A 1,083,931-nucleotide genomic window follows, 5' to 3' on the forward strand; every position below is an offset into this window, starting at 1 on the left:
TTTCCCTTCTTATGTCCATATCCCATCCCTACACGAGGGGCAATTTACAGTGGCCCATTAATCTACCAACCAGCACATCATTGGGACATTGGAGGAAACCCGATCACCTAAGGAAAACCCATGCAAGTCGCAGGGACAACGTGCAAACTCCACATTGACAGCACCCAAAGTCAGCATCAAACCTGGTATCTAGAGCTGTGAGGCAGCAGCACTAACTGCTGCATGACGTTGTGAATACTTTGTTAAGAACTTTAAAGTTGCTGTATTAAACATGCAGTATAAATGCAAGTTGTTCTTGAACCTGGCAATGATTCCTATGGTTGTCTTAAAAATTAACAGGTTGTCACTTATAATATCCTGTTCAATTATCATATAAGATTTCTTTAACTGGATCTTTTCTCTTTAATTTGATTTTGATCTTATTGAATGATGTGATTGGTACCCTGATGAAAACTCACAATGAGCATGTTTGTTTATAAAATTCAAAATGTTGTTGAATGCCCTTGAAAAAGAGAAAGAAAATATGGTGCAAGAAATGAGGAGAGTAAACATGGGATTCAACATTGAAATCTGAGTCATTCTTGGAATGGGAGCAGAAAATGAATTAACACTGCAGATATCAGACCATGACTGTTTCAGGACAGTTCAAAAACATTGCAAAACAATGGTTGCTTTTCTTCTGTTATATAACAGGCAAGCTCAAGACCTTGTAGCCAGCCCTGACCTGATTTGCATTAGCAGGTTTGGACAGTGTGATGCACAAAGAGCTCTTTACTAAAAGTAAGACAATTAATCTCATTCATCAATGCTCAAAGTCAAGGGTAACTGAGCCTTTGATTTTGGGGCAGCATTCCAGGCTCTGAGTTAGGAGTGGAAGGGTTCCGGTTCCACTCCACACAGTCCTGGAGCGTGTATTCTTGAATACAGTCTCCGAGTCTTTTTCTTAGGCAGTTCCTTGGGACTCAGGATGACTTGTTTCAACTTGATTTTGTGGGTTCTGAGATGGCTGATAAGGTCTCAGATGGAACCGAAGGTTGATCCACAAATGGGACAGGTGCTGACTGATCGGTATGCGGGGTGGGTAGTCTGTGAGGTGATATATTCCCTGCACCGCTTATGCAGAGCTGTTGTGTGCCACTGATGCAAGACCGCAAGGTTCTCAACACTGTCCTAAATGCTTTGTTCTTCACTTTGAGCAGTCATGAATGAGGGATTCCCGGGTGTCACCAGGAGTGTTGCATCTTTCGAGGAGGCTTTCAGTATATCTTGAAGTCTTGTCCACCAGGTAGTCTCTTCCTGTGACAGAGCTCAGAATAGATTGCCTGTATTGGGAGTTTGGTGAACGACATGGCATGCCCAATGCAGCCAGCTGAGTACAACCAGGGGACATTAGCCTGGGAGAAGGTGCTTATCCTTCCAGTGAATTTGGAGTATTTTGCAGATTCAGTGATGGTATTTTGCCAGTGCCTTGTGATGCCTGCTATAGGTAGTCCAGGTCTCAGAAGCATATAGGAGGGCAGGGATCACCGTTGCCCAATAGAACATTAGTTTTGTACCAGGTCTGAGATCTTGATCTTCAAATACCCTCTTTCTCAATCAAACAAAGACTCGAAGGCTGTGTTGGCGTACTGAAGGCAGTGGTGAATTTCAGCATCGATGCTCAAGTATTCGATAGACGTCAATTTCAGCACGCATATGAGAACAAAGGAGCATTGATTCAGGCAATATTGCTGCCTTTAAATCAGAGCAAATGGGTTTGAGCCGAACATATCTAGTGATCAACGTTCCACTTACCTGTCTGCTTGGGGAGGAACAACTCTCCTCTGTAAAGTGGAAGCATCTATCCATCTATCCCCCTCAATGTAAAAGACACAGAAGTTCTTTTGCCTTGGTCACAGCCATCCAGGAGGAGGTCCCATGAGACTGAAAACAATGAAGAGAGCAACAGGAAATCACTTTAGCTTCTCTTCCCTGGCAAGTAGCTCAAAAATCTCAGTTGTGAAGACCTGCAAAAGGACTCTTGGTCATGTTCTAGAGTCAGGATAATTTTGGAAGATCCAATTTATGGGGCAATAGCTGATCCCACTTCACTTTTACCACTATTGTTCTCACTATGATTGCAGAAGTACTTTGGCCTGTGTTCTTTTCAATTTTTCTCTTTTGGGCTTGCTACACCGTAAGTGAACTGCTCAACACACTTTTGCTCTTCCTTGATTCACAACCGCATAAAAATCAAGATTTTCCAGACAATTTGTTAATTAGTTTGGCCAGTGTAGTTGCAATTTGGAACAGTCCAGGAAGTTCCTGTTGGAGTTTGGCCTTTATCGTGATTCCTGTTTATTGACAAAGGACAGGTTGTACAAGCAGATTAAGTATTCTGTTGATCCAAGCCTGTTCACAGAAGGAACAAGACCTAGAAACTGGATTGTGTAATTCCCAAATGTTAACTTTACAGAATCCAATTTCAACTTTACCTGAAAACGATGGCACTGTAGATCAGTTCTGGGTGAAATTGCGAGAGACGTGAAATTGAATCAAGCACTTCTGCCTGCTATATTCATCAGCGTGCCTGAATATGTCGTGGACTCAGGCATCCACCAAATTACATTACATTACCAATACAAATTTGAGAAGGAAGCATCACACTACAACTGTTGTAGAACTTGGAGCAAATTGAGCTAACTTCTTGCTTTCTTTGCCATATAAAGAGACTCTTTGCTGTTATCAGGACACCTCAGGAGTGACTGAAGTCTGCTCCAAAGGCCACAGATTGCCTTTTCTGGCATTTAGCTATTGAGATACTCATTTAATGGGTGCCTCAGCGGTGAGGCTACTGGCAGCACTCCATTACCGGAGGCATTCTAATAGGCTGTGCAGGGTAATCATGATCTCAAAGGAGGAGATGCACGCATCTGTAAAAATTCTACTCCTGTGATGTTTTCAGTGACACCGCATTCCATGTGGATGTCTTGGTGATCCAAGTATTTGTAGGCTCCGCTTTTCCAAGACTGCCAGCAATGAGAATTGCAGCATTTTACAAGAAGATCTTTGGTCATGCTTGCCTCCCTGGTCTGCTCTCCATCAAGGTCAAGGCCATGTTGGCTCTCAACTTGCTTGTTCCGGCTTTCCAAGCAACCGCAGTGGATTCCTACTGTGTCTCCCAACCTGCAGCCCACTGCTAGATCAGTGGTTACCCAGGCACTGCATTCACAAAGAAGTGATTTCATTTGCTTTGAGTTTGTTGAGGAACAGATGCCATCTCAGGTGCTGGGATTTGCCAGCAGTACAAGTGGGCCACTGTACTTCCCTGGCTACTCAGGCCAGAGGTTGACTACCCTCAGCAGCAGAATGCAGGTACAATAACAGCCATACAATTACCAGGACTGTCGAGGAAAATGCCTTGGGTCACTTGAGGATGAGACTTTGTTACCTGCACCAATGCAGGGCCACCTTGCAGTGCACATAAGCAGATATGCAGACTCCATCAGTGCACCGTGGGTTACAAACCTTGAGAGTCACAGAATGCAGCTGCTGAAAGTGGAAGAGACCTGGAGCCCGAGGGCTTTGAGGCAGGACTCGAAGAGCAGAACAAGCAGGGAGAAGAAAGTGACTACCAGGAGAATGTTCTTACTTGGCATCCACTGCCTCAATTCCCAGCTGAGCTGGCTGCACAGGATAAAGGGAACTCATTAACAGGAATCTGCAAAATAAAACCCCCATGCAATACAAGTGTCTCTCTCCACTTTACAACCCCTAATGTTAATATGGTTCACCAATAATTAATTGTGAGAGCCCAAATGATACATAAAATCCCCTCACATCTGCAACAAATATAACACAGGACTGAATGAATTCCAGATCCAACCACTTAAGTAGTTGACTACAACATCTCTGTATTTCCTGCTGAGGGCACTTTGCTTAGGAAATTCAGACCCATGCAAATAGGCAGGGATTTCTGTGAGGATGTCCTCTCTGCAGATGTAAACAGAGGCGCACAGATGTCATGAAATTTCTCTCAGTATTGCTCCATTGTTTGGGGACTACTGCTGTTGTTTCCTGCCAGCCCCTTCTATTGTTGAAGCTGGCAGATCTCCCAGCCACCCTAGTACTCAGGATCTGGCATGTATCTGGATGACCAGGATTTGCATAGCCCTTTGGATGAATGTGGAAGCTATCCTCCTCACCCCTGCTACCTCTGTCTCCTCTGTAGGAACCAAAGTGTATGTTGGTGCCCTCGGAGAGTGTGCCTTTAAGGGCTGGGACCCTTCTCTGGTTGCATTGCACTGAAGTGGCAGGTAATGGATGAAGCTGCATCAGGGATCATGCAGGTTCTGTTTTAGTGCTTACTTTCAGTTGTAAACCACTCTAAAGTTGTTTCAAACTAAATTTTTGGCAAATTGATTTTTTTTTTGGCAGGGGACCCTGTTGGGAATGCACTAAACCTTGCCTTTTCTTGCATGCAATCGAATTTCTTAAGTAGTAATCTTTCAGTGAGGCTCCTTACAGCTTCGGGATCACATTTAACCATTTCAGATCAGGGTCACTGAGCAGTCGGAGCCACTGAGGCACAGAATTCCATCGGCTGAAAAGTGTTTTGAGATATCCTTAGGTTGTGAGGGGCGCTATTTAAATTCTAGTTAATTGGCTATTTTGGTCATTATTCAGACCAACATTCTGACCACCACTTTGCTAACATTTCACCAGCAATTTGCTACCATTATAAATGAAGCTGTATGACCCCAGTGTCTCCTTTAATTTGCTATGTACCATTGTTGTTTAATCAACCCTGCTCTGCACCCTATCTCAAATAGTTTCATTTCTAACTTCCTTTGCCCTGCCACTGTCTCACCCCAATATCCCCTGGTTCTGTACTTGCTTATAACCTTAAAATCTCTAACACCTTCCAACTAAGACATGAGAAGTTACTGCAAGCCTCCACAAGTGCTTTCTGAGTTGCTGAGCATTTTTGCTTTTTATTTTAGTCCTCTATCTTACACTGCTGAGTGTAAATCATTCAATGGAGAATCAGGAATGAATGTATGCATCATTTTACAGTAAACCCACTTCTCTAGGTATGCACTACTACTGTCCAGATTTATTTACAGAGAAAATAATGTATACAAGCAAAAAGACAAAGAAGAGAAAATAATTTTCTTTGATGAAGATCACTAAAACAATGTAGCCAAGGAATTTTTTAGTTCAACTGTGCTGAAGGGTCATTGTGCATCGTGCATCCATCATGCGTTTGGAAGTGCAATATTCAGTTGCACCCACTGCACATTTACCTGCACGTGTGCCTTGCAAGTTACGGAATTAAGTAATGTCAGTCTAGGACTTGGGCTGGCAAGAGTGTCAGCTGGCTGGGGGCTCTGATCGAGGTATGGGAGTTGGAACTGGCTGAAGATTGGGACTTATGCAAAAAACAAACTGCTGGAGGAACTCAGCGGGTCGAGCAGCATCTATGGGGGGGAAAGAAATTGACAACGTTTCAGGTCGAGTCCCTGCATCAAGATCTTGATCCAAAACATCGACAGTTCCTTTCCCCCCATGGATGCTGCTTGACCTGCTGAGTTCCTCCCGCAGCTCATTTTTTTTTGCTCCAGATTCCGGCATCCGCCATCTCCTGTGTCTCCACTGGGTCTTAAGGTTGCATCCAGAGATTAGGTCCAGGTCTGGAGAATGGGAAACAAGGCTGGGAAAGGGGTGTGTCAGGAAGTCAGCAGGTGATTGGGAGCAGCATTATTTGGAGGTGGGGGGGGGGGGTGACTCTGGGGATGAATGCAGTAAGTTCTAAAAAAGGGACCTGAATTCCCAGCAGAAGCAACAAAGCTATGAAAGCATAGTTGTTTCAGGAGTGACCAATAGTGGTTGCTCCTAGGGACAATATCGTCTAATTTTCCAGGGAACGCTCCATGAACAATGACATCACCCCATGCACAAGTAATACAGAAATCTCTTCATGGGCACTAAGGATAATTGGTGAGCAGAAGTGCCCTGCTGGATTTTGGAAATGGTGTGATTCAGCTCTGAGTTGGCCCCAGAATGAAGCAGAGCTGTTTGACAGAATTTCTAGGCCACCATCTGGTTATTTATCTCACCACTGTTAGAGAAAGTTTCTCCTAATTTATAGTAGTGCATGCACTAAAAGTACTTGTTTCAGCTCAAGTGGCATGGAGTGCCAAGCCTTGGAAGGACTGGCATGGAGAGTGGTCTGCTTTTACGTGAGCATACTGACAAGCTTTGGGGGGAGAGGCAAAGTGAAAGTGGCAATGGCATGCCTCATCAGCACGGGGTGGCGTGGAGAGTGGCAAAGCGTGGCACAGGGAGGGTGACCTGGGAAGTGGCTCAGGGGCACAGAATGTAAAGCCCCTTAGGTCCTGAGACTGTGAAAGACACTGCGGTCTTTTTCCTCGGGTTGTCCAGAAAACATTCTGATTTTCTCCTTCCTGACACTTGGGTTGATTTATAAACACAAGGACTTGTTATTTCCTTGTTTTGTTATGCTGTCGGAGCTATTAATTATGTCGAAAACCGGTGACATCACAGCTTGCTGTTGTTCTCTCTCAGATTATAAATCGTGATTTTGGTCTCAATTTTAGTGACTTTATGAGTCCATTTCTTCCCACTTTACAACAAAGTAGTGGTTAGTAGGAGGTTTCGATGTGCAGACCAGCACCTCATTTGGGTAGCCGCTAAATTATGAAATACCCGGAGTCATTCCGCTCATTCAGAGCAATGAATGTACTTTGCCATGTTATTTTATTTCAGAACAGATGTTTCGGAATAACGTTCCTGCTTTATCAACATTACAGTTACGCAGTAACTGCAGGAAGCCGTATATCGTTGAAGCTCATTTGGGGTTGAGGTCTCACCATTGTGCTGCGGACGGTTGCATGCCAACAAAATCCTGCCTGCAAATGAATTGGTAAAACCCACAAAACCTCCGGGAAAGCTGAAAGAAGACAGTCTTAGTTGGATCTGAGCAGTTATGCAATGCATTCTTTTGCAATGCAACCACTCATTTGTTGTTGTTTTGGACACAGGGTGAAAACGGATCTGTGGCAACATCTTTTGAGTAATGCAACGGGCTCTTATCTCTCGAGTCCAATGCCAGATCGCAAGCGAAGACATGAGCGGCTTGGTGTCGTCTCTCGTCCTGATTGACAGGGCGGTCCGAGGCTGCCTCCGGGCAAAACCCGAGCGCGGCCTTGCGCGCGCGTGCGTGATTACGTCAGGCGGAACCCAGAGCCGAGCGGAGGTCGCGAGACGGGAGCGGGTAACGGACGGCGGTTGTCCGGGCGCCGGCCGACCGACCGACTGATGAGGCTGACGGGGCGGCGGGCCATGTCGAGCAGCCGCTGACGTTGCCGGGGTACCGGGAGTTGACCGGCCGGCCTACCGGCCTCTGAGGGGTGCTGAGCTCCCCAGTGAAAGTTTGGCGGCGGCGGCGGTAGGAGGAGGAGGAGGAGGAGTTGGTGGGCGGCGCGATGCCCAGGACCCCGAGCGACAACCTGCACCATGCGTGGCGGAGCTACCGGGAGTCGGAGTCGCAGCAGCAGGTGAGGGTGAGGGCCGGCTTGGCCCACCCTGCAGCCCCGGGCACGGGCGGAATGAGGCGGAGGCGGACTCTGCAGCGGCGGCGGGAGACTGTGGGGAGAGGGCGGCCAGAAGATGACACGCTTTGGAGGGAGGGTTGCCTGGGGTGTGGCTCGTTACGGCACGGGTTAGCGTGGCGTGGCAAGCCTGGAGACAGAATGGAGGGAGGGGAGGGATGGGGTGAAGTGCTTTTATGTGGCCAGAGTAAGTTTTGGTACGGGAGGCTGCTGTGCCTTGGCACAAAAGGTGACATGGAGGTTGGCACAGTGGCATGGTGTATGACCAGGGTGGGGACAGGAATAGTGGCCACTAGTACAGAATGGGCTTGGCATGGCAAGGCCAGTGACCTTTGTATAGGGATTGGCTTGGTGAGTGCCATGCTTTGGCATGGGAAGATGGCAAAATGACGCTTTGACTTTGGCTCAGGTGTGGCCTGGTTTGGCAGATATTCGTTGACAGTATTCACTTAGTGATTTAGATGGATTAAATGGTATAGGGGGAAAAAGTGGCATGCATTGACAATGGAGTGTGGTTTGCTTTGGCACTGTGATGACACCTTTGGGAGTGTGTAGGAGGCTGGCATTTGAAAATGACATAGTTTGGCATAAATGCTAGTAATAGAGATCTAATCTAGATATGGAAGTATCTAATGTAGGCTGATGGAATTGAATTAATGAGTGCTGCATTGCTGCGAGGTGTGATCAGTCACTGAGGTGAGATCAGGCTCTGCTTTCCCTCTTGGGCTAGGGCAAATGTTGTCATTTTGTAGTAGAGGAGTAAAGGTTCCCTTGTGTACACGTTAATTGCTATACTTTCATATATTACAAAGCTGATGTTAACTTCATTTTATTTAGAAGGGCTAAGATTATGCAAGGGAATTAAGCAATTAAATTTCTTTGTCATTGGGAGGTGGCAAGAATGAGGGATATTGGAAGAAGTGGTTGAACATAGAACATTACAGCACAGTACAGGCCCACGATGTTGTCCTGGCATTTTATCCTGGTCTAAGATCTATCTAACCCTTCCCTCCCACATAGCCCTCCATTTTTCTATCATTCATGTGTCTATCTAAGAGTCTCTTAAATGTCCCTAATGTATCTGCCCCCACCACCTCTGCCGGCAGTGCGTTCCACGCACCCACCGCTCTCGCTCCCTCATGTTAGCCATTTTCACCCTGGGAAAAAGTCTCTGACTGTCCACTTGATTTATTCCTTTTATCATCTTGTAACACCTCTATGGTTGGATGGTGACTTGTGGGTTGAGAGTTGGAGGTAATAGAAGGAGCAAAAGAGAGCCACTGAATACAGCAAATTGACTTGAGTGAAAGGTGTGGATATGAGAATGAAAACAGATGATAATTGACACTGGCATGGAGAATGGAAGAAGCTAAGGGATAAATGTACTGGAACTATTATAGGATATGGGTAGTATTATGATTAAACTGCAGGAAGAGGTGCCTTATTTGAGTACTTATCATTTCCTGCGTTGCTGGAAAATTAAATTGTGAAGCTTCTGGTACTCCAACATCGACTTTCCCTCCCCACTCATTCTTGACTGATGAGCTCGGCTATCTGCTTCATCTTTAAAGAAAGCTTGAGCAGTGGGCAGGTATGAGTATTATTCTGAAGCATGGATATGTTCTCCATCATCGTGGCCCTGGGCCCATATTTCATTATGACAGTCAGGAACTGGATTATCAGTGCCTGAGTGAGTGTCCCTCAAGCATTCTGAGCTGAGCTCAGGTTTTATGCCTCAATGTACACACCATCAGAATACACGTGTGGTCTGTAACTGGTTGCACAATCTCTTCAGCATGCCTTGTGTTCAAATTACAGCTGTGTAATCTCATGCCAGAAATTCAAGAACACACCTCTTTATTACACATGCATTTTTGTATAAAATATTCTTCCTTCTTTCATTTTTCTTCATACTTGCTGTCTTACTACTACTCTAAAATTTCTGCACATCTGTTATTTCCTTGTACATAACAATTGAGCTTCCTCTCCTTGTCTTTCCTCACTTTCCCCAGATATTGCTCTAATTTCCATTGACTATTTCAAGACAGTCTGGGTTATTCGTGGGATGTCTTAGCACAATCTTTTCAAAACTCAAACTTTTTTCTGCAGAACTTCAGCTACAAAGTAGAAAAGGGAAAATTTGGAAACAAAAACAAGATATTGTGGATGCTTGAAATCTGAAATTAAGGAGGACAATGCTCAAAGCAGTCATTGGGTATGCTATTGGGTAAAACAGCATATATAGCAAGAGAAGCAGAACCTCAACTTGGAACAGGTGCAGAAGTTGGAACAGATAGGTTTGGTAGTCAAAAATCAAGGTCAGAGAGTTTGTTTTGAGTCCAGGAAAGGATCAAGAACAAAGCTGGTACCCAGCAGCAAGAGCTGACTAAATGTGTCACTGTATCAGGAGTGAATTATAAACTTGGCAAGTGATTAATCGCATCCATTAACAGGGATAAATCAATCCTTCTGTATGGGCGTGATGGGTCAAATGGCCTCCTGTTTTATAATTTCAACTTCTCATATTCCCAGAGGAAAAACAGTTTTTAAAAAAAAAAAGCACATCTCTGAAAATATAGCAAGGGGAAGTTTTATTGAAATCCCATTGGCTGATAATTGTTAAATGGTTTTAGTCCACACTTGAGAAGATGGTAGTGAGCTGCCACCTTGAAACTCTGCAATCCTTCTAGTAAAGGTGGTACTCACACAGTGCTTTTGGGAAGGGAGATCTGTGATCCTCCTAATCAGGACTTAATCTGAATTGAAAAGTAAGAAAGAGTTCACAGAGAGAATGGTTAATTCTTCTATATGGCTTCTGATTTTTAAAAAAATTTTTCAAATAAACTCGGTGAAAGAACAACTTTTCAGTACCATTAGTTTAAAAAAAATAAAGTTCATAGGATTAGCATGGAACAGTTTGCAAACCACTGCTGATTGTTATATTACATATTTAAATTTTATTGTGCTGGAAATGAATTTCATACTGTAAAATTATACAAATTATTTTGGGCTTTCAATCCAATTCCATCTCAAATCTTTTCCAATCTTGTAGGTGATTTTTAGAATTATTATCTGTAGCACGTCAATATCAGGAAGCAAAGGGGTTTGATTTAGTTGTTCCTATCATACTAGATCTTCCTGAAAAACCATATTTCTTTGCAATTCTCTGTGTAATAGGTTACCCTGGTAGCCTTATATAGAATTGATGGCACACCTGCAGGCCATGCAAGCAAATTCAAGAAGTGGCCTGTCATAATGGTAGTGTGGCGGTTAGTGTAATGCTTTACAGCGCCAGCGACCCGGGTTCAATTCCGGCCACTGTCTGTAAGGAGTTTGTACGTTCTCCCCGTGTCTGCGTGGGTTTCCTCTGGGTGCTCCGGTTTCCTCCCACATTCCAAAGATGTACGGGTTAGGAAGTTGTGGGCATGCTATGTTGCCGCTGAAGCGTGGCAACACTTGCGGGCTGCCCCCAGAACGCTCTACGCAAAGATATATTTCACTGTTTCGATGTACATGTGACTAATAAAGATATCTTATCAAATTTAGTGTAGTCAATAGAATGTCCATGGGGTGCTGGAGCATTTATATAGAAATAGGAAGAATGAGAAATGTCTGGGTCTTTGGAGGAAGCAGGTGGTTGAGTAGACTGAGCCTTGAAGGAGGTGACAGCAGAGGGTTAGAATTTGGTAATGGAGCAGAGCATGATGAGGTCCATGAATTCTTGGATGGGGGATTGAGAACTAGGTTTGGAGAAAATGCCTGTAAACACTGCAGACCATCCAAGATTCAGGGAGTGCTTTTTTGGCGAGAGAATTTTGAAGCTGGTATCGGAAAGGTCTGAGACGCTGAAAGGGATAGTTTGATTCCTGGTATCTTGAATGAACAGTGGACCTGAAAAGAGGTTGAAGTTTGGAACTCAACAGGAAAGTCAAGTGGGAGTGATGCCCAGAAGCAGCTGAATTGGATTTGGAGCACTTCAGGGTTTGGAGTTTGTCATTAGGGACACTGCAGAAAGTTCTTTAGCTCATTGGAACTTAGTGGACTGACTGCACTAGTGTGTACTGATAGTCACTCTATCTTGGTTCCTATTAAACATAATTGAGATATAGGAGATGTGCTCTATATAATCGGTATGCAAGACAAATTTTTCACTGTACCTCAGTAAAAGTGACAATAATAAACCAATTCCAAGGTGGCAGGATCAAGGAATCAATGGGAAGCAGCCATCATCTATGCCAACATCCTGTGGAGAATTCTACTCAGTCCTGTTCCTTCCCATTGCCCTGCAGTTTATTGTCCCTTGCGTGCCTATCAGTTTCCGTATTGAAAGCCCTGATTGATTCTGCTTCCATCGCCTATAAACGTAGAGAGATTTTGATCATCACTTTCTGCATTTAAAGAAAAAATAAATTTACTGTTTACTCTTCTCTGTAAATCTGCATCCTCTGGTCCTTGACCTACCTGCTAATGGGAAAAACATTTTGTAATGCTCTGTTGGTATCTGACATGATCTCGTTAATGCTGGTTTATCAAGTAGTCTTTCAACTTTCTTTGCTCCAAAATAAAAACCCATCTTTTTCAGTCAAACCTTGTAGTTGAAATCTCTCATGGATGGAACAATTCAATCTCTCCCGAGCTCTCTGTAGGACTTTTTGTCCTCAAGGTGTGGTAGCTGTAATTGGGTGAAGTACTCCAGGTGAAGCAACGATTTACTTGCACTTCTTCAAATTCAGTGTATTGCATTTGGTGCTCACAATGTTGTCTTCTCTGCACTGGAGAAAACATATTTTGCTCAGTCCTACTTTCATCTTGACTTCTGTCTTTGGCCTCCTGCACTGTTCCAGCCATGTCCAGGATAAGCTCAAACAGCATCTCATTTTCCAAATAGGCACGTTACAACTCTCAGGACCTGATGCTTCGGTTTAAATTTTTCTGGTAAACTTCCCTTTTCCTTGCAGAGATTGCTGTATCCTTCTGTTTCACTGTGTCTTTTTTTTAATCCAAAAATCTCTATTTTAATCTCCATTTTTTTAGTTGCTGGTTTTCAGTGTAATTGTTACCTTGATAACTTTGGTCTGCACTCTATCATAAAAATTGCCTCTTCTCTCCATCTTTATCTCTTTGTAGCTTAAAAGTCTTTTTAGTTTTACAGTTGGGTTGAAGGGTGCTTGACCTGAAATGACAACTGTTTCTTTCTCCGCTAGTGATTGACCATTTCAGTTTCTGTTTTAGATTACAATGACCCCTCTGTTCCTGCATAACCTTCAGAAGTGTGTCATTTTGCCTGTTTTCTCTCCTCATTCTTTCTGCCAAAGTCGACTCTGTTATTATTGTTCTTCATACTAAATTTCATATGATTCTTGTCTGCTCCTTCATCCAGTATATATATCCATTCTATTATTATCCTCCTCACTGTTCACTACATTTCCAGGCTTGGTGTCATCCACAATTTTTTGAAGTGTTACACCACATGCACCCATGAACATCGCAGAGGTCCTAGCACTGACACTGGTGAATCCGCCAACTACCATTCTCAGTCTGAAGAATAACCGTTTACAAGGACTCTTTGTTTTCTGTCATTGAACCAGATTTTTTTTTAACCCGTGCTAGCAATAACTTTTTACTTAAACTTGATTTGCCTTTAATAGATCCTTGTTCCCTTTATTAACTTAAACTACTACAAGTAATTTTCCCAAAATCTCTTAAACAAACTTCACTGCTGTTAAAATGTAGGGTTGTAGTTGTATGTCCTTGCACCCCTTTGAGAACTAGGCGGTTTGCCTTTCTCTAGTCCTGTAGTGTCTCCTGTATATCTGGGGAATATTAGGAGATTATGGCCAGCTCTTCTGCAGTCAGCCCGCTACCTCCTTCACTGGCCTAGCATAGAAACCATTCAGACAAAATTACTTGTTTATTTTAACAATAGCTAGATTTTCTAATAATTCCTCCTCACAATCAAATTTCACTTCATCATTCTTACCTCCACTATCTCTTCTACTGGTATTGGCAACATTCTCTTGGTTAAAAGTATTGCAATGTACTTTTTAAGTGTTCTAGCCCCACCCTCTGCCTCTAAGCATAGATTACTTCATTGGCCCTTAAGCAGCTCCAGGCCCTTATTATCCGCTTGCTATTCACATGCATATAGAAGATTTTCAGTTCCTTTTAATATTAACCGCTATTGCCCAGGACTGCAAGAAACTGCAGAGAGTTGTGGACACAGCCCAGCGTGTCATGGACACCAGCCTCCCCTCCTTGGACTCTGTCTTTACCTCTCGCTGTCTTGGTGAAGCAGCCAGCATAATCGAAGACCCCACCCACCCGGGTCATTCTCTCTTCTCTCCTCTTCCATCAGGTAGAAGATACAGGAGCCTGAGGGCATGTACCACCAGACTTAAGGACAGCTTCTATCCCACTGTGATAGGACTATTGAACGGTTCCCTTATACAATGAGGTGGACTATGACCTCACGATCTACCTTGTTGTGACCTTGCACCTTATTGCACTTCAGTTTCTCTGTAGCTGTGACACTTTACTCTGTACTGTTGTTGTTTTTACCTGTACTACATCAATGCACTCTGTACTAACTCACCGTAACTGCACTGTGTAATGAATTGACCTGTACGATCGGTATGCAAGACAAGTTTTTCACCGTACCTCGGTGCAAGTGACAATAATAAACCAATACTAATGTTTTCTTTTTGCTTGCCTCATTTTCCTTTTTCAACACCTCTTCTAGCTTGGTTCTTAGCTGAATTATTTACCTGACCCGCATCAGATATTTCTCTTTATTTCATCGTTTATTTCATTTTTTATTTCCTTAGTCAATAAGGCAGCTCTGACTTTGATACCCTTACTATTTTCTCCCTGGTGGGAATATAACTCGTCTATACTTGAGTCATTTGCTCTTTCAAAGTTTTTCAATTTTTTAAAATGCCAGTTGTTGGCTCATCTTTGTACACTAACCATGGTTTCTCTCATCCCATTGAATTTAGACCTCCTCCATTTAAGAAATTCTGTTTTAGGTTGCTGCTTTCTCTTCTGCATTACCAGTCTAAATCGATTGATTATAATTGACACTCATCACCAACTGTGTTTGCATGACAGTTGGTCCACTTGGCAAAAAACTTTCAGAAGACTTTTAGATTTATTCTTGAAAGGAAAAAAGTTTGCAGGGCATGGGGAAAGAGCATGATTTTCTTTTACAATGCTAAATGCAGCAGCAAATCCATTTATATTTAATAGGTTCATATTTAATGATTGAAGATTCATTGTTTAAAAAAAATCCTGCTCTTTGCAGGGTATGGGGAAAGAGCAGAATTTTTTTTTAAACAGTGAATTTTCAATCATTAAATATGAACCTATTAAATATAATTGGATTTGCTGCTGCACTGAGCATTTCTTCAAGCTTTTCACATAGATTTGAAGTACTTAGGTGACTAGTTCTATAAGGGGATTTTTTTCATATCCTCATTGTGTACAAGTGGTTTTGGTGGGAAGTGTGAACTGGGAACCAAGTATGTTGGTTACTGATTGCCCTTGTGAATGTAATATTTTTTTTAGCTTAGAAAAAACATTTGGGAGGGGGCAGTGGTGGGGAGTGTTGCTTAATGTTTAAAAGAAGTGAATAAAAATAGCTTTTTTTTTCAACGTGAGTAATTTGATGTATGCATGGATGATGTTATGGAAAATAGTGATAGACTATTTTCTAGGGGCGAGATTTCTTCCTCTTTTCCCTCCCTCCCCCCCACCCCCAATAGTACAATATGTGGAAATATTGTACAGCATTGTGAGATGTCATTGATTATTGGCCAGCAATATGTATGTATGGCCAAGTTTCTGTTCCAATCTGTGATAATTATGGACATATCTACAGGATAGCTTGACCCAATTTTTGTTGGAGGGATCGCTGATGAAAAACAATCTGCATAAGAGTGCTTGATAAGGACCAAAGGAGATCTTGGGAATCCTTGTCCTTCATTAAAGTTTTTGAAGGAATAATGTTTCCATTCTTTTTTTTAAGACAAGAATTTTGCCTTCCATATATGAAGTAGAGGTGCCACGTTCCCATACAGCTGCAGGTTTTGATCAGTATGTAAATAGCATGACATGTTTTCTTTTTGTTACTTGACTGGCAGTAAATTATTAAGCTTGTATTATTTACATAGTAATTCCACTGTAAAAGATTATACATTGTATCTTATATACCCACATGTTAAAGCATGCTCACTTGTTTTTTTATAAGATAATGTTAATTTTTTTCCCACTAGTAATTCACCATGCCATTTTGTTTAGTTATGTATAACTTGACCTGTGTATTATGATTTTTAAAATATTGTTTTCTCTTTTCCAATCTGGATAACATTTTTATGTACAGTGCATTAAGCAGTTGCAATGAAATACATATTGCTCCCTCTTTGGTTTCTTCGTTGTTGCATGTGAGCAGCTTTTACTATTTTTATTCATGATTCACCAGTTCTTTATGTACAAACCAAAACGTTTGAGTCTTTCATGTTAGTGTAAATTTTATTTAAGAAAGGTATAACTAAAAATGAAATAGAGTTGTGATGGAATAATTTTGAGATTTTTGTAGGGACTAGTAGTGATGTAAACACTTCAAATTTTATAAATATAATCAACCACTTAATGTGAAAGCCATTGAAATGCTTTTCTTGTATAGAATTAAAGACATTTACAGTACAGATGGAGGCTATTTGGCTTATCATATCCATGTCAGTAAAAAAAATGGACTTTGGGTTGATCTAACTTCTCAGCTCTTGGTCCATAAGCCTGCAGATTCTTCAGATATTCATCAAATGTAGTGATATTTTAAATGCAGTGAAGGTTTCTACCCCCACAAATCAGTTCCTCTAGGCCCTTATGAATCTTCTCTGCACCCACTCTAGTACTCTCAGTTCCTTCCTGCATAGTGATGACCAGACTATACAGAGCACTCTAGATATGGCCTAACTAATGTTTTATATAGTTTAACTCCTTGCTCTTGTATTCTGTGCTGTGGCCAATAAAAGCAAACTTTCCTTATGTCTTCCACAACACCTTATCTGCCTGTTCGGCTACTTTCAAGAACTTTGCACTTCAAGATCCCTCTGCTTCTTTAGTAACCTGCCACGTATTGTGTAGTCTCCAGCCTTGTTTGTCCTCTGCAAATGCCTTTCCTCACAATTTTATGAAATGAATTCTATTTACCACTTTTGTGCTCACCTAACTAGCCCAATAATGTATTCCTGCAGCCCTAGAGCTTTCTACCTCAGCATCAACCACACTGCTAGTTTTGGTATCTTGAGCAAACATCTTAACCATGCACCCTACATTAAATCGAATTTATTTATTAGTACAGGCAGTCCACAGGTTAGGTAAGGTTTCTGTTTCTGAGAACTGTTTATAAGCTGATTTCTATGCAACTCAGAAATGTCCATTTTCTATAGTAATCCGTATTGTATTGCATTATATCCACTTCTCATAACTTCATATCATTGAATGTTCATCCTAACATTACCGATAATTAAAGTGATACTGTATCCAATCATTAATGCATACCACAAAACATTTTATTACTATCTTGAAAAATGCTAAAAAATGCTTGGGGGAATTTGTGTAGTTGTAGTTCCATAAGTCAGATCATCTCTAGCCTGAGGTGCACCTATACTGAGCCTGCAGAACCTTTCTCCAGTCACTAAATTTCCCTTTGGTTTCTGCCATTGAGCTAAATGTTGATCCTTCTTGCTACCTACCCTTGAATGTCATGGGCCTTCACTTTCTTGATCAATCTGTACTATATCAAATGCTCTAACATTGACACTCTTTATTACTGCCTCAAAAAGTTCAGTTAAGTTAATTAGATGTGACCTTCCTTTAAATCCTTGCTAACTGGCCTTCAATAACTTGTGCCTCTCTAAATGCTGATTTATGCCTCTCCTCAGAATTCTTTCCATCAATTTGACCTCTACAGATGTCAGACTAAGTGGTTAACAGTTTCATGATCTAACCTGTTCTCTTTTAAACAATGATGCCAAATCTATGTTCTTCCAATCCAAGCCTGTTACCAAAGAGTATCGGAAAGTCATAGAGCCTGTTCTATGATAGAGGGAAATAGGGACGTTGCCTGAAGGAGAGACTGTTAATGCTGAGGTTGTTTTCTTTGGAATAAAGGACTCTGGTAGATTTATTTGAGGTGTATAATATTATAAGGGACCTACAAAGGGTAAAGAGTAAGGGCCTATTCCCCTTTAATTGTAGAGCCTATGGCCTTTCTTCTGTTAAGAGCCTGGGATACATCTTACTATCCTAAAAAATGCTTAAAAAAATGTTTGGGAGCATTTGTGTAGTTGGATTTCTGTAAGTCGGATCATCTGTAGCCTGAGGTGCACCTATACTGAGCCTGCAGAACCTTTCTGCGTATCTTTTTGTTGTGATTTTTGTTCTCAGTTTTTTAGTATCTCTTGGAGTGAACTAAATTGACTGAAAACTAGCTTCTGTGATAATGAGGCTGTCAGCAGAAATCCAAAGTGGATCATCCACTGGGTACTTCTGACTGAAGATGGGTGCAAATGTTTCAGCCTTGTCCTTGGCATTTGTATTGGGATTTTCTTACAGCCTCCCCTTCCCACTAATTGTTTAATTGCCAGTAATTGAACTCACCAATATGAGGCTGAACTATAGAGCTTTGATCTGATCTGTTTATTTTAGGGTTCTGTTTTATACTCTGAGAAGGGATTAATTTGGTTTGGTGAGTAGAGACTTGCTTTTGAATATTCTGTGCTACACTGTGTTGATGAGTCAATGTATGGATAACAGGTACAATGAAACTTTTTTGGTTTGGAGGTAGCCTTAACTTTGTGTGTTTGCTCACAAGTTATAAAATGCAACTTTGAGCATGGAGAAACTAAATACATGTATTCTAAATGCTACTATATTAAGTTTGAACACTAATATTAACTATCACTTGGATAATTGCCTTTACATGCACTGAACTGAATTAACAGTTTGGTTGCCGCATCATAGATTGCCTTTGCTGTGTTCATTGGACAAAGCCTGAAGTCATTTAATTGATAATTCCCTTGTACCAACATTACTGTGGGTCTGAGAAAATAAATGCATTGACATCTGTTTGATGCAAGAAATCTGGCCCAGTTAAATAAAGCCTTTACCATATTAAAATGTATATATACATTATAGATAAGATTTTCCTAGGCTGTATTTCTAACTGCATGATTCAGGTTACTGATCCTGTATTGTTTTCTTGTTTTTGAAACATTCTTAAAAACTAAGATAAGTATGTCTTAATTTAATAATACATTTCAGAATACTTTAGTATGTATCCTATTGAAGTGGTTTTGTGGAAAAATATTTAAATGTTCAAATGAATATTTTGTTTGCAACATGATCAGACTCAGACTCAAAGTCAAAGTTGAGTTTATTGTCATGCACAAGTACATGAATGCACAGGTGCAATGAAAAACTTGCAGCAGCATCACAGGCATGTAGCATCATGTAAGCAGCATTCACAAGAAAAACATAAACACAATTTGTACAAAAAAAACACAATTAGAACAAAAATTGTGAACAAAAAAAGGAACGAATTGTGTTCCTGTGCATTCAAATTGCTGTACCAGACCATGATGCAACCAGTCAGGATACCTTCAACAGTACATATGTAGAAGTTTATTAGTGTTTGGTGACAAGCCAAATGATTGACCTGAGTATTCCGCTGATATTTCACTTTGAAAGATGCTGTGTATTCTGCACTGTGCAGGAAACTTTCTGAAACCATAGGAAAACTACAGCACAGAAAACAGGCCATTTGGCCCATCTAGTCTGTGCCGAAACATTATTCGGCTAGTCCCATTTACCTGCCCCCAGCCCATACCCCTCCAGACCTCTCTCGTCCATGTATCTATCCAATTTACTCTTAAAAGTTAAGAGCGAGCCCGCATTTACCACATCAGGTGGCAGCCCATTCCACACTCCCACCACTCTGAGTGAAGAAGTTCCCTCTAATGTTCCCCCTAAACCTTTCCCCTTTCACCCTAAAGCCATGTCCTCTCGTACTTATCTCTCCTAATCTAGGTGGAAAGAGCCAACTTGCATTAACTCCGTCTATGCCCCTCATCATTTTATAAACCTCTATCATATCTCCCCTCATTCTTCTCCGCTCCAAGGAATAAAGTCCTAACATGCTCAATCTTTCCTTATAACTCAACTCCTGAAGACCCGGCAACATTCTTGTAAATCTGCTCTGCACTCTTTCAATCTTACTGACATCCTTCCTGTAGTTCGGCGACCAGAACTGCACACAATATTCTAAATTTGGTCTCACCAATGACTTATACAACCTCACCAAAACATTCCAACTCCTATACTCAATACTTTGATTTATAAATGCCAGGATGCCAAAAGCCTTTTTTACAACCCTGTCTACCTGTGACTCTACTTTCAAGGAATTATGTATCTGAACTCCCAGATCCCTTTGTTCCTCTGCACTCCTCAGTGCCCTACCATTTACTGTGTATGTCCTCCCTTGATTTGTCCTTCCAAAATGCAACACCTCACACTTGTCTGCATTAAATTCCATCTGCCATTTTCTGGACCATTTTTCCATTTGGTCCAGATCCCTCTGCAAGCTTTGAAAGCCTTCCTCACTGTCCACTACACCTCCAATCTTAGTGTCATCCGCAAACTTACTAATCCAATTTACCACATTATCATCTAGATCATTGATATATACAACAAACAACAATGGCCCCAACACAGATCCCTGAGGCACACCACTAGTCACAGGCCTCCAGTCTGAGAAACAATCATCCACTACCACTCTGTCTTCTCCCACACAGCCAATTTCGAATCCAGTTTACAACCTTTCCATAGATACCTAGTGTCTGAACCTTCTGAACCAACCTCCCATGTGGGACCTTGTCAAAGGCTTTACTAAAGTCCATGTAGACAACATCCACAGCCTTACCTTCATCTGCTTTCTTAGTGACCTCCTCAAAAAAAAAACTCCACAAGATTCGTTAAACACGATCTACCACGCACAAAGCCATGCTGACTATCCTTAATCAACCCTTGGCTGTCCAAATACTTATGTCCTATCTCTCACAACACCTTCCAATAATTTACCCACTACTGATGTCAGGCTCACTGGCCCGTAATTACCCGGTTTACTCTTCGAGCCTTTCTTTAAACAATGGAAAAACATGAGCTATCCTCCAGTCCTCTGGCACTGCACCCGTGGCTAAGGACATTTTAAATATATCTGCCAGGGCCCCTGCAATTTCTACACTAGTCTCTCTCAAGGTCCGAGGAAATATCTTGTCAGGCCCTGGGATTTATCTACCTTTATTCGCTGTAAAGCATCAAGTACCTCCTCCTTTTTAATCTCTATATGTTCCATGACAGTAGTGCTTGTTTCCCTTCCTTCCATGTCCACGATGCCAGTTTCCTGAGTAAATACTGATGCAAAAAAACTGTTTAAGACCTCCCCCATCTCCTGAGGCTCCACGCATATACGACCACTCTGATCTTCTAGGGGACCAATTCTGTCTCTTACTATCCTTTTGCTCTTAATATACCTGTAGAAACCCTTTGGGTTTACCTTCACATTATCTGCCAAAGCAGTCTCTTGTCTTCTTTTTGCCTTCCTGATTTCCTTTTTTAGTATTTTCTTACATTTCCTATACTCTTCAAGTACCTCATCCGTTCCTAGTTGCCTATACCTGCTATACACCTCTCTCTTTTTCTTAACTAGCTCACCAATATCCCTTGAAAACCAAAGTTCCCTATGCTTGTTACCCTTGCCTTTAATCCTGACAGGAACATATAAGCTCTGCACTCTCAAAATTTCGTCTTTGAAGGCTTTCCATTTACTGAGCACATCCTTGCCAGAAAATAACTTATCCCAATCCACCCTACCTAGATCCTTTCTCATTTCCACAAAATTGGCCTTTCTCCAATTTAGAACCTCCACTCGAGGACCAGACCTATCCTTATCCATAATTATCTTGAAACTAATTGCATTATGGTCACTGGACCCCAAAATGCTCACCCACACATGCTTCTGTCACCTGACCTGCCTGGTTCCCTAATAGGAGATCAAGTATTGCATTCTCTCTTGTTGGTACCTCTATATATTGATTTAGAAAACTTTCCTGAACACATTTGACAAATTCCAAGCCATCCAACCCTTTCGCAGTGTGGGAGTCCCAGTCAATATGTGGAAAGTTTAAATCCCCAACTATTACAACTTTCTGTTTCTTACATCGGTCTGCTATCTCCCTACAGATTTGTTCCTCCAATTCTCTCTGACTATTGGCGGTCTATAATACAACCCTATTAGTGTGGCCACACCTTTCCTGTTCCTCAGCTCCACCCATATGGCCTCTGTAGACGAGCCCTCTGGGCTGTCCTGTCTACGCACTGTTCCCTGACCAGTAATGCCACTCCTCCCCCTTTCATCCCTCCCCCTCTATCACGTCTGAAACAACGGAAGCCCGGAACAGTAAGCTGCCAGTCCTGCCCCTCCTGCAACCATGTCTCACTGATAGCAATGACATTGTAATCCCACGTGCCAATCCACGCCCTAAGCTCATCCTCCTTACCTACAATACTCCTTGCATTGAAATAGATGCACCTGAGAACATTACTGTCATGTACAAACCTTCGATTTCTGTCCATACCTGCAGACCTTGCACGATCATTTTCCTCCTCACTTCTTTCTCTAACACTCTGGTTCCCCTCCCCCTGCAAATCTAGTTTAAACCCACTGGAGCAGCACTAGCAAACCTACCCGCAAGTATGTTAGTCCCTTTCCAGTTCAGTGTAAACCATCCCTTCGGAACAGATTCCACCTTCCCTGGAACAAAGCCCAATTATCCAGAAACCTGAAGCCCTCCCTCCTGCACCAACTCCTTAGCCACGTATTTAGCTGCATGATCCTCCTATTTCTAGCCTCACTAGCACGTGGCATTAGTAGCAATCCTGAGATTGCAACCTTGGAGGTCCTGTCCTTTAACTTTGCACCTAATTCCCTAAACTCTCTTTGCAGGACCTCTTCCTTCTTCCTAGTCTTATAAATATAGCTAATAAAACATCCTTCTTCATTAGAGGTAAGTGAAGTGTTTCACACTGATTTTGTAGCTTCATTTGGAATGATTTATACTTGTGAAGCAAACACATATTAGGTCAAATGAACATTCTGGAACTCCTTATATCAGGGCTTAAATATATTTAGAAAAATAAAAAGGTAGCCACTTTTTAAAAAAAGGAATGGACTTCAGTTTAGTGTTATCTTTAAGGATGGAACATTATCAAGTAGTTTTAATTTTTTTTGAAGTTGAGGCTATTAAGTAATGTTCTTCTTTGAGTGATAATTGGTATATTAGTTTGATTTAATATGAATCTGAATTAATGTAAGTAATTGGTACAGTTTAATTGCTGTAATATGCTAAAATTTGGTGTTTAATATTTATACTGCATAAATGTTTGATGGGTAACTATTTCAAAGGAGAAAAAGCCTCATGGCGGAATCCAGAACTTTAAGGATAGGGGGAAGGGGATAGGTTTTAGGATTGGGTTTTAGAATAAGTGGTTGCTAGTGTTAGATAGAATTTAGGAGGAATTTCTTCTGAGGGTTGTTAGTCTTTGGATCTCCCTACCCCAAGAGCTTTTGGAGACTGAATCTTCAATATATTCATGGTTGAAATGGACTTTGGGATTAGATGAAAGACAAGACTTATAAGGGCCAGACAGGAAAGTGAACCTTGGCTTCTGCTTCATTCAGCCATGATCTTATTGAATGATGTAGTATGTTTAATGGATCATATTGCTATTTCATTCCATGTTAATCATCTAAATCTGACTCTAATTAAAGTGATAATTAAAGTGTGTTCTGAATCATTACTTTTAATTTGGTTACAGAATTGTCCCGTGATTTGATTGTGCATTAGTGATTGTACGTGCTACTAGTCATTCTCTAATATCAGCAGAGAATTCATCATGCTGTTTTGTATCCTTGGCTGGTGGGATTGGAAGATGTACAACTTCTTTCAGGTTTCTTGGAGACCCAGTCAGTTTGTTTTTCTTGTGGTGAGGATTTTCTTTTCCTGAGAAAGCAGTTGGGAGCTGTGATTAGATGTTTTAGAAAAGCTGAATTGAACGATCACTTCTAAAATAGGAAGTATTTTTATAAACTGACCCTTCTTATCCTTGATTACAAACTGTAAAGATGATTTAATTGTTTCTCTATGAGTATTTTCTTCCAGCTTCTCCCTTTTAACTGAATCCAATTTGGCTATAAATCTTAATTTCAGTAAGCTGTTTGCTGGAATTTGTGAGAATTCCAAAGAATTTTCAAATCTCTTGCAGAATAGAAATGTCCCTTACTAAAATAGTTTTCTACAGATTATAATAGCTAATCACACTTTTGTATGCTGCAGAAATTAGAGTCAGAAAGTTGCAGATGAATGCACAAAGCTGAACACTTGAAGATTATTAAGTCTTGAATAACCCTAAAACTCTCAAATCTTTGGCAAAGAATCATGTATTTTTTATATAATGCATGCATAGATATAATGATATTATCCCAAGTAATTTTGCAGGAGGTAGACATGTCTGGAATCTTAGTTTGATATTTCTGTCTCTTATGATCTAGTGATGCATTAAATTAGTCACTTAGAATAGGTTAAAGAACCTAATGTATATATGGATAAAATTTTAAGAACTTGGGATGACTTTATATTTTAACAAAGGATCTTAAATCCAATTTGCACAATTGTAATCCTAAATACAGCCACTACTGCTGCTAGTGCAATTTGTGAAACTGTCCAGACTACACTAGATAATGTAATTTTGTTGTTTTCTTCAGAATAGACTCTGCTGTTATTTTGATTATTAGGTCATCTCTGGATAGAGAGGAGAAATTTCATGCAGTGTTTATGGATGGCTGAAACCTTCCAGACATGATTGGTGGAAAATATTGTGAGAACAGCAAATAAATTATGATGCAAGATTTGAATCAAAATTATGAATGTTGTATAAATTAGAACTTGAATCATTAAATTTGCAAGAAGAATATTGATATTATTGCTTCATAAACATTATCCAAGTAACCTTACTAGTGCAGATATTCAGCTGGATCATCCAACCCATGGACCAGCTGTTATGAGTTTGGCAGAGTGGATTGGTTGAAATGGCTTGTGGTTTTCTAATCTGTTCACCTTCTGATTGCCCGCTTGCTGGACCCTTAACATAGTGCTGGAAGCTGGAATCTCTTGGCCTTTTTTGGTGGGGTGCTCCTGTCATTCTGCAAGACTTTTCAGTGCCATTGGATGGCTGAATGGTGAAAGACCTCTAGTTGTATGAGACCCTTGCCTTTGCCTGTATTTTGGCTCAATCAGTGGTTCCTGGGGTAGGGTATGATGGAGGGGAGGATGTGAGTCAAGTGCATATTGTCCATATAATTATTTGCCCAAAATAGTAGTCAATAACATGAGTATTTTGGACAAACAATTAAGTGAAGATAAAAGCTAGTCGTAATGTTTTTTTAAAAAAAGAATTTTTTAAAACTCCTGCTTCCTCCCAGATGATTGATAAGGAAACACTGGTGACTTTTCTCAGATGTGTACTTTTTGGGCCAGGGTGGAAGTGAGACCTCTGCAAACTGAAAAATACCATCAAGGGTTTCCATTGCAGTCATTTGTGAAAGTAAGAAAAGAAGTGACATTACCAGTGCGTGTGTGAAGGCTGTGTTGGTGAATGTGGAGTGGCGGTGTGGTTGACCTACCAAATTGAGTTCAGAATACTCATTGGGCGATACTGAGTGCCCCGTGTTTAGGCTGCAAAATACTGGGGACTCAGGAAATCCACCCTATTACTAAAAATAGGAGGTAGAACCAAGATGGTTTGGATAATTGTTTGCTTGTTCAGTACATCAGTAGTATTAGTTTTTGATGACATCGACCCACCTCTTGAACTACCGTGAACTGGCGGCGGAAGGGGGTGCAGCCTGTAGAGCTGCTGCCTCACAGCTCCAGTGACCTTGGTTCAATTCTGACTTTTGGTGCTGTCTTTATTGAGTAAGTGGCCCCTAGCGTGTAGGTGAGTGGAAGAATTTGGTGGGAATTGAAGGGAACATGGTGAGAAAATAGGATTGGGAGTGGGTGTGTGATGGTTGGCACAGGCTCGTGCTTCATGTCTCTGGCTGCTTCATGTTTCTCTGTAAAAAGCTAGCACAAATAAAAATCAAAAACTCAGAATTTTGTCATTTGTTAGGGCAGTTAGAAAAATCGGTAATCTTCCTCGGGTTCATCAATAGTGAACTTATTATTGTGTGCCTTACCTGGAATACAGCCTTATGCCAGCACAGGTAGTATTTCCTTTTGAACAAGGATAATCAGGTTAATACAGTAACTAAAGTGCTTCATCTTTTCATACCAAGCAGAATGTCAAGAACAATTAGGGATGGGCAGTTAATGCTGGGCTTCCCAGCTAAGTCCAGATCCCAAAAATGAAGTGAAATATGTAGTTCATTGTGATGGTAGAAAGTTTATAATGGTAAATTGCTTCTGATGCACAGAGAATGCCAAAGAATAACACTAAGTGCTGGTGTATACCTGGATCTGGATAACTTTTAGTCTTGGCTAAAAATTGGCCAGTAATATTTATACCATATAAATGCCTGATGATAACTGTTTCAGATGCAAGAAAACTGAGCCCACATAATGCTCCTGGAGTAACATGGATAGAATCTGAGCAAATTGTGATACATTACATGATTTTTAAAATACTTTTGCATTCACTGTTCTGTGGATGTACTTGTATGCAGCTTGTGACATAATTTTATCCATTTTTTGCTGCTGGTTAATGAATCCTTTAGACCTCCGTAGATGTCCTTGATCACTCATTTGTATTTTGTGCCCAGCATTCATTGTGCCAGTTTATTTTTATTGAGCAAAATGAAGTCACAACATTTTTTTTAAAAAAAGAACTTGGTTATTTCTGTTAAGACCCAAGATGTTAAAGGTCATCACTTTCCTTGAGATATATATTTCTTGTTAGATCCATGTGTCGAATTAAACTGACAAAAAGTGATAAGTTACAGTTTTTAGTTCTTCAGTACTTAAGAATACTGAAGAACTAAAAACTGTATAGAAAAGAGAATGGATACTGCTGCTGTGTGAGGATGCAAATAGGTGTTACTTGGGATATAGATACTGAAACTGAAAATTTTACACAGAATGTCCTATATTTTGGCTGATTTAATAGGCTGGTCATCTAAGTCAAATGATTCCTTGCCACATATTCTGAGACTTCAAAAACAAAACATTGGGAGAGTTTAATTTCATCAGTTGTTTTAATTGAATAAGCAAAAGAGTAATGGGAGTATCTCACCACTTCCATCTTTCATTCTATGATTCATGAATTGTCTCAAAATTACTAGTAAACAGAAAGCATGAATTACTGATTTTTCAGAACACAGTTGCCCAAAGTGTTACATTTGAGAAGCTGCAAGTGTTAGCTTCACTTCTAGTTTTAAAAGTTCTTAGTCATTGACATATTCCCAAAAATCTAGCACCGCACATATTTTTGTTTCACCTTCCAATGCTATTGATTTGAAGAGTATTGATTCAAACAGTACTGATTCAGGAAATGGATGCAAGAAAATGTGGAACCATTCTTCACAGGAAAATCCTTAATTGATCTGCTTTGCTTACAACCTGGTGATACAGTAATAATTCATGGAAAGTTAACTTTCTTAGTCCTGTTTGTTATGTTTGTATGTCAACAGCTTTCATTTATAAACAAGTCTGCAAGTTTGTTTTAGCAATAATTGAATGACAATGTAGATTCAATATTGTTCCTGATCTTGTGACTTGAAATTTAAATGGAGGGCATTTTTTAAAAATAATTCATTCACAGCAGGTGGGTTGTTGCTGGCATAGCCAGCATTTATTGCTCCTTCCTAATTTCCCTTTTATTGAGTGGCTTGCTAGGTCATTTTGGGGTGGTCAGTTAAGAATCGATCACATTAGGTGGCAGATTTCCTTCCTTACAGACAGATGTGCTTTTATGTAAGTCAGTCACTTTGACCTCGTAAATACTTGCACTAGTTTTATATTTCAGATTTATTTAATTAACTAACTGATTTTAAATTCCCCTATTGAATTTATATTTGTATCTCTGGATTATTGGTTCAAGCTTTTGGATTACCAGCTCTGTGATTACCAACCATCTGTGTTGGACTACCCAAATGGTAATGGGTGGTAACACTTGGCAATTATTTAAGTTACAGAAATATATGAAAGCCAGTTTTCTGCTTTAAGATGCACTTAGCAGTATATGATGATGGTACAGCATCCTATAATTCAATTGCTTTATCTGCTTATTGGATATTCAAGATAGCAGTCAGTCATGGTACATGAACTGTAAGAGATACTGAGACACCTGTCCTCCACCTTTCTCTGCTGAAAGCCACTTGGTTCAAGGGAAATGAGGAATGGGCAATAAATGCTGGCCTTGCCAGTCACATTTCACATCCTATGAATGATTTTTAAAAAAATACCCCTGCTCTTATCACTTCAGTTTCAAATCATGAGATTAGGAACAGTATTGAAACTGCATGGTCACTCAAAATACTGCTGAGGCAAATTAAAATTAAAAGGAGTTCATCCATATATTAGATGCAGCTTTGAGGGACTTAAATTATAGTAGCCAGATATTTTTAATTCTGGTCAGTTCAGTAACTATATTTGTGTATCCTTTGCTATTAGATTTTTTAAAGAAGAGTGCAAGGTTAAGTATGTGTCTCCTCTGATTAAAATATAATCCAGTTTCTATTCAGTGTTTTGTTTCATGATTTTAATTATTTAGCTTTAGAAGATATGTTGGAAAAGTAAATTATTCAGAGTTGTGTATTGCCTTCATATGAAGTGAAAACATAATCTCATCCTATTTATATATTGTTGAGGCTAGTTTGACATGCTTTAATGGGGTCAAGTTATATTTGTACTGATGAGCGCTCTATGCATTGGAAATATTTAAATAGCATTTAACTCCACCTGCACTCTGCAATCTAAGATAGCTTGTAACTGAGCTGAAGAATGAATGTAGGTCACAGGTTATGTCTGTGCAGTTTTGAATTAGGACAATGGTAGCATTACAGTGGTGCCTTAATGTTAGAAACAGTAATAAAATCAACCATTGTTGCTCTTTCCCCATTGTCCTCTATTAACCCCATTCACAGCTGGAATGTGAGAAGCTGAAGATACTCGAGGAGGAATCCTGAGCTTATGTTCTGTGTACGTGTATAGTCTGGTGATGTTTGATCACCTAGGTGAAGTAATACAAGAAAACTTCTGCCAACGAAATCATGCCCAAGAAATGCAGGCTTTCCAAGGAAAAGCAAAATAGCAGAAGCTCTTCTGAAGATCTTATCACTTAGTAATTAGTTCAGTCTTAAATTACAGGATAATGTAAAGGGGATATACAAACATTTCCCTCTAGTAAACCCTTGTAAATATTTTAACAAGCACTGTATATTAAGAATATTTACTTTGATCAAACAGCCATGCCAATACTGTTATTTCTTGTGTGCCCAGACCCATTCTATAAGTTAATACTTTAGGACAACTTCAAATTCCAGGAAAGGGAAGGAATGACTTAGTGAAAAGTGAGTGTTACTAAATCAGTAATATGGCAAGAATTAGAAAGGCTAATTTCCTCATTGCCCTTTTACTAATGCCACTTCTATCCACTCTAATTCCCTATTCTTTCTGTACATTTTATGTTCCACTTTTGGTGATGCATTTTATTTCATCAAAACTATGTAGAAAAAGAATTTCAATTTTAACTCTTCCTTTCCAAGAACAATTCTTTTCACATGCATCCTTGATATTGATGTATTGATTTACCAGCTAGTGGAAAAAAAACATTTTACAATATACTGTACAAAAACATTTTATGATTTGTACATCTCTATATGGTCACTTCCCCTTGAGCTCCTTTTCTTTCCATTGAGAAAGCTCCATTTTTTATGAACTTAACATACATAACTTCACTTCTTTATCATTCATTTGAGGGCATGGGAATGCATTATCTAAATACCCCAAAGTATTTCTTATTCAGTGACTTTCTGAAGTATTTCCATTGCTTTTGCAAACAATTCTGACAGCCAATTTGTCATGAAATTAATTACATTTTAATCTGAGTGAGAGAAGAGCTGGGATAATGGATCTAGTATACAAATTGAATGACTTTTGCCTCAGTTGAATGACTCATTCAAAATACAACACCTCCAACTATGCAAAACTCTTGGCAAAAGAGAAAAAAATGCATTTCTGTAATGCCTTTCACTATTCCAAGAGTTCCCAAACAGCCTCATAGACAATAATGTACTTTTGAAAGTGTGGTTACTATTGTAAGAGAGAACACCACAGCCAATTGAATGCACTGGTAGATCCTGCAAGCAGTGATGTGATAATGGCTGAATATTGGGAGTCAAAATTAGTAGTTCTCTAAATGGTTTGTGGGCATTCGTTACATGTGATTAACTTATTTGCATTGAGTGCAATGTAGATAAATTGCCAACAAATTGCTGTAACCCATCACTCACCATTCTGTAGTCTCTATCATTCAGGATTTCCACCTAACAATCATATGCTGCACTGCTGCATTCTTCATAGCTTATACTCACAGCCACCAATTTAATCATGGTAGCCATGTAACCAAAAACACTTACTAGATATTCCCTCAATTTTCTAAGAATAGGTAACATAAACTAAAGGCATTAAGAGCTAATAGCAAGGAAAATGGGCAGACATGCTTGTCCTGACGCTCATGGAGGGGTAGTGTTGCCTTTGTTAAGATGTCATTTGCTAAGGCTGCATACTCATAAATCTTCACTGCACATCATGCCTCCCTGCAACCCACTTTCTCCTTTGATTTGCAAGTAGTGACTGGTTGTAATCATGCTTATTCCCTGCTTACCGAACCTCCCTGCCAAAAATCCTGCACCACAGCCAGAGCCATTCTGATATCCATGAACTGTAATCTAGTTAGACAGTGAAGGAACAGCAAGTAGATAGTGAAAAAGAACACACAGATATCTTAATTTCATGCCACCAGCATAGTAGTGCGGCTTGTTACAGTGCAGCATAGAGACATGGTGAAACACCAGATGTGAGTAACCTCAGCCAAGGTTGGAACAAGGATAGCACAGGTGCAAGTTTGTCAGGGGGCAAGCTCAGAATCTGAGCAGAAGCTCAGATCTGCTGTTGCAAACTAACTTTTTATACTGCAATCATCTGCTGCAAACCAGGAGCCTTTCACTTCCTGCTACAGCTGTTGGGGTAGGCATTGGGTAACTAGGATAGGCACAGGCATAGAAACCTAGAGAATGGACGAGTGATTAATTGACTTTGATTTGCAATATGGCATGTTTATTTAGAATTTGGTTTGGAATGTTTACTTTTAGTTTGTATGCTTGGAAAGTTTTTAACCCAGAAATGAAGCAATAAAAGGGTGTGATCATTTTGGAAAATACTTCCCTCATTTGGTTTCAGCCTGTTTGCTTCCTTCAACTCCTGTGCTACTGGAGCCTGTTCAGGTTTACTATTTTTTCTACTTCCTATATTACTTGCCTTTCTCTCCTTAGTTGCTCACATAGTGTCTAGATTATGTATAGGTCTTTTATTTCTTCCTAAGACATCCTTTGCCTCTTAGCCATCACTTCTGTGCTTTGACCACCCTCTGTTCTCCATGTAGTGTATATGGATTTCAGCAAGGTATTTGATAAGGTACCTCATGTGAGGCTTATGGAGAAGGTGAGGAGTCATGGGATCCAAGGGGACATTGCAGTGTGGATCCAGAAATGGCTGGCCCACAGAAGGCAAAGAGTGGTTGTTGAGTGGAGGTCGGTGACCAGTGGTGTACCTCAGGGATCTGTACTGGGACCCTTACTCTTTGTGATTTTTATAAATGACCTGGATGAGGAAGTGGAGGGGTGGGTTAGTAAGTTTGCGGATGACACGAAGGTTGGTGGGGTTGTCGATAGTTTGGAGGGCTGTCAGAGGTTACAGCGGGACATAGATAGGATGCAGAGTTGGGCTGAGAAGTGGCAGATGCAGTTCAACCCAGATAAGCATGAACTGGTTCATTTTAGTAGGTCAAATATGTTGGCGGAATATAGTCTTAATGGTAGGACTCTTGGCAGTGTGGAGGATCAGAGGGATCTTGGGGTCCGAGTCCATAGGACGCTCAAAGCGGCTGCGCAGGTTGACTCTGTGGTTAAGAAGGCATATGGTGTATTGTCCTTCATCAATCGGGGAATTGAATTTAGGAGCCGTGAGGTATTGTTGCAGCTATATAGGTCCCTGGTCAGACCCCACTTGGAGTATTGTGCTCAGTTCTGGTCGCCTCACTACAGGAAAGATGTGGAAGCCATAGAGAGGGTGCAGAGGAGATTTACAAGGATGCTGCCTGGCATGCAGAGCATGCCTTATGAAAGCAGGTTGAGGGAACTCGGCCTTTTCTCCTTGGAGAGATGGAGGATGAGGGGGGACCTGATAGAGGTGTATAAGATGATGAGAGGTATTAATAGGGTAGATAGTCAGAGGCTTTTCCCCAGGGCTGAATTGGTGGCCACAAGAGGACATAGGTTTAAGGTGCTGGGGAGTAGATATAGAGGAGATGTCAGGGGTAAGTTTTTTTACTCAGAGTGGTGAGTGTGTGGAATGGGCTGCCGGAAACGGTGGTGGAGGCTGATATGATATGGTCTTTCAAGAGACTGTTAGATAGGTACATGGAGCTGAGTAAGATAGAGGGCTATGGGTAAGCCTAGTAATTTTTAGGGTAGGGACATGTTTGGCACAGCTTTGTGGGCTGAAGGGCCTGAATTGTGCTGTAATTGTTCCATGTTCTATGTAAGTACATTGTAGGTGATAACATTTCTTAATCTACTGGTATATAACTGTGGCATAATTGTTGGGACTTCCATGACATGTAAGTTTGTTATTCTGTTTCTGTTCAGCCTAATGTTTTATCAACTGTAGTGAACAATGTGCTACATAACAGCAACAGTCCCAACACTGAAACATACAAAATTCTATAGGCTTGACGACATACATGCTGGGGTGATGTTCCCTCTGTGTCCAGAACCAGGGTCATGGTTTCAAAACAAGGGGTTGCACTCCTGCCCAAACATAACTCCTGGCCAGATTTCTTGATGTTTGATCATATCAGCATCTGAACAAAAAAACAAAGGATATTCATGTCACCCACACGACGACAGATACTGATGACTGTTGGACTGACCGTTGTTGAATCTGCTTTATCTCCATCATCCTGGTTCTAAAGCAACAGTGGCAACAGCAATGTCTCCATAAAGAAATGATTAAGAGTAGACTATGATCTTAACAGCAGATCCACAATAGATCACATCTCAGTGCAAAAAAAACGCTGCTGGAGGTAGTCAGCGGGTCCGGCAGCATCTGTGGAGGCAAAGGAATAGTTGACATTCCGGGTAGAGACCCTGCATCAGGGTCAGATTTGTTCCTGATTCCAGCATCTGCGGTCTATTGTGTCCACACCTCAAATCCACTAGGAATAAAACACTGCCCACCTTCAGCATTGTGAACAATTTTGTTCCCCTTTATATACTTGTGTTCCCCTTATAAAAGGATATACTTTCCATAGGGGGAGTGTATCAAAGATTCACCAAACAGATTCATGGGAGTTGAGGAGTGATTGTGTATGCAAGGCCTCTTCTTTCGAGTTTAGAAGAGAGAGGGGTGATCACGTTGAAATATAGATAATTCTTAAGAGGGCTCAACGAGGAAGATACCATAAGGATGCTTGCCCTAATTGAGGAGCCCAGAATTAGGGGTCATGGTTCTAAAATAAGGGGTAGACCATTTCCGACTGAAACAAGGAGAGTGGTGAATATTTGGAATTCTCTAGACCAGAGGGCTGTAGGGACTCATCAAACTGACTTCATTCAAAACTGATGGATTCTGATATTGGAGGAACTGAGGGATATGGGTATAGGGAAAGAAGAGGGTATTAAGATAGAAGATCACCAAGATCTGGTTGAAAAGCAGAGTAGGCTTAGAGAGTATATGGTCTACTTCTGTTCCTAGACCTGCTTTAAGTAAAAGGTGTGGAGAAAAAGCATAAATAATCCAGGTACTACCAATGTACGATGCAGTAGATTGAAGCTCTTAAGCTTTGCTATATCTGCAAATCATTGAAAATGAATTATTTAGAAGTGTCATCAGTTCCTTTCCTTTACTCTTCAAATCTGGTATAGTAGAAACTTGGAGACAATACTGCGAGAGCATGATATAGACTACTGTTCTTAGGGACTCTGGTAATTTCCCCCAGAAGGTATGGAATTGTACATCATTCTCAAGTTAAACTTCTATTCCAGTGTTTCAAGGTCATGAACTAGATTGCAAATTAGAATGCGGGATAATAGTGGGCATTTATAAGCTACCTTTATTAGTCACATGTACAGTGAAACAGTGAAATGCATCTTTTGCGTAGAGTGTTCTGGGGGCAGCCTGCAAGTGTTGCCACGCTTCTGGCACCAACATAGCATGCCCACAACTTCCTAACCTCTACGTCTTTAGAATGTGGGAGGAAACCGGAGCAGACCCATGCAGACACAGGGAGAACGTATAACCTCCTTATAGACAGTGACCGGAACTGAACCTGGGTTGTTGGCGCTGTAATAGCGTAACGTTAACCACTACACTACCGTGCTTGCTAGTCTAATTGTTTACTACTTACGTCTTAATTGTGTACTTTTTAGCCAGCTCAGAGTAACATTAATAAAGGCTTAAAATGAAACCAGGTGAAAAACAGCATATGAAGAGAAAATAGCTAAGGAAATAGAAGATTTGATTCTCAAAATAAATCTTTCGGAGAAAGTTACATGTGAGTTCATTCGTGACAGAAAAATAATATTTTAATTCATTGCCATTGGACTTAATGACTTTCTACATAAAACTAGACCAGTAAAAGCAGGATTAAGTTTGTGATAGCACCAGTTTTTTTGCTGTGGGGCATTGCAGATTTTATAAATAGCAAGTCATTGAACTCAGAATTAATATTTGCTCCTTGCCTCATGACTGAAATTAGTTATAATTGGTGAGTGACTAAGAGACTTCAGCTGCAGTGACTAAATTAATTGTGGATTTTCAATACATGTGCAATTACTAAATGAAAGTTAATAAAAATCCTCAATTCCCAAATTAGTTGATTCTTTTGTGAAAGAATGGTATTGAGTGGGGTGTTATGGCATTAAGTGCATTTTTAAAGAAAATTATTCATTTTCAGGCTAGGCTTAGTATACTGTCTTGAGTAGCTCCAGCAGTGACATTACAGGGATGGCTGATTGACTTTCAATAGCTGCAATCATCTTCCTTAATGTGAGGTGTGACTCTAGTCATTGGAATGCCCATTGACTTGAGTTTTACCAGGAATTCTTGGCGCCACTTGCACTCAAACACAACATTGATGTCAAGGATGGTCACTCTTGACTCACCTCTGAAATTTGGCTCTTTGGGCTATATTTGGGCCAAATTGGATCAGATTTGGCCTGGCCAAAACCAAGCTAATCGTTGATGAATTATTGGGAAGTGCAACTTGATAGTACAGTTGACGTCTCCGCCACTTGGCTGGTATTCAGTCAAATTTACTCTTTAGATTAGAAGACTATTCTGAAGCTGCAGAATAAGGGTGTCAGCCATTCAAGGCAAAGTTCAGAAAAAGTCCTGATCCTTAGGAATCCTCTTCTCTAGGGACACCAAGTCATTGAATCAAGGCTGAGGTGGTCAGATATTTCTACCATGTTGAAGTTTAGAATAATGGAGATCGAGCAAGAAAGTAGTGTTGAAGTCAAAATCAGGTCACATGTGAATGCAGATTGGTGACTGCTTGCAGAGCATCTGTGTTACGTCCACAGAGGCAACCCTAAGCTTTGTATTGCCTGCCACTTTAGTTCTTCATCCCACTCCCACTCTGGCCTTTCTCTCCGTGGCCTCCTGAACAGTGATAATGAGGCCCAATGCAATTTTGAGAAACAGGACCTCATCTCTCTGGGCATGTTTCAATTCTGGACTCTATTTAATTCTAGAACTTCAGGTAACTTGCTTTTGCTATATTGGAACTAACCATTTCTGTTGCAAGTCATCTGTGACATCAGCTCAGAGAAATAAAGGACTGCAGATGCTGAAATCTAGATGAAAATGATCATAGTGTGACATTAGCACAGTTTTTTTCCTTCCGTTAGCTCAGCCCAACCTGTTCCCATATCCCACAGCCCTGCATTTCATAGCATTTTACACTTTGTATTCTCAGTCGTGCCCCCCCCCCCCCCCCCCCCAATTAGCCCATAGACTGCAAGAACTCTGGCACTCCTGGCTTCATCCTGTCACTGATATTCCCTTTATCCTATTCATTTTTCCCCATTGCCATCTCTGCAACTTGAAACTAGCTTACTTTTCTCTGTTTCCCTTTTTCCCTTTCCACAGGTGCTGTCTAACTTGCTGAGTATTTCTAGCATTTTCCATTTTTATTTCAGATTTCCAGAATCTGAAGTTACTTTAATTTTTGTCATCCATGATCTTACTGAATAGTGGAGCAGGCTTGTGGGACCATGTGGCCTTTTTTTAATTTACTATGTTCTTAAAACATAAGATTTATTGTCATTTGGTAAACTTGCACTTTTTTGTGTTTCTTAGTCTTACAGATTTTAATGGTTCATTTGAGGTACTGAAGTGTCTGGTAATCCAGTAGTCATGGATCTTCTCAAAGTCGCTGTGGAAAAAAAAAGTATAATACCCTCTACAACTTATGGGAAACCGTGGCTGGTGACTGCTCACAATAGAGGGGTATGTCCCGGATGGCCCTGAGAACCCTGACTCCCTTCAGGACCCTGCAGAGGCCCAGCAGAAACGGGAAGCAGGGCATTGCATCCCATAACATGCACCATCTGCTCTGTCGAGCACTTCCTGCCCCACCTCTGGCAGAGACTCTGGGTGCCATATTGCCTCTTTAGCCACCTCAGAACTCTGAGCTGGAATGAATGCAAGGCATCTTCCGCCCTGAGAGAATACCCTAAGAGGAAAGAATACTTTGTAACTTGCTACTATGGCAAAAATTGCAAGAACAATTTCGAAAACTCGACAACTCAAAAGTTGCCTTGTAAAATGTAAAACAAGTAATTGTGTGAGTGTCATAATTTAGTTTTCTTTCATTTATCATTCTTTCACATACTGAGTCCACATTCCATGGTTTGTACCACACAATACCTGGCAATCACCATCTCCTCCATTCGACATATCCCACAAACATTATCCTGGAATTCACCATTGACTGGAAATGTAGCTTCAACAGCCACATAAGTACAGTGATTTCAAGAGCAGGTCAGAGACTGTATTCTGTGGCATGTGACTTGCCATCTGACTTCAAAATATTTCCACCTTCTACATGGCAGTTCAAAAATGCAGCTCCCACTGCAATAGGAATGGCCATAAAATGTTGACCTTGCTAGCGCCCCATGCAAAAACATTTTTATTTTGTTATATCGTTAAGTTATATTTGTTTTAAATATCGTTGCAAATGAATAAAAATAATTTAGTTTATGAGACACTTTGTTTCTGTACTCAGTAAAATACTCTACCATTGTAAGAAGGAATTTGATAATATATTTTGTTTGCAAATTTATAAGACCTTTGCTGTTGCTGTTAGAATGGGCTTGATGGTGAGTGTAGCTCCAAGTTTTCATTTCTATGGCCTTGTTAAGTCTTACAGCGACATTGCAAAGTGTATTGCTTAAAAGTACTGATAAACTACCAAATGGAAAGATCCCATATGTATAACAAAAACACAATGAGGTGAATGACTTGGTTATACTTTTTGTGGTATTGATAGAAAGAAGAATAGTGAGTTGGGCATCTGAAAAATTTCTGGTTATTTACCCATTTCAACCAGTTGATAGCTTGATTTAATCCTATCTGAAACCCAGCACCTCAAACAATGCTGCACTTCAATGTGGGTTAAGACTTTGGAGAGTTGGTGGTGAATCACTTGCCACAGAATACATAAAGTCTCTTACCTGATCTTGTAACCTTCTTCCACAAAGGGAAGATTCTCATCAATTTCACCAAGGTGAAACAATTTGGTTAGTTTTTCTAATTTATTTTGTCATGGCCTATTGATTATCCACAGCTACTGATTTGTTGCAGTAAAATTGAACCCCGGAGTCCCCCACCCCCTCCCCCTGTTTGATAGAAGAAATACCTTGACTTAACCTGGAGAGTATTTGGGTGATTTATTATTTAAGCATGTTGTGAATTGTGATTGTAGATATATTTAAAAGTATGGATATAATGAGAAAGAATTATGATGGTTTCATAGTAAATTATGAATCTTATGCAGTACCTGTTACATGTATGCAATTTAAGGATGAGCAGGAAGTATTAAGAATACAAGGTTTTCCAGCCATCATGAAGTGTGGTATAAGAATAATGGAGTGGATGATTTTCTTGTGCTGGCAATATTATGTGTTCAGTTTTACATAAGATGTTAGAAATAGGGCTTGGTTCACCAGTTAGTAAGATTGTGACTGATTAACCTCAACTTTCCCATGGAGGTTCCATATCCCTTATTCCCTTAATATCCAAAAATTCAGTTTTGAAAATAATTAAGTCCACCAGAAAAGTTCCATTCATTACTTTAGTCTGCCACCTAGTTCATTCTAACTTCTCACTGTTTATCTCAAGATGTTCTTCATTTATCTAATTTCTACCTGACTTGCTCTATTAGCATAATCTCTTCCAATTATTTTTCATTCAACTATTCTCATTCCCTTCTTTTTAAGATGACTGCTGCTATCAGTGACACCTTTGCAAGATTGACAGTAATAAAGACAAAAGGGGCAACAGACATTTTTCCAGTTTGTTTCATTCTGTGATGTTTCACTATTTCTTGGAGAGGGCTTCGTAAGTGATCAGCTCAGTCCATGGTGAGTCTTTGTTTTGTGCTTCATGATGGTGTTTTAACAATGCAGCAGCAGTTCTCATTCATGGAGCCTGAGCTTGACAGTGTAATTTAAGTTTGATTTGCTTTTTACTTGGCAGGGTAACTGATATACTACCAGCATTATTTAGGGGTATAATAATTCTCCTCAGCTTAAATGGAAAAGATTGAGAGTCACTGCAGTTAAGAGCCAAACTTCCAGCCTGAAGAGCTATATTGGAAAATTTCAAAAATCAATAATTCAAATACTACAATTCAAGCAAAAATACTGATCTTGTGAGTTTCAGAAGTGGTGTCTAGGTTCACTTACCAAGTTTCCTTTGCTATTTTCCTCCAATTTTTATTTACTCTATAAAGACAATTTTCAACCTTTAGTATTATCATTCAATTTAACCTTTTCTAAGTCTTTCCATTGTTTTCTGAACTTTGCTAGAAATCATCTTATGCAGTTGAGCTTTATATAATTTTTACATTCTTCGCTTCCGTTGGCAAAAGAAATGTATCCTTTTCTGCTCTTACCTTAAACATTAGAATCCAAGTGAAGTGGAGGTCTAAATGGGCCACGGTAGCTAGAATTACTTGATTTTATCAAGGTTGAGGAAAGTAATAGTTTTACCTGCCATTCCATTGGCTCATGATTTGAATAACCATATTGGTAGAATTATAAGAATTATTTGAATATTACAATCACTTTCAAGTTGGCAATAAGCTCAATGTGGAATTATGATGTGGAAAAATATCTGAGAAATGTGTACCTCTAGTGCTGGCTTTTCATACAATGTACGTGAAAATCAATTTATTATCAGAGTGGAATGCGATTGAGATTATTTGCAGTTCAGAAATTCAGCCAGGCCCTTCCGGTTGCAAATAGTACTTGAGGTGGTGATGTGTGTGAACCATTTTCATTTCTGTTGTCTTCTGTCAAATCTTAAATATCTCAATGTTAGAGTTTCAAATATTCTGGTAAATAACTAAACTTCAATATCCCATGAAAAAAAATAATGTGATGAATGACCAAACACTAAAGTTACTGGTTCAGGGAAGGACATTAGAAAAGACAAATGCTGGAAAATTTCTGTATTTCAAGTAATGTCACCTATATCTTTAACTTGGATTTCAATTTGTTGAACGGTCTGTTTAATTTAACATCAACTGAAGCACAGCATCTCGAACAATATTACACTATTTGAGCTAACAATTCAGAGCAAAATTCAAGTCAAATTTCAAAATTGCATGAAATTACATAATTCCCTGTGCAACGTTCCTTTGCCTGCACAATTAAAAGTTAGATCACATTGCTCTGACGTGTGCCTGTTGTAGGGCGCTTTCAAAACAATTATGATTTAATACTGCTACTGCTTGAGCGTGCCTCAGCCTGGGAGTTGGAACCTTCTCGGGGGAGCTTCCCTCATTTATTCCCCTCCGCAATATTCCCATCCCCAACCCACTCGCCATTCTCTATTCGTCCTGGTGACTACCACCTTCCTGCTGTGCTGCCCCTCTGTTGTGAGAAATCCACATGGCTGTCACATGACAGTAACGACGCTGACCGGAGGACAGCATTGCTCCTCAGATCAGAAGTTATACCACTGTCAATCAAGGTGTGGCTCCACCCATCCCTCAGTTGTGAGAGTACCTTTCGTCTCTGAACTTGTTTGACCATTGGGTGTGAGAGTACCTTTTGTCTCTGAACTTGCCTGACCATTGGCTCATTTAAATCACAATAGTGAGGCTCCACCCAGCCTCCTAACACCATAAAAAGGGCTGCAATCCCCTAGCCCTTCCTCTTCGACGACCCCAGGAGTAGTGAGACAATGCTGCAGAGGTCATTGGTAAGAGTGCATCACCACATTGTCAGGGAGCGTTTTACTCAGACTCAGGGAGCGTTAAGGGCCAATGTTAGTGTGGGACAGGCATTGAAGTGTTATATCCTGAAGTTGTACATTGTTATTGTGTGCTTGTTTGTATCTGTGTGTGTGTGTGTATTTTACCCCAGTTGCGATTCCCCTCTTGGGTTTGTCGTATCCTGTGCGTGGGTGAGCGTGTGTCTGTTCCCATTCATTCTGTCCCGCATTTGCCTTTGTGATTAAACTAGTTTTGGTCTACAAAGCTCGTGTCCAGAGTCCTTGATCCTTAAGAGAGAAAAGAACGATTTCACACAACACCCTCTCAGTCCTCCAATCTCACTGGAGCCAGCACAGATCCTGAACTCAACTCTATCTTCCTCAGTGGCGCACCAGGTGAAGTGCAGTCTGTCAGGGTTGATCGGTCATGCCTTGGGTCCTTGCAGCCACTGAATTTTGCTGTGGCAAGCCCACGATCAAAGCTGTTATAGACATGCTAGGTAATAACTTTTTCTAAACATCTGATCTCTTTGGTTTTTGGAATCTTAAAACCACAAAACATTCTGTATTTTTAAGGAAACTGAATCAAGCAAAATTTAGTTTAAACTTACTATCCACTTGGACTAGTGATCAGAAATTATTTTGCATGGCTGTTGATGCAGATTTGTTGAGCATGTAAAACAGAGGTCAGTTGAATTTTGGGTATTCAAGGGATAGTGTGGGATGTGGAGTTAAAGTAGAAGATCTGCATTGATCTTTTGAATGGCAGAACAGACTTGAGATGCCATGTTGGTTTCTACTACTTTTGTTCTGAAACTGTGGAGTCGTAGAGTCATACAATATGGAAACAGGCCCTTCAGCCCAACTGGTCCATGCTGACCAAGATCCCATTTAGCCTATATCTCTCTAAATCTTTCCTATCCATGTACCTGTTCAAGTACCTTTTAAATGTTGGTAATGTACCTGCCTTAATGATGACTTCTGGCGGCTCATTCCATATTCTGGGTGGAAAAAATTGCCCCTCAGGTTCCTACTAAATCTCTCCCCTCTCACCTTAAACCTATGCCCTCTAGTTCTTGATTCCCCAACCCTAGGAACTACTTTCCCACGTTAAATTTGTTAACACACCGATGATATGACATACATTTGCATTCAGATGTTTTCTTTAATGGTTTTGCTCTCTATATTTGAAGTTGGCCTGAAAGTCAAACTGTTCTCTTTGAGTGTTTTGTACAGTTTGAGTTCTGTGTTGTTATAATTAATTTCCCTCAAATAAAAATGAGGTACATTATGTACTTTGCTAGTAAGGCAATTTTAGGTCCATTGAGTATAATTTCTTGTGTTGAAATTTATGAATTCTGTTTTCTTTATATAGGTCAAAATTGACTGCCTGGAGAAGTTCCTCACACTTTTTCACTATTATAGCCACAAAGGAAATCTGAATGCAACTGAAGCCATCAAGTTCTGGTTAGTATTTTTTTTTGAAGTGCTATACATCGCTTGCCAGCTGGAGGAAAGTTGATTAGTTTGCATCTTGAATGGCTGATAGGAAGGTCTTTGCACTTTCTGCTCACCTTTAAACTTGTATTTATCCAAATTTTTGATTGCTGTAGCTTATCCCAGACCAAGTCTTCTCCCCTGTTGTCCTTGGTGACCAATGGCCCCTGGAAACGAACCATTTCAACTTTTAAATATTCCGTGTTTTAGTTCATTAATGGCCTCCCTCTCCTCCCACCACAGCACATGAGAATGTGTACATTCTTTCAATTCTGGGGCTTTATTACCTCCCCCTCCCACTGTCCTCCACCTAATTTTTCTTTCTCCTAATCTCCAGTGAGATTGGAGGACTGGGAGGGGCAGCGCAGCAGGAAGGTGGTAGTCACCAGGACGAATAGAGAATGGCGAGTGGGTTGGGGATGGGCGTATTGCGGAGAGGAGTAAATGAGGGAAGCTACCCCAAGAAGGTTCCTTGGGTAAATGTGAAGATAAGAATTTAAACTGGCGCAACAGGATTACTTTACTATGGTTACTTCAGTTTTGCCAGTGTTAGAGTAATATACTGCTAAAGTTCAGGCCTTGTGTGATTTGATAAATATTTCTGATTTGTTTGTTACTCAAATCATGAGTTTTATTTTCTGCTCAGTTAGAGCTGATGTAGGCCAGGTCTGTTAACCCTGGTTATCATTTATTGCATTGTAAACTTGGATTGGATTAAATCAAACAGTCTAGAACACCTGTCTCACCCAATGTGCCAAGATGGGATATCAAAACCCTGTGTTTGGTACCAGAAAGAGTACAAGTTGCATTGCTGTTTTTCTAGTTGACAAATGTCAGTTTATCCTCTTGGAGACGTGTCAGTTTTCTTTATCTTGGTTAACTTTGAGTCCAGGGTAGTGTCCAAGATGTCAGGATGGAACCCATGGCTATATCCAAAATGAGTGGCTGGAATGAAATATTAAGCAGCATCTACTGTTACATTTGAAGTTGCTTAATATTTAAGCAGTCTTTGGCTTGCTTGCTGAGCACTTAGGAAGATCTGATTCCTTTATAATTCTATGATGATTCTTCACTAAAATGTACCAAGATTGTTCCTTTGCAAGTGGATTCTATGATGATTCTTCACTAAAATGTACCAAGATTGTTCCTTTGCAAGTGGATTATAAATTTGTTAGAGATGTTGGGTTTGTTGGCCAGTAGTTCCCTGGCTTGTCCTTGTAGCCCTTCTTAAATAAAGGCATGACATTAGCCACCTTCCAGTCTTCCGGTAGCTCACCCATGGCTAAAGAAGATACAAAAATCTCTCCCAGAGCTCCAGCAATTTCTTTCCTTGCTTCCCACAATGTCCTAGGGTATACTTGGTCAGGCTCTGGGGATTTATCTAGGGTGGTCTCAAGACCACCAATACCATCTTTCTTAATATTAATGTGTTTCAAGATATCACTGTTCTATTCCCTGAATTCTCCAGCTTCCATGAGTTTCTCCACAGTAAGTATAGCAGAGAAGTATTTATTTAAGACCCTGCCCATCTCCTGTTCATTCCACACAAGAACAATCACACTGATCCTTAAGGAAACCTAACCTCTTCCCTAGTTACCCCTTTCCTCTTAATACTTATAGAATCTCTTAGAATTCTTCTTTACCAAGGAAATCTCTTGTCCCCTTTTTGCCCTTCTGATGTGTACTTCTGCAAGCCTCTTCAGCTCCTTAAGGAATTTGATTGATCCTACATGCCTATTCCTGATTTATGCCTCCTTTTTCCTGACTGAAGTCTCAATATCCCTCATCAGCAAGGATTCCCTAATCCTGACGGCCTTGCCCTTCACTCTAACAGAAACATGTTAACTCTGAATTCTCTATCTCACTTTTAAAAGCCACCCCCCACTTGCCAGATGTCAGCCTTTCCCAATCAACCTTTGCAAGTTCTTTTCTAATGCCTTCAAAATTGGCCTTGCCCCAATTTAGGATTTTAACTTTTGGACCAGTCCCATCTCTTTCCCTAACTATCTTAAAGCATAGAATTATGGTCACTGGTCTCAAAATACTCCCCCACTGATACTTCAGTTACTTGCCCTGCTTCATTTTACAAGAGGAGGTCGAGTATTGCCCCCTCGCTAGTAGGCCATCTATATATTGCTTGAGAAAACTTTTCTGGACGCACATAACAAATTATGCACTATCTGAACCCTTAGCACTGTCCCTGTCAATATTGGGGAAGTTAAAATCACCTACTATTACAATCCTATTATTTCTACAGTTATATGTGATCTCCCTACATATTCACTTAAATGTTGAATTTTATATGGCAACTTAGCTATGAATTTGAAAATCTGGTAGTGATTTAAACTTGCAAATTTTTGTAGTTTGATTCGTGCTAAAATTCTGTCAATATCGAACCTGAGCTGTGATGCAGTTTGCAGGAAAATAGAGATACAAAACTGTTTTGTTTGTAATGAAGGATGAAACTAATATCATTCACAAATGAAATGTGAATGTAAAAAGAGAATTTTGTTGCAGAATTAAATACTGTAAAAAGTTATGTTTACACATTGGAATTTGTTGAGACAATTCCAAATCTCTACCTTTCCATAATTTCATATGATATGAAATTATAAATTTGTTTATTCCAAATTGCTGCCTCAATTACTGTTCTCTATGCCACAAAGGTCAATCATTAATAATTGAAGAAAGTAATTAAAAATATTTTAATTATCTAGTCTCATTTTGGTTCTTGGGATTATTACCTCAGACTTTGTGAGTACTACACTAAAATGTATGCACCAGATATTGCCAAGAATAAAGCTTTGCAGGGATTTGAGAAGTTAGAGTTTCCCCTCCCCATTTAAAAATGAGGAATTTGGCAGTTCACCTGTGATTGTCGTTGTGATTCTCGAAGATTGCAATAGGATCTGTTGTTTCTCCATGATCAGTGAAGTGCTAACTAGATGTATAGTTTTAAGGGGAAGTTTGTGGCATGGTTAGATTGGGGAAATTGCCACAGATGTCTATTAAAGTAGAAATTCTTTTAAAAAGGGAATTACTTGCTTGAAGGGGAATTGGGAGAAAACTGCAAACCTGGGAGAAACTAAGCTGCTTAGTACAAATGCGATTTCTCCAGTTAAATAGATATTTAGATATTGAGGGACATGGGGCATGAGAATGGTGCTGAGATAAAAGATGGGCCATGATGTTATTGTTTGGCTGAACAGACATGGGGAGCTCAATGGCTGGCATTGGTTTCTTAAGTTTTGACTATATGGTGGGCAGTTATCTTTGAACATGGGTGACTGTTAATCAAATCAGTGAAGATCTAGTTACAGGCTTTAGCAATAATGAGGGTGCAGCAGCTATTCAAATCTAAGAGTCAGTTAGTGAGACACAGTTGAACTAGCTCTTGCAACTGGAAGAGATTAGGGTTCTATCAGTGCTGTAATAGACTCAATGTACTTAAACGGCAACTTATGTGCTACAGAATGCTTTTTTTCTTTTACAATGGTCCTATCCAGCACTCTACTTGTGAAGTGTCAACTACTTTAATTGTTGCTGCTGAGAGAGGGGTAGGAGGAAGGTAGGTAGAGAAGATGAGTAACAGGAAAAGAAGAGCAGAAGGGGATATGGCTTTTATATTTGAACTACAATGTTGGCAATGCTGTAAGAGTTCCAACAGTGTCTTTGATCTGAAGTGGCAACTTTTTTACTCTTCCATAAGAATTGGGGTTTGCTAATGGGAGTGAAGATTCGCCTCTTATTGTGTCATGGTGCACTATTATAAGATATCTTTATTATTCACATGTACATTGAAACACACAGTGAAATGCAGTTTTGCGTAGAGTGTTCTGGGGGCAGCCTCACAATTTCTTAACCCGTACGTCTTTGGAATGTGGGAGGAAACCGGAATACTCGGAGGAGACTCATGTAGATGTGGGGAGAATGTACAAACTCCTTGCAGACTGTGGCTATAACTGAACCCGGCTCGCTGGCGCTGTAATAGCGTTATGCTAACCTATCTTGTTAAATGGGCAAAATTTAACAAAATGATGGTGAAAAACATCACAAGAGTGTTTCAGAACAGACCCAGCAGCTAAAGATTGGCATCCATAAGCTGTGGGCCACTGGCAGCAGCAGAATTGTATTCATCACAGTTGTTAACCTTATGGCCCAACATATCCCATGCTACCATTACATTCAAACTAGGGAATCAGCCATGCTTCTCTGAGGAGTGCAGTGACATGCTGCAGCAACAAATGGCATGCATAAAAATGATTCCTTGGTGAAGCTGCAGTACTGGACATCATAACAGGAGTGCCTCAGAGCAATGCCCTAGACTAAACCATCTTCAGCTGCTTTGTCAATAACATTTCTTCCACCCTAAGATCTGAAATGGGGATGTTTGCAATCAATTGCAAATGTTCATTTCCTTTTACAACTCTTCAGAAAATGAAACTGTCTCTGCAAGTTCCAGACAATATTTGGACATGTACATATTAGTGACATGTAACACAAGATTTTCAATGGGATTACCATAGTTGAGTCCCTCACCCACTTGATTGGCACCTCATTTACCACCTTAAACATTCACTCCCACCATTACCTCCAGTGCATAATACTGCACTTCAATTACTCAGTCTAATGCAACAATACCTCTCACACCCATGACTCTACTTGTTGTGACTGACTAAACTGAGCTACATGGAAGCTGCAACTGGGAGATATAGTCTTTATTCACACAGCAGATCTTCTGGAGAGAGTGTCTAAGAGCATCTCTCTTGACACACTGTTTATACTGTTTAAATACAAAGATAACTATTAACTACAGTTTCAATGTCTATAATCACCTACTTTAATCTTTTGAATATAGTTAGGTAACTGCAGAATTATATATTTATAATGGGAGCACATCCCAACTAGCAGAACTCCTTTGAATATTCAGTGCTGGTGTCTGTTCTGAAAGCCTCTGAGCACAAACTCCAGACACCCAAAATATACCCCATTTGTTAGTGTTGAGGGATGGCTCCCTAAATATACAACTAGCCAGAATATTAAGTGACAAAACAGATCTGTCCCGAATTGTGCATTAAGTGGCAGGGATATGGCAACTGCTCTGCCTGGGACTGCAAGAAACTGCAGAAAGTTGTGGACACAGCCCAGCAAATCACAGAAACCAGCCTGCCCTCCATGGACTCTGTTGCTGCCTTGGTGAAGCAGCCAGCATAATCAAAGACCCCACCCACCCAGGATATTCTCTCTTCTCCCCTCTCTCATCAAGCAGAAGATAGAGGAGCCTGAGGGCACATATCATAAGGCTCAAGGACAGCTTCTATTCTGCTGTTATAAGACTATTGGACAGTTCCCATGTATGGTAAAATGGACTCTTGACCTCACAATCTACCTCATCATAGCCTTGCACCTTATTGTCTGCCTGCACTGCACTTTCTCTGTAGCTGTGACACTTTACTTTGTATTCTTTTATTGTTTTACCCTGTACTACCTCAATGCACTATGTAATGAATTGATCTGTATGAATGGTATGCAAGACAAGTTTTACACTGTACCTCTGTACAAGTGACAATAATAAACCAATACCAATATGCCTTTAACAATGTGCTAATACAAGAGATGGCCATTTAATGCCTTCCCTGATCTCATCCTGAATTTTTCAATGACTGCCAATTAACATGAACGTTCATCTATTGTCTTCCCCTGTGTAAGTTTCAATGGGACAGAATCAGAATGTCCCACATCCAATGATTTGTTTCAATAGCCTTAAAGTATCAGTTGAAGTTAAATTGTGAACAGGTTTTATTTCTTGAAGACTGGTTCTCATTTTAACTAATCTGCTATCCATAATTTCATTACTCCAGAATAGTCCCTAACACTACTCCAGAAGGAAAAGGGCAGTAGGTGCATGGGAACACCACCACTTATAGGTTTCTCTCCAAGTTGTACACCATCCAGGCTTGGAATTGTATTGCTGCACCTTCATTGTTGCTGGGTCTAAATTCTACCAAACAGCAATATGGGAGCACCAAGAGCTCCACCATCATTCAAGAAAGTGCCTTCTCAAGAGCACTATTTTATCTAGGGCAGTTAGGGAGAAGTATTATCTAGCTATCAAATGCTAGTTTTGTCAGTGATGCTAAAAATGATTTTTAAAAAAATTTGAAGCGTAAGGGGACTCTTTCCCTAGTCTCTTGGCTAATGTTTATACTCAACCAGCATCATTAAAATGGATCATCTGGTTATTATCATTTTGCAGATTGGCTCCTGTGTTTCGAAGAGGGATATGGGCTGAACGCAGGAAATTGGGACTAGCTGAGTGGGCCTGAAGTCAGCATGGACCTGTTGGGCTGAATTGCTCTATGACTCTTTGAATGAATAAGGGTAGTGTAATGTGCTGTTATCTGTGCAGAAGCAATAAATTGCAGATGTTGGACAATTTAAAATTAAAAAAAAATTGCTGGAATTATTTAGCTCGTAAGACAGCATCTGTGGAAAGAGAAATAAAGTTGATGTTTCTGCTCAATAATCATTGGAGCAGGTATATTACATATAGCATGTACTTTTTCAAAAGTTAAGCCCCTTGCAGTGGACATATTGGCAAAATTATAGCCCTTCGGAATAAAGGGACAGTGGTTTGCGTGTATAAGAAATTGGCTAATGGACAGCATGTGGTGTAACGGATTGTCAGATTGGAGATAAATATGCAGTGATATTTCCCATTGGTAAGTATTGGGACCTCTGGAAGTCACCATATTGGTAGTAATGTGGACTTGGGTGTACAGGGAATAATTTCAAAGGTTGACTGCAGGACATTCAGAAACAATAATCAGTGAGGAGAATAGTAACAGGCTTCAGGAAAATGTGGGCTGATGAAATTAAACATAGGAAAATATGAAATAATTTATATTGATAAGGTATGAAGACAGTTAACATTTAATGCAGTTTTAAAGTGGGTGCAGAGACCGAGAGACTTGGATGTATGGTTTTGAAAACAAATTGAACGATGTGTTAGCATCTTGGCCTTACAATTAGAGGCTTGGAGTTAAAAGCAAGGAAATTTTGCTAATCTTGATGGAATGCTTATTGGGTTCAGATGAAGTATTGTGGGAAGTTTTGGCAGTGAATTGTAGGAAGGATATTGAGGTCTTAGAGAGGATGAAGAAGTTATTTACTAATGTAGTACTGGGAAGAAAGGCTCCATTTAAAAGGAGAGACTAGAGAAACTGGGATATGTTGATATGGAATACGGAAAGTTAAGGAGACATTTATTAGAAGTATTCAAAGTCCTATTAAAATAAGATCAGTGTTCTGCAGTTTCCAAAACCTGGCCAGAAGGATATTTTCAATGATGGTAGCCCAGGGATGAGAAACATGTATTCATTGATTCTTCATGAATAAGCAGTCAAAGAAAGCAAGCTTGGGAAGATGCATGTTAAGTAGTGCATCACCTCACTCCAGTGATGTATGGATGCCATTATTTTAAACGTGCCAAGTGACAAGTCTGGTTTTTATCCAGTGATCCCTGCTGGCAAGTACAAATGGGAGATGAAGGTAGGCTTAAGGTTAGCTGTGTTACCCTCACAGTTAATAGCCATCAATTGCTCACTTATCAACATACTGTAAGCTGTGGGGATGCCATTCCAGTCCTGCCGTTGTCATGAAGTCTCTGAGAATCATATCAGTGCAAATCTGTATCCTTAATAGAGGAACAATAATTGAATGGGGTTGGAGCAAACAATTGCACTTCTATAGAATTGAAAAACTGACTTGCTCTGCAATACCTGATGCCTGCCAGAGGCTGTCTAACCAATGTGATGGGTTTTCTCTTGGACCTCAGCCTTCAGGTCCTTATAAAGTTGTTTAGTCTTTAGGCATCATGGAGTTTCTAGTCCAAGAGTGCCTTTGAAGGTCCTAATCTCCTAGTTATTCTCATGAAAACCAGTTCTGTTTATTCTCTAGTTAAGAAGCCAAGGGCCTCTTCACAAGTGCTAATTATGTTAGACTTTAGGGCAGTCCAGGCATTGTTCACCACTGTGTCTTCTATTGATGGGCACATTCAGGTTGTCTGTGAGACATATTATCTGAGAAGAGCTTTCTTTGCAGGGTTCCAGACATCTTCAAATATTAATTTTCTTGCAGAGTTTATAGTGTTGCAATAAAAACTAAAAAAAAATTGCTGGAATTACTCAGCAGATCAGGTAGCATCCACAGAAGAAGAAATAGTTAACATTTTAGGCCAGAGAACCTTAGTCAGAACAATCAAGACCTCAAACCTCACACAATGCTCATCATGACTGGATAGCAGTGATCCTTTTCCCTGCTGTACATGTCCAAGACATGGATTATCTAATAGCAGATATGTCATCTTTGGAAAGATACCAGTAATATTGTCTTCACAAAATCCTCCAAATCCACTGGTAGTACAAGTGGACCAAAATCCCTGTGTTGAGGGATTTTTAATTATCCTCAACCAGCTTTGATGAGTAGGTGATGTCATTCACATGCTTTATAGCAGACTCCCAAAAATAAAGCACTCTATTCTGTGCTCTGTCCTGGTGGGAGATTATCAGAAGGGCAGAGGAAATGATTGAAATATGTTCTCAAAAAAAAGTATAACATTTTCACCAGCACTGATTATCAAGAGCCCCTTCATGGGGAGCATGCAGCATCCTAGTGCAAACAGGAACTGGAGTATACTGCCTCTCTTACTGGAAACCTACCAACCCCGTCAAATAACCCTTGCTCCCTGTCAGAACCCAGAGGGACTGCTAAGAAGAACAAAGTTGTGAAAAAACTCTGCACTCACTTTCAGTTAAGCATCATAACAATCATAATGGAGTGAAACTAATTGAATTCTCCATAGAATAGAAGACACGCGAAGTGCATTTTACTTATTCAAACAAATTGCTGCCAGTGCATTTTATGTAACTTCCTTGACCCTACTGTAATATGGTTTACTGTATTGCTTTGAGCTGTTAGTAATTTGAGGATACCATATCCAATTGATCAGCTACTTTGGATATATCCTTAAATATTAACAATCTCTTTGTAAATTGCAGGCATTCAAGCTGCCTTCCATGTGGTGCCTATTTTCACAAAAGTATTTGAATACCCAAATAAATCCAGAATTAACACCCTTGGAAATCTTTACATCAAAATAGTAGTTTCTCTAGGACCTTGGTCTAGGTTTGTAAAATATGCACACTTTATAACCAAAACCGTTAAGCACCTAATAGCATAAGTTGACCTGATCTGTGTCTCCAGAGTACATTTATGTTCATTAAATTGAAGTGATTTGCACTTATTAACAAGTCTCCCTCTTTTGATAATGCTGGTGAAAGCATTTTGAAATGGTTATCCATTTGAATTATTCCAGAAAAGATGCTTTGTATATAATAGCAAAAAGATTGTTTAAGCAAGACTTTTTTACATTCCAATAATCTGTTGGAGTCAGTATTTTAAATTTTTCGATTGTCTAAAACTAAATGTGTAATTGCTTTTAGCTGTCCACTTTTAGAATGGATGTGCTGTTACTTACAGTCATAATATCATAGAAATATACACTGCAGTAGCAAGCAGTCAGCCCATCACATTTATGCTGGCCTAAAACCCAACTATTGCGACTAACCACTTTCTGTCTTTTGGGCCATGGCCTTGTGGGGCACGGCACATCAAACACTGATTTGGGTTCTTTTTAAATGTTTGGAGGGTTTCTACCTTAACCATTCTTTTTTGGGTAGTGAGTTCCAGATCCTCCTTGCTGTGAAATTTGTAAGTGGCTGCTTGAAAGGCAGACTTATCAATCATATGAAGTCATAGACCAATGTAGAACATTGCAGAGAAAGCCCAGCCTACTTTCTTTTACTTTTTACTAACTCAATTGTCAAGCATGGATGAAACAGTAAGCCTGTTATGCTGTAATATGTAATTTTTTTTGTAATGGAGATTGTCCATGTGATATCACATGATGCCACGTGGTTCAACATTTCTGAATCTAGAACTTGACTTCTATCTGTTCGTATCTCTGTGGTTTAGGGTGGAGGACTTCAGTAATTGACTCCAAAATGAGAAATTGCAAGATCTGTGTAGGAGCTTAAAGCTTCAAACATTCACAGTGAAATAAGATTCCTGGGATAATGTGAAGGATTAAATGTTTAACTCTAACTCTTTAATGTCTGAAATGATTTTTATGCATAACTGTGTAAAATGTTTGTGAAGTGGGTGAGTTTTAATTCACTTTTGATATAATTTCTATGAAATTTGTAAATAACCTGGACTGTAAAATTAAATTTATTTTAATTTTGGATGTGCTTTTTCCTTTATTAACTAACTATTATATGTGATTATTAATTTAGAGTATTGTGTTCTTAAGTATGATTTAACACAATGTATTCAGTAGTATTTTTACTCTTTTTTTTGATGCATGTATTCTGTATTTTTTTCATGGATTTAATAAAAATATTGTAAAGAATTTTGGGTGTGCTTGAAAGGCAGGCTTGTCAATTGTATAATGTTCAGTTAGTTCTAAAATTTAACTTTTATGTTCACTATTGAGGACCCATCTTCTAAATACTGCAGCAAGAAGTAAGATTAAATTGAAAGTTGAATGAAGGAGATTGCAATGTTGTCTGCTTTTAAAATGTTCTAAACAAGTTTACTTCTTTCCACAGCTCAGACATGAGCAGTGCCTGTAACGCGTTAGCACGGGAATTCTTGACAGATGTGCACCAGCTTTGTAATGCTGTGTCTCAGAGGTCCGAGGACAAGGAAGAAGAGGAAGAAAGCCACATGGTTGCATTGGGAGAATATCTAGTTCGGGGTCGAGGATTCCTACTACTTAGTACCTTGGATTCCATTGTTGATCAGGTACTGTACTTAATTACTTCATTGTAATGGGTATGTTTTGTGTATTCATTTCCAAACGAAACATGAAGTTCTTTTTGAATCTGGCATGATTTTTTTCTTATCTAGTTTGGAGAATTTGAGCAATGGCTCAATCAACTCAGAAGTGTCTGGGTGATTAATCTTAAATTATTGATTCTAACAGTTTGCCACAATCATATTAGTCTCTGTGGACTCCAGCTTCTCATTTTATCCTGCTTGTACTTGAATGGAAAGTACTGTATTGTCTGTTACTTAGTACTAAAATTATACATGAATGGTAGTTGATAATTTTTAAACTAATCTGTCAATTGAAGTTGTAGAGATAAAAGCATTTGAGTGTTGAAAATGGAGTTGGTTTTCTGAAAAGATTAGTGTCTATACAATAATTTGTACCTTTTGTCCTTAATTTTTGTTACCAGCTCATTTTGTTTGTCAGACTATTTTATCCAGTGGCCATTTGGGACTTGGGATATTTGAGGTGCAAAGAATCAGAATAATGCCAAATATAAAGGCATTCAGGCATAAAGGTTCTCAAATTTAAAGGCTAAGCTATCTGAGTTAGAGCTATTTACCTTAAAGAAATAAGGTTTAAATGCAATGAGTTGTTTGAATGCTGAAGGGAATGGATTTTGCTGCCTTAGATAAGTTACTTAAGATATGCAAGGGTGGTGGAACTAGAGGTTATTGATTCAAACTTCATAGATAAAAAATTTGGATACATGCTTTACATCGCTGTATGGTACAAATTACTGAAAATTGGTGAAGACTTTATAGCTGTCTCTTAAGAGAATTTCACACATTCTGAATGCAGGAAAGATTTTTGGGTTTAGTTGGTAATTAATTGGAACTGTGAGAATTTGTGGAGATTGCAGTTAATTGGAACTGTGAGAATTTGTGGAGATTGCAGTGGGTATGAGAGAAATTCACCAATGCCTTTTCAAAATTGGCCACCTGACCTTTTTCTGTTTATCTGTTTTTTTTTGAGGATATTACAGAGTTAGGGGTTCTATCCCCAAAATATTTGGTTGGACATTAAGGCCTTTTCCTCTCTATTTTTGTATGTGTTTAATGTGGTGGCTAGAAAGTACACTCAAATATTTGGGGCCTTTTTTTAAAAAAAATTCCCCTTTTCCTTGCTGAACTCGTGGGATATATCCTCACTTATAATAGTATGTTCAATACCTATGGCCTATTTCCACCACAAAAAATAGTCTGGTGATTTGTATAATGAATGAAAGGTGGTGTGCCACTGACCGATCCGCTCACTGTTGATTTCCAATCCCATAAAGAGGTGGAAAAGCACAATACTAACCACGTATGTCTGCAGCATTCTGAACAAAGAAATACTTTCCAAGATGTTTAAAATAGATGTAAATAAATGGAAGTGGTGCCAGAGGAATAATGTGGGGAAGAGCAGGAGGTACTAGATGGTCTAGGGCGGTGGATGGGGGAATGGGTATTTGAGAAAATTTGGGAGGAGGGTAGAGGGTGGTGACATGGAGTTGAAAAGTTGTTGGGACCGTGAAAGGAGTGAAGCACAAAGGCGAAAATTTTACTTTTGAAACATTTGAGGAAAGTGGAACTAACCCAGATAACCATGAAAATCAATAGGAAATGAGGCTTCAGAATGATCTTTAAGTACGCAAGAACGACTTGTATTAGTGCCTTTAATGTATTAAAATATTCTGTGACGTTTTATGGGTAATTAACAATTAAATTTGACACCAAACAAGGGAATAAATGGGCGGATGACCAAAAACTTGGTCAGAGATGTATGTTTCAAGGAGTACTTAAAGGAGGAAAGGGAGGTAGAAATGTAGGCAAACTGGGGTGGGTGGTTGCAGATGGTACGGTGAGAGGCAGTTTCAGCTTAGGGCATTGGCTGCTGAGAACATGGCCTCTAATGGTAAAGCAATTAACTTTGGGATAATCAAGAGACTCAAATTTGTGAGAAACAAATATCTTGGAAGGAGATTAGAAGTAGGAGTGAAGTTGTGGAGAGTTTTGAAAGCAAGTAAGAGCTTTTTAAAGTGGAATTAATGAATATCAGATGTATGGACTAGTTGAATGGAAGTGTTAAGTGCTTTGTACAAGTTGGTCCATGGGCAGTAGAGTTTTGAATAAGTGACGGAATAATGAGGGCAGAAGGGAGGCCAACCAAGATTAAGTTGGAATTGTCAAATCTAGCCACAAAGTCACAGAAGAGGTTGTCAGCAGCAGATGAGCTCGAGGCAAGGACAGAGTCTAGTGCTACACCCAGGATGCTGGAGGAACTATGAACAGAAATGGAAGTTGGCATTTTGGGTCAAGAGCCTTCATCCGGATGATCTAGTGGATGTAGTACTTGTGGGCACGTTCTATCAGTGTAAAATGGGAACAGAATTTTGAGTGGAAACAGCTGAAGATTCATTGATTCATAGAATTGTACAGCATGCAAACAGGCACTTCAGCCCAACTTGTCTATGTGGATGTAGATACATTAATCCTATTTGCCTGTATTTGGCTCATGTCCCTCTAATCTTTTCTTATCCATGCACTTGTCCAAATATTTTAAATGTTATGGTTGTACCTGCCTCTACCACCTCCCTCTTGCAGCTTGTTCCATATACCCACCACCCTCTGTGTGGAAAAACTTGCCCCTCATATCACCTTTAAGTCTTTCAGCTGTCACCTTAAACCTATGTCCTCTTGTTTTAGACTCTCCTACCCTGGGAAAAAGACTATCTACCCTATTTACATTATCTATGCCCCTTGTAATTCTATAAACTTCTATAAGGTCACCCTTCAGCAACCTTTGCTCCAGGTAAGACAGTCCCAGCCTATCCAATCTCTGCAGACAACATTCCTGTGAATCTTTTCTGAACCCTCTAGTTTATCCTTCCTATAGCTTGGTGACCAGATCTGTACACAATGCTCCAAGTGTGGCCGAACCAACGATTTGTACACCTGTAACATGACATCCCAACTCTTGTACTCAATGTCTTGGCTGATAAAGGCAAGCATACCATACCCCTTCTTCACCAATCCTCTGCCTGTGTCGCCACTTCCAGGAAACTATGTACTTGTACCCCAGGGAACACAAGCCAGGGCCCTGCCATTCACTGTGCATGTCCTGGCTTGGTTTAAATTCCCAAAATGCATTACATCAGGCTTGTGTGTGTTAAATTCTATCAGCCATTCTCATGCACATTTTCCTAGTTGATCTGGATCCTCTTGTAACCTTAGACGATCTTCTTCCCAATTCACTATACCACCAAAGATAGCCATTCCTCCCTACATTGTGGTAGAATGGAAGAAATAGTACCCTACTGGCTGTTCTAGAAAAGATCTAGGAGTCAACAGGGATATTAGAACAACCCAGCACAATAATTTAGTTGAGCTGATCTTGCAAGGCATTGAGCCAAGATGACACTTTTGTTTGTCCTATAGTGAAGAGCAAGTAGACCTCAATAAGTGGGAATGGCAGCATGTATCATTTCAAAGCCACGTGACAATATCCTAAATCAAATATTACCATAGCGGAGATAAATGTGAACGATGGCAGGAGCCCACTGATTCTATTTATGTATTATGTTTGGGGAAGCGGCGATGATTCAGGTGCAATCAAGTGGAGAAAAATGTTTATCTTTTGAAAACTTAAGTTTTCCTAAGAAGCATATCAAGAAATGAAATGAAGCAAATGATGAATGTACTCAGCAGGTCAGGCAGCATTTATGAAGAGAGAATTGTGGTTTAAGTTCTGTCTTTCATCAGAATTGGGGGCAAAAAGCTAGCGATATAAAGGTTTTAACATTCATAGTAAAGAAAGACAGGAGGGAAGGTCTATGATAGAGAGGAAGATGGGAGAGATTAAATGATGGGGGGATGATGATGCAAGGTGAAAGAGGATAGGAATGGGATAAGAGACAAAAGATTGATTGGAATCAGATGTAAATGGGAGAAGTAGAAGCATTCTCTGGAATCATCAAAAGGCAATCTGAAGTGGAAAAATTGATCATCTGAAATTGTTGAACTCGGTTTTGTGTCTGGAAGACTATAATGCAAACACTAGTCAAAACATGAGCTGAATGGAAAGGGAGAAAGTAAAAGGAAAGGTGTTGCATCTCTTATGGGAAGGTGTTATGAGATGGGGACTGCTGAAAGGGGAGGGCTGGATGTGTCTGCTGGTGGCATTATACTAGAGGTTTAGGAAATGTTATAGAATGATCTGCTGAATGTAGGGATAGGGTGCAGTGAAAAATGAGCACAAGGAGAAACCTATACTGGGAGCAGAAGAGGTAAGAGCAGAAGTCTGAGAAAAGGAACGAAGAGTCCAGGGCCATATCAACTATGGTGGAGGGAAATCTTGGGTTGAGGAAAAAGAATACATACTGGATGTACTCCTAAAGAATGTGACATCTTCAGAAGAAACTGAGGAAATGGAATGGAGTCCTTGCATGAAGCAGGGTAGATGAAAGTGTAGTCAAGCTAGCTGTAGAAGTTAGTGGGCTTGTAGTGGATACAAGTCACTAGTCTTTTCCTTGAAATTTGAGAAAAATGAATTGGACCTTGTGAAGTTGAGGGAAGAATGGAAATTGGCAGTAAAGTTAATGACATTTTCTAGTTTCAGTACAAGTGCAGGAAGTGGCAATGATGCATTTAACTATGTACTGGAAGATAGATGCCTGAGCTGAAATGACACAAAGATATGCCACATGCACAGGAGTACAGTTTGGACCTATACAGTTTCTATTATTTGGAAGAAGTGTATGGAATCAACGGAGAAGTTATTGAATGCGAGATCAAGCTCAGCCAAGTGGAGGAAGGTGGTGGAGGAGGAGGACTGGTTGGATTTCCATTCAGAGAATTAATGAAGAACCTTCAAGGTGTACTCGTGGGAGTGGAGGCCTAAATGGAATGGATATTTGTAATGAAAATGAAATCGTGGAGCAGAAAGCTAGAAACCGTTGAAGCTGGAGATAAGTGAGAAGGGACAAAAATGGAGTCAAAATAGGAAAAAAAGAGTTCTGTAGAACTAGATAGAGCAAGGTAACTTGATGGCTTACTGACGGTCTTGTTTGGGGAGATGGTAGAACCAGGCTATGTATGGTTGGATACTGTGGAGGGAAGATCACCAAAGATGATGAAAATAATGGGAAATGATGACCTGGAGTTCTGTCTAGAAGGAGTTATGAGGATGTGCCAGGTCATTAGTATTTATCTTCTGCAATGTAGAAGATAGGTTTCCAAACAATTAGCTCATTGGTTACCATGAAAGTGTTCAAAATTCTTAAGGGAGCTTGACAGGGTGGATGTGGTGAGGATGCTTCCTCTGGGCAAAGTGTCTAGAACAAGCAGTCACAGTCTCAAAATAAGGACTGAGATGAGGAGAAATTTCTTCACCCAGTGTGGTGAACCTTTGGAATTCTCTACCTTGGAGGGTTATGGAGGCTCGGTCATTAATTGTATTCAAAACTGAAATAAATTTCTGTCTATTTAAAAGATAAAGGGGTATGGGGATAGGGCAGGAAAATGGTAGAGGATCAGCTGTGATTTTGTTGAATGGAGGGAATAGGCTCTAGTCAGTTACATAAAAAGGACATAGGATTGGAGTAATACATTAACATGGGGAGAGAATTGACTAACAAATCAGAAACAAATGAATTATGTTCAGGCTGGCAGCTGTTACTAATGAATGTATTTGTACGAGGGACTCAAATATTGACAATCTATTCAAAATGGATGGAGAGAATGTAATATGTCCATGTTTGCTGGCAAAAAAAGTTGAGGACGAGGCAGATAGTTTACAAAAGACGATAGATAATAGAGCTCTACTTTGGTATGAAACTTAAATAACCTGACCTAACCACATGCAATCTGAACCTGAGCCAAGCATGGGTTTTTATAATTTTTTCTTTATCTGACCTGACCATCATTGTAAATATAACAGTCTCGAACATGCAGTTGAGATGATATATCAGATATTGTTCGAGAATGGAGGACACATAGTAATATCAAGCAAATCATCCTGACTTGGATGAAATCTTCAACTGAGCTAGCATGGCCTGATTTAACCTGAATGTGAATATTTAATCAGATTACACACCTGACTCGACCCCAGACCTGACACACATTTCAATCCTGTTGGGCTTATGCCAGGTAGCTAGATGCTAACAAATAGATAGGATGGCAAAAGATTTTAGATGTGTTATAATGAATAGAATAGTTTTAAATTATGCCGAACTGTTATAAGGAAAAGACTTCGGAGTACCTGCAGATAATTTACAAAGTTAATATTAGGTACAGCAAGTGATTAGGAAGGCAAGTGGCTGTCACCCTTGATTGCAAAGAGTAAAAAAAAGGTCTTGCTACGTTTGTGTGGGGATCAGTCTGGAAAGTGAGTAAGGTAAGAGATCAGTCTTTCTAAATGAGAGCTGGGTTGAGAGTTCTCATGAGCTTTTCTTGTTTTTGATGCAGCTGTTATGGTTGCTTCAGCCAATACATTTTAAAATATTTCCTTATTTTTGAGGCTTTCCCATTGTTTTAGATAAGCAATTAGGAATATAAATTGCAGACCTTTTGAAATGGACATGTTTTAAAATTGGTTATTGCAGAATTAGTTATTTGAGTTAGCTTTGATTGTAACTACATTAATGTGTGTTTCTTTGTTAGCTTAAGTTGCCTTGAATCCCATTTGTTATGTCCAAAACTAATTTTAATGAAGTTGAAAAATGGAAAGAAATCCATGATATCAATATCTCCGGAAAATGACATAATCTGGGAAGGTTGATTACTGATCTGTTTAAAAATATGTTCAGTGCAATTATTATGTCTGTACCAGGGTGTGGTATATCTTAAATATTTAACATTGGCATGCAACTGGGCTGTAATTGCAGTAGAATTCAGAACAGCTCTGAAAATAGCCACCACCATGTTTCATAGTTGATCGTTTCTCAGAACATATGCTTTTAATTTTCACCTAATGAATCCTTCCACTGCACTGTGAAGAATTCTTTTAACATGAAAGATTTGAACTGCTTTGTTATTTTTAGAAGACTTCACAGACAGGTGTAAAATTGGATGATATGCCTGATGTATTGCCTGTTTTACAGACACTCAAATTTTTCAGGCAAATAGGTGGAGGGTCATTCTGCATATGGTTTAAACTGTGTTCAGATCATGTCATTTGTTTTTGATAGGAATTAACCTGCAGAGAGGAATTGCTTACTCTACTCCTGTCACTTCTTCCACTTGTTTGGAAGATACCTGTTCAAGAAGAAAAAGCTCCAGGTTTGTTTAAATAAATAACTTTTTCTTTCTTTGGTAATGCTTTTGCTGCTATTTGCATGTCCTTCTGTGGTTTTTGTTGAGAGATCTGTACGTTATTTATAGGATAGCTGAAGATGCTTGAAGCTATAGGAGTTTTCTCACTTAAAAGCTTTGGAAATGCACCGAACGTAGTAAAGAAACTGCATTAGTCATGTATAATGCATTGTTTGTGGTCACATTATCAGACTAACTGAGAGATTCATGTCTGTGTTTATTTTAAAAGGTATGAGGAGTGGATCATGTTGAGGGAAGAAAAATGAATTGTGCACACACTTTCACTTTTTAGATGTAGAAATCATTATATTGCAAGTAGTTTGATCTTTTGACCTGATCTGTAGAGTAGCACTTAGAGCCAAATTTTTAGCAGATTCCATAAGTTTACATTCAACAGTTTAACAATTTTTGAACCATGCTATAGCTAAGTAAATTAGTAAAGAATGAGAGTGCATGGTAAAACTGTGCAATGCTGCTCATTCATGCCAAAAAGCCAATTTTGGCAAGAGAGAAAGGACCTTAATAATCCCACTATTTGAGATCTCAGCAACTGAGATTGACAGAGTACTTCATTTGTGCTGAATGAATACGAGATCCTCTGTAACCTTTGAATCCTACTATGTCATACAAAACAAATAACCTACATTCCATTTTGTGAAGGTGCCAAATTTGTCCTTGAATGGCATTGTTGTTTAACCTTATGCACAAAGTGAGAATATGCCTATCTAATTATACATATTCAAGAATGTGCAGATATGGTGGTAAACACTCGCTGAATTGGGCTAATATGTATACATATCTAAAATCATAAAGTATTACATAACCATAAGTACTGTGACATTTTAGTATGCTAATCAGTTGTGATGTACACTATTCATTTACAATAATGATGGTAAGAACAAAAATCTCAAGAAGCATATTCCACATCTGATGGATGTACATGTACATAAGGTGACTGCTCAAACGGCTGTTCAAGAGTAAGTGGAAGTATGTCTTGGCTCACATTTTCAAACTAGCCTTAAAACCTTTAAACAATGTTTTGTTTGAAGTTCATGAGGGAAAAAAAGATTATCTTAAACTGCACCAAGCAGCTGAGTAAACTAAATGTGGAGTAAATCAGAAACATATAAAATTAAAGTTGAAGTTATTTTGGAAGTTCTGCAACTCTGTGCACAGTGAAAATTAATGGCATGCAAAATTATGGTTAGAATGCTTTAACAAGGAGCAACTGCATCATTTACCTCTTCTGCCTTCAAACTATAAACAGTTAAGTCCTAGAGTTAAGTCTGTAATTGGTTCAAACAAGGCACTAAGTAAGCTGGTTAGCAAACCTTGCGTGTAACAGGCGAAGCTATGAGGATGATTGTGATCCTTTGAGATGTTCTTTTGTTATTAGAAAACCATGGGGTTACATTGGTAATTATAGATTGACCCTTTTCTGACTTCTGTGATGGCAAAAGTTTTTTTGTGATAGTGGGTGGGGAATCGATGCATATGTTCCCAACACAAAACAAGCTGGAGTTTGAGAAAATAGAATCAACAAAATGGCATTAAGAATTTAAAGCCTTTAATTGTCCAGTTTGAACACAATAACACATTGATGGAAGCTGTCATTGACATTTCTATTAAATGGCATTTAACTTGCCAATAATTTCCATGCCGATACCCAGTTTGGATTTCACCAGTTTCACTTGGCTGCAGACCTCATCACTGCATGGACTAAATTCCAGAGATGAGGTGAAAATGATTGCCGTTGACATCATGGCAGCATTTGACCAAGTGTGGCATCCAAGGAGCCCTGGTAGAATCAAAGTCTCATCATCTTTTTTTCATGTTTCCTTACAGAAGGGAAAGAGACCATTCAGCCCATCAAACCTTTGCCAGCTTTCAGAGCAATTCCTGCAGTGTCGTTCTGCCACCCATTTCTCCATAACCTATTTTTTGTCACATGCCACTAAACTTCTCCCTGATTCTCCTACCACCCACCTACACGAGGGGCAATCTACATTAGCCAAATCTCCCAGCCAGCATGCTTTGGGAATGTTGGAGGAAGCCATAGCACCTGGGGGAAATGTGCACAGTCACAGGGAGAATGTGCAAATTCCACACAGATAGTATCGAAAGATTAGGATTGAACTTGGGCTGCTGAAGCTATGAGACAGCAGCACTCTCTGCTGCACCACTATGCCATCGGGGGAAAGCTGTCCGGTGGTTTGAGTCATACCTTGTGCAAACAAAGTTGGTTGTGGTTATTGGAGGTCAGTCAGGACAGGTGTACCAGGCCCAGTCATCTTCAACAACTACTTCAGTGACTTTTTCTCTATTATAGGGTTAGATGACTTGCTGATGATTCAGCAATATTCAGTTCCATTCACAGCTTAGCTAATGAAGCAGTCCATGTCTGCATGCGTACACCTTATTGAGGGCAGAAAATTAGGGGGAGTATAAAATGCTGGCCTTGCCAGTAGCAGTCAGCTTCTGAAAAAGATGAGAATGCATAATTTTTTTTGTTGTCTTGCCATGACTTGGTGAATGTCTTCGTATGCCTTTATATCTTTTCCACTGGTCCTGTAGATTCTAAGGAAGATGGGAGTAAAATATTTCCTGTTACTGGCTAATATTTATTCAATATCTTTAAGATTTAAGTCTGTCTTGAAAAATATATGTACTCCTAATATAGTGGCAAATATTATTTTCCTTTTGTTTGTTAACACTCCTGTGAAGTGCCTTTGGATGATTCTGCAGGGTGAAGGGCTATCTAGAGGTGGTAGCTGTGGTTATCCGTACTCTTGAACCAACTATATATATTTTGTCTGTGCTTAGTGACAGATCTGTTCATCTCTGAATATGTCACCACAATTGCAAATTCCTGTTATATTTCTATATGACATCGTCACTTCTGTAGGGAAAAAAACCCACCTCAGCTGTAGCAGCTTGTTCCTACTCTCTTCAGCTGACCAATAGGGTCACTGTTTTGCCCAATGAAACAAAGTAATTAAACTAATGTGCTCCCATTTAAAGGGGTACAACTAAAGAAAATTAATTTACACTAAACAAGGAATTGTGTACTATAGTCCCTACTGTGAGGAGTCCACTTATTACACTTGAAACTTCAAGACATAAAAGCTTGAAGTTTTGTATGTAACCAGTGAACACTTCACACTTCTTTCCCAGGACTATGTGGGTGAGGACAGTGCTTCCAAAGTAGGGCATATAGCCAGAGTGACAAACCCCATAGGTTATGTCCAACCTGAGTCAAATGATGGTTGCCTTGGACAAGACAGGCAACACGTTTCTTCTTGTATTTGGGTCTTGTGTACAATTTAGATTGAAATCTAGTTAATCACTGCTTGTCTACTGGGAAGAACTTGGTCATCAGATGTGAGGTGCTCGTAGGGCTGCTGTACTTGGCGCAAGTGTAGCCTGTTCCTCGCTCCTCCAGCTTGGAAATCACCCGTGCCGTCTTCCGGTTCATCTGGGGATCCAAGATGGAGCGGGTCTGATGGGTCACCATGCACAAGTCCCAGGACAATGGGAATAAAGGTGTCCCCCATGTCACCCTCATCCTGATGACCACTTTCATCTGTGGCTGCATCAGCCTGTCTGTGGAACCCAAGTATGTGGGCACCAAGTGTCATTACGTACCGAGGTTCTACCTATCCCTGCTGTTGCGAAGGATGGGCCTGGCCCTGTGGCCACACAGTGTCCCAGTCAGCTGGACGTTGCTGCACTACCTGTCCTTCGTGAAAAAGTTCTTCCAGACCAACACCTTTAACCACAAGTTCATCAGGCAGTGGTCAGCACAGAACATCCTACAGACACTGCAGGAGAAGGACTCGATGGACACTGTGGGGTGGTTCCCTGAGCAGACTGTCCAGACCATCTGGCAGAATGTCTCATCGCCAGAACTCACCAACAAGCACTAAGACCTTGCTTGGCTGGTGGTGAGAGGGGCCCTCCCAGTCAGATCCTTCCTGCATGGTCGGAACCTCACTCCCAGCGCTGGCTGCCCCCGGGAGGACTGCGCTGGGGACGAGACGATTGCCCACCTCTTTGAGGGATGTGGGTTTGTGAGGAGGGTGTGGCGAAAGATGTAAGGGTCCTTGTCACGGTTCATCCCCAGCAGCTGTGTAACAGAGGATTTGCTGATCTATGGGCTGTTCCCGGGGACACACACAGAGACGGACATCAACTACTGCTGGAAGGTCGTCAACTCTGCGAAAGACGCCCTTTGGGCTGCCCGAAACTTGTTGGTCTTCCAGCACTGCGAGATGTCTGTAGGGGAATGCTGCCGACTGGCACATTGCAAGCTGCAGGAGTACGTGCTGAAGGACACACTGAAGCTGGGTGTAGCCAATGCAAGGGCTCTGTGGGGAAGGACTACAGTTTAGGGTTCTTCTGCCACTGGAGAGGGAGGGGTGGGGTCAGGCGAGAAAGCCCCTAAATATTGTAAATATGGGACCGGGTAGCCTCCAGGGAGCCACGTGTGGCATCGGTGCTTTTTTTTTAATATAAAAAGGTAACACTAATGAATGATCTGTACAAGAACGTAAAGGTTTGCACTGTTTTATAATTGTATATAGTTTGTCTTTTATTATGAATAAAGTTTATTTTGGAATAAAAAAAAATCATCACTTGTCTGCTGTACACTTTATAAAACATTCTCCTGCCTTGAATTTATATTGTTGCATTTTAACCAATTAACCTTTTTATTCTTTTTATGGTGAAGTTTTTAATTATTTCTCATAATGTAGTTCTGGCAACTGATTAGAAGGTTTCCTTAAAATGGAAGTGGTTCGCAGGGTGGCTCATGCAATAAGAAAGTTAATAATGACATCACAATTGCCAAAAAATTAAATTGTGTAAATTTAATTCCATAAGTATTTACAAAAAAGTAAATTTCTGAGATTATTTTAAACAGGACCACCTATTCTCTTTAAGTTAAATCCAAGTAATTTCCTGCTACTGGTTTGTGCTCATAAAACAATTTTGCCTTGGAATTGGAAGGTTGTCAGTTCAGTTCCTAATTCAGAAGCGTGAGGACATTGTCAAGGCTAAATCCACAATTGTTGAAGGAGTGCTGTATTTTTAACCATTTTGGAATGGAGGGATACAGACCATGTGCAAACAGATGGGATTAATTAGATTGGCAAGATAGTTGGTGCAGACAAGGTGGGCTGAAGGGTAAATTCCTGTGCTGTACTGTGCTGTGTTCTTTGTTCTAGAGTAGGGGAGTTCTCCCAGGGCAAGAATACATTTCTTAACCATTTTCACAAAAGCAAGTCATCTGCTCTTTTATCTTGGGGCTGTTTGTGAGACTTGCTGTGTCTAAATTGGCCAGGGCATTTTTTCCATTACTACAATAAGTGGACTTTAAATGTACTCAATTGGCTGTAGGGGATTTTACTATTTCCTGAGCATGTGAAAAGTGCTGTGCAATTGGAGATCCTTTCTGTCTTCAAGGCAGTTACTTCATTGTGTGACTTGTTCCCTTTTATTTTAAGAATGCATTTTATTATTTATGTACAGCTCTCTTTGAAATGCCCTTTGGGTATGGCATCACAAGACTGAGGCCAACAGCCTTGGCAAACACTTTAATGCTGAAGTTGGACCATCATGTTCTATCAATAAGTATGAGTCACTTTAGCCCAAATATTTGGTTTACTGCCTGGATTGACAGTGTTTTGTTTGGCTTGAAGACATATTCTATCTGGACAAAAAAAAAGTTATTTTATCACATCAACAAATGCCCCAATCTTTGAATTGGTCAATATGTCTTTAGTCTTGCATGAGAAGGGTGAACAGGATTGTTAATCAGGCGTTCCTACTTTTTTTTTGCTACTGTTGCTCACCTTTGGTTTCACTTTTAAAGTTTAACCACGTCAATTACAGCACTGATTAGTACCAGTGCTAATGTGAAAAATAGGCATCTTTTTGAATAACTTATACCTTCCTTAAGGCAAACAAATAATTAATGTTTAAGTAGCCTTTTAATTTTTATTAAGATGCATGATTATAGAGCTTCAATTAAAGCATTGCAATAAATACAACATATGGTATTTTCTGAAATTCTGGTCTTTGCCTAATTAATTAATTTTAATCGCAGTGACTGTGATGCCATTACATTGGTATCCACGTCCCTAACCTGGAGAGAGTAAAGCTAGTCAAAGTTAACCCCATGGTGGTTATGAAAATTTTGCTGCTGATAATATTGCCACTATGTCTGCCAGTGGCAGAGGAGAAAATTAATCTCGGCTTTGATTTCATCATAGATTGTCAATTGTAGACCTTATTAATTGTTTTCTGCAATTCTCATTTATTATGGCTACTCCATAGAAAGGATTAGCTTTGTACAACTGCTTTGTGGTTAATAATTGTTTTTTTATCCCCTTAAAGATGAGTCTTAAAAGTGGAACAGACTCTATCTGTCAAAATTGTTCTTCCAAATCTGCATTTCATCTGTTTCTAAATGATTTTCACAGCAGTGTGTTAGAATTTTGGATGTGTTGTTGCCATACTTGAATGTTAAATGAGCTTGTCAGTTATTTGGTATATTAGTAAGGAGGTGTTGAAGCCTGATTCATCACTTTCATGTTATAATCAAGGCTTCTTCCTAAATTATGTTTAGGAATAAATTATTAATTTCGTAATACACGAGACCACATGAAAGAAAACGAATAATGATTCCTTTTACTGTTGGTGTACATTCTGGAAATAATATGGCCTTACTTTCTTCTCCATTAACTCGGTATGCATTACAATAAATGTTAGGGGCTCTGGTGTATGTAGGTTAGCACAGCCTTAATCAGCAGAAGCCAGGCTGGATATATAGTTTGTCCTAAAAGTTAAATAAGCTTATTGCAAGAGGTAGGTTATTCAGGAAAAATTATCAATTATGTATCATGATATCAACTTTTTGGGTGAACTTCTGTACACTAGAGATGTGTATTTACGAAGAATAAACTTGCATTTGTATAGTATCTAGTAAAGCCTTAAGACATCCAAAACCATTTCATAAGCACTTCATTGCTGTCAGTATTTTAAGAAAGAAAATGTTGCAGTCAGCTATTGCACAGCAAGTACCTACACACAATGCTATGACTAACAGATAATCTGTGTTATTGTTTGAGAGATCTATCTTCAGGAACAGGGAAGAATTCAAATGTTATTTTTTCCATATGGTTCCATGGGATCTTTCATGTCTACCTGAGAGGGCCATGAGCATCATGGATTAATGTCTTAACTGAACAATGACACTTCTGGCATTATTCTGGGAGTGTTCACCTAAGTGATGTGCTAAAGTCTCTTGAGTGGGTTTGAATGGACAACCTTCTGATTTGAGATGTGAGATTGCTCCTATCTCCTCCCACCACTCCCCCACCCAATCAAGTTATAGATACACTGAGTATTTCAAGTGACTGATTTGTAGAATGAAATAATTGATGCGCACAGCTTTGTTGTATAATTCATTTTAGTGGTTAATCTAACACAAAGGAAGGTGAAAGTGTCCTACCCAATAAATCAATCATCCCACTTTGAAACACAGATCAAAGCTAAAGGAATAAAAAAAAGACAATTTCTGCCTTACTGCACTAAATGTGGCTTCATTAAATTCTGATCTTTCAGTCTGTTAATGTATTTGTCTTATAATTTGTCTCATTTTAATGCCACCAATGAACTGAGGACACAAAATGGGCAAAATGTTTTCATCATTCCAGTGTGAGGAAGGGCAGAGGTGATATCCTGGAGTCCTGCTCAACATTTCTCGCTCATTGATTATCACTAAAGTATATTAACTGATTATTAAATTGTGTAGAATTTGGCAGCTGTGTTTTGATAAGATATATCTTTATTAGTCACATGTACATCTTTGTGTGGAATGTTCTGGGGGCAGCCCGCAAATGTCACCACTCTTCCGGCGCCAACATAGCATGCCCACAACTTCCTAACCTGTACATCTTTGGAATGTGGGAGGAAACTGGAACACCTGGAGGAAATCCACACAGTCGTGGGGAGAAGTCCTTACGGACAGCGGCGGGAATTGAACTCAGGTTGCTGGCACCGTAATAGCATTACGCTAACCACTGTGCTACCGTGCCTGCCCTACATTGCAGCGGCTGTAACACTTGGTCCTCGATCAGCTGTACAGTGCTTTGGGATGTTATGAGGTTTGAAACGCAAACAGAAATGCAAGTCTGATGAAGGGTCTTCGATCTGAAACATTAATTCTGATTCTCTTTCCACAGGTGATGTCTGACCTGAGTGTTTCCAGCATTTTCTGCTTTTTGCTTCTACCTTTTGTGCCGCACTTGATCCCAGAAATTTATTTCCTTCATATTTGCGAGGCCTGTTCTTTAGCTTACTCATAAACATCTACAAATGAAGTGCTTCTGCCCACATGTACAGAATTGCAAGTGTGATCATACAGCTGGTGTAGATCCCTATTGACTTCATTCAGTGACAGGTGATTGGGCTATTCCTTGGGTTACCATATGAGGCCAGTGAGCACCCTAAAGACTCTACGTACATGGGGCAGGTTGTGTTTGATGGTGAGTAGTAAGAGAGGTGGTGAGCACCTTCTGTTATTTTCACTGGGGTTCTGTGTACTCCTGACAAAGGAATTCAAGGTTCTTTGCCATCCCATGTCCTTCTGCTTCATTTTGAGCTGTTGTTGCCTTAGGAAACAATTCAGGATGCCTTCAAAGCCTGCTGACTCTTGGGAATCTATGTCCTTCTGCTCATCCCTTGCCCTGATAGAGCTCAGGATAGAGTGCATGTTTGGGGATTCTAGTGTCAGACATGCAATCAATGTGGCCTGCCCATTGGAACCGCCTGAGATGAGCCTCTTCCTGGAGAGGATGGTGATGTTGGTTTGGTTATGCTGCCAGTGAATTTGGAGGATTTTGCAAAGGCAGCATCAGGAGTACTCCAATGCTTAGAGGTACTCACCTGCCCACTCTGTCAAGCACCTCCTGTTCCACCAATGATAGAGTATGCAGATCCCATATTTGCCTCGTCAGACAGCTTAGAACTCTCAGAACTAGAGGAAACAAGTTGTCCTTGATCCCCAGGGACTGTCCCAAAAAGAATCTGCAAATATCCATGTGACTACTGCCTTTTCCCCCAACTCACTTCTTTAACCATTTTGACTCTAAGATAATCTTCTAATTGGCTCAACTAATTTGTGCTGGATAGCTAGTCAGGAACTTAGAATTCTCTCTAGCTTGAGAAATATCAGATGTAGCAGTGAATGACCCAAGTTATATGCCAAATGCATGATTCATCTATAGACTTCAGTGTTCTTTGGCAAAATGCAATTGGCTATTTAATTTGATAGGTTTAAGCCTTTTTAGTGTTGTTTTGCTTTTTGTTGATTCTGCTAAGAAGATTGAAGATTTATTTATATCAGTGCCATTCTGAGCTCCAGCTGCAAATGCTTTGTTTGCTAGCAGTATTTCTGACAGTACCAGATGCGTTCTCTATAGAATGTAATGAAGGGAATCTAATCTTTCCAGTTCCAGGATTTTACCACTAAAGTCTTTGGTAAAGCAGTGCCTGAAATTAAATTTAGGAATTTAAAGCTAAAGGAAATTTCTGCAAGCAAAATTTCAAGAATAACTTTGGGATATATTATAACAGCTGCTTTCAGATTTTGTTTTTATAGTTTTGGTATTTCTCCCTTTGTTTAAAGGCATACTCTTCACTGTTTCTTGATAAGTTTCTTGACCACACAGTAGTGTAGCGGTTAGCGTAACGCTATTACAGTGCCAGAGACCCAGGTTCAATTCCGGCTGCTGTCTGTAAGGAGTTTGTACGTTCTCCTTGTGTCTGCGTGGGTTTTCTCCGGGTGCTCCAGTTTCCTCCCATGTTCCAAAGATGTACGGGCTAGGAAGTTGTGGGCATGCTGTTTTCGCCAGAACCATGGCGACACTTGCGGGCTGCCCCCAGAACACTCTACGCAAAAGATGCATTTCACTGTGTTTTAATGTACGTGTGACTAATAAAGATATCTTTAGATGACAAAGCTTTTGAGGGAAATCATTTGCTGTTCAAAATTTCTGTAACCAAATCTTTCTTTTAACGTTCAGTCCTGTTCAACTAAAGGAGTTGTTGCAATCTGTTGAAAATCATTTCATGTTTCTAGAGATGTCAAATGTTTCTTGAATCTTGATTTCCATTTTTAAAGGCCCATCTATTTTATTTGGTTTCATATCATCTTCACAATCTCAGGCAAGTCAATGATCATAATCAAGCATTTAGAATTTTACACATGATCAGAATGTCTCTTTATACTTTAGATTAAATCTCTTGCTGTAGATAAAAAGGAACACAATTTTCCTTTGAAAGCAGGGCTAGGATTTTCATGATGAAGCTGAGCATTGCCAGGAAGAGATTTAATGCATCAAAAATTAATGTGCTTAGGTTGAGATTGATAATAAATGAGTCAAAAAATGACTTGCAGGAGTAAATGGGCTGGAATCAAGGATCAATGGCCAATAATGGAAATGTTGGCAAAATTGAAGTCAGTGGACTATGACTAAGACTGGGATAGGCCCTGGTCTACCAGCCTTCGAAGTGGGAGCGGGTTGAGGGGTGTTTGTGGTGGATGCTGATGTTGAAGTCTAAGAAGCTTGCTTGGAGTTGGACAGAAAATGTTCAAAACAAAGGGGGAAGTTTGAGAAAATTTCCAAGCCAAGCAGAAATGTAAGAATTCAATGGCTGGTAGGATACAGGAACAGGAGGGGTTTTGGTATTATGTAAAGGCAACAGACTGATAAGTAAATAGTGGATAAAAATGTTACTTTCAGTGGAATGCAAGGATGGAAGTTGTGTTTTGGGGAAGGAAGTATGTTCTCTAGCTTTAATATTGACATAGCCAATGTATTAATTTTACTTTTATGTTATTAATGACATTATAAATGAAGTTTGTATCATTGCTTCTGTTTGTGCTGCCCAAGTTAATAGCAAGAGAACATTAGAACCTCTAACATATCGAGCTGCTTTAGATTCATAAGAGTAATACAGCATGGAAACAGGCCATTTGGCCCAACTGGTCCGTGCCGACTGCAGTATCCTCCCTTCTGGTCTCAGTTGCCTGCATTTGGCCCGTAACCCTCCAAGCCCCTCGCTTCCATGCAGATGTTGAGCGACAAATCATTTTGTAATATCCACGTTTGAATGTTCATTTTTTTTTACCTTTTGATTTGGTAGTGTGAAATTCATACCTTAAACGTGAAGTCATAACCATCTAGGCTGAATGATTCACAGTTGTTATTAAGACTATGATGTGATTAAAACCATAAAGTTAATTTTCTATGTGTTCTAATTTTCTTTAGCTGAGTATGCAGTAATTATTCAGCAGAATAATTATCGAGGATTATTGCAAATTGTCTTTCGAACTTTTTTTTTTATTCATTCATGGATGGAACAACTTTGACCTGTCTAAAATTTATTGTCCACCCTGAAGGTGTATGGTGTGCTGGCCTTCATTAGTCAGGGGATTGAGTTCAAGATCTGAGAGGTAATGTTGTAGCTCTACAAAACTCTGGTTAGACCACACTTAGAGCATTGTGTTCAGTTCTGGTCACCTCATTATAGGAAGGCTGTGGAAGCTTCAGAGAGGGTGGAGAGGAGATTTACCAGGATTCTGCCTGGATTAGAGAACATGTCTTATGAGGAAAGTTGAGCAAGCTAGGGCTTTTCTCTTTAGAGTACAGGAGGATGAGAGGTGACTTAATAGAGGTGTATAAGATTGAGGGGCATAGATGGAGTGGACAGCCAGCACCTTTTTCCCGGGGCAGCAATGGCCAATGCCAGATGACATCAGTGTAAAGTGAGCGGAGGAAAGTTTATGGGAGATGTCAAAGGTAGGTTGTTTTTACAGAGTGGTGGGTGTCTGGAACTCACTGCTGGGGGTGGTGGTAGGGAGATATTAAGAGACTCTTAGATAGGCATGTGTGTAAGAAAAATGGAGGGTTATGGGCTGTATAGGAGGGAAGGGTTAGATTGATCGTGGAGTAGGTTGATATAGGTCGGCACAACATTGTGGGCTGAAGGGCCCATGCTGTGCGGTACTGTTCTATGTTAATTGTTCTTGATCTGAGTATCCATTTCAAAGGGTGTTAAGGATGGCAGATTTCTTTCCTAAATTATGTTGATTATTTTACTTATTTAAGGGACATGGGTATTCCTGAAAATGCCAGAATTTATTGCACATCCACAATTGTTTTGAAGGCTGTGGTAAACACCTTGAACCACCACAGTCCTCCTTGTGGAGATACTCTCACAATGTTGAGTGGGGAGTTCCAGGACTTAGATATGTAGTGAAGGAATGATGACATATTTTCAAGTTGGAGTGAAGTGCAATAGGAGGTATAGTGGACGGTGAAGAACTACAGGGGGATCTTGATCAGCTGGGTAAGTGGGCCAAGGAATAGCAAATGGAGTTTAATTCGGGTAAGTGCGAGGTGTTGCAATTTGGAAAGCCATATCGAAGTAGGGCTTTCATGGTGAATGGTAGAACATTGGGGCGTGTTGCAGAACGAAGGGACCTTGGGGTTCAAGTACATGGTTCCCTGAAAGTGGGGTCACAAGTAGACAGGGTGGTGACGTAGCCTTTTGGCACGCTGGCCTTCATCAGTCAGGGCATTGAGTATAAAAGTTGGGAGGTCATGGTGCGGTTGTATGGGATGCTGGTGAGGCCGCACTTAGAGTATTGGGCAGGCACAGTAGTGCAGCGGTTAGCATAATGCTATTACAGCGCCAGCGAGCCGGGTTCAATTCTGGCCTGCTGTCCGTAAGGAGTTTGTACATTCTCCCTGTGTCTGCGTGGGTTTTCTCCGGGTGCTCAGGTTTCCTCCCACTTTCCAAAAGACATATGGGTTAGGAAGTTGTGGACATGCTATGTTGGTGCCGGAAGCGTGGCGACACTTGCGGGCTGCCCTCAGAACACCCTACGCAAAAGATGCACTTCACTGTGTGTTTTGATGTACACATGACTAATAAAGAGATCTTATTTGGAGGCGGAAATGTTCCTATGTGCTTGCTGTTCTTAATAGTAGAGGTGACAGATGTAGGAGTGGAGTATAGTATAGATGGTACATGTGACACCCATGGGTGCTCCAAAGGTGGAGAGAATGAATGTTTAAGGTGGTGAATGAGGTGCTAGTTAAGTGGCTGCTTGATCCTATTTGTAGTCAAACTTCTCGTGTTGGTGGAGCCGTACTCATGCAGGCAAGTCCATCACACTGCTGACTTCTGCCACATAGATGATGGAAAGCCTTTATGATGTCTGAAGTTGAGCCACTTGCCATATGATACGTAGTTTCTGATCTGACCTTGTAGCCACAATATTTGTGATTGTCCTGTTGAGTTTCTGTTTAGGATAATGAAGATGTTGATGGGGGGGGACTTGGTGATAGTAATACTGTTGAATGTCAAGTGGAGGTGGTTAGAATTTCTTGTTGGAAATGATCATTGCCTGGTATGTGGCTTGACATTTATTATCTGAATGTCACGTAATGAGCCACTTTGATTTATTCCACCATAATCTGGTGGTTTCATGGTTACCATTTAAAAAGTACTAACTTTTTAAAATTCCAGGTTTATTTATTTAATTACTTACGTTTACAAAGTTTAGTTCAGTAATGCTGCAAAATTATTTTAATTTCATATCAGTGTAACTTTAGAAATGGGTCAGATTTAGGAAAGAGCAATAGTAGCTTTTGGAGGTAGTATTCTTGGTATGATATCACTTAAGAGATACGGCAAAGGATGTCAGGCATCCATTGGACTTTTGAACATGTTTAAAACATAATTGATCACTATTTGGATGCTGAGGTTATGCATGCCCCATTTAAATAGCTGTTACAAGAGTGAAGTACTCATATTTGTACAACTCAGCATGTATGTGCTCTCATTTACAGGTCCTCCCCAGCTTACAAATGCCCGACTCATGTACAGGCCGTGCATTTGAACGAGCATTTGGGAGATCAGCAGTCTGCTGCGGGACTACAGGCGTCTTCAGTCATGTGGGAACTTGATTCGCGGCCACTTTCCCAACTTGTGAACTGTTTGTGTTATGAACAGTTCACAGGAAAGGAACCCTGCCGTAACCTAGGGAGGACCTGTACAAAGGATATAGTTGGAGTGCCTGAATATGCCCTAATAGATATCTATTGGACTTCTTCCCCTCTAATTTTTTTGTCACATTCTTGTTCTGGTCCATTCTTTATATTATGCTTGTGTGACCATTGGGTAATTTGACCTAATCATTTGTAGGGCAGCAGCATTGACCATTGACATTAATAAATTGTTAGCATGAGGCAGGCTTAAAAGGATTGAATCCAAAAAAGGAAAGGTCAGCTTCTGCTCCGGGTGTTTTTTTTTAAATCATTGGATGCCTTCTGCCATGGTTTTGCCTTCCTATATGGTACTTTGTAAATTCCTCCTTTTAACCTATGCAATTTAGTGAGTTTCCTACAAGGCACCTTTTAAGATTGAAAAATATACTGTCCTTGAAAAAGGCACAATCAGAAATATTTGGATAACAGGAAAAAGAAGAATATATAACATTGTCCAGCTTGGTCAAAGAAGTGGCTTTTTAGGAGGGTCATAAAGGAGGAGAGGCAGCTGAAGAAGCATAGTAAACAATTTTATAGCATGGGGCCTAGGTAGGTGAAGGTAAGAATTTAAAGAGTATCATGGGAGTGCCACCTGATTAGGGAAGCTGTCACTCAATGAGATGACATCAATCAGAGGTATTGACTGCATCTTCCCTGCTGGTAGCTGTTAAAAATGCACTTGCACTTTTTGAAGAAAATCACAAGTTTTTCAAGTTACAGCCAATAGTTTGGTTAATGTTTCTTCGACATTCAACATTACTGGAAAAGAACAACAAATACTCTGCTGGAGGAGCTCAGCAGGTTGAGCAGAATCTGTGGGGCTGAGAATTGTTGATATTTCAGATCGAAACCCTGCATCAGGACTAAGAGTAGGAGAGGGATGATGGCCAGTATAAAGAGGAGAGGAGGAGTGGTGAGGGAAAATGTTTGTGAGATCTTGCTTTGCACTTAGTAACTGTTCTGCTTGCCCATATGAGTCACGGCATTACACATTTTTCATAACACTCTTTCAGATGTTTCTGAAAAATACATAATATAACTATTTTGTTAATAGGGAAGACCATGTAAGATAGATAATTAAAAACAATGCATCAAACAAAATATTAAAATGTTGTACAAGGTTACAAATAAAGGGCCAGAGGTTTCAGTTAAAAATGTGTTGCAAGATTGGTGCAATAGTTTTATCATGGACACAGTAAATACTGTTTCAATGAAGAGGAGAATTAATGAATATCAGCACAACTTTACCCACAAAATAGGTATCTGTTGCTGGACTTGGAACATAAAGGAACCTGTTACAGCTCAACAATTTTTCATTACTACTTTTGTATGGAAGCATTTTGCAATGAATTATAATGACTAATTTCTATTATCATGTAACAGTTATAGTCATGGTTGCTTGCAAGCTGCATATCAGTAATTTATGGAATTGTATAACTATATGAAAAGTTGCATAGTTTTTTTAATCTGTTGTTCCCTCGCCTGTTTGTTTTGTGCTAATGTTTTCTATTGATATCTACAAGTTATGTTAAAGCATTTTGTGCCATAATTGTTCTTTTTTTTTGCTTTGTAGATTATAATCTATCTGCACTAGAAGATCTTCTGTTTACCAAAGAGACCAAATATTCTGCATCCAAATCTCCTCAGGAAAAAACAGGTTGCACACCAGATGGAAGCTTAGTTTTATATGCTCAGGTACCATCAAGATGTAGCACCAGCAACTGGAAGACTAGGCGACAACGTAGAAATGCTCAGTGCTACACCTTGAGGGATGCAAGGAAAGTCCCACTTTCTACATCTGATTCTGACACTAGTTCGGGTGACGACAATTCAGTCATGATCAGACAAAGACGACGGCAGACTTTACAGCCTTTTGTAACCCGTCAGCCAAGAGAGGACTTTAGCTCCCCCAGGAGCTCTCTGCTCACATCCTTGAGAGTCAGTGAAGTAGCACAAGATAGCCCAAGTTCAGAATGTGCTGCCATTTTGGAAGAAGTAGACATGGAGTCATCCATTTTAAGTAGAGTAGCAAATACTCCATTTGATCTTTGTCACATTTTATTGTCTCTGTTAGAAAAAGTTTGCAAGTTTGACATGGCCTTAAATCACAATCCAGCTTTAGCAGCTAGTGTAGTTCCCACATTAACAGAATTTTTGGCAGGGTTTGGGGACTGCTGCAATAGTAATATATCTGAAGCTGAGGAAGTCGCTACAGGATGGACAACAGAACCTGCAGCCCTGGTTCAAAGAATGCTTCTACGAACTGTGTTACACCTGATGTCAGTTGAAATAAATTATAGAAGTAACATGCCAGATACACTTAGAAGAAATATTGTAGACTTGCTGAGGGCAACACTGAAGATTAAGAATTGCATTGAAAAGCGCCCAGATCCTTTTGTTCCACAGCCAAAGAAGACTCTGCAAGAGCTCAGCAGAGATATTTCTTTCTCATCTTCTCATCATAAATTGCTTTTGCTACCTGAGTTACTCGAGGTAGTTTTGCAAATTCTAATTTGTACCCTGCAATCAGCTTCCACTAATCCTTTCTTCTTCAGTCAGGCCATGGACCTTGTCCATGAGTTTACACAGCACCATGGCTTTGAACTATTTGAAAGTACAGTGCTTGAGATGGAAAAGTTAATTACAAAAGGTGAACCCCTGTCTAAAGAGGCAGCAGAACATATCAAATTGCTGATTGGTAATGTCATGAAAATAATCAGCATTGTCAAGAAAGTAAAGTCAGAACAACTCCATCAGTCTGTTTGTACACGCAAGAGGCACAGGCGATGTGAATATTCTCAATTCATGCACCACCACAGAGACCTGTCTGGTCTCCCTGTTGCAGCATTCAAATACCAGCAGTCCAAAAATCCTTTTGACACAGCATTAGATGGTGAAATTTGCTATCCCAGTCGCTGTTGCTGTATTGCAGTGTGTGTTCACCAGTGTCTGCGTTTGCTGCAAGAAGTTAGCTTGAGTAGCACTTGTGTGCAAATTTTATCAGGTGTGCATTCTGTGGGAATTTGCTGTTGCATGGAGCCAAGATCTGTCATTGCCCCCATGCTTTATGCCATGAAATCACAAACTTTAAAAAACTGTCAACTGCCTATCTTGAATATTCTGAGTAAATTTATCCTTGAGCAGCTTGGGGGTGGGGAGATTTCAGAGAAAATGAAACGTGCAAGCTGTAATATTTGCACTATTGACAGTAGTCAGACACCTGATATTGCGGAGGTTCTACATGGAGGTATCATAGACATTGGTTCTTCATCCAGTCTTGCCAACCCCAATTTACGATCAGATGGTATTTTACCAAATGGAGGGTCCAGAGACATTATGTGGACTTGGGAGGCTTTGGAAGCTTACCAAGATCTTCTTTTCATTGAAGACACACAGCTGAGTTTGCAAGTTGCCAGCCATATATGTTACCTAATCCAAAAAGGCAATGCTGTGGTTAAATGGCAACTTTACACTCACATCTTTAACACTGTGCTTCAAAAGGGAGTGGAGCTATGTCACTATGGACAGCAGCTAAGAGTAACAACACCCTCTGCCCAAGTATATAATCACCACATCAGATATTTGTCTCGGGACGTTCTTCAACTTCACCTGCACACGTTGCCTTCACTCTTTAAATCCAAGTGAGTAAGCCTTTTTCTGTTTTAGTATGATACATTTTGAGAAGGATGCAAGTTGTAACAAAAATGAGAGCAAACAACTGATATACTTTTTAAAAAAAATCACCCTGACTCAGAGGCAGCATTTCTGTCTCTGAAGCAGAAGGTTTTCAAGTGTTGTCCGGGGATGTGAGAGGTAGCGTAGTAATCATTCTGTATTTTACTGACTAAGCTAAGAACACAGAAAATGAAATTAAAAATGAATACAATGTGGTGGCCATTACTATTTTTTGTTCTTTTGAAGTTTAGATTTTGAGTTATTGTGCTATTTGGCGTAAATTATTTGCAATTTCTGCCCAAAGTTTCAGTCCTGGATTTCCCATTTGATAAGTTTGTAAGAAGAAATTTATAAAGGGATAACATTGTGGTCACTTTGCAGTAAAGTTGCTCTGTGGTCATGTGGTATCCATATACCTACATTTTCAGACTGAGATGAAAATATCATGAGTGTTGGATTCTCTCACTGAAGGACACTGAACCACTAGAATGCTAGGATATGTTAATTCTTAACTAACCATGATGCTGAGTGCTTCCTCAGAAAGTAAACCCTTGGAGGTGGGGTCAGTAGTTCAGTAGAAACTGCATGCTCAAAGCGACATGGAAAGTAATAGTGCTGCTCAGCAGTGGCTGAAACTTGGCAGTTATTTGATATTTTGCTGATGGTGCATTATTGCAATACTGGGAACAGAGCAGTAGCACCAGAAGGTAGACCTTCATGCAGCCACCTCGGGCAGTATCAATCAGTAGTCATCAAACAGAATTGTTCCATGTATGCAAATTAATTCCTACATTTTGGTTTTTAGGGTTACTTCATTTTTGTGTCTTTTGAGTCCATGCTGCTTTTTATTCAATGCAAGGTTATGATTCATTCTGACCTCTAAAATGTTAATTTTCGTATTGTGATATGTTCAATTGTGATTTCAAAAGAAAAATTAAAGCCTGCTGTTTTCCTTTTAATTTAGATCCACTTGGGGAGTAGAGGTACTATGAAAAAAATTCTAGACCAGAGATTTTATTGATTTTCTGTTCTATTTGGTTTGAGAGTTATGTAATACTAAAACTGAATGCAGAGAATCATTCCTGAAAATAGTATTGATCACTTTGCAATAATTGCTAATTTTCAATTGTGCAGTTGAAGATAGAGATTAATGTACATTCAGTTTTAAGATCAATTTTATCTGCTGTAATACTTTATGTTGGAGAGTCAGGGTTAGATTTCAAATGCTGGAAATCTAAATAAGTAACAAAAATAATTTCCTCTGCAGACTGGGTTAAATTTTTTGATTTTTTTTTCCTTTGGCGTTAATGGCCAGGCATATATGAGTGAAATTTCACGCATGATAAGTTCTTGCTACAAGTGGACTGGAGTGTGTCTTGATGTGCTAAATATGTGGGTGATTGTAATGAGGCTGCAGATTGAAAGAAACTTTGTTTCACTTTGGATGGTCAGACAGACTTGCGAAAAGTAGTAGAACATTCAAACAATTGGGGTAGAAAAGCAAATTGTGATTAATAGTGAGTTAGTTATATTTTAATCGCACAACTAAACAAAATTAAAATACTAACTTTTTTGAGTGGGACAAAGAAACCACTTTGCCTTTAAATACTCTGATTAAAAAATGCTTTGCTTTTACAAGCATTTATGATTTTAAAATCATTATTGTGTTCAAATCCATCTTGCCATTGTATCTCAGTACCATCCTGCAATCCTTGGGTTTTTTGTTTCCTTCCATAACTAGGATTTGTAAATGCTGAGTCCCTGCTTTTCATTGGTATGCCATTTCTGCACTGTGTATGTAGCCCATTAACAGATAGATAGCTTTACTGCACATAGTTATGCTTACACAACAAGAATAGATTTTTTGGATGGGATATTGCAAGAACAGAGATGCTTAGAGTAGATCTGGATTTGATCTAGGTTTAACTGTAGTTCACTCTTCACTTGGATTCTTGGTGATCAAGCTGTTGTGAAATGAACCAGAGTGAGTTCTAAAATGACAGGAAAGATGAGTAAACATATTATTGGATCTGAATCCAGTCAGACCCAGAGTGAACCAAGTTTCCATCTGCGCAGTTTAAACAGTTTTCCCAGACCCAGAGCAGGTGGCTGGAGTAGGTGATGGGGAAAAACAAATTTAATTAATGGAACTGAGCCTGGACATCTGATTAAGGTTCTGTTTCCAGAAGAGGTCAAGCTTTCTCTCTCTGTTTCTCTGCTCGTCTCTCTCCCTCCCCAAATCCCCCTCCCTTATTTAGCAGTAAGAGGTTCTGAGGGCATATGTTTTCAAATTGGATGGATTGTCGTTATCTGGGAGTTATTTAGTTTCATGTATGTGATGTGAGACTATATAATGACAACAATAGTTTTAATACAATTTAAAGCACACATTTCACTCTTTAATTAGGTGATGTGTTTGTCAGATCAGATGGTTCCATTCAATGAACTATATTATATAAAAGGACAGCACACACAAAAAAATGAAACAATCAGAGCACTTTATTTTGTCAGTCATCTTCATTCTATTCAAATAATGTCAACCTACTTTAATTTTTCTTAGCTACTATTGAACCTCACATGAATTTTGATTTCTACTTGAAAGATTGTATATCAATGTAAAGTTGGTTATAAAGTCTGTTTTGCATGAAGAAAATGTGTTTGTTTTACAGGCTAGTCAGGAGCCTCTTTTTGAGCTGCAGTGGATTAAATCAAATGACAGAATTAATTTATCTAGACTGTGTTCGATCCAGTGCACTGATGGTTTTTGAAACTTTAATCCTGTGCCTTGGAGATCAACGTATAGATGGAGAAGTGGATGAAGAGACTAGTACAGAGGACTCTACTCTGAACCCCAGTGATACTGCAAGTAGCCAACATACTGCACCGCATAAAAATGAGATGCAGCAGAGCTTAAGTAGGTTTTATGCTGTTCTGAAAGAATCGCACCCCAAGAAGAAGAAAGTCAAAAATGTAGACATCCATCTAAATGTGATAAACCTGTTTCTCTGTGTTGCATTTATGTGTATCAGTCAAGAGCCTGAATCTGATCGTGACTCTGCTAACGATTCTGAAGACACCTCAGGCTACGATAGCACAGCCAGTGAGCCTCTGGGTGATGTGCTTCCTCATTTATCACCAGACAGTGTTGTTTTACCTTCAAAAGAGCAGATCAGACATGCAGCAGATGTGTGGTCTGTATGTCGTTCAATCTACTTGAAAGATATAGTGTTCCAGAAACAGTTCCATAAACTAGGTGGTCTGGAGGCCTGTCGTAGATTGATGACGATCATCATTCAGAGGTTATCCAAAACAATCATGGACAATGAAAAAGAAAACAAAGTAAGAACGTTTACTCAGTGCGAAAATCAAGAGCAATTTGAAACTTCCTTGCATTCATCATCAAATCTCATAGCCAAAAAAGATGCATCAGATGTCAACAATAGTGAAGAATCAACTAAATCAGAGTCTGAAATTGTTCAAGAATCATCAGATCAATCGGACGAGCAGAGTATTGCTCTGGAAGGTGATGAAGATTGGGATTTTATGGAGCCAGAGCAAAATAGAACAGAGGAGGAATGGGCATTGCAGAGCATCAGGTTGCTGGAAGCTTTGCTAGCCATCTGCTTACACACTTCGGTTCCTTCTGGGAGAACCGATTTGGAACTTTCTCAGCAGGTATACTTTTCGTTAATGTGTCTAGGTTCCTAGCAGCATGGTAGCACATGCATCTTGGTGTAGTAGCCTTTACACCACAAATCCTATTTTGTTGCTTTGTGGTGGAGGTTATTGCAGTGGAATCACTTCTGGTCTACACTTGTAACTCTTGGAGCTTTTGGGTTTTGTAGAGACCTGGAAGATGGTCACCTGTTACATACCCTCTTGGTTGAACACGATGTGAAATGGAGGAGTTAATTTTGTTCTCTTTCATGCTTCCTGCAGGGTCCAGAGAAAGGAGGCAAAAGGTTATCAGAATTGCACTATTTGCATTCACTGGATTCTCTTTACAAATTGAGCTTAAATGCAATCCAGTATTGACTTGATAATTCAACGTAAAATTTTGTTTGCTATTATCGTGTGACCAAAAATACATGCTCTTGAAAGGTGTAAAATTAAATAAATTAAGCCTGCTTTTATGTTTTTGATTACTGAAGCTTCGTGGTTGTGAATCTGCTCCATTAATAAACCCTACTTCATTTCCTTAACCAGTTTCTTAAGAATTGTCCCTGTGTCCATCTCCATTGCCTTGGCTTTAGGCTTTCAAAGGTTTCCTGCTCAAAACCTGTTTATTGGCCATAATTTGCATTATCGATTCTAACTCTTCTACTACTAATTCTTTTTCCTCTTGCTAAAGTACACCATTATGTTGAAATTTTACAACAATGTAAATTTTAGTTATGATATTCTAAATATTGAAATGTGAAACTAATTTTTTGGGGGAAGAGGGAATTTAAGGAGTAACGTGATAAAATTGAGGGACAGAATAGGTATCACAAAATTTTACAGCTTTGAAGAAAGTTGATTTTACTTGTCCCACCTTTTACAAGAAGTTACTTTGTTGTTTCATTCCTCTGTCCTTCATACTATTTTTAAAAAGAATAAAAACTTTATTCCATTTTACAATGCTGACAATGATCTTTCTTCCACCATTATTTCAGTAATGACATTCTGCACAAAAAATCTTCTGACCTCTGTTTGTTCTTGATGATCTGATGCCCTCTATTTACCAATGCAGCAACTGTTCACAATTCATTCCTAAAAAAAGAAAAGCAGACACCAAACTCTTTCTCCACACCTCTTTCCACCCCGCTCCCCCCCCCCCCCATCACCTATTAGAGGATGACAGTATCCCATCTGATTAATATTAATGCAACTGCTTGACAGCTTTTTTGGAAGAAGTATCCTCTGCTTGCTTATGTATTATATCTGCACCGTGATAAAACCTCCCACAGCAATTCACTGCATTGTGTTAGCAGACAAAATTTGATAGTTAGCTACTTAAGATAGTCAAAAGCTTGATTGAAAAGGTTAGTTTTAAGCAATATCATAGAATATTAAAGGAAATGGAGGGATTTAGAATGAGAATTTTCAGAGTTAAGGATGTTGTTTTTGAAATTTACATTTTTATCTCTTAAATTCCAGAACCTTTCTGTGGATGAAATATTGACTGAAATTCGAGACCTACTTGTTCATTCGGGCATTGTTAATTCCCATCTAGCCAAGCCCCTCTTTGATTCTTTGCAATGTGTAGCTTTGGGAAGAAGTACTCCAGTTGGCTGTTCTGCTGAGCAAGGGAAGAAAAAGGTGATAACCTGGCTTGCATTTATGTAAAATACTGCAGCTTTCGTGTAGTGTATTTAAATTGTTTGTTGTACATACTGTTAAAATGTTGATAAAATAGTGCTCAACCTTAACCAAAGATCTCTGCAGTTAGTTTGATTGTCTTCAGATTATTTGCTATTTGAGTAAGGAAAGGACAAATAATTCCTCAAAGGCTTTTAGCTTTGGGTTGGTAGCAGAGGTGTTGCAGTGCTGTATAGATTGATTATGCAATATGTATTAACCTTGCCAAGACCATACATATTTGTGCATGTACAGAAAAGTCTGAAATTCAGCAGGAATTTTACAGTCTGTTTAACTTGTCCTTATCAAAGTGATTTTATGTTGGTTTTATATTGAGTGTTTATTGATAACACTGTGTCAGCCAATGAGTTGTTTGGACAGCACGTATGGCTCACAGCAAACAGGAAACTTTTAATTTCTCAGCATTGCAAGCCTATTTGAAAAGCACAGGAAACAGAAACCACAACTTCTCTCTGTTACAACACCAATTTCTCTGGAAAATATACAGTAAGTGGAGGATAGCTATGTATGAATCTTGTGATCACCCCCTTTAATTGACAGACGATTTACCCAGTCATCTCCCTTTGATGAGCTATTGGGAACATTTGAATGCATTTTTTTTCTGTTAAACAATGTTATCTTGTGCAAGTCCATCATGACGTGGCAGATTTGGCAGCAGCAATTTGTGTTTATATAAAGAGAGAAACATTCCAAAGTGCTTCATGGAGGTGTTAATGAAATTCTAATTCGACAAGATACGGAGGGGGAGGCTGGCTGAAACATCAGTCAGTAGTTTTAAAAGAAGCTTAAATGAGGAGGACTGGGGTGGGTATTCTTACAATAGTGGTGCATAACTTTTACAAGGAGAGCCAGATTTACAATCCAAATCACTTCTAAAGGCTACTAGCTTGAACTTGAATCCTGACTGCCTTGAAGTCCTCAGTATTGTCATTCTGACCACGTTTCATTGTTGAACTCCTTATGAAATTTAGCAGTGGGGTTTTGACACCCTGCAGCCTCCCAACAGTTTATGGTGAGAAATATGGCGGCTGAACTTGTGCCAGTTGTGACTTGGCATAGTTTCAGTGACTCCATTCCTTTCTGTAGAGGGAAGTAGCTCCAATGAAGGTAGGTAATTTCAGATATTGTACATTTTGAGATTAATTGACTGAATTTATATTTATGTAATTGTTTTGTTTTGCTAAGTCAATAAAAATTTAATTATTATTTTAACGTTATTTTACCATTCAGATTTAACATTTTTAAAGTATGATTAATTTTAATAGCTTTTGATTATTTTTTAAGTGCATAATTGTTACCGGTTTTCACAGACATTCAAAGTCTTTTAACATCCAGTCAGTGTGAGGTTGTGCCTTAACCAGCTGCCAAAACATTTCTGGGGCTGGGCTTGCATTTTTTTTAGGTAGGCTATGCACTCCAGAGATCTCACTCATGAGCTGGCTTTGGTGATTGAGTTCCACGGTGGACGAGCGTGGGTAGGTAGAAGGCAGTTAGATGTGGCTCACGACTCTGAGGCAAGCTGGATTGAGCCATCTAATACACTGGATTACTGCATTACTCTGGAGCACAAGTCCTAGAGAACTAAAAATACACCTGTTACTGTTTGGGGAAAATGAACTGGATGGACAGAGGACAGAATACAGGATGCACAAATTGTAGGACACCATCTCTTAGTAACATTTCCCACAAGAACGGTAACAGCATGGTGGTGCAGCTGCTGCCTCACAGCAGCAGAAACCTAGCTTTGAATCTGATCCTGGATGCTGTCTTTGCGGAGTCTGCACGTCCTCCCCGGGACTGTGATAGGTTAATTGGCCACTGTAAATTGCCCCCAGTGTGTAGTTCAGGAATTGGATCTGGGGGGGGAGGGGAGTGGGGAGTAGGGGGTTTATGAAAGTGTGGGGAGAATAAAAATGGGATTAATGTAGGATGAGTGTAAATGGGTGGTTGTTGCAGACTCTGTGGGCCAAATGACTTGTTTCTGTGTTGTATCTCTGTGACTCTTACAACTATGGAATAGAGAAATGGCAGAGATTCTAAATAATTATTTTAGATTGGACTTCACACTAGATAACACTTAAGAACATCTCAATGATAATCCAGGGCTATGGAAGGAGGAATTTGAAACAATCTCTATCACTAGGCAAATTAATGGGGCTAAAGGATGACAAGTCTCTTGGACCTGATGGCCTAATCATAGGGTCTTAAAGGAAGTGACTATAGAGATAGTGGATGCATTGGTTGTAAGTTACCTAAATTCCCTAGGTTCTGGAGAGGTCCCAGTGGATCAGAAAACCACAAATGTTCACCTGTATTCAAGAACAGAGAGACAGAACACAAGAAAAGTAGGCCTATTTGTCTAACATTTGCCATTGAGGAAAGATCTGGAATCCATTATTAAGGAGGTAATGGCAGGTCCTTTAGAAAATTGTAAGATAATCAAGCAGTGTCAGCATGGCTTTGTGGAAGGTGGAATAAATTGGCTTTTTCTGTCTGGAAGGATGTAACTAGAGAAGTGCCCCAAGGATTAGTGCTTGGCCCTCAATTTTTTAATATTGAATGCACTAAAATTGGTGAGAGTGCGTGTTAAGATGAGGATATTGGCTCTGCACAGAATATAGATAGAATAAGTGGGTGAAAACTTGGCAAGTGGGAAAGTGCGAGGTCGTGCACTTTGGTGGAAGGCAGATGCATATTAGACTTCATTGCAAGGGGATTGGAGTTCAGAAATGGGAAAGTATTGTTACAATTATTTTGGGTGTGGGTGAGTCCACACCTAGAGTACTGTGTACAGTTTTGGTCCCCTTATTTAAGAAAGGATATATTATTTCCTAGGATAACAAGTCTGTCATGAGCAACTAAAGGAGTTTAAAAAAAATGAGGGGTGATCTTATTGAAACACTTAACATCCTAAGGAACATGGCAGGATACCTGCTGAGCTGTTTCTACTAGTAGGAGAGCCTCAAAAGCAAGGAAATGTGACACAAGATCAGGAGGTGTGTTGTTTTGTTTGGCAGTGAAAGGTGAATAATCTCTAGAATTCTGTACACCAGAGGGTTGTGGAGGTTAGGTTCTTGGAGGTATTAGAAGAGGAAGTAGATAAATTTTTGAAAGATCAGGGAATTCAGTGCTGTGCGGAACTGGCACAGAAGAATGGCAGGGCAGGCTTGAAGGGACTATATTCTGCTCCTATTTTCTGGTGTTCTTATGAAAGTAAATAAGTGTTTAAAAAATTTCCTAGTATTGTTTAAGGATGTAACAAATAGGATGGATAAAGTTGTAAAAACTGAAAATGCTGGAAAATGTCGGCAGGTCAAGCAGCATCTGTGGAGAGAGAAACAGTTAACATTTCAGGTCTGGGACCCTTCATCAGAACTAAGAAGGAGGAATAAGTGGATAAAGGAGAGCCACTAGATGTGTATTTGGATTTTCAGAAGACTTTCAATAAGGTGCCACTTAAAAGATTATGGAGCTTAAACTAATATATTGGCATGGATATGGGATTGGTTAACCAACAGAAAGCAGAGAGTAGAAATTAATGGGTAATTTTTGGTTTGGCAATCATTAACTGGTGGAGTTACACAGGGATCAGAGCTGGGGCATCAATTATTTGCAATCTATAATAATGGCTAGGATGAAGGGAGTGTACTACAGCCATATTTGCTGATGATACAAAGATGAGTGGATTAGTAGTGTAGTGATTAGCGTAACGCTTTACAGCACCAGCAACCTGGGCTCAATACCGGCCACTGTCTGTAAGGAGTTTGTACGTTCTTCCCGTGTTTGCTTGGGTTTCCTCCGGGTGCTCCTGTTTCCTCCCACATTCCAAAGACGTACGGGTTAGGAAGTTGTGGGCATGCTATGTTGGCGCCGGAAGCGTGGTGACACTTGCGGGCTGCCCCCAGAGCACTATGCAAAAAAGGTGCATTTCACTGTGTTTCGATGTACATTTGACTAATAAAGAGATCTAAAATGCCATGAATTAGCAAGGTATGATGAGGACACAGAGCCTGCAGAGAGAGAGAGAGAGAGGTTAACTGAGTGGGCAAGATGTTACCAGATGGAAACAAGGTGGGAAATGAGATTAGCTACTTTGGAATGAAGAATGAAAAAAGTTATTATTTAAATGGAATGAGACTACAAAATCTTGCATGACAAAGATCTGGGGGGTCCTGGCACATGAAACACAAACAGTTGATATGCAGTTACAGCAAGTAATTAGGAAGGCTAGTGGGATGTTGACCTTTATTGCAAGGAGTATAGAGTGTAAAAATAAGCAAGTTTCAATGCAGCTTTGCAGGGCATTGGTGAGACTGCATGCAGTTTTGGTCTCCTTATTTAAAGAATTATATACTTGCACTGGAGGCACTAGGTTGATCCTAGGAATGAGGAATTGTATATGTATGTAGATAGGCTAACGAAGTCAGGCCTAGAACCATTGGATCTTAGAAAACGAGAGGTGATCTAGTTGAAACATATAAGATGCTGAGAGGGATCAACAAGATGGATTTGTACATGTTCCCCCCAGTGGGATATCTCGAGAGGGGGAAGGGGTGGCTGCATAGTTTCAGAGAAAGGAGATTTCTATTTCAGACAGAAGGATGGATTATTAACCTATTACCTCAAATTCAAAATGTCTGTATGTACATAATGCCCTTGTAGACTTGCATATCATTTTGAATACAAGGAAGACTATCTTGGAATATAATTTGATTTTCACTTCAATTTCTGAATTATTGTAAGGAAAGTGAAACATTGATTTGGTTCATGTTAAGCGCCCTAATTCAATTTTTATTTTACTGAATTTGCTCTGAATTTAACTGGATGTTACAAGCATTGTCAAGTTTAATTGTATATCTCATCTCTGTATTCCCACTAAAAAGAACTCTCTTATCTTGGTCTGTTCCATTTCTGAGCCCCTCACCCATCCAGAAAAAGGATAGGTTTAACATCATCCATCTCACCAGCTCCACATTGACTCTTCCTTCTCCACCCTTCTCGAGGAACCTTTGCATGTACCCACAACAACTCGTAAAGGGTGCTTAACCCAAAGTGTGTTGGCTGTTTCTCTTTACACAGATTTGCATGACCTATATGTTTCCAGCATTTTCTGTTTTTATTTCATTCGTGCCCTGCCATGACATTGCTACCATTTATATCATTCAATCTCTACAGGCTTTTGACCTATGACGGACCTTCACTTATGTTTTCTTTGTCCCTTCCCACTTTCCCTGCAAATTGAAACTTGTTTTATTTCTAGCTTTTCTCAGTTATGACAAAAGATATCAGCCTAAAACTTCAACTCTATTTTTCTCTCTGTATATGCTGCCTGTTCTGTTACTATTTCTAGTACTATGAGTATTTTTTTTATTATTTTAGATTTCCTGCATCTGTAATATTTTGCTAATCGATCTGGTCCTGAATTTCGCTACTTGGTCTGATCAAATGCATCACCAATTTCATGTGGTAGAGTTTTTGATTTGCAAGTCCTCTATCACTTGGTTTAAGAAGCAATGTATTGTTTTTAGCAAAATCACAAGCATTTTGGATTAATAGATGTTAATTGAGTTTTTGTTTGCTTTGTGAACTGTACCTTGTGTTCTTTAAATACAGATTGAGTCACTGTTTAGCTTGTGAATAAATTTTATGCTACAGGAACCATGAATTGTCCTTCTGCAGTTGTATTTCAGAGTTACTTTTTATGTTGAGATTAGGTTTCAGCCCTGGCTGAGTTGTAGCACTCTTGCCTCTGAGTCAGAAGGTCATGGCTTAAGCCCATTCTGAAACTTAAACACATACTGGTAGTGCCTTTTCACAGATCTGAGTTAAAACAAGTCTTGTCTGCCTTTACAATTGGTTGCAGGAGATCATTTTCCAATTTTGTAAAGTAACTGGGGAGTTCTTCTGGTTTTCTGCATTCAACAATGAATATCACAAAAATAGGTTATTGAGTTACTTATCACATTGATATTTTGTAAGAAATTGAGTCCAAATTGACTGTAATGTTTCCTAAATTACTGTTGCAATATCTTTACAACTGAGACGTCTTTGTCCCCCTTAGTCTCAAGAGTATATTTCTAAGAGTTCTCGATCTATATATTTGAACTCCCAGCATAATTGTAGAGTAATAATTGCAGAATATATTTATGAAACGAATTTATTGTAGCCTTTCTAGCTTTTGAGTCTTGAATCTTTGGATAATCCAGTTAAAAGTTTTTATTCAATGTAAAGGCATTTTCTAATTTTAAAATGGGATGGTTATTTTAGGATCATTAATGCAAAAGCACTTCATATTTTTTGGTTAAAACTTTTAATTATTCTACAGCAATGGAAAATGAATGATGAGACAGGACAACAGATGGGTGATTTTTCAGAGGAGACAGAAGGACCACAGTATTACAGCATCAGACTTTTTGCAGAAGAGGAAGGGTATGAGGCTGATAGTGAAAGTAACCCAGAAGATGATACAACCAAGGAGGAAGGTAAACTTGTAACTGGTTTCTATGGATTTCACTTTTCCCTACTTTGCTACTCTTTACTGGAGCAAAGTTAACCAATGTAAATGAGTAATTGCTCTGTTTAACCACATATTTATATATAGGTATGTACTACTAAAATTATCCAACTCCAACACACACAAAGTAGGTCATTATTTAAGAAGTTACAAAGGGCTCGTCAGATGGTTAATGCTTTGGCAATTTTTATAATAGAGATTTTCTGAAATGTGATTAAAATGGTAGTATTTACTAAAATTAAATACATATTTTTCATACCAAATTGTTGCATTCTGGAGATTGTGTGGATTGATTATGACAAAATTTAGCTGAGCTTTTGGTTGGATAATCATGTAAATAAAAATAGAAAATACTGGGGAAAAACTCAGTAGGTCAGGCAGCATCTGTTAACATTTCATGATATCAGAACCACTGAGAAGCTGCCTGACCTGCTGAATTTTCCAAGATTGTCTGTTTTTATTTCAGATTTCCAGCATCTCTTTTAAAATTTTCAGTCCAAATAATAGTTTTGGATAATGTTGCTGTACATGTCCATCAAGATTGTCGCTACTTCAATGAATCTTGACTGATTTGGAGACCTGGATACTGCTTTGATTTTTTTTTCCTTTTGTCTTCAGTCTTTTTTCCTACTGATTCCTCCTCTTGTGTTTTATAATGCTTTTGGGTTTTTCAAATTTTATTCCCTTCCTTGTTGGGGAGGATATTTTTAGGTGTGGTATGTAGGAGAAATGTCCCAACTTCTGAAATGTGCATTGGAGAATTCAGATATCTTGTCCTGTGTTTCCATCATCTCCTAGGTGCACAGTTCCTTGTGTTTCCCCTATTAATTCATATGTTTGTGGTATAGGAATAAAATAGAACCATGCTATGGGAGCACATAAACCCCTTTATTTTCAGGTTATTTATTGTCCATCTGGACCAGGTTAGGGCTTAGCGCAGGAAGCTTGACTGATTTTTAAATTTAATCTCAAAAGCAAACAGATGTTTAATATTGATATTTTAAGTCGGAAAATATCTCTGTTTTGAGACTTGCATCAGGTACATCCTAATATATAGGATTCAACAGATCAATGGGACCTTTCCAATTCATGAGCAGTTCTCCTTCCATATAGCAAGTTCTGTATCTGGCAATTAATCTAAAATATCATAATTAAGTTGAATGGACAATGAGTAGCTTAGGAATGAAAATTTCAGAAATAGGTAGGTCAGGGATGAAAAAGTATTGATTTTGGAAGAGATTCTGATTCATTTTTTCGTTGTTCCACACTCCTGATCATTAAGAAAAGGCAGCTGGAGAAAGCTGATCAAGAGGAGCAGAAGTCAAAAATGTATCTTGTGAAGAGAGTGCAAGGGAAGATTGTACAGAAGGGACTAGAGAGCAATATCCTAAAGGAGGGAGAGTGGGAATGAAAGGTATTGAAAGAAAGAACCTGTTTGAAGATAGTGAAGTGGACGATAGATCTCAAAGTGATGAAAATCTTAGAAGTGTGGTTGCTGTTTTATTTTTCATGTAGTAATATCCCACTCAACAATGAGAGAAATATTATTGGAGTTTATTGAGGAATTCACTTCAAATGGGCGACAGCAAACATTCTCTTACTCATCATATTGTGACTTGGGTTCTTTCAGCTCCACTTTACGTGGGAAACGGCATCATGCTAATGTCTTTCCAATGGTAATGCAGCACTCCCTGCACCAGCATGTTAATCTGATCTTTGTTCAAATTTCTGGTGTGGGGCTTGAATTTGCAATAACTTGATTTAGAAATGAGAGAGTTAACATTGAGTCACTTTGTGATCATGAGGGCTATTGTTGGGATAAGAGAAATTGGAAGTATTATTGCCATCAAACATCTACTTTTGAGAAAGCAACCAGAGTGGGATCATGAGCGGAATCTTGTGCACTGCATTAAACCACAGGGATTATTGTACCTTTGTACATCCCGTTTGTTTCAGAAAATGGGAAAATAGATATCATTCCAGAGATTGATATGGTTTCATATCTAATGATCTCCAGAATCAGGTTTATTATCACCAACATATCTGATGAAATTTGTTGTTTTGCAGCGGCAGACAGTGCAAGACATAAAAATTACTATAAATTACAAAAATAAATACATAGTGCAAAAGAGGATTAATGAGTTAGTGTTCATGGACCATTCGGAAATCTGATGGCAGAGGGGAAGAAGCTGTTCCTGAAAAGTTGAGTGTGGGTCTTCAGGCTCCTGTACCTCTTCCCCAGTGGTAGTAACGTGAAGAGGGCATGTCCCGTGTGGTGAGGGTCCTTAATGATGGATACCACCTTCTTGAGGCACCGTCTCTTGAAGATGTCCTTGATGGAGCTGGCTGAGTCTACAATCCTCTGCAGCCTCTTTTGATCCTGCATATTGAAGCCACCATACCAGGTGGTGATGCACCCAGTCAGAATGCTCTCCACCATACATCTGTAGAAATTTGCAAGTGTCTTTGACCATAGAGATTGTTGGAAACTAAACAAATAGCTTGAAGAGTGTGCAGGTTTAGTAATTGCTTAACTAATGTTTGAAATGGATCTGTTTCTATTTGCTTCTGAATTAATTCTATGTATATAAAAAGGGTGAGTCATATTTTGGTCGTGCCCATAAGCATTTTTAACACACATTTCCCTAATGAGGACAGTGTATCTTAATTTAGATTGGATAGAAAGCGTCATGCAAACTGTAAAAACAAAAGTCTGGTTGTTTCAGTTAATAGGAAAAGTAGTGCTAATAAGCTGGTAACAGAACGTAAGTCAAAATTCCGAATTATTTGCAACAACTGGAAAAGGGAAGTGAGAAGATGTCCAATGACAACAAAAGGGAAGGGAGAGACTAACGAAATGTGAAAGATCTGAGACTAGTTTCTCATAACCATTGTAAACATACAAAAGCTATGCATAGTTTGGCCATTCGACTTTGCGCTTTGCCCAGTAAAGGATGTTTGTGTGTAAATTGAGCCTCAACAACAAATGGCCAAATTTTTGATGTGATGTCAGAATGAAACTAGGCAAAGAGGATTGGCTTAATTCTTGTACTGGGCACATCTCTCAATTTCTGTTAGCTAGGACTCATACTTAACACTTTGGTATTTTAATCCCCCTTCAGTGATCTTTCTGCATTTTCTTTGCATCCTGGTTTCCCTGTAACACATGATTCTATTCACACAAACCTGCCCAAGTGTCCCTGGCACAAATTCAAAATATACTTAACTCCTTCCATTGTATTTTAATAAGTTCCTCTTTCTTTCTCCCCCCCATATTTTTCATTTCTACATTTCCTTGGTACGGAAATTCACATTTTTCCTTTAATGGTTATAAATGTGGATTTTTCTTCCTTGATTTAGTTTCATGAGGTGTTGGGTTGATTTGTATTGTTTCCAGTGATGTGATCTCTTTATTTGGCGTTATTGTCGAAAGATGTAACAAAATGCCAGTCTTAATTATCCTGATAACTGTTCTTGAGATTTTCATAACCTTAGACAACTTAAAACCTTGCCCTGTAAATGCATTATATAGACTATATAGGACCAAAGGAATAAAGACCCAAGATGTGATTTGAACTTGGGCAAGGTTAGATTTGGTGATGAGGAATGGGAGAGACCAGACTAGGCAGGTTCTGATGGACATGGAACTGACAGGCTGAAGAATATTTGGGAGTGAAGGGGCTCTTGACAGTAGGATGGATAATTAAAGGCAGTGGATGGGTTGCAAATAAGCTTCTTGTAGAAGAGGCAATGATACAATCTTCAAGGGGAATGAAAAGCCCTTGGAAAAAGAGGAACCTGCTATGGTATCAGCTAAAGAAGATTTTACTGAATATAGTGAACATAACTTTAGAAATAAATTGCCATTATTATTATTTCCAGCCTCTCATACATTTGACTTTTAAGCAGTTTTAAACAGGAGTAATAACAGTTTGCTGTAAGTGATCCATTTGTTCCTCATTGTGGTTGGTATTAAATTGGTAATACTTGCGTTCATTTTGAATTGGCAGCTTCATATTGATCAGTTTAACCAAACATTAATAAATGTTTTTGATTATTCATCTCCACTTTTGAGTTTAGACAAATCTATCCTTACCCACTTTATGACATAAATTGTGTAGTTCATCATTTTGTTATGCCTTTACTTAGGAACTCTCTTCCTCAAAGGGCTGTGAAAAGCAGTCTTTGAATATGTTTTAAGGCAGAGGATAATTAAAGGGTTGAGAGGTTGCTGGGGGTAGGCTGGAGTGCAGAGGTGAAGTTACAATCAGATCAGCCATATTCTTATGAGTGGTGGAGCAGGCTCAAGGGGCTGCTTCTAATTCAAACATTCAGCTTTACTTCCAATCCCAAATTTACATTGAAGTTAATTACAAAATGTGCAAATCCTTTTTTCACAGATGGAAAGCTTGAACAATCTTCCTTGACTCAGTCATCTAGTTATCTTGGTAATCCTCCCAAGGGTACACTGGGCGAATTGGTGTATCCTGAGATCTGTATGCTAGAGCTCACCCTGCTGAGTGTCAGCGATCCCAGCCTTGATGTCCTAACCCATGTCTTCAGGAGTCTGCTGGAGATTGTTCAACACAATGAAGAAAATACTGCCTCCATTTACCAGCAGGTAGAATTGCGTACGAGAGTAAAAAAGGATGCAGCAATTTAAAAGTATTTGAACTTTGCTGGAAAAAAAACCCACTTTTTTTGTCCTAACTATTCAAATGATATAGTAATTTTAATCAATAGACATGAATAAAATAGCATCAAATCATTTTTATGTATGTACAATATTCACTACTTTAAATGAATGATTTGGATTATAGTCAACTCCTATTAATTTCATATATTTGATCTTCTGCTATTCTATGACCTGGAACTGCTGCTGCAATATATTTCTACTTCAGTGGATAGCAGTTCAGAAAACACATTTGTGTTTACAACACAGAAACAGGCAGCTGTTTTTATCTGGTCTGCGCCAGTGTTTGCTGCCTGCATTATTTGTTTCTTCCCTTCCTTTGATTGTCTCTCTCAGCCTACCCTTCTGTTACTTTTTAGAATAAGAAAATCATCTTGCCAAAGATGCCAAGACCAAAGATAGGTATTTAGAGTGAGAATGTTTCTCTCTTGTAGTATTTGTCCCAAGGACACTTTTTATTTAAAACTTGTGGTACTTTTCCTGTCTGGGAGGGAAAGTAGAAAGCAGGCAGCTGAACTAGCAGTTTCAAAGTCGAGTTTATTGTCATATGCACAGGTGCAATGAAAAACAGTTGCAGCAGCATGATATGCACGTAGCATAAGATACACAACAAAAACATAACAAAATCACAAGAAAAACAAATTAAACATAAATTATACACAATTTTTACAAAGAACACAATTTAGAAAAAAGGTCAATTGTAGGGTAAAGTGGTCATAGTGTTGCTGTACTGAAGTAGTGTCTGTCGCTGCTATCTACGAAGCAACACATTTGGAAGGCATGCACCTCTCTTGGTATCTTTAGCATTCTTGACTATGATCACTGATCTTATTAAGTATTATGCTGGAAATGGCTTGAACTGTTCTTGTTCCAAAAAAATTATATAATCAAGAGAACTTTCTTTTTCATAATGAAATGTAAATCTGCATTTATGACATTTTCTTCTTTTCATGTGTTTTGCTTTATTTCAGGGAACAGTAACAACAATCCTAAGTGGTTTTCAGAATATTTTAAGCCAGTCTGGAACGGATTTGGAGGGTAAGTTACTTTTGCTGAGCACCTAATTGTGTTATTAAAGTGTATCACTAGAATGCAGCATTTGTGAATTCTATTTTCTGTTTAAATATGATAACCATTAGCAGATAGCTATCAAGTCCATGATCCAGTAATCATTTTTCCTTGTTGATACAGAGTGCCAGGCAGTACTTGTGGAATTATTGGTGACTTTAACCAGGTCCAGATTGTCAGCAGAAGAATTGGCCTTTTTTCTGAAATTGTTTTTGGAAAAGACCCCTCCAACTGTGAGTACTAATTGCTTTATTTAAAATGCTTTTCAAAGCTTAATGCAGCAGCCAGATTAAGAGGGCAAAGCGGAGATTCATTTGTTTGCAGCCAGTCATTATAACTTTTGTGAAGAACACCAGTAGAATCCAAGGAGAAATGTGCTTAAAAGTGCTATTGTGGATGACATCATGTTGGAATAAATAGAAAGTTCCAAACTTCCAAATTGCAAAACATTTTAGTGGTCACACTATGTGGGAGAAAGAGTGGGAGAGCTAACGACATGTTTCTAGTATTTTCATAGCTACGGTCTTTGAGGAGCTTATATCTGGGAAAGTTTGACTATTCTAGTTCACTTGTCTTGCATCCTTCTTGATTCTGCAAAAATAAAATATATGAATAAATGTCCAAACCACCACCTATCCAGAATTATCTGAATTTCAGATGACAGTTGTACTCAGATGAGATGAGATATCTTTATTAGTCACATGTACATTGGAACATAGTGAAATACATCTTTTGCGTAGGTGTTCTGGGGACAGCCCGCAAGTGTCACCACGCTTCCGGCGCCAACATAGCATGCTCACAAACTTCCTAACCCGTACGTCTTTGGAATGTGGGAGGAAACCGGAGCACCCAGAGGAAACCCACGCAGACACAGGGAGAACGTACAAACTCCTTACAGTCAGTGGCCGGAATTGAACCCGGCGCTTGTAATAGTGTTACGCTAACTGCTACACTACCGGCATCCTGCTTATTGAAGGTCGACGAGTTTGCTATCAATATGTTAAGCTTATAAGAAACAAGGAACCAAAGGAAGGTGGCATGACAAAATGAACAAGTGAAACAATTGTTTGGATTTAATCCATATATTATGCAATTCCTTTGCTTTATGATTCATTGCACCATAATTAATTTGAGTTTGTTAGGCATGGTGTTCCAGGGATTTTTAAAGCAGCACATAATGTTGGCTGGAGCCAATAGTTCCAAAGGATATGATTGGAATTTAGCTGCTCCTAGGTTTGAAAGGCCTGGATTTAGCCAGGGATGTGAGAATGTATAAAGTAGGAGCCTTTGAGCTTCTTCTGCTGTTCAATGAGATTGTGGCTGATCTTCTACCTTAACGTTATTTTCCTGCCTTATTCTATAGTTCTTGATTTCTCCTAGACACAGAAATCTGTTAATCTCAGTTTTGAATGCAATGAATGACTGAGCCTCCAGCGTTTTGGGGTAGAGAATTCTATAAATTCTTCACTGAGTGATGAATCTTCTCATTTGCATGTCTACCTTTTGAGATTGTGGCTCCTATTCCAGACTCTTCAGTCAGAGGACGGGTTCTTCCCCTGTCTAGTTTGTTTAGTCCTTTAAGAATTCTGATTGTTTTGATGACATCACTTTTCATTCTAAACTATAGCCCTAGCCTACTCATTCTCTCATATGAATGGCTGATCATCCCAGGAATCTGTCAGAAGAATCTTCACTATACCCTCCTTATAGCAAGTATTTTTTAAAGATAAGATCACCAGAATTGTACTAGGATCTTGTCTAACCAAGGCCCTATATAATTTGAGCAAGACATCTTTACTCTTCCACTTAAATCCTTTGCCTTAATTGCTTGCTGGACCTGCATGTCATCTTTCAGTGCCTTATGTACAACGACACCAAAGTCCCTTTGAACATCATCAATTTCCTGTCTCTTTTCATATACAAAGTAATCAGCATGTCTGTTTTTCCTGCTGATTAAGAGATGCCAGTGTATCTGTTAATCCACTCCAGCGCTCGAATATGTGGAGTCCCAATAATTTTTTTAACTGTTTTAAAAATTTGCGTAATAATATAAAACCCTGTTTTATAGTATCTAATTCTGAATGTCAGGGACATTTAGAATCGGTGCAGGGCCTTCATAGCAATTGAGGCTCCACTTCAGCTTTGCTGCTTGTCAAAGGCTGTCGGAGTTCAGGGGTAGCTTGAGGCTTGCTTGCTGCTGAGTTCTCGCTTTGTTGCACTGGACACTACACGTGCAGAGAGTCAGCTCATTCAGCACTACTGTGCACCTGGACCAAATAAGTGTGGATAGATGGGGCTTGATTCAGCCCATTAATGCCAGGGCTCTAAGCAAAAATATAAAAATATTCTTATTGTTACCTTCATCTTGAAGTTACTATGCTTTACACAATGGAATATTGAATTATTAGTTTTTGTTTTTATGTTTCAGAAAGTACTACTTGGAGGAATTCTAAGCATAGTGGAAGCAAATATAAACATGGTCCCAATGCAGTACCTTACCTTCCCAATAGTGTTCAACACTAATGTTTTCAGTGGCATTTCATCGGTGCAGAAAGCCGGCTCTACCACCAGCAACAAGACCTCCAACCTTCTAAAGCGTGTTAAGATCCCACAAAACAGAAGAGAGACGGAACCTGAGAGATGCATCCACCAATTATCATCACCTTGGCATGTGGCTCCACTCCACCTGCCAGTTGTTGGTCAAAACTGTTGGCCGCACATGTCGGATGGCTTTAGTGTCTCTTTGTGGTTAATGGTAGAAGTATCCAAAGGAACAGATGGGTTAATTAAGAAAGTGAAAAAGCAAAAGCGAAATTGGCTGGCTACTTCCAGGGAGAAGAGTGCTGACTGCATTGGTAGGAATGTTTCTATTTTGTAAAAATAATAAATTGTATAATGAAATATTGTTTCAAAAGAACTTCCGGTAAATAGACTTGGTAGTATCAGGGTAGTTTGCCACATTGTGGAAATTTGTGTGTAATTTAGCTTCTCTCTATCTGTTGACTGCACTGGAAACACAGTTGTTTAGCTCTAATCTGTTTCCAGGCAATCTTGAGAGGAGCTAAATGAATGCAACTTGTTTCCACTTAAATCAGATAAAATTCTTATATAATTCTTTAATGCCATGCTGAGAGAGACAGAATGACTGACGGTAAACCAAAACTGCAATGGTTTTCTGTCTGAAAGATGAGAGATGCTTCATTATGGTCTTCTTTAGCAATAAACAATAATTTGAAAAGTAATGGTTATATAAATTCTGACCTTGTGTACCACCGTAGGTCTTTCTTTATGATTTGTATCATAAACAAAATATCTAAGGGGTTTTCCACAACTGTCGACATCTCATGAGAACAGAACAAGCTTTTTACTTCACTGCTTTCACAGACCTACAACAAAGACATAAGATTTCAGTTCATGAACAATTAACTTAATCTTCTCGATCTTATTGTGAAAATGACAGCTGCAGCTGGCTTCTGCTACATTTAGAACTCTATGGTTAAAACTTCCAAGGGAAGCCAGGAATGAGATGGACTGACAGAATATTTAAGGATATTACCAAATGATTGAATATCTATTGAATATTTGTCACGCAGCAGATACAAAGTAGATAGACTAATCCTGCATGCCTCATGTGAAGACTTAAATGAAATAAAATTCAAAATAGATCTCTCAAAGCTTTAACAAGAGAGCACCTTTCACAACATTAAGTCCCAATAACTTTGCAGTCAGTGAAGTACGTTTTGAAGTGTTCTCACTGTTGTAGTTTAAGAATCAAGACAGCAAGCTTAGACTCAGCAAGAATGTGTAAATATTAATTTTAATTCATCTCCTTTGGTTCATGGTTTGTGGGATGAGTTTTGTCTAGGAGATCAGAGAGAACTCTGCTGCTCTTGATAAGTTATCCAGTCTTGCGTCTCTCTCAGAAGGTGGCCAGAACCTCAATTTAACATCTCAATTGAAAGGCAACGCCTTATAATTGAGCACTCCCTCAATACAGCATGGAGATGCCAACCAATGAGCTCATATCTTTACTGTGGGATTTGAAGAGTGTAATGTACTGAACCAGAGCAGATACTTTCTGACCCACCATCCTTTCAAGGGTGGAAAATGCCTGGGAGTGTGGGGCCATTAAGTTTTCTCTGCTGCAGTTCACAATTTCAATTGAGATTAAATTCAGACAAATCTGACAAGGTTTACACTAGATTACAGTTTTTACTAAATTTCACTAGTTTTCAGTGAAGATTATTCCTGATTGTTCAATCAGGTACCTGACAAATCTGATAATAGCTGCCTGTATTACTTTTCATTGTACTGGCAATGTCATTGAAATATACAGTATGTCTGCTCATCCATGTTAGTGATGCAAAAAAAACCATATCTTTTGCTTTGCAGAAGATGAAAAAACAAGCTTGTATTGTGGTGGAATTTCAGATTCTGGTGATAAACTGATCGAAGATGGCTGTCTTCATGTGATTTCGTTGGGGTCTAAAACAATGATGCTGCAAGTTTGGGCCAATTTGAACACGGGTGGCTTTGTGTTCAGGTAGAGTGTGAACTGCTGAAGGATGATGGGATGGTTTTGAAGGAAAATGTATTATTTTTAAAAGATGGATGATATTTATGTTAATTGCTCAATGCTTGCTCCCAAGAATGTGTGAGAGCATTGGTAGTTTTGGAGAGCTTTGAGTAACAAATCATTTTTTAAAAAAAAAACTTGCTTTGGAACTAATTCATTCCTGATCACCATGTATTATCACTTTTGTAAATAATGGGAGTGGCTTTGTTAGTGTGGGATGTAAATTTAAATTGACTTCCCAAAATAGGTATCAAATTTGGATGAAGTATCTAAACAGATAGCAAATTCACAGCTAATGTTTTGAATTCTCCCTGCCACTGCGCCTTCATTGGTGTGTTAATCTATCTTTCTAACAATGCTGCTTATTTCTTTTGTACTTGCCATAGAGTCAGTTAGAAGGCCCTACACTTTTCTGCTTATCTGCTGCTGAAACCTTTATTCATGCCTTGGTTGCTTCTAGATTTGCCAGCAAAGTTTGCATTGTAGTAGTCATCTCTTGTTGATGACTATGACTACATTCCATCAAGAAGTCACCCAGAATTCTGTTCCGTACATCCTGTCTTGAGACAACTGATCACCCAATCCTCCTCTACTCAATAACATACTTCAGCTTTCAATTAAGCAGAAAGTCCATTTTAAAATTCTCACCTGCTCCAGCCCTACAACTATGATACCTGTGCTGCTCGAATTCTGCTTCTAGATGATGTCTTAATTTAATCACTTCACAATAGGCAGCTGTATTCTTAGCTAAGGACCAAGGCTCTAGAATTCTATCCCTAAACCTCTCTCTCTACACTTTTTTGTTTGCTTTAAAATCCCTATTAAACCTATTACTCCAAGTCATCTCTCCTAATGTCTCCTAAGATGAATTGGAGTCAAATTTCATTTGTTGATACTCCTGTCAACCACGTTGAACAGAAACTTGAACACAAAATACAGACTGATGCAGCTGGGCCGTTACTTAATGATTCATGGGATATTAAACTTCTTCTCTCAGATGAAGGAAAGCAGGGATGGTTCCCACACACTATTGTCTCAGCCAATATTTAATGCTTGGTTACCATTACTAAAATGGATTGTCTTGTTGAACCTTTGCATTTTTTCCTGCAGTACAATAATAACTACATTTCAAAACTGCTTCATTGTTTATAAAGTGCTTTGAGATGTTCTGAGCTTGTGAAAGGCACTATACAAATATGAGATTGCTTTAATCTTTTTATGTTAGATTTATAGTTTCTAAAATATTAAGTGATTTGTTTTCTTTCTGTAGAATTTGCAATGATGCAAATGATGACTTAAAAGCAGGCGTTCTGGCACTGGCTGAGTCACCACAAAATATTATAACTCCAGGCAAATGGCAGCACTTAGCGCTGACCTATGCACAACAGTTGGAAAACAAAAAGAATATTAATGCAATGCTTTCACTTTGGATGTCCGGGCAAAGGTATGTTCTTGTAATTAATATTTATCCCCTCAAATAGTTTTAAAGATTCTAATTAAATTATGCATCAATCCAAATATAACTGATTTCGGGCCAGGTTATGCAGTCTGCCCAGATAAAATAACCATTTAAGCCTTAGCCACACTGGTGATTGCACTACACCGCTCTTGGCTATAAAATTGTTTCTGAATATTTTCAACCAAAACAGAATGCAGTTTTCCCAATGACTTGTTCTGAAGCTAATGCTTATGATTAACAAGATGGCAAATTAACACATTCATCATTTACAATCTATTAATCATGTGCATTAATGAAATATGATTGCTCTGGGACTTCAAAATAAGTGTCTCTCAATACAATCAGTGGGTCACATTTGGGCTGCCACATTGTGCATGTTCTGCACAACTACACTGAATCTCACTCTTGATATTCCCTTTTTTTTGGACACACTCTCTATCCCTATTCCTGTCCCCATATAGCAGTAGTCTCTCCCCTTCTGTCTCGAGCCCCTCTAAGAAAGTATGAGCATGTTGATAGCATAATTAGTCCAGTTTGATTCAGTGAGAGTTTGATTAACTATATCACTGATGGAAGGCCAGCCCCCACCTGCAAAGGTTGGAGCTGTAGCGATACCTACATCTGTGCCTGAAATAAATGAGTTGTGTATACTGGACATTCCAGTTTAATCAATATCATCATGTGCTGAGGCAAAGCAAGTTGAAGCTTCCTGTCCTTGCGCTGAGTTTAAGTGAGCATTTGATAAGGCCCATTTAACCCCCTGACTCAATTCTGCCATTCAGTGAGAATGTACCTGATGTGTATCTCAAACCCCAACATAACTCCTCTCCCTCCACTCCACTTCATCCTCAACAGCTTCTTGAGGGGAACTGTTTCAGATTTCTAGTGCACCCTGTGCGAATAAATATAGTGACCTCACCTCTGAATGATCTAGCTCTGATATGAAGGTTATGATCTCTTGTACTATGCTTCCCACAAGAGGAAATAGCTTCTAGCTATCCTGCCAAATCCTTTAATCATCTTAAATGCCTCAATTGGATCATCCTTTAATCTTCTCTAACAAAGAATACAAGCCTAGTCTATGAAACCTGTACTCGTATCTAAACCTTTGGATTCCTGTATCATTTGGTGAAGCATACGTTTATTCAAAGCACGTGAGTAGTAAACTTGATTTTACTGATCCTAATATTGTCGAAGATGTTCTGGTTGGTACTGCAAAATGCACCTGGTGTAGGTAGGTGGCAAGACGATGGGGTGGAGTTGATAGGGAGAGGAGAGGAAAATGGCGTTAGTGTAGATAGGTGCTTGATGGTTGGCACAGACTTGGTGTGAAGGGCTTGTTTCCATGTTGTAAGACTGTTCTGGTGAAGGGGGGCAGGGTGGGGGACCAGCTGTAATGTAAAAAAAAAGTATGTGTGGCTTAAACATGATTTCTTAGGAGGTTTTTATGATGCACGTTGTGTGGCAGCCGTTCAGGGCTATCGTGATCTGATTATGGTCTTACCTATACCAAATGCCCTGAAGTTAAGATATGCGTCTGTTTAAAAGGTTGCGTTCTCTCAGTGAACCTGTCACCTTGTTTATTATTGATTCTTTAAATAAAAGTTTAAGAGTGAACTACAAATGGTGACTCTTTCAAGATGCCTTGAATTTACCAGAAATCCACTAATTTGGAGTTGGCCAAAGATTTTGTTAGTGTAACTAAAGAGAAGTTCTTGATAGAAATATACAAAATTATGAGAGGGGGAAAATAGGGTAGATAGTAAGAAACTTTTCCCAGTGGTAGAGATGTCTAAGACCAGAGGGCATAGATTTAAGGTGGGAAGCAAGAGGTTCACAGGGATCTGAGAAAAAATATTTTTTCCACCCAGAGGATGGTTGAAATCTGGAATGCACTTCCCAGGAAGGTGGTGGAAGCAGATAATCACAACATTTAAGAAACATCTATATGGGTATTTGAATCACCAAGGCATAGTAAGCAACAGACCCAATGCTGGTAAATAGGATTAGTATAGATGATGGTCAACATAGGCATTGTGGTCTGAAGGACCTGGGTTGGTATCCTGGTGATGTAGTAAGAAAACATTGCAAAAGAGCTGGAAAAGTGATGAAGGAGAACTGTTTGAGCAGTGAAATGCTGTAATCTGGTCTGTACTGCATTAGAACAAATTATGGAACATTGAGGTAGTGGCAGGAGCACTAGTGCAGAAATGATGGGTACCTAGCCTCCTTTTGGACCATATAATTTTAAGAAATCATTCTGAATAGAAAATTAGAAATGGTTTGTTTATTGATTTTTGTGTTGTGGGAGTTGTTGATGATGCCAGTATTATTGCACATCCCTAATTGCTCTTGAGAATATGGTGGTGAACCACCACCTTCAACTATTGCACTCCTACTGTTCAGTGTACTTCCGGAATTTAGGTCAGCAACAATAAGAGATCAGTAAGTCACAGTGGTGCACAATGTGGAAGGGAATTAGCAATTGATGGTGAATCTTTGTACTAACTGCCTGTGTCTTGGTGATGGAGGTTTCAAGTAACTGTAGTACATTTTGTAAATGGTACACATTGTGACAGGCTGTGCAGGTGGTGGACTGAATGAATGTGTAGGATAGTAGGGGTAATGCCAATCAAATGGGCTGCTCTATTCTGGATGGTGTTGAACAAAAGTGTTGGAGTTCCACTCATTCAGGTAAATTGAGAGCACTCCATCACATTCCTGATTTATACCTTGTATGTAATGGAAAGGCTTTGGGATGCAGGTGGTGATTCACCTGCTCCAGGATACCCAGTCACTGACCTGCTCTTGTAGCCATAGTATTTATGTGGCTGTTCCAGTTGCAATTCTGGTCATTGTTCACCTTCAGGATGATGTTTGAGAAGATTTGAAAGGTTTAACAATTATTTGTATAGTGGGTGAATATGTGAAACTTTTACATAATTTGTGACATCTCAACTTGAGTTGATTATCCAAGCTCAAAATAGAAAGATACAGAGCTTTCTCCTTTTCTTCCTAAGTGATTACATTGAACAGTTCTAACTTAAATGAATTGCATTTAAGCAATTACAGAAGTAATTCATAATCAAATACAGCAGATGCTGGAAATGTGAAATAAGGACAGCAACTGCAGACAGTATTCAGCAACTCAGGCAGATTTGTGTTCTGATGAACTGTTGTTAACCGGAAGCACTAATCCTGTTTATCTCTCTGCAGACGTTGTCCAGTCTTCCAGCATTTCTTTTGCTTTCTATTACAGTAATATTTCCTAGTTCAAACTTTAGGTGGGTTCAACATTTCGGTGAAAAATGGGGGAGGTGCAAGACACACTTGCTCCTAGGGAGCAAGGAAACAAATATGAATAAATGCTTTCAGTAAAGATTAATGCATGCTGGCAGTAAAAGCAAATATTAATGGGGTTGAATGAAATTTCTTATAAAATTACCTTCTTAAGAGTCAGGATTCAGCATTATTGTAACTCAAATCAAATTTTTCACTTCATCGGCTATGGCTAGTCACTCATTATGTTAATTTGTGTATAACGTGTTAAAAAGTGAACAGAAATCAAGCTAAGTGAGTGATTGAAAACATGGCATATGGAGTACAAAATGGAAAGTTGTGAGATCACCCACTTTGGTTTAAATGGTGAGAGATTGGGTGGTGTTGATGTTCATAGTGGTGTGAGAGGCATGGGTGTGTTTGTACATGCATCATTGAAGCTAACATATGCAGAAAGTGATTAAGAGGGCAGATTATGAGACATTAAAGGAATCAAAGAATTTGGGATAGTGCTGGAAAATAGAGCTGAGGTAGAAGATCAGCTGTGATTTTATTGAATAGCAAGGCAAGCTTGAAGGGCTGAATGGCTTACTCTTATTTCTTTATCTCTTATGCAGTGATAAAAATACTATATGAATCTGTTCTTTCATGCTTTTAAAGGCAATTCTGATAGCAATATTTTTATCTCGAATTGTTTACATTTTTTGAATCACAACCTCGCGAAGAGATTATCACTTGACACAATGTATATCATTATACATAATCTATGTTAAGTATGCACTGTATGCAGACACATCAGTATAGTACTTATTGACCAGAGTCCACTGCCTCTGAGTTACTAAATTACCAATGGTCTGTTTGGATTTTGACAGAAGGCTTTTTTTTTGTTTTTCAGGAAGGCTGAGTTGGCCTTGGGTTATGTTATTCCTCGAAAAAGCAGCCTCTCCCCTGATGGTAATAAAACTTTTGCATTGATTGGCCACTCCACAGCCCCACAAGATTCTACCAGGTTAGCTGGAAGATGGAATATTGGAAGCTTGCTCCTTTTCAATGGTAATGGTTTGATGAAAAATTCAACCTTTTCTGTGTATCCTCTGCATTTTCTGACTGAAGAAAAATACCTGTCAAATAGTATAGAACTGTTTGAGACCCCAACTTGGAGCATAAGTACAACACTCTAAGTGATTAACTTTTGCTTTGTGTTTTCTGGTCCTGTACATTTGAGATGGCTGCTGGCAGATAGAAGGCTACTTCAGCATAAGCTGAAAAGTCTGACCATATCCAGTTTGGGATCCCAAGACGTATGAAAACTATGAAAATTCTCACTGAGTTCTCAATAATAACAGCATATAAAACCATTTCAGCATTCAATAATTCAGCATTCATGTAAACATACTTTTAAATGTTAAGACTGGAGTAGGGATGATCACATTTGAATATGCCAATTGAAAATATTTCTTTTTTAATGTAGGTGCTAGGATAGGGCCGGAAGAAGCATATTATTTGTATGTCTGTGGACCTGACTTCACCTCCATTATGCCCTGTAAATATGGGAAAATTCAAGCAAATTACTCTAAGTATGTTACTCTGGAAATTTTACAGTGTGATCAAATTAAAGAACTTCTCATGAAAAACAAGGAAGTGAATACTGGCCCTCTGGTGGTGAGTAGAATACACAAGTACCTGACTTGGTTAAATCCTCTATCAAGGGAAGTGCTAAATTATATAATTACAATATGACTAGGGGGAAATGAGAATTTTTGTTGCATAGCAGGTTGGTATGATCTTGAATGTCTGATCAGGTGCTGAAAGGAGAATTAATAGTATCTCTCTAAAGGAATTGGAAGAATATTTAAAAAGTGCATCTTTGAATGGCTGTGTGTAAAGAGCAGTGGAGTGAGGAAAAATTGGATAGCTCCTTTAAGGCACCATCATGTCAATTTATGCAGCTAAGAGTTCTATTACATAGGGCAGAGGAAAACCTTAACAAGTATTACAGCTTGATTTTTGTTTTGCAGGATAGCCTCGCGATTGTTTACAATCCACAATCTCCTGCTCAGTATACCATTTACGAGCCAGTTATTCGACTCAAAGCACAAACAAGAACAGTATCATCACAAAGGCCTTTCAGTTTGAAGGATGTGCAAAACAATACTATGGAGCACCAGAAACTAAAGTGTTTGCAACCTTTGGAACATAAAGAGCTTCAGCGTATCCTCCACAAAATTGGAGGAACCAGTGCATTCATCTTTCTCTTTGCTAGGGTAAGAGATATTACTCATGACTTATTCAGCAGTGCTGTCAAATTAATTGCAGAAGTAGTTGACAATGCAGTTACTTACTACATTTGTAATGGAGAAATCAGTCAACTTCCTGTCCATGCAGACTTGATTAATTTCATATGGGAATATCTTTTCGAGGTTGGGGGAAGTGAAGATAGGAAAATGTAATATAGCATAGCACCCTATCACTTAGATGTCAGAATTCCTACAGGTTTTCAGTGTCTAAATGTACTCTTCCCTGATGTTGGGTTACCATTTGCCTTCTCAGATAGTGTAATGATGATGACCAAGTTTTCATTCACTGAATCTTGCAGTATAAAGGGGAATATTTGAACCTGTGTTGATTTTGTTTGTCTCACGTTCAGCTCATAGGCCTGAGGAAGAAAGCTGGAGGTTTGTGGCATCTGATTCCAGTCTACAAAAACGTTTGCCTAGTGTATTGAGTTCCATGACCTGGGGGAGACCAGCAATGGAACTGCTAAAGCTGGTTTCAGGAAGGCATATAGGCTCTGTATGGGCTTTTGTACAGTTGCAGCTTATTTGATTATTTGAACCCTTAAGTTTTATTTTTATGATCGATTGTAAGACTGTGAATTGAAAGGATATGTTGATAATGTCTGAACAATGCATTGTTCCCAACTGTACAGATAATCGGTGGATATTTATTACATAAAATAATGTAATTAGTTGCAGGTCCAGCATGTTTTGTTTGTTTGGTTTTCAATAACATCACATGATATTAATAAATTTAGACGGACTTTTCACTGTTTGGGACCTAGCTACAATCTAGCCCAGACAGATTTGCAGAGGAGTGGAGGCTTGGTTCATTTATGGGCTTTAATGATGATTGTCAGCACATTTTTCAATGACAGTGAATACTACATGGGAATATCAATAAGCGTTCCTGATATTTTGAACATAAGCCACTTCATTTGGTTGGGCTTAGTTACTCGCAGAATAACGTTTTGTTATTTGAGGTAAAAAATCTAGCATTTTCTTTTACCAGTACACAATCCAGGAATGACCTGTTGCATTTTTATTCGATTGATAGAGAAACATTGATATCTTCTTTTCTCTAGTCTGTAGAGATAAGTGACTGCGAAAAGACGCAAGCTCTGGCACTGAATGTTATACTTACTTTGACAAAGTACAACCAGCAGAGAATCCAGGAAATGGAAAGCTGTCATGGCTATGCTATGATTCATCAAGTGCTCATCAAAATGAAATGTATTGTGGGCTTTCACATCTTAAAGGTATGAAATATTCTCTTTATGTATATCCTTGCTGCAATGACCCCCATAATTAGTTCAGCATTATTTTCAATAAAGTGATACTAAATATCTGACCTAGTCTGGTAATGATGCCCTTGTAACAAATCGGACTTGATCCACTTGTTTTACATGTGTTCACTCCTTGAAAGACAGTATTGTGGATAACATCATTAATAGGTAGTCAGGAACACATTCTGAATCTCCATCTCCGTATTTCCCTTTCTCCATCTCCATATTTCTCTTTCCCTTCTCTCTCTCTTTCCCTTCTCAACCACCCCAAACATCTGCCATAATCATATATACATAAGATCCCACAGTCCAGCCTCCACAGGAACAAGGATTAAGGGTGCATCCAATTTGACCTATTCCTCCTTCCCAATCCAGCCTTCTGGTCCAATCTATCTTTCCCTCTCCTGTTCATGCTGCTGCAGTTCCTGCATGGTTATTTCCTGGCTGTTTCTAGGAGATATTTATGACCCAGGATTTGTTGGCAATTGCATGCATAGCTTCAACGTGGCAGAGAAATAGGTTAGAGTAAAACAAATTAAATTTGTGAGAGAAGGGAAATGAGAGAGAGAATATTAGACCTATAGGAAATAGAAAGAAGTGTTGATGACTTATAAGGATGACAAGGGAAATGTATAAAGGACACAAAATGGAGATGACAAAATGAAGAGTAAAAAAATAACGAATGGAAAGAGAAAAGGAAGACATTACAAACCAAAGGTAAAGCAAGATAATCTGTAAGTTTAGACCCATTTCTAAAAGCTTTACAATGAGGACTAGTCAATCCTGCAAGGCCCTTCTCTATCTAAATGGGATTTGGCCAGATCTGTTCACCACTATTTTGACCAGCACCAACTCTCCACCCCCAAAATGCGTTTTTTTTGGCAGGTATTTTAGAGTATTTCAATCCCAATGTGCTGATGCATTCTTGTCCTTGTACTATATATCAAAACTAGTGACTTCCTACAATGTATGTATTGGTTCTCAATAAATAAAACACTGGTGGCCTGGTTTTGACTGCAAGCCTCAATATTTTTTTGATGACATTTGTACTCTTTTGAATTTCATGCTGTACATAGGCAAACATTTAATTTTCTAGATTATTGGTTATGATCATGTACAGACAGTTTTACGTGGAGTTAGAAAATTTTAGAAAAAAACGTGTATATCTTTCAGACTTTACTTGATGGATGCTGCAGTGCTCCAGTCCTTAACTTTAATGAGTCCACAAATCAATTTGAGATTGATACTGAATCGAGTGCAGTGATCCAGGATGTGAAGATTCTGTCAGAATTGTTACTGGACTGGAAGATCTGGTCCAAAGCACAGGTTTTGATCCACTTTCTAATTTTATTTCTGCATTTGTTGCTATCACTGTACATTCTGGATTGAAAGAATTTTTTCCAATTTGCATAGCTCAATAAGTATAAAATAATATATATAGTTGCTAACTAAATTTCTCTGAAGAACCTAATGAAAAGAAGGAAATTAATTATGATATAGGTCGGTCTGTACAGCACAGTTATCTAGTGATAGAAATTGTACAATTATTTCAGTAAATGAAATGTTTACTGTGCTGCTGTTCAATTAATCAGAAATTTCCTTTCGGTGGCACTGGTGAGGTTGGTTGGCTATCTGATACTTCTGTCGGTCAGTGATCCCAAGGTGCAAGTTATTCCTTCTGTTTCTTTCACTCTCTGTGTAATTTTTTCTTTTGGTCTGTTTACAACTCATTGATCAGGAACCTGGAATTTTGTATTGGCACAAAACTTTTTGTCCTCATTTGGACATTATCTTGCAAGTTTATTCTCACTAGCAACGTGTCTTTAAATGTAGCTTTGATGTATATTCTTGGATCTTTTGCACTTTAATATCTTGTTTGGCTTTTTAAATTGTTACCAAACTCTAATTGTTTTGTCCTTGGGATTATTTCTGGTCAGACATTTAATGACTTTTCCCATTATTTGAATCATGTTTGTCATCACCTTACATTTGCAAATGCTAAATTTCACTTGCATTTCACCTGCCCAACTGTTAAATCTTATTAATTCCCTAAATTTTGCAGCTTAACTTTCATTATCCTGCTTCCCACACTGTCATCAAATGGTTATATTTCTGTCTGTGTACAATTAAATCCAATAGAATAGAACCATTGCTCTTCATCTTGTATGGATGGCACTGCAATGCATTGCAGTATTGCAATTACCAATACTGTGTGTGTTTATTCTGAAAATAGAATGGTGTCTGGGAAACGCTGATGGCAGCTCTCGAAGTGCTCATTAGAGTCAATCATCCAAAACAGATGTTCAATATCAAACAACTTCTAAAGGCTCAAGTGGTTTATCGCTTCCTCTTGACTTGCCAGGTTCTTCAGGTATGAATTACTTTGTAATCCAAGTTTCCACACCGATCCTTTTCTGTAGCGTTTTCCTCTGTCTTGCTGGAGTACAGTTTCATGGGTACTCTGTCCTTTTTGGCACCTCTCCAACTGGCTATTTTTCACATCCTAGATCTTTAATTGTGAAATTCTTCATTGCTGAGCTCTCCACTCTTGTGACATCCACCCAACTGCATTTTTCATTAGGTTATTGGATGCCAATGAAGAATGCAAAGCTCGGCATTTTACCCTTTCCGAACTAGCAACCAAATTGCTACTTTAGCTGAAATCAAACAGCTCAGACCATACCAGTAAGCTGAGATGGTTCCTTTATGTTTTGTATGGCTTAGTGCAAGAACACCATTTTGCCATTGGGTCATTGTAGATTATCCAGGGCTGTATGTTAAGCATAAGTAATTTGGTGTAAAAGCTGATGACAACACTACATCTATTGTGAGAGGTATTCATCAGAATCAGGTTGATTATCACTGACATGTTGTGAAGTTTGTTGTTTTGCGGCAGCAGTACAGTGAACTGGCAAGTGTTTTATAGGAATTAATTCTTCAATCTGGCTGGCTTTGTGATGTAGCTAACTGTCTTCAACCTTTCTTACCTGGAAGTTCAGTAGTTTTAACTGAAATCAGAATTGAACTATTGAATAGTTAAAATATTGAAAGTTGGTCTTAATTTTGCTCAGGTTCAGTTAGTTTCTGCATACAGAATGCACTCAAATGAGAACATAGTTTTTTATTCATTGCCTGAAGAGCTTGTAAAACTGAATCTAGCGTGCAAACACGGTAACCCTTATTTTATCTTGAATTGGGGATGGCTTTGAGGAGGACAGGTTTCACGCCTCCTGTTGAATTTAACAGCAGGATGTAATTATCATTTTCTGTCTCTGTTTCCCACGTAGCTAGCTTGCTTACAAGACTGGTTTTGGGTGGGTAACAGGCTGGAGCCAGAAAACAGTGGGTCTATCAGACGGGGGAGATCAGAAGTCAGGGAAGGCATGCTGAATTAGAGCTAGAGGAGATTGGAGATTAAATGGCAGGTTGGCATGGTCAAGCTGTTGGCATAGTAGGAATGCTGCTGATGGGTAAAGTGGAGGAGTGGGGGTTTGGAGAGTTGACGAAGCAGTTAGGGTTGTTAGATAAGGGAAAAGCACTTTTCTCCTGAATAAAGTGGTCCATCTTTCCCCTCTGCATCTGGGTTTCTCAGGCCTGCCCTGATTCCCACATGGTGGTTCATAATTGTAATATTTTAAGTCACCATTGTGTCTCCTAGGGGTTATTTCTTCACCCTTCACCCCCCCCCCACCTCCCCCAGTTGCTCCCACCCAATCTTTGAAATGGGGGTTTGGAGAGGGTCCAAATTTTTCTTTACATTCCTTTGCATCCCATAGTCACAAGCCCTATCCATTCTGGGGGCAGTTAAAACTGCCCCTTCCTCATTTTATCTGATCAATCACTATGTCAACCAGTTTAATATGCTTTCTCAAGCATGTACTCAGTTGGTCATTTCAAGAAGCGACTGCTTGTTTTATTGTGAGTTAGTACATTTGTCCGTTAAATTCAAGAATAATGGAAGAAATATATAATTACACAAATTTCTCTTAAATTATTCCAGGCTTTGTCACATTTGTTTTATAATCTGCATGATGATGCTGCTGCCTTATTTTCAGAAGTATATCTTGCTGAACTATTTAACATATTACTATCATTCGCAAACATTAAAAGTGTAGTGTTATACAAGAGTACTGTATGATTTCTCATTTTGTGTCTCTTCGAATTGAGCGGGGAAAAAACTTCATCTCTCAAATATAATTTTCATTAGGCTAAAGAAAAGGTAATATTGAATCAAGAGTTGTGGTAACTTACCTGCATTCCTGTTCTTTGTTTTCCTCAAACTGGTTTCTCAGGAACACCGAGATGAACAGTTGACATCTATTCCTCGGGAAGTCTGTAGATCGTTTGTGAAGATCATTGAAGAAGTACTTGGGTCACCACCAGATCTGGAGTTGCTGAAGCTGGTTTACAATTTTTTGTTGGCAGTACATCCTCCCACTAATACCTATGTTTGCCACACCCCACCAGGCTTTTACTTTTCCCTACACATAGGTGAATGGAATGCATACTGCTTTTGATATGTTTTGCATAACAACTGAGGAACACTGATGTGGAAAATAATTATTTTTGTTTAGTTTGTGTGTTTGCCTATAACCTCCACACTGAAACTACCTGAATATCAGAATCAGGTTTATTATCACTGACTTGTATGACGTGAAATTTGTTGTTTTGCGGCAGCAGTATAGTGCAAAGACATAAAAATTACTACAAATTACAAAATAAATACTGCAAAAAGGAATATTGAAGTAGTGTTCGTGGACCGTTCAGAAATCTGGTGGAGGGGAAGAAGCTGTTCCTAGATCGTTGAGTGTGGGTCTTCAGGCTCCTGTACCTTCTCCCTGATGGTAGTAACAAGAAGAGGGCATGTCCTGGATTGTGAGGGTCTTTAGTGATGGATGCCACATTCTTGAGGCACTGCCTCTTGAAGACGTCCTTGATGGTGGGGAGGGTTGTGCCTGTGATGGAGCTGGCTGAGCCTATAACCCTTTTCAGCCTCTTATGCTCCAGTGCATTGGAGCCTCCATACCAGGCTGTAATGCAACCAGTCAGAATGCTCTCCACTGTACATCTGTAGAAATTGGCAAGAGTCTTTGGTGACATACCAAATCTCCTTAAACTCCTTATGAAGCAGAAGTAGAATCGAAGCACTCACTTCTCTTTAGAATGCGGCATTTTGACACAATTCACCATGGGAAGAACTCCATTGTACAGAAATTAGTGATTTATTTTATTCTGGATTTACAAATAAAATGAGTCACAACTTGTTAAGACCTTTCTGAGGATTGAAAAATATGTATGATTGTATTTGACTGATGCCAGTGGTTGTAAGTAACAAAATCAAGAGTAAGCAATACAGCTTCTTGAGCCTGTTTGTCATACAGTAAGATCATAGTTCTTCCTATGCTTTCCATTCTAATCCTTACATCCCCCGAACCTTAAAATCTCCACCTTGTATATCCTAAAATGACAAGGCATCTTCATAGTCCTGAGGTAAAGAATTCCAAACTTTTGCGTAAGGCCTAAATGGCAACCCCCTTATCTTGAGATAATGCCCCCCTACCTCTAAATACTCCATACAAAGGAAACAATTTCTTGGCATCTACCCTGTCAGTCTTTCTCAGAATCTTGTGACTCAACGAGATCACCTCTAAATTCCAGTGTAAATCCCAGGTCCAGATGAAGGTTCTCGACCTGAAACATTGACTGTCCGTTTTCCCTCCATAGATGCTGCCTGACCCACTGGGTTCCTCCAGTGCTTTGTTTGTTGCTGTAAGCAATTGGGGATGTTTTACTTCAGTAAATGTTAGAAGAATCATTTCATTTCAAAGTGCTTTACCTCACTTCAATGTTTTGTAATATTAATGGGCATAAAAATAAGATGTTTCCAGGTGACAAGGTAATTAAACTCACAAAACAGTTGTTGTTATTATTCAATTGAAAACAAGATGCTTTGCTGTCCAATAAGGTAATTGTATCTGCATACCAATCAGAAAACAGTATTTCTTCTGATGTACAAGAGGGATCTTGGGATGCAAGTCCATAGCTCCCTGAAGTGGCAACACAAGTCATTGGGTGGTAAATAAGGTATACAGTATACTTGCCTTTGTAAGTTGGGGTATTGAGTATAAAAGTTGGGAAGTTGTGTTGCAGCTGTGTAAAGCTTAGGTTTGGCCACATCTCTATCGTTGTGTGCAGTTCTGATCACTGCAATTACAGGAAGGATGCGGAGGCTTGGAGAGAGTACAGAAGGTGTTCACCAGGATGTCTCCTGGATTAGAGAATATTAGCTACAAGGAGAGTTGGACAAACTTTGATTGTTTTCTCTGGAGTGTCAGAGACTGAGGGATGACCCTGATGGAAGTATATAAAATTATGAGAGGCATAGATAGAGTAGATAGTCGAGTCCTTTTCCCAGAGTAGAAATGTCAGATATTAGAGAGTGCAGATTAAAGGTGAGGGGGGGAAAGTTTAAAAGGAGAAAGTTTAAAGGAGATTTGCGAGGCAAGTATTTACACGGTGAAATGTTAGGTGCCTGGAACATGCTGCCAGGGCAGGTGGTGGAAACGGGTGCAATAGTGGTGTTTAAGAGGCATTCAGACAGGCACGTGAACAGGCAGAGAATGGAGGGATATGTACCATGTGCTGGTGGATGGGATTAGTTTAAATTGACATTATGTTTGGCACAGACATCGTGAGCTGAAGTATCTGTTCCTGTTCTGTTCTATGTTCTAAATCAGCTAAACTTTGTTTTCTGAGCAACATCCATAGGCTAAATTGATTTTATTCAGTTCCCCTTTTTAATATTATGGTTTACTTTCACTTTCTTTGTGTAACAAGTGGATGTTATTTTACATCTCAAAGTCCAGGTGTATGCTGCAATATAATTTTATACCTTTATGCCAGTTGTACTTCGACCCATCCTAGACTATATATTCTCTCTGCCTAGTTTCTCTGGATTAATGCCTTTTCTCTACTGTTTCCCAACTTGAGGCCTTCATGAAGACACCAGGTCCACTGGGAAAATCTTGATAAGTTAGAGGTCACATGTCATTAAAGCAAATTCAGCCATTCCAAGAAAACACAATAGATACAGTTTGAGTGTCTTACCCCATTGGTTAAGCCAATGTTAGAATTCAATAATCGCTACACCTGGAAGAGGCACTTCATACAAAAATATTAACAGAAGTGTTTTTACACTAAATATTCAAAATAGTGCCTAAATCTTGAATGAGTTTAATGAGTGAAAATATTTAAATACTGAGTATGGAAAATTCCCGTCTCTGAGGATAATGGGTTAAAAAAAAAACTGGTATGCAGTTTACTATATTACAAACCATTATTAAAAAAAAACTTGCATTTATCCTGTTTTTTAGATGGCAAGATCTTTCAAGAAAAGGTCAAATTGATCAGATGTATGCGGTTTTCTAATAGCAGTGAAAAATCCAGTGAAAGTCCTGGTTTTCTATCACCATCTGCCTTTACCATTGTCCCACCAGAAGGTTAGAAGTTCTTAAAATGATTAATGATTTAGTTTAAATTACATGTTTAATTGCTGCTCAATTAAGTTACTCCACATCATTTCACTCTTACTATCTGCTTGTGAACAAATATTTGCCTCATAGATAACTTGGAAGTTGTATTACTCATTTATTAAATTCTGTAAAGTTCTTTGTTCAGTTATTTTAGAAAATAGGCAAGGAATTTGTATTTGCCTATTCATCTTTGGAGAACAGCTTAGGTGTTTTTAGTAGAATTATAAGGAAACAACATGTATCTCAAGTGGATTTTTTTTCCCTTGGAAGGAGATATCCCAATTAGAAAATCTGAGAAAACCTCCAAAGTACGGAATAACTATTTGAGACACAGATTTTCTGACTGTTTTTTTCTTTTATTAGTGTTCAGACCACAACATGATGATTTTCAATGGAACCACTCCCTGACAAATCAAATCAGTGGAGTTACTTCCTATTGATCTGTTGTTACTTGCTCTGCTTATAGAAGAGTACAGCACAGAACAGACCCTTCGGCCCACAATGTTGTGCCAACATAGCTAATCCCTCCTACCTAAAGAATGCCCATATCCTTCTATTGGTATTGGTTTATCATTGCCACCTGCACCGAGGCACAGTGAAAAACTCATCCCGCATACCGATCACACAGGTCAATTCAATACACAGTGCAGTTACATTGAGTTGCAGTTACAGTGCATTGATTTAAAAAAAAACATTTTATGTTGCCCTTGGTTGTTTTCTAGAAATTGTAAAAGTGTTCCTGATCTCTGGTTCTCTACCCTTCCCACCAACCTCCCCCCCCCCCCCCCCCCAAAATGGTTAACAATTTCTTTTTATCAGCTCTCTCTACATAACTTGTTATCTTTAAAGGTCTCAGCTCTCGCTACGTTACCTTTAAAGGCCTACCACTTCTTGAATCAACCTATTCTGAGAGCAATCTTCATTTCAATAGCTTTTAGCCATAACACAAGTCGTTCTTCCTGGAGCCATTGTCATAAATCTTTTCTGTGCTCTCCTCTGACCTCTACGCATAAAGAAATAGGAGCAGGAGTAGACCATCTGCCCTTTCAGGCTTGCTCCACCATTAAGATCATGGCTGACTTTCTACTTCAGCACCATTTTCCAGCACTATCACCATCCCCTTTGATTCTTTTGATATCCAGAAATCTACCAATCTGCTTTGAATGAACACAATGACTGAGGCTCCACTGCCCTCCAGGGCAGAATATTCCAAAGTTCACTGCCTTCTGAGTGAAGAAATTTCTTCTTATGTCATTCCTAAATGCCACTTTAAAATTGCCCCCATGTCCTAGACTCAGTCAGGGGGAACACATCCCCACATCTACTCTGTAAAGCCCTTTAAGAACTTGATATGTTTCTTTTAGTTCTCCTCTCATTCCCAGTCTACCAAATATGTGCTCATATGGCAAACCACCATCCTTGGAATCAGTCTAGAGAATCTTTGCTGCACTGTCTTTGTGTCAAGTACATCCTTCCTCAGGTGAGGAGACCAAATGTGTGTACTGTAGTCCAGGTGCAGGCTCGTCAAGCCCCTTTTGAATTGCAATAATACTTCCTTATTCCTGTATTCAAATCCTCTCTCAAACTTTTTACTCCCCTAATTGCTTGCTGTACCTGCATGTTGTCCTTCATTGACCTCCATACAAGCACACCTAGGTTCCTTTTTAACATCAACACTGCACAATCTCTTATCATCTAAGAAATACTCAAGCTTTTCTGCTATGTGCACCAAAGTGGATAATCATACATTTTTCCATGTTGTATTCCATCGTCTGTGTTCTTGCCCACTCACTCAACTTGTCCCTATTTTCTTGAAGCCTCTGCATTGTTTTCTCACAATCCCACATAGTTTAGTATCGTCAGCAAACTTGGAAAAGCATGACATTTAGTTCTGACATTCAGAAAAGTTTGTGGTTCTGTTTTCACCTTTCCTCCTTTCTTATCTAGTGAGGTCATGTTTGCTACACCATAGTTTAATTGTTTTAGTTTTAGAATGAGATACGATGATGGATGTTGAGTAATTGAATTAATCTTAGAATAAAACATATAAGAAAAAGTGTGAAGTTATTTTTAATAAAGTATAAAATTCATTGGAAAATGTAGGAAAATTCAGAAACGCCTGTAATGTACATAAATATCAATCATTTTATGAGATCATGTTAATAGCTAGTAATAGAGCAACATGCTGATTTCCCCCCCCCCCCTCTGTTTCTAGGAGAAAAAATACAAAGTAGCACATTAAGCGATGAAAAACAGGAATCTCCTTTATTGCCATTGCATGAACCGCACGGCCAAAGTCTGTCATTGAGCCCTTCCACGTCACCGCAAATGCAAATCCAAAAATTGACGTCAAGAGAAGAACAGAACATTGACGTGAAGGAGGCTTCTGATGGCGAGTTTGACTCTCAAACCTTTTTGCCAGAGAATGCTCCCAAAATGGCCACTGCAGAAACACAGGACGAATTGTTCTTCAGCAGCAGTGAGTCAGCAAAAACCTTGTGCGAGTCTGAAAAGGGAGCTTCTATGAGAACTGTTATTGCACATGATCACACCCAAGAATCCTTGGAACTTGTGGTGGAGGCAGGTAGCCCAGCAAATGTGAACTTCAGGATTGATGTTGAACATGTTCCAGATGAGAGTTCATCAGCTTTAGAACCAGAACCAAAACTGGAAGGGCCAGGTGATGGTGTAAATCGACCTGACAGTCTCCAAGGACTTCAGATGTTCCAAAGAAGTCAGAGTAATTTTACTGGCCTGGGATTAGCGTTTCCATCCCAAAATGGATCTTTAGTTATTGGACGTTTTCCAAGTATGGCTGGCAAGAATTTGATTCCTGAAGAATGGGAAAGCTTTGGTTTTTCACCTCTTTATGAACGACCCTACATGCAAACTGATGGTACAACAGATAGGTACAATTGAATTATTATTGTGCTAACAACTTAATAATTACATTATTTTAATCATTTACCAAGTTTGTTCTACCAATGCTATTCAGAACATTTTTGAAATGGGATAAATTCCTTTTACATTCATACTGGACCAAACAACATAGTTTCCTATGTGATGTTAGTCTCAATGAAACTGAGTGAGCTTTTGTAAAGAAAATAATGCATCTGTATTTGAGACTGGGGACTAAGAAGGTAAAATATATTATCTTTACTATCAATGTCTTGATTTTCCCCACAGCATTTGACAATATCAAAATTACAACCTCCTTTTCTCCATTGCCCAGTTTGGTAGAGCTATCTTTGCACGGTTCCACCAGAGCTTCTCGGTCTCCGTCACCATCAGATCTGGAGTTATCCATTTATTCTTGGACTCGTCTTCATTTCCTATATGTTGCTTCTTCGTGACTTCATCTGCATTTACAAAATGAACTTAGATACATACAATCATAGTAACTATTTAGAAACTAATATTCCATGATATGAGACTTAGAATGCTTGTACACCGATGTACTTGCATACACACAATTGTTAACGTGAGCTACTTATCTGAAACTTCCAGATCTTGGATTTGAGGTAGAATTTGACCCTAATTCTGCAGCTAAGTTTTAGTGACCTTTTTATGTCAGTAGTCGATGGCCATGGAATCATTTTTAAATGTCTCTGATATTCAGAGATATCTTTATTCTTCTTTAAAGAAATCTTAAGTGCTAGAAATTATAAACATTATGATTTAATAAAAAAACATATAAATTATCTGTGTGCACACGATAAACTTCCATACATCATGGTACCAAGCACAATGCTCTCGGTACCCACGAAAACCACACGTTAGAACTGAGGTACACTCTGCCCCTCAGCTGAGGACATTGATGTTCCACCAGTAGATTGAGGCCAGGGTAAAACTGCAGTTAGATGGCAATTCCCTGTTGAACTACCAGCTGAAGTTCAGTATAAACTAGCCTGCTAATGACTTCATCTGATCAAAAAATCTGCTGTCACTAAATGTTCATGTTGCACACATGGTGTGATATGGGTATCACACAGGGACACTAGAACTCGGCAGGACATTAACTGACTTTTATAACAAGAAGATACAAATTCTATGCTAGTGTCTGTTAGCAACATTTGGAGTTATTATGTGGCAGTGTGTGTAGTTGGTGTAGACTTCATCTGGATTTACCAGTAATTAAACGTTAATGCAGAATGATAATACATACTTGACATGTAACAAAAAAGCAAGAAAAAAAAGTAATAACTGGTCTTGTGTGTGTGAATGCTGCAGCTGAGGAAAAGTCTACTGATCAATTCCTTCAAGCTTTTACCCCATTTATTTCCAGAATGCTGGAAATATTATGTTATATATTGCACAATACATAAATGATAGAGTTAATGTGATATTCTGAAACACTAGATTTGAAAAACAGACTTAAAGAAAAGTCAAGTGGTTCTATCCTGTAATTTTCCCATAGTGTCAAACCATAGTGAATTTAAAAAAAGCTTGATTTCTCCCTCTGCTATCCTACGAAGTATGAAGAATTACATAGTAGCTTCAATTTAATTTAAAAATAGACCACTCCATGTTTGGTGCTCTTATTTTATCTGTAGTAGGTATTGTGGCTGTGCTTTTCACCTGTGTTAACAGCAGGTACAGTCTGCAAGTGCAATAAAATAAATCTCACTACAGTACAGGGCAGATCTTTGTGGGAGATATTCTGCAGCAGAGGCCTGATTCAATTTTTTAAAGAAATCATTGAATCTCAAAATCCAAGAGTTCTGACAAAGTACACATGACTGTTAATTATGTAAATACTTAAGGTTTGAAATAATTCCATTGTATAGAATGCTTCACTGTCTAGTCCCTGTTACAAATAAACTCTAGGTCAGTGTCTGATTGATTAAATGATGGGAAAAGTCTGGGAATACAATCTTTGCAGAGCAGTGAATGCCATGAAGTTTAAAACATCCACATTGATAAATATAAAATGGATATGGTTTACAGTATTAAATGGACTCATGGAAAAGTCCAATTTCTATTTCTCTTCTGGTTGACATCATTGTTTTCTGCACCTAGATCAACAACAGAGGATTGTCTGATTCTCATCTGCTGTGGGCTGTACACTCTTTTGAGAGGAATCCTGCTCATCTTGCCAGATGTAATGCTAGCTGATGTAATGGACAAGTTAATTCAACCGGAAGCATTGATAGTCCTTGTTAATCATCCAGCTCCAGTTATACAGCAAGGAGTAATTAAAGTAAGAGAAATACCCAGTTGATCCATTTAGAGACTTGCTCATGACAGCCTGAAAACTTGCACAACAAATAGATAACTGGAATATCTCACACCAGTTGTTGTGATCCACGTTAAAAGTATTGCAGTGAACAAATTCTAATCTAAATCATATTGGTTGTTGATATTCTACTCTTCATTCCATTGCATGAATCTAAATGTTGCATTTTTTTTTGCAGTGAACATTCAAATTGTCAGTGAAAGTACAATGTTGTGTCTGTCAGAAAGGCTAGAACAGACAAATAATATGGTTTACAGATATTTTTATTAATTTTAGCATGAATTTTGGCTTGAAAAATGCCCAGGCTTTCCTCAAGAGTTGTTCTTCCTCCAGCATCATCCTGGAGTCTCCACAAATTAAAGTGCTGGGCACTCCCTAAACCAAAACCCTGAAATGAAATCTTAAATATTTCATTCTCTGTTTAAAAAAAACTTTAAGTTTTTATGAAAATATTGGAGATGGGAGCAGTTTTCAATTATGGAAAAGTTGGCAGTTGCACATGTTAATGAGCAAAGAAATGTTGGAAGGGATTGTTGAGAAAGATTGATCTATCTGACAGCCTTACTGAGCTTACTGGCCTTTTCATTCTAAATTCTTATGCAAGATGGTTTATTTCACCATAATTAGTGTTTGGGATTTGCTTACATGTTTAAAGCTCACTTTTGCTTCACTATCAATTGAAATAAATGTTTTAAAGTTTAGTCCTTTTGATAATTCAAGTCACATGAATTGATGCTCTCTCATCTCACCAAAGTACCATCTCCAGTTGACAAGCGTCGCTTTAGATTGCTCCTTGCCCTTAACATTAATAATCTATACCTTAGCATTCCTCAAGTACATGGTCAACCTGGCCCAATTCATTCCCCAGAATCAGATCCACCAATGACTCCTTAATTGCAGCAGCAATGTGCTGATAATGTTCTTCTGAATAAAATTTGAAAAAAAAAACTCTTCTTCTTCCCCAACCCTTTTATTGAAATGCTCTCCTTGTTATACTCCCCAGTAACATAATAGTACCATTTTTGCTTAGCTGTAACCAAATGGATTTTGTCCTCAAACTTCTTAAGCATATTCTCTCTCTCGCACGCGCTCTCTGTGTTTTCTTCTTTACTCAGTATTGCTGTTCCATTTCTCACCTTGAAAGACTTGGTGCCCAATTCTGCTATTTTTTTTAGCCACATCTCAGTAATCACCACTATATCATATTCCATATGGCTGTCTGCATCTGCAGCTCACCAACACTTTGTCCATTTCAGCACTTTATAGACAGGTGCCTCATATGTTTATATTCCTTTTTTTTCCCATGATGCTACATGCCAGAGCTAATTCCTCATGCCATTTTTTTGAACACTGCCCTCCACCCCTAAAACTGCAATTCACTAACCTTTCTGCAAGGATATTGGTCCCAGCTCTATTGATGAAGCCCAACCATCTCCTGCCTAGAAATGGTCCCAATGTCCTAAAAATCTGAAAACCACTTTCCTGCACCATTCTTCTTGCCATCCACTAATCTGACATATCCTCCTCCTGCTCTCACTGGCATATAGCTCTGGGAGTGATGCAAATATTACTACATTTGATGCCCTTTTTAAACTTTCTCCTTCTCAAGCTCCCATGGTAGGATCTCAGCCATTTTTCTCCCGATTTAATCAATTTTGATATGTACCATGACTTACTCTTCCTAATCCTTCCCCTTTCCTGTCGTTTAGTTCCAAAGAGGCAGCGCACCACGTGGGACTTAGGTTAATGGTCACTTAAGTCCCTATTTATTATTGATTCTCTTATGACACAGGCATTTCTACCCTTTGTTACCCTCTGCAGTCTTTTGCCCCTTGTTCTGGCCTGCAGTTTTTTTCCAAGGTGCTGTCACCTTCACCATTCTGTAAAGCTGAGTGCTGATTTGAGGATGGGACTAATTCCTGAAGGTTTCAGAACTTTCTACCTCTTCCTGCTTTTTCAAATAACCACGCTAAATTCAGGCTATGGGGTAACCATCCTGGAGCCATCAGGCTCCTTTATGTACCAGTGACCTCAGAATCCTTAATGTGAAGAGTTGCTCCCTGTCATCTCCCTTTAGCAGTTATTGTTCTGCACTTCCGTGCACTGGGAAACAGTTTGTTCCTATGCATGAAAATCAGAAAACTGCAGCTGCTGGAAATCTGAAATAAAAACAGAAAATGACCTGAAACACTAACTCTGTTTCTCTCTCCACAGATGCTGTCTGATGTGCTTAGAGTTTTGAGCATTTCCTGTTTTTATTTCTTCCTATATATCCTATCACCCCATTTTAATCAGCAATAACACCTCAACCAGGTCATAATTATATATTTGAACCAATATTAGGTGTGAAGGTACCATTCAAAAGTCTTATTTAGTGATTACCTTCCTAAATTGTAGAGCATGTCATCTGCTGAGCTTTTGTTTTACAGATTAGAATAAACAAAACAGGAGTAAATAATTGCCTTCATTCCAATGTGGTAATTGACCCTGATTTATTATGTGCGGCACTGTAAAGTCAGCTCATGGTATGATGCGTACTTTAGGAAGGACATTATGGCCTTGGAGAGGACGCAGAAGAGATTTACTGGCATAGTTCCTCAAGGCTGGAAGCATCTTGAGAGACTTGAGAAATTGAGATTAGTCTCATTGCAAAGAAGGTTAAGTGGAAATAAATGGAAATAAACATTTTATTTATTCAAATATGTGAGCATCTCTGGGAAGCCCAGAATTACTCCCATCCCTAATTGCCTCTTAGAAAGGTGTGCTGAGTCATTTTTTTACTTTCAACCTCTGCAGTCTCTGACAAAAGTGCTTTCTCTGTGCTGTTAGATGGGAAGGGCTATATGTGGGAAGAAGGATCCTGGATTTTGACCCATTGGTGATGAAGGAACAGTAATATATTTCCACAGCAGGATAGTATGCCAGGAATGGGAGCCTGCAGGTGGTGGTGTTTCATACCCCCTCTGCAATTGTCCTTGTAAGTGATAGGTGCTTCAAAGTTAATCATACCTTCAAAAATGTTTTAACACAATCATTGCAGCAATTTGCTATCTCAGTAAATGGTCTACACTGCAAGCATGATGTGCTAGTTAATATTTAAACTGGTAGATAGAGTGAAGGAAGAGGGCTGCTTTGTAGGATGGAGTTGAGGATTTTGGGTGTTGAAGCTGCTTGCTTCCAGGAAAGTAAAAAGGTTTCACCCTCCTGACCTTGTGCCTTAGAAATGTTGGAAAGGCTTTGGGAACTTGGGAGGTGAATCACTTGGAGCAAAATTTCTGACCTGCCGTGACATACGGCTGGTTACAATTAAATATTTGGTCAGAAGTGACTCCCTCCAGGGTGTTATGGTAGGGGAATTAAATAATAGTATTGCAATTGAATGTCAAGGGGAAATGGTTCAATGCTCTTGTTGGATGTGGTAATTGCCTGGCACTTGTGGTACAAATATTAGTTTATTAGATTAGCGTGTCATTGTTTTGCATGCATGTAGAGACTGTTATATTATTTAAGTTGTTACAAATGGTACTGAATGTTTCATAATTATTAGTGAACATCTCCATGTCTAACATTAAGTAGGAATTAACTAATGAAGCCATTGGGAGTTAGGCTTCAATGCAGCAATGTCCTGAGGCAGAGGTGATTGACCTCCAACTATCACAAGCATTTTACTCTGTGCTGAGTATGATCTAAGCCAATGAGATTTTTATTTACCCCCAAATCCCAGTGACTTCAATGTTACTGGAGCTCCTTGACAACACTCAGTCTTACAGGATTTCAGCTTTTCTGTACATGTTTGCGTTAAGGGTGTAATGAATTTTGAGACTTAAGTGGCTCTTGGAGAATCAAAATGAAATATTTCTCAGCATGTTATTGGTGAATGCCATTTGATAGCATTGTAATGACCTGTTCCATCACTTTGCCATGGTTAAGAATAGGATGAAGGAATAGTAGTTGGCCATGTGTGATTTGTCCTGCTTTGCTTTGGGCTGGAAACACCTGGGCAATTTTCCATTATGTCAGCTAGGTTCCTGTGCACTTAGCATTTATTCAGGATGGAGGAGTATTGGTTCATCAACTGTTGAGGGGTGATCACTGGTAATTGTGCCATTCCCTTGTCCCTGCTGCCATGGAGTTCAGAGTTAGCACTGCATTCTGTTGTGTCCTCTCTGTTGTGCATTCTCTCACACGCGCTCTCTGTACGGTTGCTGTCCTAGTAGTGTGGTATAATTGAGTGGCTTGCTATCCATTTCTAAGTTTTGCAGTTGCATTTTTGGAATTTGAGCTCATGTCTCTGAATTATTAGGTCTTCAAGATTAAAGAGAAATTGTTTCCATTAGCAAATGTGTCTGTAACCAGAAGTGACAGATTTAATTTAATTGGCAAAAATGCCAAGGGTGCAAAGAATTTGATATCACTCAGATTTGGAATTCATCTCTTGACTGGTGGAAGCATATTCAGCAGTAACTTTCAAAAGGGTATTGTGTCTCATAGTAAAATGGAAAAAATTGCCATAGTAGGAAGGAGGAGCAGAGGGATGAGATTAATTGGTAGGTCTTTCAAAAGCTGGCACAGGCACAGTGGCTGAATAATTCCCTGTTCTGGATGAGTCTGTGATTCCATTAATATAGTTTCGTAGCTGATATTTTTATTTCAACACTTCTCGATCTCATTTTCCTAATTCAGTTTTAACATGTTTTGTTGATAGCTGCTGGATGCATATTTCACACGTGCTACAAAGGAACAAAAAGAAAAATTCCTGAAAAACCATGGGTTTTCATTGTTGGCCAATCAGCTTTACCTTCATCAAGGGACACAAGGCTTGATGGAGTGTTTTCTTGAAATGCTGCTGGGCCGGGCAGTCGATCTGGATGAAGAGTATGTCCATTTTGTTTGTTGTGAATTTTATTGATTTTCATTGATTAAAGTTAGCCTACCTAAAATCAAAATCTCTTCTGTCACCTCAGTTGCGCATTGCTCTGGAATAGTTGAGCTAGTAACTTGACAGTCAGTCAAAATCTCTAATATTTGATAGTTTCTGGGGAATGAGATAGTTGGTGACATACAGTTCATAAAACTGAGATTTCTGATTGAGTTGCCAGTCTATGTGAAGAGTGAAGCTCCTTGAATTGTTGTGATACCTCTGTAATTTGTACCTCTAATGTATTGATTTGTACTCGACAATATAGCTTTTAATTATCCCCATCAATGTTTTCTGTCCCTTGTTGCTATCTGTCTCAGTCTAAACTGATCCATTATTTTCTGTCTATTTTCTCTCTGTCTTAATGCCATCCTATAATATTAGAGCTACCCTTGTCCCATTCCACTTCCTTTTCCACCTTTGTCTCTTCTAAAAGTCAAATATCTTGGAATATTTCATTTGTAACCTTTGTCACTTTGCAACTGCACCTTCATAATATTGATTACGTTTAACTATTATTTCTATTAAATCGACCAATTTGCTCCAAATACTGATCTCAAATCAGTCTCACATGCTCTTTCATGTTTATTTCATCCATTCCTCACCTGCTGTGCTAATTTTTGTCCAAATTGTTACCCCATTTGTTGTCCATATTTTCATTGTTACTCTGCTGTACAGTCTTAACGTCTTGATTACTAGGGTTGAGTTTGCTTTTTTTTTCTGAATCCTTCTATGCCTATCCCTTTTTTGTTTAGGCCAGAGCAATATCTATTGTTACAGTTACTTGATTCACCATGATACTGGTGCCAGGTCAATTTAGGATTAACTTGATACTAGTATCACGGTGAATCTTAGATTAACTTTCAATTCTGGGTGCACTGAAGATATCAAGAAATACACCAGTCTCCATCAAATGCTTTTGAAGTTTTAGGAGGAGACAAGTGGGTACATGAAGCAGGGTCTTTTATATGTATAAAAACAAATTGAGCTAATGAGTTTACAGAATCTGGGCTTTTCCCAATATCATGTTTTTAGCCTTTTAACTGTTGGTACTTTTGAAATGCCTGATAATATAAGCTGCTGCCTGATGACTTTAGGTATATAAAATTCTAGGATCACCAAATTGTAGCTGCATGCAGAGATGCAGTTGCATTTATTCTCTCGTGTAATAACTTACAAATCTGCAAGTAAAATAGATGGGTCAACATGCTGAAACAGCAGGACAAAATAATGGAAGCATATACCAAAAATGGGATGGTTTGTTGTGACATTCAAATAAATCATTTATATATGGTGATTGGATTTGCCATCTCTTCAGAACCTGGATTCGGACTACTGATGGAGCTTCAATGCTTGGGAGTACATTTGTTTCCTTTAAGTGGCCAGTAACTTGTGCATGTTGTTGGGAAGATCTGTGGGTTATAAATGTACATATTTGGCAAGTTTTATCTTGCGGTCCAACTCATCAGTAATTTGCCTTTTTGTTTCGAACAGGTTGGATCCAGAGGCTATGGCTCACATTGACCCATTTCATAAAAGGTGCATTATTCCTGTATTGGGCCTGATTGAAAACTCTCTTTATGAAAATGCACTAGTGCACCATATATTGTATGTTCTACTCCAGTTTTTGAACGCCTGCCCTAAGTTAGCTGATATACTTCTCGATAATGGCTTGCTGTACGTCTTGTTCAACACCTTGGCAGCACTTAATGGACTAGAGAATGGGTAAGAAAGTTATTATGGATGGTCTTAATAGATTGTAAATTCTTATAGTTAAGTTTTGGTATTTGCAAAGGTTGTAAGATAATTTCTGTTATTAATTTTGAAACAGCTTGTGTTCTACTTGAAGAAAGAAACTGTTGGATTCCCATCCTTCCACAGCTCACAGGTGTTGAACCAATATCTGTTGTGTGCAATGTAGAGCTGTTACAAGCTTTCTGCCCAATATTTATCCCTTAAGTAACATCACTAAAACAGATTATTTGGTCATTATCTCATTACAGCTTCTAGGGTCCAGGCTGTGGGTAAAGGGATTGCTGCATTTCCTACATTGCTACAGCATTCAAATCCCACCATAGCAACTGGAGAACTTCAGTTAATTACAAAACCTAGAATAAAAAGCTAGAATCAGTAAAGATAATCATGAAATTACTGATTGTTGTTGCAATCTGGTTCGCCATCTGTCCTTAAGGGAAGGAAAACTGTCATTGTTGTTCACTCTTGTGTTTATATGACTTTAGACACACAGTAATGTGATTGACACTTAACTGCATCCTGAAATGGTCTAGCATAGCTCTCAGATGTTTCAAACTATTACTACAGAGCGAGCATTAACTCATCGGCTGAATTTGGATATGACAAAAATGTGTATGTCTCATTGTCCCAGTGTTTTCCGAGAACAACTGGGTGTGTCTTTTAATTGGGAGAGCTGTCTCACAGTTAATTTCCATCCTGAATAATTCGTATCATGCCTTTTAACCAAGATCTCAGATAACCTCATCAGGATCCTTTGGTATGTCCTGTCTCACTGCAAAATACTAACAGAAGTGACAGCACAGTGGTTTAGAGTTGGAAACGAGATGCATAGGACTCCTTAGCATTGAGTCCAGAGCCCAAGAAGTCTCAAACATCAGTACTTGCAATCTAGTACCCTGCATCAGCTGATGAATCATTTCCACTCCAATGCATATTATTTGGAAGAAGCACCTGAGAGTAGCAAAGGCAATTATGTATAATGGGTGGAAGACTTCAGTAACAGTCACCTGGAATGCTTCAGCAGCACTGAGCTAGCCGAGTCCGGAAGGATATACCTGTGGAGAGAGAAACAGTTAATGTTTCAGGGCCAAGTCCCTTCATCAGAACTGGGCAAGACAGAAAACTAGTATTCAGCAGTTGGGGAGGGATGAATAGAACAAAGGGAATATCTCTGGGGTGAGACCAAATGAGTAAATATAGCAGTTAACTGGCTGTTAGGATCAGATTATGCTTCTTTGTGAAATATGTTGCTAATAGTAAGACTGTGAGACATGCCCAGAAAACCAGACAATACAAATAGAAAAATAAATTGAGCCAAAATGATGACCGGCAGAAATGGCCACTTCAAATATAGACGGAAAGAAAGAGAGAGTTATCTAAAGTTGGATAATTCGATATTGACCACTGAAGGCTGTAGCATGCCCAGACTGAAGATGAGGTGTTCCTAAAACTTGCTTTGAGTGTGTTGTAACAGTGCAGGAGGCTACAGGCAGAGAGGGAGTAGGACAAAGAATTAAAGTGACAGCCAACCAGAAGCTCAGGTTACTCCTACGGTATGAATGCAAGTGCTGCAGAAAACGATTATTCATATGTAGAGGAAGCCATATTGTAAACACTGCATGCAATACACTAGATTGGAAGAAGTGCAAATGAACCACTGATCCAACTGGAGAGCCTGTTTCCATCCCTGGATGGTGGGAAGGGAAGAGGTGAAAGTACAGGTGTTGTATCTCTTGCAGTTGTATGGGAAAGTGTCATAAGATGGGGAGTAGTAGATGGGAACAGAAGAGCAAACTAGGGAGTCGTGAAGGCAGCGAGCCCTTTGAAATGCTGGCAGGGGAGGGCAATATGTGCTTAGTGGTAGAATCTTGTTCTAGCTGGCAGAAATTGCAAAGGTTGATTCAATGAATGTGGAGGCTGGTGGGCTGGAGGGTAAGGACTGGGGAACTGTTCTTGCTCTGTCCGGGAAGAGAGTGGGTGAGAGACATTTCAGACACCCCTATGTGGAATATCTCATCATTGGAACAAATGTGACAGAGATAGCGGAACAGAGAATGGAATGGAGTCCTTACAGGAGGTTGGGTGTAGGGAGGAAGTATAGTGGCGTTGGCTCTAGGACACTCTAGATGCAGACATCCATTACAAGCCCACAGATTCTGACAACTACCTTGCTATACTTCCTCCCATCCGACCTCCTTGTTTTCTCTTTCCCAGTACGTTCCATCCTAGATGACTGCAGAACCCAACTTATGAGTACAAGATACCAGATTGAAGCATTTGCCAGAAGCTTCAAATGAAAGATTCATCTCAGCTTCTTCCTGAGATTTTCAAATCACAATAAGTAACCTTCAGCCAATTTGATTCACTCCACTGCTATCCATAAATAGCTGTGTGCATTGGGTATCCTTCAACAGTGATGCAAATAGCATTGTCTATTTTGTCTACACGATGAGTTTTGGAATTTTTTTTCTACTTTAAGGTATATAAACTCAAGTTATTCTTGTAGTTTGACCCTGGTATCTCAGCTAGTTTTCTGGCTTCAACAATCCTATTTGTTACTCGGTTACCTTCAAAAGACTGAATAGAGGTTTGTTTTTGGTTTTATATAAAGCAATCTTTGCCATCATGCTGCCTTAGAATTGTCTTGGTTTGCTAAATGTATTCAATAATTTTGTTTCATTGTAGCATTCCATTGAGTGAATACAAATTGCTGTTGTGTGATATTCAGCAGCTATTGGTTGCAGTTACCATCCATTCCTGCAGCTCTTCTGGTTTACCGTATTTTCGCATAATAGAAGATTTACTATCACTGCTTGGATACCTGCAGAACAGCAAGGATATGAAAACTAAAGGTAGCTATTAAAAATTCAAACTGTAGACAGTTTCATTGGACAAAAATTGATAATCGAAAGGACCAAAACATTTAGAAATTACTGGATTATTTTAATTCTTAGTTTGTTTTTTTTTCACCAAGTGACATTGGCACCAATCACCCCCAGCTACCTGTTTATTCAATTAAAAATAAACCTTGACCAATTTTTTAAGGAAGGGGATTCTTGTAACAAATTCACATTTGGTAATTTTAGGAATTGTTGCAAACCAGGAAATTAGAAAAGTTGCTGAAGCAACTAGAAAGAAGGATGAGCACGCAGGAGTGGTAGCTAGTAGGCTCCTCTCTAGTTGGTTTCAGTATATTACAAAGAAAATTTCAATGTAAACTATTAATAATGTTGGCATCTTTTCCTTTATTTAGCTCTGTTTAATACTATGGTCTGCTGCTCAATCTGAACTAAAACTAAAATTCTGTAGATAAGTGACAGGATGGAAGGTAGTCATGTGTTAACAAATAGATGAGATATTTTGTTATGGTGTTGGTCTTTATTTTTAGTATTCTAAGAAGCCACTTTACCTAAGGCAGATCCCCACATTTAGGAATATAGAAACAGGAGCAGGCCAGCAGACAATCTATCATTGTTCTTCTTTAGTTTTCTTCTATCAACTAAAGTTCAGCATTTAACGTATCACCTGACTTTGAACATGAATACACAGCTCTTCATGTCTTTTGTCTAGGTCAACAGTTGAAGCCTGGTGCACATTCTTGCATCCTTCCAGTTAGTGTACATATTTATTTTCTTTTTCCTGCCAAATTCTCTCCCTGTATCAATGTTTTACTTCCAATTCCACATATTCTCATTTTTGGGCCCCTAATGAATACTTCCTGAAAGTCTGTATGACTAACATCCCTGGATACTTATCTGCTGTGGATTTTTTTGCTGTTATCCTAGAACCAGGAATAAGGTGCCATATTCAACTATGTCATATTTAATAGTAAGTCATAAAATGCTGTATATTCAGCATTTCTGAAATCTCTCCTAGAATCATGGAAATTGAATATTACAGCAGAGGCCATTTGGCTCATTCTGTTTATGCAACCCCAAAAAATTGTTTAACTGATTGTTAAGAAAATGTTAAAGTTTTGGTCAATGATCTTTCATGAGAACTGGGCAGAGTTAGGGATGAAACAAGTTTAGAGTACAAGAAGAGAGCAAAAGGGAAGTTGTACCATAGAGTGAATGGCAACCCTATTGTCCTCCCCTCCATTCTTTCTCTAGATCTTAAAACTTGTATTCTCTCTAATTTTTCATCTGGGAGGTAATCCACTTGAAGCAATAACTTTTTTTTAAATATTCTGTTTTTAATTCTACAAATCTAGCATCTGTGCTCTTTTCCTTTTGTACATTTTAACTATGAGGGTTTTTGCCTCCAACAACTTTTCAGGCTTCTTCCCATAATTTAAGTGAAACAATTTTTTCCCATTTCCCATCTGACCTAATTAACTCAAACTATGCCCCCTAGTTAACATTCTCTCTGCAAGGGGAAACGTGCACTTTTTGTTCACCTTGTCTAAACCTCTCATAATATTATACACCATGATTAAAACTCTGCATAACCTAATCTAATCCAAAAAAAAACAACCTGTTCCTGTTTCTATATGCCTAAATGTGGGGAGCTGCCTTAGGGATAGTGGCATCTAAGAATACCTAAAAGAAACACCAACATATTAACAAAATATCTCAACTATTTGTTAACACTACCTTTCATCCTGTCATTTAACTACGGAATGTTAGTTTGATTTAGTTCAGATTGTTTAATACTATGGTCTACTGCTCAAAGCTAAATGAAGGAAAAGATGCCAACATTATTAAAAGAATAGTTTACATTGAAATTTGCTTTGTAATGTTACTGAAGCCAACTAGAGAGGAGCCTACTAGTTACCACTCCTGCATGCTCATCCTTTCTAGTTGCCTAACCAATCTCTTCCCATAACTAAACTTCTTCACCCCTGACAACTTCTTCGTAAATTTCCTCTGGACCCCTCAATTTCTATCGCACCCTTTCTATAAAATGGTGACTAGAACTGTAGTTAGCTTAATTTGTGTTTCAGACAATGAGCACTATCTCCCTCCTCTTGTATTCTATGCCTTGGTTAATAAAATTATCCATTGTGCTACCTTAACCACATTATCTTCTTGTTGTGCTATTTTCAGGGATGTGTGTATGTTCAATTTATATCTTTATATACCTAGAAATAAAGAGGAATAGAAGGTAAAGGGAATAGTGTGTTCCTTTACCTTGTTTGCTTTCCCAAATGCTTTTCTTACACTGCTCCTGATTAAATTCCATTTGTCACTTTCTTGCCCACCTGACCAATCCATTGATATCTTTTTGAAATGTTCATCTTTACTAGTAACCACATAGCCAATTTTGTCACAAAAGTATCAAAAATAAACAGCTTTTAATGAAAATTCTCTTATCTGTATAGTGATATCTCAGCGTGTATCTGTGGTGTGAATTTAATCAATGTATTTCCTTGTGTAGAAATGGCTGTTGTACTGCAGTTCCGGGTCCTTCAGAGTGGCATCGAATTTATCAAAACCACAGCTAATCAAGATGCACAGAATATGAGTAGCTCCTTCCATTTACCTGCAACTCAGCACCATGCTATTCATCAGAAGAGGAAGAGTATTGCTGGTGAGTGTTGCAATTTTCAACTGGTTGCTTTGTAACTAACCATGATGAACAAAGCATTTTCACAATTAGAATTGTATATGAATTGTGGTTATTTTGGAGGACTTTTGCCATTTTTGCTTTTCATTGGTTTGGTATGGTGATGAATTTTAATCAGCCCCATGGTGTAAATGTGTGGAGAGAAGCTTGCCACCCTCATGTGGGGCATTGGGCTAATTGGCTTGCTTCTAATCTGTAAAGTATATATTATTTTCCTCCTCAGAAACTTAGTGTTGTGACCAGTATCTCTCTCAAGACTTTTCTCAGGGCAGTTAAAAATACTCAAAGCAGTTATTGGGAGCTTGTAGGCTAATTTAGCTTCAATGCAAGTAACTGTAATTTAGTAAGAAAATGTTATGTATGCATTCAATTTATACAACTATAGCCCATGCCACAAAACTTGAAATAGTTGTAACTTTACTCTGGTTCTTTCATTCATGGGTGTGAAGAAACATAATTTAAAAAAGCTGATCTTGGTCATTTCTATTTTTAAATGAAAGAACCTCCAAGAGAATAACACTGAACCCAACATACAAATTACAAACAACTGTAATCACTAAGTTGTTTACACAGTTATTTTCAGAGTCCTGTGGTTCATAAATGACATACAGATGGCAGTGACCCTGAATCTATGCTGTCTAGGACTGTATCTGAGAACTTGCCTGAAATTCTCGGGTGAATGCTTTGCCCTCTCAATAAGGAATTTTAATTTTTTTCCTTTGGGTATCAGACGAGCTTGGTGTAGATTGAAATGGTGTAATTTAGAGTTGGGGAAATGATAGATGGTGTGGGTCAGAATTAAAGGCTGGGATTATGTAATTCAGAGTCAGAATTGGTCTGAATGAAGGTGCGAGTAGTGTGAAAATTGGAAGTAAGATTGAAGCCCACTGATGTTAAAGTTGGTGCAAACACATTATTCCTCATTAAAATGAATGAGAGATATCTTTATTAGTCACATGTACATCAAAGCACACAGTGAAATGCACGCTTCCGGCGCCAACATAGCATGCCCACAACTTCCTAAGCCATACATCTTTGGAGTGTGGGAGGAAACCAACACAGTCACAGGGAGAACATACAAACTCCTTACAGACAGCGGCTGGAATTGAACCCGGGTCGCTGGCGCTGTAATAGCGTTACGCTAACCGCTACACTACCATGCCTGCCCATGACAGTTGCCAGGAGAGAGGTGAAGAAGTGATTTATTTTTCAGTTAGTATCGACATTTTTAATTGTTTTTTATGTGCATGCTTTTAGTGTGTTAAATGATCTTGGCGGCTAACAACCAACACAAGCTGTCAAACCTGTTCCTGTGAGTGCGGCAGGCATTCTGTGGTGAGACAACACCTTTGTTGCACTCTGCCATGCCAATGTGCTAGGAGCTAGATTCCTACAAAAAGGACTTACACCCAGGTCCAGACTGGAACTGTGGGGCCCATGGGAGGTGAACAGCAATTTTGTGTATCATTGTTTTTCTCTCTCTACTGTTGCTGTGTGGCCTGCTACCTATTTCCAGCACTTTCAGTTGGAATTCCAAACAGCTTCTGAAGTATTTTGGTTTAAATAAGATTATCAGGTTGTAGTTCAAAACTTGAAGTTTATTGTATAATTTAGACAGGGAATCAGAGTATAGATAGAGCTTGTAGGAATATTGTGCACTAGAGGAAGGATGTGGTAGCAATAGAAGGAGTGCAAAAGAGATTCAGCAGGATCCTGCCTGGAATGGATGGCTTTACTTGTAAGGAGAGATATTGGATAGACTGGGTTTATTCTCACTGGGACATAGGAGGCTGAGGGGAGACCTTTTGGATGTGTATAAAATTGAGGGGTATAGTTAGTTTTTTTTCCCCTAGGGTGGGGGAGTCTAAAACTAGGGGCATAGGTTTAAGGTGTGAGAGGTTAAATTTAAAGGAGATCTGAGTGGGAAGCTTTTCCACACAGAGGGTCGGTAGTTGTATGGAAGAAATTGCCAAAGGTAGTGGAAGATGCAGATACAATCACAATGTTTAAAAGGAATTTGGACAGGAAAGGAGTGGAGGGATATGGGCCTAATGTGGGTAGGTGGGCTTCATGGGTGGCATGGATGAGTTGGGCCCATTTCTTTGCTGTCCAACTCTATTGAGCAATTTTAGTGTTCAAGGACAGAATGTCATTTCATTTATAGAAGATCAGAGTGTAGGTTGGTAATTTGGAGTTGGAGGACCAGCATATACTCACCAGAACTCAGAACTCTGGAAGATAATCTGTGTTGGAAGCTGATCAAAAACTGGCCAAGTAAAACTTAATGAGCCATCAGTTGACTTATACATAATGAAGAAGGTTTGTATCAGTAAATCAAATCTGCTTTTTTATGATAGATTCAAGCTATATTTATATATTTGTAAGAACACCCAAAGTAGTCCTGTATTGGATTTTATTTTAATTCAAAGCATACAGTTTTAAATTTGGTTGAACCAATTTTCAAGTGCTTTTTATTTTGTTTTTACTTTTCTCCAATTTATCTTGCCATCTGTCCTAACAGGACTTTATGTAAAGTTGGTATTGAATGGTTTGAAGGGGTAATGTGCTCACAATAAAGCCTTATGCAAACATTTTTGGTTTGTTTTTTTTAAAAGGGAGGGCCTGCAAAATTTACTTTAAAGGCTGTGATGACACATTGAGAATAAACTCTCCCTCTATTATATATTACATTCACATGTAGAGACAGGTTAAAGAGCATTTATCAAACACTTGTTTGTGAATCTACTGGCCCTGTCATTATACTGTGTAACGTAAACATAGATTGAACAATTTAGTTCTACTTTTTGATCATTTTCTGAAGTTTTTTTGAGTATTACAACCACTTATTAATCAGACAAATGATATCAAAACCTAGTTGGGAACTGTTTAGAGATGGATTTTGCTAATTAATGTAATCCTTTGCTTTCAACATGTTATAAGCAGTATCATTTTAGCCATTGTTTAGCTCTCTTCTGCATACATCTCTACATTTTGTTTATCTACAACAAAGGGTCAATTGCATTGAAAGATTCCATTATTCCACGACTACCAAGACAACAATTCTCCTTGTATGGTCACCTTCCGATGGCCTATAGCTTGAACCTAGTACATCAGGAGTCATCCTTGCCACTCCCAACTGGATCCATTTCCTATGCTTTCCCTTCAGAAGCAGGTGTAGTAATGGTCTTCTGAATTCAGATCATGGAAAAGCATTTCATTCTGAAATGTTTTGTGTCAACGGCAGACTGCAAAGTATGCATTGCAGAAGAAAAAACCTCAACTCTGATACTGTAAACCTACCAGACCTTTTGAAGTCTCAATGTTTTAAGCTGTCAGTATGTTTCAGCATGAAGTAGAAATACTCTGAAATAAAAATTCAACAAAATTTTCTGATGACGCTTTTATGTATTTTTAGGTTTACGGTATTGAGTTCAAATCAGTGCTTGGATACAATTTTGTGCCACTGATTTGTTTGCAGTTCTGCTATGACAGATACTAACCAAAAAAAATGCTATCCGTAGAGTAGCAATAAACTATTACATTCCCAAACTCTATTGGAAGCCATTTATTCACCGATTTACATAGTGTTGTTTTGGCAATATGTGGTTTTGCTTTCACTATCGTCCATCTGTTTAAATCTTTTTGCAAATCTAGTGCTGCTTTCAAGTGCAAACAATTCATTTGCTAATATTTACAATAACACTATTGTGAACACAATTTGAAACCTTATCAAACTAGAAAGCAGAAAAGATAATTTTGAATGTGTTACTATCAGAAGTATGTGTGATAGTAATGGTTGAAATTGTGTTCTACCAAATCAAAATCTTTCTTTGCTCTTTTATGTGTCTCATGCTTTTCCAGTTGGTAGGAATTTGGTTCATTGTTGCTTGAGCTTATTAGTGTCTCTTAAAGCATCTTTAGGCAGTCTTCACAGTGTGATTCTATATAAAATGTGGTAAATGCACAAACTTTACTGAAGCTGAATTTGACTTGGAATCCTTATTGCCAGGTCCTCGCAGGTTTTCAGCTGCTCCATCTGATGCTTTGTTGATGAGAATGCGATCAGTAGCTAGCGATGAACTCTCTGTGCTAATGCAAAGGAGGATGAGCCATGAAAACTCAATGAGAGCGTCTGAGACGGAGTTTGTACAGAGACTACAGAGGCTCACAATTTTATCTGTTAACAGGCTAATCTACCAAGGTAGGTGACTAAGTTACCCTTTCCTCCTCTTTCATAGCTTATCCTTATTTGAGCCCACAGATACCAACTGTTCCCCAAGTATTCATACTTCATTGCGAACCTTGCTGGACTGCCCCATCATGGTGAGCTTCACAATCAAGCCCACTATTGACTTTGCCTTTACTCAAATTCACTTCAGTAGATCAAATAAGCCTAGGTCAGCCTAGCAATGATTAATTAAAAGTGACAGTGTAAATCATTTAAATCTAGTCAGCATGGGTTATTTAAAGGAATGGTGTTCTAAATGTCATAACCAGAAACATTCCTGTTGTTGGTTTTGACAGCAGGCTAAGCCATAGTGTGCAAATTGGCCAGCTGTTTCTCAGCATTTCTATTGCCAGGTCCTGATCTATTCCTAACATAGAACAGTACAGCACAGTACAGGCCCTTCAGCCCACAATTTTGTGCCAACCTTTATAAACCTGTTCCATGATCAATCTAACCCCTTCCTTCCTACACAGCCCATAACCCTCCATTTTTCTTATATCCATGTGCCTATCTGAGAGTCTTTTAAATGCCCCTATTGTATGAGCCTCTACTACCACCCCCAGCAGTGCATTCCAGGCACCCACCACTCTATAGGATTAAAAAAAAACTACCTCTGACATCTCCCCTGAAATTTCCTCCTCTCACTTTAAACGGATGTCCTCTGGTATTGGCCATTGCTGGCCTGGGAAAAAGGTGCTGGCTGTCCACTCTACCTGTGCCCCTCAATCTTATACACCTCTATCAAGTTGCCTCTCATCCTCCTATGCTCTAAAGAGAAAAGCCCCAGCTCGCTCAATCTTTCCTCATAAGACACGTTCTCTAATCCAGGCAGCATCCTGGTAAATCTCCTCTGCACCCTCTCTAAAGCTTCAACATCCGAGAATGAGACGACCAGAACTGAAGTGTGGTCTAACCAGAGCTTATAAACTTAGCTGCAACATTACCTCGCGGCTCTTGAACTCATTCCCTCAACTAGCAAAGGCCAACACGTTATATGCCTTCTTAACCACCTTATTAACTTGCGCAGCAACTTTGAGGGATTTATGGACTTGGACTCCAAGATCCCTCTGTTCCTCCACACTGCTCAGAATCCTGCCATTAATTTTGTACTCCGCCTTCAAGTTCAATCTTCCAAAGTGTATCACTTTTCTGGATTGAACTCCATCTTCCATTTGTCTGCCCAACTCTGCATCCTGTCTATATCCCGTTGTAACCTATGACAACTTTCTACACTGCACACAACACCTCCAACTTTCATCTGCAAAGTTACTAACCCACCCGTCCACTTCCTCCTCCAAGTCATTTATAAAAATCACGAAGAGCAGGGGTCCCAGAACAGATCCCTGCTGAACACACTAGTCACTGTCCTCCAGGCAGAATACACTCCATCTGCTACGATCCTCTGCCTTCTGTGGGTAAGCCAATTCGGAATCCACACAGCCAAGTTTCCGTGGATCCCGTGCCTCATGACTTTCTGGATGAGCCTACCGTGGGGAACCTTGTCAAATGCCTTACTAAAATCCATGTAGACCATATCAACTGCTCTACCTTCATCAATTTGTTTTGTCACCACCTCAAAAAAAAACTCAATTAGGCTTGTGAGGCACGACCTGCCCCTCACAAAGCCAATGCTGACTATCCCTAATAAGACTATGCTTCTCCAAATGCTCATAAATCCTGTCCTGAAGAATCCTTTTGAATAGTTTGCCCACCGTTGACGCAAGACTCACAGGTCTATAATTCCCAGGATTATCCCTTTTACCTTTCTTGAACAACAGAACATTTGCCACCTCCAATCCTCTGGTACCACTCCTGTGTCCAGGTAGGGCGCAAAGATCATCGTCCACACCCTAGCAATCTCTTCCCTGGCCTCCTGCAGTGACCTGGGGTATATCCCGTCTAGTCCCAGGGACTTATCTGTCCTAATGTTTTTCAGAAGCTCCAACACATTAGCCTTTCAGAAGTCTTTCTGCATTAGCCTGTTCTATGCTGACTTTACATGGTGTCTCTCTCCCTGGTGAACACTGAAGCAAAGTATTCATTAAGGACCTCCCTAATGAATTGGTACATGAATGTACCAGCATAATGTAATGGGGTTTATATCCAGAAGGCCCTGCCGTGTGTATTGTCCTGTGATGAAGATCTGGCAAGCTTCTGCAAGGAAGCTCTCTTTGGGCATCGACAAGTAAGGACTTGGTAGGTAGGGAGAGTGTTAATTGTGGATAACTAAATGCTGCCAGCAAATTCTGGGCTGTCACTTATTACCTTCCAAATGCTGTAAAAATGATAATTTTCAAAAAAGCATGTACGCTCTTTTGGGAAAAACTGTGATTCATTCATTCCTAAATGTGAGTTTACAGACCTTACCCTTATCTGCACCATTCAGTTTACAATTGCACCATTTCATAATGTATGTCGTCATAATGCAATGCCAGATAGTGCACCTGTAAAGTTTTAGCAATTGTGGTTAAACAGTAGGTTGGTTAATTTTGCATCTGATAGACTGGCTTTATTGTCACAGTTTGCACTTGTAGAGACAATGGATGAAATGTCCCATGTAATTCAGTCAAAAGCAGAAACAATAAAAAAAAATTAGCCATACTGAAATATATATTGTTGCAACAAAATATCCCCAGAAGTGCCAAATTAAAACTGGTAAGAAGTCATTTTAGAACTAATATCAAGAGCAATATGCTCACTTGAAGAATGATACATTTTTGGAATAATGAATCAAAGTTTCTGTGAGAATTGAACTTGAATTTTGTGAGGATTGTATTTGAACTTTGTCGGCTTTGTTTGGTAACCCAGGCATCTGTGTGCTTGAAATGTCAGCAAAGTACTTTTGTCCAAATAGGTTAATTTAGACTTTTTTTTTCCAATTAAAAAAAAAAATCAGTTGAGAAACATGCAGTAGATTCATCAGTAGCATTAAATCTGCTTTCTTTAAATGCTAAGGCAGTGTAAAGGTGCAATTCCATTGTGCTATTCATTGCTTGCTTAACTGTTTTTTGTAAAATCTGGGTATATTTGCTGAAATATGTCATTCATGTACTTATTTAGAACTTGATTCTGACTTTCTGGATTTATTGAGCACATCTGAAAATCCACATCAGAGTAGAGTACCTCTGGGAGAAGGCTTTGAGGAAGGTGCATCAGAGCTATCCAGCAACAACATAAAAATATTTCAGAACGAAATGCTAAAATTGATGATTGAAGGAATTAAAATATCCTTGGTGAGTGAGTCAGTTCTCAATGTACAAATAATAATTTGGGTGAGAGGTTTTTGTTATTTCTAGCAGTAAGGATAGAAGATTGCATTTCCACATCAGTGACAAACTGATCTATTGCATGTCTGGTTAGTTGTTACTTTCTATATGGGATTTTCCCAAAGGATTCAAATGTCATTTATTATGCATGAATCCCATGGAAAGGTTTACTTGATCCAACTTTATTTCTTATTTTCAATAATGTTAAGCCTGATCTGGCTGGACTGTACCCTGGCAACTGCATGTACTTTCTTCAGATGTGGAAGGCCAAGCGAGCTGACCTGCTGTACCTGATGTGTGTCCCATGAGGCAGTGTGGGCTCTGTGATGTGAACTCACCAGCCATCAAGGACTATAATGTCTCCAGTGAAGATACTCAAAAACAATTTGAACAGATGTAAATTTTTTTTTGAGAAGCTTACTGTGTTCCAACACAAGTACTCACTAACATAAGGCTGAAGGTGAGATGCAGAGCACATGCAAATCCTCTCTTCAGTGAGTCAGTACTCTGCCTCTGGACTCAATGTTGAGACTGGGATTCAAGCATTTGACCTTGCATGTCTTTGAGGTGTGAATGGCTGACAGCTAGTGCACCTGTTCAGAACTGTCAGCCAGTGAGGTTTGGCCAGTGCAGATGAGACACCTGGGGTACTAATTCCAGCTTTTAGGATGCTCCTTAGAATCTACTTCCTTGAGCTAAATTTTGGTGATTTTGTACCAATGAATGCTTTTGCAGCTTGGTATCAAATTTTATTTGCTAATGCTTCTCTGACATGCCTTGGGATGTTTTACTGTCCTAAAAATGCTGCATAAGCAGAAGTTTTGTTTGGAGAAACTGGGGCAAAGAAATCTGCTGTGTTTGCCTTCTGCAAGCAAACTGTGTGCAAGACATATTTAACGTAGAAGATGGAACAGTACAGCACAGTATGGGTCCTTTGGCCCACGATGTTGTGCCAAGCTATATAAAGCTACTCCACAATCAATCTAACCCTTCCCTCCTACACAGCCCATAACCCTCCATTGATCTTATATATTTACATGTGAAGCTGCTTCCGGTTCTTCAGGACTTATCCTTGGGAAATTGTCTTCATCTTGACCACTGATTGATTTATTTATGTGAATTGGTTTAGGAAGCAGGTAGACACAGCCCTCCAAGGCAGCAATGGAAGCGCATGCTTTGGTCCTGCAGAGAGACATTCCGGTCCCAATTGGGTCGATTGCTTGTTCACATTCTGTGTCCTGCCCGCCCACTTGAAGAGAGGAAAATGGCTTTGGAAGTAGGGTATGAACCAAACCATCAGGAAATTCTGCGAGAGTGTCTTGGTCAAGCTTTGGAGGTAAGGCAGGTGCCATGGAAGTTTGCCAAATAGTTGCAGGAAGTTGTTCTAAAGCATCATCCTTTACCCCTCAGTCTGCCAATCACCTACTGGCCCCTGTCTCACCACTCTGTCTCCTCTTTATACTGGCTATCTTCCCCCTCCACTCTCAGTCCTGATGTATGGTTTCAACCAGAAGCACCGACAGTTCCTCTTTCCACCCCCCCCCCCCCAGATGTTGCTTGATCCACTGAGTTCCTCCAGCAGATTGTCCATTACTTCAGATTCCAGCATCTGCAGTCTCTTGTGTCTCTCTTGTTCTGAAGCATTTCGGCTGAGCCAGTTATACTGTGTTAATCATTTTATTTAAAGAAAAATTGTGAGTTGTTAGTTCTATAGCAATGCTTACAAATTTTTTTTGTAAGGTCAAATTTCATATTTTAACACAACTCCACTACAGTACATCAATATTTGAAAATTGCCTAAGTATACTGAAATTTATAAAAAAAAAACATTGTGATCAAATGAAACAGCTTTTAATGGTATCCCTCTTCTGGTTCTGATTATGCACAGCATGGACCCAAGCTGGCATTGTACTTGTATGAACTGATGCATGACCACATGGAGGCCTTGTCTAAAAAACAACAATCTGCAGCTGGCAACTTTTACACATCTCTAAAGCTCTGCGGGTACAAGTGTATTCCCCTTGGCGCTCCGCCCAAACCAGATCTCATTAAAGCCATTGAAGAGGTATGATGTGTATAGTGAGACGGATATGAAGTAAGGTTACCTTTTTAATATTATGGAACTAATTTTGAACTGGATGGTAATAGCGATTTCAACATTAGTGATGCAGGCTTTATTATTGTAGCTACAAGCCACATGGGTCCCTCTGTCTCCCCCTCCCCCTTTACAAGAACATCATTGTATTGTTCTATTGCATGCAATAATATACTTGCCTGTTTAGTCTACTGATGAAATAAAACTGTACATCTGTATTGGAATGAGCAACCACTCGGAAGGCACAGCGCTTAAGATTTGGCATTGATGATATAGTAACATTCAAATAAAAGGTTATAACTAATGAAGGTATCCGCTGTTACAAGCTGTTGGGGCAAAGTGCCCCTGCTATGTTATGTTCTATTCACATCTTGCCTTGAGCACCTATCAGTTTGATTCATATTATCATTACAACATCTATGAAATTCAAGACTTAGGCAAGATTGTCCTGATGAAGGGTTTTAGCCTGAATCATCAACAGTCTTGATGACAGGTCTCGGCCCGAAATGTTGACTGTTCATTTCCCTCCATAGATGCTGCCTGACCTGCTGAGTTCCTCCAGCATTTTGTGTTTGTTGCTCTAAATTCAAGACTTGTGTCAGATTTCCAGCAGCTGGCATTATTTCTATTAACATTATACTTCAGACCTCTCCCAGTGGGTCAGTAAGTTTCTATGCTGAGAAACTGATTTTTGGTGGGTTGAAGGGCCTGTTTTGTGCTGTGTGGTTCTATGGTACTTGGGTCTGAAAGGTCAAAGACAACAAATGGCAATACTTCAGTAGCTTTAGCATAGGAAATCATCCCACGATTCTTTTACAGAGGCAATATCAAATATATCTGATATTGAGCCACATAATGAGATAAAGCTTGGTCAATGGTATCCTTTTTGAAGAGCATCGCAAAGGAAAGAAGAGATGCAGGGTTGTTCAGGGAATAAATTAGAGCTTTAATAACTATAAACGTGACTGCCACTGGAGGCTAATTTACCAGTTTGATTTTCCCTGTCTATATGATTAAAACTCCTAATTGATACGATTAATGCTCTCTACAGCAGCAATTCTGTTGCTGAAAACTATCCTGCCATTCTCTGTCCATACTGATTCTGTTTCTTGATCAACTGAGCTGAGATCATGCTTAACCAGTACCCCTTTACTGTCAAAACTACATCACTGTCTCCTTTCTCACTTTCTCTTTAAAGAGAGACAACTGGAGATGAATAAAAAACCACCCAAGTTTTTCAGTGTGAAACTTTTTTATTAAAGTTAGGTTTTGTTGTACAGGTAGCTCTAAAAGATTCTTGCTCTCAGACCTTTCTGGCTGATTTCTGGTACACTTATTGTGTCTCTTACTGGGACTTTCCTATCTGCATTTGTGGCACAGATAGGCAAGCCTTGATTCTGCACATGGGACTGGGCAAGCAGTAGACTGCTATCTCATTTTTTGATTGGGTGAATTGAATAAATGCAGACCAGCTTTGAACATGAGTAATATATACCTTTGCCTTTTCAGGAGCAGACCAAATATGCGAATGAGGAAATTGTAAATAAAGTTGCCTGGAAAAAGAAAATGGCGACTTCTCAGCAGAGGTAAAGTAGCAATTAGCTAGTGTATGCATCAGGTCTCCAAGATATAGGATGCAAGTTCTGCCCCAAATTGGTCTTGGGTAGAACCCATAAGGAAGGGGAAAAGAGTCAACAGCAGAGTCTTAGTAAAGGTTTCTGTGGTGAACTTACCTCCAGCTGTTAAGCACAGAAGATTTGGTAATTGGAGTGTAAGTCATCTCTCTGTTGGTCATCCATATGGACCAATAACAGTAACAAAATGAGGATCGGTAATCCGTTTTAGAACAAAAGAATTGAACTCCTCCATTAGGACAGTTTCAAGTCATGTGTTGTAAAATCTATTTATGCTGCAATGTGTTGTGTTGCATGTGTTGTAAAATCTATTTTTAAATCCGACAGCATTGCATCTGAAGATTGTTGATGGCAACTTAGACTTTTAAAGCCCTTCTCAAGTTGAGGAGTGCTTTGGGGCTCTGTAAAGGGAGAGAAATTTGAAGGGGAACTACTGAAGAAACAAGAAGTCAGAAATAAAGAGATTGAGAGAGGGAGCTCCAAAGAGGCAGGCTTGGTGCCAGAGTGAATAATGGCTAATGTGTGGAGCTGGGCAAATAACTATAACCCAAGGATGGGGGAGATGGTATGAAACATAATTTGAGTCATCCTCTGGTGATCAAAGTTGAGATGAAACTTTTGGAAGGAGTAAGTGAACAATCTTGAAGCTGAGCAGTGTGGTATCATTGGCATGCATGCCAAAGCTGAATAAGCGTTTGTGGATGTAGAGGGCTAAGGTTGAGGGATTCATATTTAAGAGAGAATCACAATGGCTGAAGAAAAGCTAGGAAAATGGTGTTAGGGTAAGTTCTGAGGAAAGGTCATCAACCTGGAACATTGGCTCTGTTTCTCTTAGATGCTGTCTGACCTGCGGAGTATTTCCAATGTTATCTGTTTTTAATTTCAGATTTCCAGCATCTGCAGTTTTTATTTTGCTTTTCAAGATCCCGTCAGCTCACATCCACTGAAAAGTGCATGTACAGTATATGGTTACTGGATGTAAATAGAATGCATTCTGTTATCAAGTAGCTTAAAAATTGCTCAAGATCATAAATGATTTTGTCTTAAAAGCAGTGTTGGAAAGCCGCCAGAGATAATAGAATTATTCCAAAGACTTCAGTAAAAGGAAGGAAATAAAGATTTTTAAAAGTCATATTTAAAGTTATGTAATTTACCTACAGCTTTCAAGGTTTTTCTCTTTTTTAGCCTCCTTCAACGGTTGGATTTGAAGTCGAAAGATATTTCCAAAATAGCTGCTGAAATTACTCAGAATATCTCTCTGCAGCAAGGTATGGAGAGGAAGAAAGTGATTCAGCACATCAGGGGAATGTACAAGGTAGATTTAAGTGCTGGCAGACACTGGCGAGAACTTGTTCAACAGCTAACACATGAAAGGTAAATTTCAGAAATAAAATTAAATGTTACTTTGGAGGAACAAGTAATGTTTTCATATGACAAATGTCACTATCGTGGCATTTCATCAATTGGCTGGGACGAGTATGAATGGGGAACTTTTTAACTTGCACGGTAAGATGTACTGTCCAGTCTTGAAGCATGTTGTTCCCATTCACAAAGTGCCAAAAATTTTGTGCAAAAGATCATAGGCTATGCAAGATATTCAATCATTCTATATTTAATAATATACTCCAGTAATGCACTGATAATAGATATTAGGCTATCTACTCTAAAGATTTCTGGTGTCCCCTTCTCACTAGTGACTATGATGCACAATTGTACAACTTGAAGGAATGATCCCTGAATCGAGAGAACATTGGATAATTGAAATGAGGCGTTCACAATGTTCTTATCTACTTTGTTTAAAATACTGGTTTTAAAAACATCTGGTCCTGGGGCTTTACTGCTGTTATGAGATTTTTTTTCTTTATTGTTTTCCTTTTGTTATTTTGACATGTCTTTGATTCATTATTAAATAATTGTGATGCCCAATGTACTAACTCTTGCTCTACAGTAAATACTGAACTGAAGCAATTAAACATCAACTGTTTCTTTTTTTAACTTATTTGGAATATCACTTTCAGAGGGACTGCATTAATCCTGAAAATATTTTAGTTTAATGGCAATTTTTATGTTAATTATGATATCCATTCCCAGTTTCATTTCACCTTCCCCCTTTCTAGCTCTTACTGTTTGTTTTGTTATCTTTTGCTATTCTTTATATTTCTCCTAATTGCCAGGATCTGTTTTTGTCTTTCTCTGTGCTTTTTCTTTTACTTTTAGATTATTTCTCATCTCTTAGTCATCTTTAGCTTTTGGTAAGTAGAGTTCTTGTCCCTTTGGGGTATAAATTGGAGGCTGTATCATATTAAGAGCATGTTTGATCTATTGTTTTACCCATTAACAAGCCTCCACAGTTAATAGAGAAGAGTCATTATTCTGTTGCTTTGGACTCAGTCTTGCTTAAATGTAGAATCTTAGTGCCTGCTTCATGTTTTTCCTTTTTATTTGCTACATTAAACTCAAACATTTTATAATTGTTAACTAACTTCTGGCAGACTTTTACCTAGATGTGCCTCATCACCAAATTTAATATGCTGTACCACTGTTGTGGATCTGTGACGTTGTTGCAGGAAGCTAACCTGAATATAGTCATGAAAATTAGAAGTCCTCACTAATGTTTGGCAAATCTGTGAAATTATATATTCTGCTGCTTCTATTTGGCTACTGCACACAACCACTGCTACGATCTTAAATTCTTTTCTATTTCTTAATTTTACTAAAAATCTCAATTGTATGCTTTCCTTTCATATCCTTCCTAATTATTCAAATGATTTTATACTTAATAATTACCCACCCCCACCATTTTCTCTTTCTGGAGATCTTCAAAATTGGTAAGGTTATTTCATTGTCATACACCATTAAAGAAGTCTGACCCAACAGTGGAGTGCCCATTTACACTAATACCATTTTATTCTCCATGTATTCCCTTCAACATAAACTCCCGTCAGATTATACACTCAACTATGTACGAGGGCTACCAAACTGCAAATATTTGGGATGTGGGAGGAAGCTGGAGTACCTGGACAAAACCCACACAGACGGAGAAGATACACAGACACACACACAGACACACCAGTGCCAGAGGACAGGATTGAACCTAGGTCGTTGGTGCTGTAAGCTGCAGCTCTACTAGCTGCGCTACTGTGTTACCCCAAACCCCTGATTACTAAGCCATGATAATGGTCACCATGTCATGTTCAAAGTGTTGCATCTGGAATTCACACCCTAACCACTACTATTGCTCTAATGAAATATCCATCCATCTCTTCTCTCTCCTGCTTTAATTACTTGCTTATCATAGGTTTCCCCTACACGTTGTGCCTTAAGTACTGTTTCTGACAAATACATGTCTTTTTGCAATCAGTTCTTTTCAGATGATTATTAAATCTACTTTTTACCTTTAAGTCTTGCACCCTCCCCTACTCCACCAGCTTACTTAAATAGATTCCATTTAACGACACCACATCAGCCTTACTCAGGGATCCTTGTCCCAGCTGACTTCATATGGACCTCACCCCAGTGGTATAGTTCCTTCCTGAGACAAAAATTTCCAGTGTCCCATGAAATGAAATCCCTCTTTCTCTCTCAGCTCCTTCAGCTGAGAGTTCACTTCTCCAGTTTGCTTATCCTTGCACCAGTTCTTTCTGTATTTGGCATGTACCACCTTATGAACTTTTCAGTTGTCATAAGCATCCTTTATCTGTCTCGTTTTAATTTCAGTAACTTTAGTCATGTCTCTATGAGCTCTAATTTTTGAAGTCCTTCCTTTCCCTCTTGGAATGTGTATGGGATATGTACATGAACAATCTGTCTGAAGGTCTCCCATAGCTTAATTACAGTTTTACCTGCCAATCTTTAATTTCATTCTCCTTTGACTCTGGATGACTTCTCAGTTTACCGAAATTGGGCTTTTTCCAGTTAACCAATTCTGTGCTTACCCTTTTTCATAACTGTAATGATGTTAGGATCACTGTACTTAAAATGCTTACTGATTGGAATGTTCCTGATGAGTTGAGAGTAGAAAGTAAGAAATGCTTGCATCTACTGCATCCTGTAAATCAAAAGAGATTATGGGTAAGTGTGGGATGTGAGGATGCTATAGTCTCAGACTCCATCTGTAATGACTGTTCCATTTATGGTCAGTGTGCTCTCCTTAATTTGGGTGAGATATCACAGCTTGCAAAATCCACCAGCATTCCCACCTCCCCACCACCCCCCATAGCTGTTGCCATGGTTGAGTTGAACAGCTGGTAGTTTATGCAAGCTTTTAAGATGTGGGCTGAGGCTTGGGATATTTGTATGTCATGACGGGTGGAAAGATTAGCATTCATTATTGATAAATTGAAGATGTGTCTGATCCTTTGAGGTTTGAGAGACTGGTATTAAAATTTGAGAGATAACATTTGAAGATGTATTTACTGCCCACGCAAAGTGTGAGATCTTTCAACTTTTTGCAGTTTTGCATCCTCTTAATACTGTTTCAGAATATACTTAGCCTTCTAGCCCATTGTATACAGAGACAGTTCTCTCAGTATACAAAAGCCTTCTCTGCTGAGCGCAAAAATTTGGGATAGCGACTCTCACGCATGTTCTGCCCATTTGTTCAGCAAGCTGCTCTGATAACTTAAGTTACTTGTTCCAATCACAGTGCACCCCTCCTCTGTTGGTGGAGGTTGGCTTTAATCATTGTGAGCCTGATTGATCAGGTACCAGGCACTCTCAAAATTGGGCCTCTGGTGGTGATGTGCTGAGGCAATCAACAGAATAGTTACTTGGCAGTGAAATCATTATAATTGCTGGTCCAGTAATTGAACTGTTGTGCCACTACTGTACTCGCGTGTTGGCACAACAGTTCAATTACTGGACTAGTAATCCAGAGACCTGGACAGTAAAGACACCTACAGTAGACTATTGTTTATTGACTACAGCTCCACCTTCAATATTATTGATCTGTACAAACGGTATGCAAGGCAAGTTTTTCACTGTACCTCAGTACAAGTGATAATAATAAACCAAAACCAAATTTAGTAGTTAAACATGCCTTGAGAATTTGGTTACAATTTAGAAAATATTTTGGTTTATTGAGTTTTTCTTTGTCCAGTCCCATTTTCTCTAATTACTTTTTTAAACATTCTATGACTGATGTAGTTTTTAAAGAGTGGGACAAATTAGGTATTACTTGTTTTCAAGATCTGTTTGTTGGAGGAAATCTTTCTTCATTTGAACAATTGTCTACCAAGTATAATTTACCAAAAACTCATTTTTTTTAGATATTTACAAATTAGAGATTTTCTTCGATCTCAATTACATTCTTTTCCTTTGTGTCCCGATAAGAATTTATTAGATGTAATTTTTAAGTTGGAACCCTTTCAGGATGGCTCAATATCTAATATTTATGACATATTACTAGGAATGAGTAAGGTGTCACTAGATAAAATTAAAAACGCTTGGGAACAAGATTTGCAGATGTCAATTTCTGAGGAAACTTGGAATGAAATGTTCAAGTTGGTTAATACTTCATCATTATGTGCTCGTCACTCTCTTCAATTTAAAGTGGTCCATAGAGCTCACTTGTCTAAAGATAAACTATCCTGTTTTTATTCTGATATATCTCCTTACTGTGAAAAATGCAATAACAGAGAGGCTTCCTTAATTCACATGCTTTGGACTTGTCAGAGTCTTAAAAAATATTGGACGGAGGTCTTTCATACTTTTTCTGTACTTTTTAAAATAAATTTTAAACTTAATCCTTTGACTGCACTATTTGGGATTGTTGGAGAAAAAGATATAACTTTGAAGGCTTCTGATTTACATATTCTGGCTTTTATTTCTCTTATAGCCAGGAGAGCAGTATTGCTTAAATGGAAGGAAGCTACTCTACCTACGCATGTTCAATGGTTACGGGATGTTATGTCATACTTGAATCTAGAGAAGATTCGCTGTTCAGTTTTTGAATCTAACCTAGACTTTCAAACCCTGTGGGGACCCTTTTTGAATTATTTTCAAGATCTCTGATTTGGGGACTAAAACGCAGATATTAACTGACACTGTTATGTTTTTTTTAAGGTTTTTCCTTGCTGTTTCTTCTATCTAACAGCTTCGGGTTTTGGTAGTGGGGGTAGATTTTTTTTTTGTAATAAAATATTTCAATTTTTTTCTTTCCTTATTAACTACTGTATGTGATTATTGATTTAGAGTATTGTAATCCTAAGTACGACTTATTACAATGTATTCAGTAGTATTTTTACTTTCTTTTTTGATGCATGTACTCTGTATTTTTTTCATGGATTTAATAAAAATATTGTAAAGAGTGTTCTGGGGGCAGCCTGTAAGTATCGCCACGCTTCCAGCGTCAACATAGCATGCCCACAACTTCCTAACCCATATGCCTTTGGAATGTGGGAGGAAACTGGAGCACCCAGAGGAAACCCATGCAGACATGGGGAAAACATGCAAACCCCTTACATACAGTAGCCGGAATTGAACCTGGGTCGCTGGCGCTGTAATAGCGTTGCGCTAACTGCTGCACATATGTATTACATTTTCAATAATTTTATTTCTAGGGCTATATGGTACGATCCTGTGTCTTATCCAACTTCGTGGCAACTGGACCCAACAGAAGGTCCCAACAGAGAAAGGCGACGTTTACAGAGATGTTATTTGACGATTCCCAATAAATATCTGCTCAGAAATCGGCAAAAACCTGAGGGTAAAAAGATGAGAAGCTTTGATTTTTTTCTTCTGTAACTTCACTCTGATTGGATTATCCTCATTTCTTTTTCTTCTTTTTTCTTTTGCAGAGCCACTAAAGCCACCTTTGTCATTTTTGTTTGAGGATAAATCACATTCTTCTTTTTCATCAACTGTGAAGGATAAAGCGACAAGTGAACCCATCAGGTAGTTTCATCGCCTGACTGTGCCCTTCTTAAATTATTATTATTTAAAGGTGTTATTGTGATCTGCACATGGTGCAAAGTGATTGCTTCCTTATTAGGAACAGCAATACACAAATCATAGCATAGCAAGATGCTATTCAATCTATAGTAACCTTACCAGTTGTTTAAAACATTAAATCCAATCCCTCGCTCCTTCCCATTGTACCTGAAAATTTTTCCTTTCAAGTCTACATGCAAATGCTTATAGATTCAGAGTAAAGTAATTTTTTGGTGAAAGGAGATTAATTGTATTACTGCTATTATAATTGATATCCACACTGAGACTAATCTTGTTTTCTAATTAGATTCATACGCAAATGTATCAATGTTGCCCCTTCTCGAGAAACAGTTGGTGAACTCCTCCTAGGTTAGTAACATTTGCGAATTCTCCAAGTCTTTGCTTGAGCAATGATCTGTGAAATGTATTTAAGTTCAGATACCATGAAAATCTCTTGTTTTCCAGGGGAATCAGGAATGTATTTTGTTGAGGACAATGCTGCTGATGCTTTTGAGCATCCTGTAAGTAACATACAATTCTTCAAAAATATTGGATTTGCTTTACTTTGGTGTTTCAGGATTTGTCTGTGAAGTTCGGTAATTGTTAAAAGGGTCATTTATATAATATATCAACTTCAAGTCAGTTAATGTAACATTTTTTCTGTGGTAAATTGCTCAATTTCAAATGTGATATTTTCATTGTTGCAATCAAATGTTGAAAGTGCAGCCAAGTGAATCTTTGAACAGGGTTTTAACAGTGTGGTAGTAACATAATGATTCAAGTTTATAAGTGAGAAGTTGTCTTCAAGTGTCGTGTCAGCTTGGCTCAGTAATAATACTGTACTTGCATCTCAGATTCAGAAGCTTTGTGTATGACTTAAGCATATAATCTTCCTGATCTCTGTGGTATGGTATCTGTATGGTACTCTTTTTTTTGTAAATTAAAATTCCCTGTCTAAATTAGCAAGACCAAATATATTCTCTTGAACCCTGTTGATTAAAGCTAATGAAACTGCATTTTCCTACCTTACAAACTGTCAATCATAGCAATATTGAAAGAGTACTGTACTGTTGGAGCTGCTGTCTTTCCAATGAGCTATTAATCTAAGGCCTCACTTGACAATTCAGGAAGACATAAAATATCCCATGAACTCATTCAAAGCAAAGTGGGGGAGCCTCCCCAGTGTTTTGGCTAACTTTTATATATGTTTACATAATTTGTTGAACACGAAACATTTTATAATATCCTGAGATATATAATTGCAAATTTTTATGCTTGTATTTATGAAACAAATAGACTTCTACCTATTTAACTGTTGTTATGCAGAGTTCTGCAGTGGAAATGGAGCCAGCTTCATTCTCCTGGACATATGAAGAAATTAAAGAGATTCATAAGCGCTGGTGGCAGCTGCGAGACAATGCCCTAGAAATCTTCCTAACCAATGGCAGAACTCTTCTTCTGGCATTTGACAATACAAAGGTATATCTCGGATATATTTTCACTCCATTATTTTGTTTTAGAGAGAAGGTATTTAATGGGAGACTGTGGTGGCATTTTTCATGATTCTGCTTGTCCTCTTTTCTATGTGACCACAACTCCTTGAATGCTTGTCATTCCATGAGGCAAGGGGCCTTTCAGCACCCCCTCCGTTCAACAGTTATATCTGTGCCTCTTGATGAACCGTGATTGCTGTAAGCTTCCTTGCTAGGCTCTTGTGATGGGAGATGCTTAATGGAAATCGGGGATAAAAGCCTTGGTTTTTCCCTCTCTAACCTAAAGAGCTGAGGCCAATTTACTATGAACAGGACTGATCCCAGCTAAGTCAGGGATTAAGCCTGGCACCTTTTGTCTTTTTTTTAAAAGAAAATTAGAATTAACTTATCAGAATCATGTAACAGACAACTATCCAGTAAAATACTACTCAACTCTATCAACTTAAGCTATCACAATGGTGTTTTTCTTCCATGATCCTGCAGGTCAAAAGATTGGATTGCCACCAATTTAGTGGCATTCAAGGAAAATTGATTTCACGGGGTTATGAACTGATTTTTAAAAAAAAACAAAAATGAGAAAAAACTCAGGTATCTTTTATTGTCTTCAGTCTGATGAAAGACAGCAGATCACTTTTAATATACACAAAGTAATTTCATACCATCATCTCCCGCTGGAAGTAGCTTTCTATCTCGTCCCGGAATTGAGAGTCACAAACAGGAAATAGAAGACTAGATTCTCTCTACAGCTGAGGGAATGAAATTTACCTCCACCCTGAGAGATTTTGTTGTCCCAGCTATTTATTGGAATGATCTAGTTAATTCTGCTGTCCCATGCTTTCTCCAGAGATCTAGATCTACTGCAGTTCGGACACAAAGAAGTCAATACCCTTCTCTGTCAAATTTTCAGCTGCAGAATTTTTTTTTACAAGTTTCAGCAAATCTTTTCTTCCAAATGATTGCTGAAACATTTAGTGCTTTATTTGAATTTTGGAAGGGATGTTTATGGATTAGCCATTTCCGAATTTTAATTGACTTGCAAATGCTGTCAATGATTGTCACATATTGTTACCAAAGAAGTCTTTGATTGTTTATGAAGTTAAACCTGCTTATTCTCTCCATTTAGGTTCGGGATGACGTTCATCACAATATTCTGTCTTCCAGTCTACCAAATTTATTAGAATATGGAAACATTACAGCTCTGACTCAGTTATGGTGTTCAGGACAGATAACCAATTTTGAGTATTTGACCCATTTGAACAAGCATGCAGGTCGCTCCTTCAATGATCTCATGCAGTATCCTGTTTTTCCCTTCGTGCTGAGTGACTATTCCAGTGAAACAGTTGACTTGAACGAACCTGCCATTTACAGGTAAATTTTATATCCAGTTAGTTTGATTTTAAGAAAATGTTTCATTTCTCAAATGTGAATGTCTGCTACAGGTGTCTTCCTTGCCAGTCCTGGATGTAACACTGACGCTGGGTAACTTTTTTGAGGAATTGTATCCAATTTTAACCTATCGTGGGATCGAAGAATTTCTCTCTATATGGAGAATTATCTAATGCATATTTTAATGCATATCCCTTCCTGTTGGGGCTCTTTTCTGATGAATGGAATTTGTTATCATTTCAGAAACCTCCTGAAACCTATTGCTGTACAGTCCAAAGAGAAAGAAGATCGATATGTGGACAACTATAAGGTCGGAGGATAACACAAATTATATGTGTTCACATTTGTTTTAATTAAAACTAATATTTTGGGTATTTATATGAATTTGTAGGCTCATCAAAAGGAGTGTACTGAAAAGTGCTGTGTTTCTTCATTTTAGATTCCATTTGTCATTGTACCTGTAGATCAGTTGGAGCACTGTTAGGACCAGAGCCCAACTCTCATTTCTGGACTGTACTTTGAAAACAGCATCCTTCAACTGCAGGATATTTTTCCCAAGCTAAGATCCCCCTCCATAACCTCCTCTGACACAAGATCTTGGATTGCAGTCACTTGGGACCCAGGCTCATTTCTGAAGACTGGTGCTGTCTGTGTGGAGTTTACATATTCTCTCCATGATCATGTGGTTCTCCCCCAGATGCTTCACTTCAAAGCTTTGCTGGTAGATTGAATGACTACTGTAAATTACCCCATAGTTTAGGTTAATGGCATAAAGATTCAAAGGAAGTTGTTGGGCAGGGAAGTAAGGAGATGGGGAATGGGGCTAATAGGATTGCTCCTTGGACAGCCAGCATGGACCCGGTGGGCTAAATGGTGGCCTCATGTTGTTGCAAGTCTAAGACATCACTAGGCTGGACATAAATATAGACTGTAAGATTGAGAAGCTGGCATATTAGCCTAATGCACCATGGGGTTTTCAAATCTTCTGTCATGAATATGGATGGCTACTGTAATAGAAGCTAATGTAGATTTTTAAATTACATTGTAAACCAATTTTACATAAAATAACCATGGTACATTGCAAATATTGAAAGGTTAGTGCTTGTTACAGATCTGGGACGAGAAATTGGAGTGCCTCTAAATAGATGCATATCAACAGAATCTTGCATTAGTTGCATCTACTAAGGAAAGCTGGCTAGGGACTACAGTAAAGTGTTCTGTGTTTCTTTTCAGTGATGTACTTATAAGCTGCTGGTAGCAATTACATTGAGGTGCACCATTTGTGGGAGGATAGGAAGAAGTGAATTGGTCAGCTGTATTAGTGAAGGGCTAAGTTAAGCCAAGTGGGGGATTAGTGAAAGGTATCCTGTAAAGGGGTGAGCACAGAGCAGAAATAATCAATGGGTTTTATGAACATCCCTTCTCCTGGTTCCACATTGAGCTATATTTTAAAAAGGTACGTTTTTGTTGTCAGCTTGCTTGGATTTCTTTTCATCTCAAGAAACTACAGGCAGCTCATAAAGTACTGTTAACCCCACAACCAGTTTTGAAAAAAGGTCTCAAATTAGCTGATTGCCCCAGATTGGTAGACAGTGGACCAAACACCAGTTGCGGGTAGCACCCTCACCAGTATGTCATACACTAAGCCAGCATTTCTTACCAAATTTTTTCAATTTCTGGACTTCTGTAGTAGTTTTGCTACTGTTTATTCACCAGCTGCGTCAATCATGATGTGGTGTCAGGGTGTAGCAATTAAGCAAATGTGATTGTTCTTTCTTGTTAGTACCTGGAGGAGGAATATCGCAAAGGGGCTCAAGAAGATGATCCAATGCCACCAGTCCAGCCGTATCACTATGGGTCTCATTATTCAAACAGTGGAACAGTCTTGCACTTTTTAGTCAGGATGCCACCATTCACCAAGATGTTTCTGGCTTACCAGGGTAAGATCCATTGATTTAATCTTTTGTGTCAATATACAAAATTAGTCCACGAAAAGGAAAGAAATGTAAGCGAAGAGTTTTGTAGGTACTTATTAATAGGTTTCATCAGAATGTCTCTAAATTCCTTGAGTCTGTTCACTACAGGTATCTCACAGACCCCCATCCCCCAGGATTAATAAAGGGGGGTAAGTTTGTAACCATTATGAAAATTCATATAGCGGAAAGTACAGTAGACTTTTAACTTTTATGGGGGATACCAGTTACTATGGGGGAAGTTCAGAGGTTAGTCAGTCTCCTTCCAGTAAAGGTACAAAGCAAACTGTGTTTTGACAAGCTGAAGCACAGAAGGAAAAGTTTACAAGTCATTCATCCAGTGACCATTGTTGCCGGATGAAAGAGCGCAGGTGCTCAAGAGTTTTTGTTTTCCCATTTTTAAATAGCTTGTTTATATCACAGACTCCTCCCCATTAACACCAATCAAAAAGAGTGTTAAATATTACTGATTTTCACTGATCTACATTTGGAAGACTGTCTCCAAATGTGTTCTCCAAATGTGTTCTATACCAGCAATTTGTTAAACAACAAATTAAGTTAGATAAAACTTTTCATCGTAGCAAAGTAAGTCAATATTCATTATCCAAGGGATGCCTGTGCTAGAATTTCTTCACTAGTGTTTGTTCATATATGGAGGAACACTGAGAAGAGGTGATACAAAACTAAATGGTATAATCCTAACAGGTATATAGTAAGAGGATATGTACACATTCCTCTAACGGTAGCTGGTTGACTTATTAAGGCTGCAGCAAATTGTTACAGTATGGAACACATTGACTTTTAAGGGTGGTGGAAGCAAGTTCAATATTAACTTGCAGAAAGGGAAGCATTTACAGTACTATGGAGAAAGAACATGAGAGGAGGACTAATTAGGTAGTTTTTTCAGAGATACCATTGGCAAGTTGGGCTGAATAGTCTCCATCGTTGTATGATTCTGATGTATTTTGCAGGAATATTCATTGCCAAGCCCCCAGGAAACAGATCTTTAATGGCCCATTGGTAGAATATGCCTCTATTGTGACATTAACTCTGAGTTGTATTCCCTATGCCTAGATCAAAGTTTCGATATCCCAGATCGAACATTTCACTCCATGAATACTACCTGGCGCCTATCCTCGTATGAATCAATGACTGATGTGAAGGAGCTCATTCCAGAATTTTTTTACCTTCCAGAGTTTTTGGTCAATAGAGAAGGTGTGCACTATAAATAAATATTTCACAGTATGTTTACTGTTTATGCCATATGTAAAAGGAAGTGCATCATTCCTTATATCATTAATATTAAAATTACTTATTTTCTTTTTGACATTCAAATAGACTATCAAATATCCATTCAGCACAGCCTACAAACCAAAATTACACAGAAAATGCATTGATGAGTAAAACATTTGGGAAAATCTGGCAATGCACTTTTCAAATCTGTCCTAGTAATAATGGTGTTACAGTTGTTACTGAGTGAAGAGAAAGCAGAGCTCAATAAAACTGCAAGAACGAGGATATGAAAAAGGTTGATTATACAAGTGCATGTCTGGTGATGCACTGTATCCTGGGTTAATGATCCACGTCTGCTGCTTGTATTGAAACATGTGCCAACTCCCCCTCACCTGCCATCTACCTCCCCTGAGCTCAGGGTCTGCTAATGAGTCAGTTCTCAAATTCTCATCTTTGTTTTCAAATCCTTCCATGGCCTCACTCCTCCCTACCTCTGCTGCCTCCTCCAGACTCCCCAAACTGCAGCCTTTGTCCATGCCCAGTTAACCATTAACAGTAGTGGTTAATACTAGCTATTGTTAACAAGTCAAAGGTCAATGCATGTAAGTATTTCAGCAGTATTTAATAAAATGGGATGATATTTTACCCACTCCTACTGTGGGTAAAGCCTGATGCCTCATTTGTCAGCTCATATCAAGTTGTGCCTTCCTCTGTTGTTCTTGCACTACAATCAGGTGGCATGACTCATAATTTTGACTTCATAAATTAAACTCTGAACTTGGCTCGTGTTTTAAACCCAAAATACAAGGAAGTTGCTGCACTCTTTTCCTTGACCCCTTGAGAGCCAGTTATGCTAGCAATATATCCACATTACTTCTGACCATCCAGTTCTGGTCATTCTGTCTGACTATTGCTTAAATTCAACAGTAGTTTTCTGCCTGACGTTTTAAAGCAACCAGTGCAGATGTTAATGTCATCTTACAGTTAGTGTGTATGCTAGCACTGGTGCCTTCATTTTTTCTGAACCGTCTGGGATGTTGTCTCACCTGCTTGCTCCTGCTTCCCCATTATTCCAACTAAGCTCTCACTTTTAGATCTCCTAATCTTAGAATAAACCCAAGATATAATCAATTAAATAATCAAATATAATAACCAAATAATCAATAATCATAGAAAGCATCCTATCTGGATATATCACGGTTTGTTATGGCAACTGCTCTGCCCAAGACCACAAGAAGCTGCAGAGAGTTGTGGACACAGCCCAGTGCATCACGGACACCAGCCTCCCCTCCTTGGACTTTGTCTATACCTCTCGTTGTCTTGGTGTAGCAGCCAGCATAATCAAAGGCCCCACCCACCCGGGACATTCTCTCTTCTCTCCTCTTCCATTGGGTAGGAGGTGCAGGAGCCTGAGGGCACGTACCACCAGACTTAAGGACGGCTTGTACCCCACTGTGATAAGACTATTGAACAGTTCCCTTATACAACGAGATGGACTCTGACCTCACGATCTATCTTGTTGTGACCTTGCACCTTATTGCACTGCACTTTCTCTGTAGCTGTGACACTTTACTCTGTACTGTTATTGTTTTTACCTGTACCACATCAATGTATTGTGTACTAACTCAATGTAACTGCACTGTGTAATGAATTGACCTGTACGATTGATTTGTAAGACAAGCTTTTCACTGTACCTCAGTACAAGTGATAATAATAAACCAATACCAATTTCTGACCTGCATCATTGATTTATCACCTTAAATGACCTGTAGTGCAGGATGGCTAATATAGCCAAGCAAAAGTTGTTAATTCTGTTCAGAAGTCCAGTGAGTTTGCAAGCAACCTAAGCCCTAAATTCTGAAATTCTCTCTCAACCTATCTACTTCCCTCTCCTTTTAAGATGAACCTTAACCAGGTTCTTCAACTATGCCTTTGTTTATTCTAATATCTCTTTCTGCTCTATGTCAAATGTTGCTTAAATACACTTTGATGAATTGCTTTGGAAAATTTCCCTATGTTAAAGGCACAATATCAATGCAAGGTTGTGTGTCAGAGTTTAATTGATCACCCAGTCTGTAACAGTGATCAAGTCATGGTATTAATTCCTTATACCAGTATAAACTTGAAGCATTTCTACTTGTAGGCTTTGACTTTGGAATGCGACAGAATGGAGATAGAGTGAATCATGTAAATCTTCCACCTTGGGCTCGGAATGACCCCAGGCTCTTCATCCTGATTCACCGCCAAGCCTTGGAGTCAGATCATGTTTCACAAACTATTTGCAATTGGATTGACTTGGTGTTTGGGAACAAGCAAAAGGGGAGAGCTGCAGTTTATGCCATCAATGTCTTTCATCCTGCGGTAAGTCTGCATCGTGCTCAGTTCTCAGATTCAGCCATCAAATGCAAAGTGGACCTCTCCTCCCTGTTGAGCAATTGTCTCCAAGGCTCCCAGCAATTTTACAGGGCAGAAAATAGTTCTGTGTTGTACTACTTGTGAAGCATTGCAATTAAAATCAGTGATTATCTGATTTTTAAAAATAAATTCATACAAAATGGAAGTGATTGGTAGAAAAGGTGTGTCTATGGTGGGGGTGGGGTGGGGGGAAGGGAATGACACCTTTTTCCCCTGGCTGCTCGGGGAAGTACAACCACTGCATTTAAATAATTGCCTGGGCATTTCCCTCACTTCTGTTTTTGCACAACAATGTGCAATGAAGCATATACCACACTTCAAAACAAAACAATCATATAGGATTTTCTTATGCCAAGAAGCTCCGGGGAGGCATTCAGCCCACTTCAGCGGCTTATATACTGGTAATTGTTCCAGTATTGCACAGATCTGTCCTGTTTTAATATACAACAAGATCAAATTACCTTCTACTAATGTTAATCTATTTCAGATCACAATGGAAATAATATAAGAATTTAAAATATTGCCAATACTCAAAACCTGAAATAAAAGTAAATGATTAAGATACTATGTAGGTTAGGCCACAATTGTAACAAGCAAAAAACTGCTTCTCAAAAATTACAATTTAGAATTATTTTTTGTACTATAAAGTTACTAAGATCATTAGAGGTATTTGCTCACCAAGTTCAAGAGCTTATTTGCATTTGTAGTTTTGTCATTTTCTGTATTTTTAAAAATGATTTATTTTAGTCCTGGAATTACTTCTACATTTCATTGTACTCAAGTGCCTGTGCAGTATTAAAGGGAAAGAGATGGGAAATGGAATTCATTGGATACCTTTTTCAAATTGCCAGTTCAGGCTAAATGGATCAAGTGGCCTCCTGTACTGTTTGTTTCTGTAACAAAATGATCAGAATCAGGCTTATTATCACTGACATATGTCATGAAATTTGTTGTTTTGTGGCTGCAGTACAGTGCAAGACAAAGACATAAAAATTACTGTAAGTTACAAAATTAAATAGTGCAAAAGAGGAATAACGAGGCAGTGTTTATAGGTTTATGGACCATTCAGAAACTTGTTGGCAGAGGGGAAGAAGCCGTTCCTGAAACATTGATTGTGGATCTTCAGGCTCCTGTATCTGGTATTGGTTTATTATTGTCACTTGTACTGAGGTACAGTGGAAAAACTTGTCTTACAAACCAATCTTACAGGTCAATTCATTACACAGTGCAGTTACATCAAGTTAGTACAGAGTGCATTGATGTAGTACAGGTAAAAAAAACAATAACAGTACAGAGTAAAGTGTCACAGCTACAGAGAAAGTGCAGTGCAATAAGGTGCAAGGTCACAACAAGGTAGATTGTGAGGTCATAGGTCATAGTCCATCTCATTGTATAAGGGAACTGTTCAATACTCTTATCACAGTGGGGTAGAAGCTGTCCTTAAGTCTAGTGGTACGTGCTCTCAGGCTCCTGTATCTTCTACCCGATGGAAGAGGAGAGAAGAGAGAATGTCCTGGGTGGGTGGGGTCTTTGATTATGCTGGCTGCTACACCAAGACAACGAGAGGTAAAGACAGAGTCCAAGGAGGGGAGACTGGTGTCCGTAATGCGCTGGGCTGTGTCCACAACTCTCTGCAGCTTCTTGCGGTCTTGGACAGAGCAGTTGCCATGCCAAGCCGTGATACATCCTGATAGGATGCTTTCTATGGTGCATCGGTAAAAGTTGGTGAGAGTCAAAGGGGATAAACCAAATTTCTTTAGCCTCCTGAGGAAGTAGATGCGCTGGTGAGCTTTCTTGGCCATGGCATCCACGTGGTTTGTCCAGGACAGGTTGGTGATGTTCACTCCCAGGAACTTGAAGCTGTCAACCCTCTTGACCTCAGCACCATTGATATAGACAGGTGCATGTACACCACCCCCTTTCCTGAAGTCAATGACCAGCTCTTTAGTTTTGTTGACATTGAAGGAAAGGTTGTTGTCATGACACCATTCCACTAAGCTCTCTATCTCCTTCCTGTACTCTGACTCATCACTGTTTGAGATACGGCCTACAACGGTGGTATCATCTGCAAACTTGTAGATGGAGTTAGAGCAGAATCTGGCCACAAAGTCATGAGTGTATAGGGAGTAGAGTAGAGGGCTGAGGACGCAGCCTTGAGGTGCACCAGTGTTGAGGATAACCGTGCCGGAGGGATTGCTGCCTATCCTCACTGATTGCAGTCTGTTTGTTAGAAAGTCAAGGGGGAGTTACAGAGGGAGGTGTTGAGCCCTAGGTCTCGGAGTTTGGTGACAAGCTTGCTTGGTATTATTGTATTGAAGGCAGAGCTGTAGTCAATAAACAATAGTCTAACGTAAGTTAGACATCTCCTCCCCGACGTAATAATGTGAAGAGGTTATGTCCTGGGTGGTGAGCGTCCTTAATGATGATGGATGCCACCTACTTGAGGCATTGCCTCTTGAAGACGTCCTCGATGGTGGGGAGGGTTGTGTCCATGATGGAGCTGGCTGAGTCTACAACCCTCTGTAGCCTCTTTCGGTCCTGCACATTGGAGCCTCCATACCAGGCAGTGATACAACCAGTCAGAATGCTCAGTTCATAATTTTTATCATCATTTTAACCAGTCATGTGGCACTTTAATTGATAGGTGGCATCTCGTCTGATATTAACAGTTGTGATGTGATCACTTGATTGCAAATCCACAATTAGACTAATTGATTTAAACAGTAGCTGTATAAATTTGGTCGCTACTGAGAAAAATTGATGCAATCCAACTGTTAAAGGGCAGCTCCCTATGTGGCGAGAGAAAGAAGCCGACTTTGACTTTTGTTTTAAATTTCTTCTGATGGTCTATTTCCTCCCTCCCACCTCCCCCCATTTCCCTAACCTTGTTTCAAAGATCTCCTTTAGAAGAGGTAGTCTAAAAGCAACTTTATATTGATTTTCTGTGCTGGGATTTCCTTTGGATAAGCTCAAGTTTTGCAATATTTATCTGGCCATTTCTAGCCAGCTTCCATTGGTGATTGAAGACATCTGGTAGCCCTGAATGTTCAACACCTCAGGAAACTTGCTGATCCTTCCTCATTAGTGGATCATCTTGAGGCAAAGTACCCAAGGGGGATTTTATGTTGTTATAACCAAGAATGTTATTTTTGCTTGTTGCCTCTCAGTGGCATTTCCCTTTTTATATTCTGACCCATTACATTTTTAAACTAATTTTTCTCTCTTCTTCCTCCATCTCCACTCCCCGCCCTCCCTCCCAATTTGGGCAGAAGATACAAAAGCCTGAATGCACATACCACCAGGCTCAAGGACAGCTTCTGTCCTGCTGTTATAAGACTATTGAATGGTCCCCTAGTGCGATAAGATGGACCCTTGACCTCACAATCTACCTTGTTATGCCCTTGCACCTTATTGCCTACCTGCACTGCACTTTCTCTGTAATTGTAACACTTTATTCTGCATTCTGTATTTTCCCTTTTACCACCTCAATGTACTGTTGCACTGAAACGGATGGCATGCAAAATAAATTTTCACTGTACTTCGGTACAAGTGACAACAATAAACTGATTTACCAATTTAATTTACCAATAGACTGAAGGACAAATATTTTAATACAAAAAGTAACAGTGGTGGTGTGGGTAGCACAGTTGTCTCACAGCTGCAGCAATCCGGGTTTGATCCTGACTTCAGCTGCTTTCTGTGTACATGTTCTCCACGTGGTTTTCCCTGATGCTCTGTTTCCTCCTACGTTCCAAAGGCACGCTGGTTGTTATGTTAATTGGCTTCTGTAAATTGCCCCTCAGTGTAGGTCATTGGTGGCAAAATCAGAGAGGTGTTAATAGGTCGAGAGAATAGATTGCAGAGAAATAAGTAGGGCACTGAATTGTACTGAGGGCTGGCAAAGATGCACTGGGCCAGATGGTCCCCTGGTATGTCTTATAGAAAATAGGAAACATTTTAAATCAGTTTTACAATAAACTTGCTCCATATTTTACTAATAGACTTACTTCGGCATGGACGTGTCTGCTGTTGAAGACCCAGTGCAAAGACGAGCCCTGGAAACTATGATCAAGACCTATGGTCAGACACCTCGGCAGCTCTTCACAGCTACTCATCCAAGCAAACACGGGCCTAGACTGTCAATGGAGGGGGAATTGCCTGCAGCCATGGGTCTCCTTGTGCAGTTTGCTTTCAGAGAGAGCAGAGAGAATACCAAGGAAGTCATCTATCCGGTATATATTGCAGGCTATTATCTGGTATAAATGGTTCTTCAATTCACAAACTTAGAGGAAGTTAATTTCCCCAACCATTTTAGAATTTCTTTTGAACGGGGCTTGATGGCCACTGCATATCTTGTTTATCGATATTGAATGTTCTCTGTGTAATTCATAACTGGTATCGGGTTACTTTTCATCAGAATTACAGCTGATTTGTAATCTGCAATTAGTGTTTAATTCTTAGAAGTGTCACTTGACAGAACTGCTTCATTGATTGTTATTTCAATTCTATTTTCATTAGGTTGATTTTTTTTCCCCTAAACTAGCTATTTAAACTTATTCGCAATAGTGTAGAATTATGGTCTATAAATCAGTACATCATCAGAGATCTTGCATGCTTTGATCTTCTTTCTTTCAAAGCTTGTGAAATTTTAATTGTCTGTTCTAACATCAATTAAATTAGTTTGTGAGCCTGGTGATTACTAGTGCCATAGCACCTTCTAGCCATGTGTAAACATTCTTCTCGGGCAAAAATATTTAGAAGGAGTTGCAATGATTGATTTCTTTTTCTTTAATATCATGTAATCAGAGCCCCCTATCGTGGATTAAAGGACTGAAGTGGGGCGAGTATGTGGGTTCTCCCAGTGCACCAGATCCTGTAATTTGCTTCAGTCAGTTCCATGGAGAACAATTCGGATCACTACTGGCATTGCCCACCAGAGCCATCTGTGGTCTGTCAAGAAAATTCTGTCTGATGATGACGTACAGTAAAGAACAAGGTATGTTTTTCAACCTATGATAGGTTTCTAGGAATTGATAGAATGACTATCAGCAGGAGGCCACTAGGCCCAAGCAGACCATGCTGATATTATGCTCCATGTGAGTTGCCTTCATCTTACCCCACCAGCAAATCTTCCTATTACTTTCACCCTTGTGTAGTTTTCTAGGTTTCTCTCCAATGTGACCATTGTTGTTTCAAAATTTTATATTTATATGGCATGTGAGCATCACTATCCTATATTGCCCAGTGAGGGTAATGACCCTTGAGAAGATGATGAACTGCTACTGTAACAGTACAGGTACTTCCACAGTATTATTAGGTAAGGAAACCTAGGCATGAACCTCAGTAGCTATAAAGGAAATCCAATTGATAATCGGATAACGTAACTGCCTTGAATTTTGTGGATGGCACACACTGTAGCTATGTTGCACCTGTAGTGGATGGGGTGCCAATCAAGCAGATTGCTGTCCTGGATGGGACTGAGCTGCTTGAGGGTTTTTGGGACTACCCTTATCCAAGCAAGTGAACTGTAAAAACTGAAAGTGCTAGAAATACTCAGGAAGTCAAGAAGCATCTGTGGAGACTAACTACTGTTAGTACTGCATAGCTACTGTTTCAGATCAATGACCTTTCATCTGAACCTATGTTTCTCTCCACAGATGTGGCCTGATGTGTTCAGTATTTCTAGCACTTTCACTTTTTAATTCAGATTCCCAGCATCTGTATATATTTTACTTTTAAGTGGAGAATCTTCCATCATGCTCCTTGCAGCTTGCCGTAAGTAAAACCTGAACACAGGTCTTCAGCTTGCTCTTACAGCTGTGATAGTTGTGTGGTTTGTCTAGTTAAATTTCTGGTTACTTGTTGTCAGGATATTGATGACAGTGGATTGAGAGCTGTTAATGCAGTCAAAGTCTAGTGTAAGGTCGTTGGATTCTCCCTGGTGTGATCATTGCTCGGAATGTGGGACAGCCCATGACTGACAGTTGTCTAGGTCTTGCTGTTTGTAGGAATAGGTTGCTTTTTTGAGAAAATTCTAATGGAATTGAACATTGTACAGTCATCAGCATACAACCCTACTTCTGGGCCTGATGATGAGAGGAAGATGCTTATTGAACCACTTGAAGATGGTTGAACACCCGCAGAACACCTGCACAAATGGTCCTATTGCTGAGATTGGTTTCCATGACTTCAGCCTGTGGACAGCTTTCCCCTTGATTTCATTTTCACTGGGGCTCCTTGATGCTGCACTTGATCAGTGGTTGCCTCAGTGTCAAGAGTAATTGCTTTCAGGGAATTCAGGTTTTGTCCAAGTTTGGGCCAAATCTAAAACTGAGTGGTCCTGGGATAGTCCAAACTGAGCATCAGTGGCAGGTCATTGGTGAATAGGCTTCATAGAGTCGTACAGCACAGAAACAGGGGCAAATGGCCTACCACCAGGTCTCTGTACTTATCCCATTTACTAGTACTTGGTTCATAGCCTTTGACGCATTGCTGGTTCAGTTCCTCATCTAGATTCTTAAATGTTGTGTGCGTCTCTGCCTCCACCACCCAGATTGCATACCAGATTTTAACCACCCTCTGGGTGGAAAATGTTCTTCTTCAGATCCCCTCTAAAGGTCTTATCCTAAACCTGTGCCCCCTAGTTTTAGGCAGGTCTGCTATCTACCCTGTCTAAGCCCCTCATAATTTTGTATATCTCTATCAGGTGCTCCCTCTACCTCCTCTGCTTCAAGGAAAACCAATCCAATTTCTGCTCAAAAGTGAAACCTAACATTCCGGACATTCTCATGAATCTCTTTTGCACCCTGTCTTGTGCAAACATGTCCTCTTGTAGTGTGGTGACCTGAGCCATACATAATACTCCAGCTGTGGCCTAACCAATATTTTAAAATATTGTATCATAACCTCCCTGCTCTGCTATTCTGTGCCCCAGCTAATGAAGGCAAGTTTCCTTTATGCCACCTTCACCACCTCGTCTACCTGTGCCACCAGTTACAAGTATCCTCAGACTGGTACACTGAGGTCACTTTGTTCCTCAATACCATTCATTGTGCACATCCTACCAAAATGCATCACCTTGCACCTTTCAGGATTGTTCCATCTACCCATTTACCATCTGATAACGTCATCCCATAGCCTATGACTATCTTCCTCACTATCAACAACACTACCAATTTTCACTCCTGCAAGCTTACTAATCATCCCTCCTACATTCAAATCTAAATTGTTAATATAGGTAACAGAGTAAAAGTTTTAGCACTGATCCCTGTGATACACCAGTGGTTACAGGCTTCCAATCACAAAAACAACTCTCCACCATCACTCTCTTGCCTCCCATTACCAAGCCAATTTTGATACAATTTGTCTACTTACTCTGAATCCCATGGACTCTAACCTCTTGGACCAGTCTTCCTCGTAGGACCTTGTCAAAGGCCTTACTGAAGTTCAAGTAACTACGTCAATCTCACTGTCCTCATTGATACATTTTGTTACCTTTGAGAAAAATTTAATCAAATTGATCAGACAGGATGTCCCCCATGACTATAATCTCTGCCTTTCCAAGTTCAGCTTAATCCTGTATCTCAGATTTTTTTTCCAATAGCTTCTCTACCCCTGACACTAGATTCACAGGCTTGTAATTGCCAGTCATCTGGCATCTTGCCTATGACCAGTGAAGATTTAAAAATCACTAAGGGCCCCACCAGTCTCCCTTGCCTCCCTTATTAGCCTGGAATACATCTCATCAAGCCCCAAAGATTGATTTATTTAAGCTTGAATAGACATGCTGTTTGATGTCACTTTCATCATTTTGCTGATGTTTGAGTGTGTGAACTTGGAAGGATAATTAGCCAGATTGGATTTATTCTGCTTTTTGGGACAGGAAGGACCTGGGTAGTTTTCAACATTGTTGAATAGATGCCCATTGTAATTGTATAGAACAGTTTGTCTCGAAGTATGGTAGTTCTTAGGACTCCAGACAGCATGTTATCTGGTCACCAAAAGTAGGCACAAAATTTAAATTTGACTGCGTTTCTTGAGGCACCTCAAACACGCGGATTAACTACACACATACATATGTGTACGTTCTAAATTTGTTTTATTGGTGGTGGCAGGGCCTATTATCCCTGTTGGCCCCACTCTGTGCACACCCCAATGGTGCTATATCCTTTGCCATAACCACTGCTCTTGGGGTTACCTTGATATCCCATGGGGTGAATAAAATTCTCTGCAAGTGGATCTCTGTGATGGTGTAGACCTCAGGAGAAGCTGAGAAGTTTTATTCATTTGTCACTTTTATCTGAGGGTGGGCGATCGGACTGTTGGATTTTGAACCACCTGAGTAGGTGTTGGTGCATCACCTTGAACCACTGCTGTTGTTCCAATGAAGGTACTCCCATAGTGCCAAGATCCAGACCCAACAACATTGGAGGATGGGTATAATAGAGCTATGGCTTGATGCTAATGGTGAAGTGTGGGATGTATCAGACCATGAGGCTAAAGATTGTAGTAAAATAAAATATTGCTGTCACCTGTGACCCAAAAGTTATCATGGATGCCCAGTTTTGAGCTGCCAGATGTATTTTAAACTGATTTCCTTTGTGTGAAGATGGGAATTTGTCTCCACAATGATTGTGCAGTGGTAAGTCCTATTAACGTTGTCAGGGCCAAATGCATTGGTGAGGCCAGTGGGTTTATCCCTCTTACTGGTTCACCCAAAATCTACAGACCCAGTCTGGCAGCTGTAGCCTTCAGTACTCGGCCAGCTCATTGTGTTAGGTGCTATACTTTGCAATGGGCACTGAAGTATGCCACCCAAAATATATTCTCAGCTTTTACTTCTAATGCTTCCAAATGTTACTGAAGCACAGGGGTGCACTGACTTATCAATTAGTGGAGAGCAGTAAATGTCAAACAGCAGGAGATTTTGGACGACTTTGGAACTGTAGGGCAATCTGGTAGATTCATGGCCACTGTTACTGAGCCTAGTTTTGGGTAAAATTCTATATTATTTAACTAATAGTTGAATTTCCACGGGATTTGTTCTCCTGTCGCCGGAGCATTTGTTCAGATTTCTTGGTTATTGGCCAAGTTACTTGACCATTATTCTACTACTCCCTGTGACATCGAACTGCATATTCTCACCACTTTGAATAAGGAAGTGTTTTGTCAGTATTACTATGGATTTATTGGTAATTTCCTCATACTTAGGGTACCTACTTCATCAAGTGGAAGCAAGTTCTCTACCTACCTTTCTTTCTTTCTTTCTTTCTTTCTTCAATCTCTTTATTAGTTTTCAAATTAATACAGATTAATATATAACATCAATGTTTGTACATGTAATACAAAGAGATCAGGAGAACAATTATGGCCTAGATAATCATAAAGAACAATAAAATATAAAAAATCTGTAGATCCAACGATCTCTTAGTAAATGAATATAATATAAAAGAAAGGAAAGAAGATTTATTATATAAATAAAGAAAAGAAAGAGAAAATAAATCCCCAAATCAATAAGAAAAATTATAAACAATATATCAAACCAAACTAAGCTAAACAGAAAAATTTCAAAAAAAAAACAAAAAAGACTGGACTAAAATTTCTCAGTAGAAACAGAGCAATATTATGTCGTCAACTCTGTTCCTCTAAGTTGGAAAGTTATTGAAAGGGGATCTATATCATGTGAAAATATTTGAATAAATGGACTCCAAATATCTTCAAATTTAAGTGAAGGATCAACAGTCCCACTCCCAATTTTTTCAAGTTTAAACATGATATAGTTTGAGAGAACCATTGAAAAGTAGTAGGCGGTATTGGATCCTTCCATTTAAGCAAAATGGATAGTTTGGCCATTAATGTAACAAAGGCAATCGTATGGTTAGTGGAAGCAGATAAATGGTCAGACTCTATCCTTGGTAATCCAAAAATTGCAGTCTACCTTATCAAACAGCTTCATTGTGTGAAGTCTGAGTGATGATGTGATAGGCTTTTCAAAGTGTCTCATCATATCATCACTCAGTGTACTATATTCTAGAGAAAAGAGTTTCAGTCTGATCATTTTTCCTGGATGTTGTACCCTTCAACTGTTGCTGCCTTGTTTATTTCCATATAAATTTTAGGTGTTCGAAGCATGCACAATACAGATATCCAGTGGTCAGCCATTTTGAGTTGGGGTTATGCTGATAACATACTAAGACTGAAGAGCAAACAAAGTGAGCCCCCAATCAACTTCATTCAGTGCTCTCCTTTGCACCAGGTATGCCATCTGGTCCTCAACAGAGACCTCATGATTTCTTACTGTCTACATATTTATTTTCAATTGCAGGATTTGCAATGTTTTCTTTACTCGTTTTTTACCTTTGCATCAACTTTTTAACAAAATTAGTCAAAGATTAACATGCCACAGAAAGTGGTTTCCTTTATTGAAAGCATTTAACCATTTGTTTAAATAAGCTTCTTTGGGAAAGATGCATTTTCTAAAATAAATGTTGTCTGCCTAGTTATAGTCCAATGAATGTTAAGGCATCAATAGCAATAGCTTCTCTTCTTTCCCCACACAATTACCTTCAAAATCTTTGTTCAGTCTTTTGCTCCTTTATATGCTGCACCTTAACAACAAGCACACGTGATTAAACAAGTTATGCTAAATATTAATAAATCATCGTTTAGGCCTTAGTTGCGGTACCATGGTCACTTTTATGCACAGTTTAGTAAGAACCTCAAGGCCTTGGAGAGGGTGTACTGGAGATTTGCTAAAATATTACATAACAGTATTAGAATTAGGAGCAGGATTAGGCCAAACAGCATATTAAGTTTGCTGCACCACTTAGTGAGACCGTGGCTGATCTGATCGTGACTTCAGCTCCACTTTCCTACCTGTTCTCCATTGGTGTTGACTTCACAGTAGACTAAAAATCTGACCATTTTGAGCTTAAATATATTCATTGACACAACCTCCACAACTCTCTGGGATAGAGAATTCTGAAGATTCACAACTTTCCAAGAGAAGAAATGCCACCTTATCTCTGTCTTCAATGACCCCTTTTCTGAAACAGCAAATCCCATTCTAAATTTCCCCACAAGACGAAACATCTTTGCTGCATTTGTTTGTCATGTCTTCTCAAAATGTAATATGTTTCAGTAAGATCACTTCTCATAGCTCTAAGTTCCAAATATCATAAGCTTCATCTGCTCAATTTTTTCTCATACGACGACCATTTTGTTCCAGAAATCAGCCTTGTGAGCCTTTTCTGAACTGCTTACAATCTAAATATATCCTTAAATACAGGAGACCAAACTATTTCTGCTTATTGAGTCTTACATAAGTCTTTAAGTGGTCAGTTGTAATTCTGTTGGATGGTTTGGTGAAATATTGAATATAGATGTTCTTTGGTTTCCAAGAAATTATCATTTCAAAATATATTTCAAAAGCAAAATATATTTTAAGAACCATGTCTTGGCTGCTGATTTAAGCATTAGAGACTCATTTTGAATCTGGTTATAAATTGTCATTGGCTCCTTTACAGGTTACAAGTTGTGCATGGGTGCCTGAGAGTTGCCAACTTTTTACTGGCAGTAAATGTGGAGTGGTTACTGCATACTCAAGCAGATTCACCAGCACCACGGTATGTATAAAAAGTGCCTTGTGTGCAGTAGTCTCCAACTGTGTTCTAGATCTAAGTATTGTCATGCTGTATTAATAAATGTGAATTTAATTCGTAGATAGTATCATTGCTATTCTACTTCAGGTAACTGATTAGTATATAGATGGGTATTTGATGGTCAGTACGGATATGATGGGCTGAAGGGCCTGTTTCCGTGCTGTATGATTCTATGGCTCTAATACATTGAGAAACTAAATCAAAACAACTACAACTTTGCATTAGAGTCTGGAATGGAACTTAAACCCACAATATTCTGTCAATCAAAATAATACTGAGAGACTGAAGCCCTATCAAAGATGTTGCCCTTCTGATGAAGTATTAAACCAAGTCTCCCCCCTGAGGTGGCCATAAACTTAGTTAATGTCACTAAACTAACGATTACCATATTGGTATTTATAGATCAGCTGCCATGTTTCCTTCATTACAACAATAATTACACATTTTGGGGTTTTCTGAGGTCATCCAAGTCTTTCCAAAGCAAGTTCTTCACTGATAATGTGTAGTGTTTGCATTTGGGTGACTAACAGAGATATAGCAAAATGCATGTTAAAAGTGTGGATAAAGCTTATTATATTTATTTTTTTTTTCAGTCTTCAGAAATTGAAGTGGAATCTAAAGTCTACTTGTACGGCCATACTGCAGAAGTGACCAGCTTGTGTGTCTGCAAACCATACAGCATTCTGATCAGTGTCAGCAGGGATGGCACCTGCATTATATGGGATCTGAACAGGTTAAAAGAATATTTATTTTATACAAAGCTGTCTAATAATCACAGGTTATGTGATCATAAATTACTTTTAAAATGCACCAATGCATTCATGCAAATAAGGCTTCACAGAATATCTTCACTGGTCATATGTAGCTCAAGGCTGTCTTGGAAGGAAGATGTCATACATCCACAAAGTGCAGAAAAAAGTAAGAGGAGGAGGGACAGGTGTAGGGCAAGGAAGGAATAGGAGGGAGAGGAGGTGGCAAGAGTGGTCCATGAGGGTTGAGCAGAGAGAGCCTGTTCAATTATTTAATTTTTCCTCCTCCTCCCCCCTGTCCCTCTACTGCTATCTTCACATGCATGTTCCTCATTTTCACTGGCCCTCTAGCCTAAATATCTATTACTATTGCCTCAGTATGATGTGACCAGGTTCTGTTTTCATTATGTAATGGACTCAAACTTTTTTCTCAATTCATAAGTATCCTTTTGACATCCAGGAACAGGTTACATTTTGCATTGCGTGATTGCTATTCTTGAAGCTTTAAATTCTAAATTGTGTCATAGTTATTTACCGACCCTGACTGCTCCCGTCTCTCTTTTCTTTGCCCTGTAGGTTGTGTTATGTTCAGAGTTTAACAGGACATAAAAGTCCAGTGACAGCAGTTTCTACTAGTGAAACAACTGGTGACACTGCAACCGTTTGTGATTCAGGTAAGCATAATGGATCTTTGGCTATTTGCTTTGCTGTTTTCGATGGGATTGTTACCTGGCCTTCCAGGTTACTGTCAGTTCCAGTGGTTAATTACCAAAGAGGTTGTAGACGTCATTCAGATGCAACCCTCCATCTGATTTCTTCTCCCACAACTTCTTTACACCCGTGATGGAACAAAGCTGAAATAACAAGAATGTCTTTTGGCCAGAATTGATAAAGTCATGATGTTGGGATGGCATATTAGGATAATTCATCTGAAACTTGGTGTGAAAAGAAAGAGAGAAAGAGAAATCAATAAATTATCCTTTTCTTAAAAAAAAATTTGAATTAAAGTATAGTTAATAAAACTGGGGAAAGAGACGTCAACTTAATTCATGGTTGAAACACCAGCTTAGAAATGATTCCATGCCAGAAATGGGGGCATTTAAACCAGTAATTGGTAGGGTGGGACAATGCAGCTTCTGTGCATGAACCTGTAATATTTTAAGCATCCTGCGCAATGGATTAGCTCTTGCAGAACTAAACATTCACAAAGGGCTTTCCTCCACCAGTTTCAAGTTGGGTACTAGTGGAGGAACACAAGTGTCAAGTCATGAATGGAAGGAATGTGGTAATGAGGTTGGGGAAAGACTGGAGCTTCAGTGAATAGCTTAGAAATCTTGAGGATCAAATCAGGGAGGGAAGGGGAAGGTGTAGTGATTGGGGTCAAGGTTGGCATTGAGTGGTGGGGCCTTTAAGGAGATTCACAGCAAGTTGGAGTGCTGGGACAGATGTGGAATAAATAGATAACTTCCTGTGGGTTGTTCTATCCACCAGTCTCCAGGGCCCAAGACCTGATCAAGCTGATCCCCTTTGAGTTCCACTGAACAACTCTCACAAAGACCTTCTGTATGAGTAGACTGCTCCCTACATGCCGTGTATGAGCAAAGGAAGTTTAAGCTGGTGATGTCCTTAGGTTAGTTAGACACGGTTGAATGTTGCAGCATATGCTCTGGTCTCTTCATACATTCAGATGGTGCAATTTGGTGATGTTGCATGGTAAGATCAAGTGTTTAGAGAATTATGGCACCATGCAACAGAATTTCCAGGCTTTTGTTTTCTTCTAGATGCTACTTTAGCCCTTCTTATTGTCTCTTGTTGAAGACAAGTAGTTTATCCACTGTAACTCAGATTATCCTGAAGAATTACTTTGATTGTGTATTTCTTGTTCCTCAGTTGGTGGTGGCAGTGATCTGAGACTGTGGACGGTGAATGGAGATCTCAGCGGCCATGTGCATTGTCGAGAAATAATTTGCTCCGTAGCTTTTTCCAATCAACCTGAAGGTGTATCTGTCAATGTGATTGCTGGAGGGCTAGAAAATGGCATAGTAAGGTCAGTAATGTACCTCTATAATTGAGCTACAGCCATCTGTGTATATGCTCATCATCTCCACCAGGAAATTAGGCATATTACTAAATCACACCTCTATTAAACACTGAAAATGCTGTTCACTCCACATATGAAGAAAAATATTTGTAATAGAGGGTTGAAGTACAAAGTACAAATTTTTGCTGAGATTGTACAGGGCTTTGGTGTGACCACTTTTGAAGTACTTAAACAATTTTGGCTTACCTACCTAAGTAAGGATACACTTTCAAGTGGGTGTAGCATAGACTAATTCCTTGGATTAGGGGGTTATCCTTTGAGGAGGCATTGATGTTTGCCCAATACTCACTGGAGTTTAAAAAAAATGAAAGATGATTTTATTAAGACACAAACGATCCTGTGAACCACTGACAGCGTTGATGCTGAGGGGCTATTTCTAGCTGGACAGCCTAGAACCAAGGGGGATGGTCTTAGAGGAAACAACCATTTAGAACTTAAGATGAGGAGAAATATTTTAACGCACATAATTATAATACCAACACGTGTCTACTGTTTTGTGGCCCATTTGCATAGTAATTATTCCTCAGTACAAATTTTTCCCAAGAGGGGCTGATCAAAGATTTAACACAGACACATTGTGCCTGCAACCCTGGGGGTTATGCTCTGCTGAATGATCTGATTGCAATCTCTACTCGTAGTCCCATTCTGCTTGAGTAGATTTTTGCTTAAGGATCTTGGTCTGAAGCACTTTTATTTTGAATAACACCACCCACGTCACAAGAAGACACAGTCATAGCCCAGTGTCTTTTAGAAGTTGAGAAAATGTTACCCTGTCTAATCCCACCTTCCAACACTAGATTTGTAGATCTGCAGGTCACAGCTCGTTGAATGCGTAATCCAAGCACTGTTTACATGTGATGAAGGTTTCTGTGTCTACCAACCTTTTGGGTAATGAATTCCAGATCCCTACCAGTATCGGTGAAAAGGTTTTCCTCATCTTCCCTCTAATCCTCCAACCAATCACTTTAGATCTATGCCACTTGAATTTTGACCTCTTTGTAAGGAAAATGGGTCATTTCTATTTGCTCTATCTTGGTCCTTCATAATTTTATAAATAATCATCTACCTTCAGTCTCATCTGTTCCAAAGAAATTAGTTGTAGCTTATCCAACGTCTCCTTTCGCACAATTTTCCAGTACTGGCAATGTCACTGTAAATCTCCTCTGAACCCTCTCTAGCACAATCACATCTTTCCTGTAATGTGGTGACCAGAATTGTACATGGTATTCAATCTGTGGCCTAACTGGTATTCTGTAGCATTCCAGCAGAACCTCCTGTATTCTGTGCCTTGGAAAGTGTTCCATAAACCTTTTTGATAAACTTATTGATCCTAATAAGGATCTGTGGATGTCAACTCCAAGGTCCCTTTCACTGTGGTTATAAACTCCAAGGTCTCAACTCCAATTCCAAGATACCACTCACTATCCACCCATTTATTATGTATTCCCATCCCCTGTTGCACATCCCCAAATGCATTACCTTACACTTCTCTGGATTAAATCACATTTTCCATTTTTCTGCCCAACTGACCAGACTGTATATATAATCTTCTCTGGGTAGCACACAGAATTGCTGTGTGATACCAAAGCATTGGGGGTCCCACTGGGCTAGATTAAGGTGGGAGAATCTCTTGGACAGGTTAATGTACTTGCATGTTCATACTTGGCTAATAAACAGCAAGCAAAAGTGTAGGGCAGTGATCATCTCCAACAAGAGAGAGTCTAACAATCTTTCCATGACATTCAATAGCAAGATCATAATTGAATTTGGCATCTTGGGGAGGGTCACCACTTTCTGAAAACTTGCCTTCAACTGCAAGAGCAGGTCACAGGTTGGGTAATCTGTGGTCAGTGTGATCTACCCCCCAAGCCTTATCACCAAGTCAGAATCAGAATGCTCTGCACTAGCCTGAATGAGTCCAGCTCCAGCAATAGTCATGATGCTCAAACCATCCAGAATAGAGCAATCTGATAGATCAGCATCCCATCCACCACCTTAAACATTCATTCCCTCCACTACCAGTGCAACTCAGCTACAGTGTGTACCATCTAAAAGAGTTGGAAATATATTGCTGTTCTGTCATGATCATGGATCAAAATCCTGGAACTCCTTTCCCTGAGAGCACTATGAGGCTACCTCCACTACACAGACAGCAGTAGTTCAAGAAAAGTTTGAAGGGCGTTAATGCTCGTTCCAGTGGCACCTATCTTGCACACACTTTTTGTTTAAAAAGTCAGTATGTTCTACACTGATCTGATTGTTCTACACTGCATCTACATCTGCATGTTCTACACGGAATCTGATTGATTCTGGCCACTGAGATTGTGGAATGCCAAGATAAAGGCTGTTGGTGCCACATTTACAACAGCACAGCTATGCTGGGTAGAATGTGTCATCAGAATCAGGCTTATTATCACTGACGTATGCCGTGAAATTTGTTGTTTTGTGGCAGCAGTACAGTGTGTATTGAATTAGATGTCCATGGTTGCAGGGAAAGTCGGGTATGCTGATGATCAGCATTATGGACCATGTCAGCAAGTACAAATATACTGTGTTGATACCAACTTTTTATCCCCAGATAATCCAGAGTGAGTTCAAACTCTGTCTAGTCTGAGATTGGGCTTTCTGTCCAGTAACATAACCACTAAATATGAAGGATACCCTAAAAGAAAAATCTTCTCTTTGTTGATACCATGTCATTTATTACATGCCCTTTTTTGACCTTCCAACCTCAATGATAGCTCATGTTCAGTTCTGTGATGTCAGAGAGTTGAAACTATTCCATTTTCTATTGATTGTCCATTTATAAGGGTATGAGCAGGACTTCACTCTTCAACTCCCAAAAGGGTGAGTTAAACATTTCCATGAAAAGTCCTGGTGAATATTTGAGTTAGGGCACCTGGCAGCACTATTGTTCTTTTAATGTGCTCTGAGCAAATTTCTTTCTCTATTTTACTCAGACTGGTAACCTGGTTAAAATAGATAATTGACATATCTGATGAAATAGCAGATGGAGAGATCTGATGTAAATTTCACAGTAGTGTTGCTGATAATCATCCTTCCCTTAGTATATTTGTAAAATTGCTTTCATATTTCATTTCTTTTTGTACCTCTGGACCCACTAAACTCCTCCTTGCTCATACAACTCTTTTTAAAACAAAAATGAAGTTGACATAATAAATAGGAAACCCTTTTTGTATTGTGCAGGCTGTGGAGTACTTGGGATCTGAAACCTGTTCGAGAAATTATCTTCCCCAAGTCAAACCGGCCTATTGTCAGGTAAGAATGAGCAAAATATTATCCAAGGTGGGGAAAAAAAACATAGTTCTTTAGTGAGAACTTAAACAAAATAGTTTCTCACAAACACCTTAATCCATGGTTGGCTGTGTGAATGGTGCCACATCCAGTACTAGATGCATGCAGTATGTATCTGGATGCACAGCAAGTGGTACAGATACTAGAGCTCCTGCCTTGTAGCTCCAGTGACAGAGGGTTCAATCCTGACCTCCTGTGCTGTTTGTGTGGAGTTTGCACTTTCTCGCTGTGACCCTGTGGATTTCCTCTGGGAATTGGCTGCATAGATTGTCCCCTGTGTGTATGTGAATGGTAGAATCTGGGGGAGTTGACGGGAATGTGGGGAGAATATTGTGGGTTTAGTTCAAATGGCTGCTTGATGGTTAGCATGGACTCCATGGGCCGAAGGGCCTGTTTCCGTGCTGTGAGGCACTTTAACTCTAGCCTATCCCATATTCTAGGAATAGACTTTAGACCAGAAATTCCTCAGGGAGAACCCAATTTCAATGGGTATGGCCAAGAAATGACTTTTGCACTATTTATTCATGTCTCCTGCACATCTTCTATTTTACTTATCCACATCTGGTAATGACTTCAGCTGCCTAGGTCCTAATTTCGACAATTCCCTCTTTATTTTTATTGTCTCTCTTAAGTAGCTCTTTAAAACCTAATTCTTTGAACAATATTTCACTTAGCTCTCTCACTTCAAAAAAAAACTGCAGCTGCTAGTAATCTGAAATAAAAACAAAATACTTGAAATACTCAGCAGGTAAGGTAGCATCTGTGGGGAGAGAAATAGAAATAATGTTCCAGGTCAATAATGTTTCGACAAGGTTTGGAAGAGTTACAGATCAAACATGTTTTAAATGATTTTCTGTGATTAACAAGGCTTCAACACCCACTCCAAGCTGGCACCACCACTTGTACCATTTGGTATGTGTGGTCTCCATTTTATCACAGACATTCCCTTTTGTTCTTGCTACCACCTCCTCTACAAATTTAAACGTGTTTGATTTCCAACATATCTCATTTCTAATGCAAGGTTATTGACCTGAAACGTTAACTGTATTTCTCTCTCCACAGATGCAGCCTGACCTGCTAAGTATCCTCAGCATTTTCTGATTTCTTTTTTCACAATCCCCTTAAGTGGCTTGGTGTCATATTTTATTTGATAACACCTCTGTGAAGAGTCTTGGAATGTTTTGTGTTAAAATTACTGTATAAATAGAAGTTGTTTGAAAGCTGCCAAATTAACAAATTGGAAACTGTTCTTTGGAGGAGAGTGAACTCTGGTGATCACTGATTGCTGGGTTCTGCTTCGTATGTTTTTGGCTGCTCACCCAGAAAACATACAGTTAAAACAAATGCATATAAAATATAACAGGAAATCCAATCTGACACTGAGATTGCCTTGACTCCCATGTTAACAGTTAAAACATTTAAATTTGTTATAACATTTTGTGCTCAGGTGCAAGAAATTAAAAAGGATCTGAAGGAAAAGTTTTTTCACCCAGAGTGTTTGCAGTCTGGAATGCACTACCTGACAACATAGTGGAGGCAGATATTCTCACAACATTTAGGAAGTATCTGGATGAACACTTGGAATCACCAAGGCCTAGAAGTCTATAGACCAAGTGTTGGTGAAAGGGATTAGTGTAGATGGGTGCTTGATGGTCAGTGTGGACTACTGGATTGAAGGGCCTGTTTCTATGCTGTATGACTTTGTCTCTTCTATTTACTCTTTCTCCATTCCCCCTCTTCCATCTCCGGACTGCATCTCTACCTTGAAGAGCTACCACCAGCCCCTCACTAACTCTAATCCTCTACCTTGTGGTTACTGACTTTCCAGTTCTTCCAATCCCATTGAGGACTGTAGGTCAGACTGAGAGCCTCTGGGTGTTTGGAGTAGGGGAGGCAACTGTGAACAAGATTGTGAGCTCTCTCATTCTGTGCCAAACTTATTCTCACTTCAGTTCTTCCCTGATCCCATTGTACCACAAGAAAATGTGCAGATGTTTTTAGGTCTTCGCCAGTGGTATGCAAATAATGAACACCCGGTGAACACCTACCTCATCTCCTGAGGTTTTGCTAACATATAGAGGACCTTTTAAGTACATTTACGTATCTAACAATAGTAACTATAGTTTGGGCTCCAGGTTGAATTCTGCTTCCCATTTTTTGGCACTTGTCTCTCTGACCCTAGAGCATAACAAGGAACTGCTGTAGATGACTTAGGTGTACATTTGTTCAGCTGTATTTCCAATAGTTAGATAAATCATTGAATTGTTATGGTACAGAAGGATGTCATTTTGGCCCATTTGTCTATGCTGGCTCCTAAAGTTGTAATCTCATTCTCATTATCCCACTGTCTTCCCAAGTGCTTATCCACTGATTGAATCTGTTTCTGCCGTTCTCACACCTCTGAGTAAAACAAAGCTTTTTCCTCAATTCCCCTTGTATCTTTTGCCCAAATTTTCAAATTTGTGTTCCCTGGTCCTTTGAATTATCTGGAATTGGGAACTGCTTTCTTCTGTTTGATCTAAGCCAACCACAATCTTGTAAATCTCTGGCAAATCTTCCTTGATCCTTCTTTGCTCCAACATTAACAACCCCATCTCCAGTCTAACCTTGCAGCTGAAATCCCTCATCCATGGAAACATTCTAATAAATCTTTTTGCCACCTCTCTAAAGAGTGGTTACCAGAATCCCTAGTTGTGGTCTAATCAGTGAACAGTACAGTTCAATGTAATAACTGTGCTTTGTACTCTATGGATCGGTTTAAGTCCAGGATGGCATATGCTGTATTCTTTCAAAATATTCTCCCATTTGCAAGGATTTATGCACATGTACACCCAGGACACTGTTTCTGCACACCCCTCTGTGCTGTTTAGTCAATATTCTCTATCTTTATTCCTTCTGCCAATGTGCATCACTTCACACTTCTCTGTACTAAATATTGTCTGCCCATTCTACCAGCCTATCAGTCTTCCTGCATTTTATTACTGTCTTTCCCATTGTTTACTACACTTTGAAGCTTTGTGTCATTTGTAAGTTTGGAAATGTTACCCACTGTGGCTGATTCTTTTTAATACTGATCAAGCAACACCACTGTCTACCATCTTTGTGTTAACACGGCTCACTGCTTCCTACCTTGAAACCAGTTCCCTATCCATGCTGCTATTGATCATTTAATTTCCTGGGCCTCAGTTTTCCTACTCAGCCTTTTATGAGATTTAATTCTGAAAAGCTGTGTTGTTGACATCTACTGCTTTCCCTTCTTCAATGCTCCCCTAAATCCAGGGGATACAGACCAACAGATTTGGTGGAAAGTTAGTTTCACCATTCACCATCCAATCTGTCTCAATCCCTACTTTCATTTTTCTCTACTGAAAGCTGTCCTCTTAACCTTTTCTTTCTCTTCTATCCTCACCTGAGGAGTTCATGGACCTTTGTCACTAAAATTGAGCCTGCCTTGTTGGTTGACTCTACTGCTTCTCTCCCTTCCCCCAGCCCACCAGGCAAAACTTCTAATGTTTCCAACCTCGGGATATCCCAAAGGGTTTCAGGGGTGATGAAGTAAATTTACTGTGTAGTCTGTTTTGAAAGAAAAGTCCACAAGCTCCCATTTGGCAATATGATGACCATGCTATCTGATTTAGTGGTGTTGCTGAGGAATCAATTTTAGCTAGAACAGTGGGGGGGAAACTGACCCACTTATATGTGGTGCTCATGGTGGCACATTTCTTCATCTGAGATCGTGGTGTGTGGAGTCTAGCTTGAAACAGCAATCTTCTATCTGAAGTGAGAATTTACCACTGAGCTGTACCTCAGCTCTTTCAAATGTTTCAATTGTCAGGTAGGGTTCAAAAAGTGTCCAACACGTCCAAGAGTGCCTGGGTACTTTCTAAGTAAGATGTGAAATTAAATTGCAATTTGTGCAGTGGAGTCTGAGGTTTGAAATGGCTTTCTCCAGGGGGACCTCTTCTGGTCCACCCTGGAATCTGACTGCATGATTTACCATGAAGATTCAGCAGTTGAAGAGCAAATGTGCTGGGTTCCACGTGACTGCAGAGTGAATGTGGAGACATTAAAAATTAATAGAGGGACCTTGTGAAACCAAGCTGCAGCAAAGGACCTTCAGGAGAGAAAAAAACATCAGAAAAGGAAAAATTAAATTGACATTTGTGATTGTAATTTTTGCTGTGCTGCGGGTCAGCAGACAGATACAAGGCCTTGATCACCAGCAACATTTTGATAAAAGTGCCCTTGACTTTCATGGTTTTGATCTTTCTTTTCTCATGCAGTCTGACGTTCTCCTGTGATGGCCATCACCTCTACACAGCGAACATCGATGGCACTGTCATAGCGTGGTGTCGCAAAGACCAACAGCGGATGAAGCTCCCCATATTCTTTTCCTTCCTAAGCAGTTATGCAGCTGGATGAAAACTAACCTGCAGATTTGTTTGTACCAGTCACTGTGCACATAACAGAGCCTGCAGTGCTCTTGTGGTTGGGGGTGGGGTGAGGGGAAGATGGGGAAAATGAAAAGTTCCCTCCCTATATGTAAATATTCCAAGTGCAGAGAATACCCATAAAAGGATCAGGTGTTTTCCCCGTTCATCAGAACAAGATGGAGCATGAAAACTAAACCATAGAGCAGATTTCATCACTGCAGTCTGCCACCTTCCTGTTCCTTGACTTTGTCACATATGCAGTCCTTCAAAGTACTGTCAGTTTGTAACTAACAAACTTAAGACTAAACAACTCCAATTTAAATTTGATGTAAATTATGCAATGTGTCAGGTTGTAAGATTTAAAGTGCAATATTTTCTACTTGAGAATCTCCCAAGTTTTGCATACAGTGCGCATGAGACCAAGCAGGTTAATGAGGTACAAGAATAATGAAATCATTTACATAAAAGCATGGAAATATCTATGTTAAAGCACCTTAAAACAATGTTTGTGCACGCAGCATCTGTCGACATCTGCCTTGAACGTTTACAATTCACCTTTGCAAGTTCTGCCATTTCTCATGCCTTTCCTCAAAAAAATAAAATCACACTTTGTAATAATTTGATATGATCCAGATTGTAACTTTTTATACCTAGCATTAAGCAGACCCTAAATTGAGAGAAGGATTCACTTAACTGGTGCTTGCCGGATTGCATGAAAGGATAAATGTGTCTTAAACTGAGTGGATGTGCATATAACAGTTCAGAAAATTATGTTGGCTTTATTGAAGACCCAGTACTGGTGTCAATTAGATTGTTTATGGTCAGGCTGTTCCCCACTCGTGTGGTTAAATATATAACCACTTATTTAACTGGAAGGCACATATTCTCAATCTTGACTGCAACTTCCCTCTGAAAATTGTCTTTTGTGTACTGTCCTTAATCATATTTAAAAATAGTGTTAGAAAATGTGCATTTTGCAAGTTTTTTGAAGAGCTAGTTTGTCAGTTGTTTTGCTGATATATAAAACTTTGGCAAGCTTGTAACTTATTAATTTACAAAATTCATGAAACCAGTGTTCCTCAGACTTTGAACGTGAGCATTTGCTGTCTTTTGTACTTATTCCCTATATATCTGTACAAAGTATTTGTGATGAATATTTGAACATTAAATTAATTATAATCTGAGAATTCTACAATTTTTCCTAACAGACTTTTATTCCAAACATTTATTAAAGTTTTAAGTCAGCAAAGGTTGACCTCGAAGCACTCTTAAGGTTCTTGTGGCCCTCTACACATATCCTACCTTTTGTTGTTTATTTCCTCAGTTGCTCTCCCCTAAAAAAAATTGGGCCACACCTTCCACCCCTATGCCAGCACTTATACTGGGATTTGACTGAGTAACTAAGTCCCTGTGTTGTTATTGACCTGTTCTGACATTGGCACCTTCTGCCTGATTATGGCCACCCTTGTGCTGCTCCAGTGGAATCCATCGAGACAGAACTGTTTTCCACTACTCAGCATTAAACCAGGCAAACAATGAGTGGGAGAGATTGGCTGCTGGGGGGAAGAAAAGTTATTTTATTATTTATTGTCAGTGTTTTAATTTCTGGTGTGTGACAGTTGCCCTGTGAGTGCAGCCGGCTGTCTCTGCTGGGACAGCCCCATGCTGAATTGGGCCGTCATGCAGTGTTAGGAGTCAGGCTCCCAGCGGATGACTATGCTGGTTCCTTGCTGGAACAAGCAGTAGGGCCAGGGGCAGCCAGTGATTTTTGGGGCAATGGAAGATCTGCCTTGTTATCTTACACTTCACTGGAATGAATTGCATCCTGCCCACCGGAATGAAGACGTCGATGCCTTCCTATCTCCTTCCTCACTGTCAACTTGTGTATTGCCGGCATATTTTTTAATCTTCCTTATATTTCAGTATGTTAATAAAGAAGCTCTGAAGGTGAAGTTACAGGACTAGCAGTCAGATTTTTGGACCATTAATCCAGAGACATGAGTTCAAGTCCCACATTGCTGGGGGATTTCAATTCAAGGTATTAAGTAAATCTGGACTTTTTTTTATATATAAAAAGCTAGTCTCTGTAATGATGGACACAAGACTACTGGGTTGTTGTTAAAGACCCACTTGATTCAGGGGAGGAAGTCTGCCATCCTCACCTGGTCTGGCCTCCATGCAACTCCAGGCCCACCCCATGTGGCTGACTCCACAGTCCAGGGGCAGTTAGGGATTGACAATAAATTGCCAGCAACATCCACATTTCACGGATTATTTCTCTTTAAAATTCACATAAAACAGTGCATTTACAATGAGCCCTGTGGAGCCCACTGATTCTGTGCACTTCTGGTCATCGCACTATGGGAAGGACTTGGTTGCACAGGGGAGGTTGTAGAGATTTACCAGGATGTTGCCCAGGATGGAGCAGTAAGATTGGATGGGGTGGATTTATTATCCTTGAAGTGGAAGAGGCTGAGGGGGCGACCTGATCGAAGTTTACAAAATAATGAGAGGCATAGATAGTAAGAAACTTTTCTCCATGGCAGGGAGGTCTAAGACCACACAGCTGAGGAATAAGGGGTTTAGGGGAGATCAGATGAAGAATTTGTCACTCAGGAGTGTGGTTGCAATTCGGAATGCACTACCTGATACGGTGGCAGAAGCAACATTTCTCTCAGTATTTAAGAAGCATCTGGACAAGCACATGAATCACCAAGGCGTTGTAGACTACGGACTTTGGTAAATGAGATTAGTACAGGTGGGCAGTGTGGATACGGTAAGCTGAAGAGACTTTCTATGCTGTGTCACTCTATACAACCTTCCAGTTTCTAAAACACCCATTCATCATGACCACCCACTACTCAAGCCAATTTTGGACCCAACTTGCCACTTTACCTTGAATCACCTGGGCTTTTACTTTTCTGATCTAACCAAAATTTCTACTCTCCTTGACTCTTCTTGCTAGGTTCAACATGAGTTGCCCTGAACAGATCAATGTTGACTGTGCTTGATTTAACCTGTGCCCCTCTAAATGGGGATTTGCCCCTCAATCTTTCTCTAATAATTTGCCCACCACTGATGTTTGGATGACCAGTGCTAATTATCCAGTTCTTTCCCTTTATCCCTTTTTTCCCATATTTGGAAGCCTTGTGTTCTCCAGCCAGAGTGTGGGTAGCCAGAAGAAAATGATGGTCATATCACTGCTGGCTGCCTGCCCCTGGCCCATGCTATTTGTTCCAGTGTGACTGTCAGCATAGGCTTCTGCTGGGAGCCTGACTCCCAACACCTCGGGATAACCCATTGCAACATGGGCACTGCCAGTGTAGGCCGCCAGCTGCACTGTTTCTCAATAGTCTGGGATTTCATTTGGATCTGACAATCTATCTACTCTTAAAGTTGCTGAACTCAATCTTCTCTCTCTAATTGTATCCTATATTTAAGGTTTGGATAGTTGAAATCCCTATTGTTGGTGAGTTAATATTTTCATACTTAACCATTCCCTCTTCTATCTCCAAACTGTTTTGGGGTCCATGTTACATCCCAGCAGTGCAGTGCCCTTTGTTTTGTTTCAGCCCTCATGGTTTCATGTGTTGGTCTTTGTAGCATATCTCTCCTTGCACCTGTAAGTGTTGCTTTAATCATTATTGCTACCATGCCCCTCTTAGTCTGAAAACTGTACCTGGGAATGATGAGTTGAAATTCTTGCCCTTAAAGAGCACGTTTTAGTTCTTTTTTAAAGTTATTCATTTTTTTGGGATATGGGCATCATTGGTGAGGCCAGTATTATTTACCCATCGCTGGTTGTCCCTGAACAGTGGCTTGTTAGGCCATTTTGAGAGGATGTGTTAAGAATTGACCACTTAGTTGTGGGTATGGAGCACATACAGGCCAGTCTGTGCAAGGATGGCAGATTTCCTCCCCTGAGGGATGATAGTCAACCAGGTGGGGTATTTGTCAATGACAATTTAATAGTTTTGTGGTCATCATTGCTAATTTTAATCCCAGATTATTAATTGAATATTCAATTCCACATCTGGCATTTGAAACATTCTCTGGATTGTCTGGGACTGGGTTCCTAGTCCAGTAATTTAACAACATTGTCACATTTCCAAATGTCTTCATGTGCCCTTGGTTCATTGGTCTCATTTGCTAGACTCCATGTAGTGTAGAATCTACCAGTTTTTACTTCCTATGCCTTTCATATTTGGTTTCTTGTCCAATTTTGCCTCAATCCTGTCTGAAATTACTCTTAGATTCCCAGCCCCTTAGCAAACTAGTTTAAACCTTATTCCATGGGATTAGTAAATCTGCCCACAAGGAAGTCTGTTCTAACCCTCGGAGGATGTAATCTGTCTGGGTTACATGGGTCTTCCTGGTCCAAGAATCTGATGTCCTCCTTGCACCATCTCATCAGCCCATCATCTGTACTATCTTTCTGTTCAATCAAGTTCCCAATTGTCCTATATTGTATTGGACATTTTAACGGGGAAAACGCTCTCCCTTTTTGCCATCTAGGGGCATCTTGGAATATAAAGGTTTAGTCCTGGAGTTGGAGGGAAGGAAGGGGAGGCAGAGTGTGGGGGTCAGGGGGAGGTGAGGAAAGATGAGGGATGACGGTGGGTGTGAGGAACTTGGGTGAGTGGGAGAGGGTGGGGTGGGAGTGGGAGAGGGAATGATGAGGAAGCAGATGGATACTAGAAGTGGATGGGAAGGCAGTGGAGAGATGAGGGGGAGAGATTGAGATAGTGGGGGGGGGGTAATGGGAAAGAGAACAGGATGGTGGGTTTGGGGGGTGGAAAGGGTGGTGGGAATGGGGAGGGTGGGGTATTGTGAGGATGGGTAGGACAAAGAGCGGCTGTGAAGTGAGGTGTGGTCGGCCAGGTGGGGGTGAGGGAGGTGGGACTACAGCGAGGCGGAACAAGGGGCAGTGGAATATGTGGGGAAAGAGGGCTGAGGGGTGGAAGAACGGGGGCAAGAAGAGAGATGTGGTGTGGCCTGCAGCCAATGTTGGGATGGGAGGGGTGGCGGGGACAAAATTAAAAGGCGAACTCTCCTCCCTGCTCGACCCATTTTCCTATATAATATTCATGATCCGAGCACCCAACCTGAACGCATGGAGAGCGGAACGATTCTGCGGCTATTTGTTTGATCCCTCTGGGACAAACACACACTCGGAGCCGATGGTCAGGTCAGCCACACATCCACAAAGTTTAAATTCTGAAATGTTTAAATTATCTTCAAAAAAAGTGTCCTGTCTCTTTTCACGGCCTGTTTTATTTTAAAAGAAAGTATTATTTACATATTTACACCATTTTCAAATCAAAACATTATCATCCTTGTCCAGGATGCGCTCCAACCTTCACGGTATCCACCGGTCCCAGATGGCCTGTGCCTGCTCACCGCCTGCCCCCTCCTCTGCCCGTCCCTCTTCCCTACTTGTCCCTCTCCTCCAACTGCCCCTGCTCACTGCCTGTCCCGTTTGAAGTCCAATATTGGCAATTCACTGGCCTCTCGTACTCAGAGTATTACTGCCTTTCGGTTCCTGAATGTTTAATCTCTTTGCTGGCTCTCGGTCACCTGTCCACAAGATCACATCTCTGTCCCATGACTATTGTTTTACACTTGCAACGTCAATAAAGAGTTACAGGAGAGACGGAATGCGTTCCCTTGGTGTCTGGTTTCTTGACGGATTTCTGTGGACAGATTTAGTTCGACAGGAAACCCAGAAATAAAAACAGAAAGTGCAGGAAACACTCAGCAGGTCAGGCAGCATCTGTGGAGAAACGAGATTAACATCTCAGATGAAGAGACTCTCCGTTCGCTTCCATGAAACCAGATCTTTCCTGTCTCGAACTCCTCACAGCGATTAGTTATGCAACTGCCTTCCTCGGCTACTGCTTCCTGGCACTCAAAACTGTCTTCAGCTCTAGTGACTGGGGCGATTCCAGCCCTCTCGTTGAAGTGCCTTTGCAAACCTGCCCGTTTTTTCAGTCTCTTGTACAGTTTATGTATAATTCATGTTCTGTATGTTGTCTGAATCTACGAGCCCGTGATGCTGCTGCAAGTTTTTCACTGTACCTGTACCTCACTGTACTTGTGCACATCACAATAAACTCGACTTGACTAGCTCACGCTGCTCTGCTATGTGATGGTATCATTCTGAATCCAGTGGAAACCGGGAGTTGTCCGCCGCGGGTTTAATTTAAAAGCATATTCTTGGTAATGATCTTAATTTGATATCAAAATGGTGGTGTGAAAAGTAAACGTGGCTGCGAACACGAGTGGGCGGGAGCTGGAATGGGCGGTGGTCTTGGAGAGAAGACAACGGTGAGAATTCCAACCATGTAGGAATCAGCAACTCCCGAGAGATTCATGGGGCAATCCCGGGGGGGGGGGTCCGAAATCATGAGACAATTTAGAGTCTCAGAGGTTCATGGAGACACAAGATAGGCTGCAGACACTGGGAAAACTGGGATCTGGAGCAACAAGCGAGGAACTCGGCGGAGATTCGTTATAAAAGCTCCAAAGGTTGTGAAAACAACGCACACACAACGCTGGAGGAACTCAGCGGGTCGGGCAGCGTCTGTGGAGGGAGATGGACGGTCGACGTTACGGGTCGAGACCCTTCATCAGGACATCGACCGTCCATCTCCCTCCACAGACGCTGCCCGACCCGCTGAGTCCCTCCGCGTGTTGCTCCGGCTTCCAGCAGCTGCAGAATCTCTTGCGCCGAGGGTTGGCTGAAGTCAGTCCGGCGAAGGAAGACTTTGCTGGGGGGGGGGGGGGGGGGGGGGGGGGGGGGGTGGGGGGGGGGGACTTGGGGGGGGGGGGGGGGGGGGGGGGGGGGGGGGGGGGGGGGGGGGGGGGGGTGGGGGGGGGGGGGAGACTTTGCTAGGGGGGGGGGGGGGGAGACTTTGCTGGGGGGGGGCGGGGGGGGAGACTTGCGGGGGGGGGGGGGGAGGACTTTGCTGGGGGGGGAGACTTTGCTCGGGGCGAGGGAGACTTTGCCTGGGGGGGAGGGAGACTTTTGCTGGGGGGGAGGGAGGGGACTTTGCTGGGGGGGGGGGGAAGGGGGAGACTTGCGGCTGGGGGGGGGAGGGAGCTTGCTGGGGGGGAGAAATTTGCTGGGGTGGGGAGGAGACTTGCTGGGGGGGGGGAAGCGCGACAGGCGCCACTTTCACCGTGGATGTCGCTTCTGCGGGCGGTTCCTCAGGGGCCAGGACTCTGCTTCGGGGGGGGGGTGGGGGGTGTGGGGCAGGAGAGACCGCAACCCCCTCGTACCCTGAGAGGGGGGGGGCTTCGGCTGGGCGCCTTTTGCCCGCAGAATAAACCTCACCCCCCCCCCCCCAGTTACGTAGAAGTGGTGAGAAGGGGAGTGGGGTCAGCTGCCGGAGTGGAGAGTGTTGATTGGTGCTGCTCGCTGCTCCTGACACGGTTGGAACCATCTCCCCCTCTGCTGAGAACCTTCCCCTTCCCACTGGTCGCAGGCTGAGCCCGGGACCGCTCTGGGGAATATCCCCCCCCAGCAGGAGGAGAGCGGACGGGCAGCCCCCGGCAGTGACAGCAGCAATGTGGATGTGAGAGAGACGGGAGGGGGTGGGCGACCATGGCGGGCGGGGTCTGAGCTGCTCGGGGCGGCGGAGAGCGGCGCTTCTGCCTTGGGGGAGGCGGATCTCGGAGCCGGCGGCGTGAGGAAGCGAGGAGCGACCCGGTGCCGGGGTAAGTCCAGCCTCGCCCGGCCCGGTGTGACTGTAGACCCGAGGGTCCCCGCGTCTCCCCCCCGGGCCACGTGTGGGGGGCGGAGGGGTCGGGGGGGGGGGGAGGTCGCCCGCTCCTGGGGGGGCAGGCGGGGGAGCGGTGCATCTTTCACGGGGTACTTTTACCGTCCTGCTGGGTGAACTTCCAGCTGCCGGGTGGAGTTACCACCAACCCCCACCGCCCCCCCCCGATCTCTGGGCCATTGTTCCTCCTCTGACTGCGGGCGGTGCGGGCCGAGTCCTGGGCTCACATTGGTGAAGCGTGGCTGCGAGGAAATGTGTTTCTTCTGGCTCCGTGAGGCGGAGTCCCCGGCCGCAGCTCCCTCTCTCCGTCTCCCCCCCCCTCGCTCCCCCTCTCTCGCCCCCCCCCTCGCTCCCACCTCGACTCTCTCACCCCCCCTTCGCTTCCCCCTCTCTCCCCCCCCTCGCTCCCCTCTCTCCGCCCCCCTCGCTCCCCCTCTCTCCCCCCCTCGCGCCCCCTCTCTCCCATCCACTTCTCCCGCTCTCTACCCCCCTGGCTCCCCTCTCTCCCCCAGCTTGCTCCCCCTTACTCTCCCCCCCTTGCTCCCCCTCGTCGCCCCCCCTTGCTCCCCTCTCTCCCCCCCCTTGCTTCCCCCTCTCTCCCCCCCTTGCTCCCCCTCTTCTCCCCCCCTTGCTCCCCCTCTCTCCCCCCCCTTGCTCCCCCTCTCTCCCCCCCCTTGCTCCCCCTCTCTCCCCCCCCTTGCTCCCCTCTCTCCCCCCCCTTGCTCCCCCTCTCTCCCCCCCCTTGCTCCCCCTCTCTCCCCCCCCTTGCTCCCCCTCTCTCCCCCCCCTTGCTCCCCCTCTCTCCCCCCCCTTGCTCCCCTCTCTCCCCCCCTTGCTCCCCCTCTCTCCCCCCCCTCTCTCCCCCTCTCTCCCCCCCCTTGCTCCCCCTCTCTCCCCCCTGCTCTCCCCCTCGCTCCCCCTCTCTCCCCTCTCTCCCCTCTCTCACCCTCTCTCACCCCTTTCTCTCCCCCTCTCTCCCCCTTGCTCCCCCTCTCTCCCCTTGCTCCCCGCTCCCCCCTTGCTCCCCCTCTCTCCCCCCCTTGCCTCCCCTCTCTCCCCCCCCTTGCTCCCCTCTCTCCCCCCCCTTGCTCCCCCTCTCTCCCCCCTCCTGTATCCCGAGAGCTCCCCCTCTCTCCCCCCTCTCTCCCCCCCTCGCTCCCCCTCTCTCCCCCCCCTCTCCCCTCTCTCCCCCCCCTCGCTCCCCCTCTCTCCCCCCCCTCGCTCCCCCTCCTCCCCCCCTCGCTCCCCCTCTCTCCCCCCCTCGCTCCCCCTCTCTCCCCCCCTCGCTCCCCCTCTCTCCCCCCTCGCTCCCCCTCTCTCCCCCCCCTCGCTCCCCCTCTCTCCCCCCCTCGCTCCCCCTCTCTCCCCCCCCTCTCTCCCCCCTCTCCCCCCCCCTCGCTCCCCCTCTCTCCCCCCCCTCGCTCCCCCTCTCTCCCCCCCCTCGCTCCCCCCCTCTCTCCCCCCCCTCGCTCCCCCTCTCTCCCCCCCTCGCTGCCCCTCTCTCCCTCCCCCTCGCTCCCCTCTCTCCCCCCCCCGCGCTCCCCCTCTCTCCCCCCCTCGCTCCCCCTCTCTCCCCCCCCTCGCTCCCCCTCTCTCCCCCCCTCGCTCCCCCCTCTCTCTCCCCCCCCTCGCTCCCCCTCTTCTCCCCCCCTCGCTCCCCCTCTCTCCCACCCTCGCTCCCCCTCTCTCCCCCCCTCGCTCCCCCTCTCTCCCCCCCTCGCTCCCCCTCTCTCCCCCCTCGCTTCCCTCCTCTCTCCCTCTGTCCCCCCTCGCTTCCCTCCTCTCCCCCCCCTCTCCCCCATCTCCCCCCCTCTCCCCCTCGCTCCCCCCTCAGCTCCCCCCCTCTCCCCCCTCGCTCCCCCCTCTCCCCACCCTCTCCCCCCCCTCTCCCCCCCTCTCCGCCCCCTCATCCCCCCCTCTCCCCCCCTCGCTCCCCCCCCTCGCTCCCCCCTCTCCCCCCCTCTCCCCCCCCGTCGCTCCCCCCCCTCTCCCCCCTCCTCCCCCCTCGCTCCCCCCTCTGCCCCCCACCCTCCCCCTCTCCCCCCCCCTCTCCCCCCCCCCTCCCCCCCCCCTCTCCCCCCCCCCCCCTCTCCCCCCCCCTCTCCCCCCCCCCCTCTCCCCCCCCCCCTCTCCCCCCCCCCCCTCGCTCCCCCTCTCCCCCCCCTTCCCCCCCCCCGTAAGTTTTGTGAATTTTCAACCAGTTCAACCCCACCCCATAGAACATAGAACACTACAGCACAGTACAGGCCCTTCGGCCCATGATGTGCTGACATTTTATCCTGCTCTAAGATCTATCCAACCCTTCCCTCCCACATAGCCCTCCATTTCTCTATCATTCATGTATCTAAGAGTCTCTTAAATGTCCCTAATGTATCTGCCCCCACAACCTCTGCCGGCAGTGCGTTCCACGCACCCACCACTGTGTAAAAAAAACTTACCCCTGACATCCCCCTTACACCTTCCTCCAATCACCTTAAAATTATGTCCCCTCGTGTTAGTCATTGTCGCACTGGGAAAAAGTCTCTGACTGTCCACTCGATCTATGCCTCTAAAATGTTTCATTGTCCAGTAATGATTTTATTCCCCCTCCTAATCCTTTTGGTAAATCTGCCTCTCCAGGTGCTGGGTGTTTTTGCTCCCCTCTGCTGTTGGGTTTTATCTGTGGGTGCACATCACCCCACCACCCTCCCCGTGCACAAATGCAGCCTCTTCCACCGTGGAAGTCCCTGCGCTGGGACAGAACCCCCCACCTCACCCCCTCTCCCACACATTCCCAACATTTCACCATCCAGCGCAACGCGAGGGATCCCCGAGGTAGATAAAATGGGGCCGGAGGGCGAGGCCAATCCTGTGGCTGGACGGTGTCTCCTGGGATGATGGGCGCGAAGCCTTGGTGCCTCTTGGCAAGGCGTCGATCCCTGGTGCCGACCTGTGCATCCGATGTATTTCCTTCAAAAGCCATTCCAGATCTAAACTCCTCACCTGGGCATGACTCTACAGAGTACTTTCATGTCATAAATAAACTCCCCTTCCCTTGGTCTTCTGGAACTAACCTTGCACAGATTCCCCTCCAGTTAGGCATCTCTGACCAGTGGGGATGGGTTTTACTATTTTACTTCAAACATTGTTTTACTGAAGTATTGGCATTGGTTTATTATTGTCACTTGTACCGAGGTACAGTGAAAAACTTGTCTTGCAAACCGATCGTACAGGTCAATTCATTACACAGTGCAGTTACATGAGTCAGTATGGACGGCGTTGATGTAGTACAGGTAAAAACAATAACAGTGTAGAGTAAAGTGTCACAGCTACAGAGAAAGTGCAGTGCAATAAGGTGCAAGGTCACAACAAGGTAGATCGTGAGGTCAGAGTCCATCTCATTGTATAAGGGAACTGTTCAATAGTCTTATCACAGTGGGATAGAAGTTGTCCTTGAGCCTGGTGGTACGTGCCCTCAGGCTCCTGTTATCTTCTACCCGATGGAAGAGTAGAGAAGAGAGAATGTCCCGGGTGGGTGGTGTCTTTGATTACACTGGCTGCTTCACCAAGACAAGCAGCCAGTCATAATCAAAGACGCCACCCACCTGAGACAAGTCTCAGATTGTCTCCCCATAACCATCTCATCGATGGGAATTTTCTTTTAATCATTTTTTGCCCAGAGGAGGTGAGGGTGAGCTGCCTAACCCTCCTTCCAGTGAAGGTGCTCCCACAGTGCAGAAGGGGAGTTCATAGTCATCGACCTTTGCAGCTCAGAAACAGGCCCTTTGGTCCAATCAGTCCGTGCTGGCCAAGTTGGCTAACTGAGCTAGTCCCCACTTGTCTGCCTTTGGCCCATATCCCTCTAAACCTTTCCTCTCCATGTCCAAATGTCTCTTAAATGTTGTAATTGTACCCGCCTCGGCCACTTCCCTTTGGCAGCTCGCTCCACCCTTCTTGGGACCCTTTTAATCTTTCCCCTCTCACTTAAACCTATGCCCTCTAGTTGTGACTCCCCTCCCTAGGGAAAGATTGGCTATTCACCTTATCTTATGCCCCTTATGCTATTATACACCTCAGTAAGGTTGCCCCCTCATGCCCTGCTACGCTCCAGGGAAAAATGTCCCATCCTCTCCTTGTAACTCAAACCTTCCAGTCCAGTGAATCCTCATAAGTCTTTTTTTGCACCCTTCCAGTTTAATGACATCCATCCAATAGGACGGCGACCAGATCTGTACACAGTACTCTATCAAATGTGGCCTTGCCAATGTCTTGTACAACTGTAACATGAGTTCCAGGACTTGGGTCAATAATGATGAAGGAACAGGGATATATTTCCAAGCGGTGTGGAATTTGGAACCTGTAGGTGGTGGTGCCCACTTCTTCTCAGAGAAGATCTGGACGTGGTATTGCATGTCAACTTGCATTTATATAGCACCTTGCTGTTGTAAACATCCCACAGTACTTTGCAGGAGCACAATGAAAGGAAACTTGACAATAGACCACACGAGGTATCAATAGCCGAGCCAAAGTTAGGTTTTGTGTATTGCCAATGGAGGAGTGAAAGGTAGAAAGGTTTAGTGAGAGAATACCAGTGTTTCCGTGCCTTATAGCTGAAGGCACAGTTGTCAGAGGTAAAGTCATGGAAACTGGGGACCTGCAAGATGCCAGAGAACACAAGTGATAGGTGGTCAGGATGTGGGGTGAATTTGGTAGCTGATTTTGGATAGGTGCTGGCTAGCCAGGAGAGATTGGAATGAAAGTAGCATGGGCAAGAATGATGCATCGTAGGATCATGAGGTGGGGGCAGGGACAAGCAGAGTTACAAAGTGGAAGTAGGCAGTACTGATGACAGGATATGGCATTGGAATCCTGAAGATAAATTGGATGCCATGATGGGAGTGTCGTTCACCCTGAGATGGTGGCCAGTGAGGAGGGTGGAATCAGGGTTCAGGGCTTGAAAATGGCTTCTAGTTGTGGCCTGTTAATGTGGGTTTATTTTCTTTTGTTTCTGGAACTCGTTAACCCTTTTTCATAAAACTTCAGATCCTTTACTAATTTCCCTTTCTACTTTTGGGCTCTGTATCTGAAATCTAAGCTTTCCTTTGGTCCTCCAACCCTTTAAAAGTTTGCGTGCATTCCCTCTCATTCTTCTTCCTTTTATATTATTTCATATTTTTCCATGTTACATTTTATACTGTATCTTTCAAAGCTTCAATAATAGATTATCAGGTAAAACAATCCCAATCATTTGAGAAATTGTACAAGGCAATCTCGTATGACTCAAGGCTGACAAGTCCCCTGACCTGATGGCCAGCACCCAAGAAAGAGGTGGCTGCAGAGATAAGTGGGTGCATTGGCTGTGATGTTCAAAAGCTTCCCCAAATCCTGGAGAGGTCCCAGAGGATTGGAAAACCTCATATGTTCAAGGAAGGAGGGAGGCAGAAAGCAGGGAGCTATAGCCTAGTCAGCCTGATGTAAAGACATAGGAGTTGGTCATTTTTGAAATTATTGACAGTAAGTGGGATATCGTGGTTTTCTGGAAGAGAATTGGTGTTTGATAACATAGAGATTTTTGAGCAGGATGGATGAAAGGGAGCCAGGAGATGTAGAGTATTTAGATTCCTAGAAGGTGCATAGTAAGGTGCCACATAAAGGCTTCCTGCACAAGTTGAGCCCTGCTGCCATTTGGGGGTAATATATTGGCATGGATAGAAGATTGGCGGCTTTCAGAAAGTAGAGAACTGGGTAAATGAGACGTTTTCAGGTTGGCAGGCTATAGCCAGTGGAATGCCACAAGGATCGGTGCTGGGGCCTTGACCACTTTCAATCAATGTTAATGACACAGTCGAAGGGTTGGAACTATTGAAGCCTTATTTGTCGATAGCATGAAGATAGGTGGGAAAGTAAATTGTGACAGGATCGTAGAGTGAGATCTGGCTGTTTGCATACACGCAATGCATCAAGTTAGCATCCAGGTATAGCACGTTGGCCTGTACTGCAAAGGGAATGAATAGAGAAGTCTTGTTCTAACTGTACTGGATGTTAGTGAGACCATAGAATTTTGGTCAACTTTATTTAATGAAGAATACACTTGTATTGAGAGGCAATTCAGAGAAGGTTCATTAAATTGATCCCTGAGATGATGGGGTTGTCTTATGAGAAAAGTTTGGTCTTGTTCTCTAAATCCAAAGAGTACGAGAGATGATTACTTGAAACATATTGGATTCTGAGGGGACTGGTTGGTGGATACCATTTCCCTTCACAGTAGAATTTGGAACAAGTGGCCATGGTTCTGAATGAGGAGTCCGTCCATTGTTGATAGAGATGAAGAGTTTCTTTTCTAAGAAGGCAGTGAATCTTTGGCATTCTGTACCCCAGAAAGCTGTGGAGGTGGAGTCACCACATACATTCAAGGCTGAGAAAGCATATGGTTTAGGTGGGGAACAGGCAGGGAAAGTGGAGCTCAGGACCAGGTTAGGTCAGCCATGATCTCACTGAATGATGGAGTAGGCTTGGGCGACCATATGGCCTATTCCTGTTCCTGTGCCATATGCTTTTATTTTCGAGAAGACCCAAAGTGTTTGCATCCAATTAAATACTTTTAAAGCATTATCAGCTTTATAATGCAGAAAACACAGCTGCCAACTTGTGTAGCTGCGATAATGTGATGTGATAACGATCAAGTTGTCTACTTCAGTGATATGGTTTGAGGGATAAATGATGCCCACGGGCACCAAGGGGGAGCTCCCCCACTAGTTTTCACATAGCACCATGGGATTCATCCACCTGAGAGGGCAGAGGGAGTCTTGGTTCAATGTCTCAGCCTGGAGCTGGCATTCTTGGCAGTGTGGCATTCCCCAGTACTGCTAGCCTAGGTTACGTGATCTTGGCACTGGAACCTACAAACTATTAATTCAGAGGTAAACTGTGTCCTCCCACTGATCCCTGGCTGGTAAAATGCATAGACCTGCACCTTCTCAGCCATCTGTGCATACCAGCTGATTCAATGTCTAGTGAAGTTTCGTCTTTATTAATACATAAACACCCCAACATTTGAATCGAGTCTTTAGATATATAAAAATAAGGAGAAAAGCAGGTGCATTAATAGGGCTGGAGCAGTCAAGAAATTGTGTGCAAACTCCCGATCAAGGAAGGTTCCCAACCTCTGCTCATGGTCACTGTCCATCCATTGTCGAAAAAAATATTCAGGGGGACCTCTTAACGGAGAGAGTGGTTATTTTGGAGGACTTGTTCCTCAGCTCCGCCATGGAACAACAAATAGCATGGATGTCCTTGAGGAGCTGGATATGCATGAAGGAAATAGAAAGGTATACTGGGAGGTGAGATGTACAGTCAAAGGAAGCTCGTGTGGAGCCACAGAGCAGGACGACTGAATGATTTGTTCCGTGCGATGAATTCAGTGTATTTCTGAACATAATCTATAATTTATTGGCATTTCTGTGAAGTAAATGCTAATCTGGGTATTTGTTTGCATTTGTATTAACTCTCCAGTTCGTGTGTAGAGGAAGGGTGAGTGGGGAGAAACTGCTTGAAATCTAATCGTAACTAATTTGCCACCCATGTCAGCGGAAACCTTTAGGGTGCCGACTCTGATGCTCTGATGAAGGGTTATTGCTTTTTTAAAAAAAATCAAAGCGAAGTCACAGACTCCGGCAGTGCTACACGCCCAGCAAGTGATTCTCCCCCTCACTGCTTCTCCTCCCTGCTGTGCTAATTGCCTCTCACAAGGTACAGGATTGAATGCAGATTGTTTCCTGAATGTCTCTGCTGCATGTTTGAGCTGACAGTAATTATCACATCTTCAGCTCCTGCGTCCTGCAGGGTACTGAGGGGGATTGAGGAGCTCGGGCAGGACGTTCACACACAGCACATCCTGTCTCATCCGTCTGTCTCCTCGCATCACATTACTGTCGAGATGAGACTCGAGACCTATCAGAGGACCACTCTATTGTGAATTGTGTAGTTTATTGTGTGAGAGCTCGACGGTTGACAGTTAAGTAAATGTTGCTTCGGTGACCTGAGATGCTGGATAGGAATTCAGGCAGCAGAGCCCTGGACCCGGTGAAAGCTCTGTGTTAGTCTCCACATGAGATTCCTCCACCCTTCATCACCAACGCAAGTTGGAATCTTAATTGTTTAAGGAATTGTTGAGGACGAGGAGCAGGAATAAGCCATTTGGTCCCCTTTTCTGCCCTTCCAACAAGATCCTGACACATCTTCCACCACAGACTCGTTTTTCCTGCCCTATCCCTGATTTCGCTAATACCCAGAAAATCTATCTATGTCTGTTTTGAATACAATCATGGACTAAACTTCCATAGCCCTCCAGGGCAGAGAATTCCAAAGATTCGCCCTGCTTTGAGTGCAAGGTTTTCTCCTCATTTCAGTCCTAAATGGCCCTAGTTCTCAATTTCTTTGCCAGGGAAATGTCCTCCTCACAACTACCCAGTCAAGCCATCTAAGGACTTTGTACATTTCAAGGTGTCACCTCTCTGGAGAATAGTAGTCTCCATCCTAACTATTCCCTCTGGTAAAAGCATTCTATGTTCAATCTCTCTTTAGACCAGACCCCACCATCCTAGGAATCAAGCTGATGAATCTTCTTTTCACCTGTTTTATAACTGGTATATCCTGAGGAGGCCAACACTGTGCACAGTGTGGTCTCTCCAAGCCTTGCATAATTGCTGTAAGACAGTTTTATTCCTGCATGCAAACAAAAGCTTTTCACTGCATCTCGGTACATGTGAAATAATGATTAAGGCCAATTACCAATTACTCAAACCTTCTAAGGATAATTTACTTTCTTAATGGCTTGTTCCATCTGCAACGTTAGCTTTCACTGACTTGTGATCATCAGGATTTCCCAATGTCTCGCCATTTAAAAAAAGCTGTATTTTCTGATTTTGTTCACTGAATTGGATAACCTTACATTTTCCACATTGTAAGCTATCTTCCCAGTTGTTGCACACTCACTAAGTTTGTCCTATATTCTCTCTTTGCATCCACTTCAGTACTCATCCCTACTTAGTTTTGATATCTGGTCCCCCTCAGTCAAATTGTTAGAGATCGTGAATAGCTGGGGCACAAGCACTGATCCCTTTTTCTAGCCCCCTAGTCGCCAAGTACTGACCTCAAGCACCCATTTATTCCTGCTTCTTTGTTTTCTGTCTATTAATCAACTTTCAGTCCACAATAGTATATTACCCCAATTCTGAGTGCTTTAACCTTGTGCACCAACCTATCAGCCTTTTCACAATCCAACACCTCCACACCTGCTGACTTCCTCTCATCTATTCTAATCGCTACATCCTCAAAGGACTCCAAATAGATCAGTCAAACGTGATTTCCTTCCATAAATCCACATTGACTCTGCTCAGTCATTTTTTTTTAAGTGGCTTTATGTCATATCCTTTATTATAGATTCCAGAAATTTCCCATCTACTGATTTCAGGCCAACAAGCTGTTTTTTCTCCCTCCTTTCTTAACTAGTGGGGTCACACTTGCTAGTCTCCAGGAACCATTCCAAAATGAATAGAATTTTTGGAATATGATAACTAGAGTATCCAAGCTCTGGGATTGTAGATCATCAGGTCCTTGGATGTGTCAGTTTTCAGGTTTGTCAGTCTCATTAGTACCACCTCTTGTGCTTATTTTGGTCCTGGACCTTTGGTCGTCTGTACTTCTGGGAGGTTACTGGTGTTTTCTTCTGTGACGACAGACAAGATGTCTGTATGTAAATCTGCTGCCATAGTGGTAGAGCCATGCAGCATGGAAACGGACCCTTCGGCCCAACTAGTCCACCCTGTCCATCGAGCTCCTGTTTGGCCTAAGCCCACTTTATTCTCCCCACGTTCTCATCAACTTCCCCCAGATTCTACCATCCGTGTTGCCTGATAGGGTGGTGGAGGCAAATTCATTGGGGGCTTTTGAGAGGAGCTTGGATGGGCACATGAATGAGAGGAAAATAGAGGGATATGGGCATTCTGTAGGTAGGAGGGATTAGCTATGTCGGCACAACATTGTGGGCCGAAGGGCCTGTTCTGCATTGTCCTGTTCTATGTACACACTGGGGTCTATTAACGTACCAACCTGCACATCTGGAAGTGCCCACTGGAAACCCGTGTGGTCACAGGGAGAATGTGCAAACTCCACACAGACAGCACCTGAGATCAGAATTGAACCTGGGTCTCTAGAGCTGTGAAGCAGCGACTACTAGTTGCACCTCTGTACCGTTTCTTTAACCCCTGCTGTCTGTAAAGACCCACATTTACTTTTGGTAGTAAGCTGCAAACCCAATTGGTTCAAAGATTTAAGTTCAAGCACTTGAAAGAAAATCTTTGGGCAGTAATTTATTATAGGTGATCTTCACAGACCCTGTCAATTTATTATAAAGAGGTATTAAAGAACAATATGAGAGGTAGCTACAGCCAGATGTTTTATCACTGAAGTGTGTAGCTACCCAACTCGAACTGGATCCTAGCCAAACATTACTCCCTGTGTTCCCTACCCACCCAACCGAGCCAACTCTATGCCCTCAGTAGCGATGTGAAGCCGTGGGCATTGAACTGCAGAAGGACTGTAACAGGACTGCAACCTGTGGACAGATAGCAAGGTGGGGGTGGAGCCTCTTTTTTAAAAGTTGGGAAGTTGCTTTTTTACTTAAAGAACTGTAAAACTATTACATTTGAAGTAGGTAAGTTTAACACATTTAAAAAGTTCTTAAAAAATAATTAAAAGCACCAAGAAATAACTTAAACATTGAAATAAAATGTAAAACAGATGAATTAGGAAGAGTAGATCACTTGGCCCTTTAGGTCTGCTTCGCCATTTAATAAGATCACGGCTGATCTGATTGATTGTAATATCAGCTCTGCGTGGCTGTGTACAGTTGGTAACCTTCCACCCCTGCTTATCAAGTATATATCTTCCACGGTCTTAAAGTAAGTAACAATGTACCCTTTGTCCTCTTGATTGCACTGAATGATTAAGTGGTCTCTATCCTATCTGTGCCGTCAGTAAGAGCTTTCCATGTTCCTTATAGCCCTGTGTAGAACCATTTTCCGAATCTCCCCCCCTCTACTACCCTAACTCCACCAGGCATGCATTCTGTTGAAACCTCACTGTGTCATAAACATCCAACTGATATCGTCTTAATCCACCTTTGTTTCAGTAGAAACAGCCCCAGTGCCAACAATAATTTCTCCTTTCTGACATCATCTTTATGCATCTATGTTGTACACCTGCACTGACTTGTCGCGAGGTGTTTAAAGAATGCACAGAGCTTTCAAATTATGGTCTAATTGTTGGCATATACATATTTAACATTATTTAGTTCTGTTGCCTCCAGTCCTAAGGACGGCAGAGTGATAATTAGGTTATTAGATTAATTCTGAATGCTGAGATAATCAGAGGAACGCAAGTTTAAAATATTCTAAAAACTGCCATGGCTGGGAACTCAAAACAAAACCAGAAAATGCTGGAAGTACTTGGCAGGTCAGGCTTGCATCTGTGGGGAGAGGAAGTGAATTTCATGTTTCAGGTTGGAGACAGGAGGTTGTTAAGCTGCAGGGAGGGTGGGGGCGGGGTGTCTCTGATAAGGTGAGACCAGGGTGACCACAGGGATAAGCTGTAAACAAGGTTATCTGCTCAGTGAGTAAATGGGAGCAGTTAGAGAGTGAGAACATAGACAGAAGAATGTAGGAGTTGCGAAATGCAGAGCAGGAAGATGTGCCCGGCAGGTCAGCCTGAGTATGTCCTCTACTGCCAGAGAGGAAAAAACACAGGCTGACTGTTGGGCTTGTCTTGCTCTGCGTTTTGCAACTCCCAAATACTTTTGTCTAGGTTCTTTTGTCTATGTTTTCACCCTCTAACCGCTCCCATTCACTCATGGACCTGGTAACCTTGTTTTACGGTATACTCCCATGGTCACCCTGGTTTTACCCTATCAGAGATATTCCCCCTCCCCACCCTCCCTGCAGCTTCTTTTGTCTCCTTTTCAGTTCTGACCAAGCGTCTTTGACCTGAAACGTTGATTCTGCTTCTTTCCCCACAGATGCTGCCTGACCTGCTGAGTATTCCTAGCATTTTCTGTTTCCCAGCATCTGCAGTTCTTTTTTCTTGATTTTTCAAATCCCAAGGTGTCAAGTTTGAGGTTGAGTCACTAGGAGTGGAACATTGCACTGTAAAACTCAACTTCCCAGAGAGCGTCATGTAAAGGACCAGTGAAGATGTTTCGTGTGGCTGTTGTTGTGTTTGGTTTCCTTCCCTTGGGGGAATAATGCAAAGTAACTGGAGGATTCGCAGGCAATGATAAACTCCCCACAATTGGCTCCAACAACCTTCACACCAACTGAAGGGACAGTTAATCCAATGAGGTGAGTGGGTTTTATGGGGCAGAGATGCAGTCATTGAATGCCCTTCATGCTTGAGGATGCTGCTGGCCATTAACCCAGCTTTCAAAGCTGGAGCTCTAGCCTCAATTGGCTGCCAGGGCTGGGGACCCTCTGATCAGAGGAAGGATTGCTAACAATAGCTTTAGTCCTGCCAATGACCTAATGAAACGTTTAGTATTACAAGAACAACGTACATTGCTGGCCACCACTCCAGAGGATGCTGTTCTGCATTACTTGTGCCTCTGGATACCACTGTCAACTCTGAGTCAGTACATCATGATTTCAAGTTGCCCTTCCATTGACTCGGGCACATGCTCCAAGCTGACAATTCAGTGCAATACCAAGGAAGTGCTGTACAGGTCTTCCCCAGGCTTAACAATGCCCAAGTTACGTGCAGCCGTACATACAGACTAGCTTTTGGGAGACCGGTGGGATGGATTTGCCGGCTGCTGTGGGGCCCGGAGGCCTGTGGGAACTCGATTCACGGCTGCATTTCTACACAGAACGTAGAACACTACAGCACAGTACAGGCCCTTCAGCCTACGATGGTGTGCCAACATTTTATCTTGCTCTAAGATCTATCTAACCCTTTCCTCCCACATAGCCCTCTATATCTCTATCATTCATGTGTCTATCTAAGAGTCTCTTAAATGTCCCTAATGTATCTGCCCCCACAGCCTCTGCCGGCAGTGCGTTCCACACACCCACCACTCTCTGGGTAAAAAAAAAACTTACCCCTGACGTCCCCCTTGTGTCTTCCTCCAATCACCTTAAAATTATGTACCCTCATGTTAGCCATTGTCACCCTGGAAAAAGTCTCTGACTGTCCACTTGATCTATGCCTAGCAATTATATCAGCATTTGAGGTGTAATCTAAGGTCTCTTTCTGTCTGTGCCACTCTACAATGCAAGTCTTTCTACCAACAATGTTTGAAACTCCACTATCAATTGTGAATAAAAATTAAGGCACATTTTAGTTAAAAATGTGAATAAGTAATGAAGAAAAATTGCAAAGGGCATCATTTTCTCTTGTAAAAAGTCATATTTCTAATGCTGTCCAGTTTACACTGAAGGTAGCAGTGGAATTAATCTCTCAAATATCTCTAATAATCTCTAGTTCACAATTGTTGCTGTTCTTTACAATCCAGTTGAGGAAATGACTTGGGTTTTCCTCCGGGTGCTCCGGTTTCCTCCCCATGTTCCAAAGACGTACAGGTTAGGAAGTTGTGGGCATGCTATGTTGGCGCTGGAAGCATGGCGACACTTGCGGTTGCTCCCAGAACACTACACAAAAAGATGTATTTCACTGTGTGTTTCGATGTACATGTGACTAATAAAGATATCTATCAAGTCACCTCTCATCCTCCTCCTCTCCAAGGAGAAAAGCCCTAGCTCACTCAGCCTATCCTCATAAGACGTGCTCTCCAATCCAGGCAACGTCCTGTGGACATGCGGAATATTTGGGTTACGAAACTGTCGCAGCAACGTAACCCTGCTGTAACCCGGGGAGGACGTCTGTACTTGTCTGAGATGCTACATTTGCGATGTATTGTTAAATTGTGCTCTCGTATGGATGTGCAAGTTTCCACGGCATATTCAAACAATAGCTTGGGAGTGGGAAATGTCAGCCACTTGGCCTTTGAGCCCATTCTGCTGTTTAGTTGGAGCATATCTGCTCCAATCCTCAGCTCCATTTGCTCACAACTTCCTCTGATGCTTTTAAGTAACAAAATTTGTCAAAGTTTCAATTAAACCCAGCGATCAAAATCTCACTAGAGCAAGAACTACAGATCTCCACTTGTGTGTGTGGGGAAACGTACTTCCTGATACTCTTGAATGGTTTTGGTCTAATTTTACAATTGGCTCCTTTGTTCTGTATTATAGTGTAAATGATGTAATGTAGTTGTTGTGACTTCTGGTAAACAAGTGACCTGGACTAATAACCGATAAATGTGAGTTCAAGTACTTCCATGACAGGTGAAAATGTGAATTTTGTTTTGATAATAAACTGTATGTAAAAGCCAAGTTCCTTGGTCACCATTCCAAACCATGGAAGCTGTCTGAAAACAGTTTTCACCTTGCGCTTGTGTTTGGGATGAAGCTGGTTTCAAAACAGATTCTGCTCATCTTTAAGAATGCCTTCCACCTCCTGATTACCATCAGGCCCTGGCACTGGTTCTGTCACTTCACCTGCTCAGAAACCCTTATCCATCTCTTTGTTACTTGTTCACTCCTGTAGTCTCTTGACCAGCCTTTCCTCAGCCATATCTCTATTGCCCATATTTTAATTCACCAACCCTAGTTCACCTTACATGCCCATGCTTGCTGACGTATTCCCAGCTCTCAATCTGACAAGTGTCTCAATTTTTCAAATCTCATCATATTTTCATTCCCTCTCTGCAACCTCCTAGCCTACAAACCTTCTGGATTGCCGAGTGTGAGCAATAGTGGGCTCTTTATCATTCTCAAATGTAACAGCTGGTGGCTGTGCCTCTGGATGCCAAAGCCCTGAGCTGTGGAATTTCTTCCCTCAATGTTCGACCTTTCTTTCCTCTTTGAAGATGCTCTTAAATCTACTTCCTTAACTAACCATTTAGTTGCGTCCCTCCATATCTTCTGATATAAAATTTCAATAGACAACTCTCCTGTGAAGCATCTTGTGACATCTCGCTGCAGTAAAAACATTAATACCAATAACTTGCACGTGTACGATAAAAATGACCATGTCGTATAAACTCAGTGTCTTTCAGGTGATGAAACCTGCCATCCTCACCATTCTCTTTACATGTGACCACTCCCTCCCTCCAACCACACAAGGTATTTAGCTCTTGACTGTCAACTGAATAGGTCTTCCAAGCCCTTCTGTTGTAACAAATGCCAAGTGTCATAGACTCGTACAGCACGGAAACAGGCCCTTTGGCCCAACTGGTCCATGCCGACCAAGATTGCCATCCAAGCCAGTCCCATTTGCTGTTTGGCCCATATCCCTCTAAACCTTTCCTATCCAGGTACCTGTCCAAGTACCTTTTAAATGTTGTTAATGTACCTACTTCAACCACTTCCTCTGGCAGCTCATTCCATATACTGACCACCCTCTAGGTGAAAAAGTTGCCCCTCAGGACCCTATTAAATCTCTCCCCTCTCACTTTAAACCTATGTCCTATAGTCTTCATTCCCAACCCTAGGAAAAAGACTGTGTACATTCATCCTATCTAGGTCCCTCATGACTTTATTCACCTCTATAAGATTATCCCTTGTTCTCCTATGCTCCAGTGAGTGTCGAGTCTGCTCAACCTCTCTCTATAACACAGTTCCTCAAGTCCTGGTAACATCCTCATAATCCTTTTACCGTCTTTAAGGTGGTTTCAGAGAGAAGGCCCGTCACCACCACAATCTGAATTGGGAATGGGCAACAAATGCAGGTCTGTGTGGAACATCCCAGCATTACTAAATTTTAAAAGGATCAGCGGTAACTTTGCAGTGTAATTCTTTTGCAGAATGACGTATAGATTGACAGCTGTGTACTTTACACCCCTCAAACTTCAGGACATTTGATTTTAAAGGCTTGCAAGGGGACAGGAACGATGTCGGGCAACAGCACAGCCAGTATATCTCAAGCCAGGAAAGCGGTGGAACAGCTGAAGATGGAAGCCTGTATGGACAGAATGAAGGTAGGTGTCGATACTTCTGAGCCATTTTGTGGGTAAATTAGGGGATGGTCCTTATTCTGTTGATTGATTTGGAATGGAGATAGGAGAGGGTCAGCATTAAACTCCTCAAAACATCTCCTATCCTCAACCTTGCTTTTGTATCTGGGATTGTACTTTGAGAACGCTGGATGTTCAGAGGGATTTTCCAGATTTGTTACTTGTGATTGGATGGGGTCTTTGAGCAACTGTTTCACCTTTCCCAGTGGTGGAGAGGGGTGTGAGTGTCTCTCTGTTACAGATGTACAGAACGTGTTACCTGGATTGTCTGCTCTTTACCCGCGCAATGTTTCTGAATGTCAGCGCACACTGTTCCTCCATCCTATTTCCTGCTCTCCAGCACTGGCACACTTCTTCATCCATCTGTTCTCCCCACTCATGCCACTACTGCCCACTGAAACCTTCTCATCTCCCAGCTTAGAACAAGACATAGGAGCAGAATGAGGCCATTCGGCCCATCGAGTCTGCTCACCATTCGATCATGGCTGATTTATTTTTCCCTCTCAACCCCATTCTCCTGCCTTCCCGCCGTAACTTTTGACGTCCTTACTAATCAAGAACCTTTCAACCTCTGCTTTAACATATCCAATGACTTGGATTCCACAGCCGTCTGTGACAATGAATTTCACAGATTCACCACCCTCTGGCTAAAGAAATTCCTCCTCATCTATGTTCTAAAGGTATGTCCTTCTATTCTGAGGCTGTGCCCTCTGGTCCTAGACTCTCCACTACTGGAAACATCTCTCCACTTATTGGTATTGGTTTATTATTGTCACTTGTACTGAGGTACAATGCAAAAACTTGTCTCGCATACCGATCGTACAGATCAATTCATTACACAGTGCAGTTACATTGGTTAGTACAGAGTGCATTAAGGTAGTACAGGGTAAAAACAATAACCAGTTCAGAGTAAAGTGTCACAGCTACAGAGAAAGTGCAGTGCAATAAAGTGCAAGGTCACAACAAGGTAGATCGTGAGGTCAGAGTCCATCTCATCGTATAAGGGAAACTGTTCAATGGTCATCACAGTGGGATAGAAGCTGTCCTTGAGCCTGGTGGTACGTGCCCTCAGGCTCCTGTATCTTCTGCCTGATGGGAGAGGAGAGAATGACCTGAGTGGGTGGGGTCTTTGATTATGCTGGCTGCTCCACTCTATCCAGGCCCTTCAATATTCGGTAGCTTCCAAAAACCTCCCAAAGATTCTCCTCTTCGACCCTCGTGGCCCACTTTACCCCTCCCATTTCCCACTGCTTGCTACCAACCCCATATTGCAGTATTTAGGGCCAGATTAGAGTCATAGTTTCATTGAGAGAGAGAGAGAGCACAGAAACAGGCCCTTCGGCCCACCGAGTCTGTGCCAACCATCAACCACCCATTTACGCTAATCCCAATCTATTCTCCCCACGTTCCCAAAACTCTCCCCCCAGATTCTACCACTCACCCAGGGGCAATTTACAGCGGCCAAATTAACCTTCCGACCCACAAGTCTTTGGGACGTGGGAGGAAACCGGAGCACCTGGAGGAAACCCACACAGGGAGAACGTGCAAGCTCCATGCAAACTGCACTGGAGGTCAGGATCGAAGCCATGTCTCTGGCTCTGTGCTGCTCTTATTATTGGCTACAGGATGGTTTAGCTGTCTGTGCTCAGCAAAAGCATTGCTACTAGCGGACATTGGACACGTTCTATCTCTGGCCCCACCAATCGCCCCACCCAGTTAAAAATGCCTGACTTCCCCTTTTCTGGTGGTTTTTATAATGCGTAATCAAAGATGTTGGAAGAAAAATGAGGAAAACGCAATGTTTTTAAATAACCGTCTGATTTTTTGCCTCCTGGGTTTTCACTCTAAGCAGGTCTAGGACATTAATCTTTTAACTTCAGGACAATGCAAGGCAATCCTGAGGGATTGTCAAACCAAACAGTGGCCAGAGATGTAAAGCAAAACTGACAGCTGTGTTGGATGCCAAGAACTGGAGCACCAGTGATTCACGGGGTTCTTCCCTGTCTTGTTTAAATGGTAATGACACAGCATTTAATGATATATTACTCATTATCATATACTCCACATCAGACAGTGGCTGCATGCAGACATTTTAATATAATGGTACACCCACCAGGCAATTGAGCATGGTGAGAAAATAATCTCAGTAAAATTTCAGAACACCTCATTAACCCTGCCGGCTGTTTAAAAAGAGCCTTTAAAAGAGACAAGTGCAGTTAAATAATGAGATTTTACAGCCTGCTCTTGGCTTTGTGATACTGAAATTCTCCAAAAAAAAGGCAGCAAACAAATTAATTAGACCCTTTCACACCACCAGAATCGGCACTGCTCACGATGGTCTTTTATTCGGATTGTGTGACACCCCCAAGGGGCTGGGTGCCTGTGATCTGCTCCCGTTAGGAGCTGACAGATTGTTATTATCATTTGACAATGGTACCAGGATCAGGATGATTGCAAAATAGGCGCTTCAAACAAGCGGCACGGAAAGCTGCAGCCTCTCAGGGAAAACAAGTGATCACGATGGTTTCCACGAGGTTCTTCTGCAGTCACTGAAGCTTCTGGGATAATTACACAGCACTCCTAGGAGTTCGCACAGGCTTTGTATCTGCAGTCCTGTTCTTCCTGATTACAGAGACATGGGCACAGCAGCAGCAAATGACAATCATTATACCATACATTTTGTTTCAGATCTTTGTTTTTATGGGGCATGACTAATGTGAATGGACTGCCCATCCACCATTTCATACATTGCCTGAAAGAATAACCTTCTGCACATTACACAGTCGGTGCAGTGTTTTACACAGAGCCATCACCCAGTAACTTTCAAATTTAGAATTTTAATACTGTGTTGTTAGTGTAAGAGTGAGCAGTCACAATAATGAGTGTGTACTCTTGACCCAAAAGGCCAGAGAAATACAGAGGACCATATATATGGACATATATCTGAGATGTAAAAACCATTTTTTCAAAGCTCCCTCTCGCTGTAACCTCCTACACCCCTCCCTCTCTCTGTAATCCCCTCCAGCCCTGCACCCCTCCCCCTCCCTCTGTAGCCCCTCCAGCCCAACAAACTATCCCAGCTTTGTAACCTCCTTCAGCTTTAGAACCCACCAAGGTCTTTGTCCTTCTCCAATCCCAGCCTTGTGCACAGACCCAATTTCCTTCGCTCCACCATTGGAAGCCTTACCTTGAGCTGCCAAGATCATAAGCTTTGGAATTCCCTCCCCAAATCTTCCTGCTGTTCTTTCATCCTTCGATGTGCAATAATACCTTCTTGATAAAGCTTTTGCTCACCACTCCTCATATCTCCTTGTGAGGTCCAACATCAATTTGTTCCCAGTCTAGCAATGCCGAAAATACTCCGATCCTTCCATGACCTCACCCTTCTAGAAGGAACTTCAAATGAAGCCATTTCAATAAGAAGTGAGCAGTCACAATACTGGGTGTGTACTATTGACCCAAAAGGCCAGAGAAATACAGAGGAGCATATATATGGACATATATCAGAGATGTAAAACCTATTATACTGTGAGTTTATTACAACCCTGGAGTCACAGAGATATACAGCACAGAAAACAGGCCCTTCGGCCCAATTCGAGTAACTTAGTAATGATGGAATCAATATACAGAGGATGCAGAATTCCTGAAGTACATTCAGGAGAACCTTTTGCCCAGTACGGGTACCATGAGAGGAGGCAGTTCTACATTTAGTTTTAGGAATATACCCAGGAATGTATATCATTGGGAGGAAAATAAAGGGTAGATTGCAGAATCTAGACCACCTGCATGTTAAGTTCCATTAGGATGGGGTAAGGCAAAAACAAAATAGGCTGTGTGGTTGATGAGGAAGAAAGCTGTAGACCATAGGAGGGTATCAGATGACCAGTGGATAGTAAATTGGTAAATGGAATTCAGTCTGGAGAAGTGCGAGGTATTAGATTTGGAGAGAGGAAACGAGGAAAGGGAATGCGTAATGAACGGTAGGATACAGAGAAGTGTTGGGGAACAGAGGAGTCATGGGGTACATGTCCCTAAAGTTAACAGGACATGGTGGTTAAGAAGGCATATAGAATCATTTATTGGCCAAGTTATTGAATATAAGATCAGGAACATCATGCTATAACTAGAAAGACTCTGATTAGGCTACAGTGTGAGTACAGTGTACGGTTTGGTTATCTTGAAGGATATGAGACACTGGACAGGGTACAGAGAAGACCTACAAAGATATTGCCAGGGCTGGCGAATTTTAACAGGAAAAATGGTTAGGCTGCAATTATTTTGGACTAGAGACAGAAGGGAGATTTAATTGAGGTATATAAAATAATAGCAGATCAGAAAAGAGTGAATATGAAGGATTAACTCTGTTAGCAGAGAGGTCAATAACTAGAAGGCAATACTTAAGGGAGCATAGATTTGTCATGGGCAGTAGGATTAGAGGGGAATTCTTTGCCTCACCTCAATAGCTGAAATACAGAAACTGTTGTTGTTTTCAAAAAGCATTTGAGAGTGCCATAATCTGCAAGGTTGTGGACCAAGAGCCATAAAGTGGAGTTAAGCTGGGTGGATCTTTTATTGCTGCCTGGACTCAGTGGTCTTCTGTGATGTAAATTTTGTGATTTTATCATTCTGTGTACGAAAAAGTTCCCAAGGGCATTCTTACTGTTTAAGGGCACTCTGGAAGTGCAAGTTGTTGTTTATATTGCATTTGGCACAATGTTCTTGAATTTGGAAAATGGGCAATAAAATCAATGCAATGTTAACTGTTAAGATAGCTGATCTTCATGCTTGAATCAGATGGTTTTATAAATTTGGATTTAAAAGCCAAAATGAAACCGTGGGTTGGTGGAGTCTGAAAGAACAAAAGCGTGCATCATGACTTGTCGCCTCTCTGCTGGTGTTCCTGAGTGAGCCTTGGATGTTGGTACCTAATGGGGTAAATCCTAAATCCTTATTTATGGTTGTACACAAACTTCTGTAAATCAGGAGATGAGAGTGCTTCTGCAATAGTGAGGGAAAGAATCATACTCTAGAGGCTTGCATTTCTTCAAAAGAGCGACCTGATTGATCCCTCTTCCCTGCTCTTTTATCAGAGCCTTGCAAATTTCCTCCTGCAAATATTTATTTCCTTTTGTGTTGGAGCGGCGAACAGTACAGCACATGAACAGGCCCTTCCACCCACGATGTTGTGCCGAACTAATTAAACTAGTAAATAAATGTCTAACTAAACAATGCTTAAACAATGACCATATCCCTCCAATCTCTGCACATTCATGTGCCTTTTGTAAGAGTCTCTTAAACACCTTTTATCGTATTTGCCTCCACCACCACCCCTGGCAGTGCATTCCAGGCACCCACCACTCTCTATATTAAAAAAAACTTGCTCCACACATCTCCTTTGAACTTGCCCCCTCTCATCTTAAGTGTGTGCCCTCTGGTATTAGACATTTCAACCCTGGGAAAAATATACCAGCCGTCTATGCCTCGCCTAATGTTACAAACTTCTATCAGGTCTCCCTTCAGCTGCCTCTGCTCCGGAAAAAACAACCTCAAGTTTGTCCAGCCTCTTGTAGCACGTGCCCTCTAATCCAGGCAGCATCCTGGTAAACCTCTTCTGCACCCTCTCCAATGCCTCCACATCCTTCCTATAATGGTGCGACCAGAATTGAATGCAGTACTCCAGATGCAGCCTAACCAGAGTTTTATAAAGCTGCTGCATAACTTTCTCATTCTTTAACTCAATGCCTTGACTAAAAAAAGGCAAGCATGCCATACACCTTCTTTACCACCCTGTCAACCTGTGTAGCTACTTTCAGGGAGCTATAGACACAGACCCCAAGATCCCTCTGTACATCAGCACTGTTAAAGGTATTGCCATTAACAGTGTACTGTCCCTTTACATTTGATCTCCCAAAGTGCAAACACTCATATTTGGCTGGATTTAGCTCCATGTGCCATTTCTTCACCCATATCTGCAAATGATATATATCCTGCTGTATCCTTTGGCAATCTTCTACACTATCCACAACACCACCTATATTTGTATCGTCTGAGAACTTGCTAATCCACCCATCCACGTTTTCGTCCAAGTCATTTATATATATCACAAACAGCAGAGGTCCCAGTATGGATCCCTGCAGAATACCACTAGTTACGGACCTCCAGTCAGAACAAGTCCCACCAACCACTATCCTCTGTCTTCTATGGGCAAGCCAATTCTGAATCCAAACAGCAAACTTCCCAGCCAGGATACTGGTTCCCCTCCAGTTAAGGTTCAACCTGTCCCTCTTGTACAGATCACCCCTGTCCCACAAGAGGTTCCAATGATTCTTGTGTTACTACTTGGATCAGCTTTCAGCTTCCTTTCAGGCAGTCTGGTCTAGGCCAATAACAACTCGCTGTGTAAATAAAATTCTTATCTTGCCTTAATGTTTTTACCCAAGACCTGAAATTTGTTTCCTCTGGTTCCCAGCCCAACTGCTAATGCAAACAGTTAACTTCCTGTACATTATAAATGAAGACCCTCAACACTGGTAAATCTCTTCTGTGCTCTCACCAAGGTCTTCATGTCTTTCCTAAAACTATGATGGTTAGAATTGGACACAATAGCTGAGGCTTAATCAGGTTTTGGAAAGATTTAACGTAATTTCCACTACTTGTACTCTTGTGCCTCAATTTCCAGATCCTAGGATCCTACAGCTTTTTTTTCCCCCAAATAGCTTTCCTAACTTGCCCTGACACCTCTTAAAGAGTTGAAGAAATTTACAGGATTAGTCCTATTGTACAGGAAGTTAATTGCTTACATTGACAGGTGGGCTGGTAATCAGAGGGAACAAATTTGTGCATGTGTACCTTCAGGTCTCTCTGTTTCTGCATCAACTTCAAAATAACAGAATTAAGTTAATATAGCTTGTCCATCACATTGCTTCTCATTTCCCCTCTTTAAGTAGGCTTGTATCACCCCTCTCCTGAAGTTTGCTTCCATTCTCCTCATTAGACTTCCATTATTTGGTTGTGTGAAAAGTACTTCTAGATTTCAGCCATAAATTAACTATTACTAACAACATGATGCTTCCTTGTTCTGGATTCCCCTGCAAGAATCGGATTTATCATCACCGACTTGGATGATGTGAAATTTGTTTTGCGGCAGCAGTACAGTGCAAAGACAAAATCACTATAAATTACAAAAATAAATAGTGCAAGAAAAGGAATAATGTGATAGTGTTCAGAGGGGAAGAAGCTGTTTTTGAATCATTGCATGTGGGTCTTCAGGCTCCTGTACCACCTCCCCCATGGTAGTAACAAGAAGAGGGCATGTCCTGGATGGTAAGGGTCCTTAGTGATGGATACCACCTTCTCTTGAATGGATGGCACCACCTCTTGAAGATGTCCTTAGTGGTGGACAGAGTAATTTATTTCTTGCGGTAATAATAATAGGTTTCTTGCAAATCATATTAACATTTTGAAAACCGCCGTCATTAATCTCTCCCCACCAAAGGTGCATGGGGACATGGGCCAAGTTTGTGCATGTGATCCTCTTAATTTAACCCTAATTCTAGTTGCACAAACAAAATGGGATACATTAACAAGAATTCACCAAGGAACTTTTTTCCCCTCCAGGGACATGTCAGGTAAAATTGAAGCTAATCACTTTTTTCTTTGGCACACTGTAGGTGTCAAAGGCATCAGCTGACCTGATGGCTTACTGCGATGCTCACCTCAGGGACGACCCACTCATCGCCCCACTGCCTGCCTCGGAGAACCCCTTCAGGGAGAAGAAGTTCTTCTGTGTCATCCTCTGACAACGTGCAACAAAGTGGGCAGTGAGGTGGGATATACTATGTCCAAACAGAAGACTAGTTGTTGGGAGTGTCACGTGCATGCTGTAATTATTGCACCTATTTTAGAGGAATAACGGTTACTAAGTGTTTTACGTTGATCATAATTTTGATGGCACAGTGTTGTGTCAGTTACACGATCACAAAAGGATTTTTTTTAAAGAATTTAGATGACTTTTTCTAACTAGACCCTTGTGTTTTGTATATTAAATATAAAATGTTAAAGCACAATCTGTTGGTAACAGGAAAGAGTGGCTTTGGAGAGAAGATGGGTATAGCCATTCTGTTCTTAATGATTGTACATAGTGAAGATGAACTGAATTTACCCAATCTCAACAGTATTGAAGTTCCATGTAAAGGGACAAATATTAAGAAGTGTTTACTGTGAAGCCAAACCATGATTCAGGAACAGAAATAATTTGTTTTTATAGGAAATTATTTTTTGCTCTCCCAATACAAATCTAATATCCTGATTTGATCTGACAATAGCTTTGAATTGCCTCCTTATCTAAAAACATTGCCAAGTTTAATACATTAATCGATGTGTATTTCAAATATGTCGGGTCTTGAATCCACATCCAAGATCCCAGCTGTATTTAACATGGAACTTGCAGCACAGAAACAGTTGTACACTGGTATTTATGCTCCACGAGGTCCTCACACCTCTTCATCCTGCCCTGTTAACAAATCCTCCTATTGCTATTTTTCCTTCTGAGCACGTGCTGACAAATTCCACATTTCACAACTCCCTGAGTAAACTGGAGAAGAGGGAATTCCCTATTGAACTTGCTAGTCACTTTCTTGCATTAATAGCCCCTATTTTTGGTCTCCACTGTAAATGGAAACATCTTCCACATCCTGAAAGACCTTGTATCAGGTCCTACTCTTTTTCCTCCAGAAAAGAACACAATCCCTTCTTTGTCCTTAAAGAGACTGCATATTTGAAGGATGAGAGCAAATGCCTGAACCAAGGTACAATCTTGGGAAAGGTTCCTTACAGATGGGATGTGGGCTCAAGATGAGTGACGAGTTTGGGATATTCCAGGGTAGCAGAGTGTAGCAAAATTTGCAGTCACCTAAATTTCCCTCCTTTATTTCAGATAAGTGATTTATGATGATTTCTGCCTGTTTCTTTTTAAAGTATGCTGTTGAAGGATGTAGAGTGGGAGCCTTGTGAAGTGGGAAGTGAGGGAAGCTCAGGAATGGTGAACTCAATACTCAATTACCACAGTTTTCATCAATCATACAATTTATTTTCAGTAGTTATTTAACATGAAATACAGCAATGAGGATTTAATATAAATGAGTTATTGTTGATCAGTTCATTATGGAGCAATTCGTCTTAGGAGGGATGCTGTTAACTCAAGATCACTCAATTATATAGGTTTTCTAGACTGCTGAGTGAAGTGCAAAGAATCAAAAATGCATTAAACATATTTCCAAATAGAATATTCACTGGATATTTTTTATTGTTGTGGATGCTGCTGGTACCTGTAATATCCCCTGAACTAATGAGGCATTAATCATGTTGATACAATGGACATTCAAGAGTGCAGCTTTGCAAAATTTAATTAAACACATAAGAAAACAGCACTGAAGTAGGTTCTGGTCTTTACCACAACACAAGAAGGTCATTTATGTTTCCAAGGCTGAACAGAAGGAAGTTGCATTCTTGATGAGGAAGGCAAAGAACGATGTTCATTGAGGAAAATATCTGCCTTATCACATTCCCTAACTGGAGCTTGGATGAGTTAGAACAGATTAGGATAAGTAACCAAAGGTTTTGTCAAACAAATAGGTTTTAAAGTAAGTCATGAATGAAGAAATATGTTTAGACAGTTGAAGGAATTCAGAATTTAGAATCTACAGGGCTCTGGAGAGCAGGGTTAGAACAAGAAGTTATGAGGTATGGCTTTAAACTGAAGATAATTAACAGCTGGAATGGGTAAGAGTCAGGATGCTGGTCAGATGGAAACAATGGGATGCTTCAAAAGGAATACAGACAGGCTGGTATTCAGCAGACAGAAGTGTAATAGCCCATGAGACTGCCTTCAACTAAACTGATCTTGTGATGTTGGTTTCATCTAAAATGAATAGGAATACATCAAACATATGATAATAGCCAAAAATGTACATCTTTCAGTTCAGCACAATTGCACTGTAAATCTGAATGTCAAATATAAATTGATTAAAAATTAATTCCAGTGTTTAACTTTTGATGTGGTGGGTAATCGTATCTCCAAGTTCAGCACACAGTAAGCCTCGCATTACAGAAAATCAATCAACATTGGCTTTCTCTCCCTTTGATATATTTCCATTTTATTTTGCCTTGTTTCTTTCAACTCTTTTTAAAGGTTTTTGAAAATCTGCTTGAAGGGGAAATGTAGTTTGCCAAAGTTGTCACCTGTTCCCATAATCATGGAGAGAGATTCTCACAATGCGTCATTATTTCTGGATCATATCATGTTACTTTGTTTTTCATGTTCAAAACTAAAGGCAGACTTGGAACAAGCATCTTGGTGCAAAGGTTTTTTTTCAAATGAAAAACAATGTCAGTAAATGGTTGCCAACTTTCCAGGATTGCCCTGGAGTCTCCATGAGTGAAAGATTAATGCCTTCAACAGTGCCAGTGAGCAATATCCAGGAGAAAAGAGTTGCAGTCCATTTGAAAGAATCTAGTTTTTTTATATAAAGAAAATTATGGAAACACATTAGTCTTTAAAGTATTAGAATGGGAGGGGGCTAGATTGCTTGAATAGGTAGGACAGATGTAGGCAGATATACTCTGAATTTTTTCAGGAATATGTCCAATCAGAGTTGGTGAGCTCTGGTAACAAGGGTCTTGCAATGTGTCAATGTTGATGTTTTGTTGATGATTGAGAGGAAAAACTATTATCCTAATGTTGTTCTTTAAATGTGCAACTACTTGTGGAAAGCAGCTTTAAGTAATGACTTTCCAGATGGGGAGGATATCCTGAATTTGTTATCTGCCACCCTGCAGCAAGGATTCTTGATCACAAAATATTTACAGATATGGAAGGCAAGTTGGTATCTCACTGCTCCATCTGATTCATCAATAAATGATTCCATTGGCTTTCTCTCTACCCAACAGTCCATCCAAGTCCTAACCACTGCATGCAGAATAATTTGCAGAGATCGGTCCTAAAGTTGTTTTTAATAATTAGAACTGCCATCCTATTATCCCACTTCATCAGTTTCTGCTTTCCATTCTCTTTAACGATTGTGCATTTCTATATAGACTCACCACTCTGGCACCTTTCTTCCATGCTGAATGATACGCATTTCTCTTGTGTTTACTTGTATCTTGGATGACGCCAGGGATTAACGTTCTGGCCCTCCTCTGCACAGCTTACAGCCTTTGAATTCATTGACCATGAACGTACTTGGTACCAAAAATGTGGTCTGTTTAGGAGTACTCTACTCTTTCAGAAATGAAGATTCCATGTGAAATACTAATCTACACCTAACTGGGTGATTTAAAAATCACATGAATAAGAAGTGACTGAGATAATCTTAAAAAACTTTGCAAATTTCTCTTTTTAACATGCTTTAAAACAATGATTGCTAAGTAAGTGATAAAACATTTTTATCACATTTCTATTTCATACTCCTGTGGTATATTCAAAACCCAATTTTGAAATCTGTTGGATTTCAACACAAAAATCTCAGGTTCAGTATATTTTTAATGATGTGTCATTTCCATCTTCTTTACAGGGAATATTACTCGTGGAAAGCACATTTGTTTTCCTTTGCCTGTCTTCTCTCCCTAAAGATGACACCCTCCTAGAGATACAGTAGCTGTCTGGTACATTGCTCCTTGTGACAAGCTGGTTAGTGAGTACCAACAAAATATTCAACCAAACTTACCCCTAATCATACACAACTTCCACAGAAGCGCATACATTCAGTAGGAGTATGGCTGGAGGAGTTGTTGATAAGATCAAGGAATGATCACGAGAGAGATCTTAGCTGATTTTGCCCTATGTAAGCCTCGAGCATGGGAGAATGATTGGCATTCCTACAGCTATGCAGCAAGAAGACATCAAACATCAATTAGTGTTTCTGACAGGTGAATATTTGTTTTGGGACTGGAAAATTAGAGAATGAATTAGCATCCTGTTTTTATACTATGACTAATTTTCCTTTCCACTGGTTTCAGTGGCTGCCAATTTGTTATCTACTTTGCACTACTGCGCAATATCCATTGTTTACTTGGTGTGACACTCTCCACAGTGACTTTCTTGGCAGTGATAACGTATATAGCCTTCTGAAATTGGACATTGAATAGAGTAGGTTTCAATATCCTTCCCAGTCCTACTGGTGGAATCCAAATGATAATCTCCGAACCATTCAGCGAAGGCCCAAAATTAGCTGCAGCTCTTCAGCTAATTTACCAGCAGCCATTTGGAGTTTACCACCTCAGTAGGTTGGATGTCCACCACTGTTTTAAATTATTCTTTGAATCAACATTTGGGGACAACAGGCCTTAAGTGCATCTCCTTTTGCATCCTGTAAACTGGCACCTAATTCTGCTCCCCCCATCACCAGCACTCATTGAGTGATAAGTTGTTGCCTTGAACCGGTGGACTCCATGTGGTAAATGTATGCCCATGACATTCAGGAGTTTCATCCAGCAGCAATAAAGGAAAGGAGAATGTGCATTCAGAGTTGGAAGGAGACTTGGAGATCGCGTTTTCCAGCTGTTCACTGTTCTGGACAGTCTAGATAGTGGAGGTAAGAATTTTGGGAGGTACTGCCAAAGGAGCTGATAGTACATCACATTTGATAAATAGGTCACAGTGCAGCAGAAATAGAGGGAGCTGATCTGGGGAGAGGACAGAATAGAGTCCCTGCGGTTAAGGAATCTGAGTGTGTAATCCCATGTCACAAATGAAATGTGGGTCTTTACATGGGAAATTCAAAATTAAATCACTTCCTATGACAAAGTTATGTAATTTGCTGCAAGAGGATAACCAGAAAAAAAAATCTGGCATGGGGTAAAACAAATGTACCATGATTTGTGATAGTGTTCAAAACCATGAGAAATGTGCTAAGTCTGCCACCCTTTGTTTATTTTAAACTTTGTTAAGAACACTGATATATTAAAGAACATTTCAAAGGATAAAGGTCAAACTTTGTGTCAATCCTTGTGTCATACTTCCTTGGAGAAATTCACAAAGATTCTTTTTTTTAAATTGTTGTCCAACACACTGCACTCACATTGTATGCGGCTGAAAAACACTGCATTGTTGCAAGACAAAAATAATTGTACTTGGCCTCAACCTGTTAAGTTTCACATTGTACTCTGAGAAAATAGATAGAAAAATCAAGTCCAAGCCTTAGTTTGTTACATCATGACTCAGTTGAGCAAATTGGTTGGTGCTTTTGTTCAATTCCTGTTTGGTGATTAGTAGAGATTATGAAACTATTAAAGAGATATTCAGTTGTCAAAGTGTCTGGATTTTTTCCTTCATGAATGGAACATTCATAAAGCTCCTTTCCCATGTCAGAACACCTCAAAATGCTTTACAACCACTGAAATACTTTTATTGTTGTAACTAAGAAATAGGGGTTGGCCTAAATAGCCATGCTCTATGTGAGCTGACCACATGTGTCAGGTTTGGACATGTGCTTTCTGATAAAACCACCAGATTTGGATCAGGTCATGCAGTACTGGCTCAACTCAGTACTTTATCCAAGTCAGCATCAATATTTGTCATTTGATCTTCAAATAGAACATTAGCATGTTTGAAATTAATATTTACACCACTAGTCATTTACGTAAGAATTCTAAGTACTTGATCACAGATCAGGTTTTAATTTTATACCAGAGCAGAAACACAGCATCCAGTTCACACAAAAAGTCCTTAGGGTCTGGATTACACCTTTGGGTTTCTGAAGTAGGACACAAGCATGGGATCTTCTGAGTCAGGGATTTACTTTGGGTAATTTTAGAAAGGAGCTACTTTCTGACCTCTACACTCAGAAGCAGGACAGCCTGATCCCTACCTACACAAACAGTCAACATTCTTGCACCTGACTGCATAAATCAGCACTAAAATAAAAGGAGGAAATGTTGGAAATACTCAACAGGTCAGTGTCTATGGAGAAACAAACAGTTAACATTTCAGGCTGATAACTTTAGTGTTGAAGCACCAAATGGCACACAGGATGAAGTGGACAGGAGAGATTTGAAAGAGGGTCAGGGCTATTGGAGAGCAAGGTCAACAGTATGCAGGTGTGGATGCATAGCATTAAATGTGGATCTCAGAATGAAACAGGAACAAAGATCTGACAACACTACAGGAAGGATGTGGAAGCTGTACAGAGGGTGCAGGGGAGATTTACAAGGATGTTGCCTGGATAGGGGAGTATGCCTGATGAAAACAAGTTGCGTGAACTCGGCCTTTTCTCCTTGGAGCAATGGCAGATGAGAGGTGACCTGATAGAGGTGTATAAGATGATGAGAGGCATTGATCGTGTGGATAGTCAGAGGCTTTTTCCCAGGGCTGAAATGGTTGCCACAAGAGGACACAGGTTTAAGGTGCTGGGGAGTAGGTACAGAGGAGATGTCAGGGGTAAGTTTTTTTTACTCAGAGAGTGGTGAGTGCGTGGAACGGGCTGCCAGCAACGGTGGTGGAGGCGGATACGATAGGGTCTTTTAAGAGACTTTTGGATAGGTACATGGAGCTTAGAAAAATAGAGGGCTATGGGTAAGCCTAGTAATTTCTAAGGTAGGGACTTGTTCGGCACAGCTTTGTGGGCTGAAGGGCCTGTATGTGCTGTAGGTTTTCTATGTTTCTAACACCTGAACATATTGAATGTACCTATAATCATGGTGGATCCAAAATAAGAATGATGGGATTTCAGTTGGAATTCACGTAGATTGTCAGAGCTGGAGACATTTGCTGAGGAAAGGGGTTGGCTGTGGAGAAGAATTTTGGTCCACATCTTGTCGAAAACAAAGGATAGAGAAGCCATGGAGTACAAATAAAGGTCAGAGAAGCAAAGCAGAAATCCCGTCCGAGCGAGGAGCGTCCTCAGGGAGCCCATTCCTACAAGAGAAGTGGCAGCAAATTCATGAGTAATCAACAGGTGCAAATAAAGCAGGAGCTGGAGGAAAACCTTCCATAAAATCAGAGAGGCTGGAAATCCTTAGCAGGTCAGACAGGGATAAAGTTAATGTTTGAGCTCCACGACACTGCCACAGGACCTTTCACAGTGCCGTTGGCAGGTTATCCAATCTAAAATGTTAGCTTAGCTGCCAGCATTTCCCGCTTCTAATCCAGACTTCCAGCACCTGTCCAGCACCCCTGGAACTACAACTCCCAGAGTCCACCGCGCACACTGCGGCTGCGCACAACGTGCGGTGGGTAGGCCCCCCTGCGCCATCAGCGGTAAAAGAAAGCGTCGACCGGCGCCGTCGGCCGATAACGGGCAGGTGAAGCCGTTGGAAGCGGTGCTTACATGACAATCAATGCGGAGCGTGGCTGTGCTGGCGGCGACCTGCTTTTGTGCCCTCGCCATCACCGTTCACTTCGGCCTGCGGCTCGGCTACATGCGCGGCCGCCTCTTCCAGTTCCGAGGTAATGGCGGATTTAACCGTCGCCGAACCGCCCGGCCGGCGGCGCGGGAGGGGGAAGGGGCCGTGACGTCACCGACGATGCCCCGTCCCCGGTGCCGGGCCGTGACGTCACTGCCGATGCCCCGCCCCCGCGTTGCTCCCTCTCTACTGGGCATGCGCCTCAGTAGAACAGGCCCTTCGGCCCACAATGTTGTGCTGACCTTTAAACCTCGCCTAAGACTATCTAACCCTGTCCCCCCACATATCCCCCTGTTTTAAATTCCTCCATATGCTTATCTAGTAATCTCTTCAATCTGACCAATGTACCTGCCTCCACCACCGCCCCAGGCAGCACATTCCATGCCCCAACCGCTCTCTGGGTGAAGAACCTCCCTCTGATATCTCCCTTGAACTTCCCACCCATTACTTTAAAGCCATGCCCTCTTGTATTGAGCATTGGTGCCCTGGGAAAGAGGCGCTGGCTGTCCACTCTATTTATTCCTCTTAGTATTTTGTACACCTCTATCATGTCTTCTCTCCAAAGAGTAAAGCTTGTGTCGAAGTAATTAAGTTGATGATGCCTAATTGCACTGATGTGTCTACAGATGTTCCATATCCTTCCATCCTCCACAGACTGAAAGGCCTGGATAGAGCAGATGTGGAGAGGATGTTTCCATTAGTTGGGGGGGGGGGGGGGGGGTCTAGGATCCCAGGGCACAGCCTCAGAATAAAGAGATGTCCCTTTAAAATTGAGATGAGGAGGAATTTCTTCAGCCAGAGGGTGGTGAATCTGTGGAATTCGTTGCCAGCCAAGTCTTTGGGTGTACTTAAAACAGAGATTGATAGGCTTTTGATTGGTTAAGGGTTACAGGGAGAAGGCAGGAGAATGGGGTTAAAATAAAAATGGCCATGATTGAATGGCAGAGCAGACTCAATTGGCCAAATTGTGCTCCTATATCTTATGGTCTTATGTTCATATTGCCTTTCATAGAGCCTCTTAAATGCCTGTATCCTATCTGCCCCAAAGATCTCCACACTGACGTATTGTTGATAGGAGGGTAGTCTTAGCCTTAAGAATAATCAGCTGGTAAGTTCGGCAGGGCAGTGGTGGATGGTGAATTATCTTTCTGATAATTGGTATTGGCAATTGGTTTATTATTGTCACATGTCAAGGGGTATACAGTATATAGGAAGGATAGGAGGGTAGGCAGAGGGGGAGGTGTGGCCATGATGGTTAGTAGCGATATAAAATCAATAGAAAGGAAGGACATTGGGTCAGAGGAGGTGGAATCCTTATGGGTGGAGCTGAGAAATAGCAAGGGTAAAAGAACAATAATAGCAGTCATATATAGGCCCCCGAACAGCAGTCAGGAAGTGGACCATAAGTTGCAGATTGAGATAGAAAAAGCATGTCAGAGTGACAATGTGAAGATAATTATGGGGGATTTTAACATGAAGGTGGACTGGGAAATGCAGCAAGGCGGTAGTACTCAGGAGAGTGAGTTTGTGGAATGTCTAAGGGATGTTTTTCTGGAGCAACTTATTGAGGAGCCCACCAGGGGATCGGCTGTTTTGGATTGGGTGCTGTGTAGTGAACCCGAGGTGATTAGGGAACTAAAGGTAAAGGAACCACTGGGAACAAGTGATCACAATATGATTGAGTTTAGTTTCAAGTTTGAGAAGGAGAAGCTGATAACTGGTGTATCGATATTTCAGTGGAATAAGGGAAATTACAAAGGTATGAGAGATGAGTTGGCCCAAATTGATTGGAGGAGTAAGTTAGCTGGAGGGACGGCAGAGGAAAAATGGAAGAAATTTCTACAGGAAATAAGGACAATGCAGGACAGATATATTCCAAGAAAAAAGAAGGTTTTGAATGGAAAAAAGGCACAGATGTGGATAACGAGGGAGGTGAAGGATAAAATAAAAGCAAAAGGGGCGGCGTACAAAGTAGCAAAAATTAGTGGGAAAACAGAAGATTGGAACGATTTTAAAAATCTGCAGAGAGAAACTAAGAAGGTCATTAGGAAAGCAAAGATGAGTTACGAAAGGAAGCTGGCGGACAACATTCGGAAGGATTCTAAGAGTTTTTTTAAATACATAAGGAATAAAAGAGAGACACGGGTTGACATAGGACCAATTGATAACGGTGCAGGAGGTATTATAATGGATGATAGTGAGATGGCAAGGGAATTGAATGAATATTTTGCATCGGTCTTCACCGTGGAGGACATAAGCAATGTGCCCATTAGTCAGGAGTCTCACGAATTGGAGCTGAGTTCAATTGAGATTAATAGGGAGAAGGTGCTTGGAAAACTAAAGGGGCTTAAGGCTGATAAGTCTCCCGGACCGGATGAGGTGCATCCCCGGGTTCTGAAGGAGGTGGCTGTGGAGATAGCGGAGGCGTTGGCGATTATTTTTCAGGAATCGATAGATTCTGGCATGGTTCCGGAGGACTGGAGGGTAGCGAATGTAGTTCCGTTATATAAGAAAGGTGGGAGGCAGCACAAAGGCAATTACAGACCTATTAGTCTGACGTCAGTGGTGGGAAAATTATTGGAGTCTATCCTCAAGGAGGAGGTTACCGAATACCTAGAGGCGCAAGGCAAGATAGGACCTAGTCAACATGGTTTTGTGAAGGGGAGGTCCTGTCTGACCAACCTATTGGAGTTTTTTGAAGAAATCACAGGTAGGGTGGATAAGGGAGAGGCGGTAGATGTTGTGTATTTAGACTTTCAAAAGGCCTTTGATAAGGTGCCTCACAAGAGACTGATTAATAAGATGAGAGGTCATGGAATTATGGGCAGGGTAGCAAAATGGGTGGAGAATTGGCTGGTTGGCAGGAAGCAAAGGGTGGAAATAAAAGGATCTCGTTCTGGTTGGTTACCGGTTACTAGTGGTGTGCCGCAAGGGTCGGTGTTGGGGCCTCTCCTTTTTACCTTGTACATCAATGATTTGGATGATGGAATAAATGGTTGTGTGGCTAAGTTTGCGGATGACACCAAGATAAGTGGAGGAGTAGGGAGCATAGAGGAAATAGAAAGAATGCAGAGGGACCTAGACAGTTTAGGAGAATGGGCAAGAAAATGGCAGATGAGATTCAATGTTGAGAAATGTGCAGTTGTACACTTTGGAAGTAGAAATAAGCGGGTAGATTATTATCTAGAAGGAGAGAAGATTGATAGTGCGGTAGTACAAAGGGACTTGGGGGTACTTATACAAGATACCTTAAAAGTTAACCACCAGGTTGGATCGGTGGTTAAGAAAGCGAATGCTATGTTGGCATTCATCTCGAGAGGTATAGTGTATAAAAGTAAGGAAGTGTTGATGAGGCTCTACGGGGCGCTAGTGAGGCCTCATTTGGAATACTGTGCGCAGTTTTGGGCCCCGCATCTTAGGAAGGATGTGCTGACGTTGGAGAGGGTTCAGAGGAGATTTACGAGAATGATTCCAGGAATGAAAGGGCTTAAGTACGATGAGCGTTTGTCGGCTCTTGGACTGTACTCGCTGGAGTACAGAAGGATGAGAGGGGACCTCGTAGCGACATTTAAAATGTTGACAGGTAAGGATAGAGTAGATGTGGCTAGGCTGTTTCCCTTGGTGGGCGTGTCCAGGACCAGAGGGCACAATCTTAGAATTAGAGGGTACAGTTTCAAGACAGAGATGAGGAGAAGTTTCTTTACCCAGAGGGTGGTGAAATTGTGGAACTCCTTGCCACGCACAGCAGTGGAGGCCAGATCAGTGGGGGTGTTCAAGGAGGAGATAGACAGATATCTAAATAGTCAGGGTATCAAGGGATATGGGGATAAGGCTGGCAAATGGGATTAGAATAGTTTTTTTTTTCTCTCTCTTTTTTTCCCACCCCATTTCTTTTTCCCTTTTCCTTGGAGCAGACTCGATGGGCCGAATGGCCTGCTTCTGCTCCCTTATCTTGTGATCTTGTGATCTTGTGAAGATATAGTGAAAAGCTTTAGTTTTGCATGTCATCCAGACAGATTGTCCCATATATAAGTACATTGAGGTAGTGAACAAAAACAGAATGCAGAATATAGTGTTACAGTTAGAGAAAGTGCAGTGCAGGTAGAAGTGTGGATGTATAGATAAGTGTGAGGTGATGCATTTGGGGATGTCTAATAAGGGTAGGAGCGGTGTGGCCATAGGGAGTATTGAGGAACAAAGGATCCTTTGTATACGTCCAAAGATCCATGAAAGTGGCAGCACAGGTAGATAACATGGTGCACAAGGCATATGGGATGCTTGCCTCCATTAGCTGGGGCACAGAGTATTAGGACGGACATGTCATGGTACAACTTTATAAAGCATTGGTTATGCCACACAGTAGAAAGGACGTGATTGTACAGGAGATTGACTGGGATGGAATGTTTCAGTTACAAATAGAGACTGTGTTTGTTTTCCTTGGAGCTGAGGAGGGGACCTGATAGAGGTATACAATGTTATGAGAGGCAAAGTGATTTTCCCCATGGCAGAGGTGACTAAAACCAGAGGACATTGGTTTAAGATGAGGAGTAAGTGGTTTAGTGGCAAACTGAAGGAGAGCTTTTTTTCACTCAAATGGTGGTTGCACTCTGGCACACACTGCCTGAGAAGATGAGGGAGCCAGGTACCTCAGAGCAGTTAAGCATCTGGATGAGCACTTGAATCACATAATATGCTACAGACCAAGTGCTGGTACACAGGGTTAGCATAGAAGAGTACTTGGCATGCACGTGGTGGGCCAAAGGGCCTGTTTCTCTGTGACTTTTAAGAATCCCTGCCCCATGACCAAAGTGGCAAAGGAGCATTCAGGATGGTATTGAGAATTTGAAGTCCATGTGTCGGGAGCAGACAGAAGCACTATGTAAACAAAGGAAAGAGTGAATTACCTCACGAACTACCCGCCCACTCACCCTTACACTTACTGCGCTGTCTGTGGAAGGGTCTGTGGTTCTCAAATTGGCCTCATCAGTTGCCTAAAATTAGACAATACTAGAATGGAAGCAAGTCATCCTTGTTCCCAAGGGACTACCTGAGAAGAAGAAGACACTGCCTTCTCTATCTGGGGCTTTGGGTTTGAAGAGGATTTGCTTCTAACCCAGTTCTGTGTTCTGAAGTGGCTGATGAGGCCAGTGTGGATCTACAGATTCTGCCACAGGTGGGACCAGGTGCTTGATGGGGTAGGAGGGTGGAAAGTTTGAGAGCTAATGTGCTCCTCTTGTTTACTTTGGACATGCGTACTCCCTGAATGTGGTCTTGTAGTTCTCTGAGCCATTGTGAACATTATGGCTTGACTAACTTGTGTGTAACTAGGGCATCAGTGCTGAGGATGTTGACCTGAGAGAGAAGACTAACATTAGTGAATTTAGAAGGTTTTACAGAGAAAACATTGGTGACTTTCCAATGCCTTGGAGTGCTTACTGTAGGTCCAGCTCTCAGAAGCGCGTAGAAGGGCAGGGATCATTGCTGCCCAGTAGACGATGAGTTTTCTGCCGGATTTTAGATCTTGATCTTCAAACACCCTTTCCCTCAATTGACTAAAAGATTGTGTCAGTGAATTTAATCATTGATATCTGCTTTGGTTGAGAGGTGGGTTTTAGACTGTGGGAAATGGTACATGTTTTCAAGGGTCTTGAAAACCTTTAGTTTTGAGTGGCATTATACAATGGGGCAGATTGGTAGAGAACGTAGTTGACCAAGGCTTGTTCTATTGTGTGCTCCAGTGAACGAATTGACAATGATGATAGACTGAGGAATAGAGGGGTATGGAAAAATGGCACAGCAGAGGAATTTAGGCCACCATAGATCATATTAAACAGTAGGGTGGGCTTGAAGGGCCCGATGGCCTACTCCTGCTTGTGTTCTTGGAGCTTGGTCTCTGAACGTAAGCATCATTTGAGCACTGATACTCAGTGACTGAATTTGCAACGTCTTTGGTTCTGAGTGGTGGTAGTGAACTGTTTTCTCTTTCCTCTATCGATGAGCTCCATGCAAGCAGGGAGATTGTTGGAAGTGTGGTGCCACAGGGTGACAAGAAAGACTGAGAGAAGTGTTGAGAATTACCTGAGGCGAGTCTGAGATTAGGAACTGTTGGTGATGATCACAGTTTTGCTTGTTGTCATGTAGCAGATGTTGGCTGGACAGTAATTTGAGCACAGCCAAATTTGAGAAAGTTGCTCCACAGTTTCTCCCAATTGATGAAGTCAAAGGTTTTTGTGAGGTCAAAAAAAGGCCACGTTGCTCCCTGCGTTTTCCTTGGGGACATTGTCTACTCTGGTTCCAGGTGGGTACAATCCACACTGTGACCCAGGGGCATACTACTGTCACAGGGAGAAGAACCTGGCAATGACTTTCCCTCTAGCAGACAGCAGGGAGACCTCTCTGTAGCTACCACAGTCGAACGTATCCTGAAGATGGTTGACTATGGCATAGCTAAAGTCACCAGACAAATATTCACCCCATATGTGGGAAATAAGGATATAAATTTGTGTTTTAAAATTCCTCCCTGTGAAATGTTAGATCTTTAGCAGAGACACTGTCTGCTTCCTAGAGCTTGTTGTTCTTCAGTAGGTATATGGCCTTTCTGCCTCTCCTTTGTCTTTGTCTGCATCCACCCATCATCCGCCTTCCACTGTCTCCCATCTCCACCCCTCCTTCTCCCCTACCTCGTCTTCACCCCTCCTCAGTCCACCAATCACCTCAAGCTCCTGTCTCTCCACTTCCCCTCTTTACACTGGCCACATCCCCTCTCCACTCTCAATCCTGGTGCAAGGTTTCAAATCAAAGTGTCGTACCTCTGCGTACCTCCAGCAGTTTACGTTTTTGTCTAGTTGTTGGTCTGGAGTGGTGGGAGGGCTGGACCAGGTGACGTGCTGTGAGTGGGAGTCAAAGGCACATCTGTTGAGGACAGGTTCATGGTCGTGGAGTTCGACAAAATCTTCCGTCCTGTGGGTGCTGCCTACCTCTCTGCCCTTGATAATTTTACCTCTGTTCTTGGCTCTCTGAGGGTGATGTTGGATGTTTAGACTTAGATGGCTTTGGCACTGTTGAAGAGCTCCCAATGTCATGCTTACGAGCCAGTTGCTGGATCTCTTGCCCTCTTTCCACACAGCCAACCTATTCCTTGGGTCATGAGTTTCCTGTTGGACCTGATTTTTCCTGTGGCAGTAGAGCGGATTCTTTTCCCTTAAGGTCTGATAAAGTTTTCAATCCAAGCACACCTTGTGTTTATGGTTCAAAAAACACATTTCTGGAGGAACATGGTGGGTCAGGCAGCATCTGTGAAGGCAGAAGGATGCTCACTTTCTCGCTCCGTGGATGCTGCCTGACCTGCTGAACATTTCTGCCATTTTCAGTTTTTATTTCAGGTTAGCAGCATCTGTAGTTTTGCTTCAAGCACTCAAAGAACATAGAACATTACAGTACAGTACAGGCCTTCATGCATGGACTTTTTAGTAGGTGGAAATTCTGATGTAGCCATCCTCTAGAAAGAGAATTTCAGAGATTCACCACCTTTGTGAGAAAGTGGAAAAATTTGCACTGTTTAGTATCTTGCAGGAATAGTATCTTTCAGAAGGACTGTCTTTCAGATGAATCATTAAATTGAGGCTGGTCTGTTCTGTCAGAGAGACTTAACGATCCCTTGACACTATATCAAAGAAGATGGGAATTTTCAAAGTTGTTTGATAAAGATGGACTCTTGACCTCACAATCTACCTCGTCGTGGCCCTTGCACCTTATTGTCTACCTGCACTGCACTTTCTCTGTAACTATATTCTGCATTCCCCTTTGTACTACCTCGATATGTTTATGTTTGGAATGATCTGTATGGATGGCATGCAAGACAAAGTTTCTCACTGTATCTTGGTACAAGTGACAATAATAAACCAATTGGCCATAGTCATAGAGTTACGCATCACAGAAACAGGCCCTTCTGCCCAACTGGTCCATGCCGACCAAGATGCTCCATCCAAGCTAGTCCCATTTGGCCCATAACCTTCGAAACCTTTCCTATCCATGCACCTGTCCAACTGTCTTTTGAAAGTTGTTATTGTACCTGCCTCAACCACTTCCTCTGGCAGCTCACTCCACATAGATACCACCCTTTGTGTTTTTTAAAAAAAACAGTTACCCCTCGTGTTCCTCTTAATTCTCTCCCCTCTAACCTTAAACATATACCCCAACTGTGGGGGGGCAAAGACTGAGTGTATTCACCCTATCTATGTCCTCATGTTTTGTTATATTCTGCAGTCATGAAAGGCACAATGCAACTGCAAGTTCTTCTACTTTAACTGGATGTTGACTTGCTTTTGTGCAGAGTGGACAACAGACCAGTACGATCTTGTGATTGGGATACTGTCTGCTCGACACCACCATGACCTGCGGGATGCACTCCGGAAGACTTGGTTGGGCCATATACCGGAACTGAACCAGCGGTGAGTGTGTTTGACCAAACACAGTGTATTTTGTATGCTTTTGCTATTTGAAGAGTTTTAAGACCAAGGAACAGCCTAGAAGAATAAATAATAGTGGCAGAAATGTTTTGTGGTAGTGGGGGGGGGGGGGGAGGCAGGGTGGTAGTGGGGGGGTGGGGGGGCTGGTGGTGGTGGGGTGGGGTGGGGGTGGGTGGTGTGAGTGGGGTGGGGTTTGGGGGGGGGGAAGAATTCTTGGTGCATTCCTGATGCAGGGTTTTGACCCAAAACGTTGACAGTTCCTTTCCCGTCATAGATGCTGATCAACTGTCTGATTTCCTCCAGCAGATTGTTTGTTGCATTCAGTATGATCGTGTTGATCTGTCCCAGGCCTCAACCCCTCCTGTGCCACTTCCCCATAGCCCTCAATTGGCTGATCTTTCGGAAACCTCTATAAATCCCGCCAATGATCTCGACTCCTCTTTGAATACCCCTATTGACCTGGACTCCACAACCTTCTGGGACAGAGAATTCCACAGATTCTGCAAGAAAGTGGAAGAGTTTGTTCTTAGTATCTTGCAGCACAGCAGGATGGCAATTAGCCTGTGTCCATGCTGCATCTCTCTCTAGTTAGTCCCACTTTTATTGCTGCTTCCCACAGCCCTGCAAAGATCCCTCTTTATTTATGTATCCAGCTACTTCTGAGTATGTAATCATCCTGTGATCGGGCAGTCCACTCCGACCCAACATTAAAAAAACTTTTCCTTGGATTCATTTACTAGTGATCCATGTCCTCGGGCTACTGATCCTCCAGCCACTGAAAATAGCATCTCATTAGGGTGGTGCAGCTGGTAGAGTCACTGCCTCAGAGCACCGGAGACCCGGGTTCGATCCTGACCTCGGGTGCTGTCTGTGCAGAGTTTGCATGTTCTCCCTGCGACTGCTGTTTCCTCCCACATTCCAAAGACATGCCGAAAATGGCCTCAGTAAGTTATGCCTGGTGTGTAAGTGAGTGGTAGAGTCTGAGGCTAGTTGATGAGAAATGTGGGGAGAATTAAAAAAAGGGAACAAGGTAAACGGGTGGTTGATGGTGAGCACGGACTCCATGGACTGAAGGGCTGTATCTCTCCATGATTGTGTTATTTGTTCTATCGGAATTTCTAAGGATTTTGGATCCCTCAATCAAACGTCCTCCTAATCCCTGCTCCAATGAGAACAATCCCAACTTTAGTTACTGAGTTTATTTAAAAGTGGCCTGCCAAGTGTACTGCAGAGGGTAGACATTTGTGATCACAATTTGTCAGTTTTGGGTTGAGCAAGGGTGGTTCTTGGTGCTGGTGCACAAGACCCTCTGCATCTCAAGCCCTCAGAGTTGGTCTTCAGCATTTTCAAGGCAGGTGCAATGTGCCTCGAGCCAGAGTAACACTCCCTTTGTGGAATCAGTCTGGTCGAGAAGGAGGCCTTTCAGCCCCGAGAGTCCATGTCAGCTCCTTGTTGACCAATTTACCCAACTCCTTTCCCTGCATCCCTGAAAGTTATTGCCTCTCAATTACCTGTAAAATTATCTTCTGGAAACCTTTATTGATTCTGTTTCCACCATCTTTCCAGGTCAGCTTCAGACTTTGCATTTAAAGAATATTTTTCTATACGCCCCTTCTGTGCTATTTTCCCATCACTTTAAATCCATGTTCCCAGTCGTTGAATCATCCACTAATGGGAACAGCTTCTCTGTACTTCAACACAGCAGGAGGCCATTTGGCCCAATGTGCCTGTGCTGGTCAAAAAGACCTTACTCCCACTTCCTGTGCACCTTCTCCAAATCATCATGATCCTGTACCCCTCCAGCAAATCTTCCCAAGCTGCATCTGATTTGATACAATCTTCAGAAATAAAACAGAATGGTCAGACAGCAACTGTGGAGAGAGGGCAGGCACGGTAGTGTAGCGGTTAGCGTAATGCTTTGCAGCGCCAGCGACCCGGGTTCAACTCCGGCTGCTGTCTGTGAGGAGTTTGTACGTTCTCCCTGTGTCTGTGTGGGTTTCCTCCGGGTGCTCTGGTTTCCTCCCACATTCCAAAGACGTACGGGTTAGGAAGTTGTGGGCATGCTCTGTTGGCGCTGGAAGTGTGGCGACACTTGCGGGCTGCCCCCCAGAACACTCCACGCAAAAGATGCATTTCACTGTGTGTTTCACTGTACATGTGACTAATAAAGATATCTAAAAAAAATATACTTGAATGGTTGTATAGCAGTTTGGGCTGCCCAGTGTTTGTGAAGGGTGTGCAGCTAGCTTCTCCTACAGCTGTTTTGTTTTTGTTCAGTAGACTGTAGAAAATCAGATGAGACAGACCGAGCAGAACCCTTTAACTGCAGCGCTTCCCTCTCTATCAGCAACTCTTCACTTATCATCCAAAAATCACCCCCTGATAATTTGATTAACACAATCTTCCCTTTCGATTATGCTATCTCCATTCTCTATGTCCTATTTGGGAATGTTTAATGTCCAACCATTAGCACAACATTGAGCTGCACAGTGGTATAGCTAGTGGAGCCACAACCTCACAGCGCCAGCGACCCGCTTAAATCCTGACCTTGGGTGCTGTCTGTGGAGTTTACACATTCTTTCTGTGACTGCCTGGTTTTCTCTGGCTGCTCTGGTTTTCTCTCTCATCCCAAAGGTTGGTAGGTTAATTGGCCACCATAAATCATCACTAGTGTCTACATGAGCAGTAGAATCTGGAGACAATCGATGAGAATGTGGGAAGAATTTAAAAAAATGGGATTAAATTAGGATTGGTGTAACTGGGTGGTAGGTTGGTCACTGTGGACCCGATGGGCTGTTTCCGTGTTGTACCTCTCTTTGACTCTATGGCAAAGCTGCTTTGATGGAGAAAAGTTTCTTTTGAGTGTATTGGTCAAAAACTTGTTAACAAATGTTCAGGCTAAGATTCATACCTGCACATTTGCGTTGGGGACTGAGCTAAAATCCACATAGTGGTGACATTTATCTGATGGCTTTTTACATTGTCACACGGTATGGGTCCAGATGAAACATTTATCCTTTAAATAACCGTACTTCAAGATTTCCCGTCCAGATTACAGTCTGTTTCAAAGGTTCAACTGTAACCCTGGCACCTTGGGATGGGAGTTGCAGTCAACCTTTTGATCAGTTTTTGGTTCACCGTGAGTTATTCATTCTTGCTGCAGGCACTTGATTACAGGTGCTGGTGAAATTCAAGTCCTTGTCTCTTTTTTTTTGTCTACGGCAGTGTTCTTGCAAAATTTATAATCGGTACTTATGGCTGTGGCATACCCGATGAGGACCGGGAGGATCCCTACTCCTGTCAGCTGCTCAACTTTACAGACCCAGGTCAGGCTCACTGGATACTATCGACATCCATGTTTTCATGTATTTGACCAGCGAAAGGCTCCCCATACACGAGCAGCAGAAAATCTAAAATAAAAGCTAGTCCAGGACGAGAGGGCGAAGTCTAGAGAGATTAAAGAGGATGTTGGTGGGACAAGTAAAGGGACGAGTTGCACCAACTTCCATCTGCTCTGGAGATCTTCCCTCTATTGTCCCCAGCCATGCACAGCCTGCTCCACCTCGGGTCCACAGCCAGGGTTGTCTTCAAAGGTTCATTGTTTCAGCCTGTCTGGACCCTATAATTTGTTCCTCTATGCCAACACTGTGAGGTTTGCTGCTTGTTTTAATGTGAGTAAAATAAAACGCAGGTTGTAGGTTGCACCTTCAGCACCCACTTTCCATTGATAATGCAGAAGTGGTTGCTTGTCATTGTGTGTGTGTCTGACAGATGGGCTAAGGTGAATCGCACCTGGAACTGTGTGGGCCAAACTCCTCATGATCACCAATTGACCCAAATTATCAGCAAGTGGCACGTTTTTACAAAAAGCACAAATGGATCTAATTTCTAGGTTCAGATATGAGTTAAGGATGTGAATTTGATTCTGATTTCAGTCTGTGCATCCATATCAATGTGTTGTTCACAGATCAATCCTACCTTTGAGTGAGGAAGCTGTGGGTTCAGGTTTCAGAGACTTGAGCTCACATCCTTCACTGGCAGAGTTCCACACTGCCAGTGTGATTGTCTATCAGATGAGACGTTAAGCTGAGAGTCTTCTGGCCCTCTAAAGCAGGTGTGTTTTGGTGAAAACAGGGGAGCTTCTCCCGAGCATCCTGGCCGATATTCATCCTTCAATCAACGTCACTGTAACTGGTCATTGTTTTCTTTGCTGTGTGCCCACCAGTTCCAAAAGTCTCATAATTTAACCTCAAAGGAATATCTTCATTGGCTTTGTAGCTTGTGCATCATTTTTGAACACCCTGAGCTTGTGGAAGGCATGATAGGAAAGTGATTTTTCTTTCTTTCTGCAGTTATAGGACAGGAGATTGAAGCTGTCAGCCAGTCTGGAAGTCCGGCCTTGATGATGCTTGGTAGCAAGGTTTCAAAGATTGACTTCCGAGTTCTCCACCCCATTGTCATTACGAGGCTCGGTGTGTTCCACGACCAGAGGGAAGCGGCCTTCCATCAGAACCTCACTGTCCGACTTTACCAGACTACACTGGAGGTAAGTTTTGCACATGGTCACTGTGTCCTTTTTAACCCCGAGACGAGTTCCCAATCCTATATTCTGTGCAGCACTGTGATTGCCTGTATCCATCTACCTGCCGTCAGCCGTTCTCTCATCTGCAGTTAAAGCCCTCCTCATGGTCTTGGTTTCTGAACCATTGCATCCCTGGTCAGCCTCTTCCATAATTTTGCTGCCTCTGTCCTATCCCACACCAAGTCCCAATCACCCGTCGCCCCTCTATTTGCTCACATGCATTGGGCTTCTCCTCCAGCAATGTCACACGTAAAATTCTTGTCCTTCTGTTATAATTCTGCTCTGGCTGCACTTCTCCTGATCCCTGTGCGTTCAACTGCTTGACCCCAAGCTCAGGAATTCCCTCCCCAAACCTACATCCTCCTCAATACTTGGACTGAGCTGGATCGAGCCTCTCCTAATATCTCCAAAATGATTCAGATAGGAAGATGTATCAATACTTTCAATATGCGTTCATTTTGAATGAGGAATAAGCATAATGGCAAGACTCGATCATTATTGGTTTATTCGTTCATGTGTTCGTGACAAGGCTGGTGTTTGTTGGTTGCTGCTGAGAATGAGGTGGTGTTCCTCTTGGACCGTTCCAGTCCTTGCGATAACTAGCTGATAAGCTGGCACAGTGTGGTTACTCGTGACAGTGAAGGCTGTAGGAATGAGCTGAATGAGGCAGCATTGTGAGATGACTTGTTAGAATTTCCTGTCATAATTTCTAACCTCCAGAATGAAGTAGCCGCTCTGTTACCATGTGTGTGTTTTACCAGGAAGTGATTGTCAGTGCCCGCTTCAGCCCGCTCAGCTCTGGACTACAAGTCAACCAGATGTGGTATAAACCTGTGGAGAGGTTCCTCTTGCCAAAGGTAGGAGCGCAGGTTTCGGGCTGTTTTTGTTTCTCTTTCATTGGTGTAAACCCCATGCTGGAAAACTCCGTTCTTGGTCCTTCAATGACTTTTCCTTCCAGTTCCAGGATAGGGGAGTGGGATGTGAGCCTGAGGTGATTCCCGTGGAATTCCCTCTCCTTCCCATGGGAAAGCACCTGGCTGCTGGTCCCAGGCTTAATCTTCAGAGGGGAAACAAACGAGGTGCTGGTGGAACTCGGTGGGACAGGCAGCATCTGTGGAGGGAAACGGTCGATGTTTCGGATTGAGATCCTGCATCCGGACTGATGGACCCGTCCAGATGAAGGGTCTCGATCCGAACTGTTGATGGTCCATGTCCCTCCATGGATGCTGCCAGTCCTGCTGAGTCCCAACAAACAATCTGCTGGAGGAACTCAGCGGGTTGAGCAGCATTTGGTGGGGTGGGGGCTGGTGCGGAAGCAGGGAGCAACTGTCAACGTTTCGGGATAATTCCTTTCCCTCCACAGGTGCTTCCTGACCCGCTGAGTTCCTCCAGCAGCTCGTTTATTGTTTGCTCAGGATTGTGGACCCAGGCACCAAATGATGCCTCAAATGAGGTGTGAATATTGGCTACTGAGACCCATCCATTGTCTCCAGCTTCCTTCCCATCTCCGCTTCCCTTTCCCTTCAAGACCCTTGAACCTGTTACCCCTTCCTTCTCCCTGGCCTCCCAGCCGTGCTCCCTGTTCATTTTTCCCTCGGCTCGTGATTCAGTTTCTCCCTTCCACCCACAATGCCAACACTTGCCTGGCCAAACTCCCCAATGACTATGACTGTGGCTGCTGTGTTAACTCTCAGTGCCTCTGTGAACCTTTTGCACTTCCCTTTAACCTTCTACCTAATTCATTCTTAAATCCATGCTCTCTTTAAGCAGTTGCTCAGGATGGAGGAGGACTTGCTCTGGTTTTGGTTCTGACGTGGCTGATGTGGTGGGTGGATAGTCTTTGAGATGGTGTGCTCCTTCCACTGCCTTACACAGGCTTCTGCGTGCTCCTGATGCACAGACTTGAAGGTTCTCAATAACAACCTGAATGCTCCTCCTACACTTTGGGGGGTTATGGGCCAGGGATCGCTTCCCTTGACAGAGCTCGGAGTAAAGTGCCTGAGTTGGGAATCATGCAAACGACGTGTCCTGCCCAATGGAACCAACAGAGTGTAACCTGCACCTTGGTGCTGAAGGTGTTAGCCTGGGAGAGGACACTGATGTTGGTTTGTTTACCCTTCCAGTGAACTTTGTAGGGACACCGTTGATGCCGTGAGACGCCTGCTATTGGCAGACCAGGTCTCAGAAGCATTTAGCAGAGCAGGGATCACTGCTGGAGACACAGGAGACTGCAGATGCTGGAATCTGGAGCAACGCACTATCTGCTGGAGGAACTCGGCGGGTCAACCAGCATCTTTTTTCGGGGGGTGGGGGGGAATTATCCCGAAACACTGACAATTCTTCTCTTCCCTCCCCCACCCCACAGATGCTGCTCAACCTGCTGAGTTCCTCCAGCAGATTGTGTGTTGCTCTAGGGATCACTGCTGCCTGCTAGGCCATGAGTTGCCAGCTCTGAGGTCGTAATCTTCAAACACTCTATTCCTAAGACTTTCCTAACTGTTGATGTGGTTTTGGCTTCAATTACAATGTGTCGGAATGGAACAAAAACGATTGCTCACAAACCTGAATCTGTCAGAGTCAATGCTGCATTTTTGATATTTGGTGCAGAATTCTCAATAACTAGAAGTCGCCTGCTTCTGTCGTCTACTACAGATCCCTTCATAGTTGCCTTCATATTTTCACCTTCAAAGCTATTTTGCCTTGCACCCACTCACCGGGCTGTAGCTCGTGTTTCTGCAATGTACCTTTCTGTGTTTGCAACACATCCTGAGACTGGGAAAGGCTCAGTTTTGTTTTCTCTGAGCGAGTCACTTCCACCATTGACCGCCATGGGAGTGGTGAGAATGCCAGTCTGCTGGGCAAAGGGCTGTGTCAATCACTGTACTTTTTGTGTTTGCTGGTGGTTGTGGTTGAATTGGGAACCTGTAGGGCCAGCAATAGCTCGCACACTTTACCTTCACTCCGCTCTCTGCCAGGGCTTTGAAGGCACCATTGCTTGGGAGACCCAGGACTCGGAGTATCTCATCACCATGAACCTCACTGATGTCCTGCTCGACAGTGGAGGGGGCGTCCTCCGGTTTTCTGCGGTAAGTTGATCCCCGTGTCACGGTAATTTGACCAAACAGGAGGACATCCTCATCTGGTGAGAGGCAATCAGCTCAAAACAGACACTGAACAAATTGACGTCAGCTTTGGCTGAATGTGAAGGAAATTTCAAAGTGTCCTCCAGAACTACATCAGGGTGCTTGACGTGTAGCACCGAAGGAGTGCTGCACTGTCTGAAGTGTCGCATCAAGGAAGGGGCGGTTCTGGAGGCGTGCTGCACTGTGGGAGGATGTAACAAAAATATTTTAAAATTCGTTCCTTGTTCTTTCCTGATTCAGCAGCAAGAGGTATTTGCAAACAAAGGAGGCACTGTACATGTGTTAAAGGTTGTAGAAACTACTTTATTAGTTATGTGAAGGCAGAGCAGTGGATGTGGTGTACATCGATTTTAGTAAGGTGTTTGATAAGGTTCCTCATGGAATGCTCATTCAGAAAGTCAGGAGGCATGGGATCCAGGGAAACTTGGCTGTGTGGATTCAGAATTGGCTTGCCCAGAGAAGGCAGAGGGTGGTGGTACATGGAGCGTATTCTGCCTGGAGGTCAGTGACCAGTGGTGTCCCACAGGGATCTGTTCTGGGACCCCTGCTCTTTGTGATTTTTATAAATGACTTGGATGAGGATGTGGAAGGGTTGGTTAGTAAGTTTGCTGATGATACAAAGGTTGGTGGTGTTGTGGATTGTGTAGAAGGTTGCTGTAGGTTACAACAGGACATTGATAGGATGCAGAGCTGGGCTGAAGTGGCAGATGGAGTTCAACCCGGATAAGTGTGAAGTGATACACTTCGGGAGATTGAATTTGAAGGCAGAATACAAGGTTAATGGCAGGACTCTTAGCAGTGTGGAGGAACAGAGGGATCTCGGGGTCCACATCCATAGATCCCTCAAGGTTGCTGCGCAGGTCAATAGGGTTGTTAAGAAGGTGTATGGTGTGTTGACCTTCATTAGTCGGGGTATTGAGTTCAAGAGCCATGAGGTGATGTTGCAGCTCTATAGAACTCTGGTCAGACCACACTTGGAATATTGTGTTCAATTCTGGTCGCCTCATTATAGGAAGGATGTGGAAGCTTTAGAGAGGGTGCAGAGGAGATTTACTAGGATGCTGCCTGGATTGGAGAGCATGTCTTATGAGGATAGGTTGAGTGAGCTAGGGCTTTTCTCTTTGGAGAGGAGGATGAGGTGACTTGATAGAGGTGTACAAGATGATAAGAGGCATAGATCGAGTGGACAGTCAGAGACTTTTTTCCAGGGCGACAATGGCTAACATGAGGGGGCATAATTTTAAGGTGATTGGAGGAAGGTATGAGGGAGATGTCAGGGGTAAGTTTTTTACACAGAGAGTGGTGGGTGTGCGGAACGCACTGCCGGCAGAGATTGTGGAGGCAGATACATTAGGGACATTTAAGAGACTCTTAGGTAGCCACATGAATGATAGAGAAATGGATGGCTATGTGGGAGGGAAGGGTTAGATAGATCTTAGAGCAGGATAAAATGTCGGCACAACATTGTGGGCCGAAGGGCCTGTACTGTGCTGTAGTGTTCTATGTTCTAATAAAATACAGAAAGGAGGAAGAATAGTCAAAATACAGAAGGAAGCAAATGATACTTATCAACCAATCAATGAAACCGATCTGTATAATGTCCGACAGCCTCTCACACAGTCTTCTGTCTGCGTCTCAGCACCGATCGTGATCCAGCCTAAGGGAAGGTCCTGATTTGCACAAAGAAGGTGCCCCTTTTTTATACCCCTTAAAAACTTAATATAACTTTTACCCCAGTACTTTTCCATTCCTCAGTGGTCCCAGCCTGTACCTTCTTATCACTCATGACCTTTGGCCCAAACACCAAACGTAGAAACAGAGGCAACAGGTCTGTAAAGAAGAAAACATTCTTCACCGGTATCTAATCTCAAGGATGTGCATCTGCACTCCTGTAAGTTCTCAAAACATTCCCACAGTCCGAGCTGACACCAGTTTGTGTTACACACTACTGCAGGTACTAAGGAGGAATCAGACATGACTTTTGGCTAATTTAACTCTTTCTTTACAGAGGGGCAGTACTGAGGGAGTGCGGCACTGTGGGAAGGGTCGTGCCCTTCAGTTAAATATGCAGAATGCGATATTTCAGTGTAACTGGATATCATCAGTGAGTTTGTAGTCCATGTGTGTTTATGTAGGTGTGTATTTATGTGTGTGTTTATGTGGGTGTGAGTGTGTTATAGTTTGTTTGACTCTGATCCTTCTCTGCATTCCTTCCCCCATCCCCATAACCATTAAACTGTATTTGTCTCTGAAATCAGGCCCAGCTGCAGGCTGAGAAGGAAGTGATCCAGGATGGATTCGGCCAGGACGTGGCAGCAGTGGCGGGAGGGTTTACCTACACGATCCACGGTAGGTTATTCAGTGACCAGACTGCAAACCTGGCAACGGGTAACATTGTCAGCCTCTCAACCTCTGAACATCCAAGCAATGCTGCCAAAATGGAGATGCAGAGAAATGGTGGGCAGGAAGATCTGGGCCCCAGTGACTCAACATTCTCAGACAGCCCCCCGCACACTGCACCCATTACTACACTGCGCATACTATTTAACTGGATGTAGAACACCTTGGGAGATTCTGTGGTCGTGAAAGTTTGTACTGAGAGCACAGAAAGCTACCATGGAGTCTTTGATATCAATCAATTCTGTGCCCCTGCTCTTCCCCCAATTCCCTGCAGGACCTTGTTAAGTTTCCTTTTGAACCTTCCTCCACTCCTCTGTAAGGAAGTGTACGGTGAATCCTGACCACTTGTTGTGTACCCTTGTTTTGTGTCTGGTTCTTTTGCTCATCTGTGTCCCTTGGTTATTGACCCAACTACCATTGGAAACTTGCTCTTCATTTACCTGACCCACCCCTTCATGATCTAAACCAACTTTCTCGGACTGCCTCTGTCTTCTCAAGGGCTTAGGAGAATGAGGGAGAATTTAATTGAAACTTGCAAACTATTCACAGGGCTCCACAGGCTGGGGGAAGGGGGAAGGGTGGGGGAGAATGTTTCTCCTGGCTCGAGGGTCTAGGACCAGGCATCACAATCTCAGTATAAGGGTGCAGGTGGTAAATGTAGTTCCCTCATCCCTGGGGCAGTTTTGGTAAAATGGAGACACGGGAAAAGCAGATGCTGGGATCTACAGCAAAAAAGCAAGCTGCTGGAGGAACTCAGCGGGTCAGGCAGCATCTGTGGAGGGGGACGGGACAATCAATGTTTCAGGTTGATTGTCCCTCTGCCCCACAGACGCTGCCTGACCCGCTGAGTCCCTCCAGCAGCTTGCTTTTTGCTACAATTTTAGTAAATCTCTTCTGCATTGTCTCCAAAGACTTCATGTCCTTCCTCATCTGAGGTGCTCAATGGTGGACACAGAATTCCAACTGAACTAGAAATCTTTGTGTTCTGCTTGGTTTAAGGAAAAAGTATCTTACAATTCATGTCTTGTTGACTCGGAGGAGCCCTGTCCCACTCCCTGGTGCATTGGGCTCGAACCAATCCAGAGCTGCCACTGTCAGATAATGTACTGCCTACTTACCTTCCCAGTTCCCAACTCTATTCCAGGTTATTCCAGCCCATGGTAGTCCTGGAGTTATTAATTCCAGTAAAAGCTTCTGATCTGCTGAGCTGCTTCCATTGATGACAGCACCACAGGGACATAAGGAGCAGGAGTTGGCCACTCATCCCTTGGAGCCTGCTCCTCCATTCCATTAGATCGTGGCTGCTCATCTACCTCAGCTCCATTTCCCTGCACTATCTCCTTAATATCTAGAAATCTCTGTTCCGAATGAACTCAACAACTGAGCCTTCACAGCTCTCCAGAACAGAGAATTGCAAAGATTCACCACTCTTTGAGTGAAGACATTCCCCCTCCTCTCAGTCCTAATTGGCCCACCTTATTCTGAGGTTGTGTTCCTGGGTTCTAGCCCCTCCAGCCAGGGGAAACATCCTCCTTCCACCCAGCCTATCAAGCCCTGTAAGAATTTTACAAGTTTCAATGAAATCCCCTCTCGTCCTTCTAAACCCTAAACAATCCAGACCTTGTCTACTCGACCTCTGCTCTTCTGACAAACCCCATCTGGAAGGGGAAAACCAAAATGCCGAGCGTCATGGATCCTGACTTAAAATTGTTTTACACAGTGACCCTACTTTTTTTTATATATATATTTTGCAAAGACTCTTCCCAAAGAGTTCTGCAGAGCCGGGTGGGGTAGTATTAAAATTCTTCTTCTTGATCTTGGAGTGCTCCACATCTCTCTCTGTAACACCCTGTAGTCCATGAATTCCTTGTGTTCCTCCATTTCAGGCCTCTGACATATTTTAATTTCTCCGTCTTTGTGAGCTGTGCCTTTGATTCCCTGGGCCCTAAACTCCGGGATCCCTTCTCTGAACTGTTCTACTTTTCCACTTCTCCCCTCTCCTATGGGGCGGAAGATACAAAAGCCCAAAAGCACGTACCACCAGGCTCAAGGACAGCTTCTATCCCACTGTGATAAGACTATTGAACAGTTCCCTAGTACAATGAGATGGACTCTTGACCTCACAACCTACCTCGTTATGGCCTTGCACCTTATTGTCCTACTGCTCTGCACTTTCTCTGTAGCTGTTACACTTTATTCTGCATTCTGTTATTGTTTTTACCCTGTACTACCTCAATGCACTGTGTAATGAATTGATCTGCATGAACGGTATGCAAGACAAGTTTTTCACTGTACCTCAGTACATGTGACAATAATAAACCGATTTTCCAATTTAAACAGGAAAAAATAAAACCTCCCTCTTTGGCCAAGCTTTTGGTCATCGATTCTGCTATCTTCCCGTGTGGATGTGCCAAATTTTCTTTGGTAATGCACCTGTTAATCCCCTCAGGATGTTTTAGCATCTGAAGGAAGTTATACATTTTGAGTTGTGGTAGGGTCAAGGTTAATAGTGATAGTACTGCCTCTAGTGTTTATGTTATTGGACTAATCCAGAACAGAAGTTCAAACCCTGTCATGGGCAGATTGAGAATTTGAAGAGTCGGTGCCATTAGAAGTGACCCAGAAGTTGTTGGATTGTTGTAATAACCCAGTTAGTCCACTAATGTTGATTAGGTATGGAAGTGTGCCGCCTGTGTTCAGTCTGGGCCTATACACGACTCCAGCGCTTCGTTAATAGAGTCAACTCCAAACTGCCCTCTGAAATGGTCTTGTGCTACCAACTGAGGCAAATTCGGGCTGCCTTTGATAATGATGCCACATGAATTTCTTAAAACTGCCCCTCGAGTTTCATCATAACTTTCTTTTAAGCTTTCAGACACAATGAACATAAGAACACCATGAGGGCGGCACAGAGGCACAGCTGGTAGAGCTGCTGCCTCACAGCTCCAGGGACCCAGGTTTGATCCTGACCTCTGGTGCTGTCTGTGTGGAGTTCGCACAGTCTCCCTGTGACTGTGTGGATTTCCCCCGGGCGCTCTCATTTCCTTCCAAAGACGTGCGGGTCGGTGGGTTAATTGGCCGCTGTAAATTGTCCCTGGTGTGTAGGTGAGGGGTAGAATCTGGGGGGAGTTGATGGGAATGTGGGGAGAATCAGTGGGATTAGTGTAGGATTGGTGTAAGTGGGTGGTTGATGGTCAGCACGGACTGAATGGGCTGAAGGGCCTGTTTCCCTGCTATCTATTTCTGTTGGAAACAGCAGCATTTCAGCTCCTTCTGTCTTCTCCGGCATTTAATGTCATGGCTGAATTTTTCTCCACTTCCCTGCACTAACCCCGCCCTGTATCCCTCTGGTCTGTTAATACCGGTAAAATTAACAATCTGTCAGCAACTGAGCCTTCACAGTGCCACTGAGTGGACAATTCCAAGGATTCACTGCCCTGCGGGTGAATAAGTTCCTTCCCAACTCTGTCCTGTAGCCACTGGTTCTAGACATCCCATCCAGGAGAAATGCAACCCCCTGCATCTACCCTGTCAAACTCTGTATGCTTCAAAGAGACCACCTCACCTTCTTCTAACCTTCGGGCCCAGTCTGCTTAACTGCTCCTCACAGAGCAAAGCCTCCCAACCAGGGATCTCTGTGGACGACCTCACTGCACCACCACTGTCCCTCCCATCTCTACCTCTTCCTTCCATCACAACTTGCCTGAAACGTGACGCACAGGGAGTGCTCAAGCACTAACCCTGGCTCACCCCCCACCCTCTCTTTTTCAGATGGTGCTGCCCTCCTAGAAAGCCTTGCCACAAGGCCCAAGCGGTTTGAAAGCCACGAGAATAAGCTCAGGGAAGAGGATGCTGCCTTACGAGAAGAAAGCCAAACCTATCAGGATATTGTTTTTGTAGATGTGGTGGACACCTACAGAAATGTGCCACATAAGTTACTGCACTTTTATCAGTGGTAAGGGATGCTCATCTCTTTACTTATTTGTTGTGTCAATTGTGGCTTGGTGGGTATCTCTGTCCAGTCTGATTAGAAGCTCTGAGTTCAAACCCCACTCCAGAATCAAATGTGTGATCCAGGTTGACACTGGAGTGCTGCGCCTTTTAATTTCAAAAATATATTTTAGTCTTAAAAATGCATACATACAGGAAATACAACACAATCCGTACATATCCTCCTTTACATTCATAGTGTTTTGAAATCAATACATTCACTCTGCTATCGTACCATGACATCTTCCTAGCCACTCGGGTCTTCTCTTTAAACAGTACACCCATGTGGTGTTGGGAGTCTCTGACACAGGACCCTGCCTCTCACTGTCCCTTGGCGGCAGGGTCCCAGACGGTGGCCTTTCCCCCGCAAAGTGCTGCACTGCCAAAGGTTCTGTCCCTCGTGAGTCGTCCCACCTCGGCCCAGTCTACTCACTCGGCTTGATGAAAGTGGTACCGTTCTAAAGACGTGGGCGGGTTCTCCCCGTGTCCCAGCAAATATTTACCCCCACAACCAGCATCACTAAAGACAATTTAAAATGATCACAGCCATGCTTTAAGGTCCCTGTCCCAAAGCTCTGGGATTCCTCCTCTGAACCACTCTGCTCTTCCAGCTCACTTACCTCCTTTTTAGAAGCTCAATGAAACCCACCTCTCCAACCAAGCCTTGGGTCATTGGCGCAGTGAAACATTGCCACATGTGGCGGCTTGCTGCTTCCCATTTGAGTGCAGTGTGTCCCTCAATACAACAGTGACTGTCATCGCTTTGGATGATTTGAGGTGGTGAAAAATTCTATATGAACACAGCTCATGGTATTGAGAGGGATTCTGATGTGGAATCAGAGACGAGGGATATTTTGAATACACAAGAATCTTAAGCATGGAGGTTGAGCACTTCCCAAACTATCTGCCTGCTGGAGATATTTTTTAGTGATATAATATCTTTTGTTTACAAACAGGTCTGTGGACTCGACAAACTTTCGGGTTGCTGCTAAAAACTGACGATGACTGTTATGTGGACGTAGAGGCCGTGCTGGAGAGAGCGGGAGACAGGCTGGGAGCTACGAACATATGGTGGGGAAAGTCAGTATCTGTGTATTCACAAGTCCTTCACCAAATCAGTTAATCCTAAGCAGTTCAGAAGGAGAGATTTGCAGGGCTTTGTAGCAAAGAGTAGGTGAGTGACACTCGTTGGACTGCCCGTCCAGTGAGCTGGTGTGGCCTGTGCGATCTGATGACATGGTGATCTGTATGGCTGGTAATGAGGAAATGGTTGTCGCTGAAGTTCATCTTTGTTTAATGTGGTTCATCATTCTTTATACCGGATAACTTGCCATGTTTTCTGACCAAAACTTTGTGGATCCAATTACTAAATATTCCTCTGTCATCACCATGGCCCACAATCATTCACCTCACTCTTTTTTCTCCAGCTCCACCTGTGGATTTGTTCCCTTTACACTGCCATGCATGCTGTTTAGTTCCATTTTAAACTCTCCAAATTATGGTTGGAAGAATGGTGTGAGGCGATATAAAGTAAATGGTGCAATCTAAAGGGGTGTAGGAGCAAAGAGACTTACATAAGCCAAATCCTTGAAGGTGACAGGTAAAGTTGAAAAGAGTATTAAGTAGGAATTATTGGCCTTGCTTTGGGGGTGGGGGGGGAGGGACATGGACTACAAAAGCAACAAAGTTGTGGTACTTGGTTTTTATATCATGTGTACTGAGATACAGTGAACAACTTTGTTTTGCATTGCCATCCCTATAGATCATTTCAAAACATAAGTACATTGAGAAAGTACAGGGGGAAGCAATAACAGAATGCAGAATGAAGTGTTACTGTTACAGAGAAAGTGCAGTGCAGGCAGACAATAAGGTGCAAGGCCATGACGAGGTAGATTGTGAGCTCAAGAGTTCATCTTTATTGTACAAGAGTCTTATAATAGCGGGATAGAAGTTGTCCTTGAGCCTGGTGGTATGTGTTTTCAAGCTTTTGTACCTCTGCCTGATGGGAGGGAGAGAATGACCCGGGTGGGTGGGGTCTTTGATTATGTTGGTTGCTTCACCAAGGCAGCGAGAAGTGTAGACAGAGTCCATGGAGAGGAGTCTGGTTTCCGTGATGTCCACAACTCTCTGCAATTTCTTGTGGTACAAAGCCATTATAAAATGCCTGCTGCAAAGTTGTGTCCAGCGCACTTCATGGAAGACTGTAGAGGCTTTTGAGAAGGTGCAGAAAAGATTTACCGTCGTGGCGTCAGGAACAAAGGGCCTCAGACAAGGTGTTGGGGCGGCTCTTCACAGAGGCGAGGAAACAGATTTGATCACAAAGTTCAAAATCATGATTGGTTTTGATTAGTAAAAAGAAAACTGATTCAAGAAGCAGAATGATGATAACTGGAAGACACAGATTTAGTGTGGTTGACCAAAGAACCAGAGGTGCTTTAGAGTGTGCACAAGGAAACTTTTTTTTTTGTTTAAACAACGTTGTGATCTGAAATGCAGTCCTGTATAGAGGGTGGAAACATCATCAATAGTAACATTTGGAAGGTGATTATATGTGTTCCTGAAAGAAATTGCTGAGCTACAAGGACGGACCGAAGGGTGGAATTAATGGGCGAGATGACCTGAAATGGCTTCCTTTTTTTTCCCTGTCCAATCTTAGCACTGAGCAAGTGTGGAGGGTGAAACAGATGGGATTTCAGCCCTATGATCGAATTGCAAGATTTAATAAAGATTTAACAAAAAGTTAACTGATCCCTGGGATTTCTAGTCAGAAGAAGGGCAGGGGGTTTGTTAGAGGACAGGCAAAAGGCAGATTCTGTGAACTAGCAGAAGTGACAAGGACAGTGCAGGGCAGGGGCAGCTGGCAACGGGAGAAAGCTGGATGGGTGTTAGGGCAAGTGTAGATGATTATGGAATGTCCAAGGAAACTGCACGTGGAGGAACAGGGGTTGTTGGATCTGTATTTTGGAGCTGGAAAACTAAAGTGCCTTGTAGAACAGTGCACCTCTCTCTGCAGTCTCTATAGAACGGTGAGGTGTGGATCCTTGAACTTGTGTTGAGTTTAAAAGTTGACAATTAGAATCTTCTTGTATAACCTTTGCTTATCTCTCTGTGTGGATGTTACATAACCAGCTCAGATTTCAGCATCAACTGCACGTCATTAGTATGTGTACGTCCAGTAAACTTGCAGCTCATTGATTCTGCTGACTTGATTTGCCCAGTTTCAGGCAGAATTGGGCAGTGGATGGTAGTGGGAAGTGGATGGAGCTGGAATACCCGAGCCTGGTGTATCCCGACTTTGCCTGTGGTTCTGGTTACGTTGCCTCTTACAACCTGGTCCAGTGGCTGGCAGATAACGCAAGGACACTCAAAGTCTATCAGGTACTGGGTGCTGCCCTGTGGGTTTTAACTGAGTTCTGCAAATGATGCTGTAAGTGCACTAGTTTGTTTGCCCTTTAGTTTAACATTTTAAGCAAGTAGGACTTGCTCGATGAAGGAAGGCCAGGGTCCATCCAGTTTCCCTGCTACAATCCTGGTAGTTGCACCACACAATAGTGGAGTTGGTCACTAACCACAACATGCAGTCTCCACCAGTTAATCTCTGCAGTGTACCATGAGGGAAACCCCAGTGGCTGAGGACTTTGGGAACCAGGGTCCATAATCCCCTCTTCCTCCCCCGTATACTCCCCAGTAGGCCATTCGGCCCTTCTTTGTCATCGTACAGATCATCGCTGGGCTTCCACCCCAGCTCCACCTGAAGCCCAATCCTGGGAGAGTTTGACTAATTGGGTGGCTCTTTCGAAGAGTTATACGTCTTTACTCATAGCACAACACTCGTAGTACAGCTCATAATGTAATTTTTGGATATAAATCTACCTAATTTGGGTAGCTGCCTTTCCTTACCCAACTGGAAGATTTGATTTCCCAAGTGATTCACTATCATCTCCAGGGCCAGTTTTATTTTTGGTTAATTTAAACAAACTGGACAATATCACAATGGGGTTTGCGAAGGCACAATGTAACGTTTTCATGGGATTGCTGACTTCATTGAAACACGGACACCAAGTATGGAGAAGGAAGGGGATGGGATAGAGTGGTGATTTGGCACAGTAACAACTTGCAGTGCTCATGCACTTTTAGACCAAACAGCTGCAAGTTTTCATTCGGTTGCTGCTAATCCTTTGTCGGTGCTTTACTCTGAAGAGTTTATGTTAAGAAGATCAAACTTCTTACTAAATGAGATTACATTTAGTGATTTCCAACAAATTTCTTGTGTGCGTGTTCAAGAGTCAAAACCTTCTGTATTATTGACCGACCAGGAGCAGGAGTTCCACCTACCTCTGCCAGTGTCTGGCTCTGCAAACTTCCACACCCTCTCCAATCCCAGTCAGGTTACCATTTGCTACAATATTCGGGTCTACTTCATCAGTTAGGTCATGACTGACCTTGATCTGCACTCCATTACAACTTGCCTTAATAATCCAGTGAAAATCTATTTGGCTCAGTTCTGAAATTTTCAATGAACCCCCAACTTTTTGGGGAGGAGCTACCCTTTGTACTCCTGGAGTGAGGAAGCGCAGCATGACTTGTGAGTAGCAGAGCTCCAATTTTATGTCCCCTTGTTCTGGGCTTCTTCCATCGCAATAAGTATTTTCTCCCTTGTCCAGTCTAACCAGATCCTGCAGGCTTTAGTTTACCTCATTGGATGGTGCACAGCGAGGGGATGCAACCAGGCTGTAGGAAAGCTCTTTAGTGTTGGATGCAATCTCTTTAATGGTAGTTCCATTGTCTCTCCATGGGTTAATAATCCAGCTCAAGGTAAATCTTCCTTATTCCCTTCTGCATCAGTTAGTTAAACGTGGTGCCACATCAGGTGAAGTGTGGGTCATGGAGGGTTTAAAATTAACAATCAATAATAAACAAATCTAAGAATTCAGCAGCATCATGACAAAACCAGATCTTAATCTTTTGCCACTAAAGTGGAACCAGGAGACCAAACTGTCAGAACGAAGTCTAGATTTTTCAGTAGGACGGGAGGCAGATGTCTCTGGTCAGGGTGAATTTTACTTTCCACTCCAGTCACTACTGAGGTGGTGATGGTGGGTCTTATTTGAACTCTTGCAGTTGATAAGTATTTCCTCACTGCTACTGGGGAAGGAACTGGTGATGAAGAGCCCAGTTAAGTAAAGTATGGGATTACTTGTGACCTGGAGAACGTTGCATAGTCATGTATTGCCATTGTCTTCCAGGACAGGGCTCAATAACTCTTATTTCTTTTTGAATGACGATCTTTAAATTAATGTGCTGATGTTGTTCAAATGTATTTAGATTGAGTAGTTCACATTGTAAGCAGCTGTAGATTGTAGGTGTGAGATTAATGTGCTGGTCTGTATTGTGGTTGCAGGGTGAAGATGTCAGCATGGGCATTTGGATGGCTGCTGTTGGTCCTCAGCGGCATCAGGTGAGTCAACTACACAGATTTTTGATGTTGCTCCCCCTGTGACACTGTGAAGGGTTGAAATGTGGAGAAATTATCTATGGAATTGCAGTAACTTTGGCTTTGTGGTTTAGTGTGCACAGAAATGGGTGGGTCATTTGAGGTCCATGTTATCTTCACCCTTGACCTTGTTCGCTCATTAATCTACCCTTCTATCTTCTCTAACCCTTATGAACACCTTCAGAGTCGTAGAAGACTCAGAATCATACGGCATGGGAACGGGTCCTTTAGCCCCCAAGTCCATGCCAACCATCAAGTACCCACTGAGACTAATCCCATTTCATTCTCCCAACATTCTCATTAACTCCCCTTAGACCCTACACAATGGGGGTGATTTTTACAGTAGCTAATTAACCTACCAACCTGCAAGTCTTTGGGATACGGGAGGAAACTGGAGCACCTGGGGTGGGGGGGAACCCATGTGGTCACAGGGACAACGTGCAAACTCCACACAGATTGTGTAGGAAGTCAGGATTGAACCTGGGTCACTGGAGCTGTGAGACAGCAGCTCTACCAGCGGCACCATTGTGCTGTCCTTGTTTGGAAGAAACCCTAGCCTTTGCAAGTGTGACTTCCATTTTCATTGAAAAGCCTTCCTTCTAATTCTTGCAACTCACCTTTGGGGAGCTCTTCACGTTGCACGCATTATAATTAAGCATAGGTTAAGGAAGAGTACGTCACTTGTCTCTCCCTGCTTTTGCCTTCAGGACAGCCGGTGGTTGTGTGAGAAGAAGTGTCTACCAGGTGCGCTCTCATCCCCCCAGTATTCGCCAGGAGAGCTGCTGGAACTGTGGAAGAATAAGGAACTGTGTGGAAACCCCTGTTACTGTCAAAAGTGAAGACCACTAGTGAGCTCTCAAGCAAGACAGGACAATATCAAAGACCTTAAATGCTGTTGGTCCAGCATGTGAACACTTCTCTTGATTGGTTGTGGTCCATCTATAATCAAGGAATTAATGAACAGTGTAGGGGTGGGAATGAAAGGATCAGAGACACGTTCCCAGCTCTGTGTGGCCCTGCTACCGATCTTCAGAATGCTTGTGAGCTGATGTTGCTCTACCTGTACCACTGGCTTACACACTATTATGTGTAACAACAGAAGACTGTCTCATTCAGCCAATATTAGAAACCTGCCTATTTTTGTATTTCTAAAAATTAAAGTACTCTAAATCCTTTTTTTGGGGGGTCTTTTTCTTGCTGCAGAGTCAAAAGAAAGGAACTAACCAGTGGGAGCAGAAAATTAGAGGAGAGGTTTGAGTGGAAAACATCTCAAAAAGACAGTGGGAGATGGAAATTTGGCAGTAAGTAGCCATTATCCCCATCAGCAGGATGCGTCTCCAGCTCCCTGGGGAGAATAAATCGAACCTTTCGTCCTGTTTGTCAGTGATAAGGATGTACAACTCTCTCCTTCATGTGTTTGCTGGTAATTAGATAGAAGCAGTAAACTGTAAAAGCAGAACAGTGACAGCTAAGATGTTTATTACAGGGAAGTGCTGAGAAAGTCACTCAGGGATTTAGGATGTGTAACTTGAGCACAATTTGCAGGAGGCAAATTGGTAAATCACATTCACGCCGTTTTTACTGAAAAGCCTTTTAATTCTTGCAAACTCACCTTTGAGGTAGTCTTCACTTTGAATGCATTATTAGTGTAGATTAAGGAAGAGTACATGATGCTGTCGTTGAAGGGGTAAACTAAGATTGACACAACTAACCTACAGAGGTTGAGGGTAGTAGGTGATGGTTACATGGAGGACAGCTTAGAGGATGACTTTTCTGGGATTTCTTAATCTCTTCAGCAAATAGAGATATTAAATATTAACACAAACAAGCTGCAGGGGAAGGATTCAAGCTGTCAAGACTGCCTGCACAGTTAAGGTTTACCACCTTCACATACAGATTGGTGAGCACTTTGTTGTCACAAGGGAGGAGGTACTTGGGCCACTGAATCTATGCCAGCTTTCAGAGCAATCCTGTCCCCTCAATTATTCCCTATTTTCTCTCTCGTCCTGCTGGGGAATAATGTGCCCAGTGACAGGTGAGGTGGGTTCTGGGAGAAGAGGGTACACAGAGGCTGCAGCAAACTTCAAGAATGTTGGTTATTTTTCAGTAGGATGAGGCGAGATTTCAGATGAAAGAAGAAAATTAATGATGTAATCTTTCTGGTGCAGTACAAAACCCCAGCTCCTTCTGAACTGGGGGCCAAAGATCACACCACAGTTGGAAACAAGTCAATTCATCAAGGTTACAGGGAAATGAGTGAGGGAATGGGACTGCATAGGGTAGGTGGGGTGAAGAGCTTCCTTTTGCAGCCTAAGGAAATATCTTAAAAATATATGGAAATATTTCATTAACTGCATAGCTAGTGCTTTGGAATGAAACAAGTACAATGAGGAAGATTTGCATTTATACACAAGTATGTGAAAATGTTCGATATACGCAAAGGTAATTTTATAACCATCTTTTCCTGTCCTTGACTTCAGCACACAGCAAGTGTTATAATTACAGAACATTCATTGTACACCATGTTGTTTTAATTTAGCTAATGAGGATGAAAGTCTGATTGCAGCAAAAACCTTTTATTTAGAGTGAGAGGAATGGATTTTGTATTAGCTTCTCGCTACAGCTACTTATCCATGTCAAATGTAATCAGAACTCTTGGAACCCACAACACTGCTATACAACACTCTAAAGATGTGCGAGTCTGCTGAGAAAGCTTTACAAGGAGAAAAATATTCTACACTTTTCACAATGTGAAAAGCTGAGAGAATAAAGAGAAAAGGCAGCATCTGTGGAGAGAGAAGAAAGAGGTAATGCTTCTGCTCTAACCCTTTGTCACAACTCTGCTTTAGATCCAATCACGCTTAAGTAAACTGAACACAAAGCCACATTAGGGGATCTGAACTGAGAGTAAAAAGTAAAAATAATAGGACAAGTTTCTCACAGCCTGGGATTATACTGATGAGAGGGCTGTGACAAAACCCCCAAGATGTAAACTGTTGTGCTTTATTTTTTCACTATTCGAATGTCTGTCTCTGACGGGTGGCACCCAGCACATGTGCTGAGTGTGAAGTGGGGAGCTCAGCCTTTTGTGATACACTCAACACTGCTGAGATGTCATGGGGCAGAGGTGCGGTAACCAACACTTCCACTGCAATAGTTACTTGACCTTAGTCAGTTCAAAGGCTAAAATTGGATAGTGTGGGAAGTTAGCAAGTACAACTACATAGAATGTAAAGAGAAAATCTGTTGTAGGAGATAAGTTCAATTAATAGTCAGGAGAATGTAAAGGAGTTAAACATCACTTGCTTGTAATTCATGATGGAAAGAAAACCTTGAACTTGTGCTATGTCAACAAATGCTTCCTAGGTAATTACGACTTCCTGACAGTGCTCCACTCAATCATTTTTACACAGGAATTCAAACCTCTCTCTCCCCAGGAACGTGTAGAATATCATTCTCCTTCAAAAGCACCACTGCATGTTCAATCACCAACACCCCACCCCTGTCACAGACCACAGCTCGGGAGAGACAGGGAAAGGAAGGAAAAAGGCCACTCCCAGCATAAGCCCACTGGACAGACTGCAATGACACACGTGTTCTGCTACCCTGAGGTTCATGTTGTGAAGGACAGGAGAGAACGATAAAGTTCAGACAAGAATCATCCAAACTCGTTCATTGCCAGAAGCCAAAATATTTGTTAAGCAACTGAAACAAGAGTCCAATGCAGTAACATTAAGGACCAACATCCAAACCACCAAAAGACACTTAACAATGAACCTTTCAGCTCAGTTCAAATCATTCTGGGTTCAGAACCACAGGATGCAAAGAGCAAACACTCAAGGTTTACAATGAATACTGGAGGTGCTTGGTGCCCCCATGGTTAAACAGATGACATTATTTTTAGAATTGCTACAAACTGTACCTCAGTCCAGCTCGTCCTGAGCTTTTTTTTAAAACCAAAAACAATTAAATACAAAGCTCTCCGAGTTATGTTGTGGGTGCAAGTTACATTTTGAACTCTAACATTTGCACCAGTCTGTTGCTCCAAAATTAGCACACCAAAAACTGTTGTTTGCCAGCATGTTACAGGAACCACTCCCAAAGCTGTTTGTATCACGAGATCACATGCATCTGCAAACAGAGTGCTGGGTTGGTGCTGAGAAACGTCTTCCCTAGAATGTTCTTCCTTTCCCTTGATATATACACACCTACCACCGCACTAGTATACAGTCTCCACTCTCTATTGAATAATATGAAAGAGGTTTCAGGTCATTATCCATGTCTATCTCCATGTCCATCTGTGGAAAGGTACAAGATGTTTGTCACTAATCAGTTATTAAAAAAACATACAACAATATACACTGTTACATAAAACCACACATTACTGCCACAGTATGCTAATGTAGGATTACACAATACTGCAGTGTTAATAAAAGACTTGCATTACTGCATGGTGTATTAATGTAATACTCCTTAATGCACTGATGTGATGAACTGATCTGTATGGATGGCATGCAAAATAGTTTTTCACTTTGGTACATGTGACAATAATAAACCAATTTACCAATACTACACAGTGTGTTAGGGTAAAACTACACAACACTGCATGTGTAGTGCAAGTCCATATAATATTGCAGTTCATGCTGGTACAAAACCTGATGCATTGGTGTTGATGTTAATACTATATAATGCAGGATCTGTGTGTCTGCACTAGCATGTCTTTGCATATTGTAATGGCCAAAATAACTAAGCAATGTTTGGCATCACCTTAGTGCCTCACCTTTTGAACTGATGTACGTTAATTTTAGTTCAGCACCTGGAACCTGAGCAATCGATGAAGCAGCCCCTCACTTTCTGAATGGTCATGGAGTCTACATTAATGGCAAAAAACATACCAGTTCTGTTTGTGAGTTTTAAAATTTCAAGATTACCATTAAGGAGCAACATCTTCCTTTTATAGTGCGTTTTTCATGTGGTAGAACATTCTAAAGCACTGCAAATCAAAGTGGTAAAAGTGTTACAGACACAATTGCAAAGTAGACAAGGTTAGGAATGAAATATTTAGAGGAGACGGGCAAAATGGAAAGGCGGGGTAGGGCAGCCACAGGATAAAGGCAGTAGAGAAAAAGGATCTTAACTTGGAAAATCAAACAATTATTTTATGTTGAGCTCTAAAACAGCAAGGAACAGAAAACGTTGGTGGGATCTGTCAGCTGGCTGACAAGCAGTGGGAGTGACGTGGGGTATAATGTGAATCAGGTGATTAGAGGCAGGTGTAACAAGGGTAAAACAATAGTCAGATTGTTTACAATAAAACAAAAATGCTGGGGAAAAGCTCAGGACGTCTAGCAGCATCTGCTGAGTTTTCCCCAGTACTTTCTGTATTTATCTCAGACTTCCAGCATCTGTGTTTTACTTTTCATTGTCATTATGGATCATTTAGGCTGGGCAAACTGAATTAGCACAGAGGATTACAACATTCACGGAATGTGTACAAGGTGGTTTCTTGAGGAACCAACCAGGGAGTAAGCCCTTTTAGATCTAGTATGTGCAACGACAGAGTTAATTAATAATCTTGTAGTTTAGGGACCCTTAGAAAATCTTTTGATCATAATACAAAAGAATTTTATATTAAGTTTGTAAATGATTTAACCTGAAACCAGAGTCTTAAGTCAAACAAGTAAAATACCAATGTATGAGGTGCATTTGCTTTGGTAGGTTGGGAAAACTAGGTTATAAGGTATGACAGTTGACATGCCCACTTAAAACAATTAATATCCCTTTAAGACGCAAAAACACAACATTGTTAATTTAGTATCAGATCAAAGGAAAAAGGATTATAATCTTGCCAAAAAGAGTAGGAAGGCAGAAGACTCGGCAAGGTTTTTAGAATCAGAAAAAGGTGGACAAAGACATTGTATGGGAAAGGGAGTGCAGAACACAAGAGTAACCCGGCGCAGAAACATCAAAAAGACTTTAAAAACTTCTAAAGAGATGTAAAAAAAAAGTTGGCAAGTTAATGTGGATCTCTTACGGATTGAGGCAAGAGGAATTATTAGAGAATAAGTAAATGGCACTCAAAATTAAACAAAATATTAAATTCGTCTACAGGAAAAGAGACACAAACCTCCTGGAGATAGTGGAGAACGACAGGGTTAGAGAGAATGAGGAGCTGAAACTGTTATGAGCCAGGTTGCTATTTGGTGAATGTCCCTTTAAGGCAGCTGGACAGTAGAGTAGTAGTGTGTGTGTGTGTGGTGTTATCAAGACAACTATGTGCTGGCTGTTTTTGCTTAGTGAGTTGAAGTAAGTCGGTGGGGGAGGTGGTGGTAGAAAGAGAGAGAGAGAGCGAGAGCGAGAGCGAGAGAGAGAGAGAGACGAGAGAGAGAGAGAGAGAGAGAGCCGAGAGAGAGAGGCGAGAGAGAGAGAGAGAGACTGACTGACTGACTGCTCGTCTCCGTAACAATGGATGAAGAACAATAGCTGTGTCTGTCACTACAATCCATGTATGGATTTTTGGAGCAAACAAGTGGAGTCCATTTTGTCGTTAGCCTGTACTGGAAACAGGTATTTGTGTGGGCAGCACGTATTGAATGCCTTTGGGGTGGCAGATACTTCGGAACAAAGCAAAGGAGATCATCAGAGATTGAGGTGTCGTATGAGTTCCATCATGGAACATCTGAATTTCGTAAATTCTCTCTATATTCTCTCTATATTTTCTCTTTGGTCAACGGTGGTTTTGCAAAGCCTTTGCTCATGTTTCACCTGCTGACTTGCTGAACTGAACTTTGACAACTATTCTAGACTTGGGGTTTGGGAATTTGCCACACACACACCTCGAGTTTAGTTTTGGGGTTAATGTTAATATCTAACACTTTACTTTTCTTACTATCATGAGTAGTTATTAATAAATAGTTTCTAACACTTATACATGACTCGGTGTGTTTCTATTGTTGCTGGCACATAACAAAATAAATTAGTATTAGCAAGAATTTTGTATTGAAGTTAATGTGACTGAAAGCCAGTAACACATGACCTGATGGTCAGCTTCCCAAGGACTTGAAAGAGGAGCCTTTAGAGAAAGTGGATGCACTATCTTCCAAAATTCCATAAAACAAATCCTAAGGATTGGAGAGTAGCAAATGCAACCCCATTATTTAAGAGAGAAAACTGGAACCTACTGACCTCCATTTAGGGAACTTAGAATGTTAGGACTGGCAGGGTCAACATGGATTTTGGAGAAGACACTGAAGTTTAACAATTCTGTTAGAGTTCCTTGAGTCTGTTATGAGCAGAATAGATGAGAGCAAAGCAAGGAAGTGGAATCAAACCAAATGAGCACATAGGATCAGGGTAATACACTGGCATGGACTGAAGATTGGATATCGTAGGAATAAATGGATTTAAGCGGTGGGTTGCTGCAGGGACCAATTATTTGGATGAAGAGATCAAGTGTAATAAATCCAAGTTTGCTGATGATACAAAGTTCTGTGCAGGGCAAGTTGCAAGGAGAATCTTCAAGGAGTTAGAACAGATGAAATGGACCTGGTATAATTATGTGCATGGCCTCACATGTAGCAAAATGTGAGGTCATGCACTTTTGGAACAGAAAAGCAGAATTCTGCCTAGTAAACCTCCGATACCCACCATGCTACCTTTGTACCGGTTCAGCATCTGGCTCACCAGGTGATGTTTCCTGCGTTCCCTTGAAACTCAGCAAGGGGTCCAGTTCCTGCAATGCTTGAACCTCACATGGGCCTTGGCTCCCACACTCCCTTTAAACTCATTCACTGGAAAATTCATTATAATACCTCATAACATCTTAAAAAAAGGTGGATTGGAGTGTGTTGGGGTAATATCCAATTGTCTTGAAAATCTACCAGTGCAGAACCACCAAAGACCAGCAGCTGCTGGATTATTGGAGCTTCACAATACAACATGTCATGAGTTTGGATGTGAAGAAGTTGTTGAGGACAGGTACACAAACACACATTTTATCTACATTACTTCAGGAGCAATTATTGAATATTTGAAAAAGCTTTCAAAATTTCAGGAGTTGGAAGAGGTAAGAGGTGTGTTCAGCAGAGACAAGTGAGTTATGGACACAGCCCAGCGCATCACAGAAACCAGCCTCCCCTCCTTGGACTCTGTCTATACCTCTCACTGTCTTGGTGTAGCAGCCAGCATAATCAAAGACCCCACCCACCCAGGTCATTCTCTCTTCTCTCCTTTTCCATCAGGTAGAAGATACAGGAGCCTGAGGGCACGTACCACCAGACTTAAGGACAGCTTCTGCCCCACTGTGATAAGACTATTGAACAGTTCCCTTATACGATGAGATGGACTCTGACCTCACAACCTACCTTACTGTGACCTTGCAGCTTATTACACTGCACTTTCTCTGTAGCTGTGACACTTTACTCTGTACTGCTATTGTTTTTACCTGTACTACTTCAATACACTCTGTACTAACCCAATGTAACTGCACTGTGTAATGAATTGACCTGTATGAACGGTATGTAAGACAAGTTTTTCACTGTACCTCGGTACAAGTGACAATAATAAACCAATACCAATACCAAACAGTACATCCTGTTTCACTTTCAGGCAATTCGGTTGTAACTTATTTATAGTTTCCATGGATGACACGTCCCAATACCCCACTACTGGTATTTCTGAGAGCTGGCTTTGCAGCCCCATTTCTCATTAAAACCATAACTACACTTAAAGTAGTAATTCATTGGTAGTAAAACGCTTTGGGTCATCTTGAGGTTGCAGGATGTACCACAGAAATGGAAGATTTTTAAATATATACAAAACATTCAAAGTGCTTTGTCCTCCCCAACAGTGAAGATGATGAACTCTTTTCTTACCTGGTAGTTTCTTCTCCAATAGCTTCTGATCTGGATTATCTGGACATCTGATGGTCAAAGCTGTGAGGGACATTAATAGACAATTTTTTTGGCATTACTTTACCACTCAGTTTCTACTCCCTTCACATACCCAACACAGCCTCCTCTATCACTGTCACTTCTAGTCCCACTGTCCCAGAACTAAACAAACTCTCAGATCTTTGGGCACTGACACAGTCCAGGTACCAGAGCCTTCAGAGCAGGGGAGATGAGCAACCAAGGCAGCGTCATCTCAAGGTGTGACGAGACTATCTCTGCTTGTGTGAGCAGAGGGCTGAGACCTGTATGCAACTTACAACACTCAGACAGGCCATTCAGTCCAACTAGCCCATGTAAGGTAAAATAACATAAGATCTTTATTAGTCACATGTACATCGAAACACACAGTGAAATGCATCTTTTGCGTAGTGTTCTGGGGGCAGCCCGCAAGTGTCGCCACACTTCTGGCACCAACATAGCATTCCCACAACTTCCTAACCCGTACGTCTTTGGAACGTGGGAGGAAACCGAAGTACCTGGAGGAAACCCACACAGACACAGGGAGAACGTACAAACTCCCTACAGACAGTGGCCGGATTTGAACCCGGGTCACTGGCGCTGTCAAGCATTGTGCTAACCACTATGCTACCGTGCTGCCACGTGGCAGTCATGCTCCACACTAGCCTCCTCTTTTTCTCATCCCATCAATGTATCCCTAGCTTCCACTTAAATCACTGCTGCAAGAGAGGGTCAGACTGACAAACATTCCTAAGCGTCACTCAAGTGAAACATATTTTATGTTAACCTCTGATATTTAGTCACTTAGATAAAGATGCAAATACTAGAGTTTATTAATAGGCCAGTTTCCGTCCGCAATGCTTCCAAACGGCAAGGAGATAGTTGTTTCCTTGTTTAAAATGCAGGGGTTTACGGCGCCTTGTGTAATTTACTTTTAAGGATATTAAAGCCCTTATTAGTCTGGAACTCAATAATTGTTTGGACTTTTGATCCACCCAGCAACAAGTTTAAGACTTTTGCTTCTTTACAAATAAAGATACATTTTAATTATTAATATAATACAAATTTACCCATATATAATATGAAAACATAATACTCAATAAAAATTACTATATTGCAATTTGCATCACTCTCCTAGGGGTCCTTATATTGTGTAAATCTGCACACTTACTCCATGCTAGCTGAAGACTTTAACCCCAGAATGTGACCAATAAAGCACTCAGCACACGGTGTACCAAGGATTCTAACCCAAACACCAGCAGTAGTTCCCTCACACCCATCATCACCAAAAGATTTCTCCATTATCTGCTCCTGGCCACAGTTAGTAGTTACTTCAGCACTTGACCCAGAGTGTCCCCAGTGTCAGAGAGGTTACATAAAACAGGTCATAAAAGGCAGCTCATCCACTGCTCATAGAAGCAGCTGGTACTCAGCAACGTGTGATACATGGATAGCGTGACGCTATTACAGCGCCAGCGACCTGGGTTCAATTCCGGCCGCTGTCTGTGAGGAGTTTGTACGTTCTCCCCGTGTCTGCATGGGTTTCCTCCCACATTCCAAAGACGTACAGGCTAGGAAGTCGTGGGCGTGCTATGTTGGCGCCGGAAGCATGGTGACACTTGTGGGCTGCCCCCAGAACACTCTATGCAAAAGATGCATTTCACTGTGTGTACATGTGACTAATAAAGATATCTTATAAAGATGAACCAACTCCATTCGCCATCTACACCACGAAGCACCTACTTGTACAGTTTGTACTGGAGATCCATGCATTAACCAGCACGCTGGAGCTTCTGGGTCGTGGCAGGAAGAAAGTTGTGCACCATGGCCATAAAGGCATGCGCTATGTCACATGCTAATACTATATTCTCGTCACCCTCTAGATCATTTCCTCCTGAATCCCCTACCGTGGTTCATTAGTTATACATATTATGGTTTTGTAAGTGGAAATATCTTCTAAAGCGTGACTTCTGAAATGTCCTCCTTTTTCAGGAAACGGAGCGTCCCCTCTGCCTTAGCTGGTGGAGCCCCTCGCTCACATTCCTGGACATCTACTCTCACCCAGCCCTACCCCAGGACAGAACAGCAAGAGACTTCCCTCCGATCACCTTTCACCCCACTGGCCTCTGCGTCCAGCACGTCGTCTGTCATCATTGCCACCAGCCGCAACAGGTCACATCTTCCCCACTCCTCCTCTCTCTGCTTTCCGCAGGGACCAATCTCTCTGTGGCCCCCGGTCCGCTCACCACTCCCCACCCACCCCTCCCTGTCCCCTGCAACCGTGGGAGGTTCCATATCTGTCTCCACACCTCCTCCCTCACCACCATCCAGGGATCTAAGCAGCCCTCCAGGTGAGGCAGAGATTCACGTGCACCTCCTCCAACATCTATTGTATCCTGTGTTCTCGATGTGGCCTCCTCTATATTGGCGAGACGAGGCGTAGACTAGCGGACCATCTTACGGAGCGCCTGTGCTCTGTACCCAACGGTCAGCTTGAGTTCCCGGTTGCCTGTCATTTCAGCTCCCCTTGCCATACTGACCTGTCTGCCCTCAGCTTTCTCCACCGCCAGAGTGAGGCCAAACACAAACTACAACAACACCTTGTCTTCCACTTGGGTATCCAACAGCCCAATGACATGAACAGTGAATTTCCCTATTTCAGGTAACCCACACTCCACATTCCTTTCCCACTTCTTTGGGCCCACCTATTCTCTCTCCCTTTGTTCACCTTTTCCAATCCCCACCCCAATTCCCTAGAGTTGTTACCCTCCCCCACCTGGTTCCATCTGTCCATCATCCCCACCTTATCTGGTTCCAGTTATTACCTTCCAAGCCTCGCTCTCTACCTTCCACCCCTCCCCCCCACCACCGCACCTAGCCCCCACCTGCCCATCATCCCCCACCTCACCTGGCTCCACCTATCGTCTGCCAGCCCTCGTCTCACCCCTGCCCCCTCACCTCTTTATACCGGCCATATCCCCTCTACACTCTCAGTCCTGATGCAGGGTCATGACCCGACCCAGAATGCTAACCGTCCCTTTGCCTCCACAGATGCTGCTTGACCTGCTGAGTTTTTCCAGCAGTTTGATTTTTGCTGCTGTAACATTTTAGATTTCTGTAGCCCCAGATCCCACGACCATGTGTAGACCTTTTCCAGGAATATCCTGCCTATCAAGATGCACCATCTCATTGCTCAATTAGTTCACATCATCAGTAACACAACTGTGATCCTCAATTTATAGAAAAGTTTTATAGCACAGTTTAAATCTAATTTCCAACAAGCATGTTCTCACCCAACAGCTGATCCTTCAGGGCAAACAACTTCTGTTGCTCCATCTCGGCCTCTTCTGGAGCTCCGTACACTGCACAGGGAAATCAAAGGAGACATGGTACACTTGTTAACCTCACTTCAAAGCTAAACAGTAAAGATCAACCCAGTTTCAAACAGAAATTATTCATGACCAGTTGCATCATTTATGCGGGAGCAAAGGTTTGATTAAGCTGGTGAATTTACTCGGGCCTCTCTCATTCTCTGGGCATTACCTCAGAGAGCAGCAAGTACAAAAGGAATACACTGAGTACTGACATAATCGTGGCAGGAGGTACAGAACTTGCAAACAGGACTTCCTGCTCAGACCATCTGCTCAGCACAGTCTGTTTAAATGGAGTGCCCATGAACTAAAGTGAACAGGGTGTACTTAAACAATATTTCCAAGCTACAACAAATAGAACTCACAACTAAAGCTATAATCATATCTCCCAACAAAAGCAGAACTCTGCAGTGAGTGGAGGACAAACATATAATACAAATCACCATTATAGTTTCCAGGAGTACTCCCACACTGCCATAGGATTAAGAATCCCAAGATTTTGATGTAGCAGCAATGTTGGAACAGCAATATATATTCAGGTCAGGATGGTATGTAACATACACCCACTGCCAGAATTCTCTGTAACATGCTCTTGTAACAAAGATCACCACATCCTCCTAATCACTTGCTGGCCCTGCATGTTGGCCTTCATTCACTTGTGCACACCTAGCTCTTTTTCAACTTCAACACTACTTAATTAAAGTGCCATTTCATAAATACTTTGCTTTCCTGCTTTGTGCACCGAAGTGGATAATCTCACATTTTATTCCATTTGCCATGTACTCTCCCACTCATTTAGCTTGTCCACAGCCTCTTAAAGCCTCTTTACATCCTCCTCCGTACTCACAGTCCCATCCAGTTTACTACTATTTATGATACTGGATAAAAAAAAACTCCATTTTACATTCTTTGTTCAAAAGTATAATGTACTGTCACTATTTTGAAAATAGAGAAACCTACAAAAGAAAGGACATCTCATGCCAGTCCCAAGGTAACACAAGTTTGACAGCATCTCCAAAGGCACAGCCCTTGGATTTGCTGTGTTATTGCCCAGCGTACAATCATCTTGGGGTTTGTAAATATTAACAAGTAGCCCCAGTTTGCATCTTGAAAGCTGTAAAACTTACTTCAGCAGCATAATGTTATAAAGAGGCTCAGGACATGACAAAAGATTTAACCATTTGGTTTTACACATTGCTCTGACCCATTCCTTTGTACTTGTTCCAAGACATTCAGAACATAAGGACACTTGTGCACATGAACAGATTTCATGCGACATATTTACTCATCCTTATTGTTCACCAACTGAGACACTAGAAGTAGCTAAAAAGAAAACCCATCCTAAAAACCGTAATAAAAATTTTTAAAAATACCTGCACATACTTCTGTTGCTTGACATACTTGTGCTTTCATTTGGACAAAGCAAGCTCTATTTTGAAAGGTTAAATTGGTGCTTCATGAGAGGAGAGATTTCACACATTTCCAAGTGGAAAATAACAAAAACAGAAGACCATTCAGCCCAATGAATCTGTTCCTTCGTTCAATTCACGACTGCTCAGAATCTCAATTTCCTTTGTCTAACTTAATTCTGTATTCCTTGATATATTTACCAATAAAGGTCTTATCAATTCAGTCTTGAAATTTTCAACTGGCCCCATAAGCTTCAGCAGCTGTTTTGAAGATTAGTTGCTAACTGAAAGTAAACCTAGTTGGCTAACCATGATTAGGGAAGAGGAGAGAGCAACCCGACAAATCAGAGGTACCTTACTTAACCATTTACTCACTCTCGATGAGTACTTGATACCTAGGATGTTGGGCACAGAATTCCTTATCAGGTCTGTTTTTCTCGGGATCATGGTTCCCTCCAGCTTTCAGCCAGTCCTTCCCAAACTTCTTGCGATAGTCTAGTTCTGCTCCCTTCCTCTCGTCAGCCGAAATCTATACCAACACTCAAACGTTAGTGAATTGACAGAGAATCAAACTTACTGCAGAAGGAACAAGAGCAGAAAAATGGACCTCATGAAATAACTGGAGCCTTATGCATTCAAAAACCTAAGATAAAAGGTATTACCAACAACTATTTGTAATTATATGATTTCATTGGTCACTGAAATGGAAAAGCAATTCAAACAAGTGACTGCAAAAACCTCTTCTACCCCACTGTTATAAGACTATTGAACTGTTCCCTAGTACAATATGATAAATTCTTGACCTCTCAATCTACCATGTTATGACCTTGCACCTTATTATCTGCCTGCACTTTCTCTGTAGCTGTGACACTTTACTCTGTATTCTGTTATCGTCTTACCCCGTACTACCTCAGCGCACTGTGTAATGAATTGATCTGTATGAACAGTATGCAAGACAAGTTTTTCACTGTACCTCTGTACATATGACAATAATAAACCAATACCAATAACAAGCGGTGCCAGGTAATTGGGAAATGGAGTGGATTGCTGATGTAGAGGCAGGGGAGGATGAATAGCAGCAGTCATTTTGTAGTGACAGGAGACTGCTGACTTTGGAATCTGGGGCCACAAATAATCAGAAGGAACTCAGCGGGTCAGGCAGCATCCTGCCAGGGTTGTAACCTTAACAATAATAAACCAATACCTTTCTCTTCAAGAATTCATCCAATTCTCTTTTCAACCTTACCAAGTAACTTGTTTCTACCATCTTTTAGGCAAGAGGTTCCAGATTATATCAAATGGCTGTGCCAATGGATGGCACGATTTTTTAACTTAACTTTGTGCTCTCTGCTCTGTGGCTCTGCCATTACTGGGAACAGTTTCTCCTTATTTACCCCGTCAAAACCTTCCATGATTTTGAATAACTTTACTAATGGCCCTCTTAACTTTCTCTGCCTTAACCAGAATGGAGAACAAAGTCTCCTTCAATTCCCCACATTAATGAAGTCTGTAGCTGTTATACTTTATTCTGTATTGTTATAGTATTCCCTTGTACTACCTCAATGCACTGTGTAATGAATTGATCTGTACGAATGGTATGCAAGACAAGTTTTTCACTGTACCTCTGTACATGTGACAATAATAAACTAATTCCAATTCCTCAGTTTTGGGACCATTCTAATAAATCTCTTCACAATCCTCTCAATAGCCCTGTATCCCTTCCTCAAATGTGGTGCCCAAAGCACCTCAGCTGAGACCTAACCAGTATTTTGTCATGACATACTACTTTTTAATTATATACCTACAAGATATCTTTATTAGTTACATGTACATCGAAACACACAATGAAATGCATCTTTTGCGTAGAGTGTTCTGGGGGCAGCCCACAAGTGTCGCCACGCTTCCGGCACCGACATAGCATGCCCACAACTTCCTAACCTGTACGTCTTTGGAATGTGGGAGGAAACCGGAGCACCCGGAGGAAACCCACGCAGACACGGGGAGAACGTACAAAATCCTTACAGACAGTGGCTGGAATTGAACCCGGGTCGCTGGTGCCGTAATAGCGTTACGCTAACCGCTACACTACCATGCCTGCCCTCTAACAATCACATGTGCTTGTTCATTCTGAAATACAAAGAGTCTTATCAACCTGCCTGACTACTTTCAAAATTTTTCTACATATACCCATATGACCTGTGTAAATTTATTTTTCTTATAAGACAGGATAGCAAATGTACAAGTTGCATACGAGGATGGAGAGCTGTTATGTACTGACCCAGATTGCAAGCAAGACCCAGATTGTATATAACCTACCAGGGTATTTAAGGAATCTGATATTTAGCAGGCTTTGAAAACAAGAGAAGGAATATACAACAATCAGAACAGGAATTAGCTGTTATCAGGATAACAATAAATATTGTCTGTCACTTTCTAATATGCAATTTACACTTTATGGAAATTTTAGAATTTGTTAACAGTTATTATTCAGTCATAGAATCACACAGAAAGATTTGTATTTAAGCAAAGCCTACATAATTCAAGTGTTAATAATCACAATAATGTTCAGCCTCACTCACTGGAATGACCCTTCTCAGCAACTCCACGTGAATGAACAAGATTAGACATGTACTTTCAAGAGGCAGCTGTGAAGTGGGGTGGGAATGAACATGCTTTATACAATTGAAGCAGAGAAGCAGTGAAATTGATTGGGAACTCAGGAGAAATGCCTTTACGCAGAGAGGGGCGAGAATATCGAATCAGCTACCACAGTTGATGCAAGTAGCACAAGTGCATTTAAGGAGAAACTGTAAATGGACAGATATATTAATATTAAATGAAATGGAGTTGGAGGAGGCTTGTATGCTTCATAAACACCAGCGTAGGCTTGTTGGGCTGAAGCCAGTTTTTCATGAAATTTGACGTAAAAACACCTACTTCCGTTTTGTTTAACACTTTGAGGCCTCCCAACTTTGCGATGATAAGCTGCCGCACAGTTTTTGAGTTCTTCTCATGTTCCACCATTGCGTAGTCACTAAATTTCAGCTGTTCCAAGCTCTGCAACTTGTTTAACTCATTCACCGTTGAAAACTTCAAAACATAAAAAGAGACCATTTCCGATGAAATTTTAAGTTGTTACATTTTCTGTTAACAAGAAACCATGCAATAAGAGTATAAGATTTCTTTATTAGTCACATGCACGTTGAACACACAGTGAAATGCATCTTTTGCGTAGAGTGTTCTGGGGGCAGCCCGCAAGTGTCGCCGTGCTTCCGGCGCCAACATAGTGTGCCCATAACTTCCTAACCCGTATGTCTTTGGAATGTGGGAGGAAACCGGAGCACCCGGAGGAAACCCAGGCAGTCACGGGGAGAATGTACAAACTCCTTACAGACAGTGGCCGGAATTGAACCCAGGTCGCTGGCGCTGTAATAGCGTTACGCTAACTGCTACACTACCCTGCCTGCCCCTAGGTGTGTTACTGACTGATCACCTTGACACGCAACCAGAAAACCACCACGGCAGCTTAAGAATTTAAATGCAGTAAATCTAATCATTAGGAATAAAAGCTAGCATCAGTAATGGTGCCCATGAAACCAATGGATTGTTGTAAAGACCTATCTAGTGCACTAATGTTCTTTTGGGATCCTTACTCAATCTCTGCTCAATAGGACTCCAGATTCCTAGCAGTGCAGTTGACTACTACCTGCTAGAAAACCACTGCTCAAAGAGCAAGGGATGGAAAATAAACACTGGCCTTGCCAATGACATTCAGATTACAAAAATGAATAAAAACACATACAGCCTAGTCACCTCTTTGACATTTGTAATCTTGCAGGAGAGTTGTCCTACCTTGCATTGTTCTTTTTATAGTATCACATCTTGCAGCCAAACTGCCAGATCCTTGCATCACAATCCTTAGGATTTACTGTCCCACTTGAGGTGGCAGCTGGTAGGTTGTGGCTTGGGGAGTCCCCAAGCCCTACAAAGTCCAATGGTATCCAGTCAAACATGCACAAAGAAAGCTGTGGCTAATTACTACTTGCTTGCCTGCCTCGGATGATAAATCAGCATCCCTCCACATCGACCACCACTTGGAAAAAAGAAATGAGGATTTCAAGGAAAATCATAAAGTGGGATCTAGATGGAGAAATTCTTATGTCCATCACCAACAGTGTCAGCACTATCAATTGATCAAGGACAAAACACATAACTGGCATCCAGCTGAGAAAACTAAGACGAAGAAAAGAAAACTACTTGACCTCTTCCTTTCAACCTACCCACTGCAGGTGCATCTGTAGTTGTAAAGACCAACGCACAGTCTTCGTTGAGACAATGAGGGCACCCTCTAACATGCCGTGTAGCAATGGGAGATATTCTGAGCATTTCTACTAGCTCACAATTGGACATCCATGGGATACTTTGGACCATTGGCAGAAGCAGCAGTGTACTACACCACACTCCTCCCCGTGTCTGCGTGGGTTTCCTCCAGGTGCTCTGGTTTCCTCCCACATTCCAAAGACATACGGGTTAGGAGGTTAACATGGGTGTAATTGGGCAGCGTGGGCTCGTGGGGCTGGCAGGGCCTGTTATCATGCTGTATAAATAAAGTGCAAAAGGATAAAGTTTAGCTAGAAAGTGAAGGCCAAACTGATGTAGCCCCACCACTGGACTTCAACTGTACCAATGAGCCACGGCCAAAATTCTGCAGTGTCGTTACATTCAACTATGATTTCTGACAGTAAAACAGGTTTTCCAGATCGATTTCCGAGACAGGGAGGCCATCCTGCAGGGATGAATTATGCCGACAGGGTCTATATTCTCGAAATTGAAGATGCTCTCATTGAGAAATGCTAATTCTTACAGTGTTTGACGGGGTTGCAGCAGGGATGATGATTTCTTCCGTTTGGCGAGGCTGGATGCAGGGGTCAAGTGGTCGGCCACTTTGAATGGAGGTGAGAAGAAACTTCTTCACCAAAAAGGTAGCGAACGTTTGGAATTCTCTACCCTGAGCAGCTGTGGAAGCTCAGTCCCCGGGTGTACTCACGATGGAAATTGGTAGATTTTAGGATAGTAAGGGAACTGCAAGGTTTAAGAACATAGAACATTACAGCACAGTACAGGCCCTTTGGCCCACAATGTTGTGCCAATATTTTATCCTGCTCTAAGATCTATCTAACCCTTGCCTCCCACATAACCCCCCCATTTCTCTATCATTCTTCTATCTAAGAGTCTCTTAAATGTCCCCAATGTATCTGCCCCACAACTTCTGCCGGCAGTGCGTTCCACCCACCCACCACTCTCTGTGTAAAAAACTTACCCCTGACATCCCCCTTATATCTTCCTCCAATCACCTTAAAATGATGTCCCGTCGTGTTAGCCATTGTCGCCCTGGGAAAAAGTCTCTGACTGTCCACTCGATCTATGCCTCTTATCATATTGTGCACCTCTATCAAGTCACCTCTCATCCTCCTTCTCTCCAAAGAGAAAAGCCCGAGCTCACTCAACCTATCCTCATAAGACATGCTCCCCAATCCGAGCAGCATCCTGGTAAATCTCCTCTGCACCCTCTCTAAAGCTTCCATATTCTTCCTATAATGAGGCGACCAGAACTGAACACAATACTCCAAGTGTGGTCTGACCAGAGTTCTATAGAGCTGCAACATCACCTCACGGCTCTTGAACTCAATACCCCGACTAATGAAGGCCAACACACCATACACCTTCTTAACAACCTTATCGACCTGTGTGGCAACCTTGAGGGATCTATGGACGTGGACCCCAAGATCCCTCTGTTCCTCCACATTGCTAAGAGTCCTGCCATTAACCTTGTATTCTGCCTTCAAATTCGATCTCCTGAAGTGTATCACTTCACACTTTTCTGGGTTGAACTCCATTAGTTAGTACGAATGGGGTACCGGGGTTAGTACAGTAAAATGATGCTGAGATAAAAAGATCAGCCTTTACCTTATTAATGAGGCAGTGTGAGGGTCAAATGGCCAACTCCTGCTTCTGTTTCTTACATTCTTAAACTTTTCTTACGGACAAGGCATACACATTCTGTAGCCACAGGAGCAGACCTGGGGCTGGGTACTTTAGGAATACAGGAACAGAGGTAGGCCATTCAACCTCTCTGATCTGTTCTGCCATTCATGGCTGATCTGTTCTGCCATTCATGGCTGATCTGTGACTTAACTCTGGATACCTGCCTTTTCCCCCCCACATTCCCAAAGACATTAGTTACCAAAACTCTATCAGTCTCTAACTTCCAATTAACACTTGACAACATCAATTACACTTTACTGAAGACAGTTCCAAACTTCTGCACGAGGGTATTTCCTAGTAATACCCCTGAAATATGTAGTTCTATTTTTTGGCTATGCACCCAAGTCTTCAACTTCCTAGTCAGCTTAACATCCTTGGTACTTAAGAAAGTTTGTTAATTCCCAGTTGTTACACACACCTCCAGGTAACAAGGGGATACGCGAGGTCACCACAATGCCCAACTGTGGCATGCCAGTCAAAAAGCCATCTGGAAAATGTCAGATGTGAAATAAAATCTCTTAAATGCCGTGCTTTCATCAGGTGTTACAAAAGTAAAGACTTGTATTGATGTTTTGTAAACCTCGTTCTCCTCATTAAAGCCTGCTGCTTTGACCAAGAGCTCCTGTCCCAACATCTCCTCCTTTGACTCAGTGTCACATTGTTTACAAATGCTCTTATGAAGCATCTGAAGATATTTTACAATGTTAATGGTGCTGTGTAAATGTAAGACACTGCTAAAGTGCTAGAAGCAACAAAAACATTCTCTCCCACTGAGGTAACACTAAGTTATTGTCAATAAGCTGATAGAATTATTAATATTTAGCCTTATGATTGATGCAAGTGGATGGTGCCCAATTTCGGGAATCACTAATGCTCTTACTGCCCTGTAAACAATGACCACGTTAAAAGCATTCAGCTCGTGTCTATCCTCAGGCAACTAAAAGCATCGGTTCACTGGATTGGAAAATAGTGATCCATTAGGAACGGAGCCGCAGTCTACTGCAGAACATTATCGAAGGTTTGATTGACAGGTCTGGGATTATCCAAGTGTGGTCCTGCTGAATAGCCTCCTTAGATTGCACCAGGCTGCAAGTCCAGACTGAACCAAGCAGTGGAGGGAAGAGAAAGGCCACATTCTAAAACAGCACTGCAACTTTAGGATCTGTTTCCCACTCCCCACACCATCTGAAGTGAAGCTGGACAACTCCCAAATGACCATATGTGTGGGGCAGACACAGGGTGCAGTAGCAATACGCACAGAATGCTGGAGGAACTTCGCAGGTCAGGCAGCATCTATGGAGGTGAAATAAACAGTTGACGTTTCAGGTCAACACCCTTCATCAAGACTTCATCAGTCCTGATGAAGGGTCTCAACCTGAAATGTCGACTGTTTATTTCCCTCCATAGATGCTGCCTGACCTGCTGAGTTCCTCCAGCAGTCTGTGTGAGTTGCTCCAGCATCTGCAGAATCTCTTGTGTGCAAGTAGCAAAAGCAGGTACTCGGGAAAATCCAATATTAAATAGATGAGTAACATCTCAGATCTCTAATTCATGATGTGAAGGGAGATGAAAGAGAATTTAAGGCTCAATTATCACCTCTACAGATGAGCACAACAGTTTCAACCCTCGTTACTCCAGCAACTCGACCTGAACAAGCAGCTTAGCTCCAGAGGCATGACAGCCTGTGGGCATCAGTGAGTTGATCTGACTACCAGGAACAGAATCAAAGGAACCGAGGCACAGGAACCAAGCATGCCGCCATGGTGTCCTTGGCAGACACCACGGGCTTATTCCCACGTCCCTTTATTGGTCTGCAGATGAGGGTTTTTAGCACAAAGCACGTTTTCTCTTGGTTACCATCCCTCCCACTCATCACTTCTGGAATGGCTAAGAAAAAACTCTCCAATCCTTTTACCTTAAGTCCATATCCTCTGGTTGTTGACCTCTCTGCTAAGGCAAGTAGGTCTTTTCTGCTTATTCAGTCCAAAGGAAACAACCCCTTCCTACCTGGACTCTATTCATAATTACAATTTGCTGGCCCTGGTAAAACCCTCAAGTCTCTTCTTCACTCTATTGTTATCACATCAAGGTGGTGACTGGAACAATACTCTACATGCAGCCCACTTCAGTCGTTCTGCTCTCCCAGCATGACTTTTGTCCTCTAGGTGTCCTGTGCAGTAAAACTCTGATAATCCGGTATTTGATTGTTCGGCACCTGGCGCACTTGGTAATCCGGAATGTGAGCCGGGGGTCCAGAGTGCCACGTGGAATGTGGCCGGAGCCAAGGTCTGGACTGGGGGCTGGGTGTGCTGTTGGAGGCAGGGTTTGTCCAGAACGTCAGGGGTCAGAAACATGGGCTGGAGCCGGGGTCCAGAGTCCTTGCCAACAGACTACATTAAAAGCGAGTCTCTTATTGAATTTTCTTGAGGTGATAAAGTCAATCAACAACTGGACATGCCCCTTCCTTAACAAAATCTTGCTGACTATTCCTGATTACAAATCATCCTTTTAGAAAGACACAGGTTATTGCCCCTCAGAGTTTTTTTCAATAAATTACCCATGGGTGCTATGGTGACTGGCCTGTAATTAGTACCCTTATCTCCCTTGTTAAACAATTAGGTACAGGCGTGGCTCCAGAGGATTAGCAAACCACCAGAGAGCATTACTTGAGTAGTTGCTGTGCGGTCTGCAGAGGCAAATCCAAGCACTGGAGAGGAAGGAGAGCCACATGGATGCTATGGCCAAGAAAACACACCAGTGCCTCTACTTCCTCAGAAGGCTAAGGAAATTCGGCATGTTCTCAATGACCCTCACCAATTTTCAGAGATGCACCAGAGAAAGCATCCTATCCGGATGCATCACGGCTTGGTATGGCAACTGCTCTGCCCAAGACCACAAGAAATTGCAGAGTTGTGGACATAGCTCAGCACATCGTGGAAACCAGCCTCCCCTCCACTGACTCTGTCTACATTTCCAGCTGCCTCGGGAAAGCAGCCAGCATAATCAAGGACCCCTCCCACCCCGGCCATTCTCTCTTCTCCCCCCTCCCATCAGGCAGATGACACAAAAGCTTAAAAACATGTACCACCAGGCTCAAGAACAGCTTCTAACCTACTGTTACAAGACTCTTGAATGGACCTCTTAAACGATAAACTTTTGATCTCTCAAGATACCTTTTATAAGGTCAGATAGCTTTATTAGTCACATGTACATCAAAACACAGCGAAATGCATCTTTTGCGTAGACTGTTCTGGAGGCAGCCCGCAAGTGTTGCCACGCTTCTGGCGCCAACATAGCATGCCCACAACTTCCTAACCCGTACGTCTTTGGAATGTGGGAGGAAACCAGAGCACCTGGAGGAAACCCATGCAGACACAGGGAGAACGTACAAACTCCTTATAGACAGCGGCAGGAAGTGAACCCGGGTCGCTGGCGCTGTAATAGCGTTACGCTAACCACTACACTACCGTGTCTGCCCTCGTCATGTCCCTTGCACTTCATTTGTTTACCTGCACCGCACTTTCTCTACAACTGTAACACTATATTCTGATTTTCTGTTATTGTTTTTCCTTTTGTACGACCTCAATGTACTTATTTGTGGAATGATCTGTCTGGATGGCATGCAAAACGAAAGCTTTTCACTGTATCTTAGTACATGTGACAATAATAAACCAATTACCAAATTGTAGTGAATTAACAGTACAACTTTAGGATTTAGTGTACCACTCCACACTGTTGAGAGGTAATAAATGTGGCAGGCAATTAGCACACAGCAAATCCAACAAACAGCAGTGAAATAAATGACCAGATTATCAGCTTTAAAATATTGGTTTAGAGGAGCGTCACACAGATGATCTGAATTTTCTCCAAAATGGATCCATGAGATCTTTGGCAATCAGCCCATCTGAAAGGCTTGACCTCTGAAGGTCAATACTCCCTCAGCATGGCAGTGAAGTGTCACCCAACATCAAGTGCTTGAGCATTTTCCCGCTGAGACATACTGTGGATGATTACTAAGCCTTGCCAGGATGTTGCTGTGAAGTAAGTACACATACACACACAGAGAAAGGGTTGTGCCTTACAGCATTGCAACCCATTGGAAATCACTTGTAGAGAGAGTGCGAGCATGGAAGCTTGGAAAAGTTTACAGAACTGATACAGATCAAGCAATTTATGTTGATTTTAAATAACTTTCAAATAATATGTACGTTGTGAAGAAAATTGAACAGCAACTAAAGCGGGAACATTAGTAGCAGCATTACTGTGAAAATGGACATATTTACATCCATTCCTTGCATTACGTTACTGAATGAAGTTTACGGAGATACATTTACCTCTGATATTTGATTCTTGTCAATAGCCAGCGATGTCAGTTTGGGAAACATTGCTGTTTTACCATCTGTCAGAGAACAAAAAGAGCTGGCTGAAAACACAAGGAAGAATGCATTCCACACATGCTAACCAAGTATCCCTGCAATTACATGACAGCAAGTCTATATACGACTGCAGATTTAGTGCAACTACATTGACTACAATGTACAGGCTCAGAAGAAGCTCAGCCAGCTCCATCATGGGGACAACCCTCCCCGCCATCGAGGACATCTTCAAGAGGCGGTGCCTCAAGAAGGCAGCATCCATCACTAAGGACCCTCACCATCCGGGACACGCCCTCTTCACATTACTACCATCAGTGAGGAGATACAGGAGCCTGAAGACCCACACTCAGTGTTTCAGGAACAGCTTCTTCCCCTCTGCCATTAGATTTCTGAACAGTCCATGAACTCTACCTCGTTATTCCTCTTTTGCACTATTCATTTATTTTCGTAAATTACAGTAATTTTTATGTATTTATGTCTTGCACTGTACTGCTGCCGCAAAACAACAAATTTCACGACATATGTCAACGATAATAAACCTGATTCTGATTGACACAGAGCAGCAATTCAAATGGGCTGATCATAATGTCAATCAATGTTTTGGGTCTCATGCCAGCTTGCTCCTTGCTTGCATCATGGGAAGTAAACTACTCTTGTGCTGTAGGCAAGAGTTCTCACAACAGAGTGGAAACTCCTGTCACTGCAGCATTAAGTATCAGATTACGAACTCCATCCTATAGCTGCCGCAGGTGGGGAACGGGGACTGACTGAATAATAAACAAAGGTGGGACAAGAGGAGGAAGGGCTGGGTATGAGAAGAGGGAAGATGAACGCCAATTTGAAACGTAGGTGCAGGTGAGATAGGAGAGCTCCAGCATCAACTGCAGAGTGAAGTGGGAGAAACGGTGTGGGAAAGGAGGACAGTTGTACTAACTGGAAGACTTTTGTCTCAGGGGTAGTAAGCTGCCCTCAGAAGCAAAAGTTTATTCCTTCCCAAGCCAGTAATAGATTTATACAGCATGGAAACAGGCCCTTTGGACCAACTGGTCCACGCCGGCCAAGATTCCCCAATCAAGCTAGTCCCATTTGCCAGCGTTTGGCCAATAACCTTCTAAACTTTTCCAATCTGTGTACCTGTCCCAAGCGTCTTTTAAATGTTGTTATTGTACCTGGCTCAACCACTTCCTATGGCAGCTCATTCCACAAAGATACCACCCTTTGTATAAAAAAGTTGCCCCTCAAGTTCCTATTAAGCCTTTCCCCCTCACCTTAAACCTATGCCCTCTAATTCTTGATACCCCACCCCTGGGGAAAAAGACTGAGTGCATTCACCCTATCTATGCCCCTCATGATTTTATAAACCTCCATAAGATCACCTTTCAGTCTCCTACATTCTAAGGAATAGTCCTAGTCTGTTCAACCTCTCCCTGTAACTCAGTCCCTCGAGTCCTGGCAGCATCCTTGTAAATTGTAGAGTTCCCAACCCTGGCAGAGAAGCAGGTGAAAAGAACAGAGGTCTTGCTCTCAACCACCACCTAGTGCCCATGTGGGTAGTGACGAGATTGGATATGGCTGGGACAACCAGATTAGCAAAGGAAGAGCAGCTACTGGAGATAGATTTCGGAGTTCGCTGGTACAAGTTGCTGTGGTTGGTAGGGAGAGAGGATTTAAACAAAAACTCTAATGTACTCATTTTTATTCCACAAAATTTCACATACCTGGTTGAACATCATCAAAATACAAAGAGGTTAACCCAGTATTTGACAATATGAGTTGCTCCAACCTGAAACAACAGAGGAGTGAGATTAGTACACTGAACTAAATCATCACCTACTATGATGGTTAAAATCAGACTTGCCAAAAGCAGGATCTGCGAGGCAGGTTCCCATATTGCAAATATCACAGTAATTAACTGAAGGTTCTGAAATTGTTCCCACGTTAGACCAAGAAGTGTTCAGTGCTGGGAAAGAAAACAAAAGAGAAAGGAAGAAAAAGAGGAAAAGAACTTGCAATTGTCTAGTGGCCTTCACAATCTAAGACATCCCCAAGTCTTTCATTGCACCTTGGAGTACTCTTGTCATAGTCACTGTGGTACTGCAGGAAATGTTGCAGTAAATTTTGGATTCAGCAAAATCCATGTCTTTGAGAGTATCAGCGATAAATGTCAATGAAAAACTAAAGGATAAAAAAAATTGAGTAATTTACCCTCCCCCCAAAAAAGGCAATGCTTTGGACTAATGTTACCAGAGAAAGTTAACTTATAAAGGTAGAACTGCATTTGTGTGCTGAGGGAAGCAAGTTCTTCAGTCAAGGTCGATACACAGATCCCTCACACTGCAAGTAAAGGTGAAGTTGGGCCACACTTGAAGTTGAAGCTCCAACACAAAGAACAGCCTCTAACCTCGGCAAGTACGCAATGTGCACCAATTGATCTGCACCAGCCAGCGGGTTGGAGCTGAGGTCCAGTAATGTCAAGTTTTGCAGAACATCAACAGGCCTGGAAACAAGACACAGAATTAATGAAATGATGCAGAAGGTACAGAGCATGCACACGCACACATGCATGGGTGAACACAGACACAGATGCACAACACACATCAATAAAACCATTTTAGAGAAAGGACAGCAAAGTAGCATTATTAAAAATATAACCTCTTAAAGCAACTTTGGATATACTGACTAGTTAATAAAGATTGTATTACATCAAGCACTGTACAACTGAGTGTCTTCCTATCTTTGGCTGGAAGAGGTCACCTCTTGCAAAACATAGACAGTTTAGGGAATCATCGAGCACAGAGTCACCTCCTGGATTAGCTTTAATTGCCATGGAGAGTCAGAGGAATTTCATAGATTATTTCCCTCAAACTGTATGGGTTTTGTTTTTAACCAGGAGATCACAAAGTTTCAGGGTGGAGCAAACACATCACATGTCACGATGCTGGAGGTGTCACAGTAAGTGAGACAAGCTGCATGGACCAGAGGATCTTCTCCGGTCCATCACTGATAGATGAAGGGCCATCAATTGACTGTGACCCTGGAAGGCCAGCAGCAGCTAACACCAAGGAACAGGATTCAGCCTCTCCAGCACATTCCAACATTCAATTCAATTATGCCTGTTCTCTAATTTCATCTACCTGCCTTGGTTCCCAAAACCTTAATACTTTTTGAACGTTTTCCAATCTCAAGTTTTGAAATTTTTGATTTACCCCCAGCCTTAAATTTCTGGGGATGAGTTCCAGATTTCCTCTACCCTCTGTGTGAACAAGTGCTTCCTTACAGCACACCTGCTCACCTTAGCACTAATTTCGTCACGTCATGTCCCTTATTCCAAAGGAAACTGTTTCTATCAACACATCCTTTAATCACCTTCAATACCTCAACCAGATCAAGAGCCATGCAAATTGACCTCATAATTCAATCCGTTTAGACTTTGGGCCCATGGTTCATCCAAAGGTCATCTCCTACAGAATGAGATCAGTGTCAGAGTGGAAAGGAGGAAGAGGGGAAATGGCCAAAAAACCCAGAAATCAATTACACATAAAACTGGCAGCCAAGTGAACAATGCACAGCAGGCTTCAATATTACAACACTGGAAATTCAATAATCAAAACAGTGAACAGTTGTAGATTTATGATAAACCTACAGGGAAGAAGCATGAACTAAAATCTAGAGTTAATGGAAAGGGTTATAATTTGAAGCCTGTCTAATCCATAGAAACCACAGAAAACTACAGCACAGAAAACAGGCCATTCGGCCCTTCTAGTCTGTGCCGAAACATTATTCGGCTAGTTCCATTTACCTGCCCCCAGCCCATACCCCTCCAGACCTCTCTCGTCCATGTATCTATCCAATTTACTCTTAAAAGTTAAGAGTGAGCCCGCATTTACCACATCAGATGGCAGCCCATTCCACACTCCCACCAGTCTTTGAGTGAAGAAGTTCCCTCTAATGTTCCCCCTAAACCTTTTCCCTTTCACCCTAAAGCCATGTCCTCTCGTACTTATCTCTCCTAATCTAGGTGGAAAGAGCCAACTTGCATTAACTCTGTCTATGCCCCTCATCATTTTATAAACCTCTATCATATCTCCCCTCATTCTTCTCCGCTCCAAGGAATGAAGTCCTAACATGCTCAATCTTTCCTTATAACTGAAATCCTGAAGACCCGGCAACATTCTTGTAAATCTCCTCTGCACTTTTTCAAACCATCCACAACCACTCTGTCTTCTCCCACTCAGCCTTGAAGTTAGACATTTGATCGGAATGTCATAGACCCATTCAGTCCAGTTATCTTCACTTCCACTAGCTTCCTAATCATGCAGCATAGGCCAATTTAGGAGGAGAGTTGGTCAGGGAGTAAACTGCCTTTTCCCGATCCACAGCTATCACTGGTGTGAATCTCCGTGAATGATGAAGATGCAAAAGAATTTGCTTTACCTTTCCAGTACCGAGATGGCATTAGATGATAGGTGGGCTCTTTCAAGCACTGGCCACATTGGGGCACATTCCAGAACCTGCAATGAGATCAGAGTTAGCCTTGTGTCACATCACTTTAATCAGTTCATGAAAGAAACAGCAACTGCATTACCTGGGCCCACGTCAGTCCGTTGTACTGAATGGCTAAGCTCTTCAGGTTGGCAAAGGCATCAGAGAGCGAGACCGGATTAGAAATGAGCGTCAACTTGTTTTGACTAGTGAGAAATGGAAAACCCTAAGTAAGATCACTGAAAACAAAGCTACATAAGATTATCCTGGAACTGGCTGAGGAATCCCAATTGATCAAGTATAAATAGGTAGATCAATTAACAAACAAAAAACCCAGGATGCGCTGATCCAGTTGCACCGATCAGTTACTTGGCTGTCACATCACCCAAAGCACCCAAAGGCTGATCCCAGCATTGCAAACATATTCACGTTTCATATTTTAATTGATAGGCACAAGTCCAAGCAGTGACAGAAGGATGAGTCCCATTTTATAACCTTGATGGTACTTTCTACTTGTGATGGCAGTGAGTGAGATCATGTATTTCACAACACATTTCCACATTCTGTAATTGTAGTCATATCCTGACTCAGGGAGAGATCTCACACGGAGCATGGGCTCGTAAGTAGCAAGTATCATTCAAACCACAAAAGTGCCAGACAATGACAATCACCAACAAGAGAGAATCTAATCATCTACCCTGGACATTCAATGACATCTCAATTACCAAGTCCCCTTGCATCAACATCCCAGGGGTCACCACTGACCAGAAACTCAACTGGACAAGCCAAATAAGTACCATGCCTACAAGAGCAGGTCAGAGGCTGGGTATCCTGCAGTGAGCAACTCTTCTCTATAAGGCACAAGTCACGAGCATGTTGGAATACTCTCCACTTGCCTGAACAAGAAGCTCAGCACGTTCCAAGACACAGCAGCCAGCTTGATTAGCACCCCATTATCCACCCTCAACATTTAGTCCCACCACCACCAGCACAAAGTATGTACATTCTAGAAGTCATACTGCAGCTATTCACCAGGCCACTGTGATAGCACCTCCCAAATCCATGACCTCTACCACCAAGAAGCACAAGGACAGTAGGTGCACGGGAACATCTACAGGTTCCCCTCCACGATGCATACCATCATGACTTTGAAATACATCACAGTCGTTCGTCACCGCTAGGTTTTAAGTTCTGGAATTCCCTCTCCAACAGCACTGTGGGAGCACCTTCACCAGAACACCACAGTAGTTCAAGGAGGTCCCCCCACCTTCTCGAGGGCAATGAGGCATGGGCAATAAATGCTGGCTTTGCCAGAGATGCCCAAATCCCGAAAATGAATTAAAAAGCTACATCACCTGAACCACCCCTTATAAGCCCTCCTAACCATCTCCTCAAAAAATTTAATCACTGGCCAGGCACAACTGCTCCAACAATCTACATCCAGGATTGGACCCTGTTCAGCATGGATCATCTTGGGAGCCACCTGAAAACCAAAACCTACAGTCTCCTACACCTCAAAGCACTGGAGAAGTACCACCAAAATCCTCCAAATCGATTAGCAGGATAGGCAAGCCAAATGGCAGCATCCTCTGCCAAGTGAATATTCCTAGTATTGAGGCTCTAAATACACTTGACCAACATCCATGGGCAGGTTGCATCATCCCCAGACTCCTGAAGAAAGCCATCCACTCCAGAAGACAGAGAAGACAGCTGAAGTATTTTCTCAAAGTCTGCTTGAAAAATAGTAACCTCTTCACCAACTCTGATTCTTATTTCCTTAGGCCATCTGGCCCATCAAGTCTATGCTGGCACTCAAAGCAATCCCATTCTCCCATACCTTTTCTCTCCCCTATAATCTATTCTCTCTCACATATGTTCATTAACATACCCCTTAATTTCCCAGCTACCTACAGCAAGGGTAATTTACGGTTGCTAATTAACTACCAACCCAATGTGGGAAGAAACCGGAGCACTCGGGAGAAACCAACTGGGTCACAGGGAGGACAGGCAAATTCCACACAGACAGCAATGGAGGTCAGAATTGAACGCGGGTTTCCGGAGCTGTGGCACAGCAACACGACCAGCCCCCGTGCGAATTCCTGGCCCAGGACTGCTCAGACTGGAGGAACATCCAGGATGGCCCAAGCACCATGACTCACTTTTTCAGGAGCGCATGGAGGTTAAGCTCAAAGAGAAGGAGCGTGGAACAACCTCATCAGCCTACTGCCCCACTGAGCTCTACTTGCCCCAGAGTCTGCAGAGTGTACAAGCTGACTCATCATCTCAGAACTGTTCTGGAAGCAAGGCATTCTTAACCCTGAGGGACCATCTAAGAAGAAGTTCTTCAGCAACCTTTACTGATTCGATACCTGAGGTCAAGATGTTCCAGTTTCCTTAAGTGCCGAGTAATTCGTGCTACTTTTTCCCAGGACGAAAACAGGTTCTTGGCCAAATTCAGCTCTACCACATCTGAAGGAACATGGTGAAGGAATATATTTGACAAACCTGCAGATGACCCCATGTTTACCTTGTTTGGGGCACAAATTCACCCACTGCACATTACCGTTCAAAAGCGAGCTGTAAGATCAAGTACGAAGGACCCCAGAGTGCGAGTAAAGAAAAAAAAAATTGAATTTACATCTTTCAGAGCTCCAGAAAGCTCCAAAAATGCTCCACCACAGATAGTGCAGCACCTTTTGAAGTGTGGTCACTGTGGTAATGCAGGGAGGGAAGCAGACCAGCCACTTTGCACAAGATCTCACGAACAGCGATAGCATTGTGGATGTGAAAAGTGGGTATGGAAATACTAGACATAAGAAATCTGCTGCTCCCTGCAGTGGAATGTGATCACAATAATACCCAGATTGAATGGCATCACTGCAGAAAATACCTGTGTCAGTCACACTTCTGTGGATCAGCTATCGTCTGCATCAGTTCCTCCAGCAGCTTATTTTTGATCCAGATTCCAGCATCTGCAGTATCTTGTGTCTCCATATTAACACAGGAGTCAATTTTAATCTAATCTACCCACCTTTGTTCCATAAACCTGAATATCCTTGCTAAAACAAAGGACATCAGTCTGCCCTGAAGTTTTCATTTGACACCCCTTCAACATCTCTCAAGCTCAGCAGCTTTTTGAGGGAAGAGAGACGGAGCTGAGAGCTGTAATGCATACAGTGCATGGCATGAATAGTGCATTATCTGCAGTAGGTGCTCCAACTGCTCCATCTGCTGGCTAAACCAGCAAACACATGCTTACATTTGAGACACAAGAGGCTGCAGATGCTGCAATCTGGAGCAACAAACAATCTGCTGGAAGAACTCAGCGGGTCGAGCAGCATCTGTGGGAGGAAAGGAATTGTTGACATTTCAGGTCAAAACCCTGCATTAGGACCATCAGCATCGACAACTCCTTTCCTCCCACAGATTCTGCTTGATCCACTGAGTTCTTCCAGCTGATTATTCATTGCAGGTGCTTACATTCATTCCCTCCTCGCCCGACCTATCCCAGATTCTCCCAATGCAGAGCCTCTGTCTGATGAGTTCACTGGTGGGTTAACAGTAAACCATCAGGTGAACGCCTGGGACCCCAAGGGTGCTCGACGTTTGCTGCAGGTGTTGAGGATTGCCTGGAGAGAAGCTACAGCCATTGCTTATATTTAACTGCTGGGATTGAGAGTTTACAAGCCCTCACCTCAGCCAAGTGAACAGCCTTACTACCCAGCTTCCAGAAAGCCTCTGAAGATTTAATTAAAAGTGAAGAAAGCCAGATTAGAAACAATCTGGAGTCTCAGCTGATGATGAAATACACCAGGTTAATTAATGTGGCATGAAGCTTTTGTATCTTTTCACGATGATTGCAATGCTGTACAAACCCCCAGGCTCTCCCCCAACTAGCAGCAGGCCTTATTCAGGGGGTAGCAAATAAATCCCCCGCCTTTTATCCTTGGGCACTGGTTGAAACATGGTTGAAGTAGCACACATTGTCTTCTCGCTAAGTCGGAATCAGGAGAAATTCCCCAAAATTCTGGCACTACTTCTGGTCTAATCACACACTTGACCACATTCTCATTGCCAAGCACCATGCTGGAGGAAAGCAAATGATTAGCACCTAATAAAGGACATTAGTGTGCCCAAAACTTCACATTAGTTATTTGCTAGGAGTTAGCATTCCACTTTTAAGACTTCATATACACCACATCATATATGTGTGTGGTATATCACTTATACATCAGTACGGTTATGTATACAGGTATGTTTGTAACTGCAGAGTTTAAAAACTATGCCCAAAATTCAGAATATAATACCAGGTCACGTGGCTCCACTACTCTATAACAAACTTAATGCTTCAGAAGAACCCCCTCTCACTTTATCGATAATTTAATTATTCCATTCCTTTCCCTCTCAGGTATTTTTCTAGCTTATCCTTAAAATTCATCTATACTACTCACCTCAACCACATTCTCTGGCAAAAGAATTCCTTTCTGGATTTATGGTGATTCTTATTTTAACACCTCAGGTTTGGACACTGCACAAACAGAAAGTGTTTCTCTGCATCTACACTACTGAACCCCTTCATTACCCTGAAGACCTCTAGAAACAGACACAAATATTAAACACAACAAAAGCTACAAGGATCCAATCTCAATGTCCAGACAACCAAAATATTGGGCAAGCTTTGTGGACCAGCTAATCTTTTCCCAGCTATCAATCTCCATTATTTGGAGGGCTTGAAGGCACTACAAGAGGCTCAAATATGTTAGGACATTTAAAAAAAAATCAGCATTTTATTCCAATGGATCATAAACATTCCTTGCGTGTAAATTAGTACAGCTTAATTAACATGGCAAGGATACTGGGACAGACGTTGGAGATTTCGTCCTCTTCAATGACGTGGCTCACTTTACACTCTATGACCGAAACAATCAACAATGATTCGAACCACCTGTAAATGAGACAGAGACATGGGGGAAGGTTAAAGCAGGGGATCTTTTAAAAAAAACCACTGGCTTGATATGTACATGATAGTTAAGCACATCTGGATTAGTGAAATGTAGTTCTGTTCATAAAACTCAAGCTAAAAGATATTTAAAAAATCTCACATTTCTCAACACCTTAATTTCTTGCCTGGATCATGTTCAGTATACATGTGATGCAATTATCAAGTCTTAACTTTGCCTTTGTACATATGTTAATTATCTTCAATAGCAACTGTACATATAAGCACCTCATGCTTCCAAGTTACTGGCTTGCCTTCACAGCATGGCTACAACTTTCTTAGTAACATTTTCTATAACGGGAAGGGACATTCCTGGTGTTGTCCATTCTTAACAGATCAGGTTAAAGACCTAAAGATGTGATAGAATTGTGGTCCGTGATTTGGGGAATTTTATATTTCTCTTCATTCTCTTTCTCAGGGGTTTCCACAGACAAGCACAGAGATTTTCGTGTTTACACATATAAAATCATTCACTTCAGACTCATATAAGGTCACTTTCTACATGTCAGAAAGCTAAACACAGTTGAGTTTGAAATAGACTTTGCACATGGATCATTACTGTATCTTGGAACAACACAAAAAGAAATCCAAGAGGTTAATGGCTGCTACATTGTGTAGCTACCAAGGACTTGGTAATAAAAGGATGGAAGTTATACTGCAGCTAAACAAAGTCCTGGTCCGACCCCACCTTGAGTATTGTGAACAGTTCTGGGCACAGACCTGAAGAATGACACATTGAGTTTGGGGGGAGTACAGCGAAGGTTTAGTAGAATGATATCTGGACTAAAAGGAAAAGCAAAAAAAAAATCACAAAAACTAGGGCTATATTCTCTGCGATTGATGAAGCTCAGGGCTGACTGGATTGAACATTCTACAGCTAATAAGAGGAAACCAATGCAGTAGATAGCAATACACTTTTATTTTTGCTGATTGGGAAGTCAGATGAGAACTTGGGAAACACTTCAATGCAGAGAGGATAGAAAAAGTTTTGGCTCCCTCTGCAAATGGCAATGTGATTAATTGTTAATTTTAACCAGCAATTGATGTATTTTTGTGAACAAGACATTGATTAAAATGGGGAAAAGGCAGCTAAATGGAATAAAGTCAGAGATGACCCGGGATCTCATTAAGTGAAAGAAGGAGCTCCAGGGCAAATGGCCTCCTACTGTTCCTACTTAAGAACAATGAGCAAGGAAATGTCCACCCAGCTTGTCACCACACAATGCCTGATGTATCACGGTACAGACGGTCTACAGCCAAATGATCTTCCATTCTAAACACCTACAATAGTTAGGGGAAAGAAAGCCCCATCATTATATTGCCCATTTATTGTCCTTTCTGGAAAAGCTCTCCAATCTAAGTTAGATAATTGTGGGCAGGGAACAGTTTTACAATCACCCCAGAATACATTATTCCTTTGACCCACAGCTATCTAGAATGCCAAAGGCAGTGGGGAGATGGACGTGCCCAATACCTTATTCTTTGCTGCAGGAGGTAGGATGCACAAGCAATTCCCATCTGGGAGATGCAAGGACACATACAATTGAATACCTGGAATTCCAATGGGTAAATGTACTGTTAATTTTGGTGGTCTATCTGGTGGAGGGTTCTGTAATGTCATGACAAACCTTGTCTCCTTCTTCCATCTCACCCACACAAGAGTGTCCACTTATGACATAATCTAGGCAAAATTTCACAACTACATGTGTTGTTACGGACTCAGTGAATGTCCCTTTAAGATAGAGAGTGTGTGTGTATTTGTGTGTGTGGTGTGCTTACGTCAATAGAAGATAAAGGACGTAATGACGTTGTAGAAGTCAGAAGAAGAGAGAGAGAAGGGAGAGAGACACCAGCCTGCTAGTTTTCTCTATCGATGGATGAGAAACAATAACTGTGTCTGCCACTGAAATCCATGTATGGAAGTTGGAAGTAATCCGGTGGAGTTCACTTTGTTGCTGACCTGTAGAAGGAAACAGGTATTTGTGTGTGGACAACCACGATTCGGATGCTTTTTGGGGTGAGGAAGTCACTATCGAGTAAACACTTAAGTGTCGTTTGGGTTCCATCGTGGAACATTTGGATTTCATATTTACTCTCCCTATGTTTCTCTACGTCTACGTCTTATCTTCAGACAACAGTGGTTGTTGAAGAAGCCTTTGCTCATGTTTCACCTTATGGCTTGCGGAACTGAACTTTAAGAACCATTCCTGAACTTGGAGTTTGGGACTTTGTCACACACACACACACACACACACACACACACACACGAAGTGTTTAGTTTTTGGGGTTAACGTTCGAGGTTTAACATTTCTGAATTCTAACATACTAACATTTTTACTTTTATTTTACGTATTATCATAAGTAGTGATTAATAGTTTTTAACACTGAATCATGCTCAGTGTGTTTCTTTTGTTGCTGGTTCGTGACAGTGTCTAATTCTGAGCCAATAATCTACAAAGGAATTCCAACCTCTCTAAAACGTGTTAGGACATCTATAAATGCAAACACTTTATTTTTTGTGTTTTTGGGATAAAGTGACTCTATCTAATTGCCAAATGTTGCACAACTTGGGCAAAACTTACAAATAGACACATTTCGGTCCTCTCCCCTTTCACCCACCCAGGATTGTTTGAACCCAGTGCATAGCTATTTACCACACAGATCAGCAACAATGCTTTCCCCCAGTGCCACAGTAGGAATATGAACCCAGATTACATGCTCAAATCAGGGAATGAGACACCACAGAATTGTACTCAGTCCCACAACCAGCTCAGAGATGAGAGTGCTACCCACAGAACCACAGATGATTGAAAGAACTAAACAAGAACATTACATCTCAAACTTCTAATCAACATAACAGTGCACAGTGGATCTATGAATTGTATCATTGCTTACTTGCTCTGTTTTTCTCTTCAATATACATTTTTAACCATATTTTAAAAGTTGTGAAAATAAGTCTCAGGAAATCTGGGTCTGCCATAGGGCTGGCAATCTTCCAGGACGCTCTCAAGAATCAGAGCAATCCGAATACTCTGAGCAAATGACCAGGAGAAAAACCATAAGATCATTAACAAAATCTTCATTTTCTTTGAAAACTTAAGTTTATTGGCTATAAAATTCTCAAACTAGAAGAGCTGTGGAAGTGAAGGCACTGAATAGATTCCAAAATACTTCTAACCACACCTAGCAAAACTGCCAGGGTAGGAGCAGGTGCAGTGAAATAACTAGGGAAAACCTTAAAAGAAAACATTAAAAATGGGGTAAAAGTGGTAAGTCTCAGGAGGTTACGTATCCAAGTGTACAATCCACTGTGAATTATACATTCCATCTTCATTGCTGAGTGGTAAACCTCCTTGTATTGGATTCAATCCATAACCATAAAATGCTCTTGATTAGTCAGGCTATGAAGCTTCCAAAAAAAAGGGCACAAGTTTAAGGTAAGAGGAAGGAGTTTTAAAGGGGATTTGATTGGAAAGGTTTTTTTTTTATACAGAGAGTGGAACTTGCTGCCAGAGGAGATGATGGAATCAGCACATTTAAGACACATTTAGACAGGCATTCAAACAGGCAGGCACAGAAGGATATAGAAAATGGAATCAGTGTGGATGGGCAAAAAGGTCGACATGGACATGATGGGCTGAATGGCCAGTTTCTGTGCTGTACCATTCTATGAATCTAAAAATATTGGGGATTAAAGGTCATTCGACTAGACTCAATGGGGTGGGTTAGTGTCAGGAGGGCATGTGATGAAACTTCCAGGACATGGGATCAGAGTTGGCAACTCCAGTCCTCCAAGTAATGCAAAGAGGTGCAAAGAAGTCAAATACACATTATAAATAGGTACACTATATGGATTAATGCAGTAAGCGAGCTACGTTTGCTGCAATATATCACAGAATGGGAAGAGCAGAAGGTGCAGCACTAATAGGACAGCCTTTTTAAACAGCTTCATTCTGCATCACAATATTCTCTCAATACCTTTGTTTAATTTCTGCATCCCGGTTTCCCAGTAATTCGATGGGTTTCTTGCACCAACGGACAGGATTGCCCCGGCAGTCCTGTATTCCCTGATTGCCCTCCGGCCCGTAGCGATCCTTCACTGCCGAGAGGAAATCAACTCCAAAGTTTGCCTTTTGAGGGCGAATGAACGAACCACCTGTGGGGTGACTAATGTAGAGGCAGAGCTTTTAAATGTGGTTGTAGCCCTTCCGAAGTAATTACGGTGTTTAATCCTTCTCCTGCCCCCCTAAATGGTTAGGAAACAAAGGTGGCTTTGGAAGCCATCAGTCTCTGGCAGAAAAATTAGCAGCAAAACAACGACAATGATGGCCAGTCAGGCTAATATTTGGGCAAAGACCTTTGATTTTACATAAATACTGGGATAAAGGTTGCAAAATATTATCTATTGGGGTATGAGTGCTCAAAGGGGGAATTGGAGGTGGGGGCTGCTGTTGACAGGACTTTATTCCTTGGAGAGTAGAAGAATGAGGGGAGGTTTGATAGAGGTTTACAAAATTATGAGGGGGAAAGACAGAGTAAATGCGAGTAGGCTCTTTCCACCTAGATTAGGAGAGATAAGTACAAGAGGACACGGCTTTAGGGTGAAAGGGGAAACCTTTAGGGGGAACATTAGGGGGAATTTCTTCACTCAGAAAGTGGTGGGAGTGTGGAACGGGTTGCTATCTGACGTGGTAAATGCGGGCTCACTCTTCAGTTTTAAGAATAAATTGGATAGATACATGGACAGGAGAGGTCTGGAGGGTTATGGACTGGGTGCAGATCAATGGGACTAGTAGAATAAAGTTCCAGCACAGACTAGAAGGGCCGAATGGCCTGTTTTCTGTGCTGTAGTGTTCTATGGTCTATGGACATAAATAAGCCAGAAAATGCCAACTCAAGTCTACTTTGGACAGCTTTGAGAATGGGATGATTAAAAGACAACAGGAAATAAAAGCCCGATCTCAGTAAAAGTGACTGTGAAGCTGTTGGATTGTCTCACTCTCCTTCAAAGAAGGAAATCTAATGTCCTTCCCTACTCTGTGCCCACGTGTCCTGCACCAGTGTCATTGACTGTCAATATCAAATATTTGGGAAACTTGTGATAGTCAATAAAACCAGCTTCGCCAACAATGCCACACAGTACAAATTTTTCTTTTAAAGACAATAAAATAATCAGCACAAACTTCTGGTGGATTTATAGTTCAGCTTTAAGATAAAAAGTGAAGGGAGCAACTACTGGGTGAGAAGTTGCTCATGAATATAGTCACTGTTGCAAGTTCATCCTTTTCCCTTCTGTGGGACTCAGCTGCCATTTTACAGAGGGGATAGCACAGGACTGATCTCCAGGCACGTACCAGTGCTGCTTACTGTCCCTGTCAGGACTCAGGATAACATGAGATTGCCTCTGGAAAAAGTAGGTGGATCCTCACGGCCCAGCCCTTTGGGATGTAATGCGCTCCCAAGCTGCAAGTGCACAGAATCTCACTCGTGCACAGAATCTCACTCGTGCACAGATATCTAATAATTTCTAACCCATATTTATCTTGTTTTGCCAAAGTCACTTTGAATCCCCATTCTGCAATGTTAGCTGCATTTCACAGGGTCAATAAGTTGACTCCAGTGGTAATGCAAAGTCCTTAAAATTAGTTCTAGGAAAGAGATTCACTGTTAATGATGTGCAATTGAAATCGCTGACTGATGACAGCTGTAGCTATGGTGATCAACTTAATTTCAGCAATACTTTGAAATTTACTGGAAAACACATTGCTCACACTAAAACACCATATGTGTATAAAATTAATTAGCACAGATAACAGAGGGGGCTGTAACCTATCAGTCTGTATCACAGGTTAGGTCAGTACCTTCGAGATTCAAGAGGAGGTTGAAAGTTATGGGTCTCTGCTCATTGCGAGGACATGTTGAAAGCAAAATAATTTGGGAATGTACAGTGGGGATAGGAGTGACATTGTTCCAGCTTTCATTCTCCTCATCACTCTCTCCATGTTGGGACATGGGAGGAAAGGAAAAATAACTGAAAATGGGAAGAGATAGATTTTAAACAACACAAATGGGAAGGAAGTTGCACGGAGGAGAAATTCAATTACCTGCACTGGAAATACTGCACTCCTTCATGAGTCCCATTGTGTTTTCCCCGCTCGGGATTGTCCCATTCCACTCCGAGCCAAATTCCTGGAAAACAACTGATTAAATTTAATGGCTGTATTTATTTCACCCTATATACCACTTCTAAGAAGCAAGGATTGGCAATTCAGTCATTCAAGGCTGCTATGCTATTCAGCAAGATGAAATGTAGTTAGATGTACAATACACTTAAATGTTTACTGGCTGCAGTTATAAAATGCAACATTTCCTGTCACTGAAACATTATCTCAATAGTCTCAGTAAATGCAACCAGCTTCTTCCAGATAACGTGAATTCTCTCCAACTTAACCCAAGTTCATTTTTCTGTCCTAGTTTTCCAGATTCACGTAGATCTTCCTCAGTAGAGGAACCACTGGTACTGTCCTAGTGTGCTGCCTTTAGATTATGTTACAATGCAATACATCCACTGAATTATCAAACATCTACCTTAAACAGGTGTAGCAGGTAGATTATTAAATCTCCCAGTTATTTAGTGGTAGAGAAAGGGGGTTTGCACAGCTGAATGTGAAGTCTCTGCCTATTAATCTTCTTGCCTGATTTTCATTTTGTTGACTTCCAGTGGATGAAAGTTAGGCAAGTTCTTCAGTCTGTGGGCAATCAATTACCACACAGCAGTGAAGCTAAGTGTCAACTCCAAAGCTTTTTCTTTTGCTAGATTTTAACTAGATTGAAATTAGACTACAGTGGCCTTTGGATTAAAAGTAGCAACACAGAAACATCAGAGGCATGTCAGATGCAGTTGAATGATGGATGAACGGGACAATGCTAATAGTGTACTTTTAGCCTCAAATTTCAAAATTTGTCTTATTTTCCAATTCTCTGGATTTTCCTCCTTCTCTGTCCCTGCAGCATTCCCCCAACCTCCTACCCACTCGATATAAAAAGAAAGTCAAACCTGCTTCTAAAAGTGTTTCACTTTTTCCACCTCTTTCATATTTTACCTCCCTACCTTTCCACTGACGTGATACATTCCCAGTCTCTGTCCCTGTTGCCAGTTCTTTGCTGATTGCCCCTTCAATGTAACATTATATCCCGGGCCCTCTCTCTTCTTTTCCAACTCAATTGCCATAGGTTCCAACTCCTAATAGTTATCCATTACATTCTGAGCTACAATTGCATTTAATATGGCCATCTGAGAGAGTGACGTAAACTGCTTTTCCTATAATGATAGCATCACATAAAGACTGTTAAAACACTACAAGCACAAGCTGTCCAATGCATTTTCTAAAATATCACTGTTCTTATCTATATGACAGCATAAAAGTTAAAGGCAAACACTAACATCAAGTTTTGTAGTAAAGTTACTTTACAGATTTAAGTAAGTTTTCCAGAATGCATTTATCTTACTCTGCAAAATCCAGTCCCATATTAAAGAAAGACTTTCATACCTACAGTACCTTTCCAAAGCACACTACAACTAATGAAGTACAATTGTAAAGGATCCCGGGAAAGATAGCTAATTGGATTCATAATTGGCTTGATGGTAGGAAGCAGAGATTGATGGTCGAAGGTTGTTTCTCAGACTGGAGGCTGTGACTAGTGGGGTGTCACAGGGGTCAGTGCTGGGACCTTTGATGCTCATTATTTATATAAACGATTTGGATGTGAATGCGAAGATGATACTACAATTGGTGGCATTGTAGACAGTGAAGAAGGCTATCAGAAATTACAGGGGGATCTTGATCAGCTAGGCAAGTGGGCCGATGATTGGCAAATGGCTTTCAATTCGGGTGTGTGAGGTGTTGCGTTTTGGGAAGTCAAACCAGGGTAGGAATGGTCGGGACCTGGGGAGTGCTGTGGAACAGAGGGACAGACCTAGGAGTACAAGGATATAGCTTGCTGAAAGCGGCGTCACAGGTAGACAGGGTGGTGAAGAGCATGGTTGGTATGCTGGCCTTCATCAGTCAGGGCGCTGAGTTGGGATGTCGTGCTGTAGTTGTACAAGAGGTTGGTGAGAACACACTTGGAGTACTGTGTACAGTTTTGGTTGTCCTGTAATAAGAAAGACTTCATTACACTGGGGAGAGTGCAGAGAAGATTTACGAGGATGCTGCCAGTGTGAGGGCCTGAGTTAGGAGAGGCTGGGCAGGCTGGGACTTTATTCCTTTGAATGTAGGAGATTGAAGGGCAACCTCAAGTGTATAAATAGGGTAAACACACATAGTCTTTAATGGAAAGAGCTGCCAGAGAAGGTGGTTGAGGCAGGTATAATAACAACATTCAAAAGGAGGTTTGGATAAGTACATGGATAGAAGGGGGTTAGAGGGACGTGGGCCAAACACGGGCAAATGGGAAAAGCTAGGTGGGCAGCATGGACGAGTTGGGCTGCTGTTGTATTGCTCCAAGCTGTATTACTCAAGAGACACTGCACCCAATTTGTCCACAACAAGGTCCCACAAACAGCAATGGTCATGACCAAATAACCAGGCGTTGGCTGAACGATAAATATGGGTCGACACACTTCTGGAACCTTCCTGCTTCTCCCCTCGTGCCAATGTACCCGAGGCAGATGGGACCACAATTTAGTATCTTGTCTGAAGGTAGCTACAGTACTGCACTTACTCAGGCTGGGTTACATGTTCTACTGTAAGGCTTCAACCCAGAATCTTCTGATCAGAAGCAAGGATCAATGAAAGGAAAATCACATCTGACTAATCTACTGGAGTTCTTTGGGAGTGCAACGTGGAGTAGATAAAGGGGGGAGAAAACTTGTTATCCGTGAAGGCGTTTGCCAAGGTCCCACCCAGAAGGTTGGCCAGCAAGGTTAGAAAACATGGAGATGGGAGCAGTAAACTAACATGGATTGAGAAATGTTTTTTTTTGGCTGAAAGCAAAGAGTCAGCATACGTGGATCATCCTCAGGCTGTGACTGGTGGAATAATGCAGAGATTGGTACCTGAGCCTCAGCTAATCAACATCTGTATCAACGATTTGGCGGAGGGGACTAAATTTCATATTTCCAAGTTTGCTGATGGTACCAAATTAGGTGGCATGGTGAGGAAGGAGGATGATGTAAAGAAGCTTCAATGGGACGTGGACAGGATGAGTTAAGCGCTAAGAACAGGGCAGATGGAACACAATATGGAAAAATGTGAGGTCTCCAACTTTGATGCACAAAACAGTCGAGTAATTTTTAAATGGTGAGGGAATGGGTGATGTTGATGTTCAAAGGGAACTGGCTGTGCTTGGATACAAGTCACTGACAACCAACGTACAAGTGCAACAAGCAATTGAGCAGGTAATTGGTACGTTAGCCTTTATAATAAGTGGATTTGAATACAGGAGTAAGGAAGTCATTGCAATATAGAAAGCTCACCAGCACCTCCACTTCCACAAGAGGCTAAAGAAATGTGGCACGTCCCCTTTGACACTCACCAACTTTTATCGATGCACCACAGAAAGCATTCTAACTGGATGCATCATGGCTTGGTGTGGCAACTGCTCTGCCCAGGACCGTAAGAAACTGCAGAGAGTTGTGGACACAGCCCAGCACATCACAGAAACCAGTCTCCCCTCCATGGACTCTCTCTATACCTGTCTACCTGCAATGCACTTCCCTGCAGCTGTGACACTTTACTCTGTACTCTGTTATTGTTTTTTTAAACTGTACTACCTCCATGCACTCTGTACTAACTCAATGTATCTGCACTGTGTAATGAATTGACCTGTACAATCGGTATGCAAGACAAGTTTTTCACTGTACCTCAGTACAAGTGACAATAATAAACCATTACTAATACCAATTACAAAGGACCTTGGTGAGACTGCATCTGGAGTACTTTGCACAGTTCTGGTCTTACCCAAGAAAGAATATACTTATCACAGAGGGAGTGCAGCAAAGTTTCACTGGTTGCAGGAATGGTGGGTTTGCTGTACGAGGAGAGTACACTGGGACTGTATTCTCCGGTGTTTAGAAGAATGACAGGAGATCTCATTGAAACCTACAAAATTCTCACAGGGTTTGACAGCGTGGATGCATGGTTGAGAAGTCTAGGAACATGGACACAGTTTGAGAATAAGGGAGGAATGGGGAGAAGTCAGAGCTTGGTGAACTTTTGGAATTCTCTGTCCCAGATATCAGTCATTGAGTTCATTCAAAACAGAGATTGATAGCAATCCAAATATTAAGGGAATCAAGGGATATGGGGAAATTGCAGGTACAAGCTCCTATTTCTTATCTTCTTAAAGGCGTTACTTAGAGAGCTATAGCTGAGAGAGTTAAAACAGCTGCTGTTCCCCAAGGGTCAACATAGGGCCATAAGATTGCATGGCATTGCCATGAACTTGCATTACTTTATTTTTTGGTGGAAAATATGGAGTGAATAAAATAAAGACAATGATCTTCTAATCTGAGAGTTATCGCTGGCTGTGGGCACGATGAGCACAGTACCCCTGACTAAGGAGATCATGGCTCAGGACCCCGCTGTAGAGACAATGCAAAAGATCCCACAGTACCAATTCAAATCCTCCCCAGTGTCCTGGCCAAAATCTATCCCTAACCTAACTTCATCAAAACCAAAGCTGTTCATTATCTAAATGCTACTTTTGGGAGCTTGCTTTGCTCAGATTGGCTGTCCTGTTTCCGACACTACATCACTACTGCACTTTGTCCTTTGGTTTTAAAGCACTTTGGGGAAAAAGAGACTGGAGAAATACAAATTATTCTTCATTTCAACCATCGTGGAAAGTATTCAGAAAATATACCTGGTGCTGATGTCACTTTTCCCACAAAGCGCACAGTGCCATATTCATCCCGACAGGCGATTCTTCTACCCACAGCATCACAGGGCACACTGTCACTTTGCGTCATCCTCGATAAATGTCAGCCCCTCACCGTTCATCCAAATCTAGGGAGAATTACGTGAAACAAATCAGATCTTTTATACACACACCCCATGGATCGTGCTGTGAGAATTACCAGGTCACTATGCTACCCACCCTACTTCCTTCCAACTTCTACACCTCTTTTGTAACACAAGGCACCTAGAATCACACAGCATGCAGACAAGACCAGTGATGCTTCTTCAAAAACTATCCAAACAGTCCAGTCCAGTATTCTGAATAGTTAAAAAAAAGTAAATCCCTATTACAAAGCACAAATTAAACTTGAATATCCCTTTATACTCAAAGTCTGCACCTAACTAAATGGGAGAATTCAACTGTTATCAACAGATTTCTTACATTGCTCACAGTAGGACGGAGGATCTACTGTTACGAGGGTACCACATCACTACTGAAATAATTTATTAAGAAATCTGGACAGTAGTTTCTTAGAGGCAATAGAGGCTTTTTAAGAATATCTTTTGGCTTTCATAACCCCCCCTTCAAGAAACACCTGGCATGTACCCACATTTCTGATAAGAATACTGTTACAGACATCTCAAACACAGGAAGTTTAATTATGTTTAATTATTTTCTTGTAAACGTTTAGTTGCAGGTAATTAGACTCTCTTCCTCACAGGTGGAAGCAATTACAATAATGATTTTTAAAGGAAAATATGCCAGGTAATTAGTTGGATTCAAAATCTTTTTATACTGTGCATTGAACTAAAGTTAAAATAAGGAAAATTGGCCTGAGCTCAGTAAGTTCCCATCAGATAGGTGCCCAAACTCACAAAGACCCTCAAAGTAAAACAATGGAAGGTACAGTTGAATAAATCCTTTAAAACACATTTTGCTTTCCCTCATATTACATTGTAAAGTAACCAAACAGAAGTTCCCAGAAGCCAGAGAATATTATTCCCTCAAGGCAGCTGACCAATTGGTACTGATTCTGGGATATTAAACACAGAGCACGTGCACAGGCTCCCGATCCTCATTCAGCTGACAGTTCGGACAGGGTGGTGGAGGCAGGAACCCTCATCACATTTACAGAGTGTCTGGACATGAACTGTGAGCTACAGGGCTACCGATTACGAACTGGAAGGTGGGATTGGGTTGGGTCGCTCTTTAATCAGCCAGTGTGGACAAGATGGGCCAAATGCAATTCAGTGTTGTAAGTTTTCTATGAATCAAAAAAACCCAATCAGAATCAGATTTATTGTCATAAATATGATGTAAAATTTGTTGTTTTGCAGCAGCAGTACAGTACAAAAGCAAAAATTACTATAAATTACAAAATAAATAAATAGTGCAAAAAAGAGGATAACGGGGTAGTGTTCATGGGCCGTTCAGAAATCTGATGGCGGAGGGGAAGAAGCTGTTCCTGAAACATTGAGTGTGGGTCTTCAGGCTCCTGTATCTCCTCCCTGATGGTAGTAACGTGAAGAGGGCATGTCCCGGATGGTGAGGATCCTTAGTGATGGATGCTGGCTTCTTGAGGCACCGCCTCTTGAAGATATCCTCGATGGTGGGGAGGGTTATGCCCCGTGATGGAGCTGGCTGAGTCTATAATCCTCTGCAGCCTTTTGTGATCCAGTGCACTGAAGCCTCCATACCAGGCTGTGAAGTAACCAGTCAGAATGCTCTCCATCGTACATCTATGGAAACTTGCAGGAGTCTTTGGTGACCTACCATATCTCCTCAAACTCCTAACAAAGTAGAGCTGCTGGCATGCCTTCTTTGTGATTGTATCAATATGTTGGGCTCAGAATACATTTTCCAAGATGTTGACGCCCAGAAACTTGAAGTTCCTCACCCTTTCCACCGCTGACCCCTCAATGAATACTGGTTTGTGTTCTCCTGACTTCCCCTGAAGTCCACAATCAATTCCTTGGCCTTGCTGACATTGAGTGTGAGGTTGTTGTTGCGACACCACTCAACCAGCCAATCTATCTCACTCCTGTACGCCTCCTCGTCGCTATCTGAGGTTTTACCAACAACAGTGGTGTCATCAGCAATAGATGGCGTTTGAGCTGTGCCTGGCCACACAGAGTGTAGAGAGAGTAGAGCAACGGGCTAAACACACATCCTTGAGGTGCACCTATGTTAATTGTCAGCGAGGAGGAGACGTTACCGATCTGCACTGACCATGGTCTCCCGATAAGTAAGTTGAGGATCCAGTTGTAGAGGGAGGTACAGAGGCGCAGGTTTTGAAGCTTGTTAATTAGTACTGAGGGGATGATGGTGCTGAATGCCGAGCTGTAATCGATAAACAGCACCCTGACACATGTTTTGCTGTTGTCCAGGTGCTCCAAAGCAGAGTGGAGAGCCAGTGAGATTGCATCCGCTGTAGACGCAGACTTTAGAAAGTCTGAGGCCTTTGAGTAAAAGAAAAGTAAACTGGCATTTAAAGGTCGAAGGTCAAGGACAGACTAAAGGCAGGTGCTCAATTTATGAGGGATTCAGAAAGAATAAATGAGGAATAACTGTTCCCATTGGTGGGATGGTTAGTAAACAGATGGCACTGATTTAAGGCATTACTGAAAGAAACAGAAGGAATATGTGCAAATCATTTTTCAAATTCTCTATCTAGTCATTGTAGATTTGACAGTAATTGGTAATTAGTTTATTATTGTCACGTACTGAGAGTCAGTGAAAAGCTTTTGTGTGGCATCCAAACAGATCATTTCATACAAAAATACATCAAGGTAGTACAAAAATGCAGAACAGAAAAACAGAATGCAGAATACAGTGTTACAGTTACAGTGAAAGTGCAGTGCAGGCAGACAATAAGGTGCAAGATGAGAAATCAAGAGTTCAACTTTATCGTACAAGAGATCCATTCAAGAGTCTGATAACAGTGGGATAGAAGCTGTCCTTGAATCTGGTGGTACACGTTCTCAAGCTTTTGTATATTCTGCCCAACAGGAGGGGGGAGTAGAGAGAATGATGTGCATAAGGGAACTGAAAGAATACTCAAAAAGGAAAGAAAAACAGATTGCAGGGCTGTGGAGAAAGTTCAGGGGAAGATGACTTATTCAAATAGCTCTACCAAAAGCAAGCAAGCACACTGAGCCAAACAGAGCCCTTCTCCACCTAAGATTCTACTGTAGTAAAGACAATTGAATTATGAATTCTGGAATACATACTTGGAAACATGTTTAAAATTTTATTCTGGATATTATAAGTTACAGTTACCAGAAACAAAACTGATTCCTCTATTTTTTTCAGAAACACTGAGCAATTTGTGGGGAAAACAATATAATGTCATTCAGGCCAGTTTGTATGGTTACAGGTGGTGCCATTACACCAGTAACTTCCTTTACAAGTGTGAAGGTGTACATTTATAATGAAAATAGCTACTGCAACTGTGGGACAGAAAGAGGAACAAGAACAAAAATCAGGTTAACTTGCATTTAAACAGCCCACTGACCATTCAAAGCACTTCACAGCAGCATTACCAATCAAAATTTGACAACAAACTGCACATCCAGGTTTGGTGACACATCAGTGGGCTTTAAGGAACATTTTAAAGAGAGAAGGAGAAGTAGAGTACAGATTGCTTTAGGGAGGAATTACTAGACCTTAGGACCTTTGTGGCTGTAGGCAGAGCCACCCCAGGGGCAATAAGAGAAAGGCCAAAACAGGATAACCATAAACATAATGGAAAGTTACAAGTTTGGAGGAGATAACAGAGAAGGAAGGGGGTGAAGCCCTGGAGGGGTTTCAAAACACGGTGAAGGATTACTTAGTCGGGAGCCAATACAAGCATAGAGGTGATGGGTGAATGGAACGTGGAATGAGCTGGACGTAGTGCACAGAATTCTGGATGATGTCACGTTTATAGAGGATAGGACAGTCAGACAGAGCAGGTTTTTCATTATGTACAATAAATTCAAACACATTATGAAGAGATTCCATCCACATTAGCTGCAAATGTACAGCGTCCAGAAAGGTAGTAAATCAGCGAGGAATACAGAGGGATAAAGGAAACCAGGGGCTGTGTTTAGGAAGAACCAAGATCTTAACAGCATAACAGAATTAAGGTGTACAACAAAAGAGCTGGTCATTGACTTCAGGAGAGGGGGTGGTGTACATGCACCTGTCTACATCAATGGTGCTGAGGTTGAGAGGGTTGAGAGCTTCAAGTTCCTGGGAGTGAACATCACCAATAGTCTGTCCTGGTCAAATCATGTAGATGCCATGGCCAAGAAAGCTCACCAGTGCCTCTACTTCCTCAGGAGGCTAAAGAAATTCAGTTTGTCCCCTTTGACTCTCACCAACTTTTATTGATGCACCACAGAAAGCATCCTATCTGGATGTATCACGGCTTGGTACGGCAACTGCTCTGCCCAGGACAGCAAGAAACTGCAGATGGTTGTGGACACAGCCCAGTGCATCACGGACACCAGCCTCCCCTCCTTGGACTCTGTCTTTACCTCTCGTTGCCTTGGTGAAGCAGCCAGCATAATCAAAGACCCCACCCACCCAGGTCATTCTCTCTTCTCTCCTCTGTCATCAGGTAGAAGATACAGGAGCCTGAAGGCACATACCACCAGGTTCAAGGACAGCTTCTATCCCACTGTGATAAGACTATTGAACGGTTCCCTTATACGATGAGATAGACTATGACCTCACGATCTACCTTGTTGTGAGCTCGCACCTTATTGCACTGCACTTTCTCTGTAGCTGTGACACTTTACTCTGTACTGTTATTGTTTTTACTTGTACTACCTCAATGCACTCTGTACTAACTCAATGTAACTGCACTGTGCAATGAATTGATCTGTCCAATTGGTATGCAAGACAAGTTTTTCACTGTACCTCAGTATAAGTGACAATAATAAACCAATACGAATAATAAATGATCTAACACCTTAACAACAATGCACAACAAATTTAGGAGCTAACCTTACAAATAAAGTTTACAAATCCATATCCCACAGGCTAACTGCTACAATGAATTGAATCTGCATTTCTTTGAAGCAATTAAACTTGCAAACAATACAACACACTACAGTTCACTGGCAGACTTCAATGCAGTCTTACTGAAGCTACAGAAGTCCCAGGAACCCTTCTGTATGTGATTTTACGATGGGCAACAAACTCCTCTGCAATTCCCTTGCACCAGAGTCAACCACTCACAGGTAGCTCATCATCTCATTAGCAATTTAAATGGAATATTAACTAATAGTTTTAATGCTTCCTAGTCCTCAATTTTAAAAGCATGTACGACAACATCCCTTTAAAGCATTATTAAAGGGAAGTAACAGATAACATTGTGTACAAAAACGAGTCAGGGCCAGTGATGGAATTATGGTAACTCCAGTTATACCAACAGAAGGTTGACTGCATTGGAAAATATCATTTAAGACTGAAGCTGCTACTTCTATCCTGAGGTTACATGAGATAAGATATTGAAAATAGGTCAAGGGGAGAGATCACAATACAATACTGTATATTTGAGGCAGGCCCAACAAATCAGCGAGGTCAATGTGAGCAGATAACAAGGTGTAATGGGGACACGGGAGACTGCAGATGCTGGAATCTGGAGCAACAATCTGCTGGAGGAACTCAGCAGGTCGAGCAGCATCTGTGGGGGGGGGAGGAATTGTCCTGATGCAGGGTTTCGACCCGAAACATCAATAATTCCTCCCCTGCACTCGCCACAGATGCATTTCAACCCACTGAGTTCCTCCAGCGGATTGTTCGTTGAACAAGATGCAGTAGTTTGGCTGCTGGCAAGATAGGTACAGACACAAGACTCAGACCCTTGAGAGAGGTTAAATCCCATGGAGAGAACAACGCAAGCTCACAAGTAGAATTTCCATACCCTTCTGTGCAAATTAAAATATTTTTTGGATGTTTTGTGTATTACATACAACTTTCTTTTGCAATCTGTTATGTAGCCAAAAGGCCAAGAGGAGAAGAATGGTGTACAAGATGTCTACCAAAATTTATTCAGAGGGATTTGATTGATTTCAGTATGTTCATTTACAAGTGCTACATTTCCTCCACTTCAGCAGTTACTGCTGAAAGATTTGATTGCTCTTAGGTACAAGTGCAATTCATTAGCAGTTTTGGAGACTGAATCTCCTAGTTACCGAGTTGCAATTAGCCAAACATAAATGGAACTCTGCAGCATGCTCGAGGAATGGAAAGTGACTTTCCTCACTGATCAGTGCCATTGGTTCACCAAAGAAATTCCAAAATGAACAAACTTCCATTATATTAGGAGTGAATCTCTGGATCTCAGTGCCAAACTGAAAAGCAATTTCTTAATTAGCAATGACTTTAGCTGCAACATTTTTAAATATTATATTGTGAATATAAATATTTAAGTAAAGGAAATGCCACCATTATAACCAGATTAATATTTTAAGGACTGAGGAAAAACATAAAAGTAAAACAGTAAGGATTCTCATCATAGAGCTTAACAGGAAAGAAGGAAAAGCTGTACAAGAAAAGATCAGAAACTTGCCAAGACTAACTTTGTAAAAAGATTTAAATAATGACAAGGGTTAAGACCTCAGAGAGAATCAATATTTGCTTGGATTTGGGCAAATATTTTGAATATTTCAACTCTTTAGCGTGATGTGCACTGCCAAATGAAAGATTGCTATAGCTAAACACTCCTGTATAATGTAGATCACACATCCAACAGCTGAAGTCTAGGATGATTCAAGGCCAAATAGAGACTGAGATAGGAGTTCCACAGGATAAATGCCACAACACTGAGAGGAAAACAAGGAACAGAATTCAACACCTCAATCTGTTCTGCCATTTAATTAGATCTCAGCTGATCTGCATCTATCTTCATCTACTCAGGTAACCATCAAAAGCTCTATCTAAACATCTTTCAATCTCATTTCCAGATGCCCAACTGACCCCCAAGTAATGTCAATGGTAGGGAACTTATTGGGGCAAAAAAAACTGTCTGAGGGACAGGATTAATCTCCACCTGAAAATACAGGGTTTGATCAGGGATAGTCAGCACGGTTTGTCAATGGGAGATCCTAACTAATTTGATTGATCTTTCAGAAGAAATAACAAAATATAATGATGAGGCAGTGCAGTTGTTTTAGTTGGCATGGACTTCAGCAAGGCCTTTGACAAGGCTCATATGGAAGGTTGGTCCAAATTATTAAGAGCCCATGGGATCCAAGGCAAATTGGATCCAGACTTAACTCAGTAACAGGAAACAGAGGATGATGGTGAAGGGTTGCATCTGTGATTGGTTGCTTGTGACCAGTGATGTACCACAGCCATTAATGCTGGGACTCTTACCATTTCTTATTGACACTGATGATTTGGACATGAATCTATGACATACAATTGGCAAATTTGCAGAAAACAAAAAAAAAACTGGTGGTATTGTTGATAGTTGTGAGGATAGTCTAGGTTCTGAATGATTTTGATCAGCTGGTCAGCTGGGTGGAGCAATGGCAGGTGAAATTTAATCCCACCAAGTGTGAGGTGATGTATTTTGGGAGCTCAATGTAGGACATCCACCGTGAATGGGAGAGTCGCAGGGATACTGAAAAAGAGAGGAACTTTGGAGCACAAGTTTATAGATCCCTAAAGGTAAAGAAAACTAATGGGACACTGGCCCTCCTTGGCCAGGGCACGGACATGGTGGGCCGAATGGCCTGTGTGCTGTACGTCTCTAGGACTTGCGGGGATTGGGAGAGAGAGTTTGAGATCCGCACCCGGGAGCGGCCCAGATCTAATACTGAAGTGTTCGCTCTTTGTTCTAAGCTCCTCGCCAGAGGAAACACTTTGTCGCCCTAGCGACACGGTAAACGCTGCCATCAGATCACAGGTAAAACACACACGTTCGGGGACCTACAGCCGCCCCACGCTCGGCTGCTCTCACCGGTTAACGCCCCCCCCCCCCCCCCGTAAATCCAAGCCCATTCCCCACGTGACCTTCTCTCCTCACCTACCTGGGCCTCGCCCCCGCTCCCGACACCCCCACCGGCCTGGACCTGCACCTGGGCCTCCGGCACCCTCACCCCGGCACTGGGCCCACCTTCCCCCTCTCCCACCGCCCCCCCCCCAGATCCGCGACCCCTCCCATCCATAGACCCTCCCCACCCCACCCCTCCAGCACCCTCACCCCGGCACTGGGCCCACCTTCCCCCTCTCCCACCCCCCCCCCAGATCCGCGACCCCTCCCATCCATAGACCCACCCCACCCCTCCAGCACCCTCACCCCGGCACTGGGCCCACCTTCCCCCTCTCCCACCCCCCCCCCCCAGACCCGGGACCCCTCCCATCCATGGACCCTCTCCACCCCACCCCACCCCTCCGGCACCCTCACCTCGGCAATGGGCCCACCCCCCAGACCCGGGACCTCTCCCATCCACAGACCCTCCCCACCCCGGCACTGGGCCCACCCTCGACCCCCTCCAGACCCGGGCCCCCGCCCATCGCCCAGACCTGGGCCTCGCCGTCCGACCCAGCTCCCTCAGTCCAGCACTGACTCTCAGGCTCGTTGAGCCTCGGGGCGGTGAGAAGCCGCCCGCCCACCGAACCCAACCCACCATCGCCTCCTGCCCGAGCCCGTTGTTTGATCTCCGGTCGCCAGGGGACGCGGCGGAACTCCCGCCAAAGCGCCGCGGTTTCCCGGACGGAGACGTTCTGTGTAGCAACCGACGTCACGGATACGTCACCCCAGTGACGGCGCCCCCCGGCGGCTGGAGGAGTGGAGGGCGAGCTCCGGGTCCGCAGTGACGTCACCCACAGTCCTCCAGCTGGACTGGGTGTGACGTCACCCACACTATCAATTAATCTGCAAGTAAAACCATCAATGTCAGCAATTCCCTTAATGTGTGGAGAAGTGTTTCTTTGCATCACCCTCCAGCAGACTGGCTCTTCAATGTTATGCCCCATTGCTCTGGACAACTGCACCAGAGGAAATAGCTTCTCTATATCCACCTTACTGAGTCTGTTCATCATCAATATGTATTATAAAATGTAATACATTTTGCATTATTGCTGCAAAGGCCAACCAAGAATAATAGACAAGCCTAAAAGCAACTCCACATCCCATCCTGTGCTTTTCTTTCTATTGCACCTCTTGCTGGTTGAATTGAGTGTTTTTAAGAAGCAATAAAATGGGTGACCCAATCGCGGTGTTTAAAATGATCAGAATATCTCTTAGAATAGAGAGAGAGAAATCTGTCAGGACTCAGGTGCCTTTGATGTGAATTCAGGTCATTGTGAGCAAGTCCATCTGCCTGCACTGCACTTTCTCTGTAGCTACAACACTATATTCTGCTTTCCCTATTTTCCTTTTACTGTTTTGACATCATTATGTATGGAATGGTCTGTCGGAATGGCACGCAAACAAAAGCTTTTCACTATATCTCCGCACATATGACAATAATAAACCAATACCAATATGCATGTTTTATTAAGGGACGTGCACCTGCTGTGTTAACTTTTCCTCAACACCTGCTGGATATTCCCACATTTTCTGCACTACAGTTCCTGTTATCAATTTCTTCAAATTCCACCTTCCTCCTGCTTCCTGCACCCCCACTCGTTCCGTTTTAACTGAATCCTAGTTCCATTTGCTACTACATAGCATTTAGTGCCTGAAATCCCTTCCCCTTTACCCTGACAGTAACCTCAGCTGTCTGGTTTTCTGCTACTTTAATGTATATTGGGTAAGAGTTGCAGAACCAAGCCAGATAAATAGAGCTGAAATCAGCCATAAACTAATTTATTAGTGTAACAGGCTAGAAGGGCTGAATGGCCTATTCTTGCTGTTCCCCCAGTCCTGTTTCTGCCCAACTTGTAATGCTCAATCCATCCAGCAGATGACAGTAACAGGCAATACTCAGGCCCGTCATGGGGGAAACATGATTCAATAGTAATTTAGTACACAAAAATTGCAAGCTATCAGTATATTATTGAAATACTGCCAACATATTTTCCTTTTGTTTTGTCGTAAACCATACTTTCTCAGTATTGAGCAAAAATATGATCTTCTGCAAATCAATGCACACACATACGTAAACCCACATCTCCTTGGGAATTCTTCAAGGGAATACAATTCCCGGACAAGGATCCTAGGAGGACCATGCCTGGCAGGTTGTGAATGGCAAGATTTACCTGCTGCTTCCTTCCTGAACAGCTGCCCGTATTGGTACTGGTTTATTATTGTCACTTGTACCGAGGTACAGTGAAAAACTTGTCTTGCATACTGTTCGTACAGATCAATTCATTACGCAGTGCAGATACATTGAGTTAGTCCATTGAGGTAGTACAGTTTAAAAAAAACAGAGCACAGAGTAAAGTGTCACAGCTACAGGGAAGTGCATTGCAGGTAGACAATAAGGTGCAAGGTGATAATAAGGTAGATTGTGAGGTCAAGAGTCCATCTCAATGTATAAGGGAACCGTTCAATAGTCTTATCACAGTGGGATAGAAGCTGTCCTTGAGCCTGGTGGTACGTGCCCTCAGCCTCCTGTATCTTCTGCCTGATGGGAGAGGGGAGAAGAGAGAATGTCCCGGGTGGATGGGGTCTTTGATTATGCTGGATGCTTCACCAAGGCAGCGAGAGGTATAGACAGAGTCCATGGAGGGGAGGCTGGTTCCTGTGACACGCTGGGCTGTGACTACAACTCTCCGCAGTTTCTTGCGGTCCTGGGCAGAGCAGTTGCCGCACCAAGCCGTGATGCATCCAGTTAGGATGCTTTCTCTGGTGCATCGATGAAAATTGGTGAGTGCTACAAGGAAGATGGGATGTGGATATTGGGATGATGGGATAAGGATATTGGGATAAGGAAGATGGGATGTGGATATTGTGGAAAGAGGACAAAAGGAAAGGATAAGAAATGCTGAAGAGTGAGGCATTAGTGGAGCAGGCAAAGAACAGAAAGAGAATTAGAGACAAGGAGGGGTCTTGGGACAGTGACAGAAGCCCCAAGATTCATGCATGGAATTATATCCAGTCTACAGCACTCACACCCCTTTCACCCACCCACATATTTATGCTCTACCTGAGCCACACCTCTTTCTCTCAGCACACCCTTCGATCCTGTTCACCCTGCATGTGTATATTTTTTCCCCGTAGATGCACAGTTTTTATTTGCCCTTGTATATTCTATGTGGTAGTGATTTCCCCATTCTGATGAATCAGATTTCTGCTCAAGTATCTACTTGATTTATTAGTGACCAGCTTTTATATACTTTACGGCTATGTAGGAACAGGAGGGGGAAACCATTTGACCCTAAGGGATCCATTCAGTTCAGGACTGATTTATTTATCTGCCTTTTTTCAGGCCTATGATACACCTACTGAACCCAAATATATCAATTGAAAGAGAAACAAAAGACTGCAGATGCTGGAATCTAGATGAAAAACACGATGATGCTGGAGGAACTCAGCTGGCCAGGCAGTTGAAATCCTGGTTGTACCATGGTCTGGGTCGTCAATTTGAATGTGCAGGACCGTTAGAAGCTGCAGAGTGTAGTGGACTCAGCCCAATACATCACAGGCGCATCCCTCCCCACCATTGGTAGTATCTACAGGAGGCGCTGCCTCAAGAAGGCAACATCCATCATCAAAGATCCCCACCAGCCGGGCCGTGCCATCTTCTTGCAGGAGGCAGGAGGTACGAGGTACAGGAGCCTTAAGTCCCACAGCACCAGGTTCGGGAACAGCTACTTCCCTTCAACCATTTGGTTCTCGAATCAACTGGCAAAACCCTGATCACTGTCTCGATATAGCAACACGATGACCACTGTGCACTAAAATGGACTTTTTTTTCATTCTAGTTGTTTTTTTTCTTGTAAAAATTGGGTATTATTTTTTGTTTAATTTGTCTTTCCTGTGAATGCTGCTTATCTGATGCTATGTGCCTGTGATGCTGCTGCAAGTGGTTCATTGCACCTGTGCACACGTGTCCTTGTGCAGATGACACAAACTCCACTGGCTCCCAGAATCCTGAAGCGTTATGTGTTGTTCTTTTTGTTATTAAGTGACCTTGCACACACACTCAACAGGTGAGGTAATACTACAGTGGAGAATGGCTCCAAGTGATACTGCCACGTGAGTGCAATTTTGTGCAGTTGGGTGAGGAGGTTTCCAGGGCTGTGCTGACTGGACTGCATGGAACGGGGTGGCAGTGTTGCAGCTGGTAGAGGTGTTGCCCCATAGCCCTGGTGACGCAGGTTCAATCCTGATCTGGGGTTGAAGTCAAGGTTGAGTTTATTGTCAGCTGCACAGGTGCAGTGAAAAACTTACCTGCAGCAGCATCACAGGCACACAGCATCCAATACATTCACAGGAAAAACATAAATTATACACAATTTTTACAAGAAAGAACACAATTAGGACAAAAAGAAACAAAGTTCTTTGTAGTGCAAAGTGGTCAAAGTGTTGCGAAACTAAGGAGTGAGTAGGGTTGTGCCGGTTGGTTCAAGAACCAAATGGTTGAAGGGAAGTAGCAGTTCCTGAACCTGGTGGTGTGGGAATTCAGGCTTCTGTACCTCCTGCCCGATGGTAGCTGCGAGAAGATGGTGTGGTCTCGATGGTGAGGACCTTTGATGATGGATGTTGCCTTCCGATTGAGGGTGCCGTCTGTATGCAGTTTGCCCTGCGTGAATTTTCCTTTATGTGGTCCAGTTTCCTCCCACATCCCAAAGATGTGCTGGCTGGTGGGTTAACTGGCTACTGTAAATCACCCCTAGTGGAGAATCAAGGAGTTGATAAGCACTTGAGAGAGAATAGGTTACAGGGAAAAAGTGTGAGAGGCAGGGCGGGGTGTGGGGCTGTTGGATCAAATCGCCTCCCTCTACACTGTAACGGGAGACTAAAAGGCAGCCTGCAATAGATAACAGTAGAAACTCCTTTGTGAATTGAAAATGTGGATGGAAATGTAGGTGGCCTGATTAGTAACTTTGCAGAAAACACAAAAATTCGTGGAGCTGTGGATAGCGAGGAAGGTTGTCAAAGGATACAGCACGATATAGAACAGCTGGAACTTAATCTGGACAAGGGCGAGGTGTTGCAATTTGGGAGGTCAAATGAAAGAGGAACGTATACAGTAAATGGCAGGGCCCTCAGGAACATTGATGTACAGAGGGAGCTTGGGGTGCAAGTCCAAGTTCCCTGAAAGCAGCAACACAAGTGGATAGGGTGGTAAAGGTGGCGTACGGCGTGCTTGCCTTCATCAATCGGGGCGCTTGCCTTCATCAACACAGGAAGTCACGTATAAAGCCGTAGAAAGCTTTGGTTAGGCCACATTTGGAGAATTGTGTGGGGTTCTGGTCACTGCATTACAGAATCAGGAAGGATGTGGAGGCTTTGAAGAGGGTGCAGAAGAGTTTCACCAGGATGTTGTCTGGACCAGAGAATATCAACTATAAGGAGAGCTTTGACAAACTTGGATCATTTCCTCTGGAATGTCAGAAGCTGAGGGGAGACTGGACAGAAGTAAATAAAATTATGAAAGGCATAGATCGGGTCGATGGTTAGAGCCATTTTCCCAGGGTGAAAATGTGAAATACAAGTGGGCATAGCTGTAAGATGAGAGGGGGAAAATTTAAAAATGTGTGAGGCAAGTTTTGTTTTAATTATACACAGAGTGAGTGGTGTTACGGACTCAGTGAAAGTCCCTTTAAGATAGAGAGTGTGTGGGGCGTGCTTACGTCAATAGAAGATAAAGGACGTAATGACGTTGTTGAAGAGGTTAGAAGAAGAAGAAGGAGAGAGAGAGAGAAGGGAGAGAGACACCAGCCTGCTTGTTTTCTCTATCGATGGATGAGAAACAATAACTGTGTTTGCCACTGAAATCCATGTATGGAAGTTGGAAGTAATCCGGTGGAGTTCACTTTGTTGCTGACCTGTAGAAGGAAACAGGTATTTGTGTGTGGACGACCACGGTTCGGATGCTTTCGGGGTGAGGAAGTCACTACCGAGTAAACACTGAAGTGTCGTTTGGGTTCCATCGTGGAACATTTGGATTTCGTATGTACTCTCTCTGTTTTTCTACATCTACATCTTATCTTCAGACAACGGTGGTTGTTGAAGAAGCCCTTGCTCATGTTTCACCTTATGGCTTGCGGAACTGAACTTTAAGAACCATTCCGGAACTGGGAGTTTTGGACTTTGTCACACACACACACGACGAGTTTAGTTTTGGGGTTAACGTTCAAGGTTTAACATTTTTGAATTCTAACATACTAACATTTTTACTTTTATTTTACGTATTATCATAAGTAGTGATTAATAAAATAGTTTTTAACACTGAATCATGCTCAGTGTGTTTCTTTTGTTGCTGGTTTGTGACAAAATTGGGGGCTCGTCCGGGATAGTTCCCAAGGTTAATGAGATTCGTCCGGGATAGTTCCCAAGGTTAACGAGATTCGTCCGGGATCCAATCCAAACATTAACGAGTGTCATCTGGGATCGTTCCCCAGATTGACGAGATTTGTTCGGGATTCAATCCAAAGATTTTTGAGGGAGGTCTGATAAATTCTTTTTAATTGGCTTGTGTGTGTGGAAACCAGCAGCAATGGATATTAAGGCATTTTGGAGTCACCAACCCAAAAGGGATTGGAGGTGGCGAAAAAGGATGATTTGATAAAGATTGCTACAAGGTTAAACCTTACAGAAGTAAAGCAGTCTATGAGAAAGGCAGATATTCAGAGATTGATAGCTGGCCATTATGTGGAAAAGAAGGTGTTTGATAAGAAAGTGTTAAAACAGTTTCCTGGCAGTGAAATAGCAATTTCTGAGGCACAGGTGCAGCTGGCAAAGATAGAGGCTGAATGAGAGCAAACCCAGTTAAAGATAGAGGCTGAACGAGAGCAAAATAAATTAGAAGCTGAACGAGAGCAAAAGAAATTAGAGGCCGAACAAAAGATAACTCAGATGAAGTTAGAGGCTGAATGGGAACGGGAACTAATTCGGTTAAAGTTTGAGGCAGAGGAGAAGGAAAAACAGAGGCAGCATGAGTTACAAATGAAGCGAAAGAGTTTGGAATCTGATTCTGATGATGGTTTTTCAGCCAGCAGGGAGGTTCGATTAGTCTCTCCTTTTGAAGAAGATCAAGTTGATCAGTATTTCCAACATTTTGAAAAGGTTGCTGTGAGTTCAAACTGGCCAAGGAAAGGATGGGCTCTTATGGTACAGAGTGCGATTAAAGGTAAAGCTCAAAAAGCTTATTCTGCTTTGTCTGCTGAGGATGCAGCTGATTATACCAAGGTAAAACAAGCTATTTTGAAGGCCTATGAATTGGTACCTGAAGCTTATAAACAAAAATTTAGAGACTTGAGGAAATCTGCAGATCAGACTTATATGGAATTTGCCAATGGAAAGAGAATATGTTTTGAGCGATGGTGCCTGGCTAAAAATGTAGATGGGGATTTTGATAAATTGAAAGAATTGATATTAGTGGAAGACTTTAAAAGATGTGTTCCAGCTGAATTAACAACATATTTAAATGAAAAGGCAGTGGAAACTTTACAAGAAACTGCTAGGTTGGCAGATGATTATGCTTTAACCCATAAATCCAAATGGGGACAACCTAAAACCTTTCAAAAGAGTTACAAAGACAATCCAGGTAAACCGGAGATTAAATTGGGAGGTAATCAAAAAGGGAAGGATGAAAAGAAGCCAGGGCTGGAGAAACCTGTTGAGCGTACTTGTTATTACTGTAGGAAACCTGGCCATGTGATATCTAATTGTGCCCTTTTGAAGAAAAGGAAGGAAGCTGTGCCCAATGCTTGCTTTCAGGCAATTAAAAATCAAAAAGGTTTAGGAGATGCTGTTAAAGATCAGTCCTTGCAAGAGGGAAAAGCGGAAAAGTTGGAGGAGGTGAGAAAGGAATTCCGTTCTTATGTATCAGAGGGTTTTGTTTCACTGAATGATGGGTCACCCCAGGTGCCAGTGAAAATTCTTAGAGATACTGGGGCTTGTCAATCTCTCTTGCTGGACAGTGTTTTAAATTTTGGTGAAGAAAGTGACACTGGTGAGGCAAATCTAGTGCGAGGCGTTACAGATGACACCATGTCTGTCCCTTTACACAGGGTGATTTTAAAGTCAAAGTTCGTAGAAGGACCAGTCGAGATAGGGATAAGACCTAGTTTGCCAGTGGAAGGAGTTTCTTTGTTATTGGGAAATGACCTTGCAGATGGAGAAAGTGATCCTGTGGTACGGTTAACGACCAAACCAAGGATTGATGAGTCTGAGAATGATCCAGATGTTTACCCATCATGTGCGGTGACTCGAGCTAGAGCTAGAGAATTAGCCAAGACAGACAGTCCGATGCAGTCTGATGTGGTTCCTTGTGACAGTCCTAAACAGGAAGAAAATTATGATGCCTTATCTGAGACTTTTCTGTCTTCACTGGAGGATCAACATCCTCATAGTGAGCCTGAATTTAAAGATTTGTCTTTGTCGAGGAAGGATTTTATGGTGGAACAGACAAAGGACCCTGAGTTGACAGAATTGAAAGAAAAAGCTCTCTCATGTGAGGAGATTGAAAAAGTGCCAACTGGATACTATGTCAAAAATGGAGTGTTAATGAGGAAATGGAGACCTCCTCATGTTCCTGTTACTGAGGAATGAGAAGTTATTCATCAGGTTGTTGTTCCAAAAGTTTATAGGGATGAGATTTTAAACCTGGCCCATAGTATGCCTTTGGGTGGTCATTTTGGTGTGAATAAAACTGTAGGGAAGATCTTGAAACAATTCTATTGGCCTGGTTTGAGAAAAGATGTGGTGATGTTTTGTCGAACCTGCCACACATGTCAGATGGTAGGTAAACCAAATCAAAAACCCCCTGTGGCTCCTTTGAAGCCAATTCCTGCTTTTGGGGAGCCCTTTTCGAAGGTGATTGTGGACTGTGTTGGCCCATTACCAAAGTCTAAGACTGGAAATCAGTATTTGTTAACCATCATGTGTGCCACTTCTAGATTTCCAGAGGCAATACCCCTTAGAAATATTAAGGCCAAGATGGTGTCAAAGGCTCTTGTAAAATTTTTTACCTTGTTTGGTTTGCCAAAAGAAATCCAATCTGATCAAGGTAGTAATTTTATGTCAAAAATTTTTCAACAAATAGTCTCTGAGCTGGGAGCAAAGCAGATTGTATCATCTGCATATCACCCAGAATCTCAAGGAGCTCTGGAGAGATTTCATTCTACTCTCAAAAATATGCTGAAGACTTATTGCTTTGAAAACACCAAGGATTGGGACGAAGGTATCCATTTACTTTTGTTTGCCATTAGAGAATCAATCCAGGAGTCAATAGGATTTAGTCCGTTTGAGCTTGTATTTGGACATAGGGTGAGGGGACCTTTGGAGTTGTTGAGAGAGCAATGGGTTAATGAGGAAGTGCACTTGAGTCTGTTGGACTATGTCCAAAAATTTAAAACTCGGTTGGAGAGAGTCTGCCAGCTAGCGAGAGAGAATTTGAAAACCAGCCAGATAAGAATGAAGACATATTTTGATAGACGTGCTCGGCCTAGGACATTTGCAGTGGGGCAAAAGGTGTTGGTATTTTTCCCTAGCTAAAATAATCCCTTGCAATCTCGTTTTTCTGGACCATATGTTATTGAATCTCGAGTGACTGATTTAACATATATAATCAAAACACCAGATAGACGCAAGAAAACACAACTCTGTCATGTAAACATGCTAAAACCTTATTATGAGAGGGATTCAGTTGTGGCCTTGGTGGATGATGTAAAGGGTGTTTCTAGAATGCTTGATGTTGATGTTGAGGAAGGCCAGTTTAGACCAAATATTGTTCCATCGAAACTAAAAAACCAAAATATCCTGGAGAACCTTGAAACGAAGTTGGACCATTTACAAGTTTCACAAAAACAACAGATGAGAGAATTAATTTTAAAATTTAAAAATCTGTTCCCAGATGTTCCAAACAGAACATCGATAATTACCCATGATGTTGATGTTGGGGATGCAAAACCAATCAAACAACACCCATATCGAATGAATGTGGAAAAAGTAAACTTGTTGATCAGGAAATCAAATACATGTTGGAAAATGATATTATTAGACATTCAACTTCAAATTGGAGTTCGCCCTGTGTTATTGTACCTAAACCTGATGGAACTGTTAGATTTTGCACAGATTACAGGAAAGTGAATGCTGTAATAAAGTCAGATGCTTACCCTATTCCTAGGGTGGATGATTGCATAGATAGAGTGGGAAAGGCAAAATTTCTTACAAAGATTGACCTATTAAAAGGGTACTGGTGTGTTCCATTAACAGATAGAGGAAGGGAGATTTCAGCCTTTGTAACCCCTTCTGGACTGTATGAATACAATGTTTTGCCATTTGGAATGAAAAATGCTCCGGCAACATTTCAAAGAATGATTAATTCAGTGATTCATGGGTTAAAACATACAGATGCCTACATTGACGACTTAGTGACTGGGAGTGATACTTGGGAAGATCACATCTCTGCGTTAGAAAGGTTGTTTGAAAGACTTTCCAAGGCTAACCTTACAGTTAACTTGGCTAAAAGTGAATTTGGCCATGCCACTGTGACGTATCTTGGTTATGTTGTAGCTCAAGGCAAGCAAGCTCCTGTTCAGGCAAAAGTTCAAGCAATATCTGAGTTCCCTATTCCCACAGGTACGAGGACTGTTAGAAGATTTTTGGGAATGGTTGGATATTATCGAAAATTTTGTAAAAATTTTGCTGATATTGCTCTTCCCCTAACTAATCTTCTGAAGAAGGGAGTAAAGTTTGTTTGGACAGATTCTTGTCAAGAAGCATTTGAGAAGCTGAAAGCCATTTTATGCTACCATCCTGTGCTCAAAACACCTGACTTTGAAAAGCCATTTTCATTAGCAGTAGATGCCAGTGATGAAGCTGCAGGAGTTGTGTTGTTGCAGAAGGGTGACCTTGATGATATTGACCATCCTGTAGCTTACTTTTCAAAGAAATTTAATGAGCATCAAAAGAATTATTCCACTATAGAGAAAGAATTACTGTCACTTGTTTTAGCCTTGCAACATTTCAGTGTATATGTTTGCACCGCTCAGAAACCATTGACTGTATATACAGATCATAACCCATTGGTGTTTCTGAGCCGAGTCAAAAACAAGAACAGAAGGCTGTTAAACTGGAGTTTAATTTTGCAAGAGTTTGATCTCATGATAACTCACATTAAAGGCAAAGATAATGTGATTGCTGATTGTCTTTCCCGATGTTAAATGGGAAACATGTATCTGTACTAATCTGATAGTCTGTAGTTGTGTAGCATGATAATTATTAAAATTACTAACTGTATGCACGGTTAAAATTTTCTTGGGAAAATTTTTTTTTAGGTGGGAGGTGTTACGGACTCAGTGAAAGTCCCTTTAAGATAGAGAGTGTGTGTGTATGTGTGTGTGGGGCGTGCTTACGTCAATAGAAGATAAAGGACGTAATGACGTTGTTGAAGAGGTTAGAAGAAGAAGAAGGAGAGAGAGAGAGAAGGGAGAGAGACACCAGCCTGCTTGTTTTCTCTATCGATGGATGAGAAACAATAACTGTGTTTGCCACTGAAATCCATGTATGGAAGTTGGAAGTAATCCGGTGGAGTTTACTTTGTTGCTGACCTGTAGAAGGAAACAGGTATTTGTGTGTGGACGACCACGGTTCGGATGCTTTCAGGGTGAGGAAGTCACTACCGAGTAAACACTGAAGTGTCGTTTGGGTTCCATCGTGGAACATTTGGATTTCGTATGTACTCTCTCTATGTTTTTCTACATCTACATCTTATCTTCAGACAACGGTGGTTGTTGAAGAAGCCCTTGCTCATGTTTCACCTTATGGCTTGCGGAACTGAACTTTAAGAACCATTCCGGAACTGGGAGTTTTGGACTTTGTCACACACACACACGACGAGTTTAGTTTTGGGGTTCAAGGTTTAACATTTTTGAATTCTAACATACTAACATTTTTACTTTTATTTTACGTATTATCATAAGTAGTGATTAATAAAATAGTTTTTAACACTGAATCATGCTCAGTGTGTTTCTTTTGTTGCTGGTTTGTGACAGTGGTAAGTGCCTAGAACGTACTGCCAGGGGAGGAGGTAGAAGCAGATATGATAGTGATGTTTAAGAGGCATTTAGCCAGACACATGAACAGGCAGGGAATGGAGGGATATGGATCACATGGAGGAAGATGGGATTAATGTGGGCCCAAGGGCCTGTTCCTGTGCCATACTGATCTATATTCAACCCTCCCCCGGGAGCAACAGATGGTGGGAGATTGGCGTGTAGAGATCTCAGACTATCTGGCAACTCCACCGTAGGATATACTTTATTGTCGTTTAGACCTTTTCAATGTTGTTAAGTGTTCAGATTAACAGCACTTGTTCCAGAAGGGAAATCCAAATATGTGTCACTGAAAACATGAGTGTCAGAATGACTCAGAGTCAGGAGAGGAGCACAGAGTCTGAGCAGGCACATTCCATTGATGGGAAGATCGAAATCAGAGGGCACAGAGTTAATTGCTAACAAACCATAGGGCCAAAGAGAATTTAATTTTTGTAATTAATGCCTACAGCCCCAAAAAATAATAAATAATAATTTATATTAGCAGTTAGGTTGGAGGATAATACTGGTCAACTCTTCTCCCAAAATGCACCATGGGATAATTTGTATCCTTCTCAGCAGGTAAATAGGACCTGGAACACGGAAAATGCCAGAAACACTCAGCCAGTCAGGCGGCATCCATAGGAGGAGGAACAGAGTCAATGTTTCATGTCCGAGTTTGTCAGAACTGGGAAAGATGTAAAAAGATAATTTTAAGTTACAGAGAAGATAGGAGGAGGGATGGATACTACAAAGAGTGTATCTGTTGTAGGGCGCAACTAGGTTGCCGTGGGAATACATTGTAGGGGCAGGCACGGTAGTGTAGCGCTATTACAGCGCCAGCGAACCAGGTTCAATTCTGGCCACTATCTGTTTTTCCCCGGGTGCTCCGGTTTCCTCCCTCATTCGAAAGACATATGGGTTAGGAAGTTGTGGGCATGCTATGTTGGTGCTGGAAGCGTGGTGACACTTGCGGGCTGCCCCAAAACACTCTACACAAAAGATGTATTTCACTGTGTTTTGATGTACATGTGACTAATAAAGATATCTTATCTAGGGGTGATCTGGTTAAATGGGAACAGTTAGAGGGTGATAACACAGACAAAGCCTAATGAATTGCAGGTAGCAGGTCTGTGGGACATGCTCAGCAGATTAGGCTGTACTTAGAGAGAGGAAAAACAGCCAAATATTACTCACTGATGGATGATTTACAGCAAAAATGGCCAGTTCTGATGTAGATAGAGTAAATGATCAGAGAAGTTGGTGAATTTGACATAGAGTCTGGAAGACTGCAGTGCGCCCAGAGGAAAATGAGTTGTTCCTCAAGCTCGTGTTGGGCCTTGTTGAACGGTGCAAGAGGCCAGAGACAGATAGGGGCTGGGATGGAGAATTAAAGTGGCAGGCAACCAGAAGCAATGCAAAGTGATCACCGAGTCTGTGTTTGGTTTCTTCAATAGAGAGATCACATAGTATGCTGTATTCAGTGCTCAAGATTTGAAGAGCAAGTGAATTATTGCCTCACCTGGAAAGATTGTATGGGTCTCCAGATGGTGGAAAGGGACAAAGTGAAAGGACATCTCCTGTGGTTGTAGGGAGAGTGCTGTAAGACAGGAAGAGGTTGGGGGGGGGGGGGGAAGGGGTGGAGAGCAGATCAGGGAGTGGTCCATTAAAGATGCTGAAAGGGTAAAATTTGGGGGTGAAATCTCATTGCAGCTGACAGAAATTGTGAATTAAGACAGTGGTGGAAAGTGAGGACCAGAGAACTCTTGTCCTTGCTCTGTCCAGGAAAGCCAGTGAGAGAAGTGCTGGAAACAGATGAGATGCCATCAAGGGCTCCATCCACTATGGCAGAAGGGAAGCCATTTCAGAGGCACCTACTGAGACTTTCTGCACATTGGATCAAATGTGATGGATACAGAGGAACTAGGAGAATGGAATGGAGGCCTTCTAGGAGGGAAGATGGAATTCTGTGGGCTTGTAATGGATATTTGTGGCTGGTCTTTCTCCTGAGACGGAAATGGAAAAGGTCCAAAAAAGCAAGACTCAGATGAACGTTGAAGGTTAGAGCAGGGTGAAAATTGATGGTGAAAGTAATCAAATTTGAGTTCTGCATGCATGTTCCCAGGTCTCCATCTTTGATCTGGAGAAAGTGGAGGTGAGGGAGTTGTCATTCAATGTGATAAACATGAAACAAGTGACCCAACCAGACTCAATAAGAATCTCAGTCTCATGAACACACACTTTTCTTTGTGACGGTGTGGAATTAGTGTTGGAGTGTTTATATTACAGTGTGTGTGAAATGGCTGGTCACTTGAGAGGCTGTTAGCACCCTGATTAATTGTTATCCAACACACCCATGGATCAAAGCAGGGAGAAAGGGGAATGGGGGTGAGATTTCCTTTAGAGAAAAGGACAGTTACAGGAAGCTACTTCACAAAATACTTCAGAGCACACCTACTAAACAATACAGAACTGGGCCAGAGAGCTTTGAAATGAACAGTTGACAAGAGGATACATGACCTTAGGTGACAGAAGCACAATACATATTTGACAGAAAGAAAGCAGGGAAGGGGTATGAAGATATTAAAGCAAGGCTGCTTTTACACAGTGAAAACAAGTGATTTTAGGTTGCATATAGAGGTAGCTGTCATTCATAATGAACAACCCTCTTTCATTTGACTGTTCAGACTGATAACTTTAGCAAAGTACAAAGCAGGAGGTGACAGCACCTCATCAGTTTTAGCAGTTTCAAACTGACATTTGACTCTTATGAAAATTAATTCCAGAATCTTTACCACATTCAGAACACATGCCTCATTGGTCAGAGAATATACTGGGAAATATGCCCCAAAGGGACAAAGACATCCAACCTACACTGAGACTCAAGTGCAGCGCAGCATCAAACATACCTTGATGGACTAAATAAGGACAAGCACAAAAATAATCTTCTCTCATGACAACCCTGCATTAAGAGTAAATTTAATGCCTGATCCAGACAAAAGGAAAGCACCTAGGTGAATCCCCTGAAAGAGTACTGCCCCTTTAATAGTGCTGATGGAAAACTCCACTGTAGGACCTCCACTTGAAGTTCTACTCTGTTGGAGGGATAGTGCTGAATGAATACTCACCATCCCAACGTAGTGTTAATGTGCTGCATTTTGGTGAGGGCATTAAACGAATGCCACATTTTAGCAAAGCATGAGTGAGTGCATTTTCACTTTTTTTTTCCTGGGAGGTGAGGAGGGGGTGTCACACTTTACAGAAGGGTACTTATTCAACCTGTAATACTTCAGTTGGAGTCATTTGAGGGAGTACTTACTGTATGTTGGCTGGGGCACAAGCGAGGGAGTGCTACAGCTTTGGTGGGTTGTGGCCAATACAGGGGGTGGACCACATTAATAGAAGGAATCCTGCAGTGCTGCAGGAGCCACTGCAGTGGGAAATGTCGCACAGTGAGATGTGTGGGTACCCTTGAGGGAAATGTTCACTGCTGCATCCTCTAGATCAGAGGTCAGCTGTTTGGAATTATTTTGTTGTTACAAAATATCACAACTTGTTTTTTTTAAAAACAATGGTTTGGAGATATAACAATTGGCAGCTAGGTGCCAGTATATTCTGAAGCAGCTGTAAACTTGTCAAGGATTTTATCTTGATGTCATTCCAAGTTTGAGTAGGATTAGCACCATGTAGTGATTAATAACATTAAAGACATCACAAAAATGAAAAGGATACTATTGTTTGCTCCTAATTAAGTGATTTCCTTCAATATTCAATGCTGCAAAATGCTTAGGGGGAGTTTGCAGATTTAACCACAATGCTATTTTGGTCTCAATGGATTGTGTAACTTTTGTACACTCTGCTTTTGCAATGGTTAGCACTGGAAAATGTTTTCATATTTGAACTCTGACTTACTGTTTGTTAAATCGACACAAAGCAGAACATTGCTTCAGTGCCACAAGTTCTCTTTAAAACAGATTTGGGGCCTGGAGTGTCATTCTCAGCACCATTTGGAAAGAGAATCAAGGTTGAACCATTGTGTTGTAATAATTCAGATTTATCTTTTTACTTCAACAGTCCATAATCAAGTCCAGTAGGGGATGAAAGATGTACATAAAATGGAGAAGTTGTACATGGGATCAATTTCAAAATTATGAATAGACACTATCCACTGATACCAACACTGATGAATTTGCCCACTACATGGTACCAGAAACAATTTAAGACCACAGCAAGGCTAAGAGGCAAGAGTAAAGTGCTGAGCTAACATGGAGGGCTGCATCACAAAAATGGGTGGAATAAACATCTTTCAACTGATTTATAGAATTAAGAACTTTATAAGCTAATAGGGGACAGGCCAAATCAAGAGCAAGAGTGGTTTCAAAAAGTGAAGCCTGCAGAGGTTTATGTCATAGCTTCAAAAGGATTGGATGTTTAATGGAATCCTAGTTGAGATCAATGACCAGCATCATGGAGAGCCTTACAGCAGTGGATGTTGAGAGGAGACACAGATACTGAAGGTCAAGAACAGCCTTTAAGTAAATAAGCTGTTTCCACAGGAAGGTGCAAGGAAAGACCCAGTAACAGATAAGTGTATGAAAAGTAGTAATGAACAGATCTTGGAGTAAAATTTGACACATTCCAACACTGCTTTCCATTATCCCAATTACTAATTGATCATTTATTCTGGCACTGTCCCAGCTGATAACCATCTATTGGCTGACAGCAGAGATACATAAACTGTTGAAAACCCGAGACATTGCCTTCAGGTCAGGTGATGTGGCAGCCCTCAGGACAGTGAGGGCTAACCTGTCCCACAGCATCAGGGAGGTAAAAAGGAGTTATGTCCAGAAGATCCAGGGCTACTTCTCTGATACCAAGGACACAAGATGACTGTGGCAGGACATCCAGGCCATCACTGACTACAAGCCCCCACCTCGCACTTGCGATAATGACTCCTCCCTCCCAGATGTGCTGAACAACTTCTACGCTCAGTTTGATGTACTTAACAACGAACCTGTGAGCAAGACACCTCCACCGGTCAATGACCAGGTACTTTGTCTGTCCTCAGCTAGTGAGGAAGATATTATCCAGGGTTGACCCTCAGAAATCAGCAGGACCTGATAACGTACCTGGCCATGTGCTCAGGGACTGCACAGACCAGCTGGCAGATGTATTCATGACATCTTTGATGTCTCTTTGAGCCGAGCAGTTGTCCCTGTATGTTTCAAATCTACCACCATCATACCAATGCCTAAAAAGACACATGTAATCTGTCTAAATGACTACTGCCCCGTGGCATTGACACCAATCACCACAAAGTGCTTTGAGAGGTTAGCCCTGCAACACATCAAATCCATTCTCCCTCCCTCACTAGACCCCCTTCAGTTCACATACCGCCCCAATCAGTCAACTGAAAATGCAGTGTCCTTTGCCCTCCACCTGGCCTTGTCTCACTTAGATCAAAAGGACACTTACGTTAGGATGCTCTTCATAGGCTTCAGCTCTGCCTTTAACACTATCATCCCACAGAACCTCATAAGGAAGCTACACCTACTGGGCCTTAGCACCTCCACCTGCAAATGGATTCTGGACATCCTCTCTGAAAGTCAGTTCGCATTGGAAATACCATCTCAAATACCACCAGGCTGAGCACTGGAGCCCCCCGGGGCTGTGTGCTCAGTCCACTGCTGTTCACACTGCTGACCCATGACTGCTCTGCCAACCATATCAAGTTTGCTGATGATACAACAGTGGTGGGCCTCATCAGCAGGAATGATGAAACAGAGGAGGTGGCGAGGCTGGCAGATTGGTGCTCCGTCAACAATCTCTCCTTGAACGTGGACAAAACAAGGGAGATGATTGTGGATTTTAGAAAGGCCCAGGCTGACCACTCACCCCTGTGCGTCAACAGCATCATTGTACAGAGAGTCAGCTGTTATAAGTTCTGGGGAATACATATAGCAGATGACCTGTCCTGGTCAACCAACATCTCCTCCCTCACCAAGGCGGCACAGCAGCATCTCCACTTTTTATGGCAGCTTAAAAGAGCAAACCTGCCCTCCCCCACCCCATTCTATAGGGGTACCATTGCGTGCGTCCTGACCAGCTGCATTTGCCTGGTAATGGTAACTAACATCTGACTAAGTCTTTGCAGAGAATTGAGAGTACAGCTGGAAAGATCATTGGAGTACCTCTTCCCTCCATCCTGAATATCTACAACACACAATGCACATGCAAGGTCTGCAGAATCATAGATGACCCTTCTCATCCCTCCCATGACCTTTGTCCCACTGCCATCTGGCAAGCAGTACCAGAGCATCTGGGCCAGAACTACTAGACAGCACAACAGTTTTATTCCCCCCCAGGCTGTCAGGCTCCTGAATATTCTGGAGGCAGTTTCAGACAAATGCCATGTCAGAAGCCCTGGTTTGCACAACAGCGTACAAGAACATTGGCTGCTGCTGAACATGTTTATACAATTAGTGCAACACACTGAGTTCTGTGTTTTCTTCGTCCAACTGTTTTGCACTAACACTGCACTAATTTTGTATTCTGTATATACTTTTTTTTGCACTATTTGTACTTGCACAATTTTTTATCTGCATTTATTGTATGTCCTCTTCTTTAGGTATGTCCTCTGTTGAGAGAGTTTAGGGGAAAACGACATTTTGTTCCTGTGTTTTTATAGCATATGGGTGAATGACAATGAAGTAACTTGAACTATTGCTAAATACCAGTTAGCATTGCACAATGTCTTAAGGCAGCAGGCTGACAGTCAAATGATTTCAACTGAATCATCAATCTTAATAGCAAAACACTTGATGACGAACTTTTCACAAACATTAAAAAATGCTGTGGCAAGATAATGGGTGGAATGAAAAACCAAGCTCAAGTGGATAATATTGAAATTGTGCAGGAATACTTTACAAAAGTGGTTCAGCAATTTTACTCAAATGCAAAATTTGAGTTTGTAACCTCAGGATGTTATAAAGCACTCAGCAAGTGAAGGACCATTCTTGAAATGTATTCAGTATTGTACTCCAAAAGGAAACATTGTCACTAACCTGGATGCAGCACGATCCTACAAGTAGCAATGTGACATTGACCAACATCACAAAGTAGATAATCTGGTCAAAGGATAAATATTGACTAAGACATAGGAAAAATGCCATCTTTGGGAACAATACCACAAGATCTTGTGCCCAGAGAAGTCCTGACAAATCTCATTCAGAAAGTGGCACCTTGGACCATGGAACACCTGCATGGTAAATCAAGTAGAGCACAATCGCAATGGTACTTTGAATGCCTTAATTCCTCCAGAGGAAAGCACGACTGTAGGTTCATCCACCCCATGAAGCCCCATTAGCTTATATCCTGTTTCAAGTGTGTGGAAGTCAGGTGGAAGAGGATCTCTCCATTAGTTTAAAGAAGTCACAGACATTCAAGTATCTGTGGCCCATTTCAAGTAGAACCACCAAAGTGAGGCTAGTGGCAGTCACAAGCAATCCAATGCAAATTAAAACCTAATATCTTGTTCAAGACCCAAACATGTTACACATTCAATCATATGGAATTACTTCAGATAACTCAAAGAGAATTGACCTTATTAGTACAACTACGAATAATGTGATGCTACAATACCATTAGCATTCAGGTTCACACTCATTTTGTTGGATATTGTAGTTGATTTTATTGTTTTATTACAATTGTACAAAATCCAATTGTTATGCAAATCCATCACTTCCAAGGAGTGTAAAGTCCATTCAATATTGGTACATTATTGATAGAACACTCATTAGCTTGCTGACCTCTGACTATTAGTCACTTTAGAAAGAGCCAAGGAAGTATTTTATTAAAAATGTTGAATAGTGTAAATTCTTGATCATGATCAAGATTTGGAGGTATTAGCTGAATTCCATACAATGCCAATGAGCAGTCTACCGTACCATTTCATGCAGAGAAATGTAATAGGATTCAGTCTCAGAGAAGGTAATGATCAGTATTGATCTACAAATTCTGACCAAAAGGGAAATCTTATCAAACATGTGGAGATTGGCAGGATGGTATGGATGGGACAGTGGATGGTAGAGAAACAGACTGGGGTTTTCAATGAGGCCAATAGCTCAAGATACTGCAAAACAAGCAGAACACAGTCACCATTTTTGGTAACATAATGAATCAGGCCTCAAGTCCTGAAGCCTAATGCCATTCAGTTGGGCCTTGGTAGAGTTGTACCCAAATGATATTTGCCATAATATTCTTATCTGAAAACTAATCATGTCTCAGTCTGAACAGCATACCAGATCTTTGCAAGACTTTAGATTTGAACAGCTCTTGAACTACTTACTGATTTCATTCCTGAACAGCCTGCCTCTAATTTAATGAGGCCAACTACCTGTTCATCACTTCCTGATTAATTGGCTGTGTAATTTCCTGGCTGTATCATTCTTCATAGGTCTGATCTGCTTTAAGTGCAATTTAGGCTGAAGTGAACAGAAGCCTCCTTTGTCTAGGGAAGAGGGAACCAACTTTAATTACAACTTATCAAAACTCTCAAGGGAACAAAATGAGTAGGAAGAGCAGGGCAGAAGTGTTAAGGCACACAGCACTGGGACATTTAACCTGCAAATGACTTAACAAACCTTAATTGTGTTACAGATGTTTCATTATGTACCCTGGAGAGGGATGGGAGTGGCTTTTACCTTAATGACTTTAATGTGTCCAGAGTGGCTCTTGCTGCAACAATGCTGCAGTCATTGGTAATTCTTAAGGGCATGAACCGCAACCTAAAATTTGACTGATTTTGTTTAAAAGATTTGCTTACAAACTAACAAGACCACTGCTGGTTTTTAAATATGCCTTCAAAGTAGAACATTTATAACAAGGCTGCCAGGTGATAGAGTAACAATATCAACCTGGATTTTATTGAGCCAGGTTCACTCAAAATATTTAGGTACTAGGATAGTCCAGGGGTTTTAGTAAAGACCCCATAAATAAATTAACCAGGTGGTCAACTAGTGCAGAAAAGGCCAGCCTCAAATCTACATAAAAGCTTGAGTTAAAGTTTTTAGTGGTATCCTGTTTTTATTATACTTGATTTTAAATGAGGCATTGTTAAACACATTAATGACTATGGATAAGATTATCAGGAAGGTTTACATTGCAAAAAACATTTCCTTTGCCTATCAGCATTAACAATGGCCTGTTATAGGCAGGGCAAGCAATGGGGATATGGGAGTTGGTCACCCATTGCAATTATTAGAAAGCTGGAGTGTTTTAGTAGGGCTAGGGATACTATTGTTCCTATGTCCTTTATATGCTGGAATAAATCTCAAATTTAGATCCCTAAATTTCCTAATCTTTAGTGGAATAATGGTAATAGAAGTGGTAATTTTTGTAGGCAAAAGTAAGTGAGAATACTAACTGAGGGCTAGCCTGCTTACACAGGGGATAGGAGTAGCCTGCTTTAAGAATGACTGCAGCTCAAATGAGAGGGTAAGAACTAAAACCTTTATCCAGAGGCCAATTTTATCAACTCTTTAGTGTTAAGAACACTTGCCCTGTTAAATGTAATGTAGCAGTTGCAAGAATGTCTATGGATTGAACATGCAGGTGGTACAGCTTGGCAAGTGGAATATTGGGGCATTGTCTGTTCACTGTCCTGCTGTTAAAGTGCCTCAAAAAGACAATAGAATCAGTGAGCTTTTGTGTAATAAGGTTTTACATTTCAGTTGGTCCATGTTCAAGGAACTGTGATTTATAGATGACAACAAATTTTGGATTCTTAATACAAGTTTCAAAAGGGGTTTGGTTGCCAATGTTACAGTAAGATTCAAGGACGAGGATCTCTGCACAAGGTTCATGCCGAGAAAACTCAAAAACATGGCATTTAAAACAGGTTGTGGAATACTGTCAAGTGAATAAGGTCATGTTCAGTGTTGTCAGAGCTAGGGGGAAATTGTCCCCAGAAAATGACTGATGAGCTCTCAGGAGTCAAAGATTTAAATCTTTCTCTGCCCTCACTGTGTGGTTTGCCTTATCTGGCACTTGAAATCACGATTTCTCTTATTCAAAAATGGATTAAAAAGATTCAACCACCCCACTGTAAAATGGTTTTGTTCAAAAGCCTGATTTAAAAGATATCCTAGTCGTGTTCAATAGCAAAAAACCCAAATCCTCTGCATTTTAGAGGGGAAAAAAGTCCATGTCCAGTTCTGAAAGCAAGCAGCCAGGTCTCATTCTCTGCACAAAGTTCACAAACAAGGGACCAGGAGAGGAGAGTTACAAACCACTGAAAAGGCCCATCTGTTGGAGACTGATTTGCACCAATTTAATTTTTTTTTAAAATGCTGCATATACATGGGTCGATGCCTGGCAACATTGGCAGCTTTATGTATTGTATGTTGTCCCTGGGAGGACATTTGCATGTTTGTGGTGAACTGCAATGAATACCATTCATTCCCACATAGTACAAGGGCAAGCAAAGTTACAGCAACACCAGTTAGGAAACAAGACATTAAGTTTCACCTGCAGTCTGAGTGCACCAAGAAGCTGACCTGCAAGCTCGCGATTGTCTAAAAAAAAATATCAGCGATTGCCATCTCAGCATCTTTCCTTCACAAAAATCTCGTGAGATCCCAGTCTCTTGTTCATCTGTCTTGCAACTTTTTCCCAATGGCACTTGGATGGCAAGCAAGAACAAATGCTTCCATGTAAACTTGGGATCACTGGCAAAATAAGTGCCTCTTCCAGTTGCTGCTACAGGTTGGAGAACAGGTGAACGGGAAGGGCAGAACAGGCAAGAGTCAGGCACATACATCAAGCAAGAATTTAACTAGTATTATGGTAGCTAGTAGTCTTACATCTGCAAAATATAGTTATTAAATGGATGGACCATATTTCAGTTCCTCCTGTCAGTGCAGTGGAACCCAATTACCACCATACTAAAACATCAATTGTTCCATCTCAGCCAATGCTCTTAAGGGAAAGGATGTTACAGACTTAATATCTTATCACTCTCATCACCCAAGCTCAACTTCATGGTTAAATCCTTTGTGGAGGAAAGATTGAGAAGCACAAGAGCATTCACTCGAGCATGAGACTGAGCAAGAGGGTGCTCATGAGTAAAAGGACTGCATCAGTGTGCATACATGCACAGAGGGAAGGTGCTAAAGAAATTAAGAGTGAGAAGTGGAAAAAAAGGGAAAGTTCTTTTAATTCTCTTTATACAGTCGGCCAAGTTGTTCTATTAGTGCTGTTAGTTGTGGGTTACCTCCAAGCTCGCTAATAATTTTGTGAGCTTCTGCTTCCAACTCTTTGAGAGTCTGCTTGGTGTAATCAAAAGAACCCACCTTTTCAAGATAGTTTACACAGTATTTCTTTACATCTATATTTTCAGTTCTTTGGCGCAAAATATTCTGCACCTGAGTACTTTCTGGATGTGACCAGATAGCATGAATAAGAGGGAAGGAAAACTTGCCCTCTGTTAAATCTTCACAAAAGCCCTTGTTGTCAGTGTATTCCCCACTACATAGGTTTGCATAGTCATCACGTATTTGGAATAAGAGTCCTAATTTGTCAAGGAGAGGCTTTAAGTCCAATCTCTTTTCAGAGAACAACTGCATGAGCCCTACAGCCAAGCCAAAGAGCCCTCCAGTCTTCTGCAGTACCATAGCCTTGTAATCTTCTATTGTGGGGCAGGTGTATGTATCCCTCCAATGGATGTCCAGGCCCTGCCCACGATGCAGCTCCAGTAGCTGTTGAGTGAAGACTTTAATAGCATCTGCATGGCCAAGGGTCAGCACCTTCTCCAGACTCAAAAAGTAGACGTAGTTGGCCGAGTTTATGACAGATGGAACACCATAGATGCTGTGTGCCACAGGAAAGCCACGGCGCAACTTGGAATTATCCTCAATGTCATCGATCAGCAAGCTAGCACTGTGCAACATTTCTGTAACTTCTATGATGACCTGGAGCAAAAAACAGTGGAAAGTGTAAAAATCTCACATTTTGGTTCTGTAGAAAGAACAAAAATCACATGAATATTACCAACCATCCCAGATCTGACTGGACTACAAATACACCATTTCTCAGATCACCTTGGAGGCAAAAGATTAACCTGTTACCACCTGCCTCCTGAAACCAATCTCCACCTCATCTAACCAGTGGAAGGAGCCAAGATGAAGCCCATTGGTTGAGCTGCCTGTTACTTCTAACCCCTGCCGCCAAATCAACCTGTAATTCCCATATCCTTTCTCAATCCCTTCTTCCCCAACTCTCTTCAGTTTTTCCTCCCAGCCCACCCCACATTTCCTCCAATTCAGTCTATTTTGCAAATATCCTATAATCAAACTTCCCCTTCCTTTTGTTCTTAAACCCTACTGACTTTACAGTTCACTCACTTATCTGACCAGTTGGTGCCAACTGGTTGTGCGCACTGATGGCACCCAACTCCAATTACTTCCACTGACTTCAATACAAGACATTTTATCAGTCACATGTACATCAAAACACAGTGAAATGCATCTTTTGTGTAGTGTTCTGGGGGCAGCCCACAAGTGTTGCCATGCTTGTGGCACAAACATAGCATGCCCACAACTTCCCAACCTGTATGTCTTTGGAATGTGGGAGGAAACCCGCACAGACACGGAGAACGTACAAACTCCTTACAGACAGCGGCCAGAATTGAACCCGGATTGCTGGTGCTGTCATAGCATTATGCTAACTGCTATGCTACTATGCTTTCTACTGTTGTTAGACTGCTTGGATGGGCTGGAATTTCTTCCAGTTAAATAATGGGGAGAACAAAACAGTCATCTTCATAGTTGCTAAGCCACCCAAATCCATTGTCAGAAGTTGTTCAGTGTCTTGGTATCCTACACATCTCAGAGCTCCCAACCACATAACATCGACATCAGAGTCAGCCACTTTCATCCTTAAAACTGATGAAATGCTTTACCCACATTTTCAGAATACTATTCTTATACGGAATCTGTCAGCCTGACATCCATCTTAAACTTGGACTCATCCAATATTTTGCTTCCTGTATTCTATTTCACAGCAGCCCCACCTCATTCAACCTCACTGACATTTACTTCCAATACCTGCAGTTTAAGATTCTTATCTACACGACAACTCTGGCAATCCACTATTGAATTGTTCTGAAATCCTTAGGGTTCAGCATCTGGCTCACCTTGTTCAGTTTTCCATGCTCCCTTAAACTTGCGAGCTTCACTGGAAAATTATATTACTTTGTTAAAGTGTTAGGGTGTCAATACAAATAAAATCCAATAATCTGGAAAATCTGCTAGTCTGGCACAAAGTCCCAAAGGTGCTGGATTAGAGCTTTAGTTCCTCTACCACATACTTCAAATCTCAAAACTACCTTTTAGTCCCCACTTCACCCCTCCAGTAAAAGCTATGCCTTCAGCAGTTTAGGCTACAAGGGATTCCATCCCGCCTAAGTATTGTGTAAACCAGGATCTTGCCAAGTTACTAAAGACCAAAATTACATTACTTCCCAAAGGTCTGGAGTTTCTGGTGGAATGAACTTCAGATCTGAAACCTTCCAATGTTGTACACAGCCTTGGAGATCTTAAGGGGATCAGGAAAGGGGGAAAAACAGTGAAGACTTCTGTTTCTCCAGTCACAAATAGTAAGCTCATCCTCACCCACTTAAAAGATCAGAGGGGCTATCAAAGTCTGTGATCCAAGAAGTTGTTCTAAATGCTGCTGTATCAGTGCCGTGTCAGAGCATTACCTCTAAATCAACAAATTCAGATTTGTATCACTAATTTTCCATTAGTTCCAGCATAGAATTACAATGTTTCTCAGCAAGTATTTAAATAGAAAATAAAGGGTGACATAGCACAAAGTATCTGCTGAAAATAATGTTAAACATCTTAGTTGAACTTCCCAAATGATCTAGAAATTATGTACAATCCCCAAATTACAGTGGTGTATGGAAGCCTGATATAGATATTGGTCCCAGTGAGCAATGAGTCATTTTAATAATATAAACTGCAAAAAAATATTCTTTTGCATCAAGTCTACATTCCCAACAATCAAATAATTGGCAGGAAAACTCAAATTCAATATTTTTCACAGCCCAAAACAAGCACTTATGACTTTCCTACTTAAACATCAAATGACAGCTCTGCACAAGAAAACAGCTATTATTACCATATTACTTCATGCACTGGTATCCCTCATTAAAATAATCTAGTGCTCCAAAACAAATGCTGATCTGATTATGTTGAAACAGCAGCCATGACCTAATAAGCTTGAAGTAATACAGCATTCAGTAAAGACGTATAACCCTTGGGACAAGAATTTTTTGTGGATATGATTTTACCATAATTCTTAGCAAATGCTTTATTGCAACATTTTACCAATAACCAAGTGGCAAAATTGTTAAATACACTTGCAATAGGCTCATTCCACTGGACTTCAAAAGAAAGCAACCAAAAGAGATATCTATGCATTCGATGCTTATTCTCTGGGAAGGTGCATATGCTTGTATGCAACACCTCTTTCTCACCACCTTCCCCCCACACTGCTCACAGCACTGGGAATGGCACTTATTCCCCTATACTGGCAGTAGATCCTTAAGCTGCCAATATCATTTGTTGTAATGGAGCAGGGCACAACAAAATCTTGCTTTGCGTCAACATTGAGGCACATCACTAGGCCTGTGACTAGTGCTGTGCCTCAGGGATCTGTGCTGGGGCGATTGTTGTTTGTCATCTATATCAATGATCTAGATGATAATGTGGTAAATTGGATCAGCAAGATTGCTGATGACACTAAGATTGGAGGCACAGTGGACAGCGAGGAAGGCTTTCAAAGCTTGCAAAGGGATCTGGACGAACTGGAAAAATGGGCCAGAAAAATGGCAGATGGAATTTAATGCAGATAAGTGTGAGATGTTGCATTTTGGAAGGACAAATCAAGGTAGGACATACACAGTAAATGGTAGGGCACTGAGGAGTGCAGAGGAACAAAGGGATCTGGGAGTTCAGATACACAATTCCCTTAAAGTGGCATCACAGGTAGACAGGGTTGTAAAGAAGGCTTTTGGCATCCTGGCATTCATAAGTCAAAGTATTGAGTACAGGAGTTGGGATGTTATGGTGAGGTTGTATGAGACATTGGTGAGGCCAAATTTGGAGCACTGTGTGCAGTTCTGGTCACCAGCTATAGGAAGGATATCAGTAAGATTGAAAGAGTGCAGAGAAGATTCACTAGAATGTTGCTGGGTCTTCAGTTGAGTTACAGGGAAAGATTGAACAGGTTTATTCCATGGAGCACAGAAGAATGAGGGGAGATTTGATAGAGGTTTACAAAATTATGAGTATAGACAGTAAATGCAAGTAGGCTCTTTCCACCTAGATTAGGAGAGATACGTACAAGAGGACATGGCTGTAGGGTGAAAGGGGAAGGTTTAGGTGGAAACTTCTTCAGAAAGTGGTGGGAGTGTGGAACAGGTTGCCATCTGATGTGGTAAATGCAGGCTCACTCTTAAAGTTTTAAGAATAAATTGGATAGATACATGGACAGGAAAGGTCTGGAGGGTTATGGACTGGGTGCAGGTAAATGGGACTAGTGAAATACCATTTCGGCACAGACTAGAAGGGCCGAATGGCCTGTTTTCTGTGCTGTGTTCTATGGTTCTATTGTTCTAAGATGTCATGCTATTCAGTCAATCCTGTGCTTGTTACACCAATACAGAACACCCAAAAGGTGCTGCAGAAATGCAGTGCTTTCCTTCATGGAATGCCTTAACAGAAGTTTGTTGTGTAGTCAATGATAAATCACAGAATATGAAAGGTTGCAGGATTGAAGATTGAATGAGCCATTCAGCTCAATGCCAGCTCTTTGCAACTGTAGTGCAGTTAATCCAAGATTTCTTTATTAGTCACATGTATGTCGAAACAGTGAACGCCATCTTTGCGTAGAATGTTCTGGGGCAGCCCATAAGTGTCATCACACTTCCAGCACCAACATAGCATGCCCACAACTTCCTAACCCACATCTTTGTAATGTGGGAGGAAACTGGAGCACCAGGAGGAAACCCATGCAGACATGGGGAGAACATACAAACTCCTTACAGATAATAGCCAGAACTGAACCCAGGTCACTGGCGCGGTATTTGCATTATGCTAACTGCTACATTACCATGCCTGCCATGGTACACTACCCCACTCACTCCCTCACCCCATCATTTCCAATTTCATTTCAATACATGTGCAATGCAAAATTTCATTGATTTGTTTCCTTTTGAGGTCCACAACTGCATCAACTTCTGCTTCCCATTCTAGCAGTGTATTCCAGGATTCTGACAATGAGGTGCATAGAAAAGATTCCCCCTTGGGTCATTGTTTTATGACAATGTTCTAGATTTTTGTGCAGCCACCTTGTTACATTCTAGATGCTGTATTTACCTCATTAACACAAACCCTGAAGACCATAGAAGGCAAATTTCCTGATTTTGGAAGTACTCTGAACTAGTTTCAAACAGGTTTACCTTAAAAATCTTACCATTTTCTGCATGCTTTTGAAGCTGGTTTAAAGAATAAAAATAGTCATAGCTATCCATACTTAATACAGTATTACTCTGTCAGTGGGTAACAAAATTTACATTTGCATTATTGGACAGCTCAATGGCAGCAAGTAGCATTCACTAACAGCATGACTGGGCAATTTTGGAACTAAGGCCAGCCCAGATATTATTCCTTCTACTTGAGTAAACCAATTCCTTCAAGTTGCTGTGTTCAGCAATATCTTCCCATTGCTCTCTGGTGCATTACTTTCAAATGAAGACAGTATATGCACATTTTGATTTCCAATTCCTTGCTTTTGAAATAACTGTTTCAGGAGCAGTTTTTGTTTGAATATTTTGCGTACATAGCCTCATTTGAAGTTGAAGCAACTAAAGTGGAGATTGTTGAAACATGCTGTACTCTTCACACTGTTTTGAGGCAATTATACATTACAATTTTAAAAGTAATAAATCTGTCAAGTTGTTTTGTGATGGGTTCCCTAACCATGAACAAATTTGAAATGAAGTAAGAAAGTTCACTCATGCTGAAAATATTAAAATAGATCTGTAGAAAAGCAAAGTGATCTTTTTAATAAGCTGCACAACAGAAACAATTAACTCCTGTACTCTTGGGATGAGGGAAAAATGAAAGCAGACATTCCCTGGGTCATGAGCCAGGGAAATTACTACTTAATAATACACTCAATATCTATAATATGTTTAACAGTCACCCAACACAATGGTGATCAGGTGCATGGGTTTGTACAAAGCTTTTACTACTAAAATGTTCAATCATTTACTTCAAATATATTTAGCCTTTCAAAATCTAGGGAACAAGCTTAGTTTGTATCATCTATTCTTAATCTAATACTGGGAGCCCCAGTGTGCATGCTCCCGACAATACCTACAAATCATTCAAAAGATGTGATCACAACTGTTGTTAATACTCCAGGGCATTGTAGAGCTACAGCACAATTTAACCCCCACTCAGTCCAACATTCCATGTGCCTTTATGACTTTTAGTACTCAACCATTCCATGTTAACATCTAATAACAGACAACCCACTCCAGGTTTCTGACCATCAGTTAGAACTTATCCAGCTCCATTCTTTTACATTTACCTACCTAAAAACCCAATTGCCCCAGTATTCCCCATTCAGTAATCACAAAGGCTACTGATTTTTGCCACCTTTCCAAGTTTATGTCATCTTACCCCTTGATTTGCTCATTAGTGGATGGCACACAACCTACTACAGTTGGTTTGCAATCCTGACTGGCTGCAGCTGGACTTGGTCAAAATGAAAACATTCACTACAAATTAGATAGGTGCCTGCAATTTAGTCAGTAGACCCACTAGCAGAGTACCATAGACCAATACCAATTTGTGCAAGGGTATTAACATCCATGCCAAATCACATTGAGGAAACACTTTCCTTAGCATTAAAACACATTTTTGAAGAGCTTCCCAATAATCTGCACCATCACACAGTCTAGGATACCGAGTGGGGAAAGAACTCGATTGTTTTATATACTGCCTCGCCACACCATTCTTTCCACTCAAGTGGGTCTGCCAATTTTTTTCATGAGTTCAGTGGATGTACTTGTGCATCTATTGACCAACAATGAACAAGAATAAACAATGGAGCAGGTGTAATCAGATTCACCTGGAGGATACAGTAAAGCTCTTATCTGGCATGTGTCAAAGTGCTGGTTAATCAAGAGCCAACTTGGGTGCTGCCCCTCTGTCAAGTCAGGCACTCCTGAAATGCCAGTTACTGGAGCATTCAGGATAACCAACCCACTCACTGAATGTGATTTTTTTGGACCAAGTATAATGTCAGTGATTCTCTAGAGAACCCGAAAATCCACAGAATTGCTCAAATAAATTAAGTTCCTTCCTAGTTACTTAAGACCCCCAAATGGCACACAGAATCAATAGAAGCACAAAATTTAATAAGGGTGTATTCTAACCACAGAGCTACTCAATTCTGCAAACTGAATTGTGGTTTTTAAGCTACCCTTCAAACAGGGGCCATGAGATTCAAATTCCTGGAAAGCAACTGCCAGATAAAGTGGTTTGCCTATGCATGTACCCTGGATTTGGAACCACTTTCTACCAAAAACTACCTTTGAAGGCAAGTAATAAACTGCAATGAGTGGTTAGTCAGTTGAGTGGCAAGTTCTGATCAATAACCATTACAACTGACTCACATCCACATTTCAAATAAACAAATCCTTTCTAGTGGTGCATAGTTCAAACCCACTTGTTTGCTAATTAAGCCATTTAAGAATACAGGGGGTCTTCAGCTTACAGATGATCTAAGCTTATGGAAATCCAACTATGCAAATTCTCCTACAGCTTTTTTTTTGAAAAGCATTTTAAGCTTGCAATAATAAAATGTTCCACTGTATTCACTAATGACTTGATATAGCATCACTCCACCGGTTATAGATAGTGTTACTGTGATTATTTGATTGTGATGAAACAAATTATGGCAAGTGAATGTAGAGTGATATGATATGGGTAGCTATAAAAACAGACGTTTTTGACTTGGAGAAATCAGCTTGGAGTTATCAGGAACAGAATCCTAACATAACTCGGGGACTACCTGTTTAATACAAGGGAGCCTTCCTCCCACTTTAAGAAACAGAATCGAAGATTCAAGTTATCAACATTAAAAGGTTCAAGGACCAACCTTTCAATTTGCCCATGACAATACACGAAGTTTAGAGCTTAGTCCGAAGCAGCAAAGGTACATAATGGAAGTTGCTGCTGCTCAAACAATTTTCTCCCTTGTGATAAAAATGGCAAGACTTTCTTGAGCATCTTCAAGACAAGAAATTTCTTGAATTGTCTTGTGAACAGTCTATTAAATATTGGTAAGGAACTACCTTAATCATCAGATCTTCAGTCTGATTAAAATTCCAGTAAAATTCTAAAGGACAACCCATTACTTCAAGACCTACAAGGACCTTGTGTGCAGAAGCTTTCTATATCTTGCATTTATACAAGACCCTTCATCCACTTTAACCATAACTCAAGCTACTTTAAGGAAATTGAGGAACGCTCAAATGTCCAGGGCTATTGGATATGCAAGATAATCCAACCACCAGGCTTTCCACAGAAGACTACAGTATTGATTCATCAGCATTAATGTTCTCCATAATGTACATTGAAGAATGTACCACCCTACAAGTCAGAGTTAAATCAGCAAAATTTGATCAAGTGGTTGTGGAAAGCAATGATCTTCAATTGCAATACATTCCTGGCAAAGTTTTCTTGCCAAAATTTGTAGTCACTTATAAACAACTGTAATAATGTCCCAAGGTACTTTGCATGGGCATCAAACAATATTTGAACACTGTGCCAAAACACTGTCAAACAAAGGCTGTGAAGAATATCAAGGAAAAGGAGGATGAGCAAATAGTTTATGGAGCATTCCAGAAGTTGCCCAGCAAATAGAGTCTAGCTACACGCAAGAGATAAAGGCGGGTGGAGCAGAGGTTTACGCAAGTAGTAGGGGATTACATCTCAGGGTGGGGGTGTAGGAGAATATGGGAGGGTATGCTCTGTTTTCATTGGGCCTTGACATGCTCCAGAAGAAACTCTAGGTTCTCAGTGTCATCATGGATGCTCTGACTCCATTGTGACTGGAGACATCAAGCATTCCTATAAACACTCCATTTAGTTTTAAACCAGGAGGCACTGGAAACATTCAAGAAGCATTTCCTCTTAACTTGCTAATCTCAGTGCCCATTTCAAGGTCTGGTTTCTGTGCATAATTTGTATGCTGACACCCACTGGGGCCAATATTTAATTAGAAACTCAGTGCTGGGGATGTTGGCCTGGGAGAAAACACTGAACATTGGTTTGTTTACCTTGCCAGTAAATTGAGGATTTCAAGCATTAGTGGTACCCTTCAAGTGCTCCAAGTGGCCTACTGTTGGTACATTTACATAATGTGTCTGCAAAACACAAGATGATCACTGCTGCGCCAGTATGCCAGGGGCACTGTTGCACTTGATCTTTAAACACTTACCAAGACGGCCAAAGACCCTGCTTGTGCACTGGAGGAAGTGAATTTCATTAATGTCTGCTTTTGCCAAGAGGGGATCCTACAATATGGAAAGAGGTCTATGTTTTCCAGGGCCTCATCATGGACCTTTATTGTATGGGGTGAGGGGTTGTTGTGCGTGATAAGAGACTGATAAAGGACTTGTTTTGCTGGAGTACAAGGCCCATTCCCAAGCTATGACTTGAAGCTTGGCCTTTGAAGCTGCACACAAGTACTGCAGCTTATGACCTAGGTCAAAGCGACCTTGGTTCTGGACTAGAGGTGATGCTGCTTGAACACACCGTCATTCATCCTGCAGAGCAACTGTTCCAGCAAGCAGCCTGGAGGCCTTATGGGACTTTGCCCAAAGAAAGATGGTGATGGAGCAATGAAAACACCTTCAACCTCAGTGGGCAATGGGATCCAGCCCGTTGTGAACACATTTAGAATTATGACTCGTATGCCACATTTTAAATTTGAAGTCAAATTTGAAGACTCTTTAGCCTTTCTCAGGCTTCTTTAAAAAAGGTCAGAGGTTGATGCTGCTCCCTGCATTTTTCTTGAAGTTCACTGTGCAGCAGCTTCTTGTCCCTTCTGCCACTGGATGGCCAGAATCCACACTGCAATTCAGGGAGCAGCTCAGCAGTCACTGGGAGTCTGTTGAGGGCACCAGCTGTTTTCAAAAGACCTGGAGATTGATATACTTGACAAGAGAACGTACAGATAAAACAAAGTGATAAAGGTTGTATAGATTACAAGGTATTTACTTTTTGTTCAGAGCTAGACCCACCATCTTTCCTAAACAAGGAGAGGGTAGGAGCAAAGGCAAGTAACCAGGCAAGATGTAGTTTGTGGTACAATAAAGATATTGAGCCTGTTAACAGTTGCATAAACACATTAAAAATGCCCAAGTATTTGCCACACAGCCACTTGCAAGAGTGTCTTTAGCCGTCAGGAATTTATGAAACAACGACACTGCCTGGGACATACGGCCACTTCTGTGGACTACTCCTGGATACAGACAAGTCAACCAAATAAACTTGCTCATTTTCCATTTTTTTTGATTTGCCACTTTAATACACCAATGACTCTGATCATGACAGTGGAGGCTTTAATAGAAATTCAAACTGCAAACACAAGAAACCTAAAAAATGCTGAAAACAAAATCAGGTCAGGCAGTTTCTGCAGGAAGAGAGAATTAACATTTCCAGTCGAATACCCTTCATCAGAACTGCAGGAGAAGGAACAAGTTAGTTTGAAGTTGTAAAGGGGAGGAATGGGGTTGTACAAAGGGAACACCTCTAGAAAAAAAGAGGCCAGGTTGCTGTGGGGATGAGCTGCAAATGAGATCATCTGGTCAATGGGGGTAGCAAAGGGGGAAAACAAAGGAATGTAGAAGTTGCAAAATTCAGAGCCAAGGGACATGCCTGGCAAATTAGGCTGTGCTAATACAGAAAAAGACTTCTCATACAGGTACGTAAAGTTGTAGAGTTCAATACAGAGTCCAGAAGGATGTAGTGTACTCAGATAAAAGATGGGGTGCTGTTACTCTAGTTCATATTAAACTATTATAACCATTAAGACCAAAATCAGGGTGGGACTAGGATGGAGGTTTCAAGTGGCAAGCAACAAAGCCCAGAGTCACTTGAAATTTGCTTTTTGGCTTCTTCGATGCAGAGACCACAACACAATACCAAATGCAGTAGACTAGATGCAAGTGTAAGTGCATCACTGCCTCATCTGAAAAGTGTTTGGGTCACTGGATGGTGGAAAGGGAAGATGTGAAAGGATAAATGTCGCATCTCCTGCAATGATATGGGAAAGTGCCACAAGGGCAACAGCTGGGGAGACAGAAGATCAGAGGAGGGAGCTTTGACCGAAACAGGTCTCTTTGAAATGCTAAAAGGGGAAAAGAATGGTGGAATCTATTTGTAGGTGGCTGAAATTGTGAAGGATGATCTTGAACAAAGGCCAGTGAGGTGAAGATGTGGCAATCTTGGAGGAGAAAGGGTGAGAGCAAAGATGCAGGGAATACTTGAGATGCAGGCAAGGGCCCAGTCAACTATTGCTAAAGGGGAGGAAAGCATCTGAGGCACCCGTGTAGAGTCTAGTCAGAGCAAATACAGAGCAACTGGGACAATGGAGTCCTAAGCAGCAGGATGGGAAGCAGAGCTGAGACAGCTGCAAGAGTCCACAAGATTGTAATGGATGGTTTAATACCTGAATAGCTATGTGTAACTGTAAACTCTGGCCTGCAGGTGGCACCTGAAGGTCATCTTCACTCATGGTAATAACGAAATTAGTACAGCCAAGTCAGTCAAACAACTTATAATATACAGGATTTGCCATTTCTAACAGCCTAGAATTTGTGTTCTCCCTGATCCAAGTCCTTGCTGCAGTCCAGAGTCTCCCAACCCACTTTTGCATGGTCACCCAATTCTCCTCATCAGCTCATACTCTGGGTTCATGTCTGCCCAGCGGCTGATTGTTGATGTGAAATCTGCTTGCCTCATTCCCTGTCACTGATAACCTGTTGCCTGCAATCTTGCTCTCTGGTGTCAATCTTCCCAGTACGATACAAATTTCAGGTAGCCCACACCAATCGAAGGAGGGTTTCTATTGAGATGAGCTTCATATGAATCATGCTGGGACCAGTTCTGGCAAATCATACAACTGAAATTATAGACAGGGCTTGCGGAGGGTTCAAGTGATGGAGTTTAATGAGAGCAGTGGTTCAGGGTAGAAAGAGTGAATGTAAATCAAAGTGCAAAGGAAGGGGCAGAAAATAAAGTGCACAGCAGAAATTGGAACTGAAGTAAAAATAAAATTGCAGGCCATTGCTTAAAGCTCTATGCCTAAATGTTTGAACAAAGAACAGTACAGCACAATACAGGCCCTTCGGCCCTCAATGTTGTGCTGATCTTTAAACCTCACCCAAGACTAACCCCTCCCTCCCACATATCCTTCTGTATTAAATTCATCCATATGCCTATCTAGTAATCTCTTGAATTTGACCAACATACCTGCCTCCACCACTGCCCCAGGCAGTGCACTCCATACCCCAACTGATGGGTAAAAAAACCTTTCTCTGATATCTCCCTTGAACTTCCCACCCATTACTTTAAAGCCATGCCCTCTTGTATTGAGTACTGGTGCCCTGAGGGAGAGGTACTGGCTATCCACTATCTATTCCTCTTAATATTTTGTACACCTCTATCATGTCTCCTCTCATCCTCCTCCTCTCCAAAGAGTAAAGCCCTAGCTCCTTTAGTCTCTCCTCATAATGCATACTCTCTAAACCAGGCAGCATCCTGGTAAATCTCCTCTGCACCCTTTCAATACTTCCACATCCTTCCTATAACGAGACGATCAGAAATGGACACAATTCTAAGCGTGGTCCAACCTGAGTTTTATAGAGCTGCATCATTACCTCACGGCTCTTAAACTCGATCCCTCGACTTATGAAAGCTAACACCCCATAAGCTTTAACTACCCTATCCATCTGTGAGGCAACTTTCAGGGATCTGTGGATATGGACCCCCAGATCCCTCTGCTCCTCCACACTACCCAGAATCCTGCCATTAACTTTGTACTGTCTTGTTTGCACCCTGTTCACTCATCAACCATTCAATAGTTGACTGCTTGCTCCTGGTGCACCAGGGAATTTTAAATTTTCTCCTTGAACTCCATTCCTCATCTTGATTTCAACTCACCCATGTACAAAAACTTCTCTAGCCATACAACCATCCAAGAATGTTCCCTCCCAAGTATTCCCAATTTTAATTGCTCTGCATCTAGTAACAATATTTTCAACTTCTTGGACTCCAAGCTCTGGAATTCTCTTGTTCTCTTACCTTTCCCCATTTTACAATGTTTAAGAGTTACCAGTGCCCAAGTCTATTATAAAGCACAGTATTAAATTCTGCTCCATGAGGCTTCTGAGAAATGCCTTGCATCATTTTAGCGTTGTATAAATGCAAGTATACATCAGAGTGCTTTCATATTACATGTTTCATTATTTTAATATTTAATCATTCAGTTTTGTAGTTTCAGCAAATATCTTTTATCTTTACTTTCCATGTGGCACTGAAGATCAATATTCAATACTTCTGCCTAAAATTTGAAGTGCAAAATCATGTATAGTGTGTTGCAATTCTGTTGTTTCTCCAAGATGCAAACAGGCTAAGGTAGTAATGGACATATTGCCAAAACCAAAGAAATCTGAGAGAATTAATTAGCCTAGGCAAGCTACCATCTTGCCTGGAGAGCAAATCAAGGAGTGCAAAAGCTAGAGACAGGCTATCAACAAAGTGATCAGTTGGCCATGCAGCCCCAAGCCTGCTCTGCCTTTCAATCAAATATAGCTAGATGTGATGATTGCTTCAACAATACTTGTTCCCCACAACCCATATTTCATCAGGTACAAAAAAGAGCTTTGAATATATCTAGCATCCAGATTTCTGGGACACAACAAACAAAAGATTCTCAGCCCCAAGAAATGCCCCCTCAGTTTGAAATGGATAACACTTTCTCCTGAAGTAATGCCCCATAGTTTCAGATTTCTCCAATAGGGAAAACATGCTCAGCATTTACCCTGCCCACGCTCAGAATTCCTAGAATCACCTTATGTCAACACAACTCTCCATTTAGAGATCAATCCTGTGAATCTTTGATGTACTGTTAGTACTTCACATTCGCTGCATTACTTGCTGTACTTACCTACAACTAACTTCCTTCATGCACAAGGACAAACTGTTCCCTCTGAACAGCAACACATGACAATTTGTTTTTTTTGATTGTTCCTACAAAATCTAACCTCGTAACTCCAACTGCACGCTTCCTAACACGTTTACATCCCTTTGCAGATTCCCCAAGTTTCTTGCACCTTAATTTCCCACATTTCTATCTGCAATTTACACATTACTCACCTCAACCAAATTAACAGATTAAAAAGGCAGGACCCTTGAACTAATCCAGACTAGTTACAGCTTTCCAGTTTTAAAAGGAACACTGTTTTGTCTGTTCACCAACTTTTAATCCATGTGATCTCCACTGCATCACACCTCCATTTTGTGCAGTAACCTTGTATAGCACTTTCTGCCTAATCATGTTAAACTTTGTTGCATCTCCCTTAATAATGGATTCCAGCAATTTCCCAACAACTGAACTAGCCAGACTGTAGCTCCCGAATTTGCCTCTTACTTGGAAAAGTGTTAAGATAGTTAATGGAACTTTAATCAATGTACTGGTTGCCATCTTTAGAATCCTAGGAAGTAGGCCATCAAGTCCCCAGGATTTCAGTCTTCACTACTTTCTCCAGTGATATTGTTTTGTGTTCATTTTTTTTGGCCCTTAGTTACCCATTATTTTTGATGTCATTTGCTTTGAAGACAAATACAAAATTTAATGTTAATGTTATTGCTGATTCCTTTGGAAACAGCAGGGGGAAAATAGCATTTACTTTTGCTATTATTCCTTTATAAGATGACCCCAAAAAAACTTCAAGGTCTCTTCAGGAAATTCTACCACCTCACGTTAGAGTTGCATGCCAATCTTCCAATGTCACAGAAATAAACCCATATACAAAACAGACAATTTAAGCCATCTCAGCTTGACACATCCCTGTGATGCTTTATTTTATAACTTAGTTTCCCCATCAAGATATCTTTAGTCACATGTACATTGAAACAGTGTTCTGTGGGAAGCCCACAAGTGTTGCTGCACTTCTGGCCCACAACTTCTAACCCGTACGTCTAGAATGTGGGAGGAAACCAGAGCACCCAGAGGAAACCCACGCAGACACGGGGAGAATGTACAAACTCCTTACAGACAGTGGCTGGAATTGAACCTGGGTCACTGCATTGTGCTAACTGCTACACTACCATGCCTGCCCCTTAGCTGACAAGTCAACTCTGTTGTGATAGGAATGGGGAGGGAAAGAAAAATCACAAAGCATGAAAACTAGGCGTCTTGACTGGAGATAAAGGTTTGCTGGATTGGGGCTTATAGTTGCCTTTACTGGTTCTTAACCAATACCACTTCCTCATATGTTTGATGGATTTGAGATTCATAAAACTGAACTAATGACCTAGAGACAAGAATTCAAATCTGCCACAATGGCTGAGAATTTAAATAATCAGCAATTATAAGAGTGATCATGAAACTACTGGATTACTGTGATACAAAAAAGGGAAGAAACTCCACCACCCTAACCCTGTCTAATCTTTGCATGACTCAAGATCCAGAAAAGGACAATAGCATCCTTGCCAGCATGCCATTAATAAAAATTCTCATTGACCACTCACTTACACACAGTAAGTGCATAAGATTCAGTGAATACTAAAGTAGCAAAGTTGAACAGAGCGTTCAAATGTTGACAGATAATTGTATTTGTGAAGGCTTCATTATCTCCAATAAGAATTCTGATGGAATGACATCAGGACCCATGTCCAGTCCCAGCTTTAAAACTGTTCTTCTACACATCAACAAAAAGAGACCCACCCTAACATCTGATTTTATATATTCACTATGATAGAGTTAAACACATTAAAGTTCAAACTTTACATGTTCCAGCCTGCAAATCTAAGATCCCTAAAACTGCAAGCAACATTTACGAGATTCCAACTCTGCCAAAATCTTTCTACCGATGGCAAACAAAGCAGAAGTGGGACACATCGCAGCAATGATCAAGCAATTAAAACTTGGATAGCTATCTAGCACACACCCTTGAAGAAATCTTCCACTTTAAGTCTCATGCAACTTGACGGATAGGCTGTTATTAATTGGTCTCAGCTGTACAGAAAAGAATTCCCCTCAGTTTTCCCATTTTAACATTAACCCTATCAATTTATGATGCATGCTATTATATTTCAGGAAACAGTTATTGTAAGTCATGCAAGACAAAGGAACTCTTACCTGCAATTTTTCTTCAGGGACATTCAGCCAATGGTTAAAGGCTTGTGAAAGTTTGGTTCTCACTTGTTTTCCTTGTCGAAAGAAATGGACTTGTTAAAATTTTTGGCCAATGGGCATCTTTCACATTTCATCCCTGTAACCACAGATCTTTCAGTAGAAGTCTATTACATCCAATCACACAATTTCTTGGTCAGCTGTTTTTAATATCTACATTTGAGCAGCATGTTTCACTGACACTAATTATAAGACATACCATATGTAACCACAGATTTAAATAAGATTCTCTGGCATGGAAGTCTCTTGCAAGGCCTGGCATTTATTGGCTACCCCTGGTTGTCTTCTAGATGGTGGTGATAGTTTGCTTTTTCAACCAATAAAAGAAAATAACATTGTGATGGTGACATCCCCCCCCCCCCCCCCCCCCCCCCCAAAAAAAACTGTTGGGTCGAATCAGATTTCTAGCATCTTTCACAGGATTCGGTGATGATGAATGGAACAGTGATACATTAAAATGCATGACATAGGAACCTTTGAGATGGTTGGGACACAAGTTGCAGCAGTGTGTATCCTGTAGGATGGACACTAATCAGCTTGAACATCCAAGATAAATGGATGCCCACTAAAGGACTAGCAGTAGATGGTCAGAGTCAACAGATGGAATCAATAGTCAGAAGCAGCAAACCAGGCAAGGGCAGATGTTTCCTTCCCTGAAGGTGAACTAGTAATAACAACCTAAAAGCTTCATCTTTCTATTGTATCATTAAAAATTAATTCAAATAGTCATACTGATGGAGCTTTGAACTCATACTCTTTATAACTACTTTCTTCCACGATGTCTCCAGTCCAATAGTCTGACCCAGTATTCTTTGGGTATTGCCAAACCCTGGAATGCACATTTCAGGATGTCTCAGGGACTGATCCATAGCATGTTTTCCCTTAAACATGACCATTACAAGTAACTTTGCATTGTTGTTCCAAATTAGACAAATACCAGAGGCATTGTAACCTAAATTATATCCAGTTAAATTTTGGGGCTCCTTTTCAAGTTCCAAAGTGCACAAGGACAGTGCAATTTGAACCTTAATTCAAAATTCACAATCTTAAACTTGATTACAACATTAGAAGTTCCAAATCATTGCTTTACACAATGCAGAAAAACCTGTAAATGAGATGGTGAAAATACAACCCAAAATCCATGCTGCAGTGCACTCATTTACTCAACTGGCAATAGTAGAAATAATCCAAGTGGCAACAACATGCAGAAGAATTTAGGTTGCAATTACCCAGATTCAAGCTTTAATAAATGGGGTGATAATTAAAATTTTAGATACAAGCCACACTGCACTGAAAAAAAAGTCCAAGGTAGAACTTTTCATGCAGAGCCACAAGGGTTTGTTTCTAACTCACCTAGTCCAAACTTTTGCTGTGTTCAGAGCTGAACCCTTGAGCAACCGAAATCTAAAAATAATCTGTTTTAAACACATCTGCCTTCCTCCCTACACCATTCTTGGACAGATCATTCCCCAGCTACATGCCACAACATTTTGTTCCACATTTAACATCTGTGATCAATTATATCAAAAACCACATTCCATTAACCAACTACATTTTAAAGCTGCCATTACAGAATCTTGGTCCTCTCATTTTGGGAAGTGTAGCTATGCTCACTCCATCGTACTGTATTGAAAACGTGTACACAATTGGAAGTAGTTGTAAACATCTTTGCACCAAGTCAAAATCAATATGCAAGAATGATTGACAAATGTCACACCTGTGAAGTACTGATCCAGTGCCAGCCATTGCTTAGACCTGACAAATAGAGGGTGGATAATAGTTAATTTCAAATTTGGCGATAGAGGAATGGTGTCAGGAAATACTGTAAGTAAATGGAAATCTTGAACTCACAAAACCAACCCTCAAAGTTGAGGCTAAATGGTGTAAATTTAATATTTCAAAACTACCACAAAGGATTGTTTGGCAAGGATATTAATAGTTAAATGACAGTGGATTGGGGTTAATATACTCAGCAATTGATTGAAATGAACTGCAATGTAATTGACCTGATGAATGGCCTATTCCTGAGAGATTAAAAACTCAGGGAATGAAGATTCAAGGGGTGCCAGGAAGTCCCAGGTTATATAGCTCATGACAGCACAAACCAGGATTACACAGGGACCATAAAAGTCCCTCAACTTGCAGGCAGCAGCAGTTCTCTACAGAAACAAATGCTCTTGTTCCTTTCACACTATGACCATCCTTCTACATGTATTACCTCTCAAATCTGGGCCAATCTTTCTTAAACCTTGGTTCCCTGGATTCCTCCAATCAGGTTCCACTCCCTACCAGGGAGACAAGGCCAAGTGAGCAAATTATATCCTATTCTGATCATGACACAAGTAATTTCCCATCTCAATCCTTCTACAGGCTGTGATATTGTTAACCACGTCACTTTCTTCTATTGCGAGATGGATGAGACTAATCTGAACTGATTGCTCTTTTCTAGCCAGTCTTCACAGAGGAATTACCTGCAATGCCTTTTTCTGCTCCTGTACCACTGTCTCTCAATGATTTATCCTTTGGCCCACAGTGACAATTTGAAAACACTGGGCTGGATCAGACCCAACCCTGAAGATGCCTCACATTCTCTGACCTTTTGCACCATGTAGCACCTAACTACCTGCCAGCCTCACAGCTGTATCTTTACTGGCAATGAATCAGTCTGCAGGTGGAAGCTCAAGGTGGGCTTTTCCACTGTTTCTACATGCCTATGATCATAGACTTCTAGAAACTGTTAGCATACATTTGAATGTGAAAAAAAATTTACAACCACATTCAACTTGTGTACATTATAAATAAATTATATTTTAGTCCAGGTCAGCAACCTTATTCCTAAATGTGCCAGCTGTGGTAACAACTGAACAGACAGGTAAAATGTGCATCTGTTCCTCTGTACATTACAGGACATCCCTCAACTCTGGTAATTCCAGGTCAGATGCATCTGCACCCAATGACCTCCACACACCTCCAGCATACAATTTTGTGCTGCAGTATGTGGTGTCTAAATCCAGAAAATGCCAACAGGCAATGCAGCTAGCAGTTTTCCACAGAACCACCTGGCCGAAGAGTGTGGTCTGTCCCAATGTTTCCACATCTAGGCCAATGACACCCAGCTCTGTGATCATGACCCCCTACTCTTTCCAAATTTTCTCACAAACCAGACATCAATGACAAAAATAATCCTCCACTGCAAAAGCAGAATCAATCATCCCAAGTCTCTGGCCATCAACCATACTCTGTTAACCATTCTGGACAAACTCCACTGCATGCAACCTTCGTGTCACATACGACAAGAAACTCCCACCCATACCACTATCACCAGTACCACTCATGTTCCTGTCCACTTCCACCCTGCCACCCCTACCTGACACAACTTGTAGTGCAATAAAATGCTGGAAACCGAGGGGGGGGGGGGGGCATTGAAATGCTAGAAATTTAGCTCTGATAACACTCGGAGAGAAACTGAATTAAAGTTATGAAATATTTAAATTGGATGGCAAGCTCATTTAGAAATCAGAGCCAGAGGTTTTGCCTTAGAGCTAGTTTTAAGGAGACAAAGCAGAGGGGTGATGGGCAAACCAGATTTGCACAGATTAAAACATGGGTAGCAAGGCTTTGGACAACATCATGTTTGGAGAGTAGAATAAGACAACCAGCTGGCAGTACACTGGACTAACCAAACAAAACAGCTGCAAGATTTGCAGATGAGCTGAGCCACAGGTAGCTTTAATAACAGCACAGCAATAATGTGGTCTGAAGTTTATCTTCAGTCAAATTTGACACTAGGAGTGACTCAACTTCAAGGAGGATGGCAAGGGAAAACAGGTTGTGGCAGGGACTAAAGACAATGGCTTTGGATCTTCCAGGATTTAGTTATGGGGAGTTTCAATTTATTCAGTACTTGATGTCGAATAGCCCGACAATTTGGGGCAGTGCAGGGGTTAAGAGAAAAAAAAAAATGAGGTACAGTTGTCTACCATCAGCCTGCATGATGTCAAGCTAGCAGGAGGCAGGAAATGGAGGTGCTGTCAGTGGGTGAAAAAAAATCATGTGGTTGAGAGAAATACAAGCGAGGACCATCTCTAGAGACACCAGAAGCAATAGTTTTGTGCAGTGGTAAGAGAAGCCAATGCTCAAGATTCTCTTAAGGCTGAATAAGAATGGAACAGGGTGCTCGTGATCCCACCATCTGGATGAAGGTGGAGATACACTGGTGGCGGCAAGATGGATGGTGTGGTTAACCATGTCCTGAACCAACTAAAATACAACTCCTCTCACCATCACATTGAAATCTTTGTGATTTAGATCAGGGCCATTTCCTTAATCTGACAAGGCAGAAGCCCAACTAGGAGGATTCGAACAATATTTCAAAGATAGGCAAGAATTTGGGAGGTTACTAAACAAACCAGGCTGCATCGGATCATCTGCAGCTAACAGCTTCATTCATGCATCTTAATCCAATGCAATCTTGGGCACTTTTCCATCTTGTACACTATAAAAAAAATCTGCTCCTCCAAAGTTACGCTTTAAATCACAGTAGGTCCAGTCATACATTACGATGTTTACCAACCTCCCCAGTCTCAGCTTCCATTCTACATGGCTTCAATGAAGCAACCTTCATATCTGCACCTTCCACTGCTGACCTTTTGCTTACCCAATTTAATTACTCCACCAGCAGGACCTACCACATTAGGTGCCAAAAACCAAATTCTAGAATTACTTCCCAAAACCAATGTCTCATCCTTAAAAACAAAAAACTATAGCCAAACTCCTGGTCATCTACTTGAATAACATGCAGTTTTTCTTTATCACTTGAGGAGGATCCTGATTTTGGCAAGTTAAAGGGGTCACGTGAAAGTAAATTTTCATAAAAGGCCAGACATTCACAAATTAGTTGAGTTACTTCAGCTAAGTGCAGCCTAATGTTAATAAGATGGCTGTGATCCTGCTGGGTGTAGTCCAAATTTTGCAGCTCACTTCCCACCAATCTCTGAAACTCAACTTACAAGCACTATAACCCTTCACTCTGGAAACACAATGAAGTGCTTTAAGTGCTTGTAGTAAATGCTGCACACTTCAAAACCAGCTCAGTTTTAGAGTTTTAGTTCAGAACTCGCACACCCATAAGGATCTAACCACAAAGTACAAGGCGGGTACAAGTCCATAATTCAACATTCACTGCAATAACTGGAGTTTTCCAAACCAGGGAAACATTTGCCTCCTTGCTCAGTCCAAACTCTAGCCAATATTAGAACCCAAAATACAGCTACAACTTTCCCAAAGGAATCTACAGAGGCCTGATAGCGCCCACAGAGACACAGGAGACCGCAGATGCAGTAGTTTGGAACAAAAGCCAATTTGCTGAAGGAATTCAGTGCGTCAAGCACATTTGTGGAGACAAAGGGATAGTTGGTGTTCCAGGTTGACACCCTGTATCACAGCTGTGTAGAGGGGAGACAGCCAGTATGAAGGGCTGAGAGGGAGAGGTGAAGTTGGGGTAAGCAGATGGCTGCCTGGGAGTGCAGCCTCAGTGATCACAGAATATGATACCTGAATGTGAAGCTATTAAGCATGATCAGCAGGGTGATCAATAAATTGCCACTTAGTGGCTGCTCCTACTGAAAGGTTAGATTTACCAGACAGGATCTAGTACAGGAGCACTACAGCCACTAAAATGTACTGGTTACCTGGTAGAAGTCTTCTCACACAAATTTGATGCATTTTAGAGGGTCACAATTTTGTTGCATTGTTATAAATGTGTTCATTTACACACCAATTCTACTTGCACTAAATTCAAAACTGGAATTTAGTGATACAACAGCAAAGTATTGTTGATGACAAACCTGATACACAGAAATTGTTGAAATACTTGGGCCAGTCATCTGTGGAGATTTCATGTCAAATTAAACTTTAATCAGAACTGATAAAAGTTCATTGACCCAAAATGCTACTCCATTAAATTTTCTGCCATCCCAATTAAAAACCCAAGGGAAAATCTGGATTCCTTGTTCTCCGAAGTATTTGCATAAATTTGTGAGTATCAAGCCTACTTTACACATTTATTTTATAGTAATTCTCAACACTCCTTGCTCTACTCACATCTGGTACCATCCATAAACAGATTTTAAATTGGAATGAAAAGAGTGAAAGTGACCTCAGTAATGACCCTGGTGAGAAATCATTTGATCGCTCCTCAGTACAAGGAACTTATAGCTGTTATTTTGCAGTGTATTCTGCTATTAGTCCCAATCATATGCATGGACCTTAAACATCAAGGTACTTGAACACTTCAGGAAGCAAGTTTGCAAATCAATGTGCAATCGTTCACCACACTGAGTTTAAGTGATTTGGGCACCTCAGTAATAATGGCAATATTACCTTCATAATTAGATTTGGCAATGGGGTACTCCAAATGCAGCACTATGGTTTTGCAGAAGGCCATTGACAAGAGATGCTCAAGCAGGTCAGTACAGTTGTCATCCTGCATTTAGCACAGAGCTGAAGGGCTAATTAACCTGTTATAGACCCAGTATTGGTTATAATTTGTTATTTCAACTTAGCTAGCACAGCTGATTGAATTCTTTGCTCAATTCAATGGGAGATATGGATCCTTAAATTTCTCACCTAAAAGGGCAGGACTCAATTAGTATTGCAGTTTTACCGTTAAAAAAAAGTAAGGAGAGACCTGTATTTGCATAGTGCTTTTCACAACTTCCGATCATCCCAAAGCTCTTAACCAATTATAACTGAGTAAATTTTACAAGTAGTCACTATTGTAAGAAATGCAATAAACAATTATCAAACAATCTACCACAAACAGGAATCAGATAATGATCACTGTAGTGATCTTGACAAGACAAAAAAAAATTGAGCAAATTCCCTGCTCTTCCATGAAAATGGGATGTAATATTTATACCTCCCAAATAGATGGAGTCTCAATCTAATACATCTGAAAGACAAATGCTAAGTAACACATTGTGCTCAAATCCCAGAATGAACTTGAACCTACAAACTTCTGACTCAGGAGCACGAGTGCTCCCAATTCAGCTGGGCTGAATTACTAGAATGAAATTATAACCTTTTGATTAAGTAGTTGCCAAAGGAAGGCACTGGTTTAATGTTACAGGACCAGAGACTTGGATTTGTTATTGCAGGGAATTATTCAAATTCCATCTTAGCTATTTGATTTTGCAAATAGTTTAAAAATTCTCAAAAAATGCATCAAAAATGTTTGTTGGACCAGATGGAGGTCTGCCCATGAGCCCCCCCACCCCAAACACTTTGTAGCTGCAACCACTTGCTGACCAATAAGCCTGCTGCACTTTGTACTATTCAAAGGCCACAGCTGAAAAACATCACTGGGGGCTTCCATGTCAATCACCCACAATCATTACACTATCCTACCAGAATCACCTTCTCACCAGAAATAAAGTGAGCAAGGCAAGTGCTGGTCTGCAGATCAGATGTTGTTGTGAAACAGATTCGGGGTCTCAGAAGACAAGGACTCTGAACAGTCTGGCAGTAAGTATTTTATTCACAAAAGACAAAGGGAAAATGGTAACAGGAATAACACGCATGCATGGTTTCTAGTGAGCATGGGAAAATTGCAACAGGGGTAAAATACAGACAACAGACTAGGTACATACAATCAAGGAAAAGCAGTACAATACCCGCCACCCCTTGACTCAGTGCAGGCACGGCTCTATGCTAGCAGGGACACTAAAACACTCCCAACCCTTTAACTGTGCACACCTCAATGATTTCTTCAATGCCACGCCATGGTCCTCTGCCTGGAGTGAAGCAGGGTGATCCCTCAAGGACAAAAGAGGAAGAGCTGAGCACGTGGCACTCTTTATAGTGCTGGAGAGCTGGGGGGGGGGGGGGGGGGGGGTCCAGCCCAGGCAATTTACAAAGGCCAATGGCCTGGTGCCAGCAAGGACTAATCAATTAAAGGCCAATGGTTAGATGTGTGCTGATGGTGGGGCAGGGCCAACCCTTGATTGGCAGTGGTGTCTTCTGACCAGGTAGGGGGCAGTGCTGTCACATGACAGCCACGACCCTCCACAACACAGATGCGTTGGTCGTATTTCTCAAGATTGAAAATGACTCACTATGGGGAAGGAAGCCTGTACACTTTCCAACCTATATCAGTGTGGATGATGTAACTGCTCAGAAGTGGTTGAGCAAGCCACTCTGGCGCAAAGCATTTACAGGAAACCAATGCCAGCAATGCCCACACCCTGAGAATAAATAAGAGTCAAGCAAGATATTAGAATGCAGTATTGTTACAACAAACATCTTACAAATGAAACAGCTTGCTGCTCCTCCCAAAGTGTTTGATACAGTTAAGAGGGAATCAAAAACCTTACCTGGTAACTGAAGCACATAATAGTAAGGCTCTAGTAGGATCTGTTCTGAAGTTCCTTTTTTATTCTCCATAGTTCTCAATTATAGGGAAGAATGTTAATCTGCAACAAATTAAGTATTTGTAGACAAAACATTACAATGTTATAAGACACTGCCATGAATATTTTGAGAAAATTTGTCAGTTTTGCATTAGTTTCAGTTACATGAACACAATGTGGCCACAAAATACCATTAAGATTTAGAATGGCATGGCATCCCTCCAGAAAAATGTGGTTTATTAAATGTCTTTATTGGTATCAACTGTAATGGAAGTAAAATATTCCTATTACCACACACCTTCCATCAAGGTGGAATAAAACTGGAAAAATAAAGGCCAAATGTGTACAACTTCAAAATGACCAGAGGAAATTGTGCAATTTAAGATTGTTGGAGGAAGAATTTGAGTATTTACCAGTTTTAATGCCAGTATTGGTGACAATGTGGAATTATATTTTTGCTAATAGAGGTCTGAATCCAAGAAAACAAACCAATTCTACTCTCTGGGCAACTAGCTGATTTAAATTAAAATTATAATTTTCGATGCAAAGATGTACACAATTTCAATATAGTCTGACACAATGTCAAACCTCAGCTTGCATACATGATCAAGACATGCTGTCTTATTGGTCAACTTTTCTATCAAGACAATTACTTCAGTTACATTAAAGTGGTAATCAAGATTTTGACTTAATCCATGGATAATATCTGATAAGTGTTTTGGAAACCCCTGTACAAACTTCACTGATGAGACTCACCAGTATTCACTTGCAAGTGAGAATCCGATTTTCCAGTGGCAGTGGGGATTGTTTGAATATTTACAGGTCACCCAAGGTGCAGTGCCACACAAGGTCCATAACCATTCAGTCAAGGTTAATTTCAGTATTTGAGACAAATCTCAGCCAGACAAGCATCAAGAACTTCACCCTTTCAATAAAAAAAATGCAAGGCCCACACTTGTAGACAAATCCAGAGCCATGCTCACATGAAATACCTTTGCATTATCCTCAACTGCTCCCTACTTTCAAAGCCCACCTTCAAAGTCTGCAAGATAAATGCAAAAGTAGGACCATTTACAAACATTCATCCACATCATTTGTGAATCAGGTCTGAATAACACGAATTTTAACAAGTAGGTTGACTAAGGGAATGCAATAAATGTCATCTAGTAGGTTTAAAAACATTTGATAAATCCCCACATAACTGAGGTCAATGGAATTAAAGCAGTACAGAAAGGAATTTGGCTTAAGGCAGAGTGTAGTAAATAGTTTTTCTGGATTGGATGATGGCAGACTGGTGTTTCCAAGGGTCAGAACTGGGACTACCAATTTCCTTTGGTATGTTAATAACTTGGATGGATAGCTTGGGAGAATGTGCACACAAAGTTGCAGATGAAATAAATACACAAGTGGCATAATTTTTAAGGGTGCACAGAAATAAAGACACTTGACTTACATGTACCTAATCCTTGAAAGTGGAAGAGCACTTTAAGAGTAGTTGTTAAACATAATGGGATCCTGTGATTTGTAAACAGATTTACACAATACAAAAGAGAGATTAAGCCTACACAAAAACACTGGTTAGGCTACAACTTAATTATTGCATACATTTCTGGTTGCTTCAGTAAGGGTGAGATGGTCCTAGAGGGCACAGAAAACATTTACTGAAGACAAGATTTCCACTACAAGGTTACACTGGAGAAGCACAAGGACGTTTTCCTTGGAGTTGAGATGAGAATAGATTCTGATATATAAAATCTGGTTAGATAGGATCTGGAATTCACAGCAAAGCAACAGAAATAATCTGTGCATTATGAAAGGGAATGGGAGAGGCAGAAAAGTTAATAGTTTGTAGGTCTATGGGAAAGAGCAGTGCAATGGCAGTGACAGAATTGCTCCTCAAATCCACCATAAAAAGGTAGCTGTTTGACCCATTGTCTCAGTCTTAATTTCATGCTCCAATGACTCAAACTAACACCAAGATGCCGTGCACTGTTGTACTCTACTGTTGAAAACTATGCCCCTATTTGGTCAGGAAGTATTTACGAGAAGCTTTTTTTCTCCCAGCTATTAAGCAGCTAGAAGTAAGTTGTTAAAACTAGCAAGTTGCAGCTTTGGTTCAGCAGGCAAATTCAAGACTTGACATTTCACATTTGGGCCTGGTTTGTTCAAGAGCCGCAACATTTCCAACATGGCCTTTCTTGCTATTTATTGTTATAAAAGTTACTGTGGAAGCCATGCATAAATGCTTGCAGCTAATAACTGAGAAAGGATTTCTACTATTTTATAATGTTACCTGAGTAATCAAAATTTGTTCCTGATGCCACCTTATTCCTTTTGCAAATCCGCATTAAGTCCCTTCAAAGTCATGTTTGCTGAGTAACCTAGAGGATTACTTGGAGTCTTTGTGTGGAAATCCACAACCAGTTATGTTTATACTGGTTGTGGATTTCCCAATAGCAAAGCAAAAACCAAAGCCATCAAAATGCTCCAAAGGACCAACTTCCAGGAAATTGGGCCTTGGGATGCACCCATCGACTGCTCAGTGGGAGCAAAGGCAACACTTTGGGGAAGATGCAAAAGGCAAATTACCTGGGTTTTAAGTGAAAACAAATCTGCTCCTACAACATATAGCTAATCTGTCAGCAACATTTATAATATCACTTGAGGCCCAAAGTAACAAAAAAGTTACTATACAAACTGAGGCACATCTGAAGTTCAGAGTGTAACTGTTCAAAATGGCTGTCCATCTCCTCAGAGGGAAATTAGGGACAGGCAATTAACATGTCCTTGATAGCAATACTCACCTGACAATCATTAGAAGTGTGAGGTGGTACACTTTGGAAGGACAAACTCCAGGGCAGAGTACAGGGTAAGTGGCAAGGTACTTGGCAGTGTAGAGGAGCAGAGGATCTGGGGGTTCATATTCACAGTTCACTGAAAGTTGCCTCACGGATGGATAGAGCAGTTAAGAGGCCTATGGGATGTTAGCTTTCATAAATCATGGGATTGAGTTTAAGAGCCGTGAAGTGATGATGCAGCTTTACAAAACTCTAGTTAGACCACACTTAAGAGTACTGTGTTCAGTTCTGGTCACCGCATTATAGGAAGGATGTGGAGGCATTGAAGAGGGTGCAGAGGAGGTTTACCAGGAGGATGCTGCCTGGATTAAGGAGTATGGAATATGAGGAGAGGTTTAAGGTGCTAGGGCTTTATTCACTGGAAAGGAGAGGATGAGAGGAGACATGATAGAGGTATATAAAATATTGAGAGGAAATAGATAGAGTAGACAGTTAGTGCCTCCTTCCCAGGGCACCAATGCTCAAGACAAGAGAGCATGGCTTTAAGGTTATGGGTGGGAGGTTCAGGGGAGATGTCAGGGGGAGGTTTTTCCACCCAGAGGAGTGGTTGGTGCATGGAATGGCACTGCCTGGGGTGGTGGTGGAGGCAGACACATTGGACTGGTTCAAGAGTTTGTTGGATAGGCATATGGAGGAATGTGAGATAGAGGGATACGTGGGAGGAAAGGGTTAGATAGCGTGAGGGTGGTTTGATGGACGGCACAACACGGTGGGCCGAAGGGCCTGTTTTGTGCTGTATGGTTCTACTGGTTAATATTTATAAACCATCTGATGAAAAATAGCCCATCCAGCATTACTCACTCCCAAACATCAGAAACTTCAGTCATTGTACAGGCCAGTGCTCACACAGGAATGAAAGCAAGTGAAAATGTGGAGAAGGTGCAAGAGACAGAACAACATGCTTGATTAATCTATCCATTGCAGATGCAACTGTCCATGACAGCACTGGTAGCAGTGACAATAGAGTGAAAAGAATTCCATCTTCAGAGTGTGCCCCTCCATTGTTTCATGTGGCACTAACATCATGCTAAGTGGATAGGTCCAGAACATCTAGCTCAGAACTGAGCAGCCATGAGGCACTGTGGGGCTTGAACATCACATCTAACTTCCAATCCTGGCACATCCCTATCATATCAAGCAGCAAGTATACGAGAACACTATCTACAAGTTCTCCAAATCACACACGTGTGACTCGAAGATGTATCACTGTTCCTTCATCACTACCAAGTGTAAATCCTGCAGCCACCATATGCAGCAGCAGAGTGTAATTGTTCAAGGTGGCTCTGCACAGCCTTCAGGGGCAATTACAGACAGGCGATTAATATGGCCTTGATAGCAATTCCTACTTGACAAAAATAAAAGTGTGCTTAAGCATATTTGCAACTGAGCAGCTTGGAACTGCACTGAAGTTGGATCTCAAAGTGTAGAATTCCATTGTGCTGCTAGAACTCAAACCAAGACTAGAAGGCAAAAGACATTTGCAGCTGAGCCCAAGACAACAATATTAAAATACTGAAGCAGTTTCAATAATGGATTCAATTCTCTGCAGTGTTGCAATAATACATGCACACCAACTGCAGACAGGCAATTTCAACCTAAAGGATGCATGCAATGCTGTTAGCAAGCCTAGACATCTAGAATGCAGAAATTCATCTTTCAAACATCCCCAAATGATCATTCACCTTCAGATTTTCTGTTCATTGCCCATAACATTTACTTAACATGTTGATGTCAGCTGACAGCCTTCCATTCAGCTTATTTCATGTACTGTTAAATACTCTCCACCCAAAAAAAGCACTTGCAGCATCTATGAATGGGTACAAAGTGACAGCAAATTTCAGACAGTGATCCAGATGTCAAACCATCAAGACTTCTGCATAATTGGATAGCAGATTATTGGAGTTTTACTGTAGCTGCTCAAGCATCTTCCAGAGATCAGTCTCCAAATCTCATGGAGTTGACAGGCAGGAGTTACAGGGAGACAGTCACACCTAGTTTGCAGGATGCAGATAGCTGGGTGAGGGGACAGCCAGTCAGTGCAGGGTACCCTTGTGGCCATTCCACTCAATACCAAGTATATCGCTTTGGATACTGTTGGGGATGGAACTAGCTACCAGAGGAAAGCCACAGCAGCCAAGTCTCCAGCACAGAGTCTGGCTCTGTGGCTCAGAGGGAAGGGGTAGGAAGAAGAGTGCAGCAGTGATAGGGGATTCGTTGGTTAGGTGAATACGTAGGAGATTCTGTGGTGAGAACAAGACTCCCGGATATGTTGCCTTCAACATGTGGCTGAGGAGATGGTGCTGCAGGGAGGATGGCAGATTTTTGGATCACTGGGCTCTCTTCCAGGGCAGGTGGGACCTGTACAAACAGGAGTTTGCACTTGGTGGGGAGAGTTTAAGTGGAGTGGTTGTGGGGAAACTAGATGTTAAACCCACAAGCAAAGACAGAAAATCGGCTGGTTGATGGGACTAATGTTTTGGAGATGTGTCTATTTCAATGTGAGGAGTATTGTAGGAAAGGCAGATGAATTTAGAGCATGGATTGATACATGGAATTATGTTTTAGCTGAGACAGTTGCAGGAGGGGCAGGACTGGCAGTTCAATGTTCCAGGGTTCCAGTGTTTAGGCATGATAGAGAGGGGGGTATTAAAGGAGGAGGGATGGCATTACTCATCAGGGAAAAAGTCATGGCAGTGCTCAGAGGACATACTGGAGGGCTCATCTACCGAGACAATATGAGTGGAACTAAGGAATAAGAAAGGGATGACCTGGGACTATTATAGAACTCCCAATAGTCAGCAGGATTTAGAACAAATTTGGAGAGAGACAGTTGCAAGAAAAACAAACTTGTGATAGTAGGTTATTTTAACTTTCCACATTGACTGGTACTCCCATACTGTAAAGGGATTGGTATTGGTTTATTATTGTCACTTGTACTAAGGTACAGTGAAAAACTTGTCTTGCAAACCGATCGTACAGGTCAATTCATTACACAGTGCAGTTACATTGAGTTAGTACAGAGTGCATTGATGTAGTACAGGTAAAAGCAATAACAGTACAGAGTAAAGTGTCACAGCTACAGAGAAAGTGCAGTGCAATAAGGTGCGAGGTCACAACAAGGTAGATCATGAGGTCAGAGTCCATCTCATCGTATAAGAGAACCATTCAATAGTCTTGTCAGTGGGGTAGAAGCTGTCCTTAAGTCTGGTGGTATGTGCCCTCAGACTCCTGTATCTTCTACCTGATGGAAGAGGAGAGAAGAGAGAATGTCCCGGGTGGGTGGGGTCTTTGATTATGCTGGCTGCTTCATCAAGACAACGAGAGGTAAAGACAGAGTCCAAGGAGGGGAGGCTGGTGTCCGTGATGTGCTGGGCTGTGTCCACAACTCTGCAGTTTCTTGCGGTCCTGGGAAAAGCAGTTGCTATACCAAGCCGTGATACATCCTGATAGGATGCTTTCTATGGTGCATCGGTAAAAGTTGGTGAGAGTCAAAGGGGACAAACCAAATTTCTTTAGCCTCTTGAGGAAGTCGAGGCACTGGTGAGCTTTTTTGGCCATGGCATCTATGTGACTTGACCAGGACAAGCTGTTGGTGATGTTTACTCCCAGGAACTTGAAACTGTCAACCCTCTCAACCTCAGCACCATTGATGTAGACACGTGCATGCAATATGTAGAGGTCCCAAATAGAGGGAGCACAATACTTCTCTTAGGGAACGAAACAGGGCAGGTGACAGAAGTCTGTAGGGGAACAGTGGATCTAGTGATCATAATTCCATTAGTTTCAAGCTAATTACAGAGAAGGATAGGACTGGTTCTCAGATTGAGATTTTAAATTGGAATAAGGCCAATTTTGATTGCATCAGAAAGGATCTGGCAGGCATAGATTGGGATAGGCTGTTTTCTGGCAAAGAGATGCTTGGTAAGTGGGTTGCTTTCAAAAGTGAAATATTGACAGTATGGAATCTGTACATTACTGTTAGAATAAAAGGCAAGGCTAGCAGGTTGGGGAACGTTGGTTATCAAAGGCTATTGAAGCCCTGGTAAAGAAAAAGCCCTGGCATATATCAGGTATAGGCAGTTAGGATCAAAGTAGGTGCTCGAGTATAAGAAATGCAAGAGAACACTTGAGGGAGATCGGGGGGGGGGGGGGGGGGTACATATAAAAGGACACGAGGTTGCTCTGGCAGACAGGGTGAAAGAGAATACCAAGGGCTTCTCTAGCTATAAGAGCAAAAGGGTAGCAAGGGACAAAATTGGTCCTCTTGAAGATCAGCATGGTCATCTATGCATGGAGCCAAAAGAGATGGGGGAGATCTTAAATGAATGTTTTGCATCTGTAGCAAGGTCATGGACCTTATCCAGATTACGGAAGAAGCGCTGCTGTCTTAAGGCAAATGAAGGTGGATAAATCCCCAGGGCCTGACGAGGTGTCCCGAGATCTTGTGGGAGGCTAGTGCAGAAATTGCAGGGGCCCCGGTAGAGATGTTTAAATGTCCTAAGCCTCGTGCGAGGTGCCAGAGGACTGGAGGACAACTAATGTTGCTCCGTTGTTCAAAAACAATGCTCTAAGAAAAAACTGGGAAATAAGCCGCTGAGCCTGATGTCAGTCCTGGGTAAGTTATTGGAAGGTATTCTAAGGGACAGGATACAAGTATTTGGATAGACAGGGCCTGATTAGGGATAGTCAATATGGCTTTGTGCATGGTAGATCATGTCTAACCAATCTTATAGAATTTTTCAAGGAGGTTACAAGTAGGTTGATGAGGGAAAAGGCAGTGGATGCTGGTCCAGAAGATTAAGTCACTTGGCATTCAGGATGTAGTAGTCAATTGGATTCAACATTGACTTAGCAGGAGAAGCCACAGATTGGTAATAGATGGTTGTCTCTCTGACTGGAGGCCTGTCTAGTGGTGTGTCACAGGGATCAGTGCTGGGTCCATTGTTATTTATCATCTATATTAATGATTTAGATAATGTGGTAAACTGGATCGGTAAATTTACAGATGTCACCAAGATTGGAGGCATAGTGGACAGCGAGGAAGGCTATCAAAGCTTGCAGCATGATCTTGACCAGCTAAGAAAATGGGCTGAAAAATGGCTGATGGAACTTAATGCAGACAAGTGTGAGCTATTGCACTTTGGGAGGACAAACCACGGTAAGACTTGCACAGTGAATGGTAGGTCTCTGAGGTGTGCAGAACAAAAGGGACCTGGCAATACAGATCCATAGTTCCTTGAAAGTGGCATCACAGGTAATATAGAGTCGTAAGAGAGCTTTTGGCACTTTGGCCTTCAATATAACATCCCAATGCCCTGACTTATGAAGTTGTACAAGATGCTGGTGAGGCCACATTTAGAGAGTAGTGTGCAGTTCTGGTCACCTACCAACAGGAAAGATATCAATAAGCTTGAAAGAGTGCAGAGAAAATTTACAAGGATGTTGCCAGGACTTGAGGATGGGAAGGTTGAATAGATTTGGACTTTATTCCCTGGAGCATAGGAGAATGAGGGGAGATGTTATAGAGGTAGAGGTATAGATACGGGAAAAGCCTGTATGCATTCACCAAGGTTGGGTGGGACTAGAACTAGAGGACAAAGGTTGAGGGTTAAAGGTGAAATATTTAAGGGGAATTGGAGGGGAAACATCTTTACTCAGAGGGTGGTGCAAGTGTGGAATGAGTTGCCAGGGAAGTGGTAGATGTGGGTTCAATTGTAATGTTTAAGAGGGGGTTGGATAGGTACATGGATGGGAGGGGTTTGGAGGGATATGGTCCAGGTAGATGGGACCAGGCAGAAGATCAGGGGCCATGGATTAGATGGGCTGAAGGGCTCATTTCTGTGATGTAGTGTTCTATGACTCTAGGGTCAAATAAGGAATTTTAACACTACCCTATTCTAGGAAAAATTACTCCCAACCTCAGTTCAGATAATCAGTAGCTAGCAACCAAAACACATCCAAGTGCTAAAACCCCATCTTAACTCCCATGAAGCATACAGGCAACAGTCTTGATAACCCTGGTGTACAAGGGCTGACAGCAAAGTTTGTGCTCCACATATTACAACCCCCACCAAACAAGGTGTGTGGCAAAGTATCACCATAGTCCCAGGGGCTGAAGAGTTGTGTATTTAAAAGCAAACCTTTTTAAACATTACCTCAGATGGTATAAATAAGCATCTGAAACAGCTTCTTAAAGGAAGCAGAGCAAATACAGGCCACCATTTGGTCAAACAACAATGTCAAGTCCTGAAGCTGTTAAAAGGCAATGTACAGGGGCCAAAAGGGTTTGAGTATCCAGGAGAAAGGAAACCAAATACCAACTCACCAGAAGGACAAAAGTAGAAAAGAAAGAATGAGAGAATAGTGATGATTAGGCAGCAATTACATTTCAAATTTCTGCAAGCAAAAGCCAGACCTTCCAGTGAATCACCATTTAATTACACTATTTGACTGTCCAGTCCTCCAATCTATGCTAGCCCATCCAAATTCAATGCAAACTTCAGGATCAGTGTCCATTTTCTATCAGGATTCAACACAACCCATTGTTTACACCATTTTCTAGCCCCATTAATGTTAACCTTAGAAAATGTTAAGTACTCAAGAAGTGTTGTTGCATTTCATTATGTGCAATCTATTTAAAACAGTGAAAAATACTAGTTATCTACCTGCAAGCAGTAGTTCTTAGCATATTATGTAATGTTGACGTTTTAGACAATGACCATAATCCTCCCATTAACTTTGTTTTTAAATTATTACCAAGTTGTGTGAAGCAGCCCAGTTTGTTCCACCAGTTATGTTAAATCCTGGTTCTGTAGACAGCAAGTAAACCATGACACAAATGGTTTAATTAAAACAGTATTTTTCCTCTTGGCACCAAGTGATGGAACCCAGTTTGAAACCAAAAGAAATTGAACCCTTCAACTTGCTGACACTTGCAGTTCTAACAAGAGTCTCCATCAACACCACCCATCTTTTCTCTACCTGCAAGAGAAACAGCAAATTTTTTTTTTAAAAAACAGCACTACTTCAAGGATCTTATTCCTATGCTCCTCCTTAGCATCTAGTTTATTCTGTTCAGCTATTAGAGGCATTAACACCAATAAACTCTGCTAAAAAATCCACATTATTTATCAACCAATCTGCACAGCTATGTACATCAGCAAGCATGAATCTGTTCACACATCCGATAAAGCTCAAATATGGCCCAATTATATGCAGACACAACTGAAGTGCTGATTTCCCAAACACCTAACTGGCACTCTGGAGAAGACTGGAAAATTCAATTAGATGGTTGAGTGGAGTTGTAACGACCATCTTCTGCTTAAAGACAGCAAAACCAAGGAACCAATTTGTGGAGTTTGGGAAGGTGAAGTCAGGCAACATACAGCCATCCTCGTTGAAGGGTCTGTGGTGGAAAGGGTTAGCAACTTCAAATTCCTGGCCATCAACATTTCAGAGGGTCTATCCTGGGCCCAGCATAGATACAACCAAAGTCACACCAGCATCAACTTTCTTAAAAGGAGATTTGGAACATCAAAGACTGACACTTCTGCAGATCAGTGGAAAGCATTCTGATTGCATAACAGTCTAGTATGGAAACTCCAACGTACAGGAACACCAGGCTACAGAGTAGTTGACTCAGTCGGTTCTATCACAGGTCTCCCAACTGAGGGCATCTACAGGAGCTGATGTCTCAGGAAGGTGACATCCAATCATTTGGGACACCCACCATCTGGGCTATGCCCTCTTCAATGCTGCCATCAGGCAGGAGGTACAAGAGCCTGAAGACCCACACCTCAAGGTTCAAAAACAGCTTCATTCCCACTGATTCTTGAACTGACCTGAAAACCCTAACACTGCCTTGGATTATATTTCTTCTCAACTTGCACTAATGTCATTATGTTTATTTTGTTGTGCATGTATAATTTATGTTAATTTAGGTTTGTTAACTTATGTTTGTAATGTACTGTGCTGCAAAAAGCATTCAAACTTGAACTTGGAACCAAACAGGGGAAAGGCAACTTCCACCAAGACATTCCAAAGTGCTTCACAATTAAACTAAGCAGTCATTTTCATACATTATAATTCATTCTACAGAAAGCAATTTGAGATGTCATAAGATGTACCAGGTTGTAAAAATTTGTACAAGTTCTTTTCCCAATCCTTCAAATTACCCATTGCCCAATTCAAACTGGTCCCCCTCTCCCCATTTCATTCCAGCATTTCTCCACCATCTGAGTTCAGGCTTCCACATTCCTTCCCATTCCCCACCCCTAATTCAGGGTCATGTTATTCTTCCCACACCTCCATCTACCACTCATGCCAATTGAGAAAATCAAAGCAAACTTGCTTCTGGTGAAAGTTCCTCATTCAGAAAAACCTTCCCAATGGTATTAGTATACAATGCCCTGTAGCATTAGTAGTAGGTAGATGCTTAAATATCTTTGTCTCATGTGCAAACAGGTGCACACAACCTTCGAAAAAGCTAGTTGGCATGCACTGTGTGGAGTGAAGCAAACCATTTGGTTTCCTTTCCAAAAGGAAACAGTCTGCAGCCTTTCTAAAGTGAAACCTGCAGCCAGCACATCAAAATGAAATTGCTTCTCACCTTAAACTTGTCACAGGTGCTGTATAAATGTTCAGGTGTTTCAAATGGTTTTTGTGAATACTGAAGTGTTGGAGAAGCAAAGAAATTTAGGGGAATTTTAAAGCTGAAAATGTGGATCTCTCAGTATGCATATCAACAGTGGGTCACAGAAGACACAATAACAAGGTGCGAGGGAAAGGACACCTGGTCCCTCAAGCTGCACTGCCATTCAAAATCATGGCATTGAAGTCTGAGGCAGATTGGCTGAGTGTCATTTACCCAGAGCCCTCAATTCCAAGCTCAAAATTAATCTACCTTCACATTAAATAATCCTCAAACTAGCTTTCACAAACCTCCAAGATAGAGAATTCCAGAGATTCAACACTGCAAGAAACTTATGAACTTCTTGGTTTTAAAATACCTCTCCCTTATTACTTTCCCTCATTTGAGACTCTCCCACAAGCAAATCTCAAGATCTACTGTGTTTTGCCACATTTAGGATTTTGTTTCTCAATAAGATCACTCATTCTTCTAAATTCAAAAGACAGGAGTACACAGGATACCAGTGTAAGGAACAGAGCTGAGGGAGAGAAGCTTGAAAGACATACATGCCAAGGAATGACAAAAGCCACAGAAGATCATTTGTGTACCAAAATCTTTCATTCTTTGAGACATTGGAAGATTAGCAGCCAAGGGCATGGACAATGTGAGTGGTATACACTTGTGTATTTAAGTTGAACTGTGTGCAATGTAGATTTGAAATCTGGAGGTAACTCAAGCATGCACATGGATTTCAACAGTGGATGGACCAAGAATGATGGAAGTGGGTACTGAACTCCAGCTTGGTTAGCTGTCAATGAGAATGCTTGGTTGGAGAGTTATTAGATAATTAAAAACAACCAAGTGGCATGAAATGACAACTACATTAAACTCACAGGAAAGATTTATGCAATGTGTGGGAAAGTGATTTACAGACAATTCACCTTTAGTTTTCTTAAAACCTTGAAAACTAAGTGGCAGGGTTTCAGTTTAGCATATCTTCCAAAAAGGGATGATGTGTTTGATATAATGATATACATATCATGCTTTTTGAACCTTTGTTCCAAATTGTATGGTAAAAGGCAAGAATTAACCAGAACACAACCTTACTATGGAAGATAAATTCCAGTTGCAGGCAATGCAAAACATTAACACAAATCTTAACTTTAAATCCTCAAGGTGAGCTGATAAAGAGAAAAAATCCAGCAACACAGCTTAAAAATTTGCCAACTCAATTAAAGTTAACAGAAATGGCCACTGAAGAATTGAGGTTCTTGCACAGAAACACAGCAACCTCTTGCCCATTTCCCCACCCCCTCCCAAATCCATGCTCTCATCAGATACATTTAACCAAGTATACTTGCACAACATCAAATGTCTGACCTTCCATTCAAAAACTCAGATGACTGTTGGAGAAAAAAGCTATGGGAGCTTTCTCATTTCAAGTCAAGTATAGGAGATCCATCTTGTGCTTTCTTCCCTTTATATAATGGCAAATATAACAGAGCAGCTTCGTGTTTTATGGGGAAATGGCACTACAAGTGTTTCAAATAATTCAATTCCAAAAAGCCAATTCAAATCAACTACCATAGAACAATACAGCACAATACAGGCCCTTCGGCCCACCATGTTGTGCCACCCTTCAAACCACACCTATGACTATCTAACCCCTTCCTCCCATATATCCCTCTAACTTAAGTTCCTCCATATGCTTATCTAACAATCTCTTGAACTTGTCCAATGTACCTGCCTCCACCACCACCACCACCCCAGGCAGTGCATTCCATGCACCAACCGCTCTCTGGGTGAAAACCTCCCTCTGACATCACCCTTGAACTTCCCACCCAATACCTTAAAGCCACGTCCTCTTGTTTTGAGCATGGGTGCCCTGGGAAAGAGGCGCTGGCTGTCCACTATCTATTCCTCTCAATATCTTGTATACCTCTATCATGTCTCCTCTCATCCTCTTCCTTTCCAATGAGAACAGCCCTAGCTCCTTTAATCTCTCCCCATAATCCATACTCTCCAATCCAGGCAGCATCCTGGTAAATCTCCTCTGCACCCTTTCCAACACCTCCACATCCTTCCTATAATGAGGCGACCAGAACTGGACACAGTACTCCCAGTGTGGCCTAACCAGAGTTTTGTAAAGCTGCATCATCACTTCACGGCTCTTAAACTCGATCCCACGACTTATGAAAACTAACATCCCATAAGCTTAACTACCCTATCCACCTGCGAGGCAACTTTCAGTGATCTGAGAATATGAACCCCCAGATCCCTCTGCTCCTCTAGACTGCCCAGAATCCTGCCATTTACCTTGTACTCCACCTTGGAGTTCATCCTTCCAAAATGTACCACCTCACACTTCTCCAGATTGAACTCCATCTGCCACTTGTCAGCCCAGCTCTGCATCCTATCAATATCCCTCTGCAAGCTTCTACAGCCCTCTACACTATCCACAACACCACCGATCTTTGTGTCATCTGCAAATTTGCTAACCCACCCTTCCACCCCCTCATCTAAGTCATTAATAAATATCACAAAAAGTAGAGGTCCCAGAACAGATCTCTGCGGGACACCACTAGTCACAGCCCTTCAATCTGAATGCACTCCCTCCACCACAATCCTCTGCTTTCTACAGGCTAGCCAATTTTGAATCCACACAGCCAAGCTTCCCTGGATCCCTTGGCCTCTGACCTTCTGAAGAAGCCTACCATGCGGAACCTTGTCAGACACCTTACTAAAATCTATGTAGACCACATCCACTGCACTACCCTCAATCGTCCTGGTCACCTCCTCAAAGAACCCCATCAGGCTTGTGAGGCAAGATCTTCCCTTCACAATACCATGCTGGCTGTCCCTAATCAGTCCATGTTTCTCCAAGTGCTTATAGATCCTCTTAGAATTCTTTCCAACAGCTTACCCACCACAGACGTAAGGCTCACCGGTCTGTAATTCCCTGGACTATCCCTACTACCTTTTTTGAATAAGGGGACAACATTTGCCACCCTCCAATCCTCTGGTACCATCCCCATTGACAACGAGGACTCAAAGATCCTAACCAACGGTTCAGCAATCTCCTGCCTCACCTCACGAAGCAGCCTGGGGAATATTCCATCAGGCCCCGGGGACTTATCCATCCTAAGATTTAACAACTCCACATCCTCTCTTAATATCTACATACTCCAGAATATTACCCTCACCTACACTATTCTCAGCATCAAGACCCCTCTCCTTGGTGAATACTGAAGAGAAGTATTCATTGAGAACCTCACCACCTTCCACAGCTTCCAGGCACATCCTCCCACCTGTGTCTCTAATCAGACCTACCTTTACCCTAGCTATCCTTCTGCTCTTTACATACGAGAAAAAAGCCTTGGGATTTTCCTTAACCCTGCTCGCCAAAGCCTTTTCATGTACCCTTCTCGCTCTCCTCAGCCCTTTAAGCTCCTTCCTTGCTGCCCTATATTCCTCATGAGCCCTGTCAGATCCTTGCTGCTTACACCTTATTATGCTGCCCTCTTCTTCCTAACTAGTTGTTCCACCTCTCTCATCACCCACAGTTCCTTCACCCTACCATTCCTTCTCTGCCTCACCGGGACAAATTTATCCCTAACATCCTGCAAAAGATCCCTGAACATCGACCACATCTCCATAGTACATTTCCCTTCAAAAATATCATCCCAATTTACCCTCCCAAGTTCTCACCTTTTAGCCTCATAATTCACCTTCCCCCAATTAAATATCTTCCCATCCTCTTTGCTCCTATCCCTGTCCATGACAATTCTGAAGGTTATAGAGCAATGGTCACTACCCCCCAAATGCTCACCGCCCCCCAAATGCTCACCCACCAATAGATCTGTCACCTGACCCGGTTCATTACCTAATACTAGATCTAATATGGCATTCCCTCTAGTCGGCCTGTCAACATACTGCGTCAGGAATCCATCCTGGACACAAGCTGCGCCCCGTCTAAACCCTTGGCACCAAGTAGGTGCCAATCAATATTTGGATAGTTGAAGTCTCCCATTATAATAACCCTGTTATTTTCGCATCTCTCCAAAAACTGCCTCCCAATCTGCTCCTCAGTATCCCTACTGCTACCGGGGGGCCTAGAGAATATTCCCTGGAGGGTAACTGCCCCTTTCTTATTCCTAACTTCCACCCATATTGACTCTGGAGAGGATCCTTCTGCATTCTCTACCCTTTCTGCAGCTGTAACTGTGTCCCAGACCAGTATCACCACCCCTCCTCCTCTTTCCCCCCCTCCCTATCCCTTTTAAAACAGTGAAAACCAGGAATATTCAATATCCATTCCTGCCCCGATGTCAGCCATGCCTCTGTAATAGCCACAATATCATAGTCCCATGTACTTATCCAAGCTCTCAGTTCATCTCTCTTATTCCTGATGCTTCTCACATTCAAGTACATGCACTTCAGCCCATCCACCTTACTACTTTTATAGCCTGTACTCTGCCTCTCCATCCTCAAAGCCTCTTTACCTGTCAGATCTGACTTTTCCCCATCCCCTTCTTCCTCTGACCTACTCCTTTGGTTCCCTTCCTCCTCACAATCTAGTTTAAACCCTCCTGAACCACCCTAGCAAACCTGGCTGCAAGGATATTGGCCCCCCTCAAGTTCGGGTGTAACCTGCCCTCTGTTGAGGTCCCACCTTCCCCAGAAGAGATCCCAATGATCTAAAAATCTAAAATCCTCCCTCCTGCACCAACTTCTCAGCCACGCATTTAGCTGCCATCTCCTCCTATTCCTGCCTTCACTGGCAGCAATCCCAAGATCGCTACCCTCAAGGTCCTGTCCTTCAGCCTAGCTCGCTAAACTCCCTTTTCAGGACCTCATCCCTCTTCCCACCTATGTCATTGGTACCAACATGTACCACGGCTTCTGGCTGTTCTCCCTCCCGCTCTAGAATCCTGTGGACCTGATCAGTGACATCCCGGACCCTGGCACCTGGGAGGCAACATACCATCCGGGATTCATGCTCACTGCCGAAGAACCTCCTGTTTCCCTGACTATCGAGTCCCCTATCACTACTGCCTTCCTCTTCTCCCTTCCCTTCTGAGCAGCAGGACCGGTCCCAGTGCCACAGAGCTGGCTACTGCTGCTAGGCCCCACCAGGTCATCTCCCTCAACAGTCTCCAAAGCAGAAAACCTGTTATTGATGGGAACAGCCTCCGAGGTCCTCTGCTCTATCTGACTGTTTGTTTTCTTTTTCCTTTTCCCTCCCCTGACAGTCACCATTCTATCTACTTCCTGGACTCCAGAAGTACCTGCTCTAAGAGGGGTGACAGTCTCCTGGTGAACAGAATCTACAAAACTCTCCCCCTCCCTAATGCTGCGCAGTGTTTGAAGCTGCAACTCCAGCTCATCGATTTTGAGCCGAAGTTCCTCCAGCCTCAAGCACTTACTGCAGATGTGGCCATCATGGACTGCAGCAAGGTCCACGAGTTCCCACATCAAGCAGCTGCAGCACACCACCATGTCCTCTATCTGAACTAATACCTTGTTTTTTCCTAGTTTTTCTACTTATATATTTATCACAGATAACAGGTAACCTTACCTTTGCCTGCCTACCAGCTACTCACCTGCTTTACCCCTTTACACCGAAGCCCCTTGAGCCAAAGCCCAGAACACTCTGCTCCCACAAAGCCCAGAACACTCTGCTCCCACTCACTCCGCTGCCCGCTCCGACGCTGCCCACTGTATAGACAGTTTGCTTTTCAAACTGCCCACGCCATGCCTGCGCAGTCCAGCCCCCACTCGACCACTAAAAACTTTTACACTTATAAAAATACTAACCCTAGTAAATTATAACCCTATTAAGAACTAAGCCTTATACTTAAAACTTAATAAAAAGAAAAACTTCTGCTCCGAATTCCTCTGAAGCGAAGCCCCCGACCCCCCCCCTCCCCACCCCAAGTTAATACTATTTTACCAGGTTCTTAAAACTTATGTTTAACCACATTGGTGAGACATTCACATTGAAATAAAGTTAACCATCCATTATGTACTAACAGGGATAGCTACAAGGAAGGTAGCTATGCATTCTATTCTTCCTCAGTGAAGTTGGCTCCAAGATGGCATCCCTCTACAATAATCACCTTAGAGACAAAACTATTACCCTGCTCCTGGTGTTGAATAGCCACTCAAAACAAGGCTAAAAATCTGTTAAGGACAGTGAAGAGCTGCCCAGGCCAATGTCAGTCACAATGAAACCCATTTTAAACAGGATCAGATCCAGTCAACTAATCTAGTACTGGTGAAACAGACCAATTATTTGAAACACAGAATAAAACCAATGTGTTAAAATTGATCAGCAGTTTAAGTGCCAAACTACTATCATTGCTGATCACTGCCATTTGAAATCAGCAAGTAACAAGCTTGGCAAACCATTATCTGACTCAGCCAGAGTATTATTTTAGTGTACTAACAATTTACCAGACATATTTAGATAATTGATAGGACTAATGGCTAGGAAGCTGTGTGGCCTGATTAGTAAAACTCAAGAATGCTCATGTGTCACATTATAAGATCAGGATGAAGTCACCAATTGGATTCAACATTCATGAGCAGAAGCCAGAGATGGCAGTAGATGGTTGTCTCTCTGACTGGAGGCCTGTGACTAGTGGTGTGCCACAGGGATCGGTGCTGGGTCTGTTGGTGGTTATCTTTATTAATGATTTGGATGATAATGTGGTAACTGGATCAACAAATTTGCAGATGACCACCTAGACTGGGGGCATAGCAGACAGTGAGGAAGACTATCAAAGCTTGCAGCGTGATCTTGACCAGCTAGGAGGAAAGTGAGCTGAAAAATGGCTGATGGAATTTAATGCAGACGAGTGTGAAGTGTTGCACTTTGGGAGGACAAACCAGGGCAAGACTTGCACAGTGAATGATGGGCTCTGAGGTGTGCAGTGGAACAAAGGACCAGAGTTATAGAGAAAGCTTAAATTGGTTAGGACTTTATTTCCTTGAGTAAAGCAGAATGAGGGGAGATCCCTCATTATGAGGGATATAGATAGGGTGAGTGCATGCAGGCTTCCCCCCCCCACCCCAAGAGGTTGAGTGAGACTAGAACTAGAGGACATAGGTTTAGGGTGAAAGGTGAAATGCAAGAGGAATCTGAGGGGGAACTTCACTCAGAGGGTGGTGCGAGTGTGGAATAAGCTGCCTGCGAAGTGGTGGATGCAGGCTCAATTGTAACATTTGAGAGGTTTGGATAGGTACATGGATGGGATGGGTTTGGAGGGATGTAGTCCAGGTGCAGGTAGATGGGACTAGGAAGATCAGGCAGCATGGACTAGATGGGCCCCAAGGGCCTGTTTCTGTGCTGTAGTACTCTATGACTATTAAATGGTCACAGGATTACACCAAGAAATTTACTGAGAACTGGAAGACAGTGCACTGAATGAATCAATGGCAGGTTTAGACTAAATTGCATAGGATGTAGGCTGAAAATGATTGAGATTAAAGGAATTAAGAATAGCAGAACCAGTCTACAATGTCAGTAGGCAAATGACAATACATAAATGAGATTAAAGGAATTAAGAATAGCAGAACCAGTCTACAATGTCAGTAGGCAAATGACAATACATAAAGCAAAACAAACTATGAACTAGAAATCACAATCAATATAGTACAAATCAAAGTTTGTGTCCAAAGTGGTTGTTTTGGTTATTTCAAACATGAACTTCATTGCACATTTGTACCTTTTGAATGATATCCTTGCTTGGGTCTTTAACGTTTGGACACAGAGCAATACCAGGAGGTCAAAAAGATCAGAGATTAGAAAAAGTAATCAATTTCCCTTACAACAGAGGCCAGTCAGCCTATCAAGTTTTTGCCAGTTCTCAAAGCAATTATATTAATCTCTACTTCTGTGACCCATTTTCTCTTGCATGTCCACTAACTCTTCCTTCACGCTCTGGATTCTCTTGGCCTCACACCTGTACTAGGGCCAATCAATCAACTAAGAAACATTCAGCTGGTGAAAGCAGACAGTTGCAGGGAGAACGTGCAAACTCCCCACAGATGGCACAGGACAGGAGCAGCAAACTGGATTGCTGAAGCTGTGAGGTAACAGTTCTACCTGGTGCACTACTGTGAAGCAATAAATCCCAACATTTGATAACTTTACATTTGTGCAGGTATTTGTATTGGTTTATTGTCACTTGTACTGAGGTACAGTGAAAAATGTGTCTTGCAAACCGATCATACAGGTTAATTCATTACATAGTGCAGTTACATTGAGTTAGTACAGAGTGCATTGATGTAGTACAGGTAAAAATAACAGTACAAAGTAAAGTATCACAGCTACAGAGAAAATGCAGTACAATAAGGTGCAAGGTCACAACAAGGTAGATCTTGAGGTCAGAGTCCATCTCATTGTATAAGGGAACTGTTCAATAGTCTTATCACAGTGGGGTAGAAGCTGTCCTTAAGTCTGGTGGTACATGCCCTCAGGCTCCTGTATCTTCTACCCAATGGGGGAGGAGAGAAGAGAAAATGTCCTGGGTGGGTGGCATCTTTGATTATGCTGGCTGCTACACCAAGACAACAAGAGGTAAAGACAGAGTCCAAGGAGGGGAGGCTGGTGTCTGCGATGTACTGGGCTGTGTCCACAACTCTCTGCAGTTTCTTGCCATCCTGGGCAGAGCAGTTGCCGTACCAAGCTGTGATACATCCAGATAGGATGCTTTCTAAGATGCATTGGTAGAAGTTGGAGAGAGTCAAAGGGAACAAACCAAATTTACTTTGCCTCCTGAGGAAGTAGAAGTGCTGGTGAGCTTTCTTGGCTGTGGCATCTATATGATTTGACCAGGACAGGCTGTTTGATGTTCACTCCCAGGAATAGCTAAAGTGGTATTTGATCAGCAATTCTTTGTTTACCAGCAAAGAGGACAGTTTGCACATGTAGATCTCTGTCCCTAGCATGATGACCTAAATACCAAGTTCCAAATTCCCCTAGATTTCCCAGGAGGTTTTTTCCCCCTAACTTACTACTCAAATGTTCAATCAACTCTTTCTGCTGATTAACAATCCAATTCAATGCTGACTCATCATGGGCTTGATTTCCTGGTTTGCTATTAAAAGGCATTGTTGTGAATAAATAAAAAAATCTTTCCAAGATGAAGCAACAAATATTAGAAAGTGTTACTTGTTAGTAATTTCTTTAATTGGACCTTTGGCAAAATGCCCACCCACTTTGTGCTCCTACAAAAAATTCATTTCATCAGTAGAGACAAGTTCAATTCCTCTACTTTATTCTAATTCCCTTGAAAAGACCTCATGGGTATTAAGTAGTTCTACTTCAATTGGACAGAATCAGTTGAGAAATAACTTAGTTCTCCAACTAGATGCCAGTATTGGGAACAGCACGATTTACAAAACATCAGCAAGAAATAGTCCTAATTTTAAAAAGTACAGCAAAAACAAGATTGAGCCAATGGTGTCACTTGATATACTGCTGCCCCACAGATCTAGTCACCAAGATTCTCTCCCGATTTTTGGTGGTGTGGAACTTGTGCTTTCTCACTGTGACCACAAGGATCTCCCCAGCCATCTTACCCATTTCTTTCAACTTAGCTAACTGGAACAGTTCAAAATGGTTATCTGTTACAGTTCCAAATCTGTAATCTTTTCAGTCATAAGCTCTCATTGTTTATTCCCCAGCCCTGATCAAAAGGTATGAATTTCCTTGAGTTCTGACATTTGTTCAGAAGAAATTTCTCCTGGCCCAGTCCCACCCTGAAGGAATTCCTTGCCAATGTTCCACATATTCCCATTACAATCAGTGAGTGACACAGGAGGGGGGGAAAAGGATAACAGAAAACAGAACAGGATAAAAGGTGAAAGGAACTGGTACAGCAGCAAGTGTAAGAAGCAACTTAAAGTGAATATCATAAATTTAATGTATTTTGCTATTTCAAAGTGTTTCTGATGTGACTTGTATTGCTGCTGCATTGGAACATTTGTAATTATCATTAGGGTTTTGAATAGTTAATATATGTTGTAAGATGTAGAAGCAAGACCCAATGGCCAGTTAAGTAAAAACTAAAGAATAGGACGTTTCCAAATTTGCAGGATGAGATACAGGGCACCAATTTAGACTGGTGTGATGTTCGCAGCAGAAAGTCCAGGACAGAATAAGTACTTCAAACCTACTAGGAACATGCGAAGTACAGTACTTGATCAGTATTCATTTAAGAGATGGAGAATGGAGAGGTTTAAACATACAAAGGCCAAGTTGCTGAAGTGACAGTTGTGGCAGAATTCCAGACAATTAACATTACTATTCCATTCAAGGAGTTCAGTCTAAGAGAGTAAATAAGTATGAAAAGGGAATGGTTCAATTTTCAAGAGCCGGGGCTGGTAATACATGAAACAATGTGTTTTGAGAGAAACAGGCAAGATAGCTCTGTAAATGGTAGTTGTTAGGAAACTTCAAAGAGAAATGGCATATAAAACTATGGGGTTTACAGGGAAGGAATAAACAACTAGAAGCTGCAGTCAACAGGTCAAAGTAAGAGACCCATGCACACTCAGAAGATAAGCCCAGCAGACTACAGCTATTCTCTATTGAGTATCCTTTGTACTGGATGCAACTGACCAAGCTATGCTTATAATAATGCCTGTACCTAGGGTGGTTTGTTGCAATTACAAACAAGAACAAGCAACTAGACTTGAATTAGAAATGAATTGGTAAATCTTACACAAGAACAAGCAACTAGACTGAAAAATACAGAGCTGCAGAATGTGGGGGAGGGTGCAGAATGGAAAGGAAAAAGATGCTTTCTAATGAGAAAGCCATTAAATGCATAATCATTGTTCAAAGGAAAACTGCATCAAAACTAATGCATCATCCTTCATTGCATAATCACATAGGATCACCTACCCATTGTGAAAACTGCTTAGAATCTATTAAAGAATTCCAATTAATTCTTGTATGAAATTTAAAAAGCATAAAATTTTGGTCTTCATAAAAACTACTCAGCCAGTTATATAACGAACAATTGTCTGCATTAGTTATCCTTCAAGCAAGGAGTAAAACTCATCTCACTTTTTCAAACACCAAATCCCATTTCAAACTTGCTTGTACTTCAAGATACCAAGGGCAACACATTCCTGTGAACATGTCTGCATGTCGTAAAAGGTTCCAGGCACAATGCTAGTTTGTATAAATTACATTTACCACAGGACTAAGACACAGTTGTACATTAAGAGGCACTTCAACAGTATCCTAATCAAACGAACACCTTGCTAAAGAATGCTATGCAATGATCAAAACCCAATTAGAAAGTACATTACAGGAAGGGAAGATGGAGAGTTGAAGGTTTTATGAAGTTGTCTGCACTGACTGCAAGCACAACCCATTAAGGAGAAAATGTGTAAAGCATGTGGGATATGGGAATGGGGATAGCTTCAGATATATGGCAAAACAAAACCTTGGGTGTTAATTTATAGTTTGACATGTGGAAGAACTAGCCAAAGTGGATCAGCCAGGACCAGTTAACAACATGCAAGCAGCATTGGTATTGGTTTATTATTGTCACTTGTACCAAGGTACAGTGAAAAGTGTGTCTTGCAAACCGATCATACAGGTCAATTCATTACATAGTGCATTTACATTGAGTTAGTACAGAGTGCATTGAGGTAGTACAGATAAAAACAATAACGGTACAGAGTAAAGTGTCACAGCTACAGAGAAAGTGCAGTGCAATAAGGTACAAGGTCACAACAAGGTAGATCATCTCACTGTATAAGGGAACCGTTCAATAGTCTTATCACAATGGGGTAGAAGCTGTCCTTAAATCTAGTGGTACGTACCCTCAGGCACCTTTATCTTCTACCCGATGGAAGAGAAGAGAATGTCCCGAGTGGGTGGTAGAGTAATGGAGCATAATTAAGTCCGTAGGTGAAAGGAATGATGAGTTTCATGACAAAGAATAAGAGCAAATGAGGTGGTAGATGGCATTTATGAGACAAAGGAGACAGTCTATAATGGATTTACAAAAGACTCAGCCCAGGTTCAGTTTCAGTCAAAGTGACTGAAGACAGCTCATTGTGTTACCAAGCTGCTGAGGAATCTTATGGCATTGGTGTCAAGTGTATAGAGTTTGTGGAAATGGGCTGATGACAACTGCTTCAAGCTTCCCAATATGCAGCTGAAGGAAGTTGTTTAATTGATTTATTGTCACATGTACTGAGGTACAGTGAAAAACTTTGCTTAGCATGCTATCCATACAGATCATTTCATCACATCAGTAGAGGTACTACAAGGGAAAAGCAATAACAGATTGCAAAATATAGTGTTACAGTTAGAGAAAGTTCAGTGCAGGCAGACAAAAAGGTGCAAAGCCATGGAGGTAGTTTGGAAGGTTGAGTCCATCTCATCAAGCAAGAGGTCAATTCAATAGTCTTATTGCAGCAGGACAGAAGCCGTTCTTGGGCTTGGTGGTATGTGCTTTCAGACTTTTGTGCATTCTGCTTAACTGGTTGGGGGCGGGGCACGGGGTGGGGTGGTGGGTGGGTGGAGAAGAGTACCACCAGGGGTAGGTGGGTGTCTTTGATCACATTGGCTGCTTTACTGAGGCAGCAAGTATAGACGGAGTCCACAGAGGGGAGGCTGGTTTTCATGGTGTTGAGCAGTGTCCACAATGCTAGTTTCATGTGGTCCTAGGCAGAACAGTTGCCATACCAAGCAGTGAGGCATCCAGATAGGATACTTTCTATGGTGTATCGATTAAAAAAATATGGTCAACAGGGACATGCCAAATTTCTTTAGCCTCCTGAGGATGTAGAGGCACTGGTGAGCTTTCCTGGCCATGGCATCGACATGGTTGACCAGGACAGGCTATTGGTGATGTTCACTCCTAGGAATTTGAAGCTCTCAACCCTCTTGACCTCAGCACCATTGATGTAAATAGTGTGTGTGGACTGTCCTCCTTTCTGAAGTCAATGACCAGCTCTTATGGATAGTACAATGATAATGTAGGTATATACTTGGAATCTAATATGCAGGTGTTGCTCTCAAGGGACAAAACAGACGATTAGGCAGATAAATTGCAACAGATACCAAAGGTAATAGCCGTGTCTGGATTAGATAATTGAGTGGAACCAAGAGCAGCCCCACCAACATAGTAAAGCTGTTAAGTACAAAGCATTAAATATTCTGAAATAAAATTAATATTCTCCTTGTCTGTACAATTTTTATTCAATAACAAACCAAGCCTTTAAAATCAAAAGGAATTCTGATAATTACATGGTGCAAAATTACTATGAAGGACTAATGAATCAAGCCTTCTTTCCTAAAGAAATTAGCAACCAAGCCATGTTGTGGACAGCACAGAAAACATTTTCACTCATAGCACGTCCAAAACTAGGCATGTATATACAAGATGGTCACCAAATGGGAAATTTAGGGAAAAACATCCTCAACTAAAGTAGCAACATAAGCAAGCAGCATTGTTGCATTCAAGGGGGTGCAGAATAAGCAAGAGGGATAACCAAAGTTATTACAGACAGTGAGGGGAATTGGGGAGGGATGCAGTCTAAGTGTTAAACTTAACAGCCCATTTCTGGGCTCTATATACTATACAAACTCACTGTTAAATACAAAAATGAGTATGAGTATGTTTGCTATGCTTATTTCAATGGATTACTTTAACTTGCTTTCACAAAATGTAAATTTGAGTTACATGGATGATTCACACACATTGTGAATGCAGAATGTACTGAGCAGTGTAAAGCAGTACTCTTGTTTGTGGAACAAAACAGAAGAGCCAAAATTCAACCAACGGTGCTTTGGTTACATTAACACGTTTATGTTGTCAGATTTCTATGGCATGTGATTTTGCTTGGTTTCCATTTTATTACCAGCTGGTCCACTTGAATGAATGCAACTTCCTGAGACTGCAAGTCACAATTTGCTTTGAGGTCAGATAAATGCAACAGATGAGTCTTGGAAGTAACAGCTAAACATGCTGTTGGCAACAGATTTTTTTTTTAAATTGGACATGACTGACTTAAAGTCCAAGTGTAGGAAAAAGAAAGATCAACAAAGGGGAATTGACAAAGATGGATGAGGGTTTCAGTAAAGACGACAATTTTACCAAAGGTGGAAATGGACAGTAGTGTGGCCAACAGGGTGTAGACAATAGCTCAAAGGGTTTGCAAAGTCAAAACAGGTGCCCTGACTAATTCACTTTTGGGTTCCCTTTTGGCCCATGACTCATTACCACAGAAATTTCCAGCTCCAAATAACTTCTGCTTTGGCAGGTGAAATACAAATATTACAGATGAAGGATTAGAAATTTTACTCAATTTTCATACCTGTCCATTACATGTTAATCAGAATTCAGATGATTTTTAAAAAAAAATCCTTAAAACAATGCTTGTGGAATCATGCACACCAGAAACTGACTAATGATGTTGGAATTCTTGAACTACACAGAACAGTGATGATTTGCTGTAATGTTCCTGGTCCTGCAGTTTGAACAGTTACAGGTAACTGTACTTTAAAGACAACTATTTGAGCTGCATGAGCTCAATATGAATCTTTATCCACCTCAATGCTGTGCACTATTCTATTGGAAGTCTGGTGCAAACCCCTGACCATCTCATGTGTTGCTGTGCTGGGAAATTAGAACAAATTCTTGTCCTCAGCTAGATTCCCCCAGGGTGTAGCTGCTCAGTGCTGAGATATGGACTCAAAGCAGGACTCTGGCTCTTAAAGTGGGCCATTGATGCCTCGCTAGTCTAGTGTTTTCTCTACAGGAACATGCTTTATGCTGGTCACTGAGCTTATTATAATAGATAAGTCACCAGGTTGGGATGAGCTGTGCAGTTTAACTCAGAGGTATGGAGAAGCTTCCATCACAGGAGGCAATGAGACCATAAATCTGAGCAATCCACGAACACATAAATCAGCCCCTCACTTTCAAGTCTACACCAGCTCTCAGGCAGGCATTGCACATCACCTTAGGTAGCTAACTCTACCCCAATTCATATGGAGTTGAGATTACTGTAATAATTTCATTGCTATGGGAAGGCCAACAAACGGCTGGGTCCTCAGCCAGGTGCACACTGGGGATGTTCAGATTCCCAGCACAGGACTTCAGCAACAGATCTCTACATAATGATCTTAGCACCCATTTCACTTGTGCCCTCATTCCTAGGAACACATCCTGTATGCCAAGTACCCATACATCTATTTGCATCACATAAAATAACAAGTGTCAGACATTTAAGAATTAGCACAATAAAGCTCTAACATGTAATTAAAAACTATTTATGGCCAATTAATACAACTCTAGTGTAAATTAACTATCTTTAAGATAATTGGTATTGGCAGGAATGTTTGGGGAAAATGTTGGATAGAATATTGCGCTTCTTTGAATAGGAAAATGGGATTTTACACTCATCTGATCAGTTGAGAATGGCCTCACTAGAAAATGTGGAATATTTTGGTCATCAAGTAGAGCAACATCTGCATTATGGAAAGGAATTTCATAAAAATCATTGACTTGCATTCATCTTGATATTTGTGGTTTTGGTTCTGGATCCTCCATGAGCAAGATGCTCTAATGCAGGAAGGCATCTGGAAATGAGTAGTGTTATCCAAGATCTGTTCAGCAAAATTCACACTTTCAGGGATGGCCTTCAGATAGTGTGGGTCACTTGTGCAGAAGCAGCCCTCATGATAAATGTGAAGCCTTCTTTGAAGAGAGGAAAGCCAACTTGCACCCTTAAGTCACCCTTGACTAGTCTTCCCTCCACCCTTAAATATAGATTAAGCCTGAAGAGTCTTGGGCCTCATTCAGAATTGCACTTTGTAGTGACAGACCCTCCCACAAAACATGCATGCCACACATTCAACATGCCTCTCTGCACAGAATTTCTAAGCCAGTTTCTCCACTGAAACCATATTTTTCAGGATGTGGAAATTGCTGGCAAGACCAGCATTTATTGGCAAAAACTGATTGGCTTGCCTGGCCATTTTAGAGGATGTTTTAAGAGTCAACCACATTACTGTGTGCCTGGAATCACTTGTTGGTGACAAGGATACTAATATAAAAAACCATCTGGTTCAATGTGATGGCTTTGTAGTCATTACTCTCGATTAATAACAGAATTTGAATGCTATAACTTCATATTCCATCTTGGCATTTGGGTCTCTGGGCTTACTAGTCCAGTAACTTAACCACTGCACTACCACCATATCCTACAATCAGTACTCCCTTAATGTAAATCTAGAACAAGAATTCTGACTGCCCACAGTAGGATATAAACACCTAATCTAACTTGTTGCACAAATGCTACCAGCCAAATCAAACTGACAACCACTGCAAATTCAAAGGCAGAAAGATTGAAGCACAAGACTGTGCACTTGGGTGCATCAACAGTAGTTGAAAGTTAAAATAGGAAGCACAAAATGCTGAACTTTGGAATGCCAGAGGTAGCAGGAATATTTTTTGAACACGGAGTTTAAAACCTATAAAAATATAATACAGCATACCCAAAAGCAGGATGCAGAAATTTAGTAAATGTAACACTAGTTTTTACCCCGATCAATTAAAAGTACACCATCAGCAAGTCAAGGACACTTCAAATGTTCTTACCAAGGAGAATTTATTCTACTGCAGAGTTGTAATTGCTGCAACACAGTAACCAGAATCAGACCAGAGTTCAGATGTATAATGAATAGCAAAAGACAAACTGCAATTCTCCAGTTTCAAATGTAGATATCATAGACAATTTGGCTATATTATCCACTTCAACAGAAAATAAGGGTCAACAGTATCTGGTTCAGAGTTGTCAAAATTATGGCTGATATTAAGTAGTAGTCACATGGAGGATTATCAATGCGTTTCCACATGGACAGGAGCGACAAATACAGGGTACCCATTTAATGCCAACTTTTCATGCAGGAGATGAAAGAGAAGCAGCATTTATCTTGGCCTTTGGTGATTTTTGCCAAATCTAATTTTGGTAAAAACAAACCAAACAGACAAGGTAGTTTTACTTCAACAAGCTGCTACAAGGCTTAAGCTACAGCAGCATGCAAATGAAGACAAATTTTACATTTGATAACCCATTTCATTCTAGGGAAGTCAATGATAAACTGCACAATATTGCTAATATGCAAAAGACAGGGCAGTGGGAACTTTTGATAAATTGTTTGTTAAATTGCTAAAGCATGGTATCAAGGAGTAGATGAGTAATAGACTGCTACATCTCTTAAAATACAAGTAATTAGTGAACTATAAGCAGATAGGAATAATTGATTACTTTTCATTCAATTTAGCAATTAACAAGCACAAAGACAATGGAATGAATGCCAACATCACCAATAATTCGTTTCCTGAAGTTATTCAGAAACCCAAGGAACAAATAATGGAAGCCTGTGAATAGGGTGGTGGGAGTCAGCAAGAGTTGCTTTTAAAAGCACAAGCGTACACAATGAAGCAAAATATTGGATGCATGGCAGCTGCTAGGAAGGAAGTAGCACACAAATGCTTCAAAGTAAAAGTGTACCAGAAAAAATGTTAAAAGCAGCAAACTGCAAATGTTGGATAACAGTCGATGAATCTTGCACCAGGGGCACATAATAATACCTTGCTTAGTACTTGAGGATGCATTCACAATTAGGACTAGTACATGCATTACTGACAGCTTTGCTGGGAACCAGTTAAGGGCTCAGTCCTCTACTGGCACTCCTGCAGCAATAAAAATATTAAGTGATTTCTGTTGCTGCACAGCTGGGTGTGGATGAATCACTGAACCAATGTGCAGAGGCTGCCTAAGGGTTCTGGCATCACAGTTGTATTACTGAAGGGTATACAAATAAGCAAAAAAATTATTCTTGTCAATAAAACTACAGCTCCAACTCACTCAATGGACAATGGATTAAGGCCCCAAGCCTGTTCTAGCATTGAGGCTGATCAGTGACCCCTCTACACTATTGGCTACCCCACCCTCCGACCATATCCTTCAACTATTTTTCATAAAAATATATCTTGCCATCCCTACTTGTAGGTTGGTATTTTTGATCCAGGATTTTGAACACTCAGCTACAAGTTTGCAGATGATACCACCGTTGTAGGCCTTCTCAAACAGCGATGAGTCGGAGTACAGGAAGGAGATAGAGAGCTTAGTGGAATGGTGTCATGACAACAGCCTTTCCCTCAATGTCAACAAAACACAAGAGCTGGTCATTGACTTCAGGAAAGGGGGCGGTGTACATGCACCTGTCTACATCAATGGTGTAAGGGCAGGAGGGTTGAGAGCTTCAAGTTCCTGGGAGTGAACATCACCAACAGCCTGTCCTGGTCAAATCACGTAGAAGCCATGGCCAAGAAAGCTCACCAGCGCCTCTACTTCCTCAGGAGGCTAAAGAAATTTGGTTTGTCCCTTTTGACTCACCAACTTTTACAGATGCACCACAGAAAGCATCCTATCTGGATGTATCACGGCTTGGTACAGCAATTGCTCTGCCCAGGACCACAAGAAACTGCAGAGAGTTATGGACACAGCCCAGCGCATCACAGACACCAGCCTCCCCTCCTTGGACTGCCTTTACCTCTTGTTGTCTTGGCGAAGCAGCCAGCATAATCAAAGACCCCACCCACTCGGAACACTCTCTCTTCTCTCCTCTTCCATCAGGTAGAAGATACAGGAGCTTGAGGGCACGTACCACCAGACTTAAGGACAGCTTCTATCCCATTGTGATAAGACTATTGAATGGTTCCTTTATACAATGAGATGGACTATGACCTCACGATCTACCTTGTTGTGACCTTGCACCTTATTGCACTGCACTTTCTGTAGCTGTGACACTTTACTCTGTACTGTTATTGTTTTTACCTGTATTACATCAATGCACTCTGTACTGACTCAATGTAACTGCACTGTGTAATGAATTGACCTGTACGATCAGTTTGTAAGACAAGCTTTTCATTGTACCTCAGTACAAGTGACAATAATAAACCAATACCCCACCATCCCACACATTAAAACAGACATCCACACAGGCTGCACACTGCTATGTTCGGAACCTGGCACAAACTCTACCCTCTGCAAGCAATCCTACAGCAACTGTAATCTCATCACTACACAGCTCAGTGTAGAGTGAACCACTGGGGTTATGTGCAGAGGCTGCTAAAGAGGGCTGGATCTGGGCAATCTGTCAACACCTGGAGCAGCTGCTGTCAGTTCCCAGCAATGGTATACACACACTCAGTGGCTTGGCCATGGTGCACTCCTGAGCCTTGCATCCCAGCATTGAGCAGCTGCACCACTTGCCCCAGTCCACCCAACAACTCCCTCAGTCTCTGCACATTGTTTTGGTGATTCACTAAACACCCAGCCACGCAGCAGAGATCAGTTCAACAGCAGATGGCCAAGTTCTCAGAATCTCAGCACAGCAGTGCCATCAGTAAAATATGACCCCTTAAAGTGCCAATTCCACTGGCACCCTCCTGCCTGGAAATGCATCCTTAAGATATAACCAGCGTGCACCTCCCTGGTGCTAGATTCCCCAATATATGCATTTGTAAAAACAACTTTCCTTTTCCTTTCTGAACATTTATGTACCCAATCCCTTCTAGCCAATGATGGCATTTTTTGAAGAATTACAACTCTGATCTCTCAAGAGTATAAACTGGCTGTATCATAGCAAATTCTTTATTAAACACCTCCCATTGCTCTGTTTTGGTTTTGTACATTAGCATGTTGTCCAGTTATTGTTCAAAAAGAAAAGAGTTCACTATGTACAGAACCAGTTTATAGCCTTGAGACAAGCACTCTAGTTCTTTAACAGAAAAGAGCCACAGTGATTAGAAGGAAAAGGAATATGCAAAACCATACAAAAAAAGGATCTTCTCCAATCCGTCTCATTGCATGGAAGTTGCACTTAACCAAATTTGGAATCCAAACTGTTTCTATTTAAAATGTGACATTGAAATTCATCATAGTATGATTACTTAATACTAAATTTAATATAGCCAATTCCTTTGTTGGATCTGGGACATTGTTGCAGGAAAGAATTCAAATGCTACCTTTCAGACACAAGTAGCCTGCATAAGTAAAGTAATCTACAAACAGCTGAATTTAAATATAGCTTCAGATAGCCACAGATTTGCTGCTTAGTTCATGAGAGGTACAGCACTACAGTCAGCTTTACACCATTGGATGAAGACAGACAAAGAACATCAGTTTTCTGTTCAATGTTCAAACGGAGGAGAGGATTGGACTGAATCAAGAGTAATCCACCGCAGCTTCCAGGTCTTCAAATCCTCTGACAACTCACCTGGATAAAGGGAAACCACCATTAAAAAAACTAGGAAACAAAGATGATAATTACTGACAAATTTATTAACTAATTTAGGGAAAAGTAGGGTCTATTGCATGCAAAGCGCTATCACATGGAGAAATTGAGGCAAGTGGCCAAAATACATTTAAGGGGAAGTTAGACATATGAGAGGCTTGGGAATAAAGGGTTACATAGAATGGGCAAGACAAAGAATAGTGCAAGGATGCTTTAAGTAATTGTTCCTAATTTGTAGTAACATACACAGAGAAGACAATACTTTCAAAAGGTGGAGAGAATGGGAAGGAACTTCAGAAGAAAGATTCAACCCAAAGTCCAACAGAAAAAGAAAACTTGAGGATCCAGCAAGCACAAGACCATCAGGATTTTGGACCATTAATGCCACTCTCAATCAACAGGTAAAGTGCAGTCTGCAACAAGATTTGTGCTGTATGACACGGAACTGAAGACCTAACTCTTCATTGCTCCAACTCTTGAGCCCAAACTCATTAATAGTCAATTACTTTCACTGAAACGTCACTTAATCCCTCATCTGTAGTTCAAGTAGTCACTTGTCACATTTAATGGTACTTTGCATTAAACATGGAAACAAACCACCTTTCAGCATCATGCTACAACATATTGCATAGGAGCATCATTTAAATACACTTGTGCAACATTCTCTTCCTGCACAAAATACATGCATTTTCAAAAGTGGAAAATCATAGCTAGCAGGAAGAACAGTGCAAGGGTGCACGATTCAAAGTTTGCAATCAAAATTACTGCAGTAATCTCAGAGTAGTTTCTTTAAGTGGACCCAAGCTCTCAGAAACCAATTCTGTGCCTTTTCTAAAGTCTAAGGAAATTGCACAGGTTTGACTCAAGATTGTAATGACAAACCTCCGAATTAACATCAGAAGCAGTGTCTGCACTTCACTTGATCTTGCCACAAAGCCAGAATTCTAAACTCAAACCAAACTTGTGACTGCCATTTACCACAGCAACACAATTTTGTGCAGTAATAAAGGAACATAAACCAAAACTGAAATGACTTTTTAAACTCAACTGCAATCAGAAGAATAAATCCCCGACAAGTGCACCTAAAATGGCATTGATCAAAAATGCTTTGAAAACTTGATCAAAAACAAACAGAAATGGGTGCTTCAAATGGTTGGAGAGAGTCTGCCAGCTAGCGAGAGAGAATTTGAAAACTAGTCAGAAGAAGGAGAGAGAGAGAAGGGAGAGAGACACCAGCCTGCTAGTTTTCTCTATCGATGGATGAGAAACAATAACTGTGTTTGCCATAGAAATCCATGTATGGAAGTTGGAAGTAATCCGGTGGAGTTCACTTTGTTGCTGACCTGTAGAAGGAAACAGGTATTTATGTGTGGACGACCACGATTCGGATGCTTTTCGGGGTGAGGAAGTCACTACCGAGTAAACACTGGAGTGTTGTTTGGGTTCCATCATGGAACATTTGGATTTCGTATTTACTCTCTCTATGTTTCTCTACATCTACGTCTTATCTTCAGACAACGTTGGTTGTTGAAGAAACCCTTGCTCATGTTTCACCTTATGGCTTGCGGAACTGAACTTTAAGAACCATTCCGGAACTGGGAGTTTTGGACTTTGTCACACACAAAGAGTTTAGTTTTGGGGTTAACGTTCGAGGTTTAACATTTTTGAATTCTAACATACTAACATTTTTACTTTTATTTTACGTATTATCATAAGTAGTAATTAATAAAATAGTTTTTAACACTGAATCATGCTCAGCGTGTTTCTTTTGTTGCTGGTTCGTGACAAAATGCATAAATCTTTGCAAAGGGACAGTAAATGATTAAACACCAAATGCAAATGACACTAATAACTGTTCAGAAAATCAAAATTAACAGAAAATCAGAAGAATTCTGTAGTATGGCTGGCAAGCCTCATCATGAAGTACTTTTAAACATGCATCTCAGACCAGTAAATTCAATTCAATATTAACATGCTGAAGAAAAAGTTCTGCATTCACACCAGAACTAAATGAAGAAATGGACACCATTTAACCAAGTCTAGCAGGTTCCCAAAGAATAATTACATCCTTTGGTTATGGAGAGTAAATTACATAGTAGATTGTTTCTAATCTTTGTCATACAAGAGTAAAAGGAAAAAATGTAACCTGCTGATTTATGGGAAGAAAGATTTAACTTTAGTCTAGTTCCCCAGCTGTAGGTTTGTCCTTTTGCTTAATGAAGATATAGTCCCATTAGATGTAACCCCTGCCTTTTTTATTACTGGCAGAACACCAGAGAAGCTTCATGACAAACATGCACCATGACTATCCAGTGACTCAAGCACCACCCTTGGTGGGATTTCCAGGAAAACTTGTGAGGCGTACACATTCACTTATCAATGGCATGACTTTTCAGTATTCCAGATAAAGTTTGAATTTGTAGTCCCTGCTGATTCTATTGAAACCATTTCAGAAAAGTATTCAGTCACAGGGGAGACCAAAGCTGCTACGTATTTGTACAGAAGTTTCTACAAGATCATATTTCTATATACAGTAAGTGTAAGATCACATTTAAGTGATCAATATTTCATGCACATGACATCAATAAGCTAATCCAAGATGAACGTTTCCTTAAATTTAAATCTTTCATTTTTCTCTGGACAGTAGTCAATGACAAACCATTCTCTGAAGTAGCAGTGGCAAACCCGCCCTGTGCAGCTGAACAGGATTTAATGCTATCAGCTTATTCTCAAAATGGGCTGGGGAACTAAAAAATTAACTGAAGGCAATAACCACAAAACCAAGAGCTACGAACAGTACTCGCATTATTCACAACTGATACTCATTTAAGACACAAAAATGCAAAAGTAGCTGTTTGAAAGCAGAATATTTTCTGGATTTTTGGAATCAAAAATCATGATACTATTTTGGAAGCCTTAAATGAAGCAACATATACAAGGTCATAAACAAAATCTCAGACAATCTGTCATAAGCAGCCACTTCCATGGTGTATTCTATCATTCCAGCAAAATGCAGCTTACTAGATTAAACATTTGAAGCTTCTATCCCACTGTGATAAGAATACTGAACAGTTCCCTTGTACAATGAGATGGTCTCTTGACCTAACAATCTACCTTATGACCTTGCACCTTATTGTTTACCTGTAGCTGTAACACTTTATTCTGTTATTGGTTTTACCCTGTACTACCTCAATGCACTGTGTAATGAATTGATCTGTATGAATGGTATGCAAGACAAGTTTTTCCACTGTGCCTCAGTACAAGTGACAATAAACCAATACCAAAGATAGAGCAGGTAAAGAAAGAGGCAATACTTACTGTTGCTCCACACTCCTTTCTCAGAACCCAACCAAATCCCCAGACATTTGTTTCTTATATTAAAAATAGCCCAGACTTTATAAAGGACTGAAAAGCAAACTAACTGTTCAATTAGTGAACAGAAGCAATTGAGAACAGGATATTATTTGTATTTATAAAGCACATTTAGCATAGTATGGCAAACTCACCCTCCACACAAAATTAATCAAACAAAATTTGATGCAAACCACAGAAATATTAGGGAAGATATTAGTCAAATGCTTAAAAGCTTTTTTTTTGAAAAAATGATAGTGTTTCAGAAAATTGCAGAGTTTAAGGTCCTGGCTGATGACAACAGCACTAATAGTGGAGCGAGCAAAATTGAGAACACTCAAGAGGCCAGATTGGGTGAACAATACTTGACAAGAGCCCAGGAGCAAATATAGATTTGGTGATCTTGTGCTTATGAAGAGCAGTGCAAGAGCAGCAAGCTGGAAGTCAAACCTAAAGACATGACAAATAGGAAGTCCCAAAAGTAGATCCTCAGGGGAGTATCAGAGCAAGCGGTACAGGAATCAGGAAGACACTGAGTGACTGGCTACAATTAAATAAACTGAATTAGGCAAGTCCAGTCTCAAGTGAGTAAAAATGTAGAGGTAGAAGAGAATGGTTTAATCAACCACATTAAAAGGTTGCAGACTTGATGAGATGGATGTAGAGTGAAAGACTACATTATAGTCACTTGGGATGTTACTAATACTTTGATAAGAACCATTTCAATTCTGTTGCAGGACAGAAATCATATTTGAAGGAATCAATCATGACATTCTACGAAGAATAGGGACACAGTGAAAGGCCATAGAAATTGAAAGGTAATCAGCCAGTAGTATGCATGAAAAGGTGTCAAGTTTTGGAATGAAGCAGAGGACACAAACCCAAGAACAAATATCAACTAGCACAAGAAAATGAGTGGAGATGAGCTTATTGGGAATGGGGGTCAGGGAAATAACAGAATGAACAATAGCATGGAGGAGAGACAGGGGCAACCACAGAAAGGTGCAACTTGTGGACTAAGGTGGGGAAAGAGGAGGAGACAGCTTACAATCTTTAGTGTCAGAGAAGTTGAAGACAAGGGAAATAGGTCACCAAAAACCTCAGTTAATCCCAAAATAAAAACATTTTTGGAGACAAGAGCAGAACCTGGCAATGCCATGAAGTTCAGCCAGAACTGTTTTTAAATAATAGGTCACTGTATCTGTTCACATCTGCACACATTTTCAAGTATAAGAAACGATGATAACTGCAGCCAGGATGCAGCAGCAATAGCCTTGAGGTTATTGAAGGTATAGGTAATAAAATCGTGCTTGAGCAAACTGGTATTGTATGTGTCTTGGCAAAACAAGGGACAAAGGCTTATACAATTGAGATTTTGGAAATGGAATCTAAAGCAAATATGCAAGAAGGGATGGGAGGGGAAGTGAAGATGTGAATGGTGAGCCACTAAGTGATCACAAGTGGGAGGGGCAAAACCCTGAGAGATGGCCATGAATACAAGTTATGAGGTTTATGGAGAATGAAACAGGTCAAATGAAGGCAGATGATGAATCAATGGTGGTGGAAGTTGTTGAAAATAATGGCTTGGTTTACAAGCAGGAGGAATACAGTGGATAATCTCAAGCAGCATTCTTTACAGTGCATGTTTCAAGGATGAGACAGCCCAAGTAACAAGAGGCAGTGGTGGGGGTCGGACAAAAATACATTGTTTGACTGAAAGAATGAGCTGAAGGGACTAGTGGGGAGAGCAGGCGTCAGAATGTACAGACCTGGGTTCAAAAACCACACTCCAGGGCCATAGAGACAGAATCAAGACTGGCTAATCCACCGCAGAGACCTCAGGCTGACTTCCCCGACTCTTTAAGTGGACATGAAAAATACACCAGGACGTTCCTCCCCAATCCCTCCACCCCTCCCCAATTTGAAGCACTTCACCCAAGTCATCCAACCGCTTTCACCCTTGATTAAGTTTCGGTTGGTGGGATGTTGCTGCACGCAGTTTGCTTGCACGTTCCCTACAGTACGGGGGGGGGGGGGGGCGGGGAAAGAAGAGATCGGACTTTCGATGAAAGGCGCCACGCCAATGCAAAACCGGCCTGCCTGGTGGCCTGGGTAACACGTTTAGCAGAGCAGCGGAGACTTACTGTGAAGCGCGGATGACGCAGCAAATAAAACCCGCCGTGCACCGACCGGGCTGGGGGCCGTCTGCGTCCGGGTTACGGCCTGTCCGCTTCCGCTTTCGCGTCCCCTTTCTCCTCAGCTTTAATTTCTCTTTTTGTTGTTGTTGTTGTAGTACAGGGGAGGGGGGGGAAGGGGGGGGAAGGGGGGGATTAAAACACCCGTCACAGTCTTAACGGAGCGACCCGACGTCGCCTGCAAAGGCGACCGAGCGACGGCGGCCGCAGTACGCCGTCTCCGCAGCTGGAGGAGGACGACGACGGCGCCCTTCACCGCCGAGGATTCACCCCGGACGATTCCCCCCTACTTTACCTCAACCAAAACTACGCCATCCTAATATCAGTGCGCCTGCGCAGTAACCGCTTTTAAAGCTCACCGACCCGCTCAGTGCGCATGCGGTTCCCCCCCTCTCTCCCTGACAGCCGCGGTTCGCAATGCGCACCGGGAGATGTAGTCCCCCAGCTCGGCCTTCCCCCCCACGCGGGAAGGGAGGGAGAACTACATCTCCCGGCGGCGCCCACGCCACACAGGCCAGCGGGTGGAGGGGGGCAGGGCCAATGGGCGCGCTGGTGCCGCGGTTGCCGTGTGACGGCGAGCCAATGGGAAGGGTTGTTTGTTGCTGAGAGGGGTCGAGTGTGTGTTTTTTTTATTCTCTCCTCTTCCACCGCCCCCCCCCCCCCAACCCGACTCCTCTCTCGGTTGCTTTCGGCTGGCGGCCGGCGCTTTAACAGCGGCCTGCGTCTCCTGTCAGTCCCGGCCGATCGTGGGCCGGGGAAGGAGGAGGAGTAGGTCATCGCCTTCCCCCCACCACCACTTCGATTCGCGGCTCGAATGCCGAGCAGAAGCCGGCTCGGACAGCGGGCGGGCGGCCCCGGCCTGTGAGGCAGACGCTGCTGCAGTCTCCACCTTCGGTGAGGGGGAGTGCGAGTGAGCGGCGGGCGAGAGGGCAGGGTGGGCTCCGTCCGCTCTCCGGCGACGGTGGTGGGGGGGGGGGGCAGATTTAAACAATGAGGAGCCGCGGCGGCTCTGAGGAGTCCCCGTGTCAATCACCTCAACCCACCCCCTCCTCCGACCCGGGGAAGTGGAGGTGGGGGGTCCGAGAGCGGCCACGGCCAGGCTCCGGCCCTCTCTCAAGTCGTGTCGGTGCTTTGGGGAAATTGAGCTCGGGCGAGAGAGGGGGGGGGGGGGGGGTGGTTGCAGGCTCTCCAGCAGCGCCACAGCTCCGCTCTGTGTACGTGTGGCCAATGATTGAGAAGACTCCGTCCGTCTCTCTTCACCTGCTTAACCTTTTTTTTCCCTCTCCCTTTCCTTGACCTCTTTGCACCTCTCTCCCTCCATCTCTTCGCCCTCTTAACTCGTCTCGCCTCCCCCTCCTCTCCCGACCACTGGCACTGATGCAGTCCGTGTGTAACTTTGGGATCTGGCTGAAATGGCGTCATTGACATAACTAGAGAGTGGCGGTGGGGAGAGAGAGGAGGGGGAGAAACGCATCAGCTCCATCACTCTGAGTCGCACGATTACAACCCCTCCTGATCCTGTGCATTTCAACCCATCCGCCATTCATCATCTTTTCTTCCCGCTGCTGTGTAATATGTTCTGGGCAAAGGTAACATTCGCGTCTAAAGCAAGGAGATGAAAATAATGTGGGGAATTGTATCGTCACTCGCGACCGATGATCCTGTATTGGCATTGCCTCGCCTGCCATTCTCGAAGTGGGGGTTGGGGCTGGTGGTGGGGAGTCTGTCCTGAAAGGAGATGTCGATCAGTTCTTTTTCCAAATGGATTTTTTTCTTGTGTGTGTTCCTTTTCTTTAGGAATAACGACAGTTGACTTTCTTGCTTCGGACGCCGATTTGGTATATTTCGAATTAACATGAAGGTAAAAGAAAACCTTACATTTTTTTTCTCCGGCTTGATCGAAAAAAATAATCGACCGGTGTTATAGTTTAATTAGGGTTTTTCGAGTGTCGTGTTGTTACACTGGGGTTTTCCCACTGCAGATGTGTGTTTGATGTAGTTGGAGTATGCTGCATGACAAAGCAACGGCAAATACAAACTGCTTATTTAGTGCGGCAACATTACGGCTGGCCCAGACGGTGTAATATAGGGACCGTTTTATTCCTTGAACTGCCAGTCTAAGTAAAGCAATGACATTTATGATGGAATGATCCGAAGATTGGTTTGTTTGTTTCCGCAACCTGTGTGTACTACGGTAGTTTTTAAATGTTTGGATTTTTTTTAAAAAAATCTCGTTTTAGGTGTTGTCATCTCGAGACTCGGTGGAAACGTCTCGGTAGTATTTTTTGCGATACCGCAAAATGTGTTTTCTGTAAAAAGCGAAGCTTTCCAAACGATGCAGAGAATTTCGGTTGTGTCGTGCGAACAATGTAATCAGATCGACTCGAATTTGACTTGCCTTTCATATACCGCATTTTAACGGCAGACTACTGGGACTAAATTAAAAGTCTAACACTTGAATTCTGTAAATGGTTACTCGGGGTTAGTTTCGGTTGTGCAAAAAAAGGGCAGTTCTTAGCTATTCTTGTGTTAAATTAAAATCAGCTCCTGAAGCCGGCTCTTGCTTTGTCTGTTTACTTCTACTGGGTGCAGTGCAACAACAATACAGAATTGCTCAAACCACCTCCACAAATAACCAGTTCAGGCTTGTGGCATTGTGGGCATTAGGCAGGCCAAGCTGATTAATCCACACCGCTTTGAATTTGACAGACACATTGCACTTAATACTAGGTAAGTGGCAGAGAAGCAAACACTATAAATAATCACAATAAAATCTGTGATTCTGATCAGGTGAGCTTCTGTTCAGATTTCCCCAAAGCAGAGGTTTGTCACCCTTGGCTGAAATGCCTGCAGTGGCCTGCAGACCAGGGGGGAGTGGTGTTTGTAATAACAGAATGGGTAAAAATGACTTGAAGGTCAGTGTGCACTGTGCTGAAGTGTTTTAGAAGTCAATGAATAGTTGCAGCACTCTTGTTTCTAATGATTTGGTGTTTAAATTCCATGACTGTACCAAAATAACAGATTAGTCGCTATCACATTGGCATTTGTAGGACTTTGTTACGTGCAACTGAGCTGCTGCAGTTTCTACATTATAGTAGTGACTATATTTTAGTCGTTACAACACCTTCACTTGTGGAAGGTGCTGTATAGATACAACTTACTTGTATGGCATTGAGCATCTTCTAGTTCTGTTGTGATAGAAACATTGCACGGATAATGGTCATTAGAAACCCCTGCATTTACTTTGATGAATCACTGTGTGATTCTCGAGGTGGGTTAACTGATCTTAATCTTGGTATCCTCCTCCTCAGGATAGGTTACTTGTTGCAGGTCTGTTTATTGTTTACCCTACCCCTTCAAGCACAAGAGAGGAAAGAATCAGATAGTCATACAATCATCAAACTTGCCTTCGTTTCCCTTTGCTCATCATCCTGCCTCTGGCTCCTGTTCGAGTAATGTTGTACTGCTTAAAATACTTAAAGCATCTCTTTTGGCTTCTTTCCTTCAGTTCTTTGTGACCTCCTCCAGCCTTAAAACCCTCAGAGAATTCTCCAATTCTGCCAGACTTGCTGCATTATATTTTGGCCCAAAGCTCAACAACTCCTCCCCTAAATGGTTCAATTCTCTTTTAAGTTGCTCTTAAAAGCATACTGCTTTGTTTAAGCTTTTACATTCGTTATTCAAATAACTTGTTGTTTAGAGACAGTGTATGGACACGGGGATATTTCAGAAAATGGAATGGGGGGAAAATACCCAAAAGAGAAAAACAACAATGTAGATGTAATGTGCTGGGCAGTCCAGGCATTTTTTGTGCTGCTTGTTTCAGGTGTTTTTAAACAGATTTTAAAGACAGAATTATATGTTTTCATGTTTAAGGAGGACCACTGGAGCATGATTAGGCTTCTGAACAGTTTGAACATAGAACAGTACAGCACAATACAGGCCCTTCGGCCCACAAGGTTGTGCTGACCTTTAAACCTCGCCTAAGACTATCTAACCCCCTTCCCCCCACATATCCCTCTATTTTAAATTCCTCCATATGCTTATCTAGTAATCTGTTGAATTTGACCAATGTACCTGCCTCCACCACTGCCCCAGGCAGCACATTCCATGCCCCAACCACTCTCTGGGTAAAAAATCTTCCTCTGATATCTCCCTTGAACTTCCCACCCGTTACTTTAAAGCCATGCCCTCTTGTATTGAGCATTGGTGCCCTGGGAAAGAGGCACTGGCTGTCCACTCTATCTATTCCTCTTAATACCTTGTACACCTCCATCATGTCTCCTCTCATCCTCCTCTTCTCCAAAAAGTAAAGCTCTTAGCTCCCTTATTCTCTCCTCATAATGCATAATCTCTAAACCAGGTTTTGGAATTGAAACTATTATTAGTGAATCGATAATTCAGGTGAATCGGTCCCATTGCTTGTCAAGAATTAGCAGCTTGTATTTTCACTGTTCTGCTTAAGAGGGTCAATTATACAGTCATGTTTTTGGTTGCACTGATATTTAATTTGTATCAAAGCTAATCTGTTAGCAGTGATTTATTTGATTACATTTTCACTTCTGAGTTTGAGCAGAAAATCTAGTTTGATGGTTATTTGAAGCATACAGTGTACTTTTATATTTTTTACATAGAATGTGGGAGTTATCGGCGTTTGTTGCTAATCATTTCTTTCTTTTTAAGCTCTGACTTGCAGAGCCATTTTATTCACGTTGTATTTAGTTAATGATTTTGCCTGTGGTTTGTAGTTACACGTGGGCCAGACTGGGTAGAAGTGGCAGATTTTATTCTTTGTAGAATATTAGTGAACCAAATGGCTTTTCTGACAGTTGGATAAGTCCAGGATCACCATTACTGAACATTAGTTTTTTATTCCAGATTAATTTAATTACTTGATTTCAAAGAGCCCATCTGGAAGTGTGGGACTTAGACTTGAGTCTCCCAGTCAGAAGCCCAGATCTCCGACTACCAGTCCAGTAACTGAGCCATTATTCCACTGTATCACTCTTGAGGGCCACACTGCAGTTTTGGGTAGAACCGAAGAGCAGCAGGCACAATTCCTGGTGTCCCAGGACCTATCCTTCAACAAAATCTGTCATTATTACACTGCTGTATGTGGGAATTGAGAGCTGTGCTGCCTACATCACAAACAGTAACTACACTTCAAAGGCACTGCATTGGTAGGAAAGTGGATGAGGATGTTGGAGGTCATAAAGTACACCGAGAAATGAAATGAATTCTTTGAAGGTTTTGGGCTTTGTCTCTTTGATTGCTAGGCTCATTCTGGTCAAAGGTGTGCATTCAAACATAATACAAGCCCCACCACAGGACATGAAGAAATATTTTAAGCTGTCATCTCAGTGCTACACTGTTAAGTGTTAACCTGCATGATAAACTCAGGCTCATTTGGTGAGCAGGAGGAAGAAGTTAACCAATGACTATTTGTTCTTTATTTTCAAGTGAGTGTGCAATGTAAAGTATGCAAATCTCATATTTTAAGGAAAAGATTTTTGTAGTAAAGTCATATAGTATTCTCCCTTTGACAAAATGCTCCTTTTGTATTCCCGCGTCCATGCTGCCCTCTTCAGTTTGTAGAGTGGGTTGTGGGAATCATTAGCAGTGATGTACATGGATGTCAGTGCTGTTCCTTGGTCAGTCTTTTAGGAGCCATATAAGTAAAATAGAAAGAACCAGTAAATCTCCACCTTCCTACAGAAGAAAGCTTCAATGAAAGCCAGTACTCAACTATTCCTTGGAGAGGTACATGGGTTAACTATCTGCAACACCAGAACGCTTTCAGTTCCTGGACTGTCCAGTAAGATTTGTTGATTTGATTTTGATGTAAACTTCCGGAGGATTTGATAGGCAAGAGCAGAACCCAAAAAAAAGATGATGGGTCTGTACTGCTCATCGTCTCCCGAACTGCTTTCTGAAATACCTCGTGAAGTGCAGTGTCGGTACTGCAACAACCAATTTATGCACGGCTTACTCCAGTGACAGATATTCATAATCTATGTTAGCTAGCCTTACATCCGCCTGAGGCGGCAGGCTATAGCTAACATCTGACCCGACAATGCAACTATTTCTTGATGTAGAACTAAAATTTGAATAGAATTTGTGCTCAAGTGTTTGGAGTGGGATTTGAACTAATTCTCAGGTGAGCTCTGATAGTCCAGGACTCTTGGGAGTTCGATAGTGCTGGACTAACAGATTTGAATGTTACTCCCATTAATAACCAAACACACTTTTATTTCACTTTTTTAAAAATCTGTTATACAATACTGGCTGTCCCTCGGTTTTGGACACCTGTACATACAAATGAGCTTCCAAAGTGTGACATTTATACGTTTGTTCCTACAGGCAGCAGAACTGGTTTCCTCTCTCTCTCTCCATGCTTAGTAATTGTTCTTATCAGTTTTAAGTGCTTTTGATGCCATTCATTACAATACTGTGGAGGTATGGTTACCATAGCGAGTGATTTTTATGTATTTTCCGACTTACAGACAAAATCAACTTATGGACATTTGTAAAAACAGAACCTGTTCATTATTTGGGGATGGCCTGTAGTGATTTCACTGTATCTCTGTACATGTGACAACAATAAACCAATTCCATTAAAGAAACTTAAGGGGGATATGGACAAGCTGAGTGAGTGGGAGAACCACGGCCGATGGAATACAATGTGGGAAGATGCGAGGTCATTCACTTGCATATCTGTAACAGAAAAGTGGAGTATTTGTTCAATGGTGGGTAGTAATGATGTTCTTAGAGACCTGGGTGGGTTTCTACACAAGTCACTGAAAGCCAACGTGTTGGGACAGTAGGTAAATGGCATGTTAGCCTTCATTACAAGAGGATTTGAATGCAGGCACAAGGAAGTCTAATTGTAATTGCATTGTGCCTTGGTGAGACTGCAGCTAGAATATTTGGTGCCGTTTGGATCTCCTTACCTACTTGCCATAAGGGAGCACAGCATGAGGAGAGATTGAATACACTGTGACTATATATTCTATACTTAAGAATGAGAGGAGATCTCATTGCAACATAGAAAATTCTTAAAGGTTTTGACAGGGATATTTGCAGGGAGGATGTTTCTTTTGGCTGATGAGTCTAGGACATGGACACAGTTTCAAAATAAGGGGTTATGGTTTAGGCTGTTGGTGAAGGACAAATGTCTCCATGCAGAGGGTAGTGAGCCTTTGGAATCCTCTACCCTGGAGTACTCTGAAGGCTCAGTTGTGTTCATTCAAAACAGAGATTGATAGTCTTCTGGGCATTAAGGGAATCAAGGATATGGGGATAGTGCAGGAAAGAGGCTCGGAGATCGAAGATTAGCCTTAATTACAATGAATCGCAGGACAGAGTCAACGGGCCAGCTGGCTACTCCTGTTCCTATTTTATTTTAATCTTCTTGTGTAAACCTTCACTGAACTGCATCTGATACATTCGTATTCTTCCTTAAATGAGGAGACCAATGCTGTACACATTAGTCCAGATGTAGTCTCAACATTGTTTTTTTTAAAATGATCCATAACCTCCCTGCTTTTGAATTCAGTTTCCTTTGCATTAATTACTTGCAGTACCTGGATACCAGCCTTTTGCATCTCTGAGCTCTGCAATCTTTCACTTTTCAGATATTAATTTGCTTATATTTTTCCTTCCAAAAATGGACAGTTTCACGTTTTCTCACATTATACTCGATTTGACAGATTCTTGCCCATTCATTTAATCCACGTAGCCTCCTTTTATGTCCTTTTCATAACTTATCTTTGTGTTATTTAGCAACCATGACTTCAGTCTCTTCATCAAGGTCATTTATATAAATTGTAAAAAGTTTGGTCTTTGAAAATATGGGAGAATTGCTAAAGATAATCCAATTGATCGTAACTTCTTTCCTTGGTGCAGAATTTTATCTGATTTGTATGATTTAAAATTGGTGCATCTCAGAAGGTGCTACATGCCGCCAGCCAGTTATTTAATAACACTGTATAATGCCAAATCTTCTTTGGTTCTCCTGTTTTCTATCATGAGGTGGTGCTCATCATAGTGCTGTCCTTCCTGGATGTATCACAACATGTCCTCTTATTGGCTGATTTCTAAATGAGATTTTGGGAGAGACATCTGATTACCTTGTCAAGTAAATAAGTAATTTGTTGAGCTCAGTAGATTTATTTTTAAATCTCATTGTAATCAAATTAATCACCAAATGTCAAGTATCTTGTAGGTGATACATGTCATTACTTTGTTGAAGTTTTTCATGAATGTGTGTTTGAGAAGGTATTAATTGGAAAATATAGAAAGTTTATGCAATCATAGCTCTCTAAGGACTCCAGCATGTGGTTGTTGTGTGTGATATGTGAATAGGTGAAAATGGTTAAACTGTAACAAAATCTGGCCTTGAGGGGAGCTTTGATTTTTTAATTTAGTCATTTTTTGGGATCTGGGTGTTGCCGTAAGGCCAGCATTTATTGCCTATTCCTATTTGCCCATGAGTAGGTCGTGGTGAGCATCATCTTGCGTTGCTGTAGTCTTTCTGTTAAAGATATTCCAATAATGTTGTCAAGCAAATAGTTGCAAAATTTAAACTGGTTGAGTGGTGCTGCAACAACAACCTCTCGCTCAACATCAGTAAAACTAAAGAGCTGATTGTGACTTTAGGAAGGGGAAGGAGGGCGAACGTGCGCCAGTCTACATTGGCAGTGGAGGGAGCAGCAGCTTTAAATTCCTGAGCGTTAACATATCGGATGACCTGTCCTGGGCCCAGCACAAAGAAGCAATGGAAGGCTAAGGAGGTTCAGCATGTCACCGAACACTCTAACAAACTTCTGCAGATGTAGTGTTGAAAGAATCCTGACTGGTTGTATCGCAGTCTGGGTCGGCAATTCGAATGCACAGGAACATAAGAAGCTGCAGAGAGTAGTGGACTCTGCCCAATACAACATGGGCACATCCCTCCCCACCATCGGTAGTATCTACAGGAGGCACTGCCTCAAGAAGGCAAATTACAACATCAAAGGTCTCCACCACCCAGCCGTGCCATCTTCTTGCAATTACCATCGGGCAGGAGATACAGAAGCCTGAAGTCCCACACCACCAGGTTCAAGAACAACTACTTCCCTTCAACCATTTGGTTCTTGAACCAACCAGCACAACCCTAATCACTAGTTCGGTATAGTAACACCATGACTTTTGATTACTTAGCACTAAAATGGATATTTTTAAAAATTCTAATTATGTTCTTTTTTGTAGGAATTGTGTATAATTTATGTTTTTTTTGTGAATACTGCTTATCTGATGTTATGTGAGTGTGATGCTGCTGCAAGTAAGTTTTTTATTGCAGCTGTGCATACCTGTACTTGTGCGTATGACAGTAAATTTGACTCTGAAGTGAAGGAATGATGATCTATTTCCAGGTCAGAATAGTGTGCAACTCGGAGGGAATATTGAAGTGGTGGTATTCCCATGGCCAGTAGAGGATGCTGGTTTGGAAGGTGCTGTCAAAACTGTACTTCATAGATGGTACACACTATGGCCACTATGGTGAGGGCAATGAATGTTTCAAGTGGTGAATCAAGCAGGCTTGATTCAAGCAGGCTGATCAAACTGATCAAGCAGGCTTTATTGTCCTTGATAGCTTCTTGAGTTTTGTTGGATCTCCACTCTTTCAGACAAATGAAAAGCATTCCATCATGACTTGTGCATCGAAGGGTTGATGGAGAGGGTTAGGGGACAAGTCACTCACCACATGATACCCAGTGTTTGATCTGCTCTTGTAGCCACAGTATTTATATAGCTGGTTCTGATAAGTTTTGGCTTTTGGTATCCCCCAGGATGTGAAGATGGGGAATTCTGATGTTATTACCATTAAAGTCAAGGGTGATTAGGCACTCTTGTTGGAGATGGCCATTACCTGGCACTTTTGTGACACAAATGTTGCTAGCCACCATTAGCCCCTGGCTGAATGCCATCAAAGTCTTGCTGCATGTCGGCATGGGCAGTTTCATTTGCTGAGGAGTTGCAAATGGAATTAAACATTGTGCAATTGTCATTTCTTACCTTTTGGTGAAAGGAAGGTTGGTGATAAAACAACTGAAGATGGTTAAGACTTGGTCACTGCTCTGGGGAACTCCTGTGATAATGATCTGGAGCTGGAATGATTGCTCTCCAGCAACCACAACCTCGTATGAGGTATGGAATGTTTTCACCTTGATGTCCAAATTGGATTTTTCCTACTTTTTTGTGGACAGGTCATTGCTTAGTAATTTGCCACATTGTCTAGTACAGCTCAGTTTTGTATCTGTAATGGAAGAGCTTGACTTGAGGCATGGCTGACTCTGGAGCATAGGTCTTCAGTAATTCATCTAAGATATTGTTAGGTTCCATAGCCTTTGCAGTAAGCAGTGATCTCAGCCATTTCTTAACACTGTTTGGAGTGAATCAAATTGGCTGAAGACTGGTTTCTGTAATGGTGGAGATCTCAGGAGGGAAATGAGATGGATTACCCACTTGGAACTTCTGGCTGAACACAGTGCTTCAGCCTCATGGTAGACCCCTTCATTGTTGAGAATGAGGACGCCCTTAGAATCATCTCCTCCTGTTAGTGTTTAATTGACAATTGCCATTTAGACTAGGTATGGCAGGATTGCAGAGCTCTATTGAATGCTACTTTTGTTGTGTAACATGCACATGTAGTCTTTTTGGTGTAAAAGACTGAACAATTTTTTTAGTATGTTACTTCAACCTGTAATTATATAGCTCCTGAAATCCCTTTTGCATTGCTTTACACAATTCATCTGCACTAGTTTATTTTATCTGCAAATTACAGAAAGTTGCTGGCCCATTTATATTGTATTAACTTGCAAGACTGAGATTGGTACAGTTGTTGAAAAATGTTTGGAGCATGCACTATTGGAGGAGCTGTCATTTGGGAGTGCCTCCACTACAAGGACTGCAGTGAAGATGCAAGAACTTGCACCCACCCAAGGGAGCAGATAAATCTGCTCTCTTGGGTAATGTAAAAGATTTGATAGCAATATTTTGAGAAAGAGTTGCAGTTATTGCCGTATCCTGGCTAAAATTAACTTCGCAATTGACCTTATAAAAATGCATAATCTAGACGTTATCAAATTACTGTTTGAGAGACCATGCTGTGCACAAATTGGCTGCCATGTTTCCTATATTTCAATAATGACTACAGGTTAAAACTACTTCATTGGCCATAAAACACTTTCAGATGAGTTGAGCCTGTGGAAGATGCTATGGAATTGCAGGTTGTGTCCTTGAGTTGAATCCATAGACTCATCGCAATCAGTTTGTAAAATCATATATTATTGGAACCATGCATGATCTGAATTCCAGATATTACAGTTTGAAAAAACATGGGCATCAATTCAATCCTATTGAAAACATGGATCTCAGAGATGGTTGATAATCAGTCTGTTAACAAAGGGGTTACTATTTGCTTGAGCTGTTTGCTTCAGTTGTAATAATTGAAGGAAGTAATTTGGTACCTTGAGATTCTGGAGTTATCTGTATTGTGTTACTAACTGTTGTTGACTGACACAAGCATCGAGAGGTATTGGCAGAAAGAAGAATATGCGCTTGCTGTTAAATTATTACCAAATCTGTATAAAGGGTGGACTTAAATCTGTTTTCTGGCATAATGCACCGTGATCAGTCTGTTGACTTTGTGTCTAATACTAAATGTAAAAAAAAATTGATATGGGGGAAAACATACTGCTGTTTATTTTAATTTGCGTGGTTGGATCATTCTACAACCTATAATACTGTATGAGAATTGTAACAAACATCCTGGACACAGTTCACATTGAGATACAGCAAGGAAAAGGTAAAAAGAGATTCTGTTTTTGTCAGCTGGTGTTGCAAGTATGGAGACCAAAGAGATCCTTGGCTTTTCTGTTAGTTGTTATTTTTGGCCGACATTAAACTGCTGTTTCCACACATGGTACAGTACAGATTGAGCTAAATAGAAATTCCCTTTTAGACTACAAATGAAATTTAATTTAAAATAAAGGTTTTAAAATGTTTTAATGATATTAAGAAATATCCAAACAATTCCATTTAACGTTATTATTGGATGACTAATGGTAATGTGGCTATAGTTTATCAAATGACGAATGTGAAAGAGAAGAGACTTTCAAGAATTTTTATTAACATGAATAAGTTTGAATGGAAGAGTGCTTCATGTATCTACTTGTGGAAAATAAAATATTATCTTTACCCCTTTTTCCTCCCTCTATCCTCAAGCCCAAACAGGTATTCAGGTCAAAAATTTGAGAAGAACAAACTGATTATTCTTAAAGTAGATGGTGTCTGAACCAGTACAGCAGGTACATAGTGCATAGTCCCCTTAGTAAAGGTTCATCAGCCATGATCATTCCACATCCATCAAATAAGTCATTATAGAAGACGTCAATTAGTGCGATCAAAGAACAAGTTTTGAAGTTGCATTACAGAAACCAAGTTGTGACCCACATTCCAGTTTGATTTGTCATATAAAATGTTTCCAACTATAATTCTTTCAAAATCCAACCGTAATTTCCTGGCTTGCCTGTCAGATGCACAGTCAGCACATTTCTGGCACAAGTGTTATTTCCTTGTGTTCAGTGTGGTGATTTAAATATTCTGCATTAGTTTTAATCAATATACTCTTTCAATGAAGCACAGTGGGATAGTGAAGGTGAACTTTCATTTTAATGGTTTATGGCTCTGTGGTTATACTCTCACCCCTGAGACAAAAAGTAGTGAATCCAGCCTGGGATGCTGGCTAACGTATCTATCTCAACATGCATCACAAAAGCAAATTGCTTCACTGCTATGTGTGCTTAAATTGGTCAGTGCCTTTCCCATTCTATAGCAGTGCCCACATTCCAATAGGTTCTTCATTGGCATGAGCAGTCCCAAGGTTGTTAAAAGTGCACTATAATGCCAGTTTATTATTCCATTTATTCAATATATAGTGGTTGAGATTCAAATTTGTTGTTGCTTCTAAGTTCCATTTTACAAGGTACTGCAGCAAACCCTTTTGCTGTGTTATTGTAATTAATTGGATAATTAACTGCTATAAAATCCTGTAATCCCGTACTTGTAAACATTGAATATTAAAGGAGATAAAAAAATGGATTTCAAATGGCAGTGATTTACAAAGTTACCATCTATAGAAGTTTCTCTGAGATATCTTTTTAGGAGTATCTAAAATTCATGTGAAGGTTGAGTTTTCTGGATAGCTTTGGAATTAAGGTTTGGTCTTAAAACTATGCATAGCATGACTGGAAGTTTGTTATAATTGTGAAACTGGAGGCCTGCTTGCCAGAAAGTCTGTTTTGGAAATTCTGATTTAGGCCTGTGAATTGTTTAGGACACCATGAAGATTTACCCTACTCTTCTAATGAGGAGTTCCATGGGACCTCTCACATTTCAAGGGGCAGCTGGGACCTCAAAAGACTCGTACAAAAGATTTTAGCACCAACTGTGTAGCTTTCCCACAGTGTTGCAGTTGACTGTGAGTCTTATTTTTGTGTTCCTTAGTGAGTCTGTACCAGTAATTTGCCAATCTAAGCTACAGTGGAGGCTTTTTGGAAACTAATGGTTGCAGGCTCGGGTTTTACACACCACATTTAACTGTGATTCCATGTAACTAGTGTTCAACTTGCAACAAGTACAGTCAAGGTAGGAATTGCTACAGAACGTGGATAACATTGTACAAATGGAGTAGTATGCTGGAAGGTGAAATTTGCTTTGTGCTTTGTATTATCATTGGATGTTGTAGGTAGCATTGGAGTTCTTGGGGAAAAATAGGAAGGTAAATATTGATGGGTCTTGTTCCAATCAGTGTTGATGATGGGGAGTATTCCTAATTGGGTTTTGACCCTATGGACTGCTGTCAATGTTATTGGCTACATGGGAAGATTGCACATTTCCGCAATTCATCGACCTACATCTTTCTCCATGTGTTTAATTGAAAATGGCACGATTACAGACTCAAAAGGATTCCCCCCCCCCCAACCCAAAGGAAATTATCTGTTTGATTTATTAGTCACCTTAAATGTCTGCTTTTTCTTTCCTTTTTTTGATGCAAATTAAATTGTTTAGTTTATTAGGGACTCAAATCTTAATGTTTAACTAGCTTAAGTTGAGGGACTCTTTAATATATTTGGATCAGAAGTAGAATTGTCCTTGTGGCACGTTGGTAAAAAGTGCTGTACTGTTGTAGTTTATGTACAATTTGTGTTGTTAGGAGCTGTCTCAAGGTAATCTTGTAGACAATTCAGTTGAGTAAACCAGCATGCTTGACTGAAAGTTTCTGGGTTTAATTTGGTGTGAACTTAAATGTTTCAAAGTCAGATGGTGGGGTAGAAAACTAGGACAATATGTGACATTGTTCATTCACTTTATTGTTATATTACTGCTCTTGCATGAATCCAAAGTGGATTTGGAGTTGCAGGTATCGAAGAACTTGGCTGCTGAATTTGACAGCTGACAGCTTTGGAAGTCAAGAGACCTGGGATTTAGCGGTGGGTGGTACAAAACTTTTGTTGCTGCATAGCCAGTGACTTAACCTGGGTTTGCCAGCCCTGGATTGCCCAATCTGAGACTAAAACCAGCAGTAGAAAAGAGGGGGGGAAAAAGTGACAAAAAAACCCACATGAAATTTTCAGATAGTCATCTATAATTGATTTCTAGATTTTTAGCTTTATCGGTGTCCAATTCCTTGAATCTGGATGACCTCCTGCATCAGCAGTAGTTTGTACCCATACCAAATACTTCCATCAATACAAAAACTGAACTGAAAGTAAAACAAGCATATATATTTTCGGAACTTCTTTTATTTTTAGAAGATTGAAAATGTAGATATCTGGAAAAGTTCAGGTGATAACAATTTGCAATGTCTGTATTTCTGTAGTTTATGACAAAAATGCAATATCTGTAAATAGTATTTTTTTTCCTTCAGTTTACCTCTTCATGAATACTTCTAGCTGGCAGATCACAGGCAGAAGAACTTTGTAACAAAGATTTTGATCTGAGTTCTAAGTCAAGCAGGGGAACTGAGATGGTGCCATCTTTTCAAACAAACTTATTATTAAGAGTCATTGATTTGAAAGCTCACTGCAACAGCTGTACAAAATAATGAATTGTTGTGATTGTTACTCCTCTGACTTCTCGTGCCTAGGTTCTACCTGCTTGGTGTTCCAGTGTGTAATCATATTGCAGTGTAAGGTGCTTTTTCCACTTTCACCAGCAGGAAATGGAACATGAATACTCTCAGTTGTTTTAATATTCTATCAAGATGAATGGAAAGCAGGCACTCCCAAGCTGCAGTAGACTGTTGGCAGTCTGCCATTCTTGGCAGGCTCCGATTATGTTCTCAACATATTTCAAGCAGGAAGAGCTCTTGCAGAATCTGAGTATTGTGCAGTACACAGATGTACTAGTACTGTTTAACTAAGGCTAACCAGACCAATGATGTTGAAGTATGCTTTTGTTTACTTTTAAAGGCAATCGATGAACCTCCTTATCTAACAGTTGGTACTGATGTGAGTGCTAAATACAGAGGTGCATTCTGTGAAGCCAAGATCAAGACAGCAAAAAGGCTTGTCAAAGTAAAGGTATGTAACTCATTGGTAACAATAAAAATTGGGGTATCAAATTTTGCTTTCTGGCTTGTGTTCTTAATAATTGGTGTCCAGTTGAAATGTAGTGCAAGAAATTGGAAGCATAAAGATTGGATTAAGGTGGTCAAGTTTTGCAGAACAAGACTGAAGGATTTGCATAGATTAGCACTGTTGGGAAAGAAGCTGCAATCCCTGAAATATTTTGGCCCTAATCAGTAATGTTATGTGCTACTATGATGTCAGAAGAGAACACAATTTTTTATTATCTTTGACATTTCCACTCAGAACTGTGTCTATAACAATGTGATCTCTAGCTAAAGGTCAGTTAGGTTTATTTGTTTGAAGGATTCCAATGATATAAAATGTACTTTGGAACCCTGACATAAAGTTGTACTTTGCCATCAGTTTTTCTGCTCCGCTGTATCTTTAATTGCAAGTAAGCCAGGATTCACTTACAATGCTCTGTGTTGTACAGCTTTTCCTGTATATAACCTGCAAAAAAAAATCATGGGATTTAAAGTCCGTAATATCCTCTTTGAAAGACAAATTTAACCAATTTCACATTAAATTTTTGGAAACACTGTTTTCCAGCAATGATTTCAAATATTAATTCTAAATGGTGCAGTTACTTGTTCAACTATTCAAGCTGTGGTTTTGAAGCCTAGCTATATTTTTGAGGTCACTACTTTAATCACTTTTAGTTAAGCAATTATGATTGACCTAGTAAAATAAAATGGTATTAGGTCATAAAAGTCTTTTTGTATTGAGAGATTGTTACAATATTGCATGGCAGAGTAGTCTTTTACTGCTTGGGAGAATATTGCCAGAAGGCAGTGATTTATCACTGGAAATACTTTAGGAAAATTAGTGGTTCATTTGCAGTTGAAATCTGGAATGTCTGATTTGTGGTCCTGATTTCAAACAATTTGGTTATCTAGGACTGTTGATCTCTCAGACACTGCCCTTCGTGCTGTCAGTTTCCTGGCCTCTGTAGCTTTCCCACTTAGGTTATTGAATAAAATATGAAGTGGCAAAGCAGTAGTTTCTAAGGTAATAAAAAAGTTAGAAGTTGGAATCGAGGTTTGGGAAATCAGCTGAACTTGCATGTTTGCCAAAAAGTGGCATCTTGCAACAAGATCTGACGTTTGCAGAAATTGCTTTTCACAAGTAACTATTTTTGAGCTGAGTTGTAGTGATTAACACAATGTGACTGTAACCATTTAAGTGTAGAATAAATGAAACTCAAAAAAAAAAGACACTGGAAATTTGAAATAAAAATAGAAAATGCTGGAAACACTCAGCAGGTAAGACAGCATCTATAGAAAGAGAACAGACTTAATGTTTAAGATCAAAAACCCTCCATCAGGACTGACTAGTGTAGTGCAGTAGTTAGCACAGGAGAGGTACTACCAATTCTAGTATCTGCAAATTTATCCCTAATCCACTAGCAGCATAAGCAAATCAATATCCATATCCTCTCCCAGGCCAATATCCCCAGCGCTGGGGTTCTCATTACACTCAGTTGACTCTGCTGGGCAGGCCATGTTCTTTGCACACCCAAAACTAGACTCCCAAAGTAGACACTTTATTCCAAGTTTTGTCACAAGAAGAGATAAGGAAAGATTTGAAGCTGTTCTGAACATTTCTTTGGGGAAAATACAACATTCCCACTAACTCTAAGAAGTCCCTGGTCCATTACTGCTCAAAGAGGAGAAAAAGCATTCAGGGTGGCACTAGGAATATGGAATCCATTTTACAGAATTATGTGATGCCCAACTATGCTTATCTCATTTGCCTATGTTAGGCCTGTATCTCTCTACGCCATTTCTGAGAACCTGTCCGAATGCCTTGCAAATGTTGCAATTGTATCTCCTCTATCACGTCCCCTGACAACTCATTCTGGATAACCGCCACTCTCTGCTTGGAAAACCTTACCCCTCAGGTCTCCTTCAAATTTCTCTCCTCTCACTTTAAACCTATGCCCCCTAGCTCTAGACTCTCCTGCCCAGGGAAAAAGACTCTACATATCTATCCTATCTATGACCCTTATAATTTTATAAACCTTCAGGTCAACCTTCAGCCTCCTATGTTCCAGTGAGATCAAACGCAGCCTATCCACCCTCTCCTTACAACTACAGCCCTCCATTGCAGGCAACATTTGGGTAAATCTCTTCTACACTCTATTGCTACCACATCTTTCCTAGAAAACTCTCTTTACTTTTTATGACTTCACCAATTTCCATGCCATCTGCAAGTTTACTAATGAGATCATCTCCGTTCTCAACCAAGTATACAGTGGCATGCAAAAGTTTGGGCACCCCTGGTCAAAATTTCTGTTACTGTGAATAGTTAAGTGAGTAGAAGATGAACTGATCTCCAAAAGTCATAAAGTTAAAGATGAAACATTCTTTTCAACATTTTAAGCAAGATTAGTGTATCATTTTTGTTTTGTACAACTTTAGAGTGAAAAAAGGAAAGGAGCACCATGCAAAAGTTTGGGCACCCCAAGAGATTTGCGCTCTCAGATAACTTTTACCAAAGTCTCAGATCTTCATTAGCTTGTTCGGGCTATGGCTTGTTCACAGTCATCGTTAGGAAAGGCCAGGTGATGCAAATTTCGAAGCTTTATAAATACCCTGACTCCTCAAACCTTTCCCAACGATCAGCAGCCATGGGCTCCCGTAAGCAGCTGCCTAGCACTCTGAAAATTAAAATAAATGATGCCCACAAAGTAGGAGAAGGCTATAAGAAGATAGCAAAGTGTTTTCAGGTAGCCGTTTCCTCAGCTCGCAATGTAATTAAGAAATGGCAGTTAACAGGAACGGTGGAGGTCAAGTTGAGGTCTGGAAGACCAAGAAAACTTTCCGAGAGAACTGCTCGTAGGATTGCTAGAAAGGCAAATCAAAACCCCCGTTTGACTGCAAAAGACCTTCAGGGAGATTTAGCAGACTCTGGAGCGGTGATGCACTGTTCTACTGTGCAGTGACACCTGCACAAATATGACCTTCATGGAAGAGTCATCAGAAGAAGACCTTACCTGCATCCTCACCACAAAATTCAGCATCAGAAATTTGCAAAGGTACATCTAAACAAGTCTGATGCATTTTGGAAACAAGTTCTGTGGACTGATGAAGTTAAAATAGAACTTTATGGCCGCAATGAGCAAAGGTATGTTTGGAGGAAAAAGGGTGCAGAATTTCATGAAAAGAACACCTCTCCAACTGTTAAGCACGGGGGTCGATCGATCATGCTTTGGGTTTGTGTTGCAGCCAGTGGCACAGGGAACATTTCACTGGTAGAGGGAAGAATGAATTCAATTAAATACCAGCAAATTCTGGGAGCAAACATCACACCGTCTGTAAAAATGCTGAAGATGAAAAGAGGATGGCTTCTACAACAGGATAACGATCCTAAGCACTCCTCAAAATCCACAATGGACTACCTCAAGAGGCACAAGCTGAAGGTTTTGCCATGGCCCTCACAGTCCCCCGACCTAAACATCATGGAAAATCTGTGGATAGACCTCAAAAGAGCAGTGCATGCAAGACAGCCCAAGAATCTCTCAGAACTAGAAGCCTTTTGCAAGGAAGAATGAGCAAAAATCCCCCAAACAAGAATTGAAAGACCCTTAGCTGGCGACAGAAAGCACTTACAAGCTGTGATACTTGCTGAAGGGGGTGTTACTAAGTTCTGAGCATGCAGGGTGCCCAAACTTTTGCTTCGGGCCCTTTTCCTTTTTTGTTATTTTGAAACTGTAAAAGATGGAATTAAAAAAGTAATCTTGCTTAAAATATTAAAGAAATGTGTCATCTTTAACTTTATGCCTTTTGGAAATCAGGTCATCTTTCACTCGCTTAGCTATTCACAGTAACAAATTTCGACCAGGGGTGCCCAAACTTTTGCATGCCACTGTATATTATATGGAAAGAAGGTCTCGAAGGTCCCAACATTGATCATTATGGTATACCAACAAACAGTCTGCTGGAGAAATTCAGCAGATTCAACAGCGCCTGTTGGGAGGGGGAGGAGTTGTCAACGTTTTGCGTTTAAACCCTGCATCCAAAGCATGGACAATTCCTTTCCAACCCTCCCCCCCCCACAGATGCTGTTCGACCCACTGAGTTCCTCCAGCAGATTGTTTGTTGCTCCAGATGTCAGCATCTGCAGTCTCTTGTGTCTCCTGCGGTAATACCATCTATTACAGACTTTCAGTCAAAAAACGCCCATCCATCACTAACCGCCTATCACCAAGCCAATTTGTTAGAAGCACTCAGATGTTCAGCATAAATAGCTGAAGGATACCAAAACCTAACTACTCACCAGCGCAGCCTGCCAAGCATTTCCAGCCCCACCTGTGATTAAAATCTGCAAGTCCCACAATGGTCCTGCAGTCACTTCGGGATCCACGGAACTCCTGGTAGCAAGCCATTCTCAATCCCAATTGACCACCTATGAAGAAAGATGTACTGGTTAGGTTATTAGACCTATTTTCCTGTAGAATGCAAATATAGATCCTGCCAAAAGAGTTTGAATTTGGTAGTTCTTAAAAACCTTGAAATAGCTTGATGCAGGAAAATACCATGAAGCTGAGACATCATCGTTTAAAAACCCCAGTGGCTCTGTTTTGTCATTAAGATAAGGAAGTTTAACGTACTTATCCAATTCAAGCCTCTGTGATTTCCATTCCGTAGAAATGTGGTTTTCAGTTCACTGCTTTGTTAGTATGCCGAAGCAGAGCTCATTTGGAAGATTGAAGCATGCTTTGAAGCAGCATGGAAAGCCCTTCATTTCTATCAAACCATTCTGAAGTGTTCACGACCACCACCTTAGAGCAACTAGAGAGATCACAAGATCACAAGACAAAGGAGCAGAAGTAGGCCATTCGGCCCGTTGAGTCTGCTCCGCCACTTCACCATGAGCTAAACTATTTTTCCATCTAGCCCCAATTCCTGGCCTTTTCCCCATATCCCTTGATACCCTGACTAATTCGATACCTATCAGTCTCCACCTTAAACACCCCCAATGATCAGGCCTCCGCCTTAAACACCGCCAATGATCGAGCAATAAATGCTGGTGATGCCTGATTTCAGGAATGATAAAAATAATCAGCTGCTATATGCTACAAAGCAAGCACTTTAAGAAAGTGGGATTACCTCATATTTACTGCACAGAAACAGACCATTTGGCCCAGTAGGTGCAAGCCTCTGTCTATCAATCTTCATCTAAGCCTTTCAGAATATCTTAATGTTCCTGTTTACTTGGCTCCCCTTGAATGCCTCTGCGCCACTCCCCACAGATACTTCTTGTGGTAGTGCATTCCACGTTCACTGCTACATGTTGGATGCCTCCAGCTCTCTGGTGATGTGAAACCCTTTATTCTTCCAATTTAAGGCCTGCCACAGCATTTCAGCAAGCCTCCTATGCAGATAAAGAGTTTGTACAAGTTGTACATACTTTGACATCATTGCACATGCCCATTCACAGGGAAATACAGCACGGAAACAGGCCCTTCAGCCCACCAAGTCTGCTCCTAGCCTGAACCACCTTCTTACACTAATCCTACACTGGTCCCATTTTCATTCTCCCCACATTTTTACCAGTTCCACTCTGATTCTACTACTCACCTACACACTAGGGGCAATTTATAATGGCCAATTAACCTACCAACCCAAGGGTGTGCTGGATCCTTCGTGTGAACCCATCAGAGGCTTTGGTTCAACATCTCTGAATGACGGCATCTCCAACAGCACAGCCCTCCCTCAGTAACACACCAGGGACCTGGTGTGGGTCTTGGACACTGGGCATTGAGCCAGAGCATTAAGTACAAGAGTTGGGACATCATGGTACAGCTGTACCAGATGTTGGTGAGACCACAGGTGGAATACTGTGTGCAGTTCTGGTCATCTGGGTTTAGGAAAGATATTGCTAAGCTGGAAAGGGTGCAGCAAAGGTTCACAGGGATGTTAACAGGACTGGAGGGCTTGAGCTATAACGGGAGACTGGAAGGGCTGGGACTTCTTTCCCTGGAGCGTGGGAAGCTGGGGTGTGACCTTATATAGGTTTATAAATTCATAAGGGGCATAAATACGGTGAATGGTCGCAGGTGGGGGAGTCTAAAGTCAGAGGACATAGCTTTAAGGTGAGAGGGGAAAGGTTTGAAAGGGATCCGTGGCAAATTTTCACAGAGTGTGGTGGTCATATTAATCGAGCTGCCAGAGGAAGTGGTACGATTTCAACGTTTAAAACACATTTAGTCAGGTACATGGATAGGAAAGGAAAGAGGGATAGGGGTCAAACACAGGCAAATGGGACTATGTCAGCTAGGCAACATGGTCAGCACGGACGAGTTGGGCTGAAGGGCCTGTTGCTGTGCTGTATAACTCTGTGACTCAACCTGCATGTCTTTGAGATGTGGGCAGACATTGGAGCACCTGGATGAAGCCTACGCTGTCACAGGGAGAATATGCAAACCATACGGACAGTACCTGAAGTCAAGATTGAATTCTGGTCTCTGGCACTCTATGACAGTGGATCTACTAGCTCTGTCGCTGTGCCGCCCTTGGAAGGAGTATCTAAGTTTTTGGCAACCCCATCCCTTATAGTAAGGATCCCTCCCCCCATCATGCCTTCCTTGATCTCTGGGTTACTTCCAGCCATCACCCCCGAATGATCTGCATCTCTCCCCAAGCTCACAAAACTCTGGAACCCATGATCCTACCCCAGCTAATCTCCTGACTTCTCCACCCAGTCCTACACTATCTGGTACTCATGGATTTGGGTGGGATCATGCAATGTCCCTGAATCTCATTCCCTTGTGTTAGCATTTACTGGCGTGGAATAGTTGGCAATAATTTTGGCCTATGGTCTTCTGCTCCAACTGGACAGGGGGTCTAGAAGCCTCAAAGTTTGGGCACCCTGTTGTATAGAATTCTATAGTTTTAGTAATATTAATATTGAAGCCAAATTGTGCTTTGTTCACCAAGTTTGATCTAACCAAGCTGTCATACATGTTTTGCATAACTTGGTTGCATTTCATTGCTTGTTTACTCACGTCATTAACTTGAGTTTGTACTTCTAATACTATATCTGCACTTCCTGATCTTGCTTTCTTTCCTCTTATTAGACACTTGCTTTCCAAAAAGTTTGTGTCTGCTTTTATTCTTAACAAAACGTAATACTTTGTACTTATTGATATTAAAGTTAATATGCAAATTACACACCTATACATCAAATTCATTGACATCATCCTGATTTTTGTTGTTGTTGTTGTCCTCCACTATATTAACTACACTTTCCAGTTTGGATTAACTTGGAAACTTTTTGAACTTGTGCCCCCGCGTCACAGAATTGATCCTTGTGGAATACCACTTTCGATCGTTGGCCAATCTGAAATGATATCTTTAGTCCCTTCTCCATATTATCCATTCAATGAATCGCAAAAGCTGCATCATGACCTTGAATTGCAAGTCTGATCTGCATAGATAGGTAATGCATGTGGATTTTTTTGTTGGGTTGAACTAATGAGTTCCACTTTTTTAGTATACGAGTTGCTATCAAAGTAAAGGTCTTGATCTTGTTTGTAGAGCATCTTGTCCTGTCTCCCTTCCAAGCAGATTATTGTGCAGACCAGCACTAGAATAAGCATGAGATTAAAAATCCTGTAAATGCTACCATTTTGTAATTTGTTGGGTTCACTGTTTACGAGCAATGAATTTGTTAATTTGCAGTTAATGCATTATGACTATAATGACTTTTGATGATTGTTGCGCCCAGGGATTAATCATTGATTACATAGGTAGATTTAAGAATTTAAAGAAAGGTAAAGTGAAGTGGCAAACTTTGTAGCTGTTGCAGCTTCGCTGAGGGGGAAAAAAGGTGACTATCATATATATTGGAATTAAAATAGTTGCTGGAAAGAGGAGAAGCATTTAGTCAGGAAAATTTAGGCAGGGAATGGAGGGATATAGACCATGTGCAGGCAGATGGGATGAGTTTGGATTGGCATCATGGGCCAAAGGCCCTGCTCCTGTGATGCACTATGTTCTATGAAAGTACAATTTTCCCTTTCAATCCCTTTTCCCCTAACAGTCTGACCAAATCTCCCTTTTGCAGTTTCTACTTCACTCGCATTTAGTTAATGCATTTACTACATATGCTTCCTGTTAGCTTGTTAGCTCGTATTCAGGCAAAAGATTGGGTTATTCTCTTCCTCAGCATTGTGGGCACAACTAAGTGGAGAGCAACACGTTGTACTGTGCTGGGTGTTGTGGTGTTGGGGATTCCCCCAGTTGATGACTGGATTCCAAAGCAGCACATGCCCCATGGGAAGTTTTTATATGCTGCTTGATCTCCTCTGTTGCTCACTGACAAAGTTTGCTCTCCATAAATTAGTATGTCTTCCACTCTTTCTCTGTCTTGAGTGTGTTGTCACATTCATTCTTTCTTTGTGTTCCTTCATTCTTTTCACTCTCACTTATTTCCTCCTTTCATGCAGCTTCTTTACTGTTGTACTGTTGTGTGGTGTTTGTGAGACCACAGTGGCTATCAACATCTTCAAGGAGAGAGAGTAAGGTTTACCAGGGTTTCTGTTGATTGATTGCCATCTGGTTGATATGTACTTGTGTAATTACTGTGTTCAATAGAATTTGCCTCAATTGTGGTGTTCGCCAAAATAACATCCAGATTTTGTCAAGAGACCAGAGGACTATTTATGCTCATGGAAGGTCAATGTTAGAATTTTCACCAGGAGAATATATGGCCTGTAATGCTTTCTCAACAATTCTTTAAAAATATAATGCATTTAGTCTTATTCCCTTGTCCATTTTGACCACTTTATCCACATGCCTTTAAAATCTATTGTGGATTTGGCTTCCATTGCTATTTCCAATAGGGTTTCCAATGTTGCGATAACCCTTTGCACAAAAATCTCTCCTGAATCTTTATGGTTGTGGGAATGATCTTAAATTCATACTTTCCAGTCATTTATAAAGTGGAAATTGCATTTCCCTATTTATCTTATCAAATCCCCTCTTGATTTTGATGATCCCTATCTCTGTCTATTCTTCTGCTCTGTTGAAAAGAATTCCAGTTCCCATGATGTTGCATCATAACTAGAACCTTGCAGACCTGCTATCATAGTAAATATCTCTGTTCCCTTTCCATGGCCTGGACCATCTGTCTTAAAATTGGATATAATATTTTAACCTCTCTTGAATCTTTGATAACTAAAGATTTTACATTATCTTGTTTTACCAAAGTAAAAGATTTCATCACCATTTTCAGCTTCTCTTTAAAACAGAAATGCTAATTTGTTCCTCTTACTCCCTTGATGTACATTCCGTTTTTCCTTCCCCAGGACAAATCATTGCAGATTAAATCTGACATCTGTCGCTCAATATACCTGTCCAAATCTCTCCAAATCATGCATTGATCTTTTCACAGCTAATCATGCTCATTCATTTAATCTCATCAGCACATTTTGATAGTGAGACATGCACATCTGTGACTAATTTCGAGAAATAGCCCTCATTGCCATTATAGACCATCATTGTTCATATCACTCTAACCAAAAATCTTTCAACAGCAGTGGCCCTCTGTCTTTTGTATTTCAGCAAGCTTCCTCTTTCAACTGCCACATTTCTTTCGAATAGTTTAGAATGTAATTTAGGGACAAGTTGCTAAATCGCACCTTGTCAAATTCCTTCTTATGACCTGTCCTTAAAGGAAATGCAGGTCATGTTTTATCAATAAATACACACTACTTTCTCTAACCCTTGGCTGCCCCTAACAATCTGTCTCTTTACAAGTGGTGTTAATGATGTTGTCCTTGTAATGATTCTGAGAAGCTTTCTTGATATCAACTATGAAATAAAGAGCAGCAGATTCTTGTTACTTAAAACAAAAACTGAAAATGCTGCAAGCACCTACTGTTTAGGCAACTATTTTGAAGAGAGCAGCCAAGTTGAGGTTTTGAAAGTAGGTTTTTTTTGAATTGCAGAAGTGCAAATAGGGGTTAGAACCACTCCAGAACCTTGAGGTAAGAACATAAAAAAATAGAGCAGCACTGAGCCACATAATTCTGCCATTCAATAAAGTAATGTCTGATCATGTGCTTTGAAGTCCACTTTCCCCTTCGATCATTGTATTCCCGATCCACTTTGTGGACAAGAATCTATCAGTGTCATTGTTGAATATTGTCGATGACTGAATGAGATAGAGAATTCCGAAGGTTTAATACGCTCTTTGGACAGAAATTTCTTCCCACCTTAGATGCCCGACCCCACATCTTGAGACAATGATCTCCGGTTTTATTTTCTCCAGCCATAGGAACAACCTCTGCAAATACTCAGTCTTGCCACTCCGATAAGCTGCCGTCCTGTTGTTCAGAAATCATTATGGTTCAGCATCTGGCTCACCTGGTTCTGTTTCCAGCGCTCTCTTTAAACATATGGGCGTCCTGTTTCCCGTGCTCTCTTTAAATAATGGGTCCTGTTTCCTGTAGTCCCTTTAAACTCATGGAGTTTTCTTTCCTGCCCTTAAATGCACCAGAGTCACTGGAAAATTAATAGTACTACTGTATATTATCTTAGAAAAAGGTAAATTAAAAGTGTGTTTATGTATTAATAGGAGTAATGTCCAATAGTTTGGAAACTCTGCCTGTCCGGCACCAGCAAATTCCTGAGTGAGCGGATTATCAGAATTTTACTGTAAGTCTCTTCTAACCAAATGCCATCCTTAACTTCATTGGCCAGTCACAGATGAATCACTTTCCTCGTGGACATTTTAAATTTGGAACTGGAATTAGTTTATTGGAATTAGTTTATTATTGTCACATGTACCGAGATACAGTGAAAAACTTACCTTGCATATCGTTCATACAGATCGATTCATTATACAGTGCATTGAGGTAGTACAAGGTAGTAATTCTTAGAGACATAGAATTTACATTTAAGAGAGTAGAGTGATTATAGTAGAAGTAATGAGCGGATCTGCAGAGAGCAGCTTGCAACGAGTCACCACGCTCCCATGCCATCTTGCTCGACATCAATGAATTTCTCCATGGAATCATCATTTGTTGAAAAATTTGAAATACCTCTTTAAATGTATGCTGCTGTTTACCTATCGGCAGATCTTGTTAATCTAACTTTCCAATGTAACTCTGCAAAGCATCCATTAATGCTCATAATTGGCTCTATTTAAGTTCAAAATTATAGTTTCTGACTGAACTATTTCTACCAAAGTGCATGCAAAATTCTGTGGTAATTATTTTTCCCTAGAGGATCTTTTGCTGTGAGATTACTAATTAGTCTTGTTTCATCACACAGAAGAACATCTAAGATAGCCCTTTCTCTGGCTGATCCCATGACACGCTGTTCCAGAAAACTGTCCAGAATGCATTGTATGAACTCATCCTGTCAGCTGCTTTTGCCAATTTGATTTCCTCAGTCTGTATGCAGTTTAAAGCCCCTCTCCAGCCCAAGAATATTGTATTATCTTTGCTTCTTGATTAACTCCAGCAGTGTTAGTGCTGTTTCTTGTCACTTCTTACATTATGTGTCCACCCATACTGTTTCTACTTCCAGTTCTTCTGAGTCACCGCACATGTTCTCTGTAGTAAAACCCATTTGTTACTCTTTGTGTCATCAGTTCATCAATTTTGTTTTGAATATTTTTGTGTATTCAGTTTTGCCATTACATTAACTATTTTTGCTTGCATTGATACATCATTACTGATACATCATTATTTTTAAATTCTCTGTCCCTCCTTGTCTCATGCTGCATGGTATTACCAAAGCTGCTACTATGCTCCATGGCCTTGTGTGTAGAGGACAGTATCCATAACCCTGTTGTATGTACCGTTTGCTTATCACTATTGCAGTCCATTTCATCCTTCCAACTTGAACGGCTTCCTGTCCCACTGTGCCATGGCTAGTTTGGTATCCTCCTCTAATCTTTGTTCATGCCCATTAATTCAGTTGTTGGGTATGGTCCAAGGCTGAAACTCCTCTCGTGACTAGATCCTGGTTTCCAAGCCGACCTGATTTTCAAACATGTACTACTTTCTCTAATCATTGCACAAATCAAGGTCTCTACCCAACCTAAGGGGTGTGGCTGTGTCTTGGATCAAGCTGTCCAGGTAACTCTTGGAATTGGTTTTATTATTGTCACATGTACTGAGGTACAGTGAAAAGCTTGTCTTGCATACTGTTCATACAAATCAATTCATTACATTGTACATTGAGGTAGTACAAGGTAAAATATTAACAGAATGCAGAATAAAGTGTGACAGCTACAGAGAGAGTGCAGTGCAGGTAGACAATAAGGAGCAAGGCCATAACGAGGTAGATTGTGAGGTCAAGAGTCCATTTTATCATAGGGAACTGTTCTATAGTCTCATAACAGAGGGATAGAAGCTGTCCTGGAGCCTAGTGGTATGTGCTTTCAGGCTTTTGTATCTTCTGCCCCATGGGAGAGGGGAGAAGAGAGAATGTCTAGGGTGGGTGGGGGTCTTTGATTATGCTGGCTGCTTGTGAAGTGTAGACAGAGTCCATGGAGGTGAGGCTGGTTTCCGTGATATACTGAGCTGTGTCCACAACTGTCTGCAGTTTCTTGCGGTCACAGGTAGAGCAGTTGCCACACCAAGCCATGATGCATCCAAGTAGGATGCTTTCTATGGTGCATCGATAAAAATTGGTGAGGGTCAAAGGGGACATGCCAAATTTCTATAGCCTCCTGAGGAAGTAGAGCCGCTGGTGAGCTTTCTTGGCCATGGCGTGTACAGGACACTCTATTGGTGATGTTCACTCCAAGGAACTTGAAGCTCTCAACCCTCTCGACCTCAGCGCTGTTGATGTAAACAGGAGAATGTGCACAGCCCCCTTTCCTGAAGTCATTGACCAGCTCTTTGGTTTTGCTGACATTGAGGGAAAGGTTGTTGTCATGACACCATGAAACTAGGCTCTCTGTCTCCTTCCTGTACTCCGACTCATTGTTATTTGAGATAAGGTCCACTGCAGTGGTATCATCTGCAAACTTGTAGATGGAGTTGGAGCAGAATCTGGCCATACAGTCGTGAATGTATAGGGAGTAGAGTAGAGGGCTGAGGATGCAGCCTTGTGGAGCACCGGTGTTAAGAATAATTGTGGCAGAGGGGTTGCTATCTACCCTTACTGATTGCTGTCTGTTGGTCAGGAAGTCAAGGATCCAGTTGCAGAGGGAGGTGTTGAGTCCTAGATGTCAGAGTTTGGTGATGAATTTGCTTGGAATTATAGTATTGAAGGCAGATTTACTGTCCAGATGCTTCAGAGATGAGTGTAAGGCCAGAGAAATGGTGTCTTGTTTCGGCAATAGGTGAATTGCAGTGGGTTGAGGTTGCCTTGGAGGCTGGAGTTAGTGCATGCCATGACCAGCCTCTTGAAGTAATTCATGATGGTGGATGTCAGACCCACTGGGCGGTAGTCATTAAGGCACGCTACCTTGTTTTTCTTAGGTACCGGGATGATAGTGGACTCGTTAAAGCAGATGGAAACTTCAGATTGAAGCAGGGAGAGGTTAAAAATGTCTGTAAATACCCCTGCCAGCTGATCTGCACAGGATCTAAGGACACAGCCAGGGACACCATCCAGGCCAGATGCTTTCCGCAGGTTCACTCTCTGGAAGACTGATCTTGCGTCTGCAACTGTGACTATGGGTTCAGATGCATTGGAGGCTGTTGGGCTGGGTGGTGACCCTCCAATCCCCTTCTGTTCAAAATGTGCGTAGAATGCATTAAGCTCATCAGGAAGGGATGTGCTGGTGTCAGCGATGCTGCCTGACTTTGTTCTGTAGCCCATTATAGCATGTAAGCCCTGCCACAACTGACAGCTTGTCTGGGACTCGATCTTGGTCTGGTATTGTCTCTTGGCATCTCGGATAGCTTTATGGAGGTCATATCTCAATTTCTTGTATAGGTCAGCGTCACCTGATTTGAATGCTGCAGTCCTAGACTTCAGTAGGGAGTGGATCTCCCGGTTCCTCCATGGTTTCCAGTTTGGTAATATCTGGATGTAGACTGCCGCCTTATTCTGGCTTCTGCCCTCTTCCTTTCTAGTCCTGATGAAGGGTCTCGGCCTGAAACGTTGACTGTTTATTTCCCTCCATAGGCGCTGCCTGACCTGCTGAGTTCCTCTAGTACTTTTTGTGTATTTCTTCAGATTCCAGCATCTGCAGAATTTCTTGTGTCACCGATATAGACTGCCATCAGGATAGCTAAAGTGAACCCCTGTGGCAGCTAGTATGGGCAACACTTCACTGTTAGATATTCCAAGCTGGCTGAGCAGGAACTCGCCAGGACCGTCATTTCCGAGCACCATGAGGTGTAGATTAAGAATCAGGCCCCTCCGCCTCTAACTTTGCCAGAAGATGCCATACAATCGATCCAGTGAATTTGGAAGTCCTCAGGTTGTATGGAGCAGTCAGATGAAGTAAGTGTCAGCCACATTTCAGTGAGACATAGCACACAGTAGTCCCTCAGTTCTCTTCTCCACTATAATGTCTGTGGCTTGGAATCCAGCTGTAATTCTTGAGCTGAAGTTCCTTAAGATGGAGACACTCTGTGCAGATTTGTTTGCTGAGATCTCCAGAAATGCACATCTAGCAGCTATGACACATCATCTGTCCTGCCACCTCCTGATTATTCATTTTGTTGAGGTTTTTGAATGAATGGACACATTGGGTCAAATGGTCTCCTTTAGTATTGTAAATTTCTGAGATTAATGCTCTTGTGCCTCAAACCATTGTTCATTGATCTTTTTCAATTTCTTTTTCTATTCACCCTTTTGTCAGTCCCAGGCCCCTCTTATTTCCCTGTATTCTATTCTTTTTCACATATCCAGCAATTACCCACTGATTCTTCTGCCACCCACCTACACTTGGAGTAATGTACAGAAGCCAATTAACCTACCACCATACCTTTGGGGGTGCGAGGAAACAGGATCACCCAGGATAAATCCACATGGTTGCAGGGAGAATGTGCAGACTCCACACAGAAAGCACCCAAATCCTGTAGCTGGAGCTGTGAGGCATCTTGCCTACATTTGTTTCCTCCTTTTGCTTTGCTTTACACTTATTCCTTGTGTCTTTTCCATTTTTCTGTACCAAAATAGTTCAAGTCATTTCCCCATGTTACTGATGAAGCCATCGTTCCCAGTGCTGCTCAGGTGAAGCCTGTGTGCATCTTCCTGTTGCAGATATAGTGAGGCAATATTCCAAAAATTCCCGCTCTTACATTTTCTTTCCAGCCACCCATATGTGTCCTTTAAATTAATATTATTGAGTGTGTGACCCAAAGAGGCTGGAAAGAAAATGTAAGAGCGGGAATTTTTGGAATATTGCCTCACTATATCTGCAACAGGAAGATATTTGTGTTCAGTATCCAAGTCTGTAGTAATGTACTACATGCATTGGTCTTATGTGATGGCAAATTGAGAATCCATGTTCAGTTAATAGGCAATGTTTTTGGCCACATGATTTCAATATTTGCGAGCTTTAACGTTTCGTGCATTTATTGGTAAAATGCAGAGCTCTGAGATGCAGAGGGATTTGAGTGTCCTTTCATAAAATTGATCATTCATGCAGGTACAGCAAGTAGTTAGGAAGGCTGAGAGAATGAAATGTTATTGTTGGACACACAAGAGACTGTAGATGCTGGAACCTGGAGCAAAAAATGTTATTGTTTATTACGAGAGGAATTGGATTCAATTTGTCTTCCCTTTAACCCCCTCTTCCGGGCCTTTCTTAACCATCATTACTCCTGCCCCTTGCCACCCTTGTGACCTGCAGTAGTGGAGCTGGTGCAGCAAGTGCCTTTTTTGCTTCTTTGCCAGGGTGCAGTAGAATATTGCTGTGGGGGTGACCAGCCAGTTCAATGTTCCTTTTGAGGAGCTAAACTGAGAAGTTCTTCAGCCATATGATTGGAACTGCTGAAGGCAAGAGATGAAGGCCAGATATGGAGGGAGTAGAAGAGAATTTGAGTACTGTGAGAGACTGGTAGTAATACAGGATTTATGCAACTCTGGAGTGGGATGGTCAGACTGATGATGGTGCTGATTGGGAGAGCTGGTGTCTGGTAAAGCAATATTTGTAGCAGAGTTAGAACCACAGGGTGTAAAGTGAAGAGCAGCTGAAGAAGCTGTGAAAACTTGATGTTGGCCATATAAGATGGACATATAGACCAGGATAATTCAATTGTTGGAGAAAAACATTTTTGTATTTTTAAGTATTCTCATTAACAGGTGCTTCTTGGATAATAAATAGCACCATAAACCATCCAATATCAAATATTCATGGGTCTTGCTTGTAAGCCTGCCATACCCTATTACTAAAAATATGCTGATATATTTATAGAGGGAACCTACAATACCCCACTTGTGCTCTTTTTCTTTCCCTTTCTCCCCCTGCTTGGGGCAGGCTTGTGGGGCCTGGTGGCCTAATCCTGCTCCTAGTTTCTTGTGACCTTGTCAGTGAGCGGGCAGCACAAAGTAACCTGGTACACTTGTGGTAGGCTATGTAGTGGCACCAAGGGTAAATGTCAAATGTAAGCTTGGGATGCTAGTTCGACAGGCAGGAGAATGTGCCTCCAAGGCAAGTCTTGCTTGTGCTGGGTTCCCAAATGTCCCTGACTGCAATTTACATAATGAAATAGAAGTCCCATATATTAATAACAAAATTGACAATTTATGGATGTTTAATTCCTTGCCAATTTTGGATGTGAAGCATTTTCTGTCCATTTATTTTCAGCCACTAACTAACCAGTTGGAGGTTGAACCTAGCTCAAATCCTTATTGAACTAAGTTTTGGCTAAGATTGACATTTCTGAATGAAAGATCTTGGGGAAAAAGTTTTGAGTCATTAAGTTGTTTCCATATTTTCTGTTGATTCTTTGTTCCTTAGTTGTGCTGATTAAACTTAATCACCTTAGTCATGCATTTATGTGCTTGGTTAAACTTAATACATACTCAGTTGTTTGATTTTTATTTAGTTAGTAATACCCATTTGCTGCAGGTAGAAATTAATTTGTTAATCCTTTTCTGTTATGTACTGGCAACAATAGAAACACAACGAGCCATGTATAAGTGTTAGGAACTATTTTATTAATAACTACTTGTAATAATAAGAAAAGTAAAAGGTTAGATATTAAACATTGACCCCAAAACTAAACTCGAGTTGTGTGTGTGTGGCAAATTCTCAAACCCCAAGTCTAGGAATAGTTCTCAAAGTTCAGTTCAGCAAGTTATAAGGTAGAACGATGAGCAAAGGCTTTTGCAAAACCACAGTTGACTGGAGAGAAAGTGTGGAGAGAATGTAGAGAGAACTTACAAAATCCACAAGTTCCATGATGGAACCCATACGACACCTCAATCACTGAAGATCTCCGTTGCTTTGTTCCAAAGTATCTGCCACACCGAAGGCATTCGATACGTGGCCGCCCACAGAAATACCTGCTTTCCAGTACGGGCTAATGACAAAGTGGACTCCACAGATTGCTCCAAAAATCCATACATGGATTGTATAGTGACAGACACAGCTGTTGTTCTTCATCCATAGATACAGAGACTGGCAGTCAGTGTTTCACTCTCTCTCATCAACACTCCGTGCAAACAGCCAGTACCCTCCAGTTATAGTCTTGCAGTCCTTAGATAACACACACAGATACACTACTACTCTACTGTCCAGGTGCCTTAAAGGGACATTCACCAAGTAGCAACCTGGCTTGTAACATTTCAAATTATAGTCATAGTCTGAAATGTATGTATTGCCTGCTTAATGGTTGGTTGTATATACTTCTGCCTGAGATGCTGGTAAGAGTTTGAATGTTTTATGAGAGGCAGACAGTCCAACTTCTAAGTGTAGTATAAGGTGAATGGCAAAAGTGCAAGAGGATAATAAAGGGAAAAGCAAAAGTGGGACGAATAGTTCCTTGTCTCATTGCAGGATATGGCAGAGAGTAGGGTTTACAAGTCTGACGTAACCTGTCAATACTTGGCCTTGAATCATTCATGTCCCATAGAGCAGGCTTTATCAGGAGCAAAAAACAAACTGCTGGACGAACTGAGCAGGTCAAGCAGTGTCGACAGTTCCTTTCCCCTCACAGAGCTCAACCTGCTGAGTTCCACCAGCAGATTGTTTTCTGCTCTGGATTCCAGCATCTGCCGTCTCTTGTATTTCCAAGCTTTATCAGGAGTTGGAGGGGGTGATGAGCTAACTGCAGAAATTTCTACAGAAAAAGCAATGTATTTGTTGGTTTCATGATGCCTTTATGAATGAAATAATCTTTGGTACACAGTTTTGTTATTAGTAGAGAGAAATTAAATACTATCACCATCACGAGAGAATTGTTATTGGGCAAACTAATGGAGTTAAAGGCTGACAAGTCCCCTGGCTTGCATCATAGGATTCTAAAAGAAGTGGCTAGTGAAATAGTGGATGTGATTTTTACATCCTTCTAAAAACCTTTAGATTCTAGAGAAGTGCCATGGGATTGGTAAACTGCCAATGTGATGTTCAGAAAGGGAGGGAGGCAAAAAGAAGTAACAATTGGCCGATTAGCCTAATGTCTAATGTTGGCAAAATGGTAGAATCAATTATTAAGGAACTGATAGCAGCCATTGGGAAAGCTGTAATCTAATTGAGCCAAGTCAGCATGGTTTCATGAAGGGGAACTCGTGTCTAACAAATTTATTAGTTTTTTTAAGGAGCTCTCAATCAGTGCAGATAAAAGCGAACCAGTATATGTATTTGGATTTAAAGGCATTTTATGAGGTGAGGCAGAAAAGGTTCCATTCTCTCTTCTCCCCTCTCCCATGGTGCAGAAGATATAAAAGGCTGAAAGCATGTACCACCAGGTGAAGGACAGCTTTTATCCTGCTACTATAAGACTATTGAATGGTCCCGTAGTATGAAGAGATGGACGCTTGACCTCACCATCTACCTCATTATGACCTTGCGCCTTATTGGTCTTCCTGCACGCACTTTCTCTGTAACTGTAACACTATATTTTGCATTCTGTTACTGGTGTCCCTTGTACTACCCCAATGCACTGTTGTAATGAAATGATCTGTATGGATAGCATGCAAGACAAGTTTTTCACTGTACCTCAGTACATGTGACAATAATAAACCGACTTAATTAATTTAATTTAAAGGTTAAGTCACAAAGTAAGAGCCCACGGTTTTGGAAGTAACAATACGCCATGGATAGAGGATTGACTAATGGATGAGAAGTAGTGATTAGGGAAAAAGGGGTCATTTTCAGTTTGGCAGTGGGTACCAAAAGGAGCGACTTGGAGTAAGGAACCAAGTGTGTGTCAGCCGGACACAAAAATAGATGGGAAGGTGAGTAGTAAGGAGCATGCAAACAGTATAAGAGTGACAGTGATAGGTTAGGTGAGTAGGCAGAAAGTTAGTAATAATGTGGGAAAATGTGAAATTATTTATTTTGGAAGAAAGAGAACAGGATGATATTTAAATAGAGAAAAATTGCAGAAGGCTGCCACACAATGGGAATGGGGGGGGGGGGGGGGAGGTCCTTGTGCATGATAAACAGAAAGCTACCACGCATGCATCAGGTGAGGGGGAAGCAAATGGAATGTTGACTCTTATTTAAAGTGGATTGGAATATAAGAGGAACGTGTTACTGCAACCGTGCAAGGCATGAATGAGACCATGTCTGGAGTACTGTGAACAATTTTAGTAATCCTATTTAATGAAAGATAGTATTTCAATGGAGGGAGTTCGGTGAGGGTTCACTAGGGTGATCCTGGCCATGGAAAGGTTATATAGTTTGGGACTCCATTCACTGGAGTTTAAAAGAACAAGAGACAGTCTTGTTGAAGTGTGTAAGGTGTTTAGGGGGCTGGACAAGGCAAATACTTGTGGGAGAGTCTGGAATTAGAGAACATGGTCTCAGAATAAGGGGGGGGGGGTACCCATTTAATATCAAGACAGAGAAGTTTTTTCTCTCAGTGGGTTATAAGTCTTTGGAGCTCCTTTCCATAGTGAGTTATTGGGGAAGGGATCTTGGGTATATTTAAGCCTGTTAGATTTCTAATCAGTAAGGGAATCAAGGATTATTGGGAAAGGGCAGGAAAGTGGACTTGAAGAATGTTGGACCAGCCATGATCCTATTGAATGGCAAAGCAGGCTCAAGTGCTGGATGGCTTACTTCTGTTATTCTTGTGGTGTTATTTATGGTCTTCTGTATGCAAGATGCCAGCCAAAAAGATTGTCAGAAGTATAGTTTGAAACCTTTCCTTGCCATGTTGTTAATCTTGTTTGCTTATCTTGTTTCTTCATTGGTAGTTTCATTATCAGGAATGGTTGGCTGGCATCTTTACTGCTTTTTATATATACATATTAGTCTTTCTGGCATTCTAATTTGTTTTTAACACAGCAAAGGAATGTATTCCTTCCAGTGTTCCTTTAAACAAAATACAATCCTGTTAGCCAGAGTTGTAATTTAAGATTGATCTTGATAAATGAAAATTCAGCAGCAAAATTTGCTTTTGCTTGGACTCTGATTCTCTTTCTGCCATGTGTGCACTCATCTATTAAAGGCTTGTCTGTGTACATATTGTGTGTGCCTATTAATTTTGATCACAAGAAATTAAACAGTCTTCCTTGCAGTCTGCTCTTTGTGGTAAAGTGGTAGAAGGTACTAGGGAGCTGATTGCATTCTGGGGTTAAGTGAAATCATAGACAGTGTGATGTGTTATGACCTTGAAACATGCTGTTTTCAAGAAGGGTCTATGTTCGCTTTGCCAATGCCTTTGTGCTTCCCAGTTGTATATGTTGTGGCTGGCAGTAATGAATGGCAAAGCTCCAACTATTGAGTCACACAACTGGAACTATGTGTCACTGCAGTTTGCAATATTATGGTCTGTTCATAATTGTAGTGGCTAAGGCTACATTGCATTGCAGGATTATTATGTGGTAGCTGTCCCGCCTTTGGTCTTTCCACCTGATACTTGCGCAGCTTTGCTGAATTTCCAGACTTGCCGATACAGCAGTGCAGTGGTAGTATAAGGCAATGCAGAAAGCTAGGAAGGAGACTGAAAACAGTTTGGTGAGTGGACCTTGGGGGTGGGGGGGGGGGGGGGGGGGGGGGGGGGCGGGGAAAGGAATTAAGTAATGTATGCCTTTAAAATGCCTCTGCAGAATCCTTAATCCTCTTGCCAATGCAAATCTTTATGTGCTGCGTAAAGGAACAATGAGTGAAGTGATGATTTAGCATGGAGGGAGCTATACAGATAAAGAAGCCTACAGCCTCATTTTTAGCACATGATGAGTCAGCATATTTCAACTGCACAGTAACTATAAGACTCCGTAATTATCTGAAACCCAGGTTAGGGAGAGGATAAATAAGCCAGGGTTCATCCTGTTGATTGCTGCAATGTGAAGATATGAGCTGGAATAAGACATTTAACCCTTTATCTATTCCACCATTCAGTGAGGTCATGGCTTATATTTGCCTTAACTCCATCTTTGCCCTATTTCCCTTGATACCTTTGATTAACAAAATCCATCCATTTGCAATTTAAAATTAATTATTGACTGAGCATCAGCTGTAATTTGTGGAACAGTTACAGACTTCTGCTTTTAAAAGAGTTTCCTAACTTCACTCTTGAAAGACCTGGTCGTTGTTTTTAAACCACAGTTACTGTGTGAGACCTGCTAATTGGTAGAAGTTGTTTCTCTCTGCCAAATCCATTACTTCCCCTTAATATTTTCAATACTTTTTATTTCAAGTCACTTTATGTGTGCAGACTTTGAATGGGAAACTGGACTGAATGTAGCTGTGGTGTGCAGAACAGTCAATAGGTTACCACAGAACTGCTGATTGTTATTGTGAACCCAAGTAATCTTTGCCTTCAAGAACAAGGGATCATTTAAGGGAGACAAAGAGAAACCTTTAATGGCTAAGCTATCTTCTTTTGGAACTTCATTCTTATAAGGGGCTGTTCAAAGGAATGTCAAAGTCAAGTTTATTGTCATATGCACATGTACGCACAGGTGCAATGAAAAACTTACTTGTGGCAGCATTGTAGGCACATCATCATATAAGCAGCATCCATAAGGTCAGAGCTTGACCTGGCTGTTATGGGTATGTAAATTAGAGTCAACTCTGATGTTTGGTCTTCTAGTGGCTGAGAAGTCACTTATAGTGATATAAACCATATCCACTAGTTGTGATAGCTAGCAGTAATTGAGCATAAAATGATACACTGGATTTAATTTAATTTACTCACGGATTAGTATGCTGCTGGAAATGCTGGCGTGTATTGTACATTTCCTAAATGTCCCAGAACTGAGAAGGAACTTTGGGTCTGGAATCACACATTGGCCAAACCAGTTATGGATTTCCTTCCCGGAAAGGTATTAGTGACCTGAAGGATATTTTACAAGAATCCTGTCGTTTCATGGTTTCCATAACTGAGACCGGTTGTTTTAATTCCATATTATTTATGTATGTATTCAAGTCACAGTACACATAATAACCTTCAGCCTCTGACAGAAGCTTTGGGGAAACATCTTGGAGTCGCATTTGATCATTGGCAAGGCATTGGACTAGCTAGGCACTTAAAGTTAAATGATAAGTTTAGTTCCTGAAGTCAAATGTAAAAGAACTGATTACTTGAATTTAAATTCTTCAATTGTCGTGGTGGATTTTCAACTTGTGCTTCTGGATCAATGATCCTGAATTCTGGCTGCTAGCCCTGTAACTTAACCACAATGTTATTGCACTCTATAAGAAATACAGGAAAGGGAGGCATGCGAAAGCAAAGCCAGTATAGGAATAAGAGGCTGAACGTAGAGAAAAATCAAGATTTTTTTATCACATGGTCCAAAGTTCCTTTAATACTACTATTTGTTTGTATGTTCCAAACACAAAAGCTGTACAACTTGAGCCATACCAGCTGAAACCTTTGGACCATTTGTTGCTGGGTTCCAATCAAACACATTTTCACCTTCAACACCATGTTCATCACTCAGGATGCTTTGGAAGAGTTGTGCTGTATGTGTGGGGGAACAGACCTGCTCATGGATAGACAAGGGACAAAAGTCCTTGGCACATTCATGTTCAAGTTGATCCATGTTTGGGTCCCTTTCCAAGTTTTGAACTTCTAATGTGATTTAAAAATCACGCAAAGCAACGTGGAACTAACAAGCTTTCATTAGTATATTGCAGTATGAAGTACATGGGTATGTTAAAATAGGATTTTAATGAGTTAGTTATGACATGTTGGTCCCATATTTGCAGATGTTTTTAGTATACATATTAATGAATTGCCATTTCTGGTGCAAAGCTAGACCTACTGGGAGTGCAGATCAAAGTGCACCTAAAATGATTTCCGTACATTAAGGATATTACGTATTGCAGATAATGTAGTTTAAACACTGAAGTTCCTAATGTGCTATCTCGATATGGAGTTCTGTAGTGAGAGTCCCTTTCACTAACTTTATTCACATCCAATATTTGGTATGGGCATTCCTGGCAAATCTGGCAGCTAATCGATAAGATAAAATGAGATCTCTTTATTAGTCACATGTACATCGAAACACACAGTGAAATGCATCTTTTGCGTAGAGTGTTCTGGGGGCCAGCCTGCAAGTGTCGCCATGCTTCCGGCGCCAACATAGCATGCCCACAACTTCCTAACCCATACGTCTTTGGAATGTGGGAGGAAACCGGAGCACCCAGAGGAAACCCACGCAGACATGGGGAGAACATACAAACTCCTTGCAGACAGCGGCCGGAATTGAACCCAGGTTGCTGGCGCTGTAATAGCATTACGCTAACCACTACACTACCGTGCCTGCCTAATGCCTATTGCTAGTTGCTCTTGAGAAGATGGTGGTGAGCTGGTGAATCTCTATGATCTATTTGTGGAGGTACTGCTGTAGTGTTGTTAGGATGGGAGTTCCATGATTTTACCTTCACAGTGTTGAAGAAGTCATTGTTGCAGATATGGATAGCATTGTGTGTTAGAGTTGGCAAACTTGAACTGGTGATATTCCAATGCATCTGCTGCCCACTTTCCTCCAAAACTCTACGACATGATTAGATCAAAGTGACTGATCTACATAACTATGAAATTAGATTTCTTCAAAAAAGAAATAGGAAAATGTTCTTTGAAATTGCTTTCTTGAAGAAGCCTGCAACCTGCAAGGGTGCAATGCCCAACTACAATATATGATAATGGCTGTTATTTCTTGTAAATGATATAGAACATAATCAAGTAGCAGTTTGAATTTATTTCATAAAAATCTTTAATTATGAGAGTAGGTGTATGTAAATGGTCAACACTTTCATTTTCACACTTGTGTTTACTATCATTTGATGATTTTATTTCTTGAAGGTAACTTTCAAACATGATTCATCGACTGTGGAAGTACAGGATGATCATATCAAGGGGCCACTTAAGGTATGAAGTCACATTCTTATACATTCTCTTGATGATTGAGGGAAATAAATCCTAGTGTCTATGATATCAGTTTGGAATATCTGTACATTGTTCTGTTGAATGGATTTCATTTGTGCTGAAATGGTGCTTTTTGTTATATCGCACCTATCGAAAGTTTCGATGTTCCCCTGTTCACAGGTGAAGGTTGCTGCATACTTCTGAAACTATTTTTCAAGTGATGCATATTTTGTTTCAGTGACTGTTCTGACATTGGACTACATTAATGTACTGCTTTAAATTAGGATACTGTAAAGATATTAATTTTAGTTCTTAAAAATTCACACAGCAGGAAATATTCCACAGAGTGCAGAGATTTTATTATGGTGATGGGGAGTGGGAGGAGAAAGACATTCTTATTAATGAGGGCAGGAATTATTATCAGTGATCAAATTGACACTTGAGGTGTTAGGTGAGTTAGAAGTTGACGTAGGTCACCACAGAGTCATAGAGCAATACAGCACGGATACAAGCCCTTCGGCCCAACGAGTCCATGCCGACTACATTGTCTACCTAGCTAGTCCCAATGAGGGATGAATGGGATTTCTTCCATGTTTGGCTAGGAGCAGCAGTAGGTGGGACGCATTTTGATAGTCTGATTGAAGATACTGGGAGCTGGCCTTGATAGCATTTGCACATTGAAGTCAAGATACAGCAAGGATATGTGAACCTTTTATGGGTGGGTTTAACTGATACCATAGAGGTGTAAATTGGTCATCAGAGAGGAGTTCATTTTGAGGACAAATAGGATTTGTAATTTGGTCCAGGTTGTCGTAATGACTGAGGGAGAGGGTGGGATGAGGTGACAGGAGTGGAGGTGATGGAATATGAAGTTACTGCAGACTACCTGAAGAAAATGACAGTTAATCTGTAACTAGATGTCGACCAAGTTTTCCAACTCACTGAGAGCTGTTGAAACTGTTATCTTCAAGGGGCAGCATGTTCATTAAAAAAAGAGACCGGGGTGGATCTTAAGAAGACTTTGGAGGTAATGGAATCTATCCTGGTGGATACAAGGTTTTTTGAGATAGAGTAGCTTTTGGGTAGGTAGGTATACTCCCACTGAGCTAGGTATTTGGGGAAGGCTGGAGGAGAATGATTGAGCCGTTGTCTCAAGAACTACAAAGAGGGTTACCAGAGTTGGTCATTGAGGATTCCATTTGCGACTTTAATTAAAGGTTGTTTTATGTAAAGCAAAGCTAATTGGACTAAATTACTGAGCAGCATGGTAATGGAGAGGGATCTGGCAGAAAACATTCCTTCCAAGAACTTTGGAGAGGAAGATACCCTCCCATTCCCACTACATCCTGTAAAGAACATCTTCACTGGAATGTGCAAATTCTTTCAAGGCTATTTCCCAGTTTCTTCAATCAGAAAATCCAAATGTATCCTAACTCTGCTACCCACAGTCAAGCCTGGAAGAAATCCCATTCACTCACCATTGGGTGATCGGGTGTTGCACTACATCAGAGGTACTATTTAAATGCGCTGATTTAGATTGCTTCTCCAGATGACAGTGGCTTATTTTATGATGCGTGATTACAAATTGCTCAAATGGTTTGTTTCAAAATGATTTAAACATTAAAAATCTAAATGATTCTGGATGGAAAACAGTTGCTATAATCAAACGGACAATTAATCATGACCTTGCTAGTGACACCCACATATCATGATAAAAGATTTTAAAAATTCAGTATTAAAGAGAGAAAGACAAATGTGACATTATTTATGATATGAATCAAACAAGATTAAAGTCTATAGTGCCTGATGCTGCAGATTGAACTTGGTGTGTAATAGATGGGAAATGTGTTTTTGGAGGTTATGATTTCAGTTTTTGTACCATGACTACTGTCATTCGTATACTAATTATCATTCATAAAGCTTTGATTTACCCTTCCAACAGAGTAACCCATTTCTGATTCCACTGAATATATTTCTGTCACCCAGATTTACTGCTCTGAAATGTGTAATATTAATCTTAATACTTGGCATTTTGCTGATTTGAATTAATAAATCAAATCCCAATGCTTTGTGTGTAGAGGATCACTGACGCCGTGTGTAGTTCCCTTCTGTTTCCTTTACCACACTCTGAACATCCTTTTCTTATAATGATGTTGTCCATAGGTCTACTGATACTAATTGACCTGAAATACCTCAACAGGGGCTATTACATAGAAACAAAAATTTTTTGGCTGGTCATCCAGCCATATAAATCATTCCAGGTGCTAACCCTATCCTCTTCTGAAACATGGGATATTCCATTCAAGTCCAATCCTGCCCTCACTTGATGTGCAGGGTATTTCACCCTCCCTTCTGATACAACAGGTGTTCTAGACAACTCCGATCCTATCCTTCCTTGATGTTATGGTTTGTTCTCATTTTCCCAATGTAGAACGTTGAAGTCAACTGTGTCTCTGTGATTCCTATGAGATCAGCTGACTCCACAGAGGCTAGTGGTCTCACCAGAGACCTTCCTAGTGCAGGTGGCTGAGCTGAATAGCAGCACAAACATGGAGGTAATGAGGAAAAGCTGTGAAATCAAATATGCTATCTCCTTTTCATGTGAACTTACTTAGAGGTTGTTGGTTAATATTTTTGTAGCTTCTGATACAGCAAATTATTCCTTTCACTGTGACTAACTTGCAGTTCAGTTTGATATAATGATTCTTAAATATCCTGTTTACTTCCAGATGTTTGCCTGTTAGAGCCTTTAAATGTTGTCACCAGAAGCACTGAAAGAAATCAGATCCAATTAATAAATACTGCTTCCTCTGTGGTGATAATGGGGTAGGGTTGATATTCAACTTGCACAGAAGTGATGGCATTGCCATCTGATTGTGTACACTTATTTATGGAGATCACTTGAATCTGTTCTTCCCCCTTGGAGTGGGAACTCTTCAGCACTCCTCTTTCACCGTTCTTGCTTGAGTGCAGACATAATTGTCTTGTCCTTGTTTCATCTTTCTGGAAAGATGAAACGAGGACAAGACACACGGTGAAGTCTGTTCTTGTCCTTGTTTCGTCTTTCCAAAAAGAGATATTGCACTGTCCTGAGGAAGGGAAGCCTCGCTGTTTCTTATTTCAACTACTTCTCGCTGTGCTTTCATTTTTTTCTCCTCTATCCAGTTCCCATTAGTTTAGGACTGAAGCATTGTGAATTTTAAGAATTCTTTATCCTGAGAGCTCTGGTTACTTTGTCATTAAGTATATTCAAGATCAATATTGAAATATTTTTGGGTAAGAGGTATGGAAGTCGAAGCCTGAAAAATGGAACAGCTCCAAGGGCAAATAGGTGTATTCCCACTCCTTTTTCTTATGCTGAGCATTCAAACTCTTTATTTTCAGCCTTTGTGGGAGAGTGGCTCCTTTTCAGAATGGGGTTACTTTAGTGTGGAATAACAGTGCTGGTTAAACCCTAGTTGATATTGACTGATTAGGATTAGTTACCTGCTATTTCAGTATCCTGTAACTTTGCCAAGATAATCAACAAAGACCAATTGACTGTATAGCAATGCATCGATTACCCAATCTGGGCTTTATGCTGATTTACAAACCTTTTGATTGAATGAGGACAAATATTGGGTTGCATAATGCAGAAGCTATTTTTGAATCCTCAACCTCTGCAAACAGACATCCCCTGTATTGACTAAAGCTTTGTCTTTGTAGGCGAGCTTTAATTCCTTGTACAAGACATGTCTCGTTTGTGGGGAAAAAAGTATTCGGTATTGAAGCTGCTTTCTTTCTTTTTCAATCTTTTTATTAGTTTTCAAATTAATACAGATTAATATATAACACCAATGTTTGTACATGTAATACAAAGAGATCAGGAGAACAATCATGGTATAGATAATCATAGAGAACAATAAAATATAAAAAAACTGTAGATCCAACGATCTCTTAGTAAATGAATATAATATAAAAGAAAGGAAAGAAAAAGATTTATTATATAAATAAAAAAGAGAAAAAAAACCTCAAATCAATAAGAAAAATTATAAACAATATATCAAACCAAACTAAGCTAAACAGAAAAATTTCAAAAAAAAGATTTGACTAAAATTTCTCAGTAGAAACAGAGCAATATTATGTTGTCAACTCTGTTCCTCTAAGTTGGAAAGTTATTGAAAGGGGATCTATATCATGTGAAAATATTGAATAAATGGACTCCAAATATCTTCAAATTTAAGCGAAGGATCAACAGTACCACTCCTAATTTTTTCCAAGTTTAAACATGATATAGTTTGAGAGAACCATTGAAAAGCAGTAGGGGGTATTGGATCCTTCCATTTAAGTAAAATGGATCGTTTGGCCATTAATGTAACAAAGGCAATCATAAGAAGCTGCTAAATTGTTTATATCAAACAACTCCCACTCCCTCATCCCCAGCACCCATCCCCTGCCCCTTCCAATCCAGCAAACCACAACGTTCTGAATTGGATGCTGAGGAGGCAAAAGCAGAAACTGGTGGGGTGAAATTTATTGATGAATTCCTCCCTCCATGCCTCTGAGTGGAAACACCAATGCTTTTCTGATTGACCACTTTTTTCTACCCTCTGTAAACTGAAGCCTTTTCACAACTCCGTGGACCATACACTGACTTGCATCAAGTTTTTTGCATCCCTTCACTGTCCAAATTAAAATGCAAAATTTTCAAACTTGTTCAAATATATTCATGGCTTTGCCCTGTCCAGCTCCATAACATCTCCAGTTCTACAACCCTTTAAGCACTTACTGCATCCTTGATTTCCTTGGCATCCTTATTTGGCAGCCATGCCTTTATCTGTCTGAACCCCAAGCTATAGAATTCCTTTCCTAATATCTTCAGCTCTTCAGTTCACCCTCTTATAATATGCTGCTTAAAACCCACCTCTTTGACGAAGCTTTTGGTTCTCGGACCAAATATTTCCCAGTGTTGACCAGAATTAAATAACCTCCTGTGAACTTCTTTGGAGAATCTTTGTTTCTGGCTACAATTAGTGAAGTTAATATTCCCAGCTAGAGAAGTTGTGTTTTGGCAGTTACCAAATAAATTGAGCTTCATGACTACACTGATGTAAGTGATTCAGATTGATTTTGCACAAATTATTTTCCCTAATTATGCTCAGTTCCCTGCATTACCCTGGAGAAATTGCCCTGCTTTTATTGGGAGAAATTGCTGTGATTTCTGTTTCCTCTGCTCCTGAAATAGTCTCTGCTTTCCTGAGTAAATTGACTTTGAAGTGCTTGTACATTTAACAATGAACCCAGACAAATACTTGTTCTGTCTCTAGCTCATTGGTTGATGCAGTTGTCAGCACAGTTTTATTTTGCTTTATCTATAAGCTTGATCAGCAGGAAAAGACTAGCTAGTCCACCAACACACACAAAAGCTAGTCCACCAAGCCTGTCACACATCGCCTGTAGACACTTCAATACCACTCCATCTCAGCTAAAAGAAAACTCTGCTTGCTCTCTGGTGTGCAAAACCAGTCCAATTAATCATGTGGACCCAGTATTATCTGTAAAGACACCTAACTTCTTTGTGATGTCATCACTGCCATTCAGGAATGCTCCCCACCCCCCCCCCCCCACCAGCTCCATTTTGAAGTAGAGAGTCAGCACCCACAACACCAACCAAAGAGCATTCCAGAGATTTGTTACTTTCTGGGGAAAAGAGTATGTTAAAGCTGCTGTATTAATGAAGTTGTTGTATGTGATGCTGCCTGATGTTCCATTTAGTGAGGTACAGCTGTTAGAGAAAGGAGTTCCAAGCTGCCCTGAGAGTGGGCTACTTTTTTTCTGTGTACTTGCCCAGTTCTCAAAAGGCAAGATACACTCCCATCCAGCAGCTTTCTCTGTAACCCTCGAGTAAAGCTTTTGAATAATTGCAGCTGATGGATGATACTTCTCCTTTATGCGTTACTGATTGGTTGTGACTTGCACTGCAGGTAGGAGCAGTTGTCGAAGTCAAGAACCCTGATGGAACTTGCCAAGAAGCAGTCATCAATAAGCTGACTGATGCAAGCTGGTACACCGTAGGTAAGGAAACAGTAATTCTAAAATATGCCACCGTTATATCTTATCAGTAGCATATGGTAAAAAGGGAAAAATAAAACATTACAGATCAAGTATCAATGGTGGGAAAATTATCAGAGACCATTAGCAGGTTCAGAGTGAATTTCTACTTGGAAGAACTTTGGGTAATAAGGAAGAGCAGGGATTTATTTTACTTGATTTGATTTCTTCGATAGTCATTACCAGTAAATGGGTTTATTAGCAAAATATGAAGCCTGTGTAGACAAGGTGGTTAAGAAGGGGGAAATGTGAGGTATTGGTTGGTGTAAACGTAGTGAGAAAAGAAGTGTTAAGAATTTTGGTGCGTTTTACAGTAGATAGTTGCCAGGCCTGGATGAAGTGCATTGCAGACTGCTGAGAAGAATGAGGTAGGTTCTGAACATTGGAGCCGGAGAGGGTCAGAAAACAGGGGACTGCTGAAGACTGTTTTAAAATGGAGGAAGGGATAGCCCAAGTAATTACATGCCAGTCAACCTAACCTTATAAGAAAACATTGTGATAGTCCTTAAGAAAGACGAGGATTAAGCAAGAATATTTATCATGGGTTTGAATTGGGAAGGTCATATTTAACTGGTGGTTGAATGTTTTGGGAAGGTACAAAGGAGGGGCAAGAAGGGTAGTGCATTAGATGCAGTTTACGTAAAATTTAACAAGTTACGAATCTGGTAGGTTATAGCCAAAATTGGCTTAGTGGCAGGATACAAAGGCAGTGGTTGATGAGTAATTTTTATGACTGGAAGGCTGTTTCCAGTTAGGTTTTTTAGGACCAAGTGCAAGGCCTCTTTTTATGGCAATGATTCAGATGTGGGAGGTGTGATGACGAAATTTACAGATGATGCCAAAGTTGACCGTCTTACCACAGAGTGAAAGTAGGGTTACAGTGAGTAGCTATCTTTGGACTGGAGGGGGGAAGGGAGGTACATTCTGGTGTTTCTCAGGACTTGTTAGCAGGACCATTGCTATGTGCAGGCCTTGAGTTCAAAATTCGCAAATGATGTACCTAACTAGGAAATGAAGTAAACAGTGAGGACGATATTTGTAAATTTCAAAGGGACAGACCGACAGAATTAAATGGACACATGGTAGATGAAATTTAACACAGAAAAATATGCAGTATTGGATTTTTGGTGAAAGAATGAAGAAGGACATTAAAAAAACTACATTATATTATTTTTAAAGTGAGTTCAAGAACAGGAAAAACCACAAATATTTAAAGATGCAGTAAAATTCCAATAATTAGGCACGCTGGGAACTTGGTGGGTGCTGTACCAGCAGATTTTCCAGACCATTGGATGTTACTTCTATTAATATCCCAAAGCAGCTTTAATTCACATTTTTTTATGATGTTTAACAGCAGTATAATAAATTTTTCAGTGTATCAGGGGAGTCTAAAGAGAGAGTGGGGAAACAAAGCCCGGTGAGTATCAAGGGAGTGTGGGAACTAGGGCACACTCTTAAAAGGAGGGCAGAAAGCATGGCCCCTCTGGGTTTAAAAGGACCGCAGGAAATGGGGTCCTGGTGAGTCTTAAATGAGTGCTGGAATCCTAAAGTCACCAGGCCACCTCTTCCCATGCTCCTTTTAAACTCACGAGGCCCTGTTACTGGGCTCATCATAAACTCACTGGGGCCCCATTCCCGTGCTTCTTGTAAACTCACTGGTGCCCCATTCCCGTGCTCCTTGTAAACTCACCGGGGCCCCATTCCCGTGCTCCTTGTAAACTCACCGGGGCCCCATTCCCGTGCTCCTTGTAAACTCACCGGGGCCCCATTCCCGTGCTCCATTTAAAGTCACTGGGTCCCCATTCCCGTGCTCCATTTAAAGTCACTGGGGCCCCATTCCCGTGCTCCATTTAAACTCATGGTGGTGTAGCGGTTAGCATAACACTATTACAGCGCCAGCAACCTAGGTTCAATTCCGGTCACTGTCTGTAAGGAGTTTGTACGTTCTCCCCGTGTCTGTGTGGGTTTCCTCTGGGTGCTCCAGTTTCCTCCCATATTCCAAAGACGTACGGGTTAGCAAGTTGTGGGCATGCTATGTTGGCGCCGGAAACGTGGCGACACTTGCAGGCTGCCCCCAGAACACTACGCAAAAGATGCATTTCACTGTGTGTTTCGATGTACATGTGACTAATAAAGATATCTTATCTTACCTCATTCCCGTGCTCCATTTAAACTCACTGGGACCCCATTCCTATGTTCCATTTAAACTCAACGGGGCCCTAAGGAGTGGAGCTTTGGGATTTCTGAACCATCAGATGGTAAATTGTGGTAGCAGGGTACATTAACAAAGCAGTTAATAAAACATATAGGTCTGGAAATTGCAAAACATTTTGTTTTTGCATCATTCAATAAAAATCGATTTATTCTTTCTCCCCCAAAGTTAAATGTAATATCAGCTACATCACTCAGAAATGGGCACCACCCATTGGTCGTTATTGTGGCTGTACAAGGTAAACATGATACCTGCCTGTGTCCTGGAAACCGTCTCTGCCCATGAGGGCTGTTCCCTGGACCACTTCATCTCCTTGATTCACCTACATTCAAGTTGGCTCCTGGACTGGCACCTTCATTGAGAACTGCTTTCCTTTGCCATTATCCAGGCCTATTTAACTTGATTTTCCTTGTGTCCTTTCTCATGCAAATTTAGAAGGAAAACGCAGGTTTGTTATTCCCCTGTTGTCGCTATTTTTTTGGTCTTTGCACTTTATCTCTTAGACCCCACTCTGTTATCAGAATGCCTCGTGTAATGCTTATCCCATTTCAATTGTACTAATTGTATGTTGGCCTATATGAACCTTAGAAACCCATGCTCCTGTTCAGTAGGAAGTATTGAAATTGTATTGAGTTTTATGATTGGGTATTTTCAGCACCTTTATATTAATAAATTCAGAAAAAGGAGCAGAGTAATTAATTTCAGTTAATATTAACTGTAGAGTTGTTGTGCTTATTTTGTTTTGAGTGACCTATAAGTTGCCATTTTGGGTGAGTGTGCACTAGGAAACTAAAGCAGCTGCATGATTCATTTTCCTGGTTCATCATACACCCTTCTTGATATCAAGTTAACTTTCTATACTTGCTAATCTGAGACCAGGATTGGGAAAAGGATGTGGAACTGAAGGTCAAGAAAATAATATCTTGATTTAAGATGGGGTGTAAAAAGTCCAAACCAAGCAATTTCCAGAAATCAAAGTGAAAAGTAGAAAAATAATGTTAATTTTTTTATATAGAAGATTAGTTAGACTACATTTGAGTGCTGTGCAGAGGCACTGAAAAATGCGACATAAAATGATTTATAGAGATGATGCCAGAGTTGAGAATTTGTAGTTAACATGAATGTGGAGATAGAAATTTTTTAAAGCACAGGAGGGGTTAGATAGCGTAGATGTAAAGAAAATATGTCCACCAAATCTCAGGGGTGTAAATATAAGACAAATTAATCCAATGGAGATTTATCCATGGAGTAGTGAGAATGTGGAATTTAATATCAGAAGTGATGCTTGAGGGAAATGGTGTAGATCCATTTCTGAGTAAGCTAGATCTCTGCAGGAGGGCGAGCAGAATAAATTGATAGGATGAGATGTAGTACTTTAGGAGAATGCTTGTGTGGAACATAAACGCAAGCACGGACTAGTTGGGCCAAATGGCCTGTTGCTGTGCAGTGATTTCTATGTATCTCTTGGCAACTGTCTCAAACTTTATAGAGTATATTTACCTGACCAGTGCTCTGTGTCTGGTTGCAGTTTTTGATGATGGTGATGAGAGAACATTGAGACGAACTTCCCTCTGCCTGAAAGGAGAGAGACACTTTGCTGAAAGTGAGGTTAGTGGAGAAAAGGAGCATTACCCGTTGCCTGTCTGATCCTGTGTTTTCTATGGATCTGTTGACTTGTGTTTTGCTTGACGTTTTAGACTCTTGACCAGTTGCCTCTTACTAATCCTGAACATTTTGGCACTCCTGTCATCGGAAAGAAGTCCAACCGAGGAAGAAGGTCCAACCCAGTGTGAGTAATAACTTATAGTGCATAGATTTGGAATATAAGTGTATTAAGATATCCCTCTGTGGCCTTCTGTTTACTTATGCCGGCAAAGACTTGAGGGGCTGAGTGGTGCTGCAACAAAAACTCTGCAAATTATTTACTTGTGACCTGGATGAAAAGTTTACTGCCCCTTTATAGGTGGCCTCCTTCATTTCTTTTTAACTGTTTGATGGAGGTCCCTTGTTCCTCTAAATCACGCTATGAGAAATAACCAAGCCAGTTGTTCCACTGTCTATCCATCCCAGGGCACTGTCCACAGTAACTACAGTATTAGCTATTCTCAGGGCATGTACTAACATAACTTGCAAAGATGTTGCTGGGTAGTTGCATTTTCTTAAATCTTTAATATATTATAAAAAATAAAGAAGCGCACACCAACTTTTTTCCCCACTATAAATTCTAGCACTTGTAATGTCAACTACCTACATAAATCTATGATGTTGTAATTGCACAGTTTTGTTACTAGAGGCACTGCAGTTTTGTCGGGGGTGGGAGGGTGTTGTGCAGCATAACAAGTTGACAAAGACATGTTCCTTTACATAATTTCCCAATTGTATTTATACTGAAGAGTTACATTTGTGGTCAGGATATGAGGCTTAAAATATTAATGGGTCCTGATCCAATTATCTTCCCACCCTCTGACCTTCCTTTAAATCTCCTTTACTACAAGCCAAGGGTTGGATTTGGATCCCCCACATGCTACATATTGTGAGGTCAAATACCAAACACATAAGTTTAATTTGTATTCAGAATTCACCCTGACCATACACTGAAACTGTACAGTGATGGATGAATCAAAATGGGCAGACTGATTGCATTTAGCTATAGCAACACCAAATGCAGCATAAATTGTATGCTAGCATTCTAGTGAGATCTGTCAGTAGTAGAAATGGAGCATGTTATTAATAGACAGTTATTGATTGGACACAAAATGCCCAGATGTTTAGCAAAACTATTTATTTGCCCCACATTGATGGCATGACCCAACACTCCCGGTTGAAAAATCTCGTCCTCTTGTCCAAATTCCATCATGGCCTCACCTCTCCCTTTCCTTGTAATCTTGTCCATCTTGAGATAACTATACTCCTACAATTCTAGTGCCTTGACCATCCCTGATTTTGATTGCTTTGTCATTGACAATCATGGCTTCAGCTGCCTGGACTCTAGTCAAAGTGGAGTTTATTGTCATATGCACAAGTACATGTATGAACAGGCACAATGAAAAATTTACTCGCAGCAGCATCACAGGCACATAGCATTAGAGATACAACGTTCACAAGAAAAATGTAAATTAGACATAAATTATACAAGAGAGAGCACAATTAGAACAAAAAAAGTCCATTGTAATGCAAAGTGGTCATAGTGTCAGTATACTGAGGTAGCGATTAGGGCTGTGCAGGTCAGTTCCAGAACTGGTTGTTTGAAGGGAAGTCGCTGTTCTTGAACATGGCGGTGTGGGACATCAGGCTTCTCTATCTCCTGCCTGATGGTAGCTGTGAGAAGATGGCATGGCCCGGATGGTCAGGATCTTTGATTGTATGTTCTGGAATTACATACACGATCCTCTTTCTCCTCTGAGATTCTTCTTAAGATCTACCAGGCTTTTGGTTACTGGTTCTAATTCTCCTTTAAATGGTTTGAGTCAAGTTCTGTCTGATGAGACTCCTGTGAAGTGGCTTGACATACGTATTACATTTAAGGTGCTATAGCAATGACAGTTGTTGTTCACCCATCTTCGAAGAGTCACAACCACTGTGGTCTGGGTTGATACCTCTTTCACTTCAAATGAGTATCTCACAGTTGTGAGAAAGATAAGTCTTAATTTTATTTGCCCAAGTTGGACTTTGATCCCAGAAGTGGGGATGGTATAGCATTTTCAGCACACTATCCCCAGTCCACCCTGGTTTTTTTCCCCATCTATTGAGAGTTATGTGAAAATCCATGAGTACCAGCATCCTGTTGTTGTGCCTCATCACTTCTGTTAGGCAGAGTTACGGAAACAAGGTGGATAGATGGAATTAAAATACAGATTGGTGGAGTAGATTGTAAGGTCTGAACGGTGTCCTCATGTTCTGATCTTCTTTGGTTGTCATTTAGTCTTTGGAATCTCCTCCTTTATGCACTGAACAAAAATATTCCGAGATTTCTGGCCTCCTGATCAATTAACATATTTTGAAATGTTGAGGTCCCTGAATTATTTTCACTACTTTGTCCTTAAACATAGGAGAGCAACAGAACTAAAGATTTGCCCTCGTGACACCCATCAGTAGTATTGGGTGTCAAGCATAATATGTGTTATCTATTGTCATACTTGAGAGCTTTTATTCCACATTTAAATTGCAATGAATTTGAATAATGTATTATTAGCTATTCATTACAGTTAATTCCTCGCACAAGACCTTGTAGTCAGTCGTCTTTAATGCCCACTTGCTCTCTTTGTATCTTGCTTAATTTAATCGTGGAACTGAAATGCACTCCAGGTCTTCCTTTTTTTTGTAATGTGGGTCCATTCTGTACTATGCCTTGCTCAGGTGGAGCAAGCATTACCACCACTTTTGTGAGATGATGGCAGGCAAGGACTTGTGACAGTGGTTGTCATTTCATCTTAGGCCACGTTCCCACCCAGTGGCTCACTGCCTCCCAGCATTACTGCTTGCCAGTTTGTGAACAAGACACTCTGGCTTCTGTTTTTTCTTCTTCTTGGCATTAAAACTTGGAGTTAAGTATAGTCTAACATATAAATACCAAAACCAAATTGAGTTGAAGCATCTCCGGTCTCTCTTTTAATCTGAGATAGGATACTCCTATCCGATTTAACCATCCTGTTGCAGAGGCCTAATGGTTAGATTGATTTAGGCACAACCTTAATAATAGGGGAAAACTTCTTCATGCCTTCACACAGAGGATGGTAGAACATGGGACCACCTGCTTGCATAAAGCTGTTGAAGCTGATGGTTAATTGAAAATTTCAAAACTGAGATGAGTAGACTTTTGTTAGGCAGAGTTATGGAAACAAGGTGGATAGATGGAGTTAAAATACAGATTGGTGGAGTAGATTGTAAGGTCTGAATGGTGTCCTCATGTTCTGATCTTCTTTGGTTGTCATTTAGTCTTCGGAATCTCCTCCTTTATGCACTGAACAAAAATGCTCAGAGATTTCTGCTTTCACTGCTTTGCACCGTCATTTGCTTCTTACATTTGATGATGCTGTGTACAGGCAGATTGCGTTAACACAAACTCACCAACCATGTGCAGTGCAGATCATATTTATAAACGGATGTAAAGAGCTCAGACTTTCCTGTGTAAGAATTTCTCAGTTCTCAGTTCCCTTATGTTTTTCAGTAATGATGCTGTTACAGTTCCATGTAAATGGCCCTCATGGAGCTGATTATCCTTTAGATGCAATGTTGTCTCCTATCTGGTTTAAGAGGGTGGATCCAGGAATACTTGCTATAAGTAAGACTGTTCTTGTTTGGGAGAAGAGCTATTTTATTTTTTAACTGTATACTGTAGTGTTTTTCTTTGAAATTTACACTGGGCTAACCTTAAAACAAAAGGATATAACAAGGTCAGTTTTACAGATACACTAGACAGAATTTGGAAAGTGAATGGAAGTGGTTATCAGGACAGTCAGTATCTGTGGAGAAAGCAGTTAAGTGATCATTTCAGATGTGCCTCTTGGCATGTGAAGAATTAAGTATTTTTTGTTCTTCTATTTCTATTTGCTTTCTCCCACTTCCATGTGATTAATTCCCTTTTATTTCTGTGACTTCTTCTTTGCATGGTTTGTACTAATATCACTCCGGCTTTTTAAACCATTTGTGGTGTACATGTGCATGTTTTCCCCTCTGCTCCGCCCCTTGTTTGGGCCTTGCTGTTCATTTAGATCATCTTTCAGTTCTGAAGAAGGGTCCACACTTGAAGTGCTGACTTAGCTGTTCTATATATAACCTCTGAGTGCTGGCAACACTTTCTGTTTCTGTCTTAGTGTTCCATATTATGAGCATAACTGGAAAAGGGTGTAAATCCGATATGAGATTGCAGGATTTTTGTGATATCTCCACCTGATTACATTTTACAGTAAAATATGAGTTTGATCTGTGATTATAACATTACTTAATCTGTTGTTAAAAATGGTCATTTTCAGCATAATTATCTTCCAATCAATTCAGTTCGGATGAAATTGAAGACCGAGTATTGAGCCCTTGATTCCAGAAAGTGCTTTCCATTTCTCCCAGTTTAATTTGATAAATAGATACAGAACAATGCTATTCTGTTCAAAATGCAAGGCTTTGGGATTATGTGGAATAGGATTCCTGAACAAAGTCCCAAAGTCATTGTCTGACACATGAGAATGACCTCTGTCATTTGGGAATGATTTGTGTGTAATCCAATTCTGAAAGAACGATCTTTGCCATTGAATGCAGATATAAAGCTGAAAGTAGCAGTTCAAAGTGTGACCATCCCCTCCAATTAAAAAGGTAAACAAAAATTTAATCTTCAAACTAGTGCACCATTCTCTACTGCATTGGGATATTCTCAGTAAAGACATAGCTGTGTTGTCGTTTTATTCCTGGGTGCGGTTTGTAAACCTTAAAATGTCATTGGATAAAAAACTCTTTGGAATGTGTTTTAAAAAGTCAAATTCCTAAGCTGAATTGCAGCATGGTCAAAACATTGTGGTTGTGCTATGCCTAAAGAAATCATTAGCATGTTTTGAGGGGCTTATTTTGGCAGAGTTGTTGCTCAATTTCATTTTTAAGCAATTAAAATGAAATATAAATTGCATGTATCAAACTTCACTTTTGAAATCAGAGATGGAATTTTGGGCTGACAGCATAGAATCAGCAGCCTGCTTTGTTTCTTAAAATCTGAGTTGTGCTAATGCTATTGACACTGGTGCCCTCCTTAGCTCCACCCCCATAGAGTGCTGATGTATAGCGCTCTTGGTCCTGGAATCCAAACACTTGCAGGTACGTACCCTGCCTGTGCTTTAAAAACGAGGTCTATTCGGGATGCACGATGCTGTGCCTGAGACCCAGTGCAAACCTCTGCTGGGGCTCAAATAGTAATGAAATGGTGCCGAGTTTGGTATGGAGTGAATGTGCAGGGGCTGCCTAAGAGGGAGGTGCTGTACCCTAGCCAGCACTGAATACTGAATGGCTGCACTGCTCACCCCAGCCCTCACAGGCAGCCATTGGTAACTTACTCCACACTGAGCCAAGTGATGAAGAGATCACTTTTAACCGTTTCATTGCTGTGGGAGCACCAGTAGATGGCTCAGCACTTAATCAAGGTCGTGGCACCGTTGGGGGCATGAGCTGCAGCTGCTCAATGCATTGAGCACCACTGGCAATGTCCAAATCCTACTGTCTTTCTCAACGTGTCCTCTTGGATGTGATGGAAGCTGTTGTCCACCTTTTGTTTGACTACACAGCTCGACCTACTCCAGATGTTCTCTGTGGTAACAAGTTCAGCAGCCAGTGACCGCCACAGAGAAATGTTACCAGAGAGAAACATCTGTGATGGGGAGAGCAGTGCAGCCAGACAAGAAAGGGCAGGAGGTGATGGAGAAACCATAGGATCCATTTGTGAATACGTGGAGCATCTGCTACCAGTCCCCAGCAACGCCCACACGGGGCACATCCCTGCGCCACACATCTCAGTGCTGAATGGGTGCACTGCTCGCCCCAGCCCTCACAGGCAGCCATTGGTAACTCACTTCACACTGAGCCAAGTGATGGTGAGATCACTTTTAACTGCTTCATTGCTGTGGGAGTACCAGCAGATGGCTCAGCACTTAATCAAGGTCGTGACGCAGCAGTGAATGGGGAGTACAAGTGTTCAAGTCAGGTTTCCAGTGCTGTCAGTGATGCACCTTTTTATGTATAACGCTACCATAACCTCTTTCGGTGCTGATTTCACTAGCGCTCACTTTCCTGTGTGCTAAGTTAGGCACCAGTGTACAAATTCTCAGTTGTTCTTTAACTGTTCCCATTGCATATTCAATGAAGGCAGTCAATATGTTTTCCAATCATTTTTAGTGACCTTAAGGACATTGAACTGAGCAAGATGGCTGCTGCTTCCCACCATTACATGGAATCTTTACCTGATTAACTGTGTTTCCCCCATCCAAAAGTGACTTTACAAAATCCCCTTCTCACTCTCACTAATCCCCAGCTCTCAGACTAGGTGCATGCCCTTTTTTGGATGCAAGTCATATGAGTTCAGAGCTGCCTTCATCCCACCACTTAGCCAGTAAATTATTCAATATTTTTTGTTTGTTTTCATTCTTTATGAAAAAGAAACTCGTTGCAGCTCGTCCCTGAGTAATGAACAGGTTATATTTTTACAGATGTCCATAAGTTGATTTTGTCCATAAGTCAGAAAATGCACAAAGATCACTCGATGTGCTAATCACACCTCCACAATGTTATAATGAATGGCATCAAAAGCACACAAGACTGTGCTAAGAAAGAGAGAGGAAACCAGTTCTGCCATTCATAGAAGCAAACATATGTTGGAGTTTTGAATTTAATATTATTATGAGAGCTCATTTGTATTTGGGGTGCCCGTAAATCCATTGTGTTTGTAGCCTGGGAAATGGCCTATATTTAACTAGTGTCATAATGTAATTTCTGTGATTGTCTAAAGTGTAAACATCCACGCACGTTATCTTCATATCTACTCTATCTACTTTTTGGTAGTGCTTGGAATTGCTATGTGATTTTTATCTTCTTCGCATGTCTTGAGACTGTCGGATGTTCTGCATGTGTACGGAATAATCTCATTTATGGTGCGGTTTCATTGTAGCCCTGATGAAGAAGATTCATCTTCATCCAGTGATGAAGATGACGAAGACAGACGATTAAGTGATGAATTAATTGGCAAAATTGTCTGTGTAGAGTGTACTAATGGAGACAAAAGGAAGACATCCCGATACCCAGCTCTGGTGAGCAATTTTTTAAAAAAACTTGGATATAAAATTTTAAGGATAATTGACTAAAAGTCAGAATTTGTCCATTTTTGGTGTTTAAAATGGGCACTAGCTTGTATTTTGCTTTAGTGCCCAGTGGGTGTTACCAGAAAATCACTGAATTGGAACATTGTTGTTTTTAGAAATCGTTGTGTTTTTTTCCCATTTCAAAGTATTAGAACTTGTCTTGCTTGTACACTGACAGCAGCTGCTACCTTGGCTCACAGCTGCCATCTCATTTGTGCACTGCCCACTGGGAAGTGTGTTAGCACTGCTAAAGTGATTTCTTCACGGCAGGCTACCATGGTAACGGGAAAACAGGGTTGATGGAGAGTGGTAAATGGAAAGAGATGGAGTGAGGGGGAGGGTTTAAACAGTGCAGTTTAATGGGGACCGTTCATGCAATGGATCCATCCAGTCAGACCCCTTGCTATGATTGGGCTGTTCCACAGCAATCTTTCTTTATGTCAAAAATATACTTTATTTGTCATGCTATATATAGAAAATGCAATCAGTCCATCTCTTTACATTCATTGTCCAATCATATAAGATAAGATTTCTTTATTAGTCACATGTACATTGAAACACACAGTAGTGTAGTGGTTAGCGTAACGCTTTACAGCACCAGTGACTCGGGTTCAATTCCGGCCGCTGTCTGTAAGGAGTTTCTACGTTCTCCCCGTGTCTGTGTGGGTTTCCTTCGGGTGCTCCGGTTTCCTCCCACATTCCAAAGACGTATGGGTTAGGAAGTTGTGGGCATGCTATGTTGGCGCCGGAAGTGTGGCGACACTTGCGGGCTACCCCCAGAACACTCTACGCAAAAGATGCATTTCACTGTGTGTTTCGATAAACATGTGACTAATAAAGATATTTTATCTAACTGCATCTGGGGGCAGCCTGCAAGTGTTGCCAAGCTTCTGGCACCAACATAGCATGCCCACAACTTCCTAACCTGTACGTCTTTGGAATATGGGAGGAAACTGGAGCACACAGAGGAAACCCATGCAGTCACGGGGAAAACGTACAAACTCCTTACAGACAGAGGCCGGAATTGAGCCCGGGCCGCTGGCGCTGTAATAGTGTTACGCTAACTGCTACGTCAATGCCTCTCATGTTTCCTCTATACAAAAAACACCCATGAAGTGTTTGAGAGGCTGTTACACAGGACCCAGCCCTTCAGTGTCAGGTGGCAGCAGGGCCCTTGGCTGTGGTCCTTCCCAACAAAGCCTTTGAGGTGGCTGCACCGAGCTTCAGTGCGTCCCTCAGCACGTACTCCTGCACCCTGGAGTATGCCAATCTGCAACATTCACATAGGGCCATCTCCTCACACTGGGAGACCAACGAGTTTCGGGCAGACCAAAGAGCGTCTTTCAGCGAGTTGATGATTTTCCAGCAGCACTTGATGACTGTTTTGGTACAGCCTGTAGATCAGAGAGTTCTCCAGGTGAACCTTGACAAGGACCAATTTTCTAATTTCGAAAATAAACCTTATAGTAAAATAGTACTTGGCTTTCTTTATAGTGTTGTCAAATCTAATCATTGTTAGTGTTGTCAAGTCAATTCATTCATGGGTGCCATGCAGCAGCCATGCTATTCACCTACTACACTAAGTAATGATTTATAGTAGCTAATTCATCTATCAGCTCACCTTTGGGATGTGGCAGGAAATCGCAGCACACACAGGAAATTTACAAGGTCACAGAGAGAACTTGGAAACTCCACCCAGACAGCACCCAAGATTAGGATTGAATCCCTGGAGCTGTAAGGCGGCGGCACTAACTGCTGCACCACCTGCCGCCCAATTCAAATAAATAATTGAAATATTGAAGAAGTTTAAAATCTGGGATTAAATCTCACTACATATTCTGTTTTTTTTAAAATCAGATTTGTGGTGAATCTTTTGAAATTAACCAAAGGTTTAAACCAGAAGACAGTTTACTTAAGGACATCAGTATAGAAACAATCCCCCTGCAATGTGCTTATGCATAGGAGTTGCTATCTTTTGGTTCATATTCTATCAGGTTGTTTTGAATTGAATTGAATACGTTTATTATTGTGATATGTACCGAGGTACAGTGAAAAGCTTGTCTTGCATACCGTTCATTCAGATCAATTCACTACACAGTGCATTGAGGTAGTGTAAGGTAAAACAATAACAGAATGCAGAATAAAGTGTCACAGCTACAGAGAAAGTGCAATGCAAGTAGACAATAAGGTGCAAGGTCATAACGAGGTAGATTGTGAGGTCAAGAGTCCATTTTATTGTACTAGAGAACCATTCAGAAGTCTAATTTTCTTCTATTTACATCTGGGCAAACAAAAATCATTTGTTTTGTTTCTAAAGGTTATTTCTCCAGACTGCAGTGATGAAGTCACAGTGAAAAAGGACAGTGTTTTAGTTCGCTCATTCAAGGATGGGAAATTGTAAGTCCTTTCATGTTACAAGAAACCGAACCTGACTCAAAACTCTTGCCACATGGGTTTAATCCTGATATCTAATCCTACTGAAAACCCAGCGTGGTATCTATTATACAGCACACCCTCAGCACATCCTGCATTACACTGATGGAAGCCGCATTACCAACACATGCTCCATCTCAACAGGGCTGTGTACTCCTTTTGTTGTAATTGTCTGCTTAAGTACATAAAAAAGATAAGGAAAAGAAGCAGGAGTAAGATGTAACTCTCTTTGATTGCTTCATAGTTTACAAAAATATAGCCTGGGCTGTACCTCGTGTTCACTTTCCTAATCCCCCTGTACCTTGATTCTCCTCATTATCTAATATACACTTTCCTTGGCAGCAGAACCATGTAAATTCACTAGATCAATTCCTGCAAAGAGGTGATTGATATATGGGGAGAGACTGAGTAAGATTAGATTATATTTGTTGGTGTTTAGAAGGATAAGAATAGCTATGTCATTGAAGTATATAAGATTATGAAAGGGAATGACACCATAGATAGTGAGTGATTGTTTTTTTTCTGTCTGGAAACCCTAGAACTGGGGGGTGATAATATCAAAATAAGGGTCCACTATTGTGGACTGATTTTAAATAGAGAATTCATTACTCGAGTTGCAGATCTTTGTAGTTCTCTGTCACAGATGGTTATGGGTGCTGAGCTGTTGTGTACTTACAAAATTGACATTGCTGGATCTTTGGAATGAAGAGGTATGGGGAAGTAGACCTGAGTTACAGGATTGGCCAGGCAGGAAAATCAATCTTGTTGTATTTTGTATACCAGTGCAGCAAGGCTTTTCTGTACTCTCAACATTTGCTGCGTTACTATAAAATATATTTCATTTTCCCGCCTTTCCTTCTAAACAATGTAGATTGTACGCAGGTGAGGGCCTAGCGCCAATCTCTGTGACACGCAATGAGTGACAGTTGTCAACCTGAAAAGATCCTTTGATTTTATTCCCTTTGCAAGTCCTCTATCCACACAAATACCTCCAAACCCACAATCCCATATTTTATGGAACACTTGGTTGGGTACCTAATCAAATGCCTTTTAAAAACCTGTATGTACTGAGCCTGATGCTGCCTAACACAGAATTGCCATCCGCAATGCCGAATATCCTGAGATCCTTTGATAGGAGGCAAAGCTGAGACAGGGCTTTGCCTTTTGTCAAAACTGGAAAGTTTTTCTTTAATGGTTTTTATTGCCAAGAAAAGTTATTCTAAAGAAGTATCTTAAAATGTTAAAAAATATATAAAAATAAAGTTAACTAAGGCATTTTCAAATCTGTAGTAACTTAAAAAAATAATTAAAACAACACATTTGCCCTTATCATTCTCCAGGCTAAGAATCCCCATCAGGATGAATGACGTCTCCCATCCTAGTAAAGGTCTAACTGGTGTAAGAGTGGAGTGGCCTATTTCCTCATGTAATGCTGGGGAATCCCAGTGAGAGTGGGCTCCACTGTTGGTTTCATGTTGGGTTCAGCGGTGGAGTAGTGTGCAAATGTGCCAACAGATGTCATTCAGAAAGTCCCGAACTTACCAGTTGGTCCGCCTAAGTCCTGGATGTGCATGGGAATGGATGAGTCCTGGAAGTTCCCTTCAGAACCACTGGCTACAATCTGCATGACTCAGCCCTCTAAATGGGCTGGTAGATAAAGAGAAACCAATAACAATGTTATGACACCTTTATGACACCGCAAGTTTGATGGGCAGAAATTCTTCAAACTAACTATTTTGCAGTCAGTGGAGTAATACTGCCACTGACCTCGACGAAAACATAAATCTAACAATCTCTCTGATATGCATTCTTCTGAATCTGTCTGGCATTATTTCCACTTTGCTCCTCTGTTCCCTATCCATCACTGTCTGTGGTTCCCTGATACTGACCTGTCATTGCCCTTGGACCCTCTTTAGCCTGATATAGCAGTAAGCAGTTTTTGGAGCCTGTTGGCTCACCTGTAGACTTTCCCAATTTAGATTTGTAGAGGTTGTGTTGTCATGTTCCCTCACACTCACAAAGCAGTGGGCAGATGGGTTAAGAATGCACTTTCAAAGAATTACGTAAATTTGCTACATGGAAACAACCTCCTCAGCCCATGGAGGTATTTATGTAGTACTCAAACCTTCTTCCACCTTTTGCTTCTGACCTGTGTTTGATTTGTTGCCTAGTGTGGCTGTGCCCCGGAAGGACATCGCAGAATTTGACAGTGAGATGGCCTCAAAATACGATGCAGCTATGAAGGAAGGTAAGAAGAATCTTGCGTTATCATGCCAAACCAGTAGGCAGAAAATGGTCCAGTTGCATGTGCTTTGAAGCAATATTATGTTTGGAGATTGTTCTGCTGTGGGAATGAGATTTGGTTGGTTCTTTGGAAATGATTGGTCAGGTGTGTCGGATCCAGTTATTTTCGAATCTGTTCGGTCTTTCAGGAGTCCAAGAATGAGTTGAAAACAGCTTGGTGCTTTACAAAGTTTTATTGGAAAAGTTTAAAACAAAGAAACAGTCACAGAGCACATGGCACTAGCTTTTTACTACTGGGAGATGAGCCGAGACAAAAGGAACTAAAGCTGAGCTGGGGCCGGGGGTGGGGGTGGTGGAGGAAGGAGAGCAAGAGAGAGATTAACAAAAAAACCACACCTTTTATACCTGAGAAAAGAGGTACTCCTTAGCTAACAATCATCCAATCAGGAAACCTGTTAGATAGCTGTGGCCAAACCAACCAATGAAAACACATATTCACCTGATGGACGAACCGATAAGCTTGGAAGCGGCCATTCCTTGTGCAGCCACTTGAAGTGTATTAAACACTATACATGTTTAAAAAAACTAATTAAAACAGTCGAATCCATCAGGTGATAAAAGTCTCAATGAATTACTGCATTTGTAAACAAGCTGAAAACAGGTGCAGAATTCCCATTTGAAGTGAGGAACTGGAGGAGGTCTTCAGCCTGCTCAACTCTTTTAGACCAACACTGTCCTCCATCCCCTCTTCATTTACCCATCTCAGCTCCATCATCTTTGATTTTCGTGTTGAAATGTTGAGTTTAATTGAAATATTTGGGCAGGGTACATGAAGGGGTCAAGCGATTCTGCAGTCAAACTGGGGTAGTGTTTTATTGTGTGGTGGTTTGGCTTTACAGAACATCCCGATCTGACTTAAACTGCCCCCGACTTATTTTATAATAACTCTAATGGTAAGAATTAGTGATTCCCATTTGCAGTTTTGTTACTGAAATAGCTTCAGCAGCTCTTCATGGACGTATTGAATAAAGCGCAGAAAGTGACCATTCATCCCATTGTAATTGTATTATTTCTTTGAACGAGCTGTCCAATTAGTCCCACTCCAGCTCCTCAATCCTGTGTGCATCAAAATCTTGTCCCTTTAAATTTTTATTCAACCCTTTGAAAGTTGCCATTGAATCTGTTTCCACTATGCTTTCAATCAGCGCATGAGAGATTATACGTTTCACTCTGTACCTGAAAAGCAAAAAAAAATGCAGCTGCTGGAAATCTGAAATAAAAGCAGAAAATCCTGGACCATCAGACCAGGCAAGGTGAGAGAAACTGAGTTATATTTCAGATAGATGTCCTTTCATCAGAATTAGCAAAAGTTAGCATGTTTAAAGTTGAAGGGGAGGGGTGGAGGGAACAAGAGGAATGGGCTACAGACTAAGAGGGGGTGAATGATGCAAATGACAGTGGTGCCAGCATAGAGTGGGAGGTGAAGGCTTGTTCATTGGAACTGACCTCTGAAGGAATTTTAAGTAGAGGGAGATGAATGAAGTCAGAGGAGAAAGGGGAAGAATGTTGCTGGAACAGTGAGATACAGAACAGTGGAGTTGCTGGAAATCTGAAATAGAAGAGTGTGCTGGCTGAACCCAACAAGTCAGGCAATGGCTGTGGAAAGAAAAACCTTCCATCAAACTGGCCAGTTCAGTGCCTGGCCTGATTTGGAGAGGTCTGTGCTGCTGTTTTGTGAGGTACAAACTCTACTCGTTCTCCAGCCTCATTAAGCTGAAGGCTCACTTAAAATGCGAGCCAATGTTCAAGTGAATGTTTAATCTTAATTGCATTGTCTGCACCTATGTGCCCACCCACCCCACCTTCCCCAAAATCCCACCAGCGCCCTAAGATATCACTTTACTGTAACTGATTTTCATAGAAAATTGTTTCAACTTTCAAAACATAGTCATGAGAATTTGGGTTGGTGTTTTCAGCTTTGGACCAGGCTCTAGAATTCTTGAAGAGCGGAACCATTCCCCACAATTGGAAGACTGAGTTGAAGGAAGAGAGTTCAAGCAGTGATGAGGAGGAACGTGATGAGGAGGAGGAGAGCAGTGAGGAGGAGGTGAGTAATTTGTTTTAGGCAGGGGAAGGAATATAATGCATGAATAATCTTTCTTCTTAATTTTGTAATTTGAGTTTTGAGTTTACCTTTTTTAGCATAACATCCATTCAGCATAATTTCCACTGCACTTCCCAAACTGGCAAAGCATTGGGTGATTTAATCTGAGCTCACGGTGACTTGCACAACACTTGCTAGCAGTGATCATGTGGATATATGGTAATCTGCAAACTGGAAACACACCTGGAAGTGAAGTAATCCAGGCAGTACCTGAGAGATGAGGAGTAACACAACTATAGCCTAAAGAGCACAGTAACACTGCAAGTCAGTAGGAATTGGGAGGTGTTTATCGAGAGGGAGAAATAACATAGTCGTAGACAGGAAGAGCAAGTAATGCAGCTGTGGCTGGGGAAAGGATGAGTGCCTTAGCCATGGCCAGGAGAGGGAAGTAATACATCCATGATCCACTGCCAAATCGAGGAGAGGGCAAGGAAAGTAACACAGTGGTGGACTGAGACAGGAATAATGTGGCAAAACCTGCGGGGTGCTGCCATTTGCCCTGGGGAATGGAGGATTACCATACTTGGGGTTGTGGGGTTAGGGTGGTATGGTGGTGACAAAGTTGCAAGGGCAGGAGGAATAACAGACATAGCCAAGTGTGAAAGAAAGAGCTAATAATGATAAATACAATAGGAATGGATGGTGAAGTGGGATGAAGAACATAGCTGTTTCCGTTCAGGAGAGTGAGGTGAGCTAGATAAGTCAATGAGGAAGAAAAAACAAAGGGTACAGGTCCCTCCCCAGCTTACGAGCAGCTCTCGGGAACGGAACCCTGTCGTAACTGGGGAGGACCCGTATGCTAATAGGGTGAGGTGGATCAAGTGAACGAAGGCTAGTGAGGTCAGTATTGTATGGACCTTTTGAGCAAAATAGAACATAGAACATAGAAAACCTACAGCACAATTCAGGCCCTTCAGCCCACAAAGCTGTGCCGAACATGTCCCTACCCTAGAAGTTACTAGGCTTACCCATAGCCCTCTATTTTTCTCAGCTCCATGTACCTATCCAACAGTCTCTTAATAGACCCTATCGTATCCGCCTCCACCACCATTGCCGGCAGCCCATTCCACGCACTCACCACTCTCTGAGTAAAAAACTTACCCGTGACATCTCCTCTATACCTACTCCCCAGCACCTTAAACCTGTGTCCTCTTGTGGCCACCATTTCAGCCGTGGGGAAAAGCCTCTGACTATCCACCTGATCAATGCCTCTCATCATCTTATACACCTCTGTCAGGTCCCCCTTCATCCTCCAGTTTGTGGACTGTAAATTTGATCTTTGAAGATTCTGGATTTGCTCCTCACAGAAGTGCACTGCATGAAAGCAGACCTTGTTACTTTCAGAGCATTTTTTTCACTCTTATTTTAACATATTCAAGAACTGAAGAGTATCACTAGGTATCCATTGCATTTTCACTGGTTGCTGTATTGCTTCTGTTACACTCATTTTGTTTTTCCTTTTATCTATTGTCAGTATTTTTAAGTTTGCTAATGAAAGATGTTTTTGTTAATTATTTTCAAAAGTCCTAGGTGTAGAACTTTCTTAACCCAGCAAGCCCACCCCCTGGCATCCTTGCACATCTTATTTCCTGTGCAATGGTTTATAAACAGTTCCAATGTTAACAACAAAGCAACATTTTTATTTGTACCCTACATTATTTTCGTTTGACCAGTTGCCTACCATACTATGATGTTTTCCAGCATTTTTGGTTGCACTTGCACAACCTAATTGGAATGTAGGAAATGCAGCAACAGGTTAAAGTACAGCCACCACTGTAAATGATGTTGTGATAGTGTGCAGAGAATGATTTTCAGGTGATTGTGGGATAAATATTGGTCAGAATTCTGGGGTAAAATCCTCTGCTCATCTTAAAAATAGTGTGGTCTTTTGTATTCATTTGAGAGATCATTAAAAACAGAAGCAACAGTAGACCAAAAGGACCTTTGTGGCTCTCTGCCATTCAATACAGTCAGCGCTGATCTGTACCTTGTCCACTATCCCTATGTCCCCATATCCCTCACTGTCCTAGGATGTGTCATAGTCATACAGCACGGAAACTGCCCCTTCGGCCCAACTGGTCCATGCCAACCAAGATTCCCATCTTAAACTGGTCCCATTTGCCCACATTTGGCCCATATCCCTCTAAACCTTTCCTATCCTTGTACCTGCCCAAGTACCTTTTTAAGTGTTGTTAATGTACCTGCCTCATCCACTTCCTCTGGCATCTCACTCCATATACTGACCACCCTTTTGGTGAAAAAATTGCCTCTCAGGTGCCTATTAAATCTCTCCCCACTCACCCCAAACCTATGCCCTCTAGTTCTTGATTCCCCAACCCTGGGAAAACGACTGTGTTGGACTCAGTTTTGAGGATACTCACTATCTGAGCATCTATAATCCTCTGAGATAGAGAATTCAGTCTTCTGATTAAAGCAGTTTTTCTTCATCTCAGACCTAAGTGGCCGACATCTTTTCCTGAGGTACATGCACCTTAGTTTTTGACATTGTAATCAGAGCAAAGCAACTGTGCGTGCATCCCACCTATTGTTCTTGGGAGCTCGTACTTTTCCTTGAGGTTACCACTGTCCCCGATAACACATTTTCAAAAGTACAGAGGTATTCTTGTGTGCTTTACATTTCTGTGAACACTGAACTAGCATAATCAGGAGCCCAAAGTAATTTACTTCCTCTCACTAATGAGAAATTCAAAATACCATAAAGCAAATTGTGTCACCATGCAACATTATAAAGGGTGAGAACAATCATAGTTGTTGTTCTTCCAGTGATTTTCTTGGTCTTGAACTAGTTGCTAGCAGAATAAACGAGTTCTCTTAGGCGAGCAGCTGGCTCAAGATTAAGTGAAGAGGCCTCGAAAAAAAGTTGTGTTAATTTTATAGCTTTAATACAATTCCATTTTCTCTCCCTTTCCCCGTTATTGTCAACGTGTTTCAAGTATGCTGATGGAATTTCTGCCTTGATTCTTCTCATCTTAAAGTTTTTAAAAAAAAAGAGCTTGATTTTCATTCTTTCTTTATAAGTTTTATAGTTTGTACTCTCGGCAGTTTATAGTCTTATAATCTAAAAAACATTTATTTATTTATTTTCTCTTTTTTTTTCTCCCCCTGTATCTTGCCCACCATTTCCTGCCGCTGCACCAAATATTTAGGAAGAGGTGGAGCCTTTTCCAGAGGAAAGGGAGAATTTCCTGCAACAACTGTACAAGTTCATGGAGGATCGAGGTGAGGGGACTTGTCGTGGCATTTTTTGTTTTAAACTTTAAAGCATGTCCCATGAGTTCCCAGCAAACTCGGAGTGATACTGTCAGAATATCAGCTACGTGGGGCTTAATTTAAGTGTTACGATTTTCTCGGTCATCTTGGTTTCTAGGTTGTGGATTTGGTTGTGATAAGTCTGGGTGATGTTGAATCCCTGTAATGTATCAACCACTTTTAGTTTTTAAAGCAAGGTTCAGCCGACATCCAGCCTCACATTTTGAGGCCAAGCTAAAGTTTTAATATAAACATTGCAGGTTCATGATGGTCTACTATCTTGGAATCAGAACTTTTGTCTCTTGATTGTGACTAACTTTTGTTTTATATAATTGTGAGATTCATGTGACGAGCTTGCTGTCAATATTCATTGATAATTGTCAAGTTCTTATTGAAAACAGTATTTCGTATTGTCTGTCTTATTTTATTTACTCTCAGGTACTCCAATCAACAAACGCCCTGTGCTTGGATACAGGGATTTGAATTTATTCAAGCTATATAGACTTGTCCATGAACTGGGAGGATTTGATAATGTGAGTATTTAAATGTATATTTAAAAAAAAGTCTCTGGAAGAAGTCCTTAACAGGAAAGCAAGCACAAATATGTTTTATGGAAAGTAATGTGTGGATTTTTTTTAGAAGTCTTATTGCAGCAGTATGATAAAGGAGAGTGACTGAATAAAAAGACTCCTGTTCAGCTTATGCCAGTGCAAACAAGCCATTCAATGCCTGCATCACCTGGCTTGAGAGATTCCATTTTTTTCCAAAGAACGTATCAGTTAGTCAATTTATGGAAACTTCATATCTTTCAGTGTATGGTATTGCAGCTGCTCCAATTAGCAGATAATGCTAGATGCTTTAGTCAGGTTTGAATTTTATTGGAACAGAGAATTTTCATTTCCTTTCAATCTACCTTTTTGTTAACTGACATTGAGAGTTAGTAAGTGCCTTACTTCCAGGGGATGTCTCAGTAGGTGTTTACAATACATCAATAAGATTCAGTGGTTTGATATTTCTTTATGGAATTCCACAGTTGGCAAGCATTATAACTGCTTTAAATGTTATTACTGAGTGTAGCATGGTAAGTGATTGAAGGAAAATTGTGACTTGGAATTTCCACCATCGGTGTCTCTTTGCTATTATACGGGTGCACTCTGTTTTTGCTAAAGTCCACATTGGGGGAAATTTATAAAATTGAGTTTGGATGCATCATAGGACTGACAAGAGAAGGTCAGTAGTCCATACAGATGTTCTTTTTAAAAAAAGCTCAGTTTGTATTATTGGGCATTTAAAAAAAAATTTTTTTTTTTAATTTTACTTACAGCGTGGTAACAGGCCCTTCTGGCCCAACGAGTCCGTGCCGCCCATTTTAAACCCAAATTAACCTACCCTTACGTCTTTGGAATGTGGGAGGAAACCGGAGCACCCGGAGGAAACCCACGCAGACACGGGGAGAACGTACAAACTCCTTACAGACAGCGACGGGAATCAAACCCCGATTGCTGGAGCTGTAATAGCGTTGCGCTAACCGCTACACTACCGTGCCGCCTTGTTCTTGTTTGTCTTGTTCTTGTTCTCGTCTTGTTCATGTATGCTCTTGTTAAGTTGCCTAATTACTTTGTCATTTCAAAAACTTGACTTCAGTGCTCTCCTGACAGCCACCCATCTTCTACCTGCTGCAGACTTCAGTTAATCCAACGTTCTGCTGCCGTTCACTGTCCCATTCCACAAGCTCTGCTCAGTTATCACACTGTCCCTGATGAGCTTCATTATTTTGGGTCCCCAAATTTTTAATCCTGTATTTAGATCCTTATTCGGCTTTGGTCTCCCTATTTCTGCAGCTACCTCCATCTTTGTACCCCTGATCTTCATTCACTGGTCCCTTTTGCCTTCCAGCTGGGGCCAGTGATCTTTCATTCTCCTAGGCCCCACAATCTGGAAGGCCTTCTTTAAAACCATTTATTTTTTTCTAACTCCCCTCTTTAACACTTACCTCTGTGATTTGGTCATCCCTTATTAAATACCTACAATGCTTTGTTTTTGGTTACCTCTCTGTGGACAACATTTTTCTAAGTGATAGGTATTATATAATTGCAAGTTGTAACAAAATCTGTGGGAGGATATCAGAGACTGCACCTCTCAAGCTTCATGGTAGATTTATAGCATAGAACCATAAGCACAAAACAGGCCCTTCGGCCCACCATGTTGTGCCGTCCATCAAACCACCCTCACACTACCTAACCCCTTCCTCCTGCATATCCCCCCATCCCACACTCCTCCATATGCCTATCCAACAAGCTCTTGAACCTGTTCAATGTATCTGCCTCCACCACCACCCCAGGCAGTGCATTCCATGCACCAACCACTCTCTGGGTGAAAAACCTCCCCCTGACATCTCCCCTGAACCTCCCACCCATAACTTCAAAGCCATGACCTCTCGCCTTGAGCATTGGTGCCCTGGGAAGGAGGCGCTGACTGTCTACTCTATCTATTCCTCTCAGTATTTTATATACCTCTATCATGTCTCCTCTCATCCTCCTCCTTTCCAGTGAATAAAGCCCTAGCACCTTAAGCCTCTCCTCGTATTCAGTACTCTCCAATCCAGGCAGCATCCTGGTAAATCTCCTCTGCACCCTCTCCAACGCCTCCACATCCTTCCTATAATGAGGCGACCAGAACTGAACACAGTACTCTAAGTGTGGCCTAACTAGAGTTTTGTAAAGCTGCATCATCACCTCGCGGCTCTTAAACTCAATCCCGCGATTTATGAAAGCCAATGTCCCATTGGCCTTCTTAACTGCTCTTTCCACCTGTGAGGCAACTTTCAATGAACTGTGAATATGAACCCCCAGATCCCTCTGCTCCTCCACACTGCCAAGTACCTTGCCATTCACCCAGTACTCTGCCCTGGAGTTTGTCCTTCCAAAGTGTACCACCTCACACTTCTCCAGATTGAACTCCATCTGCCACTTGTCAGCCCAGCTCTGCATCCTATCAATATCCCTCTGTAAGGTCCGACAGCCCTCCACACTACCCACAACACCGCCTGTCTTAGTGTCGTCCGCAAACTTACTAACCCAGCCCTCCACCCCCTCATCTAAGTCATCTATAAATATCACAAAAAGTAGAGGTCCCAAAACCTATCCCTGCAGGACACCACTAGTCACTGCCTTCCAATCCGAGGGCACTCCTTCCACCACAACCCTCTGCTTTCTACATGCAAGCCAATTCCTAATCCACACAGCCAAGCTTCCTTGGATCCCTTGGCCTCTGACCTTCTGAAGAAGCCTACCATGAGGAACCTTATCAAACGCCTTACTAAAATCCACGTAAACCACATCCACTGCACTGCCCTCATCAATCTTCCTGGTCACCTCCTCAAAGAACTCTATCAGGCTGTTGAGGCAAGATCTTCCCTTCACAAAGCCATGCTGGCTGTCCCTAATCAGTCCATGATTCTCAAGGTGTTCATAAATCCTATCCCTTAGAATCCTTTCTAACAGCTTACCCACCACAGACGTGAGACTCACCGGTCTATAATTCCCTGGCCTATCCCTATTACCTTTTTTGAACAAGGGCACAACATTCGCAACCCTCCAATCCTCCGGCACCACCCCCGTAGACAACGAGGACTCAAAGATCCTTACCAGCAGTTCAGCAATCTCCTCCCTAGCCTCTCGAAGCAGCCTGGGGAAAATCCCGTCAGGCCCCGGAGATTTATCTGTCTTAATATTATTTAACAACTTCAACACATCCTCCCTCTTGATATCAACAACCTCGAGAACATTACCCCTACCAGCACTCCCTTCCGCATCATCAAGACCCCTCTCCCTGGTGAATACCGAAGAGAAGTACTCATTGAGAACTTCTCCCACTTCCGCCGCCTCCAGGCAAATTCTCCCACCTTTGTCCTGAATCGGACCTACCTTCACCCTAGCCATCCTCCCACCCTTCACGTACTTGAAAAAGGCCTTGGGATTTTCCTTAACCCTACTAGCCAAAGCCTTTTCATGTCCCCTTCTAGCTCTCCTCAGCCCTTTAAGTTCCTTCCTTGCTACCCTATATTCCTCACGGGCCCTGTCTGAACCTTGCTGCTTATACCTCACGTATGCTACCTTCTTCTCCCTAACAAGTCATTCCACCTCTCTCATCACCCATGGTCCCTTCACCCTGCCATTCCTTCTCTGCCTCACCGGGACATATTTATCCCTAACATCCTGCATAAGATCCCTGAACATCGACCACATCTCCATGGTACATTTTCCTTCAAAAAGGACATCCCAATTTACACTCCCAAGTTCTCTCCTTATAGCCTTGTAGTTCGCCCTTCCCCAATTGAAAAACCTCTTGTCCTCTCTGCACCTGTCCCTGTCCATGACAATTTTAAAGGTTATGGAGCAATGGTCACTGTCTCCCAAATGCTCACCCACCAATAGATCCTTCACCTGTCCCGGTTCATTTCCTAAAACTAGATCTAACATGGCATTCCCTCTAGTCGGCCTGTCAACATACTGCGTCAGGAATCCCTCCTGGACACATTTAACAAATTCCGTCCCATCTAAACCTTTGGCACTAAGCAGGTTCCAGTCTATATTTGGGAAGTTGAAGTCTCCCATTATAACAACCCTGTTATTTTTGCTTCTCTCCAAACACTGCCTGCCAATCTGCTCCTCTATATCTCTACTGCTACCGGGGGGGCCTATAGAATACTCATAGTAGAGTAACTGCTCCTTTCTTGTTCCTTAATTCCACCCATACGGACTCTAGAGATGATCCTTCTACAACATCCAGCTTTTCCACAGCTGTAGCAGTGTCCCTGACCAGTATCACCACCCCTCCTCCTCTTCTCCCCCCTTCCCTATCCCTCTTAAAACACCGAAAACCAGGAATATTCAATATCCACTCCTCTCCTGACGTCAGCCACGTCTCAGTAATAGCCACGATATCATAGTCCCCCATACTTATCCAAGCCCTCAGTTCATCCCTCTTATTCCTGACACTTCTTGCATTTAAGTAAACACACTTCAGTCCATCTACCTTACTGCTTTTACAGCCTGTATTCTGCTTCTCCTTCCCTAAAGCCTCTCTACCTGTTTGATCTAACTTTTCCCCATTCCCTTCTTCCTCTGACCTACTCCTCCGGTTCCCTTCCCCCTCACAAACTAGTTTAAACCCTCCCGAACCACCCTAGCAAATCTCGCTGCAAGGATATTGGCCCCCTTCTGGTTCGGGTGTAACCCGTCCTCTCTGTACAGGTCCCACCTTCCCGAGAAGAGATCCCAATGATCCAGAAATCTAAAACCCTCCCTCCTGCACCAGCTTCTCAGCCACGCATTTATCTGCCACCTCCTCCTATTCCTACCTTCACTATCACGTGGCACTGGCAGCAATCCCGAGATTGCTACCCTTGAAGTCCTGTTCCTCAACTTTCTGCCTAGCTCCCTGAACTCACTCTTCAGGACCTCATCCCCCTTCCTACCTATGTCATTGGTGCCAGTATGGACCACAACTTCTGGCTGCTCTCCCTCCCACTCAAGAATTCTGTGGACCCAATCAGTGACACCCCGGACCCTGGCACCTGGGAGGCAACATACCATCTGGGATTCATGCTCACTGCCACAGAACCTCCTGTCTGTTTCCCTGACTATCGAGTCCCCTATCACTACCGCATGTCTCTTTCCCACCCTTCCCTTCTGAGCAGCAGTACCAGTCCCAGTGCCAGAGACCTGGTAACTGCAGCTAGGCCCCTGCAGGTCATCCCCCTCAGCAGCTTCCAAGGCAGAAAACTTGTTACTGAGGGGAACAGCCTCCGGGGTTTTCTGTCCTGTCTGCCTGCTGAACCTCAGATGTACCTACCCTAAGGGGGGTGACTGTCACCTGATGCACCGTGTCTACATAACTCTCTCCCTCCCTTATGCTTCATGGAATCTTATGTCCATTTTCTGGGTAAAGTGGTTCATCTCTCAGTCTACCTTCATCAAGATAACTGTTTTTCAAAGTTTGTTATCAGAATCTGGTGATTGTATTTCATCTGATGAAAAGGTGGCAACAAATGGATGAGGGTTAGTGGGGCAAGGTGCAGCTCTGTACAAAATTTTGAGAATGACATCAACTGAGAATAATAGAGCCCTCCCTTCTGGTTGGATGGTTTAAAGGAAAGCCTTTACCACATTGTCATTCAGCTGGCAAGGGATGACTAGTGGTCCACACAGATGTTAGAAGCAGTTTTCAGTATGCATTATTGGCCTTTAAATCGATACATGTTGTTGCATGCTCCTGCTAAATTACATGATAGTTTTGTTATCTCCAAGACCTGACTCCCTCCATCAATCTCCCAGACGGCCTTCCAGCTTCAACTCATTCAAAATGAATACAACTGATGACTTTTTGTCCATTGCATCCTTTGAATTGATTGGAAACTGCTTCACTGTTGGTTGACTTAGCAACCTTTATTATTATTTTCCTTCTGTGAATGACTCTGTCTGTAAAAGAATCTCTGTAGTATGTTGCAAGTGTCTAGCAAAACTAATTTTAATTACAGTTGTAAGTGTGCGATGAAAATACTACATGTAATCTAGAAAGGATAACGTGTCCATTGTTCGCTGAGCACACAATCCAGTCTACGTTGTGCAAGAGATCTTATTTCAGTCGATAAGAAGAGCCAGCTCACTAATGGGAGATGTCATTTATGCTGGGTAGAGAGGTCTGAATCATTAGTCAGAGGTGGGAAAAATAGGATGACTCACTCCATTGTAGTTGTATCCAACAAGCACTGTGCGATGTGACCCATCAATTCATAGAAAAGGGAGAACTGAGATGGTGGAAATTCTCTATGCCTGCCCAATCATCACAAATAGCAAGGGTCCTTGTAGAGAGCCAGTTAATAGTTACAGTTGCCTATTCACCACCTTTGGCCATGAGCATATCCTTTAAAGCCCACCATAGATATCTATTCTCCTTAACTTGCATCAAACTACCAATTTCTCTCCACCAATAGGATGTCCAGTTTATTGAACTATTTGCTGTTCAGGATGTGGTCTCATCGACACTGGAGAGGCTACGTACAGGTTGGGTTGTCATTTTGCTGAACATCCATGTTCAGTTCCAAATGTGACCTTAAACTTTTCATTACTTCCGACTTTAATTCTCTGCACAGCTCCCACTCTGACTTTGTCCTTGGCTACCTGCATTGTTCCATTGATATTTCATATGGACTTGAGGACAAACATTTCATCTTTCAGACACTTTGCAGTCTTATGAACTCAAATATTAATCTTAAATGCCACTTCCATTTTCTCTCAGCCAACATGTGCTGGGTAATGCAGGATATTTGCACTGGAGCCAGTGGGGGTGGTGGAGGTAGAGAGGCCGGCGCCTGGAATGGAGGAGATGTGGCTGAAGATGGGGAAGGAGATCATGATTGGTAGACTGGTTCACACTCTAGGTGTCTATGTACCGCACTCTTCCTAGACTAAAGGTGTCTCTAGTGGCTGCATCGTTGCCATAACCATTTATATTTCCTCTGGATCTCTTTTCTCAAAAAAACTATCCCATTATTACCCCCTTTTGTCGTGACCATTTGGCATTTGATCTCTCTTGCCTTCTATCCTATCATAAATCTGTTGCCTTCCCAGCCAACCTTTTCCCTGGTTCTGTAACTGACTAAAACTAGGAAAAGTTGATTTGTATGATGAAAGATCCAACTTCAATCATTGAACTTTCTGTCTGCATAGACATGATCCAACCTGCTGAATGTTTCCAACATTACCGGTTTCTATTAGTTAGTATAGTGTCAGGTGAGCAGCAGTGCATTTGGCTTAGTTGGCTTTTGAACTACATTGCACACTGGGATAGAATTTTTGGTGTTTTCATTTTTCTGTCTCAATGTGATGTTACTCGTCTACTGAATTTTGTCCCCATAGATTGAAAGTGGTGCTGTGTGGAAGCAGGTCTATCAGGATCTAGGAATCCCTGTGATGAACTCCGCTGCAGGTTACAATGTCAAGTGTGCATACAGGAAGTAAGTCCATTGTTTGGGTATAATTTCTTGGACATTTAAACATAAATTGAGAATTTATTTTGCTATAATGTATAGCATTTTCAATGTGCTGTTTACGTATGGGTAAAGTGATAAACTTCCATGCATTGACAATGTCAGCTGTGGATAACATTCTAATCTTAGAGCTTCAAGGCTGTGAGTGCAAGCCTCAATCCAAAATGTTGAACAGGTGATTTTAGGCTCACACTTCAAATGCAGTGCTAATGGATGCCTTAATTGTTTTAATTTTCAAGAAAGCAGACAAATTGACTGCAACAGTTACAGTGGAGTCCTTGCTGTCTGCCAGAACCAAGGTCACCTGAGCCTCGGTCATTAAGCTGCAATATGCAGCTGACACTTATGTATGTTTACATTGAGCAGCTGAGGCCCAAGTCCTGAGCCTTACAACTAACTATCTGCAAAACCAAGGTCTTCTGACAGTCTGTCTCTGCCATAAAACACTGTGCCTCCCCTTGAATAGCAAAAGTCCATAATGAGACTCTGGAAAAATGAACTACAGAATTGTACAGCATCGGAATCAGCCCTTTGGCCCACCGAACCTATGACAATCATCATGCCTATCCATACTAATCCCACGTGCCTGCATTAATTCCATATCCCTCTATGTCCTACTCATTCAAGTACCCGTCAAGATACCTCTTGCATGTTGTTACTGTTCCTGACTCCTCCACCTCTTCTGGCAGCTCTTTCCAGATACCAACTACTCTTTGTGTGGAAAATTTTTCCCTGAAATCGCCTTTAAACCTTTTTTTCACCTTTAACCTATGCCCTCTAGTTTTAGATACCTCTGTCATGGAAAACAGACTCTATCTACCATAACTGTGCCTCTCATAATTTTATACACTCTATCATGTCACCTCTCAGCCTCCTTTGCTCCGGGCAAAACAGACATAGACTATCCAATCTCTCCTGATAACTCAAGCCCTCTAATCCATGTATTGGTATTGGTTTATTATTGTCACTTATACTGAGGTACATTGAAAAACTTGTCTTGCATACTGATCGTACAGGTCAGTTCATTACACAGTGCAGTTGCATTGAGTTAGTACAGAGTGCATTGATGTAGTACAGGGTAAAAACAGTAACAGTACAGAGTAAAGTGTCACAGCTACAGAGAAAGTGCAGTGCAATAAGGTGCAAAGTCACAACAAGGTAGATTGTGAGGTCAGAGTCCATCTCATCGTATAAGGGAAAGGTTCAATAGTCTTATCACAGTGTAGAGGCTGTCCTTAAGTCTGGTGGTACGTGCCCTCAGGCTCCTGTATCTTCTACCTGATGGAAGGGGAGAGAAGAGAGAATGACCTGGGTGGGTGGGGTCTTTGATTATGCTGGCTGCTTCGCCAAGGCAGCAAGAGGTAAAGACAGAGTCCAAGGAGGGGAGGCTGGTGTCTGTGATGCGCTGGGCTATGTCCACAACTCTCTGCAGTTTCTTGCGGTCCTGGGCAGAGCTGTTGTCGTACCAAGCTGTGATACATCCTGATAGGATGCTTTCTATGGTGCATCGGTAAAAGTTGGTGAGTGTCAAAGGGGACATCCTTGTGAATATTCTCTGCACCCTCTCTAGCATAACCACCTGCTTCTTATAATGTGGTGACCAGAACTGCACACAGTACTGCAAGTGCGGCCTAGCCAGCATTTTGTACATCTGTAACATGACATCCTAGCTTTTGTACACACTTTCCGTTGTCAACAAACACCTCTCAGCAAAGTCAGATATCAGTAATGAAAGTCTCCATCACTTTCACCTTGCCAGCACAGCCATTTGCCATCTGAGGAAAAGAATATTTGTTGATCAAGATCTCAGACACAGTATAAAAATCATAGTCTACCAGTCAGCAGTGATCCCCATCCTCCTGTCTGCATCTAAAACACAGGCTAGCAGCTGCAGACACCTTGGAGCACCGGAGAAATCCCGCCAATATTGTCTCCACAAAATCTTCCAAATCCACTTCCATTCCAAATAAATGAGTCAATGTTGGCATCCACTCGCAGGCCAAGCATCTGTACCTGGCATCAAAGCTCCAATTACAGTCTGCCGCAATAGGTAGGTTGCATTGCACGCGTCCAACCCAAGACTCCTGAAGCTTGCCCAAACTTTGCACAACAAGAAATTACCAGGTGGACAGGGGAAACAATTCAAGGATAATTTCAAGCCTTCCTGGGAAAAGTGCAAGGTTTCCATTGTTTTGTGTGACTCCCTGGCCATTCACTTGTGGGAATCCCTGGCTCACAACTGCTCAAGATGGAGAAGGAATGTCGAGGGAGCCTAGAGTCCATGTCACAGAGTCGTACAGCACAGAAACAGCCCTTCAGCCCACTACATCCATGCCAACCATCAATTACCTCCACACACAGCCCATGTACCAGTGCTTGGATCATAGGCTTCTATGCCTTGGAAATTCAAGTGCTTGTCTGGATACCTTTTAAATGTCGCAAGAGTACCCGCTTCCACCACCCACTAAGGCAGTGCATTCTAGATTCCAACCATGCCTTGGATGAAAAAATTCTTCCTCCATTCCCTTATAAACCCCTTACCCTGAACCAATGTCCACTAGTTTTTGACACCTCTATTACAAAGAAAAGCTTCCTACAATCTACCCTGTCTATGCCCCTTATAACTTTGTATACCTCAATCAGGTCACCCCGCAGACTCCCCTACTCCAAGGAAAACAAATCCATCTTCTCCAGTCTCTCCTCGATACTGAAACACTCCATCCCAGCAAACATCCTGGTGAATCTCCCTCTCTAGTACAATCATGACCTTCCTATAGTATAGTGACTGAACTGCACATAGTACCCTAGTTGTGTCCTCACCAATGTTTTATAAAGCTGTACCATAATCTGCTCTTGCATTCTGTGCCCTGGCTAATGCAGCTTAGTATGCCATATGCCACCTTCATCGCCTTATCTGCCTGGGCTGCCATCTTCAGGGGTCCTTGGACTTGTATACTAAGGTCCCTCTATTCCTCAATACTCCCCAGGGCCCTTCCATTCGTTGGCGCACATGGAAGCCCATCATGAATGGTGGATCGTGAAAAACTTGGAAGGTGCACACCACCTCCTAAACTACCCATCCACCATTGAACACCATTTGTGGCTGACTACCACCTTTGAGCCCACAGAACTGCAGTGAAAGCAAGTCCTGCTTAACTCTGAGGGACTGCCAAAGAGGAAGTACAGATGGAGTACAATGCAGTACTTACCGAGTGCTGCAATGTCATGGTGCTGCCTTTTGGTTGAGACGTTAAAACTTCAAAATTGAGACTGATAGCACTTTGTTGGCAAGAGTATCAAGTGTTAGAGAACCAAGATATGCAAGTGACAGTAAGGTGCAAATCAGCCATGTGGTAAACTGGACAGCAGAATTAGGCTTGGAGGACTGAATACCGGATTCTGTTTCTTTGTTCTTCAGTACTGATCACCTTGAGAACTGGGACGTGGAACCTCCGAGTGATGGTACAAATACCTGCTTTATGTTATTGGAGTAGTCTCCATCAAATTTTCATTGAAAAGGGGCAAAGATAGTGTTTGGAAATGACACTTTAACTTTACATTACATAAAATGGAAAATTATTTTTCCCAAGTTACTTTGTACTGTCCAAGGTCATTCATTAAGAGTTGAATCTATGTTCAGTATTTTCATGTTGTGGCATTACAGGATTAATTGTTTTTGTTTTGTTGACTGTCCAAGGTTGAAGTTGTTATGTAATCATCCACCCTTTACTGCTTTTTAAAAAGACCACCCAGGTAACCAAGTTAGAAGGCAACAATTTCTTGGATAAACACAAGGTGTGTTAAGTGGTGCTTTAACAGAAGTGTTGAGTATTGCAAGCAGATTAAATGAGTAACGAAGAAGAATGGTTTTGTTGGCAGGAGAGTTGGTAACCAGAGGATGTAAGTTAAAGACAGTTGGCAAAGGGACGAGAGGGGAAATGAGGACAATGTTATTTATGCAGCTCATCGCTATGATCTGGAATGCATGACATGAAAAGGCAGTGGAAGATTCAGTCCTACCTTTGGACAGGAAATTGAGTAAATACTTGAAAAGGAAATCTTTTTCAGGGATATAGGGATAATACTGGTGGAGGGGAGTGTGCAGCTAATTGCATAAATTATAAAATGCCAACTCAATCATTATCAACAGAATGCTCCCCTCCTGTTTTCCATGGTTCAGTACGTGATAGAGGGCAAAAAGAACTGCTTTTGAAGGGAGGATTTGCTGTGAAATATGAGAAGTTTTAATCAATGTTGTCTACATTGTTGTTTAGGTAAATTCAAAATATTTTAAACAACTCATCATGTAAACGGCATTAATGTGGAGCTTTTTAATTGTGAATTCTCTTTGTGTTACACTTGAGGAAATGTTAATAATATTTTTCAGTAATGTTCCCTTTTGAAAGTTGACTTTGGTCCCAAATGATTCTCAAACTACTCTTATTACGTTCTTGTTCTTGGTAAGGTGCCCCCGAGGCTATTAATTTTCTTATTTACATTAAGTGGTTTATTGCATTTAACATAATTTTACAACATTGAATCATGGCACTTCAGAACCAAGTCCATCAGTCCCATGTTATAGAACATAGAACACTACAGCACAGTACAGGCCCTTCGGCCCACAATGTTGTGTTGACATTTTATCCTGCTCTAAGATCTATCTAACCCTTCCCTCCCACATAGCCCCCTATTTTTCTATCATTCATGCGTCTAAGAGTCTCTTAAATGTCCGTAATGTATCTGCCCCCACAACCTCTGCAGGCAGTGTGTTCCACGCACCCACCACTCTTTGTGAAAAAAAAAACTTACCCCTGACATCCCCTCCAATCACCTTCCTCCAATCACCTTAAGATTATGTCCCCTCGTGTTAGCCATTGTCGCCCTGGGAAAAAGTCTCTGACTGTCCACTTGATCTATGCATCTTATCATCTTGTACACCTCCATCAAGTCACCTCTCAACTTCCTTCTCTCCAAAGAGAAAAGCCCTAGCTTGCTCAACCTATCCTCAGAAGATATGCTGTCTAATCCAGGCAACATTCTGGTAAATCTCCTCTGCACCCTCTCTAAAGTTTCCACATCCTTCCTATAATGAGGCGACCAGAACGGAACACAATACTCCAAGTGTGGTCTGACCAGAGTTCTATAGAGCTGCAACATCACCTCGCGGCTCTTGAACTCAATACCTCGACTAATGAAGGCCAACACACCATATGCCTTCTTAACAACCCTATTGACCTACGTGGCAACCTGAGGGATCTATGGACGTGGACCCCAAGATCCCTATGTTCTTCCACGCTGCTAAGGGTCCTTGCATTAACCTTGTATTCTGCCTTCAAATTCGATCTCCTGAAGTGTATCACTTCACACTTATCCGGGTTCTCCCCATATGTAGTTGATCTGAACGTTTCTCAGTTCATCCTTTGAAAGATATGGTGGTGTGTATCTCCACTCCCATCTGTGGAAGTAAACTGTCTCAGCTACTCTCTGGCTGTTGGAAATGAGCAAAAATCCCTCACTGCCCAATCAGATAAAATAATCTTTTCCTGTTTATCCTTTAAAAGTGATCAAAATCCATCAAAATTTTAAAGACTGGTTAAAGATTGGGCCTTGAAATTGCCAACAAATCCAACAGAGGAATAAGGAGCAACTTGCTTACATTGAAATGGTTAGAATGTCAAATGAAGACAATGAACTGAATTTCAGAAGTGAAATACAGCACGTACTCACTACCTTGCGCATTTATGGTTAGTGACTGAGGTTTAATTTCTGACTCATTGTTCATAATGATACCATGAAGTAAACTGATGGGATGGGTAGTACATATGGCAGTGGAAGCAGTGACCCTGTTCAGATAGGATGGTCTTGTTCAGTTTTTCCTTTGTGTTCACCAGCCAAGCAAAAGCAGAAGTTGGGTAAACTACAAATGATTTTGGCACTCGAGCCAATTTTTAGCATGTTCTTTCAGCATTTGACTGAAGCATGTCCCAAAATTATCCATGCTAAACTTACCCTCCAAATGCTGGTCCAGCCAGGTGAGGTAGAAATATAGCCAAGAATGAGGCTGTTTGGCCTATTGTACCCATGCTGGATTGTTGATAGAACTAGCCATTAATTTAGAGCCTTAAATGTATTTTTTCCCCAGATACTTATGTGGCTTTGAGGATTATTGCAAGTCAGCCAACATTCAATTTCCAACATCACTGCAAGGAGACCATAAAGCAGGAAAACAGAAGAAAGAATGTGAAAAGGGTCATGATGACCTTGATCACAAAGACGAAAAGGAAAAGGTTGCAAGTGTTACATCACCAATAGCTGAATCTGAGGGTGAAAACGAGAATGAAAGCAAAAGCGTTGTGCAGGATGAAGAACTAAAGGGTCAGGAAGCAAAATCCGTAAGGGTAAGTCCTGAAAATATTTCATTACTTTAATTTGTTGGCTGACGTTTGTGGATTGTTGCAGGGTGCAGGATAAAAATAATTGGAACCCTTCAAATATCTCATGTCAAAGGTGAGGTTGGAAGTCAGCTGTTGTTTTCAGCTTATCAAATGGCTGTTGTCCAGTTACTTTGGTCTCGGTTTGTTAAACTGCCACCAGCCGTAGGAAGAACAAAAGGAAGGTGCAGCTCTGGAATAATTTTCAGTGCAATCCCTTAGTGGATGTCCAGGTACAGTCTCGGCACCTTGATTAGAGAAACTGGAGTTTATTGCTTGCAACAGAGAACATTGAGAGGACATTTGAGAAATACTCAAAATCCTAAATGATTTTGAGTAAATGTGGGGAAACTATTTCCACCGCAGAAAAGGGCATGGCCTAGCAATTTCTTCACGTAGTTCCACGGCTGGATCACATCAAACCAAGGCATGTCTATCTTGCCTGGGACACCCAGCGCCTGTATGCAGCAGTTCTAACCTATAGTATCAGCCATGGTTCATTCTTACCAGAGTCAGTTTGTGCAGTGATGTTAAAAAAACTGGTCCCAGAGTGAACCTATATTGTGCCCATTTCTGAGTGTCTTGGTATCCACTGGGAAATTTGACTACTGACATCAGTAGGATTTTGATTACTGCTAACGTGTTTTTCCATTGTTAAATTCCTCCAAATGACATAACAACAGTGTAATGCTCAAAGTCAACCACACTGGTTTGAAAAATGACAGACCTGCTTTACTGAGAGAACAGTCAGGTATTTAGGAATCCTGTTTCCCCTGAAATCACGCTGTTTAAAGCACCAACATTCAACCTGAACTTTTTGTCCTCACTGTGATGTCCCGAGACTTCAAACGGGCTCACACTGTGGAAGGTCAAAAGTTCAGTCGCTCTCAGTTTACTATACTCAGGACTTCTGCTAATCTCTGCCACATTGCAGTTTGCTCATTACTCGTAGAGAGACTGACTTTATTTTTCCTTCAGTCCACAAGAGCAGACAGAGTGGGGAAAGGGATTTTGTCGATGTGCATGCCTGTGTAGACTGAACTCATGTAAACCTCGTTGGTAAGCTCCTGTCATGCAGTAAGTTTGAGGGTCTCCATGGGCCTCTTGGACAACATGCTGTTCTCACCAGCTGCCTCTCGTGGGAACACTCCTGCCACCTCCCTCTTGCCATCGCAGCATCCATTCACTAAGTGCAATACTCCACAGTATCGGGAGAAGTACTGTTGTACTGTGGTATGCCCCTTTGACACTGGCTGCTGAGATTGCAGCTGCAAGACTATATGCCAGCAGCTTTGAGAACTGTAATAGTTCAATAGAGTACATTGCCCTGAAACTGACACCATGTGATGCATGGAAACCTGACAACACCACTCTGGGAACCATGCTTTCGAAAATCTTGATCACACAACTTCCACAAGCAGCATTAGTTTGCTGCTTTAATGCCAATAAAAGCCAGATCAGTAATGCCATTTCTAGACCAACAGAAATAGCAGAAAGGACCACCACTGAGATGAGGGGGAAGAGCTTTCTGCAGTGAGTTGTTATGATGTGAAGTACACTGGCTGAAATAGTAATGGAGTATATGCAATGGTGACATTCAAAGAGAATTGATTAATCATTTGAATGAAGAATATTTTCTGGATGCAATATATATATCATAGTGGATATATGTCATCTGCAATCAGCCTTGCCACTGGCTGTTTTCCAAGTTATAACAGGCTTTAATCAACCGTGCATTACATCAAACCAAGGCACATCTGTCCTGCCTAAAATACCCATTACACATATGTAGCTGTTCTACCCCATAGTGTCAGCCTTACCCAAGTCCTCATTCCAGATACTTGAGAACATTGGACTGGCAATACAGAGGGAGTGTTCCACCACTGGAGGTGACATTCCTCAGAAAAAAGGCTGAACTAATGCCTTGTTCTCATCCATGAGATGTATAAAGACCCAAGGTAGAGTTCTCCCAGCTGCCCTGCTAAACATTTGTCCCTCAAGCAATACTATTTGCAGAAAATCCAATTTGCAGATTGAGATTCTGTATGTGTATTATCTTTGCTGGTTGTTGACTTTGCCTGCAAAACGTCAATGCCCAAAATTTATATACACTTTAGGGTAATTCCCATGTTGTGAAGATATGAAATGTGCTGTAGAGATGCAAAACTTTTCTAGTACAACGAACGCAGCTTGCTCCTTCCAACAGCAACTTGTACCATGTATTGGTGCAATGGGTTGAATGCCTCCTGTGTTGCAAGATTCTGTGATTCATTGACTGGAGCCCTGCCTCAAGTATGGCCCTCACCTGAAAGTCTTGTGTCTTGGTTTTAACCACTGCTGCAGACAGTTCTATTAGATGTGTTTAGATGGTGTACATAATTCAAGTGAGAAGGCAACAAATTCAATCAGTAGCTTGAGAGAGTGACCTCCTTCTGAAAGATGAAACTAGGTTACTATTTATAAACCCACTAGGAACTAGAAATACTAGTCAGGTGGCTTTAATTATTCTAGAAAAGTACTGTATCAGGTTTCATCAAGTTATCAGTCAATCGGTGGCTTGGTGTTGGTAATTCTTGGTCTATTCCATCATTTTTGAGCTGCTGTAAAGATGGGTAACGTTGGAGCAACCCTGCTCCATCTCACACTTCTGCATCTGGAAGTGAAAACTGAGAGCAGGCCAACCCTTGCATCTTCCCCCACCGTGCCACCCCCTGCCCCCTTGTTCCCACGCCCTCTCAAGCCACATGAAAATAAAATGGGCCTCATCTTTGCTTGTTATTAACCGAGCTGTTCTGTTCCCTCAGGCAAAGAAACGACACCTGCCGGAATGCATGGCACAGGCACCAGATAGTAGCAAAGTGAAAATTGAAGAAAGTGAGGAAGGGAAAGGAGATCAAACCTATGATGCGAAAGATGATCCCAGGTGTAAAACTGAAGAACTAAAACCACAAAAAATGGGGGATAAAGAAAAACACGGGTGAGTATTCCATAATTTAAAAAAAAGAATACAGAGTGTAGTTGGTGAAGCTGTGCTAAAGATTAGGTCTGATGCAAACTAATTTCTAAACTGCAAGCTGACATATCATCTAAACTTGTTGAAGGTGTCCTATGTAATTTGCTTGGGGAAGGGCTGGGAATTACATAGTATGTTATTCTATGCCGTGCAGGAATAGAATGGACTGACAAAGTGTAGATTCCCTAATTGTAACTCTTTTGTTACAACCTTAAAGATGTTTTTTGTTATTAGTATAGTGGAACCTGCTTCAATCAGATAACAATTAACCAGATAAAACTGAAAATGTGAAATTAGAACACAAAATATTGGAAATACCCAACATGTCAGCCAGCATCCCTGGAGAGAGCAACAGAGCCAATGCCCCAGGTTGACAATCCTTCCCACCCCCTCCACGTACAGATGGTGCCTGATTCACCGGGCACCCTTAGCATTTCTGCCCTTACTGGCAGAAACTGGAAAGGCAGGTTATCTGATATTGTTGGGCTTTAGCAAACCTAGATTGAAGATGAGACGTTATTTCTCAAGCTTACATTGGGCTTTGTTGGAGCAGTTGAAGGAAGATAACGAAAGAGCAGTCAGAGTGGGAGTGTGGTAGAGAATTAAAGTGATGGACAACTGGAAGCTTGGTGTCACCCAATTTGAGTTTAGTTCCTCCATTCTAGAGGAGATTACATTATGAGCACCAATGTACAGAACATAGAACACTACAGCACAGTACAGGCCCTTCGGCCCACAATGTTGTGCCGACATATTATCCTGCTCTAATATCTATCTAACCCTTCCCTCCCACATAGCCCTCCATTTCTCTGTCATTCATGTGTCTACCTAAGTGTCTCTTAAACGTCCCTAATGTATCTGCCCCCACAACCTCTGCCGGCAGTGCGTTCCACACACCCACCACTCTCTGCGTAAAAAAACTTACCCCTGACATCCCCCTTATACCTTCCTCCAATCACCTTAAAATTATATCCCCTCGTTTTGGGCACTTTCACCTTGGGAACAAGTCTCTGACTGTCCACTTGATCTATGCCTCTTATCATCTTGTACACCTCTTTCAAGTCACCTCTCATCCTCCTTCTCTCCAAAGAGAAAAGCCCTAGCTCGCTCAACCTATCCTCATAAGACATGCTCTCCAATCCAGGCAGCATCCTGGTAAATCTCCTCTGCACCCTCTTTAAAGCTTCCACATCCTTTCTGTAATGAGGCAACCAGAACTGAACACAATACTCCAAGTGTGGTCTAACCAGAGTTCTATAGAGCTGCAACATTACTTCGCTGCTCTTGAACTCAATACCCTGACTAATGAAGGCCAACACACCATACGCCTTCTTAACAACCCTATCGACTTGCGCAGCAACCTTGAGGGATTTATGGAAGTGGACCCCTAGATCCCTCTGTTCCTCCACACTGCTAAGAATCCTGCCATTGACCTTGTATTCTGCCTTCAGATTCGATCTCCTGAAGTGTATCACTTCACACTTTTCCGTGTTGATCTCCAGCTGCTCCTTCTCAGCCCAGCTCTGCATCCTGTCAATGTCCTGTTGTAATCTACAGCAACCTTCTACACTATCCACAACACCACCACCCTTTGTATCGTCAGCAAACTTACTAACCCACCCTTCTACATCCTCATCCAAGTTATTTATAAAAATCACAAAGAGCAGGGGTCCCAGAACAGAGCAATTGGAAGAGATACAAGTGAATGGTTGTTTCACTTGGAAGGAGTATTTGGGTCCCTGGATGTTGGAAACGACTGAGGCAAAAGTGGAAGTTTCACATTTCTGTGATAGCATGGGAAGCACTATGAGAAGAGGAGTGGATATTGGTGGAGATCTGAGAATGAACTAAGGAGTCACAGAGGTAACGGTCTCTTCCGAATGCTGAAAGGTGACAGGAGGGGAGGGCAAGATGTGTTTGGTCATGGCATCCTGATGATGGTGGCAGAAAATATGGAGGGTGATCCATTGAATGTGGAGGTGAGGACAAGGGGAACCTTATCCCTACTCCAAGAAGGAGGAGGGGGAATCTGAGCAGAAGTCCAGCAAATGGAACAGACTTGGTTGAGAGCCACGTCAACATGCCAACTATGGTAGTGAAGGAGCCATGGGTACAGAAAAATGAATAAATCTCAGAAGTTCCAATGTGGAAAGTGGGTTTTCACAGCATTTTCCTTTATTTCAGGTTTTGAACCATTGCCATGTTCTATATCTCACATTTCCAGAATGTTTTTGTTTCTCTTCTCTGATCTCTATTTTCATCTCCTCCAGGCAGATCAGTTGCTGTTTTTAGAAGCCTTCCTCACACCCTCTCAATTGACACCAATCTGTGTTACTTCAGTCTTTCTTTGTCTTTTCCACTACAAAAACAACCCCCCCACCCCCACCCCACCATCACAGACATTCTCTTTGTTCTCCACTCAACCCCTCTCTGCTACCTAAAACATGCCTATTTCCTAAATCCCCCCCAGTTCTGACGAAAGGTCATGGACTGAGACATTACCTATGTTTCTCTCTTCACAGATGCTGCCTGACCTACTGGGTATTTCCAGCATTTTCTGTTCTTTAAGATATACATTTTCTGTAGATTTTTCTGAGGATAGTCTTGGATGATTTGTTAATTGAAGGGTTTTTACCATTCTGAAATCAAGACTCTTTTAATCCAAAGTGCTTCATTCAGATTCGCCATGAATTCTGTGCTTTTACTACTGGTGTTGCTGTGTTTTCTACAGCGTTGTACACTGGCTCCTAAATTCTTATCATGCACTGATATTTAATCTGAGTCTGTCCAAGTCAACTCTTTTTGATGTAAAACTCTACCTCTCTCTCTATGTATTTCTTCTGCTTGCATATTTATTTCCCTTTTATGCTCAATGAAGTGCTAGGTTGTCTAGATAGGTATTGAAAGGAAGCACAATTGATGCTTCAATATGTTTAAGTATTTAACCTTCCAAAATGCCACTGTAATGGCTCCTTCCAACAGACACCTCTTGCTGCCTGGTTTGTTGAATCTCAGCAGTCAGTGCCTCTCATCTCCTGTCCCCCCACCCAGTGAAAAAAGGCCCCCTCCTGTGAATAATGATCTCAATCCAAGTCAGCCATATACCAAAATGAAAGATGATTTTTGTCAACATTCCATCAGGAAAGTGCTGGGGGGTGAAATATCCTGGTCCTTTGGCAGTGTAGAGGCTGCAGGGAGAACGGGGAAAGAAAAGTCCCCAAGATAAACAGTGTGAAGAGGAGAGGAAAGGCTAAAAGAGTCTTGAACTGCAGTGCAGAGGGAGAAGTGTAATGAAGAAAAGTAATGAGAGAGCGTGTGACAAAGCATGAGGAGTGTGGAGAGAGAGGGAAAGGGGGGAGTTAACCTGCCGGTGTCTCCAGCCTAACTCAGCTTGCAGTCAGTTTATGAAGGAGGTAATTCGAGGGTTGGCAGTTGGTGTAAATGCGGAGTGCCGTTGCACTAATGGGGAACTACGTTTTCTTAATGGGGACCATGAATTTAGAATGAAGTATGCACTCAGGGAAGTGGTGATGGGAATGCTAGCAAAGATATAATTAATGCAAAGACAGGAAAACCAGCAGAGAGATCTTGAGTAAAATTAGCAGAGGGACGCATGATGTACCAGAGACAGTAAAACCAGCACCAGAGTTAGTAAAATTAGAATAGGTTTGCTTCTCAAATCAGAATCAGGGAGCTTGGTGTAGCAATAGATAGCTAGTAATTCAGAGTGACGTGGGTGGCAGAGTTAGATGGAATGCAAAGGTGTCATAATCATTTGTGGTGTTTTTTGACTTTAGCATAAAACTTGCTGCAATGTTCATTCCAACTGTATTTAGTTGGCTGTGAGTGAGCCAAATGTGAAGGCTGATTTGATCAAATTTATTTTAGCTTCAGGCAGCATACTTACTTCATAACTGTCAGTCAATTGAAGTGCAAACAAGGCTTTGTTCTAATTATATGGAAGATTACTTTAATCAGAAGCTCATTTTAAACTCCCTGTGGAATGCTTGTTGCAGTGTACAACTTGCATTTCTGCAGTGTTCCTTGTTTATTAGAGAGAGGCTTTACAGGACTGTAAGGGAGGGAGTAAGTAGAGCAGCGAATGAATGCTTCCACAAAGCAAACTGCTGAGGTTGCTCATGAGGAGAAATACATCTTTGGAACAGTTACTTTAGGGGATAATGCTTGTACTTAGACTCTTGGAGTAACTAATGCACAAAAATATAAAGGAAGGCAAATTATTTGTCTTTATGGTGTTTATCATGGAACCACAAATATTTAGAACTGAAATCCACTTTTCCCAGTAATTTGCTATATCAGGTTGTTGCTGCTAACAGATTTAAGCTGCATCTGCCCATGGAACAATGGCACCAATTGAATTCTTTTCCCAGACTAGTGTACCCACAAAATGTTCACATAGGACAAACCAGAAAAATTGGGTATAAAGTTAGGATGGCGCTGCTGGTCTTTAAAGATGAGGATTGGCAGGATTTGTGAACTTTATGGTTCATGAGCAAGCATTTGAACATGTCAGTCCCATTTTTGTCAGTATATGTATCCAGTTTGTCACTTTGGGTCTTGTTGCCCTGGCAACTCAAAAATAATTCATATAATTCCCAAGTTTTCATCTAACTTTGATTTAAACATTCCCAGATTGTGTAATTCTGATACAACTTTAAAAAGTTTGCTATTGGTGCAAGCGTAGGAATAAATAATTCATGGTGTTCTTGTGTGGCTGTTGTTGTGGCGTGCAGTGTTGAGGAAGGATTTTCACAACCTCTGCTCGTCTCCCTTGGAAGGTGGCAGATCTTCCAACTATCACACACCTTTCAGTAATGTCGTTCAGGTGTGAAACTCATGGCCATGGCTTGCTGCACCATTGCAAACTATTTAAGCTGCTTAGGAAATGCAGAGTCTTCCCATGTATCTAAACAAAAATACTGCATTAACTCACTTCCAGCAAATTGCATCCTTAAACGACATTTTTAAGTGGCACATAGGTGGTCATTAGTTGTTTATCCTTTGGGCACATTTTCAGCACAAGTTCCTGCTGGTCTATTTTGCATTATAGTTACTGCAGAAGGAAGCAGTGTCGCTGCTCAGCGTTAGCAACGTTTTGGAAAGAGAAGCTAGAATAACAACATTGCAGTATATCACCACATCACGGTGACCATTTTTAATGATCAAAAGGGAGTTGTTAATATTGTTTTAAAAACATGCATGTCTTTCATTTGTCTGGGGTTAGGGATGAAAGCAGTAAAGAGGATGAGGAAGATGAAGAGGATGAGGAAGATGAAGAGGAGGAAGTTGGTGGTGATGGTGAAGAGAGGGAAGATGAAGAGGAAGAATTTGAGTGCTACCCACCAGGAATGAAAGTCCAAGTGAGATATGGTCGAGGGAGGAACCAGAAGCTCTATGAAGCCAGCATTAAAGATTGTGACGTGGAGGGTGGCATGGTCCTATACCTGGTGCACTACTGTGGCTGGAACGTGAGGTGAGTTAGAAGTATAAACCACATACAGAGTTGTTAAAGGGGAAAGTCAATGCAAATTAAATCATTCCATTAAAATGATCGCTCATCTTCCCTCTCTTTTCTAATAGTCATGTTATCCTTCTAGTTTGTAGACTTCCAATTAGTGCTTTGGAACTTGTGCAGGAGGACTTGGATTTTCTGCAGAGCTAGCGATTTTCCTTCTATTGCTGCAATATTTTACCACCCCTTGAAGTAGTTGGTGTGGTTGCACTTTAGTTCTCTGCCTTATTGCTGTAAAATACATCGTTAGCCCTGCTGAATGCTAGATTCCTGTACTGGAAGTGTCAGTGCATCAACTGCAGAGGTTGACCTAATTTTTCAGTTGTACTTTCCCCCTCACTTTCCACTGCTATTGGCTTGGTGTTAGAATGCTCTTGCTTTAAGTGGGGTGCTTACACTCCTCGATGAAGGAGCCAAGAAAACTGAGCACAATAAAAGCATTACTTATTTGACCTACATCTTATTAACCAACAACAACTTGCACTCAAAGCAACACCTTTCATGTGGAAAAACATCCCAAGACATTTCACGGAAATGTTATCAAACAAAACCAAGAAACTTAAGGAGGTGATGTGGAGATGAAAAAAACAAATGCCAAAGAGTTTTAAAGAGTGTACTGGAGAAAGTATTCCTAGTATAGGACCTAGGCAGCTGAAGGCACTGCTTTCTAACATGGGGTGATACAAATGAAGGATGTGTATGGCAAGATCTTGGAGATTCTTTCTTTGTGGCTCTAGATCCTAGTAAATTGATGGGGAAAGACAGGAAGGCTAAGCCCTGGGTATAATATAAAGGTTGTATTGAAAATTTGTATCATCCAATTTGGATCCTTGATACTAACGCTGTAACAAACCTCCAGCGTGTTCACCTTGGGTTAGGTAACCAGCAGTTGTGAGAGGTAATACCTTGTTATCTTAACACAAGGTGCCCTTTCAACATAAGAAACCAACACGTGCGAGCATGTTGCTCTGTGGTTGCAGTAAAGGAGGGAGCAATTCATTCAATTCTTCATAAACTTTAGTCTAACCTGATTAACAGAAATGAATGGTTGCATTTCAAAGGGCAGTAGTCATAACTAATTTATCCCAACAGTGACTTAAGACTAAGGCATGTACTGTATAATGCTTTCTAAATTTTAAATTCAGTCAGAGTGAAAGTTGTACAGGTGCCAATTTCTTGTTCCTTAAGTAAACTTGCACTTCTTACTTAGGAAAATGTCACAATTACTACGCAGGCATATTAAACAAAATTCAACCAAGCCACAAGAGGTAATACTAGCATAGATGTTTAAAAGCTTGGTCAAAAAGAAATGTGTTAAGGAATCTTTTAAAGGAGACCAGAGGAGTTTGAGAGGGAATTGGAGTTTGGGGCTGGAGGAGTGAAGACAGAATCACCGATTTGTGAGGTGGGGGTTGGGGGTGGGGGTGTAAATCAGGGTGGGCAAGTAGCCAGCAACGGTGGAGCATTGAGATAGTGTTGAGTCGTGAGGAGAGGCATGACCATGGCAATGTTTGAACATTAGGATCAAAATATTAAAATCTGGGAACTAACATAGGTCAGCAAGAATAGTAATGCATGAATGAAACTTAGTGTGAGTTAAGATGCCAGCACAGAGCATTGAGTGAGTATGTGTTGACACAGCAGATGGTGCTGATCAGTTAGTACTTTGCTTCACAGAAGTAATGCACAGGAAGGGGAGTGCTAAGGGTTGAGGCACTAGCAAGTCAGAGCTCCTTGTGCAAGCAGTCTGTTTTGTTTTTAATCTGAAACGTGATGTGGAGGATGGGTGAAAGTGTGGGTTGTATCCGAAGTAGTTCAGCTCCATGTCACTCTCCCTTTCCGCAAAGGCAGGTGTGAGATTTACAGGGGAGAATTAAAATGGAGATAAGACTGGGGAGCAAAATTTCCAATAGTCACATTTAAAAATCTATTTCACAGAATATGGCTGATGTCCTTATTTCACTTATCCACCCCCACCCCCCCAACTCCCACATCCCAACCCATTCCTCCCACTGCTTTCCTGGATTTTGTGACTAATCTCTTGATAGGCAGTTTGATCATTTCTGCCCAAATGAAATGATGATAGGAAATGTTTTGTTGCACATGCTTGAGGATCTGTTTAACGTTATAATTCAAGCATATATGTTCAATAAAAGGAAATTTTAGAACAAATTAGAAACCCACCAAAAAAACACATTTCACTATTTTGTTAAAGCTCCAAACAGCCATTCTGGAGCAAGGTTGTTTCTTAACCCCGGCCTATTCCCTTTGGCAGTGCTATTGCCAGGCACAGGCTGTGCACTCATTTCAAATGTTTTTTGTAAAGAGAAAAATACCCATACTTATTTCTGCCAATTGATCTGGGAGAGTCTTTTCAAAGCATTGCTCACATTTTTAGTTTGCACAGGCCACTTAAAAAGGCCACTTTAAATGAATTGTGCTCTTTTATCCATGTTGAAGTGTTGTTATATATATATGACCTTGTTGTTAGAATTGCATATTGTCTTGTCAGCAACTTTTAATATCCATTTCTATTTGTGGTTTGCAATGGGATTAACCATATTTTTATTGATAAATTATATGCAAGTCTTGTATTCTGTGTTCTCAATGAGCTTTGCTTTGATCATAACGCTCTGTGAGGTGGATTCACCCACTACATTCCTTGTGGGGAGCAAGGAGTGAAGCATGAACTCCTTGGTAGTACTGAATGTGCCACTTGTGTTTATAATCTTCAGCGTATCCTTCCAACACATGGTGTGAGCTCACGTTTTTTGTTTTTCAGGTATGATGAATGGATCAAGGCAGATAAAATAGTGCGGCCTGCAGATAAAAATGTCCCAAAAATTAAACACAGAAAGAAAATAAAGGTAAGCATATTACTATCTGACACATGACGTTTAAAAGAGATCTGTAATGTAACAACTAATATTTAAACTGTGTAAATGACTGTTACGGCATGACCTATTCCTACATCATGGTTGTGGCCCTGCTGAAAGATAGATCCATGCACTGGATTTCAAAGTAATATAGAAATTGTAATAGGAAAATCAAGTTGACAAACCAATCTGAGGTGGTGTTTATTGCCTACAAGATTGCTGGTTGTAACCCATGTGTCATGGTATTCTGTAAGTAGTTGACACAGTCACTTCTTTAATCCTTGACTCCCATGGCGCTCTCCATAACCTCCCAATTTTCTGCCTAACCAAAAAAAAATTCTTGGTCTCAGTTCTAATTCCCTTACATATACATTACATTGCACTCAAGCCCTCTGCCTGTGTCAATGTGTGTTTCTACCCAGCCCGTCCAATCCTTTCAGAATTTCAAAGTTTCTCCACCATATTGTCCCAACAAATTTTTCTAACAAAAATAGCTTCAACTTTTCATAATATTATTCATATTCTCACTTCTTATTAAGTAATAATTCCTGATTTCCAAGGATGAAATCCAAGCATGTTGGCATCCGGTAGGAGCTTGTAACTTTGGATGTTCTGATACATGAACTTGGACAGGAAGATGTTAGTCATGGGGATAAGGGACTAAGCAACTACTCAGCTAATACTCAACTTCTATATGATCATGACTTGCTGAAAAAAATAACTTAAATTTGTATAATGCCCTGTCCAATCCCCTGATATTTCAAAGTGCTTGAGAGCCTAAGAAATACTATTGAGGTATAATCACGTAACATTGGAAAGAGAGTCAAGTCAAGTTGAGTTTATTGTCATGTGCACAAGTACAGTGAGGCACAGGCACAATAAGAAACCTGCTTGCAGCAGCATCACAGACACGAGTACAGATAACACACAGAATATAAATTATATTTGTAAGTTATTACAAGAGAATAAAGAGAAGAAAATAAAGGACTGTGCTAAAACAGTGCAATAAACAAAGACACAATCAGAGACAAGTCCACGGCAGTGCAAGAGGTGGTCTGTAGTGTTCTGTTGCTGAGGTAGGGTGAGGGTTGTGCAGGTTGGTTCAAGAACCTGATGGTTGTAGGAAAGTAGCTGTTCCTGAACCTGGTGGTGTGGGAATTCAGGCTTTTCTACCTTTTGCCTGATGGTAGAAGTGAGAAGAGGGCATGACCCAGAAGATGGGGATCCTTGATGATAGATGCTGCCTTCTTGAGGCCTCACCTTCTGTAGATGCTGTCACTGGTAGGGAGGGCTGTGCCCATGATGGAGTGGGTTGTGTCCATAACTCTCTGCAGCCTCTTGCATTCCTGTGCGATGGAATTGCCATACCAGGCCATGATGCAACCAGTCAGGATACTTTCAACAGTGCATTTGTAGAGGTTTGGTGACATGCCAAATCTCCTTAAGCTTCTAAGAAAATAGAGGCTCTGGCGTGATGCCTTTGTGACTGCATCTATGTGCTAGGCCCAGGGTAGCTTATCCGAGACAATAATGCTCAGGAATTTGTAGCTGCTTGCTCTCTTCACCTCTGACCCACCAATGAGAACTGGCATGTGGGCTCCTGACTTCCCCTTTCTGGTCAACAATTAGCTCCTTGGTTTCATTGATGTTAAGCATGACCTTGTTATTGCGGCACCACTCAGCTAGATGTTCCATCTCATTCCCGTACGCTGACTCATCACCACCCATGATTCGACCAACGACAGTGGTGTCATCAGCGAATTTATAGGTTATATTGGAGATGTGCTTAGCCACACAGTCATGAGTGTAAAGAGGGTAGAGCAGGGGGCTAAGCACACAGCCTTGAGGTGCACATCAGTTGGTGATCAGCGAGAAGGAGATGTTACCGATCTGTACTGATTGAGGTCTGTCAGTGATATATTCAATGGGGTCATCAATTTGCAAACAGTGGAAGGTCCTACAATGATCAATGAGATATTGACCATATAATGTGTTTCAGTAGTCATTAAGAGGTCTGCCAATTCCCATGGAATTCTTAAGGTGAAAATCAGGAACAGCCAATGTGTGGATAGCTGGATCCAAATGATACTCGTGTCCATCTCCGAATCACACTGTCTTGAACATTTTTGAAGTTAGGAGGTGAAGGAGGAGACTTGAGTATAACAGAATCACTAGGGATGTCATGGGTTTACAGTACCTCATTTTTCTATTCAAAAGATGTAGAATCATAGAATGATAACTGTGTATGGAGCTGCTCTCTGCAAGAGCAATGCCTGCATTTGTTTATTTAATATCCATGAGAAGTTCACTTCATTGAGTTATCCTAGATTGAGCTTTTCACTTAACTTTTCTATTTCTTTAGTATCAATTATGTAATATCCTGCTTCAATTACATCTGATGGGATTGTTGATTATAATCAAATTGGGTTGCATAATACAGACACGAGGCTGGCTGTGAATTTTAATTTATGACTCTTACATAAAGAAAACCCAACAAGGCAATAACTCTGTGCGGGAAGTATTCACGATTTTTCCAAGTTGGAAAACGGTGGGCGTGAGTGTTTCTTTGGGGACGTCAGACAAAATTGAGAACACAGCACAGTAGGTGGCTCGGCTTCATGGGTGAGAGGCTCAGGGAGCAAGAGTCATAAGAATGTAAGAAATAGGAGCAGGAGTAGGCCAACTGGCCCATCGAGCCTGCTCCATCATTTAATAAGATCTTGGCTGACCTGGCCGTGGACTCAGCTCCACCTACGTGCCTTTTCCCCAGAACCTTTAATTCCCCTACGATGCAAAAATCTATCTAATTGTGTCCTAAATATATTTAATGAGGTAGCCTCTACTGGTTCCTTGGGCAGAGAAGTTTACACATTCACTACTCTCTGGGAAAAGCAGTTCCTCCTCATCTCTGTCCTAAATCTACTCCCCTGCTCACCATTGATTGCCAACCAGAGAAACGCCCATTTATCCAAACTCTCTGCCTTCTATTGGTTAACCTATCCTCTATCCATGCCAATACATTACTCTCAACTCCATGCATCCTTATCTTATGGATAAGTCTTATGCAGCACTTTATCGAAGGCCTTCTGGAAATCAAAGTATACAACATCCACCTGTTCCCCTCTATCCACTGCACTCATTATATCCTCAAAAGACTCTAGTAAATTTGTCAAACAGGACCTGCCCTTCCGGAATCCATGCTGCGTCTGCCTGATGGAACCATTTCTATCCAGGTGTCTCGCTATTTCTTCCTTAATGATAGCTTCATGCATTTTCCCAACTACAGATGTTAAGCTAACTGGCTGATGGTTACATGTAACCATTGTAGTCCTGATAAGATGCTGTAGAACCTTCACTGAATCCTCTCATAGGCTAGTGTATCTTTCCTGAGTTACAGTGCTCAAAATTGAATATTATGGTACAAATGCAATCCAGGTAATTTTGCATAAAACTAACTCTGGATATAGATTTATCTCCAAGATATAGTGGTGTCTGTTGGCAAAAATATGTTTGGCAAAAGAGGAAATCTTGATGTCCATCTGCATTTCAGAGCAAGGTGGATAAAGAAAAGGAAAGGAGTGATAAAAAAGATAAGGAAGATAAATCTCCCAACAAGTCTGTGCGTGTCCGCCGCTTCTCAAAGACTCCAGCTCATGCTGTATCGTCAGACATCTCCCCAAAACTAATTGGTGCTGGAGCAAGGAGCTGTGAACAGGACATTTCTACAATAGGCTCTTGCATCATCAACGGAGTGCAAGGTAATAACTTTCTGAAAAGAGGTACATGAAAGTTGTGTGGTTTCATACTTATTGAATGTCTTAAATTGCTTGATTAAAACTACGTGATGTTTACTAACAACTTTACTGCAGGCACTACCAAACAATGTCAACAAAATATATACTTCTGTTTGCTATTTGGTAAAAGCACAAAGCACCCTTATGAATTTCACTGCTAATGTTAGTTATAAATGACCCGAGACTGATTTGAAGGCAAAAGTTCTACTCTGGTGAGTTGTTGGACGTGGTATGTGTGGGTTATGGCCTCATGGTTTGTATTCCTTACTGTGGTTTCTGGGTGAGAAAGTCATGAGTTCGTGTCACACTCCAGAGACTTCAGCAGATAACCTAGCTAACCACCTCTGCCCCTGTAGGGGTGTGTTGCACTCTCTTTTGCCAGAGATATAATACAAAGCCGGTCTAACTCCTCAGGCAGTTGCGAAGGATCCCAAGCACTATTTTGAAGAAGCATGTGAGTGGTTTCCCTAGTGATCTGGATGACATCTCTCTGTCAACCAACATCACTAAATCAATGCATTTGGTCATTTATTCTCATTCATGTTTGCGAGACCTTTCTGTCACCAATTATCTGCTGTATTTTCCACAGCATTATCTAACTTTAGATGTACTTTACAGCTGTAAAGCCTCTGGGACATCCTGAGGCTGTGAAAGGTATCTGTTAATACAAATTTTGACTTGCTGAAACCTGAATGAGTGAACCCATACCAAGGATTTGGAGCCCACTGATTGGTACCCAATGTCAGATTGCAACCATTGCAGTAATCTATACATAGAATTAAGAGGGTAGAATATTCCAGTAGCAAATACTTGTTTTAAAATGTATGCCATAGGAGGAGGAGGGAGAAGAGAAGATTGATGGGCAAGGATGGGGAGAAGTGGGGTGGTGTGGGAGATGCTGAGTGTGGGGCATAAAGGAAGGAAAGGGATGTACTGCTGGTAGAAAGAGAATGGAAGAGACAGTTGAACAGAAGGGGAAAAGAGACTTCAGGAACTTCTGCATTTAATTAATAATTTAAATCATTTTTTTTAATTCTCTAGGCCTTGTGTGACACTTTGTTCCAGAACACTTCCTTAGTAAAGTCTCTGGAAAATAAGTATTTGGCAAATTTTACGTGCAGCTCTCCCTCATTATATCCTTAGTTCCTTTGCTAATTGGTTAATTACAATCTGTGTACTGGTATTTGCATACACCTTGTGGTATGTACACTAGAGAAAGGAACAAGTTGCATGTCCATGCCACCTTTAAAACTTCCTCAGAATGTTGCAAAGTCCATTATTTTTGAAATGTAGTAATTACCAAGTAGCCAGGCAATGGCATCTTGTAAAGCCCAACCAATATCATTGGTATTTTAATCTGTTATTAGTTGATTTGAGTGGGTGTGAAATGTCATCAGAGCAACAGGCAATTCTTCTGGTTTGCTTCAACTCATACCAAGGAATCTTTTGTCCCTGCCCAAGTAGATGAAAAAAGCCTCTGTCATTGGTTTCATCCTCTGCCATGTAATGATGCTCACCACCACATCGACAATTAGTCTAGGTGGATGCTTTTATGAGCACACTTAGATGGGAGCAAGCCAAGCTCAAACTTAAAGACCAGAAATAAAAGCAGGAATTACCGGAAGTACTCAGCAATCTTCTGTGGAAAGAGAAATGGAGATGATGTTTCGCATTGAAGATCCTTAACTGGAACGGAAACATTAACCTTCTTTCTCTTTCTACAGAACGCTGGCTGTCCCTCTAAGTGTTTCCACCCTTTTCAGTTTTCATTTCAGGTTTCCGGCAGTTTTTGATTTTCACTTAAAGACCCAAGGCTTAATATGGTATTAAAACCACAAGGTCATCAGGAGTTGCCTAATGCAACTAAAGTTGCATACCTAGGAAAAAAAAGCATTATTCCGATAACATTTGGGTGTTCTCCTGAGTATGGAAAATCTGAACTTCTTGTCTTGTTGTCTTTTGAATATTGCCATTTAGTTGGGTGTTAGCGATGATTTATTTATTATGACTATTTTGAATCAGAAGCTTCATGTGAGTTGGTACAGAGAAAGGATTTAAAGACTTAGTCATTATAGGAAGAGTGGCATGCCTCGGGTTTTAATATCTATATATTTCACTTCTTTTTTTTAATTAACAGGCTCGGAGAGTTCTGAGGAGAGTGATGATGATGACCACAGTGAGGCCACTTGGAGAAAAGGCCCCGAAGAGGATGCAGCAATTCAAGAAAGCAATGAGCCGGCCCTCGAGGACCAGAGAAACCTTCCCATGGCTGGGCTGCCAGGTACACCTCCAGCTGGCGCCAAGCTGGGAAACTTATCGGACTCTCTAGACTGGGCGAGAAGAGGCAAATGTTCTGAGGAGGAGGACGAGGAGGAAGGAGAGGAGCCCGCGAAACCGATGGTGCAGAAAGAACCGGGTGAGAGGCGGACAAAATCACACCTGAAGCGTGCCAGGAGGAGAAAGGTAGGTGCTGAAGACTGGGCAAAAACAGAATCGCCCAACCACAAGGGTGAGAGGTCAAAGGGCAAAGAATCTCCCCTCAACAGCACAAGCAGCAACAGCAGCTCAGATGAGGATGATGAAAGAACTGAAGGGAAAAATGGCTCTACAAGAAAGCATAATGGACTGCAGGAAAAGCGGAAACCTCTGCACGTGACCCAACTGTACTCTGGTTTTTCAGAAGTGCCTGAGAAAAGGGTCAAGCTTTTAAACAATTCAGAATTAAGGGCTCAGAACACAAAAGTAAAGGACCGAAAAGATGTGTGGTCAAGCATCCAGATCCAGTGGCCTAAAAAAGTTCTTAAGGAGCTCTTTTCCGATTCTGATACTGAGACCACGTCATCCCCACCCGTGGCCCTGGAAGAAGCAAAGCCCGAGACACTGGCTGAGACTGCTAAAGAGGAAGAGAGGCTGCCACATGTGGAAGCAGAAACTGCCGCGTTAGTTATCTCCCCTGTCAAGCCAAGCGAAGAGAAGCCAACTGAAAAACTGGACAAGAAGGGTGAGATGCCCAGCAGTGGCAGCAACTCTGTGCTCAATACACCGCCCACCACCCCCGAGTCTCCTGTCTCGGTCACAGTAACTGAGGCCACCCGGCCACAACCCAATGCAGTGATCCCTCAAAGGTTGGTTCCAAGCCAGGAGGAAGTCCAGAGTGTTAAAAGTGAGACTGACAGCACCAATGAGGTTGATAGTATGACCGGGGAGCTGCAAGAGGGACAGTCTGAGGGCAACGTCTCTCCAACAGGGTTTGACGCCAGCATTAGCTCAAGCAGCAGCAATCAGCCAGAACCAGAGCATAAGGAGAAAGGTAAGAGTGCTCAGAAACAAAGGCATATGTGTTCACCCAACTTGTTGTTGCAAAGAATTTAACTGGAGTTCTGAGATCCTTTATTTACTGACTGTGCATGTGAGTGCACTTGAGAGTGTGAGCATGTGTGCAGGCATATGTATGCCAAGATTTGCATTTGTGTTCTTTTGCTGTTTAAAATCCTTTTGATAAAATCACCCCGTGTTTTTTGTTCCAAAGTTGTCTGTGGTACCACTGGAAGCAAATGAATTTGTTGCCCTGAGTTTGTGGCAATAATGTTCAGATTTGATCATTGATTTGGTAAGATAATGAAAATGGATTGTGAGGTAATAGTGAAGGTGTAAATAAGGTGCAAAATATTGCTGATGATGGTGCATTAACCAATAATTTTGGAGCATGTTTACACTAAATTTTTTCAATTGTGGTCATTTTCTATATTTCTCTGAATTTTATTGCTTACTTAAAAATTAACTTCCATCATGCAGACATTGTTCACAAGATAGCATTCATTGCCCATCCTATTGTCCTTGATAAGGTGGTGGTGAACTGCCTTTAACCAGAACAGTCCACTCAGTGACAGGGTTAGCTTGGAAGTTCCAGAATGTGATCTGGTGACAATGAAGGAATGGCAGTATTCATTTCCGTGTATTGGTTTATTATTGTCAGTTGTACTGAGGTACAGTGAAAAGCTTGTCTTGCATACCGATCATACAGATCAATTCATTACACAGTGCAGTTACATGCAGTCGGAGGGGAACCTGCAGGCGGTGGTGCTTCCATATGTCTTCTGCTCTTGTCGTCCTTGTAGGTAGAAGTCGCAGATTTGGGTAGTGCTGTTGAGAAAGCCTTGATTGCTCGCTGCGCTGAGGTTTTCATAGATTCTGTTTGAATATCATCATGATTGAATTATTATCACTGGGTGAAGGTGCTATCAAAGCTGCTCGAGAATATAATGATGTTTGGATAGGATGTAATACTTGGCTAGTTCCCTCTATGTTGTCAAAGTCCCGTCTCACTAGAGGAAGTATGAGCTTAATACACCATTGTGCCTGTGCCAAACAAGGACAGACTAGGGAAGAAACACAGTGCCCTATATTTCCCCAACGTGTTATAAAGAGTCATCGAGTTGTACGGCACAGAAACTGGTCCTTTGGCCCATTGCATCCATGCTGACCTTTTTGCCCCTCTAACTAGGCCTGACCATTACTTGCTGGCAGGAGTCTGCAGACATGACAAGTTCATTTGGCCATCCCGTCGATAACTAGTTATCTTCTGTCCAGTAACTTTATTGAAAATACTTCTTTTTAACATAAGAAAAGGCAAATTGATTTAGAGTTGTAGACTGGAAGGTCAAATATCCAGAATGTTACTTTGCATAATTTAGGAGCATATTTGCTGCAGTTTTGACCTGTCATTTGAATGCAAGTAGTTGCATTTACAAATCACCCCATTGCTTCCTCAAGGACGCCCAACAGCGCCTTGTAATGAATTCTTCATCAAATGTACTCTAATATGTAGGCCAGCAGATCGCAGGTGCAAATGGAATGATAGGGTCTGCTGGCCCACGTCTGACGGAACAGGGAGGGATGCAGGCCCAGTACCCTGGGAGAAACTGCAGCTCTTTGTGTAGGCCAGGTGATCTTTGTACCCTGTGCTTGTAGAAAGAAAGCATTGAAATAAAGGATGAAGGAGATAGCAAATGTTCTGCTTACTGGGAGCAATTCTGTACCACTGTCAGGATGTCGTCCCATACAGCTGGAATTCCAGGCTTTAACTTGTTGTGGAATCTGGAGTCCTATTTGGCTGGTTGTAAAGTTTTCTTTTCAAAATTGTACATTTTTCATAAAATTTGCAAATATATAATTACCATGATATGCTGCCATTTACAGCACAAGATACATCATTCCATTTGCTCTCAGCACCTGCATTAGATTAGAATGCCATCAATTTTTCTTGAAGATAGGTTCCATCAGCGATAAGTGGAAGGGTTACAACCCCTTGGTGTGCAATACTGGGAGGGCCTTAACTGTAGCCTTTACTGCAGAGCAGTGAGTGGCTGCGCTGAGCCTCAGCAAATCTCTCAGTGGGTAGCCCTGGACTATATGCCAGTCCACAGTATTCACTGATGACCCCTCCTCACCCTGAAAAGCCAGTGAGTGGCGGGCTGACTATAGGGCTTCTTTCACTGCATTCATAATCTTTCAGCAGAAGTGGATGTTGTCTCAGTGTGTGGACCCAGGAATAGCACATAGCGCACAGAGTCCTGGCTTACGCAGGATGGACCTTGACAAAGACCACTGCATCCCTTTTCAGTCCTTGTTGACAAATGTGTATTCCGGAAGATGTGCTTCGAGGTCATTGTGCATGGGATTGAGACTCTGGCTGTGCATGAACAATCTGGGAGAGAACCCCTCTCACCGCCAGCCAAGCAAGGTTCTGGGGCTTGTTTGAAAGTTCTGCTCAGGGAACCATACGACAGGATCATCCATTCCCCTTCCCGCAATGCCTCAATGACACTTTTTTGCAGACCACAATGTGACCTCCTTGTGGTCCAAGATGTTCTTCCGTGAAACCTTTTCTATGAGAGACAGAGAGCACAGCATGATAATAGAATATTCTGCAGCATCGTGACCAGACCCATCCTTCAGAATACCGAGGACACTAGCACGTGGTGACACTTGCTGTTTGTGTACCCAGGGTTTTGGAACAACTTGATGCAACCACACACAAAGGTAGCAATCAGGTTCAGGACTCTGGTGGCAGCAGTTTTCCCCCATTTCTCTAGAGATTGTTGCATTGTGTTTCTGCAAACAGGATCCACTCTCAATCTCCAGCTGAAGTGGAAGACGGCTTGGGTCACTGGTGCAGGGCAGGCATGGGATGTGGGTTCACCACTTGTGGCAACAGTGAGAGCACCTTGCATTGATGACAGTTCTTTCCTCTGATTGAGAGGTGCTTTGTGCTCACAGTCCCACTTTCTGCTTCACATTGGCTGATACTCCACCTTTTCATGCTGCATGCCTGTCTCCTGAGAACCATGTTCCCATCTCCTTCAGTTCATCGGGACTGACAGTGAAGGAGGGCATAGGATCAGTTGGACCAGTGACTTCATCTGTTGGCAACAGTTTTCCATTGACCCGAAACGTCGATTGTCTATTTCCCTCCATAGAAGCTGCCTGACCCACTGAGTTCCTCCAGCTCCTTTGTGTGTTGCTCCAGATTTCCAGCATCTGCAGTCTCGTGTCTCCAGTTTTCCATCAACCTCTGCTTTTTGTTTCTCTGGGTAAGATGTAAACTGGACTGCTGACTCACCATTATCTATTTAATGCAATGTATGAAGAAAGATTGACCCTTCCCAGTGAGTGAGCATTGATTCACAAGGTTTGACTTGTGTAAATTGAACTGTTTGAGCTTGTGCAGAAAGCTCCTGGGATCGATCGGGTGAGGTGACATCTCCCTTCCATGATTGAGGAAAAAGGAAACTGGTTTTCTTGTCATTAAGCCACCTCTGCAGGAAGTTCACTTGCTGTGCATTGAAATGAGAACACGTTTAGCTATTGCTCTGATGTCTAGCTGTTATAAGATAAGATTTCTTTATTAGTCACATGTACATCGAAACACAGTAAAATGCATCTTTTGCGTAGAGTGCTCTGGGGGCAGCCCGCAAGTGTCGCTGCGCTTCTGGCGCCAACATAGCATGCCCACAACTTCCTAATCCATACGTGGGAGGAAACCGGAGCACCCGGAGGAAACCCACGCAGACACAGGGAGAATGTACAAACTCTTTCCATACAGTGGCCGGAATTGAACCTGGGTCACTGGTGCTGTAATAACGTTGCACTAACTGCTACACTACCGTGCCTGCTGGTAAAGAAAAACATTAGCTTAAATAGTGCCTTTCACAACATCAGGCCTTCCTAAAATGCTTTACTGCCGATAAAGGACTTTTTGAAGTGTATTCATCGTTGTGGGAAACACGGCAGCCTATCATGGCATAGCAAGCTTCCACAAACAGTAACCAGATAACAACAAGATAATCTGTTCTATTGGTGTTGGTTGATATTAGATCAAATACAGAAGGAAAACTCCTCAGCTCATCTTTAAAACAGTGGCTGTGAAATCCATTACATCTATGTGAGAGGGCAGAGGGAGCCTCAGTTAATGTTTAAGCCAAAGAATTGCACAAGTACTTGGCCTGGGTCTTGGGCTTGAGTCTCTGGATTGGGGCTTGTACATGTTTGTTGGTACAAGCCCCAGTGCAGAGTGCAGATGCAAGCATTGATTTAGAAAGAGACAGTAAGGCATTAAATGAATGGGAGAAACATACCAAATGAATTTCAGTGAAGTCATCTGCTTTGGACCTGTGTAGAATGCTTTCTAAATAATGAAAAGCTGGAGGTTCAGAACCGTGGGTAGGAAGGTGGGTCTGTGTACATGGATCATTTAAGTAGCATAGACAAGTACAGAAAATAAGCAGAAAGGGTCGGTGGAATGCAAGGGTCAGATTACAAAGAGCAATTTCACAAGCTAGGCTTGTATTCCACAAAAATTAGAATGTTATGAGTGATTCAATCAGTTTTCAAGATATTAAGATGAACTGAGAGGGAAAGTGGAGAGTTTCCACCATGGGTTAGTCAGTGACCAGAGAGCTATATATTAAAGCTTGGAACCAGGTCATATTCTGGATTGAAATTTGGAAAAACTTCAGCAAATGACAATTAATGTTAGTTAACTGCTAATTTTAAATCTACTGTTATTGCATTTTTGTTAACCAAAACTCTGAAGGGATGTGGGGGGATGTGGGTAATATGGTGTTGGGTCACACATTGATTGGCAAAACAGTGTTCAAGGTTCACATGGGCTACTGCTATTCCTAGTCAATGAAAGTAAAACAACAATTTCATATCCTGTAAATCTGAACATAAAAAAACAGAAAATGTTGGAAGCATTAAGCTGTCCAAGCAGTACCTGTGGAAAGAGAATCAATGTTTCAGATCAAGGACTTTGTCAGAACAATTCCTGGTCCTATGATAGCTGCTCACAGATGAAGGTAGACAGGCAAATCGATCATTGTTCCTTGAGTGTGGTACTGGGGACATTGCACACCAGTAAGAAATTGGTGTCTTAAGGAAAGTGTCTGGTAATTTTGTTACTGGGGTTATGGAGGAGTCTGGTAGGGATGGTAGAATCTATACTGTTTGGGTACAAAGTAATAATAATTACTTATGTAAATGTGAATGCAGAACACACAAAGCTGGTTTTGTCAAGTGTCACCCGCCTGTTAAATTCTGTCAGCAATATAATGTGCCAGGAGGTAGCTAGTTTAACGCTAATCTAATCCTAGCAAGCCTCACTTCGTATGTACCTTCCCACTTCCAAATGGGTGTTCCTTGTGATAAAGAGTCAGCATTATTACATCTATTTAGTTTCCTGTGTTTATAAACAACAAACTAATTGAGGTGTTTGAGATAATTATCAGATTTGATAAACTCGTTTGCGAAACTAAGTCTTCTGATGGGAGGGGAGCAGAAAGCGGGAACGCAACCTCCTCAGTAGAGTTGGGCCTTTTCAAGGAGGATGAGATGAGGTCAAGAAGGGTGAAGAGATGGAACCCTGGAACACACTCACTCAGCTATTGATACTTGTAAATGCCAAAATTGGGATTGTGGGGTAGAGCTAAGGTATGTAGATGGAGTTGAGGTTTTGATTTGAGTTTGTGGAGCCATGAGCTCAGGGATAGGGGTTACAAGCAGAACTGAATGGTCTGCTCGTTTTTGAATATCTTTTTGGTCAACTGTTTACCTTTATAAGTCTCCATAACTGACTAGGCAGATTAACAGTACATTCACCTTAGAGACTGTTTGTGTAGAGATTTGTGTGGAGATGTCAGTTCAGTGGGGTTTAGACTGGAAACGCTCAGCAGGTCAGGCAGCATCTGTGGAGAGAGAAACAGAATTAAGGTCATCAGCTGGAAATGTTAACTCTGTTTCTCCTTCCTTGGATACTACCAGATCGACTGAATATTTCCAACAGTTTCTGTCAGATTTCAGATTTCCAACATCTGCAGTATTTTGCATTCGGAGTCCAAGGATTTACTGCAAACTTGAATTTGAGTAGAATTCGTCAGTGTTAATAACTGGGAGATGTTAATGAGAACAAAACAAGAACTTGTGCTTTTATTGTGCCTTCCTTTCCCTTTAAGAAAATGTCTCCAAATGCTTGCAATCGATGAAGCACCTTTGAGTTGTAGTCACTGTTGTGATATAGAAATGCTGTAATATTTCCATTAATGTAAGGACTGTAAGACTAATAAGTAATGGCTTGGGAAGAAATATAAAGCTAAAGTTGAAGAAACAATGTATTCAGGTAGAAATCTTTTAATTTGTGCACCAGGCTTTCTTGGTATTTTACTGATTTTAATGCAACATATTTTGTGGCACTGGCATAAAAAAACACAGAAAATGCAGTTTTGCCTTGCAAAATATCATTTCCTCCAGTTGGTCTAAAGTACTTCCCTTCGTGAAATACTTATTTAGTGTACTCACTGTTGTGATAGCCAAGTTGCATATAGCAAAGCTGCACAAACAACTGTGACCCAGTAATTTGTTTTACCTAAATTTATTTATACACATATGTTGGTGAAGGCATCAGGGAGAATCCTTCTATAGGTCCCTCTCCAGATTATGGCAGGGTTCCATTGCTGAGAACTATTTGCAAACAGAAAAGTTAACAAGTTGGAATTGTGGCCGCGAACTGAATTCCCACACGGCAGAAGATGCCTGGAGCCCTGCAGCAGCCGGCAAATCCATCCCAAATGCTCCTCCGTATGTACGGGCTGTCCATAAGTCGGGTGTGATGGCAGTACACTGGGAGAGTGCTGCCTTTCACTTGAGATGTTAAATTAAGGCAGAGTTTACCCTCTAACTGTTGTGTCTTATTTCAAAGAAGAGCAGGAAAGTTCTGGTCAGTATATACTTTGCAACCTAAACCTTAAAATGTGACCTGGTCACTTTTGCATCACTCTTATTGGATCAAGCAGTAAACCAGTTAGGTGTCATGTTTCCTACTTCACAACAGTGATTACAGCACAGTGGCTTTGAAACACTTGAGACATTGACTATGAAGGCATGGAAGTTCTTACTTTATTGGTTCATTTCCATTCTACCAGCAGTCTGTACAACTCAATAATAAGACAAAGACTTTGCATAGAACAGGCAGTGAGAGTAATGCTACCTTAAAATCTACCATAGTGTATCAAACCTACTTAAAACCATTGTTTAATTGTTGTACAGCAAGTTCGCTTTCAGTGAATGTGGGGGGACTTGTGAGTCCATGATCGCTGTTGTTGATTGAGAAATTATAGTTTTTCTTGCGTGACCCAAGAGAAGTTTCACTGACTCGCTTAATCACTGATGCTTGACCCTCAATTGTACAAGAAATATTTACTGCAACTGTGCCAAGAATCCTTGCTTTCACATTTCTCTCCCCTTGCAGCCTCACTGTTTCAAGCAGTTGTTACTATTATCAGGTGCATTGCAATGAGATCTGTGGTTTAATTCTGATAAATGTGGAATCTGCATTTCACAGTTAAAATAACAATACAAGAAAGACTTTCATTTTTGTAGCACCTCTCATGGCCTCAGGATGTCCCAATGAAATACGGCCAAATGCCAATGCTGAGGGAATGCTGCACTGTCAGAGGGACTGTCTTTTGTCTGAGGTGTGAAGTCAGGGCCCTGTCTGCTCTCAGGTGATTACCAAGAACCCTGGGCCTGTGAAAAGAGCAGGGGAGAATCTCCCCGGTATTCAGGCCATTATTTATCCCTCAAGCACTGTCACTGAAGCAGATTATCTGACCGTTCATTTTGTTTGCAGTGTGTGGGATCTTGCTGCGTTCCCTACATTACAACAGTGACAACATTTCAAAAGTAATCCATCGGTTGTGAGGCACTTTGGGACGTCCTGAGGATATGATAAGCTGCTATATAAAAGCAAGTTCTGTCTCACTGCCGAACTATGGATCAAAACAGCAAGCTTGGATTGCCTGGGTTCGGGAAAAAGCGGACAGAAGTGAAGGTTTGAGATTTTAAAATGAAAACTTAAATGCAGTTCATGCACTGAATGTACCTGCCTTTTCCAATAATTAAAGCCCATAATGTGGAAGAGTGACTAAACTCGCACAACTGGTGGGCTGTTCTTACACTAAAGGACCGCTCATCTCTCTGATCCATTATCCCAGGCCATGGCAGGCTTCTCCACATTTTTTATGCTTGCTTCCTTCTTTGCTATCCTGTTGTAACCATTTACAATTTTTATACCCATATTTTCGTTTTCTTACATCCCATTGTCCATCCCCTTTCATCTTGTGCCACCCTCCAATTTGTTGTTCAATCATTTCTGTGTTCATCCGAATTCACAGCAGTCTGCCAGTCATCCTTTTCTTGTGTTCCATAACTTCTTTAAAGGCTCTTAAATCTCTCAACATCTGCTACTTACAATGAGAGATGATTGAACTGAAGCAGCAACTTTGCTTCTCTGTCCACTCAGAGTGTCTACTGTAATTTCAGTTTTTATTTCAGATTTCCAGCTTCTAAGGTTTTTTTTTTGCTTTCATGAGCTTATTATCCTTGCTTTCAACTTCCTGGGTAATCTCATAGCTGTTGGTTGAAGTTGGTGGTTCCTTGCTGGGTCTCGCCAAGCGCATCCCTCATGCAGTAAATAACCTTGTGAAGGCTGCAGAGAAGAAATGGATAGGGTATCTGTCGAAGGTGGGAGGAAGCTCACTTACAGCAAAAACACTGACGCATAGCAGTCGAGTTGAATGGCTTGATTGTGTTGTTTATTTTATGCAGTTAACAAAGGTGCCCCCTTGTGTACAGCCTCTGATACAGCTCGTCCCACTCTGATCCAATCTGTCTGCATACTGTTCCTGTGAAATGTCAAGCCTTCTGACGTTTGAATGTAAAATGCTTGTGTTAAACATATGAAAACAGATGGTCCATTAGCGTAATGTGATTAGATCAGAGCACTGCAGGCTGTCCTTTCATTGTAAACTATTTCATTTGTCAACCCTTTTTTAATCTTCTCTACCTGTACTTCAACATGACAAAGAGGTCGGGATTTATTTTTGGGCATTGAGAATCGGAGTCATTTTGTTCACCCTTATTTGATTTTGAATCCTTTTGATGCGGCGTATAATTTTGCTTTTGTCTTCATTTCATTCCAGTTGCTTCTGGTCACAAAAGGCCAAAAGATGCTCAGGGAGGAAGTTCAACCAAGAAGCAAAAACGCAGCCACAAACGATCAGGGATCAACAACAAAAAGAAAAGTCGAACTGGTGAGGATGTGTGATACTGCTGCTCGTGTTTGTTAAGTATTGTATTGATTGCGTGGGCCTTTGTGAGAATGTTGTGTGTGTTTTTTTTCTGGCTATAAGCATTCTTGGTCAAAAAGGAAAGCAATGGTGAATGCTCAAAGTATTCAGCAATTCAGACAGCATATGTCAGGAGGGAAATGGAGTTAATGTTTTGGGTTGATGAAGTTCAAGTCACTTCATCAACTTGAAATATGAACTCTGCGCCTTTCTCCACCATTCTCCATTTAATTTCGGATTTCCAGAATTTGCCGTATTTTTCTTCAAGAAATCTACTGTTCTATATCTATGACAGGGGAGATCAGATTTATTCTTAATGATTTCCTTTTCTGCTTTTTGTACACTCCACCTTCCTCCCAGGCTGAATTCTGATTTGTGGTTCCCAGTGACAAAATGATAAATACCAGCAGTCGGACTAAGCTCTCTCAAACTTATCTGCTTCCCTCTCTCCTTTAAAATGACCCCTAAGACCAACTCTGACTATAATCTTGGTTGCCTATATGGATGGATATGATGGCATGGTGGTTAGGTTATAGGGCAAGACATCCTTGATTCTGTACTCAAATCCTCTTGTTATGAAGGCGAATATACCACTTGCCACCTCGACATTTTGCTGCAACGGGTATGTTTGCTTTCAGTGACTGGTACACAAGAACACCCAGGACTCTTTATGCATCAATCCTTACCAATGTAGCATCATTTAAATAATATGCCACCTTACCATTCTTCCACTGAAATGGATAAATTCACATAAACCAATACCAATACCAATTTATCCCCATTACACTCCATCTGCCAAGTTTTTGTCCACATGCTCAATCTGTTTAAATTGCCTTGAAACCTTTTTGTATCCTCTCACAACTCACAACCCAACCTAGTTTTATGTCATTGGCAAACTTTGAGTTATTACATTCTGTTCCCTCAACCAACTCAGTGATATGCTATAAATAGCTGAGACCCAAACACTGATCCCTGCAGTCCTCACTAGTTGCTGCCTGTCCCTCTAAGAAAAACCTGTCTATTCCGACACTGCCTCCTATCTGTCAATCAGTTTTTAATCCATGCCAATGCATTACACCCAATAAAATGTTTTATTTTTAAATCTTACTCAATAATCTTTTTTGTGGGACTTTATCAACTTCCTGAAAATCCAAGTACACCATGTCTATTGATTTTTCTCTTATCTATTCCTTCAGTTACATCTTCAAAATAAAACTCCTGTAGGCTTTTGTCAAGCATGATTCCTTTTCAGAATGCAATATATGCAATCCTTGCCAGAAATTTACAAGTTTTGTGAATGAATAATACAAATAATTTCTTTGGTGGCTTGCTGCCAGCTTTTGTCTGTGCTTCTGTGAAATACCTCAGAACACATTCCTCCTTTAAAGCTGCTGTACAGTATAAACATGTTGTTTCTGTATCCATAGTGTAGTAGTGTAGGCTGGACAACAATAGGAAGGAAGACCTGCTGGAATAATTTATTCTTCCACTAATTTCTTTCACTAAATATGTTTCTGATTCTGCCCATGTTATCGCTACTTGTGTTTTTTAAACTTGACAGCAGGAGATTAAGATGTAGTGTGAATCTTTTCATCTATTTCCAAACCTATCTTTGTGCACCATTTAATACAGTGACCATTTTCCCCACTGCACCCGTGCTAGTTCTTTGAAAAATGTGATCAATGAATCCCAGTCCCCTGCCCTTTCCACGAGCTTGCTGTTTCCCTGCATTCTCTTCAATTATTTTTCCCATCTCTTTATTTCTGCCACAGGATCTTGGATTGCAGCAAAGTCCGATCTAATTTGACTAACCTCGAATCATAGAATTGCACAGAAGGAAGCCATTTGGCATGTTGAATCTGTGCCAGCACATTGTATAACAATTCAATTCCCCTGCTCCTTTGCCATGGCCTTCCAAATTATCTTCCCTCAAGGACCCATTCAATTTTCTTCTTAAAGCCTCGGTTGACCCTTACAGGCAGTAAGTTCCAACTCATAACTCTCTGCATAAAAAAAAGCTTTTCCTCACGAACACCGCTGTATCTCTTGCCCATCACTTTAACTCTGTCATCCCTTGAATGGGAGCAGCTTCCTTGTATTTACCTGTCTAAACTCCTCATGATCTTGAACAATTTTATCAAATCTCTCGACATTCTTCACTCCAAGAACAGCCTCGTCTTCAGTCTAACCTTGTGGCTGCAATTTCTCATCCCTGAAATCATTCGAAGAAATCTCTACTGCACTCTTTCAAGTACATTCACATCTTTCCTGTAGTGTTCACTTATGTTTTACACACGTTCAATGTATCATTTGTGTTAATCAAATTTTTAAAAAATGCAGATGCTGAAAATCTGAAATAAAAACAGAAACTGCTGGAAGTACTCTTCTTCAGGACTGAAGATAGGAAAAGGGGAAGCCAAATGTATAGGAGGGAAAAGCAGAGCAGTGATAGATGGACAGGCTGATGTATCAGTGGGTCCTGACCCAAAACGTTGACTTTCCTATCTTCAGTCCTGAAGAAGGGTTCTGACCCAAAATGTTGACTGCCTGCTTTTCTCCACGGATGCTACCTGGTCTGCTGAGTTCCTCCAGCATCATCGTGTTTTTCATCTCGATTCCAGCATCTGCAGTCCTTTGTTTTGCTGGAAACACTCAGCAGGTCAGGCCACATCTGTGGGAAGGGAAACAAACCTAATGTGTCAGGTCAAAGTTCCTTCCACAAAACTGGGAAGGAGGTGATAGAAGTGTGTTAAGCTGCAGGGTGGGTGGGGAGGAGAGGAGGATGTCTTTGATAGGGTAAAAGGAAGAGTGATCATGGGGATATGCTGTCTGAGGAAAGAGATGTGGTTCAGAATGTTTCCTCATTAAAAATCTTTTTCCCATAGTAGGAGTATCGAAAAGAAGATGGCATAGTTTTAAGGGTATCTAAGGGATGAGTTATTTTTTGACACAGTGGTTGATATCTGGAACGTACTGTCAGAAGAGATGGTGGAATTGGATACTATCACTGTGTTTAAGAGGCATTTAGACAGACACTTAAATAGGCAAGGCATTGCGGGGTACAGTCCTAATGCAGGCAAATGGGATTACTGTAACCGGACTAAAAGTTGGCATGGACATGGTGGACCAAGGGCCCAGCTTCTGTGCTGTACATTCTGAATATGTGTATGCTGCACATATCACTGGACAAACCATGACGGAGGGTATATTTTCTTCTTGGGTGCTGCACCCTGATTTAGCTGTGTATCTCTAATGTTTTAGATCTTTCTAACTTTGTAACAAGCGAGTCCATGGGTTGTGAGCATATAATCCAGGAAGACATTCCCAGAGAAATACTGAGGAAACTTTTCACTCTTAAAGAAAATTCTTCTACAATGATTTGTTAAACTGAGACTCAATCTGTGCCATTGGGTGTTTGGGAAGAATCCCAAGACACTAATTCAAGGAAGTGCAAGTGTACTAGCCTTGTTGCCTGCCAAGTGTTTATCCCTCAACTTCGGTTTAGAAAAAGATCATCTGGTGATTTATCCGGTCATTTTGTAGGAGTTTACTGTGCCCAAATTATCTGCTACATTTCCTAGAATGCAAAGATTTATTATTGCTTCAAAAATACTATTTCATTGGCTGTAGAATACTTGGGGAGATCCTGAGGCCACAAAAGGCAGTTCATAAATTCATTTTTTTTCTTATTACATGCAGCAAACAGTAGCGACAGTGAAGAGTTGTCTGCGGGTGAAAATACTGCCAAATCTGTACAAGTGAAGAAGAGTTCCTCTGTGGTACCACCAGGAGTCAATTCTCTGCCAGGAAGCACATCTGCCACCAAAGTACTGACCCCTGCAAAATCCCCTGTGAATGGGGAGAAGAGTGCCACACAAGAACAGAGCAGCAGGACCTCCAGAACCTACAAATGGAGCATTCAGATGGGTGAGTTTGCCTCTTTTTGGCAGGAAAGTAACAAGTAGATTTTTTCTTGCATAGCAAGGTAGAAAGACTTAGGTTGGGGGCTTTTGCATGAGGAAAACAGCTTTACTTCCCTCCTGAGAATAATAAGTCTGATCTCTAATGGTGGCCCGTTCCACAATTACAGCTGTGTACCCAGGTCATTCCCCTGTCTCCTGAAAAGACTGCACATCAGCTGCAATAGTTAATGGAAAGTACAACAGACAACTGACTCTTCCTTGTGGCATTCACTTGTACAAGTTTGTAATTATGTCTTTACAAATCTGCCGCACTCAGTATGAAATATGCTTGTTATTTCTCATAGAAATGCTCCAGCTTGTTCGTTCTTCATGCTTTCTCTGTCCATCCATATACCTATAGTAGGTTTCACACAATTTTGTTTTTCAAGTGTTAATCACAGTTTTATGAAATCTGTAGTTATACAACTAAATGCTTTTGCCTAGATTTTATATTTGAACTCATTTCCATCTTTTTTAGCTCTCCACTTTTGATATCTGTTTTAGAGTCCAGGCAGATTTACCACTGTAGTGCACTGCATGTATAATTCTTACAGACTTGAATCTACTCAAGGAAATCTCACTTGACAGTGTGCTACTGATCCCTGCAACTAAGCTTACTTGTGAAAAGGGTTAATGCTTGAATGGTATTGTATCACCATGACCTGGTGTACACTATCCATCTCCTAAGCCATCCACTTTAATTCTTATGTTTAGTAATCTTCCTGTCTAGCAAAACTTTGAATTAAACATCCTTTCATTGTCATCTTAAGGTTGCTCCATGGCTCGTGCCTCCCTATTTTGAGAACTTCCTCCAGCCCTAGGACCCACTACAGTCTCTTCAATCCTCCTGCTCTGGCCTGTTGTACACCCCATTCCAATCCCCCATCGCTTACTGTGGCTTCAGCTGCCCAAGCTTCAAGTTTCGGAATTCCTTTCCTAAACCTCTATCTTGCTCATCCTTTGCTTCGCTCTTCAAAACCTACCTCTTCAAAAAAGCATTTGGCAATCTGTCCAGATAGCTGATGTGGCTCAGTGTCAAATTTTGTTGGCTGACGCTCCTGTAATATTTATTACAGGAAAGCTGCCACATAAATGCAAATTGCTATTGACAGGTTCAAGTACGCTAATGTTTCAAACAGGTGATTACTGCATCCATGTGGAACGGGAATCAGTTTCATGCAATGGAGAAAAGTGCAGTAGAGAAGGAGGCCATTCAGCCCATCATGTCCATGGGCCAACAAAAGCTCCCCAGCTTAGAGTCATAGAGCACTACAGCACAGAAACAGATCCTTTGGCCCATCTAGTCCATGCCGGCCTGGTTTCCTGCCTAGTTCAATCTACCTGCACCCAGACCATAGCCCTCCATACCGCTCTCATCCACACACTTATCCAAACTTCTCAAATGTTACAATTGAACCTGCATCCACCACTTTCGCTGGCAGTTCATTCCACACTCACACCACCCTCTGAGTGGACTAGTTCCCCCTCAGATTCCCCAAAATATTTCACCTTTCACCCTAAACCTATGACCTCTAGTTCTAGTCTCACCCAACCTGAGGGGAAAAAGCCTGCATGCATTCACCCTGTCTATACCCCTCAATTTTGTATACCTCTATAAGATCTCCCCTTATTCTCCAGGGAATAGAGTCCTAATCCATTCAACCTTTCCCTATGACTTGTTCTGGCAACATCTGTGTAAATTTTCTCTGCACTCTTTCAAGCTTATTGATAACTTTCCTGTAGGTAGGTGACCAGAACTGCACACAATACTCTAAATTTGGCCTCACCAACGTCTTGTACAACTTCAACATAACATCCCATCTCCTGTACTCAGTGCCCTGATTTGTGAAGGCCAATGTGCCAGAAGCTCTTTACGACCCTATCTACCCACAATACCACTTTCAAGGAATCATGGATCTGTATTCCTAGGTCCCTTTGTTCTGCCGCACACCTCAGTGCCCTACCATTCACTGTGCAACTCTTACCCTGGTTTGTCCTCTCAAGCTATCCTCCAGTCCTCCAGCACCTCACCTGTGGCTAAGAATGTTCTAAATATCTCTGCCAGGGCCCCTGCAGTTTCTGCACTGGACTCCCACAAGGTCCATGGGGACACCTCGTCAGGCCCTAGGGATTTATCCACCCTAATTCACCTCAAGACAGCAAACACCTCTCTTCCATGACCTCAGTACTCTTTTGCCCCAGTTCTATAGACTCAGAGTCTGTCTCTCAAGTAAATACAGACAAAAAAAATTAATTTAAGATCTCCCTCATCTCTTTCAGCTCCATGCATAGATGACCACACTGATCTTCAAGAGGACCAATTTTGTCCCTTGCTATCCTTCTGCTCTTAATATAGCTACAGAAACCCTTGGGATTCTCTTTCACTTTGTCTGCCAGATCCCTTCTGATGCCCTCAGAACTGGCCTTCCTGCAGTTTAGGATCTTAATCCTGGGACCAGTCCTATCCTTCTCCATAATTATCTTGAAACTAATGGAATTATGATCACTAGATCCAAAGTGTTCCCCTACACTCACTTCTGTCACCTGCCCTGTCTCATTCCCCAAGAGGAAATCCTGTATCGCACTCTCTCTAATTGGGACCTCTACATATTGATTAGGGAAACTTTCCTGAACACACTTGACAAGTGCTATCCCACCTAGTCCTTCTGCAGTATGGGAGTCCCAGTCAATATGTGGAAAGTTAAAAATCACCTACTATCACAACTTTGCTCTTCTAAATCCCGCTGACTATTGGGAGGTCTATAATGTGGTCATCCCTCTTTTATTCCTCCGTTCCACCCAGATTGCCTCTGTAGTCAAGCCCTCCAATATGTCCTCTCTGAGCCCTGCCTTGACATTCTCCCTGATGAATAATGCCACCCCCTCCATCATGTCTAAAACCCCAGAACATTGAGCTGCCAGCCCTGCCCCTCCTGCGACCAAGTCTCACTAATGGCTACAACATCATAATTCGACGTGCTGATCCGTGCTCAAAGTTCATCTGCCTTACCTACAATACTCCTTGCATTGAAATGGATACAACTCAGAACATTAGTACCACCACGCTCAACCTTTGGTTTCCATCTTTGCCTGTAGTCTTAACAGCTACTTTCCCCACAGCTTCGCCACTTGCTGTCCTGCCACTCTGGTTCCCAACCCCCCTGCAACTCCAGGTTAAACCCCCTCGAGCAGCACGAGCAAACTTTCCCGCAAGGATATTGGACCCCTCCAGTTCAGGTGCAAAGCGTCCCATTTGTACAGGTCCCACCTACCCTGGAAGAGAGCCCAATGATCTAAAAATCTGAAGCCCTCCCTCCTGCACCATCTGCTTAGCCACATATTAAACTGCACTATCTTCCTATTTCTTGCCTCATTAGCATGTGGCACAGGTAGCAATCCTGAGATCACCACCCTGGAGATCCTGTCTTTTAACTTAGCACCTAACTCTCTGAACTCACTTTGCAGGACTTTGTCACCCTTCCTGCCTACATCATTGGTACCAATGTGTAGCACAACCTCTGACTGCTCACCCTCCCTCTTAAGAATGCTATGGACTCGAATCAAGACATCTCTGGCCCTGGCACCAGGGAGGCAACATACCATCCGAGAGTCTCGTTCTTGTCCACAGAACCTCCTGTCTGCTCCCCTGACTAATGAATCCCCTATCACTACTGCTTGCCTGTTCTCCCCCCAAGCCACAGAGCTGGACATGCCAGAGACCTGACCACTGTGGCTTTCCCCTGGTAGGTCATCCCCCCCAATACTATCTCAAACAATATACTTGTTATTGAGGGGAACAGCCACAGGGGTACCCTGCACTGACAGCTTATTCCCTTTCCCACTCCTGACAGTCACCAAGCTACCTGCCTCCTGCAACTTGGATGTCACTGCTTCCCTGTAACTCCTGTCTATCAACCCCTCTGACTCCCAAATGATCTGAAGGTCATCCATCTCCAGTTGCCTAACACGGTCTGTGAGGAGCTGCAGCCAGAAGCACTTCTTGCAGATGTAGTCATCAGAGACACTGGAGGTTTCCCTGACTTCCACATCATGCAAGAGGAGCACACCACTGCCTGGGTGTCATTCCCACTGCTCTACCTGTGCAATAATAAAGAGAACATAACAGAATCTCACCGTAGCCTCAGCCCCCTACTCTAACACTGACCCACTTAACCCTAACTTCTTTTTATCAGCTGCTGCTAATTAGCCACTCAATTATTACTGACAATGTGCAAGTGTGCTTCTTTAAGGGTCCCGCTCACTGAAAATGAACACAAAACACAGAGACTCACCTCCTTTGAAATCTCCCGCCTTCATTGCACTCTCTAACTCTTGGCCTGTAACCTTCTAGGTATAGCACTACAGATGAAAATCTCGGTGACTGAAAAAAATTCCAGTCTTCCACTCCAATATGTCTGTCCCCTTCTTACTGAACTCTGAGAATTAGATTCTTCCTTTCCACTCTGATTTAGGTGCCTTGAAATTTTATATATCTCAGTGGAATCTCTCCTCAGCCTCCTTTTTTCCGAAGAAAATAACCTTAGTCTACACAGTATTTCCTTTTAGCTAAAATTCTCTAGTCCTGGCAACATCCTCCTCTTGCCTTGTTGTTGCAACCCCAGAACTGCATGCTATAGTAGCTTTTACACAGCTCTAATAGAACTTTGCTGCTTGCATTCTGTGCTTCAAGCAGTGAAGGAATGCATCCCATAACCCACCTTAACCACCACATTCTCACTGGCCACTACCTTCAGGTTATTTTCTAGCACAGACAATGAGGGGAATGGCCTCAGAATTTTTTGATTCTATGAAACAATAATGCATGCAACCGGAATCCTCTTTTTCTCTATGCTCCTTAATGCCCTACCATTTATTGCTTATTTTCTAGCCTTAGCTGCCTTCCTCAAATACATTATCTCGTACAGTGTACCCTGTGTTACGGCAGTTCGGGTAATGAAAATTTACCTTTGCAGAATTCACAAATTGCTTCTAAAAATGTTGAGATATGGAATAAAAATATGCTCTTACAGAATTTATGAGAATAAGTAAGCACAAAATGTATACAGGGAACTGAGGTAGTTTACGAAAGACAAGGATCACAGGCTGCTGGTTCACAGCAGGAGGCCACTTAAGAGATTTGCTTTGGAAACTAACGAGGCAATCTCTTCTATTGATTCTTACACAACAATACTTTATCAAACATTGCAACATCCATTTCTAGTTAATACTGATTGTATTATAGACAGAAGAGAAAGGGTTGTTGTTAAAAGACCAACAACCCTTTCTCTTCTGTCTATAATACAATCAGAATTCCCTTGCCTATAGATCACGCACCCACGGGAACATTACTATTGAGAGAAAAATATCCCATAGGAACGCATCTCCACTTATAACATGGGATTCATTGGGGGGAGAAAAAGGTTCACATTATGGAAAATTGTGATGCAGATGGTTTTCTAGGACACAACTCCTCCATAACGTGTCGGTACGTTGTACCTACCAGACTGAGTTTTATTTCTCACGGTTCTCTGACCATATTAATGCATGTTATTTATTATTTTAACACCTCTGCCTTCAGCTGACGTTGAGAATATGAGTGGTGTGGAACGCATTGCATTTCTTCAAGAGAAGCTGCAGGAGATCAGGCGACATTACCTCTCCCTAAAGTCTGAGGTAGCCTCCATCGACAGAAGAAGAAAGCGTATGAAAAAGAAGGACCGTGATAGTAAGTCCAATGGCACTCTACAGTTTCACGCGCCCCCGTGTAAGGTCCTGTTAAGCACATTGGGACATTGACCTCATTAAGACACTAAACAAACAGAGTGATGTTTTTGCCAGTGGAGTCATGGAAATGAAAGAAGGAGGTTGTGCTGCAGCTAGTCCGTTTATAATTGTGTGATCCCATTGTTCATGTAGACCCTGAGCAAGGAAGCAGAGAATGGGAATATCAACGATGGGAAGCAACCCTTTGGATTCCCACCCATGAGGGAACTGAGTCTCTATGTCCTACAGTGAGGATAGGTTGTGACCGTCAGGTTAGAGAGTGGGAAATCAAGACTTGCATATAGTTCCCTTAACAACTTCAAGATGTCCCAAAATAAATAACAGCCAATTAGTGGGCAGCCAACATCTGAACAGCTAGGTCCCAACTGTGGTTTTTCTATTTTACAGGATGAGGGCTTCCCTTGCAAGGCCAGGGTTAATTGCCCTTTACAAGATATTGCATGGGGAGTTCCAGGACTTAAAAGCCTGGCTGGATCTGGAGCACTAGTATCACAGCTGGGATGTTACCTGGTCCCTTGTATTTGCTCTATCCAGTGCTCTCAGCCTCATCTTGAGTGAACCAGATTTGTTGAAGACTGGCTTCTGTGATTTTGGGAGTCTCAGGAGGAAGCTGAGATGTATCGTCCACTCCACTGCAAAAGCTTCAGCCTTGCCTTTAAGTGCTCATGTGCTGGGGCCCTGTCATCATTGAGGATGGGCATGTCCTTGGAACTTCCTCCTCCCCCTCCTCCTCCCATTAGCTTTTTAATTGTCCACCACCTTCATGACTGGATCTGATAGGACTGTGGAGCTTTGGTCTTAATGAATCATTGAGGGGTTGCTTCGCTCTTTCTATTCCATGCTGTTTCATATGTACTTGGTCCTTTGTTGCAACTTCACCTGGTTGACGGCTCATTTTTCTGTATATCCAGTGCTGCTCCTTCTGCACTCTCAGCAACATTGTGGTGGTCACTCCTACCAGTGCTATCATTTTTGAGTTTGAAGTCAAGTGGGTTTACTCCTCATGTTGGTTCATTCTACCTGCCGTAGACTCAGTCTGACACCTGTGCCCCTTGAAACTCAGCTGGCTGGTCTGTGTTGGGCCACCCTGGACAATGGCCATTGAAGTCCTTTGGAAGGGTGCATTCTGTGCTCTTGTTGACTTGCAGTGTTTTTCAATTTGGTGGAGCACTGAATGGTCAGCTGAGGGCAGATGGTAGCTGGAGGTTTCCTCGACCATGTTTGATCCAATGTCATGAGGCTTTGTGGCTTTAATGTTGATGACTTTGTGGGTTATTCCTTCCTGCCTGCACTGCCATTTCTGGTGGGTCTGTCCTGCTGATTAGACCAAACATTTTTGGGAATCACTGGGGGTGGGGTGGCAGTGGTGGTGGGGGTTGTCTGGCACATTGTCTACAAGGTATGCTTCCATGAGGACGGCTACATCAGGCTGTTGCTCAACTTGTCTGTGGGACACCTCTCCCAGTTTAGATACCAGTCCCCAAGTTAGTGAGGTGGACTTTGCAAAGTCCAGTTGTCTGGGAGTGATTTTGCTGTTTTAAAAAAACGAACTGTTGGGGGAACTCAGCAGATCGAGCCGTGTCTGTGTAGGCAAAGGGATGGTCGACGTTTCGGGTCAAGACCCTGCTGGACCCAAAACGTCAACTATCCCTGTGCCTCCACAGATGCTGCTCAACCTGCTGAGATCCCCAGCAGTTTGTTTTTTCACTCCAGGTTCCAGCATCTGCAGTCTCTTGTGATTTTGCTGTGTCCGAACTCGGTGCCAAGGTTGATGCCAGGTGGTTTGTCCAGTTCCCTCCTTTGTTTGCTAGGTCTTTTCAGAGACTACAGTACTGCAATTTGACTGGGAATGTTTAAGTGATGTCTTTTGGAGGGCACTGGTTCACACTTCATTGCTTTTTATCGTGATCCTTTGGGATTTGATATATTTCCTAGAACCACAGAGTGAAACAGCACTGAAGCAGTCCCTTCAGCGACTGAGTCCACACCGTCAACCACCCATTTACGCTAATCCCATTGTATTCTCCCCACATTCCCATCGACTCCCCCCAGTTTCTACCCCTCATGTACACACTGTGGGCAATTTACAGTGGTCAATTAACCTACCAACCTGCAGGTCTTTGGGATGTGGGAGGAAACCAGAGCTCCCGGAGGAAACCCACATAGCCGTAGGGGGAAACACGCAAACTCCACACAGATGGTGCCCAAGGTCAGGATTGAACCGGGGTCCCTGGCGCTGTGAGGCAGTGGCTCTACTAATTGGAGCTAAGTGCTGCCCCATCTGCCAAGGTTCTGTTCACTCAGTTGGATGTAAGCAACAGCACAAAACTATTTCATAGAAAGGCAGGGAATTCTCTTCACCGTCCTGGCTAATATTTATTTCTTAATTACCACCCAAGCAGTCTGTTCTGGACACGCGTTGTCCGTCATGTTTCCTGCATTACAACATTGCCAGTGCCTTAAAATGTCAAGGTCAAGTTCATTGTCACATGTACTAGTACATGTGTGCACAGGTGCAATGAAAAATATGCTTGCAGCAGCATCACAGGCACGTAGCATCAGATCAGCAGCATTCACAAGAAAAACATAAATTAAACATAAATTATACACAATTTTTACAAAAGAAAACACAATTAGAACAAAAAAAACAAAGTCCATTTTAGTGCAAAGTGATCAGAGTGGTCATAGTGTTGCTAAAAAGTATGTCTTTGCCTGTTAGGTCTTTTGGGACATCGAGGTTTTATTTAAATGCTGCTGTATAAATGCAGCAATTTTGTTTCAGTTTAATGTGTAATTTAGCTCAGGAAAATGTTCAAGAATTTATTTTGTTTTCCCTAATCCGCAGCGAATGCGACAGCGACGGCATCCTCCTCTTCCTCACCTTCGTCCAGCTCTCTCACAGCAGCCGTCATGTTAACGCTGGCCGACCCATCGGTGTCCAACTCGTCACAGAATGGGCTGTCGGTAGAATGTAGGTGATGAAAGGACCTCCCGACGCACAGTGCACTTAAACGGCTCCCGGGGCTACTTTTATTTTATTTTTTATTATTAATATTTTTTTTAAAAGAGACGCTGGATAGAGGCACAAAGAAAAAAAATACAAAACGAGAAAAACAATTCAACTAGCACTGTACGCCACAAGAGAAACTGCTTCTCAGCAAAACTAACAGCACTTAAGTGCACTTTCATGAAGATGTAGAAGTACAATGAAGTGTTCTGTCGGAGCAATAACCATTTGCAGTCTGCCTGGGAATCTTGTAACTGTTGATGGACGGGCCTTACCATTATTCTTTTTGTGTGGGTGGGAGTGGGGTTGCAGGAAGGACTTTAGCCTCTGTAGGTTCCTTGTTCGAAGATTCCGTGCACGGCACACCATTTTACAGGGCCGATTTTAACCAGTTCCGGCAGTGTTCATGAGATTTGTCTCTGCTCCAACCCCCACACCTCACCACACCCTCCACTCCCGTTGAAGCCGGACCACATGACGATCTCTGGTATTGATTTGATTCACTTTTACTGCACAAGCTTGCTGTTTCTTAAATGAATTTTACTGTTAAGGTTTTTAAAACAACAAACAAAAAATGGAAAATTGCTTGCATTATTTTGTGTAACACAAGCACAGGTAATTCAAAGATTACAGTGGGCAGACAGTGGTGGAACATAGTGCTTTTGGCATCAGCCTTCAACGTATAACCAAAATGCATACGAGATTCCTTCCTGATTACTGCCTTGTGTTTACAGGTTCGGATCTAGGGGAAAGGTTACTGTGAGTTTTCCCTGACCTGTTCAGTTGGAGAGGAAACCTATTTTGTCATTTTTATATAAAGTCATTGATATTTTTTCTTTAATTTTGATACAGAACATTTCGTCAAAAAATGAAAGAAAATAGCTAACAAAAACTGTAAAAAAAAATCTTTAAAAGAACTGTGTATAATGAACATTGTACTTGCCAGCCTAAAAGATATATTTATTCTAGGGAAATGATGACAAGTTATATTTTTGTGTTTTTTTTCCTTGTAAATGAAAAGGGGATTTTTTTTCTGAAGACATGAAATACTTGGTTTCTAATGTTTATTTTATCATTGGCGAAGCAGACCACAACCTGTCTTCGTACCCGTCTGGGCTGTGGAGCAGCTGCCAAGCTGCTCTCTGTGGGATCTGCTGGGATTAATAAGGTAGCGTCAAAGGATTTGAAGTCGAGATACACAGTTCACAGCCATGCCCTGGAATAAACAAAAAAAATACCCTCTGCCTGGATTTTGTTGTATGTAACAATAAGTCTTGTCTTTGTCCAACACATGTACTTACCAGTGATTCTTTACTTTTTATAATGCCTTTTGTATATTTAGAATGCCCCTACCCCACCATCCACCCTGCCCCCACCCACCCACCTATCCCCTTGAAGTTGTATTTAAAGAGCAGTGCTATTAAAGCACTGCACGTCTCTGTACAGACTGTTCACTGTTTTTATGATAACTTTGGTGTACCTTGATTCAAAGTTAGCATGTTGCTTTTTATCTTTTTTTAAAAGGTATCAAAAAGTGTGAGGGGGTGTGTGTCTTTTGGCAAGACCTGCAAGGTGGTTTTATGTTTGTAGTTGTTGGGTTTTCTTTGCCTCTGAATTAACACAGGATCTTTGTAGGAAAAGCCTATTTGTTTGGTCTGTGTAGCTTGTGCTCTTTAAAGAATTTTTTGACAATGGTTTCAGAATATTTTGACCTTGTACATGACTGTAGGACCTTTGTTTGACAGCTCAATGTACTTTAAAAAGAACTTATTAAAAGTTATATAATATTTATTAGATTCCAAAAAGGTTGGAAATTATGTAATTTATTGTAAAAAAAAATGTAAGCAAATTGAAAGGCTTCCATTTGAAATAAAATGCCATAGTTTGTGAAAGTTTTCTTTCTAGCACACAAAAATTGAGTTTTTAGTTTAATATGTGTTGAGTAACTGAGGTTTTAATATTCACAATGTCATTGTTTGACCTATGCAAGTCCATCCCACAATGAGGATAAGTAGTCACTGAAATGAGTGCCATCCCTCACCTCCCGAGCCCTAGAACCTATTCCTGAAAGTTTCAGCACATGATTTCTCACCTCTAACAATCCTGCCTTTTTGTCCATTTCAAAAAATAAACATGATGACAATTTCCACAAAAAATGGAAAATAGGATTTTCTTGGAGATAAAAGCAATCCCGGAGGATTGGTAACTCCAACCACCTCTCCACCATCACCCAACTACTCCCACTCACACAACCAATCTTCTTCCCACAAATGTCCACCCCCTCCTTGCAAACATCCTCAGTTCCACTTGAACAGTCCTTTTCTCTGCAGGGATCAAACTGCTCATCTCTTACACTTTCCCATTTAAAGCTCTTGTATTTCCTTACGAACAGAAGAGAGCCATTCAGTCTATCAAGTCTATACCTGCTCATGAAGAATTTCCATCAATTCATTTGTCTAGAACCTATTCTCTCCCCCATGATTCTCCTGTCACCTAACTACAGTGGAGGCAATTTACAGTAGCCAAACAATTTACCAGCATATCTTTGGGATGTAGAAGGAAACAGGAGCACATGGGAGAGACCTACGTGGTTACATGGAGAATAGCACTGGAGGTTAGGATCAAAGAGAGAACCCTTCTTCAGAACTCTGAAGAAGGGTCCTAACCCAAAACATTGACCTTCTGGTTTTTGTCCATGGATACTGCCTGGCTGCTGAGTTCCTCCAGCATCTTGTGGGTTTTTCAGGTTAGGATCGAAATTGGATCACTGGAGTTAAGCTCAGATCAGGTTTCCATCATTCCTACTGCATCAAAACAGGGTCAACTCAAAATTTGAAGACCATGATTGTTTGATTTGTTTTTTTGTTATTGGTTAGAGAACCTTAGTGGGTAGATGGAGTTGAGATGTACCTCCTCCTGTGAGAGAACCCCAGATGAAGTGTCCACAATGGTAACCCATTATCCCATTTATTTCACCATCTCATCTTCACCATGACCAACAACATCACTCTTTCCCCCACAGCGCTATTCACTTTACACTGACCTGTCAAGTTGTACCCAAAAGACCTCCAACTGCAGTTTGCATTCCCTGCCACTGGAATCCCTCCAATTCCTTGTACTCATGCTGCCTCTTATACGCTGATGTCATAGCATCAACTCTCTCAGCCCTTCTGCCTTCTCCCATGCTACGTCTTATCTGACATTTGATGAGCCATGTGGTGTCCTAGCTAAACACTGAGGCCGTTATCTCCAGTTCTCACAAAACTTTATTTCTGGTTCAGCTTCAGTGTTTGCAGTTGGGTACTGCTCAGGCTTTCCAAACCTGTATCCATCACCAGCACTCCCCACTTCTACCCCTTTCCCTGCCTCTGATTCAACTATTCCATTTCTGCTGTGACTGATCACCCTCCTTCAAATTCATCATTCACAATTCACAACAAAAATTCACAACAATATTCTCTTAAGCAGGGACTTATCCAAAATTCAGTATACTGGAAATGTACATTGAAACATACAAAAGGGTTTGACAAAACTGAGGTGGAGTTGATGTTTCCCCTTACTGGAGCGTCAATAATAAGGACTCAGTCTCAAAAGAATGGGTGGATCGTTGAGGGCAGAGATGAGAAGAAATGTCTTCACCTAGAGGATAATATGAAGCTTTGAGAATATTATATTTTAATATAGATAGAGCTTGATCTATGAATCCAAGAGATCCGTGGAGACTCAGTTGCTGAGAATATGAATGTAAGAGCTAGCAGGCTTTCTGGCTATTGGGACTGAAGGGATGTGGGGATTAGTGCAAGTGAGTTGGGATTAGTGCAGGTGGGTTGGGATTAGTGCAGGAGGGCGGGGATTAATGCAGGAGGGCGGGGATAAATGCAAGAGGGCGGCGATTAGTGAAGGAGAGCGGGGATTAGTGCAGGAGGGCGGGGATTAGTGCAGGTGGGTTGGGATTAGTGCAGGAGAGCGGGGATTAGTGCAGGAGGGTGGGGATTAGTGCAGGTGGGTTGGGATTAGTGCAGGAGGGGGGGATTAGTGCAGGTGGGTTGGGATTAGTGCAGGAGAGTGGGGATTAGTGCAGGAGGGTGGGGATCAGTGCAGGTGGGTTGGGATTAGTGCAGGAGAGCAGGGATTAGTGCAGGAGGGTGGGGATTAGTACAGGAGAGCGGGGATTAGTGCAGGTGGGTTGGGATTAGTGCAGGAGAGCAGGGATTAGTGCAGGAGGGCGGGGATTAGTGCAGGTGGGTTGGGATTAGTGCAGGAGGGTGGGGATTAGTGCAGGAGGGTGGGGATTAGTGCAGGTGGGTTGGGATAAGTGCAGGAGAGCGGGGATTAGTGCAGGAGAGTGGGGATTAGTGCAGGTGGGTTGGGATTAGTGCAGGAGGGTTGGGATTAGTGCAGGAGGGCGGGGATTAGTGCAGGAGAGTGGGGATTAGTGCAGGTGGGTTGGGATTAGTGCAGGAGAGCGGGGATTAGTGCAGGTGGGTTGGGATTAGTGCAGGAGAGCAGGTATTAGTGCAGGTGGGTTGGGATTAGTGCAGGAGGGTGGGGATTAGTGCAGGTGGGTTGGGATTAGTGCAGGAGGGTGGGGATTAGTGCAGGTGAGTTGGGATTAGTGCAGGAGAGCGGGGATTAGTGCAGGAGGGTTGGGATTAGTGCAGGAGGGTGGGGATTAGTGCAGGAGGGTTGGGATTAGTGCAGGTGGGTTGGGATTAGTGCAGGAGGGCGGTGCTGAGGTAGGACATTTCCTGCAACCTTATGTTCCTGCTGCTGATTGCAGACCCCGCAATGTTGGACGTTGGCAGCAGCGGTGCGGGCTGGGGGGGGGGTGAAGGAAGAAAGCGGCGCCACGGGGAAGCGGGCAGTCGGGGGAGGGTTAACCGGCCGACCCCCGCAGTCCAGGGCGGAGGGTAACCGCGTCCCCCTGCCCTCGGCTGAACGGGAAAGGACACCCGGAACCCCTGCGGGCCGCCGCCAGGAGCCGGGGGAAGGACCGGAACGGACCGCCGCGCGTGTTTCCGGTGCAGACGGTGGTTGCCGGGGGAATGGCAAAGAAAAGGTGAGGGGAGGGGGAGAGGGGGGTGAGGGGAGGGGGAGAGGGGGGTGAGGGGAGGGGGAGAGGGGAGGGGGTGAGGGGAGAGGGGAGAGGGTGAGGGGAGGGTGAGGGGAGGGGGTGAGGGGAGGGGAGGGGGAGGGGGGGGGAGGGGAGGGTGAGGGGAGGGTGAGGGCAGGGGGTGTGAGGGGAGGGTGAGGGGAGGGGGTGAGGGGGGGTGAGGGGAGGGGGTGAGGGGAGGGGGTGGGGGGGGAGAGGGGGGTGAGGGGAGGGGGTGAGGGGAGGGGGAGAGGGGGGTGAGGGGGAGGGGGAGAGGGGGGTGAGGGGAGGGGGCGGGGGGGAGAGGGGGGTGAGGGGAGGGGGCGGGGGGGAGAGGGGGGTGGGGGCGGGGGGGAGGAGAGGGGGGTAACTGAATGGTGGGGAGGGGGGTAACTGGGGGGTGGGGGTAGTGGAGAGGAGAGGGGTAGCGGGTGGGGGAGAGGGGATAACTGAGGGGGAGAAGGGGGTAACGGGATGGGGTAACGGGGAAGGGGAGAGGGGGTAATGGAGGGTAACTGTGGTAGGGGTAATGGGATGGGGATAACTGGGGCAATGGTGGGGAGGATAACTGGGGGGACAGGGGGTAATGGATTGGGGAGAGGGGGTAATGGGTTGGGGGAGAGGGGTTTAACAGGGGGACAGGGAGGTAACTTTGGTGGGGGGAGAGGGGGGTAAAGGATTGGGGGGGCAACAGTAGTGCGTCTGACTCCAGATCAGAAGGCTGCGTGTTTGGATCACGTCGGGGTCATGAGCACCTTATTGTTCGGGGCAGGCACGGTAGTGTAGCGGTCAGTGTAACCCTTTACAGCGCCAACGACCTGGGTTCAAATCCGGCCGCTGTCTGTAAGGAGTTTGTACGTTCTCCCCGTGTCTGCGTGGGTTTCCTCCGGATGCTCCGGTTTCCTCCCACATTCCAAAGACGTACGGGTTAGGAAGTTGCGGGCATGCTATGTTGGCGCCAGAAGCGTGGCGACACTTGCGGGCTGCCCCCAGAACGCTCTACGCAAAAGATGCATTTCACTGTGTGTTTTGATGTACGTGACTAGTAAAGAAATCTTATAATGAGGGGAAGGCGGGGAGATGGGGTTGGGGAGGGATGGTTGGAGGTGGTGGGGAGGGACGGGGTGGATGTAGTGGGAGATAGCAAATGGAATAAGCAGTGGTCTGGCAGGTTCTTGGCAGGTGAGCCAATAGGGGACTGGGAAGGATTGGGAACTGGGGAAGATGGAAATATCAATGTTATGCCTCTCCTGGCACTGCTTGATCTACTGGGCATTTCCTGCAGCTCTGCATTCTGCACCTTCTACAGTTCTTGTTCTCTCTCTCCCACTTAGTGTCCTCATGAACTTATCAGCTGATGCCATCTACAGTTTGTCCACTGCTCAACTTTAACGGTGATGTGGGGAGAGAATGGGATCCCGGGGATAGGGAACCAGAGTAGGAAAGTGACCAGGGTGAGGGGTAGAGGGAGGGGGTAGCATTGGGAGCTGGGATAGAGTACTAGTGATTGAGGGTTGGAGGTGAGGGAGAGAGCTCTCTGTAAGGCTGCGAACGGAGACAGAGGTCCAAGTGAACATTAGAGTGAGGACAGCTGGCAAGGGTGAAGCAGCAGACATCAGATGAGAGATACAGGAGGCTGCAGATGCTGGAATTTGGAGCAATAAGCAATCTGCTGGAGGAACTCAGCGGGTCGAGCAGCATCTGTGGGAGGGAAGGAATTGTCGATGTTTCAGGTCAAAACCCTGCTTCAGGACTTCCTTTCCTCCCACAGGTGCTGCTCGACCTGCTACGTTCATCCAGCAGATTGTTTGTTGCATCAAATGAGAGGCACTGTGTGCAGTGTGAGACGTTGAAAGTGATGTTATTTGAATCTGAAACGCATTGTTTGAACTGGTGGAAATTAATTCATTAATTGGCAAAATGCTGGCATTGACAACTTTACAGAGTTGTGGTGGAGCAGGGAAGGATGGAAGGAGTTAGAGGCTGTGGTGAGACCAAAGAGAGAAGGATCTAGGGAGTAGGAGAAGGAGAAAGGGCCTGTGGAGGGAGAGCTCTTTGTGCAGTGTGCAGAATAGCCCTTTGCTATGCTGTATTGTTCTCCAGTGCTATTTGATCATACGTTTTATTTCACCAGATTCTAATTTTTTCCTCCTCTTGCTATGCAGTACCAGAACAAACAGTAACAAGGAGAGCTATGCAGTGGGTCAGGTGGCAGACAGTCTGCCCTGTAATCCGACAGCTAAGGGCAAGACATCCCCACTGATGACTCTTTTCTCTACACCCTCAATTTCCACAAGCCAGTTGTTATTCACTCCCATCCTGGAGCGTAAGGTAAGCTCTGATTCTCTGCGATACGTGGTTATAATTGTGCCCTGGTTTCAACTCTGCCATTCCAAATTCAATCAGTCACTCAGATCTTGACCTTCTGTGTAGATTTTCTCCCAGACTGGCAGTAGAAGCTCACCCCTTGTACTTGGTGCAGTATTAGTGTAGTGGCAATATCACAGGATAAATGAACTGAAGGGCTGGGTGATAATTTAGACACGGCAAATAATGGCAGGACCCTTAACAGTGTTTATGTACAGATGGATCTTGGGGTCTAAGTCCATAGATCCCTGAAAGTAGCTGCCCAAATCAATAGCGTGGTAAAGAAGGTTTATGGCATGCTTGCCTTTACGAGTCGAGACATTGAGTTCAAAAGTCAGGAAGTTGTATTGCAGCTTTATAAAACTCTGGTTAACTGCATCTGGAGTATTGCATTCATTTCTGGTTGCCCCATTATAGGAAGGATATGGAGGCTTTGGAGAGGGTGCAGAAGCAGTTCACCAGGATGCTGCCTGGATTAAAGGGCATGTGCTATAAGGAGAAATTGGACAAACTTGGATTCTCTGGAGTGGCGGAGGCTGAAGGGAGATCTGATAGAGGTTTATAAAATTATGAGAGGCATAGGTAGACAGCCAGTATCTTTTTCCCAGGGTCGAAATGTCTATTACTAGAGGGCATGCATTTAAGCTGAAAGAGGGAAAGTTCAAAGGAGATGTGTGGGGCAAGTTTTTAACATAGACAGTGTTGAGTACCTGGAATGCGCTGCCAGGGGTGGTGGTGGAGGCAGATACGACAGAGGCATTTAAGAGGCTCTTAGATGGGCACATGAATGTGTAGAAAGTGGATGGATATGGACCATGTGCAGGCAGAAGGGATTAGGTGTCATTAGCTTAATTAGTTCGACATAACATGAAGGGCCTGTTCCTGCATTGTACTGTTCTATGGAAGTTCAAAAATCGCTGTTAAAGTTTGAGAATTTGAAAATGGATGGTTGGTGGTCAGTACAGACGAGATGGGCCAAAGGGCCTGTTTCCATTGCTGTATAACAGAGTTTAGTCCAGCAAATAAGAATCTGATTTTGGTCAAATCACCATGGAGCCAGAACATTGTGACAAAAATCAGTGGATTCGTGAGCTACTCAGTTGCATCAAAGATGTGCTAGTCCATCAAAGGTAGGAGAAAACAAACTCAAAATTTAGTAGTGGATTAATTATGTTAGATTCAGAGCCCCAGGCGATCTGTACATCTGTAAACTGTACAGTGAAACAAAGGCCACATGCCAAAACGTGGGTTATTAAGTTAATTGGCTGCTGTAAGTTGCCTCTAGTATAGGTAGCTGGCTGGAGAATCTGGAGAGAGTTGATGTGCATGTGAGAGGGAATAGCTTATCGCAAACTAAGCAAGCGAATGGGATTAGTCTGAGAGCTGGCAAAGACTAGATGGGTCAAATGGCCTCCTGCGGTGTAAGAAAGAGTTGAAGGTGCAGACCAAGGTGAAGCTGGTCTTTGAGATGGGAAGGGTGACCTGGGCAGTGAGGTTTGTTGAAGGTCAAGTAAAGAATGGACGTGGCTGGCCTCACTGACTCGGTGAGTGAGTCTGCTCAGCGCTCCCAGCTCTGCTCAGCAGGGATGAGTTGGGCCAAAGGACCTGTTTTCTGTGCTGTAGAGCTGTATGAAGATTGAGCTCTTTTGTAAAGGAGCTGTCTCTATAGGGGTGAAAGGGCAATTAAAGCAGATGCAACTGCGACTTCCAAGAGGAAATTCAATAAATATGTGGAAAATTGCAGGTTTGTTTGGAACGAGGAGGGGCATTGCGTAGTTGATTGGCACCTTCCTTTCCACCCACCCCCCCAACCCCTCTTTCAAATGAAACGTTAAACTGAAATTCATCTACTCTCATAAAACATGCCAGATTTTTATCTCGGAGAAGAGCAAGAGTGCAGGCCAATATTTATTTTGGAATATCCTGATGTCATGAAGTCACTCAAATCCTAGTATTTTCATGCTTATCCTTTCTACTCTAAGGAAAACAATTCCATTGAATCCTTTAATGCATTGACCTGGGATTGTGTCCTTTAGGTCAGTGGTAAGAAAAGAAAGATTCCAGAAGATGAGGATGCCTTTGGAAATAAGGCCAAGGAACAAAAGCCAGAGGAGACGAAACCTGTTCGACGGAAGGAGCTCACAGCAGCTGAACAGAAACTGGCCCAACGGTGAGTACTCACTGACGGGAGATTACTTAGATTCATACAACTCGGAAACAGGCCCTTTGGCCCAGCTGGTCCATGCTGACCAAGATGCCCCACCTAAGCTTGTCCTATTTACCAGAGTTTGGCCCATAACCTTCCAAACCTTTTCTATCCTTGAATTTGTCCAACTGTCTTTTAAAAGTTGCTATTGCACCTGCCTCAATCCCTTCTTCTGGCAGCTCGTTCCACATACGTACCACTCTCTGTGGTTAAAGAAAAAGTTGCCCCTCAAATTCCTATTAAATCTTTTCTCTCTCACCTTAATCCTATGCTCTCTGGTTCCTGATTCCCCAACCCTGAGAAAAAAGACTGTACATTCACCCTATCCATGCCCCTCGTGATTTTATACACCTCTATAAGATCACCTCTCAGTCTCCTACGCTCCAAGGAAAAAAGTGCTAGCCTGTCCAACCTCTCCTTATAACTCAGTCCGTCGAGTCATGGCAACATCTTTGTAAATCTTTTCTGTACTCTTTCCAGTTTAATAATATCTTTCCTGTAGCAGGGTGGCCAAAATTAAACAAAATAGTCCCAAGTGCTACCTCACCAGCATCTTGTATAACAGCACCGTGACCTCCCAACTTGGTATTGGTTTATTGTTGTCACTTGTACCAAGGTGCAGTGGAAAAACTTGTCTTACATACCGTTCGTACAAATCAATTCATCCCACAGTGCATTGAGATAGTACAGGGTAAAAACAATAACAGAATACAGAGTAAAGTGTCACAACTACAAGGAAGTGTATTGGAGGTAGACAATAAGGTGCAAGTTCTAACAAGGTAGATTGTGAGGCAAGAGTCCATCTCATCGTTCAATAGTCTTATCACAGTGGGGTAGAAGCTGTCCTTGAGCCTGGTGGTACGTGCCCTCAGGCTCCTGTATCTTCTGCCTGGTGGGAGAGGAGCGAAGAGAGAATGACCCGGGTGGGTGGGGTCTTTGATTATGCTGGCTGCTTCGCCAAGACAGCGAGACGTATAGACAGAGTCCATGGAGGGGAGGCTGGTTTTCTTGATGTGCTGGGCTGTGTCCACAACTCTCTGAAGTTTCTTGTGGTCCTGGGCAGAGCAGTTGCCAAACCAAGCCATATGCATCTAGATAGGATGCTTTCTATGGGACTTCTATACTCAATGCCCTGACCAATGAAGGCCAGCGTGCCAAAAGCTGCCTTCACCATCCTGCCTACCAGTGATTCCACTTTCAGGGAACCATATACTCCTAGGTTCCTTTGTTTTACAACACTCCCCAGGGCCTTACCATTCACTTTTAAAGTCCTACCTTGATTTGACTTTCCAACATGCAACACGTTGCACTTTCCTGAATTAAGCTTCATTTGCCATTCTTGGCCCACTTACCCAGCTGATCAAGATACCCCTGTCATTTTTGATAACCTGTCTCACTGTCCACTAAACCACCTATTTTAGTGCCACCTGCAAACTTATTAACCATGCCTTGTACATTCTCATCCAAATTGTTGATATAGATGACAAACTTGGTCCAGTTAACTTTACCGAGCATGCTTGGAGCATGTGCACTGTTCTGGCTGCTGTGTAATGAAATGAATGGTGAGGCACTGAAAAATCTGTAAATAAAAGATTCACAAGGACAATACTACAGGTGGTCTCCAGGTTATGATGGGATTCCGTTCCTGAGAAACGTTCATAGCCTGAACAGTTCGTAAGTCAGAAATGAACAAAAAGCGTGTGGGAAAGGATCACAGAAATGGCTGTAACGGGAGAGTGAGCAGGTGCAGGAAGAGCAGCCACCAGCCAGCCTCACTGACTCAGTGAGTGAGCCTGTCAGCGCTCCAAGCTCTGCTCGGCTCGACACAGCTGCCAGTTGTTGCGGAAGTGCCCCGTTCCCACCCGGTAGAAGATGCCTGCAGCCCCGCAGCACCTGGCAAATCCATCCCAATCCATCCTGCCCGTCTCCCAAACGCTTGTTTCTATGTATGGGGTACCTATAAGTTGGGTGTTTGTAACCTGGGTAGGATCTGTATCTGAAAAGGTTGAACTGGCATTGGCCATTTTGCAAGAAAGGAAAAGGTTTGAGGATGACCCGATATTATTATGAAGGGGTCTGATAGGATAGAAAAGGAAAGAAAAAAATCCATAGTAACTGATAATCGATCTGCAAATGCTGGCAACACTCAGCAGCTCTGCCAGCATCCAAAGAGAGAGGGCAAAAGTAACGGTTCAAGTCGAAGACCCTGCTGAACATTTCCTGCGTTTGCAGTTTTTATTAACTACTTTTCCACGCTGGAGAGACCAGAACCAGAGGCTGTACAAATGAAAGGCTCCAGTGGGATCAAGGAGGAGCTTCTTTCATGTTGATTATCAAACTTGCCAACAAAAGGAGTCGTTGATGCAAGCAGCAGAGAGGTGTCTAACGTGAAGCCAGAGTAACACCTGAGGAACCAAAGGATAATTGCGGTGAGATCAGGAAGTGGGAGAAGATTCATTGGAACCGAGTAGCCTTTTCCAAATGGGATTGAAGGATTCGTTGTCCTGGTGAGGTGGGCAAAGCAGGGCATGGGGTTTCCACAGTCACGATAACTGGTAGTGAGGGAGGGCATGGATGAAAGGATTAATGGGAAAGTCAGGGCATTGGAATCAAGGTTTTCATGGTTTTATGAGAATGTGGGTGCACAGAGCGAAACTTAAACAGTGCAGTACTTGGGGAACTTAGCTGGTTTGGGGATTGGGCGGAGAGCAGAGCAAAGATGGTGCAGAGGGAGCTTACTGTTGTTCAGGGGGTCTGTGGGGAAATCTCAGAGCGGTACACCGGTAGTCAGCACCAAGCTGATTGGTGAGTGTCGGTACTTTCCTCGCTGTGGCTGGCTTTTGTATACTTAATGCTAGTAGATAGAGACGTGGTGGAGCTCCTCATTCTCATTACATGCATATCCTGTGGCACGTAGGAAACCTACATATTAATGATGTGGAGTCACAGAGAGCGTGGAAAGAGGCCCTTCAGCCCACTGAGTCTACACTGACCAGCAAGCATCCATTTAGACTAATCTTGCACTAATCCCATTTTATTGTTCCTAACAACTCCCCCCACCCAGATTCTACCACTCCCCTACACGCTATTTATAGTGACCAATTAACCTGTCAAGCTGCACGCCTTTGGGATGTGGGAGGAAACTGAGGCAGTCACAGGGAGAACGTGCAAACTCCACACAAACGGTGCCAGAGGTAAGGATCGCACCCATGTCGTCGGAGCTGTGAGGCAGCGGATCTACTAGCTGCACCTCTGTGGACTTAATTGTAGGGGCTAAGAAGTTTTACAATGCTGCTGCCTCGCAGCTCCAGAGACCTGGGTTTGATTCTGATCTCCAGCGCTGTCTGTGTGAACATAGAACACTACAGCACAGTACAGGCCCTTCGGCCCACAGTGTTGTGCCGACATTTTATCCTGGTCTAAGATCTATCTAACCCTTCTCTCTCACATAGCCCCCTATTTTTCTATCATTCATGTGGCTATCTAAGAGCCTCTTAAATGTCCTTAATGTATCCGCCCCCACAACCTCTGCCGGCAGTGCGTTCCATGCACCCACCACTCTCTGTGTAAAAAAAAAACTTACCCCTGACATCCCCCCCAGTACCTTCCTCCAATCACCTTAAAATTATGTCCCCTTGTGTTAGCCATTGTCACCCTGGGAAAAAGTCTCTGACTGTCCACTCGATCTATACCTCTTATCATCTTGTACACCTCTATCAAGTCACCTCTCATCCTCCTCTCCAAAGAGAAAAGCCCTAGCTCGCTCCACCTATCCTCATAAGACTTGATCTCCAATCCAGGCAACATCCTAGTAAATCTCCTCTGCACCCTCTCTAAAGCTTCCACATCGTTTCTATAATGAGGTGACCAGAACTGAACACAATACTCCAAGTGTGGTCTGACCAAGTTTGCACGTTCTGCCTGTGATTATGTGGGTTTCCCCCAGGTGCTCCGGTTTCCTCCCACATCCAAAGACTTGAATTTTGTTATGTTAATTGGCTGCTGTAAGTTGCCCCTTAGATGGGTGGCAGAAAAATCAAAAGGGATCTGATGGACATATTAGAGGAAATAAGATACAGGGTTACAGGGAAACAAGGAGGGGGGAATGGCACTGTTGGGACTGCTCTGCTGGAAGTCGATGGGCTGAATGGTCTGAGCCTAATAGGCATGAACAAAGTTTTCCAGTGGCACTAAAATTAGCACTTGGTTGATGGTGAGGAAGAAAGTTCCAGGCTCTAGGAAGATCAGTGTATCATCAGAGGTGAGGCCTGATGTTAACACAGGAGGTGGTTAGGTGGATACCTGCCTTTATTGGCAAAGGTATAAAGTGTAAGAGCAGGGAGAGCTGCAAAGAGTACATAAGGCACTAGTTATGCCACGGTGAGAATACTGCACCCTGTTCTGGTCACCAGGCTATAGAACAATTGTGACGGCACTGCAGAGGGCACTGAGGAAGTTTACAAGGATGTTGCCAGGGTTGGAGGATTGCCATTTATAAAGAGAGACTGCATGGGTTGTGGATTGTTTGGAAAGGAGACCACATCAGATTTACTTGAGGAGCTTGGACAGAGTGAACAGCAAGAACCCACTTCCCTTGGCAGAGAGGTGGTGAACCAAAGGTATAGATTTGAAGTTACTTATTGGAAGGATTAGAAAGTTGAGGAAAATGTTTGCATCCAAAAATAATATGGGCTCTGGAAGTCTGCCTGAAAGGGCAGTCGATGCAGACAGAGAGAGGCAGCTAAGGGGAAGCTACTTGAACTCCTGAAACAGAGAAAGGAAGGTTAGTATCCACAAGGCTTCATACCTGGAGCCAGGATGTGGGAGTCACCAAAATAGCTCCATCATTGGATATTGTGGATGTGATGGGCAAAATGTCTTCTTTCTCTGCTGTAAATTTCTATGATTTTCTGGGCAAGAGGGTTTGTTAGGAGCTTAGAGGCATAGGGGAGGTTGTTGGGTGTGCTCAAGGACTGGATTGAAGTATGAAAGTTGGATATTCTGAACTTACCCCAAACTGACTCCCACTCTGCATTTGGCCCCCACTCCGTAATAATGGATGAGAGCTCTGACCATCTGATGGGTCCTGGCCCGCCTGCCCACGCAGCTAACCACCTTCTCGTGTCACTCGCAGAGAGAGTGCCTTGAGCGCAGCAGACGAGGAAGGTGAAGGGGTACGCCGCGTGAAGCGGAAGCGTAAAAAGGAGCAGGCAGAAGATGGGCCGTCAGTAGCACTGGAGCAAACGACGGGGAAAGCAGCCAACCGTTTCAGGAAACGCAAGGTGAAACCTGAGGTGGAGAAAATAAAGAACAAGAGGACTGTGTTTGTGGGGAACCTGCCCTCTGAGTACAGTAAACAGGTGAGAGATGGCTTATTCACTGACCTTTCAGACTGAAGATCGCCTGATGCTCGGTGTACTGGTCAAAGAGGTGGGCTTAGAGAACTGAAGGTCATCTCTGATATAAATAATAATCGTGACGATACATCTTACATCTAAATAAAGTAATAAAATATTCCAACGTTCTTCACAGCAATGTTCTACACAGGTTCTCAGACAGTGAATCTCACAAAGCAGGTGTTAAGACGTGATCAAGAGCTTGGTCAAAAAAGTAGGTTTTCAGGAGCATCTTGTGTGAGGAATGAGAAGCAAAGTATTGAGATAATTCCAGAGCTTGGAGCCCATGGGCAGAAGACATAGCTGTCAATGGTGGAACAGACCAGAGAATGGATGTTTAGTCTCTTAATTGTAGGGTTTTTGCAGATTGGCTGAAACCTGTTTTCCCTGTGAGTGGTAGGGGAACAGATCCCACACCCCCAAGGTACATGATTACAATTAGGCAGGCACTAACTCTATAAAGCAGAACGGTAACTTTCAGACAATATTTTTGGTTGGGATATAGGCAGTGCAAGATGCTTTGTGGTTAAATGTAGCAAGCTTTAGTGACTTTGGATCGAGGGTTTCCAGAGCGCTCTGCCCCCTCAACCGAATCTGTTATAGAATTTCTATCAGGTTGTCTACAATTAATCAACAGCTCTATGATGCTTTTATTAGGGAGGCCTAGCTTATACATACCCATTCTGATGAAGGGTCGTGGACCTAAAACATTAACTGTTTCTCTTTTCCACAGATGCTGCCTGACCTGCTGAGTGTTTCCAGCTTTTACTGCAGATTTTTAATTTTCATCTAGCTTTTATGTTTTCCTCGACAAACTCATAAAACAGATTATCTGGTCATTATATTGTTTATTGTGGGATTTCAGTGGGTGTAAGTAGTCCACAGCATGGAAGGCATGATGTAAAGACAAATCCTTTCTTGCACATTCCAGGAAGGTTAAAAAAACTAAATGAATATTCATCATTTCCATCTAACATTTCCCTTCTTCCTAATTATAGTGAAATAAGGCAAAGTTTTCTCAGCATCTGAGAACATTGATTACCTGTTTCTTTTGTACCTTTCTAAACAGATGATCATAGCGCTGTTTAAAGAGTTTGGGCCAATAGAATCTGTGCGGTTCCGTTCTGTGGTAAGTTCATTGAGTTTTAAGAATGAAATGGAAGCTGTTTGAACTGCATGTCAGCTTCCCACCCTGGAAAGCACTTAGTGACTTGTGGTGAGGAGTTTCTGTTTTATGAGTGGTTATTTCAATGTTCCTTTTTTTAAAAAATTTGGTTCCCATGAAGTGGTCAGCTATTACTTCATGTCCCTCTCTGGATGTGCAGCCAATAGGACATTAGTAAGGCAAATGGGAGGCATTCTGCCCACTTCCATTTACAAATCCCTACTCCTATAATATAAACGTACCTTGCTACACAAAGAAGAGGGATGGGAGCGGCATCAAACCTGAAATTAATTCGCATTTAGGAGTAAGGAGATGGATTTCTTGTATTTATTTATTTGGACTTTGACTTGCGGGCCTTGCTGGCTCCGATTGCCTTGAAAATTTGGTGCCAGTGAACCACCATGAAACTCTACAGTTCTTTTGATGAAGGTACTCCCTCAGTCAGGAGAGTATGGACCTAGGATGGAGGGGAATGTGATGGTAGTGGTGTTCCGTGTTGTCCTTGGTGCTAGAGCTGACGTATTTGGGAGATACTGTCAGGGTAGTCTGGGCGAGTACTTCCAGTGAATTTTGTGGACGGCATACACTCCAGCCACAGTGCCTCGGAGGTGGAGGGAATGGATGCTTAGGCTGGTAGGTGGGGTGTCATTCAAACTGCTTCCTGTTTTCTGATGGTATTGAGCTCCTTGACTGTTTTTTGTCTGGCACTGATCCATGCACCTCCTCAGTATTTCTTCATACTCTTGATTTGTGCCTTTAGACGGTGAAAAGGCTTTGACATACTCACCATAAGGTAACCAGGCTTCGACCTGTTCTTACAACCACAGTCTTTATGTGGCTGGTCCAGTTGAGTTTCTGGCCTGTGGGGACTGAAGGATATTGATGGTGGGGACTTGGTGACGGTGGTGCATTCGTATGTCAAGGGTAGCTTGTTACACCATCCCTTGTTGGCGATGGTCATTGCCTGGCACTTTTGTGGCATGCCTGAGGGTCCTACTGCAAGGCTTGCTTCATTTGCAGAGGACTTGTGGATGGAATTCAACACTGCAATCTTCAGCAAATGTCTCTGTTTCTGGCTGGAAGGAAGGTCATTGATGATGGAGCTGATGTTGGGCCTTGGACCCTCCCCTGGGGAACTCCTTCAGTGATGTCCTGGTGGAGCTGATCAATCCTCAACAACCACCTTCCTCTGGGAGGTGTGACTCCAGCCATTGCAGTGCTTTTCCCTGGATGTCCATTGACCAGTTTTACCAGGGCTCCTTGATGCTGTGCTCAGTCAAATCCTGCCTCGATGTCAAGGGCAGTTATCCTTGCCTCAGGCACTCAGCTCCGTGCTTTGACCAAGGCTGCAATGAAGTCTGGAGCCAACTGGTCCTGGAGAAACCCAAACTGGACCTGTGTGAGCAGCTTATTGAAGAGCAAGTACTGCTTGACAACTTGCATCACTTAGCTGCTGATGGATTGTTTAGGTCTCCATTGAATTGTACTGAATGTTGTGTTGAAAGCACGCATCTGATACCTGGTTCACCTCTGTTCTGAAACTTCGCTTTGTTCCTCCAGCTTAATGAAGTCGACGTGCTTTGTCTAATTCTTTTTTCCTCTTTGTTCCCTTGGCTAAAGGCACGGGAGGAACCTAACATCTCCAGGAAGTTGGCCACCATCCAGTAAGTCACCCTCCTTGTTCACCGGTGCTTTTACATGCAGACTTCCCTGATCTATAGGTGCAAACCCTGCAGCATCAGTTCCTGAATCTCCAGGGACTTTTCACAATGCGCCCTGATGCGCAGTGGTGTGTTGGGAAGGGTGTCAGCAACCCTTCATACTTCATCTGTGTTCACAAGTAAGTCAGTGGTGTTTACTGGACTGGATGACCTGCCCTTGGCTGATCTCTGCATACGCATGACTGTGCCAACTCGCGTGCGCATGTACAACCAAGCACACGAACACACGTGTATGTGCTAGCACAGATACAGCTATGCACCAGTAGACATGCAATCACAGGTGCACACACAAACAGGCACAATGTTGTAGTTGGGTCCTAGTTGATTCCATGGGTAGTTGGGACATGTTAGTGGATTCAGGGATTGAACCATCACCTGCCACAAAGGTCAGTGATATACTACACACTGTAGCCCAGCACTGAGTCCAGGAAAGGACTGCTGAAACCATGCACAGACCTTGTAGCAGATCTGCTGGTTCAAGTAATTACTTTAATGGAACTGGAGCAAATGCAGTTAGAGTAGATTGGCAAAAAGGTTGGCACGGAGGTGGTGGGCGGAAGGGCCAGTTTCTGTGCTGTGAAGCTGTATAACTATGGGCTACGGAAGGAAGCCAGAGCACCCAGAGGAAACCCACATGATGTCAGGAGCTGTGAGGCAACAGCTCCAATACCTGTATCACTGTGCCATCCAGCTGTGGAGAATAAAAGTACAAATTGACACCAAATTGGTGGCAGTGTCGAACAGTGAGGAGGATATTAATGAAGTGCAGAAGGGAAGGCTGACGGAATGGGCAGGGAAGCGGCAGAGGAAATGTAGAGTGCAAGTGTGAAGTGATAGAACAAGGAGAGATGATGTGCACCAAATGGCACTGTTCTGGAGAAGGTGGAGAAACAGGGGAGCTGTAAATGTTGTGCATAAACATTTGAAGGTAATTGTATTTGTTGAGAAAGCTGTTAAAAAGTACTTGAGATCCTAGCCATCGTAAACAGGCAGAGTACAAAAGCAGGAAGATTATACTGATTCTAGATAAAAACAGGTTTGAGCCGCAGCTGGAATATTGCACCCAATTTTGGTCATCTTGCTTTTGAAAGGAGGTGAAGCTCCTGGGAAGGCTGCAGGTGAGACTTACTAGAATGGTTTCAGGAAGAGGAATTTCAGCTACAAGGTTACACTGGAAGCAGGGAGGTGAATGATGACTTTAGGTGGGATGATTGAAAGCTGCCTCCGTTAGTTCAAGGACGAGGAAATATAGACACTCAGTGATGGGCAGAAGTCAGGGGAAGTACGAGGAAAAAGGGCTTTGCACAAAGTAGGGGGAACATTTGGGGCTTTGTCAAAAGGGAATTGGATAAGGACTTGAGGGGAAACGATGTTAGGCTGTGGGGGAAGAGTGGGAGAATGGAACTGACTGGATTACTCTACAAAGAATCAGCATTGACTGGATAGGTTGAATAGCCTCCTATGATGTTGCATTTCTATGGTTCAAGTTCATCCTCCACCAGCTTTGCTTAAACTCATCCTGAATTTGTTGAGTGGAATCCTAGATAGATTTAAGGGGGAGCTAGGGAAGTGCATGGAGGGTAAAGGTATAGGATGTGGGAACAGGGCGAGGTCGATCATTAACACCAACCTACATCTTTTGAGCTGAATTGTTGCCGTGCTGTTAAGTTCTGTCAATCTTGACATCTCCTGCAGTCTTCCATTCCCCTGCTGGTAATGCTGCCCTCCAGTGGTCCCCTACAAGAGATCATTCTTCAAAGCCAGTAATGTGAAAGCCTCTGTTCACCTTTGGAACAATACACAAAGAGTGCTGGGGTTTGTACGTTGCTCCAGATTCCAGCATCTGCAGAATTTCTTGTGTCTCCATTTTGCTGCTCCACTGTGAAGTCTTTTCCAGGTGTGCCTACCCTGAAGAAGTTTTCCTCCTCTCTTCAGGAGTTCTGTGAGACCCACTCTCACTGCTCCCCTTCCGTGATCTCGGCTGCTTGAGTTCCTCCAGCACATTTTGTGTATTGTTCATCTAATTTAGTCGCAATTTGGTAACTTGTGAACATGTTGACGTTGCACCTCAGCGAGCCTGTATGTCTGCACTCGGTCTATTTTAAAATAGTTTGCATCATTTTTCTGCGACTGATGCAAGTCTGAAGTTGAAAATGGTAGCAGAATTCTCACTGTGATGATTGCTCTCACAGTCTCCCACCATCTCTTTCTCAGGAAGAAGGTTCATCCCAAGCGGAATAACATGAACGCCTATATTGTGTTTCAGCAGTGCAGTAATGCAGTCAGAGCCTTGACAAGGTAGGAGTGCAGTTCTAAACTTCACTTGACTTTTGGCTTTTTCAGTGCTATTGATGGGTGTATGTTGTTGATTAAAGTTTCATGCTGCAGTCAATATAACTGTACAACAAATTTGCGGTATTTAATATGGTACAGTGAATTTTATTGAAAGATAGTCCTCCTTTAAAACGTTTGTTCCATGATTATTAGATAATTTATAACCAGAACAGAGTAATTTATTTATAAGAGATCTTTATGAGTCACATGTACATCGAAACACACAGTGAAATGCATCTTTTGCATAGAGTGTTCTGCGAGCAGCCGACAAGCGTCACCACGCTTCAGGCACCAACATAGCATGCCCACAACTTCCTAACCCGTACATCTTTGGAATGTGGGAGGAAACCAGAGCACCCGGAGGAAACCCACGCAGACACGGGGAGAATGTACAAACTCCTTACAGACAGTGGCTGGAATTGAACCCGGGTCACTGGCACTGTAATAGCATTACGTTAACCACTACACTACTGTGCCTGCCCTAACAACCAACACTCCACGTTTTAGCTTAATTATGGATATATAATTATGGCATTTTGTAGTTTAATTCAGTTATAAAGATTTCTCTGTCTATTAATTCCATTAGAACTTGTGCTCGATGTATAGATTTATTTTATGACAGTGATCTGTTTCTCAGGATCTTGCAGATACAAAGACTAAAAAAATTCTGTTCTTTTTGAAGGAATGGATATGAAGTAAAAACTGGATTTAATATTCGTGTGGACCTAGCAAGCAAGTCAGATGTGGTGAGTTATGAATGAGTAATAGAGTTGGTTAATTGATGCTCTTCTGACTGTGCTAAGTTTCTCATGTTTTGTTTCTTGCAGCATGACCATCGGCGATCCATCTTTTTGGGCAACTTGTCGTATGGTAAGGCACTTTCTGTGACTGTCGGGGTGCCTTGTTCCTCAATTTTCTCAACTGGTTCACTCTGTTCTTATGAACCACAAAACAAAAAGGAATTGATCATTTTTGCAGAAAAGACGTTCAAACTTGTATCCTTATCCTGGCCGAACTTGACTGTGATAGTGTCCATGAAAAGAAAGACCTGCATTTCTATAGCACCTTCGGCCACCTTGGGACTTCCTAGAGCAGGTTACAGACCTGTTTGAAGTGTAGTCACTGTTGTAACGTACAAAACCCAGAAGATGGTTCACACGCAACAAGCTTCTACAAACAGTAATTCAATGACCAGCTTGCCCATTTTCATAGTGACGATAATTGAAAGAAACACATTGACCTGGACTTTGGGAAACTCTCTCTTTGAAACAGTGATGCAGGATCTTTTGAGCGCACCTGAGTGAGCAGACATGGCCTCAGTTTAATGTCTCATTCAGAATATGGCACCTGGGAAGCTGCAGTTCTACACTGTTATGTGCTCAAGTTTCCAGAGTGGGGCTTGAACCTGTGACTCCCTGATTTAGGGTAGAGAATGCCCTGTAAATAAAACTTCCTGGAATGAGAGCTTAAATGATTACGACCTTATCAGCATTGGGGAGAGATGTAAGTTGCTCCAACAATGTCTAGTACCATGTTAAACAGTGATGTTGGTGTGCTGACTGATACACCATGGTGGTGGTTGACTTTATCATTAATTCATAAATTGGTACCGTGGGTATTAGCTTGGACATGTCCAGTGCCAGGAATGAGAAATTGCTGCACTCTTTCTGAAGGGATATTAAATGAAATCCTCTCCATCTGTTCTGGTCCCCCACTGAGCTCAAATTGGCTGCCAAGTTTCTATATGACAAACAGAGTCTATACTTCCAAATGCACGTCACTGGGTGTGGAACCTCTGTTGAAATGTCCTGAGGTTGTGAAAGGTACGATGGAAGTGCCAGTCTTTCTTCCTTATAAGTTGTGGTAGTAGGAACACCCTGAACATTTCCTGTTTAACCTATGTGCCCCGTTCTGGGCACTGCACTTGATGTAAACAATTCGAAGAGGGAGCAGAAACAATTTACTGAAATAATCCTAAGAACGAGGGGTGTTAGTTGTGTAGACAGAATGGGGAAGCTGGGGTTGTTCTCATTGGATTGGCTCAGAACCTATTTAAAGTCTTGAAGTTAGAGACAGATACAGAGAAACCATTCTCCTTGGTGGTAGGATCAAGAACTAGGGAGATCAGAATGAAGGTGATTGGTAGAAAGATCACAAATGACAAGAGGAGAGGGTCTGGAATGCACTGGCAGTGGTAGTAGTGGAGGCAGAGTCAATTATAAGGTTCAAAAGGGAGCTGGAAAAGTGTCTAAAAGGAAATAACTTGTAGGGCTGTGAGGAGAGGACAGTGGAATGAGACTAGCTGCATCGGTCTTGCATAGGGCAATGGGCTGAATAGCCTCCTTTCCTCCAGTGGATCTGTGAGACTGTTAACAGCAAGGTGACCACTCCCCCTCCTCCATGCTTGTTCAATCTGTTTGAACCAATGATCTGCTTGTCTACAGATATCCAAGAAAATGATGTGCGTGATCACTTCAGTGAATGTGGAGAAGTCGAGTGCGTGCGGATAGTGAGAGACAAGGAATCGGGAATGGGGAAAGGATTTGGATATGTGCTTTTTCAGGTAAGGTGATAAAGATTTGGTGGGAAACCTGCTGTGTAACAGTTTTCTCTCTGAAGCTTAGAAATGGAGAGCTCTATCACACAACATTGACTGTTCAGTCCATTGCACCTAGGCTGGTTCCTGAAGGAACTAGTTAGATTCCCCTGCCTTTTCCCATTTTGCTTATCAATTTTTCCCCCAAGTGCTCTTTTCAAAAAAAAAGTATTGTTTTTTTTAATTCTCCTGAGTAGGTGCATAAAACTTTGAATTTAAGTGACTATGTAAAAAAAAAGTTAATATCGAATCAATTGTCTGTTAGACAGCTGATTTTCATTTCCTTTGGCTTTATTGGAAATTGTGACGTTGTAGGTCATGGATTTTTAATGTCTGGATTTTAAAATCCTTGCTCTTCTCCCACCCTCCCCAGTATCAGGGGCAGGCACGGTAGTGTAGCGGTTAACATAATGCTTTACAGCGTCAGCGACCCCGGTTCAATTCCGGCCGCTGTCTGTAAGGAGTTTGTACGTTCTCCCCATGACTGTGTGCATGCTATGTTGGCGCCGGAAGTGTGGCAACACTTGTGGGCTGCCCCCAGAACACTCTACACAAAAAAGATGCATTTCACTGTGTGTTTTGACGTACATGTGACTAATAAAGATATCTCCATGATCACTCATCAACCTTTCCCCTCCAAATGTCTTGATCTCAGAACCCTCTTCCAATTAACCCCTGCCCCACACTCCCCCTCCCCCAACCTCCTCTGCTCCTGTACCTTTCCTATCTGTGTTACTCTTCTAGCCTCACATTAGCAAAGATGTAAAGGGTTTTGAGAGGAGGGTGCAGAAGTGATTTACTTCAATAATTCTTGGTGTCGATGATTTTCATTCCTTTGTCACAGGCACTCGTGCTTTCAGCTGTCTCCACCCCGAGCAGGAATTGCTTCGCTGGATTTCTCTACTTCTGTCCTCCCTAGATACACCTGTGACCAAAGTTTTGATTGCCTATTGAAACAGGAGTAGGAGTAGACCATTTGGCCCCTCGAGCGTGCCCCGCCATTCAACGAGATAGCGGCTGATCTTCTACCCCAGCCTCATTTTTCTGCCCCATCCCCATATCCCACCATTCCTTTAATATCCAGATCTCTGGAGATTCCGTCACTGACTGCATCCCAAACAAAGTCCACTGTGGTAAAGAATTCCCAAGGTTCACCACCCTTTTGCATTAAACACTTGGTGCATTGTGCCAGGTCCTTGATATAGATTGTCAACAGCTGGGGTGAGGCACTGATCCCTGCCATATCCCGCTAATCCCAGCCTGCCAACCTCGGAAGGATCTGTTCATTCCTACTCTACTCCCTTTCTGCTAACCAACTCTCAGTCCATGCTAGTGTATTACCCCCAATTCCATGTGCTCTAACCTTGTTCACCAACCCGTGTGGAAGGTTATTGAAAGCCTTCTGGATATCAAGATACACTGGATCCACTGGTTCCCCGTCATCACCTCCACTGGATACATCCTCGTCGTCATAAAGTCATGGAGACATACAGCATGGAAACAGGCCCTTCAGCCCACTGAGTCCACACTGACAATCAACCACCCCTTTACACTAATCCTACGTTTATCCCTTTTATTTTTATTCTCTCCACATGCTCATCAACTGACCCAGGTTCTAAACCTCACCTACTCCTCAAAGAATTCCAATAGATTAGTCAGATATGATTTGCCTTTTGTAAGTCAACGTTGACTCTTCTCAATCATGCTATTATTTTCTAAATGTCCTGATATCATATCCTTTATTGTGGATTCCAATATCTTCCCTACTGCTAACGTCAGGCTAACTGGGGTAACACAGTGATGCAGCTAATAGAAGCCCTGCCTCAGGGCGCAGGAGACCCGGGTTCAATCCTGACCTCCCAGTGCTGTCTATGTGGAGTTTGCATGTTCTTCCTGTGACCATGTCAGTTTCCTCCCACATTCCCAAAGATATGCAGGTTGGTAGATCACTTGGCTGCTGTAAATTGTCCCTAGTGTGTAGGCGAGTGGTAAAATTTGGGGGGAGTTGATGAGAATGTGGGGATTAATGTAGGATTAGTGTAAATGAGTGGTTGCTGGTCAGCACAGACTCGGTTTCTGTGCTGCATCACTTGATGACTCTAATTGTTTGGTAGTTCCCCATTTTCTCTCTCCTTCCTTTCTTAAATAGAAGGGTCATATGTTTCGTCCAATAAAGCTGCTGTGAAGCACCTTGAGGCGTTTTGCTGTGTCATTGGTGCTGAACTTCAGTGGGATATTGCTTCAAATGCTGTTCTGCACCTCTGCCTGAGTTTGCTAGAGACGCTGGAGAAAAATTAAAGGATAACATGGATGATCTTGGTTTCTGTTGGCAGAGCACAGACGCTGTAACACTGGCCCTTAAGCTCAATAACTCAGAGCTAAAAGGACGCAAGGTGCGAGTCAGCCGCTCGGTGAAGAAGGAAAGAGACTCCCAGGATCCAGCCACCAGTCGTCTTGCGGAGGGGAAGAAATCGGCAGCCAAGGACTTCTCTGGGTTGATGGTGAGGGCAGCGGAGGGAAAGAAAACCAAGAGGAAAAATCAAGGGAAGAAGAGGAAGCAGAGCCAGAGGAAGGTTGGCAAGTCTAAAAAGAGGTGAAAGGTTGCAGCCTGTCCGAGCTCAGCCGAAGTCCCCCCTGAAGCCACGGGCTCTGGCGATGCTGGCTGGAGTTTTCAGACCAGGGCTGGATAGTAGGACAAGACGGCCACTCCTTCCACAGGCTTCTCCTCTTCTGCCAAGAGCAAGTGGTTAGACCTGGACAATTGCTGTTTAACACTGACTGTACAGGTGGTCCTCAGAAATTGACCAGTGCACCTTTATTTCATGAGGGTGGCCCTGTTTGATTTTATTGCCTTGAATCCATGGTGCAGTCTTCTCAACTCGAGTATTTGAGACATCTTTGACACACTGTATGTTAACCCTTCCACTAGGCACTCCCCTAACTCCACACCTTGGTGAATAAAACTGGGCAATTTAATCAGCCACAATCCATTTGTGAAGGTAAGTTTGTCCATTATTTTTCCAAGCAAATTGTCAGCAGAGTGACATTAACGGCATGAGGTCAGTGCAGCAGCCCTGTGAAATAACAATACCAATAAGAACACAGAGGATTTGCAGGAAGCTGTTGTATGAACCATGTTCTTGCCAGTACCTTGGGACTGTGCGCTGTTTGATGGAGGTGTTTCAGTCATGTAGCAAATTATTGTTTGTGGGAGCACAAAATGACTTCTATATTGTTCCTATTACAACTCACAACATTTAAAAGACAGTTGAATGGGTACATGGATAGGAAGGGTTCAGAGGGATAGGGGCCAAATGCAGGCAACTGGGACTAGTTTAGATAGGCATCTTGGTTGGCATGGATGAGTAGGGCCGAAGGACCAGTTTCCATGCTGTATGACTCTATGCCTAATTTTCATAACCCTATCCTATGGAGCCCATCCAGAATGTACTCGAAAGGGTGTAGAGAATTTCAAAGCTTCACAACACACTGTGCAGTTTCATCTCATCTCTCAGTACTAAATGTCTGCCCCTTATCCTGCGCCTGTTCCTAGTTCTTGACTCTCTACCCAGGGGAAAGAGCCTCTCAGTACTGACCTTGTTAAGCCTCTAAAATCCATTGTACATTTCAATAAGGTTACCTGTAATTCTTCTAAACTCTGGAGAGTATGGGCTTATTCTGTTCAATATCTCCTCAGATAATCCCCTTCTCATTCCTGGAATCATCCTTAACAATGGAATGCAAATTAGATTATAATTATGTCATCTAAAGAAAGCTGAGTGTTATAGTTAACAAAGTATAATCAGCTTGTACTATATGACACAGAACAGTACAGCACAGGAACAGGCCCTTCGGCCCACAATGTCTGTGCTGACCATGATTCCAAACTAATCAATCCTCCTGCATGTGATCTATATCACTCCATTCCCTGCCTGTTTCTGTGTCTGTCTAAATACCTCTCAAGCAGCGCAATCCAGGCACCCACCACTCTGTATAAAACAAAAAAAACTACCTCACACATCTTTAAACTTTCCTCCTCTTGCCTTAGACCTATGCCCTCGAGTATTTGACATTTCCACCCCAAGATAAAGACTCTTATCTATCCTATATATGCTTCTCATAATTTTATAAATTTCTATCAGGTCGCCCCTCAGCCTCCGATGCTTCAGAGGAAGCTAAAGGCTGGTGGTGCACCCAACTATTCTTGGAAGGTGATAACCTTCTGGCTGTTTCAGCAATGCAAATCTCATCAGCACAAGGCATGACCACAAGCAGAAAACTGGACAAACAGTAGGTCAGGCAGCATCTGTGGAGAGATGAGCAACAGTTACCTGTTTATACATGGATGTCCCTTCACCAGGCACACAGTTTCCGAGACACTTGTCGATGGGTTTGTATAAAACTGAAATATAGGTAAGTTACAAGCAACACAAAGTTCCAGCGTAAGTGATTGATGGAGCTTTTGCTTTCCTATGTGAACAGAAGTGCTTTTCTTGAACACAACATGCTGAAAATACTCAGCAGAGCCTGTTGAGCTAAGAGTTTAATTTTGGCTGGATGACCTTTCATTGTAACGTGGCACGTGGCTTCACAGGAGTGTCTGAGCAATGCCACCTGGAGGTGGTTTTGGAAATGTCACAATTGATTGCAAAGTGATGTCAATTCTTTGATAGGAACACTTGTAATTAAAAAAAAGTGCCTAATCCACATTGACTGGCAAAATGTGCTGAACTCCTTGGATTTAGTGAACAGCACAACATTTCAATCAATTCTTGCACTTAGACAAAGTGTCGATTTAACAAAGGCTATCGTTGTGGAGGGATATGTCTTTGGATATTTTATACTTCTGTCAGCTCATTTAGTGGTCTTCATGCATCCTCAGCTGTCAATCAGGCGGTGGCATTTTTTCCTGAAGGACATTGGTTCAAGTTGTCAGGCTGATGTTCACAGTATGTCCTGACATTGTCGATCTGTCAGACTAGCCATCTATCTGATGAGTTATTAAATGAGATCGTGTCTGCTAGCTTAGGAGGACTTAGAATCCAAGATGTGTGAAGCTGATCAAAGTTGTCCATTGCAATACTTATTTCCCAACCAATGTTGCTAATTGATTATCATCGATGCAATGCTGAATGTGGCTGCTCCTCGAGCACAAATTGTATCTCCTTTCTATACCACGGTGAATACACTACATAAGTAACAATCGACAGTAAAGCATCGGAATAGCCCTAGATTTTTAAAGATGCAATACAACTAAATGTGAAGCACAAATAGGACCTTCGGCCCAACAGTCCTATACCAGCATTTATTCCCCTCTCTCCAATCCTACCCTATCAGCATATTTCCCTTTGAAACATCCTTCTATGTTTCAAAGGGAAAAGAAGATAAACATATAAACTACATTTCAGCTGCTCTGGGTAGGTTTCTCCTACCCAGTACAGGCCCTTCAGCCCACGATGTTGTGCTGACCTATATAAAACTACTCCACAATTCATTTAACCCTTCCCTCTTACACAGCCCATAACCCTCCATTTTTCTTATGTCCGTGTGCCTATCGAAGAGTCTTTTAAATGTCCCTATTGTATCAGCCTCTACCACCACCCCGGCAGTGCGTTCTAGGCACCCACCACTCTCTGTGTTTTTTAAAAAAAAACCTACCTCTGACATCTCCCCTGAACTTTCCTCCACTCACCTTAAACTGGTATCCTGTGGTATTGGCCATTGCCGCCCTGGGAAAACATTCTCTGTTGGATTTATTATCTTGTGTGTATGGTTACAAATTTAAGTCTGCCCAGGACTGGAAACCCTTTAGCTGTCAATCTGCCTCATAATCTTTAACACAAGGAAATAGCAGGAGTAGGTGCACAGACCTGCTCCGCCATTCAGTGTGATCACGGCTGATCTATGCTGGTCTCAACTCCTCCTGTGCCAGTTCCCCATAACTCCTCACTTCCTCCATCTTTCAAATGTTTATCTATCTCCACCTTGCATGTATCCAATGATCTGGCCCCCACCAGCCTCAGAGGCAGAGAATTCCACAGATTTACCACCCTCTGAGAAAATAAATTTCTACCCACCTCAGTTTTAAATGACTGTTATGTCCCCTTGTTTGTGACTCTTCCATTATGGAAACATCTACCCTGTCGAACCCCCTTAGCATCTTGCGTGTTTGAATAAGGTCACCCCTCATCTTTCTAATCTCCTCTCTTGATAGGACTTGAGATCAAATCACCCCTCAGCATTCTCTTTCATGGAGGATTTGTTCATTCTTTGCTGATGAGTACAACTTGTTTGTAAATCTTCAATATCCTTTTTATAGTATGGAGACCAGACTTGCACTGTAATCCCTCTGTTGGTCCAATCAAGGTTCTGTGCCAGATTAAAATAACTGCTATTTTTCAATTCTACTCCAGAGAATTAAAGCAGTATCTGCTTTTGCTCCGGCCCCAAATTTGAATTCCTTCCCTCAACCCCTTCTTGCACTGTTAAACCTTCGAGCTTTTAATCACCAGTCCTTTTATCTCCTGTTGATCAGTGCCACATCTATCTGATTCCGCTCCTTTGAAGGGCCTTGTGACCTTTTCCTATTGCTAAATATGCTGTAGGCTGTGTATTAATTGGAAGATCTGAACAGTGAAGTGATCCTTGGGAGAGGGTGGGAAGAGATTGTGAGGTTCAGAGTGGTATCTGTATGGCAGGAGGAGGGAGGGCCACAGAGGGACCTAGAATCGTACAATAAGGTTTCTTTATTGGTCACATGTACATCGAAACACACAGTGAAATGCATCTTTTGCGTAGAGTGTTCTGGGGGGCAGCCCGCAAGTGTCGCCACGCTTCCGGTGCCAACAGAACATGTCCACAACTTCCTAACCTAATAGCGTTACGCTAACTGCTACACCACCATGGAGGCTTTGAGCAGATTGTGTACTGGTGGTGAACAAACAGAAAACGCTGCCACCAACCACCAGTTCAGGCAGTATCTGCGGAAAGAGAAACTCAGCTAACATTTCAGGTTGGTGACCTTCCGTCAGAACTGGGTGTGGAGTTGTTAATGACAGAGTATGGATTTAGCAGCACAGTCAGACTGGTAAGAATTTTTCAAAAAACTAAGAAGATAGAGACGGAGAACATCTGGAAATGCATTGGAGGCTGGTGGGAACCTGGGAAGAGATGCTCTCATGTTCCTGATCCAATAATACTTTAGTGCCACTCTTCTCTTTCCCTAGAGTCCAGCAAATATCTTAATTATTTAAGTGATACACTTTTGGAATTACCATTGGACCCGCTTCCATCATCCTTTCAAACACTGCATTCAAAACCTAATCTAACAGTGCAAATGTTCTCTTCCACTCCCCTTTTGGCTCTTTCAATAATCGCCTTAAATCACTGATCTTCTCAGCAGAAGAAACAGTTTCTCCCTGATTTCTCTGTCAAAACCCTTCAAAATTTACAAAGCCTCTGTCAACTTCCTCTGCCCCCGGAGAACAGCTCCATCTTCTCCATTCTCCTGCTTTGAAGTCGACATGTGCGAGCCAGCTAACTCAAAAACCAAGCAGGTGGCACTGGGCTGCATGGTTAAAGTGGAATGGCTGGACTACATCGGGAGCATGGAGAAGCTGCATGGTATTCTGCAGTGGAAAATGTGAATCTGGTAAGAAAAGGAAAACCGACCCCTTTGGCCAGGGATTGAGACAAGGCAAAGATAAAATAGTACAGGTGAACAATTAAATTAGCTCACTTCCCCTTTCTCAGTAGATCTTCAATTATTTCTCCTTTGAAAGCTACTCTTAAATACGCATCCATTCCTCTCTCAGAGAGTGCACTCCAGATCTTAACTATTCAATGTGGTGTTCAGAATTGGAACCAAATAATCCAACTGAGGCTGAAACAGTGTCTTATTAATGTTTAAATAATTTCATTGCTCCTGAACTCTGCCTCCTTTATAGCCAAAAAATATACTTTATTCGTAATCTCAGGGAAGAAACAATACAGTACATTCAAAATATCACTTTTCGTGAAGAGCAAAGTTTATGATTCTGGCTATGGACAGTACGTGGTACACTAAGATGCCCTGTTCTGTGTATACACAAATTTCACTACATTATTTTGATACATTTCAGTCATTGGTGCTGATCCCTTGATTTGAGGATGATTTTATTACAGATTTACTTACTGTGAGGTGACTGAGAAGTCTGATCCTGGTACAGCCCAACCCCAGGTAAGAGGTTCCATTTTTACCGAGTCAATTTTGTCTATAAGTCAGAAAATACATAAAACTATATCCCCATGGTACAGCGATGAATGGCATGAAAAGCACAAAAGCGATGAGAAAGAACAAGTGGAGAGAGAGGAGATGAGATATGTTTATTAGTCACATGTACATTGAAACACACAGTGAAATGCATCTTTTGTGTAGAGTGTTCTGGGGGCAGCCTGCAAGTGTCGCCACGCTTCCAGCGCTGACATAGCGTGCCCACAACTTCCTAACCTGTACGTCTTTGGAATGTGGGAGGAAACCGGAGCACCTGGAGGAAACCCATGCAGACACGGGGAGAACGTATAAACTCCTTACAGACAGCGGCCGGCATTGAACCTGGGTTGCCGCTGCTGTGACAGTGTTATGCTAACCGCTACGCTACTGTGCCACCTTCAATTATGACCTCAAACGTTAACTCTGTTTCACTTCCCTCAGATACAGACTGACTTGCTGAGTATTTCCAGCATTTTCTGTTTTTAAATTCTAAATTACCCCTTAGCTCAGCTAAGTGACAGAAGAATTAAGAGGGCCATTGATGGGCATGTGGGAAGGGGACTGATGGGACTGCTCTGTTTGATCGAGTAAAGGCCAAGTGATATCCTCTAGTGTTGTAATAAGTAGGGAAGAGCAAGGAAGTCAATTTCTCTAGATGTACGGTGGATACCATTCTAACTGGTTGCATCACAGCCTGGTATGGAGCCTCCAATGCACAGGATCGCAAGAGGCTGCAGAGGGTTGTAGACTCAGCCAGCTCCATCACAGGCACAACCCTCCCCACCATCGAGGACATCTTCAAGAGGCGGTGCCTCAAGAAGGTGGTATCCATCACTTAGGATCCTCACCACCTGGTACATGCCCTCTTCTCCTTATCACCACTGGAGAGGAGGTACAGAAGACCCACACTCAGTGTTTCAGGAACAGCGTCTTCCCCTCCGCCATCAGATTTCTCAATGGTCCATGAACACTACCTCGTTAGTCATTTTTGTAATTTATAGTAATTTTATGTCTTTGCACTGCTGCTGCAAAACCACAATTTTCACGACGTATGTCAGTGATGATAAACCTGATTCCGATGACCTTGGTAAAACACTCCAGTCTGTGCTGGACTGATGACCAGTTCTGGGGCCACACTTCAGAAACGGGGTGGTTAGGACAGCAAGCATGGATCCGACGGGCCGTATGGCCTCCTCCCCAGCTGTAAGCACCCTGTGCGTGTGTCAGCCTGGGGTGTGTGGGTCCGGACCACCGGTCCCACATGGATCATTCCCGGGGTCCCGGCTCCTCCTCCCACGTCCCAGCACGGAGCCGCCGTCAGGCAGCGCCGCGGACACCCACGCGGGCTGCGTCACGTGATGAGCGCGCTGGGGTCCTTTCCGAGCCGGGCGAAGGGGAGAGTCTGAGGGTCACGGCGGCGGCGGCGGCTGAGGGAGGGGAGGCCGGGGTCCGAGGGCAGGAGAGCTCGGGGTCCGGGGCCTGAGGGAGCAGGAGCCCGGGGGTAGGAGAGCTCGGTGTCCGAGGCCTGAGGTGTCCGGGAAGCGGGAAGGGGAGCTCGGTGTCCGAGGCCTGAGGTGTCCGGGGCCTGACGTGTCCGGGGGAAGCGGGAAGGAGAGCTCGGTGTCCGAGGCCTGAGGTGTCCGGGGCCTGACGTGTCCGGGGGAAGCGGGAAGGAGAGCCCGGGGTCCGGGGCCTGACGTGTCCGGGGGAAGCGGGAAGGAGAGCCCGGGGTCCGGGGCCTGACGTGTCCGGGGGAAGCGGGAAGGAGAGCCCTGTGTTCGGGTCCGGGGGAAGCTCGGTCGGTCTGTCCCGGGGAGGGGGAGCGGAGTCTCCGGGGGGGGGGGGGGTCACTATGGCTGGGAAGACGAGCGCCATCGCGGCCGGCCTGTGCGGCGCCCTGTTCATCGCCTACTGCATCTACTTCGACCGCAAGCGGCGCAGCGACCCGGACTTCAAGAACCGGCTGCGGGAGCGTGAGTACCGGCGTCGGGGCCGCGCACTGGACGCGCGTTCCCGCCGGTGGGGAGGGGGGTCCGCTGGACGCGCGTTCCCGCCGGGGGGGGGGGAGGGGGGTCCGCTGGACGCGCGTTCCCGTCGGGACCGGGCCCACGTGGGGCGGACTGCGGGTCCGGCTGGACACGTGGGGCAGGTGTGGGGTGGACGGGCCGCATGGCCTCCTTCCCCGTGGTCACACGGCGTGAGGGAGGTGGAGACAGCCGTGTGCCACGGCGCATTTTCAAACCTCCCCGGTCGTTCCTTTACCCTAGCACAAGAAGCAGCGCTCAGTGAAAGCTGCAGAGGATTCCAGTGTGCCCAGCTCCACACGTGCTTTTCACCATTTCACCTCTCTGATATGCCTGTACAAGACCATAGAACTGTGGAAGGGTTGGGAGTATGCAGTTTAAAAGGCCGGTGGAAGCAGATTCAATAATAAGTTTTCAAAGCAAGTTGGATGATTAAAAGTAGAAAAAAGAATTGGTCTTGAAATGTGCAGGGGCAGTGAGTCCAATAGAGTCTATTTTTAAAAGAATTGGCGCAAGTGTGATGGGCTTCTCTGGTACATGATTCCATTAATCATAGAAACAGAAAGTGCTGGAAACGCTCAGCAGGTCAGGTCGGATTTGTGGAAAGAGAAAGAGAATTATGTTTCAAGTCAAAGACCTTTTGCCAGACTTCGACCTGAAACACTAACTCGTTTCTTTTCCCATAGATGCAGCCAGACCTGCTGAGTGTTTTCAGCATTTTGTTTTAGATTCCAGCATCTTTGATTTTTCACTCCATTAACCACACTCCTGTTGCCTCATTACTGGCTCTGACTCTGCTTCATTAGAGATACTCATCTTGCATTGAACCAGTGCAGTGAACCTATGTTCATAGACATCTTACACTCTCAAATCTCTGCACTCTACAGGGAGGAGGAAGCAGAAACTTGCCAGACAAAAGGCTGGACTCTCACGGGTAAGTGTCAATGAACTAAGGAGTGATCCTGTGTGCAAAATGGTGAGAGGTGTAGTCAAGGTAGATGGTAGGAAACTTTTCCCCATAAAAGGTGTCAAAAACTAGAGGGTAATGAAGAAGAGGTTTAGAGGGGATCTGAGGAAGAATTTTTTCACCCAGAGGTGGATTGAATCTGAAAGGCACTGCCTATGAGGGTGGTAGTGGGAGAGACTCTCACAACACTCAACAATTCAGGAATAGCTTCTTCCCCTCAGCCATCAGATTTCTAAATGGTCCATGAACACTACCTTGTTCTTCCTTTTCTTTGCACTATTTATTTTTGTAACTTATAGTACTGCCACCGCAAAACAACACATTTCACGACACAAGTCAGTGATAATGATTCTGGACATTTAAGAAGTATCTAGACAAGTCCTTGAATTACCACGGCATAGAAGGCTACAGCCCAAGTGCTGGTGAATGGGATCACTGTAGGTGGTACTTGCTGATGGACATGGTGAAAGTATGTTTCTTTGTTGTATGAGTCTGACAAGTTGGGGTCTGTATCTTGTCTCTGTTGCTGTGCTAGTTGGTGTTTATTATTGGCTGGTTTACAGAGTTTGCCAAAGGGGTGGCAGGGATGTGCAGTCTGCATGTTTGTTGACACTGCATTCTTAAACCCCCTGGTTGTTTTTTTCTAACTCGACATCCAGGACAAGAAGGAATGCTAAATGAAAGCTGCAGAGAATTCCAATGTGCTGAGCACTTGTGCTTTTCACTATTTCACATCTCTGACATGCCTGTACAGGACCATAGGGCCATGATTGGGCATTTCCCCAAGCAAATCCTACAGACAGAAAGGATTTGGAGTTGGCCACCTTGCCCATCAAAGGGGTGCCATGTCCAAACTCTTGGTTTTACAAGCAGCACCGTACCGTCCCTGCAGTATGCTGGCTTTGAAGAATAGTAAGCTTCCTGTAATTTGCCTACTTCCTCCTTGGTTTGCAGCTCCCAGACCTGAAAGACGCAGAAGCTGTGCAGAAGTTTTTCTTAGAAGAGATCCAACTGGGTGAAGAGTTGTTGGCACAAGGTTAGTACATTGAGAATATCTTTTCTGTATAAAAAAAAACTTGGCACTTTCCTCTCATAAACGTTCCTCAAATGCCAGTGGTGCAGAAGTTCATTACTGGATTAGTAATTTAGGGAATACCAATTTAAATCCCTCATTGCAATCTGGGTTCACAGATGAGAAGTTTCGGATCTTTGGTTCAACCCTTGCACGTGGCTGTCCTGCCTCCTGGTCTGCCATCAGAGACACAGTGATGGTGTGCGGTCTGCAGGCTGCACCTGCCCTATGAGCACTTGCTTGTCCAGTCAGGTCCACTTGGATGCTTGCTGCCTCAATCAGTAGACGCATGTAGAGACTGGGAGGAGTGGTGCGGCTGCAGACAGCTAGGGCTTGGCTTGGCTTCCTGGGGCACACTAGATACTGGGCCTGGAGTCAGGGGTCTGAGACCCAGGGAGCATGTTGGGCCTGGTTTGAAAGTTTGAGCCCAGCCAGATGCATGTCTAGATGGTAGTATAGTGTGCTGGTAGGTACAAGTCTGTCACTGTATAATTGGTGCAAGTACTGCTAGTTACAGGTCTGTCACCGTATAATGGGTACAGTAGCAGTGGATACAGGTCTGTTACTGTATAATGGGTACAGTACTGGTGGTTAAAGGTCTGTTGCTGTATAACATTGGTGTACAGTACTGATGGGGAGAAGCCTGTCACTAACATGGGTGCAATACTAGTGGGGACAGGTCTGTTGTTGTACAATATTGGGTTACAGTACTGGTGAGGACAGGTCTGTCACTATATGACACGGGTACAGAACAGGTTTCTCGCTGACACTAATGCAGTTTCAAAGACCTGATACAGGTGTGAGGGCTGTAAGATTCTTTGAATAACCATTCCTCCTTGGCCTTCCTCCTGGAGTTTACTCATGTAAAACACAGACAAGTGGACGCGAGCTTGAATTCAGTGGGTATTGAGATAGAGAGAAGCTATATCCAGTTTTGAACAGGAGAATTGGGAAATTTTGCCCTCTGAGGAAAGTGAACGGGTGGCTGGAGTTGGAGTTAAAAAAAACTTGTATTTTATGTATTTTTCTGAATGGTTTTCAGAAGTCCTTGGATTGTAAATCTGGCCCTCTCTGCAGAATGAGCATTATGGCAAAGTTGAAGTCTTCTGCCTGGGGCAGCCGGCTGCTCTCTCTCTCACTTTGCATGATTTCACAATTTTCAGACCTTGTTTTCACCTCTGTAGATTATGAAATGCTAGAGAATGGAAGGTTGGTATCAGCGGAAGTGGCAGTGGAGTTTGGACGTAAGATTCAGGTGAGACCCACTGTGGTCGAGTCTATAGAGTGCTGAGCAAGCTGTGTCAAACTACTGCCAATCCATAGAGCGTGGCCCACCACAACGATCGTCTTAACCTACAGTAAATCTATTCAGTGCCTTGTCTGCTGTCTGATGGTCTTCCTATAATTCAGAATCTTGTTTAAGTATGTATTTGCTCAGTTGATCAAAAAGAAATGTTGGAAAGCAGCTTGTTGCTTTGAGACAGAGCGAGTGAGGGGTCAAGTGAATCAAACCAAAGTGGGCTGGACAATGTTCAAGAGTGACTGTGCTTCAAAATGCATTTAATTAGAATGGGGAATTTGTTATGCCAGAAACATTGAGGTGAATGATATAGATGGCTTTGAGGGGAATCTGAATAACTACACAGGTGGAAAGGAATAGAATGGTGCACTGATGTGTCAGATGAAGCATAAAGAATGATATCATCTGCAGATTGCGGAAGCAAGCCATTCAGCCCAAATTAATCCGTGTTAGTGTTTGTGCTTCACTTGAGCTGTCATCAGTACATTAAAGTTCCAGTTGGTACTGAACTACACATTTCTCCACAGCAAAGCATTTCTTTGTGGTGGGCTCCGAGTAATTGTTCTAATCCCACTCCCCTGAAAAATTGCAGGTGTTTGTAGTCAGACTGGGGGGGGGGTCAGTCAATAATTTCCCCAGTTCCTAGGTCAGGATGTTCTGAAGCTGTAACAGTGCGCAAATTCTTCTCTCCTGTCCTTGACCAGCAACCCTCTGGATAGGCCAGGAATGTCAACCAGACTTTACCAGTTTGGGTGCAAAATTTGGCTTTCAAAATTGGGCTTGTTTTAAGAAGCATTTTTTCCCTTCAAGTTTCTGCTCAAACTCATTTGCATATGGCCTAACAAAATCTGCTGCAAACCAGCACAAGTGGCAGCAATTAGTATTTAGAATGCAAGACATGTTACACAATAGTATAATAAAATTTTCAGTGAACCCAGTGAGTTTAAATGAAGAAGGAAATGTACCAGCACTCCAGGTCCTGTCTCTGGCAGCAAACTAACCTGTGATCTGGACCCCAGGCTGATGGCACCTGTATACCCAGCTCGTATTCCAGATCCCAGTCAGATAGTGGCTCTGGTTGCATGCCCCATGGGCACTCTGGATCACTGGTTCACGTTCTGAGTGAACCAGATGCCAGACCAGCAGGATTTCTGAGCAATTGGATGCTGGATTATTGGAGCTTTACTGTTTTGAAGTGTAGTCGTTTATTCGCAAGTTCCCACGAGCAGCGGTGGGATTATAGCCTGATGATATGTTTCAGTTGGGGTGTGATGGTGGCCAAGATACTGGGAAAAACTCATGTGCTTTTCGGAGCGCCTCTGAGAGATTTTTAGATGTCCAACTGAGAAAGGAGATCCGGTCTTGGTTTCTCATACAAAAACAGTGCTGAGTACTGAGCCAGGGGTGTCAGCTAGATTATGTGCTTGGGTTTCCATAGTGATGCTTGAGTCAATGAACACCTACCTATCGAGCCAATGCTACAGCCTCTTTAGTGTTGTATAATGTCCAAGGAATCTAATCACTGTGCTGCTAAGAGAAATTAGGATAGGTGAACAAAAGCTTTATCAAAGTGGTAAATTTCAGGAGTGTCTTGGGTGAAAGAGTGGAGGAGCAGTTGAGGGAGGGAATTCCAGAACTTAGGGTGCTGGAAGCTCATCCACTGGCCTGGAGACAGGAAGTGTCGGTTGGATACAGGACCAGGATTGGAACAGAGACCATAGCTTTGTCTAATGTTGGGCCCAGACTTCACTGCTGAATGAAAGTTAAATGGCTCTGTTTTTGCAGGTGACTACGAGAAGGGTGTGGACCACTTGACGAACGCTATTGCTGTTTGTGGACAACCTCAGCAGCTCCTGCAGGTGCTGCAGCAGACTTTGCCTCCGCCTGTCTTCCAGATGCTGCTGACCAAGCTGCCAACCATTAGTCAAGTAAGAGGCAATTGGTTATGTAGTGATAGGGGCTGGTGAGTTCAACACTCTGTACTCTATAAGGCTTCCACATTCCCATCCCCAGCCGTCTGTAACCTGAACAGTTCGCAAGTCGGAAATGCAGCCGCCAGCCAAGTTCCCACACACTAGACGATGCCTGCAGCCCTGCAGCGCTAGGCAAATCCATCCTACTGCTCTCCCAAGTGTTCGTTGGTATGCAAGGGCTGTACACAAGTCAGGCACTTGTAAGCTGGGGAGGACCTGTACAACTAAAGCATAACTTTAGCATTCAATGACAAAAACAAAAACACTGAGCATTCTTAATTATTTGCTGTATTACACACTAGTCTTTCACAAATCGTGCATGAGGACACTAAGGTCCTTCTGCTTCTTGGACCTCTGCACTCTTACCATTTAGTTAATAAGCTTTCTTACTTTTCCTGCCAAAATGGACAATTTCACATTTTCCCACTTTATACTCCAGACTTATGACTATCCCATTGTAGGCTTCTCGTACCCTCTTCACAGCTTACTTTCCTACCTTCGTCATTAGCAAATTTAGCAACCATACCTTGGGTGTCTTCATTAAGTCATTCATGTAAATTATAAAAAGGTGCAAGCTATATTTCTATAAACTGTACATAATGTGAGGTCCCAGATCTCTGTGGAACACCACTCATTACCTCTCGCCAACCAGAAAAAGACACATTTATGCCTACTATTTCCTGTTAGCCAACTAAGTTTCTATCCACGCCAGTGTTTTACCTGTTTTCTTCCCCTGTGTGATGGTGAATTTCAGGTAACAACAGTTAATTGTTTCTTCCAAAATAAAACTTCTGATTTTCTTAAATTTGCATCTTCTGTGACTAATCATGGAATGAGTTTCTCCCCATCTTTTCTGTCAAAATAATCTTCATATTTTTGATGAAAATATTTAACTAATAAGTAGTCTAGTTGGGGGCTGCTGAGGAGGGTGTGTGAAATGTGATGGAAGAGAGTTGGGTGAGGAGATGATGCGGGCAGTGGTAAAATTTTGGGCAGCAAGCAGGGGGAGGGAGTAGTATCAATGTTCATGGCTGGTATTCCCAGTATACCACTGTTTGAAATTTGCTCCTCCAAAGTCTTTAGGTTTGTTGGTCACTTCTTCATAGAATCGTACAGAATGGAAACTGGCACATCAATCCAACTGGTCAGTGCTGACCAGTGGACATCCTTCTGTATTAACCCCATCACCCAGCACTTGGTTCACAGCCCTCTATTGCCTAAGCGATTCAAGTGTTCATGTAGACCCTCATGCTGTTAGCGACCCAACTTCAACCACTCTCTCAGGCAGTGCATTCCAGGTACAGCACTCTGGGTGAAGAGGGTTTCCCCTTCATTATCCCCTCTGAATCTCTTCCCCCTTACCTTAAACCTATGAGCTCTAGTTGTATCACTTCTGATATGGGGGAAAGATTCCTGCAGTCTATCTATACCTTTCACAATTTTGTATCTCAATCATGTATTCCCCCCCGCCCCCACACACACAAACCTTCTCTGCTCCAGGGAGCAAAGGCTTAGCTTCTCCATTCTCTTATTGTTTGAGTTTGGTTGATTAAGTGTCTGTGCTAAGTATGTAGGTGGTTTAGGATGTCAGGGCTGCATTCTCAAACCTCCTGGTTGTTTTTCTATCACAACGTCCAGGACAAAAAGGAATGCTAAATGAAAGTTCCAGAGAATTCCAAAATGCCGAGCTTCACTTGTGCTTTTCATTATTTCACATCTCTGACATGTCTCTCAAGGCCCATGGATGGAAGATGGACATCTCCATAAGTGGAAGATTGTTCCTTTTCTTGCTGCCAGTGTTAGTGGCATCACAGGATGGGGGTGGGGGGGCAGGGGTGTATGTTCATCAAGGTTCCCATCATGCAGGGTTTGGCATGTTGGGAGCAGAGTCTCTGTTGCACCAAGTTCTGGCCCCAGCTCCAAGCCTTCCAGCTGGAAGTTTGTATTGGGCCCAATCTGGCATGGGGATTGTGGACCAGGAGGTGTGGGGGAAGAGTTTTATATACTGTGTCCTGCTGGGGTTGTAAAGGAAGGGAATGGAAGGTTTAAGTATGCTCTCCTGCTGTAATGGTGTATCTGTGTGAAGCTGGAGGGAGAAAGGTGATCTGGATGATTTGGAATAACGTTGGGTGTTTTGATTGGGTGAAAGCTCTAGAGTGCTGTAGTTTCCAGTTGTTATATCAGTTTGGAGCAAAGTGCCTCTAAACAATCTCAGCTGTAGTTCAGCAAGTAATAACTGTTGCCTCTGATTGTGGGCTGAAGTCTTACTCAAGAGATTTAAACACATCGTTGATGCAAACACTTGCAGTGCACAATCAAGTCTGCATGATCCATAGTGTCATCTGTCAAATGGGGTCTTGTACTGGGACCTCTCATGTGGGTGGAAATGATCCCTCGACACTTTTCAAAAGCAGAATTATCCCTGATGTTGAAGCCAGTATTTATCCTGCAATCAAAATCATTAAGGAAAAAGCAGATTATCTAGTCATTGTCACGATGTTGTGTGGGAACTTACTGTGTGCTGCACTTCGGGTGAGCTGAAAGTGTGAAATATGCTGTAAGTGTTAGAGTGTGAAGTCTCAAAAACACTGCTGTCCGTGAAGCAAGTTAAGTACTGTGACGGCCAGCTGTAACTATAGCAAGCTCCCACAGCCACAAGTGTGGTAGTAGAAGAGAAGGCAGAGGAGGGATGAGATACAAAACTTACTCGGTGAGCAGCTTTGGCAAAGTGTGGAGAATGTTAATCACTGTCTTTTACTCTGCAGAGGATCGTGACTGCACAGAACCTGGTTGAAGATGATGTGGAGTGAGCTACCTGTGACAGGCTGGATGACGTGCACATACAGCCCTCTTCGCCTGCCCCTCTCTCCTTCATTGTATATATTTAGCATAAGATGGACTCTGGATTGAAACTGAGAGATTTAAGCTCAAGTATAGCCCTCTTCACAAGAAGTTCCTATAGCATCACTTTATTTATTGTGCCAGTGTGCCGGCAGTATTTTGATACTAAATTGATGGATTTTGTGTTGCAGTTGCAGTGCTGATAGTGAAGTTGTTTCTCAGCTTAACTGTATCAGAAATGTACTGACACAGGATGTGTTGGGGTTGACAACAGGAAAGTTCATTCCTTGCACATCTGGAACTCTCAAACCCAGAGCTCCACAGCTGCCTGATTTAAAATGAATGCTGATCATAAGAGATTTTTAATAAAGTTATCTTTATTTGAAGCATCTTCTGTTGGGGAGGGTTTAATGTAGGTTTTTGTGAAACTGTGGAATTAAGCCATAGTGGTAGAATGCACCATTTCAAATCGTGTTTTTTGACCTGATTATTCTGTTGATGTATTAATTTTAGATCGTTAATAATTAAGGCCTCAGCACTGATCACTGTGGCATCCCACTACTTACTGATTGTCTGAGAAAAACTCATTTATTTTCTGTTAGCCACTTCACTATCCATGCCAATATATTACCCCCAACCATGTGTACTCTTGTGCAGCAATCTTTTATGTTGACTCTTTATTGAATGCCTCTGGAAATGCAAATACAGTAAATCTGTCGTTTCCTTTTGTCCATCTTATTTGTTACATCCTTAAAAAAACTCTAGTAAATCAATCAAATGTTATTTCCCTTTTATAAAATGGTTTTAGCTTTTCCTTAGCTTTTTCTGAATGTTCTGCTGTTGCTACCTCTTAGTGGATTCTAGGATGTTCCTAATGAGAGATGTCAGGCTAACTAGCCTATATTTTCTAGCTTTCTGTCTGTCTCCGTCCTTGAACAATGGTGTTGACAACTCTCCACAATGATGGCAGGCTGCAGCATATGCATGCCAAAGGCAAGGCAGCACCCTTTGTAGCTGCGACGAGTGGATGATTCTGCTTTCTCCCAAGATTTCCACCCATCACAGACGCCAATTCAATTCACTTTGCATAATGATCAATAATGGCTGAGAGCACACGAAAGGCTGTAGTACTGACAATTTGTGCTTTAAAACTAGCTGTGCTTCCAACCAAACTGTTGCACTGGTTACAACACTGGCATTACATGGCAATGTGAAAAATTGCCTAGTTCTGTTCTGTCCATAAAAAGGACATATCCAAACTGGTTAATTATTGTTCAGTTTACTTTGTCATCAGCAAAGTGATGAAAGGTGTTGTTGAAGTGCTTGCTTATAATCTGTTCGCTAATACCTCATTTGGGTTTTGCCAGGACCACTTGGCTCCAGACCTCATTCCAAACATGGGCCAGAGCCGAATGCCAGAGGTGAGAGTGACTGCCCTTGACATCAAGGCGTAGAGAAACTCTGATAAAAGTGGGCTACTGGTGCTGTGAATTCAGGCCCCTGGGTTGGTGTGTCTCATATAGCTGTACAACCCAGAGACTTCATGGTGTCATGAGAATACTTTGGATCAGATAATGGAAGCAGAGACTTGCACAGTTTATCGTTGAATTTTATTGTCCAAATACAGGAGAAGCCAGTTGGTTCTACCTTCCCCTGCTAGAGGGGACAGATCTGTGGTGGTAATACTCTGGGTTGTTAAGTAGCCCATTATAACCTCAAAGTAGACCCGTCCTTTTCAACACTTAGTGTTACTGCACCAAAGGTGAGAGTTGGTGACTGAGACCAGTTTGGGTTCTGACCCATCAGCAGTGACAGGATTTGCTGCAACAGAGACGTGGGCATTAGCATGGTGAGAAGGCAGGGCCAGACTTGGTGGAGATGTGGCTGCTCTGTGGAGTTCATCAGGATCTGGACTTGCTGCCAGTTATTTCATACACCTGATGAGATGAGATTCGATATTTTAAAAATCTTAGTTTGCAAGTGTCTGCCATTACTCATCTCGCTCGGCTGTTACAGAAAATGAAATTGAGGGGAAAAGATATTGCAGTTTTACAAGTATAATGAAAGGTAATCTTCAAAAATTACAGTGCACCCCTACCTTTTGAAAGATTGGCTTGGTGTGAGATAAAATTTTTAAATAGGCTGCTCTTCTAACTACCACCCTCTATAAACCCATGTTGAGCTCTCTCCCAACTTGCACCAATACCTGTTCAACTATCTACTCTGGATTCCAGTCCCTCAATTTAAAAGTCTCCCCTTCTGTTTAAAGCTTCTCATGGCCTTGCCTGTCTTTATCCCCAGTCCCGCAACCCTTGGGGAATCTCCACATTCCGCCAACTCTTGGCTCTGGCCTCTAATTGTTCCACAGTTGGCAACTGCTGAGGTTCTACCTTGCAGAATTCCTCTAAATCTCTCCACCTTGCCACGTCTCCTTCCTGTAGGATGCTCCTTAAAGCTGACCTCTTTGGCCACTTGCCTTAACAGCCCTCCGTGGCTACAATTACTCGTCTATAAAGCACTTGGACACATCTTACTGCTTTATGGGCACTCTCATCGATGCCAGTTATTGCCAGTATCTCAACCAATCATTTCTCAAGATCTTCCCACTTTAATTCATGTGGATTGCTGTTTACCTCTGTAATCGAAAGGATATTTATTCCTGATTGATTCTGCTGTTAATAGTAAGGAAAGCTGATGGATCTGTAATAACCTATGTTGAGGATGTTGGAATGTGAATATCATTATTTTAGTCTCCCTCCAATGTACTGATATGTAGTCATGTCCTTCACCATGATCTTCCAATTACGTGATCTCTTGGGCAAGTGGCAAGTGGTTATTTGATTTTGAGCTGTTGGCCAGAATACAATTACTGCCTCGTTTATATCAAAATATTAATTTCTGCACCACTCCTGCTTGTTCCTTTTGACATGTTTTCAGGAAATAAATCAATGGATATTATTTCCCATTTAAACGTTCTCTTAAATTATTGTGATCATTTTTTTTCACTGCTTCGATGAGCAAATAACCTGTTTCATCCTGATTAATCTTGAGTGTGATATTTAAAAGTGTGAAGACTTGCATCTTTACAGCCTCTGGACGTCCCAAAATCTCTTACAGCCAATCAAGCACTTTATTGAAGAGTAATTACGTGTCATTTAGGGAATACAGAAGCGGCTTTCTTGCACAGCAACCCCACCACACATCTCCAACCTCTGTGATAATGATCTTGTTTGGAGGGTAAGTGTTGCCCAGGGCACTAGGAGACCCCTCCTGCTGTCCTGGACGAGTCGGTGGAAACAAATTGAATGGTAGTGTTCAGAAGAAAATTAGATTAATATTTGACAAGAAATGAACTAACAGAGCAGGGGAAATTAGTTATTTTCCATACAGTAGTCTGAGGGCGGTATGTTCTCCTGAGGAAATGGGTGGAGCCTCACTTTATTGAACCATGGAATAGCACAGGAAGCAGCAACTCTGTCCAGTGTGTGCAATTAATTCCTCCTTCCTGCTATTTCCTAACCATCCTGTAGACCTTTACCTGTCAAGAAATTATCTGAGGGAAGAATCTGTTTCCAGAACATCTCAGGCAGTGGATCCCAGGTCACAACAATGTGTGTGTGAAAATGTTTTGCCCTGCTTCACTTACCAGCCACCTTAAATCTGCATCTGTGGGTTGAATGTCCTCTTGCACCACTGACTCTGCAGCACTCCCTCAGTATTGCACTGATGTGTCAGTATTGGTAGAGAGCAGCTTGCAAGGAGTCGCCACGCTCTGGCGCCTTTACTCCAGAGTTTGAGTGTAAGAGTTTAATCCACAACCTTCAGATTTGGAGACAAATTACCTACTGAGCCATAGGCATCAATGTTAAGTGTTTTATTTAATTATTTCTGATGAAGGAACAATTTGTTGTGTGGAACAAGTGCATTGTGAAGGAGTGTTGTATTAGATGCAGTGGCTGTCCGTCTCAGAGCTGTACATGTAGGTACATAACTGAGAATTCACCATCCATTTCCATAATGATATACCTGAAGTAAAAGAAATGGAGGCAGTAAAACTAGCAATCTGTGCAAATGTCAAGGGTAGCTCCAGGTTGGTGGTGTTGGACACACCCTGGTGCCTCCACTTGTCCTCTATCTTTACAATGAGCTGGTAATTGAATTACTGCTGGCTGTGCAGAAGTCCTGACTGGAGATTTTAGTAACTAACCATAGAGTATTCCTCATTCTGTGGTGAAGTGCCTTTACTTGAGGGTGAGAGATGTGACAGTGATGTCGGTCCCACCAGTGGAACATGCCTTCTGGTGACCAGGTCTCTTCCCCAACTGCAGTGTCCATCTCAGTGGATCTGGTAACTGATCAGGTCACCATTCTCTCGCTACTGTACCTTTATGGCTGAGTGGTCTTTAATGTAAAATTCTGCCTTCAAATAACAACTGTAACTGCAGCTTTCCTTACAAGTTGATGCTTTAACATTGCCCCCCCCCCCCCCCCCCCCCCCCCGCTGGCCTGATCAACCAGGACTTCAGTTGCCTTCCCACTCTCCTCCCTGTGCCAGCTATTTCATATAATTTTAATATGCTTTCAAGCTACAATTTTCAATTACATTCCAGTGGTCAAACACAATTTCAGTAGTTACAATAGGATTACACTTAAAGTGGGAAGACTTTCAATTGAATTGCATATTTACAATGGAGTTGCATTTCAGGTGAGAAATTACAAACCTCAAAACTTCCCTCACCTGCTCTTATCGAAACAAGCTGAGTCCATAGTGACATGAAATGCCATGTGCAAACAAACAAGTCTGGCAGACACACAGCGAGATTTCAATATATCTCCTTTGGTTAAATGAAGGTCCTCTTTCTAATGTTTGTTTTTAACTCAACAGCTTCAGAATATTAGCATTTTCAAAAGCTGGGTATAACACTCGGGCATATAAAATTTATTTATGGCTGCATTTTTATGTAGTGCTGCAGATTGTCAATAGCCACAACGGGTCAGAGGAGAAATGATATTAGCAAACTAACAAAAGCACATCCCTCACGTGATGTGCTGGGATAGTAAACATCTGGTCATTTTTTGGTTAAGTTTCTTCTTTCAACTGCCTACTCCCCTCAGCGTAGGTTCTCACAGCTGCTATCAAGCAGGAGGTACAGAAGCCTGAAGTCCCACACCACCAGGTTCAAGAATAACCTCTTGCCTTCAACCATTTGGTTCTTGAACCAACCGGCACAACCCTTATCACTACCTCAGTACAGCAACACTATGACCACTTTGAACTACTTTGGGGTTTTTTATTGTTCAAGTTGTATTCTTTCTTCTACAATTTATGTTGTTAATTTGTTTTTCTTGTGAATGTTGTGTATCTAATGCTATGTGCCTGTGATGCTGCTGCAAGTAAGTTTTCCATTGCACCTGTACACACATGGACTTATGCACGTGACAATAAACTCAACTTTGACTTTTACAGTTAGCCACTCTTCCTGAGATACTACCATAGAATTAATCTGTTATTGGTATGGCGAGCCAACCCTCCCTATTCCAAGAGTCCTTCTGCAAGATTGAGCACACCTTGAGCGGTGACTGGGCCTCACATGGCAGATCCTAAGGCCCTGCTTCAGAACACTCTCTTGGCCCTCTGTCAACTCACCACTGTCAAAGGCCTTTGAACTATTTTTAAATGTTTCTCAATATCCAAAACATTTAACAACAGTTCAAATAGTCTCAATTAATTACTAACAAAATAAATGTATTGTTAGACACCTTAAAGTACTAGAAATTACTTAAAAACATTAAGTATTAAAAAAAATAACCAAACCGCTGATCTTTTCACTCAGATTGGTGAGCCCATTCAAATCAATGGAGTCAGCTGGGGTAAGGCTGAGAGACCAGAGAGGAAGTGCATCCAGTTCCAGAGCTCAGGACATCTTCCTGAGTCCCATGGTCGGAGTGGGAGGCCCTCTGAGTCAGGTTTGCCGGCGGTTCTCTGTGGATTGCCAGGCCAGAGGTAAGGAGCGATCTGGTCGAGAGTTAATGCACTGGGATGGGAGACTCCATTTTCTGCTGCTGAAGTACTGCTGAGTTCCCACAAGGTGTAGCTGCACCTCCACTTCTTGAGCAAACGGTCGCACGATTGTCGGATGTTTTCCATCAAGGTAAAGTGAAAGAATGTTGAGTGGGAGAGCTCGATCTTCACCTGCTCTGTTCATTCATTGTGCAGATATCCCAGCCTGGCCAGGCTCTTTAATCCCTGCCATGTGATGATTAAAGCAACAGAAAGCCTAGGATAGTGACCTGTATTTATACAGCCCCTTAACACAGTAAAATGTTCCAAGGTCCCTCACTAGCTTTTGCCACTGAGCTGCATCGGGGTCATTTAGGACAGGTGATGCAAAGCTTGGTCAGAGTGGTGGGGAGAGGTGCGGCTACCACAGGTGGAGGTCAGGATTTGAGGCGGAGGCAAGGGTTTCAGCAACAAGCTCAGGCAGGGTGGGGTCGGCTGATGTTCCAAAGCTGGAGGGAGGTGGCCCTGGTGGCGGGAGCACCTTGTGTCCTGGAGCTCCTCCCAAGGCCAGCGATGGCAGCACCACAGCCAATGGGTCAGACACAGGGAAATGGCAGCGGGAGAGATGAAGCCGATAGCTGGAGAGCAGTCCTTGTGTCGGGGAGCAGAGGTGGCGGCTCTGGACTCAGTCATAGTTAACTGGAGGAAGTCTCTGTCCAGAGCTGGCTACCGGAGGGGGAGTGGGTCAGATCAGGAGACATAATGGAACAGTCAAGCTAGGTTGCAGTTAGCTGAGTGTTGTCAGTACACACACGTGGAAACTGAGGCTGTGTTTCTGGATGATGTTACCAAGTGGCAGCCTGTGGTTGAGAAACAGGAGAGAGACAAGGATAGATTGTTGGAGGGCCTGGGAAGGGATAAGGGAGGGAAATGGTGTGGGAGCATAAATGGAATGGTTGGAGATACTCTCACCACTAACTGGATAGATAATGAAAGAACCAGGAGCATGCAGTCCCTGAGCTGAAAAGGCACTGGAGGATGATGCAGTGGTTACTCGTATCAAAAGGGAGACAGTTTGAACAGGATGAGGGGGGAAGAGGTAGATTAGCATGGTCTCAGTCTTTGGGGTGTCATTAGTGATCTTGTTCAGAGCTGTTTCAGGTGCTGGGATGAAAACCTGAAGTGAAGGAAACACGAGCCATTTTGTCCTGGGACTGACGATCAGGATTTTATGTTGGCCTGGGGGATTTTCAACTCTGACTTGAACTGTGCTGTGGGATCTTTTCACCTTCACCCTGGAGAACAGACTGAGGCACAGTGCAGCAGTCTGGCACTGTCCCAGTGCTACTCCAGGATTATATCCTCAAATCCCAGCATCCTGGTCCCTGGCTCAGAGTCAAGACTGCTGCTCGCTCAGCTGCAGATAGTATTTAGCAGCAGCTTAGTGTTAACTAGTGATTCCATTTTTGTACGCATTCCACCACCCTCCTCCCCCCGGCAGGGCATCTGGAACTATCGCAATATCCAGCTTCCTCCATCCAGCAGCTTGTGGTTATGACACTCAGTATCCAGCCATGCTGTGGAAAACCCCTGAACTGCAGATGGCAATTACAACAGAACGAAACGTGCTTTCTTCCAACCACTTTGCTTTGTTCACCCGACTCAATTATTTTCATTCAGAGACTGGGTCCAAAACTGGAGACGGCAAGACATAGAAAGAAGGTGCAAGGCTGGGCTTGTAGGAAGTGGGCCTTGCAGACATCGAGCATAGGAACATGTTTAGGCCATTCAGATGGAAGTTTCCTTCTTCACTGAGTTGGCCCAGGCACAATGTACTGACTGGTCTTCTGTGGCTGCAGGGTTCCATGAGATGTATATGCCCATGGGAAGAGGAGAAGGAGGCAATTTAGGACGTTGAGTCTGTTCGACCACCCAGTGAGATCATGGCTGGCTGTGTTCCAAAGTCCATCCACTTGCCTTGGCTCCTTTGTCAAATGACCACAAGCCTCAATGGTATCCCAAGGGAGGGAGTCCCAGACCTGATCTCAGCTACACTGTGTCGAGAGATGCTCTTTGAGAACCCCTCCTCATTGGTCTGGTACTAATTTGTTGCCAGGACGTGAGGGACTAAGTTATAGAGAGAGGTTGAGCAGGCCAGGACTTCATTCATTGGTGTGTGGGAGAATGAGGGGTGATCTTATAGAGGTGTATATAATCATGAGGAGCATGGATAGGGTGAATGTGCACAGTCTTTTTCCCAGGTTTGGGGAATCAAGAACTAGAGGGCATGGGTTTAAAGTGGGAAGGGAGACATTTAATAGGAACCTGAGGGGCAGCTTTTTCACCCACAAGGTGATCTGCGTCTAGAATGAGCTGCCAGAAGCATTGATTAAGGCAGGTACATTAACAACATTTAAAAGGCACTTGGACAGGTACGTGGATAGGAAAGGTTTAGAGGGACATGGGCCAGGTGGGACCAGTTGGGCCGAAGGGCCTGTTTCCATGCTGCATGACTCGATGAATACTTCTCTGAAGGTTATATCTCCTCTTCTGAACTCCAGTTCTAGACTTCCCAGTCTGATGAACCTTTACCGTCCCATCCCCGAACTTGTCCTCATACCCACCCTTCCCAGGATAACTCAACTCCGGATGGACATTTTAGTCTTGTGGTACCCCATCAAACCTGATCCAGAACAAGGCACAGACAGAATAAAGGGTTCATGCTTGGTCAAGGAGCAAACTGTCAATCAGATTTATTATCACTGACATATCTTGTGAAATTTGTTGTTTTGCAACAGCAGTACAGTGCAAGACATAAAAATTACTCTAAGTTACATGAACTGTTCATGGATCGTTCAGAAATCTGATGGCAGAGGGGAGAAACTGTTCCTACAATGTTGAGTGTGGGTCTTCAGGCTCCTGTACCTCCTCCCTGATGGTATTAATGTGAAGGGGGCATGTCCTGGATGGTGAGGGTCCTTAATGATGGATTCCGCTTTTTTGAGGCACCACCTCTTGAAGATGTCCTCGATGGTGGGGCGGGTTGTGCCCGTAATGGAGCTGGCTGAGTCTACAACCCTCTGCAGCCTCTCTTGATCCTGCGCATCGGAGCCTCCATACCAGGCTGTGATGCAACCAGCCAGAATGCTCTCCACTGTACATCTGTAGAAATTTGCAGGAGTCTTTGGTGACCTACCAAAGAGCAGACTAAAGAAGCATGCACTAGTCTGAAAGGTGAGGATAGCGGGCACAGCTGAAGGTAAGGATTTGGAGAGAGTGAGGGTTTGGAAATACGGCTAGAGGAGAGGGGAGGGGTGTGGGGAGTTAAGGGCCAGGAAAAATCTGTGGAATGAGTATCAGGAGAGGTATTTGGTAATGACGGTTATGAGAAGGGTTTGGGGAATTAAGAGAGGGGTTTGAAGAGGTTGAGTTGTACACGAGGCTGACATGTTTGGTTTGAGAGGTGTGAGGAGGGTTTGACTTATTTATGGAGGGAGGGGTTTGAGGTGCAGAGAGGGGGATTTACAGTAGGAGAGTCTTCCATCTGCCTCTCCTGGGTGTGTGTGGATACCCAGCCTCCCACTTCCTGCAGCACTAAGTGTGTGCACTTACAGAGCCAGCACTGCCCAATCTGAGCCCAGCCTCAGGACTTAACACCTGACCCAACCCAAACCCTCCATGTTAGGTCTGGCCCTTTTGGCCTTGGGTAGGTAGCCAAGCTCCATTTAGTATACAGACTAAAGCATGTCTTCATAAAGAACTGCCTTGGCCCAAGACGCATCCATACCTGGGGTGTGAGCCAGGGCCGGGCTTGTGGTCAACGGGTAACACTTGTAGCTCTGGGTCAGATGGCCACAAGTTCAAGTTGAAGAGACTACTGAGCGCAAAACCTCATCGTGCTGCATGGAAGGGAGGGGTGATGCCAGATATAACATCACTGGCCCTGACTGCCTTCTCAGGTAAACATGAAAGATCCCATGGCAGTAACAGAAGAGCACTGAGCTTGTCATCAGTGCCCTAAGCCTACGCTAGCAATCATTTTCCAACCAACATCTTTCAAGCCGATGACGTGGTCATTATCACATTGCTGTGTGAGGGATCTTGCTGTGTGCAAATTGGCTGTTGCATTTCCTTCATTACAAGAATGCCTTCTTGGCTCAGTGGCTCAGCAGGTAGAGCCACTGCCTCGCACCACCAGAGACCCAGGTTCGATCCTGAGCCCCAGTGCTGTCCGTGTGGAGTTTGCAGGTTCTCCTTGCGACTGCGTGGGTTTCCCCTGGGAGCTCTGGTTTTCTCCCACATCCCAAACACATGTGGGTTGGTAGGTTAACTGGCTGCTGTAACTTGCCCCTGATATAGGTGATGTAAAATCTGAGGGGAGTTGATGAGAATGGGGGGGGGGGGGGGGGTGGGGAAGAATGGGCAGCACGGTAGCATAGCGGTTAGTGCGACACTATTACAGCGCCAGCGATCGGGGTTCAATCCCCGTTGCTGTCTGTAAGGGGTTTGTACGTTCTCCCGTGACTGCGTGGGCTTCCTCCAGGTGCTCCGGTTTCCTCCCACATTCCAAAGGCGTATGGGTAGGTTAATTTGGGTTTAAAATGGGCAGCGTGGGCTCTTTGGGCTGGAGGGGCCTGTTACCATGCTGTAAATAAAATAAAATTTAAATGTAATAAAAAATCTGTGATTAATGACTGTGGGCTGAGGGGTCTGTTTCCACATTGCATCTCTCTGTGACTGTATGACTGCACTCTAGAAGCTCTTCACTATATGGACCCGTTTGTACCACTACCTCCCTTCAGCACATTTCCTTGGGAGGGTGTGGAGCAGGGGGCTCAGTGCAGGGGCCCACACACCCCGTAACCCTAGTCCATCACAACAAATGGTGCACCTCTACTCTCTCCGCTCTTGCTCCTTCACTGAGTTGCTCAGTGGGGGAAGGAGGGGGTGAAGTGCATCGGGCCAGTCATTGAAGGCTCTCACAGGGGATAAACAGCAATTTGGGCTGCTGATTGGAAGACAAGCACACCTGGGAATTTAAAGGGAGTCATGAGGCAGGGTTTCGACCCGAAACGTCGACAATTCCTTTCCTGCCACAGATGCTGCTCGACCCTTTGGTTTCCTGCAGCAGATTGTTTATTGCCGAGAATTTAAAGGCACTCTGCTGAACATTCACGTGTCCCAGGAGCCAAATTGCAGGGAGTGCCGAGGGAAGAAATCCGTTGTTTACTCAAAACCTCCAATCACCGCGTCTTACTGGATAAATAATCCTACTTTGGTGAGGAGCTGTTGCTGCTGCCTGCAGCGGGTGATTTTTCAAATCGACACTCTGCAGGGTTTGTTAGTGAGATGGAGAAGTAGACTCTTCTGTTGAGGAGAGAGATACTTTAAATAGACTCTGTAGACTGTTTTGCTGTGGTGAGAAAACCTTTAAATAGACTCCCCAGATAGCAGTTATGGGTTATTGAAATAGGCTCTGCCGAATGTGCAGACTTTGCTGCAAAACAGACCACTTGCTTTGGATCCTTCCACGAGCCTTGCCTGGCCCTCCACTTCATTGGCTGACATAGTGGTGTCAGGAGACACTGATTATATTTGCCACGTTGTCCCTCGTGCCTTCACTGGGCATCATTGTAGTGTGAGACACTGGCGCATCTGCAGCTGCACACTTTCCAACTTACAGAAGCCCTGCTGTGTGGAAGATCAAAAAAAAACACCTGCTGGCCTGTTTAAAGTCATTCCTTCACAAGTTCAGATGGGCTTTTGTCTTTTTGTCTGGCAAGAATCATTCTTTTGCTTTTTCTCCGCAGACAGACGTTTAATTATTTCACCAGTCTTGGACTGCAGTTATATATGCATGTATATACTGTATACATGGTCTGGCAGAACAGGTGTGTTTCTGAGCCAAGGCATTTGCTGCAAGCAAAGTATTTCCCTCGACTGGTGAGGGCGAAAACCTGGAGCAGATTAGTCATCTTGTCTGGAGGTGACTCAGTTCCATTTACCCAGCTAAGGATCAAGCCTGGGTGTGGGAAAGAGAAAGATGGGAGAGGGCAGGAAAGCAGGATGAGAGGAAGGTGGGAAAAAGAGAATGAAAAAGGAAAAAAAAGAGAAAGGTATTCCAATGTGCCAGCCAACATATGGAGTTTCTTTTGAAGAGAAGTCACAGAAAGATCCCACAAGCAGCCACGTGATAACGGCCAGATGCTTCAGCGATGTTAACGGAGGGATGAAGGTTGTTCAGGATTCCAGGCAGAATAATAGAAATAGTGTTCTGAAGTTACTTACATCACCCGTAAGGGGCTTAAGGTTGACATCTTGCCCAAAACACACAAAACCTCAGCCAATACACCCTCCCCTCAGTACTGCAGTGGGAGTCGATCTGTTTCATGGGACTTGAATCCACGTCCTTGCTAACAGCAACTGTGCCATTCCTGTTAAAGGGAATCACTCTGGAGGTATGGCTTTAAGTCTAGAGACATCATAATAAAAGCTATATTGTATGCCAAGATCTGTCAACATAGAATGACTGTCGGAATGAGGCAATCGTGGGAGAGCGAGAATTGTGCAGAGGAAGGTTTCATTTTGACATGTGCTGGCTTCTCTATTAATTCCGAGTACGGTTTCAGTTCCTACATCCCTGGTCAGGGAGAACTCTTCTCTTTTGAGCAGTAAGATAGCAGGGAGTGTGGCTGCTCTTGCATCATGTACAGCAGTCCAGCATTCCCTCCCTTGTTGCTACTGTGTTCCTGGGACAAGTGCGGGAGCCAGGCAGGAAATTAGTGTGACTGTGGTTGAAGCTCAGCCTTGGAGTGGGTGTGGGGGGGATTTTGAAACTCACAAGACTGAGTCATCGGTTCAAAAGTAAACTTCACTTGGAGTTACCAAGCCTGAAGTGAGCAAGTTGGAATTGAGTGGCTTCGGTCTGTCACTGGTTTATTTTATTGGATAGGAGCCAGGTTTTGGCACAAGACAGCCACTTTTACTAAGCAAGTCTTGACGAAAGCATGTGACTGCAGAGCTGGGGTTTTGTTTTGAGTGTGGTGTCTCAGCCCCCCGACTGAGAGTCCACAAATTTTTTTTTAGAAGCTTCCTCTGATTGAAAGCATGTGAGTTTAGAAAGAAAAGTCAGCCCCAAACAAGTCTCCTGGTAACTGTAAGTGGAAAAAGTGAATTCACAGCAAACTCCTGATGTAAGCAATTATTAATACACTGTTCCTGTCCTTAAAGGCAAATTGACCGTGGGTTAATGGGGAAACTACCATCACAAACAAGTGGTTAATCCAGCAATCTGTTCTGACTAAATTCAATGTCACCACTTTGTAAACACTTAATGGAAGTTTTTGCTAGATGCTTTAATGCGAAGGTCTTGCCCCTTTAAGAGGACCAATTTGGCTGGCAGGGTGTTCAGTCCTCTGTGGAAGGACTGAGCTTGGCTCCTTTAACCCTGAAGGGGGGGGGGGTGGACTTGGAATTGAGGTTTGGTTTTTGAGGGGGGCAGGGTGTGGTGGGGTTGAGGTGGGAGGGTGCACTGCCTTATTGAAGGATGCAAAACGTGAAATGGAATTATAAAAGATCAGGATCTGGACAAACAGCATTGACTGTAGGCTGGACTAACTTCAGGCAGAGTTTGGAACTGTACCCAGCACACTGAGAGTTGGGTGGATTGTTGCAGGTGTGGTCACATGACCCCATTTTGTCAAACAAACCTTTCTCTCTCTTTTGGTATTCTTAGCATCAATAAACCCGTTTCTACTACCTGCAGTAATTTATCTCCTGATTTGCGTGCGGGAAGGTTCTGAGGATTAGCCTTTAACCCCAGGAGAGTGCAGGATGGTTTTAGCAGATTGGGAAACCCTGCTGACTGGGGTGGGGGGGTGGAGGGTGGAGGAGGTGAAGTCATCAAGTGTGAAGCACCTGACGGAATGTAACCACTCTCACAACCTCCAGCCACCCCAAAGCTCTTCACAGATGTTTGATATTTTACAGACAGCTTCTTACACCATTCCCTTACATCCCCCCTGCCCCACCAACCTACCACCCCCCTCTGACCTGGAATCACCTATCCCCTGCCTGCGTGTGCTCCTCCCCCTCCCCCCACCACCTTATTCTGGCTTCTGCCCTCTTCCTTCCCAGTCCTGATGAAGGGTCTCGACCCGAAACGCCTACTGTTTATTTCCCTCCATAGATGCTGCCTGACCTGCTGAGTTCCTCCAGCATTTTGTGCGTATGGCTCCAGATTCCAGGATCTGCAGAATCTCGTGTGTCTACAGATATTTGAAGTTTGGTAACAGTATGATTTAGGAAGCATGGTATTTAATCAGTGCACGGCAAGATCGCACAAGCATTATATTAATGATCAGATAGCCTGGTTCATTAGTTTTGACCAATGGGTCAGCACAGTACAGGCCCTTCAGCCCACAACGTTGTGCTGACATTTTATCCTGCTCTAAGATCTATCTAACCCTTCCCTCCCACATAGCCCCACCCCCACCATTTCTCTATCATTCATGTATCTAAGAGTCTCTTAAATGTCCCTAATGTATCTGCCCCCACAACCTCTGCAGGCGGTGCGTTCCACGCACCCACCACTCTCTGTGTAAAAAAAACTTACCCCAGACATCCCCCTTATATCTTCCTCCAATCACCTTAAAAAGATACCCCCTCGTGTTAGCCATTGTCGCCCTGGGAAAAGGTTCAACCTCTCATCCAAGAGGTAGTGCCTTTGCCAGTGCAGCTCCCTCACCAGAAGTGTCCACATGCATTGGTCACTCAAGGGCTTGCAGTGGACTGGAGCCCACACCTAGTGACTTGTGACTGACAGGCTTCACTTCACAAGAGGTACAGCACTGGGCCATCTGTGGCCACTATCTCGTCAGACAAGGCAACAGGTTTGGCAAGCTTTCTTTTTGCTTCCTATTCCTTCAATTCCTTTCAACTTTTCCACACACGGCAAGAGTCTAGGATCAGATGACACAGCCTCAGAATAAAAGGAGGTCCCTTTGAAACTGAGGTGAGGAGGAATTTCTTCAGCTAGAGGGTGGTGAGTCTGTGGAACTCATTGCCACAGAGGAGTGTGGAGGCCAAGTCACTGGGTGTATTTAAGGCAGAGATTGATTGGTTCTTGATCAGTAAAGGGTTGGGGGTTAAGGGTCACAGGGAGAAGGCAGGAGAATGGGGTTGAAAAAAATCAGCCATGATTGAATGGCGGAGCAGACTCGATGGGCCGAATGGCCTAATTCTGCTCCTATGTGGTGTCTGTTGATTCGATTCAAATTGTTATGATTTTCTTCAGGAGACAGGAGCCTCACCACCTCTCTGAAGCAAGGTTTGTTTGATGACTTGACCTGCTGTCAGACAGGCAGAGTGACTGATTCATCAAGAGTACTTTCTAAATGACAAGAAGCTAGGAACCATGGATCATCCAAACTATTTAATCTGGGTGAAATCATCAAAACTGACAGGCAGATAGAAACCAAAATATTCGCCTTTATGTCAAGAGAACTGGAATATAATGAAGTGGTTGTTCTGTTGCAGTTATGCAAGGGTTTGGTTGAATTTGAGCTGGAGTATTGTGTGTATGACAGCATGGATGTGCTGTCCTCAGAGAGAGAGAGCCCTACACTGGTCCACCAGCCTGATAGCGAGACTGAAGGAGTTAAGGTCTGAGCACAGGTCGCATTCCCTTGAATTTAGAAAATTAAAGCAATTAGGATGTTTAAAGTGTTGAAAGGATTTAATTGGGCCCCTACAGAGAAACCATTTCCTCTGGCGGGGAGAGTCCTGAGCAGGGGGACGTGGCCGTCAGATTACAGCCAGGCCACTGGGGATGAAAGCAGGAGGCACTTCTTCACACAGGGCGGAGGGAATCTGCAACTCAATCCCCACCCTTACGATCAGCTGAAACTGACCAACTTTAGTTGGGGAGGGTCCGCAGCACTAATTTGGGGACGTGGAGCTGCAATGCCATTTGGCTGGGATCTGCTGAATTGGGACAAGGCTCTCAAGGTCTTGAACTGCCTACTCCTGCTCTTATGTTTTTCCCTTGGTTTGGCCACTATGGTGAACTGCAGAGCAATGGATTCAAGCCAGCTCCTAAAACTGGAAGGAATGTGGTCTGACTGTAGGCAGTGCAGTATTCAATGAGCCCATTGTGCTGACACAGACATGCTCTATGGGCTGATGATGATCAGCTCGGTGCTTCCTGCAACCATTTGAACTCCCAGCTCTCACTCTTCTTGTGACGGGCGGGATGAATCATCTGCTGGCAAGGCTCTGGAACAGAACAGAGAGAGAAGGAAGACACAGCTTTCATGTCCTGAGGCATGTTTCAAAGTGCAATGCAGGCAAAAGCAGCAGCCAGCCTGACAGCAGAAAGGAAGCACAAATTGGGGCCGTAACATGGAAGCCCGGTTGATGCGAGTCGGGGAAAGACTGCCTCGTGTAGCTCAGTGGAATGTCTTGTCAGAAGGTGGAGGATCCTTGGTTAATTCACACATGTCAGGGGCCTGATTCCTAGCTGGCAACTATTGCCTCTTCTCTCAATCACGCGCACTGGCCTAGGAACTGGGTTGGGTGATGTCATCTTGTCAGCACTTGTGCAATCCAATTTTGATTCTACCCAGAGGAAGTCATGCTAACAATCACTAAAAGGTGAACTTGCTCCAATTGCAAAATTGGACTAGGCACTTAAGCACAATCCACCTTTTGAGGCCTGATCTTTGCCCAGGGACGGGCTCCCAAAACATGACATCACCCAGCTCCCATTCCCACAACAAGTTGGAGCTAAAGCTCTACTCTAAACTGTCATCAACCAACCTCAGTCGAACCAGGAGCATATTCTGCTGCTTTGTTGCATTTATCACCATTTATAGGACATCTTGCTGACACCGGGAGATTTGACTGGATGGCTTCAGATCTCAATGCAGGCTGCTCCTGTCCAAAGTCCACGGGATGGGCTACAGCTATCAGGGAGCTACGGCCGATATCCCTCATCATTTACCCCAAGAGATGCTCATTCAATGTGTAACACCCTGGCAACGCTCCATTACTCAAGGTGTGGGTGTAGCCGGGTGGGAGGGGGGGTTCGGGGATCTCAGGAGGAGGCACAGACCCGTCCATCCACGGAGCCTTCTCCTACAGTCACCAGGGACACCACGTCCCACCTGGGCCAGACAATGTACTGACAGGCTCAGGTTTTTCAAGGCCATCATCATGCTGCAGGAAGACCTTCATCCTTGATCTCGTGCCTGGGCTGCTCTCTCGGTTGAGTTCAAGGTCATGATGGCTCTCAATATCCTCAGCACAGGGTCTTTCCGAGCAGCCACAGCACCTCCCAGTTAGTTGTCCACCACTTCATCGGAGGTCCCATGGGCACTGTGATCGTGGAGAATTAGTTCATCTTCAGTGGAGACCATTTGGCATCTTGGGCACTGAGATGTGCAGACAGCCATTGTCTTCACTCAGGTGCCCAAAAGGGCTGCAGTTAATGGCCCGGACCTTTCTCATCAACAGGAAAGGTCTCTACTTCCTCGGTGTTCAGGTCATTGCAGTTATCAGGAAGAATTTCCTTCTGGCGATTGCCAGACCTCCAGGAAGCCCACATGACTCCTTTATCTTGGGGGGGTGGGTCTGCACTGCTGGACGTTTTCACTGGCTGGCACTGCCTGGAGCGACAGATGTGGTGGGACAAGATCTACCCCATCCCCTCACACCAAGATACTCTCCAAGTTTACCAGCTGAGTACAGGTTCAACAAGAGCCACACCGGTACTGGAATCGCAATGGAAAAAGCAATGGTTCTCCCAAAGAGATTTCATCTGTCCGGGGATATGCTGCACCACACTCCAAACAGATGTGGAGACTCTACCATCAAATGCTCCAGCTTGTGCAGCCTTGCTAATCAAGGGGAGGGAGAAAGGAGCCCTGAGCCTTGGGATCACGAGGCCAGGGCCTGGGAAACAGAAGATAAAGGAGTAGGGCAGAAGCTAACAGGAATGACCTTGCATTGGACATGAGGGCTTGTAAGAGACGATTTTTACACAGTGCCCAGTGCAAACCAAGTAACCGTCTCCACAGTCTGCTCCTTAACACCAACAGAACACATTAATAACCAACAGAGAGCTCAGGTGCTGCATAAAGCTCCTCACATCCTCATGCACTGAATATAAAACATCGATGTGTGATTCCCTGACCCTTGGGATTATGAGGCAGGGACTGGAGAGCAGGAAGGAGTGAAAGGAGAAGGGGGCTGTTGCAAATGCTGTGCATTTCCTGACAGTGACACATTGCTTAAGCAGCTCTCATCTCGGCTCAAAGAACACATTGCACAACTCAGCTCCACTCTACGGTTATGTTCATCGGTTGAGACCTTGACCTCTTCAGACTGCTGCTCAACACTGGTGGCTAGTCAGCATTTTACCAGTGCAGCTGAGAGTATTACACATAACAGCATTCCAATCAGCTTGGCACTCAGTAGGTAGGGAGATGCATTGAGAAGCTAATGTTTTATGCCAATGAAGTGCACAGTCATTTGGCACTGAAAAAACCCACATGAAACTCCAACTGAGGCTCGCGTTAGGTCATTGCACCAAATAAGTGTTTCAAAGTACACAATGGGGTACAACTGAAGTATCAGCAACAGAAGCAGCCTGTTTCACTCAGCTCCCAACACAAGATGCAATCAGTGTAGAGCCACACTTCACTCTACAAGCCAGGACTTTTCAGTAAGGCTCTCTCATCATATAGGTTTAAGGTGCTGGGGAGTAGGTATAGAGGAGATGTCAGGGGTAAGTTTTTTACTCAGAGAGTGGTGAGTGTGTGGAACGGGCTGCCAGCAACAGTGGTGGAGACGGATACGATAGGGTCTTTTAAGAGACTTTTGGATAGGTACATGGAGCTTAGAAAAATAGAGGGCTATGGGTAAGCCTAGTAATCTCTAAGGTAGGGACATGTTCGGCGCAGCTTTGTGGGCTGAAGGGCCTGAATTGTGCTGTAGGTTTTCTATGTTTCTATAGATCCTGTCGCACGAGGTAATCCAGATAAAGGGATCTCCTCAAGGAGGGGCAACTTGGAGCCAAAATTTCATCTCACCAAGCAACTTCCCTCACATTTCTCTGCCTCTCATACGACTCCCTCCCTCAGAATTGTATGATCAGAACAAGCAGGGGGGGATAAGATGAAGAATGTGGCACCAATGGCGTGAGACCGAATATTTCACTGTTGTGTGCCCCAGTACAATGAGGCTGTAAATTTTAAGTAGAAAACAACACTCACTATCTTGCCATGATCAACATTTAGGTCGAACATGTTCAAGTGATCTGCACGATATTAGCAATAGGCATAGCAGGGTGTGCATCAATGCCAGCAGCCGCCACACCAGTGTGACTTATCTCTGTACAATTAAGTACGTATTTTCTCTAAATGAGAATATTTGGCAACAGTGCGAATAACTTGAGAATTGTTTGTAACCAAATCAAATGATACATTAATGGAAAATAATAATTTTCATTGTAAAGTTTTACGTCCTGCTACTGTTCCTGTTTCACAGCTTTGTAGGTAGGTTTCAGTGACCTACTGCTATAGCACAGTGCCCACTGTATACCTGGAGTCTGATTGCTCTCTTTTACTTCCAGCCAACGCGAATGTCCTTGATAATTGATGAGAAGATCCTGCTTCTAGAAGGGCCAACTGCTCAGGGACAACTAAAGGAGCGGTCTGGGCTGGCTGGCTGGCTGGGGGGCATGGCTCCGATGTGCTGCCCGAGAGGTGTGGTGGGAGGTGAATTGGTAGTATCACAAGGGGGGCATCAATCTCACCAGACCACCTCTCGGGGCACTGGGTAGACATTGGTGCAAGGACGTGCTGGCTCCCGGACTCAACTTTCAACCTCAGGACCTGATCCTGAACCACAGGTGTCCCCTCCTTGCTTGTCATCGCACTCCTCAGTCAGCTCTCTCTACAGTCTGAGTTGTGCAGAAGAGAGACAAGATCTTGCATGGCATCTCTCTGTTCCCCCTGGCAGTGCATGGGGGACACCCTGGGAACAAGGCATCATGCACTGTGTGACAACTCTGATTCAGCCCTTATCGTCAGCATTCCATCAGAAAGCCGAAGGCACAGGCTCCCTGTTCACAGAGTGAGGGATACTCCCAGCTGCTACCAGTCGTCCTTGACAACATATCACTGGCCTTCTGCTAGACAAAGGAACTGGCTATTAACAACCATGTGTGTTGAAGTTGTATCTGTAGCATGGTACAGTGGTACACATTGTCTCAACTAGGCTTGGGTCCTGAGCCCCATAAGGGGATATGAGAAATAAAGCAGAAAATGCTGGAAACACTCAGCAGGTCAGGCAGCATCTGTGGAGAAAGGAACAGTTAATGTTTCATGTTGCTGACAAAACTCACATTGGGTGCTTGCTGGGTGAAGGGTTGTTTACTGAAACACTATCTCTGTTTCTCTCTCACGTTGAGTGCTCTCAGCGTTCTCTGCTCTATTTCGGATTTCCAGCATCTGCCGGGTATTGTGTGAGGTGGGGTTGAGACCACGTGCCCAAGTGCTTGCAGGAGGGGGTAGGAGTTTTGGAGTGTTTCAGATGAGGAGAGGGAGCAGTCCGAGTCATGGCCGGTACCAGAGGAGAGAGGTGATCAGCGAGGGAGTTCGAGAGTTTAGGGCCTTGCCAGCAGAAGGCATGGCTGCCAGTGACTAAACTGAAGAATGATCTGCATTGGAGGAGCACAGAGACCTCGAGGGGGTTCTGAGGAAAATGAAGGTGATAAGTCAGAGGTGAATGAAATCTCAGATATTAAAAGAGGTTGTTGTTATGAGGGAGCCATTGTCAGGCTTACGTCAGGCAGAGCCTCTATTGCAGCCTGGCTGCTGATTTGCAGTGATGGTAAACATAAGCCTGCATGATTGCAGAGATCATCTGAAGGGCAACGTGTGACAGAGTTCTCCAAACCTGGACCCTGACCTGTGTGAAGGGTCCGGTTCAGGGTCATGTCTGCAGGGATCAGCTGGCCTGCTCCTGGAAATGGCCCAGGCTGCTGGTTCATCAGTTACCACCCTGCCAGCCCAGGGTTTTTTTTGCTGATTGGAATCCAAGCACTGCAGTGCGCCAGTCATTTAACCCTTCCACCACCAGCCCCTTTCATGGGTGCAGGAGTTTGACACAGTTGAGTCTAACACCTAACCACATGTGAAGATCTTGAGGGAAGATGGTCAAAAACTTGTCCAAGGAAGAGGTTTGAAGGAGTGTCTCTTTCCTCCAAAGAGAGGCAGGGAAGTTTGAGAATGGAGCTCCAGAGACGGAAACTTGGAGGGTTTGAGCCCCACTGAGGGATTACTTAGAGGCTAACAGGAGAAAGCCAGGGATTTCAGGGAGAGATACAAAAGGTTCTGCAGATGCTGGAATCTCGAGCAACATACATAAAGCGCTGGAGGAACTCAGCAGGTCAGGCAGCATCCATTGAGGCAAATAAACAGTTGACATATCAGTCCTGATGAAGGGTCTCGACCCGAAACGTCGACTGTTTATTTGCCTACATAGATGCTGCCTGACCTGCTGAGTTCCTCCAGCATCCTGTGGACTTCAGGGAGTGACAGGATGCCATTCCTTCATGATGCATGAGTGACATTGGCATGGCCTGGTATTCATTGCCGTCGCTGATTCCCTGGAACTATGGCTTGCTGCGTCTTCAGAGGGCAATCGAGAGCCATGTAGCTGGGTCTTGAGGGTGAGTGGCTAATTCACATGACAGGTAGTCCAAAGTCCCAGACTCATGATCCAGAGACCTCAGTTCAAATCCCACCACAGATCTTAAATTCACTTAAAATTAATCTGGAATGTAATATGTAATAAAAGCCCATCTGGTTCACTAGGAGGAACTTGGCCATCCATATTCTGGCAAAGGGGGTGCTGCCGGTGGAGCTGCTGCCTCTCAGCACCAGAGATCCAGGTTCAATCCTGACCTCTGGCACTGTCTGTGTGGAGTCTGTCCCCCAATCAGAAGGCTGACAGACCTCTCGTTACCTGATTGGATGATTCCTGACTGTCACTCTGCATTTTGCTTCCTCATTCCAATGCTATGATAACCATGTGGTGCCAAAAACCACTGAAAGTGATTTGTTCCTCATTCCTTAAGGTTATTTTTGTTTCATCAGAGAGACGAGGACAAGACCTCATAGCAACACAACTGAGCCAGGGACTGGTACTTGTTAGATTATGTCACTGTTCAAGTGAGAGACTGCAAGAATGTCTCCGTCACCCAATGCAAGGGAGCCTGTCCCTCCTGGGAAATCTTCTGCAGGCAATCTCCTATGACCACAAGTCAATCAGGCAGTTGTCTGCATGGTATGTGCCGCAGGGGAAAGGAGACGGATTCTGTGGGATGGTTCCCCAAGCAGCCTGTCGAAGTTATATGGCAGATGCCTGGTCATGGGATCTCTGAAGCGACCACTCTGGTTTGTGAGAAGGGCTCTCTCCATCAGATCCGTTGTGCACAGCCAGAGTCTCCATCTCCCTGCACACTGCTCTTGAGGTGGCTGGATTGGGAACTCCCCTTCTCCAGGGAGAACAGTTGGACAGGCACCTGAAGGCCGAGGTCCATCAGAAAACCCAAGAACAGGTGGAGGGTGGAAAGAGTACAGGAGGTCCAGCAACTTGCTGATGGACAGGTTCTTCAGAGGTACCAAGGCCATCTATGGCCCAAAGCCCAACCCCCTGAGAGCCAGGAGTGGAGGACAAACAGCTCCTGAAGGGAACACTTCAAATAACTACTCAACCATGAAACTACTCCTTTCTGCAGATGTTCTTGACTCCATCCCGCAGCACACTACCCATTCTACCACTGACTAACAAGAAGCTGGAAAGGCCACCTGCAAACTGGAAAACAGCAAGGCCTCAGAGCAGGTGGTGTTGCCACTGAAGTTCTACAGCGTTGTGGAGAGGGATTTCAGGTACAACCTGCATTCTCATCTCCCACATCGGGGACACGGCAGGGACCTCAAAGACTATAATCGTGAGCATCTGAGGAAAAGGATGTTTGAAGACCAAGTCTTCAGACCCAGCACGTGGCTCATAGTCCAGCGAGCAGCAGTGATCCTCACGTTTCCAAGACCTGCTTTACTGACAGTAGGCACCTCATGGCACCGGAGGGACACCATCAATGCTGCCTCTGCAAAACCCTCCAAATCCACTGGCAGGATAAGTGAACCGTTGTCAGCATTAGTGCCCTGCTTGGACCCGATGAGTGGACCTCGCACACCCCACACCGGGCACTCTCCGCTGAGCTCTCTCTCAGCAAGAGATCACCCGCTGAAGATTTAAGGATGTGCTCAAAGCTTCCATGAGGAGATGTAACATTCCCCCACTGACTCCTAGGAATCCCCAGACTCAAGGTGGAGAAGGAGCATTCAGGGTGGTACTGAGAACCTTGAGTCCATACCCCAGGAGTGCACAGATTCCCCAGGTAAATGTCTGAGGAAACATGCCACCTCACAGATGCCCACTGACCCCTCCACGGGGCACCTCCTGCCTCATCTATGGAAGGGTCTGTGGTTCCCATATTGTTATCATCAGCCGTCTCAGAACCCAAAAACTGGAATGAAGGTAAGTCATCTTCAGTCCTGAGGACAAAGAAAATGATTCTTCTCCCAGGTATTTGCTTGAAGCTGTGTCCTGGAATTAATTATCAGTTCCTGGAGACTCTGGAGTGATCCCACAGACAGAACCCTTGCCTCCCAGCCTGGCTTCTGCGGGGAGGGCAGGATCTCCTGATTTGTGGAGATAGTTTCAGCTTTGTATGCCATTCATCAGGGAAGTGGGTCAGGTTGGCAGCTCGTTCTGGCCGTTGCTTCCCCCGAGCAGTTGCTCTGTGTGGATGGGCCAGTTGGGGTGAGGCGCCTGTTTCTGTGCTGTGTGACTATAACTGTGCGACGACAGATTGTTTCTATGTGGTTACTGGCACCTGCCACTCAGCGCCACTAGGGCAACCTCAGGCAGACGCAGCCTTTGAGTGTCCTCCCAGCCTGGAGGTCCACCCACCCCTGCTTCCCAGTCACTCCCAACATCCTCCCCCTCTTCAGCCCCTCCCCCACTCCAGCCTCTCCAGATCTCTTTGCGGTCCACACCCTTGTCTCCCATTTCCCAACCTCTTCCGACCTCCTCTCTTGATATCCATTCCTCTGGCCTGCTCTTGCCTACAAATTCCCCACTCAAATCCCTCCCCCTCTACGATCCAACCCTGCCACCATCCTAGCCCTGCCTTCACCATCTCCACCCCTTACCAACCCCACCCTCCTCAGCATCCCCAGCCCCTCATCAACTGCACCCCTCACTGTGCCTACCCCCACCCCTCGCCACCCCCATCAACTTCATCATCATAAGTTGTGGGATCGAGTTTAAGAGCCGTGAGGTAATGATGCAGCTCTACAAAACTCTGGTTAGACCACACTTGGAGTATTGTGTCCAGTTCTGGTCACCTCATTATAGGAAGGATGTGGAAGCGTTGGAAAGGGTGTAGAGGAGATTTACCAGGATGCTGCCTGGTTTGGAGAGGATGCATTATGAGGAGAGACTAAGGGAGCTAGGGCTTTACTCTTTGGAGAGAAGGAGGATGAGAGGAGACATGATAGAGGTGTACAAAATATTAAGAGGAATAGATAGAGTGGACAGCCAGCGCCTCTTTCCCAGGGCACCAATGCTCAATACAAGAGGGCATGGCTTTAAAGTAATGGGTGGGAAGTTCAAGGGAGATGTCAGAGGGAGATTTTTCACCCAGAGAGTGGTTGGGGCTTGGAATGTGCTGCCTGGGGTAGTGGTGGAGGCAGGTACGTTGGTCAAATTCAAGAGATTGCTAGATAAGCATATGGAGGAATTTAAAATAGAGGGGTATGTGGGAGGAAGGGGTTAGATAGTCTTAGGCGAGGTTTAAAGGTCAGCACAACCTTGTGGGCCGAAGGGCCTGTATTGTGCTGTACTGTTCTGTGTTCTGTGTGTTCCTCTGTCTAACCCTGACTACTCCTGACCTCGTCTGCCCGCTACCCGCTCTCCTCAGTCTCTCCTGGACTCCCACCTCATTTTCACTTACCAGAGAGCCACCGGTTTCCTGTCCAGCCCGTCTATTTATAGCCTCTGGCCCCCAGCTCAGTCCCATTGGGATGGGTCCTGCTGACCATTATCAGGGCACCTCAGGGCCAGGGTTTAATACCCTACCCGCACTGCATCCATCCCAACACTCTCAGGGCCCAGGAAATCTCTCTGCCCCATTAGAATCGGTTCAGGCCACACCCCTGAGACCCAGGCACCTGATTTAGATTGTCACAGCTGGAGAATGTCCCTTCAGGTCCTGGGGCTTGGGAAGCCACAAGGATCCAGGCACCTCCCTGTGGGATCTCTATTGCCCACACTGTGCGAGTGTGCCCAGGGGTGTGTTTGTGTACACATGACTTTCTGTGAGTACACGTGTGTGCATGAATGTATGAGTTTGTGCTCATGTGTGTGTGTGTGTGTGTGTGTATGCGTGTGTTTGTGTTTGTGTGTGTCTGTATGTGAATCGTCCAAGAAATCATGGAAACGTGTGTGTGTGTGTGTGTGTGTGTGTGTGTGTGTGTGTGTGTGTGTTTCGTCCAAGAGATCATGAAGGTTGTGTGTGAGTGTTTGTGTGTGCGTGCATGTGTGTTTGTGTGTGTGTGCATGTGTGTGTGTCTGTGCGTGCATGTGTGTGTTTGAGTGTTTGTGTGTGTGTGCTGTTTGTGTGTGTGTGTGAGTGTTTCATACAACAGATCATGGAGGCTCTGTTTGTGTGTGTGTGTGTGTGTGTGTGTGTGTGTGTGTGCGTGATGCGTGTGTTGGGAGAGGATGTGACAGAACATGTGCCGTTGTTTATTTTAAGACGTTCTTCAGCTGTGTCATTCTGCAGATTCACAATCAAAATGTCTTCATTCATGCCTGCATTTCCTGTGTGCAGTTTATAAAAAATGAACTGTTTCTGCAGCAGCTGCCCTGGTTTCACCCACTCACTCACCCTGCATCCACCTCAGTGATGTAAACACAAGCCGATGTACAGAGGATAAGGTGTCTGTGCAGCGAGTCTCTCGCCCTCCAACATGTGACTGTTTACCAGGAACACACTGTCTCTACGTCAAACCTGTTTTCCTCCTCTACCATCAATAAGGCCAAAGGTCACGGTTTCAAAGGAACTAGGTTGGGTCAGGGGGTGGGGAGCTGCAGGGACTTTCCGTGAGTAATGTTTCCAGCCCACGCCTCCCCTTTAGAACTGGTGTAATCAGATCTGGCAGCTCTCTGTGCAGGCGCTTGCAGTGCCTAGCAGGGAGGCCTGATGCTCAGCCTGATAGACGGTGCCTCCAGCCCAGCTGGGCCTGATCAATGGGGCAAATCAGAAGCCCAGGCCATGTCTGTGGGAAGAGAACCGAGAGTCGACGTCAGGCTCAGCTTGTGTCCTCCCACAGTAGCAGCCTGAGCCGCCGAGGGTTCCCAGCATTGCTTCAGGTTTCCGGGATTGGCAGTTTTGGTTTGATTACCAATCGGTGAGGCCTCCAGCCCAGCCTCTTCAGCCAAACACGCCAGGGGTGCCGACTCTTACTGCCGTGTTCCCGGAGACTCCGACCCACTCAAGCGGATGGCCTTGGATTCCATCCCCAACTTCCCGAAGGGCCTGTACTGTTCCAATACTTTTCATGACCAGTGAAAAGAAAATGGGATAGAACATAGAACAGCACAGCACAGCACAGGGAGAGGACCTTCGGCCCAGAATGGCCGTGTCGACCATGATGTCAAATTAAACTAATCCCGTCTGCCTGCACATGGTCCCAATCCCTCCATTCCCTGCCTGTTTAAGTGCCTCTTCGATGCCTCTATCATGTCTACTTCCACCACTTCCCCTGGGAGCATGTCCCAGGCACCCACCACTCAGTAAAACAATTTACCCCGCACATCGCCTTTAAACTGTCCCCCTCTCACCTTAAACCAATGTCTTCCAGTCTTTGACATTTCCACCCTGGGAAAGAGATTCTATCTACCTTCTCCCTGCCTCTCATAGTTTTTTTAAACTTCTATCAGGTCTCCCCTCAGCCTCCAATGCTCCAGGGAAAACGGTCCCAAGTCTGTCCAACCTCTCCGAGGAAGGGGGTGGGATTGACGAGATAAAGATAGCTTTGCTGATTGTTTTCACCGGAGATTGTTTTGTTGCTGACAGCAGTGTCCTCCCAAAGTTTCATCTTCAGTTCCTAGAGACTGGACCAAGGTTGGAAAACCAACCAATGGGAGGGGTTTGTGTTGAGGTATTGGTATTGGTAGGGCCAATGTGTGGAGGACTGGGGGGGTGGGGGGGAGGAATTCACAAGGCTGTGGAGGCCAGACCTCATTACCTGGGCAACATACCTGGTGGCAGGACAGAGAGGGAGGAGACGGGGGCAACGGTTGGGTCAGTGGAGTACAGTCGGGAAAGGTGGATTGGGAGCAGGGGGAGACGGGATCAGGAGCAGTGTGACAGAGAGAGGACTGGGATCGTGTGTGGGCAGAGGATCAGGATCCTTGGTGGGGGGAGTAGTGGATAGAGAGCGAGAGGATTGGGAATGGAGGTGGGGGGTGGGATTAGGATCTGGAGGGAGGAGAGAGGGACAGGAGCGTTCTGATGGGAGAGAGGGCACCAGAAGTAGGAGCAAAGGGTTGGGATTGTGGAGGAAGAGTGGACCCCGAGTGGACACAGTAGGGCAAGGGTGGGCACAGTGGGGTGAGGCTTGCCCTCAAGTGGACACAGTGGGGCAAGGGTGGGTCCCGAGTGGACACAGTGGGGCAAGGGTGGGTCCCGAGTGGACACAGTAGGGCAAGGGTGGGCACAGTGGGGTGAGGCTTGCCCTCAAGTGGACACAGTGGGGCAAGGGTGGGTCCCGAGTGGACACAGTAGGGCAAGGAGAGCTGAGGAAGTGGCAGGAGGATTGGAGCTTCTAATGGATTGAATGAGATGGGAAGAGGTGGGAGGCCAGGGAGAGGAGACAGAAGATCAGGATGGGGCTGGGTGGTTGAGCGAGGGTTGGAAGAGGGAGTGGTTGATTTGGAGATAGGGGAGAGGATCGGTGGCAGGGGAGAGGGACTGGGAAGATGGTTTACTGAGCATCAGAGAGGATAAGATGGTGAGGGGAGGAAAGATCAGGAGGGCAAAGTGAAAGGATGAGGGTTTATAGGGAGGATCAGCCACCAGCTGGCATCAGCTCCAGGCAGCTGGCTGGGCTACCTCTGCTCCTCCTTGATGCTGTAACTCTGTAAAGTTGGCCGCTCCCTCCTCTCTTTCACTGCTGGGAAATACACTTGGCAGCTGTTACAGTGAAGTCTGCCTGTGGGAGATGTTTAAACATGTAGTACTGTGTCCTGACTCCCAAGTTCTTGATATCCGGCACGGTAACAACAGCATTGTCATGCCCACCTGTTTTAAACTCTGGAGACCTTTAGTTTTTAGGAAGAGGCAGGGGATTTTCCTTTACTCAATGGAGCCCTTAACATCTGCTCACCAATTATACTGGCGTGGAAAGCCCCCAAGTGTAGCCATCTCCCTCTCTGAAGGTCCCGGTCCGTATGGTCCAGTGGCTGAGATGGGAAGTCCATTAACTTCCAGTGGTGGCATGGGGTGGGTCAGGCCTCAGCTCCAAGGGATGGAGACTCCCTACTCAGCCCCCACCATAGGTTCCAACAGCTTATGAGTTAGCCTAGCAGCGTGTCCGATACAGAGGCTCTTTCTAGCCCTCCCCACATGTCCACCTCCTGATCACCGTGGAACAGAAGGAATAATCTGAATTATTAACAATCGGGGCTGGTTCAAAAACTGGTTCAGTGAATGCTGGTTCAGAAGCCCACCAGGCTAGTTTGAGGATTTGACTTCAGGAAAGAATATCCAAGCCCCACAATCTCTTCCGATTGTTCTCCCCTGCTTGAGATCCCATTCTTGGTCCTCATCATTTCAATTGTATCTTCTACATCCACCTCAGAGAACACTGAGGCTTTGTTTTATCATCTCATCTGGGTAGTGACACCTTCAATATTGCAGCACATTCTCGACATTGCATTAGGAGGCTTCCTCTTAATTTATTCACAGGATTGGGCCAGGATTTCTTGCCCTTGGGAAGGTCATGTGGGCAAGGAGTTCTCGTAATACTGCTGTGGGGGAGCAGTTTCAGGATTTAGAACATAGAACATAGAACATAGAAAACCTACAGCACAATTCAGGCCCTTCGGCCCACAAAGCTGTGCTGAACATGTCCCTACCTCAGAAATTACTAGGCTTACCCATAGCCCTCTATTTTACTCAGCTCCATGTACCTATCCAAAAGTTTCTTAAAAGACCCTATCATATCCGCCTCCACCACCGTTTCCAGCAGCCCGTTCCACACACTCACCACTCTCTGAGTAAAAAATGTACCCCTGACATCTCCTCTATACCTATTCCCCAACACCTTAAACCTATGTCCTCTTGTGGCCACCATTTCAGCCCCGGGGAAAAGCCTCTGACTATCTACCCGATCAATGCCTCTCATCATCTTATAAAACTCTATCAGGTCCCCCCTTATCCTCCGTCGCTCCAAGGAGAAAAGGCCAAGTTCCCTCAACCTGCTTTCATAAGGCATGCCCTGCAATCCAGGCAGCATCCTTGTAAATCTCCTCTGCACCCTCTCTATGGCCTCCACATCCTTCCTGTTTAGACCGAGCAATGATGAAGGGGTGGCAATATATTTCCGTCAGGATGGTGTGTGGCTTGGAGCAGGTGGCATTTCTGTTTGCCTGGTGTCTTTCTTCTGGATGGTGAGGAACAGGACTTTGGGAGACATCATTGAAGAAAGCTTGATGTATAATTTTAGGGTGTATCTTAAATAGGACACAGGGCAGAAACTCTGTGACGGTGGTAGAAGAATGAATTCTTAGGGTGGTGGACGGGGTCCAGTCAAGCAAACTGCTTTGTCCTGGATGAATGTCGTTAGAGCTGCACTCATCCAGGCAAGTGGCGAGGTTTTGTTACCGCACTTGTGTCTTGTGAATGCTGTGTGTCTTGGGGTGTCAGGAGGTGACCTACTTGCTATTGAGTGCCCAGCCTATGACCTTGTGGCTACAGTATGTGCCAGGTCTGGTTAATCATGAGGGCAGGCAAAGCCATGAGGAAGGCAGGAGGAGTGGTTTACACAAGGGCAGGTTGTCAGGGACCATGTGGTTTTGATGGCTTACATAAAAACATGCCTTGCACCTTGATTCGATTGGTTCTTTTATTCATGATTTGTGCTCTGGTGGGATGATCAGCAACACAGAGGGAAGGTACCCTGGCAACTGAGGGGATTCTATTCATCCCCATTCTTATTCACTGGTGAGAAATCAGTGTCACAGGAGGGTCAGAAGCTCCAATAGCCCTTGAGAATAGTTCGAGGAGCCAGTACAGTGCTTGCAGTGAAGGACTTGGCACAGTGCTGTCTGTGCGCAGATGGGGAATAGTGACCCAGCAAGCAGAGAGAATGACTGTATATATTTACAAGTCGAGGTACTGTGAGGCTCAGACATAGGAGGTCAGTAGGCACTCAGCACTCAAGCTGGTTCCACCACTTAATAATATGGCAGATCTGATTGCAATGCCAGTTCTGCATGTCCGTTGACTTGTAACCTTTCACCCCCTGCTTATTAAGAATCTATCTGCCTTTGCCTTAAAAATATTCAAAGACTCTACTTTCACAGCCCTTTGAAAGTTAGAAAAGCTTAGGAATACAGATAAGTGTGAGGTGATGCATTTTGGAAAGTCAAACCAGCATAGGACTTGTACCTTGAATGGTAGGGCACCGGGGAGTGTAATGGAACAGAGGCACCTAGGGGTACAAGTGCATAGCTCGTTGAAAGCGGCGTCACAGGTAGACAGGGTGGTGAAAAAGGCGTTTGACTCACTGGCCTTCATCAGTCAGGGCACTGAGTATAGGAGTTGGGACATTATGTTGCAGTCGTATAAGTCGTTGGTACAGCCTCACTTGGAGCACTGTGTACAGTTTTAGTCCCCCTGTTATAGGAAAGACTTGGTTAAACTGGAAAGAGCACAGAAAAGATTTACGAGGTTGTTGCCAGGACTAGAGGGCCTGAGTTATAGGGAGAGGTTGGCCAGGCTAGGTCTTTATTCCTTGGAATGTAGGAGAATGAGGGGCGACCTGAAAGAAATGTTTAAAATTATGAGAGGCATTGATAAGGTGGACGGTAACAGTCGTTTCTCCAGGGTAGGGGAGTCCAAAACTAGGGGGCATAGTTTAGGGTGAGAGGGGAAAATTTTAAAAGGGACCTAAGGGGCAACTTTTTCATGCAGAGGATGGTGAGTTTCTGAAACGAGCTGCCAGAGGAAGTGGGTGAGGCAGGTACAATAGTGTCATTTAAGATGCACTTGGATAGGTACATGGAGGGGCGGGGCTTAGAGGGCTCTGGGCCGAATACAGGAAATTGGAACTAGCTGGGTGGGCACCATGGTCGGCATGGACTGGCTGGGCCGAAGGACCTGTATCTGTGCTGTATTGCTCTATAACTCCAACCTCAGAAAACTTTGCCTCAATCTCCATCTTAAATGGGTGACTCCTTGTTTTTAAACAGTGGCTCCCAGTTCTCCCATGAGAAGAGACACGGACCCCACGATGAGACCCGGGAAATTGTGCACCACTTCCCACATCTCAGTGAAGGCGGACACCAACGATAAAGCTCACCGTCACCATGTCCCCACACAGCCTTTGGCGTCCGAGGAAACGAGTGTTTGAAGATCAAGAGCTCAGACCTGGCACAAAAGCCGGGGTCTACCAGGCAGCAGTGATCCCGGCACTCCTGTACATTCCTGAGATCTGGACCACCTGCAGCAAGAACTTCCAGGCACAGGAAAGAGACCACCAGCACTGTCTCCGCAAAATCCACCAAATTCACTGGAGGAATAAACAAACCAACTTCAATTTCCTCTCCCAGGTCAGAGGCAACCTCACGATCTATCTTGTTGTCACCTTGCACCTTATTGCACTGCACTTTCACTGTAGCTGTGACACTTTACTCTGTACTGTTATTGTTTTTACCTGTACTACATCAATGCACTCTGTGCTGACTCAATGTAACTGCACTGTGTAATGAATTCACCTGTACGATCGGTGTGCAGGACAGGTTTTTCACTGTACCTCAGTACAAGTGTCAATAATAAACCAATACCAATATCCTGATTACAGATGATCACTTACATAGGCAGGCCACACTGTTTGCATACCCAGCACCACACTCCCGAGGCAGGCGCTCTGGTCCACGTTCTGACACGATAAGAGGTTACCAGGTTGTCAAAGGAAATGATTGAAGGGTGTTGTCCAAGCCCCTTTGAAGGCCTAACATCCCCATCGACTTGGAATATCAATGGAGTGACCAATGACTACTCATCCCTGACCAATGAGTGCTCAAAGCAAAGGAGGACCTCTCGGGATGGCACTGAGAAAGTTGAGCCCAAATGCCAAGGGAACAGGGAAACCCAGCATTAGTGATGGTAGGGGTGCACCACCTCCCAAACTGCTCACCCATCTGTCCCGTCAGCCCCTCCCTTGGCAGAGACTGCAGGTTCCACATTGGTTTCATCAGAAGAGGAAGCAAGTCCTCCTGGATCCCAAGGGTCTGCCTGAGGGAGAGGTTCTGATTGTTTCCCTACTTTTATCTCTGAGCAACTGTTAGCTCAAGAAGCCAATCCTGCTTTTCCGATTTTCGCAACAGTCTTTCCCTACTTTAAGATTTCTTTATTAGTCGCACGTACATCGAAACACACAGTGAAATGCATCTTTTGTGTAGAGTGTTCTGGGGGCAGCCCGCAAGTGTCACCATGCCCACAACTTCCTAACCCGTACGTCTTCGGAATGCGGGAGGAAGCCGGAGCACCCGGAGGAAACCCACGCAGGCACGGGGAGAACGCACAAACTCCTTACAGACAGCGGCCGGAATTGAACCTGGATCGCTGGCGCTGTAATAGCGTTACGGAAACCGCTACACCACCGTGCCTGCCTATTCTTGGGTTGGTTTGATTTCTGAATAAGCTGAAAATTCATCCAGTAACAACATGCCTTTCCAAAAGCCCCTGGCAGTACACCCAAATCTCTGGTGTCTCTGCAACAGACAAAAAAAGTCCCAATATGTGCAATAACACATGAGCTGTCTTCATCCCTCCCACTGGAGCTTGAATGAATGAATGTGACGGCTGTGGCCCTCCAGGGCATTACACAACGCTATTACTTACTGGCACACTTAGTCAAGTGAGCTCCCTGTGGCTGATATGTCCCATACCATGGCAGACCCAGCTGAACAAAGGTCGAGGTGTCCCTGAGACTAGCCCACTCTCTCCAACTCTGCCACACTGTCTTAGAGCTGGAATTATTTGGGAGAAGTTGCTCCTACTGGGCCGCCTTTATCTGGGAGGCATTGGGCCAATACACAACCAACCAGTCAGGGTGGGGATCCTGTCATCATCCCTTGTGCAGATAGGGGTAGTGCAGACGATCCCTCATGTCAGCAACATCTGCCCACTGCAGGGGAGGGGGTTACAGACAGAGGGAGGGGTGCAGGGGAGGGGGTTGCAGAGAGAGGGAGGGGTGGAGGGGAGGGGGTTGCAGAGAGAGGGAGGGGTGCAGGGGAGGGGGTTGCAGAGAGAGGGAGGGGTGCAGGGGAGGGGGTTACAGACAGAGGGAGGGGTGCAGGGGAGGGGGTTACAGACAGAGGGAGGGGTGCAGGGGAGGGGGTTGCAGAGAGAGGGAGGGGTGCAGGGAGGGGGTTGCAGAGAGAGGGAGGGGTGCAGGGGAGGGGGTTACAGACAGAGGGAGGGGTGCAGGGGAGGGGGTTGCAGAGAGAGGGAGGGGTGCAGGGGAGGGGGTTACAGACAGAGGGAGGGGTGCAGGGGAGGGGGTTGCAGAGAGAGGGAGGGGTGCAGGGGAGGGGGTTGCAGACAGAGGGAGGGGTGCAGGGGAGGGGGTTGCAGAGAGAGGGAGGGGTGGAGGGGAGCAGGGGAGGTGTTGCAGAGGGAGGGAGTGTGTCAGGATGTCATTAAACTGGAAAGGTTGCAGTAAAGAATCACGAGGATGTTTCTGGGACTGGACAGCTTGAGGTATGAGGAGACTGGACAGGCCGGGACTTCTCTTCCTGGAGTGTCGGAGGCTGAGGGGTGACCTGCTAGAGGTTTATAAGATCTTGAAGGGAGTAGATAAAGTGGATCGTTGCAGTCTTTTTCTAAAGAGTGGGGTCTAAAACTAGAGGGCACAGGTTTAAGGTGAGAGGGGAAAGATTTAAAAGGGACATGAGGGGCAAGTTTTTCACGCAGAGGGACGTGGGTCTGTGGAACGAGCTGCCAGAGGAGGTGGTCGAGGCAGGTACAATTACAACATTTAATAGACATTTGGACAGGTTCATGGATAGGCAAGGTTGACTGGGATCCGGGCCAAACACAGGCAAATGGAACTGGCTCCGATCGGCATCTTGGTCGGCCTGAACGAGTTGGGCTGAAGGCCCTGTTTCCGTGCTGTGTGACTCTCAGACTGCAGGGGTTTTCAGAGAGAGGGAGGGGTGTAAGTGTTGGGGCGTGTGCAGAGAGACGGAGGGTTGGGGGTGGTGGTGGTGGGAGGAAAAGGCGAGGCCAGAGAAGGATTTAAAAACACAAATAAAATTGAAGTGTGCTTAAACTGGGGTCCATTGTAGAGCGGCAGGAGCAGGGGTAATGTGTGAATGTGACAGTGCGGGCCAGGACAGGGACTACAGAGTCTCGTCTGTTGGAGAGCTCCAGGTTACGGTGCAACACTCGTCTGAAGATAACGAAGGCTGATGAGCAAGAGCACGCGAGGTCTGATCTCTTTAATTCAAAGCTCCCAATGCACTTGATGTTGCAGTGTCATCATCCCACGAGCAACTGCAACACGCGGTGGTACTTCATCCCCCTGGGATTCACAGGCTAAAGTCCTTCAGCCAGTTTGAAGATGTGGGGTTTGACCAGTGACGTGTGCTGACTGGGGTGTACGGTGGCTGTGGGTTGTGTTATGTGCTGGTGAGCTGCATCACCAGGTTCCAGGGACGTGAAATCTCATTCTCCACAACTGAAGTCTGACAAGTGAACTGCTGTGCCCTTCAGTGAGACTGGTTAATTAACAACCAGCAGTCCAAAAAAGTCCTCTGTAGCCTGATTGCATAAATCAAATAACAGTGTGTTACCCATTAAACTCACAGACAGAAACTGGGACTCAGATCTGAGGCTTTGGTAGCTGCCTTGCTGAATGACTTATTTGTCCTGATAAATGAGATCTCTGCTGATAAGAACATGGCCTCCTTTCCCTTGACTCTTGTTAATCATTACAGACTGATGTTAAGAGTTTGAGCTGGGCATATCATGGCCGTCTTTACAAGGGGCCACAGGTCTCTCATAGTAACAGTGGCGAGAACTCTTTGGGACGTTAATGATAAGACCTGTTTAAGATTGTCAGACAAATTTGTTGAAATTCTTGCTTCTGAATCAAGAGCTAGTGAGGGAACCTGAGGGGTTGGGGTGGCTCTAAAATCAGGCAAGGCAACTGCGATGAGTAATCACCCTGCACCTCTGCTTGACCTGGTGCAGGCAGTAGGACCCAGTGGGTGCTCATCAGGATGAGGGCAGCGTACAGCCAGTGCTCACTGTCCACCGGCTTGTTGCCTCATAGGGACCAGTTCTACGGGAGGTCAATTGGTTCATTATTGTTGCGTGTATTGAAGTACAGTGAAAAACTTTGTTTGGCAGGCCATCCCTACAGATCGTGTTATCACATCAGCTCATCGAGGTAGTACAAGGGAAAAGCAATAACACAATGCAGAATAAAATGTTCCAGTGACAGAGAAAGTGCGGTGCAGGCAGGCAATAGGGTGCAAAGCCATGACGAGGGAGATTGTGAGCTCAAGAGTCCATCTTATTGTACTAGGGGACCGTTCAATAGTCTGATAACAGTGGGATAGAAGCTGTCTTGAGCCTGGTGGTACGTGCTTTCAGGCTCCTGTATCTTCTACCTGATGGGAGGGGGGAGAAGAGAGAATGTCTGGGGTGGGAGGGGTCTTTGATTATGTTGGCTGCTTTACCGAGGCAGCGAGAGCTGTAGACAGAATGTCAGCTATACGGGGAGGTGTGTCCTGTGGAGTCATTGTGGAGGTGATCAAGGACTTACCTGGAGACACACGACACAACACGGGAGAGAGTGGGGTTGGGGGTGTCGGTGGGGATGGGAGGAGATGTCCTGACAGTGGGAGGAGACGGCTGTGGAGCTCAGTGATGGGATTCTCGTTGCACCACACCCAGAGGCTCGTGGGTGTGGTGCAGCAAGAAACTCAATGACCCGACACTTGTGGCCAAGATCAGTGAGTGCGTCTTCAGATGTCACGTCCCTGCAGTTGTACTGGTCACCCTGAAACTGTCCCTCCCCCTGCGGTCACCGGCCACCAGTCTCTGTCAATCTATGTGTTCTACCCCACCCTCACACACTTACCACCAGCCCCATGCCCACACCTCACACCTTGCACACACTGCCAGCCCTTCAACCGTGACGGGCACGTCACCCAACAGGTTGTGCCGTATTCAGCATAACATGTGTATTGGTCTTGCAGGAAAAGGTGGATCTCCTTGGAGAATTATCGGCAGGAGGAAGGGACATGGCCGCTTCACTCTACCCCACGGAGTTGAGCACATCCATTACTGTGGCCAAACCAGTGCTAGATCCATGGAAGATGATGGTGAGCAAACACATAATGATCCCACTCCCTCCACACCGCTCAATCTCATCCGATGAGCGAAATCCAACTGTACAAATACACAGCCCTGGCTTTGCAGTAACCCCACTCCCTCCTATCTCCATAACCTTAAGAAGAAAGTGATGCAAAACCTCTTGGAAATAGTGGAGGATTAGAGTGAACGAGGAGCTCGAGGTCACCAGCATTAGTAAAAAAGAATTGGCATTGGGGAAACGAATGGGGACTGGAGGGTGATATATCTCCAGGTGACCCGCATCCTAGGGTCTTGACGGAAGTGGCTTTGGAGATAATGGATTCACTGGTCATCCTCTTCCAAAATTCCATTGATTCTACTTCTCTTCTTGCAGATTGGAATGCACCATGTGTCATCCTGATATTTAAGAAGGGAGAGAAGGAACAGGGAACTCTCCAAGAACAATCTCCCCGTCCCAGGTGAGACCGAATCTGAACTATCACATCCAGGTCTGGTCTCCCTATCTAAGGAGACGGAGAGCAGCAAAGGAGCCAGGTGTATTCTTGTGATGGGGAGACTGTTCTAGGAGAGATTAAGACAGGTTAGCCTCACTCCAGGAGTCAGGATATTGCCAGTATCTATGCTACTATGTAAGTGGCAAAAGTACACTTGGAAAGTAACAGTTGGATTGGGTAGAGTCCACATGGATTAATGAAATCAAGATCAAATTTGACAAACTTGAGTTGTAACTAGCAAAAGAGGAAAGCAGTGGATGTGGTTTATGGGAATTTCAGACGGACTTGGATAAGATTCCACACAAGAGGTTATTAAGCAAAGTTAGAGTGCTGAGTACTGGGGGTAATATACTGGTGTGGATTGGGTTAATGACCGTAAATGGAAAGTGGGATCAGAGGTCATTCTCTGTGATTGGTGCGGTCCCCAGCTGTTCACAATCAATATCAATGATTTAGATAAGGCAATCAAGAATAACGTATCCAAGTTTGCCCGTGAAGGGCCGTGAGAATTTTTCGGAGAATGAGATTGAATAAGCTGAGGACGTGGCAGATGCATTATAATGTGGAAAATGTGATGTCATAGAAACTACGGCAGGTGGAATATTTTTTTTAAACGTGAAAGACTGAGAAATGTTGCTGTTCACAGGGACTTGGGTTCCTTGTACAAATTACTGAAAGCTAACAGGCAGCTACAGCAAGCAATTAGGAAGACAAGTGGCAAACTGGCCTTCATTGCAAGGAGATTTGAGTACAAGAATAAAGATGTCTTGTTCCAACTACATAGAGATCTGGTGAGACTGAATCTGAAATACCACATCCAGGTCTGGTCTCCCAACCTCATTGGTATTGGTTTATTATTGTCACTTGTACCAAGGTACAGTGAAAAACTTATCTTGCATACTGTTCATACAGGTCAATTCATTACACAGTGCATTGAGGTAGTACAAGGTAAAAACAATAACAGTACAGAGTAAAGTGTCGCAGCTACAGGGAAGTGCAGTGCAGGTAGACAATAAGGTGCAAGGTCATAACAAGGTAGGTCGTGAGGACAAGAGTCCATCTCATCGTATAAGGGAACCGTTCAATAGTCTTATCACAGTGGGGTAGAAGCTGTCCCTTGAGCCTGGTGGTACGTGCCCTCAGGCTCTTGTATCTTCTGCCTGATGGCAGAGAAGAGAGAATGTCCCAGGTGGGTGGGGTCTTTGATTATGCTGGCTGCTTCACCAAGGCAGCGAGAGGTAAAGACAGAGTCCATAGAGGTGAGGCTGGTGTCCGTGATATGCTGAGCTGTGTCCACAACTCTCTGCAATTTCTTGCGGTCCTGGGCAGAGCAGTTGCTGTACCAAGCTGTGATACATCCAGATAGGATGCTTTCTGTGGTGCATCAATAAAAGTTGGTGAGTGTCAAAGGGGATGTGCCAAATTTCTTTAGCCTCCTGAGGAAGTAAAGGCACTGGTGAGCTTTCTAGGCCATGGCATCTACGTGTTGGACCAGGACAGGCTATTGGTGATGTTCACTCCTAGGAACTTGAAGCTCTCAACCGTCTTGACCTCAGCACCATTGTTGTAGACAGGTGCATGTACACCGCCCCCTTTCCTGAAGTCAATAACCAGCTCTTTTGTTTTGCTGACATTGAGGGAAAGGCTGTTGTCGTGACACCATGTCATTAAGCTCTCTATCCCCTTCCTGTACTCCGACTCATCGTTATTTGAGATATGGCCCACTACAGTGGTATCACCTGCAAACTGGCAGCCAAGGCACCAGATTGACTCCTGGATGGGGAGGTTGTCTGAAGAGGAGAGATTAAGCAAACAGGATTTATACTGTCTTACCTTCAGAAGGTGAGAGGTAACCTCATTTGAAATGCCCAGGACTTGACAAGTCAGGTACAGGGACGATATTTCCCTGATCGTGGTGTCTGGAACCAGGGTCACACTCTTCAATTGGGTTGGCCATCCAGGAATAAAAGATTAAAAGAAACTTCTTCACCCAAAGGGTGCTGAATTGTTAAACTTCTCTACCCAAGTGAGCTGGGATGCTCAGTTGCCGAGTGCGTTCAATAGATTTTTGGATATTAAGAGAATGGAGGGGTATGGGGTTAGTTCAGTAGAGTGGGACTGGGGTAGAAGATCAGCCTCGATCTCACTGTATGGCAGACAAGGTGCTGGGGTCCAAAGGCCAACTCCTGCTCCTGTTCCTTGGCCTTTCTCCTCCCCCCTACCCAAGAATGGCTGCCCTGGACAGTAGAAGAGAGTGAACAGGGACACGGAGCCACACGAGCTGCCAGCATCTCGGGACATAGAGACCGGCAGCCTGTGCGTGTGGTGCAGGATGGGGTCAGTGGCTGAGGAGGGGGACTCGGTGAGGACGCGGTGGGACGGCCCACAGGTGGAGACTGACTAGTATGGACCGTGGGCCCGGTGGACAGCCTGCAGCTCACCCCAAGGAGAAGAGGGGATACAGCACCCACTGCAGCATGGAGCCTGCCCTGGGAGGGGGTGGTGATTTGTTTGGCGATGTTTGGAACCAGCCACAAGGCATTGTCTGAGGTCTGAGGACTCGCCTCCTAGCTTTGGATCAGCAGAAACCGCCTGACACATGCAGCCCCATCTCCAGCACCCTGCGGACGGCAGGCGGCGTGGTTGGGATCATCGGGGCACAGGCCCAGAGGAGGGGCTGTGGCTCCCTTGAACCTGCGGCTGCTCCGCCTGTGCCCTTGTTGGTCAGCGGCTGGCCAACTTGGCTGCCACTCGCACCAGAGCTCGCAGTGTAGGGAGCCAGCCTTAGGACCGCAGTGGTGCAGGCTGAGGTCTGAGGCCCCACCGCTGAAGGCCTGCTGCCTCCCCTCCAGCCTCCACACCAGGCCTCCAGCCTCCAGCCTCCCCACCAGGCCTCCAGCCTCCAGCCTCCACACCAGGCCTCCAGCCTCCAGCCTCCACACCAGGCCTCCAGCCTCCAGCCTCCACACCAGGCCTGCTGCCCCCACCAGCAGAGCCCCAGGCACCGCACAAACATAGGAAGCTTTAGAGAGGGTGCAGAGGAGATTTACCAGGATGCTGCCTGGATTGGAGAGTATGTCTTCTGAGGATAGGTTGAGTGAGCTAGGGCTTTTCTCTTTGGAAAGAAGGAGGGTGAGAGGTGACTTGATAGAGGTGCACAAGATGATAAGAGGCATAGATCAGTCAGGGACTTTTTCCCAGGGTGACAATGGCTAACATGAGAGGACATAATTTTAAGGCGATTGGAGGAAGGTGTAAGGGGGCTGTCAGGGGTAAGTTTTTTACACAGAGAGTGGTGGGTGTGTGGAACACACTGCTGGCAGAGGTTGTGGGGCAGATACATTAGGGACATTTAAGAGACTCTTAGAGAGACACATGAATGATAGGGAAATGGAGGGCTATGTGGGAGGGAAGGGTTAGATAGATCTTAGAGCAGGATAAAATGTCGGCACAACATCGTGGGCCAAATGCCTGTACTGTGCTGTAGTGTCCTTTGTTCTAAACAGAGCACTCAGTGGCACTGGGAGCCCCACGCCTCTTCCTGGGGAGTGCACGGAAGCTCGGTGTAAGCGCAGGAGAGGTGGACCAACTTCCAAAGGGTCCACTGGCCTGTCCTGCCGAGCACCTCCTGCCCCATCTGTGGAAGGGTCTGCAGATCCCACGCTGGCCTCATCAGCCCCCACAGACCCGGAGTGGAAGCAAGTCCTGCCCCGTGCCGAGGGTGTGCCTGGCTGGGGCACTGGGATGGTTTCGTAGGGGGCATCTGACACAGCCGGGTACCATGTTTTTGAGTAACAAGCTCTGCTCCCCTGTTGGCCTTCCCGTTGTTCCCAGGACAGCAGTGTCCAGGGTTGCCAGTGGGCTGCCAGTGGTGGAGGTTGAAGCGTTGGGAGGTAGGAGGTTACGTGAATGCAGACAGCCAGGACTGACAACCTCTAGAGAGGAAGGAGGAGCCTCACCCGTAGAGCAGCCCAGAACCAACTGGGAGAGGCCCTGGATCCCACAGCCACCCCTCCGGGAAGTGTTTAGTTTTGGGCTGAAGAGTTGTGTCTACAGTCACAGCCAATGTCTTGTGCAACAGGCAGTGTGTACTCGTATCAGAGGGAGGCTTATCTGTCTTCCAAGGCCACAAGAGACAAGGGGAGGCACAGCATGGTTGCTTGGTGATGATTAACCTTGTGAAGGCCGAGCAAATCTCCCACATTGCAACACCGCTTTAGACTGCACGCTGAGAATGGGTGCACACTGCCGTCTCCTCCCCTGCGCAGTATGTGGGCCTCCGAGAATCCTGGTGGGATTGGAATTGAAATGGGATTGTTTTTTGTATTGTCACATGTTCAAGATGCAGAGAAAAGCTTTGGTTTTGCGTGCCATCCAGACAGATTGTGCCACACGTAATTGCATCGAGGTCGTACAAAGGAAAAGAATGCAGAATAGTGTTACAGTTACAGAGAAAGAGCAGTGCAGGCAGACAAATAAAGTGCAAGGGACATGATGGGGTTGATTGGGAGATCAAGAGTTCTTCCTTTTGCATTTGAGAGGTCTGTTCAAGAGTCTTATAACAGCGGGACAGAAGCTGTCCTTGAGCCTGGTGGTATGTGTTCTCAGGCTTTTGTATCTTCTGCCCGATGGGAGAGGGAAGAATGACCGAGGTAGGAGGGGTCCTTGATTATGTTGGTTTCTTTCCCAAGGCAGTGGGAACTGCAGACAGAGTCAATGGAGGGGAGGCTGGTTTGTGTGATGGTCTGCGCTGTGTCCACAACTCTGCAGCTTCTGGTGGTCATGGGCAGAGCAGTTGCCGTACCAAGCCGGGATGGATCCGGATAGGATGCTTTCTATGGTGGCCTCTCTGTGGCATCGCCAGTTCAGACTGAAGGCATTCCTGAATCTTTAATGGTTAACATGATCTCCCATCTCTAAATGCTCCACCCTTCATTATTTTCCAACTAATAAACAAAAGTGAGCCCATGGTATTCTGCTGGCAGTAGTGCCTGGTGGTTTAATCTTTCATTCCTGAGAGCTGCCAACCCTAATCATTGGAGATTACAAAGGAAATCCACAACATGTCAGTTGGTGTTTGAGGAGAGAGGAACAGAGTTAACGTTTCATGTATGATGAAACGTCCTGGACCTGAACCACTGCCTCTGATGGTCACTGACCTGAACCATTGACTCTGATGGTCCCGGACCTGAACCACTGCCTCTTATGGTCACTGACCTGAACCACTGCCTTGTTTCTCTCTCTACAGGTGCTGCCCATCCAGCAGAGTTTTCCCAGAGCTTCCTGATTTTATTTCAGACAGCCAGCACTGACAGGGTTTTGATTTTCCATAGCAGGCACAGGCAACTGGATGTCGTCCTGTTGTTCCTGGGTAACGGGGTCATTATTATGTCACTTGTACCGAGGTACAGTGAAAAACTTGTCTTCATGCTGATCGTACAGATCAATTCATCCCACAGTGCATTGATGTAGTACTGGTAAAAACAATAACAGAGTACAGAGTAAAGTGTCACAGCTACAGAGGAAGTGCAGTGCAGGTAGACAATAAAGTGCAAGGTCACAACAAGGTAGATCATGAGATCAGAGTCCATCTCATCGTATAAGGGAACCATTCAATAGTCTTATCACAGTGGGATAGAAGCTGTCCTTGAGCTTGGTGGTACCTGCCCTCAGGCTCCTGTATCTTCTGCCTGATGGGAGAGGAGAGAAGAGAGAATGATCCGGGTGGGTGGGGTCTTTGATTATGCTGGCTGCTTCACCGAGGCAGCAAGAGGTAAAGACAGAGTCCATAGAGGGGAGGCTGGTTTCCGTGATGCGCTGGGCTGTGTCCACAACTCTCTGCAGGTTCTTGCGGTCCTGGGCAGAGCAGTTGCTGTACCAAGCCATGATTCCTCCAGATAGGATGCTTTCTATGGTGCATCGATAAAAGGTGGTGAGTGTCAGAGGGGACATTCCAAATTTCTTTAGCCTCCTGAGGAAGTAGAGGTGCTGGTGAGCTTTCTTGGTCGTGGCATCTACGTGGTTGGTCCAGGACAGGCTGTTGGTGATGTTCACTCCTGGGAACTTGAAGCTCCCCACCCTCTCAACCTCAGCACCGTTGATGTAGACACACCGTTGATGTAGGTTGAAAGACTGAAGCACTCATTCCACTTGAAACCCTCTGAAGTGATGGATCGATAGCAGCTCACCGGTAAGGAGCTTGATTCATGCAGTAAGATATAGTCTGCCCACCAAAAACCCGGAGATCTACAAGTGGGTAAAATGAGGGAGTTGAGAAAGGAACTTAATTTAATTTAGAACCATTTCATACCCCTTGGGAGCTGGAGGTTCGGAGATTCATTTGCCAAAGGCAGCAAGAGAAGCAAAGAGTAACATAAACTAAAGAAAAGATGCACATAAAACAAAACTAATGGATGTGTGGTGACTGGGAGAGATACAAAGAGCCACAAGAAGGGATGCGGTCAGAGCCACAAAAGCGTGAAAGGGAACTGGCAGGAGCAGGGACTAGGCTTCTCCAACACTGGCATCAGTGATGTACAACTTAATGGCACTAAAGTGTGACTCACTGTGTTCAGTTCTGGTCGCCTTGTTATAGAAAGGATGTGGAAGCTTTAGAGAGGGTGCAGAGGAGATTTACCAGGATGTTGCCAGGATTGGAGAGCATGTCTTTTAAGGACAGATTGAGCGATTTAGGGCTTTTCTCTTTGGAGAGAAGGAGGATGAGAGGCGACTTGATAGAGGTGTACAAGAGGCACAGATCGAATGGACAGAGACTTTTCCCCAGGGTGACAATGGCTAACACGAGGGGACATAATTTTAAGGTGATTGGCGGAAGGTATAAGGGGGATGTCAGGGGTAAGTTTTTTACACACAGAGTGGTGGGTGTGTGGAACACACTGCTGGCAGAGGTTGTGGGGACAGATACATCAGTGACATTTAAGAGACTCTTAGACACATGAATGATAGAGATATGGAGGGCTATGTGGGAGGGAAGGGGTAGATAGATCTTAGAGCAGGATAAAATGTCGGCATAACATTGTGGGCCGAAGGGCCTGTACTGTGCTGTAGTGTTCTATGTTAAATCCTGGGGCCAGAAGGTTTCCTTCTCAAGAAGAAGATAACATTTCAAATGTTGAACCTATAATTTTCCAAAGACCTTGCAAATTGGAAACCATTCCTTTAGATTGGAAAATTGTGCATGTCACAACACTATTGAAGAAAATTGTTAGAAGAATACCAGGGAATTCTAGACCCACTGATCTGACATCTATTGGCAGGAAATTACTTCAGTCTCTAATTAAGACCAGAGTAAGTGAAAACATTGACAATCTTCAGGTGATCAGAGAGCAAAGATTTTTGAAGGTCTGGTTGTGCCCGGGGAACCTGACTGAACTCTATTGTAGAGTTGACTAAAGTAGTGGAGTGTCCATGGAAAATTGTTGGGTCCCAATCCCTCTCATCCGCCAGCATGGTCCCTCATCTGACCACCTCCTGATGGCCTGTCCAACTCCCTACCCAGCCTCCAAACCTTATCATCTGTCCAACTCCCCACCCAATCTCCAAACCTCATCATCTGTCCAACTCCCCACCCAGTCTCCAAACCTCATCATCTGTCCAACTCCCCACCCAGTCTCCAAACCTTATCATCTGTCCAACTCCCTACCCAGTCTCCAAACCTTATCATCTGTCCAACTCCCCACCCAGCCTCCAAACCTTATCATCTGTCCAACTCCCCACCCAGTCTCCAAACCTCATCATCTGTCCAACTCCCCACCCAGTCTCCAAACCTTATCATCTGTCCAACTCCCTACCCAGTCTCCAAACCTTATCATCTGTCCAACTCCCCACCCAGCCTCCAAACCTTATCATCTGTCCAACTCCCCACCCAGCCTCCAAACCTCATCATCTGTCCAACTCCCCACCCAGTCTCCAAACCTTATCATCTGTTCAACTCCCCACCCAGCCTCCAAACCTCATCATCTGTCCAACTCCCTACCCAGCCTCCAAACCTTATCATCTGTCCAACTCCCCACCCAATCTCCAAACCTCATCATCTGTCCAACTCCCCACCCAGTCTCCAAACCTTATCATCTGTCCAACTCCCTACCCAGCCTCCAAACCTTATCATCTGTTCAACTCCCTACCCAGCCTCCAAACCTCATCATCTGTCCAACTCCCCACCCAGTCTCCAAACCTTATCATCCGTCCAACTCCCTACCCAGTCTCCAAACCTTATCATCCGTCCAACTCCCCACCCAGTCTCCAAACCTTATCATCTGTCCAACTCCCCACCCAGTCTCCAAACCTTATCATCTGTTCAACTCCCCACCCAGCCTCCAAACCTCATCATCTGTCCAACTCCCTACCCAGCCTCCAAACCTTATCATCTGTTCAACTCCCCACCCAGCCTCCAAACCTCATCATCTGTCCAACTCCCTACCCAGCCTCCAAACCTCATCTGTCCAACTCCCCACCCAGCCTCCAAACCTCATCTGTCCAACTCCCCACCCAGCCTCCAAACCTCATCATCTGTCCAACTCCCTACTCAGCCTCCAAACCTTATCATCTGTCCAACTCCCTACCCAGCCTCCAAACCTTATCATCTGTTCAACTCCCTGCCCAGCCTCCAAACCTTATCATCCGTCCAACTCCCTACCCAGTCTCCAAACCTTATCATCCGTCCAACTCCCTACCCAGCCTCCAAACCTTATCATCTGTTCAACTCCCTACCCAGCCTCCAAACCTTATCATCTGTCCTACTCCTCACTGAGCCTCCAAACCTTATCATCTGTCCAACTCCCCACCCAGCCTCCAAACCTTATCGTCCATCCAACTCCCCACCCAGCCTCCAAACCTTATCGTCCCTCCAACTCCCTACTCAGCCTCCAAACCTTATCATCTGTCCAACTCCCTACCCAGCCTCCAAACCTTATCATCTGTTCAACTCCCTACCCAGCCTCCAAACCTTATCATCTGTCCTACTCCTCACTGAGCCTCCAAACCTTATCATCTGTCCAACTCCCCACCCAGCCTCCAAACCTTATCATCTGTCCAACTCCCCACCCAGCCTCCAAACCTTATCGTCCATCCAACTCCCCACCCAGCCTCCAAACCTTATCGTCCATCCAACTCCCTACTCAGCCTCCAAACCTTATCATCTGTCCAACTCCCTACTCAGCCTCCAAACCTTATCATCTGTCCAACTCCCCACCCAGTCTCCAAACCTTATTGTCTGTCCAACTCCCCACCCAGTCTCCAAACCTTATCGTCCGTCCAACTCCCTACCCAGCCTCCAAACCTCATCTGTCCAACTCCCTACCCAGCCTCCAAACCTTATCGTCTGTCCAACTCCCCACCCAGTCTCCAAACATTATCATCTGTCCAACTCCCTACCCAGCCTCCAAACCTCATCTGTCCAACTCCCTACCCAGCCTCCAAACCTTATCGTCTGTCCAACTCCCCACCCAGTCTCCAAACCTTATCATCTGTCCAACTCCCCACCCAGTCTCCAAACCTTATCATCCGTCCAACTCCCTACCCAGCCTCCAAACCTTATCATCTGTCCAACTCCCTACCCAGCCTCCAAACCTTATCATCTGTTCAACTCCCCACCCAGCCTCCAAACCTTATCATCCGTCCAACTCCCCACCCAGTCTCCAAACCTTATCATCTGTCCAACTCCCCACCCAGTCTCCAAACCTTATCATCCGTCCAACTCCCTACCCAGCCTCCAAACCTTATCATCTGTTCAACTCCCTACCCAGCCTCCAAACCTTATCATCTGTCCAACTCCCTACCCAGCCTCCAAACCTTATCGTCTGTCCTACTCCTCACTGAGCCTCCAAACCTCATCATCTGTCCAACTCCCTACCCAGCCTCCAAACCTCATCATCTGTCCAACTCCCTACTCAGCTTCCAAACCTTATCATCCGTCCAACTCCCCACCCAGTCTCCAAACCTTATCATCCGTCCAACTCCCTACCCAGTCTCCAAACCTTATCATCCGTCCAACTCCCTACCCAGCCTCCAAACCTTATCATCTTTCCAACTCCCCACCCAGTCTCCAAACCTTATCATCTGTCCAACTCCCCACCCAGTCTCCAAACCTTATCATCTGTCCAACTCCCCACCCAGCCTCCAAACCTTATCGTCTGTCCAACTCCCTACCCAGTCTCCAAACCTTATCGTCTGTCCAGCTACCCACATTTGCCTGACCTACATCTGTCCAACCACCCCCTCCCCCACCCCACAACTGTGCCATCCACCATTCAACCCACCATCTGATCATCTCTACAACCAGTCCCCCCTCCCTCCCCATCTTCTATCCAATTCCCCCAACTCACTTTCATCTGTACAGACCTAGTCATCTGGCTGACCCCCATCTTCTACTCAGTACCCATACAGCACTGTTTCTCTGATTCCCACCGCCCCCCAAAACAACCCTCTCTCCCACCACCCACACCTCCTGCACCATGCGTTCTTTGAACTCCCCCACGGTGAAACTTTCTCCGGCAGTCTTCCTGCATGAGCTACCCTGCTCTGGGCTGGTGCACCGTGGAGTATTGGGGTCCCTTTACTGGACTCCTGGGCTGGGTGAGAGGGGAAACATTCCCACTGGCAGCAGGCTCAAGGAATGGGGTAGGAGTCTACACGGATGCTGCCCTTCCAGCAGTGGAGGTGGGAGGGAGCAACACCCAGAGGACGGTGGAATGTGGGGGTCCCGTTTGTAGCTGGTGGCGGTAGTTGGTTGTTAGGTTTTGTTAACCAAGTGATGCTGCTGGTAGAACCACTGGCTCACGGCAGCAATCCTGACCTCTGGCACCAATCCTGACCTCCGGCACCATCTCTGTGGAGTTTGCACGTCCTCTCTGTGACCCGGACATATTGGTATTGGAATTGGTTTATTATTGTCACTTGTACCGAGGTACAGTGAAAACCTTGTCTTGCAAACCGATGATACAGGTCAATTCATTACGCAGTACAGTTACATTGAGTTAGTACAGAGTGCATTGATGTAGTACAGGTAAAAACAATAACAGTACAGAGTAAAATGTCACAGCTACAGAGAAAGTGCAGTGCAGGTAGACAATAAGGTGCAAGGTCACAACAAGGTAGATCCTGAGGTCAAAGTCCATCTCATTGTATAAGGGAACCATTCAATAGTCTTATCACAGTGGGGTAGAAGCTGTCCTTAAGTCTGGTGGTACGTGCCCTCAGGCTCCTGTATCTTCTACCCGATGGAAGAGGAGAGAAGAGAGAATGTCGTGGGTGGGTGGCGTCTTTGATTATGCTGGCTGCTTCATCAAGACAACAAGAGGTAAAGACAGAGTCCAAGGAGGGGAGGCTGGTGTCTGTGATGCGCTGGGCTGTGCCCACAACTCTCTGCAGCTTCTTGCAGTCCTGGGCAGAGCAGTTGCAGTACCAAGCCGTGATACATCCAGATAGGATGCTTTCTGTGGAGCATCTGTAAAAGTTGGTGAGTCAAAGGGGACAAACCAAATTTCTTTAGCTTCCTGAGGAAGTAGAGGCACTGGTGAGCTTTCTTGGCTGTGGCATCTACATGACTTGACCAAGACAGGCTGTTGGTGATGTTCACTCCCAGGAACTTGAAGCTGTCAACCCTCTCGACTTCAGCACCATTGATGTAGACAGGTGCATGTACACCGCCCCCTTTCCTGAAGTCAATGACCAGCTCTTTTGTTTTGTTGACATTGAGGGAAACGTATCATCTGCAAACTTGTAGATCATTTGTACCATCCCAAAGACGTGTGGGTCGGCGGGTCAAGATCACATGGAAGGCTGGAACAGGGTTAAGGGGTGAAATAAGCTTCTCCCTTTTCATATGTTTCTCTATTCATAGACTGACTCACATTAAGTGAAATCTGAGGATTCAAGTCTATAAACAGCCCAAATTCAGTGAAACCTCTCTCTGCCTGGGCGCTGCTCTGTCAGCAAGTGAAGTGCAGCGCCATCAGACTGGAATAGGAATGTGGAACTCGATCCTCAACCCATTGCCTCCTCCCGAAGCCTGCGGAGTCATCGCAATACAGTGAGAAGACGCTGGCTGTGACACTTTACTCTGTACTGTTATTATTTTTACCTGTACTACATCAATGCACTCCGTACTAACTCAATGTAACTACACTGTGTAATGAATTGATCTGTGCGAACAGTATGCAAGACAAGTTTTTCACTGTACCTCGATACAAGTGACAATAATAAACCAGTACCAATACCATAGAACAGTACAGCACAGACAGATCACATTGAGGAACGCAGTTAAACCTTTTAGTGCAAAGCTGGTGTACTCCAACTCTGCGTGTATTTTCACCTGACTCCCTCGGGTGGGGTGTGCGGGGGGGCTGCTGTGGAAACAGGTCCGGTTGTGACCAACAAAAGGGGACTGGGTCATTCCTGACACCTGGCAGCTGTTGACAGCTCGAAGTCCAGGAGCAGGTCCCTGACAAGTGCGAAACTCGAGTCACCGTGAAGCTTTTCAATGCCCCTGACATTTGGAGATACCCCACAACTATTAAAGCGGGAATCACGAAAAATAAATGATTAATTTGGAAAATTAGTACGTAATTAAACGAAACACAATCCTAGAAATAAAAGCTCGAAGCCCAAACAACATAATTTAACTTGCTTTGTCCACCCCTGAGTCAGTGACCAATGAGCCCTGCTGAGATCCCCGAATGAGCGGCCCTTTCCCAAAATAAAGCCGGAGTAACTCCGCCAGATTCCACCGGGGATCCATTGGTGGGGGCAGCCAAGAGTTCTGCACCTAACAGTGTATTCCTCTAGAGGCCGGGGCTTGCCTGTGGGGGGGGTCGGGGGGGGGAGGGTGGTGAGTGGGTGAAGATTGGTAGTGCCATTCAGAACTGCCAGTTGCTGCCAGTAAGGTTGAGGCCAACACTTCAGGGAAGCTGTTGGACTGGGCTCATCAGCATGGATGACGTCTCTAGGTCTTTGGGTGGGACTTGAGCCCACCCCCCCCCCCCCCCACCCCCGTAAGGGTCCTGCCCACTGAGAATCTGCAATACTGCTCATGCTGCACCATTGGCTGTGACAGTAACAGACAGCACTGTGAACTGCATGGATGTGTTGCCCAGCACCCCTCGCCCAAGTGCCCCATGAAACACCCCCCTTCCTGCTTCCTTCTGTCCACAGCATTGGGCTTCAGTCAAAACCCACAAGCTCCACAGAAATTATTTCCTAAAACATAACACTGCAGGCTGCAGGGGAGAGATACATTTGCGGGAGTGCACTTTTGTTGAGAAGTTGATAAGATCTGGCATGTCTCTGTAATTTGATGTGTTCGCATGGTGCTGCTGTGAGGGTATAGCTTGTCTGGACAGCAATAGTTACTGGTGTTTGATGTATCTGCTCTGTGTAGAAGCTGCACCACTCAAATCCACTTCTGCTACTGTTTGAATGTGTCTTGATGATAGAATTTGTGTGTGAGATGGTGCGTGTAAACGTAGTTTAGTGGGAGAGTGGCTTTGCGTGAATCTATGTGCATTAGTGTTACGGTTGTGAGTGTGCATGAGAACGTGTGTGCAAGAGGGCCTGTGTGTTACATCTTCGTGAATGTCTGTGAGTCTGTGAGCATGCGATTCTGAATGTGCATGCGTACTTATGTGCATGTGTGTGCGTGTGTGTGTGTGTGTTTCTATAGGTGGATGTGTGTGTACCTGTGCGTGTGAGTGAGCATGTGTGCACGTGTGTCTGTGCATGTGTGTGTGCGTGTGTGAATGTATGTATCCGTGTATGTGCATCTGTGACCAATCTGAATCCAACTGCCCCACAACAATCCAAAACTAACCTGAGCCAAGGACTGATTAATTTAAGACCAGACCCAAACCAAACTCGAGGGTACAGCTTCTATCCCACTGTGATAAGACTATTGATCGGTTCCCTTATAGTCTTGACCTCACAATCTACCTTGTTGTGACCTTGCACCTTATTGTCTACCTGCAATACACTTCCCTGTAGCTGTGACACTTTACTCTGTGCTCTGTTACAGTTGTTACCTGTACTACCTCAATGCACTCCGTACTAACTCAATGTAACTGCACTGTGTAATGAATTGACCTGTATGATCAGTTTGCAAGAAAAGTTTTTCACTGCACCTCGGTACAAGCGACAATAATAAACCAATACCAATACCGGTCAGTCAGGTCCTGTCGGGCTCAGGTTGGGAAGCCAAGCTCTAACACAAAATACACAGCTTCAGTGCATTTCTTTACAAAGATGGTCTGGCCTGATCAGACCCAAGTGTGAAGACTTACAACTTCTTTGATACCCAACTCAGCCCAAAGCAGGCACCTGGAGTTGGGTCCCTCCAGGTGTGGTCTGGGCAGCCGGTTCCAGGGCTGAGAGTAACCACCTGGGGTTGTGGTTCTCGGGATCTCAGGGTTGGTTTGCAGTGCACAGTGCACAGTGCAGAACTCTGGCCCTTTAACACACCACTGCAGCTGTGGTGTGTTCACCAACAGTCAAAGCTGCCTCTCCCGCAGGTGCACAGCTACCTGTCCTCCCTTGGACCGAGGTGGGTGAACATCCTGCCGGAAGGAAACAAAGGAGCTAGACACCAGGCAATAGTCCAGTGCCACGGACGTTAGCTCTCCCAGCGACCCACAGCATTCCAGCCCGGCAGGGACAAATTTCCCAGCCCATGTCATAGAGTCATGGAGTTGTTCAGCACGGAAACAGGCCCTTCAGCCCAACTGGTCCATGCTGACCAAGCTGCCCATCTAAGCTGGTCCCATCTGCCCACGTTTGACCCATATCCCTCTAAACCTTTCCTATCCGTGTACCTGTCCAAGTGCCTCTTAATGTACATATTGGCAGACATGGTAGTGTAGTGGTTAGCGCAACGCTATTACAGCGCCAGCGACCCGGGTTCCATTCCGGCCGCTGTCTGTAGGGAGTTTGTACGTTCTCCCCGTGTCTGTGTGGGTTTCCTCCGGGTGCTCCGGTTTCCTCCCACATTCCAAAGACGTACGGGTTAGGAAGTTGTGGGCGTGCTATGTTGGTGCCGGAAGCGTGACGACACTTGCGGGCTGCCCCCAGAACACTACGCAAAGCATGTATTTCACTGTGTGTTTCAATGTACATGTCACTAATAAAGAGATCTGATCTGATCCTATCAAGGTTTCCATGGCAGTGTTGGGATGTCACCAGGCACTGCCTCAGCTGCAGAGTGCTTTGCCGTTCAGGTGGCCCAGACAGGGAGTTGTCAGACCTGTTCCGGCCGTGGTTCAATGTGTCAGGGGATGACATTGTGAGTGAGTCACACCCTGCGCAGGCAGGGGTGCCCGTCCTCCCCTCCCCCAACCTGCCCAACAATGGGCAAACCGAGGGAAGGTCGGCTGGGGGGGGGGGGGGGGGAGGGTGGGTATGAGGAGTTGTCTCCTGGCCCACAGACGACGCCAAAGTTTGGGTCAATGCATGCTCCACAGGAGCCAGGCAGAACCTGGTGCTCGGCGCTCCATTGGTGTGTTCCTAGGGTCATAGTGTAAGGAGAAGGAGGGAAGCAGACCTGCCCCTTACAGCGGCTCCTGCTCCTTGCTGCCCTCCAGGGGAAGACGCTTGTTTTCAGGATGAAGGCCAGCATTTATTGACCATCCCCAATAGCCCCTGAGAAGTTGGGGGTGGGGGGACCCACTGCTGGACGAGGTTGGCTCTCAGGCTGTGCCGACCGGTGCAGTTGTGCCCATTGGCAGTCCGGGCTGAGCCGGTCGAACCTCTCTCTGTCACGGATGTTGTGCAAGGCAGCAACAGGAGCTTGGTTCCGGTAGGATGGGGATGGCCGTCCACAGACACACCGTCCATGAATGAATTGGGAACTTATTCTGCGACCAATCCAACCTGGCTGCTTGTATTGGCAGCACCACTGCTAACAGAATATACATCACTGTCCCAGCGCAGAAAACCCTCCCTGAACCGCTGCAGTCCGGCTGGTGAAGTCAGTCGCAGGGCCACTGGGGAGGGTGTTCCGGGATTCGGACCATGGACAGTAAAGGAATGGTAGTATATTTCCAAGTCCAGATGAAATGAGCTTGGTGGGAAACCTGCAGGGGGTGGTGTCCCCATGTACCAGTTGCCTCTGTCCATCTGGAGGTCAGTGGTGTACTATTGGCATTGGTATTGGTTTATTATTGGCACTTGTTCTGAGGTACAGTGAAAAATTTGTCTTGCAAACTGTTCGTGCAGGTCAATTCATTACAGAGTGCAGTTACATTGGGTTAGTACAGAGTGCATTGATGTAGTACAGGTAAAAACAATAACAGTACAGAGTAAAGTGTCACAGCTACAGAGAAAGTGCTGTGCAATAAGGTGCGAGGTCACAACAAGGTAGATCGTGAGGTCAGAGTCCATCTCATTGTATAAGGGAACTGTTCAATAGTCTTATCGCAGTGGGGTAGAAGCTGTCCTTAAGCCTGGTGGTACGTGCCCTCATGCTCCTGTATCTTATACCTGATGGAAGAGGAGAGAAGAGAGAATGACTGTCAGAGTGGCTGGGGCAAGTAACTGCAGTACAATTTGTGGATGGTGCACACTGCAGCCACTGGGCCCAGGAAGTGGAGGGGATAAACACTTAGGGGTGTTGATGGGGCATCAGTCAAACAAATTGCTTTGTCCTGAGTGGTATGGAGGTACAATCAGCTGGGTAAGTGGGGATATTCCACAATCCAATGCTCCTTCTGGAGAAGGTATAACTACAGTCTGGTTATATCTTCTCCAGAAGGAACATTGTATCTGATTAGGTTGGCCTGCTCTCCGTGATACCGAGATAGACCTTGGCCAGCGGATAGTCAGCCAAGACTTGCAGTGGCCTGAAAAGCTTGAGCATGTAGATATTAGAAAAGAGGTGGTGCTGAAACTTTTGGAAAGCATCAAGTTAGATAAGTTGCCGGGACCAGATGAGATGTACCCCAGGTTGCTGTGGGAGGCGAGGGAGGAGATTGCAGAAGCTCTGACAATGATCTTTGTGTTGTCCGTGGAGACGGGAGAGGTTCCGGAAGATTGGAGGGTTGCGGATGTTTTTCCCTTAGTCAAGAAGGGGAGTAGGGATAGCCCAGGAAATTATAGACTGGTGAGTCTTACCTCAGTGGTTGATAAACTGATGGAGAAGATCCTGAGAGGCAGGATTTATGAACATTTGGAGAGGTTAATATGATTAGGAATAGTCAGCATGGCTTTGTCAAGGGCAGGTCCTGCCTTACGAGCCTGATTGAATTTTTTGAGGATGTGACTAAGCACATCGATGAAGGGAGAGCAGTAGATGTAGTGTATATGGATTTCAGCAAGGCGTTTGATAAGGTTCCCCATGTGAGGCTTATGGAGAAGGTGAGGAGACATGGGATCCAAGGGGACATTACAGTGTGGATCCAGAACTGGCTGGTCCACAGAAGGCAAAGAGTGGTTGTTGAAGGGTCGTATTCTGAGTGGAGGTCGGTGACCAGTGGTGTACCTCAGGGGTCTGTACTGGGACCCTTACACTTTGTGATTTTTATAAACGACCTGGATGAGGAAGTGGAGGGGTGGGTTAGTAAGTTTGTGGATGACTCGAAGGTTGGGGGTGTTGTGGATAGTTTGGAGGGCTGTCAGAGGTTACAGAGGGATATAGATAGGATGCAGAGTTGGGCTGAGAAGTGGCAGATGCAGTTCAACCCAGATAAGTGTGAAGTGGTTCATTTTGGTAGGTCAACTATGTTGGTGGAATATAGTCTTAATGGTAGGACTCTTGGCAGTGTGGAGGATCAGAGGGATCTTGGGGTCTGAGTCCATAGGACGCTCAAAGCGGCTGCGCAGGTTGACTGTGTGATTAAGAAGGCATATGGTGTATTGTCCTTCATCAGTCGGGGAATTGAATTTAGGAGCTGGGAGGTATTGTTGCAGCTATATAGGTCCCTGGTCAGACCCCACTTGGAGTACTGTGCTCAGTTCTGGTCGCCTCACTACAGGAAAGATGTGGAAACCATAGAGAGGGTGCAGAGATTTACAAGGATGCTGCCTGGAATGCGGAGCATGCCTTATGAAAGCAGGTTGAGGGAACTTGGCCTTTTCTCCTTGGAGAGACGATGGATGAGGGGGGACCTGATTGAGTTGTATAAGATGATGAGAGGTATTGATTGGGTAGATAGACAGAGGCTTTTCCCCAGGGCTGAAATGGTGGCCACAAGAGGACATAGGTTTAAGGTGCTGGGGAGTAGATATAGAGGAGATGTCAGGGGTAAGTTGTTTACTCAGAGAGTGGTGAGTGCATGGAATGGGCTGCCGGCAACGGTGGTGGAGGCTGATACGATAGGGTCATTCAAGAGACTGTTAGATCGCTATGTTAGATCGTTAAATAGAGGGCTATGGGTAAGCCTAGTAATTTCTAGGGTAGGGACATGTTCGGCACAGCTTTGTGGGCCGAAGGGCCTGAATTTTGCTGTGATTGTTCCATGTTCTAAATAACTGAACTGTTGCTAAAGAATGGGGTTAGAATTAACACAGGAACTAAGTGTTCTTCATGATCGGAGTCCAGCGATATAAGTCATCCCACCATGTCTGTTTTCATGCTCAATTGCTCATGAGTTTTGACTTTCTTTGCAGATCTGTTGGAGGTGCTGGCTCTTCCTCACGTTTCGTTGCTTGTTCAGGGAGCTGCAAGAAGACTATTGGTCGATGGCGAGGTTTAATTCTGTGCATCTCCATTATATGATGGCCGGGATGGTATGTTGGTGGAATACAGTCCAATACTTACCCATCTCAACAAGTTGCATTGTACTGAGCAAACATTTATCCATTGTCAATGATGAGGAGCAAGATCCACCAGTCCATAGGTTTATGTGAGAAATGTTTCCTGCAAAGGTCCCTCTGCACTTCCTAACGCTGACTGGTGCTCTCAACAATGAACATCTCTGGGGTGTAGTGGGATCGTGCAGGTCCCTCCTTGAGGTGGCCCTCAATGTGCCCTTATGGTCGGCACAGTGGAGCAGGGTGTAGAGCTGCTGCCTCACATCTCCAGTGACCCCGGTTTGATCCTGACCTCCGCCGCTGTCTATGTGGAGTTTGCACGTTCTCCCCGTGACCGCGTGGGTTTCCCCCCGGGTGCTCCGGTTTCCTCCCACATTCCCAACGACGTGCGGTTTGGTGGGTTAGTTGCCCACCTGCAAATTGCCCCCAGTGTGTAGGCTAGTGGTAGAATCTGGGGGGAGTTGATGAGAATGTGGGGAGAACAAAATGAGTCAGGGTAAGATTAGTGCAAAAATGGCTGCTTGATGGTTGGCATGGACTGAGTGGGCTGAATGGCCTGGTTCCGTGCTGTATCTCACTCCATGACTCCATGCCCATGTTCTGTAAAAGGGAGCTGGGGAGCTGGCGGCATGGTAGTGTAGCAGTTAGCGTAATGCTATTACAGTGCCAGCGACCCAGGTTCAATCCTGGCCACTCTCTATAAGGAGTTTGTACGTTCTCTGGGTGCTCCGGTTTCCTCCCACATTCCAAAGGCGTACAGGTTATGAAGCTGTGGGCTTGCTATGTTGGCGCCAGAAGCGTGGCGACACTTGCGGGCTGCCCCCAGAACACTCTACGCAAAAGACGCATTTCACTGTGTGTTTTGATGTACATGTGACTAATAAAATAAATATCTTACATCTTAAATGCCAGCAACCTGGACCAGAAGGGGTTAAAACTTGCCTGTTAAATGAAACACAACATATGCACAGTCACTTGACAACACAGGAAGCTACCTTGGCAACCATTCAAATCCTGCCCGGGAACTGTGTGTGTTTCCATTGGGAGGGAACTGGATTCTCTAAAACGTGTTATGTAACATTCCTCGCTCCCTCCCCCGCGCCTTGAGAAATCCTGAAAGGAGCAGTTTGGACCAGCGCGGCACACTTCCCTTGGCGGGAGAGACATCTCACCAGCCCTGCATCTGGCACATCTGGTCGGAAATGTGTCCCTCCCCAATCCCCTCCTTCTGCAGCATCTCCTCCTTCTCTCAGAACTCCCTGGCACTGGGCGGGCTCCCACCTACCTTGGGGGGGAGGAGGGGAGGGGGATGGGGGGTGGTGCAGCGGGAGCTTGTCCTCAGCTGGATTGGAGTGGAGCAGCAGACAGCAGCACCAAGCCAGGAGAGCTGGCTGCCCGCCGAACCCCCGACACTGAGCCCTCAGCTCCCGGCACTGGGGGCCACCGGCTTGTCTTCCTGTTTGATTTCCCAGCATATCCCACCCCAACACTCCCTCCCCACCCTCCCCCCATCACCTCTTGGCTGCTGGCCTCACCCTCCACAGCCTCCAGTAGGACTCGTCCTCAAAAGACTTGTTTGTTGTTCTCCTTAGAGTCACAGAGCCGTCCCGCACGGAAACAGGCCCTTCGGCCCAACTTGTCCATGCCGACCAAAGTGCCCATACAAGTTTGCCCAGACTTGGCCCACATCCCTCCTAAACCTTCCCTATCCAGGTACCTGTCCAGGTGCCTTCTCCCCTTTCAGCTTCCAACCATGTTGGTAACGTCACTTCCACTGGCAACCAGGTGTTGGAAGGTACCTGGGGAAACAGACCCACTGCTTAACATAACCTCGGGTCCCACTTCCCTCTGCAACATCGATGGAGGCAGGGCCACTCATCCGGCTGAAGTCTGGGTTCAAATCCCACTGGGGGTTAAATGAACTGTCACTGGCATTACCACGGCCACCACCCCACCCCTCTGTGGGTTTAGGGGGTCCCAGCACAATAGACTGACATTCCAGTGCATGGTGCAGGGAGTAATGCAGGCACGGTAGTGTAGCTGTTAGCATAACGCTTTACAGCGCCAGTGACCCGGGTTCAATTCCGGCCTCTGTCTGTAAGGAGTTTGTACGTTCTCCCCGTGTCTGCGTGGGTTTCCTCCGGGTGCTTCGGTTTCCTCCCACATTCCAAAGACGTACGGGTTAGGAAGTTGTGGGCGTGCTATGTTGGCGGCAGAAGCATGGCGACACTTGCAGGCTGCCCCCAGAACACACTATGCAAAAAGATGTATTTCACTGTTTGTTTTGATGTACATGTGACTAATAAAGATCTTATCTTATCTTATCTATTGTCAGACACACCCTTGTTTCTCCTGCTGAGAGGTTAAACCAAGGACATGCCAATCACCTTTGGGAGAAGGTCAGGAGAGTGTCCCCTGGTGCCCTGGACAACATTTAACCCTCCACCAGCATTAGTAAATCGGGTTATGTGGTTGTTAACACGCTGGTGTTTGTGGGACCTTACTATGCTCAGGGTACGCCAGTGATGACACTGTAGAAGCACACCCATTGGCTGCAGGGCACTTTGGCACAGGCTGGGTCCCTGGGAGGCACTGCAGGAACAGCAGGCTTTACAAACTAGGTCATGAGTGTTCCTTAGAAAGGAAACAAACTTCATTTCACATTTGTGGGGCACCTGTTTTTCCTTTTTGCTTTTTTTTTCCTTTTCCAAAGGTGGTTTATTCAGTGACTATGGAATCACATTACTACAATGTTACGGTACTTCATGATACACACTATTTACAGTGGGCACAGTAGTGTAATGGGCAGGCACGGTAGTGTAGCGGTTAGCAAAACGCTTTGCAGCACCAGCGACCTGGGTTCAATTCCGGCCTCTGTCTGTAGCTATGTTGGCGCCAGAAGCGTGGCGACACTTGCAGGCTGCCCCCAGAACACTCTATGCAAAAAAGATGCATTTCACATTGAGTTTCGATGTACATGTGACTAATAAAAGATATCTTACCTTATAACATGATCATCTCTGTCCAGAACACACTTGAGCCCCTGTGGGGCCCACTGGTCCCAGAAGTCCCCTATTCCTGTGGATACCGCGTGTTCCTTCTCCAGGGACACACGGGCACGGATGTAACCCCGGGTAGGGCACCTACTCAGGAGAAAGTGACACCCAATCGCATGCTAAGGCCTGGTCAGTTTCACAAGTCAGAGGTTATGCTGAGGGAATTCAAAAGCCAATTTTCCCACTTTAATGTGGCTCTGGGCGGGGAGCCAGAGATCAAGGAAATCATCGCCCAGGGATGGGCAATGAACGAAGGACCAAGGGGCAGGGTATTTGCAGTGAGGGTGTGGAGTAGGATGTGAGGTGCTTGTCGTGGTTCATCCCCACCAGCTGTGTAACACGGGACTGGCTGTTCCCGGGGACACACAGAGACTGACATCCACCGCTGCTGGAAGATCATCCCCTCAGTGAAGGACACCCTTTGGTCTGCCCAAAACCTGTTGGTCTTCCAGCACAGCGAGATGTCCATGAGGGAATGTTGCCGATGGGCACATTTCAAGCTGCAGGAGTATGTGCTGAGGGATGCACTGAAGCTGGGTGCAGCCAATGCAAAGGCTCTGTGGGAAAGGACTGAAGTTTGTATCATCCTAGGAGTACACAAACTGTGGGAACACCACCGACGTGTAGAATGATAACACTGTGAATGTATGCACTGACCAACAGTAGGAACGTAAGCAGAGTCACGCACTGCTGTATATATTTTTATGAATACAGTTTATTTCGGGGGGAAAAAAGCAGCCGAGAACCTGGTCCAAGGGAGACCCTCGCCCAGTTTTATGCAGCCCCCACAGGACATCTGAACCCTCCCCCTGCCCTGGTCAGTGTCCAACACAATCTCAGCACCTCCTTGGTCACCTGGTCCAAAGTAAACCTCCCAGAGTATGCTGGCAATTCAGGGACACCAGAGACCACAGATGTGGAATCTGGAGCAACAAACAATCTGCTGGAGAAACTCAGTGGATCGAGCAGCATCTGCAGGGGGAGAAGGATGCCCTGACCCGTCAACAGTTCCTCTCCCCCCCCACAGATGCTGCTCGGCCCACTGAGTACCTCCAGCAGATTGCTTTTACAATGACAATCCAGTCCTGATGGTCAGGCTCCCCCGGCAGGAGTTGTATCAGTAGAAACTGGGGATAAGATCCCTCTCCAACCCCAATACGCAACTCAAGTCGAGTTTATTGTCGTGTGCACAAGTACAGTGAGGTACAGGTACAATGAAAAACATACTTGCAGCAGCATCACAGGCACGTAGGCTCAGACAACACACAACATAAGTTATACAAAGCAGTGAAGGGAGAGAGAAGACTGCAAAAACGACAATCACAATCACAAAGACACAATCAGATAAGATCTTTATTAGTCACACGTACATCGAAACACACAGTGAAATGCATCTTTTGCATAGAGTGTTCTGGGGGCAGCCCACCAGTGTCGCCACACTTTTGGTGCCAACACAGCATGCCCACAACTTCCTAACCCGTACGTCTTTTGGAATGTGGGAGGAAACCGGAGCACCCAGAGGAAACCCACGCAGTCACGGGGAGAACGTACAAACTCCTTACAGACAGCGGCCGGAATTGAACCCGGGTCGCTGGCGCTGTAATAGCGGTACGCTAACCGCTACACTACCGTGCCCGAGACAGATCCATGGTAGTGCAAGAGGTATTCATTAGTGTTCTGTTGCTGAGGTAGGGCAGAGAACAAGATGAAGCCTGTCTGGTTTTCCTTATTACTTGCTTTATTAAGCAGAACTGTTGGGGTTTTGCTAACTTGACTCCTATCTTGTTTTGAAAGGCTTTAGTTTCTGCTGCCTCAGAGGGAGGGTGTTTCAGATGCACCGGAGATCGAGCTCGTCTCTGTGCCATAGTGTGAAATGGGAGAGCGATTCGGCAGTCCACTTTATGTCCCTCCTATAGCTGGGCCGAGGTGTCAGTAACTCACTCTCAGCCACTTCAACCAAGGCCAGGCCTGCCGAAATCTGTTCATTCACAGTCGTGTGTTTTAAACTGCTGGAACACGTGAGAACAAATGATACCAGGGGAGAAATACCACAAACGGGTGGGCTTCTAACAAGTAAAGTTTGCCGTCTGCAACTAGGAATATAACACCCAAGGGGAAGGCAGTGGCGATTATGAAATGTTTTTACATTTTGCAGCACTCTCAGTATTGACTCACAGAGTTCAGCCATGAAATGTGTACAGATACCTGTGTGTACTGCGTGACTGTTTGCTTGAGCACTTTCGTGCTTGTTGAAGTGTGTATCTTGAGCAATGTTTGACTGGGGTCTATGTATGTTGTGAATATGTTGTGTGTATCAATGTTTCTGTTAGTGACTGAATGTGTTTATCTGTATGTATTGATCTGTGTAATGTATGTAAGCTGAAATTCCTATGAACATGTGTATGTATCTGCATATATCTGTACAGGTATTTCTGTGTGTGAGTAATCATTTGAGTGTGTATATGTGCGTATATTTATGTCAGTGTGTCTACATGCGTATGTATGTGTGTGTGTACAACATTCATTTGTATGTACGTGTCAGTGTGTATATATTTGTGATTGTGCATATGTGTATGTGTATCTTTCCATGTGTTTATGTGTGAGTGAGTGTGTATCTGTGTGTGTGTTTGTGTGTGTGTGGCTGAGTGTGTATCTGTGGGTATATGTGAGTGAGTGTGTATCTGTGTGTGAGTGTGTGAGGTGTGGGTGTGTGTGCCTGAGTGCGTATCTGTGGGGGTATGTGAGTCGCAGAGTGCATATTTGTGGGTGTGTGTGAGTGAGTGCATATCTGTGTGTGAGTGTATCTGTGTGTGTGTGTGAGTGTGTATCTGTATGAGTATATCTGTGTGTGTATCTGTGTGTGTGTGAGTGTGTATCTGTGTGAGTATATCCGTGTGTGTGTATCTGTGAGTGTGTATCTGTGTGTGAGTGTGTGTACATGTATCTATGTATGTGAGAGAGTGTGTGTTTGTATCTATGATTGTGTAACCATGTCTGGACTGTCTCAATTAGTCTTTTGGTTGCTGGGGTGAATTTAAACCAGGGAACTTTTACCTTTTTCTTATTGATAATTCTGCTGTTTGATGCTCTCTTGGAGTCTGGCAAAATATCAGACATTTATTTTCCACTGAACCACATCCAAAATCTCTTTCTAGTTCCCAGTTAACGTTTATTCTCTCTGTACCCTTTGACTCATCCAAACCCTCCCTGAACAATTCAAATATGCAACAGAAAGAGTGAATTCTACGTGAGCAGAGCTTTACACAGCTAATTTTAGCGCACTTGCTTCTGAGTCAGAAGGTGGCGGGTTCAGTCCTATTCCAGAGGTTTGTGCACTTAATCAAGTCTGACACTCCACTGAAGGGATAATGGAAGCAGATTCAACATGAACTTTTGTCAGATGAATTACATGAACACTTCCGAGGGAGAAACCAGGGCCATGGGCACAGAGCAGGGGAGTGGGAAAAATTGGATGGTCCTATCATGTTGTGCTATGTGGCCAGTTCTGTGGTAATTGATTGTTATCATTTTATTGAACAAAAGTATCTGTGAGCTGAGTTGGTCGGGTAATGGTTTCCTCTTCCTTAAGCTGTAGCTTAGGTCCTGAGGAAAGGATGGGTCACCTCAGGACCCTGTGCTGTTTATTCTGCACTAAACCATGGGAATAGACTTCCATTGCAACCATCTTGGGGATGGGAGTGTTCTAGCACAGCCAGCATTTATTGGTATTGGTATTGGTATTGGAATTGGTTTATTATTGTCACTTGTACCGAGGTACAGTGAAAAACTTGTCTTGCAAACCGATTGTACAGGTCAATTCATTACACAGTGCAGTTACACTGGGTTAGTACAGAGTGCATTGAGGTAGTACAGGTAAAAACAATAACAGTACAGAGTGAAGTGTCACAGCTACAGAGAAAGTGCAGTGCAATAAGGTGCAAGGTCACAACAAGGTAGATGGTGGGGTGAGAGTCCCTCTCATCATTTCAGGGAACTGTTCAATGGTCTTTCACAGTGGGGAACCGTTCAATGGTCTGTCCTTGAGAAGTGCTGTTGAAGTTCTGCAGTCCTTCTGGTGAAGATATTTGCACGGTGCTTCCAGGATTCAGACCCAGGGGCCAGCCACAGGTGTTCAGGTCGGGATGGTGTGTGACTTGGGGGAGAACCTGTGGGTGGTGGTGCTACCTGCACCTGTTGCCATTGTTCTTCTTGGTGGTCGAGGTGGTGGGTCTGGGAGGTGCTGTTGGAGTGGCCGAGGTGTGTGATTGGAATGCTTTTTGTAGACAGCTCACAGGTAACCTTGCTATTCTGGTGGTGGAGGGGATGAGTATTTAGGGGACGGGTGAGGTGCAGGTCAAGTGGGCTGCATTGTCCTAGATGGTGTTATTGAAGCTGCACTCACCCAGGCAGGTGGAGGGCGTTCCATCACAGTGCTGACGTGAGCCTTGCCGACGGTGGGAAGGCCTTGAGGTGTCAGGAGGTGAGTCACTCACCACAAGACAGCCAGCTTCTGACCTGCTCTTGTCGTCTTTGTATCTATATGGTTGGTCATTAATGGTGAGCCCTCCAGATAGCTGATGATGTGGGGCTGGCTATTGGTAATGCCATTGAACGCCAAGGGAATGTGTTTGGACTGTCTTGGAAATGGTCAATGCCTGGCACTTTTGTGGCTTTTTTAAAAATATTAACAATAAGTATTTTTTCTTCATGTCTGGGTGTTGTCTGGGTCTCGCTGCACACAAGCTGGGGCTGCTTCATCAGCTGAGGAGTTACAAATGGAATTGAACGTTATGCAGTGAACCTCCCCACTTCTGACCTTCAGATGGGAGGAAGGTCACTGATACAGCAGCCCAGGACACTGCCCCGAGGATCTCCTGCGGAGATGTCCTGGGGCTGGGATCTTTGACCTCGGACAACCAAAGCCATGTTCCCCTGAGCTAATATCTATAGGACATAGAACATAGAACACTACAGCACAGTACAGGCCCTTCGGCCCACAATTTTGTGCCGACATTTTATCCTGCTCTAAGATCTATCTAACACTTCCCTCCCACATAGCTCCCCTATGTCTCCAATCACTGGAGGGTTCTCCAAAAGCACCACACTGCAGATTCTGGAAATCTGGAATAAAATAGGATCACTGGAAGTATTCAGGTGGTCAGGTAGGGACAACGGAGCGAGAAGCTGTCGGAATTCCAGGTTGATAAGTCTCAGAGTTACAAGATAAGTGGGCAGCTCGTCAAAAACTGAGGTGCGGAGGAAGTTCTGCTTGCAGAGGACAGTGAATCCCTGGAATTCTCTACCCTGGAGAGTTGGGAATCTGGATCACGGAAGGTGTTTGAAGAGGAAGTAGATAGATTTTTGGAAGATCAGGGAATCGAGGGCTGAGGGCCACTGGAGCTGAGGCCTGGGGCAGATCTGTCACGATCGTATTGAACGGTGGGGCAGACTTGAGGGGCCGAGTGGCCTCCTCCTGCTCCTATCTTCTTGTGCTCCAGCCCTGATCCCACACTAACCCCAGTCAGAGGAGCAACATCCCTGTGATCCTCAGTGACTTGGGGAAGGATATATGGGCCGTGGCATTGCAACAGGATGTTTCCCACCAATGAAGGCTGCTCTGCAGGAAAGAACAGGCTGAAAATAAAGTCTGGCACAGCTTCCACTGCACATCAAAGGCATTTCATTGGGCCTATTTCAAGTTGCCTTGCAGTGATTCAACAATAAGTATGACTGAGTGACAGAACATATCCTCCCTGCAAGTTCACATAAGTAACCAATTCCTTGAAGAAAATAACTGCTTCACTTGCCATCTCCTGTGATTTGCTGTCTCTTGTACAAGCAAAAATATCTGTTATCTTGTTATTAAAGTTAGTCCTTCGACAAAGACCAGCAATGAATGGTTTGGCCATTGCCAGCTCCCTGTTCTAACGCCAGCTGTACACAGCTCCCTATCACAGATCTCATGATATACCATGATATCATTGGCTTACCAGCAGCTATGTTCTCAGAATTCCTCGCTGGAATGTGGCTCCTTCTCCAAGGCCTCCGACCCGTTCATAAACAAAGACTTGGGAGTGGAGCCAGACGACAGTTTGTCATTAAACAGGAGGCTGCAGGACCAGTGTTATTGTTGGATGGGGAGCAGCAAAACATGTTATATCTGAAAAGAAATGTGGTTCAGACAAAACAAGCCAGCCAGAGAAATGAGTCCAAAGGGAATAATTTCACCAGAAAGTGCTCTCAAGACAATGAGCATCACGATACTCAGTGTACACTCAGGAGAAGGGAACAGTTCAGGCAACACTGCAAACCTGCACTGTGAGGTGCCCAGTGCAGTAGTGAGGGAGTGTGTGGGGATGGACAGTACGGAGGGAGTGTGTGGGGATGGACAGTACTGAGGGAGTGTGTGGGGATGGACAGTACTGAGGGAGTGTGTGGGGATGGACAGTACTGAGGGAGTGTGTGGGGATGGGCAGTACTGAGGGAGTGTGTGGGGATGGGCAGTACTGAGGGAGTGTGTGGGGATGGGCAGTACTGAGGGAGTGTGTGGGGATGGGCAGTACTGAGGGAGTGTGTGGGGATGGGCAGTACTGAGGGAGTGTGTGGGGATGGGCAGTACTGAGGGAGTGTGTGGGGATGGGCAGTACTGAGGGAGTGTGTGGGGATGGACAGTACGGAGGGAGTGTGTGGGGATGGGCAGTACCGAGGGAGTGTGTGGGGATGGGCAGTACTGAGGGAGTGTGTGGGGATGGACAGTACTGAGGGAGTGTGTGGGGATGGGCAGTACTGAGGGAGTGTGTGGGGATGGACAGTACCGAGGGAGTGTGTGGGGATGGGCAGTACTGAGGGAGTGTGTGGGGATGGACAGTACGGAGGGAATGTGTGGGGATGGGCAGTACCGAGGGAGTGTGTGGGGATGGGCAGTACTGAGGGAGTGTGTGGGGATGGACAGTACCGAGGGAGTGTGTGGGGATGGGCAGTACCGAGGGAGTGTGTGGGGATGGGCAGTACCGAGGGAGTGTGTGGGGATGGACAGTACTGAGGGAGTGTGTGGGGATGGACAGTACTGAGGGAGTGTGTGGGGATGGACAGTACCGAGGGAGTGTGTGGGGATGGGCAGTACCGAGGGAGTGTGTGGGGATGGACAGTACCGAGGGAGTGTGTGGGGATGGACAGTACGGAGGGAGTGTGTGGGGATGGACAGTACTGAGGGAGTGTGTGGGGATGGACAGTACCGAGGGAGTGTGTGGGGATGGACAGTACGGAGGGAGTGTGTGGGGATGGACAGTACGGAGGGAGTCAGAAGGAATTTTGTTGGGAATGTTGTGTTTTTTGCTGGCCTGCATTTCCACGAACGGTGCTGTAATTTGAATGAGTGGAAGACGGTTTCCAGCAGGAACTCTGACTGCTCATCGCTGCCCTGCATAACTGTAATAAAACACAACACGGATCCTGTTTGGATCCTCCTGAGTTTTCCACCTGCACTTTACGCATTTGATGCACCAATGACAAGGGGTCGCTCAGACCCATCTGTAGGTGTGGTGTGCGGGCACAATTAACAAGGGTTCAGCCAACCATAAAGCTCCTCACTGCCGTAGATTTACAGTCTGGTTGGTCAAATCTTTGGTGTTTTAATGCTGACCAGGAGACCCCACCCTATCCTTACTACTTAAAACAAATGGATCATGAAAGATTGACCATTGCTGCTTGAAGTGATCGGCTCTGAATTCACATCCACGTCTGTTGTTGTTCAGACGCTGCGTCACTACCAGGCATCCCCAGAGAGCGCTCATTGTGAAGCAGAAACAACAAGTTCGGGCCATTGGTGAGAAGCCGAGGTTAGTCTCAAAGGGAGATCTCAGCAGCAGATCTCTGGCATCTGATGAGTTTGCTATCACCCACACCTTATGTCAGCTCGTTTAAGGAACATTTAAAAAAGACAAATCAGAGTGATAGCTGTGTTGCAGTTGGTGTTGCTTCATTGGAAGAGCTCACAGCCAGATCCATATCACACAAACTGCCACAACCTCCTTCCTCAGCCTCTCCCCAAGCAAGGCACCTTCGTCCCCTCCCTTCCCCATCCACTTCCTCACTCTGTTACCCTAGAGCCGCTGCCTCACAGCTCCAGAGACCCCGGTTCAACCCCGACCTCAGACATTGTCTGCGTAGAGTTTGCATGTTCTCCCTGTGACTGCGTGGGTTGCCCCCGGGTGCTCTCGTTTCCTCCCACGTCTCATAGATGGGTCAGTTAATTGACCACTGTCAGTTGTCCCTGGTGTGCAGGTGAGGGGTAGAATCTGGGGGGGAGTTGATGTGAATGTGGGGAGAATAAAGTGGGATTAGTGTGAGGATTAGTGTGAATGGATGTTTGATGAAGGGCTCGGATCCGTGGGGCCAGTTTGCATGCTGCCAATGTCTACGAGTCTGTTCCCTTTCTGCATGCTGTAATCTTCCCTATTGCTTCATAACTCTCCCCTCGTTCTCTGCCTGTTCCTGGCAGGGAAGTGTACGTTATTCACTGTACGTAATGCCGACATTGTTCTCATTGGTTATAAACAGACAGGAATTTATAATGGCAAATTTGATGGGAAATTATATTTTTAACGTATTTTAGGTTGGATGGATGATTAGTTGTCATAGCAACCATATCTTTAAGAAAATTCCCCTGCTTCAGTTTGATTCTGTGGATTGCTGCTGTAATTTGATTGGATGGGACATTTATTTGTGGGGAGGACAGAATTTTATTTTGCAGCGGGTGATGGGTGCATTACCAAAAATAGAAACCAGCCAATGAGAACGCAGATGCGTGCGCGGAGATGACCAATGAGAACGAAGACTGTTGCTGGATGTTCGTAGGGACAGGAGGGACAGGTGACAATGAAGGGATTTGTAGTCACGAAAGACACCCCCACACAAGGTGATTTGTTAAAATCTCTCACTGCGTTACATAAAAATAAGCAGGCTCCAATAAACCAACAAAATAATTGTTGAGTGTCATGGTTTCTATGGAAACAAGTGACCATGAACACAATTTACCATTGCATATTTTGAAATGACCAGTGAAGAAACTTGGCTTGCTTTGTTAGGGCAGGGTACAAGGTTAGAGCTTGCAATGCACATTGTTAAACATTTGACCATCACGATGGTGCAGGAGCAGCTTACAGATCGTTTGGTGCGGCTTCACGTGACAGGAAGCATAAACAGAAGAAAGCCTCTGATAAAGTGGGGGTGCTTAGGATAGGACGGGGGTGCAAGGGTAGCAAAGGGCTCACCTGGAACAGACTCGCTGCATGGACCTGTTGGGTCAGATGGCCTCTTTCTGTGCATTACTTGTACATGAACTCCACCCCTGACCAGAACTATGCTCTGCACAGCTAGATCCATGCATGGCCTGTCTCTACGTTCTTGGGCATCACTGGCTAGCATTTACTTCCCATCCTTAATTGCCCCCCAGAGGGTGGGGGTGAGTCACCTTGTTGAACAACTGAAGTGCCTCTGGCGAGGGCGCTCCCATGGTGCTGCTGGGGAGGGAGTTACACGCAGTGACAGTGAAGGACTGGCAATATTCCTCCAACCTGGGTCTGGTGAGTGACACGGAGGAGAACCCTCGTGTCGGAGGTGTTGCCTTACACCGGCTGCCCTTGCCTTGTGGGCTTGTGATGCCAAAGGCACCTTGATGAGTGGGTGAGGACATCCTGTGGACAGAGTGCACCAGAGCCATGGTGAGCTGGTGGTGGGGGGAGTGAATGCTTAAGTGAACTGAGCAGTCGACTCGGTAGGCTAGGTATTGGTCATGTGATCCCCAATGATCCTCCATGCCCACAGTAATTTTCAGAACCGCTTTCCTTAACGAAGAGAAGTGTTTGACACAACATTAAAAAAACTACCATCCATGGGATTAAGCAGGCCCTTCGAGTCCACACCAAACATCAAGCACCCACAATCCTTCACTATATCCATTGTAGTCTCTCCAGACTCCCCTCAACTCCCTCCCTTGTCCCAGGTTCGACCCCTCACCCACACACTGGGGCAATTTACAGCAGCCAATTAACCCACCGACCCGCTCGTTTTTGGGTTGTGGGAGGAAACCGGACCACCCGGGGGAAACCCATACAGTCACAGGGAGAATGTGGGAACACCACACAGACAGCGGCAGATGTCAGGATCGAGCCTAGTCACGGGAGCGGTGAGGGAGCAGATCTACTTGCTGCACCACTGACTGCTCAGTTCTCACTCAGTCAGTCAGTGCACAATCTCACTGGCTCTCCACTCGGCTTTGGAACACCTAGACAACAGCAAAACATGTGCCAGGCTGCTGTGTGTCGGTTACAGCTCGATGTTTAACACCATCGTCCCCTCAGTACTAATCGAGGGGGATGGGAACCAAAGGAGTAGGTCAGAGGAAGAAGGGGGTGGGGAAAAGTCAGGTCTGACAGGTAGAGAGGCTTTGAGGATGGAGAGGCAGAATACAGGCTATAAAAGTAGTAAGGCGGACGGGCTGAAGTACATTTACTTAAATGCGAGAAGCATCAGGAATAAGAGAGATGAACTGAGAGCTTGGATAAGTACATGGGACTATGATATTGCGGCTATTACAGAGACATGGCTGACGTCGGGGCAGGAATGGATATTGAATATTCCTGGTTTTCAGTGTTTTAAAAAGGATAGGGAGGGGGGAGAAGAGGAGGAGGGGTGGTGATACTGGTCAGGGACACTATTACAGCGGCAGAAAGGGTGGATAATGTAGAAGGATCCTCTCCAGAGTCAGTATGGGTGGAAGTTAGGAACAAGAAAGGAGCAGTTACTCTTCTGGGAGTATTCTATAGGCCCCCCAGTAGCAGCAGGGATACTGAGGAGCAGATTGGGAGGTGGATTTTGGAAAGATGTGAAAATAACAGGGTTATTATAGTAGGAGACTTCAACTATCCAAATATTGATTGGCATCTACTTAGTGTCAAAGGTTTAGACGGGGCGCAGTTTGTTAAGTGTGTACAGGACGGATTCCTGTCACAGTATGTTGACAGGCTGACTAGAGGGAGTGCCATATTAGATCTAGTTTTAGGTAATGAGCCGGGTCAGGTGACAGATCTATCGGTGGGTGAGCATTTGGGGGGCGGTGAGCATTTGGGGGGCAGTGACCATTGCTCTATAATCTTCAGAATTGTCATGGACAGGGATAGGAGCAAAGAGGATGGGAAGATATTTAATTGGGGAAAGGCGAATTATGAGGCTATAAGGCAAGAACTTAAGAGTGTAAATTGGGGTGACATTTTTGAGGGGAAATGTACTATGGAGATGTGGTCGATGTTCAGGGATCTCTTGCAGGATGTTAGGGATAAATTTGTCCTGGTGAGGCAGAGAAGGAATGGTAGGGTGAAGGAACCATGGGTGACAAGGGAGGTGGAACAACTAGTTAGGAAGAAGAAGGCAGCATATGTAAGGTGTAAGCAGCAAGGATCAGACAGGGCTCGTGAGGAATATAGGGCAGCAAGGAGGGAACTTAAGAAGGGGCTGAGGAGAGCAAGAAGAGGGCATGAAAAGGCTTTGGTGAGTAGGGTTAAGGAGAATCCCAAGGCTTTTTACTCGTACGTGAAGAGCAGAAGGATGGCTCGAGTAAAGGTAGGACTGATTAAAGACAAAGGTGGGAAGATGTGCCTGGAAGCTGTGGAAGTGGGTGAGGTTCTCAATGAATACTTTTCAGTATTCACCAAGGAGAGGCCTCTTGATGATGCTGAGGACAGTGTTGCTAAGGGTAATGTTCTAGAGTATGTGGATAACAAGAGAGATGATGTGTTGGAGCTGTTAGAAAATATTAGGACAGATAAGTCCCCAGGGCCTGACAGAATATTCCCCAGGCTGCTTTGTGAGGCGAGGGAGGAGATTGCTGAACCGTTGGCTAGGATCTTTGAGTCCTCGTTGTCCACAGGGATGGTACCGGAGGATTGGAGGGTGGCGAATGTTGTCCCCTTATTCAAAAAAGGTAGTAGGGATAGTCCAGGGAATTACAGACTGGTGAGCCTTACATCTGTGGTGGGCAAGCTGTTGGAAAGGATTCTTAGAGATAGGATCTATGAGCATTTAGAGAATCATGGACTGATTAGGGACAGCCAGCATGGCTTTGTGAAGGGAAGATCTTGCCTCACAAGCCTGATAGGGTTCTTTGAGGAGGTGACCAGGAAGATTGATGAGGGTCGTGCAGTGGATGTGGTCTACATGGATTTTAGTAAGGCGTTTAACAAGGTTCCGCATGGTAGGCTTCTTCAGAAGGTCAGAGGCCAAGGGATCCGGGGAGGGCTGGCTGTGTGGATTCAGAATTGGCTTGCCTGTAGAAAGCAGAGGCTTGTGGTGGAGGGAGTCCATTTGGATTGGAGGTCTGTGACTAGTGGTGTCCCACAGGGATAGGTTCTGGGACCTCTACTTTTTGTGATATTTATTAATGACTTAGATGAGGGGGTGGAAGGGTGGGTTAGCAAGTTTGCAGATGACACAAAGATCGGTGGTGTTGTGGATAGTGTAGAGGGCTGTAGAAGCTTGCAGAGGGATATTGATAGGATGCAGAGCTGGGCTGACAAGTGGCAGATGGAGTTCAATCTGGAGAAGTGGGAGGTGGTACACTTTGGAAGGACAAACTCCAAGGCGGAGTACAAGGTAAATGGCAGGATTCTGGGTAGTGTGGAGGAGCAGAGGGATCTGGGGGTTCATCTCCACAGATCACTGAAAGTTGCCACACAGGTGGATAGGGTAGTTAAGAAAGGTTATGGGATGTTAGCTTTCATAAGTCGTGGGATCGAGTTTAAGAGCCGTGAAGTAATGATGCAGCTTTACAAAACTCTGGTTAGACCACACTTAGAGTACTGTGTCCAGTTCTGGTCGCCTCATTATAGGAAGGATGTGGAGGTGTTGGAAAGGGTGCAGAGGAGATTTACCAGGATGCTGCCTGGATTAGAGATTATGGATTATGAGGAGAGAAGTAAAGGAGCTCGGGCTTTACTCATTGGAGAGAAGGAGGATGAGGGGAGACATGATAGAGGTGTACAAAATATTAAGAGGAATAGATAGAGTAGACAGCCAGCGCCTCTTTCCCAGGGCACCAATGCTCAGTACAAGAGGGCATGGCTTTAAGGTAATGGGTGGGAAGTTCAAGGGAGATATCAGAGAAAGGTTTTTCACCCAGAGAGTGGTTGGTGCATGCAACGCGCTACCAGGGGTGGTGGAGGCTGATATGTTGGGCAAGTTCAAGACATTGTTAGATAAGCATATGTAGGAATTTAAGATAGAGGGATATGTGGGAGGAAGGGGTTAGATAGTCTTAGAAGTGGTTAGAAGGTCGGCACAACTTGGTGGGCCGAAGGTCCTGTATTGTGCTGTATTGTTCTATGGTTCTATGGTTCTATGGTAACAAGCTTCAAAACCTGGGCCTCTGTATCTCCTTCTGCAACTGGATCCTCGACCTCCTCATCAGGAGACCACAGTCAGTGCAGATCAGTAATAACATCTCCTGCTCACTGACAATCAACACAGGTGCATCTCAAGGATGCATGCTTAGCCCACTGCTCCACTCTCTCTACACTCATGACTGCGTGGCCAGGCACAGTTCAAACGCCATCTATAAATTCGCCAGCGACACTGCTGTTGTTGGCAGAATCTCAGATGGCGATGAGGAGGTGTACAGGAGTAAGAAAGATCAGCTGGTTGAGTGGTGTTGCAACAACAACCTCGCACTCAATGTCAGCAAGACCAAGGAATTGATTGTGGACTTCAGGAGGGGGAAGTCAGGAGAACACACACCAGTCCTCATTGAGAGGTTAGCGGTGGAAAGGGTGAGCAGCGTCAAGTTCCTGGGTGTCAACATCCCAGAGGATCTATCTTGAGCCCAACACACTGATGCAATCACAAAGGAGGCACACTCGTGGCTCTACTTCATTAGGAGCTTGAGGAGATTCAGTCTGTCATCAAAGATTCCTGTAAATTTCTACAGATGTACGGTGGAGAGCATTCTGACTGGTTGCATCACCGCCAGGTATGGTGGCTCCAATGTGCAAGAGGCTGCAGAGGGTTGTAGACTCAGCCAGCTCCATCACGGGCACAACCTTCCCCACCATCGAGGGCATCTTCAAGAGACGGTGCCTCAAGAAGGCAGCATCCATCATTAAGGACCCTCACCACACGGGACATGCCCTCTTCACGTTACTACCAGTGGGGAGGAGGTACAGGAGCCTGAAGACCCACACTCAACATTTCAGGAACAGCTTCTTCTCCTCCGCCATCAGATTTTTGAACGGTACATGACCCCATGAACTCTACCTCATTATTCCTCTTTTGCACTATTTATTTATTTTTGTAACTTATAGTAATTCTTATGTCTTTATGTCTTGCACTGTACTGCTGCCACAAAACAACAAGTCTCCTCATTACTCTCACAAAAGTAAAAAATATTGTAGAAGGGGAAGTTAGTCAAATATCACTCAGATATCACTCAAGTATCACTCAGTTGGTAGGGAAGAGCAGACTGCATTGATCCCACTGTGTCAACCAATGTGTTGGAAACAGGACAGTGGATACTGTGGAATTTGCAATCAACAAGCTATTTTCTAGCAAATTTCTTTATTTTATCTATCGAGAAGATAAGAGTTCTTTATTTATCAGTCACATGTACATCGAAACACACAGTGAAATGCATCTTTTGCGTAGAGTGTTCTGGGGGCAGCCCGCAAGTGTCGCCACGCTTCTGGCGCCAACGTTGCATGCCCACAACTTCCTAATCCATACGTTTTTGGAATGTGGGAGGAAACCGGAGCACCCAGAGGAAACCCACGCAGACACAGGGAGAACGTACAAACTCCTTACAGACAGCGGCCGGAATTGAACCTGGGTCACTGGCACTGTAATAGTGTTACGCTAACCGCTACACTACCGAATAAGGCGTATTTACTCAGCAAACAATGTCCTTTACTCAATGGACAAAGTCTATCTTTCAACACATGTGAGAAAACAGTCTGCAGGCCACCTTAACAGGACATGTTTATGGAACTGCGGCCTTCTGTCCTGACAGGAGTGGGCTGACTTCTGCAGCACAATAAATGAGTGGAGGATGGTTACGCAGTGCAAATTATCTGCTTAAAATCAATCCCAGACAAATTTGATAGAAGAATTACTGAATTATCTCCATTTTGACCAGAAATATCAGTCTCACCATGCACAGCTTACACAATTTAGGAAGAGTTGCACTGGGCTACACCAACCAGAACTCCCGAGAACAAAACCACAGCAACAATGGTATCCCAACAGGAGGAGAGTGACTGTTTATCAGCAAGTTGCAGAGAACAAAACACAGTGACCAGTTTTGGACACACCAGTGAGATGATAATGGACAGATAGCCTGTTCTTTGTCACGTTGGTTGGGAGGTAAATATTAGTGGGGACAGCTGGGAGAGCTCCCTTGGTCTTTGGATAATACAGTGGGATCTCTTATGCCCAGGGTCTTGGTTTAAGATCTTATTAAAGATGGCACCTCTGATAATGGAGATGCTCCTCTGAAAAGTCCTTCTGAGAAGTACTTCCCTCAGTACTTCTCAGCTGGACTTTCCATTCACCAGTACAACACCCTGGCTCAGCAGTGAGTGTGATACATTAGCATCCAGTAGCCAAAGTCATGTAGGTGACACTCCCAGCCAGCCAATTCATTTTGAGATGGGAAGCACCTCAGTAGATCACAACTCATGAAGTAGTTCCTTCTGCTCAGTGATTCCCAACATTTCTGTCAATTAAGAACAAGCTATCAGCTCTATCTGCAGGGATCTTGGGGGTCAAGTTCATAGCTCCCTGAAAGTGGCCACACAAGTCGATAGGTAGCGAAGAAGGCTTATAGCATGCTGGCCTTTATTAGTCGAAGCATTGAATTCAAGAGTCTGGAAGCTTTATGGAGAGTGCAGGAGAGGTTACCGAAGTCCCCAGAATAAAGAACAAGACAGAATGTTTAGAAAGGGATAAGAATTTAACTTCAGGCAACATGGAGACAGATTTGAGAAGAAGGGTGTTGAATACAGGACTGAAGGTGTTATTTTTGAATGCACGCAGTATATGAAATAAGGCAGGTGAGCTCACAGTGCAGTTAGAAATTGGCAGGTACGACGTTGTGGGCATCACAGAGTCATGGCTGAAAGAAGATCACAGCTGAGAGCTAAACATAGACATGAGATTCTGCGGATGCTGGACTCTGAAGCAACACACAAAATGCTGGAGGAACTCAGCAGGTCAGGCAGCATCTATGGAGGGAAATGAACAGTCGAGGTTTCAGGTTGAGACCCTTCATCAGGACTGGAAAGGAAGAGGGCAGAAGTCAGAATAAGAAGGTGGGGGGGAGGGGGAGGGGCACACGCAGGCAGGTGAGTCCAGGTGAGGGGGGAAGGTAGGAGGATGGGAGTAGGGGAGGGGGGAGAAGTAAGAAGCTGAGAGGTGATAGGTAGAGGGGTCAGAAGTGAGGGTAGTCACTATTACTAAGGAGAAGGTGCTTGGGAAGCTGAAAGTTCTGAAGGCGGATAAGTCACCTGGACCGGATGGACTACACCCAGGGTTCTGAAAGAGGTAGCTGAGGAGATTGTGATGCACTAGTAGTGATCCTTCCAGAATCACTAGAGTCAGGAATGGTTCTGGAGGACTGGAAAATCGCAAACGTCACTCCACTCTTTAAAAAGGGAGGGAGGCAAAAGACAGGGAATTATAGGTTGTTTAGCCTGACTTCAGTGTTTGGTAAGATGTTGGAGTCCATTATTAAGGACGAGGTTTTGGGGTAAAATATGATAATAATAAAATAGGCCAAAGTCAGCATGGTTTCCTTAAGGGGAGATCTTGCCTGCCAAATCCGTTGGAATTCTTTGAGGAAGTAACAGGCAGGATAGACAAAGGAGAGTCAGTGGATGTTGTTTACTTGGATTTTCAGAAGGCCTTTGACAAGGTGCCACACATGAAGCTGCTAAACAAGATAGAAGCCCATGGTACTACAGGAAGGGTACTCATGGATAGAAGGTTGGCTGACTGGCAGAAGGCAAAGAGTGGGAATAAAGGGGGCTTTTTCTGGTTGGCTGCCAGTGACTAGTGGTGTTCCACAGAGGTTGGTGTTGGGTCCGCTACTTTTCACGTTATATGTTAATGATCTGGATGATGGAATTGATGGTTTTGTGGCCAAGTTTGCGGATGATACGAAGATAGGTGGAGGGGCAGGTAGTGTTGATGAAACAGGGAGTTTGCAGAAGGACTTGGACAGGTTGGGAGAATGGGCAAAGACGTGCCAGATGGAGTACAGTGTAGGGATGTGTATTGTCATGCACTTTGGTAGAAGGAATAAGGTGTAGACTATTTTCTAAATGGGGAGGGAATTCAGAAATCGGAGGTGCAAGGGGACTTGGAAGCCCTAGTGCAGGATTTCCTAAAGGTTAACTTGCAGGTTGAGTCAGTAATAAGGAAGGCAAATGCAATGTTAGCACTCACTTTGAGAGGACTAGAATATAAAAGCAAGGATGTAATGCTGAGGCTTTATAAGGCATTGGTCAGACCACATTTGGAGTATTGTGAGCAGTTATGGGCCCCGTATCTAAGGAAGGATGTGCTGGCATTGGAGAGGGTCCAGAGGAGGTTTATGAGAATGACCCCGGGTATGAAAGGGTTAACGTATGTGGAGCATTTGATGGCTCTGGGCCTGTACTCGATGGAGTTTAGAAGGATGAGGGGGGATCTCATTGAAACCTACTGAATATTGAAAGGCCTGGATAGAGTGGACGTGGAGAGGATGTTTCCATTAGTGGGAGAGTCTAGGACCAGAGGGCACAGCCTCAGAATAGAAGGACGTTTCTTTAGAACAGAGATGAGAAATTTCTTGAGCCAGAGGGTGGTGAATCTGTGGAATTCATTGCCACAGACGGCTGTGAAGGCCAAGTCATTGGGTATATTTAAAGCAGAGGTTAGTAGTCTTGATTAGTAAGGGAGTCAAAGGTTACAGGGAGAAGGCAGGAGAATGGGGTTGAGAGGGAAAAATAAATCAGCCGTGATCGAATGGTGGAGCCGAATGGCCTAATTCTACTCCTATATCTTATGGTCTTTATAAAACTCTTGTTAGGCCATACCTAGAGTATTGCATTCAATTCTGGTCACCCCGTTATAGGAAGGATGTGGAGGCTCTGGAGAGGGTGCAGAAGAGGTTCACCAGGATGCTTCCTGGATTAGAGGGCATGTACTATAAGGAGAGGTTGGACAAACTTGGGTTGTTTTCTCTGGAGCGGCAGAGGCTGAGGGGAGACCTGAAAGAAGTTTATAAAATTATGAGAGGCAGAGATAGATTAGACGGCTGGTATTTTTTGCCCAGGGTCAAAATGTCTAATCTAGAGGGCACGCATTTAAGGTGAGAGGAGTTGAGAGGAAATGTGTGGGGTGAGTTTTTTTACGCAGAGAGTGGTGGGTGCCTGGAATGCACTGCCAGGGGTGGTGGTGGAGGCAGATACAATAGGGGCATTTAAGAGGCTCTTAGATGGGCACGTGAATGTGTAGAGAGTGGAGGGATATGAACCATGTGCAGGCAGAAGGGATTAGGTGTCATTAGCTTAACTAGTTCGGCACAACGTTGTGGGCTGAATGGCCTGTTCCTGTGCTGTATTGTTCTGTTTTGAAAACTGGAACAATGTGCACAGCTGCAGAAATGGAGTGATTTAATACTGGAATACTGATTCCAGCATTAATGGTGACACTAACATGACTACAGGGGAGTAAATTTGCTTCACCTCACCTGCTGATCAGCTTTGCTATTTTTTACAGCTGTCGTGTTATTTTTCAAGCCTCCTGAAACACAGGGATGGGTCTGTTGAGGACTGTATGCCTCACTCCCCTGCCCGCCAACACAGGAAAATCACAAGTATGGACATTGACAGGTATTGATTTTCTTCCCGAGGCAGAGGCCAATAACTTGTACCTTCCTGCGTGGCACCTGTTATTACCTTCAGTGAAGGGGTTTACCTTCCACCTTCTATTAAAAAACTGCCTGAGACACCAGGGGGTAGAGATACTGATGATGGAATTATGGCTTCCTGTTGTTTCAATTTCAACAACACTCTGAATATTAGAGGGAGTTGGAGCAGGTTTTTTTTTAATCAGTTTAAATATTAACGTTTTTTCTTAGACCCTTATAACACAGGGACCTGATTCAGTTTGGCTGCATTCCTTCAGGGAACAGACTACTCCGTTGCAAGAGGAATTGATGGGTTCTTGAACCACAAAGAGGTTGGATTTGCAAAGGGCCACAGATTATTGTTGTTGCCTTGGGAGGGAAATTATCAGGGATAAGTTTGGATCTATCACCACAAGCCATCTGTCTCAGCAGCACGAGGAATGGCAGTGTTCCTTGCCTGGATCAGACAGAAGTCTTCTGGTGATAAAACAGTGTCCTTTATCCGTTCAGCATGAGTAACCAGCAAGCTGAACCCTGGCTCACTTATAGCAGCCCTGGCCAAGAGTTAAACCACTGAGTTTGAACATGCAAACTCCACACAGACAGCACTGGAGATCAGGATTGAACCTCTGTCACTGAGGCAGCAGCTGTACTAGATGTGCCACTGCCCCATCCCTGTCCTGCTCCCTTCAGGGATTATATGGACCAAGGAATTGATTGTTGACTTCAGGAAGTCAGGAGAACACACACCAGTCCTCATTGAGGGGTCAGCGGTGGAAAGGGTGAGCAGCTTCAAGTTCCAGGCATCAACATCTCAGAGGATCTATCTTAGGCTCAACACATTGATGCTGGCATGAAGAAGGCACGCCAGTGGCTCTACTTCATTAGGAGTTTGAGGAGATTCATATGTCAGTGATAATAAACCTGATTCTGATTCTGATGGGGATATGTTTCAAGATCTCTCTGATTTAGGGGATAGGTGGGTGCCTAGAAAATGGAGGCACAGCAATTAAAGTGGAGGCAGACCTTGCAGGATAGAAACCAGAAGCCCCTTCACACAAGGACGATGCAAACCTGCAGCCCTCTCTAAATGCAGCTGAAGCTGGAGGTTAACTGAAGGATGTAGTTCAGTCTGTGACCTGGCACTGATGTCACTGCCCTGGGTGAGACACAAGAGGAAGGAGATGGCAAGCTGAAAAAACAAGCAAGGACGAACCAAAAAGAGGAACTCTGCCTGAATGGGGTGAGCTTCACCATGAGGATCTGGTGTCTTGGATACTCCCCCCATGGGATGGGTGAATATCCGTTGATCCCCAAGCTCACTGCACCACCAACCAGCCAGCTATGGTCATCAGAACGTACAACAAAAAGCCTTTAAGGAGGACTTCTGCTCTGACCTTGGTAAACCCTTGGCTGGTATCCCAGAGGGACATAAATGGCTCCTCCTTGGAAATTTCCATGCCAGGGTTAGAAAGGACACAATCTTCTGGAAAGGTCGATCGTCAAGGAGGAAGTAGGGAAAGCTAACTCCTCTTCCTGATTAAGTGCTCAACAGCCTACTTCCTCAGAGAGTCAAGGAAAAGACCTCATGGGAAAGTTCACCAGTCCAGGCACTGGTGTCCATCAACCGAGAGACTTCAAGGAAGTGATCCACACCATTACAGGAGCTGGTAACTGCTGGGCTCACCACTACCTACTATAAGTTATAGAACATAGAACACTACAGCACAGTACAGGTCCTTCAGCCCACAATGTTGTGCCGACATCTTATCCTGCTCTAAGATCTAGCTAACCCTTCCCTCCCCATAGCTCCCCATTTCTCTATCGTTCATGTGTCTATCTACAAGTCTCTTAAATGTTCCAAATGTATCTGCCCCCACCACCTCTGCCGGCAGTGTGTTCCACGCACCCACCACTCTCTGTGTAAAAAACTTACCCCTGAGATCCCCCTTATACCTTCCTCCAATCACCTTAAAATTATGTCCCCTCGTGTTAGCCATTGTCACCCTGGGAAAAAGTCTCTGACTGTCCACTCGATCTATGCCTCTTATCATGTTGTATATCTCGATACCTCTCATCCTCCTTCTCTCCAAAGGGAAAAGCCCTAGCTCGCTCAATCCTTAACCCCAGGGGATAACTTGGGAAGAAGTCAACAACTAATTGAATTGCACCCCAGGGATGTGCTGGGTGGCCTGCCACTGTACCTGGGTTACTAAAATTGAGTACACAGGAGAATGCAGATGCTGCAATTTGCAGCCACACACAAAAAGCTGGAGGAACTCAGTGGGTCAGGCAGCATCTGTGGAGGGGAATGGACAGTCAATGTTTCGGGTCGAGATCTGAAAGAAAGATCTCTGGACTGAAAGAGGGGGAATAGCCAGTATAAAAAGCTCACCCATCAGATTCCATCAGCTTCAGCCCTTTGTCACCTCCCAGCTTCTGATCTTTTTCCACCCTCCACTTCCCCATCTGCCGATCACCCCTCCTCACATGGATCCACCTATCACCTGCCAGCTCTGGCTCCACCCATCCCCTCCACCTCCTTATACTGGCTATCTCCCCTCTATCCGTAATGGACTCAGCCAGTTCCATCACAGGTACAACTCTCTCCACCATCAAGGACATCTACAAAAGGCGACGTCTCAGGAAGACGACATCCATTATCAGGGACCCCCACCATCCAGGCCGTGCCCTCTTCTCGATGCTGCCATTGGGCAGGAGGTACAGGACCCTGAAGACCCACACCTCAAGGTTCAACAATGGCTTCTTCCCCACTGCTGTCAGGTCCTTGAACCAACCTGAAAAGCCCTGATTCTATCTTAGAATGTATTTCCCTCAACTTGCACTAATATCATTATGTTTATTTTGTTGTGTGAGTTATGCATAATTTATGTTAATTTAAACTGATGTAATGTATGTGGGTCATGTTTGTAACGTGCGGCTGCTGCAAGAAGCTGATTTTCCTGGCTGTTATACCCTAGGTATGAGTGCCCATGACAATAAACTTGAACTTGGTCTAGATGAAGGATCTTGACTCGAAACGTCAACTGTCCATTTCCCTCCACAGATGCTGCCTGACCCGCTGAGTTCCTCCAGCATCTTGTGTGTTTGGTCCTTAAAATCAGTCTTTGTTCTTGAAACAGACAGAGGTTAAGTCTCCAAGGGAAGTGGGAAGGACCTATGATATAGGTGGAGAGGTCCAGCATGGATCTGGGACAGTTAGCCTGTCTTTAAAAGCTGAAAGTTGGAAATTTTTTTTTAATTTTTAAGTTTTACTTACAGTGTGGTAACAGGCCTTTCCGGCCCAACGAGTCCGCACCGCCCATTTAAAACCCAAATTAACCTACCCGTATGTCTTTGGAATGTGGGAGGAAACCGGAGCACCCGGAGGAAACCCACACAGACACGGGAGAACGTACAAACTCCTTACAGACAGCGGTGGGAATCGAACCCCGATTGTTGGCGCTGTAATAGCGTCGCACTAACCGCTACACTACCGTGGAAGGACTGAGGCAAGATGAGGATTCCCACACATGATCCAGGCAAGATGTAAAACAGGTCTCAGGTTTACAACTGTTGATGCATGTTTGGAGTTTAGTTATCCTTGCAATGGATGGCATATGATTCAGGCAAATCTGTTTTGGGTTCTTGTTAGGTGAAAAGCATTGAGGGTGTTCCGGGATCTTGTTCTGAGAGAGTGGATGAGGCTTTGGCTTTATACCCCCTCTGAGAATCAACACCTCTGTCAGACAGCACTCCCTCAGGCCTGCCTTGGACTGTCAGCCTGGGATTTGTGCCAATCTCTGATTGGGATTTGACCTCTCTGTCTGAGGCGAAGAACACCACCAACCGAGCCATGACTAGGACAAACTTAAGCGAATTATTGTACCAGTCCAGCAGGAAAGAAGCTGAATTCCTGTTCACAGAAGAAGTCTTAGGAGTTAATGACTATCTCCACTAATGTTGATTCAGTGGCCTAACTAGATCAGTAACTCATAGTGAGATCATCAGTGTTTCTTGTTCAAACTAAAACTGTTATAATATTCTCCAGTCACAAAGAGTGATGGGATGCCAATCACTGATGGTGTATGGTGGCACAGCAAGTAGAGACCCTGCCTCACAGCACTAGACACCCAAATCCCATCCTGATCCCCTGTGTGGAGGTTGCTCGTTCTCCCTGTGACCCCGTGGGTTTCCTCTGGGTGCTCTGGTTTCCTCCCACATCCCAAGAACATGTGGGTTTGTCACTTAATTGGCCCCTGTAAGTTGCCCCTAGTGTGTGTAGGTGAGGGGTAGAATCTGGGGGCAGTTGATGGGAATGTGGGGAGAATAAAATGGGTTATTGTAAATGGGTCCCTGAAGGTTACTGTGCTTGGCGGACTCTATAACTCGGGTAGCGTAGCGGTTAGCGTAATGCTTTACAGCACCAGTGACCCGGGTTCCGTTCCCACCGCTGTCTGTAAGGAGTTTGTATGTTCTCCCCGTGTCTGCCTGGGTTTCCTCCGGGTGCTCCGGTTTCCTCCCACATTCCAAAGATGTACGGATTAAGAAGTTGTGGGCATGCTATGTTGGCGCCAGAAGTATGGCGACACTTGTGGGCTGCCCGCAGAACACTATGCAAGAGATGTATTTCACCGTGTGTTTCGATGTACATGTGACTAATAAAGATATATCTATCATTTTGTTTACTGATTTGATGCTCTTTAATAAGGGCCATGTCTGTCCATTTTGAACAAATGTTTTGATGGTATTAACTTTGTATCTTCAACTCCTAATTATAAGACCTTTCACATCTGACTGTCTGACATTGATGGGCACGTGAGTTCTAGTCTGTTGTACAATTTTATCTAAAAGCCTCGTTTTAAACCTAGGCTGTGCTGTAACTGTGGAGGAATTAAGTTATAGCAAGGAGGATCCGGGAGTGGAATTGGTGAAAGCCCTTTGTTCTCTCCCATGGAAGGATTACAATCAATCTTGTAATGAATGTGAAATAGAGGACTAAGAAAGAGAAACTTGTATTTACATGGTATCTGTCATGACGCAGCGCACCCTGAAGTGTTTTACAGCCTCTGAGGTTGTCTTCTGAAACATAACCACCAATTTACACCGACCCACCTCCCACAAATGCAATAAAGCCCAGACTGTCTGCTTCAGTAGTTGGGGGGCAAACATCCAACTGCCCTTCAGACTGTGTACTGGGAGTCTTAACCACTGATTTAAGAGCTGGCAGAGCCCTCCAGGAGTGCCTTAGATAAAACCCTTTGACAAGATTGGGACACCAGATATCACAAGACGTTTACCAATAAATGACCTACATCACTGGCATGGGGAGACTGGTGGGTCTAGGTCCTTCATGGAGGTAGCATGGGAGGTTGGGCTGTGTGCTTCAAAGCCAGGTCTTTGGCCAGTTCCAGTCACTACATTGAAGATAAAAGATAGAACATAGAACACTCCAGCACAGTACAGGCCCTTTGGCCCATGATGTTGTGCTGACATTTTATCCTGCTCTAAGATCTATCTAATCCTTCCCTCCCACATAGCCCCCTATTTTTCTATCATTCATGTGTCTATCTAAGAGCCTCTCAAATATCCCTAATGTTTCTGCCCCCACAACCTCTGCAGGCAGTGCTTTCCACGCACCCACCACTCTTTGTGTAAAAATCTTACCTCTGACATCCCCCTTATATCTTCCTCCAATCACTCTTAAAATTATGTCCCCTCGTGTTAGCCACTGTCACACTGGGAAAAAGTCTCTGACTGTCCACTCGATCTATGCCTCTTATCATCTTGTGCACCTCTATCAAGTCACCTCTCATCCTCCTTCTCTCCAAAGAGAAAAGCCCGAGCTCACTCAACCTATCCTCGTAAGACATACTCTCCAATCCAGGCAACATCCTGGTAAATCTCCTCTGCACCCTCTCTAAAAGCTTCCACATCCTTTCTATAATGAGGCGACCAGAACTGAACACAATACTCTAAGTGTGGTCTGACCAGAGTTCTAAAGAGCTGCAACATCACCTCGTGGGTCTTGAACTCAATACCCCGACTAATGAAGGCCAACACTCCATAAGCCTTCTTAACAACCCTATCGACCTGCGTGGCAACCTTGAGGGATCTATGGACGTGGACCCCAAGATCCCTCTGTTCCTCCACACTACGAAGAGTCCTGCCATTAACCTTGTATTCTGCCTTCAAATTTGATCTCCCGAAGTGTATCACTTCACACTTTTCTAGGTGATGCTGGAATCTGGAACACTGGAAGAACTCAGCCGGCCAGGCAGTGTCCGTGGAGGAGAAAGGGCAACCTGTTACGTCAAGACCCTGTGTCAGGACTGAGAAGGAAGAGGAGAGATTGCCATTGTACAAGAGTATGAAGGAGGGGTGGGATAGAGGCTGGTGGGTGGTAGGTGGAACCAGATGACGAGGGGGTGAAGGGCAGGTGGGGGGAGGGGATGGGAGGGATGGGCAGAGGGAGAAGAAACCTCAGTGGTCAGGCGAGTGTGTGTGGGAGGAGAGAACCAGGAGTGTGGGTTACCTGAAACTTCAAAATTCATACCATTGCTACCCAAGTGGAACGTGAGATATTGTTCCTCCAATCTGCATTTGGCCTCCCTGTAGCAACGGAGAAAGCCGAGAGCTGATAGGTCAGTGTGGAGGTGGGGGGGAGGGGGGGAAGGAGAGTTAAAGTGATAAAAATAACCCAACTCCAATGGTCCGAACTTTGAAGTTTCCCATTTCAGGTGACCCACGTCCCTGGTGCTCTCCTACGCGCACACACACACATCACAAGACAAAGGAGCAGAAGTAGGCCATTCGGCCCATCGAGTCTGCTCCACACATTCTCTCTTTGTTCATCGCTCCCATTCTCCCCCCTCCCCCCACCTGGTTCCATCTGTCCATCACCCCCTCCCCATCCAGTTCCACCTATCACCTACTGACCTGTATCCCCGGCCCCCCCCCCCCCCACTGCTTCATACTGGCAATCTTTCCTCTTCCCTCACTCCTGATGCAGGGTTTCACCTTTTGCCTCCACGGATGCTGCTCGACCCCCTGAGTTCTTCCAGTGTTCTGTTTTTGCTCCAATCACTACATTGATGTACCCCATCTTTATTTCCTATACTTTCCGGGAGACGGCCACATCCACTCACATGATGCAATTAACCTCCAGCTCAGTTAAGTCTAAAATGCATGAACGGTGAGACTTCTGTGAAATTTTATACATGTTATATTGTCATTTGAACCCACCCGTTCCACCCCACGTCCTTGCTTCTGTAACCTCTTCCCTCCCTACAACTCTCCGCGATGTGGGTGCACCCCCGATATTTTCGCAACAAATCGTCATGTTTTTTATTACAAATGCTGTGAGTTTGCCCTTATTCTCCTATTCCTCAGCCTCCCCCTTCTGTATTGCACCATCACCAGGTGTCTGCCAAAGGTGTGAGCTCCACAGTGGGGTCCATCTGCTGGGTAGAGATGGCACTGCATGATACAGTCCAATCTTGGAACTTGTCATTTAAGAACATAGAACAGTCCAGCACAGGAACAGGCCCATGATGTTGTGCAGAACTAATTAAATTAGTAATTAAATGCCTAACTAATCTAATCCCAATGCCCACATTCATCTATTCTCTGCACATTCATGTGCCTATCTAAGAGCCTCTTAACCACCTCTATTGTATCTGCCTCCACTACCACCCCTGGCAGCATGTTCCAGGCACCCGTCCCGCACGTCTCTCTTTAAACTGTTCCCCTCTCACCTTAACTGCATGCCCTCCAGTATCGGATATTTTGACCCTGGGAAAAGTATACCAGCTGTCTACCCTCTCTCATAAACTTATAAACTTCTATCAGGTCTCCCCTCAGCCTCCACCGCTCCAGAGAAAACATTTCTTTTTGGATAAGCAGTTAAAAGCCATTAATAGAGAAGAAATGCGCAGCAGGCTCAAGAGTCCAAACATGGGCCCGATATGTAGTTATTGTTTAGATTTAATTGAGTTAAAAATGAGGTGGCATTGCAAGGAACTAAGGTACAAACTATTATTATGTTGTTTGCAATTCTCCTGTCTGCTATGGGAACAGAAATGTTCACTCATTTCATGAGGCCAGCAGAAAAATGACAGAGAGACACGGGAAAACATGGGTGGGTGTTGAAGGCCCATATGCTTTGGTGACTAAATGTTATTCTTCCCCCCCCCCCCCAAAAAAAAATTCTCAAAGATAATCTGTGACTCTTTTCAGTGGAACCACACACGGTATTGCAGCTGAATCAACAAGAAGTCACGCCTATTCAATGGTTTTGAAGTCGGAAGAGAACCGAGGCACTTCAGAGGAGTATGATCAAGCACATTTTGATGCTGAGCCGTGTGCAGGAACAGCAGGGCAGACGACCAGCAGTTGGAGGCTGGTGGTGAGGAGATTCTTGATGGAGGAACGAGAGGTGGAGGGTGACAGGTTATGGAGGGAATGTCATAGAATCATAGAAACGTGCACCACAGAATCAGGCCCCCTCGTCCGCCCGACTGTGGTGCCTCTCTACATGAATCCCATTTGCCCACTTTAGGCCCATATCCCTCTTTGTCTCTCCTAACTCTCAGTCTCCTATGTTCCAGTGGGGACGAACCTGACCTATTCGATTTCCCCACACATTCATGTGCCTATCTAAGAGCCTCATGTCCAAATGCCTGTTAAACATTGTAATGGTAGTTGCCTCTCCCACCTCCTCTGGCAGCTCGTTCCACATACCCTCTGTATGAAAAACTTACCCCTCACATCTCCTTTAAATCTTTCCCCTCCCATCTTAAACCTGTGCTCTCTAGTTTTAGACCCCCTTGTGCCCTGGAAGAAAGATTCTGACGACCTATGCCCTTCATAACTTTGTAAACCTCTTTAAGGTCACCTCTCAGCCTCCCATGTTCCAGTGAGGACAAACCCAATCTATTCAATTTCCCCACACAACTATAGCCCTCCATTCTGGGCAATGTTCTGGTGAGTCTCTGCACTCTCCCTCTTGCTCCCACACCCTTCCTGCAGTGTGGCGGACCGGAACTGTGCACGACACTCCAAGTGCGATTCAGCCAATGATCCGTACGGCTGCCACAGGTCAGGCCCAGCAGCAAGAGTATGGAATTGGATCAACAGAGAGGTGCTGGATGGCGATGGGGCTGGAAATATCTACAAAGAGGTGAAGTCATAGAAGTCTTTGAAAATAACGGTGAGGCTTTTAAAACTGAGGTACTGTTGAACTGGGTCAATGGCACTTGACCTGTCATAGAAAATTTATGACACAATAGGAGGCCGTTCAGCCCTGTGCCAGTCCTAAATTAGGACTTGGATAGCAGGATTTAGAATGAGCTGGTTTATAAAGCAAAATCAGCCAGGTGTGTGCTGAACTGGTCTGGAAGAAACAAGGACAGGGGCAAGGGTTGTGGCAGCCGATGTTGAGGGAGAGACAGAGCATTGGGGCATTATAGAGGTTGGAGTAGACAGGCTTGGTGATGGGGAAAGAGGCCAGCTCCTGGAAATCCTTTCAATCCTTGGAAGCCAACCTGCCTGTTGAACATCAATCCTAACATTGGTATTAGTTTATTGTTGTCACTTGTACCGAGGTACAGTGAAAAACTTGTCTTGCATACCGTTCGTACAGGTCAATTCATTACACAGTGCAGTTACATTGAGTTAGTACAGAGTGCATTGAGTAGTACAGGTAAAAACAATAACAGTACAACGTAAAGTGTCACAGCTACAGGGAAGTGCATTGCAGATAGACAATAAGGTGCAAGGTCACAACAAGGTAGACTGTGAGGTCAAGAGTCCATCTCAATGTATAAGGGAACTGTTCAATAGTCTTATCACAGTGGGATAGAAGCTGTCCTTAAGTCTGGTGGTATGTGCCCTCAGGTTCCTGTATATTCTGCCTGATGGGAGAGGAGAGAAGAGAGAATGACCCGGGTGGGTGGGGTCTTTGATTATGCCGGCTGCTTCACCAAGGCAGCGAGAGCTATAGACAGAATCCATGGAGGGGAGGCTGGTTTCTGTGACGCGCTGGGCTGTGTCCACAACCCTCTGCAGTTTCTTGCGGTCCTGGGCAGAGCAGTTGCCGTACCAAACCGTGATGCATCCAGATAGGATGCTTTCTATGGTGCATCAATAAAAATTGGTGTCAAAGGGGACATGCCAAATTTCTTTAGCCTCCTGAGGAAGTAGAGACACTGGTGAGCTTTCTTGGCCGTGGCGTCTATGTGGTTGGACCAGGATAGGCTATTGTTGATGTTCACTCCTGGGAACTTGAACCTCTCAACCCTCTCAACCTCAGCACCGTTGATGTAGACGGGTGCATGTACACTGCTCCCTTTCCTGAAGTCAATGACCAACTCTTTTGTTTTGCTGACATTGAGGGAAAGGTTGCTGTCATGACACCATGTCACTAAGCTCTCTATCTCCTTCCTGTACTCTGACATTGCTGTTTGAGATACGGCCTACTATGGTGGTATCATCTGCAAACTTGTAGATGGAGTTACAGCAGAATCTGGCCACACAGTCATGAGTGTATAGGGAGTAGAGCAGAGGGCTGAAGACGCAGCCTTGTGGGGCACCAGTGTTGAGAATAATCGTGCAGAAGGTATTGCTGCCTATCCTCACTGATTGCGGTCTGTTGGTCAGAAAGTCAAGGATCCAGTTACAGAGGGAGGTGTTGAGTCCCAGTTCTCGGAGTTTGGTGATGAGTTTACTTGGAATTATAGTATCGAGGGCAGAGCTGCAGTCAATAAACAATAGTCTAACGTAGGTGTCTTTACTGTCCAGATGCTCCAGAGATGAGTGTAGGGCCAGGGAGATGGCATCCATCATAGACCTGTTACGGCAGTCGGCAAATTGCAGTGGGTCAAGGTTGTCTGGGAGGCTGGAGTTGATGTGTGCCATGACCACCCTCTCAAAGCACTTCATGATGGTGGATGTCAGAGCCACTGGTCGGTAGTCATTGAGGCATGTTACCTTGCTTTTCTTCGGTAACGGGATGATAGTGGTCTTCTTAAAACAGATGGGAACCTGAGATTGAAGCAGGGAGAGGTTAAGTATGTCTGCAAATACTTCTGCCAGCTGATCAGCACAAGATCTGAGCACACGGCCAGGGACACCATCTGGGCCAGGTGCTTTCCTCGTGTTCACTCTCTGGAAGACTGATCTTACATCCTTGACGGTGACCACGGGTTCAGTTGCATTGGAGGCTGTCAGGGTGGGTGGTGACAATCCACTTCCCTTCTGTTCAAAACAAAAGCTGCTGTGGACTATGCATCCCAACCTCGTTTTGTAGCCCGTTATAGCATGTAAGCCCTGCCATGACTGATGGCTGGCCTGGGACTCTATTTTGAGTCGGTATTGTCTCTTGGCGTTCCTGATAGCTTTCCGAAGGTCATATCTCGATTTCTTGTACAGGTCAGGATCACCAGATTTGTGTGCAGCAGTCCTCTCCTTCAGTAGGGAGTGGATCTCTCGGTTCATCCATGGTTTCTGGTTTGGGAACACCTGTGTTGTCCTCTTCGGTACACAGTCCTCAACACACTTGCTGATAAAGTCTGTGATGGTGGTGGCATACTCATCTAGGCTGAGTATGCATTGAAACAGTGCATTGTGAAAATGATCCCAGGTTTGCTGGCTTTATAAAAGGCAGGTTCAGACCATCGAAAGGGCTTTCCCCTGACTTTGTTGTGACTCTGTGCCCTACATCAGAAGATTCAAATGGTTTCAATTCCATAGGTGTGAGCAAACTTATGGAGGTGGCTGTGGACAGTGACATCACTCTTACTGCCCATAATTTGCATGTAACTATCACTTCAATTGGTTATAGAAATCACCCCAATTTCTTGAGGGAAGTTGCTGGAATCCGGGGCACCGGTCTTGCTTTCTTGACCAATTCAAAATAGACTCTGTAGACTGTTTGCTGCTGGATGTGATGTCAATAGATTGTTCATTGAGTGGAGAGCTGGTAGCTTCAGTGAACACATTGTCCTACACGGTGGTGTTTATAAAGGGTTTCCTACTGAAAGGGAAATCCTTTCCATTTTCTTCATGAGATGATGAAATGCAGGAATTGCCTGAAAGCTTTAGCATTTCTACAATGAAACAGCTGACTCAAAGATTCTCTTTAAAACAATACGTTGTTGTAGCTCTGTTGAAAAATTTGATGCCGAACTGAAAGGGTTACAAGGTTATTTTTGTAAAAGACATTATATCAGAAGTTCCCATCTGCTGTCTGCGCCAGAACCACGTGTTGCTCCTGACCACGAGATTAGTATTCACTCCTCGTCTGTGTCGGTGAAGCAAGTCTAAACATTGCTGTACCGCAGTGAAGTGGCTGAGCTGATTTATTCTGCTTATTCACACACGACCTTCTTTCCCCCAAATATTTTGGAGTAGTTATTTTAAAAAAATACACACATCCATGCAAGCAACTCAAACAATCTTTAGCCTGTCATTTCTCTCCCGTTTGCCCTGAATCCATGAGGCTTTGTAACCGGAAAAGACAGTGAATTTGGCAGCTAATATTTAAATACAGGAAATTAAATACAATCAGAATCTCATTTTCTATGTTTGCGTCAAATACATGAGTTTTTTTTTTACACAGAGAAAGCTGGATATGGGGTAGTTGGAATAATTTGTTCTTTCCAACACTAGGCTGATTAAAAACATAATACGCGTCCGCATTTTTTTCCAGCCCACGGTATTGTGGTCGCACAGAGCAAAGGGATAGAGCATGTAGAACAGAAAACATATCCCTTCGCGCATGAAAATTAAAAACAGAGGCACGGTCACAGATCCCCCCCCACGCACACACCCCGGGGAGGTCGATTATCAGAATTACTGGAGTGTGTTACAAATATCCGGCTTCACAATTCAGCTCCGGCTCCATTTATTACATTGTTGGGAGCCAGGACTGGTTCAGTGCCGTGTTTACAAGTCTCTCTCTCTCTCTCTCTCTCACTGCATTTGTCAGGAGTCACGTCCGTGCGATATTTCCACTGCGAAAAAAAAACACATTTCAAACGCTGACAGCCTGCCTGTTGAAATGGGCAGCCCGGGAGGGAGCAGGCGGCCGAGAAATTAGCCGACGTGGCATGTTTGTTAGCAGCATGGCCCTGGGAAGCGCACGAAACATCCCATTTATTTTTAAACACGGTTATGAGAAGTGTTTCACGCCGCAGCGTTTCGGTTCGGCGTGGCAAAACTGATGTCCTCCCGCTGAATAATCTCACTTGAAGGCGACTTGTCCCAGTGGCGGAACGAGCCCAAGAGGTGCTTGCATTTTAACGACAACAGGCGTCGTTATAAAATAATAAAGCTCAATGTCAGAGCGAACATTGTGAGGAATGAGAGCACTCGGCCTAACAAGCTTGTGTTAAGCGTTTCAGCCCTGCAGAAACACCCGCCTGAGGCAAAGAAAATCCTCAGTGAGATTATTTTCAATAACTACGTGTTTATAATAGCAGCATTTTATTTAATGCACGCTAAGTATGGGTGTGTTTAAAAGCCCTGGGTGTAGAGGCAAGCCACGGTTTGTTAAGCGGTGGGGTAGAGACTGCGCTGGCTGTACAGCGCCGCAGTTAACTCTGCCTTGCTCCCAAGTTTTGCAGCGCTCCACGGAGGCTCGCGTCTGCGCGCTGTGACTTGGCTGGCTGCCCAGCCCAGAGAGCGCCTGAGGGCTTGGACTCTGCCAGAAGTGTACGTGACCGAACCGTCCAACTTCCTCTTTCATGAGAGCAGTCATCACACGCATGCAGCGGCACCTCCCCCCACTCCCCCTCCGGCTGATCAGTTCTTGTGTTCCGTGTATGCACATTTCATACGCAGTGCCTCACCCTACTTGCACCGAGGCTGCGAACCTTTGCTTGGCAGCCGCTCAAATGCGACGAAGCAGGAAAAACAAAAAGCGTAGGGGCCATGTATTTTCTGCTCCAATCTCCGGGCTCTGTCCGCACAGAAAGGCAATTACAACTCACCAAACATTTCCTCAAGGCAACACACCAGATCCTCACGGTTTCCCCCCGCCCCTCCCAATTTAAATGTTAGTTCTCTGCGTCTTTACGAGCATTTAACCTCACTTTAATTGAAGCCGATTAGGATGTATAGCTAATTTTACAGTCATTTATTGCAGTTACATGTATTTACAATGGAAATTTGTTTGCTCAGTTTTGCTAAAATTGCAAACTTTTTATGATATTTCTATTTTTAAGGAAAATACTCTCACTACAGATCGACGTGAACGTGCAACGTGTTTAACTTGACATTCATTTCCAGTTAGCCAAAATGGGAATGTATCCAGTCTGCGAGCTTTCTATCAAAAACTGCAGTCCCCGAATGTTAAATTTTAACATCTGTTCTTTCGCTCGCTATAAACAGAAATGTGTGTTTTGTCAATTTTCAATCTCGCCTTTAAGAAAACTTTGTAAAACAGAATGTCTTGCCAGTTTTGAATTAAAGCAATTTCTAATGTTCCGCATTTCTGGTTCAATGGTAATGACACCTCTCGTACAATACTCCAACCGCACCCCCGCCAGAGTAATTTTTGATGACACATTTTGAAATGAGATCATTATTTATAAGGGAAGCCATCATAAGTACCTTTAAGTTGTAAACATGCTGCAATGTACCACTGACAAGTAAACGCTGAGCAAGAAAAATGTGTAACGTATTAACGATGTAAAACAGCATACGTTTGCACCTTAATAAATCCCCTGCGTATTTAAAAGTGAAACTATTTAAAAATATGCCTGCGACTGTACAGCAAGAGGTTTCCATGCAGTCGGTATCGTTTTGTCAGTAAAAAAGCTCAAGAGTTTCGTTTTTAATTGTAAATAAATGCACTATTAGACGCCTCCGTTTGCGGTGCAAAAAAAACCCAAGAGAGAAATGCTTTCCACCATTTCTTGGCTGCAGTTCCAGTGACATTTCCAATATCAACAAAGAGGGCACAGTCTCCGGGCCCTGACGTCATCCTAAACTGCATTATCTAGATGGAGAAGATTGGTTAGCAGTGAGCGCTTCTCTACGTTCGCTATCAATTTTATAAAAAATGTTATTGCTGCCGCACATTAAAATATCCCGTGGGGCGGGCGTGCATTTTTTAAAGTTGCAAATGGAACATAATTCTTTACAAAAGGGAAACTGACCGTGGGTTGCCAGGAAAGGGTTAATGCAATTTGGAAGGAGCAATGCAGGCGAGGCCGTCCCTGCGACCCAGATGAAAAAAAACTCCACATGCGTGCACACGGATCTTTGCATTTGCACTTTTTTTATTATTAAGATCAGAAAAGTCCCATTCATGACAGCACGCTTCTAATTTTAGAGTAGTTGAATCATTAGTTTCCAGTGTTAAGAATCCCCTTTCGCTGCCCTGTGTGCGTGCGTGTTTTTTTTCTGCAATAGTGTTCCCGCCCTGCTCTAACTCGCATTTCCCCCTGCTATGCTCCCACCGTTTTGCAGTGTGGATCTCGCCCTTGCAAAATGTGCAGAGCAAGCGATGCACGGCGCCCGGTGACGCTCCCTCCCGCCCTGGCATTCCAGCAGGAATGTTAGTAAACGGAACCCTTATTTACATTAGTGTGTGTGTGTGTGTGTGTGAGAAGGGGGGGAAGAGAGCCAGTGCGCAGGCGCAACCGGCCACAATCCGCAGGAGGGGGGGGAGAACAATCGAGCTACGTCATCAGAGGCCCCGCTCTCTCTCTCTCACACTCACACACACAGCGCATGCGCGCGGAGCCACTGTCTAAGAATCGGGGCCGGCGCTCGGATGGGGGGGGGGGGGGGGGGGAGGAGGAGGAGGAGGAGGGAAAAAAAAAGCCGACCGGGAAGGGAGAAGGAAGGGAGGGAGAGGAGTGATTGACGGGTGACGTCAGGCCGGGGGTGAGCGAGTAGCAGCGCGAGAGGGGCAGAGAAAGAGAAAGAACGGGGCGCGCGCTCCGGGTCCGGGCACTGCCATGAAGTTGCAAGTTAGTAACCATTTCATGTAGATACTTTGTTTCTATTCTTTATTTTCGGGGGGGTTATTGTATCTTTTCTTTGCATTGGGATTGTTGCAAAGTCAGCAGAAGGGGCGGGGACAGGGGGGGAATCCTGTGCACACACACACACACACAGAAACACACACACACACACACACACAACCCCCTCCCCCAGACAGTGAGACACACACCCAGACACACACACACACACACTTGCCAGGGCGCACTTGGAGAAGCCTCCATACACTCACACACACACACACACACACACACACAGAGCCGCCGCCATGTCGTCCGCGGCGGTCGCCTCGACCAGGAGACAGTCTTGTTACCTGTGCGACTTACCCCGCATGCCGTGGGCGATGATCTGGGACTTCACGGAGCCCGTCTGCAGAGGATGCGTCAACTACGAAGGAGCCGACCGCATCGAGTTCGTGATCGACACCGCCCGTCAGCTGAAGAGGGCACACGGATTCCAGGAGGGCCGCTCGCCCGGTCCCGTCCCGACCCCGGGCAAAGCCACGCTGACGAAAGAGACGCCCGCTCAGCTGGTGCACTCGGTGGACAGTTGCTCGTCGCGCCCACCCCAGCCGTTGGACCGTTACCCCTTGGCCTCCGACCGGCCGCCTCCTCGCCTCGAATTCCCGCCGTCCCGGCAGAACGGCACCGGCAACGTGTTGAACGGATACTCGAAAGCCGACGAGCCGCCGGAGCTGAACCGGCAGAGCCCGAACTCGAGGCGGGCGCACGGTGCGCCGCCTCCGCCCAACCTGGTGCCCATGGTGAACGGGAGCTCGCACCCTCTGCCGCCGCCGCCGCCGCCGCCAACTCACCCGCCGCACGGCGTCAACGGGCGGCTTGTGGATGTAAACAAACGGCCCGGCGGCTCGGGCGCCGAACACGAGGCCAAGGACAGCAAGCACCGGGCCGACGAGCTGCCCGACAGCCTGAAGAGCCGGGGCGATGACTGGGCGACCAAACCCAAGACGGTAAAGGACACGCTGCTCAGTCTGCCCGGCCACCCGCCCTTTGACGTCCGATTCAAGAAGGAGCACGCCTTGCAGCACGGCCGGGTGCTCGCCTTCGATGCCACAGCGTCGGCCAAATCAGGTAAGCGATGTCAATGAATCTTGCTGCACACGGGCTTCCCCCGCTTCTGCAAATTGTCTTTATGCAAACGCGCTGCTGGGGAGGCTGAGAGTGCATTGCATGCAACGGCACCCTTTTCTGGTTGCATTTTCCTTCCTAAAATAATTCTCTTCTGTTACAAAAAAAAGAGGACAATGTCAGGTGGGCGTGGAGCCACGTTCGGGAAGGTGGGGGGAAATTTTGCTTTCCTTCAGTAAAATGCTCCAGTCGGAGGCCATTCTGCCCTTCGCGCCTGTGCTAGCAGCAGCAGCGCCCCTTCCAGGAAGTGGCGTGGGCTGTGTCGGCTTGCAGCCCTTGTGTTGGTCAGACAACCTTTGATGTAACGTCCCGACCTCCCTCCCTTCCCCACCCCCAACCCCCCCCCCTTCCCTCCCCCATCAGGTACCCGAGGAGGCCGCAAGAGGAAAGCATCCCCCGAGCCCGAGTCCGAGGCACCCCTCGGCGGCAAGGTCAATGGAGAGGGGCAGTCGTGGCTGCCGCTGACGGCCGACGGCCTGAAGATGACCCCCGTGTCGTATGCCCCGTCCCCTTCTCCGCACTCGACACCGCCGGACGCCGGGCAGAACGGACAGTCACCCATGGCGGCGCTGATCCTGGTGGCGGACAACGCGGGCAGCGTGCACTCACCCAAGGAGGCCGGCCAGGTGCACTCGACCACCCGCCGCAACAGCAGCAGCCCGCTGTCGCCATCGTCGCTCAACCAGAGGCGACTGGGTCACCGGGACGTCCCGGCGCCGGTGGGCACCCCTCACCCGGGCATGGAGCCGGTACACCCGCCAAACATTCCAGACTCCTCGGTGCCCAGCAGCGTGCCGCTCTGCTGCACCATATGCCACGAACGCTTAGAGGACACTCACTTCGTGCAGTGCCCATCCGTGCCTTCGCACAAGTTCTGCTTCCCTTGCTCCCGGGAGAGCATCAAGCAACAGGGGGCCACCGGCGAAGTGTACTGCCCCAGCGGCGAGAAGTGCCCGCTGGTCGGTTCCAACGTGCCCTGGGCCTTCATGCAAGGTGAGATCGCCACCATTCTGGCCGGAGACGTCAAAGTAAAAAAGGAGAGAGACCCGTGATTCGTTTGTGTGTTTTGTGTTTTTTTTAAGAAAAGAAAGACACTCTTTTGAAACCTTCCCCCTCCCCCCAAAAAAACTGATTAATTGTATATATTCCAACAAGTAAACATGGCTGTAAAATTTTGATTTTCAATACATTGTCTTTCTATATTTTTTGAAGATTACCAAGGTATGTTCTCATAATGACCGTTCCCTATTTTTTCTCTCTGTTGATGTAAATCGTTATTATACCTTATTGGCGAAATCTTTCTGTACTGGCCTTTTCTTGGTGACAGTAACTGTTAAATGTAGATTGCGACTAACATTGCTTCCAGAGCACTTCGCAAAAAAAAACCCTGAATGCTTCTAGCTGTACTTGTATGCACTTGTTAAAATTGCCAAATACAGTTTTCTGGCATTTTATTAATACCTCTTAGTGTCTGTGACTACTTTTTCCCTGTAACCAGGAAGGCTGTGGCGGGTGGAGCGTTGGGTATTGTACATTGACAGTGCTGGTGAACACTGTGATGTCACTGTGTACAGTAGGGCGTGAGGTTGTATACAAGTACAAGAGACCTGCTACGATTTGACCTTGAAAACTGCAGACGTTTCTCTTTTAGTGTACAGAACATGCGTGTACTTTGACTTCAGAAACATGACTTTTATTCTTATTGTTGAGCAGTTTGGAAAGGTTATTGATTTAAAAAAAACTGATGTCAACTCTGGAAGTGCCAGAATTGCCAAAGGCATGTCTCTCTCTCTCTCTCTCTCTCTCTCTCTCTCTCTCTCACACACACACACACACACGCAGAACCAGGGTTGTGTGGGGTAAATCTGTAAATTCGCCCTCCCCTTTCCCCGAGCTGTTGTTGTTACTTTGGCATAATTCAGCATTTGGATTTTGGCAGGCGATATAAATCTTTTAACAAAGCTTCCATTTAGTAGCGTGCATAGCCCCAGCTGAGAGTGACTTTGAGCAATTTGCACTTGCCAGACAGAAAACAGAATAGAGGGTCTTTTATGCTGATATTTTCAGCGATTATTGACAAACAAAGATGGGTGCGGTGCTGTCGGAATGAGAATCTCAGTGAACGCCACAGCGACACAACTCAACTTGCTCACTACTGAACCCCGACTATTGTGAACCTTCCCTGCAGCATGACAAAAAGCATCATTTAGATCCCTTCTCCTCCACCCCATTTAAATCGGGGCCGTGGGGGTGGCTGTACTTTTGAGAGGGGACCCGTGAGAATGGTGCACTTTGTTTTGCTGCATCACTCTACTTCACGGGGAGGGAATCTGCAGAATCAGCAGAAGGGGCAGATCATGTGATTTCCCCTGACACAAAAGACTGATCTCAGATGTAGATTCATGATCAGCGTCTGCAAGTTTCAGAGCGAGAGAGGAGCACACGTTTACTGTTGCAATATGAAGAATGTTACAAAATATTTTAACCAACCTATTTTGTTACCCCCCCCTCCCCCTCCCTCACTCGCTCGATTGCCTTAAACTTCATGGATTGTGTCTTTTGTTGATTTGGGAGATTTAATGCAAGAACAGACCGTGTTGTAAAACCAGTGGAGTCAGGACGTCTGTGTGCGTTTCATCCATCTTCTAAATTGCTCTAATCGGGACGATGCCCATGTGTAGATTGATTTGCTGTTTTTTTTGAACCCCCAGAGGGTTTTTTTTTACATTGAACGATCTTAGGAATTTTTTTAAAAATCACGTTAATGTTTATCTTGACTCGATTAGACTCAGCCGGTCTGCATTAACATCTTCCTGATTCGCAGTTGAAGACATGAGATCATTCAGGTTTTTTTTAAAAAGGAGTTTATGAGATGACAGCTCTTGGAATCCCTGAGTCACCCAATCTCTTTTGTTCTGGTACAATGTGGCGTTAGCACGCCTGGCTGTCACACAGTCTCACCGCGCCAGTTCAATGCAACCGAAAGAATTAATTAGAGTCCGACATGATTGGCTTTATTGTAAGGGTTCTGGGATGACAATGAGAAATCGGTGTTGAAAGGGAATGCAACTGTAAACCTGTGCCCTACCAGTTCAGATAAAACTCAATCTATTACAACCCTACATCCAGCTGCAACTGCCCACACAGTGTGTGTTGGTTCAAATTCTGTTGGTTTTAACCCAATGGAAATTTAAAATTTAAATTACATTTTAAAAGCTAACATTATTAGATTTTGATTGCATGTTATTCTGTTTTGAAAGCTTCTCTTTCAGATTATAGACAAGGCCAGTAAATTATTCAGGACACCATTTCTAAAGCATAAACTGTTCTATTGCATTAACTCAGTTAAAGTTTGTAATTCCAGTTTCCCTTAGATTAAGTACATCAAGGCGTTGGTTTTTCCTTGCAAAGTTGCAGGGATTGGTGACTTACCTGCAGTGTGTGTGCGCGTATGTGTTTGAGTGTGCCTCCGTGTGTGTGTGTGTGCATATGTGTGTGCATATATGTGTTTGAGTGTGCCTCCGTGTGTGTGCATATGTGTGTGTGCGTGTGTGTGTGCATATGTGCTTGAGTGCCTGTGTGTGTGTGTGTCTGATGTTAACACCCTCCTCTTCCTTAATCCTCTGCTCCTAATCACTTCCTTAGAGTAAGGCCACCATAGCGCTGTAAATCATCAGGCTGCTGGTTTCGGTGGCTTCCTGACACATCATACTCAGCTTGGCTGCAGTCGATGCCAAAAATCAAGAGGCTTTGTTCTTGCTGCTCCTCCAGGGATCTTGCCAATCCCCCCTACACATGCTCAAAGCTCTGTACGTGACGTGGCTGTGGAAATGGCACATCAGTCTACCTACCCAAATTGTGCCAAGATGGACTATCTCACCCAGGGCCACTCAAGTGCAACTTCACCCTGGTGAGGGTGGGCAGGTATTTATTGTGCTAGTAAGCTGTGATTAATGCAGTTGTTCACTTTCGTGGAAGATTTCATATTGTTATCGGAACGCTCATCGATTCAAGGCTGCATTTCTTGCCCTTTCATTTTCCTGCCATGGTTATATTCGGAACACTGGGAGTTTGCCATGAGGCCCATAGAGCGTATGTGTGGCACCAGTGAAGCAGTTGGGACCTTCTGAGAATAATTTGACATGTTTTGTGGTAACAGCTTACAAGCGGACAGATTTACTGAATTAAGTGCTAGGATGTTGTTACCTGCACCAGGGCCATTGCCCAGGTGGTAAATAAGAGCGTAGGCACAGAGTCAACCATTGGGTCCTTGAAGACCGTCCCACCATATGGTCCAACTGTATCACAGGGGCCCTTGCTGCATGTGCCCAATAACCTTTTGAAGTCATGGAGTCACACCGTAATCTAGCAATACTACATCTATCTCTCTCTGGAATACTTGAGAAGAAAGAGGGGACTTCAAGTGTGAGCTAACTGAGGAACCAGTGTGTTGGTCACTATAACGGGGCTGACTTAAGAATCATGCCCATGACCTTTATTACTAGTTATTGGCACAGTCATTTCAACAGGCCAGTCTTTGGTTCACTGCAAGAGTTTTCTCCAATGCGGCGGTGACGGGTGCCCAGTGAGGGGCTGCCACTGAGTACCACTGGGACTGCTGTGGATTCACGTCTCCCTGCTGCATCAACAGCCGTTTTATCCTCGATAATGGTGAGTTGTTCTGGCCTGGGACTCGCTGCCTGGAGTGGTGGTGGAAACATGCCATTTGGTCGAGAACCGTAGGTCAACCTGGAGGAAGGAATGAAATTACCAGGGCTGTGGGGGGGCGGGGGGAGAGAGAGAGAGAGAGAAGGGGAGGGGACACATTGGAAAGTGCATTCCAAGGGCTAGTACAAACATGATGGACCCAACAGCCTTTTGCAGTGCAGGATGATTGGTAAATTGCCAACAGCCTGGGGCAGCTATAAATCTAACTGAAAAGGCCATTTCCCTCACAAGCACCAGCAATATGCTCCCCCACATTACATTCCAACTGTTCATTGCAGTTTCTCCCGCCATTTCCAAAGGAAGATGACGTCATTGTGGCGCTCAGTAGCCGCTCTGGGCAAGGAAGAGTGATGGAAAGTTTGACATCCCGCCGAGCCCAGATGTAGATCACCCAGACAGCAGTGTCATTCACTGCAGTGAATAGCAAGCTATTCGTGGAACTGAGCAGTACTATACCCCAGGGTGAAAATAGGGGGCATGATTTTAAGGTGATTGGAGGAAGGTATAAGGGGGATGTCAGGGGTAAGTTTTTTACACAGAGAGTGGTGGGTGCGTGGAACGCACTGCTGGCAGAGGTGGTGGGGGCAGATACATTGGGGACATTTAAGAGACTTTTAGATAGACACATGAATGATAGAGAGATGGGGGGCTATGTGGGAGGGAAGGGTTAGATCTTAGAGCAGGATAAAATGTCGGCACAACATCGTGGGCCGAAGGGCCTGTACTGTGCTCTAATGTTCTATATGGGTGGAGATGTGTGCGCTGTCTCTTAAAGGGAGAGTATACACCAAACAGCTCATTTTCAGTCTCCTGATTCGCAAACCCAGTTCCCCGGCTTCACGCTTTTCCTTCAGACTCCTAATTTACATTCCTCACCTCCCCAAACTCAGATTCCATTCAGCTCAACATTTCCAAGTCTTGGCCTCTTGAGTGTTAACCTGGGCTTGGATTTAGAACGAACCCAAGCTGAATGACTCCATTCTTAAAAATTTAAAACAGGCGAAGACATCGTGCAAATCTCGAACAAGGACATCAAGGGCTTGCCTAATTGAGATCTGATAAATTCAAAACCTCCCCTCGAGTCCCTGAAATTCGACAGCCTCCTTTTAGTGGGGATTCTAAGACTAAACCCAGGCCGCTCCATCTAATTGTAGTTTAGGCCATGTTCACGCACAGGTTACTTCAGACCTTCAGTCTCACGCTCCTGTTTACAAATTATTTTTGTTTGTATGTCCGGGTTCTGTTTCTTTTGGATTCAACCTATAACAAACATGCCAGTGCTCCCAGCCGCCAGGAGCAATATTTTGGATTTGCAAAGGATCAAAACACAACAGTGTGTTAAGGATGGGAGCGGTGCCTGTGTTGGAAAACCCTGTGTTCATTCTCAGCGCAGTGCCCCTATATAGAATGGTGGATTCCCAGAAAGATTTTTTAACAAGAATTGTTGCAGCGTTATTCTGCAAACTCAGACCTCGGTCAGACACACACTTGTTTTTTTTAACGAATATGACAGATTTGCCCTACAGGTGGGAAAACACCAGATTTCATTCTGAAATATTGGCAAGTCCTGGCTGGCTTTTGGCAAAAAAAAACGCAGAGAGTGCGGCAAGAAATTTCAAAATAAGCGGGATCACAACTAATGGGGTCCATGTTCACATTTCTCAGCCTGGTGGTGGCGGTGAGGGAGGGAGGGAGCTGGAGTACCGTTTTGTTTGGGGGGGGGGGGGAGTCTAATGAACATGCTTTCATATTTGACTCGTTACGGTGAGTCAAATTCCCTTTGTTGTATTCCTGAAGTTTGAATGGGGAACGGAGCCAGACACGGCCGAACACAAAACCGTCAGCGCCCCGAGGCTGTGTGCATATGACAACCACACATTATCTATTACACACAGCATGAGGAAGCGGAGAGAGCGAACAAGTTCCTGCACGAAGGAGAAGAATTTGCAAGCCAGCTGTCATTTGACAAGGTATGTGGGCCTGTTTTGAGGAGTTGGTTTATTTTTCTTCCGTGCCCTGACATGTGAATTTCCTATGGAAGGTTGGCAGACCTATAAAAAAAACCTCACACATCTGGCTGTAAAGCACCAACATCACACATTTTTAAATGACCTTTCCCAACATTAGAGCCATGACTACATTCCTCATGGGCTGCAAAGCGCCCAGTGGTGGCGGAAGACGCTACAAGAACGCACATTCTTTGGGGTATTTTCCGATCATCATATTTACCCCCCCCCCCCCCGCTTCCCCAAAATGATCTCACCAGTTCTAAATCTGAGACGGTTTCACCTCCATTGCTGAGGACTTTTTACTACCCGCCATGAAGCTTCAGACGCATTAACGCACTGAGGGGCCACACAAGTCGCTGTATTGTTTCCGCAGCATTCCCGCTTTAAAGTGCAAAATCAGAGGAGAGATTAATGAATCAGGAGGCCATTCGGCCCAGCCTACCCGTGGGGTCTCTTTGATAGGGTCACATGCTCGTTCCCCACAGCCCATGGCATTTTTATTTTAACTTTTATGTATCTATCCAATCTTCCTTTTGAAAGTTATTTTTGAATCTGCTCCCAGTCGCCCTTTCAGGCGTTGCATTCCTGATCAAAACAACTCACTGTAAAAAGTTCCCTCTGGTTATTTTCCCAATGACCTTAAATTCTGCGGTCGCTGCCCCTCCTTCTGGCCATTAACTCCATCAGGACTCTGCAATGTCTTTGAGCTCTTCCATCAAGTTTTCCCGCCAACCTTTCAGGAGGACCCCCCTATTTTTTTCCCAATCTGCCTGGGTAACTGAACCACCCCCCCCCCCCCAAACGGGAATATTCCCCTTTCTCCCTCCCCCACAAGACGGCCCAACGAAGCAGTGTTACTTCCCAGAAGTTGGAACATCTGAATAATATATCGTAGGGAATGTGAGCACGGTGAAGCGACACTCCGAGCGAGCTGCAGACCTCAGTAGGCTCGGGAGACGAATGGTAATTTTATCTGCCAACGCCATGCAGAGAGAGAGAGAAACCCTTGAATTCTAACGTAGGAGATTGCTAAGAGAAGGGCCGAGGATTGGGGGAGGTGGAGTGGAGGTTCATACTAAACAAGGAATGCTAACCAATGGAGAAACTATAATTAGTTAAACGACTTGGCTTGCAACAACCATCCTTCCCCGTAGCTAATACCAAGAAAGGAATTTGTGTTCCGTAAACCACTTGTCTTTTTATTATTTATGTGTGTGTGTGTGTGTGTGTGTGAGTATATTTATATATCTGGAAATCAAAGAGGCTGATTGTGAAAAGAGAAACCGTGATCCAGACCCTTAATTCCCATGTGCTGTCACAGACCCGGCACCAGGCTGTTACCCAATTCCCCTGAGCAACACTGTCAAGAATTGACCAGTTAACATTGGACAGGCTGGTAGAAATACGTTGCAGTTGCCATGGGAACAGGGGGATAGGAGGTTCTTGCAAACAGTCTCTATCTCGGGATGATGAAATATATAAAAAAAATCCGCCCCCGCCAAAGCAAGTTAGTGCAAATGTAGATTATTATTCAATAGGCGCAGTTCATTGATCTGAACCCTTTGATCTGAGAAGCGTCTGAATGTTTATTCCATTTTAAGCACCTTCAGAGCTGGGAGTGTTTCTCCATGCAAGGTCAGCGCGATTGTGTCATTCAGCACTCCCTGACCGGCCGCTTCACATACCGGCCGACAGCGGCGGGGGCATCCAGTTACAACTCCACTCTGTTGCACTCATTCAACATTATCTCAGCGGGATTCACTCACTGGAAACACGCAAACTTTTTCCTTTTTTTAAAAAAAATTACCCCTCGCCATCTTCCGGTTTTCGAAACTGTAGATATTTCGCCGTTGTTCAATTAACCCCTTCGCAGCTGGTGGGGCCGAAAAGAGGAACAACCTTCCACGTGCCTTGGGAGAACGAGCCCAGGCGTCCAAGAAAGCATCTCCACTCACTGATTCCCAGACTATTCCCAGCACAGGACCCATCCCCCCATCATTCCACTGGGCCAAAACACCTTGCAAACCCCTCTGCTCAACATGGAGTGCAAGGTGTCCCTTCCTGGTGGATACGCGCTGGAACATGGTTGGACAACGTTCAGGGTGGAACGGGACAGGAATCAGCGATTCGGCCCAACAGCTTGTCCCGTCGTCCGGGGGTGCTCGATCCCTTGACCACAGCTTGCCACTCTGACCGCCCGTGTCAAACACAAGGCACTGAGTACAAGAGCTGGGTCGTCACGTTACAACTGTACAAGCCGTTGTTGGGACCGCACTTGGAGTATTGTGGGCAGTTCTGGCCGCCCGGCTGCAGGAAGGATGTCACTCAGCGAGAGGGGCTGCAGAAAAAATTCATGAAGGTGTAACCAGGACTGGAGGGCTTGAGTTATAAAGAGAGGCTGGACAAGCTGGGACTATTTTCCCTGGAGTGAAGGAGGCTGAGGGGTGACCTTATAGAGGCTTATAGAATCATGAGGGGCAGAGATAAGGTCACAGTCTTTTCCACAGGGTAGGGGAGTCTAAAACTAGAGGGCACAGGTTTAAGGTGAGAGGGGAGAGATCTAAAGGGGACCTGAGATGCAACTTTTTCACACAGAGAGTGGTGGGTGTGTGGAACCAGAGGAAGTGCCAGAGGTGGCTACAATTACAATGTTTAAAAGACAGTTGGACAGGTACACGGATGGGAAAGGTTTAGAGGGATATGGGCCAGATGCAGGCAAATGGGACTGGCTCAGGAAGACTCCTTGGTCAGCATGGATGATTTGGGCTGAATGGCCTGTTCCTGTGCTGTATAACTCTATGACTGTAAGAGGTGTAAGGCCAAAACTCCACACAGAGTCACTCCGCATCACTGGTCTCCACACGGAGTCACTCCCCATCACTGGTCTCCACACGGAGTCATTCCCCATCACTGGTCTCCACACGGAGTCACTCCCCATCACTGGTCTCCACACGGAGTCACTCCCCATCACTGGTCTCCACACGGAGTCACTCCCCATCAGTGGTCTCCATACAGAGTCACTCCCCATCACTGGTCTCCACACGGAGTCACTCCCCATCAGTGGTCTCCACACAGAGTCACTCCCCATCACTGGTCTCCACACGGAGTCACTCCCCATCAGTGGTCTCCACACAGAGTCACTCCCCATCACTGGTCTCCACACGGAGTCACTCCCCATCAGTGGTCTCTACACAGAGTCACTCCCCATCAGTGGTCTCCACACGGAGTCTCTCCCCATCACTGGTCTCCACACAGAGTCACTGGATGGCCTCCTTCTGTGCCATCATAAGGAAAAGTAATTGTAAAGTGTTTTGGAAGGGATTAGTATTAAAGGCTTGGAGAGAGCTGTAATAGATAAGAGGTCAGTCAGTAAAAGAGGCAGTATTTATCGACTACAATAGATGGATTAAAGATGATCATCAACAGATTGGTAGAGAGGAAACAGGGATATTCCAACCACGTTGCTTTGGATGGAGAGTGGGGTGTTTTTCAGTTGATATGGATGGAGAGTGGGGTGTTTTTCAGTTGACATGGATGGGGAGTGGGGTATTTTTTTATACGTTGATCTGGATGTGGAACATTGTTAATAGCCTGACTATTGGCGTTTTACAATGTGTCCATCACTGGCAAGGCCAGCATTTACTGCCCATCTGTAATTGCTCCTGAATAGGATGGTTTATCGGGGCATTTCAAGAGTCAACCACGTTACTGTGGGTCTGGAGTCATATGGAATGTGACCATATAAGGAGGCCAACCTCCTACCTCAAAGGACATTAGTGAACCGGATGGGTGTTCACAACAACCCAGGATTTCATGGTCTTCATTACCTGCTTCTTTTATTCACTGAATTTTAGTTCCACAGTGACTGTGGCGGGATCTGAACTCTGGATTGTTAGTCCTGGCCTCTATGTCCAGATTAACAACTACCCCACCACCGCTGTACAACCGGAATGGGAGGGAAGGGGATTATGTTCATAATCCAGCATGGATGGGAAGTTGGATAGTTTTGATAGGCTGGGATATTGTCAATGGATTGAGATGGGCTATTGATAAATTGGTATGGATAAAGAGCGGGGCACATGTCACCCATACAAATCCAGTACTCCAAATAAAAATTAACAGCATTTGAAGAAAGGTTGTATGGTTAAACCCACTAACTGTGGACAAGTCAATTTTATTATGGTGTTGGGAAATGTTCTAAAAATGATAACCAGGGATAGGCTTATCACTTGGATTCATGTGGATTGATTTGGAAAATCTCAGTGCAGTCTCTCCCCAGGTAATGAATGGGTTCCGTTTGTATAAATGTCCGAAAGTTAATTTTGTCCATGAGTCACAAAATACACAGAAGTCACTCAATGTGGCAAATATCCCTCCACAGTATTGTAATGAATGGCATCAAACACAGATAAGACTGATAAAAATTTGCTAAGAATGAAGAGAGGAATCTAGTTCTGCCATTTGTAGGAACTAATTTATATATGTATGTTGGACTTTTGAACTTAGTAACATCCCAGCGATGACCTGTATGCATTTGTTCAGGGGATATTATGTTCAACTTGATAGAGATTTTTAATGAAGTAACAGAAGGTCAATGAGGGAAATGTGGTTGTTGTGGTGTACATGTCCTTATAAAAAGCGTTTCATAAAGTACCACGTAATAATTTTGTCATCAAGATTGAATGCCATGGAAAAAAAACGGTCTATAGCGATGTTGATATAAAATTGATTAAGTAACAGGAAAGAGAAGTGGTCAAAAGTTGCCTCTCGGACAGGATGGAAGTGCACAGTGGGGTTGGTACTGGGCTTTTCTTCATATATTTTTATGGTTTAGATGTGAGAGTAGAAGGCACAATTCTCAAATTTGCAGATGACACAAAACTTGAAGGTGCAGTGAACTGTAAGGAGGAGAGTCTAGCCACTTCAAGAGGACATTGAATGACGGGTGTGTGACAGAGGAATGCTGCGAAATGTTATGTTTTGGTAGGGAGAATTGGAACTGACTACATAACCAAGTGTGGAACCGTCCTAACGAGGGGTACGGGGCAGAGAGATCGGGGAGTATTTGTACACAGTTCATTCAAAGTGCCAGGGCAGGTTGAGGAAGCAGTTAAAATAACCTACGGGATCCTGGGCCTTGCACACAGAGTACAAGAGTAAGGAAGTCATGAACCCTTATACAACACTGGTTCAGCCATAACTGGAGTAACTGTGTTCAGTTTTGTTGACCACATTTTAGGGCGGATGGTGTCATGGAGCAATACAGCACAGAAACAGGCCCATCTTCTGCTGCTCAGCTTGGCTTCAGACCCTTCAGCTGGACTCATCCATGCTGACCCTAGGGGACATGGGCTCAAGATTCGGGGGAGTAGATTTAGGATGGAGATGAGGAGGAACTGCTTTTCCTAGAGAGTAGTGAATCTGTGGAATTCTCTGCCCAGGGAAGCAGTAGAAGCTACCTCATTAAATATATTTAAGACACAGATAGGTAGATTTTTGCATAGTTGGGGAATTAAGGGTTCTGGGGAAAAGGCAGATAGGTGGAGCTGAGTCCACGGACAGATCAGCCATGATCTTATTGAATGATGGAGCAGGCTCGACGGGCCAGAGGGCCGACTCCTGCTCCTATTTCTTATGTTCTTATGACCCAGGTGCCTACCTGAGCTAGTCCCATTTGCCTGCGTTTGGCCCATATCCCTCTACACCTTTCCTATCCAACTACCTGTCCAAACGTCTCTTAAATGCTGTAATTGTACCCGCCTCTCCCACCTCCTCTGGCAGCTCGTTCCACAGACCCACCACCCTCTGTGTGAAAAACCTGCCCCTCAGGTCCCCTTTAAATCTTTCCTCTGCCCGCCCCGGACTCCCCTACCCTGGGAAAGAGACTATGACCATTCACCTTATCTGTGCACCTCATGATTTTATAAGGTCACCCCTCAGCCTCTTATGCTCCAGGGAAAGAGTCCCAGCCTATCCAGCCTCTCCTAAGATGTGAAGGCCATGGATTTGCTGGAATCATTCCAGGAGTGAAAGATTTGGGCAGACTGGAGATGCTGGTTGTGGACACAGCCCAGCGCATCACGGACACCAGCCTCCTCTCCTTGGACTCTGTCCTTTCCTCTCATTGTCTTGGCGAAGCAGCCAGCATAATCAAAGACCCCACCCACCTGGGACATTCTCTCTTCTCTCCTGTCCTATCAGGCAGAAGATACAGGAGCCTGAGGGCACGTACCACCAGGCTCAAGGACAGCTTCTACCCCACTGTGATAAGACTATTGAACGGTTCCCTTATACAATGAGATGGACTATGACCTCGCGATCTACCTTGTTGTGACCTTGCACCTTATTGCACTGCACTTTGTCTGTAGCTGTGACACTTTACTCTGTACTGTTATTGTTTTTACCTGTACTACCTCAATGCACTCTGTACTAACTCCATGTAACTGCACTGTGTAGTGAATTGACCTGTATGGTCAGTATGCAAGACAAGTTTTTCACTGTACCTCAGTACAATTGACAATAATAAACCAATACCAATACCAATTCTCCTCGGGAATCTGAGGGCATCTAACAGAGAGATTTAAGATCATGAAAGACATAGACCGAGTAGATAGAGAGAAACTGTTCCCATTGGGGTCAAGAATTAGGGTGAGGAGTGGTATTGGTATTGGTATTGGTTTATTATTGTCACTTGTACTGAGGTACAGTGAAAAACTTGTCTTACAAACCGATCGTACAGGTCAATTCATTACACAGTGCAGTTACATCAAGTTAGTACAGAGTGCATTGATGTAGTACAGGTAAAAACAATAACAGTACAGAGTAAAGTGTCACAGCTACAGAGAAAGTGCAGTGCAATAAGGTGCAAGGTCACAACACGGTAGATCGTGAGGTCATGAGGTCATAGGTCATAGTCCATCTCATTGTATAAGGGAACTGTTCAATAGTCTTATCACTGTGGGGTAGGAGCTGTCCTTAAGTCTGGTGGTACGTGCCCTCAGGCTCCTATTGGCAAAGGAAACAAAAGTGAGATGAGGATTTTTTTCTTTACAGGGTGACTGGAGATGGTAAGGATACCCTGCCAGTGGTAGCAGTGAAGGCATGTTCAGCTGTAACCTTCAGAAGGTGGCGAGTAGGTCTCTGAAAGGAAAGACTTTGCTGGATTGGAGATATGGGCTGGGAAATGGGACAAACTGGATTGCTCTTACATCGAGCTGGCATAGGGTTGATGAACTGAGGGGTCTCCTTCTGTAACCATTCTGTGAGTTTTTTAAAAATGTGGTATGGGTGAAAAGTGCGATATTGCTGAAAGGTTGGGGGACTGAAGGAAAGTTGGATAGTTCTCCTGGTTTGGTTATGGATGGGAAGTGGGATATGGTTAACTGGTGACACGGGTAGAAAGTGGGATATCATTGGTAGATTGTGTGGGATGTAAAGTGGGATATCATTCATGGATTGGAATGGATAGAACATGACAAACAGGTTGGTCTGGTTGGAAAGTGATATACTGCTAACATTTTGAAAGGATTGAAAGTGGGATATTGTACTAGGTTGGCAGGTGGTGCACTGTGAAAACTTGGTGTGGATGGAAAGTCAGAAACTGCTAATACATTGGTGCAGATAAGAGTCAATACAACATGGATACAGGCCCTTCGGCCCAACCAGTCCATACCGACCACAGTGCCCACCCAACTAGTTCCGATTTCCTGCGTTCGGCCCATATCCCTCTAAGCCTCACCCCTCCAAGTGCTGCTTAAATGATACTGTTGTACCTGCCTCACCCACTTCCTCTGGCAGCTCGTTCCATACACTCACCACCCTCTGCGTGAAATAGTTGCCCCTCAGGTCCCTTTTAAATCTTTCCCCTCTCGCCCTAGATCTATGTCCCCTAGTTTTGGATATTGTTAAAAGAATGCTATTGTTAATTGGAAGTTATTGTCAGAAAGTGGAATATTATTTATAGGCTGCTTTGGATGGGAAAGAGGGTATTGTTAATAATAGTATGCTTGGAAAGTTAGATATTGTTAATAGAAGGGTTTTATTGGAATATGGGATATTGTCAATAAATTGGTAGAGCTGGGATGTGTTGATATTGCCGGTAGGCTGGTGTGTGCATGGAAAGTGGGTATTGTTACATTGGTATGGCTGGAAAATGGGTTGTTCCAAATAGCTTTGCATGGATGTAAAGTGCTTTATTTTTAATAGGCATGGATGGAAAATATGACGTTGTTCTCAGTTTGTTTTGGATGCAGTGTGGGATTTTGTTAATAGGATAGTGTGTACTGAAAGTGGGAAATTATTCATAGATTTGTTTGGGTTCTTGTAATTCTTAGAATTCTAATGCAGTGATGTCAGCAGTGACATTATACTGAGCATGGAGGATACGTTCTGAGAGTAAATAAATCAGGTCATTAAACCATAAGCAAATTTGTTTTTGAGCAAAGCCCCACATATTTTGATTCAGGCTATCAACCAAATAAATAAATACTACAGAACCAGCTATGTGTCAAGACTACAGTATGTGTGAGTTTGTGAGTAGTTTTTTTACATCTTTTTATGTTTGGGCAAAGAAAGGGTAATATAAATGGTTTGATATAGTTGGAGAAACAGTTTGTTGTAAATAAACTGATCAAGTTGGAAGTAGGGTTAATCCTAACGGTTGAAAAAGATCTTTATTAGAAATAGTTTTCCCATGGAGGAGATGCCTCTGCCTTCAATTACTCTGGCTCAGAGCTGCAGTGTGACTGAGAGACACCCTGACACATAAATTAGGGGATGTAATTTCTGTTTGTAGAGAATGTGGTCACATCTTAGTGGAAAGTCAAGTCAAGATGGGGAATGTTTGTCCGTCAGGAGACATCGAACAAGAGGTAGTGCAGGTCCCAGACCTGTCCTTCAGGTAAAATGGCGAGGATCCAATAAGAGAAGAGGTTATTTTACATCTAATGTTATGCATTGAGGCAGGGTTAATAAATACTTATGCTAATTGATCCCCTGGAGAAGAGAGACCATAATATAATAGAATTTGATATTAGTTTTAAGTGTGAACTGATTTTCTGTGAATTTTCAAAGACATTATGAAACTATGAGGAATTATTTTAGCCAAGGAGGATTGCAAAATTAGATTAAGAGATATAATAGGAGGTAGGCAGAAGCAATATTTAAATAAACACTTCATAATTCTCAACAATATACATTCATTTGAGAAATAGCAACTCAGTGTAGTGGTTAGTGTGACACTATTACAACACCAGTGACCCGGGTTCAATTCCGGCCGCTGTCTGTAAGGAGTTTGTACGTTCTCCCCATGTCTGCGTGGGTTTCCTCCTACATTCCAAAGATGTACAGGTTAGGAGTTGTGGGCATGCTATGTTGGTGCCGGAAGCGTGGCGACACTTGTGGGCTGCCCCCAGCACATTCTCAGTAACGCAAAAAAAAGACACATTTCACTGTGTGTTTCAATGTACATGTGACCAATAAATAAATATCTAAAAAAAATCTAATATCTACATGGCATTGTTACAGCTAACTAGAAAAGTTGCAGGTAGTTGTCGATTAGAGGAGGCTTCCCATAAAGCATGTGCACTGAGAAGGCTGAAGAAAAATCAGCAAAGATTTAAACACCATAGCTACAAGCTACATACCCTGCAGCATGTGACTCACTGACACCCCAAGGCCTTTCCACCATCTACAAGGTACAAGGCAGGAGTGGAATGGATGTTGATGTCATTTATTTAGATTTCCCAAAGGTCTTTGATGAGAGACTACGTAAGGCACCAGTGAATAAAGGCAGAGCACAAGAAGTCATGGGATGTAGCAGGAGGAACAGCAAGGTGGCTTCAAGGAGAAATCAGAGAATGGTATACAGGGCAACCAGAACTCCAGCTGGGGCCCAACATGTTTTATACAGTCCGAGCTCGGTCTGCCTTCTCCTGAATTCCATGGCTTGTTATTGGTATTGGTTTATTATTGACACTTGTACCGAGGTACAGTGAAAAACTTGTCTTGCATACCGATCGTACAGGTCAATTCATTACACAGTGCAGTTACATTGAGTTAGCACAGAGTTTATTGATGTAGTACAGGTAAAAACAATAACAGTACAGAGTAAAGTGTCACAGCTACAGAGGAAGTGCAGTGCAATAAGCTGCAAGGTCACAACAAGGTAGATCGTGAAGTCAGAGTCCATCTCATTGTATAAGGGAACCGTTCAATAGTCTTATCACAGTGGGGTAGAAGCTGTCCTTAAGCCTGGTGGTACGTGCCCTCAGGCTCCTGTATCTTCTACCTGATGGAAGAGGAGAGAAGAGAGAATGTCCTGGGTGGGTGGGGTCTTTGATTATGCTGTCTGCTTCACCAAGACACAATAAAGATAAGAATCTTGTAACCATTATATTGACTGATGTGCTGCCTTCAGAGAGGCAGAATGTGGAACACAGGAGCCTCAAATGACCCGTGTAGTACCGTTAACCATCATTTATTTTAACAATTCAGACTTTGGGAATCAAAATCACCATTTCCGCTTTGCAGACACCAGCACTGGGAGCAGCCCACTCATTAATGAGTGGAATGTGACAGCAGGGAGGCCAAACTAGGACTGTCCAAAACATGCTGGGCCTCAGCTGGAGTTCTGTGTACAGTTCCGGTCACCATATTACAGAGGGATGTAACACTAGAGAGGCTGCACGAAGATACAGCTGGCATTGGAGAGTTCCAGTTACGGGAAGAATTTGGCTCAGTTATGGTTTCTATCTCTGGAACAGAGAGGTTGTGGTGAGACATATAAAGTTTATAAAATTAAGAGAGGTCCAAACATGATAAATGGGAAGGAGTTATTTCCTTTAACTCTCTGATAGAGATTTAACACAGAGGTTTAATTCTGGTAAGAATAGAATACAAGGGAGTTGAGGAAAAAGTCAACTCACCCATGGAGTCCTCCTTCTTTGCTTCTTAGAAAGCCCCTTCTGATCAACAGAAGTCCAACTCTGAGGAGAGGAAGATGCCAGAGTGTGATTTCTTTTAACAGGGGTGGGGTTGACACCAACTATCACATAGTCTTGACTGAGAAAGATCATGAGCCAATGGCTGCAAGGCCCAAAGGGAGAAGATTGTGGGAGGCAGGGACAAGAATCACTTCGAGGGCCAAACCTACTGGGTCACAGACTAGGAAATGGGAAGGGGGAACCAGACTAAATAGCTCCTCCTTTCTGTAAATTTCAATGATAACTATTACATTTTGATGAGAAAAATTAGGTCACAAGTTAATTTGAAAATAATAACCTAAATGGGGTAAAGGATCTAGAGGTACAATCTCTAAAAAAAAGAAGGGTGCTGGCTGATAAAACCAATGAGAAAGTATACTGAGGTTTATTTCCAGATGGATGGAATTGAAAATTAGAGAGAGAATGCGAATCGTGGATTGTACCTTAATTAGTCAGTACTTGAAGAATGTTATATTGTTCTGCACATGGATAATGAAGGGGACAAAATATGTATGCCACAGCTTCAGGTAAGAGAAGGGTGAACGGCCTGTTCCTCGTTTCTCTTGAAAGGTCAGGCGGAGAGGTGTCCAGTGAAACAAAATGAACTTGGAATTTTCAAAGGCTTTGTTCGAGGAACAGTGAAAGTGTTGCCGCTTGTAGGGAAGAGCAAGACTAGAGCTCCACCGTGTAATATGGGCAGCAAAAAATCAGCGGGGAATTCAAGAGGAAGATCTTTAACCAGAGGGTGGTGAGAATGTGAATCTGGAGCTCCCACAAGGGAAGTCGAGGCGATTGGATGTAGACTTGCTGTCAGGGAGGGAGAGGAGAGAGTGTTTTGCTCAGGTGTGCACAAGATGAAGGCAGACGCACGAGGCACTCCAATAATCATCCAAGTAAATGGGGCGTCCTGGGTATGTGGGTACGCACACACACTGCCACCACAGTGTTGAGGATGTGTGCGTGCTCCCCACAAAACATCAGAAAATTTAAAAACCTGCAGATGAAGAATTTTGGTGGAACTTTCTAAGGGCAGAAGGAGCAGTTTTTGTGTTAGATGTTCTGTGCCCCCCTGCAAAGAGACTTTATTTTAAATTAAGTGGATTACCTGGAAAGAAGGTTATTCGAAGTGTATTGGTATTCATGGAAAGAAGGGGGTAATCTAAATACATTTGCATTCAGGTGCAAGTGAATTTTTAATGAAGCGAGAATCCTAATTATTGCCAAGCTCTTTGCATTAAAAATTCAACATGGGTAGTGCAACACCTCAGAATTTCATCGTTGTTGGTTGGAGATTTCTTTTTTAACTAAAAATTGAAATGATTTTAAATGTTTTGGTCCTTTTTATCCTTATTATTCTGACTATAAATCCGGTCTATCTTTATCTCTATTTTGCTTTCAATACATGATTTTACAAGAATTCAATTTAATTTATACTTCCCATTCCTGTGAGTCCCTGCAAGAGGACTCTCTCGTCAGGTGGGTTGAAGGAAGGTATCCTTCTCACACAAGACGTCGGTTCCCCAGTCAAGAGCGAGACCCAGAAATCACCCCAAGAACCAGTGGGAAGCCGGGAATGTTTGACAGCAGCTGCTGTTATTTTGCTTCTAGTTGCAAAACCCAGGCCGGTATTGGTAAGGAAGGATGACCGAGTACTGTAAATGCACTGTAGGATGTATTGTAGGGTTAGGTTGTGAGTTAGAGGGCAGTGGGAAAATTATCCTTCTTGTGTTCATTGATCTCGTTACTGGAGATTCAGTCTCACTGTACCCTGCCACTTTGATTTGGCTCACGACTTCATTATCTTGGTCTGGTTCCACTCGCCTTTATTGCGATCTGTGTCTTATTGCAGACTCCATATCTTAATAGGGTGGGAAACTGTGTTTGTGGAGGGTTTTGCCTAGTGGGGGTGTTGGCTACCGTTGTGTACTGTTAGGTTTAGGAGAAGGGGCTAGGGGAGGTGGTGGTGAATTTGGGATCCAGGTGTAAGTGTTTGGGGGGAATGTACGTGAGTGTATGTGGGATCAGGAGGGTTAGGGTTAGGGTTCCTAAGATCAGGAAACCATTAACTGGTTGGCACAGACCTCTCTCTATGTCTTTCTACTCCTTCTTTGCCAAGATTTGCCAGTCCATTAGGTCAGCATAGAAGTGGTGGGCCGAAGGGCCTGTTTATCTGCTGTACAACACCACGACCTTATGACTCTATGACCGGGGCAGGGTGTGAGGAGAGAAACAGAGTGCTTGGTCTCAGCTGATCACAGGGTGACAGTACATCAGCTTTAGTCTGTGGAAGGGGGGACGATCTTACTGATCTTAGTGTCCTTAGTGTTACTGACCTTAGTGTTTCAGATCCTTGTTCCATCAAGAGCATCAATCCTGGATCAATCGTAAATGCAAGTGCCTTTTTATACACGTAGCAACAAGGAGGGCCACACAACATACGTTTTATTTCTTCAGCTCATAATGCTCACTGCCCTTGTGCACCTTGTTCCTGACCACGGGAAGTCTTCTCGGCTTCTTGGGTCAAAGGGTAGGTTCTTAAAGGGGCACACCCCTTGACTCGTCCCCCCTTCCACAGGCTAAAGCTGATGTACTGTCACCCTGTGATCAGCTGAGACCAAGCACTCTGTTTCTCTCCTCACACCCTGCCCCGGTCATAGCGTCATAAGGTCGTGGTGTTGTACAGCAGATAAACAGGCCCTTTGGCCCACCATGCTGACCTTTTTGCCCATCTGCACGAATCCAATTTGCCCGCATTCGTTCTGTGTCCTTCTATGCCCTGCCTGTTGAAGTGTCTGTCCAAACGTCTCCTTGCGCCAGGGGTAATGAAAGACATGACGTGACCCACAGCTTGAGTCAAGGATCCTGGGATATCACTTTTCCCAAGTCCGTAAGGAATGCCAGCTCATTCACAGTGGTCCTCCTCGACTCTGGAGAGGCGTGAACCTCGTCCCCAGGGCTGCGGACTCCCCAGGGTCCTCTGGATGGGGAAGTGTGTGTGTGACCCCATATCACTCGGCTATGCTTTGCCCAGTTCATAGACAATCCGGGACCCACTGAGAGGTCTGCTCATGGCCCTTCCCCCTGGTGGCCTTTGATCTGCTCGGGAACCAGTGCTGTTGTTTGGAGCAGGGATCGGCCTGGTCTCCCGGTCCAGAGGGTGTGGTGGACCTGGCCTGGAGATCTCCTTCCACCCAATGCATTGGCCAGGTAGCAGATAATCCAGCAGTTGTTCAGCACCAAGGCCCCACCAGCCCTCTGTCTTAATCAAGGAGGATTCTTCACTCTAGCTGCTTGCCGTGATTCACGCGGGGCATTGATCCCCTGAACAAGGTGCTGTGCAGGTTCAGGCACCTACTACAAGCCCACAGAAAGTGTGTGGGGAGATCTAAGTGAGCACCATTCATCCACTATCGACCACAGAACCTGGGTGACTGACCATAGATAGTCACAGAGACAAGCAGCACGGAAGCAGGCCCTTCGGCCCAACTGGTCCATGCTGACCAATATTCCCATCTAAACTGGTCCCATTTGCTCACATTTGGCCTATATCCTTCTAAACCTTTCTTATCCATGTACCTGCCCAAGTGTCTTTTTAATGTTGTTAATGTACCCGCCTCAACCACTTCCTCTGGCAGCTCGTTCCATATACGGACCACCCTCTGGGTGAAAATGTTCCCCTCAGGTTCCTATTAAATCTCTCCCTCTCACCTTAAACCTATGCCCTCTAGTTCTTGATTCCACAACCCTGGGGAAAATACTGTGCACGTTCACCCTATCTATGGCCCTTATGATTTTATACACCTCTATAAGATCACCCCTCATTCTCCTATGCTCCAATGAATAAAGTCCCAACCTGCTCAACCTCTCCCCATAACTCAGTTCCTCAAGTCCCAGCAACATCCTCTTAAATCCCCTCTGCACTCTTTCCAGCTTAATGGCATCTTATCTACAGCAGGGTGACAGAAACTGAACACAATATTCCAAATGTGGCCTCACCAACGTCTTGTACAACTGCAACTTGACATCCCAACTCCTGTACTCAGTGCCCTGACTGGTGAAGGCCAGGATGCAAAAGCCTTCTTCATCACCCTGTCTACCTGTGACACCACTTTCAGTGAACCGTGTGTTTGTACTCCTGGGTCCCTGTGTTAGAACATAGAACACTACAGCACAGTACAGGCCCTTCAGCCCACAATGTTGTGCCGACATTTTATCCTGCCCTAAGATCTATCTAACCCTTCCCTTCCACATAGCCCCCTATATCTCTATCATTCATGTGTCTAGCTAAGAGTCTCTTAAATGTCCCTAATGTATCTGCCCCCACAACCCCTGCAGGCTGTACGTTCCACGCACCTGCCACTCTCTGTGTAAAAAAAACTTACCCCTGACATCCCCCTTATACCTTCCTCCAGTCACCTTAAAATTATGTCCCCTCGTGTTAGCCATTGTCACCCTGGGAAAAAGTCTCTGACTGTCCACTTGATCTATGCCTCTTATCATCTTGTACACCTCTATCAAGCCACCTCTCATCGTCCTTCTCTCCAGAGAGTAAAGCCCTAGCTCACTCAACCTATCCTCATAAGACCTGCTCTCCAATCCGAGCAGCATCCTGGTAAATCTCCTCTGCACCCGCTCCAAAGCTTCCACATCCTTCCTATAATGAAACGACCAGAACGAAACACAATATTCCAAGTGTGGTATAACCAGAGTTCTGCAGAGCTGCAACATCACCTCGCAGCTCTTGAACTCAAACTTGTTCTACAACACTCCGCAGGGCCCTACCGTTCACTGTGAAAGTCCTACCTCATTTGTCTTCCCAAAATGCAACACCTCACACTTCTCCAATGGAAAGAGTGTTTATTGCAAATAAAAGCAGAAAGTGCCAGAAACACTCAGCAGGTCAGGCAGCATCCATGGAGGGAAAACCCAAGATAATGTTTCAGATTTCATCAGATCTGGGAAAAGCTAATGGTGCAAAGAGGTTTCAAGGTGTGCTGCAGGGAAAGTGGGGAGAGACAGAGAGAACAAAGGAGAACATCTGTGGCCAGGAGAGAGTACATGGTACAAGAAGTGGTGGGAGAGGCAGGGGAAGGTCATCATGTGACACTGTTTCTTCAGTTTACGTTGAGCTTCAATAGAACTGTGCAAGGTGTCAAAGCCAGAACTGCTGGATGTAAGTAAGAGGTACTTAACAGGGGTGTCCTCACCCAATCTGTGTTTGGACTCTCCATTGTACAGGGGACCACGTCATCAGCACTGGGTGCAGTGCACTGACCCGGAGGAACTGCGGGTGAACCTCTGGGAATGGAGGGAGCAGGATGAATGGAACAGAAGGCCACTCAGGCGAGAGGACGTTGATAGTGAACGGAACGGAGTGGGCAGGTTTTTCCTCAGTAATGTTTTCTGATATCCCCTGAGCACCACATCTCAGACAAACCCACAGCTGAAAGCAAGTTTTGCAGGGACTGTGCCTTGTTGCAAATGTTTGTGTGTGTGTGTGTGTGTGTGTGTGTGTGAATGCCTGTGTGTGTGTGTGTGTGTGTGCGCGTGCATGCGTGTGGGAATGCCTCTGTGTGTGTGTGTGTGTTGCTTGTGTGTGTGTTTGTACTTGTATGTGTGTGTGTGTGTGTGAATGCCTGTGTTTGTCTGTGTGTGTGTGAATGCCTGTGTGTGTGTGTGTGTGTGTGTGTGTATGTGTGTGTGCGTGCATGCGTGTGGGAATGCCTCTGTGTGTGTGTTGCTTGTGTGTGTGTTTGTATTTGTATGTGTGTGTGTGTGTGAATGCCTGTGTTTGTCTGTGTGTGTGTGTGAATGCCTGTGTGTGTGTGTGCATGTGTGTGTGTGTGTGAATGCCTGTGTTTGTCTGTGTGTGTGTGAATGCCTGTGTGTGTGTGTGTGTGTGTATGTGTGTGTGTGTATGTGTGTGTGTATGTGTGCGCGACTGCCTGTGTTTGTCTGTGTGTGTGTGAATGCCTGTGTGTGTGTGTGTATGTGTGTGTGTGTGAATGCCTGTGTTTGTCTGTGTGTGTGTGAATGCCTGTGTGTGTGTGTGTGTGTATGTGTGTGTGTGTGTGAATGCCTGTGTGTGTGTGTGCATGTGTGTGTGTGTGTGAATGCCTGTGTTTGTCTGTGTGTGTGTGAATGCCTCTGTGTGTGTGTGTATGTGTGTGTGTGTGTGTGTGTGCATGCGTGTGTGTCTCTGTGTCGTTGCGTGTGTGCGCGCACGTGTCGAGATATCGGCACTGGGAGTTGTGGGTTAAGGACAAAATGCCCCTTGCATTTAGACATTGCTTCACTGGAGGAAAAGGCTCAGTGACACAGGACTTTGAAAGCCCCAGTGGTTGAAGGAGCAAATCAGTGCCATTCCTTTTCAGTCATTGACACATAAGACGGTGACTTGTGTGCAGTTTGGAAATTCTCAGAGAGTCGCAATGCAGTTCACAGTCAGCGTAGCTCAGTCACTGTCATGTGGGGAATGTGGCAGCCGGTTTGTGCCTCAGCATTGTCCCCCAAACTGCAGGCTACGTGACTGGGACCAGATAAGGTGCTTTTGGCATCGATGGGGAGGAATGAGCATCGTTCACTCTTTTCCAGTGTGTGATCCTGGGGGAGCAGTCATCGTACACAGCAGAGGCCACCTCCCTCAGCAAGACCATAAGACAAAGGAGCAGAAGTCGGCCATTCGGCCCATCGAGTCTGCTCCTCCATTCTATCACGAGCTGATCCATTCTCCCATTTAGCCCCACTCCCCCCCCCGCCTTCTCACCATAACCTTTGATGCCCTGGCTACCCAGATACCTATCAATCTCTGCCTTAAATACACCCAATGACTTTGCCTCCACAGCCGCCTGTGGCAACAAATTCCACAGATTCACCACTCTCTGGCTAAAGAAATTTCTCCGCATCTCTGGTCCGAATGGGCGCCCTTCAATCCTGAAGTCGTGCCCTCTTGTACTAGACTCCCCTACCATGGGAAACAACTTTGCCACATCTACTCTGTCCAGGCCTTTTAACATTCGAAATGTTTCTATGAGGTCCCCCCCTCATTGTTCTGAACTCCAAGGAGTACAGCCCAAGAGCCGTCAAACGTTCCTCATATGTTATGTGACTCTGATTTACTTCTCCAAGACCATGAGGAACGGGAGCTGGAGCGGTGGATCATGACTGATCTGATCTCGGCCTCAATGTCACACTCCTGCTAGATTTCCACATCAATACCACCCTCCCCGTCCTCAAACTGCAGGGTGACCTTATTGAGGGAGGGGTGACCTTATTCAAACATAAGATCCTAAGGGGGCCTGAAAAGGGTGGATGTTGAGATGTTTCCATGAGTGGGAGAGTCACGGACAGGGAAACATAGTTACAAAGTGAGGGGATGGTCAGTTAAAACTGAGCTGAGGAGAACTCAGAGGGTGGTGAATCTGTGGAATCCTCTGCCCTCGAGGGAGAAGAGATCCTACCCACCTCAGTTTTAACTACCCGGCCCCGTACCTTGCAACTATGTTCCCCTGTTTGAAAGATCGAAAAATTGATGGTCATGGGGAACGGGCACAAAAGAGGCCAGCATAGATCAGCCACGATCGTACTGAATGACGGGGCAGGTTTGAGGGGCCGAATGGCCTCCTCCTGCTCCTGTTCCCTTGCGTTCCATTATGCTCCTCAGGGGCCGACACAGCAGGTGGAGCCACTGCCTCACAGCTCCAGTGATCTGAGTTCAACCCTGACCTCGGCTGCTGTCTGTGTGTGGAGCCTGCATGATCTCCCTGTGACCCCCGCCGGTGTTCCCCCAGTTGCTTCAGCCTCCTCCCGCGTCTAAAAGGTGCGCAGGTCGGTAGATTAAATGGCTGCTGTAAACCGCCCCTGCCTTAGACAGGAGTAGGAGAACCAGGGGAGAGTCGAGGGGAGAGACAGGGAAAAAGTGAGTGGGGGAATAGGACTGGTGGGACTGCTCCGAGAGTTAGCATAGATTCAATGGGCCAAATTGCCTCCTTCAATATGTAATTGGTAATTAGTTTATTATTATCACATGTATTGAGGTACAGTGAAAAATGTTTGCATGCCTTCCATACAGATCATTCAAAACATCAGTACATTGAGGGAAAAGCAATAACAGAATGCAGAATAAAGTGTTACAGTTACAGAGAAAGTGCAGTGCAGGCAGACAATAAGGTGCAAGGCCACAACGAGGTCGATTGACAGATCAAGCGTTCACCTTTATCGTACAAGAGGTCCATCCAAGAGTAGACGTCTATATTTCATGCCTCAGTGTTTGAACTGGGAATTGAACCCACAACCTTATTAGAATTGCTTCATTGTTGTCACATGTACTGAGGTACAGTGAAAAACCTGTCTTGCATACCGCTCGTACAGATCAATTCATTACGCAGTGCAATGAGGTAAAACAACACAGAATGCAGAGTAAAGTGTCACAGCTACAGAGGAAGTGCAGTGCAGGCAGACGATAAGGTGCGAGGTCACAACGAGGTAGATTGTGAGGTCAAGAGTCCATCCCATTGTTCTAGGGTCTTATAACAGCGGGACAGAAGCTGTGCTTGAGCCTGGTGGTACGTGCTTTCAGGCTTTATGGAGGCTGAACTCATTAGAAGTTGGGTTTCAGAGCTACCCTCACTGAGCCACTGCTGACTCCTCCCTCTGCATGGAATGCTTGTTTTGCCCAAATGCAGTGTTGTCCAGGGAAGACCTTTGACCTCCCTGCTGAGGTCAGTTTATCGAAGACCAAGAGGGATATCAGTAGGTCAAGCCGCCCTTTCCGACACTAAAAGTCTCCATTCCAGACCCACCGCAGCCCCCACTTCCACTGAATTAGTCATGGCGAGAGAGTAAAAGAAGGCTCCTATTTTTAGACGCTGAGCTCACTGCTGTTAGCGTTTCTGCTAAATGGTGGCAGCTGTGAGAGGGGATGGTGATGGAAGAGCATTTGTACATTTAATCTGTGAGGGAAAATCTATCCTCAGCTCTCGACGGTGGGGATCAAACCGTTAAAAGTCACGACCTACAAAGAGGCTTGAATTGCCTTCTGTAAAAGCCGTGCTGTTACCTCGGGTTCTGGGAGTTTCTCTACACCACCACCACACCCCCCCCCCTCCACTCCACCACTCTTGCTCCCTCCCTCCCTCTCTTTCCCCTCCATTGCGTGCCTCGTAGTTTGTGCAGTGGGAATTGGGGCGACGGCTTCTCTTGGAGATGAGAGCGAGGTTGTTTGTGCACTGAATGGTCTGCCTGTGTGAATTGTTGGCCGGCGGCCAAGGACTGAGAGAGGCCCTTTTAGTGTGACAGGAGTGGCTTTATGGAGTCATTATTTATGGGATGTAGTGCTAACATCAGCTGATAGGATGCATTGATTAAGATGACGAGCAAATAACAGTTCAGCATTTCAGCCCTGTTATCCCAGTTAACTTTCGTGGCCCTAATTCAACAGGATCTGTGGAAAGACTACTCCAGTGAACATAGCAGGCTCAGTTGGGGGAGGGGGAGGGGAGATGGGGGGAGGATGCTCTCCCTCACCACCACCTCAAAGTCAAAGTCGAGTTTATTGTCACACGCACAAGTCCATGTGTGCGCAGGTGCAATGAAAAACTTACTTGCAGCAGCATCACAGGCACACAGCATCAGATAAGCAGCATTCACAAGAAAAACATAAATTAAACACAATTTTTACAAGAAGGAACACAACTAGAACAAAAAACAAAGTGCATTGCACTATTTATTTATTTTTGTAACTTGTAGTCATTTTTATGCCTTGCACTGTACTGCAGCCGAAAAACAACAGATATCACGTCATATGTCAGTGATAATGAACCTGATTCTGGTTTCTGACTCCATGTTAGTGGAATGTTGCTCCACTGTAGTGATTAGGGCTGTACCGGTTGGTTCACCCAGCTGCAGATACAGTGTTGTCGATGGCCTGGAAAGCGGCTTTGTGGAATGCCAGCAGATTCAGGAGGAGCCCAGGGAGCCGCCAAACTGCCTTTGCAGCACTTTCTCCGGTGGCCTGTAGCTCCCTCCCCCTCCTGCCCCTGTCGAGGGGGCTCAAGGCCACAAAGGAAGCCTGTACTCATCCACTGCCAGCCACTTCTTGTAAACAACTGTCTAAAGCCGGGCACAGCAGTATGCTCACATCTATTATTCAGGCCTTCTTTGGCAGATCAAGTGGAAGGCTTGTGCAATCTGAAAGGGTTGATAGATGCCGGTGCAGACGTCAGGGAGAGAAAGAAATATCAAATATTCAAGAGATGTTTTATTTAAAACAAAAGCGGTGGAGGCAGCTCCTTGAGTCTCTGCCAGTGTTGGAAGCACTCGTGTTCCCTCGTCAAAAGTTGGCGGCTTCAAGACACCTCAGCATAAAAAAAACAGACGTGGCTCATACCCCCAGTATGGTGCTGTGGGAGTGCTGCACTGTCAGAGGTGCCTTTCAAGTGAGAGGCTCTGGCTGCTCCCTCAGAAGGATGGCTGGCTCCCACTTCAAAGAGAGGGTGCAGAGGAGATTTACCAAGATGCTGCCTGGATTGGAGAACATGTCTTAGGTTGAGCGAGCTAGGGCTTTCCTCTTTGGAGAGAAGGAGGGTGAGAGGTGACTTGATAGAGGTGCACAAGATGATCAGAGGCATAGATCGAGTGGACAGTCAGAGACTTTTTCCCAGGGCGACAATGGCTAACATGAGGGGACATAATTTTAAGGTGATTGGAGGAAGCTATCAGGGGGATGTCAGGGGTAAGTTTTTTACACAGAGAGTGGTGGGTGCATGGAACACACTGCCGGCCGAGGTTGTGGAGGCAGATACATTAGGGACATTTAAGAGACTCTTAGCTAGACACATGAATGATAGAAAAATAGGGGGCGATGTGGGAGGGAAGGGTTAGCTAGATCTTAGAGCAGGATAAAATGTCGGCACAACATTGTGGGCTGAAGGGCCTGTACTGTGCTGTAGTGTTCTATGTTCTATGTTCTATGAAAAGCAAGGAAGCTCTAAGCAATGCGTGAGTCAATATTTATTTCGCAAGCAGTGGAACTCAGATGAGAGTCTTTGGGCGGTGTGCATTACTGTTCAGGGGAACAGGTACTGGTCAAAATTCCTCACCTGTTTCTTTCCATACGGCAGTGACCACTTCATGGAAAAGGACTTAATCCGCTCTGAGGAGTTCTGAAACATCTTGCAGGGCGCTATGTGAATGCAATGCATATTCCTGGAAGATTTACCATCTCCCACCCTCCTCCCTCATAATCAATAAAGAGAAACCCTCAAATAAAGTGTTGAAGAGACACATACAGTTTACTTTAACAATGCCCCAAGTGATTTTTTTTAATGTGCTTACAGGAGATTAAGTTCTAATTCCTGGAGGGTTAGTAACCCTTCTTTAACATGCAGTGTGCGGGAAAGTCAGCACAAGCAGCCGTGTGTTAGAAATAACAAACAGGGCTGAGATTTAAGGAACCATCATGGAAACTTTACAACGTCGGCAATGGGTTGTTAAGGTTGGGTTTCTTTTGATGCTTGTTTCTCTCCCTCTCTCTCTTTTGCTTTCAGTTGGGCATGGAGCCAGACTGCTAAAGAATGTGGGCTGCCATTAGCTTTGTTGTTGCCAGCAGGGCAGGCACATCTAGAATATTCGCTGCTCAACCTTCCTCTATTAATCTACTGCGACTCGCACAGGCTAAAAAAGGGGCTGCTTACGGTTCATCAAAGAGGTTCAAAAATAAACTTTCCTTTTCCCTATTTCTTTTTTTTTCCCACTCGCTTTTGTAATCTTTTAGGTGAAGAGGGACAGTTTGAAAATCAAACAAAATGCATTTGTGTTGTTAATCAAATTTCACTTCCGATCCTGGACTGTCAGTATGATGCAGTCCGATCACATGAGTCACTGGGCTCTTTTTTTATTTATGGTTTAAAAACAGCTCATTTGCCTCTCGACATATTTGGCAGTGGGAGGGATTCAGTTTGCAACCTATTTCAAACCGACTGTTTCCCTGTTTCTGCTGAGCTACAGCTGTGTTTCAACAATACTAGCACGACACAGTTTAACCACTTCCTTTCTTGCACAAAGTAATCATGTCACAAAACTCCTCTTACAGAAAGAGGAAAATATGCAAAGCTTGTTTTTACAGCACTGGATGTTATGGGAAAGAGAGTGGCAGTGAAGGCTGCCTTCTCAGCGCAGAGCCTTGGAAATCAAGTCACTTTGGCTTGTGGGATTGCACTGTGCATGTTTACACACATTACACACATATGCACACATACACAGCGCACACACGCAGCACACACATGCACACACACACTTACAGACATATACAACCACACAGACACATGCACACATCTACCACATACACACAGACATATGTATACACACATACACATACATGCACACACATGTGCACACACACTTATACAAATGTACATATACATGCATGTATACACACATGCACCCACACAAGTACACTCATGAGTACACACAGACACGTACACACATGCATACATGCATCCACACATACATACGTGTGTACATACCCCCCCCCCACACACACACACACACACACACACACACACACACACGCACACGGACAGACACACACACACACACACACACACACGGACAGAGACACACACGCACACACACACACACGGACAGAGACACACACACGGACACACGTACATATACATTGAGAAAAATAATGGATCATGGTCTACATTATAAATAAAACCCCAGGAGCAGATGGTTTCGATATTCCTCTATGTCTGGACTTGGCAGCAGTGTGCACACAGAAAAGGAAAGGCATAGCAACAACTGGAATGTACATGATACTCGTCAACATTTCTGTGACAAAGTACACAGGACCTACTGTTGAGGGACGTCCGTCCATGATAACTTCTGCTGTGGTCCTTCTAACAAAAATCTTGACAAATCTGCCTGTTTTTTACGATTATTGAATTCTCCTCATCCTTCCTCCTCTGTCAACCTGCTACATATATTTGCAAACTGCTTTTGGTGCATCCCTGATGTGAACTGTAATCTGCCACAAACCTAGATGCTGGAATATTCCATCTCCAAACCTCCCTGCTTCCCCATCAAGTCAATGATTCGAGGCATATCCCTTTGTCCAAACTTTAGGTAAAGTCAGCAGGGTGGGAGCAGGAACCCACGAGCTTCTGTCGGGATGGTAAGTGCACTATTGTTAAGCGACATCTGACACTCCATTGGGCTGTAGGGCGCTTGAGATCTGTAGAAGTTTTATGTACCTCTTTTATCATTTTTATAACTTCAGGTAATATCTCTTAATATTTTGAAAGCAATGGGTGAGAGGACCCTAATTTCTTGAGCAACAAACCATCTGCTGGAGGAACTCAGCAGGTTGAGCAGCATGGGCAAGGGGCAACATATTGACAAATCGTCAACAATTCCTCCCCTCCTCCACAGACGCTGCTTGACCCTCTGAGTTCCTCCAGCAGATGGTTTGTTGCTCCGGGTTCCAAGATCCGCATCTTGTGTCTCCTTAAATTTCTTGAGCATCTTTTCGGAAGCAGCTGTATACTCGTTCCTGGAATTGGTGAACATCAGCTGCTTGCGTTTATATAGTGCCCACTTCTCAGAAAACGGCCCAAGGCATTCCACACAAGGGTTGGCAGACAATGAAAAGCGACACCAAGCCAAATCAAGGGATTTTTGGACAGGAAGTGAGTGGGTTTCAAAAGGGAGAAAGTGGCAGGAGGCTTTAAGGAGGGACCTTCAGTGAATATTCCCTCTCTCCTTCACATGCCCCCCCCCCCCCCCCAGTGTTCCGCCGGCTGTAAGGATCCAGGGAATGTCTGTCAGCACTCCTTGTCTAAATTCATCATTGATGAGATTGACTTTAAGGGCAATGCTAACCACAAAACAAAAGGAAATTCATAAATGCACAGTTGGGATAGTTTTGCTTCAATATTATGTTGGTGTCCCGTGCAATGTGTTGGCTTTTGGTTTGCTTGTGAAACGTACTGGGCTGTGACAAAGAACCCTCCTGAAAAACTGTCATCTCCGCCTCAGGCCTTTCTCTTCAATTTAAAACCACACCATGTTCTAACTGAGGGGCTCAGTGCAATGGATGGGATATTTCTCATGACCTAGAAGAAGGCCGTTCAGCCCATCAGGTCTATGCCAGCCCTCAGAATCCCATTCCCACCCCACCCCCCCCCAATTATTTCCTTCCAACCTACTCGACTGAATCACCCCACATGTATTTGGGATGTGGGAGGAGACAGGATCACCTTGAGGGAGCCCACCTGATCAAGTGGAAAGCATGCAAGCTCCACACAGACAGCAGCAGAGGTCAGGATCGAGCCCGGGTCTCTGCTGCTCTGAGGCAGCTGCTCGACCAGCTGTGCCACCGTGTCAAGGTCGACGTAAAGAAACGGCTTCATCTGGTGGTGACTGGGGGAAGGGTACAACCCTGATGTCAGGAGGCACTCCTTCACAGAAGTGCTGTGGAAATCTGGAAGTCTCTCCTGCAAGAAATGGTGAAGGCCACGGCTAATTTAAACACGACAGCAATGGGATTGGTGGGAGTGGCTTGGGTTAACTTGGCATGAAAATGGACGTTGTTTTTTTCTGTTCCAGTTGTGTTCTTGCCTGTAAAAATTGTGTACAACTCATGTTTAATTTACGTTTTTCCTGTAAACGTTGCTAATTGATGCTATGTGCCTGTGATGCTGCTGCAAGTATGTTTTTCATTGCACCTGTGCACACGTGTATGTGCATGTGGCAATAGACTCGACTTTGACTTTGACCTTGGGCAGGCAATGGGAGGAAGAGGTCAGTCATGGTCGAACTGAATGCAGCAACAAGCTGGAGTTCGGCACCAACTCCCATCTCATTGACCTTATTCCCGCAAGACCAACAGGAGGGCTGATCGAAAACACAACGCTGGAGGAACTCAGCCGGCCAGGCAGTATCTGTGGAGGCAAGAGGTGTGAGTCGATGTTTCGGCTCGAGGCCCTGCATCAGGACAGGAAGGCTGGACAGGTGTTGGACTGTACTCCGTGGAGGAGAGGGGCTGCTGGCAGGTGAATCGGCCGCTGTTACTGCTGTCGGATTTTGATCCCAGTGGAGGGAAGAGAAAACGACAAGTTTTGTCTCCCCTGCCGACTCCCACCCCACCTCCCAGTCCCTCAGCCACCCCCCTCCACCTCTCCCGACACCAGCAGCTCGCCCTCCCATACGTCAACACCTCGGGTCCCTCCCTCCCTCGGTAACCCCCTCCCCTACACCCCTTCCTCCCTCTGTATCCCCCTCCCTTACACCCCTCCCTCTGTAACCCCCTCTCCTACACCCCTCCCTCTCTCTGTAACCCCCTCCCTTACACCCCTCCCTCTCTCTGTAACCCCCTCCCTTACACCCCTCTCTCTCTCTGTAACCCCCTCCCCTACACCCCTCCCTCTGTAACCCTCTCCCCTACACCCCTCCCTCCCTCTGTAACCCCTCCTGTACTGTGACCCTCTCTCAGCCGAGCTTCTACCTCCCAAGGCCTCAAACCCCGAAATTCTCTGCAAAAAGCCTCTCTCTGCTTTTCAGGACAGCTGGGATCTCCGTCCCTCGGAATGACTGGGCTCTGCTGTTTGAGGGTCTCTGAAGGACATCACCCAGGGAACTCAGACAGAGGAAGGTTAAATCTAGACAAGGATTAGTCTTTACTCCGGTAATCAAGAGCAGAATTGGCAGCCTGCCAGCCGGTATAAGTGGCACAGACTTGCGTCACCGTTCCCCTGGCAACCAAGGCCCTTCACAGAACTATCCCCTCTGGTTATTTGTTTCATGTTTTGATGCGTGTGATTTACACCATTAACACTGAATGGGATTTCCAGCTGTTCTACAGCCCGGAGATTTGTTGAGTGGTAGCTAGGAAATAATTGTTCCTTGAACAATATGTTCACCAAAATAATATCTGAGGAGCTGCCAGCAAAGCTAGCCACACACACTGACAGGGGTCCCGGGAAATAGTGCTGCAGCCCCGTTCTCCCACCAGGATGCAGGCCAGGGGTTTGGGAAGGAGTGTCTCTGGAGAGTTCTCCAGCACTGACCTATGTACGGAGTTATAAGGGCAGGCAGGCAGGGAGCCGGTGTAGGGGGACGGCCGTTAGGAGAGAGGTTTTTGGAGGGAATTTCAGGGTTTAAGGCTTGGGGAGGTGAAAGCTCAGCTGAGGCAGGAAATACAGGACGGGGGGGGCAGCTACAGAGAGAGGGAGGGGGTTACAGAGGGAGGGCTGTAGGGGAGGGGGTTACAGCGAGAAGGAGGGGTGTAGGGGAGTGGATAATGGAGAGAGGGAGGGGTGTAGGGGAAGGGATTACAGAGGGAGGGAGGGGTGTAGGGGAGGGGGTTACATAGGGAGGGGTGTGTGGAGGGGTTGCAGGGAGAGGGAGGGGTGTCAGGTACACACGAGGTTTGCAGGAACCGTTAGTGGGTGCTGTGTGAATTGGAGGAAACCCTGTGCTTTTCTCAGAGGTGTTGAAGACTTGAGTGATCCTCAGCCCTGATGGTCTGCTCAGAAGGCGCATTGGAAACTTCAGCTGTCAGCACAACTTCTGAAAAAGACCTGGGGATTTCCATGCACAAATGTGAAGTCTGACCGCAAATTAACCTTATTTCCTGACTCCATTTTGCAAATCACTGAATGTAAAAATAAATGCAGAGCATTCTGTTTGTTTTTAATTTATGGACTTTTAGACGTGGACATTGCCGGGAACATCAGCCCTGTTGCACTGGAGAGATTGTGGAGAATTCCTTGCTTTCTTGGGTTGGAGGGAGCATCAGTACTGTGGGAGGACACTCAGGTTGAGCTACATGCCAGCTTGGATGAGACGGGCTGAATTACCTGCTCCTGTGCTCTATGTCCTGCGTGGTTCTTGACTGACTGCCGTTGTCTGGTCACGCACGGCTGCCCGTTGTCGGGTCCCAGTGCTTTGCCGTGTCCTGCTGTCTCCTCTGTCCCAAGCAGCCTGGGATCTGCAGACCCTGGCTCACCATGGGCCACTTCCCCTGGGTCTGTGGTGGGCTTCTGTCCGGTGACCTGTTCCGATGTCCTGACCTGCAGCCAGTGTGGGGCAGCACTTGTCTTTCCAACCAATCAAGTTCAAGAATCCTTCCCGAGATGCACAGGGAACCAAACTTTCCAACCAATCAAATTCAAGAACCCTCCCCGAGATACCAGGTCCGCAGCCGGGTCAGTGTCAGTACCTGGCTGTGCTGTTTCAAGAAACTGGGAACAAGAGGTTCAAGAAAGATAAAATATCTTTATTAGTAAAACTCTTTAGAACATCCTGAGTTTGCAAGGGGCGCTACATAAATGAAAATCGACCATCAAGTTGGATGTGGAACAGAGAAGCTCCCCTCTTCAAATTCCCTCCATGTTGATTCATTAACGTTCGTTTTGAAACATTGTTTGTGTAGGTTTTTTTAAAGATAGACATCTTTATTAGTCACATGTACATCGAAACACACCGTGAAATGCAGCTTTTGCATAGAGTGTTCTGGGGGGCAGCCCGCAAGTGTCACCACGCTTCCGGTGCCAACATAGCATGCCCACAACTTCCTAACCCGTACGTCTTTGGAATGTGGGGGGAAACCTACGCTGTCACGGGGAGAACGTACAAACTCCTTACAGACAGTGGCCGGAATTGAACCTGGGTTGCTGGTGCTGTAATAGCGTTACACTAACTGCTATACTACTGTGCCTGTGGTGAGGATTGCTGCTTGTATCCTCGAATGTGCTGGACCTGTCTGAGGCACAGCCTGTCCCAGACAGCGGTCAGGTCCCCACATCGCTCCCCACGCACCAAACAGTGGCCTCCATCAGCCGGCTCCGATCCAATCCTAACCCTAACCCTCCATTGTTTCCCCCACCCCAGCTGTGAACCTCACGCCCACACCTCGCTGCCAGCACGCACTACCCCTACCCAACCATGGCCACCCCTTCACCCGGCCCTGACCCAGATCCCATTGACATTCCAGTGCAGGACAAAGAGGCCAGGATCAGGGAAACAGCAACTGCTGGCCTGATGGAAGCTGTCAACAGTGCTCTTCAGATCTCAGGTTATTGTCGTATACACAGGGGTGCAATGAAAGTCTTTGCTCACGTGACGCTCATAAACAGTTTACATGGTCATCATAAATACAGCGGCAAGCACAAAACAACAGAACAGTGCAAAGTATTGGAGGGAAAACTGAGGTAGTGCAAAAAGAAATGCTGAAGTGACAATAGCAGAAGAGGTAGAATTAAAGACAGCGACACAAGATGCTGGAAATCTGGAGCGACACACACACACACACACACACACACACACACACACACACACACACACACACAACGCTGGAGGAACTCAGCAGGTCAGGCAGCATCTATGGAGGGAAATAAACAGTCCACCGATCGCTCTGATGCTGAGCCTGGTACTGCCTTCCACACACCTGTCCCAATGGTCCGAAGCACAGCTCCCCCAGCAGCTGCGGCGCAGTTGGTCGGTGACGGTGCTGTCTCGTCAAGGACGGCAGCCGAGTGCACGGTGGGCTGCCAGTGCTAGCGGTGGTCAGTCTGGGTGGTGATGGCCCAGAAGGCCTGTCCCCGTGCTGCATGGCTACGATCCACTGTCCACTAGGCTGTCGTCCTTGACGAGACAGCACTGTCACCGACCAACTGCGCCGCAGCTGCTGGGGGAGCTGTGCATCGGACCATTGGGACAGGTGTGTGGAAGGCAGCACCAGGCTCAGCATCAGGGCGATCGGTGGGCGACCATGTGGAATAAGCCACCATTCTGTTTGAAGGCGTTGTGACGGTTGCCACAGAGTGCAGATCATGCAGGGGCACGTCGGTCAACCAGGGATTGGTGCTGCCCTTGGTGAGTGGCATCTGGACCTTGGCAGCCAACTGCCGCCCTCTTCCTTCTCCTACTCCCTTCCCTCAACTCAAGCAAAAGGTGGATAGGGTAGTTAACAAAGCTTATGGGGTGTTAGCTTTCATAAGTCGTGGAATCGAGTTTAAGACCCGCGAGGTAATGATGCAGCTCTACAAAACTCTGGTTAGACCACACTTAGAATTGTGTCCAGTTCTGGTCGCCTCATTATAGGATGTGGAAGCATTGGAGAGGGTGCAGAGGAGATTTACCAGGATGCTGCCTGGTTTAGAGAGTACGCATTATGAGGAGAGACTAAGGGAGCTAGGGCTTTACTCATTGGAGAGGAGGAGGATGAGAAGAGACATGATAGAGGTGTACAAAATATTAAGAGGAATAGATAGAGTGGACAGCCAGCGCCTCTTTCCCAGGGCACCAATGCTCAATACAAGAGGGCATGGCTTTAAAGTAATGGGTGGGAAGTTCAAGGGAGATATCAGAGGAAGATTCTTCACCCAGAGAGTGGTTGGGGCATGGAATGCGCTGCCTGGGGTGGTGGTGGAGGCAGGTACATTGGTCAAGTTCAAGAGATTACTAGATAGGCATATGGAGGAATTTGAAATAGAGGGATATGTGGGAGGAAGGGGTTAGATAGTCTTAGGAGACGTTTAAAGGTTGGCACAACATTGTGGGCCAAAGGGCCTGTGTCGTGTTGTACTGTTCTATGTTCTATGTTCTAAAACAAAAGAGCTGGTCATTCAGTTCTGGAAGTGGGGCGGAGCACACGCCCCTGACTGTTTCAATGGTCCTGAGGTGGACAGGGTTGAGAGCTTCAAGTTCCTACGTGTAGATATCACCAACAACTTGCCCTGGTCCAACACGTAGACGCCACACCAACGCCTCTAATTCCTCAGAAGACTAAGGAAATTTGGCATGTCCCCATTGACCATCACCTATTTTTACAGAGGCACCATAGAAAGCATTCTATCCGGGTGTATCACGGCTTGGTATGGCAACTGCTCTGCCCAGGACCGCAAGAAACTGCAGAGAGTTGTGGACACAGCCCAGCGCGTCACGGAAACCAGCCTCCCCTCCATGGACTCTGTCTACAGTTCCCACTGCCTCAGAAAAGCAGCCAGCATAATCAAAAACCCCACCCGCCCCCGGACGTTCTCTCTTCCCCTTTCCATCAGGCAGAAGATACATAAACTTGAGAACAGGTACCACCAGGCTCAAGGACAGCTTCTACCCCGCTGTTATAAGGCTATTGAACAGACCTCTTAAATGATAAAGGTGAACTTTTCACCTCACAATCTACACCGTGGTGGCCTTGCACCTTATTGTCTGTCTGCACTGAAGTTGCTCTGTAACTATAACACTTTATTCTGCATTCAGCCTTTTTTAGTCCTTTTGCACTACCTCGATGTACTTTGTGTGGAACGATCTGTCTGGATGGCATGCAGACAAAAGCTTTTCACTGTGTCTGGGTGCACGTGACAATAAACCAATTACCGATTTTTCCACCTGCAGCATTTGCTCCTGAGCAATTGCCGTTTCTCTGCCTTTCTGACAGGAGCCCTCAGGCCACCGTGGGTTATGGTGGATTCCGTGCCCCTTCCACACCAGTGTGGGCAGCGGCAGTCTGCCGATGTCTCCTCCAGCACGCCCGGCACAACAGCATGCACGTGTGCGGGTGTGGGCCGCTGTGTCCCATCCCCAACACTGTCCTTCTAAACCTGCGGCCACCCTTCGGTGACGCAGCTGGGACAGCGAGTGCGGTGCAGAGAACTGTGCACTTTGCTGCCTGGATCTCACTTGCATGGAGTCTATTTTGGTTGCAGTAAAGAGTAACATGGACATGGCCATGCCCAGCGCGTCATGGAAACTAGCCTCCCCTCCATGAACTCTGTCTTTACCTCTCACTACCTTGGTGAAGCAGCCGGCATAATCGAAGACCCCACCCACCCGGGACATTCTCTCTCCTCTCCCCTCCCATCAGGCAGAAGATACAGGAGCCTGAGGGCACGTACCACCAGGCTCAAGGACAGCTTCTACCCCACTGTGATAAGACTATTGAACAGTTCCCTTATATGTTGAGATGGACTCTGACCTCACGATCTACCTTGTTGTGACCTTGCACCTTATTGCACTGCACTTCCTCTGTAGCTGTGACACTTTACTCTGTACTGTTATTGTTTTTACCTGTACTACATCAATGCACTCTGTACTAACTCAATGTAACTGCACTGTGTAATGAATTGACCTGTACGATCGGTAGACAAGTTTTTCACTGTACCTCGGTACAAGTGACAATAATAAACCAATACCAATACATGTCAGACCCACAATATGCCCTGTATCCAGTCAGTGGCAAGGCTGTGGGGTGTTTGCACCACCAGGAGAAATGAAATGTGGTTATCCCTTTTTGAATCGTGATCTTTCTTGAGCACTGGGACAGGGAACACTGAACAACGTTGCGAATGTCACTGGCGCAACAGGTGCTGGTTCACCTGCGCCAGGTGACACAAGGCTCAGGTGTGTTTCCCAGCGGAGGTTTAACAAGAGAGTTACGTCCTGAACACCCCGGGCAAACACAGCCTCTGTCTCCCCTTCCCCTCCTCCCCTCCATCCGCCGCGCAAAGGGAAACACCTCCCGCAGAAACCCTGTCCGGTAGAAGTCAGCAGAACCTCCTTCAGCACCTGCCACACCACTCCCTGGGACTCTGGCTGTTCAAAATAACCACTGACAGGCCCGATCACTGCAGCAGCTGGAGGGAATATGATCACCCCTTTAAATACCTCTGCAGGGCGTCCTTCCTGCCACTGAATGGACGGAATGATTCAGGGAGAGCAGGTAGTCAGCGTGCTGGAGGACAGCGTTGCTGACGTCAGACCTGTGAGGTGTGCACGTTGATGCGACTGGCCACTTTCGCTGCAGGCTTCCTGTGAGTGTACACAGTGTGGGTGCCGCAGGACAATGGCTCTGTGTGTGATTCATCCTGCAAGTGTGCACTTGTGCCCAGGAAACAGGAGCTGCCAATCCTTGGGCCCAATCATCTTGGGCTGCTGCTGTTTACATCCATCTTACACTATGATGAGATGAAAAGGGGCCATTTGGCCCATCGAGTCTATGCCAGCCCACAGAGCGATCCCATTGCCCAAGCAGCTGTGTAACAGAGGATTCCCTGATCTAAGATGAGATGGGATTTCTTTTATTAGTCACATGTACATCGAAACACATAGTGAAATGCTTCTTTTTGCGTAGAGTGTTCTGGGGGCAGCCCACAAGTGTCGCCATGCTTCTGGTGCCAACATGGCATGCCCGCAACTTCCTAACCTGTACGTCTTTGGAATGTGGGAGGAACCGGAGCACCCGGAGGAAACCCACACAGACACGGGGAGAACGTACAAACTCCTTACAGACAGCGGCCAGAATTGAACCAGGGTCGCTGGCGCTGTAATAGCTTTACGCTAACTGCTGCACTACCACGCAGGCTGTTCTCAGACACACACACACACACACACACACACACTCCCACCACATCTCTCTCACACACACACACACACACACACACACACACACACACACACACACACACACACACACACACACACACACACACACACACACACGCACACACGCACACCCTGAGACTGACATCCACTGCTGCTGGGTGAACTCGGTGAAGGATGCCCTTTGGTCTGCCTGAAACTTGTTCCAGCACAGCGAGATGTCCGTGAAGGAATGCTGCTGACTGGCACATTCCAGGCTGCAGGAGTCCATGCTGAGGGACGCACTGAAGCTGGGTGCAGCCACTCTAAAGGCTCTGTGGGGAAGGACCACAGTCTGGGCTCCTTCCGCTGCTGGACATTGAGGGGCTGAGTCCGGTGGGGAAGACCCTCAGACAACGGAAGTGTGTATCAACCCAGGGGGGCCACATGAGTGGCAATGGTGTCATGTAAAATAATACGTTAACACTGCTGAATGTATTGACCAAATAACACTAAGAATGTAAAAAGCTTTGCACTGTGTTTATTCTTTCTGTACGTATCTTTTATTGTGAATAAATTTAGTTCTGAAATAAAAAAGACCATTGCCCCACTACTTTTCCCTGTAATCTATTCTCCCTACAATCCCATCAACTCTCCCCTCTCCCTCACACACCTCCCCACGTTCTACCACTCACCACTACACACTGAGGTCAGCTAACCTACCAACCTGCGCATCTTTGGGATGTGGAAGGAACCCAGAACACCTGGGCGTGGGAGGCAGGGGGTGGGGGAAGGAAACCCACGTGGTCACTGGGAGAACAGGCAGCACTGGAGGGTGAAGACCACTGGTGCTGCGAGGTGGAGACTCTATGGCCGTGTCACAGCAGCACTGTGTAGTTAGAAGATTTAATTCATCTAAAAGTCATGTGCAGAAAGTGAAATAAAGAGTGGTAAAGTGAGACAAGATGAGGAACGAGAGAGAAGGAAGCAGCTGTCTTCTGAGGACAGGTTGAGTGAGCTGGGGCTTTTCTCTTTGGAGAGGAGGAGGATGAGAGGGGACTTGATAGAGGTGCACAAGATGATAAGAGGCATAGATCGAGTGGACAGTCAGAGACTTTTTCCCAGGGTGACAATAGATAACATGAGGGGACATAATTTTAAGGTGATTGGAGGAGGGTATAAGGAGGATGTCAGGGGTATGTTTTTTACACAGAGAGTGGTGGGTGCGTGGAACGCACTGCCAGCAGAGGTTGTGGGGGCAGATACATTAGGGACATTTAAGAGACTCTTAGATGGACACATGAATGATAGAGAAATGGAGGGCTATGTGGGCGGGAAGGGTTAGATAGATCTTAGAGCAGGATAAAATGTCAGCACAACATTGTGGGCCGAAGGTCCGGTACTGTGCTGTAATGTTCTCTGTTCTATGTTCAGATAAAACTGACAGAGAGATGAGGGAAAAGAAACTCTGCACAGGCCATCAACCACCCATTTACACTCATCCTATGTCAATCCTTCATCCTCCTCACATTCCCATCAATTCCCCCCCAGATTCTACCACTCATCTACACACTGGGGGCAATCTACAGCAGACTATTAACCTACCCACCCGCACATGTTTGGGGTGTGGGAGGAAGTTGGAACACTCGGGGAAAACCGAGAAATGAAAGAAAAGGCACCTTAAAAAAAATCACCAATAATTAAATTCTGAAAGAATTAGACTTAACAGTTGCAAAATTTAAACTTTGGGGTCAGGGAAGATATTTGGAAGCAATTGAGGCTAAGCACATCACCAATACAGCATCTCTGTCTACACTCTCACTGTCTCGGTAAAGCAGCCAGCATAATCACAAACCGCACCCACCCCAGACATTCTGTCCTCTCCCCCCTCCCATCGGGCAGAATCAAAAGCCTGAAAGCACGTACCACCAGGCTCAAGGACAGCTTCTATCCCACTGTTATAAGACTATCGAACGGTTCCCTAGTACGATGAGATGGACTCTTGACCTCACAATCTACCTCGTTGTGGCCTTGCACCTTATTGTCTGCCTGCACTGCACTTTCTCTGTAACTGTAACACTTTATTCTGCATTCTGTTATTGTTTTACCTTGCACTACCTCAATGCACTGTGTAATGAATTGATCTGTATGAACAGTGTGCAAGACAAGTTTTTCACTGTACCTCTGTACAAGTGACAATGATAAAGCAATTTAATTATTCCACTTCTCGTTGTATGGACAATCCCTGGCTATTTTTGGCGTGCTTGTGAGGAAGTGCCACCACGTCTCACCTTTCCCTATGTATCAGTGCTGGGTCTACCTGCAAGGTACGAGGAGCACACAGATGTGGAGACGTGGGAGAATGTTGCATGTTCCCCCTCTGACGGCATGGGTTTCCCCCAGGTGCTCCGGTTTCATTCCACATCCCAACGACGTGCAGGCTGGTAGGGCAATAGGTAAATTGCTCCTTGTGTGTCAGTGAGTGTTAGGATCTGGGGAGAGTTGATGAGACTGTGGGGAGAATATGCAAAACACTCAGGTTTAATGGAATGTGTGCAGATACCAGAGAATAGCCTCTGATTTACTCCATAAATAGCCTTGTTCTGAATTTCCTGCTCTGCATCCAGATGTCGCAGAGTGTAACTTCCCTTTGAACGTTTGACCTGACATAAGAGTAAACAAAATGTGCGTTGTGTCGCTACGCGCTTATAGGGTTTTGCTTCACAATAACTACAAGAGCCGTTTGCAGTTTACTTTCGGAACAACACGAGATCTAAGCCTAAGAGTTTTTCTCCAGTTGACGCAGGGTCTCGACCCAAGCTGTCAGCAATCCCTCTCCCTCTCCGCAGATGCTGCTCAACCCGCTGAGTTCCTCCCGCAGATTGTGTGTTAGGACATAGAGCGTCGAACATAGCTCCAGATTGCAGTCTCTAGTCTCTTCTTTCTTTCTTTCCACCTTCCTCCGTGAGCCGGCTGGCCAGTAGTGGCCAGGCAGATGCAGAATGTGCCATGTGATCCCCCACCATCCGGGCCGTGCCATCTTCTCGCAGCTACCGTCGGGCAGGAGGTACAGGAGCCTGAAGTCCCACACCGCCAGGTTTAGGAACAGCTACTTCCCTTCAACCATTCATTTCTTGAACCAACCGGCACAACCCTAATCATTACAGTGGTATAGCAACCACTTTCATCACTTTGCACTACAATGGATTTTGTGTTTTTTTTGATCTAATTCTGTTCTTTCTTGTAAAAATTGTGTATAATTTATGTTGTTCTTGTGAATGCTGCTTATCTGATGCTATGTGCCTGTGATGCTGCTGCAAGTAAGTTTTCCGTTGCACCTGTGCACACATGTGACAATAAACACGACTTCAACTCTTGACTTTTGACTTTGATCTACGTGAATAGTAACCTTGGCAACAGATAACTCTCATTGATACTGTAGGAACGTGGGGCTGTTACGCAGGGAGGGGTGAAATATGCTGGCACGGTAGTGTAGTGGGTTAGCGTAACGTCATTACAGCGCCAGCGACCCGGGTTCAATTCTGGCCGCTGTCTGTAAGGAGTTTGTACGTTCTCCCCGTGTCTGCGTGGGTTTCCTCCGGGTGCTCCGGTTTCCTCCTACATTCCAAAGACGTACGGGTTAGGAAGTTGTGGACATGCTATGTGGGCGCCGGAAGGGTGGCGACACTTGTGGGCTGCCCCCAGAACACTCTACGCAAAAAATGCATTTCACTGTGTGTTTTGATGTACGTGTGACTAATAAGGATATCTTATCTTATCTAATAGGGAAGCTGTCATGAACAGTAACCTGGGTTTACCCCAGAGAAGACCTGAAGTTTCACCCTTTACAGGCCAAGGAATGGTGAGCGGTGAATACATTTCTTTTTGGCGTAAACATTTGATATGCCGCGACCTACAGACTGAGAGGTGGGGAGGTGGCATGAAATGACGGGCTGAAGGGCCTCCTTCTCTGTCGTGAACTGTTAGGATCCTACGATCCAGCCCATGGAGTACCGAGGAAGAGCTGTACTGTTGGAGACGTCGCTTCTCAGAGTTAAAGTAGAGGCCTCAACACCTCTTTCAGCTGATGGTCACTCCTCATCGGCAGACCTCAGTCACTGAGGATTGGTAACAACATCTCCTCCTCGCTGACCATCGACCCAGGTGCTCCTGAAGGCTGCGTGCTTAGTCCCCTGCTCTACTCTCTACACACGTGACTGTGTGGCTAAGCACAGCCCCAATGCCATATCCAAATTTGCCAACAACACCACTGTTGGACGAGTCGCAGGACCTCCTGGTCAATCGTGACCCTCAAAATGTTAATGTTATTGTTAATGTTAGTGTTAGTGCTATTGAACGTCATGGAGGTTAGATTCTCTCTTGTTGGCAATGGTCATTGCCTGGCACATTTATGGCAGCAGTGTTACTTGACACTTCTCTGCACCAGTGCTACTTGACACTTCTCTGCACCAGTGCTACTTGACACTTCTCTGACTGTTGCTGCGTGCAGGCAGGGGCTTCTTCATTTGTTGAGGAGCTGTGAGTGGAATAAACGCGAGTTTATTGAGGAGTGACATCACACGATCGTCAGTGAACATCCCCGATGACTGGTGGAGCAGCTGCAGATGGTTGGGCCCAGGATGCTGCCCCGAGAGACTCCCGCAGTGATTGACCCCTGACAACCATCTTCGTTCATGCGATGACTCCAACCACTCGAGACGTCCGCTGCCTTCAATTTTACCGGGGCACACTGATGCAACGTGCGTGCCAGATCCTCCAATCAATCCAGTGGAGGATTCAAGGTAAACTTTACGCGAGGATGGTGAGATGTGGGATTCACCACCACAGTGGGTTGTCGAGGAGAAGCGTAGGTGTCTTCAGGGGAAAGCGTATGGGAAAGAGGGGGAAAGTTGAGGAGGCTGTGCTGATGGGGAGGATGAAATGAGAAGGAGGGCAATTCCCATGAGTCCTCAGATTCCTGGAGGTCCCTTTTGGCTGCCTCCCTCCCGCTGATCTGCCCCCCACTCTCCCACCAAAGGCTCTGCACCCTGCCCATCCTCCTGACACCTGCCTTGGGCACCAGTCAGAGAGTCAGCAGGTGGACAACAGTTAATCAGCCTTTCCCTCTGGTTTAAATATTTGAAAAAGGTTCAGAGGTAAGTTTTCTTCGCTAATCCATGCTGGGCTCACTGTTCTATCAATGAGTGCAATGTTTATTGGCCTTTGTGACAGGATTTCATCAGAAAACCGATACCTAAGTGTGTTGCAGAAACAAGGACAAATGTGGTTTGTAATGATGAAACCCAAGTCAAGTGTTCTCTGCACAGCCTAGCACTCCCCTCTGACCCTCACCCTCTTTGGCAGTGACCTCTGGCAGTGACCTCTGGCCTTGTCCTCCGGCTGTGACCTCCAGTAGTGACCTCTGGCAGTGACCTCTGGCAATTACCTCCGGCTGTGACATCCGACCGTGACCTCTAGCTTTAATCTCCAGCAGTGACCTCCGGCCTTGTCCTCTGGCTGTGACCTCCAGTAGTGACCTCTGGCAATGACCTCCGGCAGTATGGCAGACCTCCTGGGCCTGACTAAGTGCACCCCCAGACCTTATGGTAGGCCAGGGAAGAAATCGCGGAGGCCTTTGTAGAGATATTTGCTTCGTTGTTAGCTGCTGGCGAAGTCCCAGAAGACTGGAGGGTGGCTAATGTTGTTCCATTGTTCAAGAAGGGTAGCAAGGACAGGCCAGGGAACTACAGGCTGTCAGCCTGACTTCAGTTGTAGGGAAGTTACTGGAGGGAATTCCTGAGGGACAGGATCTACCATCACTTGGATAGTGAAGACCTGACCAGGAATAGTCAGCATGATTTTGTGTGTGGGAGGTTATGTCTGACGAATCTTTTGGAGTTTTTTGAAGAGGTAACGAAGAGCATAGATGAAGGTAGGGCAGTGCGTGTTGTCTGTATGGACTTCAGTAAGGCCTATGACAAGGTCCCACATGGCAGGCTGATCTGGAATGTTGGGTCACTTGGGATTCGGGGAGCTAGCGAGGTGGATTCAGAATTGGCTCGATGATAGGAAGCAGAGGGTGATGGTTGAAGGTTGATTCTCCGACCGGAGGCCTGTGACTAGTGGGGTGCCCCAGGGGTCAGGGTTGGTACCTCAGTTATTCATTATTTATGTCAACGATTTGGATATGTGTCTTCCGAACTACTCCCAGAAACTCCTGCCATCGCTGCTCCACCGTCAACCCCGCTAGTGTCCCCTTCCAATCAGCTTTGGCCAGCTCCTCTCTCGTGCCCCTGTAGTTACCTTTACTCAATTGTAATACTGATACATCTGATTTTAGCTTCTACCTCTCAAACTGCAGGGTGAATTCTGTCATATTGTGATCACTGCCTCCTAAGGGTTCCTTTACCTTAAGCTCCGTAATCAAATCTGGTTCATTGCACAACTCCAAATCCAGAATTGCCTTTTCCCTAGTGGGCTCGACCACAAGCTGCTCTAAAAAAAGCCATTTTGTAGACATTCTACAAATTCCTTCTCTTGGGATCCAGTGCCAACCTGATGTTCCCAGTTTACCTGCATATTGAAGTCCCTCATGACCACTGTAACATTGCCCTTTTTGTATGCCTTTTCTATCTCCTGTTGTAATTTGTACACCACATCCTGGCTACTATTTGGAGGCCTGTATATAACTCCCATCAGGGTCTTTTTACCCTTGCAGTTTCTTAACTCTACCCGCAAGGATTCTGCAACTTCTGATCTTATGTCACTTGCTAAGGATTTGAATTCATTTTTTACCAACAGGGCCACCCCAACCCCTCTGCCCACCTGCCTGTCTTTTCGATAAGACGTGTATCCTTGGATGTTTAGCCCCCAGCTGTGATCTTCTTTCAACCACGACTTTGTGATGCCCACAACGTCATAACTGCCAATTTCTAACTACGCTATAAGCTCATCTACCTTATTTCGTATACTGCGTGCATTCAAATGTAACACCTTCAGTCTTGTATTCAACACCCTTCTTCTCGAATTTGTCTCCATGTTGCCTGAAGTTAAATTCTTATCCCTTTCTAAACTTTCTGTCTTGTTCTTTATTCCGGAGACTTCAGTAACCTCTCCTGCACTCTCTTTCCTTTTTACTTTATCCATACTTTCCGAATCTGCTGAACCCACCCCACTACTATTTAGTTTAAAGCCCTATCTACAGCCTTAGTTCTGCAATTCACCAGGACCCTGGTCCCAGTGTGGTTCAGGTGGGGCCCATCCCATTGGAACAGCTCCCTGCTTCCCTAATACAGGTGCCAATGTCCCATGAATTCAAACCCACTTCTCTCACACCAATCTTTGAGCCTCTCATTTAACACTCTGATCTTATTGACCCTGTGCCAATTTGCACATGGCTCAGGTGGTGATCCAGAGATGATTAACTTTTTGCTTCTTCTTTGGTCCCGAGCTAAGGTGGCTGCCCCGACCTCCTCCCCAAGCACCAGGGCCCCTCCCTCCCTCAGGCTCTGACCTCCAGGGTATATGTGCAAGGCCTGTTCTCTTTCACACACTGCCCGGGCCTCGAGGCTAACGATATTCTGCAGCTGCAGTTCCGAAATAAAGGTTGCGCAGCGCAGGTTTTACTGCACCTTCGCTGCGACTTATTGCATTTCTTCCAACAGCCCGACGATCTTTCTCCCGTGCTCTGGACTTGTGACAGAGTTCAGGAGATAGACCCTGGACACCAGAGGGTTGGCCGTCCCTGGTGTGAACTCTGAACATCTAGGTTACCTCTGGGTGTAAGTGGCCGGGAGCCCTTTTATCTATTTCAAAAATAAACTTTATTCATAATAAAAAAATCTATACAAAGGAAGAAATGGTGCAAAATACAAAGCTTAACATTCATGGTTGTTACATTCAGTTGTGTAAAACTTAAGGAGAGAAAAAACACACACACAAACATAGCTCCATTGCCACTTACGTGGCTCCCTGAGGTGATACCCCTTTCATTGTCCGAGGGGCTTTCCCACCCAACTCCGTCACTCCATGTGCGGCAGTGGAAGGAGCCCAGACTGTGGTCCTTCCCCCCAGAGCCTTAGCATTGGCTACACCGAGCTTCAGTGCATCCCTCAGCACGTCCTCCTGCAGCCCGGACTGTGCCCGTCGGCAGCATTCCCTCATGGACATCTTGCTGTGCTGGAAGACCAACAAGTTTTGGCAGACCAAAGGGCATCCTTCACCGAGTTGATGACCTTCCAGCAGCACTTGATGTCTGTCTCAGTGTGTGCCCGGGAACAGCCCGGAGGTCAGAGAGTCCTCTGTCACTCAGCTGCTGGCGACGAACCGGGACACGGACCCTCGCATTCGTCTTCACACTCTCCTCGCAAACCCACAGTCTGCAAAGAGGCGGGTGATCGTCTCCTCCCCACCACAGCCATCCCGAGGACAGCATGCATTGTGGGTGATACGTCGTCTGTAGAGGAAAGTTCTGACTGGGAGGGCCCCTCTCACCGCCAGCCAAGCGAGGTCTTTGCCCTTGTTGGTCAGACCTGGCGATGGTTTGGACCGTTTGCTCTGGGAACAAACCCACAGAATCCATAGTGTCCCTGTCCTGCAGTGTCGGAAGTACATTCCATGCTGACCACTGTCTGATGGACTGTGGTCAAAGGTGTTTACTTGGAAGAACTCTTCCTCAAAGGACAGGAGGTGTAGCAACGTCCAGCTGACTGGGGCGTTGGGCGGTAGAGGGGCCCGGCCCATCCTCCGCAGCACCAGGGACAGGTAGAACCTCGGTACGTAGTGACACTTGGTGCCCACGTACTTGGGTTCCACACACAGCCTGATGCAGCCACACACGAAGGTGGTCATCAGGATGATGGTAACGTTGGGTACACTTTTGCCCCCGTTCTCAGGGGACTTGTGCAGCGTGACCCGTCGGACTCACTCCACCTTGGACCGCCAGATAAACTGGAAGATGTCTTGGGTGATTACCGAGGCGGCGGAGCGAGGAACAGGCCACACCTGCGCCAGGTACAGCAGCCCTGAGAGCACCTCACACCTGACGACCAGGTTCTTCCCAGTTATCGACAGAGAACGTAATTGCCGGAATGCTGAAGAGGGAGAGGGTCAGGAACAACAGGGGAGAATGCCAGGCTGTGTACAGAACACTTGACCTTGGTTGCATCCTAACAAACCACACTTGTCCTTGTTTCTGCCACGTGATTGGTCCAGAGGCAGGAAGCCCAGTAAATGTGAGTAACACGCTCACCGTATCATGGGCGGGACTCAGTAACCACGGTAACCAGATAGCAGGACTGCTCTCAAAGAAGCCAGCACAATGTCCCGATGTCACCACCGTCACCTCACACTGTGTCACACAAGAGTAGTTCCGAGGTACAACGAGCCCCTCGGGAGTCAGGGACTGTCTCCTCTCACAGTCCAGCCCTGTGACTGGGCTCCCCCACCCAGCCGGCCAGGGAATAGGAACAGAGACTGTACATCACTCACCCCGACCTCCTTATCTCCAACGGCACCAGGAGCCAGGAGCCCCAGCCATTGTTTACTGTGTAAAACTGACACCATAATCACCAGGATAGGAATCTACAACGACACAGCCAGATTACAAATCGTTCAATTGTCAAGAACATCAGAGGTTTACTCAAAGGAAGACTTGCATTTCCACAGTGAGTCTCACAACCCTAGGGCTTCCCAAACACTCTGCCATCTCTGGGCTTGTACTTTAGGAACGATCTCATTTGTATTGTAATGGGATAATGACTAGAAAACCTATTTCTGTGATTAACCATGGGAGACCTCCCCAATTTGTCTTACAAAGGTTGTGTTCTCATCTTTATCTGTAGGGATAGAGTGGTCCCGTGTTTAATGTCTTATCTGACAGACAGTGCCTGTGAGAGTGTAACACTCCTGCAGTATTCCATTGGGCAATTAACCTAGATGTTGTGCTCAGTTTGAGCCTGAAGCCAGGCTTGTGAACTGACCCAGGCCTGAGGGATTCGGCCTGGGCTTCAGAGGGATTCAAGTGGGCATCAATGCCATTGGGGTAGTCAAAAGTCAAATCAAAAGTCGGGTTTATTGCCACATGCACAAGTCCATGTGTGTACAGGTGCAATGAAAAACTTACGCAGCAACATCACAGGCACATAGCATCAGAGACACAACATTCACAAGAAAAACAAAATTAAACATAAATTATACAAAATTATACAAGAAAGAACACAATTAAAATGAAAAAAACAGCAAAGTCCATTGTAGTGCAAAGTGGTCACACTGTTGCTAAACTTAGGTTCAAGAATTGAATGGTTGAAGGGAAGTAGCTGTTCTTGAACCTGGTGGTGTGGGACTTCAGGCTTCTGTACCTCCTGCCCGATGGGAGCTGCGAGAGGATGTCATGGCCCGGATGGTGGGGATCTTTGATGATGGATGTTGCCTTCTTGAGGCAGCACCTCCTGTAGATACCACCGATGGTGGGGAGGGATGTGCCCGTGATGTATTGGGTTGAGTCCACTACTCCCTGCAGCTTTTTACGTTCCAACGCATTCGGATTTCCAACCCAGACCATGATGCAACCAGTCAGGATACTTCCAACAGTAGAAGTTTGTTAGGGTGTTCGGTGACAAGCCGAACCTCCTTAACATCCTAAGAAAGTAGAGACACTGGTGCACTTCCCTTGTGGTTGTCCTTCACCGGTTCATGTGCCTCCAGAGATGTGGAAACTGATTTCACTGAATAGAATGAATGGGAAGATGGGGTGTCTTTGGTGACTTTGGGCTGGGTCTGTGGAACGAGCTGCCAGAGGAAGTGGTGGAGGTAGGTACATTAACAGCGTTTGAAAGACATTTGGACAGGTACATGGATAGGAAAGGTTTACAGGGATATGAGCCAAACACAGGCAAATGGTACTAGCTCTGGAAGGCACCTTGGTCGGCATGGACGAGTTGGGCTGAAGGGCCTGTTTTCATGCTGTGTAACTCTATAACTCTGATTGTGCAGAAGGAGGTGGGCAGATGGTAAGTCAGCAGGTCTGGCCCACAGGAGAAACAACCTGACTTTCAGTTCTGTTACTTATTTAATTGTGGGGCGGGTCTCTAAAGTGGCCGTTGGGACCTGGATATTTCTCCTCATGACATGGAAGGAGGCCAGTTGGCCCATCAAGTCGATGCTGGCTCTCTGTCCCCTTCCCCTGCTTATTTCCCGCATGCCCTCCAACTTCCCCGATTCCCTTCCCACCCACTCACACCAGTGGCAGTCGGCCTGAGGTGGGGCACGGAGCAGACCTTGCTCCCCTGTGTTCTTCCACTACATTAATCCCATTGGATTCTCCCCACATTCTGCTCCCCCCAGAATCAACCACTCACCCACACACCAGGAGCAACTTACAGCGGCCAATTACCAGCCCGCACGTCTTTGGGATGTGGGAGGAAACCGGAGCACCCGGGCGAAACCCACGCAGTCACAGGGAGAACCTGCAAACTCTGCACAGACAGTGCCCGAGGTCAGGACCGAACCTGGGTCTCCGGTGCTGTGAGGCAGCAGCTCTCCCCGCTGTGCCATTGTGCCGCCCTTCAGGTTTGAAGAGGAGTTGGAGTATAATGAAGTTGTTGTGGGAATTTCAGTAACTAGGGGGACAAGTTACAACACATTAGAGAGTCATAAGATAAGATAAGATATCTTTATTAGTCACTTGTACATTGAAACACACAGTGAAATGCATCTTTTGCGTAGATTGTTCTGGGGGCAGCCCGCAAGTGTCACCACGCTTCCAACGCCAACAACTTCCTAACCCGTACGTCTTTGGAATGTGGGAGGAAACCGGAGCACCCGGAGGAAACCCACGCAGACACGGGGAGAACGTAGAAACTCCTTACAGACAGTGGCCGGAATTGAACCCGGGTCGCTGGCGCTGTAATAGTGTTTACGCTAACCGCTACACTACCGTGCCTGCTTATAGAGTCATACAGCACAGAAACAGGCCCTTTGGCCCAACTGGTCTATGCTGATCAAATGCGACTCAGATGAAGAGCTCATGGGGCCCCGTGTATCATCTTTTCTCCAAAACCTTACCCCATCTATTAAGACATGAATGTGTAATACAGTGGTTGCAATCATCACAATGAAGACATAAGACACATTGCAACAATAACAATGATTGTATCATGACGTACTCTTTGGCAGGTTGCATGGTGTTGAGCTGAGGGATGTTGAGACTGGGATCCCCAGCTATTAGTTACCGTGTACAATTGACACCATAATCACGGAGGTAGGAATCTCTGACCACGCAGATTGTTACATTAAACACATGAACGTCAGCAATTCACTGAAGAGAAAGCCTTGCATTTCCCAGCCTGGGGTTGTCCCAAGCACTTTACAACCAATGACATCATCTCGGCTGTGGTGTGGGAAACACAACCACTTTGCACAGAGGATGTGATCACGGTTGAAGTTTGTTGGACTTGCTGAGATGGTAAATGTTGGCTGGAACGCTGGGGGAAAGCATCACTCCCGTCACAATACCAACATAGAACAGTACAGCACAATACAGGCCCTTCAGCCCACAATGTTGTGCTGACCTTTAAACCTCGCCTAAGACTATCTAACCCCTTCCTCCCACATATCCCTCTATTTTAAATTCCTCCATATGCTTATCTAGCAATCTCTTGAATTTGACCAATGTACCTGCCTCCACCACTGAGGCAGCACATTCCATGCCCCAACCATTCTCTGGGTAAAAAACCTTCCTCTGATATCTCCCATGAACTTCCCGCCCATTACTTTAAAGCCATGCCCTCTTGTATTGAGCATTGGTGCCCTGGGAAAGAGGCGCTGGCTGCCCACTCTATCTGAGAGACATGTGGTTCTTCATCTGGTGTACATAGAAGGCTGATACCAGGATGACATCTTTGGGATGCGGGAGGAAACTGGAGCACCCGTGGGAAACTGAGGCAGCCACAGGGAGAGCGTGCAAACTCCACACCGACAGCACCGGAGGTCAGGATTGAACCCGGGTCTCTGGCGCTGGGAGGCAGCAGCTCCACCTGCTGCGCCGCCGTGCTGCCCAGGGTGCTCGCCAAGGGCTTGACGTCAGGCATGGGGATCCTGGGAAACGGTGATTAAGGATGTGATTAAGCTGGAGAGGGCACAGAAAATATTCACAAGGATAATGCCGGGACTGGAGGGCTTGAGTAACGAGGAGAGGCTGGACAGGCTGGGACTGTTTTCCCTGGAGTGAAGGAGGCTGAGGGGTGACCTTATAGAGGTTTATAAAATCATGAGGCATAGATATGGTGGATGGTCACAGTCCTTTCCCCACGGTAGGGGGGTCTAAAACTAGAGGGCACAGGTTTAGGGAGAGAGGGGAAAGATCTAAAGGGGAATTTTTTCACACAGAGGGAGGTGGGTCTGCGGAATGAGCTGCCAGAGAAGGTGAGAGAGGTGGGTACAGTAACAACATTTAAAAGACGTTTGGATAGGTACATGGGTAGGAAAGGTTCAGAGGGATATGGGCTAAATGCAGGCAAAGGGGACTAGTTCAGAAGGCACCTTGGTCAGCATGGGCGAGTTGGGCTGCAGGGCCTGTTCCCGTGCCGTGGTCAGAATGCAGAGATTCAGAGCGGTCAGCCTTTCTGGCCAAGGTGGCCTGCAGGAGGTGCCATTAGGGCTCATTGCCATCCTGCCGTTGTTGCTCTACATTGTATCCCTCTGCGGTGCGCTGCTTTAGAGGCGGTGTGGTCCTCCAGTGAGGAGCAGGCCTTCACCCAGTACCTGCTCCAGCGTGAGCTAAAGGACCTGTTCCTAACTGAGCCATGGCCCCAGAGTCCACCCAGAAAGTGAGCCATAGAATCCACACACGAAATCTCAGTGCGATCCATGCTATGCTAAGAATCTCCTTCTTCCTTTGGAGGGAGGGGCAGGCTACAACCATCCCTATCTCCCTAACGTCCAGTCCTGATGGCACAAAGTCCAATTGTCCATCGGAGCCAACCAATCTCTGCCCACTTCCGATTCCCACCACTTAAAGCAGCCAATATCATCCAAGACCCCACCAGGACATTCTCTCTTCTCCCCCCTCCCATCGGGCAGAAGATACAAAAGCCTGAAAGCACGTACCATCAGGCTCAAGGACAGCTTCTAGCCCACTGTCATAGAGTCATAGAGTCACAAAACATGGAAGCAGGCCCTTCGGCCCAACTCATCCACGCCAACTGTCTTACCCAGCGAGCTAGTCCCATCTGCCCACATTTGGCCCATAGCCCTCTAAACCTCTCCTATCCATGTACTGATCTAGCTGGCTTTAAAATGTTGTTAATGTGCCCGCCTCAACCACTATTTCTGGCAGCTCATTCTAAATACACACCACTCTTTGCATGAAGAAGCTCCCTTGAAGACCCTTTTAGATGTAGTGCCAGATGATTGGAGTAGTGCCAGATGTCTGGAGGGTGGCAAATGTTGTTCGTTTGTTTAAGAAAGGGAGTAGGGATAACCCTGGGAATTACAGGCCAGTGAGTCTTACTTCAGTGGTGGGCAAAGTACTGGAGAAGATTCTTAGAGACAGGATTTATGGCCACTTGGAGAAGCATAGACTGATTAGGGACAGTCAGTATGGCTTTGTGAGGGGCAGGTCATGCCTCATGAGACTGATTGGATTCTTTGAGGATATGACAAAGCACATTGGTGAAGGTAGAGCAGTGGATGTGGTGTACATGGATTTTAGTAAGGCGTTTGATAAAGTTCCTCATGGAAGCCTCATTCAAAAAGTCCGGAGGCATGGGATCCAGGGAAACTTGGCTGTGTGGATTCAGAATTGGCTTGCTCATAGAAGACAGAGGGTGCTGGTAAATGGCATGCGTTCTGCCTGGAGGTCGGTGACCAGTGGTGTTCCACAAGGATCTATTCTGGGACTCCTGCTCTTTCTGATTTTTATAAATGACTTGGATGAGGATGTGGAAGTGTGGGTTAGTAACTTTGCTGATGATATAAAGGTTGGCGGTGTTGTGGATAGTGTAGAAGGTTGCTGTAGATCACAACAGGATATTGATAGAATGCAGACCTGGGTTGTGAAGTGGCAGATGAAGTTCAACCTGGAAAAGTGTGAAGTGATACACTTTGGATGATCGAATTTGAAGGCAGAATACAGGGTTAATGGCAGGACTCTTAGCAATGTGGAGGAACAGAGGGATCTTGGGGTCCACGTCCATAGATCCCTCAAGGTTGCCTTGCAGGTCGAATGGGTTGTTAAGAAGGTGTCTTGGCCTTCATTAGACAGGGTTTTGAGTTCAAGAGTCGCGAGGTAATGTTGCAGGTCTGCAAAGCTCAAGTTAGACCACATTAGGAGTATTGTGTTCAGTTCTGGTGCCTCGTTATGGGAAGAATGTGGAAGCTTCAGAGAGGCTGCAGAGGAGATTTACCAGGATGCTGCCTGAATTGGAGATGTCCTATGAGGATAGGTTGAGTGAGCTAGGGCTTTTCTCTTTGGAGAGAAGGAGGATGAGAGGTAACTTGATAGAGGTGCACAAGATGATAAGAGGCATAGATCGAGTGGACAGTCAGTGATTTTTTCCCAGGGTGAAAATGGCTAACACAAGGTGCATAATTTTATGGTGATTGGAGGAAGGTATAAGGGGGATGTCAGAGGTAAGTTTTTTATACAGAGAGTGGTGGGTGTGTGGAACGCACTGCCGGCAGAGGTTGTGGGGCAAGATAGATTAGGGACATTTAAGAGACTCTTAGATAGACACATGAATGATAGAGCATTGGAGGACTATGTGGGAGGGAAGGGTTAGATCGACATTAGAGCAGGATAAAATGTCGGTACAACATTGTGGGCTGAAGGGCCTGTACTGTGCTGTAATGTCCTATGTTCTATGTAAATCTCTCACCTCTGACCTTAAACCTATGTCCCCTTGTTCTTAGCAGCCCCTCCCTGGGAAAAAGACGATGTGTTTTCAGCCTGTCTATGCTCCTCATGATCTTATATACCTCTTTCAGGTCACCCCTCAATCTCCCACGTTCCAGGGAACATAGTCCTAGTCTACGCAACCCTCCTTGTAACTCAGGCCCCCAAGTCCAGGCAACCTCATGGTAAATCTTTTCTGCACTCTTTCTGGTTTAAAAACATCTTTCCTATAACAGGGTGACCAAAACTGTCCACAACACTCCAAGTGTGGCCTCACCAATGTCTTATATAGCTGCAATATAACTTCCCAACTCCAAGACTCAATGCCCTGGGTGATGAAGGCCGGCGTGCCAAATGCCTTCTTCACCACCCTATCTACCCATGATGTGGCTTTCAGCAAACTAAGCACTGTTATAAGACTATTGAATGGTTCCCTAGTACAGTAAGATGGACTCTTAACCTCACTATCTACTTTATCATGGCCTTGCATCTTATTGTCTGCCTGCACTGCACTTTCTCTGTAACTGTGACACTTTATTCTGTATTCTGTAGTGTTTTATCCTGTACCACCTCAATGAATTGATCTGTATTAATGGTATGCAAGACAAGTTTTTCACTATACCTCAGTACAAGTGACAATAATAAACCAATTTACCAATTGAAAGGGTCAGCCCATCACTCGGAGTGACTGATCCCATTGATTGCACTTTAAGAACTCCTGCCATGCCGAAGGCCTTGTCTGAATGTGAGTCAGAATTTGGTTGGAAGAAGAGGCTGATAACTTCTTCATAGGTTTCAAAATTACATTTTATTCATAAAAATATATAGAAGCAACACAAAACACAGTGCATGCCTCTCTTTACATTCATAGTTTTGTTCAGTCTAAACCATTCATAGTGTTATTGGGCCTACAATGGAAGTGTTAGCACATTCTGTGTACAAGGCATCATTGCCACTCATGTGGCCTCCTTGGACAATAAAACAAACTGTTGGAGGGGCTTTTACACAGGGCTTGGCCCCTCAGTGACTAATGGCTGCTGTCGTCCTTCCCCACAGAGCCCTTGCGTTGCCGAGCTTCAGTGCATCCCTCAGCACGTACTCCTGCAGCCTGGAATGTGCCCGTCAGCAGCATTTCCTCGCGGATGGAGATGTGTGTAATGTGAATCTGTAACATGCAGTTTCTGCATCTAATTAAGGAGCAAGATCAGGACTTGTGATACTTACATGTATGACACATTACATGCCATGCGCGCAACCGAATCAGACCCTGTCACTCTGTCACTAGGGTGACGTGGCTTTCACCGTTCCCAGTTATTTTGGCCTCCAGGAGTGAAGTTAGGAGACACGGTTACACATGGAATGTTCTGCCGGTTCAGAACCCTCTTCCGCAAATGGGAGATTAAATCTGAGATTCTCATTGGCCAATGGTGCGGAGGGGCATGATATAGGGAGAACATGGAGTTAGGTGCCACCTCACTCAATCACACAACAAAGTCAAGAAGCTAATGGGGCGACTCCAGATCCTGGGGGCTGTGTGATACCATTGAAAGGCACTTGAGTTGGACACTAACGGTCGTGTGTAAGATGAGTGTGTCATATACACTATCAATGAGTGTGTATTTGAGATGGGTAGATTGTTAATTTATTAAGGGGATCAAGTGGTGTATGGGTTTGCACAGGAAATTGGTGCTGAGGTGAAAGGTTGACTGCGGTCTCATTGAATGGCAAAACAAGTCTGAGGGCTGAGTGGCCTTTTCCTGCCTAGAGCCATAGAGTCATACAGAATGGAAACAGGCCCTTTGGCCCAACTGGTTCATGCTGACCAAGATTCCCATCTTAAACGAGTCCCATTTGCCCATGTTTGGCCCCTATCCCTCTAAACCTTTCCTCTCCATGTACCTGTCCAAGTACCTTTTTAATGTTGTTAATGTACCTGCCTCAACCACTTCCTCTGGCAGCTCGTTCCATATACGGACAACCCTCTGGGTGAAAAAGTTGCCACTCACATGATTTTCACGTAAAGGAAGGGTACTAATTGACCTAGTCACTGGGCTCTGGTCTCAGTAATGGTGACTGAACAACCAATGCGACTCCCTGTTTCTATTGCTCAACAAGGGTAGTAGGTTGCACCTCTGAACTCCACTGAGAGCCCATTGAGTTCGCTGCTGCTTTTAGTGGAGGAGATCTGCTGTCATTACCCAGAACAATGGTCCACTGAAGTGCCTGCTCATGGGAAAGAGAAGCGGGAGATAAAGGTCAGACAAATGTGAATTAATAATTAGAAAACACCAGTAAATGTGAATCATTGGTCTATTTACTGCCAGTGAACCCCATAACCTTAATCTGTACACGTGATTAAGTATGATTAATTTGGTTTCAAAACGTGCATGTTGTTGCAAAAACATCACACCTTAAAAAACATCTGAATGCGTTGTATTTCTACTGACTTTCTCAATCTCTGCATGTCCCAATGTGCTCCACAGCCAATGAGGTACTTGTTAAGTACTGTTGCTGCTGCCAAGCAGGTTTCACAAATAGCAGCGTGAGAGTCACCAGATGGTACAGAGGAGCAGGAAACAGTATCAATATGGGGCAGATAAGAAATAAAAAAGGACAGACGACGCTGGTTGGTTGGTTTAATAAGACCCTAACAGCGTAGACACAACTGGAGAGAGATTACTCAAAAGAAAAGGAAAACCTGTAATGAAGGCAGTACAACTATCCGGGAAGAGTTGTATATTCACTTTTCTGTGGACTTAATTCTCAATGGAACAGATATTCACAGAAAATTTTGAAATATTTCTCAAAAATTTTCTTTTTAATCTGCAGACAAAGATTTCAATCTAATCGCTTGATCTACCTTAGCCAAAGGAACTGCAGCCAACATACTTGGCTTTATTTAACTTCAAGACTCTAGCCCCTAACTTAGCTGTGTCTCTCTTGAACCACAAACAAAATGTTATCATATTGAAGGCACAAGAGATTCTGCAGATGCTGGATATCTGGAGCAACACACAAAAAATGCTGGAGGAACTCAGCAGGTCAGGCAGCATCTACGGAGGGAAATGAACACAAGATACGGTCTAAGAATCCCTGATCCCAGATAGTAACCCACAAAAAAATCCCAAATGAACTCATCCTCCAAGCAACTTTTCCCGATTAGTTTTGACCAATCTATGTGCTCTACCTGTGGCTAACTAAGGAAGTTATCAATAGTATTTGATTGAAAGGAGAGAGAGAGTTGGCAGGAAGAGAAGTAAATCTGAGGATTGGGAGAGACTTAGGAAGTAGTAACAAATTAATAGAGAGACAAATGATTCAGATGGAAAACATGGATTATGAGAATAAATTTGCAAGAAATATAACAAAAAGAGTATAAATGTTATTGCAACTATATAAAAAGGTGTAATATAGCAAAAAGGAAAGTTGCCCTTTGCATCTCGATGCCTCAATTACAGCAGAAATTAAATTGGAGATGAAAGTATCAGCGGAGGTACTGAACAATATTTAATATCAATCTTTGCTGTGAAGAAAACATAACTAAAGCAGCAGAAATCAAAGGAACAAAGTTATTAATATCACTAAAGAGTAAATACTGGAGAAAGTTAGGATTAAGACCAGGTAACCCTTGACTGTACCCCAAAGCTCCAACTGAGGAGGCTGCAGAGATCGTGGATGCATGAGCGATTATTGTCCAAAATATTCCCGATTCTGGAACCGTCCCAGCGGGTTGGAAGGTGGCATTGTTATTTATGACAAGGAGAGAGAGGAGAAACATGGAATTCTCGGTCAGTAGGCCTGACATCGGCTGACACGATGCTGAAATCCATCATTAAGGACAAAATCCCTGGGAACTTAGAAAATCATAATGTGGAGTTATGAAGGGAAAATGACATTGGACAAATCTCAGGGAATATTTTGAGAATGTAACCAATAAGGGGAAACCTTCGTTCAAAAGTATGAGAGGTTGTTCCGTTATCAAGGGGCTCACAGGTGTGGGTGGTGATAGCTGGGATAGAGGTGTGGATGAACTTCAGAGAAGGAAGCGTTTAGTTGAGTGTGGCAGAGGTCAACACTCAAACTTCAGCCGGTCACAATTTACATTAGTAATGCAGCAAATGAAAGGACAGAGCATATTGTATCCACGTGGCTCTTGACGCAAAGTTGGATGGAGAGATCAATGCAGAGGAACATAGATGGGTTTCCTGGGTTTCACAGCGGCTCGAAGAATAGAAGAGCAGAATAGTTTTTAAATGTTGGAGTACAGAGGATCTCGGAGTGCTCAGTTAGCCCAAGGATGTGTTGGCTTTTCACGCAAGAGGTAGGAGAGACTGCGCACAGCTCCAGGAGACCTGGCTGGGACAGAAACAAGCAGCGTTGGCTTTGGTACCTTGTGTCGGAGTCCGTGCAGTATCGTTTCACTGGACTGATTTCAGAGGCTGGAGAGAGGGAGATGATCTCCTGTGGAAACTCAAAACTCTGAGAGGGCTTGACAGGGTGAACGCTGAGGAGCTGTTTCCCTTGTCTGGGGGCAGAGTCAGAGGAGGAGGGATCAGGGACTCAGGGCAGAGTTGAGGAGAAATTTCTCCGTCCCGAACGCTGGGGATTCCCTCCCTTCGCAGGCTGTGGGTGCCCGGACATATATATTCAAGGTCTCTGGAGCTAGAGTCAACCACAGGATGTGGGGCTCAGGTGGGGAAGTGGACCAGGCAGAAGATGAGCCAGGATATCACTGATTAGCAGGGAAGGTTTGAGGAGCCCTGGTCTATTTCTGCTTCATTATTTTAAGATCTTAATTCTTTGGTGATATTGATTGGAGGGATAAATCTTAGGCTGGAGTCCAGCATTAACTCCTTGTTGCACAATCTTCAGTGTCCACTGAAGTGATCAGACAATTCCTCCGCGCATTTCATAGATGGACAAGGTGCTTCCTGAGATCTGACGGGAGGGGTAGGGAATCAGTTTGTGGGCAGCAAGTCCATAGCCTCTCTTGTGTCCATCCTTCTCATCACCTGAGCTCATCAGCCTCACTGCTAACTGCCACTTTGATCTGGACCAAGTCTTCATTGTGTAGTGGTTAGCGTAACGCTATTACAGCACCAGCGACCCGGGTTCAATTCTGGCCGCTGTCTGTAAGGAGTTTGTACGTTCTCCCCGTGTCTGCGTGGGTTTCCTCTGGGTGCTCCGGTTTCCTCCCACGTTCCAAAGACGTACAAGTTAGGAAGTTGTGGGCATGCTATGTTGGCGGCGGAAGCGTGGAGACACTTGCCGGCTGCCCCCAGAGCACTCTACGCAAAAGATGCATTTCACTGTGTTTTGATGTACATGTGACTAACAGAGATATCTTTCCCTTCGTCCAATTCCACTTGCCTTTATATATCCAGACTGGGTTTGTACTAGAAGTTAAATAGACCAATTCTGATGAAGTATCTCCGATCTGAAACATTAACTATTTCTCACACAACAAACAATGTGCCGGGGGAGCTCAGCGATCCGAGCAGCATCTGTGTTGGGGGGCGGTGGGGGGGGGGGGGAGCAGGAAGGAATTGTTGACGTTTTGGCTCAAAGCCCTGCCTCAGGACTGAGAGTGGAGGGGGGAGATGGCTGGTGTAGAGAGGAGGGAGGTGGGGAGGTGGGGAGACAGGAGCCAGAGGTGATTGGCAGACCCGAGGGCGGGGAGGGAGGGAGGTGACAGATGGGGCCAGGGGTGGAGTCAGGAGACAGAGGCAGGTGGATGATAGATGGAGCCAGGAGGGGGGGTGGGGAGGGTGAAGGTGGGGAGAGCTGCTGCAAGGTGGGCACACAAAGGCCACCAGTGCTGTTTCTCTCTCTCAACCGTTTTCTCTCTCCACACATGCTGCCTGGCTGGCTGAGTGTTTTCCAACATTTTCAGCTTTTATTTTGGACATCCAGTATCCACAGTTTGTTTTATTTTCACAAACTATTAATTCATTTAAAGAACGTTGTTGAAGGAGCAGCCATCCTTAGTAATCTGAGGGACTGGCTTTGGAAGCTGGGATCAAGTATGCTCAAGTGAATGAGTCTAACTTAGCTGAAAGTCTCTCCCGACTTGTCTGGGGGCTCGGCAGTGGGAGGAGGAGGGGGGCTGGGGCTGTAGACCCGGACCCCATACCCTGATTCTATTTGTCTGAATTGTACTTGGTTTTAACCGTTAGGTGACTGGGTCTGTCATGTTTCCATCCACGTTCTCCCTGCTCCCATCCTTTTCCAAGAGGAAGACTCCAGAGCACCAGTTTCAGGAAGAACAGGAAGTCAGGACTGATAACCAGGACAGTTGCTCCTTGAGATCAAAACTACAAAAGTCAGTTGAGTTTATTGTCACGTGCACAAGTCCGTGTGTGCAGAGGGGCAATGAAAAACTTACCTTCAGTAGCATCACTGGCACAAAGCATCAGATCAGCAGCATTCACAAGAAAAACATAAACATGAATTATGAACACAGGAAGTGCTGGAGGAACTCAGTGGGTCAGGCAGCGTCTGTGGAGGGAAGTGGACAGTCAATGGGTCCATTTCCCTCCATAGAAGCTGCCTGACCCACTGAGTTCCTCTAGCACTTTGTGTGTTGTTCCAGATTCCAGCATCTGCAACCTCCTGTATCTCCATAAATTATGCACAATTTTTTTTCCAAGAAAGAACACAATTAGAACAAAAAAAACCACAAAGTGCATTGTTGTGCCAAGCGATCAAAGTGGTCACAGTGTTGCTATACTGTAGTGATTAGGGTTTTTTTCCAGTTGGTTCACGAACTGATTGAAGGGAAGTGGCTGTTCCTGAACCTGGTGGTGTGGGACTTCAGGCTTCTGTACCTCCTGCCCGATGGTAGCTGCGAGAAAGTGACATGGCCCGATGGTGGGGATCTTTGATGATGGATGTTGCCTTCTTGAGGTAGTGCCTCCTGTAGGTACTCCCGATGGTGGGGAGGGATGTATTGGTATTGGTTTATTATCGTCTTGCAAACCGATCATATAGGTCAATTCATTACACAGTGCAGTTACATTGAGTCAGTACAGAGTGCATTGATGTAGTACAGGTAAAAACAATAACAGTACAGAGTAAAATGTCACAGCTACAGGGAAGTGCATTGCAGGTAGACAATAAGGTGCAAGGTCATAACAAGGTAGATTGTGAGGCCAAGAGTCCATCTCATCGTATAAAGGAACTGTTCAATAGTCTTATCACAGTGGGATAGAAGCTGTCCTTGAGTCTGGTGGTACGTGCCCTCAGACTCCTGTATCATCTGCCTGATGGGAGAGGGGATGGGGTCTTCCCCCGGGTGAGTGGGGTCTTCGATTATGCTGGCTGCTTCACCAAGGCAGCGAGAGGTAAAGACAGAGTCCAAGGAGGGGACATTATGTATTGGGCGGCAGTTCACCTTCACCCAATTACTGTGTGCAGGAGTTTGCTGCGGTTTTGCCTGACGTCGACAATTCCTTCCCCCCACCCCCCACCCCACACAGATGCTGCTCAACCCGCTGAGATCCTCCAGCAGGTTGTTTGTTGCTCCAGATTCCAGCATCTGCAGTCTCCTGTGTCTCCATTGCCTGCGTTGTATCTGTGTCTGCAGTTCGTTAGGTAATTCACTGACTGAAGCGTTTCCTGGGAGAGGGAAAGGTGTTCGACACAAACAGGATTCTTTAAATCACTCTGACACAGATTCAGAAATAGGGCTTTGCTTTGACACAGTCACACCCATTCTCATGATGACTGCTGCTCATTACACCCTGTGCTTCAGAGTTCTCTCAGTCCTTGAAAACAATCGCAGCTTTTTGAACAGCAGAAACACAAAGTGGGAGTTGTGACGGATGCAAATAGCTGCTAAAGGTTGAAGAGACGGTGCATTAGCAGCTTTTTTTGTGCCGTCCATTCAAAGCATTTTAAGCCCCAGACATCCATTTCCTCAAATTACAACACAGAATGCTGGAAACACTCAGCAGGTTAGGCAGCAGTGACGGAGAGAAACAGGGTTCACGTTGCAGGTGGATCAGTTTGAGTTACAGTGACCCAGGTTCAATTCTGGCCGCTGTCTGTGAGGAGTCTGTACGTTCTCCCTGGGTCTGCGTGGGTTTCCTCCAGGTGCTCTGGTTTCCTCCCACATTTCAAAGATGTACAGGTTAGGAAGTTGTGTGCATGCTATGTTGGTGCCGGAAGTGTGGCGACACTTGAGGGCTGCCCCCAGCACACTCTACGCAAAAGATGCATTTCACTGTGTGTTTCAATGTACATGTGACTAATAAAGACATCTTACTTCAGATTTCCAGCGTTTGGCTGCATTTTGTTTTTTTTATTATCATTTTCAAAGGTTTGTCTTGGATTATCCTCATGCTCGATGTAAACTGGGTGCTTTTGAAGTGAGTGGGGAGAAAAGAGAGGGTCACGCTGACAGATTTAGATCAGGAGAGGTAAGAGGAGGCTTGTGTGGAGCATGCAGTTCAGCATGAACTGGCTGGGCCGAATGGCCTGTTTCTGTCCCATATATCCTATGTAGTCCTACATTTTGCCTCATTGTCACAGCATCAGTAGCTTGTGGATTTGAATCCCATTCCAGAGGCCTGAGTACAAAATCCGAGGGGGAGGGGGACTCTGGGTTAGGACTGAAGGGGCTCTGCATTGTCAGATGTCCCAGCGTCAGGTGAGGTGGTGTCTGTCTATGTTCATCCCTTAAATCATAACATCCTTGGCCAATCCATCGTTGGGCTAAACAAGCACTCTGACATCGTCTGCCAAGGATCACGTGTGGAGAGGGGGCCTCTTTCTCTGCATTTCTTACAACACAATGCTCACTAAAAAGCACTCCCAGACCAAGAAGGATGAGTTGGTGAGCTGGGTGAGGCAATGGCAGATAGAATTTAATCCTGAGAAGTGTGAGATAATGCACTTTGGGAGGACTAATAAAGGCAGGACGTACACCGTGTGTGGCGGGGCCACGGGGACAATTGAGCAGGGATCGGTGCTGGGTCTGTTGTTGTTTATCATCTATATTAATGATTTAGGTGACTGTGGTAAACTGGATCAGCAAATTTGCGGATGACACCAAGATTGGGGGCGTAGTGGACAGCGAGGAAGGCTATCAAAGCTTGCAGCGTGATCTTGACCAGCTAGGAAAATGGGCTGAAAAATGGCTGATGGAATTTAATGCAGACACGTGTGAGGTGATGCACTTTGGGAGGACAAATCAGGGTAAGACTTGCACACTGAGGTGTGCGGTAGAACAAAGGGACCTGGGAATACAGATTCATAACTACTTGAAGGTGACATCACAGGTAGACAGGGTCATAAGGAGAGCTTTTGGCACATTGGCCTTCATAAATCAGGGCATTGAGTACAGGAGTTGGGATGTTACATTGAAGTTGTACAAGACGTTGGTGAGGCTGTATTTAGAGTATTGTGTGCAGTTCTGGTCACCTACCTACAGGAAAGGTATCAATAAGCTTGAAAGAGCACAGAGAAAATTTAAAAGGATGTTGCCAGGACTTGAGGACCTGAGTTACAGGGAAAGGTTAGGACTTTATTCCCTGGAGCACAGGAGAGTGAGGGGAGATCTTATAAAAGTATACAAAATTATGAGGGCTATAGATAGGGTGAATGCATGCAGGCTTTTTTCCCTCAGGTTGGGTGAGACTAGAACTAGAGGTCATAGGTTTGGGGTGAAAGGTGAATAGTTAAGGGGAATCTGAGGGGGAACTACTTCACTCAGAGGGTGGTGCGAGTGTGGAACGAGCTGCCAGCGGAAATGGTGGATGTGGGTTCAATTGTAACATTTAAGAGAAGTTTGGATAGGTACATGGATGGGGGGGCGGGTTTGGAGGGATATGGTCCGGGTGCAGGTAGGTGGGACTAGGCAGAAGATCAGATTGGCATGGACTAGATGGGCCGAAGGGCCTGTTTCTGTGCTGTAGTGCTCTATGACTCTAACTGGAACACATTCGGCCCACTCCACCTTGGCCATGGTGTAGCTGGGGAGACGGGACACCACGCATGGGCTCCACGGATCTGGTGTGGAAGGGAAGGTTCAACAAGTGGGCCGCGTGCTGTCCTTACTGTGGGTTGTACCCTGGTCTTTTTGGTGAAGGGAGGCCGATTCAGGCTGGGCGTGAGCGGACGTGAGCACCATCCTTCAGCTTATCAGCGCTGCTGTGAGTTCCTCCTGGCTAAGGGAGCGGGGTTGGCTCTGTTCACGCTGTTGCTCAACAGCTATCAGAGAGATGACTGGTGCCTGATGTAACTGATGTGCCACAAACGGTCACTCCTGCGTTACAACAGTCCTTGGTGCCTTGCCAAGACAACGAGGCCAAGTCAGGGTTCCTTCTTCCCTTTCATTGGCCCCAGTGAGCTGTCACAATCTTCCCTCCTGTTGACGCGTCAGAAGACAGGGAGGAGGGATTGGGTCACCACACTCCAGAAATCCATTCTCTTGTCTTCATCTTGCTGCCCACACCCTTGGGCCAGGAACTAAGGCAACAGATGGCTTATCAGAGAAGATGTTGTTGGTTGTGGGGGATATTTGACCTTAAGAGGAATCGCTGGCTGTCTCAACCCCAGCATACCAACTCTAGCCTGGGGTATCCATGGGACATCCCAGACCCAGTCCAATACTGCCCACAATCTGGGCTGGATTCAAATCATGGCGAAGGTTAACACAGCCCGGACTGAGCTCGACAGCACGAGGCAGAGCAAGGAGATGGTCGAATTAGTCAAAGCAGAAGGGAGAGAGAGATAGAGAGAGAGGGAGGGAGGGAGAGAGAGAGAGAGAGAGAGAGAGAGAGAGAGAGAGAGAGAGAGAGAGAAGGAGAGAGAGGTGGGAGGTGGAGCAGAGGGACGAGGGTGGGGATATAGAAATGGATAAATAGATAAGGGAGATGGGGATACAGGAAGTTCAGGTTCAAGGCAGTTAGAGAAACTTGTCAGAGAGGGTGGGGTGAAGGGGAGGGGGTTACAGAGAGAGGGTGGGGTGAAGGGGAGGGGGTTACAGAGAGAGGGAGGGGTGTAGGGGAGGGGGTTACCGAGAGAGGGAGGGGTGTAGGGGAGGGGGTTACAGAGGGAGGGAGGGGTGTAGGGGAGGGGGTTACAGAGAGAGGGAGGGGTGTAGGGGAGGGGGTTACAGAGGGAGGGATGGGTGTAGGGGAGGGGGTTACAGAGAGACGGAGGGGTGTAGGGGAGGGGGTTACAGAGAGAGGGAGGGTGTAGGGGAGGGGATTACAGAGAGAGGGAGGGGTGTAGGGGAGGGGGTTACAGAGGGAGGGATGGGTGTAGGGGAGGGGGTTACAGAGAGACGGAGGGGTGTAGGGGAGGGGGTTACAGAGAGAGGGAGGGGTGTAGGGGAGGGGATTACAGAGAGAGGGAGGGGTGTAGGGGAGGGGGTTACAGAGAGAGGGAGGGGTGTAGGGGAGGGGGTTACAGAGGGAGGGAGGGGTGTAGGGGAGGGAGTTACAGAGAGACGGAGGGGTGTAGGGGAGGGGGTTACAGAGAGAGGGAGGGGTGTAGGGGAGGGGGTTACAGAGGGAGGGAGGGGTGTAGGGGAGGGAGTTACAGAGAGACGGAGGGGTGTAGTGAAGGGGGTTACAGAGAGAGGGAGGGGTGTAGGGGAGGGAGTTACAGAGAGAGGGAGGGGTGTAGGGGAGGGAGTTACAGAGAGAGGGAGGGTGTAGGGGAGGGGGTTACAGAGAGACGGAGGGGTATAGGGGAGGGGGTTACAGAGAGAGGGAGGGGTGTAGGGGATTGGGTTACAGAGAGAGGGAGGGGTATAGGGGAGGGGGTTACAGAGAGGAAGGGGATGAGGACGGAGGTAGTGGAGACCCACAGAGCCTATTATCCAGGACTTCCTTGACCATCCAGGGATGGATTGATCGGGACGGGCTGCTTCTGGTAACGGGAGGGATGGGTTAATTCTGGCCTGACCTGTCACATGAAGCACGGCCTCACGCAGCTTTCACCCCCCAACGCTGGCTGACTCTAGCGACCAGGGAAGCAGCTTTCACTGCCTGAGGACCTTCCTGGTGACTGTGAAACAGAAGGACAATCCCTTTCCCACTCACCCTCGCAGTGTGCATTCAAACTCCTCCCCACCCAGTTCTGTTTCACTGAGTCCCACACGACAAGCACACACGCCTCACCAGACTATCGACCACCTGCAGCATGCCTGTCTGAAATTCATGATGAACTGTGGACTGGAACCCCATCACTTGCTGCAGGCAGGTTCTTGTATGGTGGTGGTACTCCCTTCCCATCTCAACCTGTGTCCAAGCCTTGCTGGGAGGCCTCAACTCCCCACGCTCTGACCTCGGAGATAATGTTTCCTCCTGAGCCGCAGACTGAGAGTGCAAGGACGCGTCCAAAGCCGGCCACACACAGCGAGCACTGCTCAGTTCAGCTTGGGTCAGCAGCCTGTTTCAGTGTTTGACACCGTAGAGGTTGTCGACAAATCAGAGACGTATCGAAAGGGAAACTCCTGTGGTGGTTGCAAATCTGCAATAAAAACCTCGACTGCTGGAAATCCTCGACGGTCAGGCAGCATCTGTGGGGGAGCTGTGGATGGTTGCAATGGATTTCCCTTTGCACTTTCTTCACCGCCCACGTAGTGTAGCAGTTAGCGTGACACTATTACAGCGCCAGCGACCCGGGTTCAATTCCCGCCGCTGTCTGTAAGGAGTTTGTACGTTCTCCCCATGTCTGCATGGGTTTCCTCCGGGTGCTCCGGTTTCCTCCCACATTCCACAGGCGTACGGGTTAGGAAGTTGTGGGCGTGCTATGTTGGTGCCGGAAGTGTGGCGACACTTGCGGGCTGCCCCCAGAACGCTCGACGCCAAAAGACGTATTTCACTGTGTGTTTCGATGTACATGTGACTAATAAAGATGTCTGTCTACCTCGCTGCAGTGTCCCAGTTCCCATTAATCTCTCCTTTCCTCCACTCTCCACTCGTCCCTCTCTCCCTCTGCTCCTTGTCCCACCTCTCCGCCCCCCCCCCCACCCCCCCCCCCCCCCCCCCCCCCCGTCCCACCCTCTGTGCCCATGACACCTCGAACTTCATCCAATTCTGACGAAGGTCATGAATCTGATCTGTTCCGAGCTCCTGCCTCCCCCAGTACTACCCAACAGCTCCATCACTCACGTACAGCTCAGTGGAACTTGCTCTGATGACGTGATTTAATGCTGTCACTCTGTCAATGTCTGCAGCCAATGCATCAGTGCCACTTACACACAGGCACGGACAAAATATTGACATAAATTCTCAGTGCGACATATGGTGTTGGTGGTCATTGTGACTTTCATTTGTTCCTCTGTGCAGGGCAGCTGAGCGCAAAGAGAATCCCACTGCACCGAAGTAAGCGCCTTGCTTCAGGAAGACTGAAACCCTTATTTCAGGAAGGAAATAGCCGCATTTGCCACCGATATTCCCCATCCCAGGACTCTGAGCAAAGGACCCCAGCTCCCAGGGACGCAGGGCAGCTGCACGGGGTAGATGTCAGACTGTCCCAGAGTCAGGCACAGCACACGGCCCTGCAGATCAAACCCCATGCCAGGGAATCCGTCGTGTGTACACAAACACTTGATACAGTGCTGAGAGAGGGGTCGGACCCAGGGAGCAGGGCAGTGTCAGAGGGGTCGGACCCAGGGAGCAGGGCAGTGTCAGAGGGGTCAGACCCAGGGAGCAGGGCAGTGTCAGAGGGGTTGGACACAGGGAGCAGGGCAGTGTCAGAGGGGTCAGACCGAGGGGGTAGGGCAGCGTCAGAGGGGTCGGACTCAGGGAGCAGGGCGGTGTCAGAGGGGCAGTACTGAGGGAGCGTCGCACTGTGGGAGGGGCAGTACTGAGGGAGCTCCGTGCTGTGGGAGGGGCAGTACTGAGGGAGTTCCGCGCTGTGGGGGGGGTCAGTCAGCAGGGTCTGGCTGCGGGTGAAGCCGGTCCCTGTTCCGTCGCAGCGGGTGCCAAGGGGGCTCAGGGGCACGGAACGTTCCCGGCCACGCTGACCCCTGCTCTGCCGGAATTGTTCATCAGACCCAAGGCCTGGTGTGTCTCTCGGGACCCGGTCCGGCACAACGCGAGCTGCCTGGCGGAGACTCGCACCGTGCTGTTCCGCGACACACTGAGGCGTTTCTTGTATGAGCTGGTCCTGCGTACCCCTCACTTCCTCGCACTCACCTGCTGGCCAGACACGCGGTGGTGGTCCGTCTTGCCATCGGACAGCGAGGGGGATCCCTGGTGGAGGTCTCTCTAGGTGGGAGTCCTCCCCCTTTACATCGGGGACCTGGGGTGGAAGGTGCTGCACTGGGCAGTGCCGTGCAACCGTTTCCTGAGCTGGTTCACCGACAGCCGAGCCGCCTGTCACTTCTGCGGCCGGGAAGAGACGGTGTACCACGTGTACGTGGAGTGCTCGAGGTTGCAGCCTCTCTTTGCCTCTCTAAAGGGGCTGCTGCTCAAGTTCTGGCTCCACTTCTGTGCTGAGGGAGTGGTACAATGGCAGTAGTGCCATTAACCTGGGTCGTCTCTTACTGAGGTAAAAGCTCCCACTGCAACTGTTGGAAGAGTGCGGGAAGTTTTCCTCACTCATTGGGGAAACCACCCAACTCATGGTCTACGTTTTCAGGTTGTGGGATCTTGCTGCCCTGGCATTATTGCCAACACTCGGGACCACACAGCAGGGCTGTAATTGCTGAGAAGGTGTGGTGAGCGGGGATTCACTGTGCGCCACCAAGGTCTCAAGAGGAGGGTGGCTGAGCCCAGAGTTCCTGAAGGATGGTTTGTAACGGGAGGAGAGTGACGGACAAGGGTGTGATGGATGGTGAGCCCATCCCCAGCACCATCCAGTACAAGGCAGCTGCTTGGCTGTCTCTCCGTCCATCACCCGGAACGTTCACTGCCCCCTCTTCCTGTGCACAGGAGCTGCCGTGTGAACCGTCTACAGCTATAGAGTCTCAGAACTTAGATCATTGAGTCACGCAGCACAGAAACAGGCCATTCGGCCCACCAAGTGCGTGCTGACCATCAACTACCCATTTGTACCAAACCCATTTTATTCTCCCCACGTTCCCATCAACTGCCCCCCAGATTCTACCCCTCACCCACAAGCTGGAGGCAATTTACAGCGGCCAACTAACCTACTGACCCACGCGTCGTTGGGATGTCGGAGGAAACCAGAGCACCCCCTGGGGGAAACCCACCCGCAGTCACAGGGGAATGTGTAAGCCCCACACACTGACAGCACCGGAGGTCAGGATCGAACCCACGTCTCCGGCACTGGGAGGCAGCGGCTCTACCCGCTGTGCCACCGTGCCGCCCATTGCCTGGGTCGCTCCTCCCAAACCTCTACCACCAAGGAGGACATGGGAACACCACCACCAACAGGTTCCTCTCTGTGTCGCCCACCATCCTGACTTGTAAACGCGTCCAGGTCCTTCAAGTTATTGGTTAAACTCCTGGAACCACTGCCTGCCAAGGGCAATGGGGGATGGACAATAAAGGCCTTGGTGCAGAAGCCCAGATCCTGTGTATAGGAGGAGTGGCCAGAGTTTCAAAGGAAGGAGGGCGTGGCTGCATTTATTGATCAACAGTAAAGTGGGAAGTAACTTTAAATAAGCTGTTTGAAGTGGGAAATGAGAGTTGCTTTATTAAGCAGTTTCAAGTTCTTCTGTCGCTATAACAGGGACACCACACTGTTATTTAATGTGATTAAACATTCCAACACACTTCGTGGATGGAGTCACTGAGCTGTCAGCTGCGTCCGATGACGATCGTGCTCTCCAACCTCAGTCAAAGGTTCAAGTCCCACTCTGGGATTTCACACAATCCATTCGCCACTCCCCACGCAGAAACGACAGAGTGCCACGCGCTCAGGGGTACTACTTCTTGGTCGGGATGTTGTCCCGAGGTCTCACCATCCCTCTGGGGTGAATGTAAAAGATCCCATGGCAAATTCTGAAGAGGAGTTACCTGGTGTCCATTAAAATGCAGGAAGCAAGATGAGTGATTTGTTTCCACATCCAGTTACGTGACACTTGTTGGGAAATGCCAGCAGTTCTTTGGTGAATTGTCGGCACTTCGCCTGATAACCATTGGTGGTCTGTTGGACAATCCCTGCCTGGGCCCTGACATTGGACTCAGGAAAGTGTGGAGGAGCAGAGGGATCTGGGGGTTCATATCCACAGATCCCTGAAAGTTGCCTCACAAGTGGATAGGGTAGTTAACAAAGCTTATGGGATGTTAGCTTTCATAAGTCGTGGGATCGAGTTTAAGAGCCGCGAGGTAATAATGCAGCTCTACAAAACTCTGGTTAGACCACACTTAAAGTGCTGTGTCCAGTTCTGGTCGCCTCATTATAGGAAGGATGTGGAGGTGTTGGAAAGGGTGCAGAGGAGATTTACCAGGATGCTGTCTGGATTGGAGAGGATGCATTATGAAGAGAGACTAAGGGAGCTAGGGCTTTACTCTTTGGAGAGGAGGAGGATGAGGGGAGACATGATAGAGGTATACAAAATATTAAGAGGAATAGATAGAATAGACAGCCAGTGCCTCTTTCCCAGGGCACCAATATTCAATACAAGAGGGCATGGCTTTAAAGTAATGGGTGGGAAGTTCAAGGAAGATATCAGAGGAAAGTTTTTCACCCAGAGAGTGGTTGGGGCATGGAATACGCTGCCTGGGGTGGTGGTGGAGGCAGGTACATTGGTCAAGTTCAAGAGATTGCTAGATAAGCACATGGAGGAATTTAATATAGAGGGATATGTGGGGGAAAGGGGTTAGATAGTCTTAGGAGAGGTTTTAAAGGTCGGCACAACATGGTGGGCCGAAGGGCCTGTTTTGTGCTGTACTGTTCTATGGTTCTATGATTCTATGAAAGGATCCAGCGGCAGACCTGTTGAATTCCCCTGGATTTATGCTGGGGAACCTGCCCCCTTACCCTGTGCCAGGTTAGAACCAGCGCAAGACCAGCGAGCCTATTTTTAAAAATTAATTGGGCTTGCTTTAACATTTTTAATTAATTAAAATTCTTCTTTAAGTGTTTCAATTTTTTCTTTAAACATTTTTAACATCTTTTTAGCTCTTTAAAAGATTTTTAACAGTTTTTGAATGTCAGGGACATTCAGAAATATTCAGGTCCCTTGGCAACTCTGACAGCTGGCAATGCCTAGGGGGTGTGGCTTAGCTGCCTATCAAAAATGTTGTGGGCGGGGCCTGTCGTAGCTCTGCCACACCCACAAGGCCCTTGCTACTGCATGAGGCTTCACCTAGTAGGATCCAGCGTTTATCAGGCTGAAATCAGGAGATCTGTCAAAGGCAAGGGCAAAGTTTCTCGGTCGACCGCAGGCGGTATGGATGGGGATGCTGGAATCCTCTTCAAAGTGTGCTGAGAGACCTTCAGCAACCCCGAGTGAGCTGACACCTCATCCGGTCAATGACACATCCAAAGCCATGCACAGTGGAGGCTCCTCAGTACCACACTGGGCATCCTTGCCTCAGTTTGAAAGTCATTCAGTTGTACAGCACAGAAACAGGCCCTTCAGCGCACCACATCCATGCCAATCTTTCTGCCTGTCTATCCTATTTGCCCCCATTAAGACCGTATTCTTCTATGCCCTTAGTTGGCCAAGTCTCTGGAACGGGGCTTAAAGCTGGGAGAGAGGTGAGCGTCCCAGTGACTGAGTCACACAGAGGTGTGTTCCAGCATTGTGAGCTGCTCCTCACTTTCACCCACTGCGGGGACTGAGCTCAGCCCCAGTGAGCTGGGTAAAGGCTTGAAGTGGTTGCCTGAATTTAATATTTGGGCAGCATTGGCTCTGTAATGTTCATCTGGCTGACTGAGCCGTTGCTGAGTGTAATCGCCTCTCCCATCTTCCCAGGTATGTGTGTGTGGCTTTCTCTTGCCTTTATCTCCCTGGTGCAGACTTCCCTCCCCTTATCGATTTCGGAGGCCTTATCTTCCACCACTTGCGGGCACCTCACCAGGCAGCCGGGGAAAGGTCTGATGCAGCCGTTGCCAGGCAACCTGCACTTAAAACCAACAAATAAAAGAGGGCGGATTTTCAGATGTGGTCGCACTGAGGCAGCTTCTCGTTCACCGTTAAGATTTACAGCTTATTTATAGGGGAGAACGGAAACTTGCTGTGATGAGGTTTGCATCAGACAGTGCCTCACAGCTGGGCCAGTGGAAAGATGGGGACAGGTTTCGTGAGGCCCTTTGACAAGTTATCGGAGTTTAGAAGCCTCTCAAATCAACATTATTCATTGCTTCCCGTTGACGGCCACCCACACCTTTCTAACCTCTGCGCTCGAATGGCTCCTGACTTGTCCATCTTCCATTCTCCACATTCAAAACCCCAGTGCTCGTGCCCTGCCTCACAGTAGCTGCTCTCCCTTCAAAGTCAAAGCTGAGTTTATTGTCACGTGCACAAATCCATGTGTGCACAGGTGCAATGAAAAACTTACCTGCAGCAGCATCACAGGCACACAGCATCGTGTAAGCAGCATTCACATGAAAAACATAAATTAAACATAAATTATGCACAATTTTTACAAGAGAAAAAAACACAATGAGAACGAGAAAGAACAAAGTCCATTTTGGTGCAAAGTGATCAGAGAGGTCACAGTGTTGCTAAACTGTACTGATCAGGGTTGTGCTGGCTGGTTCAAGGACTGAATGGTTGAATGGAAGTAGCTGTTCTTGAACCTGGTGGTGTGGGACTTCAGGCTTCTGTACCTGCCCGATGGTAGCGAGAAGATGGCACGGCCCGGATGGTGGGGATCTTTGATGATGGCTGTTGCCTTCTTGAGGCAGCACCTCCTGTAGATACTACTGATGGTGGGGAGGGATGTGCCCATGGTGTGTTGGGCAGAGTCCACTACTCTCTGCAGCTTCCTGCTGTTCTTTGGTTCCCAATCCTCATGGATCCTGTTTCCACACTCAGAGACATAGAATAATACAACACAGAAACAGGCCCTTCGGCCCAACTCATCCTTGCCAGCCAAGTTATCGAACGGAGCTAGTCCCATTTGTCTGTGTTTGCCCCATATCCCTCTAATTCTTCCCCGTCCATGTACCCGTCCATAGGAACTATTTCTCGCCTTGTTCTCCTGCTATCTGATCTACCGATCAATCTGGTCCCAGAATGCAGCTTTCAAATTCTTCCAAATTCCACTGTTGAATAGCCCAGACTGCTCAACATGTCCTCGCCAGGTAACTCTTTCCTTCCTTCCTCACCACTTGCACCTCTTGTGCCTCCACTGATCACCCCCCACCCTCTCCACCTTCACCCTCCCCTCTCCCCACTTGACTCCCTCTGTTTTGTATCCCCCTTGGAGAAGCACAGGCTGATTAGGGACAGTCAGCATGGCTTTGTGAGGGGCAGGTCGTGCCTCACGATCCTGACTCAATTCTTTGAGGATGTGACAAAGCACATTGATGAAGGTAGAGCAGTGGATGTGGTGTACATGGATTTTAGTCAGGCGTTTGATAAGGTTCCTCATGGAAGGCTCATTCAGAAAGTTGGGAGGCATGGGATCCAGGGAAACTTGAATAGAGGTGTACAAGATGATAAGAGGCATAGATCGAGTGGACAGTCAGAGACTTTTTCCCAGGGTGACAATGGCTAACACGAGGGGACATAATTTTAAGGTGATTGGAGGAAGGTGCAAGGGGTAAGTTTTTTACACAGAGAGTGGTGGGTGCGTGGAACGCACTGCCGGCAGAGGTTGTGGGGGCAGATACATTAGGGACATTTAAGAGACTCTTAGACAGGCACATGAATGATAGAGAAATGGGGGGCTATGTGGGAGGGAAGGGCTAGATAGATCTTAGAGCAGGATAAAATGTCGGCACAACATTGTGGGCCGAAGGGCCTGTCCTGTGCTGTAGTGTTTGATGTTCTATGTTTGTTTCCACCTATCACCCCAAACCTCCCCACTCCACCCCCTCACCCCCCCACCCCGAGCTTCTCTCCCCACTCCACCCCCTCACCCCTCACCCCGAGACTCTCTCCCCACTCCACCCCCTCACCCCCCCACCCCGAGCCTGTCTCCCCACTCCACCCCCTCACCCCCCCACCCCGAGCCTGTCTCCCCACTCCACCCCCTCACCCCCCCACCCCGAGCCTCTCTCCCCACTCCACCCCCTCACCCCTCACCCCGAGACTCTCTCCCCACTCCACCCCCTCACCCCCCCACCCCGAGCCTGTCTCCCCACTCCACCCCCTCCCCCCCCCCACCCCGAGCCTGTCTCCCCACTCCACCCCCTCACCCCCCCCACCCCGAGCCTCTCTCCCCACTCCACCCCCTCACCCCTCACCCCGAGCCTCTCTCCCCACTCCACCCCCTCACCCCTCACCCCGAGCCTCTCTCCCCACTCCACCCCCTCACCCCCCCACCCCGAGCCTCTGTCTCCCCACTCCACCCCCTCACCCCCCCACCCCGAGCCTGTCTCCCCACTCCACCCCCTCACCCCCCCACCCCGAGCCTCTCTCCCCACTCCACCCCCTCACCCCCCACCCCGAGCCTCTCTCCCCACTCCACCCCCTCACCCCCCCACCCCGAGCCTCTCTCCCCACTCCACCCCCTCACCCCCCACCCCGAGCCTCTCTCCCCACTCCACCCCCTCACCCCCCCACCCCGAGCCTCTCTCCCCACTCCACCCCCTCACCCCCCCACCCCGAGCCTCTGTCTCCCCACTCCACCCCCTCACCCCCCCACCCCGAGCCTCTCTCCCCACTCCACCCCCTCACCCCCCCACCCCGAGCCTCTCTCCCCACTCCACCCCCTCACCCCCCCACCCCGAGCCTCTCTCCCCACTCCACCCCCTCACCCCCCCACCCCGAGCCTCTCTCCCCACTCCACCCCCTCACCCCCCCACCCCGAGCCTCTCTCCCCACTCCACCCCCTCACCCCCCCACCCCGAGCCTCTGTCTCCCCACTCCACCCCCTCACCCCCCCACCCCGAGCCTCTCTCCCCACTCCAACCCCTCACCCCCCCACCCCGAGCCTCTCTCCCCACTCCACCCCCTCACCCCCCCATCCCGAGCCTCTCTCCCCACTCCACCCCCTCACCCCCCCACCCTGAGCCTCTGTCTCCCCACTCCACCCCCTCACCCCTCACCCCGAGCCTCTCTCCCCACTCCACCCCCTCACCCCCCCACCCCGAGCCTCTCTCCCCACTCCACCCCCTCACCCCTCACCCCGAGCCTCTCTCCCCACTTCACCCCCTCACCCCCCCCACCCCGAGCCTCTCTCCCCACTCCACCCCCTCACCCCTCACCCCAAACCTCCCCACTCCACCCCCTCAACCCCCACCCCGAGCCTCTCTCCCCACTCCACCCCCTCACCCCCCCACCCCGAGCCTCTCTCCCCACTCCACCCCCTCACCCCCCCACCCCGAGCCTCTCTCCCCACTCCACCCCCTCACCCCCCCACCCCGAGCCTCTCTCCCCACTCCACCCCCTCACCCCTCACCCCAAACCTCCCCACTCCACCCCCTCACCCCCCCCACCCCGAGCCTCTCTCCCCACTCCACCCCCTCACCCCTCCCCAGCCTGACCCATTATCCCTTGCCCCTCCTCAGTCCACCTCTCACCCCTCCCGCCCTCCTCTCTGTATCTGTCATCGCCTCCCTCCACTCTCAGTCCTGATGCAGGGTCTCGACCTGAAATGTCGACCATTCCTTTCCCTCCACAGACGCTGCTCGACCTGCTGAGTTCCTCCAGCAGTTTGGTTTTTGCCCTCAGCTCTGAGCCGCTCCCCACCCAAACCTCCCCGCCCTCTTCTTAACATGCTCCTCGAAACCTCCATCTACGGGCTGAACCTTTTTTGCCTCTCCTGCTTCCCCTGGTGTGGCTCGGATGCAAACTCTGCTCCACGCCTCCTCTGTGGGACATTTTCCAGTACTAAGTGTGGTATGTTGACACAGTTTGGTGGGACTGGCGAAGACTGGAAGGTGCTGGTCACCGTGGTGATGGGCCTTATCCAAGGCTCTGTGTGGAGAGGACAGAGAGTCAACCGGTTCATTTAGTTTGGTCTCTCAGCAGGTTGGAAAGAGGAGGAGTTGAACTCTGGGCTTCCTCTGCACACTGCTGTGTAACAAATGTAAGATAGGGTGTGTACCCCTTTAAGAGCTGTGGTACATGATTAACTGCTCTGTGTGTTGTTGATACACAGCTTAAAACTTGCCAGAACATCTGACTATCTCTGCAGAAAAAGTTGCCACAAGGGATGGTGTTTTTCCAAAGTACTTTTATCAATAAAGTACCTCTGTTTGTCAGTTTGTACGACTGGCTATCATCCAGAATCTTTGCAATGTATGACTGACACATGCTGTGACCCTGGGGGCTGGGTCGGATGAATTGCAAACTTACAGCAGCTACTCAGTAATGAAGCAGTTGACTGTCTTGTTCGTCACACACTTCCGGGAGTGGTGAGAATCTTTTGGCAACACAGAGACACCAGAGACTGCAGCTACAGGAACCTGGGACAAAGACACAAACTGCGGGAGGAACTCAACGGGTCAGGCAGCATCTGTGCAGGGAAATGGAATCGTCCCCGTTTTGGTTCGGGAGTGCATCAGGACCGAGAGTGTAGAGGGGAAGATAGCCAGCGGAAAGTGGAGAGAGGGAGGGGTGAGGCAGGGGCTGGGAGATGGTAAATGGAACCGGGTGAGGAGGGAGGTGATGGGCAGATGGGGCGAGGTGGAGTCAGGAGACACTGGCTGGTGGGCAATAGGTAGAGGTGGCTGAGAAGTAGGGGAAAAAAAGAGGGGGCAGATGAAGGGGTTGTGGAGATGGAAGCTGGAAGGGGCTAAGTGGAGGCAAGAGGTTGCGGATGCTGGAATAACGTTGGCTGCGAACTGTCTGTCTCATCACCAGAGATCACCTTCCACAGAGGAATGGAAGGGCAGAGAAGGGTAATCACAGTGCCTGAGGCTAACTCGGCACACTTAGGCTAATATTGATCACCCTATATCTTGCAGAAAGCCCAAACCACGGGATGGCCCATAAAGGATGGAACTCTGCACCAAATAAGATAAGATAAGATTTCTTTATTAGTCACATGTACATCGAAACACACAGTGAAATGCATCTTTTGCGTGGAGTGTTCTGGGGGCAGCCCGCAAGTGTCGCCACGCTTCTGGCACCAAATTTCATGCCCGCAACTTCCTAACCCGTACGTCTTTGGAATGTGGGAGGAAACCGGAGCACCTGGAGAAAACCCACGCAGACACGGGGAGAGAACATACAAACTCCTTACAGACAGTGGCCGGAATTGAACCCAGGTCGCTGGTGCTGTAATAGCTTTACGCTAACTGCTACACTGCCGTGCCTGCCCCACACTAACAGAAAGCAGATCTGTAAAATGAGGCAGGGAGACAAATAAAAGAGCCCAAAGTAGAGAGATAGACTGTCAGCGCAGGGACTGACCACACCGGGAGCTGGAGATAAAGTGAGGACAGAGCTCATGTCGCCCAGCAGTGACGACACACACCACATCCCAGGGTGTACAGAGTTACCCCTGTGTTGGAATAGAAACATTTTGAATGTTAAAAGTCCTGGACAGAGTAGATGTGGCAAAGTTGTTTCCCATGGTAGGGGAGTCTAGTACAAGTGGGTACAACTTCAGGATTGAAGGGCGCCCATTCAGAACAGAGAACATAGAGCATAAAACGTAGAACAATTACAGCGCAATTCAGGCCCTTCGGCTCACAAAGCTGTGCCGAACATGTCCCGACCCTAGAAATTAATAGGCTTACCTCGTGATGCAGCTTACCTCGATAATCGAGGTCAGCCTAGATGCGGAGAAATTTCTTTAGCCAAAGAGTGGTGAATCTGTGGAATTTGTTGCCACGGGTGGCTGTGGAGGCAAAGTCATTGGGTGTATTTAAGGCAGAGATTGATAGGTATCTGAGTAGCCAGGGCATCAAAGGTTATGGTGAGAAGGCGGGGGAGTGAGGCTAAATGAGAGAATGGATCAGCTCATGATAGAATGGCAGAGCAGACTCGATGGGCCAAATGGTCAACTTCTGCTCCTTTGTCTTATGGTCTTATGGAAGAACAGACGTCAGGATGTGTCCGGGGAGACCTGACAGACAGATAAGGTGTATGCAGCAGTCATCCTGCAGAATGTGGACGCTACACCTCATTGAGGGGCCCAACAGAAGCCACAACCAATCAGGGAGAGGGCTAGAATGGACAGTCTGTTGACCCAACCTATCTGCAGGAACTTGTCCCAGAGTAAAGCACAAAGAAACTGGACGTGTTTTGGATTTTTGCTTTTTATTTCACGTTGTTTGCGATTATAGCAGGGGAGATGTAACATGTAGTATTGGTTGAGTACCGTTTAAGAACTGCAGCATGTGACTGACTGCTCTGTACGCTGTGGATACATCGTTGAAATGTCTGTCTGTCTCTGCGGAAGAGGCCCCCGTGAGAAGTGAAGTTCTTTTTGGTAAATAAAATCCTTTTGTTTGTTAGTTTAAATTACTGCCTGTCCTTCAATGCATTTTTGAGCTAATAAGAAAAGATGTTGAGACATTCCTTGCCATCGTCCCCACTGACCCCTCCTCTCTCCTGTCTCCTTAACCTTTTCGCTGAATGATACAGTGCAGAAACAGGCCCTTCGGCCCAACGAGTCCATACTGACCATCGCTTCATTCATCCTGTTTTATTCTCTCCCCACATTCCCTTTAACCCCTCTTGATTCTACCATTCATCTCCACAGTGGGGGTGATTTACAGAGGCCAATTAACCTACCAGTCCACACGTCTTTGGGATGTGGGAGGGAACTGGATCACCTGGGGGAAACCCTTGCAGTCACAGGGAGAATGTGCAAACTCCGCACGGACAGTGCCTGAGGTCAGGATCGAAACCGGGTCACCCATTGGCAAGAGCCGATCTTTTCTATCCTTCCCCGGAACCCAACAGCCTGACCTCTGTGCTGCTGTGTGGCAGGAACAGGCTTGGATAAGGATTGGGGACTCCCACCATAGGCTGTGCCTCATGCCAATCAAGACCAGCAGAGCATTTCATTGGTTGCGAAGGACCCTGAGGTGGTTCTAGATGGTACAGGAGAGGCTGGATTCAAGCAGGTGGGCATCACTTGGGTCAGTGCCCTTGTCCAGTTCAAATCAGATCTGTGGAGCTGGTGGGATCCCGTGAGCAGCTGTGCGAGGGTGTAGCTGTGGAAACCATTGCAAAATGGGGCAGGCATGGGAAAATAGGAGCAGGAGGAGGCCACTCAGCCCCTTGAGCCTGCCCTGTCATTTGATATGATCATGGCTGATCTGCCTCACCGCCAGCTCACCGCAGCCCTCCATTCCTTGATCGTCACACCCAGAGGTATCTGTCCTCTTCCCGAGGTCCCACCTCCTCCACATTCCCAGGCCCCCTTGGCTTGCTATGAAAAACAAAAGCCTGCGTGATTGCTGCCCAGGAGCAGGCTCTGAATCCACCCCTATCCCAGTCCCTTGACTTGAGGCGGTGGGGTGGGAAAGTCGGACATTAAGATCCCAGGTTAGAAGGGAAGCAGAGGGGAGCACGTTGGCCCTGATTAGCTGGAGATAAGCCAGAGACTAATCAGACCATGACCCCTGCTGTAACTGGCTTGGGATGGGCCTGAGTGTGTTTGAGCCTGTGTGCTCCAGACAGACGACACATTATCATCCATCACCAGTGTGGCCTCGTAAATGAAGTGGATGACTCACGCGCAATTTGTTTTTGATATGCGATGGCACGGTGTCGGTGGATAAACATCTCCCAGCTGGCTTGAGTGCGCCTGCTTGTGAGTTCTCTGGTTCAATCTCAAGTGCTGTTTCAAAAATATATCCAGCTGATGGCCTCTCAGGCAGCTTCCTATAAATAGATGTCGAGGAGGGAGAGAGGGTTAAACCTGGTAACCTCAGCGTCAGCTGTGGGAAACTGACTGGAATCCTGGCACTGAGTGCTGGGAGCAGTAGGAGCTTTGCAGAGGGTCAGTGTGGATGTGCGAAGGGCAAGTTATATCTGGCTAGCCAGCCAGACCAGGCTGCTACTGTGTTGGATACAGGGGACTCCCTGAGGCTCTTGGTAAGATGCCACCCATGAGATTAGTCAACACAAGGGTAGCACAGTGGCACAGCTAGTAGAGCCACGACCTCGCAGCTCCAGAGACCCGGGTTCAATCCTGACCTCGGGTGCTGTCTGTGTGGAGTTCGCACATTCTTGGGGTCCACGTCCATAGATCCCTCAAGGTTGCTGGCCTTCATTAGTCGGGGTATTGAGTTCAAGAGCCGCGAGGTGATGTTGCAGCTCTGTGGAACTCTGGTTAAACCAAACTTGGAGTATTGTGTTCAGTTCTGGTTGCCTCATTATAGGAAGGATGTGGAAGCTTTAGAGAGGGTGCAGAGGAGATTTACCAGGATGCTGCCTGGATTGGAGAGTGTGTCTTATGATGATAGGCTGAATGAGCTAGGGCTTTTCTCTTTGGAGAGAAGAAGGATGAGAGGTGACTTGATAGAGGTGCACAAGATGATAAGAGGCATAGATCGAGTGGACAGTCAGAGACTTTTTCCCAGGGTGACAATGGCTAACACGAGGGGACATAATTTTAAGGTGATTGGAGGAAGGTATAAGGGGGATGTCAGGGGTAAGTCTTTTTACGCAGAGAGTGGTGGGTGCGTGGAACACACTGCCTGCAGAGGTGGTGGGGGCAGATACATTAGGGATATTTGAGACTGTTAGATAGACACATGAATGATAGAGAAATGGAGGGCTATGTGGGAGGGAAGGGTTAGATAGATCTTAGAGCAGGATAAAATGTAGGCACTACATTGTGGGCCGAAGGGCCTGTACTGTGCTGCAGTGTTCTATGTTCTATGTTCTCCCTGTGACTGTGTGGGGTTCCTCCGGGTGCTCCGGTTTCCTCCCACATCCCAAAGTCTGGCAGTTTGACAGGTTAATTGGCCGCTTTAAATTGCCCCTGGTGTGTAGGAGAGGGCTAGGATCTGGTGGGGGGGAGGTTTGGTGGGAATGTAGGGAGAATAAAATGGGATTGGTGCAGGATTGGTGTCAGTAGGATTTGTGTACTGGAAATCAAGATCAAAGGAACTATTGTCCCTCTGGTCCACAGGAGGTTCCTGTCCTCCCTGAAGATACCTATGTTACAGTTTGACAGGTGTACTGACCCGTTCAAACACCCCACTTGCCCCTGTCTCTACCTTTCCCCAGTAACACACACTGGGGGAGTCAAGCATCAGTGGACCTCTGTAGCCTCCTGCTCCCACACATCCGGCACTGAGCGCTGGGGTCTGCAGAACCTCTACAAAGTGGGTCAGCGTGGATTTGCAAAGGACAGGTTATACCCGGCTAACCCAGCCAGCTGTGGACACAGCAGCCCACCTGACAGGCCCCTCATCCACAGCCACTCACTCACTCCACCACCGACGCACTGTAGCAGCAGTCTGTACCATCTACAGGATGCACTGCAGCGACTCACCCGGCCTCCTCAGACAGCACCTTCCAAACCCACCGCCTCCACCAGCGAGAAGGACAAGGGCAACAGAAGGAGGGGACACCACCCCCTGGGAGTTGCCCTCCGAGCCACACGCCACCCTGACTTGGAAATCTATCGCCGTTCCTTCGCCGTCGCTGGGTCAAACTCCTGGAACTCACTCCCTAACAGCATTACTGCCCGATTACTGCCCTGCCCAGTGGAACATTGTTATTGGTCTGACTGAGACACAGTGGTCTTCCAGCACGGCAAGATGTCCGTGAGGGAATGCTGCCAACGGGCACAGTCCGGGCTGCAGGAGGACGTGCTGAGGGACGCACTGAAGCCGGGTGCAGCCAACGCAAAGGATCTGTGGGGAAGGAACACAGTCTGGGGTCCTGTCACCACTGGACACGAGGAGCTGGGTCCTGTGTAACAGCCTCTCAAGCACTTCATGTGTGTATAGTTTCAAGAGGAAGCATGAGCGGTGTTGATGCTTTGTAAATACTGGTTTGATGGCATGATGCATGTAAAGAAAGATGTGTAATTATTTTATTGTATTTCCAGTATATATTTTTAGGAATATTTTTTGAAATAAAAAATATTGAATTTACAACTCCATTCCTTCACTCAAGTCACACCCACTCATTACAACACAGGGGGAGGACATTCATTCCATCCAGTCCATACTGGCTCCCAATAGATCAATCCCATCAGTCCCATTGGCCCTTTCCTAACTCCCTTGTATCCTTTGCGACTTAATCTCTCTCGAAAAAAAACACGATGATGCTAGAGGAGCTCAGCAGGCCAGGCAGCATCCGTGGAGAAAAGCAGGCGGTCAACATTTCGGGTCAGGACCCTTCTCCAGGACCCTTCTCCATCTCAATTCCAGCATCTGCAGTCCTTTGTTTCTCTAGTTATTCTCCTTCTCACCCACTGACTCCCCTTCGACGCTTTTGCGACTTCATCCATGTTAATTTACAGCTGCTAGTTCACCGACCGACCCGCACGTCTTTGGGACATGGGAGGAATCCCACCCGGCCACAGGGAGAACATGCAAACTCCACACAGGCAGCGCTGGAGGTCGGGATTGAACTGGGGTCTCTGGAGCTTAACTGCTGCACCGCTGAGCTGCTCTAAAGGTAATAATAACGGTTCCTCACGTAACCCCATCGCCCCCAGTCTGATGCTGCGGAACTGATGAACGCATCGGCGCATCCAAGGGGAGTCTATGTCAACAAGAGAGGAGGGGGAGGGAAGGTGGGAGGGAGAGTCCCCGAGGAGCTGCTGACATTGGCGGTCAATTGAAAAGTTCCAAATGACCTTTGATGTCCAGGGGTAGAGAGAATACTGAGCAAAGGCAGGCAAATAGAAATCAGGGTGGGCGTCTGCCACTATCCCACGGAACGGCAGAACAGGATAGAGGGGCGGAATGGTCCCCTTTCTGCTCTGCACTCTGGGGCTCGGAAAGGAAGGGGGTGGGGGGGTTAACAGTTCGTCACACGTGTGTGGCCTGGTGCGGGAGGGGAATGGGGACGTTTCAGGGAGTGAGCTGAACCCCGTGGTGGGGGTCTGTAGGGAGAGAGCCGGGAAGGGCAGTTGTACCACAGGGAGAGGTCACTCCACACTGTCAGGGTACATTGGAGGAGACCAGTGAAGGCTCTTGACTTGACGCTTGGCAAAGCAGCCACTTGATGAGCTCCCCGTTCACCCTGGGCACACGGTGGCTGCAGTGTGTCCCAGCCATACCATGCACTGCAGTTACCCACCCAGGTTACCCCAGCACCTCCCAACCCACCAAGGGCAAGGGCAGCCGCTGTGTGGGGAACACCACCACCTCCCGGTTCCCCTCCAAGCCACACACCACCCCGACGTGGAAATGTATTACATCCAGCAAGATGGCGCTGGTGCAGGACAACTCGTTGCAAGTTGCTCTCTGCAGATCCGCTCATTATTGACTACAGCTCTGCCTTCAATACTATAACCCCAAGCAAACTCATCACCAGACTCCGAGACCTGGGACTCAACACCTCCCTCTGCAAATGGATCTTTGACTGTCTGACCAGCAGACCACTGTCAGCAACACCTCTGCCACAATTATTCTCAACATTGGTGCCCCACAAGGCTGCGTCCTCAGCCCTCTACCCTACTCCCTATACACTCATGACTGTGTGGCCAGATTCTGCTCTAACTCTATCTACAAGTTTGCAGATGATACCACCGTAGTGGGTCATATCTCAAATAACGATGAGTCGGAGTACAGGAAGGAGATAGAGAGCCTAGTTTCATGGTGTCATGACAACAACCTTTCCCTCAATGTCAGCAAAACAGAAGAGCTGGTCATTGACTTCAGGAAAGGGGGCGGTGTACATGCACCTGTCTACATCAATGGTGCTGAGGTCGAGAGGGTTGAGAGCTTCAAGTTCCTAGGAGTGAACATCACCAATAGCCTTTCCTGGTCCAACCACATTGATGCCATGGTCAAGAAAGCTCACTAGTGCCTCTGCTTCCTCAGGAGGCAAAAGAAATTTGGCATGTCCCCTTTGACACTCACCAACTTTTATTGATGCACCACAGAAAGCATCCTATCTGGATGCATCACGGTTTGGTACAGCAACTGCTCTGCCCGGGACCGCAAGAAACTGCAGAGAGTTGTGGACACAGCCCAATGCGTCACAGAAACCAGCTTCCCCTCCATGGACTCTGTCTTTACCTCTCGCTGCCTTGGTGTAGCAGCCAGCATAATCAAAGACCCCACCCACCCGGGTCGTTCTCTCTTCTCTCCTCTCCCATCGGGTAGAAGATACAGGAGCCTGAGGGCACATACCACCAGGCTCAAGGACAGCTTCTACCCCACTGTGATAAGACTATTGAACGGTTCCCTTATACGATGAGATGGTCTCTGACCTCACAATCTACCTTGTTATGACCTTGCACCTTATTGTCTACCTGCACTGCACTTTCTCTGTAGCTGTGACACTTTACTCTGTACTGTTATTGTTTTTACCTGTACTACCTCAATGCACTCTGTACTAACTCGATGTAACTGCACTGTGTAATGAATTGACCTGTACGGACGGTACGCAAGACAGGTTTTTCACTGTACCTCGGTACACGTGACAATAATAAACCAATACCAATACCAAAGTCCTTCATCGTCGCTGGGACTTGAACCCTGGAACTCCCTCCCCTACACCACCGCGGAGGCACCTTCACCAGGAGGAGGCAGTGGTCCAACAAGGGAGCTCACCCCCTTCCCACCTCCTCAACGTCAACTGGGGATGTGCAATAAATGCTGGCCTTGCCAACAGAGGCCAGAAGCCCAGATTGAATGCCTTAATTTCCCTGTTGCTGTTTGATTTATGGAGATGGGCTCCTGATGTCCGCATTCCTCCTTGCAGCCTGGCCTTTGCTCTTCCTTTTCCTGTTCTCCTGTTTCCTGATGTTGTCTGTATTGAACGACAGGAAATGCTGCAGTGTGGCTGAACTACTTCAATAAATCGCAGGCTCCCTTTTGATGAGTCAGCTGGTTTGATCAGTGAGTGGTCTCGTCAGTGTTGACCAAGGGCCAGTCTCACTCCCCAATGAATATTCGCATCCGTCCCTGGCTCAGCCTGAGCCTTTGCCCGTCTCTGTAACCTCCTGCAGCTTCCCCATAACCTGCAAAGTATCTGCTTTGCTCCATTACTGGCCCTCCATCAGGGTCCTCTCCACCCTCCCAACCTCCTTCACCCACAGGCAGTCCCTGACACCACTCCTCAACCACCTCCCCCCCCGTTCGGACTCTACAACCCTATCTCTACCCTAGTAACTCCATCGACATCTGTGGGATGGCGCAGTGGCGCAGCGGGCAGAGCCGCTGCCTCCGAGCGCCGGACACCCGGGTTCGATACTGACCTCGGCTGCTGTCTGTGTGGAGTTTGCACGTTCTCCCAGGTGCTTTGGTTTCCTCACACATCCCAAAGATGCGGGTAAGTCAGAGGCCGACTGATTAAATCCATTGGGGTGGCTGGAACCTGGTGAACTTTTCGTCGTGAAGGCAGCCCTGGTACGGACAGGAATGGGCCAGTGAGCTGTAAACATTGGCTGGCGTCCGTACAACTCTTCCAATGAGTGAAATGTTCCAGGGATCTCCACAGCAAGAACCATTGCTCAAAACTTGATACCCAGTTACCTAAAGAGGTGCTGGGGCAAATGGCGAACGACCTGGTCAGGGGTGTAGGTTCAAAGGGGCATCTTAAAGGAGCAAGAAGGTTCTGGGGGGGAATTATAGGGCTTAGGGCTTTAGCAGCTGAAGGTGTGGCCAGAATTGAGGCGGTTAAATTCGGGAATATGCAGAGGGCAGGATTGGAGGGGTTAAATTCAGGAATGTGCAGAGGGCAAGGATTGAGGGGGTTAAATTCGGGAATGTGCAGAGGGCAGGATTGGAGGGGTTGAAGGGGTGGGGGATGGGGTTGTAGAGATCTCGGTGGAGTAGGAGGGGTTTGTAGCATTGGGAGCCATTGGGAGAGAGTGAGACTGGGGGGGATGGGGGTGACAGAGCAAGTTAGGGCATGGGGCAGTCGTCTGGGATGATGGGAACTGTGCAGACAGTATAAGGTGCCTCAGCTGGAATGGTGTGGGAGATCAGAGGACAGTAAAAGGATTTGTGTGTGAAAATGAGATCCAAAGTGTCAGAGCCAGCAGTGATTTATAGAAATCAGGCTGTGTTCTGGTTGGTGGCGTAGGTGGTAACCGATGACAGATGCAGACACCAGCATGCCTCTGTTCAAAGACAACCGCTCCTTAAGTACCTCCCACACCACTGAAATTTTAATGTTGTGACTAAAAAAATGTTGCGCCTTGCGAAGTTACTGGCCCGTGCTTCTGTTGTCTCAGGTAGCGAGGAAATGATTTAAACCACACACAGAGATAACCATGTTCGGGCAGTTACCACAGCAACAGACCAGGCCTCTCCACACAGATGCACGAGGCGAGATGACTGGAATAGTTGAGGCGGTTCTGTGTTGCTTAAAATGTCAGAGGGCAGGCAGAGTTAAAATAAGTGCCTGGGCTCTTACGAAGCCTCGTGTTTGTTAATGTTGCTGTTGGCTATTTATAATGAGGTGGGATAAGGTGGCGTCACCTACGTCAGAACTGAGAAGCCTGGGAAATGTTCCAGGGAATTGACCCTGCAACCTTACAGTCCCAGGACATGGTGGGTAGCGGTTAAGTTACTGGACAAGTAACCAGAAGGCTGGATTACTGACCCAATGACATGGGTTGGGTTAGTGTGCCACCACAGCAGCTGTTGGGCTTAAGTTGGGGTAATAAATAAATCTGGAATTAAGAGAAAGCTTGCATCAGTAATGCTCCGTCTGGTCCACTAATAGCCAACGGCAAAGGAAACCTGCTATCCTCACCCACTCTGATCCATTTGTGACTCCAGGACCATAGATAAGATAAGATAAGATTTCTTTATTAGTCACATGTACATTGAAACACACAGTGAGATGCATCTTTTGCATAGACTGTTCTGGGGGGCAGCCCGCAAGTGTCGCCACGCTTCCAACGCCAACATAGCACGCCCACAACTTCCTAACCCGTACATCTTTGGAATGTGGGAGGAAACCGGAGCACCCGGAGGAAACCCACGCAGACACGGGGAGAACGTACAAACTCCTTACAGACAGTGGCCGGATTTGAACCCGGGTCGCTGGCGCTGTAATAGTGTTACGTTAACCGCTACACTACTGTGACACTTAGCTGTCCTCAAAACCTGGCCTTCTGGGCTAATTTGAGAAGGGCTGTAGGGGAATGCTGCTGACTGGCACATTCCAGGCTGCAGGAGTACGTGCTGAGGGACGCACTGAAGCCGGGTGCAGCCAATGCAAGGGCTTGGTGGAGAAGTACTACAGTTTAGGGTTCTTCTGCCACTGGAGAGGGAGGGGCGGGGTCAGGTGAGGAAGCCCCTTAAATATTGTAGATATGGGATTGGGGTATCACCCCAGGGAGCCACACGAGTGGCATCGGTGCTGTGTTTTTTATATAGAAAGGTAACACTAATGATTGATCCGTACATGAATGTAAAGGTTTGCACTGTTTTATTGTTGTATATAGTTTGCTTTTTATGATGAATAAAGTTTATTTTGGAATAATTAAAAAAAAATACAGTCTGGGCTCCTTCCGCTACCACGCGTGGAGGGGGCGGTGTTGGGTGGGGAAGCCCCTTGAACAATGGAAGGGGTATCACCTCAGGGAGCCACGTGGGGGTAATGTTTATTCCTCCACACAAAATGCTGGAGGGACTCAGCAGGTCAGGCAGCATCTATGGAGGGAAATAAATGTTAAGATTTTGATTTTTGCACTGCTTCTGCCTTTATATATATATATATTTTTTTACGATGAATACAGTTTATTTTTGAAATAAAAAATGCTTTACTTCACCTGCAGTGCTCTGAGGGGAAGGTCCACAGTCTGGGCTCCTTCCGCTACCGCACACGGGGGGGTGGGGGGCTGAGTTGGGGGGGGAAGCCCCTCGAACGTTGAAATGGTGCATCACCCCAGGGAGCCACATGTTCTCTTCTACACTGGGGACCTGGGGGTGGAAAGTGTTGCACAGAGCAGTACTGTGTAACAGATTGTTACGTCGGATTATGGACTCCCCAGTCGCCCGTCATTTCTGCAGCTGGGAGGAGTCGGTGAATTGGTATTGGAATTGGTTTATCATTGTCACTTGTACCGAGGTACAGTGAAAAACTTGTCTTAGAACATAGAACAGGACAGCACAGGACAGGCCCTGCGGCCCACAATGTTGTGCCGACGTAGCTAATCCCTCCTACCTACAGAATGCCCATATTCCTCTATTTTCCTTTCATTTATGTGCCCATCCAAGCCCCTCTTTAAAGCCCCCAATGAGTTTGCCTCCACCACCCTATCAGCCAACACATTCCAGGCATCCACCACTCTCTCAGTAAAAAACGTACCCCTCACGTCTGTTCTGAATCTACCCCCTCTCACGTTAAATGCATGCCCTCTGCTATTGGATCTCTATACTGTATGATCTTGCATACTGTTCATACAGGTCAGTTCATTCCACAGTGCAATGAGGTAGTGCAGGGAAAAACAATAACAGTACAGAGTAAAGTGTCACAGCTACAGGGAAGTGCAGTGCAGGTAGACAATAAGGTGCAAGGTCACAACAAGGTAGATTGTGAGATCAGGGTCCAGCTCATCATATAAAGGAAACGTTCAATAGTCTTATCACAGTGGGATGGAAGCTGTCCTTGAGCCTCATGGTATGTGCCCTCAGGCTCCTGTATCTTCTGCATGATGGGAGAGGAGGGAAGAGAGAATGACCCGGGTGGGTGGGGTCTTTGATTATGCTGGCTGCTTCACCAAGGCAGCTAGAGTGCACCATGAAAATATGGAGTGTGAGAGGTTGCAGCCTCTATCTGAGTATCTGAAGGGGCTGCTCCTCGAGCTTTGGCCTCACTTCAGCCCCACACTCCCGATCTTCGGTCACGCGGTGCGGTGGGGAGGGGGGGGGTCAGTCGTGGGATCTCCTGGTTGGTTTGCTCCTGGGCCTGGCCAAGGTGGCCATTCACTGGTCCAGGTGGCGGGCAGTCGAGGGTTCTGCCCCAGCTGACTCCCTGCCCCTCTTCCAGGGTGACGTCCATGCCCGTGTGTCCCAGAGAAGGAGAACGCGGTACCCACAGGTACAAAGGGGAATTTCCGGGACCAGTGGGCCCCACAGGGGCTCGAGTGTGTTCTGGACAGAGATGGCTGGGTTATAATCTGTTGACTGTAAATAGTGTGAATCGTGGAATACTGCAGTATTGTAGTAATGTCATGCTATAATCACTGAATAAACCTCTGGAAAAGGAAAGGATGGGGGCCACATGAGTGGCAATGGTGCAGTGGTTTAAAAAGAAGTGTTAACACTACTGAACGTATTGACCAAATGACAGTAAGGATGTAAAAAGTTTTGCACTCTGTTTGTTCTTTTGTATATATTTTTTATTATGAATAAAATTTATTTCTGAAATTAAAAAAAAATTATTTCAGTTCACTTCTTTGCAGACCGTGGACTTGCTGAGAGGGTGTGGAGACGGATGCAAGGCTCTGTGTCCCAGTTCATCCCCAGCAGCTGCGTGACAGGGGACTAGCTGATCTACAGGCTGTTCCCAGGGATGGATGGACGGATGGACACACGCAGACATCAAGCGCTGCTGGAAGGTCACCACCTCGGTGAAAGATGTTCTTTGGGTCTGCCTGAAACCCGTTGGACACACTGAAGCTCGGGGCAACCACTGTAAGGGCTCTGTGGGGAAGGTCTACAGTCTGGGGTCACTGGAAAATTTATTATAATACCCTGTAACATCTAAAAATAAATTCAATTAAAAGTGTGTTGGGTTACTGGGGGAAACGTCCAATAGTCCGGAAAATCTGTCAGCCCAAAGCCCCCGTGTGCTGGATTGTCGGAATTTCCCGTGTTTGGAAATTTAATTCAGGAAATATATCTTTGAAAGAGAAGTAACCATAGCCTTGGCCTTGTAAACCAGGGTAACCAGAAGGGCGTGCAAGGGCTGGGTGTGCCCGCGCTGGTTGGAACCTGTGGGGTCTGAATTCGGATCAGAAGCAAATTCAGGTTTGTTATCACTGTGGTGAAATGTGTCGTTTTGCGGCCGCAGTGCAGTGCAAGGCATAAAAATCACCATAAGTTACAGAGATAAATAAGAGTCCGGGTGCTGCCTCTGCTTCCCCAGGGAGCAGACAGGGGCGGCTTGCCTTTCTGTCACCCCTTTCACCACCACGGGACGTCCCGAGCTGGAGGTGGTACCGACGTGGGATCTGCAGTGGCTGATGTGTGCACGGTGTGTTCCCACAGTTACAGGACATGTGACCAGATCAAGCCGGTGGAGCGAGAGGCTTAGGCTTGGACACTGGCGAGTGCCCCCCCCACCCCCGGCACTGCCCTGGAGTGGACCGTGGGATATTGTACAGAGAGGAAGCCTCCGGCAGGGTAGCACTCCCTCGCTGTCCACTGATACTTGAATATCAGCTGACACTCTGGACTCAGGTCCCTGGTGCGCAGTGCCAGCCTCCAAACGGGAGCAGGAAGCAGGCCATTCGGCCCCTCAATCCTACTCTGTCAGTTGTACAATCATGGTGGATGTACTTCAGCCTGACTTTCCTGCCCCTTCCCCACAACCCTCGGCTACCCAGTTGCCGGAACATCTGCCCACTTCACCCAAGGGTCTCTCCAGCTCAGAAGGAAGGGGGACTGACACTCACCGGGTGACCCTCTCCTTCCACGGTGGGTCATAAACCGCCCCCCCCCACCACCCCTGCGCCATTTGGTTGGCCAGACCTGCACTGACTCCCCAGGGGAGGGTTACCTACCCAAGAGTGGCCGGGATGCCTGGAGGTAGAGCTTGCTCTGGAGTTGAGGGCAGGAGCATGAAGCACAGGCAGCAGAGGGAGTGAGGCCTGTGGAGTGAGGTGATGTGATGGGAAATAGGCAGCGCCCGGAATCTGTGGGCGAATCGCACCAGGACCTCCACAGAAGGGAGCCTCGCCTCGCACCACCCGGCTCCACATCCAGTCCCTGTCAGGCCTTGCCCACCGCCACACACACACACACACACACACACACACACACACACACACACACACACACACACACACACACACACACACAGAACTGCACCTCCCAGAGCTTCTGGTGAAGTGTTCCCAAGAGAGGACACCTCAACGTTGCACCTCATCCTGCCTCGGGGTGCCCCACAACACATCATCGCCGGTCCAGGAACCTCCATGTAACCCCCCCCCCCCCACCCACCCCCACCCCCCAGCGTGCCCTCTTCCCACCCACACAGGGACCTGAAGGGCAACTTCTTCACCTAGAGGGTGGTAGGTATATGGAACGAGCTGGAAGTGGTTGAGTCAGGTACATTAACAACATGTCAGAGACATTTGGATAAGTACCCAGATAGGGAAGATTTAGAGGGTTACGGGCCAAACGCAGGCAAGTGGGACTAGCTTAGGTGGGAACCTGGGTTGGCCTGGATGAGTTGGGCCGAATGGCCTGCTTCCACGCTGTAGAACTCTGTGGCTCGACGGTTCACTGACCCGTCCATCTTCCTTTCTCCCCCCCCTTTGTCCGTCCCTCCCATCTCCACCCCCCCCCCCCCCAACCCACCTGGTCCCATCTGCCCATCGTCCCCTCCCACCTGCCACCTCCCCGCCTCTGTCCTGACCCCTTGTGCTGCTCCACACTGGCTCTCTTTCCTCTTCTGCCGACCACCCCCCCCAAGCCCCCTCCCCCAGTTCTGATGCAGGCTCTTGACCTGAGAGATTGACTGACACCTTTTGCCTCCACAGATGCTGCCTGAGCCACTGAGTCCCTCCAGCATTGTAGTCTTGTCCCAGGTTTCAACACCTGCAGCCTCTCCTGTCGCTGGTATTTTTGAACTCAGGGCACTGGGGCACCAGAAGAAACATGTCCCCTCAAATTGCAAGGTGATAAGGACCATAGAACATAGAACACTACAGCACAGTACCGGCCCTTCGGCCCACAATGTTGTGCCGACATTTTATCCTGCTCTAAGATCTATCTAACCCTTCCCTCCCACATCGCCCCCCATTTCTCTATTATTCATGTGGGAAGGCAGGCACGATAGTGCAGAAGTTTGCGTAACACCAGTTACAGTGCCAGTGACCCGGGTTCAATTCCGGCCGTTGTCTGTAAGGAGTTTGTACGTTCTCCCTGTGTCTGCATGGGTTTCCTCCAGGTGCTCCGGTTTCCTCCCACATTCCAAAGACGTACGGGTTAGGAAGTTGTGGGCGTGCTATGTTGGCGCCGGAAGCGTGGCGACACTTGCGGGCTGCCCCCAGAACGCTCTATGCAAAAGATGCATTTTGCTGTGTGTTTTGATGTACGTGTGACTACTAAAGGTATCTTATCTTATCTATCTAAGAGTCTCTTAAATGTCCCTAATGTATCTGCCTCCACCACGTCTGCCGGCAGTGCGTTCCACGACCAGATAACCTGTTTCACACAATCTCAGAGACAGGAAGCAGGGAACCCCCATGGTCTTTGTTGAAGTGTTGAGGGATCTTTCATATTGCCCAGAGATAAGATAATACCTTGACAATGCAGCACTCCGTCAGCCCCGTGGGTCCTTCAATGGTTCATCTCAAGGTTGTCCTCACAGTTGTGAAACCACACGACTGATCTCCCAGTGGTAGTGGACCTCTGTTGATGCTCCACTCCAGAACAGAGTTGGTGTGACTGTAACTTTGCCCTGTAGTACGGGACATTAAGGGGCTTTAACTCTAATTGGCTCCACATCTGGAATGAACAGTGTACATCAGTAACTGCAGCCTGTGCCTTTTGTCAGGGAGGTCACACACATTCTCCTGAGAAGGCTCAAAACCTCACCAAGCGCACATGAAGCAGCAGATTTAAAATCGTTATTTCACAACTTTCGTAATCACTCTTCCACAATTATAGAACACACTGCAAACATCCAACTAAAGTGGTCATTGACTTCACTGTTAATAAAACAGGCAGCGTCAGGGGAGGAATCTTCTGCATTAGATGTCTGTCCTCTCCTACGGTATTACTTTGATGAAGATGTCTTCTGAGGATAGGCTGAGTGAGCTGGGGCTTTTCTCTTTGGAGAGGAGGAGGATGAGAGGTGACTTGATAGAGGTGTACAAGATGATAAGAGGCATAGATCAAGTGGACAGTCAGAGACTTTTTCCCAGGGTGACGATGGCTAACACGAGGGGACATAATTTTAAGGTGATTGGAGGAAGATATAAGGGGGATGTCAGCGGTAGTTTTTTTACACAGAGAGTGGTGGGTGTGCGGAACGCACTGCCGGCAGAGGTTGTGGGGGCAGATACATTAGGGACATTTAAGAGACTCTTAGATAGACACATGAATGATAGAAAAATGGGGGGCTATGTGGGAGGGAAGGGTGAGATAGATCTTAGAGCAGGAAAAAATGTCGGCACAAGATTGTGGGCCGAAGGGCCTGTACTGTGCTGTAGTGTTCTATGTTCTTAAATGTTCTCCCCATTGCTTTTGGGCGATATTTGTTCCTCAGTCACCTTCAACGAAACATTACCTGGCCATTGACCCTTTGCTGTTAGTGGGAGCTTGCTGTGCACAATTTGGCTGCCATGTTTCCCGCCTCATGGCAGTGAATATACTTCAGCAGGTGTCGGACTCTTGGAGGCTCAAGGAAAAGCGTGGTGGAAATGCAAGGCATTCTCCTCGCTTTACAAAGCTTTCCCGATGAGTGAACGTTTTGTCGTCCAGAGTCAGACATTGTTCGAGTTTTGTCTCCATGAGGAATGCTGGGACACATTCATGATGCTGCAGACGCTATAGAAATGCAGGTGGTTAATAACATAAGCGATGGGCAAGGGAGGAGGTCACTTTGACCCTTGAACCCGCTGTCAGTCAGCAAATGAAGGGTGATCCTTTCAGCTCAGCTCCAACCCTCTCGACCCCCAAGTCGTCCAACGATCCCAGTGCTCTCAGCCTTGAACCTCCTTGCCCTCCTGAGAGAAGGGACTATCTTGGCAGTTCTGGGAAGACCATGAGGAGAACTTAAGGTCAAGGTCAAGGCGTGCTTTGTGTGCTAACACTGTCTTTGCTTCGTCTGCTCCCTCGTTGGATCGTTCCCTCTTTCTTCCCATCTGCTGCCTTCTTGTCCGTGCAATAATAACTCAGGCCTGACCGCTTCCTGCCTCCCTGATCCAGTGAGAGTTTGCTTCACTAACTCTCCATTGCCCAACACCACCAGGCTCCTGACCAGTTGAAATAGCTCCCATCCCTGCCCGAGTCACTGCCGTTACCCATCTCCCGTCCCACACTCCATCCCCGCCGCTTTCACCCCCGTCCCAACAGGATCCTCAGCCCACACCTTCTCCCCACTCCACGCCTCTGATCTCACCAATGTTTGCTGGTTCTCATTCTCCCTCCCACCTTCAGCTGGTTCTATCCCCCTCCTTTCCTGTGACATTGACCCAGTTAAACATTAACAGCAGGCGCAGTCCTTTAATATCAGTCATAAAAAAAAATACTCCCTCGACATTTGGAGCAAAATGCTTTAATGTGCCGCAGTCTTCTGCAGTTGGGGAAGATGAAACACAGCCTCCCTTCTAACTTCCCAGAGAAAGCACGAGGTTCAGTATGAGTAATACCACTAAAAACAACCAGTGCATCACCCGCTTCTATCTTCTGTTAGCTTAAAGCAGACAGCTCCGTTAAATAACCTTGATGTGCCACAGGGTAGAGACAGCTTGCTACCTCAGTCGCACTAAAGATCTCCCTGCTATTTCGGTGGTGGTGTTAACCCATTCAAAATAACACCCCCGCCACAATAACAACTTGTGATCACAGCAGGCCTTCGCCCGATGACGTCGTTCCTGCCACTGCATGCTCTGCGGCAATAGGCCTCACGCTGGGGACTTGCTGGGAAGGTTTTTCACTGAGGGAGTGGTACGTGGGGGTTGCTGCTGAAATGCAGGGTCAACAGGTTGTGGATTTAACTCCTAACTGCAGGGGTGGGAGCAGGTGATGTAGTCATCGCTGATCCTGAGGCAGTACTGAGGGAGCTCTGTGCTGTGGGAGGGGCAGTACTGAGGGAGCTCTGCACTGTGGGAGGGGCAGTACTGAGGGAGATCTGCACCGTGGGAGGGGTGGTACCAAGGGAAATCCGCACTGTGGTAGGGGCGGTACTGAGGGAGACTCACACTGTGGGAGGGGTAGTACTGAAGGAGATCCGCACCGTGGGAGGGGCAGTACAGAGGGAGCTCCGCACTGTGGGAGGGGCAGTACTGAGGGAGATCCGCACTGTGGGAGGGGGCGGTACTGAGGGAGAGTCACACTGAGGGAGGGGCAGTACTGAGGGAGCTCCGCGCTGTAGAAGGGGGCGGTACTGAGGGAGCTCCACACTGTGGGAGAGGCAGTACTGAGGGAGCATCCCATCGTGGAGGGGGCAGTGTTGAGGGAGCATCCCACCGTGGGAGGGGCAGATCAAGTTGATATTGGAAAGGTAAAAACACACCCTCATTACTACAGTGTTCTAGGACCCACCCGTTTGTGAAATGTGTGATGTAAGTACAAGTTCTTCATTTAAAAACCGGAGGGTGATCAGTAAGGTCGACTGGCAGAGCTCCCTTCACATGATGTTGCATGCCAGCCTTGTGGTACATTTATTGCATGGGTCTGTATTTAGTAGCAATTCCACAGTCTAATCTTAGAGAGCAGCCAGGCATCAGTCAGTCGCTGCCTGTAATGTATCTCATGAATGACCTTAAATTGTTCTCATTGCGAATTTGCAACCCTGAGAGGTAAACATTACCCTGGACCAGACCTCCGTTCAGTGACAAGTCTAATTCCCCCAAGGTGAGTCACGGCCACAGATCACTTAGCATGTGACCAGAAGCTCTGAAATGTGAGGCTCGAGAGTCATTAACTGGCTGGCATCCAACAAAAAAAATCAATTTATAGTTATTAAAGTTTTGAAAGGAAAATCAGATTAAACTCGGAAAAGGTAAGATGGTATTCTTCTATTCATTATTTGGTGGGTTCCAGTTACAATGGAGATATCCTGCAGGTACTCCCTGCATCGTGGGTGCCCTCTGGACCATACAGGTGAGTGCGGAGGGTCTGGCTTATCGCTCTCGGGTAGGCAGGTTCCAGGCGGGAAGTGCAATTGATGATGTTCTGATGCACGTCTCCATGCGCCTGATGCCACCCGTGCAGCGCAGATAGCTTTAGTGTTGCGCTGTTGGTGTGCGCGGTGTCGACCAGGCCTCAGGGGGGAGTTGGAGGCCTGAGTGTGCGTAAGAGCTCGTGGGTCAGTGTCCCACCCCCTCCGGCCCAGATGTTGGGTGGTCAGGTGGGACAGCTCCCTGCCCCCTTCCTCTCCTTCCTCACCTGTCCCTCTCCACTGCCACCGCTTTTGTAGGAGACACCGGCTCCCTCTTGTTGCTCCCTCCTGCTCTATCTCTCCAGGAGGGGGAGAGGGAGGCCCCCCTCGCAGTCTATTTCTCTCTCCATAGATGCTGCCTGACCTGCAGAATATCTCCAGCGTTTTCTGGTCGCTGTCTTATGAGGATAGGTCGAGCGAGCTTGGGCTTTTCTCTTTGGAAAGAAGGTGGATAAGAGGTGACTTGATAGAGGTGCACAAGATGATAAGAGACATAGATCGAGTGGGACAGTCAGAGACTTTTTCCCAGGTCGACAATGGCTAACACGAGGGGCATAATTTTAAGGTGATTGGAGGAAGATATAAGGGGGATGTCAGGGGTAAGTTTTTTACACAGAGAGTGGTGGGTGCGTGGAACGCACTGCCGGCAGAGGCTGCGGGGGCAGATACATTAGGGACATTTAAGACACTCTTAGATAGACACATGATAAGATAAGATATTTATTTATTAGTCACATGTACATCGAAACACACAGTGAAATGCATCTTTTGTGTGGAGTGTTCTGGGGGCAGCCCACAAGTGTCGCCACGCTTCCGGCACCAACATAGCACGCCCACAACTTCCTAACCCGTACGTGTTTGGAATGTGGGAGGAAACCGGAGCACCCGAAGGAAACCCACACAGACACGGGGAGAACGTACAAACTCCTTACAGACAGCAGCGGGATTTGAACCCAGGTCACTGACGCTGTAATACGACCATAGAACCATAGAACCATAGACCAACAGGCCAGCATTACACTAACTGCTACACTACCGTGATAGAGAAATGGGGAGCTATGTGGGAGGGAAGGGTTTGATCGATCTTAGAGCAGGATAAAATGTCGGCACAACATCGTGGGCCGAAAGGCCTGTACTGTGCTGTAGTGTTCTATGTTGTATGTATCTGGAAAAGATTCCCCTGAAAATGAATCTGGTGAGGGATTTTTAAGTTGATGAAGTGGGGTAGAAACAAAACGGCTCCTCAGGGACACAAGAGATTGCAGATGCTGGAATCAGGAACTAAAAGCAAACTGTTGGAGGAACTCAGCAGGTCAGGCAGCATCTGTGGAGGTAGATGGACAGTCGACGCTCCGGGTTGAGACCCTTTGCTTGGACCCTACGTGTCAACTGTCCATTTCCCTCCACAGGTGAAAAGGATCCGCTTGCGAGGGAGTGAAAGGCAGGAACCCTGTGTTACGGACCAGGACAGGGTCAGGGACAGGAGCATTTCATAGATTCGAGGCTGAGTTCACTCGGAGAGTGGAGGACAGGACGTCCCAACCACAAGGGGTGGTTGAGTTGAGCAGGAGTGAACTGTCACAGGGAAGCCTGGTACCCCGGAGAAAGGGTGCAGTGACGAGGTGGGTGAAGCAGGGCTGGGGGAGACACACACCGGTCTGCCAGAGGATGCTGTTCACCTGACGTACGCCTGTGTCCCTGTGGTGAAAGGACATGGTGGGCGGGCAGGCCTCCACCGTCAGCCAGCAACCACTTCCCCGCTCTGGAGCCACCATTCTCTCTGACTGAGATCGAAACTGTTGTGGGTTTCAAACCCTTTCATTCCAAGCCTCCTTAGGCACTGCACAGAAACTCTGGTTCCCCTTATGTCCTGCCTCTTTATGTTCAAACCCTGTAGTCCACAGCACTGACAGTCCTCAGCTGAGGTTTATTTGCGTTCGGTCCTCCCCAGGTGAGCCGCTCGTAAACGGGGTAGTTCACACTTTGGAAAGGTGGCTGCGGGCCGAGTTCCCACAGGGCAGGAGGTGCCTGCAGCCCCGCGGCAGCCAGTCAATCCATCCTGCCAGTCTACCAAACGTTCCTTCGTAAGTCAGGCATCCGCAGCTGGCGAGGACCTGAACATTGCATTGGATCTGGCTGACGTGACACATCTCAGCGTTTGCCCAGTCATTGAGACCTTTCTCCTTATTGTTCAGTCCCAAGTGCCTTTGTGATGTTACTTATAGATTCATAGAGTGGTACAGCATGGAAACAGGCCCTTCAGCCCAACTCATCCATGCCAACCAAGGTATCTATCTATGATCGTCCCATTTGCCCATGTTTGGCCCATATCCCTCTAACCTTTCCCAATCCATGAACCTGTCCAAATGTTTTATAAGTGTTGTAATTTTACCCACCTTGACCACTTCCTCTGGCAGTTTGTTCCATATTCCCACCTCCCTCTGCGAGAAAAAGTTGTCTCTTATATCCCTTTAAACCTTTTCCCTCTCACCTTGAACCTATGCCCTCTAGTTTTCGACTCCCCTCCCCTTATTGTCTACCTGCACTGCACTTCCCTGTAGCTGTGACACTTTACTCTGTATTCTGTTATTGTTTTACCCTGTACTACCTCAATGCACTGTGTAATGAATTGACCTGTACGAACGGTATGCAAGACGTTTTTCACTGTACCTCGGTACAATGACAATAATAAACCAATGCCAATACCAATTAATCACATCCTTCCTATAGCACTGAGGGTTCAAAACTTCAACAGAAACTTGGACACAAATTTCCAGGCTGATATTCCGGTGCAGTTGAAGTTGAACAGTTACCGTTTCCAGTGGAGAGACCTTGCCCGAAGCAGGAAGAGTGAAGGTGTGTAGAGGGCACAGGGACTTTGGGACCGCAGCCAGCAACAAGATTGGGAGCTCACAGGGTGTTTAAGGACTGAGAACACGGGTAGAGAAAGTGAAATAAAGAGAGGGAAAGAAGGTTTGGATTAAAAAAGGGGATGGGAGAAAAACAAGGCAAAGAAAGAGAAAAATAACGCTAAAAGTTTTAATGAATCCCTGTGACGTATCAATGGACAGGAGTGGGACTTGGGTATTTAAGCTAAAGCAGAAAATGCCGGAAGTACTCAGCCAATCAGGCAGCTCTGAGGAAGTGTTTCACACTGTTTCTCTCTCCACAGACGCTGCCTGACCTGCTGAGTGTTTCCCCCATTTTCTGATTTTGTTTTGGACTTCCAGTGGTTGCTTTTTTTTATTTCGATTTCCATCCTCCACTTGAACTGTTTCCTTCCTGCTTCGGGGGGTGGGGGGGGGGAGTTGATCGACAGTGCACGAACGGTTCCCTCCCGTGTTGGCAAAAGGACGTTCACACCATCACCCACCGTGTTTGACCTTCTGTGCTGAGCTTTAGCAAACAATTGGTGCACAGATATCGTAACGTCTTAAAAATAACAGGAGACCAAGGGCGAAGGGTTGGTTATGTGAGACAAGCAGTGGAGTGGTGTGAATCGATGGGCAATTCACAGCTCACAGAGTATTTCTTAATCTTCTGATCTTGCTGGCTGCACTTCATGTTAATAATCCAGTTCCCCACTGACGCAGGAAGATCTGAGTTGATATATTTCTGTCTGTCCTTTGCGTGCTCTCCAAACTCAGGATTACACCCAGTGTGTGTGATCTCACTGTGGACTGAGGTTGATGAGCACCCATTACAACCAACATCCTCTGGTCGAGCTTTCTCAGCTTCCTGCCTCATCTGTATGTAGGGCGTGCTAGCTCAGCCTCTGTGGATTTGATTGCAGGTCTGTCGTTTACAGCCAGTTCTCCAGGAATACTGATCAGATTAAACCACAGTGACGTAGCCCCCCATCTTCTCTTCAACAATCTGTGGACATTACTAAAATCCTTGCCTTGTTTGCTTTCTGAAATAAAGACCTGCTCTCCCACAGCATCGCCCACTACTCTGGGACATCCCTTCAGCAAATCCCAGTAACCCATGATGTGAAATCACTGTTGTAACAAAGGAAACCACACAGTGGTCAATTTGCCCGTAAAAGCTCCTGAATTCTGATAGTGACCGGATAAGCTGCTTTAGTGTGACTGGCAGAGGGATGAATGTTGGCCTGGACTTCTTTCTTATCTTCAGAAGCACCAGGGGAACTTTTTCACTTTGTTTCTTTGCGTTACCGATAGTCCCCACCCACATATCAGTCGATAGGAAGCTGTCTTGGGTCTTGGCGTTAACCATGGCTCAGGGAGTCCTGCCTCAGGTATGGAGGGACTGTCCTACAAAGAAAGATTAAACGGGTTAGGGACCCTGCTCATTGGAGCTTAGAAGAGTGGGAGACCGCTTTATTGAAGCAGCTGAGGATTTTTCAGGGCTGGACTGAGTGAATGTTGAGAGGGTGTTTTCTCTTGTGTGAGAGCCCAGAACCAGAGGGTGCAGTCTCAGGGTAAGGGGTGTGGGGGCAGAGTCAGAGGGTGGCTGAGTCTTGGGAACTCCTTGCCACAGGGGTGTGTGGGGGCAGAGTCCTTGGGTATGTAATGGATGGGATGGATTTCTAACCAGGAAGGGACTCAGGGGTTATGGGGAAAGGGCAGGAAAATGGATGAGGAAAGTCGGATCAGAGAAGATTTACGAGGATAATTCCCAGAATGAAAGGGCTGACATACAATGAGCGTTTGTTGGATCTTGGACTGTACTCACTGGAGTGCAGAAGAATGAGAGGGGACCTCATAGAAACACTTCAAATGTTGAAAGGACTGGACAGAGTAGATGTGGCCAAGTTGTTTCCCTTGGTGGGTGAGTCTAGGGCACAGTCTTAGAATTAGCGGGTACCCACTTAGAACAGAAATGAGGAGAAATTTCTTTAGCCAGAGGATCGTGGATTTATGGAATTCGTTGCCACATGCAGCTGTGGAAGCCTGATCATTGGGGGTGTTTAAGGAAGAGATTGATAGGTGTTTAATTAGTCAGGGTATGAAGGGATATGGGGAAAGGGCCGGGAATTGGGGCTAGATGGGAGAATAGTTTAGCCAATGGAGAGGTAGCGGAGCAGACTCAATGGGCCGAATGGACTACTTCTGCTCCCTTGTCTTGTGATCTTGTGATCTTGTGGATCCACCGTGATCCTATCGAACGATGGAGCAGGATCCAGAGGCTGAATGGCCTTCTCCTCCGCCGTCCAGTCCTATGCGTAGAGGGTTGCGTGTTCAAGTCTTGACACAGTCACACGATCCAAATGAAACCTCCCAATACAGATCACTCCTTTCAGGAATCAGTTCCCACTGGGGTTCAGATTTTCTTTTTTATATATAAGTTAAGATGTCTTTATTAGTCACGTGTACATCGAAACACACAGTGAAATGCATCTTTTGCGTAGAGTGCTCTGGGGGGCAGCCCACAAGTGTCGCCACGCTTCCAGCGCCAACGTAGCATGCCCACAACTTCCCAACCCGTACGTCTTTGGAATGTGGGAGGAAACCGGAGCACCCGGAGGAAACCCACGCAGACACGGGGAGAACGTACAAGCTCCTTACAGACAGCGGCCGGATTTGAACCCGGGTCTCTGGCGCTGTAAAGCGTTTGTTGTCACTAATCTGTAAAAATGATTTTCCCGTAGTCCTCCCATTTGTTACGTTCCTTTGGCTGAGTGTTCCTCGAGTAACAACTCCCAGATGGAAGGTGAATCTGATGTTAATGTGACCAAGCTGCAGGGAAACAGGGTCACTCTCCTCCTGCTGGTGTCTATGGGGCCGCAGAATCTACAGGTGTATGGGGGTGGGGGGGGGGCTGCAGCACAGTGGCACAGCGAGTAAAGCCACTGCCTCACAGCTCCAGCAACCTGGGTTCAATCCCGACCTCAGGTGCTGTTTGTGTGGAGTTCGTATGTTCCCCCACCTCCCCCCCCCCCCCCCCCCCCCCCCCCCCGCCTGACAGAGTGGTGAAGTTGGGTCACTGACAGTATTTAACAAGTGTCTAGGTGAACACTGGAATGGCTTGGGCATAATGGGACCAAGGGCTGGGAGATGGGAGCAATACAGAAGGGTGCCCTCTGGTCGGCATGGATGAGTTGGGCCGAACGGCCTGTACGATTCCACGATTCCATGACCGTGCTCATTTCCTCAGGTGCACCTCCTCCCACATCACCATAGGCACGTGAGTTGTGGGTGAAGTGGCGACTGTAAGTTGGCTCTAGTGCGGAATCCGATGGGAATGTGGGGAGAATAAAGCGGGATCAGTGTAGGAGATGGATGCTTGATGGCCGGCACGGACTTGGTGGGCCAAAGGGTCTATCCCTGTGCTGCTTCATCCAAAGGAAGGCACCTCTAACACTACAGTACCACCATGGGATAAACCACCTTGGTCGTGTTCAACACTATGCAGTGGCATTTCACAGGGAGATTTGCCGGAGCAGTGGGGAAAGTTTAAACTGAACTGGCGAGGGGCAGGCCACAGGAAATTGGGGGGGGGGGGGGGGGGTGGGAAGGTGCACAAACAACTGGCACCAGAACGAGAAGAAGTAAGTTTTTAGATAGGACCAGACCCAGAGTGAGTACAAGAAAGTCTGCGGGAGCTTTCCTTGAAGAGAGGCAGCATACTTAACAATGCTGGGAATCGACGAGCCAGGGTGGATTACAATGCGGCAATAATGGAGACCTGGATAAAGGATGTGATCGGAATGGTTCCCAGATACAAGGTCATATTATAGAGTTGTACAGCACGGGAACAGGCCCTTCAGCCCAACTCGTCTGTGCCAACCGAGTTCCCTTGCCTGCATATCTTTCCAAACCTTTCTTATCCATGTACCTGTCCAAATGTCTTTTAAATGCTGTAATTGTACCCGCCTCTCTCCCCTCCTCTGGCAGCTCGTTCCACAGACCCACCTCCCTCTGTGTGAAAAACCTGCCCCTCATGTCCCTTTTAAACCTCTCCCCTCTCACCTTAAACCTGTGCCCTCTAGTTTTAGACCCCCCCTACCCTGGGGAAAGGACTGTGACCATCCACCTTATTGATGCTCCTCATGATTTTGTAAACCTCTATAAGGTCACCCCCCACCCCCCCCCAAATTCCTTCACTCCAGGGAAAACAGTCCCAACCTGTCCGTTCTCTCCTCATAACTCAAACCTGCCAGTCCCGGGACACCCTTGTGAACCTTTCCTGCAGCCTCTCGAGCTTAATCACATCCTTCCTATAGCATGTCTAACAGAACCGCGCACAATATTCCAGGTGCGGTGTCACCAGCGTCCCATACGTGATGTCCCAACCCATGTACTCAATGCCCTGTCCAATGAAGGCAAGTGTGCCTTACACCTTCTTTAACCCTTTGTCTATCTTTGTCACCACTTTCAGGGATCTATGTACTTGTACCCCCAGGTCTCTCTGTTCGACAACACTCCCCAGGGCTCTGTCATTTACTGTTTAAGTCCTGCCCTGGCTTAACTTCCCAAAATGCATCTCTTGTTTGGGAAAGGTAAGGAAGGGATGAAATGAGTGGGAGACGAGGTATTTATTAAGGGGAATGTTACAGAACTGGAAAGACCAAGCCTTGGAACAATCAAAGACTGAATCTAGAATTAAGGGACAGTGGAGACATAATTTGACAGCCTCGGGATTCTATAAGCCTATCAAATACTGGGAGGGATATTGAGGAGTGAATTAGAGGAGAAATTGGAGAATTGTGCAAAATTCATAGAGTAGAGATAATGGGGGGATCTCAACTGTCCAAAATCTAGACTGGGATCCAAATAACACAAGGGGGAAGAGGGGCAGGAGGTTCTGAGCTTTCCTGATCTGTATGTTTCTGGGCCAACAAGCAAGGGGGAATTGATGGATTAAGTTCTGGGAAGTGGGCTGGGCCAAGTAGAGCTGATGTTATTGGGGGAACATCGAGGCAGCAGCAATCACAACAGGTTTAGAATTGCTACGGAAATGGATATGGACCAATTCAAGGTAGAATAGTCTATTGGAGAAGGACAGTTTCAAAGGCTTGGAAACAGATCAGGCCAGGGTAGACTGAATTCAGGTCTTGGCTAGTGAAATTGTAAATGAACAATGGGAAGGCTTTCAGTGGAGATATTTTGGATAAATAAGTATATTCTCATGAGAAAGAAAGGTGGGGAAATTAAAACCAGAAGTCCCTGTATGACCAGAGAATGAAATGGAGAATAAGAAAAAGCTTATGACAAGCACCAGATCGTTAACGTGTGAGAACCAGAATGATTACAGGAAGCTCAGCGAGAGGGGTGGCACAGTGGCACAGCTGGTAGAGACACTGACTCACAGCGCCGGAGACCAGGGTTCAATCCTGACCACTGGCACTGTCTGTGTGGAGTTTGCATGTTCTCCCTGTGACTGTGCGGTTTATGCCACGTCCCAAAGATGTGCAAATTGGTAGGTTAATTGGCTCCTGTCAATTGCCCCTGGTGTGTAGGTGAGGGGTAGAATTTGGGAGGAGTTGATGAGATATATGGTAAGAATTTAATGTAGGATTGGTGTAAATGGATGGTTGATGGTCAGCACAGACTTGATGGGCTGAAGGGCCTGTTTCTGTGCTGTATCTCTGTATGACTCCAAGTAATAAAGGAAATAGTAGGGGGCAAAAAAAAAAGAGAATGAGAAAAGATTGGCAGTAGACATAAAATTCTTCAGGTACTTAAACAGGTAAAGAGTTATGAGACAAGAAGTGGGAGACTGTTCAGAGACCAAAAGAAAATCTACTCCTAGGGGTGTGAACGAGATGGTAAATGATGCTGCAAGAGTCTCAGCAATGGAAGATCTGGTATACGGGAATTATTGAAACACTAACTATACTCAGAGTGGATAAACCGCCTGGTCCAGATGGTATGCAGCCTGGGTCACTGTGGGAAGTAAGGGAGGAAGTTACGGAGGCCCTGATCATAGTTTCTCAGACTTCTATTAATTCAGGAGTGGTGATTGAGGACTGGAAAATGTTACAGCTTTGTTCAAAGGCGGGGGTACAAACCCAGTAACTACAGACCAGTCAGTATAATATGGGCAAAGTTTGAGATTGATTGGGGAAAGTCAGCATGGATTTGCTAAAGGCAATAATTAAATTGGTAGAGTTTTTTGAAGTCGATCAGAGAAATATAGTTGATATTGTGTATGGACTCCCAAAAGGCTTTAGACAAAGTGCCACACAATAGGCTTGTCATCAAGGCTGAGACCATGGAATAAGAGAGGTCGTAGCAGATGGCTGTGTGACAATGATGGAGAGCGGAGGTGCCAGGTTGTTTCTCCGACTGAACGGGTGTATACTGTAGAGTTCCATGGGGGTCGAGACCGTTCATCTGGGTTTGAAACGTCGACTGTCCATTTCCCTCCACCGATGCTTTCCAGGAGGATTTTTAACGGTTTGTACTTGGGCACAATTTCCAAATTAGTGCGTAGGTGCAATGAACTGTGGGAAGGATTGTAATAGACTTCACTGTGTACAGGCTGGTGGGATGGGCTGGTGGGATGTCGTTCCCCACCGCGTGCCGATGACACCACTGCCAGGTGGATTCTACCTAAGGTAGATGGTATCCCTGTGGAGAATTCTGCCCTGAATATTGCGGGAATATCGACACAGCGAGCTGCTGGACACATGGTACAGTGGTTTTAGCCCAGTGGTGCATTGGCCCTTGGCTCTGGAGCCCAAGGGTCTTAATGGCTGGCATGGACATGGTGGGCCAAAGGGCCTGCTTAAATGCCGTATGACTCTGTAACCCTATTGGCCAGCTAGCTGGAGGCGGCGATGATGGCCAGCCGAGAGACCAATGGCTACAAGCAGCTGAAGGTCGGAGGCCAGGAACAGATGTTCCACCATCAGCGACCCCCAGCTGCAGGCCTGAGAGGTGGCCCCAAGAACCTCCAGATTTCTGCTGGAGTGCAGCCGGATCTGGGATCCCTAAGGAACCTCCTGGGAATGGGGAGAGGTCCTCTAGTGGCGGTGCCTTCCCTACGCTCACCATTGGTTGCCCCGTCTGCTCGACAGCCGGGCGTCCCTTGCCCCTGGATGGCTGCCGGAGACGGGGGTGGTGTGGGGGGCTCCATCTCGAGGTGCCACAAGCCCACTCACGGGACGTCGTGAGGCCAAGGGGGAAGTGTGACGGGCGACCAAGGCTGGGAATTGCCCTACAGAGGTTCAGAGCGTTAAAGTCAAAGTTGAGTTTATTGTCACTTGAGTGCATAGGTGCAATGAACAACTTGCAGCAGCATCACAGACACATAGCATCATGTAAGCAGCATTCACAAGAAAAAACATAGAATCATAGAACCATAGAACACTACAGCACAGAAAACAGGCCATTCGGCCCTTCTAGTCTGTGCTGAAACGTTATTCCGCCAGTCCCATTTACCTGCACCCAGTCCATAACCCTCCAGACCTCTCCCTTCCATGTATCTATCCAATTTATTCTTAAACCTCAAGAGTGAGCCCACATTTACTACATCAGATGGCAGCTCGTTCCACACTCCCACCACTCTCTGAGTGAAGAAGTTTCCCCTAATGTTCCCCCTAAACCTTTCCCCTTTCACCTTCAAGCCATGTCCTCTCGTACTTATCTCTCCTAATCCAGGTGGAAAGAGCCTAATTGCATTAACTCCGTCTATGCCCCTCATAATTTTGTAAACCTCTATCAAATCTCCCCTCATTCTTCTGTGCTCCAAGGAATAAAGTCCTAACCTGTTCAATCTTTCCCTGTAACTCAACTCCTGAAGACCCGACAACATTCTGGTGAATCTCCTCTGCACTCTTTCAATCTTACTGATATCCTTCCTATAGTTAGGTGACCAGAACTGCACACAATGCTCCAAATTTGGCCTCAACATACAACCTCACCATAACATCCCAACTCCCATACTCAATACTTTGATTTATGAATGCCAGGATGCCAAAAACCTTCTTTACATAAATTAAACATAAATTAAGAAAACATAAATTAAACATGAATTATACACAATTTTTACAAGAAGAGGCACAATTAGAACAAAAAAAAAGTCCACTTCAGTGCAAAGTGGTCACAGTATTGCTACACTGAGGTCGAGATTAAGGTTGTGACGGTTGGTTCAAGAACCGAATGGTTGAAGGGAAGTCGCTGCTCCTGAGCCTGGTGGTGTGGGGCTTCAGGCTCCTGCGAGGAGCTGGCATGGCCCGGATGGTGGAGGTCTTTGATGATGGGTGGATGGATGGATGATGCGTGAGCAAGAGGCTGTGACTGGAATCCCTTCCCCACTCCCTCCCGCCTACACCCACAAGCCAAACAAGTCCAGTGAGGCAGTGAGGAGTGGGGCTGGGGTGAGCAGGCGGTCAGAGGATCCCAGCCGTTTAGAGGGCAGGAGGTGTTCAAGCATGGTGTCCTTTCATCAGCTGCATTCCTGCCCCTGGCTGGCTTCCCCCCTCTGCGATCTTGGCCGCTGACTCATGCTGCTTGTCTGTATAATCAGTGGTCCTGTCACACCAGCCCGCAGGCCTTGCAGTCTCTGATCTCTCCGCAATCTGCACCTGGCCCTCGGCAAAGCCGAGCAGCTCCCAAAGGCCGGGGTTAACCCTTCACCTGCCGAGCGAGGAGACACCAGCCCAGACAGCACCTCGCATATCCGAGTGTATTTCCCCCACATCCGAGCGTACTTCCCGTCCGTCAGCCTTGCCAGCCATTTCCGACAGACAGTGGGAACATAAGTGTGGAGGTCTTTCCTGTCAGCGGGTTCACAGAATGGGCGTGGCACAGGGGGAGCCACACACAAGATGCCGAAGGAACTTAGTGGAGGGGAATGGACAGTCGACGTTTCGAACCCAGATGAAAGGTCTCCACCTGAAACGTCGACTGTCCATTCCCCTCCACCGATGCTGCCTGACCCGCCGAGTTCACCCAGCGCTTTGTGTGTTGATCCAGGTTCCGGCATCTGCAGTCTCCTGTGTCTACACCGCACAGAGAGAGCCCATTTGGCCCATTGAGTCCACGTTGTTTCTATGCCGCATCCAGCCCACACCCTGCTCTCTCCCCTCTACCCTGCAAGCTCGTTCTTCTTAGACACTTACCCAGCTCCCTTCTGAAGGCTGCATTCAGTCTGTCTCCACTACCACCCCTGGCAATGCATTCTGAAGATTGAAGATAACTTTATTAGTCACATGTATTTTTCCATGGTAGGGGTTTAAGGTGAGAGGAAGGTAAGATAAGATAAGATTTCTTTATTAGTCACATATACATCAAAACACACAGTGAAATGCAGCTTTTGCCTAGAGTGTTCTGGGGGCAGCCCGCAAGTGTCGCCACGCTTCCGGCGCCAACATAGCACGCCCACAACTTCCTAACCTGTACGTCTTTGGAATGTGGGAGGAAACCGGAGCACCCGGAGGAAACCCACGCAGACACGGGGAGAACGTACAAACTCCTCACAGACAGTGGCAGGAATTGAAGCCGGGTCGCTGGCCCTGTAATAGCTGTGACTTACAAGGACATTGCCAGGACTCGAGGGACTGAGTTATAGGGACAGGTTGGGCAGGCTTTGAGAGGTTTATATAATCATGAGGGGCATTAGATAGGGTGAAAGCATCCAGTTTTTTTTCCCCAAGGCAAGAGAACTAAAAACTGGAGCGTGTAGGTTTAAGGTGAGAGGGGAAAGATTTAAAAAGAGAAACAAAGGACTGCAGATGCTGGAATCTAGATGAAAAACCCGATGATGCTGGAGGAACTCAGCAGGCCAGGCAACATCCGTGGAGAAAAGCAGGCGGTCAACGTTTTGGGTCAGGACCCTTCCTCAGGACTGTAGATAGGAAAAGGGGAAGCCCGATATACAGGGCGGAACAGCAGAGCAGTGATAGGTGGACAGAAGAGGGGAGGCGGGGTGGGCACAGGGTGGTGACGGGTAGATGCAGGTAAGGGACGGTGATGGGCAGGTGTGGGGGAGGAGGGGAGAGCAGATCCCCCGGGGGGATGGGTCAAAGGGAAGGAGAGGGGGGAAAAAGCTGGAAGAAAGAGGCTGGGAAAGGAAAGAAGAGAAGAAGCGTGGGGGGGGATCTGTGAGGAAGGGGGGTGGGGATGAATTAGGGGGAGAATTCGATGTTCATCCCGTTAGGCTGCAAGTTTCCGAGATGGAAAATGAGGTGGTGTTCCTCCACTTTGTGCTTGGATTCTCCTGGCAGTAGGGGGAGTGGAAGATTTCAAAAGGACCTGGTGGGGGGGGGGGGGTGGGGGTGGGGGGGGGGCAACGTTCACCCAGAGGGTGGTGCGTATATGGAACGAGCTGCCAGAGGAAGTGGCTGAGGCAGGCACAACAACATTCAAAAGACGCTTGCATAGGTACCTGAGAGCAGAGGTTTCGCGGGATACGGGCCAAACGCAGGCAGATGGGACTGGCTTAGGTGGGCACCTTGGTCGGCAGGGACGAGTTGGGCCGAAGGGCCTGTTTCCATGCTGTACCACTCTATGGCTCTAATTAAGATGGAGTCAACAGCCTGCGGTGTACCTCGGACAGAAGTGGGGACACACGGCTGCCAGCACAGAGGCTGGGGAAAGAGAAAGGAATTTGTTCTGATAAAGGAAGCTGGAGAAACACGTTGGGCAAGGAGGGATGGAAGGACGTGTGAAGAGGGGAGATCAGGCAAGGAGGGAGGGGGCTGGGGAGGACACTCACAGCTACAGTCAGTCCCTGGGTGGTAACTGTGACAGGACCAGCGAGGAAGGGGTTAACACAACCGTTCTCTCCCCGGTCTCTGGAACTGGTGCACCTTCAGTCTGTGAGAAGCCAGAGGTGGAGTGGGATGAGTTGGTACTTGCTGGAACTCACTGAAGGTCCCAGATAAAGGCAGCAGCTGCTCCAGCAGTGTTTACCTCTCCCCCTGACGGAGCCTTCTCACCAGTCACGCTCTTTGCCTCAGCCGCCCAGCTCCTGATGTCAGCTGCGTGGAAGGTGCCTGCACCGCGCTCCCCACCGTCCCAACGCAGACCATGACACAACTGCGCAGCCCGGATCGACCCTGCTCTCCCGAGGGATGGCTAGCTCATCTCACCTCCACCCCAACCCAGGAGGTCCCGCAAACCCTGCAAGTCCGGCAAACCCAGCAGGTCCGGCAAACCCAGCAGATCCCACAAACCCTGCAGGTCCGGCAAACCCAGCAGATCCTGCAAACCCTGCAGGTCCGGCAAACTCAGCAGGTCCAGCAAACCCAGCAGGTCCCGCAAACCCAGCAGATCCCACAAACCTTGCAGGTCCAGCAAACCCAGCAGATCCGGCAAACCCGGCAGATCCCGCAAAGCCTGCAGATCATGCAAACCCTACAGGTCCCGCAAACCATGCAGAGCCCGCAAAACCTGCACGAGTTCAAAGGCAACATGTGGTGACTCTGGCAGTGAGCCACAGGACAGGTATATCACAGGGTGGGACCTCTCCCCTGCCCCCGGAACACCTCAATCACAACCGCAGCACCAAGGGGCAACAAGGCCTCGATAATCCAGCACACCGGGAACGGTGGCACCGGACCAGCAGGTCTCCCAGACTATTGGATGTTATTTCCTTTAATGTCCAAATACATTTTTAATTCACTTTTTTTGATGTTCACAGTATTAGTGAGATTAAAGGGAGCTCAGGAAATGGGCCCTGGTGAGTCGAAAGGGAGCGTAGGATCTGGGACCCCAGTGGGTGTAAGAGGAGGGGGGGGAATCCAGGGTCACAGTGGGTGTAAAGGGAGGGGGGATCGAGGGTCCTGGTGGGTGGAAGGGGAGGGGGGGAAACAGGGTCCCGATGGGAGTAAGGGGAGGGGGGGAACCAGGGTCACGGTGGGTGTAAGGGGAGAGGGATCCAGTGCCCTGGGGGGGAAGCGGGAACCAGTGCCCTGGGGGAAGGGGGCAGTGCCCGGGGGGGGACTGGGGGCTGCAGAACTTGGGCCAGGAGGAGATGACCATCACAAGGTGTGCGACTGCGTCCGGACACAGGGACAGGGAACCCCACCCAATGGGAATCCTTCACCACAGGCGTGTGAGTGGTAACGCCGAGGTGTTCCCTTCTGGGGAGCCAACAGACAGGTCAGAGAGCACAGGAGTGATGCACAGAGATGTTTGGGCAAGTCATAGATCCACCAAATCCCTGTGGTCAGAGCAACATCTCATCACCTCACAGGTCGGAGCCCGAGGTGCCAATCCTGGGTGCCAAGGTCACAAGGAAATGGGGAGATCTTGACTGCTTATGTTGTGCACGAGTCACTCTCCTGCCTCGCACCACACCCAGGGAGGTGTCAACACAACCTCCGAGCTGCTGCAGGAATGGCGTCGGCTTCAATCCTCCTGTTGGGCAGTGTCTTCCCTCTCCTGGCTCCAGCTCTGTGTGCCCCCTCCCCTACACCGCCCCCCTCTCCCTGTAACCCCCCTCCCCTACACCCTTCCCTCTCTGTAACTCCCTGCCCCACACCCATCCCTCTGTAACCCCCTCCCCTGCACCCCTCCCTCCATCTATAACCAGACTCTGCCTCTCTTACATCAGCACCGTCCCAACCGCTCTGGCAGTGACAGCTGTTTCCAGGTTAAAGATCAGGGATTCCATGCTGAATCCTCGCTCTCCCTTCACCTCTTCCTCTGAATCACTGCCTGATTAACCCCTGATCACCGGTCCCAATATTGCCCCTGTTAATTTGTGCCTGTGGCTCTGTGGGTCAGATTGAGGCATTTCTCTCTGCTTTACGGTGGCGAGTTGTTGTTATGACTGTCTCATGAAGTTGGCACTACTCTCCCTCCCGAGGCAGATCAGTCAGAGCTGCCTGCTTCTGGCTGAGATCAAAGGATCCAATAAACCATTGTAAATGTGTGACCTTCAATGTAATGACCTGAGATTGGCATCTCCTCTCATTCTTTTGGAGTTAGTCACTCTGTTCCAATTCTGGATGGAGCAGGCTGCCTTTAGTTCCTTCCAGCTCGAATTTTCATGGAGTCCCGAGGTTAAAGCAATGCCGTCCAACAACAGAACTGGTGCCACAATGCCGGAGGTGCTGTCTCGTGAATGAGGTGTTAAAGCACAGTTAATTGTGTTGATTCATAAGAAGCAGGGAAGCCTATACAATTATCCTGAAAACAGTGAAAACCCCTTAAACAGAGGGACAGTTCTGGAGCCCTCGCTGCATTTGATTGGCCTCCTTTGGTGCTCAGTGAAGCCAGGAGGAGCAGGTACCTTGCAGCCAATGAGATTGTTTGGAAGAGGAGCCGTGGGTGTTGTGCAGGGAAGGGGACGGCTCACTTGCATCACCAGTGACAGCGCTATTTGTTTCTCTCAGACGTTTCTCCTGCGACTCACCACAGTGTCGCAGCGGGTAGAGCCGCCGCCTCACATCTCCAGAGACCTGGGTTCGATCCCGACCTCCGCTGCTGTCTGTGTGGAGTTTGCACGTTCTCCCTGAGACCGGGTGGGTTTCCCCCAGGTGCTCTGGTTTCCCAAGGACGTGCGGGTTGGTAGGTTAATTGGTAGGTTAACGGCAGGCACGGTAGTGTAGCAGTTAGCGTAATGCTATTACAGCGCCAGTGACCCGGGTTCAATTCCGGCCGCTGTCTGTAAGGAGTTTGTACATTCTCCCCGCATCCGCGTTTCCCCCAGGTGCTCCGGTTTCCTCCCACATTCCAAAGACGTATGGGTTAGGAAGTTGTGGGTATGCTATGTTGGCGCCAGAAGCGTGGCAACACTTGCGGGCTGCCCCCAGAACAGTCTACGCAAAGGATGTATTTCACTGTGTGTTTCGATGTACCTGTGACCAATAAAGATCTTATCTTATCTTAATTGGCCACTGTAAAGTGGGAGAATCAAGGGGGAGTTGATGTGGAGAGAATAACGATATTGGGATAAGGATTGGTGTAACAGGGTGGTTGATGGCTGGCAGGGACTCGGTGGGCCAAAGGGCCTGTTTGTGTGCTGTGTGACTCTGGCTTCTTCAACAACCCCTTCCCAACACTGTCCTCCACCACCAGGAAGGTCTGCTCCTAATCGCACGCCAGGCTGCTTCCCCACCACCTTCTCTGGGACAAGTAGGGACATGCAGCACCCATGTCCTATGAATGAATATTAAAATGTTAATGTCGACTGTTGCTATAGCAACGTTCTGCCAACTTGTAATGATGGTACCACGGATATGTGAAAATGTAAAATGCTGTTTTCTCTTTCTCTGAGCTGTTTTAAAAATGATGAATTGCTTTATTCAGACAACAACCAATCTCGCTTCTGTGGACTTCGAGTCATTTAAGCAGGTTCCGAATTAATCTCCGATGTATCATTAGAGATTGTGTGCCATTGACAGGACAGGTAGAGTTCACTTGTGATGATGCTGGTAACTCGAGCATGATTCCTGAGGCTGGTGCAGAGTTATACCGTCCAGGAGAGTGCAAGACAGTGTGACACTCGATTTGCTGTTTGGTTCTGATTAACGAACAGCAATTTGGACTGCTAACAGGGCCCTCACGCGTACACATGCACACACGCACTGCGCATTCACACACAGACACAAGTTCAAGTTCCTGGGAGTGAACATGACCAACAGCGTGTCTTGTTCAAATCACATAGATGCCACGGCCAAGAAAGCTCACCAGCGCCTCTACTTCCTCAGGATGCTGAAGAAATTTGGCATGTCCCCTTTGACACTCACCAACTTTTATCGATGCACCGTAGAAAGCATCCTATCTGGATGTCTCACGGCTTGGTACAGCAACTGCTCTGCCCAGAACCACAAGAAACTGCAGAGTTGTGGACACAGCCCAGCACATCACGGACACCAGCCTCCCCTCCTTGGACTCTGTCTTTACCTCTCGCTGTCTTGGTGTAGCAGCCAGCATAATCAAAGACCCCACCCACCCGGGACATTCTCTCTTCTCTCCTCTTCCATCGGGTAGAAGATACAGGAGCCTGAGGGCACGTACCACCAGACTTAAGGACAGCTTCTACCCCACTGTGATAAGACTATTGAATGGTTCCCTTATCTGATGAGATGAACTCTGATCTCACGATCTACCTTGTTGTGACCTTGCACCTTATTGCACAGCACTCTCTCTGTAGCTGTGACACTTTACTCTGTACTGTTATTGTTTTTACCTGTACTACATCAATGCACTCTGTACTAACTCAATGTAACTGCACTGTGTAATGAATTGACCTGTACGATCGGTATGCAAGACAAATTTTTCACTGTACCTCGGTACAAGTGACAATAATAAACCAATACCAAACCTTATACCTTCCTCCAATCACCTTAAAATTATGTCCCCTCGTGTTAGCCATTGTCGCCCTGGGAAAAAGTCTCTGACTGTCCACTCGATCTATTCCTCTTATCATCTTGTACACCTCTATGGTTGGCTGGTTTCCCAAGTTAGTGGCATAGGTTAATATTCCAAGTTAGTTTTGCTCATCAGCAACCCCTCCGTAGACTGAGAGAGGAAATGAAGACACGTCAATGCAGAAGGATGTCAGGACCAACACCAAAACTTGTGCTTAATTTATGCTTTTCTTGTGAATGCTGCTTACATGATGCTATGTGCCTGTGATGCTGCCGCAAGTAAGTTTTTCATTGCAGCTGTGCACACGTGGACTTATGCGTGTGACAATAAACTGGGCTTTGATGTCAACTCTTTGACCCAGCAGAAGACCCCACTCTGCTGGTAGGAGAGTCACGAACAAATGTGCAGAGGTGCAGGATAAGGGATTGAGGTGTGTGGAAGATCAGCCACGATTGGATTCAATGGCAGTCCAGGCTCGAGTGGGCCAAATGGCCTCCTCCTGCTCCCATTTCCTTGGGTTCCTGTGCTCACAGGAGCATCCGGCCCTGAGCCGGGTGAGGAGATGTCAGTTCGGCCATGGTGGTTCAGGCTGAGGAAGGCACTTCGGAGGGACCTCTGTGGCCCCTGGCGCCTGGTCAGTGGAAGGCAATGCTCGGGAAAGCCGAGGTGAGGAGAGCAGAGATTCGGGTGAGTTGGAGGGCTGGAGGAGGGGTAGGGAGGGACATGGCCGTGGAGGGGTTAAAGTGGAGGTGAGCTCTGGGAGAGCTATTTATAAGAAAACGAAAGCAGGAACCTCCTGGGAATGTTTGCCAGTAACCCCGTGGCCAGTCTCCAAGTATTTCACATGATATTAAATTCACTGGGCTGAGGCATGCGATTAATCCTTCACACTAACTGCTGCTGACGTCCTCGGAGCCTGGAAGAACGAGGTACGTGTGGATGTGCAGCCTCGGGTAGGGGTCCCGCTCCCAGTTCCCCTTTGCCCCATCCGAGCAGGAGCTTAAGATGGTGGGAACACCTGGCTGCTGATGTGACACAGCCAGAGGCCCGGGAGCTGAAGGGGACACATCCGGTGGGCAATTCTGTGTCAGCCGGCTGATTCCGGACCTGAGGAATTAGCTCGCTCACCCTGAGCCGAGGTGACATTTCCTTCATTTCTGTCAGTCACAGCCCACTGTGTCCTCCCTCAGAGAAATCCTTCATCCCGCTTCAATCACCTGAGGATGTATCTCCGTCCAAGGCTAATCACCTTCCACAGGCTTGTTACTTTGCCTTTGAAAAATCTTTCTGACTTGCAGTTTCCAAATAAATCCTTGCCTTTCGAACCGTGCTGACTTATTTGGGTTCCAACTCCCTTCCCTCCCCAACCCCCCACCACCTGGTTCTGGAAGCTCAAGGACAACATGCAGACATTTGTAACCCGTAGCTGGTTAAAGCAAATAAAGTGGGGTGTTGGGAAATGCAGCACAGCAAAATCCCAGAATCAACAGTGGACTGAGGGTCTGTTTTGGGGGAGGAGCTCTTCCTCGGATCTCCTCTAAACCTCTCACCCTAAACCTATGTCCTCTAGATTTGGACACCTCTGCTACAGTTCCTCACTATCTAGGCTCCTCTATCAAGACTCCCTTCAGCCTCCTCTTCTGCTCTGTGGAAAACAAACCCAGCCTCTCCTTATAACTGAGGGTCTCCATCCCGGTGAACCTCCTCTGCACCCTCTCCATTGGGTTCGCGGCCTTGCTAGGGTGTGATGACCGTTAATAAATCCATTTGGGAATCCTCTGGTAACACACGCTTAAGGTTAGCCTGGTTGAAGTCCCCTGCGATGATGAAGAGGGCCTCAGGGTATCCTGTCTCAAGGTTGTTGACCACGGAGTATAGCTCATTGAGTGCAGGCTTCATGTCCGTCTGTGTTGGGATGTAGACTGCCATCAGGATAGCTGAAGTGAACTCCCTTGGCAGGTAAGATGGTCGACACTTCACCGTTAGATATTCCAGGCTGGATGAGCAGGAGCTCACCAGGACCGTCACGTCCGAGCACCACGAGTTATTGATTAAGAAGCAGATTCCTCTGCCGCTAACTTTGCCTGAGGACGCTGTACAGTCCACTCGAGGATTGAAAAGCCCTCAGGTTGAATGGCACGGTCAGGTGAAGCAGGGTTTTGGTGAGACATAGCACACAGCAGTCTCTCAGTTCTCTATGCAAGACAAGCTTTTCACTGTATCTTGGTACAAGTGACAATAATAAACCAATACCAATACCAATACCAGGAGAAACCCCTCTGCCCAGAGGTGGTGAGGTTGTGGAACCAGCACTGAGGTTTTTAGGGGTAAATTCAAACACAGGGACTTGCCGATACGGATGAGGGGTGGGGAAGGATGGAGGTAAAACTGTGGGGCTGAATGGCCTGTGACTGTACTGTACATTCCAGAAAATTCCATAGAAGAAACACTTCATCAAAGATGTTAGTGGCTGCTGGATTGTCCAGGTTACCTTGACCACTGCACCACCTCAACAAGCCAGCAGTTCCTGTCAAGTCCTGGGCGGTGTCCTAATGGGCGGCACGGTGGCGCAGCGGGGAGAGCCGCTGCCTCACAGTGCCGGAGACCCGGGTTCGATCCTGGCCTCGGGCACTGTCTGTGTGGAGTTTGCACGTTCTCCGGGTGCTCCGGTTTCCTCCCACATCCCAAAGGTATGTGAGTGGGTGGGTTAATTGGCTGCTGTAAATTGCCCCCAGTGTGTGGGTGAGGGGTAGAATCTGGGGGGTGGTGATGGCAATGTGGGGAGAATAATAAATGGGATAATTAGTGAAAATGGGTGGTTGCTGGTCAGCACGGACTCAGTGGGCCGAAGGGCCTGTTTCTGTGCTCTGTTTGACTCTATTTGCACCACAACAGAACTGACCTGCTTAATCAGCTTTCTGAATGGTCCTGGGGTGGCAGGAGAGGGGAAGGTTTTGGTCTCTCGGTTTGGGGATGTGTGTTACACTGTCAGGGTTTTTAACTGACTCTGTCACTGTCTCTGTCTCTGTCTCTGTCTCTGCCTCTGCCTCTGTCACTGTCTCTGTCTCTGCCTCTGTCTCTGTCTCTGTCTCTGCCTCTGTCTCTGCCTCTGTCACCGTCTCTGCCTCTGTCTCTGTCTCTGTCTCTGTCTCTGCCTCTGTCACTGTCTCTGCCTCTGTCTCTGCCTCTGTCTCTGTCTCTGTCTCTGCCTCTGTCACTGTCTCTGCCTCTGTCTCTGCCTCTGTCTCTGTCTCTGTCTCTGTCACTGTCTCTGCCTCTGTCTCTGTCTCTGCTTCTGCCTCTGTCTCTGTCTCTGTCACTGCCTCTGTCTCTGTCTCTGTCACTGTCTCTGCCTCTGTCTCTGCCTCTGTCTCTGTCTCTGTCTCTGTCACTGTCTCTGCCTCTGCCTCTGCCTCTGTCACTGTCTCTGTCACTGTCTCTGCCTCTGTCTCTGTCTCTGCCTCTGTCTCTGCCTCTGTCTCTGTCTCTGTCTCTGCCTCCTGCCTCTGTCACTGTCTCTGCCTCTGTCTCTGCCTCTGTCTCTGTCTCTGTCTCTGTCTCTGCCTCTGTCTCTGTCTCTGTCACTGCCTCTGTCTCTGTCTCTGCCTCTGTCACTGTCTCTGCCTCTGTCTCTGTCTCTGTCTCTGCCTCTGCCTCTGTCTCTGTCTCTGTCTCTGTCACTGTCTCTGCCTCTGTCTCTGTCTCTGCCTCTGCCCCTGTCTCTGTCTCTGTCACTGCCTCTGTCTCTGTCACTGTCTCTGCCTCTGTCTCTGCCTCTGTCTCTGTCTCTGTCTCTGTCACTGTCTCTGTCTCTGTCACTGTCTCTGCCTCTGTCTCTGTCTCTGTCTCTGCCTCTGTCTCTGTCTCTGTCTCTGTCACTGTCTCTGTCTCTGTCACTGTCTCTGCCTCTGTCTCTGTCGCTGTCTCTGTCTCTGCCTCTGCCTCTGTCTCTGTCTCTGTCACTGTCACTGTCACTGTCTCTGCCTCTGTCTCTGTCTCTGTCACTGTCTCTGTCTCTGCCTCTGTCACTGACTCTGCCTCTGTCTCTGCCTCTGTCTCTGTCTCTGCCTCTGTCACTGTCTCTGACTCTGTCTCTGTCTCTGTCACTGTCTCTGCCTGTCACTGTCTCTGCCTCTGTCTCTGTCTCTGTCACTGTCTCTGTCTCTGCCTCTGTTTCTGCCTCTGTCTCTGTCTCTGCCTCTGTCTCTGTCACTGTCTCTGCCTCTGTCTCTGTCTCTATCTCTGTCTCTGTCACTGTCTCTGTCACTGTCTCTGTCTCTGTGATTCCCTCTGTCTCTGTCTCTGTCTCTATCTCTGTCTCTGCCTCTGTCTCTGTGTGACTCCCTCTGTCTCTGTCTCTGTCACTGTCTCTGTCACTGTCTCTGTCTCTGCCTCTGTCTCTGTCTCTGTGACTCCCTCTGTCTCTGTCACTGTCTCTGTCACTGTCTCTGTCTCTGCCTCTGTCTCTGTCACTGTCTCTCTGTCACTCTCTGTCTCTCTGATTCTGACTGTCTCTCTCTTTCTCTCTCTGTCTGTGCCTCTGTCTCTTTCTGTGTCTGTGTCTCTGAATCTCTATTTCTGTCTTTCTCTTTGTCTTTCTCTGACTCTTTCTCTCTCTCTCTCTGACTCTCTCTCTGACTCTCCCTCTCTCTCTCTGACTCTCTCTCTGACTCTCCCTCTCTATCTCTGACTCTCTCTGACTGCCTCTCTCTCTCTCTGACTCTCTCTCTGACTCTTCCTTTCTCTCTGACTCTCTCTGATTCTCCCTCTCTTTTTCCCTCTGTCTGTCTCTCTCTCTCCCTCTCTCGCTCTGCCTCTCTCTCTCCCCCTCTGACTCTCTCTCTCCCTCTCTGACTCTCTCTCTCTCTCTCCCTCTCTGCCTCTCTCTCTCCGTCTCTGACTCTCTCTCCCTCTCTCTCTCTCTCTGCCTCTCTCTCTCCCTCTCTGACTCTCTCTCTCTCTCCCTCTCTTGCTCTGCCTCTCTCTCTCTCCCCCAGTATGGCCCCAAAGGTTGAGCTAATTTCCTTCAGAGATGGGGTGTCTGACTGTGGAAGAGAAGTATTCGTTGACTGTTGTCCAGCAGCTTGATTCTCTGTATTTCCATTTTGTACCTGGCACAGAGAGGAAACTTTAGCCCAGAGATTCCGTTTCACCTGCCCAAGGCCAACAACACGGCCCTTGTGCACTCAGCGACGTGTGGATGAAGTTCAGCTGGAGGTGAAGGGCATTCAGATGACGCTGTGTTAGGGCACTGAGCCTCCTTCTCTGCCTGAACTGTCTGTTTACCCAGAGGCCCCACAAATGCGGTGCAGCGGATAGTGCCTCTGCCTCCCTGCTCCAGCCACCGGGGTTCGATCCTGGCCTCCGCCGCTGTCTGCGTGGAGTTTGCACGCTCTCCCTGTGACCCCACCAGGTGATCCGGTTTCCTCCCGCATCCCAGAGGTGTGCGGGTCAGTAGATTAATTGGCCGCTGTAAATTGCCCCCAGCGTGGTAGAATCTGGGGGGAGTCAGTGAAGAGTTTGGGAAGTGGGATTGACGTAGGATTGGTGTAAGTGGGTGGTTGATGGTCGGTGTGGACTCAACGGGCCGAAGGGCCTGCTTCCGTGTTCTTTCCCTTTATATCCTGGGCCCGGTTTCACTTTCAGTGTTGAGAGGTTTCTCTTCCTTATTCCTTCCAATTGAAACTTACAGCAGTGTGAAGGGGACTGGGAGGCAGCTGGCTCACCAACCCATTCACTGCCCCCTCCTGGCTGGCACCTGTCTGCCCAAGCTGCTCCCTCATCCAAGATCAGGCCGAGACCCACAGCTTCCTTGCCCCCTCCCATCCTCACTCCCAACAACAGCGCCTGTAGACTTCCCTGTGGCCGGAATGAAGGACGGGCTCCTTAGCTCCCTCTGCCGTGGCTCTCCCTCCTCACGTCCCACCTCTTCCAGGGTTCCCCATTCCACCGTCCCGAGTTCCCTCTTCCATTTCCCGGTCGTTTTCCTGCACCCCCTCCGTTTTTCTTAATGCCCGAAACCTACCCTACTCTGTGGTGAATGATCCTCTGCACCCCTCCAAGGCCAAGTCTTCCAAAGGTTCACCACTGTCTGAGAGGAGAGATGTCTCCTCCCGTCATTCCTAGACAGCCCACCACTTACACTGATGTTGTGGCCCCGATCCCAGACACCTTAGTCCGGGGAAACATCCGTCCTGCACCCACCCTGCCCAGCCCTGTAACAGTTTCAGTGAGGTCTCCTCTCGTTCCTCTCTGGAGAACAAACACAGCGGGTAGTGCCACTCGCTCCCAGCGCCAGAGACCCGGCTTCCATCGTGACCTCTCTCTCTCTCTCTCTGCCCTTGTTCCTTTGTCTCTCTGACTCTTTTCCTCTCTCTCTCTCTGTGACTGACTCTCCCTCTCCCTCTCTCTCCCTTTCTCTCCCTCTCTCTTTCTCTCTCTCCCCCTCTCTCTCTGTGATCGACCCTCTCTCTCTCTGACTCTCTCTCTCTTTCTCTCTCTCTCTTCCCCCCTCTCCCCCTCTCTCTCTGTGACTGTCTCCCTCTCCCTCTCTCCCCCCCTCTCTCTCTCTTTTACTCTCTGTGACTAACTCTCTCTCTCCCTCTCTCTGGGCTGAAATGGCACTGTGTAAGGAATGTTGTAAGGGAATATGATTGATAGTCTGGTCAATCTCTCCACATCTGGCAACATCTGGTGAACCACTCCATAACTACTGACCCTTCACCCTCAAAAGCTCCCAACCCTTCACCCTTGTAAACCCCACGTCCCACATGGCTTTCCCTGCAGAATCCCCAGACATGACAAACATCAGTGCCAGCCTTTCCTGAAACATGCTTGAAAGCCATGGTCAGGTTCCTGCCTCCGCCCTGTTGGCAAAGGGAGGAGAGATGCTGAGTTGTGACTCTGACCAGCGGCGTTCCTTGTCCCCGTTCAACCAGCCCGCAGCCCTCTCACCCGCCGTCTCGTCCTGCCACCCCTCCCCTCTGTCGGACGGGCAGGCCAGAACCCATTCGCCATGTCTCGGTTGTGTCCATCCAGTTACTGAGAGGAGCTCCGTGTCCTGGGACTGAAGTCGAGCAGGAACAAGGCAACACGAGGGAAGGGTTGACGGCGGAGGGGAAGTGTGACCCTTGAACTCTGGGCATGATTCTGCAGAAGATTTCCGGCTCTCCCTGATTTTACCTCGGATCTGTAGCATTTTGCTTCTACATGGGGAAAGATGGTTTGTATGGCCTGGGAGACGAGAGGACTCTCTGACACCACGAAAGCCCCCTGAGTCTGCCTCACAGAGAATAACGCCCAGAGTTTGAGGGTTACTCTTTCCCTCCTGGGTTAACTCTTCTGATCACCTTAAGCACATCATACCTCCCTCGGATTCAGGGGAAGGCATGCCCCAGTGTGCTTGATAACGTGACGCACTGCGGGGAGGTGATGCCATCACACAAAAGCGGAGGCAGAGAGGGAAGAGCGCGGAGCGCAGCTTCCATGGGATACAGACACTTGCTCGGTGGATCCAAACCATCCGTGGAGAGAGCTGTTGCCATGGGAACCTCAGCTCAGTCATCGGCTCTGCTCTGCTATCGACCTGCTGTGGCATTGCAGGCTGGTGCCTTTGTGACTCAGCTGTAAGCACCCAGGAAAAGTAAAAGCAACGACCTTCGCAATCTGAGGGTGCACGACGGTGGCCTTAGGCAGCAGGTTTGGAAGTGTAGTCACTGCTGGAACGTCGGGAGCACTGCAGCCAGTTTGCACACAGCAAGCTCCCGGGATCAGCAGACAGACAGCGACCGCTGTTGGGACAGATATGGGTCCCAGGACTGCAGACCATGGCTTTCAGTTACGTCAGGGCTTTGTAGGGATTATCTCCTCGAAGTAGGTTTAACTCTCAGGGCTCTGACAGGATAAGTGACCCTTCTCATCTGCCAGAGTGGTGGGTGGGCACAGAATGAACATTAAACCAGGGAGGAAGTCCAGAGGTTTGTTTCTCCCAGTGAGTGGTTTCATTGTCAGTTCTGATAGGGTTGGGGAAGGAGAAGTTTTCAGAAGGAAATTGGATAGAAACTAGAACAGCAAAAATGTGAAGGGATACGGGGATAGAACGGGCTTCTGATTGGATAGTTCTACCAAAGATCAGGATTCTGGTTGGATAGTTCTCCCAAAGATCAGGCACTGGAGCAATGGACTGAATGGCCTCCTTCTGGGCTCAATGCTTTCACAACATTTTGCCTCCAACTCAAAGGATGGTCGAAGTGTGTGAATCAGAGAACGTAGACCACCTGCTTGCCACGTTAATGGTTCACTCAGGCAGCTCGTTGGCAAAGAGCCTGCTTACAGATAATGCTGGAGTCAGAAGGGCCACTAACCCTTCAGTGGGAATCGCTGACGGTCAGTCAGCTGGTGTGTGGGCTTCCCATACTCCCCGTGCCACCGATCCCGCGGTTTCCCATACTCCCCGTGCCACCGATCCCGCGGCTTCCCGTACTCCCCGTGCCACCGATCCCGCGGCTTCCCATACTCCCCGTGCCACCGATCCCGCGGCTTCCCATACTCCCCGTGCCACCGATCCCGCGGCTTCCCATACTCCCTGTGCCACCAATCCTGCGGGTTACTCAGACTTCAGCCCTGAGCTCTTCGGCCTTGATAATCAGGTCTGACTGCGAGGAGGTGGAGGGGGACTTCCTTGGGGTGGGGTTGGAGTCTGCCCTCAACACACAGTGACGCCAAACATTACTGCCAAATTTACATAGAAGATGGATCTGTGGTTGTTCAGCTCCTTAAGCCCAGGTCATCACTTTGTCTTTGGCTCATCATTACTGCAAATTCCTTTCACCACTTCTGTCCTCTTAATGCCCTTTCTCTTCTCAGTCTGGCTCAGTGCAGGGAGGGGCATTTTACAGCAGCCTCAGTGCAGCGAAGCCCATTGGTTTACCGTACCTGTGAAGGTTACCCTACTGATCCACAGTCCAGTAGCTACACGAAGCTGTCTGATCCACACGGAGTCACTTGGTCTCACCCTATCTGAGGTATTCCCTTTCCCAATTCTGATGCTGGCCTTGAAGCATTGTTTCCCTCTCCAATGAAGCTGCCTGACTGCTGAGCGTTTCCAGCATTTTCTGATTTTATTTCAGATTTCTAGCGTCTGCAGTTCTGTGGTTTTCATTTCCTAACTGTGGGAGACACAGGAGGCTGTGGATGCTGGAATCTGGAGCAACACACAAAGTGCTGGAGAAATTCAGCGGGTCAGGCAGCATCTGTGGAGGGAAATGAACAGTCGACGATTCACGCTGAAGTGCATCATCTGGGCTGATGTTTTAAACCCATGCCCTCTAGTCATCAACCACCTGTCAATGGAAACTATTGCCTCTCAATTTCAAAATAATTGTGGGTTTTGGAAAGGAGAACGAGTCTACAGGCTTCATTATTGGTATTGGTATTGGAATTGGTTTATTATTGTCACTTGTACTGAGGTACAGTGAAAAACTTGTCTTGCATACCAATCGTACAGATCAATACATTACACAGTGCAGTTACGTTGAGTTAGTACAGAATGCATTGATGTAGTACAGGTAAAAACAATAACAGTGCAGAGGAAAGTGTCACAGCTACAGAGAAAGTGCAGTGCAATAAGGTGCAAGGTCACAACAAGGTAGATCGTGAGGTCAGAGTCCATCTCATCATATAAGGGAACCATTCAATAGTCTTATGACAGTGGGATAGAAGCTGTCCTTAAGTCTGGTGGTATGTGCCCTCAGGCTCCTGTATCTTCTACCCGATGGAAAAGGAGAGAAGAGAGAATGACCCGGGTGGGTGGGGTCTTCGATTACGCTGGCTGCTTCACCAAGACAACGAGAGGTGAAGACAGAGTCAATGGAGCAGCTCCTCCTGACTATCGACCCGTGTTGAAGCACTGAGGCTGGTGCCTCGGTTTAGGATTCAAAGCTTCAATGGTTTGTTGATGTTGGAGGGGAATTTGTTATCCCAAGGCAGGACCGTGAGATGGTGTCCCCAGGTTACTCCCAAGTGGAGTGCTGCAAGGCTGGACCCTGGCAAAACATAGCTGGGAGGCAGAACTCCTGCTTCATGTCACGTCGATGGCTTGGCTGGTGAGCACCACTTTCAAGGAAGTGGCTTTGATCTACGTGTGGGCACTTGTTCCCTGCTGGTGCGTCCTCAGCTGCCACGCGCGGTGTGTAAACACTCCCCACCGACTGCACTTCCAGCAGCGCGCAACAGCCCGTCAGTACAACCATCCCTGAACCCGTAACCATGACAGCAAAGGCACGGCCGATGATTTATTTGCACTGCGTTGACAAGGCTTCACATCTTTCACTGTTACAGAAAAGGCATTTTTTAAAAGAATGTGCTGACAACAGTTTGTTTTTCAAGTCATGTCCCTTACCCAGCCCTGCGGATGAGATTCCCGTGACCTTCTGACCCCTGCTTCTGACCTGTCCACTTGTGCTCCTTTGTCCTCAGCCAGTGCTCCTGACCTTTCACCCAGCCTCCTGACCTTTCAACCAGCACATGACCTTTCACCCAGTACTCATGACCTTTCAACCAGCATGCCTGACCTTTCAACCAGCACCTCTTGACCTTTCAACTGGTGCCACATGAGCTTTCAACCAGTGCTCCTGACCTTTCAACCAGCAGCTCATGAGCTTTCAACTAGGGCCCCATGACCTTTCAACCAGCGTATGATCTTTCACCCAGCACTCCTGACCTTTCAACCAACACGCCTGACCTTTCAACTGGTGCCACATGACCTTTCGACCAGAATTCATGACCTTTCAACCAGCACCTCATGAGCTTTCAACCAGGGCCCCATGACCTTTTAACCAGCATGACTGACCTTTCAACCAGCATATGATCTTTCACCCAGCACTCCTGACCTTTCAACCAGCACACCTGACCTTTCAACCAGCAACCCATGACCTTTCAACCAACATGCCTGACCTTTCAACCATCACCTCACGACCTTTCAACCAGCATGCCTGACCTTTCAACCATCACCTCACGACCTTTCAACCAGCATGCCTGACCTTTCAACCAGTGTCTCATGAGCTTTCAACCAGTGCCCCATGACCTTTTAACCAGCACGTCTGACCTTTCAACCAGCAACTTCAGGACCTTTCAACCAGCACCCCATAACCTTTCAACCAGCACTCCTGACCTTTCAACCAGCATGCCTGACCTTTCAACTCCTGCTCCTGACCTTTCAGACAGTGCTCCAGATCTCCCAGCCAGCATCCCTGACCTCTGCACTCAGGGTCCTGACTTTTGAACCTGCATTCATTACCTGTCTACTTGTGCATCTGACCTTTCACCCAGAGCTTCTGACCTTCCACTAACATTCCTGGCCTATCCAATTGGGCCCCTGACCCATCAATTGGTGCTCCCAATCTTTCCCAACTGTGCATCTGGATCTCTTTGTTCCTGGTCCTCATTACTTGTCCTGGAATCCCAAACTACCAACCCACATTCCCGACACTTCGCCACGTCCAGTCGGGCCCGGTTGATGCGATCGCTCGGAATATCCATTCTCCATCCCCAGTACCAGATCCTGGCTGACTTCATTGCCACACAGTGAATGACATAGTCGACTCAGGGTCAGAGCGGGGAGTTCCAGCCCCTCTCGAGACACTGAGGCTGCCTCACCACTGCGGTGCCAAGGGAGCAGGGCACCTCCGCGGGTAACTGACCCTCCAATAAGATGTTAGATCGAGGCTCTCTGGTAGATGTGAACGGTGCCATCGAACTGTCCTGAAGAGCAGGCAAAACCTCGCTGGTGTCACCAAGGAGTTTACATGCTCCTCAAAGAATCTCAAACAAGGGGACACAGTTACAGATAAGATAGGATTTCTTTATCAGTCACACGTACATCGAAACACACAGTGAAATGCATCTTTTGCGTAGAGTGTTCTGGGGGCAGCCCGCAAGTGTCGCCACGCTTCCGGCGCCAACATAGCATGTCCACAACTTCTTAACCTGCACACCTTTGGAATGTGGGAGGAAACCGGAGCAACCATGGGAAACCCACGCAGACACGGGGAGAATGTACAAACTCCTTACAGACAGCGGCTGGAATTGAACCCGGGTCGCTGGTGCTGTAAGGTAAGGGGCCGGGCATTTAAAACCGAGGGTACGTTGGAACTCCTTGTCACGGAGGGAGGTGAATCTCTGGCGTTCTCTACCCCACACAGTTGTGGAGGCTGGATCGTGCGAAGGATTTAAAATGGAGGGAGATAATCTTTTGAAAAACTCGGGGAACTGTGGGCTCTCTGGTTCTGGCACAGGGAAGAGACGAGGCCTGCTGGGGCAGATCAGCCATGATCATACTGCATTGTTTGAGGGGCCGAGTGGCCTACTCCTGCTCCCATTTCCTATAGGTGGTGTTCATGGGAACTTGCTGTGCAGTTGGCTGCTGGAATGACTGCTCGGGGAATGCAGAAAATTGAGGCAGCTGTAAGGCTGCCTCTTGGCTGCAGAAAACTGCAACAGCTTCCAAAGGCACTTGGAGTATTGTGTTCAGTTCTGGTCGCCTCATTACAGGAAGGATGTGGAAGCTTTAGAGAGGGTGCAGAGGAGATTTACCAGGATGTTGCCTGGATTGGAGAACATGTCTTCTGAGGATAGGTTGAGCGAGCTGGGGCTTTTCTCTTCGGAAAGAAGGAGGGTGAGAGGTGACTTGATAGAGGTGCACAAGATGATAAGAGGCATAGATCGAGTGGACAGTCAGAGACTTTTTCCCAGGGCGACAATGGCTAACACGAGGGGGCATAATTTTAAGGTGATTGGAGGAAGGTATAAGGAGAATATCAGGGGTAAGTTTTTTACACAGAGAGAGGTGGCAGTGCCTGCAGAGGTGGTGAGGGCAGATACCTTAGGAACATATAAGAAACTCTTAGACACATGAAATGGTGGGCGCTGTGGGAGGGAAGGATTAGATAGATCTTAGAGCGGGATAAAATGTCGGCACAACATTGTGGGCCGAAGGGCCTGTACTGTGCTGTAGTGTTCTATGTTCTATGAAGGCAATGCTCGACCTGAGGCTGGATTAGAACTAAGTTGCATGGTTGGCCACAGTAACATCACATGCAACATTCCCCAGAGCTCATGAATTTACCATGACCTGCCGGCACTGGCGACACTCGCCCTGCTCCCTGCGCCTTGTTGACATCACCGTCACCACAGGAACCGCTACTGTTCATCACACTCCTGTTCCAAGCCTCGACCTGTCACTCGGCCGTGTTGAGGCCGGTCTCGTGGTTCTACTCCTCCCCTGTGTAATCCAGAGACCCTGGGCTGAAATATCCCCGGAACATGAGGTGAAAGTAGTTCGGAGACGTGAAGTGATCGGCAACCTGATCGTGTGAAACCGGCGTCAGTAACAGTGAAACGAAACACCCGGATGTAGATCAGTTTAGGAAGCTGGGTGGAGCGTTGACAGGTGGAATTTAATCCCGACAAGTTCCAGGTGATACATTTTGGAAAGTCAAATAGGGGTAGGACATGTACAGGAAATGGTAGGGGAGGGGAGGGGAGGCAAAACAACACATTTCATCACATAGGTCAGTGATAATAAACCAGATCCTGACTCACTAAGGAATGTTGATGAACAGAGAGACCGAGGGATCCAAGTCCATAGCTCCCTGAAAGTGGCAGCACAGGTGAAAAAGGCAGCTGGCGTGCTGGATTACAAGAGCTGGGATGTTAGAACATAGAACAGTACAGCACAGAACAGGCCCTTCAGCCCACAATGTTGTGCCGACATAGCTAATCCCTCCTACCTGCAGAATGCCCATATCCCTCTATTTTCCTCTCAATCATGAGCTTATCCAAGCCCCTCTGAAAAGGCCCCAGTGAATTTGCCTCCAACACCCTATCAGGCAATGCATTCCAGGCATCCACCACCCTCTCAGTAAAAAACGTACCCCTCATGTCTCCACTGATCCTGATCTCCCCTGAGCCTACCCCCCCCCACCTTAAACGCATGCCCTCTGTTACGCTGCAACGGTATGCAACGCAGGTTAGGCTGCACTTGGAGTACTGCGTGAAGTGCTGGTCGGCACACTACAGGAAGGAAGAGGGGTTGCACTGGAGACAGTGCAGAGGAGACCCACCAGGATGTCAGAGGACTTTCGTTGTGCGGGGGAGACTGGGGGGGGGGGGCGCTGAGCTTGTTTATACTGGCGTGAAGGAGGCAGAGGGGGCGACTTGACAGAGGTAAAAAAACATGGGGTAGATTTTTCCCATGGTAGAGGTTTAAGTGAGAGGAAGATAAGATTTCTTTATTAGTCACATGTACATCGAAACACCCAGTGAAATGCATCTTTTACATGGAATGTTCTGGGGGGCAGCCCGCAAGTGTCGCCACGCTTCTGGCGCCAACATAGCATGCCCACAACTTCCTAACCTGTACGTCTTTGGAACGTGGGAGGAAACCGGAGCACCCGAAGGAAACCCACGCAGACACGGGGAGAATGTACAAACTCCTTACAGACAGCGGCCGGAATTGAACCCGGGTCGCTGGCGCTGTAATAGCGTTATGCTAACCACTACACTACCGTGCCTGCCCTATAGGGGATTTTTATAGGATTTTTTATAGGGGATCCAAGGGGAAGGTTTTTTTACGGAGGAAGTGGTCGATATCTGGAATGCGCTGCCAGAGGAGGCAAGGCACTGAAGGGTACAGTCCTTGTGTGAGGGTACATGGGACTAGCACAGATGGGCTGAAAGGTCAGTGTGCTCACGGTGGGCCGAAGGGCCTGCTTCTGTGCCGTACAACTCTGTGACTCTATGAGTGACATAAAGTTCATCAGGCTCAGTAACAGTGGTGTACTGAGCACCAGACTCCGTTTCCCCATCCACCAAATCACATCCCTTCCACCATCACATGTCCTGCTCTACTGGACGTACCTCCTCCACAGTAACCCACGTCAGACGTGACTTCCACTGCTGAGGGCCCGGGGACGTTGGCGGTTTCTGGCCTTTCCCCCGGCCGGGTACCCAGCTGTGTCCCACGCAGTGCCAGCTGTGCGATGCATCACGGCCGCGTCATGTGTTGGTGCTGAGCTCAGGCTGCATTACTCATCGTCTGCTAGCGAGAACCATTCTGGTGTCCTCGTCCAGCCCGCTGAGGTTAGTGGTTCCACCAGCATTGCCAGCAACTGACCCCACACACTGACCACCCTTTCAGTTCTGCTGCACTTGCTGTTTTCCGTGTGTTCCCATTGCCTGGCGAATCAACACAGTCTGCTCTTCAATTGCCTTCTGTGACGGCTGTCCAGACCTGAACACAAGGCTCAGACTGTGCATTGCCCGACGTTCTGCACACATTCACCATCTCCCCTTCGCCTTGTACTTCATGTTCTGCCAAAAAAAACAAGTGTTCCCTGGCTTTTACATGGCTTTGTCTCACTGCACTCGCGGGTTCGGAGAGTTTTGTACTTAGATCTCCGTCCTCAGGCACTCCAACTAAACGCTGGCCCTTGGCTGTTCCCTTCTCCCTACCTTCAGCATCCTCAACCTCACTGTTGAGTCCAAATGGCGCTCGTTCCATTAGGAATGATCTCTCACTTCCAGGGGTTGCTTCCAACGTGAAACAGGACCTGCCACTGAGATCTTTCCCGCTCATCCGCACCAGTCCCCGACTCTCACACGGCACAAGAAAGGCCCTTTGGCCCATTCCGTCTATCCAGTGCGCACCCATATTCATCCAGTGGCCTGCACTTGATCTGCAACCCTCCATTCCTTGGCAATCAAAGAACTCCTCTACATACTTAAAACTTTAATAACAACTTCTAAAAACTTTATTTATACAGTACAGTAACAGGCTCTCCCAGCCCAATGAGCCCGCGTCGCTCAATTACACCTACTAACCCGTACGTCTTTGGAATGTGGGAGGAAACCAGAGCACCCGGAGGAAACCCACGCAGTCACAGGGAGAACATGCAAACTCTTTACAGACAGCGGTGGGAATTGGACCGCGATCGTTGCGTTTGTAATAGCGTTACGCTAACCGCTACACTACCATGCTGTCCTGCCTTCTTAAGTGTTGTGGGAGTACCTGTCTCCACCACTCCCTCGGGCAGTGAGTTCCAGGTTCCAGCCACCCTCTGAGTGAAAGAGTTCTTCCTCAGATTCCTTCAAGATGTCTTACCCCTCACCCCAAATCTTAGTTTTAGACACCGCTCGAAACCCGCCACAAGAAAGTACTCGTAGTTTGCTGAGGCCAAGTCACGCATTCACACACCAACAAACCAGGCGCGGGAGCAGCACTGTCTCCTGTCTCACAGTCCTCCACAAGGAGAGTTGTGGACATAGCTCAGAACATCGTGGAAACCAGCCTCCCCTCCATGGACTCTGTCTACACTTCCCGCTGCCCCGGTAAAGCAGCCAGCATAGTCAAAGACCCCACCCACCCCGGACATTCTCTCTTCTCCCCCCTCCCATCAGGCAGAAGATACAAAAGCCTGAAAGCATGTAACACCAGGCTCAAGGACAGCTTCTATCCCGCTGTTATAAGACTATTGACTGACCTCTTGCACAATAAGATGGACTCTTGACCTCACAATCTACCTTGTCATGGCCCTTGCACCTTATTGTCTGCCTGCACTGCACTGTCTCTGTAACTGGAACACTTTATTCCGCATTCTGTTATTGCTTTTCCCTTGTACTACCTCAACGTACTTATGCGATGAAATGATCTGTATGGACGTCATGCAAAACAAAGCGTTTCACTGTACCTCGGTACACGTGACAACAATAAACCAAGTTACCAAATACGGGAACTGCCCAAGTCTCATTGTCAATCTGCTGATGTTGAAAGAATCCTGTCAGAACATTCTTGGCACTAAGTGGAGAAAACTTGAGGTGGGAATAAAATAATGAAAGCAAAGCTCTAATTGTTATTTACAATGCAACGTTACTAATCACGGCGTGGGAATAGGAGGAGGCCTTTCTTTCTGTAGAACTTGTTCAGGTGGATGAGATCATGAGGTTCTCTGTACCTGAGCTCTGCCCTGGCTCTGTGACCTTACTCAACTCCCCCGAATGACAATCTATCACTCAGAGCTTTTCAGATTGGCCCCAGCCTCAGCAGTTCTTCCGCTGAGAGAGCTCCAGAGCTGCATTACTCTTTGTGTGAAGGAATGCTTCCTGACAGTGTGTATCTTGCTCTAAATAAGGATAATGTCACGGCAGGTTTGAAGGAGTGACTCATCGGGGCTGAAGTAACACAGGCAATCAATGCTGGCGGTGGCATGCAGCTTAATCTCCCTCCCTCCCTCCCTCCCGTGACTCAGCTCACTAACTCCTCCAGTCTGACTGCCCGGTTATGTCACCAGCCCGCATTGTTTTTCCAAAGTATGATCAGAGGTTCTCGGCAACAAAAAAAAGAGAGAGGAAAGTAACAATTCGTGCTCAGGATGTGGGTGCCGCTTGGAAGTGCAGTATTTACTGTCTGTCCGTAATTGCCCCTGCGGTTCTAAACCGTCTCCCTGAACCGCTGCAGGATTTACAGCCATAGATTCATAGAGTTATACAGCATGGAAACAGGCCCTTCTGCCCAACTTGTCCATGCTGGCCAGTGTGCCTACCTGAGCCAGTCCCATTTGCCTGCATTTGGCCCGTATCCTCCAAACCTTTCCTCATAGAATCATAGAATCTTAGAACAGTACAGCACAATATAGGCCCTTTGGCCCACTATGTTGCGCCAACCTTTAAACCTCACCTAAGACTATCTATCCCCTTCCTCCCACATATCCCTCTATTTTAAATTCCTCCATATGCCTATCTAGTAATCTCTTGAATTTGACCAATGTACCTGCCTCCACCACCACCCCAAGGCAGCGCATTCCATGCCCCAACCACTCTCTGGGTAAAAAACCTCCCTCTGATATCTCCCTTGAACTTCCCACCCATTACTTTAAAGCCATGCCCTCTTGTATTGAGCATCGGTGCCCTGGGAAAGAGGTGCTGGCTGTCCACTCTATCCATTCCTCTTAATATCTTGTACACCTCTATCATGTCTCATCTCATCGTCCTTCTCTCCAATGAGTAAAGCCCCAGCTCCCTTAGTCTCTCCTCATAATCCATACTCTCCAATCCAGGCAGCATCCTGGTAAATCTCCTCTGCACCCTTTCCAACACTTCCATATCCTTCCTATAATGAGGCGACCAGAACTGGACACAGTACTCTAAGTGTACTGTGCCCTATATTGTACTGTTCCTATCCATGAACCTGTCCAAATGCCTTTTAACCGTTGTAATTGTGCCCAGCTCTACCTTTTTTCTGGCAGCTCGTTCCACATACCCACCTCATTCCCCCTGTGTGAAAAGGTTGCTCCTCAGGTCCCCTTTAAATCTTTCCCCTCTCATATTAAACCCATGCTTTCTAGTTTTAGACCCCCCTACCCCGGGATAAAGACTGTCACCATCCACTTTATCTCTGCCCCTCATGATTTTCTAAACCTCAGTGAAGTCACCCCTCGGCCTCCTTCGACAGTCCCAGCCTATCCAGTCCCTCCTTATAACCCAAATCCTCCAGTCCCAGTAACATCCTCGAGAATCTTTTCTGCATCCTTTCCACCTTAATCACACTCTTGCTCTGGCTTGGCAGCCAGAACTGCCCACGATACTCCAAGTGTGGCCTCACCAACGGTTGTAGGGCTGTAGACTCAGAGACAATGAAGAAGCAGGGATACACTTCCAGGTCAGGACAGAGTGCAGCTTTGAGGAGATGACGTGGGTGTCGGCAAATTTTCCCTTTAATTCTTCTCTTGGGGGCATCTGCAAAGGCCCAGAGGTTGGGCTGGGGGCATTTGGATGGGCATCGCTTGGGCACTGGAGTCTTGCTGAGCAAGTGACCTTTAACCTTCCTCTGTATCCCTGGGTGACACCAGTACACAACCTTTCTTATTAAAGCATTCCATCAACTCCCTGACTCTCAGTCAGTGTCGGTCAGCTGCCAGCTTTCACGATCAGTGTGGACAGACCTGCGCGGCTGGGGAAGGCCGAGGGCTGGGTCAGGGTCAGACCTCACAATGCCAGTGGCAGCACTCTCCCTTCGGTATCACAGGACCAAGTTCCACTTCAGAGACCTGAGTGCTGAGATCTGGGGAGTACCGTGGGAGTCCTGCACTGTTGGGGTGAGACAGCCATTGGAGGTTAAAGATCCTGTGGTTGTATCTTGAAGAGGAGAGGAACTTCCCCCTGGGGGCCCAGCCACTACTCACCCCTCCATCAATATCACTAACGGCGGGTTGTTTTACTGCTGGAGGCACTCAGTAGGTCAGACCTGAAACGTTGACTGTCTCTGTCTCCACGGACGCTGCCCAACTTGCTGAGTGTTTTCAGCTTTTCTCTCTGGATTTTGTTTTCAGATTTCCAGCACCTGCAGTATTTTGTCTGGGTTTACCTTTATCTTGTTGGAGTCGGTGGGATCTTGCTGTGCCACGGATCAGCTGCAGCGGCGGAGGCAGAGTTCGGTGGTCTGCTACGGACTGGACATTTGCCTTTGCCAGAGTCTTCCCCTCCAAGGGCCACAGGTCACAGGCATGGTCTGTGGGGTCACAGGTATGGACTGTGGGTCAGGTATGGACTGTGGGGTCACAGGCATGGACTGAGGTCACAGGTATGAACTGTGGGGTCAGGTACGGGCTGTCAGGTACACAGGTATGGACTGAGGTCACAGGTATGGACTGTGGGGTCAGGTACGGGCTGTGGGGTTCACAGGTATGGACTGAGGTCACAGGTATGGACTGTGGGGTCAGGTATGGGCTGTCAGGTCACAGGTATGGACTGAGGTCACAGGTATGGACTGTGGGGTCAGGTACGGGCTGTGGGGTCACAGGCATCGGACTGAGGTCACAGGTATGGACTGTGGGGTCAGGTACGGGCTGTGGGGTCACAGGTATGGACTGAGGTCACAGGTATGGACTGGTGGGGTCAGGTACGGGCTGTGGGGTCACAGGCATGGACTGAGGTCACAGTATTGGACTGTGGGGTCAGGTACGGGCTGTGGGGGGTCACAGGTATGGACTGAGGTCACAGGTATGGACTGTGGGGTCAGGTACGGGCTGTGGGGTCACAGGTATGGACTGAGGTCACAGGTATGGACTGGTGGGGTCAGGTACGGGCTGTGGGTCACAGGTATGGACTGAGGTCCACAGGTATGGACTGTGGGGTCAGTACGGGCTGTGGGGTCACAGTATGGTCTGTGGGGTCACAGGTATGGACTGTTGGGGTCAGGTATGGGCTGTGGGGTCACAGATATGGACTATGATGTCACAGGTATGGACTATGATGTCACAGGCATGGACTGTGAGGTCACAGATATGGGCTGTGAGGTCACAAACATGGGCAGTCCAATCCCCACTCCCCTCAACTCCTCTGTGGCTCACCATGGCAACTGTACATAACCTTGGTGTGCGAAGTGTCAGTTATGGGTGCAACCAGCTCCACGGCAGTGGGAGGGCCGGTCAGCGAACCCGTGGTGTGCGGCCGCAGGGTTGGTCAGGGCGGCGCGGAGGTGGACGGTCAGGGTGACTGGGTGAGCTTGCAGAGAGGCTGAGTCACCCTCACCCACGAGGACTGGTGCAGTGGGAGCACAGCGGGTGAGAGGCAGCAAGAGCTGTTGTCTCGCAAACCCATTGCTCGACCTGGTGGAATGGATCACACACCCATTCACACACAAGAGAAACCGAGAGGTGTGTCAGAAAGTATTACATTTCACATCTCGTGAGTACAAAGGGACTTTTCATTTCATCCTTGCTCTGACTGGTGAAAGGAGAATCACATTCCACTGTGTTTAGTGTTTGGATTCAACATCCCTTAAGGAGCATTTCTTTCAGATGTAAGATAAAACCCACCGGCCCTCTCAGGAGGACATAAAAGATACCGTGCTTGTTTCAAGGAATTGTCCCTGAAGTCCATCCCGTCAGTACAGACAAGATTATCTGGTGTCTAATCCATTGTGTTGTGCCAATGTTGCTTCCCTGGGAAACTGCTGTGTTCTGTGCATTGCAGTGGTGGGATGGACCTTGGTCCCAACATCTCATCCACCAGCAGCGCAGCACTGTCCCAGGAACAGTTGGCCTTGAGGTCATGCACGGGTCTCTGGTGAGGGGTGTGTCCGCCTTTGAGCTCTGCCACACACTCAGGGTCCAGTGAGTGCATGTGAGTGCTCACTCCTTGATTCCTATTTGCTTGCAATGAAATAAGTAGAGTTATAAAAAGAAAGTGGTGACCCTTTTCCAAATAAGATGCATGTGGAAATAGGCAGTGTACTGCCAGTCCCAGGGGAGTGGTAATGTTGCCTGATTTGTAATGTGGGGACCTTCACTTTATAACCTCGACAGGCTGAACCCAGGTTCCCAACCTAGTGGCTGGATGTTCGACCCAGACCGGCGATGACCTGACACTGTGGATCGGGTTTGGCTTGGGTGTGAGTTTCTGTTTTTACTGCGGGCCAGGTTACACTTTATTCAAGTTGGGATGGTTTACTTGATATTCCACACTCAGTATCTGATTCTTCATGCCCCAACCGTGTTTGTGAGCGTTATTCATTCTGTGATAGTTGGTTTCTGGAAGAGGTGGGCACACAGACCATCATAAGTATCTGGGCTTGGTTGGTGTTTGGAATGGGCAGCCGGTTTGCCTCAGGTTGGCCTTGGTTGGGTCAGGATTGGCTTGGCTGTGGCCAAGTTGGGTTGGTGTTGGTGGGGATCAAGTCGGGTTCAGATTGGCTATGGCTGGATTGGACTCAGATTGGCTGTGGCCAGGTCAGGTTTCGATTGGCTGCAGTCAGGTCAGGTTTGGATTGGCTGTAGTTGGGTTTGGATTGGCTGTGGTCAGGTTAAGTTTGGATTGGTTGTGGTCAGGTCAAGTTTGGATTGGCTGTGATTGGGCCAGGTTTGGATTAGCTGTGATTGGGCCAGGTTTGGATTGACTGTGATCAGGCCAGGTTTGGATTGGCTGTGGTTAGGTCAGGTTTGGATTGGTTGTGGTCAGGTGAAGCTTGGACTGGTTGTGGTCAGGGAAGGTTTGGTTGGTTGTGGTTGGGTCAGCTTTTAATTTTAATCTGTGCAGACTCTAAATAAAACCATGAAACTGTCAGATTATTGTAGAAGTCCACCTGCTCCCTGATGTCCTCGAGGGAATGAAATCCACCATCCTTACCCAGCTGGGGCCTACGTGTGACTCCAGTCCCACACCAACACGATGGGTTCTCAATGGCCAGTGAACCGTTTGGTCTGGTCATCGCCACCTTGACACAAGGCCTCGCCGGAATGAATATTAAAAATTCGTGGAAGGAAGGATCAAGTTAGCCCATGAAAGGAAGGAGCCCTCCACTTGAATTCTGTCCTGTCCTTCCTCTTGTCGCTCAGCCACTTACTTACAGCTGTTGCTGATTTTTTTCGCGGTTAGTTTGATTGGGAACGTTGCAATTCCTGGGAAAAGTTTCCTCAGTGCCAAGGAATGTTTGCACAGCCTCTCCATGGCAACCGGCCTGCCTGTCGTTCTATTTCAGTGGTCAGGTTGGAGGCCGGGCCTGCTGCTTCACACTGCATCACCGTGACAACTGAATCGAAATGTCTTCTTGCAAGGCGGATCAGTGGGTTCTGGAAGGCCCTGTGGACAGCCTGTCTCAGGTGGTCATTCCCAGAACATCTCCGGCATTCCGTCAGGACCAGCCGGCCTTTCGTAATCCGGCCGCCTTTTATTTTCTGCCCCATCCCCCACTTCCTCTGCTTCATTCCCGAAACACGTAAAATAATAACCGGCATTGTGTTCGGAACAACATTGCATTATGTGTTCAGTTTATCAAAGGATCTAAGGTGCAGTGGTTCTGTCACCCACGGGATTAAAGCCAGGGGTTCAAATGAACACAGTTTTAGACAGGACTGGACATGAGAGAATGTGCCGGGGTCTCTGCTCTGTAACAGCAGGATGGGGTGACCTGATGGTGACTGGTGGAGTGGATGTGGAGAATGGCCACAAATATGGGAAAAAGGCAATGAATGTGATCAGGAATTAAATTTTACTGCGGAGAGAGTGGTGAGCACGTGAAGCCGTCACATCAGGGAGGGGCCACGGCAGTCAGTAGGCACGCAGTTAAGGGGAAGGTGGATGCATATTCAAGAGATATGTTGAGCGGTTGAGTTAAAAAGGAAAGGAAATAGGCTGAGGTGGAGGATAAACCAGTTGGGCCGAATGGGCTGCTTTTGAGCTGTGATTCTGTTCACTGTGAGGTTAATAAAACACTCTGGGGTATTAGACCGTGCAGTCCCACTCTGATGCTGTGACATCACCGGTGGGCGATGTTGTGATGTAACTAATGGTGCTGTGACATCACCTGCTATTGTCACTGTGATGTAATGATGCTGTGACATCACCAGTTTTTAGCCTGGTGATGTAATGTGATTGTGACATCACCAGTTATTAACATGTGATGTAATGATGCTGTGACATCACCAGTTGTTGACATTGTGAAGTAATGGTGCTATGACATCACCAGCTGTTGAGGCACCTACACACACCTCCCCCCCCACCAAGTCCTGGGCACCTACACATCCCCTCAGAGCTGGGCACCTACACACCCCCCCCTAGTCCTGGGCACCTACACACACCACCCCCCACCCCAGTCCTGGGTACCTACACACCACCCCCCCAGTCCTGGGCACCTACACATCCCCCCCCCAAGTCCTGGGCACCTACACACCACCCCCCCACCTCCCCCCCCCCCCAGTCCTGGGCACCCACACGTTCCCTCAGTCCTGGGCACCCACCCACCCCCACAGTCCTGGGCACCTACACACCTCCCCCCAAGTCCTGGGCACCTACACACCACCACCATCTCCCCCAACCCGCCCCCAGTGCAGGGCACCCACACATCCCCTAATTTAATCACATCACCACAGTCGGTTTCATTACCAGTTGCTGTGGCCGGAACCTCTGGATCCCCTCCCCGCAGCCCTGAACCCTCCACCAGCACAGCTCCACGTTGCTCTTCAAAACCTGTCTCGTTGACCAACCCATCAATCCAAGTCGTGGGTTGAATGGATTCGGTGAGACGTGAACTAAATTCGTGCTTCAATGTTTTGGTGAGTTGAGCTTGCTGCAAGGGACCCAGCGAGTCGACAACTGGAGGCAGCACCCAAGGTCCTGTCCATCGCCTAGCTCAGGGCTATCAAAGGGCAGGAGGTGGCCTGGCAGTTCTGATGAAGGGCCCCACACCCGAAACGTTACCCGTTTCTCTCTCCACGGACGCCGCCTGATCTGCTGGGGTTTTGTCCCCAGCGTTCTCTGTCTTCTCTGTTTTACACATCTCTAGTTCCCAGCACAGCCTCGGCTGCTCCCTTTTCACAGAGAGAGGACGGAGCATTGAAGGAGGCCATTCTGCCCACACTGCTCATCCTCCACACCAGCCTCCTCCCACACTCTCCGAATTCCCTCCAATCCTTGAACCCCAGGCACGCCCTTGCCCTTGCCTCACCACTTCCCTGGGTTGAGCTCCACACCCTCACTGCCCTCCAGGTAGAGACCTAGTCTGGAATCCCCAATTGCATTTATCAGTGAGCCCTTGTGTGTGTGGTGGGAGCGTGGTCCCAGCTTCCTCTCCCCCCAGGACTGGCCCTGGACCCCAGCCCAGCCTTGGCTCAGTGAGTGGGAATTCCTTCTCTAGAGACCGGTGTGTACAACTTAAGCAGCATTTATTTCAGGGTGCAGACACAGGGAAGACTGTGGTGAGTCCAGGTGACGGGGAGGGGGGGGGGTGGGACGGTAGGTGGGTGGGGGAGGAGGGATGAAAGGGGGTGATGTGAGAGGTGACAGGTAGAAGAGGCCAAGGGCTGAAGAAGAAGGAATCCAGTAGGGGAGGGCAGTGGACCATGGAATAAGGGGAGGGAGGTTGGCAGGTCACGAGGGCAAGGGAGGGGAAAGAGAAGGGGTGGGGGGGCCACAGGAATGAAGGAAAATAGAGGGGAGGGGTTACCGGAAGTTAGAGAAAACAAAGTTGATGCTGTCAGGTTGGAGACTCCGGAGACGGAACGTGGGGTGTTGCTTCTCCAACCTGGGTCTGATACACATCTCCCAGTTGTATTTTCAAGCAACAACAACCTCCAGCCAGCGATGGTCAAAACTGAGCAGTCGCCAGATAAGATAAGATAAGATAAGACATCTTTATTAGTCACATGTACATCGAAACACACAGGGAAATGCGTCTTTTTGCGTAGAGTGTGCTGGGGGCAGCCCGCAAGTGTCGCCTCGCTTCCAGCGCCAACATAGCATGCCCACAACTTCCTAACCCGTACGTCTTTGGAATGTGGGAGGAAACCGGAGCACCCGGAGGAAACCCATGCAGACACGGGGAGAACGTACAAACTCCTCACAGACAGCGGCGGGAATTGAACCCGGGTCGCTGGCGCTGTAATAGCGTTACGCTAACCGCCGCACTACATTGCCTGTCTTCAGTGACCTGGGCTGGAGGTTGGAGAAGGTCGGTGCCTTTAACTGGACCAACCAGATGAGCACTGTGCTGGGGCAGTGGGGGAGACTCACCTCCCCACAGCCCGAAGCCCCTCCACCATCTTTGGGGGCTCAGCCAGGAGTGCGCTGGAGCAGCTTCCACTCGCCTGGATGAGTGCAGCTCCAGCAACAGTCTGCGCCGTCCAGGACAAAGCGGCCTGCGTGATCGGTCGCCCATCCTCACCCGAAACATTCCTCCCACCACCGCTCCCTGGGTACAGCGTGTCCCAAACACAGATTCCACCGGAGCAATGCACCGAGGTCCCTCCTGCAGCAAGTCCTCAACCACTTGGAGGCACAAGGGCAAAAGGGGCATGGGAAGACCCTCGTCTCCAAGCAACACACCGTCCTGACCAGGTTTATTGCTGTTCTTTCATTGTCACCGGCTGAAGGGCCTGGATTGCCCGACAGTCCCAGAGTGCATCCAAAGTCATAGAGTCAGAGTCAAGGTTGAGTTTATTGTCACGTGCACAAGTCCGTGTGTGCACGGGTGCAATGAAAAACTTACCTGCAGCAGCATCACAGGCTCACAGCATCAGATAAGCAGCATTCACAAGAAAAACATAAATTAAGCATAAATTATACATTATTTTTACAAGAAAAGACAATTGGAACAAAAAAACAAATTTCATTTTAGTGCAAAGTGATCATTGTGCTGCTAAACCGTCATGATTGGTATTGATATTGGTTTATTATTGTCACTTGTACCGAGCTACGGTGAAAAACCTGTCTTGCACACCAATCGTACAGGTCAATTCATTACACAGTGCATTGAGGTAGTACAGGGTAAAAACAATAACAGAATGCAGAGTAAAGTGTCGCAGATACAGAGGAAATAGAAGGAAGTGATTAGGGTTGTGCCGGTTGGTTCAAGAACCAAATGGTTGAAGGGAAGTAGCTGTTCCTGAACCTGGTGGTGTGGGACTTCAGGCTCCTGTACCTCCTGCCCGATGGTCACTGTGAGAAGATGGCACGGCCTGGATGGTGGGGATCTTTGATGATGGATGTTGCCTTCTTGAGGCAGTGCCTCCTGTAGATAGTCCCGATGGTGGGGAGGGATGTGCCCGTGAAGTATCGGGCTGAGTCCACTACTCTCTGCAGCTTCTTATGTTCCTGTGCATTCCAATTGCTGACCCAGACCGTGATGCAACCAGTCAGGATACTTTCAACAGTACACCTGTAGAAGTTTGTTAGAGTGTTCGGTGACAAGCCAAACCTCCTTAACCTCCTAAGAAAGTAAAGACTCTGGCGCGCTTTCCTTGTGATTGCATCTATGTGCTGGGCCCAGGACAGGTCATCCGATATGTTAACGCCCAAGAATTTAAAGCTGCTGACTCTCTCCACCGCCGATCCCCCAATGTAGACTGACGCATGTTCACCCTCCTTCCCCTTCCTGAGGTCAACAATCAGCTCTTTAGTTTTCCGATGAGTTGGGGCATGGTGGCAGCTGAGTTACTGGACTGGAAGCCTCAGTTCCCAGGACACATCGATCAGTGGGGAACTCAGAGGCAGCAATTCCCTAAATGCGGAATATTAAAACAAAAGCTGTTCTCATTAAGAGACTATGCAACGACTGGATTGCTTCCATTATAGTTCACGTATGGCCTTCAGGGAGGGAAATCTGCCCTCGCTACCTGGTCTGGCTGACATGTGACTCCAGACCCACCAATGTGGTTGAATGTTAACAACCTCCTCAGGGCCATTTAGGGATATACAATAAATGCTGGCATCACCAGTGATGTCATCGTCCCATGGACTAAAGAAGTGCTGAGGCTCTTGCTTCCATTTCAGGCTTCCTAGAACAGCTGAGTTTAACCCCTCCAACACCAACAACTAGTCCCTTCCCAAGCTCTGATCATCTTTCCACCCGGGACATTCTCTCTTCTCTCCTCTTCCATCGGGTAGAAGATACAGGAGCCTGAGGGCACGTACCACCAGACTCAAGGACAGCTTCTACCCCACTGTGATAAGACTATTGAACGGTTCCCTTATACAATGAGATGGACTCTGACCTCACGATCTACCTTGTTGTGACCTTGCAGCTTATTGCACTGCACTTCCTCTGTAGCTGTGACACTTTACTCTGTACTGTTATTGTTTTTACCTGTACTACATCAATGCACTCTGTACTGACTCAATGTAACTGCACTGTGTAATGAATTGACCTGTACGATCGGTTTGTAAGACAAGCTTTTCACTGTACCTCGGTACAAGTGACAATAATAAACCAATACCAATACCTCACTGAAAGTGGTAGAGAGGTACAGCACAAGAACAGGCCATTCAGCCCATTGAGTCTGTGCTGACCATCAGCCACCCATTTACACTAATCTTATGTTCATCCCATTTTTAAAAATTCTCTCCCTATTCTCACCAACTCCCCCCAGATTCTACCCCTCACCTACACAACAGGGGGGCGATCTACAGCAGGCAATTGAACCTACCAGCCCGCACGTCCCTGGGATGTGGGAGGGAACCGGAGGAAACCCACGTGATCGCAGGGAGGACATGCCAACTCCACACACAGACAGCACTGGAGGTCAGGATCGAACCCTGGTCACTGGAGCTGGGACAAAGAGTTTCTTTGCTGGTGTAAGAGGTTCTATGAACCCTTCCTCTCCAGCCAAACCGTCGGTCACCTGCCCTGCTATCACCCGATTCTTAACCCTCTTTTGAATGCCCTCACTGCACTGAATGTTAATGGAGATCACTGGAGGTGTAGATCACCTTCCTCACACTGCGCCAGAGGGAGCGAGGCGAGGAGACCCTCGGCGCCAAAGGGGTTAAGTCTGTCTGAAAGGAAGCAGGATTGAATGTTGTTGCCAGAGTGCTGGTTTGGACCAGGGCGGTTTTCCTTCAAGCTAAACAAAAGCAAATTGTCCAGCCCTCAGATCTCTGAGCTCACTCCCACATCCAAACAAGAAATCCTGTTTTTGAAACAAAAACAAAACCGATACAAAAAGGAGTCATATGACACAGACTGACCGTTTTTTTAATGTATTTTGGCCACAAGCACTCCTGGCAGAGGCAGGGAAAAAACATGCCTTGTTTTCATTTCACCAGGAGCGAAGCCAAGAGAGAATGTTCCAGAAGAGAGAAACGGAATGATTGTACTCTGTGTGTGTGTGTGTGTGTGTGTGGTTGTGTTTGTGCCTATGTGTGTATTTTGTGTATGTGTGTATGCTTCTGTTTGTACATGCATGTGTGTGTGTGTGTCTGAGTGTGTGAGTGCATGTCTGTGTGTCTATGTGTGAGTGGGTGTGCTGTGTGTGTGTGTCTCAGTGTTTCTGTGTGTGTGTCTCAGTGTGTTTCTGTGTGTGTCTCAGTGTGTGTGTGTCTCAGTATGTGTCTGTGTGTGTGTCTCAATGTGTGTGTCTCAGTGTGTGTGTCTGTGTGTGTGTCTCAGTTTGTGTCTGTGTGTTTCAGTGTGTGCGTCCCTGTGTGTGTGCCTCAGTGTGTCTCAATATGTGTCTGTGTCTTTGTGTCTCAGTGTGTGTCTCAGTGTGTGTGTGTGTGTGTGTCTCAGTGTGTGTGTGTCTCAGTGTGTGTGTCTCAGTGTGTGTGTGTGTCTCAGTGTGTGTCTCAGTGTGTGTGTGTCTCAGTGTGTCCCCACGTGTGTGTGTCTCAGTGTGTCTCAGTGTGTCAGTGTGTGTCTGTGGGCTCAGCACTGACAGAAACAGAAACAGCTGCAGTCTCTGACTCCACACACACAGCTTCCTGCAAAAACAACTTCTCCCTCTCCCTCCGCTTCCCCGCCTTTAACCCCTCACTCACCACTACACCTCCCTCCCTCCAATCCACCCTCCTCTGAACCAGCCTGTGCACCCCAACCTCCTCATTCCCCTCTAACCCCTAATCTGTCATCGTTCCTTTAACCCTTTCCTGCCCCTTCCTTCCCCCTCCCTTCCCCGGCCCCAAGCCCTGACGGAGCCCACTCTGCTGAATCCAGTCAGGTTCCACCACCCGAGGGAGGGGTCCCAACCAGCCCTGGCACTCTGTCAGTGGTCCTGAGGGCAGGACGGAGGGAGAGGTCCCAACGAGGCCTGGCACTCTGTCAGTGGTCCCAGGGGCAGGACGGAGGGAGAGGTCCCAACGAGGCCTGGCACTCTGTCAGTGGTCCCGAGGGCAGGACAGAGGAGGGGTCAGCGTGTGCCCATTGGTTCTACCGTGCTGAAGGTAGCATCAGTTCCCAGAGTTTCCCTCTTTCCGTACAAACTCTTCCCAGGAAGATGAGGGGGCGTTTCCACAGACAGGGGTTCCTGGGACTCGGATCCCAAGAGTGGGGGTACAGACCAGGGTGGTAAAGGCCAAAGGGAGCTGGTGTGGGGCGGGTTCATCTGGGCTGAGAGCTACTGGAAGACCCCAAGAGGTGGGCTCCAAGGTTTCTCCCCCACCGACTCGGGCTAGTCCGGGAGTCACCTGACATTACCGATGGTGCGGGGGCGAGTCTGCCCTGGGTGGAGGTTGGGGGGAAGGGTGAGGGTGAGAGGGAGGGAGGGAGGGAGGGATACAGTGGGAGAAAGGGAGAGGGAGAGAAGGAGGGAGAGGGAGGGGAGGAAGAAACAGATAGGGAGAGAGGGAGAAACAGAGAGAGGGAGAGATACAGAGGGAAAGTGAGAGGTGAGGGAGAGAAAGAGGGGGAGGGAGGGGAGAGGGGGAGAAAGAGAGACAGGGAGAGAAGGGGAGAGAGAGAGAATGATAGGGAGAGAGAGGAAAGGAGGAGCGAGTGATAGGGAGAGAGTGAGAGAGAGGGAGGGGAGAGAGAGAATGTCCTGAGAGTGATTGAGGTGGGCAGTGAGCGGTGGGGAACCTTGAGCTGTAAGGGGAGGTGGGAAGGGAGGGCGCTTCAAAACCCAGCTGCGGATGGTGATACCACCGGCACTGTGGGCTAATGAGGGGACTGCGGAAACTGGGTAGTTGGAAAGAATCAGGTTCAGTGGGGGCTCAGCAATGGAGGAAAGGTGAGCTTTCAAGACCCAGATGCTGCTGAGACAAAAAACAGGACTTGCATCTCTATGGTGACTTTGAGGATATCCTAAAGCAGTTCCCAGTCAAGGTGTGCAGCCAAAGTTGTGGTGTGTAAAACCAAAGAGAACACATCGGAGGATGTTTCCCACAAAGGGACCAAATGGAGAAGGGAAGAAGGGAGGCGAAGAGAGGGCAGGATAGAAAGCAGAAGGCAGAGAGAGCACAGAACGGAACACGAAGGAGTTACATCGAGCAGGCAGGGCAGAGAAAGACAGAAGGAGAAAGAACAGCTGCAGAAGAGAGGGAAGGAGAGAGGGAGAGCAGGAAGAGAGAAGGGAAGGGAGTCGTTGGATCCGGCTCAGGGCTGTCGTTGGGTGCAGTTCCCACAGATGCTGTGGGATGAGCAATTCTGGCAGTGGTAACAAAGAGCCCAGTGTGGATGTCAGGATACAGGCGAGCTGGGGCTTGACTTGCCAGGGCTGAAACCAGATGCAGCTGTGTCCTGTGACCTTGCGTTCAGCTGGCTGGTGGTGAGCCAACAAACTGTGCACTGATTGGAGTGAAGCACCAGCACCAGCCCACTACACCCTGAGGGAGGGGTGGGGGGGGGAGTGGTCAGTGTCCACCTCAGATCGACTGGCCTTATCTTTAAGGTGGGCAGGACCATTGATGGGAGGTCCTGGATGGTGAAACACCTCGCAGCAGGAGCTTGAACATAACCCAGTTCAGACAGCCCGCTCGATTTGCACCCCATCCACCAGCTGAAACACTCCCTCCCTCTGCCAGGGGCACACAGTGGCTGCAGTGTGTATCACTGCCCTTTACCCACCCAGACTACTCTGACAGCACCTCCCAAACCCACCACCTCTACCACCAACAATCCAGTTTATTATCACTGACGTACTACATGAAATCTGTTGTTTTGCAGCAGCAGTACAGTGTAAAGGCATAACAATCTATAAATAAGTAGTGCAAAATAAAGGAATAACGAAATAGTGTTCATGGGTTCATGGACCGTTCAGAACTCTGATGGCAGAGGGGAAGAAGCTGTTCCTGAATCATTGAGTGTGGATCTTCAGGCTCCTGAACCTCCTCCCCGATGGTAGTAACGAGAAGAGGGCATGTCCTGGAAGGTCAAAGGAACACCGACACCTGCAGGTTCCCCTCTGGGCCACGCACCATGCTGATATGGAAATGTATCACCCAGTCCTTCATTGTCATTGGCTCTGAGTCTAGGAAAACCTTCTCTGTTTCCTGGGTTCATTGATTTTACCTGGAGTAGGTCATTTTGGACATTTTCAGATGAAGTCACTCCAAATACAAAACTGGATCAAATACAAAGTTGCTCTTCAGGTTCCTATTAAATCTTTCCCCTCTCACCTTAAACCCGTGCCTTCCAATTTGTGTGCAGTCACCCTTTCTATGCCCCTCATGATTTTATACACCTCTGTAAGATCACCCCTCATTCTCCTATGCTCCAATGAATAAAGTACCAGCCTGCCCAACCTCTCCCCATAGCTCAGTCCCTTGAGTCCCAGCAACATCCCCGTGAACCTTTTCTGAATGAAAAGCACGATGATGCTGGAGGAACTCCGCAGGCCAGGCAGCATCCGTGGAGAAAAGCAGGTCAATGTTTTGGGTCAGGACCCTTCTCCATGGACGCTGCCTGGCCTGCTGAGTTCCTCTAGCATCATCATGTTTTTCGTCTAGATTCCAGCATCTGCAGTCCTTTGTTTCTCGCGAATCTTTTCTGAATCCTTTCTGGCTTAATGGCATCTCTCCTACAGCAGGGCGACCAAAACTGAACACAATATTCCAAACGTGGCCTCACCAATGTCTGGTACAACTGCAACAAACATCCCAACTTCTGTACTCAGTGCCCTGACTGACGAAGGCCAGTGTAAAGGCCAATTGACCTAAGGGATGTTGGATCAGTCATGAATGGCGGACCTGTCTCAAGGGTCCTGATGGGCCACTGCTGACTATTTCTTATGCTCTTGATGGAATCTTGCTTAAAGATCTCAGACCCATGCAAATAGGCTGGGATTTCCGTGAGGATGTCCCCTCTGCAGATGTAAACGGAGGTGCACAGATCATCTGAACCCATCCTGTGATGTGTAATTTCTCTCAGTATTGCTCCATTGTTCGGAGATTACTGCAGCCATTTCCCCCTGTCTTGTTGAAGCTGGCAGACCTCCTGACTCCCCTGGTACACAGGACCTTACCCCTCGCACGTATCTAGATGACCAGAACTTGCATGTTGCTTTGAATGAACGTGAAAGCCATCCTCCTCTCCCCTGCTGCCTCTGTTTCCTACATAGCAGGTGTAGGTTGGCACTCTACGGGGAGTGTTTCTTTAAGACTGACACCCCTCTCTGGTTGCTATGCAGCAGAGTGTCAGGAGATGCACAAAACTGGGTGACATTCCACCAGAAATCACACAGATTCTGCTTCACTATTTGTTTCAGGTTGTGAACCACCCCAACACCATTTCAAACACCACTTTTGACAAATCCTTGTTTTTCTCCCCAGGGCTTCACTATCACCACGTTGTAACGTAGGTACAATCCAATTTCTAACCCAAGGGTGTTCAGGAACGCTCAGGAAAGGAAGAGAGAAGGGGGGGGGGCGCGGGAGTGGCAGTATTGATAAAGAAGCTTTACTTTCTTAGGAGGCTAAGGAGGTTCGGCTTGTCACTGAACACTAACAAACTTCTACAGATGTCCTGTTGAAAGTATCCTGACCGGTTGCATCCTGGTCTGGGTCGGCAATTTGAATGCGCAGGAACGTAAGAAGCTGCAGAGAGTAGTGGACTCAGCCCAATACATCACAGGCACATCCCTCCCCACCATCGGTAGTATCTACAAAAGGTGCTGCCTCAGGAAGGCAACATCCATCATCAAGGATCCCCACCGTCCGGGCTGTGCCATCTTCTCCCAGTGACCATCAGGCAGGAGGTACAGAAGCCTGAAGTCCCACACCACCAGGTTCAGGAACAGCTACTTCCCTTCAACCATTCGGTTCTTGAACCAATCAGCAAAATCCTAATCACTACCTCAGTACAGCAACACTATGGCCCTTTGATCACTTTGCACTAAAGTGGACTTTGTTGCTTTTTGTTCTAATTGTGTTCTTTCTTGTAAAATATTGTGTATAATTTATGTTTAATTTCTCGTGAATGCTGCTTATCTGATGCTGTGTGCCTGTGATGCTGCTGCAAGTAATTTTTTCATTGCACCTCTGCACACATGGACTTGTGCATCTGACAATAAACTCCAATTTTCAAATAGTGCAGTCTTGGAGAGATGGGATGTGGAGGTTAGATCACTGAGGTTATTCAGAGAAAAAGTCACTGTTTGAAAGATCAGGGAATTCAGAGCTACATGTGCTGGGCTAGATCAGCCATGATCATCTTGATTGGCTGGTTAGTGCAGGATTGGGTGGTGGGAGTGTAGAAACCAGGATTAGAAGAGATTTGCAAATGTCTTCTAGTCCTGGTTTCCACCCTCCCCCCACCCAATCTGGTTCCAAGGTAGCAAGTCCAGAACACTTTTGGGATGGAGTGATTGAGTTCGGGAAGGGAGAATGGGACCAGGACGAGGGAAGGGAGGTGAGGTTGGAATCAAGGTGGGGGGTTGGAGATCAGGGAGCAATGAGGAGGTATTTTCAGTGCAGGAGTTGGATGGTGCCCAAGGATGAAGGAGCTCTTTGGGTCTCCCAAGGGCCTGGTATCCCATTCCTGCTCCTGTTTCCTTGTGTGTTCTTCTGTGTGGAACACACAAGGACAGAATTTATTTGTTTGGAATTAAGATGCGATAGAGGCTCCATTACATGACTGGGACACTTTTACAGGCCACTGACTAGTGGGAAGGGTATAGAAGATCAAATTTTCAGGGAAGTTATAGGAACATGCAAAAACCATAGAGCGGTGATGATCGGGACTCCAGCTATTCAAATGTAGATTGAAACCGCAATAAAACTAGTTCAAAAAGAGGGGTAGTTCGGATGTGTTCAAGAGAACTTTCTTGATTAGTCCAGTTCTGGCCCAAAGAGGAGTGAAATGGACCAAGTGGAGCAACAATAGTGGGGAGCATTTAGGGAACAATGATCTTATTACAGGTTGAAACTCTCTGGTTTGGCATTTTGTGGTTCACCAACTCCTGTAGTTTGGTATGTTTTGAACCTGAAGTATAGATCAGACTAATGAAATAATTTTAACCAAAGTCTAACTAATATCTAAAAATAACTAAGATCTGTACTATTCTGCAGGAAATTAACCTACTTTTCTGATCTCAGCCAACAGCGTTACCAATTTACAGAAACTTTGGGTTACGGACAGTTCGCAGAAACCCAGGGAGTGTCTATAAAGAACAGTTCTGCTCAGAGGAAGATGATCAGGGGCATTTTCTGTGGTCTGGCACCAATCAAGGTGTCAGTCTAAAGAGTTTCAACTTGTATCGTAAAGTTTTGAAAAGCAATGGAAAAGATCAAAGTCAAAAGTCAATTGGAGAAGGGCCAGTTTCACAGAGATAAGGACAGATCTAGCCCAGGTAAATTAATAGATCTAGAACAGAACAATGGACAACCTTTAAGGAGGAAGTGGTTCAGGTACATTACCATGAGAGGGAAAGGCAGGGCAGTGAAAGCCAAAGCTCCCTGGATTACCAAAGAGATAAAGCAGGAAAAACCACACATTGTAGGTGGCAGGTTGATACCACAGAATAAGCAACAATGGAGGTGAAACAAACAAAAAAGAAGGAATTCAAACCTCTGAAGTTGTGTGAACAGTAAACAGTAGTCAAAGAAGAGCAGTGCAATCAGGGATTGTAGAGGAAGTTCATTCAAAGAGACAAAGGGTGTGACTCAGATACTTAATGAGCACTTTACAGCAGGCATCACTAAGGCAGGTGAATCAGGTTTATTACTGGTTTTGGTATTGGTTTATTATTGTCACGTGTACTGAGGTACAGTGAAAAACTTGTCTTGCAAACCGATCGTACAGGTCAGTTCATTACACAGTGCAGTTACATTGAGTTAGTACAGAGTGCATTGATGTAGTACAGGTAACAACAATAACAGTACAGAGTAAAGTGTCACAGCTACAGAGAAAGTGCAGTGCAATAAGGTGCGAGGTCACAACAAGGTAGATCGTGAGGAAACCGTTCAATAGCCTTATCACAGTGGGGTAGAAGCTGTCCTTAAGTCTGGTGGTACGTGCCCTCAGTCTCCTGTATCTTCTGCCTGATGGGAGAGGGGAGAAGAGAGAATGTCCCGGGTGGGTGGGGTCTTTGATTATGCTGGTTGCTTCGCCGAGGCAGCGAGAGGTAAAGACAGAGTCCAAGGAGGGGAGGCTGGTGTCTGTGACGTGCTGGGCTGTGTCCACAACTCTCTGCATCTGACATATGACAAGAATTTGGTCGTTTTGCGGCAGCAGAGACACTACAGGATCCCAGTGAAGGAAGTCGGACTAAGAATTGATGAAGAGGAGATACTTGAATGGTAAAGTGCAGCTAGAGTGGATAGTCACCTGATCCAGTGGGATGTGTCCGACAGTGCTGAGGGAAGAAAGGGGGAAGACTCTTGGCCACAAACTTCCAAACGCCAACAGACACAGAAGTGGTGACTGAAGACTGGAGAACGGCAGACATCACACCCTTGTTCAACACTGAGTGTGGGGACAAAGCCTGTGACGACTAACCAGTGGAGGGGAAATGTTCAGAAACTATAAAGCCAGACAGAATTAACAGTTACTCGCACACCTTGTATTGAACAGAGAAAGCCAGCATGGATATATTAAAGACAATTTGTGTCTAAATAGCTTGATAGAGATTTTTAATGAAGTCACAGAGAGGGTTGATGAAGAAAGTGTACAGGATATATGGACTTCTGAAAGACGCTTAATAAAATGTCTTGCAATGGGCTTGACATCAAGGAAGAAGGCATGAATTAAAAAGGGCTTGTAGGTATGAGGAGGGAAGTACAGGCTGTCTCCAGGTATAGACATCCATAAATCAATTCTGTCTCTGAGTCAGAAAATACACAAAAATCGCTCGATATGGTAACCACGCCTCCACAGCATTGCAATGAATGGCATCAAAAGCACACAAGACTGATAAGAAAGAACAATTACCAAAAGGGGAGAGAGAGGGGAAACTGGTTCTGCCGTTCATAGATAGACATATGTTGAATTTAATAATAATATGGGAGCTCGATCGTATGTAGGGTTGTCCACAAGTTGGGCGTTTGTAATCCAGGGATGGCCTGTTATAGATTTCAAGGATGTAAAACAAGCTGGTGCGGTGGGCTGATAGTGGTGGATGAAGTTTAATGCTGAAACGTGTGAAGAGTTACATTTTGGACATTGAACATAGAACACTACAGCACAGTACAGACCCTTCGGCCCACAATGTTGTGCTGACATTTTATCCTGCTCTAAGATCTATCTAACCCTTCCCTCCCACATAGCCCCCCATTTCTCTATCATTCATGTGGCTATCTAAGAGTCTCTTAAATGTCCGTAATGTATCCACCCCCACAACCTCTGCCGGCAGTGAGTCCTACACACCCACCACTTTGTGTAAAAAAAAACTTACGCTTGACATCCCCCTTATAACTTCCTCCAATCACCTTAAAATTATGACCCCTCATGTTAGCCATTGTCACCCTGGGAAAAAGTCTCTGACTGTCCACTCAATCTATGCCTCTTATCATCTTGTACACCTCTATCAAGTTACCTCTCATCATCCTCCTTTCCAAAGAGAAAAGCCCTAACTCACTCAACCTATCCTCATAAGACATGCTCTCCAATCCAGACAACATCCTGGTAAATCTCCTCTGCACCTTCTCTAAAGCTTCCACATCCTTCCTATAATGAGGCGACCAGAACTGAACACAATATTCCAAGTGTGGTCTAGCCAGGGTTCTATAGAGCTGCAACATCACCTCGCGGCTCTTGAGCTCAATACTCCGGCTAATGAAGGCCAACACACCATATGCCTTCTTAACAACCCTATCGACCTGCGCGGCAACCTTGAGGGATCTATGGACATGGACCCCAAGATCCTTCTGTTCCTCCACACTGCGAAGAGTCCTGCCATTAACCTTGTCTTCTGCCTTCAAATTCAATCTTCCAAATTTGGTAGTAAGAGTGAGAAGAGGCAATATAAACTTGAGGGATCGATTTTAACAGGGGTGCAGGGATGGCGAGATTTGGGGCTTCAGGTGTGCAGACTTTGTTGGAAGTCATGACAATACACTGTCTGAAGGTGACTGGAGCACTGTGTCCAGTCTGGGCAACACACGATGAAGGAGAGGGTGGGGAAGTGGGGCTAGCTCGATTGATTCTGTGATGAACAGATTGGCCTCCTTCCATGCTGCATTCATTCTGTGACTTCTCTGGATGTTTTATTCAAAGCAATCCTGACTCACACAAGCTCCACCCACCACTGTTATAGTGACAACACCCTGCCCCGTCACTACTGTCGTTCAGCACCCAATATGTCCTGATTCCCCAACCCCACTCTCCACCGCTGGGTGACGGCCCGCCCCCATGTGTCTCGCTCCCACCCCTACCATTGGGCACCCAACATGTCCATCATGCTCCACCCCTGCCCTCCACCGTCACCACTTGTCCATTGCTCTTACTGCCCCACACGTCTGCCATTGGCCACTTGGCATGTCTGCAATTGTGATGCACTACCTCTGCCTTCCTGCATTGGGCGCCTGACATGTCCATTTGTCATGTTGTCCCGTCCACCCTCGCACCATCACCGGAGCCTCCCTTCCTCTGCCCTTTGGGAGTGAACAGGCCCTTCATTTCCTGTTGGATGGTTTCTGACTGCAACCCCCTTGACATCAGTCCCAATACTTTTCCGTGACCAAAATGCTTGCTTGTGAAAGGCACGATGTGAATGGTTCATGCCTCAACACTCTCCTGGTTATGTATTTCCTGTGGGAGCTGTGGGCTCAGGCTACAGGGAGAGGAAACCATGAAGACTCTCCCTTCTCTCCGCACGGTCACTGGCCTTTCCGGACTTCCTGTTGTTCTTCCACATTGGCAGAGGTTAATAGAAAAAAATTACTCATCCGATTGCGAATCACTTGAAGATGTCCTGGACAGTGAGGAAGAATAGAGCCAGGGGTAGAAAACAAAATGAAGAGAATTGAAGGAAGCCTTGTATTTCTGTACCTGACCCATCCACAGGGTGTTTCTTACAGTTCCTTACAATATAGCAGGCTAGTCAACACCTCCCTCTGTAACTGGATCCTTGACTTTCTAACAAACAGACCGCAATCAGTAAGGATAGGCAGCAATACCTCTAGCATGATTATTCTCATCACTGGTGCCCCACAAGGCTGCGTCCGCAGCCCCCTACTCTACTCCCTATACACTCACGACTGTGTGGCCAGATTCTGCTCTAACTCCATCTACATGTTTGCAGATGATACCACCGTTGTAGGCCGTATCTCAAACAGCGACGAGTCGGAGTACAGGAAGGAGATAGAGAGCTTAGTGGAATGGTGTCATGACAACAACCTTTCCCTCAATGTCAACAAAACAAAAGAGCTGGTCATTGACTTCAGGAAAGGGGGCGGTGTACATGCACCTGTCTACATCAATGGTGCTGAGCTCGAGAGGGTTGAGAGCTTCAAGTCCCTGGGAGTGAACATCACCAACAGCCTGTCCTGGTCAAATCAAGTGGATGCCACAGCCAAGAAAGCTCATCAGCACATCTACTTCCTCAGGAGGCTAATGAAATTTGGTTTGTCCCCTTTGACTCTCACCAACTTTTACCGATGCACCATAGAAAGCATCCTATCCGGATGTATCACGGCTTGGTACGGCAACTGCTTTGCCCAGGACCGCAAGAAACTGCAGAGAGTTGTGGACACAGCCCAGCGCATCACGGACACCAGCCTCCCCTCCTTGGACTCTGTCTTTACCTCTCGTTGTCTTGGTGTAGCAGCCAGCATAATCAAAGACCCCACCCACCTGGGACATTCTCTCTTCTCTCCTCTTCCATCATGTAGAAGATACAGGAGTCTGAGGGCACGTACCACCAGACTTAAGGACAGCTTCTACTCCACTGTGATAAGACTATTGAACGGTTCACTTATACAATGAGATGGACTATGACCTCGCGATCTACCTTGTTGTGACCTTGCACCTTATTGCACTGCACTTTCTCTGTGGCTGTGACATTTTACTCTGTACTGTTATTGTTTTTACCTGTACTACCTCAATGCACTCTGTGCTAACTCAATGTAACTGCACTGTGTAATGAACTGACCTGTACGGTCGGTGTGCAAGACAAGTTTTTCACTGTACCTCGGTACAAGTGACAGTAATAAGCCAATAGCAATACCAATATTCAGCCCATTGCTCCTCTCTGAGCGATCCCATCTCACCCCCACCCCCATTTCCCTGTTACCTGTCCTCTCTCACATGCCCTTCAACTTCACTACTCGGGGCAAGTAACCCACCGACCCACATGCCTTTGGGACGTGGGAGGAAACTGGAGCGCTGGGGGAAAGTCCCAGGCGGACACAGGGAAGACTCCGCACAGATGGCACCAGAGGTCAGGATCGAACCGGGGTCACTGGAGTGGCGAGGCAGCAGCACCACCCAGTGCACCCCTGCGCCCCCCACGTCCCAAAGCACTTTGCAGGAAACAAACTGTGCTTGGCCACTGTTGGAAGGTGGGAAGGTCTGGTGTCAATGGCGCACAGCAAGATCCCACAAACAGCTGTATGATAAAGAGCAGGTTAGTTGTGCGGATTGAACGGGTCACCAGGGAGAGCTCCTCAGAAGAGTGCCATTGGATGGGGTACATCCAGCGGAGAGAGAGAGAGCGCGGGCACGGCCTCAGTTTAATGCTGGCACCTATGACAGTGCCGCACTCCCTCAGTACTGCAACCAGGCGATGCACTGAACTTTGCTCTGGGGAACAGGAGCCTTCTGAGCCAGGAGTACTGCGCCATGAGCTCAACCAGTCAACAGCTCGGAGGGAGAAGCGGCAGGACTCTGACTTCCCAAGTGATGTGGGACCATTTGCTCGTACAGTTCCACTTGGGAGGGTTGGCTGAGGAAATGCAAAAGGCAGGGGTGATTGGGTTGAGTGAAGGGATCCAATTGCTCACCAAAGTCCCTCAAATAACAATGAAAGCCCCACAGCTGTTGGGGGACCACACAGCCCTCTCTGTTGAGAACAACCAACCCCACAAATTGGCTGGAGCCACAATCACCCAACGGGCTGGAGTCTCGGGAAACCCGGCACTGGATCACTAGGAACTGGAGCGAGAGAACCACCAGGGAGCAGCTCCAAGCCTGCAGTGGTCAAAAGGCAGGAACGACAGGGCTGGGCAGTCGTCCAGTCAGGGTGAGTCTGATTTCCGGTCTTTCAATGTGAAGCTTCGTGGTTTAGAGTCTGACTAAAGTAGGACGAGCTGAGCTTAATCTGAACAAGGCTTGGTGTCACTGGGCTCGGCAATGGGAAGGCTTCCTACGTGGAAAAAAAATCCCTTCAGAGTGCACTTTTTGTTTTGTTTTATTTTGTTGCTAAAAAAATGTCTTCCTGGCAATGCTGACTGCCAATTCACATCCTGAAATCATAAGTCACTGCTCAGAACCATGAAGGAAGTGTGTTGAAAAAGGCTTCTCTTTATTTCTTTGCCTGTGCTTGTGGGTTGGGTCATGAAACAGGAGCCTCCTTTGTTGAGCTTCTGATGAAATAGCTGGTGGTTGCCGGGTGCCAGGTTTCTACGATTACTGATGACTAAGAGAGCTGTCAATGTCACTGCACCAAGAGTGCTTCTGTTAATGAGTGCCAAGTCCAAAAAACTGGAGCTCAGCTCTTAACCCCTGCATTGCCAAGGTGTGCACATGACTCATTCACTGATAATATGAATCGTGAAGCAGGGTGGTAATTAGTAAATCAGCTTATTATTGTCACATGTACTGAGGTACGGTGAAAAACTTGTCCTGCGTACCGTCCCTTGTTCCTCAGTGTTGTGTTCAGTTTAGTCATCCACCCGACAGACTCTGCTCACATCCATACAGGTCATTTCCACACAGACCCAATCCGGATGCATCACGGCTTGGTATGGCAACTGCTCTGCCCGGGACCGCAAGAAACTGCAGAGAGTTGTGGACACAGCCCCGCGCGTCACGGAAACCAGCCTCCCCTCCGTGGACTCTGTCCACACCTCTCGCTGCCTCAGTAGAGCAGCCAGCATAATCAAAAACCCCACCCACCCTGGACATTCTCTCTTCTCCCCTCTCCCATTGGGCAGAAGATACAAAAGCCTGAAAGCACATACCACCAGGCTCAAGGACAGCTTCTATCCCACTGTTATAAGACTTTTAAGGGTTCCCTTATACGATAAAATGGACTCTTGACCTCACAATCTACCTCGTTATGACCTTGCACCTTATTGTCTACCTGCAATGCACTTCCTCTGCAGCTGTGACACTTTGCTCTGTATTCTGTTATTGTTTTTACCCTGTACTACCTCAATGCACTGTGTAATGAACTGACCTGTACGATCGGTATGCAAGACAAGTTTTTCACTGTACCTTGGTACAAGTGACAATAATAAACCGATTTCAATTCCTACTGTTCACACCCCTTCAGCAAAACAATCTCCTTTGTCGTGTCTATGTCATTGGTACCCCTGTGTGCTACAACATCTGGATTTTTCCCCTCCTGCTCCAAGTTGCTCTCCAGCCTACAGGAGATGTTCTTAATTCTGGCACCAGTCAGGAAATGCAGCCAGTGGACCTTATACTCACAGCTGCAAAGAACATCTTAACTATACTCTCCCTTATTGTCACTACATTTCTTTTCACTTCCCCAGCTTGAATGGCCCCTTGTACCTCAGTGTTGTGTTCAGTTTAGTCATCCACCCAACAGACTCTGCTCTCATCCACATAAGCTGCAAGCACTCTGTATCCTTTGAACACTGCAAGAGCTGAGGCTGCTGCAACACTACCTTCTGGATCCTCAAAACTGTCTCACTCGTAGTAATACCCTCCTGTTCCTCATGACTGCGGTTCTACAGGACCTAACGCAAGGGCTGTGGATGCCTCTTGGGACAAAGCCTCCGGGTATCTTTCCCCTCCTATGACGCATCACAGTGGTCGAAGCTCATCAGCTCCGAGCACCAGCTGCATGGATCTCAGTGACTTCCATCGTTCCCACCCCAGTACAATGCGTCACCTGCCTTGATGGGCTCTTCTTAGTTGAATCGATTTGTTTAATTAGTAATTACATCATTACCTGGCTTTTAAACTCATTCAAAATAATGTTGTCTAGTCTCCTATCTAGTTTCAAAATGCCAGATTCGGCTAAAAGCAGTGGATTATAATTTAGACTTATTCCTATTTAGTTGGAAAAAGAAAACTACAACTTCAGCACCCAGATGATCGCGTATTGAGTGTCAGAGGAACTCGCTGAGTGAGAAAAGAACAAGACAGAGGGTTAGGGTAAGGCGTAGGGTCAGACGAAGGAGAAAATTCTCAGGTATCCCAAAGGATAGTAAAGTGAAATGCAGTTCCTGTTCTAATGCAGGAACATAGAGGCTAGCTTGCACACAACTGACTCAACCACGTCAGCAAGATCACACAAAAGTGATGGTAATGATGACTACACAGTATGTAGTCCCCCTAATCCCCAGCACCTTAAACCATGGTGCTCATTGAGGGATACATATTGGGCAGGACACTGGGAGAAACTCAGCTGTGGAACTGGGTTTCGAGCTGATGAGCTGGAGTCTGAGCTTCGGACACTGGGCAGGAGAAATTTGCCTGGACATTTTGTTCCAAGAGGGCAGTCACAGCTCTTCAAAGCAGTACCTTATTGAGAAACCAGATGAGGACATAGTTTAACAGCCCATCTGGACGACAAGACCACTAACATGGCAGCACTCCCACCCTACTGCGCTGGAATATCCACTCAAGTCAGTGGAATGGTTCTTGAACCAACAACCTTATGACTAATCTGGCTACAAAGCAAAACAGGTCCTGACCAAACCACAGGTCATATGACTACAGACCTAAGAGGACACGAGGAATCTGGGAACAAGAGAGGCCATGTTGCCCCTTAAGTCTGTTCTGTTCACTCACGGTCAGTCTATACTCACCGCCCTCGGTTTCCTAACCGGTTATTGGCTTAGCTAACTAAAATAATGTGCAGCTTATCTGACACTGACTAATAAGAGCTGAAGTGACCCCAAGTCCGTACTCCTGGTGTTGATTCCCCTTGTCCTCAGCGGAGACAGAGAAAACAACACAGGCTGTGTTACCGAAATAGTCTGGTAGCCTATTGGCTGGTTTAGTCTGGTGTTTTCCACAGGTCAGAGGTGAATACATGTATATAAATATATCTACTGTCAATATTTAGAACCGCAGCAAACCCAGCTGAGTGCAGAGCTGCACCTCTCCTCCAACGTGTCTGGGGTGCCGACACACTTGGGTTTCCCCGCGGTAGCCAGATTTGTACTCTGCCCCTTGGGAGTGTTTCCCACGACTGGGCTCGCTCCCCTTACATGCATCCAAGCTCTGCCACACGAGGAGGTGGATCCCCGATCGTTACCGTGTGGCGTGCCAGTGAGCACCCCTACCCGGGGGGGGGGGGGGGTGGCACCCTTTTACACGGGGATTTCTTTGAAGCTCTCCCCACAGCGTGCTTTTTCCATTTGGTGGTGGTGGGGAGAGAGAGGTTGTTTTGGAAAAAGAGATCCTGCTCAAAGTGCACCCTACAGAACAACACGCCTGTGGTGAACGCCTGTTGATTGCGGTGGGTTACTTGTCTTCGTTGCAGTGACCCTGTTTTTTGCCTCTGAGCTTGTTTTCAGGGTCAGGCACGGTGACAGACACAACCAGAGCAGAGCGCAGAAAATTGCCTTGGAAACGAGGTCAGGTTGAAGCCAGGCCTCCCCCAATCCAGTCCACAGAGTCAGACAAGCAGTCTTGTCACAAGTCATATTTTTTTCCCCTCTGAAGGCTTGGTAACTCAGACCTTTTGTTCAGAGGTGGGATCAGCAGAGTAATGAGCCCCACGCAGACCTTCGCTGCACTCAGGGCCTCTGTGTCAAGTTCACAGGATTCACTGGGGTGGCCTTCAAACATGAAGCCTTCCCTGGAGGCAGGGATCAACACTCTGCCTTACTGTCGCCGGGGGAATTCCCTTTGTGATAAGTGTACAGTTGATCTTTCTTCCAATGCTGGGAACGGCAGGCGTGAACTAATGAATGGGAGCTCTCTGTTCCATCCAGTGCCAGCAGCGGATTGGTTGATTTTTCAGGAATGCTGATGTGCCACTTCACCCGAGGTCCACAGGGACCGGCCAGAGCTGCCTGTACTGGGCTCAGTCTGTACTGAGCTCAGACTGTACTGGGCTCAGTGTGCGCAGCGTGCACACACATACACAACACCACAACACACACACCATACGCACACTCACACACACCCACGCACACTCCACACACACTCACACATACATGCACCTGCACACACATACGTATACACATACCACCCACCGACGTACACACACTACACAGTCAAATGCACATGCACACAACACACATAAATGCACACACATGAACATGCACACCCACACATGCATGAACACCAACACACACCACATACACTTACACACACACACACTCACACACATACATACACCTACACACACACACACCACACACACACACCACACACACACCAACACACACACACACACACACAACACACTCACAAACACCACACACACACAAACACACACACACGCACACACACACAAACACACACACACACACAAACACCACACACACAAACGGCGATCACACAAACACCACACACACACTCACACACACTCACACACACACACACGCCATCCAGGCGGATCACATTCCAGCTCCTTGGCTGTCCCCCAGCGGTGAGGCAGTGCCACCTGACGCCCAGCTTTGGGTTTTGTTGGAAGACAGCCCTGGATTTCTCTGTCTCACAGCTGGACCTCCCCACCGAGTGCTTTCCAGGCAACACAGTACCTTTGAAGTGTAATAGGGAGCCCAGCAAGCTAATTTGCACACAGCAAGCTCCCACAAACAGCAAAGCACCTGACAACCTGCCACAGACGACGTTAGTTGAGAGGTAAACATCGGCCAGTTCTCCAGGGACAACTCCACTCTTCCTTGTGGATAGAGGTCCCGTGGGACCTATCACCTCCTCCCAAGAGAGCAGTGTAACACCTCAGCCGGTGCCGCACTCCCTCGGCATCGACACGCTGGCCTGGATCATTTACTCAAGTCAGACCTGAACCCAAACCCTTCAAACTCCGAGGAGGCCTTGAAGTCAGGCAGATCCTTCAGAGGTTTGCTGATCACGCTCTCTCACCCTCACATAACTCTGGAGAGCAGAAAGTTCTTGCAGCATTTCCCAGTGACTCAGCTGCAAACAATCCCACTAAATAACCCAGTAGCCAGTCACTGTTACATCAGCTGTGATCTTGCTGGATTGAATCGATGTGGATACATCACTCTCACATCTGCGAGACCTTTCCTTTATGGGACTCTCATGCTGACAACTGCAATGGCCAAGGACAAAGCCTTGATCCTGCCTGGTAAAGAGTTGTGTTCTGACCTCCCTCTACAGGAGATCTGGGAACATAAGGTGAACCTTGGTTGTGGAGACTTCCCACAGGACAAACAATATGACCCTGGCGCTTCACCGTGTAGTCACTGTTGTCTGACACCACTCAGCAATGTCACGGAAACCTGTCTACATCAATGGTGCTGAGGTCAAGAGGGTTGAGAGCTTCAAGTTCCCAGGAGTGAACATCACCAATAGCCTATCCTGGTCCAACAACGTAGATGCCACGGCCAAGAAAGCTCACCAGTGCCCCGACTTTCATCAGGACACAGCTCAGCACATCACGGAGACCAGCATTCCCACCATGGACTCTGTCCATACCTCTCGCTGCCGTCGGTAAAACAGCCAACGTAATCAAAGACCCCACCCACACCGGACATTCTCTCTTCTCCCCTCTCCCATCGGGCAGAAGATATAAAAGCCTGAAAACACGTACCACCATGCTCAAGGACAGCTTCTATCCCACTGTTATAAGACTATTGAATGGTTCCCTCATATGATAAATGGACTCTTGACCTCACAATCTACCTCGTTGTGACCTTGCACCTTATTGTCTACCTGCACTGCACCTTTCCTGTAGCTGTGACACTTTACTCTGCATTATGTATTGTTTTACCTTGTACTATCTCGATGCCACTGTGTAATGAGGATAGATATCTTTATTAGTCACGTGTACATCGAAACACACAATGAAATACATCTTTTTGTGTAGTGTTTCTGGGGCAGCCCGCAGTGTCGACACGCTTCTGGCACCAACCCAGCATATCTGTACGATCGGTTTGCAAAGACAAGTTTTCACTGTACCTCGGTACACGTGACAATAATAAACCAATACCAATGTTGGTGCAGAGTTGGTTCTGATGTGGTGACTGACACAGACCGTCACACCACAGTGGCTGATGTACCACTGCCCGATACACCGGGAAGAGGATACACAATGCCAACACTGGGCGTCACAATGGCACAGCAGGGAGAGCCAATCCCTCACAGCCCCAGAGACCCCGGTTCAATCCTAACCTCGGGCGCTCTCTGTGTGGAGTTTGCACGTTCTCCCCATGGCTGTGTGGGTTTCCTCCCAGTGCTCCGGTTTTGTCCCACGTCGCCCAGGTCGGAATCAGAGATCAGAATCACTGATGTATGACGTGAAATTCATTGTTTGGCGGCAGCAGTAGGTGGCAAAGACATAAAAATCTATACATTACAAAAATAAAGAAATAGTGCCGAAGAGGAATAACGAGGGAGTGTTCATCGGTCCATGGACCGTTCAGAAATCTGATGGCGGAGGGGAAGAAGCTGTTCCTGAAACGTTGAGTGTGGGTCTTCAGGCTCCTGTACCTCCTCCCCGATGGTAGAAACGTGAAGAGTCCTCACCAGTGGCTCCTCCTCCTGGGCAGGCGGAGAACACCTGACCTTCCTCTGCGAGGCGCTGCTGAAGCCGTTTGGGGAGAACTGACGGGAGGGTGTGAAGGTTGTACCGTGACCTGCCCGGGGCTGTTGATTAGCTCACATCCTTTGCAGGTTGGTGTTTGGTTTATTGTCGTGTGTACCCAGACACAGGGAAAAAGCTTTTGTTTGCATCCCATCTGGACAGATCAATCCATGCATAGCACACTGAAGTAGTACAAAAGGAAAACAATACAGAGTATAGTATTGGTATTGGCATTGGTTTATTATTGTCATTTGAACCGAGGTACAGTGAAAAACTTGTCTTGCATACCATTCGTACAGATCAACTCATTACACAGTGTACTGAGGCAGTACAGGGTAAAGCAATAACAGAATGCAGAGTAAGTGCAGTGCAGGCAGACAATAAGGCAGGAGAATCCGCTCAGGATGTGCCTGACTGAGCATGGTCCAGGCGTTGACCAGGCAATCTATTTGCTGCTGCTTCCCCGATAACGCAGTCGAGCTGCCGGCTCACAGCTCCGGGCACCTGGGTTTGATCTGACCTCAGTTGCTGCCTGTGTGGAGTTTTGCAGGTTCTCCCTGTGACCGTGATTTAAAACTAGAGGGCAAAGGTTTAAAGACTAGAGTGAGAGGTGAAAGGTTTAAAACGGGACGTGAGGGGCAGCTTCTTCACGCAGAGGGCGGGTGGGTGAATGGAACGAGCTGCCAGAGGAAGTGGTTGGGGCAGGTACAAACAACAACAACATTTAAGTGACGTTTGGACAGGTAGACAGACGGGAAAGGTTCAGTGGGGTACGGGCCAAACGGCGGACCAAGTGGGGACTGGCTGGGTGGGCACCCTGGGTCGGCAGGGACTAGTTGGGCCGAAGGGCCTGTTGCCATGCTGTACCACTCCATGGCCCTCTATGATTCCATAAGTACTTTGGAAAGGACGGCTGCCCTTGTGACACAGTGCACAGCAAGATCCCACGAATCAGGATAGAGTGGCTGCTCTTGTCACGGTGCACAGCAAGATCCCATGAGTCTGGATAGAGTGGCTGCCCTTGTGACACAGTGCATAGCAAGATCCCACAGCCGGCACCTTAATGGCAGCGCCGTTAGTTGGTGGATGAAGAGGATAGAACATAGAACATAGAAAACCTACAGCACAATTCAGGCCCTTCGGCCCACAAAGCTGTGCTGAACATGTCCCTACCCTAGAAATTATTAGGCTTACCCATAGCCCTCTATTTTTCTCATCTCCATGTACCTATCCAACAGTCTCTTGAAAGACCCTATCGTATCCGCCTCCACCACCGTTGCCGGCAGCCTCTGGAATACTCGGGGGAACACTTCTCCGGAACAGCGCCGTGCAACACCGGACTCCAGAGGTGAGGTTTGGCAGCCACCAACCTTTCCGGCCAGTTCCCCATCTGGTCTCTGCACCACCTGGGGTCCGGTGCAGACCGTCAGCTCAGCGCCGGGTTCCAGGAAGGATGGCATTGCCCGCGCTGGGCTCACATCCATCGTCACCCTGCCATTCCCCCGGAGTCACTGAGTTGTATGTCCTGGAAACCGCTCCCCTGCCATCACCTTCCCCCACCCCCCATCACCTTCCCCCACCCCATCACCTTCCCCCACCCCCATCACCTTCCCCACCCCATCACACCCCACCCCCCACCCCATCACCTTCCCCCACCCCATCACCCCCACCTCCCATCACCTTCCCCACCCTATCACCTTCCCCATCACCTTCCCCCACCCATCACCCCCACCACCCCCATCACCTTCCCCCACCCCCATCACCCCCACCACCCATCACCTTCCCCCACCCCATCACCCCCACCCCCATCACCTTCCCCCACCCCATCACCCCCACCCCCCATCACCCCCACCTCCCATCACCTTCCCCCACCCCCATCACCCCCACCCCCATCACCTTCCCCCACCCCATCACCCACCCCCCACCCCCATCACCTTCCCCCACCCCATCACCCCCACCCCATCACCTTCCCCCACCCCCATCACCCCCACCATCCCAGCACCTTCCCCCACCCCATCACCCCACCCCCATCACCTTCCCCCACCCCCATCACACCCCCACCTCCCATCACCTTCCCCCACCCCCATCACCCCCACCCCATCACCTTCCCCCACCCCATCACCCCACCTCCCATCACCTTCCCCCACCCCCATCACCCCCACCCCCATCACCTTCCCCATCACCTTCCCCCACCCCCATCACCCACCACCCCCCACCCCCATCACCTTCCCCCACCCCCATCACCCCCACCCCCATCACCTTCCCCACCCCCATCACCCCCACCTCCCATCACCTTCCCCACACCCCATCACCCCCACCCCCATCACCTTCCCCCATCACCTTCCCTCACCCCCATCACCTTCCCCCACCCCATCACCCCCACCCCCTACCCCCATCACCTTCCCCCACCCCCATCACCCCACCCCCCACCCCCATCACCTTCCCCACCCCTCTCACCCCCACCCCCATCACCTTCCCTCACCCCCATCACCCCCACCCCCATCACCTTCCCCCACCCCTCTCACCCCCACCCCCATCACCTTCCCCCACCCCTGGTCCTGCGATTCTCTCCACGAGGCTGTGTTTTTCTTTCAGGATTACAGAGTGACACAATCCCTTCCATAAACCTCACTGGGATACTTTCCCAGACGCTTGGAGCGAGCAGCGATAATGAATGGCATCCTTGTGTTGGGCTCTGGTGGCCAGCTGGAGAGCTTGTGCCTTTGATGTGAGAGGGGTTGGCGGTTACGTGCCCCCTGTAATGCCAGTGCCACAGGCACCTGGATGGGTGAGCTGGGCTGTTTCAGCCACTCCAGGCGTGAGGCCACCCCCTCCCACCCACCCTTGCCTCCCTGAGTCGAAGCTCAATCCAGCTGATAGTGACTGACCCCAGGATAAAAAAGTCGAACACAAACCTGACCCGTCAGCACAAAGGGAGCAGTGTCTGCATCCCGACAGTGAGAGTAGGCCGCGCTCTTGAAAGGAAACGGTAGGGCATGCCTCCAAGAGTTTGAGGTTTGAGAGCGGAGCTGATATCCTGTGCGATTGGGAGGTGGTGATTCTTCCCTGTCAGAGCAAGGGCAACAGTATCAGTGTCGCTTCATTCAATTCGCTTTTCCTCTCAGAGGAAGGGACTGTGGGGGCTTTTGTTCTTGAAACAGGGCAGCAGCAGAATTAACTTGGGCAAGGAAGTAACGGAAGGAGAAATCTGTCTCCTCTGTGTTTTCCCTCGCCCAAAGCAAACACAACCTCTGTTGTTTCGGGGATGTGCCTTTCCACGTCTGACTTCCTTAGTGATTGCAGAGCGGGGGCCAAGCTGGTTTCGGTTGTCAGGGCTGGGATGGGGGAGAAGTGACAAGACTAGAATGGAGGTTGGCACTGCCGGTGGATTCACGGCCAGTGCTGATTCCACACCACCAGTGCAGACCCCCCACAGGAAGGAGGTACGCACGCCCTGGGATAATCCCTTCAGCACAAGAGCACAAGAAAATAGGAGCAGGAGTAGGCCACTCGGTCCCTCGAGCCTGCCCTGCCTTTCAATGTGATCATGGCTGATCGACCCCTCACCTCCTCTCCTGTACCAATTCCCCAGACCCTCATTTCCCTGAGGACGTATCTACCTCCTCTTTGAATACCCCCAATGATCCAGCCTCCACACCCTCTGGGACAGAGGAATTCCAGAGACTCACCCCTCTGTGAGCAGAGCTGTGAAGTGGAACTTTTGTCCTATTTATGCAGAGCAAGATCCCACAAACAGCAATGTAATTAAGACCCGGTAATCTGTTTCCAGCGATGTCTTTAAGATCATTGGAATTGGTTTACTAGATAAGATAAGATAAGATAAGATAAGATATCTTTATTAGTCACATGTACATCAAAACACACGGTGAAATGCATCTTCTGCGTAGAGTGTTCTGGGGGCAGCCCGCAAGTGTCACCACGCTTCCGGCGCCAACATAGCATGCCCACAACTTCCTAACCCGTACATCTTTGGAATGTGGGAGGAAACCGGAGCACCGGGAGGAAACCCACGCAGACACGGGGAGAACGTACAAACTCCTTACAGACAGCGACCGGAATTGAACCCGGGCCACTGGCGCTGTAATAGCGTTACACTTACGATAAACTTGTCTTGCATACCGTTCATACAGATCAATTCATTACACAGTGCATTGAGGTAGTACAAGGTAAAACAATACAGAATGCAGAATAAAGTGTCACAGCTACAGAGGAAGTGCAGTGCAGGCAGACAATAAGGTGCAGGATCACAACGAGGTAGATTGTGAGGTCAAGAGTCCATCTTATTGTACTAGGGAACCGTTCAATCCTCTTATAACAGCAGGATAGAAGCTGTCCTTGAGCCTGATGGTACGTGCCCTCAGGCTTTTGTAACTTCTGCCCAATGGGAGGGGGGAGAAGAGAGAATGTCCCGGGTTGGTAGGGTCTTGGATTACGCTGGGTGCATCAGGGATACTGCCTCTTCTTTGACCCAGTTTCTTAGAAATTTACCTCAGAAATTTCATTTACCTTGCTCACCTTCTTATGCAGCAGACAGCACCCAAGGGTGCAGCAGCCCCTCGATCGTGTGATGGCCGAGAGGCTGGATTTGGGTCCCCGGCACGGGACCCGAACCAACAACGGTCTAACTCTGAGCTGAAGGAGTTACCCAGAGAACCGCAAGGTCCTGCCCACTCCCTCCCCATCCTTTCGCCAGCAAGTTCCCTAACTCCAGGCCTCACTCGATGGATGCAACACGAGAGGGGTCAGAGGTTTATTGCCCATTAATTCTCTGGTGGCGGGTTTCCCAGACATGGCAGCCATTGAGACAACAAGTGGAGATGGCCCATTACTCATCTCTACTTGACATGAGCTGGCAGTAGCTTCTTTCTTGATGCTGCAAGGCAATTTGGGCCACGTCAGGGGGTAGACAAGAGACAACCACCTTGGTACTGGACTGGAGTCACCTGAAAAAAGACAAGTAAAAGACGTGATCATTCACCCTCCTGCCCCCAGTTTACTCGAGCCATCCATGTCCAGTGAGGGTCCTACAGTGGGGTCAGAGGAGTGGTCCCAGAGAGGGAGGGACTTCATCCACGAGGCTAGATGGCAGAAACTGGCCTCGTAACATCCTTATAACACAGTGAATGCTCCAGAAGGAGGCCATTCAGCATGTCAAGTCCATGCCAGCTCCTTCTAGGATAATCCCGTCAGCCCCATTCCCACGTTCTTTCCAGTTTGCTTTCGGAAGCTCGGATTGATTCTGTTTGCAGGCTGACTGTTCCAGATCAGAACCAATCTCCAGAGGCCACAGGTTTAATGTGAGAGGAGGGAGGTTTAGAAGGGACCTGAGGGGCAACTTCTTCACCCAGAGGGCAGTGCGTACATGGAACGAGCCACCAGAGGAAGTGGCCAAGGCAGGGACATTAACAACACTTAAAAGGCACTTGGATTAGTACGTGGATAGGACGGTTTTAGAGAGACATGGGCCAAACGTGGGCAAGTGGGACTAGCTTGGTGGGCAGCATGGTCAGTATGGACGAGTTGGGCCGAAGGGCCTGTTTCCGCGCTGTATGACTCTGTGACCCATGGGATTCAGATTTGCTAACCCCAGCCTTTTATTTGGGACTTCGTCAAAGTGGTCAGAACAGCACAGAACACGGCTTTCCCTTCCCGGAGGACATCAGTCAGCGAGCTGGGTTTAACAGTGACTTCATTGTCACCACCAGTGTCCCCAGCTTTCCCCGGGAGCTGACCTCAGCTCTGTGCTGCTGGTACCGTGAGCTCACCCGAACTTCCTCGTCAGGGTCGCAGGGTTACCTGTGCACCACCGAGTCCCAGAGGGCCACGGGGAAGGTGATTCATTCCTTCCACAGAGGAAACCAGAGCGGGAACTTCGGGAGTGAGTTAGCCTGCCTGCGGTTTCACAGGGTTAGGTGAATTTATTAATTTCAGCCGGGACGGAGGGGGTTGAGGGAGTGGGGAAGAGACATCGAGAGCTCTGACATTGGACAGAGAGAAAGTGTGTGAGAGAGAGAGAGACAGACAGAGGTAGGTACATAGAGAGTGAGACAGGGATTACAGGGACATGGAGAGTAGATTGCAGAGAACAGAATAAAGAAAAGAGAATTTGCCAATTCATATTCACTCTCACTGACAATTGCAACCAACATGAGTGCTTGATCGGTGGGAATGTGTGGGGTGAGGATCCGCATTGGCTACACACCCAGGCTGAGGCTGAGAAACCAGACGCGGGCAGACTGCGCACACCAACAGGGACATTAACATTCCATTCACTGTCCGTGATCACACGATCTGTTTTCTGTTTCCAGGGGGGTGACCAGGAGTCCTGAATTACGGCTGATCCAATCGCATTAGCCGTCAGAAACGAGGGCGTCGGGGGCTATGAGTTATTCCGCAGATAGGCAGCAGTGGCGGCTTTACATCAGGAGGGATGTCAGCTTTTGATGAGCACTATTTTCTCCTCTCCTGCTCACTGCCTGCTGCCTAATTACAGGACCAGGACACGACGGAATGGAATGGATTCAGTCTGCTGCTTAAAATCCAGCACGGTGCAAACATGGTAGTGCAGTGGTTAGCGCGACGCTATTACAGCGCCAGCGACCCGGGTTCAATTCCGGCCACTGTCTGTAAGGAGTTTGTACGATCTCCCCGTGTCTGCATGGGTTTCCTCCGGGTGCTCCGGTTTCCTCCCACGTTCCAAAGACATACGGGTTAGGAAGTTGTGGGCATGCTATGTTGGCGCCAGAAGTGTGGCGACACTTGTGGGCTGCCCCAGAGCACTCTACGCAAAAGATACATTTCACTGTGTGTTTCAGTATACATGTGACTAATAAAGAAATCTTAACAAAGAACCCGCATTCCTATAGCACCCTCACTAGTTTAGGATCCTCTCAAAGCACTTCACAGCCAATGGCATACGTGTGGTCACTGCTGCGACGCAGGGGTAGCCAATAAGAAAGCATCAAGGTGTCCCACAAGCGTTCCCCTGGGCTCGGCATTTTACCGTGTTTATCAGTGACGCTGCAGGGATGGAGGGTTGGAGGGACAGGCCCACAGAGGCTGGGCAGTGAGGCGATGTGGCTGGGATCCGGAGCTCACACACGCTCAGCAACGTGAGTTGTGAGCGGCTGAGTGAGGGGCAGGTGGGATTCAGGCTGGGCAGATGTTAGCTCATCGCCTCTCGGCGAGCCGCTGAGGTTGGCCTTTAACTCTGCCTGTGGTACTGGGGCAGGGTCCCGGGTCACGGATGGGTGGGAGCAGGCTGGACAGCTGCCCCCCGATCTGGTCAGTGCACCTCGGCAGGGATGGACAGCCTCAGGTCCACCAGAGTGACCGGACAACCAAAAGGTTAACGGTGTGCACCAGGCTTCCCCGCCCCCGCAGAGGTCTGGGGGCTCCGGGCCGTCAGAGGGATGGACAGAGAAACGTCTCATTCATCGGGCGGGAGTTCACAGGGTTAGGGAACATCACCAACACAGACAGGGAAGTCAGCAGGTGTACCCTCTGCCCACACCCACGCACAACTATCCCCCTCCCTCCTGCTGTAACCCCCTGCCCTCTGCCCACACACAAATCTCCCCCTCCCTCCCTCTGTAACCCCCTCCGCTACACCCTCCCTCTCTCTGTAACCCCCTCCGCTACACCCCTCCCTCTCTCTGTAACCCCTCCCCTACACCCTTCCCTCTCTCTGTAACCCCCTCCCCTACACCCCTCCCTCTCTCTGTAACCCCTCCCCTACACCCCTCCCTCTCTCTGTAACCCCCTCCGCTACACCCCTCCCTCTCTCTGTAACCCCCTCCCCTACACCCCTCCCTCCCTCTGTAACCCCCTCCCCTACACCCCTCCCTCTGTCTGTAACCCCCTCCCCTACACCCCTCCCTCTCTCTGTAACCCCTCCCTACAACCCCTCCCTCCCTCTGTAACCCCCTCCCCTACAACCCTCCCTCCCTCTGTAACCCCCTCCCTACACCCCTCCCTCTCTCTGTAACCCCCTCCCCTACATCCCTCCCTCTGTCTGTAACCCCTTCCCCTACAGCCCTCCCTCTCTGTAACCCCCTCCCCTACACCCCTCCCTCTCTCTGTAACCCCCTCCCCTACACCCCTCCCTCCCTCTGTACCCCCTCCCCTACACCCCTCCCTCCCTCTGTAACCCCCTCCCCTACACCCCTCCCTCTCTCTGTAACCCCCTCCCCTACACCCCTCCCTCTCTCTGTAACCCCCTCCCCTACACCCCTCCCTCTCTCTGTAACCCCTCCCCTACACCCTTCCCTCTCTCTGTAACCCCCTCCCTACCCCCTCCCTCTCTCTGTAACCCCCTCCCCTACACCCCTCCCTCTCCTCTGTAACCCCTCCTGGTTCTACGATCTGTCCTGAACTGCAACACCCTCCCACCCCAAGGTCTCTTCCCTTCTCCTCTCAGCACCTCCCACATTCACTCCTTCGCTCCACCAGTGGCTGCCGTGCCTTCGTGCTCCATGCCACCATGCCGTCCCTCTTTGAACTTCTCTGCCTCTTCTTCCTCTAAACTCCTTCCAAGAATCTTCCTCTCCAGTGAGTGTTTATCCACCTCCACTTTTCCCCTTCAGTAGTTCAGCATCAAATGTAGTCTGACTGTGCTCCTGTGACGTGTCTGGGGATAGTCGATATCAACACAAGCTGTTGTTCACAGAGCTTGGTTGATTCCCTTTACAGAACCTCTGGGGTTTAGTGGGCACCTCCCCACTCGCTCACCAGGGACCACCTTGCAAGGTGTACGAGACAAGGTGCAGCACAGTAAAAAGCTTTTAAACTCAGCAACGTATGCACCAAATTATCAATGAGTAATTGTATAATTCCTTCAAGTCAGTGATTCCCACTGTTCCTTTCTCCTCCTGTTAGGAAAGTCATTCATCATGTGGTTCTCATCATGGGCCTGGGCAGTCATTTGGCAGAGAATGAGCCATTCGGCCCATTGTTCCTGTGCTGTTCTGCTGGTTCCCTGCTCTTTCCTCTGGCCCTGAAAATTGGAAACATTCCTCTTGATAAAAAAAATCAACCTTGATTAACAGCACAGGCCTCAGATTAGCAATGTTCTTGCTGCAACTGCCTCCTGCACTGTGTCAATGGTTGTATCACGGTCTGGGTCGGCAATTCCAATGCGCAGGGACGTAAATAGCTGCAGAGAGTAGCGAACTCTGCCCAACACATCACGGGCACATCCCTCCCCACCATCGGTGGTATCTACAGGAGGCGCTGCCTCAAGAAGACAACATCCATCATCAAAGATCCCCACCATCTGGGCCGTGCCATCTTCTCACAGCTCCCATCGGGCAGGAGGTACAGGATCCTGAAGACCCCACACCACCAGGTTCAAGAACAGCTACTTCCCTTCAACCATTCAGTTCTTGAACCAACCGGCACAACCCTAATCACTACAGTTTAGCAACACTATGATCACTTTGCACTAAAATGGACATTTATTTTTTGTTCTAATTGTGTTCTTTCTTGTAAAAATTGTCAAATAATTTGTTTTTCTTGTGAATGCTGCTCATATGATGCTATGTGCCTGTGATGCTGCTGCAGGTAAGTTTTCCATTGCACCTGTACACACATGGACTTGTGCAGCTGACAATAAATTCAACTTTGACTTTGATGAAGCTTTAACAGGGCGTAATCAAACACAACACACATTAGACCACCAAGTCTTTAAGAGGAGTGTCTAAGGGCTCTCAGAATTACATCCAAGCTGCTTGTTATAGAAGCAAACATTTCTTTAGTTTTTCTTAATTTTTCGTGGCCAGTCTCTGCACTTTATTGATCTGTCTACCTCAATCAGCTCAATCTCTCCTGGCTTCCTCCGATGCTAACAGTTCACTATTTAAATAATTCTCTGATCTATACTTGTGCGGTCCAGGGCGCACAGTCTCACACCTGCCCACAATGAAGATCCATCTGCCCACCGGTTTCATCTAAGGTAAGATAAGATCTCTTTATTAGTCACACGTACATGGAAACACACAGTGAAATACATCCTTTGCATAGAGTGTTCTGGGGGGCAGCCCGCAAGTGTCGCCATGCTTCCGGCGCCAACATAGCACGCCCACAACTTCCTAATCCATACGTCTTTGGAATGCAGGAAGAAACCAGAGCACCGGGAGGAAACCCACGCAGACACGGGGAGAACGTACAAACTCCTTACAGACAGCGGCCGGGATTGAACCTGGGTCGCTGGGGCTGTAAAGCATTACACTAACCGCTGCACTACCGTGCCTGACCTGTGTGTGCCTATCACCGTCTCTGGCATTTGTTGCTCCTGCAGGGCCAATTATACAAATGATCTTTGTGTCCTCAGCAAACGCAGGGGTATGGACTCTCTGTGGTCTTATTTAGCTCATAAATACTGCGTGCACAGGGCAGCAGCACCGCTACTGACGGAACGGCCTTTGAGTGTGGAGGTGAATGGTTATCAGATCTCAGGACAGCAGCAGTGACACAGAGAGTGGAGAGTATTGGCGCGTCACTGTACAGAATGCACTGTCTTAATGCTTGTATTCATCGGATGTCAAGGCTGGAATCACTTGTCCATACCTAATTTATCCAAGCATGTTATGTTAGTCCAGAAAGAGGTTCTGAGTCTCATTCCCACAGCTAGTAAATCACTGGGAGAGAATTTGCCCAGGACCGCAAGAAACTGCAGAGAGTTGTGGACACAGCCCAGCGCATCACAGAAACCAGCCTCCCCTCCATGGACTCTTGCTGCCTTGGTGAAGCAGCCAGCATAATCAAAGACCCCACCCACCCAGGACATTCTCTCTTCTCCCCTCTCCCATCAGGCAGAAGATACAGGAGCCTGAGGGCACATACAACCAGGCTCAAGGACAGCTTCTACCCCACTGTGATAAGACTATTGAACGGTTCCCTTATACAATAAGATGGACTCTGACCTCACGACCTACCTTGTTGTGACCTTGCACCTTATTGCACTGCACTTTCTCTGTAGCTGTGACACTTTACTCTGTACTGTTATTGTTTTTACCTGTAATACCTCAATGCACTCTGTACTAACTCAATGTAACAGCACCGTGTAACGAACTGACCTGTACGATCAGTATGCAAGACAAGTTTTTCACTGTACCTCAGTACAAGTGACAATAATAAACCAATTCCAATAGTTTTCCTCGTTCATAATCGGATCTTCCTTTATTTCTCCTCCGTTCCTGGTTAGCCTTCACTTTGCCCTCTACTCTTCTCCACCCCCACCCCCACCCCCACTGCCATTACCTACACGTTATTTCCTGTGGCTGAGGCCGCTGGCCTCGACAGCTTGGCTGCTCACTCCAAAGCCCCATTCCCCACAGTTCACACCTCCAGTCAAGGAGTGAAAATACTTTGACCACAAAGGTGCAGAATAAAGTTTAGTTATCCGACACCCAGAATCTGGAGCTCAGTGCCCGAGAAGGTGGTAGAAGCACCACATTCATGAAGTATCTGGATGAGTCCTTGGTGCTGGTAAATGGGATTAGGATGGATGGGAATTTGATGGTCAGCATGGGCATGAGGGGCTGAAGGGCCTGTTCCTGTGCTTTACAATTTATGATATAGCCTGAGGTGCCCACCTCCAGTTAGTGCAGGGCTAGACCTACAACACAGAGTCAGAAGATATTCACTGCAGAAAGAAGGACTGGCTCTTGAATGGGTGACAGAGGGGAAGCAGCACAATGAACTTTTGGACTTCAGAGAGAAGGCAGTTTAGGCAGGGTGGGTGCGTTGTGCACAGATGTCCTTAATGATATTGAAATATATGGAGGAAAAGAACACTGGTTTCTATAATGCCTTTGCCAAAGTTCAAAGCCAAGTACTTGCTTGAAGCACGGTCACAACTGCAATGTGGGAAACACTGCAGTCAAATCAGGCACAGCGGGATTCCACAAACAACAGGAAGGATGATGAACAGACCATTGCTTTGAGAGATTAGTATTGCCCCAGAATAGACACTGGGGTAAACCAAGGGATAAGCATTATTGAGAAATAGATTTAGAACGGTTCTCAGAAATGTGCTACAGATCTGTCATGTGGAGGGTGAGCTACGTACCCTTTGATGCTTGAGAGATTTCCAAAGCCTGCCGAAATCTCTGGACTCATTTTGAACGGCACCCAATTTGGCTCTTGTTTGTCACCTTCTCTCTTGTTACTTGTACACTCCAAAAAACCCCTCCTGGCAGCTGGTGTCAGTGCTGGTGAGGGGTATTGGTATCGGTTTATTATTGTCACTTGTACCGAGGTACAGTGAAAAACTTGTCTTGCAAACTGATCATACAGGTCAATTCATTACACAGTGCAGTTACATCGAGTCAATACAGAGTGCATTGATGTAGTACAGGTAACAACAATAACAGAACACAGACTAAACATAGAAAATAGAAAACCTACAGCACAATTCAGGCCCTTCGGCCCACAAAGCTGTGCCAAACATGTCCCTGCCCTAGAACTTACTAGGCTTACCCATAGCCCTCTATTTTTCTCAGCTCCATGTACCTATCTAACAGTCTCTTGAAAGACCCTATCATATCAGCCTCCACCACCATCGCCGGCAGCCCATTCCACACACTCACCACTCTCTGAGTAAAAAACTTACCCGACATCTCCTCTATATCTACTCCCCAGCACCTTAAACCTATGTCCTCTTGTGGCCACCATTTCAGCCCTAGGGAAAAGCCTTTGACTAGCTACCCGATCAATACCTCTCATCATCTTATACACCTCAATCAGGTTCCCCCTCATCCTCTGTCACTCCAAGGAGAAAAGGCCGAGTTCCCTCAACCTGCTTTCATAAGGCATGCTCCGTATTCCAGGCAGCATCCTTGTAAATCTCCTCTGCACCCTCTCTATGGCTTCCACAACCTTCCTGTAGTGAGGCGACCAGAACTGAGCACAGTACTCCAAGTGGGGTCTGACCAGGGACCTATATAGCTGCAACAATACCTCCCGGCAAGTGTCACAGCTACAGAGAAAGTGCAGTGCAATGAGGTGCAAGGTCACAACAAGGCAGATCGTGAGGTCAGAGTCCATCTCATCGTATAAGGGAACCGTTCAATAGTCCTATCACAGTGGGGTAGAAGCTGTCCTTGAGCCTGGTGGTACGTGCCCTCAGACTCCTGTATCTTCTGCCTGATGGAAGAGGAGAGAAGAGAGAATGTCCCGGGTGGGTGGGGCCTTTGATTATGTTGGCTGCTTCGCCAAGACAACGAGAGGTAAAGACAGAGTCCAAGGAGGGGAGGCTGGTTTCCGTGACGCGCTGGGCTGTATCCACAACTCTCTGCAGTTTCTTGCGGTCCAGGGCAGAGCAGTTGCCGTACCAAGCCGTGATATGGGGTCAGTGTCTGTGGTCGACCAGCCTGAGGCACTCACTGTAGTCGGAGCAAGCGGAGGGCCGGTTGTCAGGGGCCCTGCTGCTGGGGGTGGTGGTCAGGAACTGTACAACACCCCCAGCCACCTCAGGACCTGAGCCAAGTCCTCAGGAGTTTACACTTGAAAGCCTTCACTTTCCAAAATGGATTGAACAGGCAGCTAAATCTCCTCAGTGTAAACCAGAAGAGAACTTACTTGAATTTCTATTGATATTGAGATCAAGTCCCGATTCGGCCTGAAACATCGACAGTTCCTTTCCCCCTCCACAGATGCTGCTCGACCTGCAGAGTTTCTTCAGCAGATTGTTTGCTGCTCCAGATTGTGCAGTCAATTGTGTGTCCTTTTGAATTTCAATAGTGCCTTAAACAACCTTAGGGCATCCATCAAGCTTTACAATCAACTCTGTACGTTCTTTTCTAGTCAGCATTGGAACGTGAGGAAGCCAGCCACCAGTTTGTGCACAGCAAGCTCCCACGAACAACACTCAGAATGTGATCCTTCTCCATTGGTGATGAGGCTGAAGGATAACCTTTGACCCCACTGAAAGGAGCTGAAGGTTGAGAGAAGGAGGGTCGAGAGGGGACTTGCGTGGGGCATAAATCGTAGCGCTGAGGATTTGGACAAGAGGCCTCTTTCTGCGCTGAGCATCGGGTGCACACTTTGCCAAAGTAAACTCGAGCTGCAGTCCCTTTGGTGTTGGTATTGGTTTAAAATTGTCACTTGAACTGAGGTGTAGTGAAAAACTTACCTTGCATACCGTTCGTACAGATCAATTCATTACACAGTGCAGTTACATTGGGTTAGTACAGAGTGCATTGAGGTAGTACAGGTAAAAACAATAACAGTACAGAGTAAAGTGTCACAGCTACAGAGAAAGTGCAGTGAAATAAGGTGCGAGGTCACAACAAGGTAGATCGTGAGGTCAGAGTCCATCTCATTGTATAAGGGAACCGTATAAGGCATATAACTGTATAAGGGCAGGCACGGTAATGTAACGGTTAGCGTAACGCTATTACAGCACCAGCGACCTGGGTTCAATTCCGGTCGCTGTCTATAAGGAGTTTGTACGTTCTCCCCGTGTCTGCGTGGGTTTCCTCCGGGTGCTCCGGTTTCCTCCCACATTCTGAAGACGTACGGGTTAGGAAGTTGTGGGCGTGCTATGTGGTCGCCGGAAGCGTGGCGACACTTGCGGGCTGCCCCCAGAACACTACGCACAAGATGCATTTCACTGTGTGTTTCAATGTACATGTGACCAATAAAGATATCTTATCTCTTCAATAGTCTTATCACAGTGGGGTAGAAGCTGTCCTTGAGTCTGGTGGTACGTGCCCTCAGGCTTCTGTATCTTCTGCCTGATGGAAGAGGAGAGAAGAGAGAATGACCCGGGTGGGTGGGGTCTTTGATTATGCTGGCTGCTTCACCAAGACAGCGAGAGGTAAAGACAGAGTCCAAGGAGGGGAGGCTGGTGTCCATGATGTGCTGGGCTGTGTCCACAACTCTCTGCCGTTTCCTGCAGTCCCGCACCAAGCCATGATGCATCCGGATAGGATGCTTCCTATGGTGCATCGATAAAAGTTGGTGAGTGTCAAAGGGGACATGCCAAATTTCTTTAGCCTCCTGAGGAAGTAGAGGCGCTGGTGAGTAAGGAATTGTCTGTGTGGCCGTCCCAGCAGTAGCTCAGCTGTTGCTGCTCCTGGAGTCGGATCGATCCGGAAGGGAATAATTCTGAGACAGCATTGTGTCATGGAATACACAAGGCAATGAAGCCAGTCGCTGAATCACGCATGTGGGCTTTGCCAAGTGCAGCCAGACCTCTCCAGTGTTCTTCATCCATCCTGCGCAGGCTGATACTTAAAGGGACCACGAAACAGAGTATAAAACCCGAGGCTACGGTCACTGTGATGACTACACTGTGGCATCAAGTCTATATATATATTCAAAACAGCAGTGATTTATTTGCAAGGCAGCTCACTTAAACTACTTGCACCTTAAGGATTTGAACTGGTGGAGAGAGTGTTCCAAGCTGTGTCACTGCCTCAGTGAAGCAGCCAGCATAATCACAGACTGCCCCCCCAACCTCGGACATCATCTCTTTGCCCCCCTTCCCATTGGGCAGAAGATACAAAAGCCTGAAAGCACATCCCACTGGGCTCAAGGACAGGTTCCATCCGATGAAAAACACGATGATGCTGGAGGAATTCAACAAGCCGGGCAGCATCTGTGGAGAAGAGCAGGCGGTCAATGCTTCAGGTCAAGACCCTTCTTCAGGACTCTTCAGGACGCCTGCTTTTCTCCACGGATGCTGCCAGGCCTGCTGAGTTCCTCCAGCATCATCGTGTTTTTCATCTGGATTCCAGAATCTGCAGTCCTTGTTTCTCAACAGCTTCTATCCAGCTGTTATAAGACGGTTTGAACAGTTCCCCAGGACAATAAGGTGGACTCTTGACCTCACAATCAACCCCGTTGTGACCTTGCACCTTATTGTCTACCTGCACTGCACTTCCCTGTAGCTGTGACACTTTACTCTGTACTGTTATTTTTTACGTTGTACTGCCTCAATGCACTGTGTAATGAATTGACCTGTATGATCGGTTTGCAAGGTAAGTTTTTCACTGTACCTCGGTACAAGCGACAATAATAAACCAATTCCAACTTGGTGCAAGCAAACACATCATGTGACTCCTCAATCCTCCACCTCCACAACCCACAGCTGCAATCCCTGCCCTCAAATCCCTGCCCTCAAATCCCTGCCCTCAATCCCTGCCCTCAATCCCTGCCCTCAATCCTTGCCTTCAATCCCTGCCCTCAATCCCTGCCCTCAAATCCCTGCCCTCAAATCCCTGCCCTCAATCCCTGCCCTCAATCCCTGCCCTCAATCCTTGCCCTCAATCCCTGCCCTCCTCAATCCCTGCCCTCAATCCCTGCCCTCAATCCTTGCCCTCAATCCCTGCCCTCCTCAATCCCTGCCCTCCTCAATCCCTGCCCTCAATCCCTGCCCTCAAATCCCGGCCCTCAATCCCTGCCCTCAATCCCTGCCCTCAAATCCCGGCCCTCAATCCCTGCCCTCAATCCCTGCCCTCAATCTTTGCCCTCAATCCCTGCCCTCAATCCCTGCCCTCCTCAATCCCTGCCCTCAATCCCTGCCCTCAATCCCTGCCCTCCTCAATCCCTGCCCTCAATCCCTGCCCTCAATCCCTGCCCTCCTCAGATTGGTTTATCGTTATGTATCCAGGGTGCACTGAGGTTCCTGGCTCACGTGAAGCTCAGAGTAAACTGTACGTGGTCAGTAATAAAATGCAGCAATAAACACGGTGATGAGGGCAAAACAACCAAGCCATCAGTGCAAACTGAAGTAGAGCAGAAAGAAGTGGTTAAGGGACAATAAAGGAAGAGGCACATTTCACAAGCCCCTGGGCACCCCAGGGTGCTTCACTGCTGCTAGTGTATCCAACGTGAGAGCTGGCGTGTGCAGAGGGGGGTCCCGGGGTGGTGACAGTGCCCACGGGGTCAGGGGGTCTGAGACGCTGGCACCGGGGAGAAGCTCCTCGCCCTCCTTTGCTGCAGCAGATCCCTCGACCAGCAGGAACAAGGAGGACCCACTTCCTCTCCCGTTCCGAGGTGGGCCAGGGCAGGAGGGGGCTGAGGGAGGGGGGGAAGGCCGGTGAGGGGTTTGTGAGCTGGAGCAGGGCTCGGAGTTCTCAGTAGCACCCCAACTGCTCTCATCTCGGAGCGCTCCGGGGCCGGAGATTCCCAGGGGTCGGCGGGCGACGCTACATTTCTTCGAGAAAGCTTTGAGCACGTCTGTGAATCTTTTCTGTCCAGCCGGTGTTCTCGTCCCAGGGCAGAGCTCTGATCACAGCCGCTGATTTCAGCGATGCCACTTTGCAAGCCAGTGTATCTCTCCCAGTGCCAGTGGTATCTGTCCCTGTGCCAGTGGTATCTCTCCCTGTGCCAGTGACATCTCTCCCCAAGCCAGTGGTATCTCTCCCTGTGTCAGTGGCACCTACCCCAGTGCCAGTGGTATCTATCCAGTGCAAGTGGTATCACTCCCAGTGCCAGTGATGTCTCTCCCAGTGCCGGTGGTATTTCTCCCTCTGCCTGTGGTATCTCTCCCCGAACCAGTGGCATCTCTCCCTGAACCAGTAGTATCTCTCCAATGTTAGTGGCATCTCTCCAGTGTCAATGGTAATATCCCTAGTGCCAGTGGTATCTCTGCAGTGCCATGCAGTGCTGTTTGTGGGATCTTACAGTGCACTGGGTGGCTGCCTCATTTCCTAACTCATTAAAAAGCAATAGACTTCAGAACTGTTCCACTGGTTGTAAAGGGCATTGGATGTCACAGAAGGCACGATATTCCTATACATTATTACATTATTTCTCTCTTTCTCTCTCCTTCTCTCTCTCTCTCTCTCTCTCCCTCTCTCACAGTAGTGAGAGAGTGAGTCAGCCCCTTGCTATGTGTCTGGCTGGCCAGCAGGCCGCTGCACAAACAGCTGGCTGTGGAATGAAATGGGGCAGCACAGTCCCTGCGGAATGCTGGAACACATGGGACTCACTGAAGTCCATCCAAGAGACAGCCGCAAGTGGGAGGTGGCGCTGGTGGCTCTGGGTGAACGGGGAGTGATTAATCACCAGGGATCCAAGTCCAGGCAGGGGCGGGCTCAACTTCAAACCCATTCACACCCCACCTACATTTAACTGTCTCTAGTTTTAACCCCATGGGATCCCTGCACACCTCCAGCTCCGGCCTGTCATCCATCCTCAGTACCAGTGCAGCCATTCCCAGACTATAGGATCCATAAGACCATAAGACATAGGAGCAGAATCAGGCCATTCAGCCCATCGAGTCTGCTCCGCCATTCAATCATGGCTGACTATTTTTTAACCCCATTCTCCTGCCTTCTCCCCGTAACCCTTAGCCCATTTACCAATCAAGAACCCATCAACCTGTGCCTTAAGTACACCCAATGACTTGGCCTCCACCACCCTCTGTGGCAACGAACTCCACAGATTCACCACCCTCTGGCTGAAGAGATTCCTCCTCACCTCAGTTTTAATGGGACGCCCCTTTATCCTGAGGCTGCGCCTCGGACCCTCAAACCTCTTCCCTGAGCGTCCCCTTTCTCCTTTAGCACAAGACCTACCCCTGACCTTTGGTGGCCTGTTGCAATATCTCTGCAGTCAATTCAGTGTCAGGTGTAATTTGATCTTGTTCCTGTGAGGTTTTATTATTGTAAAACGACCATATAAATCCAAGGTTTGGAACTTTCCTGATGGGAACACTAAGGTATTGGTGCCGTGTAATGATGGAGGACTCCACTGAGAAGGACAAACTGGACTCCATCAATTGATTTGATGCTACCCGGGAGAATGTAAGTTAAATTACATTGACGTGGCAGTCCATGGATCTCGCTTACTGTAGATCCTGGGGAATTTCAGTACTTCAAAAGGAGAGAACAGACTGCTGATTTCTTCACTATTAGTTGCCCGGTGGACATCTTACACGTCCTTGCTGGGCACACTAAGCTTCTACCCCTCGGCATTTGGATCCAATTCCAGCTGCAGGACTGAAAGGGATAAATCCATTTGATCGAAGAGCGTCCAAGCTGGCAAATAAGTTCTCCACAGTGGGTAACGGCATCAGCTTCTGTGTGATCTTATGGTTACCATGTAGCCTCGGTGTGTTGTCTTGCTTTGGTTTGACTTCAGTAGAAGCTGCTCTCTGTGTGTGGAATGGCGCCACCTCTCTCCTGATGACTCAGTTCACTCTCAACCCCTTCCTTCAAGACACAGGGCAGAGCTCGAGACTGATAGAAGGGAATAGCTTCTACTTCCCCAAGGCCTTTGCTTTAAAACTCCTGCCCTTCCAGCAGCCCTCCTCCAAGATGGAAGCGTATCTCACCCATTTTGCATCGATCTTCACTGTGCATCAGCAATATACAGGTTAGTCAGGGGTTTCACAGAATGGAACTGAGTTCAGTTAAGATTACTAGAGAGAAGGTGCTAGGAAAACTAAATGGGCTAAAGATAAGTCTCCTGGACCGGATGAGATGCATCCCCGGGGTCTGAAGGAGGTGGCTTTAAAGATAGCAGAGGCATTGGTGATAATTTTCCAGGAATCGATAGACTCCAGCATGGTTCCGGAGGACTGGAGGGTCGCAAATGTAGCTCCGCTGTATAAGAAGGGTGGGAGGCAGCATAAAGGAAATTACAGACCTATTACTCTGACGTCAGTGGTGGGAAAGTTATTGGAATCAATCCTCAAGGATGGGGTTATTGAATACCTAGAGGTGCAAGGCAAGATAGGTCCTAGCCAACATGGTTTTGTGAAGGGAAGAACCTGCCTGACCAACCTATTGGAGTTTTTTGAAGAAATCGCAGGTAGGGTGGGTAAGGGAGAGGTGGTAGATGTTGCATATTTAGACTTTCTAAAGGCCTTCGACAAGGTGCCATATAAGAGACTGATTAATAAGGTGAGAGGTCATGGAATTACAGGTAGGATAACAGAATGGGTGGAGCATTGGCTGGTTGGCAGGAAGCAAAGGGTGGGAATAAAAGGATCTCGTTCTGGTTGGCTACTGGTTACTAGTGGTGTTCCGCAGGGGTCGGTGTTGGGGTCGCCTCTTTTTACCTTGTACATTAACGATTTGGATGATGGAGTAAATGGTTTCGTGGCTAAGTTTGCGGATGACACGAAGATAGGTGGAGGAGTAGAGAGTATTGAGGAGACAGGAAGGTTGCAGAGAGACCTAGATAGTTTAGGAGAATGGGCAAGGAAATGGCAGATGAGATTCAATGTTGAGAATTGTGCAGTTGTGCACTTTGGAAACACAAATAAACCGGCAGATTATTATCTAGAAGGAGAGAAAATTAAAAGTACAGGAGTACAAAGGGACTTGGGGGTACTCGTGCAGGATACCTTGAAGTTTAACCACCAAGTCGGATCGGTGGTAAAGAAAGTGAATGCTATGTTGGCATTCATTTCGAGAGGTATAGTGTATAAAAGTAAGGAAGTGTTGCTGAGGCTCTACGGGGCACTAGTGAGGCCTCATTTGGAATACTGTGCACAGTTTTGGGCCCCATATCTTAGGAAAGATGTGCTGATGTTGGAGAGGGTTCAGAGGGGATTTAAGAGGATGATTTCCAGAATGAAAGGGCTTACGTATGATGAGCGTTTGTCGGCTCTTGGACTGTACTCACTGGAGTACAGAAGAATGAGAGGGGACCTCATGGAGACATTTAAAATGTTGAAAGGACCGGGCAGAGTAGATGTGGTCAAGTTGTTTCCCTTGGTGGGTGAGTCCAGGACCAGAGGGTACAATCTTAGAATTAGAGGGTACAGGTTTAAAACAGAGATGAGGAGAAATTTCTTTAGCCAGAGGGTGGTGAATTTGTGGAATTCCTTGCCACGTACAGCAGTGGAGGCCAGATCATTAGAGGTGTTTAAGGAAGAGATAGATAGATATCTAAATAGTCGGGGTATCCAGGGATATGGGGATAAGGCCGGAAATTGGGGTTAGAATAGTTGTTTCCCCCCCCCCCCCCAATTTCTCATTTCTTTTTCTTTTTTCCCTTTTCCTTGGAGCAGACTCAATGGGCCGAATGGCCCACTTCTGCTCCCTTGTCTTGTGATCTTGTGACCTACCCACCCTGCAGTGCATGTTGCTGTGTTCTGTAAGCTGAAAGTCTTTTCCCAATTCAATTGGATGCTTTCCACTGTTTAACCCCAGTAATGCAGGGCTGTCCGCCTTCACTGACACCAGGGGCAGGGGTCCAACCATTGCTCCCGCAATTCGTTGGAACTTGAATCTCTCCCACAGCGGCGTAGAACAAGAGGCGATGGCTGTAATAGCCTTTGTAGCTACTGCAAAACACCTCAGTAGCCTCTCCTTGTGGCTGTGTTTCAGCGTGAGTGATACCCTTACCCAAGTCCCCAGCTCCACGCTCACTGAAACTCTACCCCAGCTCCCCCGAGTTGTGTCGACAGCTGACTACACTGACCGGTTCAGTGACCTTCTCTGATGTTGATCATACGTTATTCACAAGCAGAGCATTTTGCGCTTTTGCATACTCTTCGTAAGTGACCTACTTTTCCACAATACTGGCACATCTCCTGATGAAATCCACGTTAAGCTTCTCGACGGTTTCCCAAGAAACCATCAAGAACTTTGCAGGAAAGAGTGACACTCATATTGCCGGGACCGGAGGGCTTGAGATGTGAGGAGAGATCGGACAGGCTGGGACTATTTTCCATGGAGCATTGGAGGTCGAGGGGAGATGTGATAGAGGTTTATAAAATCATGAAGGGCGTAGATAACGTGGATGGTCATGGTTTTTTTTCCCAGGGTAGGGGAGCCTAAAACTGGGGGGCATAGATTTAAAGTGAGAGGGGAAAGATTTAAAGGGGACATGAGAGGGAACTTTCATGTTTCATGTGGAACGAGCTGCCAGAGGAGGTGGCAGAGGCAGGTACAACTGCAATGTTTAGACAATATTTAGACAGGTACATGGATAGGACAAGTTTAGAGGGATATGGGCCAAACGCAGGTAAGTGGGACTAGCTCAGGAAGACAATTTGGTCGGCATGGATGAGTTGGGCCGAAGGGCCTGTTTCCGTGCTGTATGACTCTACCACACACAGGTTATGTGCCTGTGTGTATCACATGGTTGCATCCTGGTCTGGGTCGGCAATTCGAATGCGCAGGAACGTAAGAAGCTGCAGAGAGTAGTGGACTCAGCCCGATACATCACAGGCGCGTCCCTCCCCACCATCGGGAGTATCTACAGGAGGCGCTGCCTCAAGAAGGCAACATCCATCATCAAAGATCCCCACCATCTGGGCCGTGCCATCTTCTCGCAGCTCCCATCGGGCAGGAGGTACAGAAGCCTGAAGTCCCCACACCACCGGGTTCAGGAACAGCTACTTCCCTTCAACCATTCAGTTCTTGAACCCAGATCACTACCTCAGTACAGCAACAGTAAGAACACTTTGACCAACCTACACTACAATGGACTGTTTTTTTGTTCTAATTGTGTTCTTTCTTGTATAATTTTGTATAATTTATGTATTGCTCATGAATATATGTATCCGATGCTATGTGCCTGTAATGCTGCTGCTGGTAAGTTTTTCATTGCACCTGTGCACACACGGACTTGTGCAGATGACAATAAACTCGACTTTGACCTTGACGTGGCACTGTCTGAGGAGGGTGCTCCAGAGGACTCTTGTGTTAACTGATGAGCTTTGATGGTCTGCTGCCTGCTCTTTGAACACCACCTCTGGATGGGTCAGAATGGGGCACTGACTCCTCGCTATCCTTTCAGGCAAGCTCAGAGTCTGGGACAACATCACAGGCTGACTTGAAGGTCACATCTGCTTGTGATAAGATCCCCCTCAGAGGTAAATGGACTTGGGGAGGCACCAACATCATGGGAACTGGCCAGGCCCTTCGGTGCAATGATGTCGTCAGCAGGTTCTTCCCCTTCCCCTGGTGATGACAGTGGAACGTAGAACATAGGAGAAGGAGCAGGCCATTCGGCCCTTCTAGCCTTCTCCCCCATTCTATATGATTGTGGATGATCCCCTATCTCCACACCTAGGAAAGGGGTGGCACAGTGGCCCATACAGATTGGTGCAACGAGCTATAGCTAAGTGGTAGAGCCACCGCCTCACCACACCAGAGACATGGGTTCAATCCTAACCTCCAGCGCAGCCTCTGTAGAGTTTACCCGTTCTCTCTGCATTCCCCCGGGCGCTCCGGATTCCTCCCACATCCCACTGAGCTGGTGCAGCAGAACTTTAACACGGACCACATGTGCAGAAGAACCTCCAACATTGGCCGACCCTGTATGGTTTAAGGACGATTCTCCCCGCCCAGGTTCTGCAGACGAATACCTCCGAGGGTTGCTGGCTGTGTCGCAAATGGAGCGATTATGCAGGAGTCCAAAGGGAGTATGACGAATGACTGTGCTTCCTGTTTTAATGTGAGAAAGCACCTTTGATTTAATTAAACAAAGGCACTGAAGATCCTAATTTGTTTGTGTTGAGTCTGTATTCTCCCTTTCACATTGTAGCCACATTAATTGTTTCCTCTGTGCATTTATCTGGATTATGGGAATTACCTCCACTTGGCAACATTCCTGACAACGCAGGGAGTTATGGTGACAAGCCATGAGCTAACTAATGACAAGAAGGACAAAGCTACAGGGCCCTGTATTTTAGGGTGTAGTACCCAGTGCTGAGGGCAGGAAAATCCCAGGCTTCCAGGTGCCTGTATACCAAAGGTAAGATAAGATTTCCTTATTGGTCACATGTACATCAAAACACACACATCTTTTGCGTAGAGTGTTCTGGGGGCAGCCCGCAAGTGTCGCCACACTTCCGGCGCCAACATAACATGCCCACAACTTCCTAACCTGTACGTCTTTGGAATGTGGGAGGAAACCTTGGAGAGGGACCTTTGAAAAGAGATGAGTCTCTGCCTGTGTGTTTGTGAGCTTCACCTTGCAAGAGTCTAAATGAGGCACATTTGCAAATTGTTACCAGTTGATTGGCTGATTAACAGCAACGAATAAAGGTATAAGTGGAGTGACCATTTTGGGAGTGGGCCAGTGTTAGAGGAGACTGAGGCTTTGGTGAGAAGAGGTCTCTGGTAAGTTTCTTTCTTGTTTTGGTGTTTCCTCTAGTGCCAGGCCAGAGTAGTGAGAATGGCTCCAGGGTCAGTGGTGTGTTCAGCTTGTGAGATGTGGGAGTTCTGGGAGGCATCCAGTCTCCCTGATAACTACATCTGCATGAGGTGCATCCAGCTGCAGCTCCTTACAGTCCGTGTTAGGGAGCTGGAGCTGCAGCTGGATAACCCTTGGCTCCTACGGGATACTGAGAAGTACATAGACAAGAGCTACAGGGAGGTAGTCACTCTGAGGCTGCAGGAGGCAGGTAGCTGGGTGACTGTCAGGAGAATAGGCAGGTAGTGCAGAGTACCCCTGTGGCTGTTCCCCTCAGTAACAGGTATACTGCTTTGGGTACTGTTGGGGAAATGACCTACCAGGGGAAAGCTGCAGTGACCAGGTCTCTGGCACTGAGCCTGGTTATGTGGTGCAGAAGGGAAGGGGGGGGGGGGGGGAGAAGAGGAGGGTGGTAGTGACAGGGGACCCCCAAAAGTAAGGGGGGCAGACAAGAGATTCTGTGGCCATGAAAGAGACTCCTGGATGGTATGTTGCCTCCCTGGTGCCAGGGTCAGGGATGTCTCTGGGTCCACAGCATTCTGAAGGGGGAGGGTGCACAGCCAGAGGTTGTGGTACACATTGATACCAATGACATAGACAGGAAAAGAGATGAGGTCCTGAAGAGGGAATATAGGGAGCTAGATAGGAAGCTGAAAAGCAGGACTTCAAGGGTAGCAATCTCTGGATTGCTGCCTGTGCCATGTGCCAGTGAAGGTAAGAATAGGATGATTTGGCAGATGAATGTGTGGCTGAGAAATTGGTGCAGGGGGCAGGGTTTCAGATTTGTTGATCATTGGGATCTCTTCTGGGGAAGGTATGACCTGTACAAAAGGGACCGGTTACAGCTGAACTAGAGGGGGACTAATATTCTTACGGGCAAGTTTGCTAGAACTGTTGGAGAGGGTTTAAACTAGTTTGGCAGGGGGATGGGAACCAGAGTGATAGGTCAGAGGTTGGGGCATTTAGTGTACACGTAGATGCAGAGTGTAGAAAAACTGAGGAAGGATAGGCAGTTGAAAGGGCAAAATTGCAGTCAGTTGGATGGGCTGAAATGTGTCTACTTTAATGCAAGAAGTATCATGAACAAGGGTGATGAACTTAGAGCATAGGCAAGTACACGGAACTATGATGTGGTGGCCATTACAGAGACTTGGCTGTCACAAGGGCAGGAATGGCTGGATATTCCAGGGTTTAGATGTTTCAAAAGGGACAGGGACAGAGGTAAAAGAGGTGGGGGAGTGGCTTTGCTGATCACAGCTGTAGAAAGGGAGGAGGTCCTGAAGGGATTGCCCACTGAGTTAGTGTGGGTGGAAGTTAGAAACGGGAAGGGAGCGATCAGCCTATTGGGAGTATTCTACAGACCCCCCAATAGCAGCAGAGATACTGAGGAACAGATCGGGAGACAGATTTTGGAGAGGTGCAGAAATAATAGGGTTGTTGTCCTGGGTAATTTCAACTTCCCTAATATTAATTGGCACCTCTTTACCGAAAAAGGATATAAGGGAGGGAGTTTGTTTGGTGCATACAGGAAGGATTCCTGACACAGTATGTGGACAGGCTCTCTGGAGGAGAGACCATACTGGACCTGGTACTAGGCAATGAGCCTGATCAAGTTTCAGATTTCTCGGTGGGAGAGCATTTTGGAGACAGTGACCATAACTCCCTGACCTTTACCATAGCCTTGGAGAGGGATAGGAGCAGACGATATGGGAAATATTTAATTGGGGGAGGGGGAATTATGATGCTATTAGGCAGAAGGGAGTGTAAATTGGGAACAGATGTTCTTGGAAGTGCACAGTAGAAATGTAGAGGTTGTTTAGGGAATACTTGCATGGGGCTCGAGATGGGTTTGTCCTGTTGAGGCAGGGTAAGGGGGGTGGTAGTGAAGGAACCGTGGTTGACACGAGATGTAGAATATCTTGTCAAGAGGAAGAAAGCAGCTTACCTGAAGTTTAGAAAACATGAATCAGACAGGGCTCTGGAGAGTTACAAGGTCACCAGGAGGGAGCTTAAGAATGGACTTCGAGCTAGAAGGGGGCATGAGAAGTCCTTGGCAAGTAGAATTGAGGAAAACCCCAAGGTGTTCTACACATATGTGAAGAAGAGGAAGATGACTAGAGTGAGGGTCGGACAGATCAGGGATAAGAGGAAACGTGCCTGGAGACAGAAGAGATAGGAGCGGTCCTTAATGAATACTTTGCTTCAGTATTCACCAGAGAGAGAGACCTTGACATTTGTGAGGATAGTGTACGACAGGCTGATACGCTGGGGCATGTCAACATGAGGAAAGAGGATTTGCTGGAACTTTTGAAAAACATTAGGAGAGATAAGTCACTGGGGCCGGATGGGATATATCCAAGGTTATTATGGGAAGCGAGGGAAGAGATTGCTGTGCCCTTGGTGATGATATTTGCATCCTCACTGGCCACAGGAGTAGTGCCAGATGATTGGGTGGCAAATGTTGTTCCTTTCTTTAAGAAAAGGAGTAAGGATAACATTGGGAATTACAGACCAGTGACTCTCACTTCAGTGGTGGGCAAATTACTGGTGAAGATTCTTAGATGGGACTTGTGTGCATTTGGAGAAGACTAGACTGATCAGGAACAGTCAGCATGGCTTTGTGAGGGGCAGGTCGTGCCTCATGAGCCTGATTGAATTCTTTGAGGATGTGACAAAGCATGTTGAAGGTAGAGCAGTGGATGTGGTGTACATGGATTTTAGTAACGTGTTTGATAACCTTCCTCATGGAAGGTTCATTCAGAAAGTCTGGAGGCATGGGATCCAGGGAAACTTGGCTGTGTGGATTCAGAATTGGCTCACTCGTAGAAGTCAGAGGGTGGTGGTAGATGGAACGTATTCTTCCTGGAGGTGAGTGACCAGTGGTGTTCCGCAGGGATCTGTTCCTTTTATAAATGTCTTGGATGAGGATGTGGAAAGGTGAGTTGGTAAGTTTGCTGATGGTAAAGGTTGGTGGTGTTGTGGATCGTGTAGAAGGTTGCTGTAGATTACGACAGGACATTAAGATGCAGACCTGGGCTGAGGAGTGGCAGATGGAGTTCAAATGGGAAAAGTGGGGCAGAATGCAAGGTCAATGGCAGGACTCTTAGCAGTGTGGAGGAACAGAAGGATCTTTGGGTCCACGTCCATAGATCCCTCAAGGTTGCCGCGCAGGTTGGTAGGGTTGTTAAGAAGGTGTATGGTGTGTTGGCCTTCATTAGTCGGGGTATTGAGTTCAAGATCTGCCAGGTAATGTTGCAGCTCTATAGAACTCTGGTTAGACCACACTTGGAGTATTGTGTTCAGTTCTGGTTGCCTGATTATAGGAAGGATGTGGAAGTTTTAGGGAAGGCACAGAAGAGATTTACCAGGATGCTGCCTGGATTAGAGAGGATGAGGATAGGTTGAGTGAGCTAGGGCTTTTCTCTTTAGAGAGAAAGAGGATGAGAGACTTGATAGAGGTGTACAAGATGATAAGAGGCATAGATCGAGTGGATGGTCAGAGACTTTTCCCAGTGTGATGATGGCTAACACGAGGGGACATAATTTTAAGGTGATTGGAGGAAGGTATAAGGGGGATGTTGGGGGTAAGCTTTTTGTTTTGAGTAGTGGGTGGGTGAAACACAGTGGGGGCAGATACATTAGGGACATTTAAGAGACTTAGATAGACACATGAATGATAGAAAAATGGGGGGCTATGTGGGAGGGAAGGGGTAGATAGATCTTGGAGCAGGATAAAATGTCGGCACAACATTGTGGGCCGAAGGGCCTGTACTGTGCTGTAGTGTTAACTAGAGGGCACTGATTTAAGACAAAAGAGTCAGTGGGGAACTGAGGAGAGGGTGCGTTACTGGGACTCACTGCCTGAAAGGGAACAGTGACGCCCAAAAGTGGTTTGGATAAATATTTGAAAGATGTGTTCGAGAATATGGGATGGGAGCAAGGGGATGGGGCTGGTTGCAAAAGAGACAACAGACTGCAGATACTGGAATGTTGGGCAACAATCTACTGCAGGTATAGGAGTAGAATTAGGCCATTTGGCCCATTGAGTCTGCTCTGCCATTCAATCATGTCTGATTTTTTTCCCCCCCCCCCCCCATGCCACTGTCCTGCCTTCTCCCTATCATCCTTAACCCCCTTACCTATCAATCTCTGCCTTAAATACACACAATGACTTGGCCCCCACAGCTGTCTGTGGCAATGAATTCCACAGATGCACCACCCTCTGGCTGAGGAAATTCTTATCTCAATTGTAAAGGGATGTCCCTTTATTCTGAGGCTGTGCCCTCTGGTTCTAGACTCTCCCACTGATGGAAACATCCTCTCTGTGCCCACTCTATCCAGGCCTTTCAGTATCCAGTAGGTTTCAATGAGATTCCCCCCTCATCCTTCTGAACTCAAGTACCAGCCCAGAGACATCAAATGCTCTTGATTTGAGGAGATCGGAGGGTAGAGCAGCATCTGTGGGGGGAAGGAACTGTCAACATTTCAGGTCAAAACCCTGCATCAGGATTGGTTGCAGAGTCTGGTGAAGAACCAGCACAGGGCTGGAGGCCAAATGGCCTCCTACAGGTTAAATGAACTCTGACCTCCAACCACTGAGTGTTCACTGCTGTTGCTGGTGGTGTCACTAAGCAGGGGTGCCCTCCACACCACCCTCCAGGCTTTTCACTGACCGCCAGCAGTCATTGAAGAGGGAATGGTCAAAATAGAGTCACAGGTGTTCAGCACAGAAACAGTCCCTTCGGCCCTCCTCATCCATGCTGACCTGTTGGCCCATATTAGGACCATGTCTTTCCCTGCCTTCAAACAGCCTGCTGAATGAACTCAGCAGGTCGAGCAGCATCTTTGGGGGGTGGGGGGGGGGGGGAGGAACTGTCGATGTTTTGGGTCGAGACCCTGCATTAGGACCATATCTTTCTATGCCTTGGCTATTTAGGTGTCTGTCTAAATGCCTCTTCAACTTAGTGATTGTATCTGATTCTAGTACCTTCCAGACATCAGTCATTCACTGTGGAAAAATGTTCCCCTCAAATCTCCTTTAAAACTCTTTTCTCTCTCCTTGGACCTGTGCCCTCTTGTTTCCAACACCCCTCTGTGAATCCAGCCTTTGTTTTGTTATGCAGTAGAATTTCATTGGAAAATTGATCGCTCCTGTCAGGAAGTTGGCTGTTTTCACCCAGAGGCCCGTGCACAGAGTGCCACCTGGGCAGCTCCAATGTATGGCTGACTTCCACAGCACCCAAAGGAGACCAGCAGGTCCTGGGGGTGGGGACCTCTGCACCTCTCTCTCAGGTACCTCTCACTCCTGCAATGGTGGACCCAGCCCCCTCCACTGCCCCTCCCCATCGCACAATGGTAAACCAAGTCTATTGTTCTCATGGGTACACATACACAGGGCATACATGCCATGAAAATTAGCTTTTTGTGGTAGCACACTACCTTACAAACAGGTTAACATAAACTTAAATTAACATAAACTATATATAACTCACACATGTGCAAAAATAGACAACAAGATGCTAGTGCAAGATTGAGAAGCAGAAGAGGAAATGTAGCCTGAGGTAGTGTTGGGGTTTCTTGGGTCAGTTCAAGAACCTGACAGCAGTGGGGAAGAAGCTGTTGTTGAACCTTGAGGTGTGGGTCTTCAGGCTCCTGTACCTCCTGCTTGATGGCAGCATCGAGAAGAGGGCACGGCCCGGATGGTGGGGCTCCCTGATGATGGATGCCGCCCTCCTCATCGGTGGGGAGAGCTGCACCTGTGATGGAACTGGCCGAGTCCACTGCTCTCTGTAACTTCCCTCCCTATGCATTGGAGTTTCCATAACAGGCCGTGATATAAGCAGTCAAGTTTTCCACTGTACTTCTGCAGGAGAAGGGATGGCCTGTGGCTCCTGTTCAATTGTCAGATCTTGGGCCTGGTATACAGTCACTGTTTTCATGACAGGTCCTCACAGAGGAAATGGATCCTGTGCTTTTCCAGGGCGGAATATCTCCTCATCCCATGACCTTACTGCATCGGTGATAGTCTCACTGCTGTTTTTCCTGGAAGGTTTGACCCATTGTGGGCCAACTGTGGAGAGGATCCAGTCCGTGATCGCATTCCATTAATGGCTAGACCAATTCACTAATCTGTAGAGTCTGTCTGGAAGCACTGCTCAGTCCTGGCTCCCTGCACTGGGTATGTCTCCTGCCTGTTGACCACGAAGGAATCTTTATTCCATTCACTTCTTCACTGTTAAAGGACAGACAAGGAATGTAGCAAGGGCTTGCCAGTATCCAGTGTCACTCTCTCCTCTGCCTCAGGAGCTCGGGAGTTCAAGAGGACCTGAGAACAACAACACAGGCGGACGGTCTGAGTGCAGATTTTAAACTAAGCTGCTCTCTCATAACTGATCCCGACACACTTTGAAAAGGAGCAGGTGAGATTTACCGGCTGCCCTGGCCAGTATTTAACCTTGCAGCAACATCACCAGAGCGGATCATCTGGGCATTCTCGCATTACTGTCTGTGGGATCCTGCTGTGCAAAAACTGGCTGCCATGTTTCCTACATCACTGACTGCGAGTCAAAAGGCAGTTCATTTGCTGTAAGTACTTTGGAACGTTCTGAAATTGTGCAAGGTGCTACATGGATGCACCTTCCCATAGGAAGGCTGGACCTTGACGTGTGGATACCTGTGGAGACTCTGATGGATGACATTCATTCACAAGCACTTTGTGGACCAGTACACTGGAGTCTTACAGACGTATAATTGTGTTAACGCTCTGGTATAAACTGCAGAGGCAGAGATATTATACCTGTGAGTAAGTATTTCTGTACAAGTCCAGGCCATCGGGATTTCTACCCCATTGTGAATCAACTGTCAGGTGTCCGCCCCTCCTGTTCTCCATCTGTAACCCCCTCTCTTTTACCCTGCCCTCCATCTCTCTCTCCCTGCTTCTCCTGTCTCTCACCTTTGTCTTTGCATCTCTCTGCCTGTGTGTGTGCATGCATGTAACATGTGTGTACATGCACTTGCATGAACATGTGGACACGTGCCTGTTTGTCCGTGTGTGCACATGTGAAAAATGCATGCAGGTTTGCATGTGTGCATGCATGTACATGTGTATATTTGTTTCTCTCTCCTTTACATACATGCTCCCTTGTACTATCTACCCACCCCCAGCCTTTTGACAAACTGAGCCTTTTCATTCCCTCACGGCTTGAATCACAGCATCACAAAACAGGCCATTCGGCCCAACATGCCTGTACCAGCTCTACTCCCCAGATCTACCTTCATTGGCCTCTAGGTACCTGCTGCTGGACTTGCTCCGACTACCCTGTCTGACAGTGTCCCCAGCACCCAGTAGCTTGCTCCTTTGCCTCTTCCCCTTTGGCCAGCACTTTAACCCCGTGTCCTCTGCCCCATGAGCCTTCTACCGCGCACGCTTTCTCCTCATCCACTCCACGTCCTGTCGGAATTTCTAACACCTCTATCAGAACTCCTGTAAATCTCCTCTCGAGCAAAGAACACCCCCCTCCAGTCACCCCACAGCACCGAGGTCCCCTCCTGTTCCCCTCACTGTCTCCGTGACCCATTCTCTCTGAGAGGCTGGTGGGAAGTGCACAGTACGCTCCAGATGAGGCCCCACTGGTGCTTTGTGAAGGTTCGTGTCTAGAACATAAGTGGGAGGAGCAAAGATTAGCCAATGTGGCTGCTCCAACAAGCAATGAGGTCCTGGACCATCACTGACTACCAGTCCTCCCTAGGCTCTTCCCTCCCGAAATGTTGACCACCCCTATTCCCTCCAGAAATGCTGCTCGAACCACTGAATTCTTCCAGCAGATTATTTTCCGGATTCCAGCATCTGTATTGTTTCTCCATTGGGGACCACTTGCCAGCTTGATCTCTTCCCCCCCCCCCCCCCCCCCCAATTGCACGATGTTCCTATGGCAACCAAAAATCCATCTGTCCTAACCTTGGATGCACCAACAACTGGCCAACCAGAAATGCAGGATGCCACACATCTTCAACCCTCTGTTAAGAAACCTGCCTTCATCTCAGCCCAGCCCCTTATCCTGGGACTATGCTCCGCACTCCCAGTCAGAGAGAAACCCCTTACTCCTTCCACAGTCAATCCTTCCAGCAGCAGCATGCACTTCAGATTATCTAAACTTTAAAATTCTTCTTAGCCTTGTACACATGCACTCTCAGGGGTTCCTGCACAGTCATTAGCATTGTAAATTATTTGTGCGGTCTCTCCTTTCTTCCTTAAGTGAACCACTTCACACTTGCCTGGGTTAAGTGTTGGCTGGCCTGCATCTGCGCAAGTCACCAGCTGTATTTGCCTCCCTGGGGCGGTGCCTTTCCACGGCACCTTTCTATTCCGTGCGTCTGAGAAACCAGGTCCCGTGCGCCCAAGTCCCCACTGTGCAGTTCACTCCTCCCCACAAAGTAACCAGTCGCCTTTTGTCTGGATGTTGAAACGTAGGAACAAACCTGTTCCACCATTCAATACTATCATGGCTGATCCTCCATCTCAAGACCATATTCCCACTCTCTCTCCTTCCTCTTCTCCACGTGCCCCCCCCCCCCCCCCAAAGTTTTTGCATTTGGAAATTTGTCTCTCTCCTTGTTAAAATTATTCAATGAATTGGCCCCTACAGCTTTTTAAGAGAAGATTTCTTTATTAGTCACACGTACATCGAAACACAGTGAAATGCATCTTTTGTGTAGTGTTCTGGGGGCAGCCCACAAGTGTCACCACGCTTCTGGCGCTAGCATGCCCACAACTTCCTAACTCCCACGTTTTTGGAATGTGGGAGGAAACTGAAGCACCCGGAGGAAGCCCACACAGACATGGGGGGAACGGACAAACTCCTTACAGACAGCAGCCGGACTTGAACCCGGGTCGCTGGTGCTGTAATAGCGTTACTGTAAAACTGTCCGTGCTGTACCTTTTGTGGGACCAAATTCCATGATGCCCTCAGTTTCTCCTCACCTCAGTCTGAAACCTCTGGCCCTGGATCCTGAGGCCATGAGCTCTCGTTCTATACATTCCATCCTCCATCCCCAGTCTGCTTGGCCCTGTCAGAACTTCAGAAGCCTCTCCTCCTCCTAAACTCCAGTGGATACATAGAACACTACAGCACAGTACAGGCCCTTCAGCCCACAATGTTGTGCTGACATTTTATCCTGCTCTAATTCCTATCTAACCCTTCCCTCCCACATAGGCCCCCATTTCTCTATCATACATGTGTCTATATCTAAGAGTCTCTTAAATGTCCCTAATATATCTGCCCCCACAACCTCTGCCAGCAGTGTGTTCCACCCACCCACCACTCCCTGTGTATTTAAAAAAAACTTATCCCTGACATCCCCCTTGTACCTTCCTCCAATCACCTTAAAATTATGTCCCCTCAGGTTAGCCATTGTCACCCTGGGGAAAACGTCTGACTGTCCACTCGATCTATGCCCCTTATCTTGTACACCTCTATCAAGTCACCTCTCGTCGTCCTCTCCAAAGAGAAAAGCCCTAGCTCGCTCAACCTATCAACCTAAAGATACATACCTGGCTGAACCACCCCCTCCTCACACGACAGTTTCACTACTCCAGGAATTAGTCTGATGAACCTTCACTGCACTCCCTCTGTGAGAATGAGATCCTTAAGTAAGGAGACCAGACCTGCACACTGTGCTCAGGTGTGGTCTCACTGAGCCCTGTATAATTGTAGTAAGACATCCTTGCTCCAGTACTCAAACCCTCTGGCTATGATGAACCACGTCCCCCTCTGCTCTTGCTGCACTTGCATGTTCACTTTCAGCGACTGGTCCACAAGGACATCTGTACATCAACACTTCCCAATCTAACACCACTTAAATAACACACCGCCTTTCTCTTCTGACTGCAGTGGATAACGTCAGTTTATCCACGTTACACTGCATCTGCCATGGATCTGCCCACTTGCTCAATCTGTCAAACTCACCTTGAAGCCTCTTTGCATCATCCTCATGACTTTCAATCCCACCCTGTTGTCGGAAAACTCTGAAATATTACATTGTTCCCTCACCCAGATTGTTGATATGTTTACGAATAGCTGTGGCCCAGCACTGATTCCTGCTGTATCCCAATAATTACTCCCTGCAACCCAAAAAAACATTTCTTCCCACTTTTGTTTCCTGTCAACCAACTATCAATCCATGCTAGTACATTGCTCCCAATGTCATTGCCTTAACTTTACACATTAACCTTTGGTGTGAGACTTTTATCAAAGGGTTTTTCTGAATTCAGATATAACACATCCACTAGGTTCTCTTATCTATTCTGCCAGTTATGTTGTCAACAACCTCCAGGAGGTTTGTGGAACATTATTTCCATTTAAGAGATCCACAATGACTTTGTGTAATCCCATTGATACTTCCCAAATGTCCTGTTATCTCACCCTATACAAAAGCATTTTCCCTGACCCTGATGTTGGACTAATTGGTCTATAGTTTCCTGTTTTACTTATTTTTTACATACATATAGTGGGGTTACACTGACCATCCTCCAGGAACTTCTCCATAATCTATAGAATTCTGGAAAATGATAACCAACACATCTACTATCTCCACAGATACTTCCTTGAGTATTCGGGGATGAAGTTATCAGTCCCTTGGGATTCATCAGCTTTCAGTGCCACTTATTTCTCAGCACTACTTTCTTGCTAATACGAATTTCCTTTAATTCCTCAGTTTCATGACATTTTTTTGTCACCTGACATTGTTGAAAATTGATTTGTGTCCCCTTCAGTGAAGGTGGTATTTGTTTAATTTCACTGCCGTCTCCCTGTTCCCCATATCTGACCCTATGGGACCTGCGCTCGCCTTCACCAACCATTTTGTTTCTACGTGTTTGCAAAGGCTTTAACTTCTATGTTCCCTGCAAGTTTACTCTCTACAGCATCTTCACTCTTAATTAATCCCTGTGTCCTTCTTTGTTGAAGTTTAAACTACTCCTAATCCCCAGGCTTCCAACATTGTCTGCCAATCATACATGACTCCTCTTTGGAACTAATTGCCCTCAACTTCTCTTGTTAGCTTTGGTTGGGTCATTTTACCCTTTACATTTTTACGCTGGGCAGCGATGTATAACTTGTAGCCCCTGTGTTTATTCCCTAAACGTTACACATTCCTGATGCATCATCAGGACTTTTAATGAAGCTCCCCAGCGTATCAAAGCCCGCTCGCCACTTCCATCTTTATTCAGATTTAGGAATCTATTTTCAGTTTGAACTTCAGTGAAGAATTCTATCCAGATTATAGTCACTTGCCCCTAATGGACCCCTGACAACAAGGTTTGTAACTAGTCCATTCCCACTGCACAATATACTGGCCCATCTTGCTCCAGGGTTCAACACTACTCTCTCCTCTCTGCCCCTTGGCCAATGTCCAACGTGCTGTCTCTCTTCCTTTAATTTCAAGGGTTCCAATTCTGCTGGTGGTGATTAGTGAATTTCTCAGCTGTATCCTGTTTCTGGGCAAATAGGCTGAAGGAACAGAGGTGGGAACAATGAAAAGCCAAACTACCCTTTCCTGAGCAGCTTGGGGTCTCAGGAACCTGGTTTTGGCTCGGTGCAGGTATCTAATCAATGGGTGGTAGGACCTCTCAGTCAAGACCCAAGGTTGTGCTGGAGCTGCAGTTACAATGGGAAGGAGGAAGTCGCTCCCTCAAAGACCAACACAAGCAAAGTGGACCAAATGGTCTCCTGTGTAGGGGCTGTGCCTGCTGAAGGTCTCCATCTAATCCTTAACGTGGGTGTACCTGCAGTGGAATCATTGGAGTCTGAGGGACACCACTGCCCCCCCTCCACAATTCCCCCATCCCCCCCTCCAATCACCACCCCCACCACATCCACAACGCCTCACCAAAGCCCCATCCCATCCTCCCTTACTGCCCCCCACCCCATCCATACTGCCTCACTAGATCCACAACCTCCTCATTGCCCCCACCACATCCACACCACCTCACCAAACCCCCACAGCCCCCATCCACACCCCCTCACCACCCCCACATCCATCAACACCCACAGGATTTAACATTCCTGAAACGAGAAACAATAAGCAGGAATCCTCACCTCCAGCGAACGTCTCATGGCCCAAACCCTCGCCCATTGCACCCTGAAAATTGGCAACTATCACCCTCCACTAATGGGACACTCCATGTACAACTGCCCCAGCCCCTCCCACAGGGGAACTCAGACCCATCTCCGGGAGCTCCGGGAAGCTTGCTGGTGTCAGGGATGCAATTCCTTGTCAGTTTGGTCCAATTCCTACATCACACGCTGGAACAGCCCCTGGCTGATGGGCAATCATCAGCTCGGCTTCACTCCAAAGCCACTGCATGGAACGTTAAATGATCAGTTCTCCTACACTGTCAGAGCAGATAATGCACTACAGGTATCAGGGCTGCCAGCAACTCATTAACATGCAACTCATCAAACCTGCTGAATGCATTTTGGCAAAGGGAAAAAAAGAGAGCGATAGTGAGAAATAAAGGAGAAACTGTGAGTGGGGGGGAGAGAGAAATTCAGTCTGAGAGGGAGTAAGAGAGATAAACATGGAGAGTGAGTGACAGAAGAGAGAGACAAACAGAATGTGGATGAAAGAGGCAGTGAAATATATAGAGAGAGGAATAGAGATACTCGGAGAAGTGGGGAGAGGGAGAGATAGTATTGGTTTATTATTGTCACTTGTACCGAGGTACAGTGAAAAACTTGTCTTGCATACCATTCGTACAGATCAATTCATTACACAGTGCATTGAGGTAGTACAGGGTAAAAACAATAACAATGCAGAGTAAAGTGTCACAGCTACAGGGAAGTGCAGTGCAGGTAGACAATAAGGTGCGAGGTCACAACAAGGTAGATTGTGATGTCAAGAGTCCATCTCATCGTATAAGGGAACCGTTCAATTGTCTTATAACTGTAGGATAGAAGCTGTCCTTGAGCCTGGTCGCACGTGCCCTCAGGCTCCTGTATCTTCTGCCTGACGGGAGAGGGGAGAAGAGAGAATGACCCAGGTGGGTGGTGTTTTGATTATGTTGGCTGCTTCACCAAGACAGCGAGAGGTATAGACAGAGTCCACAGAGGGGAGGCTGGTTTCCGTGACGCGCTGGGCTGTGTCCACAACTCTCTGCAGTTTCTTGCAGTCTCGGGCAAAGCAGTTGCTGTACCAAGCCGTGATGCATCCAGATAGGATGCTTTCTATCGTGCATCGATTAAAAATTGGTGAGTGTCAGAGGGGACATGCCAAATTTCTTTAGCCTCCTGAGGAAGTAGAGGCACTGGTGAGCTTTCTTGGCCATGGCATAGAAACATAAAACCTACAGCACAATTCAGGCCCTTTGGCCCACAAAGCTGTGCCAAACATGTCCCTACCCTAGAAATTACTAGGCTTACCCATAGCCTTCTATTTTTCTCAGCTCCATGTACCTATCTAACAGTCTCTTGAAAGACCCTATCGTATCCGCCTCCACCACCGTTTCCGGCAGCCCATTTCACGCACTCACCACTCTGAGTAAAAAAAAAACTTACCCCTGACATCTCTATATCTACTCCCCAGCACCTTAAACCTGTGTCCTCTTGTGGCCACCAATTCAGCCCTGGGGAAAAGCCTCTGACTATCCACCTGATCAATGCCTCTCATCATCTTATACACCTCTATCAGGTCCCCCCCCCCCACCCCCCATCCTCTGTTGCTCCAAGGAGAAAAGGCCGAGTTCCCACAACCTGCTTTCATAAGGCATGCTCCGCATTCCAGGCAGCATCCTTGTAAATCTCCTCTGCACCCTCTCTATGGCCTCCACATTCTTCCTGTAGTGAGGCGACCAGAACTGAGCACAGTACTCCAAGTGGGGTCTGACCAGGGTCCTATATAGCTGCAACAATACCTCTCGGTTCCTAAATTCAATTTATGTGGTTCTGTGTGCATCTATGTGGTTGGACCAGGACAGGCCTATGATGATCACTCCTAGGAACTTGAAGCTCTCAACTCTCTCGGCCTCAGCACCATTGATGTAGACAGGTGCATGTACACTGCCCCCTTTCCTGAAGTCAATGACCAGCTCTTTTGTTTTGCTGACATTGAGGGAAAGGTTGTTGTCATGACACCATGTCACTAGGCTCTCTATCTCCTTCCTGTACTCAGACTCATTGTTATTTGAGATACAGCCCACTACGGTGGTATCATCTGCAAACTTGTAGATGGAGTTAGAGCAGAATCTGGCCACACAGTCATGAGTGTATAGGGAGTAGAGTAGGGGGCTGAGGACACAGCCTTGTGGGGCACCAGGGTTGAGAATAATCGTGCTGGAAATGTAGCTGTCTATCCTCATTGAGGTCTGTTGTCAGAAAGTCAAGGATCCAGTTGCAGAGGGAGGTGTTGAGTCCCAGGTCTGAGTTTGGAGATGAGTTTACTTGGAATTTATAGTATTGAAGGCAGAGCTGTAGTCAATAAACAATAGTCTAACAGAGGTGTCTTTACTGCCCAGATGCTCCAGAGATGGGTGTAGGGCCAGGGAGATGGTGTCCGCCGTAGACCTGTTTCAGCAGTAGGCAAACTGCAGTGGGTCGAGGTTGTCTGGGAGGCTGGAGTGAGTGAGAGATGGGGGGAGTGAGAGATGGGGGTTGAGAGAGAGAGTGGGCTGTCTCCAATTAGTGTTAGTCAATGAAACTGCTTTTGAAGTGGTCACAGCTGGAATATAGGAAACATAAGAGACAATATGTGTGCACAGCAAGCTCCCACAAACAGGAAGGTACAAACAAGCTGTCTGGTTGGTTGAAAAATAAACATGGGCAGAGCTGCCAGGGAGAGCCCCCCCCCCCCCCCCACCTTTACTGTTGCACATTAGCAGACAGACCCCTCCCCTCCATTGGAGGGAGGTGGGGTGGGGGGAATAGAGGGAGGGCAGTGGTCATGATTTAACAACCTTTGCAAAATTCAGCAGCTCCCACTGCACAGCACCTCTCGAGGAGGGTGAGCTGAGACCCAGTGAAGTGGAGATTTACACAAGAACAGTGTTGTGTAGTTGGGAACGAGGGTCCATTGGACTTGGATGTGATCCCGTCACCTCTCAGGCTGCCAGTTGCCATGGCAACCTGTCACCAGTAGATAACGTTCCTGGTTCCTCAAGGCCCCACTCTGCAGTGTGCTGGGACCACCGCTTCAATCTCACCCGAGGTGGACAGCTGGTGATATCCCCAGTCCCGGAATTATTCAGCAGGACACCCCGGAACCCGACATCAGGTCCATCGAACGCAGGGCTGGTTCCGCAGTCCAGTGACCCGCAGTGGGTGGCCACTCCACAGCGAGGCTGGGTAATGCATCTGTAACGGTCAGCACAGAGTCGATGGGCTGAAGGGTCTGTCCCCATGCTGTTTCTCTCCATGGATGGCTTTAAACCTGGAGACAGAAGCAAGCACCACTCCTGAGACTCAAACCTGCGATCCTACAAACACCAAGTTTTACAACACAGGAGTCACTCTTCCTCATGCCCCTTATGTCCCTTGGTAAAGGTTTCCTCATTAGTCACCAGTCCACTTTTAACTCACTTTTCTCCAACTTTTCCCCTTCATTCAAACTTTTTTTAATATTACGATTGAATTGTCACCTGCCGCCCTTTCAGTATTACACTGAGCTGCTGCGTCACCATCTCTGTCCCAAAAGGACGTAACAAATGGCAGCAGGAGAAGACTCTTGCCGTCTCTCAGGATCGTGGCTGATCTCCTACTTCAGGGCCATTTTCCAGCACGTTCCCAGTTCCCCACCCTTCTCTGAATGGCCAGGAATCTGTTTTGCATAAACTCAGGAACTGAGCCTCCCTGCCCTCCGGGGCAGAGAATTCTAAAGTCTCACCGTCCTCTGAGTGAAGACATTTCTCCTCATCCCACTCCTGAACTACCTAGCCCTTATTCTAAACCTGTGCCCCCTGAGCCCGCAGTACCAAGGCAGTGCAGCGCTTATTGACAGCTGTCAATCAAACTATGGATGAAGCTGAGATCTGATACCAGAGTGGAGAAGTTATAACACAGGGAAGGAACGAGAAAGCTTGGGGTTCTTCTCTCTGGATGGAGGAGATTTTAAATGGATTTTTTGCATCTGTATTTACTCAGGAGGCAGAGTCTACAGAACTGAGGGAAAAGAGTAGTGAGGTCATGGACCGTATCCGGATTACAGAAGAGGAGGTGCTTGCTGTCTTGAGGTGAATTAGGGTGGATAAATCCCCAGGGCATGACGAGGTGTCCACTCGGACTTTGTGGGAGGCTAGTGCAGAAATTGCAGGGGCCCTGGCAGAGATACTTAGAACATCCTTCGCCACGGGTGAGGTGCCAGAGGACTAGAGGATAGCTAATGTTGCTTAAGAAAGGCTCCGAGACTAAGCCGGGAAATTATAGGCCGGTGAGCCTGATGTCAGTCAGGGGTAAATTATTGGAAGGTATTCTGAGGGACAGGGTATGTAAGTATTTGGATAGACGGGGCCTGATTAGGGATAGTCAACGTGGGTTTGTGCGAGGCAGGTCATGTCTAACCAATCTTATAGAGTTTTTCAAGGAGGTTACCAGGAAGATTTATGAAGGCAAGGTGGTGAACGTTATCTACATGGATTTTAGCAAGGCCTTTGACAAAAGGTTAAGTCACTTGGCATTCAGGATGAAGTAGTCGATTGGATTCAACGTTGGCTTAGCGGGAGAAGCCAGAGAGTGGTAGTAGATGGTTGTCTCTCTGACTGGAGGCCTGTGACAAGTGGTGTGCAGCAGGGATTGGTGCTGGGTCTGTTGTTGTTTATCATCTATATTAATGATTTAGATGATAATGTGGTAAACTGGATCAGCAATTTAGTGGATGACACCAAGATTGGGGGCGTAGTGGACAGCGAGGAAGGCTATCAAAGCTTGCAAAGTGATCTGGACCAGCTGGGAAAATGGGCTGAAAAATAGCAGATGAAATTTAATGCAGACACGTGTGAGGTGATGCACTTTGGGAGGACAAACCAGGGCAGGACTTACACGGTGAATGGTAGGGCACTGAGGTGTGCGGTAGAACAAAGGGACCTGGGAATACAGATCCATAACTACTTGAAGGTGACATCACAGGTAGACAGGGTCATAAAGAGAGCTTTTGGCACATGGCCTTCATAAATCAGGGCACTGAGTACAGGAGTTGGGATGTTATGTTGAAGTTGTATAAGACATTGGTGAGGCCAAATTTAGAGTATTGTGTGCAGTTCTGGTCACCTACCTACAGGAAAGATATCAATAAGCTTGAAAGAGTGCAGAGAAAGTTTACACAGATGTTGCCAGGACTTGATGACTTGAGTTACAGGGAAAGGTTGAATAGGTTAGGACTTTATTCCCTGGAGCACAGGAAAATGAGGGGAGATCTTATAGAGGTGTACAAAATTGAGGGCTATAGATAGGGTGAATGCATGCAGGCTTTTTCCCCTCAGGTTGGGTGAGACTAGAACAAGAGGTCAGAGGCTTCGGGTGAAGGGGCAATCTGAGGGGGAACTACTTCACTCAGAGGGTGGTGCGAGTGTGGAACGAGCTGCCAGCGGAAGTGGTGGATGTGGGTTCAATTGTAACATTTAAGACAAGTTTGGATAGGTACATGGATGGGAGAGGTATGGAGGGCTGTGGTCTGGGTGCAGGTAGATGGGACTAGACAGAAAACCAGGCCGGCATGGACTAGATGGGCTGAAGGGCCTGTTTCTGTGCTGTAGTGCTGTGTGACTCTAAGAGAAGTGATCTTATGACGACCTTCGGAGAGGTCCAACGGGGTTAACGCAGAGAAGACACTCCCACGTGCAGACAGAGTAAAATTAAAGGACTCCAGTAAAGAGTAATCACTAATGAATCTGCTAATGTTCCAAATGAGAAACATCTCTACCCAGTGTGTAAAAGGAATGTAGATCTCACTTATGATGACACAGACAGGGGCCATTTGTTACATCGGGTCAATGCCAGTCCCACTCCCCTTCCCCTGCACCTTATTCTGTCCCACATTCCCATCAACTCTCCTTTGAGGCTTTCTGCCACTCACCTACACTAGGGGGCAATTTGTAGCAGCCAATTTACTGGCACATCGAACAGGCCCTTCTGCCCATTGAGTCTGTGCTGACCATCAACCACTCACTTACACCAATCCTACACTAATTCCAGCCTTTATTCTCCCCACCTTCTCATCAACTTCCCCCCAGATTCTTATCTACGTGCTAGGGATCATTTACAGTGGGCCATTAATCCACCAACCTGTACATCTTTGGGATGTGGGAGGAAATCGGAGCACCCGGGGGGAAACCCACTTGGTCGCAGCGGGAACCACGCAAACTCCACACAGACAGTGCCGGAGGCCGGGATCAAACACGGGTCTCTGGCGCTGTGAGGCAGCAGTGCCTACTGCGCTGCCCGCCATTCCGAAGAGTAGCTGTGGCGTCATCCGTGTGGGAAGCCAGATAGACCCGTAAAGGGGAACAGACTGATAGCACGAAATGAACTTGGAAGAGCTGTGGCCATGTGGAGAATAAACGGTAGTACAAAAGATTGGGACCGAATGGCCTTGTGTGCTGTAGATCCTGTCAATTCCATGATAATTGCCAGCTCCTTCTTTGTAATCGGAAACACGGATGATCTGGGGAGGCGATCGCACATTGGGAGATGTTCAGAGAGGTAAAGTCGACCCATTCAGTATTTTGGTATCAGAAATATATTCCCTGTTCAAAATGATTAACACGGACTTTCCCTGAAGGAAAACGTTTACTCACAGGAGCTGCCCTCAGCCATTGTTATTTCCATCTGCTCACAGATGGCAGCGTTTGTAGACATTACCTAATGCTTGCAAACTCTGCCAGGCTACAGACCAATTAGCACCTAAACCCCAGAAACAGATCAACACGGTCCTGTGACGAAGGAAACTGACTCCATCTCCTCCCTTTCCCAGTGCCACGCTCCCCGGCCAAATCCACCTGAGGTTTCAACAATCCTGCCACACATCCCCTAGGCTCCGTCCTGCCCTCTGCAGACTTTGCTCCTGTACAGGTTTAGGCGCAGGTAGGGCATGAGGCCGCCTGCTGTAAGCTGCCTCTCCGGAATTCCTGCAGAGCAGAAGTAGAGTTAAATCTCTCGTAACATTTTAATTTGAGGCACAGTAAAAACTTGAAGGAAATATGAATGCCAGATTTGGAGGTCGGTCAGAGCAGTTGGCTTGGCAACAGTTGTTTCCCTTCCAACGCTGGTCCCAGGAGCAGCTCTCTGCTTAGACAATGTTGGGGCTGCCTTGCCGAAGATTTTGTTTTGCAGTTCAGTTTTTATTTCTCTCTCCAAGGCCTTCATCAGCCAGTCAGACGTGACCACGTCATGTGAAATACAACTAGCAGTCACTGAACGTGGTCTGAGGAAGTGGTTGTCGTTGGCAACTGGACCACTGACGTGTGCAGTTGAATTTTCTTGTCTGGCAGCTCTTTTCTGACTGAGCCCCTCGAATGGGTTTCCTTGGGGGAAGTGAAGAGAAGGCACCATTCCATTTGTAGTCACTCACTTCACTCCCGTGGGGCCTTCCAAGTGACCGTCAGTTGGCAGTTTCTGATCACCAACGTGCAACCCCCCAGTGAGTGTGCAGTTCCCGCTGTCTTAATATGGGGAATACAGGAGCCAATTCTGCACAAGCAAGATCCCACAATCTGCAATGATTGGACAGCGTGCGTCTGTGCTTTGATTTCTCCACACCAGTCAGCAGGGACATTCCCTCTGAAGTAAATTGGTTTATTATTGTCACATGTACCAAGGTACAGTGAAAAACTTGTCTTGCATACCGTTCGTACAGATCAATTCATTACACCGTGCATTGAGGTAGTACAAGGGAAAACAATAACAGAATGCAGAATAAAGTGTCACAGTTACAGAGAAAGTGCAGTGCGGGCAGACAATAAGGTGCAAGGCCATAACGAGGTAGATTGTGAGGTCAAGAGTCCATCTCATCGTACTAGGGAACCGTTCGATAGTCTTATAACAGTGGGACAGAAGCTGTCCTTGAGCCTGGTGGTATGTGCTTTCAGGCTTTTGCATCTTCTGCCTGATGGGAGGGGGAAGAAGAGAGAATGTCCGGAGTGAAAGGGGTCTTTGATTATGCTGGCTGCTTTACCGAGGCAGCGAGGGGTATAGACAGAATCCATGGAGGGGAGGCTCTTTTCCGCAATGTGCTGGGCTGTGTCCACAACTCTCTGCAGTTTCTTGTGGTCTCGGGCAGAGCAGTTGCCATACCAAGCTGTGATGCATCCAGTAAGGATGCTTTCTATGGTGCATTGATAAAAGTTGGTGAGTGTCAAGGGGAACATGCCAAATTTCTTTATCCTCCTGAGGAAGTTGAGGCCCTGGTGAGCTTTCTTGGCCGTGGCATCTACATGGTTGGACCAGGACAGGCTATTGGTGATGTTCACTCCTAGGAACTTGAAGCTCTCAACCTCAGCACCATTGATGTAGACAGGTGCATGTGCACTGCCCCCTTTCCTGAAGTTAATGACCAGCTCTTTTGTTTTGCTGACATTGAGGGAAAGGTGGTTGTCATGACACCATTCCACTGGGCTCACTAAGTAGCTCTGTAGCATTTTTGGCATCGAGCTAAGAGGAGAGAGAGGACCTGGACTGAGCATTGCAACTGATGGTGCAGCAGTCCCTCAGCACTCAGTAACATCTGTGTAGACTAGGTGCTCAGGTCTCTGGAGCAGTGTGAGAAGCTTTTCTGAACTGAGGGGAGGTGCATTGTCTGCTGAGCCATGAGCCATGACTGGTATATTACAGTTTGCAATGATGTTGGTCCAATATTACAACAGTAGCTGTACTTAAAAAGTACCTCAGTAACTGCTAAATAGTTGGGATCCCTGGAGAGGTACAATGGGGGGCAGAAGAACTTTTTTTCTCCTCTTTACCCTTCTTGCATGTAGCACATGCCTATCAGTCCTTCCTGCTCATCACTAGAACCATTCATGGGGTCCTTGCACAATGCTAATCCAAGACTGCCAACTGGTGGTCAGTTAGACCAGCTCCCCCTGCTCTGGAGATGACCGCTGTGTGCCAAGAACCACTCTAAAGTGGTCATGTGATTTACCAAGACCAATGGGATGAGGGAGCCAGGAGGATGAATTGCCTGAAGAATGATGCTACTAACAGTCATCATTCCTTGCCAATTGACATTCACCTTACTCACTCGTGAGCTGCTTTGTCTTCTGGCCAATGTTACCGCAATTGGGCTGAAAGGTTCTAATGCACGGTCTTCGAGTTCTGGGAGTTTCAGTGAACGAGCCTGATGATCCAAGTGGTTCCTAATAAAATGATTTGCATCTTTCTTTATAGAGTTATAACACTTGGCCACCAGGTTTATCCCACCTGCTCGTGAAGTCTTGTTCCTCTTTGTTGCTCCTCTGCCGCCACCCCCCCCCAATTCCTGGGATTTCTTTCCCTTCCATCTACAAGGGATGATGTAAATGAGATCCCAAGGGGCTGCTGCTTCTTTTCCTTGCATTCTCGAAAGAAAAGCTCCCTAGTGATTCAGTGTTCTGAGGCAGACTGCACGGCACACAGAATGGAGACACAAGAGAATGCAGATGCCGGAATCTGGAGCAACAAACAATCTGCTGCAGGAACTCGGCGGGTCGGGCAGCATCTGTGGAGGGAAACGGACAGTCGACGTTTCGGGTTGAGACCCTTCACCTGGATGTGCTGAGTTTTGATTGCCCATTTGATACAGATGCAGACAATTCGGCCTAACCTGCGCATAATGGCTGCAATCTCTAACGTGCTGGCAGTAGTGAGGCAGAAGAAACAAGGGGGAGGTCAGTTGTGCAAGGGAGCAGGTCAACAGACACTTCTGACGCTATAACAGCAGAGGTCCCCTTCTGCAATGGGTACGTCCTTCTGTAGTACTCAGAGGCAGCTCCACACAGGAAACTCGACTCATTCAACTGCTCTCTGTAGGCGAGGCCCAGCACCAGGCACAGGAACACGAGGAGCAGGAGGAGGCCACTTGGCCCCTCGAGCCTGCCTGACCAATCAATATGTTCATGGCTAACCTACCCCAGGCCTCTGTGCCAGAAGCCCAAAGCCCTCAATCCCCTGAAGGAGCATTGGAGGAGGAAGGAAGCCTTCCCTATCACTCCCTGCAACCAATGGGCAGCCGGCGATTCGGCGCTGGGCTCCTCCCACTTTAGGCTGCATTCACAGACATCCCAACTCCAAGGCACAGGGATGCCTGGCTGGGACTGAGATAGTCAGCGTGACGGGATTTCGCCTCCTTGAGCACGTGGTCTGGAGGACAACTCAACCAATCACAGCAGAGTCATGCAAGCCATCATCAGCGGACAGGAGCCAACTCTGGGGCAGACCATGGCTAAAGCCAGCCGCAAGCATTGATCAGTATCGAGGCGTCTCGCAAGGTGTCTGTGATGGTGTCCATCCACATATCCTAATCCCAACTCCCCACCCATTCTCCCTGATATTTTATTGCCCTTTCTTTCATCTATTTGTCCAAATGTTGACACAATCTCTGCTTCAGTCATTGACGTCTTTTGGTAGCCTTTCCCACGACCTCATGACTCCCCCCAAGTGGGTCTACACTAACCGAGGTACGGTCACTGTGATCCAGTGCCTCACACAGCCTGGTGACCCCATTTCCCCTGGTGGCTGCCCCTGATCTCCACTGTTTACTCTGGGGCCCCTCACTCAGATGAGAACGGTTACCTGACCCTTCAGTTAATGACCTGAACTGTGACGCACAGATTCCTGGCGACAGTGACTGAAATGAAGTTATGAAAATTGGCTTGAAGCTGCAGTGTTACCAAGGGAAATGCTACACTTTGTATTTTCAATTGGAAGTCAAGAAACTCAAAAAATTCTTGTTCAAGTTTACAGACAGGACTAAAATTTCTGTACACTTCGTAGTTCAACGCAAGGACTTCAAGGAGAATACCAGGATTGAACATATAGAACATAGAACACTACAGCACAGTACAGGCCCTTTGGCCCACAATGTTGTGCTGACATTTTATCCTGCTCTAAGATCTATCCAACCCTTCCCTCCCCCATAGCCCTCCATTTCTCTATCATTCATGTGTCTATCTAAGAGTCTCTTAAATGTCCCTAATGTATCTGCCCCCACAACCTCTGCCAGCAGTGCGTTCCACGCACCCATCGCTCTCTGTGTAAAAAAAAAACTTACCCCTGACATCCCCCTTGTATCTTCCTCCAATCACCTTAAAATTATGTCCCCTCGTGTTAGCCATTGTCACCCTGGGAAAAAGTCTCTGTCCATTCGATCTGTGCCTCTTGTACACCTCTATCAAGTCGCCTCTCATCCTCCTCTCCAAAGAGAAAAGCCCTAGCTCGCTCAACCTATCCTCAGAAGACATGCTCTCCAATCCAGGCAACATCCTGCTTTGGATTGTGAGGATCACACTCCAGGAGATACTGCAACATAGCAAAAGCCTTCTTCAATCTTTTCATGGTACCATGGTGGAACTAATATAAAGTATCGGTATGTTAGATTAAAGGAAGGCAAAGTTAATAAAGAGATGCAGTGAAAGGCATACTTGTGTGGTGGCTGTGTTCTCCTCAGAGCACAGAAGGCTAAGAGAAGATTTAGCAGAGAGATTACAAGTCATGCAGGATTTTGATAAAGGTAAAGTTGGCACTACAGCACACAAAGTTGAGGTATTGTCAAGACAACCTTTTTTTTAAACACAGGACGTTGCACTGGTCTGGAAGGATGTGAGAAAGTAAAGGGTTAAGAAACTGTGACTGACTGTAACTATACATATAGCCGATGGAAAAATACCTCGCAAGCAAGAGCACACAAGCTGCTGACTCATGGATAGGTGATAATTACTGTGTCCAGAACCTTGGTTGCAGACCAGTTATGCTAGACAATAAGGGTGCTGGGTGCAATAAACAGTGAGTGGGAAGCTTGTCCTAAATAATGAGGGTGATACCTGTCTTTGAATCTCTTGATTATACATCAGTTATGTTGGACAATAGGTGCGATGTCTGTCTGTGGATCTCTGAGGCCTGACCGAAACTCGCGGCGCTGCATTCATTAAAGTGTGCGTAACGATATCTGTATAAAAGTTCTGTCTGCTCCTTTGTACGGTGAGACCTCAAGAAGCGACTCTCAACGAGGGCTGAAGAGACCTATCCTTAGTGGTATACTGCTAATAAACGCGTTATATCGAATCAGCCTTGTGGCACTGTGTTACTTTGCAGCGGACAGAAGTGGGAGCTTAAAATCGGGACGACAGATGGTGGATACAGACTCAAAAGATCGTAACAAATAGGAACATTCTCAAGCCTGCTCCATTCGACGAGATCTCAACTTTAACTCTCCCACGTGATCCTCAAGTTCCTTTTAAAGTCCAAAATCCTTCCACCTCTGCTTTGAATCTAGCCAGCAACTGATCCTCCATTCCCCCAGGGGTGGGGAATTCCAAACATCTGCTCACCCAACCACAAAGGAATTTCTCCTCATCTCAGACCCAATCTGCCAAATGCTTATCTCGAAACAACGTGTCTCAGTGAGAAGACTCTGCAGCCAGAAGGTACAGCCCCTCAGTGTGGTTGTGTCAAGCCCTCTCACAATTGTAGATGTTCCAACAAGACCACCGATCCTTTCTGCTAAATCCCAGCGAGTCATCTTACGCGAGCTCTCCTCAGGGGACAAGGGATGGATTCTGAGGGGAGCTGATGAGGAGAATAACAGACGGGATTAGTGTACAGTTAGTGTAAATGGGTGGTTGATGGTTGGCATGGATTTGGTGCTGTTTCCATGGTAACTGGCCTATGGCTGCCTTGTATTCCCTCTCCCTCCAAAGGGACGTAGGAGGGGGGTGTCCTGGGTGTTTATAAAATCATGAGGGGGCATAAATAAGGTGGACGGTCAGTCTTTTTCCCGAGGGAGGGGAGTCGAAAAGGAGAGGGCACAGGTGAGAGGGAAAAGATTGAAAGGGGAGCTGAGGGGCAGGTTTTTCACACAGAGGGCGGTGGGTCTGTGGAACGAGCTGCCGGGGAGGTGGGAGAGGCGGATACAATCACAACATTTAGAAGGCACTTGGACAATTACGTGGATCAGAGGGGTTCAGAGGGACAATGGCTAACACGAGGGGACATAAGTTTAAGATGATTGGAGGAAGGTATAAGGGGGATGTCAGGGGTAAGTTTTTACACAGAGAGTGGTGGGTGTGTGGAACGCACTGCCGGCAGAGGTTGTGGGGGCGGATACGTTAGGGACATTTAAGAGACTCTTAGATAGACACGAGGATGACAGAAAAATAAGGGGCAATGTGGGAGGGAAGGGGTAGATAGATCTTAGCGCAGGATAAAATGTCGGCACAACACTGTGGGCTGAAGGGCCTGTACTGTGCTGTAATGTTCTATGTTCCATGTTGTGAAAGGGAACCAGCTCAGGCAGACGAATGGGTCAGTATGGTCGAGCTGGAACCAGGGGCCTGTTACCCCGCTGGGTAAGCCCAGGACTCCAGGACGTTTGCCACCACACCAGGTTCTTCCAGAATCTGAGGACTTTGGAAGAAGATGCTCCTCATTTACTCACACACACACCCTGCAAATCATCCAGCCCAGGAGTTGGTTGGTTCAGTTGATTTCCTTCAACATTAATAATTAAAAACCCCAATTCCCAATGAGACCCCCAGTACCCCATCATTTCCGTCCAACGTGTAAAGGGTGAAGCAGTGGACAGACCCTGTGGTGCTTGGAAGTCTCTCACTACACCCTCTGGCCACCCAGTCACTGACAGGACTGAGTCTGACTGCAGCGAGGAGGGAGGGAACTGAAGCGCCGTGGGACAGTTGAGTGAACACTGACCCTCCCGAATCAGTGCGGAACCAGCTCAGCGGTGAGCCTCCCTCCGTGGAGCCGGTGCCCGCCCGCCGCTCGCCCCTCTCCCGGGGACCCTGCCGCACTCCCATCCGCATTGCCGGGGCTCCGTCTGCTGGACGGACCGGGAAAGGCTCTGCCCCGTCAAACACTTCACCTGCCGGCGTCCCGGGCCCCCCGGGAGATCCACAGCACCTTGTTCCTCCCTCCACCCCTCCCTCCCTCTGTAACCCTCTCCCCTACACCCATCCCTCCCTCTGTAACCCTCTCCCCTACACCCCTCCCTCCCGGAACCCCCTCCACTACACCCCTCCCTCTCTCTGTAACCCCCTCCGCTACACCCCTCCCTCTCTCTGTAACCCCCTCCCCTACACCCCTCCCTCCCCTACACCCCTCCCTCTCTGTAACCCCCCTCCCCTACACTCCTCCCTCCCTCTGTAACCCCCTCCCCTACACCCCTCCCTCTCTCTGTAACCCCCTCTGCTACACCCCTCCCTCTCTCTGTAACCCCCCTCCCCTACACCCTCCCTCCCCTACACCCCTCCCTCTCTGTAACCCCCTCCCCTACACCCCTCCCTCCCTCTGTAACCCCTCTCCCCTACACCCCTCCCTCTCTGTAACCCCCTCCACTACACCCCTCCCTCTCTCTGTAACCCCCTCTGCTACACCCCTCCCTCTCTCTGTAACCCCCCTCCCCTACACCCCTCCCTCCCCTACACCCCTCCCTCTCTGTAACCCCCTCCCCTACACCCCTCCCTCCCTCTGTAACCCCCCTCCCCTACACCCCTCCCTCTCTCTGTAACCCCTCCCCTACACCCCTCCCTCCCTCTGTAACCCCCCTCCCCTACACCCCTCCCCTCCCTCTGTAACCCCCTCCCCTACACCCCTCCCTCTCTCTGTAACCCCCCTCCCCTACACCCCTCCCTCTCTCTGTAACCCCCTCCCCTACACCCCTCCCTCCCTCTGTAACCCCCCTCCCCTACACCCCTCCCTCCCTCTGTAACCCCCTCCCCTACACCCCTCCCTCTCTCTGTAACCCCCCCTCCCCTACACCCCTCCCCCTCTCTGTAACACCCCTCCCCCAGCCTCAGGAAAGCAGACCAGGCCCTCGTGCTGCCCCACCACCACCGTGTCCAAACAGAGACTGCAGAAAACCAGACACTGCCTCGGCTTCCCCCTGGGCACCACGTTCAGACAGCAACGTCTCTCACTGCTAGAGGAACTCAGTGGGTCCAGCGGTCCCTGATGCAGGGTTTCAACCCAGAACGTTGCAAATTCCTTTCCCCCTACGGATGCTGTTCGACCCGCTGAGTTCCTCCAGCAGATTGGTTGCTGCCCCAAATTCCAGCATCTGCGGTGTCCCATGTCTCGAGGACAGAGTGTCTCCCAGCCCAGCTGAACACTGCAGAGTCCTCCTCATGTGCACCTGGGGACCGGTGTCTGAATTGGGGCAGCTGTCCACCAACTTTCCCAACCGTCCGCACGGGATCATACCCTGCAGACCACATGCCTGTCTCCTCCAGCAAGTCCCTGGGAATGTCTTGTCCAACTAGCTGGACAGCTCCGCCAGAGGCGGAGGCTCGACGGTGTATGTGTAGGATGGGGTAGCCCTGAGAGTCCTCCGTGTCAGCCCCAGAATCCGTGAAGGCTCATGACAAACGTGGACAAGGGAACCTTCTGATCACCGTGGACCCTCAGCCGATCAATCAATGCCCCTTCATGTTGGACAGCAGCACAGCACAGAAGCAGGGAGCCACCCAATGCCCAGCGCCAAGGCTGACTGGGCAGGACCCCCAACAGGTCCGCTGGGCAAGTCCTGACGGACACAGCCGCCATTGCGGGTCTGACCCAACAGAAGGGATAAACTTACGTGAGCCCCGTCCTCACCAACCTCACTGTACCTGTGGGTAAGGAAGAAGGGGCCATTGCGTAGTCCTCGTGTAGACATCAAAACAGGGAGCACAAGCAGGCCACTTGGCCCCTCGAGCCTGCCCCGCTGCTCAATATCAAAGTGGCTGATCTGCCCCAGAAGAGGCAAGGCCCTTCCTTCACACTGAGGACACTTCTCCATTGCGTCGCAGTGCAACTGTGCTCAGTGGGGTAGGCTCCGAACTGGGCATCCACCAGCAGTAGCAGCAACAGAATCGTACGTCAGCACGCGCTGTAACCTCGTGCTTCGGCGTAGTCCTTGCTCACCCGTTACTGACAAGCCAGGGCATTAAACACCTGTTCAGTGAGGAGCACAGAAAGGTGTATCAGGAGCCGCACTAGGCAGGCACGGTAGTGTAGCGGTTAGCGTAACGCTATTACAGCGCTAGCGACCCGGGTTCAATTCCCACCGCTGTCCGTAAGGAGTTTGTACGTTCTCCCCGTGTCTACGTGGGTTTCCTCCGGGTGCTCTGGTTTCCTCCCACATTCCAAAGACGTACGGGTTGGGAAGTTGTGGGCGTGCTATGTTGGCGCCGGAAGCGTGGCGACACTTGCGGGCTGCCCCCAGAACACTCTACGCAAAAGATGCATTTCACTGTGTGTTTCAATGTACATGTGACTAATAAAGATATCTTACCTTAGTGATGGGATGTCAGCCTAGTAAAGCTGCAAAACAGGACAACATGCGTGCCAAACAGCAAAAGGAGCATTCAACAGACAGAGCAACACACAATCTGCTGGAGGAACTCAGCAGGATGAGCAGCATCTGTGGGGGCGAGAGGAACTGTCGATGTTTTGGGTCGAAACCCTGCATCAGGACTAGTACAATTCCTCTCCCCACGGATGCTGCTCGACCCGCTGAGTTCCTCCAGCACATTGTGTGTTGCTCCGAGTTCCAGCCTCTGCATCTTGTGTCTTCAGTAGACAGAGCCCAGTGGTCTCACCGTCAACAGCTCCGGTCAGAGCTCTGCAGTCCTTCCTGATGTCGTCGTGGTTGGCAAGGGATGATCAGCAGTTAACAGGAGGCTGCTCTGTAAACATCCCATCCTCAGTATGGGGGTTCTGGCATGTGGGGGCTAATGAAAGGGCTGTGGTATTTGTAACCATGGGCAGGCAGTATCGCCAAGTAGGTGACGTGTCTCAGCTCCCTCCTGAAATGCCAAACACCACAGAAGCCAGTCTCCAGGTGATTCAATCTGCTCCGCGTGACAACAAGAAGTGGCTGGGAGCACTGGACACGGCAAAGGCGACGGGGCCAGCGGTCGTACCGGACAGCTGCACTCCAGAGCCAATGGAACCTCCGGTCAAGCTGTTCCAGGACGGTTACAACGCTGGGATCTACCCGGCACTGTGGAGAGACTAAGGGAGCTAGGGCTTTACTCTTTGGCGAGAAGGAGGATGAGATGAGACATCATAGAGGTGTACAAAATATTAAGAGGAATAGATAGAGTGGACAGCCAGCGCCTCTTTCCCAGGGCACCAATGCTCAATACAAGAGGGCATGGCTTTAAAGTAATGGGTGGGAGGTTCAAGGGAGATATCAGAGGGAGGTTTTTCACCCAGAGAGTGGTTGGGGTAGTGGTAGAGGCAGGTACATTGGTCAAATTCAAGAGATTGCTAGATAAGCATATGAAGGAATTTAAAATAGAGGGATATGTGGGAGGAAGGGGTTAGGCGAGGTTTAAAGGTCGGCACAACATTGTGGGCCGAAGGGCCTGTATTGTGCTGTACTGTTCTATAATTCTATGAGTTCCCAGATCAGTCCCATTCACAAAAAGCCAGACGAATCCTATTCAGTTAATTCCTGCCCAGTGTCCTCTCAGTCATCAGCAATGCAACGGGAGGTGTCAGGGGCAGTGATCTCAGGAGGCATTTGGTCTCCAATAACCTACTCAGCCATGACTAGCTTGGGTTTCACCGGGACCACTCGGCTCCAGGGCTCAGCATGGGCTTGGCCCACACATGGACCACGCAGCTGAATTCCAGGGTGACCTCAAGACAGCAATTGGCCCAGTGCAGCATCAAGGAGCCCCCGGTGAAACTGGTCAGTGGGCATCAAGGGGAAACCACTCCAGCGGCTGGAAGCACCAAGGAAGATGGTGGGAGTTATTGGAAGTCAATCATCCCAGCCCCAGGACATCTCCGCAGGAGTTCCTCAGGGCAGTGTCCTGGGGTGCTCCATCAGTGACCTTCCTCCCATCTGAAGGTCAGAAGTGGGGAGGTTCACTGATGATTGCACAAGGTTCAAATTCCTCTCAGCAGCCGAAGCAGCCCATGCCTTCACACATCTGGATCCAGATAACATTCAGGCACGGGCTGATGTGGGACAAGTAACATTGGTGCCGCAGAAGTACCAGACCATCTCTGAGGGGCGAGAGGCTGACTGTCGACCTTTGACATTCAATGGCGTTACTGTCATTGATAAGATAAGGTCTCTTTATTAGTCACATGTACATCGAAACACACAGTGAAATGCATCTTTTGCGTGGAGCGTTCCGGGGGCAGCCCGCAAGTGTTGCCACGCTTACGGCACCAACATAGCATGCCCACAACTTCCTAACCCGTACGTCTTTGGAATGTGGGAGGAAACCGGAGCACCCGGAGGAAACCCACGCAGTCATGGGGAGAACGTACAAACTCCTTACAGACAGCGGCCGGGATTGAACCCGGGTCGCTGGCGCCATAATAGCGTTACGCTAACCGCTACACTACCGTGCCTGCCACTAACCCACGATTTCCCATTAACCACGTCCAGGGGGACCAGACACTCAGCTGGACCAGCCACATCAATGCTGTGGCTCCAAGAGCAGGTCAGGGGCTGGGTATCCTGTCGCAAGTGGCTCCCCAAGGCCTTCCCACCATCGGCAAGGCTCACGTCAGCACTGTGATGGAACGCTGTCCACCTGCCTGGGTGAGTGCAGCTTCAATAACTCTCAGGAAGCTCGGCATCACCCAGGACGAAGCTGACTGTTTGACTGACACCCCATCCACTACCCTACACCTTCACACCCTCCAGCCCTGGGTCCACGGCGGCTGCAGTGTGCACCATCTGTGCACGGTAGCGTAGTGGTTAGCGTAACGCTTTACAGCACCCGCGACCCGGGTTCAAATCCGGCCGCTGTCTGTAAGGAGTTTGTTCGTTCTCCCCGTGTCTGCGTGGGTTTCCTCCGGGTGCTCCGGTTTCCTCCCACATTCCAAAGACGTACGGGTTAGGAAGTTGTGGGCATGCTATGTTGGCGCCGGAAGCGTGGCGACACTTGCGGGCTGCCCCCAGAACACTCTACACAAAAAGATGTATTTCACTGTGTGTTTCAATGTACATGTGACTAATAAAGAGATCTTATCTACAAAATGCACTGCAGTTACTCACCCAGGCTGCTCCGACAGCACCTTCCACACCCACCACCTCTGGCGCCAAGGACGAGGGCAGCAGGGGCAGGGAACACCGCCTCCACAGCTTCCCCTCCAAGTCACACTCCATCCTGACTTGGGAATATGTCACCGTTGCTTCATTGTTTCTGGGCTTAAACCCCGTAGCTCCCTCCGCAACAGCTCCGTGGGAGGAGTCCCACCAGTAGGGCCTTTGTGTTTCAAGAAGGCAGCTCCCCCATCGCCTTTCCAGGGAGATGGGCAACAAATGCTGGCCTTGCCAGGATGCTCAGGCCAGTGTAGTCACTCAAAGTCAAGGTCAAGTTTATTGCGACATGCACAAGTCCATGTGTGCACAGGTGCAATGAAAAACTTACTTGCAGCAGCATCACAGGCACATAGCATCAGATAAGCAGCATTCACAATAAAAGCATAAATTAGGCATAAATTAGACACCATTTTTACAAGAAAGAACACAATTAGAACAAAAAAACAAAGTCCACTGCACTGCAAAGTGGTCACAGTGTTGCTATACTGAGGTTGTGATTAGGGTTGTGCTGGTTGGTTCGAGAACCAACTGGTTGAAGGGAAGTAGCTGTTCCTGAACCTGGTGGTGTGGGGACTTCAGGCTCCTGTACCTCCTGCCCGATGGGAGCTGCGAGAAGATAGCACGGCCCAGATGGTGGGGATCTTTGATGATGGATGTTGCCTTCTTGAGGCAGCACCTCCTGTAGATACTCCCGATGGTGGGGAGGGATGTGCCCGTGATGTGTTGGGCAGAGTCCACTCCTCTCTGTAGCTTCTTACGTTCCTGCGCATTGGAATTGCCGACCCAGACCGTGATGCAACCAGTCAGGATACTTCCAATACTGGAAGTACATCTCTGGGTCAAAGCTGGGCCCTCGTGGGACCAAGGGAGTGGCAAGATCCCAGGGATGGAGGTGTGTAGAGATCTCGGACCACAGGACAGAGGTAAGGGTGAAACTGTGAACAAGGATGATCGGGCTGTAAATGGCGGGGTTGCTGGGCTCAGGGACAATATAGGTCAGTGAACACAGGGGTGGCGGGGGAACAGGACATGTGATACCACTCAGACACTCTGATCTCTGGAGAAAGACAAACAGGCAGCCACAGAATCCCTGGCTGTTTCATCAGCCGCTGATAATGACCAGCACTGATTATTCCAAGTGCCAGCAAGAAGTAGGTCAAACCCTCTCACTAGACCTGGCCCAGTCAGAGCTACAAATTTAAACGCCACTTTGCATCAGCTGAGATATCGTATGCGGCTGAGCAGCAATAGTTACTCAGGGGGCGGTGAGAAGGTGGGACTGGTTACCAGCAGTGAGTGGTTGAAGGGAGAAGCACAAGCGAAGAAGCAGGTAAAACACGGCAGGGATTACGGAATAGGAGGAAAAATCCAGGCACAGGGTGGAGACGGAGCAAAGGGGACTGGTGCGATCCCTGGTGGAGGGAAAGAGGGGTCAGGTCGAATGTTCAGCCTTTGCAGTATCAAATCTAGTCATTCTACACACGTTGCTTAAAGGATTTCTTGCTGATGACTGTATGCTCTGTTATCCATATCACCAGCCCATCACTGGACAATGGGTTGAGCAGAGTCTATGTGAGAGACCAGCACCAGTTAGCAGTCAGCATTGCTTTTCATTCCGTGTAGGGGTGGCACAAACTCACACTACAGGGGGAGTCCATTCAGCGGGCTGACTCCATTCTGTTGTAGGTTTTCTTCTGGCTGCTGTAGAGCCTGTGGAGGAAAACGGGGTGGGTCTGGGAGCAACACACAAACCGCTGGAGGAACTTTTTCTTTTTCAAATGTTTTATTAGTTTTCAAATTAATACAGATTAATATATAACATCAATGTTTGTACATGTAATACAAAGAGATCAGGAGAACAATCATGGCCTAGATAATCATAAAGAACAATAAAATATAAAAAAAACTGTAGAGCCCTCGATCTCTTAGTAAATGAATATAATATAAAAGAAGGGAAAGAAAAAGATTTCTTATATATATGTAAAAGAAAAGAAAGAGAAAATAAATCCCCAAATCAATGAGAAAAATTATAAACAATATATCAAACTAAACTAAACAGAAAAATTTCAATAAGAACAAAAAAAAGAAAAAAAAGACTGGACTAAAATTTCTCAGTAGAAACAGAGCAATATTATGTCATCAACTCCATTCCTCTAAGTTGGAAAGTTATTGAAAGGGGATCTATATTCTGTGAAAATATTGAATAAATGGACTCCAAATATCTTCAAATTTAAGCGAAGGATCAACAGTACCACTCCTAATTTTTTCCAAGTTTAAACATGATATAGTTTGAGAGAACCATTGAAAAGTAGTAGGGGGTATTGGATCCTTCCATTTAAGCAAAATGGATCGTTTGGCCATTAATGTAACAAAAGCAATCATACGGTTAGCGGAAGCAGATAAATGGTCAGACTCTATCCTTGGGAATCCAAAAATTGCAGTGATAGGGTGAGGTTGTAAATCAATCTTCAATACAGTTGAGATAATGTTAAAAATGTCTTTCCACTATTTTTCCAAAAGAGGACAGGACCAAAACATATGTGTCAAAGAAGCCACATTCGATTTATATCTGTCACATGTAGGATTTATATGGTGATAAAAACGGGCTAGCTTATCTTTGGACATATGGGTCCAGTGAACTACCTTAAACTGTATCAAAGAGTGTCTGGCACACATTGAAGATGTATTAACTAAATGAAGAATTTTCTTCCAAGTCTCTGTAGGTAAAGATGTCTGGAGTTCGGTCTCCCATTCATTCTTAATTTTGTCCAGTGATTCTGGACATATTTTCATAATTAAATCGTAGATTATTGCTATCAAGCCCTTTTGATAAAGATTAAGACCTAAAATTTTTTCCGTAATTTCAGTTTTGTAGGTGTCGGAAAAGAGGGTATAGTAGCTTTTAAAAAGTTTCTAATCTGCAAATATTGAAAAAAGTGTGATCTAGACAAATTGTATTTGTTAGACAGTTGTTCAAAAGATGGAAAACAGTTATCAATGAATAAATCATGAAAACATACAATTCCCTTCCTTTTCCATGTGAAAAAGCTGAGTCAACTCTGGATGGATGAAAGAAAAAATTAGATTGAATGGGACTTGACAGGTTAAATTTATTCAATCCAAAAAATTTATGAAATTGAAACCATATTCGTATTGTATGTTTAACAATTGGGTTAATCATATGTTTAGTTAATTTGGTAAGTGCAAAAGGGAGTGAAGCTCCTAAAATAGAAACTAATGAAAATCCAAGTACTGATTGGTGCTCAAGGTGTACCCATTTGGGGCAATGACTTACATCTGAATCTTGTATCCAAAAAATTAAATATCTGATATTAATTGCCCAATAATATAATCTAAAGTTAGGCAGGGCCATACCACCATCCTTTTTTAGTTTTTGTAAATATTTCTTACTTAACCTTGGGTTTTTATTCTGCCAAATATATGAAAGAATTTTAGAATCAATAGTGTCAAAAAAAGATTTCGGGATGAAAATTGGAATCGCTTGAAATAAATATAAAAATTTTGGTAAAATATTCATCTTAACTGCATTAATTCGACCTACCAATGATAAAGACAGTGGGGACCATTTGGTAGATAATTGTTTAACATGGTCAATTAAAGGCAATAGATTAGCTTTAAATAAGTCCTTATGTTTCTTGGTAACCGCTGGAGGGACTCAGCGGGTCAGGCAGCATCTGTGGAGGGAAATGGACAGTTGACGTTTTGGGTCAGGACCCTTCACCTGGGCTGGGTCCTGATTGAGGCAAGGGATGGGCTGGATGGAGAGGACCAGGTGTCAGGGATGTGATCGGGGTCTGGGCAGAGGTGGAGGCTGGAACACCGAGCCCGTGACGGGTGATCTATGGATCAATGTGACCCCAGTGACATGACCCATGGATCAATGTGACCCCAGTGATGTGATCCATGAATCAATGTGATCCCAGTGACAGGTGATCCATGGATCAATGTGATCCCAGTGATGGGTGACCATCACTAAAATGTTTCCTTTCGGTTAGGTGACCTGACCAAAATGTTTCTTATTTACAAGCCTTCGTTTTGTAGGTCATGCAAGCTTCAAGAAACCAACCACAATCAGCTTGTAACAATTAGACAACCTTGTTGGAATCAGAATCAGAATCAGATTTACTGTCACTGACATATGACGTGAAATTCGTTGTTTGGCGGCAGCAGTACAGTGCAAAGACATAAAAATCAGTAATTACAAAAATAAATAAATAGTGCAAAGGAATAACGAGATAGTGTTCATGGGTTCATGGACCGTTCAGAAATCTGATGGCGAAGGGGAAGAAGCTGTTCCTGAAACATTGAGTGTGGGTCTTCAGGCTCCTGTACCTCCTCCCTGATGGTAGTAACGAGAAGAGGGCATGTCCTGGATGGCGAGGGTCCTTAGTGATGGATGCTGCCTTCTTGAGGCACCGCCTCTTAAACAGTAACATGCCACAACTGTCATCACAAAAGGCAGGAGACCAGATACAGCGCCCCTGGATTGTCACCTTACCCCGTGGGTAGACGCTGGGACATCAGCTTCCCCTGTGACCTGGTGACCCACTCAGTTCCCATCTTGATCGCCCCCACATTTATCTGCCCAAGGCTCTGGAATTCCCTTCCCAAACCTCTCCACCCATCTCCTTCTCCTCTGGTTATCTGCTCCCAACATCCCCTCAGTCCCGGATGACCCTGGGCTAATCGTGTGAGGGGGGAGGAGATGACTAGACCGGTGGTGAGTCCGTGTTAGTCGAGTGTGGTTCCTTGCTGAATGTGCTCTCTGGTCCTGGGAGACTGCAGGATTCTGCTTGGCCACGAGATGTCAGTGTGTAGCTGGGCTGGGAAATGACTGCTCAGTGTACTGACATAAGGTTGCAGACATTTTGATTTGAATTGAGCCTGATCAGCCCTAACGACCCTACCAACCTAAAACTGAGCAGGTAAAGTCCATGACTGAAGCGTAATCAGGAATGTGTTAAAAAGAAATTTAGATCACTGATTGAAAGAGGCAGCATGGAAGGAGGCAGTGGGTGGGAGGCTGGGATTAGATTTACATAGAACAGTACAGCACAGGGACAGGCCCTTCGGCCCACCATGTCTGTGCCGACCATGATGCCAATCTAACTAATCCCACCTGCCTGCACGTGGTCTGTGTCCCTCCATTCCCTGACTGTTCGTGTTCCTGTCTGAAAGCCTCTGAAATGTATCTGCTTCCTCCGCTCCCCCGGCAGCCTGTTCCAGGCACCCACCACTCTCTGTGTAACAAACTTGCCTTGTAAATCACCTTTACACTTCTATACCCCAGAACCTTACACTGCCAGTCCTGCCCTTCACTCAGCCATGTTTCCATGATTGCAATAGTATCAGAATAATATCTCTCTGTAGCTGTGACACTTTACTCTGTATTCTGTTATTGTTTTTATCCTGTACTACTTCAATGCACTGTGTAATGAATTGACCTGTACGATCGATATGCAAGACAAGTTTTTCACTGTACCTCGGTACAAGTGACAATAATAAACCAATTCCAATTCCAGAATTCCATGTGTTGATCCATGCTCTAAAGTCATCTGACCTACCTGTGAGGTCCCCTGCATTAAAGTAAATGCAGTTAATCAGAATCAGGTTTATTATCATTGACATATGTCGTGAAATTTGTTGTTTTGCGGCAGCAGTACAGTGCAAGACATAAAGACATAAAAATTAATATAAGTTACAAAATAAATAAATAGTGTGAAACAGGAATAACGAGGGTTCATGGGTTCATGGACCGTTCAGAAATCTGATGGCGGAGGGGAAGAAGCTGTTCCTGAATCACTGAGTGTGGGTCTTCGGGCTCCTGTACCTCCTCCCTGATGGTAGTAATGAGAAGAGGGCATGTCCCGGATGGTGAGGGCCCTTAGTGATGGATGCTGTCTTGCACCCTTGAGGTGCGCCTGTGTTGATTGTTGTCAAGGAGGAGATGGTACCACCGATCCGCACTGACTGTGGTCTCCCGACTGTCAGCCTCCTGACGCTCCCTCACCTGCCTCCCTCTGCTCTGCCCACCGGACCTGCTTGATTTATCCTCCACATTGGAGTCAGCCTTGCCACCAGCCACGCTGCCACTGAGTTTCCCAGCCACTGGTCAGATTGGTTTAAACCCTCCTCAGCAGCGTGAGCAAACCTCCCTGCAAGGATATCCGCCTCCCTCCAGTGTAGGTGCAACCCATCCTTCTGAAACAGGTCCCCCCTCCCCACGTGACCCCAATGATCCCAAAGTACCTCAAGCCCTCCCTCCTGCACCAAACCACACAGCCCCTCTCAATTTGGCCGCTCCCACTCTACCTGGCGCCCCTCTCATCCCTTGCTCCCGGCAGTTCCACGGGTGCTTCCAGTCTCCTCGTTGCCTTTGGGCTTCTCAGACAGCATCTCCCAAACCCACCACCTCTACCTCCGAGAAGGACAAGGGGCAGGGGCACCAAACACCATCTCCACCCACGGGCTCCTCTTCAAGTCACGCACTGTCCTGACTTGGAAGTACGTCATCGGTCCTGCGCTGTCACTGCATCCAGCTCCTGGAACTCCCTGCCCCACAGAACCAGGTGCCTCACCCCCACCTTCCCACAGGTGTCTGGGGATGGGCAATAAAAAAAATGCTGGTCTCGTTGGTGACACCCAGATCAAAAACACATGAGTCATTTCCTTCAGCTTTCTCAGTGAAGCCACCGATGGTGAGTCCAGTTCATCAGCGGCTGCAGAAACCTCCCCTGCGTCTCTGCCACCTCCATGGGTGACCCTTCCAGCCTGCTCCTGGACAGCATCCCACCCACCACCATATCCCTGGAGCCTGCCCGGCACTGACACCCACTCATGCTCCCGTCTCCCCCAACCTCATTATTGCACTGCACTGCAGCTGTGACACTTCACTGTGTACTGTTATTGTTCTTACCTGTACTACATCAATGCACTCTGTACTGACCCAATGTAACTGCACTGTGTAATGAATTGACCTGTACGATCGGTTTGCAAGACAAGTTTTTCACTGTACCTCTGTACAAGTGACAATAATAAACCGATACCAATACCAACACTTCCTCCAGCGACCAAGACATCAAATTCTCGCCCTTCCATCTAAACCTTCTGCGGTCCCCCGCCATCCCCTGACCCAGGCCTTGTTTCAACACTGCAGACCCTGCCCTCCACATGGCTCTGGATGTCTCGACCCTCGTCAACCTGTGTCAGTGCCGGGGGATGCTCCCCAACACCCCTCTCCTCTGCCTCCTGGGCGCCCCTTAAAGCCTCCTCCCTGGATGCTGGACATTGAAGGTCTCAGCACAGGCTGGGTATTTTGGTATTGGTATTTGGTATTGGTTTATTATTGTCACTTGTACCGAGGTACAGTGAAAAACTTGTCTTGCATACCGATCATACAGGTCAATTCATTACACAGTGCAGTTACATTGAGTTAGTACAGAGTGCATTGAAGTTGTACAGGTAAAAACAATACCAGTGCAGAGTAAAGTGTCACAGCTACAGAGAAAGTGCAGTGCAATAAGGTGCAAGGTCGCAACAAGGTAGATCGTGAGGTCAGAGTCCATCTCATCGTATAAGGGAACCGTTCAATAGTCTTATCACAGTGGGATAGAAGCTGTCCTTAAGTCTGGTGGAGAGGTAAAGACAGAGTCCAAGGAGGGGAGGCTGGTGTCCATGATGCGCTGGGCTGTGTCCTTAACTCTCTGCAGTTTCTTGCGGTCACAGGCAGAGCAGTTCCTGTACCAAGCCGTGATACATCCAGATAGGATGCTTTCTATGGTGCATCAATAAAAGTTGGTGAGTGTCAAAGCGGACAAACCAAATTTCTTTAGCCTCCTGAGGAAGGAGAGGTGCTGATGAGCTTTCTTGGCCATGGCATTTACGTGATTTGACCACGATAGGCTGTTGGTGATGTTCACTCCCAGGAACTTGAAGCTCTCCACCCTCTTGACCTCAGCACCATTGACGTAGACAGGTGCATGTGCCCCGCCCCCTTTCCTGAAGCCCTTTTGTTTTGCTGACATTGAGGGAAAGGTTGTTGTCATGACACCATTCCACTAAACTCTCTATCTCCTTCCTGTACTCCAATTCATCGCAGTTTGAGATACGGCCTACAACGGTGGTATCATCTGCAAACTTGTAGATGGAGTTAGAGCAGAATCTGGCCACGCAGTCATGAGTATACCAGCGCTCAAGGAGATCTGCAGCTTTCCCCGAAGCCACACGTTAACCAACGGCCTACTTTCCCAGATTAAAAACACAAAGTCATTGACCTACTTGAAACTCACCACTTCCTCCTTCTTAAAGCAGGAAGTGTTTGCATTTACACTGTGCCTCGGGGCGACTCCCGTTGACTCATTGCCCGGAAGAATGCAGTTCCAACAACATTCAAAGAGCTCGATACCATACAGGGCACAGCAGCCTGCCTGACAGGCAGCCCATCCACACCCACTCACTCACTCCACTACCGACTCATGGCAGCAGCGGTTGGTACCATCTACAGTACATGCTGCAAGAATGTAAGACCCCTTACTCAGCACCTTCCAAACCCACGAGTGCCAACGAGAAGGACAAGGGCAAGGGGGACACCACTTCCTGCAAGTTGCCCTCCGAGCCACACACCACCCTGACTTGGAAATATATCGCCGTTCCTTCACCGTCGCTGGGTCAAACTCCAGGAACTCGCTCCCTAACACCACTGTGGGTTTACCCACACCTCAAGGACTGCGGCAGTTCGAGAAGGCAGCTCACCTCCACCTTCTCAAGGGCAACGAGGGACAGGCAATCCAGTGCTGGCTCAGCCTGGGAAGCCCACCTCCCTTGAAAAAATAAAAATAAAACCCCTTCAAGTCACTGCCCTGGTGATTTGAGCCAGACAGGAGCCAAATTGTGCACAGCAAGCTCCCACAAGCAGCAGTGTGTCACCTTTTCTATAATATAAACATTTATTTGCTAAAAACACTACAAAAGGACATCCAGTGTCAAAATACTACAACTAATACAGAAAACAGAAGAAGATAAACAAGCTATGCATCTACATGACTACAGCAATAACGCTAACTAACACCCACTAAACGCACACGCAACACTTCACTGAAGAATCACATTCTCACCATCCACAACACACATGATCCCCTGAGGCCCACTCATCGCGGAACTTAACCAGGGTGCCCGTGGATACCGCGTGCTCCCTCTCCAAGGACACCTGCACTCAGACGAAAGCCCGGAAGATGGGCAGGCAGGTGGACCAGCCAGAACTCTCGGCCGCCCACCGCCGGGACCCGTGGACGGCCATCTTGGCCAGAGCCAGGAGAAGACCCACCAGGAGATCCCCCGTGCAACCCACCCCCCGCCATACCGGGTGACTGTAGATCAGCAGCGTCGGGCTGAAGTGCGGCCAGAACTTGAGCAGCAGCCCCTTCAGCTGAACGACTCCCTCGCGCATTCCACCTACACGTGGTACAGCGTCCCCTCCCGGCCGCAGAAGTGACAGGCGGCCGGGGAGCAGTGTGTCACTGGTCATGGTGAGGGTGGAACTCTCCAGCGATGGGGATGGGAGCCAGGAGTGACCCCCACCCAGGATGGGAGGGGCTGAGTCCTCAATGTCACGGTTTTGAGGGGCCCTGTGCTGGGAGTTCCCATTGGGTACCTCACTGGCGGGTGTTCAGGATGCCTCCGAGAGACCGAGGAGGGAGACCCTGACTCCATGAGGTGCTCCAGCGGAGGGTGGGGACTTGGGGCAGGACTGGACCGGAACAGGACGAGGCGGGTGGGTGGTGTCTGGGGGCAGGATGGAGCAGAGGTCAGAGCCAGGACCAGGTGGTGGGGGTGGTTGGACAGGGAGTGGGTGTGGGGGAGGGGAGGCGAGGGGAGGGAGGGGTAGGAGAGGGGTGGGAGATGGGAGGGCAGGGGAGGGGAGGAGAGTGGAGGCACCATTGGGGCACCACTTGGGGAATGGGCTGGACTTGCGGGTGGGGGCTGTGGACAGAGTGATGGGGTGGGGGATGGAGGGACAACCAAGAGAAAAGTGATGAAGCAGGACCTGTCTGGAAGACCACAGACTGCCCATCCGACACCCCTCCCTCTAACCCACTCCCCACACCCCTCCCTCCAAACCCCTCCCCACACCCCTCCCTCCAACCCCCTCCCCGCACCCCTCTATCTAACCCCATCCCCGACACCCCCCCTCTGACTCCCTCCCCTACACCCCTCCCTCTGACCCCCTCCCCACACCCCTCCCTCTAACCCCTTACCCACACCCCTCCCCACACCCCTCCCTCTAACCCCCTCCCCGACACCCCTCCCTCTAACCCCCTCCCCACACCCCTCCCTCTAAACCCTCCCTCCCCGACACCCCTCCCTCTAAACCCCTCCCCACACCCCTCCAACCCCCTCCCCGCACCCCTCCCTCTAACCCCCTCCCTCTCTGTAATCCCCTCCAGCCCCTACACACCTCCTTCCCACTCCCCTACACCCCCATTCTCTGTAACCCCCTCCCCTACACCCCTCCCTCTCTCTGTAACCCCCTCCACTACACCCCTCCCTCTCTCTGTAACCCCCTCCCCTACACCCCTCCCTCTCTCTGTAACCCCCTCCACTACACCCCTCCCTCTCTCTGTAACCCCCTCCCCTACACCCCTCCCTCTCTCTGTAACCCCCTCCCCTACACCCCTCCCTCTCTCTGTAACCCCCTCCACTACACCCCTCCCTCTCTCTGTAACCCCCTCCCCTATACCCCTTCTCTGTAACCCCCTCCCCTACACCCCTCCCTCTCTGTAACCCCAGCCCTTGCGTCTCCCTGTAACCCCCTCCAGCCCCTACACCCCTCCCTCTCTATATCATCTGCTAACCTCTAAGACACTCCCTCTCCTCTGAACCCACCCCCAGCTCTGTCACCTCCACCCTCACCCTACCTCCCATCCCTCCTCAAAACCAACTTCATGAATCAAACCTTTGCCCACCTGACTAGTATCTCCTCTGTGACTCGACGTCAAATGGGTTGTGACGACATTGCTGTGAAAGAGCTGGACATGCCGGCCGCACTGAGGGCGCCATGCCACTGCCACCCCCACACTGAGCAGGGTTGTCTCAGGGGGAAGCTGAAGCCTGAGGCCTACGGCTGTTGATTGACACCAGAAACATCCATCAAGGCAGCCACCGACTATTTAAACATGAAATTTATTATAATTGAGAACTTACATCAATTTTGCTGCAGATCATAACTGCTAACGCTAACATTTTCTAATGTAAGCAGAATTCTGTTGTGGAAATTCACAATAAGCTGCAAGGTGAAGTAGAAACATTCTCTCACTGTAATTTTGACTGTTGTGTGTCTGCGCTTGTGTGTGAGGGTGCGCGTGTCTGTGAATGATTTAAATGATGCATGGGCTGAATGCACAAACTGCCTGACTGACGCACAATAAATTACTTTGAACAAGCTTTGAAGTGTGACAGGAAGTGGTACTTTGGCAGATCTTGTTATCTCTGTCTTATAGTCAAAGAAAGACTTGTGTTTTATGGCACTCAGAACGAAAAAGGACCTTGCAGCCAGCAGCATGTGCTCATGATTGCAATGAAGGGAAAAAGAGCAGTCAAAATTGTACACAGCAAGATCCCACAGTGTATGATAATGAGCAGATGACTGTCTGGTGACCTTGGTTGAGTTAAATGTAGTGATCAGGACACTGATGCGCTGCCTCAGACACCAGACCCAATTAACAGCAGAAAGAGTGCTGGGTTATCGACTTGTTGCAAGCAGGGCACCTCCAATAGTGCAGCACTCCCTCTCACCAGCACCACAGCAACCCTGCACTGGGGCATATTTTGTTCCTCAGCTGCATTTGCCCAATATTGGATGGCTTTTCTTAATTTCAAATATAAACTTTAATCATAAAAAATATACAAGAAATACAAAAAATGTACATGGCTTTCTTTACATTCACAGTGTTCTCCAGTCTATACATCCACAGCGTTCTCCACTCTATACATTCAGTGTTCTCCAGTCTATACATTCACAGTGTTATTCAGTCTATACATTCACAGTGTTCTCCAGTCTACACATCCACAGTGTTATTCAGTCTTTACATTCATAATGTCATCAAGTTGATCTATTAATGTACAAAGCACCAGTGCCATTCATGAGGCCTCTTTGAACAAGACACCAGTGAAGTGTTTGAGAGGCTGTTACACAGTGTCCACTAGAGACAGGAGCCCAGACTGTGGTCCTTCCCCACAGAGCCCTTACAGGGACTGCACCCAGCTTCAGTGCGTCCCTCAGCATGTAATCCTACAGCCTGGAATGTGCCTGTCAGTAGCATTCCCTCACGGACATCTCGCAGTGCTGGAAGACCAACAGGTTTTGGGCAGACCAAAGGGCGTCTCTCACCGAGTTGATGATCCTCCAGCAGCAGTGGATGTCAGTCTCGATGTGTCCCCGGGAACAGCCCGTAGATCGGTTACACACTGCTGGGGATGAACCAATCCTTCTCCAAACCTTCCTTGCAAACACACAGGCAGATTGCAGTGGTGGGCAAGATCCAACAAGATCCTGGCCATTATATCCAGATGAGAGAAGCACGGAGGGGCGACCTATTCACTGGAGGCAGCACGACACTTGGGGGAAATAGTCACCTTTGCACCTTCCCCCAGACCTCCTTTTCGAGTACACAGTCCACAAAGTGGGCGACCGTCTCCTCCTCATCACAGCCGTCCCGAGGGCAGCATGCACTGGGAGTGAGACTCTGGCCGTACGGGAAGGATCTGACCTGGAGGGCCCCTCTCACCACCGGCCGTGCGAGGGCTTGGTGCTCCTTGGTGAGTTTGGGTGATGAGGCTGCTTGGGAAACCAGCCCGTACAATCCACATCCTGCTTCCAGAGTGCCCACAGGATCATTGTTTGACGGACTTGTGATCAAAGGTGCTTTTTTCCTACAGAAGCCTTTCTACCAGGGAAGGGTAGTACAGCAAAGTCCAAATGAATGGAACAGTATGCGGAAACGAGACCAGGTAGAACCCCAGCGCGCAGCGACACTTGGTACTTACGTACTCTGGTTCCACGCACATCTTGTTGCAGCCACACACAACGGTGGCCATCAGGATGAGGGTGATGTTGGGTACACTTTTCCCCCATTGTCTGGGGACTTGTGCTTCGTGACCCATCAGACACGCGCCATCTTGGACCTCCAGATGAAGCAGAAGATGGCGGCTCGGGTGACTGCGTGGTGGAGAGGCAGGGTACGGGGCACAGCTGCATCAGCTACAGCAACACCAGGAGCACCGCGTGCCTGATGCCCATCACTGACATGGAGCGCACTCCCACAGTCCCAGTCGCTGATTCTTGCTGCATGAGCCAGCCCCTCCGAACCAGATCCCCAGCACCTTCAGGTCCGACCTGACGGTGAAGGGGACAGGGGATCGGTCGGGCCAGTTGCCGACGAGCACAGCCTCGCTCTTTGTGTGACTTGACTCTGGCCCCTGAGGCCAGGGCCTTCCCATTCACTGGTTCATCACTAATTCCCGGAGAGCCCAAAACTATTCTTTCTTGGAATTGGTTTATTATTGTCACTTGTACCGAGGTACAGTGAAAAGCTTGTCTTGCATACTGTTCATACAGATCAATTCATTACACAGTGCATTGAGGTAGTACAGGGTAAAACAATAACAGAATGCAGAATAAAGTGTAACGCTTCAGAGAAAGTGCAGTGCAGGCAGACAATAAGGTGCAAGGTCATAACGAGGTAGATTATGAGGTCAAGAGTCCATTTTATCGTACTAGGGAACCATTCAATAGTCTTATAACAGTGGGATACAAGCTGCCCTTGAGCCTGGTGGTATGTCCTTTCAGGCTTTTGTATCTTCTGCCCAATGGGAGAGGGGAGAAGAGAACGTCTGGTGTGGGTGGGGTCTTTCATTATTTTGGCTGCTTTACCGAGGCCATGGGAAGTACAGACAGAGTCCATGAGGGGGAGATTGGTTTCTGTGATGTGCTGAGCTGTGTCCTGATGAGATCGGGGCACTGGTGAGCTTTCTTGGCTGTGGCATCAACATGGTTGGACCAGGACAGGCTATTGGTGATGTTCACTCCTAGGAACTTGAAGCTCTCAACCCTCTTGACCTCAGAACCATTGATGTAGACGGGTGCATATGCACCACCCCCCTTCCTGAAATCAATGACCAGGTCTTTTGTTTTGCTGACATTGAGGGAAAGGTTGTTGTCATGACGCCATGTTTCTAAGCTCTCTATCTCCTTCCTGTACTCTGACTCACTGTTATTTGAGATACAGCCTACTACGGTGGTATCATCTGCAGACTTGGTGCAGTTAGAGCAGAATCTGGCCACAAGTGGCCACAATCTGGTCATGAGTGTATAGGAAGTAGAGTAGGGGGCTGAAGACACAGCCTTGTGGGGCACCAGTGTTGAGAATAATCGTGCTGGAGGTGTTGCTGCCTATCCTCACTGATTGCGGTCTGTTGGTCAGGAAGTCAAGGATCTAGTTGCAAAGGGAGGTGTTGAGTCCCAGGTCTCAGAGTTTGGTGATGAGTTTGCTTGGAATTATAGTATTGAAGGCAGAGCTGTAGTCCATATACAATAGTCTAATGTAGGTGTCTTTACTGTCCAGATGCTCCAGAGATGAGTGTAGGGCCAGGGAGATGGCATCCGCCGTGACCTGTTTCGACGGTTGGTGAATTGCATTGGGTCAAGGTTGTCTGGGAGGCTGGAGTTTAATGTGTGCCATGACCAGCCTCTCGAAGCACTTCATGATGGTGGACACAAACGATCAGAATTGCAAAATTTCAATTCACCAGCAGCGACAACAAGACTCAAACTCCCAATCAAAGCAGGCGAAAAGATTTGTGACTCCATACTTTAAAGAGTTGGGGGTGGTCTGACTAGGGCTTAACATGTCAAAGGGAGTAAGGCTCCAGCTGACATTTTGTTCCAAGGTAAATAAAGATGTCCTGCAGTCAAAATTTTAAATTATAGAAGAGCGGTTGGAGGGAGTTGAGTGCCTCGAGGAGAGCGGACCACTGCCTCCCGATGATTCGTAGTCTCCCTCGTGTGGGAGCTGGACCTACATCTGATTGAGGCCGACATCACCTCCAACTGAAGGTCACTCGATGGTCCAGAGAAATTTCCCCCTATGCAGACCTGAAACAGGTACCATCTCCCAATAGATGCCATGGTTTCGGATGGAGTGAGGACATTGAGATACACATTGCAAATGGGTGCAGAGGTCAGGCAACAGCAGCACTTTCACCAGGACATTCTCACAGCCCAAGTTCAACTAAAATTCAAGCTAATGCATGTTTAGCGTTAAACTCTCCGGTCTGAGTAGTGGCAGGGATGAAGGATGTTGGTTTGATAGAAAGGCTGCGGTTGTTATCCATGAAACAGGGGTGATTTAATTGGGATGTTCAGTGTTTGGAGTGGCTTTGATGAATGCAGAGAAGCTGCTTCCACCAGTGACCAGGGAGACACAAGGTTAAAGTAAGCAGCAGCAAAGAGAGGAGAGATCCTGACGCTGTCCCCTTGGAATGAGCGGCGGAAGAGGATTGAACCTTCGGAGAGAGATGAAGAGGAGTCACGGGGCAGTGAGGGAAGGGATCATGGGACTAATTGGACTGCTCTTTCAAAGTGCTGGCACAAACACAGTGGGCTGAATGGCCTCTTTCTCTGCTGCATCAAGCTGGCATTCAATAGTCAGGCTGGTACAGTGCTTGCTTAATTCCCTTGTGGGGTTTTTGCAACCCATCCAGGGATCCAGGGAGAGCTGGCTAACTGGGTACACAATTGGTTTGATTGTAGGAAGCAGAGGGTGATGGTGGAAGGTTGTTTTTTGGAGGCCCGTGACTAGTGATGTGCCCCAGGCGTCAGTCCTGGGCCCATTACTATTTGGTATTGGTATTGGTTTATTATTGTCACTTGTACCGAGGTACAGTGAAAAACCTGTCTTGCATCCCATTCGTACAGAGCAATTCATTACACAGTGCAGGTAGACAATAAGTCATCTATATTAATGATATTTGTCATCTATATCAATGATTTGGATGAGAATATTCAAGGCATGGTTAGTAAATTTGCAGATGGCACTAAAATAGGTGGTGTCGTAGACAGTGAAGTCGGTTACTAGGAATTAAAGAGGGATCTTGATCAGCTGGGAAAGCGGGCTGAGGAATGGCAAATGGAGTTTAATTCAGATAAGTGCGAGGTGTTGCATTTTGGGAAGACAAATGAGGACAGGTCCTTCACAGTGAACGGTAGGGCCCCAGGGAGTGTTGTAGAACAGAGGGACCCAGGAGTTCAGGTACATGGTTCCCTGAAAGTGGTGTCACAGGTAGACAGGGTGATGAAGAAGGCTTTTGGCATGCTGGTCTTCATCAGTCAGGGCACTGAGTACAGGAGTTGGGATGTTATGTTGCAGTTGTACAAGGCATTGGTGAGGCCACGTTTGGAATATTGTGTTCAGTTTTGGTCGCCCTGCTATAGGAAAGGTGCCACCAAGCTGGAAAGATTGCAGAGGGGATTTATGAGGATGTTGCTGGGACTCAAGGGAATGAATTATGGAGAAAGGTTGAGCAGGTTGGGACTTTTTTCATTGAAGAGTAGGAGAATGAAGGGTGATCTTATAGAGGTGTATAAAATCATGAGGGGCATAGATAGGGTGAATGTGCACAGTCTTTTCCCCAGGGTTGGGGAATCAAGAACTAGAGGGCATAGGTTTAAGGTGAGAGGGAGAGAGATTTAATAGGAACCTGAGGGGTGACTTTTTCACCCAGAGGGTGGTCCGTATATGGAACGAGCTGCCAGAGGAAGTGGTTGAGGCAGGTACATTATCAACAGTTAAAAAGTACTTGGATGTATACAAGGATTTGAACAGGTACACTCTTTACCCTGAGAGTAGTGAATCTGTGGAATTCTCTGCCCAGGGAAGCAGTGGAGGCTACCTCATTAAATATATTTAACACACAAATGTTTGCATAGTAGGGGAATTAAGGGCTCTGGGGAAAAGGCAGGTAGGTGGTGCTGAGTCTACGGCCAGATCAGAAATGATCTTATTGAATGGCGGAGCAAGCTCGACTGGCCAGATGGCCTCCTCCTGCTCCTAGTTCTTATGTTCTTATGGATAGGAAAGGTTTGGAGGGATATGGGCCAAACGTGGGCAAATGGGACTAGTTTAGATGGGAATCTTAGTCAGCATGGACTAGTTGGGCCAAAGGGCTCATTTCCATGCTGTATGACCCCATGACTCATAGGTGAATGGCCTCCCAAGCCTGTTCCCCTTAACAGTTGCAGTGTGCCCTGGTTTGTAACTGAAGCAGTCGAATTCATCACCCCCACCCCGCCGTGTATCTGACCTAATGTTCTCCTGCCCTCCTGAATAATCCACATCCACAGGCCAGGCTGTTGACTTCTACGTTGCCTGGAGTCAGCACTTTGGAAAGGTTATTGTAAGACAACACTGCGTGCTGCTACCGAGGAAGTGTGCAGGCTATTTCCGTCTGTTACAAAGGAAGATCTTGCAAAAATAACACCTCATCGCTTCTGCACGTTGTGCCCCAAGGCACCACACAGCACTGCTGGCGGCCAGTGTGATCTGGGAAACTGAATGAGGTTAGTCCTTCGCTTTAAGAGGAGGACTAACCTATAAGTAGTTATCGATGCAGTTAGGTAGTAGTTAACAAAGACCCTGAAGACCCAAACTCAACAATTCAGGAACAGCTTCTTCCCCTCTGCCATCAGATTTCTGAATGCTCCCTGACCCCATGAACACTACCTCATTATTCCTTTTTTTTAATTTATTTCTGTAATTTATAGACCTTTATGCCTTTGCACCGTACTCTTGCCGCAAAACAACAAATTTCATGTCATATAAGTCAGTGATAATAAATCTGATTCTGATTAGTGTAGCAAGTAGCGTAACGTTATTACAGTGCCATTTATTCTGACACTCTGTCTCCTGCGTGGTAACTAGTCTGGAATGCACAATAACTGGCAGGCACGGACAGCGTAGCAGTTAGCGTAACGCTATTACAGTGCCAGCGGCCCGGGTTCAATTCCCGCCAGTGTCTGTAAGGAGTTTGTACGTTCTCTCCATGTCTGCGTGGGTTTCCTCCGGGTGCTCCGGTTTCCACCCACATTCCAAAGATGTACGGGTTAGGAAGTTGTGGGCATGCTACGTTGGCGCTGGAAGCGTGGCGACACTTGCGGGCTGCCCCCAGAACACTCTACACAAAAGATGCATTTCACTGTGTGTTTCAATGTACATACGACTAATAAAGAAATCTTATTTTATCTTAAAGAAGCAGTAAAGCTGATTGAGAGCACATATAGGACAGTGGCCCAGGGGTCAGGACAGCGATTCACCCCCTGATGTACAACCATGGTGGCAGCTGAGGTTACAATGTGCACAAGTGATTGGAAGTGGCAAAGCAAGCTGAGAAGATGGTAGAATAAGGCATATATAATTCTGGGCTTTTATCAATAAAAGGCTTAAACTATAAAAGCAAGTAGTCAGGCTGAACCTCTATAAAATATGATGCATCTCTATAGAACTCTGGCTAGGCTGCATTTAGAGTATGCAGTACAATTCTGGTCACTTCACTACAGGAAGGATGTCGAGGCTTTAGAGAAAGTACAGAGGAGGTTTACCAGGACGCTGCCTGGATTAGAGGGCATGTGCTATCATGAGAGGCTGGACAAACTTGGGCTCTTTTCTCTGGAGCAGCAGATGCTGAGCGGTGATCTGTTGGAGGTGTATAAAATTGTGAGGGGGCATAGGTAGGTGGACAAGCAATATCTTTTTCCCACTATTGAGCGATCCAATACCAGAGGGCATGCATTTAAGGTAAGAGGGGGTAGGTTCAGAACAGACGAGGGATACTTTTTTTACTGGAGGGTGGTGGATGCCTGGAGTGTATTGCCTGATAGGGTGGTGGAGGCAAACTCATTGGGGGCTTTCAAGAAGGACTTGGATGAGCACATGAATGAGAGGAAAATGGAGGGAGGTGGGCATTCTGTAGGTAGGAGGGAATAACTTTGTCAACACAACATTGTGGGCCAAAGGGCCTGTTCTGTGCTGTACTGTTCTATGTTCTATGTTCTAAAATACTAGTCCGGCCTCAGCTGTGTTCAGTTCTGGTTGGAACATCGTGGGAAAAACGTGAAGATATTGAAGAGGGTCTGGTAAAGATTTCCAAGAATGGTTCCTGGGTAGCGGGACTGCAGTTACAGAGACGGATTACAAAGACTGGAACAGTTTTCTTTGGAGAAAGCTGGAGGGGGAGATTTGGCCGAAGTGTATAAAATAATGAGGGGCCTGGATGGGGTGGATAGTGAGGGGGAGGGGCTTGTACCTCTTTGTGGAGGGGTCAAGAACAGAGGTTACAGGTGTAGAAGAAAGTGGAAAAGAATTAAGGGTGATATGAGGAAAGACATTTCATGGAACATGTGGTTTGAATCTGGCGTGCTCTGCCTGCAGATGTGTGGAGTTATACAGCACAGAAACAGGCCCAACTCATCCATGCCAACCAAGATGTCTTCCTGAGCTACTCCCATTTGCCTGCATTTGGCCCGTATCCCTCTAAACCTTTCCACCATATACCTGTCCAAATGTCTTTAAACCATTGTAATTGTACCCACCCCCACCATTGTGGCCTTCCAGAGAGAATAGGATAAAGATATGGTGCATGGATAAAACGAAGGGGCCAAAAGGAGGTGGGAGGAACTAGAAAGCTGGCCTCGGGGGAGGTGGGAGGAACTAGAAAGCTGGCCTCGGGGGAGGTGGAACTAGAAAGCTGGCCTCAGGGGAGGTGGGAGGAACTAGAAAGCTGGCCTCGGGGGAGAGCCAGTATGGATGTGATGTAATCATTCTATGATCTACAAAATGCACAGCAGAAACTTGCCCAGGCTAGTCCACCATCAACTCCCAGAGCAGCAAATCCAATCACCTACAGCTTCTCCTCCAAGCCACCACCCAGAACTTGGAAAGATATCACCATTCCTTCACCATTGCAGGTCTGAACTCCCTCCGCATCAACACTGTGGGAGCACCTTCACCAGGACTACTGCACTTCGAGAAGATCATGTCCTTCTCAAGGGCAATTAGGACTGCACAATATACATCACACCTTGTGAACAAATAAATTGGATTGATTAAACAGTTGGAAATGCTCTTCAAATTCCACAGGAGCAAAGAGTGGGCAGCAATCTTGCCAAGACTGACAGCGGCTCCAACTGTGCAGTAGGTTAGACATGCCAGCTCCATCAGAGGGAGGGGCCGGTAGCTGTCTGCTGATGGCCTCTAGCCAGCCTCTCCGCCCAGGAAGTATGCAAAGTTGCTGAATCCAAAGAGATCAGAGGCAATCGGACAAGCTGGGGGAGGAATGAAGGTTGGAACGTGTTTGCCGTTATTTGATATCGAGGGATATCATTTACCAATTCACCTTCCTGAGGACAGAGGGTGAACAGTCCGACAGAAGAATTGCTTGGGTGCAAAGCTCTGCAATGCCACTGCAAATTCAGCACTCTGAGCTGCACAAAACCGGATCTGGATTCTGGGACTGATTCAAGATCCAAGAAGTGGATTAACCTTATCCACAGCCTGGCCTAACTCATGTCAAATAAATGCCCCTTAATGTACAGGACCATTCAGACCATTAACCATCTATGCCAATGTCTGGGCTTCACAGAAACTGCCCACACCATCCTGTGCTTACCAATTCCCCTTAGATGGATCCACACCATTCACTTCATTGACCCTGGTCCAAGCACATTGCCAGGGTCAAACCGTTTCTCCAGAACTCCCTCCTGGGTTTAATTGTGACTTTCTTACGGTGCCCAAGAAAACGAAAGGATGTGATCTTAGATAAGACATCTTTATTAGTCACATGCACATCGAAACACACAGTGAAGTGCATCTTTTTGCGTAGTGTTCTGGGGGCAGCCTGCAAGTGTCGCCACGCTTCCGGCGCCAACATAGCATGCCCACAACTTCCTAACCTGTACGTCTTTGGAATGTGGGAGGAAACCAGAGCACCCGGAGGAAACCCACGCAGACACACAGGGAGAACGTACAAATTACAGTGTCGGATTTGAACCCGGGTCGCTGGCGCTGTAATAGCGTTAAGCTAACCACTAACGCTATCGATGCCTGATCTTGTTATCTTACCACACTGCTGTTTGAGCAATGCATTCCCCGCAGCACAATGGTGATTGTATCTTTAAACATTCCTTTAGGATTGGGACAATCCTCAGATTATGAAAGGGACAAAAGATTATTTTGTCTTGATCATGTAAAGCGCCCAAATCCCTGTCTGTGACAGGAGATCCCCTCCTTTACTATCAGGAGCCAAGTCACAGTCAGACTGACATCACCACAGTGTGGTCAAAGAGATCGTTTCCCTGCCATTTTTCCCCCATCAGCTCTTAAGCTGCTGCCTCCCTCTTCAACCTTGCCAAGGAGGGCTCTCTGAAGGGTTGTCTGCATCCTTCACCTACGACTCCACTGGCTACGATGGCAAGCAAATAAGTTCAGATGCAGGAAGATGCCACCAAGGATCATCCTTATGAGATTTTCTCAATCACTTGCAGCCACTCCACAAAGATGGGTCCCCATGTTGAAATGGGTCAGTAGACCTCAGCCCTGTTAATGATACCAGCACCAAAAGGGTTATACTGCAAGGACAGGTTGTAGAGACCAGGACTTTGTTCCCTTAAGTACAGAAGATCAAGGAGGGATCCAAGTGAGACTCAGTGAAGGACTTGACAGGAGAGAGAGTGAAGCTATTTCTCTGGTGGGGATGGTTCAGTGTGGAAGGACAACACCTTATAATTAGAGCCAGCTCACTCCAGTGATATCAGAACAGATGCTGGGAATCTGGAAGTCCCCGCCACAAAAGGCTTCCTGAGGCTGAGATTAGTTACAAATTTCAAGCCTTGGACCGGGAGATTTTTATTAGATTGGGTCGTTAGGAGATGTGGAGGCAAGGAAGGTAAAACACAGGCCAGTCGCAAATCAACACACATGACCGTGAGAAAATAGGAGCAGGAGGAGGCCACTCAGCCCCTCGAGCCTGTCCACAATTCAATATGATCATGGCTGATCTATGCTGGCCTCAGCTCCTCCTCTGTACCAGTTCCCCAGACCTCTCACTTCTTTGATCTTTCAAAACTGTATCTTCCTCCACTTTGAATAATGATCCAGCCTCCAGGGCAGAGAATTCCAGAGATTCACCACCCTCTGGGAGAAGGAATCCCTATGTACCTCGGTGTTCAATGAGCAGTGCCTTATTTTGGTATTGGTATTGGTTTATTGGTTTATTATTGTCACTTGTACCGAGGTACAGTGAAAAACTTGTCTTGCAAACCGATCGTACAGGTCAATTCATTACACAGTGCAGTTACATTGAGTTAGTACAGAGTGCATTGAGGTAGTACAGGTAAAAACAATAACAGTACAGAGTAAAGTGTCACAGCTACAGAGAAAGTGCAACACTGCATCATTTCCATGCCGAAACCATTCTCTCTCAATTGCTGCCTCTACTAATCCTTCCCACCCCAATTACCATGTCTGTTCACCTAGTCACACAACCTCCCAGATACCCTTTCTTCCAAATGTCTCTTCCCCACCTCTCCTGAAACCTCCCTCTCCAGATTTTCCCCATTCCTGATCCCCTTCCCTCTTAATCTCTCCCCTTTCCCTTTTCCACTCCCACCCCTCTCCGTCACCCTCCTCTCCCGATACCCATCTCCCCCAGTCTCCAATCTCTGCTGCTCTCCTGCCCTCCCAATGTCCCTGTGCCCGATCTGCCTTTCTCCGGATTTCCCCCTCTCCAGGTCCCTTTGCTAATGGATCCCTCCCCCCTCCCAACCAAGCACCTGCCCAATATGGATCCCAGATGGGTTTACAGAGGGTTACCTGTAATCGGTGAATTCACTGAATCCAGACAGCTGTAGGATAACCAGCTCAGAGAAAGTGCAGTGCAATAAGGTGCAAGGTCACAACAAGGTAGATCGTGAGGTCAGAGTCCATCTCATTGTATAAGGGAACTGTTCAATAGTCTTATCACAGTGGGATGGAAGCTGTCCTTGAGCCTCATGGTATGTGCCCTCAGGCTCCTGTATCTTCTGCCTGATGGGAGAGGAGAGAAGAGAGAATGTCCTGGGTGGGTTGGGTCTTTGATTATGCTGGCTGCTTCACCAAGACAACGAGAGGTAAAGACAGAGTCCAAGGAGGGGAGGCTGGTGTCCGTGATGTGCTGGGTAGCTACATCCCCTTGTTCAAGACTATCCCACTAATGAAAACATTACAACACCTACCCTTTCCTGCAACTTAATCCAGTGGCAGGACTGAGCAGTAGAATGGCCTCTTCCTGCTCCTGTCACCACAAACTTGCATTGACAAGCGTCCCCAGCGTTGACAAGCAGCCTGAAGCTCGATCCCTATCAGCTGCTGTGCTCATCATAATAAACACTCTGATAGTATGTCTGGGGAAGTTACCGGTTGGGAATTGGATACACCCTGGGTGCCATTAATTCCGAAGGGGAGGAGTATCAAGTACAGTCGGAGACTACAGATGGAGATAAACATTTCAGGATGAGCCAGCCTCAGACAGGTTTAATATAACAATTGCAATATTATGTAAACAGTAATTCTGTTAAAATCGACCTTGAATCCAGTTCTTACCTACCCTGCATCCTTTCCAAAGTCGTGGAGACACAAGTGGTGTGCGTATTGATTATAGCAACACTGCATCATTTCCATGCCAAAACCATTCTCTCTCAATTGCTGCCTCTACTAATCCTTCCCACCCCAATTACCATGTCTGTTCACCTAGTCACACAACCTCCCAGATACCCTTTCTTCCAAATGTCTCTTCCCCACCTCTCCTGAAACCTCCCTCTCCAGATTTTCCCCATTCCTGATCCCCTTTCCTCTTAATCTCTCCCCTTTCCCTTTTCCACTCCCACCCCTCTCCGTCACCCTCCTCTCCCGATACCCATCTCCCCCAGTCTCCAATCTCTGCTGCTCTCCTCCCCTCCCAATGTCCCTGTGCCTGATCTGCCTTTCTCTGGATTTCCCCCTCTCCAGGTCCCTTTGCTAATGGATCCCTCCCCCCTCCCAACCAAGCACCTGCCCAATATGGATCCCAGACGGGTTTACAGAGGGTTACCTGTAATCGGTGAATTCACTGAATCCAGACAGCTGTAGGGTAACCAGCTCAAAGATGAGGTGCTGTTTGTGGGATCGCACAATCATAAAGGAGGCCATTCGGTCCATCACGTCCATGCTGGTTCTTTGTAGAACAATGCCATCCCTCTGCTCTACCCATGGCCAGCCAAATTATTTTCCCTCAGATGTTTATCCATGGTAGCCTCTGTTCCTGCCAAACTCACAGTTTGAAGCCAAAATCTTTGTTGGCGTAAAATAGTTTTTCCTCACATCTCTCCTCAGTCTTTTGTCCACCGCCTTGAGTTTGTGTCGCCTGGTCTTTGAATCATCTGCGAACAGGAACCACCTGCTGATAGAACTCAAGCCATATCTAATTCCAAACCGGTACCTTCCCAGACGTGCTGTCAGTGGGTTTAGAATTGTGAGCACGGCATCTGATGAGGATGGAGCTTGATGCTGCCTGTTTACCCCATCGAAACCTGCCATAGTTGAAAAAAATCAGCCTTGATTGAATGGCAGAGCAGACTCAATGGGCCGAATGGCCTAATTCTGCTCCTATATCTTATGCTCTCCTCCACCTCCACCAGATCCCTCCTCAGCTCTTTTTACTCAAGGACAACAACCCCAGCTTCTCTCATCTAATCTTTGTAGCTGAAACTCTTCATCCCTGGAACCTTTCTGGTAAATCCCTCCTGCACTCTCTTCATGTCCATCCCACATTGCACTGACCAGAACTCAATGCAGCAGAACCGCAGTCTAACGACGATTCAACATCACCTCCCTGGCTCAGTGTCCAGTGGTGCTATTTATTGAATCCAATATCCCCATTTGCTTTCCTCACCACTTGCTCAACAGGAACTGCCCTTCTCAAAGATGTTTGGACATGCACACCCAGGTCCCTCTGCACACCTTTTAACTCTGTTCCATTTACCCTACATTGTCTCTCCTTTCTCTTCTCTGTTACAATGTAGACCGAGCTCTTGTGTACCATTCTGCCACCTTATCCGGGTCTCCTCGCTGTGTCACTCGTTGTTTACCACAGCTCTACGTTTGGTATTGTGCACAGATTTTGGAAGTTTAACCTGCATGCTCATAACAAAATCAATAACAAAAAAAGCCAGCAGTGGTCCCAGCACTGACCCCAGGAACACCATTGCCCACCTCCTCCATTCACTCACCTGGACTTTTTCCTTTCATCCTTGAGCCAATTGTTCACATAACTACTGAACCCTTTGTCCTTTGTCAAACTTGTGTTGGACTTTGAAAGGGGCCCAGGACAGAGAGCTCAGAATGGGAGATGGGCAGAGAATTAAAGTGATGGGTAACTAGAAAGGTCAGGGTCACTGTTGGGGACTGAAGGCAGATGTCCCATAAAGGGGGTCTCCCAATCTGTTTATAGTCTCCCCAGTGGAGGGAAGGGTGCATTCCAAGCAGCGATAGAAATGGTGCCTCACCGGAGAGGGACTGTGGATGGTGGGAAGGGAGATAGTAAAAAGGGAGGCATGACATTGGCTGAATAAGACCGTGGACCATAAGATCTAGGAGCAGAATTAGGCCATTCAGCCCATCGAGTCTGCTCTGCTATTCAATCATAGGCAGGCACGGTAGTGTAGTGGTTAGCGTAATGCTTTACAGCGCCAGCAGCCCAGGTTCAATTCTGGCTGCTGTCTGTAAGGAGTTTGTACATTCTCCCCGTGTCTGCGTGGGTTTCCTCTGGGTGCTCCGGTTTCCTCCCACATTCCAAAAAAACGTACAGGTTAGGAAGTTGTGGGCATGCTATGTTGGCGCCAGAAGCGGTGTGACACTTGCGGGCTGCCCCCCAGAGCACTCTACACAAAAAGATGTATTTCACTGTGTGTTTCAATGTGCATGTGACTAATAAATAAAGCTATCTTACCTTATCTTATCATGGCTGGTTTGTTCTTTCAACCCCGTTCTCCCTGAAACCCTTAAACCCCCTCTTACCAATCAAGAACCTGTCAATCTCTGCCATAAATACACCCAATGACTTGGCCTCCACAGCCCTCCGCGGCAATGAACTCCACATGTTCACCACCCTCTTTATCTCAGTTCTAAAGATACGTCCCTTTGTTCTGAGGCTGTGGCCTTGGATCCTAGGTTTTCCTACTAATGGAAACATCTTCACCATGTTCACACTATCCAGGCCTTTAAGTATTCAGTAGGTTTCAATGAGATCTCACCTCATCCTTCTGAACTCCATTGAGTACAGGCCCAGAGCCATCAAATTCTCCTCATATGTTAACAGGGGACAGGCCACAGAGTTGATGGAACAGTGTATGCTGTTACAGAGGGAGCGATCCTTCTGAAACACTGAGACGGAATGGTGCAAGATGCGATGGGTGAAGACAGAAAGAAAAGACCACAGAGTACAAAGCAGCTCCCATCGGGCAGGAGGTACAGGAGCCTGACGTCCCACACCACCAGGTTCAGGAACAGCTACTTCCCTCCAACTCCCGGCCCTTGAACCAACGGACACAACCCTAATCACTACAGTTTAGCAACACTGTGACCACTTTATCCTAAAATTGACTTTGTATTTTTTTGTCCTAGTTGTGTTCTTTCTTGTAAAAATTGTGTATAATTTATCTTTGTCTTGTGAATGCTGCCTATCTGATGCTATGTGCCCATGATGCTGCTGCAAGTAAGTTTCTCATTGCACCTGTGCACACACGGACTTGTGCGTGGGACAATAAACAACTTCGACGAGCTGGAAGATGAGAACGTGGGGAAACCTTGCAATGCATTAGTGAGGGAGGTGCATTGCAAGAAAGCTTTCAACAGGAAAACGGGGGAATAGACGGGAAGGCCCACAGGAGACAGGGAGGGAGAGGAGCCAATGTACATCTTGGAGTCAGTGGGTTTATATTGAAATATATACACTTCAATATGATATGCACACACTACACAGATCGTCAATTTGCAAATGCACGTATGCACAGACATTCATGTATATGCCATGCACACACACACATAAACATGTTTGATACAGGTGACTGTGCCGCTGCCGTGTTCCAAATGGAAACAGAGTTGCTGAATGTCGTTCGGCAAGTCTCCCTGACGATCCTTTCCCGCAACCTTTATCCTCTGAGGTTTAGCCGCCCACAGGGGAGAGAATCCACGGCAGGTTCAGCGGGGCACCCGAGAGATTCAACCCGCACCGAGTGTGAGTGAAACCCCGCCGATCGAACAGTCAACCTGTGTTTGAAGCGACCTTCGACACTTCAAGTGGTGGGTTTGTAACTGAAAAGTAACATCGACTTTCTCCTCGGATGCTAAGACCAGGGTAACCACCGGGGCAAGAGGCAGAGTGGAGTCACTGACAGTGGAGGGAGACCCCCTCACCACCCCACACCCCCGGAAGGGAATGTTGCCCCCCTGGTCCTTCCCAGAGGGAATGTTGCCCCCCCCCGTTCCTTCCCAAAGGGAATATTGGTCTTCCCAGAGGGAATGCTGCTCTCCTGACCCTTCCCAGAGAGAATGTTGCTCCCCTGACACTTCCCAGAAGGAACATCTATCTTCAGAGAGGGAATGTTGCTCCGTTGGTCCTTCCCATTGATGAATGTCAATCTCCTGACCTTCCCGGGAGGGAATGCGATCCCTCCGGAGGGGAGGGGACAGGATGGGATGGGAGGGGTGGGGAGGGGACAAGAGGGGAGGGGACAAGAGGGGAGGGGACAGGAGGGAAGAGGACGGGACGGGAGGTGAGGGGAGGGGACAGGACGGGAGGGGAGGGGAGGGGACAGGAGGGGAGGGGACGGGAGGTGAGGGGAGGGGACAGGACGGGAGGGGACAGGAGGGGAGGGGACAGGAGGGAAGAGGACAGGAGGGAAGAGGACGGGAGGTGAGGGGAGGGGACAGGACGGGAGGGGAGAGGAGGGGAGGGAAGGGGACAGGACGGGAGGGGAGGGGACGGGCCGGGAGGGGAGGGGACAGGAGGGGAGGGGACGGGAGGGAACGGGACGGGAGGGGAGGGGCCGGGAACGTGAGGGGAGGGGAGGGGACAGGAGGGGAGGGGACGGGACAGGACAGGAGGGGCCGGGAACGTGAGGGGAGGGGACAGGAAGGGACGGGAGGGGAGGGGACAGGAGGGGAGGGGAGGGGACGGGAAGGGGAGGGGACAGGAAGGGACGGGGTGTCACCCTCTCCCGCTCTACCTGCCGACGTCAGTCAGTCAGTCAGTGGGCGGCGGCGGCGCTGCGCGGAGGCTGTCCCTGTCCCTGTCCCTGGGCGCCGGGAGTGCGGGCGCGATGCCGGCGGGGCTGAGGGTGTCCGGGGCCGGGGGGTCGGGCCCGGGTCTGGGTCTGCGCTGGCTGCACCGCCACCGGGCCAGCGTGGGCTTCGGCCTGCTGGCCCTCGCCTACCTGCTGTACCTGGGCTGCGGGGCCCTGCTCTTCTCCTCGCTGGAGCTGCCGTACGAGGACGGGCTCCGCCGGGAGCTGAGGCAGCTCCGGAGCCGCTTCGTGCAGGACAACCCGTGCCTGGCGCCGGACTCGCTGGAGCGCTTCCTCGCCCGCGTCCTGGAGGCCAACAACTACGGCGTGTCGGTGCTGAACAACAGCAGCGGCAAGTGGAACTGGGACTTCACCTCCTCGCTCTTCTTCGCCGCCACCGTCCTCACCACCACCGGTAAGGCTGGGCGGGCCCTCCTCCCCATCCCTCCTGCCCCATCCCGGCCCCGGTCCCCATCCTCATCCCGGTCCCGATCCCTCCCGTCTTCATCCTCGTCCCCCCTCCGTCCCGTCCCCGTCCCCCTCCCTCCCTCGTCCTCGTCCCCGTCCCCCTCCCTCCCTCCCTCGTCCCCGTCCCCCTCCCTCCCTCCCTCGTCCCCGTCCCCCTCCCTCCCTCCCTCCCTCGTCCCCGTCCCCCTCCCTCCCTCCCTCGTCCCCCCTCCCTCCCTCGTCCCCGTCCCCCTCCCTCCCTCCCTCGTCCCCGTCCCCCCCCCTCCCTCCCCCCTCCCCCTCCCTCCCCCCTCCCTCGTCCCCGTCCCCCCCCCTCCCTCGTCCCCGTCCCCCCCCTCCCTCGTCCCCCTCGTCCCCCTCCCCCTCCCTCGTCTCCCTCCCTCGTCCCCCTCCCCCCTCCCTCCCTCCCTCGTCCCCGTTCCCCCCTCCCTCCCTCCCTCGTCCCCGTTCCCCCCTCCCTCCCTCCCTCGTCCCCGTTCCCCCCTCCCTCCCTCCCTCGTCCCCGTTCCCCCCTCCCTCCCATCCTCGTCCCCGTTCCCCCCTCCCTCCCATCCTCGTCCCCGTTCCCCCCTCCCTCCCATCCTCGTCCCCCCTCCTTCCCTCCCTCCCTCCCTCCCATCCTCGTCCCCCCTCCTTCCCATCCTCGTCCCCACTCCCTCCCTCCCTCGTCCTCCCTCCCATCCTCGTTCCCCCCCCGTCCCGTCCCCGTTCCCCCCCTCCCGTCCCCGTTCCCCCCCTCCCGTCCCGTCCCCGTTCCCCCCTCCCTCCCGTCCCGTCCCCGTTCCCCCCTCCCTCCCGTCCCGTCCCCGTTCCCCCCTCCCGTCCCGTCCCCGTCCCCCCCCTCCCGTCCCGTCCCCGTCCCCCCCCTCCCGTCCCCGTCCCCGTCCCCCCCCTCCCGTCCCCGTCCCCGTCCCCCCCCCTCCCTCCCCGTCCCCCCCCTCCCGTCCCCGTCCCCCCCCTCCCGTCCCCGTCCCCCCCCTCCCTCCCTCCCGTCCCCGTCCCCCCCCCTCCCTCCCTCCCGTCCCCGTCCCCCCCCTCCCTCCCTCCCGTCCCCGTTCCCCCCTCCCTCCCTCCCGTCCCCCCCTCCCTCCCTCCCGTCCCCCCCCCTCCCTCCCTCCCGTCCCCGTCCCCCCCCTCCCGTCCCCGTCCCCGTCCCCTCCCTCCCGTCCCGTCCCCGTTCCCCCCTCCCTCCCGTCCCGTCCCCCCCCTCCCTCCCTCCCTCCCGTCCCCGTCCCCCCCCTCCCTCCCATCCTCGTCCCCGTCCCCCCCCTCCCTCCCTCCCTCTCATACCATCCCATCCTCCCTCCCTTATCCCCATCCCATCCGCATCCTTCTCTCCCCCCCCCCCCCCCCCCCCCATTCATCCCTAATGTCCACTCATTGGCACTGTACATACTGGACCACACCATGGATGTGCCTGCGCCAGTGTCCATCTGTGTGTTGTTACGTACTGTGTGTACACAGGATGTGCATGCCTGAGCGTACACAGTCCTCAGAAAGGTGGTGAGCTGTGAGGAGGGCTGTAATCGACTTCACTGAGGGAAGCAGAGGCTGGTGAGATGGGCAGAGAGAGGATGGATGAAGTTTGATGCTGAGAAATGTGAGGCGTGTTTTGGTGGGAGTGTTGGGAAGAGGCAAAGTAATCCTGAGGGTGCAATCCTAAGAGGGGTACAGGGACAGAGAGAGAGAACATGGTCAAGTCGAGTTTATTGTCAAAAGTACAAGTACGGTGAGGTACAGGTAAAATGAAGATGTGATATACACAGAACAGTGGAGAACAGGCTCAGGCCCTTCGGCCCACAACGTCTGTGCCGGCCACGATGCCAAGTCAAACTAATCCCCTCGGCCTGCACGTTGTCTGTATCCCTTCATTCCCTTCATGCTCAGCTGGGGGTATTTGTGCACAATTCGTTTGAAATGGCAGGGCAGGCTGAAGAAGTGCGGAAGGGAAGTCACGATGACCCCATAGAGAACACTGGATTGTCCTTGACTGGGGTACTGTGTCCCATTTCTGGGCACCGCACTTTGAGGAAGGTGCGAAGGCTTTGGGAAGGGTGCAGAAGAGATTTCCCGGAATCATTCCAGGGATGAGGGTTTGGTGGAGACGGGAGAAGCTGGGGTCGTTCTCCTTGGAACGGAGGAGGTTGGTGGAGAGAAACTGTTCCCGTTGGTGGGGAGTCAAGGACTACAGGACGGAGAATGAAGGTGATTAGCAGAAGAACCAAAACTAACCCAGGGCCATTTTATTACACAGCGGGTGGTTAGGGTGTGGAGCGCACTGCCAGGGGTAATAGTGGAGACAGATTGAATGGTGGTGTTCAGAGGGGAGATGGGTGAACGGAAAGATTTTGCAGGATTGTGGTGTGGGATCGACCGGATTGCTCATACATAGAGCCAGTGTACACTCAGCGGCTCGAATAGTTGGCTTCTATACTGTAACCATTTTCTGCTTATGTGAATAGGATGTGAATATATAGTATATGCACAAAATGTGTGTTTAAATGTGTGACCACGTACATATACATGTTATATACTTGTGTCAATGAGTGTACCCATTAGAGAGCGTGTGTGTATATTCAGACACAATAATACATGTCTCTGTACATATAGGTATACAACTTGCATGTATTTTCTATATGTTGTATATATGGTTGCATCATATATACTATAATGCACCAATCGTTCCTTTGAAAGGGTCTCTAATGTTGGTGTTCCATGAAGTGCATGTGTGAGTGGACCCCTGTATCCAACCGCACAGTCCTTGTCTTCCATACACTGCCGGCTTCCCAACACTGGTACCAGAAATGGGGCCAAGACGGGGAGGGATTTGAAAACAATGAATTTTAAAACTGTGGTATTGTCAGGCAAGGAGTTGATTGATGAGCTCTGGGAGGACGTGTGAACGGGACTTGTTAAAGACGGGATCTGGGCAGGATAGAGTTTTGGATAACCTTGTTTATGGAGACAAGGGATTGTGAACCACAAACAGTGTGCTGGAGGAACTCAGCGGGTCGGGCAGCATCTGTGGGAGGAAAGAAATTGTCGATGTTTCGGGTCAAAGCCCTGCATCAGGACTGAGAGGGGAGACGGCCGGTATGGAGTGGAGAGGGGGAGTAGCGAGAAAGGAGTCTCCTGAACATTGAATGGAACATTAACTGCCTGCTTTTCTCCACGGATGCTGCCTGGCCTGCTGAGTTCCTCCAGCATCATCGTGTTTTTCTCCTCAAACTCCTAATGAAGTAGAGCTGCTGGCGTGCCTTCTTCATGATTGCATCAATGTATTGAGCCTAAGATAGATCCTCTGAGATGTTGATGCCCAGGAACTTGAAGCTGCTCACCCTTTCCACCGCTGACCCCTCAATGAGGACTGGTGTGTGTTCTCCCGACTTCCCCATCCTGAAGTCCACAATCAGTTCCTTGGTCTCGCTGACATTGAGTGCGAGGTTGTTGTTGCGACACCAGTCAACCAGCCGATCTGTCTCACTCCTGTACACCTCCTCATCGCCATCTGAGATCCTGCCAACAACGGTAGTGTCATTGGCGAATGTATAGATGGTGTTTGAGCTGTGCCTAGCCACACAGTCATGCGAGTAGAGAGCAGTGGGCTAAGCAGCAGATAAGAGCAGATATTGCCGGAAACACTCAGCAGGTCAGACCGAATCTGTGGGAAGAGAAACAGTTAACGTTTCATGTTGAGCTGGGACCAAGCAGGTTTCTTTTTCTTTGAAGTTGTTGACATGGTGAAAGCAGTTCCACGTAGCAAATAAGGTGACTAATCAGTTCAGCTTTTGGGTGGAGAGAGAGTTCCTGGCTGGGACACCACCCACTTTCAGAATTGTCACCAAACTTCTTAGTGTCCTATACGTTCAAGCAGAGTAGATCTTAGTATGGGAACCGAGACAGAAAACTGTCAGCCCGGTAGTGCTGCACTCCCTCTGTGCTTGGGCACTGATGAGATAGGGTACAGTGGGGCCAAACCAAGCTGTAATTCAATGACACTGAGCAAGCAGGACTGGGGATCAGTGAAGGAGAACGAGTGACCAACATGGCTCACTCCTGAGGAGGTGAGCGGTCACTGCGGGGGCGCGAACAACTGATACCACTAACTGAAACACAAATCATTTGGTCACCATTGCAGTGGGAGCTTGCTGGGCGCACTCTACCTATGGCACTTCCTGCATTAATGGATGTCAGAGTTTTTTTACACTGAGAGTGATGGATGCGTGGAACGCACTGCTGGTATTGTTTTGGTTTATTATTGTCACTTGTATCGAGGTACGGTGAAAAGCTTGTCTTACAAACCAATTGTACAGGTCAATTCATTACACAGTGCAGTTACATTGAGTTAGTACAGAGTGCATTGAGGTAGTACAGGTAAAAGCAATAACAGTACAGAGTAAAGTGTCACAGCTAAGGAGAAAGTGCAGTGCAATAAGGTGCAAGGTCACAACAAGGTAGATCGTGAGGTCATAGTCCATCTCATCGTATAAGGGAACTGTTCAATAGTCTTACCACAGTGGGGTAGAAGCTGTCCTTAAGTCTGGTGGTATGTGCCCTCAATCTCCTGTATCTTCTACCCGATGGAAGAGGAGAGAAGAGAGAATGTTCCGGGTGGGTGGGGTCTTTGATTATGCTGGCTGCTTCGCCAAGACAAGAGGTAAAGACAGGAGGGGAGTCCCAGGAGGGGAGGCTGGTGTCCGTGATGCGCTGGGCTGTGTCCACAACTCTCTGCAGCTTCTTGCAGTCTTGGGCAGAGCAGTTGCCATACCAAGCCGTGATACATCCAGATAGGATGCTTTCTATGGTGCATCGGTAAAAGTTGGTGAGAGTCAAAGGGGACAAACCAAATTTCTTTAGCCTCCTGAGGAAGTAGAGGCGCTGGTGAGCTTTCTTGGCTGTGGCATCTATGTGATTTGACCAGGACAGGCTGTTGGTGATGTTCACTCATGGAACTTGAAGCTCTCAACCCTCTCGACCTCAGCACCATTGATGTAGACAGGTGCGTGTACACTGCCCCCTTTCCTGAAGTCAATGACCAGCTCTTTAGTTTTGTTGACATTTTGCTGGCAGAAGTTGTGGGGGCAGATACATTAGGGACAATTAAGAGACTCTTAGATAGACACATGAATGATAGAGAAATGGAGGGCTATGTGGGAGGGAAGGGTTAGAGCAGGATAAAATGTCGGCACAACATCGTGGGCCAAAGGGCCTGTACTGTGCTGTAGTGTTCTATGTTAAACTAGTGGGCAGCTGTCAGAAATTATTCCTGCCCAGAAAGTGATTTGGGACGTCCCAGGGTTGTGAAAGTAGGAGTGAAGTTCTTGCCTTCTCTGCCAGAATCAGAGTCAGATTTATGATCACCGACTTGTATGATGTGAAGTTTGTTGTTTTGTGGCAGCAGTACAGTACAAAGACATAAAATTAAGATAACTTTATTAGTCACATTTACATCGAAACACACAGTGGAATGCATCTTTTGCCTGGACTATAAATTACAAAAATAAAGAGTGCAGTAAAAAAGGAATAATGAGGTAGTGTTCATGGGTTCGGAGATCTGATGACAGGGGGGATGATGATGACGGAGAGGGTTCCAACTCCACTCACTCCAGTCGGAACCTTGGTGTTGCGAGGAGCTGGGATTTTTAATCACCAGCCTTTGCCCAGTAAATCAGGATGTGTATTCAATGTTGATCAAACTTATTGTGTGGACGAATAATAATGTGGGATATCAGGAGGAGGGGGGGAGGTGTAACTATCTGTGGCAGCTCAAAGTTGTGGATACAATCCCTGATCCCAGACCCACAGCCCCATATCCGGCATTCCTCTGGAATCACACTCGACTCTGCTCACCTTCATTCCCTCCATGTCCCTTTGTTTAACATTGGCGTCTTGCATTATTTGGGTTTTCAAGCAGAGGTTACTGTTTGACAGACTCACCGAGCTATGGTGCTTCACGCTCCATTGCCTCTCTGGAAAGGTACAGGCCAGCAGCGACGGTTGCTCTAGAAACAGAATGAGTCACAGTGCTGTGGCTCCATATGACTCTCTGAGCTGAGAGTAACGTCTCTGCTGAGAGATGCTCACCTGGTCAATGAGAAGCTCCAGGACCACCCCACTGTCCCCAGTCCTGCTCATCCCTCATCCACGTGTCATCTCTGGCCCCATTCCTGGCCAACCTGTGACCCTTTACCTCCTGTAAACACCAGCGCGCGCCCACACACACACACACACACACACACACACACACACACGGCAGGCACGGTAGTGTAGCGGTTAGCGTAAAGCTTTACAGCACCAGCCTCCTGGGTTCGATCCCGGCCGCTGTCTGTAAGGAGTTTGTACGTTCTCCCCGTGTCTGCGTGGGTTTCCTCTGGGTGCTCCGGTTTCCTCCCACATTCCAAAGACGTACGGGTTAGGAAGTTGTGGGCATGCTATGTTGGCGCCGGAAACGTGGCGACACTTGCGGGCTGCCCCCAGAACACTCTACGCAAAAGATGTATTTCACTGTGTGTTTTGATGTACATATGACTAATAAAGAAATCTTATCTTACAACTCTGCTGCCTGTTCCCTAGCTCGCAGAAAGTGGTCTCCCCTTTCTGAAGCTCTCCACCCCTTCCTAGGGCCCTCCATGGATTCTCCCCTTCCATTTCTGGTCCTCCTCTAGCCCAACATTCCTCCCTGTGTTGCCCATCTCCTCTGCTGCTGGCAGACGTCAGTCACCACACCTTTAATGGCCGTGCCTTCAGCCACCAAGGTCCAAGAAACCCCTCCCCTGCTGACGGGTTGTGTCTGATAACTGGTGTGAAGGCCCCAGGGAGGCCTGAGTGATTAATGGAATGCAGGTTGCTATGGAGATTACTCTGCTCTTCGTTCCTCTGCTGGGCCAAACCGGTATTTTCATTTGATTAACCAACCCAATTATCTTTTGATGTTTATTGAGAACAATGCCTCTATTGAGAAATGCTCACCTGTACCACCTGGTTCTAACCTGATCACTGAGGAGCTGGTCTGACACAGGTTTCCTGGTCCACAGTGTCTGTACCCTGCACAAGGCTCTCTCACCTCACTGCCCTGAGTTTACACCTAGAGGGCCAAAGAAAAGACAGGTTGGAAGCTTGTGGTTCATTTCCAGAAGCAATTAAATTAAAAGTAATGCAAATCTTGTTTTAAAGTTTTGGTCACTTCGCACACTCTGCCGTCCCTGTTATCAGGAACATATTGAGGCAGTGGGGGAAGTAATTCCTAAACTGAAGCCCTCAGGAAAGTTTTCCACAAGGGAAAGGAGGGATGTGGCCTGAAAATTCCAAAGGGGATTGATAAGGAGAATGGGTGTGGGAAGGGAGGGGATAGGGGTGAGACAGGGGGCCAGGAGGAGGGAGGATGAGAGGGGATGGAGAGAGACGGGGGTCAGGGGGAAGGTATGGGATAGGTGTGAGGGGGAGGGAGGATGAGAAGGGAGGGGGGATGGGGAGATTGAGGGGAGGGGGAAGGAATAGAGTAGGTTTGCGAGGGGAAGGGAGGATGAGAAGGAAGAGGATGAGGGAGGGGATAGGGGAGAGTCGGGGAAGGTGGAAGGAGTGGGATAGATGGGGGAGGGACAAAAGGGAGAGTATAGGAGGTGGGGAGAGGGGGAAGGGGAGGAGAACGAGAAGGAGGGGGATGAGAGCAGGAGGAGAGAGAGGGATATGGGAGGGGGAAGAGGAATGCGGAAGAGGAGTGGGTGAAAGTGTGTGCTGGAGTGAGGGAGAAAGAGCGATAATGCATAAGAGAGGGAGGGAAGAAAGATTGTAGGGGAGGGGACGAGGGGTCAGAGTGGTATGTGCAGAGAGGTGGCGAGAGGCTGGAGTTCTGCAAGTGATTTGTGATACCTTTTTAAATGCAAAAATACATTTTATTCATAATAAGAATCTATACAAAGGAAGAAACAATGCAAAACACAAAACCTTAACATTCATGGTTGTTACATTCTGTAGTGTAAACTTTAAAGAGAAAAAACACACACAAACATAGCTCCATTGCCATTTACGTGGCTCCCTGAGGTGAGACCCCTTTCATTGTTCGAGGGTCTTCCCCACCGGACTCCACCCCTCCACGTGCAGCAGCGGAAGGGGCCCAGACTGTGGTCCTTCCCCACCGAGCCCTTGCGTTGGCTGCACCCAGCTTCAGTGCGTCCCTCAGCATGTACTCCTGCAGCCTGGACTGTGCCAGTCAGCGGCGTTCCCTCACGGACATCTCACAGTGCTGGAACACCAACAAGTTTTGGGCAGACCAAAGGGCGTCCTTCACCGAGTTGATGACCTTCCAAGCAGCACTTGATGTCTGTCTCAGTGTGTCCCCGGGAAAAACCCAGAGATCAGAGAGTCCTCTGTCACGCAGCTGCTGGGGATGAACTGGGACACGGACCCTTGCATCCATGCAAGTGATTTGTGATACAGACCGCATGATATCACCGTGCCATCCCAAGCACATACACAAATTCCTCTCCCAATAGAGCACATTCCTCTCCCGATAGGAATGTTTGGGACATTCATCTTTAACTCCTGGTGATTCCAGGACAGTTCTGAGGGTTGATGACCCTTGGGGAGTGGGAGCGAGGGGAGGAATCACTGAGTGTCCATCACCACCTCCTCTCTGGGTTACTGGAGTTAGTTGATAACTCATAGAGTCATACAGCACGGAAACAGGCCCTTCGGCCCCACTCGTCCGTGCTGACTGTGTTGCCCAGAGAGCTAGTCCCATCTGCCTGCGTTTGGCCCATAGCCCTCTAAACCTATCCATGGACTTACCTAGATGGCTTTTAAATGTTGCTGATGTGCCCGCCTCAACCACCATTTCTGGCAGCTCATTCCAAATACGCACCACCCTTTGCATGAAGAAGCTGCCCCGATATCCCTTTTAAATCTCTCGCCTCTGATCTTAAACATGTGCCCTCTTGTTTTGAGCACCCCCTCCCTGGGAAAAAGACTACGTGCTTTCACCGTCTATGACCTTCCAGGCCACCCCTCGATCTATGTATTGTTGCATCAAATGGCCGGAACACAAGAGGGGCTTAAGTATTTAATAAAAATGGAAAATACAGGAAATATTCAGCAGGTCAGGAGTATCTGTGGAAAGAGATGGAGTTACCGTGTCGGATTGATGATATTCTTTCAGAACCACTAAGTATTTCACGTTCCATTCATCCTATGAGGAACTGTCAGAATTTGGAATTAAGGGAGGGAGGGGATGAGAGACACAGGAAGAGGATGGGGAGGGAGGGAGGGGAGAGACAGAGGGAAGGGGGAAGGTTAGATTTGAGATATTTGGTTCATGCTGCTTTGCTTCACGGGATGATTTATTTTGCCTTTGAGTCGATCACACCTCCGTAAGGGGAACTGGTGAGTGTTCGAGATTTACTGCCATGATACTGGCACATTTTACTCCCTTTACCTTGTTCTCTGCGTGGGTGGGTAAAAGTTTGTATCTCAACTGCGTCTTTTACAGCCCCGCAAAGCGCTGTGTAGGGCAATGAAGTACTTTCTGACTTGTTGTTGTCGTTGCAAAGCAGGAAGTCTGCAGCTGATTTGTGCACAGCAAGATCCAACATGACTAAAGCTCGACCAGCTGTGGTCTCCCCTCCCCTCCCCTCCCATCCGTTTAGTGACTCGTCTCAGGAGTGCAGTGTTCCTTCAGTGCTGCCGGGGGGTGGCAGCCCGGAGTTCGTGCCACTTTTGGAAGAAAGGCCGGGAGAGTTCTCCACTGGGTCCCAGCCCTGAAGTGACAGAACCACAAACAGGATTCTGGGCAGGCATTTTGTGGGATCTTGCTGTGCACACAGCTCCTGAAAGAACGACGAGATTGGCCGTGAACCATTCTGGGATCTTTCCCCCCCGTGACATAATGACACGTTTCCTGGCCCTCTCCCTCTGATTGCCAGAGGAAATGTCCGTCACCCTCGGGGAGGTCCACCACCAAACACGTTCCCTCCTCTCCTTTCAGCGTTCTGAAGGGATCGTTCACTCCGTGATACCCCTGGTGTACTTTTCTGGCCCCACCCCCACCCCCCCCAAGTCCCCTCCCCTTGGTACCTTCCCCTGCCACCACAGGAGGTGTAATCCCCGTCCTTTCATCTACTCTATTCCCAACATCCAGTCCTTCAATGTGAAGCAGCTGCCCACTTGCACCCCTTCCAGTCTAGTCTTGGTATTGGTTTATTATTGTCACTTGTACCGAGATAGAGTGAAAAACTTGTCTTGCATACTGATCGTACAGGTCAATTCATTACACAGTGCAGTTACTTTGAGTCAAGGTAAGATAAGATGTCTTTATTAGTCACACATACATTGAAACACACAGTGAAGATGCATCTTTTGCGTAGTGTTCTGGGGGGCAGCCCGCAAGTGTCGCCACGCTTCCGGCACCAACATAGCATGCCCACAACTTCCTAACCCATACGTCTTTGGAATGTGGGAGGAAACCGGAGCACCTGGAGGAAATCCACACAGACACGGGGGGAACGTACAAACTCCTTACAGACAGCAGCGGGAATTGAACCCAGGTCACTGGCGCTGTAATAGCGTTACACTAATTGCTACACTACAGAGTGCATTGAGGTAGTACAAGTAAAAACAATAAACAGTACAGAGTAAAGTGTCACAGCTACAGAGAAAGTGCAGTGCAATAAGGTGCAAGGTCACAACAAGGTAGATCGTGAGGTCATAGTCCATCTCATCGTATAAGGGAACCGTTCAATAGTCTTATCACAGTGGGGTAGAAGCTGTCCTTAAGTCTGGTGGTACGTGCCCTCAGGCTCCTGTATCTTCTACCTGATGGAAGAGGAGAGAAGAAAGAATGACCCGGGTGGGTGGGGTCTTTGAATATGCTGGCTGCTTCGGTATTCCGTGTTCACAACATGGTCCCCTCCACGCTGGAGAAACCAAACGCAGGTTGCGGAACATCTGTACTCAGTCCACAGGAGTGACCTTGAGCTTCCTGTTGCCTGTCCCTTTAATTCTCCATCCCACTCCTTTCTGAAGTGTCCTGCACTGAAAGAACACCAAACGTAAGCCTGAGGAACAGCACCTCACCCTTGCAGCCTTCCGGGTTCTATTGAACTCTTCAGCTTTGGGTAACTGGCGTCCTCTGTGTCAGAATTTGCCTTTTCTGATATAGTCATTCATCTGTGGCATTGGCTCAGCTCTCCTCTCCCCATTAGCACAGCCTGACCTGTTGGGCATGTCCCACAGTGACTGGCTTGCTGCGCACTTCTCACGGGCAATAAATGTTGCCTGCCAGTGATGCACACCCCCCCCCCCCCCCCCGTAAATGGAGTGTATTCTCTTATATGATGAGATGGACTATGACCTCACGATCTACCTTGTTGTGACCTTGCACCTTATTGCACTGCATTTTCTCTGTAGCTGTGACACTTTACTCTGTACTGTTATTGTTTTTACCTGTACTACATCAATGCACTCTGTACTAACTCAATGTAACTGCACTGTGTAATGAATTGACCTGTACGATCAGTTTGCAAGACAAGTTTTTCACTGTACCTCAGTACAAGTGACAATAATAAACCAATTCCAATTCGTTTCAGACTTTGTGCTCTCCTCGAATTTTCCTTGTTGGTTGTGCTCCCAGAGACCAGAGACAGAGACAGCCTGGGTTATGCTGGGGCTCCGTCCCTGAGAACTTGTAACCAGGCAGGGTCAGACATGAACAGGAACGGTGTGTGGGAGTGGATCACAGAAACAGTGGGGACAGGAGAGGGAGCAGGCACGGGAAGGGGGGCCGCCAGCCGGCCTCACTGACTCGTTGTGTGAGCGAGTGGGTCTGCTCTGCTCCCCTCCACCCCCCCCCTCCCCACCCTCAGGGGAGGGGACGGGGAGAGAAGGGACACAGAAATGCCCCGCTCCCACCCGGCACAGATGCCTGTAGCCCCATCCATCTCACCAGTCTCCCAAACACTCGCTCCTATGTACGGGGTGCCCGTAAGTCAGGCCTACCCTGGGGAGGACCTGTACCCTCTCTAAACCTCATTCTGTTCCCTCCTGTAAACTCAGAGACACACAGTGGAGAATCAGACCCTTCAGCCCACACATCCCTGCTGACTATCTCCACTAATCCCTTTCACCAGCACTTGGTCCTTGGACTCCTATGGTTTGGTATTGGTTTATTATTGTCACTTGTACCGAGGTACAGTGAAAAACTTGTCTTGCATACCGATCGTACAGGTCAATTCATTACATAGTGCAGTTACATTGAGTTAGTACAGAGTGCATTGATGTAGTACAGGTAAAAACAATAACAGTACAGAGTAAAGTGTCACAGCTACAAAGTGCAGTGCAGGTAGACAATAAGGTGCAAAGTCACAACAAGGTAGATCCTCAGGCTCCTGTATCTTCTACCTGATGGAAGAGGAGAGAAGAGAGAATGTCCTGGGTGAGTGGGGCCTTTGATTATTCTGGCTGCTTCCCCAAGACAGCGAGAGGTATAGACAGAGTCTAAGGAGGGGAGGCTGGTGTTCATGACACACTGAGCTGTGTCCACAACTCTCTGCAGTTTCTTGCGGGCCCGGGCAGAGCAGTTGCCGTACCAAGCTGGGATGTACCCATCAAGATACTGGTGAAGTGTTGTGAGAATGCCTGTCTCCTACTCCAGATCCCAAGTACCCTCAGGGTATGAGCCACACAGAGACTGGAGCTGTGGGTGCGGGGGTCTTCATACAGTGTGGTGAGCGGGCATCCTGGAAAACTCTCTCTTGGGGGAATCTTGAAAGAATCTCACTGAACACAAAGTATATGGAGATATACTCTTTAAGCACTAAGGTAACAGCAGATGATTAAATGAAGTGATAACTGGCACAATTGGAGTATTACACCCGTTGAGGACAGGCGTCGGGGTGTCACACCCAGTGAGGAGAGGCGTCGGGGTGTCACACCCAGTGAGGAGAGGCGTCGGGGTGTCACACCCAGTGAGGACAGGCGTCGGGGTGTCACATCCAATGGTGACCGGCATTGGGGTGTCACGCCCTGTGAGGACAGGTGTTAGGGTGTCACAGCCAGCAAGGGAGCCTTCCTGCATTTGGTACCTTCCACAGACTATACCACCAGAATTCTTATCTTGACACAGTTTCCATTTATTTTGATATTTTTTATAAGAACAAGCTCTCTCTCTCTCTCCTTGTGGCTGGAAGCAAATAAAGATTTCAAACTTGAAGATTGAACTTTTTGAGGAATTATTACTCGGGGTTATATAACAGGGGAGCTGAGAGTGAACAGAATGTTGGAACAGGTTCTTTGGGCTGAATGGCCTCCAGTACCCGTATGACGTGTAGACGTCCTCCCGTTACTGCTGTTGCAGAAACATAGGCTGCAGGCTGTTTGTTCAGCTGTGTGTCAGTGGGTGAGCATTAGCGAAGGCTGGCCGTTCTCACTGAGAGTTTTCATTGGCCCACCAGAGGCAGAGAAAGCTGCTCTCTGCACTCCTTCACCAATTGCTGCAAAGAGTGGCAATGATTGGGTAATTTCTCTGTCAATCAAGCTTGTTAAATGCACTGCTATAAATGACTGAAATTGATTTCAACTCTGCAGTATAGAAGTTGGTTATTAACACAGTTGGTCTGTGCCACTGTATGTGTGTGTGTGTGTAGATGTACGTTCTGTGCTTGCGTGTGTTTCTATGTGCTTGCGCTTCTGTGCATGTGTCAAAGCACACATGGGGATAGCATGGGGCGGCACAGTAGCGTAGCGGTTAGCGCAACGCTAATACAGTGCCAGCGATCGGGGTTTGATTCCCGTCGCTGTCTGTAAGGAGTTTGTGCATTCTCCCGTGTCTGCGTGGGTTTCCTCCGGGTGCTCAGGTTTCCTCCCACATTCTAAAGATGTACGGGTAGGTTAATTTGGGGGTTTAAGATGGGCGGTGCGGACTCGTTGGGCCGGAAGGGCCTGTTACCACGCTGTAAATAAAATTTAAAGGCATGTAAAGAAGGAACTGCGATGATCATGGGTGATAATCTGCGTATTGACTGCACTAATCACACCGGCAGGGCCACTGTGGGAGAGGAATTTGTGAAGATCAGCAGGGATTACTTCTTCGAGCAGTACATCACAGAGCCTAATGTGGGACAGGCTAATTTAGATTTGGTCACGTGTAATGAGGTAGGATTAACAAGAGATCTTGTGGTCAAGGATACACCAGGGAGCAGTGATCACAACATGGTGGGATTCCAGCTTCAGTCTGAGGGTGAACACTCGGATCCAGAAGACAAGATAAGATATCTTTATTAGTCACATGTACATCGAAACACACAGTGAAATGCATCTTTTTGCATAGAGTGTTCTGGGGGCAGCCCGCAAGTGTCGCCACGCTTCCGGCGCCAACATAGCACGCCCAAAACTTCCTAACCCGTACATCTTTGGAATGTGGGAGGAAACCGGAGCACCTGGAGGAAACCCAGACAGTCATGGGGAGAACGTACAAACTCCTTACAGACAGCGGCCAGTATTGAACCTAGGTCACTGGCGCTGTAATAGCGTTACGCTAACTGCTACACTACCGTGCCTGCCCTTAGGAATAGAAAAGGGAAAAAATAACTGGTGGGAATTGTCTACAGGCCACCAAATAATAACATTACAGCGGCACAGGCAATAAACCAAGAAATAGACGTAGCAGAGGATGCGGAGAGTCTACAGAGAGATATAGATAGGTTAAGTGAGTGGGCAAGGGTCTGGCAGATGGAGTTACAATGTTGGTAAATGCGAGGTCAACCAACGTCCTCAATGTAAATATGGGCAGTTACACGGGTGTGAAGGTAGAGCCATCTGGAATGGACGGGGCAGGTACGCTAATGGATGGGGCAGTAGATGGGCAGTGGCAGATGTGAACCAGCTGTTTAAGTAACACTCTGCAGTAATTTATCCCAATTAGAAAGACAGTTTCCATCAGAAAGATGAAGCATCTTCATTGAGGTCAAGGAAAATCATAAATTGAGCCAACAGTGTGGGCTAGTGGTAGATCAGAGGACTGGGAATTTTTCAGGAACTGGAGGTGAGAGAATAAAAACCTAATGAGGGAGAAAATTGATTGTGAGAGGAAACTGGAAAGTAATATTAAAACAATTAGCAAGAAGCTCGACAACAATACAAAAAGCAAGAAGGCAGTCAGGTAAGTGTTGGACCCCTAGAGAGAGAGAGAGAGAGAGAGACTGGGTAATTAATAATAACGGGAAGCAAGGAAATTACAGGTTAGTTAAGGTGATCCTTGGCATTAGTCTTTGCAGTGGAGGACACTGCAAACACTCCAAGATAATGGGCTGCTTTCAAATAAATGGAAGAACTTGTACCGATGCCTATCATGAGGGACAAGGTTTTGGAAACACTAATGGCTCTAAAGGCAGGCAGGTCACCAGGACCCAATGGCCTGTGCCCGAGGGATGGAAAGGAACTGGGTGCAGAGGTGGTGGAGAAGCAGGTTGAAGTTTTTCCACAACTCACCGAGTTCCAGGAGGGTACCAGTGGATTGGAAAAAAAATGTGACTCCCTTCTCCAAGAGGGGAAGAAGACAAAAAGTGGGGAGCCATAGGCTGTTCTGTGGTTGGCAAAGATGCTGGAGTCTATAATCACGGAAGTGGTAGCTGAGGAGGCTTAATGTAGTCAAATCAAGTCAACGTGGTTTTGAGAAAATTGCTGGTGTTCTTGGATGATGTAACAAGCAGAGATGGTAGAGGGGAACCTGTAGATGTGGTGTACTTGGGTTTCTAGAAGTCATTCAATCAGGTGCCAATAAAAGACTGTTGCACAAGGTAAGATCTCATGGTGTTGGGGCAACTGTGTTATTGTGCATTCCAGACTAGTTACCCACGTAGGAGACACAGTGTCAGAATAAATGGTTCTTTTTCAGGCCAGAAGGAGATAACTAGCGGAGTGCCCCAAGGATCAGTGCTCGGCCCTCGATTATTCATCATTTATGGAGGAGGGGGCAGAGTATAAGGTGTCCATGTTTGCTGCTGAGTGGGAGAGCTTATAGTGATGAGGACTCTGCAACAGGATATGGAGAGGGTGGGTAAGTGAGTGAAAACTTGGCAAATAGAATTTAATGTGGGGATGTGTGAGGCGATGCACTGAGTAAGAGGAATCTAAAGGCACACTATTATCTAAATGGAGAGAGAACGCAAATGAGTGAAGAACAGAGGGACCTAGATGGCCTTGTGCATGAAACACAAGTTGGCATCCAGGTGCAGCAAGTAATGAAGAAGGCAGATGGCACATTGGTCTTTATCGTTAGGGGGCTGGAGTATTAAAAATAGGGTCCAGTTACAGTTGTTCAGAGTGTTGGTGAGGCCGCACATGGAGCACTGTGCACGGTTTTGGTCCTCTTAGGATGTACTGTCATTGGAGAGAGTCCAGAGAAGATTCCTGGGAGTCACTAAAGAGGCTGGATCTGTTTTCTTTGGAGGTTAGAAGAATGAGGGGTGATCATATTGAAACATAAAAGGTCCTAAAGGAACTGGACAGAGTAAATGTGGAGATGTTTCCACTGGTGGGAGGGACTTGAACAAGGGGGCATAGTTACAAAGTAAAGTGGTGGTCATTTAAAATTGAGGTGCGTTGGGATTCCTTCTCTCAGAAGGTGGTGAATCTCTGGAATTCCCTGTCCCTGTGGAGGCTGGGTCATTGAAGGTGTTTGACAATAAGGTAGGTATATTTTCGAAAGATGGAGGAGTTTGAGGAGCTGGAGAACTGATACGGAGGAGGAGTTGAGCTCAGCACAGATCAGTCACGAACATATTGACCAGTGGGGCAGGCTTGACGGGCCAATTGGCCTACTCCTGTTCCCATTTTCTTGAGTGTGTGTGTGTGTGTGTGCACGCGCGCGCATGTGTATGCGTGTTGACATGTTTCTGTGTGTGGACGTACCTGCATCTTCCTGTCTGCTCATACATGTTTCTGCACGTGTATGTTTCTGTGCATGCGTATGTTTCTATAAACATCTGTGTGCGTTTCTGCACGTGTGCCCATGTCTGAGCATTTCGGTTCTGTTCACCAAAATGGGTGGTCCCTTGTGTTTCATCCCATCAGAACGCCGCTCGGTGATGTGTGCACCCTCTCTGCCAGGGTGGATCAAACCAAGCACTTGGTTGTTTGTTTCCCATGTACTGTTAATCCCGAGATCCTGTCCTGAGTGTCTAACCTGTTCTGCCTTTGCATCTGAAAAGTTTTATGCATTCCACCCAGTATCTGTGGCTCTGTGTGCTGTGAAGCTGTAGTCGGTGGCATCTGGGAGAGTGCCACAGTTACTACAGCTGCTGCCTCACCATCCTGACCTCCGATGCTGTCTGTGTGGAGTTTGCACGTTCTTCCTGTGACTTCGCAAGTTTCCTCCTTAATGGAAACATCCTCTCCACATCCACTCTATCCAGGCCTTTCAGTAGGCTTCAATAAGATCCCCCCTCATCCTTCTGAACTCCATTGAGTACAGGCCCAGAGCCATCAAACGCCCCTCATAGGTTAAGCCTTTCATTCCTGGCATCATTCTTGTGAACCTTCTCTGGACCCTCTCCAGGGCCAGGACATCTTTCCTTAGATACGGGGCCCAAAATTGCTCACTATATTTATTTATGCCTGTAGGCTGGATCCCGCCCCATGGCAACCTTTCCAATTCAGTGGCATGGTAGAATTAGCTTCCTGGATACAAATGGTTAAATGGGGAAAAAAAAACTTCTGCAGTTAAAAAGTAGAGCTTGAAAAGACTGGGGAATGTGCTTGAAGGACAGTTTGCAATTCACCAGGGAGCAGTGGACTGAGAAACGTAGCATGTACTAAGACACACTGCTGACAGAAGCTAAGGGGCGAGGCCCAGGTGACAAGATTCCAACAAAGGAATGTGGCCCATCCGGGAGAGCACAGGCGAGGCAGCCAATCAGGGAATGGTGGTGATTGATGAGATGTCCCCAACAATAGACAATGAGGCTAGAGAATGCGAGGTATGATCATGGCACTGCCATCAGAGGTGACTCAAGGAAATACCTTCTGCTCACTGCCTACCTAAGGAATGTACCTACAACTACCAACTAAGTTGGGAATCCATCAGTGGAATAGTTTAAGTGATTTCAAAGTAGAGAAGTGATTTGTAATGGTGGTGAGGGTGTTGTTAATAGTCGTTAAGGGTATAACACACACTACTTCGGTGTTTGGGCGGCACAGATAATAGAAGCCACTTCCTCACAGCTCCGGGGATCCAGGTTCGATCCTGACCTCCGCCGCTGTCTGTGCGGAGTTTGGACGTTCTCCCTGCGACTGTGTGGGTTTCCTCCCATGTCCCAAGGTTGTGCAGGTTGGTGGGTTAATTGGTGGCTATAAGTTGCTTCCAGTATGTGAACGGGTGGTAGAATCCGAGGGGAGTTGTGGGGAGAATAAAATAAGATCAGTGTAGGATTGCTGTTTGTGGGAGCTTGCTTTGCATAAATTGGCCTCTGTGCTGAGTGGAGGAGAGGGTGGGTGTGGCTACAAGGACTCCGCTGGTCTGAGCCGTTTGTGTAGGATGCACTTGAATCCAAGTAGTGAGCTGCCCGCTGCAAGTGTATCCAGAGGCAGAGTGGTCTCCTGGACCACGAGGGAACTTGCTCATCAACACACAGTCCTCCAACCAGGTCTCTCCAAAGGAGGGGAGGGGAGGGGCTGATAAAGTGGGACAACACTTCTAGATGGGTTGATGTTTCAGCTGAACCCTAGTGAATGGGTTGGGAAGGTCACAGCCTCAAGGCAAGGTCATCCCTTGATTTGTGAAAGGAACGGTTTCCTGAGACACATTAAGCAAAATTCTGTCGCTTGGAAAGGGTGTGCCCATTGCATTATGAGTATTTTGGCGTGATGTGGGTATGTGTGCTGGAGAGGTGTGCACTACTCATTAGTGGTAAATAGCTTTGTAAATCAAAAATGTTCCTCAAAAAGTCAGCAGTGTTACGGCAAAGGACCTGCCACCATTGGACACTGAGGGGCTGGGTCCTGTGGAACAGCCTCTCAAGCCACTTCACAAGTGTGTGGTTAAAAGGGGAAACACGAGGGGAGTTGGTGCTTTGTGTGACGAGGTATTGGACAGATGATACAATGGATGTGAGGAAAGCCGTGTACCGGCGGTACTGTATTTCCAGCACAGCTCCTGTAGTTGTAGAAAAGATATCCTGGCTTTGGCAGCAGTGCAGAGGAGGTTCACCAGGTTGATTCCGGAGATGAGGGGGTTAGCCTGTGAGGAAAGATTGAGTCATCTGGGACTATACTCAGTGGAATCAGAAGACTGTGAGGGGACCTTATAGAAACATATAAAATTATGAAAGGGATAGATACAGTAGAAGTTAAGATATCTTTATTAGTCACATGTACATCAAAACACACAGTGAAATGCATCTTTTGCTTAGAGTGTTCTGGGGGCAGCCTGCAAGTGTCGCCACGCTTCCAGCACCAACATAGGATGCCCACAACTTCCTAACCCATACATCTTTGGAATGTGGAAGGAAACCAGAGCACCCAGAGGAAACCCACGCAGACACGGGGAGAACGTACAACCTCCTTACAGACAGTGGCCGGATTTGAACCCGGGTCGCTGGCACTGTAAAGTGTTACGCTAACCGCTACATTTGTTTTCACTGGTAGGTGAGACTAGAACTAGAGGGCATTGCCTCAAGGTTCGGAGGAGTAGATTTAGGACGGAGATGAGGAGGAACTGCTTTTCCCAGAGAGTGGTGAATCTGTGGAATTCTCTGCCCAGGGAAGCAGTAGAGGCTGCCTCATTAAATATATTTAAGACACATTTAGATTTTTGCATAGTTGGGGAATTAAGGGTTATGGGGAAAAGGTGGATAGGTGGAGCTGAGTCCACGGCCATTCTTATGTCCTCCCCAATTTACAAACGCCTGCCTTAAGTCCAGCCCATACGTACGAGCGAGCGTTTGGGAGACCAGCGGGATTGATTTGCCGGCTGTTGAGGAGCTACAGGCATCTTCTGCCATGTGGGAATTCTGCTCACGGCCGCATTTCCAATTTATCAGCTGTCTGGGTTACAAACAGTTCTCAGGAATGGAACCCTGCTGTAACCTGGGGAGGACCTGTGTCTATTTTTGATGAACAAAGTATATTTTCGAAAAAGAATTCCGAACTGAAGGAGTGCCTGTGGTGAAACCCCTGGTGATCTTAAGTCACTTGCAGATCAAATGGGCCCAGGTGTCTCGCTCAGGCAGTGGCCTCAGCTGTTGGCACTGGGCCACAGAATGGGGCAGCAGTCACTGGGTCACCAGTGCAGGAGTCATCTCAACCCACCTTGTGGTCCAAATACTTGGGCTTGTTCTGAGAGCACAGAAGGTTAGGGTGAGGATGTGGACTGTGGATGGGGAGATGGGGAGATGTTCTCGGGAGGTTTGGAAAAAACAGATTTCAAATCATTCCCAAACCCAGAGGCAATTGAGGAGAAAGATTTTTCAACAGGGAGTTGTTCTACCTAGCATGGATTGTCTGAAGCATTGGAAGTAACAGATTCAAAAATAAATTCCTGAAGGGAATTGGATCAGTACTGAAAAGGAAAAAATGTCAGGCGTGTATTGAAGAGGCAGGAAGGTGCCTCCCTTCTCTCGTCAAACAACACTGGAGATGGGGACCTCAGTTTATTGGCACCTCTGACAGTGCAGCACTCCCTTGGTATGACACAGCATTTGTAGTGACAGGGCTGTGAGGTGGGCTCAAACCTCCCAAAGGCTGGGCCACAGCCAGCACCTGGAAACCTTTTGAATCCCCTGCCCAGCAGGAGAGGAAGGCACATCTTTATCCTGGATGATCTGGATGCGAGTTTGTTGAAGGCCTAACAAATGATCTGCTGGAGGAACTCAGCGGGTTGAGCAGCATCTGTCGGGGGGGGGGGGGGGGGGCAAAGAAATTGTCGGTGTTCTGGAACGAAACCCCGCATCAGGACTGCGAGGTCTGATTCTGATCCTGAGAAGGGAGGCGGCCGGTATACAGAGGGGAGGGGGAGTGGTGAGACAGGGGCCAGAGGTGGTTGGTGGACTGAGGAGGGGGAGAAGGATGAGGGGCAGGTAGGGGAGAGGAAGGGGCAGGGGTGGCGATGGGAGACAGAGGCAGGTGGATGATAGGTGGAGGCCGACCAAGAAAAAGAGGAAGATGGAGCCGGGAACGGAGAGTGAAGGTTGGAGACGGCTCGGCGGGAGATAAGCAGGAACACAAAGGGCTGCCAGTGCTGGAGTCTGATTAATACGGGAGGTGGTGAGGGGACCATTAGGGGACAGGTATACGGCATATGGAACCAGGGCCAGGTGTGGGGGGGGGGGGGGGGGGGGGAGCCAGTGGGTGAAATGTGTGAGTATATAGAACTGCACAGGAACAGGCCCTTCAGCCCACAATGTTGTGCTGAACTAATTAAGCTAATGACACCGAACCCCTTCTGTCTGCATGTGGTCAACATCCCTCCATTTAGTAGTAGGTAGTAGGGGGATGGAGCAAGGAAGGGGTGATGGGGTATGGGAAAGGGGATAAAAATAGGGGGACTGTCGAGGGTCTGACCTTAAAGTCAAGTCAAGTTATACTTTATTGCCATTCACCCATATGCTTTAAAAACACATGGAGGAACGAAATGTTGTTTCCCCCAGACTCTCACAACAGAGGACATACATAGAACAGAGGACATACATAGAACAGAGGACATACATAGAACAGAGGACATACATAGAACAGAGGACATACAATAAACGCAGACAAAAAAATTGTGCAAGTACAAATGGTGAAAAAAATGGTATATACAGAATGCAAAATTAGTGCAGGGTTAGTGCAAAACCGAGTTGGACAAAGAAAATGCAGAACTCAGTGTGTTGCACTATGTGTATGAACATGTTCAGCAGCAGCCGTCGTGCAAACCAGGACTTTTGATGCGGCATTTGCCTGAGACTGCCTCCAGGGTATTCAGGAGCCTGACAGCCTGGGGGGAAAAGCTGTTGTACAGTGAAACCAGTAACAGACAGAATGCAACTCCTCTGACAGCCCGCACTCCACTTACTTGCAAACTGCACCCGCCCCCGCCCCCCTCCTTCCCACCCAACCCACGCCCTGTCACCCCTCGCTGCATGCAGATTCACTGCTTCACCGCCTCTATAAGTGTAACTCCTTTCCGGTGCTCGAGGTGGGGGAGTTCCTGACTTCCCCTCCCAGGAGCCGCTAGAGGTTGCTCATTAGCTCGGCGTCACCGAGGTGGCTCGCCCTGCACCGGGGGCGAGGGAATATTCCCCTTCCACAGATGGTGTCCCGGTGCTGCGGGACAGGAGGGGGTGCCATGGGAACCCTGGCAGCTGGTTGGGATGTCCGTGACGTCCTGGGATGTCCTTGGGAGAACCTATCAACGTGAAAGCATGGGAGCTTTCCCCCAGCGCTCCCACGTTTGCGCCTCTAATGTCTGGTGTCACAGTGGTGTTTTCCTTCTTCTCTTCCAGGTTACGGTCACACAGTTCCCCTCTCTGACGGTGGCAAGGCCTTCTGCATCATCTACTCAGTCATTGGGATCCCCTTCACCCTCCTGTTCCTCACCTCCGTCGTACAGCGGGTCATGGCGCTGGTGACCAGGCGCCCGGTCCATTACATCCACACCCGGTGGGGCTACCCCAAGCAAAGTGTCGCCCTGGTCCACGCCTTCCTGTTGGGGCTGCTTCTCATCCTGTGCTTCTTCCTCATCCCGGCGGCGATCTTCACCCAGCTGGAGCACGACTGGACCTTCCTGGAATCCATCTACTTCTGCTTCATCTCTCTCAGCACCATCGGCCTGGGCGATTACGTGCCAGGAGAGGTCCAGCACCAGAGACTGCGCGAGCTGTACAAGTTGGGCATCACCGGTCAGTGCCGGCGGCCGTGGGGACGCAATCATGTGGCGGGGAAACTGATGTGATGCAGGGGGAGTGCAAGGTCATGGGTTCGAGGCCCACCCTAGGAACTTGGGTGCATGACGGAGAGTCAGATTGACTCGTCATAGTGTGCTGACCTGTGGTTAGAAGCTAGAACAATACAGCACGGGAACAGGCCCTTCAGCCCACAATGTCTGTGCTGAACACAATGCCAAATCAAACTAAATCTCTTCTGCCTGCACATGATCCCTATCCCCCATTCCCTGAATATCCACGTGTCTATCTAACGACCTCTTAAACGCCACTGTTGTACCTGCTTCTACCACTGCCCCTGGCAGCCCGCTCCAGGCACCGAGATCTGAAGTTAAAGCACCGTCCACCCTCAGCAGCTGCGGTGTCATTGCTGCATTGATTATTAAAAAATGTCACGCGGACCATAAAGAACATTGTCCCATGAAGCCATCGTGCAGCAGCGTAAAAGGTGGCAACCGGGGGCAACAGAAAGCGGGAGGTTGGGAGAGGGAGGACACTGCACTCTCCATTGTGCATAGCACGATCCCACAACATGATGGGCCACTTGCAGCATGGGGACCCCAAGGCATGTACTGATCGGGAGTCACAGCTTCTTGCACCAAGGTACATAATATAGAGGGACATAGAATATTACAGCACAGTACTGGCCCTTCGGCCCACGATGTTGTGCCAACATTTTATCCTTCTCGAAGATCTATCTAACCCTACCCTCCCACATCGCCCCCTATTTTTCTATCGTTTATGTGTCTATCTAAGAGTCTCTTAAATGTCCGTAATGTATCTGCCCCCATCATCTCTGCAGGCAGTGTGTTCCATGCACCCACCACTAACTGTGTAAAAAAAAAAACTTACCCCTGGCATCCCCCTTATAGCTTCCTCCAGTCACCTTAAAATTATGTCCCTTCGTGTTAGCCATTGTCACCCTGGGAAAAAGTCTCTGACTGTCCACTTGATTTATGTCTCTTATCATCTTGTACATCTCTATCAACTGAACATAGCCCTCCATTTCTCTATCATTCATGTGTCTATCTAAGAGTCTCTTAAATGTCCCTAACGTATCTGCCCCCACAACCTCTGCAGGCAGTGTGTTCCACCTACCCACCACTCTCTGTGTAAAAAAAAAAAAAAATTACCTCTGACATCCCCCTATACCTTTCTCCAATTACCTTAAAATTATACCCCCTCATGAGCCATTGTCGCCCTGGGAAAAAGTCTCTGACTGTCCACTCGATCTGTGCCTCTTATCATTGATGTAGGTGACCTGTGATCATTGTTAGTGAAGCTCATGGACAACAGTGGAGTGCAGAAAAAAATGAATCTGTGGATAAGTTGTCCACGTCTCTGTGGGGACCTTAAATTTACATCTCCATCCCAGGTTTGCTACGAGCAAAAAAAACACGGGTTGTAGGTCGCACCTTCAACAGCCAATCTCCATTGGTAAATGCAGAAATGGCCACTGTGCACTGATGATGTCATTCGATGTGGTCTAGACACTGGATAAACGTCAGACGAGCTAAGGTGAATCTTGCTTGCAGGTGCCCGGACCGATTTTGTCATGGTCATTAATCAGCCCAGAAATGATTGCTAGCACTACAGTCTTTCTATGCAAATCGCACCCAAACAACTGTGCAAGTGGATCCACTTTGTCAGCATGTATTCTTCAATCCAAGTCATTTATAAATATAGTGAAACACCGAGGCTTCAGCACAGATTCCGAGGGAGAACCACTAGTTGCAACTTGCAAATTTGCTCCCTACCCATTATCCGTGCTCTGTCCCCAGCGCGATGACCTATGTCACCTGGTTACCTCCAATTCCATGTGAACCATAGAACACTACAGCACAGAAAACAGGCCATTCGACCCTTCTAGTCTGTGCCGAAACGTTATTCTGCTAGTCCCATTTACCTGTACCCAGTCCATAACCCTCCAGACCTCTCCCATCCATGTATCTATCCAATTTATTCTTAAAGCTTAAGAGTGAGCCCGCATTTACTACATCAGATGGCAGCCCGTTCCACACTCCCACCACTCTGAGTGAAGAAGTTCCCCCTAATATACCCCCTAAACTTTTCCCCTTTCACCCTAAAGCCATGTCCTCTCGTACTTATCTCTTCTAATCTAGGTGGAAAGAGCCTACTCACATTAACTCTGTCTATGCCCCTCATAATTTTGTAAACCTTCATCAAATCTCCCCTCCTTCTCTGCTCCAAGGAATAAAGTCCTAACCTGTTCAATCTTTCCCTATAACTCAACTCCTGAAGACCCGACAACATTCTAGTAAATCTCCTCTGCACTCTTTCAATCTTACTGATATCCTTCCTATAGTTAGGTGACCAGAACTGCACACAATACTCCAAATTTGGCCTCACCAGTGACTTATACAACCTCACCATAACATCCCAACTCCTATTCTCAATACTTTGATTTATGAATGCCAGGATGCCAAAAACCTTCTTTACAACCCTGTCTACCTGTGACGCCACTTTCAGGGAATTATGTATCTGAACTCCCAGATCCCTTTGTTCCTCCGCACTCCTCAGTGCCCTACCATTTACTGTGTATGTCCTCCCTTGATTTGTCCTTCCAAAATGCAACACCTCACACTTGTCTGCATTAAATTCCATCTGCCATTTTCTGGCCCATTCTTCCAGTTGGTTCAGATCCCTCTGCAAGCTTTGAAAGCCTTCCTCGCTGTCCACAACGCCTCCAATCTTAGTGTCATCAGCAAACTTGCTGATCCAATTTACCACATTATCATCTAGATCATTGATATAGACAACAAACAACAATGGCCCCAGCACAGATGCCTGAGGCACACCACTAGTCACAGGCCTCCAGTCTGAGAAACAATCATCCACTACCACTCTCTGTCTTCTCCCACACAGCCAATTTCGAATCCAGTTTACAACCTTTCCAGGGATACCTAGTGACTGAACCTTATGAACTAACCTCCCATGTGGGACCTTGTCAAAGGCCTTACTAAAGTCCATGTAGACAACATTCACTGCCTTTCCTTCATCTACTTTCTTGGTAACCTCCTCAAAAAGCTCTACAAGATTCGTTAAACACGATCTACCACGCGCAAAGCCATACTGACTATCCTTAATCAGCCCTTGGCTGTCCAAATACTTGTATATCCGATCTCTCAGAACACCTTCCAATAATTTACCTACTGCTGATGTCAGGCTCACTGGCCTGTAATTACCTGGTTTACTTTTAGAGCTTTTTTTAAACAATGGAACTACATGAGCTACCCTCCAGTCCTCCGGCACCACACCCGTGTCTAAGGACATTTTAAATATATCTGCCAGGGCCCCTGCAATTTCTGCACTAGTCTCTCTCAAGGTCTGAGGAAATATCTTGTCAGGCCCGGGGGATTTATCTACCTTTATTCGCTGTAAAGCAGCAAGCACCTCCTCCTCTTTAATCTCTATATGTTCCATGACACTACTGCCTGTTTCCCTTCCTTCCATATCCTCTATGCCCGTTTCCTGAGTAAATACTGATGCAAAAAAAACCTGTTTAAGGTCTCCCCCATCTCCTGAGGCTCCACGCATAGACGTCCACTCTGATCTTCTAGGGGACCAATTTTGTTCCTTACTATCTTTTTACTCTTCATATACTTGTAGAAACCCTTTGGGTTTACCTTCACATTATCTGCCAGAGCAACCTCATGTCATCTTTTTGCCTTCCTGATTTCCTTTTTTAGTATTTTCTTACATTTTCTATACTTTTCAAGTACCCCATTTGTTCCTAGTTGCCTATACCTGCTATACACCTCTCTCTTTTTCTTAACCAGAGCACCAATATCTTCTGAAAACCAAGGTTCCCTATGCCTGTTTACTTTGCTTTTAATCCTGGCAGGAACGTGCAAACTCTGCACTTTCAAAATTTCGCCTTTGAAGGCCTTCCACTTAGTGAACACATCCTTGCCAGAAAACAACTTATCCCAATCCACTTTTCCTAGATCCTTTCTCATTTCCACAAAATTGGACTTTCTCCAATTTAGAACCTCACTTCAAGGACCAGACCTATCCTTATCCATAATTAACTTGAAACTAATGATATTATGGTCACTGGACCCACAATGCTCACCTACGCATACTTCTGTCACCTGACCTGTCTGGTTCCCTAATAAGAGATCAAGTATTGCATTCTCTCTCGTTGGTACCTCTATATATTGATTTAGAAAACTTTTCTGAACACATTTGACAAATTCTAAGCCATCCAGCCCTTTCACAGTGTGGGAGTCCCAGTCAATATGTGGAAAGTTAAAATCCCCAACGATTACAACTTTCTGTTTCTTACATCGGTCTGCTATCTCACGACAGATTTGTTCCTCCAATTCTCTCTGACTATTGGCGGTCTATAATACAACCCTGTTAGTGTGGCCGCACCTTTCCTGTTCCTCAGCTCCACCCATATGGCCTCTGTAGACGAGTCCTCCGGGCCGTCCTGTCTACGCACAGCTGTGATATTTTTCCTGACTAGTAATGCCACTCCTCCCCCTTTCATCCCTCCCCCTCTATCACGTCTGAAACAACGGAAGCCCGGAACATTAAGCTGCCAGTCCTGCCCCTTCTGCAACCATGTCTCACTGATAGCAATGACATCGTAATCCCACGTGCCAATCCACGCCCTAAGCTCATCCGCCTTACCTACAATACTCCTTGCATTGAAATAGATGCACCTGAGAACATTTCTATCACGTACAAACCTTCAATTTCTGTCCATACCTGCAGACCTCACATGACCATTTTCCTCCTCCCACCTCACTATCTGCCCTAACACTCCGGTTCCCCTCCCCCTGCAAATCTAGTTTAAACCCCCCCGGAGCAGCACTAGCAAACCTACCCGCAAGTATGTTAGTCCCCCTCCAGTTCAGGTGCAAACCATCCCGTCGGAACAGGTCCCACCTTCCCTGGAACAAGGCCCAATTGTCTAGGAACATGAAGCCCTCCCTCCTGCACCATCTTCTTAGCCACGTACTTAGCTGCATGATCCTCCTATTTCTAGCCTCACTAGCACGTGGCACGGGTAGCAATCCTGAGATTGCAACCCTGGAGGTCCTGTCCTTCAACTTTGCACCTAATTCTCTAAACTCTCTCTGCAGGACCTCCTCCTCCTTCCTATCCACGTCATTGGTCCCTACATGGACCACGACATCTGACTGCTCACCCTCCCTCCTAAGAATATCGAGAACTCGATCTGAGATATCGTGGACCCTGGCACCAGGGAGGCAACAGACCACCCGGGATTCTCGATCTCTCCCATAGAACCTCCTATCAGTCCCCCTGACTATCGAATCCCCTAACACTACTGCTCTCTTGCCTCCTTCCTTTCTGAGCTGAGGGTCCCGACTCAGTGCCAGAGACGGGACCACTGCCACTCGTCCCTGGTAGGTCGTCCCCACCAGCAGTATCCAAAACGGTATACTTATTGTTGATGGGAACGGCCACAGGGGTGCTCTGCTCTTTCTGTCTATACCCCTTCCCTTTCCTGACAGTCACCCAGCTACCTGCTTCCTGACTTTTAGGGGTGACTATCTCCCTGAAACTTCTGTCTATATCTCTGCCTCATGAATGATCCGAAGTTCATCCAGCTCCAGTTCCCTAACTCTGTTTGGCAGGAGCTGCAGCTGGATGCACCTTTTACAGGTGTAGTCATCAGGGACAAGTGTGCTGTCCCTGACTTCCCACGTACTGCAATCGGAGCACACGACTGCCCTAACTGCTGCCATCACTACGTAATTCTAAGTATTTAAAATAAAGGAACTTACTCGGCCTTACCTCTCTGGGTGCAAGCTCTTCCTCAGCCTCTTGAGCCGAAGCCTCTCGAGCCAAAGCCTCAAGAGCTCCACTCCTACCCTGAGTCACTCACACACTGGCCGCTCCTCTTCAGTTACCCCTCCTTATATTCGTCCCTGTTGATTATCCCAAGTACTCACTCCCTCTAATTAACCAGCCAACACTCTGTTTTAAATAATCAGCCCCTACCTGCTAGAGACCCGCTGCTCCAACAGGTCCTGGGCCGATCCTGTAAGGGAAAAACCCGCGCAAAAACTGTTTAAATAATCAGCCCCTACCTGCTAGAGACCCGCTGCTCCAACGGCTCCCGGGCCGATCCTGTGCTCTTCTGTCTGTGAACAATCTCTTCTGTAGTACCTCATGGAAAGGCTCCTGTTAGTCCATTATAAGTAACATCCATTGATGTTCCTTTATCTATCACAAGAGCTGCCTCCACGAAGAATCAATTGGACAGGACCTGCCCTGTACAGAACCCTTCCAATGTTCTCTAGATTTTGTCAAAGTGCAAAGTCACTCTGTTCTTATTAATGAATGAGAAAGAAAACCAAGCTAGGTCAAAAACTGTAGATCCCTACATTTGAATTCTACAATGAGGTAAGTGCTATGGCATTTCACTGAAATATTTGTTCTTGGAATGTGGCTAGTGTTGACAAGGCCTGATTTATTGTCCATCTCCTGTTGAGGTGAGATGATGCTGATGATTTTGTTCCCTGGGAGCCTGAAATATTGAGGCAGAGGAGAGGACGCTTTTCTTATTACAACACAGACGAAGGCCATTCAGCCCATTGGCTCCCTGTCGGTTCTTGGGGAGCAACCGACAGGGACTCAAGAAGTATAAAGATAAGGAAGTGTTGATGAGGCTCTATGGGGCACTGGTGAGACCTCATTTGGAGTACTGTGCACAGTTTTGGGCCCTTTATCTTAGGAAGGATGTACTGATGTTGGAGAGGGTTCAGAGGAGATTTACGAGGATGATTCCCGGAATGAAAGGGCTTACTTATGATGAGCGTTTGTCAGCTCTTGGACTGTATTCATTGGAGTACAGAAGAATGAGAGGGGACCTCATAGAAACATTTTGAATGTTGAAAGGACTGGACAGAGTAGATGTGGTTAAGCTGTTTCCCCTGGTGGGTGAGTCCAGGACTAGAGGGCACAGTCTTAGAATTAGAGGGTACCAGTTTAAAACAGAAATGAGCAGAAATTTCTTTAGCCAGAGGGTAGTGAAATTATGGAATTCTCTGCCACATACAGCTGTGGAGGCCCGATCATTGGGGGCGTTTAAGGAGGAGATTGATAGGTATCTAATTAGTCAAGGTATCAAGGGATATAGGGATAAGGCTGGAAATTGGGGCTAGATAGGAATAGTACTAGTTTAGCTCATGGAGCAGACTCGATGGGCCGAATGGCCTACATCTGCTCCTTTGTCTTGTGATCTTGTGAACCCCATTACTCGCCGTCTTTATTTCCCTGTATCATTGCAACAAATTCCCTCACACAGAAGGACCTCTCCCCTTTGAACCTTTTTGCCGTTGATGCAATTAGACCATTGATGAGCATTCTACTGCTGGCGGTGCTGGGATGGTGTTGGAGGAAGGCTAAACAACCTGGAACTCTCTGATCTAGAATCTGAATTGGAGAGATCACTTTGCACCAGCATTGTTAACGTGGATAAGAACAAACGAAGCAGGAGTAGGCTGCCCGGTCCCATGTGCTTGCTCTGCCAATCAATAAGATTGTGGCTGAACTGACGGTTACCTGAACTCCCCACTCTCACCTACCCACAGTAACCTTCCATCACCCCACCCCACCCACCTTTGCTTATCTAAAATCTGTTTAGCCCTGCCATAAATATATTCCAAGATTCTGCCTCCACTGCCCTTTGAGGAAGAGAGTTCGTCAAGGAGAATAACAGTTCAACACATCTCTGTCTTAGGTGGATCCTCATTTGAGACAATGACTCCTTGTTCCAGATTCATCCAGAAGAAGAAACATCCTCTCCAGAGGACCCTTAAAGATCTTGTATGTTGCAAATGCGTCCTCTCTTGTTCTTCTACACTCCAGCCAGTAGCTGGGCAGGAGATGACCTCACCAGAGGATTGCTAGTTAATGGGTTAAATTGCATATCCCAGTGAGAGGATGGAGCGTGACCCAGAGGGGAGCCTGAGGTGATGGCACTCCCACATGACAGCTGCCCTCATTTTTCTAGGTAGCAAAGCTCGTAAGATCCAGGGATAAAAACAGAATGCTGGAAACACTCAGCGGGTCAGGCAGCATCTGCAGAGTTATCGTTTCGGGTGCTGTCATATGATGGAAGGCCATTGACCTGGAACATTAACCGGGTTTCTCTCTCCACGGATGCTGCCTGACCTGCCGAGTGTTTCCAGCATTTTCTGTTTTTGATCGATTGGCATCACTGGTTTGTTGATTTTGGACACGTTTCCAAGAAGCCTTGCTGGGTTTCTGCAGAGCCTCTTGTAGACAGCAGAAATTGTAGCCAGAGCGCTGTACTGGTGACCTTGGTGTTTAGGGTGTCAGTCAAGCAGAGTGCTTTGAACTGCTCCCACAAAGAATCCATACTAGCTGCGGCACAGTGCTGTCTCACAGTGCCAGAGACCCAGGTTCAATCCTAACCTTGGGTGCTGTCTGCTGTGATCACGTTCTCCCTGTGACCACCTGCAATTCCCCCAGGTGCTCTGGTTTTCTCCCAAATCCCAAAGATGTACAGGTTGGTGTGTTAATCGCCCACTGTAAATTGTCCCTAGTGTGTAGGCGAGTGGCAGGATCGGGGGAAGTGGGGAGAATCAAAACTGGAGTTAGTGTAGGATTGATGTAAGTGGGTGGTTGATGGTCGGCATGGACTCGATGGGCTGAAGGCCCCGTTTCGGTGCTGTATTCTCTGTCTCAGCTGAAGAGCATTTAAAGTGCTTAAGAAAGGAGAAGAAGATGTTGCCATGGTGATATGGGGTGGGAGGAGGCTTGTGCAGAACATGGATACATGTCGGCCGGTTAGTCAGAGAGGCCTGTCTCAGCTCCAAGTTCTGTAGACAATCCAGAGCCTGATGGGAGGACCAGTCCGCCCTGGTGACCTGAAGCACCTCGAGGCAGATCTTAAACAGAGGGCTTTCCATCACACTTGCTGTTAGTCGCAGGGTTTCGGATCAAGGCTCTGAGGGAGCAAGTACATAGAACATAGAACACTACAGCACAGTACAGGCCCTTCGACCCACAGTTTTGTGCCGACATTTTATCCTGCTCTAAGATCTATCTAACCCTTCCCTCCCACATAGCCCTCCATTTCTCTATCATTCATGTGTCTATCTAAGAGTCTCTTAAATGTCCCTAATGTATCTGCCCCCACAACCTCTGCCGGCAGTGCGTTCCACAGAGAAAAAAAACTTACCCCTGACATCCCCCTTATACCTTCCTCCAATCACCTTAAAATTATGTCCCCTCATGTTAGCCATTGTCGCCCTGGGAAAAAGTCTCTGACTGTCCACTCGATCTATGCCTCTTATCATCTTGTACACCTCTATCAAGTCACCTCTCATCCTCCTCCTCTCCAAAGAGAAAAGCCCTAGCTCACTCAACCTATCCTCAATAAGACCTGCTCTCCAATCCAGGCAGCATCCTGGTAAATCTCCTCTGCACCCTCTCTAAAGCTTCCACATCCTTCCTATAATGAGGTGACCAGAACTGAACACAATGCAAACTCTCTCCAAACCGCTACAGCAACAAGGCAAGAGGCCGGCTAAATATTGGGAGAAAGGTACTCAAACTGAACAATTCTGTGCCTTCTGCATCTACTTGTACCTAATAATAAATAACATGTTCTGTCTTCCTCTCTAGTCTACCTCATGATTGGTCTGACCGCTGTACTTGTTGTCCTGGAAACCTTCTGCGAGCTTCACAAGCTCAAAGAACTCAAAAGGATCTTCTATGTGAAGAAGGACAAGGCGGAGGATGAGATTAAGATTCTGGACCACGATCAGCTCTCGTTCCCCTCGGTCGTGGACTCCGTGCCCATCACCAGAGAGCAGCAGAAACTCAGTGAGCCCTTCGTCTCGGGCCTGGGGCCCTACCAGTTTACAGAGGACTCTGCCAATCGGTGACTGCGTCTCCAGGCACACGCCACCCCCTGAGCCATGGTTGGCCAATCCTTGCCTGGTGTCAAGGGGCAAATCTGCATGTAATTAGCATAGGTTCTAAAGCAATCTGCTAGTTTTAATCATATCATTATAAAGAAATTAGAAATATGACGAAAATGAAGTGTGTAAATAGTGATGAGAAAGGACTGTGTGCGTTCAGGTTATCGAGGACACCAGAGAGTATGTTCAGACATGAAGAATAACCTGGGGTGGACCCCTTCCCTCTCCTCTGAAACACTTGGAGAGCCCATTTCAGCATCTCCCCCTTGACCTCCGTTACAATGTAAGGGCAGATAAAACCAACCCCAAAGGAAGCTCTCCCTCAACCATAGAGAAGTAATGTTTAACAATTTATAAAAAAAATAATTGTGATGGGAATTTTCACTGACTATTTTGGGGGTGGTAAGTGTTCAGACCAGCTCTGGCTCTGTGCTCTCCACACTGCTCCTAGACCAGAGCAGGGTGCACCCTTCCATTGCAATCAGGGCTGGGTCTGTGTTGGAAAATACACAAAAAAGATCATTCAATATGCTAACCACATCTCCACACAGCATTGTGATGAAAAGCACCTGAGACTGATAAGAAAGAACAATTACTAAAGATGGAGAGAGGGGAAACTAGTCCTGCCATTCGTAGGAACAGACACTTGTACATACGTCAGACTTCTGAATTTAATAATATTATGGGAGCTCGTATGTATGTGTGTCCATAAGTCAGCCATCCATAATCTGGGAACAGTCTGTAGTATATTCCTTTGTGGTCAAAATTCTGTCAGCCGGTTTAATTTTTCCCAGTTCCCTTTTTGTGATTTGTGTGCTGGACTTATGAAGTTTCATGTCAACCCTGCTCTCTCGTTCCTGGGTCCAACATTATCAACCCCTCCCGATGCAGGGCTTTGATTCTTCTCACACTACAGATGCTGCTCGACCCGCTGAGTTCCTCCAGCAGATTGTTTGTTGTTCCAGATTCCAGCTTCTGCAGTCTCCTGTGTCTCCAACATTATCTGTTGTTCCTTGGCTGCACTGTGGGAGTGCCTTCACCTGAAGGACTGTTGCAGTTCAGGAAGGCCGCTCGTCACAACCTTCTCAAGAGCAATAAATGTTGTGCTAGCGATGTCCATTTCCCTCTCCGAGAGGGGAAAAATGAACATTTGATTGTTGAATCACTGCACCTACTCTGCATTCATTTCTGGTCGCCCCATTATAGGAAGGACGTGGAGGCTCTGGAGAGGGTGCAGAAGAGGTTTACCAGGATGCTGCCTGGATTAGAGGGAATGTGCTATAAGGGGAGGTTGGACAAACTCGGGTTGTTTTCTCTGGAGTGCCAGAGGCTGAGGGGAGACCTGATAGATATAAGATTACTAGAGGCATAGATAGAGAGCAGACAGCCGGTATCTTTTCCCCAGGGTCGAAATGTCTAATACCAGAGGGCACGCATTTAAGGTGAGAGGGAGTAAGTTCAAAGGAGATGTGTGGGGCAAGTTTTTCACACAGAGAGTGGTGGGTGCCTGGAATGCGCTGCCAGGGGTGGTGGTGGTGGAGGCAGATACAAATAGAGGTATTTAAGGGGCTCTTAGATAGGCACATGAATGTGCAGAGGATTGAGGTATATGGACATTGTGTAGGCAGAAGGGATTATTTTGGTTAGGAATTTAAATACTAGTTTAATTAGTTCAGCACAACATTGTGGGCCAAAGGGCCTGTTCCTGTGCTGTACTGTTCTATGTTCTACTCCCTGCCAGTACCACTGGGAATCGAGGATCCAGGGCTGTGGTGGGAATTGGCCTTTGATTGGGAATTTTGCACTTAAGGCACAGAACCAGGCCCTTCGGCCCATGGAGACTCTACTGTACATCAAGCACCTATTATTACACTAATCCTTTGGTAACCCATTGTATTCTCCCCACATTCACCTCCACCCCTCCCCAGACTCTACCACTCACCCGCGCATCAGGGACGACTTACAGCGGCCTATCAACTTGCTGACCCCCGCGTTCTTAGGTCATGGGAGGAAACCGGAGCACCCGGAGGAAGCCCACGCTGTCACAGGGAGAACATGCAAACTCCACACAGACAGCACCTGAGGCCAGGATTGAACCGGGGTCTCTGGACCTGTGACACAGCAGCTCCACCGGCTGCGCCACTGTGATGCCCCTAAATCGAGGAATATTTTTATAGGGGAGGTGATGTTGAGGTCTGACTGGCTCCTCTAGTCTGGCTCCTCTACTCACATAATAATTTGATTTTATCTGCTCTGATGTGAAGGAATAATGTTTATGTCTTTTTAATTTAAAACAAACTGAAGTACCTTGACTGTGGTTTGGTGAATGAACCTTCTCTGTTTAGAAGTGTTTCCTACCTCAAGTGAAGATGTATAAATCTAAAAATGCACTCAAAAGATAACGGAGCAAGTAAGTTGTTCGGTAGTGATGAAGCACTTCTTAATGATGAGCTCTGTGGGCCCAAACTTGAGTCCCATGGCTTGGGGTTAGTTGCCACACAATGGGGACTAGTAGGCCTGACACTTGCTAATAAGAAGCAGGTCCCACTGCTGAGCGTTCAAACCCACCTGGTACAAGTGATGGGTCCCTCTCAATGTAACCGGACTGCTGTGATGTAGGAAGCACCTCCATTATCACCTTGGGTCAGACCAGGACCTCACTGATTATTCCCAGAGCCTCTGGGTTCCACAGATATAATTTGGCACTCATCTCCGGCAGGTGCTTCTGTACAGTATCTGTGGGACTGGTTGGAAGGAGGGAAGAAACAGAGGTAAAGAGCCCCCTTCATCCTGCTCCATTCACCGGAAGCATGGCTGATCCAACCTTGACCTCAGCACCATTCTCCCACTCCGTCCCTGTGCTCATTGACTCCCTTGTAGTTGGCGGTGGGGTTGGGGGCGGGGGGGGATCCAGTTTAAGTCCACATGGGAGCAGGCAGAATTTGAATAATGAAGGAAATCTCTCTCCGGTTATAGGGGAGGAAGTAAAATAAGGGTGGTGATGGTGAGATCAAGGTGGTTAGTCTTTAGGAGAGGTGCTTGTGCTGGGCTACAGAGAACGTGGGGAACTGTATCAGGAATTATATTCAAGAGGTCAACCAAGATGTCCCACTAATGTGGGAGAGCGTAGCACATTTGTCATTTTTGTATTATTAAGCAATCAACTCGTGCTGACTGAACCCCACCATTGTTGCTCTGTATGTTCCATTGTGAAATAAAGCAGTTGTACTGGTTCAGAACCTGCCTCTTAAATAGAAGCAAAGCTCTCGGAGACGAGACAAAGGCATTTCAAATACTCAATCAATTCCCAGATGAGATGATGGGGGTTACAATGGCTGTACCACTGGGTTGTGTTACTGTGCAAGTAGATATGGGAAAGGAGGGTGGACATTGGTCTGTGCGCTGCAAGAACCAGCTGGTGAATGAAAGCACGATGGCTGGATAATGAGGAGTAAAGGGAAATGAAGGCATTCTGACCTTCAAATATCCCAGTGTGGGTGTAGAATGGGTCCCGTGGTGTTACAGACCCGTCCCCGCTGCCGGTGTGGGTGTAGAATGGGTCCCGTGGTGTTGCAGACCCATCCCTGCGCCCAGTATGGGTGTAGAATGGGTCCCCTAGTATTACAGTCCTGTCCCTACTGCCATTGTGGGTGTAGAATGGGTCCCATAGTGTTACAGACCCGTCCCCACTGCCATTGTGGGTGTAGAATGGGTCCCATAGTGTTACAGACCCGGCCCCGCTCCCAGTGTGGGTGTAGAATGGGTCCCACAGTGTTACAGACCCGGCCCCACTGCCAGTGTGGTGTAGAATGGGTCCCACAGTGTTACAGACCCGTCCCCACTGCCAGTACAGAATGGGCTCTGTACACAACTGATCATTTTCAGACTTCATTGCTCGAAGCCCCCTTTGGGCAGGAGTTTGAAAGGTTGAATTTAAACGTGAGGACTGAGGCTGGTTGCAATCTATCCTGGTTCCACACAACGACACGAAGGTGAAGAGCCCTGGTCTTCCTATCGATAAGCTCACAGGTCTCTGCCACCTCACACTCCTGCCTGTAACCTTTTACCCCTTGCCCGTCAGCTGTCCATCTCCCCCAGCCTGCAACATGCTCACACTCTGCTTCCACTGCCCCTCGAGGAAGAGGGCTCCAAAAACTCTCGACCCTCTGGAAGGAAAATCTTCCACCCGTCCCTCAGTCTGAAACCACCCTGATGATCCTTTCCCTTTGAACAGCCAGCCCTACTCTGGAGGAAACCCCACCTGTCAGGACCTGGGGAGGGTTGACAACAGGGGAATGGGCTGGTGTGAGCTGCCACTGACGGCAAGGTGACTGACATTTGAGCAGCAGTCCCAGCAGAGCTGTGGGAGGAGGCAGTCGTGCTGCTGCATTACGGAATGGCTCCCACACTCGCAGCAAGCAATGGAAGGTCAGTGATTGTCAGCGATGAGTCACCGTGTGGAGGAGGTCTGTATTCAGCCACTGGGAAAGACTGGATGGGAAGTGAGGCCAGAGGATGAGACTGAGGGGAAACGACGGGTGGTTTCAGTGGGCAGTGGAGAGGCCGGCAGTGTGGGGCGAGGTGCTCCTGCCTCGCTCCCTCCTTGCAGTCTGGCCCTCGCCTCATTCCACTCACCTGGTGCCCCCAGTGCTGGGTCACCTCCACCAGCCTCCAGTCCAGTCACGCCTCCGCTCAGATACGTCCACAGCCACTCCCTTCCCTACCCCCTCCCTTACCCTCCCTACACCCACTCCCCTCCCCTCCCCTCCCCACCCCTCTCACCTCCCCACCCTTCTCACCTTCCCTCCCCTCCCCTCACCACCCCCTCCCCTCCCCACCCCTCTCACTGCACATCCCCTTCCCACTCCCACGCCCCCCCCCTCCCCACCACCTCCCCTCCCCACCCTCGATAAGAGTTGGTGAGTGTCAAATTTCTTCACCCTCCTGAGGAGGTAGAGGCGCTGGTGAGCTTTCTTGGCCGCGGCATCTACGTGATTTGACCAGGACAGGCTGTCGGCGATGTTCAGTCCCGGGATCTGGGATCCTTCTGTTCTGTGCTACTCCACTGTGGTGCTGGCAGGTAAAGGAAGGGCAATGGAACGAGGAAGGGGCTGTCAAGAGTGGCCAAGAGCTCCAGCGAAGACCAGTGTGGTCCAAGATGGTGAAAGGGCTACAAGAAACTGCGGAGAGTTGTGGACACAGCTCGGCACATCACGGACACCAGCCTCCCCTCCATGGACTCTGTCCACACTTCCCACTGCCTCAGTAAAGTAGCCGACATAATCCAAGAGACCTCCCACCCCGGACATTCTCTCTTCCTCCCCCCTCCCATCAGGCAGAAGATACAAAAGCCTGAAAGCACGTCCCACCAGGCTTAAGGACAGCTTCTGTCCTGCTGACATGTTAACTCGTTTGACCGTTCTTTAATCATATTCACTGTAAGGTTACTGCCATCCTACAGCTCGGAGTTTAGATTACCTGAATCCCAGTAGTTGGTGTAATAATTGGAGTCTGTATGTCTCAGAGCAACGCCCACAGCCCAGCCTATGAGACATTAGTTCATGGCACAAAATAGATGCAACACCTGCCTCCCCAGCTCTCTCACCACTGGGGAGGGTGCAGAGGAGATTCTCTGGGACAGTGCCTGGGATGGAGCAGTTCACTTCTGAGGAGAGACTGGAGAGGCTGGGTCTGTTGTCCCTGGGTCAGAGGAGATTAAGAGGGGACACGACTGAGGTATTTAAAATTATGACGGGTACAGATAGGGCAGACTGCAGGAAACTTTTCCCCATATCAGACGTAGATAAAACTAGAGGACGTGGGTTTAGGGTGAGGGGGAAAAGATTCCAAGGGGATATGAGGGGGACCTTCTTCACCCAGAGAGTGGTGAGTACCTGGAACGTGCTGCCTGAGCTGACAGCATGTAAGAAGTGTCCAGGTGAACACCTGAATCATTGGGCATAGAGGGCTGTGGACCGAGTGCTGGGCGATGGGGTTAATATAGAAGGGTGTCCAGTGGTTGGCATGGACAAATTGGGCCGAATGACCCGTGTCCATGCTGTACAATCCTATGACTGCCCCAATTCATAGCTGTAATCGGTCAGCTTTTCCTAAAAAATATATTTTTAGCCATGTGGTTGACTAACCACTTTGCATCTCTGAATTGATTTGTTTCCTTTATCACTCTTGCCAGTTGGAGATATCACATTGGTATTGAAAGAACAGGAGCTCACACTGGTATTGGTATTGGTATTGGTTTATTATTGTCACTTGTACCGAGGTACAGTGAAAAACCTATCTTGCATACCGTCCGTACAGATCAATTCATCCCACAGTGCATTGAGGTAGTACAGGGTAAAGACAATAACAGAATACAGAGTAAAGTGTCACAGCTACAGGGAAGTGCATTGCAGGTAGACAGTAAGGTGCAAGGTCACAACAAGGTAGATCGTGAGGTCAGAGTCCATCTCATCGTATAAGGGAACCGTTCAATAGTCTAATCACAGTGGGATAGAAGCTGTCCTTGAGCCTGGTGGTACGTGCCCTTGGTGATGGAGTTTGTGGGTAGGTGCAGTGAGGAGATGTTGCGACGAAGAGCGGCAATAAGAGATAGAAGGACAAGGAGTGATATTAGTGATAGAGAGACTGAGTGGGAGAGTGAGGAAAAAGGAGCGAGCAAGAGAGAACGAGGGAGAAAGGGAGAGGAAGGTGGAACAGAGACAGGGAGGCACACAGATGCAGACAACAACTGAGCTTACAAGGAAGGCTGCTCGCTCATTTGCAAGTCCCAAATAATGTTCTGTGATTAATCTTGGAAAACGTTGGTGTTGGAATCCCTTTGTGTGAGCTAAAACCAAATAAGCTTCATTCTATTAACACAAACTTAATATCCATGAGATGCCACTGTGACAACTTATGAAAAGAAACATTACAATTTCTGCAGGTGTTCCCACAGAACCGACTCCAATTATTACACCAGCTCCTGGGATTCAGGTAAAATCTAAGCTCCGAGCTGTAGGATGCAGTAACCTTACAGTGAATATGATTAAAGAACGGTCAAACGAGTTAACATACAAAACACAATTGATCTGTAGCATGACGGAGAAAGCTTTCACTTTCAATCCAAGGCCAGAAATTGGAGTGGGTGTTTGATTCCGCTTTTAAATTGGTACCAAAGGGCCCTAGTGATCATCACTGCAGCAACATAGAGTAATCTTCCTCGGACGATAATTTGCACACCCAGCTTCTGGCTCTGGTGTGGTCACTACCTGTGGGTGTGGTGGAAGATCAAAGGCAGGAGGTCTCCAGGTCATCTAGGGTAACATGGGTGCCAGGGATGGTATCGGCCCCTGTTCAGAACAGCCCAGTGTTTTAAATTCCACTGTAAGGGGACACATAAGTCCAGATGAAGGTTCTCGACCCGAAACGTCGACTGTCCACTTCCCTCCACAGATGCTGCCTGACCCGCTGAGTCCCTCCAGCAGCTCATAGTTTGCCCCGCACTATATGGGTGTGCTTGGCCCTGAAGAGGATGACTGGCAAAGACAGTAGCCGAGCACGGACCCTGGTAGACCAGGGCCACTGGTTGCAGCTCTAGCTGCAAGATAGTGTAGCGGTTAGCGTAATGTTATTACAGCGCCAGTGACCTGGGTTCAATTCTTGCCGCTGTCTGTAAGGAGTTTGTGCGTTCTCCCCATGTCTGTGTGGGCTTCCTCCCACATTCCAAAGACGTACGGGTTAGGAAGTTGTGGGCATGCTATGTTGGCACCAGAAGTGTGGCGACTCTTGCGGGCTGCCCCCAGAACACTCTACTCAAAAGATGCATTTCACTGTGTGTTTCGATGTACATGTGACTAATAAAGAAATCTCTTATCTTATCAAGAAATCGATGGCTACTCTTCCACTGCCTGGGGATGTGCGTAAAGGCACACCTTGGGAGGAGGGAACGGTGCAGACGGGCAGCACTGTACCACAGGGATAGTGGTCAAGGGACGGGCAACACCATGGCGAGCAGTTTGAGGATGGTCCATGGGGAGGGGAGTGGGAAACCTAACACCTCAAGTGTGGGACAGTCGGACTGGATCCACCCATACACGGAGCAAAAAAGTGGAGACAGGTTTGTGGAATGGAGTTGACAGTACACCTGAAGAGCCAGGACATTCATAGGCACCTTGTCAGTAGAAAGGCCGTGATCAGTATGTGTCTGTCAGTCTGTTACAGAATATGACACACACTGGAAGAACCTTAAACATGTCCCATTGAGATGGAGCAAAATATAAGGGGGTACCTGTCAGGAGGGACTCCGAGTTTTGGACGAAACAATCGCTGGATGACCAGTGGAATGGGATGGGTTGAGTTACCGACCGGTGACCATGGATTGAGTCACTCAGGCTGAGAGTGTTTGGGGACAATGAAGGAATTGAGGATCAGGAATGAACTGGGCCTGCCGAAGGGGTAAGCCAGGAGCTGGGCTGGTACGTAGGGAGGTTGCTGAAGAGACTGCACAAGGATCTGGAGCCAAGGGCCGGAGGGAAGTCACCTGGAAGTGAGGGGGAAGCTGAGAGTCGGTAACACCCATGTCAGGATGTCAGGAGAGTAAATGGTGACTGGGTGTTGGCCAGCAAGACTCACTGGCAAGTTAGCTTCACCGCAGGGCCGCAGGCGAAGCTATTGTGGCAGAGCAGTGCGTCACCGGGGCAGGCGGACACCACGGCACAGCACCAAAGAGGAAAACAAAGTTCCGTCGCAAGGCATCAGGAATGGTAGAGGAGGCAGAGGTGCCCTGGAGTGGTGAATGGCCCTGGACTAAGTCTCATGGGATGTTGGAGCAAAGGATCCCACTTTTCCCAAACACTGGGTGCATTCAGGAGATCATGTCTGGGAAGGGAGTCTGCGAATCGTTCGGACAATAGGGCACAGTTGGATTGTCGTGACAACCCTCAGGAGATGGTGAGAAGCTGGTCACGGGGAGTTGCAGGGAGGCTGTTGCAATCTTATCAGACCTTGCTGCGGTGGCTGAGGCTTCCGTCCTGGAAAGAAGAGCAGTGTTCAGCAGCTCCTGCTGCTCACAATGGTAAACCCAACCCAGATCCAGCCAGAATCCTTAGAACATAGAACACTACAGCACAGTACAGGCCCTTCGGCCCACGGTGTTGTGCCGACATTTTATCCTGCTCCAATATCTATCTAACCCTTCCCTCCCACATAGCCCTCCATTTCTCTATCATTCATGTGTCTCTCTAAGAGTCTCTTAAATGTCCCTACAACCCACAACCTCTGCCGGCAGTGCGTTCCACGCACCCACCACTCTCTGTGTAAAAAAACTTACCACTGACATCCCCCTTATACCTTCCTCCAATCACCTTAAAATTATGTCCCCTCGTGTTAGCCATTGTCACCCTGGGAAAAAGTCTCTGACTGTCCACTTGATCTATGCCTCTTATCACCTTGTACACCTCTATCAAGTCACCTCTCATCCTCCTTCTCTCCAGAGAGAAAAGCCCTAGCTCGCTCAACCTATCCTCATAAGTCATGCTCTCCAATCCAGGCAGCATCCTGGCAAATCTCCTCTGCACCCTCTCTAAAGCTTCCACATCCTTTCTATAATGAGGCGACCAGAACTGAACACAATATTCCAAGTGTGGTCTGACCAGAGTTCTATAGAGCTGCAACATCACCTCACGGCTCTTGAACTCAATGCCCCGACTAATGAAGGCCAACACTCCATACACCTTCTTAACAACCCTATCGACCTGCGCAGTAACCTTGAGGGATCTATGGACATGGACCCCAAGAGATCCCTCTGTTCCTCCACACTACTAAGAGTAAATTGCCTTGCACGGCGACTGTACTCCGACTCAGGAGTTCCAAATATCCCGTAAGTCATGTTACACCTCCCGATGTTGGCTCAATGCCATGCAGTCAAATTGTAGCAGGTGGGGATGGAAACACTTCTGGCCACATAAAGACCATTGGAGACCCAGAGGGGGGAAGTCAGGAGCAACAACTGCCTAACCTTAAGGCGGGCAGCAGGGAGCAGCTCCAGGGTCCATGGGACAGTGGGTGGGAGTCAGGGTGTTCAGGTGAGCACAGAGGCTGGCAAGGATTTAAAGTAGAAGATGGTATTATTTCTGGTATCTGGTATTTCTACTGGATGCAATGTATAATTGTAACTGCTACAGTGATTAACAGGGATACCAGTCTGTGTTAAATTTGGGATTATAATTAATGTTTAGAAAATGTATGTAACACAATGCATTATGATTCTGTGTAGTCAAGGTAACTATTGTAGTAGAGGATGTGCAGTCAGTTACACAACAAACCTGCTGGAGACATTATCAAATGGGATTATTGGTACAGGTGATAGATACTGTGGAGTGTTAGGTTTAGATTACAGTCGAGTTTGTGGTCTAAAGGACTAGGATATAAAAACTGTAAGTATGTCTTTGTAAATAATGAGTTAATCGTATAATTTTACATGTGTGAAAGTATTTGATAGAATAACGAAAGTAAGTAATTGTATCATTTTGCGATACCTTTCGAAGGGAAAGAGATGGTGTATACATTGTGTGAGTACTATCAAGAACAATGTGTACCATGCAGTACGACTGCTGTTAATTGGGTGTTGATTGCCCAATGAAGAGCTTTGGTTTAACAACTCTACCCTTGTCACTTGCCTTAGGGAACAACGTTCATTTATTTATTAGGGTCTTGTCATCACTGGCAAGGCCAGCGTTTATTGCCCGTCCTCAGTTGCCCTTGAGAAGGTGGTGGTGAGCTGACTTCTTGAACAAAACCAACACATATCCTACAGACAGAATGGTTAACTTCAACATTTCGGACCAATGCTTCTTTGAGGCAGCATAGTCCAGGCTCCACGAGCCTTGTGTCAAACTTCTCCTGACACCTCTCACAGCTCCGGTCTCAAGGCTCCGTCCTCCTAGTGAGTTTAGGGAGCTCGGCAGAAGGCTGAAGAACAGGACCTCAAGGGTAGCAATCTCAGGATTGCTGCCAGTGCCATATGATGAGGGGGTAGAAGGGTGGGTTGGCAAGTTTGCAGATGACACAAAGGTTGGTGGTGTTGTGGATAGTGTAGAGGATTGTCGAAGATTGCAGAGGGACATCGATAGGATGCAGAGCTGGGCTGACAAGTGGCAGATGGAGTTCAATCCGGAGAAGTGTGAGGTGTTACACTTTGGAAGGACTAACTCCAAGGCAAAGTACAAATTTAATGGGAGGATTCTGGGCAGTGTGGAGGAGCAGAGGGATCTGGGGGTTCATATCCACAGATCCCTGAAAGTTGCCTCACAGGTGGATAGGGTAGTTAAGAAAGCTTATGGGATGTTAGCTTTCATAAGTCATGGGATCGAGTTTAAGAGCCGCAAGGTGATGATGCAGCTCTACAAAACTCTGGTTAGACCACACTTAAAGTGCTGTGTCCAGTTCTGGTCGCCTCATTATAGGAAGGATGTGGAGGTGTTGGAAAGGGTGCAGAGGAGATTTACCAGGATGCTGCCTGGTTTAGAGAGTATGCATTATGAGGAGAGACTAAGGGAGCTAGGGCTTTACTCTTTGGAGAGAAGGAGGATGAGAGGAGACATGATAGAGGTGTACAAGATATTGAGAGGAATAGATAGAGTGGACAGCCAGCACCTCTTTCCCAGGGCACCAATGCTCAATACAAGAGGGCATGGCTTTAAAGTAATGGGTGGGAAGTTCAAGGGAGATATCAGAGGAAGGTATTTTACCCAGAGAGTGGTTGGGGCATGGAATGCGCTGCCTGGGGTGGTGGTGGAGGCAGGTACATTGGTCAAATTCAAGAGATTGCTAGATAAGCATATGGAGGAATTTAAAATAGAGGGATATGTGGGAGGAAGGGGTTAGATGGTCTAAGGCAAGGTTTAAAGGTCGGCACAACATGGTGGGCCGAAGGGCCTGTATTGTGCTGCACTGTTCTGTGTTCTGTGTTCTCTCGCTGGAGCAAGATGTGTCCACCCATCTTCCACACTGAACACCTTAAATCCTTGATCAATCCACCTCATAATCTTCAGCACTCACGGTAGCGCAAGCCTGCTCTATGCTAAACCAGTCCTTCCATTTAACTCGTTAAGCCCTACTATAGTTCAACCCTTTAGGCCCTGATTGCCTTCTTATGTGCCTTGATGGTTTTCCAACAGCAGAGTTCTCAGAGCACTGAATCAAACTGGCATTCAGCAGAATATCCATCAAATCTCTGCTTGTGATTATCGGGGTAACTACATAGAGTTAATTCTTCTTGGTTCCTACGGACTCCAATCCCTCAAATCAATCTGCAGGAGATGGTGTGGGCACGGGTGACGCTGATTGCAATTTTTTTAAGTGCTGCTCAGCAACGACCGGTTGCGGTGACTGTGCCTATTTTTGAACGAGTCTACCTGGAGCAGCACATTTAATGAATCTCTGCTCAGTAATTTGTAATTACATTCTGAGATGTGAGCTACCCTCGGAGCTCGGGAATGCTCGGAACAAAGGGATGCCATCCCGTGCGTGGGTGGCTGTCCGACATTGTGGGAAGGACCGAGGTGCCATTGTAACTTCAGGATGCATCATTAACGGTCTGGGGGAGTTAAGTTGCCACCACCATCGAATGGTGGTGTGTGAGGAGGTTAAGCTGGCACTTTAGCTCCTCCCAGTCGTTGATTGAAGATCATCGGGCTGTGATATCACTGAGCGCCTGACAATGTTTGATGGAAAGTCATGAGGTCAAGGTGGTACTTTAGCACCTCCTGAAATAAGTGCGAGGGATTAAGGCAACAGCGTCAGTTCATGGCATTGAGATGTTCGTCCACAGGCATCCCATTTACTGAACGCAGACTGGAGGAATAGCACCTCCTATCCCACCTGGGCAGCCTCCTGGTATCAACACTGAATTCTCCAACTCCCCCTCTGCCCCTCTTCCCTTTTCTCTCTCTTCCTGGCCCCCATCACCATGTCTCTTTCCCCTCCCTACCCCCTCCACCTGCCCGTCACCCACACACTCCTCCCACCGGTTCCCCTCCCCTTTATTCCGTGTTCTACCTTCCCCACCTATCAGATTCCATCATCTTCAGCCCTTTGTCACCTCCACCTATCACCTCCCAGCTTCTGACACTACTCCCACTCCCCCCTTCACCACCTGCTTATCACCCCCCACCCCCACCCCCCACCTCACCTGGATCCACCTATCGCCTGCCAGCTCCTACCCCACTCATCCCCTTAACCTCTATACTGACCACCTCCCCTCTCTCTTTCAGTCCAGATAAAGGGTCTTGACCCGAAACGTCGACGGTCCATTTCCCTCTGCAGATGCTGCCCGACCCGCTGAGTCCCTCCAGCTTTGCGTGTTATCCCACGTGCTCCACTGAGCTGAAATGTCCCGCAACGAGAAATGTTACCTCAGATCCTTAACTCTAACCGTTAACTGCGGGGGCATACATCCCGAGTTGTGGACGCAGCCCAGCCCATCACGCAAACCAACCTGCCCTCTGTTGATACCATCTACACTTCTCCCTGCCAACATCATCAAAGACCCCTCCCACCCCCGGAAATTCTCTCTTCTCCCCCCCTCCCATTGGGCAGAAGATACAAAAGCCTGAGAGCACGTACCACCAGGCTCAAGGACATTTTCTATCCTGCTGTTATCAGACTCTCATATGCTAGAAGATGAACTCTTGAACTCTTGATCTCCCGACCTACCTCATTGTGGCCCTTGCACTTCACTTGTCTGCCTGCACTGCACTTTCTCTACCTTTGCAACACCATATTTTCTGCATTTTTTGTTCTTTTTACTATCTTGATGCAATCATGTATGAGACAGTCTGTCTGGATGGCATGTAAATAAATCTGTTCACTGTATCTCGGTACACGTGACAATCCAGTCCCTGCCTGTGCCACAGTTACTGCCCACCACTTGGGAGCGCTCGAGGCTGTGAAATGAGTCTGAGTATTTCCAGGTGTTGGCCTCTCCAACTGTTGATCTGTTGGTCACAGTCTTACGTCTGAGTCCAGTTTATGAGTTCAAGACCAACTGCAGGGAATGGGCATCAGTGCAGAGGAATAGGAGGGCCGCTCCGAGCCTGCATTGCACCACCGGGGCTATTGCCTTTTGAATGTCTCGGGGCATGCACCCATGGAAGGGAATGAAGGGTTAACAGAGGCAGGAGAAACAAGTGAAGCTGATAGAGTTAACTGTAGCTCAAGTGGGGCGTCAGTGCTAGAAACAGACCGAGGGCCTGAATGGCAGGGTATTCTGCACAATGCTTTTAGAGGGTCCCGTGTCATTGTGTCAAGAGGAAGAGGGGAGCTCTCCCTACTATCCTCAACCAACTGCCGGTTATCTGGTGACCTACCTCAGTGCGGCCTGTGGGAACTCGCTCTTCACAAGCTGGTGGGCATGTATTCTGCAACAGAACAGCATCTACTCTTTGAAGTATTTTACTGGCCATAAAGCGCTTTGGAACATCATGTGGTGGTGAAAATCGCAGTGGGAAATCAGGCACTATTGTCCTTTTGCTCACATGGATGGAGTCATAGGGTCAGAGAGCGATACAGCACAGAACCAGGCCTTTCGGCCCACCGGGTCCATGCTGACCATTGACCACCCATTCAGTCTATCCAACCTTAACACCATTTTTTATTCTCCCTGCATTCTCATCATCCCCTCCCAGATTCAACCTGGTGACGTTCCATCAATTACTGAGGGAAGCCAAGGTTATGTCATTTCCTCATTATAGTAAATCCACCACTGGGAAGAGCTAAGGTGCCTAGTAACTACATGGCATCCCATCAGAGGTTTGGAGGAGCTGCTGATGGTATGTCAGAAGCTTAGGATGGGAGCTTAGCTCCTCCTAAAGTGGTGGGAGCAGAAGTAACGTCATCAGTTTATGATACCTCAGGAGGCCGTGTTATCCCATGACATCCATCGATAGGTGTGAGCTAAGACGACATCATGAGAGTCAACAGTTTTTGGGAGGAGCCAAGCTGATGTGGGCCACACGACATTCCACCGATAGTTGGGAGGAGCTAGGGTGACATCATTACCTCACGACATTCCAGTGGTCACTGGGTGGAGCTCGGGTCACTGCGTCTTCCCATGACATTCGATCACTGGGAGGGGCCAAGGTGACATCAATAGTCTCACCACACCCCATCATTGGGTGCGTGGAGCCCAGGTGAGCCTACCATCTCATGACATCAATAGGTAAGGGCTAAGGCGACATTGTAACTCCCTGGCCATTCCACAATGTCTGGGAGGAGCTAGATTAACATCATTACACATCACTTTCCATTAGTCACTGGGAGGAGCTGTGGTCAACTTTAACCGCTGTACAAGAGTCTGAAAAACAGCGGACATCATAATCTGTGCTGACATTTGGAATACATTATCTTTTCTAGTCATTATCAAAGCCCCCTTTGACAGTTGTGATGATATCTGCTTCCACTGTTCCAGATCAAAACAACCTGCTGGATAAAACAAAAGGTCCACTCTGGTACATTTGCCAGTTAGATTAAACCGGGATGTCTGGAGACTCCCACGAGATGGTTTGAATACAGTGTGACTGCTCAGCTCTCCCTCTCCCCATGATGCTGGAGGTGGGACTGGCAAAGCTGGAGCAGAGCCCCACCAGTTCTAAGAGAGTCTGCCTTTGGTTGCAATGTATTGGCTTCCATCACTGCCGTGTAGAAGGCATTGAGAAGGTGGAACGTAGGAGAAGAGCTGTCTGACAAGCAAGGGGAGGTGACACAAGATTCTGCAGATGCTGGAATCTGGAGCAACACACAAAGTGCTGGAGGAACTCAGCGGGTCAGGCAGCTTCTATGGAGGGAAATGCACAGTTGACATTTTGGGTCAAGACCCTTCGTCTGGACTGAAAGAGTAGAGGGGAGATAGCCAGTGTAAAGAGGGGTGGAGCAGGAGCTGGCAGGTGATAGGTGGATCCAGGTGAGCAGGTTGATAGGCAGATAAGGGAGATATCCAATCTCCTGACAGACCTCCATACCTGAGACACGTGGGTATGAAGCCCACTATGGTAGAGTGAGAACCAGCAGCTTCAGTGTGGACACTGGGTTCAGACGGGGCGAGGGACATCTGCGCAATCCAGCTGACCCTCCACCCATCACCTGGGTCACCTCGGCAGACAAGGGCAGCAGCCCACGGAAATGCTGCCACCTATGGGTTCCCCTCCTAGTTGCACATCAGCCTGACTTGGAAGTAGCTCAGTGCTCCTTCACTGTTGCTGGGTCCGAAGCCTAGAGCTTCCCAGCCATCACCACTGTTGGAATAGCTCCACTGTACAGAGTGAAGTGGTTCAAGCAGCCTGGCAGTCACACAGCCAACGAGGGATAGGGAATAAATGCTATCTTTGCCGGCAGTGTCCCCATCACATGTATAATAAATAAACAGATCTTGTCAGTGAGGATTCTATTTCCTCTGGATCATTCCGGCATCACCGGCATTCTCCAGGAAACGCTCTTTAGAACATCAGAGAGGTTATCGCTGAATCAGCTGTGATTTCTTTTCCCTGTACAAGTTCTCAGCGGTCTGCACAGGCACGGCACCCGTATTCCATTGTCCTCACAGTCTGTCACAGAGTCATACAGCACGGAAACAGCCCCTTCAGCCCAACTGGTGCATCTCAACACTGGTGCACCTCAAGGCTGTGTCCTCAGCCCTCTACTCTACTCCCTATACACTCACGACTGTGTGGCCAGATTCTGCTCTAACTCCATCTACAAGTTTGCAGCTGATACCACCGTTGTAGGCCGTATCTCAAACAGCGATGAGTCGGAGTACAGGAAGGAGATAGAGAGCTTAGTGGAATGGTGTCATGACAACAACCTTTCCCTCAATGTCAACAAAACTAAAGAGCTGGTCATTGACTTCAGGAAAGGGGGCAGTGTAAATGCACCTGTCTATATCAATGGTGCTGAGGTCGAGAGGGTTGACGGCTTCAAGTTCCTGGGAGTGAAAATCACCAACAGCCTGTCCTGGACAAACCACGTAGATGCCACGGCCAAGAAAGCTCACCAGCACCTCTACTTCCTCAGGAGGCTGAAGAAATTTGGTTTGTCCCCTTTGACTCTCACCAACTTTTACCGATGCACCATAGAAAGCATCCTATCTGGATGTATCACGGCTTGGTACGGCAACTGCTCTGCCCAAGACCGCAAGAAGCTGCAGAGAGTTGTGGACACAGCCCAGCGCATCACGGACACCAGCCTCCCCTCCCTGGACTCTGTCTTTACCTCTCGTTGTCTTGGTGTAGCAGCCAGCATAATCAAAGACCCCACCTACCCGGGACATTCTCTCTTCTCTCCTCTTCCATCGGGTAGAAGATACAGGAGCCTGAGAGCACGTACCACCAGACTTAAGGACAGCTTCTACCCCACTGTGATAAGACTATTGAACAGTTCCCTCATACAATGAGATGGACTATGAGCTATGACCTCATGACCTCACGATCTACCTTGTTGCACCTTATTGCACTGCACTTTCTCTGTAGCTGTGACACTTTACTCTGTACTGTTATTGTTTTTACCTGTACTACATCAATGCACTCTGTACTAACTTGATGTAACTGCACTGTGTAATCAATTGACCTGTACGATCGGTTTGTAAGACAAGTTTTTCACTGTACCTCAGTACAAGTGACAATAATAAACCAATACTAATACCAACTGGTCCATGCCGACCAAGATCCCCATCTAAGCTGTTCCCATCTGCCCGTGTTTGGCTCATATCCCTCTAAACCTTTCTTATCCGTGTACCTGCCCAAGTACCTTTTTAAATGTTGTTAATGTACCTGCTTCAACCACTTCCTCTGGCAGCTCGTTCCATTTACTGACCACCCTCTGGGTGAAAAAGTTGCCCCTCATAAGAACATAAGAAACAGGAGCAGGAGTCGGCCCTCTGGCCCGTCAAGCCTGCTCCGCCATTCAATGAGATCATGGCTGATCTGGCTGTGGACTCAGCTCCACCTACCTGCCTTTTCCCCAGAGCCCTTAATTCCCCTGTTATGCAAAAATCTATCTAACTGTGTCTTAAATATATTTAATGAGGTAGCCTCTACTGTTTCCCTGGGCAGAGAATTCCACGGATTCACTACTCTCTGGGAAAAGCAGTTTCTCCTCATCTCTGTCCTAAATCTATTCCCCCGAATCTTGAATCTATGCCCCCTAGTTCTAGTCTCATCTACCAGTGGAAACAACCTTCCTGCCTCTATCTTTATCCCTTTCATAATTTTATATGTTTCTATAAGATCCCCTCTCATCCTTCTGAATTCCAGTGAGTATAGTCCCAGGTGACTCAATCCCTCCTCACAGGCTAACCCTCTCAACTCCAGAATCAACCTGGTGAACCTCCTCTCCACCGCCTCCAAAGCCAGTATATCTTTCCTCAAGTACAGAGACCAGAAGTGCACACAGTACTCCAGGTGTGGCCTCACCAGTACCCTGTACAGTTGCAGCATAACCTCCCTGCTCTTAAATTCAATCCCTGTAGCAATGAAGGCCAACGTTCCATTTGCCTTCTTGATAACCTGTCGCACCTGCAAACCAACCTTTTGCGATTCATGCACCAGCACTCCCAAGTCCCTCTGCACAACAGCACGCTGCAATCTTTCACCATTTAAATAATAATCTGATCCTCTATTTTTCCTTCCAAAGTGGATGACCTCACATTTGCCAACATTGTACTCCATCTGCCAGACCCTTGCCCACTCACTTAACCTATCTATATCTCTCCGCATCCTCTGCACAATTTGCTTTTCCACTCAATATACTGTCATCAGCAAACTTAGACACACTACACTCCGTCCCCTCTTCCAAATCATTAATGTATATCGTGAACAGTGCGGGCCCAGCACCGGCCCCTGCGGCACCCGGCTTACCTCTGATTTCCAACCAGAGAAATACCCATTTATCCCAACACTCTGCCTTGGTTAACCAATCCTCTATCCGTGCTAATACATTACCCCCCAACTCCATGCATCCTTATCTTATGGATAAGTCTTTCATGCGGCACCTTATCAAATGCCTTCTGGAAATCCAAGTATACTTGTTCCGCTCTATCCACTGCGCTCATTATATCCTCAAAGAACTCCAGTAAGTTTGTCAAGCAGGACCTGCCCTTCCTGAATCCATGCTGTGTCTGCCTGATGGAACCACTTCTATCCAGATGTCTCATTATTTCTGCCTTAATGATAGCTTCAAGCATTTTCCCAACTACAGACGTTAAGCTAACTGGCCTATAGTTACCTGCCTTTTGTCTACATCCTTTTTTAAACAGTGGCGTGACATTCACTGTCTTCCAATCCGCCGGGACCTGCCCAGAGTCCAGAGAATTTTGGTAAATTATCACAAACATCTCTACTCTCACTTCCGCTATTTCTTCCAGTACCCTGGGATGCATCCCATCAGGACCAGGGGACTTGTCTACCTTTAGGCTCACCAGTTTGCACATCACTATCTCTTTAGTGACAGTGATTGTATCGAGGTCCCCACCCCCCATCACATCCATAACATCTCTCTTTGGCATGTTAGACATGTCCTCCACTATGAAGACCAACACAAAATAGTCGTTCAAGGCCTCTGCCATTTCCACATTACCCAATATTAATTCCCCCTTCTCATCTTCCAAGGGACCTATGTTCACTTCAGCCACCTTTTTCTGCTTTATATAGTTATAAAAACTTTTACTATCTGTTTTTATATTTTGTGCTAGTTTACTTTCATAATCTATCTTCCTTTTCCTTATTGCTTGCTTAATGGTTCTTTGTTGCTTTTTAAAGTTTTCCCAATCGCCCAGTTTCCCACTACTCTCGTCGACTTTATATGCATGAGCTTTCAGCTTGATGCCTTCTTTTACTTCCTTGGTTCTCCAACGCTGGCTCTCCTCACCCTTACTGTCCTCGCTTTTAACTGGAATTTACTTTTGTTGAGCACCACAAAAAATCTCAGGTTCCTTGGGTTCCTATCAAACCTCAGGTTCATATAAAATCTCTTCCCTCTCACCTTAAAAGGCCTCTAGTTCTTGATTCCCCAACCCTGGGAAAAAGGCTGTGCACATTCACCCTATCTATGCCCCTCATGATTTTATACACCTCTATTAGACACGTTCCAAAGACGTACGGGTTAGGAAGTTGTGCGCGTGCTATGTTGGCGCTGGAAACGTGGTGACACTTGCGGGCTGCCCCCAGAACACTCTACACAAAAGATGCATTTCACTGTGTGTTTCGATGTACATGTGACTAATAAAGGTATCTTTTATCATTCTCCTACGCTCCATTGAATAAAGTCCCAACTTGCTCAACCTCTCTCCATAACTCAGTCCCTCAAGTCCCAGCAACATCCTTGTAAATCTCCTCTGCACTCTTTCCAGTCCAATGGCATCTTTCCTACAGCAGGGTGACAGAAACTGAACACAATATTCCAAATGTGGCCTCACTAATATCTCGTACAACTGTCGTTTCTCTTCATTAGGAATATGTTCCAATTTGTCTTTCTTGGTTCAGTGGAGGATAGCCTTGTATCAAATCCCTCTCACAGTTTTGCTCACTCCACCTGTCTCTGAGACTTTGTAACTCCTTGCTCCTGACTCGTCCCCTGTTTAACTGGTGCCATCTGCAAGTCTGGATATCAAACTCTGCTCCTTACCCAAGTCACTGATTTATGGGCCCTGGGGACAGATCCCAAGTGAGCAGCCCTTGTCACATTGGATCAATCAGAATATACTCCCTTCATCTTTACCCTCGCCCTGCCTCTCCTATTTCCCAACTTAGTTCCAAGCCACGACACAAAAGTACTTGCAAATTCTGTGCACAGTAGATTTTTACAAATATTAAATAGAGCAACTAAAGCTGATTCAGTGATAACCTCTCAAATTGTCTAAAAAGCAACACCCACAGGATGCCGATGATTCATGAGCAATTCCAGATGTACAATAGACATCTCATACTGCAGGATTAAGCTGTAGGAAAAGATGAGTTTTTTTAAGAGGTAACCAAGGAGACTGATGAAGTCAGGGTGGTAAACTGGTAAATTGGTTTATGTTTGTCACAGGTACTGAGGTACAGTGAAAACCTTGTCTTGCATACCGCCCATACAGATCAATTCATTACATAGTGCATTGAGGTAGTACAAGGTAAAACAATAACAGAATGCAGAGTAAAGTGTCACAGCTACAGAGAAAGTGTAGAGCAGGCAAACAATAAAGTGCAGGGACGTAATGAGGTAGATTATGATGTCAAGAGTCCATCTTATCGTACTAGGGAACCATTCAATAGTCTTATAACAGTGGGATAAAAGCTGTCCTTGAGCCTGGTGTTCAGGCTTCTGTACCTTCTGCCCAATGGGAGAGGGGAGGAGAGAGAATGTCCGGGGTGGGGGGGGGTCTTTGATTATGTTAGCTCCTCTACTGAGGGAGTGTGAAGTGGAGGGGAGGCTGGTTTCCGTGATTTGCTGAGCTGTGTTCACAACGCTCTGCAGTTTCTTGCGATCATGGGCAGAGCAGTTGCCATATCAAGCCGTAATGCATCCAGATAAAATGCCTTCTATGGTGCATTGATAAAAATTGGTGAGGGTCAAAGGGGACATGCCAAATTTCTTTAGCCTCCTGAGGAAGTAGAGGCACTGGTGAGCTTTCTTGGCCGTGGCATCAACGTGGTTGGACCAGGACAGGCTATTGGTAATGTTCACTCCTAGGAACTTGAAGCTTCCAACACTCTCAACCTCAGCACCACTGATGTAGACAGGTGCATGTACACCGCCCCCTTTCCTGAAGTCAATGACCAACTGTTTTGTTTTGCTGACATTGAGGGAAAGGCTGTTGTCATGACACCATGTCACTAAGCTCTCTATCTCCTTCCTGTACTCAGACTCATCGTTATTTGAGATACATCCCACTATGGTGGTATCATCTGCAAACTTGCAGATAGAGTTAGAGCAGAATCCGGCCACGCAGTCGTGAGTGTATAGGGAGTAGAGTAGGGGCCTGAGGATGCAGCCTTGTGGGGCACCAGTGTTGAGAATAATCATGGCGGAGGTGTTCCTGCCTATTCTTACTGATTGTGGTCTGTTGGTCAGGAAGTCAAGGATCCAGTTACAGAGAGAGGTATTGAGTCCCAGGTTTAGGAGTTTGGAGATGAGTTTGCTTGGAATTATATTATTGAAGGCAGAGCTGTAGTCAATAAACAGTCTAATGTAGCTGTCTTTACTGTCCAGATGCTCCAGAGATGAGTGTTGGGCCAGGGAGATGGTGTCCACTGTAGAACTGTCTTGGCGGTAGGTGAATTACAGCGGGTTGAGGTTATCTGGGAAGCTGGAGTTAATGTGTGTTATGACCAGGCTCTCAAAGCACTTCATGATGGTGGATGTCAGAGCCACTGGGCAGTAATCATCAAGGCAAATTAGCTTGTTTTAGATGTTGCTCCTTTGGACTTTAGTAAGATTTTTGACTAGGTCCCGCATGGTAGGCTGGTCCAGAAGGTTCAGGCACAAGGGATCCAAGGCGTGTTGGCAAACTGAATCCAAAATTGGCTGGTTGATAAGAGCAGAGGGTAGGGTTGGATGGGTGTTTATCTGACTGGAAATCTGTACCAAGTTGTGTACCACAGGGATCGGTGCCGGGACCTCTGTTGTTTGTAATAAATGACTTGAATGAGAATGTGGGGGGTGTGATTAGTTAGTCTGCAGATGGAGTGGAAATTGGTGGAGTCATAGATAACAAAGAAGGTTGTTCTAAGATACAGTGGGATGTAGATCAGCTGGAAAGTTGGGTGGAGGAGTGGCAGATAGAACTTAATGGGGTAATGCACTTTGGAAGGTCAAATTCTAGTAGGGCATGTAGCAAAAATGGCAGGGCCTAAGGAACATTGATGTACAGAGAAACCTTGGGGTGTGAGTCCATAGCTCCCTGAAAGTAGCAACTCAGGTGGGTAGAGTAGTGAAGAAGGTATCTGGCATGATTGCCTCCATTGGCGAGGCATTGAGTATAAGAGTTGGGACTGAATATTGTGTACAGTAACGAGGGTGATTGATGAAGGTAGAGCTATGGATGTTGTCTACATGGATTTTAGTAAGGTGTTTGTCAAGGTCCCTCATGGGAGGCTCACCCAGAAGATTAAGATGCATAGGATCCATGGTGAATTGGCCGTTTGGATTCAGAACTGGCTTGTTCGTAGAAGACAGAGGGTAGTGGTCGATGGGACTTATTCTAGCTGGAGGTCTGTGGCTAGTGGTGTTCTTCAGGGATCAGTACTGGGACCTCTGCTGTTTGTGATGTTATATAGATGACCCGGATGAAAATGTGGATGGGTGGGTTAGTAAGTTTGCAGATGATATGAAGATTGGTGGTGTTGTGGATAGCGTAGAAGACTGACAAAGGATACAGCAGGATAGAGATCAGTTGCAGATACGGGCAGAGAAATGGCAGGTGGAGTTCAACCTGGCCAAATGTGAAGTGTTGCACCTGGGGAGATCAAATGTAAAGAGACAGTGCACTGCTAATGGAAAGACCCTTAACTGTGTTAATGAACAGAGGGATCTTGGGGTCCAAGTTCATAGCTCCCTGAAAGAGGCTACACAGGTTGATAGGGTGGTAATGAAGGCATATGGCCTGCTTGCCCTCATTAGTCAAGGCATTGAGTTCAAGAGTCAGGAAGTTATGCTGCAGCTTTATAAAACTTTAGTTAGGCAGCATCTGGAGTATTGCATTCAGTTCTGGTCGCTCCATTATAGGAAGGACATCGAGGCTTTGGAGAGGGTGCAGAAGACGTTTACCAAGATGCTGCCCGGATTAGAGGGCATGTGCTATGAGGACAGGTTGGACAATCTTGGTTTGTTCTCTCTGGAGCGGCAGAGGCTGAGGGGAGATCTGATAGAGGTTTATAAGATTATGAGAGGCATAGATAGAGTAGACAGCCAGTATCTTTTCCCTAGGGTTGAAATGTCTAATACCAGAGGGCGTGCATTTAAGGTGATAGGGGATAAGTTCAAAGGAGATGTGCGGGGCAAGTTTTTTACACAAAGAGTGGCGGGTGCCTGGAATGCGCTGCCTGGGGTGGTGGTGGAGGCAGATACGATGGGTGCCTTCAAGAAGTGCTTGGATAGGCACATGAATATGAGGGAAATGGTAGAATATGGACATTGTGTAGGCAGAAGGGATTTGAATAGTTGGGCATTTTAATACTAATGTAATTGGTTCGGTACAACATTGTGGGCTGAAGGGCCTGTTCCTTTGCTGGACTCTTCTATGTTCTATGTTCTGGTTGACACACTACTGGAAGGATGTCGGAGCAATACAGAAGAAATTCACCAGGATGTTGCTTGGAATGTAGGGCTGTAGTTACAAGGAGAGATTGGATGGGCTGGATTTATTCTCTCTGGAACGGAGGAGGCTGGGGGGTGACCTTCCAGAGGTTTATAAAATTAGAAGAGACATAAATAGGGCAGATAGACAGAATCTTTTTCCCATGGTAGAAGTATCAAAAACTAGGGAGCACAGGTTTAAGGTGAGAGGGGAGAAATTCAAATGAAATGTGAGGGGTAAGTTTTCACACAGAGGGTGATGGGTATGTGGAACGAGCTGCTGGGGAGGTATTGGTATTGGTATTGGTTTATTATTGTCACTTGTACTGAGGTACAGTGAAAAACTTGTCTTGCAAACCGATCGTACAGGTCAATTCATTACACAGTGCAGTTACATTGAGTCAGTACAGAGTGCATTGAGGTAGTACAGGTAAAAACAATAACAGTACAGAGTGTCACAGCTACAGAGAAAGTGCAGTGCAGGTAGACAATAAGGTGCAAGGTCACAACAAGGTAGATCGTGAGGTCAGAGACCATCTCATCATTTAAGGGAACCGTTCTATAGCCTTATCACAGTGGGGTAGAAGCTGTCCTTAAGTCTGGTGGTACGTGCCCTCAGGCACCTGTATCTTCTACCCGATGGAAGAGGAGAGAAGAGAGAATGACCCGGGTGGGTGGGGTCTTTGATTATGCTGGCTGCTTCGCCAAGGCAACGAGAGGTAAAGACAGAGTCCATGGAGGGGGGGTGGGGGGGGGGGGGAAGCGAGGTGCTGGTGTCTGTGACACTCTGGGCTGTGTCCACAACTCTCTGCAGTTTCTTGCAGTATTGAAGGCAGGTACAATTACAATGTTTAAAAGACATTGGGATGAGTTCTTGGATAAGAAAGAAGTAGAGGGATACAGGCCTAACTTGGGCAAATGGGATTAGCGTAGATAGACATCACGGTTGGCACAGAGAAGGTGGTCTGTAAGGGCCCGATTCTGTGCTTTATATTTCGATGTTTCCATGGGGTCAGGATAACCTGGAGAGGCTTCTAATACATCATGTCTTGGAGCAGAGAACTCCAAGTGCACACAATTGCCTGTATTTCACAGTCACTGCTTTGCGAGGAAAATTTTCCCAGTCGTAATGGATGGAAACCTCTGGCATCTGATGGGGACACAAGAGAGACTGCAGATGCTGGAAATCTGGAGTATTACGTTCAGTTCTGGTTGCCTCACTACAGGAAGGATGTGGAAGCTTTAGAGAAGGTGCAGAGGAGATTTACCAGGATGCTGCCTGTATTGGAGAGCATGTCTTGTGAGGATAGGTTGAGCGAGCTAGGGCTTTTCTCTTTGGAAGCAGGATGAGAGGTGACTTGATAGAGGTGTACAAGATGATAAGAGGCATAGATCGAGTGGACAGTCAGAGACTTTTTCCCAGGGCAGAAATGGCTAACACAAGGGGGCATAATTTTAAGGTGATTGGAGGAAGGTGTAAGGGGGATTGCAGGGGTAAGTTTTTTATAGAGAGTGGTGGGTGCGTGGAACATACTGCCAGGGGTGCTGGTAGAAGCAAATACATTAGGGACATTTAAGAGACTCTTAGATAGGCACATGAATGATAGAAAAGTGGAGGGCTATGTGGGAGGGAATGGTTAGATTGAACTTAGAGCAGGATAAAATGTCGGCACAACATTGTGGGCCGAAGAGCCTGCACAGTGCTGTAATGTTCCATGTTCTATGTTCTAACTCAGCAGGTCAGGTAGCACCCGCTGAGGGAAGTGAACAGTTGAAATGCCGACTATTCATTTCCCTCCATAGATGCTACCTGACCTGCTGTGTTCCTTCAGCATTTTTTGTGTGTTGGCATTTGATGGGCAGGGCTTTGCAGATAAGGAGAGGATCACAACAGAGACAGACTTGCATTTTAGAACAACTTACAGGATCTCAAACCATGGAGCAGTTCCACGGTGCAGTCACACTGGTGCTGTTGGAAATGTAGGGAATACTTCACAGACTAGAACTAGGGGACATAGCCTCAAGATTCAAAGGAATAGATTTAGGACGGAATAGAGGAGCAACTGCTTTTCCCAGAAAGTAGTGAATCTGTGGAATTCTCTGCCCAGGGAAGCAGTAGAGGCTACCTCATTAAATATATTTAAGACACAGTTAGATAGATTTTTGCATAGTATGAGAATTAAGGGTTCTGGGAAAAAGGCAGGTAGGGGGAGCTGAGTCCAAGGCCAGATCAGCCATGATCTTACTGAATGGCAGAGAGTCTCGACGGGCCAGATGGCCAACTCCTGCTCCCGTCGCAAATTCACGAACCACAACTTGTTCCCCTAATCTCAAAGCCCCCACAGACAAGAGTCAGACACAATGTTATTCCAAACACCGGGACCTGGGCTCTTCTCACCTCCCTCCATTCCAGGAGTATCCAGAAGGAGTTCTGTCACCTTTCTCCAACAAAGTCCTTCGAGCAGAAGTGCAGCTTAATTTAACATTGTGTGACAAGGCATAATTCCGTGAATCCAGCCGATATGCTAAAGATGATGAAAACAATTACTCAATTTAACAGTGCCGGCTGCTGCCCTGCCAGGGAGCAGTGGCTGTTGATGTTTGTCTGTCTATCCAGAATTAACAGGGGCAATAACAGCCTCAAAATGGGTCATGCATCCTTCCCAAACGTGTTGATGTCAACGACACCAGCAGGCTATCATGGATAGAGCTGACCAACGGATACCCAAAGCACCGGCCTGTGTCAAGTGGGAGTCATCAATGCCACGGTAGAAATCCTCACTGCTGCTCTCAGAACCCTGCACAACCTCAACCCTCCCCCTCCCTGTAACCCCCTCCCCTACACACCTCTCTGTAAACCCCTCCCCTACACCCCTCCCTCTCTCTGTAATCCCCTCCCCTACACCACCCCCTCTCTCTGTAACCCCCTCCCCTACACCCCTCCCTCTCTCTGTAATCCCCTCCCCTACACCACCCCCTCTCTCTGTAATCCCCTCCCCTACACCACCCCCTCTCTCTGTAACCCCCTCCCCTACACCCCTCCCTCTGTAACCCCCTCCCCTACACCCCTCCCTCTGTAACCCCCTCCCCTACACCCCTCCCTCTCTCTGTAATCCCCTCCCCTACACCACCCCCTCTCTCTGTAACCCCCTCCCCTACACCCCTCCCTCTGTAACCCCCTCCCCTACACCCCTCCCTCTCTCTGTAACCCCCTCCCCTACATCCCTCCCTCTGTAACCCCCTCCCCTACACCCCTCCCTCTCTCTGTAATCCCCTCCCCTACACCACCCCCTCTCTCTGTAACCCCCTCCCCTACACCCCTCCCTCTCTCTGTAATCCCCTCCACTACACCACCCCCTCCCTCTGTAACCCCCTCCCCTACACCCCTCCATCTCTCTGTAATCCCCTCCCCTACACCCCTCCCTCTCTCTGTAACCCCCTCCCCTACACCCCTCCCTCTGTAACCCCCTCCCCTACACCCCTCCCTCTCTCTGTAATCCCCTCCCCTACACCACCCCCTCTCTCTGTAACCCCCTCCCCTACACCCCTCCCTCTGTAACCCCCTCCCCTACACCCCTCCCTCTCTCTGTAACCCCCTCCCCTACATCCCTCCCTCTGTAACCCCCTCCCCTACACCCCTCCCTCTCTCTGTAATCCCCTCCCCTACACCACCCCCTCTCTCTGTAACCCCCTCCCCTACACCCCTCCCTCTCTCTGTAACCCCCTCCCCTACACCACTCCCTCTCTCTGTAATCCCCTCCCCTACACCCACCTCTCTCCATACCCCCCCCCCCCCCCACCAGCCCCTACTCCCCTAAGAACACAAGCAACTCGGAGCAGGAGTAGGCCATCGGGCCCTTCAAGCCTCCCCTGCCATTTAGTATGAACACGACCGATCTGTGTTGGCCTCAACCCCTCTCCATACCCCCTGATCTATCAAATATTTACCCACCTCCACTTTCAATACTTCTAATGTCCCGACTCCCATCGCCCTCAGGGGCAGAACATTCACTACTTCTGAGAGAAGAATTTTCTACACACCTCAGTTTTAAGTGTCCCGACCCTTATTTTGTAAAAACGTCCCCTTGTCTGTGACTCTCCCACTGCTGGAAACATCCCAGCATTTACCCTGTCAAGCCCCTTGAGGATCTTATACCGTATGTTTGAATAACGTCACCCCTCATTTTTCTAAACTGCAAGGAATACAGACCCAAATTATTTCGGCTCCCTTGGTGGGATAACCCTCTCATCCCAGGAATTTGCCTGGTGAACCTCCAACATTACTGTATCTTTGTTTTTACATATGGTGACCCAAACTGTGTGTGGCATTCCAGGCGAGACCTCACCAATATCCTGTACAATTGTGGCAAGAGCGGCCTATTTTTAAATTCCAACCCCTATGCAATGAAGGCCAAAATGCAACTTGCCTTCTGAACTACTTGTTGCCTGCTAACCCTTTGTGATTCATGCACCAGAACAGCTCGATCCCTCTGTACTTTACTCACAGTCTCTCTCCATTTAGATAATATAGACTGGAACCTGCTTAGTGCCAAAGGTTTAGATGGGACAGAATTTGTTAAATGTGTCCAGGAGGGATTCCTGACGCAGTATGTCGACAGGCTGACTAGAGGCAATGCCATGCTAGATCTAGTTTTAGGAAATGAACCGGGACAGGTGAAGGATCTATTGGTGGGTGAGCATTTGGGGGACAGTGACCATTGCTCCATAACCTTTAAAATTGTCATGGACAGGGACAGGTGCAGAGAGGACAAGAGGTTTTTCAATTGGGGAAGGGTGAACTACGAGGCTATAAGGAGAGAACTTGGGAGTGTAAATTGGGATGTCCTTTTTGAAGGAAAATGTACCATGGAGATGTGGTCGATGTTCAGGGATCTTATGCAGGATGTTAGGGATAAATATGTCCCGGTGAGGCAGAGAAGGAATGGCGGGGTGAAGGAACCGTGGGTGACGAGAGAGGTGGAACGACTTGTTAGGGAGAAGAAGGTAGCATACGTGAGGTATAAGCAGCAAGGTTCAGACAGGGCCCGTGAGGAATATAGGGTAGCGAGGAAGGAACTTAAGAAAGGGCTGAGGAGAGCTAGAAGGGGACATGAAAAGGCTTTGGCTAGTAGGGTTAAGGAAAATCCCAAGGCCTTTTTCAAGTACGTGAAGGGTAGGAGGATGGCTAGGGTGAAGGTAGGTCCGATTCAGGACAAAGGTGGGAGAATTTGCCTGGAGGCGGCAGAAGTGGGAGAAGTTCTCAATGAGTACTTCTCTTCGGTATTCACCAGGGAGAGGGGTCTTGATGATGCGGAAGGGAGTGCTGGTAGGGGTAATGTTCTCGAGGTTGTTGATATCAAGAGAGAGGATGTGTTGAAGTTGTTAAATAATATTAAGACAGATAAATCTCCGGGGCCTGACGGGATTTTCCCCAGGCTGCTTCGAGAGGCTAGGGAGGAGATTGCTGAACTGCTGGTAAGGATCTTTGAGTCCTCGTTGTCTACGGGGGTGGTACCGGAGGATTGGAGGGTTGCAAATGTTGTCCCCTTGTTCAAAAAAGGTAATAGGGATAGGCCAGGGAATTATAGACCGGTGAGTCTCACGTCTGTGGTGGGTAAGCTGTTAGAAAGGATTCTAAGGGATAGGATTTATGAACACCTTGAGAATCATGGACTGATTAGGGACAGCCAGCATGGCTTTGTGAAGGGAAGATCTTGCCTCACAAGCCTGATAGAGTTCTTTGAGGAGGTGACCAGGAAGATTGATGAGGGCAGTGTGGTGAATGTGGTTTACATGGATTTTAGTAAGGCATTTGATAAGGTTCCTCATGGTAGACTTCTTCAGAAGGTCAGAGGCCAAGGGATCCAGGGAAGCTTGGCTGTGTGGATTAGGAATTGGCTTGCCTGTAGAAAGCAGAGGGCTGTGGTGGAAGGAGTGCCCTCGGATTGGAAGGCAGTGACTAGTGGTGTCCCGCAGGGATTGGTTCTGGGACCTCTACTTTTTGTGATATTTATAGATGACTTAGATGAGGGGGTGGAGGGCTGGGTTAGTAAGTTTGCGGACGACACTAAGATAGGTGGTGTTGTGGATAGTGTGGAGGGCTGTCGGAGCTTACAGAGGGATATTGATAGGATGCAGAGCTGGGCTGACAAGTGGCAGATGGAGTTCAATCCGGTGAAGTGTGAGGTGGTACACTTTGGAAGGACAAACTCCAGGGCAGAGTACTGGGTGAATGGCAAGGTACTTGGCAGTGTGGAGGAGCAGAGGGATCTGGGGGTTCATATTCACAGTTCATTGAAAGTTGCCTCACAGGTGGAAAGAGCAGTTAAGAAGGCCAATGGGATGTTGGCTTTCATAAGTCGCGGGATTGAGTTTAAGAGCCGCGAGGTGATGATGCAGCTTTACAAAACTCTAGTTAGGCCACATTTAGAGTACTGTGTTCAGTTCTGGTCGCCTCATTATAGGAAGGATGTGGAGGCATTGGAGAGGGTGCAGAGGAGATTTACCAGGATGCTGCCTGGATTGGAGGGTATTGAATATGAGGAGAGGCTTAAGGTGCTAGGGCTTTATTCTCTGGAAAGGAGGAGGATGAGAGGAGACATGATAGAGGTATATAAAATATTGAGAGGAATAGATAGAGTAGACAGTCAGCGCCTCCTTCCCAGGGCACCAATGCTCAAGACAAGAGGTCATGGCTTTAAGGTTATGGGTGGGAGGTTCAGGGGAGATGTCAGAGGGAGGTTTTTCACCCAGAGAGTGGTTGGTGCATGGAATGCACTGCCTGGGGTGGTGGTGGAGGCAGATACATTGAACAGGTTCAAGAGCTTGTTGGATAGGCATATGGAGGAACGTGAGATAGAGGGATATGCGGGAGGAAGGGGTTAGGTAGTGTGAGGGTGGTCTGATGGACGGCACAACACGGTGGGCCGAAGGGCCTGTTTTGTGCTGTATGGTTCCATGGTTCTATGGTTCTAACCTCTCTTTTGATTTCTATTACTGAAGTGCATGACCTCACACTGCCCCACACTAAACTCCATTTGCCAGTCCTTTGCCCACTCACTCAATCTATCTATATCCCATTGCACAATCACAGTGTCCTTATCACAACATGCCTATCCACCTATTTTAGTATCATCAGTAAATTTGGAACCCTTACACACTATTCTTTCCTCCAGGTCAGTCATATAAACAGTGAACAATTATGGGGCAAGAATTGATCCCTGGGAAACTCCACTGGTTACCACCTTCCAGAAGGACCCATTTATTCCAACTCTGTTTTCTATGAGACGGCCAGTTTTCACCCCAGTCTAACTCACTTCCTCCTGTACCACAGGCTTTTGGTTTATGCACCGGCCTTTTATGTGGCACCTTGTCAAATGACTTATGGAAACCTAAATACACTACATCTACAGGTTCCCCTCTATCAACTTTCCATGTTATATCCTCAATGAATTCAAGCCAATTTCATGAACCCACATTGATGAGGTTTAATTATATTCTGCTTTCCTAAATGATTAGCTATTTCTTCTCTGATTACTGACTCCAGCATCGTGCCAGCAATAACTGTCAAACTAACTGGCGTGTAGTTTGTTCCCTTCCACCTTTCTCCTTTTTTGAACGAGGAAGTCACATTGCCTGTTTTCCAATCTTCTGGTACCCTCCTGGAGTTTAGTGAGTCATGAAAATTTTCAACCAATGGGCGCACTATCTCCACTTCCTTTAAAACCCCAGCGTGCTGTCCATCGGGTCCTGGTAACTTGTCCACCTTTAGTCCCCTGAGTTTCTTCAACACTTTGTTGTTTGTAATTGGGATTTTTGTAAGTTCTACCATGTTATCTGAAAATTGCCCATCCAACAGCTTAGGGATATTAGCAATGTCTTCCATGGTGAAAAATGATGCAAAACATTATTCAACATATCTGCTATTTCTTTCTTTGCTGTTATTAATTCACCAGCCTCATTCTTCAGAGGTCCCACATTTACCTTAACCATCCTCTTCCTATTGATATCCAGAGAAACTTTGACTGTTTTTATACTACATGCAAGTTTTCTCTCAAGATTCATTTTCTCCCTTACACGGTAGTGTAGCGGTTAGCGTAACACTATTACAGCGCCAGTGACCCGGATTCAATTCCTGCCGCTGTCTGTAAGGAGTTTGTACGTTCTCCATGTGTCTGCGTGGGTTTCCTCCCACATTCCTCCCACATTAGGAAGTTGTGGGCGTGCTATGTTGGCGCCGGAAACAGGGCGACACTTGTGGGCTGCCCCCAGAACACTCTACACAAAAGATGCATTTCACTATGTGTTTCGATGTACATGTGACTAATAAAGATATCTGATCTGATCTTCTTATCAACTTTTTAGTCTTGCTGGATCCTAAAAACCTCCCAGGCCTCTGGTCTACTTCTAGCCCTTGCCACTCTGTCTATCCTAGTCTTCAATTTAACATTATCCTTTACCTCCTTTGTTAACCACGGATTGTGCCTCTTGCCCATGGAATCCCTCTTTTTCATTGGGATCAACTCTTGCTGTGCCTTACAGAGCAGCTGTTTGAATATCTGCCACTGTTCCTCCACTCCTAACTTGTTTACCCAGTCCGCCATCGACAGCTCCTTCTTGTACCATTGTAAGTGCCTTTATTTAAATTGAAGACACAAAATCCCTTATTAATACATCCTCATTACACGAGTCCAAATCTAAAATAGCCCATTCCCAGGTAGTCTCTTCAATGTACTGCTCTACAAAGCAATCCCTGACGCATTACACAAATTCTTCTCTTACAATATCTTTGCCAGCTTGGTTCCTCCAATCAATATGTAGATTAAAGTCTCCCATGATAATTGCATTGCACTTCATGCCCTTGACATTTTCCTATTAATGCTCTGACCTATCAAGAGGTTACATTTTGAGGGTCTCTAGAGTACTCCCACTCATGTCTTCCTTCCTCTGCTATTTGTGATTTCAACCCAAACCGATTTCACATCACTACTGTTTGTGATGTACATAAATGACCTGGATGAGTATGTTGATGGGTGGGTTAGTAAGTTTGCAGACGATACCAAGATTGGTGGAGTTGTGAATAGTGTAGAAGACTGGCGAGGGATACAGCGTGATGTAGATCAGCTGCAGATGTGGGCAGAGAAATGGCAGATGGAGTTTAACCAGGATAAATGTGAGGTGTTGCACCTTGGTAGGATTAATGTCAAGAGGCAGTACACTCTTAAAGGCAAGACCCTTAACAGTGTTGAAGAGCAGAGAGACCTTGGGGTGCAAGTCCATGACTCATTGAAAGTGGCTACACAGGTAGACAGGGTGGCTAAGAAGGCTTATGGAATGCTTGCATTTATTAATTGAGGTATAGTGCAGCGGTTAGAGTAACGCTATTACAGCACATGCAACCCGGGTTCATTTCCCGCCGCTGTCTGTAAGGAGTTTGTACGTTCTCCCTGTGTCTGTGTGGGTGTTTCCCCCGGGAGCTCCGGTTTCCTCCCACATTCCAAAGACGTACGGGTTAAGAAGTTGTGGACATGCTATATTGAAGCAGGAAGCGTGGTGACACTTGTGGGCTGCCCCTAGAACACTCCACGTAAAAGATGCATTTCACTGTGTGTTTCGATGTACTGACTAATAAAGATATCTTATCTTATCTTAGGAGTCAAGAGGTTCTGATGCATCTCTATAGAACACTGTTTAGGTCACATTTAGCGTATTGCATGCAATTCTGGTCACCTCACTACAGGAAGGAAGTCGAGGCTTTAGAGAGGGTGCAGAGGAGGTTTACTAGGATGCTGCCTGGATTAGAGGGCATTTGTTATCGGAGAGGCTGGACAAACTTGGGCTCTTTTCTCTGGAGCGGAGGAGGCTGAGGGGTGATCTGTTGGAAGTGTATAAAATTATGAGGGGCATAGATAGGGTGGACAAGCAATATCTTTTTCCCATTATTGAGCGATCCAATACCAGAGGGCATGTATTTAAGGTGGGGGGGGGGGTAGGTTCAGAACAGACATGAGGGGTCCATTTTCTACTGAGAGAGTGGTGGATGCCTGTAACGCGTTGCCTGATAGGGTAGTGGAGGCAAACTCATTGGGGGCTTTTAAGAGGGGCTTGGATGGGCACATGGATGAGAGGAAAATAGAGGGATATGGGCATTCTGCAGGTAGAGGGGATTAGCTATGTCAGCACAACATTGTGGGCCGAAGGGCCTGTTCTGTGCTGTACTGTTCTATGTTCTATATTCTACCGTCTGACCCTCTATCATGACTCAGCACTGCTCTGGTACCTTCCTTGATATACAACACCACCCCAGCCCCTTTGGCCAGTCAGAGGAAGTGGTTGAAGCAGGCACATTAACAGCATTTAAAAGATACATAGACAAGTACACGGATAGGAAAGGTTTAGAGGGATATGGGCCAAACGTGGGCAAATGGGACCAGCTTAGATGGGAATCTTGGTCGGTATTGACCAGGTGGGCTGAAGGGCCTGTCTCCGTGTCTCTGTGTCTCCATGAATCTATGGCCTGGGGCAGGTCAGGGTATAAAGCAGCAGAGGTTTGACGAACTCAGGCTTCTGGCAAGTGGAAGATGGAAGACCAGAGCGGACGCTTCCGAAAGCCTGAGCCTGGAGCGATAAAGACGGAAGATGCTGGTGATACTCAGCAGGGCAGGCAGCCTCCCTGCAGAGAGAAACAGTTCATGTTTCAGGCTGATGACCCTGGGAACTGGCAGCAGATGAGGTAAAGGTAGGAGCATAGTGTTTGCCTTTAATTGTAGGCTTCCCCATGATTAGTATCCTGAATAGTTCTATTAGAGTGCCATCATCAAGGGTAGGGCAAGGTTATCTTGTTGAACCGTGATATTAAGCCCCTCTGTCCCAAAGCCTCATGGTCAAAACTGTACTGAACACACATGGGCCAATCCATAAATACTGCATGAAACAATTTACTGTAATTACAACTGCTATTGAGCAGCAAATCAACTGTGGACACATTTGCATGCTTCCCTAGGCTTGCTTATACCTGCCCACATTTCCAATTAAGGTCAATTAAGTTTACTGTGCAAATCATCCATGTGCAGTTGCTGCGTGGTGGTAAATAACGGATGATAGCATGATCAGCGCAGAAAAGAAATCAATCATTGAAGCTTGAAATATACTGGAGGAAAGCTGCAAACTGACATTGTCAGCAGTGAGGGTCAGGTTTAATTGCGACCTTAGCCTGTCAGGGTTCACCAGTAAAAAGCTTGATCAGCAAACCGGCAAAATTGGGATTGAGCTGAGTCGATGAAATAGATTTTGAAGGTGCTGTGATCTGGAAAACGAACCAGCCAATTTCCACAGAGCGAGCTCACATAAACAGCAGTGAGGTGACAACCAGTTCAGCTGTTCAGGAGCCCAGATGGAGGGTCTCAACCTGAAACGTCGACGGTCCATTTCCCTCCACGGATGCTGCCCGACCCGCTGAGTCCCTCCAGCACTTCGTGTGTTGCTCCAGATTCCAGCATCTGCAGACTCCTGTGTCTACAGTTCAGCTGTTATGGTGATTTTACTTCGGGGGTAGTTTCAGGAAGAGGCAAACCCCCACCCCCCACCCCCCCCACCCCCCCCCCCACACACTATCGCCTCTTCTTTTCTTCCCTTTCCCAGCCTCTCTCTCTTTTCTCTACCCCCTTTGACCGTCCCCCGGTGGATCTGCTCTCCCCTCCTCCCCCGCACCTGCCCATCACCATCTCTTACCTGCATCTACCTATCACCACCCTGTGCCCACCCCACCTCCCCTCTTTTGTCCACCTGTCACTGCTCTGCTTTTCCCTCCTATATACTGGGCTTGCCCCTTTTTCCTATCTTCAGTCCTGAAGAAGGGTCCTGACCCAAAGCATTGACCGCCTGCTTTTCTCCACGGATGCTGCCTGGCCCACTGAGTTCCTCCAGCATCACAGATGTTTTACAAAGAACAAAGAACAGTACAGCACAGGAACAGGCCCTTCGGCCCATTATATTGTGCCGAACTAATTAAACTATTAATTAAATGCCTAACTAAACTAATCCCTTCTGCCTGCACAATGTCCATATTGCTCCGTTCTCTGCACATTCAACTATCTAAGAGCCTCTCAAATGCCTCGATTGTATCTGCCTCCAATACCACCCCTGGCAGCACATTCCAGGCACCCACCACTCTCTGGATTAAAACTTGCCCCACACATCTCCTTTGAACAAACCCTTCTCACCTTAAATGCATGCCTGCTAGTATTAGACATTTCGACCCTGGGGAAAAGATACTGGCTGTCTACTCTATCTATGCCTCTCATAATCATAAACTTCTATCAGGTCTCCCCTCAGCCTCCGCTGCTCCAGAGAAAAGAACCCAAGTTTGTCCAACCTCTCCTCATAGTATATGCCCTCTAATTTTCGTCTAGATTCCAGCATCTGCAGTCCTTTGTTTCTCTAGGGTCCTGCACTCTGGTTTTTGAACTGGTTTGAAAAACAAACTGAATCACTGCTGGCAACTTCGCTGACCTGTCCCAGCCTTCCACCCATCTGGAGGTGACAGCCGTGATGCTGCATTAGGGTTAATGGTGTAGGGGTGACGTGAAGACAAACCGCAGCTGTCAAATAAACCCCTCTGCTCCAACCATGCCAAACATGGCCGGACCAGTCCAGTACACCGGGACATCCCGCTAACCGCCCCCCCCACACTCCCACCACCTGCTGCCTGACACATTGTACTCATGGTGTCACTCAGCCACAGCCCAATGAGAAAGTGAACCGGCTCTGCGTCGGGAGATTGTCCCAGAACTTTATCTGTGGACCCAGGAGACTGCGTCGGCTGGGATCTGGAGCAAGAACAAACACCGAGCCGCTGCAGGAACTCAGCGAGTCAGGCGGCATCTGTGGAGGGAAACGGACGGTCGACGTTTCGGATGGAGGCCCCTCGTCAGGACTGAGAGAGCAGAGGGAGAGACAGCCGGGGTAAGAAGGCGAGGGGCAAGAGCTGGCAAGCAGGAGGTAGGTGGAGCCAGGTGAGGAAGAGATGGTCGGGCGGGGAGGGAAGGGTGGAGGAGGCGACAGAGGTGGATGGAACTGAGGGCTGCAGGTGCTGTCACCTGGGAGGGGAGGGGAGGGGAGGGGATGAGAGGTTGAGGGGAGGGGAGAAGGGAGGGGAGGGGAGGGGAGGAGAGGGGAGGGGGAGGGGACAGGGGAGGGGAGAGGGGAGGGGAGAGGGGAGGGGAGAGGAGGGGAGGGGATGGGAGGGGAGTGGGGAGGGGAGGGGAAGGGAGGGGAGGGGAGTGGGGGAGGGGAGGGGAGGGGAGGGGAGGGGAGGGAGAGGGGAGGGGAGGGGAGGGGGAGAGGGGAGGGGGAGGGGAGGGGAGGGGGAGGGGAGGGACTAGTGAAGTACACAGATGGGAAGAGCTGGGAGAGAGGCTGGGGGATGGGGGGGTGGGTGATAGCCAGAGGTTAGGGAGGGGGAGAAACAGGATTATGGGGGGCTGGGAGAGGGGGTTGGAAAGAAGAGGGTGTGTGTGAGAGGGCAAGCAGGTTATCTGTCCCTCACCAGCACCTTCTGATCACAAGAGTGGATTTTAAAAAAAATAAATTATGGTTTATACGACTTTTCACAGGGGTATCCTGGAGATTAACCTTCAAACCTTGGAAAACCCCGTGATGACGGGAGCAGGTCAAGAGGCGCTGCTTCCTGTGATAAGTGACCCACCCCCTCACCCAACCCCCACCCCCACCCCCAGACCCTGAGCTGGATGCCTGACCTGCTGAGTTCCTCCAGCAGTGTGTGTGTGTGTGTGTGTGTGTGTGTGTGTGTGTGTGTGTGTGTGTGTGTTGGGGGGGGGGGGGGTTGTGACACTCTCCATCTGCCTGGATGAGTGCAGCTCCCACAACCCCCAGGATGCAATTTCTCCCCTGCGGTGCCCAACGGTGCCGGACCACCTCCATGGTGCCGGTGGACACCATGTGCGCTTTCTCCAGGGATCCCCTGGGCACCGACACACCCCGGGCACCAACACACCACAGGGACCTACACACCCTGGGCACCTACACACCCCGGGCACTGACACACCACAGGGACCTACACACCCCAGGGACCAACACACCCTGGGCACCTACACACCCCGGGCACTGACACACCCTGGGCACCAACACAACCCGGGCACCAACACCCCGGGAACTTACACACCCCGGGCACATACACACCCCGGGGAGACAGCCCAGGTGGAGCCCCCGGCCACCTGCCTCCAGGAGCCGGTTCTGGCCAACCCCAGGAACCCCTCCACTGTCACGGGGAGTGAACCCTGGAAACCCCCCCCCCAACTCCCCCTCCCCAGCACCCTCGCCGGAGGGACTGCAATTGTTCATTAAGGAGACTCCCTCCACCCCCTCCGCCCCACCCCACCCCGTCCCCCAGCCCCCATCCTCTCCTCCCCATCCCACCCCTCATATCCCCTCCCCCCACCCCCACCCCTTCCTCTCCCTCCCCCCACCCCACCCCGTCCCCAAGCCCCACATCCTCTCCTCCCCATCCCACCCCTCATCCCCTCCCCACCCCCACCCCCCTCCTCTCCCTCCCCCCACCCCACCCCGTCCCCAGCCCCCATCCTCTCCTCCCCATCCCACCCCTCATCCCCTCCCCCACCCCCACCCCCTCCTCTCCCTCCCCCCACCCCCATCCCCCAGCCCCATCCTCTCCTCCCCATCCCCCCCTCATCCCCTCCCCACCCCTCATCTCCCTCCCCCCCACCCCCCCCATCCCCCAGCCCCCATCCTCTCCTCCCCATCCCACCCCTCATCCCCTCCCCACCCCTCATCTCCCTCCCCCCCACCCCACCCCCATCCCCCAGCCCCCATCCTCTCCTCCCCATCTCACCCCTCATCCCCTCCCCCTCCCCCACCCCATCCCCATTCTCATCCCCACCCCATCCCCTCCTCCCCCCTCCCCCCCCAGCCCCCTCCTCTCCCCCACCCCCATCCCCTCCTCCCCCATCCTCCCCTCCGAGGGGCAACTGGGGCTGGGCAATAAACGCAGATGCTGCCAACGGTTGACAAAGATCTGCCCCCCTGCCCACTGCCCCCCCCTCCCTTTAACCTGTGGCCGCGGCCGTCAGGAGGAGAGTCTCCGGTGGTCGGAGCCCCTCCGTCTCCCCGCACCGCCCCGACCGACAGAACGGCAGGTCCAGCACCTTCCGCGGGAGCCGGAGGGGGAGACGGCGGCGGAGGAGGCGGCAACTACCCCGGGGGAGCAGGCGAGAGGGAGGGGGGCTTGGCTCTCTCGCCCCGCTGCTGACCAGGACCTGCAGGCGGATCCCACTCGCGTCCGGCGGCTCCGGCAGCGATGGGGCTCAGCGAGCTCCGGGACGGCTGCACCAAGTCCTCGCTGGCGTAAGTAGCCGGAGCGGGGACGGAGAGGCGGGCAGGGCAGGGCAGGGCAGGGCAGGGCAGGAGTGACTGCCCCTCACACGGGGAGACGTGGGCAGGGGACCCTCGCCTCCGCTTGTCGGCACCTTGTGCCCCGCCGGATGGGAACGGGCTCCGTGCGGTGTCTGTGCTTAACTTTTACTGGTTCCCTTCGTCGGTGTTACAGGGGTTCTTTACTCAGTATTACAGGCACACCCCTCCCCTGTAGCCTGTGTCGCGGGTACACCCCTCCCCTGTAGCCTGTACCGTGCCCCGTGGGAACACCCCTCCCCTGTAGCCTGTGCCGTGGGTACACCCCTCCGTGTAGCCTGTGCTATGGTTACACCCCTCCCCGTAGCCTGTGCCATGGGTACACCCCTCCCCCGTAGCCTGTGCCGTGCCCCATGGCTACACCCCTCCACTATAGCCTGTACTGTGGGTACACCCCTCCCCTGTAGCCTTTGCCGTGCCCAGGTTGGTACACTCTTCCCCTGTAGCCTGTGCCGTGGGTACACCCCTCCCCTGTCACCTGTGCCGTGAGTACACCCCTCTGCTTAGCCTGTGCCATGGGTACACCCCTTCCCTGTAGCCTGTGCTGTGGGTACACCCCTCCCCTGAAGCCTGTGCCACGGGTATACTCCTACCTTGTAGCCTGTGCTGTGGATACACCCCTCCCCTGTAGCCTGTGCTGTGGGTACACCCCTCCCCTGTAGCCTGTACCATGCCCCATGGTACACCTCTTCCCTGTAGCCTGTGCTGCAGGTACACCCCTCCCCTGTAGCCTGTACCATGGATACACCCCTCCCCTGTAGCCTGTACCATGGGTACACCCCTCCCCTATAGCTTGTGCCGTGGGTACACCCCTCCCCTGTAGCTTGTGCCGTGGGTACACCCCTCCGCTGTAGTCTGTACCACGGGTACACCCCTCCCCTGTAGTCTGCACTGTGGGTACACCCCTCCCCTGTAGTCTGTGTCATGGGTACATCCCTCCCCTGTAGTCTGTACCGTGGGTACTCCCCTCCCCTGTAGGCTGTACTGTGTGTACACCACTCCACGTAGCCTGTGCTGTGGGTACACCCCTCTCCTGTAGCTTGTACCGTGCCCCGTGGGTACACACTCCCCTGTAGTCTGTACCATGGGCACACCCCTCCCCTGTAGCCTGTACCATGGGCACACCCCTCCCCTGTGACCTGTAGCACAGGCACTCCCCTCCCCCATGACCTGTACCAAGGGCACACCTGTAGCATAGTCTCACTGCTCCACTTTTACCTGTAGCACAGCCCCACTACTCCCCCATAACGTTTCAAAGGCTCAGTGGACCCGGTAACCTGTAGCACAGTTTCACCACTCATCTGTTATCAGTAGCATTGTTGCATTGCTCTTCAGTAACCTGTAGAAATATCACTGCGCCTTCTAACCTGTAGCACAGCCTCACTCTTCACCTGTAATCAATAGCACAGTCTCACTGCTGCCTGTTTCCTGTAGTACAGTCTCACTGCTGCTTGTTTCCTCTAGCACAGTCTCACCTCTCCACTGTTACCTGTAGCACAGTCTGACTGCTGCCTGTTTTTGTAGCAGTTTCACTTCTGCCTGTTTCCTATAGCAGTCTCACCCCTCCACTGTTACCTGTAGCACAGTCTCACCACTCTGCTGTTACCTGTAGCACAGTCTCACCCCTCCACTGTTACCTATAGCACAGTCTCACCACTCTGCTGTTACCTGTAGCACAGTCTCACAGCTTCACTGTTACCTGTAGCACAGCCTCACCGCTCCAGTGTTACCTGTAGTACAGTCTCACCGCTCTGCTGTCACCTGTAGCACAGTCCCAGTGCTGCCTTTGGCAGATGGCTGTACTTAGTTGGTCCTCTGCGTTCCTCCACAGGGTGATGCTCCGCTCTCCGGATGTGAGTCCCCGGAGGTTGTCGGACATCAGTCCACAGCTCAGACAGCTCAGTTACCTGGTGGTCGACGAGTGCATTAAGGAGGAGCTGAAGTCATCCAGATCGTTCGAGGATTTGAACAGCACCTGTACCGGCGGCCTGAGTTCCATCGAGGAGCGGATCCTGCGGATTACAGGCTATTACGGTTACCAGCCATGGTCTCTCCGCTGCCCCAGTGAGTCCCGTGCATGTTCCCCATAAACCTTTGCTGGGCATTGGCTTCACACACAGCACTTGGGTGGTGCGGTGGTACAGCGGGCAGGGCAGCTGCCTCACAGCTCCAGAGACCTGGGTTCAATCCTGACCTCTGTCGCTGCCTGTGTGGGGTTCGCACGCTCTCCCTGTGACCGTGTGGGTTTCCCGGGGTGCTCCGGTTCCCTCCCACATCCCAAACATGTGCGGGTCGGCAGGTTAACTGGCCGCTGTAACTTGCCCCCAGTGTGTGGGCGAGTTGGCAGAATCCGGGGGGGGGGGGGAGGTGGGGGGAACGTGGGGAGAATAAAATGGGATGCGTGCAGGATGAGTGTAAAAGTGTGCTCCGTGGTGGGCAGGGACTCGACGGGCCGAATGGCCTGTTTGCATTGTTGTGTGGCTCGGTAAGGCTTTGATGGGGAGCCATCCGTTCCTGTGACAGGTGCTGCCTGACTCCACACCAGGGCATGACCACACGTGACAACACGCTGTCCACCAGCCACAGGTGCGGGAACGCTTGTGCGGCAAAGTGGGAGTCCAGTGCGGCTGGCTGAGGGTCCAGCTCCAAATAATCCCATCCCCGACTAAACACAAATACACAGAGCAGAGTCCGTCCCTGTCACCTGACCAGGACCCCGACCCTCGCTGTGAACTTTAACCTCTAGCCTCTGGTACCTGGCTGCCTTTCCCCACTCGCCCGGTGAACGTTGTGAAGTCGGTAGTGGGACAGGCGACTGGCAGTGTCGCAGGGAGAGCTTGCACCCCCGGTGGTCCGCGATTCTGTCTGCCGTCACCAACCTACACCCGAGGGGACCGCTGGCCATTTCCCCTCTCCGCCTCTCCTTTTTCCCCAGTGAGCAGCTTCGTCCTCCTGCTCTCCTACCTTCACCTTCAGTATCATCTCTGCCAGTTTCCTCACCGCCCCCCCCCCAAACCTCTTCCTGACCCTCAACAAACTCCGCCTCATTGCCCCTTCACCCGCTTTCTCTCTTCCTCCCCGCCTGTCCATCTCTTCCCCCTCTCCCTCCCCATCCCTCTATCCGTTACCATCCCTTCCCCTTCTCTCTCACTCTCTCCATCCCTCCCTCCCTCTCTACCTTGCAGAGGCCAGACGCCAACTCTCGGACACTTTCTCCTGAACCACGGCCCCACCAAGGACCACCAGGAGATCATCTCCCGCACCATCGCTGACCTCATCACCTCGGGAGATCTCCCCCCCACCCCCCCGACCCCCCCCCCCCCCACCGCTACCAACATGATAGTTCCACAACCTAGGACTGCCCACTTCCATCTCCTCCCCAAAATCCACAAGAAGGACTGTCCCGGCAGACCTTCTGTCTCCCCATTCTCTTGCCCACGGAGCTCGTATCCTTGTGCCTGGACACTATCCTGTCCCCCCTGGTCCAATCCCTTCCTGCCCATGTCCGTGACACATCACACATTCTCCAACTCTTCCATAGCTTTAAGTACTCACAGAATGCACAACCTCATCTTCACCATGGACGTCCAGTCCTTATGTACCTCCATTCCCCATCATGACAGCCTCACCGCCCTCTGCTTCTTTCTTGGCCAGAGACAGAACCAGTTCCCTTCCACTAACACACTCCTCCACCTGGATGAACTATTCCTCACCCTAAACAACTTCACTTTCGATTCCTCTCACTTTCTACAGACCAAGGGCGCTGCTATGGGCACTCGCATAGGCCCCAGCTATGCCTGCCTCTTCATTGGCTATGTTGAACAGTCTCTGTTCCAAGCCTACTCCGGCCCCATTCCTCAACTCCTTCTCCGCTATATCAACGACTGCATTGGTCCACCTCTTGTACCCGTGCGGAACTTGACAGTTTCATAAATTTCGCTACTAATTTTCATCCGGCTCTCCAATTCACTTGGACTATCTCTAACACTTTCATCTCTCCATCTCAGGAGATACCTTATCCACCAAACCCACTAATGCCCACAGCTACCTCGATTACAGCTCCTCCCACCCTGTCTCTTGCAAGGACATGATCCCTTTCTCTCAGTTTCTCCAACTCCACCGCATCTGCTCCCATGATGAGGCTTTCCACTCCAGGACATCCGAGATGTCCAACTTCTTTACGAACCGTGGCTTCCCCCCGACTGTGGTTGAGAGAGTTCTCACCCGCATCTCTGCCATTTTCCGCACCTCTGCTCTCACCCCCACCCCTCCCAGACCCAACAGGGATAGGGTCCCACTTGTCCTCACATTTCATCCCACCAGCCTACGTATCCAACACATCATTCTCCACCACTTCCATCATCTCCAACGGGACCCCACCACCAAGCACATCTTCCCCTCCCCACCCCTTTCTGCTTTGCGCAGGGACTGCTCTCTCTGCAACTCCCTAGTTCACTCCTTCCCCCCTCCCCATCCATGCCACTCCCGTCCTGGCAACTTTCCACTGCCCCCGCCATAGGTGCAACACCTGCCCCTACACCACCTCCATCCAGGGACCCAAACAGTCCTTTCAGGTGAGACAGAGATTCACCTGCACCTTCCCTAATATCATCTACTGTGTTCTGTGCTCCAAATGTAGTCTCCTCTACATTGGTGAGGTCAAACGCAGATGACCGCTTCACAGAACACCTGCGTTCTGTCCATAACCGCGACCTGCATCTTCCCGTTGCCGGTCACTTCAACTCCCCCTCCCGCACTATCACTGATATGTCAGTCCTCGGCCTCCTCCACTGCCAGGAGAATTCCAAGCGCAGACTGGAGGAACAGCTCCTCATTTTCTGTCTTAGAACCTTGCGGCCTAACGGCACGGACATTGAATTCTCCCACTTTAAGTAAACCGAACCCCCCCCCCAACCCCCCCCCCCCACCACCTTGCCTTTTCTTTTCTACCCTTTCCTAGCCTCTCTCACTTTTATCTCCTCACCTATTTCTTTTTTTTCCCTCTCCTCCCCTCCCTCCCCCCCCATGCCGCCTGCCACCTTCCCTTTGACCCATCCCCCGTGGATCTGCTCTCCCCTCCTCCCCCACACCTGCATCACTGTCCCTTACCTGCGTCTACCCATCACCCTGTGTCCACCCCGCCTCCCCTCTTCTGTCCACCTAGCACTGCTCTGCTGTTCCCTCCTGTATATCGGGCTTCCCCTTTTCCTACCTTCAGCCCTGAGGAAGGGTCCTGACCCAAAACGTTGACCGCCTGCTCTTCTCCGCGGATGCTGCCCGGCCGGCTGAGTTCCTCCAGCATCTTGTTGTTTTTCCCTCCCTCCCCTCTCACTCTCTCACTTTCTCCCCATTTCTCTCTCTCTCCATTCCCTTCCCTCTCTCTCTCCGTCTCCATCCTCTGCCTTGCCTGAATCTCATTATTCACCCCCACCTCTCCCACTTTCTTCCCTCCTCCCCTTCTCCATCACCTCCTCTCAACTCGTTCCTCTCTGTTCATCCATTGCCTCAGCTCTTTCCTCTCCCCTTCCCCCTGCCACCTCTCTTCCCTCATTCTTTTCCTCATTTAACCTTCTGTCTCATGCCCGTCTCCCTCCTGATCCCTCTTGGCCCCTATCACCAATACCCCCTCCCTTGCTCTCCTACACTTCCTTTCTCGTCCCCGCAATGATTTCTTCTTGTCCCATATCTGCCTATTCTTTCCGGCCTCCTCTCGAGCTCCCTCTCTCTCACTGCACCCCTCTCTCTTGCTCCGCTGCTGACTCTCATCCATTGCCCCCCCAACAACTCTCAGCCACGTCTCTCTGTCCTACAACCCCTCTCTCTTGCCCCTCCCTCTAGCATACACTCTCTGTTGAACGCTCAGATCCTATCTTGCCCCCTGTCTCTCTTGTACCCCTTCTGCTACCCTCACTCCCCTCTCCTCACTCTTTCCAGCTTTTTTCCATCTCTTTCTCGCCCCCTCTATTTTGCCTCCTCTTTGCTCCCACCTCTACGCATCACCTTCGCCCTCCTCGTATTTCTCCTCCCTCTTGCCTCCCTCTCTTGCCCCTTTCTCTCTCCCCCTTGCCCCATCTCTCTCTTTCCCTCTCTCCCTCTTTTGCCCCATTTTCCACTCTCCTCCTCTCCCTCCTTCCCCCTTCCCTCCCTTGCTCCCATTTCCCTCTCACCTCGTTTAATTCAGATAAGTGCAAGGTGTTGCATTTTGGAAAGTTAAATCAAGGTGGGACTTTCACAGTGAACGGTAGGGTCCTGGGGAGTGTTGTAGAACAGAGGGGCCGTGGAGTACAAGTACATGGTTCCCTGAAGGTGGAGTCACAGGTAGACAGGGTGGTGAAGAAGGCTTTTGGCACCCTGGCCTTCATCAGTCAGGGCACTGAGTATAAAAGTTGGGAGGTCATGGTGCAGTTGTACGGGGCACTGGTGAGATCACACTTGGAGTATTGCGTACAGTTTTGGTTGCCCTGCTGTAGGAAAGATATTGTTAAACTGGAATGAATCCAGAGAAGGTTTACAAGGATGTTGCCTGGACTTGAGGAACTGAGTTATAGGGAGGGGTTGGACAGGCTAGGACTTTATTCCTTGGCGCATAGGAGACTGAGAAGTGATCTTATAGAGGTGTATAAAATCACGAGGGGCATCAATAGGGTGAATGCACTCAGTCTGGAATTGGAATTGGTTTATTATTGTCACATGTGCTGAGGTACTATGAAAAACTTGCCTTGCATACCGTTCATACAGTGCAATGAGGTAGTACAGGGTAAAACAATAACGGAATGCAGAATAAAGTGTCACACCTACAGAGGAGTGCAGTGCAGGTAAACAATAAGGTGCAAGGTCATAACGAGGTAGATTGTGAGGTCAAGGGTCCACCTTATCGTACTAGGGAACCATTCAATGGTCTTATAACGGCAGGATAGAAGCTGTCCTTGAACATGGTGGTACGTGCTTTCAGGCTTTTGTATCTTCTGCCTGTTGGAAGAGGGGAGAAGAGAGAATGTCCGGGGTTAGTGGGGTCTTTGATTATGCTGGCTGCTTTACCGAAGCAGCGAGAAGTGTAGACAGAGTCCATGGAGGGGAGGCTGGCTTCTGTGATGTGCAGTTTCTCTCTGCAGTTTCTTGCTGTCTCGGGCAGAGCAGTTACCATACCAAGCTGTGACGTATCCAGATAGGATGCTTTCTGTGGTGCATCGATAAAAGTTGTTTCCGTGCTGTATGACTCTATAACTATGACTCCTCTCACTCCCTTGCCCCCATTTTCTCCTTCCCCAACTTTACCCCCTCTTGCACCCTCCTCCCTCTTTCCCCTCTCCCTCACCACCCCCCACCTTTGCCCGCCTCTCTGGCCCTCTCAGTCCTGACCCAGTCTCTCGGTGGGACTTTAACAAGCAGCAGTGCAGTGTGCCAGTGTACTGTTACGTAAGTCTACAACCCAACCCCCTCCATCGTGGACCGCAGCCCCTCTCCCCTCAGCCAGCACACTGATGCTTCCCCTGCCAGTGAGAATTCCGAGGAGAAGCCTTGTTGGTTGGACAACCCTCCTCTTAAGTCAGAATATCCTCAAACCTTCTGTCACGTTGCATCCCTGACCTTTGCAAATCCTCCAGCACCGGTTTCATTGAAGACAGAGACCTGTAGCCGTCTTTGTTCCGCAGTCCTATTGTAGTCTGCACAGTGGGCCTACTCAGTCAAAGGAAGGGCAATTTGTTACAGCAGCTTCAATGAGCCAGGGCATCCCGAGATGCTTCACAGCTGCGTTACCCGACACAATTAGCAGTTAGTGCCGCTGCCTCCCAGCTCCGGTGATCTGTGTTCGACCCTGACCTCAGGCGCTGTGTGAGTGGAGTTTGCATGCTCTCCCTGCGACCACCTGCGTTTCCCTCCGGTGCTCCGGTTTCCTCCCACATCCCAAATATGTGCAGGTCGGCGGGTTAACTGGCCGCTGTAAGTTGCCCCAAGTGTGTAGGTGAGCCGTAGAATCTGTGGGGATTTGAAGGGAATGTGGGGAGCAATCGTGTAAATGGGTGGTCTGTGGTGGGAATGTTTGCTACACGGGGAGGGATTGCATATTCCTCACCTGAAGACTGCACCTCACCTGATACAAGACTGCAGAAACTGGAATCTGGAGCAACAAACAATCTGTCGGAGGAACTCAACGGTTTGAGCAGCATCTCTGGGGGGAGAGGAATTGTTGACGTTTCGGTTTGAAACCCTGCATCAGGGTCCTGAATTCTAGGACAACAGCACAAGTGGTAGTGTAGTGGTTAGCGTAATGCTATTACGGTGCCAGCGACCCAGGTTCAATTCCTCTCACTGTCTGTAAGGAGTTTGTACGTTCTCCCCGTGTCTGCATGGGTTTCCTCCGGGTACTCCGGTTTCCTCCCACATTCCAAAGACGTACGGGTTAGGAAGTTGTGGGCATGCTATGGTGGCGACACTTGCGGGCTGCCCCCAGAACACTCTACGCAAAAGACACATTTCACTGTGTGTTTCGATGTACATGTGACTAATAAAGATATCTTACATTAAAAAAAATGTGTGCAGTAGCACAGGACTTGATGAAGGGTTTCGACCTGAAACGTCAACAATTCCTTCCCCTCAGATGCTGCTCGACCCACTGACTTCCTCCAGCAGAATGGAGACACCGGAGACTGCAGACAGTGGAACCTGGAACAACACACAAAGAGCTTGAGGAACTCAGAGGGTCAGGCAGCATCTGCGGAGGGAAACTTAGACAGTCAACGTTTCAGATCGAGACCCTTCACCCGGACTGAAAGTAAGAGGGGAGATAGCCAGTGTAAAAAGGTGAAGGGGAGGGGACATCATTCCCACTCACATCCCTCCCTCATCTGCCTATCACCCCCCTCACCTGGATCTACCTATCACCTGCCTGCTCTTGCTCCACCCCTCCCCTCCACCTTTTTACACTGGTGACCTCCCCTCCGTCTTTCAGTCTGGATGAGGGGGTCTCCATCCAAAACATCCACTGTCCATTTCCCTCCATAGTTGCTGCCTGACCTGCCAAGTTCCTCCAGCTCTTTGTGTGTTCTCCAGCAGGTCATTTGTTGCTGACGTTTGGAAGAATGAGAGGAGACTTCATAGAAGCTTACTAGGTTCCTGCAGGTCTTGACAGGTTGGATGCAGGGAGGTGATTTGCCTGGCTGAGGAGTACAGGACCAGGGCCCACAGTCTCAGGTCGAGGAGTAAACAGTTTGGGAGTGAGGTGAGGGGCAAGATCTTCACTCAGTGGGTGATGAATCTTTGGAAGTCCCTCCCACAGTGAAGGTTCAGTCATTAGGTTCATTTATAGAACATAGAACACTACAGCATAGTACAGGCCCTTCGGCCCACGATGTTGTGCCGACATTTTATCCTGCTCTAAGATCTATCTAACCCTTCCCTCCCACATAGCCCCCTATTTTTCTATCATTCATGTGTCTATCTAAGAGTGTCTTAAATGCCCCTAATATATCTGCCCCCACAACCTCTGCAGGCAGTGCGTTCCACACACCCACCACTCTCTGCGTAAAAAACTTACCCCTGACATCTCCCTTACATCTCCAATCACCTTAAAATTATGTCCTCTCGTGTTAGCCATTGTCACCCTGGGAAAAAGTCTTTGACTGTCCACTCAATCTATGCCTCTTATCATCTTGTAAACAAATACATCTTGTATTTAAAACAGAGATGCATAGATTAGGTAATTGGTAATTGGTTTATTATTGTCACACGTACCGAGGTGCAGTGAAAAACTTTGTTTTGCATGCCATCCGTACAGATCATTTCAAAACATCAGTACATCGAGGTAGTACGAGGTAAAACAATAACAGAATGCAGAATATTGTGTTACAGTTACAGAGAAAGTGCAGTGCAGACAGACAATAAGGTGCAAGGGCCATGACGAGGTAGATTGAGAGATCAAAAGATCATCTTTATTGTACAAGAGGCCCGTTCAATAGCCTAATAACAGTGGGATAGAAGCTGTCCTTGAGCCTGGCGGTATGTGTTTTCAAGCTTTTGTATCTTCTGCCCAATGGGAGGGGGGAAGAGAGAATGTCCGGGGTGGGTGGGGCCTTTGATTATGCTGGCTGCCTTCCTGAGGCAGTGGGAAGTGTAGACAGAGCCCATGGAGGGGAGGCTGATTTCCGTGATGCACTGGCCTGCGCCCACAACCCTCTGCAGTTTCTTGCGGTCACGGGCAGAACAGTTGCCGTACCAAGCCAGGATGCATCCGGAGAGGATGCTTTCTATGGTGCATCGATAAAAATAGGGAGAGGAGAGTGGGATTGATTGGATGCTTCCCTGGTAGCCAGCATGAACTGAAGATGCTCAGTACTCTCCTTCTGTTCCATTGTTAGCATTTACAACCCACAGTTTAATGATGAATGAGACCGTGCTTTGTCCGCATACAGTGATGTGAATGGATAGCAGTTTTACAGCTTGAGAATGGTGTCCAGTGACCGCACCTTGCTGGATGCACAGCCCATGAAAAGATCCCCCACTCATTCTGGCCCAGCAAATCACGATGTCCACATCTGACCTCCGCTCATTCACTCCAAGTCACGGCAAGGAAAGACTCGAGACTGTCACAACGTGAGAACCTTACGGCACCCCCAGCAAATCTAGAAGCCATTCCAGCACTCAGGACTGAATTATTGGTCCAGTCCTCTGAGGTAACTAGTCCAGGTAAGGAATGTGCTCCTTACCCAGGGTAGCTGTGTGAGAGTGACTGGTCAGGCAGGTGTTCAGCTCAGTCTACAACTTATGCCAAGAGATCCTGTTGTAGATCAGGCTGAGAAAAGGCATTGACTCCACGATGGCTGAAGCTTGACTGTTGCCTTGTGCTTCTAACTTCTGTCTAGTGCGTTATTGGTAAATGAACCAGATTATTGGTGTAATTAAAAACGGAGGGTGCTGGAAACACCCAGCAGGTCAGGCAGAACCTGTGGAGGCAGAAGCAGACTTAATGTTTCATGTTGAAGACCATCCATCAGAACCGGGAAAGAGAGGGTTTGTCTCTCTCTGTTAGTACAGTCTGACGTGCTGGGCATGTCCCACAGCCCTGATATTAGCACACAGAACACAGAGAGGGATGGTCACCTCTAACAGCCCTATTAACCATTGGACCTGGTCTCTCCCTATCACAGACCTATCCATACCTCCCCTCACCTTCTCTGCAACTTTCATCTCTTTTCCTCAGTTCTGACAAGGGGTCTCAGACTTCAAACGTTGACTGTGTTTCTCTCTCCACAGATGCTGCCTGACCTGCTGAGTATTTCCAACATTTTCTGCCTTTACTTCCAGTTCCAGAATCTGCAGTTTGGAATTGGAATTGGTTTATCATTGTCACTGGTACAGTGACAAACTTGTCCGGCATACCATAACATGAGATAAGGTATCTTTATTAGTCACATGTCCATTGAAACACACAGTGAAATGCATCTTTTGCGTAGTGTTCTGGGGGCAGCCCGCAAGTGTCGCCACGCTTCTGGTGCCAACATAGCATGCCCACAACTTCCTAACCCGTACGTCCTTGGAAAGTGGGAGGAAACCGGAGCACCTGGCGGAAACCCACACAGTCACGGGGAGAATGTACAAACTCCTTACAGACAGCGGCCGGAATTGAACCCAGGTTGCTGGCGCTGTAATAGCGTTATGCTAACCGCTACACTACCGTTCATACAGATCAATTCATTACACAGTGCATTGAGGTAGTACAAGGTAAAACAATAACAGAATGCAGAATAAAGTGTCACAGCTACAGAGAAAGTGCAGTGCAAGGCAGACAATAAGATGCAAGGTCATAACAAGGTAGATTATGAGGTCAAGAGTCCATCTTATCGTACTAGGGAACTGTTCAATAGTCATATAACAGTGGGATAGAAGCTGTCACTGAGCCTGGCAGTATGTGTTTTCAAGCTTTTGTATCTTCTGCCTGATGGGGGGGGGGGGGGGGGTGGGGGGGGAAGAGAGAATGTCCGGGGTGGGAGTTTTTACCTATTTTCAACCTGAACCTAGAGTCAGGATGTTTCATCCTTTGTAAACAAAAACAAATGGCAAAGATCTCAGGTAGTGCAGTGATATTTCATTAGAAAAAAAACCTTGGCTTTGATTCCCAGGTTTACAAAGAGAAAGGGGAATATTTTGAGGAATTTACATTCACACAGTGCAGGCAGTGCTCCCGCCAATGCTCCTACTGCCCTCTTGTGGATGTAAGATATCTCGTGGACGGTCGTTCCAAGGACTCTCCCTGGCACCTCAACCAGTAATTATTTATGATGCAATGCACCATTGCTTTCAGTACGCCAGCCCAACCTTTGTCCGTTTGAGGAAGAGAATGTTTGAAGATGAAGAGCGCAGACCGGGCACGAAACTCCCAGGCAGTTTGTTCCCTGCTCTCCTGTAAGACACTGGAGAAATTCCACGAAGGCTGTCTGTGCAAATCCATTGGAAGTATAAGTGGACCTTCATCAGTGATCTCACCCAGGCCGACGTGCTGAGCACTGATGCCCCTCACTACACCCAGGTGTCTACATTGGGCAGGTCCCGGTTGTCCTGGGACGGGGCGGAACACAGGAGGGAGTCCAAAGAGGTGCTCAAAGCCTCCTTGAAGAAATGCAACGTCCCCACTGATTCCTGGGAATCTCTGGCCCACGATTGCCCAAAGAGGAGAAGGAGTGTTCGGGATGGTCCTGAGAAATGGAGGCCGTGCAGTGGGAGCACACAGGAGCCTGCATCAGTGGCAGAGGAGGCACACCGCCTCAAACTATCCACCCCACACTCCCAGCCGGAGACCTCCTGCCCCCTCTGCGGAGGAGTCTGTGGCTTACTTACTAACTTGTTATGACACAGAAGGAGGCCATTCAACCCATCATGTATCTGCTGGCTACCATCAGTCCCGTTTCCCCTCCTCTCTCCCCAATAGCCCTGCATATCGATCAAATACCCCACCAACTCCCCCTTGATCTTCTGCCCCTCATTGGTATTGGTTTATTATTGGCACTTGTACCGAGGTACAGTGAAAAACTTGTCTTGCATACCGATCGTACAGGTCAATTCATCACACAGTGCAGTTACATTGAGTTAGTACAGAGTGCATTGAGTTAGCACAGAGTGCATTGAGGTAGTACATAGTGCATTGAGGTAGTACAGAGTGCATTGAGTTAGTACAGGGTAAAAACAATAACAGTACAGAGTAAGGTGTCACAGCTACAGAGAAAGTGCAGTGCAATAAGGTGCAAGGTCACAACAAGGTAGATCGTGAGGTCAGAGTCCATCATCTACATTAGGGGCAATTTACAGTGGCCAATTAACCTGGGAGGTGGGAGGGAGCCAGAGCATCCAGAGGAAACCTGCATGGGCACAGGGAGAACGTGCAAACTCCACACAGACAGCGCTGGAGGTCAGGATCGAACACAGGTCTCTGGCGTGGTGAGGGCAGTGGCAACCGGCCACAATGGCCTCATCAGCCACCACAGAAGCGAAGTGAAGCAAGACATTCTCGATCTCCAGGGACTGCCCAAGGCAAAGAAATTAATTGTCCCTTGACCGACACCCAACGCTAGAGCCTGTGTTCATTGTTTCATGGCCATTGCTGTGTGCAGCCAGTGCACATCCCAGCCCTGAACAGGGGCGTTCCCTCACCTGTGAAGCACTTGGGAATATCCCAAGGTTGCAAGGGGTGCCAAGGGAAGATTCCCTGCCCAGAGGGAAGGTGGGTGACCCTGCCGAAACCCCGGCTGAGTTTGGCAAATGCCTCACCACCCTGGGTGCTTTAGTGACGGGGGTCCCACCAGCAGCCCTCCTACCCACTGGTGATGTCACCTCCTTCCTGCCACAGATTGTCACGGAGACCACGAGTGATAGGGTGGGGGGTGGGGGTGGGGGAGCCTCAGCCAGCCTTCCTCACAGGGACGTGGGCGGGAATCCTCTCTGTGGTTTCCACCACCATCACCCAGGAGCCAGTGGGAGTCGGAAAACTGACCGGGAGAAGATTAGGGCCGGTGTCTGTCCCAAAGCTCACTGCCAGTAGCGAGAATATTGGACAAACAGTTATATGGGCAATGTTCGCTAATATCACATCCCCCTCCCAGCCCACCCCCCCCCACACCCCCCTCCCAGCCCACCCACCCCCTCCCAGCCCACACACCCGACACCCCCCTCCCAACCCACCCACCCCACACCCCCCTCCCAGCCCACACACCCCACACCCCCTCCCAGCCCACCCCCCCCACACCCCCCCCCACACCCCAATCCCAACCCACCCACCCCACACTCCACTCCCAGCCCACCCACCCCCTCCCAGCCCATCCACCCCTCCCAGCCCATCCCCCCACACCCCCTCCCAGCCCACATACCCCACACCCCACTCCCAGCCCACCCACCCCCACACCCCCTCCCAACCCACATACCCCACACCCCCCTCCCAGCCCACACACCCCTCCCAGCCCACATACCCCACACCCCCCTCCCAACCCACATACCCCACACCCCCCTCCCAGCCCACCCACCCCCACACCCCCCTCCCAGCCCACATACCCCACTCCCAACCCACATACCCCACACCCCCCTCCCAGCCCACCCACCCCACACCCCCCCTCCCAGCCCACACACCCCACACCCCCTCCCAGCCCACCCCCCCACACCCCCTCCCAGCCCACACACCCCCTCCCAGCCCACATACCCCACACACCCCTCCCAAACCCACACACCCCACACCCCCCTCCCAGCCCACCCACCCCCTCCCAGCCCACACACCCCACACCCCCTCCCAGCCCACACACCCCCTCCCACCTCAGAGACCCCCTCCCAACCCACACCCCACAGATACCCAGAACCCCCAGTGGGTGCCGAGGTCTCACAGCCCAGACCCCCGGCCCACGGAAGGATCTCGGGGGAGGGGGAGAGTTAGACGGGGGGACCGCCCACCGATGTGGGGACAGGGAGATTCCACCCGCCAGCAGAGGGAGCGGCTCCATCGGCAGGTGAGCGATACGGGGGGGGGGGGGGGTCCGGCTCAGCGACCCGTCCAGTCACCGTCCGCCCAGCCGTGAAGGTCAGTCTGGACCGCGGCTGGACGTCCAGTCCCAAATAAAGCAGGACCGGGGGCGGTATGGCTGCAGAGAGCGGATCAACCAGCAGGGAGCAGTGCGGAGCCACGGCACAACATCACCCACTCACACTCACTCACACACACACACACACACACACTCCCTCACACACACACACTCCCTCACACTCACACACACACGCTCCCTCACACTCACACACTCCCTCACACTCACACACACACACTCCCTCACACTCACACACTCCCTCACACTCACACACACACGCTCCCTCACACTCACACACTCCCTCACACTCACACACTCACACACACACTCACACTCCCTCACACACACACACACTCCCTCACACACACACTCACACTCCCTCACACACACATTCCCCCTCCCTCACACACACACACTCCCTCACACACACACTCACACTCCCTCACACACACACTCCCTCACACACACACACATTCCCCAACACACACACGTTCCCCTACACAGTCCAACAGACTAACACACTCCCTCACACACTCACACTCCCCCCCCACACACACACACACACACTCCCCCACACACTCACACTCCCTCACACACACACATTCCCCCACACACACGTTCCCCTACACAGTCCAACAGACTAACACACTCCCCCACACACACACTCCCTCCACACACACTCCCTCACACACACACTCCCTCCACACACACTCCCTCCACACACACTCCCCCACACACACACGCCCTCCACACACACTCCCTCACACACACTCCCTCCACACACACTCCCTCCACACACACTCCCTCACACACACACATTCCCCCACACACACGTTCCCCTACACAGTCCAACAGACTAACACACTCCCTCACACACACACACTTCCTCACATACACACACACTCCCTCCACACACACTCCCTCCACACACACTCCCCCACACACACTCCCTCCACACACACTCCCTCACACACACACTCCCTCCACACACACTCCCTCCACACACACTCCCTCACACACACACACTTCCTCACATACACACACACTCCCCCACACACACACTCCCTCCACACACACTCCCTCACACACACACTCCCTCCACACACACTCCCTCACACACACACTCCCTCCACACACACTCCCTCCACACACACTCCCTCACACACACACATTCCCCCACACACACGTTCCCCTACACAGTCCAACAGACTAACACACTCCCCCACACACACACTCCCTCCACACACACTCCCTCACACACACACTCCCTCCACACACACTCCCTCACACACACATTCCCCCACGCACTCACTCCCCCACACACACTCCCACGTGCCTATACAATTCCACACACACAAACAACGCACACACTCCCCCCCCCCACACACACACACACATTCCCCCACACACATATTCCCACACCCACACTCCCTTCCTCCCACACAGGCAGCCAACAACAAGCTGTACCGATGTTGGACCCCGCTCTGACCCAGTTCCAGACATTGACGGTGCAGGAGAAAGTGAAGCCGGTGACCTCATTACGGTTGGCAGGTGCTGTGCAGGTGTGTTACAACCATAACACCACAGGGTTTTTGATCCAGTGCTTTCCATGGAATTGCAAGCAGCTGATGAAGGCTTTTGTTTACAGATACCCTGGTGGAGTGTGACTGGGGGTGAAGTGTTCTGCTTCTGCCCATCTCCTGGATCACTCCTTCCATGTCCTTACAGAATCCCTTTCTGAATCATTCTACATCCCTCCACTCAAACCCTGCAGCTACATCGCAGCAAGACTGTAGCTGATGACAAATGCATTTGTTGCACCTCCTTCCGAAGCAGGGTGGGCAGTGGGCAATAGAGGTCGTCTTGCTGGGTTCCCAGCAGGCATGAGTTGGGATGGCCGTTCACTCTGCAGGGATTTCCTGGGCTGGGGGAAATGTACCAACAGGGATAATTGGCAGACAACAGCAGGAACGAGAGGGTGCCACAGCGGGGAAGAGCTGCTGCCTCCCAGGCAGACCTCCGGCGCTGTCTATGTGGAGCTTGCACGTTGTGACCCTGTGGGCTTTCTCCGGATGCTCCGGTTCCCTCCCACATCCCAAAGGCGTGCAGATTGGTAGGTTAATTGGCCGCTGTAGATTAATGTAGGTGATGGCAGAAGGAACCAAGAAGTATTTGGTAGGTATGTGTGGGAGGGATTGGGATGCAGAGGGTCAGGGAATGGGACTGGATGGGCTGAGTGGCCTCCTGTGCCATTATGAGATGCTGGTGTACTGAGGGAGCTGGGCCAGGACATCAGGGAAAGAAATCAAGGCAAACAGGACAATTCATTGTCAGGAGGCTGTGGAAGATTGGTTTGCCCGTGGGGATGCCTTGTTTGAGTACAGGGAGGTAGATCAGCTGACAGGTGCCCCAGAAACAAGCTTCACCTTGGCACTTAAAGGGGGCCGGATTCAGGGAGCTCCCTCGGGAGAAGAGAACGCATATTCTGGGAACATTTATAGAGTCCTTCCTTCTGGACTCAGTGAGGTGGAGCTTGGGTTGCAGGAGCAAGGCGGAGGTCCAGGGTTTGGGTTAGACCCACCTGAAGCTGTGCACGTAGAGTTGGTCCCAGATCTGAGGATGGGATCACTGGGCTGGGAAGTGGTGAAATGGAGGTTCACCCTCTCGGTCTCTGGGCCAACCGTCACTGGAGTTCAGGAGAAGGAGAAGTGATGAGGTGCCGGGAGAACAGGAGAGACCGGGCCGTGGAAGGGCCATCGTCTCAGGACAAGGAGTGTGTCGTTCAGGACTGAGGCACGGACCAGCTTCCCCTGTGCAAACCCTCGGCTTTCCCAACCTCAGGGGAGATGTGGGAGCTCGTCCTGGATCCCACGGGTAGGGGGGGTCAGGGGATGGGTAGGGATAAGGCAGGGAGGTGGAGCAAAAGTCCCTCAGCTGTGGTCTCAGTGGTGAAGTGGGCACCACAGACTGCAGGGACAGCTCCTGCTCCTGGTTCTGAACGGAGCAGAGCTTCCCGCTGAGGTCACTCATCCGCCCTCCCCACAAGATGGTTAGGGAAAGGTTCAGAATGGATGGGGAGGTTTTGGAATGGATATGGGACAAATGGGGGGGAATGGAATTAGCTCAGGTAGGCATCTTGCTCGGTTTGGGTTGGGCTGATGGACCTATTCCCATGCTGTGTGACTCTATAAATGTTCCCAGAATTTGTGTTCTCTTATCCTGAGGGATCTCCCTGAATCCAGCCCCCTTTAAGTGCCAAGGTGAAGCTCGTTTCTGGGGCACCTGTCAGCTGATCTACCTCCCTGTACTCAAACAAGGCATCCCCACGGGCAAACCAATCTTCCACAGCCTCCTGCCAATGAATTGTCCTGTTTGCCTTGATTTCTTTCCCTGATGTTGCCCCTACTTCCCGAATTTCTGCACTGCCTAATATCCTGCTCTGCTGCCAGTTTTCCTCCATGTCCTGCCGCAAGCCTGCACAATATCCCGTCGGAGAATGTGCTTGAAGTTGTGTTTCCTTGCCAACAGATTTCGCTTTGATTTGATTGCACTCTCTCTGTCAGCGGTTTCAGCTCAGCCTTCTCCCTGCCCACTCTCGGGCAGACGTCCAAACCCACAGGGACCTTCCTGCGGCTGTCTCTCAGTCAGGCAATGACGGCGTCCCGTGATCCCTAACGCCTTCCCATTGGGAAGAGAGAGATCCCGGAACTTCAGCCTTCCTGCGGAGGGAGCCGCCTCTCTTCAGCAGTAAGGTGAATTAGCAGGAACCAACAGTGTGTCTGCTGTGATCTCTCATCCGTTGGACCCTTCCCACCCTTGTGCTGGGTGTGGTGGACGGTGGGAGAGGGACTGCCCCACATGGGTCCCAGCCCCTCTGGTCCCCACCACCACTGCCCCCCCCCCCCCCCCACCCACCAGTCTTGGTCTGTTGTAGTGCTCCCAATCTGCTTGGTTGGCCACACACGCACAACGCCTCTGCCGCCTGTTGCCTCCGTCACCCCGGCAACCGAGTAACAGGCGCTCAGGAACAAGCACCACTGCCAGCTCACACTCGGCCCTGTCTCAGCCCTTCCTCCGTCATCCTTCAGAGTCTCTCACTTCACTTTTTGTGGCCTGGCTGCTTGTTGGGTCTTGCTGTGCGCAGCTGCTTGCTGTGTACCCCACCTCCCCGCAGAGACCGCACTCTCTCTCGTCTGTGAAGTGCTGTGGGTGCACAGTGGGTGTGAAAGGTGTTGGAGAAATGCAAATATCTCTCTTCCTTCAATGCTCCCCCCAGAAGGTTCCTTCGCCGTCACTGGGTCCAGGTTTGAGAGGGACTCCAGATCCTCAGAGCAGGCCTGACCGCTCCCTGTGGGTGGGTCCCAAGCTCTCTCCTTGTCTGTAGGTTTGTGAGTTAAGTATCATCACTCATTCACATCCATTGTTGTGCTTTATGTCACCTGGGTCAGTGCAGGACTGGCTGTGGCCAGGTCCAGATTGGGTGGGTCATGAGCAGATCCATTTCAGATTGGCTGTGGCCAGGTTGGGTTTGGATAGGCTGTGGTCAGGTTGGGTTTGCATTGGCTTGTGGCCAGGTTGAGTTTGGATTGGCTCTGATCCCATTGGGCTTGGATTGGCTGTGGTTGGGTCAGGTTTGGATTGACTGTAGTTGGGTTGGGCTTGGATTGCCTGTGGTCAGGTTGGGCTTGGATTGGCTGTGGCCAGGTTGGGCTTGGATTGGCTCTGGTCAGGTTGGGTTTGGATTGGCTGTGGTTGGGTTGGGTTTGGATTGGCCCTGACCCAGTTGAGTTCCAACTGTCTGTGGTGAGATTGGGATTAACTTTTATACCTAAGTAGTTTCCTGGTGGTGGGTCCAGACCCATTCAGGAATTAAGTCTCTAACAGCGGTTGACATTTCAAGGGAGCCCACTCTGTTGGAGTGCAGTCTTTTGGAAAAAAGATATCAGATCGGGCCTGATCTGTCCTTGCAGAGAGACGTCAAAGATCTCATGAGCACCAGTCCAAAGCTGTGCCGAGACATTCTCCCTGCTGTCCTATCCAACAATTATCCTTCAGTCAGTGTCATGTGAAACAGCTTATCAGATCACGCTCTCACTGCTGTTTGTGGGAGCTTGCTGTGCCACACTGGCTGCCTCCCTTCCTCCGTGAGCACGAATGCAAACCGCCTCATTGGCTGCAGTGCCTCAGGGAGTCCTGAGAGTGCAGAGGATGCAGTCTGATCGTCCTTCGATGCAGAGCCACACCCCAAGGGTATTCAGACACTCGGCATCTGGTGACTTCCCGTTATGTGTGTAAATAAAGGCAGCTCTGTTGTCCGTGGGGCACACTACACCTGTCTGGGCCGGAGTTCAGGACTGTCTGAGGGTCACGCTAACACACCAGATCCCACAGCAAAGGCCCTCTGTACTGGGGAGCCCAGCCTTCTGAAGCACACATTTGGTGTCGCTTATTTCGGGCTGGTTGTGTTCTCCCTGACATCCTTTGTGGTCACTCATTACTCTGTGGGATCCTGCTGTGCCCCCAGATTGAGGCTGTTGAGTTATCCCCCATTCTGTGACCTCTTTCCCAGCGGCAGAGCGCACTGTGGTGTACAGAGGATGTGAAAGGCACCATATAAATGTGATTTCCTTCGGAGGGCAGTGCTGAATTCACCTTCCCACCACGTTGCTTTTGTTATGGGCGGATAGTGGGCCACCGCAGACGGGGACAATTTTCGGAGGGGTGTAAGTCTGCGACTGCGGGGTGTAGGTGGTGGGGTGAGGCTGCGTATTCCCCGAGGCACAATGACAGACTCCAAGTGCGCCAGGATATCTGTGGAACATTCCCGGGTCTCTGGCTTTCACACAAGGAAACAGGAGCAGGAGGAGGCCACTTGGCCCCTCAAACCTGCCCTGTCATTCAATGCGATCATGGCTGATCTATGCTTCCCTCAACTCCTCTTCTGCGCCAGTTCCCTGTGACCCTCGTTCCTCAACCCTTCAATACATCCAATTACCCCAACCCCACCTCCCTCGGGAGCAGAAAATTCCACAGATTCACCGCCTTCTGAGAGAAGGAGTTCTACACACCTTGGTTTTAAGTATCCGGCCCCTTACCTTATAACTGTGTCCCCTTACCCGTGACCATCCCGCTAGTGGGACCATCTCAACACCTACCCTGTCAGGTCCCCTTAGAATCCTATTTCTGAATAAGGTCACCCCTCATTCTTCGAAACTCCGTGCAATGTAGTCCCAAACTGTCCAGCCTCTCTTGATAGAACAACTTTGCACGGGGGTTTGCGATGGAGTCATCATCACTACCGTCCCGCACTCTCGCCTCTGATGCAGGAGCCCGCGGTTTTGAGTTCTACTCCAAGAAGGTGAGCGCAGAACCGAGGTAAGTGTCCCAGGAGGGAGCCCCACACCATCAGAATGCCGGGCTCTGGGTTACATCCCACCGCCTCTCCCAGATGGACATAAGAGATCCCGTGACCAAGGTCTGAAGAAGGGGAATTCTCCTCAATGCTCTTCAGGCCATCACCAGTGATCTGGTCGCCCTCACTTACTGGTTGTGGGGTGTTGCTGAGTGCAGTTTGCTGCAGGCTTTTGTACATTTGGGAAGACCTCGCCGGTTGCAGACCACTCCTGCACCTGCAGCCCCCACAGATTCGGGGAGGTCTCCAGAGGGCCAGTGTCCAAGTAACGAGGACACAGGAGACTCTCAGAACGTCCGCCGTGTTGGGTCTCAAGGTGAGGCCTTCCATTCCTGGACATCTGAAAGACATTCCTTTCTCAGGAAGTGTGGCTTCCCTCCGACTATGGTCGGTGGAGCCCCTCCTCTGTTTCTCCAACTTCTGCTCTCACCCCCACCTCCCTCCAGACAATTCCTTCCCCCCACCCCCCCCCCCCAACAGATGCTTCTCGACCCACTGAGTTCCTCCAGCAGACTGTGTGTTTGTCCAAGTAAAGATATTTATTAGAACATAGAACAGTGCAGCACAGGAACAGGCCCTTCGGCCCACAATGTTGTGCCGATCAAATTCAACTAGTAATTAAAACACCAAACTGAACTAATCCCTTCTGCCTACACAAGGTCCATATCCCTCCATTCTCTGCACGTTCAACACTCAGAATCAGGTTTATTATCACTGACATATGATGTGAAATGTATTGTTTACAGTGAAAAGGTATAAAATCTATAAATTACAAAAATAAATAAACAGTGCAGAAAAAGGAAGAATGAGGTAGTGTTCATGGGTTCATGGACCGTTCAGAAATCTGATGGTGGAGGGGAAGAAGTTGTTCCTGAAACGTTGAGTGTGGGTCTTCAGGCTCCTGTACCTCCTCCCTGATGGTAGTAATGAGAAGAGGGCATGTCCCGGATGGTGAGGGTCCTTAGTGATGGATACCAGATCCTTGAGGCACCGCCTCTTGAAGATATCCTCGATGGCGGGGAGGGTTGTGCCCGTGATGGGGCTGGCTGAGTCTACAACCCCCTGCAGCGTCTTGCGATCCTGGGCATTGGAGCCTCCATACCAGGCAGTGATGCAACCAGTCAGAATGCTCTCCACCATGCAGCTGTAGAAATTTGCAAGTGTCTTTGATGACATACCAAATCTCCTCAAACTCTTAACGAAGTAGAGCCACTGGCGTGCCTTCTACATGATTGCATTAGTGTGTTGGGTCCCAGACAGATCCTCTGAGATGTTGGCACCCAGGAACTTGAAGCTGCTCGCTCTTTCTACCACTGACCCCTCAATGAGGACTGGTGTGTGTTGAGGTTGTTGTTGCGACACCACTCAACCAGCCGATCTATCTCACTCCCGTACGCCTCCTCGTCGCCATCTGAGATTTTACCAACAACAGTGGTGTCATCGGCGAATTTATAGATGTCATTTGAGCTGTACTTAGCCACACAGTCATGAGTGTAGAGTGAGTAGAGCAGTGGGCTAAGCACCTATCCTTGAGGTGCACCTGTGTTGATCGTCAGTGAGGAGGAGACGTTACTACCGATCCGCACTGACTGTGTCTCCTGATAAGGAAGTCGAGGATCCAGTTGCAGAGGGAGGTACAGAGGCCCAGGTTTTGAAGCTTGGTTATCAGTACCGAGGGAATGACGGTGTTGAATGCCAAGCTGCAATCGATAAACAGTAGCCTGACTTATGTCTGTGGTTGTCTCGGTGCTCCAAAACAGAGTGGAGAGCCAGTGAGATTGCATCCACTGTAGATCTGTTGTGGCAGTAGGCAAGTTGCAGCGGGTCCAGGTCCTTGTTAATTCTAGCCATGACCAACCTCTCAAAGCACCTCACCACAGTAGATGTGAGTGTTACTGGGCAATAGTCATTGAGGCAGCTCACCCTGCTCTTCTTGGGCACCGGTATGATTGGTGTCCTTTTGAAGCAGGTGGGAACCTCCGACTGCAGCAGAGAGGTTGAAGATGTCCTTGAACACTCCGGCCAGTTGGTTGGCACAGATTTTCAGTACCCGGCCAGGTACACTGTCGGGGCCTGATGCCTTGCGAGGGTTCACCCTCTTGAAGGATGTTCTAACATCGGCCTCTGTCTCAGAGGTCGTCAGATGCTGTGGGGATTCGCACAGGTGTAGTGTTGTTCTCCCTTTCAAAGCGTGCATAAAAAGCATTGAGCTTTCTACTGGATATCTGGATTATCGGAGTTTTGCTGTGTGTCTCAAACAGTTTACAGATTGAGTCAGGCAGCACCTGTGAGGGGGAATAGACAGTCGATATATCAGGTCGAGAACCTTCATCTCCCCAACATCGATTGTTCATTTCCCTCCACAGATGCTGCCTGACCCGCTGAGTTCCTCCAGCACTTTGTGTGTTCTCCAGGTCCCAGCATCTGCAGTCTCTGGTGTCTCCACTTCACAAATGGAATTGTTTCCAGGCACGGTGAAGGAACACTCTAACCTCAGCAGGGTCCATGGGCAGAATGATCCCGAGGACCACCTTCCTAGTGACTGGAGGGCTGTTAAGCAGGTCTCTGAGGACGGCTCCCCTTGCTCGGCTTTGGAATGGGGGAGCACCTGCAGCTACTTCCAACGGACCCTCGGTGCTTTGATGGGGATGGAGTCTTCCACCCTTGGCACAGACAGGCGAAGGTTAGGCCTGGTTCTCCTGGGCTCCACATGTGTGCTGCAGTGTGCTTGGGCTGAAGTGTGCACAGGTATGGTCAACTAACTTGACAAGTGGGTTACCTTCCTGCCCGGCCAGAGTCGCTCACCGATGGAAGACTGGTTGGGGGGGGGGGTGGGACGGGGGTGCCAGTGTGTGGCCTGATCCCATTAGGGCTTGGGGTGGGGTACACTGAACAACATGCAGTGCCCCAGTCCCTAACAATATTTACGCTCCACACACACTTTACGCCAACCCAAGGCAGCCCATCAGTATAACCGCAGCCTCACTGCAGCTGCACATTGCCAGACTGGTTGATGTTCAGTACTGAGTGAGCAGAAACCTTCTCCAGCTGAAGACTGGAAAGGCTGGAGTCACTGTGTTTGGACCCCACACAACCTCCGATCCCAGGCCACCAACCCCACCTCCCTCCGTTATACTCAACTAGACTGGTAGCAACTTTGGTGAGATGTCTGACCCCAAACCAAGGTTTTGTAGAAGCACGGAATGGCTACACCCTAGAAGGAGGCCATTCAGCCTACTGAGTCTGTTCCAGCTCCATACAAGACCAATCCAGCTGGTCCCTTGCCTCCGAGACTGCAAATTCTTTCCTTTCAGATATTTATCCCGAACCCTCAACACTAAATTCAATCTGTCTCCACTGCTTCCCCTGGCAGTGGACTCCAGACCACAGCCACACTGTAACAGAGCATTTGCTTGTGTCACCTGGGGTTCTTTTGCCTTCATTTTAAATTCTCTCGTCCTTGACCCTCCACCAGTGCGAACACTGTCGCCCGTTATACTCTGGGCTCTTCATGATTTGAATTCCCTCCATTAGATCCCCTCACAAGCTGTTCTGTTCCAAGGAGAACAGTGCTGGTCCCTCACATAACTCACACTAAAGTCCCTCACCCCTGGAATAATTCTGGTAAATCTCTTCTTCACCCTCTTCACCTCTTCGCCAAAGCGAGGCCCTCAGAAACGGGAGCGGCTCTCCAGCTGTGGCCGAACCAGTGATTTATAAAGGTTCGTCACGACTTCCCTGCTCTTGTCCTCTGCCCCTATATTTATGTACCTCAGGATCCTGGAGGCCTTTTTTAACCACGCTCTCACCTTGCCCTGCCACCATCAATGAACGACGCCCGCAGATCTCTCCGTCGCTTTACCTCTTTTAGAAATGCACCCTCTAGTTTATATTCCCACTTCTCATTCTAACACTTCACATTGCTCAGCATTAAACGTCATACGCCATCTCTCTGCCCATCCCACCAGCCTACACCTACCTCAGTGAAGTCAATTATAACCTTTTTTTATTGTTCAATGCACCTCCATGTTTTGTGCCATTTGCAGATTGGGGAAAGTTGTGATCATTGAACCCAAGTTCAAACCATTAAAAATCATAATGGAAAGCAATCCTGGTCTCGACCCTGAGGGAACTCTACCGTACACACCCCTCCAGTCAGAAAAATAACATCACCACCACTCTCACTGACACACAGCCAACTTCCCATCCATCTGCTACAACCCCTTTTATTCCATAGGAACGTAAGAAATAGGAGCAGGAATCGGCCATCTGGTCCATCGAGCCATGGACTCAGCTCCACCTTACCTGCCTTTTCCCCATAATTCCCCTACGATGCAAAAATCTATCTAACTGTGTCTTAAATATATTTAATGAGGTAGCCTCTACTGCTTCACCTGGGCAGAGAATTCCATGGGTTCACTACTCTCTGGGAAAAACAGTTCCTCCTCATCTCCTTCCTAAATCTACTCCCCCGAATCTTGAGGCTATGGCTCCTAGTTCTAGTCTCACCTACCAGTGGAAACAACTTTCCTGCCTCTACCGTATCTATCCCTTTCATAATTTTATATGTTTCCATAAGATCCCCTCTCATTCTTCCATGGTCTGAGCCTTGATGACAAGCCTATTGTGTGGCACTTTGTCTGAAGCCTTTTAGAAATCCATAGATAACATCAACTGTATTTCCCCGTTCGACCCTCTTGGGACTTCAAAAAACTCTATCAACTTAATTATCGCCTTTAACAAATCCATGCTGATATTTCCTAATCAATCTCAAACTTTGCCCATATTATACTGACTGGTCTGTAGTTACTGGGTTTGTACCCCCACCTTTGAACAAGGCTGTAACATTTTCCAGTCCTCAAGCACCACCCCTGAATTAAAAGAAGTCTGAGAAACTATGGTCAGGGCCTCTGTAACTTCCTCCCTTACTTCCCACAGTAATCCAGGCTGCATACCATCTGGATCAGGTGGTTTATCCACTCTGAGTACAGTTAGTGTATCAGTCCCTCCTCTTTTTCAGTGTTCAACCCTTCCCCGGCCACACCTTCCATTGTTGAGACTCCAGCAGCATTTTCTTGCTGAAGACAACAGAAGTTACTCATACAACATCACCCATCCTTCACAACATTAGCAACACATTACACAGATGCAGGAGCTTCACTGCCCATTTAATGGTGGCATCATTTCACCCTGTTGCAGACATTCCCTCTGTTCCAGCCATCACCGTCCCTCCTCTCCTCCCTCCTCACCTTCTCCGCCACCTACACCAACTTACTTCCTCGCTTTCTCAGTTCTGATGGAGGGTCTTTGACCCGAAACATCGACCTGTTTCTCTCTCCACAGATGCCGCCTGACCTGCTGAGTGCTTCCAGCAATTTTTGTTTTTATATCAGATGTCCAGCATCTGCAGGACAGGTACAATAGGAACATCTAAAATACACTTGGATAAGTACATGGACAGGAGGGCTTCAGCGAGATGTGGGCCAAATGCGATGGTGGGCACCATGGTTGGCATGGACGAATTGGTATTTGTTTTGAGTTTTATAAAGCTGCAACATAACTTCCCGACTCTTGGACTCAATGCCTCGACTAATAAAGGCAATCCCATCTGAAACATTGCCTGCCCATGCTTGTCATAGAGTCATACACTATAGAAACAGGCCCTTTGACCCAACCCCTCCATGCTAACCACCAAGTGCCCTTCTACACTACTCCCAATTGCCAGCACTTGCTCTGCAGCCTCCCATGCCTTGGAGATTCAAGTTCTCGTCCAGATACTTCCTAAATGTCGCAAGAGTCTCTGCCTCTTCCATCAGCTCAGGTCGGCCATTCTAAACTCCCACCACCCTCTGGGTGAAAAAATTCTTCCTTGTATCCCTCTAAACCTCCTTGCCTTAATCCTACGCCCTCTAGTTATAGACTCCTCCCCTGTTGATGGCCTCATACATCCCCATTGTTACTATCAGTTTTGTTAGTTACAGCACCTTCTGGGCTCCCATCTCCTAACCCATCCACCCATCCTCCCCGACCTCCTCCAGCTCCCCCATTAAACACCACCTCCATTTAAAATATTGTCATCCCCATTTCTAAAGGCTCCACAGTCTCACCCCTCCCTGTCTCGGTGAGCTCCTCCAGTCTCGCACGGTCATAAGGGCTCAGCGCTCTGCTCATTCTGGGCTCCTGCTGATCCCAGAGGTTCACCATTGCATCGCTGGGGCCATGTCTTCAGCTGCCAAGGCCCTGAGCTCAGGAACTCCCTACATAAACCCCTTCCATTTTCTCCTAGAAACCCATCTCCTTACCCAAGCTTTTGGTCATTTACTCCAACCTCTCTCTGTGTGGCTCAGGGTCAAAGGCTGTGAGCTAGCGCAGCTGTGAAGTACCTCAAAATGTTTTCAGTGTATTAAACGTGCTACTTAAATGAGGGTGGTTGTTGTACCTTCACCATCATAGTAGGGCTTATACAGTGAATAGTAGGGCCCTCAGAGGTGTTGAGGAACAGAGGTACCTAGGAGTACAAGTACATGGTTCGCTGAAAGTGGTGGTGAAGAAGATGTTCAGCACGCTGGCCTTCATCGGTCAGGGCATCGAGTATAGGAGCTGGGCATTATGATGCAGTTGTATAAGACATTGGCGAGGCCACACTTGGAGCATTTTGTCACCCTGCTACAGGAAAGACGTCATTAAGCTGGAAAGAGCAGAGAAGATTTACGAGAATATTGCCGGGACTCAAGGGGCTGATTTATAGGGAGAGGTTGGGCGGGCTAGGTCTATTCCTTGCAACGTAGAGACTGAGGGGTGACCTTATAGAGGCGTATAAAATCAAGAGGGGCATCGATAGAGTGAACACAGTCTATTTCCCAGGGAAGGGGAACCAAAAACTACTTAAACCTACGCCCTCAAGGTGAGAGGGGGAAGATTTAAAAGGGACCTGAGGGGCAACTTCTTCACCCAGAGGGTGGTCAGTGTACGGAATGATAAGATTTCTTTATTAGTCACGTGTATATCGAAACACACAGTGAAACGTATCTTTTGCGTAGAGTGTTCTGGGGGCAGCCCGCAAGTGTCGCCACGCTTCTGGCGCCAACATAGCATGCCCACAACTTCCTAACCCATACGTCTTTGGAATGTGGGAGGAAACCGGAGCACCCGGAGGAAACCCATGCAGACACGGGGAGAACGTACAAACTCCTTACAGACAGCAGCGGGAATCGAACCCCGGTCACTGGCGCTGTAATAGCGTTACGCTAACCCCTACACTACCACGCCTGCCAGAGGAAGTGGTTGAGGCAGGTACATTAACAACATTTAGACAGGTACCTGGTTGGGAAAGGTTTAGAGGGATATGGGCCAAACGTGGGCAAAGGGGACTAGCTCAGGAAGGCATCTTGGCTGGCACGAAATAGTTGGGCCGAAGGGCCTGTTTCCCTTCTGCGTGGCTCTCTGGTGTTTATCTACGGTGGAGAAAAGTTCCCTCCCAGATTGGCTCCCCCCGGGATTGATTTGGGATTGTCGTGTGTTGGCAGCGCCTGGTTTCCCCGCAGGAGGAGACTTGCCCCACTCTCTGGAGCCCTCTCCCTGCCAGGAAATGGAATCGTGGAAAATGTAGTAGCTGCAGGAGAGGGGGCGGGGGCCGAGCTGCTATTGCTGGGAAAACCAGGTGTGAGCAGGACTTCAGCGGAGGGAGGGGGCTGGGTATACGGCGGAAGAAATGACAAGGGCTAGCAGCATTGCGCCAAGCACACCAACCATTCTCTGTGCTGCCCGGCGCTGCAAGGAAGGCACCGGCATGTGACGCCTCCTGATTACAGCAAACACTCGGCGTGTGTGTTGGTGACATACCGGGACACATAAACACACACATGGAGAGCCAGCTGAAGAGGGAACTGATGTGACTGCGAAAGGTTGCGGACTCTCCTCCCTCCCTCCCTCCCTCCCTCACTCGGTCAGTGGTATGCCGGCTGCAACTCGCTCGCATTCTGCCCTTGAGCCGGGATCAGGATGAAAAAGCATTCGGCCAGGGTGGCCCCCCTCACCGCCTGTAACAGTCCGGTGCTGACCCTCACCAAAGTGGAAGGTTTGTCGCCAGATATCTGTTTTTCGCAAAATAGTCGGGAGGAGGCGGGGGTGAAGCAGGCGGGGGCTGGGGAGAGACAGTAGCGCTTGGGCTTAAGGTCACGGTGCGGTTCAGAAAGATAAACAATAGCGTTAGGGGTAATGAGTGAATGCTTCTCCGAGTTAGGAGCAGTCTGAGTTCAACTCTGACTCCAGCTCTGCAAGAACCCTATTAGCACTGTAATATCACAGTGATCTCGTTTAATACAGGGATAATAAGGCATTTAATTCAGGGCTACACTGGGATATTCATGCAGTAATACTGCGATTACTAACAGCTTTAACTTGCAGATGAACGTTTTAAACCCCAATAATCACATTAGTATAGTGATGTTCCCGTGTTTAATGTTGTGACGTTAATATGGAGAATACAACGTGTTAACATATGATACTGATTAATATGTATTACTGTGGTATTAACACTGCTAATCTGAGAAACTATGATAAGGCTGAAAAAAAGTGTTAACATGCAAAATATTAACGTGTGATATTTACATATGGCACTGATACTAATGTGTAACATTAACATGTGGATTGCTGTGTAAATTTGGCTACAATTCATTAATATTTTGATACAAAGATATTAACTTAAACGTTGATGTTTAAGCATGTAGCCGGTACTAATGTGTAATGTAGTTATTAACGTAAACATATCACATATAAATGCGTCCAAAACATATCAATGCACAATGTTGTGGGGCAAATGTGCAGCACAATAATACTGACGAACTGTGACATATTAACGTGTCTGACAATCTGATATGAACATGTGGTAATACTGTTTCCTGGGAATATTCTGGTAAAAATGTTTAATGCAGTGATCATAACAGGTGTAACACTGAGATTAATGTGAATCACAGAGATAGCCAGTGTCACTGTGATTTTAATGTATAAAGCAGTGATATTAATGTGCATAACATAGAGTTATACAGCAGGGAAACAGGCCCTTCAGCCCAACTTGTCCGTGCCGACCAAGTTGCCAAACTATATTAACAGGTGTACCACATTTGATGTTAATGCGTATATGATAAAAAAGGTGTAACACAATGATATTAGTATGTGTAACAAACTGTCATCCACAATTGTAACAGTGGTATTAAAGAACCGGATTATGATAGTAACATATGTAATATGTTAGCAGAAACAATATAACAAGTGTACCACAATAACATTGCACACCACAGTGAGATTAACATATAAAACTGATATTATCTTATAAGTGAAGGTGACACTGACATGTGTAATGCCTTCACCAGGGTAACACAGTGATGTTATGAGAGTGCACTGTGATACTAAATTGTGTTGCTCGGTGAGTGATGTTAACCTGGTTACAACTGTTCTGTTCAGACAACTGTCTAGAGTAAGAGGAGACAACTGTTGTTTGCTTACATAATTTTCAGTAGAACGGAGTTACATAGAATTCTAAACATAGTTAAAGCTCCCCAGATACTTCACTGGAGCATCATTGATCGAAACTTCTCACTGAGCCCATTTGGAGCAGATACCCAAAAGATAAGATACAATAAGATTTCTTTATTAGTCACATGTACATTGAAACACACAGTGAGATGCATCTTTTTACGTAGAATGTTCTGGGGGGCAGCCTGCAAGTGTCGCCACACTTCCAGCACCGACATAGCATGCCCACAACTTCCTAACCTGTACGTTGTCAGAATGTGGGAGGAAACCGGAGCACCCGGAGGAAACCCACACAGACACGGGGAGAACGTACAAACTCCTTACAGACAGTGGCCAAAATTGAACCCGGGTCGCTGGCGCTGTAATAGCGTTATGCTGACCACTACACTAGAGGCAGCGAGAGAGGAGGTGTGTCTGCAAGAGAAGAGGTGTGAGTTGTCCGTAAGGAGAAGTATAGAGGTTGATGTAGGGAATTCCAGAGCCCGAGGACCTGTCGAGGACACAGTGAAGAGAGGGAGTGGTAGAACCAGGGGAAGTGCAGGGGCCAGGATAGGAGGGCAGAGACCCTGGGATGTGCGAGGATCAGGGAAAGGGATGGGCCAAGTCCTGGAAGGATACGAATACATGGTTGAGAGTTTTAAAAGTAAGCTGTTGGGAACCAACGACTGAAACCTATCGCTTTTACTGGGGCAGGCAGTGAATGTGTGCAGACACAGTCTCAGACGACGTATAACCATTTACAGATTTAGACATTGACTTGACCTTTCAGGTGTTTAAATTGGTGAATTGATTTATTATTGTCACGTGTATGGAGGTACAGTGAAAAACTTGTCTTGCGTACCGTTCATACAGATCAATTCATTACACCGTGCATTGAGGTAGTACAGGGTAAAAACAATAACAGAATGCAGAATAAAGTGTTACAGTCACAGAGAAAGTGCAGGTAGACAATAAGATGTAAGGTCATAACGAGGTAGATTGTGAGGTCAAGAGTCCATTTTATCGTACTAGGGAACCATTCGATAGTCTTACAACAGAGGGACAGAAGCTGTCCTTGAGCCTGGTTGTATGTGTTTTCAGGTTTTTGTATTTTCTGCCCAATGGAAAGGGGGAGAAGGGAGAATGTCTGGGGTGGGTGGGGTCTTTGATAATGCTGGCTGCTTCACCAAGACAGCGAGAGGTATAGACAGAGTCCATGGAGGGGAGGCTGGTTCCCGTGATCCGCTGGGCTGTGTCCACAACTCTCTGCAGTTTCTTGTGGTCCTGGGCAGAGCAGTTGCCGTACCAAGCCGTGATACATCCAGATAGGATGCTTTCTATGGTGCATCGGTAAAAGTTGGTGAGTGTCAAAGGGGACAAACCAAATTTCTTTAGCCTCCTGAGGAGGTAGACGTGCTGGTGAGCTCTCTTGGCCGTGGCATCTACGTGATTTGACCAGGACAGGCTGTTGGTGATGTTCACTCCCAGGAACTTGAAGCTCTCAACCCTCTCGACCTCAGCACTGTTGATATAGACAGGTGCATGCACACCGCCCCCTTTCCTGAAGTCAATGACCAATAAACTTTCAGACGCTCACCGGGAGTGTGTGAGTGTGTGTGTATACCCTCTCCAACCTGACCAGCAGCCAGTGAAAGTCAGCAGGAACAGGGTGGTAGGCTAGAGGGCACAGGGTTAACGTGAAGGGGAAAGTCTTAAAGGGGACCTGAGGGGCAAGTTCTTCACACAGAGGGCAGTCTGTATGTGGAACGAGCTGCCAGAGGAAGTGGTGGAGGCAGGTACAATAACAGCTTGTCAGAGGCATTTTGACAGGTACATGGGGAGGAAAGGTTTGGAGGGATGTGGGACCAGATAGATGGGCATCTTGGTCAGTATGGACGAGTTGGGCCGAAGGGCCTTTTTCCGTGCTATGACGGGATGATAGAACAGAATTGAGGTCAGGCCTGGGGGAGATCTGGGAGGCTGAGCAGTGGGTGACGCCCAGGAGACCTGAAGCCGTGAGTCGGCAGGTATCTGCCAGCACTGTGAGAGAGGTTGGAGTGGGCACTTGGGGTAAACTTACCGCAGGATGTGTCTGGTCAGGTAGACTCTGAGACCACCCGCAGCCAGGGACAGGTTTCCGGTCCATCCGGAGTCTCCCAAATGTGTGAAGATTTACAGATTACGGGTAATTGATTGGACCTTGGAGGGTGTACGAAACAGGAGCAGAGGAGGGCACCAACGTGATATGTACACAGTTCCACCCACCCCCATCCTGCGTTGTGACTCCATCCTCCCCCGTCCTGTGTTGTGTGACTCCATCCCCCCGTCCTTTGTTGTGTGACTCCACACCCTCCCCCGTCCTGTGTTGTGTGACTCCACCCACCCCCTGGCCTGCGTTGCGCGTCACCCTGTGATTTGACCTCTGGCTCCTGCAGTTTGACCTCCTACTGATCTGCCACCACCTTGTGTTCCCATGGCTGTTCCACCAGCCCCAGAGTGTCCAATGCCCTGTCCCTTGTCCTGTCCCTCTGAGAAGCCACTTCACTGCCACGTGAGGGTTTTTTATTTCCTGCGGTGCACTCTGAGCCGATATAAACCAGGAGCTTGTGACCTCAGAAAGGGGCAGGGAGGCTCAGTAATCCTGGCAACTGCTGCCCAGGGATTGCAGGGATAGCTATAGAAATCGAAGGCCAAGCATTCCCTTCATCCGGAAACCTATTGGGATAGTCATATGGTGTGAACATTTTCAATTGGTCATCGCAGACAGAAGGTCTCTGTTCCAATCTCAGGACTGGTGGTAAAGATAGAACCCGCTCCCCTCCCAGATGGCTGGAGGATCGACCAATGGTGGGTCATGGTGGTTCAGGGTGATAGGTCATGACCTGCACTCTCCAATCAGAGACAGCGATCCTGCCACTGCCCCGTGGCAGGGCCGGGCTTCCCACCTCCAGAGACGCAGGTTCGATCCCGACCGCCGCTGCTGTCTGTGTGGCGTTTGCATTTTCTCCCTGTGACCGTGTGGGTTTCCCCCGGGTACTCCGATTTCCTCTCACGTCCAAAAGGCATGTGGATTGGTGGGTTAATTGGCCCCTGTAAGTTGCCCCCAGTGTGTGGGTTGAGTCTGGAAGGACTTCATGGAAGTGCAGGGAGAATAAGGTGGGATCAGTGCGTGCTCGATGACTGGCATCAACACAGTGGGGCGGAGGGGCTGCTTCTGTGTCTGTGACTCGATGATTCCAAATCAATAGCACCTTATTGTTATTTGGATGCTCCAGCAGGAAGGAGGACGGAGGTAGAATCTGCGCTTCCGAAATGGAAGTGGGAAATATCACACGGATAAAACGTGGTTGGGGAGCAGTGGCCTTGGGTGAGGAGAGCTCTGAGACAGGGGAGCGGGGGGTTCCAACCTAGGATGGACCAGAGCGTTCTCCTGGCAGGGAACAGGTGGTGGTCAAAGGGAAAGGGCCTACACCCCTCCCTCCCTCCCTCCCTCGGTAACCCCCCTCCCCTACACCCCTCCCTCCCTCCCTCGGTAACACCGCCCCTACTCCCCTCCCTCGGTAACCCCCTCCCCTACACCCTTCCCTCCCTCCCTCAGTAACACCTCCCCTACTCCCCTCCCTCGGTAACCCCCTCCCCTACACCCCTCCCTCCCTCCCTCAGTAACCCCTCCACTACACCCCTCCCTCCCTCCCTTGGTAACCCCTCCCCTACTCCCCTCCCTCGGTAACCTCCTCCCCTACACCCCTCCCTCCCCTCCCTCGGTAACACCTCCCCTACTCCTCTCCCTCGGTAACCCCCTCACCTACAACCTTCCCTCCCTCCCTTGGTAACACCTCCCCTACACCCCTCCCTCGGTAACCTCCTCACCTACACCCTTCCCTCTCTTGGTAATCCCCTCCCTCCCTTAGCAGCTCCCTCGTCTACACCCCTCTGTAACCCCCTCCCCTCAACCCCTCCCTCCCTCTGTTCCCCCAACCCCTTCCAGCTCTACACCCCTCCCTCTCTCTGTACCCCTCCCCCACCAGCTCTACACCCCTCCCTCTCTCTGTACCCCTCCCCCTCCAGCTCTACACCCCTCCCTCTCTCTGTACGCTGGGACTTCTGCCTTCATTCAGTTCCAGACCTTTGAAGATCCCTGAGTTTCATCATTTCACCCTTGGCGGCTGTGCCCTCAGTTATCTGGGTCCTGAGCTCTAACACCTGCCTCCCTCAACCTCCCTCCTGTCTTTGCTCCTTAACGCTCTGCTTAAAACCTGGCACTTTGACCAAGCTCTGGATCAGCTGTGCAGTTATCTCCATCCCTACCTGACTGTCTTGGAGCTTCGGGATGATTTACAAAAATTCAGGTTAAGATTGTTAAGTAAAGATCCGTCGCATCTCCTGAGGCAGGTGTGTACCTACTTTAGGTAATCTTCCCGTCCCCCCCACCACGCTTCTTCTCCTCTTCCCTTTCCCAGCCTCGTTTTTTCAACCTTTTTTTCCTTTCCCTCCTTACCTTTGACCCATCCCTCAGTGGATCTGCTCTCCCCTCCTCCCCCACACCTGCCTATCGCTATCTCTTACCTGCATCTACCTATCACCACCCTGTGCCCACCCCACCTCCCCTCCTTTGTCCACCTATCACTGCTCTGCTTCTCCCCCCTATATATTGGGCTTCCCCTTTTCCTATCTTCAGTCCTGAAGAAGGGTCCTGACCCGAAATGTTGACCGCCTGCTTTTCTCCACGGATGCTGCCTGGCCTGCTGAGTTCCTCCAGCATCATCGGGTTTTTCAGCTGTATGTGTAATCCTTGGGGAATTTAGGAAGGTGCAGTTATTGCCCTGGGTTGTTGGTTATTTTTGGGTGAACCTTCGGTGAAACATTTCTGTGAGTGATCCAAAATGTAGTGGGATCTGTTGGTGGGCTGTCTGCTTGGGTCTTCAGAGTGGGATTTGAACCCACAACTCACTGTGCCACTTAACGCATGAGGAGCGCTTGATGGCTCTGGGCCTGCATTTGATGGTGTTCAGAAGGATGGGGGGGGGGGGGGGGGGGGGGGGGGGAGTCTCATTGAAACCCTTCCAAATACTGAAAGGCCTGGATAGAGTGGACGTGGAGAGGATGTTTCCAGTAGTGGGAGAGTCTAGGACCAGAGGGGACAGCCTCAGAATAAAGGGATGTCCCTTTAAAACTAGATGAGGAGGAATTTCTTCAGCCAGAGGGTGGTGATTCTGTGGAGGCCAAGTCATTGGGTGTATTTAAAATGGAGGGTGATAGTTTTTAAGATATAGATAAGATATTTATTTATTAGGCACATGTACATCGAAACACACAGTGAAATGCATCTTTTGCCTAGAGTGTTCTGGGGGCAGCCCACAAGTGTTGCCACGCTTCCGGCGCCAACATAGCATGCCCACAACTTCCTAACCCGTATGTCTTTGGAATGTGGGAGGAAACCGGAGCACCCGGAGGAAACCCACGTAGACACACGGGGAGAACGTACAAACTCCTTACAGACAGCGGCGGGAATTGAACCCAGGTTGCTGGCACTGTAACAGCGTTACACTAACCGCTACACTCGTTTCCACTGGTAGGTGAGACTAGAACTAGAGGGCATGGTTTCAAGATTCTTGATTAGTATGGGCATCTTACTTAGGTTTTTTTACACAGAAAGTGGTGGGTGCCTGGAATGCACTGACGCAGGTGGTGGTAGAGGCTGGTACAATAGGGACATTTAAGAGACCCTTAGACAGGCACATAGATGTGAAAAAAATGGAGGGTTATGGGCTGTGCAGGAGGGAAGGGTCAGATTGATCATGAAGTGGGTGTTTATATAGGTTGGCACAACATCATGGGCCAAAGGGTCTGTACTGTGCTGTGCTGTTCTATGGCCTATTGATAGGTTCTCGATTGGTAAAGAGGTGAAGGGTCACGGGGAGAAGCCAGGAGAATGGGGTTGAAAGAAAGTCAGCCATGATTGAATGGTGGAGCAGACTCGATGGGCCAAACGGCCTGATTCTGCTCCTATGGTCTTGTTGCACCATTATTGAGGCTCCTGATGGGGGAGTCCCCGGGAATTATAGAGCAGGCTCCCTATTCCAGTGGCAGGGAGCTCGGGACGGGGGGGGGGGGGGAAGCACAGGGACCGTTGAGGGTGTCCGTCCCTTCCCGGGCCATCTGCCCGGGGTCTGTTACCGACTGACCTTTGGGATCCGGACTGACCTTCAGCCCCTTGACACCCCCCACAGGAGACGAGAGGCCAGAGGAGGCGAGAAGGGCCGCCGGTGGCTCGGTCCGGACGGAGCCGGAGACCCAGGAAGAGGCCGGAGGAGGAAGGGAGGGCCGGTGGTGGAGGCGGGGGCCGGCCTGCTGCCGCCGCCCATGGGGGCTCTCCATCGAGCGGCTGAAGGAGGCGCTGTGGGGCTGGGCGGTTGTCCTGAGCGTCTGCTCGTCCTGGGCAGGCACCAGCCAGCTGGCCAAGGTCACCTTCCGCACCTTCGACGCCCCCTTCGCCGTCACCTGGTTCGCCACCACCTGGAACCTCCTCTTCTTCCCACTCTACTACATTGGACACGTCTGGAGCGCTGAGGAGAAGCAGACGCCACTGCAACAGTTCAGGTGGGGAGCTCCGTGCCGGGACCCTGGGTTAGGGAGATGGAGCTCCGTGCTGGCACCCTGGGGTTGGGAGATGCAGCTCTGCGCCGGGACCCTAGGGGTAGGGAGATGAAGCTCTGTGCTGGGACCCTCAGGTAGGGAGATGGAGCTCCACACCAGGGTCCTCTGGTGTGGAGCTCTGCGCCAGGGCCCTCATGTAGGGACATGGAGCTCCATGCCAGGGCCCTTGGCCTCCGCACCTAGGACTCTCAGGTAGAGCGATGGAGCTCTGCAGCAGGTGCCCTGGGGAGGAAGCTCCATGCCAGCATCCATGGAGATGGAGCTCTGTGTCTTCTGGTGGAGCCTCCACCAACAAGTGTGGCACTACAGGAGAGGGAAAGCGGGGTTCATTTGCACCTGCAGGCAGTTCCACTCTGCTCAGCACTGTATCGTATTCTGGTGGGGTGTTAGGAGGAGGCGCCACCTTGCCCTTGACACTTGGATTATCTACAAACCAAACCTCCTCAGCCTTGAGCCAATGTTGACACTGTAGTTGGCAGCCCCAGTCGTGGAGTCACTGAGCGATTCAGCTCACAGACGGGCCCCTCAGCCCTCCCCGTCCCTGCTGACCCTCGACACAAATCTCGTTTTCCCTCCTCCCATCCCCATCAATTCCCCCGATTTTCCTACCCCACCCACACACCAGGGGCAATTTACAGCATTTAATTAACCCACTAAACCTCGCGTCCCTTGCACATGGGGGGAAACCGGGAGAGCGTGCAGACTCCTTACAGCTCCAGAGGTCAGGATTGAACTTGGGTCTCTCGAGCAGTGAGTCAGCAGCACCACAGTGCCTCCCATGGCTTGGCTGCTAAATCCATTGGTGTGTGTATTCAGAACACCGAGCCACAGCAGGTAAGTGTGCCCTTATCACTCAAGAGGCTCGATCTGGATCTATCACTTCATCAAACAGATGTGAAAAGAAATCAGTCCAGGCCCCAGCGTGGAGTGTTGAACTAACTCCCGGGATGCGAGGTCACCCTGGCTGTGCTTTAAGATATCTTTTATTAGTCACATGTACATCAAAACACACAGTGAAATGCATCTTTGTGCTAAATGTTCTGGGGGCAGCCCGCAAGTGTTGCCACGCTTCCGGCGCCAACATAGCATGCCCACAACCTCCTAACCCATACGTCTTTGGAATGTAGGAGGAAAACGGAGCACCCGGAGGAAACCCACACAGACACGGGGAGAGCGTACAAACTCCTTACAGACAGTGGCTGGAATTGAACCCAGGTTACTGGCACTGTAATAGTGTTACGCTAACTGCTACACTACCGTGCCCAGTGTGTTTATCCTTCAGAGAGTGGATTCGAGCCCCGCAGCAGAGGGGAGCGGGTAGCCCAGGCCGACTTTCCCAGCACAGTACCGAGGGAGTGCTGCACTGTGGATCCAGATGAGGTCAGAACAATAGGCCCCCGCGGATCACGGATCACGGATCACTATAAAACACGGATGGCTGCTATTCCAGAGCAGAGCAGAGTGGTGGGTGGTGGGGTGGGACTGGAATGTGGTTCTTTCTGGGATCCCCGTCTCATTCCCTGGTTCCCTCCTCCAGTTGGAATTCCGGGTTAACAGGCCAAATGATCCCATTAACCTGCAGGGTCACAATGGGCAGCTTTCCGTGCTTCCGGAGATGACCACCTTCAAAGGCTGTGGTATTCCATGATTTTGCGCCATTTAACTCTCATCCTTCTCCCCCGCCAGGGAATGCTGCAGGTTTTATGGGGATGACGGCTTAACCATCAAAATATTCTTCACCAGGACCGCCCCCTTCTGCGTCCTGTGGACTTTAACCAATTACCTGTACCTGCTGGCCTTGAAGAAGATTAGTGCCACAGATGCCTCTGCCCTCTTCTGCTGCAACAAGGCCTTTGTCTTTCTGCTGTCCTGGATAGTTCTACGGGACAAATTCATGGGTGTCAGGGTGAGTCACGCCTCCTGGTTACACAACACTTCTTATAGCCTGGGAAAGAAGAAAGCACTTTACAACAATAAGGATGTAGAAGCTTTAGAGAGGGTGCAGAGGAGATTTACCAGGATGCTGCCTGGATTGGAGAGCATGTCTTCTGAGGATAGTTTGAGCGAGCTAGGGCTTTTCTCTTTGGAGAGAAGGAGGATGAGAGGTGACTTGATAGAGGTGCACAAGATGATAAGAGGCATAGATCGAGTGGACAGTCAGAGACTTTTTCCCAGGGCTACAATGGCTAACACAAGGGGACATAATTTTAAGGTGATTGGAGGAAGGTATAAGGTGGATGTCAGGGGTAAGTTTTTTTTACACAGAGAGTGGTGGGTGCATGGAATGCACTGCCGGCAGAGGTTGTGGGGGCAGATACATTAGGGACATTTAAGAGACTCTTAGATAGACACATGAATGATAGAGAAATGGAGGGCTATGTGGGAGGGAAGGGTTAGATAGATCTTAGAGCAGGATAAAATGTCGGCACAACATCATGGGCCGAAGGGCCTGTACTGTGTTGTAGTGCTCGATGTTCTAATAAGGAACTCTTGGAGTGTGACGGCAAACAATTCTCCCTCCCCACTCAGCAGAGGCACAGCGGTGCCGCTGCCTCACAGCGCCAGAGACCCGGATTTGATCCCCAGGCAGTGTCCGTGCAGAGTTCGCACATTCCCCCTGCGACCATGTGGGTTTCCCCCGGGTGCACTGGTTTCCACCCACATCCCAACGATGTGCGGGTTGGTGGGTTAACTGGCTGCGGTAAATTGCCCCCAGTGTAGGGGGTAGCGGGAGAACTGGGGGAGCTGGTGCAGAGACAAGAGGTATTTGTGTAGGATTAGCGTTACTGGGTGCCTGATGGTTGGCAGGGATGTGGGCTGAAGGGCCTGTTTCAATGAGATAACAACCAGATGAGATTGAATGATAAGATTTCTTTATTAGTCACATGTACATCGAAACACACAGTGAAATGCATCTTTTGCGTAGAGTGTTCTGGGGGCAGCCCACAAGTGTCGCCACGCTTCCGGCGCCAACATAGCATGTCCACAACTTCCTAACCCGTACGTCTTTGGAATGTGGGAGGAAACCGGAGCACCCGGAGGAAACCCACGCAGACACAGAGAGAACGTAAAATCTTCTTACAGACAGCGGCCGGAATTGAACCTGTGTCGCTGGCGCTGTAATAGTGTTACGCTAACCTCTACACTCTCTGAACAGTGTAATTATCATTTGTATATTAATATCTTACACTCTCCGAGAGGGAGATGGAATTTTAGCTTGATGTCACATCAGAAGGAGGGTGCCTCTGACAGAGTCGCACTCCCTTGGTGTTACAACCCTTGGACATTAACCCACAACTTCTGCCTTAGAGGCAAGGGTGTTACGCAATGGAATTTTCAGAGGCAAGGTAGACTAGCTCCTGACATCCTGTAGGCACGGTAGTGTAGCGGTTAGCATAATGCTATTACAGTGCCAGCGACCCGGGTTCAATTCCAGCTGCTGTCTGTAAGGAGTTTGTACGTTCTCCCCGTGTCTGCGTGGGTTTCCTCCGGGTGCTCCGGTTTCCTCCCACATTCCAAAGACGTACGGGTTAGGAAGTTGTGGGCATGCTATGTTGGCGCCGGAAGCGTGGCGACACTTGTGGGCTGCCTCCCAGAACACTCTACGCAAAAGATGCATTTCACTGTGTGTTTTGATGTACATGTGACTAATAAAGATATCTTATCTTATCTCTTCACTGGCCAAGGAAGGAAGAATCTCCAACCCCAGTGGCCACATCCAATGGGTGTATTCCATTGTATTCCAGTGGGCAGCCTGTTGTCTCCCTGAACCCATCCTAGTATCCCAGCCAGTGATCTAGAAGCTCTGTAATTTGACAGGCATGCATCCTTGATAAATATTTGTTGTAGCTGGCAGCACACATAGCATTGATTTACCCAACGCTTGTACAGGTGCGTGATCAGACAAAATCTCGCTCTGGAGCAGAGAGGGGGATATCAGGACAGATGACCAAAAGGTGTTAAACATGAGAGAGGGGGAGAGAGAGTGTTTTTGGCAGGGAGTTGTATCGGTCGTCAGAAGTACTCGAGTGAAGGGGCTGGTGATAGGAGTCTTCAGTGCATGAAGGGCATGTTGCTCTTCTGGCCATGGAGCCCCCACCCCGGGGGTCCTAGTCACCCCTACCCCGGGGGTCCTGGTCACCCCTACCCTGGGGATTCTGGTCACAGACACCCCTACCCCAGGGGCCCTAGTCACCCCTACCCCAACGATCCCAGCCATAGAGCCCCCTACCCCGGGGGTCCTAGTCACCCCTACCCCGGGGGTCCTAGTCACCCCTACCCTGGGGATCCCGGCCACTGAGCACCCTACCCTGGAGGTCCTGGGCAGAGGGGCTCCTACCTGTGGTTCTTGGACACCCCTACCCCAGGGGGTTCCCAGTCCCCCCCTACCCGAGGGAGGGGGGTCCTGGCCACGGAGCTCCCTACCCTGGGGGGGGTGGTCCCAGGCAGAGATGGAGAGGTCCCTAACCCAGAGGTGTCCTGGGCGGAGAGGTACCTACCCCGGGGCGGGGGGCGTCCTGGGCGGAGAGGTCCCTGCCCTGATGGGGTCCTGGGCAGTGAGGTCCCTACCCTGATGGGGTTCCAGGCGGAGAGGTCTCTACCCAAATCTTTGAAAGGGTGAAGTGTGTGGGATCAGCCCGAGCACTGCGGTGCATCTCACAGACGGGACACACCACGGCAGCAGCGTGCTGATGTCAGAGGCAGTGAATGTTCGAGAGGGGTGGATGGGTGCCCACTGAACAAGCCGCTCTGTCCTGAATGGTGTGGGGCATCCTGAGTGTTGGTGGGACTAGCCCGGGCAGGGAATCCCCTCACACACCTGACCTGTGCCTTGCAGATGTCGAGAGGGCTTTGGGAGCCAGACGTAGGATACCCAGCTTCTCGTGTAGCCCGTGTGACCGCTACAGTTAATTCACTGGCACCAATGATGTTGATGGTGGGGGACTAGGCAAGGGTGATCCCACCTAAGGTCAAGGGTTGATGCTCAGACTCTCCCCCTGTTAGAGGTGGTCACTGCCTGGTACCTTTGTGGTACTGGTGTTACTTGCCACTCATCAGCCCATGTCCGAATGTTGTCTGGGTCTTGCAGGAACGGGCTGCTTCATTGTGAATGGAATTGAAAACTGTGCAACCATCAGTGAAAATCCCCACTTCTGACCTTCTAACCTAAGGAAGGTCAGTGACGGAGCAGCTGAAGATGGTTGGGCCCAGCACACTGCCCTGAGGAACTCCTGCAGTGACATCCCAGGGGTGGGATATTTGACCTACAACCACAGCTATCCTTCTTTGTGAAAGCTACAAATCCAGTCTTTGGAGAGTTTTCCCTCGTGCTCATCGACCTCAGTTTAATTAAATTCTCCTTGGTTCTCCCTAAAGTGTAGTGATTAGGGTTGTGCCGGTTGGTTCAAGAACCAAATGGTTGAAGGGCAGTAGCTGTTCCTGAACCTGGTGGTGTGGGACTTCAGGCTCCTGTACCTCCTGCCCGATGGTAGCTGCGAGAAGATGGCATGGCCCGGCTGGTGGGGATCTTTGATGATGGATGTTGCCTTCTTGAGGCAGCGCCTCCTGTAGATACTACCGATGGTGGGGAGGGATGTGCCCGTGATGTATAGGGCTGAGTCCACTACTCTCTGCAGCTTCTTACATTCCTGCGCATTCGAATTGCCGACCCAGACCGTGATGCAACCAGTCAGGATACTTTCAACAGTACATCTGTAGAAGTTTGTTAGAGTGTTCAGTGACAAGCCGAACCTCCTTAACCTCCTAAGAAAGTAAAGACACTGGCGCTTGTGATTGCATCTATGTGCTGGGCCCAGGACAGGTCATCCGATATGTTAACGCCCAAGAATTTAAAGCTGCTGACCCTCTGCACCGCCGATCCCCCAATGCAGACTGACGCACGTTCGCCCTCCTTCTCCTTCCTGAGGTCAACAATCAGCTCTTTAGTTTGCTGATGTTGAGCGAGAGGTTGTTGTTGCAGCATCACTCAACCAGGTGTCCCATCTTGCTGAATTAAGCTGACTCATCACCACCTGTGATTTGTCCAACAACAGTGGTGTCGTCAGCGAATTTGAAGATGGCATTGGAGCTGTGCTTAGCCACACAGTCGTGTGTGTGTGGCGAGTAGAGCAGGGGGCTAAGCACACAGCCTTGAGGTGCACCTGTGTTGATGATCAGCGAGGAGGAGATGTTGTTACCAACCCTCACTGATTGAGGTCTGCCGATGAGGAAGTCGAGGACCCAGCTGCAGAGGGAGGTACAGAGGCCCAGGTGTTGAAGCTTGATGATGAGTTTGGATGGGATGATTGTGTTGAACGCCGAGCTGTAGTCAATGAACAGCAGCCTGACGTATGTTCCTGTTGTCCAGGTGGTCCAGAGCAGAGTGAACGTTTTGGGTCAGGGACCCTTCCTCAGAACTGGGAGGAGAGCGGGGCGTTGTTAGTTCTCAGGGGGAAAATGAGGTCTAAGGCAAAAGACGACGTGGAGATGGGTTAAAGCAGACCAGGTGTTGAGGAGCAGGGGGGCAATGTGTAGAAATGAGGTGAGAGAGGGAGTCAAGTATGATCACGGGGAAGGATGGAAAGTCCTTTCCCCTTATCGTCTCTCGTGGGCTTCAGCTGAGTGCTGTCTGGCGCACAGTTGGTCAGGAGGAGCCCCTGTATTGAGTGCCATTGGCCGCAACTGGATCTCCAATGTGGAACAGCACAGTGGGGCTGCCTCTGCTTCAGGCAGACCACCCCGTCGGGGAAGGCTGAGCAGCAGGGCAGTGAGGGGTGGAGGCCAGCTGAGGGCGGTGTCCGGGATTATGGAGGAGTGGGTGCAGGTGGAGAAAGGTGGGGAGACGTGAACAGCCCCAAGAGATCCGGTCAGGGATCCAGGAGAAACCTCCTCACCCGTGGAGCCCACTCCCAGGGGGAGGAGTTGGTGGGGAAGGACTGGAGATACGTTCCAAGGTGAGTGCCTTCCTGCGGGGGTGTGACGCGACGGTGGGGGGGGGGGTGGGATGACGTGCGCCGAGTGGGCTCCTGCTGTGCAGTGCTGTACCACAGAGGCGGTGTGAGGTGGATAACCAAGCCTCTGTCTCCCTCCCCACCAGATAGTGGCTGCCATCTTCGCTATTGCCGGCATCGTGATGATCACCTACGCGGATGGCTTCCACAGTCACTCGGTCATAGGGATCGCACTCGTTGTGGCGTCAGCCTCCACGTCAGCCCTCTACAAGGTAAGCGCCTCAGTGGGACCACCCCAGCCCGTCGGGGAGTTAACCCTCCCTGGGGTGCAGTTGGACTTTGGGTTTGAGGGGAGGGGTTGCGTGCACGTATCTATCCTTAAAGCTCCTGACAGCCTGATTCTACCCTATATCTCACTTGACACGGACAGTCGTGGTCCGGAGAAATGTAGGTTGACGCTGCCCCAGGGCAGTACTGGGGGGTGCAGCACTGTCGGGGACATTACCCTCCGAGTGAGACCACTTCTGCTCTCTGCAGACATGCCCACGGCCCCATCTGAAGAAGGTTTTTGTTCTTTTCATGTGGCCGTCGCACTGCTGCCACTCCTTGTGTGGGGGTTTGCAGTGTGTAAACTACCTGCTCCGTTCCCCACAACAGCAATGTTCATTGTTGTCATCGGCATACAGACATGGGGTATAAGTGCCATGAAAGTGAGCTTTCTGCAGCAGCAGCACAGTGCATTACAAGACAAGGACAAACGTAAGTTAAGTTAACATAAATTATACATAACTTACGCACGTTACCACCATCAGGAATATCTACAGAAGACGCTGCCTCAAGAAGGCAACATCCACCATCAAAGATCCCCCACCATCCGGGCCGTGCCATTTTCTCGCAGCTACCATCAGGCAGGAGATCACTTTGCACTAAAATGAACATTTTTTTTGTTCTAATTGTGTTCTCTCTTGTAAAAATTGTGTATAATCTATGTTCAATTTATGTTTCTTTTGTGAATGCTGCTTATCTGATGCTATGTGCCTGTGATGCTGCTGCAAGTAAGTTTTTCATTGTACCTGTACACACACGGACTTGTGCACGTGACAATAAACTCAACTTTGACTTTGCCAAACTACAAAATAAACATAAGGACATTGAGCACAACACACCAACAGTGCTCCATTGGCTGGGAAACATTCTGAGATATCCCAGGACCACACAAAGCCCTGTAAGTAAGGCATCTCACTCTCTCTCTTCCAGGTCTTGTTTAAGATGCTGCTGGGCAGTGCCAAATACGGTGAAGCCGCCTTATTTCTAACGGTGCTTGGCCTGTTCAACGTTACCTTTATCATCTGCGTTCCCACAGCTCTTTACTTCACCGGGATCGAGCACTGGACTTCCTTCCGCCTCGTTCCCTGGGAGAAGCTGTGCGGGATAGCGATTCTGCTGCTGTGTAAGTTGCAAAGTGTTTCCGATACCGTTTCAATGTCCGTGCTTTCCCTAGAACCTCTGCACCTCCCCCTGAGACCCTCTTTCCCTGACACCACTGGCCTCTGGCAATCCAAGGTGGGTGGGGTGGTGGAATTGCAGTCGTCGAATGGGGGTGGAGAAATCATGGGATTGAGTTTTTGGGGGGGGGGGGGGGGTTCTGTAAATGCAGCAGGTGTGAGTGAGGAGATAGCACTCTCACCTCCTCGTGAGATGGCTCAGGTTGAAGTTCCATGCTGGAGATGTGACCATGTAATCCAACATACCCCCATCAGTGCACTAATAGAACATAGAACAGTACAGCACAGAACAGGCCCTTCGGCCCACAATGTTGTGCTGACGTAGCTAATCTCTCCTACCTACAGAATGCCCATATCCCTCTATCTTCCTCTTATTCATGTGCCCATCCAAGCCCCTCTTAAGAGCCCCCAAAGAATTTGCCTCCACCACCCTATCAGGCAATGCGTTCCAGGCATCCACCACTCTCTCAGTAAAAAACGTACCCCTCACGTCTGTTCTGAACTTACCCCCCCCCCCCCCACCTTAAATGCATGCCCTCTGGTATTGGATCACTCAATAATGGGAAAAAGATATTGCCTGTCCACCCTATCTATGCCCCTCATAATTTTATACACGTCCAGCAGATCCCCCCTCAGCCTCTGCTGCTCCAGAGAAAAGAGCCCAAAAGAAGTCTGTCCAGCCTCTCCTGATAGCACATGCCCTCTAATCCAGGCAGCATCCAAGTAAACCTCCTCTGCACCCTCTCTAAAGCCTTGACATCCTTCCTATAGTGAGGTGACCAGAATTGCATGCAATACTCTAAATGTGGCCTAAACAGAGTTCTGGAAAGAGGCGTCATAACTTCTTGACTCCGATACTTAATACCTCGATCAATGAAAGCAAGCATTCCATAAGCTGCCTTAACCACCCTGTCTACCTGTGTAGCCACTTTCAATGAGTCATGGACTTGCACCCCAAGGTGTCTCTGCTCTTCCACACTGTGCTGACCACGATGCCTATTCAAACTAATCCCATCTGCCTGCACGTGGTCGATATCTTTCCATTGCCTACCTGATCATGTGCTGGATATGATAACAACTCGTGAACATTGCTTTCTATCTGCTTCCTTCACCTCCCCTGGCAGTGAGTTCCAGGCACCCACCGTTCGCTGTGTAAAAACAAAAACTTGCCCCGCACATCTCCTTTAAACTTTCCCCCCTCTCACCTTAAACTGATGTCCTCTAGTACTTGACATTTCCACCCTGGGAATAAGATTCTGACAGTCTACCCTATCTCTGCCTCTCATAATTTTATAAACTTCTATCAGGTCTCCCCTCAGCCTCCGACGCTCCAGGGAAAACAACCCAAGTTTGTCCAACCTCTTCTTATAGCTCATACCCTCTAATCCAGGGAGCATCCTGGTGAACCTCTTCCACACCGTCTCCAAAACCTCCACACTCTTCCTGTAATGGGGTGACCGGAACTACACGCAATACTCCAAATGTGGCCTAACCAAAGTAACCCCCCTCTGTGACCACCCCCTTCCCCAACACCCCTCCCTCTCTCTGTAACCCCCTCCCCTACACCCTTCCTCTCTATGTAACTCCCTCCCCTACACCCTCCCTCACTCTGTAACCCCCTCCCTACACCCCTATGACCAGTGGTGTTCCACAAGGATCAGTGCTGGAACCATTGTGATGTACACAGTAAAAACAATTCAGACATAAACGTAGGTGAGCTGATTAATGAGTTAGCAGATGACACGAAAATTGGCAGAGTTGTCCATAGTGAGGAAGGTCGTCAAAGGATTCAGCAGGATATCGACCAGCTGGAAATGTGGGCAGAGAAGTGGCAGATGGAGTTTAATCCAGACAAGTGAGAGTTGTTGCACTTTGGGAGGCCAAATCTAACAGGAAAGTATGGAGTTAATGGCAGGATCCTTGGGAGCACTGAGGTGCAGAGGGGGGACTTTACTCGCCCTACGTCCCCTGAAACCATGTGTTCGGCCCTCAGCTTCATTCTTTGTCCTCACTACGACCTGTGACCCTCTGCGATCTCCAGTACATCCTCACGGACGTGCCTGGTCTGGTTTCCCTGTGGAGATCAACATCACGGTCACTTTCCGCCTCCTAGCCTCAGCCCAGACTTCGTTCCCTTCTCCCCAGTCAACAGGAGCAACCACAGAAGACAGAGGGGTTTGCCTGCATAGCAGACGTCCCCAAAACACAGGCATTCGGAGCCAGTGCTTCATGTCCATATAGAGACCTCCGTGGTAACCTTTTATCTGTAGCCCTGCAGGATCTCCGTGGCCCTTGTGTACAAGCAACACGCCTCCTGTTTGCTGTTACAGAGGTGGAAGAAGTGATGGTGTGTCAAGGTCACTTCATGGCCAGTCAGTCAGCAGCAACACTCCCCAGTAGCTGGAAGAGTGTGATATGCATTGTGGTGTAACCCCCTGAGAGCTGACTGCCCAGATCACACCTGCCCCACCAAATGCTGGCAGCTACAAAATCTTGAGGCATCAGTAAGGAAGCAACACACTGATATCCCCATTGTCGGGTTCACTACAGCATTACACAGGGAAATCCCTGTTCGTGAACCAGTGTCCTTGCTCTTTATATGACTTTTACAAACAGTGCTACGATGACCCTCAATCAATTTTAACCCCATTAAAAAGAAATAAAGCAATATCCAGCCTAATATCTATAGTCTTCCCTATCTCTGTTTGGAGGAGATGTCTGCTTGTCAATATCTCATTGGCTTTAAGACACATTGGGATGTGCTGAGGTTGTACAAGGTGGTGCAGTTCTTTCTTTTAACGTCATGGTTTCTGTGTCCATCTTTCCAGCCTTTACCATCCTGATGAATTTCGGGATTGCCGTCACTTCTCCGACATTGATATCCGTGGGAGTGGTCCTCAGCGTTCCCGTAAATGCCGGTAAGAAGGTTTTCTCTCTGACTCTTTCCCTAGAAGTCCCTGGGTTGCAGCAGGAGGCTCTGGGTCTCACAAACCTGCTGTGGTACTCGTTCAAACTCCGCAGGAAATTTACCAATGGGGCGGTGATAGAGGGAATGGGGAGAATGATTTCAGTTGAGGCTGGATGACACCATGGCAGATGGAGTTTAAAACCAGGACAAGGATGGACATTCTGTGAATCACAGCAGCTCAACTGAGGCGTCCAAGATCATAAATCACTTAAAGCTTGTGGGTAGTACCGGATGATTAAAGCTGCAGAGGTTCTCCTGCCAGTATTGGTATTGGTTTATTATTGTCACTTGTACTGAGGTACAGTGAAAAGCTTGTCTTACAAACCGATCGTACAGGTCAATTCATTACACAGTGTAGTTACATTGAGTTAGTACAGAGTGCATTGATGTAGTACAGGTAAAAACAATAACAGTACAGAGTAAAGTGTCACAGCTACAGAGAAAGTGCTGTGCAATAAGGTGCAAGGTCACAACAAGGTAGATCGTGAGGACGTCATCCACCTCATCGTATAAGGGAACCGTTCAATAGTCTTATCACAGTGGGGTAGAAGCTGTCCTTAAGTCTGGTGGTACGTGCCCTCAGGCTCCTGTATCTTCTACCTGATGGAAGAGGAGAGAAGAGTGAGAGACAGTGTGCACACCTCTGCAACAATACAGTGAAGACAGCACACATTAAGTCTCAGAGTGTTGAAGAGGGCAGGCTTGAAGCCCCTTTAGTAGAGAAGATCTAATCAAGACGTCAGAATGATTACAGAAGCCAGGAAGGTGTATGGGAAGGGATTGCTTTCTCTGGCCCAGACCAGAGGAGAAGAATCTGAGACTTAGAGCCAGGTAGTTCAGCCTCGACGAGGGCAGTGACATTTGGAAAACCCCCTGTAGAAGCTGAACATTTTCAAACTTTCTCCCTCGACTTTGACTAACGGTAATGAGGGTTAGGGACCCATGCACTGTATATGGGGTTAAAGTCGAGATGGACCATGTTCTTACTGAATGACAGAATGTCCTTGAGGGGCTGAATGGTCTCTTCCTGTGAGTGAAGTGGTCACACCCAGAGCAGGTACAAGGCCCCAGTTAATTCAGGCCCATGGGAAGATTAGGGTCTGTAAAATCCCAGGCAGAAACTGCAGAGGGAAAAATTGCTCTAAAGACAGAATAAGGTCAACACAAGTGCCCTCTTTACCTCCTTATGTCATCCGAATTTGTCATTGTGAATGGTTCCTGATCTACGGAAATACCAGACGTCAGTGAACCTGGAAGACTATACCCCCGGGATAGCCCTCTTCATCCCTGCTCACAGCCACTCTTTTTCCTCTGAGCCCATTTGCAGCAGTTCCCGCCTCTCCCTTTCCTCCACCTCCCCCGGCACAGAGACCAGCCATCTCTGCCCCCGCCCCCCAACTCTACGGCTGCACTCTGCCTGACCTATCTATTCCCAAGACCTGGGTCTGGTCAGTAACCCCACCAGCTATCCCGTTGTAGCTCTTCCCATCTCCCTGACACACGTTAATTCCAGTTCAACAGGTTCTGTTCAGATCGGATCAGATTTCTTTATTAGTCACATGTACATTGAAACACACAGTGAAACGGATCTTTTGCGTAGAGTGTTCTGGGGGCAGCCCACAAGTGTCGCCACGCTTCCGGCGCCAACATAGCACGCCCACAACTTCCTAACCCGTATGTGGGAGGAAACCAGAGCACCCGGAGGAAACCCACGCAGACATGGGGAGAACGTACAGACTCCTTACAGACAGTGGCCGGAATTGAACCCGGGTCGCTGGCGCTGTAATAGCGTCACGCTAACCGCTACACTACCGTGCCTGTTGAGACATTAATCCGGAGTGGCACCTGCCCACTTGTAACAGATCCCTGGATCTCCCCCATGTCCGGGGGGTTATATCCTTCAACATACTCTGGCCAGTATCATCTGCTGTTAATGGAGCTTTCTGTTACCTGATTGGTTGCCACAGTTCACAGAGTCATAGCAAGATACAGCACAGAAGCCGGCCCTTCAGCCCACCGAGTCTGTGCTGACCATCGATCACCCATTTACACTAATCCAGTTTATTCTCAACACAATCTCAGCAACTCCCCCCAGACTCCACCACACTAGGATCGATCTACAGCAGCTAATTCACCCAACAGAAGTTACTGGGGTATGGTTCCCGAGCAGTTAGAGCTAATGGGGGACGTTTAATGGTCTATCAAATCTGTCACTGTGTGGAGTGCTGCAGTTCCGCAGTTTCATTCCTGCTCCCCTCTACCTGCACGGAGTGACTCTGTGCTCTAAGGCTGGGTTCTGGGTTGGAGCCAGCGGCAGCGGCAGGTACCAGGTGTTGACTCCTCACTCCTTCCTCGAAGCCAGCAGGGTAACCGCTTGAGCTCGGCTCCCTGCAGCTCTGTGAAGGAGCAGCCTTTGAGGGAAGGAAACCTGCCATCCTTGTCCCGTGTGTGATTCCAGTCCCGGGCCAATCTGTTTCTCCAAAGTGACCTTGCAAACCCCTCAGCTGCAGCACCACAATACGCTGTAGCGTCCATGAGACCAGGCTGGCACTGTGGAGACCTGGACCAATAATCCAAACGTGGGCTGTTCAAATCCTCCAGTCCCACAACTTCACTTCAGTTTAAATTGATTGCTCAATAAAATCACTTGTATCAGCGGCAGTTAGCTTTCACAAACATTCCATCGATATTGCTTTACACCACGACATCAATTTATTAATGCAGTGGCAGCTCTATAGAACTCTGGTTAGACCACACTGGAGTATTGTGTTCAGTTCTGGTCGCTTCATTATAGGAAGGATGTGGAAGCTTTAGAGAGGGTGCAGAGGAGATTTACCAGGATGCTGCCTGGATTGGAGAGCATGTCTTATGAGGATAGGTTGAGTGAGCTAGGGCTTTTCTCTTTGGAGAGGAAGATGAGAGGTGACTTGATGGAGTGGACAGTCAGAGACTTTTCCCAGGGCGACAATGGCTAACACGAGGGGGCATAATTTTAAGGTGATTGGAGGAAGATATAAGAGGGATTAGTTTCCACATCCTTCCAATAATGAGGCGACCAGAACTGAACACAATACTCCAAGTATGGTCTAACCAGAGTTTTATAGAGCTGCAACATTACCTCGTGGCTCTTGAACTCAATACCCCGACTAATGAAGGCCAACACTTCTTAATAACCTATCGACCTGCGCAGCAACCTTGAGGGATCTATGGATGTGGACCCCAAGATCCCTCTGTTCTTCCACACTGCTGAGTCCTGCCACTAACCTTGTATTCTGCCTTCAAATTCGATCTCCCGAAGTGTATCACTTCATACTTTTCCAGGTTGAACTCCATCTGCCACTTCTCAGCCCAAAGATTCCAAAGAGAAACTACCCTTTGAGTGAAGATATTTTGCCTCATCTCACTCCTAAATGGCCTTCCTTTTATTTTGAAACTGTGATCCCAAGTTCTGGGCTTCACAGACATGGGAAAAATCCTCCCTGTATCCACCATGTCGAGCCGCTAAGAATTCCACACATTTCAGTAAGGTGGTCTCTCATTCTTCTAAACTCTAGAGAATAGAGACCCGGTCCACTCAGTCTCTCCCTGCAATGCTGGTGAACCTTTGCTGCGCTCTCTATAGTAAGTCAAGCCTTTTTCTAGGCTGGGAGATCAGAACTGTACACAATACTCCAGCTGTGGTCTCAGCAATGCCCTGTGTCACAGCAGTACTCAAATCCAGGCTCTATATAACCCTCTAGAAATAAAGGCCAGCATTATCATTTCTTAATCTTTAAGATAAGATTTCTTTATTAGTCATGTGTACATCGAAACACACAGTGAAATGCGTCTTTTGCGTCGAGTGTTCTGGGGGCAGCCCGCAAGTGTCACCACGCTTCTGGTGCCAACATAGCATGCCCACAACTTCCTAACCCGTACGTCTTTGGAATGTGGGAGGAAACCGGAGCACCTGGAGGAAACCCACGCAGACACAGGGAAAACGTAAAAACTCCTTACAGGAATTGAACCCAGGTCGCTGGCGCTGTAATTAGCGTCAAGCTAACTGCTACACTACACTGCTTGTTAGCTTTAAGCAGTGTGTGTAAGAGGACACCAGCTCTCTTTGAGCATCAACAGTTCCCAATCTCTCACCATTTATAAGATGTGCAGCATTTCAGTTTCCTCCGCTGAAGTGAGTGATGCCACCTTCTCTCCACACTGCACTCCATCCCCAAGTTGCTACCCACTTCCCCTACCTCTTTGCATCTTCACCACTGCCCACAACCCCATGTGGATTTGTGCCATCAGCAAACTTGAAAATGTGTATACGGAAGCAAGTATACCGGTTTGGATACTGTTGGGGGGGGGGGGGGGGGTCGGAGATGACCGTTCAGGAGAAGGCAGCAGTGGCCAGGTCTGTGGCACCAGGACTGGTCCGGAGGCTCAGCGGGGAAGGGTGAAGGCAGATAGGACCCTAGTAATAGGGGACTCGCTAGTTAGGGGGGTGCGGACAGGAGATTCTGTGGCCGCAAAAGGGACTCTGGAATGGTAAGTTGCCTCCCTGGTGCCAGGGTCACGGAGCAGCTACAGAACATTCTCAAAGAAGCAGCCAGGAATCGTTGTGCACAGTGGTACAGGTAGACAAGGGGATGAGGTCCTGCGGAGTGGATATAGGGAGCTAGGGAAGAAGTTAAAAAGCAGGACCTGGAGGGTAGTACTCTCTGGATTACTTCCAGGGCCACGTGCTAGTGAGGGTAAGAATAGGAGGATATGACAAATGAGTGCGTGGCTGAAAAATTGGTGTAGCGGGGCAGGGATTTGGATTCTTTGGACCATTGGGATCTCTTCTGGGGCAAAGGTGACCTTTACAAGAGGGACGGGTTACACTTGAACTGGTGGGGAACTGATATCCTGGCAGGTAGATTTGCTGGTGCTACGAGGGTGGGTTTAGACTAGATTGGCAGGGGGATGGGATCCCAAGCATTAGGGAAGCAAATGAGAGGCTGGAAAGTGATACAGAAGTCAGTGACAGCAAGTTGAGTAGGCATGACAGGCAGGGGGGAATAGCGGGGAGCAAGGAAAGCCTGTTGGATTCAGTTGCATTTATTTCAATGCAAGAGGTCTGACAGGTAAGGTGGATGAACTTAAAGCTTGGATACTACGTAGGACTGGGATATTATAGCCACTACGGCAACGTGGGTAGGAGAGGGACAGGATTGGCAGCCTAATGTTCCGGGGTACAGGTGCTTTAGGCGGGATAGAGGCAGAGGAAACAGGAGGAGTTGCACTTTTGATTAAGGGGAATGTCACAGCAGTAGTAGGAGATGAAATTATTGAAGGATCATCCAGTGAGGCTCTATGGGCGGAGCTGAGAAATAGGAAGGGGATGATCCCATTGTTGGGGTTCACAAGACAAAGGAGCAGAAGTAGGCCATTCGGCCCATCGAGTCCACTCCGCTACCTCACCATGAGCTAAACTATTCCCATCTAAACACTTCCCGGCCTTTTCCCCATACCCCTTGATACCTTGTCTAATTAGGTACCTATCAACCTCTGCCTTAAACACCCCCAATGATCGGGCCTCCACAGCTGTATGTGGCAACGAAATCCACAAATCCACGACCCTCTGGCTAAAAAAATTTCTTCTCATTTCTGTTCTAAAATGGGTACCCTCTAATTCTAAGACTGTGCCTCTAGTCCTGGACTCACCCACCAAGGGAAACAAATTAGCCACATCTACTCTGTCCAGTCCTTCCAACATTCAAAATGTTTCTATGAGGTCCCCTCTCATTCTTCTGTACTCCATTGAGTACAGTCCAAGAGCCAACAAATGCTCATCGTATGTAAGCCCTTTCATTCTGGGAATCATCCTCGTAAATCTCCTCTGAACCCTCTCCAACACCAGTACATCCTTCCTAAGATAAGGGGCCCAAAACTGCGCACAGTACTCCAAATGAGGCCTCACCAGTGCCCCATAGAGCCTCATCAACACTTCCTTACTTTTATACGTTATACCTCTCGAAATGAATGCCAACATAGCGTTCGCCTTTCTTACCGCCGATCCAAACTGGTGGTTAACTTTTAGGGTATCCTGCATGAGGACCCCCCCCCAAGTCCCTTTGCACCTCTGTACTTTGAATTTTCTCCCCATCTAAATAATAATCTGCCCGTTTACTTCTTTTTCCAAAGTGTACAACCGCACATTTCTCAACATTGAATCTCATCTGCCATTTCTTTGCCCATTCTCCTAAACTATCTAAGTCTCTCTGCAACCTTTCTGTTTCTTCAATACTCCCTACTCCTCCACCTATCTTGGTGTCGTCTGCAAACTTAGCCACAAAACCATTTACTCCATAACCTAAACCATCGATATACAGTGTAAAAAGAAGCGGCCCCAACACCGACCCTTGCGGAACACCACTGGTAACCGGCAGCCAACCGGGGTTTGTACTATAGGCCCCCAAATAGTCAACGGGAATTAGAAGAACAAATATGCAGGGAGATTGTGCAGAGTTGTAAGAATAATAGGGTTGTTATAATAGGGGACTTTAACATCCCTAACATAGACTGGGACTGCCAAAATGTTAAGGGCTTAGATGGGGTGGAACTTGTTCAGTGTGCTCAGGAAAGTTTCCTTGGACAATATATGGAGGGCCCTATTAGGGAAGGGGCAAAGCTCGACCTACTCTTGGGTGAGAGGGCGGGGCAGGTGACAGTGGGGGGAGCACTTTGGGACCAGTGACCATTGTTCTATTAGTTTTAAAATGGTTATGGAAAGGGACAGAACTGGTCCACAGGTTCACGTTCTGAGATGGGGCAAGGCAAATTTTGACGGAGCTTGCAAAGGTTGATTGGAGTAGGTTGTTTGCGGGCAAAGGGACCACAGGCAAGTGGGAGGCTTTTAAAGGTGAGAAAGTGAGAGCTCAAGGTCTGCACATTCCTGTTAGAATGAGGGGCAAGGCTGGTAGGAGTAGGGAGCCCTGGACGATGAGGGATATTGAGGCCCTGGCAAGGAAAAAGGAGGCATGGGTCAGGTACAGGCAGCTGGGATTGAGTGTACTCCAGAAGGAAATCAGGGGGGCAAAAAGGGGGCATGAGATAGCTTTGGCAGAGAAGATATGGAAAATCCAAAGAGATTTTATATTAAGGGAAAAAGACGAACTAGAGAGTAGAGCCCCTCAAAGACCAAAGGGGAGACCTTTTTGTGGAGCCACAGGAGCTGGGCAAGGCCCTTAATGAATATTTCTCCTCTGTTTTTACTGTGGAGAGAGACAAGAAGACTTCAGAACTAGGAAAAGTAAATGGGGAAGTCTTGGGGACAGTCAGCATTACAGCAGAGGAAGTGCTGGATGTCTTAAACGGTATGAAGGTAGACAAATCTCTGGGGCCCGACCAGGTAAATCCAAGAACACTGTGGGAGGCTGGAGAAGAAATTGTGGAAGTCCTGGCTGGGATATTTGCATCACCATTAGCCGCGGGTGGGATTGGTATTGGTATTAGTTTATTATTGTCACTTGTACCGAGGTACAGTGAAAAGCTTGTCTTACAAACCGATCATGCAGGTCAATTCATTACACGGTGCGGTTACATTGAGTTAGTACAGAGTGCATTGATGAAGTACAGGTAAAAACAGTAACAGTACAGAGTAAAATGTCACAGCTACAGAGAAAGTGCAGTGCAATAAGGTGCAAGGTCACAACAAGGTAGATTGTGAGGTCAGAGTCCATCTCATCGTATAAGGGAACCGTTCAATAGTCTTATCACAGTGGGATAGAAGCTGTCCTTGAGCCTGGTGGTACGTGCCCTCAGGCTCCTGTATCTTCTGCCTAATGGCGGAGGAGAGAAGAGAGAATGTCCTGGGTGGGTGGGATCTTTGATTATGCTGGCTGCTTCACCAAGACAGCGAGAGGTATAGACAGAGTCCATGGAGGGAAGGCTGATTTCCGTAATGCGCTGGGCTGTGTCCACAACTCTCTGCAGTTTCTTGCAGTCCTGGGCAGAGCAGTTGCCGTACCAAGCCATGATACATCCAGATAGGACGCTTTCTGTGGTGCATCGGTAAAAGTTGGTGAGAATCAAAGGGGACAAACCAAATTTCTTTAGCCTCCTGAGGAGGTAGAGGCGCTGGTGAGCTTTCTTGGCCATGGCATCCATGTGATTTGACCAGGACAGGCTGTTGGTGATGTTCACTCCCAGGAACTTGAAGCTCTCAACCCTCTCGACCTCAGCACCACTGATGTAGACGGGTGCATGTACACCGTACCGTCAATGACCAGCTCTTTTGACTGGAGGATGGCGAATGTTGTGCCTTTATTAATGAAGGGCGGCAAAGAAAAACCTGGGAACTATAGACCAGTAAGTGTAACATCTGTGGGAGGTAAGTTACTGGAGAGGATTCTGAGGGACAAGATATACGTACATCTGAAAAGACAGGGGTTGTTGAGGGGTAGCAGCATGGCTTTGTGCGTGGGAGATCATGTCTTACCAACGTCATTTGTTTTGATGAGTTGACTAAGAAAGTTGATGAGGGCCGGGTGGTAGACCTGTGCTAAGGTTCCACATGATGGGCTGCTATGGAAGGTTAGATCACATGGAATCCAGGGGGAGCTGGATGATTGGATTCACAACTGGCTTGATGGTGCAAAGCAGAGGGTGTTAGTGGAAGGTTGTTTCTCGGACTGGAGGCCTGTGACTAGTGGTGTGCCTCAGGGGTTGCTGCTGGACGATTTGGATGAGAATGTACAAGGCATAGTTAGTAAGTTTGCAGGTGACACTAAAATAGGTGGTATAGTGCACAGTGAAGAAGGTTATGAAAAATTACAGGGGGATCTTGATCAGCTGAGTAAGTGGGTCGAGGAATGGCAAATGGAGTTTAATTCGGATAAGTGCGAGGTGTTGCACTTTGGAAAATGAAATCCAGGTAGGACTTTCACAGTGAACAGTAGGGCCCTGGGGAGTGTTGTAGAACAGAGGGACCTAGGCGTACAGGTACATAGTTCCCTGAAGGTGGAGTCACAGGGAGACAGGGTGGTGAAGAAGTTTCTTGGCACACTGGCCTTCGACAGTATAAAAGTTGGGAGGTCATGGTGCGGTTCTACAGGATGCTGGTGAGGCCACACTTGGGAGTATTGTGTTCAGTTTTGGTCGCCCCACTATAGGAAGGATGTTATTAAACTAGAAAGAGTGCAGAAAAGGTTTAGAAGGATGCTGCCAGGACTCGAGGGACTAAGTTATAGGGAGAGGTTGGACAGGTTAGGACTTTTTTCCTTGGAGCGTAGGAGACTGAGAGGTGATCTTATAGAGGTGTATAAAATCACGAGGGGCATAGATAGGGTGAATGCACTCAGTCTTTTTCCCAGGATTTGAGGTGAGGGGGAAAGATTTAACAGGAACTTGAGGGGTAACTTTATTACACAAAGGGTGTATTCTATGTGGAATGAGCTGCCAGAGGAAGTGGTTGAGTCAGGTACAATAACAACTTTTAAAAGACGGTTGCAGGTGGATAGGAAAGGTTTAAAGGTTATGGGCCAAACGCTGGCAAATGGGACCAGCTTGAATGGGGCATACTGATTGGCATGGCCCAGTTGGGCCGAAGGGCCTGTTTCCGTGCTGTATGACTCCATAATATGACATTTGGCCCCCTCAGCCAAATCATTGTGAGAGACTGTGAATAGCTGGGGCCCGACCACTAATCCATTCCACATCCCACCAGTCACAGCCTGCCATCTGAACAGGACCCTCTCCTTGCTACACTCTGATTTCCATCTGATAAACAGCTCTCAATTTGTGCCAGAATAGTACCCGTAATTCTGTGAGCTCTAACCCTTGTGCACCATCGCCTACACAGGAGCTTGTCCTGAAAATCCAAATCAATCTCAGCTGGTTCCCCGCATTCACTTACGAGATGCATCCTCAGGGAACGCCAGGAGATCAGATACACAAGATCACATCCATAAAACCATGTTGACACTGCTCAGTCATTCTCGATACCATGATATCAGATACTTTACAACAGATTTCAGGAAGGAAGCAAGTGCAACAAAGAAAGGAGGCCAGGTACACAGTGGGACCTGACCACAACAGTGAGAATGTCAACATGTAGGCATCGCTGAACCAGAGGGGTCAGGGGTACGTGTGACCATGACTATATATCAGTGGGGTCAGGATTAGAGGTGACTGGGGACTGTGTCGGTGAGGTGGGGCCGTGAGTGACTGGGGACTGTGTCGGTGGGACGGTGAGTGACCGGGGACCTGGTACCTGTGAGGCTCACGGGCAGCAGGGTTTGGATTGTCCCCGATGACCAGGGGAGATGTTTGCATGGAGCCAGGAGCGACCTGTGAGCAGGGGTCTGACCAGCGGCTGACCAGGTGTTGACTGTGAACCTGCACAGAGAAACTGCCCCAAGTGTCGCAGTGTGTGGGCAGTCGCTGGTCACGGCCCCAGACCCGACACCTGGAGACGTTAATGTCCCGGTCCCCCTCAGTGAGTTGCCTCTGAGTGCTGGGGAATGATTGCCTGTGGCAGCCAAACTCCACGTGTTCAGCTGGGGCAGTTTTGTGCTGGTCCTGCCTCGGATGTAACACAGGTACACACCGGAGCAGTCGAGGTGGCAGCGATCGAGGGTGCCGTGAGGGTGAGAGTGGAGGTTTCAGTGGATGGAGCTCTGTGTGGAATCGGACACCCCACCCGCGGAGGTTGGCACCAGGAGACGGCGAGTGGTGAGAGGCAGCTGAGAGCTGGGGAAACAGGTGGGGCAGAGGCGAGGCGTCTGGATGAATGACCGGCCCGATGTGAGCAGGGCGGTCATGGGCTGGGACCTGGTCCAGGTGGTGGGGGTGAATTTGGTTTGGGGCTGCCCCGTGTTGAGGTGGGGGGGGGGGTGGGGGACAGCGGGAGCAGGAGGTGTGGAGGAGGCGGAGGAAGGGGGTGAGGCAGAGGGGGTGCAGTGTGGATGTGGAGAGAGTGTCTGGGTGGGATGGGGGAAACGGTTGCCGATCTACTCCGCTGCCCTGGAGAAACCAGGGGGCCCTGAGGGGAAGCTGGGGCCACCAAGGGATGACCTCAACTCGCCCCTCCCTCCCTCCCTACCCACCACATCCTCTGGGCAGTAGATGGTGGGAGCGGTGGAGGGGGGAAAAGCGGGACCCCAACCCCAACACACTAAGGCCGCCTCTCGTCTCTATCTCTCACTCCCCCTCCCACGTCCTCTCTCCCCCCTTTCTCCCCTCCCTCTTTCTCCCCCCGTCTCCCCCTCCCTCTCTCCCTCCACCTCCCCCCTCTCCCACCTCCTCTCTCCCCCCTTTCTCCCCTCCCTCTCTCTCCCCCCGTCTCCCCCTCCCTCTCTCTCCCCCCGTCTCCCCCTCCCTCTCTCCCTCCACCTTCCCCTCTCCCACCTCCTCTCTCCCCCCTTTCTCCCCTCCCTCTCTCTCTCCCTCTCCCTCCACCTCCCCCTCTCTCTCTCCTTGTCTCTCTTCCCTTCTCTCCCTCTCTCTCTCTCCCTCCCTCCCTCCCTCCCTCCCTCCCAGTGGCGGACGCCTACTCCAGCGACATCATCTTCAACGGGGTGAGAGTGGTGGCCGTGCTGATCATCTGCCTGGGCTTCCTGCTCCTCCTGCTGCCCGAGGAATGGGACCGGCTCGCCATCGCCTTCCTCGGCCGCTTCCGAGTCAGCAAGAAGGAGGAGCCGGTAGAGGAGCGGCCGGATCCCGGGTTCTCGGGGCAGAGCCGGAGCAAGGGCTCCCGGACCTCTGCCGCCACCTTCTCGCATTCCTTCTAGTGCCGCGGAGACCCCCCTTCCTGGAGGTTGCCAGGGTTTTCAGAGGAACAGCAACCTTTTCTGGCGAGAGGCAGGAAGACACGGATCGCTCATATCACATATGGGTGCCTATTTCCTACCGATATTTCCAAAGACGTGTTGTCTGACACATTGTGCCGCCGACGGGGACGTGGCTGATAGTTCATTGCCCGGAGGTTTGGGTTGGTGGTGGGACAGTGGGATTGGTCCGGGGTTGAGGGGTGGGGGTGTGTGTTCCACCCTGCCGATACACCGCGCTGCCCGGGTGCAGTGTTGAGGGGGCATCGGTTGTACGGTGCACCTGTCCACCGGCTGGCCCCTGGCGCTGGGCGGCTCCGCCGGTCTCTCGGTGATGCCTCACGCAGTTGAGAAGCTGCTTTTCCTCCTGTCCGCTCCCCCACCCCTACCCCCCCCCCCCCACCAGGCGGTGCATCCGAGCCCTGGGTCACTCGGTGACGTGCTGCCTTTGACCGCCTGAACCGTCCCGCCGCCTGCAATGTCCCATCACAACTCCTGACCGCTTTATGCTCTTCCACCCCCCACCCCACCCCCCCCCCACCTTCCCGCCCGGCGCTCTCTCCCCCGCCCCCTGCCCAGCGCTCTCCCCCCCCCCGGCACTCTGCCCCCCCCGGCACTCACCCCCGCTCTCCCCCCCCCGCCCCCACGCCTACCTCCGCTCCCCACCCCCCACCCAACGCCTGGCGCTTCCCCCCCCCCCCGGCGCTCATCCCCTCCCCACCCGGCACTCTGCCCCCCCGGCACTCACCCCCGCTCTCCCCCCCCCCCACCCAACGCCTGGCGCTTCCCCCCACCCCCCCCCCCCCCCCCCGGCGCTCCGTCCCTCCGCCTGGCGCTCTCCCCCCCCCCCCCCCGGCGCTCATCCCCTCCCCACCTGGCACTCTGCCCCCCCCCCCGGCACTCACCCCCGCTCTCCCCCCCCCCCGCCCCCACGCCTACCTCCGCTCCCCCCCCACCCAACGCCTGGTGCTCCCCCCCGGCACTCTGCCCCCCCCCCGGCACTCACCCCCGCTCTTCCCCCCCCCCACCCAACGCCTGGCGCTTCCTCCCCCCCACCCCCCGGCGCTCCGTCCCTCCGCCCGGCGCTCTCCCCCCACCCCCGCGCTCATCCCCTTCCCGCCCGGCCCTCTGCCCCCCCCCCCCCCCCAACCCCCGGCGCTCACCCCCGCTCTCTCTACCCCCACGCCTGGCGCTCCCTCCCGCCGCCCGGCGCTCCCCACTCCCCGCCGGTACTGAGTTCTAAGGGCTCCGGTCAGCAGTCCCGGGGCCGCCGGCGGAGGACGGGGAGGGTGTCGGTGTCCCGGGCGGCCGCGGTGGGAGAGCCTTCCTCCACCGGGAACCGTGAGCGGGGGACTGGCGGGGACCCGCCCGGACAACTCCGGGTGGGCTTGGCCGGCGCGCTGTCCCGTGTGGAGACCGCCCCCGGGTCCCGAACCCGGACCAGGGGTCGCACCCATTGTCGGAGAGTCAGACAGCCCTTCGGCCCGCCGACTCCGTGCAACCTTCAACCATGCACACTCGTCCTATTTTATTCTCCCCACATTCCCATTCCCTCCCCCCTCCAGATTACAGCGGCCAATTCACCCACCAACCCGCACATCTATGGGGAAAATGGAGCGCCCGGGGTGGTGATGGGGGGTGGTGTGTGTGGGGGGGGGTGTGTGGTGGTGGGCGTGTGAGAGTGTGTGGGGTGGTGGTGGGCGGGGTGGTGTGGTGGGTGTGTGGGGTTGGGGGTGTAGTGGTGTGATGGTTGGGGGGGTTGGTGCTGGTGGGGAAAAGCCATGAAGCACCGGGGGTCAGGATTGAACCGGGGTCTCCGGCGCTGGGAGGCAGCGGCTCTCCCCGAGCTGTTGGCTGTGTGACACTCAGGGAAGGGACAGTGTGGCTGGTGGTCAATGTGCCCCCTCCCCACCACCACTGGAATCAGCCCTTCCTCTGCCCCCACCCTCTCCTCCTGGTCCCACCCTCTTCCTCTGCCCTTACCCTGCATCTCTGCCCCACCCTCCGCCCCCCACCCTCCTCCTCTGCCCCTACCCTCTGCCCCCACCCTCCACCTCTGCCCTCACCCTCCTCCTCTGCCCGATCCTCCATCTCTGCCCTCACCCTCTCCAACTTCCCAGAAAGGCCCGAGATTGCGCGCTGGGTTCAGAGACTTTGAGCTGCTCTGTGCTGTGAAGCCAGCTCTGAGAGTAGCCCAGATGTCAAATCAAGGTGCTGTCCGCCCCCGGAAGGTCACCAGGAGAACAGAGGGAGCTCCCTCACAAGAGAGCACGGCCCTGGTTCTGGCGCCGGGAGCATTGGCCCAGTCCCTGGTGCGGGGCTGGCGCCCACAGTCTCCAAGCTCCAGAACCACATGTAGCAGCACTCCCAGTGAGGAATCTTCCCTCCGATTGAACCAATCCGCCTCCGGTGTCCCGCTGACATCCAACATGCTTTTTATATTTAAAATTGTGAATCAAAACACTGGACTAAATACAAAGAGAGCTCTTGTGTTAGGACTGACACACAAACGTCTCTCCCGCCTTTGAATTTTCTACTGGTACCCACCGAGACAGAACACTTTTAGGTAGTGCTTGCATGTTCCTTGAAACTATTAAATGTGTCTGAATGTATGTGTTTTTTAAAAGAAAAATCTACTGGTCACTGGAAATAAAGCATGACTTTGAGGTATACAACACCGCGTGGTCTTCACTGCCAACACCCACTACACGGCTCCTAGAGTTGGATGTGTTCCTGGAGACTCTATCACCCAACCTCCTGCCCTCACCCCCAACGGTCCTGCCTGTTCTGTTTGTTCTTCATCAAGAGACAAACTTCGCGTGGGTTTAACATCTGAACATTTTATTAACCAACACCAGCTGGCTTGCTTTCCCTCTCTTTTTACAGCCACTTTCTGTTCCCCCCATGTGACCCCTTGCATTGCCTACTGGGAACTGTAGTTCTTTATTATAACTACATAATAACACATCTTCCCCCTTTAAAGAAAAACAAACACAATACTTGTCCTTATAAACCTGCCAAGAACCCTTGTCCACTCAGCAGCTTTCAATCAGTCTCTGAGGTGGCTTAATGGTCCTTTTTGGTCTGGGACTTGTTTCCCCAGGTGTGTTGCTTTCATTTGCTGCATTGGTGTTTTCCTGGGAACTCTGGTCCTCATGATCATTTCCTCCATATGCTGGCCCCTTTGGTGTACTGACACGGAATGGGTCACAGTCATGGGTTGGAGCTTGTGATTGGAGATCCACGCGGTTCCTCCTCAGAGGTGTCCCTCACTCTGTCTGGATCTGGGATGAATGTGGATTTACTTCCTCTTGCACAACTCCTTGCATGGACCATGAGTCAGAATCATGATCTCGGATTCGCACTTGATCCCCAGGCTTCAGGACTGGAAGGCTTTTCGCTGTCTTGTGATTCTGTTTCTGTTTTTCTTTCCCTTCCTCTTTAGCCTGTTTGACCTTGTGTGCTCCTTCAGGTGTCGACAGGTTTTCATGTATTGGAAGGTTAGTGCGTATGCGTCGACCCATCAGTATTTAGGCTGGTGAAAGGCCGTTCTGCAGTGGCACACTTCTGTAAATCATTAGACCTCTGTGGAAATCCTCTCGTCCACCTTGCGCTTTCTTCACCACCTTAACTGAACTCTCTGCTAGGCCATTAGATTTTGGGTGATGTGGGCTTGAGGTTATATGTCGAAACCCCCAAACATTGGCAAAGGATTCAAATTCACAGCTCGAAAATTGTGGACCATTGTCTGATACTACTTCACATGGAACTCCATGCCTCGCAAACACAGCTTTCAGGAACGTGATAGTTTTGCTGGACGTTGATTGCAGTGTCGCAACCTCTGGGTAATTGGAAAAGTAGTCTGTTACAACAATATGGCTCTTCCCATTACAGTCAAACAAATCCACTCCAACTCTGAAATACGGCCTGTCTGATACAGGGTGCGGTGTAAGTGGTTCTGCTTGCTGCTTTGGTCTGTAGGTAAGGCATATTTCACATGAAGCAGTGGTCCAGCTGATGTCTCGGTTCATTCTTGGCCAGTACATCACTTCACGTGCTCCACGTTTACATTTTTCCTCCCCAAGATGCCCTTCATGTATCTTCTGGAGCATCTCCTTGCGTAGTGACACTGGAATCACAAACCTGTTCCCTTTGAAGACCATATCTTTCACTACTGACAGTTCAGCTCTGCATGCCCAATAATCCCAAATACACATTGGACAGTCATCCTTCGCTGCTGGCCATCCTTTCCGTATTGTATCCTTGAGTACTTGAGTACATTGTTTCATCTGCCTCTGCTGCTTTCCTAATCTGCTCTGTTCTACCCGGAGATACTGGAAGAGAGGTGACAATCATGTCAACATAGGCCTGTATGTCTGCATTAACCTGTTGGTCACTTTTTTCTGTCTTGTCGACTGCTCAAGACAGAGCATCAGCAGCAAACATATATTTTCCTGGTGTGTAGATCATCTTCACATCATATTTCTGCAGCCTTATCAACATGCACTGTATCCTCATGGGACAGTCATTCAGTGGTTTGGACATAATTGAGACCAATGGTTTATGGTCTGTCTCTACTTCAATAGCTTGCCCATCGATGTACTGATGAAACTTTTCACATGCATATGTAGTGCCGAGAAGCTCTTTCTCTATCTGTGCATAGTTGGCTTCCACATTTGTTAAAGCCCTTGATGCATAGGCCACAGGTTGCCATGTGCCATCATGCTGCTGCAGCAGTACTGATCCAAGGCCGTGCTGGGACGCATCAGCTGATATCCTGATACACCTTTCCGGATCATAAAACTTCAGCACGGGCTCTTCGGTTAGGACCCTCTTAAATGTCTGGAAACTCTTCTTGCTCATGAGACCAAATCCATTCATTTTGTTGCTCAAGGAGTGACCTAAGTGGTGCTGACACTGTTGGCAGTTGAGGGATGAACTCAGCCAAGTAAGTCACCATCCCTAAGAAACGCCTCACCTCCTCTTTGTTTTGGGGCCTCTCCATGTTTTCGATGGCTGACGTATTTCTTGGGTCAGGCTTCAAGGATCTTTACACCAAACTCACATTTCTCTTTAATTTCAAATTGACATTCCTTGTCATGTCAAGCACTTGTCTCAGTCAAGTATCACGTTCCTCCTTGGTGGACCCCCAGACGATGATGTCATCCATCATGGTCTCGACACCAGGTACGCCCTCGAAAATCATGTGGATAGTTTTCTGGCAGACCTGGTGCGGACAGGATCCCATATGGCAGCTGAAGATAGTGATATCTTCCCTGTGGTGTGTTAAAAGTACACAATCTCGAACTTGCCTCATCAAGCTTCCTCTGCCAAAATCTAGATGATGTGTTGAGCTTGCTAAACCATTTGGCACCTGAAAACCAGGACATGATCTCTTTTCACATGCACTCAGACCTAATATTTGCTGTACTCTCTTTTCTACAATCTGCAGCTGTGATTTTAAGTGCTGCCCCTTGTGCTTAAAGGTCACTATACAGCCCCCTTTTACTGGAACTTTCTCTCCAGTGTAGCCTGTCACTTTTAACTTCACAGGGTAAATCTTACTCTGAGAGTCTTATAATCATCCATGGATAACAGATTCACCTGAGCTCTGGTGTCAAGCTTGATTGGAATTACTGTCCATTCACAGTTACTGGAACAATCCATTCTGTTTTACCAGCAGCCACAGTCTGTCCAGAATCCACAAAGAATTCCTCCATTTCCTCATCAACTGTGTACACCTTTCTCTTGTTAGCCCCAGCTTTGCAGCACCTTGCAAAGTGATTCTTCTTCCCACAGCTATTGTAGGACTTCCCATAAGCAGGACACATCTTTGGAATTTGTCTACCTCCACATCTGCTGCATTTGCTGTTTGAGCCTTCCTCTTTGCTTTGCTGTGGCTTTCAGAAATGCCTTGTGTGCTGCTTCTTTGTTTTTACAGCACGCACTGTTATGTCTGCCCTGTGTAGCTCCTTAGCTTGTGCTCATGTGGTTTCTGCTGACCTGCACATAGTCACCGCCTTTTCCAGGGTCAAATCTTTTTCATGCAACAGTCTTTCTCTGAGTCCATTATCTGGAATTCCACCAACTATTCTGTCTTTGACTAGTGAGTTTCTCAAATCTCCAAATTCACAAGACTTACTCAGTGTGTGAAGCTCAGCTAAGCATTGGTTGAAGCTAACACCTTGTTTCTGGTCACAGGAAAATATTTATCTCTCTCAAATGTGATGTTTTTACTTGGGATAAAATACTCTCAAATTTTTTCATCAAAGTGCCCAACTCAAAAGCTGTCTCATCAATTTGAAAGCTATTGTAAATGTCCAAAGCATCTTCGCCAATCACGTGCAGAAAAATAGACGCTTTCAATTTTTCATTGTTCTCTCCTGCTCCACTAGCATCTAAACATATGTTGAATCGCTGTTTGAAGCATTTCCAATTATTGTTTAGATTGCCAGTAAACTGCATGGGTGCGGGAGGACTTAGCTTTTCCATAACGGGAACTCTCGGCCTCTCACCTGAATCTCTCTCGGCAAATCCGGTGACTGCTGAACTTCAGGAACAACGTGCTCCCTCGCCACGCCGGCCGGCTTTTTCTCCGTCTTATTACAGCTTTTCTCTCGTACTCACTGAGTCTCTTTCTCAATTACACACAGTATTCATCTACTCTTCCTCTTCAGGCCTCACACCAACTTCTGGCACCATGTCATGTTTGTTCTTCATCAAGAGACAAACTTCGCGTGGGTTTAACATCTGAACATTTTATTAACCAACACCAGCTGGCTTGCTTTCCCTCTCTTTTTACAGCCACTTTCTGTTCCCCCCATGTGACCCCTTGCATTGCCTACTGGGAACTGTAGTTCTTTATTATAACTACATAATAACACATAATAACACACAGCCATCGGTCAATTCGCCGCCCCTGCTCGCAAACACCCTACCGAACTGCCAGCCAAAGAGAGCGCCAGCAAGTTCTTCGCTGACCTTGAAACACTTCCCTTCAATCCGACGCGTCTCTAATGTGCATGGAGACGGGGGCAGGAAAACGTCTTCTTCTCGAGTCCAGTCCCAGGTGAAGGGTCTTGGCCTGAAACGTCGACCATCCATCTCTCCCACCCCCCCACAGATGCTGCCTGACTCGCTGAGTTCCTCTGGCGCTCGGTGATATTCCGGCATCTGCAGTCTCTTGTGCCGCCTTGCTTTCCCCTGTTCTGTTTGCTGCACCTTCCCCCAGATACTCCAGGCCAATCCCGGCGGGTTGGTCACCCCGACCCTGCCCTGCTGTTTCTGTCCGTGCAGCTGATGACCAGAGCCGGGTGAAGGCTTGAAACTTCACTCTCTCCTGAAGGAGTTTCCTCGCTGTTCGATGCACGCCCGAGAGCAGGTAACAGCCCCGGTTTGTGAGGAAAAGTCGTGGTTTTGATTTCATACAGCTACTGTTGATGCCACGTTAGAACACACGCCAAGGGCTCCACCTCGCCCTCTCCTTAACGAGCAGAACATAGAACATTACAGCACAGTACAGGCCCTTTGGCCCACAATGTTGTGCCGACATTTTATCCTGCTCTAAGCTCTATCTAACCCTTCCCGCCCACATAGCCCTCCATTTCTCTATCATTCATGTGGCTACCTAAGAGTCTCCTAAATGTCCCTAATGTATCTGCCCCCACAACCTCTGCAGGCAGTGCGTTCCACGCACCCACACCTCTTTGTGTAAAAAAAACTTAACCCTGACATCCCCCTTATACCTTCCTCCGATCACCCTAAAATTATGTCCCCTCATGTTAGCCATTGTCACCCTGGGAAAAAGTCTCTGACTGTCCACTCAATCTATGCCTCTGATCATCTTGTGCACCTCTATCAAGTCCCCTCTCATCCTCCTTCTCTCCAAAGAGAAAAGCCCCAGCTCGCTCAACCTATCCTCATGAGACTCTCTCCAATCCAGACAGCATCCTGGTAGATCTCCTCTGCATCCTCTCTAAAGCTTCTACATCCTTCCTATGATGAGGCGACCAAAACTGAACACAATACTCCAAGTGTGGTCTGACCAGAGTTCTATAGAGCTGCAACATCACCTCACGGCTCTTGAACTCAATACCCTGATTAATGAAGGCCCACACATCATATGCCTTCTCAACAACCCTATCGACCTGCACGGCAACCTTGAGGGATCTATGGATGTGGACCCCAAGATCCCTCTGTTCCTCCGCACTGCTAAGAGTCCAGCCATTAACCTTGTATTGACTGGAGAACAAATGGGCGAAGAGTCGGGGAAGAGAGTGGGTCAGCTTCTACTACCGTGGGTGAGCACCGGGAAGCTCAGGGGGATAAGGAGAGTCCTTGCTCCAACTAGTTGGACATCTGAATCCCATCAGTGTACCAGGGCAGAGCATCTCCTGGGGTTAAGGGGACATTTTAAAACTTTGAGAGGCTTTTGTAGTGCAGGTTGGGAGAAACTGTTCAGGAGCAGACTCCCCAATACTCGGCGAAGACGGGGAAGTTGGGGAGAATTTTTTTTCCCCCACACAGCAAGTTGCAACTTGGAATGGATGTCTGAAAGGACAGTGCAAACAGATGCAGTAATAAAGTCTCATTGTTTGGAAGAATGAGAGGCGATCTTATTGAAATAGATCATGGGGGCCCAACAGGGTAAATGCTGGTAGGATGTGACCCACATGGGAGATTCTGGGGGCATGGTCTCAGGAGAAGGGACACCCAGGTCAGACTGGGATGAGGAGAAGGGTTGTGCCTTTGGAACTCCTTGCCACAGAGAGGTGTGGGGGCAGAGTCATTCAGTGTTAAGGCTGAGATGGGTTTGTAATCAGGACGGAACTCAGGGGTTAAGGGGAAAGTGGATGATGAATGTGGGATCCTATTGAAGGGTGGAACAGGCTCGAGGGGCCGAATGGACTGCTCCTCCTCCTTATGGTCTTAAAACAGAATCAGATACTTGGAATGGGAAAACAAAGTGCAAGGCTTTGGGACAAGAGTGGTTGTGATTGGCTCGTGCCTTCAAAGGGCTGGCAGACGCACGATGGGCAGAATGATCTCCTTCTTATGCCGTTAAACTTATATGACCCTACTCAAAGAGCAGTAAGTGCAATGCAACAGATTACCAGCTTGACTGTGAGACAGAAGAGGTTCCAGAGGACATTGGCCTGGTTCTTGTGAACTGACGGAGTGTTGGGTGATTAGAGCAAGCGATAGGAACAGGATGGGAAGGCGGGCTCGGTGGAGCAGAGGGCTTCTCCTGCCTCAGACTGTAAAACCACTATTATCTGTAAAGGATTAAATTCATTCACCCGCATAACCACGTTAGTCATGTAGCATAAAGAATGGAAAACGATTGTCTATTTAATAAGAAATTGCAAAAAGCAACGTTAAAATGCATTGGTAAGAACGTTGGTCTGTAGGGTCCTTTTGTTCTTGAAATCTTTCCTCCCCACACCCTCCCCCAAGTCGGGGCAGGAGGACGTGTGGAGCAAACTCAAAGCAGAAAACTGGGCGTTAACATTAGGAGAACGGATTTACAATCACTCTCTCAGAGAAGCTTAACGAGGTTGAGATCGGTCCTCAGGAAGGGAGAAGGCTGGGGGTTGGCAATTCAAATCCCCAAAGGGTAGAGAAGGTGGCTTCATGTTTTGGAGGGTCAAACCTCGAAGTCTTAAATATATAAGGTCGGCGGATTAAGGGGAACGAATTGGTCAGCAGGCAGAGTGAACAAAACAATTGGGGGAGATCTGTGGACAGGGAAGTCTCGGCATAAAGCCAGCTGGATCGAGAGTGAAAGGACGAGGCGTGGAGGCAGATGTGGAGATTTGGTGGAGTGTGATCACAAGGCGTGACCGGGTGGGGCAGGTGCCATTTCTCTGCTCTTGAGTTGTACACACCAAGGGGACCAAATGTTACAACCGTCTCTCTCAGTCACCGTGTCACATGAAACAACCTACTGCTGCACAGCCCGCAATTCCAGAGACTCCTAGATCCCCCTGGCCAGAATCATTGCCACCCTTCCCCACCCACTCATCAGTGCAGGGAACCCCTCCACTGTCCCCTTACTCCGCCCCTCCCTCGGTTCCCCACTCCCCCTTTACTCCGCCCCTCTCTCCTGTACTGTCTACTCTGTGGTCTAACATCACAGCTGAAAGGTGGCACCTCCACTGGCTGGGCTCTCCCTCCCTCACTACTGCCCTGGACTGTTCACCTAGCACGTTGCCAGCAGATGTCAAGTGCCGGGTCTGAGGATACCAGCCCAGATCCAGCAGCGATGAACAGTCTGTTCAGTGACTCCACGCATAACAAAGGAAAACATCACCCAAATATCATTTCCATGTGTTGCAAAGTCAGATCTCCCACATTATCCAGTCAGAGACGTCACGGAAACAGGCCCTTCGGCCCACTCAGTCCGTGCTGACCACCCATTTACGCCGATCCTACATAATCCCATTTCCCCCACATTCCCACCAACTCCCCCCAGATTCTACCCCTCACCTACACACTGGGGGCAATTAACAGCGGCCAATTAACCTACCGACCCCCACGTCTTTGGGATGTGGGAGGAAACCGGAGCACCCAGGGTTAACCTGACGGTTATTTTACATGTTGGTGTTCAGTGAATGTTGTCACTGCTTGCTTAGAGATTACAGTTCATTTAAAATTCACAATAAAGTTCTGAGTTTAAAAAAATACAATTACCAGGGTAAACTATGATTACCACTGCGGTCAAGACTGGTACAAACCACATGAACTGGTACAAAAGCCTCAAACAACAGGCACAGTGGAGCCAACTGACCAACAGGCCGAGATTGTGCGGGTACAGCCGTCCTTCAAAGAACCTTCCATGAGGAATATGCTGCGGGGGGGGGGGGGATGGGGGGGGGGGGAGAGCTCAGGGCTGGGGCCGGAGACAGGGAAGGCGTTCTCTGAACTTCCGAAGGACCCCGTGATTATTTCACGACATTCGTCAGGGCCCCAGTCCACATTTACCGGCCATACGCGCGCAACTGCTGCTCAACAGTGAATACACGGCACAAAGACAGGCCATTCAGTCCAACTCATCCATGCACACTTCAAACCAACCTCCCCCTTAGCCTGTCCAGCTCACCCTTCCCAACTCCCTTCTAATCCCTTCCCCCTCAAGTCTCGTCCACATTCCACTCATTGTGACCGCTCCCTGTTGCTGTGAGCCCCGCCCCCCCCACACCTCTATGTAAAGGGGGTTTCTGTGCAACTCCTTCCCGCTCCATTAGTGACCCCTCAGTAAGAACGTCCTTGGAGCTGGTCTCACCGTTGGAGTCCACCCTCTTTGGGTGTGGTAACCCCCTGCAGCACTGAGGGCACTCACGCACTGATCTGCCGCCAGTGGCGGGACGGCATTTTGCAATCTACGTGATTGCATCACTAGATCCTCCAGTGATGCAATCACGAAGGAGGCACACTAGCGGTCCTACTTGGTTAGGGGTTTGAAGAGATTTGGTAGGTCACCAAAGACTCTTGCAAATTTCTACAGATGTACGGTGGAGAGCATTCTGACTGGTTGCATCACCACCTGGTATGGAGCCTCCAATGCACACAAGGCTGCAGAGGGTTGTAGACTCAGCCAGCTCCATCACGGGCACAACCCTCCCACCACTGAGGATGGCTTCAAGAGGCGGTGCCTCAAGAAGGCAGCATCCATCACCAAGGACCCCGCACCACCCAGGACATGCCCTCTTCTCATTCTACCATCGGGGAAGAGGTACAGGAGACCCACACTCAATGATTCAGGAACAGCTTCTTCCCCTCCGCCATCAGATTTCTGAACGATCCATGAACCCACAAACACTACCTTGTTATTCCTTTTTGTTTGCACTATTTATTTCTGTAATTTATAGATTTTTATGCCTTGCAAAACAACAAATTTCATGTCATAAGTCAGTGACAATAAATCTGAATCTGTCACCCATGCCCATGCCAGGGACTACCCTGTGCTGTGAGTGGCCCCTTGGTGGGGTACAGGGGGACCGTGTGACCCTGGGTACTGCCACTCCTTGCACAGAGCGAGACCTGAGGCTGGGTTAAACACCGAGAGTTAATTCAGTTTGTCTGGTAAAAAGAAAATCATGAGGGGACCATAAAATGAAATGTGTGCAAACTGTTCCAGTTTCCATGTCCAACCAATCAATTGGTTTCAGAACCTACATCACCCACCTAGAGCTTCGTAGTCCTATTCAGGAAGGGAGACCCTCAGCCTAGTCACCCCTTCCTCTCACTTCTGCTTTCATCTGTTCACTCTCTCCTGACGGTGTGGGGAGAAGCGAGCACAGAAACCCCCAGGGAAAGGGAGAAGTGCAGGCACTGGGGAGCAGGGTGAGATTTCTTTATTAGTCACATGTACGTTGAAACACAGTGAAATGCATCTTTTGCGTAGAGTGTTCTGGGGGCAGCCCGCAAGTGTCGCCAACGTAGCATGCCCGCAACTTCCTAACCCGTACACCTTTGGAATGTGGGAGGAAACCAGAGCACCCGGAGGAAGCCCTCGCAGACACGAGGAGAACATACAAACTCCTTACAGACAGCGGCAGGAATTGAACCCGGGTCGCTGGCGCTGTAATAACATTACGCTAACCGCTACACTATCTTGCAGCTAGAGCTGCAACCAGTGGCCCTGGTCTACCAGGGTCCGTGCTCGGCTACTGTCTTTGCCAGTCATCCTCTTCAGGGCCAAGCACACCCATATAGTGCGGGGCAAACTATGAGCTGCTGGAGGGACTCAGCGGGTCAGGCAGCATCTGTGGAGGGAAGTGGACAGTCAACGTTTCGGGTCGAGAACCTTCATCTAGACTTATGTGTCCCCTTACAGTGGAATTTAAAACACTGGGCTGTTCTGAACAGGGGCCGATACCATCCCTGGCACCCATGTTACCCTAGATGACCTGGAGACCTCCTGCCTTTGATCTTCCACCACGCCCACAGGTAGTGACCACACCAGAGCCAGAAGCTGGGTGTGCAAATTATCGTCCGAGGAAGATTACTCTAATTTGCTGCAGTGATGATCACTAGGGCCCTTTGGTACCAATTTAAAAGCGGAATCAAACACCCACTCCAATTTCTGGCCTTGGATTGAAAGTGAAAGCTTTCTCCGTCATGCTACAGATCAATTGTGTTTTGTATGTTAACTCGTTTGACTGTTCTTTAATCATATTCACTGTAAGGTTACTGCATCCTACAGCTCAGAGCACCCAGAGGAAACCCATGCAGACACGGAGAGAACATACAAACTTCTTACAGACAGCAGCCGGAATTGAACCCAGGTCTCTGGCACTGTAATAGTGTTACGGTAACCACTACACTACCGCGCCTGCCCACACACTGCAGCTGGAGGGGTAAAATGAGGAGGTTGAGTGTTGGGGGGGGGGTGAGGCTGGGCAGTGGAGTGGAGCGGGGGCAGGCGAGCTGGGAGTGTGGCACTGGGGGAAACTACAACCCCTGGGCATCCACTCCTACCGCCCAACAATGTGTCAAACCCGAGGGTCAAGACAGGTGAACGGCTGAAGGATGAACATCAGCAGGTCAGGCAGGATCTGTGGAGATCCTTCCCAACAACCGGATCCTCTCTGTCCCAGACACTTCCCCGTAAACCCGTCCTGCCTCTTCCCCCACCTCACAGTGTAGTCTCAAGCTGGTTCTTTGGTTAGGACTCGGCTCCTCCAAGCTTCACTCGATGGCCCTTTGTCCAAAAGCAAAAACCCACAGATGCTGGAAATCTGAAATAAAATCAGAGAGTGGCAGAAACACTCAGCTGCTCAAGCGGCGCCTGTGGAGGGAGGAACAGAGTTAATGTTTCAGATCAAGGATTCATCATCACACCTGGAAAAGGTTACAAATCAAATGTGTTTTAAGTCACAGAGAAGGGGCAGGGCTGGAGAGGGGAATGTCTGTGATAGGGTGGGCACCGAGAGAGACTCAATGACACCAGTAGTGGTCGTGCTGGCTGGGACAGGGTGGTCACAGAGAGACATAGCATGGAAACTGGACCTTCAGCCCAATGAGTCCGTGCCAACCACCCACTTACACTGATCTGACATTAACCCCTTTATTTGTGACACCAAATCCTCACCAACACATGAATGATAGAGAAATGGAGGGCTATGTGGGAGGGAAGGGTTAGATAGATCTTAGAGCAGGATAAAATGTCGGCACAACACTGTGGGCCGACGGGCCTGTACTGTGCTGTAGTGTTCTCTGTTCTAACTCCTCCAGATTCGACCACTTACCTACACATTAGGGGCAATTTATAGTGGTCATTAACCTAGAAACCCATACGTCTTAGGGTTGTGGGAGGAAACCGGAGCACCCGGGGGAAACACACGTGGTCACAGGGAGAATGTGCAAACTCCACATAGACAGCACCGGAGGTTGGGATCGAACCCAGGTCTCTGGAGCTGTGAGGCAGCAGCCCTACCTGCTACGTCACCGTGGCGCACTGGTGAAGGCTCGTTAATCACAGCTGATCTGTCTGAAAGAGGTATAAATAGTGGGAAATGCATGAGAAGTGAGGAGAGAATTTCGGTTCCCAATTACTGCTGGAATGACTGCCACTTCTACAGGAACAGCCACCCTGAGAAAGCTTTGCTCCCCTCTCTGATGGGACTTCTCTTCCCTCTTACTTGTCTGCATTCAAGGCTTCTACATCTCTTGTTTTCAAGAAGGTGTAGGCCAAAATTATCTTCCACGGCTGGTTTCTTTCCCCAGCAGATGTCTCCAGTTCCGACATTCCATGTGAGTTCCTCCCTTCCCATTTTGGATTCACTCAAGATGTTCAGTTTATTGTGGATTTGCAGTCACCAATCTCCTCTGGACCATTACCTGCACCGCCTTCTCCCAGCCAGCACTGCCCCCACATTTAATCTCTCTCGGTCTCCATCCTATCACAGACATTCCCTCTGTCGTCTCCACCCCTGCCCCTTTTCTTAAAAATTTATGAACATTTATTTGCTAAAAGCACTACAAAAGAACATCCAGTGTCAAAACTACTACAACTAATACAAGAAAGTAGAAGAAAAGCTATGCAAACTACACAAAGGTATCTACAGCAATAACACTAACAACCACTAAACGGCCATGCAACACTTCAGAGAAGAATCACATTCTCACCGTCCACGACACACGCGATCCCGAGGGGCCCACCGATCGTGGAACTCACCCAGAGTGCCCGCAGATACCGCGTGCTCCCTCTCCAAGGACACCCATGCGCGGACATAAGCCTGGAAGACGGGCAGGCAGGCGGACCGGCTGGAACCCTCGGCCGCCCGTCGCCGGGACCCCAGACAGCCAGCTCGGCCAGGCCCAGAAGACCCACCAGGATGTCCCCTGAACGGCCCGCCGCACCGGGTGACCGTAGATCAGCAGCATCGGGCTGAAGTGCAGCCAGAACTTGAGCAGCAACCCCTTCAGATAGGCGAAGAGGGGCTGCAACCTCGCGCACTCCATGTACACCGTCTCCTCCTGGCCACGAAAGTGACAGGGTGCCAGGGTGTCGGTGAACCGGCTCAGGAAACGGTTGCACGGCACGGCCCAGTGCAGCACCCTCCACCCCAGGTCCCCGATGTAAAGGGGGAGGACTCCTGCGTAGAGTGACCTCCACCCCTGCCCCTTCTCTTGTGACTTGTAACACGTTTGATTTGTAACCTTTCCCTGAGCCTGATTTATGTCATTGACCTGAAAAGTTAACTCTGTTCTTCCCTCCACAGACGCTGCGTGGCCTGCTGAATGTTTCCAGCATTTTCCGTTTTTATTTCGGATTTCCATCATCTCCAGGTTTTTGCCTGTTGATAAAAGGACCACTTCAGAGGAGCCAAGTCCTGACCAAAGAACTGGCTTGAGAAAGCACTGCAGGGTTGGGGAAGAGGCAAAACAGGTTCACGGGGAAGTACCCGGAGCAAAGGGGGATCCAATTGTTGGGAAGAATCGAATGGGCTCCGGAATGGAAAGGCCTGGAACAGGGGGCTGAACCTTGCTGGACATAGCTATCTATTCCAAAGGGATCTGGTGGCTTCAAGCCACTCAGACTGCAGTTCCCACCCCCTGATCTACAGAAACCCAGTGAGTGACAGCTGCTAGTGGATGGATCTGATCACTCTATCGCTGGTCCCCAACACACAGGGCAACCCCACACCAGATCACAGACCAACTCATTTCAGTGGGAGTTCTCTACAGGGTTGGAATGGTTATATCTTCATTTTAAAATTAAACTTTTGTTTAATGCTTTCTAAGAATTTTAGCATTTTTAATTAAATGTGATGATTTTAAGAAAATGTTATTTTAAAAACTAATTTCCCTCAAGTTTAATCATCCCTGAATATCAGAGATTTAAAATTTTAAAACTGTGCCTTGTGAACATGAAAACCTTCACACAAACCTACGAATTCAGAGCGGAAGAGGCCACTTGCACCTCTTGCCCATCCCGCCATTTAACAAACTCATCTAACTGTAACGTCAACTACAGTTTACCACTGACCCCCAGTAATCTCATTCCACCCCCACCCCCCCCCCAACCCCTTCGCTTATCAAGAATCTATCTAACTCTGCCTCAAAAATTATTCGAAGACGATGCTTCCACCATCCTTTGAGGAACAGAGTTCCAAAGACACAGGACCCTCTGATAGAAAAGACTTTGTCTCACTCCTGTTTTAAAATGCCTCCTTATTTTTACCACAGACCTCTGGTTCTATATCCCTCCACAAGTGGCGATGTCCTCTCCATGCCTTGGCTGTCCAGAAGGCATTCTAGGGACAAGTTCTCCACCCATCACCAGCTGACACCTATATTTTGCATATTGTCATATTTTCCTTAAAAAGTAGGAGGCCATTTGGCCCATCGAATCTATGCCAGCAATCCTTTCAATCTCATCTCTTCATTTATTTCCCTATAATCTATTCTGTGTCACATCCCACCCATTTGCCCCTGATTTCCCACCTCCCACCTACACTCAGGGCAACTTACAGCAAGCAATTCATCTACCGACCCGTACAACATGGTGATGTGGGAGCGCACCAGGGGAATCCCACCCGGCCACAGGGAGAACGTGCAAACTCCACACAGACAGCACCCGAGGTTGGGATTGAACCCGGGTCTCCAGAGCTGTGAGTTGGGGGGCGGGGTTAATGAAGGGGTCTGGGGATGGGCAGTGGAGTGGGTGAGAGGGTGAGGGAGTGAGGGGGGTTGTGAGGGGGTTGGTGAGGGTGGTAGGCGTGCTGATGAGATGTTGGGCAATGTGGTGGTGGGGGTGAGGGGGTGGATGAGGGTATTGGGCAAGGCATGAAGTGGGGGTGAGAGGGTGAAGTGGGGAGGGCAAAGAAGTGAGGTGGGAGGTGAGTGGATGAGATACTTGCTGACCTATCAATCATTAAATTAGTTCAAAAACTAGCCGACCGTTGCAGTGATAGGAACCTTCAATTAAGCTACCTCAAGAAATCAAGCGTGACGTGATAAAAATAGACACTGTGTGTTGCTTAATGCAGCCGTGATACAATTAATATAAAAAAGTACTAAAAGTGAACTTTAAAAAGTGTGTGACAAGATTTCTCTGCAGAGAAGATGCTGACTGATTGACTTCCCAATCCGAGATGGTTCTTACTCCTTGGTTCCCTTAAATGGTTTGTTCATGGGACGGGTCCAGCTTCTGCTTCACCTCAGCCGCCTCTGGTCGATCACTGGCAGCCACCGACAGCATTTCTCGGATTAAGGTGCTCTGATGGGAACAGATGGAGAGAGGTTTAATATCCACTGTTAATGATTTATTGGCAAAATACATGCTCCTGGATGACAATTAAATGATTTAAGTTACCTCAGTGGCATGCTCTTCATCAAAATTCGCAGGAAATATTCCCCTGCGAATTGTTTCCATTCCTAAATAAACCAAAAATAAACAAATGAAAAGTACTCTTTTATTTTTCTCTCCTCAGCACGAGGCAATCTCGAAGTCCACCCACCTGCACATCCATTCCGGGCTCCCGGGTGCTGATATGGGGCAGGTACCACGTTGGTATTGGAATTGGTTTATTATTGTCATGTATTGAGATGCAATGAAAAGCTTTTATTTTACATGCCATGCAGGCAGATCATGCCATGCATTGTTTCTTCAAGGTCGTAAAAAGAAAACCAGGATGCAGAATATAGTATTGCAGTTACGGAGAAATGCAGTGCAGACTGACAAGTAAAGTGCAAGGGCCACAAGGAGGTTGACTGGGAGTTCAAGAGTTTGTCTTTTAGCGTACGAGAGGTCTGTTCAAGAGCCTGATAACAGCGGGTTAGAAGTTGTTCTTGAGCCTGGTGGTTCATGTTCTCAAACTTTTGTATCTTCTGCCCGATGGGAGGGGGGAGGAGAAAAAATGGCTGGTGAGGGGTGGGGGGAGGTGTCCTTGATTATGCTGGTTGAGGAGGCCAAGGGTTGCTCCTGGAAGTCCCTCAGCAGGGCGAGCTTCGAGGGCACAAGGTCGGCAGTGTCCCTTGCTAACACAGCTTCAGCATGCCAAAGGCATGTTCATTGGGTTGGATGGGTAGCCATGTCATGCTACTGCTGAACAAGACCCTCCATCCCCTCTCCTCCTCCACCCCCTTTCGGCTTCATCCCCCCTCCCCATCACCTCCAACCGCTCTGCACACTCCCCCATCACCTCTCCTGCTTCCTTCCCACTCACCCTCCCTCTCCCCCCTCCAACAACCCTTCCCACTCACCCTCCCTCTCCCCCTCCAACAACCCTTCCCACTCACCCTCCCTCTCCCCCCTCCAACAACCCTTCCCACTCACCCTCCCTCTCCCCCCTCCAACAACCCTTCCCACTCACCCTCCCTCTCCCCCTCCAACAACCCTTCCCACTCACCCTCCCTCTCCCCCCTCCAACAACCCTTCCCACTCACCCTCCCTCTCCCCCCTCCAACCCTTCCCACTCACCCTCCCTCTCCCCCCTCCAACAACCCTTCCCACTCACCCTCCCTCTCCCCCCTCCAACAACCCTTCCCACTCACCCTCCCTCTCCCCCCTCCAACAACCCTTCCCACTCACCCTACCTCATTCCCCTCCAACAACCCTTCCCACTCACCCTCCCTCTCCCCCCTCCAACAACCCTTCCCACTCACCCTCCCTCTCCCCCCTCCAACAACCCTTCCCACTCACCCTCCCTCTCCCCCCTCCAACAACCCTTCCCACTCACCCTCCCTCTCCCCCCTCCACAACCTTCCCACTCACCCTACCTCATTCCCCTCCAACAACCCTTCCCACTCACCCTCCCTCTCCCCCCCTCCAACAACCCTTCCCACTCACCCTCCCTCTCCCCCTCCAACAACCCTTCCCACTCACCCTACCTCATTCCCCTCCAACAACCCTTCCCACTCACCCTCCCTCTCCCCCCTCCAACAACCCTTCCCACTCACCCTCCCTCTCCCCCCAACAACCCTTCCCACTCACCCTCCCTCTCCCCCCTCCAACAACCCTTCCCACTCACCCTCCCTCTCCCCCCTCCAACAACCCTTCCCACTCACCCTACCTCATTCCCCTCCAACAACCTTTCCCACTCACCCTCCCTCTCCCCCCTCCAACAACCCTTCCCACTCACCCTCCCTCTCCCCCCCTCCAACAACCCTTCCCACTCACCCTCCCTCTCCCCCCTCCAACAACCCTTCCCACTCACCCTCCCTCTCCCCCCTCCAACAACCCTTCCCACTCACCCTCCCTCTCCCCCTCCAACAACCCTTCCCACTCACCCTCCCTCATTCCCCACACTCGCTTCATCTCCTTTATCCCTTTCCTCACCCAGGCTATACCCCCCCCCAGGCCCTCTCCTCCTCCATCTCCCTCATCCACCCTCCACCCCCAAATACATCAACTCCATCTACAAGTTTGCAGATGATACCACCGTTGTAGGCCGTATCTCAAACTACGATGAGTCAGAGTACAGGAAGGAGATAGAGAGCTTAGTGGAATGGTGTCATGACAACAACCTTTCCCTCAATGTCAACAAAACACAAGAGCTGGTCATTGACTTCAGGAAAGGGGGCAGTGTACATGCACCTGTCTACATCAATGGTGCTGAGCTCGAGAGGGTTGACAGCTTCAAGTTCCTGGGAGTGAACATCACCAACAGCCTGTCCTGGTCAAATCACGTAGATGCCACGGCCAAGAAAGCTCATCAGCACCTCTACTTCCTGAGGAGGGTAAAGAAATTTGGTATGTCCCCTTTGACACTCACCAACTTTTATCGATGAACCATAGAAAGCATCCTATCTGGATGTATCACGGCTTGGTACGGCAACTGCTCTGCCCAGGACCGCAAGAAACCTCAGAGAGTTGTGAACACAGCCCAGCGCATCACGGAAACCAGCCTCCCCTCCTTGGACTCTTGTCTTTATCTCTCGCTGTCTTGGTGTAGCAGCCAGCATAATCAAAGACCCCACCCACCCAGGTCATTCTCTCTTCTCTCCTCTTCCATCAGGTAGAAGATACAGGAGCCTGAGGGCACGTACCACCAGGCTTAAGGACAGCTTCTATCCCACTGTGATAAGACTATTGAACGGTTCCCTTATACAATGAGATGGACTCTGACCTCACGATCTACCTTGTTGTGAGCTCGCACCTTATTGCACTGCACTTTCTCTGTAGCTGTGACACTTTACTCTGTACTGTTATTGTTTTTACCTGTACTACATCAATGCACTCTGTACTACATCAATGCACTCTGTACTAACCCAATCTAACTGCACTGTGTGATGAATTGACCCGTACGATCGGTTTGCAAGACAAGTTTTTCACTGCACCTCGGTACAAGTGACAATAATAAACCAATTCCAACACATCAACTCCAGGCCTCTGCCCTCCAGCCTCTCAATGCCCTTCCCCATTATCCCCCTCCTGTTCCCTTCCCCAAACCCATCTGCTTCCTCTCCCCCACCATTCCAACTCTTCCCCAACACCCTCCTCTATCTCTGCACCCCACCTCATCATCCTTTCTTCCTCTCCCCCCCCCCACACTGCTTCAACCCCCTTCACCTTCCCCTTTACCCCTCTCCCACACCCCCTCATCCCTCCTGTCCCCTTGTCCTGCACCCCTTCCCTCTCCAATCTGGCCCTCCATCCCTTTTCCCTGCCCCCCACACACCACCTCACCCCCTCCAACCCCTCTCCTCTCCCCCTCCCTCACCCACTCCAACCCTCCCTCACCTCTCCATCTCCTCTCCCAACATTTCTAGCCCCCACCCCAGTCCACCTGCCCCAGCACCCTCCCTCCATCCATCCCCTCCCTCCCCGAGACCTGGTTCCTGCTCTCCCCTGGCCGCGCGTGACTGACAGACGTACGCATATTTTTTCTGATACCGTTCCCTTAAGCATCCACAGAAGCTCAAAGAGGATCAGCCCCAGGGCAAAGATGTCGACCTTGTGGTCATAATGATCTCCTTCGAGCTGTAGGGAGAGAGGACAAGGAAGATGAGAAATGGGCCAATCAATCCCGGGGCAGAATTCCCTACTTTGAGGTCACGGCATAGCTTTATCCACGTACTTCTTCCTCCACAATCCTTCCCACTTTTCCCTCTCTGTCCCTAAATGATGCTTCTTTAAAAATGTTACTGTTGTCCTTTATTTCCACCGGTGTTGTGTTGCCTCTGATGAGTAGGTCACCCCTCCCTGCTTCTCCCTCTCCAGTTTATCCGATCGGCCGGGATCTTGTTGGATCCTGCCCACCGCCTTGATCTAGACTGTATGCTTGCAAGGAAGGTGTGGAGGCGGATACAAGGGTACCAGTCTTGGTTCATCCCCAGCAGCTGTGTAACCGATCTCTGGGCTGTTCCTGGGGACACACCGAGACTAACATCCTCCGCTGCTGGGTGAACTTGGAGAAAGACGCTCTTTGGGTCTGCCCGAAACCTGTTGGTCTTCCAGCACAGCGAGATGTCCGTGAGGGAATGCTGCCGACGGGCGCATTCCAGGCTGCAGGAGTACATGCTGAGGGACGCACTGAAGCTCGGGGCAGTGACTGTAAAGGCTCTGTGGGGAAGGTACACAGTCTGGGTTCCTGTCTCCAGTAACAGCCTCTGAAACACTTCAGGGGGCATTGTTTGAGGAAACACAAATGGTGCTGATACTTTGTAAACAGAATGTACTGGTTTGATGACAATATGAATGTAAAGAAAGACATGAAGTGTTTTGTGTTTCCTGCATGTACTTTTTATGAATAAGGTATACTTTCGGAAGAGGGACACCCCAGTCGTGGGCTGTCTCAGTCTGCACTGAATTGGGCTGAGGACAAGCCTTACTCTCAGGTGTGACCGGGGCAGAGACCCAACCCCAGGGTGAAACCACTGGATCTCCTCAATGAGTGTGAAAGGTGGCAGGCAGGATCAGAGCTTTCCTCAAAGTGTTTCAACAGCTTCTGAACATCTCTGCAGTTCACCAGCATTTATAACCCATTGAGGTAAACAATGAAAGTGACACATGGGAATGAGTTTAAAATGAAATGTATTAAAATACAGAAAACCTCTGATAAACCAGCACTTCTGGGACCTTGGTGGCGCCGGACCGGCATATTTTCCGGACTGTTGGATGTTAATTCCTACTAATACCCTCACACACTTCTAATTCGCTATTTTTTGGATGATGCAGGATACTGACATACATTTTTCCATGAACCCACTAAGTTAAAGGGAGCGCAGGAACTGGGGCCCTGGTGTGTTTATACATTTTCCCGTGAACTCACTGAGTTAAAGGGACCATGGGAACTGGGGCCCTGGTAAGTTAAAGGGAGATCAGGAACCGGGGCCTTGTCGGGAATTCTGAACAGCTGGATAGCAGATTATTGGAGTTTTACTGGGAAATAAAAATAATTAACAACATTCAAGTAACTCAATGAACAACTTACCTTCCTCTTTGCCTGCAAACCCAGAGGCAGGGAATCCCCACTGCGAGACCGGTGGACTGTAGAGGTGGTGCACAGTGCAGGCAGTGGTGTCACCGCCTGTCAGCGAGGCCACACGTGGGTTCTGGCCTGGCTGAAGTTTGGAGGGCTAGAACCTGGCAGTTCCAAACCCAGCGACAGGACCCCTGCGCTCTGAATAAACCTCCCTCCACCCTACGCGTCGTCCAGCCGCACTCCCGCAGATGCGGCACACACCCGTGAGGCCGGCAGCGTTGACGTGGCTCCTGCCGGGAGCGCCGCGCTCTGTTCCGGGCAGCCTGCTTTGGGAAAGGTCCCAGGGACTTTGGCTCTGCGGAGAGACAGGAAAGGCCAGGACCACTCTCCCTTAGGCTACAGATAACCAAGGGCTTCGGAAGCTCGGAAGAAGTGGCTGGCCGCAGCATCGGCGAGCTGGGGTCACTCCAAGATCACAGAGGTGAGGGTGAGCAGATTCCCTCTTGGATGAAAGCAAGAGGAAGAGGGGCAAAAGGTTGCAATGAGTTGGTGGTACTGAGACGGGGTTTGTTCCCTCACCTGCTCCGGACTCATGTACCCAGGGGTCCCCACGTTCCTAGTGAGCAGGTCCTGGTTGTTCACCGTAACGAGGCCGAAGTCACCGATCTTCGCTTCCAGCTTGGCTCCTTTTATAAGGAAGATGTTGGCCGGCTGTTTCACCAGAACAAAAATTATTCTGTTAATTTGCAGCACTTACAAACATTGCTTTTGTAAAACAATGCTGTGACTTCACCCTGCACACTCAATCTTAAATTATAATGAAAAGGCCCTTCAGCCCCACCATGTCCATGCTGGTCATCAGGTACCCACCTGTACTCATCCCATTTCCCAGCACTCAGCCCACAGCCTTCCATACGGTCGTGTCTCGAGTGCTCATCTACATGGTCCTTAAATGTTGCGAGGTCTCTGTTTCCACCACCCCCTCGGGCAGTGCGTTCCGGATTGCAACCACCCTCCGGATGACAAAAGACTCTTCCTTAAATCCCCCCTCTAAACCTTCTACCCTTACCCTAATTCCCTTTAGAACATAGAACCGTACAGCACAATACAGGGCCCTTCGGCCCACAATGTTGGGCCGACCTTTAGACCTCGCCAAAGACTATCTAACCCTTCCCCCCACATATCCCTCTATTTTAAATTCCTCCATATGCCTATCTAGTAATCTCTTGAATTTGACCAATGTACCTGCCTCCACCACCACCCCAGGCAGCGCATTCCATGCCCCAACCACTCTCTGGGTAAAAAAACCTCCACTCTGATATCTCCCTTGAACTTCCCACCCATTACTTTAAAGCCATGCCCTCTTGTATTGAGCATTGGTGCCCTGGGAAAGAGGCACTGGCTGTCCACTCTATCTATTCCTCTTAATATTTTGTACACCTCTATCATGTCTCCTCTCATCGTCCTTCTCTCCAAAGAGTAAAGCCCTAGCTCCCTTAGTCTCTCCTCATAATGCATACTCTCTAAACAGGCAACATCCTGGTAAATCTCCTCTGCACCCTTTCCAACACTTCCACATCCTTCCTATAATGAGACGACCAGAACTGGACACAATACTCCAAGTGTGGTCTAACCAGAGTTTTGTAAAGCTGCATCATTACCTCGCGGCTCTTAAACTCGATCCCACGACTTATGAAAGCTAACACCCCATAAGCTTTCTTAACTACCCTATCCACCTGTGAGGCAACTTTCAGGGCTCTGTGGCTGTGGACCCCCAGATCCCTCTGCTCCTCCACACTACCCAGAATCCTGCCATTAACCTTTGGTTAGAGATACCTCAGCTGTGGCAGAGTGTTTCCTACCACCTACCCTCCCCACGGCTCCCATAATTCGGTACAGCTCCTTCATGCTTCCCCTTCTCTCATTCCCTCCCTCCCCCTCGACAGTCTCTCCTCATGACTGAAGCATCCCATCCTAGTCAATCTCCTCTGCACTCTGTCTGCAGCAATCACGTCCTTCCTACAGCACAGCGACCAAATACAACTGCTGCTCCAACTATGTATACAACATAGAACAGGACAGCACAGGAACAGGCCCTTCAGCCCACCATGTCTGTGCCAACCATGATGCCAAATTAAACTAATCCCTTCTGCCTGCACATGATCCCTCAATTCTCTGCATATTCACGTGCCAGGGTCCAAATGTCTAATACCAGAGGTCTAATGCATTTAAAGTGAGAGGGGGAGGTTCAAAGTAGATGTGCGGGGCGAGTTTTTTCCCCACACAGAGAGCGGTGGGTGCCTGGAATGCGCTGCCAGAGAGTGGTGTGGAGGCAGATACAATAGAGGTGTTTAAGAGGTTCGTAGATAGGCACGTGAATGCGCAGAGAATGGAGGGATATGGACATAGTGTAGGCAGGAGGGACTAGTTTAGTTAGGTGTTTAATTAGCGTAATGCTTTACAGCGCCAACGATCCAGGTTCAATTCTGGCTGCTGTCTGTAAGGGAGTTTGTACGTTCTCCCCGTGTCTGCGTGGGTTTCCTCCAGGTGCTCCGGTTTCCTCCCACATTCCAAAGACGTACAGGTTAGGAAGTTGTGGGCATGCTATGTTGGCACCGGAAGCGTGGCGACACTTGCGGGCTGCCCCCAGAACACTGTACGCAAAATATTCATTTCACTGTGTTTTGATGTACACGTGACTAATAAAGATATCTTATCTTATCTTATCTTAGTCCAGCACAACATGGTGGGTCGTAAGGGCGCGCTCCCGCGCTGCATCCGTTCTTCTGTGTCCCATCATTTCAGCTGCACTGTCGTACTGGCTGAATGTTTCCAGCATTTTCTCTTTTCATTTCAGCTTTCCGGCATCTGCCGTTTTCTTTTGATTTTCATAACCTTGCAAAGTGCTCCCAGTGAACACCTGGAGACTGATGTATGAAGTGGGTGAGCTGTTGCAGAGTCTGGTGAGGCCGCACTAAATCAGATCACCACCTCGACAGTCCCCGGGGACACCCTGTTCAGCTGGCAGGACAAAGCTGTCAGAGGAGACAGTGCAGTGTACAGCACAGTCTTGTCTTCACACTGAGGACGCCCAGTGTCAGGTTGTGTGGCACTGCACACGTGTTAGATGGGAATAGGCTTGGAACAGGTCCGGCAGCTTAAAACTGGGCTGTGGACCATCAGCAACAGTAGAAAGGTACACCAGAGCATTCCATTAACTGACGCCTGGCACGTCCCTCATTTACTGTTGCAGTCAAACCAGGAGGTCAAAACTGGTTCAATGAGCACAGAAAGGCTGGGTGAACTCAGGGGTCAACCAGCGTCTATGGAGGCAAAAGGTACAAGTTGACGTCTTGTGTTAAGACCCTACAGCGTGACTGAGAGGGAAGAGGAAAGACTGTTTGCCTGGAGCAGTAGGTAGGGGAGGGGTGGGTTAGAGGCTGGAAGGGGATGGGGGGGGTGGATGATGGACAGACGGGACCAGGTGGGAGAGTGGGAGCAGGTCCAGTGGAGGAAAGGTGGACAGGTGTGTGTGTGGGAGGGGAACACTGGGGCTGTGGGTTACCTGAAAATTCACTGTTGATACCGTTGGGTTGTAAGCTGAATGTGAGATGTTGTCCTTTCCAATTTGGCCTCTCTGTAGCGATGGAGGTTGAGGACGGACGGGTTGGTGTGGGAGTGGGAAGGAGAGCGCACTGGAAGCAACATCAGGCATACTTAAACACGAGGTGCCCAGCCACAACACGCGTCCACACACACTACACAGCAAGAGCAGTGTGTGCACAGGCAGAGATAAACAATCTCACAACCAAGGGACCGGATCGAAGCTCTGCAGTCACCCGCCACATCAACTATTGAATGGCGGTGGACAATTAAACAACTAACAGGAGGAGGAAGTTCCCAGAGCTCAACAGTGGCGGGGCCCCGGCATGTGAGTGCTAAAGGCTGAAACATCCCCAACCACAGAGGTGCCAAGTGCATGACCCACCTCAGCCTCCTCCTGAGATTCACACCAGAGAAGCCAGTCTCCAGCCAACTCGATTAGATAGCAAGAAACAGCTGGGAGCACTGGGTACAACAAAGGCCATGAGAGAAGATAACATCCCAGCTGCAGTACAGAAGACCTGTGTTCGAGAACTAACCCTGCCTCTTACCAAGCCATCTCAGTACATTACAACACTGACATCTACCCGACAACGTGAAAAATTGCTCAGGTATGACCTATCATTACAGGGACATCTCGATCAGCTAAGATAAGTGGGCCAAGGAATGGCAAATGACATTCAATCCAGGTAAGTGCAAGGCGTTGCATTTTGGGAAGTCAAACTAGGGTGGGACTTGTACGGTGATTGGTGGGGCCCCGGGGAGCGTTGTGGAACAGATCTAATAAATGTTTGTTTATTAGTCACATGTACATCGAAACACACAGTGAAATGCGTCCTTTTTGCATTACTGAGAATGTGCTGGGGGCAGCCCGCAAGTGTCGCCATGCTTCCGGCGCCAACATAGCATGCCCACAACTTCCTAACCCGTACGTCTTTGGAATGTGGGAGGGAACCGGAGCACCCGGAGGAAACCCACGCAGACACGGGGAGAACGTACAAACTCCTTACAGACAGTGGCCAGAATCGAACCCAGGTCGCTGGCGCTGTAATAACGTCGCGCTGACCGCTACGCTACCGCGCCGCCCTAGATAGTTCACTGAAAGTGGCACCACAGGTGGCGAAGAAGGCTTTTGGCGCACTGGCCTTCATCGGTCAGGGCACTGAGAGCAGAAGTTGGGATGTTATGTTGCAGTTGTAGCGGATGTTTGGTGAGACCGCACTTGGAGTATTGTTGCATAGTCTTGGTCACCTTCTAATAGGAAGAACGTCACTAACCTGGAAAGAGTGCAAAGAAGATTTACGAGGATGCCTGCCAAGGCTCAAAGGCCGGAGATATAGGTTGAGGTTGGGCAAGCTGGGACTTTATTCTGTGGTGTATAGGAGACTCTCCTCAAGAGAGTCATAGTTACTATTGCCATAGGCCTTACAGAGGAGTGACATTCATCAGTGTGGGCCGGGCACTGGTACCAGTGCAACCATGCTTTTAGTGGGGGGCCGTCGGTTGCTACGACCGACGAGGCAGTTCTTTGCCCGGTTACCTGCCCATCCGGCAGTGGCAAAAAGCACTACAATCGGGATTTACTGTGAAAGTGAACCTTGGCTGATTTACGTGCACCACATCCTCCTTGGGCAATTACTCCCACACAAAAGCCCCCTGTTAGGTTGTTCTTTGTAAGGAGGGTGTGGCCAACACCGCCTCCGTAGGGTTCGTGGGGGAAGTCGCTTTAGCCATCAGTCAGGGTGGTTTCTGGCAGGACCAGCGGGGAGGCGCGACTTGCTGTGCTGCAGAGGACCTACAAGAACATAAGGGGTGCCTTACTGAGGTGTATAAAATCATTTGGGGCATAGATAGGGTGAACACACATTGTCATTTTTCCAGGGAACGGGAACCAAACCTATGACTTCTAGTTTTAAGGTGAGAGGTGAAAGATTTAAAAGGCACCTGAGGGGCAACTTCTTCATGCAGAGGGTGGTGGGTAAATGGAACAAACTGCCAGAGGAAGTGGTTGAAGTAGGTACAACAACATTTAAAAGACATTCGGATAAGTACGTGGACAGGAACGGTTTAGAGGGATACGGGCCAAAACGCAGGCAAATGGGACTAGCTTAGGTGGGCATGGATGAGTTGGGCCGAAGGGCCTGTCTCTATGCTGTATAACACTATGACTCTATTCACAAAAGCTGGATAATCTAATCCACTCCATCAGTGCTGTACCCCAGCGTTATAACAGTGACCAGTCCCGTCCCCAGCAGTATTGTACTCCAGTACAGACAATTGACTGAACCCGGGAACTGCCCCACCCTCTGGGCAACAGGTGAACCTCTGACTGAACCATGGGGAACAAACTCTGACTGGACCGGGGGTCTGACTGAACCCTGGGAACAAACTCTGATTGGACCGGGGGTCTGACTGAACCCTGGGGAACAAACTCTGATTGGACCGGGGGTCTGACTGAACCCTGGGGAACAAACTCTGATTGGACCGGGGGTCTGACTGAACCAGGGGAACAAACTCTGATTGGACCGGGGGTCTGACTGAACCAGGGGAACAAACTCTGATTGGACCGGGGGAATTACAAGCCGTGAGAGCTGTGAATTACTCTCACTGAATGCTTCAAATCTAATCAAGAGACAGGAACAGGGCTGCGAAGGGCGAAGGTCTTCCCTGTGCCTGCTGTGTAACAACAGCAGTTTGCATTTATATAGCACAGTATTTCTCCACATGGCATTAACAGATGAATTTTAACCCAAGCTGTATGTAGATTGATAGTAGCTAGATAACCACGCTTTTTCAGAGTTACAAATGCTGTTACAGGAGGAAAGAGATGGGAAGCTGGAGATTTAGGGAAATCAGGATGTGCTCCAGGCCAGAATTGGAGGGACTGAAGAGGTTTTAAGGGTGAGGGGGATTGTAGACTGGCAGATGTTACAGAGAAAGGGGACATTAGGCAAGATTGGCTTTGGTTTCGAGGGAGTATTTAACGGGGGAGTGGAGCAGTAAGATATTGAGGCAGAGGTTTAGGGAGGGAGTTCCAGAGCTTGAAGCTGAGGCCAGAGTTAGAGAGATGCAGAATCTGCCAAGTGTTGCAGGCTGGGAGTGCTGACACAGAGAGGAAGGGAGAGCCAAGACTACGGAGCACCACACAGTGGCGCAGTAGGTAGAGCTGCTGCCTCACGGCTCCAGAGACGCAGGTTTGATCCTGACCTCAGCTGCTGTTGGTGTGGAGGTTGCATGTTCTCTCTGTGACCGCGTGGGTTTCCTTCCACATCCCAAAGATGTGCATGTTGGGGTAAAGCCTGTCAACCCCCCTGAGTTAAAAGTGTGTGTGTGTGTGTGTGTTGTGGTGTGTGTGTGTGTGTGTGTGTAAGTGTGTGCGTGTGTAGTGTGTGCGTGTGTAAGTGTGTGCGTGTGTAAGTGTGTGCGTAAGTGTGTGCGTGTGTTGCAGAGGGAAGGTATTGACGGGATTAACTGCAAAGGCCGAAGTGAAAAGTTAGCCTAAACCGATGAAGGCACAGCCACTATTGGTGGTGTGGGAGGAATGGGAGTGAGTACACAGAAAAGAGTGGACAAACTTTCCTGTAATCTAAGCTTGACCATAATCAACTGTGAACCACAATCTCAATGGTCTGACCTTCAGGTCTCGATGAACCATTTTCTTCTGATGAATGTACTCAACTCCATCTAGTAATTGACGCATTATGTCCAAAGAAACTTCTTTCTGCAGGGGCTGATCATTTTGGTATTCCTCTATCCAATCTTTTAAGTTCTTCTCGTACAACTTCATTTGGATATACAGGTATTTCTTGTTATCTCTGCAATGGTGTAATTCAAAACAAAAAGAAATTGTAAGTTTTTGAAAATTATGGATAAGAAACTATTTTCTACTATGTCACTATTGCACATTTAAGAACTTTATGCAGTCAAAAAACAAAGTGAATAATGTTTAAAGTGAAGTTTGAACAACTAATTTCATTCATGAAGTGTTTAACGTAGTAAAACTCCCCAAGGTGCTTCACAGGAAAGGTATCAAACATGATTTGGTCCTGAGCCACGTAAGGAGATCAATAAAACTCCAATAATTCGTTATCCCATTGTTCAGAAATCCCGACAGTTTCAAATCTGACAGTGTGAGGTGATGCACTTTGGGAGGACAACCAGGGTATGACTTACACAGTGAATGGTAGGGCACTGAGGTGTGCAGTAGAACAAAGGGACCTTAGAATAAAGATCCATAGTTCCTTGAATGTTGCATCACAGGTAGATAGGGTCATAAAAAGAGCTTTTGGCACTTTGGCCTTCATAAATAAGGGCATTGATTACAGGAGTTGGGATGTTACATTAAAGTTGTACAAGATGTTGGTGAGGCTGTATTTGGAGTATTGTGTGCAGTTCTGGTCACCTACCTACAGGAAAGATATCAATAAGTTTGAAAGAGTGCAGAGAAAATTTACAACGATGTAGCCAGGACTTGATGAGCTGAGTTATAGGGAAAGGTTGAATAGGTTAGGACTTTATTCCCTGAGCGCAGGAGAATGAGGGGAGATCTTATAGAGGTGTACAAAATTATGAGGGGTAGAAATAGGGTGAATGCATGCAGGCTTTTCCCCTCAGGTTGGGTGAGACTAGAACTAGAGGACGTAGGTTTAGGGTGCAAGGTGAAATATTTAAGGGGAATCTGAGGAGGGTGGTGTGAGCGTGGAACGAGCTGCCAGCGGAAGTGGAAGATGCCCGTTCAATTGTAACATTTGAGAGAAGCGTGGATGGGTATACGATGGGAGGGGATTGGGGGGATGTGGTCAGGGTGCAAGTAGATGTGACTAGGCATGGACTAGGTGGGCCGAAGGGCCTGTTTCTGTGTTGTAGTACTCTATGAGTCTATTATAGTGTTACAGTTACAGAGGAAGTGCAGTGCAGATAGACAATAAGGTGCAAGGCCATGACGAGGTAGATTGTGAGGTCAGTTTCATCTACAGCCCAGAACCAGGGGTTCCAGGAAAAGAAAGCTTTTCTCTAATGCTTTTCCCAAGCTCAGCATGTCCCAGAAACGCTCTACAGCAAAATGTAGATGCTCAAACTGTTGTCATCACTGCAACACAGGGCACGTGACAGCCTATTAGTGTGGAGTAGGTCCCATAAGCAGGGGTGTGATAGTGGCCTCTTAATGCTATTGGTTAAAGGATGAATGTTGGCCAGGAGCCTGAGGAGATCTCCCTCCATCATTTTCAAACAGTGCCTTTAACATCCGGCTGCGAGAGCAGGTCTGGTCTCTGTTCACACTCTTGAAGGCACCTCTTCTCTGGGAGCTTTAACCTGGATCACGTGCCTCGAATCCAGGCGCTGGACTCAGAGGCGAGAGTGCGGCGGCGTTCAAACAGAGGACAGCCTTCCCTTAAAGATATTCACAATTCTTTACACAATAACAAGACTGACAGCTGTTGTCTCATTACCTCTCTTCGTACCAGGACGTGTGGTATCGAACAATGCAGGGATGATCCATCTCTGCCATAACGTGACTTCACGTTTTGTCTTGCTAATTAGAAATCAAAAGTAACATGCCAGAATCAAAAACTCACGAGAAGACAGGTCCATCAAGTCAATGCCATTAATCACAAGTCAACTAGTTTGACCTTCCCCTCCAACCACTGTTCTACAAGCAGCTATCGCTTTCCACTTGAGAGAATTCCTGGGATTCTGTGGAAGTCTGTGGCATCCAATGACTCAAAGTCATAGAATGGTACAGCACGGAAACAGTCCCTTCAGCCCAGAGTCTGTGCCAACTATCAGCCACCCATTCACACCAACCTTACACTGATCCCCACATTCCCATCAACTCCCCCACACACTAGGGGTAATTTACCGACCAGCCCGCACATCTTTGGGATGTGGGTGGAAGTGGAGGGAAGCCCCACAGCCACAGGAGAATGCACAAGTTGCACACAGACAGTGCCAGAGGTCAGGACTGAACCCGGGTCTCTGGAGCTGTGAGGCAGAGGCTCCATTAGCTGCACAACTGTGTCACCTTAAACGCACTCTACAAGTGTCTCTGTGTCCACTGAATTCTTTCTACCTGTATGTCTGCATCCCCCGGCCAGTGAAAACACTGCCAATTCCATCCTAACTCCAAGGTTATTCTATCAAGGTTCCAACCCGAGCCTCAACTCTTCCCTAAGCTCCCTTTGTAGCTGCGACTGGGGTCAGCAGTTCAAGCAGGAAGAGAAAAGTGCACTCACCCATCCTGTACAACAATTTTCTTGATAGCGTAGTACTTTTCATCGACGGTATACTTTGCTTTGTAAACATAGCCAAATGCGCCACTGCCGATTTCCTCTATGTCAGTAAATTCATTAAAGCTGCAGATGTTCATTTTATCAGGGTAGTGAAAAGAAACACAACAGTAAATAACTTTGCAAGGCAGTTTACAGGAACATTTACCCATTCAGCTATCGCACCGAGGCACAAAATGATACATTAGGGAAGTTAAAAGGAGAGTTATAAAGGAAAGCACAGATGGAGAGACAGTAACATTTAAGGATGGAATTTGAGAGCTTATGGTCAAAGGGATGAGACTGTCCAGGAGAGGTGCAGAGGAGAGGATTCACCACAATGTTCTCTGGATAGTATAGAAAGTACACGGCCATCCCTTCTATTACTGTGGGCCACGCCTGAGCTTCTGCTCACCTCCCACGCCTTACTGGCCTGCACCTTCCACACACATCCAGCTCAGGCCGATTGAACTGATGTCGACAAGCGCCATTTGTTACAGTCTCTTACTTGGTGCTAAGTCTGAGCCAAGAGCCGCTCCATTTAATGTACATTTTGAGATATTCCCCAGTGGGAAACTGGAATTCACATGGAATGAGCCAGGCCCTTGCCCAGAGTCTGCACCAAACATGCACACTAATCCCAATTTATTCTCATCTCCCCCAAGATTCTACCACTCACCTATATAAAGGGGCAATTTACAGCAGCCAATTGACCTACCAACCTGCATGTCTTTGGATGTGGGAGCAAACTGCAGCAGCCTGGGAAAACCCACGCGGTCACGGGGAGAACGTGCAAACTCCATACAGTTAGCAGCAGAGGTCAGTATTGAACCTGGGTCTCCAAGGGAGCAAGGCAAAAGACAGGAAATTATAGCCAGTTAGCCTGACTTCAGTGGTTGGTAAGATGTCCATTATTAAGGATGAGGTTCTTGGAACACATGATAAAATAGTGCCAAAGTCAGCATGGTTTCCTTAAGGGGAGATCTTGCCTGCCAAATCCGTTGGAATTCTTTGAGGAAGTAACAGGCAGGATAGACAAAGGAGAGTCAGTGGATGTTGTCCACTTGGATTTTCAGAAGGCCTTACAAGGTGCCGCACATGAAGCTGCTAAACAAGATAGAAGCCCATGGTATTACAGGAAGAGTACTCATGGATAGAAGGTTGGCTGACTGGCAGAAGGCAAAGAGTGGGAATAAAGGGGGCTTTTTCTGGTTGGCTGCCGGTAACTAGTGGTGTTCCACAGAGGTTGGCGTTGGGTCCGCTACTTCTCACGTTATATGTAAATGATCTGGAAGATGGAATTGTGGGCTTTGTGGCCAAGTTTGTGGATGATACAAAGATAGGTGGAGGGGCAGGTAGTGTTGATGAAACAGGGAGTCTGCAGAAGGACTTGGACAGGTTGGGAGAATGGGCAAAGACGTGCCAGATGGAGTACAGTGTAGGGATGTGTATTGTCATGCACTTTGGTAGAAGGAATAAGGTGTAGACTATTTTCTAAATGGGGAGGGAATCCAGAAATTGGAGGGTGCAAGGGGACTTGGAAGCCCTAGTGCAGGATTCCCTAAAAAGGTTAACTTGCAGGTTGAGTCAGTAATAAGGAAGGCAAATGCAATGTTAGCACTCATTTTGAGAGACTAGAATATAAAAGCAAGGATGTAACACTGAGGCTTTATAAGGCGTTGGTCGACCACATTTGGAGTATTGTGAGCAGTTATGGGCCCCATATCTAAGGAAGGATGTGCTGGCATTGGAGAGGGTCCAGAGGAGGTTTCTGAGAATGATCCCAGGAATGAAAGGGTTAACGTATGAGGAGCGTTTGATGGCTCTGGGCCTGTACCCGCTGGAGTTTAGGAGGAAGAGGGGGGGATCTCATTGAAACCTGCAGAATATTGAAAGGCCTGGATAGAGTGGACGTGGAGAGGATGTTTCCAGTAGTGGGAAAGTCTAGGATCAGAGGGCACAGCCTCAGAATAGAAGGACGTCCCTTTAGAACAGGGATGAGGAGGAATTTCTCTTACCAAAGGGTGGTGAATCTGTGGAATTCACTGCCACAGGCGGCTGTGGAGACCACGTCATTGGGTATATTTAAAACGGAGGTTGATAGGTTCTTGATTAGTAAGGGAGTCAAAGGTTATGGGGAGAAGGCAGGAGAATGGGGTTGAGAGGGAAAAATAAATAAATCAGCCATGATCGAATGGCGGAGCAGACTCGATGGGCCGAATGACCTAATTCTGCTCCTATCCCTTATGGTCTCTGGTGTTGTGAGGCAGTGGCTACCAGCTGTGCCACCATCGCTGTCCATATTTTGATCATATTTAAGTGCGGATTTATAGTCTCTTACCTCATTCTCAGATTTTCACCTTTTCCACTGTCCTGTAAGTTAGAAAGGTGCACAAATGATTAATTTTCTCTAGTGTTATTTGTTAAGGAAACACTTCTTGACTGTGTGCCCTGGAGACTGGGGCGGTAGTTTACCCCAAGGAGCAGCCCAGGGCAGGAATAGATGCTTGGGTCACTCGGGCGGCTGAATGAAGCAGAGAAAACACAGCTGGTTAGCAGTCCTTGCAGCTGGCTTTCTAGTGCTTCAGAGATAGTGTAGAGAACCATTAGCGCTTATAATCCCGGCGACTGCTCGATCGTTCAGCGCTCCTTCTGCTGATGTGCAGCTCAGTGACAGTGCGCTCACTGCAGAGCCTCCTCACAACCACCAGAGGGAGCGAGCACAGGCTCAGCTTCACATCCCGCCCAAGAGAGTCAAATTGGCAAATTGGTTTATTATTGTCACATGTACTGAGGTACAGTGAAAAACTTTGTTTTGCATGTCATCATGTCAGTACATCGAGGTAGTACAAGGGAAAAACAATAACACAATGCAGAATAAAGTGTTACAGTTACAGAGAAAGTGCAGTGCAGGCAGACAATAAGGTGAACGAGGTAGATTGTGAGGTCAAGAGTCCATTTTATTGTAACAGGGAAACCGTTCAATAGTCTTATAACAGCAGGATAGATGCTGTACTTGAGCCTGGTGGTACGTGCTTTCAGGCTTTTGTATCGTCTGCCTGATGGGAGGGGGGAGAAGAGAGAATGACCCAGGTGGGTGGGGTATTGATTATGCTGGTTGCTCTACCGAGGCAGTGAGAAGTATAGACAGAGTCCATGGTGGGGAGGCTGGTTTCCGTGATGTGCTGAGCTGTGTTCACAACTCTTGCAGTTTCTTCTGGTCCCAGGCAGAGCATTTGCCGTACCAAGCCGTGATGCATCCAGATAGGATGCCTTCTATGGTGCATCTATAAAAGTTGGTGTCAACGGGGACATGCCAAATTTCTTTAGCCTCCTGAAGAAGTAGAGGCGCTGGTGAGCTTTCTTGGTTGTGGTGTCTATGTGGTTGGACCAGGACAGGCTATTGGTGATGTTCACTCCTGGGAGCTTGAAGCTGTCAACCCTCTCAACGTCAGCACCATTGACGTAAACAGGAGCATGTAAACACAGGCAATGCCGCACTCCTTCAGCCCTGCACTGGGACTGCCAAGGGAGTGAGGCTGGAACCAAGGATCAGAGCAAGTGGCAGCACTTCACCATCAGTGGGTTCAAGGTGCCTTGTGATGCAGTCATAGCTGCACAGAGTGATCCCACGCAACACATATTTAAGTTGGTTCACAGACTCCCAGCCACCTGCCACTTCTGCGGCCTGGAAGAGTCCACCTTCCATGTCTACACCGAATGTGAGAGGCTGCAGCTCCTGCACTTGAAGGGGCTGCTCCTCACGTTGTGGTTGCGTGATCTTTGGGCACCTGCTGTGGAGGGGAGGGAACAGGGGGGGGGGGGGTGGGGTGGGTAGGTTCAAGTCGGTTGGGGGTCCTCCTCATTGGTCTGATCCAGGGAGGCCATTTGTTGGGCATGGCAGAGAGCTGTCGGTGTGGGGGTCGGTCGACTGCCTTCCCCCCCACCTTCTAAGGATACCTCCGTGCCTGGGTATCCATGGAGAGGGTACACATGGTGTCCACTGTCTCACTGAAAGCCTTCCAGGACTTGGGCGGGGTGTGGGAAGCAACCACAGGAGCTGGAGTGCACCCTGGACAGTAAGGATCACATCTAACCTAAAATTGTTGTGAGCGTAGGAAATATAAGTAAATAAAGATACGAAAAAGACAACGATAAATAGGAACAATTCATGCAGAGGTATCATAGGATTATGAGCCATTCACGGTCATGCCGTGTGTAAAGAAAGAACTAGATTCAAACAGTAGTTTAATATTGACAGTAGAGCTATTTTACCTGAAAAGGTGCCGTCGCACCAGTCCAAGTTGGCGCTAATCTCCTGACATTACAACAAGAAATGATTATTAATCACCTACTGAGAAGAACATGCAGTCATTCTCACTCCCAGTAACCAGACAACAGCCAGGCAAAATGTTACACATTACAAAGGGCTGATCTAAGGAGGCCACTTTAAACCAGTGAGTGCCATCAGCCCTCACAAACACGTCAACATTTTACATATAAGGGGTGGCGTACAAATCCGTCATTTCAGCATAGCGTGGTAGTGTAGCGGTTAGTGTAACGCTATTACAGTGCCAGCGACCTGGTTTCAATTCCGGCTGCTGTCTGTAAGGAGTTTGTATATTCTCCATGTGGGTTTCCTCCGAGTGCTCCGGTTTCCTCCCACATTCCAAAGATGGACGGGTTAGGAAGTTGTGGGCATGCTATGTTGGCACCGGAAGCATGGCGACACTTGCGGGCTGCCCCCAGAACACTCTATGCAAAAGATGCATTTCACTGTGTGTTTCAATGTACATGTGACTAATAAATAAATATCTTATCTTATATAGGCTGAACTTAGGGTAAGACCATAAGTCATAGGAGCAGAATTAGACCATTCGGCCCATCGAGTCTGCTCCGCCATTCAATCATGGCTGATTTTATTTCAACCTCATTCTCCTACCTTCACCCTGTAACCCTTAACCCCCTTACCGATCAAGAACCAATCAACCTCTGCCTTAAATACACCCAATGACTTGACCTCCACCGCCCTCTGTGGCAACGAACTCCACGGATTCACCACCCTCTGGCTGAAGAAATTCCTCCACACCTCAGTTCTGAAGGGGCGTCCCTTTATTCTGAGGCTGTGCGCTCGGATCCAGGATCCTAGGATGTCTGCAAGTGTTTGATGGCCAACAGAGCACCTCTGAGGTGTAGCTATGGTTGTAACACAGGAAACACCACAGCTAATGCGTTCTCAGTGAGGGCTCAGGTGCAGCAACAGGACTGCAACCAGGTAATGCGTGAGGAGTAAACAGCCAGGACCCCTGACCGAGCCCCCAAGTGTTACCAAATCTCCAAATCCCACGTTTAAGGAAATACAGTTCCTTAGCCAAATGATAATGTCCAACAATGTAGCACACCCTCAATACACGGACAACACTCAGAGTGTTGGCCAGGAAAGTCAGCTCAAGACTCCAGAGTGGGTCTTGAAGGTGTTTCCTTCTGAATTAAAGACAACAAGCTTCCCACTGAGCCACAGCTGGTAAAATGAATCATGAAATACTTAAAGTTCAGCAAAAACAGGACATAAAGCGATAGACAGTACCTTCTTGATTTGGAGCCAGAAGTACTCATCTGTAAAAGCAAAAAGAAATGACCATAAGACATAGGAACAGAATTAGGCCATTCGGCCCATTGAGCCTGCTCCGCCATTCAATCATGGCTGATTTTTTTTTCAACCCTATTCTCCTGCCTTCTCCCCGTAACCCTTAAACCCCCTTACTGATCAAGAACCTCTCAATCTCTGCCTTAAATAACACCCAATGACTTGGCCTCCACAGCCCTCCATGCAAACAAACTGTACAGATTCACCGCCCCGACACAGAACATGGAGATGGAAAGCGCAATTAAAACACAATTAAAGCACAATTAAAACACAACAGGGAGAGGTCACTATTTGTAATAGATCAAGAAGCCTTCAGCTTTTTGTTGCTTGAATAATAAAAACAGAAAATGCTGAAACACTCAGCAGGTCAGGCAGCACCAGTGGAGAAAGGAAACAGTTAACGTTTGAGGTCCGGGTCTCTTTGTCTGACGGTGTTGCTGATATTTCTGGTTTTATTTTGGAATTCCAGCAACAGATGAGGTTTCTTTGCTGTGTCTGCATTCTACTGCTGAATCTTCCTTGCATTTTATTTTCCACGGATCTAGTCTGGAACGAACGGAATGAATGTGGAGTGAAAGACATGAGGGAGGGAGTGGGAAGTGTGTGAGGAGGAGGTGGAGGGAGTGAGGGTGGAGAGACAGAGCAGAGATGGGGTGCAGGAAGGATGAACGGGGGGCAGGGTTGGTGGGAGGGGAGGTGTGGCCAGAGGGAGTAGATAATGTGAAAGCTTCGAGTGGAGGATGCAGACCTTCTCTCTGTGCAGGAAGCCACACCTGTGGACATACACAGGGTCTGTTCAGGACGAGATCAACATGTAAGACTTCCCCAATGTTTTAAACACCAGGCAAGTCTGACTGGAAAATATCTGCTGCAGACAAATCACCCTCAAGTGTCGCATTAGAAAGGACCAGGGCAGCAAAGAGTTACTGCTGACTTAATTTCAACTTGAGCAGCTTCAAATTCCTGGGTGTCAACATCTCAGAGGAGCTACCCTGGGCCCAGCACATTGATGCAATCACCAAGAAGGCAGGCCATTGGCTCCACTTCGTTATACGAGCTTGAGGAAATTTGCTGTGTCACCAAAGGCTCTCACAAATTTCTATAGATGTACGGTGGAGGGCATTCTGACTGGTTGCATCACCGCCTGGGATGGAGGCTCCAATGCACAGGATCGTTAGAGGCTGCAGAGGGTTGTAGACTCAGCCGGCTCCATAGAAAGACAGACATTTCCACAGCACAGGACATCTTGAAGTATTTCCAGCTAGTTAAATACATTTGGGAATGTATCCATTTTTCTTAAGTTAGGAAAAATGTTGGCCCAAGACATGCGGGTTGGTAGATTAATTAGCCACGGTAAATTGCCCCTCGTGTGTCGGGGAGTGATAGAATTGTTGGGAATGTATGGGGAATAGGTTATAGGCAAAGTTAGTGGGGGAAATGGGATTGATGGAATAGCTGGCATAGGCTCGATGGGCCAAACGGCCTCCTCTTCCATCATAAAGAAGCATAGAATCAGTTCCGTTCCATCTGTAGCGCTGATACTGGCTGAAGGATAAATATTCACCAGGGCACAATGGAAAAGCACAACAAACAATCTGCTGGAGAAACTCAGCGGGTCGGGCAGCATCTGTAGGTAGAGGAGAATTGTCCTTTCTCTGCCCGACCAGCTGAGTTCCCCCAGCAGATTGTCTGTAGCTCCAGATTCCAGCATCTGCAGCCTCGTGTGCGTCTACAGTGGAGGAAATGTCTACTCTTCAAACCTTTGCCACTGGATGTTTCATGATCACCCGAGGCAGCCTTCCTTTGAAACCTGCGGCAAAACTCCAGAAAGCCAAGTAAAACCATGGGGAAGGGGTTTACTGTTCCCTGTTATAATCAGTAACTTACCATGCTGGGTGTAGAGGGTTCTGATGAAAAGCAATCTGATGTGCCTTTGTCACTTCCCCTAGGAGAACAAGAAAGAGGGAACTGAATATACTCTGATTAATTCATTACTGACGATTCATCACTGGAACTAAATATAATTCTCCAAGGTGCTTCGTATATCTTTCCAAACAAGTCCACAAAGGATTCTATTCAACCACAAATAAACTGACAACAAATTGCACTGAAGTAGCAAATAAAAACAGAAAATGCTGAAAACACTCAGCAGGTCAGGCAGCATCTGTGGAAAGAGAAACAGCTGACCTCTTAGCTCTACAATGAAGAGAGAAACAAGTTATTCAAGGTAGTATTGGTATTGGTTTAGTAGAGAAGGTGAGGGAGGGGAAGGGACGAAGGGAGTTTCTCTGTTCCGGTTGAAATAATGTGGCATTAAAGGGGCAGGTAAGTTCCTTTGTCTGTGGACTGCAGGAGGTACAGAAGCCTGAAGTCCCACACCATGGCTTCCCTCCCCTGAAGGGATCAAGTGAATTAGGTGGTAGAATCACAAAGAGACAGAGCACGGAAACAGGCCACTGAGTCAGTGCTGACACCGACCACCCACTTACACTGATCCCATTAATTATACTCCTACATTCTCCTCAATTCCTCCCCCCTCCACCACCCCAACCTCCCCCCAACACCCCTCTCCCCCTACCCCAACCTCCCCCACCACCAATCTCCCCCCACCCCAACCTCCCCCACCACCCCAACCTCCCCCTCCACCACCCCAACCTCCCCCAACACCCCTCTCCCCCCACCCCAACCTCCCCACCACCAATATCCCCCCACCCCAACCTCCCCTCCACCACCCCAACCTCCCCCAACACCCCTCTCCCCCCACCCCAACCTCCCCACCACCAATCTCCCCTCCACCCCAACCTCCCCCACCACCCCAACCTCTCCCCCAACACCCCTCTCCCACCAAGTTCTTTAACTAAACCTACACAATCATGGCAATTTACAGCAGTCAATTAACCTATCAACCCATAAGACCATAAGATATAGGAGCAAAATTAGGCCATTCAGCCCATCAAATCTGTGCTGCCATTCAGTCATGGCTGATTTTTTTTCAACCTCATCCTTGCTGTAACCATTAACCCCCTTACCAATCAAGAACCTATCAACCTCTGCCTTAAATACACCCAATGACTTGGCCTCCACCACCCTCTGTGGCAATGAATTCCACAGATTCACCACTCACTGGCTGAAGAAATTCCTCCTCATCTCAGTTTTAAAGGGACGTCCCTTTATTCTGAGGCTGTGCCCTCAGATCCTAGACTCTGCTACTAATGGAAACATCCTCTCCACATCCACTCTGTCCAGGCCTTTCCGTATTTGGTAGGTTTCAATGAGATCCCCCTCATCCTTCTGAATTCAACCCACACATCTTTAGGATGTGGGAGGAAATCCCAACACCCAGGGGAAACCCACTGGTCACAGGGCGAACGTGTAAACGACATGCCCAGTGCCAGAAGGCAGAATCGAACCCAGGTCTCTGGAGCTGTGAGGCAGCGGCTCTACCCGCTGCGCCATTGTGCTGTCCAGTGTGTCATCACTGATCAGCGTTACTAGGACTAGCTTTGAAACAATCCAGTGATGGACTGGTTATCATTAAGGTCATGGAGAAGAAGGAGACTATTGGGTTCTTTTCAATTGCAGATTATTAATTGAATTTAAATTCCAACATGGGATATGAACCCGGGTCCTTGGATTGTTAAGTCTCTGGATACTAGTCAGGTAATTTAACCACTGCACCATCATACCCATTTGGGCAATAACATAGAACATAGAACTGTACAACACAATACAGGCCCTTCGGTCCACAATGTTGTGCTGACCTTTAAACCTCGCCTAACTATCCATTCCCTTCCTCCCACATATCCCTCTATTTTAAATTCCTCCATATGCTTATCTAGTAATCTCTTGAATTTGACCAATGTACCTGCCTCCACCACCACCCCAAGCAGCACATTCCATGCCCCAACCACTCTCTGGGCAATAAGGCTGCAAACAAACTAGAACTTGGCAGGGGGAAGGCAAAGTTCTTCCAGCAGTTTAATTTTTGCTCCAGATACAAACATCTGCAGTTGCTTGTGTCTGCAAACAGCCTGGCTTGGCTTCAGTGACTGGGGAAAGGGGCAATGCTGGAGGTGACAGAATGCAACTTGCAGCTGGGAGTCCCAATGTTTAATTCAAGGATATTCAGTTTGTCCTCTACCAAATGCAGGACAAGATTGTGACAAATCAGAGGGAGGGTAACTGTTAATTATCCGGTCATGCATCTCTGCCTGAAAGGCTCGTATCAGAAAGGAATGTGACGGCACGGTGGCACAGCGAGTAGAGCCACTGCCTCATAGCTTCAGTGATCTTGGTTCAATCCTGACCTCCAACGCTGTCTATGTGGAGTTTGTATGTTCTCCAAGTGCTCTGGTTTCCTCCCACATTCCAAAGGCGTGGAGGTTGGTGGGTTAATTGGCCGCTGTAAATTGCCCCTCATGTGAAGGTGAGGGGTAGAATCTGGGGCGGGGGAAATATGGGGAGAATAAAATGAGAATGGTGTAAATGGGTGTGTGATGGTCAGTGCGGACTCAGTGGGCCGACTGTTTGACTCTCCGACATCTGTGAATACTCTCCTAAGGTACATCAGACTAATAAAAACATTACCCATAACCACAACTCAGAGTTATCACAACTATGAGCAAGGCTTTAAACTGTTCAGAATTGTGCTATGATGAAACTACAATTACCTGCAAGTATTTTCACATACTTACCTCGATAAATTTCCACCAAGTGAACTACTTGACGTCCATGATAGATCACCAGAGTTCTGAGTTTTTCGAATTTATGAAACAGAAACAAAGAAAGTACAAAATTAGTTTGGGTAAACAAACTATTCAAACCTGAAATCCGATCTCCGAAATCCAATCCCCCTTTTAAACCATAAACTTGGTGCCCATGGAATCATTCCACCATAATTCCAGATCCTGACAAAACTCTTGCTCAGACATAGGCGTTCACTGTTACTTGACAGGCATTAAGGCTCAAGCAGGTGACCGCAACAAAATTGAGAAGAAACATGGTACAAGATTCGTGAGGATGTGTCGCCCAAACTCATGTCGAAACCTGTCCCTGGTGTGGTTCCTAATTCAATTTCCCTTTGGGTAGGACCTTGCCCACAAACTGTTACCATGATCTAATTCAGGGAAAATCACTTTTATACATGTCTAGCGTATTAAAGAAAGGTACCAATGATCCAATTTCTAGACAATAAAGTGAAATGATTTCACCTTCCCCCCCCCGATGTTTATTTTCAAGTCCACGCCCCTTGCCTCATTTCCTCTTTTGCACTACACTTACTTTTGTAACGTGTAGTAATTTTTATGTCTTGCACTGTACTGCTGCCACAAAACAACAAATTTCACCCCATATGTCAGTGATAATAAACCTGATTCTGATTGCCTATCACCTCACTAACCAGTGGAGATGGGTTTCCTCTACGGACTCTATTAAAACTGCCCATCATTTTGAAATTCACCATTGAGTCACTTCCTTTAACAATGTAGGTCATCCTCAGGTTACGGCAGGGTTCTGTCCCTGTGAACCATCTGTAACCCAAAGAGCTTGCAAGTCAGAAATGCAGTCGCAAATCTAGTTGCCTCACAGCAGAAGATGCCCACGGCAGCCGGCAAATCCATCCCGCCGGTCTCCCAAACGCTCATTTGTCCCAAATGCTCATTTATATGTGTGGGCCATACGTAAGTCAGGTGTTCATTACCTGGGAGGACCTGTCAACGTAAAGATAGAGCTAAACCTTGTGGTAGTGTCAGTCCCCACCCAGAGTCTGTGAAGAGCTTCAGGTTCCTGGGAGTAATCACCACCTATAGCCTGCCCTGGTCCAACCACTTGGATACCACAGCCAAGAAAGCTCACCAGTGCCTCTACTTCCTCAGGAGGCTGAAGAAATTGGGCATGTCCCAGTTGACCCTCACCAATTTTTATCGATGCACCATAGAAAGCATCCTATCTGGATGTATCATGGCTTGGTACGGCAACTGCTCTGCCCAAGACTGCAAGAGACTGCAGAGTTGTGGACACAGCCCAGGGCATCACGGTAACCAGCCTCCCCTCCATTGACTCTGTTTATACTTCTTGCTGCCTTGGTAAAGCAGCCAATATAATCGATGACCTCTCCCATCAGGCAGAAGATACAAAAGCCTGAAAGCACGTATCACCAGGCTCAAGGACAGCTTCTGTCCCGCTGTTATAAGACTATTGAACGGTCCCCTAGAGCATTAAGATGGACTCTTGACCTCACAATCTACCTCATTGTGACCTTGCACCTTATTGTCTACCTGCACTGTACATTCCCTGTAACGGTAATACTATATTCTGCATTCTGGTATTGTTTTCCCTCATACTACCTCAATGCACTGTTGTGATGAAATGATCTGTATGGATGGCATGCAAAACAATGTTTTTCACTGTACCTCAGTACATGTGACAATAATAAAACAATTTACATTCCATAGAACTATTCCTCGACTCCTCAGCCCAGTCCACACTCACAACCAATCTTCAGCAGGAGACCGTGGAGCTGAAGAGAAGTCAGAAAGTGATACAGCTGAAAAAACACGATGATGCTGGAGGAACTCAGCAGGTCAGGCAGCATCCATGGAGAAAAGCAGGCGATCAACGTTTCGGGTCAGGACCCTTCTCCAGGACTGAAGATAGGGAAAGGGAAAGCCCAATATATACAGCTGCTATGGCAGGCTCCTGCCACGGGAGAAATGGTGTGGGATTCCTGGGCCTGAATCTTTAATGGTGATCCAATTTTAAAAAATCCAGACTAAACCCAGATCAAGAGGACTTTGATCAGTTGCCCAATTGAAAGAAAAAGAAATGCTCAAACCACATCTGAATGCAAGTAGCAGAAGGGAAAAGGCATTATAAGGTGCCAGTCACCTCTTCATGAGGTTCCATCGAAGGTTTTAAGTTATGGTTCCCTTATACGATGAGAGGGACTCTGACCTAACGATCTACCTTGTTGTGACCTTGCACCTTATTGCACTGCACTTTCTCTGTAGCTGTGACACTTTACTCTGTACTGTTATTGTTTTTACCTGTACTACCTCAATGCACTCTGTACTAACTCAATGTAACTGCACTGTGTAATGTATTGACCTGTACGATCAGTCTGCAAGACAAGTTTTTCACTGTACCTCGGTACAAGTGACAATAATAAACCAATACCAATACCAATGTGGAGACTGGAGAAACAGAGCAGAGAAGGCAAGGCCAGCTTCAACATTCAAACTCTTATTGGTATTGGTTTATTATTGTTACTTGTACCGAGGTACAGTGAAAAACTTGTCTTGCAGACTGATCGTACAGGTCAATTCATTACACAGTGCAGTTACATTGAGTTAGTACAGAGTGCATTGAGGTAGTACAGGTGAAAACAATAACAGTACAGAGTAAAGTGTCCCAGTTACAGAGAAAGTGCAGTGCAATAAGATGCAAGGTCACAACAAGGTAGATCGTGAGGTCATAGTCCATCTCATTGTATAAGGGAACCGTTCAATAGTCTTATCACAGTGGGGTAGAAGCTGTCCTTAAGTCTGGTGGTACGTGCCCTCAGGCTCCTGTATCTTCTACCCGATGGAAGAGGAGAGAAGAGAGAATGTCCTGGGTGGGTGGGGTCTTTGTTTATGCTGGCTGCTTCACCAAGACAATGAGAGGTAAAGACAGAGTCCAAGGAGGGGAGGCTGGTGTCCATGATGCGCTGGGCTGTGTCCACAACTCTCTGCAGCTTCTTGCGGTCTTGGGCAGAACAGTTGCCGTACCAAGCCGTGATACATCCACATAGGATGCTTTCTATGGTTCATCGATAAAAGTTGGTGAGAGTCAAAGGGGACAAACCAAATTTCTTTAGCCTCCTGAGGAAGGAGAGGCGCTGGTGAGCTTTCTTGGCCATGACATCTACGTGATTTGACCAGGACAGGCTGTTGGTGATGTTCACTCCCAGGAACTTGAAGCTGTCAACCCTCTCGACCTCAGCACCATTGACGTAGACAGGTGGATGTACACTGCCCCCTTTCCTGGAGTCAATGACCAGCTCTTTAGTTTTGTTGACATTGAGGGAAAGGTTGTTGTCATGACACCATTCCAACTAAGCTCTCTATCTCCTTCCTGTACTCCGACTCATCGCAGTTTGAGATACGGCCTACAACGGTGGTATCATCTGCAAACTTGTAGGTGGAGTTAGAGCAGAATCTGGCCACACAGTCGTGAGTATATAGGGAGTAGCGGGCTGAGGATGCAGCCTTGTAGGGCACCAGTGTTGAGAATAATCGTGCCGGAGGTATTGCTGCCTATCCTCACCGATTGTGGTCTGTTTGTTAGAAAGTCAAGGATCCAGTTACAGAGGGAGTAATAAGTCTATATAAGTCACAGGTAGACAGGGTGGTGAAGAAGGCATTTGGCACGCTGGCCTCTTCTCTCCTCTTCCATCGGGTAGAAGATACAGGAGCCTGAGGGCACGTACCATCAGATTTAAGGACAGCTTCTACCCCACTGTAGTAAGACTATTGAACAGTTCCCTTATACAAGGAGATGGACTATGATCTACCTTGTTGTGACCTTGCACCTTATTGCACTGCACTTTCTCTGTAGCTGTGACACTTTGTACTGCTATTGTTTTTACCTGTACTACATCAATGCACTCTGTACTAACTCAATGTAACTGCACTGTGTAATGAATTGACCTGTACGATCGGTTTCTAAGACAAGCTTTTCACTGTACCTCGGTACAAGTGACAATACTTTCATCAGTCAGGGCATTGAGGAGAGGAGTTGGGAAGTTGTGTTGCAGTTACATAAGACATTGCTGAGGTCGCACTTGGAGTATTGTGCATAGTTTTGGTCACCCCATTATAGGAAAGGTGTTATTAAACTAGAAAGAGCGCAGAAAAGATTTACCAGGATGTTGCCTGGACTTGGGGGGTCTGAGTTACAAGGAGAGGTTGTGTAGACTGGAACTTTATTCCCTGGAATGTAGGAGATTGAGGGGCAACCTGATAGAGGCGTATAAGATCATGAGGAGAATAGACAGGGTGAAAGCACATAGTCTTTTCCCCAGGGAGGAGGTGATCAAAACAAGAGGGCATAGATTTAACACCAGAGGCAAGAGATTTAAAAGGGACATCAGGGTCAGCTTCTTCACGCAAAGGGTGGTGTGTATTTGGAATGAGCTGCCAGAGACAGTGGTTGAGGCGGGCACATTAGCAACGTTTAAAGGCCATCTAGATAAGTAGATGGAGAGGAGGGGTTTAGAGGGCTATGGGCGAAACGCGGGCAGATGGGACTAGCTCTCTGGGCAACACAGTCAGCATGGACGAGCTGGGCCGAAGGGCCTGTTTCAGTGCTGTACCACTCTAAGATTAGTTTTGTTTCAGTAACAGGACAGCCAGAGGACACAGCTTTATGATGTGGAAATGGGCCAGAGAGGAGATGAGAGAGTTATTTTTAATGCAGTGCACTTTGATCTGGAACGTCTTGAAAGGAGAACTTTGCCTCAGTGTATTCACACAGCAGAGAAACACACCGGCTCCACACTGACTGTCAACCACCCACTTACCATAGAACCATACAGCACAAAACAGGCCCTTCGGCCCACCGTGTCGTGCCGTCCATCAGACCACCCTCACACTACCTAACCCCTTCCTCCCGCATATCCCTCTATCTCACGTTCCTCCAATATGCCTATCCAACAAGCTCTTGAAACCTGTTCAATGTATCTGCCTCCACCACCACCCCAGGCAGTGCATTCCATGCACCCAACCACTCTCTGGGTGAAAAACCTCCCTCTGACATCTCCCCTGAACCTCCCACCCATAACCTTAAAGCCATGACCTCTTGTCTTGAGCATTGGTGCCCTGGGAAGGAGGCGCTGGACTGTCTACTCTATCTATTCCTCTCAATATTTTATACACCTCCCATCATGTCTCCTCTCATCCTCCTCCTCTCCAGTGAATAAAGCCCTAGCACCTTAAGCCTCTCCTCATATTCAATACTCTCCAATCCAGCAGCATCCTGGTAAATCTCCTCTGCACCCTCTCCAATGCCTCCACATCCTTCCTATAATGAGGTGACCAGAACTGAACACAGTACTCCAAATGTGCCTAACTAGAGTTTTGTAAAGCTGCATCATAACCTCGCAGCTCTTAAACTCAATCCCACGACTTATGAAAGCCAACATCCCATTGGCCTTCTTACTGCTCTTTCCACCTGTGAGGCAACTTTCAACGAACTGTGAATATGAACCCCCAGATCCCTACTGCTCCTCCACACTGCCAAGTACTTGCGTTTACCCTGTACTCTGCCCTGGAGTTTGTCCTTCCAAAGTGTACCACCTCACACTTCTCCAGATTGAACTCCATCTGCCACTCGTCAGCCCAACTCTGCATCCTATCAATATCCCTCTGTAAGCTCCGACAGCCCTCCACACTATCCACAACACCGCCTATCTTAGTGTCGTCCGCAAACTTACTAACCCAGCCCTTCACCCCCTCATCTAAGTCATCTATAAATATCACAAAAAGTAGAGGTCCCAGAACCGATCCCTGCGGGACACCATTAGTCACTGCCTTCCAATCCGAGGGCATTCCCTCCACCACAGCCCTCTGCTTTCTACATGCAAGCCAATTCCTAATCCACACAGCCAAGCTTCCTTGGATCCCTTGGCCTCTGACCTTCTGAAGAAGCCTACCATGAGGAACCTTATTAAATGCCTTACTAAAATCCATGTAAACCACATCCACCGCACTACCCTCATCAATCTTCCACTCCTATATTAACCCCATTTTATCCTCCCCATATCTCACCAACTCCCCCCAGATTCTACCCTCACTCACACGCTTGGGGTAACTTACAGTGGCCAACTAGCCCCTCAAATACACACATCGTTGGGATGTGGGAGGCAAACACAGTACCCTGGGGAAACCCGTGCGGTCACAGGGAGAACATGCCAACTCCACGCAGGCAGGACCCAAGGCCAGGATTGAACGGGGGTCTCTGGCTCTGTGAGGCAGCTGCTCTACTAGCTGCAGCACTGTGCTGCCCCGCGAGCCTCAGCCTAGGATCGGAGGTGGGCTGCCCAGTTAACACATTGACTTGGTCTCACCCTATCACAGATATTCCCTTTGTCCTATCCACGTCTCTTCCCACCTTCTCTGCAACTTACAATACCCTACTTTTAAAAACCTCTCCCAATACTATCAAAGGGTCTCAGAGCTCAAACGTTAGCTCTAATTCTCCTTCCACAGATGCTGACTGACCAGCTGAGTGTTGCCAGCATCTTCTATCTTCACTTAGGACATTAAAGAGCCGGTTTACCATAGAATGAGGACTTTACCAATACTTTACTAACATGATCTTCCCTGGTTCTGATCCCAAAATGAACCAAATTTTATTATAAATCAATTCTGTAGCTTGTTGTAAGGAGAAGAGTGATTGAATCATAAACTCAAGATCAAGGGCGGCATAGTAGTGTAGCGGTTAGCATAATGTTATTACAGCGCCAGTGACACGGGTTTCAATTCCCGCTGCTCTCTGTGAGTAGTTTGTACATTCTCCCCCGTGTCTGCGTGGGTTTCCTCCGGGTGCTCCGGTTTCCTCCCACATTCCAAAGACGTACGGGTTAGGAAGTTGTGGGCATGCTACGTTGGCGCCGGAAAGCATGGCGACACTTGCGGGCTACTCCAGGAACATTCTCAGTAACGCAAAAAAAAAATGCATTTCACTGTGTGTTTCGATGTACATGCAACTAATAAATATCTTATAAATTCAGATCCACAACTGTTCTTTTCCTCTGTACCCTCTCTTCATCTTGGAAGCCTCTTGAAATATTCCACAATCTTTCTCACAAAGTGAAATATCCTGTAACATTAATTACATTAAAAGCTTTGTGGAGGTGGGCGAGTTAATTAAAAATGCATTGAGAAGGACCCTTTCTGTTCAAGATGGTGAAGCCCAAATTAGCTTGTTGGGACAGAAAAAGAACATTTATGTAGCAGGGAGTATTGTAATATAGCACAGGCCACACCTTCAGTAGTTCCTCCAAAGCCAGGTGTGCTGCTTTCTGCTTGGCCTCTTGCTTGGTTTTCCCAGTGGCACACGGAAATTCTTTTCTACTTATTACACACCGTACAGTAAATCTGGAATAGAGAACAGCACCCTTCGTCAGCGCACAAATTAGAAACATACACTGAGGGCAACCACCAGCCCCACACTGACCCTCAGGAAGAGCGATCCAATTTGTTTTACTCCGCTGCTCTTTCCGCATATCCTGGTAATTTCCTTCCTTCAAGTCCTTGCCTACCATGGCATTTTGAACATAAAAACACAAGAAAGTAGTAGGAGGAGGCCACTCGATCCTGCCCCCACCATTCAGTACGATCATGGCTGTTATGTGCTGGCCTCAGCTCCTCCTCTGTACCAGTTCCCCAGAGCCCTCAATCCTCTGATATGTTGGGAGGGAGATTACTGGATCTGCTTCAGACAGTGCATTCCAGATCATCTCTTGACTTTGCACCAAAACACTGATCCAGAGCCTTTGACTCCTCAGTGCCAAAAAAATTAAAATTAAAACTTTTTCTGAGCGGTGGATTATGATGATTTGGACAGTCAGGGTAACAAAAGAGTGAGGAGAGACTTTTAAAAGGAAAGGAGGATAAATATCTGAAAAGAAAGAACGTGCAGGGCGATGGGAAAGAACTGGGGAGCAGGACTAAAGAGCTGACACAGCCTCGAGGGGCCGAATGCCTCTGTCTGAGCTGAATCATTTCCTGATTGTCCAATCCCCACTGCCTGCAAGCCCTGTGCTTGCTTCAAATGCTTAGTCAACTTTACCTTAACAGTGGACTCTGCCTGAATTTGAGGCAAAAGTGTTCTCACTCCAACAGACCCCTGGGGAGAGATACCATAGAACCATACAGCACAAGACAGGCCCTTCGGCCCACCATGTTGTGCCGTCCATCAGACCACCCTCACACTACTCTAACCCCTTCCTCCCACATATCCCTCTATCTAACATTCCTCCATATGCCTATCCAACAAGCTCTTGAACCTGTTCAATGTATCTGCCTCCACCACCACCCCAGGCAGTGCATTCCATGCACCAACCACTCTCTGGGTGAAAAACCTCCCTCTGACATCTCCCCTGAACCTCCACCCCATAACCTTAAAAGCCATGACCTCTCGTCCTTGAGCATTGGTGCCCTGGGAAGGAAGTGCTGACTGTCTACTCTATCTATTCCTCTCAATATTTTATATACCTCTATCATGTCTCCTCTCATCCTCCTCCTTTCCAGAGAATAAAGTCCTTAGCACCTTAGCCTCTTCCTCATATTCAATACTCTCCATCCAGGCAGCATCCTGGTAAATCTCCCTCTGCACCCTCTCTATACCTCCACAGCCTTCCTATAATGAGGCGACCAGACTGAACACAGTACTCCTAAGTGTGGCCTAACTAGAGTTTTGTAAAGCTGCATCATCACCTCGCGGCTCTTAACTCAATCCCGCGACTTATGAAAGCCAACGTCCCATTGGCCTTCTTAACTGCTCTTTCCACCTGTGAGGCAACTTTCAACGAACTGTGAATATGAACCCCCAGATCCCTCTGCTCCTCCACACTGCCAAGTACCTTGCCATTCACCCAGTACTCTGCCCTGGAGTTTGTCCTTCCAAAGTGTACCACCTCACACTTCTCCGGATTGAACTCCATCTGCCACTTGTCAGCCCAGCTCTGCATCCTATCAATATCCCTCTGTAAGCTCGACAGCCCTCCACACTATCCACAACACCGCCTATCTTAGTGTCGTCCGCAAACTTACTAACCCAGCCCTCCACCCCCTCATCTAAGTCATCTATAAATATCACAAAAAGTAGAGGTCCCAGAACCGATCCCTGCGGGACACCACTAGTCACTGCCTTCCAATCCGAGGGCACTCCTTCCACCACAACCCTCTGCTTTCTACATGCAAGCCAATTCCTAATCCACACAGCCAAGCTTCCTTGGATCCCTTGGCCTCTGACCTTCTGAAGAAGCCTACCATGAGGAACCTTATCAAATGCCTTACTAAAATCCATGTAAACCACATCCACCGCACTACCCTCATCAATCTTCCTGGTCACCTCCTCAAGAACTCGATCAGGCTTGTGAGGCAAGATCTTCCCTTCACAAAGCCATGTTGGCTGTCCCTAATCAGTCCATGATTCTCAAGGTGTTCATAAATCCTATCCCTTAGAATCCTTTCTAACAGCTTACCCACCACAGACATGAGACTCACTGGTCTATAATTCCCTGGCCTATCCCTATTACCTTTTTTGAACAAGGGGACAACATCTGCAACCCTCCAATCCTCCGGCACCACCCCCGTAGACAACGAGGACTCAAGGATCCTTACCACGCAGTTCAGCAATCTCCTCCCTAGCCTCTCGAAGCAGCCTGGGGAAAATCCCGTCAGGCCCCAGAGATTTATCTGTCTTAATATTATTTAACAACTTCAACACATCCTCTCTCTTGATATCAACAACCTCGAAAACATTACCCCTACCAGCACTCCCTTCCACATCATCAAGACTCCTCTCCCTGGTGAATACCGAAGAGAAGTACTCATTGAGAACTTCTCCCACTTCGGCCACCTCCAGGCAAATTCTCCCATCTTTGTCCTTAATTGGACCTACCTTCACCCTAGCCATCCTCCTACCCTTCACGTACTTGAAAAAGGCCTTGGGATTTTCCTTAACCCTACTAGCCAAAGCCTTTTCATGTCCCCTTCTAGCTCTCCTCAGCCCTTTCTTAAGTTCCTTCCTTTCTACTCTATATTCCTCACGGGCCCTGTCTGAACCTTGCTGCTTATACCTCACGTATGCTACCTTCTTCTCCCTAACAAGTCGTTCCACCTCTCTCGTCACCCACGGTTCCTTCACCCTGCCATTCCTTCTCTGCCTCACCGGGACATATTTATCCCTAACATCCTGCATAGATCCCTGAACATCGACCACATCTCCATGGTACATTTTCCTTCAAAAAGGGACATCCCAATTTACACTCCCAAGTTCTCTCCTTATAGCCTCGTAGTTAGGCCTTCCCCAATTGAAAAACCTCTTGTCCTCTCTGCACCTGTCCCTGTCCATGACAATTTTAAAGTTTATGGAGCAATGAACACTGTCTCCCAAATGCGCACCCACCAATAGATCCTTCACCTGTCCCGGTTCATTTCCTAAAACCAGATCTAACATGGCATTCCCTCTAGTCGGCCTGTCAACATACTGCGTCAGGAATCCTCCTGGACACACTTAACAAATTCTGTCCCATCTAAACCTTTGGCACTAAGCAGGTTCCAGTCTATATTTGGGAAGTTGAAGTCTCCCATTATAACAACCCTGTTATTTCTGCTTCTCTCCAGACACTTCCTGCCAATCTGCTCCTCTATATCTCTACTGCTACCGGGGGGCCTATAGAATACTTCTATAGAGTAACTGCTCCTTTCTTGTTCCTTAATTCCACCCATACGGACTCTAGAGATGATCCTTCTACAACATCCATCTTTTCACAGCCGTAACAGTGTCCCTGACCAGTATCGCCACCCCTACGTCCATGTTTTTGGTTGTGTAGAGGGATCAGTGTCTGAAAGCAGTTAACCCTCAGCTGCTTGGCAACTGCCTAGAATGGCAATGAAAACACCAGCTCACAAATATGCCATTTGGCAGCAACCATCATGTGTAGGTGTCTATAATCCGCACAGCCCTCCACAAACATAAGGTTGCGTCCTCAGCCCCCAACTCCCCTATACACTCACGAATGTGTGGCCAGATTCTGCTTCCAACTCCATCTACAAGTTTGCAGGTGATATCACGATAGAGCTACAGGAAGGAGATAGAGAGCTTAGTGGAATGGTGTCCTGACAACAACCTTTCCCTCAATGTCAACAAAAGAGCTGGTCATTGACTTCAGGAAAAGGGGGCGGTGTACATGCACCTGTCTAACATCAACGGTGCTGAGGTCAAGAGGGTTGAGAGCTTCAAGTTCCTGGAAGTGAGCATCACCAAGCAGCCTGTCCTGGTCAAATCACGTAGATGCCATGGCCAAGAAAGCTCACCAGCACCTCTACTTCCTCAGGAGGCTAAGAAATTTGGTTTGTCCCCTTTGACTCTCACCAACTTTTTATCGATGAACCATAGAAAAGCATCCTATGTGGATGTATCACGGCTTGGTACGGCAACTGCTCTGCCCAGGACTGCGAGAAACTGCAGAGAGTTGTGGACACAGCCCAGCGCATCATGGACACCAGCCTCCCCTCCTTGGACTCTGTCTTTACTTCTCGCTGTCTTGGTGAAGCGACCAGCATAATCCAAGACCCCACCCACCCGGGACATTCTCTCTTCTCTCCTCTTCCATCGGGTAGAAGATACAGGTGCCTGAGGGCACGTACCACCAGACTTAAAGACAGCTTCTACCCCACTGTGATAAGACTATTGAATGGTTCCCTTATACGATGAGATGGGCTCTGACCTCACGATCTACCTTGTTGTGACCTTGCACCTTATTGCACTGCACTTTCTCTGTAGCTGTGACACATTACTCTGTACTGTTATTGTTTTTACCTGTACTACACATCAATGTACTCTGTACTAACTCAATGCAACTGCACTGTGTAATGAATTGACCTGTACGATTGGTATGTAAGACAAGTTCTTCACTGTACCTCAGTAGAAGTGACAATAATAAACCAATACCAATACATGCTTAAATTCATAGAGCAATACAGCAGAATACAGGCCCTTCAGCCCATCCAGTCCCATGCCCACCCAGCTAGTCCCAATTTCCTGTGTTCAGCCCACACCTCTCCAAGCCCCGCCCCTCCATGTACCTATCCAAGTGCTTCTTAAATGGTACTATTGTACCTGCCTCAACTACTTCCTCCTGGCAGCTCGTTCCATACACTCACCCACCCTCTGCGTGGAAAAAAGTTGCCCCTCAGGTCCCTTTTAAATCTTTCCCCTCTCACCCTAAACCTATGCCCCTAGTCTTGGACTCCCCTACCCTGGGAAAATAACTGATACCATCGTCCTTCACCTCATCCTTCATGGCCCCTAACGTCCTTCTTGGCAGGTTGCCCGAACCTCTCCTCTCCTCCACCACTCTCTGGATGAAGGAGTTTCACCTCCAT

At 46.0% G+C, this 1,083,931-nt stretch overlaps 11 protein-coding genes, 3 long non-coding RNA genes and 2 other non-coding genes across 30 annotated transcripts; 11 read left to right on the forward strand and 5 right to left on the reverse strand.

Annotated features, from left to right (window-relative positions):
• The first annotated feature begins 6,745 nt into the window (after positions 1 to 6,745).
• lyst (lysosomal trafficking regulator) lies at positions 6,746 to 183,618 on the forward strand. Of its 3 annotated transcripts, XM_052024061.1 has the most exons (55): positions 7,451 to 7,559; positions 38,509 to 38,652; positions 41,886 to 41,977; positions 52,678 to 52,873; positions 60,070 to 60,160; positions 75,890 to 77,957; positions 80,661 to 81,666; positions 83,131 to 83,292; positions 89,678 to 89,834; positions 94,267 to 94,487; positions 95,531 to 95,597; positions 95,751 to 95,860; positions 98,056 to 98,482; positions 100,020 to 100,170; positions 101,474 to 101,647; positions 105,837 to 105,994; positions 106,413 to 106,603; positions 106,960 to 107,205; positions 108,303 to 108,476; positions 109,677 to 109,829; positions 110,737 to 110,874; positions 112,796 to 112,994; positions 115,877 to 116,002; positions 118,251 to 118,944; positions 121,055 to 121,235; positions 125,977 to 126,146; positions 127,684 to 127,914; positions 130,630 to 130,796; positions 133,324 to 133,476; positions 136,523 to 136,684; positions 137,522 to 137,713; positions 140,801 to 140,973; positions 142,136 to 142,342; positions 142,895 to 143,071; positions 144,611 to 144,687; positions 145,921 to 146,109; positions 151,296 to 151,441; positions 151,533 to 151,629; positions 151,973 to 152,034; positions 152,131 to 152,186; positions 152,992 to 153,144; positions 154,282 to 154,526; positions 154,788 to 154,854; positions 156,328 to 156,484; positions 157,592 to 157,732; positions 159,894 to 160,111; positions 164,167 to 164,397; positions 164,972 to 165,161; positions 170,284 to 170,420; positions 171,691 to 171,789; positions 172,419 to 172,558; positions 173,151 to 173,248; positions 174,465 to 174,621; positions 177,883 to 177,954; positions 182,274 to 183,618. In XM_052024061.1, exons 2-55 carry the CDS (start codon positions 38,650 to 38,652, stop codon positions 182,410 to 182,412), a joined length of 11,688 nt encoding a protein of 3,895 aa, XP_051880021.1. In that variant the 5' UTR covers positions 7,451 to 7,559; positions 38,509 to 38,649; the 3' UTR covers positions 182,413 to 183,618. The 3 variants fall into 3 exon arrangements, with proteins under 3 accessions (XP_051880020.1, XP_051880022.1, XP_051880021.1); XM_052024060.1 differs by lacking the exon at positions 38,509 to 38,652 and having other exon boundaries at positions 6,746 to 7,559; XM_052024062.1 differs by lacking the exons at positions 38,509 to 38,652; positions 136,523 to 136,684 and having other exon boundaries at positions 6,747 to 7,559.
• A 6,070-nt stretch (positions 183,619 to 189,688) lies between these two features.
• LOC127574770 (guanine nucleotide-binding protein G(I)/G(S)/G(O) subunit gamma-4) lies at positions 189,689 to 219,285 on the forward strand. 3 transcript variants are annotated; one of them, XM_052024077.1, is made up of 4 exons: positions 189,689 to 190,142; positions 206,160 to 206,267; positions 213,974 to 214,128; positions 217,874 to 219,285. In XM_052024077.1, exons 2-3 carry the CDS (start codon positions 206,181 to 206,183, stop codon positions 214,100 to 214,102), a joined length of 216 nt encoding a protein of 71 aa, XP_051880037.1. In that variant the 5' UTR covers positions 189,689 to 190,142; positions 206,160 to 206,180; the 3' UTR covers positions 214,103 to 214,128; positions 217,874 to 219,285. The 3 variants fall into 3 exon arrangements, with proteins under 3 accessions (XP_051880037.1, XP_051880036.1, XP_051880035.1); XM_052024076.1 differs by having other exon boundaries at positions 206,143 to 206,267; positions 213,974 to 219,285; XM_052024075.1 differs by having other exon boundaries at positions 189,691 to 190,142; positions 213,974 to 219,285.
• Positions 219,286 to 219,432: 147 nt separating this feature from the next.
• On the forward strand, positions 219,433 to 251,353 carry b3galnt2 (beta-1,3-N-acetylgalactosaminyltransferase 2). The gene is given in 13 exon segments (XM_052024064.1): positions 219,433 to 221,745; positions 230,035 to 230,152; positions 233,396 to 233,496; positions 234,523 to 234,716; positions 235,514 to 235,609; positions 237,728 to 237,838; positions 240,154 to 240,244; positions 244,067 to 244,250; positions 245,242 to 245,260; positions 245,262 to 245,365; positions 247,504 to 247,663; positions 249,687 to 249,743; positions 250,487 to 251,353. Coding segments are annotated over 13 exon segments (1,476 nt in total). The 5' UTR covers positions 219,433 to 221,636; the 3' UTR covers positions 250,619 to 251,353.
• A 986-nt stretch (positions 251,354 to 252,339) lies between these two features.
• tbce (tubulin folding cofactor E) lies at positions 252,340 to 303,031 on the reverse strand. The gene is made up of 17 exons (XM_052024065.1): positions 302,900 to 303,031; positions 294,237 to 294,379; positions 289,475 to 289,559; positions 287,349 to 287,537; positions 283,228 to 283,316; positions 280,741 to 280,840; positions 278,475 to 278,577; positions 278,324 to 278,400; positions 276,291 to 276,386; positions 275,608 to 275,672; positions 273,848 to 273,912; positions 266,406 to 266,558; positions 263,844 to 263,997; positions 261,982 to 262,050; positions 258,653 to 258,712; positions 254,562 to 254,650; positions 252,340 to 254,078 (listed from the first exon to the last, which is right to left on the reverse strand). Exons 2-16 carry the CDS (start codon positions 294,340 to 294,342, stop codon positions 254,589 to 254,591), a joined length of 1,473 nt encoding a protein of 490 aa, XP_051880025.1. The 5' UTR covers positions 294,343 to 294,379; positions 302,900 to 303,031; the 3' UTR covers positions 252,340 to 254,078; positions 254,562 to 254,588.
• Positions 303,032 to 322,092: 19,061 nt separating this feature from the next.
• ggps1 (geranylgeranyl diphosphate synthase 1) lies at positions 322,093 to 388,098 on the reverse strand. Of its 4 annotated transcripts, none has more exons than XM_052024070.1 (4): positions 387,728 to 388,098; positions 350,363 to 350,461; positions 341,937 to 342,007; positions 322,093 to 326,395 (listed from the first exon to the last, which is right to left on the reverse strand). In XM_052024070.1, the coding sequence occupies exons 2-4, from the start codon at positions 350,430 to 350,432 to the stop codon at positions 325,640 to 325,642; spliced, it is 897 nt and encodes a 298-aa protein (XP_051880030.1). In that variant the 5' UTR covers positions 350,433 to 350,461; positions 387,728 to 388,098; the 3' UTR covers positions 322,093 to 325,639. The 4 variants fall into 4 exon arrangements, with proteins under 4 accessions (XP_051880030.1, XP_051880032.1, XP_051880031.1 ...); XM_052024072.1 differs by having other exon boundaries at positions 341,937 to 342,069; positions 387,728 to 387,896; XM_052024071.1 differs by lacking the exon at positions 341,937 to 342,007.
• Positions 388,099 to 388,397: 299 nt separating this feature from the next.
• On the forward strand, positions 388,398 to 512,136 carry arid4b (AT-rich interaction domain 4B). Of its 4 annotated transcripts, XM_052025003.1 has the most exons (25): positions 388,398 to 388,672; positions 389,576 to 389,639; positions 403,294 to 403,404; positions 427,805 to 427,870; positions 433,831 to 433,921; positions 437,698 to 437,777; positions 437,867 to 437,958; positions 442,422 to 442,475; positions 444,808 to 444,946; positions 447,315 to 447,394; positions 449,602 to 449,678; positions 451,651 to 451,781; positions 455,006 to 455,078; positions 455,547 to 455,641; positions 463,031 to 463,128; positions 469,304 to 469,559; positions 472,397 to 472,569; positions 477,851 to 478,099; positions 480,921 to 481,005; positions 484,565 to 484,772; positions 486,946 to 488,118; positions 497,345 to 497,455; positions 501,191 to 501,418; positions 507,032 to 507,178; positions 510,083 to 512,136. In XM_052025003.1, the coding sequence occupies exons 2-25, from the start codon at positions 389,634 to 389,636 to the stop codon at positions 510,214 to 510,216; spliced, it is 3,957 nt and encodes a 1,318-aa protein (XP_051880963.1). In that variant the 5' UTR covers positions 388,398 to 388,672; positions 389,576 to 389,633; the 3' UTR covers positions 510,217 to 512,136. The 4 variants fall into 4 exon arrangements, 3 of the variants coding, with proteins under 3 accessions (XP_051880963.1, XP_051880965.1, XP_051880964.1); XR_007957025.1 differs by lacking the exons at positions 507,032 to 507,178; positions 510,083 to 512,136 and adding an exon at positions 495,994 to 496,194 and having other exon boundaries at positions 501,191 to 501,216; XM_052025005.1 differs by lacking the exon at positions 477,851 to 478,099.
• A 2,939-nt stretch (positions 512,137 to 515,075) lies between these two features.
• rbm34 (RNA binding motif protein 34) lies at positions 515,076 to 536,111 on the forward strand. 2 transcript variants are annotated; one of them, XM_052024796.1, is made up of 11 exons: positions 515,076 to 515,303; positions 517,502 to 517,667; positions 519,740 to 519,873; positions 525,044 to 525,269; positions 526,375 to 526,434; positions 528,091 to 528,134; positions 530,406 to 530,489; positions 531,208 to 531,271; positions 531,353 to 531,395; positions 532,970 to 533,088; positions 535,455 to 536,111. In XM_052024796.1, the coding sequence occupies exons 1-11, from the start codon at positions 515,290 to 515,292 to the stop codon at positions 535,716 to 535,718; spliced, it is 1,218 nt and encodes a 405-aa protein (XP_051880756.1). In that variant the 5' UTR covers positions 515,076 to 515,289; the 3' UTR covers positions 535,719 to 536,111. The 2 variants fall into 2 exon arrangements, with proteins under 2 accessions (XP_051880756.1, XP_051880757.1); XM_052024797.1 differs by lacking the exon at positions 515,076 to 515,303 and adding an exon at positions 516,062 to 516,370.
• Positions 536,112 to 542,744: 6,633 nt separating this feature from the next.
• Positions 542,745 to 552,270, forward strand: LOC127575386 (mitochondrial import receptor subunit TOM20 homolog). The gene is made up of 6 exons (XM_052025207.1): positions 542,745 to 542,946; positions 543,009 to 543,345; positions 544,284 to 544,330; positions 545,318 to 545,399; positions 548,521 to 548,663; positions 551,474 to 552,270. Exons 2-6 carry the CDS (start codon positions 543,225 to 543,227, stop codon positions 551,516 to 551,518), a joined length of 438 nt encoding a protein of 145 aa, XP_051881167.1. The 5' UTR covers positions 542,745 to 542,946; positions 543,009 to 543,224; the 3' UTR covers positions 551,519 to 552,270.
• Positions 544,976 to 545,109, forward strand: LOC127575582 (small nucleolar RNA SNORA14). The gene has a single exon (XR_007957105.1). It is a non-coding gene; the product is annotated as a small nucleolar RNA SNORA14 (small nucleolar RNA).
• On the forward strand, positions 550,302 to 550,436 carry LOC127575581 (small nucleolar RNA SNORA14). The gene has a single exon (XR_007957104.1). It is a non-coding gene; the product is annotated as a small nucleolar RNA SNORA14 (small nucleolar RNA).
• A 93,130-nt stretch (positions 552,271 to 645,400) lies between the features above and the next one.
• Positions 645,401 to 648,160, forward strand: irf2bp2a (interferon regulatory factor 2 binding protein 2a). The gene is made up of 2 exons (XM_052024562.1): positions 645,401 to 646,643; positions 647,064 to 648,160. Exons 1-2 carry the CDS (start codon positions 645,821 to 645,823, stop codon positions 647,750 to 647,752), a joined length of 1,512 nt encoding a protein of 503 aa, XP_051880522.1. The 5' UTR covers positions 645,401 to 645,820; the 3' UTR covers positions 647,753 to 648,160.
• Positions 648,161 to 772,603: 124,443 nt separating this feature from the next.
• LOC127574988 (uncharacterized) lies at positions 772,604 to 779,743 on the reverse strand. The gene is made up of 3 exons (XR_007956989.1): positions 779,614 to 779,743; positions 777,992 to 778,444; positions 772,604 to 773,404 (listed from the first exon to the last, which is right to left on the reverse strand). It is a non-coding gene; the product is annotated as an uncharacterized LOC127574988 (long non-coding RNA).
• A 31,149-nt stretch (positions 779,744 to 810,892) lies between these two features.
• Positions 810,893 to 814,424, reverse strand: LOC127574989 (uncharacterized). Its single transcript, XR_007956990.1, has 3 exons — positions 814,338 to 814,424; positions 813,564 to 813,714; positions 810,893 to 811,224 (listed from the first exon to the last, which is right to left on the reverse strand). It is a non-coding gene; the product is annotated as an uncharacterized LOC127574989 (long non-coding RNA).
• Positions 814,425 to 894,370: 79,946 nt separating this feature from the next.
• Positions 894,371 to 931,003, forward strand: LOC127574984 (potassium channel subfamily K member 1-like). The gene is made up of 3 exons (XM_052024563.1): positions 894,371 to 894,854; positions 917,374 to 917,769; positions 927,466 to 931,003. The coding sequence occupies exons 1-3, from the start codon at positions 894,476 to 894,478 to the stop codon at positions 927,726 to 927,728; spliced, it is 1,038 nt and encodes a 345-aa protein (XP_051880523.1). The 5' UTR covers positions 894,371 to 894,475; the 3' UTR covers positions 927,729 to 931,003.
• Positions 931,004 to 967,330: 36,327 nt separating this feature from the next.
• Positions 967,331 to 1,028,910, forward strand: slc35f3b (solute carrier family 35 member F3b). Of its 4 annotated transcripts, none has more exons than XM_052024558.1 (8): positions 967,331 to 967,466; positions 969,364 to 969,596; positions 1,004,741 to 1,005,110; positions 1,006,854 to 1,007,073; positions 1,012,264 to 1,012,389; positions 1,013,375 to 1,013,567; positions 1,016,451 to 1,016,540; positions 1,028,096 to 1,028,910. In XM_052024558.1, exons 1-8 carry the CDS (start codon positions 967,420 to 967,422, stop codon positions 1,028,344 to 1,028,346), a joined length of 1,530 nt encoding a protein of 509 aa, XP_051880518.1. In that variant the 5' UTR covers positions 967,331 to 967,419; the 3' UTR covers positions 1,028,347 to 1,028,910. The 4 variants fall into 4 exon arrangements, with proteins under 4 accessions (XP_051880518.1, XP_051880519.1, XP_051880520.1 ...); XM_052024559.1 differs by having other exon boundaries at positions 1,006,866 to 1,007,073; XM_052024560.1 differs by having other exon boundaries at positions 1,006,911 to 1,007,073.
• Positions 1,028,911 to 1,040,721: 11,811 nt separating this feature from the next.
• On the reverse strand, positions 1,040,722 to 1,046,463 carry LOC127574986 (uncharacterized). The gene is made up of 2 exons (XR_007956987.1): positions 1,046,207 to 1,046,463; positions 1,040,722 to 1,046,110 (listed from the first exon to the last, which is right to left on the reverse strand). It is a non-coding gene; the product is annotated as an uncharacterized LOC127574986 (long non-coding RNA).
• Between the last annotated feature and the right edge of the window lie 37,468 nt (positions 1,046,464 to 1,083,931).

Source organism: Pristis pectinata, chromosome 10 (genome assembly GCF_009764475.1).
Source record: "Pristis pectinata isolate sPriPec2 chromosome 10, sPriPec2.1.pri, whole genome shotgun sequence".
NCBI classification, from domain to species: Eukaryota; Metazoa; Chordata; class Chondrichthyes; order Rhinopristiformes; family Pristidae; genus Pristis; species Pristis pectinata.

Bases quoted from the DNA above. Each gene is read 5' to 3' on its own strand.
- slc35f3b (XM_052024558.1), top strand. From the start codon at position 967,420: ATGGGGCTCAGCGAGCTCCGGGACGGCTGCACCAAGTCCTCGCTGGC. The intron at 969,597-1,004,740 runs GTGAGTCCCGTG...CACCCCCCACAG, and splicing joins ATGGTCTCTCCGCTGCCCCA to GAGACGAGAGGCCAGAGGAG. The intron at 1,005,111-1,006,853 runs GTGGGGAGCTCC...CTCCCCCGCCAG, and splicing joins ACGCCACTGCAACAGTTCAG to GGAATGCTGCAGGTTTTATG.
- LOC127574984 (XM_052024563.1), top strand. From the start codon at position 894,476: ATGCCGGCGGGGCTGAGGGTGTCCGGGGCCGGGGGGTCGGGCCCGGGT. The intron at 894,855-917,373 runs GTAAGGCTGGGC...CTTCTCTTCCAG, and splicing joins CACCGTCCTCACCACCACCG to GTTACGGTCACACAGTTCCC. The intron at 917,770-927,465 runs GTCAGTGCCGGC...CTTCCTCTCTAG, and splicing joins GTACAAGTTGGGCATCACCG to TCTACCTCATGATTGGTCTG.
- rbm34 (XM_052024796.1), top strand. The intron at 531,396-532,969 runs GTAAGGCACTTT...GCTTGTCTACAG, and splicing joins TTTGGGCAACTTGTCGTATG to ATATCCAAGAAAATGATGTG. The intron at 533,089-535,454 runs GTAAGGTGATAA...TTCTGTTGGCAG, and splicing joins TTGGATATGTGCTTTTTCAG to AGCACAGACGCTGTAACACT.
- ggps1 (XM_052024070.1), bottom strand. From the start codon at position 350,432: ATGGAGAATAAAAAAGGAACTTCAGAACAGATCCTACTAGAGCCTTAC. The intron at 342,008-350,362 runs GTAAGGTTTTTG...TCTTTCGACAAG, and splicing joins TTATGTGCTTCAGTTACCAG to GAAAACAAGTGAGAACCAAA. The intron at 326,396-341,936 runs GTAAGAGTTCCT...TTTTTGCTCCAG, and splicing joins TCCCTGAAGAAAAATTGCAG to GTCATCATAGAAGTTACAGA.
- tbce (XM_052024065.1), bottom strand. From the start codon at position 294,342: ATGACGCAAAGTGACAGTGTGCCCTGTGATGCTGTGGGTAGAAGAATC. The intron at 266,559-273,847 runs GTAAATGTATCT...TATGTTTTGAAG, and splicing joins ACAAGAATCAAATATCAGAG to TTTTCAACGGTGAATGAGTT. The intron at 254,651-258,652 runs GTAAGAAAAGAG...CCATTAATGTAG, and splicing joins ATTGGAGAAGAAACTACCAG to ACTCCATGACCATTCAGAAA.
- lyst (XM_052024060.1), top strand. From the start codon at position 7,488: ATGCCCAGGACCCCGAGCGACAACCTGCACCATGCGTGGCGGAGCTAC. The intron at 108,477-109,676 runs GTATGAAATATT...TATATCTTTCAG, and splicing joins TGGGCTTTCACATCTTAAAG to ACTTTACTTGATGGATGCTG. The intron at 153,145-154,281 runs GTATATCTCGGA...CTCTCCATTTAG, and splicing joins TGGCATTTGACAATACAAAG to GTTCGGGATGACGTTCATCA.
- LOC127574770 (XM_052024076.1), top strand. From the start codon at position 206,181: ATGTCGGGCAACAGCACAGCCAGTATATCTCAAGCCAGGAAAGCGGTG. The intron at 206,268-213,973 runs GTAGGTGTCGAT...GGCACACTGTAG, and splicing joins CCTGTATGGACAGAATGAAG to GTGTCAAAGGCATCAGCTGA.
- LOC127575386 (XM_052025207.1), top strand. From the start codon at position 543,225: ATGGCTGGGAAGACGAGCGCCATCGCGGCCGGCCTGTGCGGCGCCCTG. The intron at 545,400-548,520 runs GTTAGTACATTG...CTGTTTTTGCAG, and splicing joins TGAAGAGTTGTTGGCACAAG to GTGACTACGAGAAGGGTGTG. The intron at 548,664-551,473 runs GTAAGAGGCAAT...TTTACTCTGCAG, and splicing joins AGCTGCCAACCATTAGTCAA to AGGATCGTGACTGCACAGAA.
- irf2bp2a (XM_052024562.1), top strand. From the start codon at position 645,821: ATGTCGTCCGCGGCGGTCGCCTCGACCAGGAGACAGTCTTGTTACCTG. The intron at 646,644-647,063 runs GTAAGCGATGTC...CTCCCCCATCAG, and splicing joins CACAGCGTCGGCCAAATCAG to GTACCCGAGGAGGCCGCAAG.
- arid4b (XM_052025003.1), top strand. The intron at 403,405-427,804 runs GTATGTAACTCA...TATTTCTTGAAG, and splicing joins AAAGGCTTGTCAAAGTAAAG to GTAACTTTCAAACATGATTC. The intron at 437,959-442,421 runs GTGAGTAATAAC...CATTGAATGCAG, and splicing joins GGAAGAAGGTCCAACCCAGT to ATATAAAGCTGAAAGTAGCA.